The sequence below is a fragment of the Toxoplasma gondii genome, chromosome XI (assembly GCF_000006565.2).
Source record: "Toxoplasma gondii ME49 chromosome XI, whole genome shotgun sequence".
Classification (NCBI taxonomy): Eukaryota; Apicomplexa; class Conoidasida; order Eucoccidiorida; family Sarcocystidae; genus Toxoplasma; species Toxoplasma gondii.
The window spans coordinates 247,956-1,291,141 of NC_031479.1; the positions used below are offsets into that span (position 1 = coordinate 247,956).

Here is a 1,043,186-nt window from a genome sequence, read left to right on the forward strand (position 1 = left end):
CCACTGTAGGGATGCCGTGATCTTGGGCTTGTGGCAAAAATGAGGGATCGCAGTTAAGAGGTCGCATTCGCCTCCTGTTGTGATCTGACATTCGTGGTCGGAGGCAATGTGGTGCGCCATACGCTTGCTGCGAAAAGAAACAGCGTAGCCACGTTAGGAGTAGTCCACTCAAAATGAAACACAGCTGCGACCTCATAGAACACGTGACGGTGTCAGTGCTTCCGGATAATCTGCATTACTGGCGGGACGTGGTGTGTCCGTTTAGTGCATGGACAGCCCAGGAAGTAGATTTGTCGTGGGCAGCTGAACTGGCTAGCGCAAGGCATCTGTTGTTCGCGGGTCTCGATGGTTGCAATGGAGCGTGTGTGCAGTTGTGGAACATGTGCATGCCGCGAGTCGACAGGCGGCGGATGTCTCGTGAGGGTCCATGGTGAGATATGGTGATTCGAGTAGAAGGTGGCCAGGCTGACGATGTTGGAGGCGAACAGCAGTGCTACGGACTGCGTTTCTATTGCAGACGGCATGGACCACAACGGCGGGCGACAATGTGTTGCATGCATATGCTGCCCAAACGTGTGTTTCTTTACGGATTTTCAGGAGGCTGTAAGGCCGCGATCGACGCGGGTACCATGGGGGAAGGGGTGTGAGCGGTGGCGGTTACGAGGACGCTTGCGAAATGGAAAACTAAAGGAGAGCTAACAGCGAGGGTGGGGAAGGGGTAGTGAAGTAATGATTGGAGGTGGCGAGCAGGTGCCACACACTTGGAGGCCAGGCCGTGCACGACCGTCTGCTTCTACAAAAACGGTGCCACACCCCCCGTTTTCAGTGTGTCAATGGGAATGTCAGCGAGCGAGGCCTCAGACGAGACATATGGCAAGGCGATTCACGGCTCGCTGGTAGCCCGTTCCACAAGGATGCCCTTCGTGATCGTGGACAGTCGTTTTAAGGCGCATGAATCGCAGATGTGGGCAGCAGCCGACTGAACCACGGCTACTTCTGCTGATGATGCCGAAGGAGCTGCCTTGTTGCACACGGTGCTACATGGTTCAAGTACAGACTAACTTTAGGTAAAAGGGTACCAGAGGAAAAATCACCATATCTGTACAGCTTGTCATAAAGAATGTGGAGTTCCATGGTGTGTAGCGCTTCCAGGGTTATCTTTTCAGGAAGGCGATTATGTGCAGGCCTTAGGAGTGGACCTGCTCAGCAACAGGGTGTCACACGCGGCCGTGATGTGTTGCGGCGGCCAGCCGGTTCGATGTTCTCATTGAAGACGGCTGGCTGGTATCGTGAACGTTCGCGTCGGAAAGGCCTAAATTTGCGCGTCTGGGTAGGCTCAGGAAGTACGGAAACCGTGACGTGTGGGGCGGGGCCGCGGAACGGGAAGGCACTGGCGACACCTCTTCCAGCGGACGAGTCCACACGAGGGTGGGGCCTTCCAACCGCAAGGCGGCAGTTGCAGGCAGGGCCCTGAGACGATCTAGAACATGTTCCGTTTGAGAAGGGTGTGTCAGCAAATATCCAGCCTGACTATTAGGACGGCCTTGGACGAGTCCGTGAAGAACAGCTGCGGCGCGTCACCGAGCCTTGGCTGATAATTTGCGCGGTCTGGTAGGACGTTGCTTCTTGGGTCCCCTGGGGGATCTTGCTGTGGCTAGGTGGGACGTCAGGGTCTTGCATGTGATCATACGCTTTTGTGGCAGTGGGAGTGAAGCGTGGTCACGCCACCAGCACTGTCGGTTGCCGCCGGTCTGGGTGTGATGATAATATAAAGAGGCAGCACCCGACGTTGGCTTGAGCCAACGTGTGTGGAGAATCTCGAGGGCGCAAGAAGGCATCGTGAACGGTGAAGAGGGCAGAGCCTGTACAGATGTCAGACACAGTGCAGCAGCTTTGCGCACAGCAGGGCATAAATGAGAGGAGGACGGTGGTCTGAATTAGTGGCGACGACTGACTCTGCTGTCCGTCTTAACAGGAGCAAACTGTAGGGCCACAGTGGAGTCGGCAATGGAGGGGAAGGCGGGAGCGGGAAAGAGTGTCTGGTGGGGTCAAGTGTGAAGGGAGGCCGGATGCTACACGGCTGAGAGGTCCAGCTCGCGTCAGGGAGGGCAGCCATATGGCTCACTTGTGCTGTCGCGGATCGTTCCACACTAGTTCAACCTTGCAGGTGAGACGTAGAAGCGATGTGGCAATACGCGGCGGATACAGCGTCTCAGCGACCGGTTCGTGGGACCGTGCGTGTCCGGAGGGACAGTGTGTATCCAATCTGATGCCGTCTGGAGCATGGAGTGCAGTAAATGTGGCATTGGTAGCTAGGTTCGCTCTGAGGCCAAAGAGAGCAAAGCTGACGGTGTTGCGGTGCGCATTTGAAGATGGCGTTTAGACAGGACACCCGCAGGCTCGGTCAACCCTCGCTGTGTTCATCTTCAGTGGTGTGAATGGTCGTTTCGTCGGAATGAGCTCCAACATCTGTGTAATCCGCTGCGTGGCCAAAAGCTCCCCCTCTATGTGTCGCTCAGTAGACGGCGACGGGTCCGTCAGATGTGTGTTTTCCGCGTGACTCGCTGCCCACTCCACATGCGCTGTTTGTCAATTCTGAAAATAGCTTATCTGTGGTTCTCCGCAGCGCACAGTACTACCTTTCGCCACAGGTATTCTAACACGACTCTGTTCTGTGCAAAGTGCGTCCTGTGACATTTCTTGCAATGTTCAGTCTTGAACGTCTCGGGCGCACCGATGCTCCGACAACAGCGATTCTGCACAAGCGTGAGCGTACATACTCTGTACAGGGAGAAAAGCGAATCGCCTAACCCCAGTTCTAAGGCTGAGACGATATGGGACGTTCGTGACCTCTTTCTCGCGTGATTGCTTTTGCTCGATCTGTTGCCTGTAATGTTCAACAGACAAAATGCGGCGGTTGCAGCCTCTTGAGGCGCCTATTTAGACGAAAGAAATAAATCAAACCTAGGAACAATCTGGCGTGTGATCCAGCGGACGCCTCCTGACGATCTTTTGAAGGCTTCAAGCTGCCGCGCCAGTTCAGCAAGGATCAGGTACAGGCCTACTGGAGCAGCAACAAGCCGCCGTCAGCCTTGGGTTTCTTCCCTGCGCGGCTGAAAATCGACGAAATGTCAACGATCGTGAAGGTGTAGAGCATTCCCATGGACGCTGATAGCTAGGGGCGTCCTCCGGTATATGTCGCTTCCCGTGGCAATTACTTTATGTGATGATATGTGGATTTCAGGGCCTCACTTGCCAATCCTCTGTCTGGTATATTTTTTGTCGGTGGCATCCCCACGTGGAACCCTGTTGCACTGCCTGCAGCATGTCGATCGTTAAAAACTGTGTATCATGCATTGTTCTCGCCACCAAATGTGCGTATAAGTCTTTTTGGCGGTGGCACGCCTTCATGGGTGACGTATCCCGTACGTGGACTCAGCTTATTGCTTGATTTCTTTTCGTACTGGCCGAAAAAAGTGCGACCTGATATGTACGCTTATGCAAGTGACCGTATGTCTCTTTGGTGAAAAGGTCATTTTCTAGTGCCACATGAGCCAACAACTCGGAATCATGAGATATGATATCCGTGATAGATGAGCAAAGAACTCATGCGCACTAAATAAGCTTCACATTTGCACTGGAGCTCTACATAGCGACCAGACAGTCGAGAACGTAATCCTGATCGCGTTCGACTAAATGTTGCGAATAACGTGGCGAAAAACAATAAAGGTATATAGAGAAATTACTAGGATACTAGTGCTCACGAAGTTGTCGTTATCAGTACACTCGGACTAGAGTAGTACGTTCTGTTGGTGGAAGTATGTAGTCGCTATACTGCATTCATGGCGGCTCGGAAGTAGTCGATGAGTTGAAACCGTCGCTGAGTACTTCATAGTGGGGTGTTGCCTGCTTCGAGCCATCTGAAAAGTGGAACCCTCTAAAAAGAGACGTCAGCTCACAATCCAGCACTATCGCACTTGAGAAAAATATCACCGTTCTTTCTGGATTCGCCAGCCATATGATCATGCACATCGAAAGATCACTTAAGAACTTCAGTGGGCACGCAGAAGGCAAAGAAACAAGCTCGCAGCGCGACGGGCCCTGTTTTCTCTACTTTTGGGACCGTGGTGCTCCTGGAGACCGCACAGAACACTCTAATTGGTAAATATATTCGCATAAAAATGAGGACGGTACATATCCCAGCAGCTGGGTGAAGCACGTACCGCATAGCAAAACGTTTGTAACCGGTGTGAGTGGCAAGGAGGATTTTCACAGCGTGCTAGTGACGCTACGACCGTGTTAAGACTCCTGCCTCCGTTTTCCAGTTTTTGCTCATCAGCTCTCCGACTGTCTCTCTGTCCGATTTGAGTTGTACGGTTCTGGATCGCGGCGCACTTATAGAGGGACAGTATCTATGTCTCATGTGATAACTACCTCGCATGGTCTAGATATGATCTTTATGTTCTTAATGCCGGCGTTGTACGGAGGAAATGGTGACGTCTTTGTGCCACTCAATAGGAAGTTCGGAAGTCATTTTACTAGTAATCACCGCGATTTCCTACTTCCTAGCACTGTTACTGAACTCGTTTCTGGTCTGATTCCAAGTCCGCAGTGAGCTAAATTGACAAAACAAACCTGACAAGCGTATCCCTGTTATATTTATGCACGGTCTTCAGTTGGTTCTGTTGCTGCAGAGATTCTCACTTTAATTATGCTCGACTAACACCATACAACTTGGATGTTGTCCTGTTGCGCCACCTTCGCCGTTTTCCCTGACCATTTGCATCTTTACAGACGTATGGCAAACATGACCAGCAGTCAGCTGTGGCCACTATTTTCAATCGGCGCAAGAAAAACGGATTCAGTCTTGAGCTGTCTACGACAAAGCTTTCATATCTCTCGAAGGCAGAAGGTTATGCGGACTCAAAGATGCCAATCATCGGACATCAGGAAACTTTGACCGCGTGGGTTTGCCGTGTTGCCGGCCTGTCTGTGCCGCAAGTTTCAGCCTGTAACCTGAAGGAATTTCTGTAGAGATGCATTCAGCGAAGACACAGGCGACCCTTCTGTCATCCATTGACTGCGGTCCTAACGGAGATTAAGACAGAATACCACGATCTCTGAGCAGTAGTTGCTGCGTTCCTAGTTCTGCTCGCGCACAGCGACTGGCGGAGGGTACACATATAGATCCTGCGTCTTCTTAAACCCAGGTTGCCTCTTCGAAGAACCGGACCAAGAAAAGTTCGTTTCAACGAAAAAAAACTGACGTACAGATGGACGTCGACTGTACCAACGTTTCTCTTCCTTCTGAGCTACCTCAGGGTGTCACATCAAACTGCCTATGTAGCGATGCTTTTCTTAAGCTGATCCATTCATTGTTGACGCTATGGTTCTCTATCCTTCGCTACACAAGGGGCACATGCAGCGTCTGCTCTCTGTTGAGAGAGAAACCTCCGCCTCTCTTATTTTGTTCTTATCTCGAACAATATTCGGAAATCTGTGGAAGCTACAATGAAAACAACAGGCGCACGGGATTTCCGGCTTCCGGCAGGCAATCCCTTCGTGCTCCCGCGGCAGAAAGATGCAAACAAAGAGGACTCGAGAAAAACCAGTCCCAAGACACAAAAAGCAATGAGAAATCCTTCTTTCTTATTCCTTGCTTAGAACATGGCTGGCGGGATCCGCAAGTCTCGAACAACCCCGGTTGTCTCTGCGTTCCACGAGTCGTGCTACACCGCGATCAAAAAACAGAGAGCGCACAGAGACTCAGCGGAAAGAGACTGGTAACGAGAAAAAGAAGTCAACGAATGAGGTAGATGAGTCAAAGAGTGAAATAGAGAAACCAAAGAGTGAGGTAGAGAAGAATCCCTCATCATGGCACACGGACTCGGAGTCAAAAAACCAAGAAGACAATTGTGCCAAGAGCACACGGTGAAACCGACGGAAGGCAGAGAAGTGGACGGCGAACAGACGCAGAGGAAATGAAGAAAAAGTGGAGAGACGACATAGGCGTAGTTTGTGGCAGGACAAGTGGGCTGTTCCGTTTTTTTTCCTTTGAGCGTTTTCGAGACTCACTCGCAGCCGCGCGGCAGCAAGAACATACCAACTTTTCGGGGCCGCCAAGCATTTGCGTCCTTTCGCGTAGTTAACCAGAGGCATGAAGCTGCAGAACGACAGAACCATGTTGCAAACTAAGACACTCGACTTTTTCCTATTTTCTGCGCCGGATTCGATTCGTGCCCAGCGCATAAGGCTTCGTTGTCCACGGACCTTCGCATGCATTGCATTGTGTAATGGTAGAAGAGAGATACAGAAGTCAATCGATATTCGTATGTTTTCTGTTCGCATGCGGTTTCAGAAGTGCCGTGAAAGCAGGGGGAGAGAACGCGGTTTTGGTAAGCTTTCCTTTGCTGGTTCTCACACATCGTTCCTTCACTGTCGAAGGCGACCTCGCCTCTCAGTCTCTTCCGCTGCGTGCTTCTCCCCTCGTTTTTCCCCGGTCAAGTCGGTCGCTCGAGCTCCACCGGGGCGGTGAAGGTCACCGGCCGACTCGCGTGGGGTGCTCCTTTTCCGGTTGTCCTGACTTCTCGGTCTCCTTCCGCGAACGCTTTCCCGTTTCTTTCTCAGCTGTCTGTTTCGAGTTTCTCCTCTCCAAGGGAACCTCGCGTCTCGGGGGCCGCCCCTAGCGCGCAGAACGTGTCTCCGTCTCCGTCTCCCTCTCGTCTTTTCTCTTCTCTCTCACAAGATGGCGCATCCCGCCCGTCTTCACAAAGCCCCTGGGGTCGCCTCTTCGTGTTCTTCCAGTGCTTCTCGTACCTGTATTTCTCTCACTTCTCGTCGTCCACCCTTTGCCCGGTGTTTCTATCCCTCACTTGGTGCAGCTTTCTCGCTGCTTCCGAATCGAAGTCGCCAGGACACTGTGGCTTTCCTGCAAGAAAAAGGGAAAAATTGGCGTCCACAAGCCTTCTCACCTGCCTCCGTACGCTCCTTCGTTTCTCTTTCCCGCACTGGAACTGCCTTAGCGCAGCAGCCGCGCTTCTTCGTCTCTCGTCGCTTACCTCCTTCTCCCGGTTTCAGTGGCCGTTCGCTGAGAAAGCAGCCGACGCATCCTTCCGGTGGAGGAAATGTGCAGACTGACTTCCTTTTCTCTCGCTTCCCTGTCTCTCCTTTTTCTGTCCTTTCTTCCTCTCTCTCTCTTTCCTCTCTCTCTCTTTCCTCTCTCTCTCCTTCCTCTCTCTCTCCTTCCTCTCTCTCTCCTTCCTCTCTCTCTCCTTCCTCTCTCTCTCCTTCCTCTCTCTCTCCTTCCTCTCTCTCTCCTTCCTCTCTCTCTCCTTCCTCTCTCTCTCCTCCCTCCCTCTCTCCTTCCTCTCTCTCCCATTTCTCTGTCTCGCCTTCTCGCTCTGTTTGCCCCCGTTTTCAGCCGTTTTCGCGTCTAGCACATGATGCATATGTCGCTCGTGAGTGTTTGCCTCCGACTCGTCGTACGTCGGCGCGTCATTCCTTCTCCCACTCTCCTTCGTCCTTTGTCTCTGTCTCTTCTCTCTCTGGTGCGTCGGTGGTCTTCGCGGAGGCACCTTTGTCTCCTCTCGCGTTCTCCCCGCGCTCTTGGGAGATCTTTTCTGTTCCTTCTGCTCGTCGAGAGTCTCGGTCTCTCTCCTCAGGCGCTCACGGCCCTCGCAGGCGAGAAGAAGACTGGAGAGAAGAGAAGGCCGAACCTGCGACTGAAGCGAGAGACAGCGACAACCTCTCAGGAGAAGCAGAGCGGCCCGGACACAGGGACAGTCCACAGAGACAGATCGAAAAGACAGAGGCTCCCGAGCCAGTCCCTGTAGTTGCGGAGAAGAGAGGGAAGGCGCTCCAGGACTTTTTAGGTCCATCGGGAGGAACCCAGGGAGAGGTCGAGCAACAAAGGCATTCTTCTGCCGCGTCTGCACACAGTTCCGAGGAGACTTTGCATCCGACAGGTGAGTGTTGTGATGCAGCCACTTTGGTGCAGGCAGCGTTGAAGAGCTGAATATATGAGTCGAGAGGGGCCTTTTACTTCCTTTGTCGAACACTGAAAACCTTTAAGTAGGGGAAAGAAGGGGTTGCGGATTTGCGAGAGAAGACAAGTCGACACGGAGAAGTGCCGCATTTCGAGTTCTTGTTCAACGAATAGCATTTCATGTTTCTTCTTTTTTCCTTCAGGTGAAGTGACGCAGATTGACGTTCGAGACTTGCCTTCTTCTGGGCAAGGACTCCTGAAGCAGATGGAAGACAACCCAGCCTCTCCTGTGCGTGTTGGCCGTCGTCGCCGAGGTGCGACCATTTCAGAGAGAGGCTACAAGGCGCAAAAGCTGCAGAGACCGGAAACAGCGGAAGGCCAGACGGAAGAGACAACTTTCAGAAGATCAGAGAAGCGGGCAACTGACGAGGCGGAAGAGGCTCAGGCGGTTCTTCTTCGCGGGGACTCTGCTCCGGCCTCTTTGTCCAGCCACAATATCTCGTCTGCTCTCTCGGCCTTGCCTCCCAGATTCTCGGTCCTTACTGCTCTTCCTCTTTTTCGACGACCTGCGTTCCCCGGATTCTTTCAGCTTCTCCACATCCCCGACAATGACGTAAGGCAGCCAAGGGCGAGAAAGCAGAGAGCAGAGAGAAGGAGAGGGGAGAGGAAGTGGAAGGGGAAGAAAACAGGAAAGCGGGCAGAAAACGGAAGAGGCGAAGGAGGAGAGAAGCAAGCCGCTGAGGGCATCCGGGAAGCAGCTTCTCCTACTTCCAAAGGAAGGTCTGCTGGAAGGGAACATAAGACTCGTCGACGGAGCAGAAACAGTTGGTCTTCATCGGGCGCTCCGTCGCCGTGGGCTCGCATGTCTGCTTCTGCTGCCTCCAACGTTTTCTTCTCCTGCAAATATGTGATGCTTTCGTTTTCCGCCTCTTCACCTGGTCTTGTCCAGTCGGACGTCTGCCGGCTGGGCTACTGTTCTTTCTCCTAGTTTTGGGCTCTGCGTGTCTTGTTTGCGATTCCGGCCTTGCTCTGCTTCTGGTTTCGTCTCTTCTCTTCCACTTTGTTCCTTCTCTGTTTTCTCTTGTGGGGGGCCTTCTCCTCGCCCTCAGATCCGTTGCTCTTGCTCAGCAGCTGCCACCCCCGCGCTCCCGGCGATTCGTAGGTGATGCATTTGAGTCGCGGATCCTCCGCCCAGAGCCCGCATCTACTTGGCATGCGCCATGTACACTACATGGTCGAACTTTGATCTCTGCCCCTCTGCGGGCGTTGCGTGAAGGCTCTGTTTCAACTTCTTTGTACCCGCACACAAATGCAACTGAAATTTCTTTGCAAAGTGCATTTCAAGTGCTCTACTGACGCAGACTCTCTTTAAGAAGGATTCGCGTTTTCCTGTGATGGGGGTCAGAAGTCTCAATCTCGTACTTTTCGAGCACATCCTTCGCTCTCCGTGTTCTTGGCGCCTTGTCTCTTGTGTCTCCCAGGTGTTTGAGGCCCTGGTGAGGCAGAAGAAGAGCGGCATGCCGGGTGGAGACTACGTCGCAGGGTTTTTGACGATTGAGGAGAAGGAGAAGGAACACGAAGAAGACGAAGAGGGACCTGGGGCGAAGCTACGCAAAGACGCCGGTAAGAACGCATGTCAGTCAGAACCAAATAGCGACCGCTGCCGAATACACAGAGGCACGACCTGTTCATAACTGTCTATATATGTAGAGCGATTTGGCAAGTCACGACTCCGTTTTTCCGGTCTGTTTTCCGGATCTTTTCTTGGATTTCCAGGACGCGTGGTCGACATTTCCGAGCTCCACACCACCGGCAGTCTTCTGCATCTCCTCAACTTTGCTCCACACAGCAACGTGAGGGGCGGCCAAGTCGTCGTCATGCCTTACCGACGGTCAGTGCAGTTCTTTTCGCGCTTTTCCGGTGCAGCTTCTCTACAGGCTCGTCTCTGCTCTCGTCGCTTGAAGACCTACTGATGCGCGTTCACTGGTTTCCATGCCTCGCCATATATATATATATACATATATATATATATATATATGCGCGGTAGATTCGTCTACGTATACAGATATAAATGTGCATATTTGCATTACTAGGACGGCGAGTTCATATGCGGATAACTGAGTGGGAAGTTCAATAGATGTAAAGATATGTTAGGGGATTTGTGTACATCGGCAGGTGCGTGAGTACTTTGTGCTGAAGACGGCTCGACTGCGGTTCGGTTGTTATTTTCGGCGTATTCCTCTGCGAAGTTTCTCTTTCCGAGAAGACGTTGTTGTTCTGCGCAAGAGGTGCTCTGTGTATAAAGGGCAGCTGTGTTTCGTCAGGATTTTGGGGTAGCTCTCTTCGTCTGTTTCGGTTCTTTTCTGGTGTCAGACCTGTACAACTCCATCAGCAATGTGTATAGACACCGACCGAAGCACACCGTACAGAAAGAACTCCGTACAAACGAACATTAGGAAGGCGATCAGTGTCAAAGTGAATATCATGGTGTTTGCGCAGCATGCATACCAGTATCGTGGTATTTCGAAGATACACTGGATACAGCTTCACGTGACCTTTCGTTAACGTGGTGGTCACGCAAAGCGCAGTCGTCGAGCCAGAGTCCGGCGAGTAACTAAGACTTACGATCTGGTGACAAAGGGTTCCTTCAGAACGTCCTTTCTTGTCGCCGCCACGATGCTCTCATCGGTCGCCCACGTTCCTTCTCTCTTTGTGTTCTTCTGACTCTTCAGCATTCGTTTGTTGGGCGCTGCGGACTCTCCTGCATCGTCGTCCCCGCCTACAGACACGTCGCCGTCGCTGCCTCATGCCTCTACACACAGCGGAGGTGCAGCAGCTTCTTCCACCTCTTCGGCTTCAGCAGAGGTTCTCAATACACCGGCTGAAAGTCTTCAGCGCGAGATGGAGAAGGACGAGGAAGTCTCTCTCACCTCCAAAGCAGAGGAAGAGGACCAGGTTCTGAGGGAGGGCGCTGGTACTTCCCGCCCGGCAGTGGGCGACCAGGGCGCAGCTGCCTCCGGTGTCTCTCCAGATAAGGAAGCGGAAGAACCGCCTTTTTCTTCTCCGAATTCAGACGCCGAGCAAATGCAAGGCACGCAGAACAAGGGCAAAACTGGCGAGCCGTCGCCTTCGTCGAGCTCTTCTTCCTCGCTGTCTCCGGTGAAGACGGCTACGTTTTCTCTGCTTCGCGTACGCATCGCGTATCTCCCAGATGAGTCGGGCAGGTTCGACGTGAACGACACACAAAAGGCTCTGCATTTGGAGATCATCGCGACAATGAAGGAACTGCTGAAGCAGAGCTACTTCTACAAGGAACACTTTGACCAAGTTGTTAGGTTTTACAACCTCGACTCGCCCCACAAGCTCGCTGACTTGGTCGCGGGAATGTCATTTGGGAAGCGCCAGGAACTTCAAGCGGTCTTGGCGGTACGTCGAGAAAGGTTTCACCCATGGAAAACAGCTGTCGTTGTGTTCTCAGTGTCGGCTGTGGACGGGGGCGACGTTACCGTTTGCGTCTCCTCTGCGAGCTGGATTCAGGGGGAGTGCTCTTTGCTGTGCGTCTCGAGGGGGCAACGCAGAAGGACTGGCGAAGAAAAATGCTCTCGTCTCGAATTCCAAGCAGTGTTTGCATCCTCCATTTGAGCCGTATTCTGTTTTTACGATTCACATCCTTTACCTCCCTATTGCTTTTTCTCCCCCGGATCTTTCCGGTTCCACTCTCACATTCCCTGCCACCGTCGTTCTTCTCCCTCTTTTTTTGTCTTGGGCTGGGAATGCAGCTGCGTTCGTTCTCCCAGCTGACGTCTCGCTTCATCCTGACCTTCTTGTCTCGCCGCTCTCTTCCCTTTGCATGCTTTTCTGGCGGGGTGTTGCGTCACTTGTTCTCCAGGAAGAAGACATTGAAAAACGTCTGAGACTGGTACTGGAAATAGCGAAGAAGGACCTCGAGTTCTCCAAGTTGCAGGCGCAAGTCAAGGCGCAAGTGGAGGAGAAGATGAACAAGATGCAGAGAAAGTTCCTCCTGTCCGAGCAGCTGAAGTTCCTCAAGCGGGAACTGGGAGAAGTGAAGGACGACAAAGAGTCCATCCTCGACAGTTTCGCCGAACGTTTAGAGAAGAAGAAACATGCGTTGCCGGAAGAAGTGCAGAAAGCAGTCGCATATGAGCTCAGCAAGTTGCACAGCCTCGAGCAGTCCTCTTCGGAGTTCAACATAACACGAACTTACACAGACTGTCTCCTCAGTCTGCCCTGGGGCGAATACACGGAAGACTGTAGCGACATCTTCGTCGCAGAACAAATTCTCAACGAAGACCACTATGGCCTAGCTGACGTCAAGGACCGCATCCTCGAGTTCATCGCCGTTACCATCCTCAGAAAAGATGTCCAGGTACTAGTCGCCTGCGGCAGACTCATTGCAGCCGACGCAAACACAGAGACCGCTCCCTCGAGATCTCCTGCACATATGTTCTGTGTATGTTCTCGGGAGGTTTTGTATGCTTTTTATGTGTATTCATGCTCACATCGAGGGAGCCTCCATGCATGCTTTCGGACGGGGAGGCAGAGAGGGGCTGGCGACGGCAGACAAGCATGGAAATAGACCGACTGTAGAGCGACACGGATCGTGTGGATCAGTCTGCTCATACTTCAATATATATATATATATATATATGCATTTGTTTGTATATGTGCACATGGAAAGAGAATATGTATGCATGTGTATGTGTATGCGCAGATACATAGATTGCGTTTCGTGGGTCTTTCTTGTAGTATGTTTGCTCTCTCACGTTTCGTTGTCTCTCCCTTAACTGTTTGGTTCTGTCTCGTTTTCGCTGCCCTGTTGACTTCAGGGGAAAATAATTTGTCTGGTGGGTCCGCCAGGTGTGGGGAAGACTTCGGTGGGGCAGAGCATCGCGCGTGCTCTCCATCGCAAGTTCTACCGCATCAGTCTTGGTAAGGAGCATTTTTCTGAAGTTGTCCACTCCATACAGTCGCTGGCTTCCGACGACCCTTTTCAAAGTTCTTCAGCTTCGCACTTCTGCGTGATTCTTGCGGTTTTGGGGTAGTCACCTTCCTGGTCTATGATGCCTTTCCATTTCTCTTGTGTCTTCTTTGTCGTTCTCTTGCCTCCGCTGGGCGATCTTCGCAGGCGGCATGTGCGACGTGGCAGAACTTCGCGGCCACCGCCGGACGTACATCAGCGCGTTGCCTGGGAAGGTCATCCAGGCCCTGAAGGAGTGTCAGACGATGAATCCTGTGATTCTTCTCGATGAGATCGACAAACTGGTAAGACAGAGAGACACTCAGTTGCCCTCTTTCGCGAGGCCTTCTCTGGAGTGTTCCCGTCTTCTCACGACTTTGCTTTCCCTTCCCTCCCTCTCACTATAGCTCCTGTCTCCGCTTCTCTTTTTCTCTCTTTGTGTGTCATTCTCTCTCCCCCAGTTTTTCTAGTCTCTCTCGGTTTTTGGTTTTCTTCCCTGTCTTCTTCGCTGTTTGCTTCTCTGTCTTGATCTCTCCTCTCTCGCTCTGCGTTGCCTCGCGTTCTCTGCTGGCTCGTGGGTGTAAACTCCAGGGACGACTGCGACGTCGCTGCTTCCTTTCGAAGACGAGTGCCTCTGGTGACAATACAAACGATTTCTTCCTCTTGGAATTCATCTTCACTTGCCAGGCTCCTTCCTGTGGATTTCGCAGGGTCGTGACTTCCGAGGTGATCCATCGTCTGCGCTTCTTGAGATCCTTGATCCTAGTCAAAACAAATCTTTCCGCGACTACTACCTCGACGTTTCTGTCGACCTTTCCAAGGTTCTCTTCGTCTGCACAGCCAACACTCCGGACGTCATTCCAGGCAAGTCGCCTCCATTTGCACTTTTTTCAAGACTCCAGAAAAAACAAGAGTATCTTTTATTCTGCTTCTTCCTATTTCCTGTTTTTATCCTTTCCACGCGGCGCCTCTGCCGCCTCTGCCGAGGTGTCTTCTCTGTGTCTTCAGTCCTTTTAAACTGGTGAGAATTCGCTTTTCAACTAGAGATCACGAGCCTTTTCGACTGTGCACGTGAACATGTGGTATTTTCGATGTCGTTGTTGCTTTCAAATTCGTCAAGCACTGCACAATTCCGTCGCCCTCCCCTGCCGGTCTCCGCTGTCTCTCTCAACGCTCAGGGCCACTCTTGGACCGCATGGAAGTCATTCGGATCGCGGGGTACATCTTTCAAGAGAAACTATGCATAGCTCGCAACTATCTGCTCCCGCAAACTAGCCAGTCTGCAGGTAGGCGCAGCGCCTCACTCAAGAGGCAGAAGAACTCTGGAAATGAGATGTGAATCTAGAGAGGAATGGCGCTCAAGCGTCACACCTGGGACGTGTCTGATTTACAGTATATTAGCCGCAAAGAGCCGATCCACGAAGTCTTCCTCTGTCGGGGGCTCCGGGTTCGCGTTCGGCGCTGCAAGGGAAAAGAGAAGTAAACCGTTGACAGCCTCTCCGTCTCCCAGATCGTTTCATAACGCCGTAGGACTGGTTTGTTTGCTGAAAAAAGCAAAGTCGGAGTTAGGAGTGTGGCGGAGTTCTGTAGCGCGTCGTTTTTGGGAACAGAGAGTCTTAGGTTCACCTCGTGTCATCCGAATCAAATTATGACTGAATTCGAAGGAGAAAGATTTTTCAGGTGATACATAGTTCCAGCATGTCCCAGTGGACTGTGAGATCAGTGGCCCGTCGCTCGGGGCAACATGGAGACATTTCGTTCCTGACAGAAGCAAAAGCGTAGAGAACGCATGCGCGAATGTGCAAGAGAGTAATCGAGAGCTATACACACCCTGACGAAGGAATGCTCAGAGAGCGCCGACCGTGCCAGGACTCAAGTGTGGGCCAGTAAGCGCAAGTGGACCTTCACCAGAGTCAACACCGGTAATTTGCACAGATTCACCGAACCGTTCTGTAACGAGGAACATAAGGGCAGACGCAACCACGGTGAAACATGATGCACGTACTGCTTTTGCAGGGATCGCTGTCAAGGATTTTTCTGCGGAACCCAAAGAAAACACCCGTTAAAATAAGATGGGCAAAGGATCTCTGGTTGGAGTCTCAAATCGGTGTCTCATTGCAGTGGGACTTGAGAATGTGTTTGCGGCATTCGGCCGCTCCCCACGGTTCTCCTTGTCTTGTACGCTCCCTAGGTCCACTAAGGGAAAGCTCTTTCGAGTTCTGTGAACGGAGCTACGAATTCGATCACATTTCGCTGTTTCTGCTTCGCTCACGCTTTTTCTGTCTGTCTTTTCTCCTTTTCTTTTCAGGATTGACAGATGACCAGATCAGCATCTCCTCAGAGGTGCTGGAGAAGCTTGTGCGGGACTACGCGCGCGAGGCGGGAGTTCGGAGCTTGCTCAAACTCATCGAAAGAATTTACCGAAAAGCGGCGCTCTCTCTCGTCAGGTAGGTTGAGAAGATCTGCACAGTTGAAGACTACGTACCGATCGGACAAGAATCACCGGGGTACTCTGCCTTTCTTCTTGGCATTACGTAACACGCAAGCGTTTCTAATATTTCATCGGCTTTTGGGAAGTCATGGCTTGTCGGTGGTAAACTGTGTGTCCTTTCTCGAGTCGCCAGAAGCGACCACCCAGCCTGTGAGAGGTGAAAATCGGATGGTAATCGGCTCTTTGCAGCTAAATGTAGAAGCTATGGATCTCAGGTTTTACATCCGGACTCTTCTCGGGCTTTCTGCTTTCCCTGTATCACACAACGAAGCGCCTTGCGTCAGACGCGTGTGTCGATGTAGAAAGAGATCTGTTTTTCGACTAAACGCATCTCGTTCGTCGTGTCAAGCCTCTGTGTGTCGCGCTGACCAGGCTGGGTCGTGCTCACAGTGTTTACAGGATTTCCTCTCACTGGGTGTAGCGGAACCTTCTTGGACAGTGGCAAGTGCATCGTGCGATCGACAAAAATAACCTGTGTCATTGTGAATCAGCGGCTAATTGTCAGTCAAATGTGTCAGTGTGCCTTTGGTGGAGGCGTGGCGTCTTGCTGTCGGCTCTCCACACTTTGCCGCCGTCTTCGAACTCGGGCTGCATTTGTTTGAAGAAGGCAAAACGCTTTGCTTGGTGGTGTCTACTACAACCAACAGCGGCTCTGTACTGACATTTCAAATGGTTTCATCTCGGCAACTCTCCAGGTCGCTTGCTGACGAACCACGCACGCATGCCCTGGGGATTTCCCGATGTCCAGTTCGTCTTATCTTGCGTGGCTGTCGAGGTGATCGAATTCCTTCCTTTCCGTGGGTGTTGCGACTGTTGCACGCTGAGCAGTTGCCGACATATCCCGCGGACGTCTGTCTCTGTGGACTGGGTGCTTCTCCACTTGCCTTTTTCGATCAGAAAGGAGCAAGAGAAAGTCGAAGTGCACATGGACAACCTAAGCAAGTTCGTTGGGCAGCCGACGTTCCAGTCCGACCGCCTCTACGGCGAGACGCCTCCAGGTCCGGGCAGAATGAAATGAGATGGAGGCAAGGCGAGGGCGGGGAAGAATGGAAACGTTTTCTCTCGCTGTTACTACTGGGGGAAAAGGACAGAAATCCACGCGTTCCAACTCCTAAGAGAAAAACTGTGGAGGCAGTGTAGTCTTTCAACATCTGGAGTGTCATCTTTGCAGCTCCTCTGCTAGGACGTACTTCGACTATTTTAGCCCGTGGATTAGTGACGATTCGACTAGCCTTACACATTGACTTGTCAACACAGAAGTCGGACTCTTTCAACAACTCTTCTGCTTCCTTGGACATCAAAAAGTGTCTGTTCTAGTGGTACCTCGGTTCAGTGAAATCTCTCCAACTCGATCCGCGTGTTCACGAAGGGAGAGCAAAAGAATATCGTCAGGAGCTCTGTGCAGTTGGTAGAAAGCAAGAAGAGAGCGAGGATGGAGAGGGAAGTTCCTTTTTCCCTTCTCAAACGTCATGCTGCGCGGGATGAAACTCGCAGAAGACTCCGCGGCGCTGTTCTGGGTGTTCACAGCTCGTTCCTTCCCCGCATGGCCTGGTTTCTTGTTTTCTGGGGAGTTTGTGCTCGATTCTCTGCGTCAGCCAGATCCAGGGTCTGTTCTGCTGTTCGCGGGAAGCGTGTTGCATGCAGTAGGGAGCGTAGTATCCAGTCCACGCTTGTACAGGGTCACGGCTTCTGCTGTCTACTCGTTCTCCGGTCTGTCGCTTCATGTTATATCCGAAGCGTAGCGTCCTCCGAGTAGTCAAGAACTCAAATAGAGGATCGAAGAAGAGAGAGTTCCATCGATCCGTCCCCATCCCCAAACCAGCTGTCGGGCCTAGCGGGTTTTGTTCCTCGCACATTCACAGCTGCGGGTCGCTCCTTCAGACAAAGTTGCCTGTCATTTTGCTTTCTCGGGAACTTTGAGTCGAGTTTCCACGATTCGTCAAGCCAGACCAAGCCTTCAGGAGAGAACCGGGTACTGTGTTTTCCTTTCCGTGGCGAAACCTCTTTCAGGCGTCGTCATGGGGCTCGCGTGGACGCAGATGGGAGGCGCCACGCTGTACGTGGAAGCCATTGGCAGGCGACCCCGAGATACTTCGAAGCGAGTGGAGATGGAGAGAAAGAACTGGCGACTAGCAGACGACGACGAGGCGTGTAGACGCGAGAAAAGAGGGAGAACAGAGCAAAGGTGCGCGAAAGCCGCGACGGGTGATTTCCTCATCCGTTTGTCGACCTGCCTTGGCTTTTCAGAGTTCCAGTTTCTCTCGTCTTGCAGCACACACGCAGAAAAGATACGAAATTAAGATACATATGGATATCTATGTATATATAAAATGTGCGGTGATTAGAGAATCTGTTTTTCATTTTGTTTTTTTCGTTTCCGTAGGTCCCGCAGCCCTGCAGGTGCAGAGGGTCGCCTCAAGGTGACGGGGCAACTGGGGAACGTGATGAGTGAATCGAGTGAGATCGCTTTGACTTTTTGCCGGGTGTTTGTCCGGCGCATCGAGCCGCGAAACTCATTCTTGGAGACTGCGCAGATCCATCTGCACGTCCCAGAAGGTATGGTCTTCAGATAACTTTGAGGCGATTTTCCTTTGTTCACCGAATTCCGCCTGGCAGGCGACGGATGGCTTTGCTCTGAGGCGCAGCCACATGCCAAGCAACGCTTTCAAATGAGGGTTTCTGGTCTTCCCGCTTCTTTTTTCTGTGGTTCTTCTTCCTTCGTTTCCTCGTTCCGTGGAGTGTTTGGGTTCGATCGTCTCTCCGGCACTTTTTTTTCCTTTTTTGTGGGCGCTTCCAAGTGCTTTGTTGATCTCCAGCGTCGGGTATTTTCTCGTCTTTCGAATTCGTCGCTGCTTGCGTCATTTTTTCGCAGGGGCAACTCCGAAGGACGGCCCAAGTGCAGGCGTAACGATGGCGACGGCGCTCGTGTCTCTGGCGCTGAACAAGCCGGTGCTCCCCGATGTGGCGATGACCGGCGAGTTAACCTTGACGGGAAAAGTTCTGAAGATTGGAGGAGTCAAGGAAAAGGTCATCGCCGCGAGACGCGAAAATGTGAACACTCTTATCTTTCCCCAAGCGAATGAACGCGAGTTTTCCGAGCTCCCCGACGACGTCAAGGTGAGGAGAAGAAAGCAAAGAGTTAAACGCGCCTTCCAGACAAGCACTTTCAGCGTTGCCCCAAAAAGACGCAGTTCAGATTGCCGTGACGAGCTTCGCCAGATTTGTGCACGGCGTTAAGTTAGTTCCATTTCTACACCAACTTCATCAGCTTAACTATGCTCCACTAACACAGGAGAACTTGTATACGGCTGCGTTTCGGGATCTTCCTACGAAACAGTCCAAGTCAAGTCGGGCTCTGTGCTCCTCGAAGTTGTATGTTTTCTATCTTCTTCTACCGACATCTTTCGGCATGAGTGAATATCGATTTGTGCATGTTGGTTTGTCTGCGTGTGTCGATCTGCCGAGCGGCCTCCGATGTTCAGCCAATCCACCGAGTCATGAGTGGTATCTTCATCGGGTGTCTCTCCAGAGTGCACACAGGCGCGGGATTCTGTAGGTACATGGAAATGTAAGAAAGCTGCCGAAATATCTGGTTTGGTAACGAAAAATGCTCTCCTTTTTGTGGGTCTCGCTGCGGTGCCGGTGAGGTGGATGTCGGTGGGTGCGAACCTTGGCCGCTTCTGGAGGCAGAGTTTCGTCTCTCGCTTTTTCTTCTTCGGCGTTCCAGTTTTGCCTGAACTCTTGCGTCTCTCTCCTCCCCTCTTTAGGAAGGACTAAGCGTCCACTTCGCCTCCACCTACGACGATGTTTACCGAGTGGCCTTCGGCGCTGAGCCGCCCAGCCGAACGTAGAAAAAAGGCGACTTTCGCGGAAGGCTGTGAGACGCACAAAAGCCAAAAGAATTTAGAGAGAAAACGAGCGTGTCGAAGGCGAGAAGGAGAACGAGAAGGTGGTGGAGATGCTGGGCAAGATCTTGTGATCGGGAAGACGATAGAGAAGGCGCAGATGAAGAGGATATAAGAGGAGACGTGCAAGATGAAGGATTGCAGACAGAGCAAGGAACAGCGACGAGGGAGAACAGCTCAGAATGAGTAGAGAACGAGGACAGAGTGGGGAGAAACAAGGAGGAAATAAGACGCAGAGAAGGAAAGAGGGGAAAGAGAATCTGCGGGGCGAAGCAGGAGCTGCGAAGGGCAAACCCAGAAAACAGGAAGAAGGGGAGGCACTCCCATGTCACTTTTTCCTCGTTGGCAATGTTGTACACGTGTTACAGGGACTTTTGTGATCACTCGTATCTACTGCAGAAGCGCTTGTAGGGAGAAGCGTCTGAGTAAAAAGTAGACCGGAAATAAAAATGAAATGTGTGGTGAACTGCAAGCATAATGGGGAGCGGGGGCGGGTGGAGTGGGAAGTGGCAGGAGAAAGTGGAAAGGCAACTGGGAGAGAGAGGACAAGATTGAGGGGCAGTCCGCTTTTTTCAATACGGCTTTAGTAGTCTGTGGTTCTCTGTTCGAAAAAGTATGTCCGTCAAACAAGAACCAGTCCGCATGTAGAGAGACTCGACTTTGTCCTCAGTTTGCGTTCGCCTCCTCTTATATACATACGTGTTTGTATAAACTTTTGTTTCTGCGTGAACAGCATTAGCAATAAAGGTATACAACTTTATGTTCCGATATCAAATTCTACCAAGATGCGGATGCAGGAACGCGTGGACCCGTCTCGGGCGCGGGCACACAGGTGCGCATATATGTTTTTCGTCTACCGTTTAAATTCGTGGAAAACTCTTAAGAAGTTCTTCCATTTGCATTCTCAGGATCCCCTTTTGTCCGCGACGTTTTAGGTGCAGCAGAGGGCCAAACGGGGCAGGTGTTGCATCTATCGCGTGTGCAGTTCTGAAAATGAAGGGTTCAAAACTACCCAGCACCTCACCACAAAACACCGCAAAAGCTGGCGACAGCGTCTTGTCCGGTTTTCTGTTTGTCTCTAACACTCTCTTCCCCACGAGAAAACCTTGTCGCGGGTTTTACCTCCACGACGCCTTCGGTCCTCCTCGCCGGACGCTCCTGGTCCTCATAGTCTCCAGTGGGTCGTGCCTTTCGCGCGACCTGATCTTCCCTACCACGATTCGCTTCTTAGTTATAAGAACGGCATCTGCATTCACTGTGGTCTCCGAAGGGTTGTGCACCCTCCTCCGCTTTTACCTTTTAGCAACCTTGACTTCTGCCTGCCGGTTCGCCATCTTTCCTCTCGAATCACAAAACGGACAGAACTGGTACGGCGGGTTCGTTTGGCAAAAGCTTACCCAGTTTCAGAGAAACACGAGTTGACGACCGTTGTTATGCTTTCTCGAGCTTAGCTAAACCATCGAGGAACTTGCCATACTTCACGATGCTTCGCGTGGCGTTTGTTTGCCCTGTTTCTGTATGCGTATCAGCGTCAACCCACCAGTCTACACGCCCACTTCTGTGTTCAGAGAGAAGATAGACGAGGTGACTCGATATTCAAAAAACGTGGCATCTAGAGGCGCATCAGTCGCTACCTGTATGTGGACACAAGCAGAGAATCTGCAAGAAAGAGACAACTTGAGGGGCGACTACTGTCTCTGTTCCTCTCGCCCATCTCTCTATCCCTTAAAGTCTCTTCGTTGTCTCTTGTTTCTCGTGCTTCTCCGCTCTCTTGCCCGTTTGCCGCCCGGATCTACAGTCAGGCACAGAGCCCCGCGTTTCTCAGATTTCAGAGTCGCACGAAATTACACATCGATTTTGTCTGTTACGCGCGGGAGAAGGAAAACAACAGTTGCGTCTGAGCTTGCCAGAAGACAGCAGCAACAGGGGAAGTCGATTCCCCAAAAACGAATGCAGTCTCAGGTTTCTTTCCTCGTGCCATGACATAATGTGCTCCTGACTCGAGCTACTCAGAGGATTAGACAGAACGGCTTTTCACTTCACTACATTTCAACTGTCGTCTCGCGCCGTTCTCACGCCACGCCTGAGCCGGGCGAAAGAGACCCGGGGGTTTCTCTTGTTTGCTAAATTCTACATTATCAATAAGGATTGAAACGGTGCCCTGATTCCTTTTTTCCATTTAGCTCGCAATTCGTGTTAGGTTTGAGAATCGTTCTGTCTCTTACGAGAAACAGAACAGTTGTAGCACGCCCCTCCGTAGGACTCTGTTTCTGTGCGCCTGTCAGAGCCGTACGGAGCCTGGCCAACTTGGACAGGCCGAGGAGCGCCCTCCTCGCTCCTCTCGCAGTCGCCTCTTTATGGCCAACCACGAAGTGCTCTCAGCTTCACGGCCGAAGATGATGTCCTGAGAAAACAAGAGAAAAGTTGGAAGAGATATGAGCGCCAGTGAACTGGCGCGCCGTGTTTTCAGAAACCTCTCTCTCGAAAGACAGCTTTTCTGCCCTCAAGTCGCACAGTGCCTTCTTCTTGACCTTATCTCTTCTGCTCTCACGCTTAAGCTCTTCTCCAGGATATCAGCATTTTCTACAACTTGGTCTCTGAGCGAGCAGCTTGAGGACACAAGTGCGCTTGAGACAGCCGTGCGCGAGACGGCCTCGAAGCAAGAGTGACAACCCCAGAAGAATCACACCTAGACTTTTCCTCCTCACTGCAAGAGCTGCAGACATAACTGATGACCCCAGAAAAAGAACATCACTGTTTCCTTCTCACCCCGACGGCTGCAGAGAGGACAGACTGTCGTTGGTCACAGGCGAGTTGATGGGCCTCTCGTAGCAGTTCGTCGAGTCTGTCTTCTCTCTCTTCTTCAGCGCTCGCCAGGTCTCCGTTCTGGAGGATTCGCGCGTATTTCTTCTCAAGGTGCGACTGTAGCAGCACGACGGACTGTTGCTGCAGGCGTTCTGTCTGCTCCTCTTCTTCCAGTAAACACACAAGGCGCTCTTGCGCTCCTGGTCGCGCCAGCAAACTCGCCTCCCCTGTCGCCTTTCCACCGGAGACAGAGCCCTCTTCCGGAGCCTGCAAACGGCTGGAGCTCGAGGTCGAGGAGACAGGAGAAGGCCCAGGGTGTGGGGTGTGGAGTGAGAGGGATGAGCAAGGCCTGGAGAGGCAGGGAGACAGCAGCAGACAAGAAAAACAAACTGTTGAGAAGGTACGAGAAAACGACAGAAAAATACTATATTTTAGGACGTCTCTGCTCTGAAGTTCTTCCCCAAACGCAGCAGAAACGAGGCAAAAGAAGGGAGAGGAACGCCCTTTGAACATGGTGTCCCCATTGAGCAGCAGCGCGTTAAGGGAGACAATGACACGAAATATTAAAAGCGTTGGAGAGAACATAAGACAGCAAAGAGGTGCGTTAAACAAAGAAAAGCAAACCTTGATATGTCAAAGAGCTTGTCTGGGGGAGGGAAACGCGTCTGGCTTCAGCGAGTATGTATCTACGTGTCTGTGTGAGTGCATCTGAGTACAGAGTTCCCATGGAAGTGTGTATTCACAGATTTTGATTGTATGTACGGTCGTGTATGCATTTGAGTACGTCTTTACGATGCAAGCGACAGAGGATACGAACTGAATAAACAAGAGGCGGACTAAAGAAGACTGCAAGGGACAATTTACTTCGGCAGAGCGGGGAAGAAAGAAGTTTCTGCTTGGCGGGCCTTGCTCGCGACGTTGAGAATCTGCGATGTGCGGTACGCTCGCCGGGTCTGTCAAAACGGCGCATGCATACATCGCTCTCACAGATGATGCAGTTGTCACTGACGACACTGAAGTGTTTCCACCTCAGTTGCGTTCTAAGCGTCGTGTATACCAGAGAGTGAAGAGTACTCCTCAGACGGGAGAAGACGCGGGCTCTATGCCTGCAGGATTCCTACGAATTTTGAATGAACGCAGAGGCTACGTGGAACAACCGTAAGTCCTATCCCTTCCAGTACAGAGCGACTAACCACAACACCGTCCGAGTAGTTGTTTCTTCTCTTTAATGCGAGTGAAAACCGTAGGGAGTTCTGAAGACCTTTTGCACGCCACCTCTTTAGAGAACAGAGGGAACACAGAGGAGAGCGGGCAGCAGAAAGGGAACCGACAGGAAAAAAGCAACGCAAAACAAGAAATAGAGAGTGGAGAAGAAGGGCTGGCGAATCGAAAAAAGACGGAAGCATGATGTTCTACCGCAAGCCACTGAAACAACTACAAGCGTTGCGATTCCCCCGACAGCTACCTACGTGTTGGTACGACCATCAGAATCGATGCATTATCGATTAAGGTGTTCATTCTTTTAACGGCGGAAAAGGCCGGCGACAGAAAGCAGATAACGACCGCGAGAGCGAAAAGAAAAAAGTCACGTGACGACTCACCGCAGCAGTTTGATCTTGAGGTCCCCGGAGGAGAGGCGCAAACCAGGCCGCCTCAGAGAGCCTTTCAATGAGCAGCGCGTCCAGAGACGAGCATAGAAGTTCGACATTAAGTTTGTAGTATCTGAGAAACATAGGCAGAGGGAAAGGTAACACGCAACAGACACGATTCTAAGAAACAGAGAAAGTGAATAAGCCAGACGAAAAAAAGGTTAAAGACTCGCCAGCCGGCCACAGGGCGAGTGACACTTGTGCCTTCCGCTCGTTTTCCCAGCTCTCCGGAAAGCCTCCTCACGAGATGAGGCAGCAAGCAAGAGGCGAAAAGAAAGAAGTGAACAACAGAGCAGAATCAAGACAACGCACAAGCTGGAAGTCAGAACGAGGAGAGGGGGCATGGCCGCGGCAAGGCGGAGAAAACGTGTAAGAGGACGCACAAAGAAACTTAGGAAAAGGAAAAGAGAAGACTGAAACGACCTACTCTCGCCAGTGAACACCAAAGTCCGAGGCCTTTTCCGCCGGCACTCCGGCCTGGTCGTGTCTGCTCTTCTGCACAGAGTCGAGTCGCGCGTTCTGCGAGTGATCGGGGTAGCAGCGGAAGGCTCCGATCTGTGGGCACAACAGGAGAGACAAAAGTGAGAGAGAACAGCAATAAATGAGGGGAAAAAGCAGAGAGTGACGCCAGAACAGAAAGTGATGTGTACGAAACTACGGCTCTAACACCATGCGTTTGCAGGCGAAAGAGGCTGCCAAGGAAATCTCCCGTCGTCCTTTCCTTACATCGACTTCGCCGGTAGCCAGCGTCCTAGTGGGATCCACCTGAGAGTGCAGACGTTGACTCAAAAAGGGACCGGCCGAATCATCACAAGGAAACAGAAATCGAAGGGGAACGAAGGCAACGAAGAAAGAAAGAAAGGGAACGAGAAGGAAAACGAAGAAAGGAGATGAGAAAAAGTGAAAAAAACGGAACAGGAAGAGAAAACGATGTGTTTAAAAGGAGGCAGCCGCGCAGTTCACATCAGCCCGAGAGGGGAAGAGGCAAAACCACCTGCGGGCAAGGTGACATAACGTCTCCATTTCATCAATTCATCTCTCCGTTTCCGCTTTTCTCCAGTCCTCTGTCTCCTCAGAATGTCTCTGCCTCCTCTTCCCTCTCGTCCTTTCCGTCCAACCTGCTTTCCCGTTCCCTTTAAACGCTCGTCGGGAGTGGTAATCCCCCTTCTTTTCTTTTGACCCGACGTGTGTATTTCTCTAGTCTTTAGCCTCGAAATCTTTCTCTCCCTCTTCCTCGTTTCTCTTTTAGTCCCCTCTCTGACTCCGTTTCTTTCTGCTTTGTCTCACCACAACAGCGACGAAAGGGTCCTGGCCGCGTTGATGGAGTTTCTGGGTCTCTACATCAATTCCGCTGAGCCAGCAGCGATAACCAGGGTGGCTGTGGTACCATCCGACGACGCAGAGTCCGACTCCTTCGTCTGGCTCGTCTGGCCTCACTGGGGGCGAAAGCGCTTCTTCGGCGCGCTGGACGAAGTCGACCATGTATTCGTTGGCTTCGGCTCCTGCGTTGACGCGAGTCTCTGTGCCCTCAACTGGCAAGCGGAAAACGGAGTGGACTACAAACGCCTGGTCGCCAAGCTGCTCTAAAGGCGAAGAGGCAGACTTCACAGACGAAGAGATCGGGGAAACAGAGCCGAGCATGAGGCCCATGACTTCGAGGGGAATCCCTTGGCGCGCGTGCAGAAACATCTGAAGGAGGGCGAGAGGAGACAGGCGCACAGTCGAGAAGCCCGTGGGCAGAAGACGCGGGAGACGCGAGTGGAGCTCCTGCTGCTCTCGGTCCGACGGCGAGTGCGCCAAGCAAAAGTCTTCAAGTGACAGAGTCGGCGGGAGAGACGCCCAACAACCCGAGGCCGAAAAGCTGAGTGCCATCCTTCAGATGGGGAAAAAGCGAGGATCTACGAGACGGAGGGGAACCGAGGCAGGAGAAACAAGAAATCGGCGAAAGAGGTAGGAGACACAAGGCAGCGGGTGAGTCTTGGACAGAGGGACATTGCAGATTACCAGGGAGACAGACGTTGCAGCTTTGTCTCCATTCTGCTGTCATTTCTTTCCCTCTTCACCAGAGATTATCGCCGTCTCCGATTTTGAGTTTTCCTCGGTGTCCCAGCAACTTCCTTCCGCTTCCTGAAGACTCTTCGCGCGTCACTCTCGACCGAATTTGCGTCCGTGCTTCCTCGTCTGGGTTCCCTGTGTGTTTCCCCTACCACCCCTCTGCCTCAGTTCCTCGCTTCTTCGTCCTGTTTTGCCTCATCTCTCTGGTCTTCCTCGGTTGTTGCTCCCTCGCCCGCATCTGCGTTTCCTTGTCTCCCGTCTATCCTCCCTGCTCGCCTCTCCGTCTCTGTGGTTCTGTGCCGCTTCCCCTTGCTTCCTCTCGCTCGCTTGTTCTGCCAGTTTCTTCCGTTTACTTTTCTCTTCCGTTCTTCAGTGCGTTGTTTGTCAGCTTCTGGATCGACAGTTAGCCAACATAACGAGAAAATGCCCCCCCCGTTTACTGGGGTTCCCTAGAGCGCACATCGCATTGCAACGAAGAGCCAGAGCCGCATGGGAAACGGAGTCGAAGAGCCCGAGAGAAATTCGCGGGTGTGTGCAGAGAAACAACTCGCAAAAATCGACCTGGACTCGAGGAAAGCATTCCTCTTTCCCGTGTCTGTCCCTTTATTCTTCGGTAAAGTGTGCTTTGACAGCGCATGCACGCAGCCCGGCTGGTAAGCGCGTCTTGTCGAAAACTCAGACGTTGCGCGAGTCTCGTGTCCGTCGCTGCCGTGACCTCCCTCCGCTTTCTGCCGGAAGGTCAACAACCGGGGGAAAAGAGCGGTGTTTTCTGCGTTTAAAGTGCAGGTGAGAGTCGGAAAAACCGTCGCAGCGTCTCGCGCGAACTCTCACAGATGCCCTACTGATTGACGGGGGGAAAAGCGCAACAGAAAACAGCAGAAAGGCCTTGTTTCTTCGCGCCCGGGGCCCACGCAGTGTCACTTCTGCGGCTGGCGTGGCCGAGCAAGACATCGGGACCGAGCGCGGTCACCAAGCTAGCCAACCCCGGGGAAAGGCAGTTTGCATACGTTGTCCCTTGTGCGTTCTCTCCTCTGTTCTCCACGGCCCCCGGTTTGCGGAACTTTCTTTTCTTGTCCACATTCCTGGGAAAATCAACCTCATCTATAGTAGAACCACAGCTCGCTCCCTCGCTGTGAATATCGTGTCGGGAATGAACCTGCTGCCTTCTTTAGAGCAAAGAGCCTTGTCTCTTGAGCGTCCGGTCTTTTCGCTGAATAGTTCCCTTTCCACAGCAGCTACCTTTCTTTTGCTTTGGCTGATCGGTTGCCTGCAATATTTGTGCCACGGTCTCCGCCAGTAATTTGCTAGGGAATCTTTCAGTCACGCCTGCGTGCGCTGAGGAGCTGCTGGAGCGTCGGCGGTGCAGTGCAGCGATTTGAGACGTTCTGTTGGTGAAAGTCTTCTACTTGTCACGCTTTGCTGGAGCGTTCGTCGCCTTTTGCACGCTGCCGGCCAGAGTAAGAAAATAAAAAACATGGGAAGCGGGGACGGAGGACCGTCGCTACAGGCGGGTTCCCCCTGAACAGCAGAGGCGCTTCGCCATCGGACAGCGCTGTAACCTAGAGATTCTCACCGCTAGAGTGCCTCACCTTCTTCGTGGGCAAGCTTTAAAGGCGGAATCCATGTATGGTACTGGGTCCAGACCCGGTCCCCTATCGATATGAACAGCATCTGCTTGAGAGTGCCTACGGTACCCATGCACTGCAGTTTCAATGCAATTTTCCGATGTCTCGCGGGATCCGGGCCGAAGATCTCCACCGAATCTCAATTTATTTTCTAGCTTGACATGACTTGTGCGAATCCATCGATTTGAAACGTTTTCCTAACCCGTGATCCTGAGTGCAAATACCCCTCCCAGTCTCAGCGACTGCTTGCGCCAGCCAGTCTCAGGTGTATGAATACGGACGCAGAACTGCGCGATTCGTCTTGCGTGGGAATCTGTGTGGGTCAAGAACGGAATCAACCGTCATATCGCACAGGCGAAGGCAAAATTTGTGTTTCTCGCCGGTTGTGTCCGCTTCTGAGGGAAGCGAGTGTAGCATCTTTGAACAGTCGTGCACAGGGACGGTCGGATTTTGAGTTTCGTGGATGCGCCGTCACCGGGACCACGGGTCAGTCGTTGTCCACTTCATCAACCGAGAAAGAGTCGCTCTTCGTAGAGGTACAGTGATTTCGTCTAGGCAAGAAGGAAGTAACGACGGCGAAACGGCCGGGCGCTCCCCCAAGACGCAGGGCCGCACACTCACCTCACTGACCAAGCAGGGAAACGAAGTGCTGCCTGGATTTTTTTTCCTTGGAATTATATACTGTGACTTGGACGACGGCATCGTTTTTTCTTTGGTATCTTCTCGTGGACGGAGTGTCCGTTCAAAACAGCAGGAACGTTTTCAGCCTCTGCTCTGTGTCGCCTGGTAGCGATCCCTTGGCGGTGCATGCTCTCCGTTTTCCCAGAATCTGCCCGCAAAATGGAGAGTGTCAACCGGCCTCGTTTTCCCCCTTTCTTTTGCCCGCCGTCCCTCGGTGTCTCTGGCGCGACGGTGCTTCTTCCGTTCGTCGGTGTGCTTCTTTTTTCGTCGCTCTTCTCGTCCGCTACGACGGTGGCCTCCATCCCTAATCCCGCCGGTGCCTGGTCACCGTATTTGTCGTCGATGTCTGTTTGGCCAGCGAACGACGAGGACGGCTCCACATCTGTTAGCTCTGACACTGCTCTCGATATTTCTCCTTTTGCGGACGATGAAAAGGACAGTCTCCCGGTGGCCGCTTCTCTCTCTCCGTCTCTCTTTCGCGCTCAGCGGTGGCAGACCCCACACAACAACCGTAGGACCCCTCTCGCCCACTCTTCCCTTCCGGTGCACGACGACGGCCTCGGGGCTAGCTGGGTGGCTTTGACCGAAGATAGGAACGAAGGAAGCGGTGCGGAGGAGGAGGGAGAAAATAAGGAGGGGGAGTCCGACAAAGCCGAGAGTGAAGAGGAAAAGTCGTCAGTGAGTGAGAATGACAGCAAAAACGAAGAAAAGACAGAATCGAAGGACTCGGAGACGGGAGACGAAGCGGCGGCGAGGTCTGAGGACAGAGACGAGCAGGACGGAGAGACAAACAAGCCAGGAAAACAGGCTCAGGCCGCTCCAGAGGAAGGCGAAAATGCATCGGCCTCATCTGAGAAGTTGTCTTGTCCGCGTGCTTGTCTGATCGCAAGCAAGTCAGGAGGGAAGACAGGAACAGACGGGCACGAAAAAACGAACGAGGTGAGAGCAGATCAGAAAGGTGGTGAGGGAGCTTCTACCACGCAGCACGAAGAGGGGCAGGAAACGGAACAAGGCAGCGAAGAGGCGAATTCCAGTTCATCCTCTGCACCCGCACAATCGCATGAAACTCCTGTAGCCGAACATGCGCCATGCCCTCACGCAGAGGAACACAACGCCACGAACGGCAGCAACTCTGCAGAGGCCGCGAGCGAAGATTCCAACCCCCATGAAGCAGTGAAACATACGGACGCGCATGGGCAAACGCAAGCTTCAGACCAAGCTCAAGGACACGATCAGGAAGAGGCCTCACAGTCTTCAGAAACACCTGCAGAAGAAAATGCTGAAGAACCGAAACAGGCAGAGGAGCAGGCGAACGCCTCGCAGTCATCCGAAACGCCTGCCGAAGAAAATGCTGAAGAACCGAAACAGGCAGAGGAGCAGGCGAACGCCTCGCAGTCATCCGAAACGCCTGCCGAAGAAAACGCTGAAGAACCGAAACAGGCAGAGGAGCAGGCGAACGCCTCGCAGTCATCCGAAACGCCTGCCGAAGAAAATGCTGAAGAACCGAAACAGGCAGAGGAGCAGGCGAACGCCTCGCAATCATCCGAAACACCTGCCGAAGAAAATGCTGAAGAACCGAAACAGGCAGAGGAGCAGGCGAACGCCTCGCAGTCATCCCAAACGCCTGCCGAAGAAAACGCTCAAGAACCGAAACAGGCAGAGGAGCAGGCGAACGCCTCGCAGTCATCCGAAACGCCTGCCGAAGAAAATGCTGAAGAACCGAAACAGGCAGAGGAGCAGGCGAACGCCTCGCAATCATCCGAAACGCCTGCCGAAGAAAATGCTGAAGAACCGAAACAGGCAGAGGAGCAGGCGAACGCCTCGCAGTCATCCGAAACGCCTGCCGAAGAAAACACTGAAGAACCGAAACAGGCAGAGGAGCGGGCGAACGCCTCGCAATCATCCGAAACGCCTGCGGAAGAAAATGCTCAAGAACCGAAACAGGGAGAGGAGCAGGCGAACGCCTCGCAGTCATCGGCAACGCCTGCCGAAGAAAACGCTGAAGAACCGAAACAGGCAGAGGAGCAGGCGAACGCCTCGCAGTCATCCGAAACGCCTGCCGAAGAAAACGCTCAAGAACCGAAACAGGCAGAGGAGCGTGAGAACGCCTCGCAATCATCAGAAACGCCTGCCGAAGAAAACGCTCAAGAACCGAAACAGGCAGAGGAGCAGGCGAACGCCTCGCAATCATCCGAAACACCTGCCGAAGAAAATGCTGAAGAACCGAAACAGGGAGAGGAGCAGGCAAACGCCTCGCAATCATCCGAAACGCCTGCGGAAGAAAATGCTCAAGTACCGAAACAGGCAGAGGAGCAGGCGAACGCCTCGCAATCATCCGAAACACCTGCCGAAGAAAATGCTGAAGAACCGAAACAGGGAGAGGAGCAGGCGAACGCCTCGCAGTCATCCGAAACGCCTGCCGAAGAAAATGCTGAAGAACCGAAACAGGCAGAGGAGCAGGCGAACGCCTCGCAATCATCCGAAACACCTGCCGAAGAAAATGCTGAAGAACCGAAACAGGGAGAGGAGCAGGCGAACGCCTCGCAATCATCCGAAACGCCTGCAGGAGAAAATGCTGAAGAACCGAAACAGACAGAGGAACCGGAAGAGGCCTCACAGTCTACGCATTCACCGGCGGAAGAACAGTCCCCAGAACAGGCTCAGGGACAAGAGCGGGAGAACGCGTCACAGCCTTCAGAGTCACCTGCAGAAGAATCCACTCCTGAGCAAGCTGAAGAAAAGGGTACGGAGGCAGCGGAAGAGCCGGCACAGGAGCAACCGGCGGAGACGCAGGAGGGTTCAGATGCTGAAGCCGATGCGGAAGGCGGATCTGGAGCGAATGGCGAAGCACAGCCACAGGAGGAGAGCGGCGAGAATAAAGATGTGCCTGCCGCGGACCAGGAGGCCCCTGGCCTAGATGAACAGGGCCGCGACGAAGTTGGAACCGGCGCTCCAGAAGCCGCGGCTGCTTCAGCTGCCGGAGCTAGCCACGAGAACGAAGCCCATGGGGCAGATCAACAAGATGATTCTGTGGAGTCCGCAGGCCCCGCAGCTGACGAGCAGCAAAAAGACGCGACAGGCGAGGTCGGGGAGCTGCACGGGGCTGAGACTCAGACACCACAGCTTGCAGCTGAAGCGGAGACAGCTGGCGCGGAGCAGGAGGCGGGGAGAGCAGATAGCGTCAGCGACGGATGCTATGTCACGAGGAGACAGGAGGTCGAGGCCGAGGCGAAGAAGCTGCTGGAAGTCTGTGAAAGGAACGGTAAGAACCAGTAGAAGTGCGGGCAAAGATTGAGGAGTGCAACTGCCGTGAGCGCGGAAGTGTCTTGCCGAGTTGCTGTTCGCAAGAAGTTGTCTAGAAAGAAACGGTGACGGAGGCAACCAGGGCAACCCAGTCATCGGGGGGTGAGGACAGAAACGGATCGCGATGTTTGTGGTACGGAAAAGGAGATGCTGGGAAAGGGGTAGATCAAGATTGATCAGAGAAGCAAGACAAAGCGACACAAACCTACCGTGACCGTTTAGAGTCGCGGGGAGGGGCTGTCGTTGACCAGGGCGTTTGAGACCGAAGAGTCAAAGGTAGTGCACAGCTCATCAAGAGAGGGGCGGCTAGCAAAGAGGTGCGATTTTTCGTGTTTTGTTGCCTTGTTCGCCTGTGAAGCTTCGGGAGACGCGAGATAACCGCAAACTAGGCACTTGACTTCAGGGAAAATGGTCTTGTTATGTCTCGACTAGTGGGTCTGCGAGCACGGCCACAGAACGGTGGCTGGAGATTCTGTTTGTCCATCGACTTTTTTCTCTGTATTTTTCCAGATAATTTCACCAAAGTCGACCAACAATTTTGTGATGAACTGTTCAAGAGGATCGATGGCCCGTTCACAGTTGGCGAGGTCTCAGCGTTTCTCCGAGCTGCCGACACTGCAAACAACATCAGTCGCAATTTCCGGTTCTGTCGGGCAACTCCGGTATGTCTCTTTGATATTGATTTTATGATCGTCTTCTAACCTCATCATTCCGGTAATGGTGCATCTCCCTGTGCGGAAAGAGTGTGACTGATGGTCTTGTTCCCGCTGTATCTTCGCTGTTTTGACTTTGTCAATTTTCTCATCTTTTCGTCGCATCAAGAGAAACTACGCCATGTTTCCAACGCTCGCTTCAGGCAATGTCTGGTCAGCTACAGGAGGTGTTCATTTTCGTCGCATGCCTCCGTCGTTCTTGTCCAAGAGAACCTAGTGTTTGATTCAAACTCCAAAAGTCGAGATATGTTGTTTGTTTCCTGTGCCACACTGGAGGAAGAGCACACCGCTTCTGATGTATCATCGAACGTCGTTTTCTGTGCAACGGCTTGCACGGATCGACAGGGGTGTCACCCCGCCGACCCTTCCTGTCTCGAGTGGAGGTGCGTCCACCTGCGCTCTGCAAAGAGGTGATTCTTTTGTGCGCGTTCTTTCCAGACAAGCAGCCCACCGAGAGTGCGGGATGGAGACAGCGTTATTCACGCAGCGATCGCTGCATCCAAACCTCGCGTTGTCGAGATTCTGCTTCAGTACGGAGCGTTCCCCAACATCGAGGCCTTCCCGCGTTCTCCCGATGCAGCTAATGTGAGAAAAGCAAGACAGCAGACAGGTCAAAAAAGGCCCGATGTTTCACAAGAGAAGGCTCGGACTCAGGTCACTCTTTGTAGCGAGACGGGCGCACACATTATTCACGTTTTAAACGCAAAAGACTACAACGCCAGCACGTTTTCGATGTCTCTTCAGGTGGAGGTCTCTTCCAGGCATGCAAAACCTGTGGAGTGTTAGTCTTTGCGTCATAACCGAACCCGTCGGAGTTGAAACACCCGGTTACTCTCTCGTGGATCCTGCGCTCTCCTATATCCGCAGACAGTGCCGGCACTGTCACCGATGCCACACTAGAGAGGTTTTCTGCGCAGTCCCAGAGACACCTCTGAGAGGAGTGTGCAGTGGATAGAAGGCGCATCGAGGCAGGCCTATCGAATGTGAAGAGCTAAGATGGCACATCATTTCTCTTTTTCTCGGTTCCTGTTTCCTCAGAGAATGGGCATGCGACCTCTGCACTACGTTGCACGGTACCCAACGCTGGAAAATTACGAATCTCTTTTTCTTCTTTTGAAGTACGGCTCTCCCGTAAACGTTCGAGACGTCGGAGGGCGGACCCCTCTGATGATCGCCGCGCGTTCAAGTCACCCCTTCTCAAAGCTTTTTGCCAGAGCTCTGATTGACCGCAATGCAGATGTCACTGCACGAGACAAAGTAAGTTGGCGTTTCGGGCACACGAGAAAGAGAGAAAAGGGAGGGAGCTTGACTACATGTACAACGTGTAACCCTGGGGCGTCAACCGAAACGGAACTGGCCTTTTTTGGACAGAAACAAGAGGAAAGAGCAACAACAAAGACGCAATGTAGGAACCCGGACTGCATGTCACCGTGATTCGAACTTACCCCGTATGTTTCTCATTGCCACCCGTAGAACAAGAGCATTCGCCTAGATGGAGGATCATTCCTCATTTGTTTGAATGGCCTGCATTTTGATTGTTCGTGTGGCGAGGTGAGAAAGGCTGTTCAACAGTGTGCACAACGAGCTGTCCAAAAGAAATCCAGAAAAGGTTAACTCACTGTCAGAGTGTGGTCCACAGTTGAATTCCAGTATCCACGCGTTTGATACAAGCAGTTTCTGAAAGAAAGCCGAGGCAGGCCTTGGCTGAAGAGGGAAGGTGGGAGAAGAAGGAGGAAGGGAAAAAAAAGAGGAAGTCAAAAGCAAGTGTCTTGAGGTGTGCTCTACTGAGCTCTGTTTTAGAAGGAGCCTTCGTCTTGCCTTTGTCCATCTGCACCTTTCTTCTTCGCTGCTCTTCCTTTCGTAGGCTGGGCTCTCCGCCCTACATTACGCAGCGGCCTCGAACTCGTGCAAATTGGTCAAGCTGCTCATCAACCGAGGTGCAGACGTGATGTCTCAGGATATTCGGGGAAACACTCCCCTCCACTACGCTGCAGCTTTCAACGCAGACAAGTCCATGAACACTTTGCTCAATTTGGCAGGGAATGCGATCAAGGTGAATGTGCCGAATAAGGTAGGCGCTTTGGCAAAAGAAACCCGCGACTTACCGTGTTTGGTCGGCGTCTGCCTTCGTGAGGCCTCAGTGTGCGAGAACGGGTCCTCTGCCTACAGCTTGTGTCGTTCCATGCAGGGGCATACCGTTGTATTCGGCGGTCGCGTATGTGTTCACGTGAGAGAGTGGGAAATCTATCCAGAGGAACACGGTCCCTCTGGAGACGACGACATGTCTCCGCACCTCGAGTGGGTCGGGAACCCATAGGTGATACATCTTTGCTCCCGCGTTTTCGTTTCTCCAGAATGGAAAGGCGCCTATTCATTTGGCTGCCGCGCCATCGTCGTTCGACGTCGTCCCAGCCAAGATTGTTCCGGCTCTCTCGCTGGAATTGCTTTTAGAGAAGCATGCAGACCCTGTGGCGCGGGACGCCCACGGGAACACACCTCTCATGGACGCGGTTTTGGGCGGGTACCTCGAAATCGCGAAACGCCTTCTGCAGATTGCCAGGGTTCCCCTACATGACAAAAACATGGTAGGCAGGATGTACATGGAAAGTTCTCTTTACGCTTCAGGTTGTGATTAAGTGGGACCTCGCATGGGTTCGGATGTGTGTCTGGGGAACCTTGTGAGCTCATTGCGGCCGTCAGGGCGTCTTTCCTAACCATAAAACGTTTGTCCTCGCTCCAAGCGAACTAGCCGCTCGTGTAAAGTGCTATTTATAGTTTGTAGGTCATACACGTATGCATAGATCGGCTGTCTGTATGATATGACACCTGGAACGAAACCGGTGTGGAATCACCTTGATGCCATGCGGTATTGAAATCCGAGAAACTTTTGAGTGGGGGCATCATGGAAACGGCAGAGCGCACGCGAAGTCGACACACACGAGTTCACATGTCAGCGTTCCTCGTGGGTGCTATGCAACAGAGAAACGCACGAGCTCGGTAGCAACAACGCTGATCTTCCGTCTCTTTAGATCTGTCGATTTCGTTTTGTCTTCCATCGTGAGATACTCATGAACTTGCGTCCTGGTAGAGTCGAGCGTCGGATTCGCTTCAGCTTTATATCCACGAAGTGACAAAAGGCAGTGGTCAGATTCGTGTATTGACACATAGTCCAGTGCTTGCCAGGCATGGCGGATAACTCTTTATCCTATTTTTTCAAGAGCGTCCTTTCGAAACGGAGCGTTCAACATTCTCTTGGGCGTTTTGTGCCTCTAGTGAATGTTCGGTAGTCCCGAGGGCACAGGAGAGTCCTTCAATTTCAGGGCCTTCGCAGGAGACGTCCACTACAGGGTTTGGCCGCTTCCTGAGCTATTTGGTGGGATGCTTATCTTCTCGACTTGGACATGGAGAGATTGTGAACACGGTTGCTCGCTTATTGCAGAGTACGGACAGGACGCTGTTCAAGAAAGACCAGCTGCTGGTTTGTAGTGGACGTGTGCGTCAAGGTGCCTGAATGATCTGCGGGGCTCGAGGGTGAACGGGGCTTTTTTCGGGGCCTGTTTTGAGGCGCTCGGCTCCCCCCCCCATCAACTCTCAGGGGAAAGCGAGAAACACTATTCAAAAGCGTTTCTCATGCTGCTGGTTTTCTGTCCTCTCAGGATGGCAAAACTGCTCTCGATCTCGCTCAGGAAGCAGCAGAACGAACTGGCGACGACGTCCTCGCATACCTCACGGCCGTTAGCAGCAAGCCCTGTAAGCTGCATGCGCGTATCTTCTTTCTTTATAGTTGGGGACATGTGTGATTCTAGGTCGCGGAATGCATGCTCTGCTGAACCTCAGGCTTCTTAGACCTCCTCCTGTTGCTGCAGTTGTCAGAACCTCCCAGTTTCGAAGCGCGGAGACTCCACCTTCATGGAACACATAAGTCGTGCCTGAGCCCGTTTGTCTCTCATTTCACCCCCCGTCTTCATGTTGTTCTCGCCCATCTTGCCGTTTTGTCTCTCTTTCTCAGCCTGCCCCTTCATCCCGCGCGTCGCGAACTCGATACACGTCTTGTCAGACACACAATTCGGTTCGCTCATGCGTGTGGTAAGTCCCTCGCCGTTCTCTCTTATCACAAATTCGCACGATTTTCCAGTGTTTCCATGGCGATTACTTCATCGAGCGAGCGACGCAATCCACTCGTTCTTCCTCGAACACGAAAAATAAACTGAATGTTCGTAGGGAGGTGCTTTGGTGTAGTCGTGTCACCGGTCCTCAACTAGGAAGCCCATACCATGTGGTTCTTCTCTGTGTGGCAACTGGGCTCAGTCCTCAAGTCCACAACGGCTCTTTCAAAAGGGCCTGCACTCCTCTTAATGTGTTCACGGTTCTTTCACGTGTTACCACCTCATCCTCTATTTCTGGCTGCAGCCGGTTCAACCCAATCCCGTCATGTTTCCTCTCTTGTTTCGTGCTCATTCTTTTGTCGCAACGGACACAAAAGTTAGACCAGGAGAAAAAGCGTCTTCCGTGTTTCCTCCATTTGTCATTCCATCATTTGATACCCGAGCCGATGGGGCTTCAGACTTCTCCCTTTGTGTTTTCTGGGAGTCGACGGGGAGACATAGGGATGACTGATACGTAGTTGTCTTCTAATACCTCGTATCTACGTCTTTTACTGCTCTTACTCGGTGCAGTCACTCCAACAGACAGACAGTATATGTCGATGGGAGAGCACGCCTCGTATTATCTCATTTTCTCTCCGTTTACAATGTTGCTTGTTTCGTTCAATGGCGAAACACGGGCATGCGACGGTTTCTCATAGGTGTTCCGTTCTCAGAGGATGCAGCCATTGAGAAGAATGCACAAGTTCCGATGGTTGTTTCTGTGTTTCGCTCGTGTCCTTTATGCACTCTCAGGGAGACACAGTCACCTACGAGTGCCACCACGGCTTCCGCTTGCTCGGGCATGCTACCCTCACCTGTATGAGTCGTGACGGCTCACCAGAGTTCATCCCAGACCCTCCTGTGTGCATTCCCATGGAACAAGGCGCCGCTTCGTCTCTGTATTCGGCTCCTCTTGGGCTGGCTACTGCCCTGTTAGTCTATCTAATTCCTTTTTTCCTAACTCAGTTCTAAAATTCATCGTGTTTCATGTAGGTAAAAATATATGTACGGGGCTCATATAATTTCATGTGCATGCAAAAACCGATGTGTGGAAAGACACAGAACCAAACCTTTTTTTTTGAAAATTTGATTTTAGAAGGACTCAAAAAGACGTATGGCTTTCCAGCCATGGCAATCAGAGCTAGAGTCGACAGGTAGCACGAACGATGACGCCACATCTGGGAAGAAAGACGGGATGGATCGAGATTCCGGGAGAAAGACTCTGTTTTCCCGTTTTTCGTCGCACACATGTGTTTCCCACGCAGCACTGTTGTAGCTGCTTGCACTAGTTGATTCTTAGACCTTGCGCGAGTGCATTCCAAGCACGGTAAACGAATGTGCCTCTCACCGTGAGAGGCTGAGACTCGCACGTCGGAGTTAGTCTGAGCTATAGTGAACGGAAGTAAGAGAGCCGCATGTTGGGTACAGTGTCTGGCCTTGCGATTAGCCAATGTTCACCCAAGACGTCCTGAGAAGAATACGCCATCGTCAGTCTGAAAAGTGCTCACGTCAGGTTTGTCTCATGAAGTCCCAACGTGTCTGTATCAGGGCCTTCCGAAAAAGTGAAAGTCACTCCACCGCATTTGATGGTCTAAGAATGTGAAGACACACTTGTTTTCTTTTCGATGTTTGCTTTGAATGAGTCATTGTTGTTCGACCGTAAGCCTGTATGACGCTGCTGCTGGCAAATGCTCGCACCTGCCTCAAGTGCACTGGACATCCTGGCCAGTCAGCGATAGTTACGGGGTGAACTTGTGAAGAGCTTTAACCAGTTACGTGGGTTCCGAGAGTCGCGGCTCTACGCTGCATCGATGCCGGTACGAAAAGTTGTCCCTCTCAGACGGGACCGATACATTTATGTTTGTCGTTCAGCCTGCATGGGCCAGCTGTACACGCAATGGGATGACTGCAGTAAGTCGTGTTGTGTGGCCGCAACTAGACAAGTACACGTGAGGCGGGCAGGGCGGCAGAAAGGCGCAGGGATTCTGTGTGGGATCATAGAGCGAACGCTAGCTTCATTCGAAATCCAGTGACTGAACCTGATCCGAAGCGCTTACAGGACACCAAACCAGCAGCGTACAGCATGGCGCCTGGACGGGTCCTCTTGTAGGGTAGCGTCGTGAATAAAAACAACGAAAACACTATGCCCGCCTAGAACGATTTTGCCGCTGCTGGTTGCTGTAGTGTCATTCAGGGCTGTCACGAAAAAAAGCAGATGACATTTACTCGATTTACTCATTACACTTCGAGCTCAAACTCAAGGGAATAGCAACGTCCTCTCCGATGAAAACAATCAGCGACGAAGTGGCAACCACTTGGAAGCGAATACGTACCGCTGTCGTGCCCATTCTAAGCGGAGTTATCTGCAAAAACAGCACGATGGCCGCGCGCTGGCCTGCAGTATTAAGTTGTGGACGATCTTTCAACGTTATCCATATGTAGATGCATGAAATAACTGCCAACGCATGTATTTGAGGCACAGCGGCGCAGTCAGGAGGTGTGAGTGTGGAAAAAAAAAACGGGGTGGTTCTGGATGGACTAGTCCCATGCTCACAGCGCATCGAATGCCATAATGCATGCTGAGGTCGAAGACACCGGTTCAGTGCAGGGGTGTGAAGGAAATCGAGCAGTAGAGTGCGGCAGATCGAACAGGTTGTGTTTCCACAATCTTCACCGTTGTAATAATGTTCTACAAGAAAAGATAGTGCCTCCTTTACTTTGCTGTGTTAGGGACACCGGACTGGGAAACGGCAACTGCAGAACTTCCGTACGGGCGCATTATCTTGTATGCGTTGAATTCAGGGGACGGGGAAATAGCATACAACAGGCATATTTCTGAACGCTGAGTGTCATTTCAGAAGCACACCTCACAGACCTCGCGCGAGTTGACGCTGTGAGTGGCGGCAAATGCTAAGCATTACAGTCTATTCGCATGCATGTGTGACTCCATCTACGTGTCACAAATACAGGATGGTGTGCGTACATACGTGCACAGATGAGGGTCTAGAGATTTTCATTTGAATCTGTCTCGAGGTCACCCGGGAGCAAACGCCACCTCACAGGGGGTTGCGTCGACAAATATTCAACTTTTGACTGTTTTAGACGAACCGATGCATGGTTACGTCTCTGGTATACCGGAAGGTCGAATTCTTTTCGTCAGTGAGAGCTCTGACCGTCAGTTATCTTCGATGTGGCACTCCGTACTGACCATAAAAACTGAAGATAAGATTCGGCTAACTCCGATGCTCGGGGTTATCCCCGCCAAAAATATACGAACGGTTTGGGTAAATCCGATCCTTGGTCAAATGTCTTCTTTTGCGGGTATTCGTGAAGGTTTTCTCCCGTGCTCACTTGCACGTTGAAAATAACAAGTCGTTTGATAGCCCTGAAGGTCGAGCACACAACGCGGGTTTGCTTGGTGGAATTTCCGTTCCTTGCTGCTCCGGCTCATTTCATTGACAGCGAACGCCGCGTACGGATGAGAGTGTCCCATTTTCTTTTCTCGTTCATGTTTCCATTGTTTTTTGTCGATCTCATATTCAGTGGATCTCCTACTCTGTAAGTCTTGGTTATGGATCGACGCTGTGGCATCGGTTTGTTGTTGGCGGCGTTGCAATGCAACTTTCCTCCCGGGAACGTTGCTCACTGCTTCATTCCCTCTTCTTCCGTCATCACCGTTCCATGTTTCTCCTTTGTTCCAACTGTTTCTTCGTTTTTTTTGCTGAAATGTGCGAACGCGCTCATACCAGCACAGAAGCACCAAGGTCGCGGTTCGGGGGCGCTGCTGCTTGAACAGCGGTGCTCCGCTCTCAGTGGTATGCGGTGTGCATTGGCTTCCTGGTGTTGTAGTTGTCGGGGTTTTTCGCTCCTTTCCACAAACTTTCCTCCCGGTTACTGATGGGAGCGGACCTAACGAATGACATTGCGCTGTCATCTGCGCTGTTGTCGACGCGGTAGATTGTGCCGCCCTCAGCGGTCGGCAGCTGGAACCTCCAAGACGCAAAGAGGCGAACGCGTGCAACTCATACTCCCAGAGTAGGGTAGAGATCCCATGGCTGTCAGTCGAACAAGTGGAAAAAAGAAAAGGTATATGGAGCAATGAGATAACAAATTGTGTGGAACAAAGGGGAGCGGGCGTCGAGCAAAAAAGAGGCTGGCGTGACACGGCAAGGGGTGGGTAGTGTTTGTGGCATGCGTTAACGTTTATTTTGTGCGACCGACCCACGCGAGTACTATTTCCAGCTTTTTATAATGTCCTCAGTCGCGTGTGTCCTCCTAATTTGTCCGCCAAAGTTACTCGGTCGTGTTCTCCGTTTCTTTGTCCCCAAGTGTTGTCGCCTTTCGGCTTGGTCATGGACAGAGTCCGCTTCTTCTTGGCGCTCCCACGGCGTCCGGTCTTCCTTTGATTCTGGCAAGGAACAACGCGGTACTTTGTCGTTGCTTTCGCCTCCTAGTTTTCCTTTTCTCTGCGGTCTGTCACGCCTGACTTTTCTGGCTGAACTCTGTGTTTTTGGCCGTCTCTGCGTGTGTCGTTTCCTTTTCCTTGAGCATCGACGGCTGATGTCTTCTCGTCCGTGCCTCGAATTTCCTTTTTGATCAGCGGCACCCTTTTCTTTCGCTTGTCGACAGTGTCCGTCTTTTGTCGTCCGCTTGTCATGTCGGGTTTCCCTTTCGTTCCGCTTTCTCCGTCCCGTTGCTTTCCCTAGGATTCCGGAAACCGTCAACAGTTCTTTTCTGCCTTCTCTCGACTCCTTTCTTTGTCCTGCTGCTTCTTGAAAAAACCCTGCACGTTGTTTTGCCCTGGGTTTCTGGGCGCAGTCTCTTTTATTATCCTTGTCGAGTCTTCCCTTTCGTCGTTCGTCGAACGCGACGCTTGCTTTCACTAGACACGAGTTTCAATGCTAAAGTGAAAACGGTTTTGCGCTGTCTGGCAATTCGGAGCCGTTTTTCCAAAACCTTTTCTCCATCGTATGTTCCTTGCTTCTTTGTTAAAGGGTAACACCCATTTGCCTTCTTCATCTCTTTCGACTACTATTCGTTTCCACATTTTCTGCCTCAAACTTTGTGGCTTCTTCCGGAGGCGCACTGTACCCTCACCTGGTATTCCCGTGGGTGTTCAGTGCGCGCTAGTTGAGACAAAAGGGGGACAAGCCCCTTGCCATGAGGAGAGACAAGATTTACCTGTCCGCAGCACAAAGTGAAACATGAACACTCGTGACCTGTGAAGAATTGCTTACCCGGTGCTGGCTGCCTTCTTCCCTGTGTCTGCATCTCTGCAAGCACACTTGTCTGTCTCTCTCTGTCGCTCCGCTGCTGCTTTCCAGAGGCATGTTGCCGTGTCCATTGTTTCTCAGTTTCACCGCTGTCGTGTCTCTCGTTCTCCGTTGCGAGTCTCAAGTAAAGACAAAGTGAAGTTCCCGTCCTCTCTTTCTGTCGTCCAGTGAACGACGAGAGGAAACGTCGGTGAAGGAGTTCTTCATCACGAGTTAGAAGAAGTAAAGGTACACAACTCGTCGCTGTTGAAGAAACGAAACTGTCCTCCGCTTCGCACCCGTCACACAGAGAATGCATCTCCCGCGGGGAAGGACGGCCACCGCGCATGACGGTTGACCTCCGGTCACGCCTGCGTCTTCCCGCTCGAGTGATTGCGGCTTTGGTGCATGCCCCGTAAAGAACTGTCTCTCCACAGATTCGTTCTGTCTCCCGCGTCACCTGCTGTCCTGTGGTGACAGGCCTCTGTCTCTGTTTGTCCCTTGTTGCCAGTCTCTCCTTCAACCCCGGGACAGGCCTTCTGCTATCTCTATATCTCCGTATCTCCTGTCGCACATGCGACCCACGTCCACCTCCCCGTCTGTTTTCCCTTCTTCCTCTCCTTCCCCTTCTTTCTTCGTGTCTTCCTCTCCTGCTTCGTATCCTTCTTCCTCGCCTTCGTTCCCCTCTTCTTCCTCCCCGTCGTTCCTCCCTTTTTTCGACTCTTCTTCGTTTTCTGCGTCACGCGTTTCGACTCTGTCCACGTGTCGTCTTTTCCCTCGTTCCTCGGCTGTCACTTCTTCCGACCGGATGCTCTCAGATTTTTCGGTGGAGAGAGTGTGTGCGGGGTGGACTGCGAGCGGGACTTCCTGGGTTTGTCTCAGACGTCGGCCGCGGCACCTCCCGAATGCTTCTTTTCGCTCGTCCGCCGCGACAGAGAAACCTGTTCGCGACGCGTCCGCCCTTCCCCTGGCCCTGCGCGCTGGCGGCGCCCGTCGTCTGCCGTCCGTTTCCGTCGTCTCGCGTCAGTTTCTCTCTTCTCGGAGTAGACAGATAGATGAACGAGATTCTTCCCTTCCTCTTTCTGGGAGGCCTCAAAGACGCGGAGAATCCTGCGGCCCTGGAGGCTGCAGGCGTTCGCGCGGTTGTCACCTGCTGCACTTACCAGGAGTGCCCAAAGTACAGAGAGAGAGAAGGACTTGACTACTTCCGGGTCGACGTCGAAGACACTAGTCGAGAGCCCCTCCACCTCTACTTCGAAGAAGCCGGCCAGTTCATCGACCGCTATGTCAGTCGCCAACAGACTGTCCTCGTCCACTGCAAGTGAGTTGGAACTGCATCGCATCCACATAGTCATATGTGCATACGTATTTCGAAGTCCATAGTGAAACGATACGAGCCCAACACCAATAGGCAATTTGACACGTATTCAATCTGTAGTGGCGCGAAAAACACGGGTGGTGGACAACGGAAGCGAGGCGTTCGATCCTTGTGTTCGCGACGGCGGCAGCAACGTGTTTTCGTTGTGCGTCAAGGTCGTGGGCGCGCACCGCTTCTTGCCAGTATGTGCGGTGGTGTGCCTGGAGGCCTGAAGCCGAGGGGCTCTGACTCTCGCGGTCGTTGTTCTTCCACTTGGTAACCAAAGTGATGAGGGGGGAGGCCGAAACGCACTCAAAATACTGGAACATGTGTAACGGGGTACACGGGACTGGCTCCTCCCTCTGCGGGTTTATGTGGCCACCGCCGCGACGCTGTCGTGGTTGAGGCAAGGGAAACAGATGCCGCGGGACCGATTGCATGCACCGCTTACTTTTGTGTTTGTCCAGCGAAAAAGTGTAGAGAGAACGAAGCGAAGCTCAGAAACTGGGAGAGGAGTACTCAAAATATAGTTAATTACGTACCCGCGAAGTGGCTAAGGTTCACCCAACGCTCACCCTACTTGAAAATACCAGGTGGCACTGAGGCACTGACACGAATCGGGTGTATGTACACCCCACGTCGTCAGCTGTTTATGTTTGTATATACACATATATACTCGTTTTTAAGGACCCCAGCAGAGGCGTTCAGGCATATAGGCATGCTCGGGGGTGCGCCCCCCGACACATGTGGTGCGTACGGTCCTCGTTGGCCATGTGTTTTTCGGGCGTTCCTCGTTGTCTTGTAGCGTCAAATGTGATTCCTACTTTCAAATGCGTCTCTGAAGCAGTCGCCCGTTTCTCGAGTTCGCTGCTTTGCTCTGTTTTTCCTCTCCATTCTCAGAGCTGGAGTTTCGCGGTCGGCGTCCGTTGTCCTTTCTTATCTGATTGGGTGCAAGGTAAGGAAATTCACAGACTCTGTCGAGAACGAGTTGTGCAACTGAAGTTTTCCCTCAAACGTCTGGTGCACGTTTTCTGGAAGAGTCTGCGTGGAACTGATCCGAAGGTTTTTCATCGTTTCCTGCTTCTGACTCCTTAAATCCTTCATCAATAATCGTATCTAAACAGTTCATCAATGTGTATTTGTTAGATGCCATTCGGTGATTTTCAACGGAGAAATTCTCGTTTGCGGGGCTGCTGTGTGTGCGTCCATTCCGGTTGCCGAAGCATGATCTACCACTGATTTGTAATGAGCGACGAAGAGTGTGGCTGCAAGTTTTCTCTCGCTGTTAATACGAGTGATAACAGTAATCCATATGTTATGGGCAGAACATAACCGATGTAGAATAACCTTCATGTCGTAGGATATGGAGATCCGACACTTTTAGATGCCTCTTCTTCCAAATAGATTTCATGGAAAACTTAAAATTCGCATGTTTGATTGACATTTAGCGGCACCTTAATTGGTAATGCATTGATGTAATTGTCGTACAAGCACTCAGCTAATTGTTGAGAGATACTCACGAGCCCTGCGCGTTGTTCCCTGTTCTCCAGCAACGAATATATCCAATTGAAACGTGTCTGTTTCACCCCTGTGTTTCGTGGTTCACCGGTCTTGGGTTTGTTGTCGAAATGAAGGACTCTTTCCGTCTCATCTCTATCTGTAGGGCCACTTTTTCTCACATTCGTCTCGGTCACTCTAAGTGTTCCTATATATGCATATATCTGTAAGCGTGTGTCGCTGTAGGAATGGAATACATACACGTACGTGCATCCATATATATATATATATAGATATGTGCATATGAATCTATACATGAACATCTAGTCTCATCCAGCATGGGTTCGCAGAATCTAGCGCGGCAGGAGTACGGGTCTGAATCGGCACGCCTTTTTGTGTTTGCGCCTTTGTGTTTGCAGAAGTTTGCACTGCAGGAGGCCTTTTTCCACGTTTTGACGAAGCGCGCATGCATTTGCCCCAACATTGGCTTCATGGAGCAGCTGTGCGCGTACGAAAGAGAGATGCGAGACCACTGCTCTGTGTGTATGTTCAAGTACACAGACTGGTACACGGCCGACTGTTCGTACCGCCCCGCGATTCCTGATTTAGAACCGTGAAAATGAAAAAAAAGCAAACAGAGAAGAGGTGGAAGATCCAGATATGTTCAAACCTGGCTGCCGCGGTGACCCATGGTGTTGTGGGGCGTCGCATGTCGCTCTAGCGCACCCGTGACAGCTGACAAAGCGGAGAAGAGGCAGCTGGTGACGTGGTTGAAGCACAAAGAAGCATGCAGAAGTTAACAAGGCACAAACGTGACGAACAATCAGTGGCGACTTGCGGGTGGTCGGCGTCCGCTTCGCAGCGAACAAGCGGGATGAAATGCAGACGCGGTTTTCCTTCCGCAGAAAAATGTGGTTTCCCAAGGAGGGAAATGTGGCACTTAGTCGCAAGTCAAGATGAAGGGGAGAGCTTCTGGGAGGAGACTAACGAGTGACGAAAACGGAACTGGGATGCGTTTTTTTCTAGTTGGGTGCCACGCACGGAGGGAGTTGGTAACTCTAAGAGATGGGTGCAGTCTAGTTTAAACGCACGCTCGTTACGAGCGTAAGGAACAGAGGGACAAGCTGAGGAGCGGTGAAGACGAAACTACAACGGGAGCGAACTCAATGGAGAGGGAAAAGCTCCTTTCCTCCAACGGGTTAGTTCACGTAAAGAGGGGTACACAGACTCACATACACTTGTAACGTCTGCTGGGTATGTGGCTGTATAGACGCGGGTGTATCTTCGACCAGCGAGGCACTCGTCTCACATTTCTTCGTAAACACATGTATTTGCGTGTCTGCGAACGCAAAGCTGGAGTGGGGACAGCAGCGTTTTCAGGTGTCTTGTTTGCGCCGTGAGTTCTACGTGATCTATTACGTTGTATTAACGTACACAAATTTGCATCTCACAGCAGACGAAACGTCTGGCCTCACGAGGGCTGCAGACAGTTGGCTGTAGTATTATGGACGTTTCTTGGAGCGGCACACATGACCCAAATTGCCACTGTAGAACAGCTCACTGCCGCTCGCTAGACAAGCATAGCTTTTCCATGTTTTTGCGCATCTTCGTGTCAACCTTTAAGCACTCTCCGTTCCTCGAGGTCTTCTTGTCTCCGTTTTTTATGGTTCCTCTATTATGTTTCCAACTCTCTTTTGACCTCCGCGGTCGTCTCCTACCTCCTTTCTCTACCCTGACACACCTCGCTCACTTCTTAATGCCGTTTTTTGCAGCAGGAAATTTTCTGCTTCGCTGATCCCACCTCTTCCGTGTCTCCTTTCTCTATGGACAGACAGTGCGTGTGTTTATCTAACTGCGCGTGCGTCAAGACGGGGAAAACGTTCGCGACGCAGTAGCGAGACTGTTCAGGGACAGATACCACGGTTTCGCCTTTGGGCTTCCCGCCGCAACCTGTAAGATATTATCTGCTACAACGCTAAGCTGTGCTGAATCGGCAACAAATAACCCTGGGGAGCAATCCACCTGGAAGGTTCCGCTGGAGCTTGACTTATGCGCGCGCTTATTATTGGCATCATTGTGGGCAACCTAGCTTTCTGACATGTCCCGTTGTTCCTGAAACACCGATGCTTTGTCGCTTAACTTTCGTAAATCAGTGTAAGAATCGACCCCATGCAATGCCTTCGCTGACAATTCGTAACTGTGCATCTTAGTTGCCTGCGTGTGCCAATTCTTGTGCTGGCTCTTCTCGTACCACTTGGGTTCTTATGCGGGATATCGTCCAGCCAAGCTGGAAGTCAAACTGTACGTCAACACCTGATGGATAGGATTTTGAGTTGTCTGTGGTTCCACTTCATTCCGTGGAGACGAAACTGGTGATTGGAGAAGGGCGCAGATTTACGACGCCAATATAGTGGCTGGAAAACTGTATGGAACTGAATCTGGCAACGCAAAACGCTTCCCTTGGGGTAACACAAGCGACGCGTGCGAAGTCAGTATCGTTGAACGTCATGCAGACCACCACTGGGTCCGTTATGGTAGGACAGGAGGGATGGCTTGAGGACGGTGCTGCGATGACTGACAACAAACACGATTGCCAACTGTCGGTTGTACAATTCGTCCCTCTCGGCTCTATCAGTGTTAAACAGTGGTGGTGCGTGAGTGCACACTTTCCAGCAGCTGCGGTGTCGTTATGACATTGTCGGAATCACATCGTCTACCCGAACAAGCATGTACCGCGCACTACAGAAAACAGGAATTCTCGCTTGAGTCCGAAGAATAGACAAAGAACAGGGCGACGCTGTCGAAACTGCCTTGGGAATGCATTTAGAAACTAGCAGAAGTAATAAAATCCTTGGGGGTTCAGTGGCAAGTCGACGCCGATTAGAGACGGTAGGTTGCGTTAAAAAGTAATTCTCTATGCATGCGCGTACCTATCTATCTGTTGTATTCAGCTACTTCAAAGTTGGCTATGTTTATGCTTGTTTGGAGTACAATGGAGGACTGGCGAAGCGACAACAAGGCGCAGAACCTCCGAGCCTATCGGTAAGCGACACAACTTGTTGAGGTACACTGGGGTGCGCTCGATCACGTTGTTGATCTGTGGTGGAACTGGTGTGACCACCGAGGTTTTCGTGGCTAGCCTGGCAGGTTGGTGCTCTAGCATATGTTCGACTTTTCCACGAGATCGGAGAAGATCCACTGTTTTCTTTCTGGCTAGCTACAGAGGAAGCTTCCCCGTAACAAAAAAGACCTTTTATTTTTTTCGTGCGCTCACAGTTGTCAATCCTTGCCCTTTCAGGTCACGGCGCTTTTCATTACCATGGCGGTGCCCCGAGAGATCTCTTGGACCCAATCACAACGCGAAATGCGCTTACAGATTCCGTATGGAAGACTTTTGACACGCCAGTCGACACTGTTTTTTGTGGCATTGCTCGCTGTAGTACTGCATGACAGTTTCGTTGCATTCCATGGCCATTTGTGTCATTTTGCTGAAGCGGCTGCCCATCAGGGCAGTTGTACTTCCCAAGGGACCTCGTCACCAATGCAGGTATGCACGTGCAACGTTCCTGAGCAGGGGGAGACCAGCAACCACGCGGTGGTCGTGAGCGCTGAAAAGAACCAGCTCATGGCCAAGTGCGCCATCGGCACAGTTACTCTTCCGGTGGACTTAATGGAGAAGCAGGTAGTGTGTCCTGCAGGGATGACGGATCCCCAAAGCTGTGTCAGTCCTTCGGGGACCATCCCCTTCGCCAGTCTTTTGTCAGGAGACGGAGCAAGTGCTGTGGCGTGGGTGGGAGACGAGGTGAACTACGCTGCTGTACTACAAGTTCCAAAACAGAATCTGCCTCCCGTTGACAAGGAATTCATTGTCGGATGTACTCAGGAAGGTAAAGGCCACTGTCTCCTTCATGTCACACTTTCCGCGCGGGCATCTTCCAAAGACAGTCAAACCGTTACGTGCGCCTACGGTAGTGCTAGTAATGCAGACGTTCACAGAGTGACAGTATCACCAAAAGACCCAACGTTCACTCTTGACTGTAGCTCCGATGGAATTATGCAACCAGCAAGCTTCACTACAAGCTACTGCCCAGCTACCGGTCCACTACAAGAAAACTGTGATGAAAAGTACGCAAGCATCTTACAAGGTTACAGTTCCAGTTGGTGGCAGGTTTCCCAAGCAGGAACAAGCAACAAAGCTGTACTCACAATTCCGCATGATAATTTCCCTGAGGCTCAGAAAAAGGTGCTTGTTGGTTGCAAAGCTAGCACGGCCATCCCCAATTCGACTCTCTGTACAGTAGAGCTCACAATCACGAGCAGTAGTCCCAGTTCTGCGTGGTTTCTTTCCCTGAGTGTGACCATGACTTTGGCTGTAGCTGGGGCTGTTTCTTCCCTTGTGTAGGTCGCAGCACAGCGACCATGCGTGATGGCAATATGTGTGAGGAAGCAGTGCCGTGTACAGAATCAACGGCACCGTCGCTGCGTCATTCTCATGGTGTGGCGTTACAAAAACGATATTAGAACACATTCATGTTTGACGCTCTTCCCAATACTTGGTTTCTGACAATTATGAGCGCTCTTTTCTCTAAGCGGTGGCAGTGCTGGCTTCAACGAACTCGCCCAACGCATTGCACCACTGTCATTTGAGCAGCACCAATGTTGGTGTCTGGAGGCAGATGTCCTTCAGCAGTGGAGGATCCTCACCCTGAAAATGGATCTCTCGGAATATCCACGACATTTTGTCAGAAGCACTTGCCAATCGAAATATCTCCGTTGGAACTTGGGCTATCGTAGAGAGACGGAGGCTGCGCTTCCACAAGTGGACATGGGAACTCTGAGTCCTCATACCCCCAAAGATCGAGCTTGTGCTAAAGCCCACTAGTTACATCCGATAGCACTTCTTCGGGACAGATTGAAAAAGCTTGTCGGGTCATTTTTGTACAATGACACTGTAGGAAGCAACTCTGAAGAATCCCGTGGTAGAACGATATCTGCACACGAGCACGCAGCGCTTCGTGACTCCAGCCGAACTGCATCCCGTGTCTATCCTCGGGTGCGACGGTAACTATATGATAGAAGAGTACACAACGGCTCTGGTTTTAATGTGTCCGGCTTCTTGAAAAGACATGGTCCCGGAACGCTATCAGTTTTTGCTTGTCAAAGAAAACACGTATCTGAACGAAAACAGACAATAACTGTGCCGTGTGAAGAGAGCAAATGTTCTGTGCGAAACACGCAAAAAAAAATGTCAGGTGCCCCCTAACGCCGGAAGTTGTGAATTTTTTCCAAACTGGCAGTGGTTAATCTCACGTGCGGTTGTCATCCCTTGTGACTCTTTGAGTGTGGAGAACTTGGATACGGGAAACAAAGACGATGAGTAGATAAACCAGTATTCCAACTAGTAGCATGTACTCTCCAGAAAAAGGTAGACTGTTGAAACCTACAAATCCTACTTTACAATATCTTATGAGACGAGACTGCTCCAACTGCGCAACGTTCAGCTTGAACTTGTGACACTGCTGCCAGATATCAGGATTTCCCAGCTTGGAATGTCGAAGGGCACTGACACAAAGTTGCCATGAAGTGAGTGTGAATGCAACTTTTGCGGTGTGCTCGAGGCATTTCTGCGTCTCCTTGGAGTTCGAGCGACCTCGTAATTTCGCTGTATATATTAAACATTTTAAAATGGTAGAAGGGGAGCAAACGGTCGCTAGAGACTCTTCATCCAGAGTACCTACTACATTTGACGTACGCAGCGAGCTAAATGAGATGAAGGGAACACTCAGAAGCACCACTAGATTTATGTACACAAGAATATTTCAACGTCGACCCGTTGCAGAATCGCGAAAGTACATCTGTGGTTAGCTGAGGGGTGAGTTGACAGGGAAAATAGAAGTATCTTTCAAAGCTATAGGTGCTGAAATTTCCAGAAATATGTTTTTCATGTTTCGCTGCTTGAAGGAACAACGAAAATGACTGGGCCAGTACGTCGACTACCGTGAATGCAAAGTGCCATGTCTTGCAACCGTTCGCAGCCCACACGGCGTCGACTCTGGAAAAGTGTTCATGAAAAAAGGACGCGTCTTTCTTGCTGTAGCTTTCCCCGTCATTATTCCCAGTTACACAAACAACAACAAAACTTATGCTTTTGCTTCCATCCTTTTGACACGAGAGATCCTGTCCTGCCCGGGGTGTGTTGAGATTCCGTACCCGCCGCTCTTGTCTCCTGCCACAGGTTGCATGTCTTCGAAACGCGTACCAGAAAGGAATTTCCTCCTCGCTTCGGCCTTACCTCTTCAATTTCCCTCATACATGTGCCCGTTTTTTACGAATATTTCTCCATTTCTCCCAGGAAACCCAGCAAAAGCGGACGTATGTGGAAGTGAGGCACAATAACAAAACCGTTGAGCTAGGTTTTGATGCGGTTCACAAAGGTTGCAGCTGTGGAGGATGTCGTCTTCTGTACTATATCAAAACAAGTTAGTTGCCCGCATACGAGGCCAGAGGGAATAGAACGCATTTTCTCCCATGCAGTACTATATTTCCCAAGAAGAAAGATAAATGCGATCGGCTCCGATCGCAGTCGAACTCTAATCGCACCGCGAACGTTTTGCTGCGCGGCCTCCACATCTTTTCATTGAAGTCTGCTCTCCCACCTGTTTCTCTATTGACCATGCCGCTCTCTTTTCTTTGGCTTCAAGAACCAAGGCAGACAAATATCCATTTATTCCTCTGTGAAGTGCACACATTGACGGAGCTCTCTGCACCGCTGCGTTCCTTATCTCGTCGTAAATCGCGCCGCACAGGAGGTTCTCGGCGTACCCAGCTCTTGTCTTGGAACGTGTGTCTGCTCTGAAGCGAACCCATGTCTTTTGTCTGACGTTGAGATGTCAAAAGAGAAGAACTTTCCCACAGAAGCCTGCGGCCACGACGAGTTGATGCAGCCTGTCGACTGCCTCCCCCCATCGGAGCCGCCTGGACAACTTCCTCTTTGTCGCTTCCTCGCAAGTGAACATGGAGCTTGCTTCTGACGAGCTCGATTCTCCACACACACCTGCGGTCTCCTCTTTCGTATTGGCGCCGACGCCCTCCCGCTGTACTGCCTGGTCTACCGACGCTTCTTCTCTTGACTTTTTCTCTCCTGCGGCTCTCCCCTCCTCTGGGAACTCCTCCCGTCCTTGCTCCTCGGTGAAGCCTCCCGTGTTCTCCCCGCTGCATGCCTCGAAGGGCAGCGGCTTCTGGACGTTTGAGGATTCGGGGAAAAACGTGGTTCTCAAGGCTCGGGCGAGTTCCTTCTCTTTCTCTTCTCCCCTCCTCGCCCATCCTCTCTGTCACCTGGACCTCCTCGCTGGCGGCTGCAGGGAAAGGGAAAAAGAAGAACACATTTTCGCGGCCGCCTCTGCCTGCCCTGCATGCGCTGTCTCCGTCGCCCGCCTCCAAGCGGGAGACAGGGCAGTTGTCGAAGGGCCTCCTCACAGCGGTAAAACGTTTCTCCTCAAAGTAAGGCGACACCGGGGAATTCTTTGCATGTCTAGAGACACACAGAAACAACTTTCACACGCGCACACACACAAGGTGTGGTCTCTGTGTGCCTTTGGCTTTTTTTTCCACCGGCCTTCATTGCTTGGAGACGAGTTACTCGAGCCTATCTGTTTTCTTGACTGCCGTCCAGATCTTGTACGTCGGGCATCCACCGAACAAGTATTTACCTGTCTTGCATGCAAGAGAGTTGGAGAGACAGAGTCTGCCCGTGCGTGTCCGGTCTCGCCCGTTGGTTGACGAGGCTTACCGCTGCGGTGTACGTACACCACTGGCATGGCTGTTTGCAGCAAATGGCAGCGGAAATCGCGCTTGGGTGCTGCCCTCAATTTTTTCTTCCGGACTGTGGAAGCAGAAGGAAGGGCCAAGGCGTCCTCGTTCTTGCGTACGGAGGCGACCTGTCTCTTCATGATATTCGTGAAACGATTGAAGACATGCTCACCGCCAACTTCCAAGTAAGGAGACGATGCTTCTTCTTTGTCAGGTGTCCTATCTGTCCTTTTTTAGACAGTCGTCGATGCACTCGTCCGCTGGTGTCTCAGCGGGTGTGTCTTCGCTCCGTGATGCCTCAATTCCCCCTTCTGGGTTTCCTGTCTCCGTCTGCTTTTGTTTTGTTGTCCCTTGCGACTTCTGAGTTTCCTACTTGCTCCCTCCCCCTAGTACTCGACTGCAAAGTTGGGATTAAATCCAAGGTAGCGTCCTTGTTCCTTCATGCTTCTTGCTCGTGCCGCTACTTTCTTCTATTTATATTTCATTGTTCCACTGGTACTGCTGCTTCCATGAAAGCTGCTGTCGGTGAAACGCGTGGCTGAGTATCACATCGAACCACTCCGTCAGAGAGGTGTAAAATACTAGCTACTCTATCATGTAAGATGTAGGAGGCTTGTGGAGTAGCATTAAACTGTTTCCGATGTGTCTTTTATGAGGCGCTGTAAACGCTCGACACTTTGCGAGTGTCATAAATGTTTTCGGTCTGTCTTCTGCATCTGCTGCTCTTCCGCGCCCAGGCTTCTAGGCTCTGTTGCCGGGCGGAACACGCTGGCTGTTGGCCCTCTCCACTTTCCTCGTTTGCTTCTGCCGGAGAAAAGAGCAGAATGCGACATATCGTGAGCTGCATGGCTGAGCAGGCTCTCCGGTACGATCACCATGGATTGCTGTCGCATGTGCTCTCGAGTTCTGTTCCGTTTCTGCAAAGTCTGAGAGCAGCAGAGAAGCAACTCTAGCCTGTGCTCGAGTAGTTTCCAGTTCTTTTGACCCAACATGGTTTTTGAGATGACCGCTTGTCTGTGCAGCCAAGGAGCGAGGGAAGCCTTTCTCTCTCAGTTGTTTCGTCAGCGTCTGCCCGATGCTGGGTGCTATATGTACACTCCAGGGTTCACCAGGCAACCTATCCCACGGACTGGTGGCGTGTCTCGTTCATTCGGTTGTCCCCCCTAGTGCTTGCTCGGTTTCGCTTCAGTTGTTTGCCTTCATTCACTAAGCGCCACTGCCTGCTGCTTCTCTTTTCTTTCCTCTGTTTTCCCCAGACACGTGTTCGTCATCAACGTTTATACACCGCTTCAGCTGCTGCACATCGCCAAGTGGCTGCCCTTCTTTTTCTGCGCCCACCCCAGCGTTCGAGCGCTCCTCGTGGACGGAGTCATCAAGAACGTGGCGTCTGCTATGGCGGAGTCTCCGGCGGGACCTGGTCGAACGTTTTTCTCTTTTAGCTCCCGAGGTCGAGGGGTGGACGCGATGCGCACAGAGGGGAGAAAACGGAGAAGAACGGAGGCGCACTATGAGGGACAAGGCCCTGCGCAGGACTCGTCTCAGTCGAACCACAGTACCTCTCCGTTCTTTTCCTCTACCTGCTATCCATCTTTAGATGCGAGTCGGAACTCCCCTCCCGCCACTGGGGGCCCCTGCCCGTTCCGGGGGCCGACGCACAGCATGCACCTGCTCACACTGGCCGTTCAGCAGATCCTGCGGTTGCACCAAGAGGAACGCTTGCTTCTGGTTTACACGAAACAGTTCTCTGCCTCGATCGAGGGGAAGAACAAAGGGGAAGACAGCGTTTCACTTCCGCTCTCGGTTCCACGTTTCGCCGCAAAGCAAGAGCCGTTAGAGAGGCCGACCGCTCAGCGCCATGGGGAAGGTAACCTGGACTGTCCGTACACCTCAGATAGCGCGTTGCTCGGGTTCCACAAAGGGGTGAAAGCGTGCGTCGCTGAAGGCGGTTTGTTATCAGGAAAAACGGCGGTTGGGGCGCATTCTTCCTGCTCGGACGAGACTGTTTCAGGTTCTCGCAGCTCCAAATCGTTCCACGATTTACAAAAGCGAGCACGCACGCACATGTCAACGGATGCCTTTGTAGCCAGGAACGGAAGCACAGAAGCCAGGAGTGGCAACCCTGTCGAGGGAATTCCGGGAAACGAGGAAATGTGGCAAAATGTGAAATTTTTGCGCTTCCCCAAATGCTCTGTCGGTGCCCTGCTCCGCAATGTAGCTACTGCCGCCACGAGTGAACGTAGGTCGCCGGTTCTTAGATGCCCCCATTGCAGATCTCGCGCTGCAAGTCAATTATCACGAAGCACCGGAACTGTGTGGGCGAACATCCCACGCAGACACTACCGGGTGTTTCAGTTTCAATTCGTTCGAGCGGAGTCCAGTGTCACTTGTGACCCCATACCAATCAAAGGCACACGTAGACCGACAGAAAAGCGTGTATTTACCGAGAAGAAGAACTCGCTGCACTCGCCAGGTACCTTCCTGGCCTGTTTGTGTAGCTGGCGTTCTGCTGATGATTTCGGTCGTTATCCCGTTTCGCTTAAAAAAGCCGTGTCCGGTCCAGATATGGTAGCTCAGTCCGGAGGCAGCTGCAGCAGACAAATCACTGGCGTGGTAGTTGGGGGGCGCCATGTTGTCAGGGAAGGCAGGGTGAGTGACTGGGACAGACAGGAGAGATCATCGGGTGACTTGCGTGGGAACCAGCAGAACGACAGGACAAGTGAAGCACGCGAGCAAGAGGAGCAAGAGAAAGGCAAAGAACACTGCTTTAGTCGAGATCCGTTACTTGCCGTTGTTCAGGGAAAAGGCGAACAAACCAGGGAAACCAGAGCTGCGACAACTGTACCTGAGAAACCGCGCTGTGCTGCCTGTGGCGTTTTCTTCTTTTTAACAAAGGACGGGCAACGCGACTTCGTGTTGCCTGTATAACATGTTCGTCTCGTGGAGACAAGATTACGATTGAATCGTTTTTTATAATTTCACCGATTATGAGACTCATGACCAAGGAGGGGAGGCTTGCCTGGTTTCAGCACTCGAGCCTTCGGTCGCTTCGTGCGAATCAGACATATATATAGCTCTTTTTTGTTTGCTTCTGCCACCAGATCCAGCCCGATACAATGGCCGCTGTTGTGTAGGAAACGGTTGGCAGTCGATGGTGTACGATGTATGTGCGTGACACGGATAGTGCACCCGTTAGAGAACCGACAAAACATCGCCAGGGAACTCAGTCAGTGTGTTTTGACGACACTGACTTCCCTTTTGGTTCTCTGCTGAATTTCACTTTCCACTCGTGGTAGCTCGATCTCATGTCGCCTCGAGCCCGCATTGACTAATGGAGCTGGTCGCTTTTGTGTTTGCTGCGTCGAGGCTCGTCAACGACTCTTTCGAATCATTATGAAAGTCCTAGTTCGAAAAAATTCGTGACACTGCGTGTAATTCAGTCGCTTCTGAAGCGGAGCTGCCTCGCTTGCAGTGGTGAGAGATTACATACTGGCAAAAACCTTTCTCCAGAGGGTTTCTCTACATGGTTCCATTGCTCGAAGTGCGGAACAATCACGTTCCAAAGTCCTAGTAGGTAGTACCACCAAACGGAAATTGTATTCTGTTTCTTTGAGTGTTCGTCAATAAGGAAAAAGCTCGGTGGCACTGTCCGAGTGGCGCAGCATCCGAATAAGCTGCGAACGAAGGCATCGTACGCTCTCTGCTGAAATGCTGGCCTTCTTGTAAGGCATGTGACAAAGCCAAGAGTGACCCAGGGAGCTTTTTCCCCGTGTGCTTCGTTGGCAGTCAGTTCCAGTTCCAGAGATGACCATCTTTAAAAAACAGACGTTCATGCGGATTATTATCTAGATGCAGATCAATATTTCTCTTTGGCACAGTGAAGAAAGGCAAGAGCACTGCGTTGTCTCTTGGATGCAACGGCGCCACAGAGCCTGTGGCGATCCGATCAACACAGCACATCTCTCTGTTGACTCTCAAGCACGAGGTGAGGAATACGAGTGTACACAGCAAACTCCCTGACAGATCCTCGTGATGATTCTCCACAGTTAAAAATATCCTTTTTCGAATCGCGCCATTTTGTGCTGAGCTGCGATGACCCATCAGGGTCTGTATTCCTATTCCCGAACTCTATCCTCTAGCATCACCCTATCGCCCCACCGAACCGCAAATCGGTACTGAGTATGGCTCCAGTCATGACATACAAACAAACAGTTCTTCATGACTGCTCTAAGCTTCCACCTCACTGGACCGCGTAAGACAGATACAAGAGTTGGATTTCAATACCTACGACATTGAGCCGCTCGTCTCGGTGCGGCTGCCAGTTTTTTTTCGCGGCGTCTTCGGCCGTCTCAAACCAAAAAACAAAAGCATGCACGAACCAGAGGCTATGCTTTACTTGACACCCCCCGCCTACGCAGAGACGGTCCGAGTCTTCCCGGCGGCAACGGCTGCCGGACTCAAGTTCACGGGGGACTTTGCTTTGGGGCTGGACTTTTCACGCTTGACCGTGGCTCGCGGTTTGGCCACGCCCGCTGCACGCTGCTTTTCGAGCAAGTTTGTCCCTAAGGCAGCGAGATGCTCTGGTACATTTTGCGGCATGTGTTCGACGCTTCCTGACGCGGTTGAGGCGGCCCGGTCAGTGCCCATTTTCGCGGCTAGGGGTCGCTGTTCCAGAAAGCCCGGATACAGAAGGAACTGCATGTGTTTTGCTCCTGCGACACCATGCTCGCCCTGGGCGTGCTGCATCGAGATGAGTTGCTGCTGCAGGAGGTACTCCACGGGAGTCTGTGCAACCTCACCTTTATAGCCGAGTGCAACCGGGGTCGAGACGCCGGGCGCGAGCAAGTCTGCGCTCCCTCGTTTCTTCACCACTCTGGCTCGGCGTGCCACGGTTTTCGCCGGCTTTCGCCTAGGTTGAGTCTTCTTTTTGATCCCTGAAGTGCCCTTGGCCTTTTTGCCCTTAGACCCCTTGGCTCCGGTCCCCGAGGCCTTGCTCTTGCGTGCGCCACCTTCCTTCGTTCTCTTCTTCTTCCCCGTCTTCTTCTTGCCTCCCGCATTCGCCTTCTTCCCCTTCACTGCCTTCTTCTTCCCCTTCACTGTCTTCTTCTTCCCCTTCACTGCCTTCTTCTTCCCCTTCACTGCCTTCTTCTTAGACGAGCCGCCCTTGCTCAACAACGACGTGGCCGGGATAACGATCGCTGAGAAAAAAACAAACGAAACAGGTGGTTGTCCACTGTGCTACGGAACCCGGAAAGCGAGACAAGACCAGAGATCCCGACGAGTGGAACACCGACTGGAGGTCACAGAATGACGTGGAAAGCGTTGAAATATCTGTCAAGAAAGAAAGGAATCGGAGGTTACCAAAAAGCTCGAGTTTCGCTTGCCTGCCCTGTTATCAGGTCTCTCGACAATCATCAAAAGAAGCTCTGAGACTACGTGACAGTTTCTCTCGAGTCAGTCTTAGTGCCAAATAGGCGAGGTGGAGAACAGGAATGCGCCGTCGGTTTCGAACAACAACCATGAGCAACAAATTCTTCTATCGGGCACTAATAGAACAAAGGGGAAGAGATGAATAGACCTCCATGCGCACTTAGGTTCCTTCCCGGCAAACGAAGACACACACGAGCGAAACCTTCTCTGTATCTCGTAACTGAAATCAGATGTGGATTGGATGTGTACAGTGTGCGATGTCTGCAGTAGAGTCAGCGTCTAGCAAGTTGTAGCATGTTCGACTGAAACAGGGGAGATGGTGGCGAAAATGTTCTCAAGCGACGGACGACGGTGTCGTCCCGCTTTCACATATGGAGGGCGGCAGGGTCGAAATGTAGACTGTTGCTTGCTAGAACAACAACCATATAACATGGAGAAAAATTCCAATCAGATATGTTATCAAGTGGTGTGTTACCAACAGGTTGACTGCCGTTATCTTGGTGTGATAGTTCCTTCAAACCCAAAGCCGCCCTCGTACGAAAGGAATCCATCACCTATGGCCTGTTTGTACCTCCGTCATCCCTTAGTCATCTAGGATAACTACATGGGATTTACGCTCTGAATACCCCAACGCTAATACGTCAACAAATCATGACACGAAGTATAATAGTGAACGGGTGGCTTACAAGGTCCCGGAGCACCGGCCAGTCGTGCGGCGTTCAAGACGTTTGCGACTTCGACGCAGAAGTCGCGGAGAACAGCATCGAGCTTCGAGGTGTCGCCGCTTTCCTGGGTAGAAATCAGGAAGCAAAAACAACAGCCTGTTTTTCCCTGAGTCGCAACCCCCCCGCTGACAATGTTGAGCCGACTCTGTTCTGTCTCCGTCGTGGTGTAAAACAAGCACCAATAGCACGGTTGTCTGTAGTTCGAATGCATTTGAATACTTTTTAAGCTGTACAAAAATAATCATATTCCCTGTGGTAGTCTTTCTCCAGAGTCCGTCTGCACGGCATATTCGGGTCGGATGTGGCTAATGCCGGCAACCGATATTTTTTAGGCTTCGGAATATCATTGGAAGAAGAGGTAGATTGACCTTCCTACGAGCGGAGCTACTAAAAACTCATCGAATTCCCAGACTTGCTGTGGACTTACGCGAAAGGTAGACACGGTCTCAATCGTTTTCACGACCTTATCGCGCAACTCGTTGAGGGAGCTCTCGGCACTGGAAACGAAACGCATGGAACAAAAACCTGACACGATTTTTCCAACAGGAATGAGTATTGTAGAAATAGAACCAGTTGAACACCATGTAATAATATAACAAAGATGCCGAACGAATAACGATAGGGCAGCAAACATACACGGATGACTACGGGCTGGCGAGGCGCACAACTCTTCAAGCCATCATCTGTCTCAAGCACAAAATCAAGGGTGGGCACCTAAACTGCATTGAGTTGTTATCCCCGTCTGTTAGGATGTGTATTTGTCGCGACAAAGCGGGCGGCGTCAAACAGCGACTCTTTCATGAAGAGTGGCCCTACTGCTAGAGTTACCACTTACATTTTCGTCTCCTTTTGGAGTTCGATGTTCTTCTTTTTCAGCTCAGCGGTTTCGTATTCGAGCTGGAGCTGGAGCTGCTCCAGAGCAGCATTCTTTTTCTCCAGTTGGTTCTCAGTTTCAAACAGTCTGATAGCTTGGATGCGGTTCGTCTCGTGGAACTCAGTGAGGGCCTCATCCAGCTGCTCGTTCTGCTCCTCCAGTGCCGCGTGCTCCGTGCTAACGTAGTCAGCGCTGGTGCACAAGAAGCATTGAAAGTTGTGCATCCATCCCTTGGCTTTTTCCGACGATTCCTGAGTCGATTCTTTGCCGGCCGACGCTGCGCGGCCCGCCCGCCTGGAGGCCGCCCCCCACGCCAGGCTGGCTCTTCCCGGCAGCGCGGCGCCTCTGCCCGAGAATCCTGGGACGTTTAAGTCCGACTGTTGACTGTGGTTTGCCGCTGAGTGCCTGGTGATGCCGAAAATTGTCTTCTTTCGGTACGGTTTCTTCACTCTACCCAACACTTCGTCCGCGGGACACGCCGCGCGACCAAAGGAATCGAAGACTCGCGGGTCCTTCGGTCCTTCCTCAATGGCGAGAACCTCGTAGCTTTTGTGTCTCAGCATCTTGTTTCGCGGAAACGAGTACTTGAACTTGCTCGGGATCAGCGGGTGCAGTTCGCCGACAGGAGGCGCCGGGGGTGCGCTGTAGAAAACGTTGTTTCCACATGGTTTTAGCGAGCAAACTGGGGTTTCATACCCTGTACTTGGGGAGGTCTGGCACAGTCCCCGTCCATCGGGAGGTGCGAGGGAACTCTGAGAGTTCGCGCCAAAGATTCCTGATTCCGACGGTGCGTACATCGGCACCAGCTGGTTCGACGCCATGGGGGCTGAGGGTGTCACAGACTGCGGATGTTGGTACGGATACGGAACTGCGAGGGTAGAAGGTCCTGCCATGGTCGGAGACCCCGGAACCGCATGTACATTCCCCGAAGCCGGGACTTTGTGCAACTGAACGACGTCTGCCATGGTGGTTTCGCGAACGAACTGACGGCCACGGTTTCCGGGCAGGGTGGCGGTGGACGGGCGGTGGACTGGTGGAATGGCACGCGCGGAGGTAGGTAGTTTTCAGGTGGCCATTTCCGAAGGGAAAATGGCAAGCACACGAAAAGCGAGTTTGGGTGCAAAAGGGTGGTGCAGGCCTCACGACGCAGCGAGTCTCTCAGTCGTTGGCGCACGAGCAAAATTTTAGGATACTGGGGACTGCTGCGCCGCTTGCGGACACACCGAAAAAAACCAGGCCAGAGAGGTAGAAATGAGTTGGAAGCCCTCTGGATGCGGAACACGGAACCACGGAAGTCCAGTCGAAAAAGCAGACTCGAAGCTCAGACTCCACGAGGCTAGCCGACCTTGACCCGATCGTTTGCGCGCGGGAAGAACGAGCCACACGAACATCGGCGGCACAAAGAATCCCCGCGGTTCCAAAAAATCGAAATGGTTTCTCCCCGCGAAACTCAGATTTGCATTCCGCACGGGAACCACATTCCTACAAAGCGAAACTTCAACTCTGCAAATGCGACCGACGGTCGCGCGTTCGCACAAACTCCCGCGTCAAAGAGAATCGTCGCTAGCGGTTCAGTCCCGACCGCTAGGTCTCGCACAGCTCAGGTGAGCATGGTATCCTAGACAGGAAGTTGAGACTTTCGTTCGATGTCGATCGTTGTCTCAGCGCGTTCGTGGCGGCCGACGTTCGGATCGGGATTGCAGCTCCTCTCTGCCGATCTTGATCAGCGAGTTTAAAGGGGAACTTGTGTTAACTTCGTAGCAACCGGACCACGAAAACAAACGGGGCGAGTGCTGTACTTGATTATAGAGCCGCGAATGTGCGGCTGTGGTCCCGTGGGCCATTAACGGATAGTCCGGTTATCGACAGACACGCGAACCACGAAGTATGAAACATGGAATGTGAAGTGCACCGTTTCCTATGTGCATCACAAGCATCGTGACGAGGGGACAGCGTAGGAGGGAAACAAGGAAGTCGAAGTCGAGTTGAAACAGCGCACACCCAGAGTAAAACGCGTCTCTACTGGCGCTTAGGCTAGGCTCGCACAGACGGTCGATATTTTGCCTACAAAAGTAGGAACTCGTCGCTGTCGTTATGGTCACAACCGCACGGCGCGACACGAGGAAAAGCGGAGTTTGACGTGATGGAAATCGCGGGCGGCTGTAACGACCCATTCCAAGCTGATATTTCGGTAAAACGACTCTTGGCTTTTTTTTAAAACCGACCATATTTTCCACGATCGCAGTTGTAGGCTGCTCCGAACGAGAAGAACCGCAAATGCACGAGTTCTAAAAGCGTCAACAATGCTACCATACTCTATGTGGCTGTCCTCTATGTTTGCCTCGCTTCTCTTACGGCGTGCCCTGCTTTTGTGACGTTCCTCGCAGCCGCATCGTCAGGTGGGTCAGCTTAAATTTGGATTTTTTGAGTGATTCTTTTGTATCATGGAAGCCGCACTGTCATGCAGCAGTAAGGATTAGCCCAGCAAGTATCGAGACGCGTACTTCTAGAACGGTTTCGTGACAGTTCTACGCGGGAATCTTTTGTCCTTTCAAGTGAAAAGGCAAGCTACGTACGCGCGTTCATTTTCAGCGTGCCGTTTGAACTTCCCGTGGGCGTTTAAGTTCCAAGATGGTAAGGATTCTCGTCGGACTGGTCACTTTTTGTCGTTTCCTTTTTTTTCTGCCAGAAGGCCCCCATCACGCTGCAAGCGAGAGAGTTTTTAGCAAGATGGATTCGGGAAGATGCAACAGCGACTGATTCCGCATAGGAAAAGGGAGAAAAAACAAAGATGCTGGTGCGCTAAAGAATGGGGGAAAACATACAGGGATGCGGTAGGGGAGTTGAGAAAGACGGGCGAAGAAAAGATTGCGGAGTTTAAAGAAGATTCGAACAGAAGCGGAGACAGGGACGGCCCCCAAACTGCTTAGCGAGCGAGAGTCAAGTCATTCATGTGAGTCTGATCATCCTGCTCAAATGGAGTTGTTCTGCAAACATCTATGGGGTGCTTATCCGCTCCTAAGGGCACATTTGATTCTTTCACAAGACACAAACATCACACCATTGTCCTCACTTCCCTACCGACACGCGTCGTCCCACAGGTCGCCACCTACAAAAAGATGCTCCTCTCGTACGGAAACTAGGAAGCCCCTAAAAAGCCTTTCCCTCCCGATTTTTCCTGATTCTTTCTTATCGTCTGACACTCTGTCGCAGTCAGGTGACACGCAGAAGAACCCGCTGTGCCAAAGAAAGATTCAATCGCATCTCAGTCGTCCGTACAACTAAGGGCTTCATACAGTAAACGCAAATAATAATCCATCCACTAAAACAGCTAGTGTTCTACACTCGGGCTATTACCTTTACAGTACGTATACTAGTAGTTAGGAATGGAGAAGGCGGTTCCGGAGAAAACACACCACTCTGCACGGCGTAAAGCTACAATTTTCTTCAGACACAAGCCGCACGAAACTATGAGGCTAAATGCCAGCCAGATATGCGATTTTTAGGTTTTCTACGAAATCCATTGGAAAAAAGAGGCTTGACAGTTCTACCGAGGAGTAGGCGACAATTTTTGTCAGCCAGTATCCCCAGTGTTCTCGAAAACCACGAGACAGTTCGAGGGTTGGATCATGACGCAAAAGGATAGTAAAAACTGTTCCCGAAAGTAGACATAACTCTTTGCAGTTATTGTTCTGTGAAATTGACCGTTCTCTAGCGCCCTGTGCAGGACTAGGATCATTCATTCGGCTATAACCTAGGGTACTCTTACACATTCATGCGTGACAGTGTGGTTCCACAATACGAACGCCTCAGAAGCTCAGCCACTGAGTTTAGATACATAGTAACTTGCGGGTGGAGACAGGGGTAGCCCACAGAAGTAAGGGCCACATTGCAGAAACAGGAGACGAATATAAACCAATACTTTTCGTCCTCCATGAAGGAATCTGCCTCTCGTATGCTTTCAGTAAAGAACCGCTTTCCGGTCTTCGCAGCATCCTGTCGTGAATCGCGAGACAGAGGACAATTATTTTTGCATTCATAAGCACACACGGTCTGAGTCTACCACCTTTGACACAGAAAGCCCCTGGCGGTTCCTGCCTTTGAGATTGTGTCTATCGTAAATGCCCTTGGGACTAAGTATGTGCAGACAGAAAACGCCTTGTCTGCGATGAACAACGAAACTCTACTAGTGAGGTGATTGAGTTTTCTGAACGGAGATGTGAACACTCCCCTGAGTCCTGGTAGTGCTTGCAGGCAGGTGGCGTGTAGTATGAGAAGAAAACGATGAAAAAGTCACTTTTTGAAGGTTTTTCACTAGTTTCCACCATCAAGAGACCCAGAGTAGCCATGATTACATTCAGACGCAGCCTGCTCTCAGTTAGTTCCCTTCTGTTGACTCTGCCTGCAGTAAAGAGCCGATTGCAGCAACGAAACATTTTAGCCCCGTAGCCACTGAATACTAGATTTACAGCACATAGAGGTGCCAGATGGTGCTCTGGTTGTTACCATCTCTCGAACAACTGGCATTACGCCGCCTTGCACTGACACCCACCGTGCAGGGAAAACCCTTGTGGTTCTGGAACTCTATTCCCGAGTCAAGGAATCAACCGAACTGGAAAGAACGTGTAACGCTTTGCCACTTTTGTCGAAGTACAGCAACTGTCCAGGCAAATGCTAGCGAGCGGCAGAAATGTGTGGCTGACTCTGTTGCGCTCTCGTAGGCAAATCCTTAGGAAGTTCCCTTCTTCACTAGCCTCTTGCTTCGCTTTACAATCCTGAGAAACAGCACCGCCGAAGCTCTTCCCATGTGTAAACCCGGTACGACCAGGTGAGTCATGAGAATGAGTTATGCGGCGGGGGCTCTCGAAGAACGACGAAACCAACCGTAGAGTGCGCCACTTGCTCACACAAAAATGCCAAGATTCTGTGGGCTACCGCGCCGATCGAACCACATGCTACCCCAGGAAACCACCGCATCTGTTCCGTTTCTGCCGACTGCAGGCCGACTGCTGAAGTGTCTCAAATTCTCTTTTTGCAGCTGTCTACCCAGATCTGCAGTTTGCCAGCAAAGGACGACTCTGTAAAACGGAGACAACCTGCATCAACTGGTTCTCGTTCTGCCAGTAATTTGAGAAGCGCTTTCGTGGGCAAGGGAACCAGGCAAACGGCGATGTTGTTTGCGACTGATTTCGGTGAAGACGGCTGCGGAAAAAAGTTGAATGCTCTTTTGTTCTCTTAGGAATACAGCCATTGGCTTTTTTAAGACACAAAACGAATCCCGTCGAATTTTCGCGTGCGGGACAGCAGGCCACCGCGAAAAGTGTGAAACGCTGTGATTTCTCGGTTCATTTCTCCCCCCTCTGCGCGTGATTATAACGAAAACGTCTAAGGCCTTTTTTGCCAGTTCCTTTTCCTTGGGTTTTTCGACATCTCCCTGCACCACCGCCTGTCTCTTTTCTTTAGAAACAATCGGTGACTTTGGGGGATACGTAGAGAACCGCCTATGTCACGGTTCATGGCAAAAGCCCTACCTACGCAAAATTTCCTTGTCGGATGCGAGTGGCTGCGGAACCCAACCCTTCGTCCTCTCTTTCTCTCTTTCTTTTTCACACTCTCGTTTCTTCTGCTTGTGATACGTTTCCTCTTTTCCGCGCATTTCCCTTTTTCTCCGTCCACAACTCCCCGCGGTCGCGCCCGTATGCGCCACTAGTGTACGGAGCACAGTCGGCTCCGGCACTGTGTTGTTTCCAGTCTTCAATTTTCCTGTTTGTTGTTAGCCAAGAGAGAAAACCGCAGTTTCGCGGTGCTCGTTTGGTTTCACCAGGTGTGGATTTCTACACCGTTAACGCCGCGACAATCTTTGGGCAAAAAAGACGCTCAATCTTGTTTTTTTTTCTGCCCCCCCACTTCAAGCTTGCCAACACGCTGTTCTACACTCGAAGTGGTCTCCCTCTTCCCATCTGGGTGTCGACTTCTTTTCACCACTCCACGTTTTCACTCTTCCACTTCTTTTCGGTCTTTCACTTTCTCGTCCGCGCCATTTTGTCGTGGGTACACCGTGCAGCATCGCTGCGACGAAGACTCAAGCCTTCGTATTCTTAGAATCTCTTGTTTGGTTTCGCTTCTTTCTCATTTTCTGTCTTCGAATTACATGCGCATCGACGCGTCTGACTCTCGGGAGACGAAAGGCTTTCAGGTGGGAAGGAGTTTCAGAAATCTCTTCTTACCGCTTCCGCCGACCACGGCGCGCCACCGGTCTGTGACTTTTTTCCCCACGACTGAAACTGCTCAGTCTAGATTTCTGTGTGTGTAATTCCGCTGTCCTTTCTGAAGCGCGGCTTTCCTCCGTTGCCGAGGAGCGTTTCTCTTCTAAGTTGCGCGCATTCACCGCCCCCGTTTTCTCGTTGTCTGAGCTTTACTCCCTTTCTCCGACTTCCTGTCTTTCCATTGCACTCAGCCTTTCCGCCAAATCTCGCATTCCACCTTCTCTGCTTGCCTCGGGCACAACTCAGTGCACTCTACAAGATGCCGACAGAGACCCGCAAAGACGTGGTGGCGCCTGCGGGTGCGGAGGCAGAGGGGGAGGAAGGTCGTTCCTACGTCTTTTTGCGGGCTCTTTCTGGAAATAAAAATCAAACGATTCAGAGCGAAATCATGCAGAGGCTAGGGGCGATCATGGTCGGACAGAAAGGAGCAGAAAACGGCCCCGAAGAAGCGACCATCCAGGAAGACATGACCATCTTGAACGAGTATGTGTGGCACCTCCTCACCCAGGAAGCCGCCACGCAGGGAAGACTCAAAAAGGAACTCGCCGAATTTCTGCAGACCAATGTACGTAGGACGACAACGCGTAAAGCAACTCTTGTGAAAGCTGCTCCCGCTCGACATCCGTGGTTTTCCCTCACTTCTCTTCGGTGTGCGTCTTGTTTGTCTCTCTCTTCTTCTGGGTGGGTCGCTCCTGTGTCTTCAGCCTCCGTCAGCTTCAACTGCCCGATCGTCACTTTTTGTCCTTCGTTTCTTCTTTCTTTCATCCCCCACAATTATATATATATATATTCATTTATATGAATAAGGATTATATATATCTGCACATATATAAAAAACGTTTACATCTATTCCTGTATATAAAGACAGCATTATGCAGAGAGATACCCCTCCTCTTCCCAGCGTTCAATCTGCCTTCCTGTATCCGTCTGTCTGTCGCGTCTTTCCGTGGTGGCTCTGGCCCTTTCTTTGATTCTCTTCTTGTTCTCTGTCTCCACCTCTCTCTTGCTCCCAGGTTCTCTTTGTTCTGTCTCTCTGTGTCTCGGTCCTGGATCCCCGAATCGTGTTGCCGTCCACGTTGGTTGTTCGGCTGTGGCCGCGTCAATCGGCTCTCTTGCCGCGTTCTCGTCTTTGCCACTTCAGACAGACGACTTCGTTTCTTGGCTGGACTCTCTGCTGTGTCGCTACGACCCCGAGGCGTCCGCGTCTGGCGACGAAGAGGGCGCGTTGGATGGAGCAGAGACTCCTCCCTCTCACACCCACAACTCCTCGGACTGGAAGAGTCGATACCGTTCGGAGGACATTTCGCTTTCGCGCGAAGAAGGCCGCCACTCTCGCCGAAGCTCGAGACGAAGTGCAGAGCCTTCTCAGCGGTCCCGACATCGCTCTCGACGCCACGAAGAAGAGAGATACGAAGAAGAAGAAAGACACCGGAGGAGACACGAAGGATCTGGTGACCGCCACCGGAGTTGCAGGCGAAAAGAGTACGAGGACCGGAGTCGGAGCCCGTACTCTCGACGAAGAGAGAGGGATTTCTACAGTCGCCGGAGTCCCAGCGAGGGGCGCTACCGCGGCACCAGCCATTCGGAGAGACACATGGAAGAAGGACGAGGAGGTTCCTCCAGACCGGTGCGAGAAGGAGGCAGCCGCGGGCGCTTGATCGGCCTCGCTATGAAGCAAGCCGTGGGGTGTCAGCGCCGAAGCGGGGGCGGCCTGGAAGGCGCAGAGGGTCCTTCGCCGCCGACTTCCTTTTCCGAAGAGAGAAGAAGTCGGAGCAGGAGTGCCGGACGCGTGAGAGCCATTGTGTTGGTGGATGACCGAAGCAGACACCGAGCCCAGGCCGAAGGCGAGACAGGACAGCACCTCGAAGAAAACAAACACGCAGAAGTTGCGAGGAACGACGGGACCGGCGTCAACGGAGCAGACGGACCCGGCGCAAGGACCAAGGCGATTCTCAGGTGAGGATAGGAGGAAGTGGAAGAAGTCCGCTATCAGACGGCGAATCTCGGGTGACGGGCGTTGCGCTTCGGAGTCTCCGAACAGAACACAGAGTGCAACCTATTCTAGGCAGTGTGCGGAGGGGACTTCTGGGACAGTTCCCCGGTATTCGGCTTATATTCGGGCAAAACTGTTGGATTTCAGTGATGCTTCTCAGCCGTTTTGGGGAACCAGGGAGACTTTGAGAGAACATAGGGAAGGAGCGAATCGACGAGGGCACACAGGCAGAAACTTGGTATCTCAGGGGAAGTGTAGGAGAGAAGCGTCAGCTAGGACTTCAATCGTAGAGCGAAAAACGAGAAGGCACAGAGAAGAACACTCAGGACTTGGCTTCTCGACTTTTAAAATCCGACACTCATCGCTCGTTCTCCTGTCTGATGATTCTCTAGCATTAAATGCAGCTTATAAACTTCAGAATATTTCTCCCATATTTTTGATACGCCATTTTCGGCAAATTCGTGTGGAAGTTTTCAACTCCCGTAACGTCTTTCTAGTGCTTGAGAGCAAAAGTAGAACATTTAAAATTGGAAGCGGCGATTTTTTGCTCTAAAGACACCACGAATCCCCTGAGGCAATGGCGAGCACAATACGCATTCTGTCTATCTCCTCGCATCTTTTCTCTGGACTCTGAGTTCTGTTTAATTCCCCTTCACCTGCCACTTGTGTATCTAGATGGTGAACTCTATAGCATTGTTGCCTTTCTCGGACATCAACTACCGTGGCAACGAATTCAGTGTCAAGACTCAACGCTGCCTTCACTCCCATGGGTGTCGCGTAACCCACCGAGAGACCGTTCCGTATCAGGCACCTTTAGATCTTGCTTTGCCAGTGAATGTCCATGAGAAATGAAAGACCTTGAGAAGCAACTGGAGAAGAAGAGCTCTGCAAAGAAGTGAATCGGCGTTTAACTTCTTTCTGAAGAGCTCTTCGCTTCTACGACTAAGGAACTTTCAAGGCTCGGGACTCCCATCTCTCGCCACTCCCTCCACCCCCGCTTTGTACCTCAGATTGGTGTGCATTATTCACCATGTTTAGGTGTCCATGTTCAGGTGTCACTTCCAATGCTCCATTTCGCAAGGTTTGTGTTTTTTTTCAGACCGAATCCACGGTACACGGCAGGTCCAGGATCTCCGGCAGTCCTGTCGGACGTACCCTTTCTTTCTCCTCATCCGGCGGCGACTGCAGGAGGACTTTTGTCTCCGTCGGAAGGTCTGTCGCGCCGGCCCACCAGGTCGAGTCCCTCCTTCGCAGAGCCGCAGTACCCCCCCGCTTTCGCCTCCTTCCCGCCTGCCGGAGGAGACTTGGAAATGGAAATGGGCGGGATAAGCGCTCTTTCGAACGAGGCCGACCTGAGCCGAGGTTCCGCCTTCCTCGCTGTCGGAGGAAGCGCCGGGCCTCCGCTGACCCGAGGCCCCGCAGGTGCCCCAGCGCCCTTCGCCGTAGGCAAGGTGAGGCTCGAGTTTGACGTTCAGAGACGACTCAGGTTTCCCTTCTCTCCTGCGCAGCGGCAGAGGACGATTTCGACACGAGCTTCGTTTGTCGTTTGCTTCGAGAGGTTTCTCGCCCGTTTCCGTCTAAAGAGACGCGGAGCCAGTTCCGATGTCTCCTCTTCCCTCACAAAAGAGACTCAAATTCATTTCCGTTTGCTCCTGCTTGCACGGAGGACCCGAGGATTCTCAGCTGTGGCGCCTGGTGGATTCGGCGGGCGAAAAAGTCTCCGTTGTGTCCACAGACATCGACTGCGAAGCCCATTCGCGCTTCGTGGCTTTTTAGGCGTCAATCGCTGCTTGACACGCTGCGGCGGATGTCCGACTGTTGATGTACTTTTTGTTTGGCGTTGGAATCTCGCGGGAATGTGCGAGGAGGGAAATCCATGTAGCTCGTCTAGAAGGCATCCTGCTCAAAGTCTACGTGAGGCCTCAGCGAATGCACAAGATGTTTCTTTTTCTTCACACCGACATTTGCGAAGCTTGGTTAATCTCAGCTGCTCCTCACTAAAACCGTAGTGACTCTGTGTGTCGCTCAATCTCTCCTAAACAGGTCCGGAAGCGCTGCATCAAGTGGCCAAGATGCCCGTACGGAGCGAACTGCATGTACATACACCCGACTGCGAAGTGCACCAAGTGGCCACGCTGTGCGTTCGGGGATGCCTGCTTCTACTGGCACCCGGCGGTCATGTGCAAATTCGGTGAGGAAGCGAAAAAGCCTTCTCATTTGCTTGGGTTCAGGTTTCGTCTTCGGAGGCTTTCGCTTTCACACACGATCCGAGGCAGCAGTCGAAACTCCGACCTCCAGATGCACAGCTGCCGAACCGAAAACTTGCCAGTTCTCCGTTTGTATCTATGCCAGTGTCTCTCCGTTGCTAGCTCTTCATCTATCTGCCTCTCTCGAGTGAATATGCCTCTTTTATGAGTCGATTTATCGAATGCGTCTCCCTACCCAGTGTCTGTCTCTGTTGCGGGATCTGTCGATGCATGTGGTTGTAGCAACACCCTTGTGTAGGTCTGGAGACCTAAACGCGTGTGTCTGTCCTTCTGGAAATGTTGCATCCAGATCCTTCTGCTGTTGCGTCTCGTTGTTCAGGTGCACACTGCGCAAATCCTTTCTGCAACTACACTCACGAACCGGTCGACCCGACTCTGGCGGCCGAGGCCGCAAGCGCTGTCGGCGCCTCTCTTCCAACTGAGCAGGTTGGAGCCTCAGAGTCTCCTTTGTCTGGGGGCCCTGCAGGTTCTCACGGCGAGAAGGCGACGGGAGAAGTAAGCGACTTGTTTCGTCTTTCTTTTCCCCTCTCGATTTCGCTTCAGGGTCGCTGATCCTTCACTGCGCTGCGTTCGCGTCTGCTTTCAGGTCTGTTCGAGAACGGAGCAAAAGAGTTTCCGTTGTGGCAGGTCGTTTCTAGACGGGAGAGTTGAGAAACGCGAAAGATACACCGGGAGACAAAGTCAGCGTTGTGTGTGTGTGTGGGTGTGTCCTCGCTGCTTGTTTCCTCCACCTTGGTGGCTGAAGTCTTTTTCAAAAGGCATTCCTAATTCTTTTCCTCCGTCCTTTGCTTCGTTCGGCCTGTTCAGAGTTTCCTCGGCGCTCGAGGCCACGATGGATTCTACCGCAACAAGACGTGGACTCCAGGTGTGTCTTGCTTTTTCAACTCAGTCGAGAGATATTTTCGCTGTTTTCACACTTCGAACTACTTTGAGAACTGTCGTTTTTTCTCCGGTGTATCGCGTGCACCTCTGGCCGAGACACTGTACGTTTAATGCGTCTTTCCCCAATTCGTCGTCTGCTAGATAAAAAATCATTCTTCCTAATTACGGTCGATACGGCTTCTGTCAAAGGTATCGAAATCTTCTGTCCTGCGACGAATGGTGACAGTTGCTACATCTATCGTATTTGCTTCTTCCGGAAATTCTCGTGGCAATGGAGTGCCACAGCTGTCTTCTACTCCTTCTGTTTCCTTTGCTTCTCGATGTGAAACCTTTCTACATTCCGATACTCACATACATAGACTCGTACGTGCACTCTTATATAAACGCAGAATTAATCATATATACAGACATATATATATATATATGTATATGTCTGTATGTATATTTATAGATGCATGCACGCGCGAGGGTAGACTCTGCGGCTCTCGCGGCTATTGTTGAACTATTTGAGCATGAGTATCAATTCCACTTGCAGATATCCAGATCGGTCGATAGTGAAGACGGTCGAACTACATGTCTACATAAATACATTTGTATATTTGTATAAATGTGTATAAATTTGCGAGTTCTCATGACCCGCGATGCAAGTGTGAATGTGGCGGGGAAGTGTCTCTGTCGCGCATCTGTTCGGCGTGTGTGGAGCGTCTGAGAGTCTGTGTCAACTCATCTGTTCCGTTCGTGAACTTTCCAGTTTCCATGGCGTCTCGAAACCACGCGTCTCGTTGTTTGCAGGACAAGGAGACAGACAAGACTCTTCTTCCGCGACGATGGGTGGCGCGAATCTTCAGACATCAGTTGCAGCTCTAAGTGACACTCTTCCAGGAACGCCGCCGGAGTTGAGGAGAAGAAGAGAAGAATCTTTTCCGAGCGAGAAACCTCTGCTCCTCCCGCCAGCGCTGTCCGCGCAGGACGCCGCTGCGGCGCCCAGGGAGGGAGAAGAAGGCGTGATGGAAGGATGAACTCCGGAGGGAGACAGAGAGGAGATTATGATGGAGGGCAAAGACAGGTGGAACGCCTTTGGCGAAGGAAGTCGGGGGCACAAGAGCAGGCTGCTGTGTTTGGGAGAGAGAGACACCCGAGAAGGCGAGAGGGCTGCAGCCTTCTAGCGGCTTCCTCAGCTCTGTCTCGACGCGAGAAGAGAGACAGGTGTGAGGACCGAGAGGATCCCGGGGACGGACCGAGAGGAGAGAGGAGACGGCGGGGGGGGGGGGAGCTTTGGAGAGGAGAACGCGAAAAAGTTTCCATTTCTCCAAGGTGCGGCCTTCCTGGGGGGTCCGTCGCCGGCGCAGAGGCGCTGTGGCGGGGAACGCGGCACGAAGAGAAGAAAGCAGAAACGAAGTGGAGAACCACTTTCAGGGCAACACCAGAGCATGCGCGCCCTGGATTCGAGAGCTTTTGACGATGGAAAATCAAAAGCCAGGGAACTGTTTCGCCGGAGAAGAGACATTTCTTCGTCTCTTCGTTGCCTGTTCCTTCTGTTTATTGCTCGCGCTGCAGCTCTCTAGAACCAAGGCTGCACAGCAACATTCGAGAAGAGCAAAGGAGGCGAAAGGGAACTTGATGTGGAAGATCCTTTTGAACGATCTCCTTGGATCTGCGAGAGCAGGAAGCAGCGACTTGTGCGACAGGAGAGCTAACGGGGATCTCTGTGATGGAACGGAAGAAGAAGAAAAGGAAGAGGACGACGGAACTGGCGTGTCAGTTAGCGCCGAGCTTTGCAAGGGGCGAGACAGGGGAAGAATGAGAAACGATCTCTGCTGTTTGGGAACTGCCCCAAACTTTGTCGAGAATCTCGCGTTTTCTGCAGAACGTTCTCTGCAAAAGACAGGAAACCACATGTAGAGACAATGATCATTGAAACGCGTGGTCGCACTGATGATCCATACATATCTATATATATATATATATATATATACAAATGTATGTATATGTATATATGCATACACATATGGATGCATATGTTTATGTGCGTATCTATATCTTTATATCTATATCTCTCTATATGTATATAGAGAAATACATATACATGTGAATGCGGTTGCGTTGCCTCCGGATATGCTGCGTATGGCAAAGAAGCGAGACTGCCGTTTCTGTGCCGTTTTTGCATTTTCGTAGACTGTTTTTCGCTGGCCAAGTCAACATCAGTGGCTCCGATTAGTCTGAGAGAACGCCGGCTCTTCTAGCCCAGAGACAGTTGACGGGTCGAGACAGATTTGTCAGCCGGAGTCGGTTGGTTTCTCCACTCCGAGAACAACAGTCAGAGAACCACTGAAGCTATAGACGTCCTGATGCACAAAATAGATCGTTTTATGTCCGTAGAATCTCCCTTTCTTCTCCAGTACGAATTGTCAAATGAAACGTCTCCGTGTCTAGAAGATCCCTTTTCCCGGGGACGACATTCGAAACGTCGGAATCCTCGTTCCACCGCGGTCGATCACCCCCCCCCCACAATGCAGTTCAGCACTGTTCGCTGTGACAAGCAGTCCAGTGGGGTGGTGGTGCAGATCAACCGCAAAACTGTGACCGTCTGAACCTCGTAATAACTGGAGTCCAACGGAGCGTCTGTGTATCAGCTCCTTGGTTATCCATTCAGGGAAGTAAATTCCTTTGTACGAAGGGCATGGGAACGCATAGAAAAACAGACTGAACACCAGTGTGGCACTCCCGAACGGACGCGCTGCAACTGGACGTTTCACTTCCGACAGATTCAACAGCCCGTCAACAGTGGCGTCGCTGCAAAAGGTAAAACGGTCCGTGACCGCGTGGTGCAGAAGGCGAGACAGTTCTGTCTGCTTGCGATGGACACACTGTCTTTGAAACTCACGTTTTTCCTTCTACAGCAAAATCTAAACTGTGTGCTGTGACGAAGAAAACGGTGAAACACAAACCTCTCAGCGAGGAGACTGCCTCGTTGACACCGCAGAGGCCCCGCGCAGAGGACGTCTCACTCTGTCGCCCATTTCTCTTCTTAAAAAATTCAACAAGAGAAATCAAAGGTTTCTGCCATCCTTCCAACAACCAACAGCGCACATGCACTGCCGCTCACACACTCAACACCTTGCACACCAAACTGTCGACAGTGAAGGCGTGCCTATGTCGAATATATACTACATATATATATATATATATATATATATATTTATTTATTTACAACTTATTTTGTGTGCATAGATATATTTTCAAATGTATGTACACACATATACACGTACAGGTACATGCATGTCTACGCTATGTATGCATATATATATATATATATATATATATATATATATAATGTTTGAAAACTGATTCAGTACATTTGATATCGGAGAAGAAAGCGGGTGAGAAACCAAGAACATTCCGTGTCTTCATGTTACGGAAACGAAATGGGGGAAAAAGATTTTTTCTGCTTTTCTTCCGCAAGGAAAACATAACTGCAGGTGGCGCGTCTTGCGGTGTCGCCATTGTTCGCTTTTCCGTCTCTTTCTATTCTTGCAAAAATGCATATATATATATATATATATAATGCGTTTTCTTTCTTTCTCCGCGCTGCTGTTTTCTTTTCTGTTCATCTTTTCGCTATTGCCGCTTTGGAATGGCCTTTGTCTTCCACCACAGCTCGAACCAGCAACCCAACAGCCATCCCGTTTTAAAAATCCGCGTTCGTCCGGTTGTTCTTAGCTGCAGTTCACCTCTTCCAAACTCTCCGCACTGTGCTTCTCGGGTCCCTTGCAGTGTTTTCTCTCCGCTAGCGCTGTCTCCTCGCCGCTCTCTGTGTATCTCTTCCGATTTTCTGTGGTTTCCACGGTCTCTGGAGCTGCTGTATTTCGAGTTTCTCTCGAGAAAAAAGGCTCGAGAGGCAGCCTTCTCTCTGTGTTCGCCTGCAAGCCTTCGCCGCCTTCCTTCCCCCTGGCCGCCCTTGCCAACCGTTGCGGAGGCGTTTCGGCGACTTCGCGCCTCAGACCCTCTGCTGGACTGCGGTTCCACTAGACATCGGCCGGCAGGAAGAGTACCGTCACTTTTCTCTTCCTGCGCTTCCTCTTTTCGCTCTGCTTCTCTCTCGGCTTCTTCTGCTTCTTCTCTCCAGCGTCTGCGCACAGAAGATGAGCTGATACGGACGGAAGGGCCGCAGACTGCGGAGCAGGAGAAAACAGAGATGAGCAAGACGAAGGAGACTAAATGAACAATCCTTGTGGCCTGTCGTCTTTGTCGGAAGAAGAGGACCCTTGCGATAGTACAATTATCTCGAACTCATCCTCAATTCCTTTACACACATCTCCTCTCTGTTCTTCTGTCCCTTCTTCTGCTCTTTCGTTTCGCTTGCCGCTTCTCTGTTCTCCTCGTCCCTCTTCTCTGTGTTTTCCTCCTTGTCCTTCGTCGCGAGTTGCCAGTGCATGTCTTCGACCTCCGTTTCCTCGTGGTTGTTCTTCCTCAACGTCAGCTATCTTGTCGCTTTGCTCTTCCTCGCCACTTGAACTCGTGACGTCACCGAGCTTTGCTGTGTCCCCAGACGCAATGGAGCTCTCTGAACACTGAGAGAGAGAGACATATTCGCCTGTCTCGTCTTCTCTGAACATCGTCGCTGCCCCCACCCGCAGTTCTTTCGACTCCTCTGTTCCTCTTTCCTCTTCCTCCACGCATCGGTCTTCCTCAGTTTCTCTGCTCACTTCTCTCTCTTCTTCGACTTCTCTTCTCAACTGTGTACCCTCTTCTTCGATCGCTCTCCTCTCCGCTCTCTCTTCTTTGAACGCTCTCCTCTCCGCTCTCTCCTCTTCGATTTCGCTTGTCGGCCCTCTTCCTTTCGCGGCTTCGCTTCTCTCCTCGCTTGTTTCTTCGTCGCTGGTTCGACCTTCTCCTGATCCTTCTGCCTCCACCTCGTCTTCATCAGACGTCAGTAGACTAACCACCTCTACTCTTTCTCTCTTGGTTTCCACGCCGCAGAAAGCCGCGCGCCTTTCTCTCTCCGTTCCCTCCTTTCTCCCCTTCGAGTCTGAGCCAGCGGCGGGGCTTCGCCCCTTCAGCGCGCCGCGAAGAAACAAGTCCAGAGGTCTTTCGCCTCCTCGCTGTCTCCTGTGGGCCTCTCGGAAACTCGCGAAGCAAACAGAGAGCTTGTGGAGTTCGACAGGTCCCCCTGGAGGTCGAGAGATACGACCTGGGCCGGCAGAGGAAGCGCCGGAGACAGGAGACGACGCGGCGTTCCCGAGAGAGGCAGAGACGAAAGTTGGAGAAGCAGTCGAGGGAAGAGAAGTTCGATTTGCACTCGACACGGTTGGAAGAGAAGAAGTCGAGTAAAACGATGGAGATTCCGACATTCTGCTGCCGAACGTGGCAACAGAGACCGTCTCCCAGTCTCTGTCTCTCGCCAAACGTCGCCGCTTCGTGTCGGGCCATTTCCCCGGATCTTGTCCTCCTGTGCCAGAGATAATTTTGTCGTCTTCGAGTTCCACCGCTTCTTCTCTTGCTTCTTTCTGACTCTCACCACCTGCCTTTTGTGTCTGTGCGACCAGTGCACGAGCCAGGACCGTGAGGCTCTCGCCTGGGGTTGCCTCTCGCTCTCGAGCTCCTTCTCTTTCGCAGTGGTGGTTCTCCTCCGCTCTCTTCTTCTCTGTCTCCCCTGCCACTGCCGCCGCTCTCTCTCTCTCCTTCCCAGAGTCTCGGCTTTCCTCGCAGGCTGCCTGTGGAAGCTCGACGGCGAGGCCGAGGCGAAGAATGAGGCAGAGCGAGACGTGGTTCAACAGGCAGGTGCGACAGCTGAAAGAAGATGCGGCCGGTTCGTTCCAGCGTTCTCCGTTCTTCTCTCTTTCTGACTCTGTTCGGCCTGAGCAACAGCGAATTGGACTGCAGAAGTCTGCGTGAAGGCGCAGGCACGGTGTGCAAGAGTTGACGGACAACGCCGCCTCTCAACGTACATGCAACGAGGGACCTGACCAGTCCCTGTAAAAAAACTGTTCACTTTTGTCGAGGACGAACACCTTGGCTTTCCGGATACAAAGACCCCCCTAACTCCCCAGCTTGGAGAACGCGCCTCTAAGAGAAACCTTTGAGACAGAAAAGACTGCATAAAAGCTTCTTCTGAGGGAGTCCATCCGACGCGCCGTCGGCACCCACAAGCGCCCATGTGACTGTCTATTAGAAGCGACAAGCGCGTCTCCGCTTTCACCAAAGGGCAGCCTGCCTCGACACTGCGTGCGGACCTCGAACCTGGAGGCGCCTACAACTGATCGACCCCTCAAGGCTTCGACTTGTTCAAGGTGAGTTCCGCCAAGGTGGCCACAGACGACCAGGAATGGAACCATGCATGCGTCGCCGTCACTTCCACATTTCTGCGGGTCTGTTTCCATTGTGAATAAGGCGACGTCCAGCAAACAATGAGAACTGCAATTAAACGGGGCAGAGCACGACAGAGAGAGGCTAGCCGACTCGTGTCTTCTGCATCTGCCGATCCCCGACCATCTCACCTGGACAGACAGGAGAAGGCAAAGAACTGGGAGAAAAACTCGCAGAGAGAGGAGACGATCGGGACCCAAGCCGCCGTCGCCGCTCTTCGGCAAAGACGCGATCCAGAAAGTGACACAGACTCGTCGGAAGCTGCGCTCGAGTCGCACACAAAACATTCTTGTGCACCTCGCATGCGCCAGACACGAGACACGAAGAAGGAGAAGAAGCGGAAGAGGGAGAAGAAACAGAAGAAGAAACAGAAGAAGAGGAATACGACGAAGAAGAAGAGGAAGGAGAGGAGGCAGAAGATGTGGAGGAGACTAGACTGGAAGAAGACATTTGCGAGGAAGAAGACGGGCGAGAGGAGAGCGAAGAAGACGAAGCGAACGAGCAGGGATCCCAGAAAGCCGGCGGGAGAATCATTTGGCGGCATTCGCCGTCGCAGTCCTTTTGCCTGCAGAAACAAAGAGACGCGGAGTCACCGAACTGAAGAGGAAATGGTGTAACTGGCCGCTTGCCAACGCGGCAAACCCTGAGGCCTGAGTCATAAATCAACCAGAGCGCTGCTGTTGAGTGCCGCTTAAGGCGCCTGCGATCCTCGAAAGTTGGTGACAGATAAGAAGCGTCCGTTGCACTTCTTCGATGTTATTTCCACGATGAATCACACAAGGCAGAACGAGGAGAAAGAATCTGAAAAGGAAAAAACTCTTTTTCTCGGTACGCGACGTATTCGAGGCCAGATACACGCGTCATCAACTGCAGAGTGAAGGAGCTTTCCTCCGAATTCTCCATCAGTTCTCCTTTCTTTCCTTGCCCTCTTCCTCTGTTTCTGCTTTGACTGTCTTCCATCATTTCGTTGTTTGTCCTGTCCACTCTCTGTCGCGGCCTCTTTCGCCTACCGGATACTCAGCTTGAAGACTGTGGCGAGCTGCCCATGCTTCGTCGCGTGAGCCTGGTGCCGCGCCAGTAGCCTCTCGACGAGCTTCTTCAGCTCGAGCACGAGGCGCTCGGGTGTACGGACACCTCGCGCCGCGTAGGACTCTTCCACGCTCAGACTCTTGGGCGTCGTCGTCGGAACCACCGGCTCGGCTTCGTCCCCCAGGCAGAGGGCTCGGAGCCAGAAGGCCGAGGCGAGAAAGACTGGACGCGCGAGAGCAGAAGAAACTGCCGACAGAGCGGAGACACCGTAAACGGCAGTGGGAGGGCGCGGCGCGGCGACCGGTGCAAACGAAGGTGAAGTCCGAGCAGCCGGAGTCGCAGCAGAGGGCGTCGACCGACGCTGAAAAGCGGCCATCCAGGCGCCTGCAGACGCGTTTGCCGGGATATGTTTGGCCTCACGGAAGCTGCGGACGCCTTCTGTAAGCCGGCATTGTCGGTCCTCTTCTTTCGTGAGGACTCCAAAGGAACGGTCTCCTTTTCTGTCTCCTCGCCAGCTCAGCGTCTCCTGCGGCCGCGAGGCATCCTCGGCGAGCGCCTTGGCGAGTGCTGCTGCAGGCGCGAAGTGGAAGTTGGAAGCCTCGAGAATCGCGGCGAGACGTGGAAGCGACACAGCGAGAAGATCGGCGCAAGTCCGAAGGCCTGCGCGCGAGAGGAGACGCACTAGGGCCGAGCCTGAGGAGACAACGGAAACAGGGAAAGGACCGGGTGAACAGTGCAGAAGTTGCGAAAAGGAAGGCGGAACGGCGACGAGCTGAAAGGGAGGTCTATCGACGACGCCTGCAGGAGACGGCAGGACAGACAAGGTGGAAAACTGCGCGAGCGCCACATCCACAGAAAGAAGTCAACGCGCAGACGGGGCTAGGACAACTGCATCCTCTTCACAAAGCCAACGCGAACCTCGAAATGACACTACAGCCAGCGCGAGAAACACAGCCGAAGCCTTCGCTGGCTGCGGCTCCCGGAGAAGAGAAGGATAAAGAAACTCAAAAAACTTGAGAGAGAGAGAGAACAGAAGCACTCCAGAGAGAACAGAAGAACTTAAGAGACAGCACAGAGTTTGAGTCAGCCTAAGTGGAGAAGGAACTTTTCTGGAATGAAGAAACACAAACGAAACCTGAGCGTCGAAGGCAGAAAATCAAGAAGGGCGCAGAAAATGGAAGAGTGCTAAAAAAACAAGTCGAAGTTCCTCCTCTCACCAACGCCTGGAATTTTCTGGAGCGCGAGAGGCGCCAAGAAGCCCCGCCGATGTTGTGGTAGCAAAAGCGTCTGGCGACTCGGCTTGTTGAAAGCGCCGGCGAGTTTCGCGAGAGACTTGTTTGTGCTGATTCCTAAAACAGAGGAAACACACTGCTTTCACAGAAAGAAAGATGGAGAAGAGAGGAGAGCAGACATTTCGTTGAAAGGAACGAAGAGAGAAGAAGGGGGAGGAAAGCAGACAGCGTCCCTGAAAGAAGAGAGAAAAACGCAGTCTTGAAAGAAGAAACGGACGAAAGAAGGGACAGCCGCGAACATTGTCTGTCGACGAGAAAGAGACCTGAGTGACCGAGGCACCTGCCATCGCCTGCGAGCAGCTGAGAAAGACGAAAGCGGGTGCATGCGTGGAGTATGCAGAAACGCAAGTCTCAGGAAAAAAACCAGGTCAAACAATCAAAACAGCCCCACTGCAGCACCGCCAGGTTGAATTCGCGAAAAACGTTGCGGCAAGCTTCGAGATCCCTCTGGCATCTCTGCTAGAAGTTGGGATACCCGAAACATGATTGAAACAAGAAAAACGGAATCTGTCTGTCCACGCCGTTCTCTGTGTGTCGAAATCTACCTGCCGACGCATCCGTGGATTTTCATCCTATCTCTCGATCCATGTGGATTTACTTCGCTGTACCTCTTTCCATCTCTGTCAACCTCTGTATGTCCAGTCCATCTCTCTGTCTCCCTCTATCAATCTTTTATCGCATCTCTGTGGCCAGAAACGAGAAGTCTACGCAGTTCCGTTGACTCACCAACTTCGCCAGAAACTACGCCTGTGCAAACGTTTCTTCCGACTGGACAGACAGCACCACACAGCTGTCCACATCGCAGGTTCCGTTTTCCTTCCCTGCCTCTTCTCTGGCGGTCCGAGGCCTCGTTTTCACAGTTCAGATTCTCTCACCTGCCGTGCTCGTCAGCCCCATATGAGTGCCGATGTAACGCCGAATCGCGGAAGCCAGGTGGGTGGCAATTGCGAGAGGCAGCAGACACGGACACGGCAAATAGGCAGACTCTTGTTCCTCGTCTCTGCTCTTCTCGCCTTCATCTGCGTCGTTTTCGCGCTGTCTGTGGCTTTCCTGTGGTCCGTCTGTGGGGGATCTGCTTGCTGTGTGTTGTGCAGGTGCCGCCTCTTCGCCGCCCATCGACGGATGGAAGAGCCTTTCTCCTTTCTCTCGCTTCTTCTCTGCGACCTGCGTCTCCCGCTCTCGAGAATGTTGGCTTTTCTCTATCTGGGCAAAGCCGCATCTGCCTCGACGGGACCAAGCGATGTCTCCGTTCTGCGGATGACCAATAGCGCAGCAGTGGTGCGGGGAGCTGCAGACGCTCTGTTGCCTCTGCGTCTGCCTATCCCCGTCTGCGTCTCGCTTCTTTGAGTCTGCTTTTTCCGGATACACGAAGGGGGCGAAAGCCAGCAGCCAGAGAGGAGACGCATGCGCGCTCTGTCGCATGCAACGGGCGGAGCCTGTCGCCGCTCGGTTCTCTGACTCAGAAAACGCTCCGACGCCTTCCGCAGGGTCGCCTGATGCGAAAGAAGAAACGGACGAGGAAGACGCGGTAGACGAGCTACGAGAAGAGAAAGAAGCGTACGGACGCCCTGGAGAAGACGACGAGGAAAAGGAGGGAGACGACACCGAAGAAGACGAGGAAGGAGAACTAGAAGGTGGGGAAGACGCGGAAGGGGGACAAGATGAGGCTGTCGACAAGGAGCAGTGAATGCATCCTTCGGGGAAGAACGACTCGCTGCGTCTTTCGAGTTTCCGCAAGAACGTTGCGTCTCGTTCGAGCGCTGAAACCGCCTCTTCGCCCCCGCCACACAGTCTCACCTGTTGTCCGTTTCTTCCCTCGTCACACGGATGTTTCCTCTCCCCAGTTCTGTTTGTCTGTGCCTCGTCCAAAGCAGCTGAGGTACGTCCAGCCTGCTCGCTGCTGGCCTCCAATAGGGAGAACGAGGAGTGCGAAAAGACGCGACGAAGCGCAACTGTACCTGCTGCCACAAGGGCGGTTGCGTCAATGAAGAAGTCGTCTAAGCCAAGACGCTGAACAAGAAGCTCCTCTCCGACCATCGCCTTCACCACTGCATGCGACGCGGCCTGAGCCGGCGAGGCAGCAGACCAGAAACTACGCGAAGAGGCACTTGGAAACGAAGGAGACGGAGGGGGAGAAGCAGAGGAAGGAGAACGAGGGAGAGGAGAGGAAGAAGAGACAGAAGAAGACAGGAAGGAAGGAGGCAAACTGGGAGCAGAGGAGAAGGAAGACGCTGAAGGAGAAGAAGAGCGAGAGGCAGAGGACGTGGAAGAAGAGAAGGACTTAGAAGAGAAGGCGCACGGAGAAGAGGACGTCGAAGCAGAGGCAGCCGAATGAGGAGCAGGGACTTGATGCGTGTCAAGGAGACAAGAGAGAAAGGTTTTCTCTTGCAGTGCATGTAGAATCTGGTCGGAAACTCTTCGATATTTGTCCAGGTCCTCTCCATTTTTTACAACGAGAGAGGGACATCGGCGCAACGCCTCGGGCATGTAGATTCCCTTGCGCACTTGCCAAGGTTTCTGTCGAGCAACAAGGTTGCTCGTGACGATCAGCTGCTTCTGGCGCACCGCCACAGGCTTCCCCACGATCGACGGATCCAGGAGTTCCTCGACTTGTGCGTAGAAACAGTCCATGTCCACATGTATGATGACCCGCGAGACGCACCCGCCACAGCCGGACAGTCCACCCGAAGAACAACTCTCTTCGCCGCGTTCGACGTAGCCGAGACAGGGAGAAGCAGGTGAAGCAGACGAACGAGAAGAGGGAGAAAAGGAAAGAGTAGAGGCGGCAGAAGGGGGCGAAGAAGAAGAGGAAGAAGAGGAAGAAGAAGGGGAAGAAGCGGATGAAACAAGGTGGAGAAAGGCGCAACACGAACCGGAGCAACAGCAGAGAGGATCGCCGAGGCGGCGAGCCGCGCCTATCGAAGGCTGCGCGTTGCGGCTTGGTTTTTCTTCTGTGCTCGCAGAACAGCCCAAGAGAGGAAGAGAGACGGACGAAGAGGTGATCGGGGCGTCGGAAGAAGAAGGCCAGAGGGAAGCTGACGAAGCAGGAGACTCATGAGAAGACAAGAAATAGTCCTTCGAAGCAAAGGATGAAGTGCATGGCGCGTCCCGGAGATGCGGCGGATCGGGCGAAGAAGAGGACTCATCCAGACAGCAAGTTGGCGAATGAGAGATCGACCCTGGCGGGGTAGGGCAACTGGTCTCGGACTTTGGTGGAGAAGAGGAGTCTCCCGCGAACGGCTGTCTGCTGGCCTCACGCATTATTTTTGTGCGGCAACATCAGATGTCTCCGAGGTGACATGCTCTCGCGTTTTTCTCTTTTCACTTTGGGTCTTAGTCGTGTGCTTCGTTCTTTTTAAACCAGTTGGAGAAGCCAAACGTCAAATGCCTAGACGAAGAACCGACACACCAACAATGAAAAAGCGCTGCAATTCCCCGCCTCACTCACTGTTCGACTTTCGCTCGCGTTCTCTTCGTTCTCAACTCCCTTTTTCCTCTCCACGTTCTGCCCCCTTCGTCTTCTGCCGTGATGCGAAACTACCGCGGAGTCAAAGCGAAAAACTGCTGAGGAAATAGATCGAGTTTCGAAGTTCCACACCCAAAAAATGTAAAAACAAAATGCGCTGAGTACACTTGCGTAATGCAACAGTGAAATGAAGCTCTCAACCACATACATGCGCGTATATGTCTAGCTACACACACATACAAATATATATATATATATATGCGTAAATATGTATATGTATGTAATCTCTGTAGAATAAGGGGCTGGTAGACAGAGAGACGAGATGTGCGGTGTTTTTTCTCTCGTTGTCGGCAGCTGTCGCTTCTTTTTACCAGTGCCCTAACGTTTGGATCTGAACGAGATATTGTACACTTTGTTCCTTTAACGTGTCTAAATCGTCGCGACTGTGCAGAAGTCGTCTCTAAACTTCCACGTTTTCGGCGTTTGCGTGCGGCCGAGTCTTTGTCTTCTTTGCCTCGTTTCACTGCACAGAGAGACCCGATGAGAACTAGCGACATCTGGAGGCCTCTCCTCAAGGTCTCTCTCTCTTCCCTCATGCCTGCTTTGTTCGGCGACGCAAACTCGATTCAGGTGGGCTCTCTACTCCCCACGAAAAGCTGGGCAAAGATCCTGCCAGAGATGATTCATCAGACCGCTCGCGAATTCAAGACTCCTTGACATGTTCTTCTACACCATTCCTTCTCGCGTGAGGAGAATTTCGACTTTTTCCGTCTCTCTCTCCCCCTCCCCCTGTTGCGTCTGTCTCTCTCTCTCCCTCCTACTCAGGCTCTTCTTGGCATCGCACTTTTTCTCTTGCTTCCTACCTCGAGTTGCCCTTTTCTTGGTCTCGCGATGTCTCTCCACACACCCGCATTTGCGCTCTCTCACCATGTCAATTCATTTCTGATTTACTGTGAAAATTAGCACAACATCCAGAACCGTTTAAATGCGGAACACAAACAACCATTTCATACACCCCCCGTTTTCTGTCCAGCTTTCTGGAGGCGATTTTGTGTGTGTGCAGAAGGCCTTTCTTTTCTTGTCAGGGACCTCTGCCTTCGTCCTCTTCAGATCTCTCGCGTTCCTTCGGAAATTCCATTTCTGCTCATTTTTCAATCCCCCCGACCTCGTCCGGAAACCGACACAGCCTTCATGTTCCGCCGATGAGCATGCAAGGGGCAAGGCGGGAGCCCCCACGACGGAAAGAGCAGAATATTGCGTTTCTGCAGGGCGGGAAGAGTCCCGAACGGCCGCCTTTTGATCAAGGTCTATGAGAGGAGAAATTGCAATTGAAATGAAACCGTTTCGAATGAAAACCCACAGGCAGAGAGCAGCCTCAGGCGCGCTTTTGCCGCAAGCTGGCTGCTCAACGCCCTCTGGCTGCGAGGCGCGGCGTGTAGTCTGAAACCCGTCCGGGCATGTCGCTTCGTTTCGAAGGACTTGCGGAGAGAGTTAAAAAGAGGAGCTTCAGCGAACCCACCCTGTCCTCAAAGGGATGGCCTTCCAGAGAGCCTTCGGATCGAAGATGCGTGGAAGAAAGCGACGGGGAAACACGGAGAAATGAGAAAAGGAAAGGAAGCGAACAAGGGTGAGGAAGCGACGCTCCTATACGGCGCTTCTAACGCACAGAGAGAGGCCCAGGTTTCTCCCGTCGCACATGTCTTCGCAGCGGACTTCCGAAGTGGATCTTGACAAGACCCAAAGAAGGTTTGAAAATCGACAGAAGGTTTCTGTGCATTCAAGAGAAGCCAGATTCTCCGCGGAGGATATGAGACAGTTGAGAGGAAGGCGCGAAGGCCCTGTCTCCTCAGTCAACGCGCCTCTCTGAGCGCATGCGGGACCGAGAGCCTCGTGTTCCCCCTCTTCTCTCGCTGTGTCGGCGTGACCTCATTTTGTGAAAGGGTTTTCGTCTTGGTTCTTCTGTGCCTTTCTCTTGTTCTCGGTTGACACGACGAGGTCGATACCGTTCCGTCTTCCCTTTTCCCTGTCTGAGAAACCGTAGGTTTCCCCCCTCCGTCGCGCGGCCGCTTTTCTCCCTGGACTCTTGGTCGTTTTCTTCGAAGTTCCCCGTCTTTTCTGCAGACTCTTTCTCAGCTATGCAGCCTCTTCGCGGCAGAGCCGAGAGGCCTTTCTATCCCCGCTTATCCACCTTCATTTCTTCCACCTTTCTCCCTGCTGCTCACCCCGGCAGCGCGACGCGTTCGCTCTCTGTGCGCCTTGCGTACGACGCCTCTCCCTTGTTTTCCCAGTGTGTGTTTCCTGTAAGTTTTCGTTGAATTCTTCGTTTTTCGCTTTTTTAAAAACCATCCTCGCTTCGGAGAACTTGCTCGGCGGATTGCATGCGCACCCGGATGGTCCGCGGTTCTGGCGTGTCTGCATGCTTCGGTCCCGAAGCCGGTTTTCTCAGTGTCCCCGTTTTCCACGTTTCTCCCTCGTTTTTGTCTTTTTCCTCAGCCAATTTTTATTCAGTCGTTTTGCAAAGCGATTCGTCTCGAAGTCCGTAGTTCTCTCTTCAACGCCCTCTCTTACTCGTCGTCCTCCTCTCCCTGCCCCCGTCTGCTTCCCCTTCTCTCTCCTCCCTCCCCCGGTCTGCCTTTTGGCATTTCTGCTCCGTCTAGTTTGCCTTCCCTTGTTTTTATGTTCCTCCTTTCTTCTTCTTCTCTTCTTCCTCTCCCCCTCCTCTTGTCTCCTTCTCCTTTCTCGCTCGTTTTCTCAGCTACCGCGCCCCCGTCTGCTTCCCTCTTCTCTCAGTATCATCTCTGACGACCTTCCTCGTACACCTGTCTCTTGTTCCGTTGCTTCGGCGCCGATGGACTCGCCGGCGTCTTCCAGCCGCGAGGCGGAGGCGGGAGGGCGCCTGCGGCGGCCGCCCTCGGATGAGGACATGCCTCTGAAGGTGGAGAAGAAGACGAAGAAGTCGAAGAAGGAGAAGAAGCGCGAGCGCGCGTCGAGCGAGAAGAAGCGGAAGCTGAAGGCGCGCAAGTCGTCTTCGTCGCGGAAGAAAAAACATCGTTTCGTCAAGGACAGCGCGAGAGAGGCGTCGGACGAAGAGCACCGGCGCCGCTCGACCGACAGCAGCGACGAGGAGTCCGGCTCGGACGAAGACGCGGCGATCGCTGCCGAGATGCGAGGCTTCATCGTAAGCGAGGAAAGCGGGGAAGAAGAGGGTGAAAGCGACGACAGCGAGAAGGAGAACGAAGACGAGGGACCGCAGCAGCTCGACGATGAAGACCTCGACCTGATTGAGGAGAACACGGGGTTGACGGTTAGGAAGCAGCCGCTGAGGCCGCCGTTCGATGAGGGTGAGAGCGAGTTCGAAGAGGCAGAGGAGGCAGAGGGAAGCGGCGCGAGAGACTCTGAAGACGCGGACGGTTTCGCGGCTCTCCAGTCTGAGGAGCAGCGCAGATACCGGCGTTTGAAGAAGGTCGAAAGTTCGGCTCCCAAGTCTGCAGACAGGCCTGAGAGTGAGAGGGGGGGCGTCTCCCGGACGCGCGAGGAGGCGTCTGGGTCTCTGTTTTTCGATGACGACAAAGGGGAGAACGAGTTCGGCGCCGCAACCTTCCCTGCTCTGGAGGCTCCAGCCTCTGCCCTGGACGCCGATGCTGCATCCGACGGTGGCGAGGCCGTCGCGCAGGGCGGCGCCGGAAGCAGCTTGCCTGCGAAGAAACTTGTTGGTCGGCGCATGTCGAGGACCTCTGCCTCCCCGCTCGGCCAAGAGGACCGGGCGGAGGCAAGCGAGGAGGACGAAGCCTGGCTGGAAGAAGAAGACGCGCTCCAGGACAGCGCCGCGCAGCAGCGCATGGGTGAAACTTGGGGTCTAGTCTACGACTGCTTCGGAGACGTCGACGCCGTCGTCCGCATCCTCTGCAATGTGAAGCCTGTGAAGCACACCGCAAGTGGCGGCGAGGAAGACGAGTTCCAGGGCGCGGGAGACGTCGCCGACGAGCCGCGCAGAAGGAGAGAGGGCCGAGGCCGAGAAGACGACGAGGAGCTGCGGGGGCGGCTGGGCAAGGCTGCCGGGCCGAGAAGAAGCGGCAAAGGACGTCCAAGCGAAGGCTGGGAAGCGATCGGAGAACCGGATGAAGTCAAGAGAGAATTCCTGACTTCCTTCGACGAACATGTTCGCCGAGTCGATGACCCTGAGCGCCTCTTCCTCAGGTTCATCCAGCGACCCAAACACACCTCGAAGGTCCGAAAAGAAAGGTCTACGGGAAAAGAAAAAACAAAGGCTTCTCGACGAGAAACCAAACATGCGGACAGAGAGATGAACAGCAAAAACGATGGAGGAAGACGGAAAGCGCCTTTACACACATATATATATCTGTATATATCTATCTATCTATATATATATATATATATATGTAGATAGAGAGACAGGTGAAGACAAAGATAGACAAGTAGATCAACAGAGAGATAGATGGACAGAGAGAGTTTCAGAGAGAGGGAGAAAGAGTTGGGGGGCGACAGAGAGGTAGTGAGAGAGCGTTTTAGAGAGGTAGAGAGAGTTTCAGAGAGATAGAGAAATTGACAGAGAGCGAAGCAGATACAGGGGTAGATAATTCGACACGGACAAAGAGAGGGTTAAAATAAAATAGAGGGCTGGTTCAACCGATAAAACCATCGGTTCGATTTTTCGGGATGTCCCGTTTATTCTTGGGCACATGCTGTCAGTCAGATTTCCGACCTTTTCGTTTTCCTGTCGGTTCCACACTCAACCGTTTGTGTTTCGACTCCCCGTCTGCACGTGGGTCATGCCGCCAGTGATGTTTCTGTTGATGAGCTTTTTTGGACGGCTGCCTTGATTTCCTTTCTTTCGTCTTGCTCTCTCTGGGGCGTTTAAAGGGGAGTGAAGGGCCGGGAGAGGCTCTTCTCGGCTAGGTTTATGTGGTCTCTTTTTTTTCTCGAGAACACCCGTGCGCATCTCTTTTTTCGTGTCTTCTGTCCTTCTCTCTTCCTGCCTCTTTCTCTCCCTTTACCTTCGCTTTTTCCCTGTTGACCTCTTTCTTCGTCCGTCTTTTTCCATCCTTCCCTCGCTGGTTCTCCGCTGCGTCTGTCTGCTTCAGGCCGCCTTGGTGCTGGAGAGTGGGTGGATCACGTCGCGCTTGTTTCGCGAGTTCGGGGCGCAGCTGACGACTGAGGAGTTGCGGAAGCGCTACTTCGACTCCTTTTTCGAAGGCTGTCGCTTGCGGCGGTCGCCGTACCACGACGTGAGGCAGAAGGTGATCCTTCTCCTGGACTGGGTGTTGAATGAGCGTCTGGAAGTTGTGTTTATTCTCCACCACAAGCTGCACCTCATCGCGCCCCCTTTGACCGAGGAGATGGTCTGGCGCGTCTACGAACTCGACCAGCAGTTCTGCCGTCTTCAGGCGAAGAAGCGCCGGCTTTTCGAGCTCATCGAGGAGGTTGTAGACGGCGTCGCTCTTCTTCAGGGCCAGCGGCAGGGCGAGGAGACTCGCGACCGCCTCCTGCAGATGTGGAACCTTTGCGCAGACCGGGCGGCTTGCGCGAAAAGCCACGGCAGCGAGCGAGGGAGGAGACGAGAGACAGACGTCACTGCGGTTGACGCGGAGGAAGTCGCACTCGAAGACTTCAGAACTTTCCTGCACTCGCACTACAGGCAGTTTGTCGCTGCAACCCGGGAGGAGCTTCAGAAGAAACTCGCACAGAGCAGAGAGAAGAGCGACGAGAAACGCGAAGCTGACGACGCCGAGGAAGGCGACGGCGAAGAGAGAGGAGAGCAAAGAGAAGAAGAGAGAGGAGACGAGAGAGAAGAAGAGGACGACGGACTGGGGCTCGAGAGTGAGGCGCGAGAAGAAGAGAGAGAACAAGACTGGCTGGTGAAACCGGAGGACCAGAAGATGCCTGCAGACAGCGAACGTCAGGGGGAAGACACCTCGTCTCCTCTGGACGGCCTTGAGGCGTCCGCGACGTCTTTTCCTCTGTCTCCTCTGCCTGCCGTTCCTGCTCCTCTCGCCTCTCCTGGGTTGCTGCCACACAGCGAGACTCACTTGTCGGCCTCTGCGACGGAGAGAAGTCTGGGCTTTAGCACGCAACTCGATCCCGGACTTCCGATTCCGCCGCCTCCAGAGGAGCTGCTTGGCTTGGTGGACGCGTTAGTCGGTTCGCGGGCGGTCCGAGCAACGGGTTCCGAGCAGCGTGAGGTTGCGGGAAGCGGAGCGATCGGCGAGGCCGTGGACGCGAGACATGCCTCGTTGGAAGGAGAGGCGGAAGCTTCGTTGAAGCAAACGGGAGAAGACGTACTGGCCGAGTCTGCAGAGTCGCAGGCTGCAGCGCCTCCGGTCTTTCACACTGACACGCTGCTACAGGGACGGCCTCCCTCACCTTCCTTGGTCTCTTTCGAGCTCGACAAGAGGGGCGCCTGTTCTGTCCACGTCGAGGCTGAGAGGCACCAGCGCGAGTTGTCAGACGCGGAAGAGGCAACTCCAGTCGACGACGCCTACCTCGGAGACGTCCAGGAGGGCGAACACAGGGTCGAGTCTCGCGGGCAGGATTTGCGCGCTCTCTCTATGGCCTCTGTTCCGCGATCTGGGAGGAGACCGCGCGAGGCTGCAGGTTCGAGCGTCATGCGCGTCGCCACATTTCACCAAGAATCTGCTCTGTGGGCCTCGCCGCCCGCGTCTCCCTCTCTCGAGGGGCAGCAAGACCCCACAGAGGAGATGCCTGTCGAGTCTCGGACTCCGCACTCGGTCACTGCAGTTCCCCCGCCTGCTCAGGGCGAGAAGACGTCGGAGACAGGAGAAGCAGGCACCTTTCAGGGCGGCTCTGCCCTCTTGTCGACTTGGAAGCATCGGTGGGATGCTCCAAATGCCACTCAAGACTCTTCTTCCTCTTACTTTGCTTCTTCGTCTGTACCTGTGGAGGAGGCCGGACGAGCGTCTGCCTCGAAAGAGTCTCCCGAGGACTCCCGGGCGTCCTCCTGGAAGTCTCGCTGGGGTGTGCCAGGCAGCCGTCGGAATAATGAGAGGACATCCAACGAAGAAGGCCGCGACGCCGGGGGCGAGGTAGCCTTGTTTGCAGAGGAAGAAGGCAAGCGTTCAGGGGAGGACGCGCGGAAAGAGCGGTTTCCGCGCGGTCGAGAGTCGCGGCTCGGTGAAGAGGCATACAAGGGCCCTGTTGGGGGATTCGGAGGAGGCGATCCGAGAAGAGGGAGAGAGGGCGATCTGGACAGCAGCCGCGAGGCGAGAGGTGGCGGGGAAGAAGGAGTCGACGCCTGGCTTCGGAGAGACGGGAAGGATGAGCGAGAGTCAGAGAGAAGACGAGACAGAGACGAACGAGAGACGTACGACTCCAGCGAAAGCCACCGTGTGCCGGGCGACCGAGACCGTCCTTTGCGTTGGGGAGTGGAGAGGGACAGATGTAGAAGGCGGGGCGAAGACGAGGAGAGAAACCGAGGAGGCGACGAGCGCGGGAGACGGCCGCCGTCGTTTGGGCTAGACGCGCATGCAGACAAGCCTCGAGGCGCAGAGCGAGAGGCAGAGGATGATGCCGAACGACGCTTAAGAGAAGAAGATCGACAGGCAGAAGCTGCAGAAGCGGCAGAGTGGGAGAGACTCGAGAGAGAAGCTGAAGAAGACGAACGGAAATGCATGCTCGCAGAACGCGAGAAAAAGATAAGGGACCTTCTGCGCAGAGCCGCCAGTGGCGAACAACCGAGCCCCCGCATTGGCCTCAACATGCACAATATTCCTGGCCTTGAAGCCATCGAAGTGAGGACACCAAAGCATGCATATCCATCTACAAAGACATGTCGACAAAAGCAGAAAGAAAGACAAACAACATGTGTATAGAAGTCACTTTGTATGTATGTATATATATATATATATATATGCATGTCTGCATTTGTATGTGTGCATCTACAGAAGTCAACATGTGGACACACTGAGAGCGAGAGAAAGATGACACTCACGCATGGGTACATATCAGATGTAAAGAAGTTGATGCATTTGTATTTTTTTGCATGCGTTTTATTGCATGTGTGGCTGTTGACGATGTAGATGTAAGAGTGGGTGCGGAATGTGGACTGTGATTGTGTTTGCGGGGTCGCAGAGAGCCTCTCGTTGGCCGTGAAGGTTGTTTGACACGACGAACTTTCGCTTCGCTTTCTTCGCTGGCTTGGGAGGGTGTGCGTTTCTCTTTTGATGTAGTCGCTGCGAGATCGTTGCCCGTCTGTCTGTATCCCTGAGCGTCGCTCCACCCCCTTGTCGAAGACCTCGAGGCGAGCATCGTGAAATTAGATGCGAGGAAAGATGAAGAGCAAGCCTGTGAGAGGTGCAGCGGTGCGCAGCTGGACAGGATGTTTTCCGTTGTTCTCTGCAGCTTGCAGATCGCTACAACATCTTTTCTCTGTGGGAGTCGTATCTGTTGCCACCTGACGCCTTTGTCTCAAACTTGGAGGCCCTCGCGTTCACTTCCTCGGCGTTTTCCCCGTCGCTTTTTGCGTCGCGGTTCTCCCTGCTTCTGCGGCCGACGGAGACGCCTCACATTCCAACTGCCTCGTCGACGGCGATCTCGAGCGTCTTGACTTTCTCCGCATCTGCTTTTCTCTCCCAGTTCGTTCCGAACTTGTTTCTTAACGCCTCTCCCGACCTGCCCTGCACGAATCCAGAGAAATTGCCGGGGTTGCCTGGGGACGTCGTCGCGAACTTGGAGGCGGCGGGTGACGCCTGGTGTGCGCCTTTCTGTGTACATCCCTTCGACTCGGGCAGACAGCTGAAGCGAGTTTTGGTTGCTTACTATGCAAAGATTCTCGCTTCGTATCCGCCTCTCCGAAGCCTGGTCAGAAAAAGGTTCCACCAGATCTGCTCCATGAGCACGCTGACCACCGTCAAGGGCGAGGCCGAAACTGATCCGGCGAAGCCATGCTGGATGGCCAGACGTCTCTCGCGACTGCCGTTACTCAAATTCGTCAACGAGGTGAGCAATACGCTCTTTCTCCTGTCCGTCCTCTCGTTCTCTTGTTATTTCTCTCTTTTCTGTGTTCCTTCTGTTTTCTCCGTTTCTTCCGCTCTTCTCCCTCCGTCTCTCCCTGTGCCCTTTCTCTTTCTCTCCTTTGCGCTTCGTTTGTCTCCTGCTCCTCTCTCTCTGTCCGTTCTCTTCCTCTCACCGTTTTTCTCTTTTTCCTTTTCCCTCTGCGCTCGCGCCTCTTTAGAGTGGCCGCATCCGCTTCTTTCAACTGTTTGCTTCCTTGTAGATTGTTCCGTCGTTTGAGGAGGCGCCGCCGATTTCTCCGTGGAAAGATCGCGCGCGTCGCAAGGCTGAGGAGGAGGCTCGCAAGGCGGCGCAGCGAGAGCACTTGAAGCAGCTGCCTTCTCTGGAGGCGAAGCGTGCGTACTTGGCGAAGATTCAGAGCGAAAGCAGCGAGGAGAAACCGTCCGGTTCGATGACTCGGGCGCGGCAGCTGGAGACTCTGTTGAAAAAGCGAGAAGATGCGCGTTGCCTGGAGCTCTTTCTGCACGTCCACCGCCTCGAGAAGGCCGGCGAACTGACTCTCTTTATCCACCCGCAGACGTCCGACGAGCTCGCCGGGTCGGTCGCGCTCCAGAAAGGCTTTGAAGAGCGTCACCGCGACTTCCGGCGCGCCTACAGGAATCTCGTGATCGAGAAAGGGCGCGAGGCCCCGGCGCTGGAGGCGCTGGCGCTGAACCGTTCGGCGGCGGATGCCTTCGGGCAAGGTGTGGGCGCTTCGCTGGTATTTGACTTGGTGAAGCAGAAGCGTTTTCTCGACGACGAACTCGCAGGCTTCGCGCGGAGTCGAGCCCAAGACGCGTTTCTCGTTCAGCGGCTCGTGGACGACCTCCTCGCCGCGTACAGCCCCCACCTCTGGCAGGCGGCGACGGCCGCGGGGAACATCGGCCAACACCATTTTGCGTCGTTTTTCTGCAAGTCGCGCAGCGCGTCGTCTCGCCCTGGCGGCGGGCCGAGTCTCACGGCGCGTGGAGGCACGGAGGACGAGGGCGAAGCTTTCGTGACCTTCCTGCAGCGCGGCGGGGGGAACGTTTCCGCAGCTGCGGCGGCGAGCGCCGTACCCGGCTGGCTGCACATCCAGCGGCGGATTCTGGAGCGCGTCGTGGAGGTGGAGCTGCTGCCGATCTTCAAGCGAGAGGTCCGCGAAGACCTTCTTCACCGAGCGCAGCAAGTCGTGATTCTGCGGTGCCGAGAAATGCTCGAGTGGCGGCTGAACACGCAGCCGCTGCGGCCGTCGCCTGAGCAGATGAGGCGCCGGCAGCTACTGGGTGACGATGAGGAAGGAACTCGGAAGAGCAGAAAGAGGCCGAGCCGGGACTCAGCTAGCGAGAAGCACTCGAGTGAGGAGAGTGACGCGTTCGACGAGAACGCGTCGGAGGCGAGTTCCGCGACCAGTCTCTCCTCGGAGGCCGAGTCGAGTTCGGATGAGGAAACGTACGTCTCGGGTGCTTTCCAGACGGAACGCAAGCGTCTGCGGGCTGCGAAGCGCCAGCGGAAGCTGCAGAAGCAGCAGCGTTTGCTCGAGAGACGCAGACGCCTCGTTCAGGAACCCACTCTCGTCGACGTCCTCGCGTTCGTCGTCGAAAACGTCCACCAAGAGGTCTCCGCAGAGATGACCAGCTTCGCCTCCGTCGGCAGCGCCGCCGACACACCCGTGGGCCGCGCGGGCGCAGGACGCCGAGGCGGCCGGAGTCGCACCCGCGTGCATGCAATGCTCGTCAACGCCTGGGGTGAGATGGAGGAGTACGACGTCTACGAGTTCCTCTTGAATGCGCCACTGCCTTCTCAACAAGAAGTCGAGGGGGTACAGAACGAGGAACCTGACACTCGAGAGCTGGAGGCTGCGGCAGAGATGCGCCCGGCAGGCGTCTCTGCCGAGCAACGCAGAGCCTACCAGGACTTGGAGAGACTCGTCAGATTCTTCAGAGATCACTTCGTCGACGCGGCAGTCGTCGGAGTCCGCGACCGCTTCGCCTTGCTGCTCTACTTGATCCTCAAGGAGCGAGTCGTCCCGAAACTTAAGAAGAAGGAACAGCCGCTCTTCCTCGAACTCGCCAGCCTAGAAGTCCCCACCATCTGGGCTGGCAGCGACAAGGCCCCGCAGGTGCTCCGGCAGAAACTCGCGAAAGAAGGACTCATGGTGCGTCGCAGAGGGAGAGAGTCAAGACGCATGCTGAGGGATGTCCGATGCGTCGAACAGGAGATTGTGTCTGGGGTTCGCTGCGACTTCTGTGTGTCGCCGCCGCACCGGTTTTGCGGTGACTCCCTTCGAGAATACACAGAAGAGCTAGAGACGTCCTTCGCTTTTTTAGGTCTACAAGTTGCTGTCGAAGAAAGGTCTTTCTTTTCGGGGGTGCACAAGGAGCTGTAGAATGGTCTCACTCTGTGCTAGGCTGTGCAAGAAATGTGGAGCGCCTGTCTTCTCTGAGAGGGTGTACGTTTCTGTCGCTCTCTGCCGCGGGTGCTGCCTGCGCATGCACTGTCTCTTGTGTGTGCCCCCCAGAGCCCCGCAGACGGCAGAGCACGCATTGTTTCTCGTCTGGGAAGAAAGATGTTTACATCCCTCGACTCAGGTTGTGTCGCCTCACTTCTGTCCTTGCCTCCTCTCCGCGTGTCTCTCGCGCTTTCTGCAGTGCCTGTCTCTGGCGCGGACGCTGCAAGATCCGCTTGCCGAGCTCGCGGGGCTGTGGAGCGAAGGACGCGAGAACTCTTTGCTGCAGCTGAAGCTTCATCCCCTCCAGAAGCTGGTGCCCTCGGATCGCCTGCAGAGTGCGCTCGAACGGGTGTTGCTGACGTCCGTCGGCAAAGTCGGAGTTGAGCTGAAGCGAGCTCTGCGAGGGAGCACGGCGGCTCTCGGCGGCAACCCCACCGCTGCCCTCCTGCAGTTCGTCCCTGGTCTCGGTCCCCGAAAGGCCGCGCGCCTTCTCGGCATGTTCAAAACGTCCACCCTTCTCGTGAGAAGACAGCTGATTCGCGCCTTTCCCGCGTCCCCACTGTAGTCGCAGACTCAAGAGGACACACACATACTCACAAACGTTGAGAAAGCGAAAGAAAGAAAAAGAAAGAAAAAGAAAGAAAAAGAAAGAGAAAGAGAGAGAAAGAGAAAGAGAGACACGGACAGACGATGTGGGGCGGCAAATCCGGAGGTCCAGCAGTTGCGTTCCTAGAGATATCCTCGTACGGATGCAAATGCGAATGTACGCGTGTATAATAAACAGGTCGGTAGGTAGTTAGATCTACATGCGCGGTCATGAATCGATATGCGCAGTTCCATTTTCAGAGGTACTCGTACACACGCAGAGATGCGTGTGCATGCATCCGTATAGATCGACGGGCGTAGAGTGGTGAAGAGAGTGCGTAGACTTCTGTAGCGACTCGTAGTCGTGGACGGGGGTGGATGAGGAAAAGGGCAGACGGACGAGACTCGTGATGCGCAAAGGCGAATCGGGCGCGCTTCCGATGTTGAGACCAGTTTTCGGCGGAGGCTTGAATCAAAAAGGGAGAAAGAGAGACGAACGTTTCAAGAGGACAGGCGTGTCAAGTACCGAACGAATGGATAAATACTGCAGCGTGGAACTCTAAAGCACACATTCATACGAGCAACAATAAATGCGTGCGTGTAACTCGTGAAAATTTTCCATATATATATATATATATATGTATATATATATGTATATGTATATGTATATGTATATATGTGTGTATCTGTATTTCTGTTGTATTTCTGTGTTCATAATTGTTACTAGAATGAAAATGCCTTTGCTTTCGATTTTTTCAGATGCGGTCGCAGCTGTGCACGCCGAACGACGGGTCGACTTCCGACAGCGACGGCGGCCGAGGGGACTTGGATGATTTTTATCCTCCTCATTCTCAAAGCGAGAAGCGTCATGCGCAGCCCGTAGGCTTGGGCCGCAAGGTGTACTTGAACTGTGTCTCCTTTCTGCGCCTCAAAAATAAAACGTCAGATCCCGAATCTGTCGACGGTGAGGAAAGAAACATGGCAGACATCTGAAACCTACGCGTGACGCGTGTCAAACCGTGGGAGACGATATCAGAAAATCCACATATTCACAGAGAATCTACACCCAATTAAATGTAGACATGTTTATACACGTCGGTCTCACTGGTAAGTAGGATACATACATAATATTTGTTTACTTGCTTATATATATATTTATATATATGTATATATATATATATATATGCGTGTGTGTCTACGTGTGTGTTTCCCTTTTTTATGCATCTTTTTTGTGTGGGGAGTTGTGTGCAGCTTTGGATGACACGCGCATCCACCCGTTGGAAGGACGCAGTTTCGTCGCGAAGATTTGCCGAGATGCTGTGGCTGAGAAAGACGAGGCTCACCAGACCGAGGAAGAAGAAGAAAATGGAGACACCGGCGGCGCTCGCAGACGCGACGAGGATGTCGACGACGAAGATGCGATTGTTGAGGTCTTCAGGTACGCGATGGGGTGGGTGGAAAAACCTTCAGAATCACATTCGGCATATGTCGTAAACGTCTTGTTTCCAGAGTGCACCATATACTCCAGAGCCTGAATGGAACCTGCGTCCTTCGCTCTTCTTCAAGATTCAAGCGTGCATGCTTCCTGGTTCCGAGGAGAAGCTTTACGCTGTGCTCTTTGGTTTCATCTGAGTGTTTCACAGTTTACTCGAACTTGTGTAACTAGAGAGCTACGCGCATTTTGACCAAGGAACCAAGTCGAGAAGAGGTTCCGAGTTTAGCAGTTTTAGAGTGCGAATACGATTCAAAACCACTTCAGAATAATCCATGATAAACATGGTTGCGTTGAATGTATTCCACCAGTTAAAATGTTGCGTTCTCAAAGGATGCGTGTGTTGATACATCGCTTCTAAGACGCAGTTTTAGTTAGTCAGCCGTTCTTCCGTAACAGCGCAGTTGTTCTAGGGAACCTAGTTCGCCCCAGCTCCCACAGCTGAAGTCCCTCGCGTTGCTTCAAAGCATTTGATATTTTAGGAGTTTCCTCAGAGTTCCTGCTGCATACTCAGCTGACCCTTTGCCGTCAATCGTCGAGAAGGCTGTGGATTTCCTGACGCAGTGGGGGTGTCTTCTCGACGACACGCTCGAGAGGTCTCCCGCGAAAAGGAAACAGGGGATACGCGGGGATGCAAGTGTACTTGCAGCTCTCTGTCTAAGCTTTGTGGAGAGCGCTAAGTCAGACGTTTCCTTTTTTTTCCAGGAAACCGGCTCTGCTTGACGACATGGACTTGGAAGCTTTCTCTCAGATGCTCGCGGAGACGAAGGATCAAGCGAGGTGTCTGTGAGTCTCTGAACAGCTGGCTTTCTCTCTCTTCTTTGGACGGGAAGAGTCCATTAGTTCCGTTTTTTGTTTTTTGCTTGAACTTCGCCATTCCCTCGTTTCTCTCTCGTTTACATTTTCTGGCTGTCCGTCGACAGGTAGCCTTCTCTGTGTAGCCTTTTTTTTTTTGAAGTCTCCACCTTTCTTTTCCGCGTTTTCTCTCCTTGTCGCGCCCGTGCTGGTGCATGTCCTTCTTATCCGTGCTCGTGAACAGTCCACAGTGAAGTGCAGACAAGACAGAGAGAGGATGAGCAACTCCGTCACTGCAGTTGAGAAAAGAAGTCAAACTCAGTCGTCGTGCGGTGCAAACTGGCGCTTCTAGAGTTTCTCAAGACCCAGGCGAGGTTCGCTTGCTTGTTCATCTTGGGGTCTTCCTGTTTCGCTATCATCGGCTGTGATTCGCTCTCGAGGAGCATCTTCTTTGTCGATTGCCGGTTTTTTTCCTTCTGCAGACCCTATCTGGAATTCATTACGTCAGAGCTGAGACATCCGTACCGAGATCCGCGGCTGCCCTTCGAGTCTGCGAGCGAGATGGAAGTCTTCTTCTGGGCGATCGGTGAAGACGCCGACGAGTTCCATCCAGGCTCCAGCGTTTCGTGTCAAGTTGTTTTTGCGAGAAACACCTCGCTCGTCGTTCGCCTCCAACCTTCAGGCATTCGCGTTCAGCTATCCGATCTTCGCGAGCTCCGTTCTCTCTTGGCTTTGCGGACTCCGCAAATCAAACAAAGCTCGCCGGGAGAGGAGAGACGACCACACCAAGAAGATCTGTCTCCTCTTCTAGGTACGCGAAAGAGACGCTACCTTTCGGGTTCCCTTGCTAACTTATAATCACACATGCATACCAACCTACCTGCATCCAAACTTACACATACATATATATATATATATATACATGCATATACATGTGTGTCTGTGCGTTAAGTAAAAAATTTTCCTGTTCAGATGGTATCCAGTGTACATGCTGTCTGCGACGTCGGGTATGCACGGGCAGCACCGGGATACTGCATTTGACTCCCGGTGTGAGTTCTTTTGCGGCTCTTTACATGCGTTTGACAGTGTAGTCAAGATGTCATCGTGTATAGAACGCGCGACAGGTCGGAAAGGAAGAACGACAGAGGAAAGGAGAAGAGCAATAAAGGGAAGCGGTGAAGGAGAAGTGAGAACACGCTGCAGGGAAAGGCGGGAGAGGAAACGAACGGAGGGATGAGCGCCGAGAAGGCAAATAGGGCCTTCTCCTTTGACCAATAGAGGACGTTGCGAGGGAAGAAACTGAAAGGGAGAAGAGGCGAAACGTTTTCGAGGGACTCGTTTACACAGAGATTCCAACAAGTCGTTCTGTGATGATGGAAAAAACCTGAACGGCAGCGCATGTCACGAGGTGCCACTCTTGTGCTCTCTAGCAACTGTTTTGCGTTTCCTTTTTCCGCACTGCTTCCTCCTCTATGGTTCTCGTCTCTCTTAGCAAGTGCTGTTTCGTCTCTCCTTTGCTCCGTCTTCCCCCTCTCGTGTTCCGTTGCATGCATCTCGCATCGTCTTCTCCACACCAGATTTCAAGCCGACAACTCACGAGTCTCGACTTGTACATATCTACTTGCATTTGTACATATATATATATATATATATATAGACGTGTATGTGTATGCCGTTATACAAGTATACGCATGCATTTATATACATATATTTATATATATATATATGTAGATATGTATACATCTATTTATATCTCCTCTGTACGTAGTATCTCTATGTATACAGAGATGCGTGTTAATGGGTGTGGGCGAAAAACGGAGTCGGTTGTCTGTTGTGTCGGCGTGCGTCGGAATGTTTTGGATCTTTTGTTTTTTTCGTTTTTTCAGGTGAAGTGTTGCACGGCCGCGTTGCCTTTTTGCACTACGGCATCGAGCTGGAACGTTCAGGTTTTCCAACGTATCGTATCGAGGTAGTTGTTACTGGAGACGTCGTCAAAGCGATGGTGGCGCAAAACCTCGTCTCAGATGTCTCTCTCAACGCCGTCCATACTTTCCTTTCTCCAGCCGCCAGATTCGATGGACTGGCTGTCAGACGACCCCTCACTGTGTAAGGAAGCAGAACCAGTGTGTGCCAAGTTCTGTCTGTATTCTCCCAAACGTACGCGTCTAACGAACTCGCTCTCTCTCCGTATATCGATTGCTGCATTATTATGCACGCAAATCCCTACGTGCATACATGCATGCAAAGATAATTGTCCTAGTGTAGGTGTAGACAGGTGGGCGTCCACGCATTCGTACATTGGGTTCGTCCCCCTCCCGGTCTAAAAGAGAGATGCATGCACCTGACGGAAATAGAAGCGACACAACAGCACCATGTCCAAATTCAAATTCTTTCATCTTGTATCTATATGTGTATACCTTGATTTACACAAATAAGTATATGTACGTGTAGATGCACCTCCTTGTGGGCATCTTCATGTACTGGTGCTGCGTTATGCGGCAAAGGCGAATGATGCCGATTCTTACAAGTTCTCGCAGAGCAATTCTGGGGAGTAGCGTCGCAGAAAAAAGTGTGACAGAGACAGGCCAGTCTCTCGAATGAGATCTGCAGACAATGCGCGGCGTCGAATTCGAGACCGGATCAAGAGTGGACGGCTGGGAGACACACTTGGATGCGGGAGCATGCCTTCTCGGCTGTCTGCTCGTGTGTCTGCACACCGCAAGCGTCCTGCGGATTCGTGAAAAGGGATGCTTCTGCCGTTCTCGTTGTCGCTCCCCTTTTTCTGCAGCGAATTGGAGGAACTTCAGCTGGAGCAGCAGAAGAAACACCAGCGCCTGCGACGCAACATTCGGCACCCCAACTATAAGCCGGTGACGCCGATGAAGGGTCTCCAACTCCTCCAACACGCTGGGGTAGGCCTCCACGGACTGGATCTTTGAATAGTTTTTGCATGCGCATGCAACAGGCACATTAAAGGGCATGCCCCCGCACAGAGATGTAAATATGTCGATAAACTCACATATGCATATTGTATATATCCACAAAACTATCTATCTATCTCTATATATATATAGGTATATGTATATATATTTTTTTATGTGCATAGTAATACAGACTGATACATGCACAGCACGTGTATGCATACAAAGAAGTCGAGTGTTTTTTCTCACACGAATGTAGGAGTGGATAGATCGCACACATGGTTCATATCTTTGAAAACGTATTAATATACATTTGAATATACATGATATATATATATATATATGCATTTACTGTACAGACGTGTATGGGAACTGTAGCCTAGTGTTTCTGCATGCGCGCAGGTGCCGGTTGGAGAGGCGTTGTTTCGGCCTGGAACGTCGGTGGATGGCCTGACGCTGATGGTGAAGACATGTGCAGACCCTTTCCGGTGTCTCTCGCTTCCAATTGAAGAGCGCAATCCACTTTTGCCGACAGAACACACGCCTGAGGCTCTCTCAGCCATGGCCGCAGCGCTCCAGCAGCAGGAGCAGCTGGGCGGCGTTGGCAGCGAGTTGATTCTTCAGGGCGAGAAATTCGATTCTCTCAATGCCATCATTGCTCAGTTCTGCGACCCGCTTCGCGTCAACTTGGAGGAAGTGTACAGACACCCGGTACGGCACCAGACCGTGACTCAGAAGAGACAAAGAGAAACAGTCGCTGCTATGTGGCGACAGAAAGGGAGAGAGATTTCAATTACCTCAGAGACACTGGTTTGTGGCGGTTCACTGTCGAGGCTGTGTCATTTCAAGGGTCGCTTCGGCGCGTTGGATGGGGTCTTGTTATTTCAGGAATCAAGGCAGTAACTGCTCAAGAGAACAGAGCCAGAAAATATGGACCAGACGCGAAAAGAGCTCGCAGATGTTTCTTTGTTCAAACACAACACGCTGTAGGTACTCGAGTCTGCATTTATGTATATGTGAGTGCACACAGGGTCCACAGGTGAGCATGTCTTCACCTCCCCTGGTCTTACAGTTTCGCAAACGGACATATGGGTGTTTTGTGCGTTTCAGAAGTATCTGCCGATTCCGGATCTGTCGATTGCGGTGGAAAAGCTGAGGCAAGAGGCGGCGTCGCGACCCGGTTCGATTTGCTGGGCTCTTCTGCCTCCTGCGTCTCCGGCCGCGTCGGTCGCGACAGGCCGAGACAGCCGAGCAGGAAATGAGAACCCCCTTCGTTTCCAGTTAGTCGTTTTGCCTCCACAGCCGCCGTCCGCAGGGGCACATCCCAGAGTCCTTGTCGATGGCGTCTACGTCGACCACAAGAAGTTCTCGATTTGGAATCAAGAACACAAGTCGCTTCAGAAACTGGTCTCTTGGTGGAAAGAAAAAGGTTACTGGCGGGTGAGTCTTAGATGGTTCAAGCGCCCTGGATACATTGGTCGTTTGCGTGTGCCTAGTATTTAGCGCCCACATTTGTCTTTGCGGGAAAGAAAGAAAACAGGAAAAGCAAACGAGAAACGGTGCGCGCTGTCCAGTCCTGTGAGCTCGACCCCAAGCCGTGAACAGAACGAAAGCGGCTTCGTCGCGCTCAAGCTGAAATGCATCTGCGACTGCATTGACGGAGTCAGTCTGTGTATCCGTTTTGCCTTGCGAGATATGTATAGCCACAATCCGTCTAGAGAGAATTGTTTCTGAGTGTGCTTTGGAACGCGGCTTCGCATTGCTTTTTCCACTTAAGGCTACTAAAAGACAACTCTACGCGCGGGGTCGTCTGTATACACTTCTTTGTTAAAAGCTGAAAGACTGACAGAGAGTCCTGGATCACGGATCGTTTGCACAGCGATACTGTCCGAAAGAAGCGTCGACATCTGTAACATTGGCTCTGTTTCAGAGTGAAGGGTTTTTCTGATTCGTCGTAGGGATGGACAATTTGAGGTTGCCTCTTGTTCCGCGTGTGACGTTTCATCAGTTATCGAGCCGGCCTTCCCAGAACCTGCGATTTCATCTTCTTGATCGCTTTTTTGTCTGTTGAGAAGGTGCACCGATTTTTGCTGGTGCGGAGTCAGCTTCATGTCGCAGGATAGAGGAATTCAGTGCCTGTATAGTTTGCGAACATTTTATGGAGTGACTGCCGCGTCGTCGACTGTGGTGGATTTCCACCGTTTTCATTTCGATTTCGTCACGAACATTGGCCTGTCTGCGCTGCTGCTCTGCAGCGGCAAGAGTTGCTGAAGGCGTACGCGGAGGAGAAGGGTCGTCTGCAGGCAGAGCGGGAGAGACGGCGTCAGGAGCGCGAGCACCTGAAGATGTTGGAGGCGCGGCGCGAGGAAGAAGAAAGACGAACGCAGAGAGACTACGTGGCGACTTACATTCAGCCGCGAAATGAACAGAGTGCGAAGGAGTGGTACGAGCGCGCTGTCCGTCGCCAGAAGAACTATGAGCCGCGTGCGGCAGGGACTGTTGTGGAGACTGGCAAGGGAGGAAGAACTCCTGGGTCGTTTCCTGGACACAGGATCGGCGACGCGTCTGTGCCCTACAGTCAGGCGCCGGATTCGCTGTCTTCTTATCCTGCTTCGTCGCCTTTCTCCCAAGAGTTTGATGGGCGACCGATGCGCAGAGGCGCTGCAGGCAGTGCAGCTGCGTCTCCATTCGGTCAGTCCGGCTTCTCTCAGACCTCGGGGCTCCACTCCCAAGCCGAGTTCGTTGATAGAGGTTTCTATGGCGACTCTCAGGCGAGGCCTCAGGACGGAAGAGAGAGGCGGTCGTGGTCTTCACTTTCCAGAGGCGGCGACAGCCAGCAGGCAAGAAACTACGGTCCGAACTCCTGGGGGACTGGAGAACAAAGGACGGGGCATGACCGGAGCTCCTACAGCGACCGGCGCCCCCATCACCGAGACGAAGGCTGGCGGCGAGAGGAGAGACGGACGCGATTCGGCGAACGATGGGACAGATAGGCAGGAAGCAAGACACGTGTGGAGGCGGGGAAGTATCCGCGATGAAACAGGACTAGCTGGACGCTCGCGCTCGGGCGTATCGACACTACACGAGGTGGAGACGAGGAGGTGGACGACTTGTCTCGATCTTACAGGTCTTTGTTGACGGAATTCACATCAACTCGAGGCGCCACAGAAGGCGATGGCTGAGCTGCGATGCGCCCGTGACGGGGATCGGAAGTTTGGTGGCGAGAACTCGGACGGAAAGGGATCCAAAGGGCCGAGTCGCGGAAAACGCTTTTCGGATTCATTTTGCGATGGCGATGGATATACACACACTGTAGGACGGGTGTGTGTGCGTGTGCGTCGGGATGTTCGCGTTGTGTGTTTATCAGATCGTGCGTATCTGCGATATCCGTCGGTACGCATGTACGCGCGTGCATGGATTTCGACGGGGCAACTCTTTGCGGCAGAAAAAAGAGTGGGGAGCACGTCTGTGTGTGTGTGGGAACCGGAGACCTCCTCCGGATGTTTTTTCTGCGTGGTTTCTCAAGCAAGTTGAAGAAACAAGAAAACTGTGTATGTCGTGCGAACACCTAGAACTTTGGTTTTTTCGTTACACTTGGATATGCGTCCACATAGATGCACAGGCCGGGATGATCAGGACAGAGACATAATCAAAAAGGAAATTTCTCATCTGTTCTTTCCTTGTCTCTTCTCATACAGCCGCGATGTGGGGTCTATACCCAACAGGAACGAGTCTGAGTGTCACTTTAATCTCACTTTCCTTTCTTGTAGACGAGCATTCCTTTCCTCTTCTGGGACACAAAAAACAACGCGTTCCTTCTGACTTTGTACTGTTGTCTTGACAGATCAAAGAACAGATAGGAATAGCAGATTTTCTTTGTATTCTTTGACCCAAAAAAAGGTTTCCCCTAGCTGTTTATGACACAAAAAAGAAAACTGTGGGGGGGACTAGCCGTTAGAAAGTGCCTCGACATACAACGTCGACATATATATATATATATATATATATATATATAAACATATATACATATATACGACCACGAGGAAGCAAACGTGAATGTCGAATAGTTTTCAGACGTTTTTGTTGTCAGTTATTTCAACACTGGAAACGGGACTGCCCCGTTGACGTCGGATGCACCCCTAGATACGACTGCATTTAAGCGGACACGTTCGGTGCGCGATTTCGGGTGTTCTGTGGAAGCTTCGCTCTGCAAAGGCTCTAGAGAAGAGGACAGTTGCAAACTCCTTGAGGAACAAGTCGTGCGCTCTCCTAGAGAGCTACCGGGGTTGGAAAAGGTCGCTGCAGCGGAGCTGACGTTGCTGGTCATCGTTTTTTCCGGCAATCAAAATGACAGTGTCACTGGCAAAACCAATTTCCTCTGCATCCGGGCAATGAAGAACGGCGACGAATAACTAAACTGGCGTTGTGTCTGACATCAAGCAAGCCCAGTTGGTTCGCCAAAGAAAATCAACAATACGAGCACCGGGGATCGAACCCGGGACCTCTCGCGTGTGAGGCGAGCGTCATAGCCACTAGACCATGCTCGCTACGGCAGTTGGTCACTTGTCTCTTTCGCATTGATGTGACAAAAGCAAGTCTTTTCTCGGCAGCTCAAACGCGGCTAAACCTTGCGAAGATACGCTTTTACTTTATAATAGGTTTCTATGATATGTTTGCCCTTGCAACAGGCGCACCCGGCAATGCTGTAACAAAGCTGTACCCTACTGGCTACGAAGCTTCATTTACACTTAAAAGGTCGTGGATTTTATTTACAGTGTTTATCAAGGACGTACCCTTCTCAGAGGAAGTGTTCGGACAGACTCTTACTGATCCCAGGTCCTCTCAGCTTCACTCTTTGGCATAGGAGCAACTCTTTATCGCACCGGCATAGCAGAGAGCAATAGACAGCGTCAAGTCGGGTGAGCGTGTGGCTGGAGGGTTATTTATTCTGCTGAACATCGTGGCACAGACGCTAAGGACGTAGGCACTCTATAATACACATGATATACACAAAAAACAGGGTGATGCTCCTCCTACGGAGAAAGTGCTGTTTATCCGGCAGCATATGACACACCTAGTTGTGCCATACCGGACTTTTCGCCTTCTAGAGGAGTGAGCTCGAACGGTCAGTTCATGTCTCTAAACAGACCAAAGGCATCTCTACTTGTTTGATGCCAACGGGTCCAAGTTCCCCTGGTTTTGCACAGCGCATGATGCAGAAATTCAGGTGGTGGATAGCTGTTGGACTTTGCTGCATACCCTATAGTGCCGGAAAAAACCCAGCAGAACCATGGATCGAATAATGTGCGTACAGGATGAGACCCCAAGTTCCATCTCGCATGTGCTGGTACATAGTGGAGCAAGTCGTCTTCGTGCTGGTCAATGGCACACGCGTAAATGAATGAAAAACAGCAATTTCCGATGTGCAGTCAACATTTTTATCTGATGCAATCCTCGATAAACCTTCTTTCGAATCGTGAGACGCAGCGATGGAGTAACGGGTGCTGTTCATGGGGGTTGCCCAACGGTCGAGTGGTGATTGCCAGTGTTGTGTGAGTTCTAAGGCAGAGAACGGTAGAGGGAAACGAGGACTAGAACACGCCACACCTCCGAACTTGATCGGCCAAATTGATCTTATGTTACAACGTTAATACGTACGAGCACCGGGGATCGAACCCGGGACCTCTCGCGTGTGAGGCGAGCGTCATAGCCACTAGACCATGCTCGCGGTGAAGCCCCGCTTGTTTCCAGTTCTTCCGGAAGCGCCGTTTGTCCTTTCTGATTTCTCACAACTTCGTGCTGTAGCCGCAGCGCCCGGTGGCGACCTGACACGTAGCATGGCACACGAGATTGTCGCCGAGGATCATGCTCTCGAAACTGGATCTCCTCGGGCAAGTTCAGTCAGTGTAGCCGCTCCGTCGCATTCTGCACCATCAGAGAGGGCCTCAGCATTCGGTCATCTTTTCTTCCAACCCTCAAACTATCAAGATTGACAGCCTTCCTGAAATACCCCCTGCTTGAGGGTCTCTAGGGGAGTTACCACTGCCGACTATCTTGTCGCGTTTAGGTAGAAGCCGCCGCAGAAAAAGTGCGTGGCTCGAAGCTGAGTCGACTTTCCCCGTTACAAGCGACAAAACATTGTGCGTAGCAGCTAACCAATGTAGAATATTTTAGAGAAGGAATATTTTAGGAAGCTGAGCTCTCACGCCTTTTCCTTGCAAACAGTCCAGTAGTGTAGCGGAGATACACCAGCGAACGTACGGCAGTGACCTTCCACTGTTTTACCCTTAGATGAACAGTGAATGCCATGGGCTGGCCTCGGCTTATTTCACAGCCGGTAGTACCAATCTTCTTCCTAACAAGTCTCAGCGTCAATGGTGAAGCATGTCCCCCTCAACCGAAAGCACATCCCAAGACTGGAGTAAGTGCAAGCACTCGGACCGGGCCTCGCGTACGCGTAGCATTGCCAGCTCTCTCAACTAAAACGCCTCATAGGCTGCGACCGCAAATTCCGCGAAATGCTTGCAGCCGCGGCCTAGGAATCGTTCGAACGGTCCTGTTCTCTCTTGCTTCACGCTTCGGCCTCTCCGCGGAGAATGGGTTCTGAAGAATCTCTTTCTATACGAAGCAAGACAGAGACGACGACTTCTCTGGAGAAAAGCGACATTCTTCATGCACAGGTCTGCAACGGATCAGGGAAATTCGTATCGCTGTTGTATCCGCTCGAGGACAGCCCTTCGCCACAAGAACCTTCTTCAGACACCCCCCTCGAACGAGTCACACGGACAAGCTGTCGATCCCAGAAAAACGAGAAACACGAGAGCAAGGGCTCGAAACAGAGGAAGTCACGAAACGAAGGCCATTGACAGAGACACTCTGGAAGAAAGGGAACAGAAAGAGACACGTTTTCTTTCCGTCCGGGAAAGTCGCTCTACACAGCCAAGAAAACGAGACTCCACGCGCGCGCTTCCCTTGTCCCTCCGCGTCCCCCGCTCCCGGCAAAGAAAAGCAAAGAAGAGGATCAACTCTGCCACTGTCTGATGGAAGGGAGTGTTCTGACTGTCGCCTGACTACAGAGTATGGAAGCGACGCTCATCTAACATGCAACTCCATTCATGTGAATCAAAAGACCATTGACAGTGCCGAGGCTGCAGCTGACCCCGGCCCTTGGGCAACGTGCACAAAACCAATTTGTTCGACGCTGTGTACCTACGCCCCTAATTCACTCCTTCCTGCTTTCTTCTGCGTTTCCTAAACGCGCCGCGCACACTGTCTCCTTCACCTCTGCATCGACGGGGCGTCTCAGAACCTCTGAAAGCCGCCTCGTTTCGCCACTCTGCGCCCTCTTGTCACATTTACCCCCAAAAAACAGCGCCTACATCTGCATTTCTCCGCGCGTGACCGTTTTTCTCTTATCTGTGTGTCTGCTCACAACCTCCGCCTCACATTTGAATCTCTAGCACCGCTTGCACACCTGCCTTTACATACTTCTCCTTTTCTCTGTAAACCAGACCCGAGAACACTCCCTAAAGAAAGAGTCGTACCACAGCTCCTGCAGCGGAAGGACCCACACGCGTACCACTATAGGTTTGTTCTGGTCGGCCCTATCTCCCCCCCTCCGCCTCCCCCCCGTCGCCTAGCTCGCCCTCCTCGCGCTCATGTCCTCGGATCGCACTCAGTTTCTTGCCCAGGATTGCGACAGTGATAGAACACAGACGACGCTTCTCTACGCGCCTCCATTCGCGTAGCAGCCGCCAGTTCCCGGGGAACCGCCTGGCCCCTGTGGGGGCACGAGGCCCGCGGAGTCTCCGCCAACTCCTGCGACGGCGGGGGGCGACGGCAGCGGACCAGGTGGAACACCGGAGCCTGGAGGCGCGCCGGCGGCCGCTGGGGGGCAACAAGATCCGCCAGGATGGGAACACGCAGCCCCGGACGCACAACCTGAGGAGGCGCAGGCGGCACTCGACGGGGCAGCTGAAGGCGAAGTCTCTTCCCTCTCTTCGTCTTCTTCCTTCTTTGGCTGTCGTCGCGGTCCGTCGTACGCCAAGGTTTTGTTATACAGGGAGGAGTGGGAGCGAAGGAAGTTCGGTTTCGGGTCGTAGAACATCTCCTTGCGAAATTTGACTTCGCTGAAGTAGTGTGCCTCCACGATCTTGCCGCCAAACTTGCGGCCGTTGAGAGCCTGAAAAAGAACGAGGCGGGGCCATGAAGACACAAAGCCCCTTTTTTTTCACTCATAGCGAACACAGGGATGAGCAGAGATCCGAGGTGCCCAAGTTCTCCTTCCCCACATCACGCGTGCATCACAGAAACCCTCTTGGAAGCCTCTATATGTTGTCCTTTCTCCTGACCCAAGAGCTTGCACGCTTGAGACTTTTCTCGCCCTCTCGAACCGTTCTCGTCCGTGTCTACAGCGTAGTCCACAAAATCGACAGTTGCACACTCCCGCACAAATGAATCTGTCTCTATGCCCCCGTCGGCACAGTGTGGGGCCTCGACTCTGGAGGAACCCAGGGCGCTGTCTCCAGCGTGAGAATCGCGAGCTTCTCTGTCTCCTTGTGGAGCTTTCTGCCCGATCCTTACTTTTCTCGCTTTCGCCGACCACTCGCAGTCTTCGAATTCGACGTAGGCGAAACCGATGGTCGCCGGTTTCTGCTCTTCGCTGCTCTTCGCTTTCTCTTTCTCCTGCCTGCCCTTCTCGCCCGCGTCCTCCTCCCCTGCAGTCTGTTCCGTCACCTCCTGCTTCACCGTCACTTCTTCTTTCTTCGCCAGTGCCTCGCGTTCTTGCTGCTGCTGAAACTCAGGTTTGCTCTCGTGTTCGAATCCCCTCACTGGGCGCGGGATGTTCACCGACAACACCGGGCCTCCACACTCTTCGCACTCCAGCCTGATGTCCTCCACGATATCCTCGTACTCCTTGTCGTCCAGAAGCTGAGCACCGACACAGACCAAAGCAGAAACTGCACCCGCCTTCGCGTACGCACCTGAGTTTCTTGGTTGTCTCCTCATCTCCTACATCCACTAGATTGATGCACATATACACATATATGCTTCTAAATATATGTATATACACATATTTATCCTGCCCGTTTCTTCCCCCCAACCACTCAGTAAATCCATTCGTGTCTACATATATATATACATATATACATATATATATGCATATATACATATATATACATATATATCCACGTTTTTTCTCCTGCGATTTTAGGTGACCTGGGTAGCAGCGGAAGGCAAGATGCATTCGTTGATTCACACCTGCCTCCTGGTCATCTCTTTGACTTTCGTTTCCAACATCTTCTCCTGATTCTTCCTTCTCGCCGCTGTTTACGTCCAGTGCGTAACTCCCACCCTGCCTTCCTCTGCAGCCCCCCTCTTTCCTCTGCGCCCCTCCCCCCCACAAGACCCGCTGTCTGCCCTTTCTGCGGTGCGTTGTTTCGCTTTTGCGTTCGGCTCTCCCCTGTGCGAGTGGCGTACATCTTCAACCTCGACGATGTTGGAAAGGAGGAGGACGCGCGTGCAGACCTGAGGCCTGAGAAGGCTCTGGATGTTCATTCTCTCTCCATCCGCGAGGTCGTCCTCTTCCTCTTCTTCGTCTTCAGTCTTCAGATGCTTCGCCTTTGCCTTCTTGAAGAACGGCGCGATGACTTCCTGCTGAATCGCCTCTTCCGCGAGGAGAATGCGATAAGGCGAGTTCGAGTGCAGAATATCCATCGCCTGCTCCTGACTCTCTAAATCCACGTACTCGACGATGCAGACCATCTGCGAAAAACAGACGCGATCCCCCAGCGGTCACTGTCAACCCAAACACGGACGCAGGTTCTCTCTGCGCGCGCGGTCTCGAGTTGTCGCGTAACTGCCGTGCGACGAGAACGCGGTCGAGGAGACACAAGGCAGGAAAAAGAAAGAGGGCGGAAAGAAGAGAAGGGAGAACAGACAGAAGAAAGAAGAGACAGAAGGAAGCAAAGTGAGAGAAGAACAGGCAGAAGAAAGAAGAGACGAACGTCAGAGACGTACCTCAGAGCCGTCGTCCTTCTTCAGCAAATGAAAAGCATTTACTGGGCCGAACGTTTCGACCAGCTGCCGCACCTGCAACGGAACACAGACACACGAGAAACGAAAAAGCCGTCTACGTCCGGCTCGAAATGAGAGTGCCAAAAGACAAGTGTAGATACGCTGGACGTGACAAATAAACACAACAAAGTAGAAAATACAAAGAAAAGTCAACGCAGATGAGTAGATGAGGACACACGCCTGAAATTGTGGAGACGAAGCCCCTCGATGTTCCAGAGTCGTTGCGAGAGTGCTTGCGCGCATGCAGGTTCGAAATTGCACCCTCAGACGTTCGTGCCGACCCTGAGGCCTGTTTTTCCACCAACATTGTCTTTTGCATCAGACATCAACAGGCGCTTGTTGGGTGTGTAGACCTGCTTAAGCGTGAGATTTCGAGACGGCATGCAGTTGGAAGCTCTTGTTGGCTAGCTCTGAGTGTGCCTGTGGTCGAGGCGCTTCTTTGTCCCTTGAAACGAATCGGCGTTCTGAGGGTCTCCTTGCTACGAGAGGTGCACGTGAGTCCTCACTTTTTCTTCCGACATGAGGGGCGGGAGATCGAGAATGCATAGACGCTCAGGTTGCTGATTCTCTGCCCGCACACACCACAAAGAAGAAATGAAACGCGAAAAATCGACGGAAAACCAGAGACACCTTCTGCGACATTCAACGAACGAAGTCGTTTCCAGGATTTCTCAAGTCAACCGCCCACACCCCCCTCTCCCCTCCATCTTTGTGTTTCATTTGTGCGAACTGTGCGGTCCGAAGAAAAACGCATCGCAACAAGCAGGTGCTCTTTCTCTTCTCTGATCGTTCCACTCACACCAAAGCATGCCGTGCAGACATCAGAGACGAAACAGATGCATGCCTAGCAAGAAACGATTGATTTCAAAGTCTAGTCCTTCATGCGTGGACATGCATAGACACAAACGAGTACTTTAGATTCGTGCACAAAGTCCTAAACACATGCATTAACACACATACATACACAGTGCTCTTGAAACTTCAAAACGCACTCTTAGTTTCTTCTTCTACGTATATATACATATATATACATATACATATATAAATATATATGTACGTACTGTGGTAGCCTAGAGGCTGGCAAATCGGTTCTTACTTTCTTCTTTTTTTTCAGAAGTGACTCCGTGAGCGGCGAGTTGCGCAGCTGCGAGAGCAGCCTGGGGGTTGGAAGCGACCGTTGCGACGCCGGTTCCGGAGGCGCCGGCGGCGGCTGCGCCTCCAAGTGTCCCCACACCCGCCGCGGCGCCTCCGACAGCGGTCGCTTGGGCTCCAGGAAGGCCCACAGCGCCTCCGGGGACGGCGCCGAGTCCGACACCAGGTAGTCCGCCGCCGACCATGCCAGCTTGCGGATGGAGAAGAGGAATGGTGGGCGGCGGGATGAGATGATTCATTTCTTGCGGGTACGTCTTGGGGCGCCCAATGCGGAGACTGCGAGACAGCGGGGCGACAAACAGGAGACACTAGAGACAGCCAATGAGGTCCACGTTCCCCGATCCGCACTAAAAAGCAAAGGGCACCCACCGTCCAGTCCTGAGAGGCTCCTGCAGAGGCAGACCCGCTGTTTTTTCCAAGCCGTGCAGATGCCGGAAGAAACGTTACCAAAACGAGAAGATATGAAAGAGAAGCGACCCTTTGAAACCGCGCCACATGAAATCTCAAGAGCGTGGATGGAGGCGATGCCGACGCGCAAGCAATTGCCCGCACAGAAACAGAGCGTCAGCGCTTGTCGCTGTGTTTCCTCGCTTCTTCCTGTCTCCCGAGAAACACGGCACCCGTTGTTTCGGAAGTTATCATCCAGCGCCAGCGCGTTCACACACAAGCACAGGAAATTGCAGATCGGAAGACGAGCCGCGTTTGGCATGCACACCGAGAAGTTCATGGAAAGCCTTCAACGAAAAAGTCCCTGTCCGTTTCCTGTCCCACAGACAAGGGGATCCCCAGACGAGTTCCGTCGTCGACGAGAGCTCCCCGGTCTCCCGGCAGCAGGCTTGTCTCCCTTGGAGCGTCGTGGACGCCCACACGCAGCAGTGTTGCCCAGAGTCATGCCTCTCAGAAAAAACTCGTATGACATTAGCGAGTCCGTGGAGGAACAGTTGACCACAGCGAAGCCCTTTAAAGTCCGTGAACTACGGCTTGGATGCTGGTAACTTCATTCTGGATGAAGTCCGAGCTCCCTAGAACCGTTCGAATGCAACGGAAAGGTTTGGCCAGCAGAGAAGTGCCAACGTTCCTCAAGACTCTCTGGAAAGTGCGTTCTCTGCAGAAAATCCCGGCGGAATCAAACACACTTTGCCTTCCTCAGTTTCCGCAAGACAAGGATACAAAGTCTCGCCACTCTCCCCCGGGGGGACGTTGCGTCCTCTCTCCCCCGTCGCCAGTCAAAGGCGCCAGAAGCCCTCAGGTTCTCCAGAAACGGAACGACGCGTGGTTGCCCAGCGACTGCGTCTCTCGAGCGACGAGCCTTTTCCAGCGTGCAAGGTTTCCACCCCCCAAACGCCGCCTCGCGTTGAGAGGGGGAGGGGGAGAGGTGTGGCGGGGACAAATGGACGGCGTCTGCAGGAAAGTCTTCACGAGTTTCCGCGACTCTACCGTTTGGCAGGCTACACTACGGCTGGTGACTCAGATCTCCGAAGTCACTGCTTCCCCTTCAAAGTTCTGCCGAATAAGTTTCGAGCGAAGCGCTGTTTCACTCAGAAAGCTCACGACCGGTTCGAGGCAACACAAACTCGCGACGGGACTTGGAAAAACGACTTCCCAGTCGGCACTACGGCAGATGGGGAGGACAAAGAAGCGATCACAGGCTCCGTTCTAAGCTGGCAGTGAGGACGTAGAGGCCTCAGCAGCTGGACCGCGTCTCCTGCTACATGCGCGCCAGGGACTTAGAGGAGTTGGGCATCTACGTGACGAGACTGTGGCGTTTCCCCGCTGTCGCCTTTTCAGTCTCTGAAAAGGAAACTTGGAAGGAACAGCACTCCGAGGCGCACCGCGAGCACTCTCGCTGAGTCACATGTGTGTACTGCGAGGTACAAGACGACACCCCCTGGCGAAGTCGACGGCAGCAACGCAGAGAAATCTTACTTGAAGCCCATGCAGTTCAGGCCGTTCAACTGCATCCCGTTGCTCGCTTCCTCCATCGTGCGAAACTCGACGAACGCGTAGTGTCCGTCGGTGCTGCGCCAGGCCTTCACCGCCGGCGGACCTGGAAACGACAGTCGCAGCGTGGAGTTGCAGAGCATGCACTGTTGAAAGAACTGTGAATCAACTACCGTGAGAAAGAGGACTCCGAATGAGACGCGCTCCTCCCCTTTGAAGAACACCCGCGTCCAGGCCGCTGAGCTCTTCACCCTCGAGGCGCTCAAGGCGTTCAGAAAGTGGAAGTTCTTCCAGGCAAAACTCAGGGCGACACACACACGGAGACCGAGAACGCGAGCCAGAGAAAGAGACAGGGAAAGAGAGACAGAGGAAGAAAAAAGGAAAAGAGAGAGAGACAAAACAGAAGGCGAGAGACAGGCATCGAAAGGAAGAGCGAGACAAACCGAGAGAAACGGTCAGAGAGGTACATCGCATGCGTCTGAAGAGACTTTCGAGACAAACAAAGACCTTCCAAAGAAGCAACAGTAACAGAGAAAAGAACCCTGCAACCCAAATCCGACGTCGCTGCCGAGCATCTCTCCTCCTTTTCGCCTTATATTTCCTATCTCTATCTCCTCTGTATCTCTCTCGTCTCCACCTGCTCCTCTCTTCTCGGAGTCTCTCTCCTCCCTCTCACTCTTCTCCATCTCTCCAGCAGTCTCCTCTTGACCTTTGAAGCGCGCAGATTCTTCCTCTCTGCGGTGACCTCCTTCTTGTGCGTACCTGGCAACAGTGCTCCGCCGACGGCCGCCATTGCGGCGTTGAGGAACTCCATGAGTTGCGGAACTTCGAGAGAGGGAGGCAGATTGCCGACGTACAGTTCCCTCGCCGCCTTCGTTGCTGCAGCATCCAGCGCGAGACTGCTGGCTGGGCCTGAGAAGGCGGCAGAGGGCGCGACGGTCGGCAGGAGCGTCGTGCCTGCAACTGTCGGCGCAGCGCCCATGTGTTGCTGAAGAAGTCTTTTCTGCTGCTCCTCCGGAGTCTCGCCAGTGCGAGGCGGCGAGTCGAAGCGGTACTGTTTCTTCTTCTCGCTCTTCCACCCACTGGGAGTGGAGGAGAAGGAAGAAGCTCCTCGGCGCTCCTCGTGGCGCGACCGACTTCTGCGGTGAGAGCGCGACCGAGAGCGGTGCTTCCCCGAGCGCCCGTACGAAGACGACTTCATTCGTTCTCGCTCCCTTTCTCGCTCTCTTTCTCGCTCTCTTTCTCGCTCTCGTTCTCGCTCTCGTTCTCGCTCTCTTTCTCGTTCTCGCTCTCTGTCGCCAGAGCGGTGTCGGTCGCTGTACGAAGACTCATGTCTCCTGTGGCTGCGCTTCCCGCTGCGGCGCGGCGACGGCGAGCCTCGCGAGGCAGAGTAGCCCATGGTGAGGAGACAGGTGAGCGGCGAAGAGCCAGAGAGAGGTACAAAAAGGGAGGAAATGCGGCAAGGAAGGGGAAAACTGCAGGGAAGAAGGAGATGAAGGAACCCGTCAGAAAGAAAGAGCACCGAAAAAGGCACAGAGGTGTAGAAAAAGTTGCGAGGGAACGGCGCAGAAAGGCAAGAGAGAGGCAGGCAGAAAGGAATTGAAGGAGGAAGAAGGGAGGGAGAAACAGCTTTGGAGGGGGAGAGAAAAGTCTACGACTGTTACGAGCACAGGAAGGGGCGGGCAACAAGAGAGGACTACAGCGACAACGGAGAGAGTGTGAAGTTACCGGAAATCAGAAGTGCCTAAAAACGAATCGAACGCGGCTTCTCAAATGTGGATGAAGACGAAAAAGCGCTGCACAAGTCGACGACTGTCGCGTCTCCCTTGAGCTTCATTTGCCTGTTTCACATGCACGGCCCGCGCTGCCGAGATTTTCCAACCGACCACGGAGAAAGAAACCTGGATACGTTTTTCGACGAAAGGAAACACAGACACACCTCTACCCCCACGCAGCTCGAGAGGACCGGAAAAAATATGGACTCAAGGGGACTCCCGGGGAAGACGCAAATTGCTCCCGAACGAGCACCTATGGAGCGACATCAGCGTCGGTAGGCACGGAGACAGAAGCGCCGGCGGAGAAAGTCAGAAAGTTCGGGGAACGGAGGACTCTGCGCCACACTCTCCCCTGCTCGACAAGAAAAACGGGATCTTTCTGTGAAACAGAAAAACGCTGACGAGTCTGGGAACGCTCAGCCAGAGTCGAGCGGTTAACCCCGATCTGGCAAGGAAACTGGGCTTTCAACAAAGCTGAACAACGCGTCTCTCTTTCCTCGTGTCTGCTTCTTCGTTTTCCTCCGACACGGCTTCCCCATTTGCTTCTGATGTGTCTCAGTGCGGGAAGTCGCAAGTCCTCGCGTTTCTCCGGCTGCTCACAAAGGCGGCAGAAAGAGCACACCGCTGAGGCGCTGCCCTTTTCACCGGTGAAGTTTTCGCCGCCGCTTTTTTCCCCTCTTCGTCCAGCTTTCCGGATAATAGACGGTTTTGCTGCAGCTGAGCTGCGATTTTACGAGTCTCTCCCGACCCTCGAGCTACATAGCAGCGGCTTGCAAGGGCAAGGGAACACCACGGAGGCGGGTCCAGAGACGAAAAAAAGAAAGGTGATTCCTCGACCGAAACGGCAGAGAGTTTTTGGATTTTCCGCGAGTCTCTGCCACCTTCACTGCCATGTCAGAGGTCGTCACTTCTATCCTTTGCCCACGCCGCAATGTCCAGCACTGCAACGGCGAAAGAGCACTCGAACGCAGTCCTCTCGACATGCATGCGGCACGCAGCCCGCGTAGGAATGTGCGAACAAAGGGAAACGTTCTCGAAAGAAAATCTTCCTTTCTCGTGGACACACATGCGCATGCACTTCCGCTACTCAGATCTCAACGGTGTGTAAATCTCTGTTTTCGCGCCGGAGAGGTTTTCCCGACAGTTTGCATTACCGTTCAGCACCCGTGTCGGGTCTGGTCTGTGTCCAGCTGCACGCGTTCGCAGCTAAAGAGTGTTTTGTGCCTTTTTGAGAAGCTGGAAAAGACATGAAGTTCGCTGCGGGGGCTGGCGCGGACGCTGGGCGACTGCGGGGGAAGGAAGGGAAGTGAGTTTTCCCCCGAAGTTGTACTCGGTCGGTATGCAACTCTGCCCGTTTTTCTCGATGTTTCTTGGATCTTTTGGTGGAAGTAAATACCCCTCGCAGGCGTAAAGCAGGTCGCCTGAGAGGGTAGTCTCGGCTCCGCTTGGGTCTATGGCAACTTCGACCTCTTTTCACGCTCGAGGCTCTCCACACGAGACAGATCTGGAGGCCTTGTTTCATTTCCGAAACAATGTCGTGGCATTCGAGACTGACGGAACGGACATAGATCAGATCCGGATGACTGTTGACGAAACACTTTCGCCTCTGTAAGCCAGTACTGGTGATAACATATAGCGTTTATATATAAGGTTGTCTATGTATACGGTCTACTATGTATGTTACATACATACGCGTATGCATGCGTTGTAACGGGTGAATTTCTTCGCCTTAGCCGTAGCGACAGGGTAGGCAGGCCCCCCCAAAAAATACTTGCGTATCGATCGACTTGGACTCCCGTTCGATCTGTGTCTCTTCTCTCCAACGTCGAGGATTTTTCTGCGTGAGCCTTCTTGCGTGCGTTTTCGGCTGTGCCGTTGCGCGCGCTTCTTCTCTCGTCTTTTTTCTCCCTTCCTTCGACCTCTACTTCCTGTCCTTCTTCTCCGTTCTCTCCCCCTGTTCGGCGTCTCTCGCTCCTCCCCGCGTTTTTTTTCTGTCGGATCTTTCCTTGCCGTCTTCGCCGTTTCCTCCAGTTCTTCCTGTCCTCGTCTTCGCCGCCGCTCTCCCTGCACCGCATGCCTCCTCTGTTTTTCGTCGTTGCCGGACGCCTCTCCTCTTCTTTCTTCTAGACTGTTTTTCCTGAAACGCAATGTTCTTCACGTCGCCGGTGCTGCTGCGGAGTCGCAGCAAGCGGCTGTTCGTACAGCTGAAGAGCGCAGCCATGACGAACTTCTGCTACGTGACCAGGAAGTCTCCTGAGAAAAAGAATTTCCGCATCGCTCTCCGAAAATACGACCCCGGAGTCAACAAGCATGTGTGAGTGTTCAGCTGGAAAACGGGTGTCGCCTTAACGTCTTCGCCTCACAGTTCAGCGCCGCATTTCCCGAGTTGCCAATAAACAGAGTTCTAGGCAGTTCCCGCACATACGTAAACTTCTAAGGTTGTCAAAACAGTTGTGGCGCTCGAGTGGATTCCCCATGTCTCGGTTCTTCTTCTTCTTCACTGACGCTCACGTTCAGTCACACAGACGTTCCGGCAACAATTCACACTTGACATGCCAGTCGATGCAAGCCCCGCGATAGTCTTTCCTTCATATATATATATATATATATATATATACCGGTGCCTTTGTAGATAAGTATATGTGCATGTGGCTGTATATCTGTGTATTTTCATGATTGCATATATCGATTTGTAGAGTAATGCACGTCTTTCCAGATGAAGGCGGTGCAGCTGCCTGCTTGGGAGACATGCGCCTTCTTCCGCATGTCCCTGCGCATGCACGTGCCTGCTATATATATATATATGTATATATATATATGCACCTTTAGGTGGAACGAACCGTGGCGAGACGTATATATGCATGCATGTACATGACATGCATGCATACACTGCTGGTGTGTTGTGTGGTGCAGGATGTTTTATGAGGCCCGACTTCCGTCTGAAAAGAACAAGAAGCAAATAACTCTTTCCCTGCAACGGTACATTCGCTGGACAGGAAAACAAGTGAAACTTCTTCTGGATAAAGTTGAGAAAGCATGGGAGTATGGCCGTTTTCAAAAGTACTTTGACAACCAAGCCCCCCTCCTCACGGATCGACGTGGAAGGTAACGTTGCTACACTTCGCAGTCTTGTTTGCCCGAACAGCATCTCTTTATCTGCATATCGAAGCAGCAAAGACCATATATATATATATATATACTTCAGTGCTATTGATGAAACCTCTGCGTATGTGTGCACATAAACATGTATATATATATATATATACATGTGTTTGCCTATGTGTATATGAATGTATATATATATATATATATACGTATGTAAGTACGTGACTAGGTGTCTACGTTTACGTATGTGGGTTTTTCTAGGTGCGTTGCATGTAAAAGGCATTAACAGTGCAGTTGAGTTTCCAGGTGTGCCGAGTATTGTTTTCCAGATAGGTGATCAGGAAACTTGTAAAGCAATTGGAGGAGGGAATCTGCTTCGGCGTCGGGGGTTGAGAAGTGCGAATGTGATTTGGAAGGCATGGATGTCGAATGTAGAATATCCCTGAGCACAGAGTATTGAAATGTCACTCTTTTGGATCACTTTTAGATCCTCAAAAGGTGCAGAAGAAGTTCGTTGCACCGGTACTTTTTGGACTATGAGTGTTCTGCGGCTGCATGTGAGCTTTCCTGTGTTTTTTCTTCGCTTTTGCTGTTCTCAGGGCTGTTCCTCGGTACAAATGAAGCATAGTGACAAGGCGCCTCCTGGGCGTTTCAGTCTCGAGTTCGCCGCGAGGGTCGCGTGATACTCTTTTTCAGCTTCCGTGCATGTTCTCCGGAAACAACAGGTGCAGGTTTCGCTTCTCTTTCTTGCTTTGACTCGGCGTTTCTGTCGAGGCTTTTGCGCGGCACAGAGAACAAATGCTGAACGAAAGCATAAGACCCCTCCAAGTTCTATAGCGCTAGCACACGAACATCGTAGGTGTTGTGGTGTCGCTGTTTACTCGATTGCAGTTGTACAGTTCTGGATCGACCCAGGCAAATGTTTCTCTGAAAACACGCTGTCTTCTTCGCTGCAGAGACTCTAGAGTTTTAGAAAAGTCGCTGCCTTCTGTCTACCGCTTTTCGGAATACCACTCATCGCGCAACGATCTATATGGAGCACGGCTTCCACAGAAGAGAAAGGAACAATGCTCGTTAACACTGAGGAAGGGTGGAGAAATGCGTCTTTCAACCGCGACTCTGGGCTGCCAATGCCATTCCTTGGGAGAGGTGCTTTTTAGCTTGGAAAGTGCAGCCGCGATTGAGAGCACCACACGAAATCCCCTGGCGGTATTCCACCCTGCGGCACTCCAGGCGACCAACGATCTTGAAACACTCCAGTTTTCTCAAAAGAAAGTCCCGCTGCTCGGCTCGATGCCGCGACGCCATATAGGCAGGATTGTTTTGAATGGATATGTGCATGCGTGCTGCCACTGCCGCACGCAGGTGAAGGTACATCCTTCAGGGAATACCAGTTGTGCACTGCGCGTAGCGAGTAGTACAGACACAGCAGATTTCGTGTACTGGTACGTTTGTCGAAGAAGACAGGAACTCCAAGATGATCGTTACGATGCCGCTAAGAGTGCAGACTGCCGGAGAACCGGGAGAAAACGACTTTTGCCTCAGTCGGACAAGGTGATTTTTGTGCTTTGCGGTAGAGCGAAAGAAGCTGCGCACCAAGCGAGGTGTTTTCCATCTCGCGACTCTGGAGCGAAAAGTTGGGTTCTTGAGGTTCGCTACTCTCTCTGACACAGACCAAAAGCCACCAGACGAAGCTTCGAATGGAACCCGCTTCAGCCACGTTGAGAGAACTGGCAGAGATTAAGGCTGCGAGTAAAGGTTTCAGTTTAGCAAATTGTCCCGCAGCACCTTCCATTACAGCACCCTTGTTACGACTGCACACCATTTATTTATTAAAACTTACTCTTTTTTCGAAAATTTTGAAAACAGTAGACTTCCATGGCACGACGGGCGGTGTGTATGAGGCTCGAAAACTTGTTCATCCTTGGATAGCTCCTTCGCATTGAAGAAGGGGCAATCAGCCGCTCCCGGGCAAGCAGCAACTGATTGACTAGCTTTCGCGCGGAACACAAGCGAGGGGTAGAAGAACGACTATTTTGTCCACTGTCTGCACCTTTCTGATGAGACACTTGTGCCCACACCAGACGAGAACGGCAGCTGCCGGGCAAATCCCGTGCTCTAGCATTCCGTCACACTCACATCTATCTACACACATGTAAGGCGCAGGGCAACCCAAGAGGGGAGCGCTGAGTTCTAGGTTGGTGAAAACACCCAGGGGGCCTCGACTGTGACAGACGAGACTGGACGATTAGAGAGGACGAGACGACGCTGCGCTATTTCAGAAAATTCCGCCAAGGTCCAACTTGAACTGTCTGAAAGTGTGGTCGAGACCGCCGGGTTCTCCCCATTTTTCGTCGGCCAGCGGCGGAGCATCGGTTTGTTAGACATAGCGTTTGTCTTGTCTTTCTGCAGTCACCACGCCGTCCTGAAGTGTGTGAATCAGAGAAATGTGGAGACACATTATCAGCCTTTATTTGGAGCCTTAAAACGAATAAACTTGTTAGGGAAGGCGTACTGCACAACATGGACGCTTGTGCACGTTGACAGGGGGGCTACGCTCCAATGACATCTACTCTGTGGTCTGCCAGACGAGGAAGGAAGTGTATTCACACATATATTTATGTTTATGTATGTAGATGCGTATGTACGTAAATATGTGCTCTGCAATCCGTGAATGAAAAACTCCGTTAACACCTTTAAGTTTCACGGTAGAAGGCCCTCGTAGGGCCGTTTCGATTGAGGCGGATGGCTTCTGTGTCTCTGTTCGGTGGAGACAAGCTGACCGGGAGAGAGTGCAGACGTCTTCGGGGCGCAGATCACGGGAGATGTCCAACATCGCTATACACAGGAAGAAATGACACAGTGGCAAGCCGGTCGTGATCGACTTCCTCCGGTCTTCTCGAAGCTCTCGAGAAAGAGATGTGAAAAATGCTCGTCACGTCTCCGGAAGACATCACGATGAACGCGGCAGCGTAAGACACTCTCTGTTTACCAACTTTGCGGCTTCGGCGCGCTGCCTCTAGTTGTGGCGACTGCCCAATTCAGCATGAGGTTCTTTTTCTATAGCTCTCATCCCCTCTGTCTAATTTTCTGTTTGCTACGTCCAGACTGCTTTTTCTCTCGGAGTTTCCACCGTCGTCCCCTGAGGCCCTTACGGGCGCTCTGCTGGCACCAGTGCTCGGCCAGGAGTCGCGAGCAGCCTAGCTGGTACCCTTTTTTTCATCGTGTGCCCCAGCTTGAATACATATGTCGTTTTTTCTACGACTTGCTGGATGCTACTCGACTTGAAGCCCCAAACGACACGGTCTCAATTAGCGCAACAGAACTTGGGTCCGGGATGCCAAGACCTTCGAGACCACGTATCATCTGTGCAAGTTAACAACAGTCAGAACAGCGGCATGCGAAGCGAATTTGTCGAACGATGAACCCGGCTGAGAAACAAGCCAGTCGATGGACATGGAAACCACACTCTCTCCAACACTGAGAAGGGAAAAACGCGTGAGCCGAAATCCCAGCAGCCGACAGGGGGGCCAGAGAAGGCAGAGGCCTCGTGCGTCATTGTGTGTGCGTGTAGGTTGTACGAAAGTTCTTCGAGAACTTATCGTCTCTGGCCTGTGCAGAAGTCCAGGCTCTGTCCTTTTTTCTCTTCAACCAGGGAGAGAAAGAATCGGAGAGACAAGGGCGGTCCCGGACCTAAGACAGCGCGACCTGTATTGTTTTTTTTTGTAAACACGAGGAAAGTGAGCAACTCCAGAAAAAACAGTGCGCCTGCTGATCAGCAACAAGCGCGAGGTCTCAGGTGTAGTCTTTTTCTATACAGGAACCGCACCCTAAATCGAGGAAGACCAGGAGAGTGTCAACGCAGCGCGAGAGAAAACACCACGCTTACTCCGACCGTTGGTCCCTCTCTGGGGACGGCTGGTTAACTCGATTTCCACCTCACGCGTTTTTTCTTGGAATTCATGCTTCGGTTCCTCTCTTTTCCATTCCTGGTTTGAGACTCCCACAAAACCTCACTTGGGCAGCCTGTCTCTTTCGAACCCCTGTTTGGTCTAAACGTGAGCGGAGGCAGGCGGCTTTCCGCGCGGTCTTCTCCCCTTTCTCTTCTTTTCTCGTCCTCTCTGCGCTGAAGCTCCCAGTGTCTATTCCTGTCTTTCTGTCCTTTTCGAGGCTGCGTGTTCCACGGTTCCTCTCTGAGTTTCCGTCTTTCCTCTGTCGTCTTCGAAGGCTCTGGACTCACTAGCTGAACGAACGACCACGGGGCCGCAAAGTCCTGGACTGGATTCCAAGGGATCTGTGCTCTCAATCGCAACATTCCTTGTCGAAGCGAAGCTCCCGGAGATGCAGTGCCGCTCAGGAAGCAAGCAGAAAACCTGGCGAGGCCTCCTCCCCTGGCTTCCCCTTTTTTCCTCAGTTCCTTCGTGCTGCGAGGGGTCATCGGAGAGACAGGACGACAGACACGCGTTCCCTTGAAAGTCTAGATTCGACGCGTCGCAGAGTTCGGTCAGAGCTTCAAGGTCTTTGTTTGCCGCGCCCCAACGGTGCGAACCTTGTCACCGTTCTCGCCTTCGCACTGAGAGGCGTCTGCCTACAGAGCGTTGCCTCCCAGGGCAGCACGAGCCGTTTCTGCAAGGAGACGAACCAATCCTGCTTCGCGGAGTTGAGAACATGTCATTTTCGCGTCCGTTGTGCAAGGAAACTGTAACGATGAGCGTATCTCGACGCGTTTTTGACGGTCGGTGCCGAGTTCCATCCAGGGGCTTTCAGTCACTAAAAAAAGAGAACGTCGGGAGGTCCGTTGCTTCTTCTTTTTCCGGCCGTCGATTCTTCGTCGTCGCTCTTCTCTTCTCCTTCTCTCTCCACCTGTCATCCAATGCTTTTTTCCTTACTCCCCACAACACACGCTTCTCTTCCTTCCTCTCAGTCTCTGCACGGGCCTTTCCCTTCTCTTCTGTCTGTCTGTCTCCGGAAGCCACCGTCGCGCGCTCGCCCTGTCTGGAGCAAGATGACACGGAGGAGACGCAGGCGGAAGAGGCCGAGCGAAACGCCGAGGGTACGCCAGAGTTGAAGACACTTGCACTTCTCCGTTCAAGAAAACCGAGTTCCGAGAGTGTATTTAAGGCGTTGCAGCCTGAAACTGCGAACGAGACGGATCCCCTGACGCCCCGTGGGCGCTTCGTTTCGCGCGGCGAACCGAGTCGCTCCTGTTCGTCCTGTCTGGTTCTTCTCCCGACGCATGCTGCCCCTTCTTCAGCCGTGCGGCGGGGGCTTCCCGGAGAGGAGGAAGCGCGCCGCACAAGAGAAAAGCAGACGAGACAGGTGAGACGGGAAGGCGTCTCTGAAGCGAGGACTCCTGCGCGTTCTTTGCGGTGGAACGTATTTTCACCAGTGAGCAAGCCTCCTGCCTTTCCGTCTTCTTCCACTCTTGGCCGCAAAGAGGTAGTCGGCTGGGGTCCTCTTCGGACGACATGTCCTCTGTTGTCTTTCGCAGCTCCCTCCTCTTCAACGCCTTCTCCCTCTTCTTCTGCGTATCAACCTTCTTTCACTTCCCGCTTCTCTTCCTTTTCTCCTGCGGCCTTCGCTTCTCCCTGTTCCTCTGCGGCGTTCTCTTCTTCTGCATCTGTCTGGCGGTTCCCCGATGGGCGGCTTCCATCTCTGTCTCGCCTTTCTCTTCCTCTCCACGCGTCTTTTGCCTCGTCTGCGGAGGACGTTCCCCGAGGCTCTGAGTCGCGAGTTCCTGCGCGGCAGATGCAGGACATTTTTCGTGAGGCAAAGCTCCGGCGCCGAAGTCTCTACGAAGTTGCGGAGACGTTCGACCGAATAGCCAGGGAAGAGTACAGCTCGATTCTGAAGCAAGTGGTGGAGGAGGCGGGCCGGGAGATGCGCGACAACGAGCTCAGGTGGCAGAACGTCGGCGAGAAGAAGAAGACGGCAAGGGAGCGCCTCGAAGCTGCTGTTTCGCACGACGAGGCCGAGGTACAGGAGGCCGGTGAGGCGTCGAGGGACGAGGAAGGTCGAGGACGCACGGGAGAGGCGACGCGCCAGAGTCCTTCCTTGTGGCCTTCAGACGCGTTGCCTGCGCGCGGAGACGTCAGAGAAGTATCTAGGAACATGTTCGTTCTGTCAGTTCCGGAGCGCAGCGACGCTGCTCCCAGTCGTTCTTCTCCCTCTGCTCCTATGGTCCTCAACGCGTCTTCTGCTCTTGCCGACGCCTTCCCGGCGCATGCATGGAAGCCAGCCACCGAGGCGAAGCAGCGAGAGACGGTGACGCGCCTTGACGAGAGACTCAGCTCCGCACAGACGGCGGCTGCTGTGCTGTCGCTCGCAGATGCACGTCTCGCTTTCTTGCGTCTCAGTGAAGTGGCGAAAGTTTTTGGCCGCGTGTGTCAAGTGACAAAGGTTCGCGGAGAAGAACTGAAAGACGATCCAAGGTATGAGAGGCTCGTAACTGCCCTCGACCTTCGCCTGCAGGAGGAACTCCAGGCGGTGACTCAGCAGCTCGCTCTCGAGGGTCGACGCATGCAGATGGAGGCCCAGAAGAGAGAACAAGGCAACGACGGCGCCTCAATGCTCGGCCAAGACCTGCGCCTGCGGAAGGAGACGGGTCGAGAAACGGACGGACAGGCAAGAGGCTGGAGGCAAGAATCTAGCCGGGAGGCGCGGGAGGCTGGACGTCAAGGTGGAGGACAGAGCGAGGGCGGGAGAGAAGGAGACAGAGTCGCGCAATTGCAATTCGAACTGCGTCCAGCGGACCTCGTGGCTCTAGCACAGGCGCTACGACGCTCCCACCTCGCCTTAGATCTCGACATGCTTCTGCGGAATGTGGAACTTATCGCGCTCCTCCAACTTCCTTCATTCTCGCTTCAACAACTATGCGAGTTCATCCGCGCTCTCGGCCACATGCGGACCACAGGCCTGCGGCCGCTTTCTCGTCCTTTTCTGTCTCGCGCTGTGGCTCGCGTCGGCGACCTGCTCGCTGCTGCTCTGAACGCGCACGGGAAACCCTCTGGAGAACAGGCAGAGAGAACAGATGGACCTGCGGCCAGGAACTCGCCGCAGGGACGAACTGTGGACGAACGCGGAGACAGACAGCAAGCTGCCATGTCACTTGCTGTGTGTCCACTGTTGAGAGAGACAGGATACCTCCAGGAGGGACATGGGAGAATCGGACGGGGCGATATAACGACCTCTCTGTTATCCGCAGTAAACGACGTGGTCGAGACTCTTCCATTTCTCTCCACCTTTGAGGAAGAGTCGTTTCTCCCTGCTGAGCGTCGAACCGCTCCTGTCTTCACCAAGTTCTTCCGGCGGACTCTTGGCCGCGCGTGGGCCGAGATGGCGGCTGTCAAGAACCCCCAACTTCTGGGAGACTGTGACCTTGTCGGGACCCACAGTCTGCATCGCCACAGGCTCGGCTCGAGCCTGTCACCGTCACTCGAGGACCTGAGGCTGCTCCGTCGAGGTGCGAGGGGCGCCCGTGAAGGACGAGACGCGCTCGAGGGTGCAGGAGACAAACAGGAGGCGGGAGAAGCGATTGGAGAGACGCGCAACGACGAGAGGGAAGCGAGCAAACGTCTTCAGAGAATCAACGAGCTGAGATGTGTGGCCAAGACCGTCAGGGGCGTCTTGAAAGCAAGCGACGTGGACGACCAGACCGTCATCTCGGCTCTGACTCGGTCAGCTGTGTCCCTCGTGAGTGATCACTGGAGAGACGAAAGTCGGGAAGGCGAAGCTGAAGCTCAGTGGGAGGAGGATTCGCTCCTCGCTCGTGAACTAGCAAGAGCGCGAGCACTTCTCGAAGTTTTGTCTGCCCTTTCGGAGGTGAGCGCATGAAGCGACGAATGGCAAGTCTGGCATTCTCCAGACTCGTGACGGCGGGCGAGTCGCTTCCACTCCGTGCTGAACCACTGTGGCTGGCGGTCTCGCTGTGGGAGACAACATCCCGCTGGCTCCTTTGGGTTCCGCAGAGACCTGTCCAATGAAACAGTTGGCGTACTCAGCAGCATTCATGCGGCGCGTGCTCTGTGTCGCTCTTCACCTCGAGGGTGCCGTTTTCTCGTCCTCTCGCTCCGTTTGCGGGAGCCCCCCTAGAAGCAGACGCATGTGCAGGCGGCAGCTGCGGAGGTGCGAGGCAGTGCGTGAGGCGTTCTTCTCGCGTAAAGCACCCTGTGCGTTCCAGATCCCGACCTCGGAACCTTGGAGAGGCCTGCACATCGCATCACTAGAGTCGAGGAGTGGAGTGTCGCGGGTTTCCTAACGTTGAATCGGACTTGCGAGGGACAGGTATAACTCGGAGGACTGAGTATTCGCGGGTACATGTCACTCAACATTAAGAGTTTGGTTTGTCTATGAGATCGGTTTGGAACAGGGAGAGTTCCCTCGACAGAGTCGAAAATGAGTTCCCGTCTGATGCCGGCGTCGTCTCGCAGTCCTTCCGTCCGTACGACTTTCAATTGTTTCTTGTTCGCCTTTCTGTCCCCTCCATGTAGGCAGGAGCGCTCAGTCAGGAACTTTGGTGGGCGGTGAGACGCGATCTACGCCGAGTCCTCCCCTACCTCTCTCTCTACCACCTCGACCTTGCTGGTCGTCTGCATTGCCAAAGTGCGACTATCGGCCGTTTTTCCAGACGAGTGCACTCTGAAGACAAGAGGAACAAATGTGCGAACAAATGCTCGGAAGCAAGAGGGGAGGTGGACGACGCTAAAGCCGAGCAGCCGGAAGCAAGAGAGCGACAGCGGGGACAGAGGCGTGAAGAGCAAGATACGCGAGAAGAAACGCAGTTCCTGGAGGCTCTTCTTCGCGTGTTTCGTGCCCGGACTCGGAGCATGAATAATCGCGAACTGTCAACATTTGCCGACCGCCTCGTCGCCAGGCCCGCCTGGTTGGGAACAGCGAACTCCCCCAGTGCACGAGATCTCGTTGCCAGTAGGTGAAGAATCGGGAAGCAAGAGGAAACTGGCCTGCACACACTGTGAGGAATATCTCTGCAGAAATGTGAAGAGAAGCGCCTCTCTCAGCCGGCGTCTGGAAGTGTGACTGTCTGCTTTCCAATATGTAGAAATACTGGTATCCGTTTAAATCCCTTTATATATGTATATATATGCGTGTTTGTGTATAGGTATTGATTGAGGCGTACACACAGATCTAGAGATACGTGAACAAGGGTATGTATGTCGGACTCTAGTCCACTCTGCTATTTTACGAAGCGGTAGCCACGAAGAGTATATTCTTGCCAGTGGCTAATGAGACCCTCGACATCCGCATTGAGGACCGGGGAACAGTTTGAAGTATAGAGTTCGTGCAGTTTTTTAGTGGATTTCTATCCCCTCAGAGGCGGTTTCAGGGATATCCTTAGTCTCGTCTTCTGTCCCGTCTGTCGTTGCTACGGCTTGCCCGGCACGAACGCCCTCAACCTGAGCTGCTGCAGCCATGGGGGTTACGGGCCTCGATACTGCGTAAAGTGTGTGACAATAGAGAGAGCAAGAAACGCTGGTCTACCCTGACTGCTCCACACAACAGCAGCGATGATCTGTCTGGTTCGGCGAAATTCGCATCTCTTCTTCCTGTGTCAGAACCGTCGCTTTTCGTATTTCGAAGCGTCTCCGTCTGACAAAAACGGCAAGTATGTTTGCCGTGTAAAATCAAGAATAGTAGAGTAACCAGAGCGAAAGTGGTAGTCGCGCTAGATTTTGAGTGCTTTGAATTCATTCTAAAAACAGTGGCCTCAGCCTTATGTGAGTTGGTAGGCAGACCCAGAAAACGATGTGCCTGCAAAGAGACGGTCCTGCGTCTGTGCGTTCAGCGGTGTTTTCTGAGATTCGCGAGCGGTACATTGACGCTAAGGAGGAAACCCATGGCCGGCCAGGCCTCATGCTGAGGCCCCTGATGAATCTCGCTCTTCTCGCGGGGGGTTGGGGGGTCATCTCTCTGCAGGTATGCCTTCAGAAATTTGGTATATTTCCTATTGTTTTGCGATCGGTTTTCCTCGTTGCCGTGGACACCTCACCATTTTTGTAGGTTAAACGTCAAGCGTTTTCGGTGTGAAGTTAAAGCCTCATGCAGCTTGCTTTTCCCTGTCGCTTTTGTTAGCCGAGTAAGTTGCACCGTTATCGGTAACTCATCGACGTGGTGCTGACAAGCATACTGAAGAAAGACCATTTTGGGGTGGATTTACTTCTGACGCCGGAGCTGTTCGGCTCTCGGACTGCCGGCACACGAGAGGAACCGGGCGGAGATAGAGTGGCTTTTTAGCGCTGGAGGCGCCCTGAGTCTCCCATCTGCAGACAACCCCTCAGCTTTCGTGCAGGTCCTGGTCCATCTCTTAAAAAACGCCCGCAAGCAGTTGTGCGCAAGCGTGGCTCCCGTCGCTCTTGCCTGCCGCCTGTAACTCTTCTGAGGCACGTTCCATCTCCTCATTGACTGACGACGGGTGGATGTCTATGTGGAGGAAACGAGTCAATAGCTCTTCGGTGCTTCCGGAGTTTTTCCGGCCTTCGGTAAGAGCTTTTGGAAACAAATGCTGTGCTTCTGTGGAGAGGGTCGTTGGTTTGAGCGCTGTAGGCGCTCTCGGCGAGTCCGGGTCGCTGGCTTCTGCCGGTTAATCGCCTGGCACCTTGCCGATCGTGCATTTCGACTTCGCGGGTTTGTGTCCCGTTTTCAGGTTATGTTCGACTTTCTTTGCCACAGTCTTCAGAGCCACCGCGCTGACCTTGAAACTGCAGTGAGTGGAGAAAGGTGACATGCAAAGGTAGTTCCAGCGGCTCTCTGTGCGCCTTGTGGGTACGGCTTCCTCGACAGTGAATTCGAGCCACTCTTACTGCTTGTCCTTTCGTTTCCTTCGTTATTCTCGTTTGTCGTTGAGTCGCAGCCACGCTTCTGTCCCACCAAGTGCTGCGCTTGACAGGCCTGTCAACTTCTCGTGAACGTGCATATACCTGAGCATGCGACCAACATGCATGCAAGCAAATCCACACGCTTCTGATTCGCACTGCCGCATGTATGTGTCTTCTTTTCTCAGGATCTGCTTGTCCTCAGCGAAAGTCTCCATGACTTTGCAGTCCGCCCCGAACTCCTTCATGAGCCGGTCAGTCACCTGCAGACTTCGCTGGTGTTTTCTCGAAGAGCATGTTGAATGTTGGTTTCGCTTTTCTAGGAAAAGGATGAGGGTACAGTTTCCGTTTGGGGTCTGCGGAAGAGTCTGTGAAGACGTGCAGGTACAGCAGGACGTCACCATGTTTCGACGGAGGGTCTAGCTGGAAACAGAGGAACTCTTTCGTTCAGAGAAGCCACAATGTGTCACACTACCTCCCTCACGAGTTTACGCCCAAGGGTTGAACGATAGAGTTCCATGCATGTCGGTGCATGTTCGAAGAGAATCTGAAGAACGTGGTAATCTGAAGAGTGTTTTTGTTTTCATGCAAATAATCGCCAGGGACTCGAGACGCTTCTGTTCTTCATTTTGGACAAAGTGGAGGAAACCGTGGAAACTCTGAGAAAGTCCGCAGCGGATTTGCCTGTAAGCTTTTTTTTCCGCGTCACATGAGACATTTGTTCATGCATTCTCCGCAGGTTGAATCCTTACTCGATATGCCTCTGTGTTTTGCAGACGGCACCCTGTTAGTGATTTAGATGTTCACAGAGGAGAGCTGATGGTTGGGCATGATTCTGCGCAGATAGCGGAACGCAGTCCGAGTGACAGATTTGTGTGCTGATTAAGAGACGACCGCCCACTGCATGCACGCTGTACATCATACGCAGAGTTCTCGATCCACCTAACCGTATACACATATTGCAATTGTCTTACGAATCTGCGCGTCTGCTGTGCACAAGGATGTCATCTTCATTTGTTTCCGCGCCCCCTATCGTCCAGTTCTGTAGGGCACATCTTCGATGTCAGGCACGCATTTCTTTGCACTGCTCCCTCTAGAACGGTCCCGTGTTCGAATTCAATCTCAGTTTTTTCCGTCTTGAGAGCATGTGAGAGGAAAAGAGCAGAAAACGGGGTGGGCCGTCCAGCTACGCGCAGCCTTGTCCTGTCTTGTTTGCCCATTTGGTACTAGGACGACCTCCACGCTGAACTACAGAACTTCAGCCTTGCGGTAATGATCCTTCTCCCAGCAACAACTCAGATGGACAAACAATTGTTGGCGTTGCGAATCGCCACATGGGGAAGGAGAGAACGACGTCGTTGCGCAAGACAAATATCTGGAATAATGAATGCACGTCTTTTCTTATCACAACAGTGCATGTGTCTACGGAAATATGCATACGTATACGCATATATCTGTGGGGGAATCCGGTTGTTTTGCCGGAGCGTTTCTAGTCGTAACAGACCTTAGAATGTTGCCCCGCAGCAGCACCGTTTGCTATTTTGGCATTCGTTAAAGACGCGTTTTGCAACGTCGTACGCTTACCGTCACCAATGCACGCAAATTCACCGTATTCTAGAAATAAAATCTGGTGTGAGGAAATCACGAAATTGTGTACATCTCCTTCTCCACGGCTGTTCCTATTTCTGTAGATTTAAGTTTGTGTGCCTTTTCAATTGGTACGTCTAAGCAGATGGAACTCTGTCGACAATTAACACAGAAACGTATACACACATAATTAGTTGTCCGTGAAGCGTTCACTGATGTAACATGAGAAGTAAATGTGGTCATTCATGTGTTTGCGTCTGCTTGAATGTGTCACAGTCGGAGCTTTTATGAAACAGTTTCTTCACTTAGGATACCATCCGATGGTGACGCGCCAGAATTTATTGTCAGGATGATAAACTAACAAAGTGGAGCCGAGTTGGGTTGTGGAGAAGTGGGAGCGTTGGTTGTCTCGCTGCGGATCGCATCCGGAACTGTTGGCATCCTGTCCCCTCTATCCGAGATAACTCCAGCAGGAGTGTGGAGCACATCACGTCAGAGAAGTCACTGGAGATAATGCGGTGTGTTTTCGGTTTTCTCCATCGTGTTTGTTACAGGACTCCGTGAGGGGGAAAGTTCACATGATCTTGGGGGCCCTTACCCCCTTTTTGCGAGCTCTCGCCACCCTCGAGAAGGAGATCTCTGTGGCACTCGGAAGCGATGCGGCAGTCAAAAACGAGCGAAAGCTGGAAGCGAACTGTGAAGGACAGTCGTGCGCGTATTTCCTTCGCGAAATTGGCAACAATTGAGAGCTTTTCAAAAGAAATACGATGCTGCAGGGTGCAGTGCAACACTTCGCGTAGTTGTGGCGAAGGGTAGACAATTGGAAGGCGTGCGGAAGCGTGAAAGCAGTTCTGCAGCAATAAAGTTTAGTGAGTGTGGAGTGCGAATGGTACAGTAATGAATTCGAAAACCCACGAGGAGTTTTAACGCAGTGGATCATTGTCCACTGACGTGGCTGCCAAAAGAGAAGGACAGCGACATACCTATGTGGTTGAAGGCCCAGAACAGGGTAGTTTGCTTTTCCGTCGTTCCCGAGAACTCTTGAAATACACCTAAGGAAAGGGAACTATTTCGCGGTGATACTGGACGCACAGGCGAAAGGTCTACTGATACGGCACCGTGAATCCAATGCGCGGGCGCGCTCATCTCTCCGTGCGAGTAGCACCTAACGCTGTTACGGAGACACAGATCAAGTCATCTTTTTCTTGATCACTTCAATTGGCACAGCATTAAGTAAGAATAAACTACGGGATCAATATCGGAAACGTATGTTGGCTTAAATGTTCACCCGCATCCTGCTGAAGATGCCCAGTACTCGATGCGTGTAACAGAAAAGTGAGCCAGTTGGATTGAGGAAACCCAGTCGTTTACTGTGTGATCTAATCTGATGCAGACTCAAAGCAGACCTTGTCCACGCTGTGTGAGGCCTCCGCTCTGCACGTGGGCTCCAAGTGCAGCGTGGTAGCAGGTTACTGTCTCCGCAAGAAACAGACAGAGGCACTGTGGAACGGGCACTAGAGGCAATAGAGACTGCGCAAGATGGGCAGCGACGGGGTCTCCTTCTCTGTATTGTGTTGCCAGGGTACTTGTGCAAGTGAAATCTCCATTTCAGGTATCATGGTAGTTTGAAAAATCGGAGAAGGCCAACAGTTACCTTCCACTTTTGTTGTGTGTGACGTTCCAGGTATCGACGGAGGGCGTCACGACCTCACTCCTCAGCCGTCAGTTGCCACGGACGGGCGCCGAGATAATGGAGAACAGGTCAGGTGGGTTTGCCAGAGTGTTCGTTTCTTTTGCAACACACTTCCGTCCCGCATCACCATGAAAGGTGGTCAACGCAGTAGAAGGGTCAAGAAAAAAGAGTTGGCTGGTGGCCGTTCAATGCGACACCATGGTCAGGGTATTTTGTGTTGCGGCTGTTTTCGGCCTGTTCGGCGCAACTCGTGTGAGTGGAAGCGTCGACAACGGGGGTCTTGATGATCCGAACGCCTCACGCATGGCTATCCAATACTGGCGTGCTTGCCACCGGGGGAGCGGGTCGCTGGTCGAAGACATTAATATTCCTTACGATATTGCGGATCCTCCTGAGCTACCATTCCCTGGTGCCGAGCTTCAGTTTGCTTTAGTCGCTCAGCGCCACGGTACGCGACGATCGCAGTATTTGTGGTCGAAGTCGCCGTACAACAAAGATACTGTGACTGGTCAGTTGTCGATTTAAGGCGCTTACAAGCACCATGTGTCAGGGATTGAAGTCCGTCGCTACTTTCAGATGTACATGCACCACAATTTCCTTGAGCGCGGGGTGAGTCGATGCCGCGACAATGTTCTTCGTGAGGTGTGTGGTTTGCGACCTTGAGCGCGAGTGACAGTCGTTTGGCCTCAAAAGAGAGAACGCTACGCCTTCGGGGTACACACACGGACACACAAACGATACTCTGCGGCGAGAATGTTACGGAAAGGTGAAGCGTAAATGGATTAGAAGCTTCAAAACTTAGCGAGAATTCTTGCTAGTGTACTAGGTTCTGTCTCCCGCCACGCTGCTGAGAAAGAAGAATGCTGGTCACACCTCCCATCAGGATTATCACCCACGACAGAGTGCTCCGCTGCTCTCGATGTTTCCCAAAACAGTTTCACGGAACAGGTGAGATCGTAATTATTGCAGAGTGATTGTGTGTCATCCTTTTGTATGGCGTTTGACGCGTGCGTCTTTGTGAAGTCAGAAAAACAAAGCAGCAGGTTGCGGGTACTTCGTTGGTTTTCCGCTCTGTGAGTGTGAACACCGAACAGTTTTACGATGACACTGGGGGGTCGAGTCGTGTTTCTCTGGGTGACTACAGTGGACACCGCACCGCAACAAGTGAGAACAAGCTACGCGGTAAACACCGAGAAGCGTATGGTGGTTCACCTGTTCAGTCACAGGCTGTTGAAGACTCCATCTACTCGGTGTATATAACGAAAAGATGAGCTAGTTGAATTGAGGACTCTGCTCCTGTACCGGCTACCTACCACCGGGAACGACGAATGTAAACTAAAAGTCGTCCTTCAGCACATTGTGTGAAGCTTCGTCAGGGTGTTGACTCCTGTGGCTCATTCGGATTCGGTTGTCATCATAGTGTGAAACGGATATAATACAAGACTAAGGCGCCGTGATTCGGGTACGGGAAACAGTGAAAACTACACACGGACAAGCTTGTGCAGGAAGATTGACAGGAAAGAAAGAGACGCCCGCCGCGTGTAGGTTGGGCGTTGCAGTGGAAACGCGGATGCACCGGCAGTCAGCAACCGAAACCCCATAGTCTACTCCGGTAGTACCCCGTCCAGGCTACTGGTGGCGAACTGGTTTGGCGCATCTGGAGAGCTGTTACTACGCGTCTGCCTCGTGATGATCCCTATCGTTTACAGACGTCGTCGAGACTGCGTTTCCCACACCTAGACGATGCTTCGGCGCCAGACGCAGTGTTGCTGGGCGACGTGTGTGGGCAGAATGTCTCCCCACGTGGTCGTAGGTGCGCGTATCACGGTGCGAGTTCGTGGGGTGTCTCTATGACGGTGGTTGTCAACCAGTTTTATAATTTTTGCGGTGCGTAGATTCCTGAAGTACGTTGAAGTCGTCCGCCTTTTTTAAAAACATTTTAACCGGCGTTTCTGGACTCCTTGTACTCAGTTCTCGCTAGTGAACTTTCGTTTCACTAAGTATCTATCGAGTCAGTGCAGTAGGGGTTTCCTTCAAGTAGATTGTGTTGTATTCCGGTAACATCTTTGCGTCTCGAGTGCATCGTCTTGAGAGCATCTCTAATTCAACACAGAAAATACCAGCGTGGTTATTTACAGCGGAACAATGGTCAGGGTATTTTGTGTTGCGGCCGTTTTCGGCCTGTTCGGCGCAACTCGTGTGAGTGGAAGCGTCGACAACGGGGGTCTTGATGATCCGAACGCCTCACGCATGTCTACCCAATACTGGCGTGCTTGCCACCGGGGGAGCGGGTCGCTGGTCGAAGACATTAATATTCCTTACGATATTGCGGATCCTCCTGAGCTACCATTCCCTGGTGCCGAGCTTCAGTTTGCTTTAGTCGCTCAGCGCCACGGTACGCGACGATCGCAGTATTTGTGGTCGAAGTCGCCGTATTACAAAGGTACTGCGCCTAGCCAATTGTCGGTTCAAGGTGCTTACGAGCTCCGTGTGTCAGGGATTGAAGTCCGTCACTACCTTCAAAAGTACAAGAAACACAAGCTGCCTAAATTTGGGAGCAACAGGAGCCGCGACAATGTTCTTCGTGAGACGTGTGGTTTCGACCTTGAGCGTGAATGCAAAGCGTTCGGTCTCGAGAAACAGAAGTGCACGTCGTCTTCGTTGGTCAACAGCATACTCAACGAGTTTCCTGCTGATACTATCTACATGCGCGCGGCGCCGCTGCCAAGGACGCAGTGGAGTGCCGTTTTTTTTCTCGAAGGATTCTTCGGTCTCCCGTGGCTTTGTGGTGCGACTGCGACCGAGCTTATCAAGACCCCCACTAACAGAAACTACGAACGGCGTTGTCTGCTTCGCGAGGTTTGCGATGCAGACGCTGAAAAGATTCTGCGTCTGCGCGGAAAGCATCAGGAGACGTGTGCAGCAGTCGAGCTTCCGTGCATCCATGTGCCATTCACCCCTGATGATGGTTTGACAGTTGGTGCAATGTACAATGCTGTGGCGTACAACCAAGGAAATGATCATTTTGTTAAGGTTGAGGGACCTAGGGACTTCCAGCCGGAAGGCCAGCTGAAAGTTGCTGTAGGTATCGCCGAGGAAGTCTACGGAGCTGGTGCTTTCGATAACAGTGGAGGCATGTGGAATGCAGGGGAGATGTGGGTGTCCGAGGCCGGGTCTGGGGATCCCACGCCAATGGTAGACGTGCTCAAATGGGTCGAAAAGAAGAAGCGGTACTGCAAGGAAAGTGGTGAGTGCGATCCGTTATCTGTTCCGACCTACAAATCGCTTGTCTCTGATTTGACAGAGGCGTTCCGACTTGGCTACAACCAGCTCTATGGATCAGGTGGATTCGCTAAGTTTGTTGCGTCTCCATATCTCCTGTTGTTCAACTCGTTGGCCCGAGGAGTAGCATTCGGTCGACAGGAGGATATGCGAGACCTGCGTCTGATGCTGGGGGTGATGAGCGATTTCGATTCAGTGGGTTTGAGCGACGAAGCCGTCCTTAAGGCATCTCTCCAAAGGATAAACTTGTTTGTTCTCTCACTTCACGACTTCGTGATTGTGTCCACCTTGAGTGCCCTCGGTATTTATAATGGTGAACTGTCGCCATTCGCTTGCCGTTTTTTGCTGGAGTTGGTGAAGGCTCCAGGTGGTGATGCCAAAGATGTTGCTCCCAGTGGAAAAGTCTTCAATGTTGAAGATGGCCTGAATCCTGGTGGTAACGTTCAGTATCCAAGGAATGGATACCACGTGCGTGTCTTATATGGCAAACCAGGGAAGCAGATGGAGGCTCTAGTGTTACCGTGGTGCCAAAACAAAACAGTTTGTCCGCTCAATGATTTTTTGAACTTCACTTACGGTTTGTTGAAGTCGAAGAGCTTTCTGGATGTGACTGATGTTTATCGCACCAAGCTTCGCGAGGCTGCAAAGCGTCTTGTGTAGTGCTTTGGGGAAGGTGATTGTCGTCGCGTTTTGTGCTGTGGTGTCCTTCCCGTTACATGGTACACGGACCAACAGAAGTCGATATAACCGTTGTATTTCCTCTGTGTCGGAGGTTCATCACAGAAGTAGATGTCCATCATCAGTATAGGGTGCCATAGCCCATTTTTTATGCATTTCCAGCATCAGCCTGGTTTAAAGGGGCGTTAGTCCAGCCCAGTTTTTTTGCAGTAATGCTATTACATTCTGATCGTTTTTTTTTCATACCATCCCTGGTATCCGGTTTTTGGTTCGTGTGGGTTTTGCCTCTCGTTCCCGCCTTCGTGGTCCGCTGCCTGCGGCTCGTGCGTCAAATCTGTACAGCGGAGCGTTAACGTTGTGTTCGCGGTGTTTGTCGTCGATTGATTATGGAGAACGTGGATGTTCCGTGCATGTACAGTTTTTAAGGCGTTCAACAGTGTTTTTCCAAATACAGCCTTCGGTTGTGTTTTCTCAGTGGCACCGAACACCCATGCAGGCTGCCGATGGCGGATCATTCGGCAAGAGCCGAATAACATCCATTTCTAACACTCTCTGCGACAGTGGAGGAAATTGGTCACCGGTATCCAACTTGATGCGGTGTCGGCCTATTACAAGATGCGTGGGCGTCCCGGTTCGACTTCGGCGTTGACTACTGCGTAGTTGTAAAGCAGGTGTAATGAGATTTGACTCGAATTGTTAGGACACACTAGGATGGCACACGTGAACGCGAGATTTTTCTCCAGGAAGTTTTGCAATTGTAATGCGTGGAGCAGCAATTTTCGTCTTTCAGGGCTACCCTCTGCTGAACCCTCGTCAAGAGTGCAGCTTAAAACGGATGGAGGTGATGCCGTCGGTTTCGTAGACAGCAACCGAATAGTATGTTTCTTTCCGGTGTGCCCGTAACAATGATATTACAGAGAGGTGAACTTTCAAAACTGCGGTACTGTAGTGCTAGGATGTGTTCAACGATCTTGATCCAGTGTGGGCTTTTAGAGGAAGCTCTTTGTGGTCATGCTCACGTGAGGAGGTCGTTGCTAACCAGATTGTTTTGCAAAGGGCGTTAAACGAGACAACTAGAACATCTATTGGCAAATTTCTAGTTGCCGTCACGTCATAACGAGGGCACGGGCACGTAGAAGCGGAAGTCGGTAAAAGGCTGACGGACGCTTTTGGTCTTTCGTCAACGGACTTCTAGAACACAGAGGATGAAGGTAGCAGGGAAAGATGTCTGCAATGGACAACAGGGTCAGAGTGTCTCGAACTCTAAGCTAGCGCAACCCTTGATAAAGCCGTGCAGCATCGGTTCCTCCGTTTCTTCTTCTGGGTTGTCTTTCTTGTGTCTTGCTTCACCTCTGTGGAGCCAAACGCATCTCTCGTTTCGGCGGACCTGCCGTCGTCCATCATCTGAAGAGAAGGCTCACCTGCACCCCACAAAGCGGATATCCCAATTTCATGACCCAGGGCATTGCCAGTGGATTCGGCCCCTGAGGCAGTCCGTGAGTTCAGCAGACTCCGAGAGTCGTGTTTCTGGCTATCCACACTTTTCCGGCTCATGCTACTATATGTATTCTCAAACTTGTGTCTCTGGACCAGACACCGAGGCGACCGGACGCCCATTTTTACTGACTCTGCTTTGTTCGAGTGCCGTTCTCCCCCAGTGCTGCTTCTTTTGTAACTACTTTTTCCCGAAAACCGCTCAGTGTGAGAAGCTTTGCAATTTGATCGTGCTGCTGCTACGGATTTGAACAGAGCGCCAGAGGACTTTCCGGAGGAGCATTTTGCCTCGACGCCGTAGTCTTGTGGGGACTCAGACTTCACAGTTTCTGCAGTCATGACTGGCGGGAACGAACCTGATCTGTGCCCGCAAAACCGTAGACTGAACGACCTTCTGGAACAGCTTCTGATAGGTTCACGAGAATCCGACCGCAGACCTCCTGCGGACACAATAGCGCTGGCCGGGGCACTTCGAGAGCGTGCAGCTGGTGCTCGAATCCGCGGAGCAAAGGCTTTTACCATGCGACACCGACCACCGCCCGTGCTTGATGTGGCTGAAGACGGTGTTTGTTCCGATGGCGGCGACGGAGTCTTGTCAATTCTAGTAGTGGAAGAGCGATCACGGTGAGTGGTAGACGCCGATAGTAGAGACTCAAGGGCTCGAATATCTTCTATGTAGTTTGGAGGCAAGAACGGGGCGTAGAGGCGATGGTACCGATGAATTTCCTGAACATATCTCCGCAGTCCCACGTAGGACAGAGAAAACTGTTGGGTTTGCAACAGAGACGTTGGTGAATCCAAAGCCCCAACGTGCTTCATTTCCCAGTTGAAAAGTGACTGTGCATTGCAACATCGATCTCATGCTTACCCCTGGTGTCATCGAGGGCTTCGTGGCAGCGACACCGAGCAGCAAGTGATGCTGACTAACGGGCACCCTCTTTGAGGACGGATCGGGCTTCAAAGGTTTCAGCCTTCTTTCGAAGCTCCCGAAGCGATTCGATTGTTCAGTTAACAGATCCACAGTCGTTTCTGTTCCGTCGCTGACTGCTTCTGTCTTCCTTTCCTCGCAGCTTGACATCCTCAGTGGATCCTGTAGTCCATCTACGGATGTCTCGCCAAGCAGCTCATGAACAGCCGCGAGTTGTGCGGACTTTACAGCGGCATGAATATCCGCTGGTGAGAACTCCCACGACATGGTTTTCTCAAGCTCTTCCAGGGAAACATCATTAGCCAATGTGGTTATGTTCGTAGATACCTTCAAAATCTCCAACCGCTGACTCCTTGTTGTCGGCAGTCCACAGTAACAAACCTGGAGGAACGTGAATGGCGTAACAAATTGCTATTGCAACAGATTATGGAGCAACTAATCTCTATAGCAATCAAGAACTTGTTTTCTCACAGATGACTGATTGCGACGATGGAACTTGGCCATCTATAGCTTGATATTCCCTTCATGCTACAGCGAGCCAACAATCAAATGAAAAGAAAACTCACCTTCTCCAAGCGACCAGGGCGGAGCAAAGCGGGGTCGACTAGATCGGGACGGGAAGTAGTGGCGATCACGTAGACTTCCTGCGTTTAGCGTGAAACGCCCACAGCCATATGCGCACTGACTGTTTTGCCGTCTCCTTGCTTTTAAAATTGAAAACACTTTGAATACCTCTGTAATTCTCCACTCAGCTTCCATGTTTTGCCCAAGAGGACTCCTCTGCCGTATGCCTTTCGTGCGAAGGGACGATCGCGGCGAAGGCAGAGGAGCTCTCTGCGTACCGCATTATTCCGCGAGAGACCTTACTCTACCCGAAGCAACATTGCGGCCGCGACACCATTGGCGACTTATCAAAAGAAAGAAGGAACAAACGGCCCCTCCATTGTCTTACCTGCCGCTCTTCGACTCCGTCCAAGTAGCAAAGAAGCTGGTTTACGACGCGGTCAGTCACACCAGAGCTATCAGCGGCACGTCTGGACATCATTGATGTTCGGGTCACATGAGCACACACCGAACGTGTGGTGATCACATGAGTCGGGTGGACCCGCTGCGGCAAGGTTTTTGCACTCACTTGCAACTCGGACGAAGTGGTTGTGCACCTTGCAGACAACCACAAAACTGAAGTGACGTTGCTAGAGTCTCAGAGTTATCTTTCAGAAAATGCCTGTCACAGCACGCCGTCACCCTCACCGTGAGAAGCAGCAAAACACTAAGCGTCATTCCAATACAAAATGTGGGCTCACACGCGTTCAGTCTTGGAGCCGCTTACTTCGTCGCCAGAGCGTCTATCTCATCAAAGATGACAATGCACGGCTTTGCCTGTTGAGCCTTTGTGAACACTTCTCGAACTGCTGCCTCGCTTGACCCTATATATTTGCTCAGCAATTCGGGTCCCTTTACCCTAAAGGTTAGGAAAAGAACATATGCGAACAAAAAAACGAATCGTTCTGTTCATTTCTTTGAACCACGGAAAAACCTTGGTCTCAACGATTCTAGACAATGAATCCGGTGCGGCAACTTAGCACAAGTGACAGATTTATCTCAGTAGACTGAAACATCGCAGCTGCAATTTATGCAACTGGTCATACACTAGTGCATCCGCGATGTGACAAGTCGGTTGCTGCATGCTCGTTGGCGACGGTAATGAACTTTCACGAAAGCAACAGTTTTGCAAGTAGCTAAACCTCAAGCAACTAAGCATCACCCCGTGGCTTACTCCAAGCATCGCATCTGTTGGTCCCCAACCACAGCCTTCGCTATGAAAGTTTTGCCACAGCCGGGAGGTCCGATCAGCAGAACACCACGATGAATAGACACCCCAGCCCGTCGTAACACTAGCCCGTAAGTGCTCTCCATCTTGAGCATATCAAGAAGATCTTCTTTCACCTGGAAAATGGAGAGAAACGTGGTAAGGCAGCTTTGAATGATAGAGAAGCGCCACTTCACTACTGCCGCGAGCAGCACTGTCCACCGTCATCCTTCTGCCATACACCACACTAAGCATTAAACAAGCATGCACAGTCGTGAAAGCTTTGCTTTTAGGGACACGTTGAGTACAGTGTCGGTCTGACGCCTTAATCACAAGAAGCACCCAACTACAACAGAGAGGTGCTCACCTTGTCCAGGCCTCCAACATTCTGCAGCGTCAAGTTGGTCCTGCCAAAAAAATGTCGGACGACACGTGCTGACGCGGTTTCCCAGAAGCTGGCCTTGGAAACGTACTACGTGTTTAGCATGAGCCCGCTGTTCGGTAAAATGCTGTGTGAAGTGGATACTCTCAAGGAGAAGTACTGGTGCCCGCAGTGCGGCTTTTGTCATCACAAGCGCAGAGCCGCCCAACCTGCACAGCTATGACGTCAGTCGTGGGCCATACAGCAGTGGCTGCCCCGCTACTTGTTTCATGTTATCGTACTAGATATGCTGGATCTCCGCCTATCCGTCCTCCCGTCGAATATAGTTCCAACCCGCTCCTATAGACCATACTTTAGAAAGCCTTTTAGTTGTAGTGCCCGCGGTGTAAAATCCCGGTACGCTCGGTCGACGTGTCTTCGACGCAGCAGCACCCCATTCCTCGGGCTTCTCTTTTCTGGGAAGGGGGACGTCTCCAAGGTGCTATTAGGCCGGGGGGCGCGCCACAGGAGCGTTTGATGTCCCAAAGCTTCAAGTTCCGCACGAGTGCTGCGTTCATTGAGCTCAATAGAGGACTCATATTGTGCCTCCACAATTGCTTGTCGGATTAGAGCCTACGACAAAAACACGGTGACTCGTGTCTTGCCAATGGGAGAAAAGTAAAACATGATGCGTTAGTGGTAGGAGTCCCAGGAAAGCTACTGGCCGTGCGGAAATACAGAAATTTCAGACTTGTTGACGGGTGAATGTTTACATGCAACGGGACCGTCCCGCTCGTAGCTGTATCTTCCGAGCATCAAAACTTGTTTTTAACTCTGGTCTCGAGATGTCATGCACGTCACCCGTGTATCCCGACCACTGACTGTCGTTCCAGAGCAGACTGTTATTCGAAATTCAATGTTGAGACCAGGGACACACGGCTGCCTGCCTCACAGTCTTGACATCGCCTTGTCATTGTGTGAGCAAAAGTGTGCAAGATCTACCACTACGACTCGAGGATTGGTCAATAGTTTATCTAGTTTCACAGCGTTTCCCCAAGGACATGCGTGCCATTGTGAAGATGAATTCGCACAGGCTGCAGCCTGTTGTAGATACCTTGAAATCTGCAAGGGAGAAGCCTTCCATTTTTTGGCTAAGAGCTGCTGTGCTTTCCCACACATCTGCGTGGATCTGAAGAGGTCTCCCAGTTGGAGACCGTGTTGTTGATGTGGAACTCCATTTCCTTCCTGATGCTTTCAAAGGTCCTCCATAGTGCTCGGTATCAACCATATACCAGAGTCGGTCCCTTGCAGTCTCGTCTTCTTGAGTTCGATGGTGGCGTTGTAATTGCAGTCGTAGCAGGTGCCGGAGAACTTCATCTCGCTCCCGGGACGCTGAACAGACGGTCCAATATCGTTGACACACCGTCAGCACATCTATTTGGTACAGGTTGCGCAAAGGCATGACCGTGCATGCATTGCTCTTCTGCGCTTTAGGGGGTGTTAGCATCTCGTAGGGACGCTTCACAACTAGTGAAACCCATCGCCTCGGAAGCACATCCCGGGAAGTAGAGACGTTGCGCCTGCAATAAGGTCTCCGGCATCCCAGGTGATAAGCGGGGCGTAAAAGATATCGGTATTCGTTTCTACGGTAAAAGTGATTAGCAAAGCGGCCACGGTGAAAATAAGTGTTGCGCGATTGAGTAGCCTCCCTCGAGTCCCTTACGACAAAACTGTTTCGGGCTGTCGCTGGGAGGACTTACTTGCAGGGTTCCTCAGCTGTATTTTCTCCCCTCCGAAAAGCTTTGACGTTCGCAAGCTTTGATTCAGTGTCGTCGGGGACTGCGATGTTGCTATAACGACGAACGCTGGCAGAGGATAGATGGCTGCATGTGCGTCCAGGCGGTCAGGTGGAATTCGGCGTTGCCCCAGACTTGACACGATTTGATGATCCATGCCGCAGTAGGATCGAGCTCTACCGTTGAAAAACACGTCAGCAGCAAGTGACGGTAAAAGGTCCGCAAGAAAGTCAGAGAGCTGGATACTCCTCGCGTCCATCAAGGACGGACCAGTCTGGTTATGTGCGTCCACCACCCCGCACAGTGCATCCTGCAGCAAGAATCCGTAGCAGTAAACATGTAGCAAATTCTCTTACGCAGAAGCATAAGGGCTACCAAAAAGCACTTCCGGTTGTTCGCTGGAGAAAGCATTCGCTCCCTGTTAAAAGGGTGACAAGTTCTCACTAGAGATGTGGAGCAGTGAAGACCGTCTGGGCCAGCTGCAGAGGTATTCGAAGCTGTTAGTTGTGTAGATGGGATGAATTCAGGGTCTACACGAGACGCAGAACTGACCAGATCGTCGAGGATGAGGAGAGAAGGGGCGTGAAGAGCACAAGCCACTCCGACGGTAACAAGTAAATCCTTGATGATCGGGAACCGTACAGCCTCTGCTGCGAGAAGCTTGCACCGCACCAGTAGAACTGAATGGCCCAGATAATCGACAGACACATCAAAGAAGCAGCATGCACACCAGATGCATTGTTGAGCATCGCTAGCTGAATACCAGGACAAGAGTGGTGCAACAGCCCCTAGTAGTGTTCACAGCGGGTACCCCCCCCCCACTTTCAGGATGTACGCTAGGAGGCAAAATCCTTAATGAAGATTGCTACAGAAGATCCATGTCCTCTTACGAGGTCCCTAGTCTTTCAGATACTATTAACTGTTGGATTCTTATTGAACATACCGAAGAGGCCGGTAGTCTTGGACAAAAGGTATCCTGCCGTTCGGCAAAGCGCTGACCGCCCTGATCCACTTGGCCCATGCACCTGCATAGGGACGCAAAACAAATACCAGAAAGCCTCTACACCGGTCTTTGCAGGCGGAGGTACAGTAGATGGAAGAGGGCTGATGTTATTGTACAAATCAGGCGTGACTCAGGCCGACGGTGGTCGTAACTAAAATTGCTGGGCTTCCATCATGCTGGCGACAATACTCAGCGAGAGATGTGACGGAACAGCAAAAGGATAATGAATCGTTGACTGCTGTGCTGACCCTGAGAACAGATATTAAAATGAATTGAATAGCTGGAGTCACCTGTCAGACAAACATGCTCCTTATCGAGTTTTTCATGTGGTTTGCGCAACAGAGACATGACCGCAAAAACCCACAAAACCTAGGCATATCGCACCCAGCAACACACATATCTGCCGTATTACCAGCAGAGGAAGAGGTGGCGAGAAGAGACACAGCCTCCGCAGTGCACCATCGAGGGCTGTCGGACCAGGTGAAAACGAGGGCCAGAACGCAGGAACTCCGAGCCGACGCAAAACTGCACCATCACACAGAACAACCAGGCGAGACAGAGATGATATTATCAGTTTGGTAAGACGCCTCCTTGCCAGGAAATGAAATAACGGGTACCTACGGTAGTCAGAGCGTGTGCTTTGTTAACAGAGGACATGTTGGTGGTCGTGCCAAGACCACTTGACCCTCTTCTTTCGGCCCTTGCAAGGTTGTGCAGAGTCATCGTCAAACCACAATAACATCAAAGAGCGTGCCAGGGCAGACATGCATGTGTGGGTTTAGACACGGATAGACACACACAAGCATGCATGAGCCCAGTCTGAGGCGTCGGTATCTACACAATATCCTGAACTACTCTTATTCTTGCTCCTTAGCGCCCAACGAACAGACATGGTACCGGAAGGAGAAGCTCTGGCCTCTGTATGGTCCTACAAGGGCCAGCTAGTAGGTTCGGTAGATTCGTAGTCTTATTCCAGACATGTACTGTTGGTCAGCGGAGACCATCACTGCACCTTGTTACCGTTTCCATTCCGATTCAGAAACTCACCAGCACTCACGAATTCTTCAAGTGCATCGTCGAAGACGTCAAGACAAAAATATCTCGGATTTATGGAAGTCCCATCGTCAGGCGTGGAGCGGGAGGATAATGCGAGAGATTCGAGCATACTGGTTCGCCTCCACCAGTTGTAGTCTACCAGCTCGTCCGTTATCGGTCCTTGACGCTTTAGGATCTCGCCTTTTTTGTGAGTGCATCGCAGCCTCATGTCTCCTAACTCATCGCAAGGCATATTTGCGGGTGCGGCATCAGGAGCTAGATGTTCTACACACTCCAGTTGTATGAGCTGTAAGATCTGTATTGGGTGTCCAACACGTAGTTGTGATTCCTGTGGAGGGCCATACTTAGTGTTTCCGTCTGCATGTGCGTCAATCTGCTTCCCATTTCCGACTTCACTGGTCGTCAAAGCGGAGACCGGTGACTGCGAGCGTAGAAACGCTGGACAGAGCCACCACTGAGATTGTGCAAGGCCGTGCCTTTCGCTGTTGATTACAAGCCAACGACATGGCACCATTCCGAAGTTGTCTGGGACAAAAGTAGAAGAAACGTTGATCTGGGAAGGTGACCTCTGATGATGCTGTTGAATCAATTGTTGCATATTAAACTTTGTAGAGGTGCCTGTACTGCCGATTTTATCCGTTTTTCCAGACGTTGCATTCCTTTTTGCCTCATAATCACGGCTTCGATGCGCCAAGCACCTCGCCACCTCCTTGGCTTCAGCGCCAGAGGAAGCTACGAAGACGTGAATCGGGTCCGCCACATGCATGACCAGGTTCTCTTTTTGCAGCTGCTCCAGTAACCCGGCATCGCATAGAACGTAAGAGGGAGGGTCGGTGGTGGCACTGGGACTGCCTTGGATGGTTACACAGCGTGCCACGGCTGACGCAAACGAACAAAACCCGGGTTCTCTGGGATCCGAGTCAGCGTCTGAGGTTGCTGTGGCGACGACTGGGCCCCACGAGTTCTGGAATTCTCCAGTGCGTGTTATGGAAGGCTCCCTGTAAGCAGACGGTCGCTGCCAGTTTGTCCCCAAATTGGTCCACGCACTCGAAATAACAGGCGGTAAATGATCTGGATTTACCAGGAGAACACGCTTTTCGTTAGTGGACCTTGCAGCGTCCTTTTCATTGCATGAACCTTGCTTCCGGGTTCTTGTGGTACCGGTGAGTCGGCAACTGTTGGATCGGAGGGAATTTTGGGAGGTAATTGAGACAGACTTAAATGACAGCAAGATATCGATATGAATCACTGCCGTCCTGCCGCTGTTGAAAGAAGCACCTCCTGTTTTCCTTTCACAGCTTTGTCCTTGCACGCAGAACGAGTTGTCGATCCCCTTAACATACGCCTGCGCTTGAGGACCATTTCCCGCATGACACTCTTCCTCCATTCCTGAATAGTCCTCCCCGAACGAGTCTGCTGTGACGTTGGTTCCCTCTGGATACAGGGTTTCCACAGGGTCGATAACCACAGAAGTGACAGGGGCTTGATCCCTGGATTGAAATGAGATGGGGTCATTACCCTCAACCCCAAAAGGCTCCGGACGCTCCCGTCGTTTCTTGTACAACGTACTCCGAACGAAGCCCGCGGCGCCGTCGCTAGCCTTCCATTCGGCGTCAGAATCACCGCTTGTCATATTTCTGTTGAGGTAGCTGGTGCTGTCGCTGGAGGAGACTGCTGGGTTATCCTTTGTGTCACGTGGTGCATAAAGGTCCTGCAGTCCTTCGTAAAGAGAAGTGGCCAGGGCAGAGTTTAATCCAAGGCGAACCGCATGCGTGGCTTCCGTTTTAACATAATCTCCTGGCGCCAAATTCTTGGGCATCTTATCAATCGTACCAGCTGCTTGACTTGAATACGCTCCAGGATTTTCTTGTGAAGCTGCTTCAGCGTCTTCATAACGACAATTGAACAAATTTTCGCTTTGAGCATCGTCACCAAATATGCGCCTATTTTGTGTGTCTCCTGGTGACTGGCGCGCACACAGATCAGTGGTGTATGCACACTTTTCCGGGGCTTTGTATTCTGGGTCCATATGGGGTAAGGGGAGACAAACTGGTAGTATCAGACCATCCCACAAAGCAAATGGCGAATGTGCGCCATCTGTTTCTCGGCTTCGATTGTAGCCACAGCAACGCGGTGAGGGGAACTTCGTGACGGGTTCGAAACATAAGCACTTTTGGAATCTCATTGCTTCAATTACAGCCTTCCGTACTCCCGCGCGCCCTCGTTCAGTCTGAAGAAAGGCCAAGATGCTTGCAGTGATGCAAGGCTGTTCTAATTCCTTGTCGCCTGAGCAAGGTGGCAAGTTATCAACCTGGCCTGGATGTTCCTCACCGTGATATTTTAGCCCCATTTTTGTCATTGGTGCTCCGCGTGCTGATGGATATTGGACATGCATATGGCTGGAACTCGGGCATAAAGGAGTGAGGCAGAGTGACTGCGGCAAGGTAGGCAACGAGGTGCATACGGACACGTATGCACGGCTCGCTATGGGGAACTGATATACGCGCCGCAGATATTGTGATATGGCTATAGAACCTGGACCGATGCGGGAATCTGCGAAGGCTCTTACCAAAATTAAACTACCTCCGTCCTTTTGATTCGCATGTTGCTGCTGGGAAGGTCGCGTCGAAACCCAGAGGTAGGCTGCACCAAATTGAGTTCCCTTGTATACGGAAATGCCGGTGTTGGACGAGGAATATCTACAGTTATCTTGGGTGTCATGGAAGAGCTCTTCAGCAAGATACTCTTGTACCCAGGGCTGCTGGCTTCTGAACGCCAGGACGTGACACGGGTGCAACAGGCAACAGAAATCTGCGTCACATCCACAGGATGACGCACTTGTTGTTTTACGTACCGTCCATGCATCCTGATGTGGTTCAAACTGGGGGGGAGCCAATGTATCCGGGGTTAGAATACGTCTGTTAGTGTTGTCGACTTTGTCGTGTCCCGACCCTCGTTCAGTCCTGACTTCTGCATGGTATGGTTCGAACACTGGAACTGGGACAACTCTCAGTAAGAAGATTGGCTGATGCGATTGACTCCCTCTCCCCTCGAACGCACTATAATTGGCACTCGTAATGAATCCGTCAACGGCCCGATGCTTGTTCCGGTCACTCGATGGCGTAACTCTCATCGCTTCTGTTGCATGACCGCCATTAATTTCCCGTCGGTATCCATGTATTTCGCGTCTGCTTGAGAAAGGAAGCGAAGGCGCCCGCATGCCTCCACGGCGGGATCGCTTGTGGTGAGCGGTGGGCATGAAGAGGGAGAAGGGCTGCACATGCAGCTCAGTGTCACGCCCCAGAAGAAGAAACGGGGGTTTCGGCATCATCGATAATTGTTGAGTCCACTGATCATCCCGTTGTATGCTGTGTACAGTTTTCTGATTTGCGGCATCTTCTCTGTTTGGCTTCACTGACTTCAGCCGTGGCAATGATCGCTCAGGAGTTCTTGACGCATTTGAAGACCCCGTTGCAGCTTCATCGTGTATTACCAGCAGTTTCGCAGGTCTCTGCTTCTTATGAAACCAGATGGGGAATGGAAGATCTGGCATGAGCACAGCTGTTTGAAGCAGGAGCCTCTCCTCAATATCGGCAGCCTGCAGCTCCACGAGGTCCCAGTCTGCTGCAGTCGCTGGGCATACTTCCACGCGAGCAGGTAGGAGGCTTCTCATGATCGGCGTCTGAATAACTTGTTTCAGTACTGAAAACGGGGCATCGGGGCTGACACCATTTATTGAGAATGACTGTTGCGCAAAATGTGGCATAGGATCTAGAACAACGAAGGAGACGTCGACATATTCCCACTTCTGAAGACCGTAGCACTCGCAGAGACAAGAGGAAATGCCGAGGAAGAGGAGATGCTCATTTCCGTGCGATGCAGGGACAGAAAACTCATCGAAGGCCGCCAGGGTGCTGTGCTTCCCACCCGAGTGCCCTTCTTTCAGCATTGCCACCGCCAGGGAACTCTCGTCGTCTGCCGTGAGGAAGCCACCGACCCAACCAACGTAGACTGCTCTATCCTTGTCTCCGAATCTTCGATGATGCATTCCATCAACTGCGCAAGGTATGTTTGGATCCCCCGTCTCTGTCTGGTGCCGCACTAACCCTTTTATACCCCTATCTTCAGGCGCGTCACGTCCATTCTTGCTCTCCCGGTGCTTAACCTTGAGCTCCAAAACACAGCAAAAGTGCTGGTTTCGTTCACGAAGCGGAAGCATGATTCTAGATAGTTTCGCCGACGGTGTAACGTAACATGATTCAATTGGCAATGAAGCCACAAGGACGCTCCGGGCAACAACGACAGTTGTCAAATCTGGAAAAGGTGTAGTTGTCTGATCATGGCCAGTGGGTGCTCCTTCGGAGACTGGAGCGGGAGAGTCCCTGCGACCCGCTCCTGAAAAGTAGGAGACGACCATGTTGGAGAAAAAATGCAACTGCGTTGCGCAGCGTCTGTGTTCCCGCAGACGAGTGACCGTTTGGAAGAGATACGGCAGTGACATGAAACGGTTGTCCACGACAATAGTGGTGCCCCGTGTAGAGAATGACCTTGTGCAACAGCATACTAGGAGACAAAGTTGGATCGACCCGTGCTGCGCTCGACAGGCGGCAGCATGCGTTCAACACCACGAGTCTGCACACGCACTGAAGGGATACAAAAACTGCCGGATCGAATATGTTTTCTCCTCGTATCCACACGAGCACTCGAATAGGACGTGTCTCCGCCCTGAATCCTTGTGGCATATATCTCAGCGTCGGTTGAAACCTGCGGCCCACTCTTAGTCTTTCTCAGCCAACTCAAATCGCTGAATGGCCAAAAAGATCAAGTTCGCTGAGTTTGGTGCCGCCCGCGGGACGGGAGGAAGTAATGGCACCCGGAGCACAGCATCCCTCTTTTATTATAATTTCCTTCGTGCCCTACACTGCTTCCCCTTCAGAAGCTCTTTTCCAGTACTGTTACCTTTAAGGTTGATCGTCTCACAAAGTTCAATCGAACGAACATGGTAATTGAACTGCCTGAGAAACGGTTCCACACAACCGTGACAGAGTCTTATTCCCGCCCGACTGTCTCTCTCTACAGTCAGATCACTGAATTATCCAGACAGTCTAGCTCCCCGCAGCGACACATCGGAAAATTTTGGTCACTGGTTCTCGGTCCTATTTGTGGGCATTACTCAGCTGTATCTGAAATTATACCCGTGTAGAACGAACAGCAGTGCAGATGTCTGCATGGCTTGTTGCACTGTTTTGTTCGCTGCAAAAGAAGGGCAACGACTCCCGAAAGAGGTGGGTAAACTGATGGAAACCAGACTTCGGAAGGCACGCGGACAACAGAGGCGACGTCTCGTTTGCTGTTGGTTCTTAGTCGTTACAGTGCAGGCCAAAACTACGCCACTTGTCCTTAAGCAATGCCTTCCAAGGGCTACGTCCTCATTCCCTTCGTGTGATTATCAGCCCGCCTGATCACATCGCGTCTTCAACAACCTCTTCGAAGTAGAACCCTGCTTATGCATTGCACTTGACACACGAATAACAACTGTCAGTTTCGACAACGCATCCAGTCGGAGCCCCGTGGTGTAGTTTAAGTTTTACCATCCTTCCTCATTTGTCTCAGGTGTGTGATCTGCATTTACCTAGACGAAAACAATGTAGCGTCAGTATAGGCTTGATCAACAGTGAAGTAAGATGTGCGATGGAGTCCTGTGCCACTGGAGACACAGGTGAGGGATGCCCATAAATTCCCAGAGCTTCCGGGTGCCAAATAGTATAGGTTTAATTCTTCCACGGAGGAAAAATGCCACGCATTTGCCTTTCGGGAATATGATGTCATGACGTCTGTAATATGACATTCTGACAGTTCGCTGTATAACAGCCACGCTATGTGAACAAAGTGGAGTAGCGGTACCGGGAGCTGGGATGGAAAAAACGCGATTAAGTGCCCTTTGTCGTTTTTGAAAACGATCGGTATCCAGCAACCCAGCCGCTGCATGTCTCGATGGAAGCGCTGATGTTTTGCAAATTTTCGCCAAATTGCGACGGCATAACCCCCCTGGCGCTCGACTCATTACTGTTCCCCCGATGACTACACATTCGGTCCTATGCTACAGACGATAAACCTAAGCTTGGATACAGGCAGGTACCATTTGGATATGGTGATATCGATCAGTTTGCTTCGCTCATTTGGTTGATGGCAATGAGGTATCCCGATACGCTGCGTAACACGGCGCATATTTGGACATACCTGAAAGCAAAGTCGCCTCCTCGACTGTTACATGGAGTCTGCAGTGGACGACGAGGAATTATGCCAGTTACTCAGGAAAACGGAGTGTGACAAGCAACTAAGTGTGCCTAGCGTATGATGCTCGTTCAACTTACGTTAGGCACGAGTGATGCTTTATTTGGCAACAAGCTCCACTACCCTCTTTATCCTAGTGGGAGCGTCTATACACGAACCCTCCTGTAAAGGAGTTTCCGGGTGAACGTCTGCCACTGCGTGCTGGGATTCGTGATCTTCTTGGTGCAAAACGTGCGAGCGTAGCACTACATGCACAGAGACGAGAAGCGGTGGTGCGCAGGTGTGTGGCTCTTTTTTAGACCTGGTGGGTCTTGCAGGACAACTGTTCTTTGTTTTGTAGGACGCTGGCCGGGTAGGAAAGGTCACTACCACTAAATTTTGCTTTTCCCTCAAAGCTGTCTCTTCGTCTTGGGATTTTGGGGATTCTGAGTGTGTTGTTCTTCCGTCAGGGTATTTCCAGTACCCTCACGCGTTATCTGGTCTGTGACTGTTTTTAGACCTGGTGGGTCTTGCAGGACAACTGTTCTTTGTTTTGTAGGACGCTGGCCGGGTAGGAAAGGTCACTACCACTAAATTTTGCTTTTCCCTCAAAGCTGTCTCTTCGTCTTGGGATTTGGGGGATTCTGAGTGTGTTGTTCTTCCGTCAGGGTATTTCCAGTACCCTCACTTGTTACCATTGCCTTAGCCTAGCATTTTTTCGAAAGTTAACCCCACCATGCTTTCCGACCTGTACGGTGATTAACTGCCGAGAAGCTGATGAGTCGGGTTCTTCATCACGGTAATGCACAAATGTAGACCGTTTCTGAAGTGGATGCTTGGAAGAGGCCTTTCTTCACGTCACCGCCTGCGTGCTTTCCTTTCTTCTGCACATGAGTAATTCCAACTGAGACCGGCTTAGCTGGTTGTCACGTACAGACGAACTTGTTTGGTCTAGACCGAACTAGCCATTCTACTTTTTCTGTCGTGTGTCCGTCCTAAGAAAGAGAAGGGGGGGAGGGTGTGGAACACGTAGTGGTAAGACGCTAAACAATATGCCTGCCTCTAGTGCGGTGTTTTTGCCGAACAGGTTTATTATTTCTACCATTTGCCTTACGAATGCGAAAACCTTGAACAATTCATATAGCCGAAAAGTAACTTTAGGTGCGGTCTGATTCTCGTTTGGCGTGACATCACAACCCTTTGCTGGAGTGTCTTTCGGTTTCTGGTATGCGGCTCCTCCTCGTACCGCAGTTTTAAAGTTATTGTTTTGATTCTGAAATTACAAATCTGTGGTAAATCCGCCAGTGCCTGGAGGGAGTTGATAGACCGATTTCTTGTACCCCTACCCTCTCCCTGTACGCATACACATGCGTTCTTGTTGACGTGAATTTCTACGTACACATCTTTTGAAAAACCAACAGGCATGGGAAGACCCGTTCTGCTTCTCTCGGTTGCTGTTTTTGAGTTGAGGCAACGCTTGGGGCGCGGACCTGGTTCCTTGAGCATCTCCTGGTATTTGCAGATGGAAAGGAAAACAGAAGGCTGTGCCCGTGACAATGGCTCCTCTTCCATACGTACCTTCGTACCAGTGAACTCACTTGCCAGGCAGGACCGGGGAACCGAAAGAAGGCGACATTCATAAGGAGGCTCCTTCTCCACTACACGGGAGTGAGAAAGGAACACCAAACTCAGTTGTGTTGTCAAGTAGAACCCCTCACAATGTTGATCAATTGTCCGTGAGCCCAACACCGGTTTTTGTTACCAGGCCTCAGGATCGGGAATATCATCCTGCACGTTCAACTTCTCCGACTTTTTCCTCGCATATCTCGCCTTCATCTCTGATGGAACAAGGAGCTTTCCTTCGACACAAGTGTTGCACCCTTGCCCCTGTGATAGCAACTTCACCATCTTCAACAGTTTTGGGGCACTCCACTGAACATTTTCCAGAAGCGACTGCCTCATTTCCCGTTACTGCGGAACCAGCTCTACACGGACACCTCTTTGAAAATCTACCTATGCGAAGTGGTCTCGCTCCTTCGACAAACATGAACCGACAAAGTACGCCTGCCACAAAAAAGGTAGAACACGACTCCTCGTCGTTTCGACATTCTTACGAAGAATGGAAAGGAGTCGAAAGCATTATTTTTGCTGTTGGGGGAAACGAGCGGAAGGGCGACGACACAGGAATTACCGTATCCGTTTCCTCACCTTTGTCTCCTAAGAAACCTTTCACAATTAACGTGGATCAATTTTGCAAAAACCGTGGTGCTATAGGGTTGGAGGCCGTTAATGTGTGCTCTCATCCAGCAGATGGAGTCGCCAAAGGAGACACACCACCCACAGGCGACATGCAGAACCTACCGCCGCACAACATGCCTGGGAGAGTCGCAGCACGGGTTGACAATTCCGGTGCAGTAAACAAATGCAGCCTAATGCCTTCATGCTATACTCCAGTTTGGGCGCTGTCATGTCCACCGCTAAATACATACACATTAAGATCTCAAACAGATTATGCACCCGCCCTAATTTCAGACGCAACTGTTGTGAGAAAGGATCAGGAAAAGTGGGGAAATTTCGAAGGTCGTGAAAGGGACAACGTCACTGCGGTAGATGACAGAAACACAGTACAAGCAAACGCGCTTTCATTTGTCGACCAGAGAAGCGAACACGAATGTTTCTCCCCATCACAGAGTCACAACCACCATTCGGGAGTACGTTTTAGCGGGCCTGCTTTGCGACAGGACGAAAGACATTCGAAAGTTTCTGAAATAGAGTTCTCGCCCACCGAAGGGGAAACAAAGCGTTGCGGGTTTAACCAGAACCGCCTCGTGGGGGGGTTTTCTTTTGCAGAATGCGTCAATGTTGTCTCGCTGGAACAAAAAGTGCCGAAGACTTCATCTTCATCTGTCTTGGTGGACAGACTTTGGCCGTCATGTTTGAAAGAAAACGACGATGAATGCATGCTTCGACCTCTTGACAACCCTGAGAACCGCACAGAGGGCAGTGCTAATTCAGCTGATTCCGGCGAGGGGACAACGGTTTCTGTCGAGTCCCGACAAAGCAGGACATGCAACGGTTGCAGCGGTGGCGTAAATCGACTGACACGTTTGTCACAACGCCGGGCAATGTCGGAGGCGAATCAACAGGTCCCTGCCTGGACACGAAGTATTCGCAGGGGGCGTTCGTCTTGCCACCTTCCTCGGTCTGCTTCTTCTGCGACGTCAAGTTGCTCCGTTTCCTCCGAAGCCTCAGGTGCTTCCTCCATGTCAACTGTCAGGAAAGCATACGCGGCGATAAAATCGGCTCGTAGTTCGTCACCGAGCAACGGCGGTACAGCGGCTACTTCGTTTTGCAGCCACGCCGAGATGGAGATGCCTCACCGGTCGATGTCTTCCTCACTTTCACCAGCAGTGCACGGATACAAGAACCCACATGAGCAAAAAGATGCGTTCTACTCGTACTGGCTATCTGGGGGAAGGGCGCGACTGTCTTCTAAGAAAACTGGTTCTTATCCCTATTCAAGGAGCTGCGAAACGGAGCTCAACTATCGACAAGACGCGGTGCCCATCGAGTACTTTCTCACGCCATTTCAAGCAGAACTCAGGCGCCAGCAGCAAATCTCCTCAGAGCGCCGCACACCAAGTGTCTGTCTGGCCCTGCTGAAGACGCTGGAAACAGCTTCTGGCAGCGCCAGTCACTTGCGACCAGAAAATGAATGCCGTGCGACAAGCCACAAGTGGCGTCCTAACGCCTTCTACGAAGCGGAAAGGAGTAGAGCAAGAAAATCCAGGGTCCAAGGTGACACATCGGCTTGCCACCTCGACTGTCGAACGTACGGGAACGAACGAGCTTACGAAACAGGGAAGGTTACGGGTTCCTCGGTAAACGCGTCATGTCATCCGAGCCGTCGCCTTCAGTCGCCAGCGTCACAACCTTCTCCAACTTCGCAAGGAATGGCCCCTCAATACTGTGGAACGCGGGAGAAGGATACTTACCCGTCATCCATAGCGGCTACTTTGCAGAGAGAGGAGAGCGCAGCAGACTCAGCTGAACGACCTATGAGCATCAGTAACGTTGCAGTTGTAGGAGAACCTGACCAGTCGTGCGACCGCCCCACACGGAGTTTCATTGAACGGGGACAGTCCGGGCTCCGGGAAGTAGCTGTAGAATCACGTGAAGCGCTCGAATCGATGAAAGAGGCATGCCAACTCATTCGCCAAGAGGCGCCTTTTCTAAAGGACGGAGAGCCAGAGAACCACGTGGTCGGTCACGAGGATTCATCCACTATTTCACGGCGTCTGCGTGCTCGTCCTGACAAACGGATTTCAAAGGCCTCACCCGAGTTGCTTTCGCGTGCTTCTTGTAAGCGGACCATTGAGGGAGCCTACATCTCCGAAGCTACAGCGAAAGGATTCGGGAAGGCAGATTCCTGTTGTACCGCTAGTAACCCCCGTCTTCTTTTGGAAGAACATCAATCCATGGGCTTGAAAGACGGAGGTGAAGCGAGGGGTGGAGGTGAATCCGCTGAGCAGAGGACTGGACGAGAGACGAGAGAGGAAAGACGTAGCGAGGCATCCCGTGCAACAGAGACTACTAGGGATATCCCACCGTCTGAAAAACAAATCGATGAAGGAGGCGACGGAGATGCTGTCGTTGCCTGCGATAAACGCCAAGGTGTTTCTGCGCCTGATGATGCTCCCGTGACGGTGCAGCGCAGAGCAGATGGATACGGACTATCACGAACCGGAAAAGACGGGGAGACGGAGGGAGACGAAACGGGAGTAGACGGGGTTATAAAGGGAATCGACACTGCATCTAATGGAGAAATATGCAAAGAGGCGAACACTCACCTTCCTCGGAATGAAACGGGACAGAGGGCGACAGCTCTCACGAGAGAAGAAATCGTACGAGCTTCTGAGTTGAACGAGGGACGCAATAGCACCACAGTAACAGGTCCGTACGAAGGTGAGGGAAAAGGGATGGAGAAGAGACAGGAAAGTAGTGAAAGGGCTCAATGTTACGGAAGAATGTTGACGACGTTTAGATGTAATAGAGGGTTAGCCGAAGGCTCGCTGGACTCGAAATCAGCGCACGTCGACAAGACTTCTGATTCCCTGATTTCTAAATTTTCAAGGGAACATACCCGAGAAGGAATTGCTGATGTTGGATGCGAGGATAAATCTGATAAGCTTGCAACAAGGATGTCACACAATCCAGAGGCGCAGCGTCTTGCACAGGTTTCCCAGTGTCCTGTACCCCGTCAACCAGCGCTCTCGTCCGCTCTCTGCTTGAAAGAATTATCAGGGCCATCCGGATGGCCTTTCTCACCGCTGCCCTTGCCCTCACCGCTTTTGTCGCCTTTTTTCTCTTCGACCTTTCGGCTGTCCAGCAAGGCAGTGGGCTCTGCAAGAGGAGATGGTAGGAAGGTGGACGACCCTTCTAGTGTTTTCACTGAAGGTATGATTTCCGAGTATTCGCGAGCTTCCTCTTCGGCCACAACAAGCACGAAGGCGTCAACCTCCAGTGCGTTTCGCATTTCCAGTGTACGAGGGGCGTCTTCGGACGTTGCTTGTGGAGCTCGACCTCGTGGGCTCTGGGACACGCCGGACGACATGGTCATTAAAAGAAAAACTAAAGTACACAGAACGCCTGACAAAGGCATCGGCGTCGGAGCAAGACGCATTGGCTGTGTCGCGCGTAGCGACACTGCTCCACACGTACCAAGAATTCCAGCACAGACACACTCCACACCAGAAAGGGCCGATTCTTGTGATATATTTTGGGGGCGAGACTCGGAGGGCAAACCGGAACCAGAGACATTCATGCAGGAGTTCAGGGGAACGAACGGCAACGAGACGAAATCCTCAGCTTTCAACGGCACCAAGACTCCGGTTCCGACGGCCTGTATTCATATAAGAGAGGCATCCGGACGACCATCATGTGGGAAAACGGAACAAGGAATTCCTCTGAAAGGTTTAGCTGTTTCATTGGAATTAAAAGGAACAGGGTCCAGGCACTGCGAAAATGTAAGACCGGAAGTTAATTCGCAAAGCTGTCCAGTGACAAACTGCCGAGTGAACAAGACGGAAAAGCCACTGGAGAACACGCCTCACAGCAACATTCATAAGTGTAATGTCCGTGGTGGATGCGATGGCACACCACATGGGATAGCTCCGATCGTCCACCTGAAAACGTTGACGACAGCGGAACCAGATTTATGTGTTGCAGAAGGGAGAAAAACTAATGTGCAGGGAACCAGAAGAGACGGAGAAGAAACACAACACGGTGCTGTGAGGTGTCGTAGAGATCCTCCGAAGTCTTTTGCCGAGTGCAGGTGCCTTGGCAAACTTGAGCGGCACGTTACAATGGAAAGTAAGGGAACTGGTATACCTTGTGAGCTGACTAGCAGCTCACCCGTTCACATGCAAAAACGCTTCAGTACTGATCGAGTACGGGCGTTGCTGAGTAATCAGGGTTCTGACGCTTCCCTTCAGGCGGTCAAGGAAGCGAATTTACAACAAAAGGGAAGTTGCAAAATGCAACGAATGCAGACTGAGCAGGCGCAACGGCTTCCTGACCATGGAGTCACTTTTGGAGTTTCACGATACTCCCCGCATTCCTATGCAAAAAACGAAACTTTACCGCTTCACGGCGTTCTTTACCATACACACCGACCGACATCCACCATCAAAACAGAAAAAGTAGCCACTTCATCCGAAATGTCTTCCGACGCAATACGGCCTTGCCCGTATGGGGAACCGCCCACTTCGACACACAGAAGTGAGACAAATCCAGTTGTATATAACATTTCACACGGTATTCCTCCGAGAGGGAAGACCTCAATGGGGACGCATGGGCCTGAAACCATACTGAGAGATTCATATTTTCTGGACCGAAGTGGGCGTCGAAATGGGCCGCACCGATTTATTTGTAATTCAAATAGGGGAACTATACCATGGAGCTCCAAAACAAAAGCACAACAAATGCGAAGAAAAAGTTTTGGTTTGCATCTCCTCCGGAATGTCGCTGAGACCAATAGAAGCGAGGTCAACGGTGAATCTCCGGTCACATCACGACAGGCCACCTTACATCGCGAGGGAAAGCTTTTCAATAATCATGGACCGCCTGATGAATGCTACAGCAAACCGTTTGGGGTACGAGGTAAAGAACGCCGAACAACACGAGACGCTTGTCTGCTCAACGAGAGATTAGTGGAAACGAAACACGGGGCAGAAGTTTCCTTTCGTGGCCTCCATGAATACTCCAGCAAGAGGCAATTCTCCTCCGAGCTGGTAGGCGTGTGCGTAGCGGATCAGGAAGACGATTATTCTGAAGCGAGCGTGAGCCCAGATGATGACGCGAAACTTCGAACACCACAACGGGTACCTGTCGTGGCTTTCGCTGAAACACCGATATCGTCAGCACGAGCGTGTAGACAGGATAATGATGGGAGAGACGCGGCAGACCTTCAACATGTGAGTCTTCATTACGACACAGATGGGGAGGTTCATCTGCCACCGTTTCTCCCCTACACAAATGTTTGTCCTGGAGTCAATGCTAAGGTTAAGTCGAATCCTTCTTCTGCACCCGTCTCCAGCTTCTGTGCGGCGCCTGCAGTCAGAACCTCACCTTCAGAATCGACGAAACATCCGTCCTTGTTTCACGAGCAGCGCTACATTCCCGGGACTAAAACGGACCATGATGGTTGTAGTGCTGAATATGCACATGCATCCCTTGCAAGCGATATACCAGATTCCACAGGAATGGCCGGTAACTCTCGTTTTTTCACATGGCTGTTCCCGTCTCGCGGTGTGGAGTTAGTAGTTCAACCATCTGACGGAGCCAGGGATTTTTCCCCCGGAAAAAGCAATCGAATTCAAGAGGTGAAAGACAGCGTCTTTTGTGGAGACGGCGTGGTGGAGCAGGATAGACCAAACGAAAAAGTGAGATGCCCAGAAGGTAAAGATTGTACTCTCGTCGTATCGGACTCCTGGGAAGAGCGTATCGCGGCAACAAGGAGGAGCGTACGAGAGCAGATGGGACATCTTTTGCAAGATGATAAAATTCGCTGGAAAGTAGAAACCTGTATGGCTGGAGTTTTTGATAAACTAAGTGCTAGATGCAGGTGCTGCTGTGCGGTAACTTGGCAAGAAATGAGCGAGGAGCGGAAGCAGCGTTGTGGACAGATAACATTCTGGACGCTTGCTGGGACGCTTGTTGCCCTTATTTTCATTGCCGTCATTTGTTTCGTTAGTGCGAAGGTCATTAAAGACACAGAATGAGATGAGACATACTGAGGCAAAGAGTTTATTTAGGGAAGATAGTGGATGCTCCGGTAAAACATCACAGAGAATTGCGCCAACATATAAATTTCAATGAATGACGGAACATTTTTTCGTATCTTATACACGCTGAACAGCAATTTTTTTCCTCCAGCGTGCTCAGTTCTTGCGCGTGGGAATGGCATTTTTCGTGAACAACAGCGTTGGCCTCGAAAACCTTCATTCCGTTGTTCTGCCCAGTTCATACAAATGGGTCTCATATAGAGTTTTGTCACGGGTGTGAAAGAGAGGGAATAAATCAACCAGCTTGTCCTTGGAAGCATAGTGAGACGTGTGCTGACTTTTTTCGTGGCTTTCTCTACCACTATCCAATTCGAAAGAATCTTGCCTAACGGATTTGTTCAAGAGACCCATCCATGAAGGTCCCTGGGTGAATGTAGGCTGGTGCGTAAGATGCTCTACCAGAAATACAACGTCCTGTGGCATTCTCTACACAGACATGCATAGCGCGTGTAAGTAGGTAGGTATGTATGTGCATACGTACTTCCAAATGTATTAATAAAAAATTGGGTATATGCATCTGTGCAAATTCGGAACGCAGAGTAGTTGATACATTTACTCATATATATATCTAGGCAAAAGCTCCTTTGAATTTTTCCCTCTTAATGCGGCAATACTTTCAACAAGATTGACGAACGCCTATGGTGTGATACCTGTTTGGGTCCATCTCGTTTCGTCATGTTTGCACATGACATGTAAAGCGTAAACCATCAGAGCAAAGGACAGGATTTCAACAGAATATGCGTTTAAATAAACAGCAGGCTACCGAAGGGTTGCGTTCCTCACGCCTCGAGTGTCGGGGAAAGGGATCTGCTGGCATCTGGCGCCTGTGGCCGCATGCTCTTTTCTTGTGCAGGAAGAGACACTCGAACGCGGGACAGAGTGTAGTATATCCGTGCCAGCTATTTATAAGGAAAACCCGCCTGCACACAGGCGAACATGCATTGACACATTCACATCTATTGATATTTCTCAACTTGACAGCAAATATGGGTTTCTAATTATATTTCGGGCAGATGCGTATATTTCTGGTCACGCAGTTAACCATTCACATTTCCGTAGAGTTGCGGAACACCCAGAGCTCTGGAGGATCGCGGCTTTGAAAAACACACCGCGGTTTAGGAACGCCTCACCAGTGACAGTATGACAATCAAATAATTTGCTCGCCGGACAAAATAACACCATTTCTAGGTTCCTGGCTTACAAGAGTTCGAGCTATGTGCTTTCTTCAGGTGCTGTCTACCCCATCAGCAGCCATTAGTATCGACGAGATAGCGACAGTTGTGGCGTCTACATCACTTGGTCATCGGAGTTCGTTTCTGGTGGTGCAACACTCTCCGAGGTTCTTTCGCGTTTTGTGCGAAGGAGGAGTAAGACGCTCGACTTCTCCTTGAGTGATGCTTTTGCTGATACTGCTTCTCCTACCCGCGTCAACAAAGGTGCGTTTTACAAATTGCATGCTTGCGAGCCTATCCCCCGTGAAATACTGCGTCCAGAAACCGCATCCACTTTTGATTTAGCCCCTTCCAACAGTGCACATGTACTGTCCCCCCCTCCTGCCCTGCGCTGCCTGACTTCGTTTTACTTTTTTGTTCCGCAGAATAACTAGTGCACACTAAAGAGCCTACGTGCATCTTGTGGTCCACTCAACCTGTGAGCAGTAGCGTTGCTACTCGAAGATTTGCACCTATTAAGGGGAGCCACAGTTGTTACCTTGCCCACAAAAATATCTTCGAGACTAATGGGTTCACGACCACTGACTGAAAGTCAATGATGGCAGCACGGTACCGACGAATCCACAGCATTGTCGTTGTGCCACCAAATCGACAGCCAGAAAGACGAGGCATAATGCTTCATCATGGCGCCGAAGTGTAAACGCTTCACTGACTCATGCAATCCGGGGTTTGGGCCGATGCAATCAAGAGCACAATGTGATTGAAGTGATCTTGCGGCCGGTACACACCATCCTGGTCCAAGAGCTTTTTTCCGGTCGGCGTTTCTTTTGATGGAACAAACAGTACTTTGCCCTCCGTAATTCGTTCACGAAGTCAATAACTACACAAAGTCCCAGAAGTGATGCTCCTAATGTGGACGGTGTCTGCATCCCCCACGAGCTCAATCTAGCGTCTCTCATATCACTGAAACGGCTCCCTCAACAGAGCGCGAGACTTTGTGCTCCGCTAGTCCACGACGCGACGAGTCTTGGTTCGGTTCCTGCAAGAAAAAGTTTCCTCTGAAGAGATCGACGAGTGGGTGACCCACCGCCGGGAGCCAATTCGCCGTAAACAGGATGCGACTGTCACCGCTGCAAAAATTGCAGTTTTGAGCGACGCCGATTTCTCGTGTCTCGTCGAATTTTGTCGCTTGACAAGTGCATGACGTACACGAGACGTGTTACATGGGCACATATCTCTGGATTAGAATTGCCATTCACCAATTCGACTGTCCACTTGTGAACCCGGAGACTGCTTTCTTGAATGCATTATCTTTTCTTAGCGAACTCACCCTTCGTCCACACGGTAAGTTTTGCAGACTTGACGACCACCCGTTTCTGAGCTAAGACCCCCGTCTCTGCGCGTGCCAGGATTCCACTGCGCGTCTCCGTTTACGGCCTTCGAAGTACAAATTTTTACTAACACGCTATCGAGTCGCAAGAGCCGTGGTGAGGCGGCTCGTTAGTTTCTTTTCAGTAAAAACCGCCCCGTGGTGTATCATCAGAAGGAAGATAACCTTTACCCTAGGTTCGTCGGCGATTATTTCGGTTTCCCTCACAGTCGAGGGTTCAGGTGCATTGTGCTGCTTCCTTCGACGCGGCAACACGCCGTCGCAGGCATTTCAGCAATGCAGGGCTGTTCGTACAAACATCAGACTCAGGACCGAATGTTTTTTTTCTGTGCTTCGTGGATGAATTCCGTTCGTTACAGCGGATGACGGTTGACTCGTCCACGTGGAAGAGGTCAATCGGTACGAACGGTCGAACGAATTGGTAGTGCTTCGATGAGTTGGGTGTATTGGCCCTTACGTGCAAAAACTGATAGGGCGTGTGCAAAGGAAAATAACAGGTCTAGCATGCACCGGCTTGAGAAATTGCGGTCACGCATCCGTTGACCGTCCGCAGTCAGCAGGGCTGCGAAACGGGGCTTCACCTAGAGAATGCTGATGTCTAATTATTCACACTTCATGTGTTAGATCGTGTGTTGCGATTCTTTGACAAAACCGTTGATCTCTTCTCCACACTCGCCAAAGAGCGAAATATCAGGGAAAAGTTGTCACTTCATTGCGACACTTTTTTTCATTGACAGTCGTTTTTCCAGCAGGTGTGCATGTGGCCGAACATTGCTACCCAGTGAAGATGATTCTGAGGCACTTGGTTGATCTCGCGACCGCAGGCGTACTGTTGGTACTTTTCAACGGTGCGGCAGGCCCGGTGAGTGGACTCGTAGGGAAACAGGAGAGTGGTTGTCATATATCCCTTCGGCAAGGGCTACCTGCAGGGGCGTGGAAGAAAGTTCGCGACGGCGGCTGCCTAGTAGGTCTTCCGTCGAATCTCGTCGTAGATCCCGCTTTCCCGAATATCGTCGAAACTTTAGATTCCCCAGACTTCATCGGCGGTCAACTATGTGACTGGCTCGACGTGCAGTGGCTTAAGCACACAACTGTGGCGAAGGAAGTCTTCAAAGCACCTACGGGAGTTCTAAAGTTCATGAGACGTCAATCGGAATTCCGCTTTGAAGACTCTCTGGAGGTTGTTATCAGCTACATTGACTTGGTTGATTATCAGCATGTTCGCGGTATCAGAGGTCACGTACCAATACCGTGGGCGACGGCTACATTTCGTTACAAACCACCAACACATGACTTCGGCGATGCAGTGGTCCCCTTCATTGCTCGAGGTGGGCCCCGATATTCACCTACTAAAGTACATTTCCTGCTCGTACCGGAGATCGCCCGTCGGCTACGACTGGATACCGGCTACATTCCCGGTCACGTTTCACCGGACGTTGTCGTCTCGGACAAAATAAACGACGGCACACAGTTGGATTTCAATGCTGAACAGCCTCTGCTCCTGCGCAGTTTCTTGATTTTCGATGGAGCATGTACGTTCCTTGATGGCCGACTGCAAACAACAGACTTACAGCTGTGCCACTGGGCAGAGAACTGGGGGAAAGTTTACACGTCATCATCTGCCATTATGCAAATACACAAGCTCGCCTTGTTCAACTCCTACCCAGCAGGTTTTGTAGCGACGATGGAACTTCGAAGCCCAGAGTACAGTCGCTATGGCAAATTTGTTCATGTTTTTCTGAAACCAAGTACTCAACTGGCAGGCACCTTTCAAGAGTCACATGACTATGTCATTCGCAGGTACCGTGAATTGTGATTCGGTTTTGCAAGTCGAAAGTACCTTGTCTTGAAAAAGCGTGTATGTGCCAACACTTTGCGACTGCCATTGATACGCAGAAATGACTGTTGACATATTCGAGGTCCCTCCTCAATGTTCACAATTAATACATTGGTTACAGATGTCCGCTGTGCAGACTGCGCATGTGATTGTATCATGTTAGTTGTAATGTGAGAACGAGAAACTGGCCAACTTCGAAGCACTTGGTATGGGACTGTGGTATTTTTATTTTGCCTAGTCTCCCTTTTTCGTCGATGGTAATGTGTTACTGGTTGTACTCACATGGGCCACCACCACTTTGGCGGCGCACGTCAATCAGGATCCATGGCGTGAATTGCTGGAATGAATCAGAGAAAGTTTCCTGATGGGACCATCGTGCTGACGTAGCCGCAACAAGTTCCTTGCTCAGAAGTGTTCCTGCTTCTGTAGCAGTAAGCGAAGACTCACATGCAATGTAACCGACAAAAAATTAACTTTGCTTATTTGTGATGTTACAAAAAGAGTAAAGTTGTGTATTGTGCCTTGCCATCGTGTCAAGGACCACTGTGTGACCCAGCGGCAGTCACAGCATATGTCCACTTTTGTCGTCTTGGGGCCATGGTTTACAGTGGGATGCTTTAGTACCCCGAAAACCATGCTTGAAGAGTGTGGGAGGGACCTGTATGGTGATTGAATGTTATTTAGTTCCTCTCCTGCGCCACAAGCGCGAAGGCTATACATCGAAAAGAATGCTATAGGTGATACAATACATACTTTTCGGCAAGCAGCAGATGCGTCCGAGCTAAACATAGAGAAACGGGTAATCTGGTATGTCTGTTCATTAAATCGATTTAATCACGACAATAATGCTTGAATCCTTCCCATGATACTCATGAGAACCTCTCAATTTCTCCCATTCTGGAAAAAGCTTTTATCCCTTTGGGGTGAGGATTGCAAAGCCAGTTAACACTTCGTCTACCCCCTACTGTCTTAACAGGCTCCAGGCTGTGCCAAAAATCAATGTGCTCCATATAAGGACAGGTGGCATACCATCCATGACAACATCAAAATGTTGCCATCACAATTCCCCATGATGACTGCAACCACACATGAGGGACTCGGCTGGCCACGCAGGCTAAGCTACGTTTCGGAACCGTGAACTTGTTCCCTATTGCACTACTGTGTTGTACGTACGCAAGAACACCACACCACACTCACTCTCCAAGCGAAACGTGTTCAGGGAACGGACTATCACGGCGTCCTTCAATCGTGCTGCTTCAACGCAAGAATGCTGGTCGCCTCGAAAAACGGAGGAGGGCGGTCTGCCGTACCAGGGAGCTTTCCTGAGAGCCTGCCCTGCATTTGTCCGCACGCCTGGTGACCATTCGTCTTTCACACTCATGAACACTACCGCAGAAGACGGAAACCGAGCATCCTGGACCACTACCAGCTTTACATGAATTAACATCAAGCATGCCACATGCACCTGGGCGTTTACTACGCGACCCCTCTCAGTCCAGTTCTAGAAGTGGCTGGGTCCCGTATTACGGTCATCTCTTCCGTATGTTGCATACGGCCGAGGAGCTCTCGGACGGCCACCACAACAACGTCTGCAGTATCCCGATTGAACAGGGAAGACGCGTGTGCAGGTTTAGGGAGGGACTCCCGTTTTCCTTCGAAGGCGTGCCCGTGCCCAGTTCGACGTGCTTCCACCTCAGTTTCAATTCTGTAGTCTTCCATGGGCTCCTCAGCGTCACATGGTCGTTTGACATGTTGTGCTCTCGCTTTCCAAGTGCAGCGATCGTTCGCCAATCGGACGAGACAAACGTACAGCTGGTTCCGCGTCTCCAAACTCAGCTGCGGGAAAACTTGCTCGACGCGGCGAATTATTGCCAAAGGAAGATCGTAGGTCGCAAACACGATCAACCGTGCCTCTGGCGATGTGACCGATGACAAAAAGCCGGGGTGGTGCTCACCAGGAGACAGATGCTGAGAAAGTAACGCCTGGAAGGGGCGAAACAACGTTTGTAAAGCTTGGATTATGGACAGGATATCCTGGGTTGTACACTGTGACAGGAAGTTCAAACCGCACGCGAACGAAGAAGACGAGGATCGCCGCGGAGTGCACACGGGGGAAAGTGCTGTCTTCGACAAGGATGCGAAGGACAGTTCGGGAGAGTAAGAGAGTTGGGTCGACGGCAGGGAAGCACACAGAGTCGCAAGTCGCCCATGTGGAGATGACGTGGCGGGAACGTTGGCAAGATAAGCATCTTCCGAAGACTGAAATGCAAGCGAAAGAATTGCAAGAACAACGTGCCAATCGTTCATCCCTGCTTTACTGCATGCCCGCAAGTATGTACACACTTCACGAGGCCCGACGAACTGTTCTCTGCTCTTTTCTCCTTCCAAGCCCCCGTGATCACCGGATGTCTTAAGAGTCCTGAAAGCGTGAGGCAGCTTCTCTGAACTATTCACTTCAGCTGACGTAGGCGTCGCCAGCGTCCTACAGCATTTTCGCGTCGCTAGTAGGTGCGATGAGCCTGCCGGCCCCGAAGAATTATCCACGCCCGACTCTCTATACACTGACAGCAGGCGCCGCTTCTCGTTTTCGCTGGTTTGGCCAGAAGAATCTTCCGCCAGCTTTTGTGCCGTGACTTCCTGTGGCTCTGCAGAGCTCTCGAACCCCACAGCTCCAGTGGCTGAAGATCGCTCGTCACTTGCAGATGCCCGGTTCTCAAGCAGGAAAAGAAGTCTCTGCCCGACTGCGCTTAAGGCCGCGTGAAAATGGGAATTCATTGGACAGTCCTGATTCCGTGGTAGCATGCGCAGTGCTTTATCTTCACAGAAAACAGAAAGAGCCCAGGAAACCATGTTAATCCCTTGTGGCGTCAGTTCGGCGGCTCGTTGTTCCACGGCTTCGAGTGAATCGCAGAGAAAAATATGCAGAAGATCCTGCTGTTCATTCATTTCGTGTGCATAGAAGTTTGCCCTGTCTCGCCGTGATTCACTGCTGCTTTCTGTATTTTGATTGCAGCTTTTCGCGGTTTGTGAAGACGCATGCAGTGCAGAAGGTCCAATCGATTTCTCTGCTCTTGCCTGCTCTGAAGCGGCGCCCTTTGCCGCTTCAAACTGACACGACCTTGACAGAGTGCCTGAGTCTTTCGCCCTGGGAGTAGCGAGCTTAGTGCCGTTCTTTGCCGGCCTCAAGAGTTTCGCAACACTCCACAGAGCGACTGGCAAATGCCTTGATGAGAGCTTGCAGAGCCTAGGCGTCGGATTTGTCTCCCCCCTCTCTGGCGCGTCGTCTGTTCTCTCAAACGCCTCTTGCGTCGCCAGGTCGCCGAATCTCATGCTCCGAGAGAACTCAGCCCTCGGTTGTGCGACGTTCTGGCTCTGTGTAAATTCACTTTTTTCGTGTCGAGTTCTCCCACGCTCCGTCTCAGATGACGCCCGTTCCACTCGCGGCTTCCGGCTTCCTACCAAGTGACCAAGAAGCATCCTCACGCAGGGATGAAGGATGATTCCTTGGCTTCTCTCCGGCGCTTCCTTCCTGTCTCGGGTGATTTCTATCCAGCCGTTACCTCTTCCTTCTTCCTTCATTTTCGCGAGTGCATGCAAAGCGGTAACTGCGTTGGCGGGGAGCAGAAACTCTCGGAAACGGACCACCAGGCGGAACAGCTCTTGGGGACACGAAGCTCGCGCAAGGGCCTCTGTTAGCGCCACATTCAGAAGCCGGAGGTGGCCCTGAGCAACAGCTCTCTCCACCCTCTTATCTGGAGGGAGTGGGTCACCAAACGGAGGGGTCTGAGGCCGAGCTGAAAAGCCAGAGGGGCGACGGTCCGTCCGCTCATGCCTCTCTTCGACGGTCGCGTCTCCGACAGCCTCTTTCTGTCGCTGTTCCAAGGTCTCGTCCCCACTGAAGCGGTTTGCTCGATCCTCGCGAGACGAACGTGGAAAGGTGTTGTCATGGAAGGGATACTCGAGAGGATTTCCCCTGGTTCTGCGGCCCTTGGATGCTCCGCTCCTGAAACGTGGAAGAGAGACCTCGGTAGTTCCTCCTCTGCCCTCTGCCCTCTCAGAGACAGAAGGCGCCTTGCGTGTGGATGGCGAGGCGTCCTCACAGAGATGGCTGCCGCCAGTCCCTTCCGCTTCCACAAATGAGGGAGACGGGGTCGAGACGTCTTCCGACCTTTCCCAACAGACACCGTCCTCGTCTGGCCTCTGCGCGCCTCGCTCGTGACACGCATGCAGTGGCGTCTCTCGCGACGCGGACGAGCGAGGACGGTTGCTGCCAAAAACAGTCTTCGGATTGCCTCCTCTGCTCCCCTTAGAGGCAGAAACAGCGGACACAGGGTCCTCGTTCGCTTGCTCACCGTGCTCACGGCGACGATCGGCGGACACGCCGCGCGACCACAACGGAGAAAGCGAAAGTGAAGACGAATCTACGAGAGATGCAGGAAGGCCGTGAGACAAAGAAGACCGTGGCGGGGACTGTGTCGAGGAAGATATTCCATTCGGAGAATTACGCATGAGAAGACTGCGGACAAGGAAAGCAGCCGCTGCAGCGGCATCGTGACGCTTTTGAGTCGCTTGTCGCTTCTCGCAGACTCCGACAAAAGCCCCCTTTGCCGCCGGTTGCTGCTCGCCAATCCCTCCCGTGGACGCCGCACTGCTGGAATGGTTCACAGGAAACCGCAGTCCTTCTGGACCGTTTCTTAAACCAAGGCCTGGCTTGTAGTCTTGCCACCTTGCAGGTCTTCGAAAGAAACAGGGAGGCTCTCGAAGCGAAAACAAAGTGTCCGGATCTTCCTGTGTCACGCTGCATGGGTCCTCCTCGCGCAAACGGTCCAGAGACCGTGTGTATGTACAGCTGGCGTCAGCTGTTTCCTGTTCGCGAGCGGCGTCGCTGGTCTCTTCATTTTCAAACATACGAAACAGTTCGCGAGGTTGTGAGTCGGCGTCTCCTTCCTGCAGTCGGCGACCGTGACGGAACGTCGTGAACGTACGTAACCCCGGTGAAACTTTTCTGAACAGGAAACCGGGTTGCCGGGCTGTTGCCACTTTCGACAACGTGGACGTTTTGAGTGGCATTCTTCCCGGTGGTTGCGAGACGTAGCCCGCGAAAACTAGGTCAAGTCCCTCCAACGAGGCACAGAGAGTTGACAACCCGCAAAAATGTCTTGGGAACCAGATGAGAAAGACTCGGCACACTCGTCACACGTTTCAGCAAAACGAACTTCCACTGGGTTGCTGTTTACGGCGGGGGACGAGACACGACTTTTCCTCTTGCCCGCAGTGACCACCAAAATACCCTATCGCTTTCCACACACAAGCGCTGTCTACCTCCAGAGGGCCGAAAAAAGAAGAACGTGCCTTTGAACTCTTCGCTCGACACAGCCACAGACAGTTCCTCGGCTTCCTGCGGATCTGTCGCAGACTGTCAGAGGACAGAAAAACGAGTCCTATGGCGGTGGCCGAACAGCAAGCAGTGATGCCACATAGTGACAAGAAAGAAGCGCCTCCATCGGCCGAGAAAGGGATTTCACGGAGAACGTTTCGACGAAGAACATCCTGGAAAATCTATGCATGTGAATGCGTGTACGTCGGTGGCGGTCACAGGATCGCGAAGCATGCCCACCGCCAAGCGCTCCATCGTGCAAACATGCGTGGTCTTAAAAAAAGGTCACAGAAACTCACTTGCCAAGAATCGTTCAGAAGGCAGAAATTTGAATTTAGAGTGTCGACACACTGCTTCGTTTGCCTTAAAGACAAGACATATAAAGGACGCTGTCGTCGTCTCCTGGAACCTGACCAAGGCGATAAGCGTACGATGCCGCAGCCGCATCGTTGTTTAGAACAAAGAATCGGGATGTGACAAAGGATAAACTTCCTCGCTGTTTCCTAGAGCAAAGAGATGTTGGAATTGTTAATGCAGTGGATGCGTTACTGACGATGCCTGACATACGTCGTCTTTTTAGTAAAGCGACGCTACACAAACGGTCCCCCCCCCCGAGGGGTCGGACGTTCAAGAGTGAGGGGCCCTCGTTACACATCGTGCCAGAGGAGCACGCGTTCACAAAGGCAACATCGACTTCTATATCTGTTCAATGCAAGAGTTCTGTAGTTCGAAGTCGCTGGGGGCGCCTGACCAGACAACTTCCCATTCTCCGTGCTCGCCACACGGAGAGGTGCTCTCTTCTAACGGCCATGGCGTCTCACGTTTTCTTTGGCTGAAGTCGGCGGTCCTTCAGCGCCTTGGGGAGCTTGTGACCAACCGTAAGCGAGGAGGACTCCTTGCTTTTGGGACTCCTTTCTTACACCATGCGGCGATTTAAGGATCAACCGCGAAACAGTGGCCGAGCGTATCTCAGCCTAGCATCTGACGAGTAGCAGATTCTACGTGGAACTTGCTGCTGCGCAGACGTTCTTGTGTCTGTAGAGTTAACAGAGGTAATTGTACAAGACGAATCTGAATACATACTTGCCGATTTCTGAACAGAAGATCAGCGACCGATCAGTTGCTGTTTATGGCCTACTTGCGCAGCTTCTCCGCTACAGACGGCCAAGACGTGCCCAGTTAGATAACGGCTGACGCCGACCAAGTAGTTCGATACTGACGCGTTTTTCTTATGAGAGCTCTCGTAGAGTTGCTACTTTTTTCTTGGGAATAAAGGTTCACCGTTCCCCATTTTCTACTTCACGTACGCAGGAGGATAAAAGCAAATGTTCGCACCGTCTCTGCGCTACGGGGATTCGCGTTATGCAAGCTTCAGCGCACTATTCTCTCTCGGCACAATACATCGATAGAAACCGGTGGTAACAATCTTTTAGTAAATTGGAGATGCGCATCTACAAAAAGACAAGCGTGATGCGGCCAAACGGAAGCACTCAAAAGAAAAGAAAATAAAGACACGCACCTTGAAAGAAGACGATCAGACGCGTTGGCACCCCTCACGGGCACCATTTCCCGTTGCCTCTGTAGAAAAACTGGAGTTTACTGGGGACATGTAAACTTCTTTTGAAAAAAAACACTGCGCTTGTCCGCACCGTCTTTGACAAAATGGCATATGATGTCTTGGGCACCCTTACACCATAGCCGCACTGCGTCGGAAAACATCCTGCGGATCTCAAATTCTCCATTTTGTCTGGGAACGTTCTCTTGCGCGGAGAAGCCCGACAAGCGACGAGACGAAGGCAGACACCAGCGGAGGATAAGAAAATGTCAAAACGGTTGCACACTTGCTTTCGGGGAACTGCCGTGGCTCTTCGGGGCGGTGATACGCCGACACAAAAACGGACACTCTTCTGTCCCCACCGTGCTTCCCGGTTTTGACGTGCTGCGGCTCGGAGACTCAAGATTCCCTTGCGATTGATGAGTGGCCACGCCATTAAGAGGACCGTGGACTGACAGCAAGCAACGCAAAACATCAACCGTTCCACAGTGTTCTTTTTCGTTCTGCAACGGCAACTCTGGAAACGCCGAAGCGACAACGGACGCTGGAACCCCTTAGGTACACAGTTAAGAAGTGTTGTCTTCAATTTCTTTCACGGGCATCCCCGCGAAAACCTGTTTCTTCGTGACAGCCAGGTTTCCCCCTCGCCAGAGTTCCTCATTAGCACGGGGTCGACATCCGTGAGTATTATGGCACATTCCTTCCTTTTTGACCTGAAAATCGGATATATATTCATGCCTCTGGCATCTCCAAGTCCGCCATGGTTTTTCCCTGCTCCGCGGAAAACGCTTTCGTGTTTCTGTTGGCATGTTCGCACGAGGCGTGATTTAGCGACCCCCCGTCTGACAAGGGTCCCGCTCTGCGCGGCCTTGCTAACGGATATCACTGGCTGACCTTTGTAACCGTCTCCAACGCCCCGTTCCTAACACGGCACCGCGTGTCCAGCTTCAAAAGTTGCTCGGAATGCCTTCGCAGCCCCTTTTCTGTTGCTTGACTCTCCCGGTCGACGTCACACTCTTTAAACACGGCGTGGCGATTGGGCTGCCCCACCTGGAGCACCGGCTCGCTTCCAGTCCCGGTGCGATTTGATTGTTGGCGAATTTTCAAGACAAGACTTTGATCTGAACAGTTTTCGGCTCTCGGGGCCGTCTTCGTTTCTGTTTCTCTCTTTCCTAGTCTTCACCCGCCACTCTCGTTTTCCGGTCTGCGCTGCTTGGTCGACACACTCCACGCAGCACAGTCCCCGTGTACTCTCGACACAGGCTGCGTGCGACGCAGCCACGCACGATTGCGTGGAAGGAAACGCGTGTCTTTCCTGCTGGATTCATCCCACCTCAAACGGCAGTAGCGGCTCTGGGACCGAGGCTAGACTCGATGCGTTCGCAAGGCGACGCGGTGTTTCGCGGCAGGACAACAGACACACAGATCGTGATGAGAGCTGCAGTGACGGGGACTGTAAGGAATGTGTACACAGCAGTCGGGTCACCCATGCCGAGGGGAAGAACGATCCACCGCGCAGCCATCGACAAGTCTCCGCCGGTGAAGAGCAAGCCAGAGAAGAAGATGCTGGCGACTCCGGCGATGGAGCCTACAACGCTGCCTAGAGCCGTAGTCCGTTTCCAAAGACCCAGGAAGATGGGCGGGAAGATTGCTGCAGTGAGGAGGTTGCCGATCAGGAGGAGTTGAATGAAACTTTCCGTCCAGTGGTACGCGAGCAGGACGGCAGGGAAGTTGGCGATGAAAGAGACCAGGAGCGCCCAGTCGAACGAGACGCCCTTGGTGTTCAGCTCCCCGGCCACGAGACTCGGGAGTGCACTCTGGAACGTGTCCACGGACCCAACGGTAAGAATAACCGCGAGCACGAAGACGACCGCGACGAGGCCGCGAGAGAGGGAAGGCAGAATGAGGAAGAAGAAGGGCGCCGCAACCAGGCTATCCTCGTCGACGGTGAAACCCTGAGTCTCGAGAGTCACGGCAGTGGCGCGCGCGACGATCCCCGTCACTCCCAGAAGGCTCACAGTCATCAGAACCAGCAAGGAACCGCCGAACAAGCCAAAGCGAACCTCGCGCGAGCCGCTTCCGGTCATAACTCGCTGCCACATGCCCTGATCCATGGCGTAGGCCGGACAACAAGAAAGCACCATGAGGACCCCCGAGGACGCTCCTTCGGCTGTCCACGTAGCCGCCGCTTTCCACGCATCCTGGGAGACCTGCGAGTGCATGAAGGCGCATATGGGAACGATCAACAAGAGCAACGGCAACAGAATACCCTGCAAGTTGTCCGTCTCCAGAGACGCGTTCGTGCCCAAGAAAGCCGTGTACGTGAAGGTCACCATGGCAACCGAGAGAATCACTGCGAGCCGCGGAAAAGACGGAGCTAAAGTCTGCGCCGCAGCAGCCAGAAAGGCCAACTCTCCAGCCATCGCCATGACCGTCGAAAAAAAACTCACGACGGCTGTCACGATCTGCATGCTCCGCCCGAAACGCCTGCAGAAAGAGCAGGACAACAGGAAACGAAGATGGAACAGTGTGTCTGAACACGGCCCAAAGCTCGCATACACACGCTCTGTACCCTTGTTCGAATGAAACAGCTCCATATACAAAGATCGAACTGACTCAAAACTTTGAGACGCAGCAGAAGAAAGGAGACTAGGTTGGAGACGCTTGTGGAACTTAAGCCCAGCTGGTTCTCTCCGGCACGTATCAAGGCGCAGCTTCAAACAGACAGGGGGATGTGACAGATAACCGGCCAGAAGACACAACAATCTAAAGTGGGTGAAACACCGCGTAGGACCCTGCCTTTTGGAGAATGGTACGCATCGGCACAGTGTAGAAGCGAGAAGCAAAGAACGGTGCGTGGTCGCACTCGCATAATCCCCTTGAGGCCAGCTGAATCTCCCCAAAAAGGACCCTTGATCCGCTCTTCTCTACAAGGGATTCTCTGGCGACACGGACAAACCAGAAGGACGAATTGCGGCACTGTTCACAGACTGGCAGCAATGCATGCCTCCTGTAGACTCGTGGGGCAAACGCTCCAGTGTCGACCCTTGAGTTAGACTTTTGTGACCCGATTCGCCCACCGTGTGTACGACCATCTCCGCCATTTCTCCCTCTTTTTCACGAGGTCTTCCTCGCTGTCTCCCTCTCTGCAGTTCGTTCTGTGTGCCACCCGAGTTTCGGTGTTGTCTCCCTGTCTCTCGCTCTCACCCCTGCTTTCTCTGAGTCTCCCTTTCTGATTAGGAGATGCCCTACCGGTGAACGTAGTCGGTGAGTCCAAACGCGACGTGTCTCTGCATTTCTTCTCGAACGATCGGCCCGGCGTACATGAGGATCCACAGGGGCAAGGCGATGGCGACGGCGTAGAGAACGACAGGCCAGACGCCGTAGAGAGAGGAGAGTTGAGGGGGGCAGTAGAAGATCCAGGTGCCGACGCCTGACGAGAAGAAGGAAGCCGCGAGAGAGAGCGCCGACCGGTTCCGCGCGCCGCTGATGAAGGACGCAGAACGCCGCACGACAGCCGCGGCCCCGACAGTCTGCTTCGATCGTTCGTCTGCGAACTCGACTCCAGAAATGCCACTCGCCTGAAGGGTCGAAGAGGCTTTCTCGCGCAGACACTCCGGGCTAGGGGACGCCAGAGAAGGCGCAGAAGTCGAGGAAAAAAGGTCGGAGCCCGCGGCGCACAAGACGCCCGTGTTCTCGCATGCAAGCGGCTCAGGCGCTTTCTGAGGACACAGATCATGAGAGAACATGCGGAACAGGGAAAGGTCAGGCAGTCAAAGAGAGAGGCATGGGGAGAGTGCAAAAGGAGCACGCGAGAGCAGGGAGACACGCACCAGTGGGGGAGAGGAATGGGAGAGGTGGAACGCGTTCCGAGTTTTACAGGCCAAACTGCGATGGGCAAACGACCCCAATGCCGTGACCACGGAGACTAGCAAGTGTCTGTCTCGACAAGCATGCATCGGTTTGCTTTCAAGAGAGAAACACAGATGCATGGGGGGAACGGGAGAGCGCGCGCCGCGCTGACAAAGACACGCAAGCCTGCTGGTGGAGCTTCAGCGGTACCCCAGGACCGAGACTCCAGAGAGGGAGAGAGGCAGAAGCGTCTCTCCGTTTGCTTCCACGTTTTCTGTAGAATGTCTGGGGTCCCCGAAAGGCGTGAACCACTCCGCGTTTCGAGACCGGATAAGCCTTACCTTAGCGCGGCTCAGCGAGAACGGGGAACCGCAGAAATGCTTTCTTCCGCGTTGCCGACGGAGTACTGAGAGCAGAACAACTCCCGAGAAGACACAGAGCGTGACGCTGAGAAGGATGGTCGCCATTTCGCTGTCGAGGGTTCGCGCCCAGGAGTCCCGGTTCGCGCCATTCACCTCGCCTTGGTGTCCTGGAGACAAGGTCTCCGCCTGCCGGTCGGGATTTGTCGCCATTTCCGCTTGTGTCTTTGTTTTTCGTCGAAGGAGACCGTGCGGAGACGCTCAGATGCCTTCTAGTTTAAGGGCTAGGTCAAAACGCACTGCAGGTTCCGCGGCGCAGGAAACGCGCCGTTTGCTGCGCGTCCCCACACCACGCGAGTCTCGCAGACACGGCGAGATAACACGGCCAAAACCGGGGCAGATAGCCCCAAAAAGGCGATACAAATGGCGTCTGCAGGTCCTGAGACGCGGCTTTTCCTAAAGAATTCCGAATGCCTGAGTTCGAGATCAGGAAACGACGTCACCTGCGGTGCTGTGGAGGGGCGACATGTTAGAGAACGCAGCTCGCGGGTACGCCCACTAGTCTCAGTTTTCATGGAAGGAATGCTACGTGAGAGAGAGAATGTCAAAGATGCGACAGAGAAACGAGTGCCTGGTCAAAACAACGAAGAAAAGCGCTTGCACGCTTGTCGCGTCAACGCGCTGTCTCGCTCAAGGCAAGGCATCGCCCCTCACTGGAGGTCCACTCTGGCCACGCCGCTGCTCTTGTTCCTCGGGCGCATAGTTTGTGCGTTTCCTCCAAAACAATCAATTGGAGGAACCTGCCGGACAGGAAAACAATGTGGCAGCCAGATCGGCTAGAAACTGAGAAACATCCAGCAGTGTACAGACCCATTTTCTGCGCCGACGCCGCCTCCACTGTGAGTGTCCTATCTCGCTGGCGAGCAGAGCACAAGACAAGGTGTGCTGACTGCTGAACGGTCACGAGTAAGGGGACGCATGTTTCCGCGGAGACTTGCGAAGGTGTGTTTATTCTCAGAGCTTTTTCGCCTCGAGGATGTTCTCTCTGGTGACTGCAAGCGCATGCAGAGGCTCGCAGTGCTGTGAACAGCATAGCGATGACCGACAGCGAGAGACCCTCACCGTCTCACCGGAGGTTGCCTGACGTGTCTGCAGCAGGTTAGAACGCGTCTTTTGAAAATTCCGTACTTCGGTGAAGAACGCGTGAGCTCCTTGCGAACAGAGGACTTTCTCCACGTCGTAAAATCACAACACTCACACCCTTGAATCGTACATGCCGTAATCTACTGCCACAACGAGTACAGCCGGAAGTAACGCCCACGTTTCCTGCCATCTAGAACAGCAAGAGAGTGTCGAAGGGTCTTGTTATCGGAAAAAAAAACTATCTCCTGAACAGAATTAGGAAGGGCAAGTGTCTGACTCTTACGGTCCAGCCTCTTGTGGGTCGGAGATGACTGCGGTCTCTGCGGCGTATGTGCGGGCAGCTGCTGCCCAGTAGCGCGTTTCTGCCACAAAGACGCAGTTTTGTGTTGTTCCTAAACCACCGCGTGTAGGATGATAGAGAACGGCCACGTTCCACTACAGGAATCGGAAGCAGAGACCCGGCACTTTCGCGCAAAGTGTATCTCGTACCCATATAGGCTTGACTGAGACATGTTTCCCGAGAGAACTATCGAATCGTTCAGTTCTGTGATCTAGAAAGGGCACATAAATTCGACTGAAATCCTTCGACCGGCGTGAGGCGGAAAAAGACGACAAACGCGTGACTTTCTTGCCAAGAGTCGACCACGCTGACACATCGTTTCTTTCGGACCCGAAACGGGCTAAAAAGTGAGCAGCTACGCCTGTGGTGTAGAAAAAACGAGAAACGAGAGGCGCAAATACCGGAACAGATACGCAAAAGCAAAACACTCTTTTTTCGAGAAAACCATGAAAGTACGCCGACTTCCTCAGCCCCCGCAGTTCTCCATTTGTCACACCCAATTACAGCTCCCTCGATAACGGTTCACAGGGAGGACCGCTATGTCGACTACATACGGCGGAATCAGTGCCTCGGACACCATCAGACACGGACCGACTTTCTGCATAGGGTGTTTCAGCGTGTTTCCGTGACTCTCACATTTTCGTTCCACTCGTACCACGCTACGCACTGTGTCTAGAACCTCACAGTGTAAACGAGACGACTTCACCCTCTTGGACAAACTCTGTAAATCAGGGTAGTGGGGACTGACCTCCCCTATGGCATTGCCGTCATTGCCGCGGCCTCTCAACTTTGCTTTACACACGTTCCCTTGAGATTTAATGGGAGAACGGGGACATGCCTGCTGCATTGCCGGGTGAGGCTGACTACCCCCGTCCGTTTCACATGAATCAAAGGAAGAAACATGCTTTCCACAGACTTCCCTATCGTACGAAGGTGATAACGAACTCAAGTGTTCTCCCACGAACGTCGGCAAATCGGATTTTGTGTCGGGACACTCGAGAAGGGACTTGGACGGTTTCCTCCCGTCATCCAGAGGTTCGTCCCTCATCTGGTCGTAAGGGAGCGAAGTGTGAAGAAAGTAATCCAAAATGGAGATTGACGCGCGCAGGACACGGAGGTGGAGAGCTGAGAGTCCTCCGATATCACCCAACTCAAAAGCCAAGTGCAGAAGCACAGCCTGAAGCTGAGAGACCGTCTGTACTGTCACACCACATGCACTCAGTGCCTGAACTGTCGTCGTCACATTTATCGTTTCTGTGGTGCTAAACCCTGTTTGAAAACACGCTGATCTGTCCGCAGCTAACACAGGGTGTCCACGGCTCCCACGCTGCAGTTCTCGACCCTCCGATATCGGACTCTCTCCTTGTTTCTGTCTCTTTTCGTCCGCCGCCACGTTGCTGGAGGCAGAACTAAGGCAGCATGCGGCATCGCCCGCCTCTGTGGATTGAGTCTGGCCGCGGAAGACGGCAGTCGCCCACTGCACGTTGTCAGGCGCCTTCAAACGGCGAGGCAACTGCGTCTCGCTCGCAGGAGTCGTAAAGGAATGGAACGAAACGCCCGCTCCGGTGGAGTTACGAGCCTGCGTTTCTGAGTGACAAGTGAGAAGGCTGAACAGGGAAGGTTGCATGAATTTTGCTGGCCACGTGATGGTTGAAGTTTCGCCGTCGGCGGACGCACAAACTGCGGACGCATCTCGGAGCTGCTCCATTTTTTCGCCTGCGGCCGCTCCATGTCCTCTCTCCGGTGTACATACACCCGCGGCGAGAGCGCGTCCTGCGACGGGAACGTGGAACGCGTGGAAAAGCAACGCCGCGTGCCAGTGTGGAGTTCCGGCGAATGACGCAGCCGCTGCGAAGCAGCATGCAATCAAGTGGCGAGGCTCTGCTCTCTGAGGACAAACCGAGCAGGGAAGGGAATTGAGATTTGCGTGGTTTACGGACTCAAGAGGAAATAGACGCGGTCGGCTGTAGAAGACCAGAACACTCGAGAGTGCTGCATGACCCCACCTTCCCGTTCAACATACACCGCAAAAACGTCGACGCGTCACCTTTCTAACTAGTTGAAGCATCCCTTGCCACACTCCGAACTTTGCGTCTTATTTCCGCCTTTGTTTCCACGTGACATATAGCGGCTTGCCAACAGTCAGGATCTATCGCTCGAACGAGAGGACAAGCTGAAAGTCTTGCACAGATACGAGTCTGTGACTGGACAGACGAGCATTTACAGGCATGTGTTTTCGGTTTGTGAACTTCTGTGTACAAGGAGTTCAAGTGGGAGACAGAAGCAATCCGGAACTCAGGATGGCGATGGCGAACGAGGGAAACCAGAACGATACGATGCGGAAAAGGCCCCCTACATGTATGTTTACGAATACATGTGTGGGGTGCGGTGCTGAGGGTCCTTGTTTCACTCTCTGTTTTGGAGGCCTACGTTGGACAGCAGGAGACGAGAGCAGCTGGCTGCAAGCAGACTGTCTGCGTACAGCACGCCGCCGCGATCTCCCCTAATGTGCAGAGGCTCTTCGCCAGAGAGAGGGAGGAGACGGTTGTTCACATGAAGAACCGTTCTGCCGGCGTCCAGCTTGGCGACTGCTGAAAAGACACTGGAGAGACCCTGGGGTGTAGCGACAGGCAGAAAGTGCGCCAAGTGAGTTCGGAGAAATTGGGGAAGAAGCGAGAAAAGAGAAACCTGCCCCGAGGGGACACCAGGGGCTCTGGCTGCTGCCGGTGCATCGAGACCTGAAACTGTTGGATCGCCCAGAGGCTGGTCAGCGAGTAAACGGGATTTCGCGTCGGCAAGAAGAGGACTTTTGGGGTGGCTGACTGAGATTTTCTTGCCGCTTGAAGAGTCAAACACCAGTGCTCCAGTGGCTTGCGCCGTCGCCAAGAGATGAAGAAGCAGAGCGAAGTGCTGCTCGGAAAAAAGAGAAGCGGGCGAGCTCGAGCACACGAAAGGCGCGGAAGAGGCAGACATTGCCCCAGAAGAACGAGGGACCCCGCGGCAGAGGAGAGACAGAAAAATCGCCTGCACAAACAGTGGAATAAACAACGGACAAACCGAAACATTATTCAGATGCGAAAAACCGAGTGTGTTCTGTACAAAACATATATATATATATGTATGTATACGTATGCAAGCGTGTGTAAATACATGTCCCATTTGCACAGACGTTACACCTGTTTCGAGCTGAAATATAAATAAAGCGTGAAAAGGACAGTGCACTTGTGGGATGGTTGCCGTACACTTGCGTGGGTCGCTACGAAGACGAACGGAAAGCGAAAGCAATTTCTGAACTCACGTGCATGCCTTCCGGTTCGCGGACGTCGAAGTTGAGAAAACACCGCAAAGCCAATAGTCTACCTTGAATGGAGAAACTCTCTGGATGCGTCTTCAGCCTCCCTTGGGAGAGAAGCACGGCCGCATGTTTCGCCAAAGGATGAGGTACGTCGGGCAACTCGCACAAAGCATACACCAGTCGTACCGCCTGTTTGGGTGTACAGACACCTGAAACCTCTCCTGTTTTCCTGCTCTGTCCTCCAGCATCTGTGCCTTTTCCAGCTTCACCTGCTCCACCGTCCGGTCTCGTTGTTTTCATCTGAGACCCCTGGAAATCGGGCCCGTGGCTGGCGGGCGCTAAAGAACGCTGCCGCTCTTCTTCTGCCTTCTGCACACCACTGCCCAGCCAGGCATCTCGCCTGCCATTCAAGCCCCCCGCGACTGCTACTCTTCCCGCTTCTTCCATCCGTCCAGCTTGGCGCCTCTCCGTCTTTTCGGTCGCCTCAGCCAGACTGGTTGCGTGTAGTTTGTCGAGCGCAGAGCGCGCGAGACGGGAGGCCAGCGTGGGCGGCAGAGACACCCGGAGAGCAGCGAAGCCGTGGAGAAGGAGGCTGAGTCCTTGGGGGGAGAAGGACGAAAGGAAATCCACTTCTTCTCTTCCGGCTGGAGTCGTTGTTGCCGATTGCGCTCCTGCGTCACTGAGAGCTGGCAGACGTTCAGTCCCTAGCGAGGCGTGCTGGTGGTGCTTTGCCTGTGCGAGTACCGGAGAGGAAGGATAAGTCGTTTTTTCGTTGACGGTGGGAGAAGTGAAAGGAGAAGATGACAAACCCGCCGAAATTTTGAGATAAGGAATAGGACACGAGGGAGAAGAAACACACTCACTTGCAGAGGAATTGGAGGCAAACTGTAAAGGCGCAGACACCGCAGATGAGAGAGGCAAAGACACGGCCGACGGTTCACATGGGGAGGGAGACGCCGGCAGCGGAGCTGCTGAGCGCGAAAGAGGAGCGCAGGGAAGGCGACGGAAACTGGGGACGCTTACCGGAGGGGGGGAAGAAGCAGCCATTTCCTTCGACGGAAGAGAAGAAGGGAGGTCAGTGGGACGAGGCGTACCCGAGTCATCCCGATTCTCCCGGTCTTTGTTCGGTTTCGCATCTTCTTCTCTGGAAGAGGTCTCTTCAGATGATGTGTGAAGCCTGTTCGCGAGTGGTGGAAGCGTGCGCCTTGCCTGGAGGCGCAGTGACAGAGCTGAAAAAAGGGGAGGAAAGAAGAGCTCAGCCGTTGCGCATGCATGCACGAGAAGAGACGCGTCTTGCTCATTCATCTCCTGGGCAGCAGCTTCCCAGTTTCTGATCGAAAGAAGAAGCGCGAGGAGACAGGCGCGGAGGTCGCGAAGCGAAGGCAGAGGCGGTGCGGCACAGGAAGCCCCGACAGCGAGCGCAGGCGACGAACAGGCCTCATCTTCTCTTGACCTCGCTGTTCGTTTCTCTCGTTCGTTCTTCGCTTCTTCGGGAAGACAGAAAACAGGTCGCGAGGAACAGGCTGGCAGGTTTTTTTCTGCGCTTCTCGGGTGTGCACTCGGCGCAAAAGCGGGCCACGGTGGACACGCAGAGAGAGAGGCGGCGAGTTGCGGATTTTCTCGCCCCCATTTGTGCAGTCGAACGCATGCATTGGCCGCCATCGCCAAGCCACGGAGAGACGGGACGCGCGGGCGAGAAGCGCAGGTAGAAGGCGAAGAAGGGAGCGAAGACGAAGAAGGAAGAGGAGCCGCAGAAGAGGGAGGAGACGGAGACGAAGAAGAGACGGAGTCACCGTGAAGTAGAGACAAAGACGACTGACAGGAGACTGAGGGCGGAGAGAAACAAGGTGAAAAAGAGCTCTCCATCCTGTGTGACTCGAGAGACCTTCCTTCACATTCTTCTCGCTGACGCCGACACAGAAGCTCCACAGCCCACACCCAAAAACACGCGCCGGCCGTGCGGCAAGCAGAAGCGGGGGACGACGAGCGAGCAGAAGAGGAAGGCGAGATAGAAGAAGGCGAGAGAGAAGAGGGAAGACGCAACGTGGGCAGCCGTCCTTGAGACTGGCGGTGGCCATTTGTGCTTTCTTTTCCATGACGGGATGAGCTACTCATTTCTTTATTTGCTACCGCATGCGTTTTTTCGCAAGTCGCTCTAGCTGCGGCGGCTGCATCGAAAAGGAGTTGCCAGAGTCCCCCCTGAGGTGCGTCGGCGACCCGCATCTCCACTCTCTTCGGCTGCTGGTTCTGTCTGCGTTGCATGCGCTCCAGGTCTCCCGCCAGCGCATTCAGCCACAGTGCGACGTGCTTCGTCGTTGGCAGAAGCGTCTCAAGTTGCCTCTTCGTTTCGTCCTGCCCCTGCATCCAGGCGACTGCCTCTGCGGCCCCGTCTCCCTGGACTGCGTCCAGTCTTGCTTCCCCGTGCTCACACTCAGTCCAGTCTCTTCTCCCTTCTCGTTCCTCTCTGTCTTTTCTCTTCGGTGGAGCAACGAAGTGCCTCCTCTTCTTCTGGCTCTCCTTCAGATCAGGAAAGCCCCCGTCACACGGCCCGCGATTTCCTGCAACTCCAGTCTTCTCCTGAGCGCCCTGTCCCGTCTCCTCCTGCTCCACGTCTCTCGCTTCTGCTCTCCACCGCTCGGAGCCAAGCCAGCGGCTTCGCTCTTCCCAGCCCACCTCGCAAGCCTTCCAAGGAGAGGCGGAAGAAGACCGAGAAGCGTCAATGTTGTGTCGCTTCGTCGAGCTGTGAGAGCGGGGAAGCGCGACGGAGAAGAGCCTTTTGCGAGGGATTCGGCCTTCCCCCGCCTCGACAGAACAGCAGTCTGCCAGTGGCCAGCTTTCTCCCAAAGGCCCGAGGAGACGGGCTGTCCAGATCCCCTCAGTGTCCCAAAAAAATCTGAGACTGGTTCTACCATAGATGGTGGACCAGTCGCGCGTAGGAACTTCGTCACTCCCCCTTCGGTTTCTCTGAGTCTCCACCCTGCCTTTCTGCCTTACTGCTCTCCATCGCTCTCCCTCTCTGCTTCCCTCCACTTCTCGCCGATCTTGCGTTCCTCGCTCTCCTTCTCCTTCTCGCTCTCTACTTTCTCCTCGCTCTCTACTTTCTCCTCGCTCTCCACCTTCCGCCTTTCTCTTTCTGTGGGGTGTTCCCGTTTCGATTGTGCCAGCAGCTCTGTCCCCGCCACCAGCGCTGGGGAAGCGAGCATGGCTCCAGCAGAAAGACGGCAGTCGGGCAAGAGGCGCGGCGGCGCGTCTCCTGTCTTCGCGCGGAAGAGACGGACAGCCGACGCGTGCTTCCGTTGCCAGTGCCTTTGCGTCGCCTGGAGCAAGTTTGACTCTCGGGCCGCTTTGCGAGGGAGACCTTGAGGGGAGGCACAAGGGTTTAGACGAAGATGGCACAAAAGGAGGCAAAACGTCTCCTCCCCTCTTCCAGAGCTGCATGAGCAGCGGTGCCATGATGGCGAGAGGGAGAGGCGAACAAGACCGCGGGCAGAAGGGACGCGTGGCGAAGTTGCGTCACAGGCAGAGCCTGCCCGTTATCTGAGAGGGATTTTCGTGCGAAGAAGCACAGAAAGCAGGAACGTTCTGGCTGCGAGGAACCCGCCGCGCGCTCTCTGAGGCTCTGAGACTTTTCATTTGAGCGGCGGCCGGCGCGGGCTGGCCAGGAAACGAGAAATCCTCTTCAAGTGGCCTGCGATTTTCCGTTAACCGTGTGATGTGAGAAGAAAACGGTGCAGACGAAAACTTAGAGGTAGTAGAAGGCGACATCTGAGGAGACCATAGATGCAGCAGACAATCAGAAAAACAGAGAAAGAGAGAAAGAAAAGGGGAAGGGAGAACGATGAAGGCAGGCCAGACGCAGATGTAAGAGAAAAGTCTGCTGTCTTTCGCCTCAGTTGTGGTGCCTGCTGCCTCTCCTGTAGTCCCGAACCGGCCTGGGAGATGTGAATGCCGACGAAGCCGTCCATCGAGGAAGAGAATCCATCGCTTTCTGCTTCCCTCTCAGCACCACAGAACAGCGGCGACGCGGTAACTTTAGGGCAACGCACAAGACAAGGAGGAAGCCCACATCGGTCCGTGTGGATAGAGGACCCACATACCTTCCTATTTATGGTTGTAGTGGAAAGGACGTACCTATTTGCGTTAGCAGATGTGCACAAAGTGTCCATGAGGTTGTGTCCTGAAGCCGAGTTTCTCGTCACCGTCCGTTGTACGGCGTGACTCGCCGTGCCGGTCCAGAGGAAACTCCGCTGCAACTCGGCTTAACTTTCGCGTGAGGACTACCCTCGCGGATTTTGTTGCCCTAAAGAAAGAGGCTGTTCTACGCCCTTACTGTGGCACCGTGGCAAAAACATGGACGGACCAGAGAAACAAAAGCTCAGCCGTTGTGCTTTCCGCGATTTGGGTCGTCTGCATGCGCGCCGACTGGAAAGCCCGTTGTTAGCGAATAGCCGCGAAACTTTCTGGCGCGGTTCTCCGCAGATGTCTTTCTTGAAACATGCAAACTGAATCCGTCTGCTTTTCGTACAACACCATGCGTCAAATCTGCCACGTTGCATCATTTCCTCATTCCGCCTTCGGGGCTGCACTAGGGACTTGGCAAAATGCATGCACATCGCTAATCCAGGTTCCTCAGTCGGACGAGAGGGCCCAGGCCTCGGCACGGTGACTGCAGGGTGTCTCGCGCGCTTCTTCGTTTTTCAGCGGCGGTTGTCTTGCACCCAAAAGTGGCGTTCCGCAGCTGGAACTACGCGCAGTCTCGGTTTCGGGTCCGTACCATTTCCGGGAAGCTTCTCCACAGTTTCATTGGCGCAACTCAGGCAGGACTCGAGCTCGTCTAGTGTGAGACTGTCATCGGACAAGTAGCTCGGCAGCAATGGTCGGCGTCTGTGCAGTTGAACGGCCCCGCGTGGAAACAGACTCCCAACGTCTGCCTTTAAACTCTGGTAAGGCAAGCAGTTTGTGAGGGTGTCTGTACACCTGGCAGGTGTTCGTCGACGCTTGCGTTGCAGGTCTTAGGGTCCCTGACTATCCGCAAACGCGAAATGGCGACCGATTCCGCCTCTCTTGGAAGTTGTCTTTCTCTAATATGTGCCTGCATACAGGTGTCGACTGCAGTGAGGAAAACACAAACATGTATAAATAAAGGTGTGCAGGTGTTGTTCCAGATGTGTTGATGTCGGTCGATGCGCACAGTTAGGCATGGACGTGACTGCAAGTTCCTTTGACGGAGAAGACGCGCTGGTTTTGCTTTTTCGTGTAGAACATAATGTGTCGCGTGCGAATGTGTGGCCATCTGTGGTGTAAGTGTGGTCCCTGCTGTTCCCTATTGGAAAGGACGACGCGTGGCTTCGTGCTCCGGGTGAGGCAGACATAACGTAGTGGTGGGGTGAGACGCAGACACAAAGGAAGTCTTTCAAAAGACAAGAACGGGAGAAAAAGCGGGGGACACGACGCCAAGAAACACAGACGAGAGACGAGAACTCTGAAGGCTTTGTGTCTGCAAATGAAAGGTGAGCGTACAACATAAGGAATCCGAGCTCGCAATTTCGGAGGAAATGGGTGACAGAAAAGAATACTGAGAATGTCTCTTTAATTGTCGGTTTATTCGGAGAAAACAGTCAGCTTGAACCTCTGTTTGTCGGCTCTCGTCGCGCAAAGAGGAGCACCGGAATGCCAGCGCGGACGCCAGCGGCTAGCATAAAGAATGTACAGTTTCAGCCTTCGCTCTGCGCTCTACCCACACCAGACTGACACATTTGTCTACAAAAATAACTCCATTTACCTACACGAAGCCTGCGTGGGACTCCAGGCCTATACGCATCTTACATGCGCTGCTCGCTGCAGCTAGCTAGACGGCACGGTGCATCTAAAACGGATTACGTATATGCATGAGGTATCGATATAAGTCTTTATGAATGTTTAAAAGCCTCTGCAAAGATTCAGGCAGTGCATTTGATCAGAGACAGCAGTGATTGGGAAGCGGAGGAACCACAGCCTGCGAGAAGCCGTCGCTTCCCCTGTTTTTCTCATTTCTTTGACCTGCATACACAAAACATCGACCATGTCGCCAAACAGCGTCAAGTCAAACCAAAGGTCCTGAGAATCGAGACGTGACTGACTTGTTGCGCATGCGTACTCGGGATCGGTGCAGAAAAAAGAGGAAGTTCCAAGGCCACACCACAGTCTCGAAATTACGTGTGAACACGACCGGGTCAGTGTGTCCCGCAAAGAAACGGAGACATCTTTAACTTCGAATTCCACTTTTACACATGCATAAGACGCCCTTATAAGTGTTCTATATGTCCGTAGCTTCACAGGCATACACATATGCATAATTGAGATACCACGCACATACCAGGGTACGAGCGTACTTCACACAGCTAACATGGTAATATGAAGCACACAGGTACTTGGATGTCCGAGCCCAGCAGGATGTCCACGTGAGAACACAGGGACAGGCTTTAAAAACGAGGAACGATTTTATAAAGTCCTTACTTCAGTTGCTGGACAACGGCAGGCGGGAGAGAAATTTTTATTGGCAATCCGTCGTGGAGCGAAGCAACAACTTTCAATTCCGCTGAGAGAGAACAAACATGAAACAGAAAAGAACGCGAAATGCGCAACCTCACATGCCCTTCCTAACATCTGTCTGCGTTCTGGAACTACACACACGTCCGCGTATGTAAATTTACATACTGGATTTGCCGAGAGTTCCACTTGGAGTTGTGAATAAACGTTCATCACGACCCGAGCCACGCATGCAGAAGCGAGGAAGCCAAGTGCCTCCTTTAGCTAACACACACATCTATCTCTCTTTATTTATATATGTATATGTATATATATATATATATATATATGTGTGTGTGCATGTGTACAGATATGTGAATATGTGTATGGCACAGTCGTACGAAAGCAGTGAATTTAAACATATGTGTTTCTGCGCCCGGGATGAAACGGGTTCTTCCCTGCTTCGCTGGCATGCGGCACCTTGCGCTTACGTTTTAGGAACGGAATCACCGACGAGCCTCCAAAGAGCTTGAGGGGAAACTCCGCCTGGAGACACGCAGTGGAAAGTCGCAGACTTTTCCGGTCAGACAGATTCTGGCGCCGTCTCGCGTTGTGCGAGACGGTCACCTTCGACATCTTCGAAAGGAAAAGAGGCACAGTGCGTTCCCAACCCAGAGGAGACGGAGGCGGTCAAGAAACACAGCGGAAAGAACGCACCGAGCGCAGAGAGCAGGGAAGAAAGAAGTGATTCGACATGGCAAGAAAGACACAAAGAGACTGTAGAAAGACAACTCGGAAGCGAGAGAAACGGCAAGTCAGGTGTCGCTTGAGTGGAAAAAACGGCTGTTTGTATCCTCCTTTCTCGGCGCCTGCCACGAGCGTTTCACATTTTTGCCTGACACTGGGCGAACGCCGGGACGCTGCATGCGCGCTGACCTCGTCGAAATTCTCATCTGCCAAGACGACCGCGTCGTTCTCTTCGTCAACATACATGACTTGGAAAGTCTTCTTCTCCGGCTGAATCGCTGCACGCCCAAGACACAAAACGAAAACGCTGCAGAGACACCGGAAACAACGAGCTCGGTTCTCTCACAGCTGCAGATGCACCGCGAAAACGAAGACCTTCTGTTGTCTCTGCACGCTTCGAGAAAAGAGAGCGAGTCCAGAAAACAGATTGAAAGGAGACAAAAGCGGGACGACAGAGCAGGCGACAAAGAGCGAGGTGAGAGATAGAAAAGAGAAAACGAGGGCGTCGCCGACGGACAGACCTTCCAGCTTTTTGTTCACAGAAAAGTTCGCTTCGCCTGCCTTGAAGGTCGCGAGGTCGATGTACGAAATCTGCAGAGACGGAGCGCAGGAATTTCCAGATGCAAAAGGAGTCGAAGATCCGCGCGTCAGTCCGCGCGCCAGTAATGCCTTTTTCTCCGGAAACAGTGACGCTTTTCTCTGTGGTCCCGCGGTGTACATCCAGCCCGACCGCAGTTTCTCGGAAACAGCTGCGTCACCTTTGCACACAAAAATGCCTGCCCTCCTCGCCAGGTGTTCTTCCCCTTCCTGGAGAATTTAGTCTTGATTACTATTCGCGGTGCTATTCCTCAATCAGCGCGCATCTTACACGGAAGACTAGCTCCGATCTGAGACGTTAGTACCGGATTAACGCTAAGCTTGTGGGAACCCAGCAACGACTACGGCTTCCGCTTCTGCCCGTTTATCCACCTTCCGTCGCCTTTCTTGGGGTCCTTGAAAAACCTTCTTCTTCGCGTTTTCTTCCTCTTCTCGCACGTTCGCATTTCGCTTTTGCTCTGCTTCTCTCCCGTGTTCTCTTCTCCTCCGACTTTCTCGTCTTGTCCCCTAATCTTCTTGTAGCCTTCGTTGCCCTCCTTCCTGTCTTCTCTCTTTTTCTTCTCCTCCCTTTTTCTCCTCTTCTGTTCCTCTTTTCCGCTGTTTTTCTTCACGGCTCCTTTTTGTCTTCCTTTTCCTTCTTCTTCTTCTCTCACCCCAATAGACGCTGCGCCGCGGCCGGACTTGATTTGCCGCCACTCGGTGACTTCCACGGTTTTTCCTGCATGCATGTTTGGAAGATTGGCAGTGAGTAGAGAAGCACCGTAACCCTCCGAAAACTGTCGACTGCCAGAGGGGCTAAGCAGCGTTTACAGAAGCTTAGGAATGCCAGGAACGAAGAAGATTTCGCGAAGACCGCGAAGCATGCACTCAGGTAGTTGTGGACCGCAGAAACCGACTGGAGCGCAAATACGCATGTTCGTCATCCCTTGCACTTCGTTCCCCTATGTACGTATACAGAGAGGGGAACGCACAGGCCCGCATCCGCACATTGACAGTGAGATAGGAGCGCCTGTGGGGACGCATCGCGACAGAGCCGCATCGACAAGACGAAGGAGAAGAGAGGACCGCCTCTCGTTGAATAAGGAAATAACGATGCAGGGAGAAGAAGAGGCAGAGAGAGGCAGGAAGAGAGTCTTCGGGGTATGTACAGGGAAACAGGTGGCGCTCTTTCGTAGCACATTTTTGTTAGGACTCTCCTTCTCAAGCGGCGGGAGCCCTCTCCCCTTCGCTGTTGCTTTCCTTACCATCGATGACGACTATATGTCCTTGACGAATGTCGCCGACTCCGACAGTCGCAAAAAGCCTCGCCTGCTGAGAGTGAGGAAAGGTAGGGCAAGGCGTCTTTCTTGCAAAGCAACCAATCGACTCTGGACGGACGTGGAGAGGACCCTCCGCAGGTCTGCATGCATTGCCTCCGGAGGTATCTCTCCTCAGTCGACCGAGCGGAAACGAAGAAGCGAGAGAGAGAGGAGAGAGAGGAGAGAGAGGAGAGGGGAGCGACGAACGTTTTCCTGGGAGAGGAAGCATCCCAGAGAGAACCTGGCGCGTCTGCGGAAGACGCGAGACAGGAAAGATACTGGAGACTGGAGCGGCCGCCATTGAGGCAACGGAGGAAACGCGACACGATGAGAAAGTGAAGAGGGCCGAGCAGCTGACAACGCGAGGCAAATGAGATAAAAGGAAAAGGAAGGAGAAGAGAAGCAGAAGAACACAATCTCTTCCGGGTTTAAGGGAGCAAACCAGGCAGAGAGTGAATGTTTGGGGAAAAGTTGCAGGAGGCCGAATGCGTAACGAGAGAAAGGCAAAATGATGAGCATGCACAGGTCGCCGAAAAAGAGGGGACGTTCTTTGTCTCGTGTCTGCGAAGAGAGTTCTTTCTGCATCCAGAGGGAAAAAAACAAGTCGGGGATTACAAGAGAAACAGAAAAAGATGGCTTTCCTTCACTGGAAAAATCATCTCAGACGTCCGGGAGAGATTGTGCATGTGCCTCAGAAAAAAAGGATTTTCTGCGCCTGCATGCACTGCAGTCGACTGAATTTCTCGGGAAGAAAACAGACCACTGTGGCAGAAAGTTTCCCCCCACATATCTCTGGAAGCAGGAAATTTTTCGCTCCCTTTTCTGAGGAGCGAAACGAACGGCGACAGAGAATGGAACTGGTGAGAGTCAGGTTCCCGGGAAGGCGATAAACAGGCCAGTCGCATGTGAGCACAGGGAGTCGACAAGAGAAACCACTACGACACCCTCCCTCCCCCGTCTTTTCAGGTACACGAGAAGAAAGACAACGAACGCAAAAGCCTCCAGCTGTTCTCTCCCGCCCTCTTGTCTCTTCCTTATCTTCTCTCACCATGGATTCCTTGCATGCTAGCTCTGCTCTTTCTTCTTCTTCCCCTTCTTCTTCCTCTTCTTCCTCCTCTTCTTCTTCCTCTTCTTCTTCCTCTTCTTCTTCCTCTTCTTCTTCCTCTTCTCCCTTTCCCGCTTCTTCCTCTTCCTCCTCTTCCTCCTCTTCTTCTTCCTCTGGTTTCTCTTCTTCTTCTTCCGCCTCTTCTTCGTTCTCTTCCGCGTCTTCTGTCCGTTTCTCGCCTTCGCGTTGCCAGTTCTGCGGGTCTCCGCGAGTCAGTTTGCTGCGCGTGGCGTCTCGACTGCGCAGTTGCCGAGCATGTTTCGTGCGAGCCTTCGAGGACGACGTCTCGGCCTTTATTCGGCGCTTTTCTCTCTTCCAACGGGGCCAGAAAGTTGCAGTCTGCGTATCGGGTGGGAAGGACTCTGCGGTGCTGCTCCACGTCCTCCACACGCTGAATGCGCGGGAGGATCTTGGCCTCTCTCTCCACCTGCTCGCAGTCGACGAAGGCATCAAGGGGTACAGAGACCATGCGCTCGCAGCTGTGAGGCGAAACAGCGAGGTCTACAACTTGCCTCTCCACGTCGTCTCCTACGCCTCTCTCTATCACGGGTGGACGATGGACAGAATTGCCCAGCAGGCACTGCTAGGAAAGGACGGAGAGCCTCCCGTGTCGCGCGAAGCCGCTGAAGCGCCTTCCTCCTCGTCTCCATCCTCTGCGAGCTCGGGAGCGCCGGAACGCCCAGCCGCTTCGTGCTGCTCGTCTCTGTCCCCTGCGACACAATCATGCGGGTGCAGCAGCAGCGGTGGCGCATCGGTCGGTCCAGGCGAGTCTGCGGAGGCGGCGAGGCCGGGCCGCGCAGAGAAGAAGCGCGAGACGCAGGCAGGGCGCAGCGACGACTTCACCCACAGCTGCACGTTCTGCGGCATTTTTCGGCGGCAGGCCTTCGAACGCGGTGCGCAAGACATCGGCGCCGACGTCCTCTGCACAGGCCACAACGCAGACGACGGAGCAGAGACGTTTCTGATGAATATTTTGCGAGGCGACATGCAGCGGCTGCCTGTCTCGGGCGCGCCGCTCACGGGCTCGCGCGAGGGGCCGAGTGTGATGCGCGTGAAGCCTCTGCTCGCCTCGTACCAGCGAGAAGTAGTGCTGTACGCCCACTTCAATCGGCTCGACTACTTCGCAACGGAGTGTACGTACAGCGGAGCCGCCTACCGTGGACTCGTGCGCAACTTCCTGTCCTCGCTCCAGGACAACCAACATCAGCAACGCGTTCTCGACCTCCTGCATGCGGCGCGGAAGCTGTGGGTGCCTTCACGTGTGTCCTCCGAGGCTGCAAAGGACGCGGGGGACTCTGAGGCTCGGCGAGAAGGTCGAAGCGGAGACTCAGACATGGCGGGGAGAACCCAGAGCGTCAGAAGAAAGGGGGGCGGAGAAGAAGCCGCAGGCACAGAAGTCGACGTTTTTCTGAGAGAAACCCACGAGAACGCATTTCGGGAATGCACAGCAACTGCCGCAACACACGACGCACTCCAGGCTTCCTCGTTGTCCCCTGCCTCGGCTTATAAACGGGAAACCGAGGCGGCTACCGCTTCCTCACTCGGCGGAGATCTGTCGGTACCCTCAAACGCGTCTTCTGCGTCGTTTCGTCTCTCAAACGCAGGATGCGGAGATGGAGGCGAAGGAGGCCTGGAGAAGAACGAGAGTGGCACGGGGCCTGCTAGGAACGGACAGTTACGCCCCTGCGTGCTCTGCGGCTTCCTCACGAAGAACGATTTGTGTCGTGCATGCGCGCTGGTCCAGGCCCTCAACGAAAACAAGCTGGACTTTGTGGGCATGAATGCACGGAAAGGAAACAAATTGATGCGTGGAAACGAGCGGGGGAACCACGAGAAAGGCAAAGCGAGTCTCTGCTCAGAGAGGAGAGACAGCATCAAACCTGCAGTCGTCAGAAAAGAAAACACAAGACCCTCAGACCTAGCCTCGCAAACGCCTGGTTTGCGGGGATCTTTAGCATGGTGACCTGGACGTAAACGACAGTGGTAGGATCTTTAAACGGGTGAGATTTCGTCTGCTGTCGATTCTCATGTCCTCGTACGTTTCATTATGGGGGTGGTATTGTACGCACGCAATGAGGCACACTCAAGTGTCCTCGCGAACAGTCAGACAGAAAAAGGGTCCATTCCGTTTGCATGTGTCTACATTCTTGTTGAGGCCTACACATGTATACCCATGTGGACATATATGTTTACATATATATATATATATATATATATACATATATACATATATATATATATATATATATATTGCGTTCAGGCGATGGTGGCCGGTATTTGTTCTCGCGTGGACAGCGAGAAACTGGAGAGGTGTTCTTTCAGAGCGTGTTTCCGTTCTTGAGAAGTAAACTGATTTCTGCAATTCGTTTTCTGGAAGAAGCAGCGAATTTCAGTGTCTGGGTGAAATTCGTAAGGAAAAAGCTCGGAGGCTGGAGTCATTGACAGCGTTGGGATGGTAAAAGCAAAGAATTACTCCGGTAACAAGGTACAAGAGAGTAGATAATCTGCCATGTAAGATGTATGTTGCTTGTGGAGCAGCACAATGAAGCTGTTGTGCGGTACCGCGATGCCTGAAGCTGTTCGTCCTCGTGGCTCGGGCTGGAGGACGAGAAAGAAACAGTGGACGAGTTTAAGGGAAAAAGGGCTGAACAGAGCAGAGCTGTTGCTTCCACATACACTCAAAATTAATTGGTTGTTTAACAAGTAAAAAATAGGTGCTGAAGAAGAAAACGTTTTAGTATTCAAGCAAAAGGCTAATAGCAAACTTGAAGCCGTTTGCTGCGTTGAACGTGGCTGAGGAAGGAAACGTGGTATTCGCCCTTTCTAAGGCTGCCTTTCTCGGCGTCGAGATGCGAACAGCGCATAGCGAACTTTTATGTTTTAGATGTCAGAAAATGCAGTGCATTTTCAACGCTCTTCCGTTTGCTCACGCACGGTACAGAAGTCATCTAAATACCCACATGAACATAAGCATATATATGTGCATTAGCACTCACAAAGGCAGGACTGCTTCTTTTCACGCTGGCAGAAGTTCTTTTGAAAATAGAAACGCGGTGACTCAGCCCAAGGTCGTGAAGTCTTTGGCGTGCAATCAGTGAATTCATTTTCTTCGATGTCTCTCTGTTTGGCTGTGTCGTCTCAGGCAAGGCGTTGATTACATACATGTATATATATATATATATATATATGAAACGCACATTTTATAGGTAGAGCCCGTGATTTATCTACTCCACTCGAGTGATACAATTCTTCTGGACACTGGACCACCAACCTCACACTGATCGTTATTAGATGTAGGAGAACATTTGCCCTCGCTCTTGAAATTTTCAGTCTGAATGATGCAACCTTAGTCGTCATGCCGGCTTGATGAAGGTTATCTGGACTCGCTGGTATGCAGCTCTCTACAGCTTCCAGCAACACAGCTGTGTGGAGAAAAAGCGATTCCTGGGCTTCTAAGCAACTGCTTCACGAGAAAGAAGAGGACGAAATGCTCTCTCTGATTGCAGAGAAGTAAATACGTCAAGATAGAAAAGGTCTATCCAGATCTAGAGACGCAAATCTACTTGTATATTTCCGGAGAAAGAAGAATGAGACAGGCATGCAAATTCGTATCTACAAACACCCTAGTGGACCTTCGGCGTCTGACCGGACTTTTGGACTAAGGTTTAAACAAGTATATATGTTCAGATCGGTGTAGTGTCGAGATGTGGAGCGTGAGAATGTATCTAGTGTGTACGTCCTTTAAGAGCCCGTCGCTTTTTCTCTGTCTGAATTTCTTTTCTGCGAATGTGTTGTTGGCGTGTCTGTTCTTTCGAGAAGTGAGCAGCAGTGAGGATACAAGTTTCTTCAACGTCTACCACGTGCAAACGAAGCAGTGCTTGCGTCGCTCTCTGCAAAAGTTTGTAACTGTCTCTAAAGAACGGTACCCCCTCATCTGTTGGGCTCGACTTCAGCAAGCGTGTGAGTCTTGACACTTCATCTTCAGCAACAGTCAACACTCTCTTTTCCTCTGGTCTGTCCACGTCTTCCTTCCGCTCTCCACGATCTCCCCAAGTCCTTGGGTCATTTAATTCCTCCGTATCAGACTGTTCTGAGGTTTCCCAACTGCGATCGAGAGAAGCGGCGTGATCACTTTGCAGTGCAGCTTCGGGAACCAACGTAGACTTGCTCATCTGTGTCTCAGCTTCCTGAGCCTTTATCGTTGCTTCCTGCAGATCTAACACACTGCTCGGATCTCGACGCTCCTTCTCCTCTAGCGAAAGCTGCGTGTTGTTCGCTCTCGTCTCCACTTCGCCATTTAGGTTCTCTGTTTCTCCCTCCTTACTGGAGTACCGCGTTTCCTTCTTCGTCCGTTTCGCTGAACTACTACTCTGCGTTCCCTCCGGCCTCTGGTGCAAGAAAGCTCGTGTCTCTTTCTCCCTTTCCAGGGCTCCCGCCGCACTGTCTGTCTCGCTGGGTTTTCTCTCTGGGCCTGGTCGGTTTGCTCCCCCCCGTGCGTCTCGTTTTGTGCCACCTTTCTTTCCAGACGAGTTGTTCACTTTTCTTCGGCGCCAGTCTCCTTCTACTCCACTCACCTCATGCGTGGTTTTCGTGGAGTCCTCTGTCTCTCGAGAGCCTGTTTTTTCGCTTGGGCTTCTCGGAAATGCAAAAGACGCAATCAGCTCAACAGCCGCGCGCGCTGCCGCGACAGCTTGGGCGCGAGGGAAACCGAGGGACGAGCAAGGCGAGGCGCTTCCCGTCAAAGTTCTTATTCCTCTGCGCGTGCAGTGGTTGCTTCCCGGCAGAAAAGGAAGGAACTTCACGTCTTCCTTGGCGGGCAGAAGAGGCCTTCCGGTTGCCTGGTGGTGTGCGAGAAGGCCGTGCATGCGTGTGTCTGTCTTTCGTACGAAGTCGTAGAGATTTCCAACTTTCTGTGTGAAGGCTCTGAGTTTTTCTTCATAGTCCAGACTCTCGAACTGCTCTTGCAGAGCCACGAGAAGCGGCAAAACCGCGCGATTTTCCTCGAGTTTCAGTGCACCTTTCTCAAGAGCCAGTGTCCTAGCTGCATTCGCGCCACAACACACAACCAACGAGGGCCCCCGCGAAGGGAAAGTGTGACTCTGGAGGCGTCCGGAGACGAGACACCGAAACGCGGGGGGAGACGAGGACTCAGAGGCTGTTTTGGGGACCACGCCAGCAGAGAGCACAGAGACAAGGTGAGCGTGAACAGTAGCTATTTCTTCTCCAGTGAGGGAAGTGAAGGATTCTGCCGCGGAGTCGAAGGGTGACAATTCTTTGCTACTTTGTGTTTTCTGGAAACGGTGCTGCACAATGTGAGCATACTCCTTTTGATGCAGATGGCCAACGCTACCCGGCTCCTCAGTTGCACTGATGACAGAAGAAAGAGAATAAACGAAGAGCATATACAGGATGGCGCTGATGAATAGAGGTCCGGAAACACGGGGGCTCTCTTGCGTGGAGTCAGCCGCATGCAGATGACGCGGAACGAACACGGCGCTGCGTTTCCTGGCGCTGCGTTTCCTGGCGCTGCCTACGTCGACTGTGGTCCTGTGTAAAGCTCTAGCGCCCTCAGACTCTCCCCCAGAGAAAGCCCGAGAAATGTTAGCCATCGTCAGGCACCTCGAGAAAAGCCGAACACATATGAGAGATCTATCAGTAGAGCGGACGCTGAAAGCACCGCGATGTCTGGGTTCTCTGGTCACGCCGCAACAGTTACGCCTGAATTCCAACTGTTTGACTGTAACTGGTATTATAGGTATCCCCTTAAAAGAAAATGGTAGACGTTCGTTCTAGGCAAAAACAGAGGGGCAAAAGACGAAAGCGACGTGAACAGAAACTAGCAAACGAGCACAAGACTAGATTGGAAAGGCCGCCTAAGCGGGCCGCACGACACGCGAAAGCATACTGGCACGAAAGGAGAGAAGAAAACGGGGCGGAGGTCAGAAATACAGAACGAGAAAGAGAAGAACGACAGTGTGGCAAATATGGAGCCAGATGAACAGAATTCAGAGGGAAAAACGAAACACGGTGCCCGTGGCGTGTTCCAGGTTTTCAAAACGCTGTGAAGCGATAGCTATGTTCCACTGTTTCATGGAGTTTACCTAGGGTCGCTTCAATTTCTCTCACTCGTTGCTCAACGACGTTTTCTCGGAAGGTTTTATGCTTCTGAAGTCTTATTTTTTTCTTGGAAATTGACCGAGCGTTAGCTTGCCTCACCACAGGAAAGTGCAGCGGCCCTCAAGTCGAACGGTCCCCACATGCACCTGTTTATTTCTTCATTACAGATGCCCTAAAGTTCCCCGTTGAGCGGGTTGTTTTCTCCACCAACGATTACCGGATAGAACTGTCTTTTTTGCAAAAACACGCAAGAGAAGCATTTGACGAGCGCTTACCGTCAAACGTCCGTAGTGTCAGGCCCAGCATAAATCTGAATAACCCGCAAGACCGCTCCAAAACGAAAACCATTTTTTGCAACAATGTTTCTTTTGCTTTGAGGGTATTCTTAAGCATGGGAAATATGAGATTCATGACAGAATGTGGTGGAAAACGCCGAACACGACGAGAACTCTAAGGACCGACAGCACTATCGTAAGACTGACGTCTAGTCAAAATCTAAAGGTTGCAGAAAGGGATCCTGGTTTCCCCTTCCGCCAAAGCCCCTTCTTTCAGCACGTGAAGAACCCTTCGTTCTCCAGTCGGTGCGAAGTCGACACAAGGTAGCTTATGGTGAGCCACTGGTTGAACAAATCTTTTAATTGATTATGCTGACTTTGGTCCCGATAAACTACAGTTCTGCTCCCGTATAGCCTCACAGGACTTTCGACGAAAAAACGGGGTAGAAAGTAAGAATCAGAATTCTTCCTGACAGGTAGAAATTTGAGTAGTTGTGGAGCGACAACGCACGAATCTCTCTGCAGATGACTTATTTCTACATCCTGCTTAAAATTCCATCACGCAGCTCTGCACCGTGCATGTACACAGGAACACAGGTGAAACAGAACCACGCTCGTGGTCTTGGATTGGTCTGAGCTTGACGTTTGGGTGCTTTCTGCTGAAATCGTCACTTGCGGTGCGTCTTGGTGCGCCGTCGTTAAAACTGCGTTTTTTTTTCTTCTCTCTTCTGTGGAGCTGGGGTTTCGGTGTCACGCTGTCAGCCACGCTTCTGTCGGACGCGCATTTCCTGAGTCCCACAATCCTGGAAAACGCACAATCCACAGGTGCCACTCGCAGGGAGGCGACAATGCATGAAGGCGCGATCGGCAGTGCTCAACACAAAAAACACAAGAAAGCAGAGGCTCCCTGAACTCAACCTAGAATTTTAAGTTTCCTCGCACTTCATATTGAGTTCCTGTCTGTATAGGCATGCCGGTGGACGAGAGGATATTCAAGTGCGTGCTTAAATATTCCTCATTGTGTACAAATTGGTGTAAATGTTGCATGATCGAGGCTTTCGTGAAGCCTGCTACTTGTCTGAGAGATTTATCGATCTAGCGAATCGAGAAAACGTGAAGAACGCTATCGATCACCGGCGACGTTATCAGAGGTAGCTCTATACATCTGTACATCTACCTATGTATATCGACACATATACATATATCTTTGTACACGGAAAAGCGTAGATGCAAGTTATTCGTGTTAGCAAAGCAGGTGTTAGGCATATATGCATGTATCCAGACTTCTACTGTAGCGCACAACGAACTGTCTTCCTATGTCAAAGAATCTGTGTTGAAATGGCTTTTCCCACAGTGACACGGGCCTTACCTGCAAGGATCGTCTTTCCTCTCCTTTGACGCGGTCTGGGAGAAGTCCTTCCTTTTGTGGGGCGTTGCCCGTTTCGCGGTACCACATTTGAGGATCAAATTGTGTAGACAGCCACGCGGAAGATGGACTTGAAGAGGTGAAAAGGATGATGAAGCAGAGGGCGAAGACGGCGGAGCGTGTGGCGTGTAACCACAAACGGTCGACGTTTCTGTTCGAACACACTCTCTCCATCATTGCCGGTGTTTTTCTCTGGCTCAGCATTGTCTGACACATCTGAACAGGCAGGCAAGGGAATAACAGTGCCTCTGGAACCATGTAATCAAAGATGTGCACTCGTACAACAGTGTACACGACTTATCTACACAGATATATGGTCGTGCAGTTTTCTCATGTCTTGCGTGATCTGACAGAACCGTTCCAATTGATGGATCCAATGCAAAAATTGATGCTTCCTTCACTGTGGTTTCTCGGAGTTTCGCAAGGGAAGAAAAAACATCTCTTGTCAACTGGAGCTGCCTCTTGCGCCGGGGGAGAGTCGTTTGCTGCAGCAAGCAGAGTTGCTCCCTCTTATTTTGTCTTTCACGAGGATCCAGACACAAACAGAAGTCATATTTTCCCCAGGTTCTGCCCCTAGCAAAATTGGATACGTTCCTTACGTATGTCTGTTTTCGTTCATCCACGGTACAGAAAATGGAGCTCTATTTTCGCACAGTGAACATGTGCTGTGCTCTCAAAGAAAATGTGTCTCGTCTTCCCGATGCGTTTGTCAGGACTGACAGGCGAAATAGTCACTCTTGGGACCAGTACAACAATAGCGTCAAAGGAGAGGGATGTATGAGGCTGGAGGTGCGCACCACTTCGGAAAATTGGCAGTCGACCATAGAATCCCGTACCCAACTCGAGTGCCTAGTTTTGAGACATAAAACATTAACGATTCAGGTGTGATCTTCTGGCTGGTCATGGTGTCTGCATGGACGACAGGGGAGCATCTGTGTATCAATAAAAAACTGCGAGCTAAACAGTGTTTTCTCCAAACTGCAATTAACCGTCATCTGAGGCTCCCTGTCGCACTTCTCGGTGGGTATGAGCCACACAAAATCTAGATGTAGGCGTTTCCTCAACTTTCGCGTAAGGTGCCATACACAGATAACTGCATCTAATGACGCTGTGCACGTCCGTAGGCATGGAAAAGGGCTACGCATGCGCAGCCGTCCTTTTGCACGGCAGGTCGACTCAGCAAATGACAACAACACGCGAGACGTGAGCATTATTTCGCCAACGATATTCTCAGACCAGAGGGAAAGATTCATGGGTTGTTGAAGTGCCACGAAAAGAGGTGCATCGAAGTCCCTTGTCCCCGCTTCAATATATAAATTGGGGGGAACACAGAGGAAAGAGCTCATCCTGAAAAGCAACAGTTCAAGTCATATTGTGTATATACCAATGGATGTGCATCAAAACAAGGATAGAGCGGCAACACTTTTTAATGAAGAAACTCACCATCGCCAGACAAGGAGAGACAAGTCAAAATCGTGTTTTTTTCCGTTTCTTTCCCATGACTTGGCCACGAACGAAGGCTTCCACCATTGCAGAGTACGCATTTGTATAGACACTCATGCATTATGCCACTCTCACCAGCGTTTGACCAGGAAAGACTTCCCGCACTCGACAAAGACAGTTCAGCGCGTACCAAGAGAAATAATTCAGCGTCACATGGGCATTCTTCCTCACCGTGTTATTCGCGTGGTGACATGCTGAATACATTCAATCTGAACGAGGTTCAAAACTGCCCTGTTGTGGGCTTTCTCAAAGACGGTCCACAACCCTCCAGGAGGTACTCGACCGTGTAAGTTCAGTGCGTACGCGAAAAAATGAGGCAGGTCTCTCCGTGAGCCATTTTCTCTGGGTCCTCTGTATCTCTCATTGGATTCAGGGCTTTTACCGATAACCCACAGACCAACCGGGTGATAATGTAAGAGGAATTTGACGGAACGATGGTGGAATAAAGGAGCTGTCTGTTCCCCTTCTGACGTTTTCTTTGTATACTGAGCGTGTGTGCCTGCTGCGCCGATGCCACTCTTCGTCCACAAGCCGTTGAAAACTTCAGCAGAATCAGCAAAACCAGAGACGCGCAATTCATCACACTTCTGTTGTGAACCTGAGGGAGAAACGAAATGCCACAGAAAAGGGCCATCCATTTGTGGAGGCACACTTCAGTCTGGGACGATCATACACGCCCCTGGTGTAAACGCTGCCGAACTGTCCACGCGCGTATATATCTCTTCGAGAAACGCTTCCTAGTTCATTGCAAGGATAGCTATTTAGATACAAATGCATCTGTGGAGTCAAGTGCGTACGTATACATGTACGCAACTGTATCTGTCAGTAGCTGTTAACCTGCCTGTCTTCTGACAACTGTGGCGTAGGTACGGGTCTGCCTAAATAAGCATACGCCGCTCCATTGTCACGAATTATTCCTGTCTCTCGCTATATATATATATATATATCTGGTGGCAAAAATGCAGAGTTGTGCCCACAAAAAAACATTTTCACTTCATCAGGGACGCAATGCATGGCTCAATCTTTTTGGATGCGCCTTGTGCTGTTGGAGCATACGCCTATTACACAATCGGAAAACTGGTGAGAATCTGTCTGTATACGATATTCTGCTGGTGTAGACGACGAGGTCGAATTCGTCCGTCTGGATTGTGTGTGCACCGAGTTGGACAAGTAAACTTTCGACAACAGTTTCACGATGTACCTTCTTCCTCGAGACAAGATAGGCGCCAAGGTCCAGCGACATATCGCAGCCCCTCTAACCAGTTGCCTTCTTCGCCGTTCGCCTCTCCAGAATGCGGTTCATCTGAATTAGTAAGTTCGCTTCCGGGTTTTGTTTTCTCTTTCACCCCGCTCTGAAGAGTCACATTCTCGTTTGAGAAGCCTAGCAGGGTGATACCGTCTGCAGTGCATCGCCACTGGTCGTCTGACTTATACAGATACATAACGCGGCTGTCTATGGATAGCTTGAAAAGGTAATACGTGTGTTCATCATCATATTCGTAGTTCTGGTCATCTGGATGATTGCCGGCATTAGAAGAACCGCGGCTCTCCGCTCCTCCGATCCTTTCTCCCAAAGAGGAAAGGGGGCGTGACCACACACCGTTGCAGCGAGCCCCCAAACCGACGCCTCCTTCGAGAAGAAGGCGAGGACATACACTTCGTTTGGGGAGATCCAGGGACAGAAGCGTACGCCCATCACTACGAAGCCGAAGGTCGCCTTCTTCTGGGGAGATCAAACCTTCTAGAAGCCCGCCACTACGGTTCTGACTTGTTTCGTGTGCTTCATGTGTAAAAGACGACGGTAGAAAGGGCGAAGCAGATATGGCGAGAAGGGGCGCAGGGAAGCCATAGTGGCTATTTCGAGTACTTGTGTAGCTTTCACGAGAGCCGTTACCATTCCTGTTTCGAAACTCCACGCTGCTTTGGCTCTCTCGGTCATCTGTCGGCACACAGCGGACGCGCACACTTTCTTCTTCTTCCCAGAGTCCTTTCCCCGCGTTCCAAATTCTCCAGCCATTGGGAGAAGGAAATTTGCTGGGGGAGAAAGACAGCGCGAGCGCCATGGTGTCATCATCCGGAACGCCGACAACCCAGTAGCCGAGCGGTGTCCAGTGAATCAAGAGCATGTTTTCATTTATAAACCGAGGCCGGCCGTCTGAAGACGGTGGAAAGAGCTCGTGCCAGTAACCATCTAACTCTGGACGCGACCAGCCAGAGAAGAAGAAAGCGGGACATTGATCCCCCTCTCTCTGAATCTGCTGGAGGGGCTTGAGCGGATCTACGCAGCGAAGAGAGGCCGGCAAAGCAGACGCTTGCGGACCGGGTACATTAGACCAGGCGGCTTGAGATGTCAGTAGAGGGATGGAATTTGCTGCAATAAAGAAAACACAGAAACGACAAATACAGAGATCAAACGAGCAACACCAAAGCATGCTATACATATATATATATATATATATATATATATGTATAAACATACATATGCACATTTATATATTTGTATATATAAGTGTATGTCTGCATATGCACACACCTACAGGTATACAGAAATATGCATCTAGATGCGTATATACTGTTTCCTGCGTACAGAGAAATGTTTCTCGTGTGTAGGGTTCCACATGGACACAAATGTTCGAGCATGCTAATGCCCACAGGCGTTCACACCCCTCCATCGGGTAATCCATTCGTATGCCTGACCCTAGGATTTCTAACAGAAATACACACCTGACGCGACGTTTGACTCTACCTGTAGACGCACGTGCTTCAAGATAGTGTTTTCGGTAAGCATATGGGGAGTAGGGCGCAAGAAGCGGGCAATTTGTACACGGAAGAACGTCGCGAAGGTAGAACTAACACTCATCAAGCTTGCCCTTACGCTCGGTCGTTACCTTGAATAAGCCGTTCGGGCGTCATGTCTGGCAGGTATCCGTACTCTTCATCTTTTTCAAACGACCCACATAACCAGTATCCGTCGTCCCAGTAGAGTTGGATGAGCTCTCCGTGGATATCCTTCTGCCAGAACACCGCCCTTTGGCCGCTCATGCCGGTAACAATGTGGCTGATGAAGAGTCCGTTGCACTTTTGTTGTCTCTCTGGGGCGCCGTCCAGGAGAAGGAACTGGCAGTTTTGCGTTGCGTTCTCCGGCAACTCGAACGCGCGTTCACAGCCAGCACCTCGGCGGATTTCCAGGACAGTTCCATCGTAGCAAATGCGGCCTAAGGCCCCCTTCTCTCTCCACCCCAGCGGGCACTTATACGTGCAAGCTTTTCCGTGGGCAAGTTTAGCGTCACTGGGACAATCGCCGAGTGCGTAATCGCCTGTAGGGAGGGCCGCGGGGAGTCGACAGCTTCTGAATTGGTCGCAGGCTCTGCACGTATCTCCTCCACAATCTAGCCCAGTTTCGTCCCCGTCTTGCGCGCCGTTGTCGCAAGAAACCGGCACCGCGGCGACGTACGGATCCGCGTGGAAGGTCGGGACGACAATGGGTGGCGAGCCCGCTTGGAACATTTGCGGAGAGGACTCTTCCACGACTGATTTCTCGAAAACCAGCCACTCACCTTCCGCCTTGTCCGGTGTATCTGCAGAACTCAAAACAAAGGCTCGAATTCTCTCATTCGCTCCAAGCGTCTCCCCAACAGCCCAGAACGCTGGATTAGCGGGGCCAGACGACTCAACGTGAAACAAGTACAGAGGGGACTGGTTCGCGTCCTCGCGCACCTCCTGAGACGCTGCAGAAGATGAGTTGGAGAAAAAGACCATTTGCTTCTTTCGGTAGACCGGCCGGCCTCCTGGTTTTTCGCCCCGACTTTTTCGTTCGTCATCGCGGATAAGCTCGTACTCTCCGTTTATCTCCGCATTCTCGCCGAACCGCCCGAGGATCGAAATGTTTTCTGCCGCTTTCAGCACTTCGCGTTTTGTCGCAGAGGCCCGACTGACTCTCAAAAGATCGGTAGCGAGTGTCTTGGCAGCTAAATTCCTTGCCATTGAAGCGGACTTTCCGTCCGCTGTAAACAGCTTAGCAAGACGCTGTTTCGGAACGAGAGACCTCGGATCGAGGCTCGGAGCGAAAGGCAGACGAACGGAGTAATCAGTTGGCACTCCGAAGGGGATTGAACTTTGAAGAGCGGATCCTGACAGAAGGGTGACACCGGAACTCTCATCTTGTTTCTGAGGGAGAGGTGAAAATGCTGCTGTGGCGGTTCGTGCAGGAACGGAGTGGATCGTGTCGGTTGCTCGCTCTTGTATTTGAGACGGGGAATGCGAAGACTGCGGTTCAATCGGTGTTACACTCTCTGAATAAATGTTGCAAGCAGAAGAAAAAGCAGCAGAGGACGGAGTGGCGCACGCATGGCCTTCAGGCAGTCGAAGGGTCCCACTTTGAGACCCAGAAACTAGTAACAGAGGAACCGAACAAGAGGCTAAAAACAGACAGAACAGACGAACGTGGAAAGAGGAAACATGCGGTCGCATTTGCTCGGTTTTGCTGTCTACAAGTACTTCTTCGGACTCCAGGGAAAACACCGACGCATAGAAACGGCACCTGGCTTGGTTTCTTCCGATTGACATTTTCTCCACTCTACAGTAAGGACAGAGAACAAAGGTCAGAAACACACACGTTCTGATTGCAGCAAAAACAAAGGAGTTATAATTGGGCACTCCCCCGGAGAATACACTAGCGTTTCAACGCAAGAGTTTCATTTTATCGAAGAACATGAGTCAACCAAGGGTCAAAAAAAGCGAATCTGTGTTGAACAGTCACAGAACTGTTCAAGTTGCTGCCCGGTATGATGTAACAGACGATGTGATTTGTGCGACTGAAGTAAACTTCTCCCCTAGAGGATTAACAACACAGGGTACTGTTCCCTGTGAGTCAAAAAAGAGCCGTTTCTAAACGAAAAAATCAAAACAATGGCGACTAAACAATTGGCTGCCGCCTCTCCGTTCTCTCCTTTCTGGGGGCGAATGGGAAACATCAGAATTCGACTAAGGGACAAATCTGTCTTCGCGCGCGTTGCTCCGAATCCAAAACGAACCGCGACCTCATATGAGACTCAGAAACAAGGATCTGGAGGATCGAATTTCATCGGCTTTTTGTAGCTTCGGAAGTCACGCAAAACCTCTCTGGTTGAAGCCCATATTTTATTTACTGAATGCACTGTACGTAGCAGCAAACGCAACACCGTAAGAGGCGTATTTTCCCAGTTCCTCCTGAGGCAGCAACAGTTTACTCGGCCGCACAAAAGACAGTAGAAGAAAGAACAAGAAGAGGGAAAAGCCAATGAGTGGGACCATCGGTAATTTGCATCTTCCGCAGCATCCCAGAGCAGCGCACACCACTGAATACCTTTCTCTTCACCTGCACATGTATATTATACCGTTATGGTTTCGCACAACGAATCCTTCAGTTGATGTGTTGCCATCTGCGTTAAGGTGTACACATGCAAATGTGTCTGTTCCGATGTCCATGAACTTATCTAGTCGTAACATACGCACATCAGCGGCTGCGGCCAAAGGCGTTGCACATCACACATATACTTGTACATTCTTTCCTGTGCCTCTATACGAATTCTCCTGATTGTTTGTTCCAGATGAACTATCAGTTTTTGCAGTTTTGCCTTAACTGTGTAAAGTAGGCAGCGTGACGAGAGGATCTGCGGCAGCGGTCCCGCAACACAGTCAGATACGAGACGGCATCGGCGAGTACATTGCGAAGCGACAATCGGCACACTCTCCTCATTTGACAACGCAAACCCAAGGAATGCTTTTGTTTTCCAAATCGTTCTGTGATTCGTCTGCACGAAACTGTGTATACGCTGACATATAGCCGAATGGAAGTACGCGCATATACGTATATGCGAATACATTTCCTTCATTCTTTCTGCATGCACATTTCAACTTCTGTGGTTTCAAGGCCGGGTGCCCCACCGCAAGAGCGGTGCATTCCTAGAGAAGCAATCCGTAAATCACTGATCTCTTGCAGACACGATGAGTGTCTACGTATGCTACCGCGTCGCTGCCGTTTGGACACGCTGATTTGCTGCGAGCATCCTGCATTTGGTGAGAAAGTGAACGGTGATTCTCCAGGCGAAATGCGAGGTGAAGGGCGAGTGAACAGCATAGAATAGACAAGGGCCTCTTTCTTTTGTCCAGCACCGAAAAACAACCAACATGGACGAAACTACACACGCGATATGGGGCAAAGTCCCCGTGGTTCTTAAGCCGACAAAATGCATTTTCCCGAGAGTCAACAAAGACTCGAGCATAAACCGAGACGTATGTACAGTCAAAGCAAATACGTCCCCCAGGTAACTCCATCAACTACGTACATCTGCAACATTGACGATCTGACATTCAAAGACTGCGTGTAGAGATATACATATTGATGCGTTCGCCCTTGCACACGTGCACATCCTAAGCGCATGCACTGTGCAGACGACAGATATCTTTCACACACAATATAGGCACACATGCATTTTACATTTCTATATAGAATTGGAGATGCCTTGTACATATCCACTTTGTGCAGAGAATCAACGGGTAAGTGTCAATAGCTTGTTTGGAAGCGGACCGGAGCCTGTCAACGGACTCTGACGGCCGCGGTTGAAGAAAAAAGAGGAACAGAAATACTTGAGTGTACACACCGCACTTAGCCGTGACGCGCACCTCGAGAACCCATAAGGCTGCCGCCAAAACGGAGCCTCCACAACGAGGCTGGACAAGCGAGAAAACGAGGAACACCACTCGACACCCCTGTTTCGTCTGTGCACCTCTACATTTTGAGGACCGCGAAACACTACCGACCATTATCTTCATTGTGCTGTCTCGGCGCGAGAAGCACCAAGAAGCAAATCCCTCACACGACCCCCTCATGCCTTTCGCGAGGCATGGGAGACGGCGAGGCTCGACAGATCTTCCGCGCCACGTCTTCTCAACGCCCGCGCAAATAATCCACGCGTGTACATACACCTACATCTCTTTGTATCTCCAAACACCTGGAACACACACGCCTGTCCACACCTTCGTGTAGAGAGCGGTCTGTGCACAGAAACTTTGTGCGACTCCAGACACGATTTGTAACGGGTTCCAGTCTGGCTCACAGACCGGCGAGTTCGCACTCCCTGTTGAATTCGAGGATCGGGTTTCTTTCTTCCGAGAACTCGTCTGTCTCCTCGCCCTCGGCTGCGGTCTGAGCCTCAGCCGCGGCTCCCAGCCCCACTCTCCCGGTATCGGCCTCTCGGCTCTGGGCCTGTTCACCGTCTCGGCGAGACTCCTCGCCGGCGTTTGCGTCCTTCGATTCCACAGGCGACATGCCTCGTACGCCGCACGAGTCGTATCTGTGGAGCTGCTTTCGCCAGTCTTGGTATTCGCGCTGGAACTGGGCCTTGCTGCAGCGCTGCTTCGGGTCGGGTGTCGCGGGGTCGCCTTCTCTGCGCTGGTCCTTGGGAACCGCGCGAATGAAGTTCCGGTAGCCTTCAGTCGCCTTCCCGATCGCGATGTCCTTCATACGGGCACACTCCCTGCGCGCCCACTCTTCTTCGTCGGCCTCGCATCCCGCCTCGACGGCCTTCGCGTTCGGGTGCGGCAGGAAGGATAGCCCCAGGGCCGCGGGGCCCACGGCGGGTGTCCCGGGGACCTGCGAAGCGAGTGTGGGGAGGAACATGGGCGAGACGAAGCCGGGGATCTGGAGGAACGGCGCGGAAATAGAGCCCATGTGCTGCAGCAAGAGATTCGCGCCTGCAGGGTGCCCGCCAGAGCCCCGCGAACCCCCGACAGACCGGCGACCGCCACCGCTCTTTCGCCTGGAGGTGCCAGTCGTCCCGCCAGAGGTCGCTCCCGCGCTTCCCACCACTGCGGAGGCACTGTTGCGGTGGCTGCGAGAAGTTCCTGGGGCCTGGACGCCTGCTTTCTCCGCACCTTTCAGAGACCCGGGGGCGTCGCTCTGCACGTTTTCCGATCCGCCCGCCAGGCCCTTCTGTCTGTCTCGGCCCTGCGCATGCAGCAGGTTGGTGTGTAGCGAGCGCTTCTTCTTCGAGGGTGGCTGATGAGATTGGAAAATACCCACGAGCGCACCTTCGCCAGTCACACTTGCAGCCGGCCCGAGCTTGTCGTCTTCTTCCTCAGCCACACTGTCCCGGCCCAGGGTGGCGGCGCGGCAGCTGCCTCCAGACGCCCGACGGTTCCGCTTCGCCGGTGTCAAGGCGGGGGCTCGAGGGAGGGGGGCGTCTCGGCGCCAGTTCCCGCATGCGTCGGGGTCGTCAGTTGGAAGCCTCTGGTGGCCAGACCCACCCTTCGAGCTCGGGCGACCCCCAGAAGCCCCTGACGGCGTAGGGCGGCCGCGGCTGCTGCGCGCCTTCCCTCCCGCCGTGGATGCGAGGGCAGAGGAGCCTGCAGGCGAGCCATGCTTGTCGCTGTGTCGTCCTGCAGAGCCGGAAGAGGCCAGGCCCGCCGTCGCACAGGAAGCAGAGACGGAACTGCTGCGGCCGTCGCCGTACTCGCTGTGGGAACACGAAGACCCCAGCAGGCCTTTGAAACCCGGAGTCGTCGTCGGAGTGGAGGATCCGCATCCGCCATTCTTTGCGCCTCCGCCGGAGTGTCCATCCCAAAATCTTTCGCACACGCCTTCGTCGCAGTCTCCGCTCTCGAGGCCCGCCGCCGCCGAAGACGGGGACGGAACGACGGCGTCTGCTTCGGCGCCTCCGAGGTTCGCGGCGCTGCGGAAATGAAGGTTCAGGCCTGCACTGCTGTTTTCAAACTCCGCCGCACACGAGGACGGATTGAGGTACGAGTGCTCCGCCGCTTCGTGCTGCAGAAGAAGCGCCGTAGCTGCCGCAGACCCACCTCCAAGGCCATACGAAGAACTTCCTTTTGGGGTGCTGGGAATCGCTGACAGCGACTGAGTGTCGCTGCTTATGTCTGCCCAACGAACACCTCCAAGGAAAGTCATTGTGGTGATACGTGACACAGGGGCAAAGGAGACGAAATATGCGGAAAGCGAAGAAAAGGGACGAGCCTGCACAATCACAAAACACACAGTATTGATGCAGGGAAACACCGTTTCAGATCGTCAATGAGTTGCTTACCTTAACTTGCGGGATCACGGGTGCTACAAAGTATCACACACGAAGTTATGGGGCAATATCTCAAAGTACGGATACCAGACAGATGAAATGTCTGCACCGGCGCGGACGCGATGGGGTATACACACTTCGTTAGGAGTGGTGCGACATCAGTTTCTGATGCTACAAGTCGTCAAATACAGACACGACATTCAGACATTTGTGCTTTCCCGTGCTCGATATGAGTGGCGCGCACTGCGTTTCAAACACGGATGGCGGTATCTACATATGCAACAGACAAGCTGACACTGCGAAACAAGAGGCACTGCCAGCACACACGAAGATCCAGTCGTTTCACGAGCTTAATTCAGACATTCATTATTGTCAGACACCAGCCGGCAGGCCTGCTCGGGGTGAAGGCATGCAGACAGCAAACAGATTTTGCGTGAACGTCTTTCGGACCAAATTAATGCTCAGGGCTGTGTGTACAGTCACCGATGCGCAATCACGCTCAACAGCGCACACAATTGATTTTCTAGGGCAGAATTGACGGGTTGCACACCTGGTGTCCGGGGAAAAAACAGCACTCACAAACTCAACTCGTACCACGCCTTGACATGACAGCCACCACCTGCCTGTGCGCCCACTGTGAAAACGACAACAAAGAAGACTGTTGCACGACACAAAACAACGGATCAATTATTTTTTCAGACAGCTGCCTATTTTGCATTGTTTCAACCTTACCTTTGGAAGCAGATCCACCGACCGGCAGGAGGAATGCCCGGAGGAACTGCGGAAAGACAGCCTCGGTGGAATGTGGCGGAGTGTATGTACAGCTGCTCTGGCGGCAAGAAGACGCCACTGGCATCAGTCACTTCTTCCTTTTTGCAACCTGTGGCGTACCGGCGCCTTTGTCCGGCATAGGAAACGTTCTTTTTGAAAAAGCCACCGCAGCTCAACGGCGCCGGTGCAGACGCGCAGCAACAGCCAGAAGATAGAATGCAGGCAAGCTACAGGGAGACGGTGCCAGTGAAGTCGACGGAACAGAGAGACAACGAAGACATAAAGGATCCGATCAAATAAGGAAATTGCGGTAACATACGGAGAAACGACCCTCGGTTGTCGGTTCAAGACGGGAGGCCTCCCCCTGTGTCCGCGAAGTCGCTCTTCTGCTTAGGGCGACACTACGAAAAAATGCCCACCGCCTGTATTCCAAACAATCAATCACGCTAGTTCATCCGTGCCACGTCGTAGGGCGCTAATGGAGAAAGTAACCGTCTGTGTCGCGATGCGATACACGCGAAACGAAGCGTGACTTTCCTATAAAGAAGCCACAGAAGATCGGAGTCGTGCAGCAGCAACAAAACTAGACAAAAATCGTGAAAAAAACGCCGCGAGAACAGAGATCTGGTACGAGACGGCACCGAAGACAGACCGGTGTTCCGGCCCCCCGGTTTCGCAATAGCACCGAAGGCAGAAGACGCGTGCAGGCGGGTTCAGCGGCGTCTAGGGTCTCTACCGCTTGGAGCGTTCTTTATGTATCTGCCGAGCGAGGAACCACTGCGATTCTCGATTCGTGCAATGGTACAAGACAGCGGACTTCGGTGAGGCCAGAAGCGATGTATCCGGAGCAGGTTGCTACGACGATCGTGGAAGTCAAACGAAAACTCTGCCACGAAAAAGGAAATTGAGGATCACGCGTTCTTCTCTCCCCGTCAGGGAGCGCTGCTGTGTGGTCTACTGTTCGCAAGAAGGCGTGCGACAAGCTTGCACGCGGGCTCGGAGATCTTCCACAAGGAGGAATGTAAACCCCCAACCCGCTAACAAGACGACACACTCGAGTGGAAGTCACGTCACAGGACAAACACCTTCCAGTGTAGACACACTCCTGGTAATCTCATACCACCGAAACAGAAAAAACCCACTGAATTCGTGCGGTAAAGACAGTGTGTTTTTTGCCGGCACTGTCCACCCTCCAGTTTCCCTCCGGTGCCCACATGCATGCTTGGCTACATCTACGCAACGCCGAAGACAGCTCCGCTCTTTAGAATACAACGCAACAAAATGCACCTGGGGTTCTGTTCTAGCGCCAAAAAACTGCACCCGGACCCGGTGCGACCCACTTAAAAATGAGAATTTCAGCGCCGAATACATGGATTTCCAAATCATTCAGGAAAACGGTGCGGGCAGCGAGGGTTGGTTACCAGCACAGCAACCTACCTACACATCCACCGTGGCAGGCGGTGGCACGCACCGCGTCCAAAAGACGTGAAGACAACCACAGGGACGGTCATGTCTCCTTGTGGCAGTTTCTCTGCTACGTCAATTTTCGTATCTCAACGGTGTTGCACACCTCTGTCTCCGTCCCAACGCTCCACTTCCTGCGCTTACACACGCTGCGTGTATCGGTCGGAGGATGCGCGCACACTGGTCACATAAAGGGGAAGTCTCGTACTTAAGAAACGCGATAACGATGAGGGGGGAAACGTGGTAGCTTTTTGGAAATCGCTGCAGAGATTTGAGGTTTCTATACGACGATTCAGTAAGTCGCTGCCTCCGCGGAAACGGCATTTCAGGCGACCGCCAACCACGTCGGGACCACGATACACAGTTTTTGCTGACGAAAACTGTTCCTTTCACATTGCAGATGTTGCTAATGGCAACAGAAACTTGGCATTGGCCCTTCTTGCCACAGGTGGCCGCTTCTTGGACCAACACCACCACAAGACGACGTTTCCATGTTGCTGTCTTGGCGAACTTGGCGTGTTCGGAGAACCGCCCTGTTTACGCCTTTTGGAAATAATGCATTCAGCTGCGAGTTCATGGCTGTAAACAACTGTTGCCTTGGTCAAAAAGTGAGGTAAAAAACTGTTCTCAAGCTTCTAAGTTGCTCTACTATATCCTGACAGGGAGAAGAGCACGGAATGCCTTTCTAGCCCCTAGGTTGTTCCAGGCTGTGTGGCCTTCACTTCTGGTCGGGATAAAGGGACTTCGAACTAAACCATATTTCGCTTTGACTTTCTTCAGAAAAAGCTTACACTCAGGTCACTCTGCTAACACTCGACAACTTACTGGGCTCCACATGCCATCTTGAGTCGCTGTGTGTCGCCGCGAGAGAAGCATTTTTCCAGCGTGGCAAGCGGCTCTCTCGTATTCTGTCCAGTTTCTGCTCTTCGCACCGTCCATTTCCAAGTACGGATGTTTTCCCGCGAAGAACAGCCTTATAATGGGCAGCTGACAGGACGGGAGAGAAGGGGTAACGGAGAAGTGCGAGAGACTGAGAGAGAAGCACGTGCCCTGCATGCGACTGTTCGGAAACCCTCACAGCCGAATTGTGGTTGCTTCTGTTGCGAAGAAAACTGGATGCTCGCACATATTTCGTAGGATTTCCTAGCTTCCCAGAGCTCCTTGTCTGTTTGTTACCCCTCCCGACCTCCCCCACCCACCTAGAACAGCTGATGCATTTCTTCACTTGATTGAAAAGAAGTTTTCCTCGCTATGGGCGTCGTCAAAACGCCTCCAAACGGCTATTCTGTACACTGAGTTTTGCAAGCCAAGCCCGCGGCAGTGTGAGGCACGAAATGCCATGTTGCGGCCATTTGCGGCCTGCGTCTGGGACTGCGTTTTCCATGAAAAAAAATGCACGAACTTGTCGCCAGATGAAGCATTTTAGTTGGGTCTACGTCTATTTCTCAGAACTCGCGGCCAACAACGTCGAAGGCGACGCACGACAGCGTCAGCGCCTCTTACACAGCCTTCGAATGATGCAGAACTATCCCCCACCCACAGGCACCGGACTGGATGCCCTCACAGTGTCCCCCCATTTGTGTTCTCTCCATTCGACCTGACATCGCCCTTTAATCTTCTTCGTCTTCTGAGAGACCCATCACGGTGGCGAGTCTCAGCGCCATTGCCTCCGCCCGCGCCCTCCGCTCTTCCGGCGGGAGGTTTTCACTTTCCAGTCTGACTGCTCTCAGCTGTTGGATGAGCGCATCCAGTGAGTCCAAGTGCGCGACATTTGCAGTATCATCTTTTTTGTCTTTCGAGCTTTCGCCTGAAAGGTTTCGTTCCTTCCCCGTACTCGGGTGCTCCTCTCCCACGATTGCACGAACAGCGGCCTTCTGCCTCCCTGCTGCTGTTGCTTTCCCCCCCCCCCCCGAACTGTCGCTCTCTGACCATTCTTCTGCAAACTGCTTGTTCCCAGAAGCTTTTTTCTCGCGGTCGCCGTTCTCTCTCTCCAGGCCGTCTTCACTGAACTCGCCTGTCTCCTTCCGCGTCTGGCCTTTCTCGGTTTCGGCTCCTTGAGTCTCCGTCGCCCTCTCGTCTCTCTCTGTCGCTTCTTTCAGCTCCGAAAAACGCGCCTGCGGGGGGTGCCCAGGCTCTCCACTTTCGCCTGGCGTTTGCGACCGTGAACTGTCGGTCTGCTTCGCTTCCCTTGCTTGTTTCGGGGGAATCGGAGTCTCTGCGCCGAGGCCCGAGGAACCTGAAGACGACGAAGAGACGGCGGCGCATGCAGATGCAGGCGAAGGAGCCATTCGAAAGGCAGAGAATCCCGAGATTTCCTCTCGCTTTTCTTCTCGCTTTTTCGGAGGTGCGCGCCGCCGCAAGTTCGGCCACAAGTGACAGTGGAGCGCGTCCACGAGGCGAGTCATCGCATCTTGGGAACCCAGCAGGGCAGGGTGAGAGGCCAAATTCGAAGAAGCGCCGGCAGGAGACAGAGCGACACCCGGAGAAGACGCCCCGTTGCACGGGCGAGGCCACGGCAGTGAGACGCGCTCGAAAATACAATTGTTTTCGAAAAACAAGATCTCTGAAGGATCATCTGCATCCGGCGCCCCTGGACCCGACCTCCTGATCCGAGACGCTTGCTCCAAACACTTGCTCCTCGTTTCACTCTCCACCGGACCGTCCACAGACACAAACAGCTTCACAGGTACACGAGAGAGCCACTCGCTGTCTGCAGGTTCTTCTCCGTCTTCCTCGCTGGCTTCCTCGTCTGTCTCCTCGCCCAGAGGCGCATAGAAGTTGGCGCGCGCACTGGCAGAGGCTGCGCGGTCCTCGAGGTCGGCAGGCGGCGCGCGACGCCCTGAAGCAATCCAGAGAACAAGCGTCGTTGCGCGCATCTCACAACTCGAGTCACATTCAGGATCCGCGGAACGATGACTCCCCTGTTGACTCGGTCTGCGTTGTACCACCGTGCGTAAGACTTGCGATGGAAGCGAGCGGCATGGTGAGACGACAGAGGCGTCTCTGCATGAAGCAGTGGCAAGGCACTAAAGCACTCGCGAAAAAACAGACAACAACCAGTTGCACGAGAAGCAGACACGGGCGATCTTGGAGACTTCCTGAAAACCGAGGTGGAGGCTCGTGTGGAGCCTCGCCCCGTCACCGAGATGCACCTCGGGGGCGTTGTTCTCCAAAACTCTCAAGCTCGACTCTCTGGGCAGCATCGAACGATGCTCACGATCTTTGAATCTATTTAGCTCACTGAGAACTCGAGACCAGACCAAGGCGCTTAACAGAAGAGGATACTAGGACGCAGGAGATCGCCGCCGAAGAAAAACGCTTCGCAGAACAAGCAGATGAAAGCCTTCACATGCGCCACAGCACGATGCGCATAAGCACAGACAAGGAAGTGCCTACACCTGTATACAGACTTCTGCTCATAAAAATGAAAGAAAAAAGGCATCCATCCAAAGTGCGTATGTGTGAGGGTGGCAGCTGCGGCCGGTGAACGAACGTTGAGTCTGCCTGCGCAGCTCTGTGTTCTTTTTCTACATCTGTGTATGCATGTGAAGAGAAAGAAATCGATTTCTGTCGAGACTGAAAACCGCATGCGTCTCGAAAAAGTTACCTTTGCTTTTTTCTGCGCCTGAGGGAGTTGTCAAACGGAAGGGAGGCCGCCGGAGGCACGCAGGCAGCGGCAGTTCCTCCTCCATGTCGTCTTCTGCAGGATGTTTTTCCACATGAGACCGCGCGTTCGCCTCTCGGGACTCTGAGGGCTCCCGACGCTTCTTCGCGCGCCTGCCCGCGAGTTCCTCGGCTAGCGGCGCCGCACAGAGAACGAGGAGCGCCTCAGGCGGAGACGCGAGGCCGAAGGACGGCACAAAGAGACCCGGCGAAGTCGCCTGAAGCGACGCAGACGCAGAGAGGCTCGGAGAGAGCGAAGCAGCAGCGACTGCGTCGGAAGAAGAGAGAGAAGAGGGAGACGAAGGCGAGAGCGCGGAAGACGAAGCAGTCGAAGGAGTCTGCAGAACCTGGCGAGAAAAAGGCGCGGCGGCAGGCGATTTACACAGCGTGAGGGAAGTCGCACCCGAAGCGTAGAGTTCCGCGCCGTCGAGAGAAGCGCAGGGAGAAGAAGCAGCCTCGCGGGAGAGATACTGACACACCAGACGAACCGGCGCGTCATAGTACTTTGTCCGGAGTACCACTCCTTGGGGGAGCGCGGAACGCTGCTCCCTCACGGCGCAGCTGCAGGCGGTCGAAGTTCCTCGTCCTTCGATGGGTGTGCCGAGCCTGTGGAGGAGGTCGCGGAGGAAAAGATGCGCCGGCGAACCGGAGGAAATTCCATTCGGGTGCTCCGCAGCCTTCCCTGTGCATGCAGACGCCTCGGTTCTCTCTTCTTCGGGCCGCTGAGCCGCAGCGCTCTCCTGTCCTCGGCTGTCTGCTTGGCTGTCTCCCTTCAGCAACTCCTCAGAGAGCACAAGCAGAAGCAGCACCGGCGCGCCGTGGAGGCCGGCAGAAGCCTCTCCAAGCAGATCTGCTTCGTCTGCCTTCTCGTCACAGCCCCTGGAAGACGAAGAAGAAGACGCCGAGGTTGATGAAGCGGAACAGGGAGAACATGAGGCACACACAGAGGAGGACAGGGGAAGAGAGAGAGAGGAGAGAGGCGCAGAGCGCTGGAGCGCGTTTTCGCCAGAAGGCGAGGAGCGGAGAGGAGACATGTCATGTGCGACCTCTGCTGAGGAAGAGCGATCCATGTTTGCAGAGGGGAGAAAGCTGGAAAAGTTGCAGTCGAAGAGTTCACCTGAGAGAGACACGCGTCCTTTCGAGAAGCCTCTCCGCTGTTAACCGCCCTTGTGTTCGACGGCCCTCTGTCTGCTCTCTACATACGCCACCGTGGGATGAGAAGGACAGTTGCAGGAGGACAAGAAAGACGAGGAGGACGAGACGGAGGAAGACAGAACAGAGCAAGAAGACAAAGCACAAGAAAGATACGGAGAACAAGAAAGGAAACCGGGAGACGGGGGCGGTGAGGAGCACAGCGAAGATCGCGCCCGGCGGTGACTGCACTCGGGTGTCTCCGCAAAGAAAGTTCAGCTGGTGAGTTCTTTTCTCAAAAACTCGAGGAAGACCGTCTGGTCGAACGATTGCAGGCGGAATTTCGCTGAAGAAAAAGAAGTCGAGAGACAAGATACAGGAGAAACGTCTCAGCTGTCGATCGCGAGCGAAGCGGGTGACTGCTATGTCCTGGCACACACCTTTCTCATTCAGCACAGACGACCTCCTTTCTTTCGAACCTCGTCTGCAGGCAGATGAGAGAAAATAAAAGAAAAGTTGAGGAACAAGTCTTGAATTGTGGCTTTTCTGGTCCGCGGGAGATGGTCCTCACCTCAGGACACCCTTGTCTTCGTTTTTCCAGGTCGGGAAACGCGCTCTTTGCGTTTGTCAAGGTCATACGTCGTCTTTGTTTTTTCTGGTGGATGCTGCATCTTTTTCTCTGTGGGTCCTTTCTTCAAATATCGTCGCTTCGGAATCTTCGGAGCTCCTCCGGTTCTTCTTTTCTCCACCGCAGGACTCCCCAAAGCAGGCGCTTGTCGTGATTGGTGTGGCGGGCTTCCGGGAGTTGTCTTGCAAGACCGCCTTTCTTCTCCTCTTCTTTGTTTCTTATCTCGTTTCTTCGCTAATTTTACTCGGTGTTTTTCCCTCTCCTCGATCGCTTTTCCTCTGTCTTGCTCTCCACCTTCTATATCTTTTTTTATTTCCTCTGTCTCGTTTTCTCGCGTCTCCTTTGTCTGCCCTTGCTCTCTCGCCTGTCTCCTCTCCTCCTCCGCCTCTTCTCTCTCTTCTTCTTTTTTACTTTCTCCAGCGCTTCTTCCCCCCTGCTCTTTTCACCGTTTGTTCCACAGTTTCCTCCCTTCTGCACTGCCTTCTCTCTCCGCGCCTTCTTGCTCTCCCCTCGTTTTTTCCTCTCTTCTCCGTCCTCTCTCTGTGTGTCTCCTTTCTTGTCTTGTTTCTTTCAAGATGGGTGAAGTCAGCGACGACTTCATCGTCCTCGGTCCTGCTGAGGACAGCGGAGACTTCCGTCCGTGGAAAACAAGTCTCGAAAGCAGAGATAGTACCTCTTCTTCCTCTTCTGCCTCTTCTGCCTCTTCTGCCTCTTCTGCCTCTTCTTTCTCTTCTTCTGCCTCCCCTCCTTTCTCTTCTTCCTCCTCTATGGGGCGTGAGGCGACGGTCTTGGCGCGCATCTGGCGACGGCGGAGGCAGACCTCTCCCTGCCTTCTTCAGCCAGGAGAAGAAAGCGGAAGTCCGCGGAAAGGAGAAAGAGGTGGAACGCAGGGCGAGGCAGGGCGAGGAGACAGGCAAGACGAGAGGACAGAGGAGACGACTGACGAACAGTGGGAGATGAAAGGGAGCGAACACAGACTGTTGCTTCTTCGAGGAAAGCTGAAAGGGCCTTCTCTGGACGGCCTTGCGCCGAGTCGCGAGCTCCACTTGAAGGTAAGAAAAAGGAAATTTTCGTTATTTCTGCACTGTCTCCAGTTTCAGCTTCTCGCCTCCATGCGCTCCGCTTTGCTCTCTCCCTCTGCGTCGGTCTCCTCCTCCCCGCCATGTCGGAAGGCCTGCCTTTCGGCGCGCCAGCTGTCGCTTCTCCGCTTCTGTGCATGCGTTCCAGGACTTTTGGACAGACGAACAATGCTCACATTTCCTCGCCTTCTTGCCTCCCAACAGCGTCATGCTCTGCAACCAGGACTTCAAGCTTCAACTCCTCTGCGCCTCCGCTGCCGCTACAAATAAAGTCCTCGCTCTCACGCGACCTCCTCCATCGCGTCCGTCTTCTTCGCTGTGCGCGGACACCGAGGATGTTTGTAGCGCTGTTGAGCTTCTTCCTGACAGGGAGAGTGAGACAGCGGAGGAGAGGCGAGAGAGACTGTGCGAAGAGCCAAAGAGGGGAAGAGAGGGTGAGGAAGGAGAAAACGGCGCCGTCGGAGAGAGAAGGAAGAAGCTGCAACAACTCTCTCCACTGTTCGACCAAGACGCTGAGGACAGACAAGCCTTCCCGAGTAGGTTGCACCTTCTTCGTTCGAACCGTCGTGGACCGGATCCGTCGATTTCTGTTACTTTCTGAATGTTCTTCCCTCTTTTTTGCCTCTGCACCATTCCACGGCGCTTACCGTGCTTCTCTTTGTCTTTGCTTCTCTTCACAGAAGTGAAACAGTCGCGACCCAGTTCAACAACTTCTCCAGTTCTCGCCTCTACCTCTTCTTCCTCTACCTCTTCATCTTCCTCTTCTTCTCTCCAGTCGGTTTCTGCGACTTCCTGCTGTCGCGTTTCTTCTTCGACGCCCTCTTCTCGCTGCGCCTCGATGCTTGCCGAGAGAGACTCGAGCAGCGGCGCAGCCTGGAACACACAAGAGGAGCCTCGCGCCTTGCATGCAGGTTCGTCGCCTCAAGGAGGAAGACGCGACAGGCGAACTGAAGTTCGTCCAGACCGACAGGAAGGCGAACGAGACAGCGCAGTTGTGGTCGTCGACAGCGGGGATGAATCCGTTCCTCGACCATGCAACGGTGACGAAATGGTGCTCCCGAGCAGCAGATGCTCCTCTCCTCTCTCGTCTGTCTCTCCTTCCTCTTCCTCCTCTTCCTCCTCTTCGTCCTTTTCATCTTCCTCTTCATCTTCCTCTTCATCGTCCTCTTCATCGTCGTCTCTTTCTTCTTCTTTCTCTGGTGCTTCTCCGTCCTCGGTGTCTTCGCTTCTCGCGGCCTCTGCCTCTGGGGTCCAGCGCCGTCTGTCAGCTTCTTCTTCTTCGCCGACTCGTAGGCCTCTGTCGCCGTCTGTCTCTCAGCGTTGCAGCAGTTCTTTTCTGCGTTCGCGGCGCGTCCTGTCTCCGCATTTCTCTCTCGATGGAGGCTCCAGGAGCCGCGGGGGTCTGAAGAATCTGGGGAACACCTGCTACATGAACGCAGTGATTCGTCTCCTCGTTGCCGCGCATGATCACACACTCTCGCTCTTCTTCTTTGCCAAGGTGAGGAAGAGCCTCGAAGCTGCCTTTTCTCGGCGAGTCCAGCGACGCCAAGAGGCTCCCCAGATCTCCCAGGAAGCCGAACCTCGTTTCGTCGCCTGCACCGTGGCTCGAACGGTTCCAGTGAAGTAGAAGATTCGCAAATCTTTCGTCGCGCGACCCGCGAAGGGAGACCATGGCCCTCCAAACGCCGAAAAAAGGCGCACATTGCAGGTGGTGCCACCGCCCAGCATATACATATCGATATCTAGATATCTATAGATCTACACAAGATAGGTATACGCATGCGCGCCTGTATCTTCATTTAAGCTTTCTTCTCTACCTCCACCTGTCTGCTTCTGCTTCTCAAACAACTCTGTCCCGCCATGCTTCTCTTTTTAACGTGACGCGTTCGCGCAGATTCACTGAGAGGCTCCGATCTTCTTGTGTCCGAGTCGGCCCTCATCTGCCCTCATCTGCCCTCATCTGCCCTTATCTGCCCTTATCTGCTGCATTGGCTCTGTACACATCTGCATTTCTAGGTACAAGTTAGCGTTTTCGTCTCTCTCTTTGCGTCGCTCTCCACGGTGCCCTGTCGTCTCGACAAACGCACATCGAAGTGAAGAAGAAAAGAGCTGTTTCCTGGAGGGCCGCGGTGACTCGACGTCACCACGCTCGCGTAGAGTCGCCGTCGCGCCTTCTCGACTCTCCATGCTGTCGCCTTTTCTGCTCTTTGCAGTTTTTCGGCCGCCCCCGAAGCGCGGAGGACCCAGCTGCGTCGCCGCCAGCCTGCGCGTCGTCTGAGGATCTCACGCTGGCGTCGAAATTCTTTTCGCGCGGGCCGAGTCTGTTTCCTCGCCGGCCTCTGTTCAACGCGTACCTCACCGTGGCGTTTCGCCTGCTGTTGGGAGACTCGGGTGCAGCAGTTAATCCAGGCTACCTGAAGAAATGCGTCGACGCGTCTCTCCCGCTCTTCGTAGGAAACCAGCAGCAGGTGATCAACGCAGCGCCACCCAGTCTTGAAAAAACAGGAAGGAGAATAGGTCCACGACTCGCAAAGGAGAGGATGTGCAGATGTAAAGAAGATGAAAGGAGAGTCGACAGAGAAGTCGCAAAGAAGAGGACAAGCGTCACGTACGAAACTCGAGAGAGAGAGAGTCTGGCTGCTCCAATCGTTGCGTCGGTCGGAGGAAGCGGGGCGTCATTTTTTCTCTCTATTCACATGTCTCTCTCTCTCTGTCTCTGTCGTTTCCAACTTTCTGTCGGTCGGACTGTCTCTGGTGAAAACTCGGAGTGGTTTTCTCCGCGCTTCTTCTTGGTGTTTTGTTTCTCCGCCTAAGAGCGACGCGTATTTGCTTGTTTGCCTCAGAGGGAGAAGAGTTACGTTTACGTACTCTTCTCTTGCTAAGGAAAGAAGTCAGTCTCTGTTAATTCCGCTCTCGGCTGCTTCTCATCTTTGCCTTGTGACACGAGTAGCCTGTCGGTCGTTGCTGTCTTGTACGAAAAAGGGATGGTTTCTCTGCGGAACTTGCGGTTTTCAGGACGCCCACGAATTTCTGTGCATGCTGCTGGAGGCGCTAGACACGGAAATCGGGTCTTACCTCTCGGAGAAGCGAGAGGAACTTTTCCGGATCTTCGGGAAGGACCGCGAGCCTCTGTCTCTGTCGTCTCTCCCCTCGACTTCTGCTCTTTCGCGCTCTGCTCTGCCTTCGAAGAAAGTCGATGGGAGAGCACAGGGTGAGGAGATTGACAAGGCGGTTTGCTTGGAGACGGACAGATCGAGGCGAGACCAGACCCAAGCGCCAGAGGAGGCCGAGGCCGAGAAAGAAAACGAAGGAAACGGGAACGCCCCTGCGCGGGAGCGAGGCGACGGCTGTGGAGGCTACGCGGCGCCACGCATGCAGGCGACCGAGCAATTTCCTTCGCAGCACCCAGGCGCAGAGTCTCGCGAACCAGCGCAGGATCGAGCGTCAAGAGAACCGAGTTCACTGTTCACGGAGAGAGCAAGAGATGAGGACGGGACCAGGAGAGACGAAAGACCGAGAGAAGAAGGTATGCCCAGTCCGGTCGCGCATCTGATGAGAGAGACGCTGCCCAAGACGCCTTTCGCGGAATACTTCGAGATGACATTGAAACAAATTATTCGATGCACATCATGCATGCACAGGTGAGAATCTCATATGTGAGCAAAGCAGGCGCCGCAGGCAGGGCGTTTGTCTTCATCTTTTTTTTGCAGTGCCACTAACATTTGGGGCTTCCCTCTCTCGTCAAGTCTTCTTGGCGCCTTCCTTTCTTCGTTGCTCCCGTGTCGGCTGGTCTTCGTTTTCTATTTTTTTTCTCGTTTTCCAGTCTTTCTCTTTGCGCTTCTCTATTTCGATACCTTCTCTGCCTGCCTTCCGTGTGTTCCTCTCTCTGGCTTCTCGCTCCTTCTGTTTTCCTCGCCGCCTCGTTTCCCTCCTCGTTTGCTTCTCCCCGCTTTTCTCTTCCTCGCCGTTTGTCCGTGGAGCAGAGAGGCGCGCGCGTCTCTGCCAGGGCAGTTGCTGTGGAGTTCTCACCTGCTTTTCGCGGGGAGACAGAGGGCCTTCGAAGGAGAACACTCAGACTCGAGTCACGCGTCGAGTCGCTGGAGTTCTCCGGCGCGCGCAAGTCGGTTTTCTTCTTGAGCGTTTTCTTTGCCGCTCTCCACGCCTTCTGTGGGTCGACTTCGTTGCTCTTCCAAATCCGTTCTCCGCATGCGACGTCGTGTGCGTTCTCCGCAGGCGCGTTCGCTTCGAGACGCCGCGTTGTCTTTCTCTCGACATCACGCCTCCGCCGTCGCGGAGCTGTTTCGAAGGCGTCGAGAGACCAGGAGAACCGGGCTCCTCTGGTGCCTCGCCAGGCAATTCTTTTTCTTCTTCTTCTTTTTCTTCTTCTTTTCTTGCTCGTCTTTCTGCCTCGCCGCCCAGTCCTTCGGCTTCCTTCGATCCCTCGACTGCTTCGCGCGCGTCTGGACTGTCTTCTGTGGGTCGTCTGTTGATGCTGCCGCATCCTTCTTTGGGGGATTTGCTGCGCGCGTTCTTTTCTTCCGCGACGGTCGAGTACCGCTGCGAAGAGCCAGGCTGTGGCGGACAGGCAGTTGAGAAGATTTACCGCGTTGTGGCGCCTCCGCGACTCCTGCTGCTCCACTTGAAGCGCTTCATGACTCGGTCGCAACTTCGAGAGTACACGGGCAGACTCCGCGGCGAGCTCCGCGCGCGGGAGACCGACCATGGTTGCAGATTGGAGGCGGAGGAAGGAACTCGGAGAGAGGAAGACCAGACGCGGCGGACAGCTGCATTCGACCGACAGGACTGGCGCCTCGCCAAGGTCGAACTGAAAGTGCATGTGCCTCTGCGGCTCACGTTGCGAAACTTTCTCGCGGACGCTCGGACGCGGGTGAGGAAGGCGCGAGCAGCGAACGAGCGAGACGCTGCGAAGCAGTCCAGAGATCCCGAAGAAGCCGACAGAGACACACGGGAAACAACAGAGAAGCAGACAGCCAGCGCTCGTCTACCTCAAGAGAGAGAAGAAGAGCGAGGAGAAGAGAGAGAAGAAGAGAACGAGAGAGGCGAGCGAAGGGAGGAGACCGTGCGTCAGCGAAAGGGAGATGGAGGGGAAGCGAAGGCAGGAGCCAAGAAAAGGAAGCACAATTGGGAGGGGAAAACAGAATCTTCTGACCGAACAATTTATCGTCTCAAGGCTTTCATCACTCACCGCGGAAACTCCCCAGACATCGGCCATTACGTCTGCTATTCGCGAGTAAGGGAGTTTGTCACATTTCTTCTCCACGAGGCGGTCTTCTTTCCGGACTCGCATGCATGCTTCTTTTCTTCATCTGCATGCGTATGTATAAACCGGTGTATGCGCACACAAAAAATAATATGTACGTATATCCATAGGGAAGTATATGTGCATATGCATACATATACATACACATACATACATATACGTACATATACATACATATACATACATATACATATGTGGACGCATCTGCGAGGAATGAAGTTATCTTGCCGATACCGTGGAACGCAGTACAGACCGGAGGGATACGGCAACAGACGCTGCGTGACTTCTGCTCGCTGCGCTATCTACCGACACAGAAATTTGTCCATCGATACGTTGCGCAAATACATCTGCATGCATAATTCCATATACATATACACATATACACATATATATACATATATATATATATATATGCATATGTGCATATGTGTGTATATGCCTAGAGGTATTTAGAGGGGCGTTGAGAGCTGTTGTCGCGGTCAAGCTCCTGCTGCATCATTTTGTCTGCAAGTTTTCTTCTTCAAGACAGAGGCAGGATCAACCAGACGTTTGCGTCCTTCTGTCCTCCTGTGTTTCTTTCAACCTCCGGGGCCTCACGCGTTCCCCCCTCTGCATGCATGCACCTGTACAGAGAGAGGCAGAACGTAGTTCCTGCTGTCCACATCTGTTTCTGAACCTGGTTTTTCGTTTGCATCGGTAGGGAAACAGGTCCACGGCTCGACAGCGGCACCTGCTGCTTCGTGTATGTCTGAGTCTGCGAGAAGAAACAGATCTACAGATGCGGCGCTGGAGGAGTCCATCGCCGCCTCTCTGTCTCTCTGTCTCTCTGTCTCTCGACACAGAAACGACATCTGGAGACAGACGGATGCATGCGTTTAAGTCTTGGTTTTTGCGTTGTGTTTTCCAGGACTGGAGTGCTGGGGAGAAAGGATGCTGGACTTGCTGGAACGACTCCGAATCGACGAAGGTGAGACTGTGCGAAAAAGCGTCGACCTTTGACTGAATTCGGCATCTGAGAAAGCAGCTGTGGACGGAACTTCTTCGGTCAGGAGAACTCCCGCGCATTTCTCGCGAAAAATCTCCTTAGGTCGGCGACGAAGAAGCAGAGAAGTCGGACCATCCCTCGGAAGAGAACAAAGAGAAAAGGCCCTCGAAAAAGACGCTTGTAGCTATCCAGGTCGATGCGCAGATTCCCCTGAAACAGAAGACAGATAACCATGCACATATGTGCACATACCTGTATCTCCGTATATGTATGCACCTATGTATATATATATATATATAGATTTATATAGATTTATATAGATATATAGATGTAGCTATAAGCGTGCAGATGCACGTGTACAGATATCTGTGTAAAAAACATTTGTAGAGACAAAGATGCTTTCAGGAGAGTCAGGAAAGGGCAGAGACGAAGCTGGAGGCTGCTGACCGTGGCAATAGGGGATCATTGTAGAGGAGGAAGCAACGAGATGTCAGATGCTCAGAGTTGATTTTCCTGTCATCTATCCGTCCATCAATCTTCCTGCCCGTCGATGTGTATGCTTGTGTAGGTATTTCTCTATCTGAATCGCCCGCTTTATCTCTCCACCTCCGTCGCTCTCCGTCTATCTACCGTTCGATATCTCTGTCTCTCTCTATATAAATGTTTACAAGTCTTCTTGCATCTGGTCTCTACCACCTGTGTCTCTGCATCTCCGTACAAATGTTTCTCTCTCTACCGCTCTGTACGTATCTTGCTTTCCGTTTCTTTCTACCTCTTCAGCTTGGCCCAGGTCTTCCTGCAGAGGTTCATACAGAAGGCTATCTTCTGCTGTATGAACGCGAGTCTTCTCCCGAGAGTTCGCACATTGCGTGGAAGAAGGAAGTCGAAACACTGCGCAGATACGAGAGAAAACTGTAGCACTGTGGTTCGTCTTTCCTCGCGCTCCCAACAGATGCGGAGTCTTCTCTCCTCTCCGCTCTCGTACCTGTCGGCAGGCCACCGAGTTTTTCCCCATTCTCGCCCATACAGACATCTCTCTCTCTCTCGATATATATATATATATATATATATGCACTTATATACATGTAAATATATATATATATATATATATACATATGTATACATATGCATATGCAAGTATGTATGTGTGAGATATTCTACATGCAGTGCCTCTGGATCCTTTGTGGGTACCGAGATCTCTGGGTACGAGATGTATCGTTTCTTTTCAAATGCTGATGGAGCAACTGACGAGGTGGAAAATGTCTGTCAACACTGTGTTCCAGTGCATTTTCACACACATATACATAGATATAAATACATGTATATATACATATATATATATATTTATATAAATTTATATGTATATATGTATATATGCATGCTTGCATGCAGCTTTCTCGAGCAAAAGTGGGATTTCGCCTGGACAAAGTGAACAGCTGCGTCGTCTCCTTGTGTCACTTTTCAAGGATTCAAAAGAAGCATGTCTCCTGAAAACGGCGCTGCAGGGACGTACAGACCCAGAGTGACGTCAGAGCTCCAACACTGCCCAGCCACTCTACACATATCTCGACGCATGCATGCGTCAAATGTATTATATATGCACGAATTATGAATACTCGTAAAGCCGTAGATCTCCTTCGTTATTTATATATATATATATATATATATATTTATTTATATATGTGCAGGAGCCAGATCAATTTCTGTATAGATTTCTTTATATATATATATATATATATATACAGATTTACGTTGATGGCCAGGTAAATGTCTACCACTTACTTTGTGTCAGTGCATGTAGACTGGTAGTTTGAAGCGCAGCTGCATGCGTGGACTTGCATCTGCAGCAGCTGCGACAGACCTGGTCCTCGTGGTTTGACGGCGGTGTCGCAGAAAGAAGAAAAGGTGGAAGCCAGCTTTTTAGAGACGTCGCATGCACTTTCTTCCTATGGGGAGTTCCAAGCGAGTTCCCCTTTGAAAGGCTGCATTTCCAAATGACGAACTTGAGTACCACACAGTCCACGGGAGGCCGACGCAGAGGCGGTTGCGCTCTCTCTGACGACTGTGACTTTTCAAATCGGCTGTTCAGTGCCTTGGGGCGACCTCTAGTCCCTCCTGCTGCAGAGCAAGTTGTCGCGGAGGCTAAAGTTTTCTCTCGCGCTTCCTTTGTCGCACATTCTCGTTGCTCGACAAGAAAAGGTTCCTTCTTCTGTGCCAGGCTTCCAGGGCAGCCAGCTCCTCGCTTGGAGGAGGAAGGCTTCCAACATGGCGCCTGTCTCTGAGCCTCCCCCGAAGAAAGTCCAGGCCTTTCGCAGGCGTAATTAAAAATTCACTCTCGAAGCCAGTCGTGAGAAGAACCTGAGGCGCAAACTCTTGATGCAGCCTTCCGTCAACCACATCAGAAACGCAGAGAAAAGACTCTGCCTTCGAAGCAGATACGTACGCATTCTATATCGAGACGTAGTCTCTGTGTACAAGAATTCATGCAAATATAACTATATATATAATAAAATATATTTCCTATGCATGCACAGACACGTAGAGATGTGCACACACCTATACATGCATATATATACGTTTATATATATAAATATATATATATATATATATGTCAGTGTGTGTATATATATATATATATATATACATATATATATATATATGTATTTGTGGAAATAAAAATCTGTACATTCTTTTGTGGATGTATCTAGAGAGGTAACAACTTAATGCAGAGACAAACGTGCACATTTGTAGAAGTATAAATATGTTATCAGTGATTTCTGTCTCTGTCTTGGAGGCTTTCTCAGGCGCGCCGTTGCCGTCTCTGCATGCGCCGTCTTCGTTGTCAGCGCGTCCTGCGTAGTTTGTTGCGCGTGAGATGTTTCATGTTTTTTCTTCGTTCCGATCTCCGCATCCTTTCCTTTTTTGCGCGTTTTTCATGAAAACTGACTTGGCTTCGATGAACGTTCAGTGGATATTCATAGAGCGTTCGCGCTGGCGACTCTTTTCCTGCAAATCCTCACAAAGACAGTGGGAGCCGTTCGGCGCGTTTGTGAATTCGAGATTGTCCATGTTGAAAGACGGCCAGGCAAACAGTTGTCTCTGGGGAACACAAAGCTTGGCATTTTTCTTTTGCTCCATTTCTCGCCTTTTCTCGACTGTGTGTCTCTCAGTCGCCTAGTCTCGGCTTCCTCCTCGTTTTTCGCGTTTCCTGAAACGGTGTCGCCTCTGGCGCAACTTTTCTTCGCCAGAAGAGGAAGAGCGTCCGGCAACCGAAGGGAGCCAACGCAGAAAGACTTCGCTTTTTGTTGAATTGACTGGACGTCTGAGTTCGGGAGTTTTCTCGCTTCCCGGAGCCGCAGACTCCGAGAAAGCGAGGACTTGCTCAACGACACGAATCTCCCCGTGCGCGCTTGCGTCTGCTCTCTTCGGTGGCAGAGCGGTAAACGAAGGCAATGTGGAAGCAACCGTCAAAAAGGTCTGTCTGTTGCTTCTCTTTGATCGCCTTCGTCTCCAACATTCGTGACTTTCTCTCCTGGAGGCAGAAAATAACGCCCTGACCTCTCCGGGCCTCCACTCTCGCTGTTGCAGTACTTTCCGCTGGACATGTTTTTGATGTCGGCCTCCTGCAGACCAGGTTGAGAGCGAGGACCATCTGACGCGGACCTCCAGGTCCATCTCTTTTCTTTATGACATTTGTACAACTTGCATGGACAAAAAAACGCGGATTCTTCAACTATACGGTGGACGTCACTTTTGTCTCTTCGTTCGTTCCCTTCATCTCCCCTTCGTCTCCTCCGCTTGTCTTCTTTCTCCCCTTGTGTGCTTCCTCGGTTTCACCTCCGTCGGCGGGATAGACACACCGTTCTCAGGACAGGAAGTCAGGCGAGAACGGACGGCGTTTTCATTTGCCGCGCCTCTGCTGTTTTAGCTCCTTTGAGGAGAAAGAAGTGACGTCGGAAAAGACAGTCGCGTTTCCGTCTCCGGTCCTCCTCTCGGTTCTGCCTTCCTTCCGCGACAGCCTTGTGCTCTGCGCCGACTGTTTTTGCCGAGAGAGAGCTCCAACGGGCGAGAGGCGTCTTCCTCAAAGGTTCGTTTTCTCCGCGTCTACACTCTTCTTCCTTCGCTGTCTCGCGGACGCCACAGGATGGATCAGCCAGAGTCGCAGCAAGAGGAGGCGAACGGAGACGCGCCGCCTGGCGATCTTTCTGCCTCCGAATCGAACGGCCCGGCGAACGAGAAAAGAGGCTCGACAGCGGCGCAGGCTGCTGCTTTCGCCTCCTGCCGGTCCGCGTCTCGCAGCTTGCTCGATGACACACACCGGGCGACGAAGGCCGCGCGGGTCTGCGAAGCGCCAGCAGAGACGCAGGACTGTGGAGAGGACGTCAACGTAGCTGTCGATGCGGAAGGAGGCGCCGCGGCGACGAAGCCTGCAGAAGACAGCGAGAGGGGAGAGTCGGAGAGCAGCGAGAGCGACAAGACCGCCTCCAGCGAGATGAGCACTGCACCAGAGAGCAGGCCTTCGGCTCCGAACAAGAGCGAAAGGCCCTCTCGCGAGAAGAGCCTCTTCCCGGCAACAGACAGAGATCCATACTGCGCCGACGCCGAGTCTACGAAAAAAGAGAAAACGAAACGCTCTTGCTCGTCTCCCCCTGCCTCCAACGCGACCGCAAGTGTATCTTCCTCCGCAGGTGTATCTTCGACAGGAGTCTGTGCATCCTGTCCGGTTTCTGTTTCCTCTGAGTCTGCTTCTAGACCGTCTGTGTCAGTGGATGAGGCAGGCGAGGACGTTTCCGCCTTCTTCACGATCGAAGTCGACGGGGACGCGTCGCTCGAGGCAGAGGCTCTTTCTTCTGTCTCCTCGCCGAATCCGGCAGGGCAGGATCTCCGCCCCGCGGTCGAGGCGGAGACAGCGCGGTGGCGGGCGCAGAGTCCTGGCCTGGGAGCTGCGTACGCGTTGTTGCATGCGCGTCTGCTGTCCAGACTCCTCTCTCTGGGGGCTGTGCGACGCTGTAATGACACCGCACACGAGCAGCCTGCGTCTCCGTCTCCGAAGCGAAGAAGACTCGAGGAAAAGGCGACGTCTCCTCTGGGAAGCGTCGAGTCGAGCCTCGCTCAGCAGCCACTGTCTTCTCCCGCACCGGGCTGCGAACGCTACGAAGTCTGTCAGGAGGTACTGTCGCATCTCGTCCGCGAGGCTCAGGCCGCCTCTGCGCGCGCCTGCCAAGGCGGATGGTCGAACTGCATTCGGCGCGTTTTCGCGCGTTCTGGAGGCGAGAAAGAAACTCGGTACTATTTCTCGCAGGACGGAAGCCCAAGAGCCGGCGGCAGGCGATCCCTCCTGTCCTCTGCCTTGAAAAGGTCGCTCATGGCGGAGGAACAGCGCGAGCAGCGTCACGATGGCGAGCCGCAGAAAGGGAGGTCGACCGACGATGGTCTGGAGACAGAGGAGCACGAAGGCAGTGTCTCGACTCTTCCTCGAAACGGAGAATCAACCGACAACCACCGTTTTGGAGACAGCCAGAGTGTTCCCTCACCCTCCCCTGCCTCTGCTTCGTCTTCTGCCTCTGCTTCGTCTTCTGCCTCTGCTTCGTCTTCTGCCTCCGCTTCGTCTTCTGCCTCTGCTTCGTCGTCGGCCTCTGCTTCGTCTTCCGCCTCTGCTTCGTCGTCTTCTCAGCCGCTCTGGTTGGGGTCTTCAGTTCGTGATGAGGAAGCGGAGAAACTGTTTTGTGTCTTGCCTCTGAAGAGCAGAGAGGAAACAGCATGCTTGTCTTTCACCTGGAGAGAGTGGGTGACTCATCACCGCTTCGTGCTCGCGAGTCACCAGAGTTCGACGTCGATTTGCTACTTCTGCGGCCGACGCGCTTGTCCACGTTCAGAGGACTCCAGGACGCCTTGCCCAGGTACGAACGAAGGAAAGAATCTGCATGCAGACTCCTCCGGTTTCCCTGAGTGAAGCCGTGCAGCAGATGCTCTGCGCCTCACCCGTCCAAATGCCCGTGGTTGCCTCCACCTGTGAAGGGCGCCTTCGCGCTGTGCTGTCTTTTCTGCCGAGGAAGATGCAGAAGTAAGGCGAGCGCTGAGACGTCACCAAGTTCCCCAGTGCGTCGTCCATCAGCATCCCCAGGATTTCGAGCTGGAAACCCAGTCCTCTACTCTACTGTGCATCGGCCTCTCCAGACTCCTGGCCGGTTTTGGAAACGCGGAGACGAGCCTCACTCTCGCCTTCTCCCTGTTTCCACCGTAATTCTTCGTGTCTTTGTCTGGAGTTTTCTCTGAGATGTATGGCTCCTCCTTCGGTGACGGTTTTACTGCTCCAGTCTGCACCTCCCTTTTTTTTCTGTCCCTCACTGGCTCCTCGTCCTCTGCCCCGCCTGGCGGGAGGACCGTCGCGACCAGCAAGCATCTCCGTTCTCTTCGTCTTGCATTGATCTCCGTTTTCTCCTCTCACCTGTCGTGATTGTTTCGTTTTTCAAGTTCGGTGAGCGTCGCGCTCTCTCTTCTTTTTGTGACTTTGCTAAGTTCGTCCTCTCCTGGGGAAACTGTCGAGGAGTCGCCTGCTCCGCATGCCTACGAGGCGTAAAGCGCGCGACCCGCATGCACTCGGGTGTTGATTTTCAGACAATGTTCAGTGTCCAGTCGGTCTCCGCCACTTGCGTTTCGTCTTTTTCTTTTCTCGCCTTTCTTTCAGCGACTCGCTGCGAGCACTGCTGTCAACGGGGGCACAGAGCCTCTCGTCAAGGCTGCAATCGGGCATTGTGCCTTCTTCACCGAATCGAGGAAGCTTTTGAGGTGAGATCAGAGTTCTGTGGGAATGGTTCGTGTCTCTAGTTTGGCTTTTTGTAAAAAACATAGTAAAAAGTCGGTCTTGTTTGTTTCCTTTCCTCGTCTCCAAAGAGTTGCGTCTTTTTCGTCTTCGCCGCGAGTCGTCTCGCGTCATTTTCCGAGGTTGTTTCGACTTTTTTCGTACCCCTGGGAAGATGGACTTCGGGGGCATTTCCATTTTTCTGCCGATTAAACCATTTTTCGAGACATTACGATTTTACAGAACTTTCCAGGATTTCAAGGTTTCACTGGGGGGGCGCACGTTCACACGAACTTCAAAGACGCGCTCTCTTCTCGGCTGCGAGAACGCTCGTTTTCCGCGCTTCCCGGACTGTGGTGTCTCTCTCCCCAGTTGTCTCCTCTCTCGCCTAGGCGGGTCTCTCCAGTTTGTGTTCTTCTCTTTTTTCTCTCCGGGCGATACACGCTCGGTCCGTCTTGAGCTGTGCAGAGGAGTCTGTGCGTAGATCTTCCCGGCGCGCTCGCGTCCTCGGAGTTCCGGAACACAGTTGAGCGTCTGCTCTTGTCTGGATCTCCGGTCTCCGCCTCACTCGTTGCGTTCTTCTTCCCGCAGGCGAGGTTCGAAGCGTCGCTCAGAGAGGACAGAGAAGACATTCGCTGCATTCGGTGCGGCGGTCGAGGGCACCTCATCTGTGGAGAGGCGCCCGCCAGCGAGGGGTCAGCGCGAAGAGAGACTTCGCGAAGAGACGCGACCGGCGGGGAGAGGAGACGCAACGCAGTGGACGAGAGACAAGAAGAGAGGAACGAACAAAAGAACGGGGGAAGCACAGACATAGAGAGATAGAGAGATAGAGATAGACAGAGAGATAGATAGAGAGAGAGATAGAGAGAGAGAGAAGGAGCTGAAGAAAGGAAGAGAGGCGACAGAACGAGAGGAAGAACGAGAGGAGAAGAAGAGGGGAACAGAGGACGAAGGCGAAAAACGGGGGGGGAAGGAGCAAGACAGACCGAAGCGAGCACCTTCGACAGAAGGATCTAGATGAAGGGAGTCCGAAAGAACTAGAGAGAGTGAAATACGCCGGAAGTATGCTCTGCTTGTGCATGTAGAGGTATATAATTATAGTTACACATATATTTAAATAAACCAGATATGAAGCGACTGCGACCTGTGAAGCCTTTTCATATATCTTTATAGCTGTATCTCTCTTTTTCTATCGGTTCAGACGTTGATATGTTCACTGTAGAGATTTTGAGCGTTACGGTAAAAACGAGCAGTGTACACCTTTACATTTGCGTGTCTTGTTTCATTTGAATATATATATATATGTATAAATATATATTTATATATTTATATATATATATATATAATAAATGAAGTCGGATCTTGGCTCACGTGCCGCTACATGGCCTTCGCTTATCGATCCACTGCGGAGAGACGGACGGATAAACGGCTGTGTGCATTTTCTTTCTCTGTCTGGCCTTTGTCTTTCTTTCGACAGATTCTCGACCCTTTCTGTGCGCTCATGTACGAACACAAGAAACCGAGACGCCCGACAGAACACAGATCCCTCTTTTCTCTGGACCGTGGACGAAGCCAAGAGGTACCTGGCTCGACTTCCCAGTTCCATTCGAAGCAGGAAGCAGCCGCCGCCTCCGCCGCCACCCTCGACTGCGCTTCGCTCCGAGGACTTCGCCTGGAGCTCTCAGCAGGAGCAGCCATATGCAAATGCACCGGAATTTCGCGCGTTCGCACCGCGTCGAGGAGACTCCTGGAGAGGCGAGAGGGAAGCGCGGCACCGAGCAGACAGACGAGGATACTCTGCTCGATTCGCAGGAGAAGACGGCGACAGACGCGCTCACGCGTTTTCGCACTGGGGAAGAGACGAAGAGCGAAGAGACGAAAGAAGAGGCGAGAGCAGAGAAGAGAGGAGAGGAAGACACTGCGGCGCGGACAACGAGGGCCGATGGAAAGAAGACAGAAGACACACGCCAGATGCGGGTCCGCTTTGCTTTTGCCGAGAGGGGAGAGATTCACTCTGTGGTTTTTGTGATCCTTCTTTCAGTGTCGCCTTTCGCTTCACGAGCTCCGTTTTCGAATAAAGTCTGCACTTTTTTTTGAAGTTTGTACCATTTTTAAGTCTTCGGTTTTCTTCATTTTTGGCCAACTCCGTCTGTGTGGTCTCGTCCACGTTCGCGTCTCTTTTTTTTCTCTCCTTTTTTCTCCTTCGCTGCCCCGCCGTCTCGTGATCGTGCCTCCACCTTCTCTGTCTCCTTCTCGCTGCTTTGTCTCGACGAACACAAATGTCTTCTGCGAATCCTCCCTTTGTTTGTTTCAGGCCTTCAGAGCGCACTGCCTCCGCCGCCCCTGCCGTCGGGTGGCTTTTTTTTCCTGCCAGGAGCGCCGCCGTATGCGCTTCGCGAGCCTCCCGTCGGCTGTGGATTGCCTCTCGCGCTGCCTGTTTCTCAGGTTTCCCCGCCGCTCTCTTGGCCTCCTCTGCCAGGGCCTCTCCCTGTGGGTCCGGTCGCCGTCTCCTCCAGAGCGGCAGCGTACGCGCCTGTCTCTCCTCACTGTGCTCCGTCTCCTGTCGCTCCTCGAGGGTGTTCAGGGAACCCACCGTCTTCTCGTTTTCCGCCGCATGCAAACGCGTCGAGACTTCGCGAACGCGCCCACCAGAGGCCTTCTTCCAGAGACTGGGACACAGACTCGCAACACCACCTGCCTTCCTCTTCCTGCTCCTCTTACGCGTTGGAGGGGCGGTCCGAGTCTTCTTACGCATGCGAACGCGCGCCATGGAAGCTCCAGCGAGAAGAACGGGCAGCGCATGCGCCTTCGGGTGCCGCCTTCTTCTCTGCGGGGGCTGACGGACGGCACAGCGGAAGACCTGGAGAAGAGCGAGGAAGACAGCGTGAGGGAGGAGCTTTTCGGCGGCTGCAGGCGCGGCAGCCGCGTTCCTGAGAATGCGGGGGCGTAGTCTCCTTCGAAAGATGCGACGGGGATGAAGGCCGACTCGAGAGAACAGAGAGAAACTGTCACTTCTCGCTTTGCACTGGATATCCAGTAGAGAGAGGTAGAGGGAACCTGGCGTGAGAGGTGAAACGCAGGAGCTATCGGGGGAGAGGTCACGAAGCCTCGGGCAGACGCACAGAACAAAGAAAGAAGAGAAGCCTTTCTTTGTTGGCAGAGAAGACTCCACGGAGCGTGCAGTCTCATGTCGCACATGCAGGCAGAGCCCAGTCAGGTTTCCTTCGATTTTTTCGCTCACCTGTCGCGTTTGATTCGAGGGCGTCCTCGCGCGGGTCACTCCCGGGGCGTCCTCGGTTGGCTCTTGCGCATGCACTTTTGGCCTGCGGGCAGTCCCCGAAAAGGTTGACGCTTTTCCTTTCAGGTTGGCTCTTGGGGGTCTCTGCGTCTTCCGGTGGCTTGTCTTTTTTGCGTCGTGGAAGAAACTGAGAAACGCAAAGGAGTCTGTCTCTCTGGGCTGCGTGAGAGAACGTGGTGACTCAGATGTCAGTGTGACCAGTACCATCGTCCTGGGAGGAATCACCTCTGTGGATTCTTTATAAACGTTTTCTGGGGAGGATATACTACGAACAGGACTCCAGGCTTTTCCAAGAAAAAAAAGTACTCAGTGCTCCTCAGTTTCCTTCGCCCCACACTCTCGCGCAGAAACTTTCGTCCCCACCGCACTTGGTTCAACCTCCACAGCGTCGCCCCATGCAGTCCGACTCTGTTCGCATCTGCATGCATACACAGACTGTACCCGTACACCCGAACAAGGAGAGCGCGCAGAGGCCTTTGCGCATGCGTCTGTGTTTACCGACTCCCTTAGTTATACATGCGAACCTACTGTTCGTTTTACTGTGCGCTCATTCAGCAGCAGACGTGGACCTCCTCGCATCTGAGGCCTTCTCTCCTTCTGTGCTGCTTCTTCAAACATGTATATATATATATATATATATATATGCATATATATATATATGCATATATATATAGATAGATATAGATATATAGGAGGAGCGACTTGAGGACCCTTCTGGAGATTTAGAAACGAGTTTCTATGACACTCCGAGCGGAGGAAGCTCGGTGTCTGACAGGAAAAAGCATCTCTCACTGCGTCTTTTCGTCGAGTCCTCTTTGGCCCGACGGATGCGAGAGAAAAGTTGGTCTAGGTTTTCTTGCTTCTTTCTCTTCTCTTTTCTCCACCTTCGGTCGGAACACACAGCAGACGCTTCCGCTGCATTTCATCACTTTCTCCTTCCTTCTCGCGTTTCGCTTATTTACCGAGAGGAACAGAGTGCGTCTCTTTGACTGAGACACAACTCTCTCTGTTTCGCGGCTTCTCTGCGAGGTTGTTCACCTTCTTTCCTTTTAGCCGACTCCAGGCTTTTTGACAGGTGGACATGCACCTTGGGCAAACGGTGACCGACTCTGCGTTCGGTCGAACATCGCACGAGAACTGTTGCTTCGACTCCAGTTTTACAAAAAAAGAAAAACCAACTGATTCGTGGGCCAACTGCGCACTGAACTAGAAGCTCTCATCGCACATGTTCGACGCGAACCTCCCGCTTACACTATGCGTTATCGAGACCGGCGGGGATCGAGAAAGGAAAGTGACAAGGCTGGAGTGGACTGTCTCGTGGAGCAGCTTGCTCCAGAGCTCGTTTTCTTTCAGTGTTCTTCCTCTGACGGGTCGTCAGCCAGCCATGAAAAGTTGAACAGCTTCTCCCAGTTCGTTCCTCCGCGTCTCTGGCTTCTTCTTCCTCCTCCTCCTCTTGGCTCCGCCTCATCTTCTGCAAGAAGCAGCGTGAGGAGGCGCTCCTCATTCTCTTTCGAGAAGTCCTTCAGGCTCTCACTTCTCGGCTTCTTCTTTCGCTCCTTTCTGCGAGTTCCTGAAACGCTTCGACGGACTGCACGTTCCTCCTCGCCTCTGCTTCTCCGTCGCGCGTCCTCTCCCCCCCACTCTCTCTCGCCTGCTCTGTGTTTTCTCTCCTCTGTATGCAGCTGGTCTCGCGCCTCCACTGCCTCTCGACGATGAGGTCCCCGAGTCGCGACGGCGGGTGAGTGCGTCGCGACTCTTGCGGCTTGGTCTGTTGCGCTCGCAGCCTCAACAGCCATCTCCACAGAAAGAGACGGAACAAGAGAAGCAGAGAACGAACCAGAGGAAGAACAAGGAGACGAAGACGAACATGCAAGAGAGAGCGACGGAAGAGAAGATGACAAAGAAGAAGAGGAAGACGAGGAGGAAGAAGAGAGAGAAGAGAGAGACGAGGAGGAAGAAGAGAGAGAAGTGGAAGAGGACGCAGTCGCCGATGGAGACGAAGGCACAGACCCCGCAAACGAAGGAGAGAACGCCAGAGAAGAAGAAAAAAGGGAAGACGTGAGCGACTTGGACGGTAAGGTTTCTTGAATTCCTTGATCTTCTCGTTGCTGTCCTTGGCGCTTCCTCTCGGATTCTTCTCTGACCTCACGCGCCTGCTGCTTTGCCCGGAGCGCCGCCTGAAGTTGTTTCTGTCGAGAAAAGCTCTGCAGCGCGAGCAAACGCATGCGGAGGCTTTCGAAATCCGAGAAAGGCCGAGGCATGGGCGGGAGCGCAGATGCTCCCACCGTCTGTCCCGCTCCTCTCGGCAGCGTAGAACGGCGCGCCGAATCTGCGAAAGCATCTGCAGGCCTCAGGGACCTGGAGGCCGACATAAAGGAGGAACACAAAGAAGCAGAAGAAGAAGCCACTGAAGAAGCAGATAATGTCGTGGAGGAGGGTGTGCAGGAGGAATGCGCGGGAGAAGGAGAGGGTCTTCGAGAAGCGGAGAGAGCGTGAGACGTCGCACCTGACGCCTGCGACTCCGAAGAACTATGAAGCGTTCTTCGTTCCTGGTCGATTTTTTCGAAGGCGGCGTCCAGCCTGCCCTCGTCAGTTCCATCCAAATCTGTCCTCTCTTTCTTCTCTGATTCGCGACCCGATGGTCTGCATGCGCTTCCAGCATGGCCGTCAAAGTCCCCGCTGCCCGCGCGTTTGTCTCCCTCCACTTGTTTTCCTTCTTCTGCTCTGTGTGCGTTTGCTGTGTCGCGTTCGGCTCCTTTGACTCCCTCTTCTAGTCCTTCGACTTCTTCGACGTCCTTCAGCGCTCTGCTCTCAGTGAGGAAGGTAGGCGGTTGCCTGACGGCACAGCAGGCGCCTTGGTCGACCGTTGGTGTGGAGGTCTCGCCTTCTCTGTCAGTTGTTTCGCTCAGCGAAGAGCGGATCTTTTCGGGAGTTCTTTGCTCTCGAGAGCCGCAGCTCCGGTCTCTCTCGTCGCGCCCTCGACTCGCCTCCTCGCCGTCAGAGAGAGAGGAGACGAGGCTCTCGAACGAAGAGGAGACCGCGTCTCGCACGCAAGCATGGCTCTGGACAGCCACGAATTGCCTTTCAGGGCGCCAGCTGGCGGGGGCCTCGGAGCTTGCACTGCCTTCCCGTTGGCTGAGGCGAAAAGAGGGCAGAGAAGCCTCTCCGTCGCTGTCCGCGCAAAAGGCGGAAGGCGCAGGCCGAAACGTCACACGAATCGCCTCGATGCCTGAAGCAGCGCGCGCAGAGGCGAGAGACGGAGGCAAACGCGACGCAGAAGCAAGCGAGGGAGGACGAGACGGCGGAGTAGACGGTGGAGACAAAGGACCGGAAGGAGCAGCAGGAAAGGCCGACGAAGAAGGAGAAGGAGAAGACGAAGAGGGCACAGGGCAAGGAGGAAGATGATGAACCACAGGCGAGAAGGAATAAGGAACAGAAGAGGAAGACAAAGGACCGGAAGGAGCAGCAGGAAAGGCCGACGAAGAAGGAGAAGGAGAAGACGAAGAAAGCACAGGGCAAGGAGGAAGATGATGAACCACAGGCGAGGAGGAAGAAGGAACAGAACAGGCGAGGCAGACCGAGGAGTTACCGCAGCTGTAGGGATCGACAGGGAAGACTGGAAAGGGAGAATGCGAGAGACCACAAGACGCTGAGTGGGGAGGAAAGCGTCCAAGTGGAGAGAAAGAAAGAGGATAGTGAGGGTAAGGACAAAAGGGAGGACAACTAGACGGGGGTCGTGTGTCTCGCAGAAAGTCTTCGCTTCTCTCCCCGAGCTTTTTCCCCGTCTTCCACGAGTCATACTCCCTCCCCGGAGACATTTCTTCGCGCGCAAAGTCGTCGAAAGCCTTCCTCTCCCCTCGTTTCCTCTCTCTCTCCGCCCTTGCTTCCCCTGTCGCTTTCTCTCTCTCATTCTTCTCATCTCCGCTTGCGAACAGTCGCTTATCCGAACAGTCAGGTCGAGCACCAGAAGCAGCATCTTCTTCACCGCGCCTCAGTCTCCGTCGAGACGAGGCCTTTCTGCGCGTCGCATGTCGCCGTGGAGACAAGGAACACAACCGGGAAGAAGGAGACGAACGCGAAGAAGGAGACGAACGCAAAGAAGAAGGAGACGAACGCGAAGAAGAGGCAGAAGAACGAGGAGAGGGTGAAGGTGAAGAGGACGAGGATGTGTAGCATCGTTTGGACTGTCTGTTTCTGGGAGGATTTCGTTGTTTTCCGGCGAGGCGGAAGTCGCTTTGAAAGCTCTGGTACGCGTCGATGAGGCGCTGCTGGCTTCGTTCTCTTTTCTCTTGAATGGACTCAAGAAACTGCAACTGAGTTGCAACGTTTCTGATCTTTCCAATGATGTTCCCCAGCGTTTCGAGGTCCTCTTCTGGAGTGTCTTCCTGTCTCTTTTGACCGCGTTCTTCGCTCTCCGATAGATCCGTCGCTCCCCTCCTTCTCCTGCTTCTCCCTTTTTCGCGTATCCCTCTTCTTGCTTCTCTCTTTTCCTCTTCTGTCCTTCTCGCTCCATCCTTCGTTCTTTCTCCCTCTTTTTTTCTGGCGCCAGCGGTTTTCCTCCCTGCAGTCGGTGTCTCTGTTCCGGTGTCCTTCGCCGGTTCGGCGCGGTGCCTTCGGGGACAAGAGCGCCTGTGAGAGTTTTCCACCTCGTTCTCTCTCGTCGATTTCTCTCTCTGCACATCTGATTGGTCTGAGGTACCTCTCGACTGTGCCGTGGAGAAACGCAGAGTCTGCGTGGACGACTCAGTCGACCTCCTCCGTCTGTCTGTCCAGAACGGCCTGGCGTCCGCTCTTCCTCTCCCTCTCTCTCTTCGTTCTTCGCTTCTTCCTCTCCTCCTCGCCTCTTCGACTGTAGCCCTGTGCGCGTCGCCTGCTTCTCTTTTATCTCTCCCAGAGTCTGTGCGCTCCGCTGTCTGTCCGTTGGAGTCTCTCCCATCCTCCCGTCCTGCGTCTGCTCTCTCCTCGCTCTGCGCCGTCTCGGCGTTCTTCTCTCTTGTGCCCCGGGGCGACTTCCATCTGATCTCGACGAAGTCTCCTCTGTAGATGTGGAGGCGGTTGCGCGGTCGTTTGTTTCTTCTCTGTTCTCCCCTCGCACTCTCTCCACCCGTTTCCGACTCTCTCTTCCGCGTCTTATGCTTTCTGTTCCTGGCTGCTCTCTGCCTCACTGCATGTCGCCTGTCCGGCTCCGACCTTGTCTTCTCTCTCCGGCCGCCTCCCTCCGGAGTCTCTTCGGCTGCTCTGCGCGGCCTCGGCGGTCCTCGTGGTGCCTCCAGAGCGCCCGCATCCCCCAGATACCTCCTTGCAAAGGCAGAAGAGAGAAGAGAGGAAAGCGAGGACGAGGAAGAAGAGAGAAATCTTTTATCCCCGGTCCGCCGCGAGGGACCCGGAGCCAAGTGTGAGGTCGGTGCTTGAAGCAGCTGTCTCCGCTTCGCCTGCTCGCGCTGCCGCCTTCTTTCTGTCCTCAAGAGGCGACGGTAAAATCCCCTGGGGAGACAAATCTCCTCGTCCTCCTCGTCGTGACTGACATGCTCGGGGGTCCCCGACGCGCTCGACGCAGACGCCCAGGACACAGGCGAGGGAGCCGAGGGAGAAACACTGAGGAAGGAGGACGCAGAAAAAGAAGAAGAACGAGAAGCGCAGCCAAGAGGTGGACAGGGAGCAGTGGAAGAAGACGGGGATTGAGATGAAGAAGAAGAAAAGGAAGAAGAGGCAGGAGAGGAAGAAGGGTGGCGCACTCTGAGGGAAGCTCTGTACGCAGAAAGGAGGACATGAAGATCCTTCATGTGGAGATGCTGAAGCAGGGTCGTAGAGGGATCCTCTTTTCCGAGACCGTATTATTCGCTCTGTCTCCATACGCTGGCAAAAAACAAAAGAGAAGTCATCCCTCCGTGTTTGCCAGCGCTGTCTCTCCTGCGCATCTCTGATTCCTTCGATCACTTACCTTTTTCTTCGATACACCTCCGCAGCATCTTTCAACTCGCCGTTCGCCTCCGTTAGAGCGACAGCGATCTCCCCAAGCAGACTTCGGACTTGTTCGTTGTGAGCTCCTTCCGCCTGGACTGCGTCCCAGAGCAGACAGAGCTCGTCTCTCTTCTCGCCTTTTGCCGAGAGCTTCGTCATCTTTGCTTGCTGTTCGGTCTCGACGGCCGCAAAACTCCGAGCCTGTTCCTTGTCAATCTGACCGGGGTCTTCCTCCTCTTCTTCAGACTTTTCTGCGCCGACGAAGAGGCGGGAGCTCGTCTCCTACTCCCGGCCGCAGTCTGTCGAGTTCTCAGGGAGCACAGCCGCATATGTCCCCCGTCTTTGTTTCGTTTTTCGACTCGAGCAAGAGACGGAACTTTGGACTCCCGTTGCGGCGAAGATAAAGGTGTAGAGCGACTCTTCGAAAGAACCGGAAACGGCAATCTTGTTCCTGCAGCCTGTGTGTCTCCTGGAGCCTTCGCTTCTCCGTCAAGAGCCAGGCGACACAGAGGCGCAGAATACGAAGAAGACACAAGTCTGAAGAGAAAAGGTTCAGCGCGACAAGACGACGGACGAAGCACGAGCGGACGAAGAGCGAGGAAGAAAGAGACAAAGAGAGAAAGGAGAGCGAGGGAGGAAGAGAGAGAAGAAACAGGATTCAGGGGAAAGCAAAGGGTGTGAGAAGCCTGCCGAGAGAAAGATGGAAAACAAAAGAGACGCGTGCACAACGAAGAAAGACGAGGGGGTATGTCGTCCTCTCAAGAAAAAACATTGATTTCTCGTCTCCCGTCTCCCTCCGTCAACCTCCGGTGTCTGCAAAAGACGACGATGCAAGAAAAAAGCGCCTCAGCTGGTCTTCCTCGCGAGAGAGAATGAGCCTTTTCTCGGCAGTCCGCCCCCAAAAAAAGAGCAAATCGAGCTTTTCGCGGCGGCGGCGCAGAGGCCTGAGGAGAGGAATTCAACCGGGAGAACTCGGGGAGAAAAGGGGAGACTGGAGAGACGAGAAAAGCGAACAAAGTCGCGAAGAAGTGAAAAAAATTGAAGAGGCTCGAGACAAGCCGCGAAAGAACGTCCGCACGACTGGGGCGCTTCTTCGGATCCTTTGCCTCCTTTGACAGCCTCCCACAGGAGCCTGAAAAGTTCAGTTTGACTCGCGGAGAGAAAAGAAAATGAAAAAATCCCTTTCATCTACATATTTTCTTCTCCGTTTTTCTCTCCCCGCCTCGCGTGTCTTGTCCTTCGTCCCCGCGACGCGAGCTAGCGGGCAAGACATTCGCACAGCCGCCTTTTCGCACGGCTGCATGCGCCCTTGGCTCTGAGGGCCTCAGGCTCTCACGAGCGACTGGCGCGAAGACATGCAAATAATCCACCATGTTCGAAGCATCTGCATCTAAACCCAAATCTGTTCGCATTCGAAGAAAACGAAGCATATGAAGAGCCCGACCTCTCCTCGCTTCGTACACGCCCTTGAAACTCCTTGTCACCGACTGACCATCATATGCATAAATACATCAATACATACATACATGCATGTGCTTCTCCATATCCATATATATATATATATATATGTACATATATGGTATACATATATATATGTATATATATACATATATATATATATATACATATATATATATACGCGTATGTTGATGTAGAGCGTTTATGAATGGTTAGAGCACGCGTAGGTGGTTCAACTGCACTGACAACATCCATAACATAACTCACGTACATTCCTCCTCCATTTCTGTAGCATGTCCGTTGCGACTCTCAAACATACGTATAAATATATATATATATATGTGTGTAAATATATGTGTAAATATATGTATATAGGATGTAGTCACGAAGAGAGCAACCAGCGAGGGCAGCTTGCGTGACTGGAAGGATCAGACTTTTTTTTCTCGTCGAGGTGAACAGTTCGTTAGCGCTTGCGAATTTGAACTTTCTGCATGCGCTAGGGGTCGGGCTGCGCCTTTCCAAGTCGATTGAACGAACACTCAGTGGCGTCATTCACTGCGAAGTCGAAAGGGAGACGAGCGAAAAAGGAAGAGAGCCAGTGACGCTGCGCGGGAGAACGTCCAAGACATCGCATGTCCTGCCTTTGCACGAAACGCTGTTCATGGTCACCCGAGAACGCGCGCGTTCTTCAAGCCGCGCCTTGTCTTCAGCCAGCGAAAGCAGAGCTTGAGAGTCCAGCGACGCAGGAGAGAAAGAGAGAGAGGCAAACAGGGGAAGAGACACGAGCAGAGGGAAGGCAAGAGAGCAGAAGAAAGAAGAAAGGAGAAGGCAAGAAGGGAGAGAGCAGAAGAAAGCAGAGAGAAGAAGGGAGAGAGCAAAGATTGGAGACAGGCGAGGAGGCAAAGGAAGCAAAGGAAGGGAAGCCAGGCCCAGCGCAGCTACGGGAGAGAGGTGATCAGATGCCCTGGCTTTCACAGGCTTCCTCGAAGTGAGATGTCTAAACGAAACTGCAGATTTTCTTGAAAAAAGGAAAAGCATGCACCAGTCTGCATGAGGGTGCATACGGATTCCGGCGATTCTTTTTTGAACTCTGAAGTTCTGCGTCGCCTTTCTCGACGGAGACTGTCGTGTGTATGCACTTCAAATCCGCAGAGCGGGAGAAGATAAAGCAGAGGCTCGACGACAGTGAAAAAAAAGAAAAGGCCTCGAGACATTTTTCCTTCTCGCTCTCTCCGCGATCACTCGCTTCTAGCTTTTTGTGATTTCTCTCTGTCGCCTCTGGAAAACCTCGCGGCCTCTCGAGAGAAAGATGAAGTTTCCTCGTGTACACTCGCTACACGCAGTTTCAACGTTTTTCGTCTCTCGTCCAGTTTTCTTCACCTCCTCCCCAGACACTCCATTCTGCGTCTGTTCTCACTCGCAGCCCCGCTCCTGTACCGTCTTTCCTGCGATCTCTCCCGTCGGCCACCGACGAAAATACTGCCTATCTCTCCTTTGTCGTGCTTTCCCTCTCTTTTGGCGTTCTTTGCTTTTCCATGTCTCCTCTGTCTCCCCTCTAGCTCTCCTTTTTCTCGCTCTACTGCCTCTCCTGTCTCTTCTCTGTCGCGCTAACTCACCGCGACGTTCCTGTCTGTGCATGTCCGCTTCTCCCTCTCTTCCGCAGCTGTCGCCACTCTCGTCTTCGCTGCGACATCCCTCTCTCTGTCAGCGCCTCTCTCTCCTCGCGTCTGCTGCCTCGCCTGCGCTCCACTCTCTTCATCTGCTGCATGAACCTCGTATCACACTCGCTCCCTCCATCTTCGGCTGTCTTCAGTGCTGCTTCTCTGCCGTCGCTTTCGCGTTCTTCTCTTCTCCCCGACGTTCTCTTCCCCTCCTTCTATCCTCTTTTTTGCACAAGCTCTCTGTTTCTCCGCTTCTGCTCCGCGGGCGTCCCCTCGTTTCTTTGCCTTTTCTCTTCTTCACAGATCCAGTTGTAACTCGCCGCGCTGCGTGTCTAGACAGGAGACGCCTGTCGGCGCAGCGTCTGGCAGCCCAGAGGCGCCACCCTCGACTTCCGCTTCACCTTTTTCTGCGTCCAGGCGATTCAGCAGTTCGACAGCGTACTGAAAAGACGCAAAGACAGAGACATCGAGACGCGCCGCATAGCAGAGAGCACGAAGAACATGAAAAAACAGCGAGGTCAACACAGGAAAGAGAGACAAAGAAACAGAGAAAGAGATGCACATCAGTCGAAGTTCTGAGCAGCCCAGGTAAGAGAGAGAATCAGCTGCGATGCCTCGAAACAGATCTGAACGGCCTGCGAGGGCCGCAAATATACGTATACACACATACATATCTATACGCGCACATTCATATATATATATATAGATAGATAGATAGATATTCATGCAAATAGATGTATATGAATATGAATACACGCATACACATATCTGTACATATATGTTCATATATAAACATATATGTATTCACAAAGCGGCCGGCAACGGAGGAAGCACAAAGCAGAGCAGGAAGTCACTGGGCGAGTCGCGCGCATGCAGTGTCAGGGAAAAGATGTCGGGGCGCAGAGAGGAGGTCGTAGAAGCGCTGAGAAGCAAACGCATGCACAGCAGCGAATGGATAGACACATGCGCAGAACCGGGACCAGGCACGACTCACTCCGTAGTACTCGTTCCGCTCCGACCGCACTGCATGCAGCACAGAAAGAGACAAGGAACTCCAGAGACTCTCCCTTCGAGATCCAAAGCTTTTCAAATCACGAACCTAGGAAGGAGGCGCCATACTTGGCACAGAGTCCCCTGGACTGAAACCAGCGACACTGAACGTAGAGAAATTTGCAGATGCATGCATGCGTGCACAGAGCGTTGCTCGCAAACGTAAGCGTGCATGTCTCTGTGTGTCTACTTGCGTCTTGCTGCACTTGTCTGGACTTGCCCGAGGAGGTCCACAGACACAGGATAGACGACTTCGGAATGCATGCACTGGGGTCGATCCCGGAAGCAAGGCGCTCCAGGAAGAGGTCGAACGCATGCCTCTCTCCTTTTCTTTCGAGATGCCTTTTCGTCTACAGAGCAGAGACTGTCGAGGCGAACATTTTCCGACTGCGCCGACGCAGACAGCGCATTTTAGAGGGGCCTACGTTTCCGGACGAGATACAAGAGTTTCGCAGATTTGTCTTGTGTCTCTGCTTCCGATTCGCCTCTCTCTCCTAAGGGCGCATGCAGTCGCGCAAGAAGGTCTCGGAGAAGGCCCTCGACTTCGTCGTCAGGCTCCACAGAGTCCTCGGCATGTCCCCCATCAGCCTGCATGCGTCGCGTGTGTACCTGCGCCCGCGTCTGGGCGCCGCTCTGCGCGGCTTCTCCGTCCGCGCCTGCAGTCGTCTCGAGCGATGCCTTCTCCTCTGCTGCGCTCGAAACGCATGCACCGGAGAGGCCGTTCGCGGGCTGAGCTGGGCGGCCCAAGGCAGATGAGGAGGCCGACGCTTCCAGTGAAGGAAAGTAACTCCGCGACACAGTTTCTTCGATATTCCCCAACTGACTCTGCAAATGGTGCATCTCAGCCAGCAGCGTGTTCCGTTCGCTTTGACTCTTCGAGCACTCCAGGTGCAGAGCCTCCACCTAGGAAACGCAAGAGACCAACCGGCAACCGAATTCCAGAAAAAACGATTCAATCGAAACGCCTCGAAAAACGCTCACCTTTCCAGACCCAAAACGCCGAATCCACCACGCGTGGACGCACCCACTCCCATACACATACATACATATACATATATTTACATATATCCATATAAATATATATATATATATATGTATATATGTATATTTTATATTTTAGATGTGTATGTATGCATTTGTACACATCTATGCGCATTCCATATATATATATATATATATATGTGTAAATATTGAAACAGATATATGTATGTATGTACAGAGACAGACGCACATATACATACATATAGATATAGATATACACACACACATATATATATATATATATATATGTGTGTGTGTGTAAATATTGAAACAGAGACAGACGCACATATACATACATATAGATATAGATATAGATATACGCATATATATATATATACACATATATATATATATATGTGTGTGTGTAAATATTGAAACAGATATATGTATGTATGTACAGAGACAGACGCACATATACATACATATATAGATATAGATATACGCATATATATATATATACATATATATATACATATATATATATATATGAAAATACATGCATGTATGTACGTGTTTGTGCACATGCACATAACGACTATGTTAAGGAGCCGATGTCTAGAGATGCATGTGGAAAGACGGATGGAGGCATGCCCGTTTTTTCGAAAGGACAGCATCGAAAGCGTGGAGAGCTGTGGCCCGAGCGATGAAGCTTTTGGACATGCCTCTTTCTGCAGGTGCTTCTTCTCCTGTTCAACGAGAACATAGGCCTTGCGAATGTTCCGGCACTGAAGACAGAAAGACGCACAAGACAACGCAGGAGTCGCCGGTCCACCTTCGTCGCCTCTGCCAGTCGAAACAGTCGAAAGCCTTCACAGAGTGCCAACGCAGAGAAATTCGGAGAAGATGTGCGAGTCGCTTCCCGTCAACTACGACGGACTCCCCTGAGACGCGCTCAGAACTGTCTCTCTTGTTTCAACGGGCTCTCTGCTGGGGGCCTCCCTCTTCTGTTGCTCTGCATGCATCGTGAGAATCGCGGCCGTTGCTCGGCAGACGCTGTGCAGTTGGGTGGTGCCTGTGCAGGTCCCAGTACGAGGGGGAGCGGCCGCGCGACAGGAGGACGAGAAGCCAGAGCTGCGCGTTTTACACAGAATGGAGACGCGAGGTCACTGGCACCTCCGCAGCATAGAAAACGTCTTTGCATGCAGCAAGAGAGACACAGACGAAGAGAGACACCTGCGGGGAGACAGATCCACACAGCTCCAGACGTTCTCGAAATCCTTTCAGACTCAAATGGTGCGATGAAAGCCCCTTGGGCGACGACGCATGCCTGCACAGCTTTCCTCGCCTACGTCTCGGACAGAGATCTCCTGGGCATCGCGCTCCAGCCGCATGCGCTCGTTTTCCTTCAGTGCATGCTGAGAAATGAAAAGAGACATGAAAACGACAAAAGGAGAGACCTGCATTTCCGCGCCTTTTTGGGAGTAGAGCGGTGAGACTCGAAACTCGAAGCAGCGGGAGAGAGAGTCCGCAGAGAAGATCCAGGAAAGCGAAGAAGACGAGAAAAGAGAGACGGAAGAGCGACCACACTTGCGTCGCCAAATGTCCTGTTCCGAGTAACGAAATACGGCAGAAACCCACGGCGACAAAAGCAGAAGTCTGGAAGGTCGAGAGGACTTTTGCGGAGGGTATCACTTTACCTCGAGTTCCACGGAAGTCACGCGAAGGCGCTCCGCGAGTGTATCTCTCTGCAACGTGAGGTCGTTGATGGCCGTCTGTCAGCGAGCAGAAGAAACATACGCAAAAAGCGGTCGAAAGTCGACGAGCGATCTTGACGCACGGCTAAGCAAGAAGCCAGGCTGCTGCATGCAGCGAAGGGTGTCTCTCCTAGCGAGAGAGAAACACCGACTTTCAAACATACATTTCTCAGATCAACGCACACAGCCGCAGACATACCAGATGACGCGGATGTATCGACGAGCCGTCAAATATGCGTTCCGTCACCGTGCCAAGCACTCGGTGTACATACACCCCACTTCTCCCCCTCTGGCGCTCCGCTCGCAGCTACCGAAACAGGCAGCCGCCCCAGTGTCTGCCCCTCGAGATAGGCAAGAGGGATTTCTGTTCTTCGGGACTCAAGCGTTTTCCCTCTCTCGTCTGCACCGTCTTCGCCTGGATGTTCAAACGAGACCGCAGCTTCGCATACAACTGCGGTGTACGTACCTCGGAGTCGGCTCGGAGCGTCTGGATCCGCGCCTGGCAAGAAGTCAAGACTTTGTGCTGGCGAGCAAGTTCTCGGTGACTCTGTTCTTCGCGCTGATTCGCCTGCTGCAGCATCGCACCTAGCTCTGCACTGTACCGTCGCAGGCGACTCGCCTCCTCCACTGCGCGTTGTCTGAACTTTTCAACGACTTCCAGATACGCTGCAAACGCACACAGCCTCACCATTGTCTCTGACCTGTTTTTTTTCTTCTCTCTGACCTGTTTTTTTTCTTCTCTCTGACCTATTTTTCTTCTTCTCTCTCACGCGCTCTTCTTCTCTCTGACCTGTTTTTTTTCTTCTCTCTGACCTATTTTTCTTCTTCTCTCTCACGCGCTCTTCTTCTCTCTGACCTGTTTTTTTTCTTCTCTCTGACCTATTTTTCTTCTTCTCTCTCACGCGCTCTTCTTCTCTCTGACCTGTTTTTTTTCTTCTCTCTGACCTATTTTTCTTCTTCTCTCTCACGCGCTCTTCTTCTCTCTGACCTGTTTTTTTTCTTCTCTCTGACCTATTTTTCTTCTTCTCTCTCACGCGCTCTTCTTCTCTCTGACCTGTTTTTTTTCTTCTCTCTGACCTATTTTTCTTCTTCTCTCTCACGCGCTCTTCTTCTCTCTGACCTGTTTTTCTTCTCTCTCACGTCACACCCATACCCTCGCGTTCTGACGCAGGTTGCGCTTTCCTCCCGCCCCACACAAGTTCTCGCTCTCGGTTCTCCACGACTGTGTTTTGTGTTTGTCTCTTCTTCCTCACCCAGGAGTTCCTGCGCGACGATGGCGAAGTCTCTCTTCTCGTCAACCAGCTCGCTGGGTTTCAAGGAGAAGGAGGAGAGGCGCCGGGCGCCGGGCCACTGGGTCTCGAAGTTCCCGGTCCTTCGTTCTGTCTCTCTGGACGCGCCGCCTTTGTCGAAGAGCGCTGCGGCATCCTCCGAGCTCCGCTCTTCTTCGTCTCTCTGTTGGCCGGCAGATGGGGCATCTGCAGTGTCTGTACACCCACGGCGCTGCTTCCTCTGCTGCTCTGCCTGTTCGGCAACGCCGTTTGCGTCCGCCTGGAGGCCGTCTCTCTCCCCATCCGTTTGCGTCCGCGTCTGCGAGCAGAGGAGAGAAGGCAGCGAAGCCGCGACGGCGTTGCTTGGAGAGAGAGCGTGCCCTGTTTCAGAACCGCTTTCCTGGAATCCGGAACGCGAGCGCGAGACCGGCTTCTTCAGGTACTCGAGGAAAGAGGCAGGTGCAGTCTGGGAAGCAGAGACGCCTCCCCCGGACAGCAGCCGCGTCCCCAAGCCGCTACGACTTCGCGCAAAAACGCTCCGCGTCGGCGTCAGAGGAGACGAGAGAGGCGCATCTCCTGGAGAGCCCCCGAGCGACGGCTGGAAGGAGGGAGACGCGGGGAAAGGAGAAGAACAAGAAGAAAAGGAAGAGGAAGAAGAGAAGGAAGAGAAGGAAGAAGAGAGGGAAGAGAAAGACGACGAAAAGGTGGAGGGAGGTTTTTGAGAGGGTGGACGAGCAGTTCCGGTTGCCGCGTACGGGTGTGAAGAGGCTTGAGGGCGAAGCCGAGCGCGGATTTCGTCCAGAGAAGGAGAAGCGGCATGAAACGTTTTCGCGAGGCCTGGCGGCGGATAATCGGAAGGACGAGTTCCAGAAGGAGACGTAAGAGAAGAAGAACCAGAAGAAGAAGAACCAGAAGAACCAGAAGAAGAACCAGAAGAAGAAGAACCAGAAGAAGAAGAAAGAGAAGAAGAAGAAAGAGAAGACTGGGAGGTTGACCCGTTCTGAGCAGACGGTGTTTGGTTTACTTCTTCGTCGGAGAGCCTCGGCGTGTGTCTTCTGAGCTGAGAAGAGGCCAGATTCGACTCGGCGTCGTTTTCCGAGGAGCGAGAGAGACAGGAAGGATGTGCAGACGTTGAGGGAAGGCCGCGAATGACGCCGTTCGCCTCAGAGCCTGGCTGCTGGGGGGGCCGGTCGCTCTTGTCTTCGCCGAGAGAGGAGACAGCCTCGGTGTCTCGGCTCTCGAAGAAAGAAGAAGCGAACGCCTCTCCAGCAGATCCAGAAGGCGGCGCCAGAGGTTCAGAGAAACAGCGAACCGGAGACGAGGTTGACATGGTACAGCACAGGGAGAGAAGGAGGAGAAGGAGAGCGCAAGGAAGAAAGAAGTCGGGGAAGCGAGGAAGAGAGAGCGCGCAAGGAAGAACTGGAAGAACAAGCGAGAGAAGTAGGGAAAGCGAGAGAGGCAAAAGATAGACAGAGACGGAGAAAGGAAAGGAAGGAACGACGAAGAAGGAAAAAGAAAGGACAAAAAGAAAGGACGAAAAAGAAAGGACGGAGGGGGGGCTCTTCGAGGCGAGACGAAGACAGGAGGGAAGATGACACGAGAGAAGCTCGGAGAACAGAGGAGAGAGAGGAGATCGCTGCACAGGAGTGAAGCAAGAACAGAAAGCGATGGAAAAAACAAGAGAGAGAGCTTTGAACTTGGACGAACCTTCAGAAAAAGAGATGAATATCGAAGTGCAACCCAATCGAGAAACAGGCGAGACCTTCGCACCACAGGGAGAGCAAGGAGACTGCCGCAGCCTTCAGAAAAGAGAGAGGAGGCTTTCCGCGGAAGAGAGCAAGGAGGCGAAGCCGCGCGTTTTCCAGAGAAAACAAAGACAAGAAGAGAGGTTTCCGTACAGCAGGCCGAACGAAGAAGTATGCCTGTGTGCGTCGAGAGCGTCTCGGACGGCTGGGAGTCGCCAGGGAAGAGCGGCGCGTCTGCTTCTCGATTGTCCGGATTCTTTGCTTGAGAAGGTTCCCTCTAAAGAGACAAGAGGTCGCAGAGAAGAGAGCGAAACTGGAGAGAGAATGCGCGGCGAGTCAGTCCTGTCTTTCAGTGTCTTCTGCAGCGACTCCGGAGCAGGAAGTGCTTAGAACCTCGCGCGGGACCGCAGCTTCCAGCCAAGTTCCATTTTCGTCGAGAACCGCGCCAAACGAGCGTCTCTCTGCATCCTTTAAATGCAAGGCTTCTGTCTCTCACCGCAGAAAAACAAGACATCGGTCACCTCGCTTCTCCAGCGCATCTCAGACGCGCATGCGCGCGCGCCGAGACCCGCCCCGGAAGAAAGGCTGGTGCGCTCGGGAGTCTGGCGAGAAAAGAAACGAGGAAAGAAGAACCTCTGGAACGACCGGCACGACAGGAAAAGTCGCAGAGGCTGGACACACTAACGCGTCTGCAGTTCGACAAGAAGACAGTTGAAAGGAAAAACAGGTTTTCAGAAGGAGCGGCGAGAAAACGGGATGTCGAGAGAGAGAGAGAGAGGGGGGGGGGGGAGGAGGCGCTCTCCAGAAATTCAACCGGCTCAGGTGAAGGAGCTGCGAGAGATGCGCCTCGTTACAGTTGTGATGTTGAAAGGCAAAGGAAGAGTCGAGAAGGCCTTTCGTTCGTCATCACCTAGAGCACGAGGAGGGACTTAAATTCTGACGAAAAAGAAAAAAGAGACCGGCGATTGCAGCCACAGACACCTAGGAGTGACTCTCCAAACGGTTTCTCTGCTTGCATTTTTACAGGGACCTGAGTCGATGAAGACATCTGTTCACCTGCTTCGTTTCAACTGTGCTCACATGCAGGAAATTGCACACAGAAGAATGGAAATATTTACTTTTCTCGTACGTGTACAAAGATTCATGTCTCTTCTTCATTCTAAGAAAACTCTCGGGAGACACACACCTTCGGCTACTTCACCTAGGTAACCGTGTGCAGTTCCATTCTCTACGTCGGCAAACCTTTCCGTTTCTATCTATCTAAATATGTATATACATATACATATATATACATACATATACATATATATATATATATATGTATACTTCATTATCGCCTCTTTCTACGCAAATTTTGCCGCCTCTACAGCAGTCCTATCTCGTAGTCTGCTCTGCATCTTACAAGCGTCGACCGGGAGTGTTTGTGTCCTCTTCGTTTCCAGATGTTTTCTTATATTTTCTTAAATCGCTCTTCCAGAGTTCACCACCTCTCTAAACTGAGAAAAATCTGCGGACTGACGAGAGAGACAAAGCAACGGCTTCGCGCGACCGGTCGCAGCCTCAACTACGGCCAAGCAGTCTGAAGACTGTTGTTGAGAAGGAGAGAGAAGAACAACAGAAAAACAAAGCATTTCCCTCCATAACTACAGACATGCGCATATGTAGATACGCACATGTGATACTGCTGTAGCCTGACAGCGACGCATGCAGTTATCCATGTGCTTGCGTACGCTCTTTTTTTTTAAATATACCTGCAAAAACTCATACCGGGGTGCACACGGCATGCGTCTCTCCTCTCGTTTCTCTCTCTCTCTGGTCGTATTTACGCTACAATCAGGAAACGAATGTAGAGAGTTACGTGTGTACTTACATATATATATATATATATATATGTATGCATATATTTGTGTACGTATATTTATTTATTGGATCAGTTATGAAGAATTGTGTGGAGAAGTCCATTAGCTGCATGTGTCTTTGTGTTTGTCCGTTCGAATTTCGTCCTTTGACGCACTCGCTTCGTGGTATTCGCTGGAGTGAAGGCTGCACTGAACTCTTCTGCTGCTCTCCGTTCACCCACAGACTCAGAGAGGCATCTGTGTGTCTCCTTCGAAACAGCTTGTGAGAGGCGGAATGCGTTTGCGGTGTGTTTGCTTCGGCCTCTGTCTGTGTACTCGTCACAGTCTGTGTCGCTGAGGGAATTGAACTTTACAGTTTCTCTTCGTCTGTTTTTTCACCTGCCCAGAGGACTGCCGACAGCACACTGTACCACCTGGCCAGTCTCGTCCAAGGCTTCTCTTCAAACCTACCCCACCCCCTCCTTGCCATGTTCGATCTCGCCTCTACAAAAATTGCTCTGGAAAATCAGACTGCCTTGAATCGGGACTGGAATATTTACACTCGACAGTTCACAGCTGGACGCCGGATTGCAGTTCGTTGGCTGCATGCTCTGAGGCGAAGCAAGAGGCGTTTTCTCGGGGCATCTTCATCCGCTCTCTCCTGTCGCGCCTCCTCTCCCTACCTCGTCCTCTCGCTCTGCACGGTTCTGCAACCTCTCAGTTTCGATGTTCTCTCTCCCAGGTCCACCCTGCTCTCCCTTCTTGTCTTCGCCACCCTTCCTTTCGTCGTCTCTCCTTTCGTCGTCTCTCCTTTTGTCGCCTTCTGTCAGAGATCCGCGCTCTGGAGATGCGTTCTTTCTCTCCTCGTTTCCTGCCGACTTTCTCACTCTTGAGCCTTCTTCCTTCCGCTTCTCGCATGCATACACTGCCCCGCCGACTTCGCCGCAAGCGCCAAGGGTTTTTGCTCCGCGTTCGTCAGGGCTTCCCTGGTCTCCTTTCGCTTTCTCGTCCCCATCTTTCCTATCTTCTTTTCCGCTGCGTTCGGCCTCCCGTTTGTGGGGTCTCCTGTCTGCGAAGGAAGACGCCAGAGACACCTCAGCCCCCGTCCAAGAGTCCAGAGGGCCCCGCGAGCTGAGGCGGCTCTCAATCAGGTGTACGTCCAGCGAAAGCTCCGACTCCACGCGCTGGCAGTCGAGAAATCCTTCTTCGTCGGGAGTCAGGGCGTCTCCTTTCTCTCCGTTCTTCTCGCCGTCTGTCGCCGAAGGAGACAAGCCTGCAGCAGGCTCCGTTCTCTCCCTCCCGAGAAACGAGGGAGGCAGTCCTGGCGTTTCTGGAGCGCACAAGTCGTCTCTCTTGCCGTCCAACGCACCGGCCGAAGCGTCGTCGAGCACCTGCGCTTCAGAAGAAAGAAGCGAACGCGAAGAGGCCTCTTTTCCTTTCTCTTCTTCCCTCGCCTTCTCCCCACACCCGCCGGTCGCCTCTCTCTCGATGCCCCTGGGGACTCGCCCTACCTCGGGCGACACCCTGGAGGCCGCATGTCTCTCCGCAGGCGCGAAGCACCCTTGACGGCGCTCGGAGCCTTCTTGCATTTTCCCCGTTGCTTTGTTCAACCTTCTGCATGCTGGAGGCGCCTTCAGCGGAGAGTCTGAGACAGCGGCGGAAATACGATCTTCCCCGAAGCTCAAGCGTCCGGTTCCCTCCTCCTCCTTCTCGACGCCTCCCTTCTTTTCTGGCGACGAGTGCACCGCGTCCCTCCCTGGCAACCGACAACTCAAAGCCTCTCCTTCTTTGCGTTTTTTCTCGCTGCCTGCATGCAAGGATTCTCCGTCAGTGTGGGGCTCTGGAGTCTCTGGAGTCTCGCACACCTCACATGTCTCCTTGCGTCCCTTCGCCTCGACTCGGCGTCTTCTCTCCCTCTTTCGGGCATCTTCTCGTTGCTTTCTGCGCGTCCTCAGATCCTGCTCCTCGCGGAGAGAAGCCAAGAGGAGCTGCTTCTGGACCTCTCGCTGCATCTGGGCCATGTGCCTGAAGGCTGGGCCTCTTCGTTCGCTAAGGCGCCCCACAGGCAGCAGGAAACGCCGCGTCTCCACTGTCTCCTTTTCTCGCGCAGCCGTCAGCAGTGCGCGGACGGCGTCCAGCTCGTCCTCCGTCGCGGTGGGGAAGAAGGCGAAGGAAGAAAACTCCTCAATCGCCGGCAGCCGCGCGACGAAGGCGAGAACGTCGCTCTCTGTCTCCTCCACTTTCTCTGTCTCCTCCACTCTCTCTGTCTCTGAGACACTTTGGCCCTCCTTCCGGACGGCCTTCGTCTTCCCTCTCCTCGCCTTCGCTGAGGCTGCGAACCTGCCGTCGGGGGTCTTCTCCTCTTCGTCGAGACGAGGTCGCGTTCTTTCTTCGGAGACGCGTTTCCAGGCCTCGTCGTCCACCCGAGTCGTCTGGGGAGACCCGAGAACGAAGTCAGCGAGCTGGCAGATCCGTCCGAAAGTCCGCGCAAACGCGAAACGGCAGACCGTGGGAGCCCAGCAGCTGTCGCGGGTGGCCGGAAGTCTCAGGCGGCTGTCTCCTCGAGTGCCTTCGCGTCCAGACAAGTTAAGGAGGTCAGGGTACAGGCTGTTCTGTTCTCTCTTTGACGAAGTCGTCACCTCCACGCGAGCCTTCTCTTCTCGTACCTCAACGCACACTGGAGAAGCGGCCGCGTCCTGAGACAGCTGAGAGAGCCGAGAGACCTTTTCAAGAGAAGACGAGGCGGAAGAAGAAAGCGAGAAGGAGTTGCGCGAGACACCGGCGTCGAGCGCGGAGCTCGGGGACGCCGCGACCGCGAGGCCAGCCTGGAGAAGACACCCTTGGAGACACTGGACAGCCAGCCACAGGGCCGCTGTCACGGCGTCAGCGGTCGCTTCTGCACATGCAGGCGCTTCCAAGAGATCTCTGGCCTCCGCGAGCTGGGCCTCGACGAGGGCAGAGACAATGGGGTTTCTTCGCAGGTCGGAGACACAGGGAGCTTCGTCAGAGCCAGCTTGAGGAGACGGAGAAGGACTGGACTGGATCCTCTGGGTCGGCGAACATGCGCCCTGTCGCCTTTCTCCAGCCACAGAGACCTGAGACACTCGCGCTTCTTCGAAAGAGGCGTCGAATAAATCCTGACTCTCCGGCAAAAGCAGTGCAGCCAAACCACGGCACCGCAGCACGGAACTCCTTCCTCGTTCCCTCTCTCCTTTTTCTTCTGCACCGTCGCGGTCTTCCTCTTCTTCGCCTGCTTCCTCTTCCTCTTCTTCCTCTTCGTCTTCTTCGTCGCTTTCGCTGTCGAGTGACCTGTGGCGAGAGGGTCTGCGTCTCTTCTGAGGCAGGTCTCCAGTTTCCGCGCGTCTGAGAATGCGCGTGTGTGCAGTCACGAGGATGAGGAGAAGAAGGTGAAGAAGATCTTTGGAAGAAAGCACCCCCTCAGGCTGGACATCTCGGAGCACCTGCCGCGAGGCTCGGTGGATTTCCACTGCAATGAGATCGAGGGCAGTTTGAGACGACAACAGAGATCTCGTCGTGGTCAGAAACAAGTAGTTCGCAGCATTCAACTCTTCCAAAGTGATCGTGTCTCTTCCATCCTCCTCGTCTTCTTGGTCCAGTTTTTCCGCCTCGTCTCGGTCGTCTCTCTCATCTCCTTCGCCTGCCTCGTCCGCGCCGCGTTCGCCTTCGCCTTCGTTCTCTTCTCGCCTTCGAGGGGAAGCCCCCGAGGCAGCCGCGGAGTCCCCAACGCCTCCGTTCCTCGCGTCGCAGCTTCCACTTGGTCTGCGTCTCTGTCGACACGATCCGGAGGCCGCGCGAGCGCCTCCCGAGTCTCCAGAGCCTCGGCCCTCGCGACTCAAGGCGAATCCGGGTGTGTAGACACCGTAGAAGGTCTGGCGCGCGACGATGTTGACTTGGACGCGGTGGAGAACGACGAGGAGGACGAGGAGGTAAATGGCCATCAATGTTCGCGCGTAGATTTCGACGCCCATGTGAAAGAAGCAGCGGCGCTTGGCGACAGGTGAGAGAGTCCGCGAGGACGCAGGATCTCTCAAAAGCGCCGTGTAGTGCGATATGTCAAAGGCGACGTCGACGACGCCTCGGATCTCCTCTCGCAGTTCCCACACCGACCTGTCGGCCAGACGCTGAGTCCGTAGAAAATGGAGAACGACCTGCCACTCGGCAGACGCGCTCGCGCGCGGCGTCGCTCTGTTCTCGCGACGAGAGAAGGAGACACCCAGCTTCTCGAAGAACGAGGAAAGCGGAGAAGTCAAAGACGCAGCCCACGCAGAGAAAGAAACCGCAGGGGTCTCTGCGTCTCGCGAGGCGCCTTCGGCGCCTTCGGCGCCTTCGGCGCGCTTTTCGACTTCTTGTTCTCCCTTCTCTCCTGGCTGTCGGATCTCTCCGTCTTCTCTGTTGTCTTCGCGTTCTGGAGTTCTGTGGCGACTGCCGTGGGGGGGGGGAAGTTCCTCTGGGTTCAGGCCCAGGAGCGAGGCGAGGAGGCGATCTAAGTCGTCCGTGTCTTCCAGCATCGCCGACAGCTGTTTGTACTGTACGTACACCTGGCGGCCGAGGTAGACGAGCCCCGCGGCGGCGCTGCCGCCAGTCAGGAATGCCCATTTGTGGCGCCTCACCGCGTTCCACGTCCCCGTGAACATCTTGGCGACGGCGAGAGGAAAAGACTCTGGAAAAGAAGGGATGGCGGACGCGGAGGCACTAGCAGTTAGCAGTTGGAGTTTCTCTTCTCGAGGCGGCTTGTTCGCAACAGTTGGTTCCTCACACACCTACGTCGTTTGTGTGTCTCTACTACGCCTTTCGCGCATTGCATGTGGCGGCCGTGAAGAGCAGAACAGCCGTTGAATCCAATGCTCGTTCGGCCTTGTCGCCCGACGTATGCAGAGAGTGAAACAGAGACAAGGAACTGGAAGAGCGGCGAATACGCGGAGCGACAGCGACTCCGAGAATCGCTCTCCTGTTGCTCGATCGAAGTTTTGAGCAGGCAGAGGACGCGGTTCACAGTGAAAATTCATCTGGTCAGACGACTCTCGACTCGCTAGCTTTAGTCGTGATGAACGCCTCCAGCTCTGCTTAACCTGAGAAGTCAAGAAAATGCAACCGGTCCGCGTCGCACGAGTCTCTCCTGCACTCTGTTCATGTCCTCGCCGCGCGTTGCTTAGTACCTCCGACGCAAGTCCTCTCTCATGATACATATTCTCAAAAAGAACGAAATCTACAAAGACCTCGAGATAAACCTCCTAGAATGCATACACACTAGTTCACATGCACACACAGACAGAGAGAGACAAGCATATCTGTATGCATATACAGATACATATACAGATTATATATATATATATATGCATATAGATGTACTTATGTATATGTATAGATGTATTTCTGTATGTTTCTATGTATCTGTATAGATGTGTGTGTCTGTATCTATGTAGATGCACGAGTTGGAGACTCGACAGCTGAGGAGGCTTGCGAGAGGAGTGTGAGGCTTCTACAGAAAGGTCTGAGTCGTCCTGCGTCTCTGCTCGGGGGCCTGTGAGAGTGCATGAAGTTCAGAAACGCGACGCTCCTGCCAGGCGCCTGTCTCTCTCCGAGACGACGAAGCATCTGCGTTGAACCCTAAGCTCACACCGAAGAGATCCACGCCGCGTTTCAGTCAAGAGAGGCTTCACGCAGTCGCGCATACAAAGTGAACCGCCCTCTGCGCAAAAGAGTCCTCCGTGGAGCTTTTGAGTTCGTGAGAAAGTCGGACTCGCGCCGCATCCACGTTCGCCTAAACGCTCCTCGAGATGCACCGGAAATCTGCAAATCGCGCAGAAACGCGGCTCGTCGAGGGAACGGATGAGGTCTTCTTCTTCGGACTCGCTGCGCGTTCGCTGCGGAGTTCGTCTCGCGCGGCGACCACCCGCGGGTGTACGTACACACTGCGGACACAGCGCGAGAAAGCGCCGGCCCGGCGAAGGAGAACTCCCCGAGGCCGACAAGAGAGCGTTCGAGATGAGCTTGAAGCAGCAAAAGATCAAGTCCGCCTCTCGAGCTTGAAAAGATTTCCTCTGCCGGCGAGCACCCGCGCGCGTCGGAACGCGTCGGAACGCGGCAGCAGCGCGCGCTAGGTGTGTGTCTCGTCGCGTTTCTCACCGGGGTCATTCGACCGTGGAGAGGAGAGAACAACGGAGTCTTTTTTTCGCGTCGAAACCGGAAGCGGCTTGAGACAGTGAAGAGGCAGCGAGCGAAAAAAGCAAAAAAAGGGAGAAAAGACGCAGTTATTCTCTCGGATCGCGTCCACCAGCCAGAGAGGTGCCACGGACCCAAGCGGAGGCAGCGCGAGGGGAGAAGCAAGAGACAAAGGTCACCTTCTGTTTCCTCCTCTCTCGCGAGAGCAAACGTTGAATGCACCGCCTTTTCGCCTTTGCTGCTGACATAAGAACGCAACCGTTCGAAAACCGAAAACCAGAGTTGACGGTCCATGCCGCCTCTCTCTGCCCTCGAACGCTCGACGAATCTAGCTGGACGCGACGGGAGCGCAGGCGGCCGCGGGAGACACCGCGCAACTGCTGAGGAGACAGCGCGAGAGAGCGGCAGAGAGGTGCAAAAGAGGCGGCAGGTTTTTTTCCGTGAAGGAAACGCGTATTTCGTGTGTGTGGCTTTTCTCCGGCGTTCCTGCGTTTCGACGAAGCGTTTTCGCGGCCTGAGGACGACGCAGGCCTTTTGGAGATGAGGGACAGAGACAGCGTCGCGAGCGTCGTGACCGTCAGACCCCAGACGCAGATTTCTGCTCGGCGGCACAACTCGCAAGTGCTCGCGCAAAAAGACGGCCGCGCGCGAACAGCGAAACGGCGAAGAATGGTTTTTCGCCCAGCGTCCAGTACGGACTTTACTTCGCGGGAACGCCTGTTGAAATCTTCTTCTGAGGCACGTTCTCCCTGCGTGGTTCTCCGGCGAATCACGACGAAAACGCGTCAGTCCTCGCGTCGCCGATGTTTCTCTCTTCTCTTGGCGGCTGCAAGTCGCTCTCCGCTGTCCTTTTTCTCCTCCTTTTCGTCCTCGATCCGCGACAAGCGTCTCCCCTCGCGACTTCCGTCGCCAGCGCCGCCGGTTCGTCCGCCTGGCTTCCCGCGGCGCTGCCCCGTTCTTCAGGTGTACGTCCACCTGACCAAAGCCGCCGCTTGGGGAGATCAGCGCCGAGGGGGAACGCAGACAACCTTCAACAGCTTCCCTCTCAGAATGGCGTGAGGCGGCGCAGGTCGGTGTCCTGGGCTCGCGGACTTCCAGCTTTATTCCGCGCCGCCGCAGACGAAGGAACGGAGGGAGGAACGCGGAGCGATCCGAGAGAAGATGACGCCTGCTCTCTGCTCCCGTCGTCTCACCGACCGAGCTGGCAACTCAGAGGCGATGCCGCGGGCGCTTCACTGAACGAGAAGTCGGGGAAAACGCGACGGCGAAGCGGCTCGCATCCGTGGGTGCGTTCTGTCGCGAAGCATCGCTTTCCGCGGTGGACGTACACCTCGCTCTCTCACCATCGAGGAGTGCCATGCGCTTCCCTTCTTCCTCACAGATGTGGGTTCTGTCCGTCGTCTTCCTTTCTCAACAGCGCGCGGTTCTGTCCTGTGATCGGGGAGGACACCGCTGTGCGAGGCGTACTCGCTGGGGGCGACGGTGTGTGGAGCCATGTTGTCTCGGGCTCTGCAGCGCGGTGCGACGCCGGCAGACCAAGGCAGGAGAAGGCCGGTGTCGCGGGGAGAAAGAGACCCCACACCGCTGTGTTCTTCATCTCGAACTTCGCTCCGTGCGGTGCCTCCACCTCGTCCCGTGACTGCTTCGCGAACTCTGCCGAGGACAGACGCGGAGCGCCAGTCGGACCTCCTCTCTCTCCTTCTCTTCGTTCTCTGAGTCGCTCCTCTCTTTGTTCTCTGAGTCGCTCCTCTCTTCGCTCCTCTGCTCGTGATCCCTTCTCCCCGGCGACGCCTCTCGCCTCTTCTGGTTCTCTCCCGCCGCGCATGCGTGAGCTCCTTTCTGAGTTGCGACGGCAAAAGGACCTGCATGCAGTTTTCGAGAAATTGGTGTCGTTCGCTTCTTCGGTACCTCTCTATCCAGCGCGCGACGCCTCTGCGGTTTCATCCCGCGCCTCCACTGCGTCTCCGCCGTCCCCGCCGCGTCCTGTCCCCTCCGCCTCTCTCTCTCCTGCGCCACCGCCGAAGGCAACGGAGACAAGCGGACGCGCCGACGACCGGCTCTTGCCGCCCGCTCAGCTTCTGCAGCAGCCGCGCCGCGAGGCGAGCGAGGAGGCAGACGAGGAAGGAGACAGTCCAGAAGCCTGGGAGAGAGTCGCAGGCTGTGCTGCTCTCGTACGCATCCGCGTCTGTCTCCGTCGCGTGCTGTCTCCCAAGCGCGAAGGGGAGTCCCGAGCATGCTCCGTTTTTCGAGAAGCAGATGTCCGTGAAGAACCTCAGCAAGGCGCTCTCGCCTCGCTGTCTGTGGCCGCCTCCTCTTCTTCCGGGGCCTCTTGTCATGATGTCGAGGGCGCGAAGAAAGAACGAAGGGAACTGAGGAGAGAAGACCGAGACGGAGAAGACGAAAGGAGACGGTGGGAGCTCCGCGTCGACCTCAGAGGATGGTCCGACTCGCTGGTCGTTCGAGCCTGGCTGGCGATCCTCGTGGTTGGATTGAACAACGCCGCCCCTGACACGGTCCTCGCTCTGAGCACTGACGACATTCTGCGAGAGGCGGGGCTGATGCCGTCCTCGACGCCTTCCGGTGGCAAAGGTCATAAAGACACCGTGAAGGAGACACAGGGAGAGCCTGAGAAACAGACAGAGGAAGGAGAAGACGGGCACAGAGAAGCAGAAGAAGAAGCAGAAGAAGCAGAAGAAGAAGCAGAAGAAGAAGAAGAAGAAGAAGAAGAAAAAGAAAGAAAAGGATCAAAAAGAGAGAGCGAAGAGGAAAGACTACAGGAAGGAGAAGAGCGACTGAGGGAAGAGGAAACAAGGAAATGTCGTGAAGAAGAGAAACGGCGACTTGTTGTTCCTCAGGGTCTCGAGTTCATGCTGAGGTCGATTCAGCGGCAAGTCCGCGAGCAACTCTCTCGTCTCGCGGAAGAAGAGAAAAACGGAGGTGCGCCTGATGGAAAGGTGCGGAAGTCGAAGACAGACAGAGACGCTTCCCGTGACTTAACTGGGGAGACAAGAACAAGAACAGACGAGAACGGAGTGCAACGCAGTGTCTTCCACCGGTGCAGGAGTGATGCAGAGACAGAAGCAGATTCTCACCACGTATCTTCTTCTCTCTCTTCGTCGTTGCCTCCTTCGCAACCTCATCTGTCTTCTCCTTCCTCTTCCTCTTTGTCTTCCTCATCTTCGCCTTCTTCTTCTTCTTCATCTTCATCTTCTGCTGCGCCCGACCTCTTTGCTTCGACGACAGAGACGTGTGAAGAGAAGCGAGAGCTGAGACGAAGCGCCGCGAGTTCTCCCCCTCAGGTGGCAGTCCTTCTGAGCGGAGGCGTGGACTCATCGGTGTCTCTGTGTCTCCTCCAGCAGCGGGGCTTCGCGCCGCAGGCCTTCTTCATCAAAGTCTGGCTGCCGGAGCTCCTTCTGGTGTCTAGACACCTCAACCGGCTCCTCGACTCCGGACTCGCGCCAGCTGCGGCAGGCGGTTGCGGGTGGGAGAGAGACTTGCTGTTTGCCGACCAAGTCTGTCGACAGGCGCGCGTCCCTCTCGAGGTTTTGCCTCTGCAAGAAGCGTACTGGGAAGGCGTCGTGCAGCAGATGCTCGACGAGGCCCGGTGCGTCAGCAGACAGTCTCAGGCTGGCTGGTCGCGAAGCAAAGCTGCGCAGTGTTCTGACGGAGATGCCGGAGCACGAGAATGCCTGTCGTTCACTTTCCTTCTCATTCGCGGTGCTTCGTTTTCTTCTCGCCTGGTCTGTTACAGTCCACTCGCCTTCGTCTTCTGCTGTTCGCGCTCGCGTCCTCCAAGTTCGCGTTTCGTCTCTGCTTCTTCCTTGCTTTTCCGCAGTCTCGTTCGCGTCTCGAGTAGGGGTGTTTCTCGACGCCTGTCGTTGTCCGCGTCCATCGGCTGCATCGCTTGTGCCTCCTTATGTCTCCTTTGTGTCTCCATTGTGTCTCCTTTGTGTCTCCATTGTGTCTCCTTTGTGTCTCCTTTGTGTCTCGCTCTCTTACAGACAAGGCCTGACGCCCAATCCCGACTGGTGGTGCAACCAACGTGTGAAGTTCGGCGCGTTCCTCGACCTGCTGGACGGACGAGAAACGCGCTTCTCTGCGAGGCGAATCGCGGGAGAAAGCGAGGGGGAAAACGAGAAAGAAGAAGCAGACATGCCTTTCCTCCGGAACTCTTCGCGCTGGACCGGCGCAGTCGCGTCGGGGCACTACGCCCGAGTCGTCCCCGCCGCCGAGACGAGTCGGAGATCTGAAGAAGGAGAAGACACAGAAGACAGGGACGAGGATGGAGAAGAGGATCGAGGAGACAAAGAGCGTGGAAGCGAGGAGGAGAGAAGAACAAGACTGTTTAGAGGAAAGGATCGCCGGAAGGACCAGTCGTATTTTTTGAGTGGCTTGTCGCAGAGACAGTTGAGACGCTTGGTGACTCCAGTGGGAGACATGGAGAAGGTCGAGGTATGTGTGAGGTGGACATGTTTCTCTTCAAGGAAGTGACACACTACGTTTTCCAAGGCCATGCGTACCTGGACTCTTTTCGCGTCTGTGTCTCGTTCCTCCCTCTTCTTCGTTTTCTCCTCTCTTTTGTGCGACCCGCTCTGTCCCTCTCTTACCGGACTGTCTCGCTCTCGGCGCCTTCGCTCTCTTTGCGAACCGGTTGACGTATGCTGACTTGTCTGGATCTTCGATCCTTCCGTCAAGCTCGAAGCCGTTCTTCGACGACGACGAATCCAGTTAAGCATGGTTGATGCTCCGATCATCCACCATTAACAAAACCAATTCAGTATCCGAGGTTCTACAGTGATTACAGGGGGTCTCTCTCCTTCTAGCCCAGGTCGTTTGCCAGACTGAGTGCGTCCTCTGTCATTAACGAATTCAGGATCCTAGGTGCTGTGATGTTTCTGATGTTTCTGATGGACCTTATCTCGGTTGTCTTAGGCGTTCGGCTTCCTCGAGCATCTCTGCCTCTTGTGCGCAGGTCCGCCGCCTCGCTGCGGCGCTGGATCTCCCGACGGCAAGACGGCAAGACAGTCAAGGACTCTGCTTTCTTGGCAACCTTTCGCTGTCCTTTTTCTTTCGTCACTTCCTCGGCTCTTCGACGGGACCTGTGCTCCACTTCCCCTCTTGCCTCGCTCTCGGCTCGCATGACGGCCTCTGGAACTTCACCGTCGGCCAGCGGAAGGGTGTCACACCCTGCATAGACGTCGCCCGCGTCCGCCGTCTGTCTTCGTTGCCGGACTCCTCTCTGACTCCACATGCAGCCTCAGTCGACAGCGAAGGAAGCGAAGAACAGACCGCACGGGCGGGAGACAGCCGGCGCCGGCAGGCCAGAGCGCCTCCAGGGAAGCCGACAAAGGCCTCGGCGACAGGGCAGGGGCGTCAGGCCGCGGATGACGAGGAAAGGAGACTGCTAGAGGCCAAATGTCACCGAGATGGGGATGACTCTTGCCTGCGAAGCGCGAACCACACAGTTCGGGGCAGACTTGAGTGTACAGACAACGCAGACCGTCCAGACGGCCGCGTTCCTGTTTTGAGCGAGGGAAATGAAGCGCCTTCTTCTTCGTCGTGCTCCAGCTCTGCTGAGGCAGACGAAGGCCAGGAAGAAGGCGGAGACAGGCAGAGTCGTCTGTCAAGTTCCTCGTTTGCTGCCTGTCTCTCTGGAAGTCCACAAAACCTCTTCGAGCCGGCGAATCCCTTTTCACGGACTGGCCTCGGCGCAGCGAGCCTCGCAGGGCGATGGGTTGTGGCCGCGAAGCATCCGCCGTCGAACGCGCTCTTCGTCGTGAGCGAAAAAGAAATGAAGGCTGCCGCGGCGGTCGCCGAGAGCGTCGGCTACTCTCTCGACGTCCTCGCTGCGGGACCAGGTGTACGTACACTCGGGGACTCGCAGACGTACCTCCTCGCCTTGCTTCTCACTCTGCAGCAGAAATTCTTGCGCGTGGACAATATCCAGTGGATTTCGCATCCGCCTTGTGCAGCGTGTAACGCGGAGGAACAGCCTGTGAGTCGCGATCCGTCGTTTCTCGGTACTCTTCTCGGCAGCCGAGACCCGCGAGCGAGGCTGAGAGGCGACGAGAAGAGTCTCGAGACGGCGGACGAGTTCGCATTTCTCCGATGGGCGCTAGAGGGGTCTCGCGACAAGAGGCCTCGGCTGTACGACGTACAGGTCCGCCACGCTGCGGGGACCGCTTGTGCAGCGATCCATCGCCGCGTTCGTCTTTGTCTCTTTCCACCCGAACGAAGGTCGCCGAGTTTCCTCTCGCCTTCGGCCGTCTCTGAAGAAAGCGGAGGCCGCAGAAAAGAAAGCAGGGCGCCGTTTGGGCCTTCCCGCGTCGAAACCAGCGCCGGTTCGTCGGGTGCGTGGACAGCTTGGATCGAACTAGCTGAGCCGGATGAAGGCCTCGCTCCTGGGCAAATCGCTGCCATTTACGAAGGCGAAGAATGTCTCGGCGCCGGCCGGATCAGCGCCAGACAAGGGCAAATGGCCGTTGAGGCTGCTCTGCGGTCTGCGGGTCTGAACTGAAGAGCGAGGGACTCGGCGTCTTCTCGTGACAAGGAGGAAAAGTCGAGCGGTCGGAGCTCTTCCGGGTGTACAGACACAAGCTCTGCGACCCGAACTCTTCAACAGAAGTAGAAACGAATCAACAACTCTCCTGCAGACAGACGTTTCTACAGCGATTCAGAGACATGCATTCGTGTGTATAGGCACGCAGGCATGCATATATATATATATATACTTATATATATATACACTTATAGATATATATATATATATGAGTGTACGTTTGTGCAGGTATATATATTTGCGTGAAAAGAATTTCAGTAAATAGAATATGGGGGTTAGGGACATCGAGTTTGGCACAAACGTTTTTACGGCTCGTGTTGGGCGTTCTCCAGTGTGGATGAAGTTGTCAACGGCCTACTCTTGTCGCTCTTTGTCGAAATAAGACTGGTTTTTTACCTCGCCTAAAAATTTGACGCTTTCTTGCTCTGAGACTCAGACGCGGCCGAGACCGCAGCTGCTGCAGCCCTGGTAAATCCTGCGACTGCCAGGCCTTCTGACTCTGTCGAGACGCTCAACACGGAGCTCCTTCGGTGTCCTGTAGATCTCAGTCACAGTAGCCAAAATGCAACAAACCAAATATTTAAAGAAGGTGAAGAACTCTCTCATGTTTCGTTTCTCACTAGCGGCAATGGCCTGTCTGGCCTTCAGATGCTACACCTGTAACTCTGGCGCTGAGATCCACTTCAGAAGCAGAACATCACTTTCTCCCAAACCCGCAACACTGACGAATCTCCATTTGTCTCTCCAGTTATCCATCTGTGCGCATGTCTGTGTACCTCTGTAGATACAGTTACAACGTAAAAATGTATATCTTTATATATGTTTATATATATATATATATTTATATATGCTTGAGTTAGGGTGTTCGACATTCGTGCGAATGCAGAAACCTGTGGACGCGTATTGGCACGACTGAGTTGCTCTGCTTCTTTGCTTTTCGAAAATCCGCATGTGACACAGACGCATCGCTTGCGTGAACTCGAGAGAAGAGGTGACATTTCCTTCTCCCTCTAAGGAAGAAGAAAACTTCATCTGGTTCTGAAGAATCCTGCACCTGTGCACATGATTCACCTGCTTTTTCGTTACGTGTGTACACAATAAAATATTTGGCAAATATCTATGTCTATCATTCTCCATGGGTTTAGGGCAGTGGCCAACTCTGAGTAGTGCGACTCGGGGTCCGCGACGTCCTTTGCTTCGTCTTTACCTCAGCCGAGGCGTCACTCTTTCTCTTCTTTCCTGAGAGGTCGTGAAGCCAGGAAATCGCGCGTCTACAACGGGAGAACATGTTTGTTTTTTCAGTCAGAATCCAGCAAATTTACATATATTTCTGTTTCTTTATCTCCTTCTACTTGTCTGTTTACTCTATCAAACATGGGGGGACTCTCATGCTCTTTTTCGCAGCGTCGCTCCGATACGTGATGAGACAGTTGCGAAGGGCGCGTCGAGCTGAGAGACGCTCTGCCGCCGCGTTCCGCATCAAAGCTAGATTTCCTATGGAGACATCCGTAAAGAAAGTCACTGGCCGAAGAGTCGTGAGTCCATGCGTTTCTCTGCTGTGATCTGCGCATTCTGTTCTCTCTCCTCCTCTCTGCGTTCATTCTTGCTACGCTTTCCTCTCTGCTCTCTTCACTGCTCTAAGCTGTCTGGACTCGGTTCGCTGGTTTGCCTGGTCTCTACTGCTACTTCCTTTTCTGTCTCGGCTCCTCTGGCGAACGCCCTGCATACACCGAGTCGCTGCCCTGCGCCAGTGCGACCAGTCGATTGATTGGGTTCGCCTCCCGGGCACACGGTGTACGTACAGCGCCTGCCAGCCAGTGTTCGGTGTCTGTGCGGCAGCTCTCGCGGCGTCTGTCTCGCATGCTTCGCGTTTGCTCCGGAAGACTTATTTTCAGCTCTGAGTGTTCGTCCTTTCTTCTGCAGGCCGACTGTGGGGCCGCGCACCCAGTTTCGCGCTGTCTCGCGACAGCAGACACGGATCACCAGAACTCATCGGGACTCCACACTGCACTCCTCGTCTTCCTCCTTCCTCTGTATCTCTTCTCTGCCTCCCCTCCCCCCGGCTGTCCCCTTCTCGTCTCCTCCCCCGTACACCCTCGTCGATTTACTCCTCCTCAGCGCTCGCTTGCGCGATGGCTCCAGCTTCCTCGGCCTTGCGTCTCGCAGCAGCCTCGAGTTCCGCGGCCATTTTGTCGGAGAACGCCTGTCGGATTTCTGCGGCGAAGCGGCGGGCGCTCTGGCGGTGCTTCTTGTGTTCCTCGCGGTTCGCCTGCTTCTTCCTGAGGACCAGGGCGCGCTGCTTGGTGCCTTCCGTCTGGGCGAGGCGCGCCAAAATCTTCAAGTTGCGCGCCGCAGGATTCACCCGGCACAGGACGGCATGGTTCTTCAGGAGGTTCTTCTTCTGGCCGCGCTTCTTCTGCGGCGCGACGCGCGCAGGCCGCACGACGCGCTGGATCTCCTCAGAGTTCACGATGCGGCTGAGGTCCGCGTTGGACATCAAGGCTCGCGGGAGATGGTAGCCTTTCTTCAGCTGGGCGGTGCCGGTGCCGGTGTGGCGGCCAAAGAGGAGCTGCAGGCGCTTGAAGGCGGACGCAGTGTACAGACAGAAGCGGCCGAGGGCGCCGCCGGGGGCGAGTTGGAGGAGATTCAGCGAGTCGACCTTGCAGAGTTCGACGCCGGGGATGTTGCGGAAGGCGCGGGTGACGCCGTTGTCCTCCGCATAGACGACGAGCGGCCCGCGACGCATGTGTGTTCTGCGGCCGCGCATCTTGCCCTTGCCGGCGCGGAGTTTCTTCGCGCTCGCCCGCACCCGCTCGAGCTCCGCGGTGCAGCCGAGCGTCTCGAGGATCTTCACCGCCTCGCGGGTCTTGCTCACCTTCTCGAGTTTCTCGCTAACGACGAGCGGGAGCTCGGGTACCTCGTCGATGCGGTGACCGCGGGCCATGACCAGCGCAGGCAGGCCGGTCGCCGCGACCGCAGAAGCCACCGCATGTCGCTTCTGCGTCACATTCACCTTCCGGTGCCACCGTCTCCAGGTCTTGTTCGGCGCAAACATTCCGCCGCCGCGGCACATGTTCCCGAAGGCCGCCTGCCCGGCGCGGTGCGTGCCTCCGCCGGGGACGCGCGGAATCCGCGACACCGCGCGACCGGTTCCCCAGGACTCTGCAGAAGTCTGGTACCCCGCGTTCGGCGCGACGCCGTACGGCTGTCGGCGGTTTTTCGCCATGTTGGTGTGGACGAAACGCACCAAGTCCGGCCGCAGCGGAGAGAGAAACACGGAGGGCATCAGGGACGTCCCCGACGCCGTTCCGTCTTCCGGCTTATAGACGGAGACCAACGGACGGGCTGTCGCCATCTTGAACTCGCAGGCAAAGAAGACGTACAAAGGGGGGGGGGGAGAGCGAGAGAACGCTGCAGACACACAAGGACAGAGACACAGAGACAGGCACATGCAGAGAAACAGAAAGAAACCTCGAGAGTGTGGGCGAGACTGAGAGAAGAACGGAGCCTGAGGGAAAAACGGGAGAGCTCACGGAGCGGCGACGCGCTCCGACTCGGCGCAGAGCAGTCGGCAGAAAGCGAAAGAGAGAAAGAAAGAGAGAGAAAGAGAAAGAGAGACGCGCGACTGGTGTGTTTTCAGGCAGGTGCGAAACTTCCAGAAGTGACGCGCGGCAACACAAGGGATCACTCGGGCAAGGCTGTTCAAAAAAACGGCAGGACGGGGGACCCACACAACGACGCTCTTTTATTATGCTGGACACCCGGCGGCCTCTGTTTTCCACGACACAGCAAAAAGAGCGCAAGGAAACGCACGCGTCCGACAACTCAACTTTCTAAACTCGTTCGCGTTCGGAGTCAAAACGAGGTCTTCTCGCGGGGCATACGACACACACACAGACGACAGGGTGAGAGCGGCAAAGACGGACAACGCCTTTGAAAAACAGCGACGGTCGAAACGACAGAGGAACGCGTCTCCCCGACCCTGCAATTCGGCGGATTTCTGGTGTGGAAGAAGCAAAGACGCCTTCGCTTCCCTGTCGGGGCATGTCTCTGAGAACAACACTGGTGAACCGATCTCCAAAAAACCGGGCACAGTCTAACGACGAAACGTTTTCAAGTTCCTCCTTTTTTTCGACAAATGAAAGCCGACTCAGTTTGTCCTCTCTCGCGGGGTGCGACCGCCCTGGCTCCCCCCGCGGTCGGTCGCACGCAACTCTTCAGTTTCAGGCTCTCTTACTGCCACTGGTTTTTCTGCCCAAAACGATTTCCTCCCCTCACGTCCGGCCGCCGACCCAGCAGTGGATTGCGGGGAGACGCCACGGAAAAAGACAAGGAAACGAAGTCAAAAAGAACTCTCGAAACACACAAGCGGGGCCTCTCGCAAGCTTGTGGGGAAGAGAACTTCGGCCTCGCGTTGCGCAGAGCGTCGGGGCAGGGTTCCGCAGACTTACGTCCTCTCAGAGTAGACGAGACAATGTCTCTCCACGACTTTCGCCTGAATCCGAGAAAAACAAAATACAGAGAGGACCGACAGGGAAACCCAGCCTCCTCCTGCAAGCGCCGCCACACACGAAAGCAATCGTCTCCGGTCCGCCTCTTGGAAAACTTCTCTCCCCTGGCCGCGCATGCAAACCCTCGCGGCGCCCGGCCTATTTACGACGACCGAAGCGTGTTGAACGGTATATAAGCCGAATTCGTTGTCTCGTGTGTTCCCCGCGGCCAGGGGACTGGCTTCCGGCGCGGTCGACAGATCAGGCGCTAGAAAAGCGGAGAGAACAGGGGTGCTCGAGGGTGTCTTTCGTTTTTTCCCGAGAAGGTCATTGTGCATGCATCCGAGAGGCCTGCGTCGGCCGCTGGCGAGTTTGCAGGTCACAGGCGAAGGCGCGAAGACAGTGAGGCTCGCGCCGTGAGCGGGAGAGGCTGCTTTTCGCCGTCTGCTTTTTGTGTCGAGTAAAAGCCGAGCATGTCGACTCGACTCTCAGCGCGTGGAAGTTTCGGTTCATCTGGCGATCTACGCTGCCAAAAAGGACGGGTGCCAGTCTGCGCGAAAAGGAGGCATTGGCATTCGCAAGAAGGCAAACAAGTTTCAGACTCGCATGGTCGTCTCGTCTCGCAAGGAAGAGTCTATACGGACTGCCCTCTGCTTTCCTCCGCGCAGCTTCGAAAGAAAAGCGAGCGGAAACGACGGCATCTGGCGACGCGTGCAGCGTTGGGAGAGGAGGGTCGACGCGGCCAGACGTTCCGAAAGTCGTAGAGTGAAGCCTTCGCGACTTCTCAGGAGACTTCCAGTATCTGTCAGCTGCACTGCATGTACACCTGACAGCGACTGTTCGGAGAGCCGCTTGTCTTTGCCCTTTCCAGTGGAGAGAAAAGACGAGAAGGCAGCGGAGAGGACGCCGAATGGTTCTCACTTCTTTTCCGTTCTTCGCCTTCTGAACACTCCTATCTGTTCGGAGGAACAATCGCAGACACAGCACGACGAGAGACAGAAGGAGAAAAGAATCCACTCCGAGTTTTCCTTCTTCTGCCTCTTCCCTTCTCCCTTGTCAGCGCGTCGAGCCTACCTCCTTTGAAATAGACACAACAGATCAGAGGTCCTCTCTCTCTGTCTCCGTTGCCTCTGTGTATGTTTCTTCGTCCTCTCTCTCTCTGTCTGTCTGTGCATCTCTGGCGAATGAGGAGGCATTCGTCTCTCTCCCGTCTGGTTCCTTCTCTTTCTCTCCTTCGTTTCGTCCGTCTCTCCGCGCACCGTCTTCCGCCTCCTCCTCTCTGAGCGTTCCATCTTTTCCTCTCTCGCTCTGCCGGGTGCTCCCTCTCCTGTCGATCCGGCAGATCCGTGGTTTCGTCTCGACGTATGCGTCGGGAAGAGGAGACCCGCGAAGGAGAAGAGAGGAGACCGCCTTGCAGGTCTCTCCATGGTTCTGCATGAGGCGCGTTAGACAAGTATTTCTCTGTCCTGATTCGTCTCGACTTCTGTTCCTTGTCGCAGGGGGAGACGCGTTTTGGAGGTCTGGGTGTTTCGCTGTCAAAGACGCCCTTCTCTATCAGCTGCAAGTTTTATCTGTTTCTCTCTTTGTCGCACGGTCTCTTTGTTTTCTTGTTTCTCTTCTTTCGCGTGCCTCCTCCTTCCGGTTGCTTCATCTCTTCGTTTCGGCGCTCCTTCGGCGCCTCTTTGTTTCCTCTTTCTGTGGTTTCCAGGCTGTCTGAACAGACGCGTCTCACACTCGTCAGCTCACGTCTTCTTTCTCCAATATATGTTTATATCCATGTGTGTATGTATATCTACGTATCGATGTATGCTTGTATATTACATACGTATATGATATATGATATATGAAATATATATATATATATGTATATATATGTATATATATGTATATATAGGTCTATGTATCTGTCTATATGTGTTACATGTAATTACACCCGTCGCTCTCTCCGCCGCGTTTTCTTCGCCTTCTTGCTCGTTTGAGAGGCCAAAATGGAGACAACGGCAGCGATGCTCGGCCTCCGTCGTCTCTTGTGACTGCACGATCTCTCGAGGCCGTTCGGCTGTTCCGCGCGCGTCCTCGCCAGCCTTCTTCTTCTTCACACCTCAAAGCCTCCTGCGCCCCCCTGTGTGTTTCACCTTTTTCTCATCTTTCTTCTTCGTCCCCCTTCCCGTTGCCGGGTGCCTCTCGCCCATTCGCGAGGAAGACGGACCTTTGTCGCTTCTCTCCGTTGTTGGCTCTGTGTCGCGCCGTCTCTCTTTCTCGCGAAGATGCGGATCCACTTGTCTTCGGACGAAGTGAATCTGCTGGTTCACCGGTACCTGTTGGAGAACGGCTTCCTGCACTCCGCATTCGCCTTCTCGGCAGAGGCCGCGATCTCGAAGAATCCGTTTCATGCGACGCATGCAGAGAAGCTCCCGCCGAACGCCCTCGTCACGCTGTTGCAGAAGGCGCTCCTGTTCATCTACGTCGAGTTCCACACAGAGGACGAGACAGGTCGCGCGATTCCCTGCGACGAAGTGTTTTCCTTTTTCAAGCGCCATGAATGCTGGACCAGGCGCGAAGGCTCCGAGGATGTCGCCTCCGCCTCTGGACTGCTCGCCTCGCTCGCCGAAGGCGCCGCTACGCCTCGATACGCGCCCGCAGCTGCGTCGCCTTCGCACTTGGTGAAAAACAGCGAAGGCGGCGGCCCAGAGAGTGCATCCAACGACCTCGACTTCCTCGCTGGAAGTATCCTCGCAGACGACGAACGCGCAGAGAGAGTTGAGAGACCGTCCGCAGTTCGAGGGAAACGCGGCGCCGGCGGATGCGGCGCCACTGGCGCCTGGAACCGAGGCGGAGGCCCTCGCGGAAAGAAACGCGCAGTAAGCGGTGGTCGGGGAAGGACGCCGAAGAAGGCGAGGAGCAGGGCGGGGGAAAGAGCACAAGGAGACGCAGGGGAATGGTAACAGAGATGAAGTCTTCTAGACACAGGAAAACAGCTGGTAAAATGGTCGAAATGTACACGCAGGACTGGGTGCGTCTCCTGTGCAGACAAATACACATGCATCCGTCGGTTCATCTGGATACGGGTGTGTGAGTTTCTCTACATTTCTAGATGGTTTTTTGGTCCAAAGCAAGTAGATGCACCAGTTCGTGGAGTGGCTCCGCGCGCTGGACAGTGGACAGATGCGTCTTGTGTCGATTGAGACTGTGTCGCTACTTTTCAGCGCATTCAATACCGAGGCGCAGCAGGGCCGGGCGTGGATCTTCCGGACGCTCTAGCTGGCTCGTCACACAATGCAGGCAGCAGTCCTGTCGAGGAAGAAGACCGCAAAGAGGCTGCTCAAGAGGCTGAGGCAGGAGTGCTCTCTGGACGCCGCGAAGACGAAGAAGAGAGCGAGGACGCGCCGCCTGGTGCATTGGCCAGAGCCGCGCCAGGCGAAGACATAATCTACGAGGGGCCTCCCGCGCATGCATGCGAAGAGAAAGTCGCGTTGAAAAACTTCTTGCGTCTCCTCCCAGGACACGACGGAGACGCGGGCGCGCTCTCCGAATGGAGCCCCGCAGATCCTTGCCTCATTGTCACAAAGTAAGGCAGACGGAGAGGAGCGAGCGCAGGAGAGGAAGAGGAAGAGGATCGAGAGCGAGGGAAGAACGGGAGAGAGAAGATGGGCCAGACAGACAGAGAGACAGACAGAGACAGAGAGAGAGAGGCGACGAGAAGGGGCGAGAGTGGAGAACTGGAAGCGGGGAGGAGGAAGAACTGTAGAGTTGGGGGAGAAGAAGGTTGAGTTTGTGGCTTCAGAGAGAAGCGCGAGTGGAAGCAACACAGGCCGAGGAGAGGGAGAAGTCGAGAATGTAAGGCGAAGCCAAGAACGCGAGACAGATGGTGTCTTGTTGTCATTGGGGATTCGGCACTTTGCCTTTCCCTCGTGTGTGTGTGTGGACGGAGTGTTCTTCTTTTTCTGTTCTTTTTCTGTTCTTTTTCTGTTCTTTTTCGCGTCTCCTCAGCTTCGCTGCCGGTGTCCCGTGGTTGTATCGCCTTCCTTCTGTGGAGATCGTTGGCCCTGGAGTTCTCGCGCCTTTCCGCGAACTCGAAGGACCATGCGTCGGAGGCGCCCTGAATCCTGGCTCGTCTGCTCACTGGAAGGTATTGTGCCCCCCTCTGAAAAATCAGGAAAAACCTCTTCGGCTCTGTACGCGACTCGTCTTCGTGGACTCCCTGCGCATGGAGTTTCCCCGCTACTGCAGCAGTTCCTTTGCACTCAACTGTTCACCGGCACGCACTGCTGCCCCCAGAGACCGCGGTCTAGGCGACACGGTCATATATACATGTCTCTCCACAAATGCGACTTGCACAGGTCTGCAGGGATCTGGTTTTCTTGGTGCTTCGACGGACTCTCTTGCCCGTTCAGGGTGGCAGAGCGAATTCCTGAAGCGACCGTTTCCGTCTTCTGAAGCTGTCCAAGTGAATGGCGGCGAGGACAGTCTTTGAGCTCCTCACCGAGAGCGTCGGTCTCGGGTGACACCGCGAAACACTATGCACACACAAACGCCGCCGCCCTCCTGCCGTGCCTTGATGGAGTTCACCACGAGGCACTGGCGCAGAGCGCTCGTTGAGTTCTTCTGCATGAACTGTGCATTTTTATTTCCAATGCGGTTTTTTCAGAGAGATGGCGAATTGGTGGCGACGGGATACGAGTCGGGAGATGTGCGTGTCTGGCGGCCGTTGGAGACTTCCTGTGTCGCGTCTCTTTCGGTGAGTTCCACATCCGTCATTTGCACCGCGTTCTCCTGCGAAGGAACGTACCTGGCCGCCGCTTGCGCTGATGGGTCCGTCGTGGTATGGCAGTTGCGGCGAGACAAGACAGCCGAGTGTGGAGAGAAGGTCGGCGCCGGGAGAGAGAAAGACAGGTCCGCGGCTGCAGACAGCAAGAGTGAGGAGACAAATGGAGGAGGCCGAGACTCGGAGGCGAGCAACAGCGCCATTTCCTTCGTCAAGGTGCATGCGTACCGCCACAGAGGTGAGTGCGACGAAGTGAGCGAACGCGGCGGAGCAGAAGACCTCTGCAGAGATGATGGGTCCTGCGCCGGCAGCGATCTTGGCTGTCGTGAACCGTCCGTTTCAAATCGAGTCCTTTGTTTACCTCTTCGTGTGGAAAAACGGACGCATGCGTTGTCGCATCGGCCCGTTGCGTCAAAGACTCAGGTGTGTTTTTGACGGGACCCGCTGTTTACTGTGTGGCTCTCAGTCTTCTTTTTCTTTCTCCGTTTCCGCTCTTGCGTCCACCCCCGTCTCGTTGTCTTCCTCTGCGTCTTCGCGGCTTCCGCGGAGCTCGCGTCGTGCCATCGGTCGCGTCTCTCTCGCGACGCGTTTCTTTCTCTTTTTCTGCTTTTTCGTGTGTTCGTGCGTTTCTCCGGTTGTTTTTGTGCGGTTCTTCCCATCCACCATGGGGTCCCTCGTCTCGCCTGCGTTCTCTCTGCTCTCTCTCTCTCTCTCTTTCGCCAGTGTCTGGCGTCTGCTTCGCTCGCAGCGAAGTCTGGGTGCCACCCACACGCGAGACGAGGAGATGAACAGTCGCGACGCTTTTCGCCATGCTGTGTCGGTGCAGGAGGCGTGATCGATCTGGACTGGACGCGGGACTCTGTGATCGCGAGTGGATCCGTGGACGGCTGCGTCGTAGTCTCCGACTTGCCGAAACGCGTCTGTCACTGGGTCTCTCTCGGCGCCGTGTCTCCGCGCGCGGGGACAGCGACGCTGCGGGTCTTTGTGGAGAACGCGGCCGCGGACGCAAACCGGGAGCAGGAGAAAGTGGAGACTGCGGCTGGAGAGGACTCGCCGACTGCGCCGAAGGCCAGACGCGAGGAGAAGAGAGACAAAGACGACGGAGCAGACCCCATGGGGGAACTTCCTGTGTTCCCGGAGCAGCCCGCGGAGGAGCAAAGCGACGAGAAAGGGGAAGACGCGAGGAAAGCGGACGGACTGAAGGCGGCAGACGCAGTGGAGGGAAGCGACGCAGAAGTCGCCTCGCTGCGCTGGAACGGAGACGGGACCTTCCTGGCGATCGTCGACTCGTCTCCCGTCGTCAAGGTACGTGGAGGAGGCGCGAGAAAAAGAGAGACAGAAGGTGCAGCGTGCAGATCAGCGCGCAGGAAAACGAGTTCGGCGATCGGCCGTCTCCTCTCCAGAAAGCGACGCTTCCACGACATGCGCGAAGCAGTCGAGTTCCCCAGGTGCTTGGGACTGTTTTTTGGCTTGAACTGAGTCTGAATGTCAATTCGTCGACAGTTCGAGACGCGAGCGGCGTTCAGTGGCTGGGCGACTTCTTCGGTAGACAGTGCGACCCTTCTGTTGCTCGAGCGCTCCTGCGCACTGAACAGAGACGTTCGACGGTAGAGCCGCTTTTCTCTTCCTCACCGGTCCACCGGGGACGAGCTCGACGTTCGTCGACCACCCCCGTGAAGGACTGCAGCGGCCCAGCGAGCACAGGACCGCGGGGAAGGATTCTGACGTCTCACGCTTGCTTGCAGCTGCCTCAAGCAGTCCAGTGAGGCAGTGGCATGCGCAGTTGTCGAGCAGAGTCGCGCAACGCGCATGCGTCTGCTCCTCGTAGCTGGAGGCGAAGCGTTGTCTCCCTCACGAGCGGGAAGGAAGCGCGAGAAGAGGAGACAAAGAGAGGGCTCTGACACACACGAGAAGCGTCAGAGATGAACAAGAACAGAAACTGCGCGCGGGGCGAGGGAAGGGAGTCGAGAAATGCAGAGAAGGAGTGAAGAGAGTGAAGCAGAGAACGTTTCTCTGGAGCGTCTTTCTTCTTTGCAGCTGTGGCAGCTGGACGATCCACCCGCGCCGCTGATCGAGTTGGCCGCTCATGCCGAGCCAGTCATCAAGGCAGAGTGGCGCAACGGAGGCCGAGACGACAACGAGCGCTTCCTTGTTACGTGAGACTTCTGCGGGCATCTCCAGAAATCCAGTGACAGACTTCTCCACACATACATACCTGCATATATATACATACATATACATATATATATACATATATATATATATATATTATATGTGTGTGTGTGATATACAGAAATCTGTGTATAGGCATGTATTTCTTTGTATGCGCGTATGCGTGGAGAGGTGGCGGCACCATGGGGGTTGGGTGTTTAAGTAGGCGTACATCGAAGCGCAGTTCCGTTTGCGTTTGCCTGTGCATATGTCTGGGGACGCCCACCGCGAGACGCAGTTCACCAACAAGCTTCACGGAAGCTTTTACATTTATAGACACACGCGCATTCCCTCTTCTGCGGAGGGAAGGCCGTCGACGGTGTTGACAGACAGAGGGCCGCAATGTTGGGGTTGTTTCCAGGGCCGCCATGGATCGCCAGTTGTTTCTCTGGGACTTGGAGAAATCGAGGACAGAACCTGCGAAAACCATTGTGTACAAGTGAGCGACATTTCTGCAATGGGAGGGAGGGGGGGGGGAGGATGCCTTTGGATCCTCTGCACCCGCGGCCTTTCTTTGTCCGTCTCGCTCCTCGTCCTCCCTCCAACTCTCTCCTGTGATACGCCTTGCTCTCCAACATTCCAGCTTGTTCTCTCACGTGCTCTCTCCGCCGTGGCGTCTCTCTTTGCGTTCCCTTGTCCTCTCTTTCCTCTCTCTCTGTCCCAGTTTAGGTATTCTTTACGTTTCTGGGGTCACAACGCTCGTGCTTCTCCACTGTTCTGAGGCGACAGCTCCTCGTTTTCCCTGGCGTCTTCCTCGCGCGTTCGCAGAAGAACGAAGGCCTTCGTGTGTTGCGCGAAAGAGCCGTCTCTTCTTTGCTTCGTGCCTGCAGTTCGCGAGGCCTGCTCGATTTCCCTGTAGACGGAGGCGCCGCTGAGAGTGCAAGGCGGGAGGGCTTGCGTGTGTGTGTGTGTCAGCGCGAACGAAGAAGCGGACTCTTCATGCAAGGCACCTTCATCTGTTTGTGTGTACAGACACTGTCATTCGTATGCATATACATATATATATATGCATATATATATATATATATATGTAGGTAGATAGGTAGATGCGTCTCTTTTTACTTCGATGCGTGCGCTGCGGCGAGCGGGGCCTGGTAAATACCTCCTGTGTTCCTGGGAGGCGCAGGCGCGGTGTCCCCTTGTTTACTTCGGATGGAAGACTTTTCCGGTGCGATTTTGCTTCAGGTATCCTCCAACGTCGCTGCGAATCAGTGGCGACGGCAGCCGCCTAGCTGTGGGGACGTACGACAGCGTCGTACACATCTACGCCCTGCCGTCTTTAACAGAAGTCGCTTCGCTCATCGACCCTCACATGGTCATTCCTCACATGTAAGTCGAGTCTTTGAGCGCTGAGAAACGGGTGTCTTTGAACCTGCCGGTGACGGTGGGGCGCCTCGCCTGTTTGAAGACACCGGCAGAGACCAGTGAGTCTTTTCTCTCGGTGCGACTGGCAGGTGTGTGGCTGTTTCCCCTTGCTTTGTCTGTGGCTTCGTAAGCGACGAACATTTGCGTGGAGGACCTTGCGTTCCTTGCCCTCGTCTCCCTTCCTTCTTCCCCTTTGACCCGTTCTTCTCTCCTTCGTCCGTGCAGTGATTTTTGTGTGAAAAGGCTCCCTTGCCTCTCCAGCGAACGACGCGACCTGGTGGCTGTCGGCTTGTTCCCCAGGCGCGGCTGGGGCGTCTCTCGTGTGTGTCGCGGCCTCCACCTCTGTGAAGTCTCCACTGCCTCCCTCTGTTTGCGTCTTGCGTCGAAGTTGGTCGGGTGTCTCTTTCACTGCGTTCCCTGTCGTCTGTGTTCGCGGCGTCGGCGTCTCCTCAGCACATGGAGGAGCACTCACGACAGCATTGCGTACAACGTCTTCAACATGGGCCGGACGATTGTGGCAAAGGCCGAAGAGAAGCCTGGCGCAGCGAAGCTGGAAGACTCTGCGTGAACGCCGACTGTCGAGCGGTCACACGCTGCTTTTCGTCGCTCGGTTCGTCCTGTCTGAAGCCCACCTCTCCAGATGTGACGCCATGTTCGCCTCCGTCCCTTCCCTCCCCTCGTTTCCATGCGTCGCGGAGCGAACTGTCTCGGCAGACGGGCGCTTCGCGCTCGGAGTCCGCTGCGGGATCGCGTTGGCTGTCGGGCCAACAAAGAGCAGTCCGCAGACACACGTTTTTTTTCGAGGGATCCTGGACAGGAAGAAAGGCGACCTTCTCCTTCTGCAGCGGCGCTGGCCGCCGCCCGAGGCCAGCCAGGAAGAAAAAGGAGAAAAAGGAGCGCGCGCTGCTTCTCGGACAAACGTGTGTGTGTGTGTGTCACAGCGCTGTCTTGGTCGGGTGTCTGTTGGGTGTTTTGTATAGACACATGAAAAAGAATCTGACGGATTTCGTGGGTCGCTTTCCTTCCACGCTGTTGTTGAGGGAATGTTCTATCGCGCGTGACGAAGTCAGCGAGTCTCGTCACGCTTCGCCGTAAAAACGGGAAGGGAGAAACTGGAAGAGAAACAACGAATGTTCTCCTTTTCTATCACGGGATTCTCGGCAGCCGCCATATGGACCGGTAGGTAGACGAGTTGCGAGACAGCTGTGACTCGAAAACGGATGTAAGATGAGCACTGAAAGCAGCCGACCCGGGGTGGGGGAGCCTATGCGTCTTTGGAGCTACGCAGACCTCAAAGAGCCGTAGCTCTCTGGACGCATATGCACTTGTCTGACGACCCAATGAGATGTGTATACCGTCCACGGCGTTCTACAAGATTCCTGGAGGAACCGGCGACAGGGTCTACGGGCGATTCTCTTCGAACTCAAGGGGCGCGTTGTTTCCCCAACCGGGGGGGAACGCCAAGGACTCCTTTGGTCCGCTCGCGCGGCCATGCAACACCGCTCACGTAACAACTGGAGCTAGACTGCTGTTGCACAATTCAAAATGAGGTTCCCAGGGTTATGGCAGGCATTCACCTTTTGTTGCGTGCGCCCTCTGTGACAGATCCGAAGAAGCTGCTGTGACCTCTTGACGAAGAAACAGACACTTCCGTAGAGAAGACACGCGCACACGGAGACTGACGGAAACTTAGTTACCACCGACACTCGCACACACAAGCGAAGCGCGGCCACGTTGAGGAGAAGGCGCCGAAAATGCACGAGAAACTTGGCATACAAATATGTGTATATATGCATGTATGGCATGCAGAGGTACTTCTGTCGCTTCGCATGTCTCTCGGAGTGTGGACGTGGAGGCAGTCCGCTAGCTCTGGGCTCGGTTAAAGGATGTGTATGCATTCTGAGCGACTTTTCAACCCTCAGCCTCGGGCGCCTTCCATTTTCGGTGCGTGTTTTATTTGTGGTTCGCAGTGAGTCCCCACGCGTGCGTGCTACTGCGGATTTAAAGTCCATTGGTGGTTCACTTGGGAGTGAGGGTTCGGCAAAGCATAAAACAAATCAGGCATTGCCGTCACTGAGGCTGAGAACCATGACAAACTGCACTGAGCTGATTGTTCTGGGCGACCCAGCGCCTAGCACGCCGTCAGGAAGTTCTCGCCATAGCTGGATGGGTGGCTCACAGAGACGCCGCCCGGTGTCTCCCCATGTCACAGAAGTCACGAAACATCTCAGGAAAACGATCCACGCACAAGAATGCCACTTGCTTCGGCAGTGCCTCGACCTCTGTCACACGAATTCACGATGTGTCGCCGTGCCGGGGAGGCCGGTCGACTAGCAAGATGGCGCTTCTTGGCATCGTCTGTTCGAAGTCCGTAAATTGAAATATGGAGCTTAAAAAACTCTCGTCCACCGAACAAACCCTCTCCGCAAGGGCGGGAAACGGGGTACCGGCGAATCGGCATTGAAAGTGAATGTAAAACGCAAGCGACTGCTATTGGGTCTCTGCAGTGGGCAAACTCCCATGATTGTGAACGAGTAGCTACCACGTCGCCTGCGTTGCGGCGGCTACCTGAAAAGTGCTCGTGTCACCAGCCGCGGCACTAGGCGCGCTTGCTTGCTAATTCCCCCAGGTGAAACTCCACAACGATACTCGCAGAAAAAGCGACATGCGGCTTGTTTCCCTGGAACACACACAAACTCCTGCTGTGCATGTTACAGTGTCTACCCTCCGTCTCCGTTGGACGTTGGTTGACAGCACAGAAACAGTGCGCAGATTTCAACAGTACCTCAAAGCCACCACAGGACGTCCAGACTCTCACCACTCTACGAAGACCCTGGGGTACTGACGGATTCCAAAGCCGCCTCCTCCTCCTCAGACGGGGATCCAATCCTTTTTGGGGTCTAATCCTCCCCTCGGCTCTGATCCTCGTCGTGAAGATAATCGTCGAAAGATGACACTTAGACCTCCTCAGAAACAGGAGTCTCTTCCTCCTCTCGGCTCTGCCCCTCACCTTCAAGAACTTGCTCACCAGTCGGCGCTCCCTCGTCCTCCGTGGTGGCAGCTACCTCCTCCTGAGGCTCAGGAGCGACGTTCTCCTCCTCGGTGGGGGCGGCTACCTCCTCCTGAGGCTCATGAGCGACGTGCTCCTCCTCGGTGGGGGCGGCTACCTCCTCCTGAGGCTCAGGAGCGACGTTCTCCTCCTCGGTGGTGGCGGCTACCTCCTCCTGAGGCTCAGGAGCGACGTTCTCCTCCGGGGTCTGCTGCTGCTGCTCAGGCTCGACGTTCTCCTCCTCGGTGGTGGCGGCTACCTCCTCCTGAGGCTCAGGAGCGACGTTCTCCTCCGGGGTCTGCTGCTGCTGCTGCTCAGGCTCGACGGACTCCTCCTCGGTGGTGGCGGCTACCTCCTCCTGAGGCTCAGGAGCGACGTTCTCCTCCTCGGTGGTGGCGGCTACCTCCTCCTGAGGCTCAGGAGCGGCGTTCTCCTCCGGGGTCTGCTGCTGCTGCTCAGGCTCGACGGACTCCTCCTCGGTGGTGGCGGCTACCTCCTCCTGAGGCTCAGGAGCGACGTTCTCCTCCTCGGTGGTGGCGGCTACCTCCTCCTGAGGCTCAGGAGCGACGTTCTCCTCCTCGGTGGTGGCGGCTACCTCCTCCTGAGGCTCAGGAGCGGCGTTCTCCTCCGGGGTCTGCTGCTGCTGCTGCTCAGGCTCGACGGACTCCTCCTCGGTGGTGGCGGCTACCTCCTCCTGAGGCTCAGGAGCGACGTTCTCCTCCTCGGTGGTGGCGGCTACCTCCTCCTGAGGCTCAGGAGCGGCGTTCTCCTCCGGGGTCTGCTGCTGCTGCTCAGGCTCGACGTTCTCCTCCTCGGTGGTGGCGGCTACCTCCTCCTGAGGCTCAGGAGCGACGTTCTCCTCCTCGGTGGTGGCGGCTACCTCCTCCTGAGGCTCAGGAGCGACGTTCTCCTCCGGGGTCTGCTGCTGCTGCTCAGGCTCGACGTTCTCCTCCTCGGTGGTGGCGGCTACCTCCTCCTGAGGCTCAGGAGCGACGTTCTCCTCCTCGGTGGTGGCGGCTACCTCCTCCTGAGGTTCAGGAGCGACGTTCTCCTCCGGGGTCTGCTGCTGCTGCTCAGGCTCGACGGACTCCTCCTCGGTGGTGGCGGCTACCTCCTCCTGAGGCTCAGGAGCGACGTTCTCCTCCTCGGTGGTGGCGGCTACCTCCTCCTGAGGCTCAGGAGCGACGTTCTCCTCCTCGGTGGGGGCGGCTACCTCCTCCTGAGGCTCAGGAGCGACGTTCTCCTCCGGGGTCTGCTGCTGCTGCTCAGGCTCGACGGACTCCTCCTCGGTGGTGGCGGCTACCTCCTCCTGAGGCTCAGGAGCGACGTTCTCCTCCTCGGTGGGGGCGGCTACCTCCTCCTGAGGCTCAGGAGCGACGTGCTCCTCCTCGGTGGGGGCGGCTACCTCCTCCTGAGGCTCATGAGCGACGTTCTCCTCCTCGGTGGTGGCGGCTACCTCCTCCTGAGGCTCAGGAGCGACGTTCTCCTCCTCGCTGGTGGCGGCTACCTCCTCCTGAGGCTCAGGAGCGACGTTCTCCTCCTCGGTGGTGGCGGCTACCTCCTCCTGAGGCTCAGGAGCGACGTTCTCCTCCTCGGTGGGGGCGGCTACCTCCTCCTGAGGCTCAGGAGCGACGTTCTCCTCCGGGGTCTGCTGCTGCTGCTCAGGCTCGACGTTCTCCTCCTCGCTGGTGGCGGCTACCTCCTCCTGAGGCTCAGGAGCGACGTTCTCCTCCTCGGTGGTGGCGGCTACCTCCTCCTGAGGTTCAGGAGCGACGTTCTCTTCCGGGGTCTGGTGCTGCTGCTGCTCAGGCTCGACGGACTCCTCCTCGCTGGTGGCGGCTACCTCCTCCTGAGGCTCAGGAGCGACGTTCTCCTCCTCGGTGGTGGCGGCTACCTCCTCCTGAGGCTCAGGAGCGACGTTCTCCTGCGGGGCCTGCTCCTGGGGATCGAAAACGGCCTGCTCATCAGAGTCTGTGGTGGTCTCTGGGGCGAGAGGGGAAGTCGTAGCTTGAGATGCAAGTCTGTTGAAGAAGTCGCTGAGAGCCTGCAGTGCGGCTTCGTCGTCTAAATCGGAAAATGGCTCCTCTGTAAAGGAGGAGGATTCACTGGAGACGGTTTCCTCAGTTAGAGAGCTGGTTTGCCCGACAGTTTTTGTCAGGTGTGTGTTCTTCTCCAGACCTTCCTGTTCGTTGACGGGCCTCCCGCTTGAGCCACGAAGTGAGAAGTTGGTCTTGGCTGGGTCGTCTTTTGCTTCGAGAGATTCCGCGACATCTCGGTTCTGATCTTCATCGCTGGGTTGAGGCTGTCCCTGACTGGCAGTAGGCTGATCCGTGCGTCCGAGGACTTCAAATGCATCCTCGTAGGGCGCCGGCTCTGTGGAGTTGATGGCAGCGGCGTGGAGTGCGAGGGCCGACACGAGTGCCAGTCCCAGGAGAATTGCTCGTTGTGTCATTGTGTCAAGGGGAAAGGCGCGATCGAAGGGGACACAAAAGGTCAGTCTCCGCTGTGTCTTGCGGGTCACTTTGGTCTGTTCAGCTCTTTCTCGAACAGAACGCCGAGTTTCCAACGACCCAGAGACTTCAGGGTCCCTGGGAAAAACGGATTCAAAAAACGCAAAAAAACGAAAAAGTAACGTTCAGGCGACTTCGCGGGGGATCCGACAGTCTGGTCGTCGGGGCCCAGCGCGTGAACGGCGCCGACCTGCCCACTGGCTAGCTGCCTTTCTGTGTCTTGCGGACTCGTACAACCGCCAGTACGAGTCCTGAATTTTTTTTATCCTGGAATGTTGCGGCGTTCTCGTGTCCACGCGGATTTTTCGAGTGCACATTGCTGCGCAACGCAGCCACAACTCATCAAAGGAATCAGGCAGGATTCGTCGCCAAAAAGCGCTGCGTCGGACTCGAAGAGTGAACGCTCAAGGGTCTCTCGCTCGGCTTCTGCTTCGCACCTGTCATCGCAGTACAGGTGAACTCGGACGCAGTTTACGGCTTTATAGTGATAGTCTGCCGCCATAGAATTCCTTTCATTGACGAACACGTCTACGGAAAGAGTCTTTCCTGAGTTGTCGAGCCTCATGGAACGCGAAACAAAGTCGCGACTGTGCGAGGCAGTTTCTGGGCGGTGTGCGTAGATGGCACATAGGTAGTAAAACAGCTGAAGGGCTCGATCTTCCGAGGGAGTGGCCGGGAGTTCTGCCGTTTCAACCAAAGACAGTAATTTCTCGCGGAAACACGCAGTACAGCAGCCGCGCGGTGGTCAAGGGCAACATAAGTAGTAGAGTGTGTGAATTAATGCTACCAGGTTCCAAGTCGCTCGGACTAAAGACTCCCGGAACAGCGCTGGCAGTGGCTCTTGATCTTGACTGCACCAAGTTCTCTGCAACTTTCGAAACGGATATGAACTCAACATTTGTGACAGCCTTGAGGGCAAAGTCGTAAGATGTATCGAGTCTGCGAATCGTGTAACACCGCTGAGAGGGGATGTTTGAATCCACGCACTGATCCAGCACTTCCGCAAACAAGCCTTTCAAGTGCCGCAATAAAGCATCTTTGTTCACTGCTGTGGGATGGCGGTCCTCTGTTTCCCCACGCTTGAAGGTAGTTATATAATTTTGTCCATTCTCGTTCACGCACGGTTGCAACTTGCAGGAGTTCAAAACACTCAGATAGAGTGTTTGGCGTCCTTACCCTGATTGAGAACGTGAGAATGACTCGTGAGAAGTTTCTTTGAGGAGATCCCCGTGCGTCAGGGCGGCAAACGACGATAGTGTCCGGTTCACGTGCGACAGCGTTACTTCAGTTGGAGTCTTTAGCGCGGAGACGAAAAATATTCGAGAGATGTCAACTCTTCACAGCCACGTAGTGTGAATTTCAGATGAACCCGAGCTCCTGACACTCATGTGGAGAGGGAACATTTGCGATTCCTTGTGTGCTCCGTCCCGAAAAATGGAACTCTTCGCCGCTTCAGACGCACCATCGGAACGCCATCTGGCCATGTTGCTTTCAAAAGGAACTGTGTTTTATCGTGGTTTGCTTTAGCAAAAACGTAAATTTGAAGAAACTGGAGTCGCATCATATTAGAAAGGTTTGTTCGGGTTCTTTGGCAGACTCTGAAGGGAACCTTGGTCACCTCTCTTCTCACGCTGGCTTCGCAGGTGACGTATTAAACTTGTCGATGAAGAGCGTCGGTCGAAGAAGCGCTCGATGCGCTAGGTCTTGATGTCCGTGGACGGGACATGCCCTCTTGTGTGTTCCATCATTTCTACACCGGTGTCCACACTCCTTGAGTTCCCTTCTTTCGGGGAATGCCCATCCATTCGACGGGAGACAGAGAATGTCCTAGATTCAGCACTGCTTTCTCCCGCCGGGAGAAGCAAGTAGGCGCTCAGCAGCAGGGCGCTCAGCATCGCGACCGCCAAGTTGAATCGAAATTGCGAATTCGCTCTATGCTTTCGTTACCGTCGTTGCCACTCCGGCGAGAGGAAGACAGAAACAGTGGCCAGCTGAACGGGGAAGTTGCGTGCACCTACCTGATGAATGCATGTGTTCTGCATCGAGAAAAAGCCTGGTAGCGTTTTGGCGGACCGAGAGCTATCACTCTGTGTGACGACTATTTGGTTTCCACTCAGCTACTGGCCCAGCTCGTGTGTACTTGAGCTGACTAGCCACGCCTAAGACACACGGATGGCATGAAGTTTATCGTGTTGGACCAGTGTTTCTAAAATTTGAAACAAAAGAAAACTTATTTGTATGTTACCATTCCCACTACTCACATGCGTGGGAAGCTCGAACCATCCCCCGGAGGCTGTAGGTTACCCACGATATTCGCCAGAACATACACACAACGGAAAGAGGATCAAACCCGAGTTCAGGCGAATCGCAATCTCGTGGACAAAAAGTCTGTTGTCAGGTTACTCGTGGCAGTCTGCTGGAGTCTTCACATCTATTCTTCGTCCTTTGGCAGCGCCTGCTAGCGAGTAGCTGCTGTACGAAACCAACTTCCCTCAGAATGATTACGTTGATAGTCGTTTCTGCCCCGACTGTGAAATAGCCACTCAGATCGTCCGGTATAATGGGGCACTTGGGGAGTAACCCAATCCTGCCTTTAGTCATTTCGTAGTTAATCGCCCGTATGGCTGTGACACGCCATTCACAGTAGAAACAGGACGGCATGGCGGTACTGCGAAAAGCGAATGTTTGAGTCCCTTGGCTGGATAGCCGCTTGAAACATCCGCAGGTCGTCTGCCAGTGGCCGTACACGATGGTAGTGAACCATATGAACATCTCTGAGCATTCGATGCCTTTTTTCATGGTGCATGATGACCATGTGCAGCTCATGATGGCTGACGCTCATTGGGAATACTGATGACAGATAGCTGAGAGGAGAATTGAGAGAGGTCATTGTGCGGCAGAGCATCATTTGTAGAGTACGACCGTCTCTCTTTCAGCACGGCTGCACAAAGAAAACGCATTTAAAGAATGCTCAGTTGGAGCTCCTAGTCCCTGGAAATTGTCCAATGACGTCCCTACCCTCTGCACTAAGAAACAGTGGGGTGAAGTTAAGAATAAACATAGCGCTGCGGGCGCTCGTATCGGCGCCACAAAAGAGGGTGGTCTCGTGCAAAAGCCTGTATCGTGCTAGAAAAAGATGGCTTGCTTCCGATAGCAGACATTCTATTCTGCCACCTGGTGTCATTTAGAATTGGCTCCGGAGGCTGATCGCGCTGAAAGCTACACATGACCCCTTCCATATACTAGTTTGGCTGACCAAGGCGGCAAGGCTTCCCTTGTCGAATTGCTGTCATGACAAGAAAACTGTTACACGAAAAACACCGACCAGCTTGAAAGCCGACAACGAAGACTGCTTCCAGACACGCGAGACGGCCGATGTGAGGCCAGCAGTCCAGCAAAGTGTCAAAGAGCACCTGATTCACAAGCCTCCGCTACAAAGGCTAGTTATGCACCAGAGCAGCAGAGGACACAGCCCTCACTACTGTTGACGGCTAAATCAGAAGTCACGTCCGTAGCAAAGTGCGAGTCCGTCCATCACTTCTGTGGTCTATGCGCTGCGATGCCATAACAGCGGAGGAAAGCCTTCGGCATTCGCAAGTCCCCCCCCCCTGCCTTCTTTCGCAGTGCCCTACGTTTTTCCCCTATCTCTTCAAAAGTTTCGGGTACACGTTCCCTGTAGGGTTCTCATCCCTACAACTGCCGTCGGCCGTCACAGCATCAGAGTGTCCTCATCGTCTCTCCCACCCTCGTCCTCGTCGCTGCTGCTCGACGAGCTACTCCCGTTTTTCTCGCCTGTTTCTCCACCTCTCGCTGTGTCGCCCTGACTAGAGGAAACGACGCTCTGGCCTCTCGACACGACTCCCGCCGCCCCGTCGCCATCGCCTGGGTTTGCGCCAGAGCCTTCGCCTTGGCCCTGCTTCTTCTTGTCTCGCTTGGCTTTCTTCTTTTCCTTCTTCAGTCGCCGCTTCTCCTTCTTCAAGAGCTTCTTCTGGCGCCGCTCTTCCTTCCGGCGCATGCGTGTCTCAAGTTCCTGCTCGCTAGTGCCGGGGACGCCGACTGCTCCCTCCGCCCCTGGGTACTCGACAGCTACTTGCGCCTGCGGGAACGGCAGCTCGCCAGGTCCAACCCCCATGAGCCGCCCAGGACCTGATCCACTCGCCAGCGGAGCCCCAGAGATGCCAAGGTCCCCTCCGATCCCGACTGCCGAGCCTGCTCCGTCCTCGTCTTCAAGTGGTGCGCCTCGAGCCTCCGGACCGAAGATCAAGCTGTCCTGAGACGCTGGAGCCCCTGCCTGCTGAGTCCTGGAACCCGCAGTTCGCTGCCAAGCTGCGCCGCCTCGGCCGCCTCGAGGTCCTCGGGGGCCTCCTGGCCCACGAGCTGCGAAGTCTGGAGACAGGACAGACGACACCAAATCGCGGAAGGTCGACATCCTTTCTGGCTGTAAACGTAGGAATTCCGCTTCCTTCTGAATATTCTCGTTCTATTCTTTTCTTACGTCACTCTTAGGGATCCCAGGAAAACATATTACGGAAAAAGAGACGCATGCAACTTGGTTCTGGGAAACTGAAACATTTTAATTTTTTACAAAATACACAAACAACATAGTTATTAAAGCAGTTACACTAGTAAAGATACATTAGATACTCTTCAGCAGCGCCGCACCACCGCGGTGTGACTCTACGAAACCATCTGCCTCTCTGTCCACTGTTTTCTTAATCTGTCGTAGCTCACATTCCCTTCAAAACCTACAAGCGACACACATCCGTTCCTGTTTACAGTGTTTGATACCGGCAAGGCATTCTTGTGGCCATTTGCGCGCCTCTCCACGCCAGTACAGGATCACCCGTTCATTTCCCAGAGGCGCCGCGATCGCATCTCAAGACGGAACAGACACATGGATACGCGTTTCTCTTCTTTGTGGAAGGCATTACTTGTCGTAGCGGCTGTCGCACTTCCAGCGGCAGGAGTGTAGTCGAAAAGAACGTCCGAGTAGTCAGAGAAGCTTCCATCCGCGTCCATCTCAGGTGCAGCGCTGTGGAGCATGCCCACGGAGTCCAGCCAGGAGAGGACATCGTCGTCGCAGCTCACCACATGCTCAATGACTGCTGTGCCGGTGGACGTCGCGCCCGGTGCGGTCGGCTTGGGCGCCTTTCCTTCGGCTGCTTCTCTCTGCTGCTCCAATGTTCGGTGCATCTCGTGGAGAGTATGGACCTCGATTTCGTAGTTGTCTCGCCGCGTTGAGTGAAGCAGCTGAACAAGGGCGAGCAGGACACAGAGGGAGCACCAGCTGTCGAAAAAAGAGAGGTTGGAGACGCCGGAAAGGCAAACACCGATGCAAGAAACGAGATCCCGCACATGCATGCGAGCGCCTCAGGACGGCAGAAAGAAGATGGCGAAATCCCTAGACGGAGAAACAAATGCACATCGACATAGTGAGAGAAACTCAGCGCAGGCACAGAAACAGGGAGAGAGATGCCGCTGTGACAGGCGTGGAGCACGCGAGATTTGCGTGTATAAAGGGAGCATGCACTGAACGAAGAGACGGACCTTCCAGCTTGCCGAGGAACGAGAGGCAAGCACCGTCTGTCCCCCCATGTTGAATATTGCCCGTTTCTCTGCACATTCTCGACTCTCTGCCTGTGTGTTTTTTACCGTGTCGTTTGTACCGCAGACGCCGACGCATCTCAGTTTTGCGACTGCTGACATGGTGCTTCTGCAGAATGCCAACGCCTCCTGCGTTTCTTTCCTCTTCCTCTGCCGTTTCGAATCAAGAACTGCCACCATCCACGCGTTTCTGTTTCTTCCTTCTCTGCCCACGCCTCTCCCGTTTCGTCGCGGGCTACCGCTCCTACGGCGTTCTGGCCCCTGAGGCCGCCTCACTGCTTCTCTCTTCTCCCGCCTCTGTTTTCTTCTCACCTCGAGAACCTGGAGCTCTGCATCCCGAATTTCCTGTCTGTCAAACAAATCCAAGTTTTTGAACTTTCTGCTTCGGATGCGATGCGTCGGCGGAGTGAGGCCTGCCTTCCACTCCCACTGCTGGCGTTCACTCAGGTCCTGCAAATCGATCGCTTCCTGCGGGTCTTGGGGGTCGAAGACGACAATCATCTGGCAAATGTCTCCTGCATGCGCACCCGGACGAAGCAGGTCGAGAAAGACGAAGCAGGTCGAGAAAGACGAAGTAGGTCGAGAAAGACGAAGAAGAGAAGCGAGCAACGAGGAAACGAGGGGAGCAAAGCCGTGAAACGGAACATGAGCGAGAAAGCGCCCACCAGAAAGCGCGGTACGTATGCGTCGCATCCGAAGAGTGTCTTTCTCGTGTCATCTTGTTCCACAAAGAAGAAGAAACCGGCTCAGATACGGGCGAGAAGAGAGTTGTAAAGAGAACGAAGGAAAACGCGGTCGCACCTCCGTTCAAGGACATCAGAAGAAGAGCTTTCACTGATTGCACTGACGAAAATCAGTTTTCCACCAAGACAAACGCGCGAATGAAGAGACACTTGCGTACCCGACTTGAAGAGAAGATCGCCGTCGAGCGACTTGTACGTCTCGACGAGAGTCGGAAGCTCGACCAAAACGCCTCGCAACTTTCCTTTGTGGCCGGCAACCTGGCCAAGGAAGAGACAGAAATAGCCTCCACAGATGCAGGCTTCCGGACACACCTCACGCGAGAGATGCAGTCGTATTCGTCCTCAAAAAAGAGAGCAACAAATACGCGGGCGCGCCAACACTGCAACGCTTCTACAACACCGACAGATACGGGAGATCACGATACACAAGTAACCGTCCAGATGTACGCGCCTCCAACTCCAGATGGTACGCCTGTCGCGTGGCGAACAAAAGTCACTGTAGGGGTCGCACCTCGATGTTTCATAATTTCCTCGTCTCATATATATATATATATATATATAGATAGATAGATAGATAGATAATGTGTGTCTGTGTATACACGTATGCATGCGGGGAAACACAACCAAGTGAAAGTGAGAGGAATAGGAATATACACAATTGATAATAAACAAATCTAGATGCGTGTGTGTATCGTAATAAAGTCTGGATCCGTGGAAGGACAAACGACGAAGCCAGCAACCGTGAAGGCGAGAACTTCGATCCACTTGTCAGGAAGAGCATGAATGCGTTTGTTTTGTCTCTGTCAGTCTTCTCGCCGGGTCTTTTCAGCTGGAGGAAAAGGCCTCGTCACATCTCTGCGCAAGAGCCGGGCCGAGCGCCGTCTTTGGACGGGGGAAAAGACACCTTCCTTGTTCCCATTTAGATCTGAGGTTCGCCAGTCGTCGCTCGCTCTTGCGTACCTTAACGTCGAAGATGCGGTAGCTCCACTCGTCTCGCGGGGTGATGATGAGGCCAAGAGGGTTTGCCGCGGAACAGCCAGCGGGATACGCGGGTCCCTGCGGCGCGCCGTCCACTCCCAGCGCCTCTGAGCTGGCTTGACTCTGAAACTGAAGAGAGGTTACGGCAGAGAGACGCTTCCGCAGAAGCGCGGCGACGGGCGGCGGGAAACGGATGATGCACTGGCGATCGAGGCCCGGGCAATCCTCCCCCATCCAGTCTTCCAACTCCGTGGCAAGAAAGAGACCTCGACGCAAGGCAGTCTGCTGCCTGCAGCATAAAGGACGCGAAGACGCAGTTACAACACAGAGGAATTTTCCGAAAAAAGACATCACATCTCTGGAAAGAGGTGCCACCCGTCCGTCCCCCCGTCCCACCTCGCGCTCAGTCCGACTCCCCAGAATCCATCTCGTTCTTGGAACCTGAGAGACCTGTGCACCCGCCGACTCGGTTTTTTTCGGATCTCCTGACTCCCCAAGGAGAGAGAGGCGACATCGAGTCTCGTCTCGCACGTCCACTTTTCGAAAGCGGCAGGTCCCCGCCACAACAGGAAACGGCAGGGAGACACCGCAAAATAAACATTTTTGCGTGGAGCGGCCGGAATCTCCTGCACTCGATCCTGTGGCTTTGCCAACCTCATCGATCTCCACCTCTGTCTTAGCGTTGGTGATTGGCATCCTCTCCACTGGCTCTTTTCCTTCAAGCGTCTCTTGGTTCCCCCCTTCACACCCACCGTTCCTGTGTCTGCTTGCTGCCTAGCTGTGCACCCTCGGCTTCGGGCCAGCTGAAAGCCGGAAACCTGGGGAAGGACAGCGAGAGAAGGCGAGGAGGAACGCGAGGAGGGGAGAACAGGGGAGTGTCGCGACGGCGCTCGCTTCTCATCTCCGTCGGTTTCTCCAGGCTCTTCTGCGCCTCACTTACTTCCTCGCCAATTCGCGGTTCGCCTGGTGTTGGCTGGGACTCGCCGGCGGCCCGGCCTTGCCCATGGGCGCCCTGCGTTGACTTCCAAGCGCCGACCGGCTCGACCGGCTCACCACGGACGCGTTCTCGCCAGATGCGAGGTGCAGCCTGGCGGTCCCGACGGGGAGAGTCGAGGACGCGAAGGGCAGTGACGCGGCGCCAGGGAAGGTCCCAGGGCCTGCGAGTGCACCCGGCAGGCCAGACGGCAGTTGTGAGTACGGATCTACGAAACAACAAGTCAGAGCGAGACAGACGGTGGCAGTTGGCGGATAATGGCACCCTATGTAGGTGGAGACACTTTACACAGCGCCTGGGAGTCGCGGGAGGAAACTCGCTTTAGAAAAAGGCCGGAAGAAGGCACGTGAGAGAAAGGTGAGGTGAGTCACGAGGAGCCAACAGAGACGGACCCCGGCAGGGGACTTAACACACCAGACGGAGGGAAGCCGACTCAAAAACCATTTTCGGCTCGACCGAGAAACGACGCCACAGGTGCAGAGTCAGCGAGCCACACTCTGTGTCTCCACTGTCCCCTTAACTACACAGGGTCTCGCCTCTCCTCTGAAACGCCTTGGTCGAGCACCCTTCTCTGCCCTGTGTTCGGCGCTTTTGCTGCCTTCGGCTCTGCCTCACCTCCCGGGGCAACCTGTTGGGGCAGTGCGCCGGCCCAGTGCATGTAGGCCTCTGCCTGCACCATATGTTGACTTGAAGAGCCATCGATGCCATATCCAACCTGGGACTGAGCGAGCATCGTCTGGGGATCGATGCCTCCGATGGCGTCGCCGGTCTGCGCCATCACAGCTGACTGCTGCGCAAAGACGTACGCGTCCGGGCTGTCAGAAGAAAGGCCTGAATTCTCTGCCGAGGCATAGAAAGCATTCGGCGCTCCGAGAGGCATCCCCTGCACGGGGGGCGGCGTCCCGCCCTCCGCCGGCGGAGAAAAGTAGCTCATGGGGATGGGGGGCCAGGATGCGCGAGAGCCGACGAGAAACAGTTCAGTGAAGAGTGGACAGGAGACAGGAACGCGGTGAACGAAAGAGGACGGATGAACGGGTGAACAGACGAAGAGGCTGAGGCCAAGTGTGGCGAGAAAAGGAAGTGAAAAGGACACCCGTGCTGGAAAGCGCGTGACGGGCTCTTTTTGCTTCGAGAGCGCTGGAATCCAAGCTACCGAACTCTGAACAAAAACAAGCGGGTGTTTCGGGAGTTTGGATAGAAAGTAAAAACAGACGAACTCCCCGAACGGTAACAAAACAGATTATGCCGAGACGAAAACGATGGCACGGGATTGTGGTCCCAGAAAGAAAGGTTCTGTGCGCCAGCCTGCCAGGCGCTCTCTCTGTGCGAAACAAAGAACGCGGTGTGCAAGCCATACATGCAGGGTCTAGTATGAAAGAAAAGGACGATCAACACACTTTTTGACTTCAGCCTACACTGTAGGACGCAAACAGTCGACAGAGAGCAAACGCCGAGCTCCAAGCAGGTGCCCTGCAAGTGCACAGCTGCTGCATTTTTCCACTCTTGTCTCTTCTGTGAGCGTCACAAGAGACAAAACGGTAAAGAAAGAAGGGCGTAACGGATTTACCGATGCACAGCCTCGGCGAGAAAACACCGAAGCCCCAACAAAAGTGATCCTCCGGGCGACGCCGTCTCCGCAAAAAGGGGAGAGCCAAACGCTGCCGGCGTTTTTGTGGACCGGGAAAAAAGCAGAGGAACAACACCTCTGAAGCTCGGGTAGAAAAACGGATTCAGGAGAAGCCGATTCCTTCTTGGGGTGACAAGTGGAGCCTCGGCAGCGGTTCACGTCTGTGCGCAAATAGGACACTGAGATGGCAGAACGCATGCCAGCTACATGGCGAACGCATTTTTCCCCAAAACACACATGCTGTGGATTTCACAGGCTGAAGCATAAGCCGGGTAAAAGTCCACCAGCCTGCGCATAGCAATTTTGTTATCAATTTTCTACGCGAGTGTCCAGAAGCTTCGTGTACGTATCTCTTTGATGTCACGTAGGAAAAACAGTAGGCAACTTCAAATGTCACAGGCATCACGAGACCCTCCTACACAGATGCGTGAAGGACTGGATGTGACTCTGAGCCTTCCAGCAGTCTTGTTGCCTGATGCTTGGGTCGACAGTAAAGGACCCAATGGCTTGTCAAACGCTCAGAGACGTACAATTGGTGACAGGCAAGCTTCACACGTCTCGAAAGCAATAACGCGGCGCAGACTCACTATTTCTGAAAAAGCTCTGCAGGTCGGCGACAACAAAGTGCTTCGCTGCAGAGCGTTGTCTTTCCATTAGCAGCTATTTGAAAAAAATTACAATAGCGGTACAACATAGCTGCTTTACTATATCACACCGTCTTGTCTGCAACTCTGGATACGTCTGGGAGCTCCGTGACCTGGGAGTGATTCGTGGCACAAAATCGTGTCGCGTGATCGTCTGCGTGTGTTAGACGAGAACAGACGTCAATTGTTAGTCGTGAAACCAGCAGTGGAATAACGGAAATATTGCTACGGTTGTCCTGCAGCAAACGCATGGGCGACCGGCTGGCACATCGGACTCGAAATGAAAGACTGTACCACAGAGGAGTCGAAGTAGCCATCTTATCAGAGTATCCGAGGGTTCCAGGTAGTTCATATGTAAAGTTTACGAGGCAAGGAACGTTAAGGAGTCCATGGGATGGTGAACTGTTAGAACCTCCCAGATCACGGCGGATTCTCGACCAAATAGTTGTGTTCATCTGAATGTGAGACACACGCATCTTGTGACAGAGTCTCAAGCCTGTAACGATTTCGGCAATGGGACACAGTGTTTGGTACTTCACGAGAAACCCATCAAGTAAACTTTCATTGGTGGAACGGGATTGAAACGATGGGATACCACTATTGAGCGAAAGAAAGCGGAGCCCTTTGACCTCTGCAGTGAAGAGTCAACTAGAAGCTCACGAAGATGATTTGGCACTCAGTAATTCATAGTGATCACACGACGCCGAAGGCAATAATTACCGAGGCAAAGGAGAGATGCCTTCCGCACCCGTCTGCCTCGTTGGCTTGTGCGTTGTCATCATTTTCACACTTGATCCGCAAGCCACCGGAGATCAAGAAACGCCCCTTCACTTTTGCTATGTATCGACGAAAAGAGCGAATGGGGGCTGCTCTGCTGGCTGCAGGATGTGTGCCTTCTGAAAGAAACTTCACTGGCATCGTGTCAGCCTGCTGCCCAGTCCGTCGGCGCTTCGGCAAGTGTGTGGATGGAACGCCAGCCAGACCGTCGGCAGGCGCTGTGTCCTTACTAACATCCGGCCTTCCAAGAAAGCTAACAACTTTGGACCACGTTTTTTCGGGAACAGTTACCGAAGATGGCGTTTGATAGGAGAATGTCGGATCTGCCCTACCTGCAGCATCCTGCAGTGTGGCACTGATTTATTTTCCGTCCTCAGTCCTCTGCATTCCGTACTGCTTTTAAGCACGCTAGTCTCTTGAGATCCTTGGAGAGTGCTTTTCGCGTCAAGAGCTCTGCAGGAAGAGCTCCACAGGCGTAGTGCTGTCGCAGGGAGGGGAAAGAAACACATATCATCTGTAGCTTTGTCCACTGAATCTGTTGTGAAGCCTGGATGTCCTCACCGATCCCCATCTCAAAATCCCTGAGGCAGGGTTGACTGTGTGTACTGAAGCCGCTAAATCTGCAGTACGTGGCCATTTGTCGATTTGTTGTAACCATGTAGCTGCAGAGTGCATCAACATGGTCTACTGAAATGATACGCAGAGCCAGTCTTTCGCAGGCCACCTACTTGGTTCCAGCAGACGTCCGGGGAAAAGAGAGGCCGAGCACGCGGAGTCTGTCTCATAATCTCTGAAACAACTACAGTTCGGATCTCGTGGACCACAGCAACTTCGAAAGAACATATGAAAGTGAAACTGAGGGCACCACAACAATCGGCAGCTGTGGGTGGCAGCCGTATCGGTGCCCCTTTAGCGCCTGCCGTCAAGATCATGTCCCTTTCCAAAGTTTTGTCTCCACTTTGTGCAGAGGAACAAGGCTGCTCCGTCTCGATAGCAATTGGATGTCTTGTACGCGGCAAGTTTTGGGCCTCACTCTTGTTGGCGGCTTAGCAGCACACTATTGTCTGAGGGGGCTCCGCGGAAAGGCTAGCCACAACTCAGGACGACCTCGTATGCAACTGTGAGGGAATCCTCCTGAACCTCAAAGAGAAGGCAGGTTTTCGAGAGCGCTGCCCGAATTGGTTCTGGAGCTATACACGAAGCAAAATCACTCGCTGAAAGTTGCGGACTCTTCCCTTTTCCTTCGCACTTGCAGGCGCATGCAGGCACGGGCAGTACCATCGAACGCCGCGAGAATTGGTCAACAATCGCCGGACAATGAGCAGCTCGGTGAGCTGGGCGACAGGTCATTGCAAAATTGGACTGCACAAGTTTTTCGGCTTTCCGAGTCGCTTCGTGTTTTCGCCTCTCCAGGCATTGTCAGCGTTTCCGCACGGTCGTGTCGAACGCAGTTACCGTCTCGAAAGTTTCTGCACTAACCGGATTCTTGTTGGCCTGGCACCTGTTGAGTAACTGGATGAACGCTTTTTACGCCTGGTATGTATGGATAATACTCGACTCTCGGGGATCAGAATCCGTTCACATGTCGAAATACGCGGGAGTTGCGTGGAATTTTCCCGCGGGCAACATCTCACGCAAGGTCTTTTTTTCTCGTGCCTCGGTCGAAAGAAGGGCGTCTCTGGGCTTTTCACGGATAGACACTTCTTCAAGTGTGCCGGCGGCTCCTCGTAGCCGGGTCTGTTGCTGCGATCTACTCGCCGCGGTCGTTGCCCACTTAGATGCGACAGACGGAGCTCACGAACGCGACAGGGAAACACTCCCAGCTCGCGCACGCAATGATAATCAACAGTGGCCTTCTCTTAGCTACAGCGGGAACTAGTGTGGAATCTTGAGCTGCCTCAAAGCATAACGCTCACACAGTGTTGGCGACTGCTCACAGGCCCCGACTGTTGCCCGACACAAATTCCGGACAGAAACAAGAGACTTCTGTACACTGGAATTGCTGTCGACGCTTCTTGTAACCTCGCTAACGTAGGCGCCGGCATTCAGATGCGGCGAGCGAATCCTCTGCCGCGAAGTCTGCAGCTGTCGCTCTTCGGCGCCAGCGACTGTAGTCTCAGCGTCTTGTTTCCGCATTGCTCGCAGCAGACTCTGTGCAAAAATTTCCTGGGCTCTGCCTGCGTCTACTCTGCAGCCTCCCTGTAACCGCCGTTGCTCCTCTTTTCTCCGGTATCTTCAGTCCTCTTCAGCGTCTTTATTGCGTGATCCATTCCTTGCCCGGTGCTGAGCCCATTTGGCGCCTCGCTTACCGCGGTATCTTCACGCCAACAGCGCTCGCGGGCACCACTCTTTTTGGCTGCGTGTTTCTTCGGTAAGCCTCTCTCCAGGTATCCGAATTCTTGCAATGCTTCACTGGATACTTTGGTGACCCTGCTGTATCGTCGTCTCCCCTGCTTCGAATTGTGCGTTCGGTTCCCCATTCTCGGTGGGCTTTTTCCCTGCCGTGTTTCTCGTTTCTGCGGCATGTTTCTCTGTCGTTTCGCAGTAGTTCTTCGTGGTCTCGTAGAAACACCTTCAAATCGGTGGTACTTACAGGAGACTCTGCTGCCCGTATTCAAGACTCTACGAGTCTTAAGCAACCCGTCGCCCACGGTGTCGCCTCCTCTCTCAGAGAGTCACGAGTTCACCTCCCGGTTTAGATCTCCCACAGTTTGTTTACCACATTAAGGTTACTTTGCACCTTTGCTCGCTAAGCACGCGCGCCTCTTCGCCGTTCCTGAGCCTCGCGTTGCCGCGGAAGTTGCCCCAGCTTCGTTCCTCGCCTGCGCTCTCGCTGCCTCCCCTGCCGCGTCTGCCTCCGTAGGTAGACACGGCCGAGGCGCGCCCTCCAGCCGCCTCCTTCTCACCCAGCTTCGCGGTTGCTGGTCTCACGGGCTTGCGAGGACCAGATGGCGGAAGCCGAGTCCCCACTCGTCGGCCCTGTCTCCGCGCTGGAGGCTTCGCCGGAGCAAGGACTTCTGTCGTCTTCGCCGTCTCTCTCTGTCTCTGCTGCCTCCGAGTCTCCGTCCTCCCTGTTCTCTGCCCCTTCGGGTCGCTGCGTCGAAGGAGCTCCCGAAGTGCAGAACAGTGCGTCGTCGTCGACAGAGGACCCACTGAGTCCCGACAATGCTCGAGGAGCCCCCGAGCGCCTAGACTCCAGATACAAGAGTTTCCCCAGACGCCAGGAGTCCAAATACTTCCTCGACTCTGTGCCTCATCCGCAGGTGTCGATGAAGGCAATCGCGACGGCGCACCTGCGACAAGCTGTGGAGCAAAAGCAGGAAGAGCCTCTGGAGGACTCAGTCCCCGACAGGCTGGCGTCTTTCGCGACAGGTCCGAACATCAACGGAGTGAGTCAAAAGAACGCCGGAGGGTGGAGTCCGTAAACTCGACGGTAAACTCGACGGTAAACTCGACGTTCCAGTGCGCCCTCCTACGCTGTTGCCTGTCTGGTGGCGTATACAGGATGCTCCTTACTAACGGAGTGACTTTGTAACTGCGCCCTTCGGATGTGTACGTAGGGAAAGGCCAACAAAGCAATTCACGGGTCTGAATTCGGAACTTCTATGGCTTAGATGAAACAGACAGAGCGATGAGATTTCAAGACTCGACAATCTGCGATGGGGGGGGGGGGGGGAAGTTGGCGGTTTGCGCGTGTGAACCGCCGGAGAATGCACGAAAGGCAGAAGCCGCGAGAGAGAGAGAGACGCAAGTCACACAGGGGTGGGAGTGAATGACGACATCCTTGGATTTCTGGAAAGAAAAGATGGATTTCCACTCAGATGGTGGCGGCAACAGTTTCTTCCAGGCCGTCAAAAGTGTGCAGAGGAGAAAGGCGTCGACAAGAAAAGCATACATCTTGCGGCGAAACAGTAACACAGAGAGACACAGGGCGTCGAGACGAGTTCCTTTATTCCATTTCGTGACCCCGTGCTTGAACGACGGCTGGCGCGTCTGCGATCTGTGTGACCAGAACGGGATGAGGAAGAGATAAAGGATGCGTCATATATAGAGGTGGTGTTCGCCGACTCTCAGCAAGGAAGCGAATTTCACGGCTGAACAGCCCGTCCCTGTGAAAACAAGGAGGGAGACCAGAGGGAAAATGTGGAGAGAAAACGGAGAAGGAAAGACGAATGGAGACAACAAACCTTTCGTCGGAACGTCTCCGTTCTTGCCAAGTGCTGCCCATCTTCACCCCCCTCCCCCCCCCCCACCCATTCACATTTCGTCTGGCTGTCCACCTATTGTCTCTCCTCTCTCTTCAGTTCTGTTCTTTGTCTCTGGTTTCTCTTGTTGTCTAGAATGCAGAAACGGGAAGCGCGGCAGACCCCGCGGGAGCAACTGCGGCAGCCACCCACAAGGGCAGCGTCATGAGCGCGGACCTCGGCAGATTTTACCGGAAACTCCTGGGTGAAGACTGGCGAGAGCAAATTGCCGAAATGAATCAGGAGACGCTTCTCGGTCCCTTCAACGGTATGCCAAAGGATTCAATGCGTGCATGCGGTGCTCGCTGTTTCCCGTCTGTCTCATCTGTCTCATCTGCCTTCGCTTTTCTCTACATTCTCTCTTCTCGGATCTCCTTGTGGCCGTCCTGCGTTTCTTTTGTTCTCGCCTTCTCCACATGCTGACCTATCCTCTTCCCCTTACTCATATGTATACATCTGTACAGACAGCGGCAACTCGCTCCTCGTGGGTGCTGTCCCTTGGGACGCTCCGTTCATTCTTTTCTAAGGCAGTTCTCGTCTTTCTTTCTCGGGGGGGGAGGGGGTTCGGCTCTTCTTCTCTTCGTGCCTACGTCTGTAGGGTGGTGAGCGCTCTGCTCCTGTGGGGCGTCTCTGCGGCGTCGGCGACTATGGCCGTTCTTGCGCCTCGCCCTGCCTCTATGTGTTTTTCAATCGTCAGCGCCTTTTCCGTCGTTCTGTCCCCTTGAACAGAGGCAAACGACGAGGACATCTCAGCCGGAGGCGGTCCCGCGACTCAACCTACCCCGTCAGTGCCAGGAGACGACCTCAACCTCCCCGACAAGCACCATGGAAAAGTCCGACAGAGAATTCGAAGACGCGACGTGACGGCTTCCAAGGACATTAGGTCAGAGCCGAAGCAAAGCAATCGAGGAACCGGGAAGAAGGAGAACGAATAGATAAACAAGAGATCGGCGTGACTGATTCGTTCTTCAGGCTCCCGGCGCTCATTTCGTTTGGTTCCATACGCCTCTTTCAAATACGCAGGCTTGTCGACGCAGTGGTCGGTTCTCCCCGCAGTTCGAAAGGAGGCCCATGGGGTCTTGCGTGCGTTTCAGCATGACACTGCTGCATTCTCTGGACTGTGTTCTCAGCGATCAAGTGGCGGACGATCTGCATCTCGGAGAGGATGAAGAGCCCCTGATCACTCCAGACGACATTGCGTACGTCCTGTCTTTCGCGGTGCCTCACAGAGGCTTGCAGGAGTTGTGTTCTTCCCGTCTTGTGTTGTCCTGTTTTTCAAGCAGTACCCTTCTCGTATTTTCTCTTTCACGGTCCAGGATTGAGCTGTCCTAGCCGATAGACACCATTCCATGCGCATGGAGACCTGCTGAATAAAGCGGTTTAGTCGATGCACAATACAATCGAAATCGGCAGAGCTCCGCCGTGTTCCCCTCTCTGAGTAAGGATTTGCGCGTGGTCGACTTGACCTCTGTGTGTCTCCATTCCTCTGCGTTTTTTCTCGGCCTCTCTCCATGGATCAACACCGATAAGATCCCTCGTTTCGCCGGCGTCAATTTTTTTGGCTGCATCTGTGCTCATCCCTCGGGAGATCGCGCTCCGGCGCTGCACCAGGACACTGTGTTTCTGCCGAGTTGATTCATTTCCTCGCGTTCTCTTCCGCTCCTTTGCTCACGTGCATTTCGCGCCATCGCGTCCGTCGTGCCTCGCGCGCGTTTCTGTTTTTTCTTCAACCAGAGAAATCCGAGCGACAGCGTGGATCCCTGCGGGCGAAGGCCTGCCGATCCTGAGTGAAATGGAGCTCGGCTATCACCGCGCCTGGGACGTCGGCAAGAAAGGTTGTCTCGCTGTCAAAGTCGACGGAATCTGGGACTCTGCGGTCAAGGGAAATAAAATGCGTTTCTTTGTCATGGATGGTACAGACACAGGTGAGACACTGGAAGAGAAGAGGTCAGCGCAGATCGTCGCACGCACAAGCCGTGGCGTTACTCGCACTGCCTTACATCGTAACCACTGGGGCTGTCTCAAGCAGTCCATTGGGGTGGTGGTGTGCTGCTGTCATGAAGAACTTTTGAGTGTCTGAATCTCACTGAAGTGAACTATCAAAACGAATGTCAAGTATTCGAAGCAGTCCGTCCACATTATCTTTGACTTGCAAATATGCACGGAGCGAAGTCTGCTTTGCCTCAACATACCCCTGTTGCTCTCAAAGACACGAGGGGATGTTTCCTTGTCTGGAGGCTCCACATCGCAGTGAAAGCTCGTGCCAATAAGGAGGCCTTTCTGCGGTGGTGTCTGCTTGCTGGTGTTTTGGAAAGTTCCATCTCCACACACACACCGGGGTCCACGGTGTAAGAATAAGAATATCGACACCACGCAGTCCGACCCCCGCAGCCTCACGGCCTTCCCTACGTGTACACACATGCACACACACCTAGTAATACACATATACACATATACATATATATATATATATGTAGAAGTATTTGCGTGGGAAAGGCCATGCATGTGGGGAGAGGGCAGGTGCGACTGTCGGGAATGTTGCGGTGCGAGAAAGTTCCTTTTGCAAGTCGTCGTTTTTTCATGGTTTGATGGCGGAAGTGACGGGTTGCTGCGCCGTCCCTACCAGAGTCGTTTCTAACCTTCTACACCAAGTCGGATCTCCAGGCAGCGCGAGGCCTTCAGTCGGAAAAGCTCGGCATCATTACAGCGTGGGACATGCGAGATGGCTACTGGAATTACCCAAAGAAGAAGATTTTCATCCAGCGATCAGACCGGAAAAACCGAGAATGCATTCTCGAGGGTTTCACTGCCGAATTCTACGATGCTATGCTCCTGTGCATCTGGTAAGCCAAGTCTGCCAATCGACTCCCAGCGCCCAGACATACAAAATACCACCGCAGGAGACGTTGCCCTCGCTCTCCATGTGTTTGACTCTCCCTGTGTCACGCTGGGTTATCTATGGAGCAACGTACTTCTGTGGAGGTGTGGAGTCGAAGCGCGAGGGGCAGAGAGCGCCAGGCCGGCGCTGAAATGACTGTTTCTGCCGATTTCTCTGTGTTTTGGTGGTCAGTTTGCCCTTGTTTCTCGTTCGTGTTTGCGCGGTCAGGGAAATGTGCGTTCAGGCATCGATCGAACAACTGAAGCACCAGCGACGACGAGAGCGGAACAAGCGGCGGCAGTCGTTGTGTGGGGGGTCTTCGACGAGTCGCATGTCCTGCCGGGGAGCCGAGACGTCGCGCATGTCGGCGGCGTTGGTGACCTTCAAGGACGTTCCACGGGAGAGAGGGAAGCGGAGTGAGGCTCCGCGTCGCGAGACCAGCAGAAGCATTGCTGTGATGCGCCAGGCCGCAGCTGTCCACCGTGAAGTGATGAAACAGCTGTGTGCGGAGTGGCGAAGCGTACTTCGCAGGCAAGGGCAGGCGGATGTGAAGACGTGGTTGAGGCGTCGCAGGGTGCGGCGAGACGGGGCTGGAGAGGCTGGCCTTGACTCAAGGTGCGGCAAAGACGGCCAGGCCTGTCGCCAGAGAAGCATGCGCCGCACGGTTTCTGGGTCTGGAACGTCGACAACTCTTGAAAGGAAAGGGAGCCGGGCTGCGGCTTGGAGTCGAGTGGGCACGCATGCAGACTTTGGAGAGCGAGGCGGCGCCCAAGGCGTCGCGCCCCCTGCAGATGGCGCCTGTGAGGGGGCGTCTTTTCCTCCGGACGCGTTTGGGAAGCCTGCAGGCAGAGCGGGGTCCCAACGAGAAGTGAACGGAGAAGCCAGCGGGGAAGGAGACGCCCGTGCTGGCGAGTTGTCGCCCGAAGAACGCGAGTTTGCGTGGGGGGGAAGCGGAAGCGAATCGAGCGGCTCTGGCGACTTGAGAGGAGAGCTGGACCGGGACAGGCCGTCGTCAGGGAGTGGCGAGCTCGGGGGGCTCCGCGGACATGTGCAGAAGGTTCTTTCTCTTCAGCTTGAGAAGAGACACTCTGCGATGATGAATGGTAGCAGGGAGAGATTCGAGGCAGAGAGTCCGACGTCAGACTGGCGGCGCGAAGACACCGGTCAACTTTCCTCGCTGCCCCTCGACGGCCTCCCTCACTTCAGCTCCTCAGGCGAGGGCTATCGACACATGCCCTACAGTGCAGGTTCAGCGCGTGGACGGAGGAAGAGCATGGCCGCGTCGAAGCGGGGTGCTGGAAACGGGATTTCTGGTTCCACCGTCAAACTCAGCAAATACGAGTCTCTCAATCGTGTGCCTCCTGCGAGACCTCAGGGCAACGAAACGCCTCTGTTGACTCCCGGGGAGATGACGCCGCGGGACCCCGAGGACGAGCGGCCCAAGTTCGGATAGGACGGAGAAGAAGAGCGGAGCGTTTGCGGAGACGAGGTTCCTCGGCATGGGAGGAACGTGGAAAGGGACGGGAACAGAAGGGAACGGACGCGGACGTTCAGCGCGGAGTTTAGTGAGCAGAGGCCTCGACAGAGGGCGGAGGAACAAACCATGTCGTCCTGTCCACCCTGAGAGCTGAACATGTTTGTGGCAACTCTTGGAATGAACAAGAGACGAAGCTGTAGGGGAATGCAGGTAACTGATGGGGGTCAAACAAAGTAGGCCAGTTGAGGCCAGTGAACGAACCACGCATGCGTCGAGGGGTGTGCCGGATCGGGCTCTTCTCGTTCACCGGGTCCCTCACACAAATGGACAGACTCGTGATCGGTGTCGAAGACAGCGAACCAAACAGCCGTCTGTTTCGGCGGGGCGGAAACGGCGTGCTGAGTTTTCGTACTCTGAAAGCAGTCACGTGGAAAACTTGACTCTTTTGTGGCATGAAGGACCTGGAAAGCTTTTTGTCCTTGTGAAAGAAACCGTGGGTGCGTCCTCGCTTCGCTTAGAAGACGCCAGACCTTGTGGACGCACGTGTCCGCTGTTTTAGGACGTTGTCACTGGCGGCATGGAAGGCTCCTTGTCGGGATGGGACCTACGCAGAGGGAAGAGTCTTTTGTGCATGCAAGGAAAAACAACAAGAAGGTGCAAAGCGACCAACTGCTTTTTCAAAGGCAGCAGGGACTGTCACCGTATTGGAGCTTCCTCTGCAGACAGACCAGAAAAGCAGCCTCGGTGGCCTCGTGGATTCTTGGCACTGCCCGAAGTATCGAGGAACAGTGCAGTCCTGAGGACAGCTGTTGTCTCTTGTCTGGAGGATAGTCCCGTTGAGTAGAGGAAACGAACACGCTGTCAAGTCCTTGGCGTAAAGATTCAGAGTGGCACGCAACCTAAAGTGTGGAGGGATCCGCGTCGACATACAGCGGCAGATGTGCTCCGTGTATTCTTGGACTGTCTTCATTGACACTTGTCCTGGTTGCGGTCTCCGTTGTTTCTAGTGAAGAAGGTACCCGTGACGCTCGTCCTTCGGTAATGTTTTTTGACGGGCTTGCCTGAGGAAATACGGGTGTGCAGGGAAGCGAGAGCAGAGGAGTTCCCAGTCTCGCAATTGGGCGGTGCTTATTCACATTGAACGGACGAAGTCGTCGTCATTTCCGCCCAAAACATTGCAGAATAGACGACACCGACCGCCTTCCCAGTGCAAGTGAATGGGGTCGAGTCTGGTACTCACGACTAGCCAGATGGAGGTACATTCGAACACACACTGGAGGCAGCGTTTTTTTCGTTTCAGGCACCTCGACACCTCGTTGATCCTTTCTGCTCTAATGCATGAAGAAGGGATTCACAAAGTGCTTCTCGCTTTGCCACATAAATGGGGTGCGGTAGCACCGGAATGCTGCTATCTTCCGCGATGAAGTGAAGAAGCTGGGGCTCCGCCCTCTCTGTTACAGTGCCAATAACTTATGCGATTGCTGGAGTTTCTTATATAACATCCACAAGCATTCCAGACCCGGGGCGAGTCGGGCTTTCATCTGATGTGAAAGCTCACGAAGCTCGACAAACACATTATAAAATAGGGTGGCACAGGCGACCCCCGCGAGCCGCCCGCGATTGCCTTAATACCGCGATTGCTCTTGAACCTGTAGCCGCCCACACAACCCCCGTGGGAATCGCGAGGCTACAGTGACTGCCGACAGATTATATGCACGTCACGTGACAACATCCTTTTGAGCAGTGGTCGCGATAGCACTACGACGAGTTCCTCGAGGCGCCCCGCCAAGTTTGAGATATATCTTGAACCTTGAAGTGAGACACTGCAGGGATTCATGGTCAGACATTTTTCCTAGCGGAAGCAACAAGGGATTCTGAATCTTGTCGCTCCGCCTACGCGGAAGAACGGCGGACAAAACTATCGGCGTAGATTCCGACACTGTGAACATCAAACTGTGCTTGCCATTGGCGACCTCTAACTGATATTCGTTCTGGTGGTGAGATGGACAAAGCGCCACGGAAATCCTTCTGCACGTGACGTCCCCTAATCGCTGTTGATGCTCACGGAGAAAAGGCTGAGGATCAAAGGCAAAAACAGCAGAGCTAGCCTGCTGTGGTCTACAATGTCAGGTCCCGCCCAGCCTCGACGAAGATTTTCTCTCAATGAAACGGAGTGAGCCATCTGAAGAGCCTCACTGCATTTCTCTGACCGAACGCTCGCTTGTTAGCATCTCAAAGACTGTTCATAAAGAGTGTGAATCTCTTATACTCGCAGAGAGGAAACGCATCCATCCTTTGTGGCTTCCTGGGCTGCAAAGTGTCGCCTCGGCGCCCAGAGGGCTTACTACTAACAACATGATCTCGGAATTGCACTCGGGTTGAGTGAGCTGCGGGCAACGTTCTGCAGAAAAAAAAGATTCAGTTCCCATCCGGGGTTGGTGTACTTTGGAGTTCAGCATCGTCTCTATCCATTGTTCAGTACTATGGCTATTCTCAGATCACCACCTAGGAACGAACTGAGGATAATTACAAGACAGATTAAAGGCGGCATTCTATCCTCGAGTGTTTTTGCTCTACACGTTGAACCTCATCGCATCTACCACCTCAGTCTTGCTGTCGCCAATACAAATTCGCACGTGGTACGCGTGGTGCACCGCAATCCTTCCCCTTGCATGACCTTCCCCCCGTCCCCCCGCTCTTGTTCCCGTAGGACTCGCGGATGCAGCACACTCTTTCATCCCGTGGGCAGCGGCACTCAGCTATCATCATCTTCAGTGCTGAGCAGTTTTGACGGCGAGCTGTGCTTTGCCTTTGCTTTCCCGCGTGGTACACCGATTCCGCGATCTATTTAACATTGACACTGTGCCGTTCAGCTCTGGTTCGCGCGTCAACCTCCAGGGTGCCACTTGTCGGATCCTTAACCCTATCGCGTACAAACATTCCCTGCCCCGCCAGGTCCAAGGTGAGTTCGGTTTATGGTGTGACAAAAATTCGGCACCGCGGAGCAAAAAGCGCCCACCTGCTTTGGTGCTTGTGTGCTGGCTCAACGAATGGACTTCATTTCTGTCCCAGTGGTTTCGAGGTCACCGACTCTGATGTGTGTAGCGCGACGCTTTTGCCCGGGTTCACCGTGGACACTGTTCTACTGCGCTGAAAGACCAGCCACTTTCGATTGCGTCAGAAATGCCAGTCGTTGTCATACAGACTTTCCCTAGCTTACAGTACCGCAGAGGGCACTTACTGCGGGTCCGGGCGTCCTCCCAGATGCGCTGAGGCTGCGCCGAAGGCATGTTCACTCGCACAGGTTCAGACACCTCCGCGTGATGGGCCAGCGCTCTCAGCCACATTTGACCGTTCGCAGCTCAGGTGCGCGGAGTCGACCTTCAGCTTCCGTGCGCTTGGATTGAGCATGCCCGTTGCAGTCAGGCGTCCGCGATTGTCTTCTAAATGCTGTGCGTCTGCGGTTCATTTCTCCACGGAGGCGTCAATTGTGTGTTTGTCATTTCTGTGATGAGAACAGGTGTGTTGAAGCTTTCCAAAACGCGTATGGCTGCTGTGCCACACCGGACCTCGACTCTGGTGCTGCCGCGGCTGGCGTCGAGTTGGCGGTGCACAGCTGCGCCCTGGACCACATTCGAATTTTCCCGTCGTTACAGCGCAACATTGTGTTTCGCACTTTTGTCGCAGGAAATTCAAACCTTTCGAACGAAACATGGCATAAGTGCGTGGCGGACACGCCTCGTCTCGTCTTTGCTCTGACAACAGAGCGCTTCCGACAGAAATGCACGCCGCGAACCCGCAAGAAAACTCCAGACACTGTAGAAAAGAGGAAAGGCGGCCAGGAAGAGCAGGGCCCTGCTGCATGCGCCGGCGGTTGGAGGCGAGAGTGCCTCCCGGCTTGGGTGCCCGCAACGTTGCGTTTTTTCTCCCTGTTGCACGAGGAGGAAGCAGCGACTGGAATATCCTCCAGTTTTTCCAACGACGCGCGGTTGACGGAGAAAACTGCCGCGTAGGGGTCGTGTACACAGGCCGAAGGCTTGTTCCAAGTCACAGTCTCACCCGTTTCTTGCGGTCCACGGAATCGCGCGCGCCTCACCGTCCGACCGACCTCACTGGAAGCTGAGAAGCCACAAGGACGCAGCACCTTTTGCTCAAGTGCTGTCTCGTACATGCGGATCGCCTGCCGGGCTGCCGCAGTCGAGAAACGCTCTTTTCCGAAACGTGTCTCGTGCAGCGTACTCTTTCGATACGTTTCTCTGTCCGGAATCTGTGGTGCTTTACCGAAAGGCCGTTGGAGATTCCTTGTCCTCTCTCCATGGGCCCCCCTCCGACAGCTGCCTCTGGCGCGGCCGGGGGTGAACCACGACAGACGCCGGGGACATCCTCTGCCGTGTCTCAGTCGGCGGCTTCCGGTGGTGGCCTTCCATCGCCTACGAGCGCGTCTCCGTCCACCTCGTCTGCGCCTCCTGCCGCTTCTTCGATCTCTCCGCTTATTGCGGCAAGCTCATCGACCCCTAGCCCTGCGCCGTACGGTCCACCTCGGGCAGAAGCTATTCCAGCGCCGTCGACGGTCCCCAGCATTTCTCCGCCGCCTTCGTCTCCAGCCGGCTCTGGAGCCCCCACCGTGTCGTCCTCTGCGTCTCCAGAGAGTTTGACGAACGCTGGAGACCTACCTTCGTCCCCTGCCCTCCTTCAGCAGGCCCAGCCCGCCGTGAGAGGCGGAGGCCCGAGCCGACACAGAGGCGAAAACAGGACTCGACGTTCCTCGTCAGGTGCTCGCAGCGGCGCGTTGTCGGGACCGGGTGCGAATTCTGCCTCTGGAGGACCACAGCGTGGTGATGGGGGGTCTGGGAGGCTCAGTCAGCACCCAGGAAAGGGTGGAAGGGGCGATGGTGGCCACCAGCAAGCCGAGGTAGCGGCGACCCAGGAGGTGCCGCATCCAAGGGGGAATGAAGGAGGCAGCGCCCCGGGTTCTGCCAGCACACCGGCCTTGCCTGATCCCCCGCCTGCTGCAACTTCGCAGACCGCGGCAGGTGGTAGCCGTCCGCCTCGAGCTCCTCCCCCGGGCGACAATCGCGGGCCCTCTGGTGGAGGGGGGACGCACCACAAATGGCGAACTGGTGGTGGCGCCGCCCTAGGTGGGGGCCCGAATAACGGAAGTCCTGCAAATCCTGTGAACGCGAATGCTCAGAAGTTCTACAAAACAAGGCCATGTCCGTGGTACCTGTACGGACGGTGTATTCATGGTGACCAGTGCAGCTGGGCACATTCTGAGCAAGAGCTTCGGGGCTTTGGAGGCGCTAGAAACCCCGGCGGCGTCTCACCCAGCGGGAATTTCTCCGCAGGCGGGAGACAAGGAGATGGCGGGAAGAGTCGAGAACGGACTACAGGGTCAGGCGGGGGGGGCCTTGGCGGTCAGGCCCACGATGGGCTGGTCTCGACCAGCGGCGCAAGTCTGAAGGGGCCGGGCCTTGAGGGCTCCGACAGTGGAGGCAGCGGAGGGTTCGGACGCGGGCCTCATGGCGTCCTTGTGGCTGCGGACGCAAGCGACCGAGGGATGGACTCTTCTCAGGGACACCATAGCGGAGCTGGAGGCCCCAAAGGCGCGGGGGCTTTAGGTGCATCTGGCGGCGGACTTGTGGCTACAGAAGCTACGGTTGGTGTGGGGCCGCCCGTCAGCGACCGAACAGTCGGGTCAGAACTCCCGCATCACCATGGCGGAAGTACCTGGGGAGGGAGCCTCCGGGGTTCGACTTCCACTGGGTCTTCGTACCACCACCCTCAGCGGCGTTCAGGAGGGGTTGAGGGAGGCGGCGCGGCGAGTGGGAGAAGCGCTGGAGGAATGCCTCACTACCCTCACCATTCACATAGGGAGAGCCGTGATCTGGCGTCCGACGCCGGGGGTCCACGGTGCCGCGGCACTGGAGTTCATGTGGGGACAGGAGACCGGCCTCTCCATGGACAGCATGCACACGACGGGTCCGGATCTTCCGTTCTCTCTGAGGCAGGCGCGGTCCATCCTGGTGGAGGGAAACACCCTGTTGGTGGAGGCACCATGGGGGGAACACAGACAGGTGGGGCTGGGACTGGGGCGCGCGGAGGCGGTGGTCATGGCGCGTTCCACTACGGACCAGGAGGGTCCCGCGGTCCCGACAAACGCAAATCGTGTCCGTACTTATCGCGGAAGTCCGGCTGCTTTAGAGGTGCCGAGTGTCGCTTTGCCCATTCGGAGGAAGAGGCGTTGAACGCGACGGGCCGACACCAAACTACGATGACTGGATTTGGAGGCCTGAGCGCTGATGGTTCGCTGCCTGGAAGCATCAACTCTGGAGGACCACACGCGAGTACCTTCATGATGATGCAGAGAGGCGATCCCGATGGCTTAACTCGTCGAGAGGGATTGGTCGATCCTGCAGAGGGATTTCCCACAAGCCATCCAAAGGTATCGGAGAACTATGCATTGGTTGGTGCGATGAGTGGTTACGACGGAGCCAGCTTCATTCAGGGTCCCAGTTTGCCCTCGCAACTCGGGATGGAGGCAGAGAGAGGTGATGGCCGAGGTCACGACCTGCCAGAGAATCGGGCGCTTCGGGCAGCGGGGGGACTAGCCGGGAGTCAGGGCGAGGGGGACAAAAGGGACTTGCCTGCCACGGGGGCAGGAGGAACGACAGCAGGTAGTCGTGACAGAGGTGGCGCTCATGGCGGATTTTCGGGGCCTGGAGGAGCCCTGTTGCAAGCAGGACTGGCATTGACTTCGTTCGAACCAGGAGGAGGAGGGCTAACTGGCAGTGCCGGCCACCCTCACCGCGCTCAGGGGGGCGACACTGCCGCACAAGGTCACCGCGGAACCGGTCCTCACAGTCGACGCGACGAATCTGGTGAACCAGGCGGCCGAGCGGGTGGAAACGGAGCTGCCTCACCTCCGTCTTCAGGGTCGGCACGGCAGACTCCTGGGAGTCACACGAGTACAGCTTCCAGAGAGCAGTTGCCTCAGCATCCGACGCCCAATGCAGTGGCGGCGGCAGCGGTGTCGGCCGTGGCAGGTACACGCCTGCCGCCGAGTCTGGCCTCGATGGGGTCTTATTGGCTTCAGATGTCGCCTGCGGCAGCGCATCCGCTTCCACATTCGACTCAGCCTGGCTCATTAATTAGCCCTGGTGGACCTGCGGCATCGTCGGGGCCTCTGGGCTCCAGCTGCGTCCCGCCATTCGGAGCGATGGGTTCCACTGCGTCTCAGCAACACGCGCTGATGATGGGAGCTGGTGGACCACATAGTGGGCACCCAGGAAGTGGAATGCTACCTCCTGGAAACCAACATGGGCTCTATTTGGCTCCAGGAACGCCAATCAGTGGCGCGGGCGCTCCCGGAGGCAGCAGTGGATTGGTTGGCGTAGTGCCGGTGCCTATGATGCAGTTTATCGCGTCCACGGAGGAGCTCAATGCAGCAGCGCCTTTGTTTTACGAAGATTAGGGGAGTGGAAGATGGCAGAGAATGGTACGACGGGATTGATTTGCAAGAGAAGCCACTTGAGTCAGTGCGTATCGTGTCTTGTCCGATGATTCGAGATAGTTCCGTACATATGTGATTATTGTAGCGGGTGGGCATGGGAAAGACCAGCTCAAGAAACGCCGATGAAGTGATCTGTGAAGAGGTGCGTGGGGAGGGGGGGGGGCACTCAAAGCAACGGCAGAAAAAGGAACCGCAGTACAGCTGCGGTGTGTCAGTTTTTGGCTTGCAAGCGAGGTTGTGGAACCGAGGGAAAGCAGGCGTATCCTACAACGGGTTTGTTGTTTCCGCGTCTCATATGTTGCAGCCTGGTAAAAGACGGTCTTTTGTTCATGTCCGGTTGGCCTGCGGCAGGTACTGTTTAACACATCAGTCATTTGAACTATGTGTGCACTTTTTCCGACTTGCGCTTCGTGTATCAATGCGTCACAAGGCACTGGTCCCATGAGCTCCCTCTGTGAAGCGATTGGTTGGTCGCTTCCAACCAACATACCGTCCCAGTCTTCGTAGATGCGGCGGAACATGCTGCGAACTGGTTTATTTGCCAGACGATATGTCGACGCATCTTGCGACGAAAGTTCGTGTCGCGCGCCGTAGATCGTTCCAGGAGAATCGATAGGGTAGAAGTGCCTTTGCGTTCTGGTGACTCAACTGGTGCTGCTTACTGCAGATCACCTACACTTATACACCCAGAGGACTGCTGTTGGAGACAGCCGTGAAGCAGCGTGATACTCCCGCGACATTCAAGCGGGGATCACACTCGCGCGGAAAAAAATCAGGGCCCTATAACTCAGGTAACGAACACCCGGAGATGCAGACTGCCGCGTTGGTGCACACCACGCTGACTTTTCCTTCGGTGGGTAGGAGCTGTGAACATTATGAGTCATGCGTTGTGCATGCGATTTTTTTTGAAGCAGACCTGCAGAACGACGGCAGCTGGCCGCTGCTTTGTCGCCGTGTCCCATGTAAACATCGCATGCCATACTTTCACGTCTTAACTTGCGTGGGCCGCGCCATTACGACCGTACGATACTCTACAGTGTCACAAGATATCCTGCGGGGGACTGCGCTTGGCGCGTGCACGCTCCTGTCGCGCTCTTTGCATCTTTCAACAGTGTCAAAAGCACGCTTTCTTGTTCGCACTCGACACGAAAAACGATCCGCTCGTTAAGTCCGACACCTGCTGCGATTTCAACTAGTTAGACACGTGACGAAGCCCTCTCCAACATACAGGCGGGCAAATCTGAACGGACACTCTACACTTTACACCGTATTCGCCCAACAGCAACACGAATCTAATGTGAAGCCTGAGCTGCATCGGGTGCAGAATGTGATGCTGCCCTAGGGCCCTACTGCCAAAAGAAGTGGGAGAGCAGGGTATCTCATGCTGACTTTCATCGCTATACTTCAACTGTTTTAACACTGTAGACACCTGATCGCAGCCAAGCTTCCGGAACATAGGCCATTCCGTGAGTGGCGGAGAAAAACAACAAGCACCTGTTTGAACCTGGCGTCGGCCGACCGCTCAAACCTGACACGCAGTGGACTACGCCGACGGATCCGGAGCGTAACGGAGGTAATTTTTTCCAGATGGGCATTCCTTCTTCTCGAAGCCCTTGGGAAGCTTTGCCTTCGCTTCCTCGTCCGTAAGGGTTGGCTGCACCATAACTTTGTCGCCAGGGAACCACCCTTCAGGAGTGGCAACGGGGTACTTCTCAGCAAGCTGAAACACGGCAAGCAATACACACACGCAGAAACGCATCCACGCTGACGCTTGCCACCTTGCTTCTTCATCACAGCCATACACGAGGCACACACCTGCAGTGTGCATTTACAGGAACCGCGTTGCGAGTAGGCCCCTGTTGTCCGCCTTCGCCGATAGAGTGGTGAGCAGCTCTAGCGCAAAGGGGCTTTCTGCGGCTACGGAGATCAAGGCTCCTGATTTTGGGGGCTGAGCTCCGGTACTTGATCGTAGTTTGGGATGGAATCCCCGAACAATCTCATTTGTTCTCATACCTGCAGGGCGTCGAGGGCTCTGAGAACCTCTTTGAAGTTTCGGCCCACCGTAGCGGGGTAGAGTATGAGACCCTTGACGCGCCTGTCAGGCCCGATATAGATCGCTGCGCGGCAGGTCACAGGGATGCCAGCCTTGTCTTTTTCTTCGGGGTCCATGATGCCAAGGTCCGTGGCCAACTTGCGCTCCGGATCTGCAATTATAGGGAAGGGGAGATCTCCGGACAGCTTGGCCACGCTCATAACGTCCTTCGCCCAGCCCTGTTTAACAAAGTTAGACAAGCAGCACGGAAACAAAGGACCCGAACTCCACCCCTCGATAGACATCACAGACATGAGAACCACAAAGCAAACGTAAGCTCCCCATTTTCTTTAATTCTTTCGTCACTGCCGCAGCTGCGCTCAGCAGCTCAACACAGTCTACCGGGATGGCGCGAAGACGCGTCCTGCGGACTGCATAACATATAAATGCTCCTTCCGCTATTCGTTGACTGCGTTTACCACGGGGAGCTAGAACAGAATATCAAGTTCTTTGCCTGGATGTTTGTTACGTTCCGTACAGTTGTAGGGAAAAGGTATGTTAGAGACTTAAACTAGCGTTGGATCACATTGTTTCATTCCATACTCCACGCTCAAACTTACCATACATAATACTTTTATGTGCGTGTCGCATATTACCATTTTGGTGTCCGCCTGTTGCAACTGACACCATTCCATCCAGCAGACCCACCTTATGAGAGCTGACGTCGTCACACGAGAAACCAATCAGCTTGCAGTTCCTCTTGGCGAATTCGGGTGCCATCCTCGCAGCCTGGGCAAGCTCTGTCGTGCAGACGGGCGTGAAATCATGGGGATGGCTGCACACACAGAAACCCAAAATCGCGAATGAATGAACACGCTGCCTTCCGACACACAGTGCCAGTTTAGTGGACGCGACACATACATTCAATGGAGAAGGGAAACTCCGACCCGGCTCGCAGGGTGGTTTGCTTGAGTGAGAACAATCAGACACCACCGTTATCGAGTCACTTCAGTCACTGACACTGCGTATTCTAACGAAATGATTGTTCCCAGAGGACTTGCACTAGGGTAGCACTCGACTAACAAACAAAATTTTACGCAGACACACAGCCTGTTGGATGTAGACACATGATTGGGAACGGCCATATTGCAAACTACGACACGTCCAGCAGTTCTCCCGCAGAACACCGCATCTTAAACAGGAGTGAAATTCGCTCTTTGACGGAACATCCGAGAGAAAGTATTGCGCAGTTGCGCACTTTATCGAATCCGACCCGCAGTGACCCTGGTTAGGGTGTCGTTTCCTGCGAGGTGGCCAGCGGGGAGAGGTGAAAAGCCAGTCGCTGTTCTCCTGACATCGCTGTGTTCATACCTCATAAGCAGTCCCCAAGAATCGCCAAGGAAGTCGTATAACTTTATTTTGTCGCCAGGGACGCCCGAGGCATCCGCATGGACATCGGGGAACGTGCTGCCGAGGACCAACATGGTTGTGATATGTTCTGCGACAGCACATGCATCAGAGCCGGACAGCGTCAAGATTCAAACGAGAAGTCAAAAGTTAGGACAAACTCTGTATTTTCACAGAGGTGAACCAGTAAATGACCACAATGACTGACGCTCCTTTCCGACTGCTGACGCGTGAGGGCGTTTCGGGAGTTCCACGAAATTGCGAGCAGGATTGCTGTACACAGCAACCGCCGCCGGGGAACTCGAGTTTCATGCAGAACATAACCTGTACAATCTGAGTATCGTCGTCTACGAGGACTGTCGTCCAGTTCTGTCTGTCGGCGTTTTTCGAAAGTGAGACCACTGGAGTGGCATCTGCGACCGTCAGCGCATGGGGTGCGCATCACTCGTCCCGCCCAGCTTACTTTGATGACAAGCTTTGATGGGGGACCTCTCGCAAAAAATTACAGGCACTTCTCCCTGAACAAGAAAAGTTCTCTTGTCTGAACATCCAGCGCCGCAGTGGTTTTCTGCTGGCCAGCGCACGGGGGAAGGCGCCACGCGCGCTGCGTAGACCCGCCTTCCCACGAGAGCAGTCAAGTTCTTGAGGTCTCGGCACACTTCTTGCAGACACGCGCTGCACACTGAAGCAGGGTTTCGACCCTGTTCTTTGGTTCTGACTTTCCATATCGTTTCCCTTGTGACTGCGAGAAGAACTGCCACGCAACTGAGGTTGACTAGGTTTCTCGTTGCGGCGGACGAGAGTCGAGACTGAAGAAGCACTGCGCTCTGGTCGTTGCAAGACGTGGGTGGGACGAGACAGGCAGCAGACGAGATGACCAATTGCAGTGTAAAATGAATGCATCGGCGTTCCATGCAAAGTTGTGTTGCGCCGTGAAAGCGTGAACTCGAAATTTCGTGGCTGTTGCTTCTGTGTGAGTGCATTTACTGTTACGACTACACACATAGCGCCGGGATCCTCTCAAACCCGAATAACGCGCTACGGGGGCGACGTGACACCGAAACGCCCTTTTCCATCGTGGCAGTTAAGACCACTAGCCATTTCCTAGACACACGATTTCCATGCTTTTGCCAAACGATATTTTAACTTGCGACTGCAGTTGGCTGTGGAAATTGTCGAAAAAACGCAACGTGGCTTATGTCTGCTACTGCCTAGGTGACACTCTGTCTGCCAAGATCCGCTTGACTACGAACAGCCTTGAATAAGTCTTGAGATACATATAGTTGAGGATGTTGTCACCAGACCCGTTCCCACGCACAGTTTCCCCCTCTTGCTTCCGTTTGCCGTCTGAGCATGAGAGAGCTGCCCTCCTGCAGCAACTGCCGACCGCTGTGTGTGTCATGCGCGCAACGACACACAAGGCCGTGAGTTCTATAACCGACTCTCAGGTGAAGATGCGCACATGTCAACTCACACACCGGTAGGCGAATCCGGACTGCGTCGCTTCCAAAGTTCAGTGTCCTTGGCATTTTCTTTGGCACCGCTGCATATGCCGCTTTCACGAGTTCGCGTCTCCTCGCGTGGAACTGCCGTGTTTTTTTTACGTGGGAACTGAACACACCTCCAGTGACGAGCAACGGACAATAAAGTTCTTTACACATGAGGTGCGAGCTTTCGGTTGACGTTGAGGTTCGACTCGCCAACAGATTCTTCTCCACGTCTTGACACGAGAGATACTCGTTTGAGGCACTAGAGACTGCGCAGTGCAACGGTGGGAGTCACCAGATCCAGTCCGGAAGTTACGAAACAGTGCGTTCCTTCGGGACAGACGCGCAGATCTACAACGAAAGACGTCCCGTTTTCTTCACTCTCTTCCAACTGCCTCAGCTACTGACCCTGCCCTCAAAAAGGACGTCCAGTGAACAGTGCGGCCACACACTCTCAGTTGAGCTTTCTTCTTTGGTGTCAGCACCGTGGCTCGACTGAGAAGGGAAGCTTGCGCGGCAAGCCGAGAGACGAAAGAAATGGCGGAAACGCGAACGCACACCACTGAAAAAGGGAAACTGATGCGAGAAGAACAGAAAGATTATACCCATTGTGCCTCTCCTCAGACAGGCGGACAATCTATGAATACAAGGGAAACGACCGCGGGAAAACAAGCCGCAGCCACAAACGCCATTCCACGCATCGGTGAAAAATCCCGCCTGTCGCTCACGTTTTCTTCGAACCCGTCTCTCCTGTCTTCTCCAGCACCCTCTCCACCTCTCCACGCATCCTTCCTTCGCTCGAATTAAATCAGCAAAAGCTCTTCTGCCGAACTCCCGGGGGCCTGCGCCGGGGGAGACGGAGTCGCCACCCCCAGCCAGCCTGCGCCTGCGAACGTCGCGTCGCTCTTCGCTCCATTCAGCTGCGTTCCACCTGAGCAGCATGTTGAAACTCCTGCCGTTGGCGTCGCCTTTTGTTTGGCTTGCACTTTCCCCGCCAACGCAAATGCGTCCAGTGAGTTCAAGGACGAAAAGACATCCTTCTTGGGCGGGCTCGATACATCCGCGTTCCACAGTGACTGAAAGCGCATCCACAAGCTCCACACATTTTATACAAACATACATATATATATATGTATACATATGCATCTATACATGTATACATATATATTCATATATATATATCCATATATATATATGTATGTATTTTAAGTACATCCAAATCATTCGCACCAACGTCCAACAAAGCGAAAAAACTGTCCTAGGTGTATGTGATACACAGTTTGGAGACAAGTGCTGCTGTCCCTCTGCGGTGTTTTCTCCCTGGTTTGCGCACATCTCTGCAACTCACACCCCGCCGCAAGCGACATCTCACAAGAAAAGACTTGTCCCTCAGCAAGTCGTTTCGCCTCCACTTACAACTTCGCCGAGCTTCATGCCGCCGGCCAGAGAGTCGGCAGCCCCGACGCCGCCGTTTCGGCTCTGCTCGGTCTCCAGTCGGGTCGCACCGAGGACAGGCGCGGAGCCCAGAGACGGGGAGACACTTGCGTCAGAGCTGAAGAAGACCCCGTTCCTACTGGGTGCAGCCGGGGCCGCAGGCGGAAAGAAGGAAGAACTCAGAGTGGTTGCATGCAGCGCTTGGCCCCCGCCTCGATGCGCGACCGTCTCCTGCGACGCAGCGGGCCAGGCTCCCGGCCAGGGCGCGGCAGGGTTCGTGGGGGGCGCGTTTTCGGGCCACTCGGGGCTCGTCCCCGAACTCGGGCCTCCACACCCCACAGTCCCAGCCGGAAATGGGCCAAGGCCCGCGCCCAAGGAAGCCGGCAACCCTAAGAGAAGAGCGAGGAAAACCAAAGGGCAGGATGCAACGCGTGAGGCGACTGTCTCTTGCATGCACGGGGGACAAGGGTACGGAACCTTGATTCCCACAAGACGGGCAAGGCGGCGGAACAGAGAACACAACATGACACGCGTTGTTGCATACAAGAAACTCGCCAGACATTCGGTTCTGAAGATCATCTAGTTGAGTCGCGTCTGGGCGAGACCACCATTCTTCATGACTGCACCTTCCAATCAAACATGAATTCCGGTGTACTATGGAAACCCACCACTTTTTGTGAGAAACCACCAAAGTCGTTTTTCGTTTTTCTGGTGTGACTTTGTGCCGTTTCTCTCTCTCAGCGCCTCTCCAACTACCGCTCCCTTCAGCCGTTGCCCCGCGGGCGCCTCCCAACAATCATGCGTCCCCAACAGCTGCGTTACTTTCTATGCACTATGACCCGCGCTACGTCGAAACGAGAGCCCTATGAAGCCCCGTGTTTCAAAAATTTCACAACTTAAGTTTGTGTTTTTCCTACTCATCCCGTGACAGAGCAGTCTCTCCTCGAACCCCCAGAGCCGCCGTTAAAGCTCGGAAAATGGTCTCACAGCTCACCACCTTCCAATGGGTTCCCCTGCTCTACCTTGTTCCCACAGAGCGCCGTTTTCGCTGCTTTCTCAAACCTCCACAGTGCACGGTTTTTGAGTATGCACCAACGCACATACAAAGAGAGAGAGAGATACATGAATCTACACATACGTACGCACAAGTGAACTTCTTTCTGTGTGTGTCTTCCTGCATGTAGGCAGCACCATATACGCCCTTGAGCGTATATATACAGGCATGTGCGCATATCCATATTGAAAGATGCACACCCTTGGGCATTTGCGCGAGGAGAAAAGTACAAAAGAAGACTTGCCTGAGGTTCCAGAGGTGCTGTACAAGGCTGCGATGGCTGCCTTGGCAGCTTGGACTTTCCTGTCGGCGTCCGAGTTCCCCCAGAGCTGCGCGTCGCCTCCTTGTGCAGGTTCAGAGGCTGGCGAGGCGCCTTGCCCAGAGAAGTCAGAGGAGGCGCCCAGCGAAGAAAAGGGGGACGCAGGAAAAGGCGAAGAAAACGCATTCGACGCTCCCGAAGAGAGATTCGCCAAGTCCGAGACACCCAGAGAAGCAAAGCTGTCGGTCAGCGCCACAAGACTCGCCGCAGAAGCCGCCGTCGCGCGCTGGTCCGCTGCCGAGGGCCTGCGAAATGACAGAGGCAACACGAAAAGCGGAGAAATACAGAGCAGAAAAAAGGAGAAAAGCGCAGCACAAGAAGTTGACGGAGTCGCGGAGAAAAACAGGCCTCAGCGCAAAAAAACGAAAGAAGAGAAGCCCGACGCCTGCAGTGGAAGAAGCGAGCCTCTGAGCGGCGGAGACAGAAAGAAAAAGAACAAAGCTGTCGGTGAGAAGCCGTCAAACGGAAGCGGGGAAGGAATCAGCAAGAGATCTAGAGGATAGACGAGAGACAGCGATAGAGGAAAATGAGTATCCACTCAGTTCGCAGAAAGAAGAGAAAAACGCAAGCAGCTCTCCTAAACCCACTCTCTGCTCTGATGCCTTGTACGGGAGGGTTTGGAAAACTATAAATGGTGATGTTCAGAAAAAGACTATTTGCGGGTAATTATATATATATATATATATACATGTTGATTTCACACCAGTGTCTTGATATTTATTCGTTATATTTCCGTTGTTCATGATATACCCGGTTTTCAGTGTTATTAATACTTGCTGAGTTACATACTTCTCATTCTTACGTAGAACTGTAGTAGGACCGCACCAGCAGATGATGCCATGATCTTGTGTGTTCACATTCGTATAGCTCGAATCGAGTCAACCGATACAGACTAGTCCCTAGAATACTGAAAAGGACTCCACTTCCGCGACAGAGACGACCAAAAGCTCTTTATGACCACGACCCTAGTGGACTGCTTGAAACGACTGAACTGAGGGAACTCAATGTCCTTCAACATCGAAAATCCTCCACATCGGTTACGTTCGACGCGCAAAATACGGATTTCGGTTCTCGTATTCCCAGCGAGAGAACCTGTCTCCTCAGATGCTCTGCAGCCTCTTTTCTCGCTCTGGAGACTTCACAGAACATCTGAAATCCACACGGTTCATTGAGGTTCAGCGCGCTACCATCGCTCCGACTCACTGGGGTTCCTTCTGCTCCGGCGAAGACGCTCTGGGAGACATGCCTGAACAATCCGCTTCAGAGAGGTTCTCTTTCTTCTTCTTCTTCTCCTTCTTGCTGCGCACCCCAGCGAGAAACAGACGAATTCTGAAGGAATATTTTTAGTTATTCCTGCAGTTCCAGCAGGTCTAAGGCCTCTACTTAAAATTTACGAAAAGTACTATTTCCTCTTTGCCTGATTACCTTTATAGAACATACGTCCAACCTACTTTTTGACGCTTCGACAGCAAGAACTGCACATCCAGTAATTCACTTGAGTCACGTGCGAAGCAAAGTCAACAAGAATGCGAAGCGGCGGCTCTCGCATGCAATCCCCTAAATTCCGCGTCCTTTCTACGGGTCACCGTGAACGGTCCCTTCGTTTCCTCAAACGGTTTCCTCCCGAAAACTCGTCCCTCTACCAGTGTTTCACCAGACTCGCAAGGATGCACTCACAGATCACTTGACACGAGTCTCCACATATTCCTGTTTACATGTGCGAAAAGAGACAGGTGGAAAGAGAAGAAGAGGAGAGCGAAACACCCAAGACAAAGCAGTTTTGCATCGGACTGCGTATTTATGTGGAGATACGTACGCGGGGCATGACAGTGGAACTCTCTCTCCTTTAGGAGAGGACTGCATCCGGAGAGAAAGCACCGGACAGAGCTGTGCGCAGGTTCTGGGCGCCGACTACACGAACTCACGCAAAAGGTTGTTCGCGTGTTTTACCAGGAAGAAAACTCGAGGTATGCATCCCCGAAACGAAAGCGTCTGAATCTGTTTTCTCACCTCTTGACTTTCTTTGCCTCTTCGGCTGACGTCTCGCTCGCGTTGCCTTCCTCAGAAGGAAAACACTGGACGCGAGGGTCGGCGCCTGAGAGAGAACACAGCCGCGAATTTTATTTTCTCTCCGTTCGGTGACTCCACTCGAGGCACAAGGTCGACTCAGTCCTTCTCTCCCGAAGTCCAAAATCCTCTAAGCGCTCTCGACGACAGCCACAAAGGAAATGAGAAGACGGCACCCCACAGAAAGCGAAAGAGATCACTGAGAGAGACTGAAGAAAGAAAGACAACTCAGAGAGAGAGAGAGACAGCAAAGGCGTACAGACAGCAAAGACACAAGAGGAAATACAGATGTTGTTGCAGCCTGCTTCTGACGGCCACAGGAGAGCTCCTTTGTTTCGATCTGACAGATCCACACAAGAGCAGCACGCAGAGGCAAGACGTTTTTGAGTTTGGCGGCTTCAGAAACGCGAAAGAAACGAAAAAAAGGCCCCGGGATGGGATCTACGGATTCAAGACGAACCTGATTCGACGGCCTGCCATGGCTCTGGAAATCCCTTGGGAGCAAACGACTTTCGTTCGTACTTCATTCGAATCCAGTTCTCCACGGCCCTGATCACATGTACAAAACATACATCTTGCGCTCTCGAAAGAAACAACTCAAGAACCGAGAGACGTACCTCCGCGCAGGACAGCCAGCAGAGAAGACGGCGACACAGAAAGCCGACACAAAAAAAGACGAAGGCGAGAGACAAGATCCACAGAAGAAGAGGAAGACGACGACGGAGAGAAAGAAGAGACGAAAGCGGACTCGAAGAGCAGGTGAGACAGGAGAGATCGACGAGGACGGAAAGATCGGAATGGAAATGCCAGCAGTGACAGCAGAGAAGAAGAGTGGAAAAGCAGAGGTGAAGAAACTGCAAAGACACCGAGCTGACTTACATGTTGTCGTCTCCTCGTGTAGCTTTCCTGTAGTCTTTGGGAAGTCTGTACTCGTAGTACGCATTGGCAGTGTCGTTCCCGATGCTGCGGACCGTCTGTGAAGAAGGACCGAAGAAAACAGCAGAAAGCAGTCGAGAAGACGCAACTCGAACACAGACGGTCAGTCTCAGCGCTGCATCTGCTCGCCGAACAAGCGAAGCGAGACGCCGTCCAAACAAGAATGAGAAGACCTAGTCAATTACGGGTCGCGGAGCAGAGAGGACAGAGAAGAGAGGAATTGCAGAAAAACGAAAAGAGGGAGACTCTTCACGAAACTCACCTCGATCCACTGCCAAGTCCAGCGATCCAAAGTCGCCGACTTCACCTTGCTGATGTGGACGCCCATCTTTCGGTGGACCCCGCTGCACTCGAGGCAAACGAAGACGCCTGAGACAAAGAGAAAAGTCCTGCCGCAAAAAATCTTGAGCGCACAGACGCATGCATCTCCCATCTGCGCGTAGCTTCCTGCAAACCGCACCCCAACTTCCAACCACCCTCCAGGACAAAGAGAAACAACGTATCAAATACAACGGGAAAAGGCGGAAGAAACTGAGACATACACACACATTTACATATATATATATATATGTATTCGTGTGAATGTACGAGAGGAGAGAGGAAAGACAGAGAAGAGAGAAGTCGAAGATGAGAGAAAGACAGGAAAGAGGGAGATGGGAGAGAGGGAGAGGCGAGAGTTGGGAGATGGAATGGAGGAGAAGCGAGTGGAAGAGCTGCGGATAAATCGACTGACGACAAAGACGCGTCCGCGAAATGCAGAGACGCTCCTCGTGAGGCTGAGGCCCGGAGTTCTTCCCCAGAGAGGAAGTTGCCATCGAGTCTTGTGCATTTATTCGGCCTCTCTTCACAGCAGAAACCCGGCTGGACATGCAGGAGAGAGGAATGATTTTTGGAGGTGAAACCGTAGCTGCTTGACGGATATACGTATCGCAAACTTAATCCTAAACGCGTCTGGAACTGGAGCGGTGAACGCCTCCGCTTCCACTCTTCGATGAGAGAGAGAGTCTCCTGTGTCTCTGCGTCGCAGTAACTCTTCGTTTTCCCCGGATGAGAACCATATGGAAAGGGCGTCGTTTCTCTGACTCTCCCCGCAACGCCGCTCAGTTTTTTCTGACGGTCGACTGCAACTCGACTGATGTTGCGTTCAGTCTCGTCACTGTCTTGCAATGCGTTCGTCAAAGTGTGTGAGTTCGCGACGGCTGGCAACTGTCCAACTCCTTGCTCGGATTCATCCTCTTGCAAACCGAGTCGGGGATTCGCTGAACCTGGAGTTCGCAGAGACGAGATGTGGAGTTTCTCCCCGCCCTGAGTCGAAGTTTCACTGCGTATCTTCTATCGAGAGATCCTGAGAAATCTGGAGACACCCGGCCGTTCGCGCGACCGTGCGGCAGATGAAAAGTCCCGGAAGACTGCCGAGCTTCGCGGCGACAGACACCAAGGAAAAGCATGCAGAACGGCTCTCACCTAGGTTGACGGACGCCCATCGCGGATGTTTGGCGCCGCAGTCTGCACACAGTTTATTGCCTGCTCGACTCAAGACCTCTTGAAGCGCTTCCGTGATCTTCTTCTCATCGCCTGAGTGCTCCGGATTCATGCGCCATCCCTGGCCGGCCTTCCCCGAGCCTTCCTGAGGCCCCGCAGCGGGCACCCCCGCGGCCGAACGCATTGGATAAGCAGAGAGGGAAACCGCGAAGGTGGACGAACGCAGAGAGTGAGAGAGAGAGAAAAACGTTGGAGACAGGAAACGAAACGAAGAAGAGAGGAGGCAGAGTAAGCGAAGACGAAGAAGGAGACAGGAAGAAGGGGAAGCGACGAAGAGGAGAAGCAGACGCAGAAGGAGAAGGAAGTGAGGGTCTGAAAGAAACAGACTGAGCAGAAGGGATGGGGGAGCAACGAGTTGCGGGAGGCCAGCAGAGCCTGAAAATCGAGAAGGGATGGTCTCTCTCGGAAGGGAAGAAGCGGTCTGCGGAGAGCAACGAGGAGACGCAAAGAAAGTAGAGATACGAAAGAGAGGGAGGAGAACGTGGAAAGAGAGGCAGGTGAGTCAGCCGAAAGGGCAGACACGCGAGGGCGGGATAAACCTGCGGCAGCGCAGCAGAAAACGAACGACGGAGGAGAGCGACGCGTGGAAAGATGCCAAAAGAACTCAAAGGGGCTCGGGGAAAATAAGAGACGGAGGGGAAAAAACTGGTTAACAAATGTTTGACATGAGTGGACGACTCCCTGAAAGTTTGAAAAATTGACCGCCACACCCTCCCGTACGGTGTCTTGTAGAGTGGGAGCGCGGAAGTCGAATTGGGGTTTCCTCCAACGAAACAAAAGTCAAATCTTGCAAAGAGGAACCTTCGGCAGCGAGAAAGAGCCACGGGAAATCCGAGAGAACGCACTCAGCTGTTTCTTCCAGGATTCGCGCGGTTTTATCGGAGCAGGTCTGCGACCCAGGATAAATGCAGACCCAGAGACGACGGCTGTAGTCGGTGGTAAAAAAGCAAATCGGAAGGGGTCTCGCTCTGTGTTTTGCCTTTTCTTTTAGACAGTGTTTGACTGGACAGCGTTTGCAGGAGAGGTGGTGAGAGCGGCAGAAGGGGCGCGATTTCGAGAGTCACTTGCCGTGTCTCTGAGGAGCTCGAACTGGCCGACAACCCGGGCGCGCCTCGACGAGATCCTCCCTTGACTTTTTCGAGCAGGAGTGCTGGAGCGCGCGTTCACAAGAACAATGAAAATCTCGCGTTCGCTATTGCTTTTCTGCGAAAAGCAGCGCCGGGCGCGTCGTTGGGTCCCCCTGCGAGGCCGCGGCCTCGACACGCGCGAGTCACGCCAAAAAGGGAGGGAGACTCAGACAGAAGAGAGAGCATTTGACACCCGCGGAAGGTCCTCGACCAAAGAAGCGTGAACAACTCGACGAGAAGGCAAGGAAACAAACGACTCACGAAGGAGAAACACGCAGCCAGAGGCTGTCTGCGTCTGCTTACAACGCAGCCACCTCCCCCGTGCTGGCGGCAACCGAGGAGTCGCCCCCTTGCGAAGACGGATGACGAAAAAAACTCGAGTTTTTTTCTCGTCGCCGCGCTCAGTGTCCGGCTGCGCTTGAGAGGAGACTCCTTCGAATTCGACACAAAGACTCTCACATGAAGGCGCGAGCCACGTCAACCGCGACAGAACTCGTCAGCGTTGACGAAGTGCTGCGGCATGTGGACGCCGGACGCGAAAAGGAGGGGAAAAGACGCTCGCTCAAGAAAATCGCAGTCGACTCTGAAGAACTCGCTGACGGGCTGGAGAACGCAGCAACCAGAACAGTGCGCTTTCGTTTCCTAGTGCGCAACCGCCGTGGAAAAGACAGCTCACGAAGAGGAGCTCCCGCGTCGCGAGGAAACTCCAAAGCAGCCCCGTGGCAGAGAAGGGGTACTCTCCGGCGGAAGTTCAACTTCATGGAACATTCGCGTCCAGAAGGCGAAGCCATGCGTGTCATCCGCGCGAAGGGTCGAACATGCAAGGACCCTCACGGCAGTGAATCTTCTGACGAAGGAACGCGAATGGGCCAGGAGTGACCTTCCTGCCGCGACTGAGGGAGAACGAGCAGACACGCGAGGCGGCACGAGTACGAACTTCACAGAAGGGCGCTCGCAGAAGGAAGCGTCGATAGACTCACGGGAAAAGGTTTCCATGGAAGTGTGCGACACAGACTGAAGTCCGTAGACCTGGCCTGGAAACGCCGACAGAGGGGGTAGAGCGAGTAACAAACGAGTATCGACGAGAACGCGAGATAAAACAAGAAGGGACTGGGAATGCACCGGCCTTTTTCCGTGATCTTGGCGGCTCCCGACAGTTAGATGCATCGGGACTGGCGGATTTCGTGTCCCAAACCATGTAGCCACGGGAATACACCGCAGGGTTTTCTGTTGTTCCACTAGAGACGCCCGCTTTTCTGTAGGATTTACTTCCCTTTGTCAGAGAACTCGAAAGGTACACAGGCTCTACAGAGCATGTTGGTTTCTGAAATCAACAGCAGAAGCCGTTTGCACGGCCATAGACACTTGTGGGATCTTCACAGAAATAACATCTGGATATCTGTCGAGTCGTTAGTGCGGACATCGTCGCGGAAGAGGTTATACCCCGGGTGGCAGCCTTCTAAACGACGTCAATACCATAGTCTTGTCTGTACAGAACGAACACTTTCTTCGTTTTACAAAAGCACCTTTTATCATGGATCATGCTCTCTGTCGAACACGAAGGTGCGAGAGCAGCAGAAGCGCCCCTCATGGCAGGTAATAGAGAGCCCTGAACTTCACAATGGCCCTTTTTCTCAAGCAAAGAAAGTAGTTTAGTGCTCTGTTTCACCAGAAGGGAAGTTCCTCACGAATTCTACTGTGATCGGTCCCCGAGAATGCATTAGACCGAGTGCGAGTGCTGAACCGCAGCGAACGGACTGAAATGTTCCTCCCCTGGGGAAATTCACTAGAGCCGGCCTCCTCCAGAGATGGAAGAGCTCTGGTTTTTCTGATACCGTCAACGACAAAAAGACATCGTGGCCTTAAATGGTCCCAGTAAAGTGCTCTCGTTTTCTGTTTTGTATCTCTGCGTTTCACTAATAAAAAAACTGCGATGTTGAAAGTAGTTCCACCCGAAACCGGGATGACCTTCGCACTCCAAATGATTGCAGGCAAAACCCTCTCTGACATTCAAATGCAAGGATAAACGGCAACTTTGAGCGTACGAGGCGCGCCACACATTTTTTTTATCTCGGAAGGCATTCAGACGAGGCTAACCTAACCAGCGACAAACGGAAGCTTCCGTTCTGGACGGTTGGTCACCAATCCAAGCGTTTTTAGTTCTTGCAACTGCCGGGCTGTCTGGCATAAAGAGAGAGAATTCTTGCCTTCTGGGCAGGAGAAAACACGGATGAACTTCTTGCTGTTCACTGGAAAAAAGTTATTCTATGAAGCAGAGCCGAACGGAAAGAATCCAAAGGTCTCTCGCTGTAGACAGTTGTGTCTCAAGAAAGTGACCTCGCGGACGAAACGGGGCCACCGACCGCACCGCATCCACGAGATATCATGGAGCTTTCCGGGCCGAGTTTTCCCTTTTGAAATCAACCGCGAATTCCTTGATTTGAGAGAAGCGACAAAGCTGGGTCGGCGTGCTGAAGCCTCTCTCAGCGTCTCCCCGTATTTGACCTGAGAAAACTGTGTAGACTCTCCCGTCGAGACCGTGAGTATGGTGTGCCTCACCCAACAGGCTGTGAACTCCGACGGACTTCCGCAGGGGAAGTTCCCTCGAACAGCCTTTTGAGAAAAGAGCACGTCTGCTCGATATCGAAGATTCAGAAACTTGCTGTCATTTGCGTTTGACAGACCGTCGCTGCTTCTCTGTGGCGTCCTTCTGGGATGGCGGCTTTTCGCGTGGTTCTGCGCATGCACCGCCGCGGACCGGCTTCTGTTCCCGTTTGCGCGCCGCTTCTGGATCGCGATTCTGTCGATCTTTTCTCCAAAATCTCCGCCATCGACGAGTTGACCAAGTTGCACAGATTTTGTCCTTCTCCGCGTCATCCAAAACTCGATACGCGAGCGCCGGTAAGCTCCGATCACAGAGCGAGTTTCCCCGGCCGCCTCACACGCTTCGACTCGGTTCTGGATCGGCGGTATCGGAGCTGCTGTGCGCTGGACGCTCGTTTCGTTAATTTTGAGCTTCTCTCTGAAGTTTCGTCTTCCTTCCTCGTTTCCGTCGATACGCGCCGGAGATCATCCCCGTTACAAGGGCTTTGCTTCTGTTTGTCCTGCCGACGCCTACCTGGTTTTTTTCCCGCCCCCTCCGCATCTAGCGGTAGCCTCACCTGGATTCACTGCCGGCGCAGAACTCTCAAATTTCGCCGTGCTAACAGTTCCTTTCGGGTTCCTTTAACACAATTGCTTCTTTGACTTAAACAACCAAGCTGCAGCGACTTTTTTCGTGTCCTTGGCTCGTACCCGAGGTTCCTCATCGTCCCACAACCGCGGTCGGGGCTTGTACCGCATTCTCGGTCTGGCCCAGGCTTGCTTTTCTCTATACAGCCTGAAAAAATTGGAGACACGGAAGATGAAACTGCGACCAACGCTCTGGTGGCTCGCCACCTCTTTGGCGGGAAGGAGCGAGTAAAGTTCGTTTGTCGATTTTCTGATGGAGAAGGCAACCAGGCACAGCGACACCACACACACCCGGTCCACTCTGTGCAAGCTCGACGCACTTCCCGCCATATGGTTTCGGCTTGCTTCCGACATGGTGACCTATTTCTCTCTTCCGACAGCTTCTTTAGTTTCACTTTCTTGGGGTTTTCCTCTTTTTCTTCGCTGTCTCGGCCGCTCTGCAGGAGGACAGGAAGCCGGACTTCGCCTGGCTTCTCGAACTGCCTCTTGTGACCAGCAGTCCTGAGCCTGCAGCCTTCCCCACCTAGTGACCAGCCTTCCGGCTCTTTCGCTTCTCCCTTTTAACGATGTGGTGGAGACAATCTTCCCCGGAAAACACCATGTACGTCATAACTCTTTTCTCCGTCCCCAGTTCTGCCGCCTCTTCTCTCCTTTTCTTTTGCATCTTTCTCTACGACTATCCTCTCGGTGATTCTCGTAAATGCATCGACTCGCGATTTTCGCCGTCTTTCTTCCCGGCCCGTGTGATCGTCTCAGTCGTATCTGGCACAGGATACGATAGGCGGTCGCTGTGGTCAGTCTCTTTTTCCTCTCGCAATATTTATTTCGATTTAGATTTTAACATGGATTCCTGGTTTCTCGTCGCTGACGTCTCTGCCCCATCTCGATGAACTGGTGACGTTCCATTGATACAGGCAAAGGGACGCGGTCTCCCTTTTCCTAGTGTTAGGATGCGGGGGAAAACTCCAGTTACGAGATCCTGTGTCTGTCTCTGCATCTTCGCGTAGAGGCGATTCCTGCGCGTTTTTTGGAAGCGAAGGCGACTGCTGTTTTTCTCACGGACTCTCGAGCTCCACGCTTGGCTCGCGGAGCCGGAAGAGTTCTTTTTGTGGACTGTGCACAATACATGCCTCTCTTCCACATCCACTGCACTCCTCTTTTCCCCAGACTTACCTGCACTCTGATGCGCATCTGCATTTCGCTGTTTGAGTGCCGACGAAGCTCGAACGTCCACTCCACAGGGTCTCAGGAGGTCGTCCATGGCGCGGCCGATCACACGTCCTGTTGAAGGACCGACTGACGCAAGCAGGGATTTTTTTATAGAGACGAACAGAGTCCCGGCCTCAGAGTGAAGAGAGGCTCTGCTGGACCTCGTGGAGATTCGCTCGAGAGGAGCTGTCTACCGAAGCACTGCAAGAACTCGCGCGTTTCCGTCTCATCTGATTTATGTCTTTCTCCATGCATGCATGCCGTGTGGTAATAAGGTAAAAGACTGCCTCTTCTTTCTTCCTGTGTCTCCTGAGGAGGCGGCGAAAGCCATGCTCACCCCGCGACTGAGGCCTTCACCTTCTTGCGGCTCTGTCCTTTTCCTCCGTGTTTTCTCAGGTCGGCTCCAGAAGCTTCTGCTTCTCACAAGGGACCTGCTGAGGCCGCTGGACTCGCGCCAACGTCTGCCTCTGCTGCTGCTTCGTCTTCTTCTTCTGCAGCAGGTCGGCTTTCCGAGGAACACTGTGCTCACGTTTGGGATCCCTCAGCCACTCAGCCTTCCGGACCTTCCTCGCGGCCTCGCGGCGCAGCTGCAGGGGAGACGGAACGCGACTCGGTGGAGATCCAGGGTGAACGCGAAGGTTGCGAAGGCCGCGAAGAGAGCCCAGGAGGCGCGACTACAGCCGCACTGGGCAGGAACTTGCAAGCGGCGAATGCTCATCCCGAAAGGCGAGAAGAGAGGAGAGAACTCGGTTGGGGTGATGAACGACACCGGAGGTCTTCGAGCGAGCGACTGGCGTTGTTCTCGCACTCTGTGGAGGACCGAGCTGGCGGGTCGGCATGCGCTTGGTCAACGCGAGCTCGCGGAAGTCAGTACTACAACGAGGCGATGAATGAGATCTTCGAGGCGCGCGACGAGGAGCGCGAGAGGCTGCGCCGACTGTCCCGAAGACGAAAGGTCTCAAAGGAAGAGCTCCTCCGCGAAGAAGACGCAGACGCGCTTCACTCGCGGCTGGACGAAGGCGGGAGAAGTCGGAGAAGACGAGCTGACGAAGAGGCAGAGAGCGACGGCGGCTCGAGAGAGGGGGAGAGCTTCCGTGCAGACGCGGCGAAGAGCTCTGAAGGCCGAGCCGGGCGACCCAGAAGGTTCAGCGAAGACCGAGAGAACTCAGACGCGTCGGCCGTCAGTTCACGGTTCGCACCCTCAGACGAGGACGGCCGGAGACGCAGGAAATCCCACAGAGACGCGAACGAGAAAGCGTCTTTCGTACAGTGGGAGACAGAGGTGGAGGACGCTTGCCCTGCAGACGAGGATTTGACGGAGGACCGCAAGACGCATGGATGGACGCGCAAGGGCCTCCCGTCTCGACGGTCAAAGTCGCACTGGCTCTCGCTTCGCCGAGAAAACGCTTCTCAACAAATGAAGAAGGATGGGAGCGAGAGCAGAGAGAGGCAGGCGGAGAGCGAGAGTGGGGGAGGAAGGCGCAGGACGAACAGCGAAGACGACCAGGCCGCTTCGAATCCTGCAGCCTGCCAACGAAGCTCGAAGGAGGAAGGCAGTGGCGGCTTGGCTGTTGCTTCTGAAACTCGAAAAACGCGAGAAGACGCCTGCGAAGCATCGCCCAGTCTGCGAGCAGCTCGCGCTCGCGCCGACTTGACCCTCGAGGACGCGTCTGCACGCATGCAGGACGAACTTTTTCGGGACGCGCCCTCGTCCCCAAGGGCATCTGTGAGGAGACACAGAGACAGGCAACTCGGGAAGCGAGAGACACGGTTCTCCTGGACGGACCCAGCGCGGTTTCTCTCGTTCCGGCGACCCCGGTTGCAGGCCTCACCAAGAGAGACAGCTGCACCCTCGCCGTCAGCCTCTGATGGAGAGGCAGCCTCAGTGAGGCGTGGAGGTTTCAGCGGCCAGCGCGAGAAGGCGAAAGGCCTCGAGAGTTTCTTGAGCTTCCAGCGGGACCGAGCTGACAGGCGCGCGCAGGCAGAAGACCCCCGAGGAGGCACCTGGCGAAACCGACGACCGAGCGACGACGGCAAGAGGCGAAGAGACGCTCGGCGAAGAGAAGGCGAGGCGCTCGGCGAAGGCGAGGAAAGGAAGCCAGAACCGAGGCCTTTTCTCGCAGTTCTCACGGCGGCGCAGACTGATGAGACGCCAGCGGTTGCGGAGGCCTCCTCTTCGCGTTCTTCCGCGGGGATTCGCGCGTCGCCAACTGACGCCCGACCCTCCTGCAACTCGCCGTCCCTCCCGTCGATGTCATCGGCGACCTTCTCCTCGCAAGTCCGCGAGGCCGATGAGGCCAACGAGGCGTCGGAGCGGAAGCCCCTGACTCGGACCAGCACGGCGAAGGGTCGTTTCTTCGACCTTTCTGTTTGTTCTGCGCCTTCGCCGCCTCCGAGAAAGGCGCCGTCCTCGGACCGCGGCTGCTTGTCGGCGCTTCGGGAGCTGTTGCCGTCTCTCCTCCGGCCACGGTGGCGAAAGGTGGACGGCGAAGACATCTCCGCGGTTTGCTCGACTCTCTTGCCTGAAGCCGACGTCGAAGCCGTCCCTTCGCGGCCTCCTTCGCTTGAAGTCGACAGAGTGAGGCCCGCGCTTCGCTCTCACGTCCTCATTCAGATTCAGCGCGGCTCCCACAAAATTCTCGAGCTCCAAGTGGCGGAAGTCCTCCGGCAAATCCACCACCAGTGCGCGGAGAACGAGCGCATGCAGAGGGAGCTTTTGAGGCGCGAGAAGGCGAGGCGGAGAGACGCCCGCAGACGCAGACGCGCAGAAGAGAGGGCAGCAAGACGCGCCCTCGAACAGGCGCAGCAGACGGCCGACCCCGCCGAGGACGAGGGAGATGCCCTCGGCGCCCGAAAGGAGAGAGGCGGCTCCCCACACGCGGGGCCGCCTGACGCGAGGAGACGGGGAGCCTCTTGGTCTTCACTTTCCAGCGAAAGCGACACCAGCGAGGACGCGTCGTCAGACGACGCCAGTGGAGACTGGACTCCCTGGTCGCGGTCAGACACCCGGCGGTTGTCCTTTGAGGCCTCGGACTTCTCTTCGGCCTCGCGTCCCTCGCGTCCCCGGAGGCGCAGGCAGGTGTACACAGCATCAGACGCGGAGCGACACAGACGCGAGGAGGCGCGCGGTGGAAACCGCGGAGGCGAGGCGAGACGCGGAGGAGGAGGCCCTTGGAACTGCCCGTGGGGACAGGAGACACAGAGACACGAGGAGACTCGAAAGCGGCGGTTTCGAGGGTGCTGTGGCGGGACGCATGTCCATCCTTCAGACATATGTTCGAGGCATTTCCACTGCTGTTGCGGGTCTTTTTCGAACGCACGCAGAGACAGCTGGGGTGGCGCGCGAGAGGACAAGGGCCGGCGTTCGCGTGGAGCTTCCTGCTGCTCTTCGAGTCACCGGAGCAGTCCGGCTGTGAGCACCATAGGTCGTTTGACGTATCGCGATTGCCGCCAGGCGTTCACGGACGGATATCCAATCCCTTCCATCGAGGTTCGGAGACACGTCATCCTCGTATGTCTCCCGCCAGTGACTTGTTTCGTCCTCTGGAACTGCGTCTACGTTGTCATGAGCGACGAACTCGAGCCGGACCGCCTCATCTCGCAGCTCTCGAGGCTCTCGCGCTTCTACGCGACGCTCATGGAGGCGGAGCACTCGCGCACAAAAGGCCGGCACAGAGGCGCAAAGCGAGCAGAGAGACCCGCGGGGAACTGGCCGACAGAAGGCTCAGGGACCGACAGAGAGGAACGCGAAAGAGAGGAACGCGAAAGAGAGGAACGCGAGAGAGAGGAACGCGAAAGAGAGGAACGCGAAAGAGAAGAACGCGAGAGAGACGACGCAAGCGTCTGTTCGAGGAGTCCGCTGTCGCCGGATCTGCCCGCGAAGACAAGTGTCAACGGGAGCCGAGCGAGAGCCGTCGGGGACGCGTCGCAGCGTCGCGCCCGCGAAGGCAGAACGGGAGAGAGACAGAGAGGTCAAGACGGAAAAATCTTTTCAGACGGTTCAGACGACATGGCTGAGGCCATTCATGTGCAGCTGCCTGGAACTCAGACAACGAGCTTCCTAGAAGTCAAGAAGGCGCACCAGAAGGCGCCGTCCCCTCGTTGGCACAGGGCGGAGTCCGGAGCCTGCGCCGTGGAGCCCATCGCGCCCGAAGCCGGTGGCGAAGGCCCCACCGAAGGCGGCGAGTCCTCGGAGACAGCAGTCTCCGGATCCGGGGGAGGCTCGCCGAGTGCTTCCTCAAGCCGCCGCGCGAAGGGTGACGCGCGACCAAGGAGAGACGGAGATCGTTGGAGCGCGAAGCAGTCGGATCTGCGGAGAAGGAAATCAGACGGCGAGGAATCTCACGAAGAGTCGAATGGACAAGACGGGAGCGCCACACCTCACCCCTTGCCGTTCGAATTCGCTGCTCTCGAGTGCATCTTCTTCGCCGCGTTTCAACAGCTCAACTCGGGTACTTTTGCATGCGCAAACTTCACTTATGCACAATCAGCTGCCCGTCAAAACACCGTCCCCTGCATCTTTCGCGTCAGTTTAAATGCCCAGTTCGTCTCTCCCTCTCTCTACCGTGATGTATGTAGTGTAGTGTCCACGCACATGCGCTCATACGTATATATATATATACTTATACATATCTGTATACCTATCTGTATCAACATCTGGATGTCTACATCTGTATATCCTTACATATACATATGTAGATGCATATGAATATGCGCTGCTCATGTGTACCCTCAGGCATCTGCATGCATAGATGCATGTACACAAAGACGCGCATACCCTCATCGATAGAGATGCGCGAACATCCATGTATGCATATGCACATATATATATATATATGTATATATATGTATATGTATATATATGTATATATATATGTATATACACGTACACTCAGTTCTTTATGTATTTCCCGGCTCAGCTTGGTAAGAGAGCTAAATGTGTAGGAACGTTCATGCTCAGATAACTGCATACCCGTCACCCGCTTCGTAACGCCGCTTTCTGTCGTCCAAAGTGCGACGTTGTGAGTCTTTCAGTGGCGCTTGCTCGGCGAGGGGGTGCGTCGCCCATGTGGACTCTCGCGAGGTAGGATTGTTTTTTCTGAACAGACATTCTCTACTTGGAGCGCAAGTTCGCAGACACGCGCCAGAAGACCTCGAAGAACACAGAGATTTCTTCCATTCTCATGGAGGGCCTCCATTCGCTGAAGGAGCCCGTGGCGTTCTACCAGGTGCGAGTTGATTAGGAGTTTCCAAAAAAGTCCTTCAACAGGATGGCCTTTCCGCGCGCGCTCTCTCATCGGAAGCCATCTCTTTTTCGCGAAAACTCTTAGCGCATCGTCTCCTCAACCGCTTAAAACGCAGCGCAAAAACACACACAATCATGCACGCATATACCTGTATATGGACATATGCATATGCAACTTTATACTTGAACGCGCCACAGTAGATGTCTCTATTCGTACTCACAGATGCATGCATGTGCGTGTATGCATGTACGTATGTAAGTATGTAAATTCCTAGAAGGGAGTACTTGAGCTTTTGCGGCTACGTTTTGTGTTTTTTCAGTGCCCTTTTAAGCGTTTTAGAATTCGCCTATTCTTCTTGGTTTCTCTCAGGACCGCGTGCATGCATTTGACAAAGCCTTCGACGAGCTGCTGCTGAACAGCGCCGATCTCCATCGAATGGAATTGACAAAACTGCACAGAAATCCGGATTTGTATGGAGACGATCCGAATCGAGTGAGCTCCTTCACACTGTACACATTCCAGACTTGTGCCGTTCGCCATTCTCTCGCTCTTCAATGGCTGCTTGTCTTGGTCGGCGATTTCCCTCTTTCCGGCTCTCCCTCTTTTTTTCCTCTTGCCTCGCCTTTTTTTCTGGAGTTCTCTTTCTGTCTCTCTTGCTCTCGATTTCCTTGGCTGCTTTCGTCTTTCTTCTCTTTCGCTGGGAGCGCCCCTGAGTCGCGAGCGCCTCCAGCAGGGTGAGAGAGTCGAGATGGTAAGAGAGACGAGAAACGTGAGGAAGACGAGGAAAGGAGACCTCGCTAGATGTCGATGTCCGGAAGCGAACGAGAGGGTATGCGCCGTCCTTTGGTTTCCTTCAGGATCAAGTCAATCCCGATTTGGAGATTCTCCTCGAATACTTTGACCAAGAAATGGATCAGGTAAAACCTCGCTTTACTCGCTGTTTCCCACAGCTGTCAAGAGAGCTCTATGCATGCAGTCAGACAGAGGCACAACGCGGGGGGTCGAAGGGCATTAAGAGAGGGATCAAGACAGAGAAATAAGGATAGAGAGATACAGAGAGCGAGACGGAGAAGTAATACAGATGTGAATACAGAGATCAAAGGAGACAACTAGGGATAGACAGAAAGGGGTAGAGAGATAGAGATAGAGAGAAAAGGTTAGACAGACAGTGATCAGGGAATATGGATCGAGAGGCAGCGTTTCGTCTCGTCTTTCTGTGGGACTTGCGTCTCATGTTCCGCTTTTTCTCCTCCGTCGCTTTGTCCAGATCTAAGTCGATTTCTCTCTTCATCTCTCCCAGTCTCTCTGTGACTTTTTTGTCGCCATGCGCGTCTGCATGCATGCGTTGGACGGGCGTCTTTGCGTGGTTGCGACAGTTCAAGGTTCGCGTTCGGCATCTGAAAGAAGGAATCGAAAACACAGAGCGGCTCATTTCCCTGCGCCTTTCCCTGATGCGCAACCGCCTTATTCGGTGGGAGCTCGCGGCCGCTGTCGTCGCGGCAGGCCTCGCGATCGGTACATGCATTTCCGGTAGGCGACGCAAGTGTCTTACATTCGGATCTTTTTCCTTTTTTGGCTTCCACATGGCGTCTCTCTTGCCGCATTCTGTTGTGTAGGTCGCTGGGGTTTCCAAGTCTTTCTCGTTCTGCTCTCCTTTGTGATTTCTCTTCCGTCTTGTCTCCCTCACTCTTCTGTCCTCGTTCTCTTTTGGCTGGCGTCCACCGTTTCTTCTCTTTCGCTTCACTTACCTTTCTCTTTCCTTCGTTTTCCGCGCTTTCTTCTTTCGTGTGCCTCCTGTGCCTTTCTGGAGTTTCTGCGTTTGCCGGATTCTCTGCCTTCTCAGGTCTCTTCGGCATGAACTTGGAGAATGGATACGAGGACGGGAAGACCTCCAGCCACGACGTTTTCCTCGCAGTGTCTGGCGTTGTCACTACGGTTGCGCTCCTCTCGATTCTCGTCGTTGTTTACCTGATAAAAACAACTGTGCTATGACACAGACTTTCGAGTGTCATCACCTTTGAAGCTGTTGAAAATGACGCAGTTTCAGAATGGTCGGACCTCGCTTCGTTCCCAGGCAACTCTCTGCCTCTCCACTCGATCTTGACGTTGCAACGCCTTCCTCTTCTCTCAGATCCTGTCTCCGCTTCTCTTTTTTAAACTGTCTCCGAAATATTCCTCTTTTTTCAGGCTGTCTCGAAGGCTCCTTTCCGTGCTCGAGCGTCTCTCAAACACCTTGTCCAGAACCGCTTTCTATTACTTTTTGCTTAGACTTCAACACAGGCTTGTTGGGCCGTCCCCAATTCATTTTTAGCATTCGAAAGAAAATGAACTCGATTCAAAGAACTACGCGAGCTCCTTGCGTAGGCTCCTCTTTGTCACAAAACGAGTCTCACTTGTTGGCCAAACGCATCTGCTTTTCTCAGCAGTCGTCGGCCAAAGGAGGCCGTGCAGTTGAACAGGAAGACTTCCAAGAAACGACAACAGACCTAGATACACCTCCACTGTCCCTCGGCACTTTACGGGACTCTCGAATCTATAAACAATCTATATATCTATTTCTGCAAATATATATATATATATATATTTCTGTAACTAATATATATATATATATATATATATATATATATATATGTATATACTTGTGTATGAGGAGATACATGTATTTGTCGACAGACGCGAAAGGCGCCGATAAAGTCCCCTGTGCGAGATGTGGCGGCTTGGCTGCACGGTCCTGTTTCGGTCGTGAGAGCAGAGAGTCGATTTGAAAGTGATTGCAAGCCGGAGAAAAAACAAACCGGCTTCGTTTATTGTACGCTACAAGTTGCTATGCTGTGACTTGAAGACACTTTCAGAAAAAGAGAAAACATCGACACAACCAGCCTTCCGAAGATCCACGAGATCGAGCTGCTTTTGTGTCTGCACCTGCCTGCCTATGTAAATTTCTTTGCATTTTCCTTTCTCTCTTTCGTTATGTCTCTCCTGTGCTCTCTGTTCGTTTTCTCTCTCCTGTTCTCTCTGTTCCTTTCGTTCACCCTTCTCACTTGCACCTACACTTGAGTCGTCAGTTTGAGCAGAGCGGAAGTATACCGGGGCTCCACTTGGCGTTTGGCCAGTTGAACTGTTTGTTCAGCCACTGGTTTGCCATCTGTTTCTTTTTTTCTCGTTCGCCCCGAGAGGGACGGTGTAGCACATAAACGACTGCTGGAAAAGGGAGCGCGAACGAGTGACGTTTCAGTGAGAGCCGCTTTAGTCTCCCTCAACGGACGATTCAGTTTCGACTTGACAAACGCAGTCGGCGAGCCGCGGAAGGAGCGCCTGTGTGTTCTGCTGCGTGCGACCTTCTGCTTTCTCGGTCGCTCCTGTTCTTTCTTTCGCTCGACTGTTTGGGGGACTCCCGGTGTCGGGAGCTGCGAGGTGCATCGCGGAGACAGACGCGCCAAGAGTTAAGGGAAGGTTGACCAGCAGCGAAACGCCATGCGGCAGGAACCGCTTGCCAAGAAGAGTCGAGACGCCGCGCGAGAGGCGCGCGACAGTAAAAACGCAATGTGAGCACCTGCACAGGCCGCGGAAAACGTGAGATGTTCCATATTCCCCAGAGGACAAACGAGCCGAGAGATTGGACCCACAAAGAACTCGGCGGGGATGCGCGCGAACGGACGCGAGGCCCCCAGTCTCTCCTGTCTCTGCGCTTCTCCTGCGCTGCTCTCCTTTCTTGCTACGCCACGGAAAATGACAAGACGAAAAAGCTACTTGACTCTTTCCCCAACACAAGACACACGGAGCTGTCTCCGAAGGGAAGAAAGATGTCGCAAAAAGTTGAGAGAAGACAGAGAGACGGGGGCTGAATCTGCGAACACCCCCGCGATAACGCGTGGACAGTGGACGGTCCTTTCAAACAAACAAAGACGCACTCCCGCCCCAGACAAGTCGCCACGAAAGGACAAACAGACGTTGAACGCGAAAAAAAAATGGAACAGACAAGAGAAAAACTCAAACTCAACCGCGAGCAGGCACCGCGAAACCGTCCACTGGACCTCGAAGAACATGCGGATTCTTCGGCGTCCCTGGCTGCATGCTCAAGAGTTCCACGAAGATTTGTCTCCACTCTTCGATCTCCTTCAGCTCCTCTTGCAGAAGCGCCTCGCGCACACTCCTCTCTTCTTCGCGCTCGCGCTTCTCCGGATCCTCGCATGCATTTCCTTCTACAGAGTCTGGCGACACAGCTCCCTTATCGCCTTTTTCGTCGCCTGCTCTCCCCTCTCTGCCTTCGCCTCCCGAAGCACCCGACCCCGCACAACGTACGCCAGACAAAGACGAAGACCGAGGAGAAGGGAGAGAAGAAGAAAGAGAAGAAGAAAGAGAAGAACTCGACGAGGGGAGGGTACTGGATACCTTTTGCTTGGCGAGGATGCGCAGAGTGTTGAAGAGAGCCTCGAATTCGACGGGGATCTCTTTTTCCTTCTGCTCATCTTTCCGTGCATCTTCTCGTTCGCCTTTTCTTGCCTCGTTGTCTGCGGGAAGCGAGCGGTTTGGGAGAGCAGCGAGGGCCTCGACTTGCCAGTCGTAGCTCGGCTGGAGTCGAGGAAGAAGCGCCGCGTCGTCGCTTCGCTTCTTCGTTCGCAGCGTCTCCACAGCCGGCAGCCAACTGGACAACGGCGGACCGTCCTTCTCTCGCTTTTCACGACACTTGGCGCGCTTCTGCAAGAGATGCTCCTTTTCTTTCGCGAAGAGACGAAGCGCCTGTCGCAGCAGCACTGCCCCTGCCTCCTGCTTCTCCTTCAGCGTCTGGAAACTCTTCTCTCGCGCTCCCAGGCCTTCCGCGAGTCGCGCGACAGAAAACGAAGAGGACGCGCGAGGAGCCGGTGCCACAGACGATGTCGACCTCGACGAACCTGAAAAAGAAGCAGAACGAGAAGCCGACGCGGAAGACGGAGACGAGGAGGCAGAAGCGGAAGGAGCGGGAGGAGCAGAAGAAGAGGAAGCAGCGAGTCGCGAAGCGGTTGCCATTCGAGTTCGATAAGAAGTGAGGAGACGCACGAGTTCAGGTTGGAGCTTCTGCAGTTTCTGCGTATTCGCGAGGCGCCGATCCAGCCAGTGAAGATCAAAGCGTTCACCGTGGGTGGTGAAGCACCGTTCCAATTCGTCGAGAGGCGGCGGCTTCGAGGAGACCTAACAAACGGAGAGAACAGTCGACCTTCACGCAGGATGAAAAAGCCGACGAAATGCACTGCAGAGACACTCCACTGAAACACAGAGAAAAACGACGAATCTCGACCTAGCGAAAGCGACCGACTTCTTGAAGCAAAAGAAACGAACAGTGACCATTTAGAGGCGCCAACGCACCCAAGATATAAAAAACAACTCTACGTCTTCTCGTCGAATGTTGGCCACAAGCCAAACGCGTGAGACGCGCGGTAGGGTTTTGTTGGAGGCGAGAGAGGAGCGACCACTGGCTGAACAGCTCTCAAGTCCAGACACCCGAAGACGAATTCCAAGACAGAGAGCGGCAACCGAGTCATCCTAGGGAGGATGAGGAAAACGAGAGGCGCCAGACAACCCACGGGAGGGTCTCACCTTTTCGAGAGCCACCCTGAGGAGGAAATCTTCGTCGTCGCAGCTGTTATGGAGGCAGAGGAGATTGAGGTTGACACTTTCGTACGGTCCCGGAGTGCAGAAGGGGAATCGCGGCTCCCGACTGGCGTTCGGCATCTCCAGTTCTCTCCCCGAGTCTCGACGAGTCTGTCTCTTTCGGTGAGTCTCATCGCCTTCGCGGGCATACTTCCCTTCTCTGCGTTCCTCTGTTCTTTCTCTCTGGTCTCTATCTCTCGACTTCTCTTCCTTCAGACCAGCAGACCGCGCGAGAGACAGAGGCGGCCTCGGATCCCACTCGTCCCCCTCCTCCGCCGCTACATCTCCTCCACTCCCAGTCGATCTCTCTCGTTCTCTTCCTTGTGTTCTCTCCGTCGATTCACCGGGTCTCTCGAGCCGTTTGTCTGCAGTGCGAGCTGCTTCGGAGACGCCTGACCTTCCTTCGTCTTCCCTTTCCTTCGCAGCTGGACTCGAAGCTGCAGCGCAAGACGCAGAAGGCCTGGCCGGGTCGCACGCAACCCCGGGAACCTCTCGCTCTTCCTTCCTCAAGATGTCGCCTTCTTCTTCTTCCTCGAAGTCACTCACACTCAGACGCATCGCCGCTTGAAGCTCCGATTCGCCTTCACTGAAGAGCTCGTGCTCGGCGCGACAGAGAGGCGACGAAGAGAAGCAAGCCGCGACTCTGCGCGTCTCCTCTGCGTCTCCTGTCTTCTCATCCGGGCGCCCTCGGGGGGCCTCCGAGGCAGGCGTCTTCTGTGTCTTGCCTGCGATGTCACTCCAGACTCCAGAGGCTTCCGCGGCCGCCAGTGGAACACAGTCGAGGAACTTTTTCTGTTCTCCTTCGTGCTGGCGGTCTCCTTCCGGCATGTCTCTCGCGCGCTTCGCTTGCCCTGGCGAGTGTCGAGCGGACTCTGCGTCTCCTCTCTCACCTTTGACTCTTTCCTGCTCGACATTCGCGCAACTCTCTCCAGCGAGACAGCTCGAATATCGGCTCTCTTCCTCTATCTGCTCTTCACCATCTGCCTGTGAACAGACGCTCAGCGGCGAGAAGAAAATGAGATTTGAGTTCCACGAACCAGCTTCCTCTCCTGCTCGTCTCTCGTCTCCCGGATTGTCTCCTCGAATCCCATCAGTCTTCGTTCCCTCCGGCTTCCCTACCTTGTGCCCGCTTGCCGCTTCTCCTTCTCCTGCCTCGACGTTCGCGGACGTCTCTCTTTCCTCGTCAACGGCTTTCTCGTCACCCACACGGAGCGTCGCTCGCAGGCGGCTTTGCTGCGCGCCACTGTCCAGCGAGACCTGGTCTCCCAGGCCGCGCGCTGAGAGTGAAGACCGCTGCGAGGACGCTCTGTTCGCTTCCTGCTTGTCGTCACCCGGAATCGACTTCGACGGCTCTTGCCTAGGCTTCGACAACGAGGTCAACTGACTGCTCTTCTCAGGTGGGTCCTCGCGCTTCTTCGCCAGGCCCCAGCTCGACCAAAGGGTCATTTGCTTCTTGACTCGAACCGTTCCCAGTTCTTTCCGACACCGCTTCTCGCCTTCGTGCTCGCCGTTTCTCGACTTGTCGGAAACGGATTCTCTCGCCGGAAACGAAGCAGAAACCTCCCGCAAGAAACAACGATCCAGGGAAGAAGTTTCGAGAGATGAAGGAGGCGCGTCTCCGGAGTTAGCGTGGCGAGACTGGTTCAACTTCTTGTCTTCTTTTGCGACGCTTTCCTTCGCCTGCTCTTCCTCTGTCTTTTGCTCCTCTCGAACCACGGCTTCTCGCTCTCCGGGCGCGTCTCTCTCGAGACTTGCAGCCTCCCGAAACGCCGTCTCGTTCGTGTCTCCTCCCATCTCCCGCGCATCTTCTTTCTCTCCCGCGGATGGCGTCTCCTCTCCTGCAGGCCTCGCTGCCTCCAGCGTCCTTTCCTGCCTCTCCGTCGTCCACTTCTCCCCATGCGAGACAGCCGAAGACGCAAGAAGGTCCGAAGATGACGAGAGACTCGACGACGAAGGCTCTGTTTTCGCTGTACCGAGCGCGAGAGCAGCAGCGAGTTCCGCGCTTTGACTGGGGCAACACCCGATCCACGGCGCGCATGTAATTTGCCGATCGAAGAGCCTCTTGGCGCGCGACCGGCGGTCCAGCGTCTCGAGCAGCTCCGTCTCGGAAACCTCGTCGTCGCTGCACCGTCCATGCACACTTCGGCGTTTATTCGGAGACAACTCCGAGATGAGAGAAGGCAGAAACAATCGGCCGTACGTGAGGCCCACAGAGAAGGTGATCGAGTGACCCATCTCGTAGGAGACTGGAGGCGCGTTCTCCGACTGGGAAGAAGACGACGCCGGCAGCAACAGAGAGCGACGCAGAGATGCAGCGCATGCAGCAGACGAAGAGGAAGAAGACGAAGAGGAAGAAGACCAAGAGGAAGAAGACAAAGAGGAAGAAGTCAAAGAGGAAGAAGAGGGACCCTTCGGTGCAGAGGAGGACTGAGGACCCGCCGACGTCTCACGAGCAGCGAAAGACGAGACGTCGCCTGAAGCGAAGCGAAGTCGGTCTGCAGAGGGAGAATCATACAGCGCAAGTCATTCATGGAAGAAGCTGCAACAGTGCGTTTTCTCCTCACGTATGGCTCGTCTTCTACCTCAGCATCATCCGTATTCTGTCTCTTTTTTCTCTCTTCTTCTTTGTCCCCGACTGGCCCGCTCCCCTTCCCCCCTCCCCCCCCCACCCCCCTCCGGCCCCATCATACCGTTCTCTCCTTCCGTCTTTTCTCTCTTTTCTCTCACTTTCCGCGTCTCGTTTCCCCTTTTTCGCCTTTCGCCCAACTTACTTGGCGGTCTTCCGCGTCTTCTGGGGGGTTCGTTGGGGTCGCGTCTTCGTTTCTTCTTTGGCCGGTGCGGTTTCTCGGCGTCTGTGTGTCGTTCGGCACTCCACTTCCTCGCTCGTTTTTCGTCTCGCGCGCCGAGGAGCCTTTCTGCGAAGCTCGACCGATCTGCGGTCTCCGCGCGGCTGCTCTGGAGCACCCGAATGCGTTTCTGCGCGGGGTCGAGCGTCCGAACGGCCGCGTTGTCTGCGAGTCTGGCGAGGTAGAGATTCGCAGTCAGAAGGTGACACGCTGGGCCTGCGTCGCCGGTCGCGAGACTCACTTGGAGGAGCAGATCTGGCGGCAAGAGCGCGGGGAGCGGACCGAAGACGCGCGTCGGATTGTGCAGGAGGTCGAGGGAGACCGGCTGAAGGAGGTGCAGCAGAGCGTCTCGCCGGAGAATCAACTGACTCAACATGCGAATCCACTGGCCGCTCAAGCCGGGAAGCGCGCCGACGACCGCGTCGGCGCGCGGCGTCGGCGGCTCTCTGCTCTGGTTGAGCAAGTTGAGGAACAGCGGGTGACTCGGAGGGAGGTCGGCGAGGAGCGAGAGCGAGTCGTCGTCGAGGAGCGAGGAAGATGCGAGCGACTGGGTGAGCGAAGAGAGGACAGGAATCGCCTGGAGAGACGGACCTGCGCCTCCAGCCCCGAGCGTCACGCGGGCGCGCGCCGCAGCGATGTGTGGCGGAAGCGTCGCGTAGACAACTCGGCGCGGAGACGCAGAGGGCGCAGAGAAAGTCGAGGTCGACATGGTCGGGGTGTCGCCTACAGCGGATCGGAGAGAGGACGCACCGGAAAAGGCCGCGTCCTCGCGCCCAGACGCGCCAGCCTTCGCACCGGAACTGCGCGCTGTGCAGGCTGAGGAGGAGAACGGAGACGACGAACCGAAGGGTGGAGAAGCAGGCGCCTGCCCGAGACGCCCTGTCGAACCACTGGTCTCGGAAGGCGCGGACTCGTCCTCCAACGCAGCAGACGCATCTGCCTTCCCGCGCCTCCGCTGCGCCACCAAGCGATCTTGCTCCTTCTGGAAAGCCGTCCAATCCCAGCCTGAAAAAAAGCGCGACGCAGATGGACGGAGGAGAAAAACTGAAAAACGAAGAGTGAGGAGTAGATGGACGCAGGGCAGAAGGAAGAGAAAGCGGAGACGGCCAAGAAGACAACAGACCAGACAGACAGCAGACCTGAATGAAGGGGGAACGAGAAACAGAGGAAAAACATATCAAAACTCGCTCGTGGGGTTGCAAAAACTACCTTCAGACTTTGCCCAGGCCGCAGCACAAACGCTTACCTGGGGGCATCGAGGTGTACGTTTGCAGGACGTGACCGACGTCCACCTGAGACAGGTGAAAATACTCTCAACTGTTTCCATTTGAAAAACATCTTCATGGAACAAATGAACACCCGTTCACTCGGCAGCAAGGAGACATACACATCATGCAGACAGACTACTCGCACGCGCAACTCTCTAATTGTCTCAACTCAAACAACATGTGAGAACGTATCTATCTATATATATACATATATACATATATACATATATACATATATATATATATATATACATATATATATACATATAGATATATGTATATGTAAATATAGAATTATATATTTATATATAGCAATGGATGTATTTATGTGAGTGCATGCCTTAATTTGAGTGATGAATTTACCTGTTGAAGATGAGCGACAATTTCGAGGGTGGGCTTCAGGTGCTCACGCGCAAGGATGTCGAGAAGCTGCTTCTCCAGGGACTCTACAGAGCCGAACTGCAGACCTACGGCAGGAAATCGAGAGGCAAAAAGACAGACGACAACGAGACGAAAATGTGTGCCTGTGAAGAGCGAAGCGCAGATCGGTGAGAGCGTATCACTGTGGAGGTCAGGAGAGAAATTCATGCACAGGTGCATGCGTGGAGGAGGGAGTTCAGCAAGGCAAGACAGAGAGAGCACGAGCAGCGGGACTTGTCTTACCACTGTACTTTTCGCGGATTTGCAAGAATTTCTTGGCTCGCGTTAAAGAGTTGAGGACGCCCAACGCGCTGCCGCTCGCCCTCTCCAGGCGAACCTGCATTTCTCCAGCTGGGAACGGCTGGAAGAAACAAAGACGACCCACAGGTTCACACATGCGTTTGTTCGCCCAGACAAGCGGCAAAGAAAAAAGCTTAAAATCCGACAAAAAAAAGAAATTCGACAACCAAGAACTTCCGGAAAGCACAGCACACGGAGGCAAGCCGAACCCAGCAGCTGCGGGGTCTGCTCAAAAACGTTTTCCTTTCACCTCTCTGTCATCGACTGTTCCTCTCTCTGGGATGCGAGCAACGACTCCGACGCCGGTGACCTTGTCCCCGCGGAAACAAGGCGGCCGACCGGCACGCGACATGTTCGCTTTCGTTTTTCGTATCCGGTCTTCAACGGAGAAACGGGATTCAACAAACGCGCCGGCGCCGAGTTGTGGCGACATGTTCGTGGTGTGAAGCCATAAATGCATGGTATTTCCAGAAAACGCTAAGCGAAATCAATAAAACTTCGGAGCTGAGTTTCAAGGATGGTAGAGAAGAATTCGCCACCACGAATCAATGCTCTTTGAAAGACAGATCTCTGTGACACCCGTTCTCGGAACCGGGCTGCATGCAGCCGCGGCCCTTGACGCCTCTCCCTGCTCACCAGCGGCTTCGTGACCTTCCAGTTGCAGACAGAGAATTTGAGATCTTCGAGGTTCTGCACAATGACAATGTCTCCGATATGCGGTGGTTCTGCAGGTCCGCCAGTCTCGTCTGTGTTGCTGCGACAGACGAGATGCTGCGCCGACCCAGTGCCGTGTGTTCGGCGAACGCAAGTCACGAAGAGCTGCTGCTTCACTGCTTCCGTCAGGCGTCCTGAAGAACGTGGACCGAGAGGCAGACAGCCAACGCGTTCGCGAACAAATGCACGAAGCACTCTGTTTACGAGCATGATGCCTCTGCACATGCGGAGAGACGGGAGCAGGACGCAGGGGACGCAGACCAGGAACCACCGACCCACACAGAGACGCCGCATCTGCCGATGCCATGCCTCTGTTGTGCGAAAAGGCCTCGCACAGAGAGGCGACACCGACTCGAGAGAAGCGCTCACGCAGGAGCCCTCGGAACTGCAGAGAGACACACCTACGCGAAACGCGTTGCGAAACCTTCCGAGAGAACGCGCGAGAGAACATGGGCGACATCTAGGAAGAGGAGGAGAAGGCAGAGCTCAAGGCAGAGGATCCGGGAGAGCACAAGCACAAGCATGAGGGAGAGAACGAGACCGAGAAGGACACAGGTATGCTGGAAGAGAGCAAGCGTCGGTAAGAAGCAGCGTTTGCTCACCACAACGAATTTCTTCATTGAAGTCCATGACTACTCGGCCCGGCTGGTACTTCGCCTGAACACGGAAACGCCACCAGCACAGCTGGTTGTGACGCGGTTCGAAGGCGCCGACCGGGCCGGTGTACCACTGCGGGTACCGAACTGCAGAGAAATCGAAACACCGAAACACTCACATCTATAAATATATATAAATAAAAATATATATAAATATATATATATATATATATAAATAGATAGAGACATACAGAGGGAAACCGATGCACTGAAATAGCTGCACGCGCATCGGCACACTCATATATATATATAGATATATACAAATTATACATAGATACAGATATATCGATATATATATATATATGTATATATATATGTATATATATGTATAATAACTAAGGTGCGGAAGAGAGGCGTTGACTATAAAGGGACTGCGTGTTTCGAAGGAGTCGCAAGCGAGCGGGGAGATGGTTGCGTTTCTTACCTTTATCGGCTTCGTTGAAGGCGACGAGCTTGGCAATAACTGCTTTGAATGCGGTCACCTCTCCCCCGCCTTCTTCGGCCTGTTTTCCATCTTTTTTCGCTCCCGCGGATTCGCCTTCTTCGTTTTTCGGTGTCATCTGTCGGGCAGCAGACAGTCGCGTCCCGGTTCTACGGACGACCCCGTCGGCCACAGAGTCTTTCTCCTCTCCATCTGCTGGTCTGTCCGCGCTTGTTTCTTTCGCTTTTCTCTTCTCGTGTCTGTCTTCTTGGCTGTGCCTGTCGCGGTCTGCAGACGGCGCGCTTGCATCATCGCGTCCCTCGCCAGTCTCGGTCTCTCTCTCCTCCGTCCCTGCCAGACTTTTCTCTTCCTTCTTCTCGATTTCTTCTCCACCCTCTCCCTCGTCCCCCTCTCTGTCTCCTTCTCTGTTCAAGCCTCCCTCCCCTCGCCCTCGCTCCTCCGCCGAGGCGGCGTCTCCAGGGTCCGGATCGGCTTCTTCTCCCTTTTTCTCGTCTTGCTCAAAGTCCCCAGACTCGCGACTAGCCTCGTGTTTGCTCTGCCGAGACGCAGCACGGACGCCGTGAGAGGGAGAGACGCTCGGTCCTTCACTCCCGGACTCCTCGCCTTTCTTCTCTTCTCCCTCTCGCTTCTCCTCGCCTTCTGTGGAGTCCAAGAGCCGCGAAGCTTCTCCCAGACTCGGAGACTGTCTCTTCACGCAGGTAAACCCCCGAGTCGAGCGCGGTGCCACCGCAACCGGAGAAGAGGACAACTCTCCGTGCTCCTCCGTCTCTCCACCTGCTTCGCCTTTGTCCTTCTCCGTTGCCTCTTTCATCTCTTTCTCTTCTTCGCGCGATTTCTGTCTGAGTTCTTCATACGCCTCCTGCTCGTCTCCCCCAGCCGCAGCAGCGCGGGAGCCGTTCCCGTGTCTCGACAGCGAAGCCGACGAGAGCAGAGAGGCCCGCCGCGTTCGACCACGGCCAAACTTGGGCCATTCGTTTTCTTCCTCTCGCCCTCGAGTGAGTCGCCTTCTTCTGCGCTCCAGCTCTTTCAAGTCTTCTTTTCCTTCGTCCTTCTGCGACTCCTCGGTCACCTGAGTTTCCTCCTTCTTCTCGCTCTCACCCTCTCGCTTCTCGGCCTCATCTCTTGCCACCGCGCTGCGGCGGGCCTTCGACGCCCGCGTCTCCCTCGCCTCTCCGCGCGTCTTCTCTTCTTCTCTCTGCAGCGAGGACACAGAGAGTCGCCGCGACCGCAGGCCACCGTCGTCCTTCTCAGGCGATGTGTCTCGGCTTATGCTTGTGCTGCTGAAGCCGAGGAGAGCTGCAGACTCCTGCCTGCTCTCTGGGGACGAAGCCCCTTCGTGACGGAAGAAACTGATGCGATCTTCTTCTCCCTCTTCTTCTCTTTCTTCTCCTCCCTCTTCTTCTCGCTGGTCTCCGAGATGTCTCGTACTCCCTTGACGTCTCCGCTCGCGAGCTGCGGCGGCGGCGCCTGCAGCGACGGCGGCCATCGCCTCTGCTGCTCGGCGGCTCCGCTTCGCGGACTGTGTGCCTCGCGTCGGCAGGAAATCTCTTCGTTGTGTCCCCGACAGCCCAGCGTCTTCGTTTTCTCCGTCCGTGTTCTCTCCCTGCTCTTCTCGCCCAAAGCCGCGCGTCCGCAGCCGAGGTAAAAGGCCGCTTCGAGTCCCCGAGCCGGAGCCATGCCCTGCCTTCTTCGCCCCGCGCTCCCGGCTCTCCTTCTCCAGGTCTTCCTCCGCCTTTCGTCGCTCTCTCTCATCGGCTTTCCCTCTCTTTTCTTCTTCTCCTCGCCTCGCCTTCCTCACGTCTTCTCGCCGGCACCCGCCGTTCTTCGCCATCTCGTCACTTGCCTCTCTCTTCAGCTCTCTCTCCCTCTCCCCACTCTCTCGGTGCTCCTCTCCACTCTCTCGGTTCTCCGCCTTCTTCTCGCAGGCTCTTTCTGACGGAGATGCAGCTGCGCCAGGACCGCGCCGCGACGGCAGCGTCCCTGAAGCGCCTGCGTCTCCTGCCGGCCCAGAGGCTGAGTTCGAGGCTTTTCCCGGTCGCAGCCTCGGGCGGACTGCAAGCGAAGAGCCTGCAGATTTGGCCTGTGTCTCCGAATCTCGTCCTTCCTTCCCAGCCTTCGCCGCGTCCCCGTTGCTTCCTCTGGCGCTCGCCGAAGATCCTCCCGCGGCGCTGCCGTGCGTACTTGGCCTGCTCCAGTATGGCGAGTTCGTGATGGTGAGGCCCAGCAAGCTCCGGCGTGTCTCCACTGCCGCGCCGCAGCCGCTTGAGGCTCCAGAGCCTGAGCCGCCGCGCCCGCCGCGTCTCCCGGACTCCGCAGCGCCTCCCGAGGGATCTGCCGAGGTGGCGGACGCGTCCGAGCCCGGCGTTTCCTCCGTCGAGTCCGGCGACGAGGCCGCGGCATCGGCGACCCTGGGAGCAATGTCTTTCAGAGAGTCCTGGCCCTCCTTGCTCGACCGCGGCTGCGCCTCCACATACTCAGCTCCGTCGCCTTCCAGACATCTCGACAGCGAGGTAGCTAAAGCCGCCTGGCGCTGCTGCTGTCGCGCAGATCTCCGCGCCGGCGCAGCCTCGCGCTGAGACGCCAGCGGAGATGCCGAGGAGACTGCCTCCGCGACGGGGGAGACAGGCGCGGAGGGTCGTTCGAGAGGAGACGCCGCGCTCCGCGTCGGCGACATCAAGTCGAGCGGTCTCTGCTTCGACGCAGACCCTGCGGCGCGGTCATCCGAACCTGAGACGACGACGCCGGCCGCTGGGTCGTCAGAGGTGCCCGGACCCTCTGGGCCTCGCGGCGCGGCTTCAGTCGCACTCTCCGCTCGCGGGCGACTCGCGTCGCTCGAGTTCTGCGGTGTGTGTACACCCGAATCCTCTTTCTCGGACGCAGCTTTCCGACTGCGATTCACCTTCTCGGCCGAAAAAGCCTTCGCGGAGGCGCTGCGCTTCGGGCGTCCAGTCCCGAGCTTCGCCTCGCTCGAGGGCGTAGCGCCTCCTGCGTCGCTGGGCTCGTCGTTCGCAGGCGGCGCAGAAGGTTCGGAGAAGAGAGTCACAGGGCCTCTTCGGCTTCCCTTCACAGGTCCCTTGAAGTCCGAGGAGCTTTTCTGTCGGCTGGGAAGAAGCTCAGACTCCGGTGAGGTCGACGATCGCTCGCCCCCTTTCTTCGCGTCCTCTGTGTTCGCCTCTGTCTCTTCCCCGCTCTTCTCTTCTCTCTCGTATCGGATCTCACCGCCTTTCTCCTCCTTCTCTGAGTCTCTCCGTCTATGCACTCGCTCCCAGAGCTTATCCTCTCTCTGTCTCCTCTCTTCCCTCTCTTCGCGCCGTGACGCAGGTTCCGGTACCTGGGTCTTTGCGGCGATGCGCGAAGAGCTCCGCGTCGCCACTGTGGAAGCTCCGCCGCCTTGCGACCGCGAAGGGCTCGTCGCAGCGAGACGCGACGCGCCATCTTCTCGCGCGGTGCCGGGCGAGGCTGGAGCCTCCGAGGACGCAGAACTTTTCACCTCTGAAGCCGCGAGACGGTCCCCCGGGTCCGCGTCTTCAGCCGCGACCTCAGAGAGATAGGCATCCTGTATCTTCCGACTGCCGGATACGCTCAGGCTCGACTCTCGAGCTTCTTTTCTCTCGCCTTTTCTCCGGCGCTCGCTGTCAAGGCCCGCCACCGCGCCTTGGGGGATCTCCCGCTTCTCTCCCAATCGCGCCTTTCCGTGAGACTGGACGGCAGCGACCTCGTCGCCTTCCGCTGAGCACTCACCTGTTCTCTTCAATGTGCCCACGCATGCGGAGGCAGGATCCGCGTCGCAGACCTGCAGACTGTCTGCGGCTGGTGCAGCCAGCGCCGCCCGTCCTGGCGAACCTCCTCGTTCTTTCTTCTCTGCAGATGCGTCGCACGCATCACTCTCAGTTCCAACAACGGCAGCCGAAGAAGAAGATGAAGTTGAAGAAGGTGAAGCAGAGGTCTGTTGGCGAGATTCTTCGGGGGGTTTCTCTGATCGTCGTGTGGCTTTCCCATGGTCTGCGTCTCGTCCGAGTCCTGTTTTCGATCGACCGTCGCTTTTCAGTCCGCGACGACGCTCACCTTTTTCTGTTTCGTTCTCCTGTTGCACTTCAGAGCCCCGCCCACCCTCGCGCTCCTCAAGCTGTTTCGCCGCCTTCGCCGTCTCACCCAGCAGAGACTCACTCGTCTCTTTCTCCGCATGGCTGTTCCGCCCGCGATCCCCTCCAAGGTTCCCCCGGCACACGCCGTGAGAGTCTCGATCAAGGCCCTCGGGACCCTCGGCTTCACCTGGAGACGATCCTCTTCCGTCTTCTTCTCTTCGTCCGTCACTTTGCGCCTCGCGGGCTTCTCCCATGGCCTCTTCGAGCTTGGCAGGCTCCCGGCCTTCGACGCGGCGCTTCTTCTCCTCGCGGGCCTCAGCGCCTTCTCCAGACTCTGCCGACTCCCGCCTCTCTGCGTGGACGGCTTCTCTCTCCGCCTCGTTGGCATCTGTCATGACAACATCGACCTCTGTCTCTTCCTTCTCTTCGTCTGGCCGCCTGACGGAGGAGACCTTCTTCTTTCGAAGGTCCTCCTTCTTGCCGCGCTTTTTCTCCGCTTCCTCCTGCTCTTCTTCCCCCCTCGCGTTCTCCCTCTTCCCTCGACTCTCTTCAGTTCGACCGGGCTGTTGTCTCGCCTTCTTCTCCGCGCCTTCTTTCTCGCTGTCAGCTTGCTCCGGAAGTGGTGCCCCCTCTCGCGCGTCTCCGCTTGCGTCCGCCGCCGGATCCTTTCCTGCTTCTCCGTGTCTCATAGCCCCCCGTGCGTCTTCTTCGCCCCCGCGTTCCGGCTGCGGACTGCCTGTCTCGTTGCCCTTCTCGTCTCGGCGTCGCCGCTTCTCTTCTCGGCTTCTCACACATTCTTTCTCCAACTTCTCGGCCCCAGGAAAACCGGCGTTCACTCCCGACGCGGACCCAGCGTATTCAGACAACTCACTCTCATCTTCTTCATCCCACCGCGGTTCTTCCACCCGGTGTCGACACCGGCTGGGCGGCAGTCGCTGGCGACCCGTCGATTTCCCGGTCTCCTCTTTCTTGTCGGCTTCTGCTTTCTTTCCTTCTCTCTCTGTCTTCGACGCGGGTGCCTGAAGCCTGCTCTCAGCGACGCTCCCTTGTCGCCGTCCGCGACCCCGCTCCTCTCGCAACTCCTCTCTTCGCTCGTCCTGGCCGCCCAGCAAGGCAACGTCTCGGCCGTCCTCTTTCGACCTCGAGGCGCGCTGGGAGAAGACACCTGGTGCGTCTTGGTCCTCCTCGCTGGATCCAGTGCGACCGCTCGACGCCTTCTCCGCGATCCCGTCGCCTGCTGGCTGGGGCTCCACGACCGCGGGCGGCGGGGACGCCCCAGTCAAGGAGACAGTTTCGGCGCGCGAGGGCCGCAAGGCGCTCGTGGCGGAGGGAACCGCCGCGGAAGCGGCCAGAAGCGGGGAGCGAGCGTCCGCGACACTCGGCCGCCGGCTGCGACTGAGGCTGCTCAGAGGCGCTTCGGCGCCGACAGAGGGCGGACCCGCTGGCGAAGCAGAACAACGCGAGACACTGAGAAGGTCCTTCTGCTCGGAGACGCTACCTTCTTCTTTCTGACAGGGCAGGCGATCTCCTCGGGGAGACCCCGCGACAAGCGGAGCCGGCGACTGTCCGGCTTTGACTGTCTGCACCGACTTCCGGCCTCTCCGCCCACCCTGAGGCCCACCTGCAGCGCCTGCCTGGCCCCGGCTGTCAGGTGTACATACACCCGAGCCGCCGCTCCCGGGCGACGCGGGCAAAGAGGACGCTGGAGAAAAGGGGAGAGCCGCGGGGATGGCCTGAGCAGGTTCTTCTCTGGGGCGAGGAAGGTGGCTCTCTGAGGCTCTTGAGAGAGAAGGCGGGACGTCCGAGGCAGAGACGACACAAGCTTTTCCTCCGCCCTTCGTACTGGGAGTCCCAGCAGAGATCGACAGACGCCTCATCGCAGAAGGCGACGCAGCACAAACAGCTTGCGCTCTTGTTCTCCTCGGCCGCTGCTCGCTCCGTCTCGGCGTCTCCAGAACTGTGTCGGCGAGCGAGGCGCGCGAGAATGAGGAAGAGAAAAGCGAGGAAGAAGCCGAGATACTGGAAAAGAGGGAGACGGGCGGGAAGCAGAGAGCAACCAGAGCGGAAACGCATGAGGGCGCGCAGACCTCAGTCGACCGGGGAAAGACGAGCTCTCGCTTTCGCGAGAGGGGAGAGGTCGGCTCCTGGAAACGAAGAAACGTCGCGGGTGCGACGGAGACGACAAGAAAACAACAGTGCCAAGGAGATCCGAAGCGGAGAGGGTTGAGAGAGAGAAAAGGTCGAGAGAGAAAGGACGAAACCTTCCACAGGGTAGAGGCACCGAGAGAAGAAAGCACGGGAGAACGAGAGAGCCCCGTAGAGATTCACAGAGAAGCGACAGGGCGTCTGTCCCACAGAAACTCGCCGAAACAGCTCTCGGGTCTGTTCGCTCTGGTGTACGCCCTGCAAGTCACTTTTCTCCCCGGACGGCGGACGCGGGGAAGGCGGCCGCTGTAGAGAGACAGAAAGACGAAGCGTGTGTTCCCTAATGAGCCAGATGCGTCCTGGGCGAGGCGTCTGGGTGTTTCGAGGCTTTCGTTTTCTAACGAGCGACGAGGAAGTGAAGATTCCGGGGCCTCCGATGTGAGAAACGCTCGTCAGAAAGTCCGGCTTGTACGCAAGACGTGGACGAGGGAGGCGCAAACAAAGGCTCCCGTGACGCGGCACCTTGAAAGGTCCTTCTGCCCAGGTGCATGCAGAGCTGCGTGGTCAGCCGAAGAGGTCTGCAGACGAAGAAGGCTGTTCGCAGCCTCAACTCAGCAGTCTCGAGCGCAGCTGGGCGGCCAGAGAGCTCGCGAAAACGCGGGGGCGCGCGGCGCGTTCAGAACGGACGGAAAAAGCAGGGGAATGCACGCCTGGACGACGAACTGCAAGAGTCCGGGCATGCGGGACGATGGCTTGCCTCCTCTCTCTTTTCTCTTGGGTGAGAAGCGCGCGAGGCTTTTTTTCGCGCGGCAGGGCGAAAAAAGCCGAGAAAACCGCGGCCAAGGATCCGAGGACGGACGCAGTGTCTTCACAGGGGGGACTTGCTTCACGGGAGATGGACATGCACTGAAAAAAGCTACGCGAAGAAGTCTCTCTGTGGCGCCAAAGTTCAGGAGAGCGTTCAAGCAGAACTCCCGCGGGTGTGCGCTTCCCGGCCTCTGGAAATCCCGGGGAATTGCTGGGTGTACATACACCTCAGCCGCCAGCCGGACACGAGGTGACAGTTCCGGAGCGCGTTGCGCAAGATGTTTCCTGTCCGTCGCGCGCCGGGGAAGACCGCGCCTTTTTTCGACGGCAAATCCGAAGCGTCGCCAGTTCTGCCGAGGAGGTGCAGCTTCGGTCTCTCGCGCGAAGGAAAACCGAGGCACAAAACGCGGCAGCCGCTGCTCCGCAAGGTCGATGTTCGGGTCTCGCGCAAACTTCTGGGTGCGAGCTAGTTGCGCGAAGTAGGCTCACCGCATTCCAAATCCCTCTTTTTCTTCTTTCTCGCCTCGATTTCCGCTCGATCGCGCCCTCGTCTGCACACAAGCGGTCTGAACCTCCCCTACTCTCCCCTCCACCCTCCTTCTTTTCAGCGCTCCCGCAAAAAAAGCGGCCGAATGGGTCGGCTTATATGTGGAGACAACGAGGAAAAATCCCAAGACACACCTTCCGACTTCCTGGTGTGCAGCAAGCAACACACACCTGTGCTGTCGGACTCCCGCCATTCTTTTCTCGGGGAGCACAACGCACAGAGCCGCCCGTTCTCGGAGACACAGTCACGGAACCGTTTCAGTGTCTGCTCTCTTGCTTTCTCGTCCTCTCCTTGTCAACGAACCGTCTTTTCTTGCCCTTGTTTCCTTTCGTTGCCTGTGTGTGCAGAAACCTCACCGCTTTTTCCCCCTTCCCCAGTCTCTCTTCCTCTTTCTCTCCTTGTCTCTCCTCGCTCACCGCCTTGTTGCCCTCCCCCTCCCCCCCCCAGAGCTCTCTCTCTTCGGCTTCTGTCACCGTCTCCCTCGTTTCCCTGTCTTCCAGGCACGTCCGCGTCAGCCCCGTCGTTCTTCTTCTCCCGTCTGTCGCTCCTCCCTGTTCTCTGGCCTCCCGTCTCCCGCCGTCCTCTCCGTTCTTTCCTCCTCTTCTCTCTCTCGAGATGGGGAACGCGCTGCTGCCGCTCCTCTGCTACCATACGCGCGGCTTCTTCGCCCGCGACGGCGTGTACAGGGACGCGTCTTCTCGTTTCCCTTATCTCTCCCTGTGTTTCACGGAGCCTGTGCTCCAGGCGTCTCTCTTTGGCCTCTCATCGCTCGCGCTCTTTCTCCTCCACCCTCTGCTCCTCGGCACCGCGCCCCCGTTCTCGGTCTCTCGCTCCAGCTCTCTCTCTTCTCTCCCCTTCCTCTCTGAGACAGTCTCCAGCCTTCCAGCCTGCGCCTCAGCCGCCCTCGAAGCCGCCGGCCTCTTCCTCTCCTACCTCCCCGCGTATCTCCGCGCGGCCTACGCCCCCATCGACAGGCTCTTCTTCGCACCCGTCGCGCGCCTTCTTCTCCCGCCTCGATTGCAGCTCTGCCCGTGTCTCGCCTTCTGCTCGCATGCGTTCTTCCTCGTCCTCTGCCTTCTCCTATGGTTCCTCCTCCTCCGCCGCCTGGCCGCAGGCTTTCGCCTTCCCGCAAAGCCCAGCGCTCCGACAGGTCTCTGCAGCCTCCTGAGGCGCGACATATGTCTTCTCCGCCCCCAGGTGTCTCCCGACGCTGTCCCCGCCGGCCGCGAGGCTGGCCAGAAGGCGTTCGCCTCGTTCCGCGAGTTTGCGGCGTTCTTCTCGACGCGCGCCATCGTCTCCTCGGCATTTCCGCCAGTCGCTCGACCCGTCGCGCTGCAGGCGTTCCTGCCGCTCCAAGGGAGACGAGTGATAGTCACTGGAGGGAACGCAGGAATCGGCAGAGAGACAGCTCGGCAGCTCGCGCTCTGGGGCGCCCATGTCCTCATCGGGTGCCGAGACGTGGAAGAGGGCCGTCGAGTTGCTGCAGAAATTGAGAAAGAGGTCGCTGCTCTCTCGGCGTCTGCGTCGGAGTCTGAGTCTGCACAGCTCGGCAGAGTCTCCGTCGGGCATCTGGATCTTTGCGCCTTTGCCTCGGTTCGCGCGTTCGCCGCACATGCCCTGCTGGTCTTCGAGAACTCATTGGACATTCTCGTGAACAACGCAGGCGTTATGATGATCAACGAGTTGGCCGTCGTCGACGACTGCGGCTTCGAGAAGCAGTTCGTGACGAACCATCTGGGGCATTTCCTCCTCACGCTGCTGCTCCTCCCTGCGCTCAAGGCGGCGGCCAGGAGCAGCAGCTCGGCCTCCAACTCCCGACGTTTCGGCCGAGTGATCAACGTGGCGTCTTGCGCCCACGTTTGGCATGCGAAAAACTTCAGGATTCTCGACGCTGCATGCACGCCTGACGGAGCGGCCTCGGCGGCGGAGGCCCTCGGGAAGCCGCTCGAAACCTTGCAGGGATGTCCGCCCGTCTCGCCGCTGTCCTACGACAAACGCCAGGCGTACGGGAACTCGAAGCTAGCAAACATCTGGTTCACGAAGGAGCTCCAGCGTCGCCTGATTGCGGAGGCGCGGATGGACAGTCTGGGTCGCGACGACGCGGCTTCAGCATCAGAAAACGAGGCGGCTTCAGCGGTAGGGAACGAGGCGGCTTCAGCAGGGGGGAACGAAGCGGCTTCAGCAGCGGTGGGGAACGAGGCGAGCCGCTGCGGTCTCCTGCGGAGTTCGCAGGTCGCGGACAGATCGGAAGAGAAGGGAGAAGTGACGGCTCAGCTGCTGCCGGCAGGAACCGTTGGAGTGTATGCGGTCCACCCTGGGAGCGTCCACACGAAGTTGATGCGACATATGGTGGAAAACAGACCTCTGCAGGGACTCTTGGTCAACGCGTTGCTCGCGCAGACGGTCATGAAGACGGCGAGAGACGGCGCAGCGACGCAGCTGCTCCTCTGTCTCGCGGACCAGTGTGTGCTGCTCCCGGGAGGCTTCTACGCCGATGGAGGCCCGAGCTGGGTGGACCCCGCTGCGAACGACGAAGAGCGAATGAAGGAGTTGTGGGATGTCAGCGAAGTCCTTTGCTTCGGAGGGACTGGACGCCAGACGTATGTGAAGTAGGCGACGGCCGGACTCAGCTCTGAGGAAAGAAAGAAGGGAGGAGGGAACACGATAAGAAGGCAAGAGAGCAGAGCAACGGCAGAGACAGGAGGAAGATGAACCGAAGCCGAGGCGCGGAGAGGAGAGAGAAGGAGACGAAGGCTGGGATGCGAGAGGGAAGAAAAGGTGAAGAGGAAGAAGAGGCGCTGCAGGGAGCTCTCTGGTAGGAACATGGCAAGAAGCGGAAAGATGCAAGACAGACGCAGAGGGAGGTCGTGGAAACGAGGGAGACCAGAGGCTCAAGAAGCGCAGAGATGAGGAAGAAGAAGGAGAAGGCGTGAGAAAGCGAGAAGGCGATCAGGAGCATCCAGAAGTCGAGCGAACGAGAGGAAGAGGGTGGAAAGAGGAGGAAAACCAAGGCGAAAGATATCAGGTAGATCGAGAGGAAAGACATACATGGCGGTGAAGAGGGGGGGTGAAGCTGAAGAAGAGAAAAAGGTCATGACAGAGATGAGGAACCGTTGACAAGAAGAGCGAGGGCGACCAAGAAGGGAGGTCCCTGGACGATGTTCTTCGCTCAGAGGCGCCAATGGAGGTTCGCATTTCAGTCAAACAGAAGTCTTAGAGAGAAATGTCCTTCGTCGTTCCCTCTCTGAGTTGCCTTGAAGGCCCTTCCGAGACTGCGGGAAGGACCGTCCAAAAAAGAGAATTACCGCAACTTGCATGCAAACGCGAAAAACAGAGCGAGAGGTGCTGTCCATTTGTTTCCTGCCATGTTGCTGATACAGAGAGACTCAGAATGTCACGCGACTGCCAACGGCCAAAGTGTAAATTGTTCTCTCTTTTTCCCCGGCGTGTATTACGACGGACATCCTGAGAATGCAGTTCTCTCGCTCTTTTCGTCGCTCCCTTCTTCTCTCTCTCTGATGGTCGTCTTTCTTCATGTCGGTTCTATTTGGTGTGAGAGTCGCTTTCCCTCGTGGTAAGCGTCCGAAAGCGTTGCCTCCCCTCAATGCAGCAGTGGCTTCTGCCGCATGTGCCGTGTGTCGACAGTTTCATCTGTTTCGCGAATTCGTTTCGATTTGTCAGACTCCTGTTTTTGTGACATTTCAGTCCAAAACAGCTTTTTATCGTCTCTGTCTTGTCGTTTCGGCGAACGCCGCTCCTCGTGGGCAGGAAACGGTTGCCCCGTCTCACAGGAAACGGTTGCCCTGTCTCAGGCGTATGTACACACTCCGGAGGTGTGCTGTGTCAAAGAAAGTCGAAATGTCTTGACGTCTCCGACTTCGCTGTCTTGCTTCTCTGATTTTTTCTGCCTCTGCATGCTTCGTTCTGGGCCGAGTGCTCGGGAGGCGTGACTCTGTTGCGGCCTGCCAGTTTTTTTCAGGACACAAACAGTCTTCCTGTCTCTGCCTGTATCGGGCTGTCTCTCCCGCCTCCGAGTCAATGAATTGAAGAAGACGCCTCTCCCGATCGAAGCCTCATTTCGATCACGAAGCAGTTTCTGTCTCGAGCAAAACGCCGAGATACTTGCGACGGCTCGGCCATGCACAGAAAGCAAAATTAAAAAAAAAGTGACTTTGCCATTCGGGAGGCGTCTGCGACGAAGCTTCCGGCCCGTGTCGCCTAAACAAATGGCTTGTCCGAATGTCTCACTCTCGTTCGATTTATCTTCTTGTCGGCCTCTTTGTCTCCTCTCTTTTCGTTCTCTCTTCCTTTCTCCGTGTAGCGCTCCTCTTTCTGTCTCGTTTTCCTTTTCGTGGTGGCTCGATCTCTTCCTTCTCTCCCAGTTCTCTCTTTATTCGGAGAAAAAAAAGTCTCGAGTATCTCGCCGTGAGTCTCGTCCCTCGTTTTGTTTCTTTCTCGCGTTTCTTTTCTATCGTTGGCTTCGTGGAAGCCTGCGGTCTCGAGGATGGCCCGACCCCCCGCCTTCGACGGCGAGTGAAGCCAAGGCTGGAGAGAACGCGAAAACGAAGCATGTTGTGTCACGAGTGAATCAGAGTGCCTGTGCAGCAGGCACTGCAGAGCGAATCGCTTCTTTTCTGTGAGGAGCCTCGGCGCTTCTGGTCGGAACAGATGACCGTGCGTCATCTCGGAAAGAGGATTCTAGCGAATGGAACTCGCAGTGCAGACGGGAGCGAACAAGCTACGTTTGACTTAAAAGTCCATCCCTCCCTTGACTGCATTTCGAGTCACGAACTGCTGACGCATTAACGTTCCGGTATTTAAAGCTCGAATCTCAGATAGGAATCCTAGATTAATAAAGCAGATTGTGCTTGCTTGCCGCTGGACGGCTGGACAGCTGCTTTGTCTCAGTTGCTTTCAGTTTCTCGAAGACTTGGACACGATCACGCGAGTCGCGAAAAAAACGAACTGTTCAGGACTTTTGTGTCGGTCTTTTTTTCGTCTGAGAAACATGCACATTTCGTCACTGGTCGCGAGCAGGCTCTTACAAGCTCTCAAACGCAGATGCTTTTCTGCGCGTTTTCTTCTGATTCTTCGAGTGCGGTCCGTTGAAAAGCGAAACGCTGAACCTTCGTCTGAAAAGCGAGTTGCGTCACAATGCAGCATTCGTCGTGAAGGCGCACCCTTTGGCTGTCTGAGAAGAGAAACAGATTCCTTCCAAATGCCAGAGGTTGAATGCAACGTCTAGGGTGAACCACGGAGGAAAGGCGCCCACTCAGACAATTAAACTCACATTTCGTGTCTTGAGAGAAGCAGACATTTGAACAGCAGTCGTGAGTCGCCCTTGGTCTTCCTGACAGCTCGCTTCCCATATTCACTCTTTTGGGAGCCTGTTTCCGACTTTCCGTCTGTACGAGACGCCTTCAGGGGCGTACAGCTCTTCAGTTCCGTCCGGTGTGAAAGTATTTCGTTTTGAGTCAGGGATTTATCTGGAGAGTCTTCTCGGAACCGTTTTCAGTCCGATATCTGCGCTTCGTCGAACAAGGGCAGGGTGCAGGGCACTCTGGGATCCTTTTCTGCGTGGCGACGCATCCGTGTGCATTCACAGATCCGCAGATTCGCATAGCAGCAGGCGAAAAGAAAGAAAACCGACCCCCCAAAATTCCTCAGTTCAGCTCGGCGTATGCACTCCCCAGAAAAAGTCCTTTTCCGCCTGTCTCCGCTCTCTTGGTTGGCGTCGAAAGCAACAGGGGAGAACGGAGAGAGTCCGGAGAAAAAACGCGGGCGGAGCGGCGGGGCAGTGGAAAACTCACAAGGAAACTGAGGTGTGAGCAGGCCGCGAGGTAGAACGAAGAGAAAAACAGCTACAGAGACGGCGGAGAGAAAGAAGAAAAGGGAAGAGAAGACGCGGAAGACGAAGGAGAGGAAGCGGGTGGAGATGAGTCACGAAGTGGAAAGGAGGAAGAAAAAGAAGACGAAACAGACGAACTTGAGGAGAGTGACGAAGAAGCCACAGCAGATGAAAACGAGGGCAGAGAAGAGGAAGAACCCAAAGAAAAAGAAGCAGACGAAACAGCATGTCCGGACGCGAACGAAGCGCGGCTTTCGCAAACCCCAGACGAAGAGACAGAAGAGAAAGAAGAAGAGAAAGAAGAAGAGAAAGAAGAAGAGGGGGAAGCAGAAGCTGGAGATAAAGAGCGATGTGTTTGTGAAACCGCCACCGATGGAGGAGGAGGAAGAGAAGAGCCGCGAGAGTTTTCAGAATGAGTTGAATGCAACGAATCGCGAGGCCAGTCGCGATAGACAAGTTCCAAAAGGGGAAGGACGAGTCCGCCTTGTAGACAGACATCGTATGGGATGCGGGAGAAGGCTCTGTTGGATTTCGCGTTTCCTCCCTTGCTCGTTCCATCCGCACAGGAGTCTTCCACCATCTGTCTCCTGTCCCTTGTCAGCATGTTGTCCGTCGTTGCTTCCGCTACCTTCTTCTCTTCTTTGTCGTTTCCTCCTCTTTCCGAGCTCGTGACGAAGTCCAGGTCACCGCCCTCACCTTCCATACCGTCCATTTCTTCTTCTTCTCTATCCTCTTCTTCTCTCTCCTCTTCTTCACCTCTGTCGCGCTTCTTTCTCCAACTGTCGTCACAGTTGCGATTGCTCCCTCCTTCAGTCTCTCTTCTTCCTCTTGTTCTCTCTCCGTCAGTGCTCTCTGTCCCCGTCCTCGTCCGCGCTCTTTGTCTTCCTTCTCCTCCTTCTGTCTGCTGCTGCTGAGTGGGCGCTCGACCGCGCGGGGTCTTCCAGAGGACGGCAAGGTCCCCGGCGAGATGCTGGAGGGACTCGAGTCGCGTGTGGAGAAGAGTTTCGCACCTCGCTGCGATTTCCTCTTCTCTCTCTTCTTCTCGCGCATGCTCCTCCCCCATCGTCTGCTGCACAAAACGCTCGGCCGCTTCTGCGTACCGAAGCGCTGGAAGCAGAGAGGCAAGCACTCGAACGCGCGCCTCGCAGACGCCTCCCCTTGCCTCCGAACTCCCAGGCGAAGCCGACGGAAGGTCAGTCGCAGACGAAGACGGAGCAGAGGCTGCGGAAGAAGCGCATGCAGGGCCAACTGCACCCGCGTTCGCGCGCTTCGCAGGTCTGCCAGTGACAGGAGGCGAATCTCTCGCCGACGGCTGGCCTTCTCCAGAAGAGAGCGCTGCCATCTCTTCCCTGTTCTCTCCCTCCACGGGGAAGGAGAATGAAGAAGCAAGCGGTGTCAACGAGAGAGAGGAAGAAGAAGAAGAGGAAGAAGAAGAAGAGGAAGAAGCGGATAGAAGACGCGCGACGTGTGACTCGAGACCGACAGCGGCAGTGGAAGCTACTCTGAGAAGTCTCTCTTCTTCTTGTCTGCGACGTCGGTGCATTTCCAAGCTTTGTGCGCGAGAAGAACTCAAGGCGTCAGCGAGACAAGACTGAAGAAAGAACAAATGAATTTTCAAAACTGCGGTACGTCGCTTTTCAACTTTTCTACTTCTGGATGTAATGGAGCGCAAGGTCGGAGAAATTGCACGAACCGCACAGAGCACAGGAACTGAAACGCGAGGAAAAACGAGAAAAAAATCTTCTCTGCTGGGCGACTCAAGGCGCAAACGTTCTCAAAACACAAGGGGGCAAGGAACAGTAGCTTTAGAAAACAGAAAAGAGCCGCGTTGGACGCTACCCCAGAGCGAGAATTCAGAGTGAGGTCTCGGTTCCTCAGGCCGCACATGAAGATCTCTGTCAAGAGCAGAAGAGAGATGAGAAAAGACAGAAGCTGCTTGCATTGCTAGCCTCGGAAACCGACAAATCCGCAACAACAGAAGCGAGACAGAGAGCTCTCGAAACGCCAACGCTGAAAGGAAAGTCGCTCACTGCTGCGCAAGTGACGTAGGTCTCCAGGTGACATCGTAGCTCCTCCACACGCTGAACGCCTCGCTGAAAAGCCAATCTGTATGCATCCTCGAGCATCTGAAAAAGCCAGGAGGACAATGAAGTTGTCGACTTCTGGAGCACGAAGAGAGCAAATGCCCATCACTGAACCTGCGTTTCCTCTTCTTCGTTCTCTCTCTCTCTCTCTGTCTCTCTGTCTCTCTGTCTCGATGCCGCCGAACCGACTCGCTCGCGCCGGGCAGAACTGCTCCCGCTCTCTGCGCACTCGCGTCCGACTCTGTCCTCTCCCTCTTTCTCAGTTGCTGGTCTCCACTTGTTCCGAATCTCCCCGTTAGTTGCTCCGCCTCGCGCCGTCCAAACGCCTCCTCGCAGACAGGCGGCTCCAACTGAGCTCAACCGTGTGTGCATGCATCACAGATCCGTGAAGAGAGAGGCAAGCATGCACTGGCCCACAGCTGAGTAAAGACGGATGGGCATACACGGGCGCGAGGCGGCCTGCAACTGCATGCAGCCCAGACGGAGGCGAAGAAATACCTGTTCGACGCGGAGGCGTCTCTGGACGTTCGAGCGGAGCCTCTCGGCCGCCTGCTTCAAGCGGAGGAGGACCGCGTTGGAGAGGTCCGCGACGAGGGCAACCGCGCAGGCGAGCGACGTCCGCGGGTGGAGATAGTGAGGCGAGTCTTCTCCCGCGAAACAGAGCGAGCAGACCAGAAGTCCACACAGGCCTGGACAGACACACAGAGAGGCGGAGAGAAGAAGCGGAAGGGCAAGATGCGACCGGACTCTCTGCAGGTGCGCCGCAACTCAGAGGTCACCCTGAGACAAAGAAGCGTTCTTGGACAAGTGAGCGGAGAATGAAGCAAGAAACGGAGAGACGCTGAAAAAAAGAATGCACGGAAGAGCTGCAGACAGCAGAAGAACACGCAGACGAAGAAGACGGAGACGAGAGAGAAGAAAGAGGACGAGGGGACGAACGACGAATCCAAGAAAAACAGAAAAGGAAGGGAAACAACGAAAGACTCCTCGAGAGAGGAGTAGGACGTCTTTGGGAGACTTACGACAGTACGCGACGGTCGCCTCGTTCGGGTGTTGCTTGCAGTATCTGTGCAGTCAACAGCCGCAAGAAAAGTTGGCCGAAAACAAAGGCACCACACCACGTCACTCTCACTCTCGAAAACGTTGACAGCCTTCTTCTGTGTTGCTCCGTCTGTCTCCATCGAGTTTCCTCGTCTCTGTACACCCTCTGTCGTTCTCTCTGCAGGGTTCACGGGACGCCCTTCTTCCCTTGTTGCGTCTCTCCTGTTTTGTTTTTCTGCTTTCCTGGAGACACTCTCTCGAGCGTCTTACGACTCTCCTCGCCCCCGCGCGTCCTTTCTCCTTCGGACATGTGTGTGTGTGTGACCTTTTCAAGCGACCTTGGTTCTTGTTCCCTTCTGCTTTATGCGCGTTCGCGTCTCCTCTCTCTGAGCCGCCAGTTTTCTCTCCACCACTCTTCTGCCTCGTCTAGATGTTTCTGCTGTCGCGAGCGTCCTACGTTCTGGAGTCTCTGTTCTCTTGCTGGGCATCCGTCCAGAGGGGACGCTTCACCCGGTGGAGGTTCCCCTCGGTCGGTCTTCTCTGTTTGGCCTCTGCAGACGCGCCGAACGCGCCCTGCGTCGTCCTCCGTTCTCCCTGTCGCCTCGCCTTCGGAATTTGCTGAGTCCAGGGACAACATGCGAGAGAAAACGGAACATGCAGAACTCAGAGGCAGGCGCTGCAGCAGACGAAGCGCCTCAGTTGTCGGCTGCCTAGCAACCAAGAAAACAGATACACAGACTCCTTCGTAGTAGACACACGAAACAAACTGAGACTCAGACTCACACCCATACGTCTGCCTGTGTCTTTAACAGTGAAGCCTGAGAGAGAGGACTCGTGAGTCAGACCCCCGGGGAGGCCGCGGCTCGTGCGTAGACGCACCTCTTTCGCGTCCGTGGGTTTAGAAGAGAAGTGACTGAATCGTTTACAAGCGTTCTTTTTTAAAAAAAAACAACTACGTAAACGCAGAGTCCTACCGCGTCGCCTGAGGGAAGGAGGGCGAGGTTGTCCGCTGCGATTCGAGACTCCTGGCGACACAATGGGCACTGGAAGAAGGAGCAGTGAGCAGCACTGCGCATGCAGGCGTCGAATTCCTCGTCCCCTGTGAGGCCTCGCTGCCTTCCCGAGGCCTCGCCGAACATCCCCAGGAAGAAACACGAAGAGGCCGAGGCAGGGGAGACCCTGCGCGGGTGAAGCGCCGTCCCCGCAGAGCCGTCGCCGGTTGAAAGAATTCGCAGGATGCACAAGAAGCAGATCGAATGGCCTGAAGGAGAACAAACGACGCAGGACACACGGATCTAAAGCCGAGCTCGTTTTCTCAGCGGTGAGTAAAGCCTGTGACGCTTTTCTCGAGGTCCTTCTCTATGTCCAGTTCACTGCCTGAATGTAAAGTTGTCTGCGCATTTGCATGCACAGATACACTGGGGCGTAAGCATAAATATGCAGATGCATTTGGTGTTTGAGTTCTAGGGGGCGAGAAGGGAGAATGGTCGCCTTTGAGCGTAGGCACTCGTGGAAGGGGAACTTCAAGCAAAGCACATAAAACTTTTACAGTGAAGGCCTTCCGAAATTCACAATCTCTCGTCTTCAATGATATCCTTCTACCTATTGGTACAAACAGATACACGCAATGTTTGTGTCTTTGCCGATATGCGGAACTGTGGCTTGACATTTTGTGTGCGAATCTGATGGGAGACCGATGACACAGACTGACCGCATGTGAGGACTTTGGGCCTGCGCATTTCTCCGCATTCGAATTTCTCCAGGCAGATGGGGCATTCATGGCCTGCATGCGATGCCCTTGCGACTTCTTCCTCTCTTGCTTCATCTTCGGCATTCGCCGTTTTGCCCGCCGCAAAGATGGGAGCCATGCGAGAAGTCTCTTCCCTCGTGCGTCGCCGAGAGACTCCAGAGGAGCTTTCGCTGCACGCAGACTGGCGAGGCTCTCTCTGGACTTCTCCTCCCGTTTCTCCAGACTGTCTGGGCGCATGTAGACTCTGCGCGGTCCACCCTGCCGGCGAGGCACTGCCGAGAGGAAAAGAGGAAGGAGGGAGAGACGGCGAAGACGGAGCCATGGAGAGATGCTCTCCAGAAAAGAACGCAGGAGGAAACGAGGAGGCATGCAGAGACGGTGACGCAGACGACGAGAGAGAGGAAAACGAAGACGAGGAAAGGGAAGGGAGAAGAGAATTTGACACAGACGGGGAAGAGAAAGAATGCTGAAAAGCTCCAAGAAGAGGTGCGGCAACGGAGGACGAGCTCGCGCTGGGAAGCGGAACAGGAGACGACGAGAGGGAGGACGAATGCGAATGGCCGTTGAACGGCAAATGAGAAGAGGCGAATGGGCCGTGGAGGCGAGACGCTGTAAATGTCCCCGATGCTCCCCAAGTCGATCCTGGAGAAGAACCTCCGAGGCTCTGCGAGCTGGTCCCAGGAACAGGCGGCGTGTCTGCCTCCATGATGCCTCACTTGAGCGAACGCTGAGGACGGGGGAAATGGACAGAAGCACAGCAGGGGAAGTTGAGAGAGAATGGGAGAAAACGAGGGGGAAACCGGTTTAAACGCACTCCGAGAGGAAGAGAAAGTTAGCAAAAACCGCGCGCCAATCTGCAAATGCAAAGAACGTGAAAAACACAAAGAAAGAAAAGTGGACCCTCCCGTGTCCGCCGGTGTCGCCTTTTACGCAGCGCCGTCGAGTGTGTGTACACTTGGAGCGTGAGCTGCGATCAGCATCGCAGTGTGGACGCACTCTCGCTTTCCCTGTCCTTTCCCAACGTCCCTCAATAGGGTCACGGAACAGTATTTTTCCCCTTCCGACAAAATCACTTGTGGTGGAAAACGGTATTTCTTCCTCTGAGAGAGGACGGTGGCGACGAGACACGCGAGCCGAACCAGGCGCGAACGCACCAGTCGCGCTTTTTATGGGGGCCGACGAGGAAGGAAGAGATCCGTCAAACGGAGCCTCGACAAGCACGGAAAAAAAGTTAGCCGCTTGAGTCTCGAAACATAGCTCGTTTGGGTCTTGCGGAGACATGGAGAACCTCTTTTGCCAGACCACGTAGCGGCAACCGAGGCGGCCGGTCTCTGGCAAGGCCCTCTTTTTCGTTGGTACCACTTTGCTGCCTAAGAAAGTTTTTACCTTATGCTGCTTAGAGGTCAACTTCTAGAAAAACTCTCTTTCCCGCCTCATGCAAGGGCTTCGCTGTCGGTCGTCTGACAGCGCGGCAACTTCGCGCGACAAATTCACACAGGCGAGAACCGCAGAGAGACATAACTTGCAGGTTGATTCACTCGAGATGCCTTTTACGAAGAAAAGAAGCTCGAAAGGCAAAGCGGAAGCCGACATGCAGTCGAGGAAAGATCCTAGAATTCCGTCGAGCCTCGAGCTCCAGCAGGCAAGTGACCAGACAGAAGGCGTTTTTGCACGCGCTGCGCGGAGACTGGCGCTGTACGAGAGTGGAGTAATTCGGTTCATAATTTGTGTTGTACACGGGAGCCACTGCGACTGAAGATCGATGGACAAAGGAACTTCAAATTCCACGTCGTTTCCCCCTCAAGTGGCGCTGGTACGGAATACGGAACGGAAGATATCGCAACTTAAACAGAGAACGGTCGGGAGGAATCTCGCTGACTGTTCCCGTCGTAGTAAAAAGGGCACATGTACAAATGATCCGCGAACCAGAACTGCTTTGTCCAGGTTCCTCGTTGTTACACAAGGGCCTAGGTTCCTTATTGCGACACAACAAGTCGCCGCGACGCTGAGAGTTTCTAGTTGATGGGAATCACAAAACTGTCAAGGTTCGTATTGGACTGTCTGCTAACGCTCCTGTGTGTCGCGGAAATACGTCGGGCACACGCACATACGCACTTTTGTTTTCCGAGGAAAGCAGGAAAGGAAAGCGTTTTTGCGCGAGGGCAGTTGCGCTAACGCAAGAAAGCGGGACTTTCAGGTTTCCTTGTTGGTTCTCGGGCAAACAACTCCGCCGAAGTCAAGCAATCCGTAGGTCTTTGCATGCGTCGTTGTGTCGTCTCTCTTGAAAGGGCCGAAACTTGGGTTTCCAACGGTTGAAAAGGCGAGGATTTCGCAAATTCTGAGATCGGAGGCTAAGCTGTGTACGAGACCACTTCAAATACTGGAAACACAGGTCAAAGTTGACCATTTCCGGACGTCCTTTCCGGTGTGCTCCCTCGACTGCCGGCCTCCTCGGGGGAGGGGGGGGGCGGGCAAACGAGACGAGGAGAGGTTTCTTTTTTTGGAGAACACTGGGTGGATAGAGTAGAAAAGTAGCTCGGTCGACAGATCCAGTGTCTTCGCAGTGTGGCCATCTTTGAATCAATCCATGCCAGATGAAAAGCCAGTGGTCGGGGGAGGGAGCAGGAAAGTCGCTGCCTTGGCGCAAACGCGCAGGTAGGAGAGAGCGACCTAGGTGACCTTTGAAGCCCTTTGAACTATAATGTCTCTGTTTATTTGATTTGAGTTATACTAATGTGAACACAGAGCTGTGGCTTGTCTTTCCTCGCAGAGTCCGCTTCTCAGAGAAGTCCGAGCACCACGTCGACTTCGTCGGAGTCTCGCGGCCGCCGCCTCTCCTGACACAAGCGTCCACCGTCAACCTCTCGTCTTTTTCGTTCCTTCTCGTGTGAATTCTTCCTTATCCCCTTCAGAGAATCAAGATGGCCAGCTCTTCGGCTGCGCCTGCTGGCCCCGGCTCGCACTCTGAGGCTTCTTCGGGGGACGCAAAGGGCGGAGAGACTTGCTACTGCTCGCTGTTGAATTTTCTGCTCATGGTCGGAGAGCTGAAGAAACTGAAGAGGACTGGCTGGAAGCTCTCTGGAGTTCGCGGTCCAGAGAGCGTCGCCGAGCACTCGTTTCGCGCGGGAATCTGCGCCTTCCTGATTGGAACTGATCCGCAATCTTCCAAATTGATTCGCGAAAACAAGCTGGACAGAAACAAGTGAGGGAGCGAGACGGGGGACGTTGCCCTCCCACTCAAAGGTGTAGATCTGCATTTTTTCTGGAAGAATAACGAAAAGGACAAATGCTTACCTGTAGGGGTTCACGCATAGGGTTCAAAAGCCGTGTACAACTGTCGAGTGCACTGTGCCCGAGGCCGAGAAACAGAGAGAGTCACGGAGAGAGGCCAGAGCCAGCCAAGAAGAACAAGAAGAAGTCGGAGAAAGGAGAGGAAGGGAGAGAGACAGAAGTCTTGAATGTGTGTTATCCTTCGCTTTGCGGTTTCTGTGCTGTCTCCCCGGCCTCACAGATGTATCAAGATGGCCCTCGTCCACGACCTTGCCGAGGCTCTCGCAGGCGACATCACACCGCACTGTGGTGTATCTGCAGAGGCAAAGAGAAAACAGGAACGTGAGGCACTCGAGAAAATTCTACGGCCTCTCCCTGCGTCCGCAGGCTCGTCTTTTCTTTCCTGTGACCAGTGCAGAACACCCGCGACCAGCAAGCAGGGAGCGGACGCGATTCCTCCGGCGCTCCCAGTTGGCGAGGAAATTCTTTCTCTCTGGGAGGAGTACGAAGAAGGTGAGAAGCAATGCGGGTTTCAACACTGCGATCTCCTACTTCCTAGTACCATTAGTGAACTATTTTGGTCTGCTCTTACGTACGCAGTGATCTATATAACAGATACAAGTAACTTGGCAGGCATTACTAGACAGCAATCACTTAGTCTATTCTCTGTCGGGTACAGTTATATATATATATATATGTTTATACATGTCGTGTGAGTTGCTGGGTTCCTTTTTTGTGTCCAGTTATCTCCCCGTGCGAGCTGTGGCTGAGACCAGCTGAGGCATCTCTGCACCGCAGGAGAGACGCGAGTACTTCTTCTGAGTAGAGATCGATTTTCTTTTTCTTCTGAATTTGGGGTTTACTGTTTTCGCAAGGCTTTGCAGGGGACCTGCAGAGATCATGTGGTTTGGGTTCACCGGTCGCGTAGGCGCAGCTGTGGTAGAAGTCGCCCGCAACATGCAGTCCTAAGGCCGCAAACTGGTGCGCGAGTCTGTGTTTTCCTCTTTCAGTTCTTTTCTGGTGTCTGTTTTTCCGGCTGGGGGTCTATTTTCGCGAGCGGAAGGCTGCGCTTTTGTAACGGACGCAGCAGCTGGACGGCTCCAGTGTGTGGTTGTCGAATGGTTGCCGTGTGCAGGAACTACGGAGGAAGCGAAATACGTGTTTGACATCGACAAGTTTGAAATGATTCTCCAAGCTTTCGAGTACGAGTCGGATCCCTCTCAGGAAGGGCCGTCCAGTGGGCCGTTTTACCACAGGGCGCAGGAAGAAACAGAAGAGAAAGAGCACCAGCACCACACAGAAGCCGCGGCAGAGGAGAACGGCTCCAGGAAAAGAAGACGGCTGTACATGCCATCCTTCTACAGGTCAACAGAGAATGTGTTTCGCAGTGACCTTTTCAAAAGCCTGGATTTCGTTCTCAGAAACCGAAGAGGAACGCTCCCGCAAGTGCAGAGGGCCGCCAAGCTGGAGGCTCAGAACCAACAAGATGCGGGAAAATAAAAAGTATTAGTCGGTTGCATGTGGAGAACTCAGGCATTTTCAAATTGTCTAAATGCAGCAATGAGTCGACGTTGGAGATTGAGGGGTGTTGCACTGGAATCCCGAAAACAAGTCTTGCGCGTTTGCCTCACGGCAACGCGACAGAAAAGAGAACCAACAGCCAGAGTGCCCTCGCACAGACGCAGGGAGAAGCACCAGACAAGACATAGATTTGTACTTGTACGCACGCGTTATGACCTTTTCGTGGAGGGTGTAGCAGCCTTCTGGCTGGTCCTCTTGGCAGCTGAGGCAAACCATATTGGATCGGTTCTGCCACAATTTTCATCGCTACTCTCTGAACCACCGAGACTGCGTTGACCACTGAGGCACGTCGTGAGAGAAACCACATCAGATACATGCCAGCCCATCATCTGCTTCAGCAGTATGCGCCTCACAGGGTCTTACTAATGCTGGCAGCATGCGAATGGTCGATATGGCCCTGTTTTCGGAGTTGCCGCTGAGGAACGACATCAAGTGTCTCAGGACTACAAAGTACATGCTGCATCACAAATGATGGACATGACGACCGAATAATCTGGTGAATCTCGATAGTGTCGTATCATGTCACTCCAACCACTCAGTTCCTTTAGGTTGTATCTGTTCTTTGTCCAAGCCACAAGTCTTATGTCCCTGTGCTCCTGCATTCTGTGTTCCATATCCATAGTCCTATACTGACGTACTCAAGTGTGACGGTGTGGTTACCTCCGTGTTCATTGTCCCGGAACCACCGGTTCTAGTTTAAAATATTGTCACTCGTGTCTTCAAGGGTGTCCGGTGGAACTGTAACGAACGGACATACGGCATTGTTGTAAGAGCCCTTCCGACTTGGACCCTTCCGTGCAGGAGACACTACACAGCCGCTTAGGCTGTTGAACCCGCACACAGCTTGGATTTCTTCCGTTTTGATTTCAGGCACGGCGCAATACACCGTTCCGCTCTACCCTACTACACAGAGCAGCCAAACTGTACAAGACTCATCGAGTTTCTACAAAGCAAATACTGCAGTGCGGCATTTAATTCCCTTCCCAGAACTTAACCTCAAGATGTACCAATTATCCCTGTTGGTGCATCTTTCGTGACACCGTTGTGCAGCAGAACACGGGATGACATCCGTTATGACACGTCTAGCCCAGATCCGTTTTCGAGGGTAGTCATCCTAACCTACAGCGTAATCGCCTCCTAACTCAGTTGCTTCGGAGTTCCGCGACCGGGTGTGCCCTTTTGCACAAAACAGACCGATTTTCAGTCGTGGTACAATCTAATCGGGATCGAAATGCGTACACGAGTCACCAAATCGACACCCGTGTACCGGCAGCCGGAGTTTCCTTCGTGCTCAGCTCGCCAGTGCCGGGTCGAGCTTGTACAGTGAATCGGTAGTACTTGCAACAGGAAACGTTCGGAAGACCTGCAGTCGACGCCGGTAGACCACTGGAGACCTGATGACAAGCTTATTCTCTTGCTAACCATCTTCACATTTCGTTCACCACAAAGGTACTGCTTCCGTGTTGGGCGTTTCCATAAGGGAGAGATTCGAAAGCTCCCCTATACTCATCGAAAGCGGTCTGGCGGAGCTGGATGCTGGGTGCGCACAGCTGGTTCCGGCAGGATTGCGGCTCTAAGAGTGCAGAGTATCCCTCATCTCGACCTTGCTCCCAAATGAGTCTACAGTTGTATTTTAATCGAAATAGTCGACGCAAAGATGGGGGGTTTCCAAGTGTTCAAATTTTTTCGAAACGCAGTGAGCGCTACAATCCTGATTGGCCTCGCTTGCTGGTCAGCCTCTGCGGCAGAGCTGGCGAATGTAATTAGCTGCAAAAATGGTACCGATTTCGTTGCCACATCACTCAAACAGGCCAACAGCAAAATCGTGTTGAAGTGCTCCGAGGGTGCTACCATCTTGCCAGCTATTGACTCAAAAAAATTCTGCAAGGATGCCGGTTGTACACAACAGGACCAGTTGACCCAGGTGGGGGTGAGTGCGGGTGCGGCTTCGGAAGTTGAAGTCGCAGGCGTCTCGCAAAAGACAGACGAGCTTACCCTCACTTTGACGAAAAACCCTACGAACTCTCAAACTGCATATTTCCAGTGCATCGAGCCCAAGAAACTGAGAGAAGAAAGTGGCCTGACTGAGCAAGACAGTGCCACACAAGTAGCCTGCACAATCCAATTGGCAATACACGGTTCAGCGCCAGCAAGTACGCCGACCGAAGAAAGTAAGCCTTGTATCACAGTGCAATAGAAATCGCCTGGTAATTTCGACTTTCGATAACATATGAGAGGACTCAAAGAAGTCTGTGCACAGTTTTGAGGAGTGAAGGCAGATGAGCCAGTATTAGGTGGTATGCATTTGCAATATGCTGGTGCCCTAGTAGACGTTCGAGCAGGGTGGAAGGTAAAGATAAAAATTTTAGCGTGTAGAGTTCAGGTATGGAGATTTGCAGTCCGTCTGTTTTCAAGCCCTCGTAAGTTGTGATGCTACGGCACATTTCAACTGTGTAGTTGCTAGAACACTTGAACATGGAGAATACCTACCATCAACACACAACGCCTTTGTTCTCAAGACCTTTGATTGGTCCCTGATTTCTCGATATCGTAAAACCACGTTGCTTGTTCAGATTGCCGTTCGAAACTTTCGGTCTGCGTTTCCCTCGAATGCACGTAGTTGGTGTGTCCGGATAATATTCGTAGATAAATGAGATGTTACGCCTTCCGCTTTTCGAGGCAGGTTGCGTGGTCTAGACGAGCGCTATCAGTCGCTTCATCATCGTGGCTGTCTGCCTTTCTCCACAGAAGAATGCAAATACGGCCAGAACTTGCGTATCAGTCTCAGACCTGACTCCAGAAAGGTTACCTTTCGGTGTCAAGAAGACGGCGTGTTGTCGCCGACCAACTTTGAACAAACATTCAAGGGACACACCTGCAATGATGAAGCTGCCAAAGTGAAACTAACGGAACTCGTGACATCTGCTTCTCTGGTTGAAGGAAGGTCCTCTGTTTCGAAGGACGCTCTATCGACGTTTTCCATTAGGGGATATCTGGATGCTTACACTCTCGAAGCCTCAGGCAATCTCAACACCGACACCGAACTTTGCTATAAGTGTATCAGGACAGCAACAGACAGGTTGGCTAGAGAACCAGATCTTTCGAACGAATGCAAGATTCTAATTACTGTCTCTGGCAAAACGACCGCACCCGATCAAGGCGATGAGCCGCAGTCTGGTGACTCAGATGTACCAACGGATCAACCGAATTCTGATGCACCCGATGAAACTCCAAGCGAACCAGATCAAAAGCCTGACGGAGCAGAAAAGCCAACTGGCAGTTCTGCACGCAAGTCTACCACAGGGGTTGCCATTCTGGCCGTACTCATGATGTTTTCCGCTCTTCCCTACATGAGATAACCCTCGGCAATTAAGTAGCCTGTGTCGCTCTTTGTTCCTGTCGAGGCACGCGCGTTCACCATTTGCTTGTGTCTTTCCAACAGGGGCTGAGGACGGAAAGGCAGGATGAGCAGGTCGGTATGGAACACCTGTTGAAGAAGCTGCTTTGCCGATTGGTTTGGACGGTGCCTTCCGTCGCGAATGTATTTGTATGCTTCAATTTTGAATGGTAGTTTTGTGTCGTTGAAACACCTCAATGGTACATTTGCTGTGGAGTCAATACATTAATCGGCAGTGTTCGATATTCATGCCCGTTATCATAACCTTGAGTGCCGCCATTTGTGAAAGCTTGATGGCTGCTCTGGCCCTAGTTCGACGACTATGAGTGCAATTGACTTTCAAGCTTGCTCTGCCTGCTGTGAGCCTCGAAACTTCGCACGATTCCTCTTTTCTCCTATAGATGCCGCTCACTCGAAATCGATATTATCTGCCGAGTCACCAGCCCTCCACTTCTGCAAACCTGCAAAAAGAGAGTTTCTTCTGTGCTCGATTCGTCAGTGCGAAAGGAGTTCGCACAGTGCTTCAGTGGATAATCTAGCGCAAGGCGCAAGAGGCATATCGTCGAGAGCAGCACAGTACTGCAGATGGACCGAAATCCTTGATGCGAGTGAACCATTTCTATCATTTCTCGCATCATGAGGGTGCGACGTTTGTTGTGTGTAATCCCGTAAGGGAGCAAATTGATACCTCATAGATCCACTGAAGGCTGTGTAGTGGCCCTGGTGCGCGAAGAGGACAGCTGGGCAAGACACGGCTGCGGCTCTGGAGTGAAGAGAAACTCGGATCCCGAATTCTCTCTTATCTGACTCAACAGTTGTACTACTGATATGAAGTAAAAACGGGGAGATGGGGAGCTTTCAGGTGTCGAAGTGTTTTGCAAGCGTTGTGGGTGCTGCCACCCTCGTTGCCCTTTCTTGCTTGTCAGCCTGTGCGACAGCATCGGGCACGCCTATTACATGCACAGACACTCTTGATTTCACGGCTACATCGCTCAGAAAACCACAAAGCGAGGTTTTGTTGAAGTGTCCGCAGGGGGCTGTTATTTTCCCTGCCCTTGAGTCGCAGCAGTTCTGCCAACACGCTGGATGTACGAACCAGGTCCAGTTGTCCAGCGCTAGTGTGACTTCAAAAGAGTCGTCAGCAGGTGATCACTCCGATACCCGAAAAAAGACAGACGAGTTCATCCTCACTCTGAGCGCAGATCCCTCAGAGCTGCACACTTTATACATCCAGTGCAAGGCCCCCACGAGATAGAGCGATCGAAATATCGTGACTGAGCGAGAGAATGAGACAAAAGTAAATTGCATCATCCAAGTGGCAGTACACGGGTCAACCCCAGACACCTCTAAAGAAGAAGAAGGTAAGCCATCAATTGGAAACCATATCGTGCTGTCACCTGGTATGTGTATCTTTCACTCGAATAAGTAATGACTCACCAGGAAGACTCAGTCCAGAGTCTGACACTCGGGAAGAGCAGGCACCTCACACAGCATTTGATGCTGGGCAATTTGCAATTTGCTAGCGTTGTACTAGGCACGCAGGCAAAGTATAATCCACCGAAAAAAATCTTTAAAGTCTTCACTGAAATAAAAACTCGACAGTTGCTTCTCATCATTGCTGCGCCTCATCTCTTAGAAGACACCTGAGAGACTCAATTGCCAGCAAACATGAACGTGGATTTGCTCCTGTCGTCCCGGAACACCGTTGCTCTCAAAAACTTGAAACGGTTTCTGATTCCATGTTGTCGCAACGTCTGTTGCTCGCTCAGACTGTCATGCAGCGGTATCCTCTTCTGTTTCCCTTTAATACACACGTCGCGCTGTTGTGAGTTCGGCTACGATAGTTCATCTGACATTCCTGACTACGTTGCCTTTGTGTCTACAGCACTCTTGACAGAGGAGTGCGGTGACAAGGATGTGTCTGTCACCCTCGACGCCAACCGCAGCGAGGTGGCATTTCGACGAGCAAACACCAGTTTGCTGCAGACAAACTTTGAGAAAACATTCAAGGAACATACGTGTAGTGGAGATGAAGTCGATCTAGCGGACCTACCTTTATGTGCTTCTCTGGTTGAAGGGAAGTCCGCTGCTTCTGCGGTAGCGGCAACGTCGTCGCTCCTTGCGGGAGATGTGCCCGCCTACACTTTTCACGTCACTGAGAATCCCACGACCGAGAAGCAACTTTGCTACAAATGCACTGTCGGAACAGTAGATCCAGCTAGAGGGCCACAACCTTCCAAGGGCTGTAAAGTTTTAATTACAGTCTCTCCCCCGTAGCCGAAACCGGACGAACCTGCTGATGATCCGAATTCTAATGAACAAGGTGGTGACTCGAATTCTAATGAACAAGGTGGTGACTCGCATTCTGCTGAACAAGAAGAAACTCCAAATGGACAAAATCAAAAACCTGAAAACTCAGAAACTTCATCCGGCAGTTCACGGATGTGTTCCTCAGGAGAACGGATTCTTGCCGTAACTCTGCTGTTTTCCAGTTGCCTCTTTATGGGGTAATCTTCGGCATGAAGCTACCCCGCCTTGCTATTTGTTCCGTTCGAGAGACATGCGTCCACAGTTACTCACTGCACTCCAAACAGAGGTGCAGGACAGAGGTACAAATGATAATGTCGTTGTGGGACACCTGCCGACACTGCCTTGCCTACTGCTGTGGCTAATGCCGTCTCATGCGCAGGTATTTGCATGGATGATTTTCGGATCGCCGGTTGGGGTCGACACACCTGAGTGGTTGTACATTTGGTGTCGATTCAATACACTCGTCAACTCCCCATGTACATGTCAATGTTGGGGACGCCTGCAACTTAATTTCACGGGAGCTGAAAGTACCGTAGTTCGTTGAATGAGGACAAATGACTCAAAACCAACGTCTGTCTGTTGTCCGTCGTAAAAACTCGAACGACCCACAATTTCTACGTAGTGGTACCAGCCACTTAAAATCGATAGTCTCACGGGAGTCGCCAACCACCACTATCGCCCCGCAAAAACAGTTTCTTTGGTGCTCGACACGCCGGGGCGGGATCGGATCGAGTTTGCACGGTAAATCGGACAGCTTCTGTCGTGATGCACGGCAGGGGGCTGCGGTCTATTCCAGCATCCCGCCATAGATGAAAGGATGATCATTGACCATTCCTGCCACCCACAGCATTATCTTTCGTACGAAAGGGTTCCCTTTGTATTTATGTTGTTCAACAGGGCGGCAATTTGCTGTCTATTGGAGTCATCGGATTCTGTGTAGTGGGTCTGAGAGTGATCCGCTCAGACAGATGAGCAAGACACGACACTCCTCGGGAGTACAGAGTAACCAAAATATCGAAGTAACTCCTCATTTGGCCAGAAAGCGTTTCTTTTGTCAAAATGGAAGGGATATTGTTGGGGGGTTTTCCTGTCTCTAATGGTCTTCGAAATGCAGTCTGTGTTTCACTCCTCATTGGCATTTTGTCCATGTCAGCCTGTTCGGCGGAAGCGCCGGTTGCCCTTACCTGTAACGAGAATACCGATTTTGTTGCCGGGGCTCTCGACGAAATCGGAAGTCAAGCTGAGTTGAAATGTCAAGAGGGTCATTCCCTACATCCAGATAAAGCCTCAAAGACATTCTGCAAAGATGCCGCATGTACCCAGGAAATACAATTGAGCGACGACAGGGTGAGCTGGACAACGGCCACAGACAATGAACAACTTTTGTCCCGGAAGAGTGTAGATGGCAACGTCCTCACGTTGGTCGAATATCCCGAGAAGTCCCAAACCCTATATTTCCAGTGCCGTAACAAGAAAAATGAGGAAGTCCAAGAAGAAAACCGCTTGGCGCAAACCGACAAGGCGCCAAAGGAACCTTGCGTAATTCAAGTGGCAGCGTACGGTACAAGAGCGGCCGCTACTGTGGAGGAAGAACGTAAGTCTTGAGGGTTCTTTTGTACCGGAACAACATGCCCAGTTTTTGCGTTCCTTCTTTACATACTTGACTAAGCGACAACTCATCCGGCACGCTGTATTCAGGGGGGGGGAGACTGATGGCACATTAAGCATTTTTAGATAATTTACAGTTCCAGCCGGTTGGTACTGCAGTAGATACGCCACCAACATGGACTCCAACAGAAGGATTCTAAGGGTCCACGTGAGGAGCTTGGAATCCCGTATCCATCTCGCACGGCACCGCTGATACTGCCTATCTGAATTACATAGTTCTCACCAAACATGGGCCTATATTAATGTCTGTCAACACGAACCGCTTTCGCTCGGAAGACCACAAATTTGTTATTGGTTTTCCGACGTCGTACCACGGTGTGAACATTGCGAAGCATATTTCTCAGCCAACGTTCCCTTCAGACGCAGTAGGCCGCATACGTTTGTGAAGCCAATTAGGAGGTGAAACGGGCACGGACATTCGTTTCCACCATTGTGTGTGTATGGCATTCGTCACAGATGTGTGCAAAATCGGCAACGACAAGTCTGTCACCCTCAATTCCACTTCCAACAAGGTTACATTTCGGTGTGCATCAGATGCTGACACACTGTCGACGATCAACTTCGAAGAAGCATTGCAGGGAGATGGCTGTGATCAGACAGTGAAACTGGCGGATCTCAATTTGTCGGCCTCCTTGGTTGAAGGGATGTCTGCCCTTTCGGCAACAAATGCAGTGCCCTACTTGCTTGAGTCCCCCACTGAGACAGATCTGCCAACATACACTTTTGAGGTGGCTAAGTTGCCAAAAGAACAAACAGTACTTTGCTACAAGTGTATCAAGAAAACAGAGCATGAATCAATTCATAAGTCAGAGCCTGCAAAGGACTGTAAGTTCCGAATTACTGTCCCTGCCGCAAAGCCGAATCCCCAAGGACCAGGCGAGGATGGCCAACAAGAAAGTCATCAGGATCCTAATGGCCAAACTCAGCAAGGCGATGACTTGAATCCAAGCGAACCAGATCAAAAGCCTGACGGAGCAGAAAAGCCAACTGGCAGTTCTGCACGCAAGTCTACCACAGGGGTTGCCATTCTGGCCGTACTCATGATGTTTTCCGCTCTTCCCTACATGAGATAACCCTCGGCAATTAAGTAGCCTGTGTCGCTCTTTGTTCCTGTCGATGCACGCGCGTTCACCATTTGCTTGTGTCTTTCCAACAGGGGCTGAGGACGGAAAGGCAGGATGAGCAGGTCGGTATGGAATACATGTTGAAGAAGCTGCTTTGCCGATTGGTTTGGACGGTGCCTTCCGTCGCGAATGTATTTGTATGCTTCAATTTTGAATGGTAGTTTTGTGTCGTTGAAACACCTCAATGGTACATTTGCTGTCGAGTCAATACAGAGTCGGCAATGCCTGATGTTCATGACTGTTGTGACATCACGAGACTTTGATGTCAAGTGGATTGGTTCAGTGTGTTGTTGAATAGAGCGACAAAAATTCTGCCAAACCTATTATCTCTGACATGTGCCTTAAAATGCCTCACAACTACAACTGGCACTGCGCCTGTAGTGGCACCTACCATTCGATACTGATCTGACCAACGCGCCACCCTCGCTCCGCAAAAACGAAGCTTCGTGGGTGCCGGATTCTTGAGTTCGGGATCATGGTTGCGAACTAAATCGGCGAATTTGTACCAACAACCGCAGCTACAGACAGGCATTCAAATCCAGCTCTTCGCCGTTGACGAACAAAAGCTCTTTAACATACCTGTTCCCTGTAGCATGGTTTTCGTTTGAAAGAAGCTGCTTTCGATATACCTTCTAGAGTCATTGAAATCTGACTAGTGGGTCTCAGATTTCTGGGCTCGGACAACTGGGCAGGACCGAACTACGGCAATGGCGCGCAGAATAACCAAAATCCCAAAGCGACTCCCTATTGAATCAGTAAGCGTTCTTTTGTCAAAATGAAAGGAGCGACGCTGGACAGCTTTAAGGTCTGTAAGGGCCTCCGCAATGTATTCTGCGTTTCAATTGCCGTCGGCCTTGCGTGCTTGTCAGCCTCCACGGCTGCATCGCGAGGTCCTGTTACCTGCCCTAGCGGGTTCAACTTTGTTTCCGCGTCTCGCAGCAGTATCGGAAACCAAATTGAACTGAAGTGTTCTAGTGACACGACTATATATCCAGAGAGAGATAATGTGTTCTGCGAAGACTCTTCATGTACTGATGATGAGGGGGTATAGGCGAGCAAAAGGTGAAATGGGGCACAGACGTAAACGTTGGAGTGGAAGCGACCAGGGAAAAGCCAACGGGCCACACTCTCACTTTGACGGATCATCCAGACACTTCAAAAACTATGTATTTCCAGTGCCGGAACTCCCAAAGCGTGGCGGAACCAGATCTTCCGTCTCGGCTACGCACCACAACACCACAAGTGGCTTGCACAATTCAAGTGGCAGTGTACGGGACAAGAACAGTCACATCTACGGAAAATGAAAGTAAGCCTTGCACTTCCGGCCTGCAGTCGAAACTTGCATTTATGGTTTTTTCAATGGACTAAAGGTAACTGTCCGGAAGCGTATGTCCAGTGTTGAAAGGGAGAAGGCACCTCATCAGTTGCAGATGGTACGATTTTTCTGATGGTTGAAGCTATAATAGAGATGGCAATTTCGTGGAATTCAAGGACAATGATCTGAGGGTTCTGAGAGTCATCTGGTACTGACGAGGCGTCCAAACCGTATGCTCTCAACGTGACATGACTCAGCTCACATTCTCCAGATTTGAGTTACTTCGTTTCCAGAAAACATGCAAATAGATCTCATTCCCTGCAAACGAGACGCCTGTTCTGTGAAAAATTGGAATCCTCCCCTTATTTCTCAATGACTTAAATTTTGGATATCCGTGCAAGTTGCCGCGTGTATCCCAACTCTGATGCGGTCTCTCGTTTCGGTGTGGATGTAACAAGATTTACAACGGGCAATATCAGTCACTGTCGCCCTTGCGTCCGTTTCACATGCTTCACAGAAAAGTCCAGTTACGACGACCACCAGTTTGTCAACTTGGATGCCAATTCCAAAACCGTCACATTTCAGTGCCCATCCGGCGCAGCCTTGTTACCAAACAACTTCGAAGAAGCAATGCGGGGACATGACTGCAGATCTACGGTAAATCTTAAGAGGCTTCTACCCTCTGTATTTCTGGTTGAAGGAATGCCCGCTACTTCATCGACACAAGCAACACCGTGATCCACTGAGGAAGATGTGCCCGCCTACACTTTTACGGTCTTTTGGCTTCCAACTTCCGTCACAAATCTGTGCTACAAGTGTATCCAGACTACAAAAGATCAGGCACTTGAAAAGGCAAGGCCTGCCCAGGAATGTATGTTTCGCATTACTTTCCCGTTACTTCCAACAACACCGCCACCGTCCCCTGGTGACGAGGATAACGAGGACCCACCGTCTTCCGATGATTTGGAACCTGATGACCAAGATCATACGCATTCTGATGACCCAGATGACACACCAGATGACACAGATGAAGATCTTGACGACACTGATACGTCAACCGGCAGTTCCCCCATGTCTGCCACGGGGTTTTGGATTCTTGTCCTACTTATCATGTTTACCACTATTCCCAACATGAACTAATTTCCTAAAATAAAGTACCCTGTCTCACTAGTTGTTCCTGTGGAGGAACGCACGTCTGCATTTCGTCCACGCTTTCCCATCTGCGACGAAAAACAGAAAGGCAGGATGAGCATGTCGGTATGGAAGCCCGTTTAAAGCTACAAGGCCGATTGACATGGACGGTGCATTCCGACGAAGGTATCTTTAGGATTTAAGTCCAAATTGTGATTGTTTTGTGTCGGCTCACCTCAGTGGTGGTACAGTTGTTGTCGAATCAATACATTCGGTGGCAATGCCCGGTGTTCATGCTATTTGTGTTAACACTGTGTTGCAGTTCCCGTGAACTTGAAAGGTGGCTCATGCCATATTTCAATGATGACAACTGATTCTCAGCCATGCCCGGTCTGCTGCGAACCTTCGAACCTTACACTACTCACAACATCCATGTAGTGGTACTACTCACTCAAATTTCATGCTCTCACCTGGGTCACCAGCCCCCCACCCTCAACCCGCAATCACAGAGTTTCTTTGGCGCTCGACACGCTGGTACGGGATCGACTCCGCGCTGTAAATCGGTGAACCTCTATCAGCCATCGAATGTGGTAATCCACAATGGAAAAAACCTTTGAAAATCCTTGCAATCTGTGGCATTCTTTCGCCATAACATGTTTGGTTACGATTTATGTCGACTCACCAATGCAGCGATCTAAACTCGGTTACATTCGGTGAACTGTCTACCGGGCACGAGAGTGTTCGGCTGGAGCAGCTGGACAAGACATGACTGTTGCTATGGGGTTCAGAATAACCATAATATCAAACTAACACCTCAATGCTCCAGAAAGTGTTTCTTTTGTCCAAATGGAAGGGACGATGCGGAGGGGCGTTCCTGGCTCTAAAGGTCTTCGAAATGCAGTCTGTGTTCCAACCATCATTGGCCTTCTGCACGTGTCGGGCTGTTCAGCGGCAACGCAAGTTGCCCTAAGCTGCGCCGATGATTCGAAGTTTGTTTCCGGGTCGCTGAACAAACTCCAAAGCCAATTCGAATTGCAGTGCAAGGACGGATATACTCTGTATCCGAATAAGTTGTCGAAGCAATTTTTCAATGATGCTGCATGCACCAAGGGAGTGTCATTTACCGATGAGACGGTGGCCTAGGAACAACCAAAGTCTGTAGGCGTATTGTCCCCGCAAAAAGCAGAATCCAACATCCTCAGATTGGTAAAAACTCCCGAGAAATCCGAAACCATATATTTCCAGTGCCGTAAAAACGAGGATGTGCAAAACCAACATCCCTTGGCGAAAGAAGCAGAGACGCCGGAAGTGTCTTGCACAATGCAAGTGGCAGTGTACGGTGCAACGGCGGTTGCTACTAAGGACGCATAACATACGTCTCACAATTTGAAGCTGTAGTCGATACATGGTGCGTTTGAATTTCGAGAGACCAACCGATGACTCACCACGACAGCTGTGCTCAAGTGTTGGAGAGAGAAGGCACCTCGTGCAGTTGTAAATGTCACGATTTTACAGATTGTTAGTGTCGTAGTAAATCCAGTAGATACGCCAGCAGTTTGGAATCCTAGATGGACTGACTCATGGTTTTCAATTCACTACACGAGCATAGCAAAAAGTCACTTACCAACAGGCTGACGGCGCATGGATCACAGAACACTGGAATTCCCCTTTTGGCTGCAAACATGAGCTGTATTTCCTCCTATCAGCACGGAACATCTTTTCTTGCAAAAACTGGGGTGCGTTTCTGGTTTCTCGACGTCGTAGCGCCTCGTAGCTCATTCACATTGCCGCGCATATTTTCTCACCCGTCTTTTATCTTTGGATGCACGTAGACATCTGCATTTGTGAAGCCAGTTAAGAGACTTAACTGGACACTGTCAGTCTTTTTCACTGTGTGCGTATGGCATTCGTCACAGAAGTGTGTGCGTTCAGCCAGGGCCTGTCTCTCAACCTGGATGTTGAGTCAAAAAAGACAAAGGTTACATTTCGCTGCGAATCAGCGAGCGACCTCCTGCCGTCTAACTTCAAAAAAACATTCAAGGAAGAAAACTGCGACGAGAGTACAATTGATACGAACGCTGTGATTCTAACGGATCTCAAGTTAAGGCGTCGCTGGTTGAGGTACTTTCCGCTATGTCGACACAAAACGCGTCTTCCACCTCTGCGGCAGCCGCTGTAACAGATCTGCCCGCCCACACTTTTGAGGTTGTTGAGTTGCCCAAGGACGAAACCAAAGTATGCTGCAAGTGTATTGAAAAAGTGACAACCCAAAGATCGCCTCCACAGGATCTCAAGAAATGTAAGATTGTACTTAAAGTCCCCGCGGCAAAACCGGACCCCCAGGCACCAGGCAGCGGTGTGCCACACCCGCCACCCGGAGACGGCGGCAATCAGAACCCAAGTGCACCACATCAACAAGACACTGATTCGAATCCCGGTAAACAAAGTGAAACTCCAAGCGAAACAGATCAAAAGCCTGACGGCTCACAAACGCCAACTGACAGTTCTGCACACAAGTCTACCACAGGGGCTGGGATTCTTGCTGTACTCACGGTGTTTTCCGCCTTTCCCATCTAGATTTAACTTTCAGGAATGAATTACCCTGTCTCGCTATTTGTTTCCTCTTGAGGCACGGGCGCTCACATGTAGCCGACGCCTTTCCAACAGGGTCGGATAACACAAAGGCCGGATGAGCATGTCGGTGTGTACCACTGACGGAGACTGCCTTGCCGATTGTTGTGGACGGTGCCGTCCAACGCAAAGGTATTTGTACGATTTATTTGCGAATCGTGACTGTTTGGCGTCGACCCGTTTCAATGATGGTACATTTGCTGCCGAATCACTACATTAGTCGGCAATGTCTGATATTTATGCCAGTTGTGACAACACCGTGTGCTGCAATTCAGACGAGAGCTTGAACTTCGCTCTAGCGTGGCATCGTTAAATATGGAAGCAAAATGCTCTCACACTTGTTCTCTCCGAGATGTGCCTTGAAATGCCTCAAAACTGGCATTTCGTCGGTAGTGGCACCTGCCACTCAAAATCGATATTCTCACCAGAGTCGCCAACCTACCACCATCAGTGCGCAAACACAGAAATTCATTAAGGCTCGACACGCCTGTAGGGGATCGAGTCTGTCCGGTAAATCGGCGAACCTCTATCCGCAACGGCAGCACGAAGCATGCGACCGAATGGGGCAATCCTCCATAGACCAGAAAAATCTTTAAAATGCTTGCAATCTTCAGCATTCTTCCTCCATAACATGTTTGGTTACGATTTATGTCGACTCACCAACGCAGCGATCTAAACTCGGTTACATTCTGTGAACTGTCTACCGGGCACGAGAGTGTTAGGCTGGGGCAGCTGGACAAGACATGACTGTTGCTATGATGCACAAAGAAACCAATAAAATCGAAGTGACTCGTCAATACTCCAGAAAGCGTTTCTTTTGTTAAAATGGAAGGGACGATGTTGAGGGGCGTTCCTGGCTCTAAAGGTCTTCGAAATGCAGTCTGCGTTTCGCTCCTTATTGGCCTTGTGTGTTTGTCAGCCCGTGCGGCTGCATCGCCGGTTGCCGTGACGTGCAGCAAGGGTGTCAAGTTTGTTGCTGGGTCACTGAACAAACTCCAAAGCCAAGTTGAATTGCAGTGCCCCGAACACTATTCGCTCTATCCAACAAAGCAATCGAATAAATTCTGCAAAAACGCCTCATGTAATGAGGAGTTGGCCTTGAGTGTTGAAACAGTGAGCTGGGAAGCACGCTCGGACACTGAAGAGCTACCGTCCCGGAAACAAGCAGGAGGCAACGTCCTCACTTTGGTCGAATATCCCACGAAATCCCAAACCGTATATTTCCAGTGCCGTAAAACAAGCAGTGGGCCAGTTCAAGGAGAAAACCGCGTGGCGAGCGAACCCGAGGAGACGCCAGGGGAAACTTGCGTAATGCAAGTGGCAGTGTACGGTACAAGAGCCGCTGCTACTAAGGACGAAGAAAGTAAGTTCTGTATCACAACGGCATGGCTGTTTCGTGACTCCTTGCCTGTTGGTAGATTCAGCGATAGCTCAGCCGGAAGGTTTTGCCCAGTGCTGGAGAGTGAAGGAATGCTAAACAGTCATAGTTGCTGATGTGTTGTAGCATGCTGATGCTGTAGTAGATACGGCATCAGTGTGGAAACAGAGAAAAGGGTTCTTTGGCTGTTCAGTCTCTGTAAGGAGCTTTGAAAGCCATATCTTGTCCATCTATCACAGATGTGTCGGAGTGACATGCCTGAATTGCTCAGTTTTCACAAAACGTGAAGCAGGATTAACGCATATCAATACGGAACACCTTTCCCGTAACCGCTGGAATTTGTATCTAGCTTCTCGACGTCGTAACACATTGTGGATCATTCGTATTGCGAAGGGCGTTCTCATTTTACTTTTCTCGAATGCACGTACCCATCTGCGTTTTTGAGGCAAATTCGGAGATTGAAACGGACACTGTCATTCGTTTCCATCAATGTGTGTGTATGGCATTCGTCACAGATGTGTGCACAATCGGCAACGACAAGTCTGTCACCCTCAATTCCACTTCCAACAAGGTTACATTTCGGTGTGCATCAGACGCTGACACACTGTCGACGATCAACTTCGAAGAAGCATTGCAGGGAGATGGCTGTGATCAGACGGTGAAACTGGCGGATCTCAAGTTGTCTGCCTCCTTGGTTGAAGGGATGTCCGCTACCTCATCGACAAACGCGGTGCCTTACTCCGAAATTCCGGCCACCGATGCGACAGATCTGCCCACCTACACATTTGAGGTTATTGACTTTCCCACGAACAAAGTCAAACTTTGCTACAAGTGTATTGAAAAAGCAGTGCACCCAATTCTACATCCACAGCCTTCCAAGGAGTGTAAGGTGCTTATTACAGTCGACGCTAAACCGGCAGCGACTCCCGAAGGACCGGGAGAGGACACACAACCACCAACACAAGAAGGAAGCGAAGAGAAGCCTGGTCAGCCAGAGCAGGAAGGGGACGCGAATTCAGGGAAACCAGGTGAAACTCCAAATGGAACAGATGAGAAGCCCAGCGGCTCGCAATCGCCATCCGGCAGTTCCACACGCAAGTCTACCACAGGGGTTTGGATTCTTGCTCTACTCATTATGTTTTTCGCTTCTGCCGCCATGAGCTAGCTTTCTGTATGAGGCTGCTTTGTCTGGTTATTTGTTCCTGTCGAGGCACGCTCATCCGCAATTCGTTCACGCTTTTCCATCTACGACACACAAAACAGGACAGGATGAGCATGTCGGCATGGAACACCGTTTGAAGCTGGCTTGTCGCTTCACGTGGACGGTGCATGCCGACGCGAAGGTATTTTTAGGGTTTATGTTCAAAGCGTGATTGTTTGGTGTCGACTTACCTCATTGGTGGTACATTTGTTGTCAAAACAGTGAATTAGTCCGCAATGTTCGGAGTTCATGCCGTTTGTGATGACGCTGTGTGCTGCGGTTCACGAGACCTCTGAGTCGGCTCGAAACCTAATTCGGTGAACATCTGCGCAAATGGCTCAGACACATGGTCTGTCTGCTGTGAGCCTCAAAATTCCACACAACTCCTATTTCTCCCGTAGCAGCATCACTTGGTTGAAATGATGGCGCTCACTGTCGACACCAACTCGCGCATCGCGCGTTGGGGAAACGGAACTTCTTTCGTGCTCGACCCGGTCGGGCGCCATCGACCCAGCGGGAATGCCTGAAGGGCAACACTTCAGCGGAAGGCGCGTCGTCGAATGTGCCGCTCCACGACACAGTCAGAAAACGCTTGTTCGCGCCCTCCATCTTCGACAGTCGTTCACCACAAAGGCGCGCCGGTTTCCTATATGTTGTCCCGCAAGACATCGTTGTGAATTCTCCTGGATTCAGGCGCTGTCTAGCGGTCGTGTTGCGTGCGGACTGCTTCGCAAGACGTGACTGCGGAATTGTGTGTTGACTAACCTTAATACCAAAGTGGGTCCTGAGTGAACCAGAAAGTGTTTAAGACGGCAAAATGGAAGGAACGGCGTTGAGGGGCTTTCAGGTCTCGAAAAGCCTTCAAACGGCAGTAGTCGTTTCAATCTTCGTTGGCCTTGCTTTCTTGTCAAACGGCGCAGCGTCATCAGATGCTGCTGTTGCCAACCAAGAGAAAACAGATTTTGCCGTCGCTACGCTCACAACAGAACAAAGTGAAGTCACTCTGGAGTGCCCGAATCAGTCGACTTTATATCCGAAGACGGACTCCAAAAAATTCTGTCGAGACGCTGCATGTACCCAAGAGCGCACTTTCCAAGAAGCGTTCGTGAGCGTGAGGTGGGTAAACGGCACAGGTCAAGAACGCACAGAGGACCGGGAGAAGCCAAACAGTAACACCCTCACTTTGGATAAGTATCCAATCCTATCAACAACACTGTATTTCCAGTGCCGTAACGAGAAGAATGACCAAGAACAAGAACAAAAGGTCGTGTCGGAAGAAGACGAGACGCCACAAATATCTCGCGTAATTCAGGTGGCAGTGTACGGTGCAAGGGCGGCCACCACGATCAAAAAAGAAAGTAAGCCTTCTACCACAGTGCCATGACAGCCTGTTTTGGTCCGCTGACTCTCAGTAGACTCATCGATGACTCACCTGGAGGGCTGCCGAGTTTTGAAAGGCTGAAGCAACTGGCATGTTTTAGAGAGTATGCACTTGCAGCGTGCTTGTGCCATACTCGCCAGGCCAACACCGTGGAAGATACGAAAAAGGGTTTGCGTGGCATTTGTTTCACTGGAGGAGCATCCAATACAGGCGCATATCAGAAAATTCAGTTGCTAAATGTCACAGTACAGTCGAATCACTTCGACGTCAGCAAATGTGAACGCGGGCTTCCTTCCACCAACCGGCAGTACCTTTGCGTTCATCGCACGCACAACGACTCTGGTTTGTGGATTGAGGACTAAACAGTGGTCGATGTAAAGTGGTGCCCCTGAGTTTTTCTCTGCGGTTTCCCAAGAATGTGAGAGGCCTTCTGTTTCGGTGAGGCCGTAACGATATTTAGTCGGGCGATGTCACTCATTCCCATCCTTGTGTCTGTTTGATATTTTTTACAGAAGAATGCAAGGATGACCAGACTGTCAAGCTGGATGTCACGACTAGAGCTGTCACGTTCCGGTGTGCGTCGGACGCTACCATGTTGCCGATCAACTTTGAAAGAGTGTTCCAGGGAGACAACTGCGAAGAACAAGTGGATCTTAAGACGCTTGTGCCGTCTGCTTCTCTGGTTGAAGGAATGTCCGCTACGTCGCCAGGAAATGCAGTGCCGTGGTCCATGGCGGAACTTCCCACATTTACGCCCGCCTACACTTTTGCGTTCCTACTGCTTCCTGCGTCCGAGAAAAAACTGTGCTATAAATGCTCCCCCCCCAAAACACTTGAGGTAACTGCAGAAGCAGGGCGGCAGCCTAAAGAATGTATGGTTCGTATAACTGTCTCTGGCAAACAAACAGGTCCCGACACACCCACATCCCCAGAAAATGGCGAGGAGCAACCGATTCTACCAGAGCAACAGGGCGGGAATGGGCATTCTGGTCAAGAAAATCAGGAAGACAGTCACTCAGGATCTAACGAACCAGGCGGACAAGGCGATAATTCGAATTCTGATAAACCACATCAGAAGCCCGGCGAATCACAGACGCCAACTGGCAGCTCCTCACGCAAGACTACCACAAGCGGATGGATGCTTGCCATAATCACAGTATTTTCCGCTTTTGTCACCATAAGCTCAAATTCGGATTGAGGCTACTCTGGCTGACTCTTTATTCTGCCGAGGCACGCGCGTCCTCAATTCGTTCACTCTTTTCCATCTATGACGAAAAAAAACAAAAGACAGGATGAGAACACCGGTATGGAACACCATCTGAAGTTAGCTTGCCGCTTCACGTGGACGATGCTTTCCGATGCGAAGGTATTTTTAGGGTTTAACTCCAAAGCGTGGTTGTTTGGTGTCGACCCACCTCAACGATGGTACATTTACGTTAGTTCCGAATGCCCCATAATCCTGCCAGGTGTGCAGACACTGGTTGCTTCAGTTCATGAACTCGTAACGTCACGTGTTTCTGTAACTGGTAGAAAAAGAGGGCAGTGTTTGTCACCCGTGATTGATAAGGGAACATGGTGTATGTTGTATTGTCGCTTCACCATTCCACGTGCACGAGAGCGATCCAGCGTACTCTTAAACCTTCAGTCGGCATTTGTTACGCTGTGGGTGAAGCCGTTCGAAACACTACATCCCAGAGGGGACGGAATCAAAACACATGAATACAGAAAACTCATAAAACGTCACCAACCGGTGAACCCAGCTTCCTACGCGCGGGTCGTCCGTTCCACGTCCGTTTGTTCTTTTGTCTGTTCTGCACTCATCTCAGGAAGCACTTTTAATTATGCATTTTTCTTTTGACTCTTGAGTTGCAGTTAACTCGTTTTTCGTGGACAGCTTGCACCGTGACATTCAAGAGCACATGCGTAACGGGAGAGCGAGAGCCAGCAACGACACTTCTGAGGACATTGCACGGGTGGTAGCGCGCCGCAGAACAGAAGTTAGCCGTTTCTGCTTGAAACGCACAAATCCTCTTTTCAACTGAATGTGTGTCAGAGGCGTTCCCAAGCGGCTACCCAATGCACCACAACACATTTGTTTGTCAACTTGTGGCGTGCCTGCCTCTGAGAAGACACACACTGAAAGTGAGTACCACGAAATTCGGGTGTACAGAACATCGATCGAGCAAAAGTGAAGCCTGTGCGTGGATGTCGATCCTTTGCACCGCAGAGAGGTCCTGCGAAGATGTCTTCTGTGAAAACAGATCTGCGCAACAAAGGCGCACGGAACTGTGGACGTCGGAGGGGCTAGGGATGAGGGAATCTGGGGGGCCTGCCATGAACGTTTGAGCTCCACATCTCATCCTTTTTCAGGTAAGGCAAGGTCGTTGCTTCGCAACGCATTTTCGATTAAGGAAGACGACTTCACGAAGCCGCGAACCTTTGTGTTTTCTAAAGAAAGACAAGAATGACGGGGTGTCGGTCGAGTGTGTCAGCCGTGATAGCTCAGTTGGGAGAGCGTCAGACTGAAGATCTGAAGGTCCCTGGTTCGATCCCGGGTCACGGCACTGCTTTTACGGGCATTCTTGTCTTGTTCGAATATTTATTCCTTGCTGAATATTAACTCCTGCTCCTTTACTTCAAACGCCTTCTCTTCTTGGTTTATGCATGACGTGTGCGGTGATGAGTGCTGCCAGATCACTGCGGTTTTGTCAACAGAAGCACGGATGAAATTCATTGCATGCCTCCTGGGGAGTCTTCATGCGGCACGATGCTCCAGCACTTCCGTTGGTCGGTGTGTCTGGCAAAAGTGACTAAGGGAGCGTTAAATTCGAAGTGGCAAAACAGGGAAGATTACGCTCTTGCGATATAGATGACATTCGCTTCGTTTCCTTAGGTACTCTCATCAATAGTCCACTTTTTTGCCACCCGCCGCATCCTCCCGCCTGGTGTCTTGCGGACTTTGCTTCCTACCATACTCCAGATGCCAGGCAAAGTTCGGAGCTGAGGCTGGCAGTTGATTCCTGCGCCGCTGGTGCGTCACTTTCTATCTCGTAACTTCACCGAAAAAGAAAGGACCCAGCAAAAGAAGGGAAAGGCTGCAAGTGTGCGACGGACGTGCCAGTGCACTCCTGCGGACGCCATTCGCCCGAGACTCCGCACATTACTTAGACACACTTTTTTCGTTTACCTTGCCTTATTGAACTCATTTAGTCTTTGGTTCGATATTCTGTACCAAACGATTCAAAAGCGTGATCTCTCTTCGTCGTCCACAAAGCTCTAATAATGCCTGCCCAGTTCCGTGCATCGCTTTAGCTCGCTGCGTAGTTAGAGTCAAACCCAAAGGGTTTCTACAGATGATTCTAGGTGATAGATCGATGATATCGACATTTCCTTCAAACAGCCACAAACGTAACGAACCACTGGGGAAAAAGTAGAAATGAACGGAGGACTTCTTTCCAGTTTTTGCCCAAACAAAGAGTGTCCGCAAATCACCGCGCTACTCGGTACGGTCTTTCGTTGGCCGGCTACTGCCATGACATGAACAGCGGTGGCTGGGTCGTCGCACTCTCGTGTATTTCATGTATCCCATGGGTTTTCAGCCTATCTCAATTCTGTTAGGCATTTGCCTTGGAAATGATGCTTCTCCCACTTCAACATGCCACGATTTTAGATCGGCCAATACGGATAATCAAACCGAAGACACACTACCTGAGCACGCAGTCCTCGTGCTCAACAGTTCCTGAAGAACAAGCATGCTAGCGTTCTTATTTTAATCAAACTTACGCCACAGAAGGCGGCGCATCATTGGAAAAAAGAGAAATGACATGCGGCGAAAGCAAACACATCCATGACAGTCTCTCAAGTTGGGCCAGACTCTACCACAAACAGGAAACGAATGCGCTCAGTTTCCAGCGCATTGTAAGACACACATGAGGGCTTCTCGCCACGGCTGCAGCGCCTTCTGTACGACAAACAGTTCTCTTTTTAGGACAGAAAACACTGTTTCATCTCTAGGTCTTTGCCTCCAAGCTACCGTGGTCGACTCCACAAAAGCGCAAACGCACAAACAACACCAGCAGGCTGTCCTCCCGTAATTCGCTGCCGAACTTGGAAGGGGTTTCGATGTATTTTCAAAGTTGTACATGCTTGAATGCCGTTTTCTGACGGAGATCAAAGGCGGTCGTGTCTCTTCTTTCTCATGAATCTGACACAGTCTTTCTCCACTCTCGGAGATCCTCCTCGCATACTGATTCAAGTTCCTCCCCCTGTCTTTCAGCCTCTTTGTCTCCACAGATGTGTTTCCTCTTTCTTCTTCTGAAATCTCTTTTAACCCTCCACTATACCCTTTTTGTTCCCTCAGCATCTCGTTCTGGCTCTGACTCGCGCCTCCTCTGTTGTGGAGACCCACCCTTGAAACGTACGCATCCGTTGCCTGTGCAGACTTTGCTCGAGCGCAGCCGTTTCTGGTGCGGCAGCTGTCTCCCTTTTTTGCCAGTCTACTCAGTGAACACATGCAAGCGTCCAAAAGCCGTTTCCTCGAGCAAAGTGCAGATCCGGCGGCACACCGCCTCGCTGCATGTCGCGCTCGCGCTCCTGACGTTGACCCTGAAGTGGAGAATCCCGCTTCCTTCCTCGCTCGTTTTCTCTGGCGTGTCTTTTTCTCTCGGACTCTCGCCCCCACACGAACAAGCCACGAAGGCCAAGAGAACCTGATGCCCACTCAGATCTGCGGGCAGGGACGGAGGCGCAAAGCACTCTGTGCGCCCAGCCTCCACTTTCTCCAGCCTCGTCTGAAGCTGGTGGGCGCCATCGGGGTTGTACAGCTGAGCAATAAGCAGACATTTCAAGACCCCCGAAGAGCAGACGGACGCCGGCAGCGGCTGCTGCGGAAGCAGAAACATATTTGCGGCACACGCCACGATTCGCAGATACTGAAGAACTGACAACGGTGAGGTGGGCGCGCCTCCTCCCAGCGAGACGCACCAGGTGTCTGTACACCCAGCGGCGGGACTGGGCGTTCGCGTCCGAACAGCCACGCGCTCGCTATGCTGTGCAGAAACTGCTCCGCCTGCTTGCTGACGAGAGAAGGAAAACGTACAGGAAGCCACGACAAGTCCATGGGGAACATATCCAGAAAAAACTCGAAAACCTGGCCTCGACTGTCCAGAACTATTCAAAAATACCTCCGCCGCTTAACACCGACACATTCTACACCCTGTGTGACTGCCGGCCTCGAGATGCCTGCTGGCTCTCTCCAACCTAGACGCGTCAGCTGTACGTACAGACCAACACAGCGGCCTCTTCTGAAGACTCACGAAGAACGGCTTCTTGTTGCTGTCCGTGCTCACACGAAAACGCACACCGGTTCCGCTACACTGAATGCGAAAAGAGTCCTTCTTTCGAATGCCCCGTGTTTCACTTGTCGCCTTTTCAGAAGTGTCTCTGCCGACTTTCTCTCACCGTGAAAAATGACGCGAGTTCGTCCTCCGTCATCTGGAGAGGCAGCAGTCCAACAGTTGCAGGAATTTCGACAGCGAAGGGAGCAGAGCGCTGCTGCTTCTGACGGTCAGGCTCGCCGACGCCGGCGTCTCCGTCAAGCGAAGAGAAGTCCACGGAGGAACTCTCTGTCGTATAGACAATTCTGCCTTCGAGGCGCCAGTCTCTAAGCTCGGCAGTCGATGCGCAGCAGAGGAGAGAAGAGAAGCTTGCAGGCTGAACAGTCCAAAAACACGAAGAAACGCGACACAAACATGAGGAGTGCAGACGGCGAGGAAGGCAAGACAGCCGCTGTAACAGGCAGAGACAGAGCTGGCTACCACCATGCGACTAAGATGCATATGCGCCTTCCTGTCTCTTCACCTCCTCGGTTGCCAGTGCTTCCCGCCGTTTCGGCCCTCTGCCTTCCTCTCAGTCCCTCCCTCTCTATCTCCCCTGCCACTTGTATTTCGCTCGTCCTTCTTCGTTTTTTCCGTTTCTCTCTTTTTCCACAGGAGTTTGATCTCCTTGTCTCTCTGGTCCGTCTTTCTGGGCTCACTTTCACGACGACGCGCTCGCTTCGCCTCTTCAGCTCAGAGGCGAGAGGAACCAGTGCAGGGAGGCCCAGAGAGTCTGCCTCAGAGAAAACAATGCCGACCTCCGAGACTTCAGTCTCCACGCTTCCGGCCTTCTCGCAGCAGAGCGCGACGGCGACAGCGGGAGGCGCGTCGGGCGCAGTAGGTCCCTGGACTTCTCCCACACAACAGAAGATCCGCAGAAGTTCGTCTCCCCCACAACTCTGCCAGAGCCGACCTTTCAGCTGCAGCTGCAGAGACAGCGGAAGCGGGACGCCTGCCTCCTGCGCCGTCTCTGAAGGCCGCAGACACTTTCGGACTTTCATGTCCCAAGCCGCGGTTGCGCCGCCCCCTGAGTTGGGCGGAGACTCCACAGAAGAGACAGCAGACACCGAAGACGAGACAAGAGACGCCTCGGGGCCGCTGCTGTTGAGGCACAGAGAGACAGCGCATGCAGGCTTCTCGGGCGAGGTCGTGGATCCCGGAGAGCCTTGCGGCTGACCAGGCGCAATGGCGCTGCGAATAACGTCAAATCTCTTCTTCCCGTTCGAGGAAGGACCTCCGCCTCGCCACCCCACACCTGAGGCATCTCCCGAGGTGTCTCCTTTCCGGTTCAGGGCGCCGCCGACCTCGGAGGCTGCGCCCACACTACTTGGAGCCTGCGGCAGAGCCTCGGGAGCGCGCGCTCCCGAGGCTTGCTGCGACTGCAGACGCCGATAGTCGAAGAAAGGACTCGAGAGGTCCAGAGAGGCATCAAGTGGAACCTGGAACACACAACACCAATCAGGGAGACGAAAACTAAAACGCATGTGCCTGCGAATGGAAATCTGCATGGTCACACACTGATGCACTTGCGTGAAAACAACATGTAGGCACAAACGCACACAGATGTGTATACATACCTACATATATATATATATATACGTATATCTATATATATTATATGTGCATGCATAGAGAATGCATGTTTCATGCAGTTCGCACGCAGGGAAGAACATGTTGGTTTTCTGTTCGTTCTTCGCGTCACCTGCTGCTGCGCTCCGGGGAGAACGGGGAGAAAGGCGCCCTGTCGAACACCCCACACACGCAGGCCCTCGCCCTGCCCTGCTGTCTCCGAGTCGCCTGGGCCGAAGAAACGAACGAGCTGCTCCGCCAGCCGCACCCGATCATACACCTGAAGAGATCACAGAATCAACAAGAAACATTACCCAGTCTTTCGCAGCACAAATTGAAACACACGTACATGTGGACTACACACACAAATACATAAACATATACATATACATATATATATATATATAAAGAAGATGTATATTGTTGAAGCAACAGCTGATCTAAGTATGCACTGATATGCGCATTTTATATTGTTATCCAAACAGTTCCGTCTGCGTCAATACTTTGCAGTCCTTCTGTGTATTTTTCTCTGGACCACACTTTCTCAAACACACCTATGTTTTGTCGTAACTCTCTGCAGGACTACACCGTGTCTCTGTTCTCTCTCGAAAGACGTTCGCGCAGAAAGCGTTGCTACGGATGATTCTCGAGGAAAAGCGAACTGGACGTTTCTTTGAAAACAGCGAAAGTGACTTGTCTTGTCAGCGAGAGACTAAGTGTACCTCGACGCTGCTGGACGGACTGCTGCCATGTTCGCCCTCCGCTGCGGCTTTGCACCTCTCAAGCATCGCCAGCATCGCTTCCTGCACTTCGCAGAGGCGCGTTAAGTCTTCCTTCGCGGAACACAGACGCGGCTGTCCAAGTCCACGCCGCCGAGACACTGCGCTGCATGCGCCCAGGAAAACTTTCACTGCAGCCGAAACCACTACCTGCTGGACGGGAGGCGGCAACACCAGACATCGGGCCTGAAAGCGAAGAGACGCGGAGGCGGAGCGCGAGTCCATAATGGAGGAGAAAGAAGCAAAACGAAGATGGGGAGAGTCTGAGAGAGCAACGTGTAGAAGAAAACATAGGAGACGGCGACCGAGAAGAGCGACGGTGGACTGGAAAAAAGCAGGGAAAACATGAGAAGAGGTAGAAACACTACGGACGAGGGATTGAGAAAAGAGGCAAAGGAACAAAACAATGCAGGGACGACGCGAGAGAGAAGAAATTCGGATTTCCGATTTTTTAATAAGAGTGGAAGCGAGACTCACGAGACGAATGAGAGAGCGACAGGCGTCAAAGTAGAAAGACAGCGATCCTCCTTCACGAGGGTCCACGTTCTCGTCTGCATGGTTGCCGTCCAAATACTCGAAATACTCGCCTGAGGAACGCAGAAAGACGCAAATCCCACCTCACAAAAACGCAAGAACAGGTGAAGCAAGGAAGCAGAGAGAAAGCGAGAGAAGAAGAGGTTCTGTGGCCAAATAAGCCTGCGGAATCGAAGAAAGAAACCGTGAACGAAGAAGCCGCGACAGACGATCAAAACTGAAACGTAAAACGAAAGCGAAAGGCCCCCTCCCCACCCGCCATCCCGACGAGAAGCGAAGGAAGTGCAGAACAAACACACCAGCTCCCCTTTCTTCAGCATGCGTTCAACGAAGCTCTCTTCTTGTCACGATCTCCATCTTCCTGTTGCTCTCCTTTGCTCTCCTTTCTACCGGCTGAAATTCGCCGTCTTGGCGACGGCCCAGTCACGCGCTTCTGCGTGCACGCAGCTCTCTGTGTGTCTCTGCATGCGTCTCTCCAGACGGACGTCTCTGCAGGGAAATCGTCAGCTTCTCGCGTTCCTTCAGGCTCACCGACAATCCAGGCGGCAGCTCGGACGACGACGGGAGCGACGGTTTGTTCGGCTTTCTCTGGGAAAGCTTCGACCTCGCGCAAGACGCCAGCTTGACGCTGATGAGCGCGGTGAATTTTCCGCAGCGTCTCGCGCCCTGCAGTCGAGGCCCCAGCGGAGTCGCAAATCAGCGAGGCGAGGAGCGCGGCGCAGGGCCTGAGAGACATGCGCGAAACATGAAACCGCAGCAAAGGAAGAGAAACAGAAAGCGCATTCAGCGATTGAGAAACGCAGGCGGCCCAACGTGCACGAAGGAGGTGAACAGCGTGCTAACCTTCAGAGAGGCGAAGGCGCGAACGGCGCAGAAAAGAAGGGGGCGAAGCGCAAAAAGGTGAACTTGATGGTGAAGGTGGAAAGGAAAGGGGAAGACACGCAGGAGCGCGCAAAAAACGAGAAGACGGACGTATCGAAGAAAAAAGAATCAACATGTGAAACAGCGAGAAGAGAAAAAAGAAGGGAGACGAGTGTCGGGCTGTCGCACGACAGAGAGACACCGTGAAGAGAGAGGAAAACAGAAAACGCAAGAGAAAGAGAAACATGTTTCCGTTCTCTCTGCTCGGCTTGTTTCATGTATATCAGCTTGCACGTCTCTCCTCCTGTGCTTCTTTTGTTTCCAACCTATTTTCTCTCGACCTCAAAGATGATCGATCTCCTGCCCCTCTTCTCCCCATGTCTGCGGTCTCTCGTTGCCTTCTCTGGGGGGCCTCTTCTCTCTCGCTTTCCTTTCTCCTTCGGCGCCGCGATCTTCTTCGTCTCGCCAGTGCGACTGTCTCTTTTCTTCTGCTCTCGTATTTTTGGAACGTTGTTCTCACCGCACGGCGGGGACGCGGACGGTGATGTCCACGAGTTGCTCAGCGACGAGGCCGGAGACTGAAGGTTCTGCGCCTTCCTCCTCGAGCCCCGCGCCTGCAGGCCTGCCTCTGTATGAATCGACGGAACTTTCCCCCCCGTCCACTGCAATGCTCGCCAGAAGCGCCAGGTACCATTCAAAGTCCTCCACGAGTGCGTAGTGATTTCTGAAAAAGAAAGCTCGAGGAAACTGAAGGTGGAAGTGCAGATTCTCACATACAGATTGCGTTCAAATACACCACAGATATCTGCAGATGCACTCACGCGCGTCCAGTTTCCTTCGCGATCCTCATTTTCGCTGCACACTCTCCTCCCTCCGTTCTTCCTCCCCCCCTCATTCCTCTCCTTTCTTCTGGCACGTCTCTTCTTCCCCTCTGCCCTTTTCCTTCTCCGTCGTCTTTTCTTCTTCTACTCACTCGGCGCCCATGCGCAAGACGGGAAGCAGGAAGCTGGCCCTGAGAGAAGCTGGAGAGGCTGCGACGGCGAGGGCGCTGCGGGGGTCTCCCGTCTCCTTTTCGCTTCGAGTTTGGCCAGGGAGTCTCTGCGCCTCCAGAGCGCCCGCGGCCGCGACGAGTTGCTCGGCGATCTGCGTGAACGATTCCGCCGTCGCCGTTTTCGTCAACAAGTCGATGCCTCGCGAGCGAATGGTCGGGTCGCACTCCTCGGCAGCCTGGACAAGAAGAGAAACGTAGTGAAAAACAGCCGCGAGTGGAAGAGGAGGAGCCCATTCAACCGTAGCGAGATAGATGGAGCAGCGAGTTGCCCGATGTGACTCCGCCTTTGCTCTCTCCTTCCATTCTTTGCTTCGTTCTCTTCACCTTCCAGTTTCCTTTACTCCTGCGCTCACCGTCTCGTCCTTCTCTTTTCATCTCCACCTTCGTTCTGCTCCCTCTCTCCTTCCTTCTCACCCTGTCCGTCCCCGCGCCGCGCTCCTTTCTGCCCCTGTCTTTTTCTCTGCCACCGTCCTTCTCTCCCTCCACATGCGCTGTCCTCTCGCCTCCGCTTTCGAGTCTCGCCCGTCGTTCCTCGAACGCAGTCTCACCTGCAGCACAAACTTGCGAAACTCCGGGATGCACGCCGCGACGTCTGCAGCCATGTCTCTCTTCTCCGCGAAGAGCCTCGCGAGAATGTCAACTCCTACGCAGCGGAGATTTCTGTCTGCACTTGTGAGCAGCGCATGTATGCGGCGGAGACAGCTTCGCAGAAACGCGTCCAGCTCGCATTCGCCCCCGTCCTCGCGCGGAGGCTCTTCGCCCGCGACTTCGGAGTTCGCGAGGAGAGCTCCCGCAGCGGCGGTGCGCCGCGCCTTCGCAGCTGCTTCTTCGAAAGGAAAGTGAAGCAAGCTGAGACGAAGAATTTCAACTTCCACGCTCTTGGCGCGACTCTGCTCGAGCAGCGTCCGGAGAGGTCTGAGAAGCTTCAGAGGCAGGCGAGGCTCGAACGGCGCGAGCAGCGCAAAGATCTTCAGGAGCTTCAGCGACAACCAGTTACTCGAGCTCGCGCAGAGCAGGTGAAAAAGTGGAGGCACTAACGAGAGATACTGCTGCGGCCTCTCCGCAATCAGCTGCAGAAGCGCCGAGCACAAGGAAGTCACCACCGGCGTCTCCTCTTCCGACATCAACTGCTGGCGCTGAAAACCCACAGAGCGCAGAAAAACAAGGCACACACAGAGAGAGAACTGAGCAGAGAGACAGAACGCAGGAGGGAGACAGAACGAGAAGGAAGAGGAAGGCCGACAGAGACACAGGTTAGAACAAACTCGCACGAGCGTCCACTTCAAGGTTCCGTCTCTTTCAGAGGAGATTGACACCCGTTCATAGCCTGCCTCAAGCACTGCTCTTGCAGAGCAAAGATAACGATGTGTGAACATCCATCTTGACCCCCACCGCAGGCGTCTTACATTTGATTTCGTAAAAAAGCACAGGGCAGACACAGAGAGGGAGAGTTAGAGGAAGATAAATGCTCACACACGCAAACGCATTTTGTGTCTGTGTTTGACTTTCTATAACAGAAATACGAGACTCTTTCGTCTTTCTGAGGTGACTGACTACGAGGGACCTTTGCTGCCTCGCGAGAGACGCCTCGTTCTCTCCGTTTTTTCGTGAACGGAGAGCGTACCAGTTTGGGGAAGGACGACGGAAGCAGAGCAGGAACTTGAATGAGGAATCGACTGGCGCACACTGCCGCTTTCTTCCGGAGAATCGAGCGCGACGAAGCCAGCAAAAGAAGAACATCCGGCAGCAGAGCCGCAGCGATCTCAGGCGTCGACATCACCGCAAGCGTCGACAGTGCAAGGCCTGCACAAGCCCCCAGACACGAAGAGAAAGAGACGCTTTCGAAGAGACAGGGGAGGAGACCGACAAAGACAACTGGAGACAGAGAAACAGCGCAGGAGAGTTAGAGAGAAAGACGTGGAGACATGGAGGAGTGGGGAGACAGAGGCAAGCACCGACACAGAAAAAAAACGAGGAAGACCCGCCGAGACCGAGACACTTTCAGAGACAGAGGGAGCGAGAGCGCGACAGTGATGAAAACAAAGAAATGACAGACGGAAGCAGTTAGACAGCAAGCGACCGAGAGAGCGACAAAGCCAGGCCCAGGAAAGAAGAGACAGAGTTCTCAGGAAGAGATCTGGACGCTCAGAATCAAATGAGCCGAACGCCGGCGGACAACGACGCATTTCTCGAAAGCGCTGGAAAAAGAAAAGAAGACGCGAGGACGCAGAGTCCAAAACTCAACGACGATCTCCCCAGCCTGTAGACGAAGGCTGTCCGGGGGGGGAGGGCATATCCTCACTCGTTTCGTGAGTTTCTTTGCTGTTGAAGTCTTTCTTGAAGAGATTGGTCGTGAGGAGAGAAAGCGCCTGCTGCTGCTTTTGTTTCTCGTCGGCGAGGTTTCTGCCCTCTGCGCCTGATCCTGAGAGCTGTCTTCCGTCTTGTGCCTCCTCGCGGGCGCAGGCGTCGTTCTCTCTCGCGCGCAGGCTCGTAGCGGAGAGAGGCGAGGCGAAGGCGAGAGCGCATGCAAAGTACGCTGGCCGCTTGAGCGTGAACGACTGCACACTCATGGCCTCGACGACGGAGAAAGTCGCGAAGCCCAGGTCGACTCCGAGCATCTGCAAGTAGGCGAGCTTCAGCAGCGCGGTGCTCCGGACGCTGGCGCTCGGCGCGCGTCCCAGGAGAGAGGACAGAGACTGCGAGGCCGGACTGGACGCAGAAACGAGTTCCTCCTTGATCTGCTGCAGCGACGCAGAAAGGAACTCGTCGTCGTTGCCCTCCTGCTGTGCAGCGCGCAGGCCGCGAATCAGCGACGGCAGAGACGTCCGCGACTGAAACATCTTGAAAGAAGACGAAGACAGCGGGGAGCCAGGGAGAACGCGAGGGCCAGACGAGAAAGAACAGGAAAGGATGAAGAGAGACAGGGGAAGCAGCGAGAGGAAGACCAAGAGAGGTGCAGAGCAGACGAAGAGGTGAAAGGTGACGCAAAAGCATCGAGAGACGAGGAGACGAAGAGAGGAAGGAAAACCGAAACGAGATAATAGGGAGCGGTTATGAAGGAAGGGAACAAACCCAACGAGAATGGGTCCTGAGAGAGACAGAGGAAACAGGTGACGAGGGAACTCACAGGCGGAAGCGAGAAACAAAGCTTCTGCACAGGAGACGCTTCTCCATCTACGATTCTCATCACCGACACACCCACATTTAAACGTAGATCCAGACGCATGCAAAGGAATTTTTCAGCTGTTAAGAGGATACAAAGACAGGTAAGGAGGAAGACGTGAAGAGAGAAAGAGTTCTTATTTCCAGGAGAGCTCAGAGCGAGAAGACAGACTCCCGGTGTTCGAACGCATGCCAACAAGACGAGGGCAAAGGGGATTTACAGTGATCTCTGCAGGACGTCGCAGGATGCAAACGAGAACGGTCACAGCTGTCGAGGTCGTCGGAGAAAGACAGGCTCCTCCGAAGCGCGCAGCTAACAAGGAGACAGAAAAAGACAAGGGAGAAAGAGAGAGGAGAGAACGAGACAGAAGCGAGAGCTCTTTCCGCGCAAACGAATCGGTTCCATGGCACTGTTTCTCCGCAGCGAGGCACTTAACTCCTTTGTGTGTATCCGTAGCTTCTCGTTCCGGTTCCGTTACCTCTCTCTCTCGTTTGTTCTTCGCGTCTCGCTCTTCTGTCCTTCCCCTTTCTGGGTGTTTCTTTCCTCTGCATGCGCCGCGTGACTCCTGCGCAACCAGGTCGCTTGGGAGGCAGAGGCCTCGCGCTCTCACTCCTGTCTGGAGGCGGCTTGGAGAGAGGAAAAAACCGTCAGAAATCGGCGGCCGCAAGCTGGACAGAAGTCGGCGGCGGTGGTCCGACTCTGAACCTCTCCCATGACTCGCCGAGGCCCCAAAAAAACAGAAACCGGAAGACTCATGCGCCTCCAGGTGTACAGACACACGCCACGGAGAGGCGGTCCCGAAGCCGCACAGCAAGCAGGGGAGACGGCGACGGAGCGCATTCAAGAGCGAACTCGCTCAGGCGAGGAGGCAAGACGGCGCAGAAAGACAATCGAGAAAGACAGAGAGAAGCAGCGAAAAACTGGAAAGAGGTCGCCGACCAGACTCCCATGTCGACGAACGCGAGCTGCTCGCCGGCGCAGCGACGGCGCCAGGCGCTCACCTCTACCTCCACCGGGTGTCTTGCCTCCGAGGAGTTCAGTTAAGAAGCGGAGAAAGAGGAAGGTCCAGAAGAAAAAAGGTAAAAAGAGGTCACCTGGGATGCCGCGCTCTGGCTGGTTGCCGGCTTCTCAACCGAACCTGACAGCAAATCCTCTGCCGCGTTGGTCTCGCAGAAAAAGAGGCAGAAATATTGCCGACAAAGCGCTGTCCTGTCTCTCCTTTTCTTTCTAATAAAAGCTTGCGACTTCGGTGCAGGCGTTGTCAGTCGGACGCGTCTTTCCTTCTGAAACTTCGCTTTTCGACGACGCAGCCTCCGCGCCCTCCACGCTGTCTGTGCATGCGGGCGCGCCTGCGGCCGAGCTGGCGGTGTATCGACTCCTGCAGCCGAGGTCACCTTGAAAAAAGTGGATCCACCACAAATATCCTTTCCTGTGACTCTTCTCTCTTCTACACACCCTCTCGGATGCTCCGGCTTCTCCGGTTGAAGGCGACCTCCCTCCTTCTGATCGTTTCTCTGTCAGTTCTCTCTCTCCTCTGCGGCTGCTTCTCTGTCCAAGAAACCAGTGCCTCCCGGTTTTTCTGCTTCCTCGCGTTCTCCCTTCTCTAGTTCTCTCGCTTGTTCTGTTAAGTTCTTCCTTCAGGTTCTTCTCTTCCTGTAGCTCCTTCTCGAATCATCTTTGCTCCTCGCGCTTCTTCCAGTTGTTTCGCTTCGACGCTCTTTCTTTTACGTATCGCTCATCCTCTGATACCTCAATCTACTAGTCTCCTCTCTGTCTCCAATTCTCTGTCGTGTAGTTGCTATAGGTGTCTCTCTTGCTCACTTAACCGTGTTCTTTCCTCTTCTTCTCCGTCTCTCGCTTGCTCGCAAGGCCGAGAGAGCCGCTACCTCGGCCCCGGAGAGTGCACCGAGACAGATAACCAGAAAAAGGCGGAAAAACAAAGGACCTGTTTCTCTACCACTTGCGAAACGCCGTCTCCGCTGCGGTTTGTCACAACAGAGCAACCAAGTGTGAAAGACGAGAGAAAAATCGCGCGAGCCGGAGAACCGCCTCTGCAGACTTTAACAGTTCCCACGGGTCATTTGCTACTCAGTAAATGCATCTCTCTCTCTCTCCATATATATATATATATATATATATATATAATTATATTTACATATATATATATATATATTTACAGATATACATATATGAATATATGTGCATATTTATTGTAGAAAAGGCGTGCATTTGGCAGAAAATCTATCTAGAGAAGTGTGTAGAAGATATGCATGCAGAGATAGAGTTGTGGCAGTGTGGAGGCTTGCGACCCGTTTTGAGAGTTTTTCTCAGAAGGCGCAGAATCGAGAGAGGTGAATTTGCCGAGAAAGCGACAATTTCTTCTGCCAGCATGTCCGAACTCTGCTTTCTGTCCGACACTCCGAAAAAGAGACGAAAAAAACTCTGGGTCTGCCGCGTTGTCTGTCTCTTCCAGGAGAGAACAAAGAAGACAACGAAGTGAGCGAAGAAAGAAAGAGCCATTTCTTTTCTTGTGTCGTGCGCCTTCCGCCTCTCGATCGCGCTAGAGGCGGACTCATGAGAGGTCAGATCGAACGCGAAGAAAGACTTAAAAACTTGACATGCCGTTTGAAAAAGAAAACGTAGACCCGTTTCCTGCGAGACAGATACACCAACTCTCCTCCGGGGGAAGAGACGCGAGACTTTCGCCTTCTTCCCCGCCAAAGTTCTCCGAGTGTCCGTACACCGGAAACTTCCTCTCTGCCAAGATCGGTGCTCTACTCGGCGTGACCATACATTGGAAAGTCGCCGTCTTCTCTGGGCTCCCTTGCGGCGGGGAAGAGTCTGTCGGATTCTCGTTCTCGCTCGTGCATTCGCGCTTCTTCCTCTGTTTCCTCGTCGAGACAACTGAGTCTCTTTCTGCCTTTCTCTGGAGAGAAATCTGCGAGGCGTCTCTCGGCGTCGGCTGCTGCAGTCGGGCGCGACTGAGGGAGATTCTCTTTCTCTTCTCCGAGAGAAGACGGCGAAGACTCGGCGAGGAGAGAAGCGAGGAAGTCGTCGTTTTCCTCGCGCTCACAGGCGAGAGGCGACCCACGGTGCGTTTTCTCTGAGTGCTCCGCGAGGAAAGATGCGCTTTGGGAAAGGTCCAGGGAGAGGGGCATTTGACTTCTGAAGAAAAACAACAAACACGAGGAAAAGGAGACGAGAAAAAAGAGCTGTCAGACAGAAAGATCCAGAGAAAGCGCGAATGACTGGGGAGAAACGAAAAACGAAAAAACAGACTGATTTTCAGAGAACAGAGACCAGCGAAAGACAGCGAGGAAGAAACAGAAAAAAGGGAGACAGAGGGAAAAGGGAGAACAGGAGACTCTGAGAAAAGAAAAGCAAATGAAAATGTTCTCGCGGAAGTACACACACAACAGACTGTGGAGCCAGGGAGAACGCATTACGGAAGAGAAACATCGAAAGGCGGCAACGTGCAGCAGGAACCCACGGCGCCTTCCTGCCGTGAAATGGATTTACTCGTCGAAAGACAAACATAAACCTAAACATAAACATAGAAATATATCTATGCACATGCATTATTATTATGTAAATCGAGTTCTCTGTAAAGACGCATGCAGATACATGTAAAGGCACAAATATATACATAAACATACACATATACCTAAATACATATATAAATATATATATATATATATATATATACAGACACACAAAGTCGTGAGGCGTTTATTTCTCTGTCTGCATGTTGAAATGACTGTGCATGCTTTGGAAGTGGATCTTTCACTCGTGTTTATATTTACCTGATGAACTGCATCTGCGATACGTAGGTGAGGAACGCTGCGTACACCTTTTGGATTTCTTCCTCGATGGCGTCGACGAGAAGTTTGTGTCTCTGTTTTTGCTCCGCCAGTTTTTCTTCCAGTTTCTCGGCTTCTCGCAGAAACGCTGCAGTCATGTCCTGCTCAAGGGCAGAAACACAGCCACACACGTCCTATAGTTACGCAAGAAAAGCACAGCTAGATACATACGTGCATATATATTAATATATATAAATATATACATATATTAATATATATATATATAAATATATATATATATATATATATGCGTCGTTTTATATACGACGGAGTGCCCATTCGCAGAATACTTGGAGAGACATCGAGGCAGCGGCGAATGTAAGTCCATGCATGTTCGCAGGTGGACACAACGACCAGCTTCGATGTAGACCGGGAGGGCGCGAAAAACAGATTTCCACCGCAAGACTCAAATGCCTCTGCACGAAAGGTCGAACAGCTCTGTGCCGCGGTGTACATCCACCAGGAGACGAGTGAGAAACGTGACGGCAGATCGACCGACAAAGACTTCCCGCAAAGAGGTCCAAACAGAAAAACATCTCCATGCATGCGCATAGACGAAGGTACATGAATATATATATAAATATATACCAACAGATGCGTATATACATATAAATGCAGTCAGATATATATATATATATATATATATATGTAGGCGCAGAAACGTAGAGAAAGTTCTATTTGTTACTTGTTGATCGGCGAGAGCTTTTTTCCGTTCTTCGACTTCGCGTTTCGCTCGCGCGAGATGTCCCCTGAGCTCAGTTTCTTCTTCGTCCTTTTTCCTCTCTTGATCTTCCAATTGTCTAGCCAGCTCTTCGCGTTCCGCTTGCAGGTCTTGCACTGCTTTACTCAGTTGCTCCTTCTGTTCTCCGAGTTCCCTGAAAAGCTTCTCTCGCGTCCGCATGTCGCTCCGAAAGCCGAGGTGCGGCTGCACAGAAATCAAAGCGCACACACGCGGTGCTCGATTCACATCGTTGTTTTCCCAGGTGTATGTACACTCAGAGAGAAAAAGGACGCTTTCACCTGTCTGTACGCCTCTTTCTAAACCTACACATATGCGAATGTATATATATATATATAGAGAGAGAGAGATGCATATCTATCGATATATATATATATGTACATATATATATATATATATATACACGTAAATATATGCGTGTATATGTGGAGACTTATTTTGTTGCATGAGTTTTTAATATTTTCCGGATTTCCGTGTCTTCGTACAGCGAGAACTTGGTCTCGATGCGCGCTAAGGATTTCCATCGCCTTCTTCGCCTTCTTCACAGCCTTTGCAAATGCAAGGAGAAGCTTCTGCTGGCTGGCGGCGAGATTCTCCAACTCCTGCAGCTGCGCGTCGAGGTGTTTCTGCTGTACACGCAGCTCGTCGCGTCTCTCCATGAGCTGAATAAATAGGCAGAAAAAAGGAAAGAATGGAGAAGGAAAAAATTGAGAAAAAGTGAGGAAAAAATAGGAAAGAAATATCAGGAAAATACGTGGTAAATGAGGGAAACGTAAGGAGTAAATGAAGAAAAATTCGCGGAAAAATGATGTAAAAATCCAGCAGACACCTACAAAAAATGGACGCAGTCAAGGATGGGCGAGGAGACAGGGGAAAGGCTTCACACAATTTCTGAAATTCTTTTTTCCCGCGAGTTCATTCCTTGCGGGTCTTCAGACTAGGCAGGCCGTGATGCAGAGGATAAATATGCAGAACGAGAGAATCTCCTTTTCGGGAGACATTGGCAAATCGATCGAACAGATACGATGAAGGAAAACCTTTCTTCCCTCTCACCTTCTCTGGAGAGTGAACGACTTGGTCGTGCAGTTCCTCGCGTTCTTGCTTCAGATTCATGAGCTCCAAGACGAGATCTCCCAACTCGAGCTCCAGTCTAACAAGCAGAAAAGAGAACAAGAAAATAAGACTGATCTTTCAATTGCTTTGTAGAAATATATATATACATATATATATATATATGTATAATTGAAAGGCATGCAGCTTTTTCGGTGAACCAACGTGAAAACAGTCTCTACTGAAGAGGGGAAGCTCCGTCGACCTGAAAGAAGACAGCGAGAGTCGAAAGGCTTCTCAAAGTCTCGAAGAATGTGTTGCACGAAGAAAAGCAACATTTGAAGGAATTTCTCTATCCCAATTCAGTCCCCTCTTCTTTTTCAATCGTCCTTCTCTTCTTTGTTTTGCGTCGTCTCCTCGTCTCTCCCCTCTCTTTCTTCTGTCACCTCTTTCCTCTCCACCTTCTAGAGTTCTTCCTGCTTCGTTTCGCCTCTTTTCTCTGTTTGCTTCGGAGATCTATCCTCCTTCCTTCATCTTTTATTGTTCCAGTTCTCCCTTCTCTTCGAGGAACCTCTCGCTCTGAAGACGTTTCTCTCTCCTCACCTGCCGTGCACCGCCTGTCGCTCCTTGAACTCCTCCATCAGGGCGCCGAGCTCGCTGTGCCGCTGCCGCAACTCTAAGAAAAACAAAAAATAACAAATAAATGAGTTTGTTCGGCATGGATGCACAAGTAGAAATAGAAAGACATTGACATACCGATACACGCAGATAAGCGTGTGAACAGATATATATATATATATATATGCATGCATATATATACAAATATGGATGTAGATACGTGTAGACATACAAACCTATTTATATGTCTGTACACGCAGTGATACTCATCTGCATATATATATATATATATATATATATATATGTTTATATGTGTCTGCGAAAATGAGTTGGTCTCGCCGGGGATAGAAGACAAGAAGAGAAATCGTAGACAAAAAACAGGCGCAGAGCGAGAGGAGAGAGAAAAACGCGAGGCGAGAGAGTCACATCAGCGTAGGCCGATCGACATCCCAGTCAACAAGAGAGGCATGCAACCAAGGAGAGAAGGGTGGCCTATGAAATGGGAGGGGATAAAACAGACATCCTTCGTTGACAGACTACAGATGATATAAGGCAGCAATCCTTTTCTAATTAACTTTCGACGCGGACCTTCCTCGAGTTCGCTCTGCTGTTGCTTCTGTCGCTGGGCAAGCGGCTGCTGCGTCTGTCGCTCTGCGCGAAAGCGAAGAAGCTCCTGTTCAACCAGCTGAGCCTGTATGCGCGAAAATGAAATCGCAACGAAGAAAAATATGAGAAGAAGCATGTGTCTTACAAAACGAGACAAGAAGAGGAGACAAAGCCATCTCTCATAAGGAGAGAAATCGTTTTCGCCTCCAGCTGTCTCGCTGTCTCAAAAGCGGTTACAACGAAACGACGCAAAGGCCTGATCGAAAAGCGAAACACTGGAAAGCCTCAAACGCAAAGAGCAGCAGAAACGCATGCGGAGAGAAGAGTGAGGAGCCAATAGACGATAGTTCAAAGCGAGAAGAGTGAGGAGCCAACAGAAGATAGTTCAAAGAGAGAAGAGTGAGGAGCCAACAGAAGACGCATGCGGAGAGAAGAGTGAGGAGCCAACAGAAGATAGTTCAAAGAGAGAAGAGTGAGGAGCCAACAGAAGACGCATGCGGAGAGACGAGTGAGGAGCCAACAGAAGACGCATACGGAGAGAAGAGTGAGGAGCCAACAGAAGATAGTTCAAAGAGAGAAGAGTGAGGAGCCAACAGAAGACGCATGCGGAGAGAAGAGTGAGGAGCCAACAGACGATAGTTCAAAGAGAGAAGAGTGAGGAGCCAACAGAAGATAGTTCAAAGAGAGAAGAGTGATGAGCCAACAGAAGACGCATGCGGAGAGAAGAGTGAGGAGCCAACAGAAGACGCATACGGAGAGAAGAGTGAGGAGCCAACAGAAGACGCATACGGAGAGAAGAGTGAGGAGCCAACAGAAGACGCATACGGAGAGAAGAGTGAGGAGCTAACAGACGATAGTTCAAAGAGAGAAGAGTGAGGAGCCAACAGAAGATAGTTCAAAGAGAGAAGAGGTGCTGGAAGAAGGCGAGAGACTCACATTTTGACTGAGCTTCTGGAGACTCTGCTGCAGCGAAGCTCGCTGTTGAATTTGAGATTCGAATTGCCGACAAAGAGACTCTCTCAGTCGAAGCAGCATACATACTGCGCTTGCGAAACGCTGCACGCCGCTCGCAGTCGGAGAGGCGAAAGTTTCCCTGGAGAACTCCGGAAGTCCCAGCACTCTGTACGCAAAGCAGAGGGAGGAGAAATCAGAGAGAAAACGTAGAGACTGCAGCTGAGGAAGAAGCGCCGTCGCGTGGAAAAGCAGGACGGAGAGAGAACGACGAAGCGAGGAGAAGAACAAGAACAGTGAGGAAGAAAAGGAAGACGCGAGATTGCGGAATAAGAGAGAGACGAGAGAACAAACAGAGGGAAGATAAGAAGGAAACTGAGTCTGGAGCTTGAGAATGCGTTGTTCCAGTCTTTTGCTTCTGTATCCTTTTCTCTGGGAGGGAAGGCTCTATTTTCCGAAAAGCCAGACGCGTCTGCACGTCTGTCGCTTCTACGGTCGCAGCGAAAAGACAAGGAAAAGCGGAAACATGGTAGTGACAGAATGCAGTGTTTTTCTTCAGGGATAAACTACGATAACAGAGACGTAGAGACCCGAGGACTCCGCGCAGTCTCACACTTCAAGCGACCATCAAACGGAAGATCAGGGAGTCTGTACAGCGTGCTGGCACACTGGAGTCAAGGAAAACCGAAACTAGGATCCGATGAAGAAAGACTGTTCAGACGAACAAAGCACCCCGCAGTGTATCAAACCTCCCAGAGTTATGCTTCAGCCATTAATCTTCATTGACTCAAAATCAGGGATACACTTTTCCGAGATCAATCAACGTCAGAATCGACATTTTTAAAAATCAACGCAAGGATAAACAACTGCCTCAAAGTGTAGTGACTCCAGCCACGCACCTGTTGAGTCGCTGGCAGAGCCGAATGAAGCGGAGATTTCCAATGGCCTTTGCATGGAGCCGACCGTCCTGGGAGAGAAACTGCAGGCTGAGCGAAGCAGCGGAGGCAGAAGTGAGGAGAGAGGATGCAGCACAAGCCGGGAAGGCGAGCGTCGAAGGCGCGCAGAGGACGCAGGAGAGAGTGGCAAACGAGAGAACGACTTGGCGCAGATCGGATCTTTTCTCCTTTTCAAGAGTTTGCATGCACAGACGAACCTGTCGATCGACGGCAAGCAGCTCCGGACGTCGCCTGTAACTTCCTCGATCCTGACGTCGTTCACTGTCAATCCAAAGATGCTCTCAATGGCAAAAGAGTAGAGCCCCTGGACCTGAGCAACAGAGCGAAGGCAGAGGAAACTTCGGGTGTACAGACACACCAAGCGCGAATGGACAGGAAGAACACTGAGAGCTTCTCCTCAGTATCGTAGGACCTTGGAATTCAGCGCTTTTAGCGGATTCAACGTATCCATGCGGGATGAAGAAAGGCAAGTGTATGTCTCTTTTCCAGCGCACATGCGTCGCCGCTCGCAGACGCGTCAGCCACAGAAAAAAGCTAAGGAAAAGTCTTCTCCGAAGAAAGCATGCACAGAGAAGCTGGAAGCAAGGACGGATTCCTCGGAGCACCTGAGTCGCACGCTTCACAAGCAGTGGCTGTGACACAAATCCTCCAGAGATGTTTATCGCACCGCAGTCGTTGCCAGGTCGCCCCCGTCGGCCGTGGAATTGGTTCGAACTCTGCACACCGGTTTTTCTCCAACACCATTTTCGAGACAGAATAAAGCGGCAAGCACACAAACCCGCAGACACGGTGACAGTCGAGGAGACAGAGGACCCCAACGCGGAGAGCATGGAGAAGAGCACATATTCAAGGAGAGCAGAAAGCAGAAAGTGAGGCTCGAGAGAGCAGTTGCAGAGAAAAGGCAGATGCGTCTTTGCTACGAGTCGCACCTGCTCCGGCTGCGGCTCTCTCCACATGGTGTCTGGACACTCGAGTTTGTGCTTGGTGAAGTCGCGTTTGATTTCTTCGAGAGTCATTCTGCCTCCTCGATCTGCGGAAGGAAAGAAAGGACTATTCTGAGAAGAATAAGTCGAGCTTGGGTATCCGGCGAGCGTGGAGAGACTCCCCGGCTGAGGCAGGCCCGGAGCAGCCATTCTGTGCTTTCGGAAGGAAAACGAGCTCGTCAGTCCTCTCTCTGCGGCTTTGAAAGGCGCGCCGCGCTCTCAAGTGCTCCATAGAACACGCAGGTTCTTCGCCTTCATAAAACTGAGTTCGGTGTGCTTTGCATTCCGGGCAGAGCTGCTCTGTCGAACGAAGCCGCTCGCTGCAGTTCCGCTTCCCTCCTCGAAGCCGCACGCACAGAGAGGAGAAGTCGACCGACAGCAGATGAAGGCCACAGAAGAAGAGAGCGAAAACAGATCTCTACACACCAAAAGAGGAGCAAACGAGGGGATTCAGGACCTCCGGAGGAGGCGGAAAAAGAGCGATCGGATAAAGACCGAGTGAGGAAGTCAGTGAAATCGAAGAGAAACCAGCGGCGTCTCAACAAGAACCGCAAAAATGCTGCGAGGATGCCCTATCTCTAGAGCACATACGCGCATGGATCCTTTGAAGCGTGACGGAAGCCTCGTGAAACGAAATGTACACTTCCGAATATGGAGTTCACACCCTTGCGGCGGTAGAACCACAAGAGCTGTTGTTCCAGTACATCACAAAAGCTTCATTCAAACGTATCGCACGGAGGGAACATAAAGGGAACTGGGGAGAAGTGTGCATGTGTGAGAAGCTTAGGTGAAGAAGGAGAAGTTGACAACTGAGAAAAGAAAGCAGAGAGAAGGAAGTTGAAGGACGGGGGGTGACGGGAAGGACGCAGGAGAAGAGGAAGTCTGAACGTGGACGACAGAAAAACGGGGTGAAAAAGGAAGGAAGAGAAAGAAGAGAGAGAACAGAGGAGACGCGTTCGAGTGTACGTACACCCGACCCCTTTAGGTGTCGCTTGGAGACAGCCAGTTGGGCTGGGGTGTACATACACCGGAGCGTGTTGGTGGGCGGCGCGAGCGCAGCGGGGCAGGTTCAGACCCAGCAGAGTTGAGAATTCCTCGCTTTCTGATAGGAATGCTGAATTGGAAACGAAGAGTGAAGTTTACCGTGAAGGATACTCTGTTCCTCCGTTCGAGCAAGTGTCGTGCATGTCTGCTTCTGGTCACATAGCAGAGAGGCGCGAAGAAACACTTGGCGAACAAGACAGCCGAAAAAGGGAAGCGAGGAGCGCTTCGTCTTCTCCAGTGTTACAGAAGATGCGAGGGAATTCTTTGGCGTCTCAGGCGACTCTGTGCGTGTTCCTTCAAAGGAAAGGAGATAGCGCTTCCACGGAAAAGAAATCAGGAATCGCGAGAGGCAGGGAGTGTCAGCCGCGAGTCTCCGGAGGGGGCAGGAGCCCGGCTGTCCTCACATGGTTTTGTGGCATAGTCCGGGTGGAAAGGAACGGGTGAATGACACGAAAAGTGTAGAGTTCAAAGCAACACACGTTTAGACTAACGTCGATTTCTGTCAAGGAACTCGAAGCTGGCGCGAGTCTCGCGGGTGCCCTCCACGAAGCCAGACACACTCGTTGGGGGGTGTTGCATGCGCGTTCACAGAAGCGTTTTTTCGCGTGAATCCAAGAAGCGTTTTGCTCGTTAACCTTTTTTGCGTGCCAAGGAGAAGAAGCGAAGTTGGGGGTTTCCTGACTGTTCGTTTGTTCGGCTTTAGGAAAAGGGGCAACGCCTCCTCTCGTTTTTTCCCTTCCGAAAGCCTCGGCACATCGCTAGAAGACACCGCATTCCAACGAAACGCGTGCGTTCTCTACCGTTGCTGCTCGACCGAGAAACTGGTGTTTCTGCAGAGACAACTTGGTGCGTTCCATGCAAGTCTGCGTTGCGTCTTCACTTGCACAGAGACGAAGGAGTTACTCGAAAGCGCGTGGTGTCTGCAACAAAGGCACATGCTGGGGGTTTGTTCGTGTTTTCCTTCGTAAAAGCAGGAAGCGGTTTCCGGAACCCACACGGCACAAACGACTGGACGCGGCAGGGATCTCTCGTCTGTGTCTCTCTCGCACCCATTGACTTCCAACTTCTTCGACTGAGCGTCCGCGATTCGTCTGAAGGCTCGCTTTGCAGACATGCTTCGCTCCCGCGTTTCTATCCGGGGGTTCGCGCTTGTGCTCACAGCCGCGTTTCATAAAAAGCGATACGGCAGTGCTGCGGGTGAGGAAAACAGACGCGCTTCTCTCTGCTTTTAGAATGTGTCAAGGTCGCTCAGTGCGAACACTCTGAACTCACAACTCTTTCGCCTCTCTTGTTGACGACGCCGAATGCTACGACTTCTCTTCCGCCACATCCGTTTCATCTGAGGAGCGCGCCGCGACACGATTTCTGCCGTGTGTGTTGCCTCTGAGTTTTTCGACTCGCCCCTTTCTTCTTCGAAACACAGTTTTCATTTTTATGACAAAAATGCAAGGTGTGTCGAGCAACAAAAGGTAGCAGCGCTTGAAAAGAGAGGGTACTCGCGGTACAAACACCTGGATCGTCTCACTCTGGCAGTTGTCTGTGCACCTGTTTGAAGCCTCCTGAGTCTTCCGGACCTGCGAGGACCCCTCCGCGCAGTAGTTGCGCAGAGAGGTCGCCATACGTTCCAAGCAAAGCCGTCATTACGAACACTGCAGAAAACGCGCTTGCAATTCGCACACTTCGTTCTGGACCAGCGAAGCAACATCACGAGAGTTCCACTCGTCCACGTGGGTGCGCACCTGCAAACTTGTCTTCGCCTTTTACACGGTAGTGTTTTAGTGAAGACGGAAGTCTGCGACAGTGCGAAATGCGCGCCACAGCGAGGACAGCCGTTTGTGTCGTTTTTAAAGGAAACTCGACGAGGGTTGTCGCTTTCCGACAGAACAGATTCGCGCCGGCGGTCCTGAGGAGACAGCGAGTTGTTTTCTCCAGACTACAGAGGCGAGCACCCTGCCTTTCCAGGGACGCCTCCGTCGCCAGCGACCAGATGCAGACATCCGAACAGAAGCTCGTCGGCTACTCTCTGGAGACTCTTTTTTCAGAGTCTCTGGATGCGAGACCTCAGCTTCGCAGGTGACTTCTTCTTCTAAAAGCGAGAGGAACCGTGCATCCGGCGAGAGCAGCTCTGTCGCAGGTCGTGCCTGATGTCTTTCTGCTTTCAAGGATTTCACAGTCTACTTTGTCTAGGCAGAAAACTCTAGCATTTCGGGAGCGCGGAAGGCATCCCCGTTATCTGAGAAGAACAGGGAGGAGATCTGCGCATTCGCGAGAGACTCACCAGATTCGAGGCGGCCAGAAAAAGTCACGAAAGCCATGGCAGTCCAGTGATCTTACGGTGCTGCTCGAACGAGAACAGGATATCTTCCATTTTTCTCTATCAGAAACTTCACACGTTGCCAGACAAGAAACTCGAGGAGCCCCATTCGAGCTATACACACACAGACGCACCACAGTTGCAAGTCGGTTTGTACAAACTGGTAAATCAGAGACCACGCAAAGGGTCTAACTAGAAGATAGCATCTCCTTGTTCTCTGCCGCTGCGTCATATAGTGATGCTCGAAATCCAGTGGAATTTCACAAAGCGACTTTCTGGGCTCGTGCGTAGGATTCTCGAGTGCAGTCGCGCGATCGCGTCTAGTGTTCTTGCGCACCCTCAGTGAAAACGTTTTTCTACTGTCTCTGGCTTGGGAGGTCGAGAACTCTCCAGTACACAGAGAACGAACTGCTTTTCGAAGGGAGCAACCGGGCGCTGTTGAGTGTCGCTTGCGTTTCACGTCAACCGGGTGAGGGACTGATTTTTCCTGGAGAAATTCCGGCAGAAAAAATAGACTTTCTGGAACACGAAAAAGACACGGACGAGTCACGTTCCGGGCCTTGTTCAGAAAGCTACAGTCTGTTTCGGGAAGCAAGGCGCTTGAGGCCTTCCCAAAAACAGTCAAAAAAACTCCACCCCTCTCAGAAGACTCGACAGCAGTGAACAGTTGTAGGCCTTTGCGCGGAGAACAAGAGAAATCGACTGTTCGGTTTTTCTTGTAGCGATCGAGAGAGCTCCACTTTTTTCAGGCGCTTCTCGGAAACCACAGAGAAATCGACTTTCGCGCAACTCTCCTACGACCGAGGGGAACCTACTTTTTTCCAGCTTGTGGAGCGTGAAACAGACATCCACTTTCGAGGCCAAGATCACAAAGAACGTATAGCCTGAAAATGCTTCGATGGTTGGTCTGCAGCCCTCAGCCACACGAACGCATGCAGAGGAGGCTGGCGCACATGCAGTTTGGAAATAAATTCTGTTTTTACCGCCGAGAGGCAAAGAGCAAGTGAAAGACTCTGAGGGGTCTGGTTCTGGAATTCCTTTCATATCTGTATTCACACATTTACCGGCTTCACGAAACACACACAATGAAGCACTGTGGGTCGGTGTACGCACACCGGGGGCTCACCGTGTGAGCCGCGCGCCAAGAAGGGCGTGAATGAGAATTTTTCAAACAGAATCGTTTCCTCTTTTGCTTCGTCTATCTCCAATCTTTTCTCGAGAAGGGTGGAACTTTGCGTATTCGGAAACCTGCTCTCTTCTCAGCATGGCTTCGAGAGTTGCAGACACCGCAGGCCGGAAGAGCCTCGCGCGTCCATGCTTTTCTCTCCGATTTTCTGCACATCCCTTCCCTCTTTCCTCTTATCCTCTTTCGTCTCCACAAGTTTTTCCGCCCTCTCACTGCATGCGAGGTGCACCGTCTTCAGCTGACGCTTCACACTCGAAAACGGACGAAAGAGCAAGTGCCAGAGCCTCTCTCCGGCCCCCCTCCTCTTCGTCTTCTTCTTCTCTTTCTTATTCTTCTGTGTTTTCTACTTCTTTGTCCACTGCCTCTGTGCAGATATCTCCGCATGCATTCGCTTCTCTCTCTGTCGAAGTCTCCAGTGAATCTGGAGTTCCGTTTTCCTCTGTACGGACGCCTCTTTTTGGCGTCGACCAGAGATGCAAAGAGAATCAGACGCGACAAAAGAAGCGTCTCGAAATGCATCTTTCCGTCGTTCAGAGAAGCGGTTCTTCGAGAGGCTTCGCTTCACACTGGATGTGCGGTGTATGTACACCCCGTGTAGATAGCTGGCGGTCGGGCTGCGAGCCTCGCTGTCGCTTCCTTGGTTCTTCTTCCTCTCTGTCGGCGAAAGAGGAAGAGGTATCCTCTGTTTCTTCGTCGTCTGCTTCTTCGTCTTCTTCTGCACCTTCAGACAGGTTCCGCTCTGCAGTTCACAGAGAAATGATTGTGGCGATGACGAGAACGCACTTGCAGAATCTTCTTCTCAAACGCTTCGGTAAACAGTTCTGCCTCTGCTTTCCCTCTGTGTCCTCTGCTTCGCGCTTTGTGTGTTGCGCGTCTCCACTAAGAAAACGAGCTCTGCCTCTTGCCTGTCTCCTCTCGATTCCTCTCTGTCTCTTCTCGTTGCTCTCCTCCCCTGTCTCGCTCTCTGTACCTGTCATTCTCGGACTCTGCGTTTCTTCTGGGCGTTCTCGCGAGACCCGTCTCCCCTTAACCTCTTTCCTGCTACTTCTCTTCTCCTCTCTCCGTCTTCTTCCGTCCTGTCGGCCTCCTCGTCTCTGCCCCGAGCGCGAAGGCGCTGGCGCTGAAGAGCACAGGCGCAGAAGGTCGAAGGGCGATCTGCGGAGTGACGCAGTCTTGCAGATGCATCCCAGCCGCGCGGATCGTTTTTTCCTCCCGCTCAGTTTGTGTCGCTCCCCCCCTGACGAGGATCCGCGTCCGGAAGGCCTTGACTTGAAGATGCGCGCGCGTTGGTGCCTGCTTTCTCTCTGTGTGCAGGGACGTTCAAGACGCAGGAGTGCCGCATTCTAGCGAGTCCAGCGTTTTCGGCGGTTGTGCTCAAGGCCTGGGCGTCTGCGGTGGTCGACGCGAATCTCCGGTTAGATGGAGAAGGCGCCATGCGGCTCGCGTACGCGTCGCCTCCTCCAGCCGTGCTCTCCGATCCGAAAGTCAAAGAGCTCGTCGCGTCGGATCCCGAGGCGGCGTGGATGCTGAAGAAGCTCTCCTGTCAGAGCGTCGCGTCCTTCGCCTCTTCGCTGCCTCGGGAGGAGGAGGCGTTGGAGGAAGTCGTCCGCGTGAAGCAGAAAGACAACGTTCCGCAGCCTCACTTTCCATCTGTGCTGAAAATGGATCATCCCCAGTTCCCGTACGAGCCGCACGAACTGGAGAAAATGCGAGACCTCTACGGCGTCCTCCTCAAATGGCCATACAGAGAGCAGGGGCAAGTCGCAAGCGTCGCGGCGCGACGAGCAAGCTTGGAGAGCAAGCGCGAAGAACGCTTGCGGAAGGGAGAAGTCACAGAAGAAGCAACGCAAGAGGACGAAACAGAGGTAGCGGGTCAACTGAAAGTGACCACAGGGTGCAGCGACAGCTACGTCTACGCACCGAGTGAAATGGAGACCGGCCTGTACAGAGAACACTGAGCCGAGACGAGTCGACGACGTTTCTTCTTTGCGGTGCCAGTCGTTCTCGATGCTCTGAATCAGGACGAGAGGCCGATGAGGCGAGGAAAGACAGCGACACGTCTGGAGAGAGAGAGAGAGACCCCCGTAACTCTGTGGAGGACCGATGACACTTCAGCCAAAAGGACTCAAAAAAACTCCAAGGTGAATTTCAATTCAGAGCACAGCAGTAAAAGCTCTCGTACGCAGCGAGCTGAACAGACACAAGGCTGTTGACGAAGACGCCTGGCTTCGTGCGCCCCGCAAAAGGGCGGCAGAAAAGAAAAAAATAAATAAGAGCGAAAGGTAAAAAACCGACGCAAAACGCAGCTGCATGCATGCCGTGACATCTGCTTTCCCTGAACGTCTCTGTGCCTCAAAAAGTGGAAGCAACGTGAACGCATGCGCCAGCGTTTCTTCAAGCCTTTTCTCTCCCGTTGTTCACTCGGCTCCAGGAGGACCGGGCGACGCTTCTGAGCATCGTCGGACTTGAAGAGGGTGAGACGCACTAGCAAAAGAGATTCTTGTCTGCGTTCAACTCCGCAGCCGGAGTTTCGAGGGTGACAGACGCGTAGAAAAGCGACGCCGTTTCTCTCGTCGAGCACCAAAGCAGAAGAAAACAGGCGCTCTGGAGAAGATCCACTGGCAAAGAAGCTGGGCAACCCAGCGACGATCAAGGACGTGATGGGTGCACTGAAAGATCTGTTTCTATCAGCAACAGCTCTTTATATGTCTCTCTGGAAAGGAGACAATCCACAGAAATCCAGCCGATGCGTCACTGCTCCTCACGCAACGCAAAAGCGCAAAAGTACCCGAGGCAGAGGGAGAGTGTGTCTATGCACATCTATATTCACATATATATATATATATATACATGTATATGTATGTGCTTGTGTTTATATTTATATATATATATATATATATCCATTTGTATATTTTTACGTATCGAGATTCTTTTTCAGAGAAGGAAGGTGCTTGTTTCTGCCGTCACCGGGAGAAGGTTTGTTTTTTTGACTATCCCACTGGCAACAGGAACTCGAAAGAGGTCGCGCGTTCTGGGTTCAAGAGGTCGAGACGCGTAGGGATTCTCTTGCTCGAGCGCGGTGAAAAAAGAGCGAATTCGAGTGTGGAGTGGAGAGGCTTGGCATCCACTTGGAATGTCTCTTTTTCGTTTCGACCCCCTGAGTGTAGACGAGTGGAGAGGGCAACGCAGAAGCGACTCGGTGTGTCTCTGCACCTCCGAATGCAAGTCGTTTTCAGAACGTTCTTCAGAGGAGGATAATGTCAGCAAGGAAGAGGTTCTTTCCACGGGAGAGTACACCTTTTGTGAAGAGGAACAAGTTTCTTCTGTGACACGAAAGCTCTCGACTCGAGAGCGAGAACCGGAAACGATTGACAATCGCTCCTTTTTGCGGTGAACCTTGTTCAGAAGACCTCGAGGGCACCTTGCTCTGCTTCTGCATGTCCAGTTGACAAGGAAAGAAGTTGGGAGACACCTGGATTTCTCTGGAGAGACGCAGAATTCAACACAACGCGCGTCTCGCGCCCGAGGCAGAGGGACATGCGCGCGCGGCAGGCGAAGAAAATGCAGCGCGGCGAGACAGAGAGAGAGAGCCGCGGGAGAAGAAGAGACGAAACGAAGGAAGAAGAAGAAAGGATGAACTGCCTCACGTCGGCGCCACCTTGGAGACTGTCTGGACACAGACATCCTTCGCGTCGTAATTTTCTGAAAAGAGAGAGACGGAAGGAAGCTCAGAGGTGAAGAGGGTGACGAGAGGAGAGAAAGAGGTAGTAGAGGAGGACAGAACAAGAGAAAAAACGTCGTGCTTCTGCAGAAAAGGAAAGAGACGAAGGAGTTCGTCACGCCCCAAGAACAAACAGACAGGACAGAGCGAAGAAGAACGCAAACGTAAGACGAAGAACACGCGGAAGGAGAGGGAAAGGAAATCGAGGGAAGAAGACGCTTCAGAAGGCCGGAGAGAGGAGACAGAAGAGAACAGCAACTGGAACAAGGAAGGGAGACAGGAAGCTAGGTAACCAAAGAAGAAAGGAACGAACTGTGGAGAAAAGACTGGGGAAGACGGAGAGACGCACGCGTGCCGGAGAGAAAACTCACCTCGAATAAATTGACATATTTCACTGTGGGGAGTAATCAAGAAGATCTGTTTGTCCGGTTTCGACATGAGTCCAAACTTGAGAAGAAGGTCGAGGCTGCAGAGTCAGGAAAGACAACGGGGTTCGCGCGCGTCGGATGCAGAGAAACATAAGATACTTTTAAGTGTTGATGAAAAAGGCCGATATTGAATTTCAGCCAATCTTCCTTATTCGTAACAAGAAGAAACAAGGAACGAGGCCGCGTCGACTTCCCGCAGCCGCGTTGAGAGAGGCCTCGCTGCGGCCACACAGAGAGGCACAGGAGAGGAAGACGAGAACAGCCGAGAAAACGCGCTTCGACGGTGGAAAAGAGAAGGAAATCTGCCGCTTGTCAAGGCGCTTGGAGCGACCGCAGAATCGACAGGAAAACGCATGCGCTTTCTTGGCGACAAAACGCACTTTTTTATTCGACTGCCTTCATCCATGAAGACGTCCACTTCGTCGAAAATGTGGAGAGGACTGACGCTCTGTTTGGCCAAGGCAATCAGAAAGGCCAGTTGAACCGCCGACTTTTCTCCTCCAGAAAGAGTCTGAAAACCAGAAAAATCCACATGAAGCAGCAAACAGAAAGAGACACCCACACATCCATGTGCTGAGAGAGAGAGAGGAGAGTGAACGCGGAAAAAACGCGTTTCTACGACAGACACTGCTCGTCACCTTGACAGACAAGCGAGTTGAACACACACCGACCCCAGTGGATGACAAGCATGTCAGCACAGACACTCTCCAAAACAAACGGTCTTTGAGAAAAACGCATGCCGCTGTCTGCTTGGGAGGCGAGTCGACCGTCACACCGGTGTAGATACATGTACAGGTGCAGACATGCGTATATTTCTACATCTTTATCTCAATATACATAAATGTATATATGTATGTATATATGTATATATATAGGTATGAAGATGTATGTGTGATTTTAAGATGATGAATATACATGCAGTAGCTCTGCGAGATTGGTCTGCATGCGAACGTATGAGTGTCTGAGTCTGCAAGTCGGTCCTCTGTGTTGAGGTGAGGATCCCGGGGTGTATGTACACCCCCAGTGTTGGTGTGTCGATGGCCTGGGGGTGGCCGCGGCAAACTCGTTCCGGGCGTCGTTTTCTCGCGCATGAAAGTCTACACCACTCGGGCAGTTCGGCGGCCGACCGCAGTTCAAACGCGCGAACGAGAGGAAACCTGCATGTCTCCGTAGCACCCACCTTCGTCTGTGCGTTCGCACTTTGAGACTCGTCGCTGGTCACCAGCCGCACAGACCGCGTCTCGTGGTTCACGAGCATGTGGGCGCTTCGGCGAATGACGCCTGAGAGATGTTTTTCAAACGAAGCCGCGAGCTGAGGAAAGACGCGAAGCAACCAGGGCGCGCGAAGGGTGCATGCAAGGAAAAACGGAAAAAGCGGACGAGAAAAGTGGAGAAACAGAGTCGGAGACGCAGAGCTCTGGCCGGATGGGCTACGAAAAAAGGAATTTTGATGAGACCACACAACGCGGTGACGAAACGACGTTCTAAATATGCTCGGTTGCTCGTTGGACGTAAAACACAGACACTGGACGACACTCACAACGCATACAGACGACGCGCCGCATCCAAAGAAAGACTTCCTGCCAGTCCCGAAACTGCATCTCTCCCCTTCTCTACCATCTGTATCTCTCCACCGAATCTACAAATATATGTATATATATATAAGATATCTAACAATAATCTAAATGTCGACCTCATATCTCTCTGCCTATCTACGAATCAAATTGCCTGCGTCGAACATATGTGTCAATATAAACATATATATATATATATATATATATAAACATACATATATATATATATATGAATGAAACTAATTTAATTGAAAGTATATCTAAGTGTCAACTTCTATGTCGTTCCACCGAGGCGTTTCTCTCTCGCACCCTGAGGCTGTATTTATCTTCATCTCGCGATCTACGTGGCTCATGTCTGTTTGCTGCTGTGCAGATGGGGAGCTCGCAGAGGGCTTGAGAGAAGGAGTTGTGAGTCTCTCAACTCGTATCTGAGACTGCAAGTCTCGACCGAAGCAGTTACCTCGGAAGTGAGTGCATGCAGACCGGCGGCGTATTTGTCGCGACGAATGGCGAGGCGCCGTCTGCAGACTTCGAACGTCTCCTTTGCTCCTTGCACCTGGTCGGCTTTCATTTTATACGCGAGCTCCGCTTCCTTCAGTTTGCCCTCCACAAGCTGCATGCACAGCGAGAGAAAACGAAAAAGAGGGAGAATCGTAAAGAACGGGAGAAAATGAAACAGGGGAGAAAGAAGGAAAAGAAAGGAAAGGGGGGCATGAGAGCGGAGAAAGGAGAGGGGAAGGAGAAAACAGTGCAGAAAAACAGTGCCGACAGAGAAGAATAAAAAAATGGGAGGCGCACAAACGGAGCACAAACGAGAGAACAAACAAGAAAAAGTGGAGAAAAACTGAAGTGAGAATGACACATTCATTCATTCATCTTTTTATCTATTCATCCAAGTATCTATCAGTCTACCAATGCATATAGATAAATAGATATATCTGCGAATACAGATACAGATACACTTACCTCCAGGCACATTTATACGTGTGTATAAATGCATATATACATAGATGTATACATAGATATACAAATATATACTTATATATATATATATATATATATATATATATATCCGTATGGAGAGAGCAGAATGTGGAAGGAATATTTCGACAGTTTGAGAGAAGACACGTTTGATGGATCTGGGCTTCATTTTTCCAGAAGAAAAAGAGAAAATGCGGAGTGAGATTTGCATTTCGCCTTTTAGCCATTGATTACACTTAAAGGTTCTCGCTGCCACCAGCGGAACCAGACAAGCCGCAACGCAACCGTGAGGTTGCTCAAAGAACGTTTTTTTCGAAAAATGTCACTGAAAAAAATCCTCTTCGTACACTGGGGTCGAACTTCATGCGGCTTCGCTTGGAGATAATTTCTTTTCTCAAATTCTCTGCCTCGGCTGCGCACTCGCGCGCGTTGCCCTCAGGGAGCGAAGTCGGAATTTCCTTTCCTGCAAAGTGCTCTCGCACAAACTCCTAAAAACAAATGCACGAAGTCAGAAATATGGACACCAACAAGCACTATCAAAACATAGCCAAGAAAATAAATACATATAAATATATATAGTTATATAGGTAAATATACACGTACATATATATATATATATATATATATATACAACTTCCTACATGTAAAGCGAGATATACCTACACACGTATAGATACAGGGATTTAAGTATACGTATTTGCGTGTCTACATCTATCCACCCGGCCATATATATATATATATATCAATTTCGACGTATCTGTGTATCTCGATATATCGACATACATATATGGATTTACGTAGGTCAACATATTTGCATATCTATGAAGGTTTTTATTAAATGAATGCCTACGCAAGTGCATTCGTTCATGTGTACGTATCGAATTTCTACCTGAATGCATATATACATATAGAAGTGAGTATTTCTCTATGTCTGTATATGCGTCTTCCTGTGTAGCTGTGTCTTCGGAGGAGAGTCTTTCTGCAGCTTCGAAGTCGCTGCTTCACGTCGAGGCCCTGAGACCACGTAGGTCCAGGAGAAGGGAGACAACAGGCAGAGGACTCCACGAAAGTGGAAGAGCATGCTTTTTTCGCCAGTGAACTTCAGTCAAGACGCAAAGTCATTTTGCTGTTCGTCAAGAACGCAACGCACCTCGAGTCGAAGCTCCAGGCCCTCGGCATGCTTCTTTGCTGCGATTGCCTCCTTCTCCTTCTCTGCTCTCTCCGCTGCGTGAGCCGCCAGACGCTTTTCTCCTTCTTCGCGTTGCGCCTGCAGGCTGCGTCGCTCCTAAAACAGTCGGTACAAGGAGAAGCCGACGGCAACAGACGCGTGCTGAGACGCGGAGAAAGCGCAAGACGCGACGCAAACAGACATCTGCACGTTCTGGGCCAATGGACGGCCTCACACTCGAGAGCGAACGGCCTAGGCAGCCCAACGCACCGACAGGTTTCTACAGAAGTAAATCGATTTCCTCCACAGGCAACAAAGACGCAGACATCTGTTCCATTTTCACACATACGTCTTTTTTTCTCCGGACATACATGCATTCTCACACGCCCTTATATATATATATATATTATATGGATATTCATGCACAACTTTGTCTAAATAGAAAGAATCTTGGGCTTCGCCGTTACACACATCTATGTTTAGAAACAAATATCATATATATCTATATCTATATCTAGATATATTTGTATTTGAAAATACGCATGCGTACATATAAATATATGGCATCCTATGGATGGCTTACACCACGTTTTCTCCACAAGAAAATGTAAATTGCTTTTGCTGCGTTTTTACAGGAAGTTAAGGAAAGATGTCTGTGCCTCTCGCACCCCCCACCTTTTCGAGCGACTTTTGTCTTTTTTCTAAAGCCTCGATTTCTCCAGCATTTTCGTCGAGGCGGCGGCGCGTATCCAGCGTCTGCTTCTCGAGGTTGCGCGTCTCCTCCAGGAGCCTCTGGACGTTCCGTTTTTTCTCCTCAACTGTCTCTCTCAGCGAGTCTAGCCGACTTTTCACTTCTGCCTCAGCGAGCAAAGAGGCACTCGCCGCTGCTCTGCGAAGTCGCTGGCGAATTGCACGCAACTCCTGGAGCTCCTCTTCGGCCTCCTTCAGAGCCTCGCGAGCAGAAGAAATCGCCTGCCGCAGTCGAACGTCCTCCACGACGAGCCCCTAGAGCACATGCGCCAGAATGAAAAATTTCATGTCAATTCAAACAGCTGCATGTTCCTGTCTACGCACCAACGCAGACATGCACTTCACAAAGAAGGATGACACAAACACGCAGATCAACTCTGATCGCGGCCCAGTCAGGAGCAGATATTCTGGCACGCACACAAGTATACACATATTTACACATCTATATATAAATATATATATATATATGCATATATATATATATACATATATATGTGTATATGTGTATCTATGTAGAGGTATATGCATACGCAGGGATGAGCTTCTCTTTAACATTCCTGGATGTGTATTCACGCGCCTGCGCAGTTGACGGGGAGTCTGTATTCTTTGACCATCCATCGGGCATAACCTCTTTACACACATGCAAACGAATATTTGTATTTGCATATATGCATATGTAGACACGTACACAAATGCAGATCCACAACAATGGACTTGTGTGTGTATCTGTGTATATATATGTGATGATATAAAGCAACAGAAGCACTCTGGAGATCTGCACAGAAAGTCGACGGGTGGTTGGCCGAGAGAGCGACTCCTGTTGCGAACATCTGTCTCCATTTGCGAGAACGTGAGGAAGACTCTCTCTCCATATTCATTTGCCTGAGGCTTTTTTTCGCATGCGCTCAGATGCATGCGTTTGCATGCGTATGAAGGCTCGAGTTTTGCGTGTTCTTGCCCGGACATGCGTTTGTCTTTTTGGATTACTTGTTTTCTTCCGCGCAGCCTTTCGACTTCTTCAGCGTTTTCTGCGGCTTGCGCCTCCACCTTTCGTCTCTTCAACTCTTGTTGAGCTTCTTCGACTTTCGCTCTCGCCTGCAGCAGCGCCTCCTTCTCTGCCTTTTCTTCTCTCGCCTCGGTCGCTTGCATCTCCTCGTCTTCTTTTTGCAGGCGCCGCAGCTCCCGCTCTTCTCTCTCCTCCTCCTCGTCCTTCTCTCGGTCTCTCTTCCCTTCGCCGTCCTTCTCGCGTCTCGGCGCCGCCCTCGCTCCGTCCGTCTCTCGCGAGGCGACAGCGTCTCCGAGGAGTCGGACGAAGCGCGTGGAGTTTCGTCGCCCTGCGCCTCCGCAGCCGTCTTGCGGCATCGCTTCAGACCCAGCAAAGGAACGCTTCAAATGTCGTCCGCCGGTCCAGTCGTAGCCTTCTCTGAAGTGCGTCTGCTGCGCATGCGCGTAGAGGCTTCCGACATCGCGAGAAGCACCCAGTGAGCGGCTCGGATCGAGGAGAAGCGCCACAAGGTGTTGGTGCGAAGGAACGAGTGCAATCGCCTCGATGCGACAGGCGTCGACGAGGACGCGGAGAATCTGGTGGGGCAGACGCGCTGTCTGCTGCGCCGCTTCTTCGCTCGCGCGCGCGTCTCGAGAAGCACCGCTGTGCCGAGCAGCTTCCCCGCCCTGTGTCCGGTTCAGCAGGCGGAGAGAAGGCGAGAAGGCCGCGGAGAGAGAGGACTTCTCGGCTGACTGTCCCTGTCCTCTCTCGCCTTCTTCGCCTCGTGGCGGGAGACAGAGCGCGCGGTAAATCGAGAAGACAGAGCCTGCGGGAGCACGGAGAAGCCTGTCGGGGTAGGGCGGCGCGTCGGGATTGACGACGACGACTCGCGGAATCCTCGGGAGATTTTTTTCGCGGAAAACCTCCAGCAACACCCGCTGGTCACGCTTCGTCCCCACCACCCATGTGAAAACCTGAGGCCGCAGGTGTCTCTCGACCAGGGCCGCCACAGTCTCGGGTGGCGCCCCCGCTGCCCTGCATGCATCGCGGAGAACGAACAGAAACTCGCCCACCGGACCCACGGGCAGGCTGTCCAACGCTCCTCTCCGGAACAGATTTCCGAACTCTCTGTGCATGGCTTCGAGGTCGAAAGAAGCAGAAGAAGAGAAAGAAGAAGAGAAAGAAGAAGAGAAAGAAGAAGAGAAAGACGACACGGGAGGCTTCGCGGAAGGCGGGAAGTTGTAGAGTTCGCTGCGCCACCCCAGGGGACAAGAGGGGACAAGCGAGTCTTTTTCTGCGGCCGAAAAGGGCGGCTTTCTTCCGCCTTCGTCGAGGTCGAGACAGGTCTCGGGGCGAACAGTGGAGACCGTCTGTGAGGACTCCGAGCGGCGAGACTTCTTTTCCTCTCTCGCGAGTTTTGCGCGCGTCCAAAAAGCCTTCCGCGCCTGCAAGTGGGCTCTCCGTTGTTCTCGCCCAAGCTTTCTCTGTCGCCGTCCTTCTTCAACTTCTTCCTCTGTCTCTCTCAACACACTGAGCGCCAGGCGACAGCGCTCTTCTTGCCTCACGACCGCGACTTCGGCCTCTTCCCGCAGAGACAGCTGCTTGTCCAGTTCTCTCTCGACTTCTGCGAGAGCTGGAAGAAGAGAGAAGGAAACAGAGAGCACGGCGACAAAGGACCTCGACACTCGCAAGAAAATGTGTAAAGGAGAAGACACAAAGCACAAGAGAAAAACAGTGGCCGAACAAGGAGCTAGGACCTCGCAAGAAGCGAAGAGAAAGAAGAGACAGCGGAGGGACAGGTGGAGAGAAATCAGAAACATGGAGAGCCAGCAGACCACACTATAGAGACGGACACGATCTACAAAGAGATATCGTCACAGTCTGCGGATAAATACACATGCAGAGAAAACGGATACGCTGACACAGATATATACATATATATAAACGTATATATCTGTATACGAATAAGCATATATCCATATATATATATATATATATATGTATAAGCATATAGAGATGTACGTATATATATATATATATATATAGTGTAGAGTTTCTGTCCATTTGGTTTCGCTGCTTGCGTTTTTCTCACTCGCGCGATGAGCTGCTTGCACTGCCACGGCTTCCTCTAGTTGTTTTCTTCGATCTTCCACGAGGGCGAGGTGCCTGTCGAAATCGGCGGAAGACTCCTTCTCGTCTGCGGCTGCGAACTGCGCCCGCCGTGCCGCGCTCGTCTGAGAATAAAGGAAGACAGGATAAGAGGAAGAAGAAAGGAGAGAAAAAATAAAAGAAGACAAATGCAGGGAAAGGAAAACTGGAGAGACAGAAAAGAAAGAGAAGAAGGAGAAAAAATAAAAATAGCAAGACGAGAAAGAAGAAAAAGAAGAGGAAAAAGAGAATGGATACAACGAAAACTGTAAGACAGACTAAAGTGGGATGAAGAAACGAGACGACGCGTTCGAACACAAAAGTTCGACGATCTGGTACAGCTCACACACTTGTAGAGAAGAAGGCGAGAAACCGGAATGAAGAAACGCATCTCCTGCTCTGTCAGAGAGGGAGAAAACAGGTGACATCCTAGCTCACAGAGCGTGTCGAAGAACGAGAAAACCTACAAGTAAAAACCTCGAAAATATACAAGCAAACAATGCCCTTCCCTGGCTTCTCCAATACTTCTTCTACACCACCATCCCTCTTTTTCTCTCTCCTCCTTGTCTTTCTCTTCTCTGTCTCTTCTTCTTCTGCCCTGTCCTGCGCGTTTCACTCCCGTTGCTCGTGTGCACCACCATCTGCCCCGCGTAGACTGTCTCACCTCCTCGGCTGTTCTCAGGCGTTCTTCCACTTGGGTCTGGAGTTCTTCTTCGTGCTTTTTCGCGTTTGCTTTGCCGACAATTTCGCGTTCGAGTCTCTTGACATCGAGGCGGAGGTCGCGCTGTTCTCTCTGTCGCGCGAGCAACTCTTGCGAGATTCGCTCGAGCTCCTCCTGCTGGCGTCTCTTCTGTTCCATCGTCCTGCGTCCCCCCAGCGCTGCGCATTGCTCGGCTGCTGCTTGCTCCTTCTCGCGCGCCGCCTCCACTTCCTGCTCGAGGCGCTTCACTTTCTTTCGGACTTCCTCGACTTCTCCTCGGCGCTCGCGGAGTTCCAGCAGCGGCAGGAGACCCTTGAGGCGCGCCAAAGAAGTCTCTTGCTTCTTCAGATGGGTCACTTCTGCCTCGGCTCGCTTCCATACCTCCACTTGGTCCAGGAAGGAGCCCAAGCTGCTCGTGTACTTCGCTATTTCAGTCTCCGTCTCGTACAGCTTCCCGGCCAGTGCGCGGAGCTGCAGAGACGCCTCTTCGAGTCCTGAAAACGCGGAAACGGCGAGGCGTCAAACACGAGCATTTCACTGCGTGACGCTCACTTTTGCAGACAGATGCGCAGCTGGGAGCAGGGACACAGAGCTGCGACAATACAGACAGAAGCGACGCACACCAGAGCACCTGCGTACAGCTGAGCAGATGGACAGATTGACAAGAAGACCCGGAGAAGTCGACGCATCCAACCGTCGACACACGCGCCGAGGGATAGACACGGGCAGATCCACAGAACTAGATCGTTCTACACATATATACATACAGATATATATGCATATATATACACATATTTATATACACACATATTTATTTATATATATATATATATATATATGTACGAGCAGATGCGTGGGGAAACGTCGGTCCAAAAAGTCGACGCGTTGAGACGAAGACGTCGACAGCGGCAGAAGCACAGACGTCGAGAGACGCATGCATGTGGAAGAGTCGGAGAGACGCGGGAAGATGTTGGACGTCGCCTTCGTTTTTCTGAAGCTGCGAGAGTCTCGTGGCGCGAGCGTTCCCTCTGTTCGATCTTTCGTCAGCACCTGTGACTTGAGTGAAGAAAGAGTAGAGGTCTTCTTCTTTGGACGCGACCAGGAGTGTTTTGCTTTTGTCTTGCGTGAGGAAAACTGCCGGGTTCGCGAAATCGAGGCCAAAGCTTTCGAGAACACGAAGAACTTTCTCCTTCTTCACCGGCTGCATCCCCGAGACAGAGCCGCCGCGGCCTGCGCTGAGAAAGAACGCAGAGCGATCCGTCGTCCACTGTTCGTTCTCGCCTTCCCCGCCGCGAGCGCTGACTGGCTTCTTCCATACGCGGCGAATGATTGTCAACGTCGAACCCCAGACTTCAGGGTGGAACGCGCGAGAGCCGGCGCCCTCCGCGCCGCGCGCGCCCACAGCCGCGTCGGCGGCGGGACTCGAGTTCTGCGGCAACGAAGGCAGACGAAAACGAAGAGAAGCTCACTCCAGGAGAGGAAGAAAGGAGACAACGGCGCAGAAGAAAGAAACGAAGGAAACGGAGAAGGACAGGGCGGAAAAAACAGCAGGAGACGGGAGGAGGCGAAAGAAGGCAAAGCTGCAGTGGAGGCGGCACCGCATCGCGGAAGGGGAGGGGAACAGACGAAGAAGACGAACGAGAGGAAAGGGGAGGCAGAAAACACAGGGAAGAAAGGCAAGAACGAAGGACACAGAGAGACATGGAAAAGAACTGCTTCGTCACTTCTCCTGCATCCTTGGCGGCCGCGAGCTCCGAAAGCTCCGGTCCTCCTCGACGCCGCCTCACACCCCGAGCCTGTCCTCCCTTCGAGTGGCTGAACTCACCGGCGAGTCGTCGCAACTTTGCAAGAGTTCGCGTTTCATTTGGAGCACCGCGGAAAGCTCTCGCGGCGCGTCTGCGGCCTCTGACGCGCCTCTGTAGTTGGAGAAAGTCACTTTCACTTCTGCCATTCTGGGACCGTCCTCAGCCCAGTACTGCCGAATAAATTCGAAGAGTTTCACACGGTCGCCGCCTGCACCTGCGCTCGACCCGCAACTCTCCGCGCCGCAGCAAAAGAGAATCGCCCGCGCGAGTGCGGACTTCCCACTGCCGTTCATTCCTGAAAAGAATCAGGGGGGACACCGAGAAACAGAGCGACTGCAGAGAGACTCGAGGAACCACGAGAAAGCGAGCCAGCGCGACCGAGGCGCCAAGAGAGAGAGGAGATGTCGACAAGAGATGCCAAGGAAACAGAGAGACGAAACACGAGGGTACACCAGAGACGATGGAAGGTGGAAAGAAGAGGCAAGCCGAGATGTCGACAAGAGGAAAAGCCCAGGAAAGAGAGTGGAGATAAAAAGTTCACGCCAAGACGAGAGAAACACAGAAAGGAGACAAGGAGAAACGGACAAGCCAAGACATACGACAGAACAGGCAGGACAACAGACTTCTCTGTCACTTCTTCCGGCGGTTCTCGGACCTCGCGCTCGCTCTCTGCACACTCGACAGAGATAGGCGCGACAGAGCACAACACGGGTGACTTCTTCTGTGTCTCGCCTCGCCCCGTCAGAGCTCTCGAAGACGAGCACAAATTGACTCAGACGAACGAGACCAGCTATTCAGCGATTACCTGTGACGACGTTGCAGTGGCTTCCTGGGGTCCAGGTAAGATGTCTGTGGTTGAGGAAATCCCTTAACTCGACGCGAGTGATCTTCCCCGCTGTGCCGTAGAAGGGCAACTGCCTCACGCGCGCACTCAGCCTCCTCGTCGTCTTTGGACTCTCCACATCTTCACTTGCTCCTCGCCAGGGCGTCGCTTCCTCGTCACTGGAAAGACTCGCGCGTCTTCTCTCTGGCGAGGGAGTTGAGTCGCCTCGCCTTCCTTCTCTCGCTCGCGACCGAGGGTGGTTGCCAGCCGACCGCCAGCCCACGGGTGGACCAAGTGCTTCACAGTCGGCCTCAACAGCTGCAGCGCAGTTGGGGGCACCAGAGGAAGAAGAAGAGGCAGAAGACGAGGAAAACAAAAGGGCCGAAGAGGAAGAAGAGGGAGACTGAGGAGTGTTTTGTCCCTCGTCATCAGAGTCTGAAAGAATAACGGCTTCAAAACCTTCGTTGTGGTGCTTTTTGCTTGAGACTGGTTTTTCGGCTCGCTGTTTCCCTTCGCCTCTCTTGAGGACATCTGAGTGTCTCTCCAGCTCAACAGGGTCTTGTCGCGTTGGCGATCGCGGAGAGGAGTCTGAGGAAGAGGGAATGACAATCACTTCGTCGTCGGAGGCTGGCGCAGCTCCCTGGGGACGTCCTCTTCGTTGCACACCCTTTGTTTCCAGCTTGACAGCCAACTGCGGGTGCGTCTTCGCCAGCAGGCCTTGAATCGACAGCGCGCGCCTCCTTGTTCCTTCCCCACTGCCTCCCTCTGTCCCCGACCCTCTGCCTCTCGCGAGACTCCGCAAATTGGAGCTTGAGGAAGCGACCTCGCGACGGCTTTTCCTGCACTGCATGCGCCCCGTGGACTTGGGGAACTTCGCCTCCGTGCGTCTCTCGTCCGCCGTTTCGCTTCCCGAGGAGAGGCGTTCTGCCTTTTCTCGAAAGAGGTCGGGTGCACGACGGATGAGGTCTCTCAGACCACCCGCAGAGCGGCTTGACGGACATCCAGAGGATGCGCCAGAGCGCGGAGAAGCATGTGCGGCTGCAGGAGAGTGCAGACTTCGTCTCCCATTCACAGGAAGGCGCCTTTGGCTTCCTCGTGGTTCTCTTCCACCTCCTTCAGCTGGCGCATGGGCACCCGAAGCACAAGAGCCTGCAGACTCCGAGTTCTCCGCCATCTGCCCGCTCGCCTCTCGACTACCAGCCGTCGAGTAATTCACGAAGGAAGAAGAAGCAGAAGACGGAGAAGAGGGAGAACGAGAAGATGGAGAAGAAGAAGCGAGAGAGTCGAGCTTCGCGTCTGTCGAGGGAAGGGATGTGTCGCGTTGGCGTCGAGATGCCTGTGTGGATGCGTGCAAGTGACGTACTTCGCGGCTGTATGTCAGTTGTTTTCGACGGAGCGAAGAAGGCGCAGCCCCGAGAGTGGAATTAGACTGAGAACTGCCGACAAACCTGCGTTTCCTGAGAGGAGGCGAAGGCGACTCAAGGTCGCTCGAGAGAGCTTCAAGAGCGAGGCTGGGGACGCCTTTCATAGCAGGCGAGGTTTCGGAAGAAATGTTTTCCCCGCATGCAGAGTCACTTTCCACAGAGTAAAAAGAAGCTGTAGAGGCAGGCGAAGCTGGAGGCTCGTCCCTAGGGACTGCCGCTTGCTGGTCGGCTCGCCGCCTATTACGGTGCGAAGGCAACTTGGCGGTGGCAAGCGGGAACGCCAGGGAAGAGTCTCCCCGAGTCTTCTCTGCAGTGTTCGGCGCCTCCATTTCATGGAAAAAAACCCTCCGCACACTTCGTACCAGATCAAAAGAATTCACTAGTGTGGTCCTGGGAAAGAGGAGATCGCGTTAATTCTGGAAAAAACGACCTCCGATCCACCCAGATGGAGTCGGACCGAGAAGAAGTCGAAACGTCCTCCGCACGACGCCTGCATCGAAAACATACGGTTGTCGATAAACCCTGCAGGAGTCTGGTTACTACATTCCTCTTCAGACACAGTGTCTTCAAATGATCCGCGGCAGAGGACGCCAGCAGGCACAGTCAGCTCTGAAAGCCAAGCGTCGCTTTGGCGCAAGCATTCAAGGGACAGCGAGGATGACGACGGGTTTCGTGCACACCACTGAGAACAGGCGTCCTCTGTTCATTCCATCCTTCTTCTTTCGGGAGGCAGCCGGCAAATAGGAGCAAGCTGAAGACAGCGCGGAGAGAAAACTAAAGACTAGATGTCTTTTTCAAGCAAGACATCAGATGCTGCGCTGCAACTCGGCACAGGCAAATCATGCGTGCATGCACACAAGATGCTGTGACCACTCTTTTCGCGTGCACACCAGGCCGCTGCCCTACGACTGAAAGACGTTGAATTTCAACGTCGACCGCTGCTAACTCAGTTCTCTTTCTTGTCGTCTCCACTTAAGTCGCTGCGGAGCTCGACAGACTTCGCCACAAAGAACGGTGGGTTCGTGCGCATTTTCGTTCACGGAAGGCTCGCGGGCATCACACACGAGTCACGGGAAGTACAGTTAACTACGGTGTGGAGGTGTTCATGAATTAACGACGTCCATCTGTGCGCCTCTGTCGACTTCTGCCGACTTAGTCCATTGCGTCCTACCAAAGTTTCCTTTTGGTGTGCGACGGGACACACCTGTCGGCGTCACGGCCGAGCTGCAGCTCTAGAAGATGCCAGGTGGTTAGCAAGAGGCGGTGAGAAACACTCTGCAAGCGAAAACAAACAGATCCCTCTTGGGTCAGGGTTTCACTGGAGTAGCACAAGAGAAGCCGCACTGCCTATAATCGGACCCCTTTAACGGCGAAATCGTCCCCGGGGTAGCCGCCGCCAGCAGCTGGTCAAGGTGGCAGCTGCAAAGCCAGGTGGCAGGGTCAGAACGGCGGGAAAGCATCAGAATTTGGAGCCCAGCAAAAGGTTTAATACTGCACTTTCGGGTACCTCCAAAGTGCAACAAAGAGATGTGACATGGCTAATCGGGAGGGTACCGTGAAAAACGGTGTACGTACACCAGACGAGCAGCCTGCTTCGCACTCTGCCACACGCAACACGGCAAGACTTCGTGCTAGTGCGAACTTATCTGCATTCCGCAGGAACCTGCAATCACGTCACCATAGCGCGAGATTCTGTGGATTCAGCACGTTTCAAAGTCCTCCCACGATCGCATGCATCTTTGTGCACGGTGAGTGACGCGGAATGTTTTTCGCGTAGGGAAACTCACCGTCAGTGGGTCGAGAACGCCAGTCGCTGTCCACGCCACAGAGTCATGGCCACCCCACACGTAACTCCAATAAAATAAACTAAATCCAAGCCCATTCAGCGGCTTTTCGTGTCTCCAAAAACAAACTGCAAATGTAAAAACTGGTTGCGGCGTCGCGTATTCAGTCTGGTGTGTGGATTCGGTCCGGAAGGCTGTGAAGCCGATCCCTGTGGCGTGCTGTAGCCTTATGTGTTGGACTACGACCGTGTTTTTGATCTGTATGGTCAAAAGGCTTGCAAGTAAGAAGGAAAATAGTCAATTCCGATGGATCCATAGTGGATGCGTCGTCGTTGCCGTGGTAGGCATACGATGGCGCATCACCAGTCCATTTTTCGTAAAAGGTAGCAGCGTCAGAACGCTGATTGCCACTTCAAACATCTTTACGAATGGAACACGTCTGTATTTAAGTCATAGAGGTTACTGTTCTGAAAATTACGATTTATTGCCGCAACGGTGCAGGCGCCTTGTCACGAGAGCGTGCAGACCTTACTCCTTCGTTCTGAGCTCTCACCTGCCTGCCAGGAGGCTTCTCCAGAATTGCTCAGATGAGGAGTGTATGAATCAGCATGAGACATGTGTTGTTCTGCTCCGGTTTCGGCCGATTTCTGAGTGAAAAAGAGGAACGAATAAAAACAGTTACCTCTTTAGCATGGAGTTTTCGTGGCTTTGAGAAACAGTAGGAGAGTGCGTTCCAAACAAAGTTGTCTTTGTGAAACAGGATACGGAACAAAGTCAAGTGCATCTTTGTGTAAAACTACATGCCTTTAGGAACTGGTTCTTCTAACCGCCTTGTCGCTGAAGGTCCTGGCTGTTGTCTCTTTCAATCAGCTCGATGTGTGCCCCCTAGGTGAGTAGATGGGACAACACGAAGGCAAAGACAGAAGCTAACGCAGTCTTGTCCGAGCAGACGGCCCCCCAAGGGTTCTCCTAACAGTATGAACACATCGCCGACAACCGTTTGAGGGGTACGTGCTTGCTTTTTCCAGATTCGTAGTGCGGAGGCTCTGCACGCCACTCTCTCACGAGTAGCGTGCCCTTCTTGTCCCCGTATGAATTCAGAACAAAGAAACCGGCAGTCAGGCGCTAATACTTTGCTACTCCTACATGCTCGCCGGTCACGCCCAAGATTGGCTTGCACAAAATCTTGTTCCTTCAGACCGTATTATTTCCGTATCGGTGTACGATTTTTTTAGACACGACACTGAAATGATGTATGGAAGGAAAGCACTGGCTGCAAACGTCTGCCATTAAGTAAAATGCAAAATATAATGGTGAAAGGGAAACTGTCTGTGAGGGCTAAGAATTAGCTACAGCCAAATTTGGTTGACCTGAAGCATGTTCATTGCGAGTGGTAGAGCTGCCACAAGACGTTTTGAACAGCCCACGCCTGTCCAGAGGGTTAAAGATTCATGTGGTGGGCAGTGCAACAGTAAGCTGCAAAACGAGTGGGTTGTGGCAGTGGTTATGATACGGAAACACGGTAAGCTGTAAAGACGCCGCAGAGGCCGAGATCCTGTAGCACTTTTGTTCCGGACGTTTATGGCTAAAAATTAAAGCAAATATTTCGTTCTTTACCACAAAAGGAGCCGATTCTGCCTGTTGAGGCAGAAAACCTCACTTTGTCATATACTAGTGTCTGTGCTTTGCAGAATCCTCACAACAAATGCTCGGCGCCACTAGCAATAGATGCTGAACGGTGGTAATCATCCCTTTGATTTCTCGTTCAGCGTTCTCAAGCGCGAGATCCATCAGAAGCGCAAGTACAACTCATATTTAGATCTGTCTTCGGAATCTTCGCTAGACGTCAACTGCGAATGCCTTCGCAGCTGCTGTCGGCGCGTTTCCGGTAGGCGCCAACAGGTTAACTGGACTAAACATTTCGTTGACAGAAAAGACCGTACACAACGACGAGGGGCGTTATTTTGCACGACACACTTCCAGTGAGTTTGAGTTCAGAAACCCTGGTTTCTTGCGGCAGAACTGAGAGCCCGTAGGCTAAGAAGGCACCCGCTGGATGGACTAAACCCCATAAACCCGTTTCAGTGTTGTGGCGGATACAACGGGGGCCACGCTACTTCTGTGTGTCGCTGCGCCAGAAGGCCGCCATCCTGCGTGGGCGTATTTGCAATATCAGCCTCATCAAATCTCAGCAAAAATTCGTTGGTGTCGCAAGTACCCTCCCGACGTCGAGGATCAAATCGAATCCCTGAGTTTCCTGTCCACAAATCACGCTGCGGTTGCCGTGGAACAAGCCCCCCTCTTGGGCCGTTGAGTGTAGGAGAGTCCTTCCCCCACTCCTCTTTCAACTCCTAGTTTTTTGCTCGGTGCTTGTCCTTGCACTGGCTGCACACGTTCGGTTTTAAGCACATGTGACCACCTACACCTTTCTTATGCGGGATCTCTGCACCCACAGCACAAAGTGAAGTCTGTCACAGCAGACGGCAGTAGGCCCTACCACAAGGCGTTAGGCGGTAGCGAAAGACAGCTCCGTCGAAGTGTTCGTTTTGGCGTTCACGACGGTACTTGCTAGCCGAGGGCAGCAGGATTGGTTCACGAACAGCGACACCAACGCTCCCCTCACGCAGACGCCTTCTACACAAACGAAGAACAGCCCACAAGGCACCACACAATTCCACTTTGAGAACACGCAGAACGCGTGTTGGCAGGTCATGGCCACCCTCGTGTGCCAGCGCCCACACAGCCCCGGCGCCACAAGTTGACCCAAAAGAGTGGCACCCAGACGAGCGAGAGCCCTCGCGCCGCCAGTTGATGATTTGGGGCAACTGTGTGGGTAGAGTGCTCCCGAGTTTGGCCGGTTGGATTCTTCTTTCTTCCGCAAATGACTTTTCGGTTCAAAGCTGTTCCAGATTGGCCAAACTTTCTGCCCTATCCCACAGTAGGTAGCCCAGAGTTGCACACGCGAGCTGGATCCGAGCGCTGTTCATTTACGCGCCGTCGCAACTCGATGCACGCCCGTCGCGGGCGCGGACGGTGATATTCGTTTTTCCCTTCTTATTTGTCAATGTACACACGCCAAAAACGTTGCAAATGTGATCGGGTCGCTTTTCTGAGCCTCGGCGCAAAGAGTAAGCTCGCGGCTTCCAGCCTTTAAGCGTGGCCAGGCGGCACCAACTGGTCCTGTCGGTCACGCGCTCCTTCCTCACAAGCGCACACGAGCAGGCGTGAGGCACGTGGTCCGTGGCGGTGTATAGCGGCGTCTTTCGGGAAGCGATACCACATTATTTCCTCGAACCCTATTGCGTGCAAATCAATTGTTGACTCAGCTTGAGACAGTGTGACGGTGCGCCAAGATGGCTCATCTTCGACCCTTTTACAAGTTTGGAAAAAGTCTTCGTGCAGTCTGCTGCCACACAGCTTGCCCGTCTATATGTGCCATACTTAGTAGGTTGAGCGACGAGTGTGTCCTTCTTGCGTGGAGACTTTGAGCCATTCTTCTTGGTATTTCAGATCGAGACGCGACATCTTGTCAGCCTTATTTACCCTTACTCAGCAAAACGACTCCTTGCACTTTCGTCAAGCCACGGCTAACTGTCTGTGCTCTCTCGTGTAAGGCGGCTACCTCCGTCCACACAGCACCGCTGTCTGCCCGAGCCGGCACACTCCCGACCTTTCAAGAATATACCGCCCTACTTTTAAGGCAACTATCTTTTATCAACTTTAGAAGCGCTTTTCCCCCCCGGGTCTTGGAAGCTTATCCCGAAGAAGATCTCGGGCCAAAACGGCAAAAAATGACGCAGGAAGAACCGCGGCTTACAGGGCAACTCCACACACCGATCCGTGGACCCATCCAACCGCCAGAAATCGAGGAAATGGAGAACGCTGTCACACCAAAATGCGCAGATGTGGCACCTGCCGCGGCAGCAAGTCACTCGTCTCACAGCTCTGCCAGTACCGTCGGGGACCTCAGCGATGGCAGCAGCGACCCGGATTCGCAGCCCTCGCGGGGGGATGTTCGCGATGAAGAGCTCGCAAAAGCTGCCGTCTTCGACGCACTGACTCCCAAGCATTCGCCGGAACCGAGAGCAGTTGCAGCGGAATTGCACACGGCCCCGGTAGTCGGACCAGACGATACCTCCCGACCAATTGCCTTGTTTCACCCTGACGGCCCTGAAGAGAACGCGTGGAAGGCCGATGGCGAAACAGCAACGATACACGGGGGAGAGGCAAGCCAGGAAGAAGGCGCCGATTCTTCGTCTGAGGACTTGCGACAAGACCAACGAACGCAGGGGCGTCCTGTCGCTTCACCCCTACCCAGCTCCTTTGAGCATGCGTCGTCTTTCCTGCGCCTTGTTTCTTCGGCCATAGGGGCACCGCAAGCAGGCAGTTCGCTCTCGAGACTCGGCATTCCGGTCCGGAGCGAAACAGCTTCCCAGCTGGCCGCCGGATCTACAACTCTCGCCTCGTTCGCGCCGCCTGGAAAAACGAAGTTTGATGCGGCCCGCTCAGACGATGACCGGGAGTCTTCCTGGATTTTCTCCTCTCCCACTTCCTCGGGTAGAAACGCGGGAGCTTCCCCCCTCCTAAGCTTGAGTGGACGCGCCCCGTTCCAACGGGGCCTCTCGTCCCACAGCGAGTCGCCCTACCCTGCTTTTTTGCCAAAGGCCGCAAGCGCGCGGTCGAGCACTTCGTGCGAGTCTCAGTTTCTGTCTGTTCCAAATGCCGAGCGAGACTGTGTCCAGCACTCTCCGTCTGTTTCCCCGCCTCCGTCGACGGACCATGCGACTGTGTTCGAGGGTGACGGCGGAGATGCCTCAAAAACCCAACAGCTGACCCCTTCCAAGCCCTGCAAGCTTCCTGCCGAGTACGAGGCTGTCGCGCTCCTTTTGCGTGCTCGACAGGAAGCGAAAAACGAGGGCGACGAGTCCCCCCGCAACCGTTTCGCTGGAGAAGCTGACGCAATGATTGCCGCATGGCTGAGAAATCTATCCAACGAAGATTTTGACGTGCTGCTAAGGTACATCCGGAGAGTGACTGGAGCTAAACGCTCGGAGTCGTCTGCCTTTGCACCTGCACGCACGGCCAGAGTCTCGGGGGCTTCGAGTTCACTCGGTGTACCGGCACAGGCCGTCTCTGCTATTTCTCAAGCCTCACCTGAATTCCGAGGTGTCACTCCCTCTCAGGGCTACCCGAGAAAACCTGAGAAATCCCAGTCGCCTCCGTCGCACTTCCTGCTGTCTGGCTGTGAACCCAGCGACAACCCGAAGACCGACGTGGCGGGTCTGGAGCGACACCTGCGGACCGCGCTTCAGTGCGCCGGGGCTTCTAGCGGAACTCCTGAAAACTGTATGTTGCCGGTGCTGGCCTCCGTCCGTGAAGAGATTCGCGGCATGCCCTCTGAGAAAGAGACCCGAGCACGTTTCGTGGAGGACTTGTACGAAGTCCGGAGGAACGCTTTTCACCGCCAAGAAGCCGCGCGGTATGGAGGGTACGTTTCTTGTCTCGCGTGCGGGTGCACGGTGTGCGGGTGCTCGAAATTCGGCGAAGGCCAGCCGTCGTGGATCTCCACACTTTTGCTCACCGCTCCTTCCAGTTCGTGGACCTGCGCGAGGGCAATGGAGCGGGAGTTCGACAGGAAAAATGCCGAACGCGCAGCCGCTGCCGCGACAGCGAAGGCGGCACGTGGTGGTCGGTTCCCAAAGAAAGCCGAGAAAGGTCCCTGTCACGTCTACAACACACGCTGTTCCTCAGCTGCGTCCATCGGGAACGTGACACCTTCAACTGCTACGGGGAACGGAAAAGGCACTATGCTGTCGGAAGCGCCTGCCGAGGGTGCAACTGGTAAGACAGCTGGATCGTGGGCAGGGTGGAATGGCTGGGCTCGGCGGCCAGAAACCCCGAAAAAGCGACGCGTCAAAGAGTCGCTTGAGTCCGGAATCCGATTTGCGAATGCTCTCAGTCAAGTTGAAGAAGAAAGCGAGGATGAACCAAATCCATCGGCAAAGGACACAAGCGTGTACACTCTGCCGGCTCTTGAGTCTGGCAACGCTCCACGAGACGGCCGCGCCTCTGCAGCAAGTTCGAAAAGAAAACACACGTTTCTGGAACCTGCTGCTCTCCCGTGTTTCTCTGTCAAGCGAATGAGACATGCTGAGCTTCAAGGCGAGATCCTGGAAGAAGGCGCTGGGAAATTAGATGGGTGTGATTCAGGCAAAGAAAAGGGTATTGCATCGCGTACGCGGACCGCGAAAAAACCACTGCGTCTTTCGGTGTCTTCGAAACTGCCTTATCTCCGATCGGGCGCGGAGCATTCCGGCCACGAACTGTTTAGGTCACGCGCAAAACCCGATGGAGAACTTTCCTGCGAAGTGAACGCGGCGAGGCGAGGAAAGCGATCATGTTCTTCGGAGGTCCACAATCATGGGGGCCAGAGCACGCGCCCACGCACTTCCTCGGTTCGAGATGGAAAAATTCCGAGTTTAGGAGTCAGTGGAACAGACCTGGCGCAGCAGCCACCCGCAAAGGCTCTAGGCCATCAAGAGAAGACTCCTCATTCTGAAACGATTGACTCGAACAAAGGAACGACGGCGAAGGAAAGCAAGCGTGTCTCAACCGCGAAAGCCGGCACTGCAAAGGGCGCCTTCCCCCAGAGGCGCCAATTTCGAATTCACCATATGATTCCAGAGCCTGAAGTCAAGGAAGGGCTACTTTTCAACCCGACGCCTGCTCATTTCAACAAGTACCCGAAGGCGCGAGGCGTGTGGTTCGACCCGCATCGAAATCTCGTCAGAACATGCTGGAAAGAAAACGGAAAAGCCAAAACTGTCGGCTTCCCAGTCGCCAAGTTCGGTCTCGACGAAGCCCGGTTCTTGGCTGTTCAGCTCCACCAATTCAAGTGCCCCGAGGACCCTGTCCCAAGTGATCTGCAGGGGAAGCTGCCGGCGGTTCCACGTCAGGAGTTTGAGTGGTGCTAAAGGCGACAGTGGTGCAAAGTAAATCCCAAAAATACATTTTAGCCCTCGTGATCCAACATAATGTTGTGTATAGCCATATATATGAAGAACCGTAGACGGACATGAGGAGCGATGGGAGTCAACTCCCCATTCAGCCGGATAGGAGCCGCGGCGATGACTGCCTAGTCTGTTAGCCTGGTCTTGGGAAAAAAGTCAAAAATACCAAACGGGTTGAAGTGGGCAAGACACTCGGTGTTTTCTCACGAGTTTAAGCCGTCACTTCCCAAGCATAATGGGCCTTCAATTTTCTGCTCCGGGTTGCAAGGCGTTCCTAAGTACAGCGGGAACTGTTTGAAAGAGTTTCCAAAGGGCGATGGTCGCAATGTCTGCGCCGTGAAAAAAGGTGGCCGTGGATATATGTAACCGAATCTCTACGAGGAACACGACCAAACATGCAACATGGTTTCGGATTTTTACTGAAGAGGTGGAAGTAGTACAGGTTCTTCTTTTCAGGACACCCTATCCAGGGACAAGGCAGCCGGCCCCCATTCGAAAAGTGACCTTTATTCGGATTTTCAGGAATCGCGGTAAAGGTGGATGATTCTCAGACATCTTTGTGACACGCCGAAGTGTCTGAAAATCGACGACGAAACGAGTAATCCATTATTTCTCCTTGGTTGCCAAGCCGTTTCCTGGGGATATGAATCCAAGCTCGGTGTCTGTTGTTTCCGTAATGCTGGTGTACAGGAAGGGTGAGGCCACTGGTATCATCCAGTGCCAAAGTTTTTCTCACCGTAGGCGTGGCGGGTTTCAAAACCACAGTTTTGAAAGCTAGCTCAACATAGCTGTGTATGCTTATTTCAACCACTATTTCTCCTGTTGTATTTGAACGTGTTCGTGCGTTTGCGAACAAATAGAGGAACACCTGCAGAATCATGCTCCGGCGTTTAATGTATAGATGTGTGTTTCAAAGTGCAGAAATGACTACGGGATGTGGGACGGATTCCATGATAACGGGCGTTCATGCATGCCCATTTTGGCGTAGTGGGACACTCCTACCACAGTAAGGCAGTTGTTCATTTGCCTGACTCCATCTTGCCTTTTGGAGATCGACTTGAAAAAGGAGCGAGAAATATTCATGAAGAAAAACACGGAGAGAGGAGGATACGTTCTTGAGAAATGAACGCCCAAAAAGTCGAGTGATCCCAGGGAGAAAAACACTTGAACATGCTCTCATGTTTTTCTTCGTGAGCACGCGGGTGGTGTCAAACGCTGTTTAAAGAGAAGAGAGGACTTTGCGTGCCGTGGAACCAGATCTCTCTTGGATTCGTCTCGTGGGGTGAAAAGAGGCCTTTTTCTAACTGATCCGATGTCAGGCATCCTTTGGTGAAGTGTGTCCACATGAGGGAGAGGGTCAAACCGACTTCTGACCTGGATCGCCTCAGGGGTTGCACTTTCTCCCGTTATCGACTCTGCCCACGTACATGAACCATCTGACGGAAACTGACGACTCGTAAGACGTTACCTTACATAAAACCGTCTACGCACGACACTGGACCTCACTGCTTCGACACTGTCTGCGTAGAACCCCACATTGGAAATATATGGCGCTCACTGTCGGGAGAATATGCTACGAGCTGGGATACTGGTTTCGATCTTGACTGTCACAGTAGACAATTCTTCCCAAAAAAAGGGGCAGTGAGAGCTGTGTTGGACCTGCCGCTCGCATGTGTGGTCCCGCACGTATCTACCCACTGCCATGACTTTCCGTACGCCTCGGGTAATCGAAGCGTCAAGCATGCCTCAATTGAGTGGCAGCGCACACACAGTTGTCGGAGTCTTTACGTTTCTTCGTGTTCATCTCTCTGTACAGAACATCTCACTTACGTACTCATATTTCTGTCCAAATTTACGTATTAAACTTCGCTGAGGCACCTCCCTGCAGAACCACGTACCGATCTCGTGACGAGACAACCAACTACGATTGTTTCGTTTCTGTTCCAGAATGGCGCGCTTCAGCCGTGCAGAAGTCACCGTCGGTATACCTGTATTCAAAAAAGATTTCTTCTTCAATTCTTTTAAGGTGTCGTTCGAGTCAACTCCAGACTATGCAATGTTTTACGGAGCAAACAAAAATGCGCCGTTTTTCCCTCCAGAGAAACTCTGGTTGACACAAAACCCACATGACATAAATCCGATGAGAACAGCAGAGAAAAAGAGATCGCAGACGCAGATGAGAGGTATGCAGGAAGGTGCTTTACGAACAAAGGCGGGAACCGTCCCAAAGAAACTGTGAGCACAGAAAAAACTACTCAGGGGAAAAATGCGATGGTTCCGTTTTTTCGCGACAGTGGGTGAGATTTTGACAAACAAGACACTGCGAAGGGTGAGTATCCTCCACACGGGACTCGAGCGCAGTAGACACCGGCGAATAGCGTGGAGACGACAAAAGCTCGTATCACATGGACTGAACGTGCGAGTAGAGAGTGTGCAAGAAAAACTCTTCTCGGGAAACCACATGCGTTCTACAAACTGAGGATTTAACTGTTTTTCTTCCAATCTGACATACTCGGTGAGGCAGCCCCAAAAGAACCGAAAGAGGACGTTTGGAATCTGAAAAAACCCTTTCAACCCGACCGTCTACCCCTGAGGAAGCGCCTGTGTCAACCGTCCCGTCCATTCCTCAGTAAAATGCTCTGTTATAAACGGCATTTGCACTCCAACTATGCATTGGCGACGGATCCCTTCTTTTTATCTGAGATTCGTAAGACAACGCTTAACCGGACCAAATGTCAGAGTTCCTTAAACACTCTCGCGTTCTCTGGATCAGTTTCCCCTTCTCTGGAAAATGGTATGAGCGCGGAATTGCCTTGAACCGCGGCACCGTTCTTCAGACATATATTCGCGATCCGCGCGTTCTATTGAGAAGTGACATGGTGAGTCCCCGAAAAAGTGGCATTGTCAATCCCCGACAGGATTCTTTATGTTTCAAATTCTTGATTTTATGCCTCTCCGTGTTCCTCCAACCTGTCACCTAATGTTGTGTTACCCTGCGAAGTAACACACCGCGAGAGCGTTTTTTCTCCGGTTATCGCGTTTTCACGGTTCCTTTTCACCTGCTTGCCACAAAACGCCAGTGGCAGTGGGACGTAAGCAAACCTAAGGAAAGTGTTCCCCAGGCTGAGCCGTATCCATTACTCAGGTGTCAGTGCTGGTGAGTGCTACCTTCGAATGTGTTTGTTCTTGCCTTCGCCTGACAAGCCTGCTGTTCGTTTCCCCTTATTTGAGGAGAAACATAACAAAGATGACTAGCGCGATGATCCCTGCCACTGTCATCCACACACCCGTCCATTTCAGCCCACTCATAATGGCGCTGCTCGCAGCTCCGACAGTTTCGCCGATTTGCTGCCAGTCAATGTACGTTCGATTTGTCGTCACCGCGGGCAAAAATGGGTCGCGGTTCGGCTCGTCTCTCCCATTTCCGACAGGTGTGTACTCCGCCTCTTCTCGGGGAAGGATGGAGGCCTCAATCTCAATTGTTCCCCGCAATTTGCCTTTGTGCGCTGGGTGGGAACACCGAACCCACATTCTGAAAATCGAAAGCCACGCCAGAAACACAATCTGAACCGTAAAAACATGCATTACTCTCTTGGAAGTAAATTTGCTCCCTTGTCACAATCCACACAAAGTAGTTCCACTTATCCTCCTTTTCTACTCACACTCGATCAATAGGACACACGCACATGCGCCTACATACCTCCGTATATACACGCAGATAGATATGTTCTACGCTTGAACAGTTGGAATGGAGAGAAACAACCACATACGGATCGCCCGGAGATATGCGGAGCACGCACACGGCGGTGTATATGAAAACTCGGTAGCTACAGCTAGATGCCTTGTTCTGCTGTACCTGGGAACTCGGTAATGTTGCTGGCGTTTTCGAGCCCTAAAGAAATCGGCCGTCAGATCAAAGTTCGCCTCGCCAATCGGCTCCGTCGACGACAGAAGGGCATAGTTCCAAATCTGAAGTTTCAGCACGGGGATTTGGGCGGGAATCAGAACATCGAAAACCATTCGCCAGTTGTACACCGCAGTTCCGTCTGTGCTGTTATAGTGTGTGTCCGTGTCCTTGACAATCTCCGAGGAGTCCTCCAGTTGATAGATGGTCCGGACAAATAGGGAAATCGAAGAATTGTCGTCGAGCGGCACTGCCTTCACACGCCAGATGACAACCTGAAACAAACACAAACACTCGAAAAAAATCGAAAAAAAGTGTGAATGTGTCTCTACACACTGGATGGCTGTGTACCTTCGCCACCGTTCTCCTGGCCTTCACGGAGTACTGCGGTCTCCATGCTATAACGACAATAGATTCGATACTAGAATGCTGACTAGGCCTCCAAGTACGAGAGGTCTGCTGTCAAGTTCTTTATGAGTGCTGTACACCACCACCCCAGTGGACTGCTTTCGCTCATCTCAACCTCCGTGCTACTCCCGCAAGGTTTCGCGATGTCAACACACCATGAACGCCACTCCAGGCTGACACGAACAGGAGCAGACACCCAGTACAACCTCATGAATGCCACTAAGTCTCGAGGCCGCCCTCGTCCTCACGACTCGCTACGTGTTTTCACGTCTCATTTGTCGCTGTGTTCAACTCTACTTCCGTTTCTCGTCCTACCCTACGCCGTGACATCTGTCTACGTGCACTTTTGTCCTCCTGTTTGTTTCGTATTTCTAAATTTCCCCTTCTCGCCTTACCCGGAGACTTTGCGTCTTTGGATCTTTTCTTGCGCCCTTTCCCCCATTTCTTCTTAGTTTCCGACTCCTTGCTTACCCTCAGTTGATACTCATCAGGTTCTGCGCTTGCCAGTGTGTATGGCGGGTGGAGCTGGGCGTAGTCAGCACGCATGATTTCGAAGAAGCCCCGAAGCGAACCGTGAGAAACCGTGCTTCCCTCGTTTTTCAGAGTCCTAGGAAAGACAGAATTCCATGCATCAGTCCACGTCGCCCCGTGTATTCCCACGAACAACCAGTGTATAGAAACCTAGAACTCTTACTGTATAATGTGTAGCACAGAGTGTAGCTTCAGTTGCTATGTCGTGGGTATTGCCTGCCCTTACCACAGGGCAGCCACAAGCGGAAGACAAAAAGTTTCGCATCAAGCGCCATGTCACGTTTCCCCACAGCCAACCAGACACAGCACAACTAAGGAGCAGTCAAAACCTCAATTCTATCGACCTACCATGCTTCCATCATATACCGTTCCTATGTACGTATATATATATATATATATATATATATATATAGTATGCGTATGTGCAAATGCATGTGAATCTATATGTGTTCCTACTTTCCCGTATCATTCTGTGGTTCTCTGCAGCAAAACGGCAGATTTCAGCCGCGCCCACGAGAGTCGAAAGGCGTGTCATGAGCAACGCGTGTGGCTCTTAGTATCTCCCTCATATACGGGGGAAGCATCCATGTTTTTGCCATACTCCCGTGTGGTATCGGTATGCGGGTGAGACGCGGGTTTTCGCGGACCCATGTCCTTGAAAGGATACGCAGCCTTTCCACTGAAGTGCGTTTGATTTCTTCGTTTTTCTTTCTCTGTCTCTACCGTGTCCCCATGTTCATTCTTCCCCGTTTTCGCGGGCTTGTGTGTCTTGTGCCGAGAACAGAAGAAACACACAACGCCGCCTGGTGTACCCACGGGATCTCTTGTGGATTTCACGACCCGCCGCTTGAGTTCACTGAGTTCTGCGAAATTCACAGTTTATATTTTCATCCCCACGTATGTTCAAAAGCTGTACCGTTCACGCATCACGAACTTCACTTGGGCCTCCGAACGGCCTCGACGCAAGACCTTTCACCGAAAAAAAGTATCTGTTTTTACCTGAGCTCAATTGGAGTCGATTCTTCAATGACCATCTGTTCCACCTTTTTATTGAAGAACCGATCTTCGACGTCCAAGTATGTTCGGCCTATGCATTCATCGGTAAGACGCCCCATGTTCATGACGGCAATCTGGAGACAGTTTTAAAACACAGTCCGACACTCACCCAGTCGCGTGACAGACACACCAATGACAGACCGAAGTACACACGACCCCTTTTCCTTACATATGCAAGCCTACGCACAGACCTACACATGGATATGCACAACACAGAGAGAAAGATACAGACAAACACTCATGATCTATGTATATATATATATATATATATATATGAACATAATTCCTATACACATATCAGGTCGCCACAGTTACTGAATCTTGAGCACGATCGCCGTGCTACTGTCTATACCTCCCCTCATCTAAGAGCTAATAGAAACCCTCCTGTCTCCAAACGTTCTTACGCCACAGAACCATGTGCAATCAAATATCTATCTATCTATCTATCTATCTATATATATAGATAGATATATATGTTTTATCTCTGTGCGTTGCTGGGTTAGCTGTAAGTCAGTTTGTGGAGAAGACGCGTGTTTTTTCTGGATGTCCTTACTTGGACAATGGAATTTTCCGGCAGAGAGCAGGCGAGGGTGTAGCATCGATTGAATTCCGGTTTGAATCCTTGTTTCTTCGTGTAGCCGGTGTCGCGAATGTTGTAGGAAAGCCCCCCTGGCAAGGTCGCTGCATTTTCGCTGTCTTGAATCCACACGTAAGTTTGGATATCTGAGGCACCCGAAGGTGGAACGAGACCGCGTGCTGCCAGCACATAGGCCCGAACAACCAAGTCTCTTGTCGCTGAAGAAGGAAACAAGTCGAGACAAAAAAGGCGAAAAAAAACATGTTACCACGAAACATGACACACGCTGCAAATACAGCATCGTACACCACACTCCCGAAATACAAAAAACTACCTACGCGTTCCTACACAAATACATATACACACATATATACATATATATAGGCATGTATTTACATACACACACATATATATATATATGTGTATAGATATACATATATGTGTATCGATGTCCAGATGCGTGCACACATATACATGCATGAACTTAAGACAGAAGTGGCAGAAAATAAATTCAAGACAATCGACAGCAACACTGCTGTTAGAACGTGATTCTCAACGTAGTCTGTGTGTCTCTTCCCCTTTTTTCCTGGGGGCGGCTGTGGAGGCGAACTTACAGTTGTAGGTTTCGATTAGGCTTTTGCAGACAGCATCCATCTCGGCACCTTCGTCTTCGTCTGTCGACTGAAACACTCGGCAAACGTACTTTAAGTATCCCACCGTTTCGGGGACGCCTGCATCAGTCGGCTGTACAAAAATGAAAAAAGCAAATATGACAGCAAAAAACGATGTAGAAGTGTAGCTTCTTCATTTAAAGGTGCTTGTGACAGAATATCTTGATGCACTGCAGTTTAACTTCTGTTTCAAGAACAACATCGAGAGAGGACAGCGTTCAGAAATCCATCAAGAGGAATTGCCGCCAACCACGCATGCATGCGGGAAGTCCATCCTTCTCGAAAATAGGAGAGAAACAGAGGGAAACGGAAAGACTGTAATCGGAGGAGTCACCAGCGCCGAGAACAAAGACAAACCTCGAGAGAAAAAGAACTGGAGAAAGTCCCCACTCTTCTTTGGTTCATGAGAAATGTGGACTATCGCCTTGCATGCCTGTCACTAGGTCGGCAGAGTCAGAGAGCACTGCATAAAAAGGCGACTTCGTTTAAGGGAACCGACCAAAGAAGGACAATGAGAAACGCAATCGAGTGCATGCAACGGCGTGTCTGTGCTCTTGGCGTACTCGAAAAATCGGAGTGCGGAGGTAAGGGAGATCATCAACGGTGAAGTCAGCCTCGAGTTCGTACGGCACTTCGTCGCGAGTCATCTCCTCCGCGTCGTCCTCCTCCAACTGAAAACGAGAAGGGGAAAGGCAACGAAAATCAAGACACCGTGGGGATCTGCACGCGCCCGCGGAAGAAGGCAGAAAGACCGCGCAAGAGCAATTTCTAGTGAGAGGAAAAGAGCTACACAATGCAGCCTGTGACACGCAGAAACTCCCTGGTGTGGTTTTTACATTTTGTGCCGGCTGGAAATACCGGGAGAGCGACCACGACTCGCAGTCTCTCAGATGTACGCCCACCGGCGATGTGCGCAGAAGCGCTGCCGAGTGCAAATGAGACTAGAACAGAAAGCTTCTTCTCCCCCTTCACGACAATCGCGTTTGTGTTCTTTCACTCGCTAGTGCTATTTACCAGCCTTACACTCCAACTGCTTCCCCCGCGGTTCTCCTTCTCTGCAACAGAACCTTCGGCTGTATGTCAACTGGACGTCACGTCTTGCCTGCTTTCAACATCGCGTTTCCTGTACCCGGTCGTTTTTGAAACGCTTTTCAACATCCTTCGTCCGTCGTTCTGTCTGTCTGTTCTAACCCCAGACCACAGAGCTTTCTGCCCTTTCTTTCCACTTGTTTCCTCTCTCCCTGTTCGTCTCTCCTTTGTTCATCTTCCCTTCCCCCAGTCTCCTTGTCTTCACCCCCCCTCTTCGTTTCTTTCTCCTCCTCGATTCGCCTCCCCTCTTGTTCTCCCTCTCTCCCCCCTCCGTCCTCTTCTCTGGTCCCCACGGTTCTTCTCCTTCCTTCGCCTTCCGTTGTTGTCTCCTTTTCTCCTTCTTTTCCCTGTCTCACATCTGCGAGAACAAAGTTGAGTTGCTCAGGCGTGAAGCCGTAGGTTTCCTCTTCAGGGCTAGCTGCGAGCGCCTCTCGTTGGTGCGCACTTGGCGCCGCAGGCGGCGCCGCTTGCGCGCTGCCCTCCTTTTTCTCTGCGACAGGGTCTCCCTTCTTCTCTGTCTCCTCGCCTGCGCCCGGCGACGCGCGCGCCACAGGTCCAGGCATCCCTGACAGCGACTTTCCAGGAGCCTTTCCGCGTTCGTCTCTGCTCGTTCCTTCTCGCGAGAGTCGAGACGCCTGCGGCCGGGGAGCAACTTTGAAAGACACGTAGTCGTCGACCTCTTCGATCTTCAAGTTGGCCATGTCCGGGTCGTTGTACGGAATCGCCATCTTCCGGCTGCGCTCCTGACCACAACAACGGTGCGCGGAGCCGGCGGGTGGGGGGCTCGGAACAGAAGTCGTGAAGGAGCGGCAGCTCGACAGGCAACTGTGGAAAAAGAGTCTCCACCGAGTGTGCAAAAGGCAACGGAGAAGCAGAGAAGAAAAGGAGAGAAGACAGACAGAAGAAAAGGGCAAAGATGGGCGGAAACGCGTGGACCCCAGGAAGAAGACAACTCTTACCGCAGCAAGCATTTCTTTCTTTTTCGTGGCGTCTTCGTCGAAGGATCCTCCACCAGTGCGTGCGGCCAGCCCTCCGTCGGCCGAGCGCTGCATACAAAGAAGAAAACGGACGAGAAGCTCATGACTCTCGCACTCGACACCGAAGAAAGCGCTTCGCAGTTGACGTCAAACTGACCTCCTGAGGCAGGACATCTGTGAGGCACATCCCAGACAGAAAAGGATTCTTCAGCGTCTCATCTGCCCGAATCACGAGGACAACGCGTGAGTTCGCAACAGCAAACCTGGTTTAGAAGCACACAGTCTGCACAACCAAGCAACGGAATGCATCTCGTAGCGTGACCTGCGAAGGCGAGAAGACTTTAACCTCTGCACGACGTCTGCACGATTAGCGAGCTGCTTCCTTCAACGCTACTCACAAACTGTCACTGAATGCTTCTATTTCCAGAACTCCAGTCACAGGCATAAACGAAAGAAACAAAGTGGAGAAAAGCGGGCTTACACGAGCGTTCTCCGCATCCTCAATGAGGACTTCTTCCAGCATCTGAAGACGAAATGTTTCCAGGGACTGCAGACAAGGCAGAAAGCGGAAATGTTTCTTAACTTGGAGAAGCCATGAAGCTCCGCAGGAACGTTCACCGAACACCTTCACTCCCCGACACGAACAGAAGAAAGACTTTCACACAGAAAAGGCACTCGTTTTATTTGTGCATGCGGGCAGAGTAAAGTGGAAACCGAAGTTCTGTGAATCCAGTTACTGGAGATTCCATGTCTTCGACGATCTGCTTCGCCAACAGAGAAACACGCACCATCAAGTCCGACACAGTGTCTGTACAGTGTGTTCCTTCGACTGAGATGCAGCCAGCCAGCATGTCGATGCCACTGCTGAAGGAGAAACGATCTCACTCTCCCTCCACCACCAAAGCTTATGGTCTCGCTGTTTTTAAGTTCTTGCATACGCTTTTGCCTGCTCGCGGGAGTTGAACGGGACCATAAATTCTCTGTGTGGACCGCGAGCTCTCGGCGACGAACACCGTGCATGCAACATCGTGTCCTCCACTTACCTCGGCGCGTTCGCGGCTGTCTAGCCACGGTAAAAGAGGGTTTAGTGTGATGTATGCCATGCCCACGTCGACATTCGATTCTCCGCCAATGCCCTGTGTCCGGTCTTGAATTTTTACTTCGAGAAACGAGTGGTGTTGCATGCGTTTGGGGAGAGACACAGACACTGTAAACTCCTCCAAAAAATTCCAGTTTCCCCCCTCTCCAGTCCTGGGCGCCGACGACTCCTGCGACCACAGAGGCTCTGCGGTGTTCTCCACATCGCGGCCGAAACAGACCTGAAGAAGGAGGGAGACGCACAGCCGGTGAAAGCAGAGAGGGCCAGCCAAAGGATGCGAGGACGCAGAGAAGAAAAGGCGAGGAAGAAGACGCGAGAATGAGTCGGACGGCGAAGAAAGAGGAGACGGCGAGGACGCAGACACGAAGAGAAGAAGAGAAACACGGCCAGGGAAAGAAAGGAAGAGGAAGAAGCGGAACAGACAAGAGAGAGGGAAGAGTGTGAATCCAAGAAAAAAGGATCACGAACACCATCTGAAGAGGAACGACCCGGAAGAGAGGCAACACAGCGGGAGGAGATGCACGAGGTGATGCAGATCTGAAGAGAGAAGAAGACACAGGACGCGAGATGGCCCACTCTCTGGTCCTTGCCTGACCGCCGACCCGTCGTTTTCTCATGAACGAAAGTCCCCACAAACTGCAAGTGCCTTCCTCGTTTCTTACCGTGACAAATGGCTGCGTGATGGGTTTGAACAGGCGGACGCCGACAAGGAAAAGTCGAATGTTGCCTTCCTTCGTCGAAGGCCGAATGTCGTCATAGAAAGGGTACGTGTCGTCTTCGGCTTTTTCCGCAGGCACCAATTCAAACGCCACCAACACGCGCGCTTTGCATCGAGGATACGCCTTCGAGTGAAGCTGCAGCCACACAGGCGCCTTGGTCCACTCTTTCGGGACCTTCTGAATTGGATACCTGCAAATACAGAAGAACGCATCTCCGACTGTCGCCTGGAAGAGAGCGAAACGAAACCCCCTCAGAAACAAATACTCGCGTTCGCACGCACATGCATATACATGTTCGTATACATACACATATTGATATATATATATATATATATATATAACTATTTACATCGAAAGACGAGCAGATCGATTGGTGAGAGTTCGACAGGGACTCATGCAGCTGTCGGGAGATATAGAAAGAGTTAGAGAGACACAGATACAGCCAGATACGCATAGATTAGACACATAGAGATATAGATGGATATGGAGAGATTTAGGTAGACAGGACGAGAACTACAGACACAAACACCGGAAGAGAGCTCCAGAGATGCACAGATTGATAGAAAGACGAAGAAAAACGGCAACAAGTAGACACAGAGAGTGAGAGAAGGATACACACAGCAATACAGACAGAGAGACGCAGGCAGACATCGATTATGAATACACAGATTTATAGAGGCTTCTCGACTGAGTGAGAAATTAATAAAGGGATGCGTGCAAGCCCAGCTCAAGAGTGTACGCCGAAACTCGTTTCTGTGTACGACACGTACTGAACAGAGCCGAGGACGACGTCCGACGATAGGAGGGAGTTCGATTCCGAGATGACCTCCACCTGCACAGAACAAGTGAAACATTCAACTGTTCTCTGCATGCGGAAGGAAACGAAATCGCAGATTCACACACGACACGGTATGCTGCCCCAAGCAACACCCAAGGCTCCCCGTCCTCTGCAGATACGAAGACGTAACATATATATATATATATATATATATATATACGTAAATACATAGATAACGGTCTCCCGACGTATGTATATATATATATATATATATGGCAATGTGCAAGACACAGATAGTAGCAGTACATAGCAGAGTACAAGCGCCAATATGTTGTTTCTGCGTCTCAATGACTTTGGAAGTTTGCACCTGTGTGTCTCTGCTTCTCGAATACTCGCTTACATTGATATCTGGGGCAAGGCTGATGTTTTCTGGGAGGCGAATTTCGATCTCGTAAGCTTCATAGTAGGATGGGTTCAGTGTTTGTCGAATTGTGGACGTCCTCAGAGTCTTGCTCGCCAGTTCCACCTGAGAGGAAACGGAAGGCTTTTTTTCGCACGTTTTCTTCAGAGACTGGAACGAAGCACAGCCACGCTTCGATTTCTCGTTTCGTGAAAAAAGTAGCCCCCCAATTTGTCTCGCGATCACGAGAAAGACCTGCTTTTCTCGCGGCTTGAACAGGAAAACACTGGATCGCACGGTTGAAACCAGTCGCTCGGAAACCCAAGATCCCCAGCGAGAAACACGCTGACCGCCTCTCGGCTTCCTCAGGCGCTTCCTGCTTCCGCGTTCCCCGCATCTCAGCGCCGGCTAGAAGACCGACGCAAGGCGAGGGCCGCATGTTTTGAGCCTGCATGCGCCAGCCCTCGAGAACCTTCTGTCGTGCATGTCTATCGTTTCTGGCGAGAACCGCTGGTGGTTGCTCTCTGCACCTCCAAGGCAACAACTGAAGCAAGACTCGCAGGTTCACATCAAAGTGTGGGCGACCTGTGAACGGGTGCGACACGAGAGCGCGGGAGATCCCCAGAGAGTTGCAAGCAGAGAAAGCCATCTTTTTGGGGTCCTCGTTGCTTCGCTGTACCGCCTGCAGTGCCACGATCCATCCAGGCAAGCACTGGGGAAGAAAGCAGCAACTCGGTGCAGAAAACGACCTCAGAATGTGCCGTCTGCATGCAGAGCTCGATACGTTTCAAGCTGTGTCGGCATGAAAGGAAACGGAAATTGGACTGGTGAAAAAATCGGCCATACTTGGATGTAGGGATCCGGAAACACGTCGTAGCCGACAGCTGGGAGATGAAGGCCTTCGTAGATGAGAGCTCGAAAGTAAAACCTGGCCACATCAGACACCGCGAAAAAGGTCTTGATTGCCGTGCATCCGATCTGGCACTCGAACATGGAGAAGGCATTCCGAATGCGCTTTTGAAAAAGAGTGGTGTGTTTCGTTTTCGCAGAGAAAACATGTCCAGAGAGACGCGGAACTATCCAACATTTCGATGTCAAGCCATCCACCCTAATTCATCATGAACCCCGATGGCATACACAGACGCTTTCCCTACTGTCACAGATATCTACAGAGCCCAGAGATGTACATAGACCTTCTGATTTGCTGTATATGATCACGTAGCTACGCAGACACAAATGTCGCTGCATTTCGACCTGAAAGAAGTTGTAGGGACAGATTTTGAGATTGATGATACATGTTAACAGGCTAATAGATACAGACACACATATAGACAAAGACGCACAGTGAGATACAGATACACAAAGAGATATCGATATACAATGAGACACATCGAAGACAGATATCGCTATTGAGAGACGTGGTTCGACAGCGAACTGTAGAGACAGAGATGGCTGTAGTGCCGCAGGTTGTCTCCGTTTCGCAGAGACAAATCCAGTGCTGGTTCGCAGATTTCGCCCCGGGCGATCACGTCGACACGGCGTTTTCTCTCACTCGGTCAGGCGCGGATTCTTCCTCTGTTACCTGGCGAGTTTGTACTCCAGTCTGGGGGCGCGCTGCTTCCCTGCCTTCGTCGGAAACATCTCCATGCCCAGGAGGACGGAGAACATGTCGGTGCCGGATCCGTCAAGAGAGCGGAGGCTGTACCACTGCGGCTTCCCGTTCTGAAATTGCCTCGAGTCGTAAGGAATGCGCACCCAGGCCAGACGCGTCCAGGGGGTCTCGGCAGGCTCTGGCGTATTCTGCGTCGCCGTCGGACTTCCCCCCCATCCAGAGAACCAGTTCGAGATATCTGCAATGCCCGCAGCCACGGTCGTCGCGGGTGGAGAGCAGACGTACATCATCACATCCCACACCTGGACTTCGTCGACTGAAGGAAACAGGACAAGCAGTGAGCAGGGAGAAAGCAGAAAGGGGATGGCGCACGGGGCAGACAGCTGCGACTTCACAGAACGAAGGGGAGAAAACAGAAAACGACCTGGCAAAGAAGAGGACAACGGACACACTGGGGGAGAGGCACCTGACCTTTCTACGTTTTGCGGCGTTTCAAAGCGGACAAACGCCGGCGCGAGAGGCAAGAGGTGAGGGGAAGCGAGAGGAGAAAGAGTGAAGGAGAAACGATGCATGCACGTCGGAGAGACGAAGAAGAGTGAGATGTAAGAGACGGATCATCCGAGAGGACGGGAAATTGAGAAAAGACGAGAAACCGGAGAGAATCCAAACAACACGCGCCTTGGGACTGAGTTCTCGATTTACTTCGATATTCTCTCGAGCAAGAAGCAGACGAATTCGTGTTTCGTCCATCTGAGCTGTCTGTCCTGTCAAGGTTTTCATGCCTCTGTCCGCACCACAAGGCAAAGACTTTCAGTTCTCTCCCCTTGCACGCGAAAAAGACTCCTCTCTCTCTCTCAGGCATCAAAGATACTCATTCACACAATGGGGAAAAGAGATTCGCATGTCTCACCTAGACCGCTTTTACCCAACATGGTCGAAGGAGATGCAGTTTATTGTATCATCTAATGAAGTGGATTCTATGAGCGTACGAGGACACGGATATCTCATCTTGTGACCGCGTTTCTTTCCCCAATAGTACAACGATGATCACTTCCGATTCTGTGACGTTTTGTGGCAAAGATGGAAAATGCTTTTTTTTCTAACCAGGAGCGAAGATTTTCATCTCGGGGAGACGTCCGAGGTTGTCTCCGATCACGTAAGTCCCCAGTGCATTTGCCTCTAGAGATGCCGTCTTGATGACATGAGGCCCGAAAGCAATTTCGATTCTCAACTCAGATGTGTAGCCTGTGGCGCTAGTCATTTCGTACAGGTCCAGCCACCATACGCACTCCTGAAAAGCCAAAAGCGCACAGTTTCCTTCTCTAAAAAGAACACGCAGATCTACAGCTCTTAAAGTGCACCCTAGCAGCCTGAACAGGTAGATCCAGACAAAAACTCGATGGATCTCGACGCAGCTAAGCACACGGAGACAGGACTGGAAACAGGCAGCTCCATACAGGAAGATGTGGTACGCTTGGTAGAGATCGATCGAGGTACGCATAGACACAGAGAGACGTCGCAGAAAAGATTCAGAAAGTAAACTGATTTAAGGAAACGGAGATGGAACGAGGCAGATGTACCCACATACAGATTTACGCAAGTCATACTGACAAAAAGATATAGGCATTCCTAAGACACACACACCAAACACGTTTGTATCACCATATGGAAAACCAATTGCTGTCTACAAGTCCACGATCCAAATTGTACGAAGACATATGCATTTATGCTGGGGAGATCTGCACCCGAGAGACACCCGTCTTTCACATGAATACATACATATGTATATATGTGTATCTATGTGTCTCTGTATGTAAATATTGCTTTTCTTTCATTGCCTCTGCAGGCAGACCTGAGTTGCAGGATCGGGGATAGGTCGAGCCGACCGAACACCGAGAGGCAGGGGCGTTTGGACTTTGGCCGTAGAAGCACTCAACAGAATTCTTCCGCCGTACGCAATCGGTTCCCTCAGTTCTGCGCTGGCCATCATATCCGTCACTGCTCCCAAGAGGCCTGTGCAAGTGAAAAACACAACATGCCTTTCAGAACAAGCGGATCCCCACTTCACAACGCAAAAATGCATGTGTCGCTTCCTCAGTTTCTCTGATGTCCACCACCCTGCTGCGGGCTCCGATTCTGCTGTGCCTTTCTCGAGCGGCAAGTGAAGTACCCTCGGGCCAGGGTGCCCCCCGTACGGTTCCGATTTGACTTCTCAAAGCAGGGCAGAGTATATCTTGAAAAGGACTATCTCTAGAACGGCCTTTCGTTGAAAAAGATTTCTTGTATATACAGGACGATCTAAAGCAACACGCGTCTCTAAAAGCGATAGGCTTCCCTGAAAGCGGCAGGTATCTCCAAAGGCGACAGGCTTCTCTGAAAGAGCGATGGGCGGAAGACAAAAACATGTCTCGGAAAGGGCATCCGTAAAAAGGGTATACGGTCTTGTTTGTGCGTCTTTCCTTCGTTTCTGTGTGCGTCTCGGAGACCACTACCCCCCCTAGTCGCAGATCTACTCAGGTCGGCTCGCGTGCACTCCGCATTTAGAGCGGTCGCCTCGGCGTCTTCGTTACCTTCGGCGGGCGGCCTCCAGTAGAAGTTGAACCACCGCGGAGGCAAGTCGTTCTTGATGAGTTGGAAGTAATCCAAGACAACCGTCCCCATCAGCGTTCCTGCAGCTGTTGACGAGTCTTGCCCATTCCAGAGTTCGACGAGGACGTTGCCATCGAAACAGGGAACGCATGCAGGGATGGAAATGGAGGCCAACCAGTCTGGATTCGAGTCCGGAAGCGGACGCGTCTGCAACTCTGCGCCGCCATGTTTCACCTGAGACCAAAAACAGCGTTTTCAAGAACACCGTAAAACTGCGACCGAGAAAAACGCATCCCTTGTCGAAGAAAACTGGGGTACCGGTCGGAAATTGCACGACACCCTGTGCTTACACTCAGGCGTCGTTCAACGCACTCGGTGAATATTTGCACAAGGACATACAGATATATGTATATATGTGTCTGTTGACATTCGGTCTCTATCTCCACAAATATGTGTCTGGATCTCTACCAATAGAGATTCGTATGCACATACGTATATATATAGATATATATATGTACATATATGAAACCACGAATACATCATTAATGCGCAAATACACACACTATACAAATATATATATATATATATATACACATATGTACATACGTAAAAACACGCATACATCATGCGCATATACACATATTCTACGAATATAAATATGTATATATATATATATATATATGCATGAAAGAGTGTCAAATTTGCGCGCACCTTGACGTAGGGCTCGAGGACGGTAGAGAATTGTCCTGCGACGCTAGGGATGTCTTGGCCTTTGAAGATGTTGACAGAAAGACTGTAGTGTGTGAGCTTAACATTTACATCGGTGCTGGTTCGTTCGCCTTCGTTTACAACGCAGACGGTCTCGTCCACGACAGGCATGGCGTCGCCGGGACCGAAGACTCCAACTGTGATGAGGAGGAGACCCTGGAACGCACAGAATCACACCAATTGTTTAAATGAGGCAAACCGACATGCACGGAGACGCGCAGAGCATGCATAGAGATGTACAGCTGATGATGCAGTAGAGCCACCGGCAAGGCCAACCTCACACCACGGCAGGCACTGAGAACCTCAAGCTAGAGGACGACTGTTCTGTATCTACAATACAGAAAGACAGAGAAAGGTAGACGGCGAAGATTAGAGAGAATGTTCCGAGGTGGAGAGTGAAGTCTAATCTCTCAAAGACAGAGACAGAGAGTGGCATAGTGACACAGAGAGAGGAAAGATAGATACACAGGTCGATTGAGATGCTGCGACAGACCGTGAGGGAGATAGAGGCAGAATCTCGTGACAGAGATATGAAAGTGGAAACATACGGAGACGGAAACAGATAAAAACAGAAAGAGAGGAAGGCAGAAAGACTGAAACGCGTGGAAGAAGGCGAGTGGGGAGTCTCCAAGAAGAAGAGACACGCGTTTCAACTTGAGGTTCTCGTATACAGAAGGGGCTTACAGTCTCATCCTGAGGCTGGTCGAGATTGCGAAGCGTCACCCATTGCCGGTAGATCCAGTGTTGGCTTTTGGTGTAGACGTAGGCGAAACTGAAGACGTATTTTCCGATCACGGCGCTCTGCAAGCCTACCCCGCCGATGAGCATGTATTTATGCAAGACTGCAACTTCCACGTAACTTCTCGCGAACTCGTCCGGCGTCAAGTAAGCGGTGAAGTTGAAGGACGTGTTGAAAGTAGCCGATACCACCTGCGTCTTTTGAATCGTTGTCTTTGTCACTCCGTTCACAGTCACCTCGATGTACGGATTAGGCACGATTTCCTTTTCTCCAGCAGCCTCTCGAAATGAGAGATCCTTCACCTCGTGCAAGTCCACCTTGATATTGTACTGGATCGCCTTCGCCGCCATCTTCAGAAACGAGGACGAGACGAACGGAGAAAAACCGCAAGCCGAAGAATGCGAACTCCAAACGGAGTTACGACCGACCCAGGGCAAGAAACGACGTAAGACGGAGACAAAGAAGTGGAGAAAACGAGAGATAGAGAGGTGCACATCGATCTTGAGACAGAGATCTAGAAGGTGATGCAGAACGGCAGCGCGAGCGATTTGAGGAGGTGATCGGTAAACGGGGCTGAGGAGAGAGCAAGAAATGAAATTCGTGGTAAAAGCGGGGGGAGAAAACGAAAAGAGGCACGACGACCGTGAGACCGAGATCACAGCGAGAGCCGCAGCGGGGAACCCCAGATTCGATTGAGAAGAGCAAAGCAAGGAAAGTCGCTCGGAACACGAGGGGAAGCAAAACAATGTGGAGGGGAGAAGAGAAAAAGAACGACGCAGAAGAGACACCTCAACGAGCGGAGATGGCGGCAGAGAAAGGCCCAGAAAAGAAAGAAACGCGAAGAAAGGGAACGGCAATCAGAGATCAGTCGTTTGGGGCTTTGAGGCCGCGTCGAAGAAAGACTAATGACAGAAGCGAGAAAGTGTTTACCGACTGGACTCTCTGTGTGGAGAGCTGGCGCATTTCATGTTTTCGAAAAGTGGACGCGGGGGGGAGGTCGGAGGCGTGTCTCCCCGTCTCGCCCCCCCAGTGTGTCTCTTTCTGTGCAGCTGGAAAGAGGAAACCGCTCGACAAAGGAGGCCGAGGCTATCGAGCAGTTGAACGCAGATCCCAGGGACGAGCACCGGAGAGCAAAGAGTCGCGTCTTTGACAAGAGTGAAAGGAGGTTGCATGGCTTTCCTACAGGTGAAAATCCGAAACAGTGAGAGTTCGTAAACTCCTTGGAGACAAAGGCGCCTGTTGAAGGCGGAACGAGAAGCAGAAGTGCGGGGTTCGGCGTTTTCCTACAGGAAGAGTTGAAAAAAGTGAGGAACGAACACGGGGAACGAGAGGAGCAGTCGTCTCAGACGTCGGCGGCTCCAGACTGCCACGGAAAACGTCTCTGCTGCAGCGAGAGAGAGACGAGGGAAAATTCTCTGGAGTATAGAAGACAGTCTTCAATGCTACAGCCTCCTGTCGGCCGCAGGCTGCTTCGTAGTCTTGTGCGCAGGCATCCAGATGACTCGAGGACGCAAGACTGTGTACAGCTGGAGCCGTTACCTAGTTGTCGCTCGAGGAAAGAGCAGAGAATACGGCGACGAAGTGGAAAGGGAATCGAAGTGGAGACAAGGAAACGAAGAAAACCGAACACGAGACAAGAGAAAAGACGGGGAAAATCCAAGGGCGAGAGGGGCGAAACACAGTTGCCCTCTCGCCGTTGAGAAGGTATAAAACTAAACCAGACATCGCCGCGGCAGCTCCGTCACCACCACTCCATTTACACAGTCCTCGCGTCTGCATGTAATTGAAAGGACACAATAACGCGCGAGAGGCAAGAAAAAAGCGGTGAAAAGGGGGGGGCAAACAAAGACGGAAACCCGATCCAGAGAGGAAAGAAAAGGAAACTGGAAACGCGGCCACAGATGGCAAGAGGAAAAAATGCGCGGGAGACAGGACTCGCTCTGCGCAGGGAAACTCGACCGCAGCAACAGAGGTGGGGGAAAGCAGCAGACAGAAAAAGATGGGAAAAAATCTCGTGATGGTCGGTTTTCTCCCTACCGGCGACTCCGGAGCCCTGAAACAGCGAAGCTTCTGACGAATTACCGGATACAGAGAGGCAACCACTGAGGTGCGTGTACACAGCGAACTTGCCTCTCGAAGAAAGCACCTCGCAGAAAAGACAAAGCGCAGACAGCAAGGAAAGGATACCCGAGGAATACTAGGAAACACAAAGGCAAGCATGCAAAGCAGACTCGGCACAGGCTAAATGGGGAGAACGGAGCTGAAGAGGGGCGGATGCGGCGGATCTTTTGCGGGAAGAATCTGACAAAGCAAGAAAATTGAAAAACGAAAGAGGAGAACGCAGGTTCCGTAAACGCAGGAGACATGCAGCAACACTTCAATGCCGCACCCTCCTAGCAACTGCAATGCCCGAGTGTCGCGAAACGGAAATATTGGAAATTACGTGAAAAATAGAAAAGTGAGTTGTTTCTGAGGCACACAAATTGACGAACGCGTGCAGTCATGAAGACGAGGAGAAGGAGAAAGCGAAAACATCCCAAAAGAAGTTGAAGTTTCACGCCCCTGTACAATGCAGCAGAATCGAAATGCTGGCTGCGCATCGAGACACGTTTTCTCACGCGTTTCGGAGGGACAAAGACTTTGGAAAGAGATTCCGGAAAAGTTCGACGGGCAGTGAAACGTGAGTCCCGTTGACTCAGCAGGGAAATACCTCGATGCGACGTTCAGGGGTGCGACTTCCAGAAAAAAACGCACAGTAATTGACGTCGATAATGATCTGGACCGACACACTTTTCGAGAGCTGGACGCGGGGCTTACTGCATGCGCAGAGTGCGAGACGAAAAGAAACTGTCCATTACACAGGATTTGCAAGTTAGCGTTTCAAACCGAACCTCCCATTTTCTTGTTCGTGTCGGTCGTTTTGCCGTACAGAAGAGCTGAGGAGTTACAGTTTACTTCAGGTAGCCGTTTATGTTCTGAGCAAAGTTAGCAAATATTGTGGGCAGCTAGCCCTTTTTACAAGAAACATCACTGTCTTGTCGACACAGCTACCAGAGGATTGTTGGCGTCAAGCTCAGTGTACAGAAGCAGAAACGTGTAAACCCGAAGGCTGGAAGGGTGTACGGTGATACGTCGAGTTCCTCCCTCTGTGTGATGCTGGGTGCCGTTTGTTGTTCGCCGAGAAATCGGAGCGCGAAGTTCTTTGTGATCGGGGTAACCTCCACGAGGCTCCAACAGCTGAAATAGAAATAATTTCTTTTTTTGGAAGTTTCAGACGGCACTTAATGCCTAGACTGCAGCTCACGTGTTTCTTTGATGTGACACAGTCCTGACCATCTCCAACGGGGCGAAACCTAAAAGCGGAGTTCCCGAAACCGGGACAGTAAAGCTACAAAGCGAGGATCCTGCATGCAACCACCTGCAGCGGAATTACTACACCATTTGAAGCGGTAAAGATCCGTTGCTGCCTTTCACAATTGTCGCTACACGATAGGTTTGAGTAGTGATGGACATGTGACGCCGTGCGTAAATCCTGTTGTTCTTTTTCCTCCAAACAGCCTCAGTCATCGTAAAATGTGCAAGTATTGTCAAAAACGTGAGTGCAGTGCGACTCCAGAATCAAACGTTCCTGCTATTCGAAAGATAAAAGCATCGCTTATGGTTCTGTTGCGGTTTCCGGATCTAATTGGCGTGGAAATGGTACCCACGTCGTGTCTCTGCAAACAGGTCCATTCAAGAGTCCACAACAGTTTTGCCACATATCTCTCGCGACTGCGAATAGATACTGGACGATTTAGAATTAGTGCACGATGTTACAGCCAATCAGAGGTGTACACCAGTCCCAAAACAATACAGGAAGGTGGAGAAGCGTGATGATTCCCCTTCTCAGTCCGAGAAGGGGAATCATCACGCTTCTGGAGATTGAATTGTGAATCACAGAAGAACGATAAATCATGACCCGGCCGCTGTTGCAGAGCTTTATCTGCTTGCACCGATTCATTGCCAAACTGTGCATTCTACAGCGCAAATCTCGTGAACAATGTAAACCCACGTCTCTGTGGTTTCGTATCCGATCGCAGAGCATAAGTTTTCTCCAACAGATATCACCACTCAAACCGTCGTGTCCCTCGCCATGGTCACGTTCTGCGCATGTGGCAATTGCTTCTGGCTGAAGTGCCTCCGATGCATCCTTCAAGTAGTGTTCAAACTTTTCACACTGTGAGCAGAAGAAGCTGCTGCGTCGACAGTGGTTTCATCTGTGCAGGTTCTTCGCTTGCGTGCAGCCTGTAACCGGGAAAGGTTCATCTTCATTCCAAGCAGTTAAGAGCGTTCTTTTGTGTTGTATGATGCCGAGGAAGGTGACGACGTTTCCTGGGTCAGAGATGCCTTGAAGAGCTTCTCTGCCGCGGGGATATCTCTTGATGAAAGTCATTTTCTTCGCCAGATGATGAGGATGTTGGTGGTCATTCTGAAGATGCAAACCCGACAAAAGTGTCGTGGCTCATGGATTCTGCAAAAGCATCACGCAGCTTCATTTATCAAAGGGAAACGTGATACACTTCAACTGGTCACAGTTGCATTCACAAAGAATCATCGAAGTTGCCCCGTCTGTCACTAAAGGGCAAACAACGGTGACAGAGATGGACACTTTTTCTGGTTCCACAACTACTGGCTGAATTTACTGTGCCACAACGTGTTCCTCGCCAGGACTTAGACTTGAGATACCACAAGCAAATACCATACGTACCTGCCTCGCTTTCGGTTGAAACGTCCGTCACTGCAGTAAACGTCCCATCGCTCTCGGCCACCAAAGCTGTAAAGCCGATCGTAACACCAGAGGACAACGGTGCATTATTTTCATTATTTCTGTGATATATAGGAGTTTCACTTGCTGAACGTGAAACTTGCGGGATGGTGCCGTGCCACAATCAATAGCCGCTTGGAGACGACAGTCAGCTACAGATTCAATCCGGTGAGAGCAAGTACGTCTCCGGTTTGTAGATCATGCCCTTTTGCTCTTACGTCCATGATATCCTAGTCTCCTAAGTGCGTCAAATGTGACCCAGACTCGACCGATTCGAAAGAAGACCTCCGAGGGTAAGTCCGTTTTTTTCATGAACATGAAGCCATCAAAAGCGTAGTCTGAAGCACAGTTCACACGACAAAGTTGCCACGCACTTCAGTCAAACAATTTGTGGCTTCATAGTTCCAGTTTGGTGAACATCTGCAGTAGGGGGTGGCCCGCTCTCAATGTTTCAAGATTTAAAGAAGTCATGAGAAGGCATCGGTCGCTTTTGCACTAGATCTCCCACACGCGTGCATTCCTGACGCCTTCAGTGAACCCCCCGCCCTCGCCACGTTTCGGCCTGCTCCGCATAAGAGAAGATCCAAGCAACAGAGTCATGTCCTCAACTGTTTGCGCACAACACCATTTAATAGAAAACACTTTGATTCCTGGCCTTACCAGAAGATCCATCCAATTCTTCAGCTGCAAGGAAACAGGCCAACAGAAAACGGCGGCGTGACCGGGACAGATCGATGGAGATCAATTTGATGTCACAGACGCAGCCACCGCTGTGATGACACTCTGGTGCGCCGCGCCGCGCTTCGTGAGTGTGGAGCTAAGTTTCTGCGGTTAACAGACTAAGTGTGTGCATCTCGCCTCCATTTCAATGTGTGCCCCGCTAAAACAATACTTCTAAAACTGCCGTTGTGCCGTGATTCTCGTAGATGTGGTCAAAGCTTAAGTCGAGGAACATATGATGTGCAAGCTGGAAGCCGGTGAATCAGGGGTGTGGCGTACAGCAAATGGATTTGTGTCAAGGGCGATTTCTTCGCATGAAAAAGGCAGTCATGACTGTTAGTATAGTTTTCTGTGACTGCCCAGGTTTTCGGTAGCACTTACGTGCGTCCACGTCCGTCAAATTTGGTCCTAAGGTCAAAACATATGTGAACACATGAAAAATGCAGTCATGGTGTGTCAAGAGCAGACTCAACAGCATGAGCTGGTTGTTTCTAAAAATTTGAGATCATTTTTGCGCTGGCAGTCTACTGCAACAGTGTTATCAGCTATACTTCAAGTCTCGAAATCCTTTGTTTGCTACTCATTTCCTCGACAAAGTGGGTAAAGCAAACGAGATCACAAGACAGGAAAGAGAAACACACGAGTAGCACATTGAAGCGGATCGTACGTAAGGAATGATGTATTGTACTAGCATCTACTCATTTTCACCTTACCAGAAGAGTACAGGCCATTAACAAATATCCGCGCTGAGAAGGAAACCCAAATACCATGTTACGATTTCAGCTGCGTAACATGAGCTCGCTGATGCTTGAGCCGGGACAATTGTGCAGGTGATACAAACAGTGGAAAGAAAGACCTTTTGCGTAATTCAGTGTAATAATGGTCCTAGCCACAAATTTCGTCCCGAAGGACAGACGCATGCAAAGATGTCGAAGCGTCCCTGTTCGAATTACCATACGTGGCTACGTGAACAGTTCTGCCAGGTTCCCCCGTTACCAAAAGATGCACTATTATGGGCGCGTCACCAGTGTTTGAGGAAAAGCTACCTACATTCTGAGAACAAGCAGCGGAGAGCAGGGGCAATCGTTTGTCCTGGTGGAGCTGAAACAAAAAGGAGGCAGCGATAGACGGGCGGGAACCGAAGTTGTTCCAATGGAGGGAAGACTCGACATAGCCGTTTGTGTTGTCCTTGATCCTCTCAGTGGTCCGGGAATCTGATAACGTAACTTTCATGCCTTACAGGTGAGCCGGGCTGCGGGGAAGAATCATTGTTCACGCGCTCGTGGAGGTTACTTGGGAATACCGCAGCGGGTAGCTTACTATGCGCACCGGTCTACACATCAAGAGTATCGAGGCGTAACTTTGTCCTCTGGTACTCCTAGTCTACCACATTGAGACGGCGTCCTTTATCTCCCACTTCAACTCACATGAAGGCGGTTGACGAAGACGCAGTTTTTCAACTATTCTGCTTCGGAAGAAGGAGCTTAGTTTCCGCCTAGCAATGCGGTTGCCCCTTCCGATCCAGGCAACTCCAGCAATTGGAGTAAAAACTGGTACGAAAGCGAGCTTCGTCCGCATGATGCGGCGTAGGATGTCTTTTCCTAGTGTAAGCTTCGCTGCAAAAAATGATCACGGTAAGCCAAAGACGATGAGGCGTTGTCCTGGAGTGAAGTCCAGCCTTTGAATTGATTGGCGCCCGACCGTCCATGCGCCATTACATAACGGCACGAGGGCGACAGTTACGAATTTGCTTTGATTTTTCATTGATCTGGAACGACCCTCACTCTTGTTTCTTGCGTCCCTGTGGATCTGCTGTTCGTGCCTCGTTAAAGGAACGCCGTGCTGGGCTCCCAGTACGGTTGAGCATGCATTACTAGCATGTGCGAATGGATTAAGCGTCTTACATGCTAAGGGTGTGATTACAGTTGAAACCCAGATACAAACGGGTGCTACTGATTAGTGAGGTTCAAGCTCTTCGATAAGATGTAGTTTGTAAGTGCTGTGTCATCAAACGTTTCCGTAGACTTACATAGTGCGTAGATGGCTAGGTCACGTTGCTCCCTCGCGACAACATCTTCTTTCAGATACGTAGACATGAAGGGACAAACTATTGTCAGATCTGCGAACGTCTTGCCTGTGACCACGGCGAGTCGCCCCATCTGCACCGTACTGAGATACTCGCTGATGGTGGCCTGGTATATCTCTGGGTCTCCGAGCTTCTGCAGACGCGCTACGAGATGTTGCGCTACTCGATCTGGAAATGCATACGGGCCGGGGCACAGCACATCGTAGACCCGTATGACTGTGAGGAAAACCATGTCACACCTGCTGCAATTCAGAGAAAAGAAACCTGAAAAGTGAACATCTGGACAAGTCACTCCAGCAGGTCTATCTACCCCTATATCAGCGCAAGTTCTATGCAACAGGCTTGCAGTCCGTTCGACTTCGTTCATCTTTTTTATCATTCGGACATATGATGTTTTATATTGACTGCATACCAACGCTTTAGTTCACTCTGAAACGTACCCCGAATGTGGGCGCAATGATAACGAACGGAGGCTTCGGTTTGCATCACCGTCAGCGGATCCAGTTCTACTTTGAACCTTCCTCTTCTTCTCCCTGCCACAGAATATCGCTGCAAAAAGACAAGAACATCACGTCACGGAAGCGTTAGGTCTGGCGAACCAAAGTTTATCTGATGAGCTGCGGATACACGAAGACTGACTAGCCGCTAAAGCAGCATGGAAGAACCACCAAAGACATTATTGCACCGCGCTGGATCATCTAATCAGGGGCGGCAGCCAGCATGCTGTCACGGTCACTGCTTTCTACAGTCGCAACAAACAGTCCGCGGCAGTGTCAACGATAAGCTAAAACTCCAGATGAGACACGGAGCTGTTGTCTACGTCGTGACAGGAAGGCAGACGCGCAGTAACCGGTGAAACCAGTACCGGGGACCGGTCGCCTGCGTATTGCTCAGCAACCCCTATCAATCTGGTAAGCACGCCTCTCAGGTTTGCTGCAGATTCCGTATCATCTGAGATGTTATAGCTCAGAAACAAAAGTGTGAGCCTTGAGAAATACCTGAAGCTGCACATCCAGGGTGTTTGCAAGTTCTGCCCCCATCCGAATGACATCAAGAGGATCTGTCGTTGCCGCACTCAATGTAGTGAAAAAATTGTCCAAGCTCCTAGAAGTCAACCTGATTTTCCCAGCTGACAGTGATCCATTTAGGTGAGGAATGTTCTTGCGCCCGTCGCCGACGAATACGACACCTCCGATATCCATGGAATCTGCATAATGGTGGAGTAGGTAAACGTTCACTTAAAGTATGAATGCAGTTGCTGTCTTTTGAAAGTGATCCACCGTTATCACACTTCATTCTGCCGTCCAGTGTTCATGACTTTTTAAACGTTGCATTCTCGCACGAACAGGGGCCAAGCTTTGTTTTTCAGAGGGAGTCGTCTTGCCATGCTGTACACTGCTTTCAGACAGGGAACCTTTGCCCAGCAGAGCTACATGAACCCATCCACTCTCGAAAGCGACAAATCACAGGCTGACTGCGACTACACAACCTTACAGCAGCTTACTTATTGATACGTTGTGTCTCTTTCGCGTTGAGAGAACGGCGTCAGTCGCCACACCGATGTGCCCGCGGGCTGATCGCAACAGATACCAACGTGTTGGAGTGGCCAAAGGTTCTCGTAGAGATATGGCAGCAACCGAGGTTTTCAATTGTGAAACTGAAGTAGAAGAATGGAAGCGTGCTGCACTGATTCATCCGAACAGTGTGAAATTTTTTGTCTGACCGCATGAAATAGAGAACCGCCCCCCGTCGGCTGCATCAGTATCCGATGGCTAACGCAAACATTGACCCCGGGACGGGGTAATCCATCTTCGTTGACCAGTTATCTTTGTGAAACGGAGACGAGGTATCGGCATTTGATCACCCAGCGCGCCCAATGGCAAATACAGAGAGCAGCCGCCGACCGAGCCGGGACATTTTTACTTTGGTATGAGAGGCCGACCGAAGTTTCGAATGCGAGACAAGCGCAGACTTACGGTGAACGAAGGTCATGAGCCAGAGAATGGCTTTTGCTCGAGAGCCGCTCTCGCTGGAAAAGGTAGATTTGAGTGCGGATCGAGGATCCTGAGCCCATAGAGCCATTAAAACCATCAACATGGCGCTAACGCCGACAGGGAGGTGACCGACGAATTTTCGGCGAAATTCATTGGAGAAACGGGAAATTCTGTCCAAGGATCCACGATATCTGGGCAACTCCAAACGCACTCGCTCTTGCATCGCCATTTCTATATCACCCCACGAATTCATCGATTCTTGGTTTTGTTGGCGTCGGCCTGTGCCACGCCGTGCCAGATTGGCGAAGCCAGTCTTCAATGTGGCGCCAAAGCGTTTAAGCCTTCCAGTGTTGAAGCCCTCTACGTGGCTGTGAAGGAAAGCGACTGCGAACAAAAAACAAGTCCCCGACCGCCGCAAGGATAACGAGATATCTACCGGCACTCGGTGATACCCTCCTAGTCTGAAGCGGGTAGGGTGCCCCCGATCGCCAGCTGGCCACTACCATCGGAAGGGGCAAATAAAAAAACTCAACCTTTAGCAGGACTCGGTAGAATTAGATGCACGCATTCCCTACGGCTCGACATCATTTAATGAAGTAGTGTATAGAAGGATGCCGAGTGCGTCGCTTCTTGTTGAATGGCACTGGAAAAGCTAATACTCGTTCGTCCCGTCAGACCAACAAAACCACCTTGCTTACCAGCCTGAACAGCAACGGATGTCAGTGGTGCGTACTGGTCCTTCACCGCCACTTGTGCCTTCGCGCCGGTTAACCAAAATAGCAAAGGTACCATTCGTTCGATGGAACTGGACGTTCCCTTCGGCGCAAAACCTGCTAGGCCGCTCTGCAGAGCACGGGCTTCTATCCAGAGGGTTTGTGCAAGAAGGTAAGCATTTTTTCCTGGTAGCGGGCCAGCGTCGTCCGTCAGGGAGTCAACAAGGCTTGTCGCAAGGTCAATGAACTGTAAGGCGTCCAGTGCTGGAGATGGTCCAACTTTTGGGGAATACAGATCCCGCCAGATCTCCGAGCCCCGACTTCGCACCGCTACCCCGTCGGTGTCTCCGTTCCTGACATCCTGGTACACAACGGAGAAACGCAGACGTACCGTGTGGTGAAATGTTCTGATTAGTTTCATTCATGTACATTTGAGAGTCATTGGCTGACACACATGTTAACACGAACACTTTCCGTGGGAGCAAAACGTGCTACTTTCTTAACAGTAGTCTAGCGTAAGTTCAAAACACGTCGGTACCTTCGTTTCTATCAAACGCTTAAGCGATTCTGGTGTAGATGTCACAGCGTGTGGATCCATGCTTAGTCGGTCAGCCTCCTGTATTGCACAGGACAATACTCCGCCAGTCGTTCTGCAGACGTGATAGAGCTGCAGCAAGACGGCGCCCAGAATCCGCTCGAGTGACGCTTCAGTGGCCTCGATTATCCTTGACCAGTGAGAAAGAAATATGATCAACACTGTAAAGAAGCCAAGCAACAGAAAAGATCGGAGCGGCAGAAACCGCTAGAGTGCTCATATGCTACATGAGGTAATTGGATTCACCACAGGAGTTCACCTGCGGTTTTTCAAGGCCTCAACCTCCATTGTCCCTACAAACCACGGTCGCTATTCTGAGAGCTACTCTTTGAAGATTATCGTGGTGGCAGTCCAACGATTCCAATTCGCAGCGAACGAATCCTGACTCACGGTCTGTTTGGAGAGCTTTCCTGCTTGTTGCCGGGGCGATCTTTGTCTGGCTAAGGTGTTCTGTAATTGCCTCAGCACAATCCCTTCGGCACATCGTAGAGTAGCCAAAGGTCGTTGCCTTATTCTTGAACTGTCGCTGTGCTGACGAGCCTGCCGGTCCACCACAAAGCATAATAATATTATCTAAAGTCCACAGCGTTCCGTCCATCTGAGTCCTGGAGCTTGGAAAACATTAGAATCGGGCTTCTATCGATTGAAAAAACAGTGGCTGAGTGCAAGGTGTTTCTCCCAGTAGAAACAGTGATGGCAATAAAGTGCAACATATTCTGAGATTTACAGCTTAGGGGTGAACCTGCGGTGGCCATAATGCCATGAATGTGTTTCCAGTTTTTTGGGCAGGCATGAAAAACCTGTAAGCCCAGCAGCCGGCATTGGGTCTCTCGGCATTGATTCTTTTTATTGCTGCGCGCCACGGGATACCGGAAAGATCACTTGGAAACTTTCAACGGTCGTTATAGAGAAAGATGGGTTTCCACAGGACGTACCCCTGAGTAGCCGAGCAGTGACTGCCTTGATGTGAAAGATCATGTTCATCAGTCGAGCATCAGTTAGGAATATACGGCCTGAAAAGGAATACCCAGGGGTGACACATTTTGCCGGGTTTCAAACGTAGCCAGGCGACCGCAGGGAAGAGTAAAGTCTATCCGTTTAGAGTTGCCTCAAGGAAGCACCGGCACGTCCACATCATTGATACGCCCTCCGTGCGAGGCCTATTAAACCATAGCTTTGTCCTTCGCAGATACGCGCTTGGACTGAAGAGGAGAACGATTGAGTGACCCATACGAACGACTGTAGCTGTAACGTCGGGTGGATTTGTTTAAGGATGTCTGAAACACATTTCTAAAAGCCAAAGTAATTGGTAAGGTGCAAACTCAAAGCGTGCGCTTGAAAGCAGGTCCAATGTATTGGCACTACATATGGTCCCGCAGGAAAAGGCATTCACTGCTGTTCGCTATCTGGCAGCGGATGGAGGTCACCACTGCTGGCGTGCATTAGCCAGCAGTGTCGTACACTTCTGCTCTCACCTTGCTGCCTCATGAGGGAAAACGTTCTTTTGACCTTAGTGGAAGACAGGAGTTGGGGAATCCAGGGAGCTCTCTCCACTTCCGCTGTTCCGTTAGATGTCACAGCCTCCTCGGCGAATCGCGTTTCTTCGTAAGCACGAAGAAATCCTTCGACTGCGGCCCGACACGCCAGACCGGATACAGCAGAAAAATATCCAAGGTCACCATCATCGTATTCTCGTTTGAGGAACCGTCCGACTGCGTGGGAGCAAGGCAAGGAATTTATCAGCTGTATAATTTTTTGCAGGTCTAAAGGCTTAGATCGTGCGGGGATTAGCGTCAACTCGGTCGCTGCCGCAAAGCAAATCTCGACAATGCACGTAAGCCGTTCTCACATAATCCCTGAAAGCAAAGAGTTAATTGCCTATAACGATGTATTTAGTAATGTGGATACTACCGCATAGTTATCCATGTCGATGTACATTCAGTTTTACGATAATGCCCAATGGTCAAAGGCCCGCGGCACCGGTCATGGCGCTTGTGCTGCCAGGGCCTAAATTATTGGCCGGATACAATGTTGATTGTTTCATGTCAGCGTTTTCTCTTGACGATACGCGGATATATACTCAGAGGACGCCTCACGGCACTTTTAACACAGGCAAAAAGATGCCCAGCACCAAGTCGCAGATGAGACAGTCTCTGAGAGCTTTCATAGTCGGCCACAGCAATTAAGGGCCTTTTGTTAGCGAACCCGTGTCTGTTGTGACAATTCATGGTAGATTCGACCCTTACATGTATTCCACAGGCCACCGGCCAATTCATTCTTCCTTCCCGCTGACAGGGATAGACCATCTGCAGAAAGCACCGATACAAGAGCTATCCGGGAATGGCTGTCTGTTCGAAGGACTCCTCTGGAACCCGACGCTGCTGCCGGCCTCCCAAGATCTTAACCTCATTCGGCCCACATTTGCTGGTGCTGGATGGTATGAGGCTGTCAGAAGCAAACAACTCGGTCATTTACCGTACACGCTTTTGGCTCTATGCAGCGTGTAGTACGACTGTCTATTCTTCACAGCCGGCAATGAACGTGTACGTCACTAGTTCAGAGGATCTGCACTACCTGTCAAATCGGGGTCGAGGCAGCTGGCATATTTGCGAAACGGCTCCAGATCGGCTGAAATACACAATAGACGCACAAACAGATGTACTGCCATGTGAAATGTACATGGTGATCGCTTCAGTCAAACAGGTATCGGCGGCAATGGCAGTTGAACTGAAGCTACACTGACAAGGACGGCTAGAGCTCGCAATCACCTGCCACATTATTTACGAGCAGGCTGGCGGTGCTGTTAGAGAAGGGACTGATATCTTACCCGTCTGCTTCTGCTCAGTTGCCGTCGACAGTTGCTCGTCTGCATACAGGAATCCGCAAACAAATAGAAGCACCAGCATTCCCCCTGTTGTACCAATAATGTGCTTCCAGAACTGGCCTCTGGATTACCGCGTGGGATGACGAAACCGGGAAAACGCGTCGTAGTCCTTGATCCATACTTACACAGTGTTGTTATCCCTGTCTGCAAAACCTGCTCTGTGACAAGGCTGTCCTTCAAGGCGTACAACAGCCACAACGGCTTTTCTTCAAAGAGTGCACTCTCCGAGGTTGACTCCGCGCCATTCTGAAATGCGGCCATCGCTTCAGATGCTGACAAGGTGACAGGCACATAGTAGTATTCGAATGATGTCGAACTTATCTCCGTAAAGGCGCATTGATACGTTGTCGGAGCTTCCTCTACCTTTCAAAAGTATTCGTTTAGAGGAGACAGGCGCTCTAGAGACCGGATGCAGCTAACAGCTTCAGGAAGTAGTTTTACGGGTTTACTTCGATCAGAAGAGTGTGTGGATCTCTATGTTGGCAGGTGGTTTTCGGTTCGCATACCTGCAATGATGGCCTTCATTTTCGCATTTGCTGAATACGAACAATACATGAGAAGAGTGCTGAAATGGACAAACTACGGCGACCCTGGTATCTGTCCAACGCAGGCTGCCGCCACACCATACCTGACCCCTTCCCGTGACTGCTGCGGCAGATGCAGAAGCGTTTCACCATCTGGATGAATTCGTAGAATGTTACTGGTAAACGAGCACTGGACAACTAGAACAAACATATACCAAGGGTAGCACTTAGTAATCCCTGTTGGAAACCGCAGCAAGTCGTCAGATTACTCACCAACAGAAAACGATCTAACGAACGGCCAAGTAGTCGATGTTCGTCTTCCGTTCCTTTCTGTGCATATCACAAAAGGCCTTGTTCATGTCAAGTGGTACTCATTGATGGGACAGAGTGCATGATGCTAACGACCAACAGTCATCAGATATCGACAGAGTGAAAATCGGACGCTGCTGCATCCAGAAATCGTCCTCCCTTGGCATCGCCGATAATCACCTTCAAGATCGCCGTGATGCACAATCGCCTAGCATATTCATGCTAACTTAAGACCGTACAGTCTGCCATTACCTGAGATATACTCTCCAGCAATAATGTTCGTTTGTTCTCCTGTCGATGTGAGGCGCAAGAGTGCTGGCTCTGAAAAAGTACGCACACAAGTCAAACGCACTCCCGTCTTAAGGCTGGAGGGTTCTGCCTACAAAGCAGGGTGTATGTTTCTCCGATTGCTTCGTATGTCGACCATGGAGAGACAGCTCTGAGTACGACCGTCTAACATTATGAACAACTCCATGCAACGTTGTACCATGTGGGAAACACAGAGGTTTACGCGGAGATCATGAACGGAACGAGAAACATGGTAGAACTCTCTGAGATAACTAATTGCACATGGCGTAACCACTGCTGTCACTCTGGACTGACTAGTCTAATGACGAATACCTGTTGCAGCAGTTTCTGCTGACGGCTTGTCGGAGATCACATCCGGTAGAGATATGACAGGGCGTTCTGTTTGTTCGCCGACGAGTTCTCCCGCTGAGACATCTTCTCCAGTGCTGGCGACGGAGAAGGACGTCCAGGCTGGCGCCATTATGCTAGCAAAGAGAAGACAGGCGAGAAATCGCGCCATCATTCGGGCAAGAGCTTTTGAAGAGTCGCCCATGGCTTGCTGTAGTGACCTGGAAGGGGGATAGAACAATTCAGAAGTGGGGGGTAATTTTAACCACCAGCTGGCTTCAAACCGTGGAGAGACTGGCGTCGTTCCGAGGTTCATGTCGACCCATCGGCTGACATCCCTCATGGAATTGTCACCCTCACGAGCCGCCAGAGAAAAATAATTGAGGTGAAACGCAATGCATCAGCTGGTGAACCACTGAGTGAGCAAAGATGAATCTTCATAAGACAACTGCAACCTGAAGAGTCACACAACAGCAGGCAGATGACAACTCGTTTGCAGCAGAGGCAATAATGGGCCAGCCAACTCACCGCTCGTTTTGTTGTCGCGCTAGTTGAGACAAAAGCAGATTAAGTTAGGAGGCGCTGAAAGTAAAATCTCGCGTGCAGCTCTTGGTGCCGGGTTGCCCCTCTTCCCGCCTTTTCACCGGTTCCCGGTGTACTGACCAATATTCGCGCTACGCACAGGAGGAAAGCAGAACCAATGTTTGATTATCTGCAAGCAGACAATAATGACGGAACATGATGGGAGGTAAACTTGTCGATTATGAGACAGCCAGTGTTTACCTTGGCAGAGTACCAACGATGTGATCCACTTCAGCGGTGAGATGTGCGCTGGACAAGGGAGGGGAAGCTCTGGAATCTTAAGTGACTTGCGAAAAAAGACTCAACCGGTCTCCTGGAACCTCAGCTATTCTTATCTGTCAAAGTGAATTCCCGTGACACCCCGCCGCAGACACCTTGCAATGTTCTCGACTCACTAGCTACAATGCCGGCACAAGGGTTCGGGCAATGTCGGCCTGGGCAAGCATGCCAAGGAAAAATATGGACAGCCCTTAATAGCCTGAGGAACGCTGAAGATGACGTCCTCGATATGGTTCCACTAAAACACGGCATACATTTCACCTCCCTAACGTGTTTGTGATGCAAGTTGATCATCGGCAGAGGTCAACAAGCATGATCGTTTTTGTTGCAACAGCCCCGAGTGCGCCGGAAATTACATGATTTGTTTCGTTCCTTACCGCCACGGTACAGTAATGCCATCTTCTGAACGTGGACCTTTTGTTTCCCTTTACGTGCCAATGTTGTATTCCTGCGCCTTTCGACAGGCTTCTGACTATCCCGGTCTTGACATTGTATCGTAAAAGCTGCTTGGTGCTGTCCCAAGCCCACAATGCTCTCAAGTATTGACCCAAAATATCGCACGCTCTGGTGGCTCGCTGCAAGTTTTTCCGAGTACGTTAGCTGCCAGAGAAATGAACACACTTGATGCTGCACCTGTCGGGCAACCCCTGCCGGGTTGCCTCTGTGTGTTCAAGAACACTCCCGTGTTCACTATTATATTTGTTACGTTATTCTCTATGACTGGTGCGCCTTCATCGAGTAACAACATAATCTACAAAGAGGGGGCGGTCCTGAGACCGCTCATTCAGAGTTTGAATCAGGACAGCCTTTTGGCAGTAGCTGATGGTCCGTCGGGTAAACTGGCGCCACCGCTCTCACTGGCCAGTTTCTCATTGGATTTGTTCCCTACATACGCCAGGATCCGTGCACTGCCACCTGTAGCGGGAAACTACCACTTAAATGGATTGTCACCACGCCTTTTTCGGTACACACGCCCGGGTGAAAGGACAACGGATGGGGTCAATGCCACACTAACTCATTTTTCTGTTAGCTCTAGCCACGGTGAACACGTCGATGGAATGCAGCGCTCATCAGATGTGCCAGAACACACTGACAAGAAATTGAATGAACCTCTCCCTAATTGGCATCTTCGGAACCGGCGGCTTGCGTCGTCGGATGCAAGCCGCACGACTGCTGAATCTGGAACAATCGGCTCTCGGGCCGAAAAATGGCAAAATCGACTGCCACCATCGTATCAATTGAAGCAGATGCAAACTGTGCTGAAGCAGATGCAAGTTCTAGAGACGGATCCGAAGAAGGTTGCTCCGCCTTCTTTACGTATGGAACCGTCTCGAGGTTCACACGAAGGCGCTACCGCCCAGTTTGATGCCAACAAATATTTATTTCGACCCGACGAAACAGTCCACACCAATGTGGCAACAGAAGATACGCGCTTCCAGACGACAGTGCTCCCGAAAACGCGAAACACCTTGGACACCCCTGAGGAGGATGAGTATCTGGGTTCCCTTCCGTTTGTCCTGCCTCTTTATAGCTCCAATTTCGCTGCCGAAACTCCTTACATGAACACCAGTCAACTGCTGCTGACAGAAGAACCGCCTTTGCCGGCTCTGACACGCTATTACACCCAGCTGGGCAATATTACTACGCTGTATCCGTTAATTCACAATGTGACTCCGCCCATCGATGAGACCATTGGTATCGACACAGTTACTACTTTTCTTCAGTCGGTCTTGGACGAGGACATGCGAAACCGGATTGTTGCTGCAACTCCGCCGAGAGTCTTCGGCAGAGTGGAGGAGCTATTCTGGGGAACGGCTGTGCGATTTTGGAGGGCGTGGGTAGATTCGTGGAGGGACCTCAAGGAGAATCCACCTCGCGGATGGGGTTGGAAACGAGAAGAGGCAGAAGGTTACCGAAACATTTACAATGAGTTTGCTTCCTGGGCGTATGACGCTCCATTCTCCCTATATGACATGCTTTTCAACGCTACGATTTTATACTCGTTTCCCATTTTGCAAACTCGAGGAGATGCAATCGCGCGTCGGGATGAGGTGTTGGCTCGCGATATGGAGAAACAAGCTATTTTCTATGCCCCAATTTTCTACAGTTCAATGAGTATCATGCAGGTAGGTAATGAAAATGACATGACTAAGGAGCGACATGTGGGTGAAGCATGATCGGACACGACGTGATCAATCATTTCAGCACCAGTCAGATATCACTGCAGCACGGTAGCGTCCAAGGTACAAGAAATGTTTCCATTGTGAGCCCACAATAACATGCTGAGATTCGCTGCGAGTGTGCCTGTCACGACTGTATACTTACACACACTAAGGGTTCAACGCAAAAACGGGTGTAAATCATTCCCATTAAACGACAATTCTCCATCTATCCTCATAATTAACGCAACGCACTTTGCATCTGTGTGGACTCGCAGCACATCGAGTATTTCAAGAAGTTGCTATTCAATAGGATTGACGCGGCTATTCAACCTGTAACGACAACAGCGCAAACCGGAAGACAGTTCGTGTCAACACTTCCCAACGCGGGAAATATCGCTTATGGCTTACTTCAAGTTTGCGCTTTGTATCCGGAATGCTGTCAGTCACCGTCTAGATGCTACCCGACGACTCAAGAGAATCGGTTCAAGAATATTAATCTGAAAACAGGTGTCTCAGGATTGTAACATGGAGTGACCGGCAGGAATGCAATGAAGCCAGTTAGGACTCAAAGCAATAAAGGGCTTAAACTAATGTCTTTGGCATCCGTATCACGCAGCTCTCCAGGTCATGCACCACCATTTGGGATCAGCGAGAAACCCAGTCCCCCCGCTTTCGCCAAATTGTTTTATTCGGTGCTAAAAGCGAATTGTGGGTACGTAGAGTCAGTTTCTGGATTTCTTTGAGCCATGTTCCCGCAGACGCGGAAAGCTCCGCATGCTCTCCCCACTCAGAGTCAGAGCCGTCCTGAAAGTCTGGCTCTTCAGGGGGAACTCAAGACACTGAACGGATGCGGATTTTACTTCCACATCATGTGATGAGCTGGTGCAGTGTCATTCAATTTGTTGTGAAGTGTGCCGGGGTGCACCGCTGTCATACTAGCTAAGACTGTAGCCAAATCAGTTCATTGCTGGCTTTCGGTGTGTGTGTATGTTCATGCTTTCTGAACAAGGGGACTGTGAAATGTCAAATGGCTTTCTGTTGACGGGAGCAAGGGGTATGTTTGTTCGTGATTACCTTTGGTCAGTTGACCCAGACATTGTGTTCAAGATGAAAACATTTAGGCCCGACCAAAGGACCAACATAGGCCTGTTGAAAACAAACGTAAGAGAACAGGGCAGGGCAGCCGGCGTTACTCCACATGAGTTCTGCCTTGATGCTGACCCTTACTGGAGAAAGCTAAGGAAAGCGATGAACAGCAGCATTGCCAGATGCACAGCCGTGCACGTAGCTACCGATAGATGTGAGGTGCCGATCGTTGCCACAGTTTGACTTAAAGAAGTGACACAGAACCCCCAAACAATGCGATACGTCATGGGCCAGAAACCGCCAATTTTAGGGAACTCCCTGCCACACACGTGCCCACCCAGATCTCTGTGTTTTCTCCTGAAATGCAACAGTTCCTTCAGTAACATTCCTTTTATTTAAACAAATGTTGAGCAAAAAAGAGCAGAGAACCATCGACCTGTCGCATATAGAGTAGGAGACGCCCTTACAGTGGCATTGGATACCTCACGACGGCGGCCTTCGTAGTAAGGGCCAAAACCTCAAGTGTCCAGAGTTCGAAATGATCAGATGCAAGGAAGCGTGCGCCTCATTGAAATGATACTAGTTCACGAAACGCAGACTACAGAGGCTGTGCAGACATCACAGTCCGACTGTCGGCGTTCAGTTGATGCCATCGATTGCTGCGACGTAGGTTTCTGCTGAGTACCATGATACGTCTTAACGTACTTCCTTGTATGGACATTTCTTGGAACAAGATCGACCTGAATTTAGAGCATTAGAACTCGCAGTGCAGCCAACCAAAAAATGCAGGCGTCTATATCTTCATGTGGATGTAGACAATTACTGTTCACGGTATCACAGAAAGGCTACCGTCCTGCCAAACCTTCCTTTCCTTTTCTCCTTAGTTCAGCTCCTTTCCTGTCTTGGCTCCTTTTTTTTGGATACTGAAATGCTCTGCCTTACAGCATTTGTAATCGTCTCTTCCACACAGAGGAGGCAACAAGGCAGAAAAAGCGCCACAGCCCAGAAAGGGTGGCTGCGCCGGTTTATTTTTTCAGAGAAGCCAGCCGGCCGCAGTTTGGCGCGTGGCAGTTGGTGCACACCACCGCAACGGCGGCTTGATAGGAAATTCAAAGGCAGCTATCACTGTCGCTTCACAGCTCGTGAAGCCTCATTCAAAACGTACAACTACACACAGTGTAAACCTTTCTGCGTCCGTATCATCCGTCACTGGGTGCTGACGTGGCGAACGTCGAAACGCCAGTCTCGGCGCTGTCTACCTCTTGAGTCCGCTCGAGACTGTGGTGTCTAGTTCCCAGCTCCACTCGGTCTTTTGTTCATGTCTCTTGCGTGACGCACAAATCTAGCGGCCGGTGAATGGGATTTTTGAGGCTTTTACACTTTTTGATTTGCCAGGTCTTTCTGGGGGAACTCACTCGTGTTTACTCGAACCGCTGAATGCGGATTGCCTCCCGCCGAGCGGTCTTTACGCGTTGTCGTTCGCCACCCTGCCGGCACCCAGACGGAAATTCATGCCACCGTTTCTGGGTGTGTTTTCGACTTGTTTAGGGGAGAAGACATGTTTTTTCGTCTTTCTTCTGCGAGGAAGACGCGCATTGGTGACCGTGAATTCTTCTCAAAAACAAGCAGCTCAGTCAAAGGTAACAGGCAGGGCAAGATCTAGCGACGTCAACAGTGGCAGCAGGGAAACGAGGCTTCGAAACTCAGACAGACTTCGCATGTTTTACTGTCTTCTTCCCTGTTTCTGTCAAAACTGATCGGTTGTTCCAGGTGTCCTCGCGTTCCATTCAGAGTTCTCGATCCGTTTCCCTCCCTGGAAGCTCTACATTCTTTTCAGCCATTTTTTTCTTTCTTTGGAGTGCGTTTCCGCGCGACGGCTGCCTGTCTGAGCATTCTTCCTGCGTTCGCTGCCTGACACTCGTCTTTTGCTGTTTCTTTCTCGACACGATGGACACAAAATCCGAGAATTCAATCGCAACGGGGGTGGGACCTACCCCAGTCGGGCGGGTTCCCTCGTACTACGACCCAGAGATTGGCGGAGCCGCGCGGACCGCCCAAGAGGAGATTGACGAGAGAATCTTTACAAAAGAGATCCGACAGGGGTTCATTCGGTAATCTCCCTCACCACTTAGCTGCGGTGTCTACGCAGAAGGTTGCTTTCGAGGAAAAACCTCGAGGTGCTTACCCGCCGTTAGGGGAAAACGTATGACGCTGCGAGACAAAACGGAGGGTTTTTGGTGAAATGTGGACAATTTGCCACTTCAGCATCTTCTGATTCTTTTTGACTCTTTTCAACACGAGACATTGAACTTCATATGCTACCATCTCTGACACGGACTCGCTGCTGTGGGATTCTTCTCGGGGACTGTTGCAGTACAAGCAAGTCCGATGCAATTTTGTGTATATATTCGCGGATATATTCCATACACACATATAAAATACATCTATGTATCGCTGCACACGTAGCCATGTTGTACGTATACTTTTGAATGCGGAGATAGACACTTCGCGAAGAGAAGTGCTTCCCCACAAAGCTAGCGTTCCCCGCCTGTTTGATAGCGATCGCATTTCGTAGCATTGCGCCACTGGATCCCTGTCTTTCTTTTCAGGAAGGTGTATGCGATCATCGCTATGCAGCTGATCCTTACAGCGGCGGTGACCTCGCTTTTTCTTTTCGTAGATCCCATTCGTACTTGGTTTCTGCTCCATGGACAGCCTGTTTTCATCGTCGCCACAGGTGAGTGTCGCTTTTGCGTCTTTCGTACCCTCCGTTTCCGTCCTTCTTTTCTTGTGTCTCTGCTGATTCTCATTGTCTGTTTTTCTTTGATCCCGTGTGCAGTCGCTAACCTAACTCGGTGTGTGTTTTCTCACTTGTGTCACTCGTTGAAGTGCGCATTTGTGTATTTCTCTCCCCAGTTGCCGTCAAGTTTTGTTCTTCACTTTATTTTGGTCTCATCCGTGACATTCGTCTGTACGGAGTGCTTCGGTCGGAGATTCAACTTTTTCCGTGCTAGGTTTTTCATAGTCTGTACGCACAGGTGTGTGTTCGGCGACGCCACGTCGGCGAAACTTATTTTCGTCTGCGGGCGTGCTGTCTCACGCCGAGATTCGCGTATCTTCTGTTCGGGAGTACCTCACCTGGCAGACGTTCTTGTGGCGCGGAACGACTTTGTTCACGTGTGGAATTGACTTTTTGGCATGCGCGGTGAATGTGATATGTTTTCTCAGTTGTCCTGTTCGCGACGACGATTCCTCTGCTGTGCTGCGACGGCGTCTTGCGTCGGTTTCCGTACAACTACCTGCTGCTCTGTGCCTTCACGCTGGCGGAGTCGATTCTGGTTGCAGGGGTGACCGCACACTACAGCGAGAAGACAGTTTTGATCGCAGTTGCGGGGACGGCAGTGATTACAATCGGTTTGTCTCTTTTCGCTTGTCAAGTCAAGTACGATTTCACGTCGTGGGTCGGCGTTCTGTTCATTTTGACGCTGAATCTGATGATCTTTGGCATCTTCTGCATCTTCTTGCCTAAGTGGGCGCAAGTTCTCTACTCCAGTCTCGCCCTCCTGCTTTTCTCCATCTACCTCGTTGTCGACACGCAGCTGCTCGTGGGCAGGGGCAAACTGCGACTCAGCGAAGACGACTACATTGTTGCGGCGCTCATGATTTACGTTGACATCATCACGATCTTCCTCCAGCTCCTCCGGCTCGTCGCCGCAGCCACAGACAACAACTAACTGAGGCGTTTCGTGCACGCGAAGCTTACTGCATGCGTACAAACAAGAAACTGGACTGACGCGACAAGGAAAGAGAGCTGTCGCAGATAGGGGACTGACAGACGGAAACTGAAGGCGCTCCGCGAGGGAGTGACATCTCTCTCGCTATAGAATCTGTATCATCCAGGACAATTTGCACACACTTAAGCACGCGGTCGTCGTGCGCAGAGCCGGGTGGCGGAAGACATCTAGAGGGAAAATCAAAACTGCCGATACGGGACAGCGCGGTCAAGTTAGCGTCAGGACCATCGGGAGGTGCGTACTGGGAAGGGTCGTGTTCTGGATGCGGTGAATGCGTTCACGATAAAGAGACCCTGAAGACTTTCATCGGTACACGTAAAGAAAAGAGCGGACGACTCGGGTGTAAATGCGGAACGTTTGAGTCCTCTAGAAATGTTATGGGGGGGTGTTGTTCGAGGCTGTGTGGTGAACTCGGGACAAAATGGAAGGGCATGCGAGGGGAGAGACTGAGCTGTTTCTATCCAACGAGCCCGCCTTCTTCAAAAATGCGGAACGATGGTGTCGGGAGGATACTTAGGTCCTTCGCGTCTGCGCATACGTTTTGGCAGATGAGAATGAGTTTCGGTACAAACTTAAAGGAATAGGCTCAGCTCCTCACTTTGGTGCTCTAAAGCCGAGTCTCAGCCGAAAGTTAGAACCGCGATGGGGTCTTGTGCGGGAGATAAACACGATGTCTTACATATTTGGTTCATTATCTTTCCAGCTCTTCTGCGTATCTTGCGTATTTTAACAGGTGGACAGTTATGCTTAATTTCCATATTATTCTTGTAAATACAGAAAGTTAGGATTCTCGCGGTGTTCGCAAAGGGGAGAGATTGGTGGGACTCCGTGTTGCACATTATCTAAACTAGGAATCCTGTGTTTCTATAGGCGTCATGTTTCCCCACCCAAGAGATTGCTTTTCCATACTGGTAAATGTAGCCTGCCCTCAAGGAGCTGCGACGACGGTCTTGTGTGGCAGGGCAGCCACGGGGTTTTCAAATTTGTGTTGACTCGCGTTGTGGCACGGCATCATCTCTCGCAAGGAGAGTTGTTCTTCCGTGAATTGCTTTTGCAACGACTTACGAAAAAAGTGGCGAAACTCGGACTGTGTTATGAGGTGGTGTCTGGACTCCCCAAGTACGCGACGTGACAGCTGTTGCAATATCCTCCGTACAAGGCGGGCACTTAAAAAAGCATGCAGATCGTACCCAGAGAATGCGCTGTAATTACCACATTTTCCGGTTGTCAAAGGTCGCAGTGCACCACAAAGATGTGCGCGGAACAGAGACTCAACCGTATCTGAAAATACAAAAGAACTGTGTCGTTTTCTGAGTGTTTGACTCTCGAGCCGTTCGGCGGAGTTTCGGAGGAGAAACCTCGACGGTTTGGTCCTCAGGGGCGCCGTATTCACGTGCTCATTGTTCGTTTTGACGTTAAGCCGAATGGACGCTTTTAGCGGAAGGCTGTACCAGACCCGACGCTTCAGGTGTCATCTGAACTCCATGAAGATTCGTGTCATTTTTACGACCTCTCGTGTGTCGTGTTGATTCAACGACTTAACTCGTCGTTTGCCAACTTGGCATAGAGGAGCCCACAAACGCAATGTAGCTGCGACGAACACCGGAGGAGACTCTAATCGAAGTTTCTCGCCACAGCAAGAAACGGGGAATAGAAGGTACGAAAAAGGTGACGAGCTTCTCAAAAACCACGGTGCCGTGCCTCATCTTTGCAGCGTGGTGGCATTAGATTACGCTCGTTGAACTAAAGCAGCTGTGTGCAGACGGCGAGACAGTAAAAGAATTGTTCGGACTGAAGAGCGCCCCGCTCTGATTTGAATAGGGAAGCGTTTGGAGAGGCACTGTGTAAAAATCAAGGTCAATGAAGAAGGATGTCACATTCCCCTGACTAGCTTTGTGTCTAAACGACAGTAGATAGTTGGGGAAGGAAGTGCGACCGAACGACCGTAGAGAAGCGGAGCCAGCAAGTCACACATCCAAGCGCATTTGCATGGATTTCCTGAGACAAATGCCCACGCAATGCTAAGGCCGCTTCTGAGCATGTCGGGACCACTCTTCCAAGGTTCGCAGTCTCAGCAAAAGCGAGTTCAAGCCTCCGTATTTCTCGCTAAAAAGTGCGCTAGGAACTGAAAAGGCACGGGACACAAAGCAAGTACGAGTAAGTGGACGGTAACGAAACGGTATTCAGTTGGTTCTGGGTCTACGACGGCTATCTTCTGAACTCTGGTCTGCAGGCACAGGAGAAATCTTTCGTGCCGGTGAACAGAGGCATTCCAGATCTGAATCAGGGTTTAGGGTGCATTCAACTGTTTTTTTGGTTCCAGATCTCTGTTTATTGGATTTGCGCTGTACATGTCTGCTTCGCGGATCATCTGTACAGAGACAATATCTACTTGTAATGTGATACCTACGATACATGGTCTACCTATAATCTTTTTGTTCTTGATGCCGGATTTGCACGGAGGGTATGGTAACTTCTTTGTACCAATCTATGTTGGTGGTGTGGAAGTCTTCAAGTGCGTTTTAATGTTCTCCAGATGCACACAAACAGCGCGAGAGCGCCAGCGAGCAGTCAGGAGCTGCTCGAGCCTTCTCTCAGGCAATGAACGAAGACTTATTTTTTGATGGAACCTGCATTTGGGAAGACAGAGAAAAGAGTCGCGCGAAAGTCTCCCACGTGTCGTTGGCGCATCGACTGCTGCGAAAGTGGCTTTGGTAAGAACGAAGCAACGCGTTCCTCTTCAAAAGCAACAAAACAGAAAGAAAACAGTCAGCAAGGTGGACCCGAAAAAGCAATCTACGTGAGTCCGAACACACGAGATAAACCCTGCTCTGACTTCTGGAGACCCCTACTATATGCTCGCACAGGGTCCATAAGAAACAAACGAGTATCAGCAGCCCTCAGCGATTCCTTGAGCTTCACACGCTTTTCAAATAACGACAACAGCTGTTAAAGACCTTCTCTTTTCACGCTCTCCCTCGACCTGCAACAAATCCCCCCGCGCCTCTCCCTCGAGCAACACCTCCTCGCCCCCCTCTGTCTCCGCCTCGGCCTCCGACAAACCCTCCTCGTCCTCTTCCACTGTCTCCTGCCCCGCCACGGCCCCGTCCTCTGTCTCCGCCTCGCCCTCTGTCTCCTCCGCGCCCTCTGTCTCCTCCGCGCCCTCTGTCTCCTCCGCGCCCTCTGTCTCCGTCTCTGCCGCGTCTGCCTGAAACGTGGTTGGGGTTTCTGCTGTCGTACGCGCTGCCGTTTGCGTTTTCGTCGGCTCTGAGAGCTGCAAGGGCGTCCTGAAGAGGAGGCAGTTCTTCGACTTCTTCAATGGTGAAGGCGAAGGTCCTCCCTGCACGCCGAGAACTTCCGCTCTCCTCTTTGCCCTCGACCTCTTCGATTTTTGCAGCTCTGCCTTTCTTTCCCTCCACGTCTCGGAGGGGCTTCAAGATCTTGGCATTGAAGCGCGGCAAGTCCTCCTCTTGGATGTCGAAGACGGCGCCCTTGGCGTCTTCACACAAAGTCATGCACTGGATTTTTTCAATCAACTCGTGTTCTTCGCGGCCCTGGTACGCGTCCTTCAGCGCCCGCCACAGATAGCCGCACCCGCGGAGCGGCTCGCGCATGCGCGTCATCTCCAAGTGGAAGGTTTTGAAGCCATCTCGGCCGTTCAGACACGATAGAATCTGACTCTGCGCCCCCCCGTTGCCCCCACCCTTTTCGTCGTCCGCGTCCTTCCCGCTCGGGCCGCGCCCTTTCGTCTGCTCCGTCACGCGCATCAGTTCGCTGAGACAGCGCAGAAGCGCCTTCTCTGCTGGCACTGTCTCCAACAGCCTCCGCACCGCCTTCTTGAGTTCGCGCTCCGTCTCCTTGTCCCTGCTCTCGGTCTCTTTCTCGCCTCCCCACTCCTGCAGCTTCTCGATGTGTTGCAGCAACAGTTGGCGCCTCACCGCGCGCGGCTGGGGTGTGCCTACGCGGCGGAAGAGGAAGCCACCGTCCAATTCGATGCGGCGGAGAAAGGGAACATCTGCCAGCTTCGCGAGCGTGATGCAAATCCCTCTGCGTCCGGCGCGCCCCGTCCGGCCAGCGCGGTGGATGTACGTGTCGACGTCGCGCGGCGGGGAGATCTGAATGACCAGCGACAAGTCGTCGACATGCAGGCCGCGGGCCGCTACGTCTGTCGCCACGAGACAGACGAACTTGCCCTTCTTGAATGCGTTCAGCGTCGCTTCGCGCTGGTTCTGGGGAATGTCTCCGTGGAGGGGCGCACACAGATGACGGATATTCGAGGCGACGGCGATCGAGTTCACTTCCTGCTTGGTTTCTGCGAAGATGATCACGGAAGACGCCAGGCCCGGAGGCGTGTACAGCGCGAGCAAATCGCCGAGAACCTGAGCGCGAGACTGCCACGCGCAAAAGACGACCAGGTGCTCGATGGTCCCCTGCTTCTTCTCCGCACACAACGCAGTCTCTGTCGTTTGTTGAAGCTTCACGACATCCACCACGACGCGGTCCTTGCGCATGAACCTATCCGCGAGCGTCAGTGCCCACTTGGGCAGTGTCGCGGTGAAGAGAAGCATCTGGAGAGACGACGTCTTTTCCGCCTCCCCCTCCTCTCGCTCCTTCCTAGTCCACTGAAGAATCTCCTCGACGTCCTCGCGAAATCCCATCTCGAGCATCCTGTCTGCTTCGTCGAGCACCACGGCCTCCAACTGCTTGCCCGCAATCTCCCCCCGGTCCATGAAGTCTTTGAAGCGACCCGGGCATGCCACAATCACTGACACGCCGCTGCGCAGCTTCTGCAGCTGCGGATACTCCGGCGCGCCGCCGTACAGACAGACGGAAGCCAGGCGGCCGCCGAGCAGCGTCTCGAACTCCTCCTGAACTTGTTGGGCGAGCTCGCGAGTCGGCAAAAGGGTCACGATCCTCGGCTTCTCCTTCGAGTTCCCAGGCTGAGGCAGCGACGCGCAAACTCTCTCCACGAGTGGCAGAGCGAAGGCAATGGTCTTCCCCGTCCCCGTCCGCGCGCGACCGACGAAGTCGCGACCCGCGAACACGTGCCTGTACGCGGCCTGTTGGACAGGAAGTAAGCGAGTGATGCCTCGCTTCTGCAGAGACTTCAGGGAAGTCTTCGACAAGTTGTAGTCCGAGAGGAGCCCAGAATCGGACGCCGGCCGGCCGGACTCCGCGTCGCTGTCTCCATCCTGCTCATCGTTTTCCTCCTTGGAAGAACTCGGTTCAGCCTTCAACAGGTCGTCCGAGTCGTCTCGACACCGCGTCTTCTTAGACGCGGCAGACCTGGAGGACGAACCGGAGACAGTCGCACTCGGCTTACCGGCTTCGGTCGTCGCCTGTCTGCGCTTCTTCGCGGACTGCGCCTCGACAGTCTCCGGTGTGTCCGTTTCCTCTGAAGCCTCTTCAGAGCGTTTCCTCCGCTTCGACGGTCGCGCGGCAGCCCCCTCCTCGCGAGAGAAACGACTTTTCGCAGTCTCGGGCGCCATTTCAGCTTCCGTTCGTGCAGTTCTCTAGCAGTAGCCGACTTGGACCACGCAGTTCATGCGCGCATTCGAAGAGTCCGCGAGAGAAACGAAGAGCGGCGGTCGAGCTCGGACTGGCGGCTTTCGAAATTCAGGAGCAGGCACACCTGGAGCGGCAGCCAGCTACGGTGCGGAATGCGTCCCCGGAAAGAACGGCAGTGACTTCTGCGAGCGATTTGCTGCTGTGAACGCGGAAGGTGGAAGGCCAGTCACCTCTTCCGAGGTAAGGGAAGACGACAAGTGTTTGAAAAGAGAAGACAGAGTTTGACTCGACTACGAGGAACGCCCGGAACATCGACACAGCGTACGCGCCGACGACCAGCGTGTACGGGCGACGAACGGGTACAAGGGTAGACGCGGTTTCCAGTGTCACAGCACGCCCCTGCGTGGTGAGGCGAATTCGATGGTTCAAGACACGAGACTGAGCCAGCAAACAAGGTGGGGAAATCCAAATTCGTCGATTTCTTTAGCGGATCCCGCATCCCAAGTCAACGTCGTGCGACCTGTGGGGCAGAGTCGGCGAGAGTGCCAGGAGCGGGCGGTCTCTCGGGGAGGAGTGGAAAAAATGGGGAGAACGGGAACAGAAAGAAAGATGGGGAAGACGCAAAGTTCGATCTGTTGCTCCGTCACGAGAAACTTCTGTCCTTCACCGTCCCTGCTCCATCGTTTGTCTGTTTCTGGTCTCCATGTGGCATGCCAAGCAATTAGCGAGCTCTCGCTTTTCTTTCGCTCTTCTCGCGCTTGCATGCACACCGGCACAGAGAGCATGGGAGCTGTGGCTCCCCTCGACACGCCAGGGCAGCGACTCCTGAGACAGACGGCGCCTTTTTCCAATTTCTTCGCTTTCTGGCCGCACATCGCCGAAGGTGACTTGAACTGAGATCCGAGCTCGAACGCATCGACTCTTCTCTGCTGTTCCTTTTCGCTTCCTTCTGCAGAAAGCCGGATTTCCTGACTGCTCCGAGTGTCAAAGATCACGCGCGGAGGAGACAGCCCAGGCTCAGCGTTGAGAGACAGCGCAGAGGCGACGGAGACGAGGCTTCCACCCGCGTGTCTTTGACCTGCTTAGATTTGCGGCTTTCGCTTCCTCGCCAAGCAGACCGCGAGGCTGAAAGGCGAGAAAAACAACAGGTGAATTACGCGTTCTACGGAGCTCGCGCAGCTGAGGACGTCAGTCCTCCCTCCGTCCAGTGGCGACGCATAACTCACGCTCTCACGACAAAATCTGCGCTCTGCATGCGGATTCCTGCCCGCGCCGAAACGTGATTTTCTCGCGCGTTTTCTGCTGAAAACTTGACACCTAGGCTTTCTTCGATCCATGCCTCGAAACGTACACTGGTGTCTCTTCCGCGGACGTTTCTTATCACCCAGTCTCCCCCCACGATCTGGCGAGGCCTCAGACAACTGGCGACAAGTCGCCTTCGCATCTCTCGTACGTCGAGAGAACGATTTTCCTCTTTACTGAACTCTCTCTCCCATACTCGGGCTCGTCCACCGTCTCCTTTGTCTCCTTCGCTCCTGCCTCCTTTGTCTCCGTGGCTCCCTTCTTTTCTCTCCTCTTCTCCCGCCTCTCTTCCTTCTCTTTCCTTTGCATCCTCTCCTTCGTCTCCTTCTCCTTCGTCTCCTTCTCCTCCGCGTCTGGCATCTTCGCTTTCTTCGTCTCGAATGAGACCTCGCAGACTCTCTGGGGGGTGCGAAGCCCCCGAGTCTTTCTCCGGACCTCCCGAAGGTCCGGCGACGGCTGTTTCCGACGCGCCTTCATCTGTCTCTGCCTTGACGCGCTCGACTTCTGCTCCGCAGCGCGCCGACCTCTCTCGTTATCCTTCTTCGGCAGCGCGAGGCTCAAAGGACGATGGGCTGCGCGAGAGAAGACCGCGAGAGGCAGACACAAACGTCAGAGACGAACCTGCAGATTCCAAACACACATGGCCTGGCAGCGAAGGCGCCGATGCCGGGGCGGAAGCGCGAGGCGCCGTCTGCCCGTCGCCTGTGGCTGCATACAGAAAGAGGCACAGCCGGAGCAGCGACAGAGGCCACAAGACACTCGCCGGGACAGACGGACAAACCAAAGAAATGGCGAAAACGAGACGCAGCTTCTTCCTGAGTTTCCTCGATCGAGAAGGCGAGGAGCCGCTCCACATCAACGTCTATCTCATGTACGTTCTTTTTCTACACCAGCTGTCGCTCGACGGGGGTTCTCTCTTGCTCGGTTGTATGTACACCTCACTGGGGCTTTGCACCGGTGGTCTCCTTCAGTGATTCGCTTCTTCTCCTACATGTCAAATGGTCCGCGACCATGCTGGCAGATATAAAAGTGGAGAACTATGTAAGCAGAGAGAGATGTAAATGATCGACAGAGAAGTATACGCATGGCTGAATACATCTAAAGAGATAGTGATGCGTGCATATGTCTATATATCAACGCATATATATATATATATATATATATATATATATATATATATGTCTATATAGATATATATAAATATATGTGTAAGTATATGTAAAAATATATATGTGCGTAGGTATGTACATATGTGTAAGCACACGGCAGACTCTGCGAAAGAGAGAGGACGACAGCTACAGAATCTGTTTTAAGGCATCGCGTCATTTCGACTGGATGCATTTCAGGTTTCAGGGTGTGTTGGATTCTGTTTTTCGCTGTTTCCCTTTCTTCTCTGTCCTTCAGAAGGTTGAACTTTTTCAAGAGAGGCTGGAATCAATACTGTAGAGACTTTTCACGTTTTCGCAGGCACATGCTTAGAAGCAGCTGCTACTCTCTACGTGGTGAAGCTGGATCTCTGTAGAAACAGTCGACTCATGTATGTGTGTTCGCGTGGACGTTTGTACGCGTACACCTGCCATGTGTGTATACGTAAGCTTCCGTGTGTCTCTCGCCGCAGCTTCCCTGTTCAGCCCAAACATTTTCCTCGATCTTCTTTGTCTTTTGCCTTTCCTTTCTTGGCGCAGGCTCTACTTCCGTGTGGTGAACTCCATTTCCTATGCCGCGAGAGCCGCTGCGATCTTCGACGCTTATCTGCACATGCGATTCGGCGGCAATCGAGCTGTAAGGAACCCCGGGATATTCTACTTCTCCATCCTCTCACGGATCCTTCCGCTTATGTGTGTGTGTGTGTGCATGCATTTGCGGAGTATGCATGCGGGTACTGGTCTGCATGTGCAGGGTCGCATCAGTCGCATGTACAGAGCATGCGTAGTTGTCTGTCTGTGGATGCAAATATGCGTGTGTCTGCACCACTTACAGAGTACAGCAGTATACGTATGTAGCGTTTATATGCAACGCGGATGTACATCCAGCGACAGCTACACTCATACATATGCATATATATATATATATATATATATATTTATGCATATGTATGCTTATACGTATGGGATTTGGAGGCTTGTTTTTTGTAGAGACGCTTTTGTTTCTTTCTTTTTCGACTCAGATTGGAACGCTTGTCTCCTTCAGTGGCCTCGTGACGATTGTCGTGGCGCCTCTGGCAGGCGTGGCGGCTGATCGCTTCAAGTCGCGGCGATGTTTCTTTCTCCGTTGTTCTGCTCTCTTCGGCTTTGCATGCATCTGTAAGAAAACCTGGAGAGTGAAAAGGAAAGGACCTTTGGGTCCTTTCAGAATCACTTTCCGTTGCTGAAAGGGACGGAAAACTCGCAAACCGACACGCGGAACAACCTTCTTTCTCCCGCACCTCTCCTTCTTCGACCTTTTCAAGAGAACTTTCATGGACGAAGAAGAGAGCAGTCAACCTCCCCGTGTTCTCGGTCCATTCTGGGAGGGCCCTGCAAAGGCCTTTAAGCCGAGTCTTTCATTTGTTTTTCTAATTTGTCACAGCAACCTTCGCAGCAGTGAATGTATCTTTCACAGAGTACCATTATGTGAGTTTCCCTTTCAAAGATCAGCAGCAAATTTGAATTTGTCTCACAGTGACGTGCTCAGAGGAACGCGGAACTTCTCCGAAAGGGAGCGCGTCAGTGTCAACGCAGCAGAGACCGGCAGGGCCGAGGGTGTTTTAGAAAGACGTTGTTCTACAGTTCCATTTCCGTCTGTATATTTATATATGAATCTACGGACAAGTTCCTTAGCTTTAGTTCCACATGATAAATGTAGATGAACTTATACATTGTCATATCTACACATAAATATACAGTGTGACAGACTCCAACATCTACAAAAAAACACGTGTATATAAACACATAGTATGTGTACACAAAGCTATAAGCTTTTGTGCGCTTACATAAGAGCACGCGTCCCTGTTTTGAAGGATAAGTGACAGTTCGTGGTTTCGAAAGAGCCTGGGTCCTCTACAGAAGGGCAGCCCTCCCCCATCAGGTGAATTGTCGAACGAGCACTCCTCTACAGTTTTTGTCGAAAATCGAATTCGCATGTTTGGGTTTCGATCGAGGTTTGCTGTTTCTCAGTCCCGCTGTTTTCTCGTTTCTCTTCGGTGAGTTGTTGCTGATCGTGTTCTCAGAGTTTCGTTGGCACGTCGGGACTCTGGTAATGCATGCAGAACGACTGGTCTTCTGTCCTCCGTGTTCCCTCTGCCTGCGCCGCAGACGTGAACTGGCTAGCTGTGAGCGGCGACAACTTTTCTCTCTTCATTCTCAACACCTTCATGTGGAAGGCCTGGTGGGAGTTCGTCACCGTCTGCACAGAGGCGCTCTTCAACGACTGCATTCCTCCCGGTAAGCGCGAGGTTGCCGGAGAACCTTCGGGAAAGGAGCATACGGAGACAGCGGCGAGGGCGAGACAGAAGAAGAGACTAGAGCAAAAGGAGAAGCTGAGAGAAGCAGATGTTGAGGAGAAGGAGAAGGTGAAAAGGCGGAAGCAGGCGAAAGGGGAGCAGAGGGTCAGACGACAGAAAAAAGAGAGAAACGCGATAAGGCTGAACAAGAGAAAGGAGAGAAGGAGAGTCATATCGGTGCTGCTTCGTCCTCATTGTATGTGAAGCCTCCCTCGGTTTTTGGGCCTGTTTTCTCTTCCGTGTTTTTGGTTCAATGTTCATTTCAGTGTTTATTTTACCTTCTTCCAGGAAGACGAAGCGAGCTGTATGTGTATCGACGAATCGCAGCAACTCTCGCAAACGGCGTCGGACCTCTTTTCTCTCTGGCGGTGTTTCTTCTCGAAGGCAATGCGTGGAGTCTCCCAGTGCTTCACAGCGTCCTCCATGTCGGGCTCATTCTCACAGTGCCTCAGGTTCGCTTCTATTTCCTTTCACCTTTCGGCCGTTTTTTCTGCATTCCCTCTCTCTGCCTGCTCTGCTCCAACTCGCTTCCTCTTCTCTGTCTTCATTAAGGTCGTCAACTCTCGCCTCTCAGATACAATCTTATCTCCTACTTCGCTCGTCCATCTGTCTGATGCACATACGTACACGTGTATAAGGGTATATTATATATGTATATATATGTATGTTTATCTATCTGAAGATGCTGACATGGAAGCATGTTTATATATATATATATATATATATATATATGTATATGTCTGTATATGTTTATATATGGAAGTACATTGGTATGTGGGTGTGCATACGGATACATATCGATACGTAGATATGGAAATATATGTATGTGTATGTATATGTGTACGGACATTTCGGATATAAGGAAAGTGCGTTTTTGCGTTTCCGCTTTTTAACGAGCCTCTTATGTGTCGATGCATGCAGTTATTCCTCGCTCTAGGTGCGGACAATGAGTGTCTGACGATCACGAGAGTAAATCCTGATTTTCTCGTCGCTTTTCTCTAGAGTTGTTCGTGCTCGTCAAGTTCCGTGGAACACTTCCGCTCGAGCCGTCTGCTGTGCACGTGAGTGGCCGTTCTGTGAGGGCAGGTCCGTAGTCCCGCCTCGCTTGGTAGGTAGATCTCTTTGTTGACGGAGCCGAGTTCCTGTCTCTCTTCGCAGAGATTCAGTCGCTCTGCTCTCGTTCTGTTCGCCTTCCTGCCTGTCCTCAGATGGTGCTGCTGTGGGTGTGGCGGGATGTACCTTCTGGTCTCTCGGAGTGCATGCATCTGCGCGGGAAGGAAGAGCAGCAAGACTTTGTCTCGGAGGACGGAGGTCGAGGCCGCGAGGAGCGCGAGGCGCCGGCGTCCAGAACGTCACCAGCGAATTCCACTGTGCTGCAGCGCAGGCAGGGAGCTCGACGCTCGAAAGAGGCAAACAGGCAAGAGGCCTGCCGCCGAGCAGCTGTGCCCTGGCTCGTGTTTGTCTCGCATTTCGTCACGTTTTGTGGAGCAGGTGAGAGGCGAGGACAGGCCAGGCGGGAGCGAGACTCGAGGGCAGTGGGGGGGGGCTGCGAGCTCTGGACGCGAAAGAGCGGACTCTCGACGGGTTGCGGGGAAACGCGAGCTCTTTTCCTGGGAGGGTAAAGACGCCCTTTTGTGAGGTCTGGAAGGTTCAGGAGAGCTGTCAAAGGCCTGTTCACCTCAGGTGTCAAAAAACGCATCGACAACGACTTGCTCTTTGAAAACGGAACTATATCATTCTGGTGGAATTACGCGCACAGAAGTGACATGCCGAGTTCCTCCGCGAGCTCCTGTTGAAAACAGGGTCTCTCTCTTCTCTCTCGCTTATAACCGGCTCCTCTGGCCTCCGTCTCTTGTGATCTCTGCCGACCGGCCTTCTCGCCTGCTTTCTCGTTTTTTCTGTCTCGATCGCTGCGCGTTTCCACTGCGTCCTTCGCTTTCTCGGTGTGTGGTTTATCTTTCGCTTACTCGTCATCCTACGTCGCTTTCGCTCCTTTGCCGTCCGCTCGCTGTCCACACTCCTTCGCCTTATGTCAGAAGTTGTCGGAAGCTGCCGGGTATTCGTTCTGTTGGCAAAATGGGAGTCGGAAGTCAGAACGACGGCGCGAACTGTAAAACGAGCTCCCGGCCTTCGAAGACTGTGATTCGTGCGTATCGTGACCCGGGACAGTTCAGGCGACAGAACGCGCAGCGGACAGATCCTGGAGGACTGGAAATGCGATGGAAAACGACGTCCACCTGTTGAGATTCGTCCGTTTCACTCAGGAGTGATCATGCAGTATTTCCCTCTGTGTCTCTTGTGTGTCCCAGGAATGACAGTGAAGTATTTTCCTTTGTTTTTTAAGTCGGAGTACCAGTTCCAGCCTACGCAGACGTGTCTGCTCTCCTCTGTCTACACACTGTTCATCGCCTTCTTCACGTACGGTAGGTGGTTTTCTGTTTTGTTCTCAAAGCCCGATGCAGCTACCTCTCGCTGTTGAGCATCTCCGAACGTGTCTTTGCTGTAGAAGGTCAAGCGGTAAGGAGTTGCTGGGATTGCTCTGAGAGACAACACACAGTGGAACCCGCCGACAAAGGGCATGTAAGGCTGTAAAGGGTTCCGAGCAGCTCTTCCCCCATGTGTCGTTCCGTTTAAGCCATGTTAACTACAGTGGTAAAGACTGTAGCACCACAGCTATTCGTTCCCGAGGTCCCCCTGTCCTCGTCGTTCGGCTTCCCGGTGTCGTGACGGAGTGGCTGCTTCTCTCCGGGTCTTCTTCGTGTGTTCGTGTGTGTACACGCGGCGCGCGCGTGTCAAGAGGTCGGCGGTCACGGAGTCACACGCACCCCCTGAAATCTGGGCGTTTTGTAGATGAAAGAACATTTACTCTTTCCGGGTTAGTTCCTGATGTGTTTGTAAAGTCTTTGTCTGCGCTGCCTTTACTTCTTGCCGGAAATCTGGGATTCCGTGTGATTCCGCGTTCAGTTATTCAACATTTCGCTGCCTATCTCGGCCGTCCCCAGGCGTCTCTTCTCTTTACTGGCTTAGGCATTTGGTGAGCTGCTTTGAGCGGTACACGGAGGAACCTCAAACGGATCTACTCACTGTAGCCCGCACCGCACATGATATCATCTACTCTACAAAATCATATATATATATATATATATATATGTCAGCATGTTTGCGTATATTATACGTATGTATGTACATCTACATATATACGTGTATGTCGCTAGCTCGATGATGTTGCTTTGACTATCGTGTTGTGAGTGTGTCATTTTTCCAAATTGGTTGTGTTAGATCGCTAAAAGGCTTGGTGGTATTCTTCTGACTAGTTCAGCAGTACATTGTCGACTTGTAGATCCGTGCTCACTCTCTGACCGATGTCTCTGTTTCCTAAGTGTTTCTCTCACGGTTTTATCTTTTACAGCTGCCTCTTTCTGCTCTCCGCCTTCCATTACCTGCCTCTTGTCATCGTCTTCTACCTCTTCAGGTACTCTTAAAGAGCGAGATCGGGAAGTCTGTGTTACTCGGATCTTTCCACTGATGTGGACTTTGCTGCACGCGTGTGTGTTTACTCTCTCCCAAGACGTGTGCATACACAGTAAAACAAGAGACTTCCAGCTTTCGATAAAGTTCGATTCTCTGGCGAGTACTCAGATAACTAGTATTCGGTTCGGTTTCCTGACCAGTCGATGCACAGTCGCCTGGCGTGTGTCCACATTTCTGCCCCCGCATCTCCAGTTGATGTTTTCTTCACTTCGCCCTTCAGTTCAGCTGCCAGCTGAGTGTCTCTCCAGCCTAGTGGAGTTGAGAAAAAACGAACTGGTCGAGTGGGGAAAATACTTGTGACCTGTATGTCTACGCTGTCCGTACACGTAACCCCACCTCTCGTAGGCACACACCTAGACATCCACAACTTGCATATATATATATATATATATATATACGCATATACGCATACATTTGTATATCTGTATGTGTGTGTACATATGCATATTTATGTGTCTATATACATATGATTGGTTTGAGAGTCGAGGAGCTTTGAAGAGGCACACGAGTGTATTGTATCTCCCATGTCGGGGGAGAGCCTCGGACCGGAGGTTGTCCTGGCTTTGTTTCTTTCTTGTAATGCGTTCGTGTGCATCTTCTTTCGTGTAAGCCTTTCTTTTGTGTTTCTTGTGGGAATATCTTTTCTCTTAGAGGCGCCCTGCAAAACGCGTCGACTCCGATTGATCGGTCTTTGTTGATGGATTTCATCGACTCTAAACACGTCGGGAAGTGGAGTGCGATGCAGTCTGTGGCCACGATGACGTGGTCTCTCTCAGCTCTAGTCGGCGGCTACATTGCTGACCGTGTCTCCTACAGGCAGACGTTTGTGATCACAGGCAAGTGCGAAGAGGAATCGCGCAGAAACGCATGCAGTCGGAATTCTGAGGAGCGTCCACGAGAGAAGACGCCAAGACCAGCAGAAATAACCAACGTCCTATCGCAGGATGTCAAATCCCGGCACTTGTAGCTGTCTCGAGCAGCCCAGGGGGGTTCGCTCTGACACAGTTTTCAGGCATATCTTGCGGTCCCGTATCTCAGCTTCGGGGAATTTCCAGTCAGGAGACACAGGGGAGGAAGGGGGGAAATTGATTTTGGAGTGACTGGTAGAGCTGAGTGCGTGCAGTGTAGAATCGTTTTTGTCAAACGAAGATGTGTGTACGCGTTCTTCATTTGAGCATTTGAATTGAACTAGACAGCGGTAAACAGTGTAATATTGATCCTGGACTATTTTGATAGAAACAGCTTCTACAAATCGGAGAAAGGCTGCGTCTTTCCAGCTTAGAAAGAGCCACGCGAATCAGTCGTTGCATGCGTCGCCATCGGATTAAACGCCACTGTAGGTTGTGGCGACAAATAAATCGAATGAATAGTGGGAAGAAGGTCGGAGGTAAACAAAGGCAGAACAAGAAAGGGTTGAAGAGTATAACTCCAGTGAACGTGTTTCGTGATCTTGTAATCTTGTTCGAATCAACTGCATGGCAAGAAAGCATCCAGATTACCCATTCGCTCTGTGTTCTGGTTGTCAGTGATATTCGGTCGATGCATGTGCCGGCGGCTGAGAGATCCATAGTGAAGACGCGTTTGTATCGTGGTATTTCAGCCGAGGAAAGGGAGGAGGAAGCTTGTTGATTCCTTTCTCTCTCGCAGATATTTTGGTTTTTCGAGGCGCACAAAAATTCGCAATTATGTGATATATGTTGTCAAATGCGGTAGGACTGAGTTCGAGCGACGACCTGCACGTGTCCGGTTTCCAGTGTCTCTGCAGGTTCTGCTCTCACATGGAGGCTGTCGGTATTTCCGCGCCGTTATCCAACTGCCTTTTGTCCCGTTTTTTATGTTGATCAGGGTGCGTGTACATCCTGGCGGAACTGATTTACCTCCCTCTACTTTGGCTGGTACCAGCCCACCTGGACTCGGCGAGAAATCGCCCTCTTGCCAAGAGAAAAGCTAAGAGCGTGGAGAGGCTGGAGGCCGAGAAACTCGAGATCGAGGTGTCCGATGGAGAGGCAAACTGCCCTGCCTAGGTTCTTTCTTGAAACATGCTGCTTTCTGTCAGCTAGAGGAACCTTTGCGAAAGTGCAGAGCGTAAAAAGAACCTGAGAGCTCGCAGGCGGGGACAGTGTTGCGCAGTGTGGCATGCAGTGGGGAAGAACACAACAAAGGCAGAACTCCCAGATACCCAGGGCTGGGCGCTGTGAATGCGAGACTCCTCGAGAGGCATGCGTTTTCGTCTCGCGGATTCTGTGTATACAGAGACAAGCGATCAGAAAACTTGTGGAAAGCTAGTAGAGGGAGAAGGAAAATGGAGACAAAACAGTTGGAAGCAAGAGGTTAAGCGAAGTAAACAAGGCAGAAGTTAGGTGTGTGGCAGTGGAAAGACGTGTTAGAAAACCCGCATCAGGATGAGAAGGCGAAAGTAGAAAGAAATGGCGACGAAAGTGGTGCGATGTCGCTATTGAAACTCCCCAGTCAGTGGCGAATTTTGTGAATTGATGTTGCACCTGAAACTTCAGAATTTGGCCTACAGCCTTGGTTTCTTTTGAAAAAAACAACTCGGCTGGTCTAGGCACCCGCCTAGTTTCTTCTGGAAAACGCTTAGCCCGCTGTAACACAAAGCGTGAAATGAAGACGTTCGGGGTTCGTGATTCGATGTCTGTGGGTTTTTTTCCCGTCAAACGAACGCCAGGGAAACAGGTTGTGTGTGTCCGATCGAAACGTGCATGATCTGATTTCTAGAGAGCTGCAAACAATCGGACTGCATCGCTTCGCAGGAATGTTTGCGTCAGCTGAAACTCGAGAAACGTTTGGCTTGCCCATGGGGAAGAGCTTTTATTCTAAGTGAGATACGTGGCCCCGCTTGTGCCTGGACTCAGGAACTGGAAACAGGCATGGCAGGTGGGATGTTCTCCCAGAACTACCTTTTCTCGATAAAAAAACAGGTAGCAGAGCACTCGGTGTGCTCAGGCGACCATTGCATTCCGATGTGAAGCCGTCTCATTTCCGCGTGAAGGCCCGAATAGTCTGTTCTAGGCAAATGAGATTTCCAATGCCAACGACAAAGCAATGGATTGGATACCCAGGGAGCTGTGCTCCCATTAGTAAGAATTGTAAGTCACCGCGCGCGCGGTGCCAATCAGCTAGCGACTGACGCTGGACTTCCTGTTACGCGTTTGTAATGGGTTCGTCGGCTAATCTGTTGATGTTCCGAGCAGAAAAAGCCGCCGTCTATATGTTACTGCACCGGGCAGGGATTATATACTATACGTCTACAATGGTATTAGCAGTATCTAGTGTTGATGTACAACAGACGCTCTCCTTGTTGGGGGCTGCAAAGGCAAACAACAGTTTCGTGTCTCTGCGTGTACTCTGCTCAACGAGATCTAAAGAGGTGGTCGTACGTGCGAAAACTGCAAAAGCAGAAATTAACGGTTGCGATGTCAACTAGGGGTCCAGCGGCTCCCTGTCGGGACTCACGACATCAGGAGGATAGTGTTTTTGAACTACTGTTTTGACGAGCAAGAGCTTCTGACACTCTACTGCCTGCCGTAAACTCTCGTCACCTTGTCTTCGTGGCTCTCGAGTTGCACTGTACATCTGGTGTAGTCGCAGTGTCAAGCTCAGACTATACCAAGCTCTTTCAACGCCTGGTATTTGGCTGCCTCTTGAGGGGTGTCGTGGTTATCTTGCCTGGGCTCGCACCAATAGCACCAGCGTCTAATCCTCCCCTCGTGTCTGATAACACATCATTCCAAAGGATGTGTGCTCGCATCACGTGTATTTATTGCAGACCATTCACATCTGAAATCACAGGTTTCGATCATACAGCTGTCGGTACATGGCGATTGCGGATGATTAAACCAGCACAAGAGACCACTTGGATGCCTGCGATACATGATTCATTTCGGGATTTCTCGAGACAGGGTTGTTCCCAGCTGCTTTCGTCCTCTGCATAGACGCAGCCACCACACCGACTTCTTTCACCTGGCGGTTCATTGCTCTGTTGTTAGCTTCTGTTCAGGGTAATCTGAGGTATTCCACCACCTAAACAGTGGCTCTCAGAGCTGAATACAAACACTCACCACGATTCAGCAGCTAGCAAGTCACACTGAACCAGATGGATGGATGATCAGCCAAACAAGACATCTCTCTTTCGCCGCGTTCGGGTCTGCCTAAATGACTGTGCTGCATATGGGAACCGTCGAGACCATGGGGTCAACAAACACGGAGAGGCGGACATTCTTGGACACGCGCGCGGCGATTCTGTTCAGTTTTCACTGTGAGGTTGACAGCCGGCGAATGGAGAAACATCACTGTCTTCTTGTGGGTGGCAAGTGCGACGCGCCGCTATTCTGACTTCGTCTCTACTGGCGCCAAGAAGCAGGCGCTGGCTGGTGTGCTAGCTAGAACCGTGGCCGTGTCTCGTGATTTCGGCTGCATTCCAGGCAGTCTTAGGGCCGGCCGCGCAGCGGGTAGTCGAAATAATGCTTCGAACCAACGCGAAATGCCGCGCGACGCAGCTGAGAACAAGCGGCCTCCGCGGGAAATGAGTGGTCGGCTGGCTACCTACAGTTGAACAGTCAGAGCAGACACCCCGCCAACAGGCACAGACACTGAACGTCAGCAGAACGGCGATATGGCTTGTCGTCAGTTACTTTGTTCAGTACAAAATCTTTTGTTTTATTTCTTGCCTGACATATACTGCACTGACTTCGACACCATGGAGCAAAGGCTGCCAATTATTCTACTTGTTCTCTCTGTGTTCTTCAGTTCAACCCCAAGCGCCGCCCTTTCGAGCCACAATGGAGTCCCCGCTTATCCATCGTATGCACAGGCATCGCTCTCTTCCAACGGCGAGCCACGGCACAGGGGCATACGCGGCAGCTTCCTCATGCCCGTAAAGCCACACGCAAACGCTGATGACTTCGCCTCCGACGACAACTACGAAACGCTGCCGAGTTTCGTGGAAGCTCCTGTCAGAGACCCGCGCCAAGTCCCTGGCAGAGGAGAAGCTGCTCTTGGCACAGAGGAGACTCCAGGACAACAGCCGCCGGTGGCTCTAGGCAGTGCAGAAGGGGAGGGGACCTCCACTAATGAATCCGCCTCCGAAAATTCTGAAGATGACACGTTTCACGATGCCCTCCAAGAGCTTCCAGAGGATGGCCTCGAAGTGCCCCCACCAAATGCACAGGAGCTGCCCCCACCAAATTCACAGGAGCTGCCCCCACCAAATTCACAGGAGCTGCCCCCACCAAATTCACAGGAGCTGCCCCCACCAAATGCACAGGAGCTGCTCCCACCAACTGAACAGGATCTGCCCCCACCAACTGAACAGGAGCTGCCCCCACCAGTGGGCGAAGGTCAAGGTCTGCAAGTCCCTGGGGAACATGGACCACAGGGGCCCCCAGATGATGATCAGCAGCTGCTTTTAGAGCCTACGGAAGAGCAACAGGAGGGCCCTCAGGAGCCGCTGCCACCGCCGCCGCCCCCGACTCAGGGCGAACAACCCGAAGGACAGCAGCCGCAGGGACCAGTTCGTCAAAATTTTTTTCGTCGGGCGTTGGGGGCCGCAAGAAGCCGATTCGGAGGTGCACGACGCCATGTCAGTGGGGTGTTCCGAAGAGTCAGAGGTGGTTTGAACCGTATAGTAGGTGGAGTGAGAAGTGGTTTCAGGCGTGCAAGAGAAGGTGTCGTTGGGGGAGTCCGTCGTTTAACAAGTGCTGCCAGTCAGGGTCTCCGTCGTGCAGGAGAAGGTTTACGTAGGGGTTTCACTCGTGTAAGAGGAGCTCTCAGAGGTCGTGGTCGTGCAGCAGATGGTGCCAGTAGTGTAAGAGAAAGATTCGGTGCCGCAAGCGGGAGAGTCAGAGACGCTTTCAGCGCGGGATTGACGCGCCTCCGCAGGCGCGGCAGAACTAGTGGCGAGGAGGGCAGGCCCCTACTGGGCGAAGGAAGAGAGCAGGATGATGGATCGCAATAATACGGGCAGCATGCTGCTGGATTCGGCGAAGACCGTTTCTCGTAAACGAGGCAGCGGGGTCCTCCAAAGTTGAGAAACCCGGTAAACGTGTGTGCGGTAACGGTGATCGAGTTTGCAGATGGTTCCTTGTGTACCACGTGGCTTCTCGAGACCAATCGTGCTTTGTTAGGGTCTAGTAGTTCGACTGGATTTTATTGAACTGCAGGAATGCTCGCAGAAGAGAAGCCGTGAGGCAATGCAGGTTCTTGCGTCTGTGCGAGCAGGACTTGAGAGATCCGTTGTGGTGGCAACCTTGTGCCTATCTATCCGAAGCCTCGCTGACTCGCAGAAATAAGGGTCGAGATCCATGAGAGCTTTCTGGGTGGTGAGGCCAGGGCTTGTGTAGAACTTCGTGGGAAGATGTGCTTGAGCTTCGTCAGCAACTTCACGGAGAGCGCCACCTGATCTAAACATCCGAACATTTTTAGCTCGACATGTTCACAGAAATGTTAATAGGTTGAGGCGTGTAAAGGTTGCTTCCGGGAAGACGAGTAATCGTGTCACGCCATGTTAGCGGTCATGTCGCTGCCTCATTGTATTCGGGTGTCACTGTGCCTTCAAACATCAGTCGTGGTTCAGCAGTGCCCGCTGACGTTCGACACATGGAACTCCGGCGAGACTGTCTCGGCAAATGTGACGCACTTTGTATTCATGTGGCAAACCGTTTCAACGCAAGATAATGTGTTTTCTTGTTAACCTCCACCAGCATATCCGGAACCGCTGCGGTTCTGCGTCGGAAATGTGACACCCGGTGTCACGGCGTTCCTGGGGTGCCAGCAGTCAATCTGTCTCTGGTTTTTGATGTACCCAAAGATGAATTTCCGAGTTGGCTCTCGCAGCTGTGGACAACTCGGACGAAAGAAGACGGAATTAGTGAAGTGCTCGAGGCTCCTGAAGAGGAATCAGCAGTGCAGCATAGTTACGCATTACAGAAAGCGGTCATGCTAAGACATGGTGGTGGCCTGCCTCATGTTTATTACAGCGATCCCTTTATACCTTCTACCTTCTCGCGGTATGATGAGGTGCACATGCTGCCCTTGATGAGGATATCGAACGGCTTCTGCCATATCCTGCCCATCCGTGACACTCTTCACTGCAGCGGTGGATTCGGTGTTAGTAAGCGTGAATGATGCAGGGGTAATCTTCAAACGCTGCTCAAGTCGACCCGATACACGGAGTGAACTTGTACGGCTTCGTGTGTACACTTCCTGGAGTTGGTCAGTAGTGGCAAGAAGTCGGTTTTTCCCCACTGCCCGCAATATTACAGTTTCCTTTGCCAGCGGGTAATAGCCGACAGTGTTGTTCAGAAGCAGCCATACGCTGTCGGAATTTTCTCACGCAAATAGTTTTAGATCGGTCAGACGGGACGCTACAACTGGGCTGCGGTGTCGCTGATGTTCTTGCGCTTGGCTAGGCGGATTTTGGGACAGTGCCTCGATGCTTCACACCCCAGTCCACTGGGGTGGTGGTGTACAGCAGTCATGAAGAACTTGGTTGTCTGTATCTCATAACTGGAGTCATATTCAGTATCCTAGGTTAGCTCTATTTACTTCCTTCGTGCATGTGTCTCTATGGAATCTTGTGCAGGAGCTACAAATTATGTTATATACTTGGTCTATTATCTTTACAGCTGTTACGCTATTATGTACTCTACCTATCTTAACAGGTGGATTAGTTATGATTCTATTAGATTTACAAGTGAATAAAGGAATCTCTGATTCTACGTTGAACATACGTTCAGAAGACAAATCCACATATTGTTGCTAAGGTTGCTCCAGGAGACTGTGTCTGTTAAGATAGGTAAATGCTAGCATATGAGCTGTAAAGATAATGGATCAGATGTATAAAATAGAAGTTTTTGCTCCTTTCTACAGCTACTCTAACGTTGATCAACCAGGATTCAACTTTGAACGGAAGATGCAGCCGGAAGACCTGAGGCAGTACTCTTCTCAAGCACAGCGTGGTGCTGTCTGAATGAGCCTCTTTCAGCCGAGGCATAGGGGCAAGAAGGGAAACATCTAATGTCCCAATGCTCCTATGCAATGTGAACATCTACAAAGGCGCCCGTTTTTTCTTCGTGGAGCTCCCTGCATCTGTGGTTTTTACAGGGATGTTCGGAAGCGGTTTAGAGTGGGGCCAACAAGCGTAATCACCGTACCGCGCGAACAGCAAGCTCCTGTTCTCGGCAGTGATGGAACGACGTAAGACGAAGCCGCGTTTGTGTGTGCAAAGCTGGGTAGATCGCATTTCAGTAGTAGCATTACCAAAACGGCGTTAAGTGAAAACACGCACCGTTTCGTTGCAGCTTTCGAGTGTGCATGCACGCGACGAAGCACGAGATCCGAAATCGATGAGCTACTTCTGAGAACGCCACATCATACTACGTAGAGGGCGGTAATGGAACCGAGTCACACACGACGGCCGGACACGTCGTGTGACCGACTTACAAGGGCACGATGACGAGCGGTTACAATTAAACGCCTCTCCCACTCTTGAGACTGGCTAACCCACTCTGTAATGACAGGATACGCGCTCGCGTTGCGGGCTTGGCTGAACGCAGTAACTGGACCTTGACAGAGAAGAAAATGAAAGAACCTTCCCTTGGCGCCACTACTCAGGAAGGTCAGACTCTGTTTCGCAGTCGTGTTTTTAGATGTGCTTTGACAAGGGCCATGCTACACGGGTTCAAGAAGAACCTGTATATCAGTTGTGATGCGAAGATGGAGTAGAGAGAAAACAAACTGAAGATGATCACTCAACACCCAGCAGTGTGGCAAAGCAAATAGCAGCGTGACAGCAGACCGACACAAGGGTCCTTCTGAATGTGCCAGCGGACCGGCAAGCCCGCATGCTAGACTGTTTCCAACGCCCACTAACAGTGTGCCGTCTAAAATAGTGGACACATGCTGCGAAGATACAAAATTAATACAGCTGGTGGTCCCAAGCGCCTCAAAGGCACCCTAAGAAGAAACGATACCAATCTTCGTGCGCCACAATCCCAACATACGCTGCGACATCACTTGCAAGACGGGCAAAGCGGCTTGTGCGTTTTCCCCTCTGATGACGATCTTCCTGAATTTTCCTTTTCTGTTAACAAAGTCCGTCTGAAAACCATGGGGGAACTCTACTGTCTAGGCCATGCGCAAGCTCCCATTCCTTCGCTGACACTGATATAAAAAAGTCAGCTGTGATCCGTCCGCTCGAGCCGGTGCTGTCAGCTTGGCGCGGGTTCGACGCACGTCTCTTTCTTTCCCCGCGGCTCCATCGAGTGAATCCTGTACCCTGTCTCGACAGGGCATTGATGTTGTGTTTTTCACGGCCTTTCTCTGGCTCTGCGTTGCCTTTTCCAGCGGCTATATCGCGGATTTTCTCATGTACGCTGCGACAGCTGACGGTGTTCGCACGTCTCCTGCACTGTCTCTACACTCTCCGTCCTCCTGTTGCACAGGCCTGTCAGCCTTTCGTTTCGATTGCTGCTTGCAGGGTCCACTCTTTTGACGGATTTCCAGTTTCAAAGTGTTGATGTATATTCGATGTGCTCTGACACGTTCTGACTCGTGGTCGTGTGCGGGAATTTCGCTGCCGGTGTCGTCTGTCCGTTTTGACCGGTCCAGACGTTGTGAGTTCTTGCTTTGTCACCGAGAGAATTCCAGGCAAGCCGCGGACCTTTTCCGTACTGGGCGCTCGTGCCCGTCAGGCCGTATGGCTCCTTGTGCCTCTGTGACAGAAGGCCTGAGAGGTGAGTGAACTCGCAGAAATGAGCTCATCTTTGGGCTCTGCAGATACGATGGAGAACCGGGGGCGGTCTGTTCCGCGCGAAGCCGCGGTTCGGAGACACATGCCCAACAAGAAACACAAAACAGAGACGGGAGGCGTGCCCCGCTTTCGGCGAATTCCCTCGTCTTTCTCGCGTTTCGTCTCTTTCAGCTTTTCGGTTTCACCGTGCCAAGCGTCCTCGCCGCCGCAGGCCCTCCTCGCCGTTTCTGTACCTCCTCCCCCAGAGTATGCTGCTCCGCAAGCCACGGCCGACGTGCGGCCGCGGAACTGTCAACTTTTCCTCCCGGCTTGCCGCCGACTTTTTCTGTGGCCAATTCTACTCTCATGTCTCGTTTGCTTGGAGTTCCACTCCGTCTTTGATCTACCGCGCACCTCATCGGCAGGGGACGCATCTGTGAGCCTCACGACCCGCGCCTCTCCTTTTTCTCGCGTCTACTCGATTCCTGTATTCCTCTTCACAGCGGGGGAACGGGACGACGGCACCCAGTCTAAGGAAGATGAGGCGGAAGGCGGAACGCAGAGGGGAGCTCAGTATTCACTAGAGAACGGCTCAATAGTCTCAACCGCGGAACGCTTGGAGAGAAGACGACGCGCAAGTGGCCTGTTGTGGAACCAGGAAGCGGACACAGCTCGAGACGCAGAACGCACAGGAGCGACACAAAACGCTACAGACGCTTCTGGCCCCTTTCTCGGGGCCGAGTATACGCTGTCTTTTTTGGAGGAAACAAGCGAGGACGGTCAAAAAACTCCAGCGTCAGCAGAAGAAACCAGTCGCGAATCGCTCAAATTCGGCCCGTTGCAATACAACGGCGCTTCTCGGGGCTCTCTGCAAAAAGTGAACATCGTCGACGAAGTTGCAGGACCCACGAATCTCGGTGAGACAGAAACTTCTTGCAAAATCCCCTACATCGGCTCGGTGGATTTCTTTCCTCTTCAGTCTGTCCACACCGAAACAAGTCTATCTGTCGATCGGTCCGTCTTCCTCTCTGTAGGCCTATATGTCTGTACGTACCTGTGTGTATCTATCTCTATATCTACGTATATATATGTATATGCATATGAGTATATGTGAATCTTTTAGTTCTCTGTTTCCGTTGTTTACGGCGTACACACATGGATATGATACCGGCGGCGTGAACCGGGCTGCTCACGGGCGTGTTTGCTTCATGAGGGAGGAGCGTCAGTCAGAGGCAAAGAAGTCCACGGATGACCCACCTGAATCACTAAAATTCCTCTCGAAGGGGAGCAAGGGCGTTCCGGCATGGTCACTTTTCTTCGTTTGGCCCCCGTTACCTCGCTTTTCGTCTCCTTCGTTGCCGGTTCGTGCTCAGGGAGGCTTCTGTACCACGTGAGCAGATTAAACAGCGACCTCGCCGAAGACGTTCTGGGAAATCAAGTTCTGACGAACCAGGTAAATGGAGGAAGCGCACATCAGCACGTGAAGACGCGCCCGGGTTCGGCATGCGGCGTCATTTTCATTTGAGTGGCGTCCGTTTCAGTTGAACCTAGGCAAGGGAGGAAAGTAATCGATCAGAAGAGCCAAGAAGATTCCAACAGACCGTGAATCGGGAACAGAGCGTGTGGGTTCAGGTGACGGCGGGAGAGCACAGAGGAATTGAGAACAAGGCTGCTGCTTGTTGATGTGTCTCGCTTCCTAATTTTTGCGTTTCCGTGCCACAATCTGTCTTGTGTTCCTCGCCAGATTATCGGCTCCACAGTGCTCGCGCTGAAAGCCAAGAGTCAGCAGCTGGGAGGCCTCGAGAAAGCTGTCAGCGTCCTCAAATCCAACGTCCGCGTCGGCCAACTGAGGGTGGTAGAATTTCGCGACCTCGTGCGAGCCAAGGCTCTAGAGCGCCAAGGTAAAACCAGAGAATTTGCGATGGTTCACGCGGAGTCCAACTCGTAGTGTATACTCGCGAGAAGAAAATACTTTCCCGCTAAACGTCCGCTTCTTCGAAACACACTTCCCTTCTCGCCGTTCCCGTGTCAGATAGGATTACTCACATAATCCGCTGGTACTGATTTTCTAGCATCTGAGTACTCTCGACGTTGAGAAAAGAGAGTTCTCGGCGACACACGGAGACCTTCAAAGTGACTCATACAACGGGATGCAAGCAGAAGACCCACCGGCAGTTCAGTTCGATTTGTTTGGTGTTCAGTGGGACTGGAGGTGGATCGGCAGATGCGGTTCTGTGGAGAAGAGAAGAGCAACGAAACCATGGGACGCGTGCGAAGGTTACTGAGAAACAGTCGCGTGATGCATGCGGTGTGCCGATGTACCGTTGCATGCAGTTGGTCAAACGCCCGTCCGTCTCTGGAGCTGCTGGTGTGTGCTTTTAGTTGAGCTGGAAATGCTTCTCTCACGTAGTGTTTATTTATACGTCTGCATCATTTGCGCCTGGAGGTGGTGGTGTTGTACGTGTTCTGTGTTTCGTCGTAGGAACTGTCAGGTTTGTTCATGTGTAGTTGCATGCATACGCCTGCAGACGACCTAAATAGACCTGCGCCTCACGCACCGCTGTTCGGACGTCGATCTCAAGCCCAGCATCGTGACAGACGTCGTTTGATTCGTGTTCCTAGCGCCATCGAAACCTGTATCATTTGTCTTTTTGTCTTCTTTGCTTTTGGTTCTGCTTTTCCTAGCGCTCTTTCGCGACCGGCTGGGCAACATCCGAGACCGAATCAACGATGCGGCAGGCTCGATCATCCTCCAGACGATGGCTGCCCTCCGCGGTGCCGTGGATCATCTGAAGAACGAAGCAGACGCTTTGCTTTGGGGGGAAAAGTACCGGAGTCGCCTCAAACAGGTCGAATTGCAACTTCTCGGCAACGCCATGAAACTTGATGAGGTAAACGACAGAAATCCTTTTGTCGGAGGCTGAAGCAGGTCGCATGCACTGGGCGAGAAAGGATTCGAGAGGAGGAGCGACGTCTGCTAGGCATGAGGGTGCATGCCTATAGCTGCGGCTCAGGGCGGGACTTTGTCTAACGGTTTGCCTCTCTGGGGAGCTCTCCTCTTGTGTATGTCTGTCTTTCTGTGTAGATGAACATCGGCTTGGCTTTGTCTTTGTTTTCGTCTCGGGTTCGTCGAAACCCGCTCACGCTCCACTCAGCGCTGGATCTGTGAAGTTGTGGGAAACGCAACTCAAACGCTTCCAGACTTTACACAGCCTAACGCGTCGCCCGCTAGATATGATGGGGAGATTCGCTTGTGTCCTTTTTCTTGTCGCCCGACCCTTGTGGCTTCTTTGTACCGAGATTTCGTCGAGATAGCCTTCTTACTTCTTGGAGATTGACAGGTTCCAAGAAGCGGATTCCTCCTCTCGGGGTGTTGTCGCCGTCCGTCCCTGCTGCATCTTCCGTCTGTATGACTGAAGTCGAGACGAGTATTTGGCTGCCGTCGCACGTGGCTTGGTGCGAGACAAGGAGAGTGTGTCGATGGGTCGACACGGGGCGCCTCATCGCGCTGAGATGAGTGGCGGAACCTTTTCAATCATGTTTGCGACGAGAAGCATTCAGGCGTCCCCCGCGTGCATTTCGTTTTTCTATTCTTCAGCTCCGAGGGATTCTGGATCAAGCGAGAAGTCGAGTCGACGTGTGGGTGGAGGGTGCGGGGAATGTGGTGCAGCAGATGGGCCAGGACGCATCCCGTTTGGCGCATGCAGGCCAGGAATCTTTTCTGACCACGGCTGCGGCAATCATCAAGAAAAAGGAAGAAGAATTCGCTCTTTTCTTGTCGACGCCGCGTGTAGAAGTGACCTACGGAGACATGCTGGTCGACCAGATTTTGATGGATTTCCGCTCGAGCAGCGTGAGCATCATGGACTTAAGTTCCTGGCTTACGCAGGAAAACGGTTTCGGGAAGAAAACGGCGTCGGTCGACGAAGTCGCTGCCAGACTCTTGAACAAATTGCGAGCCGCAGAACCCAACGTAGACATGTAAGGGCTCTTCTTAACTGTCGACACAAAACTGTTACATATATATTTGTCGATCTATCTGCATCGCTACACGTGTGTGTGTGTATATACATACGAACATACTTACATACATACATATGTATTCATATATATATATATATATATATATATGTATGCGGAGATTGTTCTGTATGTATGTACAAGTATGTTGCTGCACATTTACGTAATCACATCTATATTATGTGCTCATGTGTAGTTTTTGTGTAGAATCTCTGTGTCGAGCCATGTGTGTTTCTATCGATTCGTAGACGTGGTTGTCCCTAGTTGTTCGCACTCAGAGTTCTCTGTGTGTCTGGGTGAAGAATGTTCCAGGTCTTGCTCGTCTGTGGACTGCTAAAGAGCGTCGGCGTGTGTGTCTCTGCACTGCGTCTCCGAGTGGTTTGCGTTTTTGGAGGACTCCAGCCATATTTCCGGTTCGTCTCCTTTCTTCGCGATGTCTGTCTTGTCATCTGCTGCTGCGCTTCCCCGTTTTGACTTCTTCTTCGTGTTTCCTTTGCAGCCGCGCGGTGTTCTGTTTCGTTCCGCCGTACCCGGCCGCAAAGAATCTCGACGACGGCCGCTTTCACATCGTCCCGGACCTTCGAATAATGCAGACTGTCTTGGCGCATTTGCAGAAAGTGGACGTCGCGCGGAGCTACGTCGTCCTCTCGGTTGACCAACTTCTCATCCAGTCGCAGATCGTCGCCTTCGACAGGAGCGGCAAGCGCGCGGCCTCTGCCGTCTTCGTTCTGAAGCCTAGAAGTAAGCTTGGTGGAGACAGCAGCCGGCTTTCGCGTGCGGAAGTGCGAACTGGACAACTCGCTGAAATCAGCGGAAGAGCTCTCGCGGAGTTATTCTTCATGAAACGCGTGATTCGGGCGACTCGCGAACACGATCCAGCTGTGCAGGAACACCTCCCGGATGAACGGGGAACGCGGCTGCGCTATGGAGAAAGCTTTGTTTGTCTGGGTGCAGTCGACTCGTCGTTCAAGGGACTCGCACCCCTCTTCATGTGCCAGGCGCAGGATGCAGACAGGGTGTTTGTGTGTGTTGTCTGAAGCTGCTTTACATGTTTTTCTCAGCGCGCGCGTGGAGGTGTCGTGGAAACAGTTGATCCGTTGCAGAGGCGTTTGTCTAGCGCGTGCGAGAGACTGGGAGCTAGGAAAACAGTGCTTGGAAGTGGGGTAATTCTGTGGGGGCTGTTTTTAGGGTGATGTCAGATGCGAAGTCGCATGTCTCCATCGCCGTCGGTTTCCCCTGGGTTTGTGTCATGGGCTGAAGGCGCTACTGACGGATGCTTTCCTCGCGCAGTCTTCTTCAGTCTCTGATCTTCTTCAGTCTCGGATGCTGACCGTATACGGAGGATGCAGTCCCGGTTTCGCTCGCGAAGCGACGCACGTCGACCGGAGACAAACGTTTTCGACCACCCTGTCGGCCGGTGGCAGAGATAAGCAGGGGCATCGGGGACTCTTCTTGGAAGACACTCTGGAGCGAGAAGGAAGTCGGCTGCGTCTTGAATTGGATCCTCGTCGAATTGCGGAGAAATTGAATTTTCCCAAGTTCACGGAGCGCACGTCGTGCTGTCGATGTTTGCTGTCTCTTTCGCTTGCAGGCACTCATGGAGGCGATGTGATGTTTTCTCGAATCGATTCGTACGGCTTCGAGTTTCGACGAAATCTCTCGAGACACTCCCGCGATGTGATGCGCGAGGCCTTGCGAGCAACGGGACCGAAAACGAGAGTCCTCATCGTGTACGCAGGACAACGTCCAGGTGAGTTCATGTGTCAAGTAGTTTTTCTGAAATTCCCTTTTCGACGTTTTTCTCTGAAACCCTTTCCTCTGAAATCCTTTCTCTCGATTCGTTCTGCTCTCCTTTTCCTTCCTCTAAAGTGCTCAAAGGTCGTCTCACTCAAACTCCGTTTCCTGAGGTTGTTTACACTTTGTTCTGAAGTCTTTCGTAAATTCCTTCTAAATCTTTTTCCTACGACCCCTTTTTTATTCTTCTTCCCGAAACACTCTTTTCTTCAGTTCTCTTCAATTCTTTTTGCTGAGACAGTACTCTGGAATCCGTTTTATGGAATCCCTTCTCGGAATGTCTACCCTGGAATCACTTTCCTCGCAGAGATTCATGACTCAGGACCACCGTATCCCCTCCAGCATGTGCGTGTCGGAAGCCTCTGCGTTTGCAGGGTGTATGGGGGAAAACGCCTTTATGTGCTGTCAAGTGCGCCAGGAGAAAATCTATACATCTGTCGTTCGGCGACACTAATGGCAGTTTCCTTTACGTGGTCGGATAATGCTGCCTTCAATTCCTGTGGTCATTTGTTCCACCTTTCCAACGAGTTGTCTTTTCCTTGTCGTGATCAGTTTCGACTGCGACTGGTCCATGCTTATCTTCTATTTCTATCTTTGTCGTCCTGTCTCGTTTGTCTTAATATCTGCTTCGGGTATATATATATATATATATTTCTCTTCTCTATCTCTCTTGATCTCTGAATGTGGGACATGTAATATATATATGTATATATATATATATATGCACGTTTTTCTGTGCGTGTGTGTTTTTTAGCGACACGTCGAGGGAGCGAGGCTTCGATGCGGCACCATTCGATGACGTACCTTGCGGAGGCGGGGAGTTGCGCGGCGGAGTTCGCGAGATATAACGACCAGTCACTTCCAGAAATTCAGCAGTTGTCGACGAGGCTGAGGTCCGAACTTCGTTTCTTCATGGCGATCGAGAGAAACTGCAGAAAGGCTTTGGTCTCAGCTCGCATTCCGCCCGACGTGGAGCAGACTCTCCACCTCCCTCCCATCAACATGGGCGTCTACCGAATCTACCACATCAACCAAACTGCGGTTTTCGCTGCCTTCTCAGAGGTTCCTCTCCCCAGTGTGCCCCTCTCTTCCTTCTTCAGGTAAACGCGGAGAACAAAGAAAAATGTTTTTCTTCGATCAGCGTTCTTGCCTCGGGGTCTTGAAGAGACACGCTCGTCTCAGAGACAACAGACGTATTATAGCTGTATGCTGTGTCCATGTGTGTGAGTGTCTGGGAATACACTTGTGCATATATACGTGTACATATTTGTGTGTTTACCACATGTGTGTATATATGTATATATATATGTATATATATGTATATATATATATATGCATGTGTATAACTGTAGGTGTGTCTGTACCCTATGTGGAAGTGCAGACGGTGAAAGCCGAGGAGGCGTTCAGGTGCATGTCTGTGTGCGAATCGGATGACCGCTCACGCGTTCCGTGGAATTTATTCTCTGCGGCGGAACTCGGCCACGGGGGGTGTCTAGACACCGGACGCGTTTCAGGCGGCGTTGCGTTCGCGTCTCAGGTCTGCCGTCGGACTGCTGCGACTGGAGATAACGCGTTCTCGCTTCGGGCGGAAGGAGTTCGCTGTGCCGCCCCGCGCAGCGCTGGCCCAAGCGCTCTCGACTTTGTTTTCTCAGCGCATCGACGGAGATGCGCTTGTGACTTTGCGCGCGCGCGTGACCTCCGACACACGGTTGAGCTGGGTGAGAAGGAAGAAAGCTCGGACGTCTATACACCTGGAGACGAGTGTGGCGCCTCCGCTGTACGTGGGAACTCACCTAGTCGCAGACATCCGGAAAGAATACCTGACGCCGCAGGCGATTCTTACTTCCGTGGCTGACTATGTCGCGAACAAGTACCTCTCGCAGAACTTCATGCGGTACAGAGAAAAGCTCGAAGGCCGAGTTCTCTACATCCAAATTTCGCAACAAGGTTAGAGACCGGAGACAAAAGCAGAAGAAGCATGGAGCCAGCGGGAGAGGAAGAGCAGGAGAGAGGAAAGAAGGAAAGGAGAAGGCCAGAGAGAGCGAAGGACGTGAATGAGGGAACCAGGAGGAGTAACTGAAGATAGAGATGAGAACGAGTGAAGAAAGAAACTGGTGAAGACACGGTGGAGAGAGAACGAGCTCTGGTGTTTCAACAGTCCGGAGTCGTCGACATGCTCGTGTATCGAGTGCGCATGCGCTTGTGTCGATAGGGAGAAGGGATTTTGACGCAGCCCTCTGTGTTGTTCATGCGTTGCTGGAGAACCGCACAGGAAGAGGAAAAAGCAAAGACTATCCTCAGGCAGAGAAGAGCGTCACCAGGTAGACAGCCGTTTAAAATTTGAGAAGCATGGTGAGGAAGAGCGTTGGAGCAGACGAGAGGCTTCTCGTCTGGCTCACTCAGAGGCCTAGCGAGCGAAGAAGGACGAATCTTTTATCGAGGAGAAAAAAGCAGTCTCTCGTCCGCAGAACGCCGTACATAGCAGTCCAGACAGGACGTGGCGGCGCCGGTGTGGCGCCTTGTGTGGGGATTCGTCAGTGTGGTGAAAAAGAAGGAAGCAGCGAGCTAGAAAACGAGAAGATAAACGAGGCATGGCAACGGTCTCGCTCTTCGAGCGGCCCTAGGGACTAGCTCCGAATGAACCTGGGTTTGTCTGCTCTAAAAAACCTGCATTTTTCAGAGGAAGTGGCGCCAGAGGCCACAAGCGAAACGCTTCGGAAATGTGGAAGAACCTGCCGGTTTGTCTCCTTATGCATGCATGCACACTCAACAGTACCCACATAGGTGCATGCATGTTCGTAAGTGTACATATATTTGCACGTATATATAATATTTATACTGGGTTTCTTTCAAGAGACAAGTTTGTATGTGAGGGAAGGTGTCGTGGACGCGCATGTGGGCAGGGTAGATCGAGAGGACAGCGAAAGGTTTTGGGAATCTGGATCTCCCGCGACTGTCGCCGACAGTGGAGACAAGCGAGAGGGTCATAGCTAGAAGGACCACGAGGTAGATTGAGCGAGTTCAGAAGAAGGTGGAGAAACGGGTGCGATGTGTTTGCTGTGGAAGGATGCAAAGAACGGATTCAAGCGGCACACACTAGGCGAGAGAGGAAAGAGACGATCGTGGAGGAGCAGACGAAGAAATAACTCTTTTCTACACAGAAAAGAAAGAAAGAGAGAGTCGCTGTCTGGGGGTGTCGTGAGTCAACTGCAGGTGGTTTTTTCGTTTTGAGTGCAAAGGTGCTTCGAAGACACACTCGTCTCGTTTCTCTCTTTCGACTGCGCTTCTCGCTTCACGGGTTCCTTGGACCGCCGTGTGTGCATGCACCCGCACAGACTCCAAGGGCAGTTGGTACTTCTTGTCTTCGTTTTATTTTTCGTTTCGGAAAACGCATATTTCTCGACGAAGCTTTCTTTTCTTTGGGCTCGCCTCCCTTCTCGCCGCCGCTGTTCTGGTTCCCAGAACCCTCAACAGTTCGCGGGAGAGGAACGCGTTGCCTGTCAGACCAGAGGTGTGTGGCCTGCCGAAACAGTCCGGTTCGATGGTCGTGTGTGTCCCATGATGTTTTTGCGGGATTTCAGCGGAGTTCACTCTGACATTCTACAGCGATTCAGGTTTAAGAATCGAGTTTGGAGAGGGCACAAAGGCTTCTTGTTGAAGGAACTGAAAGAGTTGGAGTTTTGTGGCTTAAGGCGATTAGACAATGCTGCATCAACGTTCTGGTTCGAGATGCAGTTCGGGTCTTCCAGTTTCCCCTCGGCGGAAGCGCGGAAGACATAGCACCTCTCCGAGACCAGGGAGAAGTCCATGCCATCGTGATGTATATTTGCGAGATGCATATCTTTTGAATTCGCTTGCCTGGCGGTCGAGGCGACCTCAAGAGCAGTTTGAGTGCACCTACTCTCTCGACGAAGAGAGAGTACAGAAGCGGTCTCTTCCTCACTCGCATGTGACCCTGCTCTGTTTCGTCTTTCCATGGATTCTTCCTCACAGCTCGGGCAGTCCCTCGGCGATTCAAAAGGTCTCTCTTTTGTGTTGAAACGCGTTGCATGCATCTGCCGCTTGCAGAGCTGCGGTGTGAGCACACTGCACAGCTACCCACCAGCATCTCGCCGAGGCCGCGCGTCTTCTTGGCAACTGAAAGGAGATTTTTCTCAGAAGCGACAGTTGAGAGATTCTTTATCTGGATTCCAAAGGAACACATTGGTTTTCAACGTTAGTGTCTGGTCTGCTGCACTCCGAGCTGAGATTCTGTTCAGCTTCTCGCCTTCGCACAAACGAGGATGGACCATCACCCCAAGGAGGGTCCCAGATCGCCCTCGCTGCCTATTTGACACAACTCCACGGTGGGAGTTCCGCGCTCGTGAACGATCCTAGTTTCTCTTCCCTAAATCCTTCTAAACAGCGGATTCTACGATACGCTCTTCACTTGCGCAGTTCCGACCTCAAACGCGGACCTCAAAGATTCCGACACACAAAAATGGCTCTGCGTGTACAAACACGCTGCTGATAACCTCTTCCCTCTTGCCGGCATCCCAGCGAGCACAGCTCTTCATTCTTAACTGTCGATGTTGACGTACTCCTTACTTCATATATATATATATATATATATATGTTACGAGCACACTGCTTATATGCATACATATGCATGTGCATCGATTTGTCTGTATATGTGTATATATTTGAGTAGATACGTCTGGAGAACGGAGACGGTCCCTGCCAAGAGAGTTAGGCGCGCTTTTAGAATCTACGGTTCAGGAGTGAATGTGGGAAGAAGAGGAGCGTCCTTGTTGAGCTGGTGCAACAGACGAAGGAGCCAAGGCTTAGACGGGAGATGTTTCTCTGGATTGTCTCCTTTTTTCGAGGCAAGACCAATCTTTGTGCGAGAGACACACGGCCAAGGAAGACCGAGACAAACTGATACGCATTCGTTTTCGATTCCTCTTCGTTCTGCGTCTCGATTGAAAAGGACGCACGGAAGCTTCCGGGTGAGGCAGCAGAACCTGCAGTCCCCAGAAAAAGCAGATCGATGATCTTCTCAAGGCGAAGCAGCGGGATGACGCTCCATGCTGCATTCTGTGTCTGAACTCTAAGTGGAGCACCTCTGTGAGCAGAGAAACGATTTCCAGGATCGAGGAGACGCCCTTTCTGCGCCTCCTCCTTGCTGTGCAGCGACTCCTGCAAACGCATTCTCCCAGGGAGGCGAATGCTGCAGCGAGGCCGCGGTTCGATGTTTTCTCGAGGAAGGCGAAAGCGATTCTCAAGCGTAAGTCTCTGAAGCGCGAGTGCGAAGTGTGGAATGGTTCCAGCAGCAAAGGACTGAAGAGAAGAGCAGGCTTTTCCTCTGCTTCGAGGAGCACTGGATGCTCGCACATGCCCCAGAGGCGAGAGAGGAACGGGTGTTTCGAAGACTTCGTAGCAGAGGAGATGACGAGCGGAATCATCAACGCAGAAGGCGAACAGAGAAGCCTGGAACTTTCAAGAAGATGAGGACGAAAACCACGAAGTGGTAGACACCAGGACACAAACAGAAAAAGGAAAGCAACGCGTAAGGAAAAGCCTCCCATGCGCCTTGCGTCGTCCACAGTCGCCAGCCGGCCCCGACGAAAACGGTTCCCGCCATGCAGAGGAGACATGCCTGGAAGCAAGAAAAAAAACAGAGTGGAAATGGAAGAAAAGCTGTGAAAGGAAGAGTGGCGAAGCGAGGCAGAGAAACCCGTCAAAAAACAGAAGAGGAAAACCAAGACAAGAAGGAGACTAGCAACAAACAAATAGAAGACGACTGCCTCCGACGAAAGCACGAGAAAAAAACCAGAAGACCAGCACTGACACCACCAAGTCTCACAGCTACAGAAAAGCCGTGAGGAGAGGAAGTCGCATGACAGAAGGGTCGTGAAGGATACCCTTGAAGAGGCAAGAAGTCACAAAGAGAAGAAAAGAAGCGACAGGCTTCGTTGCTTCGCCACACACCAGGAAGAAGTCTCCTCGCGGCAACTCGACCGATTCGGTTCCTGGGAGAGGAGGAAACTGTCGCGCCTGAAAAGCTGCGGCGACCTTGGCGCCTTCTCTGAACTGTTTTTGCTCGGCAGCAGCTGAAAAGAACACAGACGTATAAGCCCAGAGAACGGTCAATGCAGACGGACGGGGAGTGACAGGACGATGTCTCTCGTGTCGCTTCGAAAACAAAGGAAAGCGAAAGTGAATGGAAAAATGAAAAAACTCAAGACATCCGTCCAGTCCTGCTGCGCGTTCCGGAACGGCTGAACGCAAACGCTGCTTTTAAGCAAAACGTCAGACTCCCTTCTCGCGTTTCTCTTCGTCACTCTTCACACGAGTGCCTCTCCGCAAATGCAAAGGTGAAGAGACCTTCGGAGACGCCTGGCGCCTCCTGAGAGTTGCTTGACCGTCCCCGCCTTCCACGTTGCGAGTGTTCAACGAAGAAAAAAGTCCTTTTAGCTTGAGAAGCTCGAAATCCCCTACTCGATTCGTCGCCATCGAAAGAAGCTGCTTCTTGCGACTTTTCTGTCTCACGCGTCTCTCCTTTTGCCCCTCGTCGCTGGCGCAACTCAGAAGCGCCAGCGGAGGCAATACAGCCTGCAGAGCCTTCGTCCGCGAGGACTTCTACTTCAGGACTTGCGCCCAGCATGTTGACTCGAGTCAAAAGAGAAGGAAACGGAGGTGGAGAGAGGGACGGAACTAGGAGGAAATAAAAAAGGAAAGAGAAGAGGGAAGGAGAAATGAGTCGGGAGACGAAGGTGTATAGAATATCTCGGAAGAAGTGAAAGAGGAAGCGGCACACCGGAGACAGCTAGCAGGAGGGAGAGCAGAAGGAGATGAGAAAAAATGGGTATACATGTTTGTAAATATCGATGGACTGAGGCAGGGAACGGAAGACAAGAGAAAGAAGAAGGAAGGAAATGCAAGAAAAGAGCAAACCGGCGCAAAACAGCGAGAAAAAACAGTTCGGAAAGTTGTCCGACTCAACGATGAAGAGGGGGGGGCAGCTCTCAGAGGCTGTGAAGGCGCCCGCGAGAAAAACGGAGATCTTCCCAAAAAGAAAAGACACATAAAACAGATATAGAAAAAGAGAAAATAAAGGACTTTCGACCTTTCTTGTTCGGCTCATGCTCCGCGTGTTGTGTCTTCTGTCACAGCGAGAAGGTCGTCTTTGCGATGTGCAGCACGTTCGACGGTGGACTTGAGCACACACTCCAGAGAGCATTTTACTGTCTGTTCTTATGTTTCATCTCTGAAGATGGATAGCTGTGGATTGCTTTCTTTCATCGCTTTCACTCTGGAGAGGCATGCAGGTCTTCTGCGTGTTTTTCGTCTTCTTCAGTAATCTCATACACTCTGCAGCGCATAGTGAACCTGTAACTAACGCCACGTACTGTTTACGACAAAGATACTCAGGATGAGATTCTCCAGTCACCACTTGACATCCGTGGAGGTCTTCCTCTAATTCGTTTTACTTCAGGAAAGAAACGCCTGTGCTCGTAAATGCAACGTATGCTCAGAGAACTGAGAAAACGTGGAGACTGGCCGTGACACACTTTTCCTTCCTCTCTGTTTTGCCTCTGCGAGACCACTCTGAAATCCCGTGATCCTCACAGAACTAAACCCGATTTAATTTGCCAGTTTAGGAACAGGTTCGTTGCTTTCATTCTGTGTACCGCCCCTGGTAAGATCGTGATTTTTTCTCTCAATACAAGTCTCGCGTTGCTTGTCAAGCTCCTTGTGTCTACTGAGATTGGCACAGATTAGTCTGGCATTGTTTATCCCAGTTGAGTGGAATATTAGCATTGACGTTTCCATTCTGTGTACCCCCCTTGTGAGATCGTGATGTTTTCTGTCAATATGAGTCTCGCGTTGCTTGTATCTACTGAGACTCGCACAGATTAGTCTGGCATTGTTTATCCCAGTTAAGTGGAATATTAGCATTGACGTTTCCATTCTGTGTAGAGCCCATGTAAAATCGTGATGTCTTCTCTCAATATGAGTCTAGCGTTGCTTGTCTCGCCCCATTCGCACGCGTCCATGTTGCTAGGTAGTCACTTTAAGAGCTGAACAGTGGAACTTCTATTAAGATGCACGCAGTTGAGTTTGAGGCTGAACTGGCAGAATGAACGGAAAATGAAAGCCGCCTCCTTGTTGAGTCGGTTCCTGTTTTTCTTTCAGATGATTTCTTTGACGGAACAAAACGCAGCTGAATCAGAAGCCCAGACATCCGGCGGCACTCCTGCAAGTGATTGAAGACTTATGAGATGAAAATGTGTTAACACTTGTGGTCGCCTCCCTTGTGCATCGAACACGTTCCTTGGGAATGTATATTGGTGGAGAGAAATCTCATTTTCTCTAAGTTTGCGCAACGAGCGCATTAAAAAAGTCGCACTGACAGAAGGCGTGAGCGAACTCCTTCCAGCTTCACTGCACACTAGACGAGGAGAAGAGAAAGAAAGGAGGCAGCTAGAGCAGACAACAATCTGAATTACCTTAGTTATGAGTGGATTTTTACTTGCCTTCGATGCCTAGGTTCCCCATATCTGAGATGTGGCTTTAACGCATGCATATTGCCCGTTGGAACACGTGGAGGAGAGCGATCGTGGCAGCGCCACTCTCGGCGAGAAGGCAAAGAATGGAGACGGTAGAAGTACAAGGAAAAGAGCCTCGAGAAAACAGGCGTGAACTGTAAAGTACGAGGAGGAAAGACATAGAAGACAGGTGGGACTAGAATGAAAAGGAAGAAATGCAGAATTCCTTCAACTCCCAGCTGAGAGACTTGCTAGGCGACCTAGAGATTTTCGTGAACAGATGGCCGCAAAAGGCATCGAGGGAGGAGCATTGCGGCACACCAAGAAAAGAAAAAACCGAGAGGAAAGTGCCTCGCGTTCGGTTTCTTCCCCGGTGTCTCATATGAGGGTCGCTCCCTCGAGTAGGCGTGAAACAAGCTACAAGACAGATAGAGATGGAGCCTTCTTCGGCAACTTGTGACTGTGCATCAATCTCCTTTTTCTTCGGGGTTTTTCTCTTATCCAACCCTAGAATATTCTCCCCTTTCTTCTTCCTTCCTGTTTCTCTTTCGACTACTCAGACTTCCCCGCCCCTCGCAATGTCTCATTGTCACCACGAGGCCTCCCTCCCCCCCCCCCCACCACCACCGACCGTCAAGCAATCTTTTCGCTAGCTTTTCCCGACCTACGTTTTATGCTGCGTCGCGGAGCACCGGTTGTCTTCCACTTTTTCCTGCAAGATGCAAGACAACCATGAGGTTCCTGTTTGAACAGCTGGAACACGGCCGAAGTGTATCTGGGCGGAATCCAGTCCACTCTGAAACGTGCGCTTTTTTTTCCGAAAAAAGAACGGCACAGTGAAGTCGGTCTGCTGTACCCGAAGAGATTTGCCAGCGGCAAGTTGCAAGGGAACCGCTTCATCATCCCGTTCACCCGAAGCGAAGCCCGGTTCTTTCTGTGAACCCGAGTCCCCAAAATCCAGGACACCCGACGACGCGGCGGCGGACTCTCTTTGCTTCCTAATCCCTCCCGTGTCTGCTGTGTGGAGCTTCCGGAAAGCCGTGCGTCCCGCAAAGATCGCGTGAAACGGCGGATGCAACTTCTTGAAGGCTTCGCTTTCTGTGGTGGTTCTCTCCGCCGCGTGTTCTGGCGCGTAGCCGATTGTACATACACCCCAGAAGACCGGAGAAGACTCCTACTGGCCCCGGCTCGTCGCTTTCCTCGGTTTACCTCCCTCTCTGCCCAACGTGTTTCCATTCCAAAATTGTCCTCCGTCCAAGGTTCCAACCTCTTCGATCGAGAGTCGAAGCAGCGTCTGCCTCTGCGTCTCTTCACAGGTGTCGTTGTTTCCGTGAAAGTCTTCCGAACGCAGAACCCACCGGAAGCGAGCGTCCGACTGCACCCTCGGTCGGCACTTGCAGAGAGACCTTCCCCTCCGGTCTTTTTTTCCCTCGTCTGAAGAAGGCATCGCAGGCGTGTCTGGTGGCGAAGAAGAGCCGCTTTTCTCCGAACTTTTTTTTGAGCAGCAGGGGACATGCTGGAGACGCACACCGGCTGGCGGCCGGGCGACTGCGTGGCGGCAGAGACGGCGGACCTGCTACCGCCTGGCTTCCGCTCGTCTTCGCTCTCGCGTTCTGCCTCCTGTCCTGCCGGCTCTCCGGCGTCTGCCGTCCTCTCCTCAGCGACGCCTCTGCTGGAGTGTATGTACACCTCCTGGGGCGGCGTCGGCCCGTTGTCTGCAGTCGACCAAGAAGTCTACGAGGTCGACCGCTGCAAGGCTCTCGCAGCCCGGGCGCGGCTGCTCGCCCTCGCGCAGTCTTCCCGTTCTTCCTGTTCCGGTTGCTCAAGTGCCTCCCCTCTCGAACAGAGGGTAGTGTCGCCTCTGTCGACTGTGGCGGAAGAAAGATGGCAGAGTCAGCGCTGTCTCCGAGGCTTCGCCTTCGCCTTCGTTCTCGAGCGCCTGCTGGCGGCAGAGGCTCCGCTCGACTGGCTAGAAACAGTTGCTTGGGAAGAGGCCCTCGCCTTCTTCGTCGAGTGTTCCTTGAAGGAGAAGAGGCGGAGCATGGAGGTTCGAGGGAATCGAGCGCCGCGCCAGCCAGAAAAGAAGCGCGAGTGCGTGGTCTCCGGAAATGAGGAAGCCTGGGAACTGCGGACGGACCAGAGCAGCTTCGGCGAAGCGACAGACACAGACGGACGCAAGGGTGGTCACGAGGAACAAATCAGCGACACGACGCTGCTGCGGCCGCCTCCCGTGCTTCCACTTATGCAGCGCTTTTCTCGGAGATTTTGGTTCTTCCGAAACCAAAACGACGCTTCTGCTGCCCCTGTTCCCTCCAGTTTTCCTTCCTTCTGCTCAGTTCCGGATGCCGAGAAAGGCACCCCTTCGCATGCGGTGTCTTCAGTCCACTCCCTGCCCGCGTGGCTCTTCTTCTTCTTCGAAGAACTCGCTTCTTTTCTCCTCTTCGTCCTCCAGATGATGCAGCGCCTTCAACAGCGCGGTGGGGTGTATGTACACCTGACCAGCGACACGTGGACCCGCCGCTACCGGCATCTACACTTCTGTCTGGAAAAGGTTCACACGCTGCGTCAAAGACAAGACGAAGAGTCCGACCTCAACCGCCATCTTCTTCCTCTTTCTTCTTCGTCTGCCTCCTCTGCCTGCACTCCTCTGTCTGCTCCTCCTCCTCCTTTGTCTGCGGGCTCTCTTCCTCTCTCTCTGCCTCCACTTCACCATTTAGAGCCCTCTCTCTGCCAGTTCTTCCCGGAGACTTCTCTGACTGCGCCGCACTCTTTCTGGCTGCTCTATGACTCGAAGCTGTGCCGGTGGCTAGTTACGCGCGACTCGCTGCCGGTCCGCGAAGTGTACGTACACTCCGTTGCCGCGCCTCGCGCCGGGACCAGCGCGCGGCCGCGACGCGCGCCGAGCTTGACGGCGATCAACACGGCGAGGGAAGAGGCGCTTTTCTATCTTTCGCTCTGTGGGGTAGGAAGAAGTGAAGAAGAAATTTCACAGAAACAGTCCGTCTCTTCCTGCTCTCCTCTGGACGAAGGCCTCATTGGTCGTCTCGTGCAGCAGCTACAGAGACGCCCCGACGATAGAAAGCGGGGGTCTCTGCGGCCGTCCGGAGGAGACGAACAAGGTGAGTCCCGAGAGACGAAGCGGGGAGACGAGACGAAGGAGCAGAGGCGAGAAGAGACCGACGCTCCGTCTTGTCAACAGAGGAAAAGTGCAGACACACCGTGTCGGCCGGAGACTCGCAGGTTCTCTTCCGCTCTGCAGGACGGAGACGCCGACGTGTCATCTGTCTCTGCCTGCGCGAACGTCGAGGCGCGCGTGGAGGCCCTTTCGCCGCGGAGACAGCGCAGCGGACAAGAGTCTCCGGGTGGGCAGGACGAGCCGGAGGTAGTCCTCGAGGAGGGCGATGAAGAGGAAGAGAGAAGAGCGATGCTGGCGCTTTCTTCCTCTCTGAGAAAAACCTGCAGAAAACGAGTCTCGATCGACTCCACCTCGTCCGGCGCCGCTGCGATGCGGTCTGTCTCCAGCAAGCGTCGCCGAGCGCTTCAGGAGACACAGCTGGAACCCGGTGGAGACGCATGTGGAGGGTCGCGTTCTTCGGAGTCCGCCGAGAGAGACTCTCCCCGAGGCGCGACGTCTGCGGGGGCACAAGAGCAGGGGCGTTCGTGCTTTTCCAGGGAAAAGGAGAATCGTCGAGAGTCCGAGAACGTCTGCGTGGACCGGAAACTTCCGGCGGCAGACGCCGCGAGCTGGGGCGCGCGAGAGGCGGCCTGGCTGGCAGGCATCTTCGAATGGCGCGACGAGAAATCCAGGGACAAACCGTGCGGAGAGGACGTTGCCGCGCGAGGTCGCGGCGGCGCGGGAGAAGAGGAAGAGAGAGCTTCTGAAGAGGAACTTGTGTGTCCGGAGAAGGAACTTAACGATGCCACGAGTGACCACATCGAAGACGAGGCGCTTGAAGGAAAAGGAAGAGCGCGCGAGTCTCCGAACAAGCGGGAGAGAAGACAGCGGGCAAGTGCGGCGTCTGTGGCTTCTGTCTGCACATCCTTTCCCTCTTCGCGGTGTACGTCCAGCGTCGCTTCGGGGTCTTCCTGGGGAGACGCGCCTCTGCAGGCTGTCGGCAGAGACGTTGTGTCGCATTGCCTGCAGCGAGGAAGTCGCGAGTCTCTGGAGCTTCCGGGCTTCAGGGACATCGACGTGTCACGAACGGAGAACTTGTCGGGAGGCAGATGCCTCGTAGGCAGTCGGTTCAGGAACGCGTTTTTCTCGGACTCTCTCCTCGCCTTTGCGCGGCAACACTCGGCTCTCCTACCGGTCAAACCTCCCAGAGGCCATGCCTCCTCTGCAGCCTTGGAAGCGACGGCAGGGAACGCGACAGTCTCTGAAGCCACAGACGCGGGCGGTCGAGAAGAAGCGAAGAAGATTTTCACTGAGAAGGAAATCCTTCGCGTGGTGAAGAACTACATGCGAGAGTCGTGCAAAAAGAAGGGGAAGAAACATTTTTTCTGCGATGACGCGCTAAAGCGCCTGACCGGTGTCCAGACACTCCCGATGGAGTCAGAGAAGCTCCTCCACGCTCTGAAGGCCGCGAAACTCGTCACGCATTTCATGATCACGTAGAAAGGATGACGCGAGATCCTCCAGTCGGCAGTTAAACCGACAAAAACGTTCCTTGTCTGTAGTGAAGAAAGACTTGCCGGCCCCGCGAGAGTCGCGAGATTCGAGCTGCGCACTTGAAGAGCTCACGACACGATTCGTGTTCACGTAGAATGGAGAGAGACACCGCAGTCGAGTTGCAGAGGAAAGAGACAATGCTCTGCGTCTTTTGTTGACTTCAACCGGGAGGGTTCCCGAGTGAAGAGCAGAAGGATTTCTTGTTCTTCGTACAGCTCCAGGAATTCCAGCCTCAGCCTCGGGCTTGCGGTGCGACTCTTCCTCGAAGAGAGGTGAAGGACGCCGTGGGTGTGTGGGCTTGTCTCGGTGGACCTGCTGCTTTTCTCTGCTTTCCTCTTTCGTCTCAAACGCTGTCCGTCTGTCTCTAACTCGACAGAAAGTCTCTCGGCGACTGAGCTGCGCGTACCGAGGAAGTCTTCGCTGTCTGCACGTTCCTGTGTTTTTCCTCCGAAAGCGCATGCTTGGACTCTCACGAGCAGCAGCATCGGCTTGCGATCCGACTTGTGCAACTTTTAGGGAAAATCGTAGAAGTCAATTGGGGGAGAACCCAAGCCATGAACTAAGAGAAAAATACAGCGGACACTTCTAAGGATGTGAAGTTGTTACGTACGGAAGTCAGGTTTAAAGTAACTTTGTACAGCAAACTACTGCTTTTGACAGAATTTTATAATTTTTCTCTGAATAGCTTTCTCCACAGTGCGGTCTCACGACTCGAGACCAACGGAGAGCACCTTCACATGCGCATCGAAGCGCACGGCACAGACTCCGTGAGTTTTTGCAAGTGCTTCACATAAACAATTGACGCTTCTTCGTGGAATACAATGCCTGAGCAGCGACACGAGACCTTCACAGAGCCGTTGCCACCTACCGGTTGTCTCCCAGCGTCTAACACCGACAACCGAGCAGTAACTTAGATGCGCCGATGAACGAACTCCTTGTACAGCGTTTTTGCCACCGCGACTCTGAACTGTATCGGGGGGGGAGTGTGGTGAATAGAGGAGCGACTTTGAGCCTGGTGCAGGCGCGAGGAGAAACAAGAACAATTGCCTCTCTCGGCGAGAAAGGAGAGTGGACAAACGTGACCGCTTCACACAACGCAAAAATCGCAAGCGCCTCAGAGGGGCGATGGTTCGCGGTATAGTGACACCGGAGCCGGTATTTGAAGACGAAATTGTATTCGGAAGAAACGAGAGAGGAAAACGAGAATGAGTGGGAATGAAGGGTACGGCAGCGACTCTTGTTACGATGAACCGTTCTCGTTGTGGAAAGAATTTCCATCTCAGAAAGAAAACAGGTATTCACTCGTCTGCCTCAACGGACACACCTTAGCCTCCAAGGTCCCGAGGCGTTTAACGACTCTCGAAAGAAGTCCGTCGTAACCGAACTATTCAGTCATAAAGAGACATATTCAAATTTATCTCTCTGTAAATACCAAGTGTAATATACATATATATATATATATATATATACATGTATCAATGTATATATACATATATATGTAGATGTTCATCTGTGCTGCCTTGTTCGCTTTCACTGCATATAGTTATAAAAATACACGTATATATTTATGCATATGCATATAGGTCTAGATGAAATTCTGCAATTCTTGGTTTTCCTCTTAAATACATTCGTGTACAAATATATACATATATATATATATATATATATATATGGTTCTTCATGTGTACATAGCTTTGTAACTCTGTCTACATGTAGTTTTGTGTGTTCGGGCTTTTTCCTTTTTCAGGAACTCTGTGTGGTCCTCCAACTAAGCCTGGAATGGCCTCAGTTGTCCGTTTCTCGTAACTCTCTGAACAGAATCCTTTCGATTGTTCGCCTGCACGGCGTCCAAAGCATCCGGCGTCTGATGCCTCGGCTGGTTTCCTCAGCGACCTACCGAATTCCTCTGTGGGGGGTTAGTTGTCGAACCCAGAGCGCTACCGAACTCGAGACACTTTGCGTTCTTTTTGCCAGCACAGACGAAAGGGCTCTGAGAAATGGACTGCGCTCCTCCTGGCGAAGGTACGATTTTTCGCGACTGGAAGGAATTCGAGAAAAGACTCGCTGTCTGGGTTTCAGTTCGCGCGTGGCGTCGGCTGCTACCTGCTTTGGGAGGCCGGAGAAAAGAAAGAACGAACAAGCCTACAAGGAAAAAGCCTCTTGCGGTGCGGCTCGACGCGAAGCGATCGATCGACTTGCGTCTCACGAACAACGCTGTGCCTACACACAACCGTGGCATATGTAGAAGTCGCGATACAAGAAAAAAGAATGCTTCTTCATTGAAACGCTACTTCCTTCTCGAGTTGGTCTCACAATTCACACAGCGAAAGCGATACTCGAGTGCAACTCGCCTGTTCAAACCGCCCAAGAGCTTCAAGAGAACCCAGTCTTCGCCACCCATTCCTCAACGTATCTCTTTCGCGGATGCTGTTGTCACAGTTTGCCTGTTTACGTACATCAGAATCAGTATATATACGTGTATATATATATATATATATTACGTGTGAACCGCGCGCTTGGCAGAAAAGCCGCGATTTTCTTATCGCTTCCTGTATTTGTGTTTTTCTCCGAATCCATGATGGTGTATATAAGATAGATAGAGATAAACGGCTATATGGATTTGGATATAGAGGCCTACAGTGAGATATAGACAGAATTAGATCCATACAGGCATAGATATACACAGAGGTCTGAAGAGATGTATAGAGAGAAGTAGAGACAGGCAGGTACAGTTAGATATAGAAGGATGTAGAGTCTTGGAGAGATAGATATCCATAGCGGTAGGTATATATAATTATAGAGGGATATACAGAGATGAAGAACGACATAGAGAGGCGTAGACAGATATTGGCAGATTCAGGCAGAGAGGGATGTAGAGAGGTATAAAGAGATATAGAGTGGTATGGATGGACGGAGGTATATGCAGATAGATGTCGAGGGATATAGAGATACATGGGGGTAGAGAAAGATATAAGTAAATAGGAATAGATAGATAGATCAAATGATTCGGTATAGACGAACATCAGAGAGCCTACGAAAAAGCGACCGTAATACAAGTTCGTGTGCAGAAAAAAGTATTCCAGAATTCCTGTGGTCTCTGTTTCACCTTTCTCCGTCAGTAAATACTTCAGGCGGAGTCCCCGACACCCCTAACATCTCTCCTCAGATGCTCTGTTTCTTTTTTGTGTCTTCTTTCAAACGACAATTAGACCTGTTCGCAAGAACGCAACTCCTGCCTTTTCCTTCACGAGAAGGCAACTCTTTCGATTCAAGGAAAGAAAAGGATTTTCTGTCGAGGAACGTGTTTTTCGTTAGAGGAAGAGAACCATTGTCAGTTGGGGAAAACGGATCTCGTCGCCCCTGCAGCCAAAGAGCTTTCTTCCAATTTAAACCGAAAGAGTTCTTTTCTTTCGAGAAAAAACGAAGTCGCTTCCTCTGAGACACACATAAGTCTTCCACGCCAGATGCAAAGAACTCCTTTCCTATAAGTAAGAAGACTCCTTCCTTTAGGAGGAAAGACGTTTTCCCCTGTAGAAAAAGAACCGCTTTCCGGAAAAAAGAGCGCCTTTGGTCCTCGCATTCGGACCACACGGATATCCTGTAAGTGGCGGATAGACTGCACGAAGACGAGAAGTTCAACGGGAAAAGTCACGTCAATCAAGAAATCTCTTTGAACGTTCTGCAAGACCGTCATCCGCACTTGCCGCCTCCACATCCTCCAGAAGCAACGAATGGCTCTCCACTTGCCTTGGTGACGGTCAGGGCCATGAAAGCTTCTGCGTTCGTCGGGTGGATGCCCACACACTTGTCGAAGTCTCTCTGAAGACAGGAAGAGCATGGTTCAGAAATAAACAGCCGACAAGCCTTGGGAGGGTGAAGGAGAAGACACGAAAACAAAAACACTTGCAAGAAAATGTGCAAACCGAAGTCTACGGCCACACGGAGAGCCTCCGCCTCTGTGCGTCACCGCTGTTTTTCCCCGAGAGTGCTCTAAAGAAACGAGGTTCTCTCTGCAGCTCCAAGGAAGACGAAAGCAGACATCGCATATGTCGAACAACTCGAGCGCCAACATGGAAGCATCTTTGAGAAAGACCGAGCTGTCGGGACGGTCGAAGATTTCAGGTTTCCAAGTCGACGCCGGAACCTGTCGCCGCCCTTTTCTGAGGTGTATATACACCGCGCAGGCCCTTCACAGAAAGGGATTCCGAGGTACACCTGGAAGACCCGATTTTCTTTGCAAACGTTTTTCGATGAAAGTTCATACATCCTCTTTGCGACCCACACCGCTTCTCAGCCCTCGACACACATCCGCGCGCACATCCCCGGTTGGGAGCTTTAACTTGTGCGTTTTGAGATGACTTTTCTCTTCTGTTTAGCTCGTCGTTCTCTCACGGACCTTTGTCCGTTGCATCCTCCTCCCTGTGTTTCCTCCCTTCTGCTTCAAAGCTGCGAAGACTCACCTTTTTCGCGCCTAGACGCACAGCCAGTGCAAAGCCTTGCATGAGTTCGCCTGCATTCGGACCCACGAAGTGAATCCCAACGACTTTCTCGTCCTCGCTTTTCACGCAGATCAGCTTCGCGAGGCATGGCGGGGTGATGTCGACGTCTTCGGGGCTCTTCCTGGCCTGCGGCGCCTTCTCGCGGTGCACGCAGGAGAAGAAGAGCGGCGAAAACTGGAACAGATAAACCTCCAGATCGTCGCGTCCAAACTCCGCCTGCATGCACCGAGGAAAGAGATGCGACGCACAAGTGGCTTCTGAGGTTCGAATTCAACGTTTTCACGCAGACCAAGGCTGAAAGGAAAACGTGGGGAACCCCAGAGGTTGGAGGAACAAGATGCGAAGCTGCTGATGCCAGCCTCCGACTCCAAAAGGAATGTGAAGAGCTGCAGATGCGATTCCTTCGAAACACACAGTTCCTCCTCCCGACCCACACAGAGCGTCGCGCGCTCGCCTGTGACGAGAAAAGGCAGCAAAAGAAAAGCGCTGCAAATGAGGACCCGCCCTCGGAGGCAACAGAGGCAGGAAAACGGAGAGTCGACTGCAGTGGAGAAGCAACGGGAAGGGCAGCCCCGAGTTACAACGCGATGCCGGAACGCGTTCAGGAAGTCCAGCACCTGTCTTCTTACCTCAGCGGCTTCCTCCGAGTATCCGGTGTGGGCGTACTCGATCGGCGTAAAGACCGTTGTCGGAATGTTGGTGAAATCCATCTGAAAAACACAGTTTTCGTTTCGAGAGTTGAATCGTTCGTTTCACAGCCTCAATCTCTTTTTTTCGAGAAACAGGACTCGTGGAACCCTCTCGTCGACGTCTCTCCCCAGAAACAGTGAAACGGTTTTCCTCCGCTTTCCACATCTTCGTGTGCGCTGCTCCAAGCGTTCTCCGTCTTCTCGTTCTCCGAAGGAAGTAGACGAAGAGAAAAGAAGACGCGATCAAGGAACGAAAAAAAACATACGAAGAGAAGGAACAGGAGAAAGAGAGGGGCAACAGAGAGGAAAAGGCAAGGAGAAGAAGATGCAAAAACAGAGAAGGAGAAACAGAGGAGATACACCGCCGGAGAGAGACAGTAGAGAAAAGAGAAAACAGGGAAGACAAGCGAAAAGAGAAAAAACAATAACGAAAACAAGACCCACATGTTCTGTGCTGTTCGCGAAGAGACGGCGGGCAAGGATCTCTCCAGCCTTGATGGCAACTGGTGTCAACTCTGGGAAGTTTTCCACAGCGTCGCCTGAGAAAAACGCAAAACCCGGCAAAAATAAAACAAACGTTAAAGTTGAGAAAAACAGCGAGAATCGGAGCGAACAGACAGACACAAAAGACAGGCAATCAAACGAAGCTGATAAAGTGATGAAGGGAGAGAGAGCATGACACGCACGAGGAGAAAGACAACAGAGGAACAACGCAAGAGGCAGACACAAAATGAAGTTAACGAAGAATATGGAGGACTACATGCATGTTCTTTCATTTTTCTTCTTCCTTTAAAAGCCACTATGTCTCTGCTTCCCGCTCTCTCTCTCGGAAGTGATTCGACAGAGAGAACAAGGCAAGGCGAAGCACTAGGAGCCACCTGCTCCCTTCCGTGTTTTCCTCGTCCCCATGTCACCGATTGTTCTCCCTTTCATCCCTTGTTCTCCCGCGTTGCATCTTCGTTCTTCGCTGCTGTCTCTGTACGGTGATATCTCCTTCCATTTTCGTCTTCGATTCTTTGTCGTTTCTCCTCGACGCATTCAAAGACCTCTTCTCCCACCACAATCGTGGGCGGCCTCTCCTCGAAGTCCACTGTACAGCTTCGTGTGCATGTACCGAAAAAAACTTGAGATACCTCCAAAGCAAAGAGGAAGTTCATTAGAAATTCAGAAGAAACTTAATCGAAAGTCCAAAAGGACGCAGATTCGTTGGCAATCAAAAACGAGAAAGTAGCTCGACCGACATCAGACGAAAAGAATTAGAAATCCGACGGCAGAATTGATTCATCGAACGCCGTGGTTCTCACCGATCGCGTAGACAGATGGGGCGCTTGTGTGGCTGTCGCCATCGCAGACGATCTTCCCAGTCTCCGTGGTCTCGACGCCTGCAGCCTGAAGATCTGCGTTCGAAACGCAAACAAGTTGTTTACAAAGAAGGGTGTTTTTAAAGAGGACTTTTGAAGACGCACCAAAGTTTCCGATGCGAAAAAGTGATTTCAAATGTACCCCACACTGTGGCGGACGATACACATCTAAACATGGCTTCCCTCCAGAGTACCTCTCCACCGACAATGGGTGGACGGTCTGCACGTTCTCTCTCCCCTCGGGGCTTTTGAAACGAAGACGCTGCATCTTTTCTTTGTTTCAAAGAATCCGAAACCTAGCGCTGTTGCCAACTGCTTTCAACGGACGGCCCACGGCTCACGCAGCGAACCTCGAAAGAGACTCCACGCGTACGAGGAACGCATCTTGAAGCCAAAGGAATCTCGACTGCACGTTAATCCCCGCAAAACGTTTCCTCATCAAAGGATCACGCCTGAGGGAGTTCAGCGCTCCGTTCCTGCATTTAAACGAGGTTCCCTTGCCGGACCCAGGCATCCCGTCTTCGCCTTTCACGCACTGAGGTTGGAGGTGTCGGCTTTGCGTCCTGTGGCGTAGAGGACCGTGTCGAATTCCTCGACGAGCTCCTTCTTCTCCTTTCCGACCTGAAACGTGACTTGGATTTTTCCATTCGCCTGCTTCACCATCTTCGCAGGGATGGTTTCCCGCAAAATCCGGACACCTGCCTCCTCCAAACAAAGTCCAACTTGCTCTGCGCACTGCCGATCGAAGCCGCGCAGCAATATGGAACGCACAGCCACGGTGACCTGCAACGAAAAAGAGGAAAGGGAGAAACAGTGGTGCAGAAAAGGCGGCAGCGGACCCGCCGAGTCCCTGGTGCTTGCGAAACAGAGAGAGCAGACAGAAAAACGAAGAAAAAAATGAAAAACGATAGGTGAGACGAAGGAGAGACGAAAACGAAATGCATCCTAGGTGTCGCCGCCTGACAAGAAAAGGACTTCGGAGATCAGAAAAGGAGAACGTCGCAGCAGCTTTTCAGACTTAGCGAACACTTACGTCAAATCCCAATTCGCGGAGGAAGCCGGCGCATTCAAGAGAAATGTAACTCGCCCCTACGCAGAGTCTGAGGACACAGCCGCAGTAGAATTAGAGAAACGTCTACACCCAACAGAGTTTTTCCGATTCGTGACGAGCTGAAAAAGGGCATACGCTCACTCTGAGAGACAAGCGATTTCAACTGTCCACGAGCCCCGACCCCAAATGGCGGGGGGAGAGATCGACAACTAAGAGATGCACAGATCGACTTTCCCCTCCTTTTGTATCCTCTCTGCATGCGCTGAGAGGCACATTGGCTCGATAAAGAAACACTCGGAAAACATGTCTTCGGAAAAATACAGCGACGCTCCCAGCTGTCGGTCACTGCCTGTATAATGAAGTGGACGCAAGGCCTCGACAGCAACTGACAGCACTGGTGACACAAATAAGAAAGCCGTAGAATTGTCCGGCTTGTCTGCAGTTTGCATAAAAAACAGTTTCTGCGAACAATGAAAATAAACGCTCACGTCTTGTTGGGGGCTTGCTTGAGAGAGAAAATGTCATCACTTGTGATCGCGAGCTCCTTTGCCCCCTCGACCTCTTCAGGAATGTGAGGTCTGCCTCCGACCGCCACCACGATGTTCCTCGCCTTGCAAATTTTATCCTGGAAGAAAAAGACCTCAATTATCAACGATCAAGCGTGTGCATATTATACGAGGGTATCCACTGATATATGTATCAGTGTGTACGTATACAAGTAGAAATCAGGTGCCGGAGTATTACAAAGAGATCTGACTGTATGTACAGACGCATTCGCATACATGCAGATACCGATACTTTTGAAAGCATATATGCATATATATATATATATATATATATACCTGTAGATGCACATGCACACGTGAGTTTCTAGGTACGCATGCAGATACCTATAGACTTTGGAATGCATGCACGGCGCAAGATGCAAGGGGCCTCTGTCAGAGTCAACATGCGGCCCGAGAACCTCGACACAAGAGGAGAAAGCCGACGGATCGAAGGACTTGTGTGAGAGAGGCAGACGCGCAAGAAACCTGTGTATGTTGACAGGTCGAAGCAGCAGTCGCGACACTCCCCCCGCACAGACAGGACAGAGGGAGGCGCAACGTGTAAGGTCGAGCGGAATGGATACGAAGCCTGAGTCGCTTGTTTGCATGCGTGTGCCTCTGCTCCGTTTCTAGACGGAATCGGGCTTCGGTTGACATACTTCTCCTCGAAAGGTGTACGCAAGCTCATGCGGCGAAACGAACTTGGCATACGCGTTGATGTAGGTGACGCCCGCCTTGCGGAGTCCGGTGCGATATCCAAAGTTCAGAGACTTGATGTAGTTTTGAACTTTCTGAAAACCAAGTCAAATTACATCGGCCAAGGGAAGAGCTTTTGCAGGCCTCAACTGCAAGAGCGCGGGCTCCTCACAGCGGATTTCGCTCCTTTGACGGTCTAAGCTGCACAGGGAACCGACGGGGTTCCTTGGCTTTTTTTGTGTGCATGCACACAGAAGCCTTGAGATTCGAGGTGCACTGGTCTTCAGTATCCAAGAGACCCAGCTCCCTCGCGCAAAGTCGTCCCACAGCGAACTCCGTGGCTTCTTCTTGTGGACTGTCGAGTCAGCTCAAACGAGAGCGGACGTGATGTCCCGGTCTCTTCTCCCCTCCACAAGCTCGACCCGTCCAGGCCGAGATTCGCGAGTGAGGGTGTTCTCAGACGCACTCTCATCTCCTGCTGCTGCATGCAGTCCTGTGCCTTGTCTTACCTCGACGCAGACACCCCAGTCGACCTGCTCCTCAAACTTTCCCTTCCATCCCATGTGAGGGCCATCCCAGTGTGCGTTGGCACCCGCGAGTCCGGTGTGGTGGAAAAGGTATTTGGGGACGCATCCGACGTTCACGCAAGTTCCTCCCAGCCCCCAAGTAGAGCCCTGAGTGGACGGCTGAACAAAGTCGAAAACGACGGTCTCTGCGCCTTGCGCCGCGGCCATCTTCGCGCACGCCAAGCCGCCGCTGCCTCCGCCAATGACTGCATGCAACGCAAAGACGTTTTTCACTGGAGCACGCTTGGGAGGGTCTCAAAACACACGGTGGGTGGAGAGGAAAGTGCACAGGGATGCCTTCCTTGGGGCTCGACTGCTATCGTGCTCTGCCCGCAGACGGCAAGACAGCTGAGAGCACTCTGCGGGGAGAGGAGCACCCGCGAGAGCGTACAGGAGAGAGAAGAAGAACGATCGTAGACTCCCCAACTTTCTTAGGTACACTAATCTAGACACGCGTAGGGGGAAAGAAGAAGCCTGCGATGAGGAAAATCAAATTGAAGCATCCGAGACACTGGATACCTGGGACTCCAAAAATAAACTTCTACTGGGGAACCTGAGCGACTTTGCGGAGACATCACCACAAGACGGACAGCCTCTGATACAGAACTCGTGTCAAAGATAACAACGGGAAGAAGGAACACAACATGCTCTTCGGGGATTCGACCCAGCGGTCTGCCCGAGACACAGACACGAAGTCGCTGTTCATCCCTCCATTTCGCTCCGTCCACGACAAGTTCCACTCTCTTCCTTGGTTCTGTGGCTGCATGGAAACGACTCTACCTCTTGCTGCAGAGTCCGGTACTTCACTTCTACTGGAGGCCTGCTCGCCAACGAGATCGCGGCTCGACATGCCAACCGACTAAAGGAAAGTTATGCACACCTTGAGTAAAGAATCTCGATGCGGCACCGCCACTCAAATGACTGCACGGATGCCTGTGCGCATGCATCGACTATCGTCAAACGGACGAGTGTTCGCAACATGTCACAGAGGAAGGGGGCAGCACACTATGGTTATGGGCACCCTAGCATCTGAGAAGCGAGAGAATACGACTCCTCAGACGCTAGTACAATCACTGCCACCGTCCTGGGAGTGGCGCGCACATCAGGGGAGATATCCGTTTCCCAGCTGTGGAAACACACGCGCGCCGTTCTCCATGTCTTTGCTGGTTTTTTCTTGACAGTAACCTTCACCCGTCACCGCCGCTGGTTGAGGAGGTCGCACATCGCGGCCCGAGTTTTCTAGAGCGTGTGCTTTTGCGGCAGAAGGCCAGACAGTTCTTGGAAGCCACGGTTTTACTGCACTGTTTCATGTCTACTTGCCTGCGAGGTCGTAGTCGAATTCTCCATCGGCACAGGAGGGAGCGCCGTTGTTCGTGTTTGTGGGCGCCATTTCGCTCGCGTTCGTTGAAATAACTGAGAGTTTTCTCTCGGAGGCGAAGGCGCGTTCCTGCTGTCGCTGTGCCGGCGGTGCGCAGCTGATAGTTTCGGTGCGACAGACCGAGAAAAGTGGTGTAGAAACGAGCAGAGACCCAGAATTCCAGACAGCGACGACGGCGGCCGCGTGCGCGAGGGGGGTGCAAGGCAACCTTTCCGGGAGGACGACAGCTGAGAGAGTCGACTGGAGATCGTTTGTGCGATGCGTCGAGTGCGAAGCGGGATAAACGGAAGAAGTACAGCGTAAAACGCAGTTTTCGCTGAGAAAACTGCACTGCGAGAGACGCGAGAAAGCCGGCAGAAAAGACGCGGAAACGGGCCGAGAGGCAGCAGCAGCAGCGTACGCCCTTGCCGCAGACACAGAGAGGCAACTCATAGGTCCTATGGCAGAAAAAGACGAGAAAAGGCAGAAGCAGATGCCGACAAAAGTGATAAGGGTGTGGAAGAAATTGAGACGAGTCTTGAACTGCGAACAAGGAGTTTATCGGACGAGAAAAAGTCGCTATTTGAAGGGTTTCAACTCGAGACGCCAGGACTGTTTTTCGAGACGAACTAGAACGACTCTTCGCAGGCGTGCGCAGGCACCCTCGAAATCTAGAGATCCGAACGCCGAAACTCTCCAAATTTGAGGAAACGCATGACAATAAACGTCATTGAAGCGGCAAAAGCCCAATAGGAAAACGCGACCGTCTTGCGTGTAAGAGGGAGAGCTGGAGTGCAAGGACGTAAAGACCCCCGTTCTCTTGTATCACTGCTGGATGATGGCCGCCGAGATACGTGTGCGTGCGCATATGCTCTCTCCTGATTAGTGTAGACGAGATAAGTCATTAACACCCTTCTTCGATGATATTATTCTTCGATGAAGTAAAACATTATCACCCTCGCTCTGTAGTTTACGCATCTGCTTTTGCTTTCGGTGACCCCTTTCACTTCTTTATTGCTCTTTTACACAGGCATTTAGACGTAGATGTGTGTAGCTGGGGGCTTGCACTGAACAAGAGCCACACCGGCGGATAGTTGCTTTCCAGTCAATGAACAAAGAAACTGGGAGATGTTTCGGAGTGCGAAATCGCGATATCCGAAGTCCGTCAAGGACCTCGGTGAAGACTCAAAGGGCAATTGAGGCAGCGAACAACAGTAGAAAACAGTTACAAACGCGTTGAGTTATTCTTGGCCAATCGGGATTGCTGGAAGTCGCTATGCGAGACCTAGAAAAAGATAAGCGCACACTGTTTACGCTTGCTTTTGCCATGTGGACCAGCGGCAACCCACAAGCGCAAAAAAATGATGCTGCAAGTGAAAGTACAGAAACACTGGGAGTACTTCAGTGTAGCGGGAATCGAAATAGTGAGCCATGCCGACGAGTAAAGACCAGTTCTAGATCGGTACGACCAGCGTTCTGTTCTGTAACAGGCGTGCGGAGCTACCAGCAGCAGTTGTCGGAGCATAGACTGACAATAATAAAAAGGAACCTCGGATGGTAGAAGTGTTTGAAACACAGTCCCCACGGTACCTTTGCTTTGAATGTGCCTCTTCCATTATCGCTTGAGCTTGGGCCGGATTCCACCGTATTTCACACGGGAAATGTGCCGCGATGATGAATACGCAATCTTGGCGATGAATTCGTACTTTCGCCGGAGTTGCAAATCCACTTTGGTATCGGTGAATTTATAATTTTGGTAATGAATAGTGCCCCTGTGCACAGCGCCGTGACAACAGAGCAACCACTGGGTCGTCCCTTCGAGGCTCTTGACACCATTTAGTGATGCGCCTCATCTCTACACTTGTTTTGCTGACCCTTGAAGGAGTGTTTAGATGGTTATGTTCAATCGCTGGACATGTACATGCTGCTATACTGAAGTTAACGTCACCTGCAATTCTCGTCAGACATATCGGGGAAAGCACTCCACTATTTAACGCCGCGCGGACAAAACTCGTAATGGCTTTTCGGGTATCTGAGTCGATGTTCCGCGATTGAACTGATTCATGCTGCAAAACTGTCAAACGGGGAGTGGTGAGTTGTGCAGTGATTGCCGAACTCGGAGCTTTCCCCGCGAATCCGTTAGAGCCACGGGAATCGTGCTACTTGTGGTGAAGTGCGAGGAATGATCAGACTGTATTGCAGTGCAGTGTGAAGTCCCGGCGGAGAACTCTGGATCGCATCTGAATACAAATCATAATTGGACTTTAGGTAAACAAAATCCAAAACACCACTGCTGACTGCGTAGAGTTCTGCGTGTGAGGACGCAGCATACCGTGGTAAAACTACGTCCACGACTTTGTGGTCCCGTGGTTTCAGCACATTTTTCCGCTGTAGGAAGGCTCCCAACGATGCTTTCGCTTGTAGGAATTGCAAGTGCGACGATTCATGCAAAGGACAGACAGGAGACACAGTTGTCCACAGCATCGTAATGTAGTTGAGAGGAAGGGAACAAGTAAGAGATTTCGAGGGGGCTTTCGTGCGAAGCATGACTTGACTACGACGACCGACAGGTGCCCAAGAGCCCAACGCAAGAACACTGCACAGACACAGCCGTTCCGTTTAGTGGTAAGACCTCCCCTAGCGCGCATCCCAGCAACAGACACTGCTACAGGAATGCGGACTCGGCGCGTTTCCTCTTGACAAGAGCGGTCTCTAGTGCTCAACATTGAAGAGACCTAGCAACTGGCGCGCATCCTTTCTTTTCATGTCACGAAAATTGTCCCCCTTTCATTTCAATATCGCTCTGCAGAGCTCTCTACCACCCGACTTCGGCTGAATCTCGGTTTTTCAGGCGTTCCCCAATTTCTGTCCGGAACACGTTTGCTTCCTTTGAATATCATAGCCACAAATGATCGAAAACCCAACAAATGACACACTCTTTGTCACTAGCGGGCACCAATGCGTTTCCCTATCTCGTCTGAAGTCGCTAAACAGCGAGGCCACTCCGTGTCCGTCGGGAGGGTTTGTTTCCTGGTCTCGCGCGCGATGTATGTACACCCCGTCGCCACGTTCATCGAGAGATGCGACGTTGCTTTTCATTTCGCGGTCGACCTCCTACTTTTCCCTCTGTGAGCGCCCACCCGGGTCACCTTCGGTCCGCTAAATCGGAACATTCCGCTGGTTCCAGCACTGCAAAACAACCTAAAAGTGCACGCGACTTATCCAATGGGACGTTCATAAACCTCACAGTTTTCTCCACTCTTCCCTGTTGCTCGCAGCTTCGCTTACATCATCCCGCCCCGCCCACCACCTCGGCCGCCACCCCTCGCGCGGGCAACACGCGCACCACGTGCTCTCATGTTCATTGCACGACGCATGCCCACGAGACCCAGGGCTCTCTTGTACTTTCCTGCTTTGTCCACCATTCGGAAGAAAGGTGCGTGGCGAAGCATGTCGGGGAAAACGATGAATTTGACCTGGACAGATACCGGCACAATCAGAAGAAGCAAAGGCGTTCAACACCCTTCCCTAGACACAGCGAATCGAACGATTCTTCTCTTTTCCACAATACACACCTACGCAAACCCCCTGCGTAAGGACATGTGAGGATCCAAAAGCAATAAAACTCGTCACGGGTGTAGGGGGAAAACGCATGTGCGCTTTCTGGGTCGCAGTCCAGTGCCCAGCAGCATTTCGGGTTAACTGCCTGCACGCACGCTACACTGTCCGTAGACACCTGGTCGATGCGTGGAAAGCGTAGCGACCATCGCCAACAGGGCATCGCAGTAATTCACCGATGTGAAATAACCTTAACGTCGTAGGTATTGAAATTCAACACTTTTACCTGCATGCAGCAATCCAGTGGGGTGGCAGTGTTGTGTACTCTTGAAAAACTCGGCTGTCCATATCTCATAGCCACACTTTCTGCGTGGTGAGGAACCATGAAAAATGCCTAGACGATTACCTGACTGCCGCGGATGTAGACTTGCTCGAGGGACACGACGCGTCCATCTCTGTGTGTGACGGTGACGGTCTGGAGCAAACAGTTCATGTTGTCTTCAGCATTTTCAAGAACTCCCCGATACACCTCGCCTGAATATAAAAAATATGTGCAACAATGGAATTCTTGGAAATTCACTTCGAATATCACCGACTCTGGGGAGAAATCACGGCGTTCCTTCACATGGGGAGACGTGCATCACCTCAAGAAATAAACACACACAGAAAGATACAAATGTGGACGCGGTTGTTCCCGCCTGACATACGCAAGGCAGGGAGCTATCTGCATCGTTTTCCATCCAGAACACATAACCACCGACGTGGCACCTTTCCTCGAGACCACGCGTGTTTCAACGCGACAAAGACATCCCCATGCGCTGCCATCCTCAGTGAGGTCACTGACATCAGGACTGTTTGCGTTCTGAAGCAATTTTGTCGATTTTCTCGGCTTTCCCCTGGTGCCCGGGAGAGCCACGACGAGGAGTCACGGGATTGACGGCACGTTACACTACAGAGGAAACGTGCGCGGTAAATCCGTCTGAGCAAGCATTTGGAAAGAAAACGCTATGAAAGCGCAAACCGTGTTTCTACTTCAGAACGCCGTAACACGCAGCAAGCGGGAATCCAGGACGCAGCAACCCGTGTTGGCGCCGGAGACCTGGTTCTTCTCAAAGTCCACAAGGGCTAAACGAATCACTCCCGAAGAGACAGTGTTTTTCCGCACCTGACTTGATTTCCACCGTCACAGTGTGGCCGAGACCTTCGTAGAGAAGCTTGACAGGAGTTCCGACGGTTGCCATGTTGTCAGGTCCGGGGTACTGAATGGGGCAGTCTGCGAAATCTATGAGACTTGATGAAGCCGAGAAGACGTTCTGAGACGAAGCACAAAGAAAAAACTGAAAGACTAAACGGAAAACGAGGAAAACAAAACACAAGAAGCGTCTGGGCGCTTCTGCGCGCGCGGTAGAGGACCGGCACCACCCACGCAAAGGATGTGCTGTCGGAGACAAACGGGGCGGAAACGGGGACAGAGTCACAGGCGCAGAGAGTCGCAAGAACCCGATACTGGTTTCTAAGTTTCACTTTACGATTTGACGCTGGACACACGCTCGCTTTGAGTCGGAGGCGGATAAAACAGACACCAGTTACAGGGTGCAGACGCGCGCGGCGACCAAAGCCCAGAAGCACATTCACCGCAGAAATGAAAAGCTCCGAACTGGAAGCGACAAAAAATACGCGGCGATTTTCCCGTTTTCTCGGCGTTTTCTCGAGCTTGCCTCATGCGTAATCGCGCGAACTGCTGCCACCCCACTTTTCCTTGTTCGTTTCTTCTGTTCTGTGTCGTCTGTAGGGGTTTCTCTGCATGCGCTCCTCATCCCCAATAAAAACCGACGGCGCTGCGCGGCCGCCAAGCGACTCTCAAACACGACGCCGGTATGCGTGTGTTTCTGAAGTTACGCCTATCTTTCTTGGCATTTTGGTTTCGCATCTACCTCAGATCTCGGCCCTGTTGAAGCAAAAAGTGTCCTTTTCCTGCGGGTCGGCGTTTCCGCAGACCGAGAATAGCCCTCAGCCCCTCGTGGTCGTGTACCTTGTTCCACAACCGCCTGTTGAGTCTCGATTGCGCGAGGCCCCCCTCAGCAGAAGGTAAGCGGCTCTCCTCTCCAACGAGACAAAGGGGCGAAAACTATTTTTGCTCAGTCGCTCGCTATTCTGTGGAGAGGTCTGTCTGGAAGCAAGAGCTCTGTAGCCAGCACACAGACTTCCCAAGTGTCCCTGATCTGGTTGTACCGGCGCTTGGACTCTGTTGTCTCGGCCCCTTTTCTACGCGCACTTTCATCGCATCTTTGAGTGAGTGAGTCTTTTTCATGCCTCCACCTATTAGCCGCGAAAACGAAGTGTTTGCTGGTGAGAGTGTTGCTGTGAAGCCCCGATTTCGCTCGTTCGTAGCCTCCACGGCTACCACGCGCACAAACATACAGGTCGCTCTCAGCGTGCCGCACGCGGGTACGCACATACAACATACATGCTCCTGTGTGTCCGTCTCGAGGGGTCGACTGTTCTCAGAGAGCCTGCTGCCGTTGGGTGACACTTTTTTTCGTGTCTCGCGGTCGTTTTTTTTCGTTCTCGTTTCTCGAGTCTCCTCCACTTTCCCCCCGTCGTCTCTCTTCTCCCATTTCGTCTTTTTCGGTCGCTGCACCCTCTCACAATGGCGCTCTCAGCCGCTGGCGTCGGCCGGCAGGTTCTCTCTGCCGCCGCGCGTCTGTCTTGTTCCACTTCTTCTGCCCCTCTACGCGCGACGATTTCTTCTGTCACAGCTGCTTCCGCCACGTCTTCCTCTCTGCTTCCCTCCCTTTTGTGTGCCACTCACCGCGCGACCGGCGCGACCTCGCCTTCCCACCAGCGCGAGCAGCGCCGGTTCCTGAACCTGCACGAGTACCAAAGCATGAGAATCATGAAGGAGTTCCACATTACCACGCCCAAGTTCGCCGTCGCTTCAACAGCGAAGGAGGCCGAGCAGGAAGCCGCGACTTTCCTGTCCGAGTCGCCGAGCGGCGACGGGGAGCCCGTGGACTTTGTCGTCAAGGCGCAGGTCTTGGCTGGCGGCAGGGGCCTCGGCTTCTTCAGAGAGAACGGGTACCAGGGCGGCGTCCAGGTCTGTGAGAGTCCCCGCGAGGTCGGCATCGTTGCGGAAAAAATGCTCGGGAAAACGCTCGTCACCAAGCAAACAGGAAAGGAAGGCAAGCTGTGCAACAAAGTCCTCGTCACAGAGCGATTCTTCATCCGGAAAGAAAAATACGTCGCCATCCTCATGGACCGCGGCGCCGGAGGTCCTATCCTCATTGGAAGGTGTGTGATCGAGCGCCGTTGACAGCTGTCAGTGTGGAACCACTTAAGAAAAGATGACTCTGGAGGGAACTCGACACACGAACGAGAGGCGGTCGACGTGCGAAGTCGCAGCGCTGCACTTTGACACTGCAGACCGCACCTCCCGACGATTCAAGGTGTCTCCTTCCCGTAAAAAGTCTGCCGAACATGACCGTGTGCTTTCATAGGCTGGAGAAACAGAAGCAGAGGCTGGTGTAAAGAGAAGACACTCCTGGGATCTGAGGTTCGTTGCCACAGACTGAGATTGTTTCCCCCACAGCGGTCGGCAGAAAAGAAAGGGGGGCGAATCCACGAAGGAGAGGAGCACCCGCTCTTGACGTTGCAGGAAGTGGATTCGAAATCCGTCGGTGGTATGAGAGACTCGTGTGCACTTTGAGACTGTCCCGACCTTTGTCTTCAGCGCTCGAGGAGGCACCAGCATCGAGGATATCGCCCACAACTACCCGGAGTCCATTCACAAAATGCCGATCGACATCAACCAAGGTACACTGGAGACAAAGCTCCTCTGCCGTTGCTGCCCCTGGCCTGAGGGAGCGGGAGAGGGAATGCGTCGATTCCTTTCTGCTAGTGATCTTGCAAAAACCAGGAAACCGTGACGTACATCTTTCGATTTCTCCGCCAGAACCGCACACTTTCGTGTTAAGAGGAAGTTGCTGGCGTGAACACGAATTCTAACTCAACTCCCTATCCAGACTTGCCACTGAACCTTGCGTCTTGCCCGGGTTGGTAGATTCGTCCACCAACGTCAATATATCTATCTGTGTCTATCTCTATCCCTATATATGTATAGTGTGTGCTGTTTTCTAGCTGTTGTCAGTGCATCGTTGCTAGAGGCATTGACTGTAACTCGAAGATATGTAAAACTGTTACGGTGCCACCTGTAAGAGACGAGATAGAATGTAGTACAGAGACTCGTTTAAATGCGGGACACGGGAAAAGTGCAGGTTGCAACGGCGCATGTGCAGTCTTCAGTGGCAAGACGATTGCCGAAGAACCTTCCTCTTTACATGCTCCACTGTTCCATTCGGGAAGGACGTCCACGGGCAGGAGTTGCTGTTCCCAGCGCGTCCCCGCATCCGGGAGTGTCGGCTTCTTCTCGCTTTTCTGGTTCAGGAATCTCTGAGCCGCGTTTGAGGGAGTTTGCGGAGTTGCTGGGCTTTTCTGGAGACCGGCTGGAGGCGGCGTGCCAGTGCATCCGTGGGCTGTACGAGCTGTTCAGGAGCAAGGACTGCACGCAGATTGAAGTGAATCCTCTGGTGGAGACGCACGACGGCCGCGTGTTGGTGTGCGACGCGAAACTCAACTTCGACGACAACGCGGGTTTCCGACAGAAAGACATTTTCTCTCAACGCGATTACTCCCAAGAAGACCCGCGAGAGGTGGCGGCCGACGCCGCAGATCTGAACTATATCGGCCTCGAGGGGAGCATCGGGTGTATGGTCAACGGCGCCGGTCTCGCCATGGCCACCATGGACATCATCCACCTTCACGGAGGCTCTCCCGCGAACTTTCTCGATGTCGGCGGCGGGGCCGACCAACACCAGATCATCGAGGCCTTGAAAATCATCCAGCAGGACAAGCGAGCGAACTGCGTCCTCGTCAACATCTTTGGCGGCATCATGCGATGCGATGTCATTGCCAAGGGCCTCGTCGCCGCCGCGAAGGAAGTCGGATTCGACAAGCCAGTCGTGGTGAGTTCCGCGACACCGAGCCGCGCATCAAATGGCGGAGTTGTTCACCTTTGGGCAGGAAACGAACGGGGCTCAAGCCGAGAGTGGCGAGTAGTTTTCTTGGGGAAACTAGAGGAAGCTTCTGCGCTCATCACGCTGTGTAGCTACATTGGGGGTGTCCACCTGTGTGCGGGTGCTGGCTGTCGAGTATGTGTTGTCACGGGGTATCTCGAGGGGTTGTAGGAAGAATAAAAATACAATGAGGTTTGCGTCGTATTCGCAGAGGCCTTCAAAATCTAAACCAGTCGTCCGTCTCGTGATGTTTACTCTCAGAATGCTCTTGAAAAGAATCCTGTGTGAAAAGATTACTCCCAGGACGATGGTACTAATCATACGAGCACCTGAGTCGTCGTTGTCTCTCACTGTTAATACGAGTGGTAACAGTAGTCCACGTGTGACGCGTCCGTCAGGCTCACCGTTACGCAAGTGCAGAGGAAAACTGGCGCACAGCGTCCAAGGTGATGGTGGTTTTTCGAAAACGGTTTCGTTCTACGTGGTCGCGGAATGTCGGAATTCGAATTGTATATACCGTGGAGAGTTCTCCTGAGAATCAGCGTCGAGTTTGGACCGAAGTCACCGATGTGTTCTGGCACGGTGATTTGTGTTTCAACTGTTTCAGCTTCGACTTGAAGGCACGAACAAGGAAGCAGCTAAGGAAGTTCTGAAAGACGTTCTCACGGACCCGGCGTACTCGGCGCTCCAGCTCCTACAGGAGGATGACTTCGACAAAGCGGCGCAGCTTGCGGTGAAAGTGGCAAGCGTTGTGGATGCGGCAGCAAAGGCGAACCTGAAGGTTCACATTTCGGCGCCGTAAATAGAAATATTGCGATGTCTGCTGTCGCCGATGGCTGCAGCAAGTCCGCACGCCGACTGGATCCGGAGCTGACGATGCTCGAAGAGTGCCGGCTGTGGACTACGAATGAGGTAGTTGTCTGAGACACTTTCGCTGCTTGTTCAAACATTTGGCGAGCGATCCTGAATCTGGAAAATTGACAGGCGGTGGTAGGTCATCCCGGGAAACTGTGGCGCGGGGCAGCTGCTGTGTATGTACGGGCGGGTCGGAGTGAGCGAGGTTCCTGAAGTGGCCAGTCTTGTCAGGAAGGAGAATTTTTTCCAGGAAAGATGTGTGTCACGTATTCGACGTAGGTCCTTCAAATACCATCAGCGCGCCACGTCCACTTGTTTCTCTGTACACGGGCATGTTGAAGCCGGAACGAAGGCATTCATGTCGAAAGCGTGCACTCAGGTACCGCGTGTCGTAGATGCGCGGGGTACATCGCCAGCAGTTGTATGGGCTTTCGCTTGCAGAATTTGAATTTGCCTGTCGTTGAACCTGCGTCTCGATTTCTTTCAAACGCTCTGGTAGCCCGTTGTACTAATTCATTAAATGACGACCAGTCAGATCTTGTCAGAACAACTTGCCATTGCCTATAGAGCAAGAAAGCCCACGCATTTGGTTTAGGCTGAAGTGCAGTGCAGGGTACCCGGGTTGAGGGATTCCAGTACACGGGCGTCACTCAGCAGTGAAGCCCGACTCGTGCTGAGGAGAGTGTGCTCTGTGGGGTTTCCCAGAGTTCCACGACACGGTCTGACGGATCTGAGAAATCGTAGTCAAAAGCAAAGCGCTCCCCGCTGCAAGTGCAGGACGTCCAGTTAAGAAACCGGTGAGGCAACCAGCTAAAGCCATAGATAGTTTAGTGCATTTGAAAACGTGGGTATCAGCTGTTGTAGCCTGCTTGAGAGTGTTTGTCCGCAAGTCCGTTAGGCCACACGCGAATGCAGCGTGGGCACTGTCGGTTTTTGAGAACAACACTGGCATCCCAGCGAGTGTGATCAGGGCGTCGTAGTGGTCACACCCTGTTTCAGGAGAATCGTCTCGCCGTCGTCTACAGTTGCTACACACTTATACGCAGTGATACATTATTTAGGTCTGTTTTTTGTTTGTGCATCTGAACGGACTCAACGGCAATGCACTTGAAACGGGCGTTGAATGATGGGTAGCCTCGAATTAAACGAGGAGCAAACAAGGACTTTCCCATGGCAGAGCTGTCGCTACTTCATGACCGGGAGAACTGCAAAACGTTCGATGAACGCGAAACTGAACGACAGCAACTCTATCGGGCAAGCGACGAAACCAGTGCCGCTTGCAGTTCAAACATAACAGCATTAGCCCCTCCTTTCGATCGATAACATGAAGCATCGCGCTTTTTCGCAGAGTACGCTAAGGGATAAGCTGCGGTTCGATGACCCTTCCGTGAATGGCCTTTTCTCCTAGCGTTGAAAAATGTACATCTTCACACTGTCATAGGCGGAGAGGCGTACACCCTCTCTACCACCGTTACTGGTTCACAATCAACGGGAAAAGGTATTTCACAGCGAGAACCGCTTGATGTCCTCTCCATTCGCATCGTGTCACAGTGAAATTGCCAACAAAGTTGGCGTCACCTCCCAGACGCAAGCCACGAAACAACGTCCGGTCCATCAAGGGAGTGACCCGTTTGTTGACATTTGCAACCGCACTGCGACAACTTCGACAGAAACTTGACAATGCCCTCGACTCGGTTGCAAGAGGTGCCCTTTCAGCCCGCGTTGTCACTGGCTCGTCTGTCAGACGATGACTCGTCATTGAGTGTATTTTGTGGCCTGCCATTCACAACTCCTGATGCTGGTGCTCCGCCGGGGATTTCTGTTCTCTTTGACGCGTCCGGGGCAAATAGCAGTGCCTGCGTCAGGAGCCCACGGCGCGCTTCCAGAAGTTCTCGTGGTGCATTAGGGGAAAGCGCAAGCAGCGTACTATCGAGATGAAAAAGCTTATCAATCCCTCTAGCCGCTGTCACCCTAGCTTCGCGAACCTGCCGGTCGTCCGTCTGCAGTGACATTGCGATGAGGGACTTGAGACATGTTGCCACAAGGGGAAGGCCGTCTCTAAAAATCCGATATAGACGTTGTGTTTCATGTTTCAGAAGAGCATCCGACACATCACCCGAGAAAATAAGGAAACCCTTTCTAAAGTTGTAAAACTGCTCTGTGATGAACCTGGAGTAGCCCTCCAAAACAGGCAGAGCAGTATAGCCGTTCAGCACATACTGAATACGGAGGAGAATATCTCCAGAAGCAACCCCTGTGCCGACCAACTCTTGAGCCCTGTAGTATTTGTTGATGAAGCGCTGTGCCGCATCAGTGCTCTCGGCCACTCCCCACACGAAGGCGCGTTGATGTTTGTTCAAAGATGATACATATTGGCAGAAAAAATGTACCCCAGTACCCAGCATGTTTATTTTATCGACAAGAGCGTCGAGCGATGCCACATCATCTGACGTGAGGACTCTATACTTTGCAACGATACCTTCTGCGAATGGTGCATTTCGGACTCTCCAAAGAAGAGTAGCCACTGGATTGCGACCCTTCAACGAGGCACCACCGAAAATTGTGGAAGTGACTCTCTGCGGACCACTACTAACCAGAAGAGTGACGACGCCGATTAAGACAGTAAAGCGTCCTACGTAACGTGAGATTCCGACCTTCATCTCTCTGGGACGACGGACACAAACACTGAGGCACCTCAGGGCTACCCTGCCAATTGTTCTTCAAGTTTCGGGACTTGCACTCCACAAAGAAAAGGGCTCCGTTCCAATCCGTTTAGGGTTTAAACGGCGTGACCGGTTAAAAAAACAGGCACCGCAAACAGGACATCCATAAAGCAGAATGTCAAGAGTGGGTCGAGTTTTTTTGATGCATGAAAATATGAATGATAAAGGCTAGTTAGTTGCACACTTACCACTAAACTGTATCGTTTTGATTAAAGAAGGTACTCCATGTAAATTATCGGAACCACTTGCAATCTCCCGCACGTCCCATTCTTGTGACATCGGGAACGGCAGCCGCAACCTGCGTCTCTGTAGGGCTGTACTGCCTCGACAGCACCAGTTCGCTCACTCGACACTTGTTCATGGGCCGTTTCCTTCGGCGTTTTCCATGTTAGTTTCTGTTGTCCTCGCTGTCAGACTGAAGCACTACTGGCGAAGACCTCGAGGCAATTACCGGGACTGGCGACTTGTGGGTTCGTTTTCACACCCTCTCGCGGCAGGTGCCTAACGAGACGCATGCTCTCAAGAGACAGCGGTGACCGCGAGCACCTATGGTACATCATCGTTCGTACTGGAGTAGAAGAAGAAAGGCCACAGCTCGAACAAGCGCACATCGCCCACGAGCTGCGGCAAGAGGAAGTCGTACTGACTGGCAACAACTCAGGGGCTTAATGTTTGCCTCGCCTTTGTGGACAACAGACACACAGTGACAGCGGAGTTGAAGTGCTCGAGCCCATGTGCGGCTGTTTTGGGGGGAGAAGGTCCGGCGAGTCACTGGTGACAATGACACCGTCCACGCCGCGCTTGCTACCAATTAGTGGCATGCCGGGATATCATTTCTCTACGCTGAACAACGGGAGCAGTTGTGGCATCCCTTCACCATGGTACGGCTGGCCTGTGGCTGTTGCAAAGACTTCTACATCGTTGAAAGACGAGACATGCACCGTTAAAGTGATTGATGGTGTTCGAACCGTAGGTACTCCAGCCTGTGGTGGGATTAGGCGCAGATGCGCCGTAGGCAGTAACAGTGCTTTGCAGCACACCGGTGCCTTAATATGTCCTGCTCTTGCTGCGTCCATCATGCAGAAGTAACACCGTGAACAGCCGGATGAGTGCCATCAGTGAAATCTCCCTTGCACACTTCTAAGCATGCGGTGAGAAGGGCGCGTTGCTAGAAACGTGCCTCGTGAGTCGTTACAGAGAAGAAGTGGAAGAGGCAGATGGCAACCTTTCGGGACAGCTTCAAAAAGTCATCACAAAGGCTCAGGAAAAATTACTCTGACATTCGCCCACCACACAATCACTCTTCAGGCACGGTGACCCTGGGCGAATGGAAAAACGATTTCATCGAGTTCACCTCATGAAAATGCATACATTAATGCGTACATATATGAGCAAGTAGATGCCTATGTTTAAGAACCAGTATGGGTACCCACATACTTGCATGTGTATGCATACGAAGCCAAACATGGATTATCACTCATAAATGTATACACATTAAGTCTAGTCAAATTGTATGTACCTGTCCCATGCACAATACCCGCACAAATGTAAATACATGTATATTCGTCAGAACCGAACACGACGACACTTCGAATCACTGGATCATGTAGACTTCTCAAAAAAACGGTGTGCAATAGAAGAGAACGGGTCAGTCCGTCTTCTGGAAGATGACAGTAACTGTGGAGGATGAGAACGGGGAAAGGACGCCAGGATGGTACCACAAGCAGGTTTGTTCAGCTGCGGGAAAGGTTTATTCTTCAGTGTGCTTTACACTTTCTTTCGGAGACAGAAAACCGCTCGAATGCCAGACCCACAGGGGTTGTAACGAGGGAACTGTTTAACCGAACCCATTGCATACGGCTCCTCTTCAGTTGCAGCTACATTGGTCACCTGCGTCCTTGGCGGGCTGCGGCACAGAAAACCGATTTGCCAGGGCGGAAGATAAACGCAAGCCGGCTTCGGTCGCGCGCCGATGCAAACGGAGGAAGGCTAAGCAAAACTCCAATCACGAACTTTACCCCAGATTAGTACGCTTCCTCTTCTCTACGGTGTAACGCCTTTCACGTCAGCGCACAAGTGGAAAATAAAGAAACCACACACTTCGAGCCCGTTTCTTCGTCCGCGGGCCCCAATGGCGCAATCGCTAGCGGATCTTCTTTATTTCGGTGTCTCGACGTTGCCGGGAATTGCCCGTGTCGACTCTTTCCCCCGTGGATGAGGAAACCCGGGGGAGCATTTCATTCAGTAGCTTCCACCAGGCCGCAATACCCTGACTTTGATACTCGTCTTCACCCGTTCAAAACATGACCCAAAATATCACGCTCCCTTCTTTATCGAAGAGAAAATTAGAGCTCCTACACCAACCATGACGGCGCTGACGAGGCCCATTTGTGTCACCTGGAGGACAACGCCTCCCAGCTCTCCATCGTCGCGCCTCCTGTTCCGCTCTTTGCCCGCCCTTGTTGTTTCTTCCTCGTCCGGCCAAGTTAATCCCGTGTCCCCATGTTGCCTTTCTAACTGCCGTTGAAGTACCTTGGCCTGCTTTTCGCGCTGATCCCGCTGAACTAGCTCGATTTGCTGTTGAATTCGTCTGATCTGCATCTCTATTTGCCGAATCTCTTGCTGCATCAGTTTCTGTTCCGAGCAATCACTCGCTTGCTGAAATAGTTTTCTCTCTCCCACGGCTTTTACGATTCCCGCGTTGCTGCTTCCGCCCTCAGGATCGAGGCTGTCGCCATTCTCTCTCGTTTCGTCTCCCTCCCTGCCTGCTCCACGAGGAACTTCCGACGTACCTCCGCTCTCCGTTCTACTCCTATCACCTTTCTCCCGTTCGCTGCTCCTCTCAAGACGTCTACACCCCGTCTGTCCTCCTACCATATGAGTCACGACGCCTTGCCGTAGCGTGCGTCGGTGCACCTCCGTTAAAAGAAGGCGAAGTTGATCAAGTCGATGAAGTGCAGGAGCTTGATGCTGTTGCCACGCGGCCAAGGCATTCTTTTTGTTGAGCTGCTGTGCTTCCTCGCGCGACCAGAAGAGCTTATAAAAGGGCGAAAAACACTTTTCTTTGGCCACATCCAGTAGCAACAAAGCGCTGCCTTCCACAAGTAACAAACGGAGGAAGGCAGGTGAGGAGGGCGGGACGCCTTCGAATCGCGGGTAACCGTATCTGCTGTCTTGCTGTACGAAACTAGAACCACAGTCCAGCAAGAGTGGGAACGCTAAGGCAGACCGATGGACCGATGCTACCCAGCCTGAGGAGGCACCGAGAGACTCGAGAGACGAAACTGCAGACCCGGCCTGCACAAGTGGTTGAGAATAGGATGGCTCTGGGACCACCACCGGGTGGACATGCGACAAAGTGCCTTGCCGGGAGCACGGGCTCTCAACGGGAGTATTTCTTGAGGATCCTCTACAGAAAAGTGAATCTGAGTCCTTCATTGAGAATGCCTTCCCTGTTGGCACAGGCATACCACTTCCCCGTCCTCGTGGACATAGTCTGTTTTGTCGCTCCGCAGGCGTGCATCCACTGCAACCTATCTGTGTTTCCCCTAGAGTTTTCATTCCTTCTTGGGTGTCCAGCTCTAGCGTCTCGTTCGCGGCAACTGCACTAAAAGGAAAAGAAAGTGGACTATTTTGCGCATGCAGGACTGGGGCACCGACGGTCTCTGAAGAAGCAGTGGGATTCTTTTCGTGCGAGTCGTCAGATCCGCCGCTGCCTCCGTCACTACTTTGCTGCCTTCTGTCGGACTGTGTCTGACTGTGTTCTCCGCTGTTCCGCTCCTCATTGCGTGTTTCGTCATGAAGAATGTCGTGAGACAACTGACAGATTGACGCCTCACATACACATTCATGTTCTTCACATGCTTCTCTGTGGCGTTCATCCCGAGCACCCGCGTCACTTGGCTCCGTGGCACCAGATGTCTGATGCAGATGTCGGTTTCCACCCGTCGGAAGAGACGCCCCCGGAGATACCGTTCTCTCGTCCACTCCAGAGCGTATTCCCACCCATGGTAGCTGAAGAATCGGGTCTACGCATGTAGATTTTATGTCGCGCGTTTCAAGATTCGGGTACGCAGTCGAACTCACAGGTTCGGTACCACAGACCTGCACGTTTACTTGGGTCGCTTGGGAAGCAGGACGGAGAAGGTGTCCAGGCGACGGACAGTTTCCGTTCACCGGTGTTTGAAAAGTAAACTTCACCGAGGCACTTGGAGCAGCCGCCGCTCCCTCGCCAAACAGCCACTCGTGTGGGGGACTGATGCCTGCACCCGTCAGTTCCACGTGGAACCTCTCTCGGCTGGAAAAAAGTAAAAAGCCGCACACAAAACGAGAGCATAAAGCAACACGACGCCGCCACGTAGAGCATGGATGCACCTGAATTTGCTGTGAAGCACATACGTGTTTCTCGAACCAGAGTGCAGTCCTCGGATAAACGGTTGCTGCGCAAAACTATGGACACCGCCAGAACACCTCGAGGTTCCAGGCAATACGAAAATAGATTTGAGTTTCTACAGAATGGTAATGCCTCAGGAACACTACAAGCACGTCACCAAAATCAGGACACAGTATAGACCCTGGAACAAAATGTGTACCCAGCAACCTCTCCACACAGTGTTTCATAATGCTGCCAATCTGTCCTGAAAAGCTTACTCAAAGCTAAAGGGTAATAAGTGAATGCGGGCAACGTTGTAGCGTGAATGGTTCCGTGTCTCAAGCAATCGCTATTTTTTCCCGCAGTGTTCTCAGTTTCGAATGAGATTCAAACAATTGATGAACTTCGTTTGCCAGGTGGCTGCAGTCTGCTTCTGCAAACAACGTGAACCTCCAACGAAATGCATTCCTGCCATTTGTTCGCCCGTTAACATGGGAACCTACTAGCGTCCGAGAAGCGAGACGTCAACGGTGTCGCTCATAGCGAGGATCGGGAAGACACAGCAGAGCTTTCTCAACCGACGGAGAATCAGGAGTCTTTGCGGCGTCAAGGCTCCTTCGCATGGTCTCAACAGCCACAAAACGACGTGAATCTGAAACCAAGACAATGAACCGAGGGTAGTGATGCGAAACATGAACGAACGACTTCATTGCGTCTTCCTGCATTCGCTAAAATGCATTTGAATCAATTCTGACAGTAGTGCGTAAGACTACACTCGGTGGTGCTGGTTTGTGACGGATTCGTACCCGGTCATCGATGCACTGCCCAAGTTGCTTCTTTCTATCCAGGTGGTCCAGGAGCTTAAGCTCGCAGTATGGGATGGCCAACAGCTCGTGTGACGCCTCTGTCACTGCCACTGAGAAAACGTCAGGGCGTAGGAGGAAACTACAAATCGCCGACACCATTCCACGTCGAGACCAAGTAAAAGATCGAGACATACTGAGCAAGAAAGCCAATAAAACTCTCTGAATCTAGGGCGCAGGAACCCAAACGCGGACAAGATGGCAACTCAACTTCTCTGGAGACACCACAACTGCCCTGAAACAAAAGTGCCACTTATGACCGTGAGATCGTCATTTCTTTTCCCTTGAACCATGTAACATCATTGTGTGAATGACGATATCACCATGTTTCCTCCCGCCGATTCTGTCTACGCACAATCTACACGGTGCAGATCCCTCGGTATTCGTTGAGCGCAAAGAATGTACATGGAAACGTGAATCACTCGGCAGTGTTGTTACCTTCGAACAACGGGCGACACTCTCCGAGCTGAAAGACAACTTCCTCGCCACAGCAAACAGACCGCGACGAGACGCGGTGCCACTGAAGAACGCACAACCCACAAACAGACGGGACACTACAGAGTAAATCTACTCACAAGGGGAGTGCAGGTTCACACAAGATGACACCTTTCCCAGCCACCGCCCCAAACTGGTCGAACAATACAGGGAAAAGAAACAGCGGAGTGCAAACAAGACAGACACGAGATGGAAATCCAAGAAAGACCGAAGTTTTACAGCTCACGATGTGACCTTCACGACAGAAGAAGCTATGTGCGGAATTCGTAGAAGCCTGAAAATCACCATGTCGAGCCGAAATGTGTGATAGCCTTCTTGGGGACTGCATTGGGACGCGAGGCTCCTCGATTCCCACGGTGTTTCGAAAACTTGAATATGCATACATTGGAAAACATCTCGTTGAGAAGAGTCGTCTTTCCTGATTGTCCTTCTCCAGTCAGGAGAATATTGAAGCGGTGTGTTTTGCCAAGAAAACGTCTCTTGCACTGTTTCTCCAGCTTTACCTGGACCTGCGACACAAGGTACCACACGTAGGTTTTTCTTGTGTCTCAACCAAGAATTGTCAATACAGCGTTTATGCGGAAAATGAAAGAGACGCCAGCGTGTTGCCGTCTCGAAGTCTTTCACCACTCAGTTCCCCCCTTATTTCGACACGGAAAAATCGAATCCAACTGCTGCACACATTCGTGTACACCGCTACGGCACCATTGGGCAACCGGCGGTCACGCATGCCGCACTACGCTGTACGTTTTTCCACACACGCTCACACGTATTCCCACAGCATTCCTGGCCACTTCGCATGTGAGTGCGAATATGTGAGGGATCATTTCCTAAATTCCCCAGCGTCGAGAGGTGAACGAGATCGAAACCACAGTTGCGGCCTTTTCCTTCGGCGGTTCTTGTCCATCGATCAAAGTTCCCCGCGTTCCTGCTGGCATGCTGCGATTACCTGTCGAAGAAGGGTAGTACGAATAGATCGGTTTGTTGCACCGTTTCCGTCTTCCCGGTTGCTCTCGCATTCCTGAACTTCGCTCAGAATGGTGCTGACGCTGGAAAAGTCGTTGAGTGCAATGTTGCGGGCCACCTGAAACACACATTCAGCAATGGTCTCTAATTTCAGCACCGCTGTGTGTGTGTGTGTACACAGGCACATTTGCATGCCTGTCCTGCGACAGCGAAGCCGCAGAGATATCGACAGTAGCCCGAATTCGAACTGTCAACCCGTATCTGTATCGGCGTTGCATTCGTTTGTCCACGTTCTGAAAACTCGACCAAACTCCTCACGAATCACTATCGTGCGAGGTGTCCATCAAGGTGGAAATCACTGCACAGCATTAAAAGAAGCTTCATTACGGCTTTGCAGCGGAGGCATTTGCTTTTAGCTCATTCAGCAGCATTCTTCACACCCTCACGACATCATTCTCTCTATCCTTCCCTCATATGCTTTCTGGTCCTAAGTTGGCTAGGTGAACGAATCACGTTTCAATAATACAGTCAGTTGAATCTCCTCTGATTCCCTTGAGAGGAGGCTTCTCCCTAGAATTTGGATCACCTCTACCAAGCTTTGCATGCGACACGTTTTCCACTCTGTAACCTCAAACCCTTCCCCTTTTCCTATCCCCCCCTTCCTTCTCGGCTGCGCTCGCTACACACCTAGTCGCCGTCCAAGCCACCTCTGAAACTCACCGGTTCTCCACAGTAGAATCCGCGAGTCAGGCCCACCAGGCCGGTGACGGGACAAGATCCCGAGGAAAAGGGTTCTGTCATTTGTCCGGAAGACCCGTCGCCGCCTACCCCGTCTGGAACGACGCCTCTCAGGCCTGGCTGAAGGACGGGGCAGACTTCGCTTTTGTCGCAAGATACCAGAGTCCTCCCACCGGCACTCCGTCCACTGGCGCCGGCCTCAGCCTCTGCAAGTGGCCCAGCTGACCGGTTCACTTGAGGGAGGGAACCAATCTCGCGCGATAGAAGCAGCTGCAGAACGCTCGTAGGTCGGCATTCGGTGCCAACGAAGAGCGGGTGCGGGCCCAACACACCTGCTTGGGCTCCCCATCGAGAAAAAGATGGGAAGGTTGAGGCGGTGGCTGCGATGCTAGAGGGAACGGCGCGGGGTGTAGGATGAAGATTGCGGCCTTTGGGGTCGAGGGGTTGTACGTCTGTCTGAGTTGCACAGACACTGCCCGCTGAGTTGGCGTCGTCGCTGGTGCCGACAGCGACCTCTCGAACATTGCGGGGCGCGTGGGAACCCGCAGAACTCATGCTTCTGCCCCGTCGAGACACCTCACGCAAAGGGAAAGGACTGCCAAACCGAGAAGCATCTCTGGGAGTTCCAGGTTCGCGACGAGGCGAATTTTCCGCCTGCTGCTGCAGTCGCTCTTCCCAAAGAAGGACAGCGGTCTGGACAAGTCCGCTGGCATGGCCCTGCGAACCTGCCGCCAGGTTGCTCGAGTGCTTGTCACGGACAGAACTGAGAGAGGCGCGTCTCTGCAATCCTTCGTCTTCGCCGCCATCTGCAGACGACGAAGGTGAGAGAAAGCAAGGAGGCGCCGAATGTGAAACCAGCGTCTGAGTGAGGCCATGGCCTGCTGTATTCCTTTGGGGAATCGCATGTCCACTGCCAGAAAATGCTCTCGTGTCTCGACGCCCCTGCTCGCGAGCAACCGTTCCAGCTTCCTTCCGCTTTTGTCGTACTGTATCTTCGTTTGCGTGGCGATCTTGAGCCTGCTCGATTGCGCTCCGAAAACTCAGGTCGGGAATTGCTTCCCCGTAAAGTGCGGGGTTACCAGCTGTCCAGACACGCTCAGCTTCCGTGCCTGGCAGATCTAATTCTTCAGTGCGCCTCCTGGGGTGAGTCCGAGTCAATTCTTCCTCACTGAATCTCGGCTCAGAGTATCCCTCTTCCTCCGTTCGGGTCGGAGACAGCGCCTGCCATGAGCCATGCACTGTTTCCTCTCCGTGTTCCTCGACCCCGCTTCTCACTAGGCCACGATTTTCCGGGCTACTGTGAGGCACCCAGGACGCGTGTGCCCCCGCTCCCTCGTTGCCTGTATTCGAATGCCTGTCACCTTGACTATCAGGTCTCTCGACTTCCACTCCGGAAAAAGACGCAGACGCTTCCGAGACAGACTGCCTCGGAAGAGGAAAGAAACGAAAACCATTTTCGCTCGTACCTCGTGACTCTGGGCGAAGCTGAGAGTGCGTCGCCGGGGGCTCGACTACGTAGCAGGAGTCCCCCATTCCGCTGTGCAGACACTGCCGCCGGGAGGAGTCTTCAGGAGTCGACAGAAACGGTCGCCTGCTCCCCTCCCCTCTGGAAGAGGATCGAGCAACAGATGAAACAAGAGGTTCTCCCTGAGGAGTTACGGGGTGGTGGGAACGGGGCCGTAGGCTCGAAGAACCACTGGGCGAGACTCGCGCGCCTTCCCCGCTTGCAACCCAGGCAGCGCTCCCAGTTCCTCCGACACTGCGTTCGACAACGCAGAAGTCGCCTCCCTCTGAGTTCGATAGAGTTGCCCCCAACGAAGGAGACAAAGTCACGTGAGAAGCCTTCTGAAGGGCCTGGCCTGCCTCGGGCACTCGCGTACACGCATCGGAGTGAAAAGAAATCGCCACAGAGTGGGACGTAACATTTGAAATGTCCTGCTTTGCAGGATGGAGCAGCGAAGAAGGAAGCAGGATTCTTCCAGAGGAACCTGATGAAGCGGCGAGGGATTCAACTGTCGGGCACGGTCCCTCTGAATGGGGGTGAAGATGCGGTGAACTGCAGAATCCGTCTCCTTTGGATGCGCTGGAGGGGAACGGACTTCCAAATGCACGCACATAACCCGCCTGCTCTGCCTTCCCTTGTCTTGCAGGAGACCCAGACCGCAGCTGATCGACAGCCGGCTCCTCGGTGTCACTGGGGCTCTCGTTGCTGTCTGCATCTGGCTCCGAGTGGCCATGAGACAGTGGCGGTGAACTGGCATTTGAATCCAAGCCGCTGACAGAGGGAACACTGCCCACCGAGCTCACCCAGCACATGCCCCGGTTGTCTTCACCGCTCGCCTCAACTCCGCCTTCGTCCTCGCCTAGAGACGAAGCTCTCGAATTCTCTCTCACCACACCCGGGGTTCCTCTGTGGTTGCCTGACGGCACAGACACGCCTCCTCTGCAGGATGGAGAAACCGGAGAGTTCACAGATTTTTCTGGGGCTGGGTCCTCGGAGGAAGCTCGAAGGTCCACAACAGGAGGCTCTGAAGATGGAAGCGCTGGCGGAGGCCTCGTCGGAGCAGCAGGCAGCCGCCGGGTTCGCCAGAAAACAGGAAACATCTCACGGAATATTTGAATGAGACTAGAACTTGATTCAATATAGTACGTGCAACTAACAAAAGTTATATTTGCAGATATCTGACGTCAGGATGAGAAATGGCACTAGGCGGGCTGAGTATGTTTGCAGTGGTTGTTCCCTATTAAACCCTATGGCTGCCTGGAACCGTCTCGATCTCACTCGAATTCTACACTCAATAGCTTCATTCCGTTAGGTCAAAGGCGGAATACACACGACGACCGGTAAGCGCTGACACGGCGCAACTGAATGTGGAAGGCCGCCTGATGGTCAGGATCGGCTGGAAAAAAAAGTAAATAGAAGCGGGGAGGAGAGTACGGCTTTGAGGGCAGAGAAATGCAGGTTTTCTCTGAAGCAGCAGCCTGGGCGACTGAAAGGATGAGAAATTGGCGACGCGCACATCAACTCGGGACTGGGAACACGAGACCACATATGCACGACCTGACAGACACTGTACTGTGGAATGGTGCTCAAGCTGTCAGCAGAGGACGCAAAATATTTATCGAATCGGACCGAGACGTTGACTTACTAAACACAAACTCGACACATGCAGAGAAGCGTAGAAGCGCTCCAGAGTGTCACAGATTGGGAACATGCTCCTTACGAAACCGCCTTTGTTAGCGAATGCAGCATGAGATGCACTTCTTTGCCGCTAAAACAGCGACATGTGGGCAGTGAATTTCTTTTTGGCTACAGAGGACACACGATGCAGCGTGCGTGTCACACGCAAGTGAAAACCAACGTGAACGCGGTAGAAGACAAACCGAGAAAAAGCTGCCAAAAACGCTCATTGGCTGTCGGTCGACGGCTAGACGAGCTGCAGCGGAAGGGGATAGCTCGAACGAGATCACAGGTCAGTAAAACGCATTCTAACTGGCAGCACCGAAGGAAAACAGACCGCTCTATCAAAAACTGACTACACGGGATAAATAGGAAGGCAAATTCTGGCAGGTGAGTCGCAAAGTGCGTCCGTAAATGGCGGGTCCGTATCTCGTTTTCGAGAGACTGACCGACAGCTGGGCAACCTCCTTGAGACGCGCTGGTGCGTAATGCGAGTGTGAAACGTTGCCTGGCAAGCACACGAGCAACGGTGTGAAACACGATGGTGAGGGTACCTTGTTAAGCGCCTTCCTGATCGAAACTCAATTACACATAGGGGAAAAAGCCTTTTTTGCCCCAAAAGAATGGGGGTGCAGTTGCCGCGATATCAAGTCCTAAGCAGCTACCACTGCCGGCGACAGCGGCCTCCAGTTCCACTTTGTTGGGGCTGTTGTGGCGAAAACAAGGCACGAACTTAAATTTAACGAACTTTTCAGAATGGTCAGGGATCCCACAAGACGTGAGGGATCCCCTTCTTTCTGCTGCCACTTTGTTCGGCTTTGTCTAAGCATTCCATGCTTCGTACGGACACATGGTACACGCTCAAATACGCAAGAAGGCGTGAAGCACTGTCGGAGACTTCCCATGACTTTCTATGTCGCCGGGCCCCTCACTTTCGGACCCGCCAGGCGGGACAAACATGTCAAGTTTTACGAGGAGGAAACTTCTGAGACGAAACTAAACAGTGAATTAAAGTAATTTAGAATTTCTGGATGTGGAACCGTCGTCTAACGACTTCCTTCGGCTAATATTTCGGCCTGCCAGTTTCTGATACAAAGTTCTGCCATGCGCCGCAACTACAGACGCGGCCAGAAGTCTTCAACAAATAATCCTTTTTTGTGCCTGCTGATACACAGACTTTCGATTGTGTGAATTCATGGGAGGACGCCGTGAGCATTCGCTACATCTGGACCGGAAATGTCGCGCTAATCATGCAAACAGTAAGCGCATTTGGGGGAAAGCGTAGCTGCTGGAGAAGATGGGCATGCATCGAAGTGAATGCTACTTTCCCGGGGTAAAGCTTCTTCCATTCGTGTCCAGCGGAAGAGTAGCCTACCCCATCGAAGTGCAAGACTGCAGGTTGCATAAAACGCTGTCCTCCAGTAAAAGCGTCTTTCATGATTCTCCGTTACAGCAACATGCCCTCTGTTCTGATGTCCATCTGTGATTTCTGGATTTTTGCCGGCATGTGCATGCGTGCTGCGGTGTTCTGCCGATTCATCAACTCTAACCGCCGAAACGGCGCTGCATTCTTTCTTACAACACAGTTACCGGTCGCTTAAGGATTATTTCTTTACCTTGTTTTTCAATGGGTTGAACAGAAAGGGAAACCAGCGTCGCCTCTCCGTTGGATTGTGTTTTATCCGTCGTTTCCTCTGTCAACGAGCATTGCCAGGGGCTTATTTTCGCTGGCAGGTGTTTCGAGTCAAAAAACGCCAAGAAGTCCTTTTTATGAGTTTTCAGGAGCCAGTCTTCCACCCTTATCTGACAGAAACTACAGAGGGGGAAATCTTGGGGATTATTTTCCTTTGGCTTTCCTTCTATGCGAATCTGTCCAGTCGCCCCTCTCAACCGCTCTCCCCTGTATCTTTGCGGCCCCGTCTGCGGATCTGCTTCCTCCTTGTTTGCTTCCGCAACTATTACACTGTCACAACAAATGTTTTCGGACCCCTGGTAGGACTGTATATAAGGGACAACTCATTCCCTGTCTATCATTGATAAGTGTGCACATACAATCACCAGAATTACAGTGTTCACGCTCCTGGATTCACCATCAAGGATTCCCTGGCGCTTCATAACAACTCTGTCTTTCACCTTCCAAATATGTTGCATATCAACGTGGGAGCATGCAAACTCGTCTCCAACACACCGTTCGATCTTTGTCTCGCCTTTCTCCAATTGCACTTACCTCACCGTTTCTACGTCATTCTCTGATTCAGTCAGTCGATGCATATCCCCCCTTTCCTGCCTTGTTTCAACAACCGCGTCCATGTCGAAGATTTCAACTTCAATGTCTCTTTCTCGCCCTCCCCTATCCGTGGTGTCTTTTCTCTGTGTTCACTGCATGCGGCAGGTGACTGTCTCTTCAGCTACGCTCGGCAGGACGCCTCGTCTCTTCCTCTCCTTTCGACAACCCAGAAGAGCGGAGGTGCCTCATCGACCCGCGAAAGTCTCCCCTAAAGGCGCAACAGTTGCCTCTCCAGACCCAAAATGGAGCCGAAAAGGAAAACGCCTTTGCCGTCCTCCTCGAAGGGAGACCGAGAGGCAGAGTGTCGCGACGACGTGGAATGCGACAGCGGATCAGAGACGGGTGCGCTGTCTCCTGACGCTTCTTTCTTATCATTCTTTGAGAAGCGGAAGCGACGGAAATGCGGATCTGGCGATGGCGCAGAAGTGGGGACAGACAGTGAATCCTACCAAGCTGCAGAGGCTTCAGCTTCCGACGCAGAAACGACCAGAAAAAAGGCTGCAAAACGGAGAGAACCGCAAGCTGCTTCCAAAGAGACAAGCGACTTGTCTAAAGGTGAAGTGGAACTCCATCTTATCAGTGGCTTCGTTAAAACAGTAACGATGGCATTTGCACAGTTCAGTCTTGCGTTGTTGACGCCAGTTAACAAATTCGACGTTCGCGTTTTCTTTTCTGTTTACATCAAGCTCAGTACGCATGTCTCCCGAACAACTGGCACATGCGGAAGCGTGTTGATAGGGTTGTTCCGCGCATCCGTTGCATGCAGATATTTATCAATCCGTAAGCGTGCGCCTCCGGCCCTCTCGAAATGCTCGTATTCAGAGATCAGGTTTTCGAAAAACACTCCAGATAAACGGCGTGGGTCCGTCCTCGCAACTTCGTACCGATTTACCGCTCAGACAAATGCATTCATACGGATCCAGGAATGTGTACACCATATTGTAGCATGCATGTATACACACGCACACATATGTACATGCGCATATATGTTGGGATGTTTGGATGGCCGTGCATGCAAACTCTGTATTTCGGCCCTTCACTCTCTGCTGTGTGGTTTCACAGCCTTCCAGGATATTATGAGTCGGTCTCTGCCCCAGCCGGCCAGTCCCAGTGAGAGCCGGCAACGCTCGAGTTCCAAGCAACGAGCAAAGTCTGACGCGTGTAGCTCGGCCTCCGCAGCGTCGCCTGAGACCGTCCCGGTCCTTGCCGGAAGACCAGGAATCTTTGAGCAGCTGAAGAAAGAGAAGGAGGAGGAGCGATTGAGGCGCCGGCTGCTTGCGGTGCGTGCTTCAAGGCAAATTGCCCTAGTTCACTTTTGCACCCGAAACTGTGTCCCAGTCTTGATTCGCGAGATCGACTCGGCGCTGCTAGCTGTACACACACCAGAAACCCAGTGCTCTCGCCCGCCGAGCAAAGACTTGCCGACAGCAGATCAGGGGCAAATGCGTTTTAAGCTCCACAACGAGAGTTCCTCTTTCCTTGAAGCTCTGTTGCGCACCCAACAGGGTCGCAAAACAGGTCGTTTCTTCCGATATGTGTGTATTTCGAAGTTGGGATTGAACAAAGAACTGGTTTTCTTGCTTTTCCTGTCCCTCACCCAACTTAGGCACGCCGGAAGCAACGGGAGGCCTCTCACGTGAAACCCTGTGCCGCGGACAGAGAGTTCGAGAAGTCGCTTCGGAAAATCGCGAGCAAAGGCGGTAGGAATGAAGCGGCCGATAGAAAGACTGGGGGACGAAGGGGGGTATGGTCCTGCATGCAGCATTCCGCAGAGTGTCGATGGATCTGTCTCACAGGGTCAGGGACTCACACGGCGAAGAAGAAAGTCTTAAGGGAAGCCGGGCTTCTTGTGCGAGCACCAGCTTTCTGAAACAAAGGAACAGTTCCCCCGTATTTATGCAGAGACGGCGGGAAGTGTATTTCTATTCAGGACTTTTCCAGAAAGGTCTACCTTCTCGAATATACGCTGACTGCCAGCGATACTGCGGAGACCCATCGGTACACGCGCGGAGTGTTGGAGTGTCTCTGCAGCGCCATCGTACCGAAAAAGAGAGTTCTGGAAGAGTACTTCCCCGATGAGACTTGCCGTTGTTTTTCCTTTTCTCTGGTTCGTTTGCCACCAAAATCATTCTATTCAGATATTTGTTAACGCTGAGAGTTTGTTGTTATTTACTTTCTGTCCCAGTGGTCCGCTTTTTCAACGTCTTGATGAAGTTCCGGCGAGAACAGGCCGAACGTGAAAGCGACGAGGCCCAGCTGAAACGTCAGAGGAAGCGCGATGCCTTCACTCGGAGACAGAAAGGCAGGAATATGAATCAAGGTACGGTTCGAACTTCACCTCTGAGAATTCACCCGAGGCCAACAGGTTGACCGCTGTTTTCATACAACATTCTACCCTAGCTGGAGATGCGCGTTCTCGAGTTGTGTCTTTCGCTCAGTGTTGCGGACGCGCGCGTACGGCCGATTTGTTTTTTGTTTCGGGAGGAAATCAGGCGCTGACAAGAGCTGCTGACAGAAGCCGAAGACAGTTCCTGAAAGCGAGCCGAGTCTAGGCTGCGTCGACGGGCGGGTCTCGGTCACCTTTCCTTTTTGCGCCGTGACTTTTCCGCTTCTGGAAGTGTCAATCCCGTGTCGTTATGTGGCACGTATGTCTCCTGGAAACACCACATTCGTCTCGCCTTTGCGAGTTTGCCCTCGCGTTTCATCTGGATCTAGGGGCGGTTCCGCGAGTCTAGACACACAAGTTGTGGAGCGATGTCTGGCAGTGTCTCTCAACGAGCCTTGTGTTTCTGGAACAGTCTTCTCCGCATTCATCCCCTGTCGCAAAGTGGAAGCGAGTTTTTGAAAGGTCCTCTCGAGGGTTCTGGAGTCCCTAGCAAATATAACACAGTGTCGATATGGGTAGGTTCGTGGATTCCTCCTGAGCCTGCTCTCCGAGCACGCAGGTGCGCATGTTTAACTACTGGCGAGACACCCTTTCTTCACTAGCCTACGGACCATTCGCACTCAAATAGCACCGATTTAGACAGTGGCAATTACAGTACAAAATTTAGCTTTGATCTCTGTGCGTTGAGCGCAAGTTCTTCGACTTCATAGTTCGGGACCCCGACGTGTGCCCTCAGCTACCTCCTGGCTCGCAGGTGTTTACTGGAAATCTATGGTTTACAATTTATCGCTATCGATCGGCGTTTCTTGAAGAGGCGCTTTGGAACAACAAGGCTTGTACCCGGAGTCTTGTTACTTTCTGCACAGTTGTCGATCATGTATGTTTGAGCGAGGCCTCTGGCCGCAGCGATGGAGGCCGAGCAGCCTACTGGGGTGCTGGTGTACTGGAGAAACAACAACCGTGGTTATCTGCATCGATTGCACTACATACCTCATGCTATACTATTGCATGTTTCCGTTTCGAAGTGTCTGTTGATCGTTCCTGCGACAGCGGCAAATGACCCGTCAAACTCGATTGTCACGGTTTTTTGCTTTTGTGCAGGCGATACAAGGAAGACGCAGAATTTCATGAAGATGCTCAAGTCGGAGGAGTAAACGCCAGAAGGACACCCTGCGTGGACACACTAAACATTTTAATTTTTTATGGCGCATGTCGAGAGGCAGTCCCGCCTTTTGCTGGTGGAACTGAAAGATCTTCATTATATCAGTGTCCAGGCTCTGGCTAGCTCCTATGAGTGGAGTGGCACCGAACTCTGTCGAACGTTTTGCAGCGCAATGCTTTCCACTTGCTTCTTCCGCAAAAGTCAAAGCTGGCAACAGGGCTCGGTGGTTACTTCGGACTTTGACAGACTCGAAAACGGGGGGTGGGGGAGGCAAACGGTCTCTCTCATGTCGTGGTGGTTCCGTCTGTTGCGCGATTCGACTTGATTTGTAGACAGGGGACTTCCATGCGCAACAGATGAAATCCTTTCGTTATGACACATAAATTGGGCACGATGCGAGGTGCAGACACGGTGTAACTGTTGTGGCTGCTTCGTGAGAAACATGATGTTCAGGTGACTAGCTCTAGACGACGTGTCATCATACGTTGCGCTAACACACGAGAACTTGGATCCGGTAAACAAAGATATTCGAGACTCGAAGCAGAAGTCCAATTCGAAGTATAAACTCCCCATAGAATTGTTGCTTGTACAAAACTAGGAATCCGAGTCAACGATGTGGAAAGGGGAGTCTAGCTTCAGTTATTTTCTGATTGGTCTTGCGTGCCTAGTGGCTTATGATTCTTGCCAGTGGGAGCAGATTTTCCTGGGTATCCAATCCAGTGCTCTGCCTTGGACACTGAAACGAACCCGTAGCTCAGGCCTGCATTATTTTACTCATTTAATTAGTATTAGATTTCATATTTTGTACCAACCGATCTGCAGTCGTGATGTTTTCTGTTCAGCACCTACTCGGAAAAAATCCTAGCAGCACCTTCTCTGTGATGGTGGCCGCTTTAGTCGAGTTAAGTTTCGGACACTTCACGTGAAGAAAAGGCACGGGACGAAGTTTTCCCGGGAGACGTGAATTGAGAGATACTTTCTAGCAGTTTTTCGGGCTATTCTTGGGTAGAAATGGCGAGACGACCGACGGCCGCGCCGCCGAGGTGACTGTTCGTTGATGAGAATCTTTTGTCTCAACGGTTGCCAACGCATTTCTGCAAAACTGTGCCCAGGAGAACAGCTACGAAGGCCGATCCTTGCTTTCTAGTTTTTCCGCACTTCGTGTTAAGCCCATTAAACATCGTGGTATCCAGCGTGCGTTTGGGAATCCACTGCTCCTAAATGTAATGGTACACGCTGTAAGCAAAAAGCTCCATAATATAAAATTTTTGTTGCGGTTTGAGTTCCAGATTTTAGTAGAAAACAGCATAGACTTTTCCCAGCAACACTGCATGACAGAACGTAAAATTCCAGAGAACGGCGACAGATACACATTGCTTTTACGCAGACACGCCTCAAGCGTGTCAAAGAGTTTAGCAGTGCGGCATCACTCCAGTGGCTCTTCACCGGCAATCAACCCTGCACCCGTTGGTGGCTTGTCTACATACAGTCGCCTTCAAGAAAACGCGATGGGTGCAGGGACTGTTGCTTGAAGATTGCCTTTTCTTCTGCTACGTCCGTTTCAAAGAGTGCAACGAAAGGCTGTCTTTCACGTGCAAGAGTTTTCCTTTCCTGGTAACGAGCCGTTTGTCGAAATCGAATAGCACGGAAAGTCTGAAAGTGCTAGGGGTATCGAGAGTTTCACGGTGAAAACGTACACTGTGCTCGCGCGACAATTCCAGCACTGTATCAGTTCATCGTGTTTTTGATTTCGCAAGTCACTATTCAGGCCAAATGTTCATGATAAGTTCGTTAAGGAAAGACAGAGGCCCGGTAGAGAAACACATTAAGTGGATGCTGTTCTGCTTGTTGGGATGTTTGGGGCGGGCATGCGTTAAGTTTAAGAGGTTGTCTCCCCGAGAAAAGAAATGGGGTCTCTGCCTCCAAGTAAAGCGTGCACTCGGTTTAGTAGTTGAAGTCTGTGGCTGTGATCAGAAAGGAACATTCATGTTGGCATTCACGGAGCAACTCGAGTGCCTGTCCTGCCCTGTTGAAAAGCACTATTCACTGCTCTGTAACTTGTGAAAAAAGTGGAGCACACTGCCTCTTCTAACCCCTCATTCTACACGGTGGTTCAGGTTGAAGAGGAATTGTGCTTCTCAGTTTCAAAAGGGAAATGTTTCCGCTAAAAGTGTGGCCTTCTGCAACTTGTTGTGTTGTCGCATGCATGCTGTGTGGCAGCGCCGACTTCTCGCGGGAAAAGTCTGCATACCGTCGCGTTTTGGCAAGACTCGAAAGCGAGACTTCCGGTCTCCGTGTTCTGCGTTTCTACCTGTGAAGGGGAGAGAAAAAACGAACGACGGTGGCGTCTTCTCCTTGTCGTGATGGCCGAACCTGCGCGGAAATCCTCTCTTGCTGCTTCCCGTTTCCCTCTCGTGACTAGTCGATTTTTCTGGGGCTTTGGCCCCGTTGAATCACGGGCCCGTGTCCACTGTCTTGCCTTCTGTGCGCCTCTTTATGCGCCTCTGTATCGTCGCCTGTCGCTCGTTTCCCTCGTTTTGTGATCCACTGGTAGTCGCTTCTCCACTGACTTCAGACACAGCGGCTTCTACGGGGCTCTCGGTTGCTCAGAGTCTCGACGCAGTGAACCTGCGATCCCAGGTTCTGCTCGCTTCAGCCTATGCGAGTTCGTATTTATCTCCTTCTCCATTGCTACCTTATGTAATCGTTTCTCACCGCACGTAGATGCCTTCTCAATTCACAAGAGTGTGGAGCCAAGAAATGCGCTCCAAGACAGGCAGAGATGCACATAAACAAGCATATACAAATGTATGTGTACAAAACTGTATGCGTGGTTTCTAAAGCATCCGCGAGAGTTTCTCTCCAGGTGGATGCTTTTGAACGGGTTCTGCCCTGAATAAGAATTCCACGATGGTGTTTCTTTCATGCTTGCGTTTGGGTGGGGGTCCTGGACGAGCGCTCTGTACACCGACTTTCCATGGTCTTTCTGACGGGCCTTACCGTCGTCTCAAATTTTCTCTCAAACCTATCCGTCACGACTACCGAGTGAGTTTTGACAAAATCTTTCTATTCTATCACCTCAATGCCGTTAAAGTCTATACACTCGAAAAATACTTCTTCCTAGTCTTATTTTCAGCATTCCAGGACCGTCTTTAGGGTGTCTCTACGCGTGCAGACATACACACGTCCACTTGTTAGTGGAATTTGGCCACCGGAGCATGTCGACTGTATGAACTAGTGATTCTTCATAAATGCCAGCAGTAAAAGCTCTTTCGACTTCCATGGACGTACTGGGTGCCGTGAGTTTCTAGGGTTTCGGGATATACAGGGGGACATCTGAAGAACGGGTTTCGAGCACAAGCGTGTCACAGCATGTCAGTCCAGATCGTAAACTGGCTCCGACTTGTTTATTTTATTTGTACTTTTTCTGTGCATATTCAGTATGTGGTGCTGTGACTGCGACTCGCCCAGCTATCTCTTCAGGAGCGCAGTCGATTTCTGTGTCTTCACTTTCCTGTGACTCTTTTTCTGTGCTTGCAGGATGTCCTGGTGTCTGCGGACCTCCGGAAGCTGGCAGAGACAGCCCAGGAATTGTTGCGAGGGAAGGAGACGAAACGACGAGCTTTTTGGGAGATCTTCAGCAAACGAGTGAAAGCTTCTGCTCACATGCTTTCACCCTCTTTGATGGCTCTCATCGCCAAAAGCTTCGACGTCCATGACAGAGACACGGGTGCGTTCACTTCTCACTCGAGTTCGCACCTTTTTCGGTGCTAGAAGACACAACAGTCAAAACTGGCGTTGCCCGTTAGTGTTTATGTCACTCCTATTCGCGATTATGCGCCCACCCGAATGTTGGTTCGCACACGTGTACATATAAACTTCTACGTATGCAAAAGCATGCGAATATATATATATATATAAGTGTGTAATGAATAATTTCACTCAGAGCGCAAAGAAAAAAAACAAGAAATGTATAGAGCCAGAGCTACACTGGGTGTTCCGGAATTCCGTTCACTCTGCTTAGGCACCGTTTTAAGAAGAACTGAGCAAACGCAGGTAGCTCAACGCCAGTCGTTGCATGCGTCGGTTGGAAATAAAACAACAGACGCATTAGCATAATTGAGCATTTTTCACGACGTTTGAGAATGTCCCCCCACCTTTCTGTGGAGCATGTGCTTTAAGGAACGTCGAAGCTAGTATTTTCTTGCGAACCTGAAGGCCGCTATTATCTGTATGGAATATGGGTCTTTGAAATATACCCCGAGAGACCTGTCGCCTCCCATGCCTTTGTGACAACTGTAGCTCTTTTCTCTGCGGGATCCACGCCTTTTACAGGCATCTACGTCGCTCTTGCCACTGTCCTACCGGAGGCAGTGAAGCGCGCAGACGGCCGGTCTCTCCTCACTCTGTCGGACGTCTTTTCTCGACGTCTGAAACGCGACAGCAATCCCCATCTCTTCTCGACCCTCGCACGCCAGCTTCCGAATGCGCTGTACCAGCTCACGGGTATGCTTCGCGAGAGAAACGAATGTAAATCAGATTATTATCGTTGGCAACGCGGTGAAGGAGAGGGAGAAGATCGGGGCGTGTCGTCGCGCTATTACTCGAGGTGGTGCATGGAAATAATCAAGAGCAGAAAAACGAAGTTGCTGACCTCCTTGAGATGAGTTGCGATCTGTCTCGCTGCTGGACTGGAGGGCGGGGAAACAGTGTAGAATGACTCGGTGAAGCGCGATTTCCCAGTTACACACTCATTAGTAAGCGTGCTATCTTTAACTAGACGGAAAGGCGCACTATGTAAGATCTTAACCCTCTACAATCTTATATCTCTTTTTGCTAGGGAGGACCTTTGTCGCTCATCTGCGGGGAGTAGAAACGCGTTTTCTTCTGTCGAGTCCCCCCTCTTTGGTTTTCTTCGCTCAAGGGTTTACTAAACAGCTCAGGACAGTCGTGGTAGTGTGGCCGACAGCTCATCGACTGTGTTTTCCCCTCCCTGCGCGTACGCATCAATCAGGCAAGGATGTTCTCCGTATCCTAAGCTCGCTAGATGCTGCCGGTCTCGCCGACATGCTGGCATGCAGACAGGTCGCACGGAAACTCCTCGCAGAGCTCGACGAGCTCGACAGCGTAGGTCAGTGGCTCTCGAAAATGAAAGAACTCATGAATCATACCCCGTTTTGATGTAGCGTTATCTAAAGAATTATTCGGTGTGCCCCGTTCTAACATAGAGTTTTTTTCGGGCGGTCGCATGCACGTTTCGTGCCTGCTTTCATCTGAGGGTCTGTCTGAGTCGATTGTTGCGGTCCGAGAAGCGGACACTGGAGGCCGCTTTCGTCTGACTTCGCCCCTTTGCAACCAAAACTGGACATAAAAAAGCGGAGTACACAAGGGAAGTGAATGCGATATTTTTATCCGCTCTACAATGACGAGAAAGTGTGAAGGAATGTCTTCCTCTCTTATTGCAGACCTCGCGGACGCCTCTGCTGTCTTCGCAAGTCAGGGCTACAGGAATCCGGAGTTGTACTCAGCTCTTGCTCGGCGAGCTGTCGATGTCAAAGACTCCTTCGATGTACGTTCACCCGCTTTTGAGTGCTCTCTGAGGCTACCGAATTCGTGAATATCTTACGGAGTGAACCACTCTCAGACACTTGCCGACAAAATATGGTGTCCAGCTAGGTGTCCGGGCCAGCATTTCCTCCTTGATCACCTGCGATTATTCTTCGAACGCCAGAGCTGCAGTCAGGTGAGCAATGATCATTTTCGCAAAGGCAGGCCAGCACGCCTGCGTTTGAGCGTACTTGCACAAACTCAAAGTTTGGGGGTTCGTGTTTCTGCCCTGTGACAGGCCCCCACAGTGTTTCGGCTTTTGAGCGGCTTCAGCCAGAATGCTGTAGCATGCGACGAACTTCTCGAATCTTTTTCGACTCTGCTGGTGTCATCGAAAGACCAATTCACCCAGTAAGAAAATATACATAATCCCGGTTTTATATATATATATATATATGCTTGCCTCAATAGATATGAATACCGGCTTGTCAAGGAATTCGCTTTGCCTTCTAAAAGACGAATGCTATATTATACCACTTGTCGTCGTTTCGGGTCCATGGCGAACTTAACGTGTTGGCGGGAAGGGAAATCTTCTTCCCCGCTAGCTGTATGCATGAAACACAGACGAGAGCTTCCGTCTGACTGACAAACAAAACTGCAACACGTAACTAGTTACTGAGACTTTACATGAAAAGCATGCTTGCTTCCTTGCCTCTAGACCTGCTCCGATACACCATCTGAAAACTCCTGTATCGTTCGGCACTGCCTAGCAGTGTGTAGTCTTTGGTGGCGTTGTTTCCCGAGCGGCAACATTTGGAATGGGTCCTCTTTTACGTTTTGCCGCAGAGATGTCTCCAGTGCTCAAATTAACACAGTCCGTGGGGCTTTTTCTGGGAGCCATTCTAAAGCGTGTGCAGTCGTTTGGTATTTTCTGTCCATGTTGCAGACGGCGAGAGAGCGATGACGGTTCTCCTCTCTTTGGTGTTCCTGTTCTCTCTTACATTGTGGCATCATGCTTTTTCGCTGGAGTTTCAAATTTTCGGTGCATTTCTTTCAGGCACGAGCGCCATGTTGTTAAGCAGTTGGTCGCAGACGCAGACGCGCCACTGAAGACTCTTCGAGAGTCCTACAGAGATGAAACCTGAAGCGGGCGATGCAACGATGCCGCTGCTGTTGAGAGAGAATCCTCTGAACCTCGGAATTGTTCACAGCAGCTTTAATGATGGAGAGGAATCTGACGGCAGTGATCAGCATATCTGGCGGCGAGGCGTACGTGCCTTTGGTATTTTCCGGATGACGCGTGACTATTGTAAAGGGAAGAGGATTTTGTTGGGAATTTCTGAATTTGGAGGCTGTTTGATATTTCTGAGTTTTATGCTTTGGTATGTTCATGTGCGTGAAGAACTACGGCTTACCATCTTTGTAGCTATGTGCCTGCCGTATGCTTTGAGTCTCGTGGTTCGACATCCCAGAAGCTCTCCAACAAGAAGAGATAAACAGAAGCCAAATCACCTCAGTGGTTACAGGCGCATGCGTGGACACTCTGCGCATTTGAAATCACCGGGCGCTCTTTGATAGTCGTCTCTGGAAATAGACCTGGCTTTGCGACCAGAAATCGTGTTTTGTAAGCTCACTGAGTTTGAGAAAGCTGTGCTTCGATGAGTGTTGAAGGACAGCGCGATTTCCGCAAATAGAGAGGTGGACACATCAGTCGGGCACAAAAAGGAACACACGAGGTCACTTAGGTCGACTCTCACATCACGAGTCTTCTTCATGTTTGGAAATAGTTTCTTCTTTTCCTCGCCACTCAAAAAAACTCGTCAAGGTTGCCGAACATTCTCTCTTTCCATGTCGGTTTACGTCCGTGGTTGCGGAGCTCAATGGCGTTTTGCGAACGCACTTTGAAGGGAAATCTAACGACCTCTGTCCCCCCTGCTTAAGGCAGAGGAAGGCGATTTCAGTATCGCATGGGATTGAGGTTATCCCACGTCAGTGGCACAAAAGAATGGGCGCATAGTCACGTGCAGATATGTAAAGATTCAAGTATGTGTGTGGTTATGCCGCACAACGATAACTAAGACGACCACTCACGAGGTAAAGATTCATGACAGCCCACAATGGCAGGTCCTCTTGTGCTTCACGCTCGAGAGCTTGAGCAGAGCGTGGTTGTTGAAATTCCAGCTCATTCTGCTCTAGTGAATTTATAGACGTGCTCAGCTTCACTGCACCCATCCGAGGATTCCTCGAAAGCCTGAAACAATCTTTTACAAGACACGTGTGCCTTGTGGTTTCAGGTGACATAATCGAAAATTTGCGGGTCCCGAAGGACTCTCCTTCGCGGTCCTTCACAGTCAGTTTCCCGTCGCTGTGGCTGGACATCGTGCACCCTGATGATAGGACCGGTGCACCCTGCTCTGGTGCGGACGGCTTCTACCTGTGCAGCGTCTAGAGTAACAGAACAGCAAGGAGACGTTGGTCTGTTTGTCCGTCTTTGAGAGTCACTCGGACTGACTCTGCTTCTTAGATGCGCACTGTGGCTCATTCGGTCTTCCGTCTGAGCTCCCTCCGGCGCAGACGAACAGAGTCTAAGCGGCGACTCTGTGACGGAGGAAAAGCCTGCACCAGTGTGAGGAGAGTGAGGAGGGCAGCAGTGCGTAGCGGTTTTCCGGCGGGGACAAAGCTGCACAAGACCTTCACATGTGGGGTAAGAAATAGGTGGCCCTCGTGGAAGGGTTCGGCATTCTGAATCGAAGCTTTCCTCGTTTTGTGGTCGTAAATCCCAAGTTTCCTCGCCACAGCGACTGACGTGTCGGGCGTGAAGAGATCGAAGGTACTGCAGTAGCTCTCCTGACCAGACGGACCAAGTATGGCTATGGCTGCGAACTTGATTGATGTGTTCCACTAGTGTTTCAGCGTGTAGCAGCATGCGTTCGAGTTCAGACAAGTCGCCAAGGCCATGCATTTTCCTTTGCCAGTGTACTTCTTGAACCTTCTCTTCATAGAGCGCGCGCATGTGATCGTTTTCACGTCGAGCCTCTGACAGCTGAAGATACAAATTCGACCTCTCCTCTTGTGCCCTATTCAGCTCCAACTTCAACTGCTGACATTTCTCATACGCTGCCGCAGCCTCCTCAGCAGACAAGGCACACCGTCCCCTCAGGTGCTGAACAAGACCGGCGCCTTCCCGACAGAGAGGAGAACACGGTCGGCTGCAACGCAAATGGGAGTGATGGTGAATGTCTTCTGAGAGGGCGGGATCTGAAGTGTGTGGTGCGAGTAAGGGCAGACAATGAGGGAGTTGGAATGCAGTGCTTTTCGGGGGACTGGGGTGTACAGAAGAACCTTCAGGGGAACTACGCAGATTATTTTCCACAGGAGTGGCCTGCGACCGGACAGGAGCAAATATTGGCGGTCCTCTAGGACACTGGGGCGGCAGAGGCACTGAAATGCGAGAAGGACGCCTTTCGTAGCATCCTAAATGAGCAAGAGGAGAGCCGTGTCTCGGCTCCCGGCCTATACGGGGAGTTCGAGGAGGCAGAGGGGACTTCCTTCGATTTCGACTGTCACCGTGCCCGCGACTCAGTGCAGGAGACGATAAATTCTTCGGGCATGACAACCCTTCCAGGCGTTCTAGTGCTGCTAGCGTCTTCTCGAGATGCGTCTTTAGCTCATTGTGTCTCAGCTTAAACTTAGAATCCGCTACTGCGTCCAAGAGGTGCACGTTCAGTTGCTTTATCGTCTGAATGTCGTCCCCCGAAACAACTCCACTCCGAATAAAGCCAAGGTGCTCCTTATACACGGACGCCGCAGTCTTTGTGTCCGACGCCGTCTGCGGTTTTCGAGGGAAGCCGGAAATCATCGCGATGTTCCTCTACGACACTGGCTGGCTCTCTAGATACAGGCCGCTCCGAATCTGTGCGAGCGGTCAGTGACAAACTGGTGCAAAGACGAGAGCGGGATTAAACAGTCATTCCCAAAACTGGAACAGGTCTGGGATGATCGACGATGGCTCGAAAAAAACCAGATTCGATCCAAACATATGCAACGGAGACGGACGAGGCTCCGTTCGCCATCTCAAAAAGATACACTGCCCACGTAGACGAAAAACCGAATATCGTCGAGGAGCTACATGGCAAGGGCAACAGAAGTCGACGTACAAGAGGATTAAATTTATTTTTATTTACGTGGAGTTTTATTTCATGAGGGGGAGAGATTGATGGACGCTCTGCGAACATGAAGCATGTGCCGCGGTGAGTCTATACCTCCTCCTTGCTCAGACGCAGAGCGTTTGTCAAACAAATATCGCTGGCTTAATTTTGCAGATAATGGTGTATCTGCATAGTGGTCCTGTATATTGAAAAGCCTCTTGAGCTCACGCCAAAGAACTCTGTCGCCTAGATCAGCACGCGCGAATGTCTAACGGTTACGGCATGGCAAGATTTATGTCAGAGAAAATCAGGCGGATTGTTAAGGATCCTAAATGCTTTTCTGTGAACACCCGTTCCTGCGTTTTTGGAAAACTGTTTCGCTTTTTCGTCGCTTATGTCGGTGGAGCCCCGAACCGTGTACTTTTGTTTTGACGGGTGTGCAACAACAAATCACGCGGATGATTCCGTTTCTTCCTCTTGTCCTTGGCTGTTCATCTGAATGTTTTACAGACTACGACCACAGAATTGAGATTTGAAGTCGATGAACTGCTGCCAGGAATCGCGTTTTATTTTTTTAGAACTCTTACGGCACTGAGGCTTATTGGAGCTTCGACAGCAGAAAAACAACTGGACTGGAACATCGTGCTTTTGAATTCTGCCGCAGCCCCGAAAACTGTGGCCCCACTGAGCTAATCATTGCAAAATCGTTCGCGTCGGAAAAGCGAAATGGCAAATCGAGAGGAACTCTAAACGGCAAAGCCTTTGTGTAGATGTACGCGAATGCGGAATAGATCTTCTCAGTATGTCATCAGACGTAAAATTATGTGAAGCGTTTTCGGGCACTAGTGCGTCACACAGTGTAGAGGAGTTTTCAGCGTACATACCATGTGCATGAATATCATACATTTATACACACTAATCTATGTGCATCGCTGTACGTTAGCTACGACCCTATCTCATTCCTCACAATGAGTGGCCTCTTATGAGCAAGGGTGCTACGCAAGTCACCTCGATATACTCTATTTACGCGTTGACCAGGACAGACACGTTTGACGATGCAATTCTAGGGTGGAAAATGGAGAGTTACCCCCCGGAATCAGCTGCTCAATTGGCTCTGAACGAAGTTGATTGTGGGGCACTGGAAATGACGACAGGAGAAGTTGCTGAACCACCTGCGAAGCAAAAATTCCCAGAGTTCTATTCAGACAGACACAGGTAGGGAACTCCTGGTGCTGGCGTCGTATGCAGTGTTTAGGGTAGAAAAAACACTCGATCCACCGTTGACTCCGGCGGTCCCTGAACGGGGCGTTCGAACGGCTTCTTTTCATTCCAGTTCAACCCCTAAGCTACTGTACCTGTTTTTTTTCTTGCTGCTTCTTGGGGTTTTGCATGCTTGACCCCTGGACACAGAGAAAAAAGCCTTCAGGTCTACGCTGACCGGAGAGAACTGGACATAACCCTAGAGGCTACAGCGAAGAAAAACGGCGGAAAGAAAGGTTCTGGAAAAACGACATGTCTTGCTCTTGCCAGATTTCAAATTTCCCCCGAAGAGGCGCCGGCCAGCAAGGTGCTGCTTTCGAAGCATATTGTGCAAGTTAAAGCACAGGTCTCCAAGAAAAAAAAGTAGATGCCTTACGGCGAGTTACAACAGAAAGAAAAAAATCGCGTATGCTCCGTGTGCCACGACCAAGAGACAATTGTTGAGGTGAGTAGGGAGGTGAGGAGCGGACAAAGGGAGAAGTAGAGATAAGCAAATGGCGACACGGCAGTCATGCCAGGCACTTTTTCTTGACTCGACGGCGCTACCCCAGTGTAATTTCCTGCATGCGGACGCAGGACAGGAGAACAAACGGAAAAAAAGAGGAATGAGCAGCACAGTAAGGACATGGCGTTTGGAAAATAGCGTTTCTCCTTCCGTTGTCATCCTGTTCTGTGACATTGAAGAGTCCAGAGTAGATGCCATATGACACCGGTTCTCCTACGAACGTCTTTACGTCAACTACAGATGACGATCGCGTTATTTCCAAACTATAAACCGTGTACAGGCGCGGTGTTGTACGAAATCCCGCAAAGGCCTGTACAAGCTTATTCTTCCGTGCGCTGGGGTGTGACTTGTGTAAAAGTTCCGGCATTTCCCTTCATTGTCCGGTTCGCTTGTTCTATAGTGAAGATGGGACACCTTGCATTTGTTTTTCCATTTCTTTCCGATACGGTCTAGCTCTGGGGATGTGCGTTCGGTGAATAGACAACGTGAGTGTGTGAATCAATGCTAACGCGTGGATTTTGGAAAGACTATGCGCTTCTCCAAACTCCGCATGCGCAACGTCAAAGTTTCGTTTAGCTCGACCCTAAGTGGACAGAGAGCACCTGCGTGTCTACATCTGTCGGTAGTGTGGCAGTGTCCAAGCTAGTTGTAAAACAAAGTATTGGTTCGGAGGCCAGCATGCTAGCGAGCTGCCGAGCCGCGTGCGCCGGAAAAGGGATCTTCGCTCGTTTTTGCGTTTGCTTGCTTGGAAAGAGAAAGTCAAGAGTCACTGGGCAGGAGATGGAGACGAGAGGCGTGCATACATTTGCAGAGAGAAACGCTACCTAGAAGTCGGGCCAACGAGGGTACTGTGACACAAGAGAAACGGGAAGTTGGCGATGACAACGGAGAGCGCTCTTTCACTATGTGGGAAAGCGACAGTATTTTAAAGATGCAATTTCTCTCACACAAGGCTGCCTCCTCAAAACTTCCTGGATCGTTGGATATGGAGGAAGACGGAAGAGGGCCTGGAAAAATGTCGAGTCTACGTCTTGTCGCCTTTATCTTCTTGCATATGTAATCTTGATCGACGACCCGTTCATGTTGTACCCTTGGAGAGCTGCGAGTGGGAAGCAGGCAAATCAGATACAGAAACAGACGTGAACAAGATAAGTGAGTGTTTAGTTCGCCGTAGTTGCGCGACTGGATGCTGAAAATAGCCCCCCTCCCCACACACACACCGACGATTCACCCTTCTTCTGACGCGCCGAGATTTTCGACGAAATGAGCGTGGCAGAAAATACAAGAGTCGAAGGCATGTTTCTGGACAGCTTACCATTCATGGCGTTTGCTGCAAGCATTTCGTTATCGTACTCAACGAAAGCCACGCGGCGCCAGAGGACGGGGCGAACCTCAATCATTCCCGCGTGTTTAGAAAAGAGGCTGACGAGACCTTCCATCGTTGCATCTTCAGGCAAATTCTCGAGAAATAAAACCTTATTGGGCATTGCCGGGAAGTTCTGCAAGAAAGGCACACACAGCGAAAGGTGGAAAACGCACCTTTTGAGAAAAAACCTACACCGAATTCGCAGCACGCATCTCAGCCTGAATCTACATACTGAACGCAAGAAAGACTCACAAGCCCACCAAAAGGACTGCCGTTCTGAACCTGTTCTGTCCCTCTGTTGATACCCCCTGGTGAACATTTGGCACAAAAAAGAACGGGTCTAAGCCTAAAGAAGACACACGTGTTTCTCCTCTTGAGTACGCGGTGCAACACCAACTCACCATGTCAACTGCCGGCGGGGGAACTGGTGCCGCAGGCGGGAAAGGGCCGCCGAGTTTCGCAGGCTGAGGAGTGGGAAGTGCACCCTCTGCCTTTCTCTTTAGGACACCCACTGTGAAAAAAAGCAAAGGAAAGATACGCGGAAACCGTCTGTGGCGCTGAACACAAGATTCTTCGGATACGCGCGCCCACAGCCAAACTTCAGCGAACGCTGTGGAGTTCCGCTCTCCAGGGGTGCGCGTGCACTGTTTCTTTGACCAGGACCAGACTGCTGATCAGACACGACGTTAACTCTTTGCCAGAAGACTTTTCTCTCAGATACAGAGAGATGTCGACAGAATATGCATTTCCCCAAAGTCTGCGGCATTCCCGCTCTCCTGAAACCTGCTTTCCAGCGTTAAATGCACGGAACACAGACACCTGTCGACTGGACGAAGGGAAGCGACCTACATCCGCTCTGCAGGCAAAATAAGTAGCTTGGCTACTCCCCGCGCAGACACAGTTGCCATAGCCGGCAGACAAGAGAAACACTTGACCAAGGAGAAACAGAAAGCATTCAAAAACTTCGGAAAATATTTGGTTGCATACTTCAGGGACACAGACTCGCATCCTATTTCTTAGGTGTAACCCTCGAACCCACACAAAAACGCATCTACTACCTTCAAGTTTGATGCTCTACTTTCACTCTCCCTTCACCACCGTTCTACATAAAACTCAATTCACTATCAGTCGCTCTGAATTCCTTAGGGTCCATGAAAAAGCTTGTTTTCAGTACAAATAAGTTACGTAGATGTGTGCATGCACAGCAGTTGAAGTAGACGTGTGTGTGAGTAAGGCCGCAGCCACCAGACTCGACTGGCGTAAAGGCAGGAGTCATTTCCTAAAAACGTCGTTTTCTCAACTTACTTGTCTCCAGGTTCGCCTGTCCTTGCGACAGATTTCCAGGCGCGCTCGGCGCCGCTCCCGTCGTCGCCGCCGCATTCGAACTCGCCTGGCAGTTCAGCAAGCACAGAGTTTTCCGTTTTCAACCTCCCCATGTAACTTGGAAGAAAACTTATGCAGAGAACCTTCGCATCTGTGTACCTGCCCTCATGATCGCCGTAAATAGAGCTGCGAAATGTGGCATCCAAAGGGGTTCTCATCACACGGTCGCGCCTCGCAGGCAAATGCGGCTTTGTCCGGCAGACGAAAAATGGATCTCTAAAAAAAAGAGGTCCACAGACGCATACAGGAAGCTTTTTCTTCAAAAGGGGGGAAAGTTGAGGGTGTAGGATCCATATCGCAGGGACTGACCTGCATTTGCATGTACTGTTGTTGCATTTGGAGGAAAAGTTCTCGCTGTCTCTCTTCTCTCTCGCGAATTGCTCGAGGCTTCTTGGGGCCAGGAGGTCGCGGTGTGAACGTGCCGTCTTCCTTCGCAATGATGTCGCTCTTGGTGACACTGTAATTGATGCGCTGTGAAGGAAAAAGAGATTGAAAGAGAAAGAGATCCAGAGAAAAGAAGACAGCAGGCGTCATAATGCCACACACAGGGAACACGTGGAGACGTCGCTCAGCAAGACGCGGGAAAGGTCGACAAGACGAAGAGGGAAATTGAAGAAACTGTAAAAATCGCTGCAGCTCTTCAATCAGCACGGCGCCGAGTGCCACCACAATTTCCCCAATATCTTCATCACATGTACATGCATTGCTGAATCCCAGAAAAAGCTCTCAGCGTCCTCCAGTGCAATGTCTCCTTCAGACTGACGGAAAATTGACGTGGTCGCTTCCTATTCTCCCCCCTTGCACTGAAAACCCTTCAGAAAACCAACTGGAGTTCTGTCCAGAAACGAAAGACACACTCTTCATGGCCGCTTACCAATGGCTGGTCGTGATAGACGAAACCCTGCATGCCTTGAATGGCCTTCGTCGCAGATTCCACACTCGCAAAGACAATCCAAGCCTGTCCCCTGTAAAAAGTACACGAAAAAAACGCAAAAAAGCAGACACAATTCCGCGTTTGCAGTCTCCTTCGTGACGCCAGTCTTTACGGAAGACACGGATCGGATTCTGGTTTATACACACAGTCGCTTTCCTTCTCCACAAAGAATCTCACCATATGAACTCCCGCGACGACAAACACTCGCGCTCCGCTAGGGACAGACACAACACAGTCTGTGTAATGTATAGAGTGTGATATTCTGCGGTGGTATGCATGTTCAAATTCGTATGTATATAAACATATATATACACATATATCGAGCTATGCATCCACTTTGTCTTCCTTAAGAAGACTAACGGTTTATCCAAGTTGGCAGAACACGATGATCTCTTAGAGTAACGGAAAGCTCCTGGATTCGCAACAGCGGACATACTGGCTATTCAATATGACAGTCTGAGTTTTCAAAGGAAAAAAAAGCAGAGCGTACCGGCGCCAGAAAGAACTCATTGCGACGATTTGCCGAATTTCTCCAAACTGCTTGAACATGCTACGAAGATTTTCTTTGAGTTCTGCACGCGTCCACACAGCACATAGTATCGTCTGTAGAGCATCTCAACGTTGGCATGCACTTTCTGAACGAAAGCTTCCAGTAACTACATGTATTTCTCTCGCGTTTGAAAATGCTTCAGCAGCACCTTGTGCATTCGCTAGTGTTGCACAAAACGGGACGCATGCGCGGATACCATGCAAGCAAAATCGATCCATATATATATATATATATATATGGGCGTTTTCTGTAGTGCTGTCTTTGGCTGCATGAACAGATCAGTGAAGTACACGGATGCCAGCAAGTGTACGGGACAAATGTACGCTGGAATCAGGAAGGCGGGCGAAGATGGATGCATACACAGAGAGTCCTTTCAAGCGACTTATTGAATCGCCGACGTGCCTCGAGCACAGAGAGACGTGCAAAAGAAGCCAAGGACTCAGGATTCTTCGTGGAATGATCTGAGTCGTCCCTCACCTGGGAGCTTGACTTTGTCGTTGATATTGTTGATGTAGATGGTTTGATTCGGGGGAATACTCATATCTTGGGTGGGCGGTTGCATATTCTTCGGCTTCCGCACCATGCCCGGGAGGCCCATAGGACCGATCGTCATCTCGGGCATAAGCATGCCCATCGCAGGGGGGGGCATCAGGGGTGGGAAACTGGGGCCTCCTGCCGCCGGGAGAATGCGGGGCCCAGGCATTCCCCCAGGGCCTCCAGAGGGGATTCCAGGCCCAGGCATCATCGGTAGAAAGTCCGGAGGAAAAGAGCCCCCGGGGCCGCCAGGGGGAGGCATGCCGGCGGGCGGGCCTCCTGCTGGGCCCCCGGGGGGCGGGGCTCCCGCGCCGAACGGAATGTGCATTGTACAGGAGAAAAAGCTGCAGGTTTCTGAGCAGAGACGAAGCCGACGCAGGGGCTACTTGACAAAAGGAAGACGGTTGTGGGTAAGGCGTGTACGTTTGCCGAGACAGCAGGTGGGCGTGCTTTTTGAGACGAACGATAAAGCTCCCGAAACGGCACGAAGAAGGCAGTAGGAGACAATCCAGTCCTCTTCTCCCCCCTTTGGAACAGGGTTTAAGGTTTAGGAAATCAAACAAATGGTTGTTTTCTTAGACTCGGGATGACAGCTAGGGTCTACGCATGCACGGTCGCGGCTGTCCTGTAGAGGGAAAGCAGACAGGCTTGCCGAAGCAGGACAGGGAGGGGCGCGGTTAGATGTGAGAAGGTGAACAGGAAACGTCACAGTGAAGCGCTGCAGAGAGGGAAAAGAGTCGTGACGAATGCAGACGCCTTCAAAACGGCAAACTGTACACCACAGTCGTGAGGTCTGCGTAACGGGCACACCGGGATTACAGGTAGACTTGCATCACAAACAGGCAGAGGCGGCAGAAACGGACTGGGAGGAATTCAAGTCACGATGGAGGTGGGTCTGAAATGAAGACAGAGAGAAGCGAGACTCCAGTTTGCGAATGGGATGAGGTGCGCGAAGAGGACTTGAAGAAACGGTTGGCACAGAGTCCTGCCGTACAGCAGTGTGGTATCCGGAACTCGTCCGGGTAGAAAAAACGCAGGAAGGCTCGGCGTTCAAGGCTGACCAACGAACCACTTGTATTTTATTCCAGGACATTGTTCTGGATTTCGGCGCATGCTGTCAAGAAACGCAGAGCAGAGTTGCTGATGAAGCTTGTTGACCCTGTACCTTCCACTCGGGCACGATGATGCATGCGCGCGGGAATAAACACCGAAGACTGTCTGTCTGTAATGGTCAGAGTGTCTGTTCCGTGACTCATCGTGAATCGTCCGTTTTTTCCACAGTTCTGATTCCTTGAAAATGGGATGAGGACAGTGTTGTAGGGACGCTTTCTGGCGCAGATGGAACTGATCCTCTTAGAATGGTAGTGAAGTGGGAATAAACCAGTTCCTTGTGGCCAGAGGTTCACCGGAAACTCCAAATTACAGCATCGTAGCGGTCCGGGCGATGATTTCAAGGTTTAAAGGAACGACTGAGTGACAAATGTAGAATGCTTTTTGCACCACAGCACTCACCGAAAACTGTTGCGTTCAGAGTTGATGTCTCCGGTAAACGCATTCTACAGAGAAGACTAGGCGTCGACGTCTCACAAGGCCTCCTGGAGTACTATTGTGTATTCCGTTCAATTGTACACGCCCTATGGGAAACAGATTGACTGTGTTTTAATCAGAAAGATAAGCGTCCTAGGAATCGTGTTCCGTAACCCACATCAAACCCATGTGTATACATCATGGCATAAACACTGGCTCTGTGACCTACGGAGAAACGTGTCAGCTCGTTGTGGTTGAAACTTCATCAGCAAGTTTACATGAGTAAACTCTATATCAAACGCATTGACTGCAGAAATCTGAAAAAGAAGACATCTTTAACATGAGCATTTTGTTCCGCACCCCATCACATTCTCGAGTGTATACACGTGGAAAAGCATTCACCCTCAGAAGTCTGACAGGTGGTCTCCTCAGCCCGGAGTTGTGTGTGAAACTCCATCCACCTGGACGCTCTGGTAGTGCCTGGATTATCAAGAGCTTATGCAACAATCCTGATCCCTCCCGCGCTCAACCGCTCAAACTCAAAAGTCAACAGCCCAGAAAGCAGTGGTAGTCGTACGCTGCTCTTTCCATCACTGCGACAAAAATGTTATGAATCAATTTTTTCTCACACAAAGGGGTCTGCGCTCAAAAAGTTCGGGCAGTCTAGTAACAGGAAACTCAAATCGTTAAGAATACAATAACCAGTTTCTTCGCCAGCACGGGCTGCTACACGCGGATGATTGACCTGAATATCGCTCTTAGAGAGACGCTTATAATCTTTGTCTACAAAAGCAGGGATGCTTGTGTCGGCATACCACTCACTTGCCGTTTCAGCGCATGTTAGAGGTGCCTTTATCAGAAAGCAGACACGACTGCGTGCTGCCATGCGTAGTCACATTCTTGCGAATCGCGATCCCTTGAATTTGTTCTGTAGGTTCGCGTGACAGCTAAAAGCGGGCATGCACTTAATGCCATGCAGCTGAACGGAGGTTAATTATTACTCAAATGCTTACGAGCAACCGAAATGGCTGCCGAGGCACATGTACATTTTGCATAGTCTCCGACAGCGCAATACAAAGCTGCCGCACAGAGATCATAAAGCAACAAAGTTGCTATGGCATGTTTTTCTAGAAGGGGCCGGAGCAGCCTCGTACAGTGGAATACGACAAAGTTGCAAAGCAGGCAAACAGTACGCGGCACAAAACGCACGTTTTGTAGCCTCGACCAATCTCTGTTCAGCCGGAAGTACAGCAGCGTGTTTAGTGGTTACTTTCAAAAGTGACTAATAAGAAGCTACGGCTTTAGAGAAGGTCACATACTGTGCACCACTCACTGCCACTTGAAACCTAAAGGTGGGGAAACTGTAAAGTATCCCCCAACGAGTTGTGGTCAGCAGATGGCTTCTGCGTGGGGGACGCACTCTCGTGGAGAGGTTCTCGTTTTTCTTCAGTGACTGCACAAGAGGTTTAAGTTCGAAGACTGATTACAACACCACATATATGCGTGGCTCATGCACGGCACGACACGTGAAACCTCTGCAAGAAAGGCCAACTCCGACATTCCACTTGGAACCGCGTACTTAGTCGAAGAGCGAGAAGCCCATGTCGTCTTCCTCCTCCTCTTCCTCCTTCTTTTCCTCCTCCTTCTTCGCAGCAGCACCCGCACCAGCATCGGCAGCGCCAGCAGCAGGAGCAGCAGCAGCAGCGACACCACCAGAAGGTACCTTCTGGAGCTTCTCCATACCTGCGGCAATCAGCTGTGGAATCAAAGGCACACCGGAAAAAAAGGCGTATTTCCATATTGGCCGATAGGGCTTAGATCCTACGCGCGAAATTTCAGCAGTTAGACGTTACAACACCCTCTAGAGCGCCATCCGTTTGACCAAGCCACGCCCGCGGGACTCCCAGTTTTTTGCCGCTCCCGTCTTCAGCGGTACATATATGTACGTTGCACCATTCATTCCACATCTCCTGGAGTCTACGAAAGACAGGTGCCGACCAACCGCAAAAACACCGCACTCGACAAGTCGGAACCGAGTCCTACTATTTGGAAGTTGCCTACCCCCGACAGTTATCACATGTTGCACCCCGAACAAAAGCTACAAACAGTTCACTGGGGGACTTTATACTTTAGGGTACTGCTGTAGTGGTCCATAAAAAAGGAAAAGGATGTGTCTCTGCGTGGTTGCGAAGCGCGAACTGAATTTGCGGGCATCCAGTCGGGAACCGGGTTCTCAGCTTACCTCGTGGGGGGTCTTTCCTTCGACAGCTTTGAAGAAGGCGTCCATGATGTCGTCTTCAACATCAATACCCACAGAGGAGAGGGTTTTCTCAACCTGCTTCTTGGTCGGAGCGTCGGTTCCCGACAGCACCACCATCAGGTAAGCAGCGACGTATTTCATTGCCATTTTGTCCGTGGAAACGGGACGCGCGAAACTGGAATATTCCGGGTAAGTCAGGAGACGACAGGAGAGCTTCCGCAGCAAGAAATGGCGTGGAGACTGACAGTGCGCAAGGCCTGCTCAATCACTTTAACCACTGAAGAAAATGCTAGGAAGTGCGACTCCCCCTCACGGCCAGGTTATCCTGGAAGAAATTTCGTATCGATCGTCAAGAGCGCATGCGAGCTCTCTGCTGTCAAAGCCCCACGAGCACATTCTTCCGGGTCCCCCACAAAAGCCTGGCGCATGTAATAAGCGCTTTTCGGTCCCCTCTATTACGGTTGCATGCGCTGCGTTGGAAAGCGTTTTTTTTCCAGGCGCAGCAGAAGACTGTCTTTCCTGGGATTCGGCTAATAAAAGGGGCTTCGCCTGCTGGCCCTCCTGCGGGGCAACGCGACAGGATTTCGTCGTGGTTGACAGTGCTCGAGAGGCGAAAAGCGGGGACGTTGCAAGCGAAGACGAAAAAGTCGACCCCCGGTGAAAAAGTCCAGCGCTGCCCGCCTGTCACCTTTTTCATTGTCATTTGTACTGAACGGTGTAGGGGCGAAATCCTGCACGTGGATCTGTCTCTTTGGTTCGCCCGGTAGACTACCACAATCAAGATGGTGAAGAAGGGAGAAGAGAATCCCATGCGGAAGATCCGCATTGAAAAGCTGACCCTCAACATCTGTGTCGGAGAAGTGAGCTCTTTTTCTTCGCTCGGGGTGGTGCCTCCTTCTGTGTCGGCGTCGACTCCAGTTTTTCCGGGCGTAACGAGGAAAACGGTATTTGTGCCAGGAGGCGGGGGGGGGAGGGGAAAGTGCCAGTGACATTGCGATTCCCTCTAAGGGTTACCCAAGCTCCCTGGCAGAAAACCTGTGGGGTTCTGGTAGGGAAGAACGGGTAAACGCAGTCTACTTCCCCTGTCTTACTTATGAAGGATGTTGCAACGATTACCTCTGTTTCTGCGGTGCAGATAGCAAGGCCGAAGGGGGTGTGTCGCTGTGCTCTTCAGGGCTGACGACGGAGGGGGCTCCGGATGGAAACTCCTCGCCGGAAAGCGGTGATGTCGGCCTTTTTCTACCATTCTGATGGGCTCCATGTGATGCAGCTGCGTTTCAGAGAGGCCGTACAGGAATACGCATGCTACCCTTGTGCCTGAATGAACGCCTTCCGTTTTCTATTTGCTTGATTTGCAGTCCGGCGACAGACTGACTCGCGCTGCGCGTGTGTTGGAACAGTTGACAGGACAGCGACCTCAGTTCTCCAAGGCCCGCTTTACCATCCGTTCTTTCGGTATCCGCCGTAATGAAAAGATTGCGTGCTATGTCACCGTCCGTGGCAAGAAGGCCGAAGATATCCTGGAGAAGGGTCTTAAGGTCAAGGAGTACGAGTTGAAGAAGAAGAACTTCTCGGACTCCGGCAACTTCGGGTTCGGTATTCAGGAGCACATCGATTTGGGAATCAAATACGACCCCTCCACCGGTAAGATCTTTTTCTTTCCGCATCGTATCAGCTCCTGGCTCTCCCGGCTCCAGGGAGCATGCGCACATCGGGTCTCAAGTGTGACATTGTTGTGACGGTTTTTTGAGTAATAGTGTTGGTCCACCATTGCTGCAGGTATCGATATCTTTCCGTTAATGAACACAGCTCAGCCGTCGGCGAAATACTGCGCTGGCAAGCGACAGAAGTGAAAATGGAGTGACTCGTCGTGCGGCATGATTTCATGGCTTGACGGCAGCCTATCACGTCAATCGTTCCATAGTTATAGTTGCGAGACAGCAATTTCCTGATGTACAACATTTTTCAAGTGCTGGGAATGGGCTGCATGCGTAATGCGTGAACCTCGATCTGGATGTTGTCATGTAATCGGTCTCGTGACGGCCTTCCTGGGGGCACGCATGTTTAGGGTATATTGCGTTCTGGAGCAAGCGAGAGGGTTGGAGATCATGTCAGAAAGAGAGAGCGGGGAAATGTGGAACCCACGGCAGCGCTGCAGCGCGAGGAATACGTCAAGCTTTGTTCTAGGTATGTATACGCGTGTCGGTACACTTGACCACTGTGTGGCTTTTGCCTCGCAGGTATCTACGGTATGGATTTCTACGTGCAGCTGACGCGCCCGGGCAACAGAGTTGCTCACCGCAAGAGAGCGCGCGGCAGAGTGGGCCACTCCCACCGAGTCACAAAAGAAGACAGCATCAAATGGTTCCAGCAGACTTACGATGGCATTGTCCTTAACCACTAATCCTTCTATGTCAGGGAAGCATGTTAGGGGCTTGAAACCTGCAAGCTGTTGGTGGGCGCGGTGCTTGTAATCTTGCTTGCTGAAGCCAACTGATGGAGGAATAATCCATTTGTAGTCTTCATTCTTTTCCCTTTGTCCGTCTACGACGGGCTTCTGTTGCTGCTGTTTCAATCTGGCAGTTGTGCTGTGTTCCCCGAGGCTTTGATGACTGACTGACTCCGTCAGGGCCCGCGTAAGTACAACGCGTCAGCCGATTGGCACACACATGACTGCAGGGACAACGAAGGAACTTGCCTGTTTGAACGGGAAGCGCCGCTGGTGCGTGCACGACAGTCGATGTGCGCTCGCTAAGGCGTTGTTGCACACCTCTCCCCACTGGCACGTGCACGTATCAGGGAAAGGGGGGAGATCTCAAATAGGAGACAGTCCGTCTTCTCGTCGGATGCTGTAGCACTATACATGCCAAGTTTCATTCACCTAGCCAGCAGAGTCCTCGTTTGTTGACCAGAAACCCGAATTTGTACCGAATAGGCAAAACGAGTTGCGAAAAATTGATACGAGGTGTACGAAATAGGTTTGCGTACTACCACACTCACGAAAGACGTTCACAGGACTGATGTTCCAGGGGTCCTAGTTGTGTCCGGCTCAGCAATAGAGAGCTGTCACAAGGGAGGTCTCTTTTTTTTCAGTTCTTCCACGTTACGCTCGATTGAGTGAGGTGTTACCAGTATAATATGTGGAGGTGTATCTGAAGCCATCACTGGTGATGCGTCAGGCGACGGCTAGAACAAAACAAGTAATCGTGTCCACCGCTTTGAAGGTGGGCAATTCTGAGTAACGGGCAAGTTGATGTTACTTGACCAAGGTAAAACGGCGCCCGCACAACGGCAGAAAACACGGTGCAATCGACATGTAGAGCAAGGTTTTGTGGGAACAGGAAACGACCGAAAGAGGTCGCTACAAGTTTAATGGTAGCAGGGCTAGTACAGTGTAGTGATGGCATCCTTCTTCACTGGTGTGCAAAACGAAGTACCTCTGCAGGTCAAAAACGGATTAACGGTTGTACGACAGTGGTGAACAGAATCCACCTGCCAACATCTTTGGGCAGCACTACGTATCGTAACTTCAACGTCGGAAGCAACACGTCCAAACCAGATTCACGACCGAACAAGAGTGCTAATCGTAGGTAGACACTTAGATACCAGTGGATTGTGAGAAACTTGTGTTAGAAGTCGGGAATTGAACTTTCGTGGCTTGGGTCTCCGAGGCAACGGTCAACGTCTCATCCGAGCCCTGAAGGGAAACGGATGATTGCAGCGTAGAACGAACTTGTTTTCAATCCCCATTGAGCCGTTTATGCACTTGTTTACAAGCGATAACGTCATTTCTTACTGTGTGCTAGCCGTGACCTGACTGCGGCCGGCCCCGGCTGGCGTGCCACACCCGCAGCGGCTTGCGGTGTGCTCACCTTTTCTCTTTAAAAAACAACGCTCACTTTCGGATAAATTGAAACTTCCTCGAAATGAGAAGTAACCGGGTATTCTTCTCCTTCCACGGGTTCCCGACTCTGCAGGTGTGCAACAGCAAACAGCATTTGGCGGAAGCTCTTGTAGATAACGACTCCTACATCCGTCATATTTGTACCATTCATTCACAACAGCATACGAACCAACCACCAGTTGTGACCGTCTCAACTCGTGATAGTAATTCCATCAGATCTCATCTCCACAATCTTTAGAGATCAGTAAAGTGTGAATGCCAACACCGGCAGGAGACACGGGGGCTCTCGACGATGGTCCGCTCACTACGGCGGCGCAACCATCGGGCATTCCGTTGTTTGTAGGTTTGGCGCGTGTGGGGCTTTGAAAAAGACATCTGCCGAAATGGTGCGATAAACACAGTGACATCGGTGAGAGCAGATGAGAAGATGAAAGCAGCAAGACAGTGCAAATCTGCAGGCGATGCATCATCTTCAGTAGCAGCGCACATTGTACTTGATAGTTGCTCGAAGATCCAGGACACAGACACGGCCTTAAGTAAAGCCGCGCTGCAGCGACGAAAAGTTGAAGTTACCAAGAGACGTCAAGAAAATCTGAAAGAGATGGGCGTCTCTCGACGTCCCACAGGAAGTGCAGCAGGTAGTACTGCGGTCTCGACATCATTGTCTATCGGTCTGTGTCCGTAGGTAACACAGAAAGCGGGCGGGCCACCCGCCATCGTCTGCAGCATTTTTGTATCCCAACAGTCCACCATAGGTTTAGTGGCTTACTCCAAGGAATGGTGCTATCGATAGATGACGGAACACAGATACAGACGTAATTTTCAGAACAGAGAAAGATACAGGCGAAAAGTGTAGGCCGAGCAGGATTCGAACCCACGACCACCCGGTCCGTAGCCGGGCATTCTATCCAACTGAACTATCGGCCCGCTAACTACGCGGGAAACCGACCCTCAGAAGCCGTAGCGTAGTCATCAGACGCTCAGACACTTGAGCTTCATCAGTTAACTCGGTATGTATTTCCATTGAAGCCCACATATCTGTATATGACTAATTGTAGGTCACGACTGGCTCATTCGCTTGTGTCAAATAAAAAGTAGAACCCATGGTCGCGTGCCGATCACCTTCCTATTCGATTTAGTGCAAAACTCATCCATGAAACGGGACTTTAATAAGGGTGGGAAGCCGATTCAATCTCACTCATGCTCAGGCGACAATCATTATGCTGCTTCAGTACGTGCACCTCGCCGGCAAAACGCTTAACGGTCCTCCAGTGTTTATCGACCCACAGGTGTGCTGCGAAGTGAAGACGTCTGCTTTGAGGCAGCAAGAGCATTCGTGGCACACCTGATGTCTCGTAAGTCGGTGTCTTGTCTCATGTTGCTGCTGGCAGCAACTTCGAGAGTTACCTTTGGGATGGTAAGCTGTATGCTGTTCCTCAGTATGTGGTTGAGCGTCTACACCTTGTCTACCAAATGTGCTTCACGAACTATCAACTCACTTACCACTGCGCAGACCTACATTATTTTGGCTGCACACCACATTGTCCATAGTTCCGCGTCCCACGCTCTACGTCTCTCTTTCGTAGTGACCCACCCTCCCACCGGAAGCGCTTCTAAGAATGCAACCCACTGTATCCTCCGTACGACTGGCTACGAGGGGTTTGCATTTGCAATTGACTCAGGGAATTCAACAACCGGTCGTAGCCGTTTATCCACTGCCGCATATTGGGTGACACTGCGGACAAGCATCCATGGCACAGGTAGAAGAACGGCAGAGCTTGGGGCAGTGAACAGCATTCATGTGCTCCCTTCAAAGCACGCGGTAAACTTTTACCTCGTGAAACAGCCTCCCTCACGGGTTCTTCGCCAAATTCCTAGAAAGAACAGCTTTTAGTAGTACTAGGTTGTTGGGTTACTTAAAACAGAGAGGAAAAACACTGTTCTGTGTATAGGATAATTCCTCACGGTTATAGTGAGGTCTTTCAACCTGACGGTCTTCTCGGTCGTAGTACTGAGATATAACGCTTGTTTCTGCCTGCCCTCGGAGGTGCTGCCTCTTCCTTTCAAACACTGTATATCCTCTGCTCTTGTTCGGGTCGGCGGGTCCTGAAGTTTGCTGCTGCGAATTTTGAAACGAGCAGTCACTTCTGGCTTGCTGCCAGTATGCGCCAAGCGAACTGTCGGCAAAAGTCACCGAAGGAAGCTTGCTGTTTGGGTGTTTTGATCGAGGATCTGCTGGAACTGGTGTCGGATGCGGCCAAGCTGAACCTCCGCTGTTAGCTGCGACCCGACGATGTGGGAGCGGTCTGTCAGTGGACTGGTGCGTGAAGGCTTGAGTCTGGTCTGATGTAGCATCCCATCGCAGGTATGGACTTTTTCTTTCTTCTGCTTCTGGGCCACGTGGCTTGTGTGGTCGGAGTATAGCTGTTCGGCAGTGTTGCACACTTGGTTCTGCCACATTCAGCTGTTTCAGATTAGTGTTGGACGTTACCGGAAGCTCATAAGGAGTGCAAGGACAGGGCGACATGCCAACATTCAGTTCTATACACCATCTCTTCCGTTTGCTCCGGCGCTGGTGGTCAAAACGCTCCATGTCTTCAATATTCGTGTATGTTGGCTCTTTCTCATACGCTCGCCCTCCTTGCACGTTTCCCTTCGCAATCCGATTGAGCTCCACCTCTTCGAAATACCCTGTGGGATCTGCTGGAACGGAGATGCCGTCCTCGAGCAGCTTTGCCTCTCTCCGCCATGATCGCTCACTCAAGTCAAGCGCAACTACTCCGCCTACCAAACAGAACCAACCACAATGATTCCTGAAAACCGTGTAAGCGCTAACGCTACTCAACAACCATGTACACTGCAGCTTCGTTGTCAACTGCATGTCTGGAACAAGAGGAGAAACCCATCAATGAACTGTTGCAGGCAAGCGTTGCACAGAAATCGATAGTCAGGCGTTTTACAATTGTGGCAGCGCATTCGGCAGAAACACCAGCATGCGATTCGCTGTTCCCACTCCGGTTCCGGTGCTGCCGTATATTCTGCCACGGAAATGTGGTGAAGACTCGTAGAACTACTGATACCTTGGCAGCGTTGTCACTGCCAACCAGTTGGTCAGACCGTGGTATTCAAGAAGCCCACCAGTGCCCTGCTCTTTCGACGAGTCCCAGCCGACTCTGCGTCCGCTGGAACAGCCTCCAAAGGCTTGTTCGACGATTCTCCTTGTCTCCATAAGAAACTCGGATGCCTGATTGCCATACCCGTGAAAAGCAGAGCCACCATAAGCACCGCAGCTCGAAGAAACTGAGTCTTCATTTGGCATTAAATGTAATCATGTACTGAAGACACTACTCATCTATATTACATCTGGAGATGGCAAGACAGAGTGTGCATAGCTCCAAGGACATGCATCTTCCATCTCTTCTAGCAGTCTGCGGATTCGTTCTGAAAAAAGGCTGACCAAACGGCCACCGTATCCGCTCCTAGACAGACATGCAAGTGCCCAGTCAGATATAACGATACAGCCACGCAGGTGAAGTACGAAGAAATCTCTGAGAGTCTGCCTCAGAAAAGCCCCTGAGGGTTGTGGGTGGTTCGGAAATAGTTTCGCCAAAAATCGACGCAGTCCACCATTTCCTGGCATTTTTTTAACTGAGTTACTTGGTACATTCTTGAACTGTGGGCTAGTTTCAGTGCCGAAGACATAGAACTATGCTCGACACACTGCCGGAATCGTGGTGTTCGACGTTTCTGCTGTTTCGGACACAGCCGCGATGCCTGTTCAGTTCCATATCTGGTTTTGCGGAGTAGTTTCATTCGAAAAAATTACCTGGATGTGCAGACCATCTGCTAAGCTGCAGATGCGCTGAGTAACTGTGGGCGTATCTGCTTTGCTGGAAGGCGCCCCCAATGGGCTGGTGCCACAGGCGGTACTGTCTTCTTTCGGTTGATAAACAAGATTCTCAAGTGGATGATCTTCTCGCTCGTGCCATATCTCCAATGTCGCGTCATTTTTCTCCACTTCCGGCCGCTCAGTTTTTTCCTTTTGTAGATGGCAGGGGGCGCCGCAGGAAAGGAGGTCGTGTGCTTGTGCCGTCGCTGCCACAGATGGTTGTACCTGAAACTGTTCTTCATTCTTTTCAGTCTCGATCATGGGTCTGTCGTGGTATGCTTTTTCTGAAAGAGCGAGTGAGCTTGTTGCCAATGCACGAGACTCGCATACAGCAACCACAGGCCCTCCGGCTTGTGCGTTATGCTTTGCCGTCATGAGATGGTCTTTGGCTGGCATGATCGCCGATTCTTCTCTTAGAAGTTGCCTCATTCCTTCCAGCTCCTCCGATTTTTGACTTCTGCGGCGGAGGAGTTGCTCAGAGGTTTGGTTCGACAAGTAGCAACTGATGGAACAGCCCTCTGTCACTCGAGAGTGTTCAGCGGTCACAAGCTCACTGTAGGAGGGTTTCCGCTGCACTGCAAAAGGAACATGTTTTCCGAACTCTTCATTCCAGAGCAGGACTCTCGGTTCACACGTAACGTCTGGCATATTATGAACAGGAAACTCAGATGAAGCAACGTGGTCCTTCAGAGGGGCGTTATTTGTCTTCTGGTCTTGTCTCTCTGCGTCCGGAAGACTCACAGTCAACAGCTCATGCTCGGCGGATACCAAGCAAGCAGGTAAGAACTCGAGTGACACATCTTCGGCGGTGTGCACCTTGTCACCCCACCTTGGTAGTTGTGGTATGACTGCCTCTGCTGCCGCTCTAGACGCCGGATTTCCATTATTCGGTTTCATCGCGTCCTCGGCGGCTACACTGACGCACCCGGCTGCTCGATCGCCGTCAGGTGGAGCTGAATTAGATATGCTCTTACATGAATTGTTCCTGTGCGTCCGGAACTGACATTTCCTTTTCACCGACGATGCGCAGCCCCCCATTGTGACCAAAGCTTCCCCCCTACCAGTGCCTCGAAGGAATCACAGAATCCAACAGTTGCGTGGCGACAAAATAGTCTTGGCGCTCGAACAGTTGGTCTGCATCAGTCGACGCCGAAGCAGCCCCTCATAACACAAGCCTTTGCGTTACTGTGGAAGTTTACTTCTACGGAACTCACCAGGCTTATCGTGTTCGTACGCAAACGAAATGTAGAACGGTAGGCCGTGATGAATCACAATTTCGATTGGAAGAAAGTCAATTTTGCGTGGGGCAGATCTTGATTCTGTTTTACATTGATGAAGCAATTCATTCGAGAGGCTTTCAAAACGGAAAGTGTCTCACAGTTTCGAGTCTTGTCCCTTTTAAAGAATCCGGGAATCACTATAGTAATATCGCGCAGACCGAAAGCTGGCAAGGCGCCGTTTCGGAGAGGGTTTGCTTCTAAAGTCTTTTCCGCTTGTTGCGAAGTGTATGGCGAGTCTTCCGATTTTGAGAAACAGCCGACGGTGTGACTGCGGCAAAGGTAGTGGCATTTGTTGACATGGATCTGCAGGGATACCACATTCATAAGGTATTGCTCTCTTACTGAACTATAACGCGCTCTGTTATGTGTTCGCCTCTTAAGAGCACATCATGCAAATTCAATCGAACAGTCTATTTCTGTGTATTCACATGGACAGAGCTTTTTGCGTCCTGGGACACCTTCGGTACACGTTAGCATTCACCCATGTGATAGAACACGTGGAACGGAAATTATACGCAGAAGCCACCAATATATACAAGGGTTGCTCTAGTGCCTCACGAAGGTGATAGTCTTGCAAAAAACCCGGCGACTTATTACAGCAGTGGACAACGCCCACTCCTACTGCCGGTGCCATGTTTGAAAATTGAGGACAACAAAGTCGTCGCAAGGTTGCCCCACTTGCGGCCCCAGCCCAAGCCACTGCATGACCTTTAAAGCAGCGGCACAATTTTCGTTTACCAGTCGTTGCCCGGTGGCATTACCAGGCACTTTTAGGGTGCCTTCTACGCATTTCGATTTGGCAGGTTTGAGGCGACTGATCATTGATACAAACTCCACTCAGCAAGGAACCCCATGAAGAAAACCCGCTGCACCAAGCGAAGGGAAGACCCTGTAGCGTTGCGTGGCTACTCGCTCCCGCGATCAACTTCACCAGAGGCTGAGGTTGTCTATGCAGATGATGTGACCAAGCAGGATTAAATTGCTCCAGATGCTGGTGGATTCGTTTATCCAAGTGGATCGACGGTCACGAATAGTGTGCTTATTGCAGCACCGACATCAACCGTGACAGCGATCAATGCCCTTTGAAACAAGAGATGCTCTTACATGACAGTGAATGACTTCGAAAACAATAGAGGAGGACTGACTTCTTGATATCGCGCACTTTGAAGAGAGGCATTTACGCGGTTCCATGCGAGTACTGGAAGGACCACTCTTTTTTTTGCCGCCTCACCGTATTATACATTCAGTGACTCGTAGAGCTCGCGGTTTGCAAATTAGTGATATGGTCATTAGATTTCGGATGCAGTGATCGGCACTCTCCTAAATTTGCCTTGAAACATAGAGCTGGAAACTGTTCCCCTCCTCTTTGCAGCTGATGTGCAATATATTACTGAAAACAGCAAGCCTTCCACAAGTAACGAGCGCTTTGAATCCAATAAGCCAGCGAGACAGCATTTGCGAACTGAATCTTCTATGTTGACTTGGTTAATTCAGTATAGCAAACAGACAATTCATCGCAAACTAGACCAGAGCAACGCTCGTCTCTGTCGTGCAAGCGGAGACAGTGGCATACAGTACCGTAAACTCCCGAGGCCATGTGAAGTCGTAGACAACTGCACACAATGAGCTCTACGCACACAGTTATGTCATGTCTTTATCACATCGCCCTTGACAGATCGTGGAAGAAACTTGTGGATAGTCCTCGCAAACAAGATAGAGACTGCTTCTCAGTTGGAAGGCCTCACACCCGGCGGGGGATATACGTCCTCCAGAAGTGCTCCTCCAAAAGAGTACCGATAATGAACGGTATATAGAGGAAAAGTTAAACAAGTTTACTGTCCCGGTAGTCGTCGAGATCCATGGCCAACAATTGAGTTCATAGTGCACATTCCGGGGATGTCTCAGTTGGTGTTTGATCGATATTACCAGAAACTGGTGAAAAAGCATTCGAATTCAGTTGCAGTGTGGTTACGCCAAACACGGCCTTCGAGTCACTTCTATTGTCCCTTGAGAAACGACGTTCTGGCTAATGGAAAGAAAACATGGTCAGCGAGCACATCACGTATTTGACATTTCGCATCTATAAGAACCACAGACTCGCGGTGCGTGACTGATTTCATATGTGCCACGAGACATGGAAACCAAGACTGGAATAGTAACGCAATGTTATACGTGGGCAAATCGAACATGAATAGTGGTGAAACAGAAACTGCTTTGAGAGGACACTGTGCCAACGGAAAAGCAATGTAAAACACCTGTCACGAGGACAACTGAGCCGTCGCAACACCTCATACGTTTCATCCACCAACGCCAGTGCACTAGGCATGCAACAGTGCGCAAGTAGGATACGGCCTCGTTCTCAGGCAGCTAGAGAGCTGAAACGACGTTAAATCTCTGGAACCAAAGACTCTTGCCCCCCCGCGCGGTTCTCTTCGCCATTTCGGGCCGTGCCTCCAAGAAACGCCTCATCTACGTCTACTTCTCTTTGACGCCGGTAGTATACGAAAAGCAGCAGACAAAACACGCTCAGAAGAGCAAACCCAGCGGCCATCATGATCATCACTGAAAGCAGCAGCAGGAGGGACCACACAAACTCCACAATTGCATGAGTGAAATAGTCGGTATATTTTGGTCCGATGTATCGCCAGAAAGCTGCAGAAGCTCCGGTTACTGGTGTCACAAGAGTTACAGAAACAAAACCTTGTTACTCCAGTTCATTTCGACCTTAGATCTCGTGAAACTTCCCGTACAAACGATCCAAACCTGGTGCGAGATCTGCAGTCTCCTCTGAAATAACCCGTTTGACAGACGCGCTTGGCAACAGAAAGTTTTCTTAGCCATGAATTTCGTGCCAGAAAATGTTTTGGGTGTGTTCCATGCGTGCTCTAGGCTTCCCTACATCTGCTGTCAAACCGAAGCGTTGGTACAAGCACCCGTTCGGCTCGGCTGCTCCCGAGAAACATCACAGACAAAACAACTAACTGCCAAAAGCATCAGTGCGCTCCCCTGTGGAGGCCGGCGTATGCATTCTAGCAGAGACGAAGCTCGGGACGGTGAAACCGGCTAACCGCGGCGACAGCCGTGCTACAGTAGTGGAACTGGATTCGCTCTGGACAGGCATAGCTAAAACTTCACTTACGAACGCGCCAGACTTTATTGACGTATCGAAGTGTGAAAAGATAGGTGACCGACCACAGAGCGAAAACTGCAAATAAAGCAGCAGACATACAACAGAGCAGCTCCTTTCCCTCCTCAAAAAGCTGAAACTTTCAGAAGCCAAAGAGAAAAAAACGTGGACAAAGCTGGCGCTGTATCCCCAGACACTGACAGAATATGCCGACAACATGTGCTGCACACGTGAAATGTTTACTGCCAATTCTGCACTCTAACTGCGTCCGCCAACAGATCCCGTGAAACCTGAGCCTCTCCCGTTTTTTACGTCCCAGAGGCAGGGTCAAGATCGGTGACAGAGGCTACGCCGAGGCGGGACGCTCGCAGTATTCGACCCAACTTCAATGGTTCTCACTTCAAGAAAAAACAAAACTGCGAGAGAGCCTGAAAAGCGGGTCAACCAAGCTTGTCCTCACCTCCGCTCATGAACAGAGTCATGTAGTAAGTGGTAGGAGCGGCTTCGAGTGCGACCGGATCATCGCTGAAGACAGGAAGCAGCAACGAAAAGAATTCTCATAAAAGCAAAATGCGTTCTTGTAACGCCCTTGTCTCGGAAAAGTCAGACGAAGACAACCTGCAAAACGTTGTTGAAATTTGGGACTTCGGCGGTGCCACAGCACCGCCAAATAAACAGAGAAAATGTGTTGAAGCGCATGCTTTACTACCGACACGGTTCACGAGAGTTGCTGCAGCACACCGAAGGTACCTATGTCTTCTACACTTTTATTCATACAGATGCTGAAGTACATGCAGTTGGCCATCGCAGCAACGGTCCATTAGGATGTAGACTTACACAGGGGGTTCCGAAGACAATAGGAGGTACAGTGTGCCTTTGAAGGGGTACCGAAGTCCCATTCGGATTGTTGTGATGAAAAACATAGTACTGCTGTACGCAATCATGACCATGGCCTGAGAGAAAACTCAAGATATATCTCCCGGATACTGTATGCACGTATTCAACAGCCAGAGGCCATAGACCACTCTCAGGCACGAACGTCTCAGGTATCCAAACAGAAATCACAGTAGCACATAACAGGGAAATATCCCGGGTCATCTGTGCCTGAAAAAGTTAAGTTGCTCCTGTCTGACACTTCGTCGCACCTCTTCTGCATACGCATGAATGAACGACCGGATAAGATTAATGAAAAAACTACGACTCCATGTATTTCATGATATCGCACGTGTGCCAGCATGCAGAGGCCGATCTTTTTGCTACGTTTAGAAGAACGCGACATCGAGCGAATACTCAGCTGTGTAGCCGGACACACAGATCCTCTGTTTCCCATGCCCGCCATCTCTGTGGCCAGCACATAAGAGCCTCAGGGTCGACTCACGTATGTATCTCGACCTTCGTTTATGAGGAAAAGAATGGAAAGGAGGACTTGAGGAAGATCTTCGATGACCCGCATCAGCAGCTGATACGTCCAGCACAGTCTCTCGAACATGAAAAGGTCCTGCGACAACAAACAGCAGGCAACCGCATACCGTAGCTAACGAGCACGCAAACAGATCCGTCAAACAGCTTTGACTGAAAAAAATGCTTGTTCGGTTGCCGGTTCATGCTTCCATGGCACATTGATGTGGTAGAGGAGTTGACACCGCCTATTCGCAGAGTGCACGTGGTAACTGCATGAAACGGCGACCACTGTGAGATCCCCAGAATCGTCAAGCAATATGGGCGTTGAAGTAGATACATCCATATACATATGCATTAGGACCTTCCACAAGTGCCACGCCTCATACTTACCTCAGGGGATTCTTCTCCGGCTCGCCGAATCTCCTTGAAGACAACAAGTGGGTAGAACAGACCCGAGGCTGCAGAGCATGCATGCATCATATACAGTCTCAAATTAACAGCAAAACAACTAAGAACAGAAATTTAGCTCTTGCACCACAGCCACACCTCGCTGTAAGTACACGGAATTCACAAATCCAGGAGTTAAGAACAGTCAGAAACAACGACCACAGCTGGCATTCTATACTGAAATGCGGTGCTTCGGTCGCGTTTGGGAGAACAGCCACCTTTCACGGCCTCTGCATGCTGGAAAAGCTATTTCGCCGGTACTGGCCTCCGACCTGGTGTCCTATGAGTGCAAAGCTTACGTGATCTCTCCCTCCTCTTAGACCTCAACCCGTCCAAGACGATAGTCCTCTCCTCGTCTTAACACACTTACACTTTTTAGAAATACGGTTGTAGATGAGAAACCGACGAAGAGCGTAGGCGCAGCAAGAGATGATGTAGGTCGTGACGAGCCACGCCATGACAAATTTGGCACTCTTATTTTCCCGCCAGTGAAATCCTCGATGGATGGCCCATGCGACGCGAACAAGGAAAAACAAATCTGAGGACAATAATAAAATGCAGAATTGACAGTCAAGGGTTTCCCGCACAAAAGCAAACACGTTTCCTCAGGTACTGAGCTAAATCAGAGACCCAGCCCGTTCTTCGTTTTTCGAGAGCACGTACAGTTCAGTATCCACACACAAACACACACACACGCCTTGTGCAACTAGCACCTGTATAGGCACTCTCTACGAATCATACGTTTTTGATGGTTGCTTCAGATCAAATAGTCGAATCAGAGAACCTTCAGTGTTCGTAGACTTGATGACTAAGAGGGCAACGGCAGTCACATTACCTCCAGCAATTACGGGCCCGTTGCGAACGCATGAAGCGTGCGTTTGCGTGTTCGCTAATGCATTGGGGACAGAAATGGTGGGATCTGAGAGTGACGCATATTTTGTGTGTTTTTACCATTAACCATATCGAAGTGTTCGAGCGCCTCCATCAGTGTGATTCGGGATAGCTTCTGCTTCACGACATCGGTGGAGAAGAAGCTAAAGCACAGCAACAGCATGTATTTGGGATAACTCAGATTTTTTATTTCCGCCGAAGCCAGCCTGGGCGTTCTGTCTGAAAGGAGCTCCTCTTGGCACGCGGGCATCTGCCCTGCATCGGGTTGCTGAAGCTGAAAACAACACAGGACCCGCCGTTTCCGACTCCTGTGTGTTAAAAAAGCTCTTTCGTCAGTGTTGGCCTCCGACCTGGTGTCACGTGCATACTTTCATAGCTTGTAAGAGCTCTCCATCTTCTTGGACCCCGATGTCTTTGAACAAAGCGCAGGTGAAATTGCGGCCAGCAAGACACGGTAGTCCTGCCAGCGTGTTTACTGACCGTACCCCGTGTAAATCGACCAAATGAATCTGTCTCGCACTTACCCGGTGCTGTTGGAGAAAACTGTCAATAGCAACGGATGACCGCCGCGCAAAATAATTCCACAGATTGGAAGCCCGGTCTGTCAGACTGTAAACAACAACGCACCACATGGCCCGGTGATTGAGTGGCGTGCATTTCGCTATCGACAGATTGTAGAACGCTGGGTGCCCCCAGTAGGCGCGCAGGATTACTGGAGACTCCTGCAACCGTTCCGCCACTGTGTGCGGTTCTGTTACTCCATTTCGCGACTGCATTAGTTCTCTTTGTGGCCCCAGTGTCTCTGTAAAACAGCCAGATCGCCTGCACGTACTTGCCAGGCATGAAGTTTCCAATGTCTGAAAAGATGTCCACATCCTCCTGTTCATCGTATCGAAAGTCGCCGTGAGCTGCATGACATCCGACGGAACAGACGCTGGCCCGTACTTCACTCCCTGGTGCGGCCAACATGCTAACCTAGCTCGAGAAAGCGACATTGTAAAACCAGATGGGATCCGATTTCCGATTCTACAGAGTCCTCAATATTTTCAGCGGAGTTCCGATGCGCTGGATACAGAGTTTCTGCCCCTATCCAGGTGGTGGCGCTCGTTTTCCGTCCACTGAAGAGTCCAGAAAAGCCACTAACGCTTTGAATACGTGTATGGCGAGGGTAGTACCATATCTCCACCAGAAAGGCCGAACGCCGCTAGCAGCGGACTCTGTGAAAACTCGCGAGCGACGACACATAAACTACGTTTCACGAAAGCTTTCGGCATGCAACGATTTCTGGGAACCGCTCCGCCCCGCCCCCTCCGCAATGAACTGTTTAAGACAGCCAAAAGTGCTGGATTTCAATATCCTAAAACACTTAGGTTATTCCACACCAGCAAAGCGATACCAGACATACCGACGAAGTGCACAGGTTGCAGACTGCATGACAAAGTCTCTGCGTTAGGGTTAACACAGTGGAGATAACAATTTCTATCCCGCCACTAGTGCTGTACCTCGACGGTGAATACGAGAGAAACCTACAGCTGTCAGTTTCCATCGGGGCGTCTTCAACGTCGGCGACACTGCCGAAGTAAGAGGCGGCGCGAGCCTCAGGGGGTGACGCTCGATACGAGGAACTGTCAGAAGCTCCAGCTGAGTTACTTCGCGGGAATGGCTTCAGCTGTTGACAAAAGAGGAAGTTGCAAACAGCGGGACAGGAAAAAGAACGGTGCCATCAAGGAGAGCGCCACTCTACACGCAAGATCCATGGCGCGGTTCTGGCCGCGTTCAAAAACACAAAGGAAGGGTGTGTAAGTGACGGGTAAAATCCGTTTTTCTACTAGCGAATTTAGAAACGCTAAATTCGCATGTAGGTGACGTCGGACTATTTTCCGAGGCTTTGTTCGGACGTAGCAAGAGCGACGACAAGAGAAGCGTCGGAGCAGTGGAACCGCGCTCACTCTTCCACACGACACAGTTCTGCACGAATCACAGCAATTCCAGAGATACCCGGAAACTTTTTTCCGGCAGTGGGCTCCCACTTACGTGTACGACTGACGACGTGTCATGCGAGTCTCCAGGGGAGAGGAGCGGGTCGCCATCTGGCGCCTTGCCCTCTCTCATAGTGTCAGCGACCCTGACAGAAAGCTGTGGCAGAGAGTTGTCTTCTCCAGCTTGCCTTCTGCTTTGACTGGCAAGCAAGAAGAGCTTGTCAAGCCAAAATCCACGGGGGTGTCTCGACCCCGCTACGCTAGGTTGGTTGTCTAAGGGAAGTGGCCAGAGCACAAAATGCCCAGTACACTGGCGCCAGAGGCACGAATGTCTAGACCTCCTTCTCTATATGAGCTTGGCCTGCATATATGGCGCTGAAGAAAATAGCCGCCTTCCTATTTGGCAGGGGGAGAAACGGGATTTCTAAAGATATTGAGCACAATGTGCAAGTGCCTGATTCGTCGAGACAATCTTCTGTTTCACAAAAGTCCAGCAGCGCGCAGCTGCGTTCAAGCTTGTGAAGTCGGAGAGCTGAAAGAAGGAAATCTCCGCACGGATCTGCCGCAACTTTCAACGAACCGCTTCCGCCTGCGTCATGCAGCGCTAATGCGTTGACTTCGAGGTCACGTTGCTCTTTGCAGTTTGCGGGTGGTACCGCTGTCGTTCCCTCTTTGGCATCGGTTTGCGCCCATTCGAGAGAACAGGTGGCCAGTCTAAACTCTCGGAGGAACACATAATACGAAAGAAAAAAACGTCAGCTGGTGATCGTGCGCATGCGGTTACGCCACAGCGTCACCTCAGTCACGTTGCGCGCTGCGTCCTGTGAAACGAGGACACTCGAGGCAGAAAAATGAGACTACGGATGGAAGGAAGGAGAGCCGAAAAGCCAGCTTTTTTAAGGAATACCGCCCACTCCATGAAGTAGAAAGAAGATTTAGCAAATGACACGGATGTGCATCATTCATCGCTGGAGAAATAGACGATCGGCGAACCACAGGAAATCATTGAGATGTCAGCGACCTTCCACGGCGGACCTCACGGATGCGCCCGATTCGACAAGACGTGGCTCGAACCTCCGGGTTGCCGTCTGACGAGAGCATCGACAGGACCCGCCAGGTCACTGGTGGCTCTGCTTTTCAAAACATTATGGCGCTGTCAAGTCGCTTTACACAGAGGAAAAGCGACCGAACGGTCACAATGGTGTGACGAAAAAACAGACAGAACCTACAGATACTCGGGTTAAACGCTGGTTAGGCTGAGTCGCGAGCGGACGGGCAACAGCAGCCGGGTTCTGCGAACATGTGCTAAAAGAGACTTCCAGATCTTCGTGTGGATTCCGACCAGAGCGTCCGAAAGCTGCCCTGTGAATATGTGGATCGAGTCTCCATCAAAAAAAGTTAAACTCAGTTTGCCTGCATGCCGCTGCTCATCACACAGCTGTGACAGGCGCTTCCCGAACGAAAACAGCACACACCTGCTGCGTCGAAAGGGTACAAGAGATATTGCGTTCCTTGTCTGTCCTTTTGAGAGTTTTTCCCTGACACAGTTTCTTTCTTTATATCTCTCATATTCTGGCACCCCTTTGAGAGCATCAAACGACTGTGGCAATCCACGAGAACTGACATTCTACACAACTGTTGCTAGCGACAAGACAGCTCCGTTCGTCCTACCCCCACACCCCTCGTCGCCCTCGAAGAACTTCACGTTTCCTTCAACATGTCCAGAAAAAGATGATGAAGTGGGCTCTCTGTTTGATCGTGAAAGACGGTCGACATTTGTGCAGGGTCTCGCAACAACTTTCAAGCCCCAGTTTTGTGAAAGTCTGGTCTGGCTCTCTTCGATCCTGAGACTTGCGCAAGGTAGCTAGTTTCCTGACTCCTCAAACTACTTCCACAGGAGTCTCGTCCCCACAAACTATGCCGTACCTAACGCTCTGTTCGAGTATAGTTTCGCTGATTCACAATTTGTCACACGTCTTTCTGCTCATCGGCGACGCCGTTTACTATACAATGGTATTATTGTCAAGGCCACGTTCCTGTTGTGCTTCCATTCTACACACATGAACCGAAGTCCTCTTCATAAACCATCTCCTTTACGGTGTGAATCTTCTCTTGATAAAGCCCTTTTTAAAAGATTCTGCTTGGAAGGCGTTGCTCTGCGAAATGTAGTCGCCAAGGCAGAGCGCCGATCTCCTTTGTATGTCCTCAGAAAACAGAACCCGTCTGCCACGCAAAAGAGAATCCACAGTTGACCTCAAGTTTGATTTCGCCTTCTGAACGCATTATACAAAGGAGACTGAACTTGGAGCACTCCGACTGTGCTTTGTCCGGTGGAACAAACCTCGGTCGTTGTCAGGACTTTCGTTTTCCGTACAGGGTATAGGAACCGCCCCATTTCAGTCTATGCGAGTTGACTCAGAGCCCCCTTCGCGACGGAGATTAAGTCACCTGACTACCTGCATTATCACTTTCAGAAATGTGCAGTTGGGAGTGCCAGGGAGACCCAGCTGGCTTCTTTCTTCGGCATTCATACAGCGCAGTGATACAGATTCGGCTGCCGGGGAACCAACACGCCTGGAAGTTTCTCTTCCAAACGTTTCCAGGCACTTTGCCGTTGAGGTCGACGCTATACAGTTCACGCGTAACGGCGTCTCGGACGGACAAGTTCAGAATACATCACGAGTTGTTTACATTCGAGGTTCCACACGAATTTCGTGTCACTTTCTTGATGAAATCCCAGAGCATGCGATTTGTCGTATACGGGTCTTCTAGCATGCAGTTGTGTCCCGTGCACGGGATAACGTCAACCTCAACATCTGGGCGAGCATCGTTTTCGCTTTCAACCGTATGAGATTTTCGGGGAGCACCCCTGTTTGGCACGTCGTTTGGCCCCAAACGATGTTCGTGTGTAACTTCTTGTTTTGTTTTCTCTGTTCCATTCGCAACTTTCGTCTCTGATAACTCTCTGAGATCTTCCCAGGTGTGAGGGCGGCTTTTGTTGTCCGTCGGCGCCTGCTTCTTTGCCCCGTGTCTTTCTTCAGCGCCGTGACATCGCTGCTTCACAGATGCACGTGAGAGCCCCAGCAATTCTCTCTTCAGAAGCACTGCGTTGTCCCTCATGGGACAGACAGCATCCTTTTCTCCTGTCAGAAGGAGAATCGATGGTCGCTGCGGAACTTCGTGATACGCTCCAATGCCTAGAAACCAAATGGCACACCTTGTCAAAACTGTAATAGGACACATTCCGTGCCAAAAGAAGTAAACGGCTAGAAGTACTCTTTGTAAACTCTCAAAACTTGACTGTGAACCTACGCCATGAGCCGAGCTGCTGCTTCCGCAGACCTAGTTGGCACCATGGCTGTGAGTCTGCATCTAAAAAAAACACGCGAAACTTGACCTCATCTCCCAATTATGGAATGATAATGAACACCACAACTGACTAAATGCTGGGAGTTGGTTGAGTATTTGGCCCATTTAGCAGGGGAAGACTCAGGCGACATGTACGCCGCGTCAAGTGCGGATTCTTCTTCGACCAGACTCGAACTCCTATAATTGCAGTCCACACTGCAATGGGCCACACCTCATGCTGGCCTTTCCTGACTCATTTTACTGCAAACATATTGTGCCTTTGCGTGCTGACACATTAGGTATGGGAAAACTACAAGCTTGTCGTTCTTTTTAACATCACTACGGAACCAGGCCGTTGAGCCGCTCACCTTCCTCCAAGAATTTCTTAGGCCGGCTTGTCTGCAAGTCTAGAAGAGTAGAGAGGATAACATGCATTGGGTTTTGTCGAGTGACACTGTCTTCGGCGAACACCAGCCTGGTGTTATGTTGCAGCGTGACAGGGTGGTAAAGTTGCCGCTGGACTTGCCGTTTGATGAGACCACGAACTAATTCAAGGACAAAGGCGGGGATACACGACAGAAGGAGGCGCTGAACACCTGTGTGAGGATACGCCCCCAGAGCTCCTATAAGAACGATGCCACTGACTTCAGCGTTCCGGCCCTCTTTTTCAAGGTCAGCAAACAGAGTCAGTGCAAAGAGGGATCCCAGAGAATGCCCTACAACTACAGCATGTCGACGGAGTCTGCTTCCGCGCACACCTAATTCTTTTTCTCCGCCGTCTGTCCCGTTGACACGCTTGCAGGTTCGCGTGTTACTCATCTCATCAAATATGGTTTTCACGATTTTCCTCGATTTATCGAGAGTGAACATGCTGCTGTCGTAGGGAACTAATCTGCTCTCGCCATGCCCAGGCAGGTCGACTGCAATACAGCGACAACCTCTCTGAGCGAGAAAGTGAATTTGGTGACGAAATTGGCCCGCGCGTCCTCCAAGACCGTGAATGAAAAAAACAGTAGTACGAAGGCCTTCATGGTGTGGAAGAGCCACCTCGGCACCGTCAATCATGCGGTGGTGTGGGACAGAAGTGGCATCTTTGGCGGGCGGCCGAGAATGACAAGGAGACTCGCAGAGAGAACATGGTGTCGGCGTCGGCGTTTCACAACACACACTTCGAGGCGTTTGTTCCGAAAAACCAAGACATGTTACAGGCAAAGATCCGTCTACTTCGACTACGCGAATAGGAATCCCCAGCACCTGGCGGTACTGGAGACCCAAGGAGAGTGCCTCATCGTCGAGCTGACGCGGACGGTACGCCGGACGACACATCTTTTTAACAGATGCAAGACGCTGTGTCGCTGGGGCAGTTGACAACGAGACAGACTAGAGGGTACGCTAAGGATCTCGAAGGAGCAACACAGATGAATACTCCAGACAATATCTACCCCAGCATCCTGAGAAACTGCTTTTCAGAAGACACTGTGCATGGACTACGTATGCGCACTGGTATATCCATCGCCGCCGATTGACCGTCCTTCTGTGAGATGAGGCGGTCTTGATCAGCAGTGAATGTCGGTAACACCTGGCTCAAATACTCTGAATGCCTTGGGTGGCCCTACCGAAATTCGAATTTTTCACTACTTCATGGCGGTCCTAGGAGTGCAATGGACGACGGATTCCCGAGTATCCCGAAACTGCACAGGGGCAGTCAGTTAAAGGATTTTTCCTGAGGTAAGTTAAAGGCATATATCTGGCAGGTGCTGCATCCTGCCACTTTAGACAAGACTATTCACGCACCAGGCAGTTTTTCGTGGTTCTTGCTCGCCGCTGTTCGGCGGCAGAGCCTTGAGCGAAACGGAGGAACACCACATGCCGCTTGCACAATCAAATGTGTGACACAGATGGATCTTACACGTCCGATATCCTCGCTCTTTTGTTCCAAGTGCTGGGTAATTCCGCATGAGTGACGGCCAGCCACGTGAGGGGTCCTGTAAAACTCCACAAACGGGCAAAAGCGTCAAAAGGCCAAGGATCTGAAGGATGTGCTCGGACCGCTACCACACCGGGGAACATAAAACGGACAGAACTGAATCCAATCGTATCCGCAGGCAACGAAGATACTAGCTAGGCAGCGACAGATTCCCGGAAGAATTCAGAGGCGCGAAGCGACCAGTGTGTCGGCCGAGCTCGGTCAACTGGAAAATGCAGATGATTTGTAAGTCCTAAGGAGGTTCTGCGTGCCACTTTACTGATAGGGTACAGAACCAAGAAAGAAGACAAAAAACTGGTAGCGTGTGCGCAAAAGGTGTTAACGAGTTAACGATAACAAAAGAGCAACCCACCTGACACAGGGGAGACAGGCCGTTAACGCCATGTTCTGCGCAGGATCTTGTGTCCCCCGCATGCACCAAGCAGCTTCAAGCTGTCTCCGTCTAGATCACAGATTTCTGCATACCTACGGTGTGCTACCGTTCACTGGTTCGTAGTGATTCGTTTCCAACGGCATTTGTCGCTACTCAAAGTGCGAACATGTCGTCCTGTCCCTAGCTGAATGCCACTCTCAATTTCAAAATCCATGGTGCGCACATCGAGTATCGAAGATTCCCGAAGCGGCTGATTTGCGTTCAGGAAGGGAAAACGGGGACACCAACGGGCTGAGGTGCCTTAGTAAAAAAATCATGTGGACTCAAAATGACATGCCGTTGAAGTTTGCTCAAAATCCAGGGAGGGGAGTCCAGGAAAGTCCACGTTTCTGCAGTGCCTCGCCGCCACAGAGGACTAGCCTGGATGTCAAACTGACGATGGGGGGCCCTCAGGTACACACTGGATTGAGAGTTCATAGGTTCTGGGGTGTTGATCCAAACGTATCGAACTGAGCTCTAAAGCATTCTATTAGCACCCGTAGAAACGTTGTCCTAGGGTAGGTTGGCGCGATCTGTACTCGTGTCTGTAGAGGGCAAAACCATAGTTTCCCCGTAGTCCGAGGCCGTCTCGGTGTTTGTCCCCTCCACCGGAGCAGAGAGTCGCTTGCTGTGTCTACCAGCACGGGACACGGGAAGACAGCTGGGTTTTACAGAAACTATATTCTTGCTTGTGAAAGTGATTCAGTAACTTCGAGAGCCATCCTGGCATTCAAAAGATGTGTGGCGTGTGGTGGTACCACAGAACATACGTGAAACAACACATTTTACGAGCCATCATAGAGACACGCTTCCCAAAAAGCGGCATTAAGAGTTACGTTATGATTTCCACTCTGTCACGACTGCCCGCCGTTTACGAATTGATTAAATCTCATCTCCCCATGCCTGCACCATCAGGAATGTGGTCGATGCCTGTAGAGTTAACTGGTGTGCATGATCATCTGTGAAGGTACCACATTCCGCGGCATGAAAGCTCTGGCGTTGGTTCCGAGTTTGTCTAAATACTACGGTCTTGAAATGCTGTTTGTAGTTTTGCAGGTGGTGCGAATCGCCTCCAGTAGATGGCAGAACTGACGTGTTGACCCTCCTCAGGTTATGCGTGTGGTAGACCCATCAAAATTACTGTTGACGTTTTGCTCTTGAAAAGCTGCTTGTTCTACCCCGCCAATATGCGAGGACATCAACAGTACCCATGACAAGGCGCTCCTGGGGGTTGGCAGCTAAGTCGTTCGGCAACTCACCTGCTAACGACGACTGGAGATACCGTGTCGTTTCGGCAATGGTACGCTGTGGTCATTTTCTTTTTGCACAGCGTCGCTAATCGGTTTTGCTTCGCGCACGTAAAGAAGGAAAGTTAGTCGAACGAGTGTCTCACTTTACACTTGCCGGTGTGTTGCCGTTGTGCGGCCGAGCTAGCGGGCATTGCTCGTGATTTTTCCTTTTTCTACATCTGGTTATGTTTTCGTGTGTTTTTTTCGCTGCATTTGGGTCGAGTTTGTGACTTCTGACACTTCGAATACCAATGCCTCTGCCACTTTCTTTCGAAGATGGAAAGCTGTCACTTTTTCTACTGTTTAGCGACTACAGAAAAAGCTCGTCTCTGCACTTACGCGCGTCACTTTTTTCGCATGTACCACCGAAATTCGTTTCTCGTCTTGATTGCACAATTGTGTGTAGCATGATGACTTCTTTCGTTGACGCCTGACCTTCCGTTTTCCTCCAGTGGTCATTTTCTTCCGTGTCCTTTTTTGCCGTCAAATGCTTTTCTGGTGTGTAGCGGACACGGGCATCGCTGGTCCTTTTTCGCAAGAAAACGAATCATTAGAACCCCATGGTCTTTCGTTGTGTGTAATTTCGCATCACTGTCTTTGAGGCACGAACTCTTCCACTGAATTTTTTTTTACACCCCAGTAGACACCTCTACGTTATCATCTGATGCTGCTAGCATTCGTGTGGCATCTCGTGGGCACTCATGCCTTTTTCCGAGCACTGTTCAAAAAGTAAGGCGCATGAGTACTGGCAGGCAAGTTTGCTTTTAGTGTTGTCATGGCGGGTTCTGTAAGTGGTGGAGCGTCTCCTCCTACTGGCCCAGCGTCTTCTTTGCCATCTACGACGTCTCTCTCTCCTGACACTGGAGGGGCTTCTGTCGGCTCAATCCCAGGTCTTCCTAAGTACATTTTGGAAACTCGAAGGAAGGACCTGAAAGGAAAATCGGGTGTCCCGCCTCAAGTGCTTAATGAACGAGGAGAGCGGCTGAGTTCTACCGGCGACCCCTGTGTAACGACTGGTGCTCCTGTAAACCATCCTCAAAGACAAGGTTCAATCACGGGTTTCTCGATGGCCGCCATTGGTCGGCCTGACCCTTTGTCCTTCACTTCCCTTCACATGCACAGAGGTCCACTCACTTCGTCTTCAGAAGGGGCCCCTTCCTCACAGCGCAGCGTTGGTGAGTGGGACTCTTCCTCATCTCATTCGAAGGTCGTAGAAAGGTCATCAAGATTCGGGGTTCCCGATTTGAAGAAGGCACATGAAGGTGACTCCTTCATCCAACCTCAGGGAAGCGAGAGGATAACTTCCGCTGCAGCACCTTCCCCTTACCACGTTGCTCCTCCTGAATCTTCGTCTTCTTGTAGTCAAGGGTGGATAGGCGACTGCGACTCTCGCAGGACGAATGCTTCTCCCGATTTCCCCCCACCATCAACAGGAACACAATCTCCTCGTCACGATCTCCCGGGTGAGCGAAAGCCGTACAGTGCATCTGAACGCGCATCCGTGTCCACTGCTCACCACCCCTTCACGTTGCCGGTTGCCTCCTTATCCGGCCGTTTAGAATCTTTCGTAGATACCTCTGCTAGAATCAGTTCCTCTCTAACTTTCTGCGAAGGTGTAGGATCGAGGGCGGCAACAGTGCCCCCCGACCAGTCGAAAGAAATACCACTCAATTCCTCGCGCCACCAGATGGGTTGCCTTCCTTCTTCCTCACACGAAGGTTTCCGCTCAACGAATGGGGAGTACTTACCAGTGTCGGCCACATGGGCAGGCCCAAGCACTGGAAACGCTCTTTCAAACGGGGCAACTGCAGTGGAGGGGCGCGACGCAGAACAGCTGACCCGAATGGACGGAATGGAAGATGACGACGACGATTTTCTCGGGGATTCCTTTGTTGTTGTAGAAGCTGTTGAAGGCCGAGAGGAGGTTCCTGGATGTGCTTTTTCTCCTTCCCCTCTCCGCTTCCCGAGTCACTGCTTTTCCGCGGACGGTTTATGGGACTCAGAAGGGCCTCATGGGGATTTCGCTGTTTCTGTCTCCGATCCTGAGACTCGGTCTACGGGACCTCTGGGGAGATTTACGCTGTATCTTGTTAGCGGTCGGACGGTCGCTGGGGCGCCATTTGCATGCAGGAAACGGTACAGCGACTTTGAGTGGCTTCGAATGCAGCTCGTTCAGGCTTTCCCGGGTGTCTTTGTGCCCCCCATTCCCCGGAAACAGAAGCTCGGACGATTTGATAGTTCTTTTGTTGAGAATCGTCGTCAGGGTCTACAGGAGTTTCTCCAGAGGCTGTTCCGACGTCGCCACTTAGCAAAGTGTTCCGTCTGCGTTGGGTGGTTGACTCGGAGTCCAGAGGGGGGAATGGACCAGTTCAAGAAGGAGGTTGCCGCTCGCCCTTTGGCTGAGCAGCTTGGGGAATTTCAAGAGATCTTCCGAGCGCAGCTGGGCGAATCTACCGGCCGAGGCACACGCGCAGAAAGCGATCGGTTCATTGTATTCAAGCAGTTTTTGGGAAAACAACTGACAACTCTGGAAGAACTGCACCGCCACTTCAGTCGACTGGCTTCTCTCAGTCGTTCGCAGTTCGGCTGCGTATCCGCCTTACAGAATTTACTCAGAGATGTTTGTTCCAGCGAAGAAAATCTCTTGAGACAGATTCCGGATCTACCGATTCCAGCGGTACGCTGCGAACTCGCGACTCTCGTGTCTCTGCAGCGGGCTTGCTTGGTCGCATCGCCCGCACACAACTACGATGTCATGCAGCAGGTCGTGGCAAAAGAGTTTGACGATACGGAGTGCATGCTGGAAGCAGTCGCCGGACTTGAGCGCTTGGTTCAGCTGAAGCATCAAGCTCAGGCGCAGATTGGACGCGAGGAAAACTCGCTTCGACACGTTCTAAGAAGCGCTCGGGGGAGTTGGCTGCAAACTTTTGTGCACCGGAAGGACAAAGATGCACAGATCGCAGAGCTCCGTGCTTCCATTGAGGCTCTCAAGCTGCAGGTTCAAGTCTTGGAACAGTGGGCAGAGGCGTCACGACTCGTTTGGGTAACGATGGAGATGCCCAAGCTGGTTACAGCGAAAAGCATTGCTTTCACGCGGGCAGCACATGCATTCATCGATCGGCAGCAGCAGCAGTTTCTTCAGGAAGCTCGCATATGGCAAGCGTACTGGCTCCGCACTGGCGCCTCTGCGTCCACGGCACTTTCTGATCAACCAGCGTCACAGCCGAGACGCCCTAGCGAACCGGAGAGTACGCGAAAGCTGTAGAGAGGAACAACGCACTGAGCAAACGTGTGCCGCCATTTTGGAGGAGATATGTTATAATTCGACACGCAATGAGTCAGAAGTGCCATACTTTTACCGGATTCAGTGCTTGGCTTTTGAGTGAGAGGGAACTCTCACACGTCCACGCCGTCTCGTATGTTTGAGCATGCCCTCTGCTTTTTCTATCGATTTTCATTGGTGTAGGGAGTATACTTCAGCATGCGCGTGTGCTTGTGGTGCAGTAACGAGGTGAACGAGGAGGTATTCATACCAGCTGAGAGCACTGCCTCGGATTTCTGTCACGAAAAACGGGCTCAAGTGCAAGGAATTTGTGCGGTGTCACAGGGGCCATGAGGAAGAGGGTGTGGAGTCGAAATCGCAAGTGAGGCATCCATGTAGTGGTCGCATTTCTTTGGTCAGCCGTCTGCCCGAAATCAGGGAACCCTTTGTTTTTTGGCGTCAATGCCTTCAGTCAGGAAACTTGTCTGCACCGACTTTTCTGCAGTCGCCACATGAAATCCTTTGTATAAAACTCCAGGTTACCGATTTATCAAAAGGGGAGTATTATAATTGACAAGGAATATCGGGCTGACGGTTTTGGCGCTGATGCCTTGCACCTCTAGTGGTTGCCTGTCAGTTTGCCACAACAGTAGAACTATGCTGAGAACAGTTGTTCGGCTGTCAGATCCCGAGGATCATCTGTAGCTGAACATTGACAGTGTGAATAGATTCGGCATAGCTACTTAGTTATCCCGCCATATCGCACGTGGCAATGATACAAGCGACCGAGCAGGGATCGGCTGGTACATGCCTAGACCACGGATTCAGACGATATCCGTCGCCATTATTACGAGCGCATGGACTCCCCGGAAGAAGTATCCCGCTCTACGGGTGGAGTGGGGGACATGGGATCATGGCGGCCACAAGCGACCGTTCAGACTTCTGAAGTTCCGCTATTTCTCTGTGAAATTCCACTAAGCATCACCTGATCATATATCCCTGAAAAACTTTCTGTGCACGGTGTCACCGTGTCCCCACAGACGTCCGATGATGGAGGTCTTCCCCGTTCCTGCTTTATCTCATACCAGAGAGCATCGCTTTTCACTCAACCACCCACAGATGGCAGTTTATACCGTTTTGGCATGCCTCTACCTCGGTGCTGCTGCAAAAACGGTTTCTCTCGACTTGCCGGCGGAATGTTCCTGAGTGGCTCACTGGGTTACAAGACCTCAATTACCTTCTGTTCTCATACGCCACAGCAAGATGGGTTCATCCTGACTAAGCAACACGATCGAATGCCAATTGGGTGTCGACACGGTAGCTCACTAACAAACTGTTATTAAGATACTGACCACAGCAACAACGTTCTCCGTACTAGCACCGTTCTCATGCAGAACAGCGATAACAAGAAGGGGTCACCTCTTCGACAGTACCACCACAAATGGCGGACGGAAGCAACTGTAGTAACCAAACACAAAATCAAAAGAGCCGTAATCAGCCTCCAAACTGCTTTGAAAGGGTCATGTCAATTTTGGGGTTGAGAAAACGGATCTTTTTGCTTCTCAGCTGTCATAGCGACGCAGATCTCTGCCACCAGGACAGCAAGCATCGCCCCCGGTTCACACCAGGTATTCGACGTCTTCGCATCACCGTACTTACTTTTGCGGCAAGACTTCAGAACAGAATCATCATGCTGCGCCCCGTGCCGAAATACACTCGAAATGTATTAAACAAATTTACCGAAGACCTGGTACGTCGTTGTCCTGAAAATGAGACACGGGAAAAGATGATGATGGGCGGGGGTGTCTTAACTCCCGGTGCGGTACGCCGATTGCAGTGTGAGTTTCGAAGTCTCGAGAGGGTCTCGTGTCTGCGAACTCTGCCCCGCCCGTATCATCTACTCGGGGAGGGGGGTTGAAACAGACTTTGTACAGTCGATTTATTTTTCCCTTTCTCATCATTTGTTCTTCGCGGATACTGTACACCCACTTCTCGCGCACATGCGAAGAACTCGTCATCGAATGCCGGGCGGACGGTCGGTCTTCACAGTGTACGTACACTTGATACTCGGGACTCGGCGGCAGAGACCTCAACCACCTGTAAGGAAGATGCTCATTGTCTGCTTACCCAGCACTAACGAAAATCCTCCCTCTCCATCCCACCTTTCGCGGTAACATCACTGTTTTTTTACTCCGCCTTGTCCATTCGTTTCCCTCATCCTCCAATAACTTCTACCCTCCTTTTCCTGTGTGTGCCTGGCCGCCTTACCTTTGAGGGCGGAAACAGTTGCAGCCGCAAAAACACGTCCGGTGTCTCGGACAATACGTTGCCCACTGCCGCTTATCCCTTGCTCTGGGTAAAATGTAGTGGCTTCTGGATTTTCAACTTAGTTTATTCCGTTTGGAAAAGTCTCCGCTTTTTAGGTAATTCCCTTACGTATGTTTTCGGACGTGGCCAGCGGCGCTCGCCGCAAGACAGTGCCTTGTGCAAGCGCTTCCCACGGATGTCCCAGCAGCTTGAAACGGATCGAAATTCGTTTCGAACAGTCCAACACTGCAGTTCATTGTTTCCTTTGTGGCATGACACCCCCGAGCGGTCACGATACCTTCAGCGCGGCGGATGGCGCTGCTCCAATCACGATCATGCGTCCCGATCTCAGCAACTGGAGGTGCTAGCTCGTACGTTCGAGCTTGTGTCTAGAGCTTGCATCTCACGTGAACGCTGTTTATTGTCTAAATTCAAGATACAGAGAGGAAATTTGGAGGTCAGTTTCTAAATATACATTCACATTCCTCATTGTATACCGGTGTATACGTACTCATGTACCACGTGTTGATGCTTGCGCGTTCACGTTGTTCTATTTACAACCAAGCAAAACGCGTAACAATCGTGCATCAGAATACGTTCTTTTACCTCGAAATACGTACATGTATGCACGTGATATCTTTTGGCGTCTGTCGCGAACACTGATGTGTCTCTTCATGAGTATGAGCATATGCACTGCTCTCTATCGTTCCGTTTGGGCTCTTGTCTTTGTCCACGTTCATCGATGGTGACACACAACGTAGGAACTCACCTGCGCTTGCCTACGGAGGCCGACCACCTCAGTCAACCAAGGCTTGCGTGTCCCACCCGTGAGTGCGGTGATGCGGTTGCTGCTTCCACCTTCGATATGGCGACCAACAGCCCATTTCGAACGTTTTTTGTTGGAGGCATCCTAGAGGAGGAAGGTGAACTCAGCGGAACAGGGATAGGCTGTACAAGCAACCACGGAAGGTCATCCGGAACAGAGAAGGACCTGACTTCTAAGTGTCTTCTCGATTCACGTTTAGAGACTGCCGATGAAGGCACAACGCAGGGTATTGGGGAAGATCACGACGTTTCCGGTGTCCTCGTGAAGACCCAAGAGATGAGCTTCGCGAGCCTCAAGCAGCCTTTCGGTCCGGCGGAGGAGCTCAACAGACTGGAGCCACAAGGAAAATGGGATAAGATAGGGCGGGATATAACCGAAGGCAGATGCACATCCACTACATCGGCTTCGACCCTCTCGGGCTCAAAAGATAACTATTCTTCGCTCCACCAGGCGCGTGCTTCGTCCTCGACTACAGAGGTGGATGCCCATAGTTTTGGCTCTTTTTCCCCCGTCGCGTTTCCCCAGACCTGTGCTTCTCGCCCGTGTTCTGTCTCCTCCCTTCTCTCTGCTTCTCTCGTGTGTCTCGTCACGGCTCCTGGCTGTTCGTCTCCCCACGAAGCACCTGGGGACGGGTCCACCCCGTCACTTTCCTTCCCTCCGTCTCAACTTTCTGGTGAAGTGGGATATTCTGATTCAGAAAGGGAAGGGGTTGCCTCTCTCGGTACCGGGGGCACTTCACTTTTCCTGGATGTGCCTCCCACTTCCCACACTCCAGATGGCTCAGCTTTTGCCTCGGATGCAGCGTGGAGCTTTTCTCCTTCGACCGAAGCTGACAGAGTGTTGAACATGCTGACCACTGAAACGGATCCTTTGATGGAATATGGACCGGAGGGTCTTCGAGAAGAGGCGGGAGACGAAGCTCTGGAGAGCCTCCCATCGAATCTCACATATGCATCCTTCTGTAGGTCCCAGGACGGTGGCGAAGACGCTGAATCAAAAGAGGCAAGGCCTCCTGTTCTCTGGCACCCCGCAAAGTACTCTCCGTGGCCTAACTCTTGGCGATGCGGGCAAGGGGAGAAGAGCGGCGAGGCTAGTCCGGGCCTCCAGCGCAGGTCCCCACACGGTCTGATTGGGCCAATCAGCCGCTCCATGAGTGAGGCGTCTCCGCGTCATACGTCCACCACGGCATCAGCAACAGAACCGTTCGCTGAAACCCCGACGCTCTTTTCGGTGGGTAAAACGGGGTTTGGCTCCCAAGCAGATGACGAACACGATGAGCCCCTTCTCGCTGCCTTGAAGCCAATGGCCTCGTTCCCGTCCCACGTCTCACAGACTTCGGCCTCTACTTTCTCCTGTATTTCTGCGCCGATTTCGCCGTCAAAGCTGCCCGAGGCGACTAAACTCAGCGATGTGCAGAGCCCGAGCAGCCGGCGAAGCAATGCGAGCAGCGGAGGGTTTTTTCCACACTCGGACACTGTATGTGTTCAACGAGACGACGGAAGAAAGGAAATTGAGGGTCTCGCGGTTCTGGCTGAAGAAAATGGCTGCCACGTGGTCCTCAAGACAGATATGAATCAGACTGGGAACTCTCGATCAGTACCAGGAGCATGCAGTGTCAACAGATTCGATCAAAACCGATGTGCAAATGGTGGCAGTGAACGGTGGTTATCCTCTGGAAGTGGCTCATCTCATAAACAAAACATGCCAATGAGGACTGAACAGGCTGGGGCTGACACAGGTCACACATTGTCACGCCCTCAGTTGCCCTGGTCTCGTGACCCACAAAGCGCGACCGAAACAGCTGAGCAGGTTTTCCCAGAATGCACACGTGGCTTGTTTTTGTCATCTTCATCGGCAAACCTTTGTGCCAGTTCAACTTCGTTTTTTGATTCAGAAGCTGGTCAAGGACATCTTTCAAATCCTACAGAGCATTCGACGATGAGTCAAGTGCCGAACCGCGAGCAACCAATGGTCGGGTCTGAGAACTCCCAGTTTCATGGGTGGGTGCCACCGTGCCAGCTCCCAAGAGGCCCTGTATATCGGGACACCGGATTCCGACCTCCGCGGAACACGTCCCATATCGGAGGGCCCCTGTGTTTTCATCCGGGCTATCCGCTGCAGGAGGTCTCTCACACCTGTGGGGATCAGATGGGTTCAAACAGGCGCGAAGATGCCCTGTCACCAAATGCGGCGCTTCTCGGGCTTCCTAGTGTCTCACTGCATGCGTCCGAGTCTGTCGGCCCGGACGTTAATCAGAGCTGGAACTCCTGTCCTCGGAATACTTTGCTGGTGTACACCTCGGTGGGGAATTCGCGCCTCGAGGGACGTGACGGACACGCCGTCATGGTTCCTCAGCTCCAGGAAGGTGAAGTTCGTGGGCGCGGGTCAGCCGAGCAGATGCGTGGGGAGTCATTTCGGAATGGCTTTAGTTCTGGCTTCCCCGTGTCCCAGGGTTCAAGTCGATCTGCCAGTTCGCCAGTCTGTGAAAATTTCTCTAGGCCGTTTCTCTCAGCAGGTTGCCAATCCAGACCTACTTTTCCCCCGCCTCCGCCGCCTGGACCTCGCCCACCTTCTAGACTGCCTCGAGTCTGCAGCTCTGAGACGCAGAGACGTCCCTTCGTCGCGACTTTGCAGGAACCAGGTGGTCTCAGACCTGGCTTTCAAATTGTTGACTGCCAGAGGGGCTCAGGCGCCGAACGAGGGGAGGCCGCGCCGCGCGTAAGACAAGAGACCTACGGCCATGGCAGTGCGCCTTTTCGTGATCAGGCGACCCCGTACGACGCCTGTCCCCCGTCTCAGTTCCTCGATAATGGGGAAGTCGTTCGAGGGAAACAGAGAAACGGCGCGACGGAGAGTCTGAAGGGAGACCCCGTGGTTTTCGGAGCCCGCTGTGCAAAGGTTTCCCGGCCAGTGCCTCCGCCTCCGGGAGTCGTATCACATGCAGATACGTCTGGGGCTCTTCCCCACCCGCCGAGAGGCGTTGAATCTCCGTCAGGCGTGACTCCGTTTCCGCTCTCAGGGAACTTTGCGACCGGAAACCCGGAGCAGAGATCTTCTGGACTGGACAGCGTACATGGACCTTTTGGCATCTCCTCGGGTGTGGCACAGCGCGAGCACCTTCTTGGGCAAGCGCCTCTGAACTTTTCCGGTAAACAGAGCCCAGCCAATCCATCGAATTCACCACCATTTCTGAGAGTAACAGGCGACATCAGGACAACGCTCGCCGTTCCGCCTCAACGACCCGCGTCTCCCATGTCACTCACGCTGAATCGTCTCCTTGCTGCATACGCCGGCCCGGCACCTGAAAAGCTCCTTTCCTGTCCATCTTCCGTGCCAACGCTCCACCCAGCATCTTCCGCACCGTCTGTCCAGAGAGTTCACCGAGAGTGGGCACCTGGTGGCGGGGCTCCAGGGCTCGTGGAAAGTGGATCTCGAGGTGCCACTGGCAAGCGCCAGGTGGTGTCAGGGAAAGGGAGCAGAATTGTGGCTTCCAGTAAAACTTCACCGGTGAATGTCGAAGCGCGACAACAGAATCGCAACGAAAGATTCCAGGGGGGTTCTACACCTCAAGCACCAGGAGCTGGCAAGACCGCAGTTCCCCACTGTACCCTCTTGCCGCAGCCCGCAGGGGCGTGGCTAAACCGAATGACCCTCAGAGGAGTGGACGACTCCGCGATGGAGAAATGTAAGAAAGAACGGGGAGACTGAAGTTCGTTTCGGTCGATTAGTTGAGCAAGGCGAACAAAGTCACAGATCTGCCGGTTAGATGAAGCTGAAGACGGTCCCACGCGAACGGAATTTTCTCCGCTGTGGAAGGCGACTCTCTTCTTTCTCTCCTGCAAAAAATGGAAACAAGACAGTGGAAGTGTCCACGTTGTGAGATGCACTTGGTTTCGCTTGACCCTCTCAGAGGGATCCTGGCGCGAGATGCAGGGGAGGACGGCGATTTCTTCCGCGCAGCAACACAGGAAAGTTGCCACTTCCTACTGATTCAGGCTAAAAGTCGAGATGTGTTTTTGTCTTGACGCGTCTCGACGGTGACCTTATTTGACGGCTTTCTAATGGCCCCACCGACTACTACATTGCCCGTACAGCCAAGGCCTGTCAAAGGCTACTTCCGTTCTACTGTCATTTGGTGCGTGTCTTGACTTTTTTGGTGGTGAATAACGTTCCTTCTCACTGTAGCTTTTGTTGAAATAATTCTCGAGTAGGAATGCCTGCGAGTTTCCGGGTTAATGAAGACCATCACCTCTCGATTCTTTCGTGAAGCGGAACACCGTGAAGAGACCGTTGCCTCAGGATGTTTGGCAGGCGTCAATCTGGATGTAGTTTTCTGTTTCTCATTTCCACGGTTGGAAGGTCCTGTAGTCTATGCTAAGGGAGGCATTCGCCGTACAATCGTTCATGTAGTATCTTTTTGCTCGCGAATGGAGCCTCTCGTTTACGAACGTCCAACGCGAGTCATCGCGTTTCATGGGGGAAATGCACTATATTGCGCATGTGTAATCTTGCCCATGCCTTTTTATTAATACATTTTGCAAGCTTGTCTGTTCCATCCCACATCGACATAGGTCTTGTCAACCCCGACAGGTGAGCGACTCTCGCATTTGCGTCAGGACGAAATGTGAAGTCGGTCGTTTTCTAGAGAACTTTTCAGAGACCAAGCGAGGGAGACAGATAGGGATGAATCGAACTGCTGTACCCGGTTGCTCTTTGTTAGATCAACGTACAGTTGCTTTCGTTTCGTTTCTCTTATCGTCGGGACACTTTCGTTCCGTAAGCGCCTTTGAGGATCCCTGTCTTGCTGTCCACTAGTGGTGTAGATCCTGGGGGGAGTTTCGTCGATGTTTCGGTCTCTGGGGACTGGTCTTGAAGACAGGAACAGCGGGGCTTATCCTCGCAGTTTATCGTCTTCATTTTCTGTTCTTGAGATTGCAGTGACAGTGTAGCTCGCGCCCCTACTGGCGCAGTTGGACTTCTTTGTGCACCAGGCAGTATCGCAGGCGCCCATTCTCCACAGCTTCCCTGCATCTTTTCGTTGCCCTTGCTCGCTTTAACGTGCTTAGCCCTCCCGTCTCGGTCAGACTGACTCGTTACCGACATTTTCAAGAGAAACAAGCGCCGTCGTCGTGGCCCTCTCGCGTGTCACCCGTGCATGGAGTGTCTGCCAGGAACAGTGGGATTTCTGGAGAACGAACAGCACTGCGGTTGTTCTTTAAACTGTGAACGCCTGCAGTGACCCTTACTGTCTGGCGATTTTGAACTTGGAGCTTCCTTCGCATCGGTCGTTTTCTCCGTCTTGCGAGAAAACGACGCTCCCGGTGCTGTTTCGGTCTGGCGTCGACCAGAGACTTGCACTCTGATGAGTTTGACCAAAGAAGCCTCTCCGAAAAGCGTTGGCAGCGCGGTTTAAAATGTCATTTGTCTGTCTTTTTGCAATACGATGCAACCAAATTTCTTTGTCTTTGTGAAGTGCACCTTTGTTTTTTATTGGGAGTGCTGCCCAATGACGGTGGTTCGACTCCAAGACACTTTTCTATGAACCTTGAAGGCAAATGAAATTGAGAATCTCTCTCCCTCTGTCGCAGTTCGAGGCACCTCGAAACCATGTCTGCAATACCGATGCTTTAGCATGTTCAGAGACGCTTTTAATGAACGCGCACCATAGTCAATTGGTTCCGACCGTTCCCCTGTCTGAATTCGTAGTATCTACTCCACAGAAAAGCTTAGAAATAATCTTGTCTCAGATAGTATCACTCTCAGTACGACGGTACTAACTCATTTCACATAAAGCTTCGTTGGGCCCCCAAGGCATGAGATGACATGCCGATACTCCTTCACGAGAGCGCACATTGCCAGTGACAAAGAAAATAGGGTAAGTAGCCATTCGTCTCACGACTTCCCTCCAGAATTCCGCACTTGCACGCAATATGCCACACTTGTCGTACGGAATACAATGAGTGATTCTTGCTGTATTCGCTGTCACTAGACACCTGACTGCACTGATACCCCTTCGAAAGAGACTTGCAATCAACGCACATGCATGCGGGTTGCTACGTCCATCTAATCCTTTTTTTCTGTGACACTCATCGCCCTTTGTGATTTTTGCATCGCCTACTGGTGCTTTCTCAGCACAGTTCGTTTTAAATCGCTTCAGGAATTCCCGTCTGCAGATACGAGACTGCCAAGCGGCAGCCATGAAAAAACCGTGTGCTTAGAACATCGAAAAAATACACCTTCAGACGAACAGTGACAAAAAAGAAGGCGAAGAAACTTTGCAGGCTGACGAAACGGAGGGACAGCAAAAAGGGATGAATGCGGCGACCCTGGTAAACACAGAGAAAGTGACTTACACACAACTCAGAGACAAGCCACCGTTTTCTGGGAGTTCGCAAGTGCAGTGTGTTCACAGTCTCCTCATATCTCCCCAGCTCTCATTCTCTTCTCCTTTTTCTGGCTCCCCCCTCTCCGTCGTCTCCTCGAACTGCCTTTTTCTTCGCTCCTACCGCCCCCACTATCCTGTGGTTCGTCTCTCCCGGTACACTCAAACCCAAGAGACCCTGTCTCTCTGAAAGAAACCCCGAAAACGTGTTTACGGTTTGAAATCTTGACCAGCGTTTGTGGTCGCTAAATCGTGCCTCTGTTGATGCTTCCTCCTAGGCATCTATCCACACGGCATACGCCACCACATTTTTTCAAGACCCTTTGTCACCCCACTCTTAACCTGTCCCCCCGTTATACCATTGTCCCCCTCCATAATGTCGTCGCACTTACGACCCTCCTGTGCTGCTCTCCACGCACAGCTCCAACTCCTCTCCACCTGTCTCTTATCTGCAGACTTTGCTGGCTACACCCCCTTGCACTTTGCCTCTCATCTAATCCATTCTCATCTCTCTTTTTCGTCGTTTCTGTGTAGAAATGATGGAAACCCCTGCCCTTTGACTCTCTGAATTTCTTTCACCTCAGAAAAGCAGGAAGGGGCAGCAGTCTGCGTTTCTTTTCCGGTGAAGCACTCGCGTCACTCCTCTCAGATGCACAATGTCTCTGTCGCTCACCGAGTAACACAGACATGCTCTCTCCGTCACCTTCCGCCTCATCCCCTTCCCTCTCGCCAGGCTCTCCTCTGCTTTTGTTTTCTGTTCCTTCTTTCCTCTGTCTTCCATCGCCTCTGGTGCATGCAACCTCCTCACTGCCAACAGGCCAGTCTAAGCTGTCGAGAACGGCGGCCCCTCCATCTCCTCTGCTTGTCACTCTGTTTTTCCCTGGTGTCTGTGCGCCTATGTCTCCTGCTGTGCTTGGAGCGCAGTCGAAGGTTGACAGACAAGACGACAGTGACTCGTAAGAAGAAAGCAACAAAAAATCACTCGTCGCCTGGAGATAAGTTTTGGCATGACTTGCGTTGGAACGACAGATCGACACATCCCTTCTTCGATCTCTTCGCGTTTCCTCTCCACCAGTTCCTTCTTCTTCACCTGAGCCGGCTAGATTCTGCCGTCCCTGATCTCGGTTGTCCCCCGCACCAAATCCCCGCATCTTCCCTTTATCCTTCTCGTTTTCAACCCAGGCATCCGTTTCTTCCCTCTCTCCGCATGTCTCCTCGTCTTCTCTTTTGTCTCGTCTACTTTCTGCTCTTCGACGAAACGACTCTGTTCGTGTACTCGTGGCCAACTGTGTCCCCATTGCCCTGCCTGAGCGGTCTTGCTTTGTCCCCTCCAGGCATGTGCGGCACGGCGACGACCGCGAAGACACCTCCGTGTTCGGAGACAGTCGCCCCTCGAACGCGCAGGGACTCCGGAGCGCGCCCAAAATTCCCGAAACCTCCAGTCGACGCGCTCCGGACAAGGGAGAGGCCACTGCGACTCTCTGTCGCCAAGAATGTCCCCTTTGCTCCGTCCTCACTGGCTCGACAAGGTGATGAAAATGGTTCTGTCGCGTTTGGTCGAGGCTCATTGCCCCGCGGAAGCCATAGCGAAGGATCCATGACTCTTGCGAGGTGCGAGTCTGCGTCTCGGGCCTCATATGACTTGTCGGCTTGATACGCAGCAGCGCTTTGCTGTTTGGGCCATCACATGCGCTGTTTGCTTCGTCTGAATAGTCCTTCCGTCCCGCTACAGCCTCGTTCCGAGTCGCAGAGCTCGATTCCCTCTGCTCGTCTTCTTCCTCTTGACCCCCCTTTTCTGCGTGCGGCTTCTCGCCGCGACTCACAGATGTCTTTGGAGACGGAAGCTCTCCCGCGAGCTCTCTCAGCGCGTGCGAAAAACTCCTGAGGTTCAACTCCATTCGAGTCCTGTCTTCGTCGCTGTCCTCGGGCTCTATTCTCACCCTGTACACCTTTTCGTTCGGCTGGTGTCGGTGGACCAGGTTCTCTTCTGCATGCGACTCTTCGCCTTTCTCAACTCTGATTCCATTGCGAAACTTATGAATCTCCTGTCCCACAAGCAGGCAGAACACTCGCAATTGATACGTTCTAACACACTCTTGCCTGACAATTGCACGTACCTTCTTCCACCCTCTTCCCACCTGCAGACACTGTCCAAATCGCACTCTACGTCACCAAATTGCTTTTCAGATGTCCGTGTAAGCATCGCCACATGCAAATACAAAGAAACATGCACAAATAGGTTTGCACAACCAGAACACGTGTTCTTCCACCCGCTCCGGCCTCTCCGTTCTATCTCACCTCATCGATGTTGGCCTTAACCTGTACCCCCAGGCCCACATGCAGAAGCAGCGATGTCACCCTCTCTCTGTGTTCTCTCGGACTTTGTCTCCCCTTGTCTCCCGATTGGCATGAGAATGGTACAACTTGTATATACGTGACGGTTTTTCAAATATACGCTGGATACCACTATACGTAATGTACGTGGCGATTTGTTGCTCGAGAGACGCAGATCCTATGCTTTATACGCGTTGGGGCACCCATGTAACGCGGCTCCTCTCACCTCTCTGTTTCCATTCATGTCCCCTTGAGCAAGACTCGTTCGCCATCTTTTTTTTGAGCGTATAAAGATATCTTTAGGATTCGAGTGCAGGCAGAGAGGTATATGCATGCTCAGAGACGCCCACGAGTCGCATGTCTCCTCTGGAGACCTGAGGATTTGTTCAGCTGTATCGACAGGAAGGCGGAGAGACCGAAGACGAAAGAAGTGGTCTAGCTGCACCGCCCCCTGTCCTGTGACTGGTTTTTCGATCTTCTTCTCCTCGATTCCCGAGCCACTTTTCTTCTCAAAGTGAGACTTCCAAGGCGAGGAAAACGTCACGGGGCCGACATACGCCAGCAGCCTGCGTTTCTGGACAGATGGCGCATGCACCGAAGAACCTGGACGCCAGCGATAAGGCGCGTTGACGGGCGGGGAGGACAGGCGAGGCTTCGCGAATGCCAGGGGGAGCGAGTGTTGAGTAAGAGGCGACATAGCAGCAGTGGAATGAAGGAAAGACGCGTATCGAAAAGAACTCGCGGTGGGAGGAGCACTCACTGACCGGGGTGTGAGACAGGTAGAAGAAGAAAGAACGACACAGGAAGAGGGGGGTCGAGGGGAAACGCACCCATACAGCTGGAGATGTACAGGGGAAGGTGAAGCAGCAGCGCGACAGTGGGGTGACTGAGAGGCTGGAGTGTCTCCTGCCTTCTGTCTCCAGTAACCGGGGACCAGGTGAGAATGAGGACTGTCGCGATACAGGGAAATGCCACAGTTCTCCGCTGACAGTGCAAACCTGTCGAGAACCTGATCAGCAAAAATTACAGAGAGAAGGAACTCAGTGACGAGCAGGAAGTCAGGCTAGAGGAGACAGAAAGTGCAGACACTTCAGGAATTTCAAGCGGCCCACGACGAGGATTCGTGTACTCCACTGGCTTGTCTACTGGTATTGTCACAGAGAGCAGTCGCTTGCTTTTGTGGTGACTCATGTCTCTTGGACAATCTCTGGAAGATGCGACCGTTGTCGCCTGTTATACAGCTGTGTACGCCCAGATTAAATATGCACCTGTGTCGGATTTCCTTTCTCTACCTTCTCTCTTGTTCGTTGACCCTCGTTTCTATCCCACCCTCTCTCACTCTCCTTCCATTCCTTCTCTCATTTCTTCTTTTTCTTCCCCACCTCTTATCCCTTTTCTTTTCTCATCCGTTCCATCTTCTTCTCTCGTTTCTTCTTCCTTCCCCTCCCTCATCCCTTCTTCTCCTTCTCCTATCTTTTCTCCCTTTCTTCTTTCACTGCTCCCTCCTTACCGTCGCGTCCTGATATCGTCTCCCCAGTTCCCCGGCTTTTCTCTGTACTTTTTCCATAACACGCTGCAACTCTGGAAGTGAGATCTTCTCCCCCAGTTCGATGATTATGCTGTCCTCTGCTATACAGGTTTCTCTTTGCTGCTGAAGAGAGTGTCTTAAGGTTCGCCTCCGTCGTCGCCAGGCAGAACGCGATTCAGAAACAGATCGCGATGAAGGCGGAGTCACAGACGACCCACGGTTGTCTTTGTGCCGACTTCTGCGCCCACCGTTGTCCTGTCGCTCGTCAACTGGGAAGCCCGTTTCTTCTCTTTTTCCTCTCACTTTCGTCTGTTGCTTCTCATAGGCCACAGGGTCGTGTGCCGCCTCTCGGCTTAGACCTCTGAAAGCAGAAGACGCTCCGACCTCAACAGACTCTCCACGCATTCCCTCTGGCGTGTCTCCTTCTCCCTTGTCTGCACCTCGTGCTTCTCCGCCGTTTCGAATTCTGCGAGAAGAGGGGAGAAACGCGCGGGAACGCGCCTCAGCCTCAGTGCGCTTCAGCGCAGAGCTGCGCGGCGAGGCTGGTGGTCGGAAAGCGGAGTGTCCTACACCTGAGAGAAAACGAAAATCCAGTGAAGACGAAACGGACAAATAAAAATGTCGGCCTGACAACCGCTGTCGTGAACTCGTCGATTCTGGAGAATGTCCTGTTCCCACAGGACAGCGAGGAGAAACATGAACGGGATGAGAAGACAGAAGATACCAGCGTGGACACTCGGGAAGCAATGCATTGAAATATCCCTTCTGTCTGTCATATGAGTTCGAGGCTTTCTTCCTCGGATGACAATGCAGTTCTTTTCTGTTAGGCGGGTTTCGTCTTTATCCTGCTTACTTGCTTCCGTAACCCTACAGGGCGAGTGAGAGGGCGTAGGCTCTCGGACGAAGTCCGCCCAAGTCTGAGGGAGAAAATTGTTTTCTTCTCTTTCAGATTCAGCGTCTTCTGCGTCCCGATTAGCGAACTCTGATGCTCTGTGGCTCGAATAAAAAGGTTCGTGAACTTCCATTTTCTCATATCTCATTTTATACCACGATGCGAGAGACTCCAACACGTTGCGATCTCGACGATCGACCTTCAAGGCCTTCGGCGGCTGGGTCGCTTCTCCGTTTGGCAGGAACCTTTCGAGCGCAGGCTGGTGGCTCTCCCCACATGAAGTCGAAACCCGTGTCACTTCGCCTGAATCTTTTTTCAGCGAGAACTGGAGAGGTTCCACTTTTTGCCGAGTGAGAAGGGCACGTTGTTTGTGTGCTTCCCAGATCGTTGCTGTTCGGATTCTCGCTGCTGAAGAAGGTGGTCTGTGATTCTCTCCTTCATGATCTGAAAACAATGAAACATCGTTCTCGGCGAGAGCCTGAAATCGTTCTACGTGTGCGGAGACAGCGGTTCTTGGATTCGTGAGAAACGAAGACACGCGCGCTGAACAGGCGTTCCACCCAGGACAGGAGACAGAGCCAGCGGCGGCCCAAAAGGCTTTGTCTCTGAAAGGCTTTTCGCGTGCATGCGCGCCACAAGGGGCAAGAACGGACGGGCTGGAGACAGGAAAATCAGAGAAAACTCTTCCGTTGGTCCTGGACAAAGCCAGCAAGGCCTCTGCTCTCTCGTTTGACTGGGGTGGGTGTGGAGGAGGCAGAGACTGACGAGCGACAGGCGGGTCTTCCGCGTAAGACAGGCCAGACGACGAAGAAGTAAGAGCGGATGTATGCGTAAACATCTCCGATGGGTCCTGCCCAGTGCTCTCTGACAGCTCCCGACACTTCCCAGTAAGCAGAGAGGAGTTGCCATCAGAAGAAGACTCTCCTTCCACTGGACGACCCGCCTCCACCCCGCATCCCACGGAACGTCGACACAATTGTTTGCCAAGGGATGATAATCTCACAGACAGTCCATTCTCTAGCCATTTCCGAGAGAACTCCCTCGCCATCCGATGGCCCCGACGAGGTCTGCAGAGTTCCTCGGTATCTCCGAAAGCGCGAGTTGAATGCTCGTGGAAGTGAGTCTCACATGCTGGGTTATTGACATTTGATTCGTCGAAGGGAAAATTGCGAAATGGTGGAGCACCCTTCGCGGGAAGAAACGTCAAGTGGCCTCGTGGGTCTTGTGGCTTGGGTGTCTGTACACCGCGGGTCGGCTCCACAAGATACTTTTGACACACCGTAGCTGTATGGCCTGAGCATGCAGATCTTTTCTGTATAAGTGCGTTTTCCCTTTCCGAGCGCCACTTTGCCCAAACATCTTCTGGTGGTGGATACATTGACGGAAGAGGTTGAAGACGAGGCGTGTAGACTGGATTTCCCTCGACATTACTCCACGAGTTTTGCAGCCTGCTCAAACACAGTCCATTTGTCTGCCCGCAAGCCCAGTGCGAGTCAGTTGCCGATCCCGATTTGCAGACAGAGGAATCGACTTGTGAGTTTCCTGTCGCTCCACCGCGAGAACAAAAGCCGGTAGCCTGACCTTCCTGTTGAGGTGCTCCTGAAAATCTGCGAGTTCGTCGCGGCAATTTGAAGCGCTGACAAGTGGGAAGAAGGTTGTCTGCATCCAGACGCGGAGGTAAAAGTGCAAAGTACGTCGCCGCTCCACTCTCACGTTTCTTCACCCTTTTCTGAAGAAACGCAAGAGGGTCGGGAGCAGGCGAAGAAAACGACGGGAAGCATTCCATGATAGAGAAACTGCGTGGGACGGAAGATGGAACAACGGGGGAACGTGATTGGACAGGAATTCTCAATGAAAAGCAGAGGCCTCAAAATACGGCAGATGGAGTGGGTGAGAAAAAAGGGTCCTGATGGTTGGCCATCGTTGATACTCGTGCTGAATCACAGATTGGGAGTATACGATCCGCTTGACAAAAACACAGAGACAGAGTTTGAGATACTACACCGAAACCAGTGCAATTAGCAGATGCGCCTCTGGCCTCTCTTTGACAGAACGGCGGCACCACGGAGGGACATGCAGCTGATGTGTCAGAAAATGGAGGTAACACCGCGAGTCAGACGTGATAGACGCAAGAGGAATATTCAGAGATCTTCAAGCACCTTGGATCCTGAATGTTAGTTATGGAATATAGACATCCAAGTTCCTTACTACTTTTTCGACGTTATAGTACCTAGGATCCTGAATGTTTGACTCCAGTTATGAGAGGCAATCGCGTTCTTTCTGATTTCTGACATTCTAGTACCTAGGATCGTGAATTCTGGACACTAGCGATGAGACACAGACAATCACGTTGTTTATGACTGCTGTATCTTGTCGCTCCCCACAGGTTGAAAATGGTTTGACACAGAGTGCACTGGTGCTTGGGCATAGGAGGCTCAACAAAGGCCACCCTTTGAGTTTGTCGCTCGCGACCGCCAGCAAGCAGACAAGGTAGATGAGCATGGGGTATTTCACAAAGAAGAAATTGACCTGCAGATGGTTGCAGATCTTTGCTATAAAAAAGAGTGGCGAAGAATACTTTCTTCCTCAAAAGTGCGAAAAGAACTAGAGGCAGGTGACCTTAGAGCTTGAGAGCTCATTGCGTTGTCTCCGCCGCCCGGAGCCTCCCGGGATAAGGATGTCTGTAGGAGCACTCCATAACCGCTTACGAATCGATTTCTCTCTATTACAGTTTCAGAAAGTGATCAGGAGAGCGGAGAGAAGGTGTCGATTCCTCTCTACGTCTCACACGAGTCATCGGCGTACTTTCCGCGCTGGCGCGTTGCCGCTTCCCCGCCAGGACGAGCGCTGGACACTCGACTTGTCAAGCACCAGCGGAAGAGGGACATTTTACCAGCAGAGAATTCTTCGGAAACCTAGCGTCCATGGCCTCCAACAAAGAAAAATCGCTCATCAAATAATGCAGTCGTTTCGGATGCACTCATAAAATGCCTTTCGCGGTACTGACAGGCAGGTTGCGTTGCAGCAACGCTCATTCGGAACTGGGAGATGTCCAGCAAACACGCTAACTGGAAGTTCCCGTGCCAAAACGGCTTCACTGTCGTCACATGAAGCAGGAACAGGAGTTTCTCACGAAGCTACGAATCGAAGAAAGAGAAAGGCGACTTCGCAGCTGATTTCTGTGTTTTCCTTGAATTGCCGCCCCCGGCCCCAGCGATAGAAAAGCTTCTGACACGAAGTGACCTTTTTCTCGGACCCCACTCGTTCTCGTGCCCTCAAGGAACGCCAGCAGCGAAGACGGCCAAGAAACAGTGAAAAATGTAGAAAAGAAACGTCCACGCAACGAAGGGAGTTCGCTTCGTGGGAAAGGATCTCCAGGTCTGCTTTCTACTGGCCACCCGCAAGACGACAAACGGACCATCTAACCGCGGTACAACTAACAAAAATTCGCGCACAGCAAATCAGGGAGGATCGCTTTTCGCAGAAAAACCCCGGCTTCTCTCCCACGTAGGAGAGTCAGAACGAGCTACAGAATGCGGAGGCAAAGACAAATTGTGTAGTCGCCGTTCCTGGGAACAAAACGAGCTTACACATGATCTTCAGTGGCTGTCGACTTGCTCAAGATCAGATCCTGTTCATGATTCAAGGGACGCCGAATCTGCTGCTCCGTGGCCAAGAGTTAGCATTGGTAGATTTATTCAACCGGATTTTCACTGCTCTCTTTCGAGGCCACATTATCGTGTGGCTCTTGAAAGCAATTGTACAGTGTACCAGCCAGGAAGACACCTGAAGGTAACCATGTCCAACAGAGTTTTGACAACTTTCACACTGTACAGAAACTCTGGACGATGAGTCCCCGCTGCCCTCCCCGAAGTCATGAAAAGCGCGTCTTTCCTAGACACAAGAGCCTCGAGTCAAATTTTCTCCGAATACACGTAAGCTATATGCATTGCAGTTGCTTCAGTCGATGTGCACTATTCGCGGCAGTACGCAGCTGGGTTTCTGTTACACGGCCACACACGCCGTCGAGATTCAAACAAGCCGTCAGTAATGCGAAGCGGCAATCATCTCGGCCTTTTCGCATTTTGACGCAACGGCGGAAATGTACTGGCGGATGGTATTTCCTGGGCAATGACCATCCGTTTTTTCTGTCTTAACTGAGCTTCGGGGAGATAGACTCTGAAATGCGAATGCCGCAGCGTGCTGTGAGGCGGAAAAAAACTAGAAGGGTGCCACAACCTGACGACTGGCTCGACGTAAACGGTCCTACTGGACGGAATGGCTTCTTGTACACTATGAATGGAGTGAGCGAGAGATAACGAAGGAGACGGATTACCAAAACCGTTGCACTGTGACGCAAACCCTTCACTACCACAGCATTCTGAGTAGCTTTCGATACGGCTGCACACAAATGCAGCTTGTGGCTCCTCGCAGCCGTGTTTTTCCCATTCTGCTCCAACTCGTTTAACAATTCTCAGGTTTATGTATGGCCTCTTTTGAAGTCTCTAAATCTGATCGTTGGAAAATGTTGTGCACAGAATCATCTGGCCACACCGCGTTCGTTGCAGCGACTTCGTTATGATTATTTGAATGTATCTTTCAAACACAGCAACTGGGTATGACAAAGTCGGTGGATGCGTTTCTACGTGTAGCCCCCGACGTAGGCACAGCTGATCTGCTTCTTCGACTACCTGAACAAAGAGCTCGGCTGTATCTGACAATGACCAAGAGAAGGACAGTCTTTATCAACAAACCGAAAGCTATCCGGCTAAAGACCAGTCCTGCACTTCACTGTAAGGCAAGAACAGTGTGAAGAAGGGAAAAAGCATGTGCGCTCGTGGGAATGAAAGCACTCTTTTCGTTGCGTTTCTTTCGTGGACCGCCTGCTCCAGAACCTCTTCACGGTGCTTTAATTCGTTTTAAGACACGGCTCTGCTTTCGCGAGGTTGGGTGCTGGTAAGCTCTCTAGACCAGATGTCCACTGGCAGGGGAACATGGCTCGCATGAAGCCTGTCGCTTCTGAGAAAATTGAAGAGGTGCCTTAGCTCACCTCACGAATCCGGGAGGTGATGTTTCATCGCAGACTAGATGTTTCAGCGTGTTTCACATGCCCTTTGGCTTGACAGCCATCGGTCTCGTTATCTTGAAGTGGTGGCTGGTGTTTTTGCTACATGACACCCGTGGTGTGCTTTATCCTCACCAGCTGGTGAACGAGAAGTTCCTCCGCTATTTAATTCGACGATACTGCCTTTCCAAGTAGAAGACCATTAGCTAGGTAATTGCTACGCAGCCCTCGCCCGGTGTCTTCCTACCCTCCCAACTGGTACGGCTACCAGCCAATTGGATTTCTAGCCTGCACTTGAGTCTCGACTTGGACCTACCTTTGTATTTCTCATACACAGAGGTTTCAGCGGGTTTGGCAGTGACGGTGGTAAATGCAGACAACTCCAGGCCAGGAAAACGAGACACGCAGAGAAAAAAAGGAAAACTGTCCGAAGTGGCAAGCGAAATCCGGGTCATGTCAACAGGGTGTTACCGTTCGTCAAGTGTGTTTCCCGATTGCGTAGACAGGACCTCTGCATGGAGAGGCTTGAGTTGGTTCCCTCAGGAAGGGAACAACGGAACTCCTCACCGGCTTTCCCGGAAACCAGGTCTGCGGAAACCATAAGACATGCTAAATCCAGACTTTAGCAGAGAGAGATGACGAGATTTTCGCTTTGGCAAAGGACATGGAAACCCCGGACTGGGCACGGGTGCGATAGCACCACGGCCAGACAAGAGGAAACAGCTGCGAAGCAGCCCTACCCCGAGTTCTCACCCCCTGGGTTATCCCGTTGTGGGTCGCCTGTCCCGAATGAGAAATCAAAACTGTTGGTAATGAGCGCGAAACACGTTGTACCCATCCGTATGGGCCAATACTATTTCGTCCTTTATGTGTCTAAAACTGACCAAGGAATAGCTACGCCGACGTTGTTCTTGTGGGCTTAGCGTCTGATGCCCGTGGCGGGTGGTTCTGCTAAACGCCGCACGAGGAAGTGTCTTGGATTCCAGGGTCTGGTTGAATGCTGTGTATGTGCAAGAGGTTTGGATCTCGTTAGCCGCAGCTTGTGTAACATAGATGCGTCGTTTGCTCTTTCATACTCTTCTTTGCGCTCCTTTGCACTCTTTCAGTTGGCGTTTCAGGCCGGGGTTTTCGTCCACGCCTATAACTTCCGATTTCGCCGTCTTGCAACCACGCATTGCCCTCTCCGGTACAAACGACCTCCCGCAACGGGACTCTCCTCCCCCCTCTTCGCTTGCTGCATAGCTACCCGCCTTTGGGAGAGGTGGTATCAACCTCTCAGGATTCTAATGCACTCTTGTGTGGTATTGCCCCGCCAATCATTTCTCCTCGCCTTCTCGAAGCTTTCTTCATGAAATGAACTTTTTTCGGTAGTGAGAAATGAACGGAAAAGCCACGACGACTTTGGATGCTGGACTTGTGGATGGCCCGTCCAGGTCCTTGTTGCCCACCTACCAACACTATCTTTCCTTAATGAAAAACGCAAAATTTTAGTTAGAAAGGGCGACAAGTGGCATAATATTCCCCATAGTTTCCTGCGTTTTTGAAAAACATCCACATCTTGCCGGTAAATTTCTCCCTTTTGAAACGGATGGAAGCCGTCACTGTCCACTTTTCCCTCGTACCGTGCAGCTTTCCCAGCGACAATGAAGACCCGATAAACGCGATCTGCGTCGCTACACCCTCTCTCCCAAAAATCGTGTGGCTTCGTTTTTTCCCTTTTCTAGATTTTCCTTCTTCCCTTTTCCACGTTTCCCCCTTTTCTGCCACTAGATGCCGACTCTGCCTTGTGCATTCAGTTTCGAACTCGTGTGTCGCTACGGCAAGGATGATCCTTGCAAGCGGGTCAATGCTTCCTTCTTCTAAGAGGGAAAGAACGAAAATCTTTTCTCGAGTTTTATTAGCAACTTTCGCACTCTTTTCGCGACCGCCTTGAGCTTCGTTTTCCACTTCATCAGTACCATCCATATCTCGCGCAAGCTTGTTCTTTTCGTGCGGGACGTTCGAAGCGGTTTTCTTAGGACGGCCGTCATCGCTTCACTCCTTCAACAATCGACGGTTTGACAGCGACAATTGTGAGAGAGTTTCTACACCCGTTGCGCATAAAGGCGTAACGGCTTTTTCTTTTGCGGCTTGTTCGTCTCCCTTGCACGACCTTGACTCTTGAAACAATGCGTGCCATCTGAATATAGCCTGTTTCGCCTCACTGCAGTCTGTCGTGGTTGCCTGTTTTTCCCGCTGCGTAGATCGCTTTTTTGTTGTCGGCAATCATGGGGACGAGTTACAGCAATCCCCTCGTGGATTCCACCCTTGTTTTCCCTGCACCCCCTTCTTCCTACGGCTTGGACACACCCGGCCTTTTGTTGCTTCGATCCAAGTACATCCCTTCTCGGGAGGTTCCAGCGTTTCTCATTCGACCGCGGCTTACTCCGACACGGCGCGGATCCGCGCCTTTCGCCGGTTCCTTGCTCTCTGGAGGCTTCCCCTCCCGCTCTCACCTGTCTCCTGGCGTCTGTGCAGCTCCTTGGGCTTCCACTCCCTCGACACCCCGCCCCTGCTCTTCCCCTTGTGTCTCCACACAGATTTCCGTGGAAACCTCTGTTTCGCGACCTCCTATTTCCCGCTCTGTTCTGGCACCCGCACGGCAGAAAGACTCAGGAAGCGATACCCCAGACACTGGAAACTCTGGCTCGGCCGCCGCTGGCCAGCCTTCACGCGGGAAGAAAGGCGCTTCACATGCAGCTGGCGAGGAGGGCGCTGTTGGAGCCGAGGCTCTCCTCGGCAGGTCGAGCGCCAGTTCCGATCATTCCGGGGCCGAGATAGAGGCAAGCAGCGCGTCTTCGCTGCCTGACTTTGTTTTTCCACGGTCCAGTGTTTCACACGAGACCGCTCCCTCCAGCCCTAAAGCCGCGCAGGCGCTCGGTGGACGAGGTGCTACTTTCTTCGAAGAGTGTAGTGGAAGGTCTTTCGATGCACATGGCTTAGATCACGCGGCCAGGGCTGGACAGACAGCCTGCGGGGCGAGCTGCGGTGGCGCTGAAGGAAGACGGAAGGACGGCAAAGGCTTCTGTCTCCTCTACTTCCACGGAAACGCATGCGACGCAAACATGATGCGCGACTGGCTGCAGATCGTTGCCGATGAGCTCGGAGTTACCGTTCTTATTTTCGAATATCCTGGGTACGGCCTTCTCGAGGACTACGATAAGAGCAGCCGAGGCATAGACCTGTGCGCGCGGATTGCGTTCGAGTTCCTTGTGGACAAGCTTTTGTTCCCTATCGAGAGAATCATTCTCTGCGGCCGGTCCATTGGGACGGGAGCCGCTGCATGGCTCGCCTCTCAGCTGGCCCAGTGCAACGTCCAAGTTGGCGGCCTCGTTCTTGTCTCCCCTTACGTTTCTTTGGCAGTAAGTTTACCGATTTTCATCTTAAATTGAAAGATGCATTTTCGGATGCACAATCGTGCAGGCGAAACTGGCGACCCACTTAGAAGGTCTGCTGTGACGAAAAGACCGCTTTGCATTTACTTCGGTGTTTTTTCCTACCACGCTGCTGAAGAGGGTCTCTTTTGTTGTGTTGCTCTCTTTGCCGCGCGCCCGTTTTGTGTGTCTTCCGTAACCACGTTTCCCACATCAGTCCATTCGCGCTGACTCGATTCGCTGCCCTTCATGCTTAGACTGACTCTCCAAATGCAAATGAGGATACACTTGAGACAGATTTGCCCCGGAGTAGAACTGCGAACCTGGGGTGCTTCGTTTCCAGAGGGTTGCAGTCTTACGCCGCCATCGTGTCTCCATTCTCTTGCCTGGTTGTCTGCTGTACTTTTTTGACCCTTCCGGTGTTTCTGCGCTCTCTTTTTTCGCTCTTTGACTTTCCTCTCGGCGTCGGTGCGTTTTGCGCTTTCAGGCAGTGGCCTCGGACTGGGCAGACGCGCCTCTGGTTCTCACAGAGGTCTTGGTGCATCATCACTGGAACAACGAAGCAGCAATTGCCAGCATTCCCACGGTCCCCTTATGCATAATTCACGGGAAGGAGGTACGCACAGACCTTGCTTCTTTCATTTTTCCTCTGCGCGCTGCTTTGTTCTACACACCCTGTCCCCATTGCTAGTGGTTTTTCTTCTAGTCACCTTCTTGGTTACTCCCACACCTACGCATTGGCTCTGTCCATCCCGTACCTCGCTTAGCTTCTTTCTCAGGAGAACCATCGCGACTCGTTCGTTTCATCCTCCCTGCTGTACTTGCCCGCATGCACGCATGAGTCCTTTGCTGTAGCGCTTTGTGCCTCTCTGCGTGTGGTTGCGTAGAACTTTTTTTCTTTCTTGAGTGGGCGCTGCTTCCCCTTTTCTCCACAGGATGATGTGATCCCCGTCGCGCATGCAAAGCGGCTGTGGCAAGCGGCGCGTCAGCCGCCTTCGCTTCGCGTTGCTCGGTTTGCGGACGGGAACCACAATGTTGGCATGAATCTGGAGTCGTTTTACGGGGACATTCTTGTCCCGCTCCAAGTTTTCTTCCGAAAAGTCTCTTCCAATCTACGCACCAAGAAGGCCGCGAGCCAGACGCGACAACGTGCCGTCGAGACCGCCTCTGCGGCGCACCTCGCGTCTCGGGCGCATCAGCAGCCGTTGGGGGATGCCTCTCCTCATCTCTCTGGGGGCTCCTGGAAGTCTGCGAAGGCTGGAGGCGGCCGCGGCCGCCTCGACCGCACCGTGTCGGGTGTCCGGCACCAGGGGCGGAGACAGGTGTCTCCTAGGGCCGTGCAGGGCCGAGGGTCCGGGTGCCAAGGCGTCGGGAAGTCTGGGTCGCGAATGCTGCTATCGCATCGTCTAGGCACTGGGCCGCATGCAAAGAGTGACGAGGACTGTGAGGCTGGCATTGAGGGAGAGTTGAAGAATTCTTTGCCGTCCCTCGCGAGTCTCGGGTCCCGGCGCCGGGCCGTTCGAGTAATCCAAGGCAAGAAAGAGTCCACCGAGGAAGCAGGATCGAGCGACCTTGCGAAAGCCCTAGGAGCGATGGACATGGCCTCCCTCGAGACTCGGGCTTCTTCTTCTCCCTCGCTCCACAGCTTCTTGCTCGCCGACGCTGCAGGTCCTCGCGACAGCCTCAGAAAAACCGACAGCAACTTGAGTTCCTGCGCTGACCAGTCTCCGATCAGGAGCGACCATCCTCCCTTGCTACCCACGCTGAAAAAGCGCGTCCCCTGGCGGCCGACCACGGTCTCGTTGAACCGGGCGATCGGTAGTGCCCCGAGTCCTGGCGAGACGAGGACTCCCGGAGATCCATGTTTTTCGAAGAAACTCCCCAGACTGCGCAAGCCCGGTTCGTTGCCGCCCCCAGTTTTCGTTTTGAATGACGTAAAAACTTTGGCATTTCCTCGTGCAACAACGGACGGGGCTTTTGCGGGATCGCCTGTCTCGGAGTGGGACGCTGGCGCGAGGCGCAGAAGCAGCAGCTCTGAAGGGAGCTGTGAAGGTCGGCAAGAGCCGGGTCGTCTTCTCGGTCACCGACAGGCCAGTCGTCGCAGCAGCTGGACAGCTGGGGACTCCATGTGTATGTCCCACTCGCCATTATCGAAAGAAGGAGCCAACGTCTTTATAGGAGACAAGCACTCAAAATTTCTGTGTCGAGCCATGCCGGCGCGAACCGTTTCGGTGGCCGGGCTGCTCCATCGGGGGAAACACAGAGACATGGGAGGACGACGGGAGGAAAGCAGAGGGCGGAGACTGGGGAAAGAAGAAAATGACAGGGAGAGGCGCCTGTCTGAGGCGGGGTACTGGCCAAGCACTGACCAATCTGTGCACCCTGCCGAGTTGCTGGTGGGACCCGCGGAGCGCGGCGCGACTGCAGAGACACAAGACGAGCCATGGGATGACGAAGAGGGAGAGGCTGAGGAAGAAGGTGACGAAAGAGAAGTGGATGATGAAGGGGAAGACGAGGAAGAGTTCGTCGGGACAGATGGATCTCCGAAGTCCAGGGCACGACTAGGCTCGTGTGACTCTTTACTCGCAGCGTCGTCCCTGCTTGAACCGGAGACGTCTCGACTCTGTTTCTGCGAAGACAGTTATGATGGACTGCAGACTGATGTCGAAGACGGAGACCTGTTTTCAGATGACGCCTTTGCGTCTGCAGACTCCACACCTTTCCACGCGCCTCACCCAGTCTCTGCCCTTCTCTTCGAAGGCGCTGATCCTGTCGTGGACATGCCTTTGCGCTGCGACACCGAGGCTACTGGCTGCGGTGCGTCCGATGAGAATCCTGGAAACGCACAGAAGCGCCCTTGGAAAGTAGAGGGGGAAGTTTGTGACTTTTCCGGCCGGCTGGCCCCGGATCCCGCTCAAGAGAGGGAGTCCCCGTGGCAGAGCGATCCCACACTCCTGCCCTCTGCGTTCAGACGGCGCTTCTTCCTCAGAGGCAAGAAAGGATTCGACCGCTTCTTACCTCAACAAGGCCCGTTTTCCAGCTCACCCTTCTTTCCGTCTCTTGTCAAGGCCCCCGCTTCGCCCCCTGAGGCTCCGTCGACCAAGGCGCTCCTCGCCCCGCTGTCCGCGCCGAGCATCTCTGGAAGGAGGTTTCAGCGACCTTCGCTGTGCCAACTCGACACTCCGAGTTGCGAGAGGACGCCCGATGCAGGAAAGGGTTCCGGCGCAGAAGGCTTTCAAGAGCCCACAGCCCCGAAGGACTTCAAAGAGCGCACCTGTCCCAGGTCGGCGGCCACGGCCGCGCTGGCCTTCTTCGCCCCGGACGCGAGACGCCACTCGTCGCTTCTCGCAGCGTTTCTGCAGCAGGAGACGTCTCGGGAACTGCAGAGACAGCGAGAGACTCTGGCACGAACAGAAACGACTGACGGCGCTGGCGTTCGCGGCCTTCGGTCCCTGCGTCTACAGCGCTCTTCTCTCGAGCTAGCAGGCGCTCCAGCCCCAGGGCACTCCCCTATCTCTTCTTCAGGGGCATCTTCGAAGCCTGGAGACGCGTCGCTGGTCTCCCGAGCCTCCGTTTCTTCATCGTTTCTCTCGTCGCCTCTTCGAACTGTTGCTTCTTGGAAGTTTCCTGGCGCAAACAAGTCGCCGAGAAAGGCGGAAGGAAAGTCAGACACGACCAGGGAGGGCGACGAAGACGGTCACGAAACTCGAGGCTCTGGCATGGGCGCTGTTTCTTCTGATAGACGCCAGAGACCACCCAGCACTGGAGACTTGTCTGAAGGCAAGGCTATACGCGTGCACTCCTTGGCAGGCGTCACCCCGGGCTTGGGCTCCCCGTCTCTGGTATCTCCAGCCACTCGACTCGACCGCGGATTCTTCGCAAAAACATCCGAAAGGCCCGTATGCTGGGGTCGTCAGCGCCGGGGTAGAGACCAAGGGACTCAGGCGAGATGCGATAGGGCAGAAGCGAAGAGAGAGGGGGAATATCGCCTGGACGACGACACGACAGACTCCCCCCTGCTCGGATACAAAGCACCCCACGACCGAGTCACCGAATCTGACGCTGGCGCTGTATTCGGCTTCAGCCGCGAACTTAAGGTGAGAGAAAAAAGAAGGAAGAGTATAGGCGGAGGTGGACAGGTAGGCCCCATGACTGCCGCGGAAGATTTGAATGTGTCACTTGGGTAAGTTTTCACGCACAGCCACACACTCGAGAGAGCTGTTGTTCCTTTCTCGAATGACTTCTCTTGCGTTCTAGCGAATTTCGCATGTTTCTGTCCCGTTCGGCGTCTGAACTTGGAGGGAACTGGGTGATTCTTTTCTGTTGCTTTTTCTGCAGAGAGAAGACCTTTCTTCGAGCGTGCCTTCGGCCCCACCGCCCCTTGGCTCAACCTTCTTCGACCTCGGTCCTGAACAAGAAGGCGGGGACTGTGTGGACCTATACGGAGCAAATCCAGAGCCCGACGATTCGTGGGTCAGCCAAGCGCAAACTTCGCCGAGTCTCTGTGGTTCCTGGCGCCGCCCCAGCCGCCTTCTCCTTCAACAGTCTCTGCACAAGGCAGCCCCCCCGCGAGCGATTGCTTCTTCACCTTCTCTGCTTCACTTTCTTTCGCCGCGGAGTCCCCCGTTTTTGGGGGCTCGCTCCCTCACTTCGTCCTCGCCCCCAGGGGTCGCGCTCGAGTCTCTGAGACCCGCAGCACCTGCCGAGAAGGTAGACAGCTCGAAAGCTGCAGCTGACAATGAGAAGACTTCCGCCCGAGTAGGGGAGGTGGACCTATCAGATGCTTGGACTCCTCCACAATGTGGTCTTCTGTCGCGGTCATGCTCCTTCGGTCCTGATGCTTCTGGGGGTTTCAGCGGGCCTTTCGAGTCCCCGTCATCCGGAGGCTTCCCTCGAAAGCTGCACTCAGATCTGGGGTTCGCTGCGTCTTCGCGTCCCGTCGACGACGCTTCTCGGGTGTCGCGTCGCCCCGCTTCTGTTTCAGCTCCTCCCCGGTCGAATTCGTGCTCGCCGCCGCGGTCTTCCCCTTCCTGTCCTATTCTGTTGTCGATGCATGCGCCTTCCGCTTCCCCAGTCTCTCGAACGAAAAGTCTGGTGATTATGAACCCGGCAAACTGTCCGTCGGTCGTGTTGTCTCCCTCGTCCCCGTTGGATTTTCTTTCCCGTGACATGTCAGGACATGATGTAGGTCTGCAGTCTGCTGCCCAGAAGATTCCTTCGGAGGCCTTCTCGCCATACGCGTCCTGCTCTCTCGCATCTTCTTCGTTCGCTTCCGCCTCGTCACTGTCTTGCTCGCCTTTGTCGTGCGGCGCGTCTTCGTCTCCGTCCGCAGCGTCTGTCTCTGCTGCCTCGTCTCAGCTGTTGCCAACCTGCCCTTCCTCCACAACCGTGCTGTGGTCCTCCAACCTCTCTGTAGACGCTTCTGCATCTTTCCCCGCGTCCTCATCTTCGTGCTCACCTTCAGCCAGCATTGATCCTGCCTCCTATTGTTCCGCCTCTCCCTCTCCAAGCTGTTCTCCTTCCCACATTACCTCGTCATCTCATCTTATCTCGTTCTCTCCGGATCTCCCGTCGGCCTTTCACGTCGCTGCGCCTCATCTCCCGTTTTGTGGCTCCGCCTCTTATTCGGAACTCGACTCTTCGTCGCCTCTCTCTTCGACTCCTGATCTTTTGTGGCCGCTATCTTCTCAGCCGGTTCCTTCGTCTTGCGCTGCTCTCTCTCTGTCGTCTTCTTGTCCTCGTTCCCCGCGTCCGGTCTCCTTCGCCTCTTGCTCTCTCCCTGCGTCTGCCGCGCGTCTGGGCCTACCCTCTCTCGGCTCTCGGGAGACTGTGGGGGGTCGCCCTGCTCCCGCCGATTTAGAAATTTCTGTTGCCCCGACATTGGGATTGCCTGCACAGACGTCAGAGCTTCTGCGATTCCTGAGGTGTGACGAAGGCGGAGCCTCGATTCGTCAGTGTGAGGCCGCCGGGGAAGATTCCGCGACCCCAGGCGACCTGGTTCAAGCGCATGCAGCAAAGAATCTGGGTGAGAAAGAAGATGAAAAGCATCAAGGCGAGAAAGCAACAGAGGAAAGTGACGGGTGCGAGAAGAGCGAACCCGGATTTTACGGAGAGATTCACAGCGACGAGCTGTCTGCCGCATCCGCCTCGGGTGTCTCAATAGCACGCACATCGTTTTTTTCTTCTCCCTGCATCTCTCCCGCGACCTGCGATCTCTCTCTGCCTGTTTCTCTCGCTAATGCACCGCCTTTGTCTTCTTCTTTCCTACCTGGCCGCGAGGAGAAAGGCGGCTATTTGCTCGCGTCTATTGCAAGCGTTAAAGGACGAGGCCTTTCGCTCCTTGATGCGGAAGGAGAAGAAAAGTCCATGGAACAGGCCGTGAGCCTTCTCCAGAGGCATCCCGTCTTCGCGCCGTCGCGCACAACGGAGCTGTCTCTTCATCTGCACGCGTCGACTGAGCTTGGAAGCGGCAGTTGCCCGATGACCGAGCCAGCTCTGTTTCTGAGAGACAGGGAAGAGAGCACTACGGAGACGAACGACGTAGCTCTTTTGCTTCCTGGACAGGAAACCAGGCGGATGGACAGCTTCGATCTGGAAAAGGACCAAGTGCGCGAAGCGGCTGAGTTCCACTTTTCGTCGCCTTACTCGCCCCTGGTTCTCTCTGGCGGGCCCCCGGCGGGGCTTCGGAACTCGACGGCGCAGCCTGCGCTCCCCAAAGCCGTAGGGGACGCAGAGAGCAGAAGAGAAGCACGCGAAGAATCGTCGAAAGAAGACGAGGATGGAGGTGAAACTGGAGAGCAGACTGCGTCTCCGAGGATTCTCGACCACGCTGAGGGAGAGCACTCGCGGAGACAAATGGAATGTCAGGGTTATAGAGGCAGGATGACGCCTCAGAGGCTCGCGTGGAGTGCACAGAGCCTCTTGTCTCACACGCACCTGCGTCCTGTGACCGGGATAGGAAGGGAGGCTGACCATGAACGCAGACAAAACAGCGACAAAGAAAACGTACCCTTTGACCACATCGCTTGCTTCTCCTCACCCGCGGTGCGCGCGTGTGGGGGCGTCATTTCGTCGCCGCAGAGTCCGGTTTCCCCTGATTTGCCGGAGGCGTCTTCTCTCCCTCTTGATGCCCAGGTCGAGGCCACAAAGGATCAAGGGGACTTATCCGAGCAAGAGGAAACAGAAGCAAAGACGCCTAACTCAACCCCCCAGACGCCAGTAGAGGCCCGCGCAGCTGGTGCCACCATGTCATCTGGTGCTTCTTCGGCTCCTGACGAGACAGTTGAGGCCCTGCAGCTCGGCCTGTCTCTTCCGCGGGGCCACGAGACGAATCCAGGCCTTCTTGAGGGTGATTCTTTGTCTCGTAAGAGTGAAGAGGAGACATGCGTCATGAAACAGCTTGGATCGGAGAGATGCTCGTCAGAGAGAGACAGCCAGGAAGGGGAGGATGCGAGTGACGAGAGGAGCGCCGTCGCGGGGTTTTCGCCTTCTGGAATCTTCGTCTTCGGCAGGGGAGACCGGGCGGGGAGACCATGTCCTCCGGCGTGGCCGCGCGACGATCTCTTTTGTCTTTGCAGCGAAGAGGACAGTCCCCAGATAACGTTTGTTGGTGAGACTGAGGAGACGCGCGGAGGCCGTTGCGAAGAGCCGGAGAACCACGAACAAGTAGAACTCGCGAAACCTGGGGAGAAGAGAAAACGCGGAAGCCCGTCGCTGTGCCTGGACGGAGACCTCATCCAGGTTGACACCGACCCGCCTTTCAGGCAATTGCGAGCACGAGTGGACAAAGAGAACGAATCCCAGGAGAATCGACTGGAAGTTACGCCCCAGCGTCACGCTGCTTCGCTCTCAGAAGAGTGCAGAGAGACACAGGTGCCCTTCTCGTGTTCGACAGAGAAAGAGACCCTGAATTTGAATCTCGAGGCCGCCCAGATGACCCGGCAAACAACGTGCAGCGGGTTCGACTTTCTCTTCCCGCAAAATTTGGATCCCAACCACGCGGAGACGGAGGAGTTCTTGGAGACCAAGCAGGCGGAGATGGGGACGTTCTCGTCGCCGACGACCTTCGCGCGCCATGCTCGTTTTTTCGCGGACGAGACGAAGGCTGTCTGCTCTCTGGGCCGCGTCCGGATATTCAAGGACGGGACAGAGCGAGAAGACGAAGAGGACGGCTTCCAGGCGCACGACTCGTTTCTTTCTGAAACAGAGGGGTCGGAGTGGATGTCGGGCATCCCTTCCTGCGACCATCGGGAAGACAAACTGTTCGAGCCGGACTCACCTTCGTTCTCTTCTTCTTCGACAGTCGGCCCGCTCACGCGCAGACACCTCCACTTGCACGCAAGGCGCCGGGAGGGCGACTGGCGCGGGCGGGAGACGGCGCGGCCCTTTCCTGGGCCGCTGTCTTCTGCTGCGATTGCCTTCTCTCAGCGACGCAGAGTGAACAGATACATCAAGCGTGAGGAAGAATCCGCGGCTCTCTCGATGCGGGATTTTGCGGCCCTCCCGCCAATCGGGGGTCACGAAGGCGTCCGCGTCCCTCAGACCTGTCCAGACACTCGGAGGAGGCGCGGGGAGATGGAGGCGTTGGACGGATGTGAAAGAGCTGCTCAGAGATGTTTGGGAGAGAAAGATCCGCGATTCTCTTCTGCTCCCCTCTCCCCCACCTCCCGCGCCACCAGCGCCGCTCTCACCGCTGCCGCGCACGCAGCAGCCGCGGCTGCGGCCTACGCCGAGGCTGCTCGAACCATCGCTTCGTCAGACAAGGTCCAGCCGACCGCGGTGGTGTCCCTGCGCTCTGCGGGGAGTATACCCTCCGTGGGGACGGGGCCTTCTGTGGGGAATGGGTCGTCCGTGGGCACTGTGTCGGGTGCGAGCAGAAGTGACGCCCTCGCCTTCCTGGAGGGCCGACTGCCTCTCCCGGGGAAGCAGGAAGTGGTCCAGCAGTTCCTGCAGGCGCGGAGGCGGGTGAGTCGACACTGCAGCGTCGCATGCAGTCGCGCAGACTCGCCAGTAGGGGAGCGGTCGCGCCGACTCCAGAAGAGTGAGGAAGCCGTGCCACCGGCGAAGGAAGAACGAGAGGACCAGAAGGGGCAGAACGCCGTGTGGATCCTTGAAGATAGACAAGGCGACGATTTCGAAACGCGTCATGAACGCCTTATTTTGGAACAAAAAACTCTCGGATTCGGCGCCAGAGTTTGTGCAGAGAAAAAGTGCCAACATAACAGCGGAGAAACCATTACCAGTGTCTCCTACTCCTCGTCCCTCTCGTGTCTCCTCTCCTCCTTCCTCCCCACACACTTCAGTCTCTCCGTCTCTCTCGGGGGCATCCAGAAGGAAGGATGAATGTCTTGGCGAGAAGAAAAGACACGAACATGAAGGGAGCAGAGAAAAGTCTTTGCCGTGCATGTCGAGCTGGATGGGTCTTAACGTGGATACGCCACAGTCACGATCCCCAATACGCTGGGATCACGCTCTGTCGGTCCAAGGACCTCTGTCTCAAAACCCTAAAGTGTCAAGCGCTTCTGGAAATTTTTAAGCGAATCACCACATTTTCTCTCGATTTTCAGCACCCAAACAGAATCAGCGAGTCCGTGGCTGGCTCATTTTTGGAGAAAGGCAGCGTTGGGATTTATGAAAATTTTCCTTAGGGAGAAAAGTTCTCATCTGCTCGGTCGATTCCACACTCCGCTACACTGCTCCTCCTCACAAAAGCGCTTTTCTTCTATTGAAAAAGGTCTTTTTTTTCCCATTAAAAAAATCCCTTGCCCTCATATTAAAGAGGCTTTTCCTCCATGGTTTAACACCCTGTCCTCAAGACGCACTAGACAAAAATCAAACGGTGAGCGCCCGGAAGTCATCTTCACCAAGAACCGAGGCAGACTATTAAAGTTTCCATCGCAAAGCTGTCGATGTCGCATGCCGAAAGAAAAAGGGTATGAGAAAAGGGCGGAGCCGGATTCTGAGTCAGTTTTCTAACTGTGGAAGGGATTTTTGTTTTTTCTCCGGCTGCCGCGTCCCGAACTCTTCAATGCATTGATAGGTTGTGCAACGCCATAGGAAATGGTCTGTAGAATTAACATTCGTCTACGTGCTCGGTCTTTTGCCTGCATGTTGTTTCTGCAGTAGTGTGTTCCATCTCGGTCTTGTCCGTTTGCGACTCGGAGCGTCCCTCGGCCGCAAACGTCCATTCCCTGTCGGTGTGCGGTTCAAAGGAGTTGTTACGCAGACAGACTCAGATCGGCAAAGTATCTTTTTCGCCAGTCAGTTGAATGTACGCGGCTATGCCGCTCGTTGATCTGACATCTGAGACACCATATTTCTCAAGAGTTCTTGAAGCCGTCAGTCATTGCTTTGTATTTCGCTGCTTCGTTTGCAACACCATAACCATGGTACGGATTCGATGATAGGGCATTTCTCTTTTTCATATCTACCTATACAGAGAAGACGTTACATGAAAAATAGCTATTCTCTATGAAGTATGAAGGTGTTTCAAAGGTGAGAATGGCGCAGTTCACAACTCCGGAGCTGTGTACGGAAACTATGGCTTTCCCGTGATACCGGAAGGTCGTTGCAAGAAAAATATTTGTTCGCTATGAAACATGAAGGTGTTTCAATCACTAATAGAAATGCGTACACAGGTCGCGAGGAATTGACTGTTCTGGGAGTTGAAACTACACCAAGGTTCAACTCTGGTATTTTTTTTATCGTGCCTCCTGGTTGTGGCGGAGTGCCGCCTCACTGCGTCGGTGCTCGATTTACATAAACGCGGACCTTGGGCATTTATGATTTTTGGCACAGAATCTCAGACGCAATCCGACTAAGCAATTCACGGTTTACCTATGGAATTGATTTGATGAGTGACTGAGGAAAGAGTAAATTGGACGCACCTAAACACAGTGTGTTCCGCAGAGAGCTGCGGTGTGTTTCTTGTGACATTTTGTCTCTCGAATCGAGTTTGTGAACCTTGAGAATTGAATCCGAGGCTAGGGAAAATCGCTTCCCGACAAACGGACTACCCACGAAACAACCTCAATGCGAGAATCGTTATTCTTCTCGCAATGCGCCCTCTCTGGTAAGCGAAACTATGAGAGCGAAGCTGGGGACAAGTTTAAGGCACCATCCAAAGAGCGACAAGTCTCCAAATCTAAGCCGAAACAGATCAACACCCAGCATAAAAACCGTGTCTTTCAAAACCAGACTTCTCCTCTGTCTTTACTTCATTATCATCAATTTCTGCCCTCATCGCTTGATAGGGTAGAAGTCACATGGAACTCTAAACTCGACCTCGCTGCCTTTCGCTGGGGTCTGTTTTTTCTGAGTTTCTGTGGAACTGCCTGAAAAGAAGAAGCGAGAACGAAATGCCGTCGTCCCCGACGTTTCCTCGGATGATCACATGCACACCAACCTCGTCCGTAGGTTTCTTTCTGCGTGTAGGAGAAACCCGGCGGGTGCCAAGACTGAGGGAACAAGGCCTTCTTTCCCCTGGCAAAGGCCGGCTTGCCAACCTTTTCGCCGAGTCGTCAGGACTCGAAAAAACACAAAACGCAGACGCGAGACAAACAGACGAAACTCGGACAAACAAGGGAAACGTGCGACAGTTGCGGTGGTCATGCCGGTTTTGGAGCGACGCAGGTAGAGCGGAAAACTTCGTCTCCTGTGAAACGCTCTCCACACCGGAGAAACACCGGAGCGAATCTCCGCTCCTGGGCGAACGTCATTTTGGTGCAACTGCGTGTCCCGGCCTTCCCACCCACAACTTCAACTCTAAAAGCGAAAAAACTCCGGCGAAAGATCTGGGCCGGGAACATCGTTCCGTACCTTCACATGGAGATCCACATATCAACTAAAAATAAAGACATATTCACAAATTTATGTATGGGTGATATTACAACACATTTGTGTATCGAGGGTCACAGTAGCTCTGCGTACGTAACAGTCCCAAAGCAGACTCTTGGGCCACGGTCTTAACCAAGTCGCGTCTTCTTCTAGTTGCACGAAAAGACATTCTTTGTGGTATTCAATGTCGCGAGTCTCGAGCAAAAGGACAGACACACCCAGTTTCGTACCATTTCGATGATCTGCGCGAAAGACGAAAACAACTCGGTCGGTATCGCACATCACGAGCAGACCGTCTGCTGGACTCAGCCTCCCCACTTGGGCTGTTTCAAATCCACGCCCGTCAGAGCTTCTTTTACAGATACAATAAGTCTCAAGAACACCGAATGCGTACCTGCGAATGTCGAGAAACGGGGTTTGCCTCTCCAGACTCCCCAATGCTTTCTCTGCTCTCGACAATAGCAAAGACAACCATCTGCTCTTCTCCCAGCCGTCCTTGAGCATTCAAAGCCATGAACACTTCCGTCGAAAACTACCACCAAACCCCCCGTCTTTGCCATGTTTTTCTGTTCGAGAAGTCGCCAGTGCTCAGACATCTGTGCTCTCTATTCAGACGCCACTGCGCCCTGTCGGAAGGACGCATCCACCATGTGCACACACTGTGGCTACCCTGCCTGGTAGTTGCTTTTTCTCGCCCAGTGTAGAGACCAAAAGGCAGACCACACGAAAGGAGAACAACTTCCTCGTCGTCTCTGTGCCTCTTTTCACGAAACCGCGCACCCACTCTCCCCCCCCCCCCCCCGAGAGGCACCGCTTTTCTTCCAGTTTTTTCTTGCCATCCTTTCCACTTTCAAGGCACCAACAGAGCGAACGAAAACGCTGAAGGAACACATACAGAGGCACCTCACGCGTCGGAGTCAGGACATCGAAGAAAGGGAGGACTGTCTGACGCCTGTCTCTGCATGCAGCGGTTCCTCCTCCGTTCTCTCTGTCTCGCCGGAGAGACGTAGAGGAAGAGTGGAATTGCCGTCAAGAGGAGACAGAGCAGCGACAAGAAGAAGGCCTCGAAGGACCACAGCCCGTCGTCTTCTCCCGCGTCGAGCGCGTGAAAATCGTCACTGACGGGAGCAACCTGAGAAGCGCGTCCATTCGTCGCGGCCGACGGAGAGGCCTGTCTGTCTATCACTGTCTCTTCAAAATGCACGGCCGCCCACAAAAAGCTGCGAAGTCTCCAGATGGAGCCCAGAGTGCGCGCAACAAATGTCCCTCCGGCCTGCTCCTGGGCGCCGACGACGAGGGCCTCTGCACTGGCCACAGCGCGTCGAGCGAGGGTGGGCACTGAGACTCGGATAAACATCTCGACGGCGGCTCCCGCGCCCTCGAGAGATGCGACAGCAGACGCAACGAGGTCCGAAACCACCGCAGCGACCGGCGAGGGCACCACGCTGCTGACGAGGCCGATGCATGCATACAAGCCCTTCCACGCGGTCCCGCAGACGCCGCCGCGGAGGAGGCGGAACAGCGACACGGCGGTCGTGGAGAGGAAGACGACGAAGGCTTCCAGGAAAGCGTGAGTGTCCTCAGCCAGAGCGACAATGGCGCAGAAGCAGATGACGAGAAGCAGAACGTAGGTCGCCACGAGTTTCTGTTCGACGGTGGGGAGCCAGGCGAAGACGACGACTCGCGGGCCTTCTTCGCTGGTCGCACAGGTGGAGGTCGACACGCGTCGTTGACTCTTGGAGAAGCAAGAGGCTCCTGGAATCCGCAGAGTCTGAAGGCGGCTTGTGCACTGGCGCAGCAGAGACTGAGGCGGGTCTCGACTCCCTCTGGACTCCCCGTTCACCCCCCAACTCCACAGCGACAGAAGGCTAGAGCCTCTGAAACGCGTTGTCGCCCTGTGCAGCGAATGCCAGAGAGAAATGTGACGAGCGGAAACCGCGTCCGAATCGGGCTTCGCGAAGGCACTCGGCGCGGCAGATGCCTCCCGTGAGCAACGGGGACTGCCTGAAACCGACCCCACACCTTGCGGGCCTGCCTTCGGGCCCTCGCCCCCCCTGTCCTTCGAAGTGTCTCTGTCGCCGGCGGAAGGCGCGGCTGCCTCGACTCCCCGGGACTCCGCCGAGGCAGAAGAAGTCGCAAGAGAAAGAGACAACAGAGAAGACGAATGCGGAGAAGACAGAGACACCGACGAGGAAGAAGGTGAAGGATGAAACAACGACGAAGAAATGGGGTCGTGTGTTTGCGCCTCCGCCACTTCGCCTAGGCGGCGATCGCTTGAACCCGCTTCTCCTGCTTGGGATTCGCCAACAAGCTCGGAGTCGTCGTTTCGGTTTCTCCGTTCCCTCGCCAACCGCCGCTGTCGCTCCGCCTTCTTGTTCTGCAGTGCCACAGCCACTGAGTCGATTCGGGCTGATCTCGCAGTGCGGCGAACAAAGGTGCTTGCGGCACTCGCAGGCGCAAATTCCTCCAAGATTTCTCCAGGCGCCAACAGAGCCGGCGTGGCTGCATGCCCCCCATGGACACAGTCAGGAGAAGAAACCTCCTGGGCGGTAGAAGGCGGCACCTTTTCGGTGGTGGAAGGAGGCGCTTCGTCAGCGGGCGAGGACACCTCGTCAGTGGAAGGGGAGATCAGAGGTGAAGAAAAACCATTCGCAGAAGCCGCTCCCGATGGTACACGGGCATCCTCGGCCTGTTTTCTATCTTCAGTTGCTCCGGCACTTGTCTCTTTCTGGTCAGCCTGTTCGCCTCCCAAAGTTTCCTCTGCGGATCTGTCTGCCGCTCTCTGTTTTTCCTTCGCCCTCTGCCTGGCCTGCAGCGCGAGCGAGGCAGAGTCGACGCGCCGGGTCCGGCCTTGCCTCCTGACGAAGCGACTGGCGTCCTCCGCCGCCGCGAATTCCACGGGGATCTCCCCAGGTGCGAGAGCAGCCGGCGGTGAGTCTGTCTCAGTCTTGAGTGCTTCTTTCTCTGCCTTGTCCCCTTGGGTTTTGTCTCCTTCAAGACTCTCTGAAGCGCCGTACTGACTGCATTTGTCCTCTGTGGAATGATCGAGGAGACTGGAGGTCGGTGCCTGCCATTCCTCCTTTTCATCTTGGTTCCCGTCTCCACACTGCGTTTTCTCCCGCGTGTCTGTCGAGTCGAAAGAGACTCGCCCGAAAGACACATGTGACCTCTTGGACGAACGAGAGAGATTGACTTCGTTTTCTCTGTCATTTTCATTACCTGGCGCTTCCACCCCGTCACTGCGTGTCTGTTCTTCCTTGTTCATGGGTGCTAACAAAGCATCGGGGGCCTCCTCATTCGCCTCCTCCGCTTCTGAGTTGCCGTCGCCGGCCGGACGCCTCCTGCCTTCTCCCTCGATTGTTCTGTCGCTCTCTGCCATCTCTTTCTCCGGCGCTTGCGCCTGAGCCTCCTTCTCGCCGTTCTGCTCTGTCTCACGAAGGTCGCCTTCTTCTTCACTCCCGGAGGGATCGCCAAGGGCCTGCCGTCTGAGCCAGGCGTTTCCGAGTTGCTGGCAGCGGTTCTTGGCATCCTCGTCTTCGTCCTCTTGGAGTCTGCGTTGCTCGTCTTCTTCCTCCTGTTCTTGCCGCTGAAGCAGGAGCGCCACTTCGCTGTCTGGCAACTGCCGTGAGTACTCCTGGAGCCACTCATGCAGTTGTCTCTGCACCTCTCGCGACCGCGCACAGCCGCCGCCTGCGACAGCTCCAGAAACGCGGGCCATCCCTCCTGCGTTCCCCACATTTGCGAGATTTGCATGCGTAGGCCGGCTACGAAGTTCGAGAGACCCAGAGCCGACTCGAGCCGTTGTCGCGAGTCTCGTGACGTCTTGCGTCTGTGAGCGCTTCAGCCCAGGCGTCGAGTCGCCCCATTCGCCGGCCTCCGCCTCGACGCTTGAGAACCCGTCAGAGCCCAACGCGCCTGAAGAGTTCCGGGACTCGTGCCGGCTCCCGGCCTCCGCGGCCTCCATCCGGAGGCGATGGAGTCCGTCGTCGTTCCCGGCACGGGGCGTGGAGGAGGCGGCGTCAATCCGGGCGACGACGGTTTTCTTTCTGCCCTGCGCGCGAAGGCCCGGGCCACCTGTCCCCGGCTTCAGACAGCTTTTCAGGCCGCAGCTGTCCGGCGAGACACTCCCCGTCGACGCGGTCGTCGAAAGCGAGTCCCCCAGAAGCCGTGACGGATGGCGCGGGCTCGAGAGACTCGGAGACACGCGCGCGGAGAAAAGGGGCGAGGCATGGTGCGGAGAAGTCTCAAAAGCCGAGTCTGGAGAAGGCGAAAACCCGTGGACATCTGTCTCCCCAGAAGACGCGCTACCTCTTTTCCGGTCTCTGCTGAGGACGACAGACAAGCCGCAGTCGCCGCTCTCAGAGAGCAGCTCTCTCTCGTCCTCGAAGAAATCCCCAGTGTCAGCGCAAGCGTGCAACGCGTAGATAAACACCACGGCTGGGGCTGCGAAGTTCAACAAGACGTTTGTGGAGAGCGTGAGGAGCGAGGAAGGGAGCGCGAAAACGGGACTGAAAGTCAAGAGCCAATACAACAACCACGGAAGCTTCGAAGCCGTGAAAAACGCAGACTGCTTGTCCATGCAGATCGCCATGTTGATCAGATCGTACCTGTGAGAGAAACGACAAAGCGAAGGCGATGATCCGGGTGAACAGATCAAGAAAAATACACATAAGAACGAAGAACTGGTACTCTGAGGAAGACGAACCGCAGGTGGGAGGGGAGATCGACGATGAAGGAAGCGACAAAGAAAAACAAGAACAGAACAAGCAGAAGAACGCGTAGAAGAACATGCGGGATCACCTTGACACAAGCTAGAACTGGAAAAGGGATTGGCCCATTTCGCTGCGCATCTGCTGGCGTTCGTTCTCGTCAACGCCCAGATCTGACAGCTGTGGTCGGATTGCGCGTACGCAGTAAACGACAGAAAATGAATCACTCTGATACAAAGCAGCAGCATTTCCGAAGCCGGTGTTTTTTTAGGAAATACCACGAGGTAGACTACTGGCTTAGATCGTGAAAAATTTCGTTTACCGGCCCCGCGTACTAAGAGATGCACCTGCAGCTGAGTTGCATGGCCTTCCTCCAACTTCTACTCCCTCACTGTTTTTTGCAGCTCTCTGCGTCTGCCACGTCTCTCGTGCTTTTGCGGCACTCACCGGCAACTGATTTGCCCCGTGACGATGTTCGGCAGGAGGGCGAAAACGTGGAAGAAGCAGATGCATGCGACAGCGACGAAGGATGGAGAGGAGGGAAGCATGGCGGCGATGACATTCGAGGAGGCCGAGGGAGCGGGGAAGGCCGCCGCACAGAGATAGCCAAAGAAGAAATAGACTGCACAAGAAAATGCCGTGCTCGTGAGGATTGTACGCGTCACCTGCACCACACCCAGACAGAACAAACAAGGCCAATGACAACACCGGGGTGTGCAAACGCCTCGCCTTCCCCCCCTCCCCCCCCCGCGAAAGGAGTGGTCACCTTCCTCCGCGTCTCCTGGGCTCTCTGCTGTCACAAATGGTTTTTGACTAACAAAGCGGCGCTGAGCTGAGGCTCGACGAGTCCACGCAAATTCGAGCAAGTGTACGTTTTTCGATTTCGCTCCCAAGAGACGAGGTTCAGGAGTGCACCGATTCGTCTGCCGTCCGTGTTTCCGGCGTTGGCCTCTCTGACTTCTCGACCGTGCCGTCTAGTCTTTGCGCGTTCTCTTCCACAGCACCACGGCAGAGCACTAAACCCCAGATTCTGTACACCCCACTGTGTGAGACGACATCATGTCCGTACCGGGACGTCGTCTTTGATTTCGTTAGCCCAACTGGGCAGTGCATTCGAGAAGCTGTAGGCGTCGACGAAGGTGGAGACAAGACTGCCGATGCCACTCCCTCGAACGATTGCGGAAGGCCAGGGTGACGCGAGGAACGACCCTTCGAGCTTCCCATTCGCGAGTGTCTCCGAGTGTGAAAAGCGAGTGTCGACTTGGTTCAGAATTTGATCGGCGCGACCGCAGACTTCGGTGCCAGCGAACGTTCCCGGAATACGCGGGGCGACCGCACAGGTGCCGGGTATGTGTACAGCTCGCGTGGCGTCTGAAGACGGCGAGGCGGACGCCAAGGGCGACGACGCGGCGGACGGGAAGAGGGACGACAAGGCGGATGCGGAGGAGACGCGCAGCAGGACGAGAGCAGCGGAGGCAGTGATCTGAAAGACGGCCGCGATGATCGCTCCGAAGGAAAGAAACTGGAGTTGCATGTTGTCCTGCAGATCGGCGGCAGCCAGATGCAGACAAATCCCAGCGGTCACCACGTACCCGAGAGTGATGCCCATGTGCCCGACACACGGTGTACATACACCCGAGGACTGCCCGAGGGTCGAGCCTGCGGCTGCGGCGGCGAGGTCGGACAGCGCAGCGTCCGAGTGGCCCTGCGCGTCCGCTGTTCTGGGGCGGAAAAAAGCCGTCACCACGGCGGGCAGGAGCGACGACGTGGTCGGCTCCTCTCCGTCGCAGTTGGGTGTACATACACCCGAGAAGACCTCTTCGATCTGGTGCTGGCTCGGCAGCGCGTAGAGAAACGGCAGTGCCGGCACCGCGAACGGCTGCGGGGCACTGCCTCTGCTGTAGCCGATCGCGAAGGCCCGGGGCAAAGTCAAGGGAAACGCAGAAAGAAGAGACGAGACGGTCTCTGGAAGGAAGCCCAAAGGAAGACAGAGCGCATTCGTAACCGCAGAGAAGAGACGCGAAAGCGACATCCACGACGCGTCTAGGGCGTCCTGCGCTTCCGACAGGCCGTCTGAAAAGAACAGGGCGAAGCTGGCTTGCGGATCGAAGTTCGGGAACCAGGACGCGACGGTCGACATCGGGCCGCCAACCAGCGACAGAAGGAGAAACAGCAGCGAAACGAAGGCATCGAAGAAAACGAAAAGTGGCCGGAGAAGAAGCGCGGACAGTTCACCCAGCCACTCGACGGCGCCACAGACGGAGAGGAACGGACTGACGTCCGTGGGGAGAAGCGGGAGGAAAAGGGTGAAGGAGAAAATGCGCAGAAACAGACAATCGAGACAATACGCCACGAGCAGAGCAGCCGAACAAGTAGATAGAAAAGTGTTCAAGTGCAGCAGCATGGTAAACGTTCGAGGGAAGCTCGGAGGTAGAAGCGGCGGGGCTGTGGTGATGATGCCGTGGACTCCACGGACGACTCGCGTGTACAGATCAGTCGCGGCACCGACCGCGAGGAGAGACCATCGCCTCACGTTGCATACAGACACCAGCGCCCGGAAAACCGAAGAAACGGAGAACCTCACTTTCGCCATAGTCTCCGGAGGAGTCTGTGACGCGACAGTCACAATTGCATCTTCACTGGCGACCCTGCCTGGTTTCCTCGCCTGCTCCCCGTCTGCCTCCAGAGCAGCGCCCGCCGCCCTCCTTCCCACGCCAGGCTGTGGTGCCTCTACACCCGAGGCCGGAGACTCGCGACCCCCCTGTCGGTTGGCCATCAAACGAAGAAAGCGTCTGAGGAGCGGCGCAGGACCATAGGGGAAGTCGACCGCGCCAGCAGAGGGAGGAGAAGAAGTCGAGGAACTGTCTCCGTCTCTCCCTTCGCTCCCTCCAGAGAGCGGACCCAAGCCGGTACCGGTGACCGGGTGAAGCCGCTTCTGAGAACGCGCTCCGTGCATAGGCGCAAGGTAGTGCCGGACTGTAGCAGAGTACTCGAAGCGCTCGTTGAAGTTTTGATTGTTTTCAATGAGCGTCACGGACTCGAGGAGGAGCAGAGAGCATACGAAGGAGAGCACGCAGAAGAGGAGATTCATCAGCAGCGAGGGCAGCCAGCCAAAGTCGATCAGCGTCAGAGGCATCGACGTGAGACCTGCATGCGAAGAAGCAACGGCAAGAGTCGGAACAACTCGAGTTCAGGGCGAAGCAAAACACATCCTTGGGGAGAAACTGGCAGGAGCGATTGGGGGACATGAAGATCCAGAGTGGAGAGAGGACGGGGGCAGGCCCACAGTCACGAATAGAAAGAAATGCAGGACACTGTCCCTCATCATAGACGACGGCGTTTACAGATGTGCGTCTAAAAGGGGAAGAAATCCTCGAGAGTACCCCAAAAACGATGAATGCGCTACTGGGAGTCTGCCGCGGAACATGTCCGAACCCTAGGAGTTTATACACCATGTGTTCTGTCCTGAGCCGGAGTTTCGAGACAAGAGCTTTTAAACCTGCCCTCTTCGTCGTTCCCGTCCCCTGTAAGATCAACTTGTTGCGCGCCTTCCTCTCTTCTCTGGAAGCTTCCCCACTCACCTGAGGCGAGAATCTGGTTGCACACGAAGACAAATGACGCCGACATGCCGATGCTCTTTTTGTATTTCCAGCTCACAGTTAGGTACCGCTTTCGTCTTCTCTCGAAGGCGGGTGGCCGCTGTTTGCCCTCTTCGTCACCAGAATTGTGTTGCCGAGATAACCAGCCGAAGACGCTCCGGCGTATCTCAGAGTTTCGCTGGTGTCCTGAACCTCCTCCTAAGAAGGAAGTTGCACTGCGCAGAAAGATACTCCTCTTCTCTCTACCGACGCCCTCATTTTCTTTGTTCTCTTGCCTCCGCGCTTCTCTCGCCCCGCGTCCTAGCCACCGGATGAGGGTGACGACCCTCTGGGGAACCTTCCCCGAGGAAGGCGCGGTGTCTCCCTTGTTTCCCATCGTAGAGGTTCCTCAGAAGACGTAAGGGAGAGGACGCCAAGAAGAGCTAGAAGAGCAACTTCATGTCGAACGCGTGCAACTCCCGACAGCTGCATAGGTGCAATGCTGCACACCACCTACGAGGGGGAATGGGGCCTGGCAACTTCAGACGCGCTATCCAGGAGTCCAACTTGACCGGGTGTGTAGTAAATTTGTTTACTCCCTAGAAAACGCCTTCCGAGACAGAAGCAACAGAGAAACTCGGGATGGACAGAGGCGCCTTCTACGACGAGCAGCAGCCAGATGGGAAAAGCGGCCGCAGGTCCTCGAACGGGGAGCCGCGGGAATAGATGGCCAAGAGATCGGGAAAAAGGCGACAGGCGTGGTGACACCGGAACGAAGCCAAACTTGTCACAGAGGGAGCTTGTTCGAGCATGCATAAAATCGCAGACGAACAGCCGCTTTCATGCAAGTCGATGCCAGGAAGAAAGAGTAGCTTTCTTAAGTATGCATATAACTTTACCGAGGCAGACGAAAAGCCGGGGCCAGCGGGTATGGAAACGGGAACACGTGTAGAGAGCCCTTCCCGTGAAAATGACATCCCCAAGACATGGAGCATAAAACGCTGGGTAGGTTGAAGGCGTCTCGCAGTCGAGGTTCGGATAAAGACGCGGCTTCTACACACTCCGGCACTTTCCACGGAGCAAAACCAACGGCGTCAAGACGGATCTGCGCAATGGTTGGGTGTACATTCACCGAAGTAAGTTGGCAAGTGTTCAGCTCGATATTGTCGAGCTGCAACACGAAAGACAGCCAAGTCCACGGGCTCGAAGGTGCCAGAACATCTGTTCCGGCGAGTTTAAGTCGCTGCGTTAACGGGCCGTGAACACCCTTTTAAAAGCGCCCGTGGAACGGTCCGAGTCAGCCGGAAAATCGTGACAAACGAGGGGAGAAACGCGAGGCGGGAAGTGCCTCCGGCATCTGTCCCGCCTGCCGTGCGGTGTGCCGCGTTCGGAGGTTCTCGAGCTGCCTTTCCCTCGCACTGCATACGAGCGATACCAGCAGTCCATACAGTAAGGCCGGAATCCAAACGCTGGAAAATTCCCTTGCGGTAGGATAGTGAAATCCCGGGCTGTCGCTGCTGCCTCTAGCGAAACATCACCCCGAAGAGGCTCCGCGAAGACGTCAGCTCCAGTCAAGCAAAACACTCAGATATTCTGAAAGTGACACATTTGCGGCGGACTTCTGTATCCGCTGTACTTGTGGGATTGAGACCAGCGCTTGCTTCTAGAACGTTTTTTTCGGTCGCAGTTCACCCTCCGCGCTCTACAGGGGGAAGGCAACGATCCAGCCCCCGCGACGAGACGCACAGCTTTCGACGGGGAGGCGCCCGTGTGCTGTTCGCTGTTTCAGCTGTTTGAGGGTGGAGGAAGAAAAGTCAAGGTCGCCCTTCCTTCTGCAATGCTCAAGGCCGTGAACTGAAGCTACACACGTTCTATTCAGTTGATAACCACGAATTGTCTGTGCACTGACACTTACACGTAGATTCACACTGCGAACAGACAGCTCATCGACCCGCTTTGCGGGTGAGTGAAATCACGGGAGAAAAGGGGGAGCTTGGAGGGTGGCTCGAGCACCGCATGCGCCTGTGAAGAACGTGCACCGAAAAAGCGACGTTCTGTTGTTTGACACCTGCACAAATTCACTTTTCTCCACTTCTGGGTCTCCAAAAGTGGAATCTCTTCCCCGCTTTGTCAGCCCGTTTGTGTCTCTTTCCCCTGTCTCTTGCTGCCTCTCTTCAATCGCCCTGCATTCGTCGTATGTCACAAAAAGTCACACTGCATGAGGTTCTGCCTCGTCTTTGCAAAAGGCCGGAGATTTCTGCAGTTGCATTTTTCACTGCAGCAAATGGCGCCGGTCTCACTCTCTGTCCTGTTCGAAGAACTCTGCCTTTTCGCGTGTAAAAGAGTCTCTGCTGCCGTGTGTTTCCAAAGGACGACTCCCTGATGTTCTCTTGAGAGTTCTGCGGTCCGCTGTGAGCTTTCCGACTCAACATTTCCCCCGCTTTCTCTTCTGACAGAGCCCCTTCCACGTCTCACTGTCCAGGTGTACCAACAGCGAAAATGGATTTGAGCGGAACTCCTTTTCCTGCTTTTACGGGTCGCGAGGACGACAAGAGGCCATCACCTACGCGGTCTTCAGGAGGTGAAGGAAGAAGACGCAAGGTGGCTCTTGGTGAAGAAACTTCTTCTTATGGCTCTTCTGCTTCTGCAGAAGATGCCTCCTTGAACAGAACTATGGTGCCTTTCGTGCTCCGTCAGTCTTCCACGTCCAGTCCCGCCTGTCCTGTCTGCTCTTCGTCTCCTCTCCGTGTGGATGGTCCCACAAATGCAGATCGGGCGATGCGAGACTCTGCGCATGTCGCTTCACGCGCCTCCACTCCTTCTCCCCGTCCTTTTCTGCACTCTCTGTTGCCTTCGCCTAGTCGGAATCTCTCATGCCCCCTGCCGCGGGATAAGAGTGCAGAAGAGGCCCTCAGTCTCCCGACTCGGCTTGCCGTCCCTAGCCTGTCTCTTCACGTTGGAGAGTTTTTTGAGGAATACGGAGCAGCTGTTGACAAGGTTTCCTGGCGCGGATTCGCGGCGAATTTGAGAAGGTCTTCTCCTGTCGACGCTGTTTCCGCCGTTGCGGACCTCTCTTCTGCTTCTCGTTCCTCCTCTTCCTCGTCATGTGCTTCGGCGAGCATCCCGCCTGTCCAACCGCTTTCTCTGCGAGGCGTTGCATTCGAATATGGTCATGACGTTGTCTCTTCAAGGAGCGAAGCTCTGTTTTTTCCATCTTTTGATGAAAAAGAATTCCTCTCGAGGCCGACGTCGGTGGCATCCTCTTCTGTTTCACCGTCCTCTGCTGCCTCCTGCGCTGGCCCGTCTTTCTGTTCTTCTCCAGGCCTTGGCGTATCCGTCGCTGAGTCGATGTCTCTTCCTCCGAATTGTGGCAATGCCCCAGGGAACAGTGGAGACTCAGATCTACTGGCGACTCTGTCTAGCTCCCAACTTCACACAGGGAATCGAAGGACTTTGTCTAGAGATGCCGAGCGTGCGTCTTTGTTTTCTCCTTGTTCTCTCGTCAGAAGCGCTTCTACGTCGCCCCGGTCAGCTGTCTCTGCAGGCGAGGGACGCTCTGGAGATTCCTGCTCAAAGACTTGGTTTTATCCGTTGTTGCGTCGCGGACGCCCCATGTATTCTTCGTCTCTCTCCGTCGACCATCCCCGTGTTCCTTTATCTGAGACATCAGATACACCTTTCTCTTCTTCCCTTCTTCCGTCTTCCTCGCACTTTCCTGATAATCTTCTTCGGCCTACCGTTCCCTCGTCGCTGCCCTTGCTCGCGTCGCTCTCGCCCTTGTGTTTCTCGACATCTCTCTCTCCGTCTGTCTTCCTCTCGCCTTCGTCTCGGCTCTTTGTCTCTCCTCTTCGCCCCCTTTTCTGCAGCTCTCTCTCGACTTCTCTCTTCGCTTCTTCTTTTCTGGCGCCCCGAGGCTTCTACGCCTCTTCAGCAGTCCCCCCCACTTCGTCTTCTTCGCCGCCTTCTTCTTCCTCTGGGCCTTCTCCCGCTCCACAAGGTCAGCCGTCTGCGCCTAGGAGGAAGCGAGGTCGGGGGATTCGTTTTTTTCCGGCTTTTCCTGTGCACCGCTGTCGGGGTGTGTCTTTCACAGCTCCGGAGACAGGCGAGAAAGTCTGCTACGGTCAGTTCGATGAAGGCGCAGGCATTCTCTTGGTGTCCCCGGAGGTCCTCGACAGCATGAGTCTCGCCTCGCGCTCACCCTTCTTCGATGGCTTCGTCCTCAGACAAATGACTCCCAACGTGGTCCACAATCAAGTCCACCGCGAGGTCTCTGCCTTCCTCGCCGCTGCAGCCAAACTCGGAAAGGGCGATGCCGCCTCACAGACTCCTGGAGACAAGGAAACAGGAGACAAGGGAGACGCGGGAGATGGACAGGAGGCGAAGAGCGCTGTGGGGGGAACCTCTTCCAGTCGCAATCGGACGAATGGAAAGGGTCTTTATGTGAAGAAATTGTCGGGGAGTTTGACGACGCCCCAGCTTGCCGCACCCATTCTCACGGAGCTCGAACAGAACGGACGGTGTAGCGTTCCTGTGCAGTTCATCGAATTCAAGCGTGGAAAGGAAAAGGATCTAAACCTCTGCGTCGGTACGTAATCAGGATTCTCCTCAGAGCACAATCGATATATCTCAAGCATTCAGATTCGAGCTCGACGACCAGTCTTCCGTGTGCAGTGACAACTTCTCGAAAAGAAGCTTCTTTCCTTCCGGCCTTCACAGTCCACATGTTTGCACAGAGCGTCAACACGCTGCGATAGCGACAGCGGGAACAGCTCACCACGGACTCCCCCTTGTTTCGACTCCGTAGCGACTCAGTGAAAGATGTGTAGAACGAGCTTAATACAGTGTATAAAAAACGACAAGGTACAATGGTATCGGAAGCAGTGGGAAGCATTCACCATCCAGATGTGTCTATGTTTCCCCTTTGCTGCACGCGTGGAGACAGCAGGAGCGATGGGCTCAGATTAAACTTTCCGTTTGTCTCACGTCGATGCCTCACCGCTATTCTTGGGTTTGCCGACCTGCCGTGAAGGCTACCAGATTTTTTAGTCATGGTTGATGCATTGTCTCTTTTAGTGCACTGTATTGGATGAGAGTAGAGATCGACACTTCGCTCAATACGACGCATCGTTGACACCCCCACAGATGTAGAAGGAACTGCAGATGAGCACTGGCTAGTCTGGGTGGGGGCTTGGGAGGTCGTGCATGCATACGGAGTCTCTTGCCTGTGCTTCTCTTTGTTTTTGTGTTTTATCGCATGCGAGCCCTCTCCAGTTCTTCAAGTCTGATCATTGCGCCTTCAAACGCCCCTCTCTTTCTCATTTGTCCATCGAGACTCACCCCCCTAATAGGACACTCTGTGCATGCTGACGGGACTTCTTGGGCGTCTGTTGGGATGTCTTGTGCATGTTGTGTCCCCCTCGCTGTGTGTGACATCTAGGCGACTGCTACTGGTTGGGTCTGAAGATTCCTCTCCAGGCGTGTAATCCATTTCTTCTCTCGCGGCAAGAAGGCATGCTGGAGTACTACACAGGCACTCCTAGCGTGTCTCCACCGGAGGCGTCTGGGGGGACTGACGGCGGGCTGAGGAACCCGCAGGACGGAGACCGGCGACGCGCCGCAGGCGGACCTGGCAACAACAAGGGAGAAGCTGAGAGAGACGCGAGGATGAATGCAGACGGAGGAAAGGAGAAAAGCGACAAAGCCAGAGAGGAGGACGAGCTCTGGACACCTCGGGGGACTTTGGAGGATGTCGGCAACCACGTGTAGGCAAAGAGGACAGCGAGGCTCGGGGCTCTCGTGATTTTAGTCTCCAAAACACTGCATTTCTTAGACAGTTTTAGATCGGCAGAAGCAGCCTGGAAATGTCGTTTCGGGCGGTGTCTCCTGCGAGGCTGGCGAAAGCGAATTGTGTAGGGTAGTTACACAGCAGTCTCCAGGGACAAAACGCACCCATCACTGAAAGGAATCTTCACTGAAAAATGCTAGTCACCAAAGCAACATTCGTGTTATTCAGGGAACGCACTCGCTCTCCGGTTCTTCTCCAAGCCTTCTGTCCTATGTGCCAATCAGGAGGCTGACCTCCGAGGGTGTTTTGTGTCACTAGAGAACATATATGTATATATATATATATATATATATATATAGTTTCTGAACATGGTAGAGTGTCTGCTACCATGCTTTTTCTACTCGATTTGCTGTTGCACTGCTTGGCGGTGTCCAGAACATCGCCTGTAGTCAGGACACCCTCGTTTTCGTACCATCGTGCGGCCGTCTCAAGGGGTGTTTCGATAGGTTCCCGGTGCAGTGTATGAAATCCACAGTGGGGAGGTGTGCATGGAGGTAGAAGATTGTTTAGCTAAATCGGGTGCCGTATGCGTCGACGAATGCGTCTCATGCGGATAGAAGACGAGAGATGTCTGAAACACATTCATACTTCACAGGATACGTGCGTTCGCATTGGTGGTGAGGCCGAGCCTCCTGGAAGTAACGGCTGTGGGCATCACCTCATGAGAGCTGAGTCAGCCTCGGCAGCGGAGGAACTGGCATACAGAGTCTGTGGCAACTCTTGTTTCTCATGTCAGGATGGAAATGTGCAAACGAGCGGCAGAGGCGGTTCCGAGCACAGTTTCGTCAGTCGCCGGCAAAGTCCAAGAGGCATTCCCACGGTGAGAAGAATAGATGAAGAGATCGAACAAAAGTGAGAAAGAAGTCAAGAGGAAAAGAGAAAACACGCGAAACGGAGAAAGAAAAAACGAGAAAAGAGAAAGAAAAAAGAGGAAGAGAGATCTTGAAGTGTCCATGACTGGGTGTGAAACTTCGCGATTATGTGTAGGTGGAAAACGTTCTCTGTCTTTGCACATTCAAAGAAAACATTTTTCACAAGTTTTCAGTGACCAGCCGCTCGCTTCGTTTGCGTGCGTATCCACGTAAAGCGGTCATTATGGATGAGTGTTAATTTGCTTCCACAGCTGGATTATAATACATGCACCGCTTAATATTCAATCCACCGTTGTCTCGGTGGATTGGGCAGTTCACCTTTTGAGGTGCGGCACACTTGTGGGCAGATCTCGAGTTTGTCCGCTGCCGTGTACGGAGAGCAAGCAACTGTCTTTCCTTGCAGCGTAGCGAGCGAATGTTTGTCTTCCTTGATGTCCGCAAAAGAGGAGCCGAGCGTCGTCTGCGGCACACACATTTCTCTTCAGTGAATCTACGTCATCGCGTCTCGCTTTTTGCGTCTAGACGCAAACCTCGTCCGTTTCTAGATGCTGACAGCAGAAGACGAGTGCAGAGAGAAATCGCGAATTCGACAGAAATAGAGCTGTAGGGGGAACCAGTAGAAAGGCTACATAGGCGGCAGCTCCGGGTCGCTTGCAGGCCAGGTAAATGTAAAATCTTGAAAAGCTACTTTCTCATACGGCTGCGGACTCGCCTTTCGATTGGCATGTGTGCACAGCTCTGCAGAAGAGGCGATGGACCGAGGGAAAGGTTGGGTGAAATTCTCACATGCAACATACGAGCGGCTCACGACGCATGCAATGTCCGTAGGCGAAAATCTACGTGTGACGATTGTGGAATTTTGGAGAAGCTGGACAGGCCCGTCGAAAGGAGGGGGAGGAGCAGATGGAGAACCGAGTATGTAATGCGTATCCTGAGGGGAACTCAACAGAGAGCCTGAATAATGCTGTGCTTTTCCCACTTGATTTTTTTCCGTCCACACGCTGGAGGAACTAGCTCGCATTTCGGCCCGTGGGTGCCCTTTCTTTTTTTTGTCCCCGAATTGGTACAACAACAAACGTGTTTAGCAGCAGCCGGCACTCGTTTGCTACACGAGGGGATTAGATGGACTTGATGTCACCACAAATAGCTTAATTCTTCGCAACTTTTGTAGCCGCTCGTTTGACTGGAGAGACGGACAGACACCGAACGAGGAATAGAGTACCACGTCCGGCTAGGAACTGGCCAACCCATGCAGCTGCCGTAGACCTGTGCTGTTGAACCGAGTGCTGTTAGAGTGGAACGTGCTAGAGAAAACGGACGGACGTAAGTCGACATAGAATCAAAACTCTTCCGCAACTACACAGGACAGTTACCCGAGCAATTCGGACCGCTTTTACTCATACACTGCGTGTCTGTGTGGAGGCCGATATCGGCCGCTAACAAAATCTCGAAATTGTTAGGCAGGCACTTGTACAACGTGATCGACTTGCTGCTTCCGTGTCTTCCAGTGCAAGGTGTCCAATTTTTGTCGGCGGCAACTGTACCTCCTGAAACCTTGAGACGGCAAAATTGAATTCGCAGGAGCACAGGAATCTTCACGACTTGTGGAACCCGTGCGGGTGCGAAATTCGAACATTACGAAACGCTCGGAATTCTTTGTTCACTTTAGTGCCACACCTGCGCGTCGATCACTTAGGATCAAACTTCGGCGCCGTCGGTTATTTCCAGGAACAGAGACCCCTACTTATCTTTCGAAAGGGCGTGCCCCGGAAAGAAACCAGCAAAGCCAACCCCTCGCTTCTTCAGATGTAAACGTATTAGCACGCACGAACGCGGTAAACATCTCCAGAGTGGAGGCACTCCCCGAACACGCGCATCCAGATGCCTCTGAATGCAGCAGACTAAATCGAAGCGGCGGTCACACTGGCTGCAAGGCTGCCACAGCGTACGTTTCGACGAGATAAAATTTTGAAACACTTCGGTCCTTGTTAACGACCGTCTGTCCACAGTAGACGTTGCATTGAGCAGTCGCCTCCTAGTTACAACCTTCACGGAGAGGTCCGGCTTCTAACCGTTGAACATTTTGGGAACACGGATTTTCTTCTCTTTCGCTTGCACTCCCTAGCCGACAATTCATGCGGCTTGGGGAAGGGGTCCTTTTACATCATGAGCAACGAGAAAATAATCGTAAACGCTGCTGGGCAGTCGACGCCATTTGCGTGTGTCTTAAGCAGACGCCTTTGCTGAGATAACGAAAAGTCCCTCTGGGTGAAACGGAAACGCCCCTTGTTTATTTCTAAAAATGTTTCATTTCCGTATTTGCATGCGGAAAAATCTTGCGGTCAGTACTTCCCTGCCGCAACGTTAACTTCTTAATATGAAACAGTGTTGTACCAATGACCAACAAGGTCCTCGTGTACAAAGGAAAATAGCCTCTGCAAAAAGCAGGGAGCGCCTCTGCCTGCACTATTGTCTTCCCTAGTAAGGAACCATCAAAATGCCAGAGTCGCACAACATTCTCGCCTGTCTACCTCGTTATAGCTTCTACGTTTCCTTCATCCTATCTATTTCTTCTACCCATTTTTCGCTGCAGTATTTGGCAGAGTGTCTATTTGAGGCGAGGTCATTCCGATACCGGCACATCTCCCCACAGTCCGGAAAAAGTGTGTACCTCATACTGTAGCTTTCCTTGCCACACGAGCAGCCAGTAGACATCAAATTCACTTCAGAACTTATTTCAGCTCCGTCAATGGAACCACCATCGAGGTGGGAGACCTGCCTTGTCTCTTACCGTTCCTTCCCGGTTGTTAAACCATTCGTCGTCTCCTACATCTCCCTGTCTATCCGCGAACGCAGCGAATGAGCGGGAATGTTGCCTTGGTTTGCCACCACAGCGGGGTATGTTTCTGCTTCCTCCCCCACAGCTTGTCTCGGTGAGTTTCTCTGTTGCTCTCCGCTTCCCGTAATTCCCCTGACTTGTTCGACGTGTCCTGCCACGCTGACATGTCCACTGAGTATGTCAATATCTGGTTCGGTTCCACGTGCTTCACCATTATTGTTCTCCCGTCGAACTCCGGTATTTTCGTCTCGCTCACGAACGCCTGCTTTCCGTAGTTCTGGACTCTGTGTTTCATCGTTAGCGGAAGAGAATCGATGGGGCTCTCCCGTCAGTGTGCATCCACTGATGATCACCATGAACGTATCATGAGGAGCCAAGATGTATGGGGATACGATGTATCGTTCTTTGAACCCTAAATTTAGGCCGAGCCATACATCCCTGACAGTGCACCCGAAAGGCGCTGTGGGATCGTTGTCCACGGGAGGAAAATGCACCTGCACGAGCCTGCCAAGTAGCGTGCACAGAATTCTGCAGTCACTTTCCAAAAACAGCATTAATTCAAGCGAAACAAATATGTCGCTGGGAAACTACTTACGTAACAGTCACTTCTTTAGTCGTTCGACTTCACCCGCTGCATTTCTAGACCTCCGCTGCTGCGAATCTCGCCCACTTTTGTAGACTCCGAATCATCGCAAGATGCGTACTGGCTTCGCGTATCGCATCGGATGAACTATCGCAGCCGTTAGCGTCTACTAGTTATTACTTCCGTGGCTATTACTGGAAAACTATGGCTCGTTTCCACGCTTTCATAACAAAATCAGAGCGTCTATGGTGCTTCTTCTGTCGTAAGCGAAACTGCGCGTTTTTCTTATACTCCCTCGAGTAGCTGTGACCTAGAAGAACGCAGTCCACTCGGTTTTAGTTACCTTAATTGATTAATACTGCTTATGCTCTATCTATGGCCTAATTCTCTTAATGCCGGTTGTGGAATGAGGATGTTCCGATGAAACCTTCTCGCTCTGCTTTACGCTTCGTAACACCGACACTCCCGACTTCTATAAATGCCCTCTGAACACAACGGAAGTAGTGAAGGATCCCTTTCTGCGCCAGGCGCTGAGTCAGGTGGGTAAGAGAGAAGCAGTGCGCGCTGGCTTCCAAACCTCACCTTTCTCTGTCTGCTGGCGGTATATTGTCCAGAAGCCGCAGAAGCTTACGGCGCCTCCAGGGCAACCACGACTCCCAGTATGCCTTCTGTAGCTCGGACAGATTGATGGTAACGTTTCGGGGCTTGGACGAGAGATTGACAAATGCCACAGCTGTCGAACCGGCAGCCAGTGGGCGCATCCAAATCGACATAGTGTTAGGAGACTCGAACACCCGCAGACCTTCGAGAATCAGGTCGTCCTGATTCACTGCAATAACCTCGGGATTCGCCAGGATCTGTATGCATACGACGCCTCCAGTATCAAACACAGTAACTCACGAGTCACTGGAATCCGTCGCATTCTACGCCGGTGCGGTGCACTCCCGAAAATGGACACAAAAGAAGGTCTTTCAGTTTATGAAAGGACGCAAAAGGCGAACAGTTGGTGTCTTAGCTGCAGAAGACACTTCTCCACGACACTCATGCGAAGAACGAAGCAGGCACCCTGCTAAAGGACTTCTTGGCCACTGAACCACCGCTGGAACGCGCTACACTCATTAGCGTCCGCGTATACACATAAATGCCTCGATCACTGGCAGACTCCTCATGCCTAAACTTGTCTTCATGAACGAGAGCTCTTCCTGTACTCCTAGCTAGCCGGTCGTACCCGTCATGCCGACCATGCCGCCACAACATTGGCAGCAACTATGCTAAGCATCCCTTCTGAATTACTCAGTTACCTCAGAGAAGGCTCTCTGGCTGCCAACACCGCTATTAAAACAGGGATGCAGAACTGTAGATTCCTTGCTTTCCTTGCTTCACCCACCTGAAGTGTTTGGGGAGTCATGTTGCGTACGTCGTTGCCAAGAATCAGTGGAGCCGCGACGATACTCCACACGCTCATCTGAGTTCTACCTTCTGCTGTGGAGAAGTTGCCGTTTCCAACCTCCAACATATCTGGATCGTTGAATCTCCCCGGCGCCACGACGTTCGCGAAAATGCCTTGGTTGTCGCCCCAAAACTTCATGATTGCAGACAGACTCTCCCATGTGGGCTGGATGTCGTCAAAAATCCTCCACGTATCACACATTTCCTGAGGGCATGCCAAAAAGGGCACACGAACCCTGTTACAATTAGGGCATTGTCGTCGAATTATCTGCTTCTCTGCCACATTACCAAGTACCACCCAGGTTCGGCACACTATTATGTAGAACTTGTGGGTTCTTGTTGCCAGAGGCTAGTGTATACGAACATGCGTCTTTGTGTGTTTCCGACATATCCACTTCGTGGCTTTTGCTGTTTCTTCGTCTGCGCCTTTCCCACCCCAATCAGCTTGAAATCGAAGTCCGTAGGGTTGTGCACATAGGCAGGCCAACTGCAGCTGAGGACAACTGTCTGCTTGTGATCCGGATTCGCCGCAGCCGCGTATTCAAAAGCAGGAGACCACCGGCTGTAAAGCATGCCCATCTCCGACGGTTCCGCGTAGCACCCATCGATTTTCAAGAAGTCGACTCCCCAAGACTGAAATGCCATTGCATCCTGTTCTTCGTGATCAGCTGACCCGATATACCTGAGTAAAGCAACACGCGCGTGGATAATACCATAATACCCTGACCATGGGTATATGCTTCCATATAAAGCTATCTGTATAGGAAAAGTGTGTATGTGTGTCCGCAATGCGAAAAAAACAAACTCTGGTTATCCTCAGCTGTAGTATCCGATGTATCGACTCTAACAAGCATACAGTCTGCGTTTTCCATTCGTCCATATCTCTTAAACCTCGCAGCTGCTTTTCCCTTGCTTCCCTCGTACTTACCCCATACAGGTTCTGGATCCACTGTCCGTGTACAGCCCGAAGCGGAATCCACGAGAATGGAGGAATGACGCGAGAGCCGGCATGCCATTGGGGAAGCGCTTGGCATCCCAAACAATTGGTTCTCTGGCCCCACGTTCCTGTGACAGCCGAGGAAACGATACCACAGGAAAATAGGACAGCGTTCAGGCGCCTGGCACACCACACGACACGAACAATATTGCCAATCGGACGCAATCCCCCGCGAGGAAGCACCGATGTTCGGCAACACAGGGCAGCGAAAAGCGGACGGAATTCCTGGCCCTTAGACGAAGAATTGGAGTGGGCACCTGGCACTCGTGTTCACGGTAACAGCTCCTTTCAAACAGCAACAGTTTCTTTTTATCCCTATAGGAAAGCAAACAATAGCCGGTTGCCACAACTCTTCGACCTTGTTCCGTCACCAAACTGGCTAAATCGGCAAGGCGCGAGTGAACACCACCCATGACTACGCCGCTGAGGCGGAAGAGTCACAAAAAACAATGACCGTCGTTCAAATGACGCTACCCGCACTCTCGGTCACGTGTTGTTCTACGGAGGTGTGCTAGGAGCAAAACACAGGAGCACATGAATGCACACACGGACTATGCGAGCGGCGGCGTTACACGGAGACAAGGTATGGTCAACAGTCATCATCTAGAACCGCCATACGTAAGACAGATGATTTGATTATGATCTTTGCACTCCACTCGGGCTACTCTGGTTCACCCTTGGCACCACGTCGTTATCGTGTGGTAACAATAGTTTGTGTCCGCCGGCGATCAACGATGTAACGACTGTCTGCTTTCACCCAAACATATCACTGCTGTCATCTCAGCTTCACTACGACTTGACTTCGTTCGTTCATTCTTGCCCGAGTGTGGAAGCCGCGTCCGTCTCTCGATGCGTGCCTGCGCCTCTCTGTTCTCTATTGTCTGGTTACCCCTTTCTTTCGTCATGCGCACTATGTGCCCTCTCCGCCAAAATCTCTAGATTGGTTCGTTTTCTTCCCTACCTCATCTTTTTTGATGCTCCAGCAGTCGTCAAGCATGACATACTCGTACCCGGCTGCGTGCAGCCCGGACTGTTCGAGTGCGAGCGCAGTGTCCATGACCAGCTTCTCATTTAGCTCCGACAAGTCACACTCAAATCTATTCCTGACAAGAAACGGAAAGCACACACAATCGCAGCACACACGCGTAGCGAAACTGTATGCTGCTCGGGCAAATGGACAGTTGCGGTCACTCACACAACTATTCATCTTCATTACAGAAATCGACTACAAACGTATTGGCACACTGCTGATAACGAACCTGGTACAGTCAACACCTCCAAGCAGTCCGCGTGTCTCCGAGTTTTCTGTGCTGACACGTATAGCTAGTTCCCTCAGATTGGCAACTGTGCTCCACTAATTTCTTCCGTCTGTGTTTGTATCTACTTTTTCCTTCCCCTCTGCTGATTTCCACCCTCTTGCCAGCTGCTGGGGCTTCTCTCGTGTTGCTCATCCAGCATTACCAAAGTGTTCCTCTGGAAAGTGCCAACACGACACAATACGAACGTCGACAAAGTGCACCCCTGTCACATAATATGCCATTCGCCTTCCAAATTCCTCCGCCATCAGCAAGCCAGCATCGACTTTCACACTGTGCGCCTTGTGATCAACAAGTTTACGGGGCCTAGCATCTAATGGTGGCAACGCGCTTTTGAAGACTGTCTGGCTGTGATAAGACATTATACACATCGTGGCTAATTAATCTACCACCGCCCTGAAAAATGACGCGCTGAACACTTTTCTCGCACGCTGCTCCTTGCACGTCGCCTGCCTCGTACCATGAACTCCATCCCATTGGCGGTTTTGGAATATTTGCTTTCCCACGGGGTGTGCGTGCCGGCGAGCTACTTTCGTTTTCCGAGATGTTGACGAGGCCTTGATAGCCTATGCCATCGCCTTCCTCATGCTTGTTAGGCACGACTAACGGCGCGGTGTCCTGGCTCCACTTTGCGAATTCTTTCCTCTCAGCAAGCCCATTGACCTCAGCAGTTGAAGCAGAGACGAAGGGTTCCTCTGCATCCGCAGGTAGCGGCGTCGCTCTTGGTGAAGGAACCACGTCATCATTGTAGCGCTGCAGGAAGTGGTCAGGTGGCCTTGTGTGGGCTGCGTTAGCTGTTTCCGTGTCTGCCTCCGCGTCGACTCCAAACGGCTCATCAGCCTCCTGGTCGACATTCATGCCACCTTCGTTTGGTGGGTCTTCGTTCTCCCGTAGGTTCAAAGCATCTTCGGCTGCATCGACATCGTAAGATAGACTATACTCGTCCGCATCTCCATCCAGGAACGGACCGTCCTCGTCCTCGTCTCCCCATATGAAGTCTTCGTCCTCGGGATCGGCCAATGCAGCTGGCTCGTCTCCGTCAGAAAGGTACAAAGAAGGGTTAGGGTCATCTTCTTCATCAAAGAGATCCATCGTACCACTCTCCAAGACTTGATCACCTGCCTTCCCCTCACGATTTCCTTCTTGGTGCCCGTGATGGTTAATGCTTCCCACCTGTTCCCTGTCTCTACGCATGAGTTTTTCACCAACTGGTACTGAATCGTCTCGACCAGCAGTCTGTGCGACTCGCCAACTGTAAGGCCGGGCTCCTCCACCCTCATTCCACTGTAGGAAGCCGAGATTACTTCTCTCCTCTGAACCCTCTGCCAGGACCGACGAGGCGCTCCTGCGCACTCCTGCCTCCGCTGCCTTCAACAGATTGGTGCAACTATCCTCTTTCTGTTCCCCTGTCGCACTCCAAGCTTGCGTGAGACAGGGTATCTTTCCGTCGACGTCTCTCCGTGTTCGACTGTCTGGTTTTCTTTCTTGGTTTCCCTCGACCGTCGCTTGCTCTGCCGCTCCCTCCTCGTGGAGCGCCTCACGCTGCACATATGCGGCGCTTTCTTCGGTGAGCCTCTCGCTGCCATGTCTCGCATGGGATTGTCCGTCGTTTATCTGTGCCCTCTGCAGCGTATTTTCGTAGGCTGGCATTGTGCCCTCAGATGCAGTCAGACACAAAAACGAAAGCGCAAAGAGGAAAGTAACTCGAAGCAAACAGTGGAACATAGGGCGTGCGCTCGTCCTCTGTGGCTTTCGTGGAAGCCGAGAAGGCGCCTGGAAGGCCACTGTCTCCCAGCCAGGGTCGCTAGCCCTGTCTTCAGTCATGGCTGGCTAATCCTTGGAACCGTGCAAGTACGGGAAAACGGAAGGAAACAGCACTCGACGGACACACAGAGGAAGAAAATCCGCGGACGGACCAAACTGCAATAAAACCACCTCTTCAAAGAGAACTCGAAACGCTGCTGCGGTGCAGTCTGCAGCCCTACCACACTGGCGTCGATCGTTGCAGTGGTGTCAACCCGCGAGCCTTGGATCCCCCTTTAGTTCGTAGAGTTTCAAGGGAAAACGTCCCACAAACGTCCCAGAAACGTCTGTTTCCCGAGCCACTGACGCAGACTCACAGGACGCGTAGCCATGAAACAGTTCGCAATAAAAAGCCCGTGCTGTTTCGATGGTAAGGCAGATCACAAACGCGGACCGGGACACTGAGAGAAGTCTTTGTGTGCGGTGTTCAGTCACAAGCTCACCGCCACCTCACGAAACGTGCAACACCCGCGCCGTTTGGACGGTCAAGTACGTAGACTCGCTCTACAAAAGTATGCGCGTCGTGGTGTGGAAGGTAAACTATCGGAGATAACATGCTTTCTACTCCATCTGTGCTGAGAATAAATGAGAGTGAGTCAGTGATACGACGTGTTTGGTGATGTCTTTTTTCTAGGCGAAGGGCGGACTGTGAAGCCGAGACAAGCCGTGTGCGCGGACCAGCAAGATTCGCCGGTCATCACAGTCCGACCGAACTTGCGGACGGTGGCAGCCACGCGTTGTTGACTGCAGAGTTCCACCGAATCAATTGAATCGCTGTCTTTCCGCCTAGCATGCGTCCTGAAACAGTGCATTGTTGAGCGAGATTCGTCCTAGTCGAAAGCACCACATGGTGCGAAGGATACAGATGCCATGCGTGGGGAATACGCGTACAAAGGTGCTGGAAGGTGATGGTTGTGCCGGCAAGCGAGGTTCCTGGATCACCAGCCTGGAACCAACAGTGCCTTAGCACCTCTGCTTCTACCTACTGGGAGGCAGGACAAATAGACCGTGAACCTTCACGACACATGCACCTGACACTACATATATATGTGCGACAGCACTAAAGTACAGTGCTGCGAATTGAAAATGATGCAACGTCGACCGAGGCGATCACAGCACTGTTTGTACGGCAAACCTTTTGTAGGAGGTGCCTTGCAGTGCAACAAGACGCCAAAGCAGCCTTACTACTCACGAGGGGGGCTATCGCTCATTCTCTGGCATGTCAGCTGCTCCATTTTTGCATTCTGGTGGATGGAAGGACGAAGTTGAAGGCACAGGTAAATTGGGAGACAGGCAGAGCGAATCAAACAACTTCAGTATTGTCAGGAGGCAAAAGATAGTGGGAGTGGCTCACTGCACAAGGAAGGGGAAGACAATTCTTGCATTTGCTGCGCACATGTGACGGTCATGATCGGGTAATGAAGATGCTGTTCTGCAAACGCCCCGATTTCTGGACGTGTTTTGTGGGTGCTGCCCAGGGGGCCGATGAAATTCGTCCGGATGCCAAAATGTGTGAGCCATCGTTATTTTCCGTGTGTACGGGGCAACGACGGGAGCGTACGTGGGGGGAATGAAATTTCCTTGGTGAGGTTGACCTCCCAAAATGCAGGTTGCATTTCCACTGATTTGCCACTTTGATCACCGCAGCTGTTAGCTAATACAGTCGAGAAAGAAAATTCCCGGTGCTCGAAACACTGGCGTGATACGCAGCGCGACTCAGTGATACGGCACGTCTTCTCCCGCTGCATATGCTTGATGTACTTTCTGTAAGCTTCGCTTCAAAAAACTGCATAAAGGGTAAGTGTTTCAACACGAGTTGGCCATGCCGATGGATTGTGAACACTTCAACGAATCATGCTGGCACCGTGGGTACATTCGCAGGCCCCTCAGCTCCCTGTGCACATGGAAGTTCCTGACCGTGGTGACATGGGCATTTTCTGTGGACGGGCTCCTCACACAGTTGAATCCCAAGGAATTACCTGTCTCTGGAACCGGACGTTAAACGATGCGTTTCAAGACACATGTGAACAATAATATCCCTGCAACTTTTAGGGTGGTCAAGAAGCCTTCGCATTACGGGAAACCGTCGAGTCATTTGTACCTTCAGGAGGACTCGCTCCTGAGATGGGAAAACCAAGGATACGCTGACTGCTTTGCGCCTTCCATTTACACGGAAAGAAAAACATTCCGGCACGTACACCCTAGAAAGCGGCTGCAGAAACTGACGGTCCACAGCATTCTTACCCCTCCCATTCCAAACTGGAGACAAGTGCGACAGCGTGGGGACTCGCTAACATATACTGATTTTGAAAACGCACCTGGATCCTCGCTGACGCAACACCCATGGGTAACATGGGAGATAAAGTAAACACTGTGCAGAGGAGGGCCAGGAAGGCGGGATGACAGAAGAATGAGACTTCCTCGAGTCCATACAGCATCGAGTTTTCAGATCAAAAGAGAGCTACACTGAAGCGAAAATTTACCACGCGTGTCCGGATTGACCGTGTCATCTATATTGGCCTTTTGGTACTATACAACCTGCGCAACAGTCCAGCATGCACCGGATATATCCAGCGTCTGCGGAGCCGCTGCCCCATAGTTGACACACGACAAACTCAATAGATTCCTCCTGTCGGCTCTTCCCACATGAAGTGCACGTAACGCATTCTGGAACCATGAATCCTGATTTTCTTCTTAATTCTGGAGTTGGGTCGTGTTTGGAGCAGCTCACTGGTGTGGAACCGCTTTTTTCGTAGCAGCCTGCTGCTATTCTAGCTGGAGGGAAGGTCAACATTGCAGCATGCGGTACTTACTTCAGCCCGTGGCTTGCTGACCTTTGCACATGCTTCTAGGTTTACCGATTTCCACCGTTCTGGCCTTGTGGTTTTCTTTTGGCTGCCGTCGGTGACCCTTGCTGGAGGCGGTTGCCCACAGTTTCAGCCGAATCTAGTTGTACGTTGAGACACCGGGTTACACAGAGCCTCGTTTTTCCCCCCCGCAACATTTCTACGACGGTCCGGCAAAAGCTGCTTCTCGTGACACCTGCGTGCGACGTGAACGGTTCGTACCCGCTTGCCCGCGAAGTTTATAGCAGCTGGCTAAACCGACACCTTTTCAATAAATGAATGTACTGAAGACGAAGGATCCACCATTTGCATGTCCCCTTCCGTTCTTGTCCAGCGCCGTGCGGATCCAAGTTCCACTGTAATAGCAGAGCTTAGTCACACTGAGAATTACTGCTGCACACGCCGTCAAATGGCTGCATGCGCGGCGCTGCCGCATGCATGCGCGCGTCTTAACTTGAAAAGTTTGTCAAACCACGGAATTGTTTCAGCAAGCTGCCAGGAGGCAACTCCTTTTCCCGTTGAAAAGGGACACACCTGCTTTTATCTGGGAGAGAGACTTTTTTCTCTCCTCTCTTTCTTCCTCACGACCTTTCCTTCCCCTCGACGTGGCGGACGAACGCCGCGACAGATGTCTGCAGTTGTTGAACAAGGTAGCTAGCAACTTGACATGCCCACCATGTCGTAAGCTTTCCTCTACAGGTTTCTCCTTTCTGTCTTACTTTGTCTCCTCAAAAATTTTTTGTTGGCGGTTTCCTCACCAGAAAAGATGGTCCCTCCGTCCAGCTCTGGCCTCCCGTCGAGGCGCTGCGCTGCGGCGGTGCTTTCCGCGTCGCTCGGCAGCCTCGCCACTTTAGCGGCACTGAAAGAAGACGAAGAAAAACGATTCTCTCGCCCCGCTTTCTTCTCAGTTGCATCGTCGCTGACGTCTTCTTTCATGGAATACGGAACAAATGCCTCCATCGTAGGAGACTCTTTCTGCGCTGCCCGAGACTCACGGCGACATAGCAACGGCAGTCTCTCCCATGTTTCCAATGGAGAAGGATCCCGTCTCGAAGAGAAGAAAACAAACAGGTTTTTTCCTCTACGGGGGACGAACGATGCTGACAACACTGCACCTGCAAGGCCTGACGGACGGGGACGGCAGGGTGGAGGAGCGACAGATGTGAAGGGTTCTGTGGGTGAAGGACATGCTGGAATCACCAGTCAGAGACAGGAAAGAACAATTTGTCTCTTGCAAGTGCCTGTCAGCTCGCTACCTTCTGAAGCCGTGAATGAGAACAAACAGGCGGGGTGGAAGGGTCACGTGCGTGAGAAACACCTCAGAAGGGAAGTGAGAAAAGGCGCTCAATGGGCTCAAGCGCATGCGGAGCCTGGCACCTTGTTGTCCAGGTTCTCTCCAAGTCGCCTCCATCGAAACGCAGTCTCTCTTTGCGCCTCGGATTCTCCTTCTCCCGGCTCTTCCTTGTCTTCGTCTTTCTGCTCTCTGCCTTGTTCTTCCTCGGCTACATCTGGTTCTTTGTCGAAATTCTCGACGAAGCTCAGCAATTCTTCTTCCTCAGGGGATGCGTCACTCGATATACCCTCTCACGTCAGGCGCGCTGTCTCTCGTCTTCGTCTTTTCCAAGAGCAGCAGAGACGCGAGGAGAGAGACGGAGGCGCAGAACCAGCAGCTGCGGGAGGACCTTGTGGGCCAGGTGCGGAGACAACCCAAATAGATTCAGAGGCCAGGACATCGCGAGAAGGCGAACGACGAGAACAAGGCGCCCCAGGTGTCACGCGTCGCGGCCAAAGTCTGCAACTGTCGGAAGCAGATTTTTCGCGTCTTGTAAGTGCCTAAGCCAAACACGAGACCCACTAGTGACGGCGATTCTACACTCTGTGGGAATAAATGTGCAGGGTCGAGTCCTTACTTGGGTCAAGACATACAGATCTGCGTATAAGGGGCACACATCCAAATGTAACGCACAGCACAATCTACATATATAAATAAATATATATACATACATATATATACATATATTTATCTATATAATTACATATACATAATTACATATATATATATATATATATATATACATAAAGACGTACTTCTGTACGCCACTGACGTTTAAGTATGCATATACTTGTGAGGTAGTGCGGATATGATGGCTCCTGCACGGACTGCAGAAGGAGGAGGAGAAAGGCAAGAATAGCCTCTTCTTGTCACAGAGAGGAACGAACAGAGGAGAGTGTTTCTGCCAAGGAAACGGTTTCCTGTTCTGGTTTGAGGTCGCCCTGCGCCTCTGCGTTTCGGTGTGTTGCCGCTTTTCTCTGCCCTGCAAGAGACCTGTGAACCTGCCCCTGTCAGGTGAGGGGCTTATGTCGATGCGCGACGAAGAGCGGCTTAAAGTGCAGATATATAAAATGAGGATTCCTAGAGGATTTCACGTAGCGTACCTTTCCATGCACTCAAAGTTACGCAGTTTACTGGTAAGTGCGAAACGCGAGAGCTATAAAGATAAGCTGAGCAAAGAGTCTCGAGACAGAACCGACAGTAACGACTGAACTCTAGACCAGCAAATCCCGATGAGGGGCAGAAAATCCGAGAGTCAAAAGGCACTTCCGTGTGGTCTTAGCGTTCGCGACAACACAGTCCTCTTCACTTCCGGTCGCGTTTCCTCTCCATCTGAAAAAGTGCAACTTCTCGTTTTTCTTGTCTGTTCTTTCTCCGCTTCCGTTTGGCCGCAGGAAACACAGTGGTTAGCATTGATGGAACGCGTGAAACACTTTGGTCGTTTGTCCAGCGGGAACAGTGTAAAGATTTACCACGAAGGTAGGCAACTCGAATACGCTTTTTTGTCTGCCGTCTGGGTTAAGGCCCCGCTCCCGATCCAGTCTAGGAGTTTTTGTCGTTTTCGTTTCATCTCAGAGTTGTCGTGGACCTCTTCGTTCAGGTGACACTCCCCTCGTCTTGTCTTGGGGGTCTTCCGTTCCTCCACACACCTCGTCCCCAGGCCGCCAACGCCTCCTCTTTTTTCTGTTCTGTTTGTCGTCGCTTTCTTCCCCTTGTTCGCTTTGTCGTCTTGCACCATTGCCCTCCTGTATCGCATTTTCCTCGTTTTCGTTCTCGGATGGGCGCTATGTGCTGCGTGCGTCTCCTTTTCCTTCGGTGAGAGCGACGCTGGAGACCACTGAAGAGGCAAACACTCGGTGGTCAGTGTCGTCGTCTCCCTGCTCATGCCTTGGCTGTCTGTGTTTAGGTCCTCAGTGCTCTCGCTTGTGTTGGGCTTCCCATCGATAAATCACAAATGCGGTCGACGCTTTTCAGTTCCATGTTCTTCTTCGCCTTCTCGGATCCTCCTGTCTGAACATTCCTGAAACCTTCTTTGTGCGAATCTCTATTTGGCGGCTCGGAACTCGATTCCCCAAGAATCAACGCGGCCGCCTGGATACTGAATTCATGAGCGTGGACAATGCAGCTCCTCGCGTGCCATCCTGCTCTTCTGTGATTATATCCCACCCACTGCATATCTCTCCGTCGCAGCTCTCTTCGCTTCTGTCATGACGTCTAGTGCATGCGCACGACGTCCCCCTCTCTTCCTCCTTCTCTTTCCGCACACGCCTCTGCTTTCTCTGTGCGCCTCTTTTGTTTTGGGCCGTTCCTCTCTCTCTGTTGCTGTTGATTCCCTCCTCCTCTCTGCGTCTGTCTTTCCCTCTATCGGCCCTCGCTCGCGTCCTCGCTTCTGTGATTTCTTAAGGAAAGCAAAGGCCAGCATACGGAAAGAGAAGAAGACCGGAGCAGAGAGGTGACCCTGCGCACGGCTCTCTGGACCACGAAAAATCATTCCTCCACATAAAAGGTGTGAGTGCTGAGTATGTGCAAGCTGTTAAAGTGTACTATAACGCATAATACATACCCTGAAAATTGTCTCCAAATTTTAAGTTGAAAAACCTGTATGTGTCTTCAAATCGATCGCTTGCTCGACTCTTTTTTTCACTGTTTCCAGGGGACAAGGCCTTCTCGTCGATCTTGCGGACCCTCCGAAATGCAGAGAAAACGATTCTAATGGAATTTTACATTTACGACAACTCCAGCATCGGCCGAACTATCAAAGATGCTTTGTGTGCCGCGGCGCGGCGAGGCTGCTTTGTGGTGCTCGTGGTGGACTGGGTAAGCGACGGAGAGACGTTCTTGGCTTTTCTGTGTCTTCGGCATTCCTCGCTTTCCTTCGTTTACATTTTCGTGGAGGTCGCGGTTTTTCACAAGAGTCCAGGCTTCATTAGATGCCTCCGGTGTTTCATTGTGAGCTATTATGCGAGTCTGAGTCGCGTTTACCATTTGTGCAGAGACACTCTCAGTTAGAGTGTAGTAGTTACCATCGCTGGGCTGCGTGCACGGTTCTAGGTGCACGGTTCGCGAACCCACTTTGATGTTCTGAGGTTTCTGGCGGAGCCCACCAAGCCTTCCGACTGCTGTAAAGAGCACCAGGCAGCTGTATGCTTGCGTCTGAGCTTCCTCTCTCTGGAGACTCTTCTCTCTGTTCTCCGGCGTTTTCCGTTTGCAGGTGGGGGGGTTCAACATGCCAACGGCGTGGCAAGAGGAACTCGTTGCTGCAGGCGTGAACATGGTGATTTTCAATCCACCATTTCCTTTGAGTGGAGGGTCTGCGGACGCGTCTCCGCAGTCTTCACTCTCGTATCTCGCTGCGACAGCGAAGCACATCCTGGCCTATGGGAAGGATCTCTGTGGCACCCTTGTTTTCTCTTCGCCGCCTCGGAAGCCGCACGATGCGCGCGGCTGTTACGCGGAGGCGTCCTCGCCGTTCTCTCTCTCTTCTGGCGAGTCACCTTCTCTCTCTGTGGGGTCGCAGAAGGACGCTGGTGCCTCGCTTGCTTCTGCGCTTCTGGAACATCAGAAAGAGCCTCGAGACTCCCCCAACACGAAGGAGTCTTCACGGAGTGACAGCCGGGCACAGGCACCAGGCTCTCTGTGGGCGGAACGCGTGGGGCCGATCCCTTTCCGCGACCACCGGAAGAACCTCATTGTCGATGGAAAGGTGGCTTTTGTGGGCTCGTTGAACGTTTCTGAGGACGCAGTCGGTAAGACTTGAAACCGCGTCGAACAGGGTGTACATAGGGTTGGGTTTCTCTGCCTCGTCGGCACTCTGAAGGGTGACGATAAACAGCTGCAAAAGAGAGAGAAGTGTCTGTACACTGTCGTAGGTGTAAAACGACGCCATCTCGTTACTGAACAGATGCCCGGAAAAGCAAACAGGTACCGGTTTCGTGTATTCAGTGCAGAACGAAAACTTGAGGAGTCTCCTGAAGTGAAATCAGATCAGGGGCGTTTCGAGTTTTATGTTTTAGTCTATGTTCTACAATGTACTTTGCTTTTCTCTTCACTAACAATTTACGAACGTGTTCCGAGTAGATTCTCGTTTCCATTCTACATTCGGTCGACCACGTTTTTGTGCATTTTGGGCTGGTGACGACGTTGGCTTCGAAAGGCAGCAGCCGGCGACGGGAACTCAGGTCGCTGCCTGCGACGCGGGCCTGTTTCGTATTTGGTGTATTTCGACTCATGTGACTCGAGGACTGTACACCTGCAGTGCGAGGCAACTCCAACCTCTTGGAAGGAACCGAGTCGGCTGTGTTTGGGATTTGCAGGCGAGAAGTTCGGAGGACGAAACCACTTCTACGATTTGCATGTACGGCTTCGAGGCCCCGCAGTCAAGGCTCTGGAGTCTCTGTTCGTCGAGACGCTGGACACCTCAAATGCTCGCTCTCTCAGAGATCGGCTTGTGGCGCATCTGGCGCGGGTCGAGAGAGAGCAAGACATGCAGACACTGAGGTTTCACAGCGAGTTCGAGGGATCGGAGAGACACGCTGGAGACCCAGAAGGACTCGCCAAGACGAGGGAGAACAGAGAGAGCGAGCAGCTGTCTACCCGGGTTTGGCCTGACAGAGCGGAAAGGAGCGGCGCGGTGGCGGATCTACAGGCGGACACACGTGAGAGTCTGGCCACGGCTTCTTCTCTTCACGCGTCTTGTGTCGACGGCTCTGTTTTGCCGGACGCTTCTCCCTCTTCCGTCTCGGCGTCTTCCATTTCTTCGTGCGTATCCCTAGTTTCACCACTGGCTTTGATCAAGTTCTCCTGGTCCAACCTGCAAGCGCTGCTGCGTGCGCTTCTGCCGTCGATCGCGAGCAGAGACAGAAACGCAGAAGTGCAGGAAACAGAGGAGGGTCGACACCTCCTTCTAGGGTGGAAGGCTGTGAGGGTCTCTCGCCCAAGAGTGGAAAACGAGGGAGTCGAAGAGGATGACGACGCCGACGACGCGACTGATGTTCTGGTTCAGGTGAGTGGGTTACGAAAACACGATTGAGAAACTACCTCTGTGCTGAACGTTTGAGACAACTCAGCTTCTAGTCCCCAGAGTTCCTTAGTTTTGTGTTTAGTCTTTGCAACGACTTTTTAAGACTTGAAACGTTTACAGAAGAAGTCAGCAATAATACTGAAAACATTCACAAAATATGCTCTGGAGGTTTTCCTTACAGCTGAGTTTGATCCTCAAGGTAACAAGCTGAGCGTTCGCCGTACCGCAATTCGACTCGCCTTCCGTTTTTGCGCTTTTTCGTCTCCTGCACTGTCTGGCATTCCACGGTTTCTTCGAAGCTTCGTGTCGCGCGGGGTTGTTGGTCTGGCATGTGTGACGAACGCCCTCTGTTTGTCACGCGTTTCACGAAAACGTCTCGTGCGCGAGTTCTGTGCGGTGTAAAAAGAGTCTTCGTCGAAACCCTGTCAACGATTTCTTTCAAAATGCACTCTCCTGGGAGCAAATGCGTTTTCGGGGAGCTACAGTCACAACAAACCTCCCTTCTCCAGTTTTAAAGTTCCGGCATTTTGACTCGCGTCTTCTTCAGGTTCTCGAAAGCAATGTGATGCGGAATCAGAGGTCGATTCAGGCTGTCCTCAAATCTGCGATTTACAATGTAAGCTGCAAAAGAGAGACGAGACGCATCTGCGTGGCGTTTTCCCTTCCGAAAACTCTATCGTTTTGTGACAGCGCTTTGTCCCCTGGAAAGATGCCGCCCTCGACGGGTCCCGTCTCCTGCTGGTTGTGGAGCTTCCTGTGTTCCCCCATTGTCCGCTTACACGAAACATGTTTTTTATAGACTTTGTCTCCCTGTTTTCTTCTCGTGTGCAGGCGACGGTCTCTTTGTATGTGACAGCAGCCTACTTTATTCCACCTGGATTCCTCCGTCGCGCGCTTCAGACAGCTCTCGCCAGGGATGGGGTCGACGTGTCTCTGCTTCTCTCCGGGGAAAGCGACGTTTGGGGCGACGTGTACGCAACAACATACGTCGCTCGAAAATTCCTGGTGGGTCACCAGCCGCGCGAGACCCGCGTCGCTCTCTCTGCGTTGTTTCTCCCTTGTCGCGGAGCCTTTTCTCTCCTAAAAACCTGTCTCTCCACGACGCAGGGAAGAGGCGCGTGGGGACGCCAGACGACGCGAGTTGCTGGGCCGTCCACGCGCCCCAAACCGCGGACTCTCAGCCATGCTCAGTGGTCCAGCTCGGTCTCGACTGTCGCATCTCCTCGAGTTCGTTGCCCGTCGGTTTCGCCGCTGTTTCGGCCGTCGTGACCCTTTGTTGTCCTTGCAGCGTTTCGTTTCCTCTCGATTGCCCTCTCACGAGTCCTTGCCCTTTCGGTTGTCTCCTTCCTGAGTTGCACGTGGATGATAGAGACGCGTCGTTCTCTGTGTCGCCAGGTGTCGTCAAGCAGAGAAAGGCGACTGGCTGGGATGTGTATCGGGTCTGACTAGGCAAACGCAGAGTACCCGTTCCGTTCGCTTCAAACTCTCTCTGCTGGGTTAGTCAGTGCAAAAGACCGACGGTGGTTCCACAGGCACACGCGACTCTGTCTGTCTGGAGGCGCCTGTGCAGCTGCTTCTCTCGTTTCGTGCCTCCTCATCTGCTCCAATTGCTACATTTTCGAACGCACTGGTCACTCGCTCGCGGGAAGTTCCATGATCGACGACGCCCGGGCTCGCGCTGACGAAACGTTGGCAGACGTCGCGCGTCTGTTCTCTCTCGCGTTTCGCAGATATGTCGATGGCGTTTTCTGTGGGTTCTGAACTATGCGTTTCAGACGAAACAGCGACGACACGCGTTTCTGTCGGCCGACTGGGAAGTGGATCCGTCGTTTCCCCAGAGAGTGAGGACTTTCTTCTCTTCTCTCCTGCCCGTTCGACGACAGCCGACTCTTGACGCCTACTGTTCCACGCCTGTCGACGAGAGCGGATCTGGACAATCCTTTGCTGAGGACTCTGCCGCTTCTTCTGGGGTCTCGTCCATTGCCCAGAGCGGCCCAGAGAGACAACGACGAGAAGAAGGCAGTGTGGAGTCTCAGGCAGGAGGCGAGAGGGCGGAGAGGCGGAGGCCCAAGAGGTGGAGGAGTCTGAGGGAGCATGCAGAGCCGAGGGGAGACGCGTCCGTCTACTTTCTGACGTCCCGTCATTGCCACGCGAAAAACATCGTCGTAGATCACTTGTGGAGCACCACTGGATCTTTCAACTTCGACAGGTGAGCTTCTGTAACTCCTTCTCGGAGTAGACGTGACTCGGACCGTCAGGCAGTGACAAACTGTGTGTTGGGTCGGTTTTTTGTTTCTAAATCGGGGGCCTTTCACTAATTGCGTTTATGAAACAAGATTAGTTCATGTAGCCAACACGGTCCGGTTGTTTCGGAAAAACGCCCTTAGAGAACGGTTCTCCGATCCCCCCCCTCGTATGGTGTTCCTGATCTTCAAGACCTACTCGCCACGATCTGTGTGTTCTCCCGTTTCGTCTCAGATTCAACGCAGAGCCTTTTCTCCGCGCGTATTTCCACCTTCTTCGTCTTTCGCGCAAAAAGCGGCTGTGTGTGTATCTTTCTCTTCTCGTGTAGATATACATAAACGTGGATATGTATAAACCTACAAATGCATAGATATGCATATATATATATATATATGTATGTAATTGTGTAGATTCATGAACCAAGAAGCGTTTACATATATATATATATATATCTAGGCCCATGTATATTTTCTCCCATCCGTTTCCTCTCAAACCGGGTTTCTCTGTTGTTATAGGATTCCCTTAAGATGCACAGCGTCCTGTTTCCTGCGGCCGCGTGGGCCGCGCATGTGCGTCGTCTGTCCCTGTCTCAGGTTTTCTTCGCGGCGCAACATGGAGGTGCTTGTGGCTTTTCTTGACCCTGGGATTGCTCTCAAATTCGAAAATCTCTACTGGAGACATGTGCAGAGCGGCGAGGCAGAGCAAATGACTGTCGAGCAGTGGAGTAACCAGTCTCTCGTCAAAAAGGTCCTTTGCTTCTTCTGCTACTACATCACCCGCTTTGCAGGTAAGACAGGCGGCCACAAATTCCTAAACGCATCTGCGTGCAGCCAGTCCTCGGCCTTTTGCAGCGGGTGGCGGGAGAGGGTGGAAGCTGCGCGTCAAAGTTCGAGCCTTTCTGGAACGCCCTAGTGGCATCGCCAAGCGGGATGTATCCCACCGCCGATGTGCGTCGCCTGATGCAGATATCTAAGGGGAATGCGTCGGGGAAAGAGACGAATTTGTAAGGACATGGTCGTTTTTTTATGCAGACTTTTACATCTATATTTGTATATTTGTATATTCGTGTATGAGTATTCATCTGGGAAATCAATACATCGTCACGCAAGCTACCATGTACATACGTGCATATAAAGGCGTATACTTAGACAAATACGTGTATATGCATACCAGGGGTCGGAGTGGATTTGCCACATTCATATATATATATATATATATATATATACGCTCACATCGATCCGTATGCAGGTGATTACAGGGATGCACATGTGAGGGGTATAGATATTCGCATGCATGATCGTTGTATTCAGGCATGTGCGTCTCTGCGCCTGACGATGTCGTCTTCTCTCAGGTGGACTTCATCGAAATGTTCTCTCTGTCTGCTTGACTTTGTCTGTGACCAGGAAAGAATTTCTTCGATGGACTTTCTGACCAGCGACGCCGGGCAGTCTTGAATCGTCTCCTGATTGCATCGTACCTCGAAGATATGCCTGCGTCAGATCTCTCGACGTCTCTGCTCTGGGGTTTCCAATAAAACTACCGACGCCGTCTCCAAGCACACCTCCAGGGATGCTACACTGCGGTACACCTGCCTAGAACAGGGATTCTCTCTACTCATATATATATATGCATATATATACTTATATCTGTTTGTATACATGCATACATATGACTGTATATGTGCATCTTCATGTATGGTCATATATGCAGGTATATGTATGTATGCGTGTATAGGTGTATATGGTTCTAGGTTGCTGGAAATCGCGTTACGTTGCTGTGGCCCGGAAGGAGCGCGAAGTTCTCAGACTGTCGACGTCGTATCGTGTTTAATTTTCACTTAGACAACTGGCAATGCTTGTGGGTACAGGTACACGAGGTGGGTTTCGCCGGAGGAATTCTGAACTCCAAATCTATGTTTCTCGCAGCGGATCGGCATGCAGACAGGGAGCCGCCGTGGTAGAAGTATATGTATATCTAAAATAGTAGTCCACGTCGTTACATTTCCTCCCGACAAACAACTTATAAACCATCCCGTCTGACAGGCGGTTTCCCCCAGTCGATTCCACTGCTCATACGTAAAGTTATGCTCAGTGACTAAATATTAGCAGCCCACGTCAAACATGCGACATTTGTGCTTTCCATGGAAACGATTGGGGAGTCCAAAATTACCCAATCGAACGCGATCCATGTTTGGTTTGCGCCATGCCATGTTCGAGCTGCATGCGGCATCCTCGCAGCTTGATAATTGCTGCCGTCTGTCTCTGCGAAACGTCCGTGGCGAATCCACTGAAGCTAGTTTTCAGTTACAGTTGCTCCCATAAGAAACCTGCGAGCAGCCGCAAGGATGAGCTTGGCACTTTTGAGATTCTTTCTCCAAACTGGGACTTCTGCCACGGCGGAGTTTGTGGACTCTGGCTACAAGTACCTGCTCGTGCGACGCTTAAGGTCGGAACTGCGTGCCTCAGAATACGAACATGACGCATTCTAGTTTTGAATTGGCGACGCCAGCTGACCGTGTGTTGCTTAACACAAGCAGAGCAGAAGGAACCAGCAAATCTGGGGATAAATTACTCTAACGGGTGCTGGCAGTAACCGCTTGACGAAGTCAAATTCAGAATACGGGTGACTGCATAGCTCTCGTGTGCTGCGTAAAGTTTCGGAGGATTCATAGCGGCAGAGCGAGACAGTTCAAGTCTAGTCAAAATCCGAGAAAAAGTACCACAATACGCCTACTGTCAGCTAACGCAAACTCAAGAAAACGGGAGAATACTATACAATCCTGTCTAAAAAATACCTGAGGCTGCCTGACTTGCTGCATGCAGCCGGGAGCGAATTTCTTGGACCCCACACAAAAGGCGAAGCCCGTGAGTTCTAACGACGGAATAAGGAATCGCAGTGGGAATGAGTAGGTTTTTTCTTCTTTCCACTTGTTTTCCCTCTCCATCCTTTGTCACTTTTTCCCGTTTTTCCTCGCCACCACGGGACTCCCCGTCCTGCTCGTGACTTCGCTTCTTGTCTCATTGCATGACGACTACTTTTCGCCCTTTGCATGCACGGGCAAAGTGGATTTCTTCTCTATTTTTCATTACCCTACACTGCGAAATTCGTATCAAATTTGAACCTTTTCTGCGTTTGCTGTACCAACGCAAGCTGTCCGCATGCGAAGTTTCCACTCCGTTGACCCGTGATGAACAGCCAGGCTCTTGCTTTTTGTACAGGAAGAGGACGCTTGTCGCTTTCCTTAATATTAAAGTTTTATTCAACTGCCCTCATCGAAAGAAGTCAGTTGCCAAGCCTCTCTGTCCCGATCTTTTTTTCCGAGAGTCTTCTTCAGTCCAGAGTCGCTTCGTCGCTTCTACTGTCTCCACTCTCTCGAACTGTTTTCTGAAGCTCCCCTTGTCCGGACTTTCTTTTCTGCTTTCCTCGTCTTCAAGCGGTCTTGTCCCCGCTCTGTCTGCCTGTCCTTTTCACTACCCTATCTCCTCCCTGTTGTCTGGTGGCGTTGTGGTATATTTCTGCGCCTCGCTCACTTCTGTCCAGAAAACGCGATGCCTGCCTCCACGTCGTTGTCGGCTCTAGCCGACTCGGCTGTTCCTACAGCGGAGACTGCGGGAGAGGCCAGCCGCCATGGAGAGGCCTTTTCGACCTCTTTGGACGCCACAGACAGAACTGTGGAGGGGAGATCCGAAGTTCAGATCCACTTGTCGACAAATCTTCCGGACATCTTTCGACTGCCAGACCAACCGTTCGTCGTCCCAGGAAGCTACCGACGACTCGAGCTCTCCAAGGTGCGCAAACGCGGTCACTTCTCCTCATGCAAAGCCGGCATGCAGGATACTTTATGCATATATTTATATATATATATATATATATATATATACATGCATATTCATTTACTTTCACGCGTGCATGCATGCCTTGGTTCGCACAAGCGTGCTTCGTTATACGGCTGTCTGGGGATGCGTTGAGAAGAAACGGCTCTTCCACGCCGATCTGCTCTTAATTCTCTGTACAGCGTCGCGCAACAAAAACAGATATTGAAGTGCATCTTGTCACTTCTCGCTCCCTTCGGACCAACGCCTAGAAGCAAATGGACAGTGAAACATTGACATATATATAAGTATATATATGTATATATAGATGTACAAAAGAAACTCCACATCACTAGATAGACAGATGTATACATTTAGATAACAACCATAGCCAAGTATCAACTTGAATGGTGACGAAGAGGTTCGAAAGCAGAAACCGATTTCGATTAGGAAGTGGAACAAGGCGAACGGCAAACGAGAGGGGGACACTGAAAAGTGTGTATGTCCCGAGTGTGAGCACAGATTCAAGTGAGGGTGCAGTTTTCTGTTAGAGGATGCTAACTTTTGGGGACAACAACTGGAGAGAAGAGAGTTTTCACTTGTCTGTCATGAGCCCTCGGTTCATGCATCTTTTCTCCATCATCGTGGGCGTCCAACCGCATGCAACGATGTGCTGTGTCATTGGAGAAAGTCTTTGTAGCCTTCCCGCGCCTTCTGATTCTCGTTTTTTCTCTCGCCTTTGTTCACCTGTCGCCGCAGTTGGTGAACAAGCTTCTGGAACAGCAAGACGACCCCGACTGGCCTGGCCACCAGCCTTTCGACTTTCTTGTCGACAATAAATGGTTCCTCCGAACATCTCTCGAAGAGTAGGCAGTCGACAGAGACAGCAGAAGTCGAACTTCTTACGTCCCGGCTTGTACATGAAAGTGCAGACTGTTTCTTTTGTGTTCATTTGTCTCCAACCGAGCTGCACAAGACTGTGTGACAGTCTCGGTGACTTCGCTCGCGCGTATGCAGCCGTACACCCTTTCGCATCCCCACCTCATTCTCTCTTTGCAGTAAAGGATCTGTCCTTTTTTCACTGTATTTGCTTTTCTCCTTCCTCAGACTCCCGTCTCGTGTGTCTGCTTGTCCTCTCCGCTACTGTTTCTTTTGTCTTCTTGCCCTCATCCATTGCTCATTCAGTACATATCCTCGCTTGGAAGTCGCCGAGTTTCGGTTGCCGGTTCGTCGCTTTCCTCTCTCGCGGTCTGCTGTCTTTCCCTCTCCTTTTCCTTCTTTGTCAAGTTGTGAATCTCTTTAGCCGGCTGCGTGCTTCGGACCGGACCCAAAGCGTTCGTCTTTGCGCTTCCTTTTTGACTCTTTGGGTTCCCCTTGCTCTCTCTGCTTGGGCGCTCTTGCTCTCAGGTACATGCATGCTCGAGGCATCACCTCAGAAGTTTCTTTGACTCTCCACTATCAACTCGCAGTCCGCAACCTCGGCACTGAACAGCTGCCGCGCGCAGCGGACTGGATTTCGTCGCTCTCCTTCGTCCCCACAGAAAGTAAGATGAGAGCCGCAAGACAAAACCAAGATACAGCGAAGACACAGAAACGCAAAAAGAGAACGCAGCTGCAGGAAGGGAAGAGAACGCTCCGAGACGAAAGAGAGAAACAACCGAGAGAAGAGGAGAGAAAACCTGGTGGGGAGCGATGCGATGGAGCGCGAAACGGGAACCGAGTGTTGGCAAGACAGCAGAGACAGGCTATTTGGACGTGCAGAAGTGTACAGTCTACTTTTGCCTGCTTCCGGTGGAGTCTCTCAAACGCGATCTACCTTTTCAAGCCGAGCTGTCTTCGGCTGCCAATCTATTATTGTAGAACGGATCGGATTCTTGCTGGCCTGGCTCCGGTTTGGGAACTGGATGAACGCGAAGAACAAAGGGAGCAGAAGCAAGGCACTCAGAATAGGAACGAAGATGAGAAGAGAAGAAGGTACAAGACAACCTGCGGAATCGAAGCGGTGTCTTTTGTGTCTAGAGCCTCTCAAGTGAAGCCGCGCTAGGCTTGATTGAGGAACAAGTTACCGTAAAAAGAGAAGAATCTGGTGCTCAGTACAGCGGGTGTGGGTGAATTTGTTTCCTCAGTACGAGTGTGTTTCGTGTCTCCGCACTTTTTCATCTTGCTCCTCCTCACTACTCGTTCACGTCAAGGCAGTCAAGATTCGCTTTGTACACGTTGTTTTGTGTAAGCTCTCCGTTGTCTTTTCTCCTGTCTGCAGACCTGCTCGTGGAGGCGTCCTACGACGGATGTTGTCGTCTGCACCACGTCTCGCCGTCCGCTTCGCACGACTCTCTTTCCACTTCTTCTGCCGCTCCCCTGCTCACGTTGGGGTTGAATCGAGGCCCTCTGACAACCTCTGCGACGTTTGCGGCCGGGGCGTTCCTGCCGCCGCGTTCCGCTCAGCTTCTTCTCGGCAGCTCCAGCGGAGCTCTTTACTTTGTCACATGTGTGTCGTCGTCTTCGGCCAGCGATGAAAAAGCGGCTGTCTCAGAGGCCCGCGCGCCAGGTCGGTGGCATGCCGCGGTGCAGGCCGTCGGGTGTCTCGACAGCAGCGTGGCGTCTGTGGCAGTGAGCACGGACGGCGTTACGGTGGCTTCTGGCGACCATGGGGGAAATGTGTACTTGTGGGAGAATTTCTCGTTGTTGACGGAGGCCGAGACTCAGATCGGTCAGTGGCGGGAAAAGGGTGCAGCGCAGGGCGACGAACAGCCCGAAGGGGAGGGTGGGGACGGCAACTCGCTGTCGACGAAAGGCAAGGGGACTCAGGGGAAGAAGAGACGGCATCCGTCAGTCTCTCGTGCGTTCGCAAACGAGGCCGAGAGTCTTTTTTCTTGTCAAGAAAAAGAACCCAAACTCCGCCTTCGAGGCGTCCACACGGCGCCCGTCTCCGACGTGGCCTTCGCGCCAAGCCACTTCCGATGCGTCCTGTACTCCGCCTCCCTTGACAACTCGATTTCTGCCTGGGATACGCTCGTCGGCGGCGCCCCGCTGGTCACCTGGCCTGTCTCGCGCGGCGTGACTTCGCTTGCTTGTCAGCCTTCAGACGGCCGCGTGGTCTGCACAGCCCACGAGGACGGTCGGCTCAGGCTCTGGGACATTCGCTCGGGTGGAGGCGACGCTGGAGGGAAGGCGGCGAATGGCGTACTGAGCTTGGATGCGAATTCCAGACTCGATTTGAGATTCACCTTCGGCTGCCCGCATGCGAGGCTCTGCACACAGGTGCGGTGGCTCCCGCGACAGCCTGGCAGAGAAGCGCGCGACAGACAGAGGGACGAGGTTGCGGGAGAACACCTTTTGGCCTCTGTCGGGCAAGAGGGAGTCGTCAAGCTCTTCGATATTCGAGCGCCGACTCTGCCGCTCCTCACAATGGACGTGCAGGGCGCGACGAAAAGCAAAGACAAGAAGGAAGACCGATCTGCGAAGGCCGTAAGGCTCCTCACAACTGCCTGGCTCGGACCTGCGAAACTCGCCACTGGAGGTTCCGACGGCGTCACACGCATCCACACCTTCGGATCTAAGTGGACAGGAACTCAGAACGAGTGAGCCTAGGGCAAAAGACAAAGTGTGCAGGAAGCAAAGCGTGCAGAGACCGAAACACGCAGAAGGACAGGCAGGAACTGCAGAAGGGGAAACATGCAGAAAAGCACCAGAAAGTATAGAAGCCACGAAGGAGAGCGCTGCCCAGACACAGGGACAGGGAGGGAACAAACAAGGAAAGGGGGTGGGGAAAAAAAGGGAGGGGGTTGGGTGATCGTTGACAGAAGGCCACGGAGCGACAATTGTGGCAGAGAGTTAAACAAGGTGGTGGTTGAAAATTTGCCAGGCTCCTTTGAAAGCCTGGCAAAAGGGTGAAACCCGCAACGATGCGGCACACTTCGCGTGACTCTGCGAGTTTCAGCATTCTTGGCGTCGCCAATATTGCCTCGAATCTCTCACGCACAGAGTCGAAACGTTCCCCATAAATACCCTAATGGGGTAGTATAAATGTTTTTTTAGCCTTCCTCCGCGTTTATCTTTCACATGCCCGTGCGACCCGACGCCTCTTCGTTTTTTTGTTGCGATGGAATACGGGGACTCCAGTGCCACTCAGGAACCTGTGAAAAAAAAGTGTTTGCTTATATGAAGGCTTGCACTTAAATGAAGCAACGGGGTGAAGCCGACGCTTCAGCTGCAAGAAACGTGGCACATTCCTCTGCGACTGGGGCTGGAAATGGTGCCGTGGTAGGAACGGCTTAGTGTGTTGTACGGTGGTATTCGCTGACATATGTGACCCTTGATGCTGTGGCTTAGATCCATTTGAGAGTGACTGTAGCGGTACGCGAAGACACGCCCCGCAGTTTCTCTGTAGCATCAGCGTCACGATAGGTTAGTGTGTTCCCGCCATGTTGACTTCAGAGATTTTGTTTCTTCTGCTGCGACGGAGACAGCACCAGCAGCGGGGCCTATCGTAGGAAATGACACTGGCTAAATCACAAATGTAAACACAGGCAGTGTTCGCGCACACCTCGCCGAACCACCCGAGGAATCTATGTCAAATCTAGAGTCACTGACTGGCTGGCGACATTTCTCGAGGCAAACTGGGAGGTGTACATACACCTGGACAGCTCCTTGAACTACTGCGAATGTGAGGGGCTTTTCTAAGAGAGCCGCGGAGATCCCGTTCAGTGCCACCAGGCTTGTCAGGAGAGTTCGTCGTTCAAAGAAGGCTACTTACCTCTGAAACAGATGTACACGTTATCTGCGGCGATGGAAGGCTAACAAAACCGGAAAGCACTCGCCTGGGAGTGTGCGCTCTGCTGAACGCTCAACTGGACGCATCTACCGCTATCGATGTGGATCCGGATCCGGATAGTCTAAGATCGAGAGATGTGTGAACGAGCCAATTGCCTAAAAACTAAACCTCCACCACTTCGAACGTCTTTTGCAGAAGCCTCAGTGTGTACACAACTCTAGACGTGTACATGCTTATCGACACGCATTCTTCTTGTCACTTTCACCGCCTGCGTTCCGCTCACGATCTGTGCCAGATGCCTTGACCTCAAAAGGAACACCCAGGTGGAGTGGTGCCGAGAGTCTCCGCCTTCCTGGCAGAAGTAGTGGTTAGGCACAATAGTATATCACTAAGCAAAGGCGAATAGGCATCTGCGTCGTGGAAACCCCCACAGGTCAATGTCCTGATGCATCTGGTTTTTATTTATGTAAGCTGAAAGGTTTACGCTGGACGGGCTTTGCCCTGGGATTTGCTCCCCGCCCGCGTGGCGGCACTTTTTGCGGTGCATGCTGTCGCCACCCGCATTTTAGGCACGCGTGGAAAGTCGGTGTGTCTGGTGGTTCTCGCGGTATTTTTGAAGAGTTCCGCACAACGAAAAAGGCACACGTGTCTCTGGTTTGTCTCTCCCCTGTTTTCTGTTGCGCGTCGCACTGGCCGTGTTTCCCTCTCCCCGCCGCCGACCGAAATCAGAGTTGACGCGTGCCTTGTGGCTGGTGCGATGTCGGGAGAAAAGAGGCGTTCTTTTGTTCTCGCGCGAGTCTGGTCAAGTTGAAAGCTGCTCGACCGCTTTGACAACAGCCCCTTTTCTCCTTGGCTCTAGCGCGGCCGAGAAACAGTCACTCTCGCAAAAACACAGGCTGTACATAGCCGCGCGGAAGAGAAACAGCCCGCCAAAAACTTGGGTCTTTCCAAAATAACTTCGCTTCTCCGACTGCTCTCCCTGAGTGTCATATCCACGGATTCCAGAAAGAAAAACACAGTGTTTTCACGGACTGTCGGGTCACGACTCCACAGGAGTATCCCGAGCTACACCTAGATACCGTCTCCATGTCTACATCTACATAGGCAACGAGAACAAATCAAAGTATAAATGCATTGCTGCACTGAGTTCGAAGGACGTACCTGCGTCTTTATTTGTCTATGCATGTATGCATGCACACCTGTTTCTTGCTTCTGCCTAGCACGGAGGCAGCTGAAGGAGGCAGGAACGAGGCGCCGTACCAACCTAGGAATCTGGGACGCCGTTCTCTCTCCTTCATCCTCCCTCTTCGACTCACAGATGGCTAAACTTGTGTCAGGCGTGTGAACTCTATTCCGCGGACACCTTGGGCTCTGAACGCCAACAGACGATGGTCCATCGTGTCTCGGTCTCTCCTCCAGTGATCCAGAGAGGGCGAGACCCGATCCTTTCCTTTCTTTCCTCTTCTTATTTCCTTTCGCTTCCCCTCCTTCCCGTAAAGAGGAAAACGAGCCTCAGGAAGGCATTTCGCGCTCTCTGTTGTTTTCACGGTTCTTTCCTTGTGTTGTAGCATCTCTCCTTGTCTGCGGTTTCTCTACTGTTTCCGACCTCACGCATTCGTTCCCCGTCGCTCCCACCGATCTTGCTTCGCAGTTTCTGCGCTTCTCTGTCGTGTCTCTCTCGTCCCTCTCTCTGTTTCTCTGCCCTGCGGAGGCAGCCCGTCGCTGTCGCCCCGCGTTCTGGCCCTCGAGGAGATCTCTTGATTCCCCCTTATGTCTCCTCTCGATATACGCCTCGACTTTTCTCGTCTGTGAATCTGTCTGCGGCCTCTCCGCTTTTCTCGTCTTCTCGCTTGTTCTTTCTCCTCTTTTCCTCTTACTTCTTATTGTCCGTTCTTCTCTCTTCTTCCTTCCTATTCCGTCTCCACAACTGACCATGGTGGGTGGAGACGCACGGCATCCGTCTGCGTCTCCGCCTGCGCGAGGCATGCCTGGTCGGGGGGTTCTTCCTTCTGGACTGATGCCTCCGTCTTTCGCGCCTCACCCGTCGCAAGTTCCTTCTGGAGGCTCTCTGTTTTTCGGAACGCCGTCTGTGGCCTTCTACCCTCCGTCCGCGCCTGTGCCTTCTTCCTTTCCCGTGAGGCCTCCCCATGACTCCATGCTGTTGCCAGCTGCCGCGTCACCTCTCGCCTTTCCGACCGTCGGCGAGCCCGAGAGGCTGGGGGTTCCCTGCGGCACGGCGCCGGGTCCGTGTGGAGTGTCTCTGTCTCCGCTGCCCTCGTCCTTCTTGCCGGGGGCCGCTTCTGGTCCGCCATCGGCGTTCCCGGTCTACATGCACCCAGCGAACCAGCCGTTCCCGCTGGACGCGCGAGAAGACGGTCGCGGCCTCCCGGTGGGTGCGGCACCGCAACGGGGCGCAGGCCCCAGGCCCGAGGGCAACTTCCTCGTTCCGCTATTCCCGGGAGGCGCTGCGCCTCTCCCCGAGAAAGAAGAGAAGAAACCACGAGAAGACGACCGAAGAGACGGCAGAAGAGACGAGACGCGGCGCGACGACGGCAGAGACTTCTCTCGCGGCGGAGACCGTGAGAGCGACAGACTGGAGAGACGCAAGGGTCGCCGCGACAGCGGGCGGAGCCCCCGGGAGAGCGGGCGGTTTCGCCTCGACGGAGACACTGCAGGCGAGAAGGACGACTGGGGCGGAGACCGAGGCCGGCGAGAAGAAGAGTGGCGCGACCCGCGAAAGCGTGGTCTCGGCCGCGACGGCTTCCTAGAAGGCAGGGAAGATCGCCGAGGCAGACACGAAGAATTCGAGAAGGGCGTGGGCGCCTGCGGACGCCAAGGCCCCTCGCCGCCCTTGGCCCCGAAGCGCCCCCGACAAGAGGGCGGCACTGACGCGGGCCTGCTGCCGACCCCTGGGCTTCACCACGGGGCTGGAGCGCATGGTGGAGAGCCGCACGCGTTTCCGGCCTTTCGCGCAGACGACCGAGAGGAAGAGGAGCGGAGCCTGGGGGCCCGGAAGGGCGAGGAGACAGGCCGGAGTCGTCGCGAAGGCCGCGACCTCCCGCCTCGCGGCCGGGGGCGAAGCCGCGGGGGCGCTTTCAAACGCGGGGAGAGCGGCCACGCGGAGTCGCGGGACCGCGGAGGGTGGAGGCGCGGGCAAGGATGCCCTCCAGGGGGTCGGCGAAGAAGAGAAGAGAGCGAGAGCCCGTGCGTAGGGAGACAGCGGCGACGGAGCAGCGAGACGTCCAGCTCATGCCCGCGGAGACGCGGGAGTCCGTCGATTCAGCGCCCGGAACGAGAAGAATCCGCAGTGCCCACGGGCGGGCAGCAGTGCCCGTGGGGCGCGGAGAACGAGAGAAGAGAGCGGCGACAGAGTTGCGGTTCGTCGATCTCTTCCTCGCCTTCGCCTGTGCGCGAGGAGCCGGAAGACCGCAGCAAGCTGGCCCCGGGACCATACCCCGCATCTGCCGGGGCGCCTCCCGCCGCCTTCTTCCCTCCTGTCTCTCCGTTACTTCAGCCCCCTCATGAAAACCGGGACGAGGGCAGAAACCTCTACAGAGGGCCTCAAGGGCCCACGGGCGGCCGGGAACAACAGCAGGAGGAGACAGTTGGGAAGCAAGCGACCGACGGCAAGTCCGCGACGGAAGACGGAAAGCCTCGCGCTGTGAAGCCGGGAGCGGAGCTGCCTTTCTTCTTCGATTTGTGGGTCCCCACCACCTTCCATCCGTCGTGTCCAGAGCGCGTCCGCCTCGTTCTAGGTCCGAAAGGTCGCACGCACAAAGAAATGGAGCAACTTTCCAGAATGCGCATCCAAATCTACGGCAAGGAAATGATCCGCAGCACTCGCCGACATGGATACGATGCCTTCAGGTTAGAGTCGAAAACATGGCAGAAAGCCTCAGGGAGGCGGGTCTTCTTAACGGCCCTGCAATGGGTGCGGCAGGCTCAGGGTCGTCACTGTTCACAGTTCAGCGGTCTTCACATACATGAAGATGCAGTATGGTCTGCGCTCACGCACGCAGTTGAGCCCGAGTTAGATTCGAGAAAAGCGAAGTACTGTCTTGCTTTTAAATGAGTTTTTCATCTTATAAAAGGCCTTTGGAGAACGTGAACACAATTGGAGACAGAGAGGGCCGAACGGTGTGTGAGCGATTCTCTGAAAGACGAGAAATGTGCATGCGGACAAGTGCGAATGCTGACCTCAGCCTTTTCTCTTTTATAATTGGAAGTTTTTCAGCTTGATGGTAGAACTCCAAAGGTCGCTCACCTCTCTTAGGGGTCTCTTAGCGGCCGGCTCGACTATTCGCTGCTGCCAAATGAATGCGCAGCTCCCCCCCCCCGCTTTCTCAGGTCTTCTGTTTGTGCATCTGAAGAGATTTTTCAGAGCTTGAAATCTTGATAAAGAAAGGAACAATAGTGATACTAAGTAGCATACGCAAGTCTTTTTCAGAGCATGCTATTTATCTGAATCCTCCATTATTAAAGAACCTGTTTCCTCCTGAACGTCAAGTAACCAGTCTGGACCTGTTGGCTATGTGCTGCGTGGTACTCGTCGACAATCTCTCTTTTGTTTTTCGTTCTCGAACCTGCCCTTTTTTCTCTCGCGAGCCCGCAACACAGCATGTTGTTCTTTTCGGACTCCATCTCTCGAGATGAATGTGGCACGTGTGTCTCCTTTCCTTTTTCTTCTCTATTTAGACATAAATAGTTTAGTGGCCTGATTTTAATTTATCCTGTCTTCATTATATAAGTCGACAAGTGGTTATGTTTCGTTAAGTAAACTAAACCAAATTTAAGACAATTCATCAAGAACTAAAGGCTCTAGTGGTTCTTCTTTTTTCTTTGCTGGCCGCTCACACGCATGCGCATCAAAGGTGTGTTTTCCCCCAGAGACAATCAGCCGCTGCACCTCGTGGTGACGTTCGACCGCATGCGGCGCGAGGCACCTTGTGCGGAGACAGCGCAGCGGGCCCAGGGAGGGCTCAAGGCTTTTTTGGAGCAGCTGGTTGAGCGGACATGGCCCCGCGAAGAGACACGGCGTCCGGAAAGTTTTTACGACAAACAGATTTCTGCGGGGCCTTCCTGCGGACCGCTGGTGTACGTCCACCCGCTCGGCCTCCACGACGAGCCGCCGCCGAAGGAGCTGCAAGGGTGTCTCGTCTATAAGCCGAATCTCTTTCCCACGCCTATCCACTCGCCGCTGGCTTTGGGGGGGGACACGCATGAAGGGGCAGCTGGCGCGGCAGACGCCACGTTCTCTTCCACCCCCACCTCCCAGGTCTCCGCGGGCGAGGAGACGAAGAAATTCCTCTGGGGTACAGACTTTTCGGGGAGAATCTTTGGCCACGGATTCCTGCCCAGAGCTCCCGGCGGCGAGGAAGAAGACGGTAAGGGAGAAGAAGCTATCGAGCGGTGGAGACAGGAAGAGACACAGAGAGAAAGGGACCGCGCGGCGCCTCAAGAGGAGCCCCCGAACGCGGGACAGATCTGCTTCTGATACACCGGGTGGACTGAGATCGGTGTGGGCCAGCAAGGTTGAACAGACCATTGCCAAGTCCTCTATCGTTAATATAGGCTGGCAGCGCGAAGCATACCGTAGTACAGTCGAACACTAGAAAGGAGAGTATCCGAGTGAACATCGTCAATTCGTAAGGAAGAAAGGCACTAACGATTCCCGGAAAAAGCGGAAAAGTCCACGCTCTCTCTACAGTGTGGCACAGAGAGACAGTTTCTGTCGGTTTCCAAATTGTCCGCTGCTCTTTGTCTGCCGTCTTTCTGCATTTACCAGGTGCCCAAATGAAAGCTGCGCGCGTGTGTGTGCTGCCGTGAGTGTTTTGCTGTGCAGCTCGGCTGTACGAAGGCGACCAGACGCTGCTGCTTGACTGCACGCCACCGCTCTGCCTGCTGCTTCTCACGTTGCAGTCTCTGCATGCGCTGCTGAGTGAGGAGGGCATGCAGAGTCTGACGGTGCTCCCCGCCAGGTTTGAGGAGAAGTGGGGAGTCCGGCTTTTGCAGAGCCGCGAGGACTTCCAAGTTGCAGGCCTCCACCCGTCAAAGCGCTCGGACATGCGTAGCGTGGACAAGCCGACTGGCGACGACGGGTACGGCGGCTTGCTCTCCTTCGTGCAGGAGTTCCCGGAGGTCTTTGAAATTGTGCGGGACGTGAAGGCCAACTGCGAAGCCCACGCAGAAGAAGGTCGAAGAGACGAGTTCAGCGGCCTCAAAGTGCGAGCGAAGGAAGTCCCGGAGTTCGCGCGTGTGGCGAATCGCTTCAAGACAACAAACCCGTGGCTGGAGAGAGGCGCCTGATGCACGTCTGTGGGTGCACAGTTGCCGTATCTCTCGAGGCGTCAACGCTGGACCTCTCTGCTCAGTCGCGCGTCTCCATGACGACAAGGGACAAGCAGCTTGTCGTGGTTTCTCTCTCGAGGGCAAAGAAGCGAGAGCAACAATGACTCACGTGTCTCTGCGGTGGCGAAAAACAAGTGCATTTGCTGGTTCGATAGTTTTGTGATGACGCAAATCCCAGGCGTGGAATGTCGCTCGCGCCACACCACGGACTGTGCGGGAAGGGCAAGTCGCTTTTCTTTCGCGCATTTTCAGATTCGTTTAGAGAGGCCGGAGCTCCCCCAAGCCGCGGGCCTGCTGCACTCACGGTGTCGCCTGACTTCTGTGTACGTTCAAGTGCAGCCGGAGGCAACATACTTCGTGTGTGTACCTCACATGGGACCCCGTGCGAGTGTTTTGAGGGTGGTGCGACGCGGTCAGCTCGCGTTCGCTCGTATCCAGAGAAGAGAGAAACCGGGAGGAAGGGTCGACGCGCTCGACTCCGAGAAGCAAAGTCGAGGAACGGAGCGACGGCGGAGAGCCGCAGAAACGGTTAGAAAGGAGAGAGAGGAAGCAAAGAAATGGGGAGGAGGGAGGAGAGACGACGAAGAAGGGAACACGGAATGCAGAAGCAAACTGAGGAAATCCGAAGAGTCCTGAGTATGGAGGAATTTCTTCTCTTCGGCGACGAGAGGCGATACGTAGAACGACACTCACCGCTTTACGGATGTTTTCGTCTCTCCGGTCGAAGGAAAATGTCATGTGAATCGGTGAATGAAGAAGCGGCACTGCAGGTGCAGGACGCCATCGCGTCTGTGAGGAATGTGTTTTTGCATGCGCGTCTGTGATCCTACCTTTTTGCGTACCTTCTATACAGATATACATGTGTCTCCGCAATTGTCTATCGCTCGGTGCACCGAATTAGGTCAGGTACCGTCGAGAGGAGGAGCTTACCGAGCTGTGTGCATGCGGTTCCTTTTGCGTATGGCGCTAATGTTTGCCGTTTGTCGGTACAAAGTGTGAGCTTTTTTCTTCCATGAAGTTTTTTCTCGAAGGACAAGCGCGGCGCTCGGTTAGGAACTGGGTAAACGTCTTTAGGCCTGGTCTAGCGTGTGGATTACACTCGATTCCGGTGAAGTTCAATCTCTACTGCCGGGTGCAGCATTTTCTCGCGGTGTATGTTGCAGAAACAATGTCTTGGCGTTGTTCCAAATGAAACCCGCCCTCTTTTATTTTCGCTCTGTCTCCCGTTATCCCGATACTCTTTCTTTTTTCATGTGGAAAGATGCGCGTGCAACAAATGCGCACCAGCCTTACCGCCGAGGCGAGCAGAAGGGAAAGAAACGTGTACCTTCTTGTGCTCAAAAGATCTCTCGAGATTCGACGTTTCCGTACAGTTCGCGCTGTTCATCTTTCGTCTCCTCTGGAAACCAGAAAAAAACGACCTCCACTTTGGGCGGAAACTCTGAACGTCTCTCTTCACAGAACACGCTCTCTCCTCTTTGCACACACATCCTTCCTCGATATCCTTTTATGCAGGTCGCCTCTGCATCTCTTTGACCCAAAGGCTCCAACACTTCTTCACATTCTCTTCTGCATATACACATATATATATATATATATATCTTCATGTCTTCTTGTGTGCATTTTGCGTAGGACGTTGCGTACATGCACGTGGACTCTATTTGAGGCCGGGCGAAGGCAATTCGCAGGAGGGAACAGGAGCGTAGAGGCACGAAGGACAATTTGTAAGGAGGGGCTTTGACACTCGATGTTAATATACTGCAGAGCGGGGGTGCCCAGAGCTCTTTTAACATCGATCTTCTTTAGAATGGAAGTTGTGTTAAGACACCAGAGACGCTGCGAGGTGAACGCGAGCGTGTGAACTCGCGAAACAGGCAAAACGTCCAGGAGATCCATCAGGAATTTTTGACAAAATCATCTACATGCAGTTACACTCGTGCCACAGTGTGGCGCAGCGGATCAAAATACCGGCCGTCGCCTACAGCCACACGCCTTACCGTCTACCACAACAAGGCACCTTAATCCCGCTCACACGTATGCCTCTTCGCACGTCTAGGCAATTTAATGCATAAATGTGTAGACACGCATTTAGCGTGTAGGCACACATGAATGCGAAAGTGCGTGCATTTATGAGTCGAAGAAAACAGGTGTGTCTTTGGACGACTGGTTTTTCTCTGGAGGCAGTATGCATTTGCGGAAAGCCGCGAGAAGAGAAGAGCTGTTCATGTCTCGAGTTTTATTCGTCTGTTTGTAGCACGAGGGCAACGCCTGAGAGAATCCAGAGAGAAGGGTGTTCTTTGGTGTGGAGCATGACGTCAAAGATCCATCCTTCGCCCATGGCGTTTCTTCTGTTCTGTGTCGCGTAGACAGGTGTTTGCAGTGTGTCTCGCAGTTTCACTTTGTGGCTCTCTGCAGGAATGAGTTGAATCAGCGGCATTTCCATGGTGAGTTCTTTCGGATTTTGCCGCGCCAGACGACCTTCTTCAATGTCCCACCTCGCGCCCTAGACAAGACCAGAAAGAAAAAACGAAACACATAAAGGCGATGTGGAGAACAGCAGAAAGCTGCCAAATACACACACCGAACGAGTCTCTAGCATAGGCTCTTTGGACGATCTGTCCATCGTGAAGTTTCCAAATATTTTTATACACAAGAGCTATATATACTCCTCGTTTTGCTGTTTTGAAAGAGATCTACGTTTCTTATAAAAGACACACAGACCAGCTTCCTCATGCCTCAAAAGCAGACGTCAACACATCCACACGGGGAACTCCAGGGTGCGCTACAGGGGAGCCTCACTGCAAGGAAACGTGCGCATGTACGGTGGGAAGTGCCATGGTGTAAGAACAGGTCTGCCGCATATCGAAGAAGACTCTGTTTGTTTTTGTCGTTTTCTGTTCTCCGCATCAATGCTCGCAGTACAGAGAAACGAACCGCGTGCTCCGGCACAAACAGCAAATCCATATCAATTTTCGATACCAAGATATCCATATATATATATACATATATATATGTATATATGTATATTTTCACACGCACACATCTATATATATGTGTGTCTATTATTTGCCTGTCGCGTTCATTGCATATGAGCGTGACCGCATGCATCTGTGCGGTAAACGTTGGTGCAGTTCAGTGTGCTCGGAAACGGGCTCTGCGTCTGAGGTTTCAGCTGCTCAAGGTGGTCTCGGCACTCGGCTTACCTCCAGATAGAGGCCTCTCAAGTAGGTCCCGTGTTCCAGTTTCTTTGGGATTTGGCCGGGAGAAGTAAACTTTGTGACTTGCGTGAGAAGCGAAGACTTGTCGAGCGACCAGCCTCGCTTGCGGCACGTCGCTTGAATCAGAGCAGTGAGAAGAGAATCTGGGATGTGGAGGCCGCTGAGCCAGAAGCACCAAGGCTCGCCCTGCGGGAGTTGAAGTGGGGAAGAGGGACACAAAGAAACAGAAGCTGCAGCAGGGTTCTCTGAAGAAAGACGAACTCAGGCAGACATGCCACCAACGTCCACACATCACACTGAAGGATGAAGAACTCGCACAAGCAGCGTTTGCTGCCTTGCTGGTCAGAAGGGCGTAGACTGCGAGACTCGCTTCTGAGGCTAGCTCAGACACCGCCCTGTCATCGCTTTCTTAAGTGTAAGGCTAATGCATGTGCCCTCCTAACTGCAAACGAAGCTGAAACGTTGTAGCTGACGAGTAGCTCTGAAGCCTCGATAGTCGTGATCACCAGCACCTCAAAACAACGAGTAGAACAGTTTCCTCGAATCGGGGCTGTGAAGACAACGAGAAGAAGCACACATATGCTGGTGATGGAAATCGCAGGAGAACGTGGATCCGGTAGCACGAGCGAAAATCTTTCAAGGTCTCAACTTCGCATTCCGCCTCCTTTTCGCGTATTGTTCCAACCTTGTCAATCCAAGCTTTGTATTGGTCGTAGCGCCGGAGGAAGTGCGCTAGCCAAGACCCCAGAGGCTTCAGGCTCGGCGGGGCCAACCGCGCCCAGTCGCGCGGCAGGAACCCTGTGACGAGGAAGTTGGCTAAGTCCTCGAGCTCCGCAGATAAGCCGATTTCCCCGCGAAGAGCGCGCCGGAGGTCGTTCAGGGTCGTGCGCATGCGTTCGGCCAGACTGTTGAATCTCTCGACTTCCTACACAGAAAAGTGGAGAACGTCTTGTTTTCACTGACTATGAGGAGCGGGGCAAAACCGCCTTCGTGTAGGCGACATCTCCCTGCTGCTCTTTGCGTATACAGGCGTTGCTGGGTCTCTTTTTTCAGGATCTGCTGTGTCTTCCGCAACCTCCACCACCTGCGCTAGACCCCGAAGTAGCCACACACGTCGCACTACGGACTCGTGTTCACACGATCTTCTCCTGACTTTTTCCTGCATGTTCACCTGCATGAGAACAACCTCTGTGGGCGTGTAGTCGCCCTCAGGCTTTCCAAAAGCTAAGTCGTCGAAGCCGAGTTTCTCTTCAATTCCTGTCGCAATGGCAGCGATGTGTTCTTCACGCATCGAGGCGCCTCCAGAGGAACTGAGGCTTCCAGAAAAGTTCATTTTCAGAATGCCTTCCCACAGCTTCTTGGCGGAATCCACAAAGTAGCCAATCTGCGCGTTTTCGTGGAGTCCAAAAACCTCCGGTGTGTTGAACAGAGGTAGCTCCTAGAGAGAGAGTCACACGCACGGGCGGTGGGTAGGGGTGAGGGAACAAGAAGAATACGAGGAAAAAACCTCTCGCTCGAATCGGCTCTCCAGAACAGAGGCGGATACTCTCACAGACAAATGCACAGCAAAAGCATACATCCAAATTCATTCGGGCGTCTTACTTATTTGTTCATGCGTACTTACACTGACTACACCACACACTCATGAACTTACATATACATAAGCATAAACATATATATATATATATAGGTAGATAGATAGATAGGTGTATGCTTCCTGCGTACGGTTTGGAAGTCCGTACATATTAGTTATATATATATATATATAGTTACAGGCGTGCATGTATGAATATATACCGACGAGCATGAGAAGGGTGACGCATTTTATGTGTGGAAACGAGTGTGAGCAACATGACATGCGTGATCGTTTTCTCTTCGTTTCACATTTGCTTTGCGGCGCGTTAGAAACTCTGCCTGATCTTGCTACCTTGATGTAGTCCCGGTAGGTGGCGAGAGGTCCGGGGACGGGGATGGCATAGTCGAAGCCGGCTTGGCAGAAGGAGAACGGCTGGTAAGAATCAAAGATGAAGTCGCCCATGTATTCTTCCAAGTAAGTAACGAGGACGCGTCTGTCACAGTCATCTGTGACACGGCCTCCGTACATCGCCTCTCCAATGAGATAGCGCAGAGTGCTCCAAGGCAGAGTATCTCCGCTAGCCAGCGACTTGTCTAAATACATCGCGACGAGGCGACGAGAAATTACCAAGTCTGCTTCGTTGAAGTCGTACGCCACATTCCACCCGATTTTCCCGTATTTACGACGCTCCTGAAACTCGCAAAGCCACGCGAAATTGACTGTGAGGACGGAGGCAAAGAGCCAACGCAGCTAGACAACGAGAGAGAACCGAATAACTGAGGACTTCTGGTTACGAAAAGAAGAGCGGTGTGAGGATTCACCGAGACGCATCAACGCATCCATGCAGCACGGCAATGTTCTCGATATCCGAGTGGTTCGCACATCAGTGTCCTGGTTCAGCGACTTCGATTGATCAGAACGAATATCCGTCCCTGATTGCTGACACACACACGGTAACATGTCCATATCTGTCCACCTATTTTTGATATATCTGCCTCTATATACTATCTGTTTACCACTACATATATATACAAAATTGCATTTATGTATATGATTACTCACACCTACATACACATATTTACAGTCGCATATATTGATAAAAAACGCCGTCGCTTCTAGAACCGTGAAGGAGCGGATGTGCGGGGAACCTGAAAAGAGTGCTTTTTCTCTCAGTGTAACCGAAGCAGGGAATGGCGAACTGCATTCATCATCCACCTATCCCCTGTGTGCCTTGTCCAGTACGAAAGACAGACGAGAACGGTGTCTTTATATGCGTGAGGAGACATGTATGGAGACATGCATCTATACGCTTGAGTTTCCATTTCTATCTGAACTTTTCTAGACTGGTATAGGTTTCGCTCTTGGACGTAATTCACAAGAAGCTCAAGACGCGTTTCACTTCTCTAACCTGTACGACGGCGTGGAAGAAAGAGAGAACGTAGACGAGAGAGGGATAGGCAGGATGGGAACTCTCCTGGAGCGCGTCGTCAGTCAAGTTGGCGTACGACCCTTGCAGGTTTGGCCTCAGTCCGTCTGGGGGCTCCGTCACGACTTTCAGAGAGTTCTGAAGAAACCAAAATAGTGTTGGGGAGACGAATTTACATAGAACGAGGTCGATAAGTCGGCCGCAGAACCCTGGAGCTGTAAGGAAGCGGATCAGGCCGAAAACGCCGTTTCCTGAGACAAATCCATTAGTTCTAGGTTCTACACAGACTGTGATGTGTTTGAACCACCTTTCCAGGGGTGTCACGCGCACGCACGCGCAACGTTCGAAAAAATGACTGAGTGTACGTTTTCTTTCTTGAGTAAAGCTTCCGACATAAAAGACCACTGGAAGAGGAAATGGACATCAAACCAAGCACTTGCTCAGCACCTGCAGGATGCTCATGGGGAAATCGTCGATGGGCTGCGTTGTCAGCCAGAGGCGGAAATCCTTGTGAGGCTTCTGAATGCCTGAGCCACCACACAAACAACACAACGACGGCGACAGTTTCAGACTACTCTACTCGAGCATAAACGTACAACATATATATATATATATATATATATATATATATATAAGGTTATGTGGTCGTGTGTCTGTATATATCCATTGACGGAGAGAAACAATGGTTTGAGTCACCTTGTTTCTCCACAGTTTTTCAGGGTTCCTCGGGTGTTCGTTCTTTCATCCCACCTGCGTTTCACCGCGTTTCGTGGTCTTCGAAGTGAGCACATGAGTTGAGCATTACAGCTGGCTCTCTGCCTCGATACTGCTGCATGTCTGCCTTCCCGGTGTCCGCATCAACTACACCGGCGCAAAGTCGACCGCCGCCTCTATCCGATGTGGAAACAGCGAGGTGCGTTCTGAGGCAAAGTGTCAACCTTGAACAGTGCAGAGAGGCATCTCAGGACGCCTCTGCGCGCCCACCTTCGAGGAGCTTGGCGAGAGACTTGAGCCACGATGCAAGCAAGTGACAGTTTTGCAGGAGAACCCAGCAGCCTCGTTGGCACCCTTTTTCGATGTGTTTCTGCGCAAGAGGCGCCATGCCTTGGCCGAGAGCGAGAAACCGAAAATTGTTTCCGACGAAGCCTCGCGCTGCCGCCAACTTGTAGATGTCGCTCTGAGGATCCGCCCCCGGGGAAAGAATCAGTAAAATCGGACAGTGCGCCGAGGACTGCGCGAGTATTTTCGAGTATCTGAGGCGCCAGAAAAAGACAAAAGCCAAGGAACAATCCCAACTGAGAATGAGTCAGCGGCAGAAAGACTGAAAGCCTGGCTGCTGCGCAAGCAGGAGGCGCGACGCGCAGCGGTAATTTCGTGCAGCGTTCGGGTGAGACCCCCCCGCTTGCGCATGAGCTAACGAGAATAGACATTTTTTCAGAAAACCAGAAGGATCCTTGAGAGCGAGAGGCAACGCGAGGAACTTCTGTTCGCGGTCGACTGAGAATGGCAAACATGTGTTGTGGACCCGGGGGTAGGCCGCACGCGAGTCACGCTGCTACAGGAAGATGAGGCGCATGCAGAAAAAGGGAAATCTGTGAATAATGAGGTTGCCGCCAGTGAATCGTAACCGGAGGAGGACTCAAGGACGTACACATCCGATCAGCTAGAAACCAACTCTGCATATATATATATATATATACATATATACATATATATATATATATGCATACATAGAGATTGGTGTATCTCTACGTGCAGGTATGTCCATGCATGTAGAGATCTGAATATAATACAGATGCACATCTATTAAGACAGTTTCAGGCACAGGTACGTACGAAGAACTGTTCCCTCTGCATGTATGTAAGTGCACAGAAGCACCAATATAAAAGCAAATACATAACTATGCATATCTATTGGCATGTGTAGAGAGGAACGTGTGTCGTACTGTAGGCTTGGTGACTGGACGTAGTGCTCGTTCAGTCTCCGGGCAATGAAGTTTTTGAGAGCCGTTGGCACACGGTCTACGCGGAATACGCGAATGAGGAGCAGCTTCTGGAAAGGCGACAGTTTGTTATTCCACTTTTCTTCGGGAAGCGGCATCGACTCGAGGTTCTCCAAGTCGTACCATGTTTTCCACGCCTAGATCCCATGGATAGAAGAATTTGACAAGCAGCAGGACATCCGCTGTGCATGCGTCTGCAGGTATTCCTCTTGAGATCTGTATCTACATGTGCTGCAAAGTGCGGTTTCGAGTTTTCGGCGTCGCCTCCGCGCCGTGGGGGCAGAGTTCTGTTTGCTCTGTCTTTGCCTCCGTGTTGCTTTCTTTCTCTGCTCGGTACTGGCTTTAGCCTGACCTCGGCGGCAGTTAAGATGCTCTCCAGAATCCCCCGAAAAGAGGCGTTTAACTCCTCGAGCCGCTGCAGATCTTTCCAGCCGCTGTCGGGAAGCCAGGCGAGGCGGGCAGGCTTTTCGCGGAGCTGATCAAGCGCAGGATTCCCCATGAAAAAGAATTCCAGTTCTTCTCGATCGAGCGAGCCTTCGCCGTCCATGATCATCGTCGTCATATGGAACGTGTACATCAATTTTTCCTTTTCAAAAAGACCTAGAGCAGCAACAGTGGCGCAGCGTGACGAAGCCAAGAAAACCTTTCCACTCCAAAAAAGAAACGTCGATCGTGGATGCTGTTCAACTCAAGGCCACCCTGGCGCTTGAAGCCGATTTCGACTCTCAGCTTTCGAAAACACTGCAAAGTCAAAGGGGCGCATTCTGCTTTGTCGAAAACACAGCGCTCGCCATGTCGCCGAACGACATCAAAGTTTGATCTCCAACATTTAGCCGTCACGTTACTCTCACCCGAGGCGTATGCCCTGCCGCTGGTTCGCTTCGTCTCGTTATGCTCTATAGATCGCATGGCGGTTCGTACTGAGAGGCCCCACTAACTCGCCGTAGGAAGCGTCGACGTCCCAAGAGCGTGCAGGCATCTCTTTGTCGTCTACTGGTGTGCAAAAAATTGTGTGCACACACACAGGTGTATGTGGATATTTTTATTGTTCACTCGAGGCGCACATGTGCATTTACGTGGTGAGAAAGAAGCATACGCTACGGACGAATGGAAGCCTGCATTCACCTGTAGAAGGACAGCCCATCCTATCAGTCTGTTTATCTATACATAAGCACTCATGTATTTATATATTTATCACACTCTCACTCTATCCCTCTATTTGCCTGTCTATCTTTCGATCTGATTAGGGAATCTCTGCGAAAGATGTATATATATATATATATATATATATACTTATCAGCGTATACCTTGCCTCTGCGTTGTGCAACACCGTGTGTTTTTATATGGATCTGTTGAGTGTCTTAGAAGCGACGCATTCAGGCGCCGGTGTGGCAGCTGCGGCAACGGTTTCTTCTGTGTTCCGTTGGATCGGAAAGCTTTCTTTTGAGTTTTCCTTGAGATACACATATACAGTTGACGAAGCGATGACGCAACGCACCTAGGCAGACGTAATCATAGGAAAGTTGAGTGATTTTCTCGATCACGTTTTTCAAGCGGTTTTCGAGGATCCGGTCCGGGCGGGCCTCGCGTAGCGCAGCTTGGAAAATCGCGAGGTATGAGGCAAGGGAATATTCGAGCATGCTAGAGATATTCCTGAGGCTGCTCATCGCGAAATACATTATCGACCCTCTCTTGGCAACGCTGTAGTATTCTTGGCGAGACTGAAAACAAAGACGGAAGCCAGCCGTTGTTGAAAGACAGTCTCGATATCCCCCGATCTCAAAGATGGTCCAGATCTCTTTTGTCTGCTACGCGTAACGGAGGAATTCCTATTCTCACTCGATTCACGAAGAGAGAAGTCCTCAGACGCAAGGACGGCCAGTTCCACCGTACCGGGAGGAATTTCTCCTAATACAGGCTAACTTCCCGGCTGAAGTTGGATTTCAGCATCCTGGAACAATGAAGCTTTGCAGATCGTCTACGCGTTCTACGAGCAACAATTCGACTACTGTTACATCACCTAAGGGGCGCCAGCGCGACTCCGTTTCGTTGATCTGAAGCAGTGTACGTGCACTGAGCATCGAACAAGGAAAGGCTGAACACTTGTTAAACAACGTTAGGTCTGCGTCTCGGAAAGGGGCGCCGCTGTCCCCTCTCTGCTGCATCTGTCTTCGCTTTCCCTCTCCTCATGAAAATCTTTGTTCCATGCAACGCCTGGGAGTCCTGCCCAAAGAGTGAAGCCGTGGTTCCTTGGAGAATCGAACCTGTTGTGCACTTGATGAAATCGGACTCACCTTCTCAATCTGCGCTGCCGTCTTCTTGGCCTCCTCCAACGTGATGGTGATTTCTGTCGCCTTCGCCTTGGTCGTCTGCAGCGTTTGTATCAAGTCTTGGTTGTCCAGAATGCTCCCCTTAGAGACAGCGAGCTCATGAAGAATGACGTCTTCCAGGTGCTGACGGGGGGTACGACGAACAAAGGGAAACGAGAAAAACGAGCAGGGGCGAATTCAGCGACCAGAAACAGGAACAGGAAAGCAAAAGAAAAAGCTGGCATAACGTTGCACCTATGCAGATATATACACATGCACATACATGTACATATACGTGCATGCATATGTATCTATATACATATATTTATATGTGTATATATACATACATGTTTATATGCAGATATACAAATGTGCAGTTTGATGAAAAGGAGTATATCTGCTTCTTCACAAGACCTGCCGGTGGAGCGCGCTAGCCTGCATCGCCTTTTTTCGCTCGAGCAACTTTCATGCCTGCCTGACGAAAAGCGCGCAGTCTGGGCCTGCCGAGTCACATGCCTTCCATAAAGATAGACATATACAGAGATACAGATATTCGCGAGGATGTGCACAACGCATTTTTGTCGTGTTCGTGGCGAAACGCACTTTCATCATTTGGTGGCAGTCACTCATGTTCTGAACGATTTCTTGTCGCTCTTTCTCCAGTTCGGGAAGCTCGAAGCCGACCACATGGCCCAGAAGCTGCTCCGCCAGTCCTGACATGGTGACTGCGTAGTTGATCACCACTGTTTTGCCCATGGTTTCTGGAGTAAAACGCGGATTAGCTAGTTTCGTTGTCAAATACAAGGAGAATGCGGGGCTGCACTCGATTTCCTTTCCTCCTGAGGCGTCGCAGAAAAAGCACACACACGTCACTTTCGCTGCTGACCCTGTATTCACTCTTCCATCTTGTCCCCCGCCTACACTCTCTGCGGGGTACACGGGTACAGGCGCCAGAGAACTCAGATCTACATCCACTCGCATATGCATACAAACCTATATATATGTATATATATATATATATATATATATGCACATGTAGATGTGTGTCTGGAGCTGCCTATATTATATATATATATATATATATATATATATATATGAAGCGGCACGGTGGCATCTAGAAGACACGCAGTAGATATAGATAGGTATGTACATAACGCAGACGGAATACCAATCGATTTCCGTTTATAGCATATTGACTGTCGCCATTGTCGAACGTTTGTCCGGACGAGAAATGTGCCTTTCACATATCTATGGATTGGTATACATTTGTATCTAGTTCGACGACTGGTCACGTGGCGCAGTGCAGAGTTGTGCATGAATGGCGTCTGTCTGTCGACGTCTCTGTTTCTGCTTCGAGCACTCTGTAGGGTGCCGACTGGGAAGCGACGCGCGTTCTCTGGCACTGTCCGTTGTTCACCACAGTCCCTGTCTTACCAAGGAGCAGCGTTTCCTGCGAGTTCCCCTTTGTCCACGCTTTCTCGAGAAGAGGATCGATGAGCGGGTCGAGGTCGTGTTCCACGTTCTCGAACAGGAACGGTTTGCCATACTGAATCGCTAACTCGAGGAATTTGAGGTAGTCGTCGGAGAACGATTTGATGACGAGGCCATTGGCTTCTTCGTGACGCTTGATCCAGTTCACTGCCTATAGGAGACGAAAGCAAGATGGGAGGTGAAACACTGTTCGGCTGTGCGTGCATGACGAAAAACAGTGAACACAGTGTTGCACAGATACGTATGCGTCTACCTAGATCTCTCTCTCTCGCTGTCGCTCTCCGAATGTCTCTAACGATTAAAAAAAGATAACCTTGAATCGACCACTATTTTTCACGAAAAAAACGGCGGAGGCGCGAAGCAAAGAGCAACGTTTCTGGATCGCCCCTCGATTTCTTCTGCTCCCTCGCTCCTCACCTGCATTTGGGGATCGATGCAGAGAGGCCATCGAGCAGAGCGACTCGTCAAGATCCCATTTTGAATCGACATTTCATCTCCCGGGAGACCCTCGCCATTCCACTGCGCCACTTCCGCGTCGCTGGTCAGCAAAGCTTCCAACTTGAAGTTTCCTGTGCAAGGGATATGGCGTGTCTCGACATCTCGCGTCCACTGTTCGTAGACCTGTGAACAGAAAACCAAGCAACACAAGCGAAGCGCCTTCACCCCACCTGCTTGCTCAAGGCAGCTGCAAGTGGTGGAGTCCTACCTCCGGCGACGCACTCGGCGTCCACATCCGGTTCGCTCCCTTCTTCTGTCCCCACTATCCCTCAGCTGCGTCTTCGAAAGTTGCCGAGTCTCTGTGTCGAGCGAAAGTCGTCTCTTTTACCTTCACTCATGTTTCCTGCGTAGAACACCTGAACCCTCCGCCTACTTCCTCTCGTGCTGCGTCTGTCCGTCCGCAGTTTTCAGGAGTCAATCTGTGATTGAACGTGACTTCTCAGATGCTGGTAGGAGCCGCGCCATCGTCCTGGAGGGCGCGGTGTGAATATCAAGTGGAGTAAGGTCCTGCAACGCTCGTGTAAGTTTCTAGCCTCCCCTCTGCCTACAACTGTAGTGGACGCAACAGCCGTTTGAGCACGAGACTCAAAGTTCTGTTCGACTTCCCTGCGGACGACGCAGTGTCCTTGTGTCTGCGAGTTGAGGTATGAAGACGCGCTGAGTCGCGATCGTCCGTACAGAGTGGCTCTGCTTGTCTCGCTTGTCTTTTTTTGCTCTGCCCGTCTTACCATTTGCTGTCGAAATTCAAAAGTGAAGGGTCCAGCGTAGGCGAGGAACGCTCCACCGACTAAGCAGTTTCCGATGAGATCTTCGCGTTTCTTCCCGCACGTTTGCAGGTCGACAGTCCACCTCTGTCGCTCGGACTCGAGGCCTTCGATGAGCTGACACGCAGCCGTCAGACGCTTCTCCATCAAGGCTGCCTCCGTCTGGATCTCCAGCAGATGAGCCTCTTGATCTTTCTGGTCTCGCTGAAGAGCCGCAATCTGCTCGTTCAGTTGGCCCAGCTCGAGGTGAGTTCTCGCAAGGTCGCGCTCGGCTTGTGCCTTCCGGACGGACAACTCCTCCACCGACTTTCGCTTAGGCTCCACGCTCTTGGCCACGTGATGGTATTCCACCATCGCCTTAACCCAAGTCAACAGCCCGTTCCCTGCCTTGGAAATCTTCGCCATCTTCTCAGATGTGAAACTCTCTGGCTCTTTGTTGAAATACTCCGCAATTTTCTTCACTTGCTTGTCTTCACAGAAACGCAGACCCGCGACCGCGACAGAGAAACACATACAGAGTCGAGACAGAGACGGAACGAGATCGAGGGAGAGGCACACGCGAGAGGGCAAAGTCGCAAGCGACTGAGAAAGAGACAAGGAGGCACAAACGCCCAGAGGCTTACGGAAAGGCACAGAGCAAACGAACAGCCCCATCGTCTCTCGGCCGACCTGCACCGACACGCGCCTCACGCATTGTGAAGAAGACAAGTGCTCAGAAAAAAAAGCATAGGCTAACGTAAAAGTGACCGGCCTTGTCTGCAGATCGCTCTTGTGTTCGATGACGCGCTGCATATTTAAATGTCTCCCCTCGTCTGTCAGAACGCCACACTCGCCGAGGGACAAGAGAAACTCGCAAAAGTCGAGCGCGTCGGCTCAACGCACGAACTTCAGGGGAAAAAAACAGAGAACCAGCCAAACTAGGAGCTAGTACAGGCAAAGGCTGAAACGGCTAGACAAGCCGCCTGTGAACAAAGATGAAAGTCGGAGTGAGAGGAGAGAAAGTAGCAGGTGAATAGATGCCAGAGGCCTGAGTAGGAAATGAACGGTGCTCCAGGTTGGGGCATAGGTCGACAGCGATCGCGAGAGTCTTGGGATGTTCGCCGGACGGCGGAAGCCGTCTTGCGGCACCCACCTGTGATTGTGTCTTTTGGATAATCGATGAGAGATTTGAGAAAGTTGACGTCGTTGAGCATCGCCTTCGCGCCGTTCCAGCCCTCTGTCTCGCTTTCCTTCCCAAGTGGCCTCAAGACGACGACGCACATGCAAACGTACATGACGGGTTTCGGCGGAGTCGCAAAAGCCTTGATTTCGGTGATGTCCTTTTTATCCAGAGTCTCCAAGGCTCGCGCAGCCGCCTCCAACGCAGGAATCGCCGCCGCCAAGGCCTCGTCTGCGGACTGCTTCTCTCGCGCGATGACGACTTGGTCCTGAGAACGAAGCCGCCAAAATGCAGAAACGAGACGCGGAACTCGAAGCCTTCTCAGGATATGTTCACCAGGTTTTCCATCATGTCCACTGGAAGTACACAAACGCTACGTGTCTATCTACCTACCTTCGCGTACACACATCTATACATCTACATACACAAATATACATAAATATATATATATTTATATGTATACAAATATGTGTGTGCGTTTGCATGTGCGTAGATGTGCCGATATTTGCTTGTGTGCGCTTGTATTTGTGTAGATAGGTGGAGTGCCGGAGACGCAGCACCGATGTGAGCTTGCTTTTCATTCAGAAGCATGTACATTTGAATTCACAAAGACATGTGCAGCGAGCAAACGTCAGGAGAGCCCACTTGCACAGCTGACAGTTTTCTGGGACTGTGTGTCTCTCCCGCGTATCCGGTTTTTTCATCCCGTGTCTCTTCCCACCTCGGAGATCTGTTTCGCGGCGGCAGTGGCTTCTTCCTGGCGCTTGCTTGCTTTCGAACTTTTTTCTTCAATGTCGTTGATCAGGTTTTCGACGCTTCTGCGTCTTTCGTCGACGATGACTTTCTTCTCTGCTAACTCCTGATTCATCACTTTCACCGCCTCGGTGGCCTGAAAAGGTAACAGGCAGGGCCACTCGCACACACGCACAACTTCGGAGACGCAAGACGCGCACAGATGCAAATCTAAGTGGATGCATGCAACTCCACATATATATATTTATAGATATGCGTTTCAATCATTTACGGAAAAGCAGAAAATGTGGAAAACGACTATCAAAACAAAGAGGCGTTGATCCCATTCAACCCTCTCCAGGCGAGACTCCCAGAAATCCTGCCTTCCACCCTACTGGTTTCGTATCTTTCAACGCCTTTCAGCGTTTTCATCTCTCGTGTCGTTCTGCCGTCTGGTCCGCTCTTCTCTCTTCCCTCTTAAAAGTCCCCAGATGCTCGGCTTTCCGCCGCTTTCTCAGAATTCCTCTACTTCCCAGGGTCCGAATTGAGCTCCGAGGTCTGCAGCGTCTTCTCTCTTTTCAGCGAGCCATTCGGTCCTCATGCTTCCTTTTTGACCTCCTCCTTTCTCTCTCCTCTTCACTCGTCTTCTGCCTTCTTTTCAGTCATCTTCTTCCCTGCTTCTTGTCTTCTCGCTTGTTTTCTCACGCTGGCCATCTTGGACAGTCCCCCTTCGAGGCGGTCGGCGAGAGTGTCGAGGTCTCTTCTCTTTGCGGCGAGGTTCCCGGCGTAGACGCGGATAAAATCGATGTAGTTCTGCGGAGTTACGAAAATTTTTCTGCCGGCTCTCCTCTCGAACTCGGGCGCGTAGCAGGTGGCCACGCTGAGGTGTGCGTCAACCATGAAGTCTTCGATGTCTTCGCGTGAGTGTTCGGGAAGAGTCTCGTCCCTGAGGAGACTCCGCGCAACTTCCTTGAGAGCCTCGCGAGGCCAGGCCATGAAGTAGTCGATGGTGGTGCAAGCGGTGAAGCCCGAGAAACTGCGGCACCTCGTCCGGAGAGCGTCGCCTGCCGGAGACATCGCCAAGACTACGTGCAGGTTCGCCCTCACCTGAGACATGGCGTAGGTCCACAGGCCGTCCTCGCGAATGCCTTTCTCGGCAGCCTTCTGACGAAGCTTCCCCGTCAGCGTCTCCTTGTCCTCCTCAGCAAACAAGGCAGGAACTGTGCCGATGGTCAGGAGGTTGTTGACGCTCTCGAGGAATCCCTCGTCGACGACGTCCGAGTCCGCAAACAGAAATGTGTGGGGCGTGACGGCCGCACCGCAGATCAGCGAGCGAAGATCTTCTCGGAGCTCTGCCTCCGCGTAGTTCCGCGCGGAACTCAGGCGAAACAGCCTGTACCTGCAAGCGAACACAGAGAGAAACAAAGAGAACCTGGCAAGTGCAGAAGCCGACTCTGAAAGGGGAACTCTGAGGGCACGAGAAACGTCCGGAGGCGCCGCCGACAGACACCGCAAAGGAGAAGAGAAGGAAAGAGGCCGAGAGCGTGATCTCAGACGCGCGAAAAGGCGAGAGAGTCAAAGGAAGAAGATGAAACGGAGAGTGAGGAAGGAAAGAAGAAACCGGAGGGTGGAGAAAGAAAGAGAAGAACAGAATCGATCCAAAAAAGTAAACAGCGTCGACAGAGAGAGTCAACGCGGCGAGCGACAGAAACCGGTTTTAAGAAGACGAAAGAGAGAAGAGACGCAAAAGATCAACTCGGAACTACAAGGGCACATGTACATCCGTAGACACCCCAGATCTCTAGATACACGAACACCAACTTATTGTTTTTTGCATGCGTCTCTGTGTGTAAGAAGCCTCTTGCGGATGTGGCGCTGCTCCCTCGTACCCAGCGATGTGCGTAGCCAGCTGTGTTAGGCTCCTCTTCCCGGAGCCACCAGTGCCGATCAGGAGCGCGTGACCCCGGCCCATTCGAAGAACTCTGTGGATGCGGACGATATGGGATATTGCGTCTTCAAACATGACGTTTTGAAGGCGACAGCTGTTCTCCTCGTTGTAGCTTTCTACGAGCTCTTCCAGCGTTTTCCGTAGAGCTGCTACATCGCTGAGGTCTTCGTACGTTCTCTCCTGAAGACGAGAGGGAAGCACGAGAAAAAACGAAGGCAGAGACTGTGAACTGCACACTGGACGAAGGAGCTTCTGCAGGTAAGTTGGCTGTCGCCATCCCGCCGGCGTCTCCCTCCTTTGGAAGGTCTGAGGCCTCTTTCCTCCCTTCGGACCTTTCCTCTGTTTCGCCGGCACCTTTCCTTTTGTTATGTACGGTCGCTTGCTGTTACAGCTGCTGTCTCTCTCGCTGGGTCTACCGGCGTGTCTCTTGCTCTCGCTTTCTCTATTGGGGTATCTCCCGCTGTCCGTCGTTGCCTCTACCTATGTGCCTCTGTTTCGCTTCCCCTCCCTCTCTCTACCTTCTTTCCTTGCCCTCTCATTACCTCTCGATCTTGCCCTCTCCCTCTCCCTTTCTTGCCCTCTCTCTCCATCTCTCTGTCTCTTTTTTCTCTTTGCAGCTTTTGACCTCTGTGGCGGAGTTGTCGCCTGAAAGATGACGCGTGTCAACGGCTGTTCGGAAGTCGCCCCAGAAGATCGGATTTCTCGCCGCATTCTCCGCCTCGTCTGGAAAACAGTCTCTCAGGATCCTCCCCACAAGCTCCTCGTCGACGATTGTGCGCTCCTCCGCCTCCAACAGCCGGTCCTGAAACACACGGAGACATTCGTGTCTGCAGGGCAGAGACGCAAAACGCAGCAGAGCCCTGTTCCGCGGAACGGTCGGCGCTCCGAACTCTTTCTCGCAGAGATCCGGAAGAAAAACGAACACAGTGGTGCGGTCTACTCTGTCGCGTGGAGGTCTACGTCTTTGCCTACTCTTGCGAGAGCAGAACGGACTAAGCCATACGTCCAGAGAGAGGTAAACCACACAGCGTCTCTCCCTTGTCGAAGAGGAAACAGAAAGCGATTCTCTGGACTCGAGAGACTCTTACAAAGACCTTAGGGGCTCCGGTTGTTTCTTGTTCAGTTCCTCCCTCGGCTTGTTTCTTGTTTCAGCAAGGAAGGTGGTCGAGACTCTTCTTGTTATCCGTCCACGTTCCCTCTCTTTTCCCTCTCACGACTTCTTTTTCTCCTGTTTCGCTCTTCTCTTTCGTCGCTGCCGCAAACTCACCTCCAGAGGCGGACGAGGGATTTGCCATCTCCAACCGCCTCAGGCTTCGCTTGCCAAAGACCCTGGTAAACGCGCGAAAGATCTCTCAGGTTGAAAATGTAGTGAAACTTCGTAGGCGTCCGAGGAAAGTGAGACACCACGCCTTCGTACACCCGAAGGCTGGCCGCCGGCAGAGCCTCCGCCACTTTCTGGAACAGCAAACCGAAGGACAAGGCGCAGAAACTCCCGAGTGTGCGTAGACACGAAAGCGATAGGAAGAAGGAAAGTGAAGAAGAGAGAGACAAAGAAACCGAAGAAGCAGACCACACAAGGTGATGGCAAAGAAAGACGAAGAACAGAGATAGCGTGAAAGCCGACTTCATGAACAGAGGAACGAAGGCAAAGAAAAGCAAGGAACTGATGTACAAGGAAGCAGGCAAAGAACGATGAAGTAACAGGCACGAGGTGGAGTTTGACCTCGAGAGAAAACCTCGTCTGAACGGAGTTTCATCATTCGCGCCGCCTCCGCATTCCTGCCGTCGTTTTGACTGCCATCCTGCCTCCAAGATTCGAACAGAAAGAAGCGCTAACGCGGCCCTCACTTCCTACTTCGGCGAATAGTGAAAACTGACTTGAGCAACCAGCCGCTAGACCTAAGCAGCTGGCCATCGTCAGACTGCATTTCAGCAGCTACAAATGAAAGTATAGCTAAGCATGCACATAGACAGGTAGATATAAGATCGATGTATGGTTGGAGAGAGAGGTCGTCGTTGCAGAAGGCGTGCTTGCATGCAGTTTGAAGCCGCTTCGGAGGGCACCTTTTTCTGGGAGTTCGAGCGCCGGCTCTGGCCGCCTCGGTTTACCTGCACGGTCTCTGGAAAGTCAGAGAATTTGTGAGCTACGATGGAAGAATAGATGCGGTGGACGGACGCCCGAGAAGGGAACGTGATGTAGAAGCAGGAGAAACGAGAGATAACTCGAGGATCGACGCGGTTTGCGCCTGCTCCAGGTGGATTCGTCGCCGCCAAGAAAGAGATATCTTTCAACACAATTTCCTCCAAGTCGCCGCCTCGTTCGTACATGCTCATGCGTTCCATCACAAACTTCAGGAGCGCGAGCGGTTGTTGAGTACCGTACATGTCCACCTGCAGTCAGAGAGAGGCGGAGAGAGACCGAGGCCGAAAGCCGCGAAACGAGAAGAAAGTAAAAAGCGTTTTGTCGGCACGCAGCGACTGCAGATGTCTCTGTTGTTCATATGCAAATGGAATAGCCCAAAGCGGACGCTGTGTCTGCACGATACACGTTTCTGCACTTTTACATCCAGAGAAAGTGGTGGCGACATGGACATTTCTCCCTAAATGTTTACATCAATATATATATATATATATATATATACATATGCACAAACATATATATATATATATATATATATATATGTATATATATATATATGTGACAGTCCTGTGTATACAATAATACATGTCTGTTTGTGTGTATATTTGTATGTGCACACAAATGAAGAATTTTATGGGTGTGACAGGCGTTTCTCTGGTGTGTTGCATTCGCAGTTTGGAGGCTTTGCCCGAGTGCTTCTCTCACCTTGGGCATGCTCAAATCGTCGATGAAAAGTTTGAGCAGTTTCCCAGAAGGTGGTCCGAAGATCCGTCCTGTGCGCTTGTCGACGCTCTCCTCGATGGTGCGCTGGAGGTCGAGAGAGGTCGTGCGGCTGGAGAGGTTGATTTGCACATGCAGATATTTTTGCGTGTCCAGTGAGGCCAACCAGTTCTGGATCTGGACCGACTTGGCAGTTCCTGTGGCCACAGAAAAAGACAGGAGAGAAGGAACTGGAGATCAAGAGACAACTCGCAGGCACACACAGAGAAAGCAGCGCAAACAAGAGCGAACGGAGAAGACGGAGGAGCAGGCGCTGCGAAACGCGATCTACAGGAAGCGCAAGACAACGCTGAAATTGCGGAGAGCGCCAGAACCATGAAGAGCGGAGGCGTGCGAAGAAGAAAGCAGAAAGTCGGGACAGGCAGAAAAAAGAAAGAAACACACGGAAAGTGATCCTTCAGGAAGAACAAGCTGCTCTTTCCACGGTTCTCCGTACTGCTGGCTTTCTGGACTTTGGGTTTCGACCTCGAAATCTTTTTCACCGGAAGCAAGATCGAGTGTGTCAGCACCGCTTCGACGTCTGGCCGTCTTTCGGTGGAGCTTGCAACGCAAGTCACCTGTCTGTCATCGCAGTCTGTTCGAGAGATTGAGCGTCAGATCCAACGGCTGTTCTCACCAGAGTCGCCGACGAAAAGGACAGGGAGCGACTGGCGGCCGAAGCCGTCCAGCAGCGTCGCGTATCTCTCTGTGTCCATCGTAGGCACGAAGATCGTCGTAAACTCCACATCGGTAGGCGGGCTGTAAGGCTTGACCTAGACACGCGCCACTCAGCAGAAACGAGAAAAGAAGCTCGTGCAACTCAGAAGAACGGCGGGAAAAACGTGCACTCCAGTTAACGCGGAAAATCTGGAGACAATCCAGTCCACAGCGTCCGCGATACTGATGCGTTCGTCCATGTACACATTTACACAATATATATATATATATATATATATATATATGTACATACATATATATGTAGATATGTATATGTATATATAAATATAAATATATACATGTATACATATATATATATATATATGCATATATATATATATATATATATATATATACGACTATATACATATATGCATGTGGATAGCGATGGACGTAGATCGAGGGAAAGCTATAGGCATCTAGTGAAAAACGATTCACCAGATAGAGAGAGGGAGGGCTAGAGACAGCTGACGTTGTTCATGCGTAAAGACGGTGGTTTGTTGGCTACCTGAGATTCCCATGCAAGCCACTTTCCGCTGGCTACATCGTACGTGCAGTCGAAGAGGCTCTCTCTGGGAAGCGCCTTGTTCGCGATTTTTCTGAGGAACGAATCAAATCTGGCCCACTCTTCTCCAGCGAGAGCGACCCCGAAGGACCAAGTGAGAGCGAAGAGAAACACGCTTTCTAGGCGATCTGGAGCCAGGCTGTGGATCGCATCTTCTGGGAGAACGATGTCAATCACGTGACACAGTTGCTGGACCTAACGAAATCAGACGACACCGCGAAAGCAAAAGAGAGACAAGGTTTAGAAGAGCACGTTCCGGTCTCCATTCCGATGTCTATATGTCTGCCTGCATTTATTACGCCTATGGATGTACATATGTACCAGTTTATCTGCCTAGATCTGCATATATATACGTATACCTTTGCACACGCGCGGCCATGTGTAGATAGCTAGATACGATTTACAGATAGATACATAGATAAATAGATCTACAGATAGATAGATAGCTAGCTAGGCATAGATATAGATATAGACAGAGATGTATACGTATGTTTCGATGTTTGTACATAAAGCAGCATGTATATTGCTACAGACAGGTATTTGTATCGTCACCAATCCGCGTCTGCGGTAATGCCACTGGCGTTCGTCTCGGACTTTCCTGTATGCCTCCCGTTTGACGTAGGAACGCGAAGGAAGTGCATCTGCGCATGCTGTCGATAATCCGTGAGTCTCTGTCGGTGCCTTCTTTGCAGATAATGCGAGCATGAATAGAGAGCTGGATCTCACTGTATACGTATACGCATCCCTCTCTGTACATCTATGCATCACCATTCATATCTAGATACATACATATATAGATATATATATATATATATAGATAGATAGATAGATAGATAGATAGATACGTAGAGAGAGCCAGCGGACGACAAGGAGGCGAGGCATGCATACAGGATGAAATGAATTCCCCAAATCTAGATCAACACACGTGAGTTTGTCGAGACCATACAGGACTATCTTTGTACCTGTATTCACACCTATGCACGAATATCGTCGAAATCGTGACTGAAGTCGAGATTCGCCCCTTACAAGATTGAGGTCTGTTCGTGGGATGGCGAGGCTGGGAGCGGCTCCGAGGTCGTCAGTTCGCTTTTGCTTGAAGCAAAAGTCGATGCATGCAGGTATGTATTTGTCGAACAGGTAGTCGAGCGTCTCGGCGGTCGCTTCCGAGTTCTTGACGCGGACCCACTTGTCAAAGAAAGGTCCGACACCCAAGTTTCTGGGATCGACGTAGACCATGCCGCAGCGGGAAATGGTTGCCGGCGACGCATACTGGAGATCGTCGACTTCGAAAAGCAGTGCGCAGTGTTTTTCCAAACGAATTCGCTCGCCATTGGACAGAGTCAAAAGGCGATTGTCGTCCATCACAGAGTTCATATTCTCCACCCACACGGCGTCCACGTCCCCATCAAACACCACGTAGCGCCGTTCGCTCTTCCCTGCATGCAGCGGCTGGTTGACGTCGCGGAAAATCTTCGACAGCAATCCGTCGGTCCAATCTCGAGACACAGGGTCTGCACGGAGACGCGCATTGAGAAGGAACAAGAAAAACCTCAACGCGAAAGGCAGATTCTGGAGCGGCGGATCTCAAACGACGATAGACACCCCGCGACGCAGCTGAAAGAGAGCAGACGGGAAATCCTGAAGTGCGAGACGTGCACGCATATCCAGTCGATAAAAAAAGGTCGCGGGCTCGAGAAGGAAACCAAAGCGCGTTCGTGACCAGGGCAGTATGGCGGGGACGTGTATGTTGAAACGCCCGCGCCTGGGGCGCCTGACCGCCGCATGTCAATGAGTAAAAGCATCGTTTGAAGTCCTGACGCGTATATAGTGCATGTCGCTTTTAGTCTAAAACTCCACACAGAAGCAGTCATGGAGACAAAGAAGCCAAGAGATACGCAGGCACGAGTTCCATACAAAACAGCATGCATCCACGTTCAACAGCAGCTGGTGCAAAAGCGCATGCAGAGACATCTAGTCCTTCTACTCCACATCCAGAGGTACATGTGCATACATTTTTTCACTTGCATGCGCATGCATAAATGGAGGTCGTGATACAGCACGTGATGCACCGGTAGATTCCCGGACACCCGACAAGCGAGAGGAAGTTGCTGGAGCAGCACATGCGTTTTTGAAGAGGAGCAACTACGCCGCACAAAGGAAAGCGGAGAATCAGGTCCACACGCAACTCAGTGTGAGAAGAGAACAAAGAGCGTCTACGACAGTGTTTTTTTTTCGTTCCCTTTCGCCTAGCTTGAAACAAATGTCCACCCCGTGAGAGACCTTGCGTGCCTCACCGAGGACTCCGTAGAGTTCATTGGTGCTTTGCGCCTTGGGATTCATAACAAACAATTTGACAACTCTATCGAAAGCCGCCTTCTGCGCAGCGGCGAGCGTGTGGATAATCACCGTTTTGCCGCCGCCTGTCGGACCCACGAGCATCGTCGCATGTCGGCTCTCCATCGTTTCATACAGTTGAATCACCTTGTTCACTTGCAGATCGAACAAGTCCGCGTATTTGGAGCGAAATCCCTTGGAAGTGAGTTCCTGGCAGGAACCGGAAGCAGAAAGAACCGCCAAGTGGAGCCGGTCCGCCAGTATAGGGCAAACGGGAAAGACCGGGAGCCAAACACAGGAACTGCGACAAGAAGTGGATGGGCAGATGTGCGGTGACGTGACTCCCTCGCACTCGAACCAGCCGGGATGCAGAGAGACAACCAGAACGATCGAGGCAGGCAGACACAGTCGACGAGAGACGCAGAAGAAGAAAGGAAAGACGAAGAAGAAGGACGAGAAGGAGAAAGGAAAAGAAAAGAAGAAGTGGGTACGTGTAGGTCACCACGGAGCGAGAAAGATATCATCTCGAACACCAGACGTGGACCACCATGAGACGTACAGTACCGATGTGAAGAATAAAACAACTTCCACGTATGTCCAAGAACCAAGGCGATGGCTTCATCTACTTCTTTGTGTGTCTATGCGTTAGTGTGTGACTCTTGTGTTGCCGACGCAACTGTTTTGCTCTCCAGAGCCGCCCCGCAAATCGCCCCAGAAACGCAGCTCATCCGTTCAAGCAACTCGTAGGGAAGGTTCGCTGTCTGATGAACCTCTTCGCTCGGTTTCTCGCTCCACGAATTGGCGGGCATTTTAGATCTCACCTCCTCGACTGCCTGCTTCAGCTGGCTGTTTCCGCCCTGCGGACACTCGAGGCCGGGGAAGAGGTCTCCGAGGAGGCCGAGGAAGAGCGGGACGTCTTGTTTGACGAGCTTCGGAATGTTCATGTCGCGCAGAGCTCGCATGAGGATCACTTCTTCTGGCAACTCGGGACTCGCGCTCCGAAACGCGCCGGCCGTGACGAGAGCCGCCTTCAAGGCGCGAAGGGCGAAGTCGTAAAAGTGCTGAAAGAAAACTCCAGAACCGCTGCTTTGTTGGGGTATGTGTCTTGGCGTTTCAGAGAAATCGCGCGAACCATGTATAACGTATTCGATTCATCGAACAACAGAGAAGCCTCAGCTGGTTGGTTCTGCGAGGAATCAAGCACTTCGAGTCCACTGAAAGAGAGCGGAGAAGTGAAAGTGCTTAGGGTCTACCATTCCAATGAGACAACGCATTATGAAAAGGAGTTCCCAGCTTCCTATGAGCAATATTTTTTCCTAAAGAGTATATACTACGACTGGGAGCTGGAAGGTTTACGGCTCTCTTTCATGCGTCCCTTTGCTGAAGAAGGAAAATCCCGCGGAGTCGGTTGAAGCACCTCACTTCTACGACAGTCTCACCCAGTATGGAGCAAAGATGCTGGGTGCCTCAAGGCGAATTGCGTGTGCTCCTATGCAGACCGAGACTCTTTGAAATAGAAGAAAAGATTTCAATTATGAGTGCCAGGTGGAGGTTTCGACAGGACGGTCGCGTGTCACGCCATTCCTTCTGTTTTAGATTTCCGGTATTCCTATTGCGCTTCTGCATTTTCCTTCAAGTCTAGGAAAACCTCAACCCCGACAAGAAGAGTGCTAACAACAGTTTGAGAAAGGAGTACACGGTTGCATATCCTCTCGCATTTTCTCTGCAAAAACAGCCTCTTCTTTCTTTGCTCGCCGCACTTGCTTCGACAGTTGCGCCTTCGCCAGGGTGTACAGAACTGTCATTTTTCGGGCAAGAGCTCGAGCCTGGACAAATCCCTCGGAAATGAGCATGTTCTCGCAGATCATAACGAGGTCAGGGACAATCATCGTGACGGGTCTGAACAGCGCCTTCAAGTTATCGGGAAGTTCCGACCTATAAAGACGCGAAACGTGCACACATGAAGACACTCTGTCGCCGCATCAAAGAGGGAAGAGGGGTACCACAAGTCTCAAGAGACACTCGACAACCTTGGGGTGTGTACGGCCGCAGTCCTGCACTTCTTCGACGGGAACTCAAGTCTCGTCTTACAAATGGAATAACGCTCCACTCACCACTCCCAGGTTTACATCCATAAACACTACAGGCTCTGCCAACAACCGAATCATGTATCTACCGGGCTACACATGCATTTGTGCATATGGGGGAGATAGTTTTTTTCTACACCTACGTATTTATGTGAAAATTTACTTTTACTTATAGTGATACAGCTACATATTTCTATATTTGTAATTATCCTGGTAAACATAGGCATATATATATATATATATATATATATATATATATTTATACATTTATATGAACCCCTCACAGCTCATATATATATATATATATATACATATGCATATGTATATTCAGCTACATAAATATGCTTGTAGTGTTTCTAAGATAGCTGGGACCTTTTTCATGGAGCTGCTCGAGCTTGACGAGTGAGCAATGCTACGAAAAGAGAAATCTTTTTAGGCGCGCGTCGTCGCGCTGCTCTTGTGGGTGCTCACCTCCCGGCGTAGCCAGGATTCATCGTGACAAAGATGCCAATTGTGGGGACGAGCGCGAGACTCTTTCCGAGCAACTCGATCGAAGTTCGCGCCTGGTGCAGGCCCATTTGGATCGTCCGAATTTGCTCCGTCACAACTGAAAGGACTTCTGGGTTGATTCTGTTGAACTCGTCAAAGCATCCCCAGAAACCTGACAAGACGCGAGCGCAGCAACACCTGCCAGAATAAGGAGTTGCTTTTGGCGCTGCGCAATATGCTAAAAACGACCATCCAAGCTCGATACACAGTGGTGTTACTAAGGCGAACGATATGTTGAACTCGGCCGCAAGCTCCAAGAGACACAAATCTATATATATATATATATATATAGGTATACAAATATATACATGCATCGTTATATATATATATATATAAGTACACTATGCAGTTGGATAGGCCGGTCTGTTTCTATATCTCAACAGGGAAACGTGCAGTGACTTGAAGGTGCCCCCTTATGTAGGTCAGCAGCTGTAAATATGGATAAAATTCACTGTAGACAAAGCTCTCTACAGGGGGTCAGAACTGGCTCTGGAGAGACAGAACTGGCTGTCGAGAGACGGTATCTCTCTATCCTTTGCTGTGCGTCCCCCGGCTCGCGTCTGTCTGTCGGGATCCTGAATCTGCGGTCTGCTTGCGGACCTGTTTGGACCAGTCCGGAGAAAATGGTGCCCATCGCCTTATAGTCCAGGCCGTCTCCGCAGTTCTGGACGACGCAGCGAATGGCGAGAGATTTCGCCAGGTCTTTGACAGTTTCTGTTTTTCCAGTTCCTGCCGGTCCTGCGGGTGCGCCGCCGAGATGAAAACTCAGCGCCGTGGTGAGTGTCATGACACAGCGATCCGTCAGAGGAGTGATGACCAGGCGCCCATTCAGGCCCTCGTATTCATACGAGTATCTGGAGGCAACAGAGGAGAAGAAAGGAGCGACAACGCAGAGGAAGCTGCAGAGAAGAAACGAGGTGGCGATAGGACTCGAAGAAGAAAAGGTCGCGGAGAGCAGGGTGAGAAGAGATGGGAGGCACATGCACAAAGAATCGAGAAGAAAAGAGAGGCCACAGAGGATACAGACGACCACAGATCACGGTGACAGGCAGGAACGGGAGAGAAATACAACGAGCGAAAAGATGAGAAACACAAGCACAAGCGAAAACCGAGAGAACGAGAAGGGAGAGAATACAAGTGACGAAAGGGTGAGGATAGCAGGGCGAGAATCGCAAGGGAAGAAGAAGAGGTTACACATGCGACAGAGGGGCGGGACGGAGGAAAGAGAAGCGATTTGGGAAGGAACCGCAGGATGAGAATAGAAGACATAGAAAAGAGCAGCTGTGTTTCCTTGCTGGCTCGTGAGATCGAAACGGGAGAGTGAGAAGCAGCGGAAACACGGCAAAGCATGATGTCAACCAAGCAGGGATATCAAAGTGAAAGGGGGATGGGGGCGGTAGACTGGGATAAAGCAACCTGCTGCTTGACAAATCTGCGAGATCCGGACTTTTCACCACACTCTTGTTGTCGTTCTACACAACAGTCTCGCGTAATCTAATGCAAAGGGGAGAAATACGAAGGAATGCAAGTGATACGTGGCTCTCTCCCTCCACGCCTCCGCTGCCTCCGGCACCTACAGATTTAACCATCTTGATCACAAAGTACAGCTTCCACAGATCTCAGCTCTGCATGCTGCGACCTACCCAAATTCGCCAGCACACTGCCGGACTGCGATGTCGTCGGCTTCCTTTTCCCAGTAGAAACGCAGCTGGCTTTCCCACTCGAACTCTCGCGGGTTGAAAATCGCGTCTCGCACGAACCTGAAGATAAACATCCTGACCCTCTTTGCATGCGCTTAATTCATTTGGGCTTGTATGAATATACCTACACAGACACATCTGTAGGTATGCATATACATATACATATGCCTATACATATACATATATATATATACATATATATGAGGATGTGTATGGATATGTGCATTTATATGTGTGTCTTTGTTTGCGTTGATGGATTTGTATATGCACTTGAGGTAGACAGTGTAAACGTTGTAGTTCTACAGAAGCATATGCTTGCGAGTCGAACGGAGAGACCTATCCACGGCACCGGTCTACAGGGTGAGCGACGAACGCCGCATCTCCGTGCTCAGACCATATGTGCGAAAGGTGTATTTTCATAGGCCGATCAACTCTCTTCGTGTGTCGACATCTCGACTGGGATCCCAGGACGTTTCTGCCTGTGGGTGTGTGAGAGCAGCGCCAACCTCGTTTTCCGTTTACTTTGTCTACCTGTCGACCAAGTCTCGGGCGTGGACGTCGAGAATTATTAATGTGTTGACTTTTCTGCGTGCTCGCGGGTCCAGGGGCTGCCTGACCAACTCGATCAAGTCTTTCAGCTGAAGACAGAGAAGTCGAACGCGAAGTGAAAAACCAAGAAGTAAGCAAGACTTCAACCGGGAAAGAAAAGAGCGGTCGAACGTGAAAACGCATTCCTGAGAGAATGGTGCCCTCTCTCTTCAGAGGACTCTGTCTCGCGCCCCCTACCCTGAAGCAGAGCTGTCTCGCTCTCTGTTTCTTCAGTGCTCGCGTTTCTGCATTATGTTCCTGTATCCTTCTTTCGGCGGTTTCTTCGCATTAAGTGGCACTTGCTCCCCAGTGTCTCACCTGCTGCGTTTGCTTTGCAGCTTCTTCTTTCAGCGCATGCTTGCTGCCGCGACCAACTCGCCGAAAAGCGTCTTCAACTCGCCACGTCCACCAGATCTGCGAGCCAACGCAGGTGACCATCCCCAGCTGCTCGAGCGCCCACTGCGTTCTGAAGAGAGACAAAGGAGAAAAAGCGACAACGAGATGCTGCGGCTGCTTCTTCGCCTCCGTCCTCCGGAGAGACGACAGGCGAGTTGCATAGGAAAGGAGCGCAGACAGCGCGCAAGCGAGGCAGAAATAAAGCGAGAAGCAGAGAAGATGCTTCAAAACCGGAGTCTCTGCTGGGTTTCCAAAGCACACCAGACGGAAGCTGTTGTGAAAACGTCATGTGGCTTCGCCTGTGGAGGTTCACTGTCTCGCAAGCGGTTCGCGAGAGTCAAGAAAGTGTCTGGGTGCTGTGTCTACCTCGGCTTGTAGGCGTAGTGGTACACGCCCGCCTTCGTGGTGCGATGAAGGCTCCGCTTCATGGCCTCGTCGACATTTTTCACCCAGTCCTCGGCGGGTCCTTCGGCCGCGACCGGCTCGTGGAATTGCAGGACTTCGCCTTCTTCGGATACCATTCCCAAGACCTGAACACAGCGCGGGATGACGACGGAGAGTCGATTGCACTTTCCCCTCTCTCTAAGAGGTTCTCGACAGTGACTGCGCCCCCGCGCCGCTCTGCAGCTGTGTTTTCGCACGTCAATCCCTCTAGCCTTGCCTGAGTGTCGGCCTCGAGAATGAGTTGTTTGCAGTTGTCAAACAGCTTCAGCATCAGCGGCTGGACTCCCGCGGGGCTGCTCGATCCCAGCACCGAGAGAAGTTCGTCGTCGGAAATAAAGCAGAATCTGGGAACCCACCGAGCAAAGCTCACGCGCGACAAATGTCAAACTCTGCGTAAGGTGTCGGAAAGCATATGAAAGAGCGCAGGATATCCTTGACACACGCAGAAGAGCGTCTGAACTACTGGAGTCTCTTGACCCTTGAAAGGAGCTGAAATTATTCCGAGGGAGCGCAAAAGGCAGGCAGGCGACAGATTCACGCACTCAGTAGAGAAGTTACGAACGGCATGCACCGCCCCTTGAAAGAGCGACGCTGCCCGTTTTGTAGCAGAGGGCACTTATCATCATCTCTGTCGCGTATCTCTCTACTGAATGCATGCATCTACGTACATATCAGTATGTATGCATGCGTACGTAGACGTAGGACAGAGTTTGTGTGGTGATGTGAAGGTTGCGTATCTATGTGTGTCACCTGGCAAACGTCATGCGTTTCGCATCGAGGTAGTCGGAGAGAGACCTCTGGCTCCGATCTAACTCCGCTGAGAGAGCCTTCAAATCCTGGAGTCGGTTCTCTGCACAACAGGCGGATAAGACGCTTGGATTTTGGGCCGTCTGCGACAGAATGGAGAGAAACTGGCGACGAACAACGTCGAATTTTTTCGCCTCGTCTGGCAGTTGAAGACGAATATCCACCGACTCTGTGAAGATGCCGTCCAAATAAATCCACTTTCGCTGGACCTACAGAGACAGAGAACGCGAAGGAAACAGAAGGCCCTGGCTTCTTTGTTTGCCACTTCGGGAAGGGAGCACCTGTGGGGATTTGCTCTGGAGACACTTTGCGCTTTGAGCAACGAGAAGACGACACACGGCAGTCGAGGAAAAGTCGGGAGATGGAGTGAAAGGTCGAAGAAAGGAGTCGACCACCATTCATAGAATTCGTGGGTGAGAGTTCAAGAGCGTGGTACACGCCTCCATGAAATCGCGCGCAGATGAAGGCAAAGTAGAGACAGACTTTTTCCAGGCGCCCCAAAACGCGTGCAGAATCGATCGATGCATGGACACAACATTTAGAGCTTGGATGGTCGCGCCGGTCGGCTCTCGCCCTGTCTTTTCTAGCAGAGACGAGAGTGTTGTGTCCTTGTTTTCCTCCGTTTTCTACGAGACCATCCTGGAGAGAGACGCATCACCAGTAAGTTCTGTGCTGGCAGCTCCCAGTATCTGTTCCGACGACGGAACGTCCTTGTGGTCGACATAGCGGCATAGAGCCCGGATAGGACTTTCTCGCATTCTCTTCGAGACTCTTCTTTGAGCCGGAGCGTACCTGCAGCCACGCCTCGAAGACCTCGCGGATGTTGTTGAGCGTTTTCTCCCACTTTCTGATTTTCTCAATCACAACGGAAGCGAACCGAGAGCCCACCATCGACTGGAGTTGAAGAATGTGATCTTCGAGCGTGACGTGCAACTCTTCGTTTGCTCTGAGCACGAAACTCTGTTCTTCGGTCTTGTACCGGCACATGTCGAGCGTCTGTGCGCGCCAGTGGCTTTCGATCTTGGCGATGTCTTTCTCCAGCTTCATTTCTTCCTGCGAGATAAAGGGACTCGTCATCCTTAGGACAGGATCGGAAGTCGCTGCGAGCGTCGACGTGACTTCTTCAGGAATGGCAGCCGCTTTCTTTCCCAAATAGGTCGTCGGCGGACACGGAGAAGTCCCGCGAGAAAAAAGTGATGGGTGTTCTGGCTACCTACCTGGGCAGTCTGCAGAACGTTTTGAACCTGGTCTGGAAATCTGGAGAGATCCAAATCGAACACATTCTGCAACTTAAACTTCTTGCTGTCGACCTCGAATTCGCACCCCGCAAGTTCCATCAAATGTCGCCAGTGTTGTGGCTTCATAGCGTCGGTCTTCAGTCTCTCAATCAACGGAATGGAGTTTCTGAAACTCAAAATCGCCTGAGTCAGTTTCTGATAGGTCTATAAGAAAACGAGGCAGACATGCACACGCTCATATATATATATATATATTGATACGAATAATTAGATATATTCTGGTGCGCGTCCACATTTACGTCCATATATCCTTGCGCATTTCCATAAATACATACATCTATCTATGGCCGTGAAGGCGCCAACATATACATAGGCCACTGGGTGCGCGTGAAAAGGACAGCAGAAAGATCAGCCACATTTGGGGCTTGGTGTGGGTCGAGGGAAGCTGCTCTGCCTTACAGGCAGTTCTGCGAGAGCGGGGTAATCCTTGGGGAGTCTTCGCAGTCTTTTGGCGAATTCATCGGTGCCGCGATGCAGCTCCTAGAGACAAACCAGCAAACACAGTGATTCGGGAGAGTGACCAGGAACCCAAGTTCCAATCCAAAGTGTCTGTATACTTGGTCTGCTCCGAGGCGTGGTGCGAAACACAAACTTCGCACGAGGAGAGGGTGAGACAAAGAATTAGGTCGACGCGAAAGAATGCGTCGGACCCAGAACGTAATTACCACACAGCTGTCTCTCTCGACAGTTCTGCAAGCGCCTGACGGCGCACGCAGACAGGCGGCGAGGCGCAGAGAGATTCACTGGAGCGGGAGAGAGCCACTCAGAAGCTCCGTGTGGGAGAGGGCCTGTTAACGGAGACAATCAGTTTCTCACCGTGAACGACAGTACTTCCGGGGTATCTGAACCGAACAGAGGCACGGCGAGAACTCTAGAAGTACCGCTACTGCGAGCCAGCACGAGGATGGAACAGTAGACAATGGAAACCCGGCGGAACCGGGAAACGCATGCGCGCCTCTTGTCCTCCGTCGCGCCCGGTGTCTCCTTTCCGCTTCCTCCGTCGCTTTCTCCGGAGTGCAAATCCGCGCGGCCTCGCCGACTCCTGCCTCACCTGCACGTCGAACGTCGCCCAGGGAACATTGGACCACTCTGCGACTGCCTTTTTGTGTTCGACGTAGAGGCGATAGACGACTTCGAGAAGCTGCATAGAACTGCGCACTTGGTCTAAGTCGGGAAAGGTCGTGACAGGGAGCGAAAACAGAACTTCGGCTTTGGAGAGCGCGTCCCGTTGTGCCTGAAACTGTGACAGTTCCTCGGAGTACGAGGTAAGAAGCGCGACGCCGTCCTCGAGCTCCACGGACGCAGCCCCCGGGCCTGCTTGCTTGAAGCGAGACAGGAACGCCTTGCACTCTGAGGCAAATGTGGAGACCTGGGCAGTGAAGAGGAGACAGCTGTGAACGTTCTAGAGCCAAGACAGTGCTCAGCGCTAGACACGGAATCCGACGATGGTGGGACGCCCTCCCGAAAGCAAGGAAGACGAGGCGACAAAGCACAAACAAGCAATGATTCTTCCTATCCCTCTGTCTGTCTCTCTTTCTCTCTGTTTGTCTCTGTGACCCTCTGTCTCTTTCTCTCTGCGTCGTCACCTTACGGAGCTTCCGCCTTCTCGCTTACTTCTGCCTTTTTTTCCTGGGCGAAAACCTCTTTTTTTCGCTCAAGCTGCTTCTCCTTCGCCAGCGCGAGGGTCTTGACTTTGTGCCAGGCACTGGCGAGCTCAGCCTGTTGCTGTATGTGCTTGGCTTCGATGCAGCAGTCGTGCATCTGGAGCGTCCGGCACATGGCCTGGACGTCGGCAATGCGGATTTCCGTGTCCATCGAGATACTTTTGATCACGCCAATCTCGCTCAAGAGAAACTTGAAGGCCTCCGTCGAGTCGGGGCTTTGTTCGAGCTTCGCTCTAGAGGCAGGCGCGACAAGTACGTGGAAGAAAGAACTCTTTGGGACCGGTGCGAAGCGAAACATGAAATGGACAAGCGGACAACCAAACCATGCACGAACGTTTCAAGCGACGTACAAAGAGACGATCTCTCTGAAGAAGCGATTTGACACGTTGTGCGCGATACACACATCCCCGCATTTACGGGCATCGGATCCGCGACTGTCAATAGAGGGACCTCGATGCGCAGGAGTGGAGGAGCGAAAGTGGATGCGGAGACTCACAGACTTGAATCGATCAGCTGGGTCAGTTGTTGGAGCTCTCGGGTCGCAATTTCATTCAGAATGCGGCCGTATTCGTTCACCCATTCGAGCGCTTGGGCGCGAATTCCACTCACGACAACGGAGGCGTCGATCTGCAGAAAGCCGACGACCTTCGTGGTCGGGAGCGCGCTCAACTCGGCTGCGAGCTACGGAGGAAAGAGGCAGCAAGGAGGCCGAGGCCGAGGCATGCGAAGGCCGGCAGGTGTAAGACGAAGGAAAAGAAGAGAAAGGCAAGAAAGGGCAAAGAGATAAGGAACAGAGGAGATCCGCGTGGAGAGAAAAAGGGAGGACTCCGATAGAAAAACGGTACAGAAACTACGAAAGGGGCACAGAGAGACGTTGGAGAGAAACAACACCGAAAGTGGAAGCTTTCCGCTGGCATGAGATTCCAGATCAGTGGTGGGGAGGAGACGACAAAACAGGGACGAGGCATGGAAAAGCAAAGACGCAATCGCAAATTCGCCGAGGACAGTCATCGTTCACGCGGGCTGTCCTCGGTGACAGATTCTGTCGTGCAATCGCTGCACGAGCTCGAACGGTACTTAAATGAAGTAGACGACAAAGAGAAGAGGAGAATCTGAGGCGACAGGAGTTAGCAGACTCTGTCTTTAACCAAATCATTGTTCGTTTGTATGATAGAGGTATAAACATGCAAATACGAGCCATGTAGCAAGCTCGAGAGGCAGCTGCAGAAACATGTCAGGGAATGCAGCACATGTCGGGAAATGCAAAACTTGTTGGGGTATGGTTTTTCCAGGTGAACTAGAGAGACATTACCTTTTTGTAGGCCGAGATATGCACATCGAAGTAGACAATCCTCGGTCTTTTGTCTACAAGCTTCTCCAAGTCGGCTTTCCGCTTGAGATCCCACAGCTCCCATTGTGTGTCGTATTTCTTCCAGCTCCTGGCGTACTTCGAGATACTCTAAAAACGAAGTATCGATTGAAAAGGGGGGACAGCGACGTCGCAAGGAGAGAGGCGTTGTCTACTTTTTAGTTTCACCCTGGGTACACATAAGGTCTCTTTGCAGCCTACCTGCACATGCCCCGCACTCCCAAATGAAAGCCACAGGATATCGTCGCAGATACGTATACGTGCATTGTATGCACTATATATATACATACATATATAGGCAGTACGCGAAGAGTCATGCAGAAGAGTAACTCCAAGAACAGACCCGGGCAACTGTGTACGTACCACGGGTGCTACCCTAGTACACACATTTTAGTGCAGACACAGTTGCAGAAGCATGTTTTTAAACGGATCTATTGAGAAACGACGATCACGAATGATGTGTGCAGCGAGTGTTCTTCCACCTGTCGATACGGCAGTTTCTTGATCCGTCCGCTGCCGAGCCTCGTTGGCGCTCCGTCGAAGGAGGTGACAGAGGGGACGGAGGAATCGGCCAATATTCGGGTGAGGTAGAGAAACGCGAACGCCCTGTGTACCAGGAGAGTTCTCATCCCTTTTCTAAGACCCTTGCGTGTACCTACGAGCTTGCCCAGTCCTTTTCGAAGATGAAACGTAAGTTTCCTTCCTCCACTGCATGTGTCCGATCCGAAAAACCACCGCGTTTTTTCGATCTCATATGTCGGAACGTCGGTAGACCTGCTATGTATGCAACCTCCAAACGGACCCGGTGAGTGACATCAGGCGCTGATGACTTTTTGAGTCTCGAAGCGCATGAACCATCTAGAGCAAAATTCGTCTCTGTGGTTAGGAACACAGATGCGGAGGCTTGTGCTCTCACAACGCTGATTCTGTAGCGGCATTGCCGTAGAGCAAACGCAGCGATGTCTCGTGGATACATTTTGGCAGGTCTGAGCTTTTTAAGTGCTTTCAGCATTTACCTGAAACACCTTCTGGATGGCTTGGTGGGTGGCGACAGTCGTGTCGATTAGCGCAGGGATTCTGGAAATTTCTGAGTAGAACGTGAAAGGTGGAACTTGCAACTCTTCTTCTTGCCCCAGTTGAGAAGGCACACACCTTGAAGAAGAAACACGAGGAAAAAGAGAAAACATGTCTGTCTCCATCTCTCCAGAAACGGCTGCATAAAATGTCCCTGCGTACTCGAGCTGAGGAAATATCGCGCGAAAGACTACGGCTGAGGAAGAAGCTGCTGGCCGTAAAAATCAGCGCATCATCTCAGGCTTGTTAGGTGATTTTTATGTGCATGTGATAATGCAAATATATATATATATATATATATATTTGTACAGGTGGGGTTCCATAGATGGATGGAGATATCAGGGGGAGTCCCAGAAGCATGTGGAGATAAATGGATATACTCGAGGGGAAAGTGTTCACGCGATGAGTGTGTATGTGTGTGTGCGTGCGCCATTCGAAAGGCAGCTGTCCATCGCCTAAGTAGGCCGTCAAACAAGAAACAGTATGGTGCACCGTTCGTAAAAAGACGAAAGAGAGGACTCTCTTCAGGTGCTTCCCTTTCAGGGAACCCATCAAGGCGAAGCATGTCCCTGCCCACCTGCAAGCTTTTTTACAGAGTGATGCGTGCAGGTGATTTTCCTCCTTGCTTCTTCGCTAGCTCACACAGTCAAATATGATTTCGAAATCTCCCTTCACAAGGTGTTCCAATCTGTTTTACGAACTCTGCACGTGAATCAGCAAACTTCGCAGATAGAAGGCGTCTGCACTATATGTATATATATATATATATACTGTCGAAAGGTCCGAAGAGCAGGTATAGATGTACAATGTCCGTTGGAAAACCTGCACAGAGATCATATGGGTACTCGTCTCACTTGCAGGTGCCGTTCATCCAGCGAACAAAGCGAGTGGCGGAGTAGAGAATATTCTGCATCAGCCGCGAAATGATTTTGAAAATGGCCTGGGTCGAACCGTGAACGACGACCTCTGCTTGGTTGAAATCCGCGCTGACGGTGATGAGGGGCGGCAAGCGACTTCCGGTGTGATTGAGAGAAAAGAGAGCACGCAGGGAACTCGTGCCTGAGAGGGGTAACAGAGAAATGAGCTCCTTGCAGATGGGGGGGGGTGGGGCAGGGGGAACGCGAGCACCAAGGAGGGTGGTATGTTTTTCAACTCGGAAATAATGGAGAAAAAGGTTGCTGGGAATTTTTCTGCACGTTGTTTGCACCGGACGGTTTCCACGGTCAGCCAGGGTGGATGCTGCCCAGGATAGATTTAGCTCCCTGACCGACAAACGCGAGCTGCCTCCTTCTCTGTTGAACACTATCAACAGAAACCGCAGGGTAAAACAGAAGGAAAGTGCAGACTCGCGTGTCTCACCTCGAATGAGCATCGTGGAAATGGCATTGAAGATTCGTCTTTCCCAGTAGTTGTAGTACTCAGCCATCGACTCGCTTGTCCCTGTCATCGTTCCTTCGATTATTTCTTCAATTTTGATAATGTAGGAAGTAATCGATTCGTACTTTGTTTGGAGCTCGTCGACGACCGCCACGCGGTGTTTTTCGAAATACTCGTAAAATTCCTGAATCGACAAGCAGTGGCACCTGGCGTGTACCACACATCGGGGTGCGGTTCCACTTTTCAGCCGTGTATTTGTATTAAAACCTTCGTCCATCGCCTTCCTTTCGACTTCACGAAGGGTCCCCGGTGCGGAGAATCGAACTCAAACCACCAGGAAACTAAAGGTTAGTAAGACTGCTTTCATACTCACAGCCCAATGGATTTCTTTTTCGGCGGCTCAAGCGGGGGACAGCGTTCCTTTGACTGGAACAGCCGTGTCGATCTACGAGCATGTGGTGAGTGACTCGCAGGACGCAGACACTTTGAGCCATCTGCTTTGTGTGGGCTAACAAACTTCACCTGAATATTGAACGGCTGTTCGGGGTTCCACTCGAGATTCCTGACCAGCTGCGCATCCTCAATCGCCTGCACAACCTCGTCGATGATCTCGACATTCTTTTCCACCTGGTCCCGGAGTGTTCGAAACGCTGTTATGGCTTTATTGCAGTTGCTGATGAACTCCTCCGAACCTAGAGAGGTCCAGTTCAGCGAGTTCAAACCCGGTTGGAGCCACCTGAGTGAAGGGCGAGACGCGGGTGCATCGTGCAGGTGCAGACTTACGCGTAAATCGAAGGGTGTCTCTTTGCTTCGAATTCCTGGTATTGTGCGAGGAAAGGGGGTTCGTGGTCGAAGGCGTTCCTCACAGAAAAGGACGACAAATGTGTCTTGATAGGCGCCGCACGAACGTATAGTCGGCGCAGGTTCACAGGTTCTCAGAAATACAGGGTAGACCATGGCGTCACTGTGTGTGTAATTTGTTGTTGTGTGCAGCTGTTCTTGGTTCAGGCGAGAAGCTGAGATGTCGACTGATCAAGGGGGAATTTCTCTCAAGGGAAACAGATAACTCGCCGGGACTACCGGCCAGCTGTGAACCGCGCACAGAGTGTCCGGCTGTTCTGAGGACGCCTCCCTCCCATTTCCCTGTAGAGATGGCTGTGGGCTGCCTCTCACTTCTCCAATTTTTCTAGATGGTTGTTCAGCAGCCTTTCCTGGACGGGAGGCATGCCGTCGCGAGCAGACGCAAGGTGATGGAGCATCTGATCGAGCAACCCGCAGTTTTCAATGTATTTTTCCTGACAGCCAAGCACAAAGCGTGTGGAGCCCCCATCGAGCTGACAAACGTTCCTAATGGAGTGAGGCGTCTCCTCGAGAAAAAATGTGGCTGAGAAATGTGTCCAACGGCACCCAACAGTTTTAGCTGGCATAAGCAGGCTTGTGGTGTCGCGGTGTAGAGCAACCAAAAAGACCGTGATTGCTTGATCATCGGCGCCCCGTCGATTCTGTAAGTCGGGCGTGTTCCTAAAAGTCGCTTTAGGAACTTCATTGTGCTCGAAAACGTGTGACCCGCGAGAGCAATTCAGAGTGTTCGTGTCTGTAATAAGCAGTGTGCTGTCAGTTCGAAGACTGAAGAATGGTCACGTGCGTCTCGTGGGAGGAGGGGAGAATAAAAAACGCAGGAGGTCGCGGCGGGGAAAAGTGACAGAAAGAACGTAACCGGAGACATCTGGTGCCTGTAGGGATGAATGAGGCTGTGGTTTTTCTAGATTTCTGTGTTCCATCGGGTAAAGGAAGTACCTTTTGCAGAGCGACATTGAGAATTGTGTGAGGAATGTCATTCCCGCCCATCTGGTTGAGGAAGCGGGCCTCTTGCATGACAACCCACATCTCAGGAGCGAAGTTGACCTCGTACTTGCCACTTGCACTTCTCCTCAAGATGTTCATTTTCAAGCAATTCGCCACGGTGTTGCTCGTCCGAACCTGGTGGACGCAGTGACGCCGACTGAGACCAACTCTCGTTCACTGTTGCAGATGCACGGCAAACTAACAAGACTCGTATTGACAAAAGACTACTCTTCTATCGTGTGCCTGCTCCAAAAACACATGTAGATTCCCCTTTACATAGATGAGTAATGCAACTATTCATCTGTGCAAATATCTTTTTGCGTGAATATACAACGTCTGGATAAAGCATGTATGCATATACTTGAGTCGCACTTGCTCCGACAGGCATAGTTGCTTTGTATAGAGGCTCGAGAAACTCGTTACCTGGCGCAGAGGCTGCACGGACCTGCCACTTTTTGAAGACGGCTTCTTGGTACGCAACAAGCTGACGAGCAAGATTAAGGTAGTTTGTGAAAACCACCTCGGCGTCGTTGCCTTGGAAGAAAGCAGGCATGCACTTGAACTGAAGCACAGACTCTTTCAACCGTTGCAAGGACATCCGCGCCCATGCAATAGAACCCGCTACTCTCGGATATCCTTTCGCGAGTGGAGGGTTCTCTTTTCCGGCTTCAAATTCCTCACGCACAGAGTCCACCTCATTTCCTGTGTGCAGAGGCTCACAGAAAGGAAAATCCAGACATCGCCGCTCTGCTGGTATCATCTCCCAATCCGAATCCTTACCACCTTAACAGAGAAGAACTCACGCGTGCGCCTATCCACATATGTAGATATCCACACATGCATATGTATGGATACGTAATTAGACAGGTAACCCTACCGTTAGTAAATATCTATATATAAAGACTTCAATCTAGAAAGCGCTTTGTGCTTGTAAGCGTATAATCCACATACAAAAGGACCGACAGAAAGAATCGTTGAGCTGGAAACAGATGCAGCTTGTCTGTGTATCTCGGAACCCTGAAGCGTGCAAACATTCATGCTCGACGCGTACCAAACTGCTGCAAAATATCGACGAACTTCTCGCGGAGTTTTGCATTTATGAGTGGGCGACTTTCGATCGTGCTGAAACTTTTCAGCATCGTGAAGGCCCCCACAGCCGAGCGAAGATTCTTGAATCTGGTGTCAAGAAAACGCAGAGATTTCGTCTCCACGACAGTGATCTGCTGTCTGAAATTTGCCAGCAGCTTCTCCCAGGCAGCTGCGCTGCTCTCGTCGAAGCCGTTGTCCCCGAGGACGTCGAAACTTCTAGCCAAGGCCTAAGAGGTCATGAGGAACGAGCGCAACACACGGTGTTTTTTATGAATTTTTCTCCAGTGTGGAGCTACCGACGTTGATCCTCCGCACACGCACTTACCTCTCTGTTCATTATGTAGGAACAAAAAACCTTTATTGGATCAGCAGAGAGTCTTCTTGCCAGGTGCGCCTACCTGGACGTCCTGATTCAGGCGATCGATACCTTTGTGGTACCGCGTAACAGTTTTCAGTTCCGGGCCAAGAAAGCGCTGGAACTGGTTAATCACTTCTACCACCTCTCGCAGATATGTGCAGACCTTTGACATATATTCTGTTCGACTGAACAGTTTCCGGCGATCAAACTCCCATCTGAGAACACGGGGAGATGCTGCCGAGCCGCACAGCGCATGTGTCTGGTGTAGGCCCAGTGTAGGAGTGTGCTTCACACGTGTGCTGGCTCGAATTGGGGACCACGAAACAGACAACTGTGTTCCCTACCCATGGTACTCGGAGAAGAGTGCTTAACTGGTATTCGGATGCTAGAAGGGACTCTGTGTTCCTTGGAAAAGCAGCTGCATCGACTGCCGCGGGATCCTTCGCGGTGGGCCGCATACCTCCTATCACACTCGGACTCCTCGATTTTTTTCCGCACGTCCATATACAGTTCTTGCCACTTGTCCAAGCAGATCTTCGCCTCTCTGACTAGTGGCCCCGCTGCCGACACGTCACCAAGCAAGATAGTGTTAGGCTTGACGGCATCGGCAACTCGATCTGCAATCTGTGAGACACATGCAAGAAAACCCTCAGACTAAAGCCACCGTTTGTTGCACATTTTTGCCGTTGCCGCGGTGGTCATCTTCAGAAGAGTGGCAACGCCTGGACGACTCTCGCAAAGCGGCTGTTGCGCGACAGTTCAAGCTCCCAATTTTCGAAAGGGTACAGTGTTGTCTAGAAGCCAAAGTCTACAGACTTGTGTGTAGATGCAAGTTTGCCATGATACTACCGTCGACAAGACATCTGGATAACACGGAGACGACGGCTGCTTGCATTCCAAGTGTCTCCAAAGAGTGTGCCTTTGCTCATGGTGGCCAAGAAGCGTGATGGCGTCCACGTTTCCGAGTGCCATCGACGCAGTGACGGAGAAACCTCAAAGTTGCTAGAAAATCTTCCGAAACAGGACGAGCAAACTCCCTCAGAGTGGCCACATCATCGCCTCAAGGGTGCTCTGTATGCCTAGGCTGCGCATCATCTTTTTCAAGTGGTCCATGAGATCGGAAGAGGCCACAACGGAGCTCAGCACGTGTGTGGTGAACGAAGATGTTTCCGCGGCTGCTGGCAGGCGCCTATTTGTGTGCTTGTGAGCAAAATTATGTAAGTTTGATTCAGGTTCTTGACGTGGAGGAAGCCAATGGTGAAACAGGGCTGTCCAGGAGAGTTCCCACACTCCATGATCCCTGGCGCTTACCTGCTCTGCAATTCGAATCATGAGCGGCTGCATCTTCTCATCCGTGTTATAGTGACGTGAGGTGATCCAAACCATGCGTATGGCACTCAACAAGGGGGCAATTGTCTCGGCGACGATTTTGAGAGAGCCTGTGGCTAGGCTTTTGAAATGTCTGAGGTAGCGCAGATGGCAGATTTGTCATAAGTCAGCGTGTTATTTTTCATTCTTTCGTTGTGTACGGAGGCTACACAGGAGTGCAACCAACTCCGCGTCGATGACAGACTACCCCAGCCAGCATCGTGTACCCGCTTTACAAATGAATGCATGAATTTAATTTTGAGAACAATGCAGGCGGTCTGAAACGTGGAACAAAAATTCACGTGTATGTAGAGGAGAAACGGATAGGTTGCCGGCGTATCGTGAACAGCGAATAAGCGGCAAGTTGTAGATAGGCGGACAGATAGATATCGTATATAGGCATTATATATATGTTTCGGCTTCTATAATTTTGATTAGGTCGACTGCAGACTGCAGCTTTTGAACATGCGCTAGGACCCTCGCCGTCGTTTACACGACTGAAGGTCGAAGAGAAAATGTTCCACGCAGGGAGGCCAGTGCGAAGGGGTCAAGCCCCGGATTTACATAGCAGCATGCTGCCAGTGAGTGAGTCGATGCTGGTACACGAGTCGATCTCCTGGCTTTTGGCTGAGTGTCGAAAGTGTGTTCTGTGGTGATTCCATGACTTCTTGCGTACACGATCAGGGTTTTCACTGAATCTATGACTGGCAGCAACTCTGTGTCGAAACGGAGCATCACGCGGCACGCAGTCTGGTATCCTTCTGTGTTCGACGCCTACCTTTCCAGCGTCGACAAAAACCGGACTGTATCTTTTGCCTCCACATACAGTTTCTGGAGCTCTTCGAAGCGACTGTAGAAGTCCTCCAAGCTTCTGGAATCAGGACTCGCATTTCTCAACCATTTAAGAACTCGCTGTGTCCTGAGGACTGTGAGCTGCTCGTAAAGCGTGGAAACGGCCGAGTTCCTGGAAAGCATTACTCCGCCTCAACGACAACACATTTTTCGCAGATGCATCATGCTGTAACGTGTTCCCTCTCCTGGTGTGTCTCGTGAACGAACTGGGTTTGGAATACGTACGTTATGTTTTGACCATTTGTGGTCTCGACAGTCGCGTGTGGAGCGTACGTTATCTTTGATACACTGGCGATTTACAATCGATTCACGGGTAAGCACGATGCCTCTTTGTATCCACCCCACGTTCACATTTACGGCAAAGCGCTGCACGCTAAAAAAACGAATAGGGTGACAACCTCGGTGTTCCGGTGTTCGTGGACCCTCGCCAACAGTGCTGCTGCATGCGCCGCGCACTTGGCTTCTCCAGGGTTTCCGTAAGATTTTGGGGAACTAGTGAATTTAGTTTTGCGAAACAGAGACAGCTGTTGAAAGAAGTGAGTTGAAAGTCATTCGGTTTTCAACAGAGTCGATACGATAACTCTTCGTGTCCGTAATGAATTACCTTTCGCGCCAAAAGTCTAACTCTGCTTGCGGATATTTGTCAATCGGTCGCCTCTGAGTCTCCGCCTCGACGACACTTCTGATTGTCTGACGCACCAAACCCCAGATACTCGTTGCGTCTGCTTACTATCAATTCTACGGCCTTGTGGGCAAAGTGAAGCCCCAATGTTAGAACCGGTTGTAGACATCGTCCAGAATGCCTTGCAAGAAGAAACGATTGCAGGCCGACTTCTCTTGACTCCGAAGCTAAATGTAGAATGGTTGGCGATGTATTCTACAAGCGATGCCTCTGTAACTCAACTCTAGTCACTACGTAGACTCTTTGTCCTGCCTGGTGCCAGGAAGTCCATCGTCCGCGTTCGTGCCCACTTTACGCAAGGTCGATAACTGTCACAGCAAGTACACTAACAACAGAAAGTGTAGCGGTCATTTCGGTATTTTCTCGCTTCGTTAGCAAAGATGAACTACCTGAGTCCAGTCTTCGATGGTTGCCTCGACAGCAGTTATGAGATGGGCGTCTCTAGAGTCAGCCATGCCCTCGAGGTCTTCGGAAGGCACACGAAGCGGAACCGCTTCGCACACCTCATTAATCGCCAGTCTGATTCTTGCTGTGAGTTCCTCGGCGGCAGCTGCAAGCTCATGTCGGCAGGTGTCCGACAAGTCAATAGCGCATGTGGTGTCAACGGAGCGTCGCGGAGCGTTCGTCAAACTCTTCTCCCCAGACAACTGCGGAGTCATCACAGGCTGGCACGGAACAGGCCCCCGTGCCTTTGGTGCGATGCCTCCTTCATCGATCTGTGAAGCGAAAGCGAGAAGCATCATTGGATGAAACACTTCAAGATCTCGTAGGAGGTGCCGCGCTTCTGAGAGGTTACAATTCAAAACTGTCGTCTCACGATGCCTTCGTTGCCTTCCCTGGGAGGGATCCCTGCAATTGCAATTTTCTCATTATGATCCTGTATCGGAATCCAGGACATACTTGCTCTACGGTGGCTCGTGTGCTGAGCCGCTAAAACGATAGGCACGCGACAGCTTCATCGGCCACCGAAAAGTAGTACCGTGTGGCAGTAAATGCTTCCTTAGTTAGTTTTATGTCGAGTAAAGTACAGTGATAGATCTTTCGCTTAATCCAGGACCCTGATGGTAACTCGAGGCGTGATAGTCACCACCGAATTTACCTTCTGCGGCGTTTTTGCGTACGATTAGGAGTATGCCAACAGTCAGGTGCCTCACGTGATGTCAAACTAAAGGAAGCGATTTGTAGCAAGATACGCTTGGTAGAATCTCGTCGAAAGAATGTTACCTCTTCTTCATATGCAATGCGGTCATCAGTTGCTAGATCTTTGCAGTCGCTCAGGTCTTCCTCATCTACGGAGCCGTGAGAGTTTCGCCGTTTGCCAGCCTGGACGAGTGGCAGCTTGTCGGCAGCCTCCGAAAAACACTTGTCAGCGCGTGAAGAGGAATCGAAACTGTTTTTCGCCAATAAAGGCTCGTCCTCCTGAAAGTCTCCGGGAGCGGGATCGCTTAGCAGGGGCAGATACAGATCCTCCATCAAAGAGCGCAGATCATAGATGAAACGCTCGTCGGCCGTGCCAGTCGCGATGCATCGATTCATTTCCTGGGTGATCGCCTACAAAGAGAACATTTTTTCATGCGGGGTAGAAGCCGTAAAGACGAGGGCGTTTCGCTGATGCCACCGTCTCTGTTCTGTTCAGGCCTTCGTCTTTCCAAAAGGCGATTCCTAAACCCTTTTGCATTTGCACGTTAACAAAGTTGCACCAGGTGCATTATTAAGTACGTTTCCACTTACACATCCTGCAACTGTAGCCGTGAGTTCAAAAAGCATCCCCCCCCCCCCCCCACACCCCGACTTGCCCATCTCAAAGGGGGCGAATCAGCGAATAGCTCTTCTGGCCATACAGGAGTTCCAGGATCCTACCTTTCCAGTCACGTCGATCGTGCCAGTCTGCGTCTTGACTGCGTAGGCAACAAGCCGCACGGTATCACCGCGAGGCAAGAAGTTGACTGCGACGGCGAGTTCTTCACTCGGATGGCAGTCATCCTGAGATCCACCCGCCAAACACCGGAGCATCACTACGCAGAAGTATGGTGAAAATTGTGCAGTCTGTCAACTTATCTGAATCGTAAAGCATTTTTGCCCTTGGTGAGCATCCTCGAGAGAAGGTTGAACCAAATCAGTAGACGCCACAGGCGTCAAAAAAGGAGCTGAGTCATGGGTATAATTGTATGGTTGCGTACATCGGTCGAGATAAACAGAGATGCTCGAGAAAACGGTAACTGTGCGGGCATAGTTATCTGAATAAACAGAGTGTATTTTTGAAAAAATGACAAAAACAACGGTTTGTACCTTACTTGACTCCTCAGTTAAAGTTAAGGAGTCCGTTGTTGGCAGCTTGTACCAAATGATCTGGCCCATGTGTATGGAACTTCTTACGTACATGGGCGGGGGAACAATTCTTGCCGTGCTGTCCGCTCTCGGTGTTCTGTCTGAGATAGAAAAGCAGCGACTCCCCTTGGCAGCTGCTGTTCAGAAAAGTCACCACCTGCTTGTCAGCAGCCTGCTCATTCTGTTTCAGTAAACAAAGAAAGGGCGGAAGCGAATCAGAAACGTCCATGCGTTTTGCCTGCAACCTGAGAAAGCCTCAGGGTTGCTCATAGGCTTCTCGGCATCGTGGCTCGTACAAAGTCATGGATCTTCGTTTATCTACATGCCAGCAACACCAGTTACCGCCAGACGAGGAGAGCGACAGCACACTACGCATCCCTAGCCGGTGTCAATCAGCTCTTTTAGGACACAGAGACTGCAAGGACATATTTTGTTGCTGGCAAAAATTGAAAGTATACGATAGAATGGGCGCAGCATTAGAAGGGTGCCACGCCTCCGTATAAATGAATGAGGTTGATGGCTCTTCATGAGCGACCCAGCGATGGTCGTCTGGCTCTAAACGCTGCTGCTGCATATTCGAACACTTTTTCGTGTCCGCACCGTTCTCTCGTATCTCATTTTATCGTTCAATCATACCTCCGAAATACGAGATGGGACCTCAGAAGCAGAAGTATAACCCTTACTCGGCAAAGGAGGGTGTCCCATTGGGACGGGTGAGCTCCCAGTAGGTCGAGAACTTTTTTCTTCAGCCATGACTTCCTAACATCGAAGGCCATGTTGGCAAGCGAGATGGAGTCAAGCAAACATTAACGCAGCTGCTCGATCAGTTGTCTGTCGTGGAACTACCAAATGTGCGTGAGCCTCACACCAAAGAAGTACGTGTGTTTTCAAAGCGTTTCACGAGTCCCGAAGCTGCGCGGACGCTTTGTCAGTTGCTCAATTATACTCTTGAAATATCAGCGCTCGTGATAGCACGGAGGCGCACTGAAATCGAGCATTATTCCCTAGTGCGTTGACAAGGCTGTGGCCATCTTGTGCCAGAAAGAGTGTTACTTTCTTTTACGAAAAAGTCACGCGAAACGTGTAGTAGAGTGACTCATGGAGAATGCATGCAAGAATATGCATGTGCTGTATTCGTTAAAGCTTTTCCATGAGCTCAACAAATCGTAAGCTGGGACTCCGAAGACTGTCGACCAGATTCAGGTAGGGGCAGGTCCGCCTTTCTGTTGAAGCAGACTGACTTCAAAGAGAGCTCCGTTGTTGTCGACTTTTCTTTCGTCTAGCTTAGAATGCTGTGTGATTTTCCTCGCCCCTTCTCCCTACAATTCGATTCCAGCTGCTGTGGCAGCCGTGCCGTGGCCCCCTTCGGGGGCCGCCGCATCCTAAAAGTGCGTCAGGCACGCACTTATATTCAGCCAGATGCAACGTGCTCGGCTGCAGCTGTTGTTTTAAAGAGCCAGAAACTGAACAATTTTTCAGCGAAAATTACTTCGTTTGACGCCCCTTAAAGTGTGAGAACCGCGTTGCGGAGCCGTTCCCCAATACGTGCATGTAACGTTCATCGACATAAAGCAAATGGTCGTGCTCAGAAAATGAAGCCCCTATGGTGCTTCTGGTTGCATAAAGGCTACGGATTAACGTTCAGAGACGGTCATCACCTTCTAGTCATGCGGATTGTTGATCTTCAACCAGCGTTCCGAACGCTCGACGGAGTAGCATAGACCATGCATCTGGCACAGGAAATAGTTGTGCGACGCGGCACCGTTTGGTCAGTTCCTTCCGTCGTCATGCTTAACTCTGTAAGTTACTGACCTCTTTCTACTCGGCTACCAAAGAGGAAAAATTCGGCTGGCACTTTGTGTAGTTCTGAGCCCAATACAGGTGATTGCACATCTCGGTACATATTATTTACTGCTCCAGCCATGATAAACTAAGTTATCGGCCTTATTCTACTCGGCTACCACATAAGAAATTTCGACAGATATGTGCAGTTCTGAGCTCAAAGGAATTCAAAATCGATGGGGGCTGCTGCGTAGAAAGAGCTTGAACCGGGGACGCGTGTGTCCTCCAGCGGGTAGACTGGTAACAGGATCCTGCCGAAAAGAAGATTCGACTCATCGATCTGCTCTTTCAGTTGATCACAGCAGATAAACGTAGCACCTGCAAACAGACGGTCCCTTCACAGTACCTGACTCGTCATTTTTCTAGTGCTGCAGCCCGTCCGCTCTCTCGGGGATACGGCGGAAATCGCTAGGCGGTGTGCTACGTGCCAGAGACTGACCTACACTCGAATCAACGTGCCTGCAAAGAGTCTCGCTCTGCTCGTACCTCATCGATGGCATCAGCACGCAGTGCGTTCATGTGAGCCTCAGGCTTGCCTCGTCGTGCATGAATCCAAAGCCCCGGATGCCTTTAGGTTATCCACGGTGCTCAGCCAGCACAGTTGCCACCACTTCCCCTGTATTGAGCGGCCGAAGTTTACCGGGCACCGGCCAGAACCCGTTGTTTAGGGGAGCGCACGCTCCTGTTCCCCCGTTGTCAAACGTGTGTGTTGAAGCGAACGGTTCTTGCATGCTGACATATAATATTACCACACAAAAGCAAGTGTGTTGAGAAAAACATCAACCTTCGTTCGCCTCTATTGATCATGTACACTGCGGTCCGTTGTCATTCGTGCAAGTACGCCAGGGAGAACAGCCACGGACGGTGACAGTATATAAACCCACTGTCAACTGTGGCCACCAAAGAACTGCCTAGTGCTAAATTTTGGAACTGGGTCTCGCTAGCCTCAAAGGCAGTTAAAAGCAGTAGTGTAGGGCGTCACGTACCCTTCTTGGGGAACAGCCGGTTTCCTCAGTTTTGACGGGCGAGGGGGTAGCAACCAGAACCCGCTTTTTGCGGGGTGGGGGTGTCGCGCACACTACCGTGCCTCCACTACCACTCGACTGACCATGTCTCGCGGCAAGCGATTGATCCGGTGCATACTGGTAAGTCACTCACGCCTCCGCTGCATCTGTTATCAACTGGCGGTTGCGTCTCTTGTACGGCTAGTAAAGGACCGAATGGCTTTTACATTATTGTGTTTCACTACCCTTTCAACTTTTCATCTCCATCGCCGGGAGCAACATTTCTGTTTAGTAACTTTGATGTCGACCGACGAATTCCTCTGAACCTGACCGACGGAAATCCCACACTCGGCGTCCCTCCTGTCGATTGCGGCGAGTGCATTTTCCCGCTAAGGGTAGTCGATCCATTATCGATCGTGAAACAGGAGCACCCAGTGGGACTGAAACATCTTGCTGAATCATTAGAGCAGTAAGATCCATTTTCTTCAACGAATCAAGATGGGGAACATGTGTGCAATTTGCTTTAACCCAGGGAAAGCGGCTAGCTGCAGCTGTTTCAATTTGGCGGTTGCAGTTTTATTGTTTGCCGTATATTATGGCCTAGTTGGTGGAATGGACTTATATCAGGCCACTAAATCACATCCTGTCCTAGTTACGCAAAAGTACAATGCCATATTCACGTTATCAGTTGCAACAGCGCTGCTCGTCTCCGTCGTCCTCGGAGTCCTGAAGCTGGGAATCGTTTCGTATATTTTCACGATGATGGTTTTCGTGCTACAGCTTTCTGACGCAATTTTCAAGGTAAGATTCTATCAAGTCAAGCGGGAATCAGAGTTTGGTTTATTTCTCAGAGTCCCTGGACGGGCAGTATAGGAATTCAGGGCGGACCTGATTCTAGTATGGGAAGTTCATGTGAGCCCGATTTTGCGGGCACGGTAGTATTCATCGACACCGAAGCAGTACAGATAGAGGCACACCGCTGAAGTCATTATAACCTCGCACAAGGGAAAAAATTCGTTATATTCAGAGAGGAGATCCCGTTGCCTTCAGTGGGAGTCGCATAAGCGATCACGTGTTCTAATTACGAAGAGATCCAGGACCGTTGCTGCAGTGGCCACTTGCTTCGGTGTGTGTGTACAGCTCGTGACATTCATATTGAACTGGGTCGACTGGGGGATTGCTCTACATGACGGCACCATGTCTTTCCAGTCAGCGATGGTTACGTCCTCCATCAGTCAGGTTCTAACAATCATCCTTACCTTCTCCATGGCAAACATCCTGTATAGTGCGGCCATGGTGTACAAGGTGGGCGGAAATGGATGTGAGTATCGGAACTACAAGCAGATTGAGTCTTCAAAAAATGCTAGCAGTACCAAGAAAGAGGACAATGAAGCTGCCACGGAGGTTTAAGCTGCAAGAGAATCCATTTAGGACTTCGAAAATAGCTATTCAAGATCGCTGGATAGGTGGCAAGGGGTCTAAAGCTTGGAACTTGCCCGGCAATAAATCTGCTAGTCCTGTGCGGCATATTTTCTGGTGGATCAAGCGAGTTTCTACGCCAAGGGAGACACCTGGAACCGGAAAGATAGTCCAGAGAGCCTTTCGCACAATTCGGATTCCTTTTTTTCTGCCTTCTCGTTAGGCACCCTACTTTGGCGCAGACGGTCAATGGGACTCAAAGTGTTTAGTCCAGGATCATCGTGAAATCCATTTTCAGTAGCCTGTGTGCATGTGGATTGGTCCCAGCTAGCTGCCAAGCTTGTAAATGTAGGCTGAGTATGAGCTTGTGACTATAGGTCTTTAATTGAGGTTTGCTCGCCGACAGCGCCCGTTTCGAAACCTGGATGTCGTGAGACTCCTCGTTTGAATCAATGCAGTAAAACGCTTTGAAACTCAGTGTTGTATATGCGCTCCAAGGGTGTTCATACGCAAAATGTCTTTCTGGACGCCACTTTCATTGACTGCAACAATTATCACCTTGTTCCCTTTCCAGCTTTAAGGACTTCTGAAAATGTTCCGGTGTTGGCACGCGAAGTGGCGACGCGAGTAGGACATTTGGTAGGAAAGGATCGAACCACTGCTGATGGACGTGCCAAAAAGCGCATGAGTTGCTTGGCGTCAGAGATAGACAGTGCTTAGGTGACCGCATATGAAGCATGTCGAAGGCGTCGAACATTCGCCATAACTGGGTACGTGTTTTCTTCACCTCATGAGGATGTTTTCCTCAGTGAGTGTCTGCCGGTGCAGACTTATAACGGAAAGATGACGTTTTTACGGCAAACGTCTGATGAAGGTGTGCGGATTGTTTTCCGGACTGCATAACGAGGGAGAAGAAAAACGTATCGCTTCCGTCCCGTAGGAGAAATTCACTGAAAATGAACGGGAGTACCACCTTTAGAACTGTCCCACTTTGACGTGTAGAGGGATGTCTTCACACTTGGGGTAAGAACACCTGCAATCATATAGAGTCCTTGATGATGTGGTGCCATTTATGCCATGTTACCAGAGTTGAGCGGCACCCACTGAACAGTCCCCTTTCAGAAGCACGCACATGTTTCTTTGGTAAAATGAGGGCACCTAATACATTTCTCATTACCAGCGACTCGTAGTACGCGTTGTTCTAGCTGCCGTGATCCTCTGCGCGCCGCCCCTAATTAGTGCTGGCACACCTTTGCTGCCACAAAAGAATGGATCACAAGTTGAAGACTCAAGCCAAATGCAGAATTGTCGTCCTTGACCTTGGGTGTTGCCAGCCCATATTCAGGTAGAAATACTCAAGAAATGCTAAAAGGGGGCTGCTGACAATCGTCAATTCCGCATGGAAAACGAAACTACTATGTTCTCATCGACTGAAACCCGCAGATCGAGATTCCTTTTTCAGTGTGTACATGTCTGGTTAGGATTAGCACCGCTGTAGTTTACCACGGCTGAGTGCAGCTATATATATGTATATGGCGATACGGATAGAAATCCAGACTCGTCGACATATGCGGTTACTCACGGCGCAGAAATGATGATGCACCGCATGGTCTTCCATGTGAAATCTGCTGACGACTAAGCGGTTGTATTCGTCGCCGAAATATCTGCGCATACGTATGCGCAGGTTCACTGTTGTACATGTGAGACGCATGTAGATATGTATTCGTGTACTTTGTCCCGAGTAGGCGTTACGGAGTTTGGCGACTGGTTTACCCACCAAGGGAGAAACGGAAGTGGACCTGAACAACTTAACGTGGAACAACAAACTCTGGTCCTGCCCACGGGACTATTTCTCGGACGGTTCAACATTTTGAGTTGTGCTATACTGTAGCGAAGGCGTTACTCCCACTGCATGATTCTTTTAGCTGCAACACATCCCAATGCATAGCTGCATTCCTATCAGGTCCCGTCCGACGGCGTTTGTCGGAGTGTTCCCTCTCATCAGCCCTCGAGGACTTCTCTGTTGAGCCACGAGAGGTAAAATACATTATTTCTTGCTGGCTGCGAAACGACGGGAACCTGCGACGAATTCTCCACGCACAAATGGGGGTTTGTATCATCAGTCCCTTTGTGGTCTCGAGAAGCATCCGCTTTCTTTCGTACTGGACGCTGCTGATCGGATTAAATAACAGTCCTACCTTCGCTATTGAACAGAAACGAAACGCTTCTTGGACGTCTCCCCTCATTAAATGAACGGCATCCAATGGTGAAGTGTGGACGTAGTTACGGGTCCGTTTCACGCCTCCGCGTTCTTGCCTGATGAGGCTTGTCATGTAATAAAGGAGGTGCTTCTCGTGTGTGCATCCTTCAGCGACCTGACGAAGTAGCGCCCACAACCTTTTTCCATTCTAAGCAAACCACACGCGCGCGTTGTCCTCACGTGGTCACGGACAAGCCAACCCCCCAGAAATGAAACCGCGACAGCGACCGCGTCATGCCCTCCATCTATGCCACCCTCACTGGGGCAGTGTTTCAGAGAGCGAGCCAGGCTGCGATCTGATATGTTGCTCGAACTGGCATACCATGCCTTCGCTTGCACGGGCCTCTCATTCTGCTACATTGGCTCCTCTCCCGATGGATGCGGAAGATGCGAATGCTCGCACAGGCGGTTTCAACGCTAGTCGCGGTTCTTCTAGCGATTCTGCTAGCACACTCGTTCGGCTCGGCCTTCCCGGTCGAGTCTTCGTCCACGCAACTACCTGAATGCTTAGTCACGCATGGTGGAATGCATTGAGAAACCATCAGAAGATTTCTTTTACATGCTCTTGGGTCTGAAAGAAATCTTCATTCCTTCATTCACCGTTTGACAAAGCCTGTCGCCTTCGCCTTCCGCTTCTCTGCACTCTCTCCTTTTAGCAAAACTTTCCTCCGACGGGGACTTTGTCGTCCGTCTTCTGACTCTCTAGTGCTTCTGTGGTTTCTCTGTCGCAGCGTGTTTCTCCTTGTGACGTGTCTGCTCGCTGCGGTGACAGCAGCTGCAGGACCGACCGCCATCGTTGGGGCCCTGTCAGTCGAGCTGGAGGAAAGGAAGTCGCTGGTGGCGTCGGCGTTCTCTTCCGCGTCGTGTCCTGTCAGTCGCTCCGCGCTGGGTCGTTTCCCTCAGGTCGCTCGTCCGTTCTTCTGCTGGTCGTCGCCGTCGTTCAGTCATCTTCGCGGCCTCGCCACGTACTACCCAGCGTCGCCGCCAATGTGTTCGCCCTCTTAGCTGTTTTCTGCGCCTCGTCTCTCGTGGTGGAAGCCAGCGTCAGCAAATGAGGAACACGACTGGAAAATCGTGGTCCCTCTAGCGTGAGTAGCGTGAGCCCATCGGAGCAGGAAAGAAGCTCCTACAAACGACGAAAGGAAAAACAGACGAGGCGATGACAGCGATGAGTTACCGGAGGGAAACGAGAAGCCACCGACGACAAGGCAAAGAGTGTGGAACGAGGATGCTGCTGCTCTGTGTTGGCTGGGAATGTGAATGTTTCGCCTGTTACGTTGTTTGTTCTGTGCTTGTGGTTCGTGGTGCTTCAACTGCTAGTTGGTGTCGTCATGTGAATGCAGTGTTCGTGTTTCCTGTCACAAACAGTCTTTGAATACTTTTGAAATCTTTCCCTTGGTCCTGCGATTCGCAGGGGTGACCGACCTAAGCTTCCTCCATTGCTAGTCAGCTCCTTGAACAGTTTGTCACGCGCTTTCAAGCACTCGCTCTACGCTCACTGAGTTCCCACTGGAATGCTGCCTCACTCGAGCCGAGCCGTAGATTGCGCTGGGTCTCACCACAGCAGCACGAATGTGGCAGCGGGCAGTAGTCGATCAACTTTCTGTTCAAGCGGCAGTGTTTTCTTGCCGTCAAAGCGGCAGCATAATAGGACTGCAGGTGTCCTCGATATGCGTCTTGAGTTTGCCGGAACGATTTTCTCGTATAGCTTCCAGCACTGCCATGTCCATTCATGGATGACAACCGTGTACACGGGCCATGTGGCAACCGTGTCTCCTAGTAGTGGATACTTGTATCTTCACTCGCTCTGAGTTAAGGCGATTCGAGGCTGTCTCACATGTACTAAGTGCGTGACGGTATGATATTCGGTACTATATCTCTGAGAATAGGGGTCTTGAACGGAACCTCCGCAATTTCCCTACCAGGATGCGTTCCATCTCAAACGAGTGCCTCAGGGAATTCCATGCATCATGTGTTCCCATCTGTGTACGGTTTGTTCCACAATGGTGTCAGCGCTTTCGTTTTGGAGGAGAAACAGTTTGCCCCTGTGATGTTTTTGCCGGTGGGGATTGGTACTCCTGGAAGAAGACTGTTGTGTCGTGAGAGCCGAGTTTCCCAGCGGCAACTTTCTGGTCATGTTCTTTGATATCACTGATGCTTTGCCAACGAAGATTGTAACCGCTCTTTGAATTCCGGATTCACATGCAACCAACGTATAAGTACACTTGCAGCCACTGCAGCTATATGCATACGCACGTGCAAGACACCCATACACATAGAGGGACTAAACTGTTTTATAGGTATGATCTCGGTTGTGTCGGCTTTATTTCCCGACTATTGCTGAGAAAGAAACAAGCGTCCGCGTTTTAATCCTGTAGTCGTTTTTTGTGTCGTCTGCGGTTGCCTCGGCCTCTTCATGTGAGAGACCAAGTCTCGTTTTTCGCCGCGATTGCGCCGTGTCGCAGTGTGTTCGACCACCACCTGCGACATGTTTTTTGTCTCGTGTTTGAACGATGAGAAATAAACTCTCATGAGTGTCTTCACCCTCATTGCGAGAAGCTGGTGTCTTGGATGGCGTTCTGTGTTGTCTCAGATGTAGGCGGTTTGTGTGCCTTCTTTTCCCAGCTAAACGGGAGGCTTTTCGACACGCATCCACGGACCTGCGGAACCGACTTTTTCTCAGGACCGTATGCGATCTGCAACTCCGTTGACAGTGGAGGGCAGCGCTGAACGAGCGGTGGAGTAACGTATTTCATTCTTCACAGAAAGGAAGATACAGTTGACACTATTCTCTCTTCGCTTTTCTCACCCAGCTGATACAGTTCTGTCCCGTGTCCCTTTACGCAACAAATTCTACGAAGACGCCAGTGCTAGCAAGTCGTCGGCCGGGGGGACTAATCCTGTGTTTCCCTGTTCGTAAACAAAAGTACAGACATCGACTTTCTCCGAATTACAATCGACTCGTTGAGCGAAAATCCCGGTCCCTTCGTGGACAACACCGTCTGTGGGGGAGATTGTGTCGTCTCTGCAAAATCGGCCACTGCTTCGCTCTGCTGGGCCGGGTCACCGTAGGCACCGTCACAGTCTCGCGAGACAGCGAGGTCAATAAAGGAATTGCCCACCTTTCAAAGTGTGCTGAATCAGCGTTTCAAATGCAGTGTCGCTGCAGTTCTTCCGTATCATCAGACTACGTTTCGATTTTTAAGTTCCTCCGCTCTACATCGACTGGCGGTGCCGCCGCCCGTACACGCGTCCCTGTCGCTCACAAGCGTCCTTCGTTTGCACAACAGCCGCAGCTCCCCGTCTTTTTTAAACGTAATAGCATGATCCGTACAAGACTGCTCAAACGCGCGGGCAGAACTTCGGCGTTGCCTCCATCTCCACTTGCCTCGTCCCTTTCGAGTCTTCGTTCCACCGCGAAGCTTTCCGCCTAAAGTGACCCGGCCTCTAGCCCTGTGTCGCTGCCCATTGCCGGGAGAGGGAAGAGGAAAGACCTATTTCTTACGATTGTTGTCGCAGCGTACCGCGGATAGCGCGGTTCGGGCATTCTCGGGGTGCCTGGATTTGAACGCGAGAAAGAAGGACGGGGATATTTGGCTACGCGTCTCGTTTACACTTGAAGCAGAGACACATCGGAGGGGCACACGACGGCGTCGCACGCGAGGGGAGAAAGGAAACGCCGTTTTCTTTCCGTTGAGTTCCCCACCTCTGAATAAATCGTATCTCCGTCTCGGGAAAGGGTAGTTCATCTGCGCATTCGATTCGCGCGGCCGACTCTATCAGCATCGGATGACTTTCTCCTTGCTGCTCCATTTCTTCTCAAAAGCCGATTTGTTTGCTCCAAAATGAAGAAGTCCGCAGCGCCCGAGGCTTTGTCCGGGGACTCGGAAGAGGACGAGAGGCTTCCGAAAGGGCCGCGCCTGTGCTCCGTGGGCTGTCTGGACAGCCGCCTTTTCTGCACGCAGACTCCCATAGGTGCGTCCCTCGCGCGTTGTTCTTCAGTTTCTCTTTTTGGCCGGGTCTCTGTCGCGTATCTCACTTTCTTGTCTCTTATCATTTGCCTGGGTCTTGTCGCTGCGCCCTGCGCGGGCCAGATCGTCACGTACACGAAGCAACCTGTGCCGGACCCATTCCTCCTCGCTCCCGAGAAGGGTGCGTTTTTTGTCTATGGCAAAAACACGAAATTCTACTTCCCCTTCAACCTGTTCGGCTCCGACCCCTCGGCCGCGCTACCCGCTCCGACTGTGACCTTCAAGAATGTGCGGCTAACCGCGGAGGCGGCGGCGGCAGTGCGCCAGGCTCAGGAACAAGGCGATTCGGACGCTTCATCGCCGCCCTTTTCGCCGCGATCTCCCGTCGCTGTGGAACTCGCCTTGCTCCCCTACGCCTACGTCCGCACGCTCTTCACCTCTCCGTCTGCGGCGCCGTTCTGCTGCTCTGCGCGGCCTGCGGCTGGCGAGGGCGACTCGCATCCCTCTTTCTCCATCCCGACTTCTTTCTCGCCCACGAACGAGTGTCCATATCCGGGAGCGCTCAAACGTCCGATCTCCGGCGACGCCGTACCGCTGCTCTCGTCGTCTCTCGGTGCTGAGGGAGGCTCCACGCGCGAGCCGACCTCTCCTCGTGTTTCCTCATCTGTTCGGGAACCCGCTGGACAGTATGTCTGCCCACTTACCCTCAGCGGCGAGGCGAGCGAGACGGAGAGAGTCGTCCAGATGGAGATCGAAGATAGCGACATCTACTTCCTCGTCGCGTCCAACTGCGGAGGCTTCAAGGGCCTCGCGTTCGAGGGCGAAGTCGCCGTCCGGAACGCGTACGGCTACCTGCCGGGGTATGAGTACCCGAAGATCCCCTTCTACTTCCTCTTCATGCTCGTCTACTTGGTCGTCTGCCTCGTCTGGGGGTGTCTGATGTACAGACAGCGCGCAAACTTGATCACCTTCCACAAATTCATGCTCGTCGTCGCGGTGCTCGGCTTCCTCGAAAGCCTCGCCCTCTTCGTCTACCTGTACGACTACAACATGCGCGGCGACCGAAACAAAGTGCTGCTTGTCGTCTCCATCCTCGTCACAGTCGTGAAAAACATCTTCTCCTACATGCTCGTGCTCCTTGGAGCAATCGGCTGGTCCATCACCATCCCGGTCCTCGAAAAAAAGACTGTCGTCCGCATGCAAATCATCGTCGTGCTGTACATCATTCTCGACACTGTTCGGTGAGACTTTGGCTGACGCAGCCTGCAGGAACATATTTAGAAATGTATCAACTGGTAGACAGCGTTTGTCTCAAGAGTTCATTTTAAAGTGCAGTGGATGCACCAAATCAGATTTGCCAACTAGTAGTCAAAACAAAACATATCTAATGATTCTCTTGAGTTTAGGGACCTCACTACCTACCCATGGAGAACTCAGCGCATAGAAGCGATCGAGAGAGATCCACAGAGAACATGGTTGTCTCTTGGCCATACGATTCCAGTCGGTGCAGATGTCTAAATACATGTTAGCCGGTTCGTAACGCCACTGTGCATCGTGCTTGAATGGTATTTTCCAACACATAGCTAGCTAGAAACGAAAAGCCTGACACAGTTTACCATATCTATGTAAACGGCAAAAAGGCATCCCGATTTTTGACAGATATCGACGACTGTCGGGACTAGCGGGTGTACGTGCATCTGATTGTGCGTGATGCAAGTAGCTTTGCCGATGCTGAAGGCAATACACACAAACACGGCGATTTTTCGCCCTCCATATATCTTCGACTGTTTCTGCATCGCTTTTCTGTTTCCTGGTGTGTGTCACATGCAGACAAGTCAGCGATGAATTCAGCAATTCTCACTCCCTGCCTCTTGTTCTCCTCCTAACTTGCCTCATTCCCATCTCAACCCTCAATGGAGTTCTCTTTTACTGGATTATCTCGTCCATCAACAACAACATTGAAGTAAGCTTCTGCCGACAGAAAGTGTCCGCCATGTTTTAATCCGTACTTATATATATATATATATATGCATACAGGAGAATGCATGCGTGGGGAAACCCAGGCAAACCATCAAACGGCAGATGGGCCGCCACAAGGACCCCAGAAAGATCATCGATGAACTATAGAGGCAGTTGTGGGGACTTTTTCCTCGTAGTACTCCTGCTTTGCAATGACATGGATAGAGCATGCCACGGGCCAGCTGAGGCACGGTATTTCAGGCGGACATATGTGAATTGGTTGCGTTGTACATTTCGAGTTTCAACTTCGGGCCTCCTGCACCTACGTTCGGCCTCAGTTGGAATTGCGTTCTTCGCTGGTGCACGATTTATCCTATATCGTTCTTTCCAGTCTGCAGTTTTTTTAGTCTTGCAGCGTAGAATAGAGATGTACACCCTCGCGAAAATGGTATATTCGTTACCGGGTATGTGCTACCTACCTCTGTAGCTAAATTGTATTTGCTCGTAGATCTGCCGAGCTGCGTGGATCTGTGAAGGGCGATTTCGCGGTCCATGCGCTGGACGGATGTGCCTTGTTTCTGCAGATGTTGCAACAGCAGAAGCAGCACGAGAAACTGCTCATATACAGGCGCTTGTACGCGGTCCTCCTCCTGGCAATTGTCTTGGCTATCATCGATCTTCTCTGTCAAATCTACGTAGCTTCCTGGGTAGGAGAACTGGACACTCCGCGGCTACCGGTTCCTGTTGGTTTTCCTGGCCTGGGGGGAGGGGAAGGTTTTCGTTTCTGGGTTTCATCTCTACAGAGTTGAGCACGCGCGTGTGTCTGTGACTCTCGAAAAAGCTACAAAGCTGCAAGTCCCTGAATGATGCATTGTTTCCGCCGGCCGTTGCACCGCTTTGGGCAGCTGTATCACCTTTACGGGTCTGCGAGATGTGGTATGTACGTCCGCAGGTTCTGTCTGTGTTGTTCAAGTGGTTCGATCACGTGTGCGCTTTTCTTTGCCAGCTTAACGGACTTGTCGAATAATTCTGCTAGAGCATCATGTGTGTTTGGCTCGCAGGATGCTTCGGACCGTTGGAGGGACCAGTGGTGGTTGAGCGACGCGATCCCTCACTTCCTCTTTCTTCTCGTCCTCGCCGCAATGATGGCTATCTGGCGACCTAGCCAGCAATCCAGACGGTGAGCACGAAACCGCTTTTCGAAACTACTTTCTCCAGGCGTGGTCGTGTTTCTCGGCTCTGCCAATCGAGAAATATCACTCTCGAAGTGTGTCCTGCCTTGCACTGTATAATGGTGCAAACAGGTGTGCGGAAAGAGCTACCGTCGTCATTCATGTGTGTGGATTCGATCCTACAGCAGAAGAAGCGACGCGGGGAACCTTTCCGGCGTGAACATGTGTTCAGATAGAATCTGCATGCAACGAGGAGTCGTTAGGAATGCATGGCAGCAGAGAGGGACCTGCTGTCTTAGATAAGAGCTTCACACTTGTAAAGAGGAGTGCTTGTGAGTATGCGTGAACGTCTTGGTTAGTCGACGTTTTCGTGCATGCGTTTTCTCTTCAGGCTAGCGTACTTCACGGAGCTGGGCGACGTAGACGATCTCGAGAATCACCATGCTCGCGCAAAGAATGTAAGATCGAATGCCGGTTCCGATTTTCTCTCCCAGAAACCGAGGCAGTGCAAGCGTACCCTGTGGCAACCTCAATTCTGTCCTCGCTTTCCACTCGACGAAAGTCCATCACTTGAGCGAGTGTCGGTCTCTGTCTGAAAGGAACAGTGAGGTGCCTTGAGAGGAAACCGAACGTGAAAGCATTGTCGTGGGCAAGCAGTTCGCGAGAGACGAGTTGTTTCTTCTGCGAATGTCGAGTGAACATACTTTTTTCTGTGGACGTCTTGTGAATCAAGTGTCTAAAGAGCTCGTGCGGCGAATACATGTGCGTGTCTGTGTGTGACCATAGCTGTGTGTGCGTCAGCATGCATCTGCGTGTGTGTGCATATAGTCGCGCGTACTGTTGTGGAATTGATCTTTTGCGCGGTCACAGCTATGTGTAACAGGTGGTATCTTATACAAGTACAGACTGGTGCGTGTAGGCGAGTTCCAGGCTTGTGCGTTTGACTTTGGTGGCTTTGGGGTTGCATCTGGTTTACCCTGTCTGACCTCGATCTGTGCAGGCTGCGGACTTGCATGTCTGGGGCGAGGAACTCGACTTCCATGACCACGTACGTCTTCCACGTGATATGTTTTTCCGGTGGGAAATGGAAGCGAATTGCCTCACACAGTTCTGTGATACTTGGTTTCGGAAGGACAGAGAAAAATTGCGTAACCCACTACGTTCAGCCTTCAAGGAGAATGCAACTGCTACGTAAATGAACGCTGGAATGCCGCCGCCCGACAAGTGCGTCGAAGAATGCATGATATGCATCCGTGATACGTATTTGGGGGGGATATGTGTCTTTCTGAGAGTATATAGGGATGTTTGTAGAGAGGGTGAGAGGTGAGGAGTTGGAGCGGGAAGCACTCAAAGAACCGGTGTTTCTGCGCCTCTTCATGTCTGTTCGGCTGTATCTCCGTGCTTGTCAGTTCTCGGAGGAAGAGCTCGAAGCAGGGATTCCGAACTTCAAGCTGCACTCATTTGGGTCGTTGAGTGAAGACGGGAACCTATCGGATGACGATCTTCACGGAGACGAGGAAGGCTACCACACCAGCTCACGCTTGACTCCAACATCTCAGCAACTCCCAACGCCGACGCGGTCAGGCGAGGGAAACAAGCCGCAGCCACAGGTTGTCGGCAGGGAAACGCTGGATGACGAAGTGGAAATGACGACGCAAGATGGCGCGTCGACAAATGGCCGCAGATTAGACCATGGGCAGGTACGTTTTTGACGGAAAACCATCGAAGGAGAGAAATGGAGCCGAAGAAGGAAGAACGATTCGAAAAAGGTACCCACCGAGCTGTTCATGGGTAACAGGCAACCGACAGACCGCAGTCAAGTCGTGAACTACCGGAGCTGCCAGTGTATGTACATCTAAAGGTGGTTATAGAGAAGAACAGGGGCATGCCCACACTTGTGATTGTTCTCTTATGGGATGCTACTGTGGTTGACAGCAGTAGGCGGGCAAAACATTGACAGTTTTAAGTATAGTTTGGGGCGTGAGTTTTTCGCCCAGGCTCAATCCGACACGTTCAGAAAAAGGGTCGAGTTCCTCGTTTTTTCACTCAGATGCGAAGCGGGGGTGAGCTAATTTCTGTCGCGTTGCGCCTTTTCTTGGGTGTAGCAATTGTCGGATATGCGTTTTTGTCACTGTGACAAGTTCGTGACTGCCATACCGTATATACAGGTAGGGGACGGTGAAACCACGGACTCCCTGGTGGTGATCACGGTTTTTTTTTCGCTATTTTTCTTTTTGGGCGCCGAACAGTCCCAGTAATGTTGTGTGCACTGTTGTCGTTTGGTCAAACGGTTTGGTTTTTTCGCTTGTTCCGCATTGCCGCTGTGAATGAATCAAACAACATGCCATGTTTGTATTTCGTTTTTCTCTGCAGGAGGGCTTGTGAGCACTTGCTACTTCACTCAGCCGCTTTCCTCGCTAAAAAGAGCCGCGGCAGTCGGCGTGAAAGTGTGGTGGATACGTTGGGAGCAAAGGATTTGCACTGGCTAGAGCTTTGCTCAATTTTTCCATCTGTTTTTCTCAACCGGCGGAAAACTAGCAGCGGTGTCAGCACAGAAGCAAGTTGAGTAAAGCTAAGGGGACGACAGTAGAGGGGAGAATGATGGTTGATCCGGTTGTTCTTTGAGGAGTTCTGTGTCGCATCCGTACGACAGTAGGTGCCAACGAAAAGCTGGGACCACTCACAGGGAGAATGATATCGACACGAGAAAAACGGCAGTCGGTGTTAGTTTGTTCTGTACCTTTCGGTATCATTTTTACTTGATGACGGAAGGAGCTGTGCCACTGAAACTGTGGACGGCCGTGGAAGGAAGAGTGGATTGATGCCAAGTGGTATTTTTCGTGCGCGGGGACCAACTCGTTCGTGTCACATGCGTGGCATGTGCAAACTGGATCTTCGCGGTCTTCGTTGTATTTCGCGGCCCGTTCTCCCAGAGGAAACACAAAAAAAGCTTGTTTTCCCCGTTTCGTCCGCCCACCTTCACCATCTCGGTGAGTCAGGTTGCGGTCGTTCTGGCGAGGTGTCAGCGCTAGAAGCACTGGGATGAAACGTAGAGGAAATAATGAACTCTCACGTTCTCACTAAAGAAACACAATCAGACAGTGATACATAAGGTAATTAAGGCCCCCACTCAGCTTTGTAAATCCCTCTGTCTATTGTGCTATTTGAAAGCATGCATGTAGTCCCATCGATAAACGCATGGCTACGTAGATCCGACAGGGTCACTGTTGCTTACAGGCAAGCAGGGAAACACCTTCACCAAAACAGCTGTTTTAGTCATTTGACTGCACAGAGAAGTCAACGGGCACACGCAACTGGGTGGATGAATCAAAGATAAAAGTCACTTGGTGCAACGACCGGGTTCGAAGATATTTCCGTATAGATATGGTGTTAAAATAACTACGACTCCAGTTGTATCGTCTTCAAGTGTTTGTTTAGTAGCTGGTTTGCCAACTACCTTGTTTCGACATCATACCAACCTTATGCTGAACTGTTGCAGAAGAGGGCACAGCAAAATAACGCGTTCAACATACCGTGATAGGTGGAGCGTTCAGACGCGAGTCTCACCTGTTTAGCTATCCTTTTCGGTGTCAATCTACAGCGACCACAAATAGTCCGGACTACGAAATGCTTCATCACAGAATCCATGTTGCTGTGGTGGTTTTCACGCGTATCATGCCCGTGTTGTTGTCCACTCTCCCGCGTGATCATTTCAGTGGCGTACGTGCACAGTAGTTCATGTGAAGGCAACTGCAGTGGCGGGCCCCGTTGAAACGATATTCTGGCGTATTTGCTGTTTTGCGGGAAAGGATGTTGCAGTTTACAGGTTGTCTATGCTACGACATTTTTTGTACCTAGTATTGCCGCGGATCTAGGCTTAACGAGCGGAATTTTCTCGGCAAGCGACGAAGGCAGAAAACTACCGTAACTGAGCCTCAGATACACAAACCTTCTACTGGAACTCTTTCCCCTCGTTCAGAAGCTTCGTTACTGCAGAGAAACTATCCCTCTGCTGCAAGACATTCCTCATTCTGCGCAGTGCATGCCCTTACTACAGACAAGATGTTCAACTACAGATTCACTGCTGGTAATTGCCCAACCTTTCCGGCTAGATATCCTTGTACCGACTAACATGTCTGGTGAAACCCATCTTGTGTAGATAAAACTTCAAATATGCATTCTTTATGTTGAGCTGATCAAGTGCATCTCTCTGGGACCCACGGCACCGCCACTCTATCGCGTCGCCAGACAATGTACGGAGTTGCAGCTTCCGCACCACGATTTTCCGAGGATGCAAATCGGGGCCACCTTACATCTTGCTCGGGCGATGTTGAAAGCATGAGTGGAAGCTTATGGAGATACAATAAATATCAGACAGAATAATGGGGGACACAGCGAATGACTTGCAATCCTTCACGCATGAGGGTTCTGCCTGGTTTGAAGGCAATGAATGCGGCAACGCCAGCAGCGACGCGCGGCCCCATACATGACAGACATAGCAAGTTTTTAGACGAGAGCACTTGAGTTCTTCAGGACCAACAGTGAATCCCCGTAATTTTTTAAACATACTTCATGATTCTGAAGGGAGCTGGTGAAAAAGCCGGTCGCAGGTGACCCAGTTTTCCCAACCCTGAGGCAGATTCGCGGTTCCCCATGTTCGAAGCGTCCAGCTAGCATGGTAAAGCGGCTGTTATGTCTTGCTGTCTAGCGGTGCGACCCTGTTGAGTCAAATGGTGAATTTGCTTGTCTCTGACTGCTTTTGGCGAGCACCACTGGATTGGGACCCGAGGCAGGTAGTTCACGAGAAATTCCTGTGCTATCTTGTTTGGCTTCCCAGGAATGCTGGTCGTTTTCAGACCTTTCCTGGGTTCTCGTCAGTAACGGCAGCGTCATTGCTGGCTTCGGGCCAAAACCAAAGCGTGCAAGGCCGCAGGTTGTCCGCCTCTTTGAGCCTTAGCTCCTATCAACTCTTGAAGCGTTTTATCGAAGCTGAATATATTTTATTTCTCACGGTCTTACCCATCACTCGGTTCTCCGTTGATACGTTTACAGCGGATCTGTGGGACGGTGGATAAGGTGCAAGTCAGGTTTTTGTCCGATATCTTTCGCTGTGTCGCCTACGATCTTGAAGCGATGCGCTTCAAATGAGGACATCTTCTCCTGTAAATGTATTTCCGGCCCAGTCAGTTTTTTGATGGTATGGATCCAAGAATCGGTGAAGGCCCGGCAAAGTAGGCAGCTCGCTTTTTTCCGTCGGAGTGGTCCTTGCAAACTGCTCTGCCAGTCAGACGCCTTTCAGAACGTAACTCGTTCATGGCATTTTCAACGCCCTTGACGGCATGTCCTGGCTCATTCAGAAGAACCAGGTGATTTGAGGACTCAGGAACGCCTATTTTTCAATTGTATGTATCGACTTCCCTCTGCAATTTCACCACTCGCCCCATTTTTGCCACGTCGCTTGGGTCATGCTCGACCTGTTCAAGGACCCACGAGTTTCATTCTGTGTTTTGTTGAGTCTGTTTGCACCACGTCAGTCTGTCTTTGTCGCTGTTGCAATTCCGGTGTCGTTTTCTTAGTGCTTTTCTCCGGTTTGTAACGATTCGCGGAAATCGGTGGAGGCTTGCGGGGTCTTGTACTGTCGGATCTGACGTAGTCCTGCTCGATCAGATCTCCGATATCCAGGATACTATCGAATTTCATCACGTCTACCCCTCAACCTGCGTATCACGAAACGACCGTAAGAAATTGGCTTGAACATCGTAGCGGCCATTTGAAGGCCTATTTTCGCAATGGCGCGTTCGTCGCGAGCTGCCCCGAGCGGGGCGTTCGCTCACGGAGTAGCCAAAGCATCGTTTACGTGGATTTCGGGAATGAAAACTCCGTTTGGCTGCGTGTTTTTCTTCTGTCTCATTGCTTTATGGGGGTTTTCGGCCGCCCTTCGGACCTCTGACATTGGTGTTGACGCCTTGTCCGTCTCGTCTCGTGCGGCGGCGAACGGTTCCGAAGGTGGCGTGGCTCAGTCGGAACAAGAGCGTGCTAGCGATGAACAGCGCAACGACTCAGAGGCCCACGATTCCGTCGCTTCCTCGGAGTCCTCCGATGCGGAACGGAAAGACGACCCTCCCGACAACAAGAGTACTAGTGAAACTCCGGAAGCAAAGCTGGCGGGACGGGATGCATCCAACCCTCCTGCCTCATCGAAGAGCCCGACCCCAAGCCCTGCCCCAACTCCAGCTGTAAGTACAAGCACCACTCCAGCCAAGTCGTCGGCAGACACATCAAAGGACCCGAAAAACAAACTGAGTTCGGCGAGGAAAGAGAAACGAATAGGCAAGAAATTCAAAAGGCATGATGAGTTTCTCGCAGATGCTGTTATTGACAAGTTGGACAGCATGAGATCTGTGCAAGTTTCCGGTGCCTTGCTCCGGCGGATCTGGAAGGAGCACCAGCGGGTTGGGGACGACATGCGGGATCTGCTGCGAGAATACATCTTGGCTCTCGAACGGGAGCTGTACACCCAACAGGCGGAAGTTTTCGGGGTGGAGCAACTAAAGATGGACGACGTGATCCACCACGAGCACTCCTCGGAGGCGAGGAAGCGCGAGGTGGAGCTGGAGATGCAGGCTCTCGCGGAACAACACAATTTTATGAAGAAGCTCTTCGGTCACATTCAGGCTAATGTGGAAGCGAAAAACACCAGTGCGCTCGTGAACAGGATCGAAGAACTGGACAAACCAATTGATATCATCGACGCAATCGACAAGAGGTCTGGATCGGATGTTCTTCATTGTTTGAAAGTAATCGGCAAAAGCATCAGATACATGCAGGAGTCGGTGAAGAAGTTTTCCCGCGAACTCAAGACGCTGGAGCGGCTTGATGCCGAACGCCCCTCTGGAGAAGCGGAGCGAATCAGAGAAACCCTCGGATTCGTGATGGATCCTCTGTCCGGACCCCTCAGTTCTATGGACTATGAGTCACTTTCCTGGATCCCGTCAAAGGGACAAGCTCTCCTCCATGTGGACAAAGCCTACCACGACCGCATGCAACACGACTATGACTCTTTTCTGATGGACAACGATGACGCAGATTTCGACCACAGCCACCACTACGATCCATTCGACTATAATGACCCCTTTGACTTCGACGACGAAGACGATGACGATGACGATGTGCCTCGAAAAAAAAGAACGCACGGACACCCGGAGAAGCAGTTACATTTTAAGAGGAACCAGGGATCTTGGAAGCATGATTTCCGCCTGCCTTGGGAGAAGGAAGAGGCACACCCCTGGTACAAGGGTTCCAGCAAGCCTTCTCGCGCTCATTCGCACCGTCAGTCCGTGTCCGTCTATGCGTCTCCAACGGAACCCGTGGAGGACCACGAGGAAGATTCCTCCATGAACCACGAGGATTCTGCTGTTTTCCCTGGTCTCTTTTTCCTCGAACTAGGCAGCAAACGCACCGTTGGCACAGCAGCCGACAATACACCATACGCCAAGCAGAAATCGTTTGTGCAGCGGGCTCAACACTCCGTGCAAGACATTCGGGAACACCGGGACGTAGACAGAGAAGACGGAGTTGAAGGAGAGCAGCCGTTGAGCTTCCTCGAGACCAGAAGCTCGGCAGAGGAGGGCGGAGGCTCTGATGAGATGCGCTCGGAAAGCGAAGGACAAGGATCCGCAGCGAATGGAACAGAAGGTGAAAGTGACAAAGCTGAAGAGGCAGGGAAAACGGCAGGAGGGTCTGCAGAGAAAGATAAGGACGCTTCGGAAGCAGAGGGTGCAGAGGAAGCCTCAAGTGAGAAGACGGATGGGCAAGGGGGAAACGATCAGCCATCGGAGAGTGAAAGCGCCGGCGGAGCAGCGACGCACGGGGAGAGCTCTACGCCAGAGGAGGGGGAAGGCAGCGAAAAGGCTGAAGAGAAAGGGGGTCACGATAAGCCTGAAGAGAACGACAGCAGTGAAAAGGCTGAAGAGAAAGGGGGTCATGATAAGCCTGAAGAGAACGACAGCAGCGAAAAGGCTGAAGAGAAAGGGGGTCACGATAAGCCTGAAGAGAACGACAGCAGTGAAAAGGCTGAAGAGAAAGGGGGTCATGATAAGCCTGAAGAGAACGACAGCAGTGAAAAGGCTGAAGAGAAAGGGGGTCATGATAAGCCTGAAGAGAACGACAGCAGTGAAAAGGCTGAAGAGAAAGGGGGTCATGATAAGAGTGAAGAGAACGACAGCAGTGAAAAGGCTGAAGAGACAGGTAGTCACGATAAACCTGAAGAGAACGACAGCAGTGAAAAGGCAGAAGCAACAAGTCATACCAGGAGCGAGGACCATCCCAGATGCATTGAGATCATGGATCCGCAGGAGTGTGTTAAGACCAAAAACTGCTTCCACGACGACGTCTATCGTCAGTGCTTTTTCAACTGTACGGCCATCGTCGAGGCTGACAAATGCAAAGAGCACCAGAATTGCAGATATGAAACACTTCTGCCTAAAGACGCCTGCGTCAACCAAGGCAAGTCGTTTTACATCCGGTTTCTGCAGAAACAAATTCCCACCTGCTGCAGCTCCAAGTCAGATGGATGCGACACCTGAAACAGTATCAGCAGCCAGGGGCAGCCAAGCTGCTGCAACTTCTCTCAGCTCACACGGCCGCATACTGTTCTCGGCATCTTGCGTGGAATACACTGACTCGTGCCACGGTGCAGCGTTTCACTGTCTGTCCTTCATACGCCGTCACTGCAGTCGCGCAATAGTGTATTGCTCTCGATTGGCATCTGCGTACGAGCCCGCCTCCCCTCTGTACTCGCGAAGGCTTCTGCAAGTTCTCGCGTACAATATTGTAATACTGCAGACGGGAGTTCGAACTCTCACAGCTGATGTGGTTCAAAGTACAGCAAGGTCACTAGTGGTGTGTGTGTTATTGTATCGATAGGGAGTGCGCGAATCCTGCCTTTGTGACCTTCGTCTGTCGTTCAGGCGTTTCTGCTGTTGTTTCTGAACAGGCTACCAGTCCGTCTCGCTAACAAAGCAAGCATTCGAAGGCATCATGCGTGGCTGCGAGGAGTTCAGGGACAAGCCGTCGTGTGATATGATGGAAAAGGCGACACAACGACTCAAAGAGTCGGGGACCCCTGTTATCTATGACTGCCACTGGCTTTCTGAGGGTCCCGAGGTTTCAGGTGAAGTGCTTAGTGATGGCACACAACCTGGCGACAACGAAGAAAAAGAGGTTGGCAAGGAGGAGGCGGCTCAGACGCAAGGTGGCCGTAGCATCTGCGTGAACCGCCTGGAGGCGCCCACAGCTGAGAAACTTCTGTGGGGGACAATCATTGCAGAGAAAGAAAGGAAGCTCCAAGGTAAGTGATCTCTTCACGGTGGTAAAAGTCCTTTTGCCGGCACGTTGCACAAACATTTTTTGTTCCAGCAAGTGACTCTTTCGTCTACAGAGGTACCATCATTCGTAGAAGTCCACGGATCGTTAGAACTTTCGCAGTCGAGAGAGACGTCTTTCTTTGTCTGTAGCATGACATATAGTTCGCTGAGAAATTCGACCTCCTGATGTTTGTTGACGTCTTGACTCCACATACACGGAGGGTCTGACCTGACGAACCTCGCATCGATGAGGCTCGCATCAACGCACCACCACCCGGGAAGTGCTACTTAGCATCCGTAAGAATCGAAACAGAGGGACAGTCCCGCACGAGTTAGGCCAGAGTTACGCTAATCATTCGCTGCACTGTTTCAAGCGTGAAGTTCAGTGGTGTTCTTTTGTGAGCGGCTTATTCTGCTGTGTACAGAGCTGCAAATTAGCAGGAACCTCACACCAGACAAAGTCTGTGTTCGGCCTCGCGAACTGGCTAACGCCATGCTCAATCCTGATAAACCTTTCTACGCACTGGGCGACCAAGTTGAGGCAAGTCATTGTTGTTTTGTATGTGGGTTGGAAACCTACGAGGCCTTACTACAAATAGTATGGTATGCGGATGTGACGAAACTGGTAGACGCGTTAGTATTAGGATCTACTAAAATTGACAGTTCAGGTCTCACCTTCCGCAGTATATTTTTCTGAAAACGTTTCTTCTCAGGTTGGGTTGGACGTGCCACTTTTCGTACGACCACATACGGCATCATGCTGACGAATCACGCTTGCTTCCGTGTCATTCGTGGGAAGGAGGGATCTGGTCCGTTGACTGTATCATTGGAGGAGTCCTTCTTTGCCTTTCTTAGCATTTTATTTTCTGCTGCCGCTTCGGCTTCTCGGGTTTAGACGGTGAAGTGGTTAAGCGGGAATATAGTATATCAACTCACGCGAGTTTTTTTTATCTGCTGAATGTCCGTGCAGGTGAAATGCCGGCCCGGTGCCTCGTTCATGGGAATAAGTCGGGTAATCACTTGTCATGAGGAAGGGGTATTCGATCCGCAGGTTGCCTGTATCGCGAAGGGGACACTTTCCAGTCAGCAACAAGCGTTCATGAAGGAGGTACAAGACTACGCTGATGTCGTAGAGGCAGCACCCGAATTGGCAGCCGCTGGCTTGGAGACAGGCGGAGCCTTGGCTACAGCTAGCACACAAGGTGAGTAATATCTACTTCGAGCATTACGATAAGGTCGAGCAAATTCGTCTTACCAGTCTATGCAGTCGTAGCCACTGTAGTTCGCAGTCTGGTGCTTCTGTGTACGGATTCTAGCCTGCTTGAGAGAGTAACGACGATCACATAGCATTGGTGTGTCCGTAGGTCCGCTGTGATTTACATTCGTGAATAATTTTCCAGTTGGTGAATATTTCTCCAGTTCACTGAACGGGAACTGGAGGAGAAAAGAATGCACACAGACATCAGCCACACTTTGTGAATGTCAAAACGTGCGCAGATTTCCTTCTGTGTTTAAAGTTGTGGTATTTCATCTTCAAAGGTTCTCAAAGCTTCTCTTGTCTCGGACCAAAACAAACGATCATTTTGTGACTAGGGGTGTGCTGGCAAATTGTTTTGATTCAGGCGTGGCAGTTGCGGCTTTCGCGCTAATCGGAGTTTCAGCAATCGTCAAGACATTCTAGCTATCTCCAATAGATTATAAGAAGAAATTGATTTTTGTCTGCTTCACCGGCACTCTGTCTATACCGCTGTTCAAAGCGAGTCCTTGTTTTTCTGGCGTGTCTCGAGCATTCTCTGACGCTACTTTTTCAAACCCGCGTCTGCCGACGAACGAAGGCACTGGAGCGTGATTGAGAACTGTAACAGATGACTGTCAGTCAAGTTTTTCCCAAGTTTCTTTCCGTCCTCCCTGCCTTGTCTATTAGCAGTAAGGGCGCCGGAGATAAGATGATCAGAGTTCCACTTTGGCACAGGCACATTCGGCAGGGCTGCTCTGTGAGCAGTTGTGAGGTGAAAGTCCCGCGACTCAGTGACTTTTTTCATACACTTAAATCTATCCTGGAAAGACTTTTTGTCAGATGGGTGATTCATCATTCATTTCTCTACGCTGTTAGGGGCATGTGTTTTACACTGAGCTTGTAAACGGACCGACGAGTACCTTCGCGCACGTAGTACTGTACCTCCAATGCTGTGCTTCCGCAAGTTTTTCACATGCCCAAAGTAAACGTTTTAAGCATGGTTTATGGTCCCCAAACACCTGTCGATGAGCCGGATACGCAGTTAGACGGACAATTAGAGTTCGCTGAAGCGTGTGTCACTGATCCTCACTTCGTCTTTCGCGGTCACGGACGCAGTTTACGGTCCGCAGACTAATAAGGGCAGAAAATTTGAAAAAGTACCCTGTTAGTGGTCCCCTCATAGTTTCCCGGAAGAATTGGACTACGTGAGGCGGAGGCAGTGCTACTTGCTGAGACTCAGCCTCGACGCAGGTTACTTTCAGTATTCGAGCCATACAACTGCTGAGCCCAAGCAACTTCTCATCCTCCGTGACTTATTTCAAGTCTTAAACGGCGTTGCCTCATTTTGTCAGTTATTAGAATTTCTCCAGCTAGGCAGGACTGAAGAGATGTGGTAACCACCTTGCACCAGTGTAGGGATCGGAACGAGGGCACTATCGACGTTTTTTGATCACGATGACATAACGTCGATAAAGTTTCTGGTCACGTCAAGCGGTCACTTTGGCAGCTATATGAGATACGGAAGCAAAACAACGCTGGGTTGGCTTCACTCAATTCGCATCAAAATGTTTGTGTATCCCGTAGAAATAGGGACAGGCATAAATCATCGTGGCGGCACCAGTCTCATGTGTCTTTCGTTTATGGTAGCGGATTCCACGAATCAAAAAGGCATTTCGCACAGAGCTGTACAACACTTTCCAATTACGTCGCAGGAGAGTATCTGAGCGTCTGCTGTGAAGGCTTTCTGTCAGTCTCGACCTCCAGCAGACGACTCCGACCATCCCCCTGTAATGCACTCCTGAATCTTAGTGACAGCTCAGGTTTGTCATCCCGGTCAGAGAAGCAAATACGTACCTGACTCGGCTGCGTTCATGCAAAGCACTTCAACATATAGACGGTCCGCTTTTGTCCCAGCTTGGGGAACGACACCTGAGGAGCGGCGGGGACTGACCAGCTCACATCGGCTTCGAGACCAGCGGACACCAGCAACGGAGCCATGGTAACTAGTGGTAAGAGCGCCTCCAGCACAACTCCTTCTTTGATGCTGTCTAGAATAGAAGCGTAATCGTCAACTTCTTCGTGAGGATTCACGTTGCTAGGCTGTTCCTGTAAACTAAGTTTCCGCGTTATGGGGTAGCTAGCCTCTTCAGGCGTGTCCAGTTGGGCCTCCCTGAAGATGTATGGATTCGACTCAATGTCAGCTGCCTCTACATCCATAGTGCGACGCGGTATGACCTGATGCTCGCGAAACTCCAGTGTTTCGTCATTTCCAGCGTCTATTGCCGGGAAGTTGAACTGTCCGTTGGACGAGTTGGTGAAAGCCAGAGCACATACGAGTGCAAAAAAGACAATCATCTTCAAATCTACGCTCTAACGTATTCACTTCACAAACCGGAACTTCACAGGTGCGACAGCCGTGAGTGGCTAAACACGCCTCTAAGAAAACCGCACCCACGGGTGGCTTCCAAGCTTGCCGTTGTACGTACACTTCTCTTTGATTCCTTCAGTTGTGGATGCCAGGTATGTGTGCCCATAACGAAAAAAACACGGGTTGCGACGAACAAGCCAAACTTGTTCAGTGGACTTGAACGCAGCCGATATAAATCCAGGTACGCGTATTACGCATTTTGTCGAATTAAACTCCGTGGCTGTTCGACACTCGTCGCTCCAGTTTTTGAGCCAACTCATTTCAAACTCGGCATCTGCCCCCGCGCCACGGTATACGGATGCTACCAACACAAGCGTGCTCAAAGACATAATCATTGAGTGCTATTGGCTCCGGATTTATCCTGAAAGACGACGCATGCCATGTTTTGTCCAAAACCCGTGAGGAACATTCCTTTTCTACAGGTCTGACTTCACAGAAACCTGTGCAAAAGACTCGCTCACATCAACTGGTAGGGAGTCCCTGTCCGAGAGAACCCACCACTGAACTTGTGCAGTGCATCCGTACACAATACTTGACGGGTAAGCCCCCAGTCGAGAGGAATGCAGTGACTCTTCGTTGGCCAGCGCACACCGAAAACCGGTAATGAACATACGGAGTAAGACCACGAACGTTAGTACTCACCCTGACTCAACGCACTGAAAAGATGCGGTCGCCTCCACGTTATTTCTCAGCACGAGTACAGCTCAGACACCCTGGTATGAAGTACGCCATTTTTGATATTGTGATGGAATTGTTCGGGAATGGGCACTTCTGCCCAGTCACCATCCTCCTCATCTGTCTTCGGGAAATTGAGGTTCATTTCCCCAGACTTGCTGGTTGTAACCTCGACATCTTTGCTTTCCTTCGAGACATACAAATCGACACCCGAGCACTTGTCGATCGCAATCGAGTGGCATGTACCCTTGACCTGAAACTTGATTTTACGACAATTGACGAACTCCGCACCGGAGATCAGGCTGTTTACGCACAGCCGCAAGTTATCGCAGTTGTCAATGATGACAGAGTTGACCTTTGATTCTATCTGGATGCCAACTCCTTTACAGTCCCGAATCTGTAGCACAAGTCGAACACATGAGGTCCAACCAGAAGCGGCAAGTAGTGTTCTCTTAGCACGTCTCGACAATGGAATGTAATGGTCTAAACCGAATGAAGGAAGTGTGTTACCAACGAAGACGTGCCATTAAGCAACCAGTCTCGTCACTTACTTGGACTTTCTGTTTCATTGTAGCTGAATCAATTTTAATGATGTCCTTCTTATCGACAAAATTGCACACGCGCCACGTGTCGCCATGAAGTTCCAGCTGCTCAGCCCCCGTTTTCGCCATTGTTCCTGAATCGGTTGCAGTCGACTCACCTAAGAAACTCACAAATAACATAGGTATACCTCACGTGAATCTACGCCCGCACATCGCTGTACACTAGATTTTATATGTACAGTGAAGTGCCACAGGGGTGGCACCTGTAGCGGTAACATGTCTTTCCGAAAATCGTTGGGCCCGAGGTTCTTTAAAGAGTACCACTGGGGGTAGCATACCTGCCTTGGGAATTTTTATTTTCGTTTGCTCTTTGTTACCATGAACAAACTGGAGACACGTGCACGACGACAGAACCATTCCTGCCTTCTGTAAAAAGACGATTCACCATAAAAATCGGGATGATATGCCTGCAAACGCACAGACAAGAGACAAGAAAATGTTGCAGTGAGCAGATCAGCGAACAAATGAGGCTTAGATGGGCAGCCGGCTTAGCTCCCACATTGGCTCCCGCAGAGAGGAGGTTAGCAACAACCGGAACTCGACAACTTCTGCTCACCATGTATCCGCACCAGTCGCGACGAGCACTCGAACTCTTTTTGGATGCCGAAACGATTTTAAATGTATTCGGTTGCTCTATAAAAAAAGGGAAAGTGGTATGCTTTTTTCCTGCTCGAAAACGCTGAGAAAAGAGGGTGGTCAAGGTCGAGTCGTTTCCGATGCGACGCGCTGTAGAGAGCGTTGGGTCCGAAGCTGGTGTCGTTGCAGGGAAAAGTGTAGAGGGCGGTAGCTAGCGCATGGTTTCCGCCCTGCTGTACTAGATGGAAAATTAGAAACCTTCCCCGCGGCTTGTTGCCATGAATTCATAAAATTATTGCGCTAGAGAAGAAATGTTCACAACGAATATGACGCGGGTCCTCGCAACAAATCGGTAGCGGAGGCCGTTCTATTGACATGCCATTCTGCAAGCATCCTTTGCAACAAACGTCATCCGTTTGTCGTTTTTGCCCCTTTTCCGTACCACAATTTACTTTCTCTTTCCACACGGCGTTACTGTCTATGGTGTGTGTTTCTTCGAGGACACAGGGAACTCTCAGCTTTGTTTCACGGGAGGACGGTATACCTGCTCTTCGTCGAAGTCAAGTGGGATGCTGCACATCACTAGGTAGTGACAAGAATGCATGCCCCTTACACAACAAATATGATATATACACAGCAAGCAAGGGTCTCTGGTGAGAGATGCAGCAAGTGGAACACTAAATCAGTTTGTCGTAGACTATATCGTGAAATGCGTTAGGTAGCAGTGTGCCACGCCATAAACGAAGTCGTAAATGTTCAGCAGTGGCAGCCCGTCATGCGATTGCTGTTAGCGAAGACAATCCACGCGACACAAGTAAGGCATTTGGCATTCCACCTTCACATCCTCTACAGACTTTGGCTGTGTTTTGAACCCCCCTGAGTTTACGAAACGTGGCGTGTATGAATGGCACCGACGAAAGCCATGAAGTCCCAGTCCTAGGCCGGGGATGCTCGCCTTTCCGATGACTGTAGGAGATTTAAGAACAGGCTTTCCTGTGATGTTTAGGTGAGTGAATGCCATTCTGGAACTCTGCACGTAATGTCCGCCACCTTTGTTGCACAGAAGGACAGGGGAGAAAAGATGGGTCGTGGCAGTGTGCAGAAACTTGCAGTATTGCTGTTGACAAGTGAATTCGCCCCCCCCCCTCCCTACGGCATCACGCTAATTTCTGGGTTACCTGTACATGCTACGGACCGACCAAACGAGAGAAGTCTTGGAAACTATCAGGCCTGTGTCTCTCGGGCGTGAGCAGAATATTGAGATTCTTCCAGCAGACCGGGAAGAAACTTTGGTGTGAAGGGGATGAAAATGAGTAAGCGACAAGCACTACGGCATCCCAATGTGTCCGCTTCCACCTGACGAATTCAGCCGTTGTCCCACGGGCATCGGAGATACTGCCGAGCAAATGTGCTGTGTTCCTCGCATCGCCGCAGTCGCAGCGATCGGTGGTTCCAATACAAGGTATACATGCAAATGGGTAGTATACCGCCGTGGTTGAGCACGGACTGAAGATATGCACCTGAGGAAAAGGAAGACTACAGTGCCCACGATAAGTCGCGAGCCGCATCAGTGATTCTACTGGTTGAAGCTCTGTCCTTGATGGGGACGGCATGTCGCTCTTCGTATGTGGTACTGGACCGGACACTACTGTTGAGTACACGCGGCGCTGCTAAGTGTGCAAGGAAGCACACGGACGATGCATGCATGGCGTACACAGCAGAATCCGAACACCAAGCGTTGCTCCGCAAGCCAGGGAATCAACACTATTTGCGACAACCGCGAGCTGTGCCTGATATTCAGAGTACCTTGAGTGCGAAGTAACCGCCGAGTAAAGAGCAAGATGTTTAAGTCTGTGCTGCTGTCTGTCATATCCATTTCCTCGTTCACCACCACTGCTGTCTTAATTGAGAGACGTCTGATGACGCGTTGGCTGAGGTAGAGCGTGTGGTATCCCACAAATGCGGTCCGTGGCTATCTTCCTGGGGGGACCGTATGTGCCAGGACAGTCCGCGGCCCCTTAAGGCGCATCAGTGAAAACGGAGAACCGAACATTGGCAACGAAAACCGCAGTTTGCCCTGACTGCTTGCTCACATGAAGACGGCTTCACAACGTTGTCTACAGCCACCGGCAAAATGAACATCCGCACCCGAGGACGCAAATGCACGGCTTTGCTTGCGTTTTGACATTCCACTTAAAGCGGGTGTGTCGAGCCAGCGGGCCTTGAAGACAACGAGTGAGCAGTGTCTTTCGCCGCGACACAAAAGAAAGGCGCATGAAAAAACAAACGGGGAAACGCCAAACTGTGAAGGTGACGCTTCGATCTTCCGAATAGTCTTGGGGGAGGCGCTCCAATCCCAACTGCGTCAGCACTTTTCACGATGCAACACGCCGTGGCGGGGCGCGATGATGGCGCAGTGCGATCTACGAAAACGCTCGTGTGCACCACCTCTTCTCTTTTCGCATTCTCTGCCTCCTCTCCATCTTTCCGTACTTCATCCCCAGAGAGAACACCTTATTTGTAATCCTCGGCTGTTTCTCGTCTACCTTCAGTAGTCTAGTAAATCTACCTCTGTTGTGCGAAAACAAAGTTTCTTTCTCGTTTCTCGCCTCCTCGTCAATACATGTCTCCCTCAGGTGGTTGGGGAAGCCGTCGATTAGCAGGGGCAGCCATTTCCTGGCGCAGAGCCGTCAAAAGGAGATCTAAAGTGTAATGTCGCTGCCACGCCCGCAGCAACGGGAAACTGCTACGCAGAACCTGACACGCAGAGAACCGTATCACAAAACCTCAGCGTTGTCTGTTGTCTCAACTACCCGTACGGGCTTGCCCCCATTCACTCCAGGTGGTAGCAACACAGAACTGACCAATGGCGGGCGACTCGCTAGCTGGACACGGGGATGCCTTCGCCAGATAGTGGCAAGGTTGTGGAAAACAGGGTTGTCATTCTAAATGAGGTTCGCATCTATCTGACACAATATATTACATTTGGTACCCATCCGAAACTATGAGTGTTCTCTCCTTCGAAGCAACTGTCCCACAAAAGTAGTTGCCTCTGACATGCCAGCCAAAGGTAGCATACCGGACACATACGAACTCAAACGCGCAGAAGTATTCACCCATCCTGATTCTGAAATGAAGCACGTTGATGCGAACCTCGACAGACACCGCACAAATATCTATGATTGATCTTGCCGCCATATTCTCCCCAGGCCAACACGGTGTGTTGGCAAGAAAATGTCAGATCGACATTCGAGACTCATGTTTCCATCCAGTTCTGTTCCGCTCCCAGTGGAAAGACAGGCAAGCACTGTCATATAAACAAACTGACACGCCAACCTACCACTCCATTTGGGTCTACGGAGTGCATGTTGATGCGAGTCCGGAAGCAGACCTCAGGTGGCTCATCAGGATAACTCGGGCCGCAGTTGATGCTGACGCAGTAAATTCTGTTTTCAAACGCCGTCTGTGAGGAACAAGAACACAAGGTGCAAGCGGCCAACATGATCGTACTATGCATCCTCTGTTTCCCTGCTAATTAAAAGCTCTTCACATCTGAGGAGTAAGCGCGTCTCCTCCGGCGGTGTATTTTCTCCTGACCGGTCCCAGTAAAAGAACTCAAATCGGCCCTAACTCTCCTTGCGATCAAGAATGACCGGTTCAGTTGCAGTCATGCTGGTACTCAGAGAATGCACTTCCTAGCTCCAGGATCAAATCCACTGGACCACGTGGTAGTGTTGATCTCCTCGAGAAAGCTACATTTCGGAGAGCATCTAAACCGCAGATAAAATCCGCTTCCTCGACAAGTCATCTTGTGTCTCTCTGTGCTTGGCCTGGCACTAGGAAAGAGTCTTGTCGTCGATGGTGATACTTCGGGGATCCACGGAGGTGCACAGGCAGTTACAAGGTCCCTTTTTCGCTTTAAAATTCCTAGGTTTTATTTCTTCCCGAGTCAAAAGGCTCACCCCTGGGGGCCCGAAGATGGTTCCTGACCACTTTGTAAGCGATATGTCATCCGCTTCCTCCAGTCCGAACGATACACCTTCCGCCACTTGACCCTTTTGGCCCTTCTCCAGCTCGTCCAAAAGCCGGAACGATCGCGGCACCACTACAGCCTACACGGACACCCACACGTCGAATCCAAAAGACGTAACAGCTGGAGTGGCTTTTCAAGTTTCTGTACGCAGTTCGTCATAACAAACACAACTGGTTCTGCAGAAGCCGAAAGTGAACTTTCCCGGCGATAAGCGAGCACATTTGTACCGTATGTGACTGGCATTCGCGGTAGCACAGCAGAAATAGCATTTATGTTTCCACGTCTCAGGAAACTGGGCTATGTAGGATGAAGAGGAGCATCCTGTGATCGATGTAGAGAAAGAATCTGGATAGAAAGTAGTCCTCAGGGCTTCCTATCCTGTAGATTTATTTTCCTTCCCTGAAGCTTTTTTTTCAAGAAAGAGGCTCTCTTTTGTAACGCTGAATCCCATGGAACCACACTGTGTTGCAAGCATCGAAACCGCCCCTTTTCCTCACGTGAGGCAGGGCACGGTCTCCCTCACCAGGCGCCTTTAGCGAAACGAAAACGCAGTCGCTTTATAATTTGCAAGCAATTCCCAACAACCACGCCCACTGATTCGAAAATGCGAAAAGGGGGAACGACGGACTCCTGTACTAGTGCCGGAAGTACGCAAGACTCGGTGTCCCATGTTCGCACAAGTCGTGGTGGTCACCTACATAAGTGGTTCGCTCCTGCGGTTCCCGACTTGCCATGGTGCCATATCTACAAAGTATCGCATTCCTAACGTTCTTTAAACAGAGGAAGTCACTGCGTGAAGTAAAAAACCTAAGAAAGCTATACCATGTAGCCCATCCCGAGAAAAGACACCGGGGCGGCGCACAGCAGAGAGAAACGTAGAGCATTGCATCGAAAAGGTGAACGGCACACGACAAAACGTACCTCCGCCATTGAGTTGACTTTCAGTGAAAAAAACGTGTCGGTATGCGGTCGATATGCTTCTCTCGTAAAGTTTCGGAGTAGGCGTGGACGGCGACGACGGCGCACGCGGAAAACCGTGAAGAACCCAGCCGACACCTCTAGGCTCGAGGATGCGAGAGGCAGGGTCAGTAATTCAGCACACCGAACGACGAACACGTAGTTTGATAAATAGGCGACAGAGTAACGACCACAAACGCAAGGCCGCCCCCTGCGTTGCTCTACTTTTACTTGCCTTCAAAAGAAAAGTTGTTTCCATGAGGGAGAGAAAGCACTGTCGCCGTTGCCGACTGTTAATTGTACAAGCCGCTCCTGGTGCGCTGAATCCGCTTTCGCGTAAGAGGATCGCATGTTTGTCTTCCCCCTTTTCGCACAGAAGCTCTCTACCTTCTGTCGTCAGAAAAGAAAAGTAGCTTATTGACCACGATCAGTGGTTCTTTGAAAGAAACCCTCCCCTTCGTTTTTCATATATTCGTGGCTCGAAAAACACTCGAGGACCGGGAGTTTCTTAGGAAAAAAACGACGGATTCTAGGAAACAGAAAAGCAGTCTGTGGTAGCAGCTGTCCGGCTGATTGCGCGTCTGCCACTTTGTAACTACGTGCGCGAGCTAACCGAACGCTTACTACTGTATTACGTACGTGCGTGTCACACCGGAGATTGACGGTGATTATCAGAGTCATGCCATCAAAGTAGATGTCCCAAGTTTGTCTAAATTTTTAGTGTATCTGGCAAGCTAGAAGGCCGTAGCTCGAGCCAAGCACCCCGCGTCGTTTCGCCGCTGGTGACGCCGTTGACGAACAAATGCTGGCGCAAATAAGGTGACATACGGCCTGCGTGAAATTCCAGAGACGCCAACTTCCGACATTTACAAAATGCACAATGGTCCATTATGCTGGTCATGCAGAGACTTGGCGACGAGGAGTGCTGGGCGTTGCTTCAGCGCGGAGCTGAAGCTGTCTGCCAGTGGGTCACAGTCGATACTGTAGGAGAGTCTAATGGTACTTTAAAGGGGACGCACATTGTCCGTGGTTAATCCTATCCTACCTGTCTCTCAATGCTTTTGAGCAACATAAGAGTGAGTCAAGCAACGGATTGATAGTAGTCTGTCTGAAGCGGGAGGCGTCTTCAAGTAACCGCATCATATTGGGAAGGTGACGAAACGACCGGCGCTTTTTCCTAGCGGATGTGGCGAAACTCAGCTGCTTCCGCCTTGTCCCGCTTCAACAAACCTATAAATGGGACAAATGCTTCACGGGATTGCATTCCATGAGGGGATACCTCAACATCAGCAGCTGCATACTCCTAGGGTGTAGGTTGCAGTATCTAAGCGGACACTGTGGTGGCGTACTCCAATTCTCGTATGATGTGAATATCCTCCGGCGAGCTTGCGAGGTATTTTGGTGAATCCGGAAACACGGAGCGAAGGCATAACTTACTGCTACAGGTGCAAGTGGCACATGTAGGCTACCGAGCGCCAATTTCACTATCATATTTCCTGGTTACTACAGAAGTCCCTTTTTCATTGTTCCCATCCACGCCTTGGGTGCCTGCTGCAGCCGTCATTTAGTTTTGTGCGGCAGTGAGTTAGGGAAGACGCCAGCAGACGTTTCTCATCCACAAAAAAGAAACTTTACATTGTCTCAAAACGTCGATTTCACACGGTACTGCTTCAGCACCTGAATCTCAGGCTGCATCTCGCAGGTCATGTTATGAGAACTTGGGGAACCGAGCACCTTCGCACATGTGGTATTGGTACCGTCCTTATCAATCACACGACCACAAACGGTAACTCATTTGTGGAAACAAGGAAATCAGCCAGTTTCGAGAGCTCTCTCACCACTACCCTGACCTGATAGAACACCCAAATGATAGCTAAGAGAAGGGAAAACGTGCAGACCATCCCCAGAAGGACCGTAAAATTGAAGCCAGCGGAGACGTTGAAGAAGGAAGACGCCAAACTCTGTCCCGGTTGTGTTCGTGGCACACGCTTCTTGATATGCCCAAATGAGCCTGGCAAATGGTGATATTCTGTATTCGTTACACGCCCTGCATGACCCGTCCGGCCCGTATATGACTTCGTCATCGCTGCCCTCTCAAACAGGCTCGAGGGATTATCAACCTGCGGCAGATCAAGATGTCGACTGTAAAAACTGGTGTCACGATTGGTCTCATGCCCGACTAGGCGTATGTGACTAGGGCGACCCCACCTTAAGAGGCCCTCAACTTCACGACCTGTTTTGGGACCCCTTCGTGCTGCTGCAACACTGTCAGCTCGGTCAGAGTCCCGTTGCTTCGACTGTATGTCATTCGCACTCGATGTCGTGAATGCATGTCTCCTCAAATTCACATTCTTTCTCTTTTGACGAAAGTTCACCTTTTGGTCCCCAGCCGCACAAGTTCGTGCCGACAGGGTGTGAACGGATACCAACTGGTGACGCGCTGGCGAGTTGCTGACTCTGAAAGCACATCTCGGGGGACCGGCATTCTCGAGAGGAATTTGATGTTGTTGCACATCCTTGAAGATGGGGTCCCCCGTCTCATGCGAGTTTACTGGGATAGTAGGCTTGCTCGAAATGGAAGGATTCAGTTGGGTGGCATACTCAGCCACGGACATATATAAACAGTGAAAGAGAGTCATCAGCACGCAGCAAACGGAGTACCTGCTAATTGGCATCTTGCCAATGCATTTGCCAAGGCAAGTGCTTTTCAGAGCGTACTGAGAGGCAAGCGAAGAAAGGCGAACGCGCCGAGTCTGATTCGGCGCGGCCACAAAGCCTACACTTGCAGGGACAACCGGCTTTGCAAACCGACACAACGGTGTCGCAGCGACACTTTGTCTCCGTTCGTACTGGAAAAAAAGCCAGCTATACCGCCGATCGAAGTTGGAGACAGCGCGCGGCCGCATAATATTGTTTTCCGCAAGAGACACAGCCAAATGTGAACGCAGTGTGTTTGTTTTAGTCTTACTGAAGAAAACTCGACTTCTGCTCGGGAAAAGCCAAAGATAGGGGAACTGGTGAGCCACACCGTCCGTGCGCGTCATGTTCAAATGAGGCAGGACCGCTCACCGGACACCGTCCTCACCCTCTCCTGAAGAAGCAGCACTCACCGAGCAACGACTCTACTCATTCCGTAGCGCTTTTGTGCCTCCACTGATCACACACCGTCATACCACAAGCTCACGCCGAATTAGGGGCCTGTATTGAGTGGTTGACAATCTGTTTTTACAGAGCAAGTATCCACTGCCCCAAGACAACATAGTTTGCTTCACCGAGCATTGTTGGCAATCTATGGAGCGTGCTAAATTGCAAAGAGCACCGTAGCACTGTGCCTGTAGCTCGATTTTCCTGTTGCGGTTCAAGCTGTTTGTATCGGCAGCGCGATCTGGACTACGTGGGTTTGGGATCCTAGAATATCAGTGTCTTTGTAAACCCAAACCGAGCAGTTCCTACGTGTGCCCTGATTGTTGGTCGTAGACAGCAGTTGTTGTGTGCAAGATCGCGAAGCAGACAGATGTTCGGGAGCCGGCTGAAGTGGGTCTGCTTCTTGGTCGCTGTGACGCGGATGTCTTCACAGCGTTTATCGAAGTGGGCGAGCGAGGCTCCTTCGTTCAGAGAGGCAAGCCGGAGCGACGATTTGCTATGGAGAGGAAAATAACAGACAAGAAAGAAATATGGGGAAGGAGAACGTACTTGAAACTCCCATTTGCGTTGGTCACTCATATAGTAAGAACCCGGCATGTTGAAGCACCAAGTGTGAACCCCGGCGTCGTCGTCCACCGTAATATGTGCCACTGACGCATTCAAATTCGTACGTTCCGTTAACGCAACGTTGTCCTCTCCTGGGGCGCCTGACGTATGACAAATACATTGATTGGTACGGGCTGCTACACCTGTGTAATGTTTGTAGGAAACTTGAGGACGAATTCAACAGAGCGTACGCCCTTGTCCAGCATTATTTGTGGTGGCTGGACGACGATAAGAGGCCAATCAGAAAGGTTAAGGGACGACTCTCCCCTGCTGCATGCTGCTGCAGAACTAAGGAATGTTTGTTGGCTCCGTGGTGACGGACAGTGGATGGAGAATGTCTTGATCGCTGCATCGCTGTCAATGTGCCCAATCTCATCTAGTCAGCCCTGGAAATTCCTAGCTCTGCCCGTCTATTGTGTTCACGATTGCATGTGCATCTGATGTGTGGCATTTCTGCTGGTCAGCCACAAAAGCTGCCAAAGTGGAAGTCGTCCTCTATAGCCGGCCGCTTCCGAAGAAAGTTGCATCCACGTTGTGGAAAGAACCACAGTGCCCAGCCACAGCCAGGACAACCCAACATTCGCACATCGTAATACAGCGGCTTGAACAGAATGGTGGTTGTAGCTTCTTTACTTAGAGGTACTGGGTTCATAATAGCGCGTGTTATGGGTCTGAATGGTGGTAAAAACAATCGACAAAAACCGCATCAAACAACGCAGGTACAAGCGAGTTTCCTCCCTAAAGATGCAGAGTGGTATTACACGTGTTTTATAGGGGAACAGACGAAAGCAGGCGGCGGAAGGGACGCATGTGCAACCTAAGAACACGACGGAATCACACCATCTCATCTGCACAGGTCCCCTATTAGTCACACGGGCATCCGGAATCAACATACATCGTACGGACAAAGCACCGATGGCAGAGAACGAGACAAGTCTAACGCGTTGTTGTCGTGCGGTGCAACGGTGACAAGCAAATGTTTAGCGCCAGGACTCCTAGCACTTTGTACGTAGCCTCAAGTCAGAAAGGCACAACTGTCTTCGATGAGTATGGAATCTGCATACAATGGGAAACAGACACCACATAGCCGGGGATACTGAAGGTTACTCTCTTTCGCTGGTTTTCTGTTTGGGCATAAGAATGATTTTAGTAACCCATCAACACCCGCCGGTGGCCGGCGCCTCTGATCAGCGCGATTCCAAGTATAGAGTGGATACTGTCACATGACATCGGAAGGAAAGTTCAATCGACATACATCTTCCTGCCAAACATGGCAGGTAAGCCACCCCAATGGAAGTACGGCTTTGTTACCCGATTTATGTGTACGATAATTCACCTAAGAAAACATTCTTCGTTGGATACGCTTCCAAATGTATATTTTTCCTGCATACATGTATACATTCATGTGCTTGTTCGTCCTTTATTTTGCGTACCCTGGAGAGACACGTTTGCACCCCGGATAAGCTGTCTCTTTCATCCTGCTCGTAGCCGCTTGCCTCAACCATGTTGACACGTGGAATAGAGGCGCCGTTCCGTGTAAACTTTCTCGTCGGCAAGCAACTGCAACAAACCAAAGTAGGCTCATAGTGTACACACTAAGGGCATTCTAGCAGGACACACCGTAGAGACGAGCCTTTTAGCACAACTCTCACGGCACGGTGTTTTCGTCATTTCTTCCTTCCTTTATTCCACCCTCACACCATATGAGTGTCTCCAGTCTTGTGAGGGCAGCCCACCCACACGTAATCTCCTCCAAAGCACTTTACAGACCACAACACGCCACTACTTACAAACATATAAAAACTCCGTTGCTCCTGCCGGCATTCCACCATGTTGCATTGTTTACACTGCACCGCAGCAACAACAGAACTCTTTTCACCTGAATTCCATACTCGCTTCACTTGGAGATCCGAGTGTCCTTCCTGCGACAGTCTCCACGTTGCTACCAGACTGAATGCAAGCACTTGAAGCCGTCATCCGGCCATCCAGCCTGCAAACACCCTCAGCATAGAGGCAGGTTGCACTCTTTGGACAGTCGTACAAGCAAGCCTGTTTATACTTCGTTCCGCATCCCTCCCTCCGCCGAGTTCCGGAGGTTGCCACATCTTCCAATATCGAACTCTACTCGTCTATACGGACACACCACGGATAAGCAGACGAAATGACAACCGGAACGAGACTGAATCCGTCTCCCGCCAACGAACTCCTCTATGTGTTCCACGGGCTGTCACCAAAATAAGGTGAAACTCATGACTGGCGGCTCGTCCGGAAGAGAGTCACATCACACAGTTATTGCGCTTTTAAACTATGTAACAGAGATCAACCAGCTCCCATGCATCCATCTCCATTCGTTTGATCGTTTTCGTTACAAGTGACCTTTGACAGCCACGCGTATTGCTGCTTGAACATTTGCTTCGGCTGAAGCTGAGTAACAGTACCTGCCTGTGGAGTGCTGCTTCCACAATGATTCTTCGTACTATTTTGTGTATGTGTGTGTGATGTCTCAACTGCATTGACCCCTGCGAGGCGAGAGGCACCGGCCGCCTGCATACATGAAGCCCTAGGTTCGGCAGTATTAAGGAACCGCTGCTTCCGATAATTAATGGCGCAATTTTCTACGTGTTCAACACCCGCTGGCGCCTGCTGACCAGCGAATTCAAACCAGTCCCACCAACCTTCGTAGAAAACACCCAGCGCCAAGACCAACATGTGTCCTTTGTGTGACTCCTCGCCTCCGCGCACGTGGTATAACCGACTCATGAACTACATATCTCCAAGACAACTTAGATCCAGAAATCTACCAACACAGCCAAACTCATCGAATTCTCTAAGTAGTCCGACAGCCATACACCTCAATACATACAAGCGTCCCTCAACCGTCCCACACTGGTGGGATTGAACGGTGTTCCCCTACTATATTGCTACGTAATGACCACTAAAACTACAGAAGGAAACCGCACAAAAATAAGTCCACCCCAGACCGTATAACCTACCTTCCTATAGAATCCCCCTGATACCTCAACACATTTTACAGCCTCTTCCCTTGGTCCCACTCTCGTACTGCCGACTAAACAGGAAAGATCTTCGTATTATGACGCGTTTCTCCACAATCCCGCCCACTCCCCTTCGTGGTAAACGGTGGAACTAAACCGTCACAAAGCATCCGGCACGGCATTGTCTCCGCCGTTCTTCTACTACGATGACTGATGACGAAAATGGTGGACCCCCCGGAACCGACGACTCCTCTTTACGCCCTCAGGCAACCGGTACGTTCGCTAAATATCGACCCACCCCTACCATCTACGCATTATAAAACTCGAACTGACTGACGCTGTTCTTTGAAAAGTGAACCTGGTAACGTCCGTCAGCTATGCACTGATGACACGCCTTAATCGTTTCTCTAGGTCGTAGATTCGCCGGCCAGCAGAAAGGGCACTGCTAACTTACTCATATAGTGACAGAACGATCACTGAATACAGGCACCGGGTCACTGCACTCTCTCCTGCTCTTTGCAGGGCTACCTACTGGTTTCAGTGTTTTCAGAACTAAAAAGAACAATATATCACACGCGAGCAAAAGTAAAAGATGAATTCCACTATTGCTACAAGTTATCACTGCGCTACCGTCGTCGTGTAGCTGTACGTTGACCGCCTTCTCGTGAGGCATGTATGGCTTAGATTGATTCCCCGAAAGTGTACGATTCTATGACTGAGTATTGTTCTGCCAAACTGCATTCCTATACTAAAACAAGGAAAGCAAAGCGACAGAGATCTTGAGACTCAGACTCCGCCCTTCCTACACGAGAGAGACAGTCGGGTCATCGCTCACGGCAAGAACTACCGTTCTACGCTTCCCCTAGGTTAGTTCTACACAGCGCAACTGATTCGTCACAAAATAATCAAGTACACCTATCTGCGTACGTTGGAGAAAGAACTGACATACTACTTCAAGAGAGAGCTTACGAGTACACCTATCTGGCACCCGGATAAGGTACTACACACCAGTTGACTACGAATTTTCTTCTGACTTCGATCGATACGACCAAGTTATTGTTACGAAACTCTTCCACAATGTATTCTACGTTGACAAGCTTTGACACATAGGCAGACCGCGTCCCTGAAACATGGGGTGCCGTTCGTAGCAGTGGATTGTCTCGTCTTCGCCCCGTGGGCACTAGCAGCAATCCTATCTGTACTTCGCTGCGGAAATCACTAGTCTTTTAGTCGATAAGTGTCCTCCCAACAATTTTGAGTTATGGGTGTGAAAACGTGGGCAAAAAGAGGCCTTTCCTCATTGCCCCTGGTGCATTCCTGGCACTGACTTTGTAACTGCCGTGCACCTCTTCACCACTGAAGACTTGGACTTCCTCTACAGTATGTATTCTGTATACACGTCACTTGACTTGCCCGGCGATCTGCTACCCTGCGATTCTGAACGCTTCTTTACTCAGGTTCCCTTACATTCCCTAAACTGAAGCCCCTACGGCGCTCGCGTCCACCAGTTTTTACCATTTCGAGGCCAACGGGGCCCCAACACAGCTTCATTCTAGCTCCACAGCATATTCGCTTCTGCAAATTCTAAGATTGTAGCTGACGACTCCATGCAAGGTGTACAGACGCTCAGGCGCCGTGACTGCCAGGACGCGCCTTCGGGTTATCTCTCCCCATTTTCTCCAAGTTTCTTCCCTCTCTTCGTGTCTCCGGATCGCCACACTGGAAAGCAACTGTCGCGGGGCGCTAGACCACTAGCCGCTTCGCTCTGTGGTTAGTACGGGTGGACCCTCGACGCAGGAGGTCGTGCGTATCGGGCCTGTCTACTAGCTGCACTGCGAATGTCATACGGATCGACGACTGCGTCGCCAGCAGGCGTAGCCGCTCCGGCCGCTGCGTACTGACCATAAGATTCACCCGGGGCTTGCTCTGGTGCCACAGAGTGCGCCGGGTACACTTGCTGATACACAGCTCCAACAGAAGCCGGATGCAAAGAAGTCGGCGACGATGGCGACGCCATGTACGGGCCTGGCGCAGTGGCTGGAGGCAAACTGTATGCTGGCACCGTTGCCGCTACCGGAGTTGTAGCCACCGGCGGATAGTGTGCGACGGGAGCGGCTGCGTAAGGGTCTGAGGGAGGCACATACGGGCGCCCAGCGTAACCGTCATAGTCCGCTCGCGTCGCCGGCCGCAGGGTTGGGTAATGCCCTCGCCGCATGGGTCCTGAAGAACGAAGTCAAACACGGCAAAAAATCCCTTCTTCCAGAGCGTACACACCGCTGTCTAACGGCGGAAGCTGCTTCCGAGGGTCATGAACAGAAAGCCCGATAACTCAGACCTCACAGACTGCCCGTAAGGCCCCGACACCCCTTGAAAAGAATGAACGGCCTCGGAACGGGGTTCACTCGAAGAAGCCACTCGTCGCCGACTTTACCGTTCGTCTAGACTCCACCAAGAAGTAGCTTGCCCCTGGGAAACACGAATGCGATATCGCATACTCCTCAGTTCTAAACACCGCCGGAGCACTCGTCTTCTGTCCACACCTCGATGTTGTGTATACCGGAGACTCGCCATGTAAGGCCTTTTACATCCAGTGACGTCCCCCCGGCGTATATGACAAAGCTCATACGGCCATCCATGCAACCTTGTCCATAGTTTCTAGACATACACAAATATACAGAGGTCGTCTCGGATGACTCGGAGCTCACCTGCACCGTATAGGTCAATCTCGGGGGGTGCACCGTAGAGGCCAGCGTGGGGTCTGTCGTAGCCGTTATCCTCTCTTCCTCTCAGTCTGTCTTCGCCGCGTCGCTCATCACTGAAAAATGCAGAATAAACCCATGAGCACGTCGGAGCTCTCTGAGACCGTTGCGTTAGCCCTCTGAACTGTACCTGAGCCCTGCTCCCAAGACGGAATGCCGATGAGAGGCTGCAAACCAGACGCCCTTCTTCAACGACAGGTTGCACCACCGCCCCCGTGAATCCAGTAATCCGGTACAGTGTCTGTACGTGCAGGCGATGACATACCCCGTCGTTTAACAGCATAGCGAAACTTCTGGAGACGAGCCAAACGCAGAAGAAAACATTCCCACACGGAGACCCCTCCCCCCCCAGCTTCGAAGAACTTACCCCAAAAGAGGCTTCGCTGTCGCAAACCTCGGCTCCGCCTTCTTCACCTCGATGACGTGGCCATCGACGTCGTGCTTTCCGACGCAGTTCTGCGCACTGTGAGGAAACTGGAAGGTGACGAACCCGAAGCCCCGGCAACGGCCTGACCGCACACACACGCACAGGGACCCGAATGAAAAAAACCGGATTTCCTTGCATACACGCGTGTGCGCCGAGAATCCGCCCCTGCTGGAGTCAAAAGGGAACTCCATCAGCAGGAGCGTATCGCCACCTCTTTGCACTGCAAGTTCCACTCCCCGCATCTCCGTGAGCAAAAGCGCTTCCCACCTTGTTTCACCAAACGTTTTCGCTACTTTCAGATAGAAGTCGTCATCTCTCTGCGTGATGCTCGTGGCTCTGAGCTCTTCTTTGCCTCAGGTTCTCACCAGTGTTCTTGTCGTGCATGAGAGACACTTTCTTCACGCTGCCGAAACGCTCGGAGAGAAAGGCTGACAGCCGCTCTGAAGTGCACCCGCCAGCACGACCAGGTACGCACAGCGTCGCACACAAACACACGTACACGAGTGGATATACGCATTCCAATCTCTCACCTTGACGCGTACCCACGCATGTAGACAAGCGTAGACACAGAAGCCACGCTGTGCTTCATCCCACTGAGTGTGCCACTGAGTAGTAACACCGGAGCCCTTAACATCTGAGCATTCTTTAACGACGTCGACCTCAACGCTGGAACCTACGCAGTAGCTTCGACGCAACACAATGGACTACCACTACCCTCCACAGCCGCCGAAGGCCTCTTCTACGTCGGGACAGAACACCATATGTATATATGCATTTATATATATATATATACATATATATATATATATATATATATAATGTTGGATGCAGTACACGTGTACACTACTGAACAAGAGTGGGGAACTGCAGTGAAGAGGTTCATCGTGGTGCTTGTTGTGCGTTCACCAACCTTCAGTGAGAGTCTCTGGGATTCCTCCGACGAAGACTTTGCTATGTTGATCGTCATCTGCGTTCTTGTTCACCATCTGGCCCTTTGGAACAGCATTCCTGACATCAACCTACAGAGACGCACGAATATCACGGCACAGAAAACACAGATAAAATCATCGCATATGCGTCCAGTGTCGGCATCTCTGCGGCCCATAAAATGCGTGGACCCACCTAGAAAGCCGCTCAGTGCAAAGAAAAAACTCTGGCCTCAGTTCTACGGGCGCCACGCTTCGTCCACCCTGTTCTCGTGCTGCTTGTTCGTCCTTCCAGACATACCTCCTGGCCGTCTATCACATGCTTCTCCGCGCCCACGCAGCTGGTGACAGACGAAGCGTCGGCGAAAGTGACGAAACCGAAACCTCTGCTGTTTCCTGTGACTTTGTCGACCATGACCACGACGTCTTCCACCTGCATGAAAACGGACAGTTGCACACGGACGTGAGCCTCTCAGCCGCGACGCCTAAAAGCTCGCCGATGTGGCTTACGCTCAATGTCGTTAGGTACTGAAATCCTCCCCCACATTTATTAGCTCCTGTTCCAGCACCGTTTTCCTGGAACTTGTCGCCTCAGTGTCCCTTTGCATAGTGAAGACACAGCGTGTGCGACGAAAGGAGATTGCCACCGTTCAGTTGCTCGTTTGTTCTGCTGATCCCAGCTGCATCCAGGCAGAGAGCCACATGGTTTGTAAGTCCTTGTGTCACCCTTGACTCCTTACTCTATCTACGGTGACTGAGAGTCGCGCGCTAAATCCCGAATGTCAGTGCTTGTCAACGTCCCCCTCCAAGACTCGAGTGTCGCGTGCTCACCGCTCCGAACTGCTTCATGTATGCCGAAAGGGTTTCCGTCGTGGTTTGCTGATTCAAGTTCCCGACGAAAATTTTGTTTTCTTCAGACTGTGCGTTCGCCGCAGCATGCGACCCGCTGCGCAGGTCTCCGCGATCGCGGCCAGTGGCGGAAATCGGCGCGCGACTTGTTCGGCGAACGTCGCGAGTCGCTTCGCTTCTTCGATCAGCACGAGGGTCGACGCCAGGTTCCCAAGCTTCGACAGCTCCTCGAGGATACGCGCCAGGGTGTGCTGGAGCTCCGTACGGCGCGGGGCTGTACGGCACTGGAACGGCAGGAGTGCCGTACACTCCCAAGGGCGCAGCTACGGGAATGTGGTACATTGCGGCGAAATGGTGAGGTGAAAAGCGAATGGAGCTCCCGCTCAATCGTTAGTTCTGCGGCAAGAAAGCCGTATGAGAACCGCTGTGGTTAGGCACGGCGCGCCAGCTAAAGGGGGGGGCTCAGACACAGAGTGAACCGTGAGGCGACGAGTAAGCACAGAGTTCTGTAGATGGGAAAAAGTTTTGCGGTGGTGGGAACAGGAACTCGAAAACACCAGACGAGCAGGGCGCAAGTTGGGAGACGCGTGGTGGGGAGGAGCAGGAGCAAATAGTCGAACGATTTCAGGCTGTCTGTGGACCGCGAACTCTGGAAACAAACAGGAGTGAGGAACGGAACTTTTTCGGGGAAACCGAAGACGAATTCACGAGACAGGAGACGCAGAACGGACGCTGTGCCAGAGCCAAGAGCCAGGACGAAAAGAGAGGCGGGACGCACGCGCGAAAAGGTCGGCGCGCAACAGATAGGAATTCACGTGAAAGACAAGGACACCTCAACAGAAACACGCGTCACAAAAATTGTGGTAGTGTCTCCGCTACCTTTCAACGGACAAGAACCACGTCTTTCCAGGCAAATCCGTTTCTCCTCTCGGCGTTGCGGCTATTTTCTTTATCTCTGCATGCGCCCGGGGGAGGCAGTGCCTCCTGCCGAACAGGGAGGTCGGCTCGGCGTGGCTTTCTCGCTAGTACGCTCGCGATATTTCGGCACACGTCACGTCTCACCATTTTGAGCTCCCTTCCGCGTTCCCGCAACTCACGTGTTCATCCGAGGCAACGAAGAGCATGTCCAATCCACTTTCTGCTTAACGACGAAACATGTGCCAGGCAAAATCCTGTAGAAGAAAATTGGAACTTGCCATGCTTCGGATCGTGCAAGTGAAGGAGTTGCGGTTGCTCTGTTTAGGGACGTGTATGCAAGAAGCTTCAGTACCCTTGTGACATTCATCAATCGAGATCGCAAGTGGTGGAGGCAAAACGCCTGTTCGTGCTTGTTCACTACGGCACAGGAAAAGCCGAAACACCCACACGGTGTCTCGGACGCCGGCGTCCGACCTCATCACACAGACGAGGGGATTGCCCGGTACCTTCTGAATCGTGCATTTTCAGCCACTAAGGTTGCTCAGATATATTCGGAACAATGTTCCTGAATCTATTGTTTGTCAAGTTCAGGTGTCGCGTGCACATGACGCACCGGAGGCGTGACAAGAGAGAACACGGATCCGGATGTCACTACTTTATTGCACGTCATTCCCCCTAGAAAACTTTGGCTTTTTACCGGCTCACAGAGTAAAATCTTCATACTTTCGTCCATAAGGGAGATAAGCTATCTTTCCCTGAGCGGCGGGAGGTCGGTGAGACTCGTTGGCGACATTCGGGGTGCCAGAAATGTGGCAGTTCATATGGAGACGCCCCGACAGCTTCATAAACGTGGCCGACAGATTGGTACTTGTAACAGGCATGGTGGGCCGTCTTTGCTAAGAAGCAGACGCGGTCCCGTGTTCGGATCGATCGCTTGGGTATGTGCCACTCGCTAGTTGATTGCTGGGGGGGGGGTTCCCTCTAAACACATGAAGACGCGTTTCCCAACCCCCAAGAAAACAATGTAATGAGAAGACACACCGCTGTGCAGCACGCCATATTCTGAGATCGACAGGAACTACAGATGCTTCCTCAGCAAATGCGGAGTACCTTTATCAATTGCACCGGCTGCACCCCAAGTAAAGGATGCGGTAGTTGAAAAGCACTTTCCACAGAGTTGTCATGCTGGAACGGAAACTTGGGAACAAGTGTCACCGTCTCCCCGACTCTCTCCGCTCTTGACAGTTTCTCAAGGATACAAATCACAAAACAACGGAGTCCGTTCGTCTACACTTTACTTCGCTTTAGGAAATTACAAACAGGGTCTGCATAGGCGGGAATTCTCGACACATTCAGGAATGATTCCAACTTCGAATCGTCGTGCAGAGGACATCAGCAGTTATGCTAGTGCAAACACAAGGATGCAGTATCCCGCAGAGAAGAGCTGACTTATGCTATGAAGCGAAGGGTAGCGAAAAATTTTAGGAGCCACGTGTGACCAAGCCGAATTGGGAATTCACCGAGGCCAGGTCACCCCGGGTGTATCTCAATTTCCAGGGATTCAAGGAATACGCATGCAGCGCCGGCTGTTGAATCAACGGTGGCACTCGACGACCACTCTCCTCCCCTCGATTGTCACCATGAATGGACATTGTCGTATTTGCCGTTTGGAGGGAGAGTGATAGTGAAACTGGATTTCTGCGCGTTCTGGAATTTTGTCGACTGCGGGTGCACGCAGTGTTGCACAGCGGGGGAATCTAACGACCCGGCCCCACGCAAGTTTGCAGGGTTGAGAAACTCCGAGAAAATTTGACAGGTCTTCTCGAGTTCAAGTGTGTGTATCCCTTGCTTCTGTTTTCGACTTCGTGCTAACTGCAGCAGAAACAGCAGTCAACTTTCGGCTCTTTGTCCGCGCACACGATTCTTCGCATTTGGAACTTGTCGAGTGTGTGCGTCGCCACTTGTCCGTGTGTAGCGTCGCATCTCTCCTGTCGTGGACTGGTGTGGTTTTCAGAAGGGATGAAAACACGCTAAGGGCAGCTACAGTTCTTGCATCATGTCCTGAAAGTGGGTGTTGTTTCTCGCAGTGTGTCCGACCTCGCGGGCGGCTAAAACACGGTTCACCCGTAAGGATCGGATATTGTCCCAAAAAAGAGCCCCAGCAAAGGCTGAAACTTCCACTGGCTTCAGCTTTCCATGCAAGTTGCTTGGGGGAGACTTGCACACAGTGCTTCGCAGTCACTGGTCTTCCCCGAGATAGCTTGGAATGCGTTTGTTCCCCAGATTTTCCCACCCACCTTTGAGCAAGACATCAACGGTGCTGTTAAAGCATCCATTGTGTGCGTGGGACAGTCGGAGCATCCGCTCACAAGACTGCGTCGCGGGTGAGTTAGGGCGCTGCTTGTCTGGACCGCGTAGGACGAATTCGTTTCAAGTGAATTGGTCGCAGTGGAGCAAACGCTGCGGCGGTGTGTTTTTTACCACCTTCGAGGAAAAGCCTGTTCTCTACCAAGCGTCGCTCAAGAGCGTTTCCACCAGAACAGAGTTTCACGATCCCTGCCACGGGAGACGAGTGAACTATCACCAAAACACTCCCGCACTCCTCACTGCGAGCAGCGGCGCCCATTCACGAAGAGTCGACAAATTGGGGCTTTCCTTGTTGACCGGGTGCGACCTCCACTTTCACTCACTTCATTCACAGTTCGCTTCAGCAGAGATGGAGGGCATGATGGAGGCACCCGCGCGCTTCAAGAGCGTCTCGAGCGAGGATGCAAACCGCATAGCCCCCATCCGAACAGCTGTTACGATAACTGAAGATGAGGAGACCCTGCAGGCTCCCATCGTTTGGGTTGACTGTGAGATGACTGGACTGGACGTGGAAACAGACCAAATAATCGAAATCGCGGTCATTGTGACGGACGGCCAGTGCAAAAAACGCATCGTTGGACCGAACCTAATTGTGCACGCCAGTGACGAACTTCTAGATGGAATGGATGAATGGTGCAAAAAGACCCACGGGGAGTCAGGGCTAACTGCAGCCTGCCGGAAGTCGACTCTGACTCTCGCAGATGCTGAGGAGCAAATTCTGGAATTCGTACAGAAACACGTCGCGACGACGCGCGTCGCCCCGCTAGGTGGGAACAGCGTGCACGTAGACAGGCAGTTTCTCGTGAAACAGATGCCCCGACTCATAGCACATCTCAGCTACCGAATAATCGATGTGTCCACCATAAAGGAACTCGCGATGCGGTGGAAACCCGAGTTGCCACTGGTCAAGAAGGCGGCCAACCACCGCGCACTCGAAGACATACATGAAAGCATCGACGAACTCCTTTACTACACTCGGCATTTGTTTCGGGTTGACCAGTGACCGAGTTCGTCTCACGGAACTTGTCTGAGTATGGGCAGTTTGAGCTTTTCTGTGTGCATAATCCGTGTCAGTTTTTAAGAGGAACTGCGATTTTCGGCGCACGTTTTAAAGACGAAGGTTATTTCCTGTGTGCAGTTCGCGTGCTGTTTCGGTGGGACGGAAAATTTTGCAAGTTTTGTTCGACAGGGTTTCTTTCGAATAGAAAAACTGAATCAAGTATGCAACCGTCCTGCAGCGACACCTCGTTTCTCGGATGTTCTGATGTCCCGGCATGCCGTACGCGATAGCGTTCCGTTCCAGCTAGGAAGTATCGATGCTCACACAATGCGCACTCGACAGCAAGTTGACAGTTTAAAGTTCCAACAACGGCTTCACGGGCTAGCTCTGTTTGCCTGGCACATTTCGCGAAATCTCAAAAAACCGGACGCACGCGATGACCGCCGGTTCCCGTTCTTTCAGAAACGCGCACATTTCCGTACTCGCCTTGTTTGGGTCTCAACAGGAAACGAATCAAAAGTTCGCTTGAGACAAGAGAGGATACTAGATAATTGTTACCACCGCCTGACCTTTTCTGCATCCTGTCTGTCTTTCTGGACAGCGCCGCCTCGGGCAAGGTTTTTCTGATGTGTACACCTATGCGTACATGCCTATTCTATACAACTGCACATAGGTGTGTGTGTGCACTTCTGTAGTGTACACTCACACATTATGTCTGCGTGTTTGAGAGCAATCTGTGACTACGGCAGCAAACAGACTGTTAAACGGACTTTTGTCGTGTGCCTGGCGCAGGACCGCCCCACTCAAACACTACATTTGCTTCAGGAGCGCAGAACAGAGTCGAAGTCTACCCAATTTAAAATGCTCGACACTACGTTCCGCCGCGAAAACCACCTCGCGCGAATCCACGTGGACGAACAGTCTCTTCCACAGACGACTCTATGTGTTGCTTTCGGCTTATATGCGGCCCACTTTCCCCAGTCTCCACACACCCGTTCAGTTCGTCGGGGCACCTTTGGCGGCATCCGAGGACACCTGTGCAGGGGCTTGCGCCGCTTCGCTCTGCAAAGGAGAGACACATGCAAAATCGAAAACATCATACCGCTCTGCTCGCTAACTGGTGAACAGAAGTGTTACCATTCTGCGGGAAAAATCGATCTACCCACACGATGTGTTGTATATACACACCGCTTGTGCGGAGAAGGTCTGTCGATGGTTCAAGCATTTGCAAGCGGAAGGACGTTGCCTTCTGAGGAACCGCTCATTCCATCACGGCTTGTCTCCCGAAGAAAATACAGCTGAAGCACGCAGCACTTCACACAAGGAGAAAGGGTCTGCAGAGGAGCCCAGAAGATACCGTAGCGCGAAACAACACGAAATTTCAACGCTCCTTACCGCTGCCTTCTTGCAGATGTACACGTAGTGAACGTTGTCCTTTTCGTCAATTGGAGCTGTATGCACATAGCCGACAATCACAACAGGTTGTTTGTTAACTTGAAGAACATGCACAGTTCTTCTGCCTATCAACCATACCACTCTGCGAAGGCCAACAGTGACGGCGGCTTGTCCTTCTTCACAAGGAAAGGCTGCCCACTGCACTCGATCAACCACCATCTCTGATGTACATATATCCCTGTGCAATTCCAGGCTTCTCCAGCTAGGTGTGTCTTCAAGTATGGATCACAAATGCCCATAGGCTATTTTATTACGTGGAACAGATTCGTTTCTCCGTTTCGGTTTTCACACAGACGTCTTCAAAGACGTTTCCCTGTGTGCCGGATACGGGCGACTAAACACCAAAACGTGCCGTCAGACTCCGCAGTTCTTATCAGGCTTTGCTGGTTCCGTTTGCTCCAGTAATCTCCTTTTCCACGCTCCTCTCAAACCTGGTTCTTACCCTGCACGTTGATGCTTGGCTTTTGAATCGTCTTCATCGTCACAGACCAGCCGTATTCTTCCCTCTGCAGATGCGACAGCCGAAAGTTGGGTTGGCCGTAAGAGACCACGATGTACACTCCGCCGGGGCTGCATGCAAAGCGAGGAAACAGAAATCTCTGAAAACTAACGTTCTCGCCCCGTGCGTGTTTTCACCTTCTCTCGACCCATTTTCTGGTGAGAAGCTCCTGTCCGGCAGTGGTCGTCATACAGAGCGAACGAGGGTCTCTAAAAAAACGCATGTTGAATGCAATTCGAGGTGTCTGTACAGCCGGAGAACGTGGAAAAAGGGCCCGCCATCACTCGCAGCCATCTCTCTGAATTCTGCGTTCACTTACGCCAGAATGCGACTGACTTCCCGGAGCATCTTCTGGACGTTGTCGAAGGAATTGTCTCCGCACTAAAAAAGAGGCAAAGAAGACAAGAGGAAAACGAGCGTTCATAAAGAAATATAACCCTCTGACGGACACGCGAACCGCGTTTGAAGGCTCCTATCACTTTCAGGATTGTTGAAACAACCTGAAGAATCGCCATGCCCGACAGCGTACTACCTTCACACATCCATGAATTCATGCATGCTGATATACGAATAGATGAACACATAAAAACATGGATCGTCTGTGCACAAACATGTCCATGCACATACGCATGCACTTCTACTTCCCGTGCTATTTTCACGCTGCACGTTCGTATCTCTCAAGTGACACCTCCACATACAAAAACGCAACAAAAACGCAAAGTTCCGCTCAGGAAAAAGACGTCACAAGATAGCTCTGCCTCCTTGCATCGCTGCCACCGACGGAAGACAACCTGAATGCTAACAGGGACAACATTTGGCACTCTTTTTTCATAGGATAACATTTTCTCTTCACTGAGTTCGCGATCTGTGGAAGAGCCACGACCTGTGCTGGACAGACACCCGGGATATGTAGCAAATGCCCAGAACGGACGAACGCAGCTTTCACTGGGAGCAGACATGCTTTTGAGGAAAGCGCGGACTCACGAGAACGCAGTCCATGGTGCCTTTGTCGAAAACGAGGTCGAAATCACCGTCGTCGAGTTGCTTCATGTCCAGCGCGTTCATGTGGAGAACTGTGACGAACAGCGAAGGAAGACAGAAAGCGTGAATTTCTCTTGACTGTCTCTAAGTGCTTGGATTTCCTCTCTTCTCTTTTTCAGAGAAACTTGACTGAAGTGAATCCCCAAACAGCCCTTCGTTGTTGCCGCTAAGCCACGACCGGGGGCATATCCCCACAACAAAATCTCTTCTCTTGTTCACCCCTCGGACTTCAACGTGAAGCCGCTCTGCAAAAGTGACAAAGGAAACGCTAAGAACTGTCTGTTTTTCGCGTGTGGTCTCGCAACGTCCACACACTGAGCTTTCGTCGCGCCGTGAACGCACATGTCATTTCTTCCTTGTCAGCGCATCTTCGCTGCATGTGGCTGATGCACACATTCGAGTAGTCGACATTCACGATCTTCCGGTAGCCGTCTGCGTACATCTCCTCGCTGACGCCTGAAGCAAACGCATGATGTCAAGAACCGTTGGCATTTCGCGACCAAGCTGCAGCTCCTCGTGTGTCAGTCGGTTCTCTGCCCCACAAGAATGCGCATCTGCACTCGCCTCAATGGACGTTCTCGCCGAGGTGCTCTCATGTGGAAGAGAGATCTGAGCAGGCTGCGTCTGTCGAGCTGCGCGCATGTACGCCAATGTATGTACACCTACGGGAGGTTCCGCAGCCAAGAACAAGGATTCTCGAGGAGGCCTGGAGGCCAGCCTCTAAGAGAATCGGCTTCAATCCTGCATATCTCTGGAACCAGTCGAAGGGCTCGACGTCCCTAAAGGCACAGAAAAAAACACACAAACATACTCACACTCTTTTCGCGTTCACCAAAGGAGAGTGTACTAGAAAACGAGACTCCGGAACAGGTTGAGGGACATCGCACTCGGCTTACCTTTTGTATCGCTCATCCCAGTAGTCGACTTTTCCGTACTGCAGACACAACGCGCACGGAATCGCAGCGAGAGAACGATCTCTTCAAGGACGAATCTGACAACGACTTTCGAAAAAGTCTCGCTTACAACCTCACCGTCATGGACGTACACATACGCACATGCACATATTTTTTTGCAGTGCATGTGAAGAGCGTGCCGGCTGTCTGGCCACAAGTGTAAGCGACACATCGCTAATGCGTGGGGTAGCCTTTCGGTGTACGCAGAGGACCGCAGCATGATCTTGCTCTCACACGAGAAGAAAGCTGTTCTGAGACAGAAACAGACGCTTTCTGTCTCCCGTGTGGAAAGACACCTGCAGAAAGTCCTCTTTCAATCGACATCGGAAGCAGCTTCTTGGACTCACAGCAGTCATTGTCGCGAGTGAGAAAGCAAAAGCGGCTGCGTCGAGCTAGAGATGTCACTGGATTCTCCGTCGCGTCTGGAAGAAAAGTCAGATCCGCGTTCAGACGTGAGAACACAAAGAAGTTCTGTGGAAGGTAGACGCGTGCGGTGATATCGGGGGAACGACGGCGACAGAAAATGGGCTTGGGAAGGAACGTCGCGGAGTCGGGAGCCGTTGTGTGAATCTAGACTGAAAATGAGCGAGGCGCGCTTTTCAAACCCAAAGGAAAGTGTGTTTGTAAGGCAATTGTGGCGACAGCGAGTGGACGGGGATGGAGAACAAAACGCAGGGAAACCTCTTGGTGGACGAGGCAGAAGAAAGACAGGGACACAATGTAGGAGAGGCTGAAGGTAGCAGGAGAGAAACAAAGGCACCTGCACATGGAGGGCACACTGATTTTTCGAAGAAAGAAAAACAAAAACGAGGTGTGTCGTTCCCCAGAGGTTGGATCTAGATCGACAAACGCAAGGGAAGTTTTCTCCAGAGATCTCAGAGGAGCGCGTTCACTCCAGAATTATCAGTCATCAGACGTTCAAACACTTCAGATGTTCGTCGGTGTTGTCACGCGCACAGAGCGTTTTCACGTACAGATGCCCAACTGTTAAGCCGGGCATTTCAACCGGTCCAATACGTGCACTTATGTGGACTTTGCGTGGTCCAGCAGCGAAGAAACGAAGTGGAGAAAAGACACAGAACTCGAACGAAAATCCTTTTCAGCTGATGCCGATTCTCATCCCCCAGTATATCATCAGCACCCGACAGAGAAGCGTGCCAAGTTAGCGGGAGCAGCGACAAGCAACAGGCGAGAGATAGACGCGAAGGATCCGTTGCAAGCGGTGTCCTGTGTCGGATCCCGGGGTGAAACACCCACGAAGCTTCGTAAAGTCACTGAAACACGGAAAAAGGTGTGGTAAATTCCTAGAAATAGAATGAAGGTGAGAAAAGACACAGCTGGATCCGTGGCGTTTGCATCTACGGGGTGTTTTCTCCACTGAAAACGCGCAAAGAACGGAGGCCAGCGCACGGTTTTGTTCCTTCTCTTAGAGGTGTGCAGGAAAAGCGGGCTCCTCTCCACACAAGACGAGACCAAAAGAACAAGGCCTGTTCTTTCTGGAGAACGGCGAGGACAGATGTTCGTTGCAGCGTCAATTTCGTCGCTTTCAGCGGAACCATCGCACAGAAATAGCCTCACCTCTGGAAAGTAACGACACAACATTTAATGCCACCCGATGAGAATCGCCCGAGAACCAGGTACACACAGTTAGGTCTTCTCTTCGCAAAGTTGTGAGCAATCTGCAGAACACAACTGGATGGTGCCTTGGTCTCTCCTGAGAGACGCTGTCTGCTTTTCGATCACGAGAATCCAACTTAAATCGCGAAATATCGAATCCGTTAGGTGTGCTGCTAGACTCGTGTTGTCATCGAGAGCCTCGGCGCCTTTTCTAGTCTTTTCAGACGACTCCGAAGTGCAGACGTTGTCACTCTCGCGGTGGGAGAGTACTCAGGAACCTCCGTCTTCTAGAGTCTGTTCATTCGATTCGACCACGACAGTACATGGTGGAAAATACCCAGACTCAACAGGGTGGCATCACACGCAGGTTCACTGGTCTGTATTTCTCAGACAGCGTCGCAGAATAATGATGGTAAGGAGGAGATTATATTCTCCGTGCACTCACACCGATCACGCACATCATGGAGCAAAGCCATCAGCGTCGCAGCTGAACACAGCGGTCTTGAGAAAATCTATCGCACGCTTCATCTGCTTGAATTTACGGCTTTCTTACGGGAACGAAAGCCGTTTCAGCAAAGTCGTTGGCTGCTTTTGAGAAACGTACCGCTTCGGAAGCGATCTGTGGCGATTGCTGTGAGCCTTACATTCTCACTGACGCCAGTACTGTGGGATACGAATCACAGTCAGAAGCCGGGGAACACGGCATTATAGAGCACTGTGGAACTCTCAACACATGCCATTCTCGCGGCTTCTGGAAATTGAAACGCCAAATACCTTCGAAATTGTTTCGTCCATGACACTCTGCACGGGCAGCGTAGATTCTTTGCTCCGCCGGCTGAATCCACTACTTCCCTGTTCCTGTTCATTTGTGGAGATGGCGGCGATCGCTTGTTTTCCACAGCCAATTGCGAGTTTGCCTTATATCAAGAACGCGACTGATGTGGAGTAGCCTTGCTGTCGTATGATACTGAAACCCAACACTTTTAGTTGTTTGTTCTATAAACGGCAACGGTATAAAACCGGTCTGTAATGACTGCAGCACCTCAGAGACTCATTTGGTTCCTAAAGTTTCTGCCCGTCAACGCCAGTTTCACAGGAACGGTCTTCCTGTCACAGGAACACAAACGTCTTCTAGCTGCTTGGGCGCCACGACCGGCCTTCAAATAGTTTAGAAAGAGTACACAGTACGGTGAGACTCTATCCGCCCTTTCGTCCTCAGAGAGCAACATCGTTAGAAAACTAGCCGAGGTGCCTTGTCTCGGCCAAGACGGAACGTGGTCTGCCTCCATGTATTGGTCCAAGACAGCTCGCGGTATAACACATATGACACGTATGTGCATGCATATATGCAGATAAACAGACATGCACAGACTTCTAATATTCTACGGCTGCTTTGCGTGAATGCATATACATACATATGTGCGGTGATTCATGTAAATCGCCGACGACCTCGAGGCGTGTGGGCACGGCGTCGACTGTGTCGGAGCCTCGGTCCTCAGGAATCATGTCAGTCATTCGAAATTGGCTACGCTAGCTGTATGCGTGTAAGATCTCAAGTAGCAGGTTTCTTTTCCTTGCTCTGCGCCGGATAAAGTCGCATGTCCAGAACTGTCGTCAGCGTTTCGAAATGGAAAGGAACAAGCAGAAGATCCCGGACCGAACTGCAACGTAGAGACACGCTTGCACCGAAGAGTCCTACCACACAAAACACGAGCAGCAGTGCAAAGTCAACACAAAAGGCCACTCGCGCGCCTCGCAGGACCAGATGCGCTTGTGCTGCGCCTGGACAACCCCAACAGTACAGGGGAGCTGAGAAGGACCATCGCCTACCGAAAACACACCCATGCCTTCTCTCGGTTAGACGAGGCATACATGCAAACAAATTCACGCATGGAAATCGGCCCCCGTGCGTAGAAATATGTACAAATGAACGGCTTTTGTGGATTCGATGATTCTAGATACGCTCAAGTTCACACGCGTACACAACCCACAACCAGCTCCTTACGGTGTATGTTCACTGCGTTCTGTTCAACCAAGGACGAGGGTCAGAAGCGAGGATTTCGCTCTTTTCTGCCGCGAACTAAGCTTGCACCTGCCTCGGACTGTGCAGCTCCGCCTCCTCCCCTCCCTCGTTTCTTCCCTCGAAATGAAAAACCTGCATCCGAGCTACGCCCGCGACCCCGCCGACCCCGGCCGGTGCGAGCAGTGCCACGAACCGGTTCTGGATGGAAAGACTGCCGACACCCGCACGCGCGCAGCATGTGAGTAAAGCTTTTCTCGCTGTCAATATGCGTGGCAAAAGTAATCCACACATTACGGAAGAACGCAACCGATGGGGAAAACGCTTAACGTCGCAAGACACTGCAATCCAGCTACTGCCCACGCTCCCTGTGCGCCCGACCCCCAGTCGATCCTCTCAGTCGGCGACGGAGAAGGAGCGACTTTTATGAAAGCAAACTCGCCAAATATATCGCTCAGGACAACGTAGCCTGGCCTGCCGGGTTGCGACGTGAACCTCGAACGCGGTGCTTGGGAAGACGACTTCCGAATCACCAACAGAGATTGGTGCAAAGAAGATACCATAGCCTCTGTCCCGGCCTACATCCAGGCACCGGAGAGAACCGGGGAAACCTTCAGACATGCGTTCGAAATCACGCGCCCTCTATTTTGTAAGCATGCCTGATCATGCATAATATACAGGTATCCACGTACGCGCAGATAATCGATCTACTCTGTATATGGCTGTATAGACATGTACGCAGACGCAGAGCCCCTTCTGACACCCGCGCACTTGTTTGTGTCTCGAAGACGGGTCACAAACTCCGAAGCGAATTGTCGGACTCCTCAACTCCGTTCGGTCTCTAAAAAACCACGGACTCTACCACCAGTTGTTATCTTATTTGTACAGCGTGCTTGGCGCTTGAAATTATGTTCTCCTTGATGGGAGCGAAGTTCCCTGCGCACTCGGCGAAACGTTCCGAATATCCCTAGGGCGCCACACCAGCCCGGTGGAGGTCCACCGTGCCGGGTCTCCACACGCTCTTCTCCGGTGTCGTTTACCGCTTCTCGTAAAGCCCATGAGCGCCTCTTCCTTTCCATCCCTTTTCCTTTTTTTCAGCGTGCGCAGAAGCTCGCATTGACCTCGGAGTTTACACGCTGTGGCTGAGTTCGTCGTACAAACGGTCCATGTCTGCTTTGTAGGTTTTGGCCATGACGGCGCGCTTGGTTTTGAAGGTGGGGGTGAGCATGCCGTTGTCGGGAGTCCACACGTCGGTGGTGAGGTGTACGTTTTTAACTTTTTCGAAGCCGAGGAGGTTCGCGTCTACCGCGAGGCGGTTGAGGTCCAGCAACACATCTTTCTTGAGCTCGGCCTCCCGCAGAAGTTCTGCGAATTGCTCGTCGGTAAGCTCCGCGGCCTTGGGCGTCGCGCCGCGTTTCTCAGCCCAGAGTGCGACGGTCTGTCTGTTCGGCACGACGACGGCGACGGGATACGACTGCGAGTCGTAGCCGTGGACAAAGATGTTGTCGACGAACGCACTGCGGCCGTAGATGCTCTCAAGTTTCTCCGTCTGCAGGTACTCGCCCTGCGCGAGTTTTATCAGACTCTTCTTCCGGTCGATGATCTTGATCGAGCCATTCGGCTGGATCTCGACGATGTCCCCCGTCGCGAGCCAGCGGCTGCGCCAGATCGCTTCTTCTCCCTGGTCCCGACCTTCTTCCTGTTCGTCAAAGACGAACGCATCGTCGGTCATGGCCTTCTGGCGAAAGTACCCCTCAAACACGTTCTCTCCGCGCACAAGCAACTCGCCCTGAGGTCGTTCCATGCGCTCGGCGTCGTACTCTTCCCAGGATCGCAGCTTCATCTCCATCACGGCGCTCGGACCGCCTGCGTTGTCCAGGCTCCCGTCGCCCGCGCGTGCTTGCCAGCACCCTGCGCCGGAGGTTTCCGTCATGCCCCACCCCTGGAGGAAGCTGGTGGCGAGGTACGCCTCGAGCTTCTCCTGGACGTCGGGATTGAGCTTCCCGCCACCCGAAAGCAGAAAGCGAATGCGACCCGCGCACCCAAACAGCCGCGTCTGTAGCGTCGCAGAAGCCCCCAAAACCTTGTCATACCAAAAGGCCTGGAGCGGCGGCGCGCCGCGGACACTGCACGCGCCGCATGCGCTGCTGGCGCTCTGGGCACTCATCGAGGAGTTCGCAGACGCCATCGACTGCTGGCGCGCGGGGAGCTCTGGCTCCGGGCGCCCCGCGGCCGCCACGAAGGCCCGGCGCGCATGCAGTTTCCGGCCGATCGCAAAGTTCAGCGCCGCGCGCTTCAGAAAAGGCAGCTGCTGCATCTGCGTCTCGATGCTGTCCAGCACCAGCGCCGCGACTCGCGGAACCATGATGAGACAGGACGGCCGAGCGAATCGCCAGTCGTCGGCGAGCAATTCCTTCTTGCGCGAGAAGTAGGCGACCGCCGCGCCGAAGCCGTACGCCACGTACTCCACCATTCGCTCGAAAACGTGAGAGAGCGGCAGCAGTGCAAAGTGCAGGAAGTCGTCGTCCAACATCAGCGTGTAGTCGTTGATATGCAAGCAACCTTGAATCTCGCGCACAAAGTTCCGGTTCGACATCATCACACCCTTGGGGTTGCCGGTCGTTCCTGGACACAGAAGACAAAGGAGAAGAGACGCGGAGGCGAATTAAGAAAGAGCGAAGGAAAGTAGAGGAGGCCGGGGAGCGTGAAGGGAAATTCAGGGGAAGGGAGGGATACGGCGCGAAGGTGGCAGAGGGAGACTGGGAGAAGAGGAAGTGGAAAAAGCAGGAAGAAAACAAATAGAGAAAGCAGAAAAATGGTGAAAACTGTTTGCCTCACCGGAGGTGTAGACGATGGTGAAGATGCGTTCGGGGTCTTGTTCCATGATGGGGGGGATGTAGGCCCTTCTGCCTTTCTCGAGTATGTCTTGAAAGTCGAAAACTTGGACGTCCTTCGCGCGCAGTTCTTCCACCAGTTTCAGAAGCTTCTCCTTCTCTTCAGGCTTCTCGGCTGCCAGCCGCGCCGTCTCCTCCGCGAGATTGACGACGACCAGACCCCTGAGGAGCGGTAGGTCCGCCTTCAACTCGTTCACAACCTTCAGCTGCTCCACGTCAGTCACCAGGGTGGACACACCTGCAGAGAAACCGCGAAAAGGCCGAGAGAAAGGAGAGTTCTCCGCCTCCGAGAGAGGTCCACCAAAATGCAAACGCCCCTCGGCGTCCGGCCTTGCCCAAGGTGGACACACGCGCCTTTCCGTCCTCTTTTTTTTTAAAAAAAAACGACAGAGACACACACGAAAGACGTGCAGCAACGCTCGATCCCCTCTCCACTTTGCTTCTCAAGTCACGGCTTCATCACCTGCCTTATGTGTCTCTCTCCTCTCTCTCTGTCTCTTCCCTCTGCCCTCTCGCCCCCGCTCTCCTGTGCCTCTGTGCTGTGGACATGCCTGCTTCGAGGAGAATGGCTTTCATGTGATCAGGCGGAAAGGTGTAGTGCAGAGTGACGCTGGTCAGGGGAGGATACGCGGAGATGGCCAAGTCGGTGAGGATCCACTCTCTGCGGCTGTGGAGGAGAATGCCGACGTTCGCGAATTTGCCTCCGTTCCTCGTCTCATCCGCAAACGTCTCGACAGAGACTACGCCTTCCCGCAGCAGCTCGGTGAGGCCTGATCCCAAGAGTCTCGCCTTCTCGTCAGCTTCGTCAAACGTCCAGTAGAAAAACTCCTTGTCTGTAGGCAAGGGTCGCGCGCCCATGCACCGCGCGCCTCCGCCTGCACGGCTCTTCCCCACACGAAAGACGCCGTACGCCGAGTGCCACCAACCAGAGATGGGAGGGCAGGCGCCCTCTGGAAACGCGTTCTGCGCCGAACAGTCGGAAGCCTCCAAGTCGAAACTCGTCAGAAAGGATCCCCTCTCAGGAGCTCTCGGCGCTTCAGGCGCCATCGCCTCCTCGTACTTGGCGCAACGCCAAATCGCGCTCTCCCCGGGACCTGAAGAAGCAGCGAATGGACGCGGGGGATGACTTCTCCGCTTCTTATCTCGAGTAGTCACAACGAACTCAACTCCTTGCTCAAAGAAAGTGGACATGGAGGAGACGCGTTGCAAACTTGTGTACGAAGAAGACAGCCTGATTCGACTGATGCTTCATAAGAAGGAAATCTTTGTTCACCGGATGAAAACTCGCCTTCGAAATCGACGGACGGGGGTACAAGCACGGAAGGGGAGAGAGGGGAAGGATGGCAAGCGACAGGAGGCACCGCAGCTGCAAAGAACGCGAGCGCGCGCGGAGGGGGCGAGGAAAGAGAAACCGAGGAAAAAGTTGACACACTGTTGAATGGAGGAGTGTGTTCTCTTCCTCAACTGCCTATCTCTGTAGAGGCTGTGGAGACCTGCTCGTTTCGCTCGATGAACACCCGTGGCCTGCATCCTCATCGACTACCAAGAGAGTCAGACCCACACACATGTACATATAAATACATATATGTATATACATATATGTATGTACATATACATATATATATATATGTATATATATGTATATGCACTACCGACAGGAGAGATCGACACTTACAATCTTTCAAGACCCACGGCCACACACAAGATGCAGAGAGCTGAACCACGACGCACGTGACTTCGATATACTTATATATATATATGTACATATATATATATATATATACATGTAAAAATACACAATTGCATGCGTTGACTGCAAGGCACAGGATATGAGTAGAGACAGGACCCCAGAGGGACTGTCGAGTGAAGGGAGAAGGTGCTTACGGGGGGAGTCGACGGGGTAGGCGTACTGGAGTGCCATGGTCTGCGGGAGAGACGATCCGTTCGGATATCGGTTTGCGGCTTTTCGATCGGCGAGCGTTTGTCCTCGTGAAACAGCGAGGTGAGAGACAGGGCAGAGATGGAGAAGAGAGGACAACGAAGACCGTGCATGCAGAAACGCGACTCAGAAGGGAGGAGCTGGACGGGATGTAAAACTGCCGTGAGGCCAGCGACGCGGGGCAGAAGCCGGCTGCAAAGTGTCTTCGCGAACAGAGAGAAAGCTGCTGCGTGTCTTGTCGCAGTCGTGGTCAGAAGTAGCTCACAACGGCGGTGTTCGCCGACTTTCAAATACACTCTGCAGAGGGCCGTCGGGCCGGAGGAGAAACGCGCGGACAGACGGGAGAAAAGCGGAACCGAAGCTGGCGCTGGAGGTGACCGCGCGGTGTGCGTACTCCCGAGAAACAAGTTGCGTCCCGGCGAGGGGAAGCCTCAGAGCACAAGAAGAAGAGAGAAAAAGACACGAAACTGCAGAGACACGAGAGACGCGAAATGCTGGAAGCGACTACGAAAGACAAACGCCAGCAGAGAGGCTCCACACGCGGTGCGCTGTTCGCGTTGTTGAAATGAAAGACAGCAACCCCTAAGAAGCGACGCCGCCCTCGGCTGTCAGGAAGTTCACTGGAACGCATTTGTTGCGCAATGCTTTCAGAGATCTTGAACTTTCGCGAACAGCGCAAGTTTCTCCAGCGTTCGCGGGCACCTCCCGCAAACAGAGGAAACGGCGCCGCTCGCGCGCGCGAGACAAAGGGGGGTGGAGAGAAAAGTCTCCCGCCGCTGTTTGTCCACGCGAAGCATCTCTCCGTGAGACGACCTGGGCAACGCACTTCCGGCAAGTTTACGCTTCCAACTACTTGCTCTCTCGAGTCAGGAACAATATCTGCAGCAGCTGCACATTGTCAATGCTGTGCTAAACGATTTGATAACGATTCGGGGACGGAAATACCTCGTGAATAGACTCCACAAGTGAAAACGGCATCTGCGAGTTCCCTGTAATCTCCGTGTCCAGCAGCTTCTGTATCTTGTTCGTGAGTGTACTGAACAGTTGGAACTTCTTCTGTCTTCTTCACCGCACCGAAAGACAGGTCGCCGGTCAGGCCGGATGCGCTGGCAGGAAGAGAGTGAGGGGAACTTCTTTTTACAGACAAGAAGAGGGAAGAAAAGCACAGGGACTTCGAGGGAAGTGGGGAGTCTTCCGTCACTTTTTCACTGGGTTTTCTTAGAGCACAGTCGCGCAGAACAAAAGACAAACGCGACAGAAGCTGGCAGAGGAAACTCGTGCGCAGGAAGCGCCTCTGTGCCATATCGCACCTCTACCGCGAAGGGAAATGCACATGCCACAGAAAACTTTTTCAGTTTGACGTCAAGCACAGAACAAACAGGCCTCGATTCCCATATCTGTTTTACATATATGTGCACAGGCATTCAAGCAGAGGTACTGGGATGAATGCAGGCTTGTGTGCACGCATTCAAACACATATATATATATATATATATCTATTGACAGGTCTTCCAGTATATATGTATGCATATATATATATATATATGTACGCGTATTCAAACAAAAAACACTTATTTGTGTAAGGAGACTCATGTCAACACATTGGAAGGGCGGTGTATCTGTATGTACGTGCGAGCTGGCCGCAAGAGCGAAGTTGACTGGACTCCAAGCATGTGGAGAATGAGAGTAACTGTTCGTCGCGGCATTGCGCCTTTGTTGTTGGATGAAAGTTGTACTGTGTGTGAGCAGAAGGAGCTGGAGGACCTGGGGAAAACGATCGACATCGCAGCGAGTGGAGGCGTTCCGCTAAGTATCTTTTCCGTGAAGACTTCTTGCAATATCTCCTCTGCAAGGGCAGGGGTTCGCTCTGCTCTACTTCATTTATAAACTCCAGAGAGAGATCCCTCGAAATCTCCCCAGGTGTCGCCACGTCTTTTGTAAACACGAGTGGACGAGAACAGCGGAACGGACGACAAACGCGCGATCCGGAGTCACCGAACGTTTCTGCGGTGTCGAGACACTCCAGCGCGAACGAGCTTCGCCGGTTTTCCGAGAAAGGCGAGAGACTCGAGGATCAAGAAACAGAGATGCAGCCCTGTAACTTGGCAGTTTTTTCCACTGCGTAGCCCCTCCGATTCTCCGGGAGAAGACTCCGTCCGGGACGGAATACAGGGGAAGGGAAGTTCTTACGTTTTGTTGCACGGCGAAATGCGTCTGCTTTCCACAGTTCTCGCGCCGTCTTGATCGAATTCGCGAGTGTGCGTGCCTGTCCTGAACTGCGCGTTTGTTGCCTAGGAGCTTTTCTCCAGCGACCAGAGCATGGAACTAGTTCTGGCGTGAACACCAGTTCGCAGAGTGCGGCTTCCAAAACTTGCTAGCTGCTGTCGAGAACACACTCACAAAGAACTGCGCGCTGAGAAACCAGTTTGCGATGCAGTGTGCCTGAGCAGGCGGATGTACACTTTGGATGTTGCGCGCTCCGACAGCTTCTCTCGTCTTGTGACCTTTCATTCACAAGACTTGGGGACTGCACAGCTGGAGTTGCAGCTGCGTAACTACACCCGTGGATGCAGGGTCAGGCTTGTGTCTGTCTCTCAGCCACTGCCTTCCTCAGCGACGACGCGCTACTTTGGGGACTTCTCTTCACTTGCGGACACTTTGACTTTCACATTCGCTGCCTCTCTGCCGAATTTCAAAGAGGCAAAGCTTCTCAGCATCCCAGCTCTCCATTTTTTCATACGTGACCTGCAATTTCTAGGCCATCGCGCAGCGTCAACAGAGGTTCTTTTCAAAGCCAACAGCTGGGTGGGACTCGTGTCGCCACTTACGCTCCGGAAAGTGCAGACCTCGAGCCCAGGACCCAAAATCCTAAACAGGACTCGAGTGCATTTCCAGAACGGCGACTCTCGACACAGACACACACCCAACAACATGCAGAGACGCGTCGAGGCTCCGACAGCCCCTCGACTTCCGCCCAGCTCTCCCCACACGGCAGCTGCTTGCAAGTGTCTCTCCGTCTTCAGCTGTACATACACCGGAACACCCCTCTGGAGGTGCAGGGAAAAGAGTTTCGTTTCCCTTCCTCTTCGCGGGGACCTCGTTGACGGCGCGGCAGCGTGTTGCAAATCGATGGCTGCATGCGCGGCCAAGACAGCGCGACAGTCTCTGGCGCGAGGTCGAGAAGCGGGTGCGAGGAACTCGCGCCTGTTTGTCGCGGAGGGCGTTCCGAAAGAAAAAAATTGCACAAGCCGCGGGGATTGCAGAGCAGGAGCCGCTTCAGACCTGCGACATCGCGAAAGCTCTTCCGGACAAAGCGGAACACGCGCACATGTCTCGCAAGCCGCCAGTCCCGAGCGCTGTCGACGTCTCTGCTGTCTGTACACCTGACGCCGAGTGCTCTTCTTTTTCGTCTCCCGAGAGACTGAGGCGTTCTTCTGCGCGTCTCCCGCGGAGGCTTGCGAGATGAAGGCGCGCGCCGCCCTCGCCCAGTCGCCCATTCCTCCGCGTTCCGTTTCCGATCCTCTCTTTTTCTCGATCCTTGTCTATGCAGTCACACCTGCGGTGCCGACTTCACCTCGCGCTTTTCGACCTCTCTGAAAGATACCGAAAGTCGCTGTGCGGAGCCTGGCTCCCCTCCGCCTGCCAGGTTGCCCCCTCGAGCTCCGCCCTTTCCAGTCATCACTGAGCTCCAATTTCTGCTGCGTCTGCACCCATTTTTTCTCCACCTCGCCGCAACTCCGTGCTTCTCCCCTTCTTCCCTTCTCGCTCGCTGTGGCTCTTCGAGTCGCCCTGCATGCGACAACATACACACACACATATACATATCCGCATCGCTGCGTTGTCTTCTCTCAAGTCTCAAGCGCGCATGCGCCGCTGACCTGGTGAAAAAATACCGCGCAGTCCCTCTCCACGGACCTCCTCGACTGCACGCGCCTTTTTCTGTGTTTGTGTCGGACGACCCGCGCTGTTTGGGAGTCCGCCGGCAGCCGCGTGGCTGCGTTTCTCGAAACTTCTCTCGTGTCGACAGCAGAGGAGATGGCGCCGCGTCCAGACGCAAAAAAAGAGAAGCCTGGCTCTGCGAGTTCGTCGGCCGCCCCCGGCGTCGCTCAGCGCCTCGCCGCCCCGTTCCACCGGGTGTGCGTACACCTCAGGGAGGCGCCGGCGTCGCGGCTCCGGCTGTACGTGTACGCGTACGCGGCGCTTCTCCGGGCGGCGTTGATTGTCTACGGCGAGTGGCAGGACCGGAACCTGCGTGTGAAGTTCACCGACATCGACTACAAGGTGTACAGCGACGCCGCGCGACATGTTGTGGAGTTCGAGTCGCCCTACAGACGCCATACCTATCGATACACACCACTCATTGCGTTTCTCTGCGTAGGCAACGTCGTGCTCCACTCTGCATGCGGGAAGATCCTGTTCGCGGCTGCAGACCTGCTTCTCTCGCTGTTGACGGAGAAGCTCCTGCTGCTCCTCGCCTCAGAGCAGATCCCTCGCGAGGAGCCTGGCGAGAAACCCGTTGCCCTCAGAGCCTCTCCTCTCGCCTCCTCCGCGAACGCGGCCAGTCTGCTGCTCTCCTCGCTGCAGTCGCCCTCGTCTTCTTCGCTCTCTTCGCCACCGTCGTCTTCTTCACTCTCTTCGCCACCCTCGTCTTCTTCACTCTCCTCTCCGCCGTCGTCTTCTCCGCCGTCCCCGCGACCTTCTTCTCCCTGCTCCGCACAAGCGTCGGCAACGCCCGCCGTCAGCGCCTTTCTTCTTCCTGCGCTCTGCTGGACCATCTTCCCCGTGGCCGCGGCTGTCAGCACACGGGGAAATGCAGACGTCGTTCCTTCTCTTCTTTGTCTCCTCCTCCTTTTCCTCCTGCGAACGAACCGCCTCGACGCCGCCGCTGTGTGGTACGCCCCTGCCTTCGGGCCACTGGATCTCTGCGCGTCTTCGCCTCCGTCCTCGGCTGCATTCCACGCTGTCACCCTTTCACACGACTTCCATCAAACCCTGCACATCAACATATGCACACACACAAATATATATATATATATATATGTATATGTTTATATATATATATATATATATTCGTACACATGCATACTCGTCTGCATGTACGTTGGTATATTTGTATATACGTAGATCGTTGAAGTGCAGCAGGGACAGCGGCGTCGCCCCGTTTAAGTGCGAGGGGAAGCGACGCTTGAACTTTGGTGTGACAGATACGAAACGCAGCGCTTCAGCTGTCTCGATGTCCCCGACGTAAGATAGAGACTGCCTCTGTCGCCTTCTTTCGTGACACCTTCTACAAGACTCAAGGACTGTGCACCTGGAGTTCCAGTCTTCAACTGCCGCTAGAGTGGTTGACTCTGTTCACACCTTCTGCAGCGCCTTCGCGAAAGAGCGCCGGGGTCTAAGCGGAGTCCAGGAGCGTCGTCACTGTACTCGCTTGTATAACTCTTTTCACACAGTTCGGGTGGCAGACAGGGAGGCAGCTGTTTCCACGCGTAGCAGCTAAAAAGGTTTCGGAGGGACGGTCGTCTGTTCGTCTCGCGCCTGTGTCCAAAAAACGCGATCTGTGGGTCGCGTGGACATGAGAACGTTTACTCGATTTCCGAGACGACGACACTGCTATTATTTCACATCGCGAGAGTCTTCACAGCGACCGCGAAACAGTTTACGTCGGAGATGTAACGGCAAATGCGTTTCTTCAGAAACATCCCAGGAAAAATAGGAGTCCGTCCGCCTCTCCTGCGTTCTGGAGGCGAACGCACAAAGACGCGAGAGCGACCAAGACCCTCTTAAGCCTGTTGGTTCCGAGTCCTCGCTGGGGTGTGTGTCTGTACAGCTATGGCCTCGCGGTGCATGTGAAGATCTTCCCCGTCGTGTACGGCATCCCCATTCTTCTTTTTCTTCGAGGGAAACCTCTTGGGCGCGTAAGCTCTCCGGGCAGCAGTGCAGCACATGCACACCGAGGAAGAGGCGCTGGTCGTAGCGTCCTAGTCGGCACGTGCAAACTCCCTACCACGCAGACACAAACATCTGTCATTGGTCGCGCTCTCCCTCGACCTTTCTCTCTCTCTCTCTGTTTGCGTCTCCATGCGTCTCCATCTGCGTTTCTTCACTGACCCTGCGTTTGTTCTTTCTCCGTTCACGTCTTTTTAAATAGCCGCTCTTCTGGAAAAGCGCGCAGCGGCGACAAACGGGCGCAAGGAGCCCCCGCGCGCGGCTTCTCCGCTGCATGACGAGTGTTCCAGGTCTTCCGGAGTGCTCGTCTCATTATTTAAGCCGTTGACATGGACAGTGGTATTCGGCACCTGCGCGTCCTCTCGTCCATTCAAGGATCAGAACGCACAAACTGCACCTTGAGACCCCATCTGTCTGCTGCGCAATAGCAAGAAATCTCTTGGGTGCTTGACAGGCTCTCGCTCCGGCAGACCATGTGCTTCGTCTCCCCCGCGTAGACACCGCTGCTCTGTTGTCTCCGACTTCGCTCGTCGCCTTCCTCTCTGCGCTCTCGCAACTCTTCGGAGCCGCCGCCTTCCTGTTCGCCCTCCCGCTCGCGCTTCCTCTCCGACTCCTCCCGCGCCTCAACGCTGCGCAGTGGAGATTTGGCCTCCTCAGTGTCGGCACTTTCTTTGGGCTCGGCGGGATCTTCTACCTCTGGTGAGGCAGTTCTTCTCGACCTCCCCTGACCGCTTTTACCCATCCGTACTCGTGCAGAGTGGAGCGAGGCATGTCTGGTCTTCCTCTGCATGTCTCGATACACATGTCGGTGCCTGTGCGCTTCTCTAAATGGCCGTTCGCGTCTACCTGGGTCTGCTCCTGTCGGTCGGTCGACCTTTGTGTGTGTGTGTCTGGATACGTTTCTGTGAAGGCGGCCTATGCTGCGCTCGTGCGAATGAGCGTAAACGCGAATTTGCATGCAGACGCGTGACGACTTGGCCTGCGCGCGGCAGGCCTCTGCATGTGTGCGTCCTTGAGAACTCGCGGGTGTCCTTTCGTCGCCTTCTCTGCCTTCCGCTTCTGTGCGGAGACTCGTTTATGTCACGTTCCTTCGTGACGTTTTTCGGATGGAAGGACTCCCGCAGACGACTCCGCTGACCGGCTTACGCGCGTGCTGTGCCCGCCTGTCTTCTCTCTGTCTTCGCGCTCAGCTACGGATGGCCGTTCCTCGACGCGGCGTATCTTTACCATTTTTCGCGCGTGGACATCCGCCACAACTTCTCGCTCTTCTTCTACTTGCTCTACCTCTCTGCTCAAATCCCCTCCAAGGTGACTCTGCCTCCCCTCCTCCAGGAGACCCCCGCGCGCGCACTCTGAAACCGCTCCAGTGCATGCGCGGCAGTCCCCACTCACAATTGTACATACATCCGTTCAATGTTTGCAGGACACAGAGAGGTGCAGGTCGCGCTGCTCAAACACCGCATGCGTTTGCGAAATGCACACGTATACGCATCCTTGTCTGCATGTCTGCATGCATGTCTGTCTGCATGCATCTAAAAGTCTGTCTATATCCGTTTACATCAATCTATGGATCTCTCTCTGTTTGTGTGTTTCAACTTGTTCATCGGTGTGCGTGGTTGCATGTGCAGTCAGAGTGTAGATGCCGTTGTGTGGTATCTCGACATCTCGTCTGTCTTCTCTCGTTTCCCTCGAACGCCTACGTCCGTCTCTCGGCTGCGTGGATGTCGCAGGCACTTGGCATCATCACGTTCGTTCCCCAGATGGCGACATGCCTGCTCGTCGGCTGCTACTACGCGCAGAAGGGGAAGCTGGAGCTCGCGCTCTTCCTTCAGGTCCGTTCTCTTCTCTCTTCTTCTTTTTCTCTCTTCTTTTTCTCGCTTCACTCTGTTTTGCTGAGTGGTGCTCAACGCTTTTCTGTTGTCTGTTCAACGCATCTCCATGCTGGCGGCGTCTTTCTCCGTTTCTCTGTCTTCTGGGTTTCGCAGACTCTCATCTTTGTGGCGCTCAACAAAGTGTGCACCGCACAGGTGAGCTTCGCAGCGTAGCCACCGTGAAGACGAAGGGGATGCATCTTTCCTTCTTTCTTTCCGTTTCGCCTCGCTGATTCTCCGGCTCGACGGCTTCGGATGGACGCACCCTCACGAGGTGCATGCCGCGCGGATTTTCGTGAAGTGCGTTCCGTCTCACTTTGGAAAAATAAAAGTGACAACTCCGAATTTCTCCCTGAGGCGGCTTCCATCCAAGAGCACACACACACTTCTGCTTGCTTGTCTCGCAGTATTTCCTGTGGTGGCTCGCGCTCCTGCCCTTCGCCGTCGCCAGCACGGACATGCGGCCGGTGAGAAAAGATGGAGAGATCCGATCCACGGAAATCATATCGTCTAAGCTGGCGCCGTGTCTGCAAGTACTCGGATCTCCAGACTGCCAGCAAGATTTAGAACAGGAGCAGAGACAGCGATAGTACGAACGAGATACGGAGACAGCAAGATTTAGCGAGAGGAAACACAACCCAAGGAACGACGAGCGAGGAGTCTGAGAGACCGATGGCCGGGCAAGGAGAGGAAGAAAGTTTTTTTTCTTGTGAAGTCATCCTTCTGATGAACAGACATGACAGCTGGTGAACCGACGCAGATGGCGCGCGGAGGAGGATCTGGAGGAAGGGAAAACGATCAGAATTCCAGCGACAGAGATTGAGTCTTCGTTATCGGAAAGATGGGGAAGAGAATCTGCAAAGACTAAAGCCGCGCGTTCACCACCACTCACTTCTTCGTGAAATGAAATTCAGTCAAGAAACCTTTACATGCGCACCTACACATGTAGATGCACACACACATACATATACATATATATCTATATATATATCTATATGTACATATGTATATATATATATATATATATATGTAGAGATGGATAAATGCCTGTGGGGAGAAGCGTCCTGAGAGGATGCGTTTGAGGTTGACTCGTGGTGAAGAGTCCAGAAGAGGAGACGGAGACGAAGTTGATGGTGGCTCTGCGGTGCCTCGAGTGTATGTACAGCGGACTTGCTGGCAGATCGTGAGGCTTCTGGCTTTCTTTGAGGCGACGCACTTTGCGTGGCTTTTCTTCGGCTACGAGATCGAGTTCCTCGGCAAACCGAGCTTCTTCCCAGTAAGAAAAACATCCGAGGCCTCGCGTCTCTGTCAAGTCGCCGACGAGGGCCTCTGACCGTTGCGCAGTTCCGTTTTCGCACGCAGTCACGCAGCTGCGAATCGATTCTCTCGTGAGATTCTCCCTTCGAAGCTTCAACCTGGAAGTGCGCGTCGTACGCAAAAGGAAGTGAACGCATGGACCTGTGTCACGGAATAGAGAGCCGCCACGGTACACGGCTGAGTCTGAGGGTGTCTGCGTCGAACGGAACCTGTAAAAGGAGAGCCGACGCCCCCGTCGGGATACGCGCTGCTGAAATCTCCACGCAGCACCTGTAGAGTGTAGGTCCCCATGTTCACGGAAAAGCAGTGGGACTCGGCAGTGGACCTCCCGAAGCCTCGCGGTGTCCATTCATCACAACGCCTCTTTGGCGCAGAGAGCTCCACTGCTCCATCTTCGCACCCACAGGTCCGTCTCAACAAAGGTTCGACTCAACACAGGTCCGTTGCTGTCGGTGTTTTTGTGGCTCGCAGATGTTCGTAGCTTCCCTCTTCTTCGCCCTGGCCCAATTCCTCATCGTTTGGTTCTTCATTCTGAAGACCAGCAGAAGGACCTCGCTTCTGCGGTCCAAAGACGCGTAGCGGAGAGGAGAAACTGAGATACGCGCCTGGAGCCGCCGCTCTGCAGCTGACGAGTGCCTTCAGGCGACTTCTGACGACCTGCCAGTCGATCCGCCACCCTCCGGGCGTCGATCTCCTCCATTTTCATTCTTCTCTTCCAACGCTCTGTCTCGACCCCTCACTCAACTTCCTTCAGGACCTTGTCTTCAGAAAATGAGTCCGCTCGTCAATTCAGAGACAAACGTACATGCATGTAGAGGTGCAAACGTAGGTACCTTGTTTATGTTCGAGAGAAACGCGGCTTCCAGCGCACTGCAAGCATGGAGGGCAGACTGCCGTGTCTGTACAGTCGAGGAACCCTCCCCCCCCCGGAGTCCCGTAGCTCGGTCGCTTCTCTGTTCTCTCTTCCTATCCGTTCCGTCGCGAGTTTTTTTCTCTGCACCTGCGAGTCCCCGCGAGCCGCTCCCCTTGGAGTCTGGGCTCCGGCTGGGTGGACGAAGAACGTCTTCTTTTTGCCCGTCGGTGGCACTCGCTGCGCGACGAAAGAATAGCATCTCGCTGTGCGACGAAAGAATAGCGTCTCGCTGTGCTAGCCAGAATTCGTCGCTTCTCGCATGCACTTTGAGATCATGCAGACGCTGAAAAGAGGAGTGAGTTGCAAAGGAGAAGGTTCCGTTTGTCCGTCTCTGGCGACGCTGCCACCGGATTTCAATCTTGAAAAGAAGGTGTGACCTCCCCCGAGTTGTTTTTCTTCTGTGTTCGCGTGCTGTCTGGAGCTGCATACAACGAGACTGCCTCTGCTCTGTTTGTACTTTGCGCTCGCCGCGAGACGTTCAATCCCTTTTCCTCGCATGCGGAAACGTTCAGTCTGACAGGGTTGCTGGAAGAGAGCCGTCATTTCTGGACTCTCCTCTTCCCCCCCGCCAAAGAGTCCGTGCGTAGAGGGCCTTCTCGGCGTTTCTCCGAGAGACTTTTGGAAAGAAAGTGAGGAACTGTCGAGTTTCGTTTTGAGAAGGAACGCGACCAGACCTGCGCTCCACGGACCTGAGTCGAGGTCATGAGGAAAAAGCGAGAACAAGTCAGGTGGAAACCAGGGGAAGGGCTCGAGAAGTGGACAAACGAAAAAAGAGAATGGACAGAGGCCATAGACCGAACGCAAGAGAATAAACACGAAGAAAGGGAGACGAGGCAGAAGGCCTCAAACAAAGAAAGCCGGGTCGGCTCGAGAAAAAGCGAGCCGCGCGCTCAGTTCAGCTAGTACAGAGAAGCCAAGAGGCGCCGCGCCTGAAAGCCGTTCCCACCTGTACGCACACCGCACTCCACGCAGAGGCACCGGAGCAACTTTCGTGTCGAAGGAAAAGACAATTATGCACCATTCATTTGGAGAAAGGAGCCAGGGCAGGAGAATGCGAACGGTGTTTCGCAGTGCCGAATTCGCTTCTCTCGCTGCAACGCATGCACTGCTTTCAAGAACACAAAAAAATGTTTCGGTTCTCCTTCGTACCGGAGGGAACACACACATCACCTGTCTTTTGTGTCGAAACCTGCTCTACGAAACTCATCTGCTGCTTCTTGGCAAAAAACCTTACACCCTTTTCTCTCTATAGAAGCCTATGCTTCCCACCGCGCCTCTCTGAACAGCTGTACATACACCAAAGCGGCTGCGTTCTTTGACGAGACTGGAGTCGACCCCTCGCTCACCAGAGAGCATGTAGAAATAATCGAGTTTTTCCCGGGGGAACTCGTGTAGGATTTTCTTTTTGTGGTAATACGCGACAAAGTTGGCGAACTCGAGAGGCGAGAAATTGCGCACAGTTCGAATCTCCTCTTGTCTGCAGAAACAAGAGAGAAACAGAAACGCTTCCCTGTCGCCTCCACATCTGAAGAGAGGCAACCATGGGCGCACGAGAGCTTACGACTTTCTTGCACCAAGCCTCGCTATCTGGAGACGAAGGCACTCTCAGGCCTTCTCCCTTCCTTCCCTCCTTCCTCCTCTTCCTTTCCCCTCCGGACATCCCTCTCTCCTCTCGTATTTCTTCTCTTCTGTCGATTCGGAGATTCGCGCCCACCGCACGCCCAACAGGTCCGGCCGGTAGTCGCGCCGATTCGAGCGGCGCCAGGAGGTTGCGCAGATCTTCAAGCCTGAAAAAAAAAGAGACGCGTTGAAAGGTGGACCGGACCCGTCGACTTCTTCTGTTCGTTTCCTGTGTTCTCATTTGACACCGAAGCCGCCGGAAAAGACTGCCGCTTGGCTTCTTGTGCCTTCTAGAGAGGAGCGAGCAGACACGCGCTGCACCTCGACCGTCTCCACAAAAAAGTCACTGCCACACTCAGAGCGAAAGATGTACATATATATATATATATATATGTATATATATGTATATATAATGTATATATATATATATGTATGTATGTATATATGTATATATATATGTATATATGTATATATGAATACAGAGAGAGAGAGAGAGAAAGAGAGGAGAGAGAGACTGACCTCGTTGAAATTGTTGGGCATCGTCGAAGCGGGAGAGAAGCCGCGGCGTGGAGAGGTGGAAGGCAGGGATATGGCCGTTGAACCGTGTGCCTTCGTAGCGCATCGAGACGTATTCGCTGACCGGAAAGCACTCGTTCCACTCGTCTGCGCCACAAGCGATCGTCACAACCAAAAGTCGACTTCTGCTTCTGAACCAGGTCTCGAGAACCGTCACTTCGATTCCAAGCGTGAACGGACGGACTCGCAGATCCCGCGGTTCTCTTCGCCTCTGTCGGTTCTTTCTTTTCTCCGCGCCAGCCAGCCGCAGCCTTTCAAAAGGTCACGCCCGGCAGCTGTGGAGCCCCGCGGAGAGACAGACAGCGACGAAAACGTCACAGACAGAGGAGCGAGAAGGAAGGACAGAGGAGAGGCGAATAAGGAGAAAATGAGAGAGCAGAGAGAAGACACGAAACGGAAGAAAAATCTGGAAACGAAGGGAAGAAAGAGAGAGAGAAGAGAGCGAGAACACCGCGCTCCTTTGTAAGAAAAGAGGAGAGAAAAGGACTCTGAAAAAAATGGACACAGCGAGCGTGGAGACAACACTGACCGACTGCGATGAGGACATTCAGTTGCGTTTGCTTTTTCAGCTGCTCCCAAACTTCGTAGAGCGCCTGGGTGGCGAACGCCTCGTTCTGTAATCCAAATTCTGCTATTTCCCAGACCGACGCTGGATTCGGAAGACGCGACCTGAAGAACGAAAACGCGCACTGGAGAGTTCCTGCAAATACAGGCAACTTTCTCCTCCCTGACCCTCCTCTTCTCTCATCTTGTTCCTTCTTCTCTCCCCTTGGTTTTCCTGCTCTCCGTCTTTTTCTCCCTTCTCTCCTCCTCCCCACACTCGGTCTGTCCTTCCGTCCGCGTCTGTCTTCCTCGACCGCTCTGTTGCCTGGCCTGTCCCCTCTTCTTCTCTTACTTCATGGAGGGAATCGAGACTTCTCGACGATACGTGTGCCACAGCGCCAAGCGCTCGCGCGCCAGCAGAATCTCCTCGCGCAGCTGAACGCATCGTCAGTCGCTCCACAGTTCTCTCTGCTCTGCACCAGCTCTTTTCCACCGCGTTGCATACCATCTGTCCCCTCGTCGCCTTAGACACGCAACTGCGAGAAAAACCTGAACTCTACACGAAGGCAGTGCGCCGCCTCTCTGCGCCTCAGGGGCAGCGCTCGCGCGGAGCCTCTTCGTCTGGGAGAAACGCATGCAGTTCTTCCATCGACTCCAGCTCCCCTGTGTCCTGTGAGACAGACTGTCTACGACCGCAGCTGCTGAGAGAGCAGCGAGACAGCCGGAAGCCAGCGTCAGCAGACACCCCCGGCCCAAGGAGGAAAGAGAGAGCAAACGAACGAGTGAAAATGGAGAGCGAACAAACGAGTGAAAAGAGAGAGCGAAAGAGACACTCTTGACACGGAAATCACGCTCGTGCGCATGTCGGCGGATACCTGAGAGTCGAGGAGATCTGCGTCTTTGCCAGAGTGGGGAGAACCTCTCTTCAACTCTTCGTCTCTCTGCTCTCGAATTTCGTCCAGATCCTTCTCCAGCGCCTTCTCCAACAAACTGTGGTAGCTGCGCTCGGCGTACAGCCGGTGAACCTGACAGAGACACAGAAGAATCGCTCGAACTTGAAGGGAACAGCGCATACGCATGCCGGACGCGAAAGCAGCAAACGCAGGAAGCCAAAGAAGAGAACTTCGTTTCTGACTCTGAAAAGGCACAGCCTGTATACGCAGTTGCGGCGATAAACGCAGAAACATATACATATATATATACAAATATATACATATATGTACATATATATATATATATATATGTGTAGGCATGTGTATGTGGTATGGCGAGAGACAGCTACACGTATAGCTTTTTTAGACAGATACACGCATATGACATAGAGCTGTAGCGAGGGAACAGTCGTGACAGAAAGTCTATTCTCATCAGGAAGCAGACGATGCTGATTGCCGAACTGGTGTCTGATTGTCCTCGCTTTTCTTCGCGTACCCCGTCGAGTGCGGCCTGGCCGTAGCAGCGCCGCGCCACAGGTAACTCCTCCAGGAGGCGCCTGTTGAAGCGGCCGAGCCGCTCCAGAAATTCTTGGGAGAATGACGACTGAGAAACGACAAGTGAGAGCAGTGCAAAGAAGAGCGTGACAACATTCCTTCACCACAGACAAACATATATAAAAAAAATGTACATGTGCTTATGGTAGCCGACAGCTGTTTACGCTTGTACACAATGTCGATCTGTTGAATATAAACGAATACTTGTTTACGTATACATATATATATATATATACATAGATACAAAGATACATAGATACATACGTAGATACACGCACGCATAGAATCGATAGATCTCTATTTGAAGGAGAGAAATGTATTTCTCTCGGGATGCAGGGAAAAGTGAGGACAGCCGACGAGCTCAAAGCGCCGGGGAAGGAGTCGCTCGCAGAGGCAAAAGATTCTGAATTCTAAATATCCCTTGGAAAGGCATGCCGCTCTGTTTTGAAAACGTTTAGCGTACAGAGAGCTTCAAAAACCAGAGGCGAATCCCCCGACTCGGAGCGAGGATCCGCCAACGCAGAGAAGACATCCAAGTCTCGCTTTCTCACCTGGATGTACACCCCAGCGGAGGAGCGTTTGATGTCTCCGATTTCGCGCGCATATCGCGACGGCAAAGGCTCGTAGACGACCAGCCAGTTGTTCTCCCTCGCCCAGGGAATCAAGTAGTTCAGCACGCAGCTCTGACAGAAAAGAATTTGAGCAAGGGAAAACATTTACGCAAAGGAATTTAGACAAGAGAATGGACGCTCTGGGTTTTAGCTGTGGACTCGAGAACGCGAGAACGCGCGAAAGCGCAACTTCCCGAAGAAGGGTGGCTTTCCAACCTTCCTCCGGACAGTATTCTCCACCCACTCTTCAGAAAACAGATTTCTGTTAACAGACATGGTCAGGCCGCTGTGAGACGTTAGCGGGTGCAGGAAGTGCAAGACAATCCAGCAGAAAGCAAGAAGGAAGCAGACAGCATCCGGCTTTCAGAGACGCTCTTCAAGACTCGAGACACCGCAGCCTCCGGTTTTCCGCTTTGCGAGAAGAGCAGCGCAAACGCCTTCTCCGTGAGGAAATCCGTCTTAGCGAGGCGCGCGTATTCGCTCGCTTCCTCTTTTTCACCGCTGTATCTTGGCCTCAGAGACAGCAGAAGCCATCTCTTCTGTTTGAGAAACCACAGGCTTCCGTGCGTTTCCTTCTCTCATAAAACACAGGAGAAAAAAGCTCTCACTTTGCCGACGCCTCGGTGGCCATCCAAAAGGAACCCTCTCTGCACTGCAGCGAGACGAGCGTCGAATGGTCGCAGTTCAGAAAGGCGTTCTCTCCACTCGTCCTCGGAACGTCTTGAGCCGATTTCTTCGAGACCCCTCCCCCCCACACCTCCGTCTTTGTCTTTTCCTTCGTCCTTCTTCTTCTCGCGCGCGTCTCTCTCCCCGTCTTTGCGCGTTTCTTTCCTCTTTCTCGGGAGTGGAGTTTCCCCTCGGGTGTCTGCGCTCGACTTTGCATGCACGCGTGCAAACAGCTCGAGCTGCATCTGCAGTTCAAGCGTCGCCTTCCTCAGCATCACTCCTATCGGACTCGTCGCCGAGGGAATCATCTCCACGTCTCGAGAAAGTTCACCTGAAAACAGACGTCCACACCTACACAGTTTTCAGTTTTATACGCGTATATATACATATATATATATATATATATACATGAAAGCAGGATTTTACGTGCTTATATTTATATGGAGGACTTTATGTGTCTTTAGCTTTATATGTATATATCTACACATAGATATATGTATATATTATATATATATATATATATACATGTGGAGGTTTTCCGTATGCGCTGAAAGCAAACACGGCCATCATGCAGAAACCAGAGAGACACACACTACACAACCTTCTATTGAGCCATATATATATCAATATATATATCTATATCTATATCTACATCTATATCTATATCTATCTATCTATCTATATATATATATATATATGTATGTATACGTGGTTTTGCATGTGTGTCCTGTTTTCGCGCCTCCTCACCTGCGAGGCCTTCTGGGAGAAGTTCGACGAGCCTGTGTCTGTCGAAGAGTCGGAACCGTCCTACGTCTTCAACACCAACGCCTCCCCCACACTCTCCTCTCTCTCCTTCTCCATCTGTCTCTTTTTCTTTTTCTTCTCCGTCTGTTTTTGTGTCGGACTTTGTTTTGGCTCTTCGCCTGTCGGTCTCGGGGCAGTCGCCCTCGCCTCGAGTGTGTAAACTGCAGTGCGTCAGCACCGGCATGTACACCCCCACAGGATCGAGGAAGAGGAAAGGCTGTTGCACTGGCTCGCTGCGTTCCACAGAAGCAAAGGTCCCGGCGGCAAGCGCCGCAGCTTTGTCTACATTTGCGGAGTCGAAAGGGAGACTCGCGAGGAGGACAGGGAAGTGATCGGGGAGACTTCGCCTCTTCCTCGCCTTCTCTGCGTGATGGCCGGTGCTCGCGCGAACTCCTTCTTCCGCAAGAGAGTCGCCGAGCTCTGTCCCTGGCGGCTCTCCAGCGAGAGCAGAAGACGACAAAGAAGAAGAAGACGAGGAAGAAGACGAGGAAGAAGAATAAAGAGGAGCAGACACGCGGCGTTTCTCCGCGTCGGTCGCAGTCGTTCGAGAGGACCGGAGGGGAAGGTCAAAGTCAGATCGCGAGGCGAAGCCGCGAGAAGAAAGAGAGAAGCGAGACTGTATGCAGCGGCGCCGGCGAAGGAGAGGGAAGGAGCGAATCGAGAAGACGCGACAGACGCTGGAGTTCCCAGCGGCAGACGGACGCGAAGCCGAGGACAGACGACGGCGGAGAAGAGGCAACGCCTCCGAAGACCACGAGGCGTCTCGCAACGGACTCTGTCGCACAAACGGACAGGAAGGAGAGGAAAAAGAGGAAAAAGAGAAGGGAGAGAAGGAAGAAGAGGAAGGAAAAAGCACATGAGACAGGCGATTCTGTGCCTCTCGACGAGAGAGAATCGCCGAGCCTCGAAAGGGCGTCGCCATCGTAGAAGGACAACGGCACCTCAGGCAAAGGTGAGACGCGAAACTCCTCTCCAAAGATTGGGGAAGGCAACGAGACGCTGTGGCGCGCCGAAAAAAACTCTGCACGGACAGATTCCAGAAAGAGTCTCCAGCTGTCGCTCTCCGACACTCCTCAATCTCTGTAACTCCCCTCTCCTCATCGTCAGAGACGCAACAGACACCGGAAGAGAAGAAGAGAGGAGAAGAAAGAGAAGAGAGGAGAAGGAAGAGAAGAGAGGAGAAGAAAGAGAAGAGAGGAGAAGAAAGAGAAGACAGAAGAGAGGAGAGAGGAGAAGAAAGAGAAGAGAGGAGAAGAAAGAGAAGACAGAAGAGAGGAGAGAGGAGAAGAAAGAGAAGAAAGAGAAGAGAGAAGAGAGGAGAGAGGAGAGAGGCAGAGCGAACAGGACTGACCTCTCCACTCGTGTGGCTGGAGGCTGTGCAGAAATCCAAGTTTTCTTGAGCCAGAGAGGAACGGATAAGAAAAGAAGGCTCCTTGTGAGCCAGCGAGCTTGTTGCCCGTGCTCTGACGGACGGGAGCGTTTTGGACAGTCTTTAAAAAGCGACAGAAGACCGAGCGAGGCGTCGCGACGCCTGTGCGCCGCTCTTGACCCGCGAGCTTGTCGCAGGTGGATCCTCTGAACGACTTTGTCCGGAAAGCGAGGCGTCGAGTGGTGCCGGATCTTCTCTCGATTCTGCCGGGAAGAACAGAACTCATGCAAGAAGTCGACCGCACGACAGACGCGCGGAGAGGCCGCGAGTTCGTACTCCCTTCCTGTGGAGAAAACTCCGCGTCGTTTCTCCAGACAGTCGTCTGTGCAGAAGCTGCTGATGGACCTCCACCTTCCTCTCTCTTCCCGAGACACGCAGACGTTTCAGGAGATGCGAAAGAAAGGATTCACATCCGTGGAGGCAGCGAGCCCCCAACGGTTTGTGTGCGTCGAGTTTTTCTACCTCCCCGTTCCGGAACAGATTGTGCATGCCGACAAAAAAAAAATACGCGAGAGCAGCGCTGCGCGCGTGTCGCGGCGAAGCCCCCGGCAAAGACAGCGGGAGAGACACCGAGAAAAAAGGTCAAAGAGAGAAAAAACGCAACGGAGAGAGGCTCTCAGTTAAAAAACGCAGGAGAAACTCAGCGAGAGACGTCACACTCGTGCGATGCGACACCGCATGCGCGCGCTCGACATTTGCGCAAGGACGCTCTGACGCACCCGCGAAGAAGAAAAAGCGAACAGCGACACCGCTGAACAGATTTCTTGTTTTCCGAGTCTCCACTTCCTCCGTTCTCTGGAAAATGCGACAGGCTCAAACTCTTTCCACCCTTCTTCAAGAAGTCGCGACCGTCGAACAAGACGCTGCAGTCTCCGTGTGGAGACACGGTCTCTTCTGTGAGAAGATGAATTTGCACCTGTGCACACAGTGAAGCATATACAGCTCTCTATATGTATGTATTTTTTCTATACTTTCATATGCGTGAACTCCAGTGTGTATTGTCGCCACAAGACGGTCGGCGGCTGCAAGCCTCTGAGGATGTCCTTTTCGTCAGAACCGTTTCTGCTTGCCTCCGAGCATTGCGAGAGACCGCGAAATCACAGAGAGAGGACACTGTCTCAGCATCTGTGCGCCAGCCAGTGGCTACTAGTGAGGCTCTCAGGCCGAAGCCGCGCGCTGAGTCAAACGCGTCCATCCAGTTACTAAACAGGTGCGAGGCCAACAAGAGTCCGATCCGTGGTTTGTTCAGCCAGTGGTTCACCATCAACTGCCTTGTTTCGACTTCGTACCGACTGTGTTACGGCTTCTGTGCCACTATTGGGAAACAGAGGGGCGAACATGGGGCAGGAGTCGCCTCTTGCGCAGCGATTATGCTTCCGCTTTTAATTGGACGGAAAGAAGACTTCTTCAAGCGGACCTTGGTCACTTGTGTGCAACAAGACTCTTCCGGCTCTTCCGGGGAGCGACACCCAGTGCGAGTTGAACTCCTGTTTCGAGCGACTGCGCCGAGCATCGTGACCTCACTCTCGTCCCCATATCATCTGTTCTGCTGCAATTCCAGAGCAAGCACTGATGCGTAATCTCATCTCAGAGCAGGGCAGAGAAGACCAACCAAGCGTCTGGATCTCCAAAGAGCTGCTGCACAGGTGCCTTACTCTCTTGCATGTTTCTCTCTGCACTCGCGAGAGTCGCGCTGCACCGCGCGCCGCTGGACAGACAGAGGGGGGAGGGTCTTTCTGCAGCTTCCGACATTTCTCCGTTGGCAGCGACGCACTCTCGCAAACTTCTGCGCGCCTCCGCCGAGACACACATACACATCTGCGACTCCCAGACGCGGGGAACGCGCTTTCTGAGAAGAGAGACCTGCTCTCCGAAAGTGACCGGAGATGGCGAGACATCTACGACAGCGAGTGAGAACGAACAAGTCGTCCATACCTCAACAGGACTCTGCATCCATCGAAAACTAAAGGCGCCTCTTCATCTAGTTCTGCATGTTTACGTATATGTGTCAACAGAGGAGGCGTCTGTGTGGGCTGGAGAGGAACTCGACTGCTGTGTCGAGAGAGAAAGCCGCGCTACTGTTGGACTGCGATTTTCTACCGTCTCCTTCCTTCACGGACACCCTCGACTGCACTGCAATTCGACGCTGCTGCCGACGCTGCGTAGTCGCTGTGTGTGACTGTCGAGTTCTTGCTGCTCGCTTTCTTTTTGACCGACGTTTCGGCCTTCGCAGTGTCGTCCACCTCGAAGTGAGCCAGCCCCCTCTACTCTCAGCCGCAGCAAACAATTTAAAAACACAGATCTTCTGCGAGGAACGTCCACCGTAGCCACGGAGTGGAAGCGACAAGACAAGGTAAAGAGAAAACTCGCCCGCGCGAACTACCTCGCTAAACATGCCTTTTTCCGAGAGATACTTCTTCTCGCAGTCGGCAGGATCTCACCGTGCCGGAAGCCACCAAGCTCACGCGAAAGCTCCTCATGCAAACACCCCTCTGAGACAGTTGTCAGAGAAACTTAACAATGCACTTCATTCTTCAGCGACTCTCTTCCTGAGAAAAGCTACCTCTTTCTTCTTAACATGCCCTCTCCTTGTGAAAAACGTAGCTTACGTCTTGACTGCGTCTAGCCTTTGAAAAGCGTTCTTCTCCCCAATTCGCTCCCTTTAAAACCACGTCATTTTCATCGATTCGCTCCCTTTAAAACCATGTTCGTTTCATCGATTCTCTTCTTCTGAAGAACGCAATTTTCATCGACTCTGTCCATGCGAAGCGCCGTCGGTCGAGAGAACTCTAGCTCGGCGGCATTTTCCGAACTCAAAGTCTTCTGGACTCGCTGGTCCGCTCGGGGGTCGTGTGGGTCCTTCGGCGTAGCCTCTGCTTGGAAGGCTTTCTCGCGCCTTGCATGCACGCGCCTCCGCCTCTCCTTCAAAAAACTCCGCTCCGCTTTTGCTTGCATGCGCGGCCTCGTTTGTTCGCCGTGCCTTGTCTGGGCTCGGCGAGTCTTCGCGTCGGCCGCGCGCGGTGAGGAGTCGCGGGGCGCAGCGGATTTCTCGTCCTGGAGGCTCTCTGCGAACTTCTCCCTCGTCTCCGCAGCAGCCTCGCGAGGGCAAAACTCCCGGCGTCTCTCCAGAAGACAGCGACACCTGAGATCCACTCGCTGCGCCTCCCAGACTGGAAGGCGTCTTCCCCCTGCCTCTGTGCGCGTCGTTCTCTCGCAGCCAAGGCAAACAGCGCAACAGCGCCGCATGCCTTTCTTCCTGCTGCCGCATCTCCTGGCGAAGGAAGCGAGCGTCTTCTCCCTCTCCGTCGTCTCTCTCCGCGTCTCCTTCGGGGACTTCTTGCCGCTTCTCCGCCGGACTCGGCGTCGCGCGCCGGCCGGCTGCGCCGTCAGGCTGCATGCACCCGCGCTGCTCGTCTTCCTGCTGTCGGCGCTGGTGGAGAAGCAACAGCTGCAGCAAAACCTGGTGCGACTTCTCTTGCCCGGCGGTCTGTCCACTCGGGAGGAACGCGGCGGCGACGCCCGGAAGCGCGCGCCGCAGCAGTGTGGGGTACGAGAGACTTGACGCGCCGGGATGGTACGGAGACACCGGAGATACCGCTGGAGACAGAGCCGGTAGCAACACCAACGGCGGACTCCCTGCAGCCAGTTGCGCCTGGTGATCGTAGAACGCGTTGAAATCCAGCGAGCAACGCAGAGCTCTGAAGAGAAGAAACCGCGTGCAGACCGGAACAAAGACGATGTTGCAAGTGGAAAGAAGATCGAAAGCCACCGCGTTCAGCTGTCTCCAACAGCCCAGCGGAGTGTGGTGTGCAGCAGCCATTCAGAACTGAGTCGGTCTGCACTCGTTGTCATCCGTCGGCCTCTCTCGCGTTCTGCTCACATCTGCTCCTCACTCACCGTAGAGCGTCTCCTCGGTCACCGAACGCGACGCCTTTGACGGTGGCGCCTGCGCGCGACCGCACATGCGCCTGTTTCACTTCGATCTGCCGAAGAAGCTCGAGGAGAACTCCTCGAACTCGCGGCTGAATCTGCTGCAGCGTCTGACTCGCCCCCGCCGCTGCTGCTTCGCGCTCGCGCTGCCCTCGCGCCTCGTCTGAGTCCGTCGCCGCGGCCTCCAAAGAGCTAAACAAAGTTCGCTGCGAACACAGATACCTCACACACCCGAGTGCGGTGTCGCGCAGGCGCGGCATTGGGCAACGAACCCAACTGGCGGCGACGCAAGGCAGAGAAGGCGTTCCCAGCAGAAAAAGAAGAAAGGAAATTCTTCTCGGGACGTCTCGAATCGCACAAACAGAGACACCGTGGTGTTTACCACACTGTATAACTCAAATCGAATAAACAGAGACATTATAGTACCTAGGATACTGCACTCGCTTTCTTCTTGTGTCACACGGGAGCTCCTGCCGTAGAGGCTCCAGAGGCGAGGCGAATGACTCTCAAGGCGAGACACAGACAGATGACAGAGGCACCAGCAGGGATGGAGAGCAGCATACACACAAGTGGAAGAGAAACTCAAGGCAGGCAATACGAGAGAGCGAAACAGCTCAGCTACATCGCGCCTGTCTGAACGAGCGGTGGTGAGCGTCTCTTCCGAATTCGAGAGGTGCCAGCACGACTCGTACCGCCGTTGCAGTCACTTGAGAGACCAAGAAGAGGAGCTCCTGGATGAGCGCCATAATAATTGGGTTGCTGCATGCGCTGGTCGAGGGTCCTCCCGCGGCGCCGACCGTCGAAGCGTTCTGCTGCGCCTGCAGCTGACTCTGAAGCGTCTCTGCGTCGTAGAGGAACATCCCGTCCTGCAGTGTACGGACACCAGGAGAAGCAGCCACGCAGAGAGCTTCGCGACTCTCAAATCGCGTCTCGAACGTTCACGGACATCGTCTGTCTCCGCGTATACAGAGACATACATGCATGCGTATCCACATACGTACGGGGGTGCCTCTCTTCCTCTTTCTCGATGTCGAAGATCTGTGTGTACGTGGAGAGTTGCATGCTTATTTCTCGACTCGATACACGTTCGTCGACAGAAGGCGCTAGAGCCGTGTGAAAACGAGGAACCCGCGGTTTTCGTTCCTTTCTGTTCCGGCACCGCGACCCAGCCTGCCTTGCAAAAGTAGATTTCCCCCGCGACGCGCGCGACTCGCTTACGGAGAGCGTCTCGACACACTGCTGGTGTACGGCCAGGAGTTCGTCGAAGTCGTTGCATCTGGCAAGCACACACAGCGCAGACAGGCGCCACTGGAGGTCCTCGTCTTCGCGCCGCCTCCAATTTCCTCTTGCCCCGCCCGCCGACGTCTCCCCCTTTCTTTGAGCAGTTTCACAGCGAAACTCAAACCTAGGCTCCTCGACTGCATGCATTCATACACGTTCCATCCTTTTCGCACAGACACAAGACCCGCGCCAGTGGCGACGCTTCCACCACAGACGAATACAGACTCTGCCCCACAAGGACATAAATGCAATGCCATGCACACACACATCTTTGTTTGTACACATTCGTTTAGATAACGGCAGTCCGCATGCAAACCTGCAGTGACAACCGAAACACCTTGCTTTGACATTCTCCTTCCCTTCAGCCACAAACACAAACAGAACTCCACATACGAGGATCCATCCACATACACACACCCAAGTATATATATATATATACGTATATGTATGTATATCTGTATATATAAAAGATGCAGATGCATGGATATATCACATTGATGCATATATATATGTATGTATGTATGTATGTATACATCTGCGTATATGTGTATATATTTGGACACCGGCAAACTCGCATCGGCAACTATAAAAGTAGAAACATATGCGTACTACCTCAATATATATGTATGTATAAATGTATAAATGTTTGTTTATCTCTATGTAGGTCGCTGCGTGGAGATGCATGCACCTGCACAGTTGAAGAGAGCTTGTTTTTTAAGGGAATTTTTTTCTTACGCCATGAGGAGGCGCATCATGCGTCTCCAGGTGGGGTTGAGCAGATCCTCGACGAGGTAGACTTGCAGGTGGGAAAGGGCTTGAGCGACCTCATTGACGAGACCGAGACACCTTTGTTGCGCGATGCTCTGCTGTTCCTGCTCCTCTTTCTCGCGGAGTTTCTCCCACAGGAACGGCTGGTCTCGACCGTCTTCTTCTCGCCGAAGCGACGCGCTGCCTCGCGCAGGCGTCGGCGTCCGCGACCGTCGCCTGGAGATTCCGCGAGGCGTTGACGGCCCTTGCCGCGCGGAGTTCCCTTGTCCAGAGTTCGCCGCCTGCCTGTTCTCGCGTACGCGCTTCTCTTTCCGCTGCTGCAGTGCCTGCTGCAGGCGGTACAGCGACCGACCCTGCAGCCACGCACTCGTCACTGCATGCGCCGCGCGACGCAGCTTCCACTGCAGGCAAAACATCTTATGGAACGCCCCCATCACGCCGGGTGTACACACACACGAGAGCGGCGGCCCGAGCTTGAAGTCGAGGTAAAACTCGTTCCACCTCTGCGCGGAGACACTCCCCACAGCCTCGCCTGCCGTCGCCCCCGACACCGGCGCCGGCGGGAACCGCACCCGCAGCGCATGCAGCAACGCAGGGCAGATCTCCGACAACGCGGCACCTGCTCCGCCTGCAAAAGCAGAGACAGAGAAGACAATACGCCTGTGTGGAGCATAGACAGAGCAGAGGTGGATATACAACCGGACGCAAGAGACATCTCAGCAACTACAGTCACAAGGATTTCGAGAGAGAGAAACAAGGATACCCAGACAGACACAAGCATCTCATTCAATACCTACATATGTATTTCGGCAGATATAAATATGAATATATATATATATATATATATATATCCTTCTCTCCGCATGCGCGTATCACGCGTATATGCAAATGTATACGCATGTACAGAGGTATTAGCAGAACAAGAGAGAAAGAAGGAAAAGCACAGAAGAAATCGAGAGGAAAGGAGAAAAGGAGGGAAGAGGAAACAGTCATGTGTCTCACTTCCTCTCGCAGCAGCGTCGACTGCAGCGAGGATGGCAGGTTGAGCTGCGATTCCTTCAGCACACAAGCCTTGGAATTCTCTCTCTGCAGACTGCGAGCGTCGCTGCTCCTCGTGGCTCTCAGCTGCCTCCAACAGACTTCGTGTAAACTCGCCGTCCTCCAGAAGAATAAATCTACAAACACACAGCGATCATCTCCCGTCTCTCAGAGCACCACACCAGCGCCTCTCTCTCGTTCTCTGTCGCGCGGTGTACGTACACTCAAGAGCGGCTCTACCCGCCGGTTCATCGCCCCGCCTTCAGCGACTCTGCGGACTCGTGGAGTGTCTCTACACACGCTCGGCGAGAGTGCGGCGTTTGTGGAAGGTTGAGGGAGACCCAACGGGAGCTGTCCCTGAATTCATTTACGTTTTTCCACGGTGTTCCTGACTGCACTGGACACACACTTAGGCAAGCGAGGACGTTGCCGCGAAGAAGTCTACCAATTCCAATCGGGTACAGAAAAACGCTCAGATGGATGCTGGTCTCGGGAGGAACGCCGGTGTGTGAGGGGGAAAAAAGCGAGATGACTCACTTGCGAATGCCTTCCAGGTAGAAGAGCAGTTGATGTTTCTCCAGCAAACAGGTGACGACCCTAAAGAAAAAAAAGGAGTCTTTCGGAAATCTTGGAAAGGCTTTTTCTCTCGCACACTTCCCCGGCAGCTCCTCTTTCTCCTTCTCGTTCCTCTTCTCTTCGCGGTCCTCTCCTCCTGTGTCTCATCTTTTCCGTCTCGTCTTCCTCTCTCTGTCTCCTTCTCCCTTATCCTTTCCTCCCTTCTGTCTCCTCTTTACCTTCTCTGTCCCTCTTCCTCTCTCTTTCTTCCCCTTTCTCCTTTCCTTGCTCACCGCTTGTTTTTCGTGGCTGAGGAGACTCGGACTTTCTCTCTGAGTTCGTTGACCCAGGCGAGTTCCGCGTCGCCTTTGGCGAAGGCCGCGAAGGTCTTCTCTCCGTCACTTCGCGGGAGTCCGCCTTCTGCACCTCTCCAGGTTTCTTCTTTCCTCAGAGCGTTCTCGTCACAGTGCCGCGCAAGCTCACTCTCCACTGTGGGCGGCAGGCAGGTTCTCCGTTTCGACTGCTCCACCGCGAAGGAGACGCGCGCAGGCGCAGACAGCGAAGGAAAGCGAAAGTCTGCGGCCTCGGCCTCTGCGGGATCCATACACAGCCTGAGAAGATAGAAAAGCCAAGGGAAGCGAGGAAAATGAAAGAGAGTAGAAGAAAAAGAGCAGACAAGGTGAGAGAGCAGAAGACAAGAGGAGAGAGTTACAGGTGGAGAGTGCCGGGAGACTCAGAGCGAATCTCTCCGTTTCTGTCTCACCTCATGAAATTGAGGCTCTTGCCAACGCGCAGAATTTCAGAGGCCAGAGAGGGTGGAAAAAAAACCGGAATGCGATCGACGTTCACAAAGTACCTGAAAGAGCAAACAATTCCCACAGATGCATCCTTGGACCCCCACACACAGTTCCTGCGCACAAATGTACAAATGCATTCACTTATATACATCGATATATATATATATATATATATATATATATGTATCGACACGGCAACCATCCAGTCTACTAACAAATATCTACATGCAAATACGCATGTCGCTCATATCAATCGACCACTCTATCTACCTATCTATCTACGTAAATCGATATATTTGTATTATGGTCGCACGCTTATGCATCTCTGAACGTGGACTCAATAGAGACAGAAGGTAATGAAACGTCACAATTTTATTCGGACGAGAAAGAAGCGCGACGCTTCTGAACAGAGCACGCAGCATACCTCGCGTAGCATGTGAAGACAGCAGTTCCCCAAGAAGACAGAACAAAGCGAGACAGACAGGAGGTCAGAAAAGAGAGGGAAGATAAAGAATAAAAGAATAAAAAGAGACAGAGACGAAGGAAGATAGGAGACGACAGTGAAGAAGAGAGCAGATGGGAGAAGAGAGACAGGAACGCGAAAAGAGATAGTGGACAGCGAGGAAGGAGGAAGAAACACGATGTGGAAAAATGGAGAAGCGAGACGAAGAAAATTTCTCACCGCTTATCCCAGAGGTCCTCAACGGCGCAGTGGGATCGCTGAGTCACAAAGAATTCGTCCGCAGGGTCTCTGCAGAAAGGGAGAAAACGAAAGAAATTATCACTCGAATCTCCTTTTGTCTAAATGTTGGCAATCTCCAAAAAGTACAGAGGAACAGTACTCTGCGTTTATACGCGTCCAAATGCATATACATACACACATACGCATTATACATAGATCGCAGACACAACTATTGGTACAAATGTGCATCCGGAGACAGAGATACAAATGTGTATGGGTATACGTTTACGCATATGTATATATATATATATATGAATATACATGTATAAAATAAATGTATGTGTATATGAATATATTCACATATGAACGCATTTATAGATTCGCAGAGGGTGCTCCTACATGCGTGCACATAGGTGCACAGGCGTGCATGCATTTGCGCGAGAGGTGAACAAATAAAATTGATGGAGAAAGAAAAAATATTGTTTTCTTGAATGCATGTAGCTGTTTTGAACGTCTTTTTTACCGGAGTTCGCCGTGGTCAATCCAGGCGTGGATCATGTCGGTCACAGGCTCCGCAGCGCGTTTCAGCTGAGAAAAAACCGAGACAGAGGTGCAGAATGCACATACAACGCAAGGTTCCCCAGCGCAAACCTTGAATTCATACCAACACACACAGCCTTCCTCGAGAAAACGAACTACATTCTACACAGAAAAGATACATGCATATAAATATATATATATATACACAAGGTTGTAGGTAAAGCGATGTGGAGAGAGACATATCGACGTACAGCGATCCACGCATAGATACACTAAGGGACGCATTAAAAGACAGAATTGACCATTGATACTTGTTATATACATATATACATATGTATATGTATATATATATATATGTATATATATATATATATATATATATAAATAGATTTACAATGGTGGATGCACAAGTATGACGAAAAAGACAAACACGCACGAGCATCGACAAAAGCGCCTCAAATCTAGTTTTCTCTACAGACATGTTTGCGTACGTGCATCCATATGTAATATGTATAATGTAATGATACGTATATCTAATTAGATCTGCTGAGGCACTTGTCTCCACGGAAGTGACAAAGCTCTTTCTCTGTCTTCTGCTCGTCGTTTCGTCCCATAAAAACCGCATGCGCAGCGGTACAGAAGCCTTGGTAGGACACTCACGATGTGCAGCATGAGGACGCGCAGCTCGGGATCTCCTCGCAGGCTGTGGGCTGAAAACAGTGGGAGGACAAGGTGTGTAAGATGAAGAAGACTCGGAACAACTCGTGAAGAGACTCTGGAGAGGGTTAAAAGGAAAGTGAAAAGTATCTGGAAAAAGTGAAAAGGAGCTTTCAGCAACTTGGAGGAAAAAAACGTTCGCGCGAGACGGAGGTTCGAAACGAACAGACACGAGCGCACGCATCTTTGAAGGCATGTAGAAAAACGTCTCTCGATTGCTCCATAGGAAGGCGTATGTATCCATACGCCGATTTGAATGCATCTGTGCATGTATATCTAGGTATATGCATAGGTATAGGTAGATGCACATGTGTTTACATGTTCGTGCATCCAAAAGGGATAAAAATAGATACTCCTCGGTTGTTCGAAGCGAGTTCATACTCAGCGAACTCAGAAGTACGCGGAAACTGACCGTAAATGGTAGAAAGGAGAGGGCCGCCTTTGAGACCCTTCGCTTCTTCGGCCTGAAAAATCCAAGAGCGCAAACGCGCAGCTCTTTTCCAGTTTCCTGATCTCTCTGTCTAGATAAATACAAATAACCAAATAAAACTGTATACATCTACGTGCTCATGTAGTGCACATACATTATACATATACATATATATATGTATATATATATTAACGTATATATATATATATATTAACGCATGTATATGAACATGTGCATATACATGCAGATGCGTGGTGTCGGCCTTCGTGGCTGGAGACAGATGTGTGTCTTGAGAAAAACGAGAGAGCAGGCACCGAGACAAAAAAGAGGCGACATGAACCATTGAGGCAGAGAGACAGGAGAAAGCAGCGAGGGGAGAGAGGAAAAGAGAAGAGGAGACAGCAACGAGGAAGAGAGAAAAGAACAAAGGAGAGGGAAAACACAGAAGAAAGGGAGGAAGAAGAGACTTACGAGCGCCGCCAGCGCACGCATACGACAAAAAGGTTCCTGCAGCCAGACGGCGAATCTGCGCAGCGTGATGCTGCTCCAAGCTCCGTCCTCGGCGGACCTGAAAAAGGACATCGAGACGGAGTGGAACCAGAAAAGAAAACAAATGCAGAGAGAAAAGGAGAAAAGAAGCACAAACAGATAAGCGGAGTTGCAGCCGAGAGAGAAAACGAGAAGCAGGAAGGACGAGAATGATGAAGTTCGACAAAATGTTGACGCCGAGAAGACCGGTGAAAAGAAGAGGTCAGATCTTTTACGAAAATGAGAAACACTTTTCGCTTCACGCACAGAGACGAAGGAAATGAACCAGGAGCGAGAGAGCACAGAAAGGAGAATCGACTGAAATCGAAAAATGGACCTGAAGACGAAATCACAACACAGGCAAGAGAGGAGCGGACACAAAGCTGAGAGACTCCGTAAGGAGAGGCAAGAAAAAGAGAGGGAGAAATCCGAAGAGAGTCGTTCGCTCTTGTCGGAGGAGCACTCCTCAGAAGCAAGCAAAGGGAAGCGAAAGAGAAGAGAAAGAAACGTGAGGGAGGCGAGACACAGACGCACAAAGAAAAAGGAAGAAAAACAAGTGAAGAAAAAGAATCGACGTACCGAAGAACATCCTGCTCGACAGCGGCGACAAGTCTGTGATACTCTTGAAGTTGCTCCTGCATGCACTGCCGGAGAGCTTGCGCCACAACGCCTTGCCCTTCTTGTCCAGCATCGCTTCCTCCGTGCTGCCGCGGAAAAAAGAAGGTCAAACAAAAATACCAAGACGCAGGCTGCAATTTGGAACCCAGCTCAGGTCACATCCGCCTCAAGTCTTCACACGACGCCGCAACCGTCACAGATGCGGTGTACGTACACTCCAATCTCTGTCGCACTGTCTGCCCGAACTCAGTCCCTCCTCATACCAGCAGAGCTCGACATTCCTAAGAACTTCAAGGTGCATGCAGAGACGCATGTACACACATATACATACACATACACACATACACAGATATCTGCATAAATACGTGTAAATGTGGATATAATTGTATACATATGTATATACAAGCCTCTGAATCTATGCATTTAACGACCTACACTTGAATGCGTACGTATGCATGCAAACATATATATATATATATGAAGAGTCTGATGTATGGATCTGGATTCGCACCGCTTTGACTTCCAGAGGGAAAACGAGACAGTCGGAGAGAGAACGGGGAAGAATTCAGAGGCCACCGCGAAAGGGTGGAGCTGGAGGGAGAGCGAAAGCAGCAGGAATTTCCTTACTTCGGGGGCTTGTAGCGCGTGGACGAGCCGCCGGTAGAGCGCGCCGACGCCAGCGAGATGCGAGACGAGTGCGCGAAGACTGTTCGACGCACGGACCTGAAAAACGAAACTCTCGACGTCTTCGTCGGTGTACATACACCCCAGATGAGAGAAGCGAAGCCGACAGAGAGGGTACGCACACTTGGCGAAGCGAAGCAGCGAAATGGGGAAAAGACACGAGGAGAACGCGCGCCTCCTTGAGATGGAGACAACGACTTATTGACCCTATACGCAGCTGGTGAGTCGACGTTGTTCGCTGCGAAACGCATGCAGACAGCGCGTATGTGCAATAACCTCACTGTAGCTGTCCCGGGACTTCAACCCTTTCAGCTGTCTTAAGAAGTTCACTGGAGGGGCGGGCGGTGCTCAGCAGCCATGGAGAATTGCGCCTCGGTAGCTCATATTCCAAGTCCTATTCAGCATCATACGAACTCTAATAACGTTCCGACTGAGTCAACTTGCAGTGCACCGTTCTGACTCGCGCATACCTTGGGCGAGAGAAGATACGTCTGAAGCTTCTCGTCGAACAAGACATGCACACCGTCGACACCTGGGGAGAGATCACACCAGAGCGACGGCGAATGGAGTGCACAGACAAACCCCGCTGTTCTCTGCTTTTGCAGCAACGCTCCCCTCGAGGACGCCCACACCAGGTGTACGTACAGCGGAGAAGCCAGGCATCAGCGCAGGGGAACGCACCTTGAAGAGTGTAGACGATGTCTCGCAGAAGCGCGACTTCCGAGACTCCAGACAAGTCTGCAAAAGACAGGACACCCGCAAAAGAGGGACTTGTGCCAAAGCACATGAGGAAAAAAGCCTTCATTTGCTCGACTCGGCACAGTCGTGAAGGCCGTGAGATGGTTCTCCTCTGCATTCCGCTCTATGAGCTCTTTTTTCACATTCACATCGACGTGCGTTCTACATGTCTCTCTCTCTCATTCTTATTCATACGTTCATTCTACGTCTCCTCTGTTGTCCGTCCTTATCTCTCTCGTCTTTCGCCTCATCTCTCGGTCGCTCTGGTTCTCCTCGTAGTTCTTTCTTCTTCTCCTTCCTCCTCTTCCCCCATTCGTCTTTCTCACCGTATACGAGCCCAAGTTCGTGTGGACTCTCTTTCTCGTCCAGAACTTCAGAGCTCTCTGCGGTGTCTTCACGCCTTCCTGCAAAGGCATTTTCCTCGCGCGCAGAGTCGCGCCTTTCTCCGCGTCGCTCGCGCGGCCCGGCGCTCTGAGGGAACGTCCCGTCTGTCTGCGCTGTATGTACACTCGAGATGCTCTCGCACCGGATGCTCCGCGGCGTCGTCGCCGCCGAGACTGTGGACGCACGAACGTGAGGGAGCTTTCTCTCCACTTTCGCAGCCGTGTCTGCGGTCTGAGAAGTCCTGGAAAAGGCCGAGGCTTCGACCCGGCGGGAGGCTGCTCTCCGGAGCTCCGCCAAATGTAACAGAAGCTGAAAAATCGACTCCGGGCGCTGCAGAGGCGTCGACGGACTCTGCGTCGTCGCCGAGAGCAGCAGGCGCTCCAGACGCGGGACTAACGCCGGCAGCGCAGCCGCTGCGCGAGGAGAAGGCGACGCCGACAACTCTCCTGGAGCATGAGAGACGGGACAAACCCACGGACAGAGAAGAGACAAAGAACACGGTGAAGTAAAGGCGCGAAACATGAACGATCTAGAGACAAGGAAAATGCCTCCTTCAAACGAAGGACCATATATAAGCGCACAGATATATATATATATATATATATACATGTATATCTACATATATATATATATGTAGATGGATATATGTTTATGTGCAAGTAAAAAGTGTGGACAGAGGTGTATAGAGAAATGCAGGCGCCGCTGAGTTGCGAATCGAGCATGCTGGAGTGTCTTTTTTTGATTTTTCCCCCGTTCTCTCGCTACTGATATCCGTCTAGGGATTTTCTGGCGGAACTAGCCTTTTCTCTCTTGTTTCGGATCCTTCTCTTCTCCTCGCTGGCCTTCTGTTTCTCGCTCCCTCTCGTTGTCTGGGTGCGCTCGCTGCTTCCTCGACTAGTCCTGCGACTCACGCATGAGGTGTCCATACACCTGCTGTCTCTGGGCGTGGACGGTTTTGGAGTCTGAGGCCTCCGGCGCCGCGACGCCGTATGTTGCTTGCGCGCGCGCGACGCGACTGAGAACCGACTCCTCCAAGACGCGCTGGAGCTCCGCCTGCTTCTCTGGACTGGAATTCTTCTCTGGATTTGCATGTGCGGGGAACGCAGCGCGCAGCTCTGGCGGCAGTGGCGCCGTCGCAATCAACGACGCCAGACGCGTCAGAGAAGACGCGGCGAAAGACCCCACAGAAGGAATAGAGTGAGAAGACGAGTGAGAAGAGTGAGAAATGGTTCGACGGGGACCACTGTGAGCTTCAGCGCCCGGTGCTCGGCTTTCACCGGGATCCTCCATGGCGAAGTGTGTTGAGAAGAGACACGGGGGGGGGGCTGCCAGGACAGAGAGATGCGAGGGAAGCGAGAAAAACAACTCGAAAAGACAGAGAGAAAGAGGAAGGGGTGGCGCGGCAGACCCTGCGTAGAGGTCCGAGGCTCTAGGAGAGACAGCGTCAACTTCGGGGGACGCTGAGGAGAAAAGCAGGGAAGCGCGACTCTGCCAAGTCTTGAGGAACGAGAGACACCAAGCCGGCAGAGGCGCGGTTTCAATCGCGCGACGTCTCTAAGTCTCTCTCGGTCACGGCGGCGGGAGAAAGGAAACGAAAAGAAGAAAGAGAAGGAAAAAGCGAAGGAACAAGCGAAGAAAAAGAAGAAGGAAAAACGCATGCAGCAGACGCGCCGCGCGAGACATGCGCAGATCCCGACAGACTCAGCAGAGAGGGAGCACTAGAGAGTCTTCGAAGGCCTTTGCTCGCCCATCCACGCGTCTCGAGTCCCACAGCCAAATGTCTCGCTTTTTCGCTCGTCTCCCCTTGAGAGAAAGCGACAGACTCCAGCTCGATTCGCTCGACTTCAGCAGCCTCTACCGTCCCCGCAGGCATCTCCTCGCATGTCGAGAAACGTCTTCTCCGAGCGAGAGCGCCGAGAGGCCTTCAGAACCAAGTGTGCAGACCGCATGCAGCTCCACTGCCTCTCGAAAGCAAGTCCACTCAGAGGAGGACGCTCCCAGACGTCTCCACGCCAGTTTGGAACCGTTCCGATCGAAATGCGAGTGCATCCATGCGAGGATGCGGAGTCTCCCGAGTTTTCGCGAGGCAGAAGCGGCGAGGACAGGAGAAGCGAGGCGCAAGCGGCGGCTTACTCGAGTAGAGCCAGAACTCTCCGACAAGTCGACCGTTGTCGACAGGAAGTCGGTGTTTCCTTGCCTCGAAAGAGCGTGCAGGAAAGGGGAGAAGAAGCGTCGTCACACAAAAGAGTCTCTGCTTCCTTGGAGAGAAGTGGAAGGAAAAGATGAGAAAAGGACTAGGCACCCAGAGACACACACACAGACACAGACATGGTAGCTGGAAAGGTCCTGTCCAGGAAGGGCAGCAGCTCGCACGGCATCGCAGTGAATTGAACAGGAATGAGGTCGTTTTCTGCCTTTCCGTGATTCCCCGCCGAAGCGCTCAGACAGGAACCGCAAGAGGCTCTGAGGAAGGCGTTTGTCTTGTCGCTTTTCCAAGCCAAGTTCTGGAGGATGGGTGCAGCGCTGCATGCGCCTCTCCGCCCTGGGAGGCCATGCGAACGGACGTCTCTACAAGAAGTCGAAGCCTAGCATTTGAACGCGCTTCTGTGTGTCTGAGGAATTCAAAATCTCGAAGAGCAGGCGACCCGCCGACCTGTCTTTCGAGGAGATGCACAAACACCCGACATAAAAATAACAGGCGCGCAGCCTGTGGCACGAGAGCGGGGGGTCTCACTCTGCGAAAGTGAAACGGCCGATCCCGTCCTTCTTCCTGTTTTCCACCTTCCAGTGTAGCAAAGAAATAAATTCGGCGGCCTCCCTCCTCAGTTGCTGTTTTTCCGGCACTGACGAACGCTGAGTTCGCGAGTTCGCAACTTCCGCTTTCGAGCAGCAACGCACACGCTGAGAAACCGGGGGGTTGCGAAGGCGCAGGTCTGCACAGGCAAAGGTTGTCGTTTTTCTCTCAGGCGTCGCTCGACATGCGCGAGGAAAGCCAGTGTTGGAAAGCTGCTTCTGCTTCTGTAGGCGCAGCGAACTCCGTACTTTCTGAGTCCTCGAGGGAGAGTGACCGCTTCTTCTTTCCTCGAATTCAAAGGCGCTTCGACCGTTTTCTGAGTGACAAGGAACGTCCTTCTCGGCCTCACCCGACGGACTGTCGAGCCTCGCTTGTCAGCCTGCTTCTTCGACAGCAAGACAGCTGCAAGATTGCAAAGATGTTTCTTCCAAGTCCGCTCCGTTATTAGGAAGCATCTCATCTCTAGCTTGGATGCATGCCTGCGTTTGTGGGTCTTTCGCGTCCTCCCATTCTTTCTGCTCGGTTTGCCGCCGAGAAGAAAACCGCCGGCGCCCCGGGCCAAGAACGGTCTCGCACACTTGAAGAGTTTTTGCGACCAAGACACACCGTTAGCAGAGAAAAAGAAAAAAATGGGAACGGTTCATCTCCCGACGTTTCCCTCTAGGTAACTCTCTGTGCTTTTCCTTTTTCCTTCACGTAACTCTCTACCTTTTCTGTCATGTAAAAAAACCTCTCTTCGTTCCTCTTTTTCTAAATTCCACCTTTGTATCCTTCTGCAGCTCCCCAGCTCGCTTTCACTGTGCAGCGTTCTCTTCCTCAGCGTTTTTTCTTGGTCTTCTCTTTCTTGAGCGTAGGAGATTTTCTCGCCGGCTTCACTTTACTTTCCACCATTTCCTTGACTTCTGGCGTCCCAGCGTTTCCACCCCCCCCCCCCCCGCAAGGCTGACGAGAAGCTTCCTGAGTTCGCGGAGAGAAGACTTTTTGAGTCGGCGTCGGCGAGAATTTGTTTTCTTTCCAGAGTTCGAGGAGTGCCAAAGTGACGAGGCGACCCGGCGGCTTTGCGACTTCCTCCTGTTTTGCAGCGAACAACAGACGCAAAGGATGTCGCGGCCGCCGAGATATCCACTTTTCTTCGAGTCTCTTTGACAAGCGTGTGAGCAAATTCGCAGAAGGCGCGCTCGACTCTTTCCGACCGGGGTGCCCGGTCCCTCTGTACTTGTCTCTCTCTCGTCTTCTGTCTCCTCCACCTTAGTGCCTCCACCTCTGTTTTCTTCTTCGTCTTCTTCTTCTTCTTCAGTTCCTTTGCTTCTCTTCCCTTGCCCTTGTCTCCCCGTCCCTCTTCCCCTCTGCAGTTTTCAGTTCATCCTCCACCGGCGCTCGCCTCTCTTTGTCTCCGCTCCCTCTTTCTGTCCTCTTCTTTGCTTCTTTTCTGCGGTTTGCCAACATGTCTCTCTTGCTGGGGGGGTGGGTGTACGCGGTGACGGCGGGCGGTCTGCTGCTTCTCTCCGGATCGCTCTACTGGTTCTACGTGCGTCGAAAAGCCTCCAACCTCGTCGCGTTCATGGTCTTCTCCGCGACCCTCGCCACCGTCTTCCTCCTCTGTCTCCTCGTTCCTCTCGACATCCTCGTTGCGAGCCGTCCAGGAAAGGCGGAGTTCCCAGGTGTCGCCGTCGTCTTCAGAAAAATCGAACTTCCTTCAGAGGGAACATCCGCAAACCTTTCTGCCGACATCGACAAGACAGAAGGCGAGACAAAGGCCTCCAACTCTCCTCCCCGAAGACTCACAGCCGCTGGAGTCTCAACAGACAGTATCTCGAGTAACGAGACCTCCCGACAGTCTTTCTCTTCTCGCGCGAAAAACAGTTATCCTCGATCTCTGTTTCACCTCCCTGACCTGTCTACTGGATCTACTGCACGACGTCTCGCCACTCAAGGCCTTCCTTCCTCCTCTCCCTCTGCTTCTTCTACCTCTCTTTCTTCTCTCTCTGCTTCGGAGTTCAAGTTGTCTGCTGCGGAAGTGAAGGAAGCTGCACGCGGACCATCTTTTTCGTTTTTCTATCCAGACAAGTCTTTCTCTGCAGAGGCCGGGGAAGTGAAGGCGTTCGAGTCTCTGATGCAGCGCTTGCAGACCGGCGCGGCAGTGCAACTGCCGCCTTTGTCTCTGGACGCTCTCTCGCTCAAGCAACTTTACGTCTCGCTCTTCTCGCTTCTCCTCTTCCTCACGTACCTCGCTCTCCCCTTCGCCTTCTTCTACTCCAGGCGGCTGCGCAGCCTCAAGACAGTACGCGGCAGAACACAGAGGAGAAAGGAAAAGGAGAGAGAGACATGGAAGCCAGGGGAAGGCGGCGGGAGGAGAGACAAGAGAGCGAGAAGAGAGAGAAAAGGAGAAAAGAGGGAGACAAGAAAGAGGGGAGACAGAGAGAAGAAAGAGAGATGAAATAGGGCAGAGAGATGGAAGAAAGAGAGAAGAGAGAGACGGAAGAGCGAACGAGGGCAAAGAAATGAGGAAAAAGGTGGAAGAGAGAGAAAGAAAACACAATAAGGGAGGGAAAGAGAGGAGAAAAGGGAGAGGAAGGAAAGAAAACTGTGGATCGACAGAAAGCGAGCACGAAACATCCCTGGCGTTTGTGATTGTCTTTTTTTTTCAGGAGTTCGGCCGCGGCCGCTCCTACGAGATTGACACTTCAGTTGTTCCACCGTTCACTGTCGCATGTGCAGCAGCTCAACAGACTCTCATCTTTGTCGTTCTTCTCCTTCTTTTCCTCTCTCTCTGCCTCACTCAACGACCATCGTTCCGTCAACCTTCTTCTACTTCTTCGCCTCCGTATTCTTCGTCTCCTTTTTTGCATGCGAGCGATCAAGGTCGGCTGGATGCGGCTGCGAGCGTGGACTACCTGCTTCGCTACACTGCCGCAGTTTTCGATCTCGACCACAGTGGCGCAGACTCGCTGCTTTTTGTGGTGTCTGCGCTTCTCGCCTTCGGTAGGGACGAGAGCAACGCAAAGGCTTGCTGGGCTGTGCGTCACTTCTCTCCGCTCGCGGTCTCTTTCGTTTTCTCCTCTTTTCTCTGCTTCCCTCTCTTCTTCCTGCTATCGCTCGCAACTTCTTCTCTCTCTTCTTCCGCTGTCTTCTTCGTCTTCTCGCTCTCTTTTCTTCCTGTCCCTCTTCGGGAGGACGCCCTTGTGTGCACCTCGCGCGGCTTCTCCCCTCTTCCCTCCTTTCTTCTTCCTTCTCTTTCCACCGTTCTGTCTTTTTTTCTTCGCTTTTGTCTCTCCTTCAGGTCAGCTGGGATGGGTCGTAGCGGGCGCGTATGGCCTGGCGGCTCTGCCTGCTTTGTGGCTGAGAGGCCGCATGACGCCTGCGCAGCAGCAGCGCGAAGTGCAGAGAGAAATCGCAGAACTCCGCGAGCAACAGCGCCAGCTCCAAGTACTACACACTGTGTCGTCTCGCCATAAACACAAAAGACACTTGCATGCGCCCTCTATATATTTATGCATATATGTCAACGGATATGGGTGTGCAGAAACAGCTGCACATACCTGTACATCTTCATGAATGTTTTCTGTTTATATTTCGGCCACGTAGGTATGTATACATATATATATATATATATATATACATATATATATATGTGCTTATGTACATATAAATGCATATGTATGGACATAAATGTATCTATGTATATATATATATATATAAATATGATACACACATATATACATATGCATATATATATATATATATATATATATAGCATGAATGTGTGTATGTGTACGCTTGAGTTCCCGTGAATGTGTGAACTCCAGATAGGTTCTGGTTTGAATGCCTGCGCGCTTTCATCTGCACATGCTTTGGGGGGAGGATTACGCGCCGGACCACAGGCAGCTGAAGGCGACGCGGAAAACGTTTTCTTGCAGACTCGCGGAGGCCTTTACTTGGTTGTGTCTTACAGAGTAAATACGTAAACGCTGGCGGCGCGTCTCTGAAGGAGATGAGTGAGAAGGATCGAGCAAAGCTGCTGGAGCTGCAGGCGCAGCAGCAGCAGTTTACGCAGCGGACGTATCGGCTCCAGGTACGAACCTGGATGCATGCGAAGGAAGGAAGTCATCCCGAAGGAAGAAAATGAAAGGAGACGCACGGTTAAAGAGGAGAAAGACCGTTGTGGCAAGAGAGAAAAGAGCGACAGGGTGCAAATGTTTCGAATCAAAAAACGGGGACCCTTTGGATTAAGCAGAGAAAGAAGAAGAGCGTGAGAACGCATGCTGTGAAGTTTTCAGTTTCAACAGCGACCACTCGCTGTACATAGACCTGAGAGACAAAGCAAAGCTCGCAGACTCTCTTCAGCGATTCACTGAAGTCTGTCTCTCTGTGCGTTCACGTGTGAGTCTGCATCTTGCTTTCTGTGGAGAGAAGGAGTGGATTTCTGCACTCTAAAAGTGAGAGAAGGTCCATTTCGCAAAGGCTCCCCTGCTGAACTTTTCCACAGGAAGAAGAACATCAGCAGTCGACGTTCTTCGCGGTGCTATGCCGCGGCGTTCTGCTTCCGTTTCGCTGGGTCTTTGGAGTCCTGTTGTTTCTTTTCTCGCTCTCGGTTGCCGGCGCGTTGTTCCTCGCGCTTCTCCAGCGTCTCGAGTTCTCCAGGTGTACGTACAGCTGCGGCTTCGTGCTCGACGACGACGCAACTGCGCGAGAGGGAGTCTTGTTCAATCCTCTGGACGAGCTCCTCGTGCGACTTTCGCAGGTGAGGTGCAGGGGAGATTCCGTGAACGCAAGGCCCGGCAAAGGAGGAAGAAAAGGTGGAAGACAAGAAAGACGGAGTCGCAGAAGGAAAGATGAAGAACAGCAGGACGGAGCAAGAGAGAGGACGAACAAGGAAGATGAGAAGGAAAAAGAACAAGAGGGAAAAGCGAAGAAGGACCTGAGATCAGGAGAAGGCGAAGAAGAAGAGACTGAGGCTGAGGCGTAAGGCGTCAACCAGAGGGTGCTCAAACGAGGTGGACTTTTCGTTTTCGGTGAATCTCTCCGTCGCTTAGCAGTGATCGGCTTGTTTTCTGCTCTTCTAGGAGCTTGCTGCTGCCCCTCCGTCGGCTCTTTCCAGTTTTTCTCCTTCATTCAGTTCTTGCTCTGCTTCTTCTTTTCTTTCAGTTCTTCCCTGCCGACTTCCTCCTAGTGGGCGCGTACTTCGCTCTCCTCTTCCTCTGTCTCCTCTACGGCTTTTTTTCTTTGCGCGTCCGAATCTGCAAGAAAACCTGCGAGCCTGTTCGCGCAGGTCGCACGCCTCCAGAGGTAAAAGTGGCGAGGAAGTTGGAGTTTTGTCGAAGGCGAAAGAAGCAGTGGAGCGAGTGAAAAAGAAGTCTTCTCGCAGCCGCAAATGGAAAAGAAGAAGAGCCGAGAAGAGATCTACGCGTCTCTGACCGAAACAGCTTTCTGCTCTTTCCGCCATGACGAAAAACAGAACAACTCCCGAGCAGCTGCGCCCTGATCCCTGGCCGCAGTCCGCTGGGTGTACACCCGAGCGTCGCTCTCGCTTCTCGACCTTCGACTCTGCACACTGCGTTCAAGTCTGCTTTGGCTGCTGTGTGCTCTTCAGAGTCTCTTGATTCTCTGTTTTCTCCTCGTTCATTTTCTCCTCGCCGCCTCTCTCGCCCTTCTCTCAGTAAGTGGAACGTTTTCGCAGTTTTTTCTGCATTTCTCTTCTTTCCTCTCCATTGCAGACTTCCATCTTACCGTCTGTGGTCCTCGCCCCAGGTTCCTTTTTCTCTCCATTTCGCACTACTTTTGCGGGAGCTCCACCGACCTGCCTTTCCTCTTGCTTCTTTTTGATGCTTGTCTTTCATCTCTTTTTCTCGCTGTCCGCATGCAGGTGGCTCCGCGGTATGCCTCCTTCGGCGCGCAGACGTTCTCGCCCGCAGTGAGTTCGCTCTCTTCTCCCCGCTTGTCTTTTTCTCTCTTGCGCGCTCTTTGCTTCCCGTCTGTTGTTGCATTTTTCAGCCCTCGCGTCGCTTCGTTCGCTCCCGGAACGCTCTGCATTTTTGAAAGGCTCCGCAGACACACGCGTGAAGCCATCTCTCGACATATATGTCTCTACGACGCATATTTGCGTGTCTGTCCGTATCTATTCAAATCGATCCTGGTGTCTGCGTGTTAGTACATTTCTTTACCTACCTCTCTCTGTATCGAGTTCTGTCTGCCTTCACATCTACTTGTGTCTGTCCTTTCCTATCTTCCGATGTTTTTGACCATCCTGCGTCTTTGTAAAAGCTCCCGCTGTGTGCAACTGCCTGCGGCCGTCGCTCTCGTCTATTCACCTCGCCGTCCTTGGCGGTCTGTCTCGACGCGTAGTATACATCTCTCTACAGTCAAAGCGGTCTTCAAGTGTAAACGGCATTTGCCTTCTGCAGAACGGCAGCGATCCTATTCCGTGTTCTCTCCAAGCCACTGCAAGCGGCGAAGAAACGACTTGTCGGATGTCTTTCTTCGCCGCTGTCTTCTCTCGAGCTTCTGTCGGTAGGTCTCGGAAACGGTACACCCCAACTCGGGGCGAGTCTCTGCCTAGGCAGTGCGAGGCCTTTCAGTCTTTCTCTACGACGGCACCTGTTCGCAAGCGCATGTCGCTCTCCCATGTGTTCCCTCGAGATGCAGGAAATGGGGAATTCTGAAACAAAACTTTTCAGAAGAAACACCCAAGAAACACCCGCGGCGTAGACACTGTCACTCCGCGCAGAGAGACCGGCGTAGCAACCAAGCAGTGTGCATGCACGAGACTCTTTAGGCGAAGGCGTCAAACGCATTTTCTCTCTATGGACGCGAGTGTGTAGCTTATATTTGTCTTGATGGTGTATGGGTGTCTGTGCTCTTTCTGTGTTCCAAGTTATCTTGCCTTTTAGGCGTTGTATTTTCTGCTGCCCGCGTTTCACGTCTCATTTACTTGAACTCCGAGGGGAGGAGCAAGACACTCCACAGCTGTACGTACACCGCGCTGCGAGGCGTGGTGTATCCGTATTTAGCGGATGATGACTTTATAAGAGTTTCGTACGAAAGGCGGGCTGTTCGTCTCAATCTTTCCATCGAATGCTGTTCGTATGTCTCTGGCGACCTGGCCCCGCAGAGAAGTTCGTGGTGTGATTTCTCTGCGTGCTGTCCTTTTCAGCGTATCCTTCTTTCGCAAATTTCTTCTTCTTCTCTAACTGGGCGTTTCTAGGTGAGTCGTCCTTGGCGCGTCCAGATGCATATAGCTTTCCCGTCTCTGCGTTTGTCGAAAACGCCGAATATTCACTGGCGCGGCAGGCACAGTGCGCCGCAGTCTTTCCTGCGCTCTCCTCGTTTATTTCACAGATTGTTTCCATTTTTTTTCAGTGTTCCTCTTCCGGTCCTTCCCCTGTGCCTGCCTCCTGTCATGACCGTCCCGAACGCTCCAGCGGGTTCCAGGAGCAAACTTTTTTCCGGAAAAAGTCGAGAAGGCTCTTCCGCAGGGACGCCAACACGCAAGGCGCGTTGCAAACCGGCTTCTGTCTGGCGTGTGTTAGAAGGAGCAAGAACAAATGTTTCGTCGCTGCTCCTTTGTGTTGCTTTGCGCTTTGTTCGTCTGTCGGTGCGTTGCGTTCGTCTTTCTCTGTTTTTTCTTCTTTCTCTATGGTGTCTCCGAGCTCACCTGTGCTGCCTGCATGTTTCTTTCTCTCTGTTCACACGCCTCTGGTCTCCACTATTCTTTGAGTTTCTCTCACTTTCTGGTTTTTCTTTCCATTTGGCTTTGCGTTTCGCGCCGTTGGCTTCACAGTCGCTGCGTTCCACTGTGTCTCCTTCAGGCATTTACGCGCTCTGCACCCTTTACTGTCTGCTGACTCGCCCAAAGCAGCCGCATCTGTCGGACCGGTGGCTAGAGGAAGAAGAAAGCGAAGGGAGTTTCAATCGCCACGCGAATCCGGGCTTCGCGATGCAGGACGGGAACAGCAGTCTTTTCCGGGCAAGTCGGAAAGACGAGGAAACGCTCAAGCTGCTGGCGACCTGCGACGAGGACTCTGTGTGACACAGGGGTCGCAGCGACGGTAAAGAAAGGAGATCCGTCTGGGCGGCAATCTCGCGAGACAGCTCGACTTCAGTTGAAGAGGAAGCGAACCTCGGAAGAGACTGGGAAAAACGTTTCAAAGTCTCACTCGAGAACCTTGTTGGCTCTCAAGAATCGCGAGAACTTGGCCCTGGCAGAAGCAGAGGAAAATCCGCTTTCGAATCCGCAGGACGTGCACCCTAGAAACAGACACTGCGGGCAGCTCCGCGTCGTGGATGGGAAGTGATCTTAAACGGAGAAAGCAAAAGTCAGAGAGCGACAGGGAACGTAGGACAGCGAACTCAAGACATAAAATCTAGGAGGGAACCGCATCTCAGCTGGGAGACAGCTGCTCGTTTTTCGTGGGGGATGTGATGCAAATCGGGCGGAGCCCAGCCAGGATTTTGTCGAGAGGAAACGCGCAGAATTTGAGCGGCCTGGCACTTTGTGGAAACGACGATCGCGAAAAAACGTCAACTGCGTGTGATCGTGGCGAAGAGGAGTTGGATGAAAGCCAGCACGAACGCGATAGCGACAGTTGCGCACAAGATGCAGGGACCCGTGCATTTTGAGTCTGTCCCCTCGAGAAAAAACGGTAACGAGAGGAGCTGCGTGTGTTTCCGTGCAGTGTGTTCCACGTTTGTGAAGCTGTGGCGCTGCCTAGAAAGAGAACCAAGACACGAACGAAACATGACCTGCTGTGCACTGACGCGCGGCGTTTCCAGCATCCCCCCTGACCGTGATTCGTGATCGAGCTTCGTTCACCCAGGCAGTGCCAGAGAAGACAAACACCGGTCGTGTCCCGCATAACTTTTGCTAAATGCCGGGACAGTCGGCAAAAGTGGTAGATAAGAAATATGGAGTCACTCCAAGACTCGCAGTTTTCACCCGTTCGACGTGTCAGAGTACGAACACTTGAAACTGCATTTTCGTCCAGGATTCCCTACACCGACGAAGAAGCAACTGCGCGCGTCTTCCTCCCTTTCTCTGGCGCAACTAACCTCTCGAACTCGTGACTCGACACGACAGTTTTTCTCGCGGACTCGGACAAATGAAAGCGTCCAGCGTCAGGTTGACCTGGCTTCGGCGCCTGCCTGTTTCCCACCGCGTCAGTTTGCGCAGTTAGTTTTAATACGGCATCGAGAAGTGCGTTGCTCTACGCAGAAGTACACAGCGCGTTCAAAAGTCCTGCACATCTTGCCAGCATGCCAGGTTTCCACGTCTCACCAACAAAGCACTCTCTGGAGCCGTCGCACAAACATTTCGAACTGTATACAACACACTTCCAGTGCGTGCCGCGGCGTTTTTTTCGCGGCACTCTGTGTGTCAGTGCGAGGCTGCAGCTGTTCCTCCATACGCTGTTCGGCAATCGCTTCCGCGAACCGCTCAATCCACTCCACGCGAAAAACGCGTGTGCGGACGCGGCGTTCCAGCGTGTATTTGCGTTTTCGTGCATTCCCTGCGATGTATGTATGTGTGTGTGTGTCGGGATGGAAAAGTGATTTTCTACGACCACCACGACCGCAGCCAGGGCAGGAGAAAGCGACTCCACCACGGCGCGTCTCTGAGAGCCACTGCGGAGTTCACATCCGCCACGAATTGTTTGTTCACCAGCTGTCTGTACAGCTCGTCGATCTCGGGCGTGTACTTGCGGACCAGCAGCGTGCGCTTCGACTTGAAGGTCGGGGTCAGCATGCCGTTCTCTGGGGTCCACACGTCCGCAGTGAGGAAGACGTTTTTGACTTTCTCGAAACCGAGGAGGTCGGCCTCTCTCGCGAGCTGGTCGAAGTCCGCAAGGACTTCCTTCTTCAACTCAAAGTCCGCCAGCGCGGTCTTGAAGAGCGTCTCGTCGCTCTGAGCTGCGCTCTCGCGTTCGGCTTCCGCGCGTCTTCCGTACGCGGTCCTTGCCCACGCCAGGACTTTCTGCCGGTTCGGCACCACGACGGCGACGGGGTACGACTGCGAGTCGTAGCCGTGGACAAAGATGTTGTCGACGAACGCACTGGCGCCGTAGATGCCCTCCAGTTTCTCCGTCTGCAGGTACTCGCCCTGCGCGAGTTTTATCAGACTCTTCTTCCGGTCAATGATATTCATCGAGCCGTTCGGCTGGATCTCGACGACGTCGCCGGTGAGGAGCCACGGCTTCTTCCCAGATCCGCCGACACCATCGTCGAAGACGAGACTCTCCGCCGTCAGCTCTTTCTGACGAAAGTAGCCGGCGAAGATGTTGTCTCCGCGGACGAGGAGCTCGCCCTGCGGGCGCTCCGCCCTGGTCGCGTCATAGCTCTCCCAGGAACGAACTTTCACCTCCATGCAAGCCGTCGGACCGCCTACGCTGTCGTACGCATCGTCGCCGCGGTACGCCTGCCAGCTCCCGGCGCCCGCCGTCTCGGTCATGCCCCACCCCTGGATGATGTTCAGGCCGAGATATTTCTCGAGTTTCTGCTGGACCGCGGGGTCCAGTTTCCCGCCGCCGCACGCCGCGAACTTCATGTTGTCCGCAGACCCAAAGATCCGCTCGCGCATGATGCGCGAACCCCCGAGCACCGCGTCGTAGAGAAAACTCGGCTGGGACCCCTTCGACGGCGACCGCAGCTTTCGCGAGACCGCGAAACCGACCAGGAGCCGCTTCACCAGCGGCTGCGCGTTTAGACGCGCCTCGATCTTCTCCAGCAAAGTCGTCGCGAGCTTCGGAACCATCAAGACGAGCGACGGCTGCGCCGCACGCCAGTCGTCAGGAATCAGTTCACGCTTCCGGGAGAAAAACGCGATGCGGACGCCGTGTGCCAGCGCCGCGTACTCAATCACCCTCTCAAAGACGTGTGACAGCGGCAAGTAACAAATGTGCACAAAGTCGGGAGTGATCCCCAGTGTCGTGCGATTCTGAATGTGCAGCGCGCGAATCACCGCCACCCAGTTCCTGTTTGTGAGCATCACGCCCTTCGGATTGCCCGTCGTTCCTGAACCAGATGTGGAGAAGAGAGGTGTGAAACACAAGCGTGTTCGTTCTTTGGCAGAGAAAGGAAGGTGCGTGGTTTCTTCACAAAAAATGATTAAGAAAAAAGAGCGAAAAAGATTGGGTGCCCCCTCGCACACAAACACGTGAGAAAAGTGCAGGAAAACGATCTTCGAGCCAAGTAGGAAAAACCATGCGGGCCGACGAGGTTCCTGTCTCGTGTGTGAAAAAAGCTGGTCGTCTCGCTCTCTCTCCCGACACTCTACACACACCCGTCAAGTCAATGAAGAACTCGCAGTCACTCTCCGTTCTGCGTTTGCGGCCCTCTCCCTCCGCAAGAAGAGAGAGTTTTGACGTTCCGCTACAATTAGGGCCTCATCTGCCGGCTCACCAGAAGTATAGACAATGGTGAACACGCGCTCTGGGTCTTGCTTGACCACCGGACGCGTCGGGTGCTTCCTGCCGATATCAATCACTTCGTCGAAGGAGAGCAACTCAACGCCGAGCGCCGCAAACTCTTTTTTCTCTCCTGAGAGATCCAGCTCTTCTGGCGGATCCAGAGGCGACCTCGCGCTCATCACAACGATGGTCTTCAGTTCCCCAAGCGACGGCTTCAACTCTGCGAGGAGCTTCAACTTGTCTACGTCGGTGACAATGCACGAGAGCTCTGAAAACGCAGTTTCAAAAACGCGACTGGGGGCAAACAGAGAGATCCACGTGCTCTCTCCATCGCACGCCGCTGCACAACAGAACTATAGGGTCCACATGCACGTAGGGAAACAAAACGACGCGAGAGACAAAAGAAACATAGTTATCTGCGACAGCCGGTGTGTGCATGCCGTTAGTGTTTCCAAGAAAGGAAAGAAAGTTAGCACCACTTCTCGGGGGGAGGGGAGGGGGGGATGATTTGTATCCGCTGCGGTAGCACTGTCCGTCTTGCACGTTCCAGGCTAGGCACAGAGCCTGGCGGAGCTTGAGAAGCGAGCAGCACAACCTGTGAGAAACTTGACACTGCAGATCTTGAATGTATATTTAGCTTGACGAACGACATCAAAGCGAGAGCTGTGCACGCAGCGCGTTTCGGGCAGGCTAAACGACGCCTCTCCTGCACTGAATAGAACCCACGATTTCCTAATTTCCTCTCTACAATCTCTGAAAACACCCGATTCACGCTGCCATTCTCCTTCGCACGCGGCGCCTCGGTCGACGAACTACGCGGATCGCTGCACGCCTCGCAACGAGGCTCAGACGCAGTGGGCTACGCGGCGGGGGCACTGACTGGACTGTTCGGCGATGCTTTTGACATGCTCAGCAGGGAAGGTGTAGTGGAGGGTGACCGAAGTGAGTGGAGGGTAGGCGGAGACGGCCAAGTCCGTGAAGAGCCACTCTTTTCTGGACTGGAGGAGAATGCCGACGTTGGCAAACTTGCCGTCATTTCGCTCTTCGTCGGGGAACGTCTCCAGTTTGATTCCGTCCTTTCGCATAAGGTCCGCGAGCCCCGAACCGAGCGCGCGGACGGTTTCGTCGACTTGTGCGTAGGTAGTGTAGTCAAAGCCGTCAGCAATGGCTGCACTTCTCCGTTCGCCAATGCACGGCTTCTCAGGCCCTGCATGCGCGGACACTCCCACCAAGAAAATGCCGTACGCGCTCTCCCACCAGTCGTCGTCTGTCAGGGGATCGAGAATCCGGGAACCTGCGAACGAAGCGACTTGCAGATCTGGGTCCAACAGCGTTCTGTAGGAGCTCTCCCCCAAAGGCATCGGGCTTGCGGAGTAAGCCGCAAATCCCGTAGACTGCCATGTCGCGCTTTCGCCCGGACCTGTAAAAACGGGGAGACAGCGAATAAAAAAGAGCACACTCGTACCCCAACGCCGACATCTCTGGATTCTCAAAAACAAAGCAGGAACCCCAATGCACGTCCACTCGCGGCTCTCTGACCGGCGGTCCCGATACCAGGCTTGTAGGACAAAGAAACACATCGCACCATAGAACGCCTCACGGGCACCAGATAAAAAGCGGAGGAGCGCGACGAGCGTGCACATGTGCGAATCCAACTGTTTTCTTACGGACGCGGACCTACTAACGCACGTTTTAACAAAGTACGCTACCGAATGAGTCAACTGCAGACAGTCGCTCCAGTTAGCGGTGAGCAACAGAGTGGGTCTGACCACAGAAACACACTGGATCCGCTTCAGCAGCCGCGCCTCGAAAGAGCACGATTATGTGATGAACTCTTGCAGGAGACAACGGGGGGGGGCGCCATGAGTGAAGGCTGCGGAAACACGCTGGAAATTTGATGTTGAACGGTCGTTCGCACGGGAAAAAGCTGCTGCCCCTCCAGAGAGAAACTAGCATTCATCGAGGAGGCTGGAGGAGAGCCCTCCTTGAAGAACCGACGAGGCAGGTGGCAAATACGCGAAGAATAGTGGGAAATGGGTGCGCTTTTCTCACAGTTTTACACACACTCTTTTGTCAAGGAACACCCCAGACACACCCGAGCTATGGAAGCCAGCTGGCCCTATTTTCTGCTGCAGGGTGACCACCCGCAGGTTTCACGGGCTCTCCTACAGTTTCGAATGAATCAAAACGTCCGAACACGAGAAAGGCGCCCATTCATTACCTGGACTGCCAACAGGGGTCGCGTATATCATCGTGTCCAGAAAGCCGAGAGGTTTCCTGCGCCGAGTTTCAGAACATCTCTGGAAAAGAGACTCTTTTTCCGACGTTGCTGGCCGGATGTCCACAAGATTGAGACGGCTGCACTCGTTGACGACGCCCGAGGACGCGGAAAGCTTCCACCCAAAAACCAAACTTACCGCGTCAAAAGCGTGCTTCTTTCGCGTGACGACATCCCCCGCGCTGAGAAAAAAGGTTCGCCTGACTCTAGCGAGTTGCGTCGCGAGCACGGAGTAGCTGTCGCCGCAAGAAGCACGAGCGCCCGAGACAGGCATGCTTATGTCACTCAATTGTACAGTGGTCGTGCTACTTTTCGCACACGGAGCGCGCCCGCCTGCTCCTCAGGATCGTTTGTGTGCCGCCGCACAACTGGCGACAGAACGTTGTCGGGGTACCCTGGGAAACTCATGGTTTTTACTATCCTTACTATTCCAGGCTGGTGGCTAGAAAGTGCACTTGGCTTCCAGGAAGCCAGTCAAAGGCAAATTTCTCGGCCCAGCAGAGTTTGTGAGCTTGTGTTGGCACACGCCTGCGGTCACGACGCAGGTGAGACACCCCGGGAGCTTTGGGATCCAGAGGTGCAGTTCCTGTCTTGAGCACACAGACACAAATACCGAGTGCTGTTCACGTCAGTGAAACAAAAGGAACGCGTCTGTCTTGACAGAGGTGAGGGACAGAGCCGCAGGAAACGCACGCTCGTGATCGCAGTGTTAAGGAAACGAGCCTGCGAGACCGATTAAAGGTTAAAAATTAAGATGATGCAGGTGTGCAGACCGGATCAGTGAAACTGTGAAGTTACGAGAAGTAATGCGTTCGTATAAGCCGGACGAACAAAGAAGGAAACAGGATTTCCAAGTGTAGTCGATGTTTGACAGGTGCCGAACAGGTGCACACTGTTAGACTAGTGTCAGAGAGACTCCGCTGGTCGCAGCAAACTGGGATTTGCATCGCTAAAAGAGTGGTGTCGTGGGAAGTAAAATACAGAAGAAGCAATAGGACGTGCGTTCCTGTTCGTCACGAAGAACGCCATCAGAAGTAGGCGGGAGCAAACGCGTAGAAAGTACAGCAGCAGAGGGCAGCAGGGGTGTTTTAGCGGTACAGTCACCCATTGTGAACTAATCAGTATAAGGGACACGCCTCAGCGTGTAATTTATCCAGTCTTTCACTTCTACATGGGTTCCGTATTATAATGTGGGCAAGAATGTTTCCGTTTGCGGCTGTATTAGCCGCTATCAAAATATCCACATTCAAATATTTCAACCGGGGCTTGTCAAGACAGACGCTGTTCATTGATTCGATGTTTCAGGGTTTCTCCTAGCATTACGTTCCTCTGGAAATAAAGGCGTCGGCAGCATGGTGCTTCAGACGATATGAACAATAGCAATGACGCCGTTGGCATTGCGGCAAGCTTTGCAGGCTAGGTCCATGTGCGCATTGTTCCACGTCCATATTATCAGCTTCTCTGGTAACTAACACGTGGCACTGTAAGGTGGTTTATTCCGATACATGCACGATTGTGTGAATCTTTTGACAGGTTGTTAGCTAATCGTTCATGTCTTTGGTGTCTAAACACGTTTTGATAGGGTGTACTGTTTGCGGGTACCAGAGACTAGTGTTGAGGGAACACCTTCCCGCCTGGTTGAGCGAAGAGTTGCCGTTGAATTAGCCAGCCATCTCTATGTTCGTTTGCAGTTCTAAAAAATACCAGTGTCATCCACGTGTGGCAGGTTGTGTCACGGACGACTAGTAGCACGAGTAGGAATAGCGCGAGGTGGATCAGAAAAAATCCCACCCACGTGAACCTCATCCCAGCAAGCTTGGTTCATCTTGTTTCATCCCAGCGAGCCTGTTTCGTCCCAGCGAGCTTGTTGCCACAGCCGTTACGGCAGATTCTTTCGAAGAGGGATATCTTTTTCATCACCGTTTCCTATGTGACTTCTCAATGCGATGAGAACCCTGAGGCCTATTGGTTCATTGTTCCACTGCGTCGTCGCGATTGGTTCTTTCTGTTCGTGGCTCCGGCTCGTCTGGGCAGAGGTATAAAGCGGCACTTTGGCGGCCGCAGTCAACTTTTGCTGCTGTGGCTGTCCACATTGTTAGTACTTTTCTGGTGTTTTTTCGCCCCTCTCTGTTCTCTCGCAAGTTTTTGCTCCTCTCTTGAGCAAAGGAGGGTCGATTCACTTGAATCACACCTGTGTTGTTGTTCATGTCGGCATGTCAAAATATCGTGTCAGTTCCTTCGCCTTCTGTGCAGAAACAATTCAAGCATAGGTAACAGCAGCAGATCTTGTTTGCACCTCTCATGCTTCATCCTCCAGGCAACAGCGTGGACTCTTCTGACCGGAAGTGATATCGAGGCTAGATTTTGGCAGTACCGCAGTGCTGTGAGTCTTGTCGCGTGCTGTTCCATGCATACGCATACGATTGGTACGGTGGCTACACACTGGACAAAGTTGTTTGCCAGATTGCCTGTTGTTCACGTTCCTATATTTTTTGCCACAGGTCTTTTCTTTTCAAGGGGGCATCCGAGTGATTAGGGTCATCTGGGAGTTTACCCGTGTCATACGTCGTCGCCTATTGCAGTCTGACAGAATAGAAAGCGTTTTCTCTTGGTGAAGTGTTTTCGCTTCCTGGACACACCTGTTTTTAGCGGAACGTTTGAAGAAATGAACGGAGGAGGCAGAGGAAGAGACGGAAGCCGAGGGAGAGGAGGGGACTCTCGAGCTGGCTCTAATCCGTATGGAAGGGGATTCGGAAGTGGAGATCATCGCGGTGGAAATCGTGGAGGAGGTGGACCCTTCGGGGGAGGAGGCCGAGGAGGCATGGGGGGAGGAGGATTCGGGTCTGTTTTACCCGTCCTGCGTGGTCCTCTGAAGTGTCTTTCGAACCACTGCGAATTGGTCGTCTCGAATCGCAGACAGGCGGTAGCCGTCTGGAAGCATTTCGTCGATTTCAAAGCGAGGGCGGAGCCAGGAAAGAAGCGGATGCTCTCTTATGAAGCGCGTCGGGAAATTCTTGACGAATTCCTGGATGGCCTGGTAGGTAACAAGGGTCAGGTGGTCTCCCTGATTCTCATTGTCTCGCAAAGATTGACATAATCAATCATTACCCGGTTTGCGTTGAGTGGACGCCATGTTAATTTGCTAGAGCTTGGCGGCAGTGGTCAGCTGGAGCGCGAATGACAAAGGGATTCAGGCGACTGCCTCGGTTCCTCTACTACGTCAGTGACTTCTAAAGTTGTGACTGGACGGTGTACACTGGGTCTCGGTGATATTCGTTCCTTGCCGCATACCTGACGGCTATAAGTGTCGCAAAATGTTCACAGCATTTTAGGACATCTGGCACCGAGCCGACCGTGACCTCTTCTGATCTCTCTTGCGCTTGATTCTCAGGTTGCCTTGGGCCATCTCGCGAGAGACGAGCGGGCTCTCATTCTGTACGATGGAGACCACCTTCTCGTCTGTATGAAGAAACTTGAATATATCGAGATGCTTCGAGGCGTATCCTTGAGCATTCATCCCCAGCAAAGCGTAATCATGGCCAACCTGGGGGAGCAACTCTCAATGCAGAACAGTGCAACTGAGGAAGTTGCACAGGTAGGTAGCGATATAGTTATTTTCATACAATTTTTCTCTCCCAGCGTTCGTATCACCATGCAGTGCGCAACGCTTGTCGTCGCGGGTGTCACATATGACTTTGATACATCCTTCATCATGCCCACTTGTGCGCGAAAGAATCGATGGGCAACTACCTGCATCTTTATTTGCGTTATGCGACTTGCGGTGCGAGTTTGGGGCACTTCGATTTATCTTCCGCTCGATCAGGGCATATCCATACTACATATCCGTATATGCAAATGCTAGTACGTATCATCCTGGGCGTTTTACGACTTCCTTCGCCATTTTGAAGGGAAACAACAAACAAAAGGTTCACGAGTAAGTTGAATACTGTGTGCCGCCTGAATTGTGTTACGGAGAGTGGTACACTTCTGTAAGACAGGTTACTGAGAGTTCGTGTAGACCTTCTCTCGGAAGGACATCTCTTGTGTTGTGTACTTTGCCTCTACAGATTTTGCAGTTGATCATGAATCATGCCGCAGTTATGGAGGGATACCAAATGTTCCACGGTGTCAATTTCTTCAAAGATATGCCTGAGAACTTCGTTCCTCTCCGAGGACCGAACAAAGCGTTCCAGATATGGGACGGCTTCTCGCAAGCTGTAGCACCGTATCAAACAGCAGGAACGATGAGCTGGAATGCGGTGTTCAATCTTCGTGCGTGTACTTCCACGAAAGCTATCCCTCTCGTCAAGTATATTGAGATCCAGGCATCTGCTGTAAGCGCTGGGGAACAGCACTCTGCTCCACCAACAGGGGGAACGAGTGTTTCGGTGATTTCCTCGCTGTATCCAAGTAAAGCTACCTGTGCATAGCTGCATCAAGTTTGCACGAGAAACAAGGACACGCTTAGCATGGTTCCCATCAACCAAAATACCTTTCATTTCCGTGTTTTTATTTTTAGGTATGCACATAATCACCTCCAAATGTGTTTGTTGCATCTAGTGTACGTCGTTCATCGTCTTCAAATACCTAGGCATCCGTTTTACACTACTCATTCAAAATTTTTGCTGCACGGCGTTTTATCAGACCCTCCCTTCCCTTTCGTCTCGCTGCAGATTGCAAAACGAATGGTGGACTTGTCGACAGAAAAAGGCTGCCGAGCCTTGATGGCAGACGCGGAAGTAATGAGAAGACTGAATAGACGTCTGCGTGGCACGAAATTGGAGTCGTTCCATATACTAAATCGAGACACACAACAGCCAGAGAAGAGGGTTTACAAACTGAAGGAATTAATGACGTTCTCTGCAAGCAGTGAGGAGAGCCGTTTCGATCTGCAGGACGGAAGAAGAGTTACGGTCCTGCAGCACTTTAAGGTACGTCTTCCACTGTCTGTAGCATATAGTTTCAGGATTCACCTTTCGTTGCAGTATGCGGGAAACATTTTATATCCGACAGGAAACAGGTGTTTACAACATTCGGCTGAAACCCTCCTCTTGTGAACGAGAACTCTTTTCTACAGGAGGCAAAACGAAATGGGCATGTTCAGTGTCTGGACAACTACGCTCATCGCATACACCATGCTGTGGTTTGACTTCACTGAGGCTCTCCACGACTTCTGTCTCTAATTTCCTTGTGGGCACCTTTCTGTTGAAGTGCATAGAGTGCTCCGGTACAAAGACAGTATCATATCCTCCGTACAGAATTGCCATTAAGAACATAACAACCACCGCTTTCGCATGCGCCACAGTTCGTCGATACCTTTCCGTTGACCACTATACACTTCTCTCCCGCGAAACGCTGGGCCGCCCTTGCCAACTTCTCTTTTCAGGAAACGTATCCTCACGCATCTGGTATTCCGCCGTTCCAGCCGCTCATCAACACGCGGAGCAAGGATCGCCCGGCATACTTGCCAGTTTCCATCGTCACGCTCAAACATCAGCCAGCCCGGGAGGGCGTCACTGAAGAAGATCGGGCGCAGGTATTGTTTCTTCTTGACATGGGAAGCGTCGTTTGCACGTGGGAAGCGTGGTGAAGGAAGACGCGGCACTTCAAGACTGTCGATGTTCCATGTTTGAACCCTTTATTATGTTTTCCTTTCCTCCGATGTGGTTTCCCTGTCCCGCCAGTGTGGCCGGGGCGTCTTTTTCTGTCCGTTTTGTTCGTGGCGGCGTTTCCGTTGTTCCGGCTTTGTACGTAGGATATGGTAACTTCTTTGTACCAATCTATATTGGTGGTTCGAAAGTTGTGCTTGTACACTGTTTCTGCTGTACGCTTAGGTGGCAGAGCACATGATCATGCCTCCCCGAAATCGCGTGGCGAAGACAGAGCAGCTGTTAAGCCTCGTCTTCGGGCCACAGGGACATTCAGCCCCGAAGGTTCTCGATGCTTTTGGTGTAATATTGCAGCTTGAAGCAAAAACAGCACAGGGGAGGGTCCTGGAATCCCCTCTTATCAAATACCGCGAAGTACCAGGCGGAGGCCCTGGCAGGTCGTCGAAAACAGTTCGACCAGCTCAGGGCGACTGGAATTTGCGGGACGCGGCTTTCTGTCGTGGCACAGTATGCAAAGTCTGGGCATTGTATTCTTTCGTTGAGACGAGCCAAAATGTTATTGAGAACTTGGCAAGAGTCCTGAAGACGCAAGGCGCAAAATACGGCGTGAATTTGACCACTAAACCCGGACTGGGAGCTTACACGAGAAACGATCGGCGCCCCATGCTTGACCAGTTCGCCGCCTTTGTTGCACTCGCAAAAACCAAAGGGTGCGAACTCCTCTTCGTGATTTTGAACGAACGGGTCTCCCTGGACATCTACCAAATTGTGAAGTCTTGCACGGACGTAAACTTCCCGTCACAGTGTTTAAACGGAAGACACAAATGTATCGACGCCATCTTCCGTGGAGGTAAGCGAGAACACCTTCTATGGATGGAAAACATGTGCTAGAGACAGAAATAGTCACATCGTAGTCGACCGAACTTAAGAGCAGGATGAGGGCAAGAAGTCATCGGACGGGAACTGGAGAAGGATCAGTGGCAAGGCGGGAGAAGAACATTATGCTTCACCCCAAAGTTGCATGGGATGCACTTATACCTCTGATCCATATAACTGAGCAAGCTGCTATGTCCGACTTCCTCAGTAGTCGCTGGACATGTGCCATTCCGTTCCCTCCCACTAATTCATCTGATGACACACTGGCCTACGGTTGTTCAATACATTCACTCGAGAAATGTCATTTTACAAGCGACCAGTTTCTCTTTCACATTACACCTGCTAGTCGTCACAAGTGCCTCGAGTTGCTTGACCACCGAACCTTCACCTGGATCTTGAAAGACTCGGGGAGCTCAGTCGAAAATCCGGTTTCCAGAGTATTGCTTGTGCGAGGAACTTCGTGCATCCAACTGGACGAACAAAAAACGGAACATGATAAAATGTGCGGGCGGTGCATTCACTGGATCTCTGCTGTATATGTGTCCTTGATTGTCCGTAATAGCAGACAATCCAAACCCGCAGTATTTCGCAAATGTTATGTCCAAAGTCAACATGAAGTTGCAAGGAGTGAATCAAACCCTCGAGGCGGATATAATAAAGCAAGAAATCGGAACGGACAAGAGCACATTGGTCTTGGCGGTAGAAACATCATTCTTTGCAAATCCGACTAAAACTTCTCCCCCGCCGACAGCGCCCATTGTGTGTGCGTGTACGGGAAACATGGACGATGATCTTGGCGCGTTCGGTCATGCTGTTTGCGTTGAATCGCGAAAGCATCCCATAGTGACTGATATTGGGAGTATGTTTAAAACTATTCTCTCCTATCGAAAGACAACGAAAAACTGGCCGGCGCGAATCATCTACCTTCGATCTGCCACTACAGAAGCACACTTCCCTCTTGTATTGGCCGGCGAAATCCGTGCGATCGAAGAATTATATGTTCGTGAAAACCGTTCAAAACCTCGAATCCTCGCCGTAGCAGTGCAAAGGCGACAGCAAACACGTTTATTCCCTACGAAGGAGATGCAGGCTCAGGGAAACAATCTGCCACCAGGGTTCTTGCTTGCGAATAGTCTGCAACATCCAGGGCACTTCCGAAATTTCTTGTTGATCTCACACAAAGCACTCCAGGGAACAGCGCGCCCAACAAGGTATTACATTTTAAGAGACGATGCGAACCGCGACATGGAAAAAGTTGCCCAGCTGATGTACTCTCTGTGCCATGTGTACGGTCGCTGCCAGCGAGCGGTCTCCATTCCCGCTCCCCTGTACTACGCCGAGCTGCTGGCGGCAAGAGCTCAAAGCTACATGAAGGTTGGCATGCGTAGAGAAAGAAATATAGATATTGACGATCTTTCTCACCTCAGTGGCGAAGCTGGGGAAAAGATGCTGACTGAGACCCGACATTTTGCCGATGAGTATTTGAGAAGCACGGCAGCTAAGGTGACCCCGATGGTGTTCTGTTGAGACAGCATTGATGGTATTTTTGCAGGTGTGTGGTAATATTCCAAGCTGCATACTATGACTCAGCGAAGCAGCCCAGGATTCTCCTGCTCCATGACCCCCGTCCTACAAGGTGCCAACATCTGACCTACGGAAGTGTCGAAGGGGTGTAGCGGTAAAACGTATCGCCCATGAGTTAACTTCTGCGTGTTCCCTCTGAGCTACTGGAATCGCGTCAGGAGTCCTTTGGTGCCTGGCTCGATTTCGACAGGTAACTCTGTGGCGCTATGATTCTACTTCCTTTTTATCTTCGTGTTCAGTTGTGCATCGGGAGTGAATGGCCACCTTGTATTGAAGGAAGCCGCGGCCAGTGCTATGTGCTGCTTGCCGTATTCCCGTATATGGATGCATTTGATATTTTGCGCAAGCGGCTTCGGGGGTACAGTTAATAATTTTTTTTAGCGTGAGAACAGGCTGGTGGTGGTCCGCAATAACGACGGGATGCTCGCTCAACATTTGGGTCCGGAGCAGTTTGGATGCACGGACTCACACGCTTTCCAGGCCCGGCTCTCGGCAAAGGTGTTCTTACGAAGTACACGAGGATCGAAGTCGACGAACAGAATAGAGTTTGTTTCCCTCTTGGACACTACAAGTGGTGAAAAAGGCATCCTAGCATAGCAGTATGACTCCGCGAATCGAAATACGAATTGAGATATGATGTGGACTCGCAAAATGAGAAAATATCGAAGTTAGCGAGCCCAATGCGACTCGGTGCGCGCGAGCACATTTCTGACAAGCTGCGATCGTCTCGGCCTCATTTTAATGTGCAGTGTTTCCTAGTAGCTATAATATGCTGTTCACGAACCGTGGCGGTTGCGGTGGTACGGAAGAATACGGGTTGGCCGTACCACACTTCATCCAAGGTGTCGCACCTTTGCATGTGAATATACGTACCCCCAAAACTAGAAGATGTGTGCCAGTGTGTTAATGTTGACGTCGGGGTTCAGTGTTTGCATCAGCAACACTCCTGTCAATGTTTGCGGTGTTAACGGCAGGACCATGTCACCGACTTGTACTTGAACATTGTTGGATAGACCTGTGGCGGTTACTGTGCGGAGTATTTGTCTTGTGCCCTGCCGTTCCAATCAAAGCTCACCAAGCTCAGTACAGCAGCACATATCTACAAATAAAGGGAAGTCGAACTATCGGGGTGCATCACAGTGACCGCCACATTCAGCTCCAAAAGTGGTCAGGACCAAGTACTAATCGGTGGTGTGTTCCTACCGTGAACACCGCAAACACTGATAGAAGTGACCACTCGTACAATTACATCAACTGGCTTCGATAAGTTTTTACGTCTGAAGCATTGGATGGCGTGTATATCTCGAGGTTCGAAGCAGGCCACGGAAACGGTTTCCCGAAAAATAAGCTCTCCCTCAATGTGTGGGCAATACGTGAAGGTTTCATCTGTCTGTTCCGCACTCGAATTCTTACATGATGAACCGAAAGCAGTTGCCCGGGAACGGGGGGAGATATACTGGGGGCAACTCGTGACCGGTTGCACTCGGTTTCAGCCGAAACAACATCTGTGAAGAATGCTCGGGGCCGACAGTATACTGCGCGGGTCAAAATTGCTTACATAACCTAGAAGTATAAATGGCCGTGCCAGTCCAGGTCAATTTCACGTCACACGCATCCGATGTGTGAAGTTTTTTTTACCAGAGGTAATCATGTAACATGTGTGTGAAATAGGCGAGCAGCACCCCATTTGGCGACACTCTCCCGGCATTGGTCGTTGAGGTCAGCTCAAAAGTGGCACCCTAGCGTTTCTTTCCAAAAATAGTCACTGATGTGAGGTGTGGACACACAGCAGTTTACGGCTGAGTGGGTTTGCGAAAGGGCTCATGCGTATCTCAACTTCCAGCAACTGCATCCAAGACTTGCTGCCTTGAGTATGAACAAGCAGAGCAAAAAATCGAGCATTAAGAAGGCGACCATAAACCTACCCTCGATGGTCAGCCTTATACCCAAAAGCCCAGTTTCCTCTGCTCACCCAGTGCCTTATCTTCGCATACGAAAAGACTTGTGCCTTCGTCCCGGGAATGATTCCATTGTAGACAAACTCAGTAGACATTGGTTGCAGGCAGCCCGTCCCGCTATCAAACTCTCACGTCAAGAGAATACTACTATCCCGCATGTAAGTATCTACCGGCATTCATTCCCCCGCACCCAGGCTCATCAATTACGTGTTGCTCATTTAGGTATAAACGAAAGGAGGAATTTCCGTGCAGAGACGTGGCGGTGAAAGCACGCCTGCCACACAGTGCACTACCGAGAAATATTTCCACACTTTGAAATGCGTGCTCTCCAGGTAGACACGCTTGAACATCCGTCGTATTAAACGACTCTGAAACAAGCGCGCGCAAGACCTGGTCTGATTCGTCCACCGAAGCCTCGAAAAAAGACGTCAGCTGTTTATGAAGTGAATTCTGCTAGATGCATGCGGCTGGACTCTCGTCTGCCAGGAATTCACGTTCCACTACGAGCGGAAGTCAGCATTCCCGAGAGCAGCACACGGCTAACACCTCCCCGAAAAGCCACAAAGGTTCTATTTTCAGCCGTTTAGCAGCACACATTTGTGTTGTTGACAGGTTCATATCGAGTGGCCATTTCTTCGGATGGCTTCCAAGACGACTTAAGAAAAACACTTTATCCAAAAGAAATGGGCATGATATTAGACCCCTGCGCCTTTCTCTGTAGAGCAAAACGGGTCAATGTGATATCAAGAGCACATCAGAGGGCCCCTGAAACGTAAGATCTACTAAATCACAGCACTTTGGCGCTCATAAATGTCGAACGCAGACCAGATGCATTCGTCGTCAGACGAAGAAAAAACAGGATAGGGGATACACAACCGCTGACACCTTTTCACTAGAAGCTGGTAATAACTCCCAGATACACAGTAGCGAAACAGGCGCCCATCCAGAAAGCTTAGCAGGCACGGGTGAAGCTGACCCCAGAATGAGGGAGCTGATTGCCTCCTGCGCACTTGAATACACCGAGGGCCAGCAGAAATGTTTCCGTCACCATACCTTCGCTCTGTCGCTGCTTGAATACCCGCACTAAAGAGCTAAAAATTTTTTGCCAAGTATGTTCAATCGGAACGTGACTTCTGTTCTCGAGCATTGCTACGGCGAAAACTAGAAATTACATCGGAACGAACGCAAACGAAGAAATCACAGGGCAGCGCATGTTTCACGCGATATCGCTGGCCAACTGTTCTATTCCTGTTGTTTTACAGTTGCCAGGCAAAAGAATCATCCGTCAATCTAAACACGACAAGGGTAGCTCCCCGTCGTACGACCTATACAGAAGACACGAAAAAGAGAGATCCCACCTGTAGTTGCGAGTTGCGCCAAAAGGGTACACACGGGGGTCACGCGACGAGACAAACGACCCTCTGCCCATCTGGCCTGCATACAAGCTCATCTTCAAGTAAAACACAGAGGAGCCGCCTCTGGACAGAGGCGCTGTTGCCATACTTGTCTGGAATAGCGTATCCTTGGATTCGAGCAAGAAAATACACGAAGACCCATCTTTTTAACTGTGGCCTTCAGAGTCCTCTTCCTCCAACAACTACTCACTGGCCATTGTCGCGCTCTGTCTGCGTTAGTGACCCATATTTCACCATTCCTCTCCATATTCTCCCCCAATCCCTTCACTGACTAATTCACCGGCAAATTCGGTTTTCTGCGATCCTCCTCGACTCCACTAGTATGCACGCAGAAACAAAGAGACAAACTGGAAGACACACAGGGACGCCTCCAAAGATCCCCTTTTCCACCTTCTGACAAACGCGTTGCGTGACAACACCTAAAACGCACCACGAACTGCCGCCGACTTGGAGGCAAACCTACAAAAAAACGACTCCCGTTCCGCCCAGAAAAGCTGCCTCTTCCACGACCCTCCACTGTCTTCCTTCTCGCGAAGCAGAGTGGGAAAATCCACACTCTGAGTCTGCAAGATACCTTTCTTCCAACGACCCTTCACCGTCAACAACCTATGGAACTCCACACACACAACTCGGTCACTCGTTCCACCGTCGTGACTTTCGAGACCACAGCTTCCTTCCTTCAAGCCAGAAAGACCACCCACATCTCGGAATACTGTCTCCTACAACTACACGGCTTCTACCGTTCTTCTACCACTCTCTTAAACCCACCTGCCACAACAACTCGTCAGAGTCTCCCCCTCCGCTTTAGTCCGCACTGGGAGATTTGTTTCTGAGGTTCACCCGTTTCACTCGGCGGCACCTTCCAATTCACTCGAACACCAAAACACGCAAAGAATATACACACACACACTCCGATCTTGTGAGCGTGTTTCCGAACTGTTCTGGCTCGACCGACCACCCTCGCAGCCAGAAGGTCTCTGTTCTTCTGCCTCTCCGGCGACCCACCGCGTCGGAACACAAATTCACGCTTCACCTGGAATGCCATTGTCTCACCCGCCGTTAAGACACGCGTCGCGTCCCACGTCGGTGTTCTCCGTTTCTGAATTCCCCAGTTGAGTTTCCTGTGCCTAAGACTCTTCCTCGGCGCCCGCTTTCGAACCCTTCCCAATGTCTCTCGGGAGAGGGGCCTCTTCTTCCCGGTCCTCCACTCGCTGTTCCTCGGTGGTGCCGCCACTGGTGTCATCAGTCTCCGATCGCGTATCCTCCGGAGTGCTTTTCTCGAGCTTCTCGGCTTTCTTCGCGTTCAAGCCCACAGAGCCGTCGCCTTGGTCGCTCGGGCCGCCGTGGTCAGCCCCAGCTAGGTCCCGCCCCGGAACCCTATTGGTCTCTCCGTCCTCATCTTTGTCTCCTGCCTCGTCGTCGCTGTCATCGTCGGAAGCGAGTTCCTCTGTGTCTTTGTCCCCACCTGGGGCGGTCACGCCGGAACGCCCGAGCCGGCGCGCTGCGCCCTTCGCCTCAACGGGTCTTTGACTCAGACCGGAGGCGTCTTTGAGGGGAGCTTCTCCGAGCAATTCTGCGGCCTCCTTGTGCGTGCGAGAGTCTTGGTGGCGGCAAATCTTCTTGCGTAAACTGCGCATGTTGGTCACTCTCGAAGCCCCTGAAGGCTTCACGGCTCCGTCTGCCCAGTGGCTGACGATTTTCATGCCTCGCTTCCGCGCGCGGAGACCTCGGTCCTTCATCGCTCGACAGTACAGACAGCCGAGCATACCGCCACTCAAAAACAGCCACTTGTACTTCTCCGTGAAGTGGTCCTTCTGACCGACAGTCCAGCAGTCCGGCAGGGTGCCGTCATCGCGCGTCTCGAGATCGAGTTTCTGCTCGTCTCCCTCGCTTTCCAGGTCCTCAGAACGCATCGAGTACGCCACTTGCGCAAGCGCCCTTCTGTGAAACTCCCCTTCGTCGCCTTCGGTGTCGTGATTCGTTGAGCTGCCCGACGACCGGCCTGACTTAGACACGAAGAACCCAGTGTCCGAGGCGCCTAGGTCCGCTCTTCGTGTCTGCTCACTGGTCTCCTTCAGCTTGCCCAACGGCCCCGGTCTGTCACGCAGGTCTTGGCGATCGCGGGAAGTCAAGAATAAGGAACTGGAGACGCTTTCTCCGAGGGGACTGCGTTGTCGCAGGCCGTCGTCGAGGCACCGGCCGCGTGGACAAGGAACCAAGCTCGGGTCGGCGCGCCCAGCGAAAGACAGAGATGGCAGGCCGTTGCCCAAACTCGAGTTCCTCCGACACGGAGACAGTCGATCTGCAGAGAGACCCGGCCGCAGGGATTGCTCCAGGCACAGCCTGTCGAATGCGCGCGCATGCATTCGACAGCCGAGACGTAAGTCGCCGTCCCCGTCGGGTTCGCCAACGCACCCGCATGCCGCGAGGCCCGAGTCTTCTTCTCGTCGGCGCTTTCCCTCTACTCTGCCGGCGACTTCACTCAGCAGCGCCCGGACGCGTCTCTCTTCTGCGTCCAAATAAGCCTTTCGCCGCTCGGAAGTCAGGCCCCTGGAAGCTTGCCAGTCTTGTTCTCCCAAGGCCGCTTCACCCATGGAACTGCGCATCGTCGCTGGAAGCTCCACGCGTGGTCGCTTCTCCACCACTGCCGCATCGTCTCTTCCTCGGCGTTCTTCGTCGCTGTCGAGGTGTTCTGCCGGACTGCGACTGTTCGTCGCACGCAACGGACTCCGAGACAGCATCAGGGCGAGACTGAGGCGCGCAGCCTTCTCCGAATCTCGCTCTCTTAGTCGCTCGAGACACTCAGCTGCCTCGCGAGTCGCAGCGCACTCCGCAGGCCCGTCTCGCGGACGGCATGGGTGGCAGAGACTTGCATCCACATCCTCGAACGGAGACACCGCCGCGCATGCACGCCCCTCGCGAGTTGATCCCCCTGCCGCTCGCTCGAGGCGTCCGCGTTCCGGGCCGGTCTCCGGTCTCTGGTCCAGCACGAGCTTCCCAGTCGCGGTCTGCGAGAAGGCCCTCAGGGGCAGGAGCTCGTTCTCATCCGCAAGCGGTGCAGGCGAAACCCGCGGCTGACCGCGGCCTAGCGGCACCGTGCCTCGGGTGTCTCTACCCTCCACGGAGTAGCGGCGCAATGCCGAGGCCGCCTCGCCAAGAATGCGCTGTACAGACCGTTCCCAAGCGTCTTCCGCGAGCTCGTCTGAGGCGCCGGGGCGAGCTAGATCGTCGGAGCCGTGAGACCCTAGGGCCTCCTCGGTCTCCGCGCGGCGCTGGCCGCCGGAGACAAACTCTGAGCGGCGGGTGCTTCGCGCTCTGTCGCGGCGCGGGGGGCAGGAAGAAGAAGCGTACACTGCCTGTCGGTCCGAAGACCACGCCGCCTCCCAGGGGCTGTCCGAGTCGTCGGCAGACCCCCTGGAGACTGTCGAGAGAGCGCAGTTGCAAGCGTCGCTTGCACAGCGGCCGGTGTCTAACGGAGTTCCGGACGCACGCTGGGTGTCGCAGGATCGATGCTCCAAGAAGCGGTTGCGGGGCGGGGAGAGGCACCTTTTGGGCAGGTGGAAAAAGTCGCTCGCTGTCGTGAGCAGGCGCTCGAGAACGCGGCTGTCGGTCGAAGATCGTAGCGAAGAGAAGTCGGGCAACCCCGCCAGATCGCACTTTCCGAGGCGCGGGTCGAACGCTGAGGAGCCTTCAGCCGGCGACATGGAGTCCGGAGAGACGCCGAGCAGGCGGGAGGAACCCGCGTACGTAGGCACCGTGTCTTGCTCCTCCCTCTGTGGACTCGGGCCAAGCGATTCCGCTGGAACTGCACTCGACAGGCGGTGCCCACTCGCTTTGGGCGAGAAGCAAAATGGATCGGCGCCTCGGTCACTTGGCACTCGAGCGGGTTTGCTCGGCGTTCCCCACTGAGGCAAGACCGCCTCGAAAGTCGGCAGCATGTCTTTCCAAGTGCTCGGAGGGGCAGGCGCAGCAGAGCTTTTCTCCACCTTGTCTTCGGGGGGTTTCCCGAAGGCTGTATCGGGGACGGGTCCTCTCGAGACGGGAGCGAAGGGCGCCGACCTGAACATCTTGCGTGCTCGACAGGTCCCTGGGTTTCACAGGAGGCGGCGGCGCAGAGAAGAAGCTCCTTGCGCGTGTGGAAGGTTCGTCCACGATCTGAGGGGGGAATTCAGCTCCGTCTGCGGAGCCAGAGAGACAGAGGCCAGCGACGGAACAAGGCCGCGGTGCTCTGCTCCTGCCACGTCTGGAGGAAAGCCGGAGAGAGACGCCAGCTTCGCCTTCTCAGCCGCCATTCACCAAAGGCTTACGGCGAGTCAGGAAGAGAAGACACGCCTCAAATCCGCTTTTTCTGCCGCGAGAAAAGCAACCCATTGCCGGGGGCGGACGCCGACCGAAACGCGGGGAGCCCCGGTGGCTGAGACGCCACCAGCCAGAACCGGGGGAGCGAGGAATTGAGTCGGCCGTTTCTTGAGACGAGGAGAACGCCGCCGGCGAAAATCACTGGACAGAACACCACCAGAAAAAGAGCGACCACGCGGAGTAGACATCAAATCCGCAGCTCTCCCGCTCGGAAACCAGCAAGTTGCGCTAATTCACGCTTCTGACGCGCGGACCCGGGTGTGCCCGGAGGTGGCCAAATTTGTGGAGTTTCCTGACACCGCGGAACAATGCGGACTGTATTTGAGCCCTTCCTCCTCCCGAACTAGATATTGAACCAACCGTGAATACAAGAGGGCCAGAACCCAGCCCGGTTGCTGCTTTGACGACTCGACACAGAACTGGGGGGAAGCGTCAATTCCGCTGGGGCAGGGAAGCGCGCGTCGAAAAGCCGCCCAACCTCCTCAAGGGAACGAGATCTCTGCAGACTGCCGGCGGAGAGACATCGCTCCCAGGGCCTTTCTACAGTCTTTCTCCGCACATCCTCCTGGAAAGCATCCGGAAACTCCCGCGTTCGCCTCCCGAAGAAAGCAAGACCGGTACGGCCGCAGGCAAAAGGAGAAAGAATGCGAGACGAGAAGCGAGAGACCACTCTTCACAATGCCCGCCCCGGACGGCGAATGGCAGGGGAAGGCGGGACGCACTCAAAGAGAGAACGGAAACACGCGCGGCACTCTTGTAGCTCTGCAATGCCCACAGAAGGCGCTATTCTCGAGTTTGCCAAGTAAATATTCGAAGAATGACAAGAAGTGGTGTGTCCGCAAAACGCGCTTTGGGTTTGCGGGGAGGGGGGGGGAGTGCTCTGCGCTCCCCAACAGCGCCGTACCCTCAGTTTATAGCGGCCGTTCCCACGAGACCCCGCAACTCAAACAGGAGAGCGTGGCAGCGAGGAGTGAGGCGACTTCCTGGTAACAGCTTTTGAGAAGAATGTAGGGAAAAGGTGGGCTACTGCGAAACAGAATTTATTATGTTCGCGCAGAAAATTTGTCAACACCCCGCCCTCACTGACAGAGAAGAGGGCGCGCGGAGACACACTGGAGGAGCGCGCTGGTGTTCTGCGAGCTTCGCGAACATCACCTTCGCTGACATGAGTGCCAACAGTCGTAGGATTGCAACTCTCGTACCGGACGTAGATTTGACACAGAAGCCGTGTGTGGAATGGCTTTCAGGACCACATCATGCGTGCACACTGCCGCGCTACGTTTCCGCTGCAGACGCTCACGCAGGAGGCACCGCTGTAAACTTGTGGCACGCTGACTTCAGTGACACACACACAGGCACTGCGACGCAGAAAACATGCTGTTATAAGCGCCCGCTATTCTGGACAGCCAAGTAAGCGAGGTGGACTCAAATCAGGCTCATTGTGGTGGATTGTGGAAGCCAGCGGAAGAAGGCCTCTTGTTGCGCAAATGCACAACTCCGCAGTGTGCTCTTTACACACAGCACCCTCAAGCGGATGACATCAGCAAAACCCCAGACTTTGCAAAAGGCGCTTTTGTTGAGGTTATATTGACAAACAGTCACCTGTGTGTATATGAAAGAGGGAATACTCCGCCTCGAATCGGCGCACACGGCGGAAGCAGCACAGTCTGTTGCACGAAAGCCCCATTCGTTGTCGTATGCCGTTTGCAGACTGCAGTGGACACTGCATTTTTCTCTAAAGCCTCATTAGTGGACTTGCTGTGCTTTGCGTTTGTCTCTTCGATGAACTTTTCAGCGTCTCTGCCACCCTCAGGGGCCTTGCAGCTGCGTATGTAAAACAGTGAAGCCACGTGGTCGTTCCACAACGTGTTAATGTGTTACTCGGTCTACTCGAAAAAAGGAATACCTGTCATAGCCAGATTACACTGAACAGACGACGTCTCAGGTTGCCTTTTTAATTTTGTCGCGTCTGGTGCTCAAGCATACCATTTTATTTTGACTCTTGCATAGCCTCAATTTCGTTGAAGAACACTGCTTTCGTAATACACCAGTTTCAATTCGTGTGCATTTAGTACGAGGCTACAGTAAGATGTGCCCAATGAGAGGTGCGACTTAGATTATGAGAGGATTTCCATACTTCACTAGAAGCAGTAGCTCTTCCAGCTGTACCCAGATCTAATGAAGAGTCAACGTTTAAGAACCGTGGTCCATCTTCTCTTAAGTCTGAAAACGAAATGCCGGTGTTCCCGCTTTTCTGCACGCACCGGTGGGTATCATTGGCCACTTGGCAGGTGGGGTGCTCATGAAGAAGCAGGATGAGTCAGAATTAGCTCGACGCCGTTCCAGACTCGACGAAATACGGTTTTGGATCCGATCTGCGCCACCTTGTCGATACTCGGTCGTTCCGCGGCAGTACAATAAGCAGTGGTTCGTAGCTGTCCCTGCGTACCTAGGCCATAGTTGCATAAGCACTAGGTGCTGAATACTACTGATGTTGATGTACTTCAGACGTTTATCACACGACAATTCTTGACACCCATGTAGTGCCGCAGTCCTGCACTTAATAAACATCGGTATCCATTCGAAAGTACTGTGTCTTTTCATACGGCGCCGTCGTCTGAATTGTCATCAGCGGCTTTTTCCGTTCGCCGATGCTGTCTGAAAAAGCTGTTTTCTCTCCGTAGACAAAGGCAATACAAAGTCTGGGTGGTGGGATCTCATCAGTTCAGTGGGAAACGATTCTGTATGTAGAGCACACTATCAGTCGATAGCGAAGAACCCAACATTTGTGTTGACCGTAGAACGTTCGTTGATTTCCAACAGCGAACCACCATGCTGAATAAATATCGCATGGAATTTGAACAGGTATTTTTCCAAATCAACATCCACGTACGTTGACCCGGTTTCGAGAGCTATTTATCCGCTGCCACATCCGCTCAAAATGCCGATTCGCCGCTCAAGAGCCTGTGCCGCTTCATGGCATGTGTTGTCCTGTGATTGACTTGTCACGCATCACCGGTAAGAACAAGTTCCGACAGTGAGCACAACATGAAAGAGAGGTGGTTCCTGTAGGTTCGCCTGTGTCGGTATGTATCTTTGTTTGATTCGTCCCTTGAGCTCTTCGTCGTCTGCTGCCGGAGCTACAGTGCTTAACGAAAAACCGGAGGAAGTACCCACGGTGTTGGGATGTACAAGCAAATATTTTACCAGTACTTCCGATATGGGCTGTACCCTGCTTGAGGTATCCCGCAAGTGTAGACGAAGGAGAGGCAGATGCAAACGGACGGGCGGAATGGTGACCACGCGTACGACCCGCCAACACTAACGAAAACATAACTGCTGAACACAGCAGCGTTAAAATATTTGGCCTACTGAAAAATAATGAAAATTGTGCCACGGCTATGTTTCCGTTTTCCTTCCCTTGGCCATGAAGAGGACGGCTTCCTGGCGACGAGCAGGTACCACGAAGTATCGCTACTCCTATTTAAGGAAAATCTTGTTCTTCGATCTCACATACTCTCACATACTTTTCTATCCAAACTACTCCGTAGGTTTCGAGCGAGCACTCTACCGTGGTAACCCGGAAATTTGACAAGTGTCTAGCACAGCCTGGAGACTGATTGAACCAAACAGGGGTGTTCTCGTATTTACTTCGATGAGAGCACGGGGAAAGTCAATAACTCTCTCATGTTTTCTTCTGCTGTGGGAATACATTTTTGCCGCTTTGGTTCAACGGACAAGCCCTGCCATGCATAAGTTGCCTTTGTAAATGTGAAGTGCTACCCGTTGCATTTCGTATTTCGTCGCGCCGCGCGAGCGGGAGACGTGTACGACAGCACGAACATCATACGTGTTATGCTCGGAATGTCAACTTTCGGTCACAGTGCTTCAGAATGCTGTGCCCCACAGGACCGCATACTTTTTTACCATGAATGCCAATTAACCAGCGTTTCTCGATTTATGTGTTATCCAACTGGAAGAATGAGATGTAAAAGAACAAGATTATTCCGTTATGCACCAAACTTTGTGGCTAACTGTTGATTGAAGGAAGTGTAAGTAAAACCGAAGAGAAAAAAGTGTCTGTATTTTTATTTTGCGAGCGTGGTGACTTTATGCTTCCATACCAGCGAATTATTTGTGGAGTCCCCCCTCAGCCGTAAAAAGTTTCTAAACGACTGAGGCGGTTGAGATTCCTGTGTGCATGGTTCGGCCATCTGGGCTGGGCTTTGGAAGGCTACACGTATTCAAAGCGGCACGCAGACTGGCGCGCCGAAAGACAAATGTCAGTTTCTGCTCGTCAGTTTCTGCCTACTAAAACGTTCCCGTTCGAATGGACTCATGCTTCTTGCCTTTTTCACCTCCTACAGCTAGCGTGCTCTCGGAGCTGACCATGTGAATCAAAAAGTAGAGACATTTGGTAGAGAAATGCCACTCGTAAAAACGTCCGTTTTTCTGTTTAGGATGTGTGCATCTCCGGTGTGCAGTGCACCGCGAGAACCCTGGATTCAGAATTTTTTGCTTCTGCAAGTTCGACTTTATATTCGTGAATTCTCTGTATCAGGGTAGGCCAGACCAAATTGTGTAACGAAGAAGACTATGTGTGCGTCCAGAGGCTTCTGCCCCACAGATACTGCCTGTCTCTTTTGAATTTGCATTCGTAAAATGTTCCCGCACCAGTCAACCGTAACATGATCATTTCCCACAGAAATGGGAATTGTGTCTGTCTATTCTTCAAAGAAACGACGAGAGACTGGTCGCACGCCGGACTCAGCAGACAGCAGTGGTGTGACTGTTTCTGATGTAGAACCTGCGTATGTCCTTTTATGTCTGCGTTTCACAAGCGAGCTGTGAAACCTGTTGTGTTTCTTTCATCACTGTGGGTGCCATCTGTGCACTTATTTACGCGCTCACACGGCGCCCATTTTCTTCAGAGTTGCTCTTGCTCCAATATGCGCTCTCGAATTCCTCCAACTTGCCCCGCGTCACCGGATTATCACCATGGCTTGAGCAGCTTCGAGGTGGCAAAGAACGACAACGAGAAGAATTTCCTAGCAAAGCCTCCCACGGCGCTGATTGATGGGGCATCTCCCCGGCTTTCCGCAGTCCCCATACTAAACAACGAGAAACGTCAAAGGACACTCCAGAACACGCGAATTTCAGATGGTGTACTGTTTTTCAGAGCATCGGAGAATTTTCCACCGATGAACGTCTCAGATGGAAAGCCCCACCAAACAGAAGCACAAGATGCGCCTGGACATGCGATGAAAGTGAATGCAGGTAGCAATGCACAGCCGTTTCCGACCACGCCTGTCGGAATCATGAGTGAAAAGGTGAAGCAGTCTCCCACCAAATCGAGTCGTGGATGTGGGTGTCGCAGACGCTTCTCTGTGAGAGACGAAAAGCCTCGCAAACAACAGGCCGGAACAGCAACGAAAGAAGTAAGCGTAGTTCGACCACACACCTTACCACCGGAAAGGCGCCATAACGGCTCTGCAAATGAAGGGAAAAGACTCCCTCAGCTCATACGTGCCTATCATGAGCGACTCAATCGTACACATTTTGCTGGGCTCTCAGACAGGGAGCCGCGGTGTCACAGTGTTATCCCATTAGAGCCATCAGTTTTTGACATCGGGAATTCTAAAAACAAGAGACGACGGAGAATGTCTCATCATTCTTCTGAAGTGCTTTCTCCTGGGCCTTCTGATGAGCTGTCTCACTCTTCAGAGAAAATGGCCAGCAATACTACCAGATGTCTTTCTGAGGAGGACGACATCGATATAAAACATAGCAGCTCGGCGAACAAGAGGTGCAGACGACGGTCTGATGGACGGTTCAGTCATCCCTCTCTCGATGCCGGATCAACCGAACAACAGCTGCTACCGGAAAATTCTCCTTCGCCTGCTGCGGTTCCGGTCTGCTCTTCAGCCCAAGGAGAATCAAAAGAATGTCGTCGTTCTTCGGAGGCTCCTCCTCGAGAATCACCTTTTGGTCCTGTAGAATTCAGGCTGGCTGATGCTGACGTCTGTAGGTCAGCACCAAGTTCTAAGGAAATCAAATTGAATAACAGAGAGAAGCTACAGACCGATCAGGGGCATGACACCGAGTCGGGACCGCTCCGACAGCAGCCCATGCCGATGGATCCTCACACAGCGGTCGAACTTGTTCTGAAGTTGTGGCAGCCCCTCCCGCCTGCCTCCTCTCTCTTAGAGAATTCTAAAAGTGTGAGGCAAGAACTCAGGGAACTTCTTGCCACGAGGAAGCAACGCAGCGAAACTCTTTCCACTCCGACGCCCTCCCCCTCTGATAGCGAGTGTCGAGCGTTTCTGTTCGAGTGTCTGTCGGCCCCGTTACCGGCTGAAGAACAGTGTGGCGAAGTGCCATCCGGTTTTGTTTCAGCTGTGTCAGAGGACAGTTCCTGGGACCGGAAAAACAACGAGGCCACACTTTGCACGAGTGTGCCTGCGACATCACTGGCTGTTTCCAAGACCACTGAACCAAATCCCTTCAGTTTCACTGCGGGACTCCGGCACGAAGGGAGTCCTTCCACTTCTGGCAACGAAACGAGGCCCCGCCGAGCCAGACGGATGCACAATCCGACTCCGGAAGGACTTGTTCCTCCCGTCGCTTGCGGGGGAGAATTTACTGTAACGGGTGGAGGCGGAAACGCTATTCAGACGCGACCAGCGCCAACGGTGAGTTCAGCCGGATCTCCGATGAGGAAATTTGGGATTCACCAAGCAGGGGGCTCCTTGTTAATCGGCGTCGAGGCAGCTGTGAACGCACCACCAATTCGAGGCGACAAGCCCCACGGGAACAAAGCTGGGAGCAACGGCCGCCCCAGCCACGTACATGACACACTCGCCAGTTCTTCTGCGTGCCACCGACATCTGCAGCTTCTTAGGTCTGGTGAAACTTTCAGCCCGGCCCAAAAAAGCGTTCGGTTCTGCCATGCCGAAACCGTTTCAGGAGACCGCCTTGCCTTTCGGTTTGACGCGAAGGCACCGTGCAACAACAAGGGCGTGCCCACGAATGGACGGGGAGCAAAGGGTTCATCACCAAGACAAAGCTTTCTAGAGAAAGAGCAAAGTTTCTTTCCTCCCAGTGTCGCGAATGTCGCCGTCCAAGAGAAGTGCGTACGGCTGTCCCTCTTCTCGAACAGAAAATATCACGGACACGAAAATCCCCTCATTCAAGAAGCCAACAAATGTTGCGAGGAGGTCCACGCATCAGACACCACAGAGGCGTACGACGGGGTTGTGGAAACGTCTTACTCTGCCATGAAAACGCGTAGTGGTCGACAAGTGAAGCTCAATCATGCACGTTTCCCTGGTCTCCGGACTTCCGGGGAGCTGGTGCCCGCATGAAAACTCGTTCTTTTTGGTGGAAGTAAGGGGAAACAGCAGTACTTGCACCGACTTTTTCCGACGCATACATCTTCAGTACCGCTTCCACGGACTAGTCCTGCAGCTCCGAGAAGTGTTGTCGATCCCTGGAACCCTCTGTGTGCATGTTGGCATCTGTGTTGTTGGAAAACGATAAAGTATGACTTTTTCGGATCTGGCCACTTGCTGTTCGGCCCGTGCACGCCCAGACTTCGTTGATATTGGTGGCTGTCGGGCATCTTCAGTCAAGTTCTTTGAGAATGAGAGCGCATCGCGATGCTCGCTATACCGACAAAGAATGTCTACTTTGCACCCCTCGACTGTTACGTGGTGGCGTGGGACACGGAATCACGCGTCGCGAACTCCATTTGGGAGTTCGCTGGGGTGGTTGCCCAGAAAAGAGCTGCGCTGGGATTGATAAAAAAGCGTGGGTTCCCTAAAACGGCGTGGCAGGATTAATCGCTTTGACACCGGGTCTTCCCTCACACCGATATCGCTCTGTCAACCTACGCTAATCAATGGTTTTCTCTGTAAGCCGCCGTGCCAACGCACCATAAAGAAACGAAAACTTACACCAGACAAACCACTTTGCTCTGTCTCCCCTCGAAGGGAAACTTTTTCGCAAGAATCTCTGCTACAGTTCCACTGAAACTGCAGCCTTGACTGCTTTGCCTCAATCCCACATAAACCGCCAGCTGCTTCCCGAGGCACCCACTGTAGCCAGATACGTATAGTGAACTCTTCTGGTTTGACCCTAAGTACGGACTGAGTCAAATAGATACAAGGAACTTGACACGCCTTAGCAGATCTACATAAACGACACAAGGGTATCGCGCTTTTAGATCAATCGTACAGAATATCAAACCTAGTGGTGCGAATTCCTTGCAGCGCCTGTTGCTGCAAGCTCGAATTACAACGATGCATTTTCAGATTCCTGTGTTTCTGAGCGGAAAGAATGTGCATGGCAGCAGTTGTGAATTTCTATTACACTGTATAGCGCATCGACTGTATATACCAATCCCCCGTAAGACGAGGAATCTACAACGCATACCAGCAGAGACCCAGGCACCGCATGCAGCATTTGTGTTCACGTATTGCAAAGAGGAAGAAACAACACGGAATCAAGACGATGTTTGGAAAATGAGTGACCCTCTGTGTCCCTTCACTGTCAACCTGGCATACGAAAGTTGTCAAGTGCTGCTCATGTGAGCTCGAAATTTCCTTGCCTTTGGGGAGAAAACCCCCTTCCGAAACTATCTTCTGTCAAAAACCCCAAACAACTGAGGCGTCAAGTCTTCTTTCCTTTATTGCTGCGCGCTCCGTGTCTCCTGCTTTCGAGGGTCTGTCTCCGGTCCCGTCTTCTCTTTTATCCTTGCAAAGTACCAACGCTTGCATGCACACACCGTGTACGCGAACGTCAAACACAGAGAAAAGCATGTGTCGCTTGTCCCTGCTGGAAGACTACGAACTCGATTCTCTGACACTTTCGCATCGTTTCACCATCAATCCTTCTCGAACTTGAGCTGGCGTCGTTTGCTTGCCATTCCCACGCTGCGTGCGGCCTTTTTCACGGCAGAGGGGACGACGAACCTGGTTAGTGGTGCTTGTGGCAATTCGCGCCTTCTGTTCCGGAGGAATCTTCGTCGAGGAAGAGCCTAACACGAGAAGAGAGACTTTCTCCCCATTTGCTTTCTCTCGTGGGTGAAAGGAATTCCGTTTCGTTCGTCTGCAGGCCTCGTATTTTAGGAGCGACAAGGCGTTCCCCTCCGGCTCTGTCCCCTCGCGAACAGTGAAGAACCAACAATGTCGACCAGCCCCGGGTATGTCTGGAGTATCTTTCTTGGACATGTCACCGTTCAGTGTAAATGTTTAACCTTCTGAAAACTACGACGGATACCAGAAAAACAAAGAACTGGCTTGTCTCGGCGCTCGATCTGTCAATATATCCAGGAACGAAGGGTCCTTCTTCTGATAGAGCACGTTCACCGACACAGCGCGGCGCCGTCCGAAAAGACAACAGGAAGGAAAGAAAAACCTTGTTTCTTTGTTTGCGACGGATGAGCAGGGAACACGTGTGCGTGCTTTTTTACGGTTTCGCAGTAGGAGAAGTTGCACTTTCGGCAAATCGTTCTTCTGTCCCAGAAAGAAGTGCCTGCACTCAATGATTTCATGTTTATGCCGTGACCCGTTCGCAGACTCTATTTTCCGAGGGCTTTGGTGTTGCATTTCGCAGTGAGAACGAGCTCTCCAGGATCCACTCTGCTGCCTCTGCCGTCTGACTTAGTCGACAGGTTCCCTGTTACCCTCTCTGTTCGTGCGTTCCTGTTGGGGGATGTTTCTTGCTGGCACATTTGTTTAGCCATTTTGTGTGTCTGTACACGTTTTACCTTTTCTTGCGTTCATTCTTTGCTTTTGAGGAAGTCCTGACCCCACCACGCGCCATTCGACTGGCGATGCCCTTCTTTCGCTGTCCGGCGGTGACCGCTTCACATGTGCCTGTTCACTGCTCTTTTCCTTCTCGTCTTCTACACGTTGCTTTCCATCGAACCTCACGATGCTTAATTGACACTGTTTCTCCACGTTGCTCTTTCTGGACATCCAACGATATCGTTTAATCCGCTGCTGGGACTGTATACTACCTACTCCCGGTGGTTCTACCAAGCACCGATATTTATTAGCAGGACGGCTCTGAATACTGAGGCTCCTGACGGCTTGACTGGCGAATACTTGTTGTTCTACTACTTGTGAAGACTGGTCTCATCCCCGTGGACGAAGTTATCCATCAGATTGCCCGTGTTTCAGCATTGGTTCTTTCAGTGCGGAGATGTCCCTGTGCGCCGAATCGCTGGTGTATCCCATCCTTTATTGGGCCTTCCCTCTATGTTCTTGTCAGTCTTGCTTCATGTTTCCTTTCCGACCCCCTCTTTCTTCGCCTGCATGTTGCCCTCACTTTTCAGACACCCATTTGTCTTTCGTAAAGAGTGTTACGGTTCACTCCAACTGTGTTTGCTTTGTCTTTTCTGGCGTTCCCATTGCTTCTGTGCCGTCTCCGTCTCTCTCGCTGTTGGAGTTTCCCCTCGAGTTTCTCTCCTTTCCTAGTCGCGCGTTTCACCCGTAGTCCTCAGCTTTCTGCCTTCTGGCGGCTCGTTTCAACTTTCGCGTATTCTCGCTCTGTTCCCTAGTGTTGTGATCGATGGAGAGGAGGATTTAGAGGCCCACCACTCAGAAAACAGGTGACTGTAGACTCTCCGTTACCCAGTGCAAAGTGGGTTCCTGGGTTCTCATGAACTGTCTTTACTCCTCACGTACTCGGCATTAGGTTCGAACTTCCGCGCCTAGAGCGCGGTGCCCCCTTGTGTCGAAACAGCTAGTAACTCTTGTCCAATTTCGTGCGCCTGTTCAGCTTACTGCATGTTGGGGATCTGCCTGAAAGGACCAACCGAGTAAAGAGAGCCACTGGAGTGCCTGGGATATCGAACGTGACTCAGTTGCTAGACGCATGCAACCACGGTCTTCGTGAGTGCTGTGCACTATCCACGGAATGTATGCAGCAACCACATGCGTACAATGTGTTACCGAAGTAGCATCTCAACTATGCCAGCGCATGACTGCTTTCGACTCCTGTTTCTTTCAGACTTGCGTTCGCGAACCTCACCCTCCTCTTGGATGTGCCTCAGCTTCCGGCGATTTGGGCGGTCAACGCCTGGAGGGAGCTGAACGGACTCTTCACGGAGATGAAGACGCTCGCTGGAACCAGTGACTTGCTCTACCCCAGCAACCGTTGTAAGTGGAAGAAATCTGTGCCTGTGTGCGATCCAACCTCTCTCCGCTTGTCAGTGAAAAACGGACTGTCTCTCATTTGGTCAGCTAGAAAAATTCTGTTCCCTTTTCTGAGCGGAAAACATACTCTGTTTCCTTTTGTAAGTGGGAAGGACTTCTGTTGGTTTGTGAGTGCACCGGGACACGATTTTCTTTCTCCTTTGCGAGAGAAAAGAAGGCTTTGTCTCTGTTTTCTTGTCGCCCGTTTCGCCCCGCGCCTACGGGTTGATATGGACGTTACTCAGAGGGTGCCTCGACGAGGCAAACGGTGAAACACGGAGGTGTTTGGGGTCAGCTTCCTGGAAGCAGGTTCATGTGTGGCGCTTTGTTCTGTCGAAAGCGTTGCTACTTCGCATGCGCGCGCTCTTTTGGAGAGTCCGGAAACAGTGCTGAGTGGAAAGAACAACTGTGAGGACTTGGAAGTTCGACTGGCGTTCTCTGTTCTCTATGCCTCACTGCAGACAACCCGCAAAACGAAAAAACGAATCGGATGGGCCGGCCGAGAAAGTATAACCACGGTGAGTGCGAAAGTATGTTTCCGAGGAACACAACAAACCTGTACAATTCTGGTTGAGACTTTGAGTCTGAGCCCAACAGAGGGATCTCAAATCAAGGAGTCTGGCGCAGGTTCGTGACACTTTCACACCAGCGCACCGTGGGCGTTTGGTTTCGTTTTCTCATGAGACGCGTTTTCCCCTCGTACTTAGTTTTTTATCCAACACGCTCTTGATTTCACGTTCTGGTGGGGACGGGCGAATTCAGCTGGGCAGTGAAATAGGCAATGGTTTTTTCCACGCACTGTTTCGTGTATGTGGTCGACGTGTATAGAATGCGGATCTAAGAACAAAAGGCCGGCTGAGTTTTGTATTGCTGTGCTTGCTGTTGCTCCGCTCCTCAGACTCCTGGATGTTCGGTACTCCCTACTGAAGGCCCCTTTTCAGCGGTGCGTTTTCTCCCTTGGGAAGTCAGGTTCACCTCGCCTTTGGCGGCCCGGCCTCCAATCTCGACTGCCTCGTTTCGGCCTCGAGACTAGACGTCGTAAATCCTAAGCGGAAAGATCCTGTTTTTTGGGAGTCCTTTCTGCTTGCTTCTGTCGCCGCGACCTGCCGATGCAGAGCGTGTCATCTGCTGCACCCCTGCGGAGTTTCAAAACAGAACTCTATCTGGAATTGCCAAGCCTGGCAGGGGAGAGCCCGAGGTGCGGGCAGTGAGTCTGCAAAGAAGGGCATGAACGGAGGGTTAGTTCTTTTTTCAGAGAAGTGCCACGTTCCCTTTCTTTGGCCTCTCCTTGCCACAGTGTTTGCGTCACTCGTTGTGCATGACGGTGCTGGACGCTCTGCTAATAACAGCTAAAAGTTTGGAGTTCAGTACTTACGACAGTACGGTTATTGCGCCACATCGGTGATGTTCTGGGCGTAAACGATGTGGAGGAGTGGTGTTATCACTCTGGTGAACAGCGAGAGAAATCAACAGCTCAGATGCTAGGATGATCGGTTCCACCGTCTTTTGGGGCTGATTACCTTGCGCACACGCGAATGTCTTGGTTAAAAGTGGATTTCATCATTCAGCGACACTAAGGTCTTTTCACATCGGTTATGTTTTAGGCGTAAAACCACGGGTGGATGACTGGTATTCTCTCGTATGAACAACGAAAGAAAACAACCACTCAGACAATAGTGTGATCCGTACCATCGTACTGGGAGTAGTTTTTTCTGAGACAGGATCTCACCGAGTCTCGGAATATGTTGGAGTCAGAAGAGTCACCTTGGCTGACTGTGTACTTTTTCAAACGAGAATCCAAACCGGAAGACAGGAAGATCCACCGTTTAGCGTTGCAAACTTTGTTGCGACAGACAGATCCAACTGAGCACCATATATAATATAACAAAGATAACCAGGACAAGAGTACTCTGGATCCTTCTTCGCGTAGCGTTGTGTAACGAGATGTTGCGTCCACTCCTGAATATCCGGAGCAATAAATGATGATTCGGTAGTGAACAAGGAGAGCCTTTTTCGCGCAGTCGGTCTCGGCTTTCACGTGTAGGCAGAGAGGGAACCCCGCCGTGGTCTAGCGAAACCAGCCTCGATTCTAGTTTTCAACACTGTGCCTCTGAATTGGTACACTTGCCCATTTGGATTCAGAGTGGGTTTGACGACCACAGGAAAATGCCACATGCGTCAACATAGAAAAGACAGACTCGCAGAGGGGGCTACTTTTTCATGTTTTGCAATACCAAGACGTCTGGTGGACGCGCGCCTTTACTTAGGGATCGAGTGTTGCACACGGGGAAACAACAGAAACGGGGAGGATTCTTAAGAACGAACGCTGCAAAGTAAACAAGGCTAGTTCTACGGTAGTCAAGCCGCATGGCTGCTGACGTAACCAGCCGTGCACATCAAACGGGAGACGTGTCGTTTCATGGTCAAATTGCCACGGATAGTCACTCGGGAAATCCATCTTGGCAAGTTCAAAGATATGTCCCTCGAGAAAGACGCTGAAGCTGCGCATTGCCAGAGAAGCTGGAGACTGAGTAGGCTGGCTCCTTCATTCTCCCGGGGCTGGTGGTAGTTCCCGACTGAAAGAAAAGAAAAACGTGCCGAGTGTCTGGTCGCCGCTGCAGTGATCAACCCCTTCGGTTTGGTGATTCACTTGGAATTGTGACAGACTGGATCGGACACTCAAGTCGTTCACAATGAAGTATTCTTTCTGCTGCGAATGCTTGGTAATCGGAGGAAACGCAGTTTCGAACATGCGCGAATTCTAGTGTTGCCCCAATCGTGTTAATTGCCGAAAGGGAGGGGTGTTCACGTGCGTGTACGCTCTCGCGGTGCTATTTCACTTCAGCACCAGAATACCTCGATTAAAGAATCTCGAAACAGTAGCAGCGAGAGACTCTGCACGTACATAGCGGGCATTGATAACGTACAGATGCACACAAAGGTTGGCTGTTCAAATATATCCTGGATACTCTCTAGCCGTCTCGACGCTTCTAGGGTTGCTGCTCGCTCGGTTTTTTCACTAGAGACACGCTGGTGAACTTCGCGTGAAAACGGACCCAGGATTGGCAGTGCACGCGCTCTAGCTGGAGGTTGCTGATGACAGATGATAGAAATTTCACAAGACGCGCAAAGCAGAAAAGACTGCAGAAACCGGTCCGTCACACAAACCCGCTCGTTTGTGCACGCAGGTAGGAAACGGTGTTTCGGAACCTTTTTGTGGTAAGAAAAACAAAATCTTCTGAAGATCTGTCAAAGACCCGCCACCAAGGAAGTACCCCCACGTAACCGCCCACTGCGCACGTATACGTTTCTGCAGAAATAACTCTACAATCCGTTTCCGGTTTCTTCTTTTTCGCCGCTTCAGCCGGTCGTATTTGGCGCCGACCGCAGTCACCGAAAACGCTCCTGCTGAATTATCTCTCGTGTTCCTGTTCCATTCCTTTACGGCAACTCCTCTCGCGTGCGGTCCGCGGCCGTTTCACCTCCATATCTTCACGACACCGTCACGGCCCGAAGAAACAAGCAAAAGTTGCTGTTGAAGCTCAACAAAGGAGAGATCCAGAATTGCGTCTCTGTGCTGCACAGAAGGGGGTCGCGGCCCGGCATCTCGAAGGCGATCTTCGTTTACAGAGGAACTGAAACCGTTTTCTCCACAGTAAGGTGCGAAACACGAAGAGCCGCGGCGGCCAAACGTTCCTCTTCTCTCGCTGCAGGAAGTTCCGGGGCGACAACAGCAGGGTTCCTCGGTGTACATCGTTCTCCGAAACAAACTGGAATGTGAATTCGTGTCACCGTCCGAGTCTGGAGAGACGCCAACGCCACCCAAAAGCCTCTGTGCGGTGTCGCTCGTATCTCTCTCTCCACATGCACTCGGGGCTCTTCGCCCTCTCTGTCGTTCCTCTCCGGAGACGCCCACATCCTTCTCGGCTCCGATCTCTGTCCTCTTGCACGCCTCTCTGCCCGACCTAGAGGGTCTTCTCCGCCTCGAAGCAAATGCGGAGTGGCTGTGGCGGGGACACCGTTCCTGGACATGAATCACCGTGTATAATCCACCGTCTTCAGAGTTGACAGTGGATCTTTCTTCTGACAACTCGTAGAAAAAAACTCCTCTGTCGCCCTGTCCCCCTTCGAGCGAGCCGCCCACCGTGCCAGATAAACCCAGCCCCTCTCCCTGGCCCGCACTGCCCCTGTGGGCACAAGAGTCTTCGGGCGCGACAACCACGTAGGCGTCGATGCCGCCCTTTTGTTTGCAGACGAACCTCGCAGTTCTTTTCTCCCCAACGTCCACGTCCGTCCCGAAGGGTGTCCGACGGGATGCAGAGAAAAGCCTATCTCGACCGAGATACGCCTCGCCCCAGCCGGCCCGCCGGAGGTCCGCTTCGCCCAGGTAGCAGGCGGAAGCCGCCTCCAGGCCCCAGTAGCGAATGCAGCGGTCGTTTCCTGCCGTGAGGAAGAAGGCTGGGGGCCCTCGGAGAGCTGGCGGCAAGAACAGACATCGAGGACAGTGGGGGGAGAGAGCGGTGGCAGCGAGGCCCGCCTCGATCGTCTGGGTCGAGAAAAAGGAGGCAGAGGAGGCAGATGCGTTCGGGGTAACAAGCGACGACAGGTCGAGTTGCTCAAGCCAGAAGCGCGGAGAGGCTCCGCTCTGATCGTCCGACTCCAGAAACATCCCGGTTTCTCTGCGCCCCCGAAACTCACGACTATCACTCTGAGTCTTCCCTCGATGTTGGTCTTTCATGAACGCTCGCGAGACTGCGAGTCGACCAACATCGTCGACTGTCTCTTCCTCCGAGTCGGAGACACCTTCCTCTCCACACGCGTCTGTCTCCTCCATGCGCCGCGCGAAACAGCTGGTCGCGAACGTGGCGACAACGCGCCCGGTCTCGAGGTCCACAGCGACTGCAGCGCCGGTGTCTCCTCCGACGAGACAGAGGAAAAGACAGCTACCCGTGCTGTCGGGGCCTGACGCATTGCTGTCTCCGTCAACTCCGGGGTCGCTCCAGGCGGTTCCACAGGCCCGGGCTCGAGACCCACTCGCCGCAGAGCCCGAAAAGGACCCGGGGGTCTCCTCGCTTGAACCCAGGCGAGTGTCTCCGTGGGGGGGCGTGAGGGCCTTCACAGGCCCCGACAGACCGACCCTCTGGGCTGCGGCTCCAGAGGCGGTCGGACCCGCGGCGGCGACGTCCTTGCAGGCACGAGGGTCGGTCTGCGTGGTGCGCACCAGGTGGAGGGGACAGGGGCGAAGCTGGAGAATCACCGGCGCGAGGCGGCCCTCCGCGCGGACTCGCCAGGCCCGGAGGGGGAGGAGAAGGCGGAGGTCGAAGAGCAACAGCGCCCCGCCTGCAGTCCCGAGACAGAGGAACTTGCCGTCAGCGGAGACACTTTGTGCCGTAGGCAAGCCCCACCAGGGCGGGAGGGCCGCCGCGGAGAAGACGGGGAGCGAAGAAGCTCGCAAGTCGTACGCGCCCACATGGCCGTTCTCCAGAAGGAAGAGGAGAAGCTGTTCGAAGCAGCTGTCGAAGTGGTCGAGACCCACGACGCCCCGAGAGACCCCCGCCGCCCCAGCAGCCCGCGCAGCCAGAAGGCCCGGGTGTCGCGCGCGGCGCGAGGCCAAAGAGAAGAAAGAAGGAAAGCTCAGGGAGGCGGGAAGGAGCAGCCGAGAGAGAAGGCGAGCCTCGGGAGAATGACATGCAGAGGCCGAGACGGCCCACGAGAGCGACCCCGACACCCCTCGGCGCGGCAACGGCGAGAAGTCCGGAGCCCGGTGACGCAGAAGCAAAGACGAGGACGGCGAAGAAAAGAGGGGAAACGCGGGAGGCGGAAGCGACAAGAGAAGATGAACGCCAGCTCCCCCCCCAGAAGAAGCCCCGCCTTGAGAGCTATCGAAGCGAAACAGCCGACAACTCCCGTCAGACCCACCAACTGCGAGAGCCCTGGTGTTGTGAAGAAACTTGAGGGTCGTTGCGGTCAAAGGAGACGGCAGGCTCCAAGTCGACAGCGGGGTCGCTGAAAAGAAAGAAAGCAAACGTGCATAGTCTCGTGAGAGATGTGAGAAAAAGAGAAGGAAAACATCTGGATCATCACAACGGCGTCAAGACCTCACAATCTCTCTCCTTCTTCTACCCCTTCATCTCTTCTGTGTTTTCCTCTTTGCTTATTACCTTCTCCCCCTCCTTCCATTTTCTTGTTTCATTCTTTCTGCTGCTTCCTCCCCTCTTTCTTTACTTTCGTCTCCGCTCTCTGTTTCCTTTGCTCTGCTGCTCTTTGCGTCCTGAGCCTCAGCGTTTACCCCTTCCGTGTCTGACGATATCGGCGCAGCTCCAGGCGGCGATTCGCCCTTCGACCGTGTCCATACAGCCCGTGACGAGAAGGCGGCCATCTTCAGTGCTGGCGAGCAGGACTCGGTGTCCAGAGTCTCCTTTCCGTCCTCGCGGGCCTCGGCCCGCGGCGTCGCTCGTGTCTCCAAGCTGCGGACTCCCCGTGGTGTCTTGCTCCAGCAGCATGCCGACTAGCTGGCCCTGCGGCCGCCATCTGGCCATCTCCGCGAGGCCGGGGACTGCGCAGAGAACCACACCGCAGCCGGTGGTCGGGAGTCGAGAAGCACCCGAAGGCCCTCCAGCATCTCTTCCAGAGCGAGGGCGGCGGCCCGGCTGGGCGCGGCCGCCCGGAGCCTCCCCGTCGGGCTCCTCGGGGCCCGACGGTGCACTCGCCCTACGCGCCGCACCGGCCCCTACGGATCCGGAGCCGAAGGCGCCCGAGAGCTCGCCAGCACCGCCAGTGGCTAGGGGCGGAGAGGATCCCGAGTCCCCAGAGGAGGCTGCCTGTGTTTTCGAGGCGTCTGAAAGCGAAGAAGTTGTCCGCTGAGAAGAAAGAAGCGACCCGGGCGCCGTTGAAGCCGCTGAGACCTGCGGGCCAGAGAGCGGCAAAAGCCGAGCGAGCCCGACGGAGGCCAGTTTCCCTGAGGCCCTCTCCGAGGCCGGCGGAGAAGGCGAGTCGAGGTGGTAGGGCGAGGCGACAGGTAGCGCGGACGCAGAGACAGTCGAGGACGCGTGGCGAGAAGGCGACCCTCGAGAGGCGCCCAGAACCGGAAGGTGAAGCGGGTGGCGGAGCAGGAGAACTGGAGGCGAGGCAGTCAAGTACGAGTAAAGATTCAAAGTCCCGCTCTCGGCCGCGCCTGCCTTCTGCAGGCGCCCGACTTCCAGGGAAGGACGACGCGGCAGCCCCAACACCACGCACCGCCAGTCACGCTGCAGCGGCGACGGCAGAGAGAACGCCCGCGAAGCAGATGAAGAAGAAAGTTCGGGAGACATAGTGGAGCGAGGCTGGGGCTCCAGAGGAGACAGCGAGGTCGATCGGGAAGGCAGGGCGTCGGCGAGGAAGGAGTGAGGTCGAACAACGCTCGCTGCGCAAGCACCCAAGACGGCGGCGTGGAAGAGATCGAAGGGCATCGGGCCCGAAAGGCGAGAGGCGTCAGAAGCAAGGAGGTCTGCCAGATCTCCGCCGGTCGCAGGAAGGCCCAACATCGCCTGCTGGAGAGAAGGAAGAGGGCGGCGTGTTCCCGCCTCTGCAGCGGCTGCCACAGCCAGAAGCTGAGCAGCTCCTAGCGCGGCGGATCCTGCGCTTTCCAGCTCGCGAAGAAACCCAGTTCTCGCCGACGCAAATCCTCCCTTAGAACAGACGACAGGTTTCGCTCTGAGGCTGCCTGCCTTCCTCTCGCCCGAAAGGCCCCGGCCGCCGTGGCGGTCGAGACACAGAACGAGACAGACGGGGAAGAGAGAGGCAATCTCGCAAGAGCTGCTGCTCACGAGAGATGCAGGGAGGAGCGGCAGGAGAGCCTGGAGAGGCGACAGACGGAGGGAGGGCAGGGAATGAACAGTAGTCGGGAGAGGGGGAGACAGCAGACAGGACATGAGGAAATATTCGCGAGCAGCTGTCTCCGTCTTGGGCGGATGGAGACACGGACAGGCGTCGTCTCGCGCGCCCTCGAGGCTCTCGGCCGCCTCGTCCACCAGTCCCAGAGGTTGGCCCGCCGGCATCGCCTCGTCCAGCGAGTCCGCGCCCGCAGACCCGAAGCGGGGCGAACTGTCTCCGCCGTCGCCCCGCAAAGAGCCTAGCTGACCCGAAAGAAAGGGGAAAAACGCGAGCCGCGCCTGAGACGCATGCGAACGGTCCACGCTCCGCAGGTACGGCAGCAAGAGAAGCAATGCGGAACGGTCCGCCGCCGCCAAACCCAGAAGGATGCCCAGACACTTCAGCTGATCTCGCGAGAGGTCTCTACACACACCCGGAGAAACCAAGGAAGAATCAGAAGCGGAACTTGAAGAACACGAAGGAGAACTCGGAGAAGAAGTTGAAGCGTAGAGGACAGATTTCCGAGAATAGAGAGAAATCTTGACGTGGTTGTCGGCGAAAGCGAGAAAATCCGTGACACGGTTTCGCACTAAGCCCGGTTGTTTCCGAGATCGCTGCCACTCGACAAACGCAGCGAAAGTCCGTTGCATGCGTGAAACTGCATGCGTTTCGAAGTCTTCGTCTTCGCATCCCGAGCTAGCGTGTTCACTACTGAGCCCACTTTCCTTCTCTCGCCTTCCTGCTGCCCCGTTTCCCCAGTCGTGCGTTTGGAAGAGAATTCGAGCAAGAGGATCTGTGCACGCGCTCCTCTCTGAACTGGCGACTGCGGCACCTAGCGCAGCTAGAGGCTGTCGGAACTGAGGCCCGACCAGTTGACTGTAAACTTTATGCGTGAGAGGCGGCCGCAGCCACTGGGGCAGGTCCTCGACAGAGAGGAGTGGCGCTTCGGCGGCGCTTCGAGGATTGATGTCTCCGATGTCTCCGTCGCATTCTCGCCATTCCTCAACGCCTCCCCCTCCGTCCCCTCGAGTTGTGAAGGGGGCCAGGAGAGGCAGGAGGAGAGCAAAGCTCGTTGCGGGGCCCCAGAGGGTCTCCAGTAGCCCAAGCAGGTGGAGAACTTCGCTTCTGACTGCCGCAGACGGCAGGACCAAAAGCGGCAAAACGCGTGTCTTCAGAAAGGAAAGAAGGCCGCCGAGGAACCGGTTGCTGCCCCCAGGCGACGGGCCGTCCGGCAGTGGTTTCGCCGCCCTCGACAAACCAGACGAAGCCCCACCGGAGCTGGCTCCTCGCCCAAAGGACGAGGCGAGGAGGCCCGCGCTCGCCAGCAGCTGCAGGGCTCGCAGCGCCGCCAGGAGGACCTCCTCCCGGGCGTCTACGAGTGCCTGTTCGCAGCAGGGGAGAATGCAGGTTTCCACTGTCTCTCGCGCCCCGCCGCAAAGTCCAACGCGCCCGAGGCCGAGGGTGACAGCGGCGCGAATCGCGGGCGCGAGCGGGTCGTTCAGCTGCATGATCAAATACGGTAGGAGGAACTGCTGCGCCTCCTCGGCTCCGAGAAAACTCGCGAGGTCGGCCACTCTCTCCAGCAGCGCCAGCCGCTGCACAGGTTGCCGGCTTGTGAGGAGCTGCTGGAGCAGTGGCTTGACCGCCGCCCGGAGCTGGTGCAAGCGCCCGTCCAGAAGCAGCCCTGAGGCGGGAGACGTCGCAGAACCCCGCAGGCCAGACGCGCCACCGCAACTCTTTCCAGAGACTCCCAAAGTGTTTCTAGAGACGCCCACACACCCCACGGCCTCGGAGAGAAGACCTGCCTCGGCCTGGGCGCCTGCCTGCAGCTCGAGACAGCGCGCCGTCGCCAGGAGGACCCCGGGGAGAGTTTCGGCGACTGCGAGTCGAACCACCAGTTCGCCGTCGCTGGTCGCGAGACGCTGAAGCCGCGGCAGCAGCAGTTGCGAGAAGAACACAAAGAAGTCGAAGGCGCCAGACGCGAGACTCCGCGCCGCAGCCCGGTCGTCAGATGCGTCACCTTCCGCCTCGACGTCGGTATCCCGAGGGTCTTCGTCGAACCAACGCGCCGGCGGCCGCTCCGAAAACAAGCCACCCTTTTCGAACGCGACCTTCTTTCCTGCCTGCTCGTCTCGTTCTGTGCCAAGGCGCCCCGCCGGCCCCGAAGGAGACCGACCCGCAACTGGTCGGTCCTCGGTGTCTCTCTCGATCCACGGAGCCTCAGGCAAGTAAATCTGCGAGAGGGCGGCGGGGAGGGCGCGGACGGCTGCAGCTCGGACGGCTGGGATCGGGGCGTCGAGAGCCCGCAGGAGAAATGGCAGGACGGAGTTTAGAAGCGAGTGGAGCGTCGAGAAACGCGCGAGGAAGGCGAGTGTAGACACCCCACAGACGCGGACCTGAGGCGAACCGCAGTGCTCGAGAGTCGTCCCCACAAGCTCCACAAGAAGAGCCACGCTCCCGCGCCGCAGCCCCGGCGAAGCGCAGGCGGGCCTCGCCAACGAGACGGCGGCCTCCAGAGACCCCAGGGATGGATACGAGACGAACCTCGAGTTGCAGAAGGCAGAGATAAATTGGGCCTCTCCGCGAGCTTCTCGTGGAGGGAAGGGAGTCGACAACGGAGAGGCGACCACGCTGTTCGTCTGTGCTCTAAAAGGAAAACCCCCGTCACCGTCCTCCGCGACTTGTGTTTGTCCCGGTCGTGGAACCTGGGCGTCGCCGCCAGAACCTCGTGTCTCCGCTGCATGCGTGGTGGACTTAGAAAGCGAAGACTCAAAAGATCCTGGCGAAGAACGAGGAAGAAAGAGACCGTCGTACAACGCACGGCGGTCCGCCTCGAGTTCCCGGAAAACCTCTGCGGGCGGCTGCAGACACACAGCACTCGTGTTTTCAGGACTGCATGTAAGAATTGTTTTCAGACCCTCTCAGTTTAGCTAACTTCCTTGATAAATCCGTGGCACTTGCCTTTTATAGCTTCGAACCCCCTCAGACACAACTTCCCATGCATTTGCCTCGACAGAGTGGCTAGAGAAGTCGCAAGGAAACTTGAACCCCAGGAAACGCCTTCCTAGGCTCCCATCTCCCCGGTGCATCTCTCTGGTGCATGCGATCCTATGTTTGCTTTTCTTTTTTCTTGAGACTCTCGTGAGCGTCTGCCCTTCCATCCATTCTCTTTCTTAGCGCCCCTCTCTCGCTTCCACTGCGCGTCGCCTCTCGTGTTCTTGGTGTTCCTTTTTTCTCTCTTCCTCTCTTTGTCTTCTCTCACCAAATGCTTCTCCACAGCGAGACGTCCACTCTTCCTCCAGAGAAACAGGAGCCTCGCGGAGAATCTCCGAGCAGAGTCGAGACTCAAATCAGGGTGTGGAACTTCCCCGAACCCTCCCACTGCTTCCGCCGCTCCTCTCGCTGCTGCTTCTCTCTCCCTCCAGCCTTTGTCAGCCTCTGCGCCGGTTCCTGCCGGTCTGGCCGCGGGTGAGGCCGTCGCGAACTGCGAGGCGAGAGACGCGGCCCCTGAGGTGTCTCCGAAGGCTTCCGGGGAGGTCCGAATCGCCCCTGTTGGAGCCTCGACGCGGGGCTGCGCAGGCGCGGAGTCGACGGGGGGATGTCCGAGAAGGTGGCGAGTGTCATTTTTCGGAAACGCGAGACGAGAAGAGGAACAGGGAGGAGACGCAAGGGAAGAGTCGGCAGAACTCGAAGAGGTTGGAAGAGACTGGAAAACGGAGGCAGCCGCTGCGACTGCTGCAGCGGCTTCGCGTCTGCGTGAGGCACCCCACGCTCCCACCAAGGCAGCGACGGCCGAGCAGTCCGGGGAGGTTACGGCGCTGTGGAGGATGCACTGCATGCACAAGCAAAGACAGTCGAGACGCAAGGGTCGACTCCGAATGCGAGGCAGGACGATTCCGCGAGAGCATTGAAACCCCCTCTCTGTCGTTCTTTCGCGCTTCTCGACATTTGCGTCCACTTCTTCCTCACCTGGTACATGACTTGTGGGTCGACACTGGCGACGTGTTGCTCGACAGCTTCTTCGAGCATCTCCACGACTCTCTGTTCTCGCTCTGCGTCCCCTGCCTCTGCACTCGCACCTTCTCTCTCCCAGGTCGTCCAGCCTTGCGGGTTTCCCTGCGTCTCGGCAGTGTCTCCGGTGTCTCCTATCGGGCCTCGCCGTCTCCGCTGGAGCGTCGCAGCCACGAAGTGAGGGAGGAACGTCCACACGAGAAGCATGCGGATATCGGGCTGTTGGTAGGTCGGGTGAGTGAGCACGGTGAAAAGCGGCAAGAAGCAAGAGAAGAAGGCGGGTGGAAAGAAGGCCGCGGGACTCCAGGGGGCGCCCCAGCGCTCAAGACAGTCCAGCGCCGAGAGACGCGTCTCCGGCTGTCGAAGAAAAATGCCCTCCTGCAGCGCACGGCGAATGCATGCGCTCCGGACGCCCCTCAAGGCCCTCGCGAGAGCGGGCGGGGACCGAATCAAGGGAGGAACAGGAGAAGAAGGTGAGGGCAACGCGAAGGTCCCGCAAAGACTCCGAGAAGCAGAACGCGAGTGGCTCGATGAAACTCGAGGATTCTCGTACTCGTCAACTCCCTCTGTGTTGACACCCGACGGTCCACAGGGTCGCCGTTCAGGTGTCTGCGACAAGCGACATGTGGATAGGCCTTTCGAGGTCTCAGAGACAGAAAACGAGTCTGTCAGGAAAGGAGAAAGAGAAGAACTGACGGTCCTGTCTGCCTCGCCGAAAGGGCGTCCGTTCCTCTCATCCTCGCCTCGCGCGTCTGACGCCCCTGTTCCTCCGCCGTGCATGCAGTTGCCGTCACCTACAGGCTGGCCTCGAGGGAGTGGCGTATCGGAGACTCCCGGATGCCGAGGCCTGAGGGCCTCGCGGGAGGTGTTGCGGTAGTCTACATGTACAGGACAACTGTCTGTCGGATTTGGGACAAGTCCAGTTCTCGCACACTCTTTCTTTTTTTCAAGTCTGGATGCACTCTTTGCTGCGTCTTCTCGTTGCTCCAAAAGCGCCTGTCGTAGCTGAAGAAGCAGCGGCAGATCCACCACGCGCTGCTGGCAGCCTGGCACATCGGTGAAAATTTCAAGGAGAGTTGCAGCCATGGAGAAAACGTCTGCGCTCTGAAGCGCCTGTACTGAAGCGAGAGAAAATGAAGAACGCGGAAACGCCGAAGAGGCCTGGTCGCAGGCAGACCGCTCAGAGTTCTCGGGCGCCGAAAAAAACCTGGACACGCATGCAGCAAGGACTCGCGAGGGGTGATCCAGAGACGGAGACGGTGTCAGAGAAATCAAGAGATCGAGGCTCGGAGGAAAGAACGGACGCGCATGGGCGCAAAGACAAAGGGAAACGGGGGAACGTCGAGAGAAAACGTGAGCAAAGAATTTAAACAAGAAAAAGGCACCGCACACATGTATGCTCACACGACTGTACAGGGACCTGCATCTCTGTTCTGCTTCAAGAGATATAGAGACAGATATACGCATGCAGATAGAACAGTGTTTTTGCATCCAGACGGGAGGAGAGGACTGCGTCTCAGTGAAGAATGGTCGGAACGCGAGAAGGTCCGAGAGGTTTCCTGGGATGTCACTGGCGTATGCGCGGATGTATCGAAGCTCTGAAAGACCCGCGAGCACCCACTGAAAAGCATGCACCGCGCGTATGCACTCACGGAGCAAGACGTACTGTGACAAAAGCTTCCCAACATGGCATCGAGACCAGCAGGACTGCAACATGCACGAGAAAATCCGTTGATGCAAACCTCATATTATCTTGATCGAAACCAGGACGAACCTCTCAGGCGCGACATGACACTGCCCCGTGCAAGGTCCCCCGAAGAAGGCAGTCAGCTTCCTGCCGTCGGCGAGAGAGAGGCGCAGGGGCTTCCAAGGCGCCGCGTCGATGAGGCAGGCATGCAGCCACGAGGTAATTCCTACGTTGGCTCCTGAGCCAGACACCGACAGACAGACAGACAGACACGCGCGCATGCAGCCCCGCGTGCATGCACCCGAGGAAGGCTCTGCCTCCAGGCAGCCGAAGGAGCGCAGCTCAGTCCGTCCTTCCCGGAGTCGCATTTTGGCAACCGAGAGGAACGAACAGAAGGAGACGAGGAAGCAGGGAAAGCAGAAGAAAAGGGAGCGACGAAGAAGAAGGCGAACACACGCAGAGACAAAAAGACGAACGGAAAAAGGAAGGCTCGAGAGCACAGAATTCGCGTCTTTCGCCTACCTTTAATGTCGCCGTGGACGAGGCCGAGACTGTGAAGCTGCGCTACCCCCAACAGAAGTTGAAACGCGAGAAACAGCTGCTGAGATGCAGACAAGAACGGTCGAGCGTGGAGTCTGTCCGAGAGGCAATGTGCGAAGAAGCGACGGAGCAGCAGCACCGTTCGATCCGATGACAAAACCCGGTCATAGGAACACCTGAAAACACAAACATGCAGCACATGACAACATCCATATGGCCACCTCAATTCCAGACAAACGAAACTCTACGTCGATCTATATATATATATATATACATACATATAGATTGGAAGCGCTGCCGGGGTCGGTACATCGTGCGCGGTGCGATTCCCTTGGCATGCATTGAAGGGTGAGTGTCAAAAGGTTCTGCAGCGCTTTGGGTGCAAACGCAGCGCGACCAGCGCGAGAGTCAGAAGGGCCTCTGAGAATTGCACTCGCCGCAGACACACTCCAAGTTCTGAATCTGAGTCTATGCTCGCAGGCTTGTGACTCCAAATGCTTGCACAGAACGGACCTTCCTATATATATATGTATATATATGTATATAAATAAATAATATACATAGGTATGTATATATGTATACAGATGCACATAAGTGCATAGAGACTAGAGGTCTAATTAAATATGAATGCATATGTACAAAGTGATTCTGCGCTCGGCTGTCGGCTTCCGCGAGAGTCTTGCATGCGTGTGAGACTGCGCCACGGTTCTTCTTTCAGCCAGGTGGCTTTTTCGATGAGACCCGATGAGACTCGCGAATCGCGAAGTGGACAGGGAGGCACTCTCCGAGACGCATTCCTCTGTCGGTGCGTTGAAAATGCCAGTTCTCTACGCTCGACTTCCTGTGTGTTGCGTTCAAGAGTTCAGGAACGGGCGAACACCGCTGGTCCAGCGTCGACCCTGTGTGTACGGCCCACAAGCCGCGCTTCTCTCCCCTTCACGTACACATTTGGATGGATGTCGGGGAGGAGTTGTGCCCTGTAGGCGTCGAGCACAGGTCCGTATTTCTGCAGATAAGTCTTGGTACTTGCTTGCGGCTCTTTTCTGACCAGAAGCTTCCCAACGCCGACTCCGTCCTCTGGCGTAAAAGTCAAGACCGCGCGAAAGAGCCGCGAAGTGCCTATGCAGCCCAGCAGAGTGAGCGTCGGGAACTCCGAGACGAGGGCAGCGACGTCGTCGGGGAGCGCCCCTCCGGTCACTGCGTTTTTCTGCGAAGAAGCAGGCGCCGCAAAGAAGAAATTCGATGCGTTTGCCGAAGAACTCGAGAGCAGGGACGCAGACGGATGCGGTTGCCAGTGCCCAGTTCCAGACGCGCTGTAAAAGGCGTTCGGTGTGTACGTCGGAAGAGGCGAGGGCGAAGACCCCCCCGTCGACGTCGTGCTCGTCGTGGCGACTGTGTTGCCCATGGTTTAAAAAAGAACGGAGGCCGGAAAAGTTTGGAACGCAAGGAAGGACCAAGGAAGGAATCAAGGCGAAGCGGCGCAGCAGATGAGCAGAGCGAAAAGGACGGCGAAACAAAGGAGTGGAAGGACGGTCGCGGGAGAAAAGGAAAATGAGAGTCGACGCGAGACAGACGGGGAAGAGACGCGAGAGACGTGGTGGAAAAGAGAAGTGAAGGAGACAGATAGGAAGAGCGAGGTGAAGGCGACGGCAAAAGAGACAAGAAGAGAGAGGAAGGCGTTTCACCGGAGCGGCGGCGACCGGGAAGGCAGTTTCTGGAGAGGTAGCGAGTTTTCCAGTCCGAGAGAATTCGAAAGACAGGCACTCCGAGTTAGAAGAAAAGCGAATCATCAGAAGCAGGAGACTCGAGGCAAGCCGACGAGGGACGGTCAGATTTCCAGGGCAATTTCCCCTCCAAATTCGCCTCCTCTCTGGAACCGACATCGGCGCAGAGCGGCGGGGGCCCGGAGACCACTCTAGTACGGAAGTCGCGCAGGGCCGGCATTGTCGCGCAGAAAAATCGTTGCCACACAAGAAATACGTGCTAAATCTCTTCGAGGAAGCAAACAAAGCAGCGGAAGACGGCGAGAAAGTGGAAGAAAGAGAGTGCTAAAACAGAGACGGACAGGCTTCCGGTAGACACTAGCAGTCGACAAGCGCGGGAGGACCGCAACGGGCTTGGCCTCCAACTCGGCACCGAGCTTCTCTGCGTTTTCACAGTCTTGGGAGTTGGAAGATCCTCCAAGAAGACAGAGGTACACGTGTGAGAACGGAAAGACGCTGTGGCGACGACAAATTCTGCGTTTTAAAGTCGAAACCTCCGCGTTCCTCTGCGACGCCGAGAGCTCCTGTCTCAGCGAGACAAGCTGCTGCGATTCTGGCGCAGATTCCACGGCGAAGAGCGAAGAGGTATGCAGTTTGTCCTCGCAGCTTCACGCTCTTCAGAGCAGCAAGACGAAAAATAGAAACACGGATTCAGTAAGCTTCTTCGCAAGACACGTAAGCTCTTTAAAAGCAGGAATCCCTAGCCGTCTCACAGCCGCGTTATTCGGTGTTTGCATGCATAAAAGACCGGGCAAAGCTGGCAGGTCACCTAGCCCTGTGAGTTGAATAAGAAGGACTCAGAATGCGGAAGCAGGCGGGAAAACAGGTGTTCTCATTCTTTAAGACGGCGCGCGCCTTCCTCCTCCCGCTTCGTTTGCGCGTTCGCGCGTCCAAATGGCGAAATTTCAGTTTGCACACCTGGAAAAAAATGTGACCGTGTCAGGAGATGGTGGAGCCGAGTCCGCGCTTCGATGCAACTTCATTCTTCAGTCGTTTGCAGTTGGACACGGGGGAACATCCGTGTTTCACAGCGTCGAATAAAGGTCGACTGCCTTCAAATGTCTTTTATTCCACTGGGAGTGGCAATACAATACTCTCAGTACGTCGAGGAGTTGTCAGCTGGTTTTGGACCTAGGTTCCGCCTTGAGCGTTGCCGGTGGGGTCGTGCCTGTCCAACTGCGCTCAAAGAACGAGTGTTCGGAGGAACTGGCGCATTTAGCGCAACGTCTGAGGTTTTGAAAAGGAAGCTTTGTCTATGAAACTCTGGCCAAGAGATGTCTCCGAGGACTACAAAGGTTATATCAGCGGAAGTCAATGTTATGAAGACAGCATCAGTTTGTGGAGTAGAACTTTCGCAGTCTACCCAAACAACATAGTCCAGGGCTTTTTAGGAGACAAGGCATGCTGAAGCGAACAAATGCAGGCTTGGTGAATGATCTTTTCTCTGCAGCCCCGGCATCGTAACATGTGCTTGGGAATACAGCGCAGCATCTGGAAACTCCAGCTGTGATTCTCGACTTACGTGAAAGGCACGATGGGACTTCAACGGAAAGGAAAGCTCTGTCTTTTTTGGCTGAACGACAGCAATTCGATGTGCCGTGAGAGATACTGTTTCCTTCTTTAGAGAGTTAACTGCGAGCACACAACTGCGGCATCGGGCGTGAAAGAACGCTCCAGTACCTATGGGATGGTGTGCCGTTGAATCATTTCTCTTTGACCGGAAACTCCATACTTTCTGGCATCCGTCCTTCTACGGTGACCTTTTCCTTGTTCCACTTCGTGATCCGTCCTCGGTTTGTTCGCATACGAGGCTGCCATGATACGCCGCTTTTAAGCCCGCAAACAATGATGACAATGCTTCGTGGTAGAATAGTGAAAGCGAACAGCTTTCGCTCTCTAAAGCAGTCCGGTAAGCGGGTGCTGCACAGAACTCATAGAAATTGCTTGCGTGTACCTCATTACTGGAGTCGTATTCCGTATCCCAGTTGCTACGATATCTCTGCTTATTCGATTTGAGATAAATCGAAGTCAACACACGAGATGCTAGCATGGAACAGTATGTTCGTGAATATAACGGCACAAGCGGTAAACAACGGAATCCAGCTTGGCATTTGTCCAGAGAGTCTTCAGCATTTTCATCGGGGAAACCAATCATGATGGTCAAGAAACGGTACATTTTCTGGACAAAGGGATACTGTAGCCGATGGGCGTGGTGGGCGTTGTCAAGATTGTGACTCTGCAGGACTGATGAAAGCACGGATAAAAAGCCGAAGAAAAAGTAACTAAGGACACCACAAAAGCCTGGAGTACGCATAAGTCAACGCGCACTCGATCCTGTTTCAAAATCGCAGCCACCGTCGAAAATTTAAGTAAAATGAACAGCTTTCCACACGTGGCAGCAGTTGCACCTCGGCTGAACTTTGACTATTGAACAAACCACGGACGGGGTTCCTCATTCCATATATTGGTGAACTTGCCACCAAATACACACTGTCGTTCCACTATCCGGCGCAAAACTCTGCAGAGACAATCTGCTGCAGATCTCCCGTAACCAATCGACTAGACTTCAAACCATCCATCGGTTCGAGTTATTCACATGGCAGGATATTCGGAAGCTCAAGAATAGCAGACTGTATCGCTCTTCGACTGCGTCCTTAGGTCTCTTTGCTATCGGTGGAAGTCTCCACTGGATTGCTTTCTCCCCGAAAATCCTCGTTAAGAAGGCGTTCCAAGCTCGGAGGCATGTACGCCCACCCTTGACATGCCGCTCGAAGCTGAAAAAAAAACAGCATAAAAACGCATTCCAAGATATGTGTGTCTGTCGCGGTTCCGGTATACAGCTGCAATATGAAAGATGTTTTCGGAGTCACCGTATAGATCTCGACTCGCATATTCAAAGATAGTTCTACTTGAAACAGTAGAATCTGGCCATCTGTATCTCATAACAGCAGTACCGAAGACACCCTTGTTCAACTTAATCCAGTTGATTCGGGGTACGTTCGACATTCTGCACCACATGACCTATAACGCCGTGACTTAGTCGATCTAATACATCCAGTAAACTGACGGTGCAGAAAACGGTCAGCGGTGTTTTCACTCAAAGACCCAAACGTTTCAAGCCATCTCACGCTTAAACAAATTGCACGGTCTTCTGCAGTCGTCGGATTTCACTTTACTTAATCGTTTTCGACTTCCGTTTCACTATCGGGTTCGTGTTTTGCGTTTTTCTTCAGCTCTCAGCCCCGACACCTGTCCTATGCTTCCACCGACAAGCATCCCACGACGTTGGGCTTCCCTCCTTGCCACTGTAGAGGCAATCGTCAGCAGCCTCTCCCGAAAATCGGAACACCACGGTTAAGACGTGAGTTACAGAGAAGCTCATAACTAGTGCTCTGACACCTTGAAAAGAAATATCGATTGACTTTCTCTCCTCTGTGTGTCGTTGTGTTAGCGCGTTCCTCACCGAAGACACTTCAGCCGCAGAGAAGTGATGAAATGTCAAGCAGACTTGTCTCTCTAGCTCTTCCTCGAGTCTTCGATCTGCATGCAAAACCCCGAAATGCTACCTGCGCCTGTCACAAGTGTCCTCTCAAAGCAGCGGCTGTTTTTTGAACTGGCATGACCGTGCTTCCACCAGTGCCATCTCTCTTGACGAGATACACAAGTCGTTATAGGTAGCGCTGTTCCACAGCGTTGCATTCCGTCTCTAAAAAACTATATCGTTTCAGACTCGATCTCGTCTCTTGTTATGCTCGACAGACTCCAAGAGTTCTCTGTGTTTTTTCTCTGTGGCTCTCCACCGCCTCTCCACTTCCTGCCACTCAGACGCCCGCTGGCAACTTCGAAGGTCTCTGTTTGCCAAACCGAGTTCTGTTGGAAGCAGAGCGCGTTTCCCTGCTTTTTCTGTCCCACGCTGTACAGACACCGTTGCGCGCGAGAAGACGCCCTTGCAAGACTTTCCGACTATTTCCACTCGTCTCGTTATGACACCCTCCTGGGTTCTTCACTTGTTGTCAGAGCCAGGGCAAGGTTGCGTAGAGAGGAAACTCCCCTAGACAACACCTGAAGCTGGACTCTGTGGTACAAATTGTAAAATGAAAGGTCTAGGCCTCGGTTCCCTCTATTGGAATCAAAGTTCAAGACGTGGTGCATGAAACTCCACCCGGATAACATCTGAAGCTAGACACCCTCTTACACAGTATGAATCGGATTCGTAGGACGACATAAACTAGCTGCCTTCATGTTTGCCTGGAAGATGTAAAAACCCAAGTGGCGCATGCACGTACCTTTCAAGCGCAAAATCGAAAGAGCCTTCACTGTGAGGCAGACGCCTTGGGGAGTGAGATGGTGTGCTCGCTCTCTCAGCTGCAGAAACATGACCCGCATGTTACGGAAAAGGCAGTACGTCAGAAGCCGCTTGTAAGAAGATTAATCCAATTCATACGATAGGCATTGAGCGTACGCCCCTGAAACAGCGTACAAACCATTCTGCCTCGATGGCGCAACCACCATCGTACCACATGCAGCGAACTGAAAGTGACAGCCACCTGAAACGTAAACACGAGAACAAATACGCGTTGCTGGCGACAAGAAAACGTCGCACGGCCCCTCAAATTGAAAACCGACGAGTCGAGCGACGTCGCAGCGCGTTCTATGTGGACGAAAGAAAAAACGACCCGACATAAAACGCCCAGATGGACGATGCGTTTGCAGTTTTTTGCTTAACAAACGGCGGTGTCTCCAACAACAGCACGCACGGAATTCCACAACGTACTTGCCCAAGAACTGCTTCCAGTAGATCGGTTTCCCCGCCGAGTCGCAGCTTCACAAGAGCGTTCAAAACCGTAACTGCTTGGAGAGCAGTGAGCTGTACATACACCCAAGGAGTAAAGAGAAGGATTGAAGGTGCTACCGCGCACAGCGGTTGCAGACACGAAAGCGTTTACGGGCAAAAGCGACGAGTTAGGTCACTGAGTACTCTTGGTCAGACCCCAAAAGCTCACATACTAGCGTACGACTTGAAAAGGTGATATACCAAGCAATTGAGATGGAGTTTTCACCTCCTGCACGCGGAAAGCACTTGTTTAAAGAAGGAACACTCTGTTGTGTTTTTCTCAAACATAGGCAGTCACTTCTGTTTCTAAAACGCCTCGATTCTGCTTCCCGATCTCGACTTTCCACCTCTGGGCACAGCCAAGATTCAGCAGACACGTTGTTTGTGTGGCTCTGAGGCAAATCGTAAGAGTCGTAGAGCCGGTTATAAGCGCGGGAGTCTCTCCTCACCTGCCTTGAAGGACCTCAGTCGAATTTCACTATCGCTTGCTTGAATTAATTCAACCACTCACGGTGCTCAATACGTCAGTGGGTTATGTTTCTGCTCTATCGCGCTCAGCGTGCTCTGCCGTCTAAGGGGACCTGGCGGTCCGTGAAATCTGTCTAGATCCAAGCCAGAGGTGCAGTGTACGAGAGGTAAGACTCCGCCGAGAAAGACAGGTTCTAAGAAACGTCTAACTCGCATGGAGCGAAGACGACTTTCTCCGTTGTCGCCACAGCATCTTTTCCTAAGTGGATGTTCTGGGAACCTGAACGTTCCACGATTTGTTGCTGTGGTGCCCCGTGGCGCTCCGTGATAAGGACCCCGGCGTACTTTGCTTGCGCGAGGCATGAGAGTTTCGCACGTCAAGAGAACAACCTCCGGCTGTATCGACAGAACAAGCAACGCAAGCACAAGAAACGAAAACAAAGCCGAATGAGGGAGGAGAACAGTGCAGAGTGCAGAGCTGAAAGACACCGTGGTGGTTGATGACCTCTCCTTTCACCCGAGGCCTCGGACGAGCGTGACTCGGCTACTGTCTAGATTGGCAAATGATCCTGTTTGTTTGGAGCTGTTCTACAGATTCGTAAACAAAAGAACTCTGCCTCCACGACGGCCATCTGCAAGCATCGGGAAAGGTGAAGTTTCAAAGAGAAACGCACCGGAGTAGCGCAGAGCGACCGCAGCCGAGAAAACGCGTTCAACACGAGGGTAAGAGACTGAAGATTCATGGTTGGCAAAAGCGGCGGAAGTGAACACGCTATTTTTCCGAGAAGCTCTTTCCTGAAGAAACGCAGACATGCGCTCCAGAAAACTGGATTTGCAGATTTCGTAAAGAGTTTACACGTACATATATGAACTGTGGAACTTTTGATACACGTAGGCTTACGATCTACAAATATGCTAACACATCAGGAATAGCTGCATGCGTTTGGAGGTCAAAAGTGTCATATCCATATGGATAGCTAAGAACATGGAGACGTTCCCCAAATGAAAAGAAGACTGAAAACGGCTCGAGCTCTCACGGAACAGAGACTACCGGTTCCAAAATCAGGTGTTTAGTAGTTGCATCTAACTTTCAAGCGCGAACCGCTCCAGAACAGAGGATTCTACTGCCCAGACCCTCCCTTTCTCGACTCAGGGAGCACAACACCCACCGCGACCGTCACAGCCACCCACATCCTGAGAAACACGCGGAAGAACCGGCTGTACGTACAGATCAAGATGCTCCTGATCAGCTGCGGTCTCTGAGGGAGAAGTCGCGCGCTGCGACTCTATGGGTTCGGCAGAGTCACGACGCCTCGCAAGTTTCTGTTGTTGTCGCAGATTGAAGAGTCGCGCGAGACAGTTCAGAATCAACGCGACACCTGGAGGCGAGACGACAACCAAAGTCGAGGACACAAACCACATGACAGGACAGGATAGAAACGAAGCAGCCGCATGGGCGTTCTTCCAAGTTGTGAGGATTACGACTGCGAGTCGTTTCTCCTAGAAGTAAAAAAGATTCGTGTTCGGTTGGGCAACATCTCTCTTCAGATCCGGAAGGTGCCCAGGCCTCCCTTCAGTGTTGCGATGTATGTACACCGGCGAGACCTGCGTGGAGAAATTTGGCGCTCTTCCGTGTGCGTTCGAAGTTTTAAGGCTCCCCCTTCACTTCGTCACGATTCGTGGGGAGCATAGAAGAAACTGACTCTGAAAGCACATTCGGACTTTCTGGGATTCTGATTTCAACGTGCAGGATTTTCCAAGCGCAACACTGTACAGGGTCTTGGCACCCATTGAGGTCACTTTCCATTCAATCAAGTCACGGGTTCTTTTCCTTCGGTGTCGGAATCGGTGGCCTGCTCTTGTCTCCCTCTTATCCGGGAATGTCACCTGGAGTGGGCGCTGCTCCATGCACGGGCACAACAGAGATCCTTTAAACTGGAAACAGTTTTTCATTCACGCACTCTGCTGGTCGCTCGGCTTGCATGCAGGCAACAACTCCGAAAGGCGCTCCCCGGCCGCGAGAAAAAGACCCTCGTGGACGAACTTCTCGCGTACGCAAGCGGACAATGCCTGAGAAAGAACCCATCCCCGAAACCGACGTTCGCGATTTGCAGGGGAGTGACAGAGAGTCCACCAGACGCGAGAGCGGAGAACAAAAGAAGCGAGAGGGAAGCGAAAAACAAGAGAAAAGAAAGGAGACTGCCAACAGGAAGCAGAACGCCACGGCTCCCGGAAGTCGGAGTGAACCGCAAAAACTGGATGAGATGGAATTTACGAATCTCTTCTCCGCGAGCAACTCGCATTCGAGACCAAAGACAGGGGTCCCCCGTCGGGAGGTCAGACGACAGAACGAAGAGACGACGGATGGTGCGACCCCAGCTTACCAAGGAGAGCGGGAAAAGCTTGCATGCATGCATCACTTCGCGTTTCTGCACACACGCACACACACAGACACCAGACACCAGCGCAGAGACATACATCGCTTTGTGTGCCTGAAGAACATTTCTTTTCTCAATCAGGGCGACACTTCATGCGGTTCCTGAACCGGAGATGCGACCCTCGGCTTCCCCGATCGACTTCTAATTTCACGTCGACACCAACTTCACCTGCATTCTGTTGCAGACGACTTCATAAAGCTTGGGATCGAAGCAGTTCAGCGTGCTGTAGCTGTGAAGCAGGCCTGAGGGATTCAGAGACGAAGAAAGCAACACACAAATGCCGGAGTTTAGAAAGGAAATTGTGACGGAACAAAGAGAATTTAGGGTCACCTCCCACGACTGCTTCGTCGACGACGAGAACGAAAACATCTGCGCGGCGCTTCAGCCGGACTCACACGGCTACATCAGAGAGCGCGCGACTGAAGCGACAGAACACCCCAGCCGTTGCCCTAAGCAGGAAAGGCAGTCTGTCACATTCCAGAGGCGTACAAAGTGTGTTGCGTCTCCGTTTGTCAGCAGAAAGTATCGCAAGTTGAAGATTCTGAAAATGGAGTTTCCAGGCAACGTGGCGCCAGCCCTTCCCCGACACTCCATTGGGCACAGTCGCCTCACTTTGGTTTAAACGTGCAAACAGCCTGGACCGAAATGCTGAAAAATGAAAAAGGTAGGTGAACGTCTCAGGGCTTCGAAGCTGCATCCAGTACACCACGCCAGTAAGCGTGTGGCAGAGTCCAGCATCTGTAAAAACGGACTCGTCGTCTGTTCTTCGTTTTCTGCCCAGACGACCTGGTCGAGACGTCAGTGTACAGCCAGCGAACGAATCTGGACGACACGAGAATCGCTTTTTGAGCCACGTAACTGTAAGGAGAACGTATGGGGCGTATAACACAACCCACAAAAAGGCAAGATAAAATGTAATATGGAGAATCGCTTGGATGCGCACAGAGAGCAGACGCCACTGGGCGTGAGAGAGACTTCCGCATACAACTCGACCGAATCCGGGTGAGTCACGGAACCTTCTTCGGCATCTTGTCCCGATACAGATTTCGCTCGAGCCGAGTTTCCAAAAAGAATGAAGAAACTGGACACACGAGGGACATACCAGAACAAGCTAAGGCGTCAGCGTCTTGTATTTGACGGCGCGCGAAAAAGGAAAATTTGCGAAGCAGGCTGGGATGGTAGTACTTTACTTTCGCCATGCCCACAACCAAGCGTCCTATATCGCGGACCGACAAAGAGGCGCTTATCGCCTCTGCCTGAGATGCAAAGCAAGCGAAGAAAACATTATCTCGAACACTTAACAGAGGAATGGAAACGCGACAAACAGTGCAGAAAAGGGGGAGAATCCATCAGCACAGTAACAGACAGATGGGAAGAAAAAGCCGCATGCAGAGATGCACAGACGAGGAAGGCAAATTCGGCGCAACTGCACGGAACGCGCCTGTCTTCCAGCTTGGAGGCAGAGAGAAACACAGTATAATCTAGGCCGAAGGAAGAGGCAATCAGTCACAGAAACGATGCTCGGTTTTTACACAAACTTGAAACCGCCAGCATTAAATATCCTGAGACCCATCGGTAGCACAGCTGCTAGAGTAAAGAGTTCAGATAAGTGCCGTGGAATAAAGTGAAAAGTATGAACGGTTCCGGCGCAGCTTGGTTTCGGGGAATCACCGCGCTTTTCGACGAAACGCTTTTTGGGAAGCAAGCATGCATTTCCACTAGAGCGACCTAATTTCCATGAGTTTCCTCTCACCCTGCAAAGCAGCTTGTTCCACGTCGCGACGTCGTACGGCCCGCGTTCAGCGACTTCCTCGAGGACGCTGCAGAGGCGGCCGCGACTCATCCTGAGACCACGACGCAGCAGAGACACGCTTGCTCCAGAGCGCGTGCATACACACAGGAGCTAAAGCACTGCACAACAGAAGAGCCTCTGACGAGGACGGCCAGCTGCCGGCTTCCTGCTATCGTTCAAAGTTTACATGGGTGCATGTAACCATGTCAGAATTATGCAACGCCTCCTCAGTTTGAAAACTTTCAGAATATATCCATGTTCAGCGAACCCAACAAACAGTGACACAGAGACTTGACCGAAGGATTTCAGTTCAGAAGAGAACACTCACAGGACACGGCTCTCGAGTGCTGTCGGCCCTATCGATCAGATGTGACGAGTCGTGCTCACACACCGCAGCAGAGTGGCAAGACGTTTGACTTCCTCTTTCAAGTTTCCGTGGTGAGCACAGTCACCGAGTCGCATTCGTGAATTTTTGTCCTACTCTTCACCAGTCTTGCCCCGAAACGTTTCACAGTCAAGTTACCAGTCGAACACAACGATCGAAGCCAACAGAAGAGAGACGAAAGTGGCAAACGCTAGAGTTCGACGGAGGGCGTGAAGAACAAGAGATGTTACAGCATGTCTGACGACAATTCAAGCGCTGCAGCCTCACCAGGGAATTCCTGCGAGCGTCTCGTACGAGACGGCACCGGGAGGCTCAGCGCCCGTGACTGCGAGACGGCCGACCTTCCGAGTGTCCGGCAACGCAGGTATGCCGTCATACTGAGTTGAAGGGTCCTCTGAACTTTGAGGGGAGGGGGCTTCAACGTCCGAACTCGAGAACGAAGGCGAACTCGAAAGACAGTTGGAAACATCGGATCGCGACGCGTCGGGGAAAGAACGCGAAACTGACGAAAACGCTGCGAGACACCTTATCAAATTCGGTGCAGATCCAGATGGGAAAAACATCGATTGTTCGCAGGAGACGGGCCATTTCAGCCCCATAGGGAGACAAGAGAAGCGAGATGGAGGAAGGGACGAGGACGCATCTCCCTGGTGAGGCCTGCATGCAGCTGTCCTCCGTCCTGCGTGGAACAGAAGCGGGCCACCAGCAGCCGGCGAAGAGCCTGTCATGCACAGAAAGGAAACAAGGGGAATAGAAGTCTCAGAGTACTGAGAAGAACTGTTCTTCTTGCGGTTTTAGGGAGCACGAGTCGTGAACCCTCTACAAAGCGAATTTCTGTCTAGCCACTTTACGTCTCGTCACTAGATCCTTACTTGCGTCCTGGTTGCCGTTTGTGTCTGAAACACGGAACTCACACACTCCCGCGCTTGACTCTGTATTACGGCTGGCGAAAAGTTGCGAAATGGTGGAGTTGGGATGTCTGCAAAAACCATGCAGTTCTGAATTTCCCACCACGTTCAGTGCGAAAAAGGGAGCATACCCGTCGGCAGGTCGGTAGCACAGTGTGGCAGCGTCTTGAGCGACTTTGGTTGCCTCCGGTGTGGACGGTTGTGAACCGGCCTGAAGAAAGACGCTCCATTCCGACAGATTGTGTGATGCGGCATAGAACGCGTCCACGCTGTCGCATTTGGAGTCTCTCGCGGAAATTCCCGCTGAATTCTTGAAGAAATGGCCGAAGAGAGATCCGCGCCATGCAGGCTGCCTTCCGGATGCACCGTCATCACCAGCTGTCTGTACACCCGCCGGTACTCCGTGGCCGCATTTCTCCCTACCCTGTAGACATCGTAGGCCTCAACGGACTCTGGCACAAAAGACAGGATCTCTGTGGAGAGCCGTCGCGTGGGGCTTCTGTGCATCGTAAAGATAAATGGAATTCCGAATTTTGGGTCTCCCATAGCCGAAAAAGGAGCGAGCTGGCCACTTTACAGAGCCGGAAATCCTATGGCAGACACTCGCAGATCTGACTCCTTCGACAAGGGAAAGGGAGCCAAAGTTCGTCGCGAAAAAAAGAAAAAACGAACTGCGGAATGGGACGCCGGTTTCAGCTGCTGTTTCTTCAGCAGCGCTGACCGCTAAACGCGACAGAGAAGCCTCTTTTCCAGTCGGTTGGCGTCTGAAGGGGGTCTACACGTTGGTGTATGGCCGAAAGGACGCCCTAGAAGCAAGCTACACTGCGGGTCAAGATGCAGAGACAAACACGCCGGTGGCAGCACTAAAGGAATGAACCATCTTAAGGTTTTTTCTGTTTGACCGAGGATTCAATCCGCCTCTGCAAGCGACAGCTGCCGCTTTGCTTACACATGCATGCAGCTTTTTGCATGCAATACAGACATCAAGTTCCTCCTTCAAATGATCAACTTACTTCAAAGAATGAGAAAAAAACACTCTCGAATAGAGAGACACGTCAAGCCGCGTCATCCTGGACCGTGATTTGTCCTGGTCTCATCTCTGCAATGAGGACAATGCCTTTCTCGCACATCGAGGTCAACTGCCTCAGCCAAGTTCGCGAACTCAATCTCGACTGGCCAACCTCAGACTGGGAGAAGCGGTTGGTTCCCTTCGAGGCTGCTCGCTTGGTGCAAAGCTCTCGCATTCCGCCGTGATACTTTGCAGACGCAACTCGGTGACAGAACGCGTCTGTGACCCATATTAGGGACTCTAGAGTGCAGCAGTGGTTCCGGTCAACTATGAATAGTCATGCCTCTGCATAATGCTGGGGAGGCGCTTCTCTTTTTCTCTTCTCCCCTGAAAGACATTGTTTCAAATGTGGAGTAACGGTCAGCTGTTCTTGCCACATTGGACTGAATCCAGGGCATTCAGTCGTTCTTGAACCAAGAAAGATGGAGATCCCATGGCAGAAGCTTAGATGCAAACAGATTTCGCCCACTGAACAGCAAATCGAACTGTTTACAGTTTGCACGTAGTTTGGCGTGCACGTGCTTCCTAACTACGTTGCCGACCTCGCAGCCAACGCGGACAAGGATAAAAAACCAACAGGTCCATTACGGGGCGAGACTGCGTCGTTTTTCTTTTTCGTCTGAGCGTCACAAAAAACAGGCACATTTGATAAATATTCCCTGATATCTCCAGTCTCGTCTCACCTGTCGGCGTATGTGAAATCACAAGGCGTAGCGGATTTCCGTGGTCGCCCCCGTTCACGACACCGTTTATGTCTGTGGCAAATCGACTTCCTCCACGAGCTGGGTTTGTTAAGCAGAGAAAGAATTTGAGTTGGCGACTCTAGCACGTTTTTGATGTGGCGCTGGCAGAGAGTGCGGGCGCGTTCTCACACTAAACGGAACGCTTGTGACCAAACCGTCCATTCGGTATTTGAGGAGAAAGTGACAGCACTCAACACTGCCTGGTGAATAAAGCTTCGGCTAGAATGAGTCTGGTGGCGACTCTGGATACACAACCAATGGTACAACAAGGAACCGAAAAACAGATCTGAAAGGAAAGTTAATAGACGCGGGGAAACTAACTGAATACTGCCCGAGCAACCACTGCATGTCCAGACAGACCTGGTTCCCACGTTCGCTGCCGAATCAAAAACAGAGAGGAAAGGGACAATCCCAGGGCGGCACGAAGAATTTAAATAACTTTTTCACAACATTTGCTCTCGCCTGAGGCGGACAGGAGAGTCATGCTTTCGCCAGAACCATTTTCTTGGACATCACATATTGGGGTCACCAGAGACTCATTGGTGACCGGTGTCTCCGGCGTGCATCCGAGACTAAAAAATGACGGATGTTCGCTGGTTCTGTGAATTACTTTGCCAGTTTGATCTGCTCTTTCTACTTAGACGGAAACCAGAATGAAGAAAATGTTCGATACTCAAAGAGCACTTTGTAGAGCCTGTAGAATGGCCATTTCTGGACGCGAACCGTGAAGGTAGTGACGCCGGAGGACCATGTGTCGGGACTGGTCACAGCGGACGAATGTGACAGTGATTTGCTTCTAAGGTTTGAGCCAGTATATCTTATTGTTACTGTGTGTCAAATTTGAGAAATCGATGATGCGCTGGAGTCGATCGGACTTGAGATCTCTGAGAGAGGACGCCGAGTTGACCACTCCAGCAAGTCTACAGACACTGGGGCAGCACTTCGCCAACGCAAGGCATTTCATTTTGGAAGAAACACATCACTTTTTCATTGGCACCCGAGTTGTAGCTAAACCGACAGGAAGTAGAGAATCGACTCCTCATCAGACTTTGGGTGTTCTATGCTTCTGTTCACAAACTCTAGTCAGATATGTGCCCGTCCTGCCACAAAGCACTTCACCGTTGATGATAGTTTGCGCGTTGCTAGTCCTGACATGAGATGCACGTGTCCAGAGCCTAAGTGGCAGAGACGATAAACTGAATTGCAATGACTCGACGCAGGAATTTAGGCCGAACGATCGCTCACACCGCCTTGAACGCCCGTTACCGCTAGTCTGGTCCGCTTGAGGCTGCGGCCACAACTGGTTTCCCGATGCGGGAACGTTTGGTCTAATTCAGTGTACAAGCAGCCTGCGCAGAGTATCAGCGAGACGGCACACATCACTGTTCGCCAGCTGCCCTGTTCTGTAGGTGGGTGAAGCTGTCTCTCTAATGTCCACACGTTTGCATGCTTTCGGTGACCATTGGTTACTTGCACACAGGCAACAATGACTCGCAGATCATTTTAAATGAGACGCCTCACGGACAGTGACAGGTGGATGGAGTGGGTAGCACTTTTCAAATGCTTAAGCAGGCAGGAGGACTCCTTGCTGCCGGTAGCTGCTCCTACAACTACCTCCTCGCAGTCTCTTTTTCGTAGCACGAACGGCAACTGCTGAGTGCGCCGTGTCCAAATGAGAATCTCGTGAGGGCTGGCTTGTAAGATGGCGTGGCCTTTCCGTTGTACCGAGAGGCGATGCTAGACTCCAATGCAACTGAAGGATCCAACTTTTGGTGGCAGCAAGGAAAGCCCGATTTAGTCTGCAGAAAGTCTGCATGCGGTCAACCGGGAAAACTGTGAGCTTCTCGCGCTTCGGCACTTAGCCATTCTCGCACGAGTGGAGTGGTCACGCTGAGTGTTCTCGGACCAGCTGCCGGAAATAGTTTTGCAGAGCACAAAAGCAACGAGTTGTTGCGTTGAGATTGTCGCGTCCGGCCGTCAGTTCCCTAACAGATTTATAAATTTGTGTGAACGACGTGAGGAATTCGAGAAAGCTTGCGGGTTGTGAGACAGCACGAGTTATAAGCTCAAAAAATCTTGCTCCACGGTCCTGCCACATGGATAATAGATATGGGCACAACCAGGGATGACGGAGCAAGAGCCACCGGGATGTTCGCACCGCTTGCCACGGGCCAACACGACAGAGGCATCCCATTTTATAATGTGGAACATGGAATCTAGCTCCACCTAGTCGTACATTCCTGTCTGGTTTCTACTAGGCTTTGTAACAACCGCACCCGGTGGAACTGGACAGAGGGCGTTCCCAGATACATTGACCACGGCACGAGAGAGGGTGTGAATGCTGCCAGCGCGCCTGAAAACCCGTGGCATTTTTGCCGACATGCTCGCGAGAAAAACCAGGCCTTCTCCACAGGTCTGCTAACAAATCGCTGCATGTTGGCAGAGTGGTGACGCGAATCCGGCAGATATCCGCGGTGTAAGCATACCCCAGTGCGCGCAGACACTGCTGCGACGCACAGGGAAGCCTGGGACGTTTTCTTCAGTAACACGAATGCGCTGAGGGAAAAGCCTTGCTGCAAACTTCCACGGCTCGAAACTCGTGGCCGTAGTGCAGGTACTTCTTGACCTGCGAATGCTTCGAACCACTCTACCTAACGTACTTCTGCCGCTTGAAGAGCCGACGAAAGCGGCTTTCCTGCCGGCACAAGCTGGATGACTGAACACCCTCGACTCCGACGGAGCCTCCTCCGTCGGCAGAAGGAGATTCGGTCCCTCTTCGCTCGCACACGACTCTTGTTCGGTTTCAAACGGAAACTCGGAAAAAACGGGAGAACTCTCCACATAATATCTCCCCTCTCTCCTTCACATTCCTTGGCAGGCTGGCGCCAGACTCGCTCGCTGCCGATCCACCACGCTGAGTCACGAGTCTATTCCACGAAAAATCGCATTTTCTTTTCCGCCATTCCGATCATCGGCCCCGCTTCGAGCCCCGCTGTTGCTGGTCAGCTGCGACCGGGTATGGGTTCCCCCCTGTGTCCGCCCCGAGGTCTCTTGTCCAGTAGACGCCTGTGCCTGCGTCTCCTTGGTACGCGGATAGCAGGCCATGTGCACTCCTTTCGCCAGGTCGTGGAGCCCACGCTGAGGAATCCCCTGTCGATCCTGCCACTGGAGTCGCAACCGACCCCATAACGATTTCGCGCCCATGCGCGGCGAGGTCGGGTGCCTGTGGTCCGCCGCGGCGCCGCGGAGGCTCCAGAATGAGGCGGGGTCCGATGAAGGCCTCGACGAGGCCGTGGAGGAGGTAGATTCCCGAGACGCACAAAAGAGAGGCGAAGAAGTGCGTGGCGGGGAAGGCCGTGAAGATCAAGTTGATGCATGCAATCACGACGGCGTCGGTCACTGTGACGAAGGTCCCAACGAAGCCGAAGACTTTGCACGCGACTTGCTGGGAGGAGACGAGGCCCTGGAGGAGAGTGGCGAAGCCGATTTTCGGGGCAGTCGAGAAGAGGAAGAAGGCGAAAGCCGAGAGGAAGACGAGGCCCGCGCAGAGCCAGCCAGGCGCAAGGTTGTGGAGGAAGAGGAAGTGTGACAGCGGGAGCAGCGCGACTGAGAGCGACGACGCCAACACACACCAAAACAGGCGGCAGTACGCGGAGTCGCGGCTGTACGAGGCCGGTGGGACCCACCTTCTGTTCATGTAGAAGCCCGCGAGACAGCCGCCGACCTTTCCGACTGCGATGATGGCCACGGCCCAGAGATTTGCGTACGCGCGATTGGGCGAGCCGGAGAGCGGCAACTCTGCAGTCGAGAAGAGAAAGTCGAACGACGGGAGAGAGAAGGCAAGCGGCAGCCCCGCGAGGCCGGCGAAGGTCGAGGCAGAAACCGGTTCCGCGGAGGGAAAATAAACGGCGGACGAGGAGGGAGCTAAAGTAGAGTTGACAGCCGACACGGAGCTCGTACCGTTAACGCTGAAGCCGTTGGCAAGACCCTCCCCGAAAACGGGGACACCAGTCGGAGGGGATGATGGAGCGCTATGATAAACGGTGTCAGCGCCAAACCCAGCAGCCAGCATGGCGAAGGTCGTGGCGTAGCACCGCAGCGCGAGTTCCGGAATCACGACCGAGACCATAGAGTCTTCGAGCGCAGTTTCGAAAGCAAGGAAAACGAGGCGCCAGCCGAGCTCCTTCTCCTTGAGAACAATTAGAAAGCCGTCTCTCACGTCCTCCAACCGACTCACAGTTTCCTGAAACAGAGACAGAGTGTGAGCGCTGGACAGGTCTGTGTGCGTCTCGCTCGTTTCACTGTAGTTATCGACTGTGTCCGCGAGGAGGCCATTGCCCCGCGGGCAGGCGGCCCCACCGCCCGAGCGTCTGCGGTCCGTCCCCGGGTGCCCGCCCGCGCTGCCCTCGTAGCAGCTTTCGTCGCTGCTGCTCTCGCCGTAGAAGAGAGTTTTCCGCGGCAAGCCGAACAAATAGCAGCCGAGCGAGATCGCAGACAAAACGCAAAAGATGAAACTCATGCTCGAGACGAGGGAGAAGACGCCGGGGTCGCTGCCCAGATACGGCAGCCACGCTTCGGGAAGCAGGTGGCTGAGGTGCTGCGACAGTATGTACACCCCGAAGGCGATGGGCGGCGTGAACAGAATGAAGGAGAGGTCAAACACCATCTGGTGACATCCATTCAGTCTGTTTCGCAGCCTGTCGTCGATCGGCAGGCTGTACTGTGCACTCAGCGTGTCAAGGCCGCCGCAGTCGATGTCTACGACGTTCGCAAACGCGACTTGGACGCCATCGCAGAACATCAGGGCGACGAGAGAGAGCAGAAACAAATCCGGACGGTCGAGGTCATTCTTGAAGAAGATCCAGGCCGCGGGCACTGCCACGCTCCAAATCAGGAGGCGCGTGACGGTGGTCGTCGCGAGGAGACGCCGAATGCTCGCGCGCTCGGCCACAGCTCCCGCGAGCGGCGAGACCAGGACGAGAGCCAGGTTGAACGCAGCTCGGGTGATGCCCACGGCGTTGTCGCTGCCGACGAGGGAAATCATCAGTGTGCCAAACATGGACCACCAGACTGCAGCCTTCGTCACGTTCGCCAGCTGACCATACAAGTAGCTCCGCCAGATCTTCTGCGAGGCGCGCTCCGCGTCGTCTGCGGGACTCTGGGGAGAGCCGAGACCTAGCGGCGGAGGCACACTTTCCAGGATCCCCCGGGGGGGCGGGAAGTGGGCGTCTGGTGAGCATCGAGAATTGTAAATCGCAGACTGCGCAAAGGAATTCGAAGACAAAAGGGCCGCGTTCGCCGTCCCGTCCTGAGACCCGTTCGACGGCGCCAGCATTGTGGCACAAGCGAAACCGGGGAAGAGCCAAGGCCGCTGTCAGTGGAAAAAAGAGAGTCAGATACAGCTTAAAGGAGCTCTCACGCTCCCAGTCAGGCGGACATGACAAGTTCGCGTGATAGGCGAAGAGCGGAAACACGGGAGTACGCACACGCTGAGAGGACGCGAGGCTACGCAGGAAAAGAAGACGGCCGGAGAATGCAGAACCAGGCGACAACGCAGAAAAACCACAACGCAGGGGGGAGGATTGACCTATCGCTGAGAAAACTCAGAAGCACGCGAAAATGCAAGAGACGCACGAGGGGTGGAAATGCACAAAACTCGGGACAGAACAGCACTGTTTGACGAGAGTGGACTAGACAACTGGTTTTCCGAAAAATCCGATACATGGAGAAAAGGCAATAACTCGGACTTCATGTTGGGTACAGGGTCCATAGTACTCGGTCAGCTCGACGCTTTCGCTCCTCCGACGAAGGAACGGCTGAAGAAGAACCTCATCTTCTCCCAAACTAAAACAAATATGGACACAAAGCGACTCTGTTTCCGTGCGGAGAAGTAAACGAGGACTCTTTTGGACAGGACGATTCGCGTCCTCCTTCCAGTGCAGAATCGACGCCAAATTCTGAGCCTCGAATGCGGAAACTGCGAGGACTCTTTTATGATGTTAAAAGAAACAAGAATAACAGCAGAGAAAAAAGGGAGCAAACGAGCTGCCTTGGCTTGCACTGTGGCCAGCGCAAGCAGACATCGACGCCACACTTCGAGACATGCAAAGAGCGGGGAAAACGCACTTCTCCGGCACTCACGAAGAAGGAAAGATAGTTAAAAAGAGAGAAACAACTCTAGACGTTGGTCTCAGTTGAACTTGTCAGCGTGACAAAAGCAAGGTTAGGAAGGTCGACCGAGAAGAAAGGCGCGAACTCGTCGCAAAGGCGGGGCCACAGACCGCAAGTCGAAAAGCCCTGAAAAAAAGTTTACGGGTGAACAGGCCAGAAAAGCAGCCAAAAAGAGCGGCTGGCCAGAAGAGAACTTCTGCAAATGAAGAGTGGAACCAAAGTTGTGGCATAAAACTGGGAGAGATGAGGGTACATGCAGTCGGACGCAGACTAGTCGGAACCGAACGACTGCAGTTCGCGCGAGCAATCTCCCGCGCCACAAAAGAGATCTTGCAAGAAGTGAGTGAGTAAAAAAGGTAATTTGTGCCTCTCTTTCTACACTATGAGTAAAATTGCGCTCGCTTAGTAGATACTGAGACGAAGAAAGGCGAGGAGGCGAAGGAGAGTGGACGATGCCACGACTCTCACCGGCTGGGCAGCGTCCGACTTCGCACTGTCGCGGCACAACCGTACTTCCAGCCAAATTTATCATCGTAAGCGCCGTTCACAAAAACATGGCTGCCGTCTGCACGTGCAGAGGCCAAAAATAGCAATCGCTTCTTGGGGAAGCTGAATTCCTCTTTAAGAAACCCGCGGCAGGCAGGCACACCGGATCCCTTCTTTCTCCCAGTGGCTGACACAACGACAGAGGCGGGCCAGGCTCGGGTGCCGTTTGCTTACATTTACGCACACGTACGGCCTGAACAAACTGGCGTGATGCATAAGCTTTCTCGAAGGCAGAACTAACAGCGCATTTATGCTGCGCAGTTCCTCGGATGAGATGAACAGCCAACGACGTTACCCTGAAGGTCTCAATTTTGTAGTGGAAAGCAGTATCCACACAGGGGCAGCAGTGCTCAGAAACAGTTAAAAACAACAGCTCCACTATACTGGGTCTTTCTTCTCAAAAGAAATGTACACAGACATTTATTTCCGAAGGAACGCCTGGTCATCAACTCCAGTGACCGCGTGTCATGCGTGCCTGTCAGCTCTCGGTCTGCAATGGCAAGCATTTAGACTGTTGGAAGCTTCTTGCATACGACTTGGCGAGCAAACAATCAGGCATTCTTCTGGACAGGTTTGAACACCAACAAAGATTCGGTGCCTGGAGAGGGGACATGAAAACGTACCGGATAGTCATTCGTGTCAAGTTGCTCGGCACCTTTCGAACATTCGGGAAAATACATGCAGAGTTCCTTCGACTCCAGATGTATGACTGTAGCAGCAGTCTTTAAGAGGCACCTGATTATTCATTATGTTCTGCTGCGGCACCCCCCGAACAATGACAGAATGCCAAAAACGTTTGCGCTCCAGCCCCCTACGAGAAACGAGAATCCGAGCAGGGGATGTCCGCGGAACTACGGGGTACCTTGGGTCACGCCAACCTTCAGAACTATCCGCACATCCCTTCTACAGCTGTACATGCAGCAAAAAGAATGTTGTGTATAGGTTCGCATGTAAAACAATTTGGTTGCATAGAGTATACGGCCTCCACGCGCCCCTGCGTCGATTGCTTTCGTCCTTTTATCACGATACTACTGGGAACCGATGCTTTTGCTTGCTGCGGAATAGCGGGGTATGTTGCTTTTGATATAAGGTGAAACCTATGCCGTATTCCAAGAAAAGTCGAGACACCTCTCATGTGTGAAGAGGTACAATTACTCCAGTGTTTCTGATGCAACGGGCAGAAACATAAGCTGAAACCTAACACATGTCCCCAAAAAGATCACGACACCTTTCACAGCAGAAGGGGTACAACTAGCCCAGTGCTTCAGTTGCGGCGGATACCAGCAAGACTTTGGCGGCGTGGAACAGGAAACCAGAGACCCAGTTTCTCCTCAACTGTGGATCTTTAAGAAAAACTGCAAACGGTTTGAAACAACGAGTTCGTTTACACATCCAGCGGCCATTATGACACCTGATAGTGTGTTGTTCCTTCCCCCTTTTGGGTGGGATATGCGATGCTTCTGTCTAAGTATGTGTGTGTTGTCAAGGTTTGGAGACAACAAAGGATCTTGGAGCACTACAAGCGGTTCATCTTTATTGCCTCTGAACAAAGGTGGGCTGTAGAAAAGAAAGATCGAAAACACTGCTGTATGTCGCAGAAATACGAAATCCTCGAGTGTATGCCTGTGCTGCGATCAGGAATGGCACTGCAGTACGCTGCACATCGTTACCTTGCCAGTTCCCCTAGTCATTGTAAAAAAACTACAGTACTCTCCCCACACTGCTAATGATATGAGGTTGACGGATGCTGTTGATTGAGTGAATGGGGTATACAGCTTGCGGATGATGTAATGCCCTCGCTCTTGAGGCCTCTTCGATTGAGCTCGTGATACTCTAAAAAGAGCTGTGCCTCTTGGTACTGGTCTGCAGCAACCCATCCCCGCTATGCCTAGACGCCTGCTTTCTCTTACGTGACCGGGTGGGGACGACACAGTGGGGAAGGATGCATGGAGGTGGGTGCTGGTGACCGTGAGCCGTTGCTATCGTGGTAGTTTGCAGGAGCTTAGTGACACCATTTGGAGAAGCTGATGCCATGCAGATCGATACCAAGGATGGGAGCCCGCTGTCACATTGCCCACCGCATGACTTTCCTCTCTTGGATCCAGCTCAACCTAATATAGTAGAAAGGATCTTCCTCAGTAGCTACACTGAGGTGGGTGTTGAAACAGTCTACAGCACGGTAGACCTCGCGGAACTTTTTACGGCACCGCACGCCCCTTTGGAGGGAAGCGCCAACTTCAGAACGATCGGAATATCAGTGTCACTGCAACGGCACTAAAAACGAGCCCATCTGGTGGCGCCTTGCGACTCATCGCTTCGTCAAAGGAGAGTCCTGTTGCACCCAAGCGCATCTCAGAAAGCTGTCCTCGAATCAAGCTACTGACCTTTCAGAAGAAACCTAGATAGTTGTGGTGTTTTATCTTGTGGAAACCAAGTTGTCTCTGGTTCCTCCTGACATAACACAGAGTTAGGTTTAACCAGGCCCCCTACGACGGCGAGTCTCAGCCGTCGACGAGAACTGCCGCTCGATCCAGTGCAGGATTTCAAACAGACATCGAATAGGCGAAACGTATCGCTTTGCTTTACTGTCTGGATGCTGTCGCCAACTAAACTTGAAACACACAACTGGTATTCTACCAAGCCTGACTTACGAGTGCATTGGTTCTGGGGATGATAACACTGTCACACCTTTCCCATTTTTTCTGGAGACGGCCAGCGTCCAAGAACAACTCAACTCGTCCTGAACCTGTCCATTTTTTCTCGTGTGTCCGAGCAAATAACGTTGAACCTGCCTTTGACGCGTTTTCCTGTGATCAGACGCCAAACAACCTTTACACCGATGGGGGGCGTCATTTTCACTAGGGCGATTATCGGCACACGAAAGGGCAATGCCCCACTTAGTTGTCTCACGAAACGAGACATCGACTCGTGGTCAACAAGCACCAGTTCTAACAGCGACTTGCCCATCGAGACAAAGTCGGTAAGACCGCTTGTCTGCCACCCAGATGTCGCTTTGAGGCTGTCTCCATAAAAGTCTGTAGAAGACTTCTGGAAAGTGGGGACTTTTAGTGTTGAGAGCCGACGACGTCCGGTGCCACGAATGGCCCGCGTTCGCTGTTTTTTCCACTTCTGCTGCACTTCGGTTGAGGGGCCGCACACGCCGGCCACACAGTTTCAGGCTGCAGCTGGCAGTGAATGTTTCTTAGGAGCGGAAAGCGTTTCGAGCTGTTGGGAGCGCATTTGGAGTCTCACTCCTCACCCGAAAAGCAGTTTCGCTTTTCCAGAGAGGATCCAAGTTTTGCGGAGATCATGTTGCACAGAGAGTGCGTGCGGGCAAGCCGATACCGTGACTCTGAAGATTACCAGCGCCTTCTGCACTTCTCGCAAAGTCAGAAGGTAGACTTCCGCCGCGGTTTCCTGTCTTTCCCAAGTAGGCGCTTCGTGTTTAGGAAAGAAATGCGCTAAAGACACGAGATGGAAAAACGCAAACCCGAACGCGCAAGAACAGCGGAACAGTGCGGACGACTTGTCGCTAGCTGCGCTGCCTCAGCTGGGTCTTGCGATCAGCGAATCTTTTTTTGCCACGGGCTTTCCTATTCACCAATACAGACGGTTTTTGCTCCGAGAGTTGTGGTACTGCCTCTGAAAATGACACCTAGAAAAGGGGACGGAACGCCTGAGTGATTCCATCGTCAAAGTTTCCGTTCACCTGTGAAATGCCGTCCAGCGAGTAACTTCGAGGTAACCCAAGTTTCTCTTCCCAGCCGTTCAGAACCATCAACGCGTTTTTCGCGGGAACACTCGACTCGCTCTTTTCCGTCGAGAATGCTGGAGGGAAGAGGAAGTTCCCGACGCAGTCCCTTTCGTTCCACACAAAGAACGGCGTCCGTCTGTATTTTTTCGAGCGCTGGTAACGAGCCTTCTGCTTTCCGTGAATTCTGGCAAGCCCGTTTAGCCGGGCGGGCCTGTCGGCCACGCTCCGCGACCCTTGACTGAAACCCTGCCCTTTTAAAGTCCCATATCCAGTGTACGGCGTTGAAACTAACCAGCCTCTCTTGCACGCTTTCTTGTGTGTCAATTTTTTGCCTTGGAGTCGTATTCTCCATATGTGGGCGTCCAAGCTGACGCAGTTGTGCGCTCCCAGATTCTTTTCAAAACATATGGTCAGAACGCTCGTTCTCTGCTTCTGGAAAAAGTGAAACTTGCAGTTTGAAGGAGCAGATTTAGCGCTCCGTAGTTCAACCACCTTCCCGTTAGAATTTTTCTATTGGCACTTCGAAACCCTTATTTTGGTGTCAAAGGGCGTGTCTATGCCTGTGCGACTGAACGGACTCTCTCGTCATTATACGCAGGAAATCGGATTTGAGAAAGATGCCCGATTTCTACTTTCGATTTTCCTCCTTTTTTTCTGACTGTCGTCTAAAGATCGCTCTCAACTCGCCGTCCGCAGAGTAGGTTTTCAATTTTTTCTTCACTGTCGGCGATTCTTTTCGTGGTGTTTCCCAGCCGTTAGGTTCTTTTTTTCAGACTCGTTGACTCAGAAGCCCCGTTCAAAATTCCACGGTCGATCCGGCCCGTAGCTGTGCCTTCTTTCCGTGAGCCCAGATCCCAAGGCCTTTGCAGTTTCCCAATCTGACCCTTTTTCTTCCAGACGTCCGTCTTCGCCCTCGCTGCCGTCAATATGCACCCGCCCGTGTCGGCGCGACCAGTCTCTCGTGCTCCGGAGCTTTTTGCCTCAGCTCTCGGCCCTGCTCAGCGAGTCGAGTCTTCTTCTCTGTGTCGCTCGCTTTCTCAGCGCGCCCCAGGGGCCTCGCCTCTGACCCTCAGTGCCGCTGGGGTCGCCCCGCCGATGAGTCCTGCCTGCTTCGCAGCCGGCGACCTCGCCTCCACGAGTCTTTCGGGTGTGGAACCGAAGGCCCAGAAACCCATTCGGTCTGGCAGCAAGAACTTCTCGGATCCCTCCAGGAGGCTGCGCAATCCGCTGGAGAAAACGGAGGCCCCCTGGGGGGTTTCCCTCACCCCCCCCGCGCGCGAAGCCGACGCCACGACTCTCGAGGCTCGCGCAAATCTTCAGAACCAAGCAGCCAAGCCAGACACTCTTTCGTCTGACGAAGACTTGAACCTCGTGGCGACTGCACCCAGTTCGAGAAAAGTCTCCACCCACAGAACTGGCCTTGACATGGCGCGGAACGGGTACCGCACCGTGGACCCGTGGGCGTCCTACGATGCGCGTCAGGACGAAAACGGCGCAAAATCGGCAATCTTTTCGGGACTCGCCGCGAGTGCCGCCGCCCAGAACGAGCCGCAGAAGACTTGGGGAGCCAAGGGTCAAGCTGCGAACCCCGCGCAGGCGGTCACTCGCCTCGTGGGAGAGAAGGACACTGGAGAGTCCGAGTATCCGTACACCGCAAAAGGATCCAACGACTCGTGCAGCACTGCCACCTCCAACTACCACGAAGCCGCGAGGAGCGGCGGACCCACCTGGGGCAGACTAGCCCTGTCAGATGGCATTCGTTACGCGTCGGCGTATTTGGGGAAAAGCTTCTCAGGAACCGGACGGGATGCAATACGGGGAGACTCCCAGGCACTCTACGCATCTGCGACTTCCGTAGGCGACGTTTTCTTCAGACCCACAGTCTCTGCAAATGGCGCCGCACCTGGCGCCGTCCCGGCGCAACCGTACACATCCTACATCTTCGATCCGATGACGCACAACGGGACTTCTGCCTATTCCAAGATCTATTCGCAGACCGACCAAACCGGTCTGTTGAGAAGCGCTGAAGGTAAGACACACATGAGAGCGGTGAGAACGAGTCCCCATAGTCACAGCATCGACGCAATATTTCTTTTTATGTGTCTAGCTAAGAAAAGAGATCCTCAGAGAAGTGCATCGTTGTCTTTGGGGCCTCGAGCAGTCTGCATGTGCCAAAATAAAGTCCCTCTCTGTCTTCACGTCTCGGGTGCAGTGAGTCCTTGCATCCTGCCGGCCAACCTGTCATTGAGTCCCTGTCTTCTCCGGCGAGTCCACACCGTGAAGAAAGCACCTTATTCTCTGTCGAACCGTGAGACCTATCAAACGAGCAGGGCGCACCGGGAAATACCACCGCCAACAGAAGGTCGCCACTCACGAGGAAATAACTCTGCAAGACGCCACGCGCTGAAACGACCCTTTTAGCAATCACCGCACCGCCACTTCAAACATGCCTGTCTCCCCTTTTCATCCCAAATGCGGAGTGGTACGGGAGAGCGGAAGATCCGCACACGGAGCGTCGATGCGTCGCACCCAAGAGCTACGTCATAAACTTTGATTCACGCCGCCAGTCTGCATGTTTTCCACCACGCGAAACTGCATGCGCTTTCGACTCCGAAGAGAGCCGAGGACTGCCTCTTGATGGCGACCTCAGCATCTCTGCACTTCTTTCCTCCGCCACTCATAAGGTGCTTTTCAGCTCATGCGAAAGCAACATGCTATGAACGAACACTGGAAAGGACGTCGCTCAATTTTGAGTTGGAAAGACTGTGAAACAAACCCAATTCGCGTTGAGCCCCCTTTTTCGTTGGATGGTGCAGAGAAGACGAACTGCCTTTCTCTGCCATGCACGGACCACGGCACTGCTCTCTCGGGATCTGCATGCACAGGCGTACACACCATTTTAAGGGTCTTGAGTGACTCAGCTGCACCGACCTAGAAACAATTCAACTGTCTTTGTCGAGTTCTCTGACTTCGTTCCTTCCCTAGATGTGGAACTCATCAATTCGAAGGCAGTTCCGGTTCCGGTTCCGGCGGTCTCGGTTTCCCAAGACTTGCTTGCGACGAAGGATGGCGTTTCGCGGTCGGGAAGCTTCTACCCTCTCCAGACTGCGTCGCTGTCGCTGCCCTCTGAATTTCGCCGTGGTGGTCAGGCAGCGGGACCGGCCACCGGAAGTCTCGACCAAGGCGCCGTCCTCAGGATTCCGTCGACATCTTCGACTTCTCTCGCACATTCGAGCTCCTCAGAGGTTTTCCAGTCTCAGCAAGGACTGCTGCGGACCGCGCCTCAAACTCTTCTTTCAAACGAATCGGTGCCTCTCGGTGTACGGACAGTGGGGTCCGGATCCTTCGTCAGCAGCGAGCCAGTTCCCTTCCACATGCAGCCTCACTCTCAGCCGTTTGCGGGGTTTTTTCCATCCTCCACAGGGCCGCCTCTGCCTTTTGCCTCGAAAATAAGCTACACCCCGGCGCCGCTCCAGGTCTACAGACAGCGACGAGAGAGCGTCGGGGAAGCTGTCCAAAGAGCTTCGCTCCTTCCGGCGGAAGGGCCGAAGCAGGTTTCTTTGACTGACACGCGCAACTCCTCCCACACTTGGCTGGCACCCTGCGAGTTGTCGAAAACGCAAGCGCGCCGCCTGTCGCTCCCGACCGGAGCTGCGAGAGCTTCCTGCGAGAGGGGCAGCGACGCGCAGCGGGTCTTCCCTTCTTGGGCGACCTACACTTCGGTCTCGGGTGTTCTTGGCGAACAACACAGCATGAGCATCCCGCAAGTTTTGGAGACAAGACATCCCGCCAGGCAATCTCAAGTGATCTACGGACTCGCAGAAGGCGCCGCGCCGCACCAGCCAGGTCCGACCCCCGCCTACGGCTTCGGCATCGCGCCCAGCCGAGGTGTATGTACACCTCCGCTCGTCCCGTCCGTCCCGCTGTACTCCTGCTCGAAGGGGGAGGCGGCTGTCGCGTCTTCGGCTCTTCGGTCGGCTTCCGCGTACTCCGCAGAGGACCGGAAAAGGTTCGGGCGGGGGGCGTTCTCTCCAGCCTCCGCTCGTGCAGGCGAGAATCCTGAGGCCTCTCCACCCACGAAAGTGGAAAACCTTCTCCCGCAAAGTGTCGAAGGAGATCTGCAACCTCGAGACCCTTGCCGCCGAGCCGTGAAGAGTAGCGGCGCCAGCAGTCCCTGGTCGGTGGCTGCGACTTGCAACAGCAGCCGCAGCAGCCGGTATTGGGGAAGTTCAAGAAAGGGTGACGGAGCGTCGCCTGCGAGTTCGCGAGCAAGTTTCCATGTCTCACCACTTTCAGGAGGGGTCAGGGAACTGTCTCGAGATCGCTGTAGCGAGGCGCGAGACACGGAGTCGCTTTTCGGTACCGAGGAACGTGAAAGGTCTGTGGACGCGGTAGGTCGGACGCAGAGGGCCGAGACTCGCGGTGCCTCTTCGGCTTCGATTAGGGTGAAGAGGGGACAAGGCAGCGCTCCCCACCTCCGCTCGAGGAGTTTGGAGGCTCGCCGCATGCCGGGAGCTGCCGAGAAAATCACCAGAGACGCCACGAGTGTGTGGAAGTCGAGGGAAGGGCCAAACAAAGACTTGTTGCGAGGCCGCGGAGCCTCCCAAGGTTTCCAGTCGCTCTTTGACGATGCTGTCGCTGCGATCGGCGCCTTTTTTGGACAAGAAGACACTGAAGAGAAGGCGGGAAAACGCCGAGACGAAGGGGACTGCGATTCGTCGATGAAACCCAGGAGAGAAGACAAGCGCGGACAGGAACAGGGTATCTTTTCTCCACAGAGAATCGGTTCCTGAGACAAAGAACAGCGACATAGAGGGACTAGGATTCGAGCGACGAGCGATCATTCGTGTTCTCGTGGTCGCCCAATGCCGGGGGTTTGAACAAGCTGAAAGTGCGACATTGGGGGGAGAGGGAAGAAAAAGGAAATTCATCATTCGGTCTCCGGCATGTCTGAATGGCTCGCGTTAATGCCCGCGATCATGCACCGGCGGAAGGACGTTCTTCATGCCTTCATCCTGAAAGCGAGCTTTTTCATTCCCGATTGTCAAATGTGGCGCCTTTGTTACTCTCATTAAAAGGAATTCTGAACGGAGAATGTCCTGTTACGTTTTCGATGGACATCTTCGTCTCCTCTCGTTCCTCTGCGCTTGCTAGGTATCCGTCCAGTCTGCATGTCACTTTTCTGTACTTGTCACTTTCGAGCTTTCAGTGTCGCTTTCGAAGATGCACATAACTTTATTGTATCTTTCGAAGTTGTGGTTCTCTGCCCGGTTCTCTTCCTCAGTTTTCCTTCCCTCTGTTCATGTCTCTTCCGCACATTTGCCTTCCTCTCTCTTTCTCTCTCTTTCAAAATGTGACTCATTCGTCCGCTCAGCTTCCACGTTGTGTCTACCTGCAGACGGGAACGCTGCCTCGCCGCTCGGAACGACGCGTCCCGGTGCGCCGGTGTATCCTGTGACTCTGGGCTACACAGCGGCTACCTCAGGATATGGCCAGGCTGTCGGTAAGAACTTTCTCGAGGAAACGAGAAACAACGTAGGGAGAGACTGTTCCCGCCTGTTTGGCGGGCGCCCTTCGAGGGTCTCTCGGAGAAAGCACACGAACCCAACAAACGCCACCGTTTGACTCCTAGTGTGCCTCGTTCCAGCGAAGAGACCCAAGTCAAATTCTCCTCACGTTTCACCCTCTGTAGAAATAGTCATATAGAACTTGGGTGTCTGTTTCTCATAGTCGGAGTCACAGTCAGAGTCCTAGGCATTTCAAACTCGACGAGCGCCTTGCGTAGTTGACTTCTACACTCTCTCTGCCGCAGAGCAACAGGTTCTTCTCCAACGACCAGACGGCAGAGAAAACGACGTAAACCTCCAGCGTCCTTATCAATGAAAACTTACGTTCGTGTGCGCTTACATGCATGTGCAGGCCCACAAATATATATATATATATATATGCATATATATGTATATGTATATATATAGATGTAGATGTGTTTATATGCTTTCTTGGGGAGTCCCTACACATGTCTCTTCTCTGCATGCGTTGAGGAATACCTTTTCGAAATCTTGTGGACGTGTAGACGCTTTTGTGCCATGCGACTTGCAGTGCGTATCTCTGTCCACCGTGACGGCAGTTCTGGGCCGAAGAGTCCTACGTGCATAGTCGACATAGGATACAGTCCAGAATCAAACACAAAATACACTTCTTCACATGACTCCATAGACTCCTTTATTCACCGTTTCATTTCGCTTTCTTGTCTTCAAACAGTCCTTGTCCATCTGCCATTTCCACGGAACGTAGCTCTTTCCCCAGCCCTGCTCCAAGTGTATCGATACCCCGGACAGGTGTTCCGCAGATCTCTCTTCCCCTTGTGGTTTTATCTGTGTGATTGATGCATCTCCTCCTTCTCGTGATTGTTTCCTTGTGGTATTACCGTCCCCTTTCTGGTTGGTAGACGTTTCGTTTTTGATTTTCTGCCTTCTGACCGTTTTCGGCGTCCTCAGGCTCGACGCAGGGCCTGCCTGCGTTTCCCGTCGCGCCGCTAGAGCCTATGTACCTCTCCTGCAACTCCGTGGACTACCGCCCAGCCGTTAAGCTGTCTCCTGTGCGGAATGTAACGAGCGGGGTTTCTCCCGCTGCGCCCGCCCCTGTCTCCTGGCATGCGCTGTCGTCTCTGCTCGCGTCTGCGCCGTCTCCGCCAGTGTGTCCACCTGTCTCCGGCGCGCCTGGAGTGCCGCCTCCCTCGCAGCCGACGCGCGACACCCCACCCGCTGCAGTCCACTCCACGGAAGCCTCTGCGAGCCCGCCACCGTCGCCTGCGGAGCGGCAGCAAGACGACTTGGACAAGAAGGTTCGCCGGAACCTGCGGACTGTCTCCGACGGCCTTGGAGACTCCTCGTGTAGGGCGCTGTCTCCCGCGGGATCGCCGTCAACGCAATCGCGACTCCACCTGTTCTGTGGGGTCGTGGCGAGGCCTATGAAACCCGCAGGAGGCCTCGGAGCCTCCCCGAGGGACCGGGGGGCGCATCACGCGAGTCTGCAGGCATCGTTCCAGACGGGAGAGCGCAATGCGGTCGGCCTGACCTCGCTCCTTCTGGAGAAAACTGCGAAGCCGGCGAACCGAACCCGACTCCTGTCGAAGCCACTGCAGCTCGTCCACGTGAACCGCTGGGACGGACGCGAGGTCCTGACGATTGATGAGCAGGCGAAGAAGTTCCTCAGCGAGCTGGGAACTCAGCATGTGGCGGTGATCTCGATTTGCGGGGTCACTCAGACCGGAAAGTCCAGCTTCGCGAACCTTCTTCTCGACGACTCACACATGCTGTCGGCCGGCGGCTTCCCTGTGGGGTCGCCGGCTCTCTGCGGAGACAGGGGCGCCTTCAGAAGTGTCTCGCCCTGCAACTCGTTCGCGGTGGGAGACCGGCGGGCTCCAGAGGGACTCGGGGCCGAGACGGGGGATGACGAAGACGAGTTCAGAGGCGAAGCTGGAAAGAAGTTCACGCAGCGCATTCTCAGCGACGGGTGCACCGAAGGCGTCTGGATTCAAGCTGTCTGCGGAGGCAGCAGCGAGGCCGGTGCCGACGGCAGAGAAGACCTCGTCTACCTTATCCTCGACTTCGAGGGTGTTGGGTGAGGAGAATCAGGGAGAGAAGAAAGAGCAGAAACGTTGACAGAAGAGCGGAGAGACGGGGCAAGGGTGGCGTGTAGCTGCCTTAAGCAGTCCAGTGGGGTGTGGTGGTGTAATCCTCGAGTGAATCAGTACCTCCGTGTCGGCCGCTGGTCTCCAGTTACGAGATGCACGCAACCAAGTTCGCGGTGACTCCTCTCAGTGCGGGATGCTTATTTTTCACATACTGGTATCTGAGTAGTCCAGTGGGGTGGCGAGTACAGCAGCCAGGAAGAGCTGGACAGAGCGCAAAATGGGGGAGTAAGGGCGGGGAGGGAACGTAGAAGAAGCAGAGATCCAAAGGTCTCGCGTGAGTCCTGCCGAAGAGAACGTCTAGATGCGCAGATAGATGAGGACACCAAGAGGAGAGAGAGGGAGATGCAACATGCTTCACGTCATATCTGTGCCTGGAGAGTCCTCTGTCTTCCACGGATCCCCTGAAACGCCAGTTCTGGACCGTGTAGAAGATTTCTGAGACTGTTTTCAGAGACAAGGAGGCTCCAGGCTTCTCCATCGACTCCACTCGTCTGTATGCGACTCCGCGTCTGAGCACGCGTGTAGAAAGGCGGGGGGCGTGCACACCCGTTTCCAGTTCCGATTTCGACGTCAAACCTTTTCGAATTCCTCTTTGTTTTCTGCGTTCTCGCAGATGCACCCGAAAGACCGTCGAACACGATCAGCGGCTCTTCACCCTGGCCATGCTCGTATCGCACTACTTGATTTACACGACGCGTGGTGTTCTGGACGCCGACGCAGTCTCGGGTCTCGCGTCCGTCTCCCTCTGGACGCAGCGACTCCTGCAGGGCGGCGGAGACAGATGTCCTGCCCGAGAGGCCTCGCCGCTCGACACCAGCCGCGCCTCGCCCACGCGAGAAGGTTCGTCGAAACTTTGCAACGGGGATCGGCACTAAGCGACCTAGGTCTGCGAAAGGGCATCTGCGTGTCAATCACACTTCAGGGGGGAACACAGCTGTACAGCGAGGAAGAGACAGAACGGGAAAAGAAAGGTGATGGCAGAGAACACTGGAGAAACGCAGAGCGACAGAGAAAGGAAGACACAAGGGAAAGCGAAGGAAAATCGAAAGGGGTGGAAAATGAGTAGACGGACGCCCTGAATTCAGGAGGAAGTGTAAGGAAGGAACTGGGAACTTGAGGGACGTTTCAGCCTCAGTCTCCAGAGAGGGAGACGTCCGCGAAATGAATGCGCTTGCTTTGCCTAGATCTCGCCTTCCACTCTGCGTTCGCCATGGATCGAAAACGCGTTTTACGCTTGCTTCTCGACTTCGTGCTTCTCCATCGCCAGGCACTCCCAGAGCCCTCAGAGTCTCCCTTTGTTGCTCAGGTGCTTCGCCCACAGCGGGTCCGTCTGTACCTTCGGGATGGCGAGCACCGCCGCTGCTATGGATTCTTCAAGACTTCAATTTCACGTTGTGCGACGAAGACGGCTATCCCCTGACAGAGACGGACTACCTGGAGGGGATCATGGCGACGGCGTCGCACCCCGCATCTTGCTGCTCTCCCTTCTCCACTTTCCCCGCGTCGTCCACGGCTCTCAGCCGGACTTGCGCGGAGTTGAATCTGCCGCATGTTCGCATGCTCCGGCAGCAACTGGAGACGCTGTTTGGCGACCGGACGTGTGTGGGGTTGCCGCACCCGCTGGGAGACTTCGGGCCGGACTTTGGAGACAGTGTGGGGTGCGAGGTACCTTCGCAAGGCTCCAAGTCCGCGCGCGAGGGCGCGAGTGTCGGGGCCTTCCTGGCGACGCCCCGGCAGTCGGCGGCCTTCGCCTCGTCCTTCCCGTGCCTGGGGAACCGCGCGCGAACCGCGGAGGGCGTCGGCGAGTCTCGGAGTCCCGGTACCCGGCAGGGCGACGCACAGAGCGCCTTCTCGGCCTCGTCGCCCCCGCCCACGCAAGGCAGGTCGCGCGGACGCGACGGTCCTGCCCTCGAGACGGTGCCTGTCTCCGAGTTCCAGCCGATTTTCCGCCGGCGGATGCAGCAGACGAAGAACCTCGTTTTCAAGGAGTGCCGCCTGAAGGTTGCCCAGAGCGTGGCGATCACAGGCCCCGGATTCGTGAAGATTCTTCAGAGAATGATCGACGGCATCAACGGCGGCCAGGTCCCCGAGAGCGGCTCCGTTGTCGTCGTGGTCCAGCGAGAAGAGTGCCGAAAGTGGAAAGAAAAGTGCGAAGAAGTTTTCGTGAACGACCTCAGAGAGGCCTTCCAAAGTCGCTTGCCTCTCGCCAGCAGAGAGCTCCAGGAGGGCTCCCTCGCTCTGCAGAAAAAGGCCCTGGCCCTCTTCAAAATGCACGTCATCGGTGAGAAGGCAACGTGGCGGGGTGTGGGGTGGCTGAGGGGCGGGAACTCTACAAGAAAGGAAGAGTGCTCTGGGAGCGTTCAGCGGAGGCGAAAGAGAGAAATGGGAGGGAGGAGTTCGCACAAGCGAGGAAAGAAATAGGAAACTACGCAGCTGGTGGGCGAAGAAGAAGGTGGAAAGATTCTCTCGAGTCGTGAGGGTGCTTGCAAATGCGGGGAGCGCGAGACGGAGAAACGAACGAGACGCCATGCTTCGGGAGAGACACAAGCGAGAAAAAGGCGGCCAGGAATCTTCACGTCGGAACTGGAAGCGGGGCAAGGGAACTGAAAACCGGAGGGGCGACACTCGTCTGCGAAAGGAACAGCAAAAAAATCTGCAGGACGAGGGAAAACAGAAAGACGAAGGTCTACGAAGGACCAAGAGGTCTGAGTCTCTGGTGATGTTCTTTTTACATTGGTCATGCATGTCGCCGCATGCCCTTCACTCGCGACGTCTCTTCAAGTAGTCAGATCAAACGAGGAGAAGACATTGTTCCATCCACCCTAAACGTCTCTTAGCCCGGGGAGTTGACGACAACGAGGGAATGACAACGAGGGAACGATGGTTGTCGCGGAGAAGCTACCTTGAAACAAGAGACGGCGCATTTATCTGCATTGCTTCATTGACAGTGAAGAGAAGACGAGTCAGAATGTCTCCAGTGTCTTCCTGTTCTGTGCAGGAGACGACGATGTCGTTAGAGGCTACAAACAGCAACTGAAAGATCGCCTTCGGAAAATTACAGATCGAGCCATGGACGAGAACGAGGTCAGAAAGACACCCCCGCTTGTTGTGACAGTTTTCGTCGTCTGTCGAGCTTTTTTCTCTCGGCCGTTCCTTCCTGGAGATATGTCGATTTCCTCTGCCTCGTACTCTCGGTTGCCTTTCTGTCAGGGTCAACCTGCTCGGAGGTGACCTCAGTGGGTCCTCTCTGCGTCGAGCACGAGTGTGTGTGTCTCAGCTCTGGTTCCTTCCGTCTTTGTGGGCTGTCTCAATCCGTTGCTTCTCTGAATTGAGTTGCCGTGTGAGGCCCAAGCTGACAGCCCACAAATCGCTTCACGAGACTTTTCTATTTTCTGCTCAAGACTCCAGTTTTGACCGACGGATAAACCAGTTTTTCGTGATTTCTGGTTATCCTACCAGAACTCATGTTCGATTGGAAGCTGCAGTCATTGCCGTTGTTGACTTGGTGCTAGCGTAGAACTCATCCGGGTGATCCAGAACTGTGGCCCTCCAAGCGGATAGAAACAGGTTCTGTTCGAGCGTTTACTTGTCTCCGCGTTCTTCTCCGTTCACTTCCGCGCCTTTATTTCCGCATGTCGCGGGCCTTCTTCTCCTGCGAGAAAAGAGCGTTCGTGTTTCCGGAGACGCTGAGCCGTTTTCGATCTTTGTTATGCAGAGACACGGAGAGTGGAAAGCAAGGTCCCGCCTGCGCGCTCTCCGCGAGAGGCTGCGCATCGATGAAAAACTGAACGAGAGGCTTTACGAGAGCATGACCGAAGTCAACGAAGATGCAGAACGCTTAAAACGAGAGTAAGACAGAGCTGAGGAAAGAAACGGACAGCCCACTCTTGCCTCAGAGCCTCAGGGAGAAGCAGACAGCGCGCAACGCCACAGCCTGCAGATGCCGTCGCAAGTGCTCTCTGTGCGGGTGTCTCTCTCTGCCCCTGCAAGAGACAAAGAGTAGACACAGAGGTGGAGTGAATGCGTTGAACTCGATGACTCTCTCTGCACCTGCTAGCGACAAAGAGTAGACACAAAGGTGGATTGCCAGTTGATGTCACAATGGCCCACAACCGGTGACTTGCTGACGCTGTGTCGCGGTTCCGTTTCCGTGGGGTCTGTCAGGACGAATGTCGGTCACAGAGATTCCAAGATGTTCTTGTGGTTAACGTCTGTGGCGAGAACAAGAGAGTCATCGCTCTTCTCAGACTTGTCAGACTAAGGGCAATGGGCTCAATGCGCGTTTGTCAATACATATACCTGTTACATGGATGATGTCTGTTCGCGTTTCTCTCCCCCTACGTTTGTTGATATGTACTTCCTCTGGAACCTTTTGGGCGAAAGAGAGCGATGTCGCATTGTTCGGCGTATGTTTCCTGCCAAGCACAGATACTCAGTTTTCCCCGTTCTCCCCCTTGAGACGTTTACCTGCCTCTTGTGTGTCTCTTTTCCTTCCTTTGTCAGATTCAACGCAGACATCCGAGGGCCGAGCCACGTGTATCAGCGCGTGATTAACGACCAGATCGACGAGCTTCTCGCGAAAGGCAGCGAAATTGTTTGCGGGGCGCTTCTCGACCAGAGTCGCCTAGCTGAGGTGCGTGGACACCTCGTCGAAACTTTGTCAATTATTCGTTAGGGTCAGAAGAGCAGCTTTGTAAAGAGCGTCTTGATGCCAGAAAAAACTCGTGTTCTCTCAAAGAATCTGGACTCTGGAGAAGGTCTTTCCTCTCTGAGGAACGTCCCTTTTTCCTTTTAAAAAACGCGTCTTTGACAGAACCCTGACGCCGAGACTGGCAAACGTGTGACCTGACCGTCCAGCGTCGCCGGAAAGGAGGCCTCAGTTCGTTTAGAGCCGTGAGACCACGACAGAAAGGGATGCCTTTCTCGCTTTTCGACGTAAAAGAGCGTCTGCACTTGGCCACCCGACAGAGGGTCGTTCGGAGTCTGAGGCCGCGGGGCTTGTGGTTCGCCACAGGACTTCGAGGAGGTCGCGGGCCGCCTGACAAGTGCTAGGGTGCCTTGCCTTGACCTTTCAATGTTCTGTTTGCTTTTCTGCATGCAGAAAACCGTGCATGAGCTCCAGCAGAGGGCCCAGGACGCCGAGATGTCTCTGGAAAAGGCACTCGAACTGGAGCAGCAGCTGCAGCATCGCGATTAGTGAGTTTCTGCATCTCTTTTTTCTCTGGTTTTGCGTCTGTGTCCCCTTCCCGCTTGGGTCCTCCTGCAACATGCGTCGTTTCGCCGTCTGTTTGCATTCTCCGGCTTGGTTAGCTTTTCTCTCCTTCGTGATCCCCCCTTTTTTTTGACAACCGGGTGCGGGGCGCGCGCGTCAGAACTTCGACAAGTTTTCTGGAGTTCGTCGTGGTGTGGCTTTCTTGTTTGCCTCGCGACCGCCTTCGTCCTCGTGCTGCTCCACCCTTCTTCCTCTGGCACCTTGCTCTGCGTCCTTCCTCTCTCTGTCGCTCTTTCCTCCCCTCGAGATCCACCCGCACAATTGACTTTGCTCCGGTTCCTCGCGTCGTCAGTGTTTTGCCTTTCTCGCGCCGGTCTTCTTCTCCAGTGCGGTGGTACCCTCTGTCCGCTCTCTGTCCTCGAAGTTGGCAGTCTGTGTTTGCGCCTCTTTTCTCCGTCGCTCTCGACGTGTGTTTTCTTCGCGCTTCTCTGACGTCGCAAGGTTTTTTCTGGCCAAGAAGCCTCTGTCTCTCGCTCTGTTCCACGCCCTCGGAACGCTCTCCCTTCGATGCCTGCTGAGCTTCACGTCTCGCCTGTCCGCGTGTGGCTGCGTCTGCATCGTTCCTTTGGCATGTTCGCAGCGAGGCGGAAGAACTGAGGCGAGCGCTGCAAGAAGAGAGAGCAGCGAATCGAGGACAAGCGACTTTGCGAAGCGGCGAGTTCGACTGCGACGAAGACTTTGACGACCCCTACCGACGGCGCGGGTCGTTTTACCGACGGTCGGGCCGCTCCAGGTTTGCCACCGGGGATCAAAGCAAATGCTTCCGACAACGGAAATGCACAATCATGTAGGCAGATGAATCGTTTCAGGCCGCCCTGCACGGTCCAGGGGCGTCCTGTGGCGTCCCAGCAACCGAACGCCGTAGACGCCTTTTTCGGGAACCCCCCGGGCAGCGGCCGCCTCTGGGGGTGGGGCTGTTCGGCGTATATGGACAGAAGGCGTGGAGGCGGCGAACTGTGGAGAGGGAGTGTGAAGAACCACCGCAGAGAGTCGCTAAGAAGAAGCAACTTCTGCTTTCACAGGACAGAGTAAAGGAAGAGCAGACAAACCGAGAGTCTTCTGCTCTAGCATTGTGCGGGGATTGCATCGAGCCCTCGTGCTCGAACTCCGTAGGTTACGGGAAGGAGAAAGGATCCTTCCCCCGGCGAAGAGGCGAAGCGAAGCAGAGGACGACACAGGGAGAATTTGAGTGAGGAAGACAGTCCGGGACCACGTGGAGAGCTTAAAGACGAGAAGCGCCTTGTGTGTTCGTTCTGCGGTTGATGCTGAGACAAGTTGCACACTGGCGACTCTTCAGCTGTGAAACGCTTCTCAGCTGAGCGGCTTGCTTTCTGGAAATGCTGCGGGGAAGCGCAGGCAAACGACGCCCCTAACAGACACTAAGCAGACGGAGATATATCTGTTCTGGAGGGTAAAACAGACTCGACACCGAGACATGGACACAACACCCGCCAAGGTCGCAGACTCTCGAATGTTCTCCGAAGGTATTTGACAGCAGGAAATAGACAAGCCTTTTTGAAGACGACGAACGAGAGAGACTTGTTTCGAGCGTGGAAGAGAAGCGATTTCTATCCACGGCGGTGTTCAGTGAGAGACACGAGATACAATGCAGAGGCCGCCCCGCTGGACCGCTCTCCCATGGAGCATCAAGGGCAGCGACCTGAGGTTTGACGCGAGCTCCGGTTGTTGAAGATGAAACTCCAAAACTCTGTCTTCTTCTGTCCACTCGGGGCAGGGATACTTCTCGTGTGTCCGTGTTTCTCGAGTCCTGTGGCGAACGCGCAGATATTTTTTTTTTTACCGGAAACGAGAAAGGAAGCAACGCTTCTCCTGACAAGCGACCGACCGACGCGACGAAGCTCCTTGACCAGAGGCGGAGGACAACTCAGTTCCTTTCCCGTCTTTCTGTGGGAGATCCAGTTCTTTGCATGTGACACCAGCGGTCGAAGGGGATCTCTGCTCTCCAATGGGCCTGGACACAGCGTTCAGCTCGCCGACCCAGACGCGAGACCCCACATTCGCATCGTCGGCAGCAGCGGATCATGTTTGTTGCTTCTGATCGGCGGTGCCTTGCAACCTAAAAGGCAACCTTTGTTCCACGGGGGTTTCGCCGGAAAGCGTTGCTACTGGTCGCTGTCTCTTCCCGTCCTTTCTACCGCGTTGGTGTCAAGTTTTCTCGACTTTTCCCCCCACATTTACATTCTCGAGGGCCGGAAGAAGCAGTTGGCGGATGCCCTGTCGAATTGGCATTGCCTTAGGGCGGTTCCGCTCCCCAAGCTCGTCGGTGGAATTCAAGGGATTTGTGTCAATAATCGAATGAGTGACGAAGTGTGAAAGCATGTCTTTGTATGGAGGAATGCGCGAGCTCTACTCTGTTTTCTCGTCTCGCGTCCCAGCTTCCGCCCTGTCGAGAGTTGCGTTGTGTACAGCGAGAGACGAGGAAGAAGTTCTTTCCATTTTCATGTGTTGACACCAACCGTGAGTCGTAGAACCGACCACGAAATTCGCTTTTCTAACACCGCCCTGCGGCCGCCTCTGGCTCCGAATATCTCTCCGCCGCCAATCTCCTGTTCCTCGACCGTGATCAACTGTATCGCTAAACGGTGCTCCCTCCGTCTCTTTCCTCATTTTCCTTCTTTTGCCGTTCGCCGGTCTTCGTGCAACGGGCGAAAAAAGGGAGAGCGCACGACGCCACACTTAGGCTCCCGATCTGAAACCCATTTTACCTTAATCAAATGCATTTAAGAAAAGGCCTCCATACGTTGACAGCTAACTCACCGCGACAAGAGGCAAGTGGTCGGCCGCGAACTGCTAGAGAAACATACCAGCGAACTGCTTCCTAACGAACGCGAAACTATGCGAGAGGGCGCACCGTGACGGCGCGAGTCCCTGCTCGTTTTCGACTCGACTCTCGGTCGTTTTCGGCGGAGGGGTTCTCGCACCCTGCAGCATGTGTGTATCGTGCGTTTTTAAACGGAATGCACCGCTGTGGAATTGCAGAAAAAGGTAGAGCAGAAGCAGGACTGAGTGACCTTCCAAGTGTTGCTGGGCGGCAATTGCATGCTCGTCATCTGAATTCACCAACCTATCACAAGGGTACATTCGGTCGATTCCGCGAGTGCACCTTCATCAGTTGGGGTCAGGTGAAGATTTCAACTGTCTCGACCGTTCGCTGCTCTGTCGCTATAATGCTTCGTGTCGAAATGCGTTGCTCCCGACGACAAACGCATCGCTGTGTATAGCCTCTGAGGCGGTGAAAAATAATTGAAGAGCCGCCAGCCGGCCTCATATCCTCGCAGTCGCACAGGGAGCGACGTCCCACTGCATGCGTTAAAAACAGATTCGTTCAGAATGCTCGAGAAAAGAGCCCGTTGCCGCAGCTGGCGTGGGCAAAACAGGAACCAGCGACAGCTCGACGCAGAATCTACGGCAGTCACTGACTGGAGAACTTCGTTTTATGAAGGCAGGATCGAGATCTGAAAAGACCGACAGCCGTGTTGCATGCCAGAGAAGCGTCTGTGCAGCTGCGCAGCTCCTCCAGCCACAAAGCGCAAAGGCCATCGGGCCTGTACAAGTGGATGTCCTTGTCAACAGAGTTGCCTTCGTTCTTCGCTGAGCCCGGAGCGAGACGGTACGAAAGAAACCGAAGAGGCACGTGAACGCACGGGTCCTTCGTGTACCGCAAGATCGCGCAGACGCAAAATAACTTTCGTCTGCGCAACTAGAAGCTGGTCTCGTCCGCCGCGTCCTGAAGGAAGAAGTCGCTCCGATTCCTCCCGAAGAAAAACTTGAACTTTATCCTCCCTGCACTGGTTACCTCCTACACCCTGGTTCCCTTGCCTTCCCGTTGTGCCCCACAGTAGAGAACACACACGGTGCCCCTTCACGACGGTCACCAGAGACGCCGCCTTTCGTCTTTGAATCGATTCAGAGACATCTGAAACAGTGAAGGCGAAAGATTTCTCTTTTCTGCCTCTACGCATGCTTTCCCCGGCTTTCTAACCTGGGGGTGCCTTTGTCTCTCAGCCACACCCTCCTCCTTTGTCTTTTTTCAGCTGATGCTCCTCCCCCCGCATCCAGTTCGTCCGTCCTCGTCTCGTTTCCTTCTCACATCGCTATCTGTAGCTCGCTACCAGGCACCATATCCCCATGGATACAAGGCCCCCAAACATGAGACACAACAGAATGATAATGTATGGATCGTCCCACCACTTGATTAGGCCTCGGACGTTCGCGGATTCGTAGGCATCAGGATGGAACTCTGTAGGACACACAGAACCAGTTACAAGACACTTCTGAGGAGGCACGAAAAAGGACGACGATGAAAACGAAGTTCCCACGCTAAAGCGTCAGAAGAGGCAGACGTGTTGTCGAAGTCTTCCCCGGACAGTGCATTTAGGCAACCAGATAGCACCAGGCAGACAAGAGTGACCTCACAGAGAGAACCATCCACACACACTTACTGCGTGTGTGATTTTTGTGATTCGGTTGTCATTTTTGCCGCCGTTTAAAGAGTCGAAGAAAAACCTGTTCTAGCGCATCTTCCACGGGAGCAAACCAACTGATACGGTAGAGACCCTTATTTAGGCACAAAAACTCTGACCATCGTTATATCTCCCGTCAGTTCCTGCACGTGTTTCAGGTGGTCGTTTCTGCGACGTCGAAACGTTCGCTTTGGCATTTTCTTTACCCTCACATATGTGGCCACTTACGTGCCAGCTGCGCAAACACCGCTTCGACAACAGCAGCTGCTCGTAGTTGCTGGGCCGCGTTCAGCTTGAGTTTTTCCCCTTTCTCCCGCTGCATGCTCAGCAGTCCAACACGAGCTGAAGGACGTCCAGAGCGCTCCTCGTTAACTGCGTTGCGTGATTCGACCGGAGTCAAGACGGCTGTCGCCTCGTCCGGCCGATGTGCGGCAAAAAACCTTTCGTGCCTTTGCACGAATCGGTCCCCATCGCGTACCTCTCCTTGCAGAAACAAATCGGAAAGGGAGTTCTGCCCTCCATGCTCGACGTTGAAATCATTTGAAAAAGGGGCCGACTGAGAGGCAGAAGCGGCAGCCGAGCGCTCGGCAAATGCTGCGGGAGGCAGGGACTTTGCCGTGACGGCAAGAACCGGTAACGTGAGGCGACAAGTCGCATCCTGTTCGTTCCCTGCCTCTCTAGAATCGAAGACTGTGCTGTTTAAAATGAGGTAGGCGAGAAAAAGTAAAGCTGCATCGTACCTTGTTCGGCTTGGACGGGCAGGAATGGTCCTTCCTCGGCTCTGCTGTTGCGTGTGGAAGAGAAAAAAATTTGAGAATGCAAAAGGTGCAGTCAGAGAGAACATCTTGTTGCACACAAAAGAAAAATCACAACTCATACGCATCCCGCTGGATGCACATGAGGAGTGGCGTCTCCTCTGTGCGAAAAGTGAGAGCATCCTTCAGAGGGACCTCGCGGCAAAACTACGTGTCTACCGGCCACATCCGAAAAGGCACGATAAGTTCAGGACCTGCAAGTAAAAGTCACACACAGCAAGGGAAAGAGCACGGAGCATGAAAATGACAGCGTGCACAAAATGACGACACAGTGAAAATGAGCACAGGGTCAACTCATTCGAGAGTAACTGAGTTAAAAGCAAGAAGTTTCAGCGGATTCGTTATTACTGCTCACCCTGCACCGCTTGCAACAATCCGTACCCAATGTTTTTGTATACGGCAAGCGAACTGTTCCACCACTGTTTCAAAGCAACAGGAAAGTGTCGACGCAATCGCGCCACTGCACAATCTCTGAATTGAGGGAATTGTTTCTTCAGTAATACGCTGTAGAAAAGCACGAACCTGTTGCGGACCAGCCTACACGTACGACTACCAGCTTTGCGTTTGAGCATCTGTTCAGACTCAGCTTCTGTCTTTGGTGACAAAGTGTCAAGCCTTGTGCGTCAGTGAATTCGCGAAAGAGTGCCTAGTTCTGCTCCACTCTCAGCCCCCGCTTACCACCGAGAAAGAATGGAGACTGAAGCAAACATGTGCGACACTGTTTGCCTCCTTTGTCTTTTCAATAAAGAAGAAATAGGTACGCTAACATGGGCCGCTTCCACCCTCCCTGCGTTGTAGAGAGCAGATGACACTCCAGATGGTCGGGAAAAACAATCGAAGACAACCCTTCCTAGTCATCTGAGGAGTGGATGCGGCGGGATCGGTTCCTACCCCGAGAGTCGGCTTTGAGCTTCCCGACTTTACTTCCGTCCAGTCTCCCCTTTATTCACGCATCATGCCGTTCTTTGAGAAGCGAACGGCCACGAATCCCGCAGGACCGCGTATAGGCGGCGGTCGTGAGACACGAAGTGGAGTGAAGGCAAGGAAGGCTGCTCTTGGAAGCATTGACTCGAGATACGAAAATTTTCTTGGTACTCCCTTGGAAAATGACTCAACCGTAGAGACAATAAAGCAAAAAATGGGCCGAGTTTATGCAAGGCTGCGTCATCGCAAAGTGCATAGACACAGCTCCGGTGCAGGCGGCGGGAGGGTCAATGAGGACAGTCTCGCGTCTGGATCTCAGATTATTACAGAAACGCAGCGGAGTTTCCAAGTGACAGAGAAAGGAAAGGCAAAAAAAACGTACCCTGTTTTCTCCTCGCCATAATCCGCGTGGAATCTTGAGCGGCCCTCGCTCCTCCTGGCTTTGTCTTGCAGCGTCTTCATCGAGCGCTCCGTTTGCTGCCCCGTCTTGCTGCTAGCGAAATGAGACGAAGGCTTGCGGACTTTTCACGACGCAAACGCAACCAGGAAATTGGCAACGCAGGAGCTACTCGGGGTTGCATTTCACCGTTTCTCCTGCTCAAAGAACATCGCCGCTGCGTGTCTTCTAGTCGTTTGACGGCTTTGGTTTGGATGCCCTAGGTAGGTTCGAAGGTTCGAACGCCGATTCCAAGTTCCGACCAGAGCCTACCAGCTAGATCGATAGCGGGAAAGCCGTGGCGGGAAGAAACGCGAGCGGAGACGTGAAAGGAAGACCAAGGGGTTAGTTTGCGTGGTTTGCACTCTTCGTCTCGTCTGACGGAAAGGAACACAGTTTGTCCGCAGAAAACCCGTTCCATTTCTCGTGACCGAATTTTCTCAAGTGCGCTTACAGCAGACATGGGCGAGAAAGAGCTATTTTGAAACACGAAGCGTTTCATTCCTCACGAACAGGGAATGGCAACGGGTGCATTACCTTTCCATGATCCTCGGGAAGCTGGCCAGAGGTCAGGCGTGGTGTTCACCAGGAGCACCGATGTGAGCCCCTTTTTCTTTCTCAAGACACCAGCCAGGCGGCCTCTCAGACCCAGTTGACGCTTTTTTTAGTCAGCATGTGTGTTCTGCCGTGTTGAAGAAGTGCTGTGGTCTCTGTTCTCTCGGGGGAATGTCTACACATCCTTGTCGCTGAGAACGTCCTAGTTTTTCGCTTTCATCGCCTCTCGGTCACAGCGGCCCTTTTCGATCGAAGGCTTCTCTCCCCGTCAACAACACATGCAGATCCTCGTCAAGCAACTGTGGCCCAGTGGCCTCTGACTTTGCCCCCAACTTCACTAGCAGTGTGTTTCGCCAGTGGAGTTGTTTTTTCTGACCTGACCGTAAAATACTCACTCTAGATGGCGACCTGACTAAATCGTGGTGGGTGACGCGGCAGTTCGGCATCAAAACAAGCGCATGAAGCAACGGCTGCGGCCGTGGTATTTTCACTACGTTTATCCACTCCCTTCTTTAATGAACAACTGAGACTCGTTCATGTTGGTCTGCGGTGCCAAAACGAATTACGAAGAAGCCTTGCTTCCATCGCCTCCTTCCCTCTTCCTTGGGTTGAATTCCTCCTGCTTCTCTCTCTACTCAGTATCCGCCGGGTCTCGCGCTCTTTCACAGTTTTTTCTGTTTCTGGTGGAGTGTTGAAACTGAACGTTTTGCAGAAGTGACGCTGTTGTCTCCATCCTTTCCTCGTTACCCGCTTCTGCCCGTCCTGCCTACAACATTTTCCGTTTACCATTTCCCCTAAAATCACCTGTTGCCAATGGTTCTACGTATTTTGAATCATGGACAGACAGAAGTGCCGATCTTTGCTGCGATGGGAGGGTGACGCGCAGAGGGTACCTACTTCGCGTCTCCGCGCTTTGCGGCTCCACCGGGTTTCTCTGCTTTTCCTTTTGTCGCTGCTTTCCCTAGACAGTCTCTCTGTGTTTCTGGCGGCGTCGCTACCCTACCACTCCGCATCTGAGTTTCTGAACATGTCAAGGGAACAAAGGGAACGGCACTTGCCTCTCTTTCGCGACACGGATTCTCCCGGCTCGCAGCACAGTGATGTGTTTGGAGCCGCGGGTTTCACGTCAGACAGCGAAATGGAGAGAGACAAGGAAACCGGGATGGAGCGAAGAGAACAGGAGCTCGATGCCGAGAGGCAAAGCGGCAGCACTGCTTTGTTTGGTAACTCGTTCCACCCGGAAACAGTAGAACTCAGCCCTTCTACGGAAACCCCATGGGATGAAGCCGATTTAAGCGGAGCTGCACCGATCGCACTTCTGCAAGAGAAGGCTTGGATCACCAAGGACTACCTGCAGAAAGAATTCATGAGGAAGGTAGCTGCTCAAGCTCGTGCGCGAGGAGAGAGGGAGGAAAAGCAGAGCGACGAACACGCCTCCCACTCAGGCCGTGAAGAGGAAGACATCGACGCAGCACAGGCCACCGGAGAGGATGCAGAACTGGCAATTTTCGAAGGAAGGGGACGTCGCACATGGCGGAGCATTTTTGACACTTCTGAGTCGAAGGAGCTAGAAAAGACCCGACACCGAGAAGCGCCAAGGAAAGAGCAGGAAGCAATTCGCGGTGTTCCGAAGAAAGCCAGCACCACAAAAGGGGATCCAACACAAAAAAGCGGGTCCCTAGACCTCGAAGCGTCACAGAATCCAGGTTCTGCTTCGGAGGCACCACCCCAGCCGCCTCTGCCTCCAGTGTCGTTCTTAGAGTACCATCCTCGTCCATCCGTCGTCAACGCGTCCGTAGGTCCCGACCGCAGACACGTAAGGACTGTGCGTGAACACGGGGTTTCATCGTCACCCTCGGCGTCACGGCCCTTAAAATTGAGCCTTTCTTCCCCTGCTTCCCACTCCTCTTTTCTCTCATCGTCCTCTTCGCCGGCCACGACATCGTCGTCTCCCGGGCGGTTTGCTGTCCTGGCCTCTCACCAAGATCTGTCTTCTGGAAAATCCTCCGCCTCTCTCCGGACGCTTTCTGCCCCTGGGGAAGCCTCTGCAGTGTCTCACCTGCAAACGAAAATGCAGTTCGTCGAGCAAGTCCTGGCAACAGCTCTCAGCGGCGGCGCCTCAGCTCTTGCTCAGGGTGGCGGGTTACCTGCGAGTGGCGGGGTGCCGATGCAGCAGGTGACCATGGCGGGGATGAGGCCAACTGTGATGGCTCCGGCAGACTACGGTGTTGTGGTGCAGAGTCAGGAGATGGGGAGTGTTGAAATTGCGTTGATCGTCATGGGGTGTTTTCTCGGGGTAGGCTTGATCGCTGGAGCGATCTACTTCATTCTATCTGGAGGAAGAAGGCGCCGCCGACGGTAAGAGGCGAGAGCAGGCGGGATGCGTCCTGAAACTCCCGACGACCAAACATCCGATGCCATTTGTTTTCGGAGCACGGGAATGCAGAGGGAAAAGGGGGCAAAAGCAAGCCGGAGGCGACGCATGGAAAGAAAGTGTTTCGCGCGACAGCCGCAGATCGCGTGTTTGGACCACGCTGGCTCCGGAACTACATACCTCGCGTTTATGTGCACCAAACGATCGGCCTAGCAAGGGGCCGATGCAACGGCGATGCCGGAGGGCAGAAAGCTGTGCGTAGTAGAACCCGTGCTACAGCAATATAAGCTGGCGAAAAGAGAGGCCACTGAGATAGCGCACCTGGCGCTTGACTCAGCAGAATGCGCCTCCTGAAAAAAAGACACAAAACTCTGGGAGGAGATGCACACAGACTCGCAGGCGGGGTGTGTTGGCCGGCGGTGGGAGGGGGACGGTCTTCACACAGAAGGGGACCGCTAAAGACGGCAAAAATCGACCGATTTAAGTAAAATAACGCACATGGCAAAAACAACTGTACGCCATGACATGTTTCCCTGTTTCGTGAAGGGGTCTATTCTGCCTTGCACGTACCAGTGCACTGTCTTATGAGCGAGCTGTCAGCCAGTCTTGATCTATCAAGTTTTGTCGTCCGCCGTCGATAGTTTAATATTGTGCTTCCTGGAAATAAATGAGATGAAAAACCCACACAACAGACGGCACATGCTCACTTCCGATTTGCTCGGCATTCACCTTTTGAATCGACGCCGATGGTAGTACAGAGACAGATGGCAAAACGTTTCTGTCATGAGCCAAATTAAGCCGTTGATGTCTTCTAATCTGTTAGATTACCGTGTGCCTTCGCGTCTTCGGTCCATCATTTCTTGGCCCTCTTCTCGTTTATGTGCTCTCCGAAGCATCCTCTCCCGTGGGAAGCAATTCACCCCTCGGTCCTCCTTAGTTCGGGTGAACGAAACATCCCGACTGAGAAAGGATGATCGACGGAAGTAGTTATAATGGCAGCAAGCCCTTAAGGGTGTTGATTCGTCAATATGCATCTAGATTTATTCACTTCTGAGGTCCCCTGATAGATGGTGCGATGAACCCTTCTTTGAAGCTGCCATTCCTTAGAGGCTTGTCATAGAGCAAGCTCGAGGCATGCTTCCGATAAAATTGGCCAACAGTTCTGCGTCCAGAGGCGTTCATCGACGGAAGAAACTGGAAACTAATTTTCTGTTTGCTCGTCAAAAGAAAAAGAACGAGACCAAGTATGGTATGGGGTCTCTCTGCACTCCACCTACTGTGTATGTTTTACATCTTGGGGAATCCGAGGTAGAGAGCATTCTGGGGAAAAACCACAGGGGTTAGCGCTGAAAATCGACGTCTTTAGGAAACACATCTGTGACGGCCGCTCAAATCCCGGCCTAAAATAAAGGAATGCCACTCACCAAAAAAAAGAGAGGATACCTGTTTCGGCCAACAAGTTTCCCAAAACTTCAACGCGTTCTTGGATTACGGACCAGGGAAGAGGCATCAAGGCCTCCCACGGTAAACAACTTCTCACTTTCACAGTAAGACTGGACTACTAGGGTCATAAGGCGAGTTGGTGGACGAGTGGTATGATTTATCTGCTACACAAACCGCAGCTGCAAAAACCGAGTGCAGCCTGACAGACCTCTCAGAGATTTCGTTTTGTGTATCGAAGCTTTGAAGTGCCCAGGGAAACCCATTTTGCCCAGTTGAACGCTCATTCGGTGACCGGTAGGCGACGGAGAGCGGCAGCACACCAACTGTGCAACTGTTTCGAATTTTTTTCGCCCGCTCCACGGAGATAGCGAGAGGCCACTTTTATATTCGTTTCATCTCGTTGCGAACGACTGCCCTCCGGAGAGAGGTTGGCAACGTGTTTGCTGTGCCGAGTGTTATGATTACGGAGGAACTGGCGGAAACCCAGCAGTCCACATGACAGACATCTCAGTAGTTTGAGCCGCAGCTCGCCGGCGTTGTTATGTAGAGTTGCGTAACCTTTCAGCCGTGTGTCTCTTGCTACTCCAAAAAAGCAGGCCTTCGTTTTTGACAGAAAAACATGCAACCAAAAGCCAATGGCTTGACATGCGATACCTCATGTAAAACACTAGATTGGAACCTGTCTACAAAGCGTTGACGCCGGATTCGACGGGCATTCGAGAAACCGGTCAAGCGTGCACGAACATCAGTCTATAGACAATTGATATTTTTGCGTTTCCCCCATTTTGCGAAGCAGCCCTCAGGATTTCATGCTGCAATCCCCCACCAAAAGATGTTTGGACGCTCCATTTGTCTATTTGGATCAAGTGCCGTGGCTCGCGGGGACACAGAGTCGATTTGTGCTTGAAAACCCGGTGGACACACGTGCAGATATTGCACGACGGATCCCAGCCGAGGATTGATGCTGTGTCCAGAGCGGCCTCTCTGGCTGGAGCATGCTCTCATATCGAAGCAATGTGTCGTCTGCAATGAGCAGATGTGGGCATTCGTCCAACGGGAACAAGGACCCGCCTCTGTAGTTGCGAGAGTAAATGCATATGGGATCCACCCGCGTGCAGATCGACGCCACCCACGGCTGTCAAGTGCGACGCATCGACATCAGCGTCCTTCTAGGTCGCCAGCAGCATCCACCTCGCCATCCACTGTGGTTCGAGCCACGCCCCGCCCTGCGAGGAAGTTGCCAAGCGAAGACCAGAAGCTTGCTCTTCGAGGTGCAGGAGAACGAGCAGCTGAGGACGGGGAGCACACGGCAGATGATGCATAGGATTCTGCGTGAAACAGCGGCGGTCCCGCTTGCCCCACGGTGAAAAAGGACGAGCACTCGGCCTCCATTCGGTGAACGTAGAGGTCCTTAGGGAAGGCGACGGACTTGTAGCTGCGAAGCCAAAAAACCAAACACACCTGAAATTCACCAGCGTTGCAGACATTCATCCTTTCTGGCTTCTTTGGGCTGCAACTCCCAACAGGCCGGCGTGCGTCCCGTCGGCGACGAGAACGCGTTAGCCTCTGCTACCCACCATTTTATCGTTCCGCCGGCTCGCTTTGTCCGGGGTCCGCTCTGCCCCATGGTCGCGCCGAGGTTTCTCCACAGCGAAGTGTTTTCTCGCGAGGCTTTGTGATTAGGTGATGCGTCAGGTGTCTGAATTTGCTGGTACAAAACATTTCAGTCGTGTTATGGTCGGCGCTCTCTCGAGAGCAGCCTGAGCACCTCTATATGGATCTCTCGTCCCTTACCCGAAGGGGTGCCCGATTGTTTGCGCCAGATTGATCATGCCGTGGTAAAAAATCGGAATCACCAGAAGAAGCATGAGATGCATGAGCAGCATCTGGGTGACCTCCCAGACAGCCGTCCGCTGCATCGGCATCAGGCGCCCAGCTCCTTCGCCGCCCCCTCGAGTCTGACCCCTGCCCGAGATCCCCGCGCCGGTCTGGCCTGTTGGGGAAGTGGCGACGCTTGTCGCGAGGACAGGCGGGCCCCCGATGAGAGGCCCCGGAGGCGCAAACCACGTCGCGCGTGCTTCGTACGCCTCGGCCAGCTGGCTGACGCATGCAGCCGCCCCGACGCCTGTCAAGATAGACAGAAACAAGTTGTTAATGTGGACCAAGAGCGACAACAGGTGGACGTACGAAAACGGAAGCTGCGTCTCCACGTACGCCCAGCACGCCGCCACTTCGCCTCGACCCTGAAAAAGGAAATAAAAGACAGCCAGGCTTAGAGGTTGCCGGTGCGGGCCACGGTTGAGGAGGCAGCTGAGACGCGGCGAAACGGGAAAACGCTTTTTTTTTCGCCCCGCGAGCGCTTCCAGATAGACACGGTAAACGGGACGCAGTGCCCGCGGTCGCGCGGGCTGTACAAGTGGCAGAAAGAGTTTAAGGTATTTCTTTCAGAGCCGCGAAACACGAGCTCGTCTCAGAAACAGGAACAAAACAACGGAAGGTGACTGGACCCTGCGACGAACTCCAACGAGGGGGCAGCTGCACATGCCAAGCCTTCCCCAAAAGCAAATTTCAGAAAGACACACGCCACCCGCAGCAAAGTCTCACGTGTCACATAGTACACGACAGTCGCCGGAGTGCCCAGTTCTACGTTTCCTCCTCTTCCTGCGTTTGCGTTGTGTGCATTTGAGCTCTTTTCAGACCATGCCTTTCTCTCCTTGTCCACTGCCTCCCTTGCGGACCTTCTGCCGCCGCCTACCCTCAATCTTACTCTATCCCCCGTTCCCTGCGACGTCTGCGCCTCTCGCAGGCCTGCTGGCTCTTCTCTCTTTCGATACCTTGGGAATAATTCCTAGGTTTCTATAAACCGCCGTTTTCTGGGGAGTATGTACTATACACTGGACTACTGGTTCAGATCTTGGAAGCCTTTATTTACCGGATCCAAAGTTCCACTGTGCTGTTCATGACAGTCGCGTTCAGTGTCCTTACTCTCGCACATATTTCGTGCCACTTTCTCGTGGTATTTGCCGCAAATAGAAGTCGCCCTCTCTTGGCGAGAAGTGAGCCGAGCTGCGAAAGCCAAACCCAAACGACTTGCGCCTTCGACGGCGCGGGCTGCAAGAGGCGGATCTCCTGGGCGTCGAGAAGGCCTGAGTCTACAGGAGAGAAGGCGCAGAAAACACACACAAACAGAGAGTATCTGTGAGTCTTGCATGTGTGGCGACACTGAAGCGCTCGGTCGATTCAAAGCCTCTTCACTGCTTTCCCTCGCCGTGACATACAACGTCTTACCACGTGTGTGGGAGACCCGACATTTTTCACACAACACCTTCTCTGTTTCCACGTTCACCCCTGCATTTTTTAGCTCAGTTAATTAGTATTAGGTTCGATATTCGGTGCCAACCGATCTCAAATCGTGACGTCTTTTTGTCGTGCAATTCGAGTCATGCTTGTCAAGTTCCTTGAATCTCTTTGACTCGCTCCGTACTTAGGATCGGACCTTTGTTTTCCTTTTGCAATTGCACAACATCCAGACAGCCAACGTTGTCTCTCTGGCTTCGAGGAGACTACCTCCGATTTCGGAAAGACTGAAAACTCAGTTCTGTCTTTCATAGTTGCATGCGTTTCGTCTACGTCGCCTGTCCTTTAACTTTCCCTCTCTCCAGGGATCTCGATTCCTCTGATACGTAGGTTCAACGTGCTGTCTACTCGGATTGACGGTATCAGAAAACTGACATAGAGACGGCCCGAGCACAGTCAACGCACTCCCCAACGCGGCATGATAAAAACGGGATGGAACTGCGTACCCCCTGCCTCGAGTGTTATGCATCAAAGAGGAAAACCGTAACGGTTCGAGGTGGCATTCTGACACGTACTTTCAAGGTAGGTAAGGTCTCCGTTGTCTCGTTCGGCGGCATCAAAGGTGAGATTCATGGCGACCATCCCAAGCCGGAGAATGAGGCGCAAGACATTCGGCTTGGTCAGGAGTTGCCGCTCCTCGTCTTCTTCGAGGTGCAAGGCAAGCAAGCTCGGATCCTGTTTCTTGGCCTGATGTTTCTGTTGTTCGCCTCCTGTTGTGGCCGCCCGGTCCTCGCCGGTCGCTGTATGTCTGCTCTGCTCTCGACTGAAACTGTCTGCGCTTCGTTGCCTCTCTCTGTCCTCGTGATCCCCGACTTTCACTCTTCCTCCCCCCGCTTCTGCCTCTCCGACTTTCTCAAACCCTGTGGTTTCGCAGCTGTCACGGCACTCAACTGCTCTCGCCTGTAGCTCTTCTGGGCTTCCGCTGTGCTGCCTCCCGGGGATCGCCAGAGAGGCGGGGACAGAAGGGAGAAGAAGTCCGGTCGATATCTCCACGTTTTCCTCGTCGCCGATAACGTGCGAACAGGCAAGCATGCAGAGGTCATCGACACAGCCCCAGAGGTGATCGATGTGCATCCTCAGAGCCCACCACCGCGACAGTGAGTTGGAGACGTACATGCCCAGAAGAAAGCCAATCAGCGTCGACAGATAGTCTACGAGTGCTTTAAACGACGTGTACTGGAGATGAGACGCCTCCTGAGGAAACGGGGACATGGAGCAGAGGAGAAGTGGAGAAAAGTATGAAAGGCGAGAGAAAACGACTTCACGCCAGTTGTTCGTTCATCATCGGTGCGCCGAAAGGATTAGAAAATAATCCGTTTCCATGACGTAACCCGTAAACCTTAGATGAAGAGGCGGAAGGAGAGAGTGTCGATGAAGGCATGGCAGAGATGTCTCTCTTTCAGTTCGCTTGTTTTGTAGAGGGCTGAGACAAAACAGGAGGCTGATACGTCTTTAAAAAGCTTTTAAAAATGTCTACCTGCGCATCGCCTTCTGTGTTCTGTCGGCGGCCTTCATCGACCGACCCGACCCTACGTGGTGCCTATCCTGCTGCACCGTGTTGCATGATCCCCTTCTCCCCTTCTTTGGATTGTCCACCTCCCTCTCCTCGCCCGTTCGTTCTTTGTGTCTCGGTCTCCCCTTCCCCCCAGCCGTCGTTTGCTTTCCTCGCTACCGTGTCTCTGTCTTGACCTTTTTCGTTTCGCGGCCCAGTCACAGTTCACGGTTTCGGCGTACCGATTCCAAGTGCAGAATGAGGAGACAGATCATCAGCGCGAGTATCCAGTAGAGAAGGACGGCCGACCAGAGTCTGCGGGAGGTGAACACTGTGCCTGACAGCAGAGTGAAGACTTGCCAAGAGCTGATGACTTCGTCGCTATATCTCACGAGTTGACCCGGGTGTTTCCTTCTTCTCTCGCCTCTCTCCTTGTTCGCCTCTGACCGGTTCGAGGGGAACGGCGCAGCTCTGCTTTCTAGCAGGCGAGTGTGCTCTCCGAGCCTCTCCCCTCCTCGGCCATCTCCTCTTCGTTCTCCCTGCCCATTGCCTTTTCCCTCTCCCCTTCCGTCTCTGTCTCCCCCCCAGCCATTCTTTGATGCGCCGAGGAAAACGACGCCGGCAGTCGGCATGATCGATTTGTTTCTTCCTTCTCCTCTTCCGTGCACCTTCTCTGCTGACCCTCACGCAGCTGCCTCTCAATCGCTCTTGCTACCGACAGGATTTTACCACAAGTGTATTAGCGCATGTCCAGTTAAACTGAGAAGACCCTCCTCACCATCAGAGTCCATGTCTCAGGGGAGAGCCCAGCACAGACCAGATTGGTAAAGGAGGTCGAGGAAAAGCGCGTGCGGCCGTCTCGGGGCAAGTTGAGAATTCGTTGTGTTCAACATGAAACGTTTCGATGCGTTTGACAATAGAGACGGCGGCGCTCGCAGAAAAGGGGAACGGAGATACACCCGGGAAACCCTCCCTCTCAAAGAAACAGAAGTTCCTGTGGAGAGATTTGGTTATGAAGAGCACGATAGAACATGGATTCGGTAAACAAAGACCTTCAAGATATAAACCAGTAGTCCAACTCGTAAAAGCATCGCTCTTGCGACGCACGAGCTAGATGGGCGTAGGCAAGGCATCGAAAAGGTAACCTCTGTGAAGTTCACCAAGCAAGAGCAGAGCGTTTGCGACCCGTCTGCAAAACGACAAGCAGACGAGAACCTAGGCGGCAGAGAGCGAGACAGAAAACTGCAGAAAAAATGAGAGAGAGCTTGAAGGGAACGGGAAGCAGACAGGACATCGAGCCTGCCAGTTGCCCCCCCTCAAGCTCTGAGTGGCTTTCAAGGGCAAAAACGGCTTTCGATCTCGAATGTCAGTTTCCACCGGATCCAAAGTTTCTTGTGTTTTTCATGACCATGACGGTCGACCAAGGGGTAATGTAGGGGAAACAGAAGCAAATGGTTACGTGGTATCGATTACCTTTTAGGCGCCCCTCGACTAGACACTGACACAGACTGGAACGGGAGGCAGGAGCTAAAGCGCGCACGACAGCAAGCTCTCTCGAGAAAAGGTAGATGCCACCGTAACTGTGAGTGTAGCTGCTGCCGTTTCAAATTGTTCGGATGCATTTCTCTTCTGCACACTCAAGACAACAGCAATTAACAGTGGGTCGTCGTCATTCAAAGGTCTGATAACACTGGGTAAAGGGAGCACTGCAGAGGGCCGACGGGGCGCGTAAACGACTGCGAAAAAAAGAAAGAAGAAAGTTTTGTGGCAGGAGAGGGCGAGGGATGCGCCGACAAGGCGGCGGACAGAAGAGCAGACGTGAGGCGACGCACAAAAGGACTTGGTAAGCACGGAAAGTCTGGCGGTACGGAGCTTCGGCAGAACTATATGAAGACTCCGCAAAGTAGAACTTCCAGAGGGTAACGTCACCAAATCTTGCAAATCTTACAGTCCGAAGGTGGTTTTGACGTGAAACGTCCGGAAACGTGCTGCCTTTTGAGAAGAAAACGGATTAAGTTATCCACGTATACATACAGGGCATCGCCAGATAGGCAGACTCAACTGGTCACGCGTTCATGTGGTGTGCTTTGAGCATCAACTTCTTCTGTGTCGCCACGGTGGAGGAAAGGACTCAAAACTGTTCGAAGTTATCGAAGCGCGCATGCCGAGTCACGCGGTGTCTCTACACCTCGAGACCCCACGGCAGAGCAATAGCGTCATCTCATCATAGGTGACCTGCTTACAACTTTCAATCAGAGCAACAATGCTATGTGAAACAAAAAGCCTGCGGCAGCGTGCGGGGTCCATTCTTCCGCATCGCGAAAACGCCTTCGCAGTCGGTGTGTCTCTTGTGTTCTGTTGCCCGCCCCCCAGAAAAATTCGCGTGCATGCATGCCCAGGGAGACACGCCAACGACGCTCGCATCGAAGCAGAGTCAATGAAGACGAGTGTGGAAGACGTGTGTGGTTCCGCTGCTCTCGTGAACAGTGAGGATGAGAAAGAAGCGCGCATCTTAGCACTAAAAACTCCGGAATGCCGTTTAAGACTACTCAAACGCTGAAAAGAAGATCCGCGCTCAAATGCAAAGATTTCGCGCGAAGGTTGCGAGTGGAATCAATCTCTGAAATACCGATTCGAGCTACTGCCAGCCGCTAATATAAAATCATCCAAGATGTATTGATAAACATTTCCACACCGCCGCTGCTTCGAGTTGGAAACATCTGTCTGTCAACAAAGCAACTGAACTACTAGTTAAGATTTCGAAGATCTCTGTTTACTTCAATTTCTATTGTGTTTGCATTGTGTAGTTGCGAGTAGCGTTGCCTGGTTACAAGGGAAACCGGAAGCCCGCAGAAAAGCGGATACAGCAAATTAATTCGCCAACACACTGTGTTTTTCCTTCACTCGCAAGGTCCTGCCGCTCTGGCGGACTGTGTCGGATCATCGCGCGCGGAGCGAATGTGAGAGGAAAACTACCAACGGTCTGGGCTGAAGGTTTGCATACTCTGTCGTTCATTTTTGAAGTCTGAAGGCCCACTGTGCAGTTCGAAGAAGCATGCGTTGTTTATTGGCGATCGTTAGACGTCTATAATGAAAGCAGTGTCCGAGTAACTGTAGACACTGTACGCGACACTTTTTCCGTTCCTCCTGGGCAGACTGGAAAGCAGACAACCCCTTGATCAGTAACTCTGAGCTTGCAGGTCCTTTGTGTGTGCAAATGTAGTATGTGAGTGGACCCCTTCAAAATTCATATCTGACGGGATGGCGTCCTTTGCGAGTCTCCGCAGGCCCATGAGACGACGCTGACGCCCGGACCAATCATGTATTCGCTTTGTTTTGTTTTGACGTGAGCGTTTGTGTCACTACACTCAGTAATGGCTGCTTCAAGTTCACGTTCGAGACAAGCACCGCTAATTGCACAGCGTTCCGCTCAGCGAAGTTGTTTCCTCAGGCCGAACAAAGTCATGTACATACCTTCGTTGCTACATTGGCAGCTTGAAAAACTCGTCGGCAGAAATGCAATACACTCTCGTTCGAGCCTCAATTCTACACCACTTGAAGTTCGTTGAATGACTGCAGTTGCGGGTAACCCAAAATCGCGCTGTCAGGCAGAAACATGTCCCCATACAGCCTGCAAAATTCTATACTTTCAAAACGTGAGCCTCAGTATCTCGTGTGTTAACTTCTGTGAGATGGAAGCAAAGCACTGAACATATTCGTGTGACCACGAGAAATGCTGAAGCATACTCAAGCAGTAGAATTAGCGCGATGTATCGTTATGATTCGAAGTTCCCACAAATGAGAAACTTGTACAGAAAAAAGAGCTAGCAGTCACACCGAAAAAGGGAAAACAAACCCGAAACGCTCCTCCCATGTCACGGCTTTCCTCCCGCAATAGAAGGACACCAAGTTGTATGTCCTTGTTCGGTCCGTGCATGGAAACGTGCCTGTCGCAACTAGCGAAGACTTTCGCTGTAAAGCGTATCTATGAGCTTGCTCTCAAGAGTGCGACTCCATTCCTCTCCGCTGATATTTCTGTTATTCTTAGCTATGGTGGCGTCTTCATGAAAAATCTCACGAATAGAACCCTCCGCGGATTCGATCTGTTGCTTCGCAGGGGATGCAATGACGTCGATAGTGTTATCACAGCTGATTTGCAAATGGGGCGCCGGAGAGCCCCGCCGCGAGCCACCTCGCTCAGTTCGCCCCTCTACCTTCTCTGTCATCATCGTTATTGATTTAACCTCAGGCAATGCAGGTGCAACCAAGCCCTTATCGGTCTCATCAAGCACCGAGTCAGCCTTCGAATTCCCAACCGCTGTGGCTTCCTCCCTACGCTGAGGTTCTATTCGTGGTTGCGTTTCACAATCTCGGTGCATCGTTTCTTCGCGATCTGGTCCATCTTTGATTGACGATAACTCCGATGTTTCACTTTCTATGCCTTTACATCGTTCTTGGCCCTCGTGCGGTCCGAGCCCCCTCTTGGAAGGCGACTTCACAGCTATTGTCGGCCTTAGGTTATTGACGCTTTCTGAAGAAGACTCTGGACGCATGAGAAACTCCTCCTGTGGTAATGCAAGCGAAACAACCTGGCCGCCATCCGCACCACTCGCACTAGATAAGGGAGTCCGTTTCGTCTCTGAATCACCTGGATCCTCTCGAGTCACGCGCTGTTGGATTCCGATAGTGGTTTCCTGCTGCACCGTGGGCTCTGACTCCGACGTTGCAGAAGCCTGTGGCCAGTCATTGACGTTATTACCAATTTTACCGACCTTGCACCTTCCTGCGGCAACACCTGCTGCTTTGCCAGCTGCTGTACCAGCAGTGAAGTCAACGTCAGCTGATATTTCAGTGTTCAATTTCGGACCTCTTGAAAGACCAGTAGTCGTTGCAGCAGCTACCACAGATGCTGTGTCCACTGCTGACTGGATGGCAGCTTCCGTTTCCTCCGACTTGAGCTGCGAATCACGCGCACCAGTTCGCTCGTTTACTCCCATGTCATCACGTCTGGTACCAGGGCCTGAAAGCAAACAGAAAGTACCCTGACTATTCAAACGTATGCCTTCTCGAGGCACATATTTCGATGCTAGCAGCTTGACATTGTTGCAGCGGCGTCTCGATAGATGACACATACAAAGCAGAACGTGAAATAAAACTCCGCAGTTTCTACAATCGCGAGTGCTACCTCAGTGTTTGAGAGCAGCATCGCAGAAAAATTTCGCACTTGTTGTGTTAGCTTGTTGTGAGAGTGTCTAGCTGACAGATCACGAGACAGCTCCGAGCATACACTAGAGTACGTAGAATTGCAAACGACAGAAGTGATCACATCTTTGTAGCTACCTTACTATATCTTGCACAAGATTCTTGCAGTCGGTGACTCCGGCGATTCATTGCAATTGCATACGCCTTGCTTTCTCCAGCCAAACGTTCTTGCGCTCGTCGACCGATCTCTTCATTCCTTTTTACAATTTCGGCTGGTTGCACATCAAGAAGCAACCCTGCTTCTTCTTCCTACGCGTAACGACAGACAGTTCATTGCCCCGGGTGGTGCTGGTAGTCATGCCTCCTTCCAAGGTGAGACTCCGTCCTTTGTGTGGATGCTAAAACATAGCAACATCCTGGATACTCAGACTAACTCTAACGCCAACGAGCTTCATGTCTATCATTTGAATTAGCTCGACCAGTGCGCACCGCTGCGTGAAAGCCTCACAAGTTCACAAGGTCAAAAGACGTCCCCCGCCACAAGGGCACTAGACGCATTACTTCTTCCACCCGTTACGACTACCAAAATGCAGTTACCCCTTATGATAGCGCCGCCTTATCAAACCGATTGGAGTCCTCAACTGACCTGGCTGAGAGACACCTTAGCCACGGTCAAAAGCGCCGCAAAAATGGCTATGCTGGTTGCTGGTGAGATTGACGTTATTGCTATTGAGTCATCGATCTGTCTCTCCTACAGTGTGACTTAAAGCGCATGCATCCCAATTCAACACCTCAGGCCCCCAGGTGCCGTATGACCGACCTTTTTGTCAACAACGTAACACTGATTTGTGTGCTTCACGCACACGGCTCAGGTGTTTCAGCTTGAGCTTCAGTCACAGCTGGGGGGTACAGCGCATTAAGTCGCGTTTCTAAGCAAACCCCATAGAACTCATCAAAAGCATTTACCTCATCTTCCTGTGACAATTCGTCAACAGGGCTCAAGAGCCTCGTCTCCGGAGGGCGTTTCGGCAAGGGTGTCGAAGCCGAGTTATGTTTGAAGTTTCGAACTCTGTTGTTTAGCCACATCGCGATAACAATTGACACTCGCGAGAACATACACAACAGGAAGCCGAAAGGTGACAAGCCAAAAAAGGGCGAAGTGGCTTACGGAATTCACAAACCAACCAGATGTTCCCGTAGGCTTCACGACGTTTATCCAATCACGCGGACCAACCGCCTAACTGACACGGCATATCCTTTCCCGTTATAAATTCATTTGCTGCTGTTCGACATCACACTCGCAAGTGGCCTGTATAAGGCCAGTCACAACAAACAAAAATGACAGGGAAACAGCTTTTCCTGCCCACAGCGACGCATATGTAGAGACGCCTGCCGAAATAGCGAAGCTAAACGCAAAAGTCATGCGTCATTCTCGTTCCACACAAGTGAGAGATGCGCTTCCCGCAGTTGGCAGTGTACAATTTTGAATCCTTGTCGCTATCCAATACGCTTCCCTCTCTTTTAGTTCTGTGTGATATGCACCTATTCATATTCGTAGACCATCCATCCCAAAGAGGCATCAGCTCCTGTATCTCATCCGTTGCTCGTTGGTTAGTGCCTCTGGCAAGAAGTTTCCGTAACGACGCCGCCACGCCAGTAACAAAACAGATCCAGAAATTCTCTTTACTGTTCGCAACTGGAGCTTCTTCACTGTCGACGTTCGTGACCACTCCAGCTTGTCACAGGGAGACCGTGAATGAGAATAATAACCTCTGGGTTGGCTTGGGGTCTCGAACTTAAGAAACAAGAGACAAGGTCTTGTGGAGCTTTGCTTTGCAGGAAAGGGACAGTAGTTCATATGCTGGTGTCGTCCACATGCCGTGGTTGTCAACCCAGAAGTGCTGAAATAGCGCCGCTGGATCTATAACTGGTTTGGAAGGAAACACCGTGTGCGCATTCTCCGCACAAGTTGGGTATTCAGCGTGAAGTCTCAACGCATTCCTCGAGTCCGTCTTATGCTTGAAGGAAGGTGATCTACCGGCAGTCCACGGAGAAAGAAAGGAATTTTAAGGAGAGTTGCCTGTAAAGGTGTCTTTGTTGCTGGCGCGGACGGATCTCGCTGAAGCTGTGCTGCCTTCGAGACACTAAAATCCTCCCCCACCAGAGCTACGCTACAAGTTGGCAACTGCCGCCCCCCTTACAATGTCCTATTTTCTCCTGACATCGTTTAACTCATCATCGTCGGCTGATTTTTGATGTTTGTTTCCGTATCATTTTTGTGGACAGTCGATGTCAAAGCGCAAGCCGCGCATACGCCGAGTTGCCAGGCACGGTAATCCTCTCTTTCATGTAAACAACAAGCCGAATAAGAAGTACTGAAAGCAGCCAGTCATTCTAACCAAACACTTTAGTTTTATGATCCCAGCCTGGTTTAATATGTCAGTGTTTCGCAGGGAAGTTGGCGTCTAACATATATAATCGAGTACGAATTGCCGAAACGTTGCCTGAGAACAATAATTCTTCTCTTCCAAGAAGATTCACAGCTGAAAAGTGATGTGTTTGAGCATGGCTCTGTTGCCCAGGGTCATGTATGCTTACAGGAAATGAAGAGTGGAAGCACCCGTTGAGATACAGTATGGCAAAACCTGCCTCCAATCATTGTCCAACAGTGTGAATTCAATCAACGTTCGCCACCCCCACCAGGATAGTACATCTTGGTCTTCACCGGCGAGGTCGCACTAATTCCAGTCTCAGGGGAGCTTGCTACTAGACAACATAAGCTGAAAAACAACAGCCTCTCTGAGACCAGTTTCTGGAAATAACAAACGTATTTGAGACTGACACCCTTGAGAATGCTGTGATATGTTGCCCTATTCAGAGGCTTTTTTTTATAGCGAAGCCCTCTTCCAGAAACGTGTCATACATGAACTCTTGGCGAATTTGGTTCTTCACTTTACTCAATCATATGGGTTGTCCTGCTACTGGCTAAGAATTTTTGAATTTCTCACATGTGTCTGACTTTAACTTTAAAACACGGTCGTCAGAGGGTTCTACATTCGTTTTCATCATCTTGAATGTGCCCTAGAAAAGCAGTCGAGCTCCCATCCGACAAAAACAACCATTCAATGCCTGAACCAATGGTCGAACTCGTAGTGTACACTACCTACAATGTATAGTTCTCATACAGGTATAGCTACCGTTATCTACTGTGTAGCACGGAGTTTACCTTCAGTTGTTTTGTGATCGGTCTTGGATGATTGGTGGCCCATGATATGACTCTTAGTAGCACGCATCCGGCTTCTGTGGCTTCGATGTTTAGTGACCGTGCCGCCACCCCTTTTTCTTAGTAAGGGAGATGATGTGGAACGTCTGCGGCAAAATTTGCAGGTTGCTACCTAAGAGCTGTCTACACCCTTCATTTTTTGTTATGTCGTCCTGAACATGACGATGGCAGTTATCTAAGCGAAACGGATCGTTGTAATTTGTCTTGCGTCTACTGCAAACAAGCACGATCCCGAACATGTCTTCCAAAGAAATTAAACAACACAAGGCCAAGACTCAGCGAGGAGCAGCCGGCTACGTCTGCCATTACTGATGCGTCGTGTACTTTTGTGGTGGCGCAATTTGCAGGAGCTGTGACGACTTGTGTCAGAGAGCCTTTGCTTGCAGCTGACCTCAGAGAAGATCCCAAGTACCAGACCAAGATACTATCAGGAACAAGCCTACAACTAATCGTGCCCCAACGATGACTACTCGCATTGCGATGGCACTGATCCTACTAGCATCTGAGTGGTCCTTTTCTCTCACTACAAATATGAGTGGTAACAGTAAATCACATATCACTTGTACAATGTACCCGATGTGGAATAACATTAATGCCGTACAATTTTGAAACCCAACTTTCAGCCGGGAGGTTTGCCGGTTTTTGAGGTTTTAATGACTCCCAGGACGACGATACGGATCATGCTATCATCTGAGGAGTCTTCTATAGTTGTTAAATTGAGTGAAAACAGCAGTTCGTATATTTCGCTTACCACCACAGTCTTCTGCTGCAGGTGACTAAGCCTCGCCAATGTCGTTACGAAGGCACCTTAGCACCTTACACCGCACAGATTCCTGTTTCCAGATGACGACTTTAAATAGAGGGGCGAAATAGCAGTTTGGAAGACTGTCACAGCGACAAGTCATACGTGTCTCCAGCAAGAGGACGTCGCAACATGACGGTGAGAAGGAAACGAAAATGTGAAATAGGACATTCTGCCTCAAGCATGTTGCCTGTCGATTTAGCAGCCGAATGCCGAGTGCTGCTTCTGGTGCTGTTACGTGTGTGCATGCAGAGCAGCTGGCTGTCTGGTCGCTCTACACTCGTTGGAGGCAAATCGACATGCGGACCCAAACTTTGTGAAACGCGTGTTACGACTGGGAGTCTTTCTGTTTTTGTCTGATGATGTGTGTGTTTTGGTAGTTCACTTGTGTATCTGCCATAAAGGCACAGTTAGTCTGTGCGATCGGATGGTGGTTGGCTGACAGGTGTGAACACACACTTCGGGGATTGGTAACTTGTCCAGTTGCGGATTTCCGTCGCTTTGTTCCTGTGATCACTAGAACTGTGCAGCTTTGTTTCTCGGTCTTTCTTGCAAAATGGCTTAGTATCAGCCCGTCTACTCCTAGATGTGACCGTGTTCCCTACACACCCAAGTCCAGTGTCACAGGCTTTCTGGTTTCACCTCTGTACAAACACCGTACTTCGCCCCTAACAAGCCGCTAACACTAGCTCACAAACCCCGTCAAACCCTGACCGTTTCTTTTCTCTCGTCAGAGCAGGACGATGTCTAAAGCTGAAGGCTGGTCTTCAGGAGGCGCGTTTTTGTTGCATGCAGCGTGTGGCCAAAAAGGTCATCGTTCGCCTCATTTACAAGCACAGTCGCGGATACCTCGGCCACACTTTCCTGACCGTTTTCCCAGTTCTGTTGATGTCTCGCTACATTTGTATTGTGGGAAACTATTGTCTTGTTGATGTTTTCCGTGCTTCATGCGTCGCAGTCTCTTGTTTCCGGTCTTGTGAAGCTCCGCTGGGTCTCCGACCCCAGTTTTGTCGTACGTCGTCAACTCACTGCAGCTTCATCTCTACATCGCACACCGTACCCTGAGTCTTGCTTTCTTTTTCTGTCCCCGTTTTCTTCCTGTCCTGGACCGTGCGTAGGCATGCTCTTTTTGTGGCAGGCGCCGCTCCTCCATAACGTGTTTCATCTAGCGGGCGGCCTCCATCTTTTTTCCCCTCATGTCCGACTTTTCGTTGTCTTTTCTGGCCGGTTCCCACGTCTTTTCTCTCCGCATCAGATGCGCCTGCGCACTCCCTCTCTCTGAGCAGCATGGCTACCACGGAGGTGCATTTCTCCGGGGATCCCCCGTCTCCTCCTGCACCTGCTTCATCCGTTTCATCCTCTTGGGAGAGCTACACAGACTTCCCCAGTTCTAACCAGTGTCGCGACGACCCCTGTCGCTCTTCAGACTCCTCTGGGACCGGCATTGGACACCTGGAGTACTCGGCTAGAAAGCCGCCGCCTCCGCTGACAGAGGCGGAGCTGCGATACTACGCCGCCCTTCCGCCGGTGTACCTCCAGCCGCCGATCTACTCGTGGACACCGCCTGTTCGTACGCGGTCGAGTCCCCTGCAGTTCACTCAGCAGCGGGTCCTCTTCGACGAAGTTCACCGGAAAATCATCCACCAGCAAGTCGGCTGTCCTCCGGCTGCGTTGCCCAGCTCACTCGCAGCTCAGCTCGGACCCGTAGAGAGAGACCTGTCGCCTCCGTCAACGGTTTCTGAAGCGGGGGAGCCTCAGGCCTTCCCTGGTCAGGCTCCTTTCCTCCGCGCCGCAGCACAGTCTCCTGCTTCTGTGGTCGGAGGGGCGCACACACCGCAGGCCCCGGGCTCCTGCTCCTTCCTTGTCTGTGTCGACGCTCGAGAGAGCCACAGCAACCGCGAGCGAGAACCAACTGTCGTGGATCTTGCCGACACGGCTAAGACCAAAGGCAGCGACGCTGTGATCCCCTTCAACAAAGGCCTCGCGTCCATTCTCCGCTTTTCTCCCTGCGGCCGCTACCTCCTCTACGTCGCTCCGCCGACACAGCCTTCGAGCTCCTCCTCGACGGGGGCTGCAGCCCCCGCGTGTGTCTCGCTGTCTCCAGGAGGCGCAGGAGCGCGGGCAGAGGCCGGCGCGGCGGCTTCTGGCACAGAGACAAGGCCTGAAGTGGGGTTGGAGACACTCCACGAGGAGGTGGAAATCGGCGTTGTCGACACGGTCGCGCCGCAAGCCGAGCCGGTCGTCCTTCTCCCCCTAGATGGTGCTGGAGGAGGAGAGACAGGGAAGGACAACAGGAATGGCGGAGGCATTCTCCAAGCCTTCTGGCTCCCGTCGCTTGTCCCTGCCGAAACGGAGGCAAACATTTGCGTCATTACGCGACAAGCAGTCGAGATTTTCACGGTAAGTGGAGAACAAGGGGACCACGGCGGAAGGGGCGGAGAGGTGCGGGCGTCGGAAAGAAAAGGGAGACGAAGTCCGACTTAGAGATCGAAAGGGAAGAGACATGAAACGGAGAAGAGAAGTGAGGTAGAGAGAAACAAGGAAATGCACCATATAGGGAAGAAGCGAAAAGGAGAGAAACCGTTCTGCGAAGACAATTGGGAGAAAGTACGTTGTAGGAAGAGGGGAGACAGTGAGTTAGGTGGTTTGAAAGACAGGAGAAAAGCGAGATGGGAGACGACGAGAAATACGAGAGACCTGGAAAGAGAGGAAGAATGGAGACAGAAGGAAAGCAACGCAGAGAAGAGAAACAAGCGACACATGGAAGCGAGGCGACAAGACAACAGACTCACACGTATCCCTCCAGTTGCACAAGCACAAGGACGGGAGAAGGGTGAGACCGCGTCGCCATCGAAGACCACAGATGTTTGAGTGTTTTCCGTTGAAGTTTCCGACTCTGATGTAAAGAAACCGCGGGCACTTTGTCTCCTTTACGGACCCCAGATATGAGGGGACAACAGATTGCCGTACAGACAACTGATCTCCGTGAGTCTATTAGATTCTTTTCATGACAGAAGAACACCCGTCGCGTATTCTGCCTTTTTCTGCCTGAGTTCAGCAGTCGACCATTGATTCTTCGTGTGTCCGTGTGCGTTTTCCGCTTTTTTCCCTGTCCCCATTTCGCTTCCCCCATCCATCGTCTTCTGCTTTGGTTCGGATAGGAACTTTGCTCGCGTCGGTGTCTCGCCCTCTCATGGATTCCCTTGAGTGATCTTCTCTACACTGTTTTTTCAGTTTGTTTTCGAGCCTCCTTCGGTCCGTCGCGTTCGTCGGCTTCCGCAGGCCTGCAGCCTCGCTTGGGCGGTTCTCTGTCCCTTTCCGAATGCTTCAAACTCCGCGTTTCCGGCTCCTGTCTCCGGGTCGTCTGCGGCCGCTAGTCGGGCCCGGGGCCCAACGCGGTCGTGCATCGCAGGCACTCGACGACCAGCGGTCGCCGGCGCATTCGTCCTGGCTGTGGCGGCACGGGCGCTGCAGCCGTTTCTCCTCAAATGGAATGAAAATGGAACCCCAGGAGTTGTGAGGCTGAAAAAGCACTGCAGATCTACCACACAGGGGAAACACCGAGCTTTCAATATGCGTGGTGAAGGGGACGATGCGCGCAGCCTTTTCTAGTTTATTTTCTTCCTTTTTTTCTTTCCCCAAGTTTAAGACGGATCTCAAGTGTGGCAAATCACACTGGTAGCTCGTTGGGCACTGGAGTGTCAAATTATTTTCTCAAATTTTCCAAAGTCCTCAGTTGCTTTGCTAAAATCAGGTTCTGTATATACGTGCCGACCAGAAGTCGAGCTACAACCCGTTCTCTGTGCATGCATTGAGGGAGACACATCTTTTTGTTTTCTCAAAGGAGAAAGTCGCAAGTCCCAGCTAAAGAGGCGTCGAGTGAACGGCAGTCAAAAGAACCGGTCTTGGCACTTCATTCTGTTTGCTTGCGCGGTTTTTTGAGCAGACTCTCGCGAAACTGCCAAAAATCGAGCTGAATCTCCCCCAGTGGCAAACGCTCCAGCAACAAGAAGTCCACTTCCTCCTCGTCTACGGGGTAGTCTACTGTGTCCACGTCGACCAAGCTGCCGGGCGGATTTCGATGAGAACTTTGACGGGTCTCTTGCAACCTGATATCGTCCTGGATTGCCTTCAACCAGGTAACTGGAGAGAGGCCTTCGTTTCTACCTGAGAAACCTGATGTTGTGTAGCTCTTCCTTCATTTGCATGCTAGAGCGGTGTGTTTTTCTACTTCAGCTGCTTCCGCGGTTTATAACCTAGATGGAAGACACACAAAACAAGCGACTGCTGCGTGAAAGGTGCAAGCGTTCTTTTTTGAAAATGCGCAAAAATCAAAACGCATGACGCAGCTTACAGACCCACAAACCCCAAACTATATATATATATATATATATATATATATATATATGCACGCACATGCATGGATGCATCATCTGTGTTGCCCCCCCCAGTTCATTTGTGACTACGAGGAAAAATCGCAGTCCTAGATATCCCTTCGGACGCATTTGAGTTTCGAACGTGTCTCCGTTTGTGTATGCCTTTTTTTCGTGGGTTGCGTCACTCCGCGTTTCCGTCTCTTCTGGTTCTCAACGCATTTGTGTCTCCGGAGGGCTTCTCGGTTTTTCGCAGGTCCGATGGAGGTTTCTGTGGTAGACAACCTGATTCTCGTGCATCACCAGCGGCTGCGGTCGACGCTGATTTTCGACATCTGCGACTACCCCTCTCTGCCGACGGCGCCCTTCAGCGTTTCTCTCTCTTCGTCTGTCTCTTCTTCTCGGGCCGCCAAAACTGTTCGCGCCGTCACTCCACTCGTTCACCACAGCGTCGTCGGCAACGGACCGTCCCCTGCGTTTGAAGAGTCTGAGGGGCGAGTCAGCGAAGAGCACGGCGGGAGAGTCTCGCACCCGAAACGCAGTGTCTCGCAGCAACTCGACGACGTCGAGCTACAAACTGTCGACTTTGGTAAAATGAAAAAGAACCTCCGACGCTCCTCTAGAGATAGAACGTTTCCTATCGATGGGTGGTCGTGTGTCGCGTTCGTCGCCACGACTCTCTACGGGTCTGCATGTAAATCTGGCGGCTGAGCAGTCTTTCTTCGGACTCTTTTCCCCCGTCAGTCCTCGTTTGCTCCCGTCCTGCATGCACTTGTAGCTCTGGTGCGAAGGCTCCTTGTCCTTGCTGACCACAGTCTCGACCCGCAGCTCTTGTCGCCTTTCAATTTGGTCCTTCGACATGTCGTTTTCGGGGCAGTGGACCGCGTTTTCTCGCCGTCCCCTCCAAGTCTTTCGTCCCTTGTCTTGCTTCCCTTCTTGCCTTTGCTTTCTGCCTATGCTGCTTTCCTAACTCCAACTTTTCTGTTTTATCTTTCTGGATCTTTTCCCCTTTGTCTCCTGGGTCTTCTGCAGAGAAAGCCCGTTTCGTAGGCGGCGAGTTCGTCATGGACGAGGAGGGAGGGCGCATGTACATCCTCGCTTTGAATCATGATGTGCTCATGCATCTTCTGCTGCTGGAGAGGCAGTCGTTGGTGAGTTAAGTTCTTTGTTGTTTCGCATGGCTCTGTTCCTTCCTCTTTTCGCTCTCCTCTCAAGTCCATCTGCTGGATCTTTGCTCGGTTTCCTCGACCGCCTCTCTTTTCTGTTCTTACCTCCAGAAAGACGCGCGTGCGGTTCGTCCTGGGTCTCCTGTCAGTTCCTCATCTTCCTTCGCGTCTCTTCTACTGGCACATGCCCGTCTTCTTTCTTCTCTCCCTTGCGATTCCCTGGACCTCTGAAACTTTGGACAGCTTACCTTCTTCTGTTCTTCTGCCTCCCTCAGACTGCAGCAAAAGCGAAAATCCATGCGGTCGCTTCCTCCGAGAGTGGCGCAGTGGAAAGCAACTGTGACGTCGACGAGTTTGCGCCTGCGTTGTTTCCGTAGTCTCCATCGTTTGCGATAGAAGCCTTACGCAGTGCTATTTATTACGCAGCTCAACCATGGACGGTTCAGCCCCGGTGGAGAGTCCTGGGTTTGACATTCTGGAAACCGACTGAGCGTGTGGATTCTCACCTAGTGCCAAGAAGGTGAAGAAACGCGTCGTTGGGTACAGCGCGTCTCCTTGGGGACTCGACAGCCGTATCTTCTGTCTCCCTTTCGCACCTGACTTCCTACATTTCGACGAAACATGTTTCTTTTGGCTCTGTTTCCGCTGCAGTCCTTCGCGCTCCAAGTGATGCAGCAGCGCAGCGGGTGTCGGCGCCATGTGCTTCGTCTGCTTCAGCATGCCTTCCGGCTCCACACGCCTCTCTCGGATTTGTCGCCGGCTCTCATGCTGGTCAACCAGCGCTATCGATCTGCTGTAGAAACTGTTCCTCAAGAGGAAGTTTCCTTTCCAGGGCGCAGCCGCGCGGCGGACTTCTCTCCGGACTCGAGAGGGCCGCTAAAGTACGGGGGGGCGAGCAGGCGCGACGGGAGTGCGGCCTCTGCAGCCCAACCTGCGGGTAGAGAAGCGGCGGGCAAGAGCGAGGCGGTCGGAGCTCTGGGGCGACGCGCGGGGCCCGGTGAAGCCACGGCTGCGAGGGAGGGTGCAAAGGCAAGGGAGGCGGAATCGGCGAGCGGGAAAGGTCGGAAAACAGACGAAGGAAAAACGCGCGTTACCGTCGAACGACTCATTGCCTGGGTCGGAGATGCGACGATTGTCACAGAAAGAGACATCGTCCTCTCTGTCCTCTACCCTTACGTTGTCGAGGTGCGAATCGGGAAAAGGTCAGAGATATAGAGAAGAGGAGGACGCACACTGTCGCGAATCGGAAGAGAGACGGCAGATGGGTGAAGCAGGAAAAGCAGATGCGAGAGGTGGAGAGGAAAACCAAGAAAGGAAAAGACACGCAGAGCACGTAGAGCAGTTGCTGAGATGACTGCGATGACGTCTCGGTCAAGAGTTGGAACAACACAAAGGTAGAAGCAAGCAGATTCAAGAAAGTTGTAAAGGGCGAGGCGATCGGCCAGAAGAACCCAGACACCGTGGAGACGAGAGGGAGACTACAGGCCTGGGCGCATCGTGTTCTCCGCTTCCTTGTAGCTCACCTCTATCCCGTTACCCCCTTATGGCCTTCGAGTTCTTTTTGTCTTCCGCGCTCGTCGTTGGATCCTTGCCACATTGACTGGACCTCTTTCTTCTCCTTTTGCTTCCGTTCAGACTCTGGACCTGCCCCCAGGTCAGCTGCTGCTCGAAGCTGCTTTCGACTTGCCTGCGGGCACCGCTTCGTCGCTGTCGTGTGCCCTCTGTCGGAAAATTTCGTCGAGCGTTCTCCGCCCGTCTTCTGCTCTCTCTGTCCCATGTGGTTGTCCCGGCAAGTTCTGTGGGGCGATCTCTCGAAGCCATGAGGGCAGGGCCTTTGTGGGGTGGCGCCGAGGCACTGGTAGCCGCAGCGGGTCCTGGGAGTCCGAAGAGCCTTCGGCGTCTCCGGCTCCGAGTGCGGTTGGAGGCGAAAGGCCTGAGACTTCCTCTGAGGACTCTGGCGCCTTCTTCATCTCGGGCGTCACCGCGTGCTCGAGCGAAATTCCGTATGTCCTGAGCGCGGCCCTCGAGTACATGCGCTTGCTTCTCAGTCAGCAGGTTCTTCCCCACCGTGTGTTGCAGACCTTCATTTTCGACGCCTGCGTCTTCTTCAAGAGAGGTACGAAGCGAGAAGGGAAGAATCATGACGCGCAGAAAAGCGAGAGGCGTTCCTGTCCCTGCGGCTTGATCTTCTCGCGGGTCTCAACTTCAGGGCGAGATGTGCCGCAGAAACTGCCTCGTGGTGCTTGCGAGGAGTGTCTCTAGTATTTGAGGTGAATGGAAGCGAGGACTGGGGTGCAGACATCCCCGACCTCTTTTTCTGATTCTTCCGCGACTCACCGGTCTTCTTCCTGCAGGCGACATTCTCCGTCAACTCCTGCAGTACCATGTACTTCTTGACTCGCCTGGAATGCTGAAACGCCTGTACTTGGTTTGGCAACAGCTGCGCATGCGCCGTCGCCGCTGCCTCGCCTGTGCCAAAGACGAACGGTGGACGAGGCAAACCTGCCTAGACATGGCGCTTCGTCAGCGAGACTGGGGAACGATTGTCGAGATTCTCATTGAACTGAAACAGGTCCGTTGTGCGGGCTGTGCTTCTCTGAATCCTTTTCGGCGTTCTCTTAACTCTCTGTTGTCCATCTTTTCCCCGATCCTCGAGGGAACGAGCAGTGTTTCTGCAGCTCGGTCTCGCCTCCTAACGAGGCCAAGCGTCTTGCAGAGACTTGTTCCTCTGCGCGTTTGCCGTGAGCTTTGGAAGGCGAATGTGCTCTTGTCTTTTCTCTTTGTTGCTGCCTTTCGCGTTTCCCGCTGTCTCTCCCGGTGCACCCTTTTGTCTGCGGAATTCATGTTCTGGTCCATTCGCCTCCTTCACGTCCTCGCTCTCTGTCGCGTTCCGCTGCCGGCAACGCGGCTGTGGCACTTCGTCGCTTGCCCGTTACCTTCGCTGTCCCTTTTCGTACCTGTCCTTCTTAGCTTTCCTCCCCTTTCTTCTCTCTTCTCTTTCATATCTGGTTTCTTCATATCCCTTCTTCGTCGCTCGTCTCCTTTTCTATGTCGTTCTGCTCTTTCGTCTCCCTGCCTTTTCGCCGCTCTCCTCCTTCGTCTCTCTTCTCTTCCACCTCTTTCCTGTTTCCTCTGTCTCACCTCTGTGTGTCGTGTCTTTCCGCTGTTTTGGTTCTCTTCTCATTTGGTCACCAGATGTCTCTCTGTCTGTCTCCGTCTGCTTCAGTACACTCGAGTGGTGCCGCTGCTGCAGCGCTACGCCGTCAGCTACTACCCTTTGCGAGATTTTCTTCGCGCAGTCGCAGCCGACGTCGAGGCGCAGCAAACTCACCCCGGTCTGCTTCAGCATATCTTGGCCTGTGTGCGGGCTTGGGTTAAGGAAGCAAGTGTGTCTGCGTCTGGCCTCGCCATCCCGAACCTCACCGATTGCAGTCTGTGGCTCCCCCGCGATCTGACGGCTGTCGCGGCTCCGAAGCAGTTTCCTGCTTCCTTGCTGCAGGACTTCTCGGAAAAACACGCACCGAGGTCTACGAGCACGACTGAGCTGCCTGGCGAAGCCCGTGCGTCGCGCTGGGGCGGTGGCGAGAGTACGGAGGCGCGGGGAGGAGGGGAACAGAAGCGGGAGAGCTTCGACGGGGATGGGGAGCAGAAGCATTTGCAGGCAGGGGAAGCTGGAGAGACGGATGAAGGAAATGTCGAGCACGGAAGAGACGCTAGGGAGGAGGGAGAGAAGAAGGGGAGCGGAGACGAAAAAGTGTCGAGAGTAGAGGGAGAAGAACCGGGGAAGGGCGACTCAGATGAGGGATTCGGATTCGAAGGAGACGAACGAAGGCGAGAAGCGTTGGAACACGTGGACTGGGAAGAAATCGGAGAAGTCAGCGCCGCTATAGTGGAAGGGAGTGAAATTAGTGACTCAGAGCACAGTGCAGACGCAATGTTCAGCTTTGAGTCGCACCATCACCTCGTCGTGACAGCCCTGGGAGATCCCCAGTATGATGAAGCGAGGAACGTGCACTTTTCTGCGTAATGACACGTTGGAGGATTCCCTAGGTGTCGTTATCGTACAGTATCGCTCCGCGGTTTGTCTTTCACAGTTCCTTATCTAAGTTTATGGTGTCTACTCAGCGCTAAACTGTCTGTTTCAAAGTTAAAACGAACGACTGGATTTTCTTCATCAGTCGTCAAACCCCGAGTCAAAGCCAGGGGTGTGGCAAAAGTGCAACATGGGCCGAAATCGGTGTCCTTTAAGTCCGGTCCTGCTGCGTAGATCTCTGGATATGATTTAAAGGTGGATTTTCTCATGCCAAATCGAAGGTGTCTATGTAGCTGAGACAAGGATGTTATGTCTCATCAGACGGGGGATCACATTACAATTTGTTCATCCACGAGATGTTCAACAATGTCTTTAGCGTAGTTTGTTGCTTTGTGGCGCACGCAGAAATAAACTTCGCTAGCCTCCCAGATCAACACAGCAGACATACGACGATGCCTTCTGTTCACATGAAAAGATGCAAGCACTCATCCCTTAATACGCGGTCTCTCCATCACGACACCGGTACCGTCGCATTTGTCTGCACTTGCATATATATATATATATATATATATATATATATATATAAGGTTGTGGGTGTATCTTCGTAATTTGGATGCGTGTGACCTTTTGAATGCAGACCTTGTGGAGGGATGCAGTGGGCAGTCCCCCCCTGCGCAAGTATACAGATCAAGTGTTGCATTTTTCTTTTGTAATTGAAAAGCAGCAAAGTTCGCGCGCTATTGTGTGTCTATGCTTCAAGGAAGACAGCTGGGGCAAGAAGAAATTGTTGAAGAACAGAAAGAGTGGTCGTTAGGTAGGTGAGGCATCCGTTAACTCGGATTCGGTTTGAGAGGGAGCCTCTATTTTTCAGCTCCTTTGAGCGTCTGTTCCTGGCCTTTTTTCGTCATACAAAAGACGGGTCATCTATCAGCGCAGAATACGATATTCGTGTTGCGTCAAAAACCACTTCTTGTCAAAGAGCCGCGTAACTGCAACAGTCAGGGCTCGCCGGTCATGTCCCCCTCGGATGCACGTGTCCAACAATCAAAGCGACCCCCTATGAGTTATTGCGCAGTAGGCTCTTGTAATCAAAAGTTGATTCCAAGAGCAAAGACGAACTAGAGCAGCTGCAAACAGAAAACAGCGGTGATGTGAGGAAGCTAGAAAGTAGCCTTTCGTAGACATGAAAACTCTTTCGACTGTTCACACTTCTGATCTGGAATACAAACGCCTTCGTCGGTGAATCCCGATTGCATCTAAGAAAGGTCGTTGGTATTTGCACATATAGGCAGATATACAGTAACAAGCTGATAGCGTTACCCCGCACAGCCGCCTAGATATACCACAGAGAAACCAGACAAAACATTGGAATGCAACACTGCCCTCGGAAGCGTCCGGTTGCAACGCGGGAATGTGTAACGCAACGAGTCGCCAAAAAACAGAGTATACGTGGAACAAATTCGAAGTCGTTCACAGTGGGGCCGAGAACGGTGAAGACCTGGTTTCTGTTAAGGTGGGGGCGAATTTTGCTTTTTTGCTCATTGCAAAAAGCATGAGATTTCATTTGTTCCTTGTCATGTATCTCTGCTCGGGATCCGGTCGGACAACGTGTGGAAAGAGCTTCCCCGCTTGGGGGAGTTTCAAAAACCACCGGTGCAAACTGCGACATGAGTGACGTCACAAAGGCAAAATGCGTTGTGCACAGCTTGGCGGGCATTTCGTCGAAACGTTCTGTGCTTGAACTTTTCCCTGGCGAAAAACGCGTTCTATCGTTCCCTAGAGCGTCTGGGACAACTATCAGACAAGGAACAATATGTGACGCGTTGACGGCCAGACTCGTGAAAAAATGTGAGTGACACTGAGGAGTGAGATTCGCCCAACTTCGTGAATTTTCAACAAAACCGGGAAATGGAACAGAGTAGCAAGGTTTCAGATTCAGCTGTTTTACCTGGCTGTAATATTCCGTGAAAAAGTTGACTAACATGTTTTTTCCGTTTGTTTAACCCTGACGCAATCTCCTCTAAACAAAGCGAAGTTCCTCCTTTTATTCTGGTTGGAAAGGATCTTCTGTATCTTTTTTCCATGGTAGATTCCTAATCGGATGTGGACTGACCAAGAAAACACGCCTTCAGACACCGTTGTAAAGTGTTGATTACTGCAGGTGGTCGTCGCGCTTCTCTCGTGGCAACATGGTACCTGATGGAAACGGCACTGAAACTTATCTCTCTAAAACGTGTCTGTCCGTGTTCCCTCATAAAGCTTCTTTCGTAGCTGGGAGTGCGTCGATGGTGGAACGAAAAGCACGTATTTCCTACCCAGAGTTCGTGTCTAGGACTTTGTACGTCTTTCGCGTCTTTTGCTTCCTTTCAGGTCGATAAAGTGCGCGGAATGTGTTCCTCCCGATAAGCTACCCAATCCGACCTGCGGCCCTTTTTCCTTTCAAGACAAAGATACGTTCAAGTGCCTAGAGCGAACCGCAAGGAGACTCATTTGTAAGTGTGTAGAGCCGGTATTGCCCTGCGGCAAAACGACACAAAACGTGACGTATTGTATTCTTGTAGCGGGTGCGTCGCACACCGTAGGTACACTTTCTGACACGAGATATTGACCTCATATGTGAATAAGCAACGGTTCAAGCATACACGCGCGTTTGTCTGCCTGCTCAAACTTACTTGTATCACCTTTACGTGCAAGTCTGTATGAAAGGTAGCAGCTGGTGCCATGGTCAGTTGGATGACGATTGGTACTGGCAAAGCCGTTTTTGCATCTGTTCTGTCGTCTTTTCGCAGATGATATAGGTGCCGCGCAGAATATGTTTTTCACTTATGTTCGCCCTACTGCCCAAAGAACGCGCATGTACAAGAGAAGCTGTAAAGCTGCTCGACTGCTAGCGAACTGCCAAGCCTGTCGAGCATTCCTCACAAAATCGGCTGGAGAAATCTGTAAGTCAACGCATGAAACGCTATCCGCTTCAGCACCGCTAGCTTACGGATGCCCACCAACTTAAAAGTGCCTGCCCTCGAAATGTGACGACAAAAATCGATTTTTCTTTCCGTTTGTGCCGTTGAGGATGATACAGCAGTCACGGCACGATATCGAATCCATGATTTCACTGTCCGTGCCTTCCTTTTCTGTTCCGAACATCGTCTCTTGAAGACTTCACACCGGGTTTTTGCGGCTTTTTTCTCCGTCTGCAGTGGTTCTTAGGATGCAAGTTGTTATCAACGGGACCTGGGAGTATGTATTAAAGAAGAAAAGAGAGGCAAAAGAAGAGGAACACCAATCCCTAATTCCGGAAGAAAACGGCAGCCACCTCCAAAACAGGTTGACAGCGACTGGCGACCTTACATATGAACAACAAAATGGCCCACGAGAGAATCCGGAGGCACACCGAGAAGAAACTCAAATACCATGTTTACGCAACGGTACAAGTGGGCAAATAATCACAAGCATGGCATCTGCCTCCGGAGGAGAAAAGAAATTAGACAACTGGAAGAGATGTAGACTAGAACGGGAATTGCTTCGCAACCTCTTGAAGCTTCACACTCTTGACCCCGCCCCTCCGCCCTGCTGCCGCAATAGGCAGCAAAGCGACGGCAAGACAAAAATTGATCTTTCGACTAGTAGAAAAGGGGAAAACGACCTGCTTCTCCTCTATCTAGGCGACCAGGCTATTGCAGGCTATTTGGTAAGAAGTAGTTAGACACCTCGAACGAAATGGAAAAAGATACGGCGTACTTGGTGAGGATGACAAACACGGGGTTCTGCTAGAAGGCTGACGCCCACAGATTTCCTAGACAGAGGCTCGAAATGGTCTTGAGAGATTGTTTACTGACGTAATCGTGCAAAGAGCGTCCGAAGAAACACAGCATGGTCCCCTCTTGCATGCACCTACAGTTACCTATCGATGTACAGAGCGATCACTGCGGATACAACTAAAGCCGTGTACTTTGTCGGGCACCTGGCGGGTATCCATAATTGTGTTAAGCCTCAACGGTGCATGCCAAAGCATTTTCCTTCAAAAGCAGGTGTTCAAATGTATCAGTTGAAAGACGCCCACAGCTTCCTGCCCTCTAAAAGTATCTTTTTGTTTGTGACCGCCTTCCCTTTAAGCGATTCGCCGCAGTCCAGTTTGCACACTCGCGCGAGAACCGGTCGATGAAAGAGCGAAAAACTTGACTATATCACGATGGACTTCCTGTTTGCTTGTTTTTCCAGATGTAGAGTATTTGAGAGGATACAAAAAGTTGTCTCTTTCGCCTCTGTTACATGTACCCAAAAAACGGTGTAGGGTTCTAAGTGAACACGCTTCCCTATCCCTTGCCACCACTTCTCGCGGTACGATACAGATCGTTTGCCGCTGTCTTCTTCTTCAAACGCATACATGCTGAAAATGAAGCCAAAAGGTTCCTTCCGACCCTCTTTGCATTGTTTGTCTGAGTTTTACTGCATCACATTCCAGGAAGCAGTCCGAGATCGAGCGACAAAAGAACTCGATCTGGTCACAAACGAAGTGGCGTTCAGTTGCATGAATGGGAAGGGAGGCGAGGAACTTTTTGAATGGAACAGCGCCGAGAGCCGAAGCAGAGAGACAGCGTTCCTGCAGCGCGGAGACGACTCTAAAAAGGCAGAGGAAGGAAACGGCGGAGACCGTCGAGGGGAAAACGAGGGCCAAGAAAAAGAAGGGATGTCAGGGACGGAGGTGAGTAAGGGTGAAGTCGGAGTGAGCTTTGGTTGGTCCTCGAGTCTTCTCGGGAGCCGTCACGAATTGAACAGAATAATGAGAAGCAATACCTCTATGAGCGATGCTGTCGAAACAAACGGGCGACTAGGGAAGCTCGTGGCATCTGAAGGATACACCTAAGCAGAGAAGACCACGCAGGAAAACAGGAGACTAGAAACACTGAGTCTTTCTCCTTCGCGTCTAGAAGAAAAAGAGTTTCCCAGAGGTGCTGACCGGCTGGCATTCTGTTGATGCTTCTTCCTGTCGTTTTTCAAGGGGGGAGGCAGAGTGAGGCAGCCCAGATCTCTTGTTGATCCTTGGTATGAGCGAGTTCTGGTGGAGATTCTTGATCACCTGAACCTGGCGGATTTCATTTGCACCTTATGGTCCGAGAGCTGTGTCGCTTTGAGGGAACGCTTGACCGACAGAAAGCGAAAGAGTCAGTCCAAGGTACGGTTCACATCGATTCAACCAGATACTTGGTAGTCGTATGGGACTACTTCTAGAAATCCTGCACATAAAGATGTGTGCGCTGATATGCGCAAATGTGTCTACATGCGAATAGGCGCCGATCTATCCATATATATATATATATATATATATGCAAGCACATGCATATGCACACACACATTTGCTTCTGAGTTGTATATGTGTGCGGATGCACCAAGTCACCTGTACAAACATGGACATTGACTCGCCTACTTTTCTACGTAGACCTCGGTGGAAGCACACGCGCCTTCGACTGTACTCGTATGCATCTACACAAATGTGCACGTGTACAATAAGTCAAAGACCTAAGGACTTGCATTCGCATCTGTGCATAGACATAGAATTATCCCCATGTTGCTTGCGAAAAGTGCATCGTCTCAAACACGTTTCCCCTTTTGTGGGCTGGCTTCTTTTTCGGCAGGACATCGTTGAGTGCCTGGATCAAAATTGCCCGTGGTTCTCTGGAGAGTTTGCCCGGTCTCGACGGCTTCATCGAGAACGCGTGGGAGTGTTGCAGTCGTTGAGGCAAGCGTTGTGACTTTGTCATATCCCAAAAGCGCTTACCGTCATTTCCGCCCCATACCCTCCCTCCGTTTTTTTCTGTTTCTCAGCAGTCTACGCTAGTCTATGCTACTTTGCTTTGAAGCCGCGGCGACTTTATTTTAAAGCCGCGACGTCATCATGAATTTGTCGACTGCGTGGTCTGCACACCTGCCACACAAAAGTTGTAAAGCGTACCCATGCCTCCGCAAGTCGAGTAAGCCTGCAATTTATGCCACTACCGGACTGGTTCTATGCTTACACTCAACAAGCAATGTTACTGACTACAGCTTCCAAGCGAACACGGACGCACTGCAGTCGTTTTTCTCGTTTCTCTGAAATACGCGAACTGACGTAGGGCACACAATCACGATTTACTGGCGTCCCAAGCAAGAGGCCGATTAGTGCCTCCGTCACTCCCCAGCACCCTGCTTCGAGCAACAGCTTTTACGGTAGAACGTACATGCCTGTGCTTCGCAATGGATGTGGTGTGCAAGTTACACTGGATTTGCTGAGACAAGCGAGGAATGTCCTCTTCATCTGAACTCCATTGGATGGCTCACAGACTGCTCGCACAACTTATCGCAAGTTCTGCCGGTGCATAGAATTTTTTATATTTATCTGCCTGATCTTCCATATAGAGTTCCTCTACCGACACTAGTCATGCATGTATCAAGAAATAGCGTCTTTGTAGAGAGATGCGAATCTTCGAAAACGCGACGAAGTCCGAACACAAGTTGTGCTGAACGTAGGATAGTTCGGCCCGGTACAATTTGTATAGGCCTCTGCCCACCCAGAGACACACCCCCGTTTCAAACACCACCCAGAAGCTAAATCCATCTTCTGTTTTTGCTTCATCTTTTACGACCCTTTTAGTGCTCCCTTTTCGATACAGACCTGTTGCATTCCTTCGTTACTTAAAACAACATTTATTGTCTTCTCTTCCCTGCTTTCGTCTTCTCTTCGGGGATTCTTACTCTCTGCTGCCCTCCGGAGAACGAAGGGCTACTCATGTCCACCTGCGCATCTAAATGGATACTTGTATGTCCAACACTAACCTCCAGGCTAAAAAGTTCGTCTTCCTTGAAACACACTTCCCTTGTCGCAGGTATGTGCAACTCATTCTCTCTCGCTCTACGAAGATGCCCTTCCTCTGGCCTTCCAAAACGCCAGACTTTCGGGACAACAACCGACGCGAGGGTAAATCCACATGTGAGTTTTTTCTTTCAGGCACTCCACAGCCCCGTTGTTTAGCTCAAAACTCCACTTTTTTGGACAGTTACGTGAATGGGGAATCCCTTACTATGCCAAATGTCATCCCAGAGTCCAGGTTTCTACGCACCTTCACCCCCACAACAAACGTGCAAAGCACGCTCTTTTCTGCTTGTGCGGACCTGAGAACCCGTACCAAGAAACCTTCTGCACGATCGTCGCAATGCACACTTCCTGTTAATCCTTCGCCAGAATCTGCATGCCTTCTCTGTGGACACTCCGAGGGGACCTTTCTGCAGAGAGGGGTCGTGGGAAAAGCGGGGAAACCAACGCTCGGTTCTTCAGGACGTGCTACAGTAGAGGTGAGAGAAGGCAGCCCCGTTCCCAATCGCAACGAGAAAAGTTGACTGTATTCGCCACACAAAGCGCAAAATATTCAAGCACATGAAACAGGGACCCATCGCGTTTACGTTGCTTTAAGTGACGCGAGAGATCCTTTTCGCAGTTCCCCGCTCGTGGAGAGTCCCGATCTTTGTATATGCAGTCTCCACTGCGCGCAGTTTCTGTCTTTCCGTCCGTTTTTTCAACGGTTCCCTCCTCATAAAATACGCTCTTGCGATCGCCACACGTTTCTCTGCACACTAACCCCCGTCCGTGTTTCCATTGTTCTCGCTGCTCGGCTGCGGCATCTACTCTCCTCTCGACGGCGGACCTCTCCCGCAGCGGGGACTGTCGATAATGTGACTCTCCTGTTTCTCGAAACTGTTTTCAGGACTTTGGGCTTTTTTGGCGCTTGCAGTTGTGTCTGCATTCGAGACGGAGGAAACGAGCATTTGTTGCGTGCTCCCCTCGTTTCTCATCGCGGTCTTCCTATAGGGGAGTGAAAATCATCCCCCCTCGCGTTCGAGCGCACTCGACTCTTTTCCCTAAGAACAGCATGCTCGCGTCGCTCTTCCGCTTTTTTGGGTCCCCCTCCCCCGCGTTCTTCCTTTAGACTTCTGATTTCTTTTTTTCGCGGGTTTTCCGCCGTTTGTGGCTCCCATATTTCGCCTCAGCGCGAGAGACCGCTCCGGTGTCTCGACGTTCGCTGGGTGCCTGTCCAGTTTCTCTTGCTGTCTTGCTGAATTTTCTCAATTTTTTTTCAATATCTGGGTGTCTGACCTCCCAAAGGTGTTTTCTTCTTGAGTGTACCGCGAAGAACGTTCCGAAAGGCGACGACGAGAGCTGTTTCTGCCCAGACATCTGGGGTTTCCGCCGCCCGTTTCTGAGCATGCGCTCCACATAGGTCCGAGGCGTCTTTGGTTCGGCGTCTGCAGACCGATGAATGAATTCTTGTTTCAACAGAAAGACTCGTAGTCGGTGTTCCATTGTGGAGGATGCGCTTGCGCTGCCTTTGAGAGGAAAGCTCGTGTTTCCGCGGCGCAAGTCTCCACAGCGGCAACTATCGCCGGACGCTTCAATGCAGGCATCCCCCTAGACTAGCCGACGGCTTCCGTCTTTGCAGCCTCTGCTCGCCGCCTGGTTTCCCCCTCTGACTTGCGCGGGACCCCGTGAAACTCGCCTACAAACGTTCTCGTCGGGTGCTTTATAAACCGAAAGTTTCGCTGTGTCTGCGCGGTCACCGATGACGGCGGTAGCGTCGTCGGAGGTGCTCGGCCCCGCCCGGTCGGGAGCCTTGCCTTCCTCTCCATCCAAAAGCTGGTCTTCTCCGTTTATTTCTTCTTCCTACCTCCACAAACTCATTTTCCTCTACCTCCGCATCAATGCTGACGAAACGCTCTCGGCGAAACTCAGGCACTGGCCTTCGGTGTGCTGTCACTGCTCTTCCCGCGTTCGAGTTTCCCTTCCACATGCGGCGGTCCGCTCCTCTTCTCACGCGTCTTCCGTCTCTTCGTTGACAACGTGTGCGACTGGGAACAAGAGCGCATGCAGCTACTGCGGAGCCGGAGCCGGAGGGGCGACAGAGCCGATGGAGGAAACTGAGGACGCAGATTCAGCCGCCTCCCGGCACCCTTGCTGCTTCTGCTGCTGTGTGAAGGACCCCAAATGGACAGCCGAGGCAGACGCAGAGTTCTCAGCTCTGCGGGCGCATCTCCTTCAGTTTGTGGCGCGTAGCGAAGCTTCTCCAAACCCAGGGGAGACGTCGCCTGCCGGTGAGACGGCGGAGACAGAAACTCCAGGCTTCTCTCCATTGTCCAGTCAATCTACGGGGGAAAATCGAATGCACGCGAGTTCCAGAGACTGCTCTGCCTTATCGGCGCCTCTTTCTGGAGACCGAGCTAAGACCGACAAAAAAGGCGAGGAGACGGACGCCGGTGCCGGGGCAGGGCCGGAGACGAGTGAGCAGACCAGAGAACGCTTGGGCAGACTGCATGCGTATGCGGCGTCTGGACTACGCAAGGAGACGGAGACGCAAGGAAGCACGCTCGGCTCCGGACGGATCGAGGAAGAGCAAAAGATCACAGAGGACGAAACGAAGGGCCATCGAGGCGTCTCTCCACTGGAACAAGAGACCCTGTGCAGCGAGGTGGTTTCGCCCTGTGACTGCGAAGAGGAGGCAACGCCCGTCGAGCAGGTGGAAAGCGACCAAGTGACGCCTGCAAAACCTGCCTGCGTCCGGGACGCCAGTGTCTGTACACATGAGCAGACCAGGAACGACGACGGCGGCGTTCCAGACACGGAGGAAAACCGCGTTCAAGAAGAAGCGTCTGCTTTTTTCTCTGGAGAAGCGCGGAAGGCGGAGAGTTACAAACATTTTTCTGTTTGTCGAGGACCGCAGAGTCGCGCAACAGATGCTGAACTCGGAAGAACAAATGTCTCTCCTGCAGGCCGCTCAGAGACAGGACGAGGGGCGTTGCCTTCTGAGCAGGCAGACGCGCCGCCTTGTCCCCCCTCTTCCCCCGCGAGTTCGTTTCTTGCGGACTGTGTCTCTGGACGCCAACATGTCTCTCTGTCTCCTCTCGGCGTCTCTTCCTCGAGCGCGTGTCTAGACAGCGTCCCGGCGTATCACTGGAACGCGCTTCCTCTGGTCTTGCCCGTTCCATCTGCCTTTTCGTCTTTCCAGCACCTGGCAAGTCCCTGTGCGTCTCCGTCCTCTCCCGTGGCTTCGCCATCCTCTCCCGTGGGTTCGCCGTCTGCGAAGTCACTCTTTTTTCGACCGTCTCCGTCTTCAGGTCCGGCCGAGGAGACTCCCCCGCATGCGTCCTTCGCTCTCGCGCCAGTGGCTCCGTCGCCGCAGCTGTCTCCGTTCCCCGCGCGATCCGCATGCGCTCCGGGAGCTCCTGTGCGGATCTACGTGGACGGCGTATTCGACCTCCTGCACTCGGGGCACTTCAACGCGCTTCGCCAGGCTCGACAGCTGGGCGGGAAGTTGGTGGTGGGCGTCTGCAGCGACGCGGCGACTTTCGCGGCAAAGAAAGTCCGGCCTATCTACACGGAGACGGAGCGAGCGGAAATCGTTCGCGGGTGCAAGTGGGTCGACGAAGTGATCGTCGGGACGCCGTACGAGGTGTCTGTCCACCTGCTCGATCGACTGAACTGCGCCTTCGCGGCTCACGGCGACGATTGGGTGGTTGGTGCCGACGGAGAGGACGCGTACGCGGGACCTCGGCATGCGGGGCGCATGAAGATTTTTAAGCGCACCGAGGGGATCAGTACTTCGACGATTGTCTCGCGTCTCCTGCAGGCCACAGCTCACGTGGAGCAGCGCCATACACTCACGCCTCTCCAGGCTGAAGGCCAGCTGCTGGACGCTGGCGAAGTGCAGAGCAAAAAGCCGTTGAGGAGCCAGGCGGTAACGCAGCCGACCCGCGTGCAACGCTTCGCGAGAGACTCTCTGAGAGAACAGAAGGAGAACTTGCTGGCTTGCTCCTGCAAGAAGAAACGCGATAAGGACGAGGACGAGCGACGCCGAGGGCGAGCAGAGAGACTCGGGAAGAGGCGCGACGTCCACGCGGCGGACGCTCGCTCTCGGGACTGTTTAGACACCCGAGGAGGCGAAGAAGAAGAGCGGGGAGGCAGCGACGCGGCGTCTTCAGCGAATTTGTCGAGTTTCTTCTGCTCGTCGAGCGACGAGGGCGGCCGCAGCAACGGCGATAACTCGGCGCACAGAAGGAGACAGGAGTGGCGAGCGAGCTCAAGGGGGAGCGACGCGCGAGGCGTCAGCGTCGGAGACGGTGACGCGAGCCGGGAGACAGAAAGGAGAAGGGGAAACGTGGAGGAGCCGAGACAAAAGAAGTCCTGCTGCGCCGTTGGTGGCCGGCACCATCGACCGCGGAAGCCTCAAGACCCTGAAGAACGCAGAATGCTCATGTCGACGAAGCGTCTCCTGCAGTTCATTGGTCAACCGAAGCGTCCGAAAGCCGGCGGCAAAATCGTCTACGTCGATGGTTCTTTTGATGTCTTTCATGGTGAGACGAACTATAGGGCAAGTGCTGGCGATACAACGCATGTGGGGAGAAGAATAGCGAATGGTACGCTTTTTCGTCGACGTACGCTGGAGGACTAGTTCTTTTTAGGAACGAAAAGAAAGAAGGAACATGCTGTCCAAAGCCATGTCTGTCCATGGATGATGGTGGAGAGATAGACAGACGGGGGAGAGGCGGAGGCCAGCGTGCAGAGTCGGAAAACTCTTCAGAGAGAATGTGTGAGAGCGAAGAAGGGAGACGATTCATCAGGCGAGTTGGAGAATGCGCCACAGCGTATTCCTCTTTTGCCTTTTCTGTCTTTGCGTTTTTCTCAGTGGGTCACCTGCGCATTTTGGAGAAGGCGAAGCAGCTGGGAGATTACCTGATTGTCGGCATCCACGGTAAGACACGGCGAGAAGACCTGGACAAAGAGGTGACGCAGCTCAACGACCGGGGCAGACAAAAAGTCTGCGAGGAGGCGGCAGCCGAAAGAAACGTACAGAAGAAAAGAGAGAGGAGGGAAACCGAAGAGGCAGAAGAAGGGAAGGAGGTCGAAGAGATCGGAGAACATGAGGGTCACCCAGTGCAGCAACAGACAGAGAAATGAGATTCGACCCAGAAAAAAATACATGCGCGAGTGATGGACACTGCAGAGAAGCGAATCGAGAACAGATATCACAGAGATACATCTTCTTTTTTCCTGCATTTCCTTCGTTTTTCTGTTCCTTGACATTTTTTGCAGACGATGAGACGGTCTCGAGAATCAAAGGTCCCGGGTTCCCTGTCTTGAATCTACACGAGCGAGCACTCAACGTCCTCGGTCAGTCGTTCTGTCTTCTTCGCTGCATGCGCTTGGAAGCCACCGTACTCGTTCTGCGTGCGTCCGCAGTGTCTGTTGTGTCGACCGTGTGCAGGTGTAAACAGGAGGTCATTCTTTTTCGCGTCACAAAGGTTCCTCTACGTTACGATGTAGAACCGAGACTACAGCATATTGTCGCTCCAGCCAAACGCTCCTTCGTCGTCCTGTGTGTACATTGCTGCTTTGTACCGGAGGATGCGTTCTTCTTTCTGTCTCTGCAGCCATGAGAGTCGTGGACGAAGTCATCATTGGAGCCCCGTGGGTGATTCCACACTACATGCTGAAGCAGTTTCAGATCGATGTGGTGGTGCGCGGGAGTCGCATCGATTCGATCGCGTATCCGTTTTCTGGAGACGCGAGTGGAGAGGGGGCAGGAGAGCCTGAGGCGCAGGCGGGCAGAAGAAAGGAGACGGAGGGTCGAGACAGCTCCTGCTCCCTCGCAGTTCTCTCCTCTGGCGAGGAAGACGAGGACGCGGTCGATCCTTACCGCGTACCGAAGGAACTCGGCGTCTATAGAGAAGTGGAGAGCTCCTCCTCCTGGACAACCAGAGCGCTCGTGGAGCGCATTCTTGCCAACAGGGAGGCTCTGATGGCAACCATCGAAACCCGGTGCGTCAGGTCACAAACATACGCAAACGAGAACAACAGCATACACAGAATATATATATATATATATATATATATGATTATATATAAATGTTTACACATGTATATGCTTTGAGAGAGGAAAGTGTGGCGGCACTATCTGTGGGGGAAACCTTTGGTCCTGGTGGTTGTGTAGAGCGTTTCGGCGAGCGCCTGTGCGGCTTTTTTCTCAGAAGGCGCTCCGTGTGTGTTGCTGTCTTTGCATGCAGATGCTCCAAGGAAGCAAAGTTCTGGCGCGAACAAGAGCAGGGACAGATGGTGTCTCTGACAGAACTCTGAGGAACAGAGATGTACGGAATGACTTCAGAAAACAAAGAGAATGGATTGATGAACGCGGCGGCGTGATACGCGACTTTGTCAAGTTTTGGTTCTCTCCGTTTCGTTTTCCGGTTCCGGCGTTTCTCTGCTGGGTCCGCGTTTGTCGGGGGGCTACGTCCACAGGAAGTCTGCAACGACAGAGCTCCTGCGTGCGTTTCCAGTTTCGTCGATTTCCCTTTGTTAACGTCGTGGGCTTCTTTTCTCATCAAGGGAGAGAGAGAAGGCAAGGGGTGTGCGGCGCGCCTCAACGAATCGCGAGAACAGCCGCGCCGGACGTCGCTTCAGGGAGGATTGTACGGTGGAAGTTAACTGTGGGGAGGGAGGAAGCATCCACGCAGAAAATTGGAAAGCCGTTCGCAATTCATGCTTTGCTCGGCCGTCAGCGGTCTTAGCGAGCTGAGGCGCCAACTTGATCAATTCGTCGATCGACTCTCTCTCTTCCGCCGACGAATATGCGCAGAATGCACTCATGAACCGACTAGAGAAGCAGGAACATCGAGGTCTTGTGCTATCTTCCACTTTCGCGATTCCAAGCCAAACCAGACAGATTCACAGAATCACGCACCTCTGCACATAAGTCGACTCTTGCATTTTTCTCTCGCTCTCTCTCTCTATACATATATGTATCTATGCATATGTATGTATTGTGCATGTATTGTGCATGGGCGATACTCTTTTGTTCTCTCTCGTGCGTCTCTGGGCGTTTTTTTGTATAGGTGTGCCTTGTGTTGCACTCGTCTTCTGTCTGATGGTGCGCATTCGGGAGCAAAGTTCGGAGGTTCTGTCGGCTTCCGCGCAGTTTCAGTGGGAGACCATCGGTTGGCAACATCTTGTGGAAGTCTCTCTTCCTCTTTCTTCCCCTTCGTCTGCTTCCAGGGCAGGAAGAAGGAAAAACTTTTTGAAGCAGCACCGGATGCAGTGTCGGCGTTCCCGTTGACTGCACAAACGACGGAACGTAGCGACTCCGTGTCCATGCCAGGCAAAGACTTACTGATGCTCCAACATCCGCGCATGCATATATCATATATATATATATATATGTATATATACATGTGCAGATGCGTGCTTATGCCTAGAGGTCCAGGATTTTTGGTGACTTTGGACTCGTCCCGGCCTCACACCGTGTCGGGAAGTGATTTGGCTAAGGTCGGGGGCCGCGTTTTGTGATCGGACAGAACACCGGTTTTCGGCCGTACGTACACATAAATTTGTATAGACATGTGTGTGTTTGTGTTCACATGAGGAAGGGTCGTGTAGCTGTGCCATGTAGAGTTTTTTCCACTTGTGCGTGAAGGGGGTGGCTCTGTTCGGTCGACGAGTGCGCCGTACCATTGTCCTTGCCGGTCTTCTTCGGCCCAAAGACGGGGGCGACTTTACACGAGAGTCTTGAATGCGACGAGACTCTCAAGGTGTGACCAAGGCGCTTGGTCCGAACCCTCCGCGTTTCGTTGTCTCGCTTGTTCCCTTGTAATTTTCTTCAGTCTTTCTCGCCGTCTAACGTGCTTCCGTAGGGAGAAAACGCGCGTCCCGCACTCCCATACGCGTGTGCCTGCGTATGGGTGTATGCAGACAGGTATGCCTCAGAACGATCGACGTATTTCAAGTATATACATATATATATATATATATATATATATATATATGCATGCATATGTGAACATATGTGTGTGTATGTATCTCGAGGTGGATACGCGTATGTAGAGAACGGGCTGTCCTGGATACACTTGCCGTCCTTCCACATGTTCTGTGAGCGCGCTCCAAGGGTCTGGTCCAGATGACGGTGGTTCGACCTGTCTTCCGGGGTGCCCCAGTCTAGCCGGTACTTCGCTCTACGTTCTTTTTCGAGTGGTTTCCCCACGCAAGAATTGCGACGGAGAATCACGGGAGTGGAACGGAGTCGTGGAGAAAGGCGTTGAAGGCCAGCAGGACTTCTTGACGCGCTCTTCAATCCTGCTCGTTCGCCTTCACAAGATAATTGAAATGTGAAAAGGGGCACCCGCATGAACAGCAAGCGCAACAGAACGAAGCAAAGACAGGAAATCGTGTTTCGGGAAAGAGGGGAAGTTCCAGGGTCCGTTGGGGGGAGACATGTTTTTCCACCTCCGCGTTTTTTACCGCCTGAGGTCTGAAGAAGACCGAGTTCGCGTTTCATATTTAACGTGCCAGCGTGCTCGGCTTTCTCCATAGAGAAGTCGGTGCCCCTGCAGCGTGTCTTTTTTTCCACGGAGTTTGGTTTTTGTGTACGCTCCCACTTTCTGCCGGTTCTCCGTTTGTCGCCAAGAAGTGTGTTTTTCAGTGTTTCGCGTCTTCTGCAATAGGACGCTTCGCTCGTTTTCGTGAGAGCGTGAACTCGAACGACGTCCTTTTGTGTACTTTCCAAGCACAAGGAACGAGTTTCAGTCTCTCCTTCTGTTGCTCCGAGCCCGCAGCTCACTCAACTGAGAACGAGAATCCGTCTTTCGCTCCACCTACACAGTTTCTGTACTTGTCCTTTGGCCGAGGCTTCAAACATAATAGACGACTGAGAGAACCACGGACTCGCAAACACAACAGTGCGCAGGCAGTGAAGCAGTGACATGGACCTTCCTCTTCCTTTGCTTTTTACTTACGCATCTGGAGCGACGGCCTCAGTGTTTTGTTGCGTTCCACGATTCCGTCTTCCAAGTAAACTACATGCTGAAACGAGCGACTGAAACTAGTTTTACACACTTCCTCCGTAGCAAAGTTGGTAAGGGTCTGGTATATACCGTTCAAGTGCGTGCGCCCAGCGCCAAAGGATCGCGTGTGTGTGACTTTCTCAAGTGATATGGAATCGGTAGGCAAAAAAATTTGGAATCAACGAACCTGACTTCACTTTCGGGATAGACTGTGGCTCTCTTTTCACAACCGAAGAGCAATCCTTGATTTCGGTTGGCAAACTCGTCTGTCTTCTGTGCGCAATTGAATTATCAAAAAAGCTTCCTAGGTTCTCAACAACGCTATCCAGCTCAGCCGGCACTGCGTACCGTAAATCGACAGTTTCCCCTGGACATAGAAACGGCCATACAAAACAAGTTAGTGCAACGGCTGCGGGATTCACCGGAAATCACACCGCACACAGAGGACCTGGCATTCCACAGTGTGTTGAAATCCTAGCTGTGGCTCGTTCAACAAGGGAACGCGTAATGTTCTACATATGACATTTCGATGAAATCCCAGAGTCGAGTCAGTTTCGCTTCTTCACCCACGTGGGTGCGTTTTCGACCGGGACAGCAGGGAAGACAAAACGCAGTCGTTTTCCGGTCTCGACAGTGCTCACTCTTGCTACTATAGGAGATGCGCTGGAAAAGCAAAGGGATGGGAGGTGCATGTAGGTGGATGCGGTTTTAAGGGTGTTCACAGTAGTCCTTTGTTCACTTCAACATTTCAAACCCTTCAGGTGTGTCGTGCTGAACATCCACAAGCATAACCGATGCTCTCACTTTGAAAATCTTTCTTGTGTGCACGCCCACAACTGAAGTCCCGGTGTCGACAACTTCATGTGATTGCGCATTCATCGCGTGTTTTTTTGCCGCTGGGGAACCCTGCGACAGTCACTACGGGCTTGTGGAACAAATGGAACACCTCGCGCCTTTCCAGAATACAGAGCCTTTTCAGTCTTTCAGGTTCCTTCGTGATTGCTTGTTCGCTAACTGGTGCCGTACTCTACGCGTACCACATTTCTTGTCTTTTCCGGGTTCAAGATCGTCCGCTACGTGCCGCTCCACTCTTGCCTGACCCAGGTTGATTTTCGGACGTTTTTACAGCGACGTTCCTGCTGTATTGAACTGTTCCACTTGTTCTTTCAAACCATCTTCGAAACAGGTTCCTCAGCGGTTGAAAATACCCAGGTGACCTTTCAAAGTACCATCAGGTCCGCCCTAGTGTCTGCCGGGCGTTTCGAGTCCTTTGCATATTTCTGGCACTTTACCCATAAATCATCACCTTGCCCAACTTGTGGGGACCCCACCGTGTGTAGTGTGTTTTGAAGGCTGATCACCATCCATTCGTGTGTTTCCATTCTTTGGTTCAAACCCGTAGCATTGAGAGTGCTTCCTGTTGTTCACAAAGGAAGGCTGGGTATCGTAACCATGATTCGCATATAAATTGACGAAGCTGTGCGTCGATATATCTGCGATGAACATCTGGGCGCTCGAGAAAGCAGGATATAAACGGGACTGCAAGCGCGCGGGGGGTAGAAGTTCACACATGACCAACAAACTCTGGTCATTTCTCACCATTTTAGGAAGGAAACTTCAGAGTTGCGAAATTAACCGCCGACGTTGAGAAACGCTCACCGTGGAAGCAACCTCTTCGTGTCGTTTCGTTAAACAGAAAGGCGTCTATGTTTTACACGTTATGTGGCGTCCCCAAAACGCTTTGTCGTTTACTTAGTTAAAAGAGATCTAGCGTCGGCACGCCATAACTTGCCGAGTGAAAGTCTCCAAGGGACCTGCAAACGGGTGCAACCTACTTTCATGCAGTGGAATGTCCGTATGCACGCGTTTACGCAAACAAAAACCTACACGTGTGCGCATGTCTGTCTTTATATCCTATTGCTCGTACATTTCCACGCTGGCCCGCAGGTACGTCGTTGCAAGAGGGAAGTGTAACTGAGGGGTAAAAACGGAACCGCTTTTTAGATCCAAGGTAGAAGTGTTCCACCAGGGACGTAACCAAACTTCAACCGAAACGCGTGCACAGCACGTCCTGTCTACGATTCTGATCATCCCAAAGTGTCTGCTTACGACAGGCAAAAAAAACGAATGCTTAACAGAGAGCGTATGCCACTATCTCTTTCGCCGTCTTTCGAAACATCAACTGCGGAGATTTCGAGGTCGATAAACGTCCCGGGGTTGACTCGAGATTTGATTTTCTCGTTGCTATTTGTGTGAAAGGTTCCGGAGGCCGTGTTCGTTTCTGCCGCTTCTGCTTCAGAGTCCCGACAGGAAACTGGTGAAAAGATGAGCTGGATCCCTCTGCTCAGCGCGAGCTTTTTAGAGCTCCTTGCGTCGCACGCGTTGATTCGGTTGGCCGTGACCACATGCGTCCAAGGTTCCCTCTGTTACTTGACTTTCCTTGGAGCGACACAGACATCGCTTTGTCGAGTTCCTGGGTTTTACTCTCAGACTTTCGCGGCACTCGTGAGAGGAGCTGAAAGTTACCTTTTCGTTGAACAAGACATGGAGGAGGAAGAGAGGGAACGGACTCTAACGGAGACACGGGAGGAAGTTCGACAACTCCAGTGTCTCTGCCTCGTTCTTCTCCTCGCGTGTCTCGTTCTCTTTCAGGGACAAGGCGACGGGGATGAACGGTTTACCCAGTTTACTCCAGAGAGAAGTCCCTTTCTCGATTCACACGTGCAACGACAAAGTCTGCTCCGGCGGTTCCAGCATGCAGAACTTTGGTAGAGACGCCGAACTGGGCGTTTCCCCGTGCATGCGTTGACAAATGCGCGCGTACCAACAGGAGTGTGACCGCAGGGGTATTCAAATATAGACTTCCACACGTATAGTGCTCTCGTCTATGAAAGGGACTACCCTACTTAACTTACATGCAAACGTGGTTGCTCAAAAATATATGCATGTATAATATGAAATGGTTCTTATCTATCGATCTGTATATATATATATATATATATATTCATATATATATATATATATATATTCATATATATATATATATATATATATATATACCTTCATATATATATATATATATTTATATATATATATATATTTATATGTATGTGCGTCCGTATGTACGAGCTCATTTCTAGATGATGGTAGAGCTCATTCTTTGCCCACGGACGATCCAGCTTGATGGACTTTGCAGAGTGACAGGTGGAGGATTGACCTCCAAGTTTTGTGCTCATCAGGGAGAGAAACACTCCAAGTTAATCTCCGGGTGTCTCGGGCATCTCGTGCTGCTTTGTGCTTGTTTTTGAAAGCCGAGGAGGAACGCCTCGTTAGTGCCTTCTTCAAATCGGGTTCAAGGGACAAGGAGATTCCACATGTGGAAATCTCCTGCTTTTTGAGGTGGTACAGCCGGAAGACTCTATTTTTCGGTTGGAAAAAGATTGATTGGTTTTTCTCCGTGTTCTTGCAGAAGAACATTGACAGGTCCTCTTCATCGCTGCCACAGTTTTTTCTCCTGTGCAACAAGAAGAGACCCCACACCTCGTTGTTCCCTTGCCGCGGGCAAGACGCGAGGAAGTCTCTTGTCGATAGAAATCTGCCTTCTCTGTGCCTCGATTTGAGGTAGAACCTGAATTCACTTTTTGCCTCACATTGGGGGGGCGGGGGGGCGACGAGGCATAAGATTTAGCGACACCCGCTCTATTGCTTTGTGTCTGAAAGCAATCAGTGTGCCCTTCTACAAAAACAAGTGAAGGAGGGAAGCTTCCCCCTCCACTCAAGCTCCAAAAACTCCCATATTTCTCTCTGTTCCTTGGATTGATTTTCGTCCGAGTTTTTCCTTGCGGTGGAGGTACACAGCCACCTCGCTGCTCTCTGCGCGGTGTATAGCGGGGTCTTGTTTTGCCTCTTCTAAACAGGTGCTACTTCGTTCTTTGTCTGAGCCTCTTGTGGTCTCTTCGCGTCTCTCCCGTCTATGAAGAATTCCCTCTGTGGCCGGGTCTCAAACTCCACAGTGCTGCCGCGCCTCCTCTCGGAGGTGTGACACGAATGGACTTGTTCCCTAGCGTTTACTCGTCGAACGTCCGCAGCTGTACATCACTACACTGGCGCTCATACGTAGGGGCAGCGGCATGCGCAGCCAGAGAGGCTCCCTACAGAATGCCTATACACACTCCTAGCAAAAACGAAAAAACGTCCGTGCCTCCACTCCTCTATGTATCAATCAGTCTATGTATGTATCTATGCATACGCATATATATATATATATATATATATGTATATATATATATATATGGTCGCACGTGTGTGCACATGTCTCAACAAATCGGCATATGTAAGTATATAAAACTACAAGTCTTAGTGAATATGAAGATGCAAGTGTAGCCGCTACACCCGCGAAGGTAGAAGGATTACAGTCCGCGGACTTCGTAGTGTGACCATGAACTTCTTTTTACTGTCTTGATTAGTGGAACCCTGCATGCACCCATTTTGATATTGAACCATAGGAACTTAGCGTCCAAGAACAGCTCGACGGAAGACAGTTCGAGGTGGGCTTTGCCCCAACAAATCAGATGAAAAGTCCTTGAAAGTGTGTCTTGCATTAGCACGGTGTTGGTGTCTCGCGACAACCTCAGGAAGCCAGATAGAAGTGCAACAAGATGAAGACATTCCATACAAAACACACTGCTCGCATGCTTCGTCGGGTGCCTACACCCCCTGCATTCACACACACCCAATTGTGCAACATACATATCTATATATTTCTACGATGTATAGGTTTGGATATATATATATATATATATATATATGCATGCATGTGTACGGACCCGGATATACATTCTGTATGCAAACACCCTCATGTGCATGCACATATGTGCGTGTGTGCATCACGAATGCCAACGTCGAAGCGTCCAGATTTACACTTTCGCGCGACCCATTTGCGCTCACAGATGTACAGTTGAACGAAAACCTAATTGTCACAAAGGTTGCATCAGTGGGGAGCAACAGAGTTTTTTCAGGCAGTGCGCGCGCGAAGGAACAAACATTCTACCGCCACTAAAGAAACGCGGAGAGGAACCAGATCGGAGTCAGCGTGCTCTGATGGCTGCAGACGCGTTGAAATTGCAGAATACATTTTTAATTGCAAAATTCGGCAGGCCATCTTCACTGGCTAGATAGCGCGGCAGAGGCGGGGACAGTGTGCCGGGCGTCTCTCTGTCTTTCTCGGAGCTTGACGGAAGCTCTGGCGTTTCTTCGGAGTCAACAGCAATCGTCCGGGGGGGGCTAATCGCCCCCTTAACTGCAGCGGAAAAAGCACACAAGAGACACACCTTGTCTCGAAGTTTTTACATTTTAGTGGCTTAAAAGCGTTCAAGTCACCGTTTCCCCCGACTGTTCAGTGAATGAAGAAAAAGGCGTTTCTATCTCGCCGAGACCCTGCCCACCAGGCATGCTCAAGACTCCACTCCGTTCCTTCTTTCCACTTTTCTGTTCTTCCGCGCTTCTGGCCTCCCCCTGCCCTCTAGTTCTCGCTCTCAGATCCAGGTTCAGCGGCCGAAGCGCAAACCAGAGAGACACCACGCACTAAAGAAGGTGGAGAGATCTTTTCAGTATCGCGCCAACCTGCAGCAATGAGTTCGCGGCCCTGTTTGTCGCTTTTTTCTCTTTCGTTGACGTTGTGCTCGCCTACCTCGGCCGCCGGTGCCGACTTGTCCGTGGGCGTTGAATCCCCACCCCACAAGTTTTCCAGAGGCCATGAGGGCAAGGCAGTGCTTGCTGCCGCATGCAATTTTCTCGGCGCAGAAAATCGAGGATGGGCCAGGAAGGTCCCGAGAAGACGAGACAAGGAACGAAGACGGCGAGGTGACCGCGGAGGCCGAGCGCGGAAACTGCGTGCATGAACGAGGAGAAGCATGCAGTGGAAAAAGGAAACGGCCGAGAGAGAGGCGCGCACGGAAAGAAGGAAAAGGGAGAGAAGGTCCACGCAGAGAGCTGCGAGGAAGCGAGAGAAGAGAGCTACGACGATCGAGACAATGAGGCGCCAGGCTGGAGAGGACGAAGAACAGACAGGAAGGCACCAGACAAAGTGAACAGAAAAGAAAGATACGGTATTCTCCAGGAAGGAATGGCGACACAGGGAGATGCGAAACAGAAAAGAACCAGAGTCTTACCACGACGGGAGAGAGAACTTGTTGCTGCTGCTGGAGTGTGCGGCCGCACTGGCCGCGAGCCGTTTCTCCGCAACAAAAGAGGGCGTTTCGCTTCAGGAGTTCGTCGGCGAATCTACAGTTGAGTCAGCGATTGAGGTGCAACACAACACAAACAAGGAACCACGGAAACAGTCAATGAGAGGTTTCAATGGGGGAATCAAGATCTCTCGGCTGGTTCGCACCATTCCTCCAACTCCGAAACCAAGTCGAGACCGACGTTTCCATGTGACGTAAAACGAAGGAAGCAAAGTTACATCTCTCGGCCTCGTGACCTCGGCCTCTGTTCAAGGACAGCAACTCCTGCTGGTGTTGCCGAGGCGACCTGCGCTTGTCTTTTCTTTCACCTGCTTAGCGAGGTGCCAGTCTACCGCGTAAAGCCTTCATGGACTTCTCGCTCCTATCGGAAGCCAGGCGGGTGCGCATCTCAACCGCGCATGCAGTCGAGGAGCTGCTTCAGTCGCATGCGCCGTCGCAGTCTTGTCGACTACAGGCCTTCGGGGACTGTAAGGTTCCACCCGCGACGGAAGTTCAGAGAAGAAGCACGATTCGGGGAAGGAAGCTTACGGCTGATGCGCGTCTTGAAAAAGAAGAAGAGAGAAGTCATCCCCAGCAGCGACTGCAGTGACGGCGCACTGTTTGACTGCACAGAGAAGGCAGAGCGTCATGAAAAAACAGATGAGCCACGCGGCGTCTCTCTCTCCCCCCCTTGCGGTCGGAGCGGTCGGGCAAAAGTTTGAGCAGACAAGAGCAAGGGAAGAGAGAAAGAGAAAACACCGGAGAAGAACCAGGCACACAGACACACGCATATGTACCTGTGACAAGAGAGAGCGCGAGACGCACAAGAGAGGGAACAGGAGATAACGAGATAACGAGAGAAGAACAAGGCATGAAGGAGAGAGGGGAAACCAAAAAAGAAAAAAGGAGACGAAGGAAAACCGTCAGAGAAGAGGAAGCGGGAGAGGCAAAAGGAGACGTAGCGCGAAAATAAAAAAGAGAAAGAGTTCTATAGCTTACTTCCAGGGAAACCTGTCGGAGGGAGAACGGCGACAGGTTTGTGTTGAAGGTGACGATCTGCGTAAGTGTACGAAACAGCTCGAGGAATGGAAACTTTGTTTCCTGCAGAAGAAACAGAGGGGAAACCAGAGGGAGAACTGGAAACACACTCCAGCCACACCAGCGGGGCAAAAAATTCGACATTCTCGAAAACGCACATTTTCAAACTTCTTTTGAAGGGACATATGGCGTCATTCTCGTCTCGTCTTTACACTTTTCTTTCTCGTTTCGTCGTCTGCTTCGCACGAAAGAAAACATGCCTCTCGCCATCTTCCTCTTCGACTTTTGGTTTTCTTACCAGACGTCTGATGTGCATGCTCTGTCGACACTCACGCGCTCATGTACACTCCTCGACAATAACTATGGATTTAAGAGACTCAAGAACAGGACAAGCAGCACTGGACGTTCCTCTATTTCGCGCGTTCGCGCTCAGAAATCTCAACACCGCCTTCCAAACAGTCGGCATGACAGCAAGAAAAAAAGGTTCCCCCTTCCTCGTTTTTCTGCGCATGTCGCCTTTTTACTTGTCTTGGTAGATTTTGAATTCTGCAAAAGTCCACTGTTGTGAATTCGCTTCTCTGCGATGGCGACCCCTATCTGACGAGGCTCTCTGAGAGAGTTGCAGAACTCCAGAAGTGAAAAGGAGACAACTTATCTCGTGCGAAGCTACGAATGCCAAAAAGTGAGCTACAACCACAGACATCGCAGCTTCTAACGAGAAACTGCTAAAACAGCAGCTGCCCCTTCTACACCAGAATCGTTTCTTCTCACTAGAGGAGAAGCTAAGTGCATTAAAAAAGAGAAGACGACCTCTTGGAGTTTTTCCTCACCCTTCACTCGCTGCATCCACGTAGTGCCCGCTACGCCCTGCTGGTTCGACCGCGTGTCTCCGAGGCCTAGCTGGATTTTCGAGTCGTCCCCGAATCTGCAGAAAAACGCGAAACAGAATGAGATACAGATCCCGCGAACATTTCCTCTCCTTTACATACACGTACAGGTACAAATAACCACCTGTATATATAGATGTGTACGTACATACACACACATATATATATATACATGTATATATACATATATATATGGATGTCGAGATATGCATGCGTGTGATCGTGTGATCGGCGCGGTACAGTCTACGTCATCACATGGACTCGGTAGAGGAGAGCGACATCTACGCACACCGAGGTACCTAGGACTGTAGACCATGACATCCGAAATTGCCATAAGCATATGCATATATATATATATATATATATATACATATATATCGCTTGCTGTCGTTTTTACAGCAGTTTCCAGAAAGCATGTCTTCACGTATCTACCTCTTTACATATACATGTATGAACGCACGCCTATGACGACTTTGATGCATTCCCAGTCCCTGTACTTACATATATACGTGAGCATATTTGTACATATGCGTGCGTATATATGTGGGTGCCTTACGCGTAGACTTTGCCGTCTTTGGAGAGACAGATTGTGTGATGGAGGCCACAGGAGACGTCGACGATCTGAGGCTCGCGATTTCCATGTCCGTTCCAAATCCTGTCTGGGTCGGCATCCGAGAAGTCCACGCGGCGAGCGCTAACGCGCAGACTCGCCTCGTCGAACGGCCGCGGCTCCACGCCGCATTCGCCGAACAGATTCTCTCCGCAGCAGTCTGCAGGCGGAGGGAAAAAGCAGGTTTCAGTTCCGTTTCGATTCGCGTCTATATGGCGACGCGAAATGGACATTCGTGAGATATATATATATATATTCCCCTCCTCACTGTTCGCCCAGGAAGGTCGAAGGCTTCAGAGACGCCCCAGACGAGGGTGAAACAAAGGATGCACAACCGAGAGGAGGAGCACACATCGCGAAGAGAGAGATTGTCGGTGGTCGTGGACCAGTTGTTCACAAGAGAGCAGAACGAGAAAAAACCTTCATGGCCGGCAAAAACGCGTCCGTCACGATGTCAGCTCTTTGACGAAGACGCAGCCTCTGCACAACTCGTTCGGCTTCTCTGTCACCACCACCGTCCTAATAATCCTTTTCGCTCGGCGTCCTCGCATTTCCAGCGAGACAAAGCGCTTCGCCTTCAGAGTCCTTTCACACCGTCCCCCCCCCCCCCCCCCAGGCTTGCCGATTTGCATTCGCGCCGTTCTCTTCGCCTCCTTACAGAGCTCGCCGCGACGCGTGACGAAGGCTGCATGCGTGCCGCCGACATTCATCTTCACCACACAGTCGGCCCAGCCTGTGAGCGTTCCAAGGGCGCGAAGCGCTCTTCTCGCCCAACGCGTTGCGAGGCCAGCTGCCGCGGCCTCACAAGCCTCTGCACCTTCGCGGTCAGGCGGTAGGCCGCTCAGGAGACGCACACCGCAGGCCACAGACAGCGTTCCGTCGGCAGTTTTCGTAACACACAAACCGCGCTCGGTGCCCGAGGAAGAGGAAGAGGAAGAAGAGGAAGAAGAGGGAGAAGAGGGAGAAGACGCAGAAGACGCAGACTGGACAAGGCGAGCAAAGAGGTCGTGCGGCTTGTCGAGGACAAAGACTCGGCCGTCAGAGGAAAGAAGAAACAGTTCTGCGGCTGAGCACTGGGCGTCGACGACCTTGAAGGACAGATCGAGGTAGAAAGGCGAGACAAAGTCTAAGGAAGAAGACAGAGATGGAGACAGAAATCCGACAGGAGTAACGCGACATAGAAATAGAAATACACACACGGACCTAGAGACCTTTACATGCGTGTATACATCCATGTACATATCTCTGTACATATCTCTGTACATATCTCTGTATATATCTCTGTATATATCTCTGTACATATCTCTGTATATATCTCTGTATATATATATGCATATATTGTCTGTATATATATATATATATGCATATATTGATTTGTCAAACAGATGAAGGTGGTGCTGTTCACAGAGAGCCGGAGAGGGAGGAGAGGCAGCCAAGTAACTGGGGGACCCAGAAACGGAAGCAGAGACGTCAGAACGGGGCAGCAACACCTGGGATAGCCTACGAGCAACAGCTGCGAAGACACCCAAAAGAAATAACGCAAGCCAGGATACGAGGCAGGAAAGATGCGCGCGACGGAGAGACGGCGAATCCACAGGCAGAGCCTCTACAGAAAAACACCCCGAAACAAGAAACGTCGACATCGGGGACGAAGAAGATGCAGTGCGCCAGGAGGACTAAAGAGAGCGAGACGCTCGAGAAACAAAAGAAATGGAATCTTAAGGAAAGGCATCGACGGAGGGAGAATCGCAAGGAAGAGACACAGAAAAGGGCAGTCTACGAAAGACAGTGGAGAAAGACCTACGCAGCGTCGACTCCGCGGATCCGGCGTCCCCGCTGTCTCCTTCCTGCGCTTCCGGTTTCTGCGAGAAACTCCCCCAGAGAGCCGCCTGATTTTTCTCGTTCACTGCGACACCGAAGTCGGGACCGAAGGAAATCTGTCGCCAGGGTGCTCGCGCAGCAGCTTGGTCTGTACAAGACGGAATGCATTTGACAGAACTGCACTGAAGTTCACTGAAGTTTGGGAGTGTCATGCATCACGTTCTACTTAAGTTTACGGAGACCTGCTCTTGCCTGGCTCGCGCGCCGACCAAGACAGCAGAAACGTGGATCTCGAGACTTTGAAACATGCCGCTTTTGCTGCTGCCAAGTCCGACCGGAAACCAGGAGAGACGCGGATACACGCGTTTCGCAGAGAGCAAACGGAGCTGAGAAGCGTCTCAGCAGTGCAGAAACCCAGACGTTCCTGTCTCGCTTGGAAGGCATTACCCTCCACACCGGCAAGCACTCCAGAAGTTTGGTGAAGGCGGACGGCGTCCACGGAAGTCACGCGTTCTCGCCGTCGCCGATGTCGCTGCTTTACGAATGTGCAGTGTGAGGACTCTTTCGAGCAGGGCATGAAGTCATCCCGAAAGAGTGAAAGGCGAGATTTCGCACTGGACACAAGGTAGCCAGTGGGGGAGGGAAGGGGGAAGGTAGGAATTCGGCTCATGGGCCAAAGACCTTCAGCGTCCTTTCCAGAGTTCTTGCCCGCGTCTCCACCTTTCCGTGAAGACATCCTCACCCGGCAACGCAGTCTACATGCGTACATGCGTACACCCTTCACCCTCTTGCCCACGAACAAAGGACGGCTGGACGCAGGAGCCTTCGCAAGCGACTAGCCTCCACACAGGCAAAAGGGAAGACGACTGGCGATGGTTCTACGTTGCAAAGCTGATGCGTCCAGTGCAGACGAACCGCATGCGCAGAACATGTTATTCTGTTCTAGTTGCTCTGGCAGAAAACCTCGAGAAGTTACGTGGACAGTCCTCTGGCGTCGACTTCAGAATGCTGTACACTCTCTGTCGCAGCTTCGACGAAGGCAGGTTCGAGACTGGGAACGACGCGAAATCTGTCGTCTATGCAGGGACTCGCCATCACAGAGAGCTGGATTGTCTGCATTCCGACTTCTCGCCACTGTGGGGGATCAACCGCGATCCCTCGCGACTCACATGCTCCGTTCAGGACTTTGAGAGCGAAACGTCGAGGAGCGTTTCCAGCAAGAGGTGCAGTGCATGCGCATCGAGTCGAGGCTCTCTAGCATCACGAAGAGTCATCGAGAATCGAAACATCAGACTCACCTGCGAACCATGCAATCTCTGTAGGAGTCGCGATGTCGCTCGAAGCCCCCCCAGGCAGCGCTTTGCGATCTCCCCACATGAGGATTTGCTGCGTCTTCTGTGTCCTGCCAGTCTCGGCGTCGCCTGCTTGAAGGCCGGCGCACCGCGCGAGAGATCCGCCAGAAAACAACGACGTTGTCGCCGCTGAGGCATTCCGAGACTGCATGCGCCTCTCGAGTCGTGTCTCCATGGAGACGGAGGCGGCTCTGCAGAGAGGTGTATCTGTCCTGGCGCGGCTCGCTGGAGGAGGAGAAGGAGGAGCGTCCAGACCCTCTCCGCCTGCGCGCAAGACAGGACGACGAGGCTGCGACGCAGAAGAAGAGAGACGAGGAGAGGGAGCTGAGGACGAAGCAGGTCGAGACTGAGACAAGACGAAGAGAGCTGCAGCCGCCGCCAGTCCTGCAGGGAACAGCGAAGAAGACGTCCAAGACGTCCAGCAGAGTGGTGGAAAGACGAACGTCGAGCGGATGAGAAAGAGAGGAGAAAAGCAAGTCCTTGAAAAAGCGAGGTACGAGGGCAGACCGAAAAAACGCATTTGTGGCTACGAGGAGGCGGAGCAGAAAGAGAGAAGGAACTGAACTATAAGCAAAGAGGGAGGGGGACGTTGCGCGGCTGCATGAGCGAGGCAGAGAGGCAAAATGGTGAAAGCAACGCGCTGCGCTCTGGAGAGCGACGGAGGGTGAAAGAAAAATGGAATAGAAAGGCTCTGTAGACAAGTGCATCCACCAAGCAAGTACCAAGTCCCTGCTCGATTTCTGAGAACCTGTGACCGGGATGAAACAGGATGACGAGACAGTCGGATCTTGGACAAGGGGATACACGAGAAAAGCTGACGTCCTGTCTTGCCCAGAAGCAGTCTTAGCAATAAAGACGTCTGCAATCGTTTCAATCGTAAAGACATGCTCACAGGCAAACCCTCGACTCCACGAGGATGCAAGGTCGTCAGCTTACTGAACTACGTGGTACTCTCGCTCCGTTGCGATCGATCTCACTGACGTCTGCGTCGTTTTCTCGAGCTGTTAAAAGCGAACTAGCAGCTGCATGCAATTACCTGACCGAGGGATGCGCGGCAACGTTGCACGATGAAAAACTCTCCTCCAACTTCGATCTTTCGTCTCTTCCGACGAGCTCCAAAACGGAGCAGGGACCCCGCCTGTGCTCGCTGGGCGCCCGGGCGAGAAAGAGGACGCTGCACTCGGGTGTCTCTTCATCTTGCAGATTCGGCTTATACACGGAAAGAAATGTTTCCCCTCCTCCATCGGCCTTCAGCGCGCTGTGCTCTCTCCAAGACTTCGGCCCCTTTTCAGAGAGCGCCAGGAGAAAAGACAAAAGGGAGAAGAAGAGGAAGAGAGAAGAAGAGAAAGGGGGATGAAGAGGAAGAAAGAAGAAGAGAAAGAGAGAAGAGGAGGAAGAGAAAAAGAGAAAGAGAGGAGAAGAGAGAGAAAAGAAGAGAAAGAGAGGAGAAAAGAAAGAAAAGAAGAGAAAGAGAAGAAGAGGAAGAGAGAAGAAGACTGGAAGAACGAGGAACGAAAGGTTGAAAGGAAGGGAAGGTGCACAGTGGAAGGGGGTGAACGCCAAACAGGGATCAAGGAAAGAAAGTGAGAAGAAGCATTAGCGCATAGACTTCCGAGAGAAGAGGAGCTGGAGAGGCGAGTCTCGGCGATCTCTCTTCGTTTCCTGAACTGCCTTATTCGTGAAGGCGAGGAAGAACTGTGGGAGGAGCTTCCCTTCGAGAGGGATCCACAGAGAGGAGAATGCGCGCAGAGAGCGAGAAAAGGAAGGCCAAGCGAGAAGTCAAGAAATCTCTTGGAGGACTCTCGAGAGAAGCGATCGACACAGCAGGCGCCGCGCTCTGCGGGATCTTTGGAAAAGACCAGAGCCACAGACAGAGGAAAGAAAAAAAAGAAAGCGAAACCGGAACAAAGTCTCCTGTGCAAGCTGGTGTGTGTTTCAGGTCGAACGAGGGTCTTCCTTCAAGAATCGTAATGGAAAAAGTTCACAGAGAAGGTGACACAACGAGATCGCATGCAAAGAAAAGGCAGCGCATGCAATGTCAAATCGTACCACGGAAGCCTCAAGAGGCGGCGAGAGAGCAGTCTTGCGTTTTCCAGATTCCTTCGCCAGTGTTCACTCTGCTTTCCCCTTCTTTGCTCAGCGTTTCTGTTTCTCTGCTCCTCTCCCAGCTGCTCCACCTCGGTGCCCATCCCCTGGAGGCCATAGCCTCCTGCCTGTGTGTACTGAGTTCTCCGTACATGCAGAGAGATTTGTGTGCTCCAGATGTTCGTCTGCGTTTCTTGATTCAGCTGAACAGGTCACTGGTTCCCCCAGTTTCCTTTCTCGTTCCTCCCTCACTCCTCTCCGGAGCCGTTCCGCCCTGCCTCTTCTCCCAGGGCATCCCCGAGCGAAGCTCTGCCGCAGTCGCAGGTCTCTCTGTCGACTTTTGTCTTCCGAGAAAGGGAGGAAGAGCAAGCCAGAAAGAGACATGGGAGGGGAAGACATACGCATGCGTCGACTTCCACGGTGGAGGACATCCGGTGATGCATGCAGACTCGTGAAATGACAAAAGAACGAACCGCAAAAGGAGAGAGGGGAGACCTGAACTCTTTTCCCCGGCGTTCTTGTTCCATTCCTTTCCGGTGTGACTGTGTTGAGAGAGAAAAAGACAAAAAAACGGAGAGCATCGAGGAACATGCGGGAGGCGAAGGCCCCTTGCGGTAAAATATACGCTTTTAAGTTTCTCTCTCATTACGGTGTTTTCTTTTTAACGAAACTCTCACAATGTTCTCGCGCAGCCAGATGCTTCGACAAGGGACGAGACAGTCCTCTTTTCTTTCTTCCTCGGCCTCTTTCCTCTCTCTTTCCTCTCGTTTCTCCAGTCCGGAGATGATCTTCGCTTCTCGTCTTTTCTCCTCTTCTTTCTCACCACGCCCTTTGTCGCCAGTCTCCTCGTCACTCCTCGCGCTTTCTTTTCTCTCTCCTTCCAGTTCTGTTCCTCTCTCATCGTCTTCTCTCTCTTCCTCTTCCGCTTCTTCGTCTTCCTCGTTCTCGCATGCAGAATCGGCGCGTGCATACTCCGAGACGGCGCGAGACCGCTCTCCACCCTGCGCGTTCGCGTCGCAAGGAGGAGGTTTTCCTACACTCGCCGCAGCCTTTCTCCGCAGATTCGCTTCCTCCTCGTCTCCCTCGCCGAGGAAGAAAGGCGAGTGTATCGTCGCAGACGAAGCCGACGAAGTCGCGGAGTCTTTGCTCTCTTCTGTCTCTTCTTCGCCATCGTCGCCTTCTTCTTCGGCCTGGCTGCTGGACACCGGCGAGATCGTTCCAGGCGCCTTTGCCTCTGTGAAGAAGGTCGGCGACTTTCCTCTCCTGCCCCTCTCGCTTCTTCTCTCTCGACTGAAAGAGAGGCGGCAGGAGCTTCTTCGAGACTGGCAGGTGCATGCAGTCCGACAGGCTGCGGTTCGAGAGCCGCTCGCTGAGGCGACGCGTGAGAACGACGGAGGCGCAGGTCCCCGCGCAGTCGAGGCCTTTGCGCGGGAGGAGGAGCGCATTCAGAGGAAAATCAAAATTCTGGAGCTCCTCGCTTGTGGGGGACTCGAAGAAAACGCGAGTTCACAGGGCGCGATCGGAGACGCGAAGCGCATTGCCTTCCTTGCGCATGCAGACGCCGTCAATCTGCTTCTTCTCCTTGCAGCCGAGGCAGAGACTCTTGCGAGGCCAGGCGAACGAGAGGAGACAGAGGGGAAAGAAGGCTCCAGCGCGGTTGGAGAAATCTCGAAGCAAGAGGAGCGGCAGTTGTGGCGACTGAAATGCGAAGGAAACGAAGAGAAGTGGAACCTGTGCATTTCCAGACTGAAGGAACTCGCTCTCGATCATGAAGTAGGTTCGAAGGGCCGTCGCCAAAAAACGGTTCTCACCAATCCTACGAGCATCTGAGCAGTCGTTTTCTAGCGCGGTGGAGGAGAGGGGAAGCAGTGCATGCATTTGTGGAAGCGAGAACATAAACGTTCTTCAACGTCGTAGGGTCCTGCGCTCCACAGATTCTCATCGTCGTGTGTACATCGCTCTTCGAGAGTTTCATGGGACGAGAAAAGAGGTGACGGATACATCCAGTTGAATGCGACAGACATTTCGCTTGGACCAATTCGTGAACGTAACAGGCAACGCGAGGTCCGGAAGCACCTACTCTTGCAGGCCTCCTGAGAAACCAAGCCAAGGAAAGTCGAAGAGATGCACATCTCATAGGATACAACCTTTAGAAACAGCTCTAGTCATATACGCCGCAATACATATATAAATATATATACATACATATATATATAAATAGATGTATATATATAAATAGATGTATATATATATATATATATGCATATATATATATATATAAATAGATGTATATATATAAATAGATGTATATATATATATATATATGTATATATCTGTATATATATATATATATCTGTTCATGCTCATGTGCTTATTAGCTGTGGTGCTAAATCTTTTTCGGGCCTTCTCAGAAGGCGCGTTTTTTTCTACGACGAAAGATCGAGGATGGTGGACGAGTTGTTGTTTTTTTTAGAGAAGAAAAGAGGCGCCTCTGGGGTGGTGACATGGCAGAGTCTCATGGCTTTTCATGTCGCGTCTCGAGAGGTCTCGGTTTCGCTGAAGCATGCGTGACCTCCCCCCCTCCCCTCCCGTTACGCATGTCGCAACTCGCATTCGTGAGTTCAGGCGTTTCAGAATCGTGTACGCGACTCCGACTCGCGTCGCCGTCTCATCCAGAGCTGGATGGGAGGTTCAGCCTCCCATGGACTTGCTTCGCGGCTTCTCTTGTTTTCTGTCCAGGACTCGTTCCTCGTCTTCTACGCCATGTGCAGCACCAATCGATTCGACGCTGTCCTCCTGCCGGCTCTCCTCGAGAGACTCGAGGCATCCTTCTTTTCCTCCCAGGCCCTCTCGAAGCCTCTCTTCCACCCGGTCAGAACCGACGCGAATCGGCACACATTTCTCAGTTTCTTGTTCAGTGCCTCTTGCCCACTTTGGTGTGGTTTCTTCTATACCTTCATATAATATTTATACACATATACACATATATACATACACATATATATATATATACATATATATATATATATATATATATATATGTATATATATATATATATGTATATATGAATCTATATACAAAGATTGCTGTTGTGACTTTGTGTGCATCCCCAGACAGTTACATGCCATTATAAACGCGAGAATGTGCGTACATGTAAGTATCTTTCGAGGGGCTCAGTATCGCTACCGCGAGCTACACAGAATTGCAGAAGCATATACATATACATATATATATATATATATATATATTATATGCATTTATTTATTTGAAAGGCCTTAGATGTCCGCTATGTTTGTCTCTACGCGGTTCCATGTGTACGTCGTCGACTCGACGAATACGGGGATGTTGCCCGGCGTGTGACTGAGAGCAAAGGGAGTCAGAAAACGTAGACTGGAGCGTCTGTCGCGACGACCTCAACCTGTATTTGCATGCATGCGTTGGCGTCCGCAAGAGGATCTTAGAGTTGGAAAGAACGCGAGAGTGTGTACAGAGATCTTCACTTACAGTTTTCCTTCAGTGTTTTTGTTTCTTTTCTCCCAGATTTTCGAAGTGTGGGATCCACCCTGCGAGAGCTTCGCGGCCCTGATTAACGTCCTTCCTCTTAGCGCGAAGGCGGTCGTTGTCACGGTAAACGAACCAACCAGCCTGCGACCTCTGCTCGATTCAGAAGAAAGAAGACAGCGGCGCAATGAGATTGAGAAAGTTCTTGGTGCTCTGTGACGTCGGCGTTTCGGAGATGCCTCAGAGGCAAACCTGCCTTCTTTCCTCCCATGTCTTCCCGCCATGGAGATGCCGTCTGGCAAATTCTCCTTTGTCGCCCTCCAACTCCGTCTCTCAGCTTCTCTCTTCTTTCTCGTTTCTTCGGCTTCTTACGTTCTTCACGTTGCTTTCATACATCCCCTTTCTTCATCTCTTCGTCCTCGCCTCTGTTTTCATCCCCACACTGTTCGCCTTTTCTTTGTGTATCCTCTCTTTCATCTTTCCTTCCTTTACCTCTTCTTTCTTCGTCTCACCGGTTCTCTCTCTCCGGCGACGCATGCGGCTGTGTTGCCTTGTTGTTTTTCACTCACCGCTCTCTCCATGCTTCTCCTCGAACTGTTTTCCTTGTTGTTGGGCCTTCTCCGGCACCAGGCGGACCGGCGCTCAGAGCGAGAGAGACGCGAAAACGAAGGGTGGCTGGCGCCTCCTGAAGCTCCTCCGCTTGTTCTCCCGAACTGGCAAACGATGCATCCTGTCGAGTAAGCTTTTGCCGGATTTCGTTGCTTCTGCGCCTCGCCTTGTTGCCCTCGATCCTCCTCTTGAACTTCAGCAATGCCAACGCAGCAGTGACGAAACGCATGCATCTCTTGGGTCTTCTCTCGACGGCACCGTTTTCATGCGTCACGCTGTACACACGCACCGGCACAACGCATTCGATGCGCTGAAAGTCGAATGCGAAATAACTGCCTAATGTTTTCGACTGTCGAAACGGAGGTTCAACTCAATCTTTCACTGGCGCATTGACGTCCATTGTGCCTCCACCTCAACACCTATCTCTCTGCATGTGCACACAGAAGTACAAATATATATATATATATACATACATATATATATGTATATCTGTTTATCTGTATATATATATATATATATATATATTTGGATCTGTAAATATGTAGGTAGTATATGCCTAGGTATATTACGTATATGCATATGTGTGAGTGATGTCATATGTTTTTGTACAGTTTGCTCGGGGTGGATCCTTCGTTGTCCACCTGTGTGTGTATGCGTTGGTTTAGACGCTTTTGTGGCGTGGAGGGAGACATAACGGAGCGTCTTTTGCAGTCTGAGACAGAAGACTGCGGTGTTTGACTTTTTCAGCATGGAGGCCTGGGAGAAGAAGCAGCGACGAGTAGTTCGCACGCGCCATGTGAAAGCGAAAATCATTCGCCAGGCTGATGGAAGGAAGCTTGCGGCAACCATGGCTCTCCATGGGCGCCAGGTATGATCGATCTCGACAGAGGACTGACTTCCTCGGCTTTTGCTGTCCTTGTCGGTTCTGGACTCCACGAAAATCTGTCCGTTTCTCTGTCGTGTCTTGGAATCCTTCGTGGATTCGCTGTTTCTTTCGGGACTGCATGTACTGGCCTCCCGGTCCTCCTCCCGCCTCGTATACTTACATGTATATATGTATATGTCTATATATGTATATGTGTATATGTATATATATGTATATGTGTATATATGTATATATATGTATATGTGTATATGTCTATATATGTATATGTGTATATGTCTATATATATGTATATGTGTATATGTCTATATATGTATATGTGTATATGTCTATATATATGTATATGTGTATATGTGTATATGTGTATTGGTATGTATCTAGCGAGAGGCGCGGAGAGGAGCCGTATCATGTAAATGCGTCTTTGGTTCGTGCCAGCCAATGGGGAGCGCTCGCTGCCTTGCTTGTGCTCGGTCCGGTCGTTGCCCCAAGGCCTTTCGAACTGCTCTCTGCCTGTTTCTCTCGCCTTCTGCTTGTCCACGCGAATGCGTTTCGCTCTTGGTGGAAACTTCTCCAGGCCATTCACCGCGACGCCGCCGTCAGCTCGCTGGTCTCGGTCGCGGCCATGTGTGCCTCGAATTCGCAAAGAGCCTTGCGAGGCGAGCTGCTGCCTGAGACGCTGAACCTGCTAGCTGCCGAGTACGCAAAACCTGCCTGAAGCTGCGGCTGAAAAACTGTTCCGCATGCATTTGCAAGAGCCAAACGCCCACCCAAAATGTTGCCCACTGAAGCAGAGAACATGTTGCTTCTCACTGCCGCGAGATCTGGCATCTGACGCGCCTCCCTTTTCCGTCACAGCCGCTTGCTTCACGATTCTTCTGAGACCCGGCAGGAAGTCGTCCATGCACAAACATCGCTAGCTTAACTTCGGTACTCTCCTTCGTCATACACACGCAGATATATATATATATATAGATATATATATCTATATATATATATATATATAGATATGTATATATATGTGAATGTGTACTGGCGTAAGTCTGCATTGCTACGTTCGCATGGACCTCCTGTAACTGCACTGGTGCCTTTACAGAAGGAACACTATCAGCAGACGACTGAGTTGCTCATTCAGTATTTCCTGTCTGGCTGGAGACTGAAACTGCTTTTCCTGTTATAGTGTCTTGCCGTTCTATCATTTCGAGTTTCCAGTTTCGATTCCTGAGCCTCCCTTGATGGTGCCTGTAGTCTCTCGTCTTCGTCGTCTCGTCCGTTATGTTCGAGAGCGTCTTCCTCTTCCTCTCTCTCTTTTTCTCCTTGCTGCTCTCCTTTGTGTTCGCCTTCGTTTTCTCTTTTTCACTCGCGCTCCGTTGCTCCTTCTGGACCGTTCCTTGTCCTTCGTCTTCGTTTGCTTGTCCTTCTTGGTGTTTGTCCTAATGTTCGTCTCTCTTGTTCTCCTTCTGTCCTGTTTCTCCGTGGTGTCCTCTCTGTGCTACTTCTCTGCAACCGTCGCAGTTTTTTTATGCGTTTTTGGTCCTCGGCAGACTCCTGGGTCGCTCCGCAGACGCGCTCAGCCCCCATCTCCTCAGCCTTTCGTTTCTGCTCTCACAGTCGTCCGTCTCCCTCACGGAACGCCTGTTTCTCCACCTCGAGGCAGTCCTGCGCGGCTGGCTCGAGGAAAATGGATTTGTCGAGAAGAAGCAAACCGAAAACGTGGATGGCGAGAGCAAAGAGCTCTGCACAGAGACGGCGAGCGAGAAGCGTCGGAAGGCCTCTGAGGAGCAGCTGCGCAATCTTCCACCAGGCCTCAACGTCTTCGGCCTTGTCCAGTCGGTTAGTGGAGGGGAGGACGAAGCGGGCAGAAAGACCTTCTGGTCGCTTCCCTGTTTCGCAGCTCCTCAGGTCTCCGTAGTTCCTTCTTCCTCTCATCTTTTGTGGCTTCTCCTGCACCTCTTCTTCTCTCTGCTGCCCTTTTTTTCTCCTCTCTGCTGCCCTTTTTTTCTCCTCTCGCCTCTCTTCTCCACTGCGTCGTTTGAGTGTCTGTCTTATTTCCTTGGGGTCCTTCTCGCTGTGCTGATCATTCAGAGTCCCTCTTCCTCTGATGCGCTCCTGGCGTCCGGGGAACGTTCGGAAACGTCGAAGAGCGCCGACACCGAGTCGGCACTCTGGGAGAGTCGCGTCCTCGCCGCGCTGCTGTCCAGCTTCCTGCGCGTGGACGACTACCGCCGTAAGACAAGGCGAAACGACGGACGTCCTAGAGAAAAGGAGGGAGAACAGGGGGAAGAAAGAAGCCAAGAGGAAAGAGGACAAGATGGCGACAGGGGTGTGAAAGGTGCAAATCAGGAGAGACGAAGTGGAAGGCATGAGAGAAAGAGAGAGAGAGAAAGAGACCCTGAGAGGATCGGAGTCACAAGGAGTCCCAAAAAAACACCCTGGCGGTGACTCCGCTGACCAGATGCATGCAGGCGTTTTGGTTATATGACTGTTGTACACCGCCCGTCGCACGGCTGTCGTCCTGCACTGGAAGAGGTCTTGAAGGAGTTCTTCTCTTTGTCCTGGCCACTGTATTCTCCTCCCGCGCCGTTCTTCGTCACCCGAGATTGCCTTCCTCTTCACGAGTATCCTCTTCTTTCACAGCTTTCGTCTTCTTTCTCGCTTCGCCTGTCTCTTCAGCCTCACTCGACTTCGTTCTTCTTCTCTCGGACGCTCTCCGGAACTCGCTCCGCCGGACGGCTGTTCTTTCCTCTGCGTCCGAGTCTTCCGCGCCGCTCGCCATTCACGAAAAAGATGTCTTGTCGCTGAAGGAGACTGGGGCTCTGCTCTCCAGTTTCGCGACGGTGAGGACAAGAAGGAACAGCAGAACGCGACGAACCTGCAAACGCATGCGCAAAGTCCCACAGACACGGAATACGAAACAAACGCGCCAAGTGCCTGACTCTCTGGAATCCATCCGTTTCCATGTTCCCTCACTCTCTCTCTCTGTATAATGATATAGATATACATAAAGATAGATATCAACAAATATATGGATTTTTGTATGGAGATCTCTCTCTCTCTCTGTCTACATATATATATAGTATGTGTATTTCCCCTTAAATGTATTAAAGGTTCAGGACATTATTACGAGTTAGATCCTGGCTCCGCAAGAACGCAAGAGATACTTTTTATTTAAAGTTACGATATTTAAATGTAAAGCAATTAGATAATTGAAAAAGTAACCGTTTTGATTTTATTAATTCAAAACACGAATAAATAAAATGTTGAGAATAGGGGATATCAGAGAAGTGAAAAGGTAAAATAAAATTTTAAATTATAGGGACAAAAAGGATGTTTTATATATATATATATATATATATATTTGTATGCCTTTTCTCTGTACCGTCTGTCTGTCTGCATGTTTATTGATGACGGTGTTGTCTGATCTACAAAAGGGATGTTTGTTTCAAAACGAATGATTTTGTGTTTTCAGTCAGGTTACGCAGTTCCTCCTTCTCTGATGGCTTGTCTTGTGGAGCACTTCCTCTATGACGTCGACCTCTTCCTCACATCTTCCCCTCTTTCTCCTTTTGCTTCGTCTCCATCTTCATCTTCTTCGTCGGCGGAGGAAGCTGAGCAGTTGTCGCAGAGCTTCTTCTGTTCATCGCGAGGCCGCGCGACGCCTGGAGACTGCGCGACGCTTCTTCACTCTCTCGCTTCTCCGTCGCCTCTCTCGAGCGAACGCCTCGCGGCGGCCGACAAGGCTGGAGAGCAGAAGACCGCGAACTTGGAGAAGCTGAGGTTCGAGGCAATGACGCAGGCCTGGCGCCTTGTCGCGCCTGTGCTCCATCTCCTGCAACCCCCATGCAAGTAAGGGCACGGTGACAAACAAGGTGGACGGACTGTCACCGCGCAGCAGGGGAGAGAAGAAGAACGAGCGAACGGGAGGGAGGAGAAAAAAACGAAGAAAGAGAAACAAATGAGCATGGAAGAGGAGACGAGAGGGAAGGGGAAAGCCTCAGGAAAAGACATGCGCACAGAAGAACGGATTCAAGTATGCTCAGGTGCCTGCGCAAGGCGCAACGGGAGCAACGGAGATCGCGGAGAGGACATCTGCATCCAAGCACACAGACCGCGCTTCGTCCTTGCTTTAGATTTTCACCGACGGGGAAGCGAAGGCTTGTGCATCTGTTACTCAATGTCACAGAAGCCACAAACACTCTGGAGGTTTTTATTTGGGAGAACATCGCGTCTCCTTGGGAGCCATCGAGCGTTTAAACTCGACAGGCGTTTCCCATTGACGATGCAATCGTGGTTTCAGCTGCTTCGTTCCGGGAACTTTGCCGATGCTGGGATGGATCTAGGATTTACAGTAGGAGTCTTTCCAACTGCAGAAAGGCCCTATCCGCAGCGCTACGGAGAGCCAGGATGCGTCCACGTACTGCCCGAAAGAGTCCGAAAACAACCAGATACGTAGGACGTTCACTGCGATCTTGAATGGCGTTTTCTTCCACATCCCAGTTCCACTGTGATGGAATTCAAACCCCCCACACAGTCTTTAAGGTTGGAAGCGTTTCCCCGTTTTCCGCGGCTCAAACTGTCGCTTTTTTCTCTTTCTCTGCGGTCCTCAGGCTGCTCATTTTAAACAGCTTGCAGACTGCGCATGCTCCGCCAGATGTATCGTCGACGGCTTTCTTCCAGTAAGGCGAGATTCCTGAAAGAGGCGAGGCACTTGTTTCTCGATCGGCTCGCTCATGCTCTCCGTGACCGCCCGTCTGCGGTGTCCGGCCATGCTCGTACTGTCTGCACACACCACAAGCCCCCATATCTCGGACTCCCGTTACAGGAGAGGTCACTGTCCGGATTTCGCTGCATGCGCTTGCCTTTCTAGGTAGCGCGCTCCTGCGAACAGTCCTGCAACTTAAAACAGGGATGCTCAGCGACGCGCTGCAGGACCTCGTTGCTGGAGGGGATCAGCGTTTCCAGGAGCAGACGGCTTCTCGCGACGGCAGACTTCAAACAGGAATTTTTCTAGGATCGTCAACTGGAGACCAGATAGCTGTGTTCAGCCGTTCACGATGATGACGCACAAGAATGAAGCACTGTTGCTGAGTCGCGTTCTGTATTTTTAGTCCTCTCCTCTGTAGGCAGTTTAGGTTCGACTGGATCTAAAGAGTAGCCTCAGTCTCGTAGGATACTCGCATCCACGACGTTGACTTCCGTTTCGAGCACTGGGGAAGGGGGCAGTGTCCAGCAGTCCCGTGAGGAACGCTGAGATCTCCCCTCAGTCGAGTTTTCTTCTGCAGTCTCTTGGCGCAGGGATAAAGTCCAAATACTCGTTTCTGTGTAGAAAAGCTGTTAGACCCGCGGCCCTTCCTCAGCATTGAAGATCCCGAGGTCCAGCGTAGACACACAGATAGACATGTTCATCCTTGTACGGTGAATTCCGACAGAACTTCCTTGCCTCCCCAGTTTTTTTGCGCGAAACAAAGCTCGAGTTTTCAAAGGCAACATAGTCAATGGAAGCCTTCGCTCAGCCACTGCGGCACTGTCAAAAAAACGCGCTTTGTTTACGCCGGGTCCTTCTCAGTTTGCCTACGACGCCCGAGAGTGCAGTCGACTATTGGCTGCTTGGCGGATTCTGCGTATCCGACGCATCGGTCGACCTGCTCTGTCTTGTTCAGTTCAAAACGGTCTCTCTAAAACTCTTCACCCTGCTTTGTCTGTCTGTTTCGCGCAGACGTAGCTTGGAAACGTTCCTTCGCGACAACCCTGACGTCGACTCTTCTCTCCTCGGCTCTCTCTTCGGCACGCAGGGGAGACAGTAGAAATCTGCGGCGCGGGAGAAGAGACCAACCAGTTCAACACTCCTGGTCGAGCAGGCCGTCCAGGTGCCTGTGGACGTCTGCGAAAACCGCCTTCTTCCTCAGGACAACGTACATGCATCACCACTTCGCTTGTCTCCATGAAATTATATATATATATATGTGTGTATGTATATCGAGCGAACTGAAGAGAGAAACAAGCTGCAAATTGTTTACATGGGGATGTGTGTGTTTCCTTGTTTTGGACACAGTTTCTACTTGAAGGCAGGTTTGTGGGCGGCTGTGTTTATCGTCTTGGGTGTGAGGAACGCTTCGCAAGAGTCCGAGAGTGGTGCCGGGGGCGCCGGGATTATCGCGGAGTCTCTGCGTGCATGCGGCAATCGCCGTCGATCTCTTTGGACCCTGAGGAGTCGTGATACCGGATTTGGGCGTCGTGGAAGCATCCAGAGAAACTCCTCAGTTGCTTCCTGACGCGAGCTTTCTCTCCACGTTTCAGAACTAAAGCATAAAAGGAGAACACTGAAACTCAAAGCGAATTCTCACCACGAGTGCAGGCAAGGAGGTTGACGAGCTTCCACTGCAGCAGCGCTATGCGAACGTGAAGAGAAACCTGTGCTGTACTTCGAATCTCGACCTGGCGAGTCGGGGAGCGCTTCCCCTCCCCTTCTTCGGGTGTTTGCTGGCGAAGGCTGAGCGCGGGCGGCACACGCGAACCGAAGAGAAGACCAATGAAGAAGCGACTGGTGCTCTCCTTTTATTTCATGTCTCAGAGACACCGACAGCATGGGAACAGAGACGAAGAAAATCTGTTTCTCCGGCTCAAACGCGACCGACAGAGAACACAAACGCAAAAACGCGATTTTGAAGCTGCTCAAGACCATGAGTCGGTGCCTGGATCGAATCAAGCGTCGTCTAAACGTCGAACGTGATAGAAGTCGACTTTGATAGGGAGATACGCAGTGCGAGCGAGAGAGACAGACGCGCCCTAGAGCAGTGTCACTATTGGTAGACCGGCAAACATCGGGAGCGAGAGAAAGGAACGATAGAGAGATGGTCGGCTTTCAGACTCACTGGGTCGGCTAGAAAGACAGAGACAACAGAAACGAGAGAGCGCTGGGCTGCAGAGCCGTATACCACAGAGGGGTGCAAAAGGTGAGACGAGACAGGAGAGGAGATCCTTGAATAGTGCACTTATTATATGGTGGTTGAACTCCTTTGTGTTATTCGTGGATTGATGTGACTTCGTCGCCGTCTTCCCCGTAGGAGGGAAGCCTTCGACAACAGAGACGCCGCTGTGTTCTTTGAAATCAAGATCGGAAGTTTTCTCACCACGACAACACAAAGGAACAGAGAAGCCAAGAGACGGAGCCGCGAAAGAACGGCCTCGAAGGAACTGACCGCAACGCCTCCACACACCGCATGGCCCGTGCAGACGAAACGCGACAGCATATGCGCGCATCTCTGGGGTCTCTCGCCAGTCCAGATCCACGGACTCTCTTGCGAGTAAATCGCCTCTTGGAGAACGCGCGTTTCAGGCCTGGAGAGGCGAAACGCAGAACTTGGGTGAGCAAGAATCACAGCACTACCCACTCATCAGAGCGCCCCGAGAACTTGGAGACTCCAGAGTGGAAGAAGTGATACAATTTGCTAACGCGCGACACTGCCTTCGTTCGTTTCCACGCATGTCTCAAGGTTCTGGGTCCAATCCCTCGAAGAGATGAAACAAACGCGACAAGCCGCTCGCAAAACTTAGAACGAGGAAAGAGGAGGTGTCTCCACCGCCGATCCTCTCTCTCTCTCCCAGCACAGCACCGTCGCACACACTCTGTGATGTTAACTGAGCGCCATCGGCAGACGCCAAGACAGTCTCGCCCTCCACAGCTGTGCATGCCGATCCCTCCATCGCTTCCGTTTTCTTCTCTTCTTCTCTTTTTCTTCACTTTGTCGGCCTTCACGCAGCGTCGCGACTCGCACCGGGTCGCGCGCCTTCGAGGACGTCTACCGCCCAGAGTTTTCCGAGGCCGTCTTCTCCGGCGCTGAGAATTGGCCACAGCCTCAGGCCTTCGGCGCCTCTGCAGGCGTCCTCACTCTCGCCTTTCGCTGCATGCGGCTCGAGCGCCAGCAGCTCCATGACTGCTCCCGTCTCGTGTGCCGCCCAGACGCCCACAGCCTCGCCCTGCCGCAGGTCGACGAGCAGAACGTTTCCGTTGGTCGTTCCGGCAGCGACGATGGGGAGTCCTCCCGGATGCAGACAGAGTCGCGTCACCCCTTCGTCCTTCCCAAACAGCTGGTCGTCTGTCCGTTCCTGCCGCCCTGGGTCTTCGCTCGCGTCGTGCTCGTAGGTCTGGGCCGGCTTCGAGAGAGGAGGCGAGACGGACGAGGACGAGCGCGAAGCGAAGGACGCAACTGAGAGCGCAGAGAGAGAAAGGGCAGCGCGAACGTTCCGCTGCGCGATGTTCCAGACGAGAAGGTCTCCGTCGAGACCTGCCGTGAGAAGACATCCCTGGGCCAGTTGGCCCTGCCAAGCGGCGCGGACCGCAGCGGCAGTCAGGATGGCCTCTCGCGCGTTTGTCTCAGGTTTCTCGCCGTCGAGTCCGCGCTCCAATCGCGTCGCGAAGAACGCGACGGCGAGAGCCTCCTCTGGGTCGGTCTCCCGTGTCTCGGCCTCTGGCGGGAGAAACTCGACAGCTTCAACGGAGCTGGTGTGTGCGGCCGAGACGAACACCGCTTTTCCTGTCTTCTCGTTGAAGAGGAAGATCCAGCCGTCTTCAAATCCGACACAGACGAGGCCCTCGAGGCCTGAACCGAAACCTCCGTCGCCCTGCGCCTTCTCTGCACTCCTCCCCGCCGTCGGCCTCGCGAACACCCTGAGCGTCGCAACGCCGCGCGGCGTCGCGTTGTCCGCTTCTTCTTCTTCTTTTTTCGCGCGTCCCGCCTGCCTCCCGGCTCCGAAGCCGACGGTCTGCGGCCGTCGGACGCAGACTCCAGGAGCCTTTGCGAGAGGTTCGAACGCAGGGTGCAGAAACGCGGAGAGAGCGCGGCCTGTCTTCGCCTCGAAAACGTTCACAGATCCGTCCGCCGCGCCCACAATACACGTCTTGCCCTCTGCGCCGAACGCGCATGCAGTCAAGGGGGCTCCCGCGACAAACACCGAAAGAGTCACCGGCGCCGGAGCGCGCGATCCGCGTTTCTCGGTGCTGGTGGGGAGCAGCCATACCCAGGCGGTCTGGTCGGCAGAGACGGCGAGGACTGCGTAGCCTCGCGGATGAAACGCGAGCGCCGTCACATCCGCTGTGGGGCCTTTCAAGTGATGGAGCATTGACGCCTCGAGCGCCGAAGAAGAGGAAGCAAAAGAAGAAGAAGCAGAAGAACCAGAAGAACCAGAAGAAGAAGAGGAAGCAGAAGAAGAAGAAGAGGAAGAAGAGGAAGAAGAGGAAGAAGAGGGAGGAGAAGAGGGAGAAGAAGAAGGAGAAGAAGAGGGGATAGAGTAGATGCGAACATCTCCATCGAAGCATCCACAGGCAAGCAGACGTCCGTCGAGGGAGAAGGCAGTGGCGGAGACGGTGTCCTTGCCTTCGTCAAGAACGGCGACGGGAGCGAGAAGAGCAGGAGACGCAGACGCACCCCCCGACAGGCTTCTCGAGAGAGAAGGAACGAGGTAGAGACGACATTTGTCGTCGCAGGAGCCGAGAGCGACGAGACGGTCTGCGCCCAGTCGCAGTGGAGAGACAGAGCCGGACACGATCGCGTCCTCTGCGCCCTCGCAAACGGCTTGCAGACGGCGCGCGGCCTCATCGAGGAGAAACGGAGAAGACGCAGAAGCAGAAGGGAGGTCCAAGAACTCGCCTTCCGGTGTTTCGATCACCCAGCGACAGCCTGGAGGGGCGTCAGGAAATCCGGCGTCCTCACCTTCTTCGTCTTCGTCCATCGATGCATCGTCGTCGTCCATTGACGCGTCGTCGTCGACCTCGCTGGCTGGGACCGCCAGAGCAGCATCAACGCAGTGTTCAGGATCCAGAAAAGATTCTTCTTCCGGCACGAGGACCACTGAATCCAGAGGAGAAACAGCAGAAGAAGAAGAGGAAGAAGAGGAAGAAGAGGAAGAAGAGGAAGAAGAAGAAGAGGAAGAAGAAGAGGAAGAAGAAGAAGAGGAAGATGGAAGAAGAAGGGTGTTGGTGTTCGCCATCGTTTTGCTAAGAGGTGAGAGCGCTGAAGCGAGTGCAGACGTCCGGGAGTGGAGAGAGCGGGGAGACCGCGACCTTGGAAGGCAGAAGGAAAGCGAGCACAAAGATACACTCGCTTGAACGCGTCAGACACAGGAGCGTCGCCCTCTGTTGTTTCGTCGTTTGTCTCCTCTTCGTCTCTCGCCTTTTCGAGTCTCCCGTCTTTCTGGAAGACCGAGGTGCTCTTCTCTCTCGAGGCGCTGTCGCGCGTCACCCTCCTTCGCGTTCCGGCAGCGACAGCCTCTCCGTCTCTTCTCTCTGAGCTTCTCCAGCCTTTCCTCGAGCGGGGATGCAGAGGAGAGAAAACGGACGGTGTCTCGCCTTCGTAGGCCGCGGGGGGGCGCGAAGCCAACGCGTGCATGCGAAAGGAAGCTGCGGGAACTGGAACCGTCCCTACTGGGGAGTCTGCCGGCAACTTGAAGAGGAAGGCAGGTGGAACAGAAAAAAGACGGAAAATACGGAGAGAAAAAAGATTCTGGGGGGCTGTTTTGCGGGGAGACGAGACACAAACCGCGCCACAGTGCATGCGCCCTCGAGTTCTGTGTCCCGGGGCTGCTGTCTCCGAGAAAAGAAGACCCGTGCATGCGCATGTTTTGTGTAACTGTCTTCCGTTCTTGTGATTTTCTGCACTGCGCTTGACCGTTTTCCTTCTCTCCTTCATCTGTTCGTCTCTTCCTCTCGTCTCCTTGTGAACAGCTTCCATGCAGCTGTACTGAGTTCCAGAGAGTAACTGGAGAGACGCGTCTTTTCTCTACAGAGCAAGTCGCTGGCGCCCAGTGCCAGAGTGCAGTCTTCTCGTCGGCAAAGCTTTTCTCTCTCGGCTCTCGGAAACTGGTCAAATGTACACGAGGGTCTCGACAGGAGACAAGTTTCTCACGCGTTCCTCTCGGTGTCTGAATCGTCTCCTCTCCCTCTCTCCTGAGGCCGCGTTCTCTATCCACCATTTACCTCGGGCGTCTCTTTCTCTCTAGTCCGTCTTCCTCGCATTCCTTCTCTCCTCGCTCTCATTGTCTTTCTCTTTCTCGGTCTCCTTCTGTCGCTGTTCCATTCTCTTCTTCTCTCTCGCGTTCCTTCTCACCTCTCCTCTTTCTCTTTGCGTCTCGTTCTCTCTTCTTCTTCCTTCCCCTCTCTCTCTCTTCTTTTCCTGTCATTTCCTGCGTCTATGTGCGTGTAAGGAGTTCTCGGGGGAGATCTGTCACCCTACCTCCGCAGCCTTCGTAGAGGAAAGCGCTTCGTTCACTCTGTCTGCCTCGTCCTCTCTGTCTGCCTCGTCCTCTCTGTCTCCGCAATGTCCGCGAACAGAACGCCCTGCATGTCGGCAGTGCCCGGCCTCTCCTCGACTTCTGTCTCCTCTCGCCTCTCCTTCTCCATCCTCGCTCTTCTGACCTTCGTCGCTCTGCACACTCTGCTTCCCGACCTTCCTCGCTCTGCCTTCTCTCGCGCGCCGTCTCCTTCACATGCGCGCTGCTCCGCAGGTCCCCGTTCCCTGGGGTCGGAGTCTGCGTCCTCTGCCGCTTTGCTTTTCGCGGCTGCGGCGCTTCCAGACTTCAGCGAGGAGGCCAGCTTCTCCCGAGAGCGAGGCGAAGAGGACGACGTCATTCAGGACGACCAAGTCGAGGAGCGCGAAGAAGACCTGCTCCTCATGCAGAAGGCCGCGACTGCAGGCGGGCAATCGACCCAGGCGCGGCCTGCGGCGGATTTGGAGCCGCAGAGACAGGCCGGCGAGGTCCACGGTCCTGGAGACTCACCCGGAGACAACTCACGTGCGGTCCGGCTTCTCCAGCTGCGCCGAGAGGCCGCAGAGGTCCTGCAGAGCCGCATCAAGGACGTCTTTGAAACGATGGAGAAACTCGAGTTCGTCGAGCCTGGGAACATCGACGGCATTCTGTTTCAGGATACCTTTCAGGACAACCCACTCGAGAAGGGCGTCTGGGTGCCGAGCGCCGATCCCAAATTCCAAGGTCGGCAGAGCCTCTAGCGCGCCTCGAGCATCTGCAGTCGCGAGTCTCCACTTAGTTCCACACAGAGACGCAATTCGTCATCCGTCTGTGGTCAGTCTCCCTCTTTCTGCCTCAGCTCAAGTGACGAAGCGCCTCCGAAGAGGGGGGAGACAGAGACGGCCGAAGAGACGGGGGCGCGCAAGCAAAGGCTTCCCCTTGTTCTCCTCGCTCTCTTGGGCCGCAAACGTAGGTGTATCTCCGTCTCCTGTCGTTTGAAAAACTCCGGTGGGGGGGGGGCGCGTCCTTCCGTTTCTCGGCTTCGCGAGGTGGACCGCAGCCTGTCTGGCTTCTCTCCATTGCCTCCGTCTGTTTCGCAGGACGCTGGTCCGTGGAAACGCGCAGCGCAGCTGTGATTGCTGGCGAGAAGAACCTCGTGATGCAAGACATGGTCAGTCCAGTTCTCCGTTGCGTCTCCGCTCTCCGGGGATAGACCATCCGCAGTGGCTGTGTCAGAGTTCGCCAGAGACCGTCCAAATCCATGCCCAGCAGGCGAGCCCTCTCCAAATCGCGCAGGCGTCAACCAGCGTCGGAAACGCTCCGAACAACGCATGCACACCTAGCTAGAAGTCAAGGTCCATATGCTTCTATAATGCATATATATATATATATATATATAATTACTTGCCTAATAGCGATACACATGTATATGCAGGCGTATATATATATATATATATGCATACCTTTCCATATAGATAATTACACATCTAGATGTGTGAAAATACGGAGTTATATGTATGTACAGGTATTTTAATTATGCATGTGCGTTTTTATATAATTACATACCTATGCGTACATATACATATATATATATATATATATATATATATGTACATGTAGGAATGCGTGTGTATATGAATGGATATGGTATTGTATAGGAGATCGGCGTCTCGATCAAGAAAAGTATCGTGACGCAAGTTCTGAAAGGCCCCTTCGGTTTTGGAGTTTTTTGGGGGGAATTTCATTGGATGTCCTTTTCCGGTCTTTGTCTCGATGTCGGTTCCGGCTTTCTCTCCTTCCTTCTCGTGTACGTCGTATCCATTCTCTTCTCTCTCTCGCGTATCGTCTCTGACTTCTCTGCTTTCTATCCCTCCCGTATGCTCTCTGTGTTCCGTCGCGCGTTTTCTCCCCAGTCCTCTCTTTCTTCTTTCCTCTCATTCTCCATGTTCGCTTCTCTTTGGTTGGGTCTTTCTTCTTGCTCTTCACCCGTTTCTCTGGCATCTGCGTCTTTTTTTCTTCTCTGTGTCTTCGCCTCACGGTGCGGGGGTCTGTCTGCTGGACTCTGTCTCGTCTCTTCTTGTTCGTTGTTCTCAGCGCAAATTCCACGGCGTAGCGCGGCGGCTCTCTCCTCCCATCAAAGACACACTGAAGGAACATTTTGTTTTCCAGTACGAACTCCTTCAGACCCGGCCGCTAACGTGTGGGGGCGGCTATGTGAAACTTCTGGACTTTCCTGAAGAGCAGTCTCTCAAAAAATTCAATCACTTGACGGACTACCTGGTCATGTTCGGTCCAGACATCTGCGGCGATTCGAACGTCGTCCATTTCATCTTGAAAGTTTACAATCCAGTGACGAAAGAATGGTACGCCCTTTCCCTCGCTTCCCCCCCTCGCTTCCCCCCCTCGCTTCCCCCCCTCGCTTCCCCCCCGTCGCCTCCCTCGCGGCTTCCAGATCCTCACATTGCGAGTCCATTCCCCAACGCGTCCTGGCCGTCAGCCTTCATATATCGAGAAACAGCACCCCTATGCAACGCATGCAAACATATATACGTACATATATATATATATATATATATACATATATATATATATATATGTATACATATATTTATATTTATATTCATATGTATATGTTTGTAGAGTTACCTGGATATGCACACACATGCAAATGTGTATCCATATGCACATCTGTGTATAGGCCGCTGTGAGTGCGTAGCTACAGAAGACAGGCAGGTATATTCCTGTATTCACACGTGCATGTGTATATGGAGAGCGAGCAGAGAAGGGCGAATGCCCTGAGAGATAAAAATGTCTTCAGGGGCACCACAGGCAGCACCAGGGTATTCGCACAGTAGAAGCAACGAGTCATGTAATGACCTCAACATGCATTTTGTGGGCGTAGAGAGATACGCAGAGGACAACAGGCTGAAGACGTTTAGGCTCCTCATCCGTTCGTATGGGTGGAGAGATCGAGAGACATCGACAGATTTCTGGATACTTGTAGATATGCCGGTGAAGGGAGAGAGATACGGAGTTCTTAGGAGATGAGCCTCCAGTGCAGTGCTTTGTTTCAGGACGGAACATCGCCTGGATGCACCACCTCGGCTGATCCCGTCTCCACTCTCGAATCTCCTCACTTTGTGGATCAAACCAGATGACACATTCGAGATTCTCATCGATGGCAGTGTCGTTCGCCAGGTGCGTTTTGGCTACTCTCTGTCTCTCTTTCTCTCTGTCTCTCTTTCTCTCTGTCTCTCTTTCTCTCTGTCTCTCTTTCTCTCTGTCGCTGTCTCCTTTTTTCGAACTTCTTCTGTCTCCTTCATCCACTGGCTTTCTCTGCGGGTCTCTCTCCTGTCCTCGTACGATCTTGCTGGTGTCGTTTTCTCTCTCGCTCTGTCTTTCCTTCTCTCACTGTGTCTACGTCTCACTCTCGCTCTCCCTTCATCTCCGTCGGTTCTTTCGCTGCGTCTCCCGCTGTCGTCTCGTCGTGTGCCTTTCACTGGTGATTTCCTAGTATGCCTTCTCGCCATGTATCCTTCTTCGCATTTTCTTCTTGTTTTCCTCTCGCTTCTACCTCGTTTTCTTCTCGTTTTCTTCTCGTTGTCTTCTCTTTTTTATCTCTTTCTCTTCCCTTTCTCTTCTCGTTTTCTTCTTTGTGTCTCGGCTTTGCTCCACTGCTCGCTGCGTCTGCTCTTCCCTCTTTGCCTCGCCAGGGCTCCTTGCTGAAGGACATGGTGCCGCCTCTCCAACCTGCAAAGACTCTGCTCGTTGGTCACGAGGCTGAAGCCGATTCAAGAGACGAAGCGGTGCGCGGAAGTCCTTCGCGCGAAAAGCAAGAAACCAGACGCGGAGAAACAGAGAGTCCCTCTCTCGCGCGAGTCTTGCAGTAGCGATTCGTCACCGGCGAAGACAGCCACTCTGTGGCACGCTTCAAAATGCGTTTTTCGAAGCAGGACCGCCGCAGCTCGCGAGCGCAAAAAATAAAGCAGTAAAAAGAAAGGAGATGCGCAAGAGCTGCAACGGGAAGTCGGAAACAGTGAACAAAGGAGAGACGAGTTACGCACCGCTGTGCTAGGGACTGTTTCTTGAGGAGTGGACGATAAGAAAGGATGAGATACCCCCGTGCGTCGTCGCTCTCACGCGTCTTTCAATAAAATCAAAGATTTCTTCATTTGTCTAGACGAGGAACGCAACTCGACGTTCACTCTCCCCCAAAAAAAAACTTGTGACAACTTTGTCTCAGAGAGGGCGCCTGAGGTTGGTGAGCTGTTTGTCTCTTCTCCAAAAGGCGGCAAAGTGTAGACACGAAAGGAGACGTTTTTATGTTTGTGTCTTTTGGGCAGGAGACGAAGAAGGCTGCAGCTTCCGGCATCCCGAATCCTGCGTACTTCAAGCTCGAGGTTCGTTTCTTTTTTCACTGGTGACCTCGCCATCTCTCTCGTGTGTGCCAGTCCGCTTCCTTCCTCTCTCCTTCTGTCTCTGCTTTCCCTGTTCTCGTTCGCTCTCGTCTCTCTTCTCTTGGCGGTTGGAGCTGCTGCTCTCTGGTGATCGTTCGGCCCTGCCGACTCATTTCTCCTCACAGATCAAGAGCCACTCAGGCCGCTGTACCTCCACTGTTTTCTGTTTATTCCTTGGGCGGCTTTCACTCCGCAGTCGGTCTTCTGCATGCGCAGTCCTGAAGTTGTTCATGTTGCGATTAGCACGCACATCGCCTGCGAAACATCAACGCAGTCGCCATGGAGCTCTGGACGGTCGAAGGAGGCACTGCGTTCGACAACTTGATTTTCGCGAAGTCCATCGACGCTGCTCGCGCCTTCGCCAAGAAGACTTTCGAAGTAAGGACCTCGCGAGTGACGCATCGTCCCGGTCCCTCGGAGACACAGGGGTGTTTCAGGAGAAGCCTTCTCTGCCCCTAGAAGAAGGCAGTTTGTATAAACCTAAGACGTCGTTCAGCTTTGTGCGAAGCTCTTAGGGGACGAGATCCAAGTGCTGTCGAAAGAACTGGTATTATCTGCGACAGGGAGCGCGTCAATACAAAGAACTTCGAAATGTACCAGTGTCCGCGTCGACCATGTGCCTTCGACGATTCTCCAATTGGCCTTCAGATGCGTCGTGTGAAAGAGGAAGAGCTGCGCCGTCACCTGGACGCGGTGCATCTGGTCTGGCGAGAAGAGTTCGCGGAGAAGCAGCGTGCTCTGGATGCTGAATTTGAGGAGGCAGAAGCAAGTAGTTCTCCTTCTGTCCTTGACAGACTGACTGTCGCGCTCCAACAGATGGTGGAAGCCACTGGACTTTCCCCCTTCTTCCTCGCGGCTCTCGCAGTATCCGTTGTGTGAGTTGACATCTCTCACGAACCTGAAATCTCGTCCTGTGAAGAGAACAACATGATTCACACTCTTGCGCGCTTGCTTGATGGCTCTTCTTTGCTGCCAGGGGGTCCGTCTCTCTCCGTCTCCGTTTACGTTTCTTCTGTCTTGTCGGCACACCGCCGCTGAGGCTTTCTTCTGTCGACAGGTTCTCCTCACTCCTTTTCGAGAGAGATGCTAGTGAGCCTCCTCAGAGACGTCAAGCAGGCGCTCTCTTCCTGCGAATGTGCGTTGCAGTCGCGTTCAACTGTCTCCCGGTGTCATCACCTTTCTGCGCGGCCGCGTTTCTGCAGATGTCTCCTGCTCCTCTGCTGCGGCCGCAAGCGCCGCCGGACGCCTCCGCCGCGAACGCAGAACGAGGAAGAGAAGAAGAAGCGATAATGTCCATACCAATGCGCTGCACTTGCAAAAGCGACAAACCACCGCATGCAGTGTGGCGCATGCGGTGGGCGGCAACACACGAGGAACGCAGAAGAGCGTTTCGGGGGTAGACGCATACTCGAAGCAGCAGCACCGAAGCGGCGAACGCGGCTCGCAGGGATTCTCTTCTCCTAACTTCAAGTTTTTCAAACAATTGGGCGTCTGAAATGGCGGGAGCATGCAGCGCTCGACGCCTGGCGGCGCGACGCGCACAGAAGCATGTAAAGACCATGTCTTTATTCTTAGGAGTCGTTTTTTAGGTGGAGCCCCCCAGCTGCTCGGTCTCTGTCGCGTTTCTGCTTCCGGATGGTCCCGTCGAAACCCTCGTGTGCTCTTCTGAAGGCGCATCGCCCAGAAAAGTTTTCTGACGGATAAATTCTCACCTACTACATCTCACACATGAGTTACACATACACAGATGTACTCATACTATGCATATATATATATATATGAATAGTGTGTTATATATATATATATATATATATATATATATATATTTACCGGGCGCTTCTGGCCGAGGGACATCCTCTGGTTTCTTTTGGCTCTGTGCAGAGTCTACGTTTCTTTTCGATGCCCATGTCATCCCCTGCTTAAAGACATCCTCCGGAACCGGCCCCGGAGCGATGTGGTTTCTGTTTTTCAACCGGGCGCTCTGATGAAAGTGGATTAAAAAGAGTTCTCGGATTCTCAGGAACGTCAAGTGTGCAAAGGTTGGAATTCGAGACATCCCCTTGCAGAAGAGGCTTCCCTGCCAAGCTCTGAACAACCATGCTGGTGTTTGCTGTCGGCGCGTAAAGGTGGACATGTCCCTTTGAATGCAAGTGGAGGTCGTTGAAACAACTTGAATGAAAGGCACACGCAGCGCCGAACTCTTTTCTCACTTCACATGTCTCACCGGACATCTGTCGCCGCATGCGTAGTCCACTTAGGCATGCACAGACGCACACATGATCCTTCCCCGAAACGCGCAAGGAGTCGCGGAGTGCATGCGCCTAGGCGTCAACGGCGCTCAAGGAGTTTCGGATCAGGTGCCAGCCTCCCATGCGGCAGCGCTGTTGCTCTCGAAGTCTCTGCCAACGCGATACCATTAGCAGCATCTGAACCTGCAGTTTCATCACCTCCACCTGCTGAGGCTCCGTCGAGTCTACACTTTGGCAGCTCCCTTCTCCCGCATCCTGTACCTTTTAAAGTAGAGAAGAAAACCGGGGGAGAAAGTGTCTTGAGCAGCGCAGTGGAGCGGTGGTGAAGGTCGTTTCGCATTCGCTGTTGCTTATGCGGCCTTGACCGGCATTTTTGCGGAGATCGACGAGACTTTTCGTAGTTCCAGATCTCTAGCAGGCTGCCTCGGAAGCGCTTCAGGAGCCTCTTAAGCTTTTTGACGAGCAGTTGATTCAGAGACTGACAGCACTCTCGCGTTGCGCTTCTCGAGCCAGGGATTTTGGACGCCGAGTCTCTTTCGTGGAATCTGGAGGTTTCAATTGCAGTCTCTCCTTTCTCACGAAGTCACAAGAGCTGTTGTGTTGCCAAGTTCGGTCCTCAGTGCTGATTCAAATACATAAGCATGCAGGCGAGAGCGCGGCTCTTCGCTGTGCACTCTTCTTCTGTCCAAGACCATGCAGATGAAAACGCAAGATCCCAGAATTTATTACTTCTTTTCTCTTAACCAGGAGTTTCACTAAACGCAGGCAAGGAAAAAGGCGCCAGGGCTGCACATGTGCACTCCACGAAGCGTCTCATTCAAACCAAGCAGCCGAAAAGACGAGAACGACAGAGAAGAGCAGAGGAAGGCAGCGACCATTGTCGGTTTCTCGCAGTGCTCTTGGAGAGAACAGCTGAGCCTCTGACCGCAGAAAAACGAACAAGACATGGCCCTCCATGAGGACAAAGAGCCAGAAGAGGAACAAACGCGCAAAAAAAACAAGGACAGTGCCACAGCGCGCGAAGCGATAAGAAAGCAAGAAGCGCCCTAGCTGTTTGCGTACTCTCTCGACTCTCGTGTGTAGCAGTTTGCTTCTTCTCGGCCATGTCTCCCTCGACCCTCCCACCGATCCCCTAGGCCTTGAGTAGAGACTTGGCACGCCATGCAAAGTCTTCTTCGTCATCTTCTTCCTCTTCTTCTTCCTCTTCTTCTTCCTCTTCTTCTTCCTCTTCTTCCTCGTCTTCTTCCTCGCGTTCTCTCTTGCGCTTTACATGTGGATGTCGGCTGTGGTCGTCGCTTTGGAGAGTCTTGACTCCAGTCTCTGTGGCTTCCATCTCGTCTGCGCTGTCGTCCAGTTCCTTCTTCGTCTCTCCACTCTTCACTGTGTCCCCGCGCTCTTCTCCACGGTCGCCGCGAGTCCGTTGGCATTCCTGCACTCGCTCTCGCGTCTCCTTCAGCTTCACCACGCGCATGCGGTACGCAGCCGCCTTCTGCTCTTCCTCTTCGAGTTCGGAGAAGAACCGTCTGATGTCATGTCTCTGTTGAAGGACGTCTTCTTTCTGCAGCCGCAAATCGTCCGCGACTTCTCTTCGCTTCTCCGCAATCCGCGCGAGCATCTGAAAAAAAAACAGAAAAGGAAAAACAGTCTCCACACCGCCTCAGACAAACGACGGAGTCTTCACGAGGCGAGAACGGGTGAGTGAGGCGACGCGAACTTTACGTAGACGCATGAACGCTTTCGCACCGAACGAGAAGAGTCGTTCGCGATGCTTCTATTTCCACGGTTAATTGGAAAGAAACAGACACTTGGCTATTCTTTTCAAAAGCCGTGGACCATCTCGGTTTGTGGTCGCACATATCCGAGAGTCCAGAGAGAAGGACCCTTTCGACGGATTTTTCACGAACTCGCAACGCAGCAAGCTCCTCCCTCGTCTCTTCTTCAGAATGGTCTTCTCCAAGTTCTGTCTCCTCCCTCGACTTGGTTCGCTGAGGCGGCAAGTGCCTCTTCCTCAACGCGCCCTCGTAAAATACACCTCCGCCTCTCGCAGAACTTTCCAACCAACGCGGCGGGACGGATCAGGCGAGCACCTGACGATGGTTTCCTCTCGTTCTCCAGTGCAGACGTCACCGGGGAGTCCATGCATGACGAGGCTCGCAGCACAACCAATGTGGAACCTTGCTGTGTTGTGGACTTCTGAATCCCTGCTGAATCAGGGAGAGAGTTTCACCTTGGCGGCGCGTCTCAGAGGAACAGTTCTGAAAGATTCAAGTCTCCGCCTCCTCCTCGAATCTCAAGATCCCCCAAGTTGCGGCACACACAGACTTCTTGGGCCTCCGATCTCTCTGTAGCGCGAAGACGCCCGAGAGCAAAGGACGAAAACCGCTCTTCGATTCTGAATTTGCAGATTCGAGTCTCGTCCGCTCTGGCGCCTCAGCTGTTGGGAAGACGGATCTACAGGCGACGTGTCATTCGTCATGTACGGATATTGAACAATCTTTGTCAACGTCTCCGTATCTGTTGAGCTCGCTGCGTACTTGGATCCCGACCCACAGACTTCACAAATGGTGCCAAGGACTGGGCGCCGCAAAAATGTGGAGACAGCTTTACCTCTTTGAGTTTCCGCGACCCCACAAGACCTCTCGCCTCTGCGTCTCGCTCTTCGTCGTCGAAGAAGCCAGCCGGGAGCTCGTCTTTGTTCTCCGCTTTGTTCTCGCTCTCGTTCTCCCCCTTGTTCTCGCTCCTTTTCTCTTTGGGAGGGACCTTCGCGGTGGTGTCTCCGCGAGAGCCTCGCTCTCCAGGCTGCTTCATCTCGCGTTCTACGGCGAGAAGGAACTCTGTCGCCAGCTCCGTCTCGTCCTTCCCCGTTCGCTCGCCCTGGCGTTTGACTCCCCCACCGCGCGGCCGCGCCTCCCCCGCCTCTTCGCGCGCCGCAGCTCGCAGGCGCCTCGCCGCCTCCACCTTCTCGCGCAGATCCTCCAACTGCGTCTCTTCGTGCAGAATCTCGCTGAGACGCAAATGGGCGCAGACGAGAGGCAACAGAACCGGACGAGCAAGGACGTGGATACAGGCAAACAGAGAGGCCGCCAGGAGACAGAGAGAGACGACACAAAGCGAGGGATGCATGCACAAAGGAAAGGAGACATGAGCACCGGCGGGTGAAAAGAGACAAAGAGAGGCGTGTACGGACGGCTAAACATCAAGCGACGAAACTTCCGTTCACAGACCCAAGACATGCCAGACCTGGTCCGTGAGAATACAGGTTTCCCCGTCAGATGTCGAACGTGAGCTGGATCAAGCATCTCTGAAGTGGAGAGCGTTTGTAGCCTGTCCACGATTTAAAAGTGTATCTCTATACACAGTGCATGCGAGACTCGACGCCGCGTTTCCCCAGTCGCTAGCAGCTACGGATCACTCCAGGAGAGGCAAACAGTCACATTTCTGCGAGACTGGAGGCGTCAGCGACAAAGGAGAAGTTGCTGGCAACAGCTTCTCTTTTTTAAAGACTCTAGCAGCAGCTGCATGCGGAGACGGGTCCCCACAGAACTACAGTTTTTTGTTTGAACTTTTCTCCCTTGGTCTCGGCGCCTCCTCACCTGTGTAAGGCTGTTGCGTACGGCTGGTACCAGTGCATCTCGTCAACAGAAGAGACGAGGAGGGCCGCAGTGACAGAAGAAGCGAGTTCGTCTTCCTCGTTCGTTTCTCTCTCGCTTCGCATGTCGCTCTTGGCCGGTTCTTCCCCTCCGTTGTGTTGCTCAGCTTTCGCCACACGCAGCGGTGTCTCCTCTCCCATTCCAGTGTCTCCTCGCGCCTCTTGCAGCGTTGTTCTGTCCTCACTGGCGAGGTTGGTCTCTGGATCTGAAGAGGTTGGGACGGCCTTAGGCAGAGGCACAAGGAGATCGGCGCTCGGCTCTTCGATCTCGAAAGCAACTTCCACATCTTCTTCTTCCGCCTCCTTGACGAAGTCCTCAAGACGCGAGATGCCGCTGCGCCGGGGCGTCTCTCGCGCTCGGTCTGTCTCGAACTGTCGCTCTTCTTCGCTCTCCAGTTCGGCGTTCTTCTCTTCTGGAGTGTCTCCGAAAGACGCATCGAAGAAGTCCGCCGGAAGACCGCTTCTGTCCGCGCCTTCGTTGCGAGCATTTGGGTGTGCGTCTCCTTCTTCTAAACCGCGTACGCTGTCTCCTTCTCGGCCTTCCTCGCTGTTCGCCTCTTCCTCATCCTCGCCGTACGCTCCCGCAAGAAGGTTGCAGGTGTCTGCCGCCGGCCTGCATGGGGAGACAGCTGTCTCCTCTGTCTCCGCGTTGGGACGAGAAGAAGCGAAGCGGCTGTCACACGTAGTATCTGTCTTGTCTCTCTTTTCTGTCTTCACTTGAGAGAGAGGCGAAGACGACGACGAAGAGGCGGAGGAGACGACGGCGACGGCGGAGACAGACGAAGACGAGGGACAAGAGAGTGAAGAAGAAGAGGAAGAAGACGAGGAAGCAGACGAAGCGGTGGGGAGAGAAGGACTCGCATGAGCTGCTGCAAAGGCCTGTTGAATGCGTTCTTTCTCCCGTTCTTTCTCCCTTCTCTCCTTCTCGCGTCTTTCCTTCTCCTTTTTCATCAACTCGCGAACAGAAGCCCCCATTTTCTCCCTTCGATGGCGTTCCTGGATTTACTTGGAAGCTATGCAGTCTCTACAAAGTTCGACTTCGAACCTGCATTGTGGCAGTGCAAAGTCTCAAACAAATGCGGCACTCTGCGGCTGCGAGAGAACAAGAGACTTATCTGTCGCAAGTTGCGGCCCTGCCGAAACGGCGTCCAAAGACGCAGAAAAGAGAGTCGTCAGCTGCGGTGTCTAGACAGTGAAGAGAAAGAGAGCTACACGGAGAACTGGAAGGGAAAGCACACTTAAAACCTACAAAGGCAAGGAGCAGTCGAGACGGCAGACAAGAGCAGCGAAGGAAAACGACAGGGAGAAGCAGCATGTGAACTCGGCTGACCGCGCCGCAAAAAGCAGCGTCCTTCGAACTCTTAAGAAGTGGAGGTTTCCAGAAAAACAGCAGGAGAGTTGCTAAGAAAACAGAAACGGATCCAAGAAAGGTCGCGCTGGCGCATGCAAAGACGCTGACCTCCCAAAATCGCTCGTGTGCAAAGCAGGCATTTCTGCCGACACACAGCGCGTGACAAAAGAGAAACAGGTTTTTTTTCGTTTTCTCGAGTTTACTCAGACACAAGGAGCGAACAAAATACCTTGGAAGAATGAAGTTTAGCCACAGCCCAGCGGTGGTAGTTTTTTCTCTGCCGGAAGGGTATCTGCTGTCTGTCGCCCGTTGTCTCTGTGTCGCCCCCCCTCTAAAAAGGAACGACGTCAAATGCGAACTGCAGAGAAGAAAAGAACACACCTGTAAGCAAAAAAGATACTATGTCGTTGAATTATCGTACGAGAGCTAGAAACGTACGATTGAGAGGCAGTTCAGATGGTGAAATGGTTACGAGAAAGTCTTACATTGTGTACGATTGAATGTACTCAAAGTTCTTCTGGCTTGAGACAGGAGACGGGGAAAGTGCGAAAGGATGAGGAATCGAGCTAAACATACACCGCTGTTCATTCCCAACTTCCCTGTAGTGTTCTCTGCCTTCTTTGCTTTTGTATGTCCTCTGTTTTTCTCGTGGAACGAAGGACGACTGCTGAATCGAGCTGTCTCGGGGCTCGACGGACTGGAGCTCATTCAAGATGCTGTCGGCAGTCTGTCCGCTGAAACATGTCGCTATCAAAGCGGCATTTATAAGTATCCAGTTTTTCTTCCACCAATAAATCATACAGTGGCCGTAAAGTGAGCCGGGGCTAACAGGAGAGATGCGAAACAGCGAGTTTCGCTGATTCGCTGTGCCACCTGCGACCGTCGCTCGCTTTTCTGCAGGAGACTTCGGCTTTGTCCGTCAGTTCGACAGCGGCGAAAGTTGGGGGACGCACGAACAAAAACCGTGAAAAGAGAAAGCGGAGACGACGGGAGAAGAGACACGAAAAGACGCCGTGGCAAGTCGGGGGTGATGGAAAACTCCTCGTGATCGAGGAAGAGAAAAGATAGGTACATAAACAGTCAAGGCATTCGACACAGCACAGATATCTCACCAACGACAAGAAACAATAACAGTTGCAGACGGGAGTAGAGATCAGGCACAGCCATACGCAACCGAACTGATGAGTTTCTTGTTTTCCACGACGCCACCGAAAAAAACCAGTGGGGAAACGGCAAGCCTTGCATCTCTGGGAACCTAGCCAGCTGCGTGTGTTTTCACTGCGCGCCTTCCTTTGGTGAAAAGATACATGAAAGACAATTGCCTTGACAAGGGCTGCCGGCTAAAGCCTCACACATGACCCACCCCGCTACAGAAGACGTCCAGAAACGTTTTTGGATGTCTTCCTCATGTAACACTTTGGCAACGGCCTTGTGGTAAATAGGGGCGTGCAGCCTGGATGAGCTTGACAAGAGAAACACTGTCACATGCGGAGAGTGCTTGTCAGTTTCAATGCATATCGAGGCATATTTTCCGTCCGCAGACTATGAAGGATTCGAGCAGTGCAGGCAGAAACACGGCTTTGTTCATTCAACTAAACAAGACAGGTTCTCCATCTTTGTCGGAACTGCGACAATGCACATAGTTTGTTGCCTTCAACGCGCTGTTCCCACACCGCCACAGCAAGACCATTCCAGTTCACCCATAGCGCAGGGGGGCTGACGCACTGTAAACAATTCACCGCTGCTGCTGTTGAAGTCTGGCGATAGGGCTGCTCAGCAAGAATCGCTACATTCTGCTGCTCCGTCCTCAGTGAGTGTGCCTGGAAATTGAGCGAATGGAATGTGCGTAGGGGTCGTGCAAGAGCAATAAATACAGCTGTTTCACTCAAGCAGAATGGGGTTCACAGCCTCAGCGGCTCGTGTCTGGTGGCTGAACCTTAGGTCGCCTGAGAACGCAGATTGAAAACTTAGCTTTTGCTACCACTGAGCAAAAGGGTTAAAGTTGTGGGAAAAAACACGGAATCAGCAAACGCAAATGCCACATGCAAACGACACGACACGAAACGCTACAGTGCTGGAGCGAAAGAGAATCCCCCACCGAAGCCGAGACACACGAGCGACGCCCGCCACCGCTCACGAGACCACCCGTCCCCACCGTTGGGCGAAGGCGCACACACAGAACGGTGCTTTTGCGCCTTTCGCCTTGAACTGGCGGTGGCACTTGCCGCATTTCTTTGGCTTCGTGTCCTTGGCCTCGCCGCCGACGAGGCGCCTCGCGCACGGAGCTCCCGGGTGCACTCCCCGTGAACTCGAACCGTGGCTTGCAGGAAGGCAGAGGCCGCGTCCACGACGGCTTCGACTCTCTCCACAACGCGTCTCCTCATTGTGCTGGCCCTCTCTGCTCGCCAAAGGGCACAGCCGCGCGTCCTTTCCAAGGGAGACCGCTGCGAGACGCAGACACGTTGGCTGGAGAACGCCTCCCTTTCTGCCGAAGCGCAGACTCATGGAACGCCTTCGTTCTCCGTCGTCGAGCTCTCCTGCTGCGCGTTGTCGGCTTTGTTCGTCGCCGAACTCTGGCGTCTTCGGCCACTCCTCGCCTCCGAACTGTGGCGTCTTCGGCCTTTCTTCTCTGCCGAACTCTGGCGTCTTCGGCCTGTCTTCTCTGCCGAACTCTGGCGTCTTCGGCCTGTCTTCTCTGCCGAACTCTGGCGTCTTCGGCCTATCTTCTCTGCCGAACTCTGGCACCCTCCGCTGGTGGTCTTCCTCTGGCGGCGACAAACGGGGAGGGATGGCGGCCTGCTTGCGAAGACGGAGCACGTAGCCAGGAGGCGTCGCGAGGAGACCGCGGCTGCTTCCTCTTGAAGCAAAAGCTTCCGCCGCGCGGCCCGGTCCTTCAACTGACAGTGGGGGTGCTGTCTGGTATGCAGGACGCGACAAAAACCCACACGGCGCTGCAGACGCGGAAGGCACTCCAGGACGTCCCAGAAGCGAGTTGCCTCGAGACGGAAAGACAGTGACTCTCCCGTCACTGGACGGACACAAGAGAGGTTGTGCCGAAGCACGAGACTGTGCGCAGCGCGGAGAAGCGCCGTGCTGCGCCAGCAGAACGGGGGTGCACCGCGAGGGCGCGCGGGCACCGGAAACTCCAACAGACGGAATCCACCGGGGTGGCAGAAAGTCTGAGTAGAGAAAATTGCCAGCCGGTGGACCCGGCTGGCGGCAGACACGAGGGTTAGCTGTTGCAAGCGGTTGGCGAGCACAGACACCAACCGCCTGAACGGGACGGACACGGTAGGCCTCCATTTCGTTCCGGTGAGTGCCGCAAACGATAGGTAGACCAGACACAAACAGAAGCCCGGAACCAGAAGGACGGGCGCGAGAAAATGCGGAAGAGCCTCAGACTTCTCAGATGAGGCGCTTGGAAGATTTAAAGAGGACCGCAAAGTGAACGTAGTAGAAGCAAATTCACAGGACTCTGAAGATATGAGCAGAACCCAAGAATGATTTGCACTGATCAGACTACAATGCTGCATTGGCGAGTACTGAACACACCGTTCTGTGCAGTCTGGGACGGTCGAGTTTGCTCGACAAACGAGTTGACGTACGAGCGTAAAAGCATTTGGCGATCTGGTCGCCTGATGCTGTGACTGGTACTTGAGCTGGCGTACGAGCGTAAAAGCATTTGGCGATCTGGTCGCCTGATGCTGTGACTGGTACTTGAGCTGGCGTACGAGCGTAAAAGCAGTTGGCGATCTGGTCGCCTGATGCTGTGACTGGTACTTGAGCTGGCGTACGAGCGTAGAAGCATTTGGCGATCTGGTCGCCTGATGCTGTGACTGGTACTTGAGCTGGCGTACGAGCGTAGAAGCATTTGGCGATCTGGTCGCCTGATGCGGTGACTGGTACTTGATCTTGCGTACGAGCGTTATGCATTTGCCGATCTAGACACCTGACGCTTTGCCTGGTATTTTTTCTCTTTTTTCTGTTGGGTGGCTTGAGGCTACAGTGCATCGATTGCCGGAGTAACGGGTTTTTATTCGTCGAGCAGTCATATGCAGTTAGCGAAATAGACCACCTAAACAAGTTTGCTTATCTTATCTGGCTTCACATGAATCTTGTGGGAGCTATCGGAATGCAGAAGCGTAAAACTCGAAAGAAAGGAAAACAAACGTCCAGGTATTCCTAACAGGAAAGCGGCTGTGTCTCAGGGATCCCGCCCGTTCGCGTCCTCTGTAAATGCTACTTTGTTAAGTCCTTCATCGATCACCTGATTGCGGGAATCTGGGCATTTCTGTGTAGGCCAGACACTGTTCGAGCAACTACTGTAAAACATGGGTATCGGTCATCTGTGCAGACTGATCGAAAATGTCTCGGGATGTTTCAGTGTAAATATCTGGATAAACCGATCTGTAAAGTGTCAGATTTCCACTAAAATCAAGCAGCGCGATGTCTTTGCGACCGCTCCCCTGCACAAGGCAGAAAATTAGAAACGATCCTCGTCGACTAAGCCACGGAACGTTTGCGGACACCTTCCCTATAAATTCGAATAGGTTATGTAAAGTTAACAATTAAACCACACGTGCTTCCTTCACTACCTTGGTAATGCTAAATCTTGAGGCTGCTCATTGGTTAACTGGAGTATGTGGTGTTCTTGGTATCCGTAGTAAGCTTTGTTCCAATAACCTTTTTCCAGCAATCGAAATGGGGTTCTGCAGTTCGTTGGATTGGTGTCAAGCGCAACGGGAGACAAAAGCACTCCTCCAAAGAATTTTACCCTAGTCTTTCCAGGCAAGGGGTATGACATACCTAATAGCTGTCCATGTGCGTACCTGAAAGAACACGGCGTGGAATGCCGTCGCCTGGTAGACAAGTTTTCAAAGTCTTCTATCAGGGGGGGAAATACGGCCTTTTCCCTTTTCACCGTTTTTTACGGAGTTCGCGCATAAGAGGGACACAATACGAAGGCACCGGTTCGCGATACCACGTCATGCTACTGTATACAAACTATGCAGTCTCTGAGGTTCGGCTCCTCACTTCGTTGTTCGGCTGCCCTGGAGCATTGCATACCACGTGTTTCTGAAGCCACAAGGCACAGCGTTGTTTGGTATGTTATTTGAGAGCAGCTGTGTTCGTTGTCTCTCGCGCATAGAGTTTTGATTTCATGAAGCCTTTATTCGTCACCCCGTGCCACTGCCACCCTCTGATCCGGATTCGAACCCATTCAAATAGTTTATGGAGGAATAAAACGAGTCGATATAAAACTTCATCCTGAAGACAAAGCGTTCGACTTCTCCGTCATCATCTTGTTCAGGTCTTCCTTGTCATCTTGGCCTATCGTTTTTAAACACCAGCAACACACAAGTTTTCTCCTTATTTAGACGCTGAGTTGTTTCTTACCACGGTAGAGTGCAAAGACCTGATTTGGAGTCCACACATACACAAATTGCCCTCTTTTCGCGTACGCGGAATTGAACAAACTGCACTGCGTGTCAAGGCGAATGCCAACTTGTACGCCTACGCTTATCTGAGCAACACAAGCAGCCGGACAGAAAACATGAAGTGCTTGTCGATACCAGAAGCTATCTGATCACTGCTAAATTCGGTAGAGGTATTCTTTGGAACAGTGTTAGCCTGCCTGGTGTCTACTTTCTCAACCGCCGGTGCCCTTCATCTCTTTCTCGTAGTTGTTCACACCTAAGGCTGGAATTTCGTAAGTCAAACTCGCCTGATGCCACACAAAACCATGTTCACCTTTATCCGTTGGAGGAGTTTGTCGCAATAAGAGTCTTTGGGAAGGGCAATGTTGACCTGAATGCAGGTCTTGATATGTGCGTCCACGATTGACGATGCTGGGTCTCCCCCCAGGCTCAGCTAATCTTACAACGCAGGTCTAAACAAATTGTAACAGCCGCGGTGGGGAACTGGAGACATATCAGCGAGATGATATCTGGGTGTCTGAGAAACACTGGCGTCCCTTGCTAGCAGGAACATCGAATCCTCAATGATAAGCCTGCAGTTCTGTGAAACTGGAACAACCCATTCAGACGTACAAAGCATTCAAAGCCAAAAGTTGAATCGTAAGATTCCATTGCTATGGCGATAGGGTAGTGAGCAAAAAACGAGACCTGACAGATTACTCGACCGAATCTCGAGTCTCTTCTTTATATGGTAATCTGGCGTGCAGCGTAAACCGGCGTCCATCCTCCAGTGAATGGTCATCATGTGTGCGAGCCTTCTTGACTACGCTTTCCTTTGTCTCGCTACTGAGAAAGTCGTTCGCTGCCTTCTGATTCGGATTGCAGAAGTCGGACGGCTGCTCTTAAAGGAGTTCGTCAGGGCCAGTCGTGGGGTGATCCACTTTCGCTGCGTCGACGTCCCTGACCACGGCATGAAATGCCCGCGGTTATCACCGCAGTGCACTCTGCGTCTAGTGGAGTGCAGCAGTGGACCTGGTTGACACCTCAGGCAAGCTTCGCATGATCGCTGCAGAGCTGCCGCGTTAGGTCAGCTCATAGCTCTCGTAGAGACGCCCAGTTTCGGTGGCTTTGCCATCCTGTCGTCCGTCCTGAAGAACCTTAGACCCGGTAAAACGCTGCGTTACTGTCGCATGCATTGCTTCTTGCAGTTGACAGTTCTATTGTAGCCTGTTTGTCTCAATATAACCTGTCCGCCAGTAGTCTGCAGTCTCTCTGCTGAAGGACAAGAATGAGCTGGCGAGATTTCCCGGTCTACGTCATGTTCATTGAATGTACTTGCAGCATGCACAGGAAAATCTACAGCGCTGGGAGTCTAACTTCCATCCTGAAGAAGCGCATGAGGCTTTTCTTTGACCTCCTTATGGACAAGAAGACGAGCTTGACCGTGTCTTTCTCCACGCAGGTGCTTTCGTTATGCATGTGGCAGTGTGGATGTTCTATGGCTCCTTTTGTCCAGTGGCCTAGGTGTTTTTCTGAAGAGGCGTATGAACTCCTACTGGACGATGCATTCTATCTGAAATGATGCCTGGCCGTCGTGTGTGCTTGCGCGCTGAAGCAAGTCTGCGTCTGGGAGGTTTAACGCAGACGAGAAGAACGCGTCGCTGTCTGGGTGGGCTTCGCCGGTGTTGTATGATGTGGAGAAAAGGAGGCAAGAGCCAACAAGCAAACGCACTGGCAAGAGTCGAAAAACGAACGCTGGAGTAGGTGGGTCTCACGTTGTCTTCACCGCTTCTCTCATTGAAGCGGGGAGAATCAACATCAACACCAGCAGACACAGAAAACGAACGCGACGAGAAACCGAGTGGTACAAGGAAGAACAAAGTCCGTGTCTGTTCGGCTGGACCCCCCGCAAAAAAGGATGGCGACAAGCACGATTGGAATGGAAGACCCTGGCAGGTCGTTGGGCGGCTAGACGCAAAGACGAGAAACCAGGTCACGAAGACAAGGGAACAGATACAAGAAAACACAACAAGAGTAACGCCGCCGCTGCGTTTTCGATTAAAAAATGAGCATGTATAGCCTTACGCGTAGATCATCCGTGTCTATCATGCCAATGCGTCTGTGCGCGAATGACGTACACGTAGAGATTCGGAACCCACACCCTTCTCATTCAGGCGCAACGCGAGAATACAAGAGGTATGAGAAAAAGCCTGTGCATGCAGCTTGACGTGAAAAGGGACAAGCCACTAGTCATACAAAGGCGACATACGTACATACATGCATTTACATGTGTCCATATCTATCTATCTATATATATATATATATGTATATATATATGTATATGCGCACTTGCGGCTGCGGAGTGTTGCATGCTCTGTGGGAGAACGATGTTCTGCATTTGCAGCATTGTTTTTCGAAGAGTTGAAACCACCAGCGATGTGGACTCCTTCCCTAGACGCGTTCGCCGATGTCTTCCGACAAAGAAGACGAGACGTTCAGGTCGTGTCTGTTTTCTGAATTTCCTTTATCTTATTCCCTTTTTAGGCTTCCTTGCTCCCCGATATTTGTCACCTCGTTCTCTTGTTTTCACCCGGTTTCACTGTCGCTCTGTGTCCTTAGCTTCCTTCCAACTGTGCTGCTCTGCCTCTCTTTCTGCAGCGTCGGCTCTTCTCTGCGTTCCCTCCTTTCTCGTGGTCACTCGCCGCTTTCTCCCCGTCTCCTCCTTGTCTGTCAATTCGCTCAACAAGTCTGCCAAAACGCGAAAACGCACGTCGGCAGCCGACGCAGGTTTGCAGACTTGCGTGTGGTCGACATCGACCAGAATTCTTGGCGACGCCGGCAGCCAGCTGGGCATCGACGACCATGCGGGCACAATCAGTGTGCTCCCTCCTGGAAAAAACAGCGAAATGCTCTTCAAAACCTACAGGTGTTCCTTCATAAAAGACAAGGTCTCAAGTTTAAATGCTGAAAAAGCAGAAAAGCGTCGACTAGCGAAAGTCGAGATCTGTGGCCAGGGATCTTCCCGCTGGGGTGTACATACACCGGACTGCCGCATGTCCGCCGAACTGAACGTTTTTTATTTGGCAACGCCACCACGCCGTGGGCAAGCCTTCCTCACACAAGCAACAAGTCCATGGATATTCTTATCCACACATATGCAAACAAACATGGAGTGTAGTGGTGTCCAGCGTACATTTGAAGAACCGACATTGCTGACACAAACTGTGCGAGCATCACATTCACTTCGGGACGCTCCTCCTAATGCTCGTATGTACAGAGTACTTGCATCCCCGTAGCCGCATTGACGATGATGGATTGGTAGTGACCTATTGACAGTTCGATTTTTTACAAATACATATATATATATATATACATGTATATACATACGCATATTTATACCTACATATGCACATTCACGAAACTATTTGCATCTTTGTTTGGAGATACGTTGGACGTTCCCTCACCGATGTAGGGAAGTTTCGTAGTCTGCACTTCGCCCAAGGCTGCGACGCGAATGTGTTCTCCGTTTGGTGAGTGGAGCAATGCCTGAAAGGCTCTGGAGAGGGCCTGGCGATAACTGTCTCCTGGGCTCAGCTGAAGAACATAGCGCGGAAAGAAACCTTGCAACACCCGAACCCAGTCGCCCTCAGCGAGGGGCGAGCCTGAAGAAGGAAAAACAGAATCTCCCAACACAACACACTGTCTGTACACGGGGAGAAGCGCCGGGAACTGAGAGCTGGAAGACTCGTTTGAATCGCTACTGCTTTTTGCTGAATCCAAGTTCTCATACGTTGCCTCGTTGTCTATACTACTTGGGATGCACGTGAGTCTGAAGTCCCCACCCCCAACAGTTGAAAGAACACAGCCACAGACCATCGAACAAAGAAAAGGCGATTCTCGCACGCAAACACATACATACACAGAGCATATGTACACACACGTACGTATAAATATAGAAATATATATACATATATATATATATATATAGAGAGAGAGAGGAAGAGAGGAAGAGAGACGTATTAGCTGAGTAGTTCGGCCGAATCACCTTCTAGGGGAGTAGCGAAGAAGAGAATTGCTTTTGTATTTTTTCGGATGCCCTCGTCGTGGAGAATGAGGAATTGTGCAAGGAGCCCTCCCATCGAATGCGCCACGAAAACAATTGGCCTCTCTTCCTCCCCTACTCCCGCTGCCTTCAACTGCTCTTGAACACACCGTCCCAACTGCTTCAGGGTTACGCCTTCGGACGAGCTGGCACCCTCCAAGAAGCTGCTGCTCCTAGAACGAAAAACTCGACAGGAAGGAGAACCGGCGGAAGACGGAGGAGCAGAATCAGACGAAGAAGAGGAAGAAGAATCAGACGAAGAAGAGGAAGGAGAATCAGACGAAGAAGAGACAGGAGAACCGGCGGACGACGGAGAAGCAGAATCAGACGAAGAAGAGGAAGAAGAATCAGACGAAGAGGAGGAAGAAGCCGTGGACGGAGAGAGAGCCTGTTTTGAAGCGGGTGTGTCCATCTGTGTTCGACGTGGAGAGTCAGGAGTCCAGGCATCTTCTTTTTCTGCGATTCTTCGGGATTCTTCTCGCTTTCTCGGCCAACGCAGAAACGCCAACGACAGCGGCGACGAGGGATCAGAGAAAAACGAAGGAGCTGAAAAAGAGAGAGCAGAGGAAGGCGGCAGGCGCGTGTCGAGAGCAGGTGTAAAACCTGGATTACCGGCAGCACGGTGCTCTTCCTCGAGCTGACCGGTTATATTTCCAGATTCTTCGTGTTTGTTAACCGAGACGCCGGTCCACACTCTCGGATCTTCGTCGAGACTCTCTTCGCTTTCTTCTCGATCTGCAGGGTGGCGGTAGAAGGGCGGCTGCTCCCGAAACAGAGGCGCCTGAGTCGACAAGGCAGCGACAAAGGAAAGCATGCAACGGAGACAGAGAAAAAAGGGACGCGAAAACGGAGGGAACACAAGTCCAGAGACAAGCGAAAAGGAGGAGCTGGAAGAGATCATCAGGCGCGAAAAACGGCCACACCAAGAGACCAGACGGTTTCCAAACACCGAGACTCAAAGCGAGGGAGAGAAGAGAGCGGAAACGTGTGTATCTGACAATCCACCCGTGGGGGCTCGGGTGTACGTACACCGCAATTCCCCCTGGGGTCGAGTCGTTCTTCGCGTTAGGTTCTATAAGACGCACATATCGCATGCTTTATGCTTCGCAGTGTTTCTGGCGTCCGCTTAAAACTGAAGGAACGAGACGAGCGAACCACCGAAGGACACAGCAAGAAAACTTTTTCAAATCCATTTCTCAGTCCTCTCCCTTGGTTCACGCTCTCTTCTCACTGGGTAGTCGATCGCGAGAATTGTGCACTCCGGGAAGTGTCTGGCGAACAACTGGCGAGGCCACAGGTAGAAGTAGGAATTGAAAGATTGGATTTCCTTTTCCTCAGGAGTTTTGCCTCCTCGGAAGTTCGCGTCTCGCAGTGTACATGTGCAGGTCGCACGAGGCGCTGAAGCTTGTCGCTTCTCTTCGCGCGATTCCTCACGCGCGCTGGGTTCTCCACCTTTCTTCAGAACTCCTTCTCTGTTCGTCTCTTCCTCTCCACCTGTGGACCTGGGAGCTGCGCGCCGCCTGGCATGCGCCGGGGGACCCTCGACCTCCCGAGAAGCCTTCTGTACCGCTTCTGCTTCCGGTGTCTGTGTCGGGTGCTTCTCTTCATCGAGAAGTACTTCGTCGTAGCATTTGCTGCACCTCCACGTTCTCCATGCACTCCCTCTTAATCCGTGAAGAAAGACAACAAAGGGCGCCTTGTTCTCTGTCTCTCGATCTGTCTCCTGGTCTCCGCTCGACTGGCCGTACCTCACAGCTGGAGTCTGATTCAGGAGCCCAGGGACTTCAGTCTCTCTGTTGATGCGAGTTGAGACTGCAGCTCGCATGTCTCCTTCTCTCTTTCCCACTCGACGCTCGTCAAGGTTCCTCCTTTCGAGCTCTTTTTCCTCTTCGGCGCTCGGATGCTCCACCTCGCCTCTCTGCGGTTTCTGTCTCGATCCGAGATCGCTTCTCTCTGTCGCGCGGACCTCTCGCGAATCGAGATGATGCGTCGCACAAAAATAAAAGCAACTTGGGCAGTCCGGAGGACACTGGCAAGCGCTGCTCTGCCTTCCGAACTTCTTCGCCCTCTCGAAAGTGTCTCTTTCCCTCGCCTCGTCGCGTATGTCTCGTTCTCTCTCTGTGGGCGCTGCCGTCTCTGATGTGTGCGTCCAGGACGGAGGCGACGCGAGGCGTGGAGCGACAGAGAGCGCCTCGGAGAGCGAGACATTGGCGCGTTCTCCGGACTTCTGGCCCAAGTGGAGAGCGGCGAGAAGACGTCGCAGCTGTCTGCGGGAAAGGTAGGAAGTCGGCGGGTGCGGTTGAAGAATCTCCTCTCCAAAGCCTGGCGAGAACTCCTGCCGAGCCTCGTGACCAGGGCGCTCGTGGACCCCAGCAGAGGAAGCCAGCGGAGGCGCGACCGGACTGTGGGGTGGCGGCAGGAGCAGAAGCGGATCGAGCACAGTGTGATAATCTTTGGGGAGAGAAAACGGATAGACACAGCCGAGGAAAACTCGACGAGACGGAGGAGAAGCCGACGCGGGCGGAGGAGTCTGTAGGTTGTGGAGAGCTCTGCAGAGACCAGCGAGCAGGTGCGACAAGAGTGGAGAGACGACACAGGTGGGCAGCTTGTTATAACGAACGAGGCCGGTTTTTTCTGCAACTGGACGCTACACATGCGACGCTCGAGCTTCGACCGTGTCTTCTTGCCGAGGGAAACGAACAACGCGTTCTTCGGTCTTCTCGCTGAGGCAAAACTCGGCGACAAGTCACGCCGCGTACTCTTCTTGGTAATGGAGAGAACCATGTCAGAAACGAAACGCAGAAGAGAATCCGTACAAACAGGAGGTTCGCAGGAAAGACCGCCTGCTGAGTGGCGCGAAGGCGCAGTGCGAAACGCGATGCAGATGCAACGGTCCACATCAGATGTAGGTCTCTTCACACGCATTTGCAGTTTGCTCCTCAAAGCCACAACCGCAGAAATACGAACAGAAATAGAAAAACACACTTTCAAAGCCACGTCAAAGAAGGACACAGAAGCGTACAAACACAAACATATATATATATATATATTTGGAATTGATAGAGCTGTGTGCAGCTGGGGTTGTGGCTGGAAGCCTTCTGGGGAACCACGCAAAAACTCAGGATTTCTTTGTGAACTCGTTCCGACCCCAGTCGGCCTTTCTCCTGGCATGCCTCCACTCACCTGACCGCCTCGAAGTAGACGAGCGCGGGGGCCGACAAACGCAGAGAGGCAGCGGGAAGCTGGTGGCGCAGCGTGGAGAAGACGGGAGACAGCAGCGCCGGGTGTACGTACACCTCGTGGACGATTTGCAGCAGAAGTTGCTCCCATGCCGTCTGCGTTCGCGCCGACGCGACGAGGGCCGAGTCGGTGGCTGTGGCTCGACGCGAGGACATGCGAAAAAAGGAAAGAGAGAGGCTGTTGCAGCATGCAGCAGGGTGGGCGCAGGAACAAGTGAGGGAACAGCCGTTCGACAGAGGCACATGCAGGTGCCGCCAGAAGGAAGCGCGAGGCGAGGCCTTCGCAGCACAGCAGGGAAGCGAGAGAACAGACGCCGCATCCTAGCGCAAATGGCGCACGAGGAGGCTGGATTCGCACGAAGGATAGGGCAACCTGTTTGTAACCATCTGCATGGGTGGTTCGAAAGTCGTTTTCGCAGGAACGAAGAGACACCGCAGAGAGAAGCGACGCTCAGAAAGCAACTCAGAGTTTCGGCGGGCACCGTCGACGGCGACAGAACCGTCAAGCACAGCCGGTACCATAGTTCAGTGAGTGACGATTCCAGTTCGCCTGCGTCTCCTCTCTGCGAGAACAGCTTGTTTCCAAGGAGAGGACAGATGCGCAGAGCGTTCGCTGACACAGAGACCGACACTGCAGGAAGGTTCTCCGACATCACTGATTGCCTTATAGGCGTTGACGCCCCCCAATTCCTGTTGCCTGCTCCAGTGGACGAGAGGAAACGACTCCTCGGCGGCTCGGATGACCATTCCGCGCATGCTGTTTACTTTTCCTTCTCTCACCTGCAGCACTGTTCGCCACGGTGCGAACCATCCACTGGAGCTCTCGCCACAGCTCCAGCCGCTCTGTCCGTGTCTTCGCGACCCTGGCGAGGAACTCTTTCTCCGCTCTCTTCTGGTCTTCGTCTTCCTTCCGAGAACGCGCGAGCTCCTCTGCATCTTCCTGTCGCGCAAGTGTCTCCTTTGATGTCGCCCCGGCGGCTAGCAGTCCCTCGTCCTCCCTGGAAAGAGGCCGCCACCTTGCTGGCAGCCACCAAGCGGAAGAAACGCCTGGGAACATGTGTCTCTTCTCTGTAGCCTCTGCATGCGAGTCCTCGCCGACTCGCGCCTCTCGAGTCTCTTCTCTCTTCTTTTCGGCGGCCGCACAAACCGACCACGAGGAGACAGGGTCGGACGAGCGGGGAGAAACATCTGGAGAAGAGGAAAGGGGCGAATTCAAAAAAGAAGACAGGCGCGGGGCAGACAAGAGAGACTCGGGTGACTTCCACGCCGCCTCGCTGACGCGACCGCCTCTGCTCCCCACATGCGTAGGTCCCTCTCCGTTCTGTCTCTCTCCTTCGAGTTGTCGCTCTCCTTCGAGTTGTCGCTCTCCTTCGAGTTGTCGCTCTCCTTCGAGTTGTCGCTCTCGTTCACTCTGTCTCTCTCGTTCATCGTGTCTCTTCCTCGATCCCCGCACAGCTGTCTTTTCCGCGTCGCGCCTTCGCTCTCCTCGTTCTCGTTCTTCTCTTTCGCCGGTGGTGGCTGTTCCGGTTGAGGGAGCTTTGTACGCTTCCAGTGCATGCGAGTCGCGAAGCAGCAGGTCGAGAGTCTTCCCCGCGAGGAGCAGAAGGACGTCGAAGGCGCCTGCTTGCCAAAGATGTCGGTGAGGAAACGAGACAGGACAGCAAGAGAGCAGGGCGAGTTGGCGGAGAGCGGCCGCTCGATCCTCGTCACGCAGAATCTGAGAAAAGAGTATCTCTCGGTCGCGGACTTGAAGTGGAGAAGTCTGCACTGTCTCCAGGCAAATCCCGAGAGACGAAGCATTGGGTCCCGAAGTCCGGAGCTCTTTCCTTGTCGTTGGTTCGTTCTCCTTGCTGTCTGCAGGCTCTTCTCCCTCTCGCCTTCGCGGCGACCAGTGTTTCGCTCCCTTCTTTTCCGTGTCTTCCTCTCCAATATGTGCGTCGCGCCCTGTCCCTGCCCTCGCTGTCTCCTCTCGCCCCTCGTCCCCCTCCGTCTTCTTCTCGCCTCTGCATGCACCCCACAAGTTGCCTCCAAGAAAGGCGTCTGCGCTCGGACTGGCCTCGCGGCCTGTCTCGCCTCGCTGTACGTCTTGCCGCTTCCTCGCGACAGGGCAAGGCTGGTCATCCCGATCTTGCAGCTCCTCTCGAGCGCCAGAGCGATCTGAGTCGGAGATGAGAAACTCAGACAGAGATGGCCCTGGGGTCGCAGGCTTGGCCTCGACTTCTGCCTCCACTCTTCTTCCAGGGTGGACCGCCAAAGACGAAAAGAGCCTTCCAGCAACCTCGCCCTGCGTTCCTTCGAGTCTCTGCGGCACAGAGGGACCTCCCCCTTCTCGTCGCTCGCGGGCGTCTCTGGAAGCAAAAGAAGAAGAAGAAGAAGAAGGAGAAGAAGAAGAAGAAGGAGAAGAAGAAGAAGAAGGAGAAGAAGAAAGAGAAGAAGGAGGAATTCGCTGATTCGGGACTTGAGTGAGAGATAGGAAAGACGACGGAGGAGGAGGCGACGTGTCGAGCAGAGCGAGAGTCTGAGCAAGAATCGAATCGGGATCCCAGTCGAAAAAAGCATCTGCGGCTTGACGGGCAGGCCACTCGATGAGGTCTTCGAGGAGAAGCAACTGCATGCCTTGGAGAGCGCTCGCAAGCATTTCTTCCGCCCACGCTGTGAAGTGACGCGACGCTACGCCTGCAAAGGAAAACAAGCAGTGTCCAAGAGAAACGCCGGAAACCTGCTAAAAAAACAAATATCTGAGAATTCAGCTCCCAAGACAGAGACAAACCCACCACAGAAAGCGTCCAGGATGTCCCCCCAGACGGACGCGCGCGCCCTGCACCTCTCTTCTCTCTCGGAATCGAAATATCCGTGAACCTGCGCGCATATCTGCTAGAGACAGTGTCTCCCCCGAGTGGAGGACCCGGTAAACACCCCAAAGAACAGTGGCTGCAGGGTAACTCGCGCTCGCGCGCGCGCGGCTTCGCGGCCTCTCTCCCTCTTCAGTGCGACTCCCGCTTTTCTGCGACAGCCTTGGAGGCCTACTTTGCTGGGCCATCCAAACACGGAGGGCGTGGCGAAGGGATGCTGTCCAGTCTTCTTCTTCTTCTCCGTCGCTCTCCTGCGAACGCGCGTCTTGGCGCTCGGGCTTCGCCGCCTTCGCAAGAACTTCGAACTGCCTGAGGTCTCCGACGCGCAGGGCAAAGCGCACCAGCGCGCGTCCTACGTCTGCGTCTCGCGGGGCCTCGCCCCGACCGCCGGCAAGCAGAAAGGGCAGAGACTCGAGAGAGTCGCACGCCAACGAAGAAGCCACTGCGCTTTCCCACGGCCCTCGTCCGGTGCCCGAGAAAGGCAGCGACGCAGACGCCCCTAGGGACGCTGACGCGACAGAAGAAGCTGAGAAAGAAGCAGAACCAGATGCAGAAGCAGAGGAAGAAGCAGAGGAAGAAGGAGAAGCAGAGGAAGGAGAGAAAGACGACCTGAACGGGGAGGGTAACGCAGGATGCGCAACAGCTTCGTGGTCGCTCGACAGGGAGGAACTGGTGGAATCGAGGAGACGAGAGTGAAGTGTGCTGGTGAGGTACGGCGCGCTCTCTACAACCGCGCAGAGGAAGGCGGCGAAGAGGAACAAGAGATTCTTCGAGAAGAGCGAAGGAGCAGGCGATGTCGACAGGGTCTCGGAGAACGTCGACTCGCCCTTTCTCGGCTCGTCTTCCTTCCCGTCGGCTCTAGATTGTGTGCTGTCCAGCAGCTCTTCACTCTCCCGCTCTTTCCTCAGTTTCTCAGCGAGTAAAAATGGAAAGAGAGCACATGCAGAGGACCCCTTCGTGCCGTAGACCCAAGGTGGCAATTCCTCCTTCGCTCCCTCGTCACGCGATTCAGGCGTTTTCTCTTCTTCGGTGTGCGCAGTGAATCCCGGGAGGCGAAGCGCGAGAAGAAGCGCATGCAGTCTGCCGTTCGCCGTGTTCGTCTCGTCTGTCGTTCTCTTCTCGCCTTCTCCTTCTTCTCTGCGCTGCTCTTCTTCCTCTGGCTGTGGCGACACCACAGACGCAGCGAGCGAGTCGAGCACAGTGCCAGCGAAGTAGAGAAAGGCTGCAGGGAGCAGAGGGACAGACAGAGGCGAGAGGTGCTCTGAGGCAGAGGGCAGTCCGTCACGGGCTTCGTCTCGGTTTTCTGCGGATTTCTTCGTTCCCAGGAGTCCGGAGACAAAGCCCAGAGACAGGGACGTGGAGACCCATGAGGGCGGTCTGCGCTTCTTCTCGAAGCACGCATCCGCCTCGAACGCGTCTCTTACGATCTCCTGCAAAGTCTTGAGGAACGCAGTGAGACTGCTGGCCGCAGTCAGTGGCGAGGAGACGAGGAGCGCCTGAAGTGTGAGGAGAAGGGCGTCTGCGAGCGAGAGAGCACCCGCGGAAGCGCAAGGCCGAGGCGCAGGCCTGCTTCTGTGTTCAGGTGTCTGCAGCTTCCCGCTCAGAGCCTCCGTGAACGTGAGGGGGGCAGAGCTGGAGAGACGAGTCAGCGGCGACGACGGCGAAGATGCGAGGAAGGAACAAGGCTGCGAAAGAAGCAAGCGAGCGTCCGCCGCACTCCCGCTGCCGAGACAGGAGCGCAGCCGCTTTTGAGACGCGAGAAGACGAAGAGAGTCGAGCCACAGGCGCTGCGCGGGAACAGTCCACGCGGGCACAGTCGGCGTCTGGCACAGCAGCAGAAGGGCAAGTTTGTCCGCTGTCTCCTCGAGGCCCTGCCGCCGCCTTTCCTTGTCTCGCGCGCCCTCGTCGCTGCCTGCCGCTCCGGGACCGACCCGAGTAGAAGCCGAAGGCGCTGAGGCCGCAGGCGGCGAAGCTCCGAGCACGAAGCGAATGAACGCGAGCGCGAGCAGCTGGCGCAGTTCGGAGACGGCAGATCGTTGAAGTGTGGGGTTTTCAAGTTCCGCGTCGGCGGCGAAAGACGACGCAGGGCCGGCGGTCGGAAGAGAAGGCGGCGAGTCCAGAGGCGAGAGGTGTTGGAGCCAAGAGGCGAGAATGTGGAAGTCTACATCTTCTTCTTCGCGTTCTTCGAGGTGAAACGAAAGAAAAGGCATCTCCTCCGGTTCCGTGTGCAACAGAGCAAACTGGGCGCTTTCCCGCTTCTCCGCAAGCGTCACTTCATCGCGAGCGAGCGCATGCAGCCACCTGGAAAACAACTGGCGCACAGCGAGGCTCTCGGCTTCTCCCCACAGCGCCGCTTCTCTGTCTCCCTCCGTGCAGGCATCTCCGTCGGGGAGAGAGTGCGACGCGGGCAGAAACAGAGAGGCGCCTGCACAGGGGCAGGGCGCGTTCAGTCGGCCAGGCGCGAAGGGAGAAGGCACAAAGGCAGGGTCCAGAAGAGTCGATTCCAGAGGTTTGAGCAGAAGGTAAGAGAGGTACTGAAGAGCGCCAGCGACGGTGGCTCGCGGGAGTCCCTCCGCCGCGGTCTGGGGAGAAGCGGGAGGAGAGGAGAAGAAAGAAAAGAACTTCCGACGAGGCGTCTCCTCCGCCTCTGACCGCGCGGGCAAGTTGTCGAGGAGGCGACTGAATACCCAGTCTAGGGAGGAGATCGAAGGACAGGTGGACAGCGTCGCGTCCTGCCAAGCGCGAGTTCCCGTAGCCAACAGAGTGCAGAGAAGGAGAGCAGCGCCGTCGTCCGGTGCATGAAAGTGTCTCCCCAAAGCGCCTTCTCGCAGGTGGGCGCGTCTCTCCGCGCGAGCGCTTCTTCTCTCCGTTTCCCTCCACAGCCGCTGCAACAGCTGCCCAGCAGGAGGAATGAAGAAAGTCAATTCAGAAATCCTCGCAACTGCAGAAGACGCGACTGGAGAAGACGCGACTGGAGAAGACGAGACAGAAGCAGAGGAAGAGGCTGCACAGGCCGCAGGAGGGAGAGAGAGGCGCGAAGGCTCTGTACGGCGAAGACGACGGGTGACTCGAGAGAGCCTGGGGAGGGACGTCAAGGATGGCGAGAGAGGAAAGGTCCGGGAAGAAGAACAGCATGACAACGAGGGAGCAGTTGGAGGAGACGAAGAAGACGTTCTTGTCTCCTCCACGTTCCTGGTAGTCGGCATGTCGACAGCGGAACGGTCCTCCGGCTGACTCAGCCTTCCGGAACTCCCGTCGACCAGCGTCTCCAGATGAGCTGCGTGGATGCCGCGCCTTTTTCTCTCCTTCTCTTTTTCGCTCGGGGTTCCGAGTTGGTTCTCGCGGCGTCTGCCACCCTCGGACAAGGGTCCGCGCGACGGAGACTTCGCGACGGCAAAGACGGACGATCGGAAGGAAGCAGAGTGCAGCGGAACGGGGAAAGTCCAGTCCCCTGGCCAAGCGCCTCGCTTCTCTCTGCGGCGCAGAGGAGACGAGACGCTCGCGGCCGCAGCAGTCGTCTCGCGGGAGGGCGTGGAGCCGTCGAGAGACCGCGAAGTCGGACGTGGATCTTCATGTTGTGAAGAGGCGCAGACCGGGGAGCGGCGGAGAGAAGAAAGGACCACAGTTGCAGAAGCAGCCGCCTGGGGAAGGGAGGCAGACGCGAGAGGAGGAAGAGCGGAGGACTCGGACGAGGCCTGGGAGCGACACTCAGCAGTCGTGGTCAAGAGATGCAACAGAGAAGGAACAGCGAGCGTCGCGAGAGGCAGAGGAAACAGACGCCCTACGGAAGTCGTCATAGGGTCCCCGGAGAAAGAGACGTCGCCAGGCCACCGCTCTCTGTGTACCCAAGTCCTTTCTGTCAGGTCCCCTCTGTGGCGCAGAAAGGTCGCTGCAAGCCGAGATGGTCTTCGCTGTGTCGTGGAGAGCTTCTGTTTTTTTCACGTTTGCGAGGCTCTTTGTGTAGCTGACAAATCAGGCACTGACTCAGAAAAGACCGAAGGGGAAGCGCGAAAAACAAACTCTAAGAACAAGAGAACACTGCGCTGCACTGTATGCTCTCACGCCTGGACCACGCTGAAGGGAGGGTCTAGGCAACCCAGTCACCGAAGTAGTCCCAGAGAAGTCGTCAAATCCTTTCGGCGTGATGGGGGTAGAAAGTTACAGGACCTTCTACAGAAGGCGACTCTTTTCCAACGTGGACATGATGTGCTCAGGGTTCTCACGCGGCTCGAGAACGCCGAGACACCAAGGCGGCTGCGAATCACAACGGGGGAAAGGAAAATATGTGTTGCATGCGTCTTCGTCAACTCGCTCGGAGAAAAGAAAAGTCTCACACGTATTTGTGTGTGTTTGTGTCGCCGGACGATGCAGGCTACCTCGAGGAAAGGACCAAGACACGGTTCTTGGAGTCCGCGTCACGCGCCTGAGGCTTTTGAGCAGTAAAACGCCCGCAAAAGCCACGTTTTTCGGGTCAGACGGAGACAATTATACGTGCTATTTCCAGCGGAACGGGAAAGGGGAAAAAGGATGGAGGGAGGGAACTCTTCACGCGGTTCCGCTTGCGTAACCTTGCGAAAATGCAGCTGACGAGTTCGAAGATGAGCTGTATGTGCATGTGCGAGGACTGACTGCGCGTGTCTCGCGAGTTCGTGTCAGTCGCCAGTTTGCGCGATTGCGTGGGGATGTTTATGGAGAAACACTCGCTTAACGGAGAAAAGCTCGCGTTACGGAACCTGCTGAGTTTTGGGGTGAGTGTGAGGAAAGTGAAACGGCGAGGAGGCTGTGCGAAAACGGTTCTTGCAGCCTGCAGCTCTGCCTGCAACAGCCAACAGCACACCGCTTGACGTCGAGAAGTTCCTCTTTTTTACCTCTGCTCCATAACTTCGTGCGCCTTTCTTTCCCTTCAGACACACGCAACGAAGGAAGAGAAAGAGCTCGTCTCTCCTGTTGATTCGACTGACACCGTGGTGTAGCCGGTTTTCTCCGCGAAAAACCGGTGGAATCGACGAACGGCAAACGACGCGGAATCCTAGGAGTTACATGGCAGGGTGAACTTGACAGTTCGTCCGTTGGTGGTAATGCGAAGCGGAACAAGAACTCAAGTTCCCGTTCTGGGTCGTGCTCTTGCGAGTGCGAGTGGCGTTTTCTGTGGAAGGAGAAGCAGATTTTTCGCACGCTCATTCAGAGTCGGTCCTAAACACAAAGAGCACTCATCGGAATGAGTAGTTGTGGCTTTTCGGATTGTCCGTAAACATAGAACACATTCCCTGCAACTTAGAGAGGGCAGCACGTACTTTCAGTTAGCCTTCTATGTGCTTCAGCACTGCAAGTTGCAGGGCAGTGACTTTAGACATTTTGCGAATCTCGAATGTGAGGGGCGAGACGCCCCGACGGTTCGACCCTGAGCGCCATTACGTCCTTTCTGTCGTAAACAAGGCAGAATCCACCGACACCTCGGCGAGGCAGAGCTGTTCCGGATAGGGTGGACGACGTCTGATTCCACAGAACACGAGCGAGTTGTTGAACGGTTGACGCCTAGGCAGGGAAACTGAACTTCGTGTGTCTGTCGTTAATACAGAGGGGAAGCTATCTATTTATATTGTACCTGAACGGTACTTTCTAGCATACTCACAGTACGACGCTGCTGATCATCCTAGCATCTGAGGAAGTGGATAAAGGGTCTGAACTTCGAGATCGGCGTAAGAGTTTAAACGCCGAAACGGACGTCAGACAACAAAGCTGGGAAACTTCTGTATCGGTAGATGACGAGGGTGCGTTTTCTCGTGATGCACGGCAATCAGATCCGCAAGCGAGTTACGTTTCGGTAGTCCTCGGATTCGTGGCATCTCTATGCTCTCCGGGACGCAGGCGGAAAGCCTGGTCTCTGCGCTTTTGAAGACAAAAAGTCACGGTTCCCTCGCAGAAAAAATGCGTAACGATATTAGATCCTGTCTGAACGACTGTTACCACCGGTTTTCGAAGCCGAAACAACAACGTTGGCTAACGTTTCTATCCATTTCTAGCCGTGTGGGACAGCGGATTTTGCTGCAGATTTGATTGAAAGAAGCCTTCAAAGAGTTGTGCATTTGTCTGCTATTCTCTGAGCTGTGTAACGCGTCTACATGTCGTCTAGAAAATATTAGAAGTCCCGCGGCAATTCGAAAAGCCTAGAGCAAAACCAATTAGATAAGGCACACATGTACACACAGAGAACTCCGACTTCTGTTAGATTCCGACTCCAAACTTTCGGCTTCATTTTCTGTGAACGAAACGAGTGTTGGATTTCTCGGTACATGCCGCTTTCTTGAAGTGCACTGACAGTGTTAAGAGTGATTTCATCCCAAACTGGTACTGCATGAAAGACGCACGAAAAAATGCAACACATGAAGCAAAGCCGCACACTCGAAGTCTAGCAAATGGATGGGTGACTATTTGCGTATACAGTACGCTATTCTTGGTTATTATAGGTCGGGGTATTCCGCGAGCACAGCTGAAAAAAGTCCGTGATTTCCAGTTTGATCGTCTTCCCTCATAGTTCCGATTTTTCCTTCCTTGTTAACGCTTACTCCCTTTCCTCTAAATTCGCGAAGTCTCTCGACAACAGGGTCGCTTCTGTCGACTGGATGTATCTCTCTTTTGCTTGGTTGTCTGTATCTCATAACTGTAGAGTCGCAGTGGGTGTCCTATGTACTCCAGTGTCTGTGTTCACTCGATTGCTGCGCTGAAAAAGGGTGCTCTACTTCTTCTTCTAGGACGCTGTCTGCGACTCGAGCTTTGACGACCCCCAGGGAAACTCTGACTTATT

The 1,043,186-nt window shown here is 52.7% G+C and overlaps 147 protein-coding genes and 4 non-coding genes across 151 annotated transcripts; 73 read left to right on the plus strand and 78 right to left on the minus strand.

Moving 5' to 3' along the window:
* Positions 1–6,230: 6,230 nt before the first annotated feature.
* On the plus strand, positions 6,231–20,089 carry TGME49_308580 (Lon protease family protein). Its single transcript, XM_002364108.2, has 16 exons — positions 6,231–7,964; positions 8,188–8,597; positions 9,466–9,607; positions 9,761–9,875; positions 10,717–11,410; positions 11,874–12,371; positions 12,832–12,934; positions 13,131–13,267; positions 13,673–13,826; positions 14,141–14,248; positions 15,271–15,409; positions 16,351–16,451; positions 17,464–17,638; positions 17,837–18,009; positions 18,326–18,570; positions 19,221–20,089. The coding sequence occupies exons 1-16, from the start codon at positions 6,746–6,748 to the stop codon at positions 19,302–19,304; spliced, it is 4,497 nt and encodes a 1,498-aa protein (XP_002364149.1). The 5' UTR covers positions 6,231–6,745; the 3' UTR covers positions 19,305–20,089.
* Positions 20,090–21,110: 1,021 nt separating this feature from the next.
* On the minus strand, positions 21,111–26,723 carry TGME49_308590 (Mov34/MPN/PAD-1 family protein). Its single transcript, XM_018782544.1, has 7 exons — positions 25,100–26,723; positions 24,539–24,577; positions 24,240–24,367; positions 23,765–23,885; positions 23,028–23,116; positions 22,128–22,512; positions 21,111–21,762 (listed from the first exon to the last, which is right to left on the minus strand). Exons 1-7 carry the CDS (start codon positions 25,682–25,684, stop codon positions 21,640–21,642), a joined length of 1,470 nt encoding a protein of 489 aa, XP_018635649.1. The 5' UTR covers positions 25,685–26,723; the 3' UTR covers positions 21,111–21,639.
* A 228-nt stretch (positions 26,724–26,951) lies between these two features.
* On the plus strand, positions 26,952–37,436 carry RON9 (rhoptry neck protein RON9). Its single transcript, XM_018782545.1, has 9 exons — positions 26,952–31,435; positions 31,987–32,138; positions 32,628–32,774; positions 33,228–33,446; positions 34,054–34,260; positions 34,544–34,774; positions 35,846–35,939; positions 36,199–36,275; positions 37,088–37,436. The coding sequence occupies exons 1-9, from the start codon at positions 28,300–28,302 to the stop codon at positions 37,304–37,306; spliced, it is 4,482 nt and encodes a 1,493-aa protein (XP_018635648.1). The 5' UTR covers positions 26,952–28,299; the 3' UTR covers positions 37,307–37,436.
* A 2,020-nt stretch (positions 37,437–39,456) lies between these two features.
* TGME49_308820 (hypothetical protein) lies at positions 39,457–40,688 on the minus strand. Its single transcript, XM_002364112.2, has one exon. It carries the CDS (start codon positions 40,266–40,268, stop codon positions 39,636–39,638), a length of 633 nt encoding a protein of 210 aa, XP_002364153.1. The 5' UTR covers positions 40,269–40,688; the 3' UTR covers positions 39,457–39,635.
* Positions 40,689–42,641: 1,953 nt separating this feature from the next.
* TGME49_308830 (dual specificity protein phosphatase) lies at positions 42,642–45,057 on the plus strand (the record flags this gene model as incomplete). The annotated part of the gene is made up of 3 exons (XM_002364113.1): positions 42,642–42,907; positions 43,844–43,898; positions 44,860–45,057. 3 exons carry the CDS (start codon positions 42,642–42,644, stop codon positions 45,055–45,057), a joined length of 519 nt encoding a protein of 172 aa, XP_002364154.1.
* A 1,725-nt stretch (positions 45,058–46,782) lies between these two features.
* On the plus strand, positions 46,783–49,553 carry SRS51 (SAG-related sequence SRS51). The gene is made up of 3 exons (XM_018782546.1): positions 46,783–47,090; positions 47,392–47,482; positions 47,739–49,553. Exons 1-3 carry the CDS (start codon positions 46,867–46,869, stop codon positions 48,840–48,842), a joined length of 1,419 nt encoding a protein of 472 aa, XP_018635647.1. The 5' UTR covers positions 46,783–46,866; the 3' UTR covers positions 48,843–49,553.
* Positions 49,554–50,544: 991 nt separating this feature from the next.
* TGME49_308850 (hypothetical protein) lies at positions 50,545–55,716 on the plus strand. Its single transcript, XM_018782547.1, has 4 exons — positions 50,545–51,940; positions 52,270–52,434; positions 52,987–53,114; positions 53,506–55,716. The coding sequence occupies exons 1-4, from the start codon at positions 51,455–51,457 to the stop codon at positions 55,172–55,174; spliced, it is 2,448 nt and encodes an 815-aa protein (XP_018635646.1). The 5' UTR covers positions 50,545–51,454; the 3' UTR covers positions 55,175–55,716.
* Positions 55,717–55,864: 148 nt separating this feature from the next.
* Positions 55,865–62,446, minus strand: TGME49_308860 (hypothetical protein). The gene is made up of 4 exons (XM_002364116.2): positions 59,237–62,446; positions 58,829–58,898; positions 58,363–58,465; positions 55,865–57,444 (listed from the first exon to the last, which is right to left on the minus strand). Exons 1-4 carry the CDS (start codon positions 60,238–60,240, stop codon positions 56,657–56,659), a joined length of 1,965 nt encoding a protein of 654 aa, XP_002364157.1. The 5' UTR covers positions 60,241–62,446; the 3' UTR covers positions 55,865–56,656.
* Positions 62,447–64,699: 2,253 nt separating this feature from the next.
* Positions 64,700–73,844, plus strand: TGME49_308870 (hypothetical protein). The gene is made up of 7 exons (XM_002364117.2): positions 64,700–66,106; positions 66,683–67,497; positions 68,634–68,985; positions 69,578–69,725; positions 70,121–70,296; positions 70,609–70,666; positions 71,476–73,844. Exons 1-7 carry the CDS (start codon positions 65,801–65,803, stop codon positions 71,700–71,702), a joined length of 2,082 nt encoding a protein of 693 aa, XP_002364158.1. The 5' UTR covers positions 64,700–65,800; the 3' UTR covers positions 71,703–73,844.
* Positions 73,845–74,249: 405 nt separating this feature from the next.
* On the minus strand, positions 74,250–84,569 carry TGME49_308880 (ImpB/MucB/SamB family protein). The gene is made up of 5 exons (XM_018782548.1): positions 80,246–84,569; positions 79,296–79,427; positions 78,060–78,771; positions 77,181–77,614; positions 74,250–76,540 (listed from the first exon to the last, which is right to left on the minus strand). The coding sequence occupies exons 1-5, from the start codon at positions 82,629–82,631 to the stop codon at positions 74,898–74,900; spliced, it is 5,307 nt and encodes a 1,768-aa protein (XP_018635645.1). The 5' UTR covers positions 82,632–84,569; the 3' UTR covers positions 74,250–74,897.
* A 207-nt stretch (positions 84,570–84,776) lies between these two features.
* On the plus strand, positions 84,777–103,825 carry SPT6 (transcription elongation factor SPT6). Its single transcript, XM_002364119.2, has 14 exons — positions 84,777–87,064; positions 87,939–90,602; positions 91,213–91,809; positions 92,087–94,000; positions 94,494–94,814; positions 95,639–95,843; positions 96,131–96,317; positions 97,077–97,157; positions 97,649–97,977; positions 99,053–99,272; positions 99,955–100,078; positions 100,490–100,798; positions 101,198–101,527; positions 102,343–103,825. Exons 1-14 carry the CDS (start codon positions 85,253–85,255, stop codon positions 103,078–103,080), a joined length of 9,831 nt encoding a protein of 3,276 aa, XP_002364160.2. The 5' UTR covers positions 84,777–85,252; the 3' UTR covers positions 103,081–103,825.
* Positions 103,826–104,561: 736 nt separating this feature from the next.
* TGME49_308900 lies at positions 104,562–104,634 on the minus strand. Its single transcript has one exon. It is a non-coding gene; the product is annotated as a tRNA-Val (tRNA).
* A 757-nt stretch (positions 104,635–105,391) lies between these two features.
* On the minus strand, positions 105,392–115,612 carry TGME49_308920 (splicing factor U2AF protein). The gene is made up of 8 exons (XM_002364120.2): positions 114,020–115,612; positions 113,243–113,363; positions 111,261–111,592; positions 110,671–110,732; positions 110,108–110,179; positions 109,568–109,852; positions 108,671–109,018; positions 105,392–108,269 (listed from the first exon to the last, which is right to left on the minus strand). Exons 1-8 carry the CDS (start codon positions 114,654–114,656, stop codon positions 107,814–107,816), a joined length of 2,313 nt encoding a protein of 770 aa, XP_002364161.2. The 5' UTR covers positions 114,657–115,612; the 3' UTR covers positions 105,392–107,813.
* TGME49_308910 lies at positions 105,743–105,815 on the minus strand. Its single transcript has one exon. It is a non-coding gene; the product is annotated as a tRNA-Val (tRNA).
* A 251-nt stretch (positions 115,613–115,863) lies between the features above and the next one.
* Positions 115,864–119,112, plus strand: TGME49_308930 (50S ribosomal protein L33, putative). Its single transcript, XM_002364121.2, has 3 exons — positions 115,864–117,346; positions 117,946–118,137; positions 118,737–119,112. The coding sequence occupies exons 1-3, from the start codon at positions 117,180–117,182 to the stop codon at positions 118,756–118,758; spliced, it is 381 nt and encodes a 126-aa protein (XP_002364162.1). The 5' UTR covers positions 115,864–117,179; the 3' UTR covers positions 118,759–119,112.
* A 4,773-nt stretch (positions 119,113–123,885) lies between these two features.
* TGME49_308940 (hypothetical protein) lies at positions 123,886–131,299 on the plus strand (the record flags this gene model as incomplete). Its single annotated transcript, XM_018782549.1, has 8 exons — positions 123,886–125,958; positions 126,627–127,062; positions 127,940–128,070; positions 128,798–128,857; positions 129,155–129,220; positions 129,569–129,652; positions 130,197–130,235; positions 131,108–131,299. The coding sequence occupies 8 exons, from the start codon at positions 123,886–123,888 to the stop codon at positions 131,297–131,299; spliced, it is 3,081 nt and encodes a 1,026-aa protein (XP_018635644.1).
* A 241-nt stretch (positions 131,300–131,540) lies between these two features.
* TGME49_308945 (hypothetical protein) lies at positions 131,541–133,395 on the plus strand. Its single transcript, XM_018782550.1, has 2 exons — positions 131,541–131,786; positions 132,238–133,395. Exon 2 carries the CDS (start codon positions 132,445–132,447, stop codon positions 132,769–132,771), a length of 327 nt encoding a protein of 108 aa, XP_018635643.1. The 5' UTR covers positions 131,541–131,786; positions 132,238–132,444; the 3' UTR covers positions 132,772–133,395.
* Positions 133,334–138,673, plus strand: TGME49_308950 (histidine acid phosphatase superfamily protein). The gene has a single exon (XM_002364123.2). The coding sequence runs from the start codon at positions 134,392–134,394 to the stop codon at positions 136,186–136,188; it is 1,797 nt and encodes a 598-aa protein (XP_002364164.1). The 5' UTR covers positions 133,334–134,391; the 3' UTR covers positions 136,189–138,673.
* On the minus strand, positions 137,470–144,321 carry TGME49_308960 (ATPase, AAA family protein; the record flags this gene model as incomplete). Its single annotated transcript, XM_018782551.1, has 13 exons — positions 137,470–138,426; positions 138,569–139,009; positions 139,195–139,272; positions 139,581–139,662; positions 139,959–140,090; positions 140,406–140,575; positions 140,806–140,845; positions 141,173–141,432; positions 141,914–142,191; positions 142,560–142,905; positions 143,148–143,275; positions 143,539–143,620; positions 144,220–144,321. The coding sequence occupies 13 exons, from the start codon at positions 144,319–144,321 to the stop codon at positions 137,470–137,472; spliced, it is 3,096 nt and encodes a 1,031-aa protein (XP_018635642.1).
* Positions 144,322–151,603: 7,282 nt separating this feature from the next.
* On the plus strand, positions 151,604–160,039 carry TGME49_308965 (hypothetical protein). The gene is made up of 2 exons (XM_018782552.1): positions 151,604–152,985; positions 153,238–160,039. Exons 1-2 carry the CDS (start codon positions 152,769–152,771, stop codon positions 159,207–159,209), a joined length of 6,189 nt encoding a protein of 2,062 aa, XP_018635641.1. The 5' UTR covers positions 151,604–152,768; the 3' UTR covers positions 159,210–160,039.
* A 912-nt stretch (positions 160,040–160,951) lies between these two features.
* On the plus strand, positions 160,952–164,571 carry TGME49_308970 (hypothetical protein). Its single transcript, XM_002364125.2, has one exon. It carries the CDS (start codon positions 162,622–162,624, stop codon positions 163,648–163,650), a length of 1,029 nt encoding a protein of 342 aa, XP_002364166.1. The 5' UTR covers positions 160,952–162,621; the 3' UTR covers positions 163,651–164,571.
* TGME49_308980 (hypothetical protein) lies at positions 160,952–169,732 on the minus strand. The gene has a single exon (XM_002364126.2). It carries the CDS (start codon positions 168,739–168,741, stop codon positions 165,148–165,150), a length of 3,594 nt encoding a protein of 1,197 aa, XP_002364167.1. The 5' UTR covers positions 168,742–169,732; the 3' UTR covers positions 160,952–165,147.
* A 601-nt stretch (positions 169,733–170,333) lies between these two features.
* Positions 170,334–175,936, minus strand: TGME49_308990 (transporter, solute:sodium symporter (SSS) family protein). The gene is made up of 3 exons (XM_002364127.2): positions 174,797–175,936; positions 173,856–174,325; positions 170,334–173,090 (listed from the first exon to the last, which is right to left on the minus strand). Exons 1-3 carry the CDS (start codon positions 175,025–175,027, stop codon positions 171,938–171,940), a joined length of 1,854 nt encoding a protein of 617 aa, XP_002364168.1. The 5' UTR covers positions 175,028–175,936; the 3' UTR covers positions 170,334–171,937.
* A 609-nt stretch (positions 175,937–176,545) lies between these two features.
* TGME49_309000 (hypothetical protein) lies at positions 176,546–183,942 on the minus strand. The gene is made up of 4 exons (XM_018782553.1): positions 180,616–183,942; positions 179,596–180,324; positions 178,728–179,321; positions 176,546–178,185 (listed from the first exon to the last, which is right to left on the minus strand). The coding sequence occupies exons 1-4, from the start codon at positions 183,043–183,045 to the stop codon at positions 176,788–176,790; spliced, it is 5,151 nt and encodes a 1,716-aa protein (XP_018635640.1). The 5' UTR covers positions 183,046–183,942; the 3' UTR covers positions 176,546–176,787.
* TGME49_309010 (elongation factor P, putative) lies at positions 183,231–189,359 on the minus strand. Its single transcript, XM_018782554.1, has 7 exons — positions 188,688–189,359; positions 188,097–188,161; positions 187,368–187,437; positions 187,036–187,124; positions 186,591–186,645; positions 186,088–186,169; positions 183,231–185,631 (listed from the first exon to the last, which is right to left on the minus strand). The coding sequence occupies exons 1-7, from the start codon at positions 189,040–189,042 to the stop codon at positions 185,619–185,621; spliced, it is 729 nt and encodes a 242-aa protein (XP_018635639.1). The 5' UTR covers positions 189,043–189,359; the 3' UTR covers positions 183,231–185,618.
* A 210-nt stretch (positions 189,360–189,569) lies between these two features.
* Positions 189,570–192,059, plus strand: TGME49_309020 (PP-loop family protein). Its single transcript, XM_002364130.2, has one exon. The coding sequence runs from the start codon at positions 189,791–189,793 to the stop codon at positions 191,807–191,809; it is 2,019 nt and encodes a 672-aa protein (XP_002364171.1). The 5' UTR covers positions 189,570–189,790; the 3' UTR covers positions 191,810–192,059.
* A 4,564-nt stretch (positions 192,060–196,623) lies between these two features.
* TGME49_309025 (hypothetical protein) lies at positions 196,624–198,562 on the minus strand. Its single transcript, XM_018782555.1, has 2 exons — positions 197,608–198,562; positions 196,624–197,041 (listed from the first exon to the last, which is right to left on the minus strand). Exons 1-2 carry the CDS (start codon positions 197,920–197,922, stop codon positions 196,997–196,999), a joined length of 360 nt encoding a protein of 119 aa, XP_018635638.1. The 5' UTR covers positions 197,923–198,562; the 3' UTR covers positions 196,624–196,996.
* Positions 198,563–198,877: 315 nt separating this feature from the next.
* TGME49_309030 (hypothetical protein) lies at positions 198,878–203,994 on the minus strand. The gene is made up of 3 exons (XM_018782556.1): positions 202,056–203,994; positions 200,369–201,538; positions 198,878–199,765 (listed from the first exon to the last, which is right to left on the minus strand). The coding sequence occupies exons 1-3, from the start codon at positions 203,731–203,733 to the stop codon at positions 199,335–199,337; spliced, it is 3,279 nt and encodes a 1,092-aa protein (XP_018635637.1). The 5' UTR covers positions 203,734–203,994; the 3' UTR covers positions 198,878–199,334.
* Positions 203,889–210,005, minus strand: TGME49_309040 (hypothetical protein). The gene is made up of 2 exons (XM_018782557.1): positions 208,968–210,005; positions 203,889–208,177 (listed from the first exon to the last, which is right to left on the minus strand). The coding sequence occupies exon 2, from the start codon at positions 208,109–208,111 to the stop codon at positions 206,261–206,263; it is 1,851 nt and encodes a 616-aa protein (XP_018635636.1). The 5' UTR covers positions 208,112–208,177; positions 208,968–210,005; the 3' UTR covers positions 203,889–206,260.
* Positions 210,006–211,864: 1,859 nt separating this feature from the next.
* TGME49_309050 (hypothetical protein) lies at positions 211,865–215,944 on the minus strand. Its single transcript, XM_018782558.1, has 3 exons — positions 215,836–215,944; positions 214,078–215,610; positions 211,865–213,309 (listed from the first exon to the last, which is right to left on the minus strand). The coding sequence occupies exons 2-3, from the start codon at positions 215,201–215,203 to the stop codon at positions 212,081–212,083; spliced, it is 2,355 nt and encodes a 784-aa protein (XP_018635635.1). The 5' UTR covers positions 215,204–215,610; positions 215,836–215,944; the 3' UTR covers positions 211,865–212,080.
* Positions 215,945–215,993: 49 nt separating this feature from the next.
* Positions 215,994–224,284, plus strand: TGME49_309060 (ubiquitin carboxyl-terminal hydrolase). Its single transcript, XM_018782559.1, has 8 exons — positions 215,994–216,944; positions 217,120–217,507; positions 217,652–218,469; positions 219,185–219,439; positions 219,987–220,612; positions 221,205–222,222; positions 223,160–223,219; positions 224,018–224,284. The coding sequence occupies exons 1-8, from the start codon at positions 216,468–216,470 to the stop codon at positions 224,153–224,155; spliced, it is 3,780 nt and encodes a 1,259-aa protein (XP_018635634.1). The 5' UTR covers positions 215,994–216,467; the 3' UTR covers positions 224,156–224,284.
* Positions 224,285–226,143: 1,859 nt separating this feature from the next.
* Positions 226,144–233,943, plus strand: TGME49_309070 (hypothetical protein). Its single transcript, XM_018782560.1, has 4 exons — positions 226,144–229,137; positions 229,926–230,026; positions 230,631–230,734; positions 231,517–233,943. The coding sequence occupies exons 1-4, from the start codon at positions 227,382–227,384 to the stop codon at positions 232,115–232,117; spliced, it is 2,562 nt and encodes an 853-aa protein (XP_018635633.1). The 5' UTR covers positions 226,144–227,381; the 3' UTR covers positions 232,118–233,943.
* A 185-nt stretch (positions 233,944–234,128) lies between these two features.
* Positions 234,129–240,418, minus strand: TGME49_309080 (hypothetical protein). Its single transcript, XM_018782561.1, has 2 exons — positions 239,279–240,418; positions 234,129–239,085 (listed from the first exon to the last, which is right to left on the minus strand). The coding sequence occupies exons 1-2, from the start codon at positions 239,455–239,457 to the stop codon at positions 234,687–234,689; spliced, it is 4,578 nt and encodes a 1,525-aa protein (XP_018635632.1). The 5' UTR covers positions 239,458–240,418; the 3' UTR covers positions 234,129–234,686.
* A 1,877-nt stretch (positions 240,419–242,295) lies between these two features.
* On the minus strand, positions 242,296–249,712 carry TGME49_309090 (hypothetical protein). Its single transcript, XM_018782562.1, has 8 exons — positions 247,456–249,712; positions 246,669–246,868; positions 246,146–246,220; positions 245,798–245,863; positions 245,171–245,233; positions 243,893–244,370; positions 243,412–243,440; positions 242,296–242,858 (listed from the first exon to the last, which is right to left on the minus strand). Exons 1-8 carry the CDS (start codon positions 248,798–248,800, stop codon positions 242,715–242,717), a joined length of 2,400 nt encoding a protein of 799 aa, XP_018635630.1. The 5' UTR covers positions 248,801–249,712; the 3' UTR covers positions 242,296–242,714.
* Positions 249,690–251,593, plus strand: TGME49_309095 (hypothetical protein; the record flags this gene model as incomplete). The annotated part of the gene is made up of 3 exons (XM_018782563.1): positions 249,690–249,803; positions 250,242–250,420; positions 251,461–251,593. The coding sequence occupies 3 exons, from the start codon at positions 249,690–249,692 to the stop codon at positions 251,591–251,593; spliced, it is 426 nt and encodes a 141-aa protein (XP_018635631.1).
* On the minus strand, positions 251,448–256,314 carry TGME49_309100 (hypothetical protein). The gene has a single exon (XM_002364138.2). The coding sequence runs from the start codon at positions 255,706–255,708 to the stop codon at positions 251,701–251,703; it is 4,008 nt and encodes a 1,335-aa protein (XP_002364179.1). The 5' UTR covers positions 255,709–256,314; the 3' UTR covers positions 251,448–251,700.
* A 180-nt stretch (positions 256,315–256,494) lies between these two features.
* On the plus strand, positions 256,495–264,209 carry TGME49_309110 (tRNA methyl transferase). Its single transcript, XM_002364139.2, has 3 exons — positions 256,495–260,840; positions 261,238–261,688; positions 262,209–264,209. The coding sequence occupies exons 1-3, from the start codon at positions 258,040–258,042 to the stop codon at positions 263,751–263,753; spliced, it is 4,797 nt and encodes a 1,598-aa protein (XP_002364180.1). The 5' UTR covers positions 256,495–258,039; the 3' UTR covers positions 263,754–264,209.
* A 1,249-nt stretch (positions 264,210–265,458) lies between these two features.
* On the minus strand, positions 265,459–268,373 carry RPL4 (ribosomal protein RPL4). Its single transcript, XM_018782564.1, has one exon. The coding sequence runs from the start codon at positions 267,244–267,246 to the stop codon at positions 265,900–265,902; it is 1,347 nt and encodes a 448-aa protein (XP_018635629.1). The 5' UTR covers positions 267,247–268,373; the 3' UTR covers positions 265,459–265,899.
* Positions 268,374–268,705: 332 nt separating this feature from the next.
* On the plus strand, positions 268,706–270,094 carry TGME49_309130 (hypothetical protein). The gene has a single exon (XM_002364141.2). The coding sequence runs from the start codon at positions 268,892–268,894 to the stop codon at positions 269,366–269,368; it is 477 nt and encodes a 158-aa protein (XP_002364182.1). The 5' UTR covers positions 268,706–268,891; the 3' UTR covers positions 269,369–270,094.
* A 458-nt stretch (positions 270,095–270,552) lies between these two features.
* Positions 270,553–277,354, plus strand: TBL1 (transducin beta-like protein TBL1; the record flags this gene model as incomplete). Its single annotated transcript, XM_002364142.1, has 9 exons — positions 270,553–271,146; positions 271,492–271,853; positions 272,276–272,414; positions 272,934–273,288; positions 273,877–274,355; positions 275,088–275,206; positions 275,623–275,700; positions 276,447–276,590; positions 277,080–277,354. The coding sequence occupies 9 exons, from the start codon at positions 270,553–270,555 to the stop codon at positions 277,192–277,194; spliced, it is 2,385 nt and encodes a 794-aa protein (XP_002364183.1). The 3' UTR covers positions 277,195–277,354.
* A 792-nt stretch (positions 277,355–278,146) lies between these two features.
* TGME49_309150 (hypothetical protein) lies at positions 278,147–278,590 on the minus strand (the record flags this gene model as incomplete). Its single annotated transcript, XM_002364143.1, has 1 exon — positions 278,147–278,590. Exon 1 carries the CDS (start codon positions 278,522–278,524, stop codon positions 278,147–278,149), a length of 378 nt encoding a protein of 125 aa, XP_002364184.1. The 5' UTR covers positions 278,525–278,590.
* A 993-nt stretch (positions 278,591–279,583) lies between these two features.
* Positions 279,584–282,127, minus strand: TGME49_309160 (IgA-specific metalloendopeptidase; the record flags this gene model as incomplete). The annotated part of the gene is made up of 1 exon (XM_002364144.1): positions 279,584–282,127. One exon carries the CDS (start codon positions 282,125–282,127, stop codon positions 279,584–279,586), a length of 2,544 nt encoding a protein of 847 aa, XP_002364185.1.
* Positions 282,128–285,610: 3,483 nt separating this feature from the next.
* On the minus strand, positions 285,611–291,438 carry TAF7L (TAF7-like RNA polymerase II TAF7L; the record flags this gene model as incomplete). The annotated part of the gene is made up of 7 exons (XM_002364145.1): positions 285,611–286,571; positions 287,117–287,435; positions 288,102–288,304; positions 288,691–288,790; positions 289,493–289,799; positions 290,451–290,712; positions 291,120–291,438. The coding sequence occupies 7 exons, from the start codon at positions 291,436–291,438 to the stop codon at positions 285,895–285,897; spliced, it is 2,187 nt and encodes a 728-aa protein (XP_002364186.1). The 3' UTR covers positions 285,611–285,894.
* A 310-nt stretch (positions 291,439–291,748) lies between these two features.
* On the minus strand, positions 291,749–293,420 carry TGME49_309180 (hypothetical protein). Its single transcript, XM_018782565.1, has 2 exons — positions 293,070–293,420; positions 291,749–292,292 (listed from the first exon to the last, which is right to left on the minus strand). The coding sequence occupies exons 1-2, from the start codon at positions 293,125–293,127 to the stop codon at positions 291,916–291,918; spliced, it is 435 nt and encodes a 144-aa protein (XP_018635627.1). The 5' UTR covers positions 293,128–293,420; the 3' UTR covers positions 291,749–291,915.
* Positions 293,091–304,341, plus strand: TGME49_309190 (hypothetical protein). The gene is made up of 9 exons (XM_018782567.1): positions 293,091–294,881; positions 295,792–295,923; positions 296,416–296,941; positions 297,893–298,064; positions 298,526–298,679; positions 298,927–298,995; positions 299,531–299,721; positions 300,423–300,639; positions 300,903–304,341. Exons 3-9 carry the CDS (start codon positions 296,501–296,503, stop codon positions 302,125–302,127), a joined length of 2,469 nt encoding a protein of 822 aa, XP_018635628.1. The 5' UTR covers positions 293,091–294,881; positions 295,792–295,923; positions 296,416–296,500; the 3' UTR covers positions 302,128–304,341.
* TGME49_309185 (hypothetical protein) lies at positions 293,140–295,129 on the minus strand. The gene is made up of 2 exons (XM_018782566.1): positions 294,281–295,129; positions 293,140–294,033 (listed from the first exon to the last, which is right to left on the minus strand). Exons 1-2 carry the CDS (start codon positions 294,482–294,484, stop codon positions 293,926–293,928), a joined length of 312 nt encoding a protein of 103 aa, XP_018635626.1. The 5' UTR covers positions 294,485–295,129; the 3' UTR covers positions 293,140–293,925.
* Positions 304,342–304,753: 412 nt separating the features above from the next.
* Positions 304,754–306,445, plus strand: TGME49_309195 (hypothetical protein). The gene is made up of 3 exons (XM_018782568.1): positions 304,754–304,857; positions 305,107–305,113; positions 305,672–306,445. Exons 1-3 carry the CDS (start codon positions 304,824–304,826, stop codon positions 306,162–306,164), a joined length of 534 nt encoding a protein of 177 aa, XP_018635625.1. The 5' UTR covers positions 304,754–304,823; the 3' UTR covers positions 306,165–306,445.
* Positions 306,446–306,466: 21 nt separating this feature from the next.
* On the plus strand, positions 306,467–309,816 carry TGME49_309200 (zinc finger (CCCH type) motif-containing protein; the record flags this gene model as incomplete). Its single annotated transcript, XM_002364148.1, has 1 exon — positions 306,467–309,816. The coding sequence occupies one exon, from the start codon at positions 306,467–306,469 to the stop codon at positions 309,620–309,622; it is 3,156 nt and encodes a 1,051-aa protein (XP_002364189.1). The 3' UTR covers positions 309,623–309,816.
* A 32-nt stretch (positions 309,817–309,848) lies between these two features.
* Positions 309,849–314,577, minus strand: TGME49_309210 (peroxiredoxin 6, putative). Its single transcript, XM_018782569.1, has 5 exons — positions 313,564–314,577; positions 313,065–313,191; positions 312,402–312,528; positions 311,675–311,932; positions 309,849–311,381 (listed from the first exon to the last, which is right to left on the minus strand). The coding sequence occupies exons 1-5, from the start codon at positions 314,081–314,083 to the stop codon at positions 311,205–311,207; spliced, it is 1,209 nt and encodes a 402-aa protein (XP_018635624.1). The 5' UTR covers positions 314,084–314,577; the 3' UTR covers positions 309,849–311,204.
* A 64-nt stretch (positions 314,578–314,641) lies between these two features.
* On the minus strand, positions 314,642–324,317 carry TGME49_309220 (GTPase activating protein for Arf protein). Its single transcript, XM_018782570.1, has 9 exons — positions 321,862–324,317; positions 320,660–320,766; positions 320,341–320,435; positions 319,922–320,010; positions 319,405–319,489; positions 318,598–318,693; positions 317,320–317,639; positions 316,004–316,410; positions 314,642–315,663 (listed from the first exon to the last, which is right to left on the minus strand). The coding sequence occupies exons 1-9, from the start codon at positions 322,061–322,063 to the stop codon at positions 315,391–315,393; spliced, it is 1,674 nt and encodes a 557-aa protein (XP_018635622.1). The 5' UTR covers positions 322,064–324,317; the 3' UTR covers positions 314,642–315,390.
* On the plus strand, positions 323,235–325,713 carry TGME49_309230 (hypothetical protein). Its single transcript, XM_018782571.1, has one exon. The coding sequence runs from the start codon at positions 323,526–323,528 to the stop codon at positions 323,943–323,945; it is 420 nt and encodes a 139-aa protein (XP_018635623.1). The 5' UTR covers positions 323,235–323,525; the 3' UTR covers positions 323,946–325,713.
* A 228-nt stretch (positions 325,714–325,941) lies between these two features.
* TGME49_309240 (CorA family Mg2+ transporter protein) lies at positions 325,942–335,068 on the plus strand. Its single transcript, XM_018782572.1, has 7 exons — positions 325,942–326,898; positions 327,903–331,957; positions 332,613–332,734; positions 333,122–333,244; positions 333,610–333,669; positions 334,129–334,282; positions 334,596–335,068. Exons 1-7 carry the CDS (start codon positions 326,864–326,866, stop codon positions 334,742–334,744), a joined length of 4,698 nt encoding a protein of 1,565 aa, XP_018635621.1. The 5' UTR covers positions 325,942–326,863; the 3' UTR covers positions 334,745–335,068.
* Positions 335,069–336,184: 1,116 nt separating this feature from the next.
* Positions 336,185–352,555, minus strand: TGME49_309250 (hypothetical protein). The gene is made up of 9 exons (XM_002364153.2): positions 345,009–352,555; positions 344,531–344,671; positions 343,851–344,062; positions 343,158–343,275; positions 342,858–342,961; positions 342,473–342,518; positions 341,152–342,231; positions 338,327–340,875; positions 336,185–337,921 (listed from the first exon to the last, which is right to left on the minus strand). The coding sequence occupies exons 1-9, from the start codon at positions 350,986–350,988 to the stop codon at positions 336,749–336,751; spliced, it is 11,403 nt and encodes a 3,800-aa protein (XP_002364194.1). The 5' UTR covers positions 350,989–352,555; the 3' UTR covers positions 336,185–336,748.
* Positions 352,556–352,709: 154 nt separating this feature from the next.
* On the plus strand, positions 352,710–357,370 carry TGME49_309265 (oxidoreductase, short chain dehydrogenase/reductase family protein; the record flags this gene model as incomplete). Its single annotated transcript, XM_018782573.1, has 1 exon — positions 352,710–357,370. The coding sequence occupies one exon, from the start codon at positions 352,710–352,712 to the stop codon at positions 355,221–355,223; it is 2,514 nt and encodes an 837-aa protein (XP_018635620.1). The 3' UTR covers positions 355,224–357,370.
* A 261-nt stretch (positions 357,371–357,631) lies between these two features.
* Positions 357,632–364,800, minus strand: TGME49_309280 (zinc finger, C3HC4 type (RING finger) domain-containing protein). The gene is made up of 7 exons (XM_018782574.1): positions 363,295–364,800; positions 362,558–362,844; positions 362,041–362,201; positions 361,565–361,608; positions 361,041–361,231; positions 360,489–360,584; positions 357,632–360,049 (listed from the first exon to the last, which is right to left on the minus strand). The coding sequence occupies exons 1-7, from the start codon at positions 364,037–364,039 to the stop codon at positions 358,472–358,474; spliced, it is 3,102 nt and encodes a 1,033-aa protein (XP_018635619.1). The 5' UTR covers positions 364,040–364,800; the 3' UTR covers positions 357,632–358,471.
* A 159-nt stretch (positions 364,801–364,959) lies between these two features.
* TGME49_309290 (hypothetical protein) lies at positions 364,960–368,967 on the plus strand. The gene is made up of 4 exons (XM_002364156.2): positions 364,960–365,580; positions 366,104–366,535; positions 366,845–367,116; positions 367,739–368,967. The coding sequence occupies exons 2-4, from the start codon at positions 366,255–366,257 to the stop codon at positions 368,101–368,103; spliced, it is 918 nt and encodes a 305-aa protein (XP_002364197.1). The 5' UTR covers positions 364,960–365,580; positions 366,104–366,254; the 3' UTR covers positions 368,104–368,967.
* Positions 368,968–369,841: 874 nt separating this feature from the next.
* SRS55A (SAG-related sequence SRS55A) lies at positions 369,842–371,950 on the plus strand (the record flags this gene model as incomplete). The annotated part of the gene is made up of 2 exons (XM_018782575.1): positions 369,842–370,355; positions 370,933–371,950. The coding sequence occupies 2 exons, from the start codon at positions 369,842–369,844 to the stop codon at positions 371,541–371,543; spliced, it is 1,125 nt and encodes a 374-aa protein (XP_018635618.1). The 3' UTR covers positions 371,544–371,950.
* A 2,764-nt stretch (positions 371,951–374,714) lies between these two features.
* On the plus strand, positions 374,715–377,037 carry SRS55F (SAG-related sequence SRS55F). The gene is made up of 2 exons (XM_018782576.1): positions 374,715–375,485; positions 376,016–377,037. Exons 1-2 carry the CDS (start codon positions 374,951–374,953, stop codon positions 376,630–376,632), a joined length of 1,152 nt encoding a protein of 383 aa, XP_018635617.1. The 5' UTR covers positions 374,715–374,950; the 3' UTR covers positions 376,633–377,037.
* A 5,496-nt stretch (positions 377,038–382,533) lies between these two features.
* Positions 382,534–384,303, plus strand: SRS55M (SAG-related sequence SRS55M; the record flags this gene model as incomplete). Its single annotated transcript, XM_002364162.2, has 2 exons — positions 382,534–383,123; positions 383,654–384,303. The coding sequence occupies exons 1-2, from the start codon at positions 382,586–382,588 to the stop codon at positions 384,301–384,303; spliced, it is 1,188 nt and encodes a 395-aa protein (XP_002364203.2). The 5' UTR covers positions 382,534–382,585.
* Positions 384,304–385,156: 853 nt separating this feature from the next.
* On the plus strand, positions 385,157–387,446 carry SRS55N (SAG-related sequence SRS55N; the record flags this gene model as incomplete). The annotated part of the gene is made up of 2 exons (XM_018782577.1): positions 385,157–385,697; positions 386,233–387,446. 2 exons carry the CDS (start codon positions 385,157–385,159, stop codon positions 386,916–386,918), a joined length of 1,227 nt encoding a protein of 408 aa, XP_018635616.1. The 3' UTR covers positions 386,919–387,446.
* A 765-nt stretch (positions 387,447–388,211) lies between these two features.
* TGME49_309360 lies at positions 388,212–388,284 on the plus strand. The gene has a single exon. It is a non-coding gene; the product is annotated as a tRNA-Phe (tRNA).
* Positions 388,285–389,393: 1,109 nt separating this feature from the next.
* TGME49_309370 (adaptin n terminal region domain-containing protein) lies at positions 389,394–400,268 on the minus strand. Its single transcript, XM_002364163.2, has 12 exons — positions 398,192–400,268; positions 397,514–397,692; positions 396,438–397,025; positions 395,812–396,065; positions 395,359–395,562; positions 394,509–394,702; positions 393,921–394,030; positions 393,387–393,629; positions 392,798–392,944; positions 391,755–392,534; positions 391,181–391,432; positions 389,394–390,795 (listed from the first exon to the last, which is right to left on the minus strand). The coding sequence occupies exons 1-12, from the start codon at positions 398,727–398,729 to the stop codon at positions 390,217–390,219; spliced, it is 4,068 nt and encodes a 1,355-aa protein (XP_002364204.1). The 5' UTR covers positions 398,730–400,268; the 3' UTR covers positions 389,394–390,216.
* A 1,319-nt stretch (positions 400,269–401,587) lies between these two features.
* Positions 401,588–410,351, minus strand: TGME49_309380 (Nuf2). Its single transcript, XM_018782578.1, has 11 exons — positions 408,762–410,351; positions 408,030–408,142; positions 407,776–407,862; positions 406,862–407,045; positions 405,908–406,010; positions 405,305–405,377; positions 404,705–404,801; positions 404,137–404,313; positions 403,598–403,837; positions 402,856–403,013; positions 401,588–402,217 (listed from the first exon to the last, which is right to left on the minus strand). Exons 1-11 carry the CDS (start codon positions 408,963–408,965, stop codon positions 401,827–401,829), a joined length of 1,827 nt encoding a protein of 608 aa, XP_018635615.1. The 5' UTR covers positions 408,966–410,351; the 3' UTR covers positions 401,588–401,826.
* A 2,850-nt stretch (positions 410,352–413,201) lies between these two features.
* TGME49_309390 (hypothetical protein) lies at positions 413,202–416,162 on the plus strand. Its single transcript, XM_002364165.2, has 2 exons — positions 413,202–414,170; positions 414,674–416,162. Exons 1-2 carry the CDS (start codon positions 413,330–413,332, stop codon positions 415,315–415,317), a joined length of 1,485 nt encoding a protein of 494 aa, XP_002364206.1. The 5' UTR covers positions 413,202–413,329; the 3' UTR covers positions 415,318–416,162.
* A 144-nt stretch (positions 416,163–416,306) lies between these two features.
* Positions 416,307–430,622, minus strand: TGME49_309400 (RecF/RecN/SMC N terminal domain-containing protein). The gene is made up of 13 exons (XM_018782579.1): positions 428,425–430,622; positions 427,640–427,914; positions 426,865–427,243; positions 425,779–426,308; positions 425,059–425,200; positions 422,969–424,599; positions 421,907–422,236; positions 421,214–421,348; positions 420,411–420,551; positions 419,543–419,695; positions 418,689–418,820; positions 417,889–418,019; positions 416,307–417,546 (listed from the first exon to the last, which is right to left on the minus strand). The coding sequence occupies exons 1-13, from the start codon at positions 430,193–430,195 to the stop codon at positions 417,003–417,005; spliced, it is 6,294 nt and encodes a 2,097-aa protein (XP_018635614.1). The 5' UTR covers positions 430,196–430,622; the 3' UTR covers positions 416,307–417,002.
* Positions 430,623–432,450: 1,828 nt separating this feature from the next.
* On the plus strand, positions 432,451–433,636 carry TGME49_309405 (hypothetical protein; the record flags this gene model as incomplete). The annotated part of the gene is made up of 2 exons (XM_018782580.1): positions 432,451–432,539; positions 433,420–433,636. The coding sequence occupies 2 exons, from the start codon at positions 432,451–432,453 to the stop codon at positions 433,634–433,636; spliced, it is 306 nt and encodes a 101-aa protein (XP_018635613.1).
* A 26-nt stretch (positions 433,637–433,662) lies between these two features.
* On the plus strand, positions 433,663–440,114 carry AP2XI1 (AP2 domain transcription factor AP2XI-1). Its single transcript, XM_002364167.2, has one exon. It carries the CDS (start codon positions 435,442–435,444, stop codon positions 438,622–438,624), a length of 3,183 nt encoding a protein of 1,060 aa, XP_002364208.1. The 5' UTR covers positions 433,663–435,441; the 3' UTR covers positions 438,625–440,114.
* A 577-nt stretch (positions 440,115–440,691) lies between these two features.
* TGME49_309420 (ferlin family protein) lies at positions 440,692–459,310 on the minus strand. Its single transcript, XM_002364168.2, has 21 exons — positions 456,523–459,310; positions 455,782–455,994; positions 455,052–455,304; positions 454,334–454,494; positions 453,586–453,772; positions 452,452–452,797; positions 451,716–451,797; positions 450,870–450,995; positions 450,462–450,523; positions 449,635–449,881; positions 448,917–449,192; positions 448,355–448,420; positions 447,856–447,942; positions 447,253–447,639; positions 446,371–446,478; positions 445,751–445,880; positions 445,113–445,354; positions 444,503–444,633; positions 443,444–443,579; positions 442,517–442,839; positions 440,692–442,192 (listed from the first exon to the last, which is right to left on the minus strand). The coding sequence occupies exons 1-21, from the start codon at positions 456,925–456,927 to the stop codon at positions 441,883–441,885; spliced, it is 4,278 nt and encodes a 1,425-aa protein (XP_002364209.1). The 5' UTR covers positions 456,928–459,310; the 3' UTR covers positions 440,692–441,882.
* Positions 459,275–466,238, minus strand: TGME49_309530 (hypothetical protein). Its single transcript, XM_018782581.1, has 8 exons — positions 466,164–466,238; positions 464,628–464,736; positions 464,131–464,355; positions 463,152–463,717; positions 462,815–462,847; positions 462,381–462,509; positions 461,600–461,719; positions 459,275–461,087 (listed from the first exon to the last, which is right to left on the minus strand). Exons 2-4 carry the CDS (start codon positions 464,671–464,673, stop codon positions 463,485–463,487), a joined length of 504 nt encoding a protein of 167 aa, XP_018635612.1. The 5' UTR covers positions 464,674–464,736; positions 466,164–466,238; the 3' UTR covers positions 459,275–461,087; positions 461,600–461,719; positions 462,381–462,509; positions 462,815–462,847; positions 463,152–463,484.
* A 284-nt stretch (positions 466,239–466,522) lies between these two features.
* Positions 466,523–473,102, minus strand: TGME49_309540 (hypothetical protein; the record flags this gene model as incomplete). The annotated part of the gene is made up of 9 exons (XM_018782582.1): positions 466,523–466,565; positions 467,433–467,561; positions 467,880–468,029; positions 468,425–468,502; positions 468,965–469,201; positions 471,459–471,527; positions 471,828–472,063; positions 472,371–472,389; positions 473,081–473,102. 8 exons carry the CDS (start codon positions 473,100–473,102, stop codon positions 467,503–467,505), a joined length of 870 nt encoding a protein of 289 aa, XP_018635611.1. The 3' UTR covers positions 466,523–466,565; positions 467,433–467,502.
* Positions 473,103–473,761: 659 nt separating this feature from the next.
* On the plus strand, positions 473,762–474,880 carry TGME49_309550 (hypothetical protein; the record flags this gene model as incomplete). Its single annotated transcript, XM_002364171.2, has 1 exon — positions 473,762–474,880. One exon carries the CDS (start codon positions 473,762–473,764, stop codon positions 474,878–474,880), a length of 1,119 nt encoding a protein of 372 aa, XP_002364212.2.
* A 1,248-nt stretch (positions 474,881–476,128) lies between these two features.
* On the plus strand, positions 476,129–482,286 carry TGME49_309560 (nmda receptor glutamate-binding chain). Its single transcript, XM_018782583.1, has 4 exons — positions 476,129–478,062; positions 478,561–478,688; positions 479,180–481,896; positions 482,069–482,286. The coding sequence occupies exons 1-3, from the start codon at positions 477,899–477,901 to the stop codon at positions 479,683–479,685; spliced, it is 798 nt and encodes a 265-aa protein (XP_018635610.1). The 5' UTR covers positions 476,129–477,898; the 3' UTR covers positions 479,686–481,896; positions 482,069–482,286.
* Positions 482,287–482,368: 82 nt separating this feature from the next.
* TGME49_309570 (DEAD/DEAH box helicase domain-containing protein) lies at positions 482,369–485,930 on the minus strand. The gene has a single exon (XM_002364173.2). It carries the CDS (start codon positions 485,232–485,234, stop codon positions 482,712–482,714), a length of 2,523 nt encoding a protein of 840 aa, XP_002364214.1. The 5' UTR covers positions 485,235–485,930; the 3' UTR covers positions 482,369–482,711.
* A 482-nt stretch (positions 485,931–486,412) lies between these two features.
* Positions 486,413–496,421, plus strand: TGME49_309580 (transporter, major facilitator family protein). Its single transcript, XM_018782584.1, has 11 exons — positions 486,413–487,426; positions 488,241–488,337; positions 488,723–488,858; positions 489,849–489,977; positions 490,325–490,488; positions 491,245–491,527; positions 492,346–492,459; positions 493,001–493,070; positions 493,446–493,508; positions 494,219–494,403; positions 495,413–496,421. Exons 1-11 carry the CDS (start codon positions 486,936–486,938, stop codon positions 495,589–495,591), a joined length of 1,911 nt encoding a protein of 636 aa, XP_018635609.1. The 5' UTR covers positions 486,413–486,935; the 3' UTR covers positions 495,592–496,421.
* Positions 496,422–496,774: 353 nt separating this feature from the next.
* Positions 496,775–501,020, plus strand: ROP1 (rhoptry protein ROP1). Its single transcript, XM_002364175.2, has one exon. It carries the CDS (start codon positions 498,201–498,203, stop codon positions 499,539–499,541), a length of 1,341 nt encoding a protein of 446 aa, XP_002364216.1. The 5' UTR covers positions 496,775–498,200; the 3' UTR covers positions 499,542–501,020.
* A 1,852-nt stretch (positions 501,021–502,872) lies between these two features.
* Positions 502,873–513,822, plus strand: TGME49_309600 (hypothetical protein). Its single transcript, XM_002364176.2, has 9 exons — positions 502,873–504,232; positions 504,689–504,768; positions 505,060–505,216; positions 506,001–506,206; positions 506,914–507,296; positions 507,835–508,076; positions 508,927–509,085; positions 509,884–510,229; positions 510,667–513,822. Exons 1-9 carry the CDS (start codon positions 503,338–503,340, stop codon positions 511,079–511,081), a joined length of 2,883 nt encoding a protein of 960 aa, XP_002364217.1. The 5' UTR covers positions 502,873–503,337; the 3' UTR covers positions 511,082–513,822.
* Positions 513,823–514,572: 750 nt separating this feature from the next.
* TGME49_309610 (hypothetical protein) lies at positions 514,573–516,208 on the minus strand (the record flags this gene model as incomplete). Its single annotated transcript, XM_002364177.1, has 3 exons — positions 515,661–516,208; positions 515,100–515,221; positions 514,573–514,767 (listed from the first exon to the last, which is right to left on the minus strand). The coding sequence occupies exons 1-3, from the start codon at positions 515,773–515,775 to the stop codon at positions 514,573–514,575; spliced, it is 432 nt and encodes a 143-aa protein (XP_002364218.1). The 5' UTR covers positions 515,776–516,208.
* A 2,133-nt stretch (positions 516,209–518,341) lies between these two features.
* On the plus strand, positions 518,342–523,762 carry TGME49_309720 (hypothetical protein). The gene has a single exon (XM_002364178.2). The coding sequence runs from the start codon at positions 519,174–519,176 to the stop codon at positions 522,273–522,275; it is 3,102 nt and encodes a 1,033-aa protein (XP_002364219.1). The 5' UTR covers positions 518,342–519,173; the 3' UTR covers positions 522,276–523,762.
* A 1,849-nt stretch (positions 523,763–525,611) lies between these two features.
* Positions 525,612–533,800, minus strand: TGME49_309730 (thioredoxin reductase). Its single transcript, XM_002364179.2, has 11 exons — positions 533,057–533,800; positions 531,680–531,942; positions 531,134–531,265; positions 530,418–530,554; positions 529,912–529,978; positions 529,415–529,661; positions 528,822–528,914; positions 527,962–528,056; positions 527,458–527,538; positions 526,790–527,044; positions 525,612–526,148 (listed from the first exon to the last, which is right to left on the minus strand). The coding sequence occupies exons 1-11, from the start codon at positions 533,544–533,546 to the stop codon at positions 526,020–526,022; spliced, it is 1,989 nt and encodes a 662-aa protein (XP_002364220.1). The 5' UTR covers positions 533,547–533,800; the 3' UTR covers positions 525,612–526,019.
* A 2,077-nt stretch (positions 533,801–535,877) lies between these two features.
* Positions 535,878–538,382, minus strand: TGME49_309740 (LSM domain-containing protein). Its single transcript, XM_002364180.2, has 3 exons — positions 537,817–538,382; positions 537,058–537,185; positions 535,878–536,569 (listed from the first exon to the last, which is right to left on the minus strand). The coding sequence occupies exons 1-3, from the start codon at positions 537,890–537,892 to the stop codon at positions 536,378–536,380; spliced, it is 396 nt and encodes a 131-aa protein (XP_002364221.1). The 5' UTR covers positions 537,893–538,382; the 3' UTR covers positions 535,878–536,377.
* A 140-nt stretch (positions 538,383–538,522) lies between these two features.
* Positions 538,523–546,371, plus strand: TGME49_309752 (succinate-Coenzyme A ligase, beta subunit, putative). The gene is made up of 4 exons (XM_002364181.2): positions 538,523–539,942; positions 540,382–540,464; positions 541,095–541,672; positions 542,331–546,371. The coding sequence occupies exons 1-4, from the start codon at positions 539,302–539,304 to the stop codon at positions 542,523–542,525; spliced, it is 1,497 nt and encodes a 498-aa protein (XP_002364222.1). The 5' UTR covers positions 538,523–539,301; the 3' UTR covers positions 542,526–546,371.
* Positions 543,149–546,371, minus strand: TGME49_309760 (hypothetical protein). Its single transcript, XM_002364182.2, has one exon. It carries the CDS (start codon positions 545,236–545,238, stop codon positions 544,291–544,293), a length of 948 nt encoding a protein of 315 aa, XP_002364223.1. The 5' UTR covers positions 545,239–546,371; the 3' UTR covers positions 543,149–544,290.
* A 156-nt stretch (positions 546,372–546,527) lies between these two features.
* TGME49_309770 (hypothetical protein) lies at positions 546,528–556,838 on the minus strand. The gene is made up of 7 exons (XM_018782585.1): positions 552,718–556,838; positions 551,981–552,115; positions 551,415–551,540; positions 550,975–551,056; positions 550,480–550,589; positions 550,177–550,325; positions 546,528–549,598 (listed from the first exon to the last, which is right to left on the minus strand). The coding sequence occupies exons 1-7, from the start codon at positions 555,337–555,339 to the stop codon at positions 547,618–547,620; spliced, it is 5,205 nt and encodes a 1,734-aa protein (XP_018635608.1). The 5' UTR covers positions 555,340–556,838; the 3' UTR covers positions 546,528–547,617.
* A 318-nt stretch (positions 556,839–557,156) lies between these two features.
* Positions 557,157–562,285, plus strand: TGME49_309780 (hypothetical protein). The gene is made up of 6 exons (XM_018782586.1): positions 557,157–557,908; positions 558,309–558,758; positions 559,266–559,483; positions 559,810–559,903; positions 560,389–560,523; positions 561,691–562,285. Exons 2-6 carry the CDS (start codon positions 558,446–558,448, stop codon positions 561,741–561,743), a joined length of 813 nt encoding a protein of 270 aa, XP_018635607.1. The 5' UTR covers positions 557,157–557,908; positions 558,309–558,445; the 3' UTR covers positions 561,744–562,285.
* Positions 562,286–564,072: 1,787 nt separating this feature from the next.
* TGME49_309790 (hypothetical protein) lies at positions 564,073–568,384 on the plus strand. Its single transcript, XM_018782587.1, has 7 exons — positions 564,073–564,796; positions 565,292–565,481; positions 566,087–566,257; positions 566,766–566,882; positions 567,217–567,494; positions 567,597–567,709; positions 568,356–568,384. Exons 1-5 carry the CDS (start codon positions 564,662–564,664, stop codon positions 567,366–567,368), a joined length of 765 nt encoding a protein of 254 aa, XP_018635606.1. The 5' UTR covers positions 564,073–564,661; the 3' UTR covers positions 567,369–567,494; positions 567,597–567,709; positions 568,356–568,384.
* A 5,532-nt stretch (positions 568,385–573,916) lies between these two features.
* On the minus strand, positions 573,917–579,077 carry TGME49_309800 (RNA recognition motif-containing protein). Its single transcript, XM_002364186.2, has 8 exons — positions 577,922–579,077; positions 577,385–577,466; positions 576,835–576,925; positions 576,270–576,431; positions 575,883–575,967; positions 574,979–575,088; positions 574,527–574,710; positions 573,917–574,310 (listed from the first exon to the last, which is right to left on the minus strand). Exons 1-8 carry the CDS (start codon positions 578,304–578,306, stop codon positions 574,252–574,254), a joined length of 1,158 nt encoding a protein of 385 aa, XP_002364227.1. The 5' UTR covers positions 578,307–579,077; the 3' UTR covers positions 573,917–574,251.
* Positions 579,078–580,483: 1,406 nt separating this feature from the next.
* RPP2 (ribosomal protein RPP2) lies at positions 580,484–582,157 on the minus strand. The gene is made up of 2 exons (XM_002364187.2): positions 581,748–582,157; positions 580,484–581,261 (listed from the first exon to the last, which is right to left on the minus strand). The coding sequence occupies exons 1-2, from the start codon at positions 581,910–581,912 to the stop codon at positions 581,085–581,087; spliced, it is 342 nt and encodes a 113-aa protein (XP_002364228.1). The 5' UTR covers positions 581,913–582,157; the 3' UTR covers positions 580,484–581,084.
* Positions 582,158–582,328: 171 nt separating this feature from the next.
* On the plus strand, positions 582,329–584,814 carry RPL11 (ribosomal protein RPL11). Its single transcript, XM_002364188.2, has 3 exons — positions 582,329–582,625; positions 583,124–583,409; positions 584,006–584,814. The coding sequence occupies exons 1-3, from the start codon at positions 582,548–582,550 to the stop codon at positions 584,167–584,169; spliced, it is 528 nt and encodes a 175-aa protein (XP_002364229.1). The 5' UTR covers positions 582,329–582,547; the 3' UTR covers positions 584,170–584,814.
* A 549-nt stretch (positions 584,815–585,363) lies between these two features.
* On the minus strand, positions 585,364–585,820 carry TGME49_309830 (hypothetical protein; the record flags this gene model as incomplete). Its single annotated transcript, XM_018782588.1, has 2 exons — positions 585,364–585,462; positions 585,665–585,820. The coding sequence occupies 2 exons, from the start codon at positions 585,818–585,820 to the stop codon at positions 585,364–585,366; spliced, it is 255 nt and encodes an 84-aa protein (XP_018635605.1).
* A 702-nt stretch (positions 585,821–586,522) lies between these two features.
* TGME49_309835 lies at positions 586,523–586,596 on the minus strand. Its single transcript has one exon. It is a non-coding gene; the product is annotated as a tRNA-Arg (tRNA).
* Positions 586,597–589,447: 2,851 nt separating this feature from the next.
* Positions 589,448–590,596, minus strand: TGME49_309840 (hypothetical protein; the record flags this gene model as incomplete). The annotated part of the gene is made up of 1 exon (XM_002364189.2): positions 589,448–590,596. One exon carries the CDS (start codon positions 590,594–590,596, stop codon positions 589,448–589,450), a length of 1,149 nt encoding a protein of 382 aa, XP_002364230.2.
* Positions 590,597–592,432: 1,836 nt separating this feature from the next.
* Positions 592,433–599,676, minus strand: TGME49_309850 (insulin-degrading enzyme). Its single transcript, XM_018782589.1, has 12 exons — positions 598,739–599,676; positions 598,235–598,373; positions 597,537–597,612; positions 597,229–597,313; positions 596,765–596,978; positions 596,184–596,351; positions 595,757–595,824; positions 595,344–595,463; positions 594,803–594,918; positions 594,426–594,490; positions 593,978–594,043; positions 592,433–593,400 (listed from the first exon to the last, which is right to left on the minus strand). Exons 1-12 carry the CDS (start codon positions 598,814–598,816, stop codon positions 593,225–593,227), a joined length of 1,371 nt encoding a protein of 456 aa, XP_018635604.1. The 5' UTR covers positions 598,817–599,676; the 3' UTR covers positions 592,433–593,224.
* A 1,683-nt stretch (positions 599,677–601,359) lies between these two features.
* Positions 601,360–603,404, minus strand: TGME49_309860 (hypothetical protein; the record flags this gene model as incomplete). Its single annotated transcript, XM_018782590.1, has 2 exons — positions 602,400–603,404; positions 601,360–601,880 (listed from the first exon to the last, which is right to left on the minus strand). Exons 1-2 carry the CDS (start codon positions 603,355–603,357, stop codon positions 601,360–601,362), a joined length of 1,479 nt encoding a protein of 492 aa, XP_018635603.1. The 5' UTR covers positions 603,358–603,404.
* Positions 603,405–603,501: 97 nt separating this feature from the next.
* TGME49_309865 (hypothetical protein) lies at positions 603,502–605,089 on the minus strand. Its single transcript, XM_018782591.1, has 2 exons — positions 604,371–605,089; positions 603,502–604,016 (listed from the first exon to the last, which is right to left on the minus strand). The coding sequence occupies exons 1-2, from the start codon at positions 604,430–604,432 to the stop codon at positions 603,818–603,820; spliced, it is 261 nt and encodes an 86-aa protein (XP_018635602.1). The 5' UTR covers positions 604,433–605,089; the 3' UTR covers positions 603,502–603,817.
* Positions 605,090–605,898: 809 nt separating this feature from the next.
* Positions 605,899–609,923, plus strand: TGME49_309870 (hypothetical protein). Its single transcript, XM_002364192.2, has one exon. It carries the CDS (start codon positions 606,495–606,497, stop codon positions 608,982–608,984), a length of 2,490 nt encoding a protein of 829 aa, XP_002364233.1. The 5' UTR covers positions 605,899–606,494; the 3' UTR covers positions 608,985–609,923.
* A 265-nt stretch (positions 609,924–610,188) lies between these two features.
* On the plus strand, positions 610,189–617,754 carry TGME49_309880 (hypothetical protein). Its single transcript, XM_002364193.2, has one exon. The coding sequence runs from the start codon at positions 611,977–611,979 to the stop codon at positions 615,820–615,822; it is 3,846 nt and encodes a 1,281-aa protein (XP_002364234.2). The 5' UTR covers positions 610,189–611,976; the 3' UTR covers positions 615,823–617,754.
* A 661-nt stretch (positions 617,755–618,415) lies between these two features.
* TGME49_309885 (hypothetical protein) lies at positions 618,416–624,628 on the minus strand (the record flags this gene model as incomplete). Its single annotated transcript, XM_018782592.1, has 7 exons — positions 618,416–620,541; positions 621,057–621,404; positions 621,661–621,839; positions 622,341–622,380; positions 622,662–622,930; positions 623,212–623,694; positions 624,379–624,628. 7 exons carry the CDS (start codon positions 624,626–624,628, stop codon positions 619,072–619,074), a joined length of 3,039 nt encoding a protein of 1,012 aa, XP_018635601.1. The 3' UTR covers positions 618,416–619,071.
* Positions 624,629–629,390: 4,762 nt separating this feature from the next.
* Positions 629,391–642,137, plus strand: TGME49_309890 (hypothetical protein). Its single transcript, XM_018782593.1, has 4 exons — positions 629,391–631,716; positions 632,216–632,344; positions 632,664–635,825; positions 636,067–642,137. Exons 1-4 carry the CDS (start codon positions 630,583–630,585, stop codon positions 641,068–641,070), a joined length of 9,429 nt encoding a protein of 3,142 aa, XP_018635600.1. The 5' UTR covers positions 629,391–630,582; the 3' UTR covers positions 641,071–642,137.
* TGME49_309910 (hypothetical protein) lies at positions 641,505–653,511 on the minus strand. Its single transcript, XM_018782594.1, has 4 exons — positions 651,854–653,511; positions 649,342–651,419; positions 648,720–648,937; positions 641,505–648,170 (listed from the first exon to the last, which is right to left on the minus strand). The coding sequence occupies exons 1-4, from the start codon at positions 652,245–652,247 to the stop codon at positions 644,468–644,470; spliced, it is 6,393 nt and encodes a 2,130-aa protein (XP_018635599.1). The 5' UTR covers positions 652,248–653,511; the 3' UTR covers positions 641,505–644,467.
* Positions 653,512–654,339: 828 nt separating this feature from the next.
* Positions 654,340–660,155, plus strand: TGME49_309920 (hypothetical protein). The gene is made up of 4 exons (XM_018782595.1): positions 654,340–656,435; positions 657,288–657,612; positions 658,432–658,515; positions 659,304–660,155. Exons 1-4 carry the CDS (start codon positions 654,350–654,352, stop codon positions 659,488–659,490), a joined length of 2,682 nt encoding a protein of 893 aa, XP_018635598.1. The 5' UTR covers positions 654,340–654,349; the 3' UTR covers positions 659,491–660,155.
* Positions 660,156–660,188: 33 nt separating this feature from the next.
* TGME49_309930 (melibiase subfamily protein) lies at positions 660,189–669,672 on the minus strand. Its single transcript, XM_018782596.1, has 7 exons — positions 666,212–669,672; positions 665,397–665,538; positions 664,367–664,503; positions 663,874–664,120; positions 663,377–663,643; positions 662,572–662,846; positions 660,189–661,910 (listed from the first exon to the last, which is right to left on the minus strand). Exons 1-7 carry the CDS (start codon positions 667,573–667,575, stop codon positions 661,394–661,396), a joined length of 2,949 nt encoding a protein of 982 aa, XP_018635597.1. The 5' UTR covers positions 667,576–669,672; the 3' UTR covers positions 660,189–661,393.
* A 1,315-nt stretch (positions 669,673–670,987) lies between these two features.
* TGME49_309940 (phospholipase D active site domain-containing protein) lies at positions 670,988–680,531 on the plus strand (the record flags this gene model as incomplete). The annotated part of the gene is made up of 11 exons (XM_018782597.1): positions 670,988–671,050; positions 671,162–672,225; positions 673,128–673,212; positions 674,387–674,550; positions 674,945–675,479; positions 676,047–676,735; positions 677,301–677,369; positions 677,585–677,758; positions 678,529–678,962; positions 679,591–679,784; positions 680,401–680,531. The coding sequence occupies exons 1-11, from the start codon at positions 671,029–671,031 to the stop codon at positions 680,529–680,531; spliced, it is 3,561 nt and encodes a 1,186-aa protein (XP_018635596.1). The 5' UTR covers positions 670,988–671,028.
* Positions 680,532–680,566: 35 nt separating this feature from the next.
* Positions 680,567–686,948, plus strand: TGME49_309950 (NLE (NUC135) domain-containing protein; the record flags this gene model as incomplete). The annotated part of the gene is made up of 6 exons (XM_018782598.1): positions 680,567–680,579; positions 681,820–681,861; positions 682,577–682,785; positions 683,569–683,675; positions 684,217–684,353; positions 685,070–686,948. The coding sequence occupies 6 exons, from the start codon at positions 680,567–680,569 to the stop codon at positions 686,392–686,394; spliced, it is 1,833 nt and encodes a 610-aa protein (XP_018635595.1). The 3' UTR covers positions 686,395–686,948.
* A 1,251-nt stretch (positions 686,949–688,199) lies between these two features.
* TGME49_309960 (hypothetical protein) lies at positions 688,200–695,379 on the plus strand. Its single transcript, XM_018782599.1, has 3 exons — positions 688,200–691,450; positions 692,471–692,967; positions 693,426–695,379. Exons 1-3 carry the CDS (start codon positions 689,517–689,519, stop codon positions 693,887–693,889), a joined length of 2,895 nt encoding a protein of 964 aa, XP_018635594.1. The 5' UTR covers positions 688,200–689,516; the 3' UTR covers positions 693,890–695,379.
* Positions 695,380–696,167: 788 nt separating this feature from the next.
* On the minus strand, positions 696,168–740,220 carry TGME49_309980 (dynein heavy chain family protein; the record flags this gene model as incomplete). The annotated part of the gene is made up of 63 exons (XM_018782600.1): positions 696,168–696,434; positions 697,135–697,335; positions 697,835–698,074; positions 698,321–698,587; positions 699,077–699,415; positions 700,134–700,289; positions 700,599–700,678; positions 701,136–701,404; positions 702,097–702,290; positions 702,506–702,753; positions 703,652–703,874; positions 704,448–704,606; positions 705,066–705,301; positions 705,897–706,104; positions 706,371–706,574; positions 707,180–707,685; positions 708,348–708,642; positions 709,096–709,263; positions 709,812–710,505; positions 710,996–711,234; positions 711,680–711,881; positions 712,322–712,509; positions 713,164–713,445; positions 713,900–714,111; positions 714,591–714,726; positions 715,179–715,430; positions 716,262–716,746; positions 717,530–717,779; positions 718,391–718,630; positions 719,330–719,504; positions 720,128–720,317; positions 720,806–721,059; positions 721,849–721,965; positions 722,437–722,543; positions 722,812–722,959; positions 723,256–723,419; positions 723,551–723,677; positions 724,084–724,349; positions 724,933–725,193; positions 725,358–725,582; positions 725,838–725,918; positions 726,490–726,807; positions 727,053–727,335; positions 727,599–727,783; positions 728,415–728,561; positions 729,488–729,623; positions 730,400–730,604; positions 730,905–731,106; positions 731,445–731,658; positions 732,096–732,217; positions 732,720–732,902; positions 733,213–733,469; positions 733,819–734,083; positions 734,255–734,429; positions 734,675–734,838; positions 735,526–735,676; positions 736,361–736,546; positions 737,039–737,124; positions 737,506–737,832; positions 738,341–738,667; positions 738,977–739,099; positions 739,497–739,625; positions 740,128–740,220. The coding sequence occupies 63 exons, from the start codon at positions 740,218–740,220 to the stop codon at positions 696,168–696,170; spliced, it is 13,833 nt and encodes a 4,610-aa protein (XP_018635593.1).
* Positions 740,221–742,505: 2,285 nt separating this feature from the next.
* Positions 742,506–744,837, plus strand: TGME49_309990 (hypothetical protein). Its single transcript, XM_018782601.1, has 3 exons — positions 742,506–743,091; positions 743,431–744,479; positions 744,797–744,837. The coding sequence occupies exons 1-2, from the start codon at positions 742,789–742,791 to the stop codon at positions 743,698–743,700; spliced, it is 573 nt and encodes a 190-aa protein (XP_018635592.1). The 5' UTR covers positions 742,506–742,788; the 3' UTR covers positions 743,701–744,479; positions 744,797–744,837.
* A 4,977-nt stretch (positions 744,838–749,814) lies between these two features.
* Positions 749,815–755,456, plus strand: TGME49_310000 (membrane protein, putative; the record flags this gene model as incomplete). The annotated part of the gene is made up of 8 exons (XM_002364205.2): positions 749,815–751,181; positions 751,771–751,903; positions 752,484–752,606; positions 752,961–753,079; positions 753,463–753,529; positions 754,072–754,119; positions 754,481–754,771; positions 755,445–755,456. The coding sequence occupies 8 exons, from the start codon at positions 749,815–749,817 to the stop codon at positions 755,454–755,456; spliced, it is 2,160 nt and encodes a 719-aa protein (XP_002364246.1).
* A 213-nt stretch (positions 755,457–755,669) lies between these two features.
* Positions 755,670–757,952, plus strand: TGME49_310005 (hypothetical protein; the record flags this gene model as incomplete). The annotated part of the gene is made up of 3 exons (XM_018782602.1): positions 755,670–755,684; positions 755,800–756,061; positions 757,909–757,952. The coding sequence occupies 3 exons, from the start codon at positions 755,670–755,672 to the stop codon at positions 757,950–757,952; spliced, it is 321 nt and encodes a 106-aa protein (XP_018635591.1).
* Positions 757,953–758,860: 908 nt separating this feature from the next.
* RON1 (rhoptry neck protein RON1) lies at positions 758,861–764,504 on the plus strand (the record flags this gene model as incomplete). Its single annotated transcript, XM_002364206.2, has 5 exons — positions 758,861–761,576; positions 762,067–762,420; positions 762,862–762,977; positions 763,407–763,638; positions 764,059–764,504. 5 exons carry the CDS (start codon positions 758,861–758,863, stop codon positions 764,115–764,117), a joined length of 3,477 nt encoding a protein of 1,158 aa, XP_002364247.2. The 3' UTR covers positions 764,118–764,504.
* Positions 764,505–765,139: 635 nt separating this feature from the next.
* Positions 765,140–766,028, minus strand: TGME49_310020 (hypothetical protein; the record flags this gene model as incomplete). The annotated part of the gene is made up of 1 exon (XM_002364207.2): positions 765,140–766,028. The coding sequence occupies one exon, from the start codon at positions 766,026–766,028 to the stop codon at positions 765,543–765,545; it is 486 nt and encodes a 161-aa protein (XP_002364248.1). The 3' UTR covers positions 765,140–765,542.
* A 761-nt stretch (positions 766,029–766,789) lies between these two features.
* TGME49_310030 (cyclase-associated protein, putative) lies at positions 766,790–767,735 on the minus strand (the record flags this gene model as incomplete). Its single annotated transcript, XM_002364208.1, has 3 exons — positions 766,790–767,173; positions 767,328–767,476; positions 767,657–767,735. The coding sequence occupies 3 exons, from the start codon at positions 767,733–767,735 to the stop codon at positions 766,790–766,792; spliced, it is 612 nt and encodes a 203-aa protein (XP_002364249.1).
* A 487-nt stretch (positions 767,736–768,222) lies between these two features.
* TGME49_310040 (ubiquitin conjugating enzyme E2, putative) lies at positions 768,223–773,233 on the minus strand. Its single transcript, XM_002364209.2, has 4 exons — positions 772,686–773,233; positions 771,917–772,066; positions 771,295–771,417; positions 768,223–770,711 (listed from the first exon to the last, which is right to left on the minus strand). The coding sequence occupies exons 1-4, from the start codon at positions 772,869–772,871 to the stop codon at positions 770,571–770,573; spliced, it is 600 nt and encodes a 199-aa protein (XP_002364250.1). The 5' UTR covers positions 772,872–773,233; the 3' UTR covers positions 768,223–770,570.
* Positions 773,234–776,352: 3,119 nt separating this feature from the next.
* On the minus strand, positions 776,353–778,279 carry TGME49_310045 (hypothetical protein; the record flags this gene model as incomplete). The annotated part of the gene is made up of 2 exons (XM_018782603.1): positions 776,353–776,584; positions 778,128–778,279. 2 exons carry the CDS (start codon positions 778,277–778,279, stop codon positions 776,353–776,355), a joined length of 384 nt encoding a protein of 127 aa, XP_018635590.1.
* A 3,179-nt stretch (positions 778,280–781,458) lies between these two features.
* TGME49_310050 (RNA recognition motif-containing protein) lies at positions 781,459–784,990 on the minus strand (the record flags this gene model as incomplete). Its single annotated transcript, XM_002364210.2, has 7 exons — positions 781,459–781,907; positions 782,393–782,502; positions 782,814–782,955; positions 783,239–783,313; positions 783,784–783,892; positions 784,101–784,232; positions 784,631–784,990. 7 exons carry the CDS (start codon positions 784,988–784,990, stop codon positions 781,459–781,461), a joined length of 1,377 nt encoding a protein of 458 aa, XP_002364251.1.
* Positions 784,991–785,091: 101 nt separating this feature from the next.
* TGME49_310055 (hypothetical protein) lies at positions 785,092–786,956 on the minus strand. The gene is made up of 3 exons (XM_018782604.1): positions 786,272–786,956; positions 785,746–785,820; positions 785,092–785,297 (listed from the first exon to the last, which is right to left on the minus strand). The coding sequence occupies exons 1-3, from the start codon at positions 786,445–786,447 to the stop codon at positions 785,273–785,275; spliced, it is 276 nt and encodes a 91-aa protein (XP_018635589.1). The 5' UTR covers positions 786,448–786,956; the 3' UTR covers positions 785,092–785,272.
* A 267-nt stretch (positions 786,957–787,223) lies between these two features.
* Positions 787,224–789,125, plus strand: TGME49_310060 (small nuclease). The gene has a single exon (XM_002364211.2). It carries the CDS (start codon positions 787,833–787,835, stop codon positions 788,934–788,936), a length of 1,104 nt encoding a protein of 367 aa, XP_002364252.1. The 5' UTR covers positions 787,224–787,832; the 3' UTR covers positions 788,937–789,125.
* A 74-nt stretch (positions 789,126–789,199) lies between these two features.
* On the minus strand, positions 789,200–794,423 carry TGME49_310070 (methyltransferase, putative). Its single transcript, XM_002364212.2, has 9 exons — positions 793,229–794,423; positions 792,825–792,862; positions 792,595–792,707; positions 792,271–792,384; positions 791,872–791,960; positions 791,207–791,268; positions 790,831–790,958; positions 790,329–790,384; positions 789,200–789,995 (listed from the first exon to the last, which is right to left on the minus strand). Exons 1-9 carry the CDS (start codon positions 793,235–793,237, stop codon positions 789,930–789,932), a joined length of 675 nt encoding a protein of 224 aa, XP_002364253.1. The 5' UTR covers positions 793,238–794,423; the 3' UTR covers positions 789,200–789,929.
* A 1,485-nt stretch (positions 794,424–795,908) lies between these two features.
* Positions 795,909–802,007, minus strand: TGME49_310080 (AMP-binding enzyme domain-containing protein). The gene is made up of 4 exons (XM_018782605.1): positions 801,297–802,007; positions 799,964–800,506; positions 799,357–799,650; positions 795,909–799,143 (listed from the first exon to the last, which is right to left on the minus strand). The coding sequence occupies exons 1-4, from the start codon at positions 801,331–801,333 to the stop codon at positions 797,648–797,650; spliced, it is 2,370 nt and encodes a 789-aa protein (XP_018635588.1). The 5' UTR covers positions 801,334–802,007; the 3' UTR covers positions 795,909–797,647.
* Positions 802,008–803,975: 1,968 nt separating this feature from the next.
* On the minus strand, positions 803,976–804,848 carry TGME49_310090 (hypothetical protein; the record flags this gene model as incomplete). Its single annotated transcript, XM_002364214.1, has 1 exon — positions 803,976–804,848. One exon carries the CDS (start codon positions 804,846–804,848, stop codon positions 803,976–803,978), a length of 873 nt encoding a protein of 290 aa, XP_002364255.1.
* Positions 804,849–805,386: 538 nt separating this feature from the next.
* TGME49_310100 (mannosyltransferase (pig-m) protein) lies at positions 805,387–811,067 on the plus strand (the record flags this gene model as incomplete). Its single annotated transcript, XM_002364215.1, has 9 exons — positions 805,387–806,243; positions 807,182–807,269; positions 807,755–807,999; positions 808,491–808,608; positions 809,031–809,132; positions 809,286–809,327; positions 809,579–809,638; positions 810,337–810,447; positions 810,960–811,067. 9 exons carry the CDS (start codon positions 805,387–805,389, stop codon positions 811,065–811,067), a joined length of 1,731 nt encoding a protein of 576 aa, XP_002364256.1.
* Positions 811,068–812,002, plus strand: TGME49_310110 (hypothetical protein). The gene has a single exon (XM_002364216.2). It carries the CDS (start codon positions 811,260–811,262, stop codon positions 811,686–811,688), a length of 429 nt encoding a protein of 142 aa, XP_002364257.1. The 5' UTR covers positions 811,068–811,259; the 3' UTR covers positions 811,689–812,002.
* Positions 811,927–817,938, minus strand: TGME49_310118 (hypothetical protein). Its single transcript, XM_002364217.2, has 11 exons — positions 817,652–817,938; positions 816,847–817,235; positions 816,179–816,310; positions 815,569–815,676; positions 815,016–815,165; positions 814,493–814,575; positions 814,127–814,266; positions 813,541–813,684; positions 813,116–813,188; positions 812,748–812,878; positions 811,927–812,347 (listed from the first exon to the last, which is right to left on the minus strand). Exons 1-11 carry the CDS (start codon positions 817,890–817,892, stop codon positions 812,301–812,303), a joined length of 1,638 nt encoding a protein of 545 aa, XP_002364258.2. The 5' UTR covers positions 817,893–817,938; the 3' UTR covers positions 811,927–812,300.
* On the minus strand, positions 817,934–819,716 carry TGME49_310122 (hypothetical protein). The gene is made up of 3 exons (XM_018782606.1): positions 819,600–819,716; positions 819,060–819,340; positions 817,934–818,483 (listed from the first exon to the last, which is right to left on the minus strand). Exons 1-3 carry the CDS (start codon positions 819,624–819,626, stop codon positions 817,991–817,993), a joined length of 801 nt encoding a protein of 266 aa, XP_018635587.1. The 5' UTR covers positions 819,627–819,716; the 3' UTR covers positions 817,934–817,990.
* A 2,167-nt stretch (positions 819,717–821,883) lies between these two features.
* Positions 821,884–834,117, minus strand: TGME49_310130 (Spc97 / Spc98 family protein; the record flags this gene model as incomplete). Its single annotated transcript, XM_002364218.1, has 20 exons — positions 821,884–822,835; positions 823,035–823,273; positions 823,760–823,933; positions 824,286–824,343; positions 825,084–825,744; positions 826,119–826,291; positions 826,692–826,751; positions 827,003–827,320; positions 827,473–827,565; positions 828,189–828,257; positions 828,712–828,776; positions 829,389–829,438; positions 829,858–829,909; positions 830,347–830,443; positions 830,983–831,107; positions 831,649–831,744; positions 832,176–832,237; positions 832,387–832,443; positions 832,770–833,273; positions 833,739–834,117. 20 exons carry the CDS (start codon positions 834,115–834,117, stop codon positions 821,884–821,886), a joined length of 4,284 nt encoding a protein of 1,427 aa, XP_002364259.1.
* Positions 834,118–836,150: 2,033 nt separating this feature from the next.
* Positions 836,151–844,459, plus strand: TGME49_310140 (hypothetical protein). Its single transcript, XM_018782607.1, has 11 exons — positions 836,151–837,902; positions 838,270–838,603; positions 838,902–839,047; positions 839,574–839,693; positions 840,108–840,362; positions 840,767–840,907; positions 841,212–841,277; positions 841,485–841,532; positions 842,023–842,128; positions 842,772–842,822; positions 843,427–844,459. The coding sequence occupies exons 1-11, from the start codon at positions 837,066–837,068 to the stop codon at positions 843,645–843,647; spliced, it is 2,325 nt and encodes a 774-aa protein (XP_018635586.1). The 5' UTR covers positions 836,151–837,065; the 3' UTR covers positions 843,648–844,459.
* Positions 844,460–844,601: 142 nt separating this feature from the next.
* Positions 844,602–849,572, minus strand: TGME49_310150 (AMP-binding enzyme domain-containing protein; the record flags this gene model as incomplete). Its single annotated transcript, XM_002364220.2, has 4 exons — positions 844,602–846,625; positions 847,013–847,288; positions 847,901–848,440; positions 849,242–849,572. 4 exons carry the CDS (start codon positions 849,570–849,572, stop codon positions 845,172–845,174), a joined length of 2,601 nt encoding a protein of 866 aa, XP_002364261.1. The 3' UTR covers positions 844,602–845,171.
* Positions 849,573–851,812: 2,240 nt separating this feature from the next.
* On the plus strand, positions 851,813–859,260 carry AGO (argonaute AGO). The gene is made up of 7 exons (XM_018782608.1): positions 851,813–852,335; positions 852,690–852,893; positions 853,366–853,632; positions 853,972–854,229; positions 854,685–854,834; positions 855,133–855,757; positions 856,346–859,260. Exons 1-7 carry the CDS (start codon positions 851,964–851,966, stop codon positions 857,308–857,310), a joined length of 2,841 nt encoding a protein of 946 aa, XP_018635585.1. The 5' UTR covers positions 851,813–851,963; the 3' UTR covers positions 857,311–859,260.
* TGME49_310170 (hypothetical protein) lies at positions 858,601–866,085 on the minus strand. Its single transcript, XM_002364222.2, has one exon. It carries the CDS (start codon positions 864,805–864,807, stop codon positions 861,868–861,870), a length of 2,940 nt encoding a protein of 979 aa, XP_002364263.1. The 5' UTR covers positions 864,808–866,085; the 3' UTR covers positions 858,601–861,867.
* On the plus strand, positions 865,997–866,943 carry TGME49_310173 (hypothetical protein; the record flags this gene model as incomplete). Its single annotated transcript, XM_018782609.1, has 2 exons — positions 865,997–866,509; positions 866,895–866,943. The coding sequence occupies exons 1-2, from the start codon at positions 866,145–866,147 to the stop codon at positions 866,941–866,943; spliced, it is 414 nt and encodes a 137-aa protein (XP_018635584.1). The 5' UTR covers positions 865,997–866,144.
* A 3,105-nt stretch (positions 866,944–870,048) lies between these two features.
* On the plus strand, positions 870,049–870,880 carry TGME49_310177 (hypothetical protein; the record flags this gene model as incomplete). Its single annotated transcript, XM_018782610.1, has 2 exons — positions 870,049–870,537; positions 870,824–870,880. 2 exons carry the CDS (start codon positions 870,049–870,051, stop codon positions 870,878–870,880), a joined length of 546 nt encoding a protein of 181 aa, XP_018635583.1.
* Positions 870,881–873,940: 3,060 nt separating this feature from the next.
* On the plus strand, positions 873,941–877,954 carry TGME49_310180 (hypothetical protein). The gene is made up of 3 exons (XM_018782611.1): positions 873,941–874,301; positions 876,116–876,264; positions 876,762–877,954. Exons 1-3 carry the CDS (start codon positions 874,285–874,287, stop codon positions 876,872–876,874), a joined length of 279 nt encoding a protein of 92 aa, XP_018635582.1. The 5' UTR covers positions 873,941–874,284; the 3' UTR covers positions 876,875–877,954.
* A 1,064-nt stretch (positions 877,955–879,018) lies between these two features.
* Positions 879,019–892,781, minus strand: TGME49_310190 (PIK3R4 kinase-related protein (incomplete catalytic triad)). Its single transcript, XM_018782612.1, has 8 exons — positions 891,334–892,781; positions 890,372–890,565; positions 889,937–890,087; positions 888,121–889,369; positions 887,414–887,983; positions 882,590–887,012; positions 880,445–882,306; positions 879,019–880,101 (listed from the first exon to the last, which is right to left on the minus strand). The coding sequence occupies exons 1-8, from the start codon at positions 891,792–891,794 to the stop codon at positions 879,925–879,927; spliced, it is 9,087 nt and encodes a 3,028-aa protein (XP_018635581.1). The 5' UTR covers positions 891,795–892,781; the 3' UTR covers positions 879,019–879,924.
* A 202-nt stretch (positions 892,782–892,983) lies between these two features.
* On the minus strand, positions 892,984–903,858 carry TGME49_310200 (hypothetical protein). The gene is made up of 14 exons (XM_018782613.1): positions 903,109–903,858; positions 902,337–902,790; positions 901,646–901,736; positions 900,995–901,148; positions 900,061–900,134; positions 899,839–899,883; positions 899,416–899,524; positions 898,683–898,833; positions 898,129–898,249; positions 897,800–897,850; positions 896,927–897,019; positions 896,439–896,517; positions 895,616–895,692; positions 892,984–894,926 (listed from the first exon to the last, which is right to left on the minus strand). Exons 1-14 carry the CDS (start codon positions 903,521–903,523, stop codon positions 894,807–894,809), a joined length of 2,034 nt encoding a protein of 677 aa, XP_018635580.1. The 5' UTR covers positions 903,524–903,858; the 3' UTR covers positions 892,984–894,806.
* A 1,827-nt stretch (positions 903,859–905,685) lies between these two features.
* On the minus strand, positions 905,686–911,357 carry TGME49_310210 (hypothetical protein). The gene has a single exon (XM_002364226.2). The coding sequence runs from the start codon at positions 910,122–910,124 to the stop codon at positions 907,758–907,760; it is 2,367 nt and encodes a 788-aa protein (XP_002364267.1). The 5' UTR covers positions 910,125–911,357; the 3' UTR covers positions 905,686–907,757.
* A 1,603-nt stretch (positions 911,358–912,960) lies between these two features.
* Positions 912,961–914,537, plus strand: TGME49_310215 (hypothetical protein; the record flags this gene model as incomplete). Its single annotated transcript, XM_018782614.1, has 2 exons — positions 912,961–913,058; positions 914,324–914,537. The coding sequence occupies 2 exons, from the start codon at positions 912,961–912,963 to the stop codon at positions 914,535–914,537; spliced, it is 312 nt and encodes a 103-aa protein (XP_018635579.1).
* Positions 914,538–916,187: 1,650 nt separating this feature from the next.
* Positions 916,188–929,118, plus strand: TGME49_310220 (hypothetical protein; the record flags this gene model as incomplete). Its single annotated transcript, XM_018782615.1, has 10 exons — positions 916,188–917,289; positions 920,659–920,763; positions 921,758–922,883; positions 923,570–923,796; positions 924,263–925,237; positions 925,955–926,040; positions 926,672–926,805; positions 927,460–927,589; positions 928,058–928,152; positions 928,809–929,118. The coding sequence occupies 10 exons, from the start codon at positions 916,188–916,190 to the stop codon at positions 929,017–929,019; spliced, it is 4,191 nt and encodes a 1,396-aa protein (XP_018635578.1). The 3' UTR covers positions 929,020–929,118.
* A 26-nt stretch (positions 929,119–929,144) lies between these two features.
* Positions 929,145–931,490, plus strand: TGME49_310230 (hypothetical protein). The gene has a single exon (XM_002364228.2). It carries the CDS (start codon positions 929,921–929,923, stop codon positions 930,560–930,562), a length of 642 nt encoding a protein of 213 aa, XP_002364269.1. The 5' UTR covers positions 929,145–929,920; the 3' UTR covers positions 930,563–931,490.
* Positions 931,482–934,882, minus strand: TGME49_310235 (hypothetical protein). The gene is made up of 3 exons (XM_018782616.1): positions 934,206–934,882; positions 932,941–933,721; positions 931,482–932,489 (listed from the first exon to the last, which is right to left on the minus strand). The coding sequence occupies exons 2-3, from the start codon at positions 933,647–933,649 to the stop codon at positions 932,344–932,346; spliced, it is 855 nt and encodes a 284-aa protein (XP_018635577.1). The 5' UTR covers positions 933,650–933,721; positions 934,206–934,882; the 3' UTR covers positions 931,482–932,343.
* Positions 934,883–935,053: 171 nt separating this feature from the next.
* TGME49_310240 (hypothetical protein) lies at positions 935,054–939,216 on the plus strand. The gene has a single exon (XM_002364229.2). It carries the CDS (start codon positions 936,278–936,280, stop codon positions 937,802–937,804), a length of 1,527 nt encoding a protein of 508 aa, XP_002364270.2. The 5' UTR covers positions 935,054–936,277; the 3' UTR covers positions 937,805–939,216.
* Positions 939,217–939,811: 595 nt separating this feature from the next.
* TGME49_310250 (hypothetical protein) lies at positions 939,812–946,366 on the minus strand. Its single transcript, XM_018782617.1, has 5 exons — positions 944,351–946,366; positions 943,132–943,810; positions 942,245–942,411; positions 941,054–941,502; positions 939,812–940,694 (listed from the first exon to the last, which is right to left on the minus strand). The coding sequence occupies exons 1-5, from the start codon at positions 944,738–944,740 to the stop codon at positions 940,418–940,420; spliced, it is 1,962 nt and encodes a 653-aa protein (XP_018635576.1). The 5' UTR covers positions 944,741–946,366; the 3' UTR covers positions 939,812–940,417.
* A 1,496-nt stretch (positions 946,367–947,862) lies between these two features.
* On the minus strand, positions 947,863–950,642 carry TGME49_310260 (hypothetical protein). Its single transcript, XM_018782618.1, has 3 exons — positions 950,277–950,642; positions 949,454–949,619; positions 947,863–949,128 (listed from the first exon to the last, which is right to left on the minus strand). Exons 1-3 carry the CDS (start codon positions 950,424–950,426, stop codon positions 948,065–948,067), a joined length of 1,380 nt encoding a protein of 459 aa, XP_018635575.1. The 5' UTR covers positions 950,427–950,642; the 3' UTR covers positions 947,863–948,064.
* A 3,289-nt stretch (positions 950,643–953,931) lies between these two features.
* Positions 953,932–963,430, plus strand: TGME49_310270 (hypothetical protein). Its single transcript, XM_018782619.1, has 9 exons — positions 953,932–955,795; positions 956,630–956,911; positions 957,342–957,534; positions 958,025–958,357; positions 958,801–958,919; positions 959,586–960,119; positions 960,570–961,050; positions 961,289–961,506; positions 962,161–963,430. The coding sequence occupies exons 1-9, from the start codon at positions 954,683–954,685 to the stop codon at positions 962,959–962,961; spliced, it is 4,074 nt and encodes a 1,357-aa protein (XP_018635574.1). The 5' UTR covers positions 953,932–954,682; the 3' UTR covers positions 962,962–963,430.
* Positions 963,431–964,700: 1,270 nt separating this feature from the next.
* On the plus strand, positions 964,701–969,102 carry TGME49_310275 (hypothetical protein). The gene is made up of 7 exons (XM_018782620.1): positions 964,701–964,815; positions 965,338–965,459; positions 965,757–965,909; positions 966,165–966,655; positions 967,430–967,669; positions 967,967–968,140; positions 968,601–969,102. Coding segments are annotated over exons 1-7 (1,299 nt in total). The 5' UTR covers positions 964,701–964,813; the 3' UTR covers positions 968,718–969,102.
* A 1,402-nt stretch (positions 969,103–970,504) lies between these two features.
* Positions 970,505–978,717, plus strand: TGME49_310280 (Phosphoethanolamine-cytidyltransferase). The gene is made up of 6 exons (XM_018782621.1): positions 970,505–974,340; positions 974,673–974,738; positions 975,080–975,157; positions 975,418–975,805; positions 976,051–976,131; positions 977,843–978,717. Exons 1-5 carry the CDS (start codon positions 971,556–971,558, stop codon positions 976,118–976,120), a joined length of 3,387 nt encoding a protein of 1,128 aa, XP_018635572.1. The 5' UTR covers positions 970,505–971,555; the 3' UTR covers positions 976,121–976,131; positions 977,843–978,717.
* A 4,702-nt stretch (positions 978,718–983,419) lies between these two features.
* On the minus strand, positions 983,420–992,548 carry TGME49_310290 (regulator of chromosome condensation (RCC1) repeat-containing protein). Its single transcript, XM_018782622.1, has 11 exons — positions 991,785–992,548; positions 990,695–991,132; positions 989,380–989,544; positions 988,234–988,701; positions 987,522–987,735; positions 986,909–987,003; positions 986,040–986,141; positions 985,590–985,665; positions 984,987–985,098; positions 984,506–984,704; positions 983,420–984,115 (listed from the first exon to the last, which is right to left on the minus strand). The coding sequence occupies exons 1-11, from the start codon at positions 991,990–991,992 to the stop codon at positions 983,904–983,906; spliced, it is 2,289 nt and encodes a 762-aa protein (XP_018635571.1). The 5' UTR covers positions 991,993–992,548; the 3' UTR covers positions 983,420–983,903.
* A 312-nt stretch (positions 992,549–992,860) lies between these two features.
* TGME49_310300 (hypothetical protein) lies at positions 992,861–1,004,167 on the plus strand. The gene is made up of 12 exons (XM_002364235.2): positions 992,861–994,606; positions 995,573–995,704; positions 996,375–996,461; positions 996,966–997,072; positions 997,692–997,812; positions 998,402–998,523; positions 999,369–999,657; positions 999,910–1,000,051; positions 1,000,498–1,000,661; positions 1,001,294–1,001,670; positions 1,002,432–1,002,500; positions 1,003,541–1,004,167. The coding sequence occupies exons 1-12, from the start codon at positions 993,512–993,514 to the stop codon at positions 1,003,626–1,003,628; spliced, it is 2,793 nt and encodes a 930-aa protein (XP_002364276.1). The 5' UTR covers positions 992,861–993,511; the 3' UTR covers positions 1,003,629–1,004,167.
* Positions 1,004,168–1,004,449: 282 nt separating this feature from the next.
* On the minus strand, positions 1,004,450–1,008,108 carry TGME49_310310 (WD domain, G-beta repeat-containing protein). Its single transcript, XM_002364236.2, has one exon. The coding sequence runs from the start codon at positions 1,007,809–1,007,811 to the stop codon at positions 1,005,577–1,005,579; it is 2,235 nt and encodes a 744-aa protein (XP_002364277.1). The 5' UTR covers positions 1,007,812–1,008,108; the 3' UTR covers positions 1,004,450–1,005,576.
* A 395-nt stretch (positions 1,008,109–1,008,503) lies between these two features.
* On the plus strand, positions 1,008,504–1,015,286 carry TGME49_310320 (calreticulin family protein). Its single transcript, XM_002364237.2, has 9 exons — positions 1,008,504–1,009,809; positions 1,010,166–1,010,236; positions 1,011,160–1,011,428; positions 1,012,140–1,012,263; positions 1,012,779–1,012,871; positions 1,013,409–1,013,465; positions 1,013,766–1,013,900; positions 1,014,171–1,014,397; positions 1,014,725–1,015,286. The coding sequence occupies exons 1-9, from the start codon at positions 1,009,137–1,009,139 to the stop codon at positions 1,014,810–1,014,812; spliced, it is 1,737 nt and encodes a 578-aa protein (XP_002364278.1). The 5' UTR covers positions 1,008,504–1,009,136; the 3' UTR covers positions 1,014,813–1,015,286.
* A 92-nt stretch (positions 1,015,287–1,015,378) lies between these two features.
* On the minus strand, positions 1,015,379–1,020,789 carry TGME49_310330 (hypothetical protein). The gene is made up of 3 exons (XM_002364238.2): positions 1,019,365–1,020,789; positions 1,018,379–1,018,775; positions 1,015,379–1,017,386 (listed from the first exon to the last, which is right to left on the minus strand). Exons 1-3 carry the CDS (start codon positions 1,020,393–1,020,395, stop codon positions 1,016,904–1,016,906), a joined length of 1,911 nt encoding a protein of 636 aa, XP_002364279.1. The 5' UTR covers positions 1,020,396–1,020,789; the 3' UTR covers positions 1,015,379–1,016,903.
* Positions 1,020,790–1,022,758: 1,969 nt separating this feature from the next.
* On the minus strand, positions 1,022,759–1,024,321 carry TGME49_310340 (hypothetical protein). Its single transcript, XM_002364239.2, has one exon. The coding sequence runs from the start codon at positions 1,024,072–1,024,074 to the stop codon at positions 1,022,905–1,022,907; it is 1,170 nt and encodes a 389-aa protein (XP_002364280.1). The 5' UTR covers positions 1,024,075–1,024,321; the 3' UTR covers positions 1,022,759–1,022,904.
* Positions 1,024,322–1,027,952: 3,631 nt separating this feature from the next.
* TGME49_310350 (PGAP1 family protein) lies at positions 1,027,953–1,040,878 on the minus strand. The gene is made up of 7 exons (XM_018782623.1): positions 1,036,557–1,040,878; positions 1,034,310–1,036,205; positions 1,033,474–1,033,663; positions 1,031,522–1,032,839; positions 1,030,234–1,031,071; positions 1,029,653–1,029,850; positions 1,027,953–1,029,077 (listed from the first exon to the last, which is right to left on the minus strand). Exons 1-7 carry the CDS (start codon positions 1,040,176–1,040,178, stop codon positions 1,028,785–1,028,787), a joined length of 8,355 nt encoding a protein of 2,784 aa, XP_018635570.1. The 5' UTR covers positions 1,040,179–1,040,878; the 3' UTR covers positions 1,027,953–1,028,784.
* Positions 1,040,879–1,043,186: the final 2,308 nt, after the last annotated feature.

Bases quoted from the DNA above. Each gene is read 5' to 3' on its own strand.
- SPT6 (XM_002364119.2), top strand. From the start codon at position 85,253: ATGCTTCGGTCCCGAAGCCGGTTTTCTCAGTGTCCCCGTTTTCCACGT. The intron at 97,158-97,648 runs GTGAGTCTCTGA...TTCCTTCTGCAG, and splicing joins AAGGATCAAGCGAGGTGTCT to ACCCTATCTGGAATTCATTA. The intron at 100,799-101,197 runs GTACGGCACCAG...TGTGCGTTTCAG, and splicing joins AGGAAGTGTACAGACACCCG to AAGTATCTGCCGATTCCGGA.
- TGME49_310040 (XM_002364209.2), bottom strand. From the start codon at position 772,871: ATGCTCTACGTTTCTCTCTGCTGTGCGCCGCCCCGGTGTCTTTTCTCG. The intron at 771,418-771,916 runs GTGAGCCTTTTG...TGTTCCTCACAG, and splicing joins CCATCTTCGGGCCCCCAGGG to ACGGCGTTTGAAAACAGAAT. The intron at 770,712-771,294 runs GTAGGTTGGCGT...TCTGCGTGTCAG, and splicing joins CCGTAGACCCAAATGGAGTG to GTTCTGCGTAGCAGTTTCCC.
- TGME49_309220 (XM_018782570.1), bottom strand. From the start codon at position 322,063: ATGCGTTCGGCCGCGGGGGTGCCCGCTGCGGGGCCTCAGGAAGGCTCG. The intron at 319,490-319,921 runs GTTCGTCTTGAA...GTTCTCTCTCAG, and splicing joins ATGGCAGGCCGTCGAATCAG to GCGCCGACCCTCGCGTCCAG. The intron at 315,664-316,003 runs GTAAGTGGAGGC...ATGCGCTTTCAG, and splicing joins GCATGAAGCTCGGCGAAGTT to TCACTGTGGAACGCGGATGT.
- TGME49_310110 (XM_002364216.2), top strand. From the start codon at position 811,260: ATGAGTCCGCTCGTCAATTCAGAGACAAACGTACATGCATGTAGAGGT.
- TGME49_309920 (XM_018782595.1), top strand. From the start codon at position 654,350: ATGGATTTGAGCGGAACTCCTTTTCCTGCTTTTACGGGTCGCGAGGAC. The intron at 656,436-657,287 runs GTACGTAATCAG...TGTGACATCTAG, and splicing joins GGATCTAAACCTCTGCGTCG to GCGACTGCTACTGGTTGGGT. The intron at 657,613-658,431 runs GTAGGCAAAGAG...TTCTCATGTCAG, and splicing joins GAGGATGTCGGCAACCACGT to GATGGAAATGTGCAAACGAG.
- TGME49_310280 (XM_018782621.1), top strand. From the start codon at position 971,556: ATGACGGCGGTAGCGTCGTCGGAGGTGCTCGGCCCCGCCCGGTCGGGA. The intron at 974,739-975,079 runs GTAAGACACGGC...CATTTTTTGCAG, and splicing joins CCTGATTGTCGGCATCCACG to ACGATGAGACGGTCTCGAGA. The intron at 975,158-975,417 runs GTCAGTCGTTCT...CTGTCTCTGCAG, and splicing joins GCGAGCACTCAACGTCCTCG to CCATGAGAGTCGTGGACGAA.
- TGME49_309570 (XM_002364173.2), bottom strand. From the start codon at position 485,234: ATGGCGCCCGAGACTGCGAAAAGTCGTTTCTCTCGCGAGGAGGGGGCT.
- TGME49_308965 (XM_018782552.1), top strand. From the start codon at position 152,769: ATGGAACAAGGAGCTTTCCTTCGACACAAGTGTTGCACCCTTGCCCCT. The intron at 152,986-153,237 runs GTACGCCTGCCA...CTCATCCAGCAG, and splicing joins GACAAACATGAACCGACAAA to ATGGAGTCGCCAAAGGAGAC.
- TGME49_309190 (XM_018782567.1), top strand. From the start codon at position 296,501: ATGGCGGAAGCCGAGTCCCCACTCGTCGGCCCTGTCTCCGCGCTGGAG. The intron at 298,680-298,926 runs GTCAGAGCCGAA...CTGTGTTCTCAG, and splicing joins ACGGCTTCCAAGGACATTAG to CGATCAAGTGGCGGACGATC. The intron at 298,996-299,530 runs GTACGTCCTGTC...TTCTTCAACCAG, and splicing joins ATCACTCCAGACGACATTGC to AGAAATCCGAGCGACAGCGT.
- TGME49_310350 (XM_018782623.1), bottom strand. From the start codon at position 1,040,178: ATGACGACTTCCGTAGGGCGTCTGTTTCCTCTGCCTCTCGCGACGCTC. The intron at 1,036,206-1,036,556 runs GTAGGCCTCCAA...TTTCCTTTGCAG, and splicing joins TGTTTGGATGGCCCAGCAAA to GCGTAGCGTCGCGTCACTTC. The intron at 1,032,840-1,033,473 runs GTGAGTGGAGGC...TGGTCTCTGCAG, and splicing joins GTCTACTTCGAGGCGGTCAG to AGCTCTCCACAACCTACAGA.
- TGME49_310340 (XM_002364239.2), bottom strand. From the start codon at position 1,024,074: ATGGAGGCCTACCGTGTCCGTCCCGTTCAGGCGGTTGGTGTCTGTGCT.
- TGME49_309600 (XM_002364176.2), top strand. From the start codon at position 503,338: ATGAGCTCATCTTTGGGCTCTGCAGATACGATGGAGAACCGGGGGCGG. The intron at 508,077-508,926 runs GTAAGCTTGGTG...TTTCGCTTGCAG, and splicing joins CTTCGTTCTGAAGCCTAGAA to GCACTCATGGAGGCGATGTG. The intron at 510,230-510,666 runs GTAAACGCGGAG...TTCGCGTCTCAG, and splicing joins CCCCTCTCTTCCTTCTTCAG to GTCTGCCGTCGGACTGCTGC.
- TGME49_309080 (XM_018782561.1), bottom strand. From the start codon at position 239,457: ATGACGAAGCTCTCGGCAAAAGGCGAGAAGAGAGACGAGCTCTGTCTG. The intron at 239,086-239,278 runs GTAAGTGATCGA...TTCTGCGTACAG, and splicing joins GAGGTGTATCGAAGAAAAAG to AGCTTCCCTCAGAGTGCGCC.
- TGME49_309280 (XM_018782574.1), bottom strand. From the start codon at position 364,039: ATGGAGGCAGACACGCCGCCTGTTCCTGGGACCAGCTCGCAGAGCCTC. The intron at 361,232-361,564 runs GTAAGTCTCCCA...GTGTCTGTCCAG, and splicing joins GGCGACCGTCGCGTACTGTC to GCCTGTGTGGACTTCTGGTC. The intron at 360,050-360,488 runs GTGAGCGACTTT...TTCTTTCTTCAG, and splicing joins CCTACGTCACTTGCGCAGCA to TCTTGTCTCGCTGACGCCTT.
- TGME49_309870 (XM_002364192.2), top strand. From the start codon at position 606,495: ATGGCGGGTTCTGTAAGTGGTGGAGCGTCTCCTCCTACTGGCCCAGCG.
- TGME49_310300 (XM_002364235.2), top strand. From the start codon at position 993,512: ATGTTCTCGCGCAGCCAGATGCTTCGACAAGGGACGAGACAGTCCTCT. The intron at 995,705-996,374 runs GTCAGAACCGAC...CTTTTCTCCCAG, and splicing joins CGAAGCCTCTCTTCCACCCG to ATTTTCGAAGTGTGGGATCC. The intron at 1,001,671-1,002,431 runs GTAAGGGCACGG...TGCGGTCCTCAG, and splicing joins CTCCTGCAACCCCCATGCAA to GCTGCTCATTTTAAACAGCT.
- TGME49_309230 (XM_018782571.1), top strand. From the start codon at position 323,526: ATGAAGGCGCGAGCCACGTCAACCGCGACAGAACTCGTCAGCGTTGAC.
- TGME49_310210 (XM_002364226.2), bottom strand. From the start codon at position 910,124: ATGCTGGCGCCGTCGAACGGGTCTCAGGACGGGACGGCGAACGCGGCC.
- TGME49_309850 (XM_018782589.1), bottom strand. From the start codon at position 598,816: ATGAGAGAGGGCAAGGCGCCAGATGGCGACCCGCTCCTCTCCCCTGGA. The intron at 594,491-594,802 runs GTAAGTCTACAT...TCCTGTCTTCAG, and splicing joins TTGTCTTCGGAACCCCCTGT to CGATGATCCGGTCGCACTCG. The intron at 593,401-593,977 runs GTAAGTGAAGTT...TGCTGCTTTCAG, and splicing joins CAATAAAGTCTGGCGCGTTC to TGATGATCATGATGGCCGCT.
- TGME49_309060 (XM_018782559.1), top strand. From the start codon at position 216,468: ATGGGTGAAGTCAGCGACGACTTCATCGTCCTCGGTCCTGCTGAGGAC. The intron at 219,440-219,986 runs GTGATCAACGCA...TGCGGTTTTCAG, and splicing joins TCGTAGGAAACCAGCAGCAG to GACGCCCACGAATTTCTGTG. The intron at 220,613-221,204 runs GTGAGAATCTCA...CGTTCTCCGCAG, and splicing joins TGCACATCATGCATGCACAG to GCGCGTTCGCTTCGAGACGC.
- TGME49_310330 (XM_002364238.2), bottom strand. From the start codon at position 1,020,395: ATGGGGGCTTCTGTTCGCGAGTTGATGAAAAAGGAGAAGGAAAGACGC. The intron at 1,018,776-1,019,364 runs GTGAGGAGGCGC...TTTGCGTCTCAG, and splicing joins TACGCAACAGCCTTACACAG to CGAGATTCTGCACGAAGAGA. The intron at 1,017,387-1,018,378 runs GTAAAGCTGTCT...TTTTTTTTTCAG, and splicing joins GGTCGCGGAAACTCAAAGAG to ATGCTCGCGCGGATTGCGGA.
- TGME49_310230 (XM_002364228.2), top strand. From the start codon at position 929,921: ATGAAACTCCAAAACTCTGTCTTCTTCTGTCCACTCGGGGCAGGGATA.
- TGME49_308990 (XM_002364127.2), bottom strand. From the start codon at position 175,027: ATGGCGACAAATCCCGACCGGCAGGCGGAGACCTTGTCTCCAGGACAC. The intron at 174,326-174,796 runs GTAAGGCTTATC...CTGTGTCCTCAG, and splicing joins TCTCGCTGAGCCGCGCTAAG to AAAGCGCCTGAGCCGCTTGC. The intron at 173,091-173,855 runs GTAGGGCATCTC...CTCTTTCTGCAG, and splicing joins CTCACCGACTACGTTCACCG to GCGTTTCGGGCGGAGCATGC.
- TGME49_309720 (XM_002364178.2), top strand. From the start codon at position 519,174: ATGCTGGAGACGCACACCGGCTGGCGGCCGGGCGACTGCGTGGCGGCA.
- TGME49_309040 (XM_018782557.1), bottom strand. From the start codon at position 208,111: ATGACTTTCCTTGGAGGTGTTCGTTGGGCAGACATAAGCAGCGACACT.
- TGME49_310260 (XM_018782618.1), bottom strand. From the start codon at position 950,426: ATGTTCTCGCGAGTGTCAATTGTTATCGCGATGTGGCTAAACAACAGA. The intron at 949,620-950,276 runs GTAAATGCTTTT...CGTTACGCGTAG, and splicing joins AATTGTCACAGGAAGATGAG to GAAGAAGAAGCAGGGTTGCT. The intron at 949,129-949,453 runs GTAAGGTAGCTA...GTTTGCTTTCAG, and splicing joins AGAATCTTGTGCAAGATATA to GCCCTGGTACCAGACGTGAT.
- TGME49_309880 (XM_002364193.2), top strand. From the start codon at position 611,977: ATGCACTGCTCTCTATCGTTCCGTTTGGGCTCTTGTCTTTGTCCACGT.
- RPL4 (XM_018782564.1), bottom strand. From the start codon at position 267,246: ATGTGCCTGTCTCTGTGTCTCTGTCCTTGTGTGTCTGCAGCGTTCTCT.
- TGME49_310235 (XM_018782616.1), bottom strand. From the start codon at position 933,649: ATGCTCTCACTTTTCGCACAGAGGAGACGCCACTCCTCATGTGCATCC. The intron at 932,490-932,940 runs GTAAGTGGCCAC...TGTGTCCTACAG, and splicing joins GGTGTTTGCGCAGCTGGCAC to AGTTCCATCCTGATGCCTAC.
- TGME49_310118 (XM_002364217.2), bottom strand. From the start codon at position 817,892: ATGCCGGTGCTGACGCACTGCAGTTTACACACTCGAGGCGAGGGCGAC. The intron at 815,166-815,568 runs GTACGCGAAGAA...TGTCTCTGTCAG, and splicing joins GCCAGGCCGCACTCGACGGG to GTTCACCGGCTGTACGCCGA. The intron at 812,348-812,747 runs GTGAGCGAGGGG...GTGTGCGTACAG, and splicing joins TTATTTCTACATGCTCTCTG to GTGGGAACGGCTTTCAGGCG.
- TGME49_310060 (XM_002364211.2), top strand. From the start codon at position 787,833: ATGCGTTTGTTCCCCAGATTTTCCCACCCACCTTTGAGCAAGACATCA.
- TGME49_309070 (XM_018782560.1), top strand. From the start codon at position 227,382: ATGGATCAGCCAGAGTCGCAGCAAGAGGAGGCGAACGGAGACGCGCCG. The intron at 230,027-230,630 runs GTGAGATCAGAG...TTCTTCCCGCAG, and splicing joins GAATCGAGGAAGCTTTTGAG to GCGAGGTTCGAAGCGTCGCT. The intron at 230,735-231,516 runs GTCAGCGCGAAG...TTCTTTCGACAG, and splicing joins GAGGCGCCCGCCAGCGAGGG to ATTCTCGACCCTTTCTGTGC.
- TGME49_310190 (XM_018782612.1), bottom strand. From the start codon at position 891,794: ATGGGCAACACAGTCGCCACGACGAGCACGACGTCGACGGGGGGGTCT. The intron at 887,984-888,120 runs GTGAGGAAGAAG...TTGTGCATGCAG, and splicing joins ACCCACAAGTCATGTACCAG to TGCATCCTCCACAGCGCCGT. The intron at 882,307-882,589 runs GTAAACGCTGAG...CTTTCTTTTCAG, and splicing joins TATCGTCAGACACGGAAGGG to CGACCCCGCTGTCGACTTGG.
- RPP2 (XM_002364187.2), bottom strand. From the start codon at position 581,912: ATGGCAATGAAATACGTCGCTGCTTACCTGATGGTGGTGCTGTCGGGA. The intron at 581,262-581,747 runs GTAAGCTGAGAA...TTGATTCCACAG, and splicing joins AAGGAAAGACCCCCCACGAG to CTGATTGCCGCAGGTATGGA.
- TGME49_310310 (XM_002364236.2), bottom strand. From the start codon at position 1,007,811: ATGGCGAACACCAACACCCTTCTTCTTCCATCTTCCTCTTCTTCTTCT.
- TGME49_308970 (XM_002364125.2), top strand. From the start codon at position 162,622: ATGATTCTGAGGCACTTGGTTGATCTCGCGACCGCAGGCGTACTGTTG.
- TGME49_310170 (XM_002364222.2), bottom strand. From the start codon at position 864,807: ATGTTCAGGTCGGCGCCCTTCGCTCCCGTCTCGAGAGGACCCGTCCCC.
- TGME49_310270 (XM_018782619.1), top strand. From the start codon at position 954,683: ATGGCTACCACGGAGGTGCATTTCTCCGGGGATCCCCCGTCTCCTCCT. The intron at 960,120-960,569 runs GTGCGAATCGGG...GCTTCCGTTCAG, and splicing joins TCTACCCTTACGTTGTCGAG to ACTCTGGACCTGCCCCCAGG. The intron at 961,051-961,288 runs GTACGAAGCGAG...TTCTTCCTGCAG, and splicing joins CTGCGTCTTCTTCAAGAGAG to GCGACATTCTCCGTCAACTC.
- TGME49_309530 (XM_018782581.1), bottom strand. From the start codon at position 464,673: ATGCAAACCGAAGCCTCCGTTCGTTATCATTGCGCCCACATTCGGG. The intron at 464,356-464,627 runs GTACGTTTCAGA...ATGCATTTCCAG, and splicing joins TCATTGCGCCCACATTCGGG to ATCGAGTAGCGCAACATCTC. The intron at 463,718-464,130 runs GTAAGTCTACGG...CATTTTTTGCAG, and splicing joins CCTAGCCATCTACGCACTAT to CGAAGCTTACACTAGGAAAA.
- TGME49_309890 (XM_018782593.1), top strand. From the start codon at position 630,583: ATGGGGACGAGTTACAGCAATCCCCTCGTGGATTCCACCCTTGTTTTC. The intron at 631,717-632,215 runs GTAAGTTTACCG...TTGCGCTTTCAG, and splicing joins CCCCTTACGTTTCTTTGGCA to GCAGTGGCCTCGGACTGGGC. The intron at 635,826-636,066 runs GTGAGAGAAAAA...CTTTTTCTGCAG, and splicing joins GCTTCAGCCGCGAACTTAAG to AGAGAAGACCTTTCTTCGAG.
- SRS51 (XM_018782546.1), top strand. From the start codon at position 46,867: ATGGAACTGAATCTGGCAACGCAAAACGCTTCCCTTGGGGTAACACAA. The intron at 47,091-47,391 runs GTGCGTGAGTGC...TGTTGTATTCAG, and splicing joins ATCAGTGTTAAACAGTGGTG to CTACTTCAAAGTTGGCTATG. The intron at 47,483-47,738 runs GTAAGCGACACA...TTGCCCTTTCAG, and splicing joins CAGAACCTCCGAGCCTATCG to GTCACGGCGCTTTTCATTAC.
- TGME49_310275 (XM_018782620.1), top strand. The intron at 965,910-966,164 runs GTAAGTCAACGC...CTCCGTCTGCAG, and splicing joins AAAATCGGCTGGAGAAATCT to TGGTTCTTAGGATGCAAGTT. The intron at 967,670-967,966 runs GTGAGTAAGGGT...TCGTTTTTCAAG, and splicing joins AAGGGATGTCAGGGACGGAG to GGGGGAGGCAGAGTGAGGCA.
- TGME49_309960 (XM_018782599.1), top strand. From the start codon at position 689,517: ATGGTGGGTGGAGACGCACGGCATCCGTCTGCGTCTCCGCCTGCGCGA. The intron at 691,451-692,470 runs GTTAGAGTCGAA...GTTTTCCCCCAG, and splicing joins CATGGATACGATGCCTTCAG to AGACAATCAGCCGCTGCACC. The intron at 692,968-693,425 runs GTAAGGGAGAAG...TTTGCTGTGCAG, and splicing joins CGGCGGCGAGGAAGAAGACG to CTCGGCTGTACGAAGGCGAC.
- TGME49_309050 (XM_018782558.1), bottom strand. From the start codon at position 215,203: ATGGATCGCTCTTCCTCAGCAGAGGTCGCACATGACATGTCTCCTCTC. The intron at 213,310-214,077 runs GTAACTTTTTCG...GGATTGCTTCAG, and splicing joins AGGCGCAGAAAAAAGCAAAG to GGCGTCGCGCGCCGCCTGCC.
- TGME49_309030 (XM_018782556.1), bottom strand. From the start codon at position 203,733: ATGTCAATCGGAAGAAACCAAGCCAGGTGCCGTTTCTATGCGTCGGTG. The intron at 201,539-202,055 runs GTAACGACCGAG...TCTTTATTGCAG, and splicing joins GCCCGAACGGCTTATTCAAG to CAAATTCCATCCCTCTACTG. The intron at 199,766-200,368 runs GTACATCGTGAA...TTTCTCCCTCAG, and splicing joins ATCTTGTCTCGAGGAAGAAG to GTTCACAACAGAAGTGTGAT.
- TGME49_309930 (XM_018782596.1), bottom strand. From the start codon at position 667,575: ATGACTGAAGACAGGGCTAGCGACCCTGGCTGGGAGACAGTGGCCTTC. The intron at 665,539-666,211 runs GTACGAGGCAGG...GTTTCTTGTCAG, and splicing joins CCAATGGGATGGAGTTCATG to GAATAGATTTGAGTGTGACT. The intron at 664,504-665,396 runs GTAGGGAAGAAA...CGGCTGTCACAG, and splicing joins GGAGCATCAAAAAAGATGAG to GAACGTGGGGCCAGAGAACC.
- TGME49_308950 (XM_002364123.2), top strand. From the start codon at position 134,392: ATGGTCAGGGTATTTTGTGTTGCGGCCGTTTTCGGCCTGTTCGGCGCA.
- TGME49_310055 (XM_018782604.1), bottom strand. From the start codon at position 786,447: ATGCCTGTTACAAGTACCAATCTGTCGGCCACGTTTATGAAGCTGTCG. The intron at 785,821-786,271 runs GTGAGCCGGTAA...TTTCTTCTACAG, and splicing joins AAGTATGAAGATTTTACTCT to GATTTTGCCTGGCACATGTT. The intron at 785,298-785,745 runs GTGAGTTGCGGG...GTTTGTTTCCAG, and splicing joins TCGTTGCCTCGGATGAACAC to AGTTCGCGGTCCACAGACAG.
- TGME49_308945 (XM_018782550.1), top strand. From the start codon at position 132,445: ATGGTCAGGGTATTTTGTGTTGCGGCTGTTTTCGGCCTGTTCGGCGCA.
- TGME49_308850 (XM_018782547.1), top strand. From the start codon at position 51,455: ATGGAGCTTGCTTCTGACGAGCTCGATTCTCCACACACACCTGCGGTC. The intron at 51,941-52,269 runs GTAAGGCGACAC...GGCTGTTTGCAG, and splicing joins GTAAAACGTTTCTCCTCAAA to CAAATGGCAGCGGAAATCGC. The intron at 52,435-52,986 runs GTAAGGAGACGA...TTCCGCGCCCAG, and splicing joins TGCTCACCGCCAACTTCCAA to GCTTCTAGGCTCTGTTGCCG.
- TGME49_308930 (XM_002364121.2), top strand. From the start codon at position 117,180: ATGTTCTTCACGTCGCCGGTGCTGCTGCGGAGTCGCAGCAAGCGGCTG. The intron at 117,347-117,945 runs GTGAGTGTTCAG...TGTGTGGTGCAG, and splicing joins CCCGGAGTCAACAAGCATGT to GATGTTTTATGAGGCCCGAC. The intron at 118,138-118,736 runs GTAACGTTGCTA...TGCTGTTCTCAG, and splicing joins CTCACGGATCGACGTGGAAG to GGCTGTTCCTCGGTACAAAT.
- TGME49_308870 (XM_002364117.2), top strand. From the start codon at position 65,801: ATGCCGACAGAGACCCGCAAAGACGTGGTGGCGCCTGCGGGTGCGGAG. The intron at 69,726-70,120 runs GTGAGGAAGCGA...CTCGTTGTTCAG, and splicing joins GGCGGTCATGTGCAAATTCG to GTGCACACTGCGCAAATCCT. The intron at 70,297-70,608 runs GTAAGCGACTTG...CGGCCTGTTCAG, and splicing joins GCGAGAAGGCGACGGGAGAA to AGTTTCCTCGGCGCTCGAGG.
- TGME49_309990 (XM_018782601.1), top strand. From the start codon at position 742,789: ATGGGGAACATGTGTGCAATTTGCTTTAACCCAGGGAAAGCGGCTAGC. The intron at 743,092-743,430 runs GTAAGATTCTAT...GTGTGTGTACAG, and splicing joins TTTCTGACGCAATTTTCAAG to CTCGTGACATTCATATTGAA.
- TGME49_310080 (XM_018782605.1), bottom strand. From the start codon at position 801,333: ATGGCACTCCAGTACGCCTACCCCGTCGACTCCCCCC. The intron at 799,651-799,963 runs GCATGTCCACAG...GTTTCTCTGCAG, and splicing joins AGCCATTCTCCTCGAAGCAG to GTGTGTCCACCCTGGTGACT. The intron at 799,144-799,356 runs GTGAGGCAAACA...TTCTGTGTCCAG, and splicing joins CACCATCGTCTACACCTCCG to GAACGACCGGCAACCCCAAG.
- TGME49_309370 (XM_002364163.2), bottom strand. From the start codon at position 398,729: ATGTTTCAGTCGCGGACGTCTCTGCCGTCGCTGATTCGCGGCCTGCGC. The intron at 392,535-392,797 runs GTGACGCGAAGA...TGTGTGTTCCAG, and splicing joins TCCCCGGAGCGCAGCAGCAG to GTTCCACTTGATGCCTCTCT. The intron at 391,433-391,754 runs GTGAGCCCAGAA...TGGACTGTTCAG, and splicing joins GCGAGCGCGTCGTCGTGAAA to CCTGCAAGCTTCTCTTCTCT.
- TGME49_309400 (XM_018782579.1), bottom strand. From the start codon at position 430,195: ATGGAGGCGCCGAACACTGCAGAGAAGACTCGGGGAGACTCTTCCCTG. The intron at 427,244-427,639 runs GTGAGTTCAGCC...TCGTTGCCGCAG, and splicing joins AAAGTTGCGACGACTCGCCG to AACTCGAGTCCCGCCGCCGA. The intron at 419,696-420,410 runs GTACGAAGAGGA...CTGTGCATGCAG, and splicing joins GCATGAAGTTCGACCCCAGT to CTTGTGGAGGGCAAACTGAA.
- RPL11 (XM_002364188.2), top strand. From the start codon at position 582,548: ATGGTGAAGAAGGGAGAAGAGAATCCCATGCGGAAGATCCGCATTGAA. The intron at 582,626-583,123 runs GTGAGCTCTTTT...CTTGATTTGCAG, and splicing joins TCAACATCTGTGTCGGAGAA to TCCGGCGACAGACTGACTCG. The intron at 583,410-584,005 runs GTAAGATCTTTT...TTTGCCTCGCAG, and splicing joins CAAATACGACCCCTCCACCG to GTATCTACGGTATGGATTTC.
- TGME49_309290 (XM_002364156.2), top strand. From the start codon at position 366,255: ATGGCCAGCTCTTCGGCTGCGCCTGCTGGCCCCGGCTCGCACTCTGAG. The intron at 366,536-366,844 runs GTGAGGGAGCGA...CCGGCCTCACAG, and splicing joins AACAAGCTGGACAGAAACAA to ATGTATCAAGATGGCCCTCG. The intron at 367,117-367,738 runs GTGAGAAGCAAT...TGCCGTGTGCAG, and splicing joins CTGGGAGGAGTACGAAGAAG to GAACTACGGAGGAAGCGAAA.
- TGME49_309010 (XM_018782554.1), bottom strand. From the start codon at position 189,042: ATGGCGGCCGCTCCAGTCTCCAGTATCTTTCCTGTCTCGCGTCTTCCG. The intron at 188,162-188,687 runs GTAAGGAAAGCA...ACATGCATGCAG, and splicing joins ACATATAGTCGTCATCGATG to GAAAAACCGTGGAAGTCACC. The intron at 186,170-186,590 runs GTAAGCGCAAGG...GTTCTCTCTCAG, and splicing joins GGTGATTCCGTTCCTAAAAC to CGGAATTGAAAGTTGTTGCT.
- TGME49_309752 (XM_002364181.2), top strand. From the start codon at position 539,302: ATGGCGCTCTCAGCCGCTGGCGTCGGCCGGCAGGTTCTCTCTGCCGCC. The intron at 539,943-540,381 runs GTGTGTGATCGA...CTTTGTCTTCAG, and splicing joins GGTCCTATCCTCATTGGAAG to CGCTCGAGGAGGCACCAGCA. The intron at 541,673-542,330 runs GTGAGTTCCGCG...CAACTGTTTCAG, and splicing joins GATTCGACAAGCCAGTCGTG to CTTCGACTTGAAGGCACGAA.
- TGME49_309420 (XM_002364168.2), bottom strand. From the start codon at position 456,927: ATGGCGGCGAAGGCGATCCAGTACAATATCAAGGTGGACTTGCACGAG. The intron at 455,995-456,522 runs GTAAGCCCCTTC...TGTGCGTTCCAG, and splicing joins ACCAGCCTCAGGATGAGACT to GGTCTCCTCCTCATCACAGT. The intron at 453,773-454,333 runs GTCTGCCTGCAG...TTGGCTTTTCAG, and splicing joins TCCCCGATCCTGCAACTCAG to GAGTGCGTATGGTGGCTGGA.
- TGME49_309560 (XM_018782583.1), top strand. From the start codon at position 477,899: ATGGACACAAAATCCGAGAATTCAATCGCAACGGGGGTGGGACCTACC. The intron at 478,063-478,560 runs GTAATCTCCCTC...CTTTCTTTTCAG, and splicing joins ATCCGACAGGGGTTCATTCG to GAAGGTGTATGCGATCATCG. The intron at 478,689-479,179 runs GTGAGTGTCGCT...ATGTTTTCTCAG, and splicing joins TGTTTTCATCGTCGCCACAG to TTGTCCTGTTCGCGACGACG.
- TGME49_309390 (XM_002364165.2), top strand. From the start codon at position 413,330: ATGAGAATTTTTCAAACAGAATCGTTTCCTCTTTTGCTTCGTCTATCT. The intron at 414,171-414,673 runs GTAAACAGTTCT...CTCTGTGTGCAG, and splicing joins TCTTCTTCTCAAACGCTTCG to GGACGTTCAAGACGCAGGAG.
- TGME49_309240 (XM_018782572.1), top strand. From the start codon at position 326,864: ATGTGGTGGAGACAATCTTCCCCGGAAAACACCAT. The intron at 331,958-332,612 runs GTACTTTTGCAT...TTTTCTGAACAG, and splicing joins GTTTCAACAGCTCAACTCGG to ACATTCTCTACTTGGAGCGC. The intron at 334,283-334,595 runs GTAGGCGACGCA...CTGCCTTCTCAG, and splicing joins GATCGGTACATGCATTTCCG to GTCTCTTCGGCATGAACTTG.
- TGME49_308920 (XM_002364120.2), bottom strand. From the start codon at position 114,656: ATGGGCTACTCTGCCTCGCGAGGCTCGCCGTCGCCGCGCCGCAGCGGG. The intron at 110,733-111,260 runs GTAAGAACCGAT...GTGTGCGGGCAG, and splicing joins TTCTGAAAAAAAAGAAGAAA to AGAATCAGCAACCTGAGCGT. The intron at 109,019-109,567 runs GTACGCCACTCG...GTCGGTGCTCAG, and splicing joins ACATCGTCGAGGTTGAAGAT to CTTCTGGACGACAAGGAGTA.
- TGME49_309730 (XM_002364179.2), bottom strand. From the start codon at position 533,546: ATGAGTTGCCTCTCTGTGTCTGCGGCAAGGGCGTACGCTGCTGCTGCT. The intron at 527,045-527,457 runs GTAAGAAGACAG...CGGTGCATGCAG, and splicing joins ACTCGGAGGAAGCCGCTGAG to GCGGAGTTTGGACGCGACGA. The intron at 526,149-526,789 runs GTGAGTCTTCGC...TCCTGTCTTCAG, and splicing joins TGCGTCTAGGCGCGAAAAAG to AGAGACTTCGACAAGTGTGT.
- TGME49_309380 (XM_018782578.1), bottom strand. From the start codon at position 408,965: ATGGCTGCTCCGGGCCTGCCTCAGCCGGGGAGTCTCTCCACGCTCGCC. The intron at 407,046-407,775 runs GTGCGTGGCTGG...CTTTGCGTACAG, and splicing joins CTCTGCCAGCGACTCAACAG to AGTGCTGGGACTTCCGGAGT. The intron at 403,838-404,136 runs GTACGAAGACAC...ATTTCTGTGCAG, and splicing joins ATCGAGACCAAGTTCTCGCT to CCGCACCTCGGCTTTCGGAG.
- TGME49_310250 (XM_018782617.1), bottom strand. From the start codon at position 944,740: ATGCCGACTGCCGGCGTCGTTTTCCTCGGCGCATCAAAGAATGGCTGG. The intron at 942,412-943,131 runs GTACGTGTCAGA...TCTCTCCTGTAG, and splicing joins AGACCTTACCTACCTTGAAA to ACTCAGGCCTTCTCGACGCC. The intron at 940,695-941,053 runs GTAAGGGACGAG...TTGGCTTCGCAG, and splicing joins ACAATCGGGCACCCCTTCGG to CTACAAGTCCGTCGCCTTCC.
- TGME49_310240 (XM_002364229.2), top strand. From the start codon at position 936,278: ATGGACAGACAGAAGTGCCGATCTTTGCTGCGATGGGAGGGTGACGCG.
- TGME49_310140 (XM_018782607.1), top strand. From the start codon at position 837,066: ATGTCTCTCTTGCTGGGGGGGTGGGTGTACGCGGTGACGGCGGGCGGT. The intron at 839,694-840,107 runs GTACGAACCTGG...ACTTTTCCACAG, and splicing joins AGCGGACGTATCGGCTCCAG to GAAGAAGAACATCAGCAGTC. The intron at 840,908-841,211 runs GTAAAAGTGGCG...TGTGCTCTTCAG, and splicing joins CAGGTCGCACGCCTCCAGAG to AGTCTCTTGATTCTCTGTTT.
- TGME49_309800 (XM_002364186.2), bottom strand. From the start codon at position 578,306: ATGCACATTCCGTTCGGCGCGGGAGCCCCGCCCCCCGGGGGCCCAGCA. The intron at 575,968-576,269 runs GTCAGTCCCTGC...CTGAACTGCCAG, and splicing joins AACAGTACATGCAAATGCAG to GCGAGTTCGAATGCGGCGGC. The intron at 575,089-575,882 runs GTAAGTTGAGAA...TTTTTTTCACAG, and splicing joins ACAGGCGAACCTGGAGACAA to TGGGTGTCCTAAAGAGAAAG.
- RON9 (XM_018782545.1), top strand. From the start codon at position 28,300: ATGCTCTCCGTTTTCCCAGAATCTGCCCGCAAAATGGAGAGTGTCAAC. The intron at 31,436-31,986 runs GTAAGAACCAGT...GTATTTTTCCAG, and splicing joins GGAAGTCTGTGAAAGGAACG to ATAATTTCACCAAAGTCGAC. The intron at 34,775-35,845 runs GTAGGCAGGATG...CTGTCCTCTCAG, and splicing joins CCCTACATGACAAAAACATG to GATGGCAAAACTGCTCTCGA.
- TGME49_309770 (XM_018782585.1), bottom strand. From the start codon at position 555,339: ATGTTTCCTGTTTTCTGGCGAACCCGGCGGCTGCCTGCTGCTCCGACG. The intron at 552,116-552,717 runs GTGAGTTTCAGA...TGTGTGTTTCAG, and splicing joins GATTCTACTGTGGAGAACCG to GTGGCCCGCAACATTGCACT. The intron at 550,590-550,974 runs GTAACAACACTG...ACGTTTTCTCAG, and splicing joins GTGTCGCCCGTTGTTCGAAG to TGGCAGTGACAGAGGCGTCA.
- TGME49_308860 (XM_002364116.2), bottom strand. From the start codon at position 60,240: ATGGCAGACGTCGTTCAGTTGCACAAAGTCCCGGCTTCGGGGAATGTA. The intron at 58,899-59,236 runs GTAAGTGGTAAC...TTTCGTTTCCAG, and splicing joins CTCCAAAAGGAGACGAAAAT to TGCCGAGAGCTCCCTCAACG. The intron at 58,466-58,828 runs GTAAGTCCACAG...ATTTCTACCCAG, and splicing joins AGACCGTGTCTACCTTTCGC to GAAAGCGGCGACACCTCGAA.
- TGME49_310290 (XM_018782622.1), bottom strand. From the start codon at position 991,992: ATGGAGGAGGGGAAACATTTCTTTCCGTGTATAAGCCGAATCTGCAAG. The intron at 987,004-987,521 runs GTAAGGCACCCA...GTTTTTCTGCAG, and splicing joins AAAGACGGCAAAGTCTACGC to ATTCGGGGACGACTCGAAAA. The intron at 984,705-984,986 runs GTAAGACTCTGG...TCATGCACGCAG, and splicing joins AAGTTCTCTCTCCCGTCGTG to TTTCCGCGCTCGGCCTCCGC.
- TGME49_309020 (XM_002364130.2), top strand. From the start codon at position 189,791: ATGGATTCCTTGCATGCTAGCTCTGCTCTTTCTTCTTCTTCCCCTTCT.
- AGO (XM_018782608.1), top strand. From the start codon at position 851,964: ATGAACGGAGGAGGCAGAGGAAGAGACGGAAGCCGAGGGAGAGGAGGG. The intron at 852,336-852,689 runs GTAGGTAACAAG...CTTGATTCTCAG, and splicing joins ACGAATTCCTGGATGGCCTG to GTTGCCTTGGGCCATCTCGC. The intron at 854,230-854,684 runs GTACGTCTTCCA...TTCTCTTTTCAG, and splicing joins CGGTCCTGCAGCACTTTAAG to GAAACGTATCCTCACGCATC.
- TGME49_309180 (XM_018782565.1), bottom strand. From the start codon at position 293,127: ATGAACTACCTGGAACCCTCGGATACTCTGATAAGATGGCTACTTCGA. The intron at 292,293-293,069 runs GTACAGTCTTTC...ATTTGCGCACAG, and splicing joins GCTACTTCGACTCCTCTGTG to ACGTGAACCGCTGCCGAGGC.
- TGME49_309130 (XM_002364141.2), top strand. From the start codon at position 268,892: ATGGTCGTCTCGTCTCGCAAGGAAGAGTCTATACGGACTGCCCTCTGC.
- TGME49_309580 (XM_018782584.1), top strand. From the start codon at position 486,936: ATGAGACCTCGCAGACTCTCTGGGGGGTGCGAAGCCCCCGAGTCTTTC. The intron at 488,338-488,722 runs GTAAGGAACCCC...TTTTCGACTCAG, and splicing joins GATTCGGCGGCAATCGAGCT to ATTGGAACGCTTGTCTCCTT. The intron at 493,071-493,445 runs GTGAGCTGCTTT...TATCTTTTACAG, and splicing joins TTTACTGGCTTAGGCATTTG to CTGCCTCTTTCTGCTCTCCG.
- TGME49_309195 (XM_018782568.1), top strand. From the start codon at position 304,824: ATGACCTTCCCCCCGTCCCCCCGCTCTTGTTCCC.
- ROP1 (XM_002364175.2), top strand. From the start codon at position 498,201: ATGGCTTGTCGTCAGTTACTTTGTTCAGTACAAAATCTTTTGTTTTAT.
- TGME49_309250 (XM_002364153.2), bottom strand. From the start codon at position 350,988: ATGAGGCGTCTGTCGATCTCTGCTGGGACTCCCAGTACGAAGGGCGGA. The intron at 342,519-342,857 runs GTAAATTCATCA...CACCTGTCTCAG, and splicing joins TTGTCGCTCATCTTCAACAG to GTGGACGTCGGTCACGTCCT. The intron at 340,876-341,151 runs GTAAGTTGGGCG...CTCCCTCTGCAG, and splicing joins AAGACGCGGAAGACCGCCAA to ACCGACTTCGCTTCGCTTCA.
- TGME49_309110 (XM_002364139.2), top strand. From the start codon at position 258,040: ATGTTTCTCTCTTCTCTTGGCGGCTGCAAGTCGCTCTCCGCTGTCCTT. The intron at 260,841-261,237 runs GTGCGTCAGCAG...GCTCTCTTACAG, and splicing joins CAGATGCTCGACGAGGCCCG to ACAAGGCCTGACGCCCAATC. The intron at 261,689-262,208 runs GTATGTGTGAGG...TCTTGTGCGCAG, and splicing joins GAGACATGGAGAAGGTCGAG to GTCCGCCGCCTCGCTGCGGC.
- TGME49_309760 (XM_002364182.2), bottom strand. From the start codon at position 545,238: ATGAAGGTCGGAATCTCACGTTACGTAGGACGCTTTACTGTCTTAATC.
- TGME49_309025 (XM_018782555.1), bottom strand. From the start codon at position 197,922: ATGGTTCCAGAGGCACTGTTATTCCCTTGCCTGCCTGTTCAGATGTGT. The intron at 197,042-197,607 runs GTAAGGCCCGTG...TGCGTTTTCCAG, and splicing joins AGGAAAGACGATCCTTGCAG to GATTGTGGGACTCAGGAAAT.
- TGME49_308980 (XM_002364126.2), bottom strand. From the start codon at position 168,741: ATGCCACTCAAAACGTCCACGTTGTCGAAAGTGGCAACAGCCCGGCAA.
- TGME49_310180 (XM_018782611.1), top strand. The intron at 876,265-876,761 runs GTAAGTGGAAGA...GCCTCACTGCAG, and splicing joins GCTCTACCCCAGCAACCGTT to ACAACCCGCAAAACGAAAAA.
- TGME49_309740 (XM_002364180.2), bottom strand. From the start codon at position 537,892: ATGGCAACCGTCGGAACTCCTGTCAAGCTTCTCTACGAAGGTCTCGGC. The intron at 537,186-537,816 runs GTGCGGAAAAAC...TTTTATATTCAG, and splicing joins GACGGTGGAAATCAAGTCAG to GCGAGGTGTATCGGGGAGTT. The intron at 536,570-537,057 runs GTAATCGTCTAG...GTATCTGTCCAG, and splicing joins TCTACATCCGCGGCAGTCAG to GTCAAATTCATCGTTTTCCC.
- TGME49_308820 (XM_002364112.2), bottom strand. From the start codon at position 40,268: ATGACAGCGCAATGTCATTCGTTAGGTCCGCTCCCATCAGTAACCGGG.
- TGME49_308880 (XM_018782548.1), bottom strand. From the start codon at position 82,631: ATGCGTGAGGCCAGCAGACAGCCGTTCGCGGGAGACTCCTCTTCTCCA. The intron at 78,772-79,295 runs GTGAGAGGAGGA...TTGTCTCCTCAG, and splicing joins CCAGAAAATTCCAGGCGTTG to GCTCGGCCCTAGTGCGTCTC. The intron at 76,541-77,180 runs GTGAGATGGTCG...GCTGTTGCTCAG, and splicing joins GCCTTCTCCTGTCTGTCCAG to GCCGAACAGAGTCAGAAAGA.
- TGME49_309100 (XM_002364138.2), bottom strand. From the start codon at position 255,708: ATGTTCACGGGGACGTGGAACGCGGTGAGGCGCCACAAATGGGCATTC.
- TGME49_309790 (XM_018782587.1), top strand. From the start codon at position 564,662: ATGGTGTTTCTTTCATGCTTGCGTTTGGGTGGGGGTCCTGGACGAGCG. The intron at 564,797-565,291 runs GTGAGTTTTGAC...CTGTGCTTGCAG, and splicing joins CTATCCGTCACGACTACCGA to GATGTCCTGGTGTCTGCGGA. The intron at 566,883-567,216 runs GTCAGTGGCTCT...CTCTTATTGCAG, and splicing joins CGACGAGCTCGACAGCGTAG to ACCTCGCGGACGCCTCTGCT.
- TGME49_309910 (XM_018782594.1), bottom strand. From the start codon at position 652,247: ATGGGAAACAAGGGAGACACCGCGCCTTCCTCGGGGAAGGTTCCCCAG. The intron at 651,420-651,853 runs GTGAGTGGGGAA...CTTCGCATGCAG, and splicing joins CAACCAGATTCTCGCCTCAG to GTCTCACGTCGATGCCTCTG. The intron at 648,171-648,719 runs GTGAGTGCCGCA...TTTCTCTCACAG, and splicing joins ACGGGGCAAATCAGTTGCCG to GTACGATCTGATCAACATGG.
- TGME49_310122 (XM_018782606.1), bottom strand. From the start codon at position 819,626: ATGCACAATCTGTTCCGGAACGGGGAG. The intron at 819,341-819,599 runs GTAGAAAAACTC...TCTTCCCGGCAG, and splicing joins ATCTGTTCCGGAACGGGGAG to AATCGAGAGAAGATCCGGCA. The intron at 818,484-819,059 runs GTCAGTCCTGTT...TTTGTGCGACAG, and splicing joins CCAGCCACACGAGTGGAGAG to AGTCCGTTGCGAGACGCCTC.
- TGME49_310320 (XM_002364237.2), top strand. From the start codon at position 1,009,137: ATGTCCGCGAACAGAACGCCCTGCATGTCGGCAGTGCCCGGCCTCTCC. The intron at 1,010,237-1,011,159 runs GTCAGTCCAGTT...CGTTGTTCTCAG, and splicing joins ACCTCGTGATGCAAGACATG to CGCAAATTCCACGGCGTAGC. The intron at 1,012,264-1,012,778 runs GTGCGTTTTGGC...TTGCCTCGCCAG, and splicing joins ATGGCAGTGTCGTTCGCCAG to GGCTCCTTGCTGAAGGACAT.
- TGME49_308590 (XM_018782544.1), bottom strand. From the start codon at position 25,684: ATGGCACTCAGCTTTTCGGCCTCGGGTTGTTGGGCGTCTCTCCCGCCG. The intron at 23,886-24,239 runs GTAGGTCGTTTC...TATGTTTCTCAG, and splicing joins TTTGGTGTTCACTGGCGAGA to ATACTACAAACTTAATGTCG. The intron at 22,513-23,027 runs GTAAATTGTCCC...CTGCCTCTCCAG, and splicing joins TTCTTCCCCGCTCTGCCGAA to GCCTTGCTCATCCCTCTCAC.
- AP2XI1 (XM_002364167.2), top strand. From the start codon at position 435,442: ATGACGCAGGAAGAACCGCGGCTTACAGGGCAACTCCACACACCGATC.
- TGME49_309780 (XM_018782586.1), top strand. From the start codon at position 558,446: ATGGAGCCGAAAAGGAAAACGCCTTTGCCGTCCTCCTCGAAGGGAGAC. The intron at 558,759-559,265 runs GTGAAGTGGAAC...GTGGTTTCACAG, and splicing joins GACAAGCGACTTGTCTAAAG to CCTTCCAGGATATTATGAGT. The intron at 560,524-561,690 runs GTACGGTTCGAA...GCTTTTGTGCAG, and splicing joins AGGCAGGAATATGAATCAAG to GCGATACAAGGAAGACGCAG.
- TGME49_310070 (XM_002364212.2), bottom strand. The intron at 792,708-792,824 runs GTAAGCCGAGTG...CTGTGCCTTTAG, and splicing joins TGGGATGAGCGATACAAAAG to GGACGTCGAGCCCTTCGACT. The intron at 791,961-792,270 runs GTGCGTTCACGG...TGTTCGTCACAG, and splicing joins TGACAAGGAAGAAATGACAT to TTCTCCACATGAACGCGCTG.
- TGME49_309185 (XM_018782566.1), bottom strand. From the start codon at position 294,484: ATGATCTTGACGGCAGGCGCTAAAGGGGCACCGATACGGCTGCCACCC. The intron at 294,034-294,280 runs GTAGGTGGCCTG...TCCCTGCGACAG, and splicing joins CGGACGTCTGCTGGAACCAA to CACTACGCCTGTGGAGCTCT.
- TGME49_308580 (XM_002364108.2), top strand. From the start codon at position 6,746: ATGGCGCATCCCGCCCGTCTTCACAAAGCCCCTGGGGTCGCCTCTTCG. The intron at 15,410-16,350 runs GTAGGTTGAGAA...TTTTTCGATCAG, and splicing joins GCGGCGCTCTCTCTCGTCAG to AAAGGAGCAAGAGAAAGTCG. The intron at 18,010-18,325 runs GTATGGTCTTCA...ATTTTTTCGCAG, and splicing joins CCATCTGCACGTCCCAGAAG to GGGCAACTCCGAAGGACGGC.
- TGME49_309210 (XM_018782569.1), bottom strand. From the start codon at position 314,083: ATGCACTCACACAGAAGCAACAGCCACGAAATTTCGAGTTCACGCTTT. The intron at 313,192-313,563 runs GTAAGCTGGGCG...GTGCTGTCGCAG, and splicing joins CATCAAAGCTTGTCATCAAA to AACATATCACAACCATGTTG. The intron at 311,933-312,401 runs GTGGGTCTGCTG...TTTGTTAAACAG, and splicing joins ACGACGTCAGCTCTCATAAG to GGCTGGGCGAAGGACGTTAT.
- SRS55F (XM_018782576.1), top strand. From the start codon at position 374,951: ATGGAAGGGATATTGTTGGGGGGTTTTCCTGTCTCTAATGGTCTTCGA. The intron at 375,486-376,015 runs GTAAGTCTTGAG...CATTCGTCACAG, and splicing joins CGCTACTGTGGAGGAAGAAC to ATGTGTGCAAAATCGGCAAC.
- TGME49_309865 (XM_018782591.1), bottom strand. From the start codon at position 604,432: ATGCGGGGGACACAAGATCCTGCGCAGAACATGGCGTTAACGGCCTGT. The intron at 604,017-604,370 runs GTGGGTTGCTCT...GGAGTTTTACAG, and splicing joins GCCTGTCTCCCCTGTGTCAG to GACCCCTCACGTGGCTGGCC.
- TGME49_309000 (XM_018782553.1), bottom strand. From the start codon at position 183,045: ATGGCACCGCTGCTCATGCAGCTCTGGAAGAGGGGAGGAGACGTTTTG. The intron at 180,325-180,615 runs GTAAGCGTCCCC...GTACTCGCACAG, and splicing joins CTGCTTCTTCCCCCCCTCCG to GCAAAGCACCACCAGCACGC. The intron at 178,186-178,727 runs GTAGGCCTCCAA...GTTTGTCCTCAG, and splicing joins CTCGTCTCCTGCTGTCCAAC to AGAGCAGAGCCTCGCCACTT.
- TGME49_309090 (XM_018782562.1), bottom strand. From the start codon at position 248,800: ATGTCAACCTCGTCTCCGGTTCGCTGTTTCTCTGAACCTCTGGCGCCG. The intron at 243,441-243,892 runs GTAGGCCCCTCT...TGCTGCATGCAG, and splicing joins CTTGTATCTCGTCCGGAAAC to TGCGGTCGGAGCGGAACGAG. The intron at 242,859-243,411 runs GTGAGTCGTGCC...GCGTCTTTTCAG, and splicing joins AGCGGAACGAGTACTACGGA to TACGCTGTCGAACTGCTGAA.
- TGME49_310200 (XM_018782613.1), bottom strand. From the start codon at position 903,523: ATGGGAGACCCAAAATTCGGAATTCCATTTATCTTTACGATGCACAGA. The intron at 899,884-900,060 runs GTGAAGTTGGTG...GCGTGTGTGCAG, and splicing joins TCGTCTGCAACAGAATGCAG to AAACGCGAAGTGATGCATGC. The intron at 894,927-895,615 runs GTGAGGAACGCG...TTTTTTTTTCAG, and splicing joins CTGCGGCTGAAGTGTCTTCG to CTTCGAGCGGCATGTCAAGG.